This window comes from Ursus americanus, chromosome 15, assembly GCF_024610735.1.
Source record: "Ursus americanus isolate L20-20 chromosome 15, mUrsAme1.1.p, whole genome shotgun sequence".
In the NCBI taxonomy this organism is placed as follows: domain Eukaryota; kingdom Metazoa; phylum Chordata; class Mammalia; order Carnivora; family Ursidae; genus Ursus; species Ursus americanus.
The window spans coordinates 8445022-9385790 of record NC_142141.1 but is presented as its reverse complement, the minus strand read 5'-3'; the positions used below and the strand labels follow the sequence as shown (position 1 = coordinate 9385790).

The window sequence follows — 940769 nt, the reverse complement described above, 5'->3', positions numbered from 1 at the left end:
CTGGACCGGGGCTGGGGGGGGCGGCAAGGAGCCTCACCCCACCCGTGCATGGATGGGTCCGTCCAGCCCTCAGGGCACAGCCAGGCTTCTCCCTGAGGCCACATTCTACTTCTGGGAGGTGCTGGCAGGAAATGAGGGCAAGCACTCTCGCCACGCTGGGAGGCGTGCATGTATCTGTGTATGTCTGTATTTTCCTCCAGATTAATCTACCCCCAAACTTGCACACTTGGGGCAACCCAAGTAAGGAGAACACTTATGATTTGGACGAGTTTTTTCCCTATCAAGCCCACTGAGTATTATTACCATCGATAGCTAGCATTTATTGATGCTAACTAATGCCAAGAACAGTGCTAAGTGCTCTGCACACATTTTCATTTAACCCTCATCTTTCATTCATTCAGCAGCAGCATTATCCAGAGAGCTTGTCACATCCCAGGCCCTGTGCTAAGTTCTGGGGTTAAAGGAGGTGGGTAGACATCAACGTGGGTCCTCACCTCTTGAAACCTAGGTCAGGAATGTAGATAAGCAAAGCGTTACACTAAGTAGTGAAAATGGCAGGGGTGTTAAGTGCCAAGAGGGTGTTGAAAATAAAGAATCTAAAAAAAAACTGACAATTTTACATTTTTTTTAAAAAAGATGTATAAAGCCATGGAAACACAACTGGAGAGGTGACCTAGACTGAGAATGGCCCAGACGTTGCTGGGGTCTGAAAGTAAGCATTGACCAGGTGAAGAGAAAGGAATGCATGCCGGACCCAGGGCGCCGGCATATGCAAAGGGCCGGTAGTAAGCCAGGCTGGAACACAGGAGAGGTTGGCAGGAATCAGAAGATGCACAGATTAAAGACTGGGGGATTCTTTCCCTTCTTTTTTTGTTTTTGTTTTTGTTTTAATTAAAGACAAGAGGGAGCCTGTTTTAATTCATAAACCAGTGCTCTGGATGCAGCGTGGAGAATAGGCAGGGGAGCTGACATGGTCGTCTGCATGAGACAACAGAGAAGGCTGGTGGCCTGAGGTCGAGGCGGTGGGGGACTACAGCAGGAAGTGGAAGTGAATTGAGGGGCTAGATTGCAAGGACGAGCTCCTCGGAGCGTTCACTCCGCAGGCGAGGAGACTGAGGCTAAGGACCCCCGAGCTGGTAAGCGGTAGAATCAGCTTCAAGCCCAGCGGTGGCTGATTTCAGACGCTCCCCAGGAAGTCTAGTTAGCACACCACGGAGACCCCCTCCGGCACTCCGAGCCACTGGCACCTTCCCAGTCATGCAGCCAGGCCAGGGGTTGCTTCCCCAGGTAAGAGGATAGAGAGAGAGAGGCCAGCCTAGCCTGCTTTACACCGGGTGTCAAGTCTCATGGGCCCTGTTAGCGTCACAGAGCCAGCTATGATTTAGTAAAGCAAACAGGAGAACAAAAATGTTTCAGACAAGGTCCCTCTCAGAAGCACATACGAACACCTCGCCAAGTACAGTGAGTTTGGTCCACTTCCCTTCAGGAGGCAGGAGACTGTTCCCCCCGTGCTCTGGTCCAGCTGCCACCTGCCTTGTTTAACGCACTTGGTGTCAGGACCACTTGGATACGCACTCATGGAATAGCCTCCAGCTGGTAACGGGCCAGCCTGAATCCTGGTTCGGCGGGAGCTACAAGGGGGTTAACCACTGTGTTGTGTCTCCCTGGGTAGAAGCAGCCAGTGGGACCAAACACAACAGAGTTCATCACAAGCAAGAAGCCAGTGGGGAGCTCGCTTAATCCAGAGCTCCTCTGCCCCAACCAGACTCTTAGGTGGCAGGTAGACCCAGAGGGGTGCGCCCACAGTGTGGCACACAGGGAGTCCCATGTCGCCAGAAATGCACTAGAACCTGAAACTCTCCTCTTCTGTAACAACCATCTCTGAATTATTCATGAGTTTCCTACTACACCCAGCCCAGTCAAACCCCTCACAATACACACACACACACACACACACACACACACACACGAACCCATAACGTGGGAGGGGGAGAGCGCCTTGGGTAAAAATCCTTTCCTGCCTTTCCCCAAGCTAGTCCTAGAATGACAGGACGGAACGCCTGACCTCTCCCAGGGTTTTTGCACCTTGTTACAGAGTTCTGGAAAGGCAGTGTATTCTGAAGTCAGCCTGCCTGGAAACAAACCCGAACTGGACCACTCACTAAACACGGGAGCTGGAGATGGTTATGTGTATCAAGCAGGGTACATAGCAAGAGCTGCCGCGGGAGATAAACCCAACACAAGTTAACACAGAAAACTTGAATTCTTACTCATATAGCCGTCCTCTGTGGGTCAGGGATGGGAATGGCTCTGCTTCATGCCGTCACTCAGAGCCCCAGCCTCCTTTCATCCTGTGGCTCAGTCTCCTGGGTCTTCAGAATTTTTGACATCCTCTCCACTGAGCTGGTTGAAGGAGAAAGATCCAAGACCATGTGTGTGACTATTTTATTTATAATGGACCACAACCTGACGAAGAGGCCTAGCCCCCCCACCCCGTCGTCCACTCTCCTATATCCATGGGCCCACCTACTGCAAAAGAGACCAGAAAATGTTGTCTATGACCCTCAGAGGAGGAGGAGGCTGGGAACTGGTGAGCCCAAGCAGTCTCCGGTATGTAACTCAATGTCCAAAAGCCTCCGTTTCCTCCACCATACGTGAGGACAGGTAAACACGAGGCTGCCATGATGATTAAATGGGAAATTGCATGTATCGCAGACATATGCTAAGTCCTCGGGAAATGTTGGTTTTTATTATTTTTAAATCTTTGCTCCAAGCACATGGAAATTGAGGACTGAGCCATCCGTCATATGGGAGAGATTTTTATGCAGGGGTGGGAGGATGGAGGAGGCCCTCGCCTCAAATCCCCCTCCGTGCAGCCACCTCCCCTCTCCCAGGCCTAGGGAACATGAACAGGTCCTCCCAGTGTGAGACTCTGGCTCACAGCCTCAAGGACTCTTCAGAAAGGTCGACATTTGGAAGGCTGAAGGTCTCAGCCACATGAAGACTGGCTCTCTGAGCAGGACACCCACTGGGACATCCGTCAACGTTCCATCCCCAAGTACGGTTTTGTCCCTGGCACTGTCAGAAGCTGGGCATACAAAGATAAGCCATAATGGTCAAGCTCTCACAGTCTAAGGCGTGAGGAGAAACAAGCCGATCAATGGGACACAGAGGGCTCCAGGGTACGGAGAAGTGATGCAGGAAATGTGAAGCCCAGAGGAGAGGACTGCAAGTTCTCTCCACGAGCGTCTGTGCTGAGCCTTCCCAGGTGAGAGAATACCAGTGAGAAAAGCGGAAGAAGGCACTCTGGCCTGAGACGAAAGCGTGCGCTACATGCAGGAGGGAGGGGGACGTTCGGCAAGGCCCGAACAGTGGCTACACGTGAGCCCCCGGCTACGTATTAGACCCACCCGGGGGCTTTCTAAATACACCCGCGATCTCCAGGTCCCGGGTTCTGGGAACCGGTAGGCTTGGCAGCTCCCCAGGGAATGAGAATGTGCAGCCGGGGCCGGAAGCCCAGCAGGAGAAGCACACCTGGGACGGGCACGTCGGAGAGAACGAGCAGGAATGCAAATCAGGCCAGGAAACTGGACATTCTCCCGGAGGGCATGAGGGGCCTACGTGGGGTCCTCCACAACTAGGAAATCCTGCGATTAGCACGGTGGGGAGAAGAAGGGGGGCCAACAGAGCAGAGGCTGGGAGATCGCCACCGCCGGAATGTACCAGCCCAGATGAGGGCCCGAACTGGGGTGAGAGGGTGAGGACAGAGGGAGAGCTCCTCAGGACACCATTCCAGAAACAAGGACGAGGTTGTAGAACTCTCTCAGAGGTGGGGGCAGCGTATGTACAAGGCAGAACACCAAGGGCGGGATGCAGGGGCCGCTGTGCAGGGAAAGCCTCAGCTACACCAATGTCCCTGCTCCCCACCTCGCTCTAGTAAAAGGACACGACACCGCCTGAGAAGGGGTTAAGGAGAAGTCTAGCGGAGTCTTACCTTCCGGAATCCTCTGCGGGGCTCAAGTTGGGACTTTCCTGGATAGTTCTGGTCTACCACACCCAAGTCCCCCCCTTCCATCCTGAGGCAGCTGGGCAGCCTGAACCCCCTCTGACGCCCAGAGCGGGCTCTCTGGCTGTGCAGCAGCCCCTCAGAAGCAAGGCTGCGCCAGGTGGTGTCTCTTCCCCCCTGACTTCACCTTTTTCCCAAAGCCCCACCTTCCCCGGTTACTTCTTCCTAGTAAATGCTGGGCTTGCAGTTTGGCCACTAGATGGCGACCTTTCCCATTAAATCTTCGGAGAGAGGCGCCTGGCTGGTCCAGGCTGTTTTATATGCGAAGCATTCAGCAGTGCCTTGCACTTAACAAGTGCGTATTGAACGGTAAGCTACTATTCAAGGAAAATACCGGAACATTTTTGAATCATGGTCTTTAGAGTCAAAAAAAAAAAAAAAAAACACTCTACTTTAAATCCCACTGCTCTCCTTTCTAGCTAAGCCTGGGCTCTTAACTTCCCAAGACTGTTTCCTCCCCTGTAATACCATCTTGCAGGATTGTTGTAACAACACTCAACCTAGTGCCTAGCACGTGGGATAGCTACTGACCGGTCCCCGGTGACTATTATTCTCAGCCTGTGAGGTGGGCCCCCTGCCCTGAGACTGGCTGCACACACATCCCAGTCCTGAAGCCTGACCTGTGAAGGAGCCAAGCTTCCACGGCCCGCCCCCCATCCTCCTACCACATAAGCTGCATAAAGGAAAAGGGCCTTGCTCTGCTAGCAGGCCCGGAGGGTAGGAGCCCTGCAACCTTGCAGGGACAACTTTCCCAGTGGTCATCCTGCCAGAAAGGAGAGGGGAATGCCTGGCTTGGGTCCTTTATCTGGGTTCTCAGTTATGAGGGTAATAGAGATAGGATATGACCACCTAACACCTAAGCCAGCTCCACAGCCCTCGCCAAGGCTGCAGGGTCCCCAGGCCCGGGGAGAACAGAACGAAATCTCCTCTTGCTCCCCACCGTCCTTAGTGTTCCATGGAGGTGGCCACCTGCATGAAGCTTCCCCTTCACCTTCACCCTCTTCCCCTCCCCCTTGCTTCTCTGTGTCCTTTCAATGGCTCCCCACCCTGGTCTCCTTCATCTGAACCAATTCCAGTGGCAGTGAAAGCAATCTCCTTGTGCTGATGCATTCATAAACGCTTTTGCCCAAATTGATTGCATTTGAACTTCGCCACCCCCAGAGAGACCATGAGGAGCTTGAAAGCTGAAGTGGCCAGAGGCTACACAATACAACAGGCCCCTCCCAGGTGCCTGGAAGTCCTCCTGTTCCCAGTCTACCGCCCGCTAGTTGCAGTCCCAGGCCACTCCTCCCATAGCCCCTTATCTTCCTGCTATCGTAGCGAAATACCAGCGAAATTTATTCAAAGGCAGGGCCCCTGGCCAGTAGTTGTCTGCCGGGTGTCTGTAAGTCAACCACACGAGCTACAGGCGGTGGAGACCATGACCACTGCCTGGCTCTGCCCCAGGTGGCATCACTAGATTAATCAGGAAACGAGAGCCGAAGTGACAGAACCCCAACTCAAAGCAAAAACTGGGAAGTTCAGAAACAGGCTGGCTTCAGATATGGTTGGATCCAGGACTCAAAAGATGTCTTTTCTCCACCTCTAGTTCTGCTTCCCTTGCGGTGTGGCTTTATTCCCAGGGGGGCTTTCTCCACATGTGGGAAAGACGATTGTTGGCAACCCCTCACCACCATCCCTGTGGCACCCATGGAAATGGCGGAGAGACTCTCTAACTCATGGAGAACTTGAATGGGCCCCAGTCCCAACAGGGCCATGAAGAGAGGGAAAGGGTGGTTCCCCAAAGAAGACAACGGTCTAGACAAAAACATGGGAGCTGCTGCTACGATATCTACTGAAATCACACTGAAATCACAGACCCACCCATTCTACCGACACATTTTGGGTGTTTGGCTGACAATGCAGGTGCTGGGGATAGAAGGATAAATAGAACACAGCCATTCAGTAACTAGTGAGGAACACAAGCAAACAAACAATAGCAATACAACATGGAAGAGCTAGGGAAAGAACTGCACAGTGCGTGATGGGGATTTGGGAGGAAGGACATGGACGTGTGTGTAAGTAGTGCACTGGGAACATAGAGATTACATCTAAATAGCCAAAAAGGCAACCAGCCCCTCACGGATTCCCACCCAGGTTCTTTCCCACCTACCACGGTCCTTCCCCTTCCCCTAAGAAGACAGGAAGCCTCTTTCCAACACCAGCCTGGAGAACCTTTCCCTGGGCCGAACTGTTTATAGGGGACTAGATGTCCCCCACTTCTTCACTTTCTCCCTTCCTCCTTCAACACATGGGGAGCAAGACTTCCCCTCAGTGTCAACCATGTTCTGTAAGGAGAGGTCGTTCTGCTCATCAGACCAGCTTCTGTTCACGTGCAGGCTTCCTCAGTCCGGGCATCAGTAACATTTGGAGCCAGGTGGCTCTGGGGTGCAGGCTGGCATGTGGCTTGGGCAATGTGGGGTGTTTAGCAGCAGCCCTGGCTTCCACCCACTAGATGCCAGTAGAGGCTCCCTGCCTAGCTCTGACAACCCAGAACGTCTCCAGACATGGCCAAAAGTCCTATGAGGGGGAAAATCGCCCTCAGTTGAGAGCTGCTGTGCTAGCTCATTGTCCCTCCTCCCTCCTCCCTCCCTGACCCCAGACCCCCAGGCTTTGGAAAGGAGAAGCCTCTGCCCTCCCATTAGGCAGGCTAATTCTCCCTAAGGAGACATTTACCAGTACTCGCTTATGTTCATCCAAGGGACACCCCCCAAGCCGGGGGTTCTGGAACTCGATTAAAGCTCTGTCCTGATTCTCCTCTTCTTCTGGGCTCACCACCCAGGAGTTACTCAGGAGCTGAGTTCATGAGCCCCATCTGGAGGAAAGCATTGATTGTGTTGCCCCACCCCTCCCAGATCCTCCCCCCACCCCACCCCCCACCAGACGTCCCCAAGGAGGTGCCCCTGCTCAGAAGGAGGCAGAGACACTGAGCATTCCTGAGATAGAGGCGCTGCAGGCTCTCTGCAGCAAGGAGCAGCCACCTGAGGGTGACCAGGACGAGGGTCCGAGCTTTGCACATGAGAGCACCGTCCCCCTGCACTTGGGGGAGGATACTAGGACCTGGGACGACAGGGTCAGGTTTTACTTCCTCCTTCCCGTCCTGCCCCTACGCTGCTGGCCACACGGCTCCTGAAATGGAGCATGGAGGATCGCCTAAGAACAGAGAGAAGGCAGGCCAGCCCTTCCTTACCTCACCCCACTGCCTCGGGGCCTCAAACCCTGCCTCTCCCTGAGGCTCCGCACAGCCTGAACTTGGGAAGCACAAGAAGTGCTGTGTGGGTCTCTTCCCAGCCCTGTGTTTAGTGACATCACCCTGGCGGCTTGAAATGAGCCATAGTGGGGATATCTACATCGTGGAAAGCAGTACACTTCCAGGAGACTGGGGTGGGATTGTGGTGGGGGGGTAACAAAAGAGAAAAAAAATGTCAAAGGGGCGTTGGGAGAAGAGGAGGAGAAAGAGGAGAGCCACCGGTTAAAAGCTTTCTCATTGTACATCAGAAACTAACATAACATTGTGTCAACCACAATTTTGAAAAAAAGCTTTCTGTGTCAACTTCAAGGATGTGGGCACTTTGAAATTCAAGGGTCGGGAACTCAGGCCTGGCACCATTATAAAATTAATAAGAACTGGTAGAAGCAGCAAGAGAACATTTTCTACGTTCTTCCAAATTTTAAGGGTGTGTTTAACCAGCTCACAATGGTATTGTTTGGGCACAGTGGGGACCACCCCCTGCAGTGGGCACAGACCCCTCTGTTGGGGACCCAAGCATTCATTCCCCCACCCCCACCCCTGGAATGCTGCCTGCGGACACTTCAAAACACCCGCACCCCTGCCCTCTCTGAAGGGAGGGTCTGGTAGGTTACATGCCCTGGGGGTGGGGGGAGGGTCATCCAGCACTGGGTCCGGTGGATACAGGGGTACAAAGCTGGCTGCGTGCCCCGTGCCCCGATGAGGAGTTATCCCAGCTCCAGAGCTGGAAAGGGGATTGGCCGAGGCCATCCTCGCTGGGCCATCAGGGCTCGACTTGGGCCTCTGCCCAATCCTGGGACCTCATTCCCTCCCAGGTGTTCCTGGTTCACTCTCTAAAACACAGCCTGCGTGCAGATCTCCAGCCCAGACTCGTTCCCAGGGGAACTCAATCTAAGACACCCCCACCTGCTCTCACCTCTCAGGAGAGGTGCGACATGGCGTGATTTGCAGGGGGTGGTTTCAGGCGCTATATGATGGGAGGGCGGGGGAAGTAGAGGCGGCAGCATGATGAAGTGTGTGCACGTGTGTTCAGGCCAGCGTCTCTGTTGAAGGGCACAGCGAGGGGTCAAACGAACGTCACCTGCTTGTTGGATTTGGCAACACGGTGGACCGGCTCTGTTGGCTACACAGAGGTCTGAGCGTGCAGACGCACACACGCTCCGTCCCTCCAGGCACCAAACACACGCTCTCCCGAACGCACAGCCCACATTCCAGGCCCCGGTTCTTGAGATGGGAAGAAGTCGGCCCAGCTCACCTTTAGTGCAAGAGGTGAAGCTGAAGACTGAGGCTGGGGATCAGCTCCTGGTCACGGCCAAATGCTAGCCTCTGGCGCGCGTCACTCGTGCGTGACCCTTCCAAGTTCACAAAACACATTCATTCATTCCTAGAAGGCTCTCTGGCCTGTTTGCCAGCTTTCCGGCTCAGAAGCCCCATTTGTGATGCGAGCCCCAGGACGCACAGATGGAGAGCTTCCCCACCACCTGGCGAAGGGGAGTGCCCGGCCTCCCTGCTGACAGGAGGGCTCTGCTCCACACTCGCGGGCCGTGTCCACGCGGTGGTTCCAAGCCGAGACAGGATTTGCCTCCCAGCTCCCTCAGTAATCCCCCTGCCCAACCGAGGCACTCACTGATAGCACCCTGGTGACCCTTGGCCCTCCTAGGGGCAACCATGTTACTTATTAACCTGCTGACTGGAAATGAGTTTCTCTTCTGAGGTGCTGGAGCTAAGCCCGCGCACCTGAGGAAGGGAGGAGTTTCTTAGTCACGTGCCCTCACAGTAGCCACACCATTCACCATTCACACTCATCTAGAACCGAGATGCCACGTGCCACTGGACCCTTCTGCATTCCTGAGGAGGGCGCGACTTACGTCCACCAGCTAGGCCCCGACAGGCATTTTCGTGTCAGGCAGGCCCGCCTCTGCATCCTGGCTTCCTTACATTTTGAGGCTAGAATGAGTACTGAATATGGGAAGTGCCAGCTCACTACCTGGAACAGGGTAAGTGCTCTGCCAGCCGTCATGGTCGTCATTATTATTGCCTCATTGTTGTCCCCCAGGGAAGCCGCTGGTTACAGAGCGGAGCCGCCTTGGAGGCGAACCATCATCTGCCTGCGCTCATCCCACCCTCTGGCCCATGGCCATGCCACAGGGCAGGCCAGTCTCTGAAGGCCTGTCCCATGGCCTCAAGGGCTGCCAAATGTCTGGGTTTCCTTTTCTGGGCTGGACCTTATGTTGGATCACCATGAAATGGAACATAAGACACCAAGAGACTGAGGCCAGGGAAGGGGTTCCACTTGCCCACCGATCCCGCCAGTCCCATGCAGGTGCAAGTCTTCAGCCTCCCAGGCGATGTTGGTCCCTGAGCTGGATCAGGGGGTAGACATCAGAGGGCCTGCATGCCACCTGCAGCTGAGCTCTTAAAGGGACATCCAGGGAGCTGGCCGAGAAGATGAGCCGGAGAGTGTCTCCAGCCTTATTCTGGGTCAGAAATTGTGACCCACAGTCACATCCAAACCCAAATTTCTTTTCCCTAATTTAGAATACAATGGGCAAGTTTCTTCCCTATCTTTGTTTGTTGTCCTTTATAAAGACTTACTATAAAAATGTTAAGCTATATGAAATACATTTGGAGCTCAGACCAGTTGGCTCAGCAGAAGAGAGAGGACTGTTGGCTGGTTTTTGGTTACAAAGCTGCTCAAAGTCCAATATCAGACGTTCATAGATAGGAAGGCAATAGATCACCTTAAGCAACCCAGGGCACACTTTTAGGCAACTAGTAGTTGTTCTTGCGGTTCAGCCAACATTTATTGAGGTGTATTCCATGCCGAATGCTGTGCTAAGTGAGAGGAGAGTTGAAGAAAATCTAAAACTCCAACCTTCGATATTTATCGATGAACATTTTTTGCCATGTTTGTGTTCTCTCTCCTTCCCTCCCTCCCTCTGAAATGCTCAAATGGTGTCAAATCATTTGAAAGTAAGTTGTAGACCTCATGACACTCCACCCTAAATGCTCCCATCTCGGCCTCCCGAGAACAAGGGTTATCCTCCTACATAACTATAGTACCGCGACCTCTCGTGAGATCCTCAACACTGACATAGTATTGTGTAAAATACAGTCCAGGTTCACAGTTACCCAACTGTCCCAAGGATGTCCTTTGTAGCTTTAAGTCCTCCAGGATACACTCGTGGATCATTGCATTTGGCTTCTTCCTCCTGATTTGATGGATATAGAACTCTGTAAAGAAAGTTAGAGAGCTCTCAAATAAAGACTTTTGAGAAAGAACCTGCAGACTCAAACTAAAAAGAAAAACCTTCCATAAGATCCCTTGGATGCTGCGTTCTCATTCCTCACCACAGATGGGCAAATTATTTCTTAGAGGGGCATATGGGTTCCTAATTCTTCCAACAGATTAATGCCATCTGCTCCCTACTAGGAGGAAGAATGGGTAAAAGGTGGTGGCAGGGAGCCTTAGGTGTTCAGGTGTGTCCTCCAGCACATGCCCGTCTCAATCCGCGCTGGGCCTGTTTTAGGCATGGGGATGTGGGGAAGAAAAGAAAAAAAAAACAAAAAAACCTGTCCTCACAGGGTTTATGGTCCAGTTGGGAGAAACAGTGTGTGGGGAGGGACAGAAAGAAACAAAATAATGAAGCTAGATCGCTAACGGATAAAGTAGATGGAGGGACACATATCCCAACCTTGGCCAGTGAGGAAAGAAGGCACATGTAAGCTACCAGCTGAAGACAAAGGAAGAGCATTTTGAACAGAGAAATAGCCTGGTGAGCGTGTGTGCAAGCCACGTCCGCAAGCTCCGTCATGCGGTGTGGGGACGGGAGGCACAGTATCGAGACTGGAAGAGCGCACCAGGGCAGCCAGACCGGACCTTACAACATGCACTAAGGTGCTGGGACTTCATCCTCAGACCGGTGAAGAGCCATTGAGGGGTAAACATAAGGTGTTCTGGCACGTTCTACAGCGTGATCGCGTAAGCGGGCAGAGGAGGCCGGCTGGGAGGCTGTATGTGCTGCCAGCAATGGTGGCCTGTGTCTAAAGTAGCACAGGTGGAGGGGTGCCTGGCTGGCTCACCAGGTTAAGCATCCACCTCTTGATCTCAGCTCACATCTTGATCTCAGGGTCATGAGTTTAAGCCCCACATTGGGCCCCATGCCCAGCATGGAGCCTACTTAAAAAAAAAGAAAAAAGTAACACAAGTGTAGATGGAGACAGCAACAGACACATACTTTGGAGATAGGATCCAAGGCTCTTGAAGATAGAATGTACATAGGGAGGGGCACCTGGGTGGCACAGCGGTTAAGTGTCTGCCTTCGGCTCAGGGCGTGATCCCGGCGTTATGGGATCGAGCCCCACATCAGGCTCTTCTGCTATGAGCCTGCTTCTTCCTCTCCCACTCCCCCTGCTTGTGTTCCCTCTCTCGCTGGCTGTCTCTATCTCTGTCGAATAAATAAATAAAATCTTAAAAAAAATAAAATAAAATAGAATGTACATAGGGAATAGAGAAAAGGGAGAAGTCTAGGATGACACCCAGGTCTTTGCAATTAAAATAATGTTTTAGAACAGGGGTGGATAAACTAAAGTCTGTGGGCCAGAGGTCTGTTTAGCAAATAAAGTTTATTGGCACACAGCCACTGATCTACACATTGTCTATGGCTGCTTTCCGCTATAACAGAAGAGGTGAGTAGTTTCAAACAGAGACCATATGGCTTGCAAACCCGAAAATATTTATTATCTGTTCTTTATAGAAAACATTTGCCAACCTGTTTTAGATCATTGTATTCCAGAGATGCCTCAGGAAGAAAAAGTATATTTTAGTCAAATAAGGTTAGGCAGTATTCTATACTGTTTTCTTGGCTACTCACTGTGGATGTAGGTACACTGAAAGCTCTGAGAAGTCCTACAGTGAAGAAATCTCTTTGCTTAATTAAAGCCAACATTTTCCAAATGTATTTGCCTATACTTCAGTTTAACTCTGAAGAATGCACCTGTGGACTGTCACTTTGGAAACATTAGGGGGTATTCTGGAAGGGCAGAGATTGGTGAGAATCCAAGTCATGAGATCAGTTAAGACACCATTCAAATAACAAGAATCAGACAAAAGGGCCTGAGCTAGGGCTTAGGTCAAAAAGAAGGAAGAGAGTATGGAAGGCTATGAACGCAGAGCAGAATCCTCGGTTTCCTACTTAGATAACTGTAGGGAACATGAATGGAGATAGGAATGTGGGAGAGGGAGGAGGAAGAGGGAGGAGGAGAGGGGAGGAGGAACAGGGAAGGAGACTAACTTGAGAAAAAGGGGTGAATTCCAGCTTAGACACACTGAGTTTTCTTGGCTCAGAGTAAGCCATGAACTTCTGCTTCCAGAAAAATGGAATAGGCGTACTTTTCCCTATTCCTTCCGCTCAGTAAAACCAAGATCTTTGGATATTATACAGAAAACAAATGTAAGAAGACCCAAAGTGCAGAAAAGGAGACAGATGGTTAGGGACCTCAGGACCTGAGGAATGACATGAGTTTGCTGGATTGTCTTTTTGCTTCACATATCCCAAGACTGAGTGCTAGAGAAACTGAAAACTCAGAAACATCAATGGGTCCAGACAAAAAATGTTCAACAGAAGTCAGCCAGAGGACCAGAAAAGGGGCAGACTAGCACACAGAACTTTTTTAGACAATAACCATCTTACTCTAGCTAAATACCACACAAAAAAACAAAAAACAAAAACAAAACTGTGGCCCCACGTTCATGCTAACAAAGGCCAAGGAGGGACCCTAAATTTCTACCTTTAAGAGGCTTTCATGAAGAGCCCCAGCACCCTCCTAGGATTGTGTCAGAGAAGGCCAAAGGGTACCCCCCAGGTGTCAACAAGACCAAGTGGGAATTTGAACTTGCACCTCCACCTGGCAGTAACAGGGTGCCATATCTCCCCACCCCTGCAACCATCCCCCACCCCTGCTGGAATGGTATCAGAGAAAGCCAGCTAAAACCAGTTTACATAAGCTCCAGAGACTCAGAACATAATAGAAAAATGCACTGGTTTCAGTCGAAAGAAAGAAAGAAAGAAAGAAAGAAAGAAAGAAAGAAAGAAAGAAAGAAAGAAAGGTTACTCATTAGGGTGCTTGGCTGGCTCAGTCAGTGGAGCGTGTGCCTCGCAATCTCAGGGTCTTGAGTTCAAGCCCCATGCTGGGCACGGAGCCTACTTTAAATAAATAAATAAATAAATAAATATCACTCATCATAGCAAGAACCAGGGAGATTTCAAACTGAATGGAAAAAAAAAGACAATCAATAGATGCCAACACTAAAATGATGCAGACATTAGAATTTCTGGCAAAAATTTTAAAGCTGGCACAATAAAAATGCTTCAATGAGTAATGATAAATACAGTTGACACAAAATGAAAAAACAGAAAGCCTCAGCAAAGAAAGGATATAATGGAGAACCAAATGGAAAGATTAGAACTGAAAATTTTAACAACTAAAATGGGGGCGCCTGGGTGGCTCAGTCAGTAAGTGACTGCCTTCAGTTTGGGTCAGGATCCCAGGGTCCTGGGATCAAGCCCTGCATCAAGCCCCTCCCTGCTGATCAGGGAGCCCACTTCTCCCTTTCCCTCTGCTGTTCCCCCTGCTTAGGCTCTCTCTCTCTCTCTCAAACAAATAAACAAAATCTTTAAAAAGGTAATTAAAATGAAAAGCTCAAAGGCTGGGTTCAAGAGCAGAAGGAAGGGGACAGAGGCAAGACTCAGTGATGTGGAAAAGAGAACAACAGACATGGTCTAATCTGAACAACAGAGAGAAAATAGACTGATGAGGTGGGGGAGAGAACAGAGTCCCAGGGACCTGAGGAACTATAGTAAAAGATGGGAGTCCCAGAAAGAGACGAGAAAAGGTGGGACTGCAAAAGGAATCCGAAATAATGGCTAAAAAGTTCCTGACTTCGACAGGAATCATCAAACTGCAAATTCAAGCAGCTTAGTGAACCCCAAAGAAGACGAACCCGAAGAAATCCATGCCAAGATACACAATTAAGCTGCTGCTGCTTCTCCTGCTTCTCCTGCTTCTCCTCCTTCTCCTTCTTCTCCTTCTTCTTCTTTTAAGACTTTATTTATTTGAGACACAGAGAGAGAGCTCAACCGGGCAGGAGGGTCAGAGGGAGAAGGAGAAGCAGACTCCCCGCTGAGCAGGGATCCTGATGCAGGGCTTAATCCCAGGACCCTGAGATCATGACATGAGCCGAAGGCAACCGCTTAACTGCCTGAGCCACCCAGGCACCCCCACAATTAAGCTTCTGAAAACTAAAGACCCAGTAAACAAAGTATCCGACTTTACTAGGCTGTCTCAGACCTTTAATGGCTACTTACCGCGGCTGAGTAACCAGGGCTGGTGAGAAAGGTCTCTGTTCAGCCTGGATCAGGTGTCAAGGGCAGTGCAGGAAGCCATGGGGTCAGAGAACCTTGCAGGATTTCAGGGCGACCACCTCCTAGCTTGGATTCACCTCGTGGAAACAATCTGTGGTTTTCAGTGGAATGGAAACAGGGCTCTCTCGGTGTGTTGAACACACCAACTCTTCAGGGTCTTTCTCCCTGCTGCTCCCATAGCCTGGATTGCACATTCCTAGCCTCTTCCCATTGCTGGCTACCTCAGCTTTTCTGCATAAATGTCACTTCCTCAGAAGGGCTTTCTCCTCCATCCCCGCCTGAAGCAGATTTTCTACCAATCCCCGTTCTATGAAATTTTATCATAGCACCATTTGTTCCCATCTTGTTATTGACCACAATGTGCAATTATTTCATTTGTTGACTTGTATAGTGTATATCTTCACTGCTAAACTTAAGCTCCATGAGACCAAAAACCACCGTGCATCCTGAGTGCTTCACCCATGGTCTGGTACACAGAGACCCACCTTTAAGAGAACCCCACGTCTCAAGGGCTAAGCCTACACTTCCCCTACAGCATCTCATTTAGTTGTCACATGTTGACAGTGAGCTGGGTATTGTTGCTCTCCTTTTACAAATGGGGAAACTGAGGCTTCAGGAGGCAGAGTCTCAGGCTGAAAGTCACACACTGGCCAAGATGCAGAGTCAAGTTTCGTGCATGGGCTTCTCTTCACCCCCACCCCATGTATTTTCCACTGCTCCACCCAGCCCCCTGCTAAGGCAACTTATCTGGGTATAAGCCCCAACCCTACCCTCTTCTTGCTGCTCTCTTACACAATTCAGGGGGACTGCTCATCTAAAATTCAGAGAATGAGGCATCAAACCGCGAGCAATGGACAGGTAAAGAGCCTTTCAATCCACCCGTCTCTAAGCAGTTGGGCTGGAGTTTTATTTCTGAGCCTGGGTACCATGGCGATGCAAGCTCTATAAATACCAGAAAGAGGCTTCTTTCAGCCAGCCTGCTGGGTACCGCACCCGCACCCCCACCCCTATTTCCCACCAGGGCTCCTCTTCTGCTGCTGGGATGGGGGTAGAGGAGAGCACTGCTCCGCAGAACTCCCCCCTCCGCTCACACTTTCTTTCTCCTCTCCTCACCCCCACCCTTGAAACTGAGATTTCTTCTCCACCTCCTTCTTCGGTGCATAATTCATTTCCTCATCCCCGGGTGAAAGACTCAACAGTTCCCAGCCCCCAGTACCCAAGAAGAGTCTTGGATGGGAGAATCAAAACCTCTCTTGCCAGCCCTGGGGTAGCCGCCTGTCCAGAAGAAATCCAGCTCAGTTAATACATGAACGAGCAAGGGAGGAAAATGGTGGGGGGAGGAGGGAGGCGAGCAGCATAAAGAGAAAAGTGCTCCTCTTTCTATGGAGAAAGCTGAGCCTATTAAACCCCTGATACCAACCCCTCCAGGTGGGTCTTGTTGACAGCATTGGTGGAGGTCAAGAATCAGGTTCGTCTCTCTTCTGCTTAGAAGTCAGAACCCCTACCTCTGCCCTGCCCTCTCATTGTAAACTCAGCTATGACCTCAGCATGCCCCTCTCCCATCTCTAACCACTCCAAGTAGATAAGCAATCCGAATGAAAGCCGGAGTTCAAGATAATCTCCTGGACATTCCTCTGAGTCTTGAAGTTCCTCCTTCACTGGCACTCTAGAGCCCATATAGCTGTGAATTCAGAAGCCAAAACCTACTTCCTGGAAAGAGCGGAGTTGGAATCTTGGCTCTCTTATTTACTGTGTCACTGTAAGAAAGTCACTTCACTTCTTTACACATCTGTAAAATGGGACTAGTAAGAACCAGGGCAATGAATCATTAGTCATAGACACTCCATCTACTTGTAAAGTGAGTAGGCTGTGCCAGACTTCGATTTATTTTCAAGCACCGTATTAAGCACTGAGACCCAGAAATAAATGAAAAAGCCCTCTCTTCTGCCTTGGCTCTCAAAATGCCAAGGTTTCTCCCATCCTCATTTTCTCTGGCTTGGGACATGTTTTCCCATCATTGAAAACAACAGTCCACGGGTCCAATTATGAACCTCAAATAATGCATGGCTATAGAAAAGGACATTCTGGGCTCCATCACAGAAATGGAACCGTGTGCCTTCTCTGAGATGTGTGGGAGGGACAGCACAGGGTGGGGAGGTACAGGCATGGAGTCGGAAGAAAAATCTCAGCAGAGGTCTTCACAGCCTCCATTGCCTTGAAGACTGTAGAAGCGAACAAGAAACTACTGCTGACATGTCTATTCCTTTTTTTTTTTAAGCTTAATTTCTCCTCCTTACCATCTACATGAAATATGTTACCCTGCCACTCTAAAATTCTCTGAAACACATGTGTGCAAACTGGCCTTTCTTCTTTGCTCATGCAATGGGGGAAAGGATTTAAGTGGGCGTCTCTTTTATTTTATTTTATTTTTTTTTAAAGATTTTATTTATTTATTCGACAGAGATAGAGACAGCCAGCGAGAGAGGGAACACAAGCAGGGGGAGTGGGAGAGGAAGAAGCAGGCTCATAGCGGAAGAGCCTGATGTGAGGCTCGATCCCATAACGCCAGGATCACACCCTGAGCCGAAGGCAGACGCTTAACCTCTGTGCCACCCAGGCGCCCCTTGTGGGCGTCTCTTTTAAAAGCACGACAACCTGTCCCAGGCTCAGGTGTCTCCTATGGGCCCCCTGGATGTGAAAGCAAATGAGAAAAGGCTTGTCCTATGGTCACTTCTGCTCAGCTCCAGGACCAGCCATGCCTCCAACTCAGCTCACGGGCAGCCAGACACAGCCCCAGGAGGAAGGCCGGGAGAGGCTGGCCTTCTTGTCTTCAGGTCACATTCCTGCAGTTCAGTCACCTGTAGAATAATGTCCAGCTCGCCCTATCGCGTGGCTGAGCTGGTTTTACCTTTAATCCCTTTCACGTTTGTCCTCAGCCTCGGAGAATGCCTGGGGATGATTCACCCGCCATCACATGGGGCAGGCAGTCATCTGTTTTATTACCTCACCCTGCTTGCAGCTTCTGGGAGATAACCTAGGATTCTTTTGTTGGGTGGGTGGGGGGGGGGGGCGGAGGGGGTTGATGGAGGTAGAAAGGATTCAGAAGCAGACAAAGGCTTTAAGGAGTTAATTCCTTTGTAGTCTCTCTTTCCTGCTCCCTGTTCACGTTTAAAAGTCCAAAGGAACAAGACATTTGGAAAATGCCAGGGCTTGGGCACCTGGGCTAAAAAGCAAGCTGGATTTGGCGGTCTACAACGTGTTTCCCTTCACAACCAACACCAACCAGTGAGAAGGCTGGGTTGCAAGAGAAGACAAAAAGGAAATCACCAGTTGGAAAGATTGGCACAAGCAACCATGCACGATTTTCAGGAAGGGAAAGGACACCACGGGTTTGTGTTTGGAACAGAAAATACTTCATTCATTCACATTTTATAGAGGCATGCTTTCTGCCAGGCACAGCACTCCATATCTACCACAGTGGGGCCCCTGAGACGATGGCTTACCCCTGAGAGCCAAGCCCTCTACATTTCTCATCTCCTATAGCCATTAAAACAAGCCCTATGGAATCTATGTGATGTTTTTCAGCCCTAAGACTTGAGACTTTGGTTAAGCAAATTACTCATGGTCACACGAGTCATACACAAACCTGCCCCCAAGCGGACTGATTCCAGAGCTCTTGCTTCTTAGCGGAATACTTGCGAAGCAAGCATCAACAGACAAGCATTCATCAGCATCCATAATATTCCAGATTTAGACCATGGGTAGGTCCAGGAATTGAAGCATGATTAAAGAAAATAAAGTGTTGGTTAATGGTTAAGTGCTGGAGTCAAACAGACCTGAGTCTACTTTTGATTCTGTATCCCTGGCCAATAACATAACACCTTAGAGCCTCAGTTTTCTCATCAGTAAAATGGGTATAAGCGTCCCCTACTCCAGACGGTTGCCATAAGGATTGTATGAGATCATGTGTGTGAAGCACCTAGCACCATGTTGGCTTTGCTTTTGAGCTATTGCTCTAATCAATAATAGGTTTTTATATTGTGAAAGCTTGGTCCAAGCAGAGGAAGTGAAGAGGGCTATGGGAATCCCCCCTAGAAGGATGGGGAACTCCTACTTTTGGGTGTTGCAGGCCAGTCTGAGGCCCATGAATCTGGACTTCTGTTGATGGCATTTATGGAATGAAGGAGGGTAGGGAGGGCTAAACACTGAGCCTCAGGGAAGTAACTGACTTCGCAGAAGGCTTTTGGAGGTAAGGAACTGCCATGGTGGGTCTTATCTATTAAGAGAAAATGAGCCCACAAACATGGGATTCCTTCCCTTGCTCAGCACACTGTGGCCCATACAGCACAGGATGCTGGCTCCTCTGGGAGACTGGGGGGCTCAGAGGATACGCTGCACTGGGCTCCATTCCTCCAGGCCAGCTTCCTGCCACATATCCAGGGCAAAAATGGTTAAACACACATTCAGAAAACACAGACAAGGCAGCTGCTCCTTAACTCAGTCGTGCCACTTTTTTATATTTAATTTACATATTTTTAATTTCTCAAGAAATTTTAAAATTTCTAATTTTTTTCCAAAATGGAATTTTGCTTTGCTTTCTTCTTTCCCCAAATCCATAACATACCTACCTCAAAGTACCACAGGAAAGGACCGCATGTGAAGCTGCTATCCCACAGCCTGGGACAGGCTAAGTACTCAATTTAGCTAACAAGACCATCGTTACTATTACTTTATAAAATGCTTCCCCTGACACCCCTTGGAAGTCGTCCTGGGGGGAGGGGATTCATAGTATGTACTCCTAATTTTAGGGACCCAGAGGAGAGCCAGCTACATTAGCAAATACGGGGGTGGGGGGGATGGTGAAACAACATGGGGAGAAGAATGGAATGAGAGGGAGACAGATGGTGCCTGTGTTGGGGGAAGGGATCAGAGATCCAGGAAAACTTATGTTCCCTGAATCGCAAGAATGTTTCCATTTAACCACTTCTTGTCTGACTCCTGATTCTACATAAAAGAAAAGTGGGGAGTTGTAAGATTTGGGGCCACCTGTACCAAGAACCTTAGACGCGAGGTGCAGAGCCAGGAGCGTTGGAAAGCAGGGGCGTAGCGGCTTTTGCTCCAGCCACCTGGGACTCCAGTCCGCGTCCCGGACCCAGGTAAGGGGCGGTCTCCCTTTCCCAGGGCAGGGGCGGTGTAGGGGCGGCCGGCGGTTGGGACTGTCCCACGAGGGGGCGCGTCTTGGGTCTTAGGACCCGCCCTCGCAGCGCTGGGCGCGGGGAGGGGACCCGGGAACCCAGGCGCCCAGCGCTCCGCCTCCCGTTTCCGGGGCAGCGCGGTTACCTGCACCGCCCGAGCCGCACCTGGCGGAGGCAGAAGTCGCAAAGCAAGCGAGTGCAGAACGCCGCAGCGGAGAGGGGCGACGGCGCCCGGCCAGGGGGAGGAAGAGGAGGAGGCAGCGGTTGCAGGCGGCGGCGTGGAGGGCGCAGCGCGCCGCGCGGCGGAGGAGGGCAGGCGGCAGCTGCGCTCGGCTCGCTCTGCCCCGCCGGCCGGGCGCGTACCCGGGCCCGCACCGAGCCGCTGCGGGCGCACATGGCAGCGTGAGAGGCGGGCGGCGGGAGCAGCGGGCGGCGCCGGGCCGGAGCCGCAGGGCCGCATGGACCGCGGCGCCACCCCGGCCGGCCCCCACTAGGGCCCCCAGTCCGCGGGCGCCACCCCCCCCATCATGGTGCCTCGGCGGCCGCCTGGGCTGGGTACGGCCGGCCGGAGCCGCTGAGCCGGGGGCCCCCGCGGCGGCCGGGAGCTGCATGGGGGAGCGCGGGCCGCGCTCGGGAAGATGCCCCGGCCGGAGCTGCCCCTGCCGGAGGGCTGGGAGGAGGCGCGCGACTTCGACGGCAAGGTCTACTACATAGATCATACGAGCCGCACCACCAGCTGGATCGACCCGCGGGACAGGTAGGACCCCGGGGAGCCCCCACACCTCCCGTTCCGGCCTGGGCCCCCCTCGTGCCCCAGGGGCCACTAGCCGGGACTGGGCCGGGGGTGCAAAGGAACTCTGAGAGCCTCTTGCGCTTTCTTCAGTTTGCCGCTCCCCCCCGCCAACCCCTTGTCGTCTGGAGCGCTGCTCCTTCCCGGGTGGGCTGCTGGGAGGAAAGGACGGCCAGTGGGTTGGCCCAGGCAGTCCCATCGCCATCCCCGATGGAGGACTTAGGCCCCAGCCGGCACCTGCCCGGAGTTTTGACCTTAAGCTCTAGCCCCGCCCCCCGCCCCCTTTAGGAAGAGGTCGGACGGGGACTGGGGGAGCAACCTAGCAGTGTGATTCTGGGGCTTCCCGGGGAGGCTTTCCCCAGCATGTGGGGGGGGCGGGAGATGGGGAAGCATCTGGTTTGGAGGGGGTAGTAGGGACCCAGGATTCAGTGGGAAACTGCTGGAGGAAGGACACTAGGCGGAGGGCAAGGCAGCCTGGAGTGTGGTTTTTGACAGGTGCCTGGGAGGCTCTGAGAAGAGCATAGAACAGCCAGGGGGCCTGGAGGCCGGGAGTGGGAAGGAAAGGAAGGAGCGGGGGAGGGCTGATGGGGAAGACTGGTTCTCCAGGAATCTTACAGCAACTTGGAAGCTGTTAGGATATAGATGGAGGTGAGAGGCCTCCCGCAAAGCCCAGCGCATCACCTGGTTCTCCTCCCTTTCTTCCTCTGGGGGCCGGGGCTCCTCAGCCCTGCACCAAGCGCGACCTGACCTTGGTGGGCACCAAGCCAACTGTAGCACGGGATTTTTTTTTTTTTTTTTTTTTCCTTTTCTGAGGCAGGTGGAGTCTGAGATAACTGGTGTGGCTCTTAGCTTCCAGACTTTCTCCTGGCTTTGATTGCTTGGCATTTCTTTACACACACCATCTCCATGTATATCCTGGGGGGGGGGTGGGGAGGGAAGATGACCACCTTCTGAGATTGCTTTGTTGTCCTTGTTGTCTTGGTCTGTGGTCAGAGTGTCTTAGGAATGTGGAATTTTCACCTGGTCAGTGCGACCTTGGGTGTCAGGTGCCTGTAAAGCAGTAGAGGTGAAGTTTTGGACCCTTCATCTTGGAGGGTTGGGATGGAGGTCCCAGAAGTTCAAGATGGGGTGTGTAGCAAGGTGAGGGTTCAAAAAAAGAGGGAGAAAGGAAATTTGAGTTGAGATTCCCAGTAGTTTCTGTGAGCACTCTAAGTTCATTCATTTAACATTTATTGGGCGGTTACTTTATTCTTAGTACCATGCTGGGTGTCTGTCTCATTAATGTAATCCGAAAGAGAAATTTTAAAAAAAAGCTCTACACCCAGTGTGGGGCTTGAATTCACCACCCCGAGATCAAGATTCTCGCGCTCTACCGACTGAGCCAGCCAGGTGGCCTTGGAATAGACATTTTTAATGCTAGAGAAAGCATCCCCTGAGCAAGCCGCTTTAACCTCTGAGCCCCGGGCTCCCTGTTTGTCAGATTAATGGTTTGCTTGGAAGGGAGGAGGAACAGAAGAACTCCAAAAGTCGATGACCAGATGCCCAGCTCTTATTTTCAAACCTAAGAGAACATTTGAGGCTCAGAGGTGTGATCTGCTTGAATATCTTGATCTTTCCACCACTCACCATATGCCAGATTCTTCACCAGCTCTGAAGTTCTAACCTCCGACCCTGTCCTGACTCACGTTCTTTTCCCACCCACTCAGGATCATCTGTCCCAGGGACACTGTTGTCATGTTGGCAAACGGGGCAGCCCCTTGTTCTCTTCTAGAACAGACACGAGTTCCGTCTTCTCTGTCCCGCCTGGCTTTGGTCCCTGAGCTTACTGAGGCCAGGGTGCCGTCAGCAATTGGATTTTGCAGGACTAGGACGGCCCCACGCCCGGCGCTGCTAATTCACCCTAGGTCATGCATCTAGGGACTTCTCTGGGGCTCTGAGAGGGTAGTACAGCTATAGAAAGCTTCTCCAACAACGGTAATTTTTTTTTTACCCCTTGTTGAGGGCAAGTGGAAAACTGACTTGGCTAGAGCATTATTTTTCAAATTTTAGTATCCTGTGAACCACCACCATGATTTTGTGCTAAATGGACTTGTATTGCGGCTTACTTAATACTTGACTTTAAATCAACTCAATTGGAAAAATTTTGAACCACTTTCACAAATGGGAAACTAGTAATACCTGTTGTCATAAATAGAAAGGATCCTGAAAGAAACGGTAGAGAGGAAACAGAAAGCCAACCCAGCACCATTATATTTTAGCTCGGTACTGTAGTTTGCCCATATCCCAGCAACAGGTATGCCCAGCCTTTGTTTTTAGGTGGATTGGCAAGCATTGGAGAGGAATTAAAAACACAGTGACATTTAACCGAGCCACTCACTTTCTTCACCTTGCAAGTCATTGGTTTTAATGCATCTTCGTACCTCCTGGTCATTCCACCCACACTGGGCTGGTGGGGGCCCCAGAGTTTGGAGCGCTGAGGTGTTCCTAGCGCAACCCGGGGTCACTGTTATGGTGGGCTAACTGAAAATTTGGAGAAAGAGCTCAGCAGAGGGCGTCCACTTGTGGCTCTCTGGAATTTCTCTTCACACCTCGTTTGGGATTTCTGTCTTATAGTCTTACCTGGGTGGCCTCGGGTTAATCGCTTGACCTCTCTGATGTACAAGGAAGGGCTCCATTGGTGAGAGAAGACAGTTGATGAGCTGTTCGCAGGACCCTGCCAGGTCTCAGATATGAGTTCAGACTCCTCGGCCTCACCTTACCCCTCCTGACCCCATGGCAGAAGGGGAGGGGAGATTGTAACAAGGAAGAGGAAAAAAAATAAAGCGAAAAAGTACCAGACATCTTTGGGGTGGCGGGGTGGGGGAGATAAATTCTGCCAAGGTAGTTACATCTCTGCAACTAATTAATGCTCTTCAACAAAAGATCACATAAAACTAAAATTCTACTCCTTAAGCGTGTGTGTGTGTGTGTGTGTGTGTGTGTGGGTGGGTGTGTTTGCATTTGTCTTGGCTTTTTCCTTACCTGAATCAAGGAGATGCCCACCCATTCCCTTGAATTTAAAAGTAAGTCAAACGGTCCTTCAGTCAGAAAAGTTATTTCTTAGCCACGAAGAACAAAATAGCGTCTCGGGTTACCAACCCTGAAGAATGTCTTGGCACATTCCTCCCTCTGGGGCTGAGCTGTTTTGTGTGCTGTCCGGCATGGAGGCTGCTGGGGGTAGGGAATCCAGTTTTCCGCTTCCCCTTTCACCAGCGGGTTGGAAGAGCAGCCAGGCAGCCAGTCTTGCCAACTCTCTTCCCTTCTCACCCAGGGCAAGACTGGGAGGCCGAAATTCCTGAAGATGGTTGTCCCAACAACCAGAGAGGGTCCAGTGGGCAGCTTGGGCCCTGCCTACTGGGCCAAAGGCTCCAACAGCACCACAGGCTCCTCCTGAGGCAAGGCTGGCCTGCAGAATCAGGTGCCGTGGCCTCCACAGCCCCTTGGAGCAGTGTTCCTTTAGCAGAATAACTCTGGGTGCTTCTGGGAGCTCCCAGCAAAGGGCCAGCGTTCCTTGTGTATTTAACTTAGTGGTATGCAAAAACAAATATGCTGATTGTTCTCCGAGGAAGAATGGGTTGTTTGAACTGGCCCTGCCAGAGAAGGTTCCTGAAGCCTAATTCCTGCTCATTTGGTGGTGTATGTTCAGACCTTCTTCCAGGAACCACCTGGGAGCTCTGTGGGCAGTTTCTGGGGCTATGTGATTAGTCCTGAAGGCCCACGTGGCTAAGAGGCCATGTTGAGAGGACTCAGCAACTTCTCTCATGATTTGAAGAACATTTGCTAATCCTGTTATTTCAGAAATAATTTATATTGTAGGAAGTTGGGTCTACAGTCAAAAGATCTTAACTTCCTTCTGGCCAGAGATCCTTATGAGAATCTGACAAAGGTTAAAGATGCTTCCTGAAGAAAAGTGCAAATACAGTTTTTGGCACATAATTTCAGGGGGCTCTTGGACCCCAGGTTCATACTCCTGCCATAGATTAATTTAGAAACTGCTCATCACTGCCTATATGCCCTCCTGTTCAGTGAGGAAGGAGGTAATGACTGAGCATTTACTGTGTTTAGGCAGTCTGCTGAGAGCTCTATATGGGTGATTTCCTTTAATCCCTCTGACAACCCTGGGGATAGGTGCTATGATCTATGAGGAACCTGAGGCTCAGGGGGGCTGAGTTCGGTGAAAGCCAACTTTTATGGAGGCAAGATGTGAACGCTAGGTTCACTGACGCCAGAACCCACATATCTGGCCACTGTCCTGGACTAGTCAACTGCCTGGGCTCCATTGCCGAAGGAATTTGGCCTCGGGGTATGGAGTGGGGACAGGCATGATTTCACTTACCTGTAACCATTCTGGTGTGGCCAGAGAGCAAGTGTGGACAGTGGAAAGAGGGTGAGCCTTTGAATTCTGGCATCTTGAATGTGCTACTTGCTACCCGAGTGACCTCGGCAAGTTGGAAGGCTTGGCTTTTGTCTTTTCTACAATAGGGAGTTACACATAGTTGTCAAGGGCGGTTATGGACATTAAAGAAGCTACGTCACGTAGAGCGGTTAGCACAGAGCCTGATACCCAGGAGGCACTTGGGAATGCCAGTTCTTTTAGCTTTTACTGGAAACTGCCTATGGAACACTGAAATCAAACGGAAACTGAGTCTCTGCCTGACTGAGTATCCCTTTGCAGCTGGGATGGGCCCTTCTGGTCGTGTAACTCATCCCTCTCATTTCACGGATGAAACAGACTCAGAGACAAGTGACTTGCCCAAGGACACCTTGAATCACTAGGAAAGGTCTCCTTCCCTCTTTTTTTTATGTAAACTTTTCCTTAAAAATCAGATCCAGTTTCTCCTAATAATTTGGGAATATTTTGTGCTTGTGGCTGAGTCATTTTCCATAATCCTTTCTGACTGTGTAGACTGGCAGTTTTCTTTCATACTGTCCCAACCATTTGTGAGTCGTGTCCCAGGAATACTATGATAGTGAATTTACTCTGTGCTACTCATTGGGCTGAGCCTTTTCTATTATGATTCATATCCTTTCACCAATGCCGTGAGGTAAGTACTGTTATTACTTGTTCAGATGAGGAAACCGAGACTTAGAAAGGTAAAGTAGGGGCACCTGGGTGGCTCAGTCGCTAAGCGTCTGCCTTCGGCTCAGGGCGTGATCCCGGCGTTCTGGGATCGAGCCCCACATCAGGCTCCTCCAGTGGGAGCCTGCTTCTTCCTCTCCCACTCCCCCTGCTTGTGCTCCCCCTCTCTTTGGCTCTCTCTCTGTCAAATAAATACATAAAATCTTTTTTAAAAAAAAAGGTAAAGTAAGTTGTTCAAGGCCACCAGTAGGTGAGGCACCCTGAATTGGAGCCCAGGTAGTGGGACTCTTGAGTCCACACTCATATCAGCTATAGCTGTCCCAGGGCGCCCTGTCGATAAGGTGGGCTTGAGAGTTGCCGTTTATTCCCGAGCTGAAGCAACCCTGTGCATCTCAGGGAGATGATGTGGCAAAGGAGGCTTGATCCGAGGAGCCTGTGAGAGCCTCAGGGTGGATTAGGAGGCTGTTGGGCAAAAGCCCCACCTTCTGGGAGCAGCCAGCTAACCAGAGCTCTGGGAAAGGGAGAACAGAAACAGAGGCAAAGAAATTCTAAAGGATGCAGTGTGTGTGGAGAGCTCAAAGTCGTTTCCAAGTCGCTTGGGTAAATGTTCTCAGTGGCCAGGGAATTAGTAGCCAAGGCAGCTACTCTCTGTCGTCACCCCCCACCCCCCAGCTTTTTGCTTAGCCAAACTGACCTGATTCTCCAATCCCCCGGGATCCCAGGTAGCTATGAAACACTGCTCTTTTGAGGAGAAGAGCATCGGGTTGCCTTAGTTACCGGGCGGGTTGGAACACCAAGCTCAGGTGCACATAAGGAGAGACAAGGCTCAAACAAGCGGGAGTTGGAAGGTGGCCGGCGTGTTGCTGCAGAGCTTCCTGCATTGGAAGATGTCTTGTCTTGGTCAGGTTTTGGTGGCATTGGCAGGGGCTGCCGAGTGAGGGGCAGTCCGCTGTCCACGCTGTCAGGAGCTCTCTCGCAGGCAATGAGAACCTGCGGCGCCCAGCTCAACGCGGGGCCCTGGACAAGAGAAATCCGCTTCTGCCGGAGGAACGGCTGGGGTGACATCTCCTGGGGCTTCCACTTGGACAGGGCCGCCGGCCGGATCTGGGCTGAGTGTGTGTGGAAAATTCACACGCCCTGCATCTCCCAGCACAGACAGAGCCGGCCATCCGTGAAGCCTCAGGCCGAACAGCGAGAGACTCTGCTTGCTGCTGACCAGCTTCTCGGCCGCCTCGAATCCCTGTTTCAGAGTGAGATAAAAGAAGAGAGAACTCAGAAACTGGATACTCTGGTGTTTTGTTATTCAACCTTCACCAGCAGGCCATTAAGCCTCCAGCTCCTGAGCCGAAAACCTCTTGCCAAAATAACAGGGGCGAGATTGAGGCAGGGACAGGCGTTCACTGTTGCTGTGTTGGGAGAACACAGAACAGTTTCTAAAGATGCTTGGGCGGGGGGGGGGGGGGCGGCGGTGGAGTAGAGTGAGTGGGGAGGAGGGGAAAGATGGACAAGTGCGGTGGGTCACATTCTCCACCCCCCCACCCCCCCGCAATTGTCTCCTCAATGCTTCTACCCGTGACATCTCACCGTTGGGAAGAAATGGGATCTTTCAGTTTCAAATGTCTGCCAAAGAAAAAGGACCCAGGCTTAAGTTCTCGCTCAATGGTCAGCCAGAAAAAAAAAAAAAAAAATGAAGCTGCATCAAGATTAGGGACACCTTTGTTGCTTTTTTTCTTCCCCTTCTCCATTCATCACTCTCTGGCAGCCAGGACACCAGGCCAACGGCAGCTGCTGACTTTCCCCAGCCGGCTGCCTGCTGTTGCTGGGCCTGGTTCCGTGGCAGCCCAGCTGTCCCCACGCTGGCTTTCTCCCCGCCCAGTGGCGGTTGCTTGTTTGGTCACTGGAGCAGCCCTTCGGATCCACTGACTGGTACCTCACTCGGAAGGATAAAATATCAAGATACAGGCATCAGGTGGCTGCTAGGATGAGGTGACCTTGGGACAGCCTTCTGATCTTGCATCTGTTGTGGCTTTTCTTAGATAGTTAGGGCTCTGCGAGCATTTCACTTTGTATTCCAGGAATTTCTTCCAAGTGCATGGCTTGTCTTTGTACTGCTAACAAGGCAAACACTAACAGGTTTTAGCGTTGGTGATAATGAAGATAATCCTAGTTACATTTAATCATCTCTATCCAGTACCTGCCATGTGTCAAGCGCTGTTGCCCATTGTAATTTTTTGGCATTTTGCAAATGGGGAAACTGAGGCTAGTAAGAATGGTCAAGTGACAAGCTCAAGGTCAGGCAGAAAGAGGCACAGTTGGAATCTGAATCAGGGTCCATCTGATTTCAAAGCCTTACTCTTTGCACCACTGTAATCTCAGTAGATTCGGAGAGAGGAAGGGCAGAGAGAGAGAGGGAGGCAGAGGGAAAAGGAACTTTTTAACTACAGAGGAATCAACAGAAACGCACCTATCAGCGTGTTGTTCACTGTGGAGAAAAATGATTGTGTGCTGCCAGCCAAACACTGGTCCGACAATACCGCACCATTCCCTGCAGCAGATAAGGTCTTTGTAAAGATCTTCATGGGGCGCCAAATCGAGGTCTGGGTCTGTCATTACCCGTAGTAAGTGACCTTGAATAAGTTTCTTCTGCTCATAGTAGGACCTACTACCCACGGACATGGCAAGTCTTAGCCCAGCGCCTAGGGCACACCCGGCCGTCTAATGGCAGCTGGTCCTAGTGAGGCACGTTTGGCCTCCTGTGCTTTGGTAGAGCAACTGGAATGATCGTTCCTTCCTTGCCAGCTCCAGTGTCTTCTGGTAAGCCAGGGCTCACCTGGGCCACGTTGACATCAGAGCTTGCAAACCTCCTTGGCAGCACTCATTAGATAAATAAGTCAATAAATTCTTTTCCCCCTGGTCTTATCAGAGACAAGCCCTTCTCTGGAATTTCTGGAGTGAAGTGACTCTTGCCAGTGAGCTGGCACCAGGGCTGTGTGTGGAGCAGGGGTAATGAATCGCGGTTGTCGTGGCAGGGCTGAAAAGGCTGCTTGCAGGAACGGGAGGTATCCGGAATTCGTTTGTAACTGCTTGATACCATGTCTCTCCACTCCGGAAGTGCCTTCATCCCCCCGCCCCCCCCCAGCTCCGGGACCCTTCGAGAGCTGTTTGAGAACGTGCTGATTTTAGCATGGCGGTGGTGCAGAAGGGCATCGGGATTTATCGCGTCGCACCCAGCCAGGGGTTGGCTGTTCATTCAGCAGGTATTTATTGAGTGCCTGCCGGGCTTCAGGCCCCGTTGCCAGTGCTGAGGATCAGAGCAAAGTCCCTGCGGCAGCAGGGTGTACCCTTGGGCGAGGGAGAAGGGCAAACAGTTAAACAGATAAGTTGCATTACAACTGGGGGCTTGGTGTTCTCCAGAATTCTTTTACCCATCTTAGGAAGATGGAGGGACAGACCCGTCTGCTGCACCTGTTGGCAGTTGTGGTGTGAACTTAGGAACTTTGGAACTGGGTGACATTTGTGCCTTCAACAGGGTGTTGCCAAGAGCCTGTCGTGAAGAGCTGGGCGCTGCGCTAGGAGCTGGGAATGCAAGGGGAGACGCAGCAGTCAGTCTGCAACGCGTAATATTTACTACAAATCAGTGAGGGAGTCATCAAGCTGTGCAGATACAGTTAGAAATGCCAGGCTCTCTGGACCTTGGTTTCCTTCCTCCCCTGTTTCATCTGGACTTATCTAATCACTCAAAAATATTTATTGAGTGCCTGTAAATGGCTAGGGTGTCTGTAATATGCCAGCCCTGGAGGCTCAGGAGTGATTGGACCAACAAAAATCCTGTCCTCGTGGAGCTTACATTTTAGGGCAGAGGTTGTCAAACTTGGGGAAGCATCAGAACCACCTGGAGGGCTTGTTAAATCCCACTCCCACCCCCCAACTCCCACCTCCACCCCCAATTTGCGCCAGTAGGGCTGCTGTGGGGCCTGTCCAGCAGGTCCCCAGGTGTTGCTTGCTGCTGGTCTCTGTAGAACTAGCAGTCCATTCACTGAATCCTCACACTAGCCTGGGAGAGTACCATATTATGCCTGTTTTACAGACAGCGAGACCGAAGGAAGCAGGTGAGGTAAGCTGACCCTCATTCTTAGGCTAGGAGAGCGGAAGGAAGTGGTTTCAGGAGCACTGTTTACCTGCATGGCTATGATTGCTAGGAGCACACCGTTGCCCTAGTTCTTTGGCTAACCTGAAGCCCAGTGGAGGCAAAATCTGGTAGGATTTCCTCCTCCGTTGTGAAATAAAGCGCAGGGAAACAGGAAGTCTGAGGGGATTCCGGAAGCCAGGGGGACTGCTCTTTACTTCAGAATATATAGGATCTGTAGATCCGTACTCAGGAGAGGATCAGAGGAAACCGTTGTCTCTGTTTCTCAATGGTGCTGAGCCAGGACATCCACGCTGAGCTGCTGTGCGGAGAAAGAGTCGCTGGACTCTTCACCCCTGGGAGCTTTCAGGCCCCCCTGCCCCCAGTTCAACTTCAGCCCTAGGGAGTGCAGGGGAGGTGTGTGGAAGAGGCAAGTTCCTCTTCTCACTGAATCCTCACAAACCACTGAGGGAGGCATTGTCCGTTGCTGGTCCCCTTGACCACAATTTGGATTTTACACCTCAGCCTTGTCACTGGCTAGTTCTGTGACCTTGGTTAAGTTCTACTTAAACCCTCCTGAGTCTCAGGGTCTTCACTGGCAAAATGAGAATAAGTTAGAACATACTTCGTAGGGTTGGCCAAAACCAAATTAGAGGTGTCTCAGTATATTCAAGTTCCGCTCTCCAGATAGTTCTAGATGCAGAATTAAGACCTCCTCAGTACATTTTACAACTTTATCAATCATTATATAATTACTGCTCGATTCCTATATCTTGAGTACCAGATTTTTTGGAAAACTGATCATACTTCCGAGGTGAACATCTTTCCAGTAAACAATGACTTTTGCTAGGCAGGACTACTGCAAGGTATATTAACAGCTCAAGGAGTTTCAAAACCAGCTTGAGTGCTTTATTTCCATCATTGACATAAAACAGACATTTGCCAGCTGCCAGTGGAGACCCTGGCTATTTGTTCAGCTGCTTACTCGTCTCCCAGCCCAAGTTCTCAAAATGTGGTCCCAGACTAGCCCACCAGCTTCTCCTGGGAACTCGTTAGAAACACAGATTCTTGGGGTTCCTGGGTGGCTCAGTTGGTTAAGCGTCTGCCTTCGGCTCAGGTCATGATCCCAGGACCCTGGGATAGAGTCCCGCATCAGGCTCCCTGCTCGGCGGGGAGCCTGCTTCTCCCTCTCGCTCTGCACCTCCCCTTGCCTGTGCTCTACTGCTTACTCGCTCTCTCTCGAATAAATAAAATCTTTAAAAAAAAAAAAAAAAGGAACATAGACTCTCATATGCAACCTACTGAATCCAAAATTGACTCTTCTGCCCCCTCAAGTCTCAGAGCCACTGGTCACATATTTGCAGCCAGAATGACCTGAGATGTTTTGTTAGTGATCGCAGGCAGAAACTGACCTGATTTAAAGAGCCTCCTGAGCACAAGCACGGGCAGCCAGTTGAAATGGTCTTCATTGGCTTATGACCATTTTAGTATCAGCCCCAGACTTTTGTGCAAGCTGGACCTTCACACTTCCTTCACCAGACCCCACCATTGCTTGACAACTTCTTTACATCGAGGTTCAGGTCACAAACGAAGGTTAGAAAGGCCTTCCCCATGTGCCTTGCCTGGGTCTCCTGGCACCTTACACAGTAGTTGAACAGCATGACCACCTGCGTGTTCTCCGTCCGTGGTTATTAGGTGGCCCAGTGGCTGGCAGGCAGTGGGAGTGCACTGAGTCAGGAAATGAATGCTCCCCAGCTGGGAGTTTTAGATTCTGTTTCTGGCCCTTCTTCAGAGCAACGAGTCACTGGCCTTCCCTGAGCCCTAGTCTCCATTGCTCTACCATGGGGAAATAACCTTTGATCTCCTTCCCACAACAGAGGATAGGAGGCTGTGTTTGGAGCTGGGGGACAAAAGGATCAGTCAGTGATTCTCAAGTTCAATTGCACATTGGTCTCACAGGAGGGGAGTGCTAATAATACCCATGTCTGGCCCACCCCCAGACATTCTGGTTTAACTGGACTGGAGTATGGCCTGGGCACGGGTAGAGCCAGGGTAGAGCCAGATTGGAGAACTGTGACTGTAGGTAAATATGGTCTTATAAACACTTGCAGGGTTTCAGTGAGATTATATAAAAGTACCCCCTAGAAGGATTTAAAACTAAAGATTTTACAGTTCTATACAGAAAAATCGAAGTGATTTAGGAAATATTTAAAAAGTTGTTGTGGGAGGGGAGAAGTAGATCTCTGGGGGATGTCCGTCACCTTGCTGTACCTGTCTTGTGATTTCTTTCCTGGCGTGTTAAGGATCAGAGAGATTTAAGTTCGTCTTTACTTTAATGTGAAAAATCTTTAAATTCCCATTGCAGCAGGAACGCTTTTGAACAAATTGGTCTAGGCTACTATGGAGTTGCAGGCCTGGGGGTTGGGCCTCTAGTGCATCTTCTGTCTGACCTCAGCAGAACCCCGTCTGGATTTCATGCACACATCTGTGTCCTTGAGACTCCAAGAGAGTAGGGCATGCAGACATTGTCACCATATAGATCATAGCCTGTGGCTAAGAACTAATAATAGCTAACATTTCTTAAGACTTTAGACTGTGCCAAGATCTGGGCTGTGGGCTTTGAATGCAGTATCCAATTTAATTCTCATAGCAGCCCAATGAGGTCAGAAGGATACCATCTCCATTCTGCTGATGGGGAAAGTGATGCGTCGGGGGTTGAAAACTTGCCCGTGATTGTAAGCTAATAAGTGGCAGAACTGGGATTCAGATTCAGTCTGCCCGCCCCCAAAATGCTTGTTCTTCACCATCCTGTAGGTCAGGCAAGGCTGTCAGGGAGAGCAACACTGACTTAATCCTGGTAATTCAGACCAGAGTCCCTTTCACTATGGTCATTCCTGCAGTGGTAACTTCTTCCAGTTGCTCGGGGTCTGTTGGGAGAGGCCAGATTTTTGTGTTTGCTCTACTCCTGGTTTAGCAGATGTCCCTCTTCAGGAAGCAGGGTGAGTGAGCTGTTTTTCTGACCACAGTAGGTTTCTCAACCCCCGGCGCCCCCCACCCCCACCCCAGGGATCCATGTCCTTGACCAAATTCCTTGGTCCATGGTGGTGATCAGCATCTTGGCTTCACCGTCCTTACTGACTCCGTTGAAGAGAGCGCCGCCTTTTGCTACTTTGGCCCAGAAGACTTCGCGAGAATCAAGTTCCTTTTGGACTCTTGGTGTCTGCCCAGCATGCGGGCTTGGTCTGCAGCATTCTTGCTTGTCCAGCAGAACATCCTTCGGCTATTTGTTTGGGTTCACTAGAAGTCATTTGGGTCATCTCAGGCCCGAAATGGCTCTAACTAGGCATTGATTTCCTTCCACTTCTACTGCACATTGGGTAGACTTGAAACAAAAGAATGCCATTACCTTTGTGTATTTGGTTCTTGGTGGGAGCTGTGCTAGGAAGGGGGTCCGCAGTAAACAAAGGCTGTCGCCACCCCTCATGGAGCTTACAGACAAATAGTAAAAACATACAATGATTACAGATCAGGAAAATGGAGAGGTTGGTGTATTAGAAAATAAGTCCTTGTGAATGACACCAGAGGTCAAGCCATAAAGTTGTAAAGTTCTGTAATTAGAAAAACTGGGTTTGCTTTTAACTTTAAATAAGATACATCTATAATGATTACCTGTCTCCCTCTTCATACTGGTTTTCTTCATTCCAGCGAGTAGATCGTGGCCCTCACTGTAGTGACAACCAACAGGGTTTCTTCTTAACTCTGGCCAAGGAGCCAGGTTTCCCCTGAGGCTGGCATCATCTGTTGACTGCATACATCTGAACCTCCTGAGTGGCTCAAATGCAGATTTCCAGGCCCAGCCTCAGTCAACATAATCAGAACCCATGGATTATGTGGAACCCAGACTCCACATGTGTGACAAGAGCCCTCCAATGATTTTGATGCCATCTTAAGTTTGAGAACCCCTGAATCCAACCAGGACTAGAATCCCTTTGGCCTCTGCCACAGCCTGGCCTTCTTCTTGGGCCTCATATCAGAGAAATCTCTTTCTTTTATCAGGCATCTGTGGATTTTTCTCCAGTGCGCTCAGGTGTTCCCTCTCCAAGAACAAGTGTCCAGTCTGTGAGCTCCCAGCCCACACCCCCTCCCTCTGAAGAACGCAGAGGAGTTCTGTAGCCACAGCTCCGCAAGCCCCCACTCATGCTCCGGCACTCGCCATCCTCCTCCTGCCACCTCACCCTCTGATCACAGTTCCAGACCCCACGATGAGGTCTTCCCTGACCTCCCTGTGGCATCCAACAATGGGGCTTACCCTCCTCTTTTCCTGGTGTCTTTAATTTTTATTTATTTTGTGGAGATAGGATTGACATGTAAATTTAGTGTTAGGTGTACCCCGTCATGATTCAGTATTTGTATATGTTGCAAAATGATCATCGCAGTAAGTCCAGTTAACATCCCTCAATACATAGTTACAGTTTTTTTTTTTTCCTTGTGGTGAGAACTTTGAATAGCTATTGTTAGCAGTTTTCAAGTATGCAGTGCAGTGTTGTTAACTGTGGTCATGATGCTGTGTATTACATCTCCAGGACTTATTTATTTTATAACTGGAAGTTTGTACCTTTTGACCTCCATCACTCATTTTGCCCAGCACACTTCCAGCCTCTGGCAACCACCAGTCTATTCTCTGTATCTATGAGCTTGTTTTGTTTTGTTTTATTTTTGGATTCCACATATGAGATCATACATACAGTATTTATCTTTCTCTGTCTTATTTCACTTAGCATCATGCCCTCAAGGTCCATCCATGTTAACACAAGACTTCATTCTTCTTAATCGTGGTACTATTCCGTTGTATATATACCACATTTCCTTTACCCATTCATTCATCAGCGGCCACGTAGGCTGTTTCCATATCTTGGCTGGGGTAAATGATGCTGCAGTGAGCATGGGGTGCAGATATTTTTGAATTAGTGTTTTCATTTCCTTCAAATACATACCCAGAAGTGGAATTGCTAGGTCATATGGTAGTTCTAGTTTTAATTTTTTGAGGAACCCGCATACTGTTGTTTTGTTTTGTTTTTTAAGATTTTATTTATTTATTTGACAGAGAGAGAGAGAGAGAGGTTGCACCAGCAGCAGCGGGGGCAGAGGGAGAAGCAGAGTCCCTGCTGAGCAGGGAGCCCATTGCCACTGGATCCTAGGACCCCAGGATCATGACCTGAGCCAAAGGCAGATGCTTGACTGGGCCCCCTAGGTGCCCCCCCCCCATACTGTTGTTCATAGTGCATTCCCAACTTACATTCCCGCCAACAGTGCACAGGCGTCTAGTGGGTGTTGACCTTCCTCCTCTATTGGTGGTCAGTCTTCTCCCGGAAAGGGAGGGCATTTTGTGGTCTTGTCTCCCGTTGCTCTTCCCTAGTAGTGTCCTATGACCTTGCGCTTCCTGCTACCTCCAGCGAAACCTCAAGTGCCCATTTCCAGTTTCCTGCTGGACATCATTTCTGGGTCCAGACAAACACTGCACTCTTATACAAATTTAAACCTGAATCCAGTCCTGGGCTCAAACAGCTTTGCCTTTTCTGCTGCTCCCATGAGAAGGCGCCCCTGTAATGTCTAAAACATGCATGGTTCAAATTCTAAAGGTCCAAAAGGTATGCAGCAAAATGTGGGTATTCCTCCCTGCTGGTACCCATGTGCCCAGTTCCCACACTACACACAGGCCACCGCTGTTTCCATCCTCTGGATTCCTCCCTCCCCCCCATCTGGCTCTCAAGTTCTGCCACCCTTTCTTTTATAGGCTGACACCTGCTTCCTGTTCTGTTTATTTCTACTGAGGCTTAGTTGAAAATAGAGACCAAACTAGAGGCCTGTCCTTTCGAGCCAACCTGTGGCCTGCTTTCAGATCAGTCTTGCATAATCCAGGGCTGACCACCCCTCTTCTCACACCCTTTATCCACCCCCCCACCCGCTACGTTTGCTGAGGGACAACCTTCTGAGCCTGACCATCAAAGCTTCTCACAGCGGGTCCTGCCCCATTTTCTGTCTCTCATGCTTTGCCCCACTTCCCTCATTAATAAGATGGGGGTAATAGTAATGACCTCATACTGTTTTTAATTAAAAAAAAATCTTTCCCGTGCATCTTTTAGTATCTTTTAAATTTTGATGTAATTTCAAACTTACAGGAAAATTGCCAAAATATAAGAAATTTCCATATACCCTTTACCCAGATTTACCGATTTTTACATGTTACCCATCTACCTTATATTCTCTCATTTTCCCTATGTGTATGTGAGTCTGTATATGTGTGCATATGATACAAACATATGTAATTATATGAAACCATTACATATATAAACCATTTAAGAGTAAGTTGGTTATAGGGGCCCTGGGTAGCTCAGTCGGTTGATCTCAGCTCAGGTCTTGACCTCAGGGTCATGAGTTCAAGCCCCATGTTGGGCCCCACTCTGGGCAAGGAACTTACTTAAAAAAAAAAGTAAGTTGGTTATTACTCTTAAGTTGGATATCATGTGTCTTTGCCACTAAATACTTCAGTGTTTAGCATCTTTAGTGTTTGTCTATATATGTGTGTATAAGAAACAAAATATCCACTTACATAACCACACTTCATCCAATTTTAATAAGTTTAAATTAAACTATCTAAAATACTTTGCAGCATGCCCAGCAGCACGTAGGTGCCGGACATTGTTAGCTGCGGTTCCTGAGCTCTCTTGATCGGTCCTCTGCTTATAGTCTACCTGGGGTAACAGCGGCAGCGCTTGAACAGGCCCTGCACTTTGCCATTCTCCCAGTGTGGGCCCAGCTCCCAGCCCCGCCTGTATCCGTGGGAGCCCCACCTCCCGCACAGGCCAGAGGTGATGCTATGGGCTCCACGAGGCCTTCCCCCATCCATCATCTCCCTCCCTGCTCCTGCCTGGAAGGGATCTACTTTAAGTCGAGTCTCTTCTAGTCAAAAGCAGGAGAAGCCCATACCAGATTGCTCTGGGAAGAAGAAGCTGCCGTGAGCTTAGATTTCATAGGAATCTAAGGAAGGGGATAGGACCCCCCACTGCTGGGCAGGTGGGACTCAGCTGGAGGCCACCAGAGGTTTCTGCTACCTCCCCAAACCTACAAACAACAGATCTAAAATTTGTTCATAAATTCGCAAACTTTGTTTCCAATCAGTTGTGCCTCTAACTTGCTGTGTAAACTTGGGCAAGCTCCTTAATCTCTTTGAGCCTCAGTTTCCTTGCTTCAGACAAATAAGGCTAAAAGAATAGCCAAGATTTTATTGAGTGCTAAGTGCCACACTAAATGTTTTGTATTTATTCAACCAGCTGTCTAAGGGAGGTGCTGTAACTCTCCCCATCTACAGGGAGGAAGTGGAGGCATGGAGGGGCTACGTAATTTGCCTAAGGTCACACAGCCAGAAAGTGGCAAAGCTGGGCTTCAGTCTCAGGCTGTCTGGCTCCAGAGCTCCCGCTCTTACGTGGCAACCCACTTGGAAGCGTTATTGTGAGAATTGCAGCATGGATTCTTCCATGTAAGGCACTTAGCAGACAGCAAGGCTCAGACTCAGTACTCAGAAATGTTAACAGCCTAGACATTATCACAGCGTTAGGTGACCCTTATCCCCTTCATGACCCCAGCCTGTCTCTTAACCCTTCAGCCAAGCAACCACAGTTAACTCGGTATCCAAAAATTCAATGCTGATTGGGAAAAATCGCAGAGCTGACCTTGAACTGGACTCCCCTGGTACAGGAAACCATGACAAGAGTCAAGAACCATGTGGTGCCAAGCACAGCAGCCACCCGCTCGGGAGAGTCCATGGGCAGCGGGCCATCCCCAGGTCATTCTTTCTCAGAACTTCTAAGTAAATTGTTCTGATTCTGTGGCAATGAGTGGGACTTGGTGGTTCCTGGATCTAAGCACATGCTCGATTCTGAGCCCCGCTCCTGGCCTCACCCCCTGTGGCAGACTCCCACTCATTAGTGGGATCCCTTCCCCTTTTGCTGCTGGAAGTGTGGGCTGTAGCCCAGCCCATCAGCATTGCCGGGGAGCTTGTTAGAAATGCACAATCTCAGACTCCACCCCAGGCCCACTGAATCAGAAACCGTTTTTGTTTTTTTGTTTTTAATATGGAATGCTTCACGAATGTGTGTGCCCTCCTTGCACAGGGGCCATGCTAATCTCTGTATTGTTCCAATTTTAGTATACGTGCCACCGTCGCGAGCTGCAGAAACTGCATTTTAACAAGATCCCGGTGGTCCTTAAGCATGTTGATGTTTGAGGAGCACTGGCCAGACCATTCAATAGGACTTATTATTGCATAGCCCTGGTTGTTCTGTTTGTTTTAATTTTTTGTTTTTGTTCGGTGGCGGACCGCCTCTTACTGAGCTATGATGTTGGGCACACCACATCGTTGTAGTATCAATAAACAGTGGATTATTACAGCCGGTCATAAACACTGTCAGGGGAAAAGAGTTTCTCCGCCTGTTCCCAGAGCTCCACGTGGAATAAGGGAGTGAAGCTGGATGGGGTGTGAAGGTCAGTTCAAAGGGGATCACACCTGCTGAGAAAAGGCAGGTCGTGAGACTGTAGCATATTCAGCCGCAGGGTCAGAGCAGATGCGTGCTGTGTGGGAAGTCCCCGGGGTGGCAGAACATGGCCCTTGGGGACATGGGGCAGTTAGAAGGTGGGAAGCCTTGGGAGGCTAGTGCCTGTGGCCCTAACTCATAAAGAGGAGGTGGCCCAGCAGGCACTTAGCAGAGATCCCAAAGGCAGGGTTCCAGCCCTCAGAGAACAGTGGCAGGAGCAAGACAAGGAGGTGTGGGCTTCCCCCCATAAGCTCCCCAGGCAGGGGCTTGAGCCAGCAAAATAAATGGTGGACTCCCTGGAAGTAGATCTGAGTAGGGCAAAAATATAGCCATGAGGGTACCAGCAGAAACAATGCCTACGGCCAAGGCTTAGGCTGGTTGAGCCTGAGTCCCCACATGCAACCTGGTCCAAGCCAGGAGGAGCCTGAGTGGGGTGGCACTGGGGTAGCAGAGACCAGGCTCCTGGTGGAGGACCCAGGACAGGAGGGCCAGGGAGCCAGCCATGGGCTGTAGAGAAAGTCTGGAAGACATCCGTAGACTGCCTTGCCTTTCCTGGCATGAGGTTGGCCAGATTCCAGAAGGTTTTCCCATCACTGCTTGCTGGGCCCTGGTTCACCTGTGGACAGCTTTTGGCGTAAGTGTGGACCTTGGCCCGACACGTTCCAGAGATAATGCCCACTGTCATCCCATGAAACACAGCAACAGCCATCCATGTGAGTGGGGCTCCTCACACCCTCTCAGGGTTTGCTTCCAGTTTGTTTGATGTTGGTATGCCTGTCTGTGTAAAATGACTGAAGAACGAATCATTAGTGAGCTGTCCAAAGTCCCTTTGGGAACATTCCAGGAAAATAAACCAATATTCCATCAAAGCCACAAATGGCTTTTTTTTTTTCCGTGCCTTCAAAGCAGGGTTTCTCAGAGTGTGGTCCATAGACCTCCTGCCTTAGGCTCCCCCAAGGAGCTCATAAAACAGATTCCTGGGCCCCCATCTGAAATACACTGAATCAGAATCTCAGTGGGGCTTCCAGGATTCTGCATTTTTATTTTATTTATTGGAATCTGCATTTTAAATATGCTACCCAGACAATTCTAATACGCCTTAAACTTGAAACCCTCTCCTCCCCGCCCAGGAGATGCTCTCCTTGCTTTGCATGAACTGAGTGTGAGTCCTGCCTGCTCATACTCCCTCTGTGCACTGCTACACCCAGCTTAAAGGCCTCCTCTTGCGGGAGCCTGCCTTGTCCCAGCTCGGGTAAAGGCCCCGCTGTGCACCTTTCTCATACGCGTCACCACGGAGCCATCATCTTTTCATGTCTGTGCTGCCCACTGAGCGGTGTAGTGTCCTGTCAGTCTCCCAGTCTCCCAGCACTGCGTCTTGCACGTAACCGGTGCTAGCAAAAGAGTGGATACCCCCGAAGGTAGCCGAGAGGCAATGGGAAAGTCACAGAATAAAGGGTGATGAATAGATGCCTCCTGGTGAGAAGCTGCCACCTTCTGACTCTTCTCTTGGTCAGTTCGAAGTCCTGTGTCGGGTTTTGGAGCCAGAGAGAGCCCAGGACTCTGAGAGGCCGGGGGTCACCGCCCACCTGTGGGGGGCTGAGGTGTCTCCCTGGAAGCCCAGCTCTCTGTCTGCGGCTCAGGAAGACTCCTGAGTGGAAGAAAAGACTCAAGGACAGTTTGCCAGCCCCGGCCCGACCCCACACCCAGGGCCTCTAGAACGCGCAAGCCTCCCCCTTGTCAGGAGGCATTAAAGAATAGAGCTGTTGGACTGTGGAACTCCCACGAGTCCTTTCCCCCAGAGTCGCTCCGCGTTTGCTACCGTGATTTTCTGCGTAAGTCTCCATATTGCTGTTTGCCAAAGCGGCAACTGTTGACCCAACGGAAATCCCACAGGCTGTCTTCATCGTGTCGGTGAGCAGAGAGCCAGCCAGCTGCCTGTGGTCGAACAATGCTGCCCGTCCCCTCTCTGAAGAACAAGCTGCAGTTCTTTATTCTTCCCCGGAGCACCACGAAACCTGCTTCGCGAGTCCAGGGTCCCTCCTCTGAGCTTGCTGGCTTATCTTGTGCGTGTGGTGGGCGGGGAGGCAGGGGCACCTGGGGGACTCTAGGGTCAGCCCAGACGGCTGTGACCGCAGGGGACCTCGGCACAGGAGACAGCCTGACCTCTTGATGCATGAGGTCAGGGTAAGGGCAGTCTGCTCTCAGTCCAGGGTAGGGTCAGGATCCTTGGTTCTCTGAAGAGAAAGGAGTGGCCGAGTTGTAAGGGCAGGGCAGAGCCGCGGAGGGCTCAGTGTGCAGCAGGCCCTCAGCAAATGCTTCTGGAGTTGAGGTGATAAAAGGGGGACCGTCCAGTTCTAGTTAACGTGGGCTGTGTCAGAATCCTTCCGGCGTTTGCTGTAATGTCATGGGGGAGTCAGGTATTACAAGATTGTAGGTAATCACTGAGTTTCTTTTGTGCTTTTTCCATAAGGATATTATTTCTGAATCTACTCCCTTTCTCTTCTCATCTCCCCAAATTACACTTGATTTGTTCCTAGGAGGAAGACAGTGCTGTGCTGTCATTCGGTCAGGATTTTATATTCAAAAATAATAAAGTTCAAAAATCTCGCTAGATGCTGGGGAAACTTCCTGGAGGCTGTGACAGCTGCCACGTCCCGAAGAATTTTACATGCATTTACTGTTTCACTCGTCCTCCCCTTCCAGATGAGGCAGCTGAGGCCCAGAGAGATCAGGGAATTTATCAGGGTCACACAGCAAGTTGGCACGAGGATTGGGTTTCCATCCGGGGCTCAGTGCTGGTCACTGCCTCATTGTCTCCTGGAGGTCATTGGCCCGCATTGATGTAACATTGCTAACACTCAACTGAGTTCTCCAGCGCTTCTCAGAGGGTTTTGTGTATGTGTCCTGATTTGAGAATTAGTTAAGCTCTCGCACTCTCCAGGGTGCAGCGACTGGAATCCAGGCGCTGGAGGAAGTTCCTGCCGCCTCCCTAGAGTCCACAGGCAGCCAGATCCCACAGACCCTGCTCTGCAGGGCGGAGAGGACCGGAGGGGTTGCCCAGCGGTTGGTGGGCAGCATGGCCAGGGGATGCGGGGGAGCTGGGGTCGTGATGACCCATGGGGCACATGTTCCCTTGTCAGCTCCCGGGCACCTCACCCGGGGCCCTCCCCCTGCCACAACCTCCTCTCCTAGTTCCTTCTTTGGCCCCTGCCCCCTTAGAGTCTGTAGCCGTTTGGAAAAGTGAACACAGAGATCTTTTCAGAAAGAGTCCTGTTCTCCAGTATTCCCAGTATCCTTAATCACTGGAGAGAGAGAGAGAGGGAAACAGGATTGTGTGGGAAGGAGAGGCAAGTGTATGGGAACAGTTGAGATGCAATGGCTAATGACTCCTGGAATTTGTCTCCTAAATGTCCCGCTTGCGTGCAGGGGCGCTGCCGCCTTTGTGAGGGGCCAGGCCACACTGAATGATGTGTTATCAATACAGTACAATAGCCCTCTGACGTCACGAAGATCCTGGTGTTAGGAGGACACAGTGGTGAGGAGATGGAGGGGCCTTTTTACACAGCATGATCCAGCTTTTATTGTATAACCCCTGGGCCTACTGGCCCTTTGTTCCTGTTCTCTTTGACAAAGGTTTTTTGTTTTTTTTTTTTAACTTTCTGATTAGAAACCAGTAGTTTAAGCCTGCTAATCACCTCTTTTGCCTTGGCATGCAAACCAGGGAAAGGCCATAGCACTTAATCTGTTTGCAAGGGCCCTCTCAGTTCCAGAAGTTCAGAAATGTCCTCGGTCCCCCACCCTACCCCCCACTTAAAAATTATTCAGGGTAATTCCTACTGTAATTATAATAACAAACATTCTGAGGTGTATTTCTTTTTAGTTTATTCTTTAAAACATTAGTTTGCTTTTTAAAACATGTATTTTTGGGGCGCCTGGGTGGCTCAGTTGGTAAAGCGTCTGCCTTCGGCTCAGGTCGTGATCCTGGAGTCCTGGGATCGAGCCCCACATTGGGCTCCCTGCTCAGCGGGGAGTCTGCTTCTCCCTCTGCCCCTCCCCCCCAATAAATAAAACCTTACAAAAGCCATCTATTTTTGATTGGGTAAAATATACATAAAATTTTCCACGTGAACCATATTGAGCGTCCAGTTCACGGTGTTAAGCACGTTCACGTTGCTGTGCAACCATCACCACCATCCATCTCTAGAACTCTTTCCATCTTGTAAAACTGAAACTCTGTCCTCATCAAACTCTCAGCTCCTCGTTCGCCTCTCCCCCAGCCCGTGGCGGCCACCGTTCTACTTGCTGTTTCTACCAGTTTGACCGCGCACATGCATGGACCCCCACGATATTTGTCTTCTTGTGACTGGTTTGTTTCACTCAGTGTAACGCCCTCCAGGTTCATCCATGTCGTTGCATGTGGCAGAATTTCCTTCCGTTTTTAAGGCTGAATAGTACTGCGTCGTATGTACATGCCATGTTTCATTTATCCACTTACCATTCACAGACATGGGGGTCGCTGTCCCCATTAGATCGTCCTGAATAACGCTGCTGCAAACAGGGGATGTACAAATACCTGTTCCCATCCTCGCCTTTAAATCTGTTGGCTTTATTCCCAGACGTGGAATTTCTGGATCATACGGCAATTCCACTTCTAAGTTTTTGAGGAGTCACTGCACTCTTTTCCACAGTGGCTGCACCATTTTACCCCCACGGCAGCAGTGCACAGGCCTTCCATTTCCCCACCCCTTCACCAACACACTTGTTACTCTCGGGGTTTGTGTACGGGAGCCCTCCGAATGCGTGTGAAATGGTAGCTCGTGGTTTGGATTTTCATTCCCTGATGATACGCAGTGTTAAGCATCTACACAGATACTTTTTAAAAATCTAACTCCTTGGGCCACCTGGGTGGCTCAGTCAGCTAAGCGTCTGCCTTTGGCTTAGGTCATGATCCCAGGGTCCTGGGATGGAGCCCGGCATTGCTCTCCCTGCTCAGCAGGGAGCCTGCTTCTCCCTCTCCTTCTGCCCCTCCTCCTGCTTGTGGTCTCTCTCTCTTTTTCTCAAATAAATAAAATCTTAAAAAATAAATAAATAAATAAACTAACTCCTCATGTCCTTTCCAATACAGAGAGGCAGTAAAATGTATGTTCAAGGAGCTGAACCCTAGAAGCCAAACCGCCTGGGTTTAATGCTGACTCCACTCCTTACCGACTTTGTTACCTGGGCCTGCTGCAAGACCTCTCTGTGCTTCAGTTTCTCATCTGTAAAATGGGATAATACATAAACGGATCTCACAGGGCTACTGGGAGGACTTAGGAAACGAGTACAGTTAAGTCCCGTAGAATACTTGCTGCGTGTGGGCTAGCTGCTGGGCGTCTTTACCCTCAGTGAACAGAGTCGAATCCGCTGCCTTCCATCTAGTTTCCTTCTCTGCCTACTCTTTTTCAAGTGGGGACGTTTGAGGTGAGATGGTAGCTAGAATCCGGTGGGTTTTCACACTCCACGGGTGGGCGTGTCAGGGGGAGGGAGAACCATGGCAGCCTCCAGTATCCGTCCTGAACCCTGGCAGAATCTGGTTTCGAGAGTGAGTGTTTATAGAGCTGGTAACTGGAAGGGAAATGGGACTGGGCCATGCAGTGGAAAGGGACTGCTGAGGTCCCTCACCCAGTAACTTTTACAGCAAGTAACCCTGCGGATGAGGAATGGCTCCTAATGCCTTAAAGGAAGACAGTTAGCTAAGAGATTGTGTTGCTACCTGTATGACCATAGGACTGCGTCCTAAGGGCCTGGTAACTGTCCTCAGGCCCACGTTGCCTGTGTCCCCTGTGTCCCGGCACCTGGGCCTCCATACAGTGCCCCATCTGTAGAGCATGAGCCTCGTCCCCGGGAGATCAGGGTTTGCTTGCTGCCGAGGTACATTGCCGTCATGTCAGGAGGACCCTGGGGCTACAACTTTCCCTTTGCTTCCCAGAGCGCATCTCTGACTTGGTCCCCTCAGGGGAAGATGTCATGGCAAAGTCATCCTCATTCGTGATCCTTCCCCAAAGCCTAACCCAATTTCCTCGGCCAGACAAGAGGAGCAAACGTGCTGAAGAAAGGGAGAGCTTCCCCTCTCCTGTCTTCACCCAGTTAACTGTCTTTTCCAAGCACAGCTTGAAACATCGTTTCCTTGAGAAATCATTCCCAAATGGGGCCAGGTTCAGTGTTTACGTTCCCTCGTAGAACAGTATGCTTTTCCTTTAAGTCAGTTGTTCGATGATAGTTAGCTAATTAGACCTCGTGTGTTTTCTGTTTAATGTCAGCCTAGGACTTTTCTAGACGGCCATTCTCAAAGTGTGGTCCCTGGAGGTCCTAGAGATTCTTTCAGGGGTCTGCAAAGTCAAAACTTCGTAATAATAGTAAGAAGTTATTTGCCTTTTTTATGTTGTGTCTATCACGAGAGGACAGGGGAGTTTCTAGAGGCTGCATGACGTGGTCTTGCAACAGGTTGATGCAAATACATCTCTTAGGACTCAGCTGTCTTCTTTCTGTTAAGCCGTACATTAAAGAGTTCTGCAAAAATATAAAGTACTGCGACTCTTCTCACTAATTTTTTTGGAGGGGACTTAGAAAACATTTAAGTATAAAAACATTAAAGTCATAAATTTATAAATTAAAATGTTTTAAAATTTATATTAAATTGATGAATTTAAATTTATAAATATAAAATCATATTTAATTATAAAAATGTTTAACATGCGATGGGATTACTATTGTTATTTTCAAAGAAATTAAGAAGTGTTTTCAAATTTCCTCTGTTTTGATTTCTAATATGGTAAATATTGATAAATAAAATATACATGAACAAAACCTGTTTAGTGTTCTCAAGTTTTAAGATACTGAAGGGATCTTAAGACCAGAAAGTTTGAGAACTTCTACCCTAAACAAGAGTCAATAACCTCTTTCTATAGAGAACTAGATAGTAAATATTTGAGGCTTTTGTGGACTATACCACCTGTCTTAACCACTCAAATTTATAGCACAAAGCAGTCATAGATAATATGTCAACAAATAGGCATGGCGGTATCCCACTGAAAACTTTATTTACAGAAACAGGCAATGCGTGAGTTTGGCCTGCAGGCCATTATGTGCCATCCCCTGCTCTAGCCCATAAGCTGCGAGGTCAGGAACTGCATCTGACTTGTTAATTACTTTGTCCTCAACACTTTGCACTTGCTCTACTTAGTAGATATTTAGTCCTTAGACAGAGTGTTTAGCTGCTGGCAGCACAAGTAAGAATATATAAATAACAATAGCTTAACTTCAAGATATAACTTTACTTCTTTATCACATTAAAAAAAATCATGGGGCGCCTGGGTGGCACAGCGGTTGGGCATCTGCCTTCGGCTCAGGGCGTGATCCCGGTGGTATGGGATCGAGCCCCACATCGGGCTCCTCCGCTATGAGCCTGCTTCTTCCTCTCCCACTCCCCCTGCTTGTGTTCCCTCTCTTGCTGGCTGTCTCTATCTCTGTCGAATAAATAAATAAAATCTTTAAAAAAAAAAATCACTAGACAGGCCATTCAGGATGGGAGTGGCAGCTCCACCTGGTCGCTGGGGCCCCAGGTTCCTTCCGCATCTCTGCTCCAGCACTCTTAGCATGTTACTGCCATCATTACGCTCACCTCGTGGCTCAGCGCAGTTTAAAAAGCCTCAAGGGAATAAAGCTGGTCTGCCAATTATCTGCCCATCACCACAAAACTTTTTTTTTTTTTTAAGATTTTATTTATTTGAGAGAGAGTGAGAGAGAGCACAAACGGGGAGGAGAGGGAGAAGCAGGCTCCCTGGTGAACAGGGAGCCCCATGTGGGGCTCGATCCCAGGACCCCGAGATCACAACCTGAGCCGAAGGGAGTTGCTTCACCGACTGAACCATCAAGGAGCCCCACAACAGAATGTTTTTAAAGAGAGAACACAAAATCCAGATTTTCAGCAACTCCGGATTCACCATGCCCAGCATAGACTAGAAAAGGTAGTTTTAGACATAGGAGGAAAGACTCAGAGATGGCAGGGATGATGGAATTAGCAGAAAAATGACCTTAAAGTAAGTATTATATGTATGTTTAAGGATTCAAGGGAAAATAAACCAGTAGAGAAATGGAACCAAATAAAAATTCTGGATGAAAACTATAATATCGGAAATGAAAAGTCCGCTAGATGGATTTAATGGTAGACTGGATGTTGTAGGCAAACAGGAGACTAAATGGGAAGTCAGGGCTAGAAACTGTCCAAACTAGGCCCAGAGAGAGGCACAGCTGAGGGAGAAAAGGCCAGAACCTCAGCGATCTGTGGGACATTGAGCAGTCTAACACGTGTGTATTTGGATTCTTGGAAGGAGAGTGAGACAGAGATCGAGGAAGAAAATATATTGGAAGACGTAATGACTGAAAAGTTCCATAGTTGATGAAAAATATCAACCCACAGATGCAAGAAGTTCAACAAACCCCGCACGGGAGAATCAGGTGAAAAATCCCACCTAGACACATCATAATCAAATTCCTGAAAACTAAAGACAAAAGAGAAAACCCTTAAAATCAGGCAGTGAATAAATACACACAATGTATAGGAGAACAATGAGCCCTTACTATTGTTGTCTTATCAGAAACAAACCCCCCAAATAATTGAATTGTACCTCTAAGATGCCAAGCCAGGGGGCTGGGGGATTGTCAGTCTACAATGCTGTCTCCAACAAGAAAATCCTTTAAGGATGAGGGTCAAATCAAGCTATTTCCAGATAAAAGCTGAGAGAAATTCTCACCAGCAGACTTACACAAAAAGAAATGTCAAAAGAAATTCTTCAGGCTGAAAGAAAATGGTATCAGATGGGCACTTGGATCTCCATGAGAAATTAAGAGCCCTGGAAACATAAAATACTTTAACATTTTTCTTCATTTCTTTAAAAGATAACTGTTTAAAGCAAACATAATAGTGTATTGTGGATGATTTCTTTAGACTAGGAAAAAAGAAACAGACGAGACAAATAGAAAACAGCTGGCAAGTTCTAGACTTGAATCCAGGTATATTAATAATTTATTAAAAGTAAATGGATTAAGCCCTCTAGTTAAAAGGTAGATACTGTCAGGTTGAGGGGAAAAAAAAGCAAGGCTCAAGTGTATAAGCTGCCTCCGAGAGATTCTCTTTAAATATAAACATACAGCTAGGCTTAAAGTAAAAGGATGAGAAAGGATGGGAAAACACTAATCAAAAGAACACTGGAACGGCTGTAATGAAAAATCAGCAAGTATACCAAAAACAGGAGTATTACTCGATACAGAGACAGAGCTCTTGGCATCACGGACCAGTTCCTCAAAAAGACGTAGTAATTCGTACACCTAATAGCTGCGTTCAAAATACGTAAGGAACTGGATCCAGTGGAGCTGGCTTTCCGGCTTTCTGCAAGGGGAGGGATTGATGGGGCATTTCCTCATTCTGGGTCCGATCTCTGGGTCAGTGATGAGGACAGAAGGGGGCAGAAACAAGCGGGACTCGGCGGCCTCGTTCTGTGCTCAGCGTCATGAGCGTTGGTGTCCTTCCTGTGCCTCTCAGAAGGCAGGCCCTGGGGCTCGGTGACAGGAGCCCTTACACGTGGTTCCCACAAGGTACGTCACCCCTTCTTGCCGCAGAGCATTTTCTGCAATCTGCCACTCTCATGTGAAATGCCAGCCAGGACACGGGGCTACGGTTCCTGAGGTTGGAGAGGGCTGGGGTCTTGGAGTGATGGGCATGGTCAGTGTTGGTCACCGGGAACTCCAGCTGTCCCAAGACACAGCATAAGATGGCCGTGTCCACCCTAAGGCTGATGCCTGCCATTCAGATACTAAAAGGGGCTGAGTCGGCATCCAGTGGGACAGGGGGAAGGGGTTAGGGGAATTTTGAAGCAATAATGAAAAGTTGCCTGGAAGAGGCAGAAGGAGGTTCTCAGATGGGGTGTGCCTGGTTGGCAAAGACCTGCATTGCTTTCATGCTGTCCCATTTTCTGACAATCCAGCAACGATTGCTTGCTTGCTTGCTTGCTTCCTTTCCAGACTTTTAAAAAAATTCTGGTAAAATCCACATAACACAATGTGCAGTCTTAAGCATTTTTAAGTGTCCAGTTCTGTGGCATTAAGCACATTCACACTGCTGTGTGCCCATCGCCGCCATCCATCTCCAGAACTCTTTCCATCTTGCAAAACGAAAACTCTGTCCCCATTCAACTCTAACTCCTCGTTGACCTCCCCCTCAGCCCCTGGCAGCCAGCATTCAACTTTCTATGAATTTGACTACTTCAGGTATTTCACGTAAGTGGGGTCACACAGCATTTGTCTTTCTGCGCCTGGCTTATTTCAGTTAGCATCATGTCCTCCAGGTTCATTCATGCTGTGGCTCAAGTTGGAATGTCCTTATTGAAGGCAGAATAATATTCCATTGTAAGGACACACCCCCTGCTGTTTCTCTGTTTATCTGTGGATGGACACCGGGGTTGCTTCCACCTTCCGGCTCTTGCGAGTAATGCTCCAGTGACCATGAGGGTATAGCAGTGATTCCTTTCTGTTTTGTTTTGTTTAAAGGTAATGAGGTGAATGTGAGGATAGAAGTTAGTGGTTCGGGACACTGACATGACGGCCTTATTTCACACTTGAGATCTAGAACAAAAACACACATCTGGGATTGTTTTTCCTTGTAAATCTGCATTTTTGAGGGGACAGCTGTCAAGATTTTTCTGCAGTTGAGGTCTTTGAAAGTCTGTCCCACTCCTCTGCCAATCCTTTGTCCTTTGTGGTCCCCACGGCGACCATCTGAGTTAAGGTGTCATTTTTGGCCTTGGCTATTTTAACAGTCCCCGGGTAACAGGGTAGCCAGACTCGCAAGATAATTTTCCAGCAATTCACGTTGCAGGTGCTGTTGGAACTTTCTTCCATAGGGCTTTCCAGAGTAAATTGCTCTTCTTCTTGGAAACTTCTCATGGTTCACCAATGCCCATAGAAAACCCCAAAATTTCTGAGCTTGACTCAGGGCCCCACTGGCCTTCCTAGGCCCTCCCTCCTCTCCTTCCCTCCGTTCCTTCATTTATTGATTGGTTCATTTGTTCACCCTGTGTCCTATATTTTTGTATTTGTTTCTCACATGCATGTCTAATATTGACTCATTCAAATGGTGTATTAAAGGGCCTAGCACATAGAAAATGCTAGAATGTTTATGATTAAAAGAGTTTTACCTTCTGGGGTCTCATTAGCTCTCCACCGACAACCTTATGAGGTAAATCCTTTCTTACCCAATTGACAAGTTGGGAGATGGAGCTTTCAAAGTGCAGAGAAATAGGTTTGTAATGGCCCTTGGATCAAATTCAGAATCAGAACCAGGGTGTTCCTCTGGGTGAGATTGTGGCCTTGTGAGACCCTAGGAAGCTGGAGACAGCAAGAATAAATGCTGAGGGTCTCTGGATGTCTCTCTCTGTCCAAGTAAGCATGAGGCGTTGCTGGGGCTGAATTGATGGAAGAACGATGAAGGGCCAGTGCTTGTAGATGTTCCCTAACAAAAGCCCGGGTGTAAAATGATGTGGTAGAGCAGCAAGATGGCTGCTCTCCCAACTCTGGAAGGACATATAATGGTAATATAAGCTCATATTGGAAGGAGCATGCTTCTTTCTTTATAGGGAACCCAGGAGCAAGGAGAAAGCCTTATCAAAATAGGTTGCATTCATGCTGACGAAACTTCTGAACGCTTGGCTGGATCAGCCAGGAAATTGAACCAAAGTGGGTGGATGTGGACTCCTTCCTCCAATGTGCAACCCACTGAAATGCTGAGGCCAAGGACAAAAGTGGGATCAGAAACACCTGCAGAGGGCTGAATGAGTGGCTCAGGTCACTCAGCTAAGAAGAGCTGAGCTGGGCTTCCCACAGTTGAGGAGTCCAGGTTCCCCGCTTCTTCTAGCGGGTCATGCAGCCATGTTCCACTTGAAGGCTGTGTAGTACAATGGAAAGACGGTGGGCTTAGCCACCATGTGCCACCTTGACGAGTTAACTCAGCCTCAGCGATCTCATCTGCACGGAGGGGATAAGAACACTTGCTTCCCTGGCTGCACTGAAGACTAGTGAGCTAATAGGGTGAAGCGCCAACAGGGGCCCAGGACAAAGTCAGTTGTTAATGGTACTATTTCCTGCTGAGTCCTTGCTGTCCCCACTCTTCCTTCACTTGTGCACACAACCACTGCCTGGGACTTGCCCCAGGTGCTGAGGATTCTTGGTTGATTGCACCTTGGGTGCTATCACCAACGAAGGAAATAGAAGGTTCTGATTGGATGCAAACATCATCCAAGAGCAGTCACCCTTCCTTTTCTGATTCTAGCATTTCCATCGGCCCACGCCTGCAGTCTTGGGGTAAGAATGGGGAATTGTTTCATTTCCTTTTCCCCAAAGGTGTCTGCATGACCTCAGTGTCTGGTGACTCTTTGCTGGGGCATCTGATATTTACTCGGTCCACTTCACCAACATCTATCCTGGGCTGGCCGTGCCAACTTCTCCCACCTCCAGGAAAACAGACATGCCTCATTGAGAAAATCCGCTGTCTGGAGGAACAGGTGGGCCTCAGGAACTTTCCCACCTATAAAGTTGGCCTTGTCCTTTGGCTCCCCCTCTGCAGGGTACCCTTTTCTACCCCCTTGGTAATATCTCAGTCAGGAAGAAAGTTCTACCCTAGAGTTTCCAGGAAGCCACTTGATTGCATTATTGACTGATAACCTCGTTTACCCTGGAGCAGAGACCTGTAGTTTGGAGTTATACTTCGGATAACGTATGCGGGCGTCAAGGCCCAAGTGAAAAATTGAGAAGGCCCAGTTACCGCCAAGCCCAAATCCGACATCACTTAGAAGGCTTTGAGGTTTCTTATTTTCTGTATTTAAAAAGGGCTCCTTCTTCTTTTGAGACCGAACTTCAAAGGACTCATTCCAGGCCACACTTCCTTTTGGTAAATCTTAACCAGTGTAAATGTTTACTTTTGTGTTGTAAATTCTAGGAGGTAGAGGGAGGAGGAATTTTAGAAGCAGGTGTTCTGCCAGCAAAAGTTAAAACTTAATCTGCTGTTTTGGGTGTTTTGGGGAGAGGGGTGGCTGGGGAATGGAGCATTGATAATTAACGAGCCATGCTAATGAACCTGGAATTAGTAGACTGCCTTTTTGCCACATTGTATGAATTCCTGGACCTTGTGCCCATGGCCCACTGGAAGGGGCGAGATCTTTGGAAGACCTGCCTTGCTTCCACCCCTGCTGGGCGTGGGGGGGGGTGTCAGTGAATGAAAGTGGGAGGAACAGGGCAAAACAATAATTAAAAGGGTAGAAAGATAAACAAAGGGGAAAGTAAAATGATCTAAAGCAGTGTTCATTAAACACCGTGGCTTTAGTTTAAACTGTAAGTTCTTCACATGATTACTGAAAAGAAGTCTCTACTCCCCTGCCACCGCTCCACCCCCCCAAGCTGGGTCCCCTTCACCACATCCACGGACATAATACATTGAAGAGGAGGGTCTTGAGGAATGACCTGGGACCTGCACTCACCACTAAAAAGACTTCTGAGTTTCAATTCACTGCCAAAGAAATACCCCCTTGGAAGGAACCCTTGAAAACTGGGGAATTCTGTGCAAGGAGGCCACTGATGTGTAACTTGAGCAAAGGCATTCACCTTCTCCAAGACTCAGTTTTCCTATCAATAAAATGGAGCCAATAACCAGGACCTTCAGAATTGTGAGGATGACCTGGGATTGTGTGTGCTCAGCATAGCATTCAGTAACCATTACTGTTACCCCTCCAGAGCCCACCACATGTATATGGAATGTGCTGGAGGGGGATGATTTGGTGGGAGGGGATCCTGGGATAATGAAGCTAGGACATCCCTCCACCTCTGCAGGCACTCATTCCTTGAGGCCCCCTTTGCCTTGCTCTTTCCTCTGTTCATCTAGAAGGGGTGGGCTGGCAGGGCAGGAGAAAGGGGCCTATAGCCTAGAGCAGCATGCAGTGAGGGAGTCTGGGACTGTAGGCAGACAGTGGCCAGGTTCAGGAGATACAGGAAGCGGAAGATGGGGAAAGAGCCGGGCCCTCTTCACCGTCCTCACCCCTAAAGCTACTGAATCTTCTGGTGCCTCCAGAATCCTCTACAACCAATCCCTTGCTGCCTCCCTAGAGCCCCGAACTGACCTCAAGACAGTCACTTGGGTGACTTACACAGCCCTTCCCAGGTTTGGGATCACCAGACTACCCCCTCCCACACTGGGGGTCATGCTTCAGACTGCAGCTTTGCCACTTCCTCATGTAACCTTGAGTAGGAGAGCAACAAAGCCAGAAAACAGCCTGACTGTGTCGCGCTGGGAGCTGTGTAGGTAAGTTAAGGGACATCCATGCGGTAGGGTGCCATGTAGATAATTAACAAGCATGAGCTAGAGCGACAGGTGCTGGTAGGGAAAGAATCCCAAGAGACACAATTAAGCAAATAGCAATCAGAATAGTCTATTTTCTGTGAAAAGAAATGGGGTTAAAATTACTTATACATCCATATGGATTAGTCTTATGGAGGGGATTGAGGGAATTCTCTATTCCATGGAAACATTAAAATAGCTGCTGGGCCAGGACCACCCTTGGAGAATCGCTCACTACTTTAGAACTACTTTGTGTTAATACAGCCCCACCTTTCCCACGTCACTCAGTGTCCTGCCTGGCTTGTGTTGTGATTTGAGTTTGCAACCCCAAGTCAACTGAGAGTCAGATGAGGGAGATTATGCATGCATTGTAGTATAATTCATCCGTTTTAAGATTAACTTGCGGGTTTTGTTTTGTGTGTTAACATCTTCAAACTGGGGGTGCATCTCAGAAATGCTTTTGGCCACGGTCCTTGCCCACCCCTGCACAAACTCTGGGGTTCCCACTAACATAGCCGGTGCTGGGGTCCTGCTGAGTTTCAGCCACAAACCACTTAAGAACGACTGTGGGCAGACCTTTGTTCTTTTATCAAAAAACCTTTTTTTGGCATCTTCTGGTAGAATCAGGAAGATACCAGAATCCGAACTCAAAGATTTTCAGGAGCTTGGAAGAAAATCACAGAGACGTTATCAGAGCTAAGGCTGCCCCAGTGCTCAGTGGGACAAAGAGTGGCAGTGTGAGGAACGCACAGGTGTCGATGACTCAACGCTGAGAAAGGGTTCCGTCTTATCAATACCTTAGCTAATTCATTTGGCTTATATTTTTCTTTCCATATATGGAAAAGAGAGCTGTATAATTAAGTGCGTGTCTGAATAAGTCCAAGTGAGCTTTTTCAGTATATATAAAGTAAATATCCTAAGGTGAAGAAAGCACTGAGCCATAGTTTATTGGCCGTGTTTTTTCTTTCTTCATTTTATAAATAAGGAAACGGCTATGTAATTGAGGATGAGTGTGTGTGATCAGCCTACGTGTACATACGCGTGTGTGTGCATGCTGGGTACATACACATGCTGGTATGTCTATGAAAATATTTCTGGAAGGACACAGGAGATCTTTCATGTTCCTTTAGGGGCTCGCGTCTGTGGGTGAGGAGAGAAAAGGTTTTTGTTGCTTGTTTTTGTGGGTTTTTTTGTTTTTATTTTTCACTGTATTTTCTCTAATTTTTTTTTCCTTTAAAAAAGCGCGGAAACCTTTAGAGTCTCAACCTTATCTTGGGCCTCCTGACTTCCAGATCGCAGAGAGTGGGGCCGCAGATGTGGGGTAGCCGGGTTTGATTATCTGTCTCACCTGGCTGAAAGCCAGCCAGCTTCTCCATGTTTGCAAGACCAAGAGCTCCATGAGGCTCATGGGTATTCAAAGAAACTACTCACTAGCCAATTAGCTACGGTCTTGCCCTCTTCTCTCCCTGTCTCCCTTCTTTCTTCATGTGTTTTGAGCATGTCTTTTATGTATAATGTCAAACACCTACAGACCCCCCCCTTCTAGAACTGTAGGGGGTGTCCATTTTGCAGCAGAGGTGCCTAAAAAAATGCATATGTCATTACAGTCCTTGACGATCTCTTCAGAGCCTTTAAATCTGATAATGTGGCCTCACGGCAGGGCAGATCGCTTCTCCTCCCCGCACTGATCTTCATGCAAGGCCGGATGTCATTTTATCGGGTTCCTAATGATGAGTAGCACCTCTGTGACTTTTGCAACACGGAGAGGCTCTTCTGAAGCAGTGTCAGTCCAGAAACACCAAGCTCAGTGCCGGTGTGGCTGCCAGGGCCTTCCAGAAGGAGGCGGACATTTGGAAAGAAGACAGCCAAATCAAGCTCCACTTGCATCATACTACCCCCCCCCCATCAGCCCAGGTGCCCGGGTTTGGGGACTGGGACATGCTACTAAAATTCCCTAACTTGCATCCTTTCTTTTCATCTTACCCTCCCCTCTCACTCCATTCTCCAAAATGATCTTATTACAGAGTTCGTAGGCAGTCTGATCAATGCCATCCCCTTGCATGAAACATTTTGATGCTGTAACAGGGCTCATAGAACACTCACATAAGTCTAACCCTGATTTTGCTTCTCCAACTCCGCCCTGTCCTCCACGCCCCACCTTCCTCCGGCTATAGTCTGCAAAGTGCCTTTGCAAATGCTAGTCCCTCTACCTGGAATGTTCTCACTTACTCACCCTTCAGCCCTGAGCTCAATCGTCACTTACTCTAGGAAGCCTCCTCTAACATTGCCGAGTAGGTCAGACCCCTATACAGTCTCATGCCTCTGTGTGCGGCCGCTTCATAGCACTGCTCACATTATTTCTGGCTGTCTTCGCTGTCCTACAAGCTCCCCGGGAGCAGGGACTCGGGCTGTTTTTCCATAAAACTGTATCCCCAGTGACTGGCTCCAGTGAGCTCTGAACTTGTATGTTGCACAGATGAATGAATGGGTGACCCTCCCAGCTAAGGCAGTGATGCTTCTCCCAAGAACCAGTGGCGCGCCCTGCCCCCAGCAGGATGTGCCTGAGGAGGCTGATTGGTGGGATGGAATGCGACAGGTCCCTCTGGTATCCTGGATACCAGAGAGGGTGGGAATGTAAACTGGGCCCAGAGGCTGCATTCTTGAAATTTCACTTCAGCCCAGGAGGAGCCTGCAGGGAAGTGAACCTGACCTTGAAGTTCTTGCCTTTATTTTTTACCCCCTCAAAAAAATCAAGATAAAGGGTGCAGTCAAGCAAAACATTCTTTCTGAGGGAGCTGTGAGGTGGGGGCTTCTAAGTCACGCTCCACTCATCACCCAGACCTGCTTCCTGCTGGTGCAGGTGCGCCTCCCAAGATTCCTGGGCATTGCACGCCCGGGAGGAGGTGAGGTTCCTGGTGCATGCTCCCTGGGCGCTCACGGGAACATCTCCGCAGCAGTTCCCCAAACAAGGTCCACAGAAGTCAGAAAGAAGCAGGTGCTCACTGAGCGTCCGTTACGTCCCAGACACCGTGGTGAGCACGTTGCATGTGTCACATGATCTGGGCCTCCTCACACCTGTAGGCAAGGAAGTAAGCCACTTAAGCCGATGAGGAATCAGGGCTTGGCAATTGAAATGATCTGCCCCTAGTCACGTAGCTGGGGGAGGAAGTGCCGGGATTTGAACATAGATCCATCTCGTGCCTTCCTAGCCCCTGTTCTGTCCACTGTGCCGGCTCCAGTTGCCCTGACAACCAGAACCTGAACACGCAGAGTCTTCCTGCCACTTCATTAGCTCTTTTGTTTACAAAACTTGATAAAGGAGATACGATGACTCTCGTTTCTCAAATAACTAAACTGAGGCTTAGGCTTTGAGAACTTAGTTAAATGGCAGAACCAGGATTCAAACGCAGTTTCATCCACCTGCCAAGTCCTTGCTTTCCTTTGCCTTTAGCAGACAGGGGAGTCTGTGTGGCTTACAGAGAGACACTTTTCCTCTCTGGTCCCCGGCTTCCTCATCTATAAAAATGAGGACAGTGGACAATATCAGGGGTTTTCAAACTTTTTTTTTTTTTTTTTTTTTTAAGCAAAGGAGCTGTGTCAAGTGAAATCTTACATTGAACCCTGGCGTGTGAAGCCCTCCCTTTGCTTCCCAGTGCCACCAGCCTGCCTGGGTATGGGGGTCTTCTATATTCCACATATTCTCAAACAGAACCCAGTTTGAGAACCTGAGCAGTAGGTGACTTCCAAAGGCCTTTCCACTGTGGTTTGCCATCTCTGCTTCTGTAATTTGGGACTTAGTAGAAGAGCTAGGGCCCATTCTCATTTTTAAAAGCAACACCTGGTTTAGCACCTCTTTCGGTCTCCAAGCCAAAGGAATTGAGCCTATGTCCCAGAATACCCCTCCTGTGTGTTTACAAACTGGCTTAACGATAGGGAATAGAGAGAAAGTTCATTGTGCGGTTGGTGTTCTGACTTGTTAGGAAATCCATATAAATTAGTAGGTATTGCAAGGAGTTAAACTGAGTGAGTTGAAATCCCTGCACCTTCACCTCGCAGCTTGTACCCATGGGTGAGCTACCTAACCTGTCCTGTCTACCTCACCTGCTTTGGCTTCTTGGGTGTGTCGAGGGGGCGACGATGTCCAGGCTCGAGTTTTAAAGTAGATGGTGTATGCACTCTACAAGTATCAGTCATTGTTAATAATTTCGATTGCAAAGCATGCGTTATTTCTAATGTACTATGACCATAGTTAGAAATGGGCACTGAGCTGGGAGATCTTGGGTTCTGTAAAGATGAGGGTGACATTTCAAGAAAAAGGAGCATCACCCTGTACTCCCTTACCAACTGCTGAGCCGTCTACACCAACTGATGGACAAAATTGTTGGGGTCCTGCAGACACCTATACTTGTAGCTGTCCTCTCCCCCTCCATTCTTATACGTGGTGGCGAACAGCCCTGCGTGGCTTGCAGACACCCCACTCTCAAATTATATGTGGCACTTATGGATGAATTCTCTTTTCCTTACTTTTGACTTACTCAATCTTTCAACAGATATATCAGTGGTTCTTAATTGGGGAAGATTTTGACACCTCCTCCCCATCCACCCCCAGCGCAGGGAACATTTGGCAATGTCCGGAGACATTTGGAGACATAACTGCGAAAGGGGGGTGCATCTAATGGTTAGAGACAAGGGATGTGACTAAACATCCCACGGTGCATAGGACAGTTCCCCTGCAACAAAGAATCATCTGGCCCAAAATGCAAGCCTGGTAATGAACAAGACAGATGTGGTCCCCTGCTTGTGTGAATCTTGTAGACCAGTTTGCATTGCAGGGTGTCTAGGGAACAGAGATTACATGACTAAACAAGGAAACAAACATAAAATTACCATTTGTCTTCAGTTCCATGAAGGAAATAAAATGGTGCCATGATGGAGATTAAGCAAGGGGGGCCTAATTAAGATGGCTCGATCAGATGAGACCTTTTTGGGAAGGTGACAGTTAAACTGGGATCTGAAAGCCCAGGAGCTAGCAGTGCAGAGAGAGGAGGAGCGCATTCCTGGCATGGGTCTGAGTGTGCTAGCTGGCTGGAGTAGAGTGAGCCTTGGAAAAAATTATCAGAGCTGGAGGAGGCTGGAGAGCCAGACTTGAAGGGCCTTCAGGCTTGGGCAAGAGCGTGGGCTTTGTTCTAAACACAGTGAGAAGCCACTGGAAAGCCTTTAACAGGGATATGATAGGATCTCCTTTGTTTTTAAAAGAGATTTTAAAACTGTGAATTGGAAGGGATTTTTCCTGTGTTAAAAATGTTGAGAGGTACTGAAGAAACCAGTCCTGGCCATCATAGGGACCAAGGGCTCCAGGGGAGCCATGACCCTTGCATCTGTGAGAACACACAGAGTTATGTGAAGGAAGGAGCTTTGAGAGGGGAGAAGCAGAATTGTACCAGCCGGGGGCCTGGGACTTGGGGAGGTGGGGAAGAGCTGCCCCTCAGTGAGTTGCCTAGGAGGTCGTAGGGCCTGTCAGGGGCACTCTCATTTGATGTGAAGGAGAATGTTGTTTGTCTGTTCCTGCCAAGTGGTTTCCACTTCAAGACCAGGGGCCCCTGGGTTTGGGGAATATTGTTCTCTCTGTATGTGGTGGTTTGGTGTGTGGGTTTTGCCTATGTCTGCCACTTGCCAGTTATGTTACTGTAGGCTAGTTACTTGTTTCCTGTGTGCCTCAACTTCCCCATCTATAAAGTGGGTAAATACTTACCTCATGGGCTATGCCGTTGAAACGAGGCTCTCTTTGTAAAGGGCTTATCAGCAGAGCTCCCAGTGCATAATCAAGGTTTAGTGAATATTAATTATTATGTAGTTAGTTTAGATAAACACTTTTCACAAGTGACACATTTAATCTTTATAGCGATACTATGAGATAGGTACTATAATTTTTTTCAACAGCTTTGTTGAGATATAATTCACATGCCATATAAGTAAACCATTTAAAACATACAGTTACATGGCTTTTGGTATATTCAAAGTTTTGTGACCTCCCCACAATCAATTTTAGAACATTTTAGCACCCGGAAGATACCCTGCACCACTTAGCCACCCTCCAGGGTGGGGCCAGTGGAATGTGCATCCTCAGAGGCCAGGCATTTACTTAGCATTTAGTAGGCACAGGGCTCTGTAGATCGTGGGTCCTAGGCGCAGTGCTGACTGAGGAAAACCTCTCCAGCCCAAGCAGCAGGCATGAACTAATCTTGCTGTCGGATGATAGTGATGTCTCAGTTGTTGGCGGGAGTGGGGGGCGGGCGGTGTGCAGACTTCAACCCCCACCTCTCATCTTAAACATCAAAAAGTTGGTATGCTTCAGATCTAAACCTGGGCGATGGTTTTTATCTTCCCTCTAGGCAGCAGGTCTTTCAAATGGGGGAGAATATCCATTCCTCTTCAAAAGGGTACAGGTGTCATTTGCTGATGAAAAATGGATCGAGGAACAGGAAGGCGTCCATCCACCGATACACCTCGGCCAGGGGTTTGGCCAGCCAGGTCTACCCCGATCCCTTCTCAAGTAAGCCCTGCAGAGGGCCTGGCGGTTCAGGCCAGCAGAAGAAAGCCCTTGTCCTCTCTCGCTAGCGGCATTTGGGCCTGCCGCCCCCCTGGGTGGGCTGGGAGCGGCTGTTGTTAGCTAACTGGGGTCATCCCACACGTGTAGAGCGCCGCTGTTCCCTGCTGGGGGCCAGCGGGCAGCGGGGTCCAGAGTCCAGTGTGCGCCTGTCTCAGACACTGTCCTGTCCCTGCAGGCAAGGGTTCCAAGTGCTTCCTCAGACCCTGGAGCTGGCCCTCCGCAGGGGGTCATTTCATTGGGGGGGCCATGGTGAGAGATGGTGGAACCCACTGAGAGACATTCGGAGGTAGGGAAGGTTAGTCACAGCTCGAGTCCAGCGGGCCTGGTTTTATCAGAGTCATGTGGAGCAGAGGAAGGGCGAGGGAAAACATACAGCTCGGGGTCGTAGGTTCTGGGGGCCGATGGAGCTGAAGCAGGGGAGGAACCACGGACGGGACAGTCACTGAGCACGATGAGGTCGTCAGCCCCTGGGCAGACATTTGACGGGTGTGGGTCACAGTGTTAGGTCCTGTGGGTACATCACAGACGTAAGTGGCGCAGCCCCCACCTCCCAGGAGCTCACAGTTCAGCCGGTGATGTGTGCACACAAGTTGTAAGCAGTGAAAATAAATGGGAGGTTGGATTCAAGCTGATGGGGTTCAAAGCAGAGGGAGATTCCTAGAGACCTCATGGAAGCCCTGAGGTTTTATAGGACTTAGAAGGGCTGAAACTTGTGTTTGGGGGTGACCCAAGGGGTCACGGAAGACCTCACATGCTGAGACATTGAAGTGAGAAAGGACCCAGGGGCGAGACCATACTGCATGGACGAGGGGGCTTGTGGAAAGGCAGAGAACTCCCAAAAGGCAGATGAGGAAGAGCTTTGACCCGGAGAAGGAAGCCTGTAAGTGACGGGGAGCCACTGGAGACTCCTGAGCTGACAGCGAGGAGAGGAAAGCACAGAGAAGAGATCACGTCGTGCCTGCACGGAGAGCACTGTTGTGGGGGGCTCCTGAGCATTCCCACCCTGATCCAGTGGGCTTAGCCTCGTGCCCACTGGCAAGTACCTGTGTCCAGGCGCCAGGCAGGGAGCAAAGGGCGTTTTCAGTTCCAAAGTGAAGCAACTCCTTCCTCTTTATGCCCTCCAAGGAACAACTGGGTTCCCAGAAGGTTGGAGTTTTTGTTCCCTAACCACCGCCCCACCCCTGAGAGCCCCCCTAGGGCCTCTGCACGCACCTCCCATTGCACATGGGGGACTCCCCCCCCCAAACTTGCCCGACTTTAGTTCCCTCTCCCATTTGCACAAAGCTGTAGTCACAGTTCTGAAGGTCATGAAGGCCCCTCGCTAGGGGACACAAATACCGGGGTGGAAGGACCTAACACGGATCGCGTGCAGTCGTGTGCCGTGCGCTACGACTTCTTCACCGTAGCCTGTGTTTTGAGTGGTTACTGTGAAGCAGTACCGTGCTAACGGGGTGTCCACATTCTCTCGCGGACTTTTCACGACGGGTCTAAGTGATGAATCCCTACTGTATCGTTGAGGAAAACCAAGCCTCACAGAGAGGAAGTAGCTTGCCCAAGGTCACAGAGTTCAGGTCAGCCTGATTCTAGAACATCCCTGCTTCGCCGCAGCATATGCTGTTTGTCAGCAGCAGCACAAAGGGCCGCTTGCAAAGATGTTGCTGACTCACACCTCAGAAGTTGAACTCTTGCTTCCAGGGCTCTTTCTTCCTAGTCCTTAGGGGTTCAGATGCCTGAGAGGTTTTTCCCAGCACCCCGACCCAGTCTTCCACTGCTGGCATTTCTTGGTAATCCGTGTGCTTCTCCCTTGGCTCAGCCGGGAGTAGAGGGCACTGCCGCACGCAAGACAGCTGACAAGAAGCTGTGGAGCCCGACTCCGCCAGAGGCTCGCAGGGGCTCCACGGGCTGAGCGGTTGAGCTAGAGCGCCTCTCGTTCTTACCTTCCACCTAGGACAGTCCGGCTGGGGCGGTGGAAATGTGTTCATTATCATTACTGTGCTTAAAGACCTCGGACCCTCTCTGTGAAAGGAAAGAAGATGTGTTTGGGTGTTTTAAGGGCCTTGCAGATAGTTTCTGAAAAGACTTGATGGGCCTGAAAAAATGTTCACAAGCTTGCAGAATTTTCATCTCCTTCTAACCTTGAGAGAGTCAGGTATCCCATGGGAAAGAATAAGCAGTTAAAACCCGGGGGCCAGGCCCAAAGCTTCCGCCAGTAAGTTATGGCACCTCGGGCATTTCTTCGGGTCTGAGCCTGTTTCCTCGGCTGTAAACGTGTGAGTCTTACTTTTGCCTTGTAGACTTGTCCTGTGGGTCCGGATGAGATAGCAGAAGTGGTAAGACCAAGTGGAGATACGTATGTGGGATAACAGGACACAGTTTCCTCAGCTCCTGGAGTTCTCGAAGTCACCTGATGAGACGCTAGATGGGAAAGTTCTATGAGGAGGGAAAACGTCTCCGTGTCTCTGCGGCAGTGGTATTATTTCTCAAGCCTTAGCAGCGTGTCTCCCACAGCAGGAAGCAGGGAGGGCTTGACAAAGCGGTGCAAGGAGTTCCTGTTCCAAGGAAAGGTTCCATTTAGAAGAGCAATCACTTTAAATAGAGGCCAAACATTTGCAGTAAATATTGGGGGGGAGGGGTTTATTAGGACTTGACTTTGAGAAACAGAACTGAAGGTTATGACAATAAGTGTATTTTATGTTATATTTAACAAAACTTAAGTTGTAGTCACAGCTATGCTGTAATGCTTAATATGAACAAAGTGTTGATTTCCCTTTTGCATAATTATTTGGGCACAATTAACAAGAGCAATAAGAGCTTTCTCTTCGCATTTGACTTTCCCAGCAGACTCATAAGGTCATTTTTGCAAAATACTGGAGAGAGCTTCAGCAGTTCCCAAGGGCCTCATTTAATTCCTATTGTCACTGAAGTTCTTCTCTTTTGAAGGGCCTCTTGTCTCTTCATCCCAGTGGATCTTCCCCTCACCTGTTAACTGAGCAACTCGGCCACCCTTTGGGCCTGGTTTGAGGAGTTCTTCAGCATTGCTTTCCCCCTGCATCGCTTAGGATATAAGCTCTTTCCCGTTCAGTTGATGTGGGTTGTGCGTACACCGCTTTGTCGGTTGCCAAGACAGCCAGCCAACGCGGGAGGATGTTGACTTGAAATGTTAATGGCCTGGGCTGGACACTGATATGAAGTGGAGAATAATATTTGAGTAGTGCTGATTTTTTAAGTGCTTGGTTCATGGATTAAATTTTCAGATTGCGATGACTCTGGTTCCCCCAAATGATCTTCTAAGTACAGAGATCAACGTAATAAATATCCAGTTATCCAGTTTCCCATGACTAAGAGTGTGGGCTCTCGAGTCCGGACCCTTGGGTTTCCATCCCAGCATCTACTTGTATGATCTGTGTGACCCTTGACAAGAGAGTTAAGTTATCAGAGTCTCAAGTTTTCCCACCTGTATGAAGGGGGAAAATGGTCATTACTAACTCATCAGGTTTTTATGAGGATTAAATGAGATGGTTGCAGTGAAGCGCTTACTTTAGTTCCGGAACTTATATCCTCAGCAAGTATTAATTATTATTATGACCAAGTGTAGTTGTTCCTAGTTTTCACCAGAATCTTCTTTACTCATCTGTGGCTGTTTTTCTGTGGAGCTGCCATTCACAATGGCAGTGACCCTCTACATCCAAATCCAAGGTCTAAAATAAATGAGGCTGCAGTAGGATGGAACAAGAGTATTGCCGGCATTCAAGGACTTTATGTGGTGTGCGAGGCTGTATCCTACACCACCCTGTCAGGGAGAAATGACAGATCCCATCTCATAACAGAACCAGATGGCCAAGGGAGGCAGGCACCTTCAAGCACCGTGGCCTGGGATGCCCTGGCCCCTGCTGTCCAGTGGCATGGAGCTTGGGGCTTCCTGAAATTAATTAGGTGCCTTGTGTCTGATAGAAGCAGCAAAGAGGAAAAGGATGTGGGAAGGGCAGGTTCTTAACAGATTCATGTCAGCAGATCTGGAGTTAGGCCAGGAATCTGTATTTTGGAGATGCAAAGTCACTTGAAAGAGATAGCACACACCTTGCACTTAGCGGGCATGCCTGAATGCTTGTTGAGAGAATACATGCATGCAGAATACACTAGAATACCTCCTGTTTTGCTGTAAGCAAAGGAATTCAGCTGAGCCATTGTTGAGAAACCAGTGTGACTAGTTAGAAGTAGTTAAAAAGTAAAAGCCAAGGACCTCCCAGGGCCCAGGTTTGGAATGCTCTTTGAGTGAGATTGTTCCATAAGTTGGTGGTGGTTTAGAAATGATTGCCAGACATGCCTTTAAAAAAAAAAAAAAGTTTATTTATTTATTTATTTGTCAGAGAGAGAGAGCACAGGCCGGGGGAGCTGCAAGCAGAGGGAGAAGCAGGCTCCCCGCTGAGCAGGGAGCCTGTTGCAGGTCTCAATCCCAGGACCCTGAGATCATGACCTGAGCCAAAGGCAGATGCTTAACCGACTGAGCCACCCAGGTGTCCCAGACATGCCTTATTTTCTAATGAGACAGTGGACGTTTTGGTCCCTGTAAAATGATTTGAGTGGGAGCCTTGTGGTGAAGTCAGGCGCTGTGTCTCGTCAGTCCCCCACATGCTTTCTGACATTGGGGCACTGGACAAGTGTTCTTAGGGTCTCTTGGGTGTCTCAGAGGCCATGAAGGGCAGGGGTTGCTGAGCAGAGCCAGTCATATACCTATAGCCCCTGTCTTAGGCAGCCCTGGTTTCCTAATCTGAAGAAAATCATTCTGAATCTGTGACACTGGGCTTGTTACTCAAGGTTCCTTCTTCCTTTCCTGATGGGGTCCCAGAAATCACCCCCAGGCATTGGCAAGAATCCCTAACCCACTGAGCCAGCCCCTGAGTGACAAAAGTCCTCCTCAGAGGCCAAGGCTGGGGTCTCCCCAGGTCAGCTGCAGTGACTGTGGAGCCCTGGGGTGAGTGCTGTTTCCTGGGGCCTGGGATGCTGGAATTCTTGATGGAACTGGTCTGGGCCACCCCCACTCTAGGGCAGCCCCCTGGAGTGAAGCTGTTCCCTGGGGACTGGAAGGAGGGGCTCCTTCCCAGATTCCAGTCTTCCCTCCACAGTGCTCACCCTTGCCTTGCCTGGAGAGGGGGTTTGGAATTCTGTGCTGCAGATCCCAGTGGCTGCTCCAGGATCTCCTTGCCCCTTTTGTTGAGATGCTGATGTTGAGGAAGAGGTCTTATGAAGATCCTGCTCATTCTTTGGGGACCTGTTTGTGTGTCCCCCGCCAGGGCAGAACGAAAACCCTGTTTTTGGCATTCTGTCAGCTCATGGCCCCGTCTGGACACAGGCCTCATTTTCCCACGTACACCCTAAAATCGAGTGCCAGAGAGGGGTCTGAACAAGGTGAAGAGGAAGCCATATGTGGATCTGTTTCATTTATTAGCCTGGAAGAAATCTGGTGGAGATGTTTTTATAGAGTCATTGTCAGGCAAAGTCGGGCCAAAAAACCCAAATCCCTATATATTCATTATCATCGTAAGCATTGTTCTGTGCACTGATCACTGGGGAAGCCGCAGTGACCTAAACAGTGCTGATGCTTGCCCTTGGTCAAGGTCATTGTCCACAGGGAAAGACTGTAAGTCATTTGAAGTGAAGCTGGGATCTAACCTGATCTGGAGGGTAGGAGGAGTGTTGTTCCTGTGATGGTGATTTAATCACTTGACCTACCATGATAAAGAGTACTGAGTATAGAGTACTGAGCACCTACTATGTCTTAAGCACCATGCAAGCACCTGGCATGCCTGGGCCTCTTTACCCCACGAGGTGGGTGTTACTGTCAGCCCCGTGTGGCAGGTGTGGGGTGCTGCACCGAGGCATGAAGTGATGTGAGCAGGGCACACAGCTGCCAAGTGGCAGAGCTGGCCCTGAGCTCCGGGGGTGTGACTGCAGTGTGTGTGTGTGTGTGTGTGTGTGTGTGTGTGTGTGTGTACTCACATACACGTGGGCCTGCGCACAAGTTGCAGTAGGGTGCAGCTCAAGGAGACCCAAGCTGTTACCCTCACCCTCTCTTCTGTCTTACCGCCAAGGAGGGGCACGTCCCCAGGATGTTTGCAGGCTTTATTCTGCCTGGGCACTTACCCAGTCTCCTTTAATCCACGGCCGGATGGGAAGAGCTGCTGGCGCTGCTGGCAGAGGGAAGGGCTACACATCATTGTCCCTTTCGTGAAACACACCTCTCAACAAGTTCCGGGGTGGGGTGGGAGCTTGGCCGTGAGCACAGGCCTGCCTTTATCCCACCTCGATGTTGGATGGGCCAGAGGAGAGCTCCTCTGACTTGCCAGCTGGGAGTGATGGCCATCACAAACAAGGGCTTCTCCAAGGAGGAAATACAAAGGCTCCCTCCGGAAAGCTGGGGACGCGGAGGATCGAGTTGTAGGCTGGTTAGGGTCCACTTGAGAAACACAAAGAAAGATAGACATGATCAGCCCAGGAAAGAGCCTTAAGAAGGCCTTTCCTGAATGTGGCCTAGCAGAAATTTGGTTGGGGTGGGGTGACCAGCCCCCGAACTATAGTCTGGGTTCTTGGCGAGGTGGGAAGAAAGGGGTTTCTCTCCTGGTGGAAAAGTTCCTGAGTAGTCTGGAAATTACAATAGCTAACAGACCTCGACTGCTTTTTATATGCTAGACATGATGTCTGGTGTCATACATATGTGTTCTGTAAACCTCCCAGGAGCCTTGTGAGGTGTGGACTACTGTCACCCCATTTTACAGAGGAGAAAACTGAGGCACAGTGAGATCAACTGACAAGCCCAAGGTTCTAGAGCGCTTAAATGGAGGAGCAAGCTGTGTTCTCCTTCCACCTCTGCCACTGAGTGACCATGGCCAAGTCACTTCCCTTCCCAGGGCCGCAGTTTCCCCATCTCCACAATGAAATAGATGGACATAATTATTTCAAAGTCCTCAGTACTGAGGCACCATGGCTGCGTCATAGGAACTTGTAGGGTCACTCAGCCACAGAGGGGCAGGTCCTCTTGGACACTGCAGTTCTTAACACCCCTGTCCACTTCTCATGCACACACATTTCTGAGCAAGCCTCCTGAAATCTCCTTTCCCATATAGCAATCCCCAGCTTATGACTGTAGGGAGGTTTTTGTTTGTTTTGAATGTCTTCCATGTCTAGGCTCAAGAGACCCCTTTTTCTCTTCCCTCTTAAAGCCTTCTGCCTCCTGTCCCTCTCTGCAGGGCCTAGTCATGGCCAGGCAGCCTTGCCTTCAGGACAGCCCTGCAGGCAGGCATTACCATCCCTCTAATATTTACGCACACCCATCACAGGACTGGCCCAAGGTCGCACAGTCAGTGAGTGACTACTCCCAGCTGGGACTTACAGCCTGGTCTCCTTTAGGGCATGTAGTAGATCCTTAAAGAATGCCATTTTTGTCCTTCCCTCATTAAACTGGCTCTTCGCTTTGCTTCTGCTGCTAGACAGAGAGCAGCACGGGGCTGGGAGTGGGCTTGACTGCTGCTAGCCCAAATAATTATGTCCAGGCCAGGGTCTTCCAAAGCCTCCTGCTTTGAGAAGAGGTGGTCTGGACCAGCAGCTTCAGCAGCCCCAACCTTATAACCAACAGGATGCAGAAGGCACAGGTGCAAGGTTTCCTAGTGACCTTGATTTCGTCAAAGCAGTACTCAACAGAGCAGAAAGGGTGGTGATCCACATGGGCCCTCTCTCCACCTCTGCTGCTTAAAACACCTGCTTCACCTTCTACCTGCAGGTTATTCCTCCAGGGTCCCATGGAATATTGGACATTAAATACTAGAGGCCACTTAGTGGAAAAGTCCAGGAAAAGTTGCTGTTTGCTCAGTGATATCATTGGGCCATAGCTTCTCTCATCTCCTGACTCCTGCTGCTGCCATGTTGGTTTCATTCTCAGTTTTCACATAATGGGCTTCTAGGATTCAGGACAGGTGCAGAAAGAGGTCTCTTTTCTTCATGGCTCAGGCAGAAGCCCTGGGGTCAACTGTCGCTGGTCCATACTGGATCATTTGCCTGCCCCTGACCTGGAGCTGCGGGTTCAGGGGCATGGAGTGGGGGTCGGTCAGACCCGTATCAAGTGCCCATCTTCAGAGCTGGGGTGAAATCACCTCCCAACCAAAGCACATGGGCTGAGAATCCTAGAGAGTTGATTGCCCTGGAAAATTGGCAGTGTGCTCACCCAAAGAGGTAGAAATGGGTGTTTGGTGTCAAAGTCCCAACAGCTGTCCTTCATACCTTCCCCTGCTGGTCCCCAGGGCCAGTCCAACAGGCTGCCCACATGGGCCCAGTGGGCCCCTGGACAGAAGTCGTGGACTTCCCCACATACCCTGGGCCCTCCACTGTTAAGCAGTTCTTTTTCTCTGCTCAGAGATGAATGGCATCTGGTGAGGGCAGGATGGGGAGGGGTGGGAGATGGAGGAGAGCTGGTCATTATCACGATCATTCATTCATCCATTCACTCCTTCTGTTCATTGGATTACTCAGTGATTTGTTCAACAAATGCTCATTAACACCTAAGACCTTGTAGACAGGGGGTTTAAGGGTTTTCCAAACTTGGGTCCTTGGGGCACCCTCTTCCCAATTTCCCTCTTCCCAATTGTTGGCAAAAGCCATGAAGCAAAATGTTCCCAATTCCTAGCTGCTAGCTGACAGGGAGGCTGTGAGCCTGGGGGCTGATCTTGCTTTATGAAAAAGGGAGCCTGGCAGATGTTAGGGGTTAAAGACACAGTGTCACCCGACTGAGCCTCTGTTCTCAAAGGAATCTGAAAAGCTGAAGGAGAATTGAAAAGGGTATCCATTTTCTCACTGAGAGATCCAGCGCCTGCTCCTGCTTTGTATGTGAAAATTGTGAAATTGCCCTGTGTGCCGCTGAAAAATGTAGTTAGTACACACACACGTTATGTAAAATACCGACGCCATTCAGAAGTGAATCCAACACAACGTTGCCTCGAAGCGACCTCCATCCTAGTAGGAGAGAGAAAAGCAGCAGAACGCAAATGGAAGTGCTGTCAAGTAGCACGTGTGGGAAGGAGCGTCCAGGGGAAGCCCTGGAAGCCCGGTGAAGGGTGCAGGGGCCTTGATGTGCAGGGAGCAGTTTTGGAGGCCTGCCCACAGCTGTGCCGTTTCCGCCCACTCAGGTGTCCCGTTTATTCTTGGATCCTAATGGTGTGGATCCGTGGACTGTCCATTCAGAACTAAGACCAGGACGTCTGCCCAGTGACCTCCTCATTCCCTGCGTGCTCTCCACCCTGGTTGGCTCCGCATTCTCTGCCCAGTCGTCCTGGAGTGGCAGCTTGTGTAGAAGAAGCCGATGGGGTTGCAGAGCCCAGAGCCGCTCCTTCCCAGCGGTAGGACCCTCGTGCCAGTGACCTGGCAGTAATGAGTACCCACCTCAAGGATGGTTGGGAATGTAAAATGAGACAGGGCACAGAGAGCGCTGAGCACGCAACCTGGCATGGGGCGAGCTCAGTAAACATGAATGAACACACTTTGAAAAATGTGTTCCATGCACGCTTACGGAGTGGAACCAGTCATGGCGACATCGTTGGCCTCCTGTCCTCATTGTCTCCCAGCTCTGGGACTTTAAGCAAGTTAACCTCCCTGAGCCTTAGTTTCATCATCTGAAAAATGGGCTGTCCATGCCCGGGGAGCAAAGCAAGCACCGCACAGTAGGCCCTCCACAGCTGTTGCCTGTGCCTGAGTGGCCTCGGCGGTGCTTTGGGTTTGTCCGTTGATTGTCCTGGTATCGTTCATCGAGTTCCAGCTTGGTGCCAAGGCCTCCCCCTCTTCTTCTTTCTGATTGTCAAAATAACCCGGCACGGTGTTAATATCTATATTCCCTGTTTTACTAATCGCGTGGTGCCCGGTGGTTAAAAAAGCACAGAAACTGCTTGCCTGGGTTCGAATCCCAGCTCTGCCACTTTCCATTTGTAGGGCCTTGAGCAACTGGCTTAGCCTCTCCAGGCCTCAGTTTCCATCGAAAATGCAGAGAACAATCCTTAATTATATGAAGTGGAATCTTCTCACGGGATGGCTGTGAGGATTGCATTGAGTTAGTACGTGTAACAGGTCCGTGCCGGCTGAAGAGTAGTCGTCTGTAAATGAGAGCTCTCACGGCCATGATTACTGATGAGTGGAGGTTACTCAGCCTTCAACCCAGACCTGGGTGCTCCAGAGCCCACCTATTCCTTCCACTTCACTAGCAGCCTTCCCTCGCACTTGGAAACCCCTCTCTATATTCTGGGCCCTTCTAGGGGGCCGGGGACAGTCCCTGCCATGCCACCTCTCTGGGCCTCCCAGACTCACCTCAGCAGGTTTGTTCACCTCCTTCTCCTGCCTTCCCTAAGATGAGGCACTGACACCCCCCCCCCCCAGCTTCCTTAGAGCTACACCGTGACCAGCGTGGCTCTTCCTTCCAGAATTTTCTTCCTGTCCCTTGCTGTTCTTCCAGACCCTGAGGCAGTTCTTGCCCTTTGCATGTAAAGTTCTTAAGTAAAGAGACAAGAAGCTACTAACGTACAAACAGAGGAGAGCCCTGCTTCTGGCATCAGCCAGCTTTGACCTTGCCCAGGAAGGTTGCCCTTCCCTGCCTAAGCCCCCAAGGGAGCTGGACGGCCTTTGCCTTTGCCCCGAGGTCTGGCTGGCTGTTCCTCCATAGCTGTGTGCCATTGGGCCAATCACAGACCCTCTTAAGGTCTAGTTTCCTCTCCTGTACAGTGTATGAGTGTGAACGATGGAGACATATAATGTTATTTGGTTGAACAATCACTGCCCTTAGGGACCCAGGCTACTTCCTGCTTCCTTCTGGGAGCCTCCTGGAACAGTCCAGCATGCAGGGATCTCTCCCTTTTGGGAATCCTGTGACACTTTCCATGAAAGGTTCGTTTTGAACAATGTCTTCATTGTTTTCATTCCTCCATATATATACTACCACGTGTGGATGAATATGTTTATGTGTTTATTTCCAGGGATTTTAAGCTCATGTAGGAGTTGGCACCAGGCACGTAGTAGCTGTGTAAAAGATAGTTGGTCATTAGCTTAGAATCTTTCAAAAATGAATGTTTTTCAAGATTGATGCAGATCCGTCTTGGCAGATGGGGGTCCAATTGTTTAGTCCTTTGTCATTGGTTTGTATGTTCTCTGGGAAAAAGCAAAATTTCAAATATTTGGATAAATTTCTGAAATATATTTTAGCTTACTTTTTAAAAAAATTATCTTTTCTCTCCCCCATTTTACATTTTTTGGGAACCTGGGGCGTGCCTGGCACTAGCAGTGTCCTTTGTACAAAAATAAATATCCCTAAAGTTCACAGGATGGGTGTTCACTGTGAACCCAGTTACAGGCTCTGGCTTTTACCTGACTGCAGCGAGAGGTTGCTGGATGCCCATGGAGTCTATTCTGTTGCTGAGTTTCTCCTCTGTGGACCTGTTGTGGTTCCCTCAGTTCAAAGTCTTCACAAGGAGGGTTCCCAGGGCCCGTTCTTTGGGGAGTTTCCAGTTTGCCTTGGGGTTTATGGAAGGCACTGGGTTCAAGGGCGAGCCTATAACAGGCCCTGGAGTGGGCTGTGTGCTTTCTGCATCTGAGACTCTTTGCAGGAGGCTGGTGCTGACTTTGTAAGTGTTGGTGGGCTCAGTGACTTTACCTAAGGAGGGAGGGAAGGGGGGAAAAAAGATCCCAAAAAGCCCCTACCCACTCAAAACCTTTCTCCTTGGAAAGGAAGGGCCGCCAATAAGTCCTGTGTTTCGTTCATTCAGCAGATAGGAACTACCTCTGTGCTCTGTCCTAGTAAGACAGCAGCAGTGAGCTAGGCAGGTTGGCTCGGTTTCCCTGGGAAAGACAAGACAGACAGTCAACATGTCAGTAAGCAAATACAGAGTTGGAAACTAGAAGGAAGCACAGGAGCCCATACTGTTGAGCCCCGTTCCGTGCGGGGGTGCCTGCTGCAGGGGCCCACAGAGGGGAAGAGTCTGACACAAGCTCTCACAGCTGGGAACCCAGCACTCTGTGGTCCCAAAGGCCTGGCCCACTCCCCTGACCTAGGTGGGCTCCAGGCTCCTCTGTGTTGCTGTCCGCGAAAAAGGAGTGGTCAGGCAAGGGCCCTCCATGTCAGCTGGGCTGGGAGAGGCCCCGGCCGACACCCTGCTCTGCTCTGGGGGTCATCAGTGGTCATGCAGCCGTGGCTCCCCAGTAACTGAAACCCACAAGGATCCTTCCCACTGACGTAGTTTTGGAATATAGGTGAGATTCAGTGGGGTGGAGTCCGGAACCGATGACCAAGAAAGAATTCTTGAGCCGACTTTAATGCAGAATGATGGTTTATTAAAGCAGGGGGACAGGACCCGTGGGCAGAAAGAGCTGCTGCCCCGGGGTTGTGAGGGGTGGCTGATTATATACTATGGGGTTCGGGGAGGTAAGGGAAAGGGAGGTTTCAAAAGGATTTTCATATGCTAAAGAGGACCTACAAGGTACCTGAGGCCTTGGCATTGTCAAGTTAAGGTTGTGTTTCTTCCTAGCATTAACAGGAAGATAGCTGGGGCTTCCTGGAGGAACATGACACTCCGTCCGCCTCAAGTATCTGTCAATGGGCTGCTGGTTGTAAGGACATTTAATTGTACCTACATTTCCTTCTGGAAGCAGTTATTGGTAGAAATGTTTTGTCCTTGTAGATTGCTAAGACATTTGTAAAGTGGGGGAGACTCAGGTCTTGCAGGTTTGTGATCTCTGTTAAGTTAACTACTTGTCTTTCCGTTCCTTAGCTTTAGGGCAGCCAGGAGTGCCTGAGGAATGTCACATAGATCCCATCTGGGCAGGGAGGGTTGTGGGGTGTCAGCTTCTGCTTTGTCCTCAGCTTGCCTTCTGTTCCCTCATCACCACCGTCAGGTGTCAACGCCTTCCCACAGGACCGTCGAAGGGTCACAGAATGCCTGTGCCAGGGAGAGATTCACGTCTGCATGCTGGTGATACTCAGGAGAATGAAATGGGAGGAGGGGCCGGAGGCTTCCGTGGCTACCCAGTGGGATGTGCACTCCCCCGGGGAAGGAGAACTGGCTGTTGCCACACTTCTCCAGTTACCAGCTGGGAATGAGGAAGAGACCTATTGAGAGAGTTTGTGGTGGAGGGGAACAAGCAGTGGGCCAGGGCTCAGGTGGCCTGTGTCCAGTCCTGGCACAAACCAGGGCCCCGGCAGCCCTGTCAGTTGAGGGAAGTCTCAGGGTGTCCGGTTTGCTCATCTGTAAAATGGTAAGGATGGCGTTGTCCTGATGGTTATTTGCGAATCAAATCAGATCAAGCATGCGGAAGTACTTTGAGGACCCTGAAGTATTTCTTCATTTGCAATTTCCCTTTGTTAGGTCAAAGCAAAACTTGGAAGGTAGAAGGCCTCGCTGTGAACCCTGCTGGGGATTCCAATGAAATATGTCCTTCTTCATTTGTTCTTTTGTGAGTTCAGGTATTCACTCAGTGAGCACTCATTTGGTGCTCACTCATGGAGGATGCTGAGGTTACAGTGATGCTAAGACATGGCTCAGGTCCTGTTAAAACTCGTGGAGGTGGCAGGCACGCGAGCAATAAAAGGACATATATGGCAAAGAGAGAACTCTTCAAGCCCTGCTTTAGGTCAACAGGTGCCCGGGAAAAGATGTTCTGGGCAGCAGGCACAGCAAGGACTAAGGCATGGAGTGTGTGAAGTGTGGAGTATGCGTGGAGTTGTTTTGAAGCCATGTCCCCACCAGAAGCAGCAGGAAGCTGCCATTTTTCTGAGCCAGAACCTTGTCAGGGCAGAGGGACTCGGGGGCGGGGGCGAGAGTTGATTTAACAGCTCCTACGGCCAAGTATTCTGTCAGGTATTCTTACCACAGTTTGTCTTGTCACAGGCTGGTCTGAGTCCCATCAACTTTGTCTTTGACACAAAATATTCCAAGCTGCACACTATTTATTACCCCCCACTAGCTCTCCTCCAGCGAAACCTAACTGGTTGTCGTTTGGAGTAATTTGATAATGGTTTGGGATTTTTCTGTGTTTGTCTACCCAGATGCCTTTGCGGGGAGGATCTAGAAATAATTGTCAGGTCTCCCCGGGGCCTTTCACATCAGCCCCTAGACAGCCTCCCGAGCTGGTCCCTTCGGGGTCCGCAGGCTCTGGGGTGGGGACCGAGGAGGGCTGAGTGCATTCCTGTCCTGGCAGCCGGCCCAGGGCCATGTGGGAGTCTCACCGGCCTCCATCCAGCATCACGGCTCCACTTCTCAGCAAGGATCGTGTAACGAGTGTTGATGCTTGTTTTCTATCAATGTTCTAATATTTTTCTATACATTGAATTTTTCTCTAAGAAGAAAATTAGGGTTCATTTTGGAATGACTTTTTTTTTTTTTTAATGAAAGGGTAGTAAGAGGTTCTAAATAGAAGAACTGAAGTTGTGTACAAAAATCTACTTGGTAGTTTTAGTATTTTTTCTCTTTTTTCTGGTTATAAAAGCAGCAGGAGAAAAAAAAATCCCTGAACATTACCCCCACCACCGAAAGGCGAATACTGTCAACATTTTGGCATTTTTCTTTGTAGTCATTTTCCCTTTTTCTTGCAGGCGGGTAAGACTGTGCTGCACGCACAGTTTATATCCTGCTGTTTTATTTCTTTTTAAATTCTGTCATATAAGCACTCTTCCCTCTATCATCGAAAGGCTTCGTGAGTGTACATTTCAAACAGTTGCATCAAATGGTTATTACCAACCATTCAGTCCCTGTATAGTTTACCTGTTCCCTATTGATTTTGAGGCTGTGTCCATTTTTGTGTGTGTGATAAGTAATGCTTCATTGAACGTCTTTGTGTATGAACCTTTCTACCCAGGTAGGTTGGAAACAGCGGTGAGACAAGTGATAACGTTTTTGGGGTCCCTTCTCTTTGAGGAATCGGGTGCTTCCCTGACTCCTGTTTCGTCGGTCATCAGCCTTGACTTCTGATCCTGGGGCTCCAAGATGAGCATCTCTTTCAGTTTATCTAACACGGTTCTTTTCCTCCTCGTCTTCTACAGCCTCACCCACCGTATTCCCAATAAAATTCCTAATGTCCAGTTTGTGGCTGGGGGTAAAAGTAGTCCCCCAGTTTTCCCTTCTTCCCAGATTTTATTGTTTAAAACTCTAGGGAGTAGTTTTAAATTCCATGACATTTAAAAAAAAAATCCCCTCTTCTGGCCACCCAATGGTGTAGACAGCGATTTCTACTCAGTTTTTCAATAGCCGTTAAGATCTAAATTCAAATCCTCAATCTGCCTCTTAGCAGCTGAGCAACTTTGGGCAACTCAGTATGATTCTCTAAGGCCCCACTCATTTATGCCAGGGGTTTAGCATAGAAGCTACTTACACGGCTTACTGTGAGAAGTTAATGCCATGTCATAGACGAAAGGGACCAAGCATGTGCTGGTATTATTACTCTCTGAGGGTTTTGACACTGGGTCCTTACACAGGAGCGTGCAAGTTACCCTTTGGATACTAGATGTTCATGACAAAATGGCACCATGAAAGGCCAGACCTGGAAGAGTTGGTTGAGATGTAGTCCATCCTCCTTGTTTCATTGATGGGGAAACAGAGGCCGGAGGAGGGAAGGGAATTGACCAAGGTCACCTGGATGGATATAAGATCTATAGCTGAGCTTCTCCTACAGTCAGGTAGCGAGGAGGACTGATGACTTTAGAATCCAGATGGAGCCCTTCCAGCAAGTCTGCTGGATGCACCCTTTGACGTCCAGAGCTCGGGCAGGCTCAGTGTGGGGATCAGCTGATGGCCCAGATGCCTCCCCTTGCCTTTGAAGCCCCCAGATCAATCCCAGAGCAGTTAGGAAGCTTGTGGAATATTAGAGACACTGTACATAGCCTCTCTTGCACTGTGCAGGTGATCCTTTGTGACACCTCTCTCCCTCTCCCTTCCTCTCCTCACAATCCTCTTGGGCCAGTTGGATATTCATACGCTCTCCCCTGGCACGGGAGCTGAAGGCGCCTGCCAACCTGCGGGTTTCTTTTCCGTGTGGCTCACCATCTGGAGTGGCCACCTGGCCTCCTTGTGGGGTGTGTGCGCGCGCGTGTGCGTGCACACAGGCACCCGTGTCCCAGGGCCAGGGTATTGTGTCCCCTCTTTGTGCTTGAATGGCTGCATGAACAAGAGCAAGAGAACAGAGCACAGAAGACAATGCCCAGAAGTCACCCTGGCAGTATGAATGAATAATTCATTTTGTATCTGCTGCTTCCCAGGGCTTCCTGAAATAGCCGTTTAAACTGCTTGTTTCACTGCTGACTTTAATCCGGCTGTCTTCAGCTCAGCACACTTTGGTGCTTAATGTTGACTTGCAGGTGGGGCGTCCCTTCAGGGAACAACACATTCCATGTATTTTTTTTTTTTTAAGATTTTATTTATTTATTCGACAGGATAGAGACAGCCAGCGAGAGAGGGAACACAAGCAGGGGGAGTGGGAGAGGAAGAAGCAGGCTCCTAGCGGAGGAGCCTGATGTGGGGCTCGAACCCATAACGCTGGGATCACGCCCTGAGCCAAAGGCAGACGCTTAACCGCTGTGCCACCCAGGCGCCCCGATTCCATGTATTTTCTTCTTTAAAAAGAAATGGGAGGAAAATAAACCCTTGAAGTCCTGTTTCTCAGAGGTGAAACCATTCCCTTTTTTCAACTCCTGTGCAGAGCTCCTTTGTCGTCAGTTGCTCTCGTCCTCTGCGATCTTGGGAAATAAGGAAGTAGCGGTGAGACGGACAGACAAGGTGAGCTTCTGGACTCGATCAGTCTGTGCCCTGTGATGCAGTCCGCAAACACTTGGGCGTCTGCAGCTTTTCAGATTCTCAGACACAGCCAGTCTGCGCTGACTTGTGCTTTCCTAGACCAGCCAGCTGCAGTGGCTAGGAAAGATGTCAGGAAGGCCCAACCTGCCAAGGTAGGCAACCCAGGAAACCACCCTGACCCTGCCGCCCATAGAACAGTGGTGGTGGTGGTGGTGGGGAACCGTGTCCTGTCCTCCCTGGGCTTTGGCAGGTCACCTCTAGTGTGAAATGCATGGCTCAGCTTTGAAAAGGTTTCTTCCAGTGGTCCTGGTGGAAAGGGCTGGAGAAGAGGGGAGGTTGGAAGCCAGGTGTTTGGAACCCCTGATAAACGCACACAGGGGCAGCAGGAGGTAGCAAGATGTAGAGTTCAGAGGGCCTGGGCTGATAGAAGTCGTGTGGTTCACAGCATGAGATGACAGGTGTCAACTGAAGACACAAAGGGCACCCAGAAGACCCTTGATGGTTGGAGAGATGGGGCTAGTGGGCTTTGTGGACTAGTCCTGCACCTGCAGAACCAAGGGCCTGTAGGGAATGTAGGCCAGGTACTGCCAACCGCCCCTGCCCCTGCCCCAGCTCTGCTTGACCTTCAGTCTGCAAATGGATGCAAAGGGAAGAGGGCTGTTTAATGTGAAATACATCAGAAAGAAAATGATGCTCACTGAGGGCCTTCCACCTACGGAGCAGCTGAGTGGTTGATTGAGAACCTGAGTTCCTGGATTGGATCGAGATGCTGGCTCTATGCTCACTGGCTAGGGGACCTCAGGCAACACGCTGTTTTGGATAGGAGCTCAGCAAACACTAGCAAAGGGCTGATACAGCCTGCCTAGAGGGCTGTGCTCAGGGAGAGGCTGAGTCGCCATGACCTGCAGAGTGGGACGGGGAGGCAGAAAGCATTGATAGAGAAGGGGAGGCATTTCTTTCTTTCTTTTTTTTTTTTTTTTTAAGATTTTATTTATTTATTCGACAGAGATAGAGACAGCCAGCGAGAGAGGGAACACAAGCAGGGGGAGTGGGAGAGGAAGAAGCAGGCTCATAGCGGAGGAGCCTGATGTGGGACTCGATCCCGTAACACCGGGATCATGCCCTGAGCCGAAGGCAGACGCTTAACCACTGTGCCACCCAGGCGCCCCTTGAGAAGGGGAGGCATTTCTTGAACACAAGATTGGATACCATTTTTTAGAGCCCCTGCAGTTATGAGGTGGGGGACGCTATTATACATCAGTGGGTCCTCGGTATGGCTCCAGGACCAGCAATATCAGCATTCCCTCGGAGCTTGTTGCAAATGCAAAGTCTCCGCCCAGAATCAGAAACCTATTGAGTCAGAAAGTATGGGAGTATTGCAGCCATCTGTGGGTTCTCAAGCCCTCCAGAGGATTCTAATGCAGCTCAAAGTTGAGAACCACTGGTGTATACAAGGAGATGTCAGGAGGGGTGCTCATAGAATGAATGAATGTGGACATGGGAAACGGGGAAGGTCAGGAAATCCGAGTGCCTGGGAGGGTCCCCTCCTTTGTGACCATGTGACCTTGGACAAGTACTGAGGACAGTCTTGGAAACTCAGTACTGAAAAGTCTCTTAGCAATCACTGTGCCATTTTTCATGGTGGGGATGGGGAAATAGTAGCCCAGGATGGGAAAGGGACTTGGCCGCCGGCAGTCACTCAGTGGCAGAGCTGGGAATTGAGGCCAGCTGGATTTGCCTTTCTACTGGCCAAGTGTTCCTGGGTGTGTCAGCTCACCTCTTCTATGCCTCAGTTTCCACATCTGGAAAATGGAGCTGATAATAGTACTTACAGGATTATTTTAAACAAATTAAGATTTCATTGCATCAAATATGGGGTTTTTCTTTGTTTTTTTCTTGACAACTTTATCGAGATATTGATAATTAGAACACACTAAATTGTATGTATTTAACAAGTGTAATTGGATGAGTTTTGACATACATCTGTACATCTGTGAACCTGTCTTCATAATCAATATAACAAACATTCCCATCTTTGTGCCCCTTTGTAACCCTTCTCTCTCTCTACCCACATCCCCATGCAACCACTGATCTGCTCTCTGTCCCTATAGGTTATTTTTTATTTTCTAGAATTTTATATAAACGGAATTATATAGTATAGTCTATTTTCCCCTGACCCTTATCCCCAGCACAGTGTTTCTGAATGTCACCTATGTTGTTGCACGTGTCGACGGTTTATTCTTTTTTACTACTGAGTAATATTCCATTATATAATACACTACATTTGTCTACCCATTCAACTGGGGTTTTTTTTGTTTTTTTTTAAGATTTTATTTATTCATTTGACAGAGAGAGAGCAAACACAGGCGAGGGAGAGGGAGAAGCAGGCTCCCCACTGAGCAGGGAGCCCAACATGGGGTTGATCTCAGGACCCTGGGATCATGACCTGACCCGAAGGCAGACGCTTAACCGACTGAGCCACCCAGGCGCCCCTGTTTGTTGTTGTTGTTGTTGTTGTATAAGATTTTATTTATTTGCTTCAGAGAGAGAGAGCGCACGCATAAGCAGGGTGAGGGGCAGAGGGAGAAGGAGACTTTTTGCTGAGCAGGGAGCCCAAAGTGGGGCTCCATCCCAAGACCCCAGGATCGTGAACTGAGCCAAAGGCTGACACTTAACTGACTGAGCCAGCCAGGCGCCTTATATCCATTCAACTGTTAATGGACATTTGGGTTGTTTCCAGCTTGGGGTTATTACAAATCAACACAACATTGATTTCTTAAGAAGCACCATTATTTTATGTGTCACTAAGAAAGGGAAAAAGCTACCAATTAAATTACAACCCAGTGTTTCGAAATTAAATAAAATGTTTCTCTCCTACTTATTGAAATAAATCTTTCAAACTTAGATTTCTTTTGACTCACATACTGCTCTTATACATACAAAAAACGAAAACCCAACTAAATAAACGAAATACAGCTCCAGTGGTCCTAAAACATCTTCCTATTCAGAATCCAAGTCTTTTTTTTTTTAATTTATTTTATTTAAATACCAGTATGCTTAGCATACAGTGTTATATTAGTTTCATGAATCCAATTCTTTGCAGTTACTTTTTAACTCAGGATTATTGGTGTCTGTGCTTTCAATAGCATCCTTGTTGCCCTCAAAGTGTTGGTGATACAGCCTTGTATAAGGACCCACAGGGGAATTCAAAGGCTTTGGTGCTGGGCTCTGAAGCCAGCGTGGCAATCACGTAGAGTTAGCCTACTTACTTTGCACTCCTGCTTGGGGAATGTTGCTAAACAGGTCGGTTCACTGCCTCCTCAACCCTTTCCCACAACCATTTGGCTCCTAGGGGTTAAAAGTGCTCCACTGTTGTCTCTGGGATTTTGTCCCAAGCCAGGACACCTTTGATGTCTGTACACAGGGAGAGATACCTCCATCAGGACTGCAGGCTGGCTGACAGTGTTGTAAGATGTCAGTAAGCAGTGGCGACACACAGCCCGATTTCAGGGATGTTAAAAGGTAATTTTAAATGTGCAGCTTAGAATCATCGAAAGATAGTCTGTGTAAGGGAGCCTGAATAGTGCCTGGTACTTTGTACACCCTCAACGAAGTTTAGCATTGTGTATTATTATTACTATTACTGTTCAGCATTGATTTCTCTGTTGGTTAAATGAAGGTGGCAGTCCTTGCCTCACAGAAAAGTTTTGAGGATAAAGGAAAGGACTTCCCTTATATAGAGCATATGGTCCAGCACCTCATACTTAATTGGCCTTCAGCAAAAGATGTTTTCATTATTGTTTGATTGCAACCTCACAATGCTCTTGACCTCTGGGACAGGCGGCCAAACGGTAAATTAATGAAGTTTTAGTAAAGGGGCCCTTAAAAATACCATGTTCCAGCTCCCTTGTTTTGGAGATGGGAAGCCCAGAGAGGGTAGGAAGCCCAGGGGCATGGCTAATCTGGTGACAGCGTCCAGATTCAAAACCCAGATCTCCTCACTCCCCTTCCAGTGCTCTAAGCTGTGCTGTCATGGAAGGGGCCACAGATCAGACAGGATCCCAGAGATGCCTTCAAGGCCAATTCCTTCTAGAAGGAAGGACCAGCTCCTCAGGCCTGCATGGGTGGGGTGAGGGTCAGAGCTCAAGGACTAGAGAAATGGTCAGGTTCCAGGGAGGGGTGGCCTGTGGCCTCTGCTCTTCGAGCTGGAGGTTTCTAGACAGCCCAGCACCTGGGGAGACCCCTTGGAAACCTAGCTCCTGGGACTGGAGAAGTAAAAACCAGGGGTTGAATGCCCCAGGATCCTGACTACAGAAAGGAGGAGCTCTGCATTCCTACCCAGCATTACATGCCAAGTGCCATGTTGAGTCATTCCCATGTACTAATTCATTTAGTCTCTGCAAGAACCCTGCAAGGCAGATTTTCTTGACTGCTTTATACCTATGAGGAAACTGAGGCTCAGAGCTGGGGAAAGAATGGACTCAGATTACACAGCTATGAAGGATGGAACTGGCCCTTTGATAGGGCACAGAAGTGCCTAAGCCTAGCTCTCAGTTCAGGAATGAGGATGAAGCTGGGGTGGAGCTGGGTGAGGGACAAGCGTGCATACCAGGTGCCCTGTCCTCTTGTAGTGTTGGACTTTCAGGAAATTACCCTCTGATGAAGAAATGAGCCAAAGGAAGGGCCCATCTCCCAGCCTTGTCTCTCCACAAATGGGAGCTTCATAGTTTCATTCAGGTTCTTGCCCTGCAGTCATTCTCCTTTCAGTTTCATAGGGTCACTGAGCCCCGAAAATACTCTCAGTAACTGTATCTTGCAGGATGTTCAGATACAGCATTTCATACGGAACTGAACTCAGCAACAGGTGGGCTTGATCTCTTGGTGTCATAAGTGTGATACAGGCCTAGGGTCGATTCCAGATTTTAGTCTCAACCCTGCCACTGGGTTCTTGGGTGGCTCTGGACAAGTCTTTTCTCTCTGTGTCTAAGTTTTCTTAGGAGTAGAACAAGGGTGTTGATTTGTCAGATTCCAGAGGCCCTGTTCAGTTTTATCATTCTTTCGTACCTCAGCATCAGAGGCCTCATTTGGACGGCAATGAAAATAACAATGAATTGCTCATGTTGATTTCATGTATTCCGAAGTTCTGTCTTGTGCATTATCTCATTTAATTCTCAAAGAACACTATGAAGAAGGTCTGAAAAGTAACTACCGAAAAGGGTTGTTATGAGGGCTAAGTAAGTTAATATCCACAAAGTGCTTGAAAAGTTCTTGGCACGTAGTATTTAATAAATGTATTATATTTTTTCCCCGTTTTTCAGATTTAAAAACTGAGCTACCGAGAGTTTAAATGTCTTGCCCAAGGTCACACAGCTTGAAAATGGCAGACTCAGGAGTCTACCTCCAGAGCCCTGTGTTCTTAACGACTACTCTCTGCTGCCTTTCAGTAAGAAAAGTTGGAGTATCGTGTTATAGAGCAGGGGTACTGTGTGCAACAAGAGTGCGGCCCCCAACAGTCATGCAAAGTCCACTTTTAAACAAAGCGCTGTAATAGGCAAACAGGCTACTGCAGAAAGTTGGCTGAATTTGGCCTTCCAGTGGTCAGTTGGCCATGCCTACTCCAATGCACAATTTGGTTTTCAGAACCATAATTTTAAATCCCAGCAAGTGGTTCACAGAGGCATGGCAGCATGGATTCATCACTGTGTCTGTGAGCTGGAGGGAATCGGGGAATGGATGGATGGACCTAGGGATGGAGGCAGAGGAAGGGGACTGGCCCAAGAACTCAGTGAGGGCAGGGTAAAGACGAGATTTAGCAGGGGGAGTGAGCCACCAGTGTGTATGAAAAGGGGTCAGCCTAAAGAGGAGAGGGGAGCATGGAGAAAATTCTGGAACCTTCCCTCTGGTTTGCTCCCTCCTATTCTTTTCCCCATAAAAGAATTCCAGGAGTGGGAGTGACCAGGCCAAGAAAGCTTCCGGATAAACCAGCTCAACCAAAGTAGGGAAGCAAAGAGTCTGGGGGTAAAAACACCAGAATGTTGAGATAGGTGTTTTGAGAGTGGAGGGAGGAGGGAAGTGTTCTCTTAAGAATGAGAGCTTAGAAGTTCCCTGATGTAAACACCTCCTCCAGAGAGCAGATCGTGAGAGCCAAACCCACTCCAGCTGCCATCTCCTAACTCCTGGTTTAATTTCCAAAAAGGGAACATGTATGCAGTCCCAGACCCTGGAAGGAAAGGAAACCATGGAGTACAGTGCAGGGTGTATTGGCTCTTAACCTGGACAGTTATTTTGCCTCCGTTTCCCCATCTTGGAAATAAGGATAGAAAACCCAACTCATAATACCAGCTAATATTGGTCGAGCCCTGTGTGCCAGGGGCTCAGCACAGCTCATTTTAACTAGGTGGTCACTCTGAACATCCCCACTTTTCAGATGAAGAAGCAAATTCCGGCAGGTTAGGGCTCATGCCCAAGGACAAAGAGTTAGTGACTGCCTGCGTGTGGCTGGCTCTAGAGCTGGGAGTTTTAAGCACCATGGGGTATCTCTTGGGGTCAGAGTCGTGCTGATAAGGATCGCAAACGTATCTGACCACCTGAGATGGAAGGGGACACGATTCTCACGATGAACAGAGCACAAAGCCTCTCAGTAGATCCCGTTAACAGCCCACATCTACTCAGGGCTTATTACATGCCAGACCCTGTGCAGAGCATTTTACGCGGGTTATCTCATTTAATCCCCACCACACCCTTACGAGATTGGGACTTGGAAGTTTCACAGAGAAGGACACTCCTCCCAAAGAGGTTATGTAACATGCCCCTGGTTGTGGAAGACATGGGGCGTGGGTTTCAGGCCAGCGTGGGATCCTGAGCCTTTGTGGGTAGCAGCTAATCTGTCTCCCCAGTAGCTATGAAGCCCACCACCATCTTCTTCCTTCCTGCCTGGACTCCCTCCTCCGGCCTTTCCTGACTACACCCGGTTGCCTCAGTCTCTCCGGTCTCCCAGTCCCTTGGCCTTTCGCGTCTGAACGGCAGACCTAGCAGCTTATTCATCACCCCCACACCCTCTAATTAATTGCCTGTGGTCCACAGCCCCAGGTCGCATAGCCACCTCGTATACCATCACCACATGCCATGGTGATGGGTCACTGCCTGTTCTAAGGGGGAGCCTTGGCTCCCTGGCCGGACCCGCTGCCCTTGAAGGCAGAAATAAGGCTTATTCAAATGGCAGAGCCCTCACGGCGTGGGGCTAGGCTGTTGTGTCCACGCAGTAAATGTTTGTTGCTTGGAGGACTGCGGGAAATGGGGGAGAGAGGAGGAAAGCAGAGGGTGGGGCAGGGAGCTTCCCTAGGGCTCCTGCAGCGTAGCATCGGGGAGGCACTTACAAGGGAAGCCCAACTTCTACGTCCCTGTGCGTCCACCCCATCGCTTATAACAGAAAGATATGTTAGGTGGCTTTTTTCCCCCTCAAACTCACCAACATCTTCCTGCCCCAACTGGCCCTTCCCATTGCTTCCCACCATGGGGTCTCCGCTCAACAATGACCTTCTGCAAGAGGCTTCCTCCGACACTCCCTCCTTTGCTCTCCCCACCCCCATTCCCCTCGGTCCCACCGCCCTGTGGCACTTTTCTGCATAAGATTGGCACTTTTCTGCATAGCATGAATCCTGCCGCGAGTGACTTGGTGGCTTGCTTCCTGGTTGGGGTGTGCCTGTGGACTAGAATGTAAGGGCAGGTCCCCGTCTGACTCGTCCACTTCTGCAGTTGGTGTGTGTGAAGGTTCAGCCGCGCTGTGTGCACAGTCCTCACAAACTCTGAGGGATTGTTTTTATCACCCCCCCATTGTGAGATGCATGCATAAAGGTGTTTGAATGGCACTGAATTAAAGGAAGGGAGGAGAACTTCCAATATGGCACTTTCTCCCTGCCCACCCCAGCCTTCCAGGTGCCAAAGGTGAAGGGGCAGTTTGGAAACGCGGCCCTGCTCTGCAGCAGCCTGGAGGTGAGGCCGCGGGGTCAGAGTTGTGCAACCTAAGCTCTGGGAACTATGCATGTGAAACACCCCCAGGTGGAGGAGCCTGCCGGCTGGCTAGTTCTGCCCAAGCAGGAGGAGGGGTTCAGCTGAAAGTTTGGACAGTGCTTGGCTTGCATTCTGGAGGGCCCTTTAGAAAGTGATCCCGCCCAGCTGTCCTTCGGAGAGAGCCCAGTCGGGGGCCAGCATCCTGCTGGATGGCCATAAAGAGGTTACTGTGGGAAGCATTCGGATCACTGGGGAAGCAGTAGGAACATGAAAGATAGGTTACGCGTTCCTCAGTCCCCAGAGAATCACCACCCAGGGTTAGACTTGGCAGAAGGTCTTCCGTTCCTTCTCTGAGCTGCCTGCTTAGAAAGGATGCACCGTCTGAATACCGAATGCCGGCCATGGCGATCTGGAAGCCTCTCCCACAGACCATAGGAAAGTGACATGACGCCGGAGGAGGGCAGGGAGCCGGTGTTCCCGGACAGGTGCGCTCCCTGTAGTGTGCTCCCCATAGGGTGATCCTGGCAGAACCACCTGTCTCAAAGGTGACACATCCGGGCTGCTTCTCCAGGAGAGCCTGTTGTGAAACATTCAGGAATGTTTGTGTTCCTTCGGAGATTTGTAATTAAGAAGAGGCAGAACTAGTTTTTGCTTGGCCCTCTTCCCTCCCTCCCTCTCGCCCCTCCAGCATTGGGGGCATTTTGATTTCATGATTGGGGTTTTCAGTAGTCTAGGACGTGGAGGCTGGAGGCTGCCCCGAAGCTTGAAATGGGGTGAATCGCTTCACTGGAGGGTGGGGGCTGGGAGTTCCAGGCAAGCCCCCAAGTCCAGGCCACATCTGAAAGCGGACATCTCTTCCCAGCCCACATTCTTGGCAGTTGCCCAAGGGGAAACATTGTAGGCCAGAGAAGCACCCACCATTTCCCAGAGGGGACTGGTTTAAACAGACCATTCTCTCTGGCAGGAAGAGTAATGTGTGCACGTGCATGTGTGTGTGTGTGTGTGTGTGTGTGTGTGTGTGTGTTTAAATCTTTGTGCAGCTAAAACCACTTCTCTTCATCCTGATTCTCTGAATGACACATTGCTGCACACTGAATAATTCATCTCCCTCTTGGCATTTGTTCCAGAGAGAATCTTGCTGTCCAGATTTCTTGTAAGTTGCATAGTCTTCCAATAGAAGCTTTTCTCTTTCCCATGGAAGAGCTCTGGGAGCTAGGCTATCAGCCCTCTGGCTTTTCCCCTAAGCTTGCATCAAAGGGGAACCGTGAATATCAAACCAGAGCCTGCCTTTCTCCTTAGGCCCTCTCCTTCTGACTTTGGGTCCTCTTGACTCAGTCTTCTTTACCCCTGATGAGCACTGTGTCTGTGTTCACTGCATGTGGAAGTCAGCATCTCAGTGGGGTGTTCTCATGGCAGTCACATCACTGAACCTTGTAGCTAACATTTATCTCACTTCTGACTTCCCCATGTCTAAGGCCAGAACCAGAACAATCAGCGGAGTTCATGGTTTTCTGGAAAAGCGATGCATTTTGGTATTTCAGACCTGCCCCATCTCTAGTCCCCCTCCTCACTGAGAGTTCAGTGAGTTACTGGTATTGATGACTTGGATGACTTTGAGACATTTGATTATCTTTCCATCAAGCAGCTGTGGATGATTCAAGTGTATTGAACGTCTTTGTACCAAGACACAGATGACAGAAGGTGCAAATATGCTAAAGCTCCAGAGCCCTTTGCCTACAGACTTGCCTCTGGTCCAGAGGCGTTGCCTGTATCTCTGGCATAGCCTTCTCTGTGTTCCAGATTGTTCTGAAACTTGCTTGGTCTTGTTAATTCTCATTAACAAAGCTCCCGTTTGGGAATCAGGTAGTGGGGCTTTAGGTTATCCCTCTGGGGTTTACTAACTGTGTGATATGGAGCATGCTTTCTCATTTGTAAAATGGAGTAAGAGTGCCTGCTGCCCGGAGAGAGAACATGACATAAATAACTTGCTTTCTAGGCCTAGATTTAGCCACTATTAAATATTTTAATTACACTGATATATGAACATTACAGAGAAATTAGTTTAAAAAAATACATTAAAACCCCTGTACTGAGATGACATTTTAATGTACATCTTTCCAGTTTCCCTTCTTTATGTGCTGCTCAAGCAAGCACACCCAGTTCCTTTCTCTGCACACACACACACACACACACACACAGATTTTTAGGCAAAATATACAATAACAGTATCCTGTAGATTTTCTCTTGCAACAGTGTTGTTTTTCTCATAATATATCGAGAGCATCCTTCCATATTATATTCATTATTGCAGTCACCCATTCCACAAATATTTAACGAGCACCAGTTGTGGGGGGCTCAGGAATCTCTTACTTAGATGCACCATTGGATGAAACCATTGAATTGATCCCCAGGGAAGAATTTTGAAAGGTGATGATCCAGGGGGACTGTCAGGAAGAGACATATCTTCTTGGTTTTCTGGGTTGCAAACAGTATATATAATAAGATTCATATCTGTGGGAGGTCCCTGGTCGCTCAATTAAGCATCTGCCTTTGGCTCCTGTTGTGATCCCGGGGTCCTGGGATCGAGCCCCGCATCGGGCTCCCTGCTTAGCAGGGAGCCTGCTTCTCCCTCTCCCTTGGCTGCTGCCCCTGCCTGTGCTCTCTCTCTGTGTCAAATAAATAAATAAAATCTTAAAAAAAAAGAAAAAAAGATTCATATCTGTGCAGCCAGGCTGGCGGTCAGAGCTTTCATGGCAGTGAGCAGGGAGAGGAATGCGCCAGAAAGGGAGGTGTGACTTGAGCATTCCTGTTCCCTCACAGATCTTTCTGTCCTCAGTAATGGAGTGACTCCCTGTGGAGGGGTATGCCTGTGTGTGGAGTTTTCAGAGGCTCTTTCAAAGATTTGCTGTAAAAAATGATGTCGGATGAGATTTGACTCCTGGTGGCCACTGGTCTTCATTCTCCATAGGGAAGAGGGAACAAACCACTTGGTGAAGTTTGGGAACGGGGAGGCACTGTGGGACTTGGCCTTTTAGTTTCTGAAGTCTGTGCAGGGCATGGGGGGTGGAAGCGTGGGCTGAAGACAGCTTTGCAGGAACTTTATCCAGACGGACACAGGTGTGCCTGAATGAAGAGCCTTCTTCGCTGAGGAAAGTCCCCATCACCTGTGTGTCTTCTCCATTTTTTCCGCCTTGGACTCTAAGACAGTGGCTTGGGATTTTCCGTGGGGCTCAGGACATACACTGAAAATGTCAACTTTTAAGAGAACCCTTTAGCTCACCGCAGGAGCTCTGGAGACACATTTGAAATCCCAGTTTGTCATTGACTTGGAGAATGTTATTTAGTCTTTTTTAGCCTCAGTTTCCCCTTCTGGGAAATGGAGATGATAATAATGTTTTCGGAGCACTCATTCATACCAGGATCTATGCTAAATGCTCCTAAAACATGATGTTATTTAACCTAACCAACAACCTAGACGATTGTTACTATTATCCCCACTTTTCAGATAAAAATACAGAGACTCAGGGGCACCTGGGTGGCTCAGTTGGTTAAGTGTCTGATCCTTGATTTCAGCTCAGATCATGATCTCAGGGTCGTGAGATCAAGCCCTGTGTGGGGCTCTGCACTCAGCAGGGAGTCTGCTTCTCTCTCTCTCCCTCTGCCCCTCTCTTCCCACCTCAGTCACACTCTCTCTGTCTCTCTCTGTCTCTCCCAAATAAATAAATCTTTTAAAATAAGTGGAGGGTAGTGCACCTGGATGGCTCAGTCGGTCAGGCATCCAACTCTAGATGTTGGCTCACGCATGATCTCAGGATCATGAGATCGGGCCCTGCATCAGGCTCTGCACTCAGCATAGAGTCTGCTTAAGACTCTTTCTCCCTCCCTCTGCTCCCGTCCCTCCCTCTCTCTCCCTCTCAAATAAATCTTTAAAAAAACAAAAAAGATGGTTTAGGTGAGGTGCCCTGGGTGGCTCAGTCGGTTAGGTGTCTGACTCTTGATTTCAGCTCAGGTCACGATCTCAGGGTCATGAGATCGAGCCCCGTGTCAGGCTCTGTACTGGGAGTGGAGCCTGCTTGAGGTTCTCCCTCTCCCTCTCCCTCTCCCTCTCCCTCTCCCTCTGTGCCTATATCCCCTCCCCCCGCCCACGTCTCTAAAAAAAAAAAAAAAAAAAATACTGAAGCTCAGAGAGATTAACTAAGTTGCCAAACCCACACAGCCAATATAGTGATGCTTACTGTATCCTTATTTGACAGAGCTGAGTCTGTTGAATATCCTGGATACCTCTGGCCTCATCCTCATCGCCTCCCACAATATAGCAGTAAATTACTGACTAACAGAAGCTTTTGGATTCTCCATTGATTCAGTCAGGAGGTATTGTTCACAACCTACCTGACTTGGGTATATGGTGGCATGTGAACTCGCCGCATCCTGTCCAGCAGGAGCTCTTTCAGTGTTTCTCCCCACCCTCACCCCCCGGATATTTTGCTTTCAGCCTGACTTGGAGTGGGTATAGGAGAGGAGACCGCACAGTATAAGAGAGAGGGTAGTTAGTTTCCAGAGGCCTGGAGGGAAGGTTTTCATCAGAACTCCTAGACCCCATCCAGCCCTCTTCCTGTCCCGTTGTACCTCAGCTTGCCACTCTATCCAAAGAGTGATGAAACAGAGCCTTCTGGTGTTCCAGGATTGGGAGGGGGTGGGAGCACCCAGGAGAGGGAGAACATCCGCATATGTATTTTAAGCAGAGTCAGCAATGGGAGATACCGGAGGGGCTTTCCGGAGGGGCCCCTCCGGCTGACTGGCTGTATATCTAGGTTGGTGGCTCCCTGCACTCTGGCTACAATGCTTGACCGATGGCTTGTGCTATTTTCCGGGCTTGACAGCCCTTAGTTCATTTAGCTGGATGATTTATCTGTCTGACTTAGCCTCCCAGTGGGTGATTACCACCATTGCACACAGAAATGGGAACTTAGAGGGTGGTTATTACTAAAAAGATCAGTTTGGCCTGGATTGTCTAGGGAAGGACAGTGGTGGGTGTAGGCATTTGGGGAACCTGTTCAGGAGGCAAATAAATACTTCTTTTGGCCAAATTCATAGCGTAGAACATCTGCTATTCTAGATACTGCTGTAAGCCAGCTTTCCAGAGGGCAAGTGGGCATGTCAAACAAGGGATAGAGCCAGAATGAAGACTTGCGGGGGGGGGGGCAAGTGAGTTGCAGATGAAGAAGCCAGCGAGTGGTGGAGTCTGAGTCCAGAAGCAAGAGTTGACCTTTGAACCCTTTTCCGCAAACCCGTCAGAGATGCAGAAACAGGCCCAAAGAAGAAAGATGACTTGCTCAAATCATTCCCAAATTAGTGGCAAAGTTGGGACTGGAATGCAGATTCCCTGCCTCCCTCCTGGGTGATCGAATCCTGCGGCTGCAGCCAGGCACTCACCTTCCCAGGACAACGGGGGCCGTGGGGACAGCAGAGCCGGGGTCAGTGCAATGTCTGTGGCTCTGCTGGGCCAGCCCAGAGGAGCAGGGAGGCTGAGAGAAGCAATGAGTCGCAGGGCCTTGGGGACTGTGGGCTGATGGAGTCTGTTTCTCCTCTCCCTTGCCAGGTACACCAAACCGCTCACCTTTGCTGACTGCATTAGTGATGAGTTGCCGCTAGGATGGGAAGAGGCGTATGACCCACAGGTTGGAGATTACTTCATAGACCACAACACCAGTAAGTTCCTGGCCAGCCTCCCTTCCCCATCCTGCACCCCATCCCTCTACCTCCACACCCACCCCCCGAGTCTGAAAGAGCTGCCGGCAGAGGCTCTTGAAGCCAGATTGTGTTTTGTTTTATACAGAGTTAGATAGAGATGTCGATGTGGTTATAGATAGATAATGTATGCTCGTACAAAATAACCATTTAGAAGGGTTTTAAATAGAATCTAAAACTCCCCCCTCACAACCCAGCTCCCCAATTTCACAGAAGCAGCCACTGCTAATAATTTCTTATGTATCATTCCAGAAATGTTCCAATTGTATGTTTGTATGTGCATATATTCTTTTGTTTTTTAAATATATCTCAATGTTTTGTGCATACAGACCTTTTCCCCGTCAGGCAGATGTGTCATTGTCCTTGCCAGGCCATTTTGGAGCAGCCAGAGCCCAGCGTGTCGCTAGCAGCATGCGCACATGTGTGTCCGTACTGGGTTGGCATCAGTGTGTGTCCCCAGCCCATCCTACTGGTCAGCCCACCCTCACTTTGTGTCCGTGATCCAAGTATCCCGACCCAGAGTACAGATTCCTAGTGTCTTTGTCTCTGGGTCTATGATGGAGGGTTAGATTGAGAAAGGGACAAGCATATTGTCTGGCAGGTGGAGGAACCCACGTCACGGTCCCCCCGCCAGGGGGAGTTGATGTATATTTGGGCTTCATCCTTTGTATGCCTTCCTGGCCAGGACTATTTCCTGTCCTCTGAAATTTGCTGCCTAATTTGTCCAATGCCTGTCTCACTCTCTTCAACCTTTTTTTTTTTTTTTAAATAATTTTTATTTTGTTATATTAGTCACCATACAGTGCATCCCCAGTTTTTGATGCAATGTTCCATGATTCATTATTTGCGTATAACACCCAGTGCACTATGCAATATGTGCCCTCCTTAATACCCATTACCGCCTGTCCCAATCCCCCACCCCTCTCCCCTCTGAAGCCCTCAGTTTGTTTCCCAGCGTCTCTTCAACCTTCTGAAGTGTAGGATTCCCTTTGTCCTTTCAGGCCAGAGGAGAATGGATTGAAATGGGATGTGCTTGGCCAAGCCTGAAGGCTGAGACTAGGGTAGGAAATCCTAATAGCCCCTGAGTACTGAACATACGTTCTATGCCATGTGCTCAGCGAGGCACCTGATAGGTATCATCTCATTTAATCCTCCTAGCTCCCCTGTAGGGTGTTGGGATGATTATCCCCATCTTATAAATGGAACTTAGAAGTCGTAACTGGCTGCTTGACACTCAGAGCTAAAACTCGCTAAAGCTGGGATTTGAACTGGTGCTAGGGAGCTGAGTTGTGCTCCCCCATTCATTTCTTCCCCAGGTTTTCACTAGCACCCGGCCTTGCTCTGTTGTGCTCCTCATCACTCAGTGGTATAACCATTTGCCTGTTGTAAAGCAGGACAGTATCTAATTCATTGCTCCAGTCCCAGGCCTGTGCTTGATAAGCACATAGTAGGTGTGCACTTGACCTTTGTTAAATAGGAAAGGGCATACGTGCATGAATTCACGACTAAATGGATGAATGAGCGGACTTTGTCGAGTAGTTTCTGAGAGACAGCTAATGGCATTAATTGCTTTGCTGGGGGTAGCAGAGGTTTTTATTAGCACTCATGATTGCATGCTGGATAATGAGAAGTAAATATGCCTAATTGAGTGTGCACGGGGAATGAGCTTAATGCTTGGAGGGCTGCACAGTATGCTGGGTTAAACACTGATGTACAGGGACCCTAACCAGTCCTCTCCTTGTGTCTAATTGCTGAGTTCATCCCCCTCATTAAAGTCTGATGGCGAGAGCAGGATTTTAAGGTGCTTCTGGGAGTTGCTGGAGAAATAGAAGGGAGGAAGGAGTAGCAGGCAGTGGCAGAGTTTATTCTTGAGGGAACGAGGGCAGAAATGGGGTGTATGGGCAGGTGAGTAAATGGGGGCCACCATAGGAAGAATTCTGATAGTTTTACCAGCTCTCAGGCTACTGGGCGCCTTTTGCTTTGAAGTTGTTCTCCTTGGATGGAGGACATCACCTCTGCAGATGGAACCAGTGATCCAGGTGGTGTGAGCGTGACCCTCGAGGTCCAGGCATTCAGAGCCATGGACTCGGACCAGTCCTCCATGTGTGTATTGTTCATGGACTGAAATTACCTTCTTCAGTTATAGACCCAGTAGAACTGAACAAGTTAAATCTACCATCCAGCATTCATTCATTCAACAAATATTCACTGACCACCTGTAATGTTCCAGGCAGTGTTCTCACAACTCGGGATATGTGAGAGTTGCAAAATGGCAACGAGTCTTGCCCTTACAGAGCTTTCACATTAGCAGAAAAGCCAAAAAATAAGTAACGCAAGCAGATTATATGGCATATTGATCAATTGCAGTATTACGGGAGAAAGAGAAAGCAGAGTGGGGGCTGAGGCATGCATTTGAGGATGGCGGGGAAGGCCAGTGGTCATGGTCTTCGGAAAGAAGACCTGGTTGAGAAAATGAGATTTCGAGCTAAGACTTGAGGGAAATTTCAGGTAGAGGATTGATAGAGCTAGAACTCTGAGGTATGGTTATGTTTGCTCAGGGATGGCAAGGAGGCAGGTGTGCGCATGGCAGAGTGAGTGAGAAAGCCAGGAGAAGGACATCAGGCCAGAGCGTGGCAGGGCATAGATAGAGTGGTGGTCTGCCTTCAGGGCGCTAGCTTTTGTTCCATGTGCGATGAGAGCCATTGGAGAATTTTAAGCAGAGGAGTGGCATGATCTGCTTTATGTCTTAAAAGGGCCACTCTGGCTGCTTTGCTGAGAATAGACCTTAGTGAGGCAAGGACAGAAGCAGAGAATCTTGTGAGAGAGAGAGATGATTGCAGTAGTCCAGGTAACAGAGGACAGTGCCCCAGACCAAGGCCATAGTGGTGGAGGTGGTAGAAAGTGGCCAATGTGGATGTATTTTCACGGTGGAGCCAGCAGGATTTCCTGGTAGACTGCATATGGAGCATGAAAGAAAGAGGAATGAATGATGCTTATGGGGCCTGAGCAACTGGCAGGATGGAATGTCATCAACTGAATGGAAAACACTAGAAGAGGACTGAGTTTGGGAAGGAAAACAAGTGGGTTTAGGCATATCGAGTCTTCCATGCCTGTTACACATCTAAGATGTTGCTGGTCAGTTTGATAAAGGAATCTGGAGTTTGGAAAGAGATCTGGGCCAAAGATAGTTATTTGGGAGTTGCTGGTAGTATTTAACGACATGAAACTAGCTGAGATCATCAAAGGAGTAAGTCAAAGACAAAGACGAGGACCAAGGAATGAGCTTTGAGGTCCTCAGACAGTAAGGGGATGCAGAGAAGAGAAAAACCAGTAGTAACTCTGAGGAGTGAGCAGGAAGGAGGGAGGAAAACCAGGCTGTCTTGGCAGCCACGTGAAGGAAGCACTTCAAGGAGAGAGTCCTGAGTCCTGTTGGATGCTTCTGATGGGTCAGGTACCAAGAAGACTGAGATAGACCCAACTTGGGAGGGCAGCTTTAGACAAGGACTCGGGGCAGGAGCCTCCCACCACAGTGAGTCTGAAAGAAGTTGGAGGAATGGGGAGCAGCAAATATAGACAACTCTTTTCCAAGATACAACGCATTTCATTATATCAGTACTCCCATTGACTGTTCATATCCATCGTGAATAGATGGTTTTAATCAGTGATCAAGTTGTACATTCTACTCTTTTCTACTGTTTTCTCTTCGTGCTATGAGTATTTGAGAGATGCCACATAGTGTTCATATTTGTCATTTTAAAAAAATATTTATTTGAGAGAGAGAGGGTGCACACAAGTGGGGGGAGGGGCACGGAGAGGGGGAGAGAGAATCCTGAAGCACAGTCGTTGCTGAGCACAGAGCTGGACACGGGGCTCAATCCCACAACCCTGAAATCACAACCCTGAGATCATGACCTTAGCTGAAACCAAGAGTGGGATGCTTAATGGACTGCGCCACCCAGGTGCCCCCATATTTGTCATTTTAAAGGCATCAAACAGATGTAGTGATATATGTTAACACATGAAACAAATGCACAGTAATTGCCCCCATTGCTGACCTTTTGTGTTCTTTCCATTTATTTGTTATAAATCAATAACACCAGAGGGAGAATCTTTATTCATATTGCTTCTCTCTTTTGTGATAATTTCCTTTATATTTTCAAATATAGGATCACTAAGTGAAAGGTTATTAACACTTTTGAGACTTCTGGTCCATATTCCTAGATTGACAAGTATTTCTAGAAAATTGTAGCAATCTGTATTGCCACAGGCAGCAAGGGTACTGTTTTCCTCATACCTTGATTAGTATGGGGCTATATTCATCTTGATTTTTTGATAAATTAATCATAGGTTGAAACTGTTACCTCACTGCTTTTCATTTGCACAGTAGCAAGGTTGGGCATTCTCCAGATGTTCGGCTGTTTTTAAGACGATTGTTGTTAAAGCCCTTGGAGAATACAATAGTGTTAGCCACGTGGGTGGGTGGGTGGTGTGTGTAGAAAGTGGGTGTGTGGTGTGTAGAGGCGGTGGGGCATGGAATGTGTGCAGAGCTCGTGAGTGTGGAGAACGTGTGTGGAATGTGTTTGTAGGTTGAGGTTTGGAGCATGAGGGAGGATAGAGAAGGGGTTCTCAATCATGGTTTCACTCAGTCAGCTAAATGTTTGTTGGCAGTAGCTGCCTCCTGGGGAGGGGGACATGAGAGGGAAGAAGATGGGGAATGATGTTTTGTGTATCTAAGGTTGTAACCTGCTGAATGATTAAACTGTGTCCATGTATAGCTTTAATAAAAACGAGAACTAAAAATTAGCTAACCTAGGTGATTTCAAAGATCATGCCTGAGTGTAAAGTTATCTGTTTGGGTGTGATGGACTTCAGGAGGGGGAGTAGCAGCAGAAGAGGTTGGGCCTGGGAGGACCCCCTCAGAGTATAATTTATTCAGGACTAACAGCTATTAACACAGTTCCATAGAACCCCCTGGGAGCTTTTGAAAAGCCCAGTCTCCTAAAGGACAGTCTTTTCAACAGTTGCTGGTACAACTCGTCCACATGGAAAAAAGTACACCTCCGCTTCTGTCCCTGCCTCACACCATACATAAAAATAAATTCGAATTGGCCATAAAGGGGAAAACTAGAAAAGAACTAGAAGAAAACAGGAGGAAAATCTTCAAGATTTTAAGGTAGGCAAAGATTTTTTTTGGACAAGACCCAAAAAACACTAACTATAAGAGAAAAAAGTGATAAATGGAGCTTCATCAAATTTACACCTGTTGTGTTCAAAAGACACCATTAAGAAGCTGAAAAGGCAAGCCACAGATATGGAAAAAAGTATTTACAATACTTAGATCTGACAAAGGACCCATAACAAGAATATATAAAGAATTCTTATATCTTACAACTTAATAGTAAGAAGCCCAGCAACCCAATAAAAAATATAAGCAAGAGATTTAAAAAGGCACTTCACTAAAGACATTTAGATGGCCAATAAACGCATAAAAGTATGCTTTCATCATCAGTCCTTAGAGAAACGCAAAGTAAAACTACAGGGCGGTACCACCACATACCCACTGTAATGACTAAAATGAAACAGATTAACAATGCCAGTGGTTGGCAAGGAGGTGGAAGAACTGGAACTCTAATACTAGTGGTGAGAATGTAGATCAGAACAAACATTTTGGAAAATGATTTGCCAGGTTCTTATAAAATTCAATATATGCTTACCATGCCACCCAGCAATTCCACTGCTGGATAGTTTTACCTCGGAGAAATGCAAACAGATGCCCATACAAAGACTTGGGCATGCATGTTCAGTAAAGCTTTTCATAATAATCCCAAACTAGAGGGGCACCTGGGTGGCTCAGTCAGTTAAGCACCCACCTCTTGATTTTGGCTCAGGTCATGAACTCAAGCCCTGCATCAGGCTCCATGCTCAGCAGGGAGTCTGCTTGAGAATTTTCTCTCTCTCCCTCTCCTTCTGCCCCCTCCTCCCGCTTGGGTGTGCGTGCTTTCTCTCTCTCTCTCAAATAAATAAATCTTTTTTAAAAAAATCCCAAACTAGAAACACCCTAGAATTTTATCAAAAAGTGAATTACGATAAGTTCACACAATAGAATATTACTCAGCAGGGCACCTGGGTGTCTTAGTTGGTTAAGCATCTGCCTTTGGCTCAGGTCATGATCCCACGGTCCTGGGCTCAAGCCCCACGTCCGGCTCCCTGCTCAGTGGAGAGCCTGCTTCTCCCTGTCCTCCCCTCTTGCTGCTGTCTGTGCTCTCTTTCGCTATCTCTGTCTCTCAAATAAATAAAACCTTTTTTTTTTTTTTAAGATTTTATTTATTTGACAAAGACACAGCGAGAGAGGGAACACAAGCAGGGGGAGTGGGAGAGGGAGAAGCAGGCTTCCCTCTGAGCAGGGAGCCCGATGAGGGGCTCGATCCCAGGACCCTGGGATCATGACCTGAGCCGAAGACAGACGCTTAACAACTGAGCCACCCAGGTGCCCCATCGAATAAATAAAATCTTAAAAAAACAAAAAACAAAACCCCCAGAATATTTATTTAGCAATAACAAGAAACAGGTCACTGATAAGAACAACATAAATGAGTCTCAAAGCCTTCTGCTGAGCATGGGAAGCAAGGCCCAGAGAGCACACACTGTATGGTCCATTGATAGCAAGTTCTAAACAAGCAGAAGTGGAGGGAGGAGGTGGGTATGGGGGACTGGGAAAAAAGAGTACAGGGATTGTTAGGGTAAAGGGAATGTTTTACACGTTGATTCAAACAGTGGTTTATGGTGTCCGCATTTGGCAAAGCGTATTGAACTCTACACACTTCAAATGCACTTCATTGTATTTAAATTATGCCTTAGTAAAGTCGATGGAAGCAATATACCGATGCCCACTTCATACTGCAGACCAATTAAATAGACTCTCTGGGGTAATTCCAACGTGCAGCCAGGCTGAAACCAGTATTCTGATGTGGGGTCGTGTGTTGTTTATGTGTGCGTTCATCTATCTGTAAAAGAGAGCCAGCCTTCAGTTAAGGCTCTCCCGATCGTTTATAGTCCAAGGCGTAGGGGCTCGGCCGCAGGGCGGGCGCCGGAGGGAGGGTTCCTCCGGGTGTGCTGGAGCTGCTTGTCCAGGGCCCCGCGTTTCCGGGAGCCTTCTGGTGGGTGCTCAGCGCCACGCCCTCCAGTCTGGCCGGCCGGCTTCAGTGACCGCTCAGCCCGTCTGTGTTGGCACCTCTGAGAGGGTGGCTTTCACCTTTGGTGACACATTGGAATTATTTGGGGAGCTTTGCAAATCACCATTGACTCAATCCCACCCCAGGAAGCCTGATCTAAAACCTGGGCGTCAGGAGTGTTAAAATATCCCCAAGTGATTCTAATGTCGCAGTCAGGGCTTCTCAGGCACGTATCAGAGTCACCTGGGGAAGCTTTCACAGCTCTCAGTGCCTGGGTCCCACTCCTAGAAATTCTGATGTTAATGAGTGTTCTGGGGCAGAGTTCAGGCTTTTTTTGTGTTTTGTAGCCCCTCAGCTGATTCTAATACACTGCCAGGACCCAAGATTACTGGGTGAACACTTTTTTTAAAGCAGTGTTTCTGAGAATCTGGGGGAAAAGGCACTTTTCATGTCTCACAAACTTCGTGCTGTTTGTGAGAATAAAAATTGGTACAACCTTTCAGATGGTAATTTGGTTGAATGTGTCTCCTAAAATTAAAAAAAGAAAAAAATATATATATATCCCCTCCAACCCAGTAGTCCCTCTATTAAGAAATATATCCAGAGTTAATCACACAAGTTATAAAATATTTTTTTTTAAAGATTTTTGTTTTATTTATTTGACAGAGAGACAGCCAGAGAGAGAGGGAACACAAGCAGGGGGAGTGGGAGAGGAAGGAGCAGGCTGCCAGCACAGGAGCCCGATATGGGGCTCGATCCCAGAACGCCGGGATCACGCCCCGAGCCAAAGGCAGACGCTTAATGACTGCGCCACCCAGGCGCCCCATAAAATATGTTTTTAACCATTGTCACTGCAGTATTGATCGTGGTAGCAAAAGAACTGAAAACAATCCAAATGTTTCCCAGTAGTGGTCTGGGAAACCACTAACACGCTACCGTAAATAAAGCTTAACCGTACCGTAGAATACCGTGCAACCATTTAAATGGTCGAGGTAAATAAAAAAATAAAAAATAAAAACAGTAATAAAACTAAAACAATGAATAAACAAAAAAGTTGAGTCGAATCTGCACCCACAAGGAAGGATGACATGATCTCTCATTTGCAAATGAAAGCGGATTACAGACTAGTAGACGTGACATGTGGCCATATTGCATTAAAAATAAATTAGTGCATATAGACACACACGTATAAACAGATTTATGAATAATCAGAGGCAGTATCTCTTAGTATGTGAGATTCCCAGCAGCAGTTACCTCTGAGGAGTAGGATTAAAGACGTAGAAACTCTCACTTCTTATTTTATAAATTTGCAATGGTGGAATTGTGAGATTTTCCTTTTTTGTATTTTTCAGTATTTTTCCCAAAAAATGTAAATTTTAAAAAGTGAACAAACTTTAGAAAACATCTCCAGCCTGGCCAGGACCAGCTGTTTCTTTTCTGTGGCTTCTGTCAGCTGGAGGTCTGAGGCTAGCGCTCGAGGGGCACTCGGGAGTCCCTGACTCTGAGGGAGTCCACATCTATGGATGGGACATGGCGGCCAGCTTTATAAATACTCCCCTTCTTAATCTTTTCTTGCAGATGTTCCTCCTCCTTTCTTGGTGGAAAGGTTGCAAAGCTTTTCTTATAAGAAGCAATCTTGTGGCTGCTGCCAGCAATCTTCAGACCTTGTTTTCTTTCCCAGAAAAAGGGAGGAGGAAGAGCTAAAGGAATGGCTTATTCATGGACAGTTCAAAAACTGGTCCCAGAAAATAGTTTGGGCTTACTCTCAACCATTGTGGGTTTACTTTACCTGGGCAGAAGTGCTTTACAGCTTCCTAGGAAGCAGGGAGGAGATTCAGAGAGGTTAAGCAGCCTCCCCATCGTAACACAACAATTACTGGCAGGGATGAAAAGTTGGCCCTGCTGCTTTTTTTTTTTTTTTTTAAGATTTTATTTATGTATTTATTTGAGAGAGAAAAGGAGAGAAAGCACGCAAGCAATGGGGAGGGGCAGACGGAGAGGGAGAGAGAGATTCTCAAGCAAACTCACGCTGAGCGCTGAACACAGAGCCCAGTGCAGGGCTCCATCTTACAACCAGAGATCAGACCTAAGCGGAAATCAAGAGTCAGTCGCTTAACTGAACCCCAGGCGTCCGGCCCTGCTGCTTCTGTGATCATTCTCCCTATCCCTTCTTGCTTTCATTGGAAATGCTCATTTGGTCCTACGCAGGAGGAATGAGAGCTATAGGGCCTACAGAAGGCAGCACAAGCTCAAATTCCCCAGGAGTCAGATCTGTGACACAAATGAATGAAGCAGACCAGCAGACCAATGGAGGCCTTGGGTCTGTGGCCGACTGTGGACTCAGCGTGGCCAGATCTTCTGAGAAACCAGAGATCAGGATTCTAATGTTTAAATCTCCCTATTTTCACATACTAGTAACCAACTCACAATTACTAAAACACTTTGGGTTAAGCAAAGCCTGTCTACTGGCTGGATTCACCACATGGCCACGATGGTACAGTTTCTGGTGTGTCACCCCCCCACAAACACACACACACCGAGCCCCACCCACCACCTGGGAGATGGCTGGAGGGTCGGCAGTTGATGGGCATTGATTCTTTGACATTGCTTTGACCTCTTGCATGTCTGCTCAGCTGCCAGCTGTCCCTTTTTTAAAATGTCTTTCTTTTGGGGTTTTGACTTTTTTTCCAAATGATCGCTGTACATATTTCCTTTATACGTAATTTTTTCGAAAAAGAATGAAGAAAAAATACCCTGCTACCCAGACATATCTATTGTCGATAACCTGCTAAGTTGTCTCCTAATCTTTTTGAGAATGTATGTATTATTTCAATTATCACAAAAATTATTTTTGCAGTTTTGCCCCCTGTACTTTCACTCATATGTCTAGGCCCCTTTCCACTTCATCCATATTTCTTTGAAGACACTATTTTTAGTGGCTGTAGCAGTGTGTTATGTAAAATACAGCAGACCTGTTTGGCCAGTTCTTTTCCATGTGACCTTGAGCAAGTTACTTGACCTGTGTCTAGATTTTCTCTTTTGAGTAGTAGGGGTCATCACGGAATCTGCTCTTTAGGGTTAGTATAAGGGTCGAAGGGGTAAAGAGATGTAAAGTAGTTAGAACAGTGCTTAACATACAGTAAACGTGAAGTAAGTGCTAGTTATTATTTTTCGTCATTATTATTATACCGGTTTGGTACAAATGTATCTTTGCCTGACTATTTTATTACATTTAATAATAAATTGCTATGGAGGAATTACTGGTCAAAGGGGGTTTGCATTTTAAGGCTCTTAATTTGCATAGTCAGACCTTTTCTAAGTCTGTTCTAATTTACATTTCCAGCAGGGAATGGGGTCCCTATTTTTTCATAGCCTCTAAAATATTATTTTTCTTTACTCGACCAAAATAGATGACCTTAAGCATCTCTAATGTCCTTGAGCCTCTGTCTAGATTAGAGCTCAAACCTGGTCCTTCTCCTGGCTGTTCTGAGATGGCTAGACTTTGGGTATGGAAATTGATTCTGGTTTATTTTGTGTCACTGTTGTTTAATAGGTAAGTTTAACCCATCCGCTTCTATCGTGACTTTCTATTTCCTACGCTTTTTGATTTCCGGTGGTGGATTCCACAGGCCCCCGACCCAACCAGATATTTGTGAGGTGCTGACCCGGGGTGTCTGGGGTCTGTTGCAGAAACCACTCAGATCGAGGACCCCCGGGTACAATGGCGGCGGGAGCAGGAGCACATGCTGAAGGATTACCTGGTGGTGGCCCAGGAGGCGTTGAGCGCGCAGAAGGAAATCTACCAGGTGAAGCAGCAGCGCCTGGAGCTCGCGCAGCAGGAGTACCGGCAGCTGCATGCCGTCTGGGAGCACAAGCTGGGCTCCCAGGTCAGCTGTGAGTACCTCCCCCGCCCGCGCCCCTCCGGCACCTCTGCAGGCAGAGGGGAGTGGCTGCGCTCAGTCCCGCCTGGCTCGCCTCAGTGCTTCTCACCTCTGCCCCTTTTCTTCCGTCTCCGCTTGCTTCTCCTGCAAACCACCGTCCCCTCCGATGCCTTTCCTGCTCCTGCTTGGGCCTGGCGGTGACTCATGGGCCATTTTCATTCCATTCCTTCCATTCACTTGCAGTCATCTCTGACTACGGATCTCCTCACTGAAAGCCCTTCAAAGGCTAGGGGTGTGGGGAGTAGGGAGTTCATCCTTACCGGATGGAGTTTCAAGTTGGGCAGATGAAAAAGTTCTGGAGATGGGTGGTGGTGATGGTTGCACCACAGTATAAATGTACGTAATGCCCCTGAACTGGGCATTTAAAAATGATTAAAGTGGTGAATTTTATGTTATGTATATTTGACCACAATTTTTTTAAAAAAAATCCTTCAGTGGCTTCCTGCCGTTCCCTTCCACGGCCTCCCTGACCTTTGTGATCAGGCCCCTGCCGGCCATCCCCACTCGTCTTTTGCGGCCACTCCCTGCACCCCAGGCTCACTCACTAGGCTCCAGAGCCCCCCACTCTGCTCCCCGAGCCTGCCCTGCACCTTTCCGCCTTGGGGCTTCTGCTCGTGCTGCATCCCTGCTTAGAATGCTCCTCTGTCTGTGCATTTGCATAGCTGGCGCCCTCCTACCCTTCCAGTCTCACCCTTCTGGTCTCATTCTTCCTGTCATCTCTGAGAGGCTCGCTTCTGACAACTCCATCAACAGACTTCCTTCCCCAGCGTTAGCCTCTGTAATGGCTCTCTGTTTATTTTCTTCATAGCATGTGTCACAAGACATCTGCTTCCATGTCTGTCTCTGTTACCTCCACTGGCATATTAACTCCGCAAGGGCAGGGCTCCTATCTCCCCGGTTCACGCTGGTATCTCCAGGAGAACAGGCAGGTGGGGTCCCCTGTCCTTCATTTCCAGGGCAGTGCCAGGACAGGATCTCTTCAGGAGCCCACTCACCTTTTCCTGTGTGTTGGGGTTTTTTGTCTTTTACCACTACTTCTAATAACCAGTCCTTTCCCATGTTTATTGAGTGCTTGGTACATGTCAGTCCGAACATGCTGTTTCATTGAATCCCCATAACAATCCTGTGGGCAAGTGCAGTTAATATCCCCTGTCACAGATAAGGAAATAGGGCAGAGGGTCAATGACATGCCCAAGGTCTTAGAGCTGGCGAGGGGCAGCAGTACGTTGTAGACCCATTCCATCTGTCCCTCCAGCATTCTCACTGTGGGTCCAGGGGCCAGCATTAGGCCATGCTGTTACGGTGGCCATGGCTTGGCTGGGTCACTGGACACTTCTCCTGTGTAAAGCCCTCACTCTGAGAAGTTCAGTGCACTGGGGGGTGCCCAGTTACTCTCTTCCCCAGCCCTGCCCTTTTCCTTGGTGACTCAACCAAACGCCCAGCATCTCAGATTATAGAAAAGAACTGTATTATACTCATTAGCTTTTTCTGGGTCAAGTAATGTCCGAGAAACTGTCATGAGCATTTTAGCACTTAATCTGTTTTAGGCAGCTCAGGCTGCCAAAATCTCATAGACTAGGGGGCTTAAACAACAGAAATGTATTTTCCCATAGTTCTGGAGGCTTGAGGCCCAAGATCAGGGTGTCAGCATGGTCTGGTTGTCGTGAGAGCCCTCATCCCGGCTGGCAGATGGCTGTCTTCTCATTGTGTCCTCACATAGCAGAGAGACAGAGACAGCATGCTGTCTGGTGTCTCTTCTTGTACAGTCACTAACGCATCATGAAAGCCCCACCCTTGTGACCTCATCTAAACCTAATCACTTCCCAAAGGCCCATCTTCAACCACCATCCCTTTGGGGAGTTGAAGCTTCAACATATGGATTAGGGGGGAGAGGGCAGGGGACAGAATTCAGTCTATAGCATTATCCTTACCAAAGCCCTGGCAGGGAGATATTATTGTCCCTAGTGAAACTCAGGTTTGAAGAGGTAGGGTGATTTGTTTTTTCTCTCTGAAGTCCTGCAGTCTAAAAAGTTGGCAAGTGTGTATAAAAACAAAACTTCCTATTTTGGGGGACAGGATGCTTTTTACATGGACCCAAAGTATCACCCCATTTAACTAATTGGAGAGGATAAAGTGTATTTTCGCATGGAGAGAGCTGCAGCCAGCACCCTACCCAGGTGTAAAAGTAGCATCACCGTAAGGAGACGAACTGATATCACACGCCCTCTGATGTGGTACAGTAAGAACTTCACGGAGGATCCTTGACAAAAATGTGTACCATCCATCAAATCATTAAGACACAGCCAGACAGATCCATATTGTGGGCTATCCTACAGGATAATCAGCCCGGATCTTTGCAGGGAGAAAGAAACTGAAAAACCGGAAAGAAGGGAAACTATTCTAGACTTAGGAAAAAAAATAAAAGCTATGGAGGCATAAACCAATTTAAATGTCCGCACCCTGATTAGACCCTGGGTTGGGAGGGGGAGCAGCTCTAGAAGACGTCCTCAGGCATCGGGAAAATTGTCGTAAGTGTGGTCCTGCCGTGGCTGTGTAGGAGAGTGACCTTGTTTGGAACAATGCACGTGGCCTCCGGTCCGCAGCTTCATTTCAAAACAGCAGGAACAAAGAGAAACAACTATGCCATCAGTGTAAGTGAGCTGATCAGTAGCTGCTGATGACATGCTGGTGGCTTTGAGTACAGGATAGGCTTTCATTTTTGGTCACCGTTTTCTTTTTTTTCTTTCTTTCTTTTTTTTTTTTTTTTTTAAGATTTTATTTATTTATTTGAGAGAGAGAGAGAGCACAAGCAAGGGGAGAAGCAGAGGGAGAGGGAGAAGCAGTCTCCCCACTGAGCAGGGAGCCCAACTCAGGACTCGATCCCAAGACCCCAGGATCATGACCTGAGCTGAAGGCGGACACTTAGCCGACTGAGCCACCCAGGTGCCCCTGGTCACTGTTTTTAATAATCATTCGTTGAGGGCTTGCTACAAACCGGGTGTCCTACTGAAAGAACTGGAGTGGACGGAGGCATAGATAGAACAAATGTGGGAAAATGTTAAAAACTGGTGGATCTAGGTAAAGAAGGACATTAATATTATTCTTTCAAATTCTCTGTACATATAGTTTCCAAAATAAAAGGTCAGGGTGGGGAAAAGAGCCAAATGGGCAGGAATAATACATTCGCACAGAGAAGCCTGGTGGTGGGAGATGGTAGTTGTTGGGCTGTGAAGTCAGAAGGCCTGGGTTCGAATCTCCATTCCACTGTTACTCTGTCCTCTTAGGGAACATACTTCACATCTCTTTACATCTGAGATTCCTTTTGTTTAAATATGAAATGTTAATAGTCCCCTTCTCTCCTGGGTCCATGTCAGAGTTTCTCAACCTCGGTACTGCTGACATTTGGGGCCAGATAAATCTTCATTGTAGGGGCTGTCCTGTATATTGTGGGATATTTAGCAGCACTTCAAGTCTCTAACCAGTAGATGCTAGTGGTACCCCTCTGCCCCAGGTTGTAGCAACCAGAAATATCTCCAGACATTGCCAAATGTACTCTAGGGGGGTGCAGAATTTCCCCAGTCGAAACCAATGGTATAGGTAAAACAATACCCTTAGAACATGTTAATGGCTCAATATTCTTCTTGGCAGGAAATACTTTACATAATATTTTGAGAGTGTGGACTCGAGCTGGACTGCCTGGGCTCAAATCCAGGATATGCAGCTTACTAGCCATGTAACCTTGCCCAAGTTATGCCACTCCTCTCTGCCTCAAATTTTTCATCTATAAAATTGACGTAATAATGGTATCACCTTCATTGAGGTTTATAGGACTTAAATTCATTAACAGATATAAAGTACTTGGAATAGTACTTGTCATATTTAAGCTCTCAATAAATAATAACAATTATTTGATATCATTAATTCATTGGCATTGAAATGACAAAAAAATTTTAATAGACCTATTTATTCTAGACAATAAGAATAAATACATGATCAGTGGTAGGAAGTAGTGATGCAGTTCTATCATATGACTCTTGGATACTCCCAAGAGCTCCATCAAGTCCAAAGGCACCACTGATTTGAATGTTAAAGAACTATCATCTGAAGTGACTAGGGTCATCCCAGGTAAGTAGATCTGAGATCCAAAGCAGCCAGGAATTGGGGTGTCCCCAGCCTAAGCATCCCAGTTAAAGTCCCATGACTTTCTTTGGGTTTTACAAGCCAGATCTGCCTTCCAAGTCAAGCTCTGCAACATGTTGATAGACTGGTGAGATCACATGCCTTGCTTCTCACTCAGGTGGCCTGCCCGGGCTTGTGAGAGTTTTGCCACCTGGCCTTGGCTGCAGTAGGGCCTGGCCACAGGTGGGGCCCTGCCCATGGGATGGAGACTTTGTTGTCACCTCTAGTGCAGTCTCTAGCTCCATGGAGAAGGAGAAGAGAACTAGCATTTCATGTGTGCCTGTTATATTCCTGCAGGGCAATATGATGGGCACTCCACATATGTTATTTCAAGTAACCTTCCCCCTCTGAACAATCCTACAAGATACTATCATTCCCATTTTACAGATCAGAAAACTGAGGCCCGGGGAGGGGAAGGAGCTTCTCCAAGGTCACACTGGTAAAAAGTGGCAGAGCTAGCCTTTATACCCAGGAGTATCTGACCTCAAAAACACTCTCTTAATACAAATCAGCCAGTTGAATTCTTAGGTTCTTGTATTATATTTGGGTCCCCTGTCCTCTGAAAGATGAGAACTCAGGATAACCGGTTTTTTGGGACCTCATCATGTTCCTTCCTCTCTCAAGGCCTTGGTCTCCCATGTGAAAAAGAAATCATTGGGAACCTAGCAGTTTAAAATGCCAGTTGAACCACCCACCTGATCTCACTAACTCCTGAAACAAAGGAAATACCAGATCAGAGATTTTTTTTAAGGAGTACATGCACAAAGACAGGGAGACCTGGAGAAAAAAAGAGGAACAATAAGATGTGGAAGCTGGAAATTAGATGGGCAGGTGACAACCTATCTGATAGACCCGAGAAAAGAGAATACGAGCCAATCGTGAGGAAAACCGGCATTCTGGTCTACACAGATCACTGGCAAAAGCCGTGGGAATTGGAGGCCACGGCTGTCTGGGAGTGCAATTGAAGTGAGGAGGGCCTCAAATAAAGAGGATTGGATGAAATCTGTTTTAAGAGAAGGACTACCAGATCTCCTCCCCAAAGTGCTTCAGCCCATCCCCAACCTGGCGAAAGACTGGAGAGTTTTTTGGTTTTTTCCCAAAAGAATAAAGAATCTCTGTACTACGGGATACAAGGCAAGTTCAAAGCTGGGGTGAACCACACTGAAAACAGAGTGAGAAGTGAACATGGACACCCAGAATTTGAGACCCCAGTTCACATGTACCACTTGGCTCCCCAGAATGGTGCCAGGCTCTTACCGCCAGGCTGGACAGTAGCAGAAGCTGGGGAATCTGACCAGATAAGAGATGTGAAGACGTTGAAGGTTTCTGGATGAAACAATCCAGCCAAATCATGTACCACATAACCCACGCTTAACAAACTCCACTCCAGTCTACTTTTGGGGCCCCACTCTTAAATGTGAGCAGACAGCTGAGATTCCAGACATCCAAGGAAAGCCTCTGGCATGAAAAGTAGAGATGAAAACAAACACATGGTATTGGGGGGGGGTGTGCTTGGAGGGACCAGGGAGTCTGCATGAAGAAGAAAACCTCAAGGGAATCTACACACCCATGAAACAAGAACAGAATGCTACATTTTATAGAAAGGAACGTTCAGAGAACACAAAAGAGCCTTTAGAAATTAAAATACAATAGCAGAAATTTAAAATCCGTAGGAAGACTGGAAGGTAAGACGGAAGAAATCTTCTAAAAAGCCGAGCAAAAATAGAACGAGATGGAAAATGAGAGAAAAAAAAAAAAATAGAGCACCAGGCCAGAAAAATGTATCAGAGTAATAAAAGTTTCAGAGACAGCAGAGGAAACAGGAGAAGGAGCATCGGGTAAAATAATTTCAGAAAAATTTCCCAGAACGGATGGAGGAGGGTTTTCAGGTTGAAAGGGCTCTCCGTGAGCACAATGCGTGAAAGTCAGCTCACACCAAGACATACCGTGGTGCGACTTCAAACATGGAGCCATCCGAGATCCTGGAAGCTTTCGGAGAGAAAAACCAGGTCACACAAAAATTACCGGGACTCAGAATAGCTCAACAGTAACACTGGAAGCCTAGAAGACAATGCAGCCATGCCTAAAAAATTTTTAAGGAAAATCACTTCCGACCCAGAATTCTATATCCAGCAAAACTACCTTTAATCAACTATAGGGTAGAACAAAGATATTTTTAGACAGGCACGATTTCAGAACTTTCTTTCCTTTGTGGCCTCCTTCTTGGGCTGCTGCTGGTGTTCTACTGAAACAGCTGGTAGGAGGGGAAGACGTGGCATTAGGAAAGAGAAGCAGGGTGAGGAGGGCGTCTCAGGGTGCCAGCAGGGCAGGGAGGGCGACCAGCTCACGTGCCCAGGCCAGGCAGTGCCAAAAAGTGGAACCAGGCAGCAAGCTGACCGGCCACCTGGACCCTGGGAGGGGAGGCGCAGATAACCGGCAGAGCGTGGGGTGGAATCTGTGAGAAGTTTGTAGAAAGTGAGCGAGCATCAAAATGACAATTATTAACTCTAGGAAAAACAAACCCCCAAAAATGTGCTGGAAAGGAAAAGTAAGCAAAGTCAGGGGCATGCCTCTGGCCCAAGGAGTGTTTACAAAGTAAAAGCAATGCGAACCCTGAAGTTGCTTTCACCTAGACTGTGCTGTCTGGGAGGATGGGGAGCCAGGAGTGGGGCGCGGCATCGGGGCTGCAGAAGGGAGGGAAGCTAAACCCCTGCCCTCCAGAGAGAGAAGTAAGTAAATAATGCCTAGAACAAAAATACCTTGTTGCTTTTTGATAACCAAGAAATTAGCTGAACACATTGAAATGACTCCCTTTTGGGGAAGGAGATATGGGATAGGGACCTGTGGAATGTTCTTTTAAAGCAAACCTTGTACTGTGTTGGCCTGTTAAACTGGTGTTCGTATGTAACTTGAATAAAAGCGTAACAGTTAAAAACTAAAAAGGTGGGCACTTAAAGTCAGACTTTAAGGTCCCGTTCAAATATAAAATTCCTTTGGTGGAGGAGTAGTGAGAGGATAGGGGTGCAAGGGGAGAGAGGTTGATGACCTGTTTCTTGATTGCAGTGCTGATTAGTAGAGTGTTGCCTTCCCCCCCCCCTTTCTTTTGCCCCTAGTGCAAGAAGGTGATTTTATTAAACCACAGGGACCTGTGGGAACTCAGGTGTGTTTCTTTGGTGAAAATTCATCAAGCCGTACACATGATTTGTGCACCTTTCAACATGTATTTTTTTAGATAAAATGTTTACTTAAAAAATAATAACAGGCCACATCCCAGCCGCTTTGGGGTACAAATAGTGCAATTTGCAGTGGTACTCCAGAGCATAAGAATTAAAGCTCCCAGTGGCCCAGTTGGTGGCAGTCTTTTTTTTTCCGAGTTACCTTCCCTCCAAGATTTTTGAGCACGCGCAAGGACCACCTCCACATTCTGCAGGTCAGTGCAGGGTGGCGTTGTCTGTCCCCACAGCCATGCTGTCCCTGGTAGGCTGAGGTCTTGCAGTTTTTTATGTGCTTTCCCCATGCTGCTGCTTCCACGATCACCTTTACAGTTCCCCGCAGTGTCGACTCAAGTCCAGCCGCACAGCCTGATAGAGTACTCAGCAGGATGGGGTGCTCACAGAATGGACACACCCCCCCTTGAGCTGTCCCCATCTTCCTCCCCATTGACTCTCTTCACCATGTTTTTACAAGTGATCAGTGGGTAACAAATATTAACGACCTTAAAATTTTGTTGAAAACTGCCTGTCTGGGGAATGTGGCTTTAATCACTGCCTCCAGCTATGTATCCAGCCAAGTCCCACCCTGAAATCCCTAAGTCCAGCACACACCGGGGAAGTAGAATGCAGGATATGAAAGGTTCCAACTGGAGACAACACCCTGTATCTGAAGTCCCTGGCCCATGCTCACGAGGGGGACCACAAGGTTCCCGCCCCAACCCAGGTGCTCCTGTCACCCGTCTCTTGTGGTAAAAGCCAGCCTCCTCCTCCTCATCGTCATCATCACTGTAAACTGGGCAGAAATGCAACACTGCCTTTGGTGCAAAACATCTCTTCTGTTAGTATGCAGGACAGTTTTACTTCCCGTCTCCGAACTTTTCAGTGTTAATGTTTTAACCTTCCTCGTGCATGATCAGAAGGTCTGTTCCAGTATTTTAACCAAATCCAAAAAGCAGCATCCCCTTCGCAACTGTCACTTCTACCTTTGGACCCTGGAAATTGCCACGAGTCTCTAGCCTCAGAAAACTCTAGGTCCCAGCAGGTGATCTCACTGCACACACGGTGTTCAGGAGACCGTAGGTGGAAAGCAGAAGGAGGATGGAATTGCGCGTATTGTGGGATTAAGGTCCCACAGGAGAAGCTCTTCTCTGGTCTCTGTACCAAGAATGCCTGTCCTTGTCCTGAACAGTGAGGTTGTGTTTACATTAAGGGCACCATGAATCTGACATCGGGCCCCTTTCCCTCTTCATAGGAAGCTCAGAGCCAGGCTGTGGCTCCCGGTAAGGAAGTGGGACCTCCCATGTTTGCCTGAGCCCTAACTAACCTCACACCTGGGAGTGTGCTTCCTCATTCTTGTTTTCCCTTTGTCTCATTTTCTTCTTTAAATATATTTTACTCTGTTGTGCTCATTTTTGTAAGTCTTAAGATATCTCTCCAAGACCTAAATACTATTTAAAAATTTTAAATATGCAGTGAGGTTACAACTACATAATAGAACTGTGGATAAGGCACCTGGGTGGCTCAGTCGGTTAAGTGTCGGCTTTCGGCTCAGGTCATCCCAGGGTCCTGGGATCGAGTCCCACATTGGGCTCCCTGCTCAGTGGGGAGCCTGCTTCTCACTCTTCCTCTCCCTCTGCCCATCTCCCCCCGCTCATGTTCTTTCTCTCTGTCTCAAATAAATTAAAAATCTTAAGAAAGAAAGAAAAGAAAGAAAGAAAGAAGGAAGGAAAGAAGGAAAGAAAGAAAGAAAGAAAGAAAGAAAGAAAGAAAGAAAGAAAGAAAGAAAAAAAGAAAGAAAAAAAGAAAGAAAAAAGAAAGAAAGAAAAAAGAAAAAGAAAGAAAGAGAAAGAAAAAGAAAGAAAATGAACTGTGGAAAAGCAGTGGAAAGTTGCTTGTGAGAAAACATCATTGTATTGCAGTGATGGGATTATGGGTAATTTATTTTCCCTTAAAAATGTACCTCAATATTATAAAGTACAATAAATAGTATTTTTAGTAATTTTTTCTGATTATAAAATATGTTCATCTTAGAACAATTAGGAAAGAAACATGCAAAGATGAAAATATTATTCATCATCTACTTCTCTAGATATCAGTGTTATTTTCCTGGTATATTTCTTTCTGTGCTTTTTTTTAGATGCGTGTGCGTGTATGTGTTAACTGTATATTTTCCAAATTTAAGTAACTCTTTCTTTATAGTTTTTTTGTACACTATTGTTTTCAGGGAGTCGCATGGTTTTGGACATTTTTGTTCAGGATTCCTCTGCACCATCATTCTATTTTTTTTTTTTTTTAAGATTTTACTTATTTATTTGAGAGAGAAAGTGAAGGGAGGGGGGAAAGGACAGAGGGAGAAGCAGGGAGCCCGATGCGAGGCTCGATCCCAGGACCCTGGGATCATGACCTGAGCTGAAGGCAGACGCTTAACTGACGGAGCCACCCAGGCGCCCCTGCACCATCATTTTAAATCACATTGAGTCATGTTGTCCTCATTTATGCATGCACCCTATTTATCTGGCAAACCCCCCTTGTTGGACATTTAGGTGGTTCACTATTAGTCATTGCTTTCCGGGTTTATGTAGATGGCCACACAAGCCATCTTTATCTAAATGTGTTTCTTCTACAGAACTTTTTCTTTTTTTTTTTTTCTTTCTCGTTGCAGTGGTGTCGGGTTCGTCGTCCAGCTCCAAGTATGACCCTGAGATCCTGAAAGCCGAAATCGCCACCGCCAAGTCCCGGGTAGGGCCCGTTTGCCTGTCCTGTGGAAGGGGGTCGCTGAGGCAGCCACAGTCCCCTCCCCGCCCCCGAGATCAGAGCAGGTGCTTCCACCAGGCAGCGGCGGCCCGCGCCGGCTGCCAGAATCCCGAATAACAGCGGTGGTGGCAGTTGTCACAGTAATTGTGACGGTAACCGCAGCGGCCGTTTCACCGCATCCCCGGCATAGCGCTCAGGGCTTCGTGAGTGCTGGCTCGTGTTCTCGAAGCAAGCGCGTGAAGCAGCTGTTGTTAGTGTCTGCACTTTACCCGTGAGCACACACAGGCCGAGGGGAGCTGAGGAACTGGCCCCGAGGACTCAGGGCTGCCTCCACAGGGCTTCATGTAGTGTGCCCGCTTCCCAGCTGTTGCTTGTTCTCCATCGTCTTATTTAACTGCTTCATGATGATTGCTTCCTGACTCCTTGGGCATAAATACGAGCCCCATTGTGCTGACGTGGAAGGCACAGCGGTTCAGTGGCTTGCTCAAGGCAAAGCCAGTATTTTGAACACTGGGTCAGTTACACTTGAAGTAGGTTCTCAAATTCAGATGCCTGCAAGAAAACGTAAGAGGGGCAGTGGGCTCAGGGTGAGGCAGGAGGGAGTGCTGGGAAGTGAGCCACCTAGGGAGCTGTGCCCTGCCTAAAGGGGTGGTTGAAGTTTAGCCCTCCCCTCTTGGGGCCACGCTGGAAGGAGGGCTCAGTGTCGGCAGATCTTCTAATTTTAGAAAACAACTATACTTAGGCTTATTATAGGAAATCTCTCAATATTTCATTATTAGCGATTAACCGTTTTGATTTAATAACTGCAAAGCCGACAAAGCATTCCTGCAGGTCAAATCTGGCTCCGTGTGCCGTGTCTTGCCTCTCGCCTCCATGCATAGCACTCCCATACCCACTACCTGCTTTAAGTAATACACAGCCCTGCAAATGACCAGGTTTCTCTTCTGTCCGAACAGGAAAGGGAGGCTCCGAGAGGCGAGGTGGCTTGAGAGAGCTCACCCAGCTAGGCAGTGGGAAGGCTAAGCTCTGTCTCGGGTCAGCTAGCACCCGTCCACTTCCTGTTTCCCTCAAGTGAGGGCTAATCAAGGATGACCTGTAGGACAGTCGGGCTGGGATGCTGACTGCACAAGCAGCTGCAGAGACCAACGCCACATCAGTGAGGGGAAGGCATCAGGACCATGTGGCCCAAGGGATATTCGACCTGAGTCATTATGCAGGGGCTCTGGGGAGCTCTGGGTTCCCCTTAGAGGAGAAGGTAGTCCACAGTTCCATATCACCCTCTGATCTAGCCCCGTCTGTGGTCTTCTGCCATCCAGGTCAACAAGCTCAAGAGAGAGATGGTTCACCTCCAGCAAGAGCTGCAGTTCAAAGAGCGTGGCTTTCAGACCCTGAAGAAGTAAGTCCACCCTGTCCTGCAGAGCGTGGGGATGTCCCATATCCCCCCCACTCCTGCCCCTCTGTCGTCTCTCCTGTAAGGCCACTCTAATCATTCGGTTCTAGTTCTAGTCCACTGGTATTTACTGAAGATACTGTCACCCAGGGTTGAGGTGTAGAAAGAGAAAAAGGGAATCATTTCATTTTTTTTTGAAGATTTTATTTATTTCAGAGTGTGCAAGCATGAGCAGGGGGAGGGGCAGAGAGAGAAGCAGACTCCCCGCTGAGCAGGGAGCCCGAGGTGGGGCTCCATCCCAGGACCCCGGGATCATAACCTGAGCTGAAGGCAGACACTTAACCAACTGAGCCACCCAGGTGCCCCTAGGGAAATCCTTTCAAACCAGAGTTCTCATTGTTCTCTGAATTCCTGAAGCCATTAAAGTCTGTCCCTTTCCGTTGAGTTTTACCAGCCGGTCACAGAAACAAGTGTTGCTGGGCATTGCTGGGCACCTGTCTCATCTCCTCCTGGAGATCCAGCAGTGCACATGCAAACAGAACAAACTCTTCTTTCCCCTGGCCCCTAAAGACGAGCAGCTAGTGTGCCCCACTGAAGGAACAAGGATCTCTTCCACGACACACAGACCCCTAACCGAGCATGCACAGCGTCGTGCACACTGTACCGTACGGGCAACTTACAGAGTTTTCGGGATAACTTTGACCAAATGTAAGAACATTACATTACGTTTAGAAGCTGACTTGCCTCCAAGATACAGCTCTATTGTTTCTTTAGAGCAGGTGCGTCGACTGCTGTTCTCGTTCTTACACTAGCTAAGATTTACTGAGCAGTTACTCTCCCGGGAAGCACTTTCAGTGTTTCTGCCTGCGTGACCTCATTTGACCCTCAGTGCAACTCTATAAGGAATGTTCTTTCAGCTAACCCCACTTTATAGGTGAGGAAACCAAGTCACATACTAAGTGCTCAGTAAGCATCAGCTCACTGTTATGAATAGTCACATATGTAACGAACACTTATGCATTGAGGCATGTGTACTGACGGACACAGCGTTCAGTCACTGCAGAGGTGTCTGGGAGCCCTCTTGGAGGCCCCAGGGAGAACATCCGGTTGATTTCTCTGTTTTCAGGGACGTCTCACTTAGATCCCCAGAGAGGCCACACCTTTACAGACAGCTGCTTCTCTACTCACTTGCCTTCTCTCTCTCTCTCTCTCTCTCTGGCTATACCTTTTCCTCATCCTCTGAACCTCAAATCCAGCCCCACCACTCTGTGGCCACAGCTCCAAGCCTTGGGATGTCTGTGTCCAGGCTGTGTTAATTGAGGGAGCTGTGACCCTCTCAGGGAGGGGTTGGTTCTTATTCACATCCTACCATCCCCCAAGCCCCCACTACCTGGGAAGGAACTACCATGAACCCCCCACTGCCAAGGTTTAAGAAAGTATAGATTGTGTATAATACTGTTTTGTATTATAAATTGTTATAAAACATGGTTTTATCTATATGTGCTTATATAGATACGTACGTTATTAATATACGTATGTATACATATGCCAGTGACAGTCAAGAGCAGGAATACGAGCTAGAAAACTCCTGTTTGTGATCTAGAAAGCAAATAACCTCATGAGCCCTCCAGATTCTGCACACATAGCTGAAAGGTTACTCACTCCCACGTCATCTTACTGCAGGGGCCCTCCCCTCCTCCCCCTTCCTGCAGTCCTCAGGAGCTTCTGGCTAGAACATTTCCCATTATTCTCTGAGCCACCACAAACCTGTTTTACCACTTTGTCACCCTGTAGCAGCATTGAAAATTCTTGTTCTTTGGTAAGCTGACGCTGAAACCCCAAAGACAAGCCTCCTTTTTTTCCGCCTCCTCCGCCCAGCTGATGTTTGATATCAGGCCTGGATAAGACTCCTGGCAGCCCTGACCATCCACACTCCTCACCTGAAGCCGGCTCGATGTTCAAGGTGGAGGAAGGCATCTACTTTCACACACACCTTGGCATAGAGGGTTAGGAATGTAGCCTCAAGGGGCAGAGGGCCTGGGTTCAAATCCCGGTTCCCTGGGACCTTGCTAAAATGACTTCACTCCCGTGAGCTGTGGTTTCTTTATCTGAAAAATAAGTTATTGTGAACATGAAGCTGAAGCATGTGACAGTGCCTGGCAGTGAGTGTAAGGGTTGGCGGGGGATGTGGGGGGGTGACCCCCAGCTAGTTGCTGGCTTAGATTTGGGGGAGGAACTCAGATGAGCTGTCTTTGCCCCAGGCTAAAAGCTATGCTGGGTAAGCACTATGCTTCAGTCACCTTAATTCACTGTCTCTCCGCCTTTAAGAGAGGTTTTTGTTCTGCCCCACTTTACAGATGAGGGCACTGATGAGGTTGAAAGTAGACCAGAGGAAAAAAAAAAAAAGAAAGTAGACCAGAGGCCCCCAGACCGTAAGCATCAGGGCAGGATTAGAACCCAAGACTGTTGGGTTTTGCTGCTCATGTGTTGCTTAACCTTCCTTCCTGGATTCATCCTTAATAACCCCCTCCTCATATCCAGAAAACATGAGGCCTCTTTCCATGTCCCTGGGGATCTTTTTCAGAGGCTCGTAGTGGGAGGTGATCTCGTCGCTTCTACCTCTCAGCCTCCTCCCTTCGCAGAGCACGGGAGAAGGTGAAACTCAACCATCCGTCATGACCATGTTCATGGTCAGCAACCCCAGTTTTATAAAAAGGAAAGGTTGAGGAGAATTGAAGGATACCTCTTTGAAGACAGAAAAGAACAGTCGAGATGAAAGCTCAGTACTTGGGTCCGTCAGCTACCTCAAGCCCTTGTAAATAGGAGAGGGTTGAGACTTGGCATGTCATCCCTGTGGGAGGAGGGCCGTGCGGCATCTTTCCGCATGTCCCCGAAGCCGCCCTGCCCAGGTGAGAGCTGTCTGGACAAGACGGAGAGGAGTTGGCTGCTGTCAGGGCCTTTGCCCTGCTTCTCTGTGGCTATGCTGTGGCTAGCGGGTGTGGGAATCTCTGGACAGCTGCGTGATTTGGAAATTCTAAAACACACGCAGCCCACTACACCCTCCTCTCCCCTGCAACCACACAACTTTTCTTTCCCTTAAAAAAAAAAAAAGATTCATTCACTGAGCACATAATGGTGACCCTTTGTTCCCCTCCCCCCACCCCCCAATCCCAAGAGTGTTCCCTCTTGGAGCTCCTCTCTGGAGCCAAATTCCAGAGCCTGGGTTGCTAAGGCCCCTGAGGGAAATCAGGTAGAGGCTGTCTGAGGAGCCCAGGACACAGCAGACAAACCGCTTCTGTCTCATCCTGCTGAGGATTCAAAGCCATCCGCACCCTGTTGGCAGAGGACAGCAGGGCACAGCCCCCTCCCCGGAGCCCCCAGCTCTGCTCAAGCACATGGCATCTCCCCTGCACCCCGCCCCCCATTTGGGGCAGGGCCACCTCTGGTCCCGGAGGACCCCCCTCTCGGCAGAGCATCTCGTGCAGGCCTCTGCTATAGAAAGCTCCCGTTAGACTAATTTTTCAAACAAAATCTGAGACCAGTCTTAGCCAACCTGGCAGGCTTGCTCAGGCCCAAGTCCTCGAAAGGAATAGACAGGCTATTTTTAGTGGGGAGACATAAATGGGGCTTTGTTTTCTCTCCACGGAGGCTGAAATAACGGAGGGCAGGGGGAGGGCCATGCTGAGACCCGGGTTCTCTCCCTCTCTCCTGCTCAGAGGCACAGACAGACCGGGATGAAAACCTGCCCCCACCGTCAGTGATTCCCCACTCAGGTTATTTTTAGCCCAGGACAGTTTGGCCTCTAGCAGGAAACCAGAGAAGAATGCCTGTGAGCGGTTTCTCATCCTGAAATAATGAGTTTGTGGTGTTCCCTCAGACTGTAAGACTTCCTTTTCTCCACTGAGGACTGAGACCTCAGGCCTAGCCTTTGGGGAAAGTGTGAAGCAGTTAAAATTTATCTTTTTCCTCCAAAGCTTCTCCACACCACAGCCTCCTTCCCCAGAGGTCCTGGACCTCCACCATCTCTGGTTTGGTCTGACCTTCGGAAAGCAACATCGAGATCCTTAACTTTTTTTTTTTTTTTTAAACTCTTTTCTGCCACCAAAATGAACCTGGATGTGTGGGGCCTAGATAAGCTGATTTGGTCCCATACATCTAGTCCACCCCCAGACTATCCATCCTTTATCCCATTTGACATTCCTAACAGCTTTGTGAACATGGGCTGGGCAGGTGACGTTATCCAGGTGTTTTTAGAGGAGCAAGCTAAGCTCTGTGCGTTGAGGGCCATGCCCCATCTCGTGCTACTGAGTAGCAGGCCTGGGAGTTCTTCATGGTTCATGACTTCCCTTCATTGTACCTGTTGACATGGCAAATGCTTATTAAAGTCCGTGGGTTTCAGCTGGGGGTGACCTTGCGCCTCTCCCCCAAGGGGCATTAGGCAAAGTATGGAGGCATTTTTGGTTGTCACTGCTCGGGTCAGGATGCTACTAGCATCTGGGCAGAGACCAGGGGTGCTTCTAAACATCCGACAATGCACAGGACAGCCCCCTACCGCAAAGAATCATCCTCCTCAGACGTCAAGATGTTGAGGTTGAGAGACCCCGAGTTAAAGGAATGTTCTATGCCAGATACTAAGTTTATTCAGTCCCACCCCTGTCCCAAGCCTGCCAGAGACCAGTCAAGGACACCCCCATATACAGTACTAAGTAGAACGCAACATAATGTTTGCAGTGGCACAGCTACACACAGTGCTATGGGAACACCTAGCCCAGCCTGGAGGATACAGGGAGGTAATCAGGGAAAGCTTCCTGTAAGAGCTGGTGCTTAGAGGACCCTTGACGTCAAGGGTGGTGTCGCTTCTGCAGCCCCACACTGGGAGACATTTCACAGGCACCTGCTGTGCCTTCTCCCACAGGCAGGACCTGGGTAGGGAGGGTGTACAGGACAGAGAGGAACCTTCTTATGGGACTGAAGTCTGTTGTCTGCTTTTCCCCCGGGGAGACTCCATCCCTCGCCCTGTCTTTGTCTGACCTTCCCCATTGACTGTTTCCTAGAATCGATAAGAAAATGTCTGATGCTCAGGGCAGCTACAAACTGGATGAAGCTCAGGCTGTCTTGAGAGAAACAAAAGCTATCAAAAAGGCCATCACTTGTGGAGAAAAAGAAAAGCAAGATCTCATTAAGGTACGAGAGTTCCGGTGATGGGGGTCACACATCGATTTCTCCCGAGCACCTTTCTGTGCCAGGACGCATGCTCTTTCCGCACACTACACAGTCACTGAGTTCTCGTTGCTAGTTTTCTTGGGCTTTCAGTCTCACTTTGTAGGGGAGGGAAAGGAGGTTCAGAAGCATCAGGTGACTTGCCTAAGGTCACGTCACCAGCAGAGTTGTAATAGGAGCCATCTGCTCCATTGCAAAGGTCATGTCCTTGCCACTAGCTCTAGCCACCTGGCTTCCTGTTCAAAGAAGCAGAGAGGGAGGTGGTTTCGACATTGACAGCCCCGACATCAAAATGTAACATCTTCATAAGTGTATCATCGCGTGTTTTCCGTCTGTGCCAAGGACTGAACAAATGAGAGTCGCTGTGATTTCCTGGGCCAGGCACTTGCATGCTTCGTGCCTCATTCATCTCTTACACCAGCCCTAGTTCACCCCCTTCTTACAGATAAGGACGGTACAGCTCACAGTCAGTGGTAGAGCCAGGATTCAAACCCATGAACACAGACTCAGAAGCCCATTCTTTTAATCCCTGGACACTCCACCTCCCGTCACAGAACTCCCCTGAAGTCTGAGATTCTGTGTTTGTTTGTGTTTCCATTGGCGGATTAGGAGTCAGGCTCAGAGGTGCTGATTTCGTGAACGGAGCTTTACGCTCTATGACAAAGAGAATGATTTTGAAGCTCTTGCCCAGGGCAGTAACCCAATGAAAACATCAGGCCCTTGTGAACAGGGAGCCGTGTTCCTATTGTGATTAGCAACTGAGAGCACTGAGTCTTAAGTCAGACCGACCAGGACAAATCCCGCTCTGTCATGTGCCAGCCCTTCCATGCAGCAACTCCCTTAGCAATAAAATGGGGATCGTCCTAGGTCATTTTTCACAGGACCAATGTCAGGATTCAGGAAGCTGATGGTAAAGCTGGCAGGTATTAAGTATTGGCTATACTAGCACCTTACCCTGGTCATCTCTTCAAATCAGTACGATAGTCCTATGAGATAGGACCTATGGTTATTCCTATTTTTCGGGAGAGGAAACTGAGGCACAGAGAGCTTAATCACCTAGCTCAGGTCACACAGCTAGGATGTAGCAGTGCAAGGATTCCAAGTCAGGTAGTGTGGCCCAGAGCTGGGGTCCATACCAGTCTCTCCCAAGGAAAAGACCCAGCCCGGTGCCAGGCACCAAGCAATTACCCACTTGCTGCTCGCTCCGTACAAGGTGAGTGGGCTCCGCGGAGTGAGCGTGGCTTCCAGCTGAATGACGCAAGGTGGAGAGGAAAGCTCGTGGAGGGCGACAGACCAGGGCTCCCCCCTGGGCACTTGTGTTGCTAACCCTGCCCTCCCGTCCCTAGAGCCTCGCCATGCTGAAGGATGGCTTCCGCACGGACAGAGGGTCCCACTCTGACCTGTGGTCCAGCAGCAGCTCTCTGGAGAGTTCGGGTTTCTCGCTGCCAAAACAGTACCTGGACGTGAGCTCGCAGACGGACATCTCGGGAAGTGTGAGTAGGCCGGGCTTCCGGGAGGCGGCTGGAGGGGGCAGCCACCTTCTTGTTCCTCACCTGAGGGGTGAACCGGTGTCTCTCTGTGGGCCCGGCTGCGAGCTCAGCCTCCTGGAGCTCCATTCTCTTGCAGACCTCTCGGCCCCAGGATGACATGAGGTGATGGTATGGAGGAAAAGCCAGCGCTGACTCCGTGGTCCTGAGTGTTGCCATGTGTTTGCGTCTCTAGATGCCGCACAGAAAGCCTGTCTGAAGGACCAGGGTCTCTCTTGGGGTCCTTTCTTATGGATGTGTAACACCATTCTGTTTCTCTTTCACCAGCTGTAAAGCAGGTGATATTTTCCCTCCGTTCATCCCAAAACGTGACATGCTGCTTTCAGACAGCTCTCTCCAAAAGCTCAGGCTGGTCACAGTAGTGAATGGTGTGAGTGCCATCTGGATTTACTTCCTGGAAGTTTTAGAGCAGGACTGACCCACGGCCACCTGGCACGTTTGGAGAACTGTTGTTTTCCTAGAGCAGGTGACAGTGAGCAGACCCACCTCCCAGCCTCCATGGCTAAGTGCTATCCCTCTCTGGTTCCTATAGCTGTGTCCCCACTTGTGAAGAGAAGCTCTGTCCGTGTCTGCTTGGGTGAGCCCTGGTGCCTCTTGCCACTCTTGACAGAATGATGCAGCCAATGGGCTGTCCCCTCCTTCTCCATGCCACCCAATTGTCCAGCTACCAGCCACCGTAGGCCTCCCAGCCAGTTCTAGGGCTTTCTCCTCAATCACTCAGTGTTTCAGTCCTGGCTGCGGCCTCCCTGAGTTTTCAGCTGAGCCCCTCCCCAGCTCTCCCAGGATGTCTTTCTTGTATATCGGCTGCCCCTGTTTCCTCCTGACCAGCTGTCCTCCATGCTGCTGGGGCTCGAATGGGCTCCAAGCCATTCAGGGCTGCAAGATGATATTCTGGGCACTCAGCTTCTCTTCTGCAAGGGATGGATGTCTGAGTTTGGGGGTCTTCCCACAGCCTGCAGGAAGGAAAGCATCTTTGCCTGACTAGCTTCCCTGCTATCACACAGCCAACTCAGTAATTGGGGGCTATTCTTAGCCACTTCCCACGCAAGCTGTCAAGTCTCTCATGAGCTCTTGAAATCCAACTCCACACCGGCCACAATGGCCCTATAATTCCCGACTTTGTTCTTTCCCCCAGTTTGGCACGAGCAGCAGCAATCAGTTGGCAGAGAAGGTCAGACTGCGCCTTCGATATGAAGAGGCTAAGAGAAGGTAATTAGGGGCTGGGGCGGGATGGCTCCAGTGATGACAGCTACCATTGTACAGTGTCTGCTCCTTGCCTGACTTTTCACCCACCTCCTCCTCTTTAATCCTCCAAGATTATGAAGATAAGGATTATGGTATTTATATTTTAACTCTCTCTGAAGTTCAGTGAGGAAATGACTGAGCCAGGGACACTTCACTAGGTAAAAAGTGGCACTGTGGTTTGAACCCAAATCTGTGAAACCTCAGAGACTCGTTCTCTTTCCACTTGCTGGGCTCGGTTTCTATAATCAGGGTTTTCCAATGCTCCTGTAAGTAGCCTGGTTTGAAGGAGTACAGCTGAGGTTTTAGCAGTAGAGCGAAACAGACCCTGGATACTGAACACTTCAGTGTCTCCTGCCCAGCGGGGAGCCAGCTGTGCTTACAAACTGTGTGGACCCCAGTGACTTGAGACGTTCTGTGGCTTCACAGGCTCCTAAGCACTTGGGTTCCACCGCCACAAATCAAATTAAAACAGTAAGGAAAGCTGTTATTTTAAGGGCATCTGTTATGTATCAGGTATTGTATTAAAGCATTTGTATATGTTAAAATGTAAATATCAGCTCATTGAATTTTAAAAACAACCTTCTAGCATAGTTTGATTTATCCATATTAGAGAAGAGAAAGGTAAGATCTAAGATGTTTAATGACTTTTCAAGGTGATGGAGTCAGGTTTTGAACTCTGAACAGTCTGGCTCCAAGTCCATGATCTTATGTATGAAGCCAACCTTCCTGGGAGTGTGACGGTGAATGCAGTCAGGCATATCGCATCCACACGCTGCCTAGCCCATGGACATTCTAAGCCAGGCCACATAGAGAGTGGCGGGGCCCGGCCCTGCCTCTCTGCCAACTCTGTGTGAGCAGCAGAACCCTTTGCAGCAGTGACAGAAATCCTGCAGAAACTAGAAGAAGCAGAAAAGGAAATTTGTGGGCTTATTGAATTCCAAAGTCCTAGGATAAACCAACTTTAGGCACAGCTGGATCTGGGGATTTAAATCATGTTACATAGAACTCAGTTTCTCTCCTTTTCTCTACCCTGCTTGCCTGTGTTGACACTTTCCTATCAAAATGTAAAGGTGACCCCCCCCAGCAATTCTAGAATTATATACCATCAGGTTAGCAACCCCAGCAGAAGGAGAACCTCCTTTCCCAACAGATTTATCGGGTTTTGAGTTTGAGGCTCCCTGGTGAACCAATCATTGTTGCAGAGTTGGAGGAATTAGAATTCTCTGAAGGTCCAGGCATGGGTCATGTGCCTAACTCTGGGAAGGGGATTGAGATCAGCTTTGTGGGAACCAAGTGACTTAAGTATGGGAGGAGTGATTTCCCAAAGAAAATGTGGAGTATTGTTAACAGAAGGAGGAGAAACTGGATACCGGTCAGGTAGAGAAAACACTCTGTGCATTATTTCAGCTCCCCCTAGAGGCCCAGCAAAACAGCAGGACTTCTGCATTTGGACAGCCACTTGTCCGCTCTGAAGGGGACCACTCTGAACCCTGGATCCATTCCAGCCTGCAGTAATGCTGATCTTAAAGGATCAGTTCTGGAGAGACCCAAGGATTGAAATCTTCCCTCTGGGTTCAGCCGTTAAACTTCTCATTGCAGAGCTTCCTGGCTCATCTACCATTACCCAGTTTTGCACTTCCCCTTTCACCCAAAGGTAGTTTAAGTGTCAAGGAGAGAGCGGCCCACTAAATGGAAAGTGGAGGCTGCAGGGCTTGAAGAAAGGAGGGCAGGTGGCTGTAATGAAAAGTCTGCATGCTGAGTTTTGTCACGTGTGCATTTCTGCAGAGCAAGTCTAGTGCTTTTCATCAGATCCTCCAAAAGATGGGTGGCCTGAAGGTTAAGGAGCAAGGGGAAAAGCTCCACTAGAAAATACATGTAAGCATTAAGAATCGATCACCCTTCAGCGTACTGCGCCTCATGGAGCCCCTGCCAGACCTGCCCAGACCACTCCATCCTCAAAGTGGAGGAAGCTACAAAGTTGTCCCAGATTACTCTCTTTGTGAATGTGGCACATAAATTAATCCATTCCAAGAAGCCCTCTGATGCACTTGGCTGGGGAATGAGCAAACCTAGAAGTGTTTGTCTGCATGGAATTTTCACGACACACTGTGGAGCTTTTGTCCCCAGCAGTGTTTCTATAAATTAAGAGTTGGGCCACATGTCTGCAGATAAGATCGAACTGGGAGTCCAGAGGCCTGGGCGCTCGACAAGTGCTGGCCATGTTTCTTTTTTTTTTTTTAATGATTTGTTATTATATTATGTTAGTCACCATACAGTACCTCCCCCGTTTCCAATGTAAGGCTCGATGATTCATTAGTTGTGTATAACACCCAGTGCACCATGCAATACGTGCCCTCCTTACTACCCATCACCGGTCTATCCCATTCCCCCACCCCCCTCCCCTCTGAGGCCCTCAGTTTGTTTCTCATAGTCCATAGTCTCTCATGCTTCATTCCCCCTTCTGTTTACCCCCCCTTTCTTTATCCCTTTCTTCCCCTACCGATCATCCTAGTTCTTATGTTCCATAGATGAGAGAAATCATATGATAGTTGTCTTTCTCTGCTTGACTTATTTCACTTAGCATAATCTCCTCCAGTCCCGTCCATGTTGTAGCAAATGTTGAGAACTCATTCTTTCTGATAGCTGAGTAATATTCCATTGTATATATGGACCACAACTTCTTAATCCAGTCATCTGTTGAAGGGCATCTCGGCTCCTTCCACGCTTTGGCTATTGTGGACATTGCTGCTATGAACATTGGGGTGCATATGGCCCTTCTCTTCACTACGTCTGTATCTTTGGGGTAAACACCCAGTAGTGCAATGGCTGGATCATAGGGTAGCTCAATTTTTAACTTTTTAAGGGACCTCCACACTGTTTTCCAGAGTGGCTGTACCAACTGCATTCCCACCAACAATGTAGGAGGGATCCCCTTTCTCCACATCCTCTCCAACAATTGTTGTTTCTTGCCTTGTCTATTTTTGCCATTCTAACTGGCGTAAGGTGGTATCTCAGTGTGGTTTTGATTTGAATTTCCTTGATGGCTAATGATTTTGAACATTTTTTCATGTGTCTATTAGCCATTTGTATGTCTTCATTGGAAAAGTGTCTGTTCATATCTTCTGCCCATTTTTTGATTTGTTTATTTGTTTCTCGTGTATTGAGTTTGAGAAGTTCTTTGTAGATCTTGGATACCAGTCCTTTATCTGTAGTGTCATTTGCAAATATATTCTCCCATTCCATGGGCTGCCTCTTAGTGTTTCTGACTGTTTCCTTGGCTGTGCAGAAACTTTTAATCTTGATGAAGTCCCATAAATTCATTTTATCTTTTGTTTCTCTTGCCTTTGGGGATGTGTCATGAAAAAGGTTGCTTTGGCCGATGTTGTAGAGGTTGCTGCCTATGTTCTCCTCTAGAATTTTGATGGATTCCTGTCTCACATCGAGGTCTTTCATCCATTTGGAGTTTACCTTTGTGTATGGTGTGAGAGAGTGGTCAAGTTTCATTCTTTTGCATGTAGCTGTCCAATTTTCCCAGCACCATTTATTGAAGAGACTGTCTTTTTCCCACCGGATGTTTTTTCCTGCTTTATCAAAGATTAGTTGCCCAAAGAGCCGAGGGTCCATTTCTGGGCTCTCTATTCTGTTCCATTGGTCTATGTGTCTGTTTTTGTGCCAGTACCATGCTGTCTTTGTGATCACAGCTTTGTAGTACAGCTCGAAATCCGGCATTGTGATGCCCCCAGCTTTGTTTTTCCTTTTCAACAGTTCCTTGGAGATTCGGGGCCTTTTCTGGTTCCATACAAATTCAAGGACTATTTGTTCCAGTTCTTTGAAAAATGTCCTCGGTATTTTGATCAGGATAGCATTGAAAGTGTAGATTGCTCTGGGACATTTGAACTATGTTAATTCTTCCGATCCATGAGCATGGAATATCTTTCCATCTTTTTATGTCTTCCTCAATGTCTTTCAAGAGTGATTTATAGTTTCTAGAATATAGGTCCTTTACATCTCCGGTTAAGTTAATTCCAAGGTAACGTATGGTTTTTGGTGCTATTGTAAATGGGATGGATTCCCTAATTTCTCTTTCTTCAGTCTTGTTATTCGTGTATAGAAATGCAACTGATTTCTGAGCATTGATTTTGTATCCCGCCACGTTACTGAATTGCTCTATAACTTCTAATAGTTTGGGAGTGGCTTCTTTTGGGTTTTCCATATAGAGTATCATGTCATCTGCGAAGAGAGACATTTTGACTTCTTTGCCGATTTGAATACCTTTGATCCCTTTTTGTCGTCTGATTGCTGTTGCAAGGACTTCTAGTACTATGTTGAATAATAGTGGTGAGAGTGGGCATCCTTGTCGAGTTCCTGATCTTAAGGGAAAGGCTTCCAGCTTTTCCCCATTGAGAATAATATTTGCAGTAGGCTTTTCATAGATGGCTTTTATGAGATTGAGAAATGTACCTTCTATTCCTACACTCTGAAGGGTTTTAATCAGGAAAGGATGCTGTATTTTGTCAAATACTTTTTCGGCATCTATTGAGAGGATCATATGATTCCTGAGTCTTTTCTTGTTGATATGATGTATCACGCTGATTGATTTGTGAATATTGAACCACGCTTGCATCCCAGGTATGAATCCCACTTGATCGTGATGGATAATCCTTTTAATGTACTGTTGGATTCTATTAGCAAGTATCTTGTTGAGGATTTTGGCGTCCATATTCATTAGGGAGATCGGTCTGTAATTCTCCTTTTTGAGGGGGTCTTTGCCTGGTTTGGGGATCAAGGTAATATTGGCCTCATAGAATGAGTTTGGTAGCTTTCCTTCTGTTTCTATTTTTTGAAATAGCTTTAGGAGAATAGGTATTATTTCTTCTTTGAATGTTTGGTAGAATTCCCCAGGAAAACCGTCCGGGCCTGGAGTTTTGTTATTTGGAAGGTTGTTTATCACTGACTCAATTTCTTCATAATTAATTGGCCTGTTTAAGAAATCAGTTTCTTCCGGTTTCAATCTTGGTAGTTTATAGGTTTCCAGGAAGGATTCCATCTCTTCCAGATTGCTTAGTTTATTGGCATATAGCTGTTGATAAAAATTTCTAATAATCCTTCCAATTTCAATGGTGTTTGTCGTGACCTCTCCTTTTTCATTCATAATTTTAATAATCTGGGTCCTTTCTCTTTTCTTTTGGATAAGTCTTGCCAGTGGTCTGTCAATTTTATTGATTCTCTCAAAGAACCAGCTTCTAGTCCTGTTGATCTGCTCTACTGTACTTCTGGTTTCTGATTGATTGATTTCTGCTCTAATTTTGGTCAACTGCTTCCTCCTGCGTGGATTAGGCCTGTCCCTCTGTTGCTGTTCCAGCTTCTTGAGGTGAGAATATAAAAACTGCATTTTAGATTTTTCTCTTCTTTTGAGTGAGGCTTGGATGGCTATGTATTTCCCCCTTAGGACTGCCTTTGCAGTATCCCATAGGTTTTGGACTGTTGTATTTTCATTCTCATTGGTCTCCATAAATTGTTTAATTTGATTTTTGATTTCCTGGTTTATCGAGTCATTCCTGAGCAGGATGGTTCTTAGTCTCCAAGTGTTTGAGTTTCTTCCAAATTTTTCCTTGTGGTTGAATTCCAATTTCAGAGCGTTGTGGTCTGAGAATATGCAGGGGATAATTTCAATCTTTTGGTATCGGTTGAGACCTGTTTTGTGTCCCAGAACATGGTCTATTCTTGAGAATGTTCCATGGGCATTAGAATAGAATGAGTATTCTTTGGTTCTGGGGTGTAGTGTTCTATATATATCTATGAGGTCCAACTCGTCGAGTATGGCATTCAAAGCCTTTGATTCTTTGCTTAGTTTTTGCCAGGGTGTTCTGTCTATTTCTGATAGTGGAGTGTTGAGGTCCCCTACTATTAATGTATTTTTATTTATATGTCTCTTTATTCTGGTTAAGAGTTGGCTTGTGTATCTTGCTGCTCCCCTGTTGGGGGCATATATATTTATAATTGTCATATCCACTTGTTGAATACTTCCTTTAAGAATAATATAGTGCCCTTCTGCGTCTCTAACTATAGTCTGTAGTTTAAAATCCAATTTATCTGATATGAGAATTGCTACCCCAGCTTTCTTTTGAGGTCCATTTGCGTGAAAGATAGTACTCCATCCCCTTACTCTCAGTCTGAATGCATCTTTGGGTTCAAAACGAGTCTCTTGTAGACAGCAAATGGATGGGTCATTTCTTTTTATCCAATCTGCAACCCTGTGACGTTTTATGGGATGGTTCAAACCATTTACATTAAGACTGATTACTGAGAGATATGATTTTAATGATGCCATGTTGCCAGTAAAGTCTTTGTTTGTATTGGCTGTGACTTTCTGTTCTGTATCACTCTTGGGGCCTTTTTAGTTTTATAGAACCCCCCGTAATATCTCCTGTAGGGCTGGTTTCGTGGTTACGAAATTGGTTAGTGACTGGCGATTCTGAAATGTCTTTATTTCTCCATCAATTCTGAATGACAGCCTTGCTGGACAAAGGATCCTTGGCTGCATGTTTTTCTCTGAAAGAGCTTTAAAAATGCTCCCCCAACCCTTTCTCTCATTCCAGGTCTGTGTAGACAGGTCTGACGTAATTCTGATGCCTTTGCCTTGGTATGTGAGAAATTTCTTTGCCCTGGCCGCTTTCAATACTGTATCCTTGGATCTAACATTTGCGAATTGCACTATGACGTGACGTGGCGTAGGTTTGTCGTGGTTGAGCTTGGGAGGGGTCCTCTCTGCCTCTTGGACACGAATGTTTGTTTCCCTCGCTAGATTAGGGAAGTTTTCAGCTACAATTTGTTCAAATATCTCTTCTAGACCTCTGTTTTTCTCCACCCCCTCGGGGATGCCGATGATTCTAACATTGGATCGTTTCATTGAGTCAGTAATCTCCCGTAACCTACATTCATGGGCTTGGATTTTTTTAAGAGCAGCTTCTATTTTGGTTTTTCCTCTATTAACCCATCCTCCAATTCACTAACCCGTTCCTCTGCTTCTGCGACCCTGGCCGTCAGAGCCTCTAGTTTTGCCTGCATTTGGCTCATAGAATTTTTAATTTCTGTCAGATTCGCTCTCATTTCTGTCCTTAGGGATTCTATATTCTCAGTAACCTTTTTGTTAATAGTTTTTTCAATTCTACTCATCATTTTGACCATCGTTACTCTGAATTCCATTTCTGATAATTTGGTTACATCCATATCCATTATTTCTGTGGCAGAGGCCACAGACTCACTGTCTTTTCTTTGCTAGGGGGGGCTTCTCCTTCTTGTCATTCTGATGAAGAGAGGTTGCGGGGTTTCCAGAGCCCAAATTATTGACTGGGTCCCAGGCCGTGCCCCTTGTTTTATAGGGATCTTAGGGATGTGGGCTTCTTCTTTAAAGATTTTATTTATTTATTTATGTGGCAGCCAACCAGCGAGAGAGGGAACAGAAGCAGGGGAGTGGGAGAGGAAGAAGCAGGCTCCCCAGCGGAGGAGCCCGATGAGGGACTCCTTTCCGGAACGCTGGGATCGCGCCTTAAGCCGAAGACAGGTGCTCCATGACTGCGCCACCCCGGCGCCCGGGTTGTGGGCTTCTCGATTTTTCAGGCTGCCTTCTGTGTTCTGGGGGAGGGGCCTGCCGCGCCGATACTCAGGCAGCCCTGTTTGGGTAGAGTCTCTGTGTCTCCTGCGAGGGGGGATGGGGATGGGCACTCCCTGAGCCGGTTTTTCCAGGCTTTTGTTCTCTGGCGGCTTTCCCTGGCGGTTTGCTGTGCCTCTTCTGAGAGTCAGAGCAGCAGCGGCCGAATCTCAGCCTCTGTCACAGAACAGAGGGATTGCGGCCCGTTCTCCACTGATGTTCTGGCCACTTTAACTCTGTTACTGTTGGTGCTGCTCAACCCTGCAGCGTCCCGGGATGTGCGCCCCACACCCGGCGTCCCAGCCCTCACTTCCAGGGCCGGCGAGTCTCTGTCCTTTGTGTTTCTAATGCCGCCAGCCGCCAGCCGCCCCGCGCGCGCTCCCGGAGCTCCCGGTCTCAGTCTGGATCCAGTGAGCGCACCGGGATTCCGGGGTTCCGCGAGATGCCTGGTGGCGCGCGCACCCGGCTCACGGTCTCAGTCTGCTGTTTTGCGGGTGCTGTCCGTGAGTCCGCCCGCTCCCCCGTGCAGGTGGCTACCGCTTCCCGGCGCCCGAACGCGGCGGCTCCCTCCCCCTTCCGTTTATCTTCCGATATCTGTGCACAGTTTCATGGCTCCCCGCTTCGTACCTCAATACTCAGCGCTGGAGATGTTCATTTGTAGAGATCCAGATGCGTCTTCCTGCGTCTCAGGCTGGTTCCGTGGTTGTTTAGGCTGGTCTGGTACCTATCCAGCTCGACTCGGAGGACCGGCTGAAAACGGTGTCTCCTACTCCTCCGCCATCTTAACTCCGCTGGCCATGTTTCTGACGTGCAATCTTAGGTGAGCCGTATCCGCTGTGGCCCTCTGTCCAGCACATTCCCCGCCAGGTCTTATCCACACTGTAGGGGTTGGGTGGGGCGAGGATGTGTTAGCTGAAAGGCTTTGCGAAGGCTGACTCCTAAAGGATCACATCATGATTCCTTTGGGGTACTTGTAGCAGTCATCTTAGTTATATTGTGAATCTTATTTTGGTCCAAAGATAATTATACTTAATACCTGTGCAGCGCTTGGCAGCGTGTAAAGAGCTCTTGATGGTAAGTTTTCATTGGGTTCTCGTAACCCACCCTGCAGGTTCCATTACTGAGCCCATCTTACAGGTGAGGAGACTGCGTCTCAAAGAAGTTAAGGGATAGAGCTCCCAACTCCTTCCTGTTCACATTTAGTAAGTGCCTGCCATGTACCAGGCACCGTGACACCAAAACGATCTAAGAATGGTGCCTCCTGTCGAGAAGGCCAGAACCAAGACTCTCCAGCTCAAGGCCTCAGACCCCAGTCTCTGGACTGGGACTACGCAGTTAGCAATGGCAGTATTTGCTGCCGTTGTAGTGGGCCCCTCTCGGCCGCTGGTTGAGCACCTGTTACGTGCCAGCTCCTCTGAATACATTATTGCTCATTTTCAGAACAAGGCTCAGAGGGTTCACCCGACATCATATGCCTAGTAAGTGGTCAAGCCAGGTAATAAAACGCTAGCAGCAGAAGCATTCACTTGAGTGCTTTCTGTGTACCAAACACCGTGTTTGAGGGTTCATGGAATTATGTCTAAAGCCTTCTACCACAACCCTGTGACAGAGGAGCCTTCATTACTCCCTTCAGAGACATGCAGCGACTTGCCCAAGGTCACACAGCTGGTGGTAGGAGGCTTTGCCTGGTGTTGAATCCAGCTCTCTGTTCTACCAGCTTCGTGTCCCTCAGGGCAAGGACACCACCTTGTTTACGTCTCTTCCCCACCCCCGCAGGGCGCACTCATTGTTGGCACAGGGTAGGCCAACAATTGTGTTTGTTAGATAAAAATAGTTTCCTTGAGACCACACGCTGGTCCGGCGAAGACAGTCGCCGCCAGAGATGGCTCTGAGGCTGTCGTGGCTCCTTGTGCATCACCCTGGAAACGCAGTCTGGGACCCCGCTCCCGCAGGGCCCCTCGGCACACCCGTCACGCTCGCCTCTCCGCCCACAGGATCGCCAACCTGAAGATCCAGCTGGCCAAGCTCGACAGCGAGGCCTGGCCTGGAGTGCTGGACTCGGAAAGGGACCGGCTCATCCTCATCAACGAGAAGGAGGAGCTGCTGAAGGAGATGCGCTTCATCAGCCCCCGCAAGTGGACCCAGGGGGAGGTGGAGCAGCTGGAGATGGCCCGGAAGCGGCTGGAGAAGGATCTGCAGGCAGCTCGGGACACGCAGAGCAAGGCCCTGACGGAGAGGTGGGGCGGGGCTGGGGCCGGGAGGGGGCATGGAACCCTTCCCTCGCTGCCGGTCTATCCTGTAGCCCAGGCAGGGGAAGGGGCAGGAGGGACCCCCTGGGGCACCAGGGCTCCGCCCTAAGAACACTCAGTGTAGAGATCTCGCAACTCTGCGAAGTAGCAAACTGGGGGGAATGATTCACCATCCAGAATGCCAGTTCCCTGGGAGTTTACACAGGGGATGCCAATACCAAAACGTCTGCTCGGGTGCAGGTTTTCAGAAATTGTCTTCTGACTAAGGTAAGCTGCATAACCCTAGATAATGGAGACCAGTCATTGCCAACTTTGTGACGGTGACTCCCATGATACATAAGTTTCACAAAACAGTGCATACTCTTTCTGTGTGCGGTAGCCCTCTGATGTTGTCTCTCTTACATTGCATTTCTTCTCATGATGGTCGTGACCCACTAAACTGATGTCAGCTCAGCCTGAGGGGGTGCAAAGTGAGATTGCTTAGAGGGGCCAGGCAGGCAGTACAAATGCTGGACGCCCTCCTGGGCAGACTGGTCAGACTGGCATGCGCAGACCCCCGGTGCTTGCCCCAAATGGGTGCCAACTCCTACCTCCAGCAGGTGGGAATTCAGGCCTTGGGGTGCCGGAGGTCCCCATATTTCAAGAAAAGAGTTGTTTTTATTTTTAATTTTTTTTTTAAAGATTTTATTTATTTATGTGACAGAGAGACAGCCAGCGAGAGAGGGAACACAAGCAGGGGGAGTGGGAGAGGAAGAAGCAGGCTCCCAGCCGAGGAGCCCGATGTGGGACTCGATCCCGGAATGCCGGGATTACGCCCTGAGCCGAAGGCAGATGCTTAACGACTGTGCTACCCAGGCGCCCCTATTTTTAATTTTTAATCATCGGCAATTAATTCAATAACTTTTAAAAATATTGTGAAGGCTAAATCACCTTCATCTGTGGGTGTGGTTTAACCCAAAGCCATGAGTTGTTGTTCTCTGGATAACAGACTTTATTTCCTGCAGGGTCCCGTCAAGCTCCACACCCACATTGCACAGAGCACAACCCTGTGTTCAAAGTAGGCCCTGCAGTCCTTAGCTCTCATCATTCATTCATTGTCCATCAGCCCATCGTTTGTTCATTTATTTGAGACATATTTTGTTACACATACTCTCTGTGCAAGGCGATTTGGAGGATTCAGAAGTTAGTAAGTCACAATCCCTGCCCCAATACCTTTAAAATCTATCCTAGTTAGTTTCACTGTTTTTGGCAGCAGACTTTGAGCAAGGTCCCTGCCCTTAAGGAGCTTAGAAATGAAGGTGTGTGTGTGTGTGTGTGTGTGTGCGCGTGCGCGCGTGTGCAGGGATGAGCAAGGGAATTCAGAGGCAGAAGCCCAGTTTATATAGCAGGCAAACTTGCCTAGAAGCAGACCAGGCATCCTAGGTGCCCAGGTGCATGCTGTCTGCGTCCCCTCGTGATGGGTCCTGAGATACCTTCAGGGAGCCTTCTGAGCTCTATGGCACCCAGCTCGCAGTCCGACCCTAATCCTTGAATAAGCCCCACTTGCACATGGCGAGTGCCAGGTGGGTCGAGTTGAGCAGCCTCCGCCTGGCCTCTTGTAAGCAAGCACGTCAGACTCCAGTGCTGGTGGCTGCGAGCATCCTGGAGAGGAGAGAGGAGAAAGCCAACCCGGTGAAGTTTCACCTTTGTCTCTCGCCGTTTGCTTCTGGTCCTGCGTCTGTCTGTGTTCATCCCCCGGACTCCGTTGGTCTCCCTAGGTCTCTTTCTCTCCCGTTGTTTCTTCTGCTCCTCTCTCCTGTCTCTCAGACTGGGAGTGCCATGCTCTTCACCCTCACACATCAGGCTCTCCACTCAAGGGGCCTTTGAGAAGGACAGGAATAGACACATCCAGGAAGGGGACCGCGGGCCTGCCAGACCTCAGTCCCAGATCAGTCACAATCAGACATCACATCACCCCATGTCCTACCCGCTGCTTCCACCCTCCCTTTCCGTGGGCCCCCGCCACCACTTCTGAGCACTGCTGTGCAGTCAGGGGGCTGGTTAGAGTGTGGGCTCCCTGGCCTCTCCCCAGGGACCAGTTCCCCAGGCCTGAGATGCAGCCCAAGCTCTTGCCTTTTGAGCCAGCACCCCAGGTCGTGAGCCACAGCTTGTGAGGATTCCAGCTCCACCTTCTGAATCCTCTCCCTACTTTTATGGCTTCCCAGCATGTGCCAGGCATCACAGACAAATGCCATATGGCCTGCCGAGCCCAGTACCCCTGTGAGGCGGCCTCGGCACCTGCGAGTTGCTGCAGGTGGCTACACCCCCATGCTCAGGAAGGTGAGGCCACCCTATTCCCGGTCCCTGTGGCATCGCAGTGGGGCTCCAGTGGCACCTGCGTATTTTCCCAGAACACGTCTCTGTGACTTTTCTTCCAGAGAACAGGGAAATGAAAGGAGAAATGGTGAGCCGCAGCTGCTTCTTGGCCCCGCAACCCCACAGCCTTCCAAGGCCTTTGCTCTTCAGAAGAGTCCGGAGAGGATGGGGTAACCGGGTGATGGCCATTAAGGAGGACACGTGTGGTGATGAGCACTGGGTGTTATATGCAACTCATGAATCGGTGAACACGACATCAAAAACTAATGATGTTGGCTAATTGAACATCATAAAAAAAAATAAAGGGACAAAGGTGGAAATATGCATTAAAAAAACAAAAAAAGTCGAGATTCCACAGTCCTGTCCATTCCAGTGAGAGTCAGGATTTTGTGTACTTTGGCCTCCATCTGCAGGCCTGCTGCCTGCCCCACCAGCCCCAGGCGGGGCTCTGAAAAAACAGCACCAGGGATTGAACTGGCCAAGACCCATGCTGAGTCCCTCACCACCTGGCTCAGTGTCTAGAGCAAGTTCTGGTCTTCATCGCAGAGCCTGTGTTAGAGGTCTGCGCGTGTTGGTGGAGGTTTGGCATGGTTAGGTTTTTCTGTGAGAATGAACTCTTTCTCCCTGGCCCTAGGCTGGATTGGCTGTACTCTTACTCTAGGAATGGGTCAGTCAGTTCCTCTCTAGCAAGATGCCATACGGGGATATGAGCCCCACAGTGGAACATTTGCAGGAGACAGAACAGGCAGGTCTTTCCGCAGAGAGAACGCATTTTGCCTCCCTCACCTGGGAAGAAGTGGTCCGAGCAGCAGATGTTTCCTGAGCGCAGCCATGTGGTGGGCCCCCTGCAGAATGCAGGAAGAGCAGGACACGCCGTGCGACAGCTCGTGAACCTTCCTGTGCCTGGAAATCACCTGTGAGCCCTCAGAGAAATGCAGATGCGTGGGCCCTGCCCTGGACTTTCTGATTCGGTTGATCAAAGTAGGACCCAGGAAGGAGCTTTTAATCAGCACGCCTCCCTTTCCTCTGCAGACGGGCTGCGGACCACACCCTGAGAACCATGAACAGTGGCTCCCTGACGGCAGCCCACGTCCTGAGTTCATGAGGGCACAGTCTTGCTTGATGGAGCCCCTGCCCTGTCAGATCCTGGGACCTTCGAGGGGGCTCACTCCAGCGGTTAGAGGGAGCCATTCCAGGGGCAGCACACTCCCTAGAGCCCACCCAAGCTGCCCTCCATGCAGGATTTCAGGAAAGGCTGGGGGCTGAGAGGTGGGCCTGGATCCAGCAGTTTCCTCTAAACGCAAGGATTTTGCTTCCAGGGAGGTCGTTACTGAAATGGGCTTTAGTATCAGCTATCAGCCATGCCTCCATGCTCGCACGTTCCAGGACAGGGCCCCACACTACCTGCCTCTTCTCTGGGCTCTCTGGTGCCATTCACCCGCGGAGTGCTGTGTATCCTCGGAGCGTAGTGCCGGCCTCTCCCTTTCCTTTCCCCATTATATTTTACCCTGTGGTGGTACATTCGTTTGTTAGGGCTGCCAAACCAAAATGGGTGACTTCAGTAGCAGAAATGTATTATCTCACCGTTCTGGAGTCCAAGACCAAGTCTACGACCAAAGTGTTGCCAGAATTGTTTCTTGGGAAGTTTCTCTCCTTAGCTTGAAGATGGCCATCCACCTCTGAACGTCTGCTCTGTGTGCAGGGTCTGTGTCCTAATCTCAGGGTCACGTTGGATTAGGGCTCATCCATAGGACCTCATTTTACCTTAATTCCTTAAAGGCCTTTTCTCCAAATACAGTCCCATTATGAGGTACTGGGTTATTAAGACTTCAGCATATGAATTCTGGGGTAGGGGGCCGCAGCCTAATCCGTAGCAGATGGTCCTCTCTTTCATGTGGTGGTCCACGTGTTGAGGAATCCCCACCTGTTCAGCGTTCACGCCCACACATCCATAAGAGAACTCTTCTCCTCCCCTGGGCTGCTCGGCCCCTCGCCTTCCCGTCTCTGCAGAAGCCATCTCAGATCTGTTTAGTTGCCACCGTCAGGTACCTCACAGTCTTCCTCTTAACTCCCTCAGCCTTGCCCCTCATCCAGCCCATGATCTTTCTCTGTCTGCTCCAGTGTCACTCTGGCCCATGACATCTCAATCGCACTACCTATAGCCACCCCAAACTCTTGTCCCTGCCTCCCGTCCACAGCCTCCTACCCCTTTTCCTTGCGACAGCCCTGGTGACCTTAAAATGAAAGAGATCCCTGCTGTGAGTCTCTGCTTGGAATGTTCTTTCCCCTGCACTTCTCCCGGCCAACTCCTGTCCATCTTTCATATCAGCTTAAATGTTGGTACTAGTCAGGGCAGGCCACCTGCTGCAAGAAACAAACCCCCAAATCGCCATGGTTTCACACAGCAGAAGCTTATTTCTTGCCTCCATAGCATCCAGTTGAGTATGCCTGGCTGACAGGCAGCCTTCCCCGTGTTTGGTCATTCAGGGACCCAGGCTCTTCCCGTCTGTGGTGCCTCCCCTCTTGGACCCCTCCAGGCAGCAGTGGGGATGGTCCACCGACTCAACCACTTTGGCCTGATGTGCCTTCTTTGCTCACATCCTATTGGCCGGAACGCTGTCCCATGCCCCACCCGCCCAGCTGCACCAGAAGCCGTGAAGGGGCCCGGCTGTGGGCCCAGGGAGTTGAGAAGAGTGTAGACCTACCAGCAGGCCCAGCCACATAGTCACTTGCTCAAAGAGGGCTACCTGTCTAAATTGGGTCTCTCCTGCATTCTTTTCTACCATTCTGTACTGTTTCCTCATAGACCCTGACACACGGTGTGTTAATTAGATATTAGAGATTCGAGTATTTTCATAATATTTGTCCTCTCCCCCGCCCCCAGCAGAATGTAAACTCCACAGGAGCAGAAACTAATTCTGTCACTCACATCTTTATCCCTAGTGCCAACAACAGGTTCGGGGATGAGGTGGGCACTCAGCAGATGTTGGCAGGTGTATAGGGGCCAGTGGACAGGAAGGAAGGTGGGAGGGGGAGAGAGGGGTGATTGGGTAGAATTCTAATTCTGCCACTCATTCTCTAGCTTGAAGTAAATTATTTCACTCTAAGAGCCTCAATTTCCTCGTATATAAAGTGGTAAAAACCATTTTAGCTGTGCGGGGTTATTGTGCAGATGAATTAAGGCTGTGTTCTTGGTTTCCTAGCACCACACCTGGTGTGTAGTGGGTGATGAATATAGCCATTACTATAGGATCATACGTGGAGGCCCTAGCTCCCCAAACATCGTAGTAGAACACTCTGGAAAATTCTTGTGTATGTGACTGGGGGGGTCCTATGTGTACATCTACACAAGTACCTGCCTGTGATTCCTCGTTCAGGTGGACGGAGGCTGGATCTCCCGGGGTTCCCCACTCATGCCCTCTGTCCCTTCAGGTTAAAGTTGAACAGCAAGAGGAACCAGCTGGTGAGAGAACTGGAGGAAGCTACCCGACAAGTAGCAGCTCTGCACTCCCAGCTGAAAAGGTGAGTGGGGGGCCGTGAGTGTGGCCCCGGGGATGGCCAGATGCCAGCCTCCCACGGTAGCCCGGGCTCTGCCCTTCCTGTGTCCTCCGCGGCTTGAGTGTGGACGTTTAGCAGCGCAGCAGGCAGCTGGTTAGACTGGTGGACTTGGGCAGGGCCTGGCGTGGCCAGGGACAGGGTCCTTCAGCTCTCTGGACTTGGCACCCTCGGTCCTTCTGCCAGCACCGAGGAGCAGGCCCCCGTCATGGCCTGGTGGGTCTCATTGACGTCTCGAATACCTGCCCACCTGCTTTCCCGACACAGAGAGTGCAGGCCTCAGGCCTGGGCCTCGGTGGGCAACAGTGCATCGCTGGGATTTAATAACATTTTGTTCCGTCAGAGATTTCTAATGCTCAGCTTCTATTTGCAGTAAGTGATGTTGCTTTTCCAGTCGCATTTAGGCCATAGTTTCCTTTTAAGATAAATGTATTAAAGAGTAAAGACTGAGTTTATTTGAGGAAAAATATTAAAAAATTGGGCTGGATTCATAAGGGGCAAAGAGTGAAAATGGACTAGGGCCAGTGGAGGTTTGGGAAGCAGGAAAAAATGGACTTCTAAGGTAGCTGACTTGGGTTTGAATCCCAGCTCTACCACTTTCTGATTCGTGGGCTTCTCAAGGTATCCTCTTTAGTGAAATGGGGGTGCATGGTCTCCCCTGGAGATTGTCAAGAGGGTCCAACAGAATTCAGTGTTGTAAGTGGCCGTAGTGCTGTTCAGAGCCTGGAAGGAGGTTCCAGGTGGCCAGTGCACTCCGCCTGCTCTCACGCTCTGTCCCCTCCCTGCCCCCAGCCTCTCAAGCAGCATGCAGTCCCTGTCCTCAGGCAGCAGCCCTGGATCCCTCACATCCAGCCGGGGCTCCCTGGCCGCCTCCAGCCTGGACTCCTCCACCTCAGCCAGCTTCACTGACCTCTACTATGACCCCTTCGAGCAGCTGGAGTCGGAGCTGCAGAGCAAGGTGGAGTTCCTGCTCCTGGAGGGGGCCACTGGCTTCCGGCCCTCGGGCTGCATCACCACCATCCATGAGGACGAGGTGGCCAAGACCCAGAAGGCGGAGGGGGGCAGCCGCCTGCAGGCCCTGCGCTCCCTGTCTGGCACCCCGAAATCCATGACCTCCCTGTCCCCCCGCTCCTCCCTCTCCTCTCCGTCCCCACCCTGCTCCCCTCTCATTGCTGACCCGCTGCTGGCTGGAGATGCTTTCCTGAGCCCTCTGGAGTTTGAAGACCCGGAGCTGAGCGCCACTCTTTGCGAACTGAGCCTCGGCGGCAGCACCCGGGAGAGATACCGGCTGGATGAACCAGGAACGGAAGGCAAACAGTTGGGCCAAGGTAGAGAGCATCACACAGGGGGGACCGTGAGGAGGGAGGAGGGAGGAGGGTAGGAAGTGCACTCAGGCCTGAGTACAGACCCCAGGGATAATTAGGGTCATTTACTGACTGCTTTCTGTGTGCCCGGCTTTCACGTGTTTATCAATTCATGTATTCATTCAGGAGGCATTTTTTATGTGCTACAGTATTCTAGGTCCTGGGCTAAGGGGTTTTCTGTGGTGGATTCCTTCACTCAACAGATATTAAGTCACTCTTAAAACTAAATGCCAGGTCTTGTGCTAATGGATGTCCACGGATTCCTTCATTTGTGCATTCAACAGATGGGCCATGTGCCAGGCATAGGATTAGTTCCAAAGATAGAGTGTTGACGACTGGCAAGCTCAAGGTCCCCGTCCCCATGAAGCTCACGTGCCAGTGAAGGCACAGACAGTCACTGCACAGTCAGACCAATAAAAGCCCTAGAAGGAAAATAAAACGGGATGTGATGGGGCCATTCCGGTTGGGGTGGGGCTGCCCATTCAGATTGGGTGTGAAGGAAGGCGACCTTTGAGTGGGTGCTTGAATAGCGAGGAGGAGCCAGCCTTGGCAGAAGCAAGAGCAGAATCTCTGAGGCCAGCAGTGAGAGGTCACCAGCAAACCAGAGAATCGGGCAGAGTCCAGGTCGTTTAAGGCCTGGCAGGCCATGGGAGGGAGTTTGGATTTTATCCTAGCAGCAGCAGGGACCCCCTATGACTGTTTGAAGCCAGGGAATGGTATGATCTGGCTCCCATTCTGCGTGGGGTCAGAAAGAGCATTTGGTATGGACCGAGACTCAAGTTGGAATCTTCAAAGCAGAAGATGCTGATAGTCCAGGGGCGCCTGGGTGGCACAGCGGTTAAGAGTCTGCCTTCGGCTCAGGGCGTGATCCTGGCATTATGGGATCGAGCCCCGCATCAGGCTCCTCCACTATGAGCCTGCTTCTTCCTCTCCCACTCCCCCTGCTTGTGTTCCCTCTCTTCGCTGGCTGTCTCTATCTCTGTCAAATAAATAAATAAAATCTTTAAAAAAAAAAAAAAAAAAAGATGCTGATAGTCCAGCTGAGATTTGTCAGGAGAGAAATTCATTTTGACCAGCAACCCCATATTAAATTATAATAGTTAATATTTATTGGGGTGTATTGTGTGATGGGCAGTGTGCTTTATACAGCGAAATAGGTTACTTCTATGCCCATTTCACAGATGAGGAAACACGTTCAGAAAGGTGGTATTACTTGCTTTAGATCCCCCAGCCAACAAGTGAGAAAGAAGGGATTGGAACCTGGGTTTTTCGACCCAAGCCCGCAGCCTCTTGAATCACCACACTCCTCTCAGGACGAGAGGCAGCTCTGTGTGTTTGCTCCTGAGACACTCCGGTGCTCACTGGCCCCACCATGCCCATCTGGTGTGAAGGTCAAAACTGAGCAGGGTGTCCAGGCACCTCGCCTGGGACTCCCAGGCTTTCCTGGCCGTGATTTATTGAATGCAGGTGTGCAAGGTACGGTCACTGTTACGTATTTACTCATTTAAGCTTCATAACAATTCTGCGAGATGGGTGCTACTTTTATCCTCATTTACAGACAAAAGAAGTGAGGCCCAGTAAGGTCAGTGTCACAGCTAGGAAGTGGTAGAATCTGGACTGGCACCAGGACCGCCTGCCCAGCTCCCACACTAAGACGTGTGCTGGCTTTGTATACACAGGGCTCCCACTCCTGGCTCCTTGTGAGGCCAAGTGGGAAAAGCTGCACCCATCTCAGGCTTAAGGCTCCAGGAATAGGCGGGATGGCTGCTGCTATACGCAGAATTATCTGTTCTTGTGCAAGGGCCAGTGGGAGCAAGGTGAGGGGAAAGACGCGGTTTCTTGGTTAATTGAAGGCTCTGCTGGGTGAATGCCAGCCATTTCCTTAGAAGAGGAGCCGAGAGATCCCTGGGGCTCCCTCATCAGGAAGGGAGTCTTGCTGAGTGCTCTCAAACAAAAATAAAAACAGGCTTCCTACTCTACAGCAGGTGGCCAACTTCAGAAAATTGTGCCCTGGAGAGGAGCCGGGTGCAGGTGGAACCTCTAACGAGGCTTGAGAACAACTCCTGACACTCTGTCACAGGGTGGCGACAAGCTAAGGGACCCAGCAAGGTGCTGGGAGGGACCCCCTGTCCTCCCCAAGTGTCCGTGGGGCTTGTGGGCCAAGGACCACACGTCTCAGGATGGCGTTTTCCTTCGCGCCATCTCCAGAAGCCGTCCCTGCGGTGAGCGATGCCAGGCTGAGCTCCGACACTAAGCAGGTTATGCGATTAGTGCCGCTGTTCAGTCAGCAGACAAATTAATCTCCTTAAGTGGTTTAGTGGAGGGTGGAGATGCGTGGGTCTGAAGGCGGGAGGTCTCCGCGGGCCGCAGCAGGCGTGGGACACGGGCTGGGAAAGCTGCACCCAGATCCCCCCAGGCTCGCTGTCCCCGTCCCTTCCCTCAGCCTGGCCCGCCCCCGGACTCTTCTCCAGGCTGCCCCGGTGCCTGGCACCCAGTGGGCACTCAGAAGTGCTGGCTGTGAGGTTGAAGGCCCTGAACCTGGTCTTCCCCGTTGCACAGAGCTCAAGAACTGTCCTATCCATCTTGATAGCTCAGAGCCTGGCAGCGGGCCTGGCTCACCATCGGCACCTGCGACTTACGGGAGGAAGGAATGTACAAGTGCCTGGTTGGAGCCCTGGGTCGGAGACTTTCGAGGGCCTCTGTCAAGGGCAGGGGAGCTGAGGAGCAGAGTTAGGAGTGGAATGGATGGAATAGTCCGAGTGGCGAGAGCCAGTGGTGAAATCCTCCCTTTTCTTCCTCTTGCTCCTCCTGAGGGTCCAGGGGCTCTTATTTTGCCCCAGGAATGTAGGGATCGATCTAGAAGGTATCACCACAGTGGTGGGAGTGACCATTGCAGTAAGGATAATGATACTGAATTTTGTAGAATGTTTTCCTGTATCAGCCTCTGTACTAAGGACTTCACTAGAATATCTCGTTGGGTCCTCCCGGCAGCCGCATAGGGAGGTGTTACTTTCCCCATTTTACAGAGAAGAAATCCAGGGGCTCTCTGGCCCTGTCCCAGTGGCTCGAAGCAGTAAGTGATGGAGCTTCCAAGTCTGGGATGTTAAACCTGAAATCCTACACCCCAAAGCAAGGCAGGACCTGGCTGTCGAGTTCAGACGTGGTATTCGGCGGGACACCTTAGGACAGAGTGTAGTTCAAAAGTGTGTGTTGCAAAGACAGTGTCCTGGTTTCGGAACCCTGCCTTGCCATTCTTCCTTTTCCCCCCTTCTTCCTCCAGCTATGAATACAGCCCAGGGGTGCAGCCTGAAAGTGCCCTGTGTCTCTGCTGCTGTGTCGGATGAATCTGTGGCCGGGGACAGTGGTGTGTATGAGGCTTCCGTGCAGAGGTGGGTCCCTGAGTCTTGGCTCTCTCTGGGAAGTCTGAGGATGCAGAGCCCGGGCCCCCTCAGGTGTATGGGACGGGCCCACTGGAGGGGGTGGCCATGTGACCCCATCTTCCCCCTGGGAGCCCTGGTTGGGGTGTGTTGAAGATGCACACAGCACAGCTCCTCCAGGGGCTGGGGGCACTCCACATTTGCAGGAGTGCAGGTCCTGTGATTGCCACGAAGGAGCATATGGCTAGGGGGGCAAGTACTGGAGAAAGGGCAGCCCCTTCCAGAGAGAAATCCCGAGCAGTTGTGGGAAGGCAGGCAGGGTCTGCAGGGAGTCTGAGCAGACCCAAACTTTCCTCCCTGAGGACCCAGCTGCACCCTGCCAGAGAGAAACCCATGTCTGGAAAACGGCTTTGGCCCCAGGTTACTGCAGGGAAGCCTGACCCTCTTCTTCCCCGTGTTGCCTTCCAGACTGGGTGCTTCAGAAGCCACTGCTTTTGACAGTGACGAATCAGAAGCAGTGGGTACAACCCGGGTTCAGATTGCCCTGAAGTAAGTGACCGCGAGGGCGAGCTCAGAGGGGGTGGTCGGCAGCATCCTCCCAGCCTTGACCTTCATGGCTGCCCAGGGGAGGAAGGCAGAACCAGCAGGAAGGGCCGACAGTTGTGGGCTCCCAGCTAAAGGAGGACAACACTCTCTCTCCCTCTCAGCTCCACATTTTACAAAAGAGAAAAATGAGGTCTGCAAGACTTTGTAACTTTGCCCCAACTCACAGAGCCGGCCAGTGGCGGAGCCAGACCACGACTCAGACCTCCTGTGTCTTGGTCTGTTTGGTCATTGTTGCTGTGGCTGTTTGTCTTACCGTCCCGTTGAGGTTTCCGCCCTCTGGGGGGGGTTGCAGCCCAGATTTGTTATTCTTCTTGTTTTCTCTTGGTGTAGGACAGCCTCGATATTATTTTCAGTAGAAATTAATTGCCAACATTTAAACATCAAGAAATGTCACACAACACAGTCTTCTGGCTTCTCTTTAAAAAATTGAGACTGACCCCCCCCCCCCAAAAAAAGGCAAAAAAAAAAAAAAAAAATCGAGACTGACGGCTCTGCACCTACCCCCCTGCATGGCAGCAAAGCCCTGATCCTGTGCTCGCGAGCTCACCACAGTCCCCTGAGCAGCCAGCAGACACATTTGTGATCATTAAGAGAGAGAAACGTGTCACTCATAGGTGCTCCATATGCCCCTTTCCGTTTCAGGTATGATGAGAAGAATAAGCAGTTTGCAATATTAATCATCCAGCTCAGTAACCTTTCTGCTCTGTTGCTGCAACAGGACCAGAAAGTGTGAGTATATAGCTGACAGGGTGTCTGTCACCCTCTCGGCCTCTGTGGCCATGCCTGGGGGCTCTCCTGCTCTGTCCTGCTCCGACAATGGGCCCTGCATTTCATACACCTGACCGTGAGGCCGCGGGTCAGGACTGTGAATGTGGATACAGGCATGATGGTAAACTCACTGTAGAGAGAAGCACTCCAGACAGCCTCAGTTCCTTCACAAGTTCATCGTGAGCCCCTACCATGTGCCAGCACTAAGAATGGGGTGGTGAGCAAATCCTTGCCCTTGTGAACTTGAAGCCTCATGAAGAAGGTGGTCATGGCCCCTTTTATCTGCTCTAAGTTCAAGTATTCCGCACAGAAGGAGATAGGTCTGCCGTTCTCAAGAGTCCGTGCCCGTCCCCGTGCTTCTGTCAGAAGGGTGTCACGGGTATCACCCTACATGATGATACAGCAAACGCCTGCACTGTTTGCCTGTTGGTTCTTCCCATTGCACACCGGCTTTATGTTTCAATGCATTTCATTGCCTACATGTTTCTCCTTTAACTAGATGGTACGCACTGGGGCAGCGACAGTACGCACTGGGGAGCTTCTATTCCCGTGGTCTGTGCCCAGCCAGCATCTGGGGCTGTGACGTGTGGGAAGGGGAAAGGCAGGAGGAAAGCAGGCCAAACAGAAGGAAGACAAGATGGGACAGTAGAGTCGTTGTCAGTCTTTTGCTCTTACAAACAGTGCCAGAGTGAATAACCTTCTCCATATGTCATTGGTACTTGTGCAGGGGTATCTGCGGGAGAGTAACGAAAAGCGAGCTGAATGGGTCACAGGGTCAGTGCATCTGTGATTACGTCACGGCTCTAGCATTTTGCCTTCCTAACAGCAGTTGTGTGAGGGTTCCCGAGTGTGAACAAGCAGCCTTGCTGATTCTTCTGTGCACAGAAGTTTGCACGCTGTTGGCCTCGGGCTCTACAAGCTTTGAGGTTCTAAGGATTGGGGGACTCAGAAGAAGGAAGAGCCGTGTGTTAGCCTTGGGGCCCTTTCTGCTTCCCTTACAAAGACCTGCATAGGCCCTTGAGAACTTACAAACTCCTCCACTATTATTTTCTTAGGGACCTGCAGCAACTGTTTATCCCAACACATCAGCCCAGACCCAGGCTGAGCTGGGCTCTCCTCTGTCTCCCTCTAGGAACATTCGTGTAGCTATCCTACCCTGCTCCGAAAGCACCACCTGCCTGTTCCGGACCCGGCCCCTGGACGCCTCGGACACTCTCATGTTCAATGAAATGTTCTGGGTGTCCATGTCCTATCCAGCCCTTCACCAGAAGACCTTAAGAGTCGATGTCTGTACCACCGACAGGAGCCATCTGGAGGAGTGCCTGGTGAGGGCTATGCCTGTCTGTCTGTCCCCTCTTCTGTCCTTCTGGGGATTGGCTCACCTTGCAGATTAGGGAGAAGGCTTGGAGAAAACGCAGGCTGTAGTCAGCGAAGCTCCACCTGGGTTCCAGACAGGTGAACAGCGTCCTCGCACCTACTGGGAGCAGGGGTGAGGAAGCCGGAAGCTCCTCTCTGAGTCCGGGACTGCAGGGCCATATCCCTTGCGCCTGAGGACACGTTGCCTCCGACTCTTTTAATTCTCTGTCTGAGTCTCCTTATCTGTAAAATCCAGCTAACACTGCCTACCTCACAGATGGCTGTCTGAGGATTCAATGAGGATTAAAGCAGAGTTTCTGGAACTTGAACATGCACACAAGTTACCCTGGGCTCTAGTTAAAATGCAGATCCTGATTCAGCAAGTCTGGTGGGGGGTGGGGACACCGGGAGACTCTGCATTTTTAGGGAAGTTCCCAAGTGCTGCTGATTGCTGCTGGTCCCATAGCAAGGATGGGAGACAGTGATGTGTCTGCACGTACTAGGTGCTCAATGGCTCTCCCTCCCCACCCACCCTCCTCAGCGGGGGTACAGAACCACGTCATTGCCATTTACGTTGTTGGTAGTATTATTGGCAATAGTGCACTAGCATCCACAGGTTGAAAGCACTTCATGTAGTGGGCACAAGCTAAGCTCCCTACATGTCATTTCTCCACCCTCACTACAATCTTATAAAACAGGTACTGTTACGCCAGTGAGGAAACCGAGGAACAGAGAGGTAAAAGAACCTTCCCGGGGTCACACAGTCAAGAAGTGGCAGGAGCAGTTAGAACCTAGGGCAGGTGTACTTGCACAGCCCACCCACGTCAGCCCGTGGGTGTTTTCACCAGCATGGTGCTCCCCGGAGCCCACGGGTAGGACAGTGACTGAAGACTGGTGAGCATGGGAGACACTGGATGTTGGAGCAGAAAGCTTTTCCAAACCCAGTCTCTTCTGGTGAAGCATTTCCTCAGCCCTGGGAATTCCTCAATGAGAAGAGAATCCTATTTTCTTCTCCTAATTGGATGTCTTTTATTCCTCCTTCCTAATTGAAGTCTGGCCATTGCTGGTTGCCATGGCAGCAGCCAAAGCGCTCATCCCACGGCGGCTCGTCTCCATCTGTGGCCAATGGGAGATCTACTTTCCCGTATCCTGGGGGGATGTGGAGCGTCGGGCTGCCGTGTTCTGGTGGCTAGAGGAGCAGGCGAGGAAGTGGGACACGAGGAGAACGGCTGTGTGCTCCCACGCCGTCTCCCCACGCTGCCAGGTTTGGGGACTCCCTGGTCGGTTTGGAGCTGCTTCATCAGCCAGGCCGCAACAGTGGTCCCCATCCCAAGCAGCGTCTGTGGCTAGTACCTTAAGAAGAACTCTGCACTCAGTATCGCACTTAACCCTCCCAGCAGGCTGAGGAAGAAGCGTCAGGATTGCCTCCATCTGGCAGATAGAGGATCGAGGCCCCAGAAGGCTAAGTAACCTGCCCAGGCCACCCATCAAGTAGGGGGAGAAGCCTGTTTCCTGTGCGGCTTCCTTCCACACAGCCACTGTACTGTCCTACTTCTCGGGGGGTTACTGTGTCCCCCCTGCCCCCAGACCTGGATTCTGGGTTCGGATGGATATGGGGCCTGCCCTCCCCAATATCTCAGGCAACAGTCTACCGACAGCTTGAGCATAGCATAACAGGGGTCACAGGCTTTCCAGCTGGGCCCCGGTTGTCCATTCCCCAGCTGCTAAGCTCAATGCCACTCGGCACACATCCTGTTAAGCAAGCCCACTTCCCAGGCCGCACTCCTGTGCCATAAGTAACCATTGCAACAAAACAGCTCCCTTGCCCCTTTTCACCTTGCCATCCCCACTGGGGGATACCCCAGCCCTGTCAAAGTGAACTCTGACCAGAATTCTCTTCTCTCAGATACTGATGGGCGAGGCTCACTCCCCCACCTCATCCTGGGCTTGACCCAAAAGTCGCCTTCTCAGTGAGGTCTTCCTTCTACCCTATTTAAAATCACCTTCCCCCTCCCCTCTCTTATCCACCCCCACTCCCTTCTTTCTGCATATTTTTCTCTATGGCCCATTCCCCCACCTAGCATTTGTCTAGATCACAGATTTTAAGGGATACGTGATTTTCACATTTTATCAAATCTCTAAAATCAAGATGTGGTTTATACTGGATGACAGGTCATAGTTTAATTGGCAGCTATTTTTCTTAGAGTGCATGAAATAGTATATTGTATAATTGATGACATCTTAGATTCCGTGAAACACAACGTAGTGTTTACTTACTGATTTGTTTCTCTGATTCCCCCAGACTGGAATAGGAGCTCACGAGGGCAGAGGCTTTCATCTGCCCTACGTCCTCCTGTACCCCCAACACCCAAAACAGTGCCTGGCACGTAGAGGCCACTTAGCATGTGTGCGTGTATCGAATAAATAAACGAATGCCCTCAAAGTGAATCGTTTACCAAAGTAGACCGTATTCTCACCTATGAGCCAGCCCAAAATAGATACTGTATCTTGTTGGAATTAGTAATAATCTGATGGCAGTGTTATACCTTAAAGCTGTCATCATATTCCTTCCCCTTCCCCCTCAAACATGGCCTGGCACGTTCTGAGCTATAATATCTGATGCATTTGTCTGCCTTTGAGCCCCTTGGGGGCAGAATCTTGTCTTACATGTTTCTATGTAAATCTGCCGCGAAGTGCTCAGAGGATAGTTATTAAATGAATAAATGAGTAATATACGCACACTTGTGTATATTTAAATGTATTACCGGTGCCTAAAATGCACCAGGCATTTAATACGTGAATTGACTCTAGTCCTGCAGGTAGGAGTTATTTACCTCGTTGTCCCCACGTACTCACCACTGTTGTAGAAATTAACCTTTACCCACACGATGGATTTGCACCGTCCATACCATGCCCTGGTCCATCCTAACAAAAGGATGGGGAAAGGGATCCCAGGTGGGTTGGAGAGGCCCCTCTTCATCCCAGCTGAGACTTGAGCCACCACTTGGCTACTGGCCCACTTCACAAACTGGCCTGTGGTATTGCTAGTCCCGCTGGCACAGCCACTGTTGTTGGGGGATGGTGAGTCAGCCAAGCCCTGAGCCTGGTCAGGGCTCTTCAAAAGAAGGCATGTTGAAACAATAAGGCCTCTGAGGAATGGTGAGAATTAATTTATCATTCTTGCCACGGAGGATGTATGTCACCGGAAATAAATCCTCTCCCTGGCAGGTTATATTCAATTAGGTTAATTTGGTTTGCCTTCATCTTAAGGCATCCATTTACATGATTCAAAGAAAAACTGTATAGTATAGCATTACTGCATTTCCATTCTGCTTTGTTCTGTTTTGTTTTCCCTTAACAAGACAGCCTGGAAATCTCTCCACATCAGCACCTAGAGATCTTCCTCATTTTCTGTACATAGCTGTGTAATATCCCACTGTGTCGATATATTAGAGTTCATTCCTCCAGTCCCCTGTTGCTGGAGCTTTGAACTGTTCAAAATCTTCTTCCTTGACATTGGTCTTGGTGACGATTTTTTGGATCTGACTCCAAAAGCAGAGGCAACAAAAGCAAAAATAAACAAGTGGGACTACATCAAACTAAAAAGCTTCTGCACAGCGGAAATCAACAGCAAAATGAAAAGGCAACCTACCAAATAGGAGAACATATTGCAAGTCAAGTATCTGATAAAGGGTTAATGTATAAAGCAAAATGTATAAAGCACTCATGTGACTCCCTAGTAAGAAGGCAGACAATCCAACTTAAAAATGTGCAGAGGGTCTAAATCGTCATTTTTCCAAAGAAGACCTGCAGAAGGCCAACAGGGACATGAAAAGATGCTCAGCGTCACTAATCATCAGGGACATGCAAGTCACAATCACAGTGAGATAGCACCTCCCACTTCTTAGAATGGCTAATGTCGAAGAGACAAGAGATAGCAGATGTTTGGAAGGATGTGGAAAAAAGAAAAGCCTTGCGCACTATTGGTGGGGACATAAATCATTATGCAGGGCCGCTATGGAAAACCATAGGGCGGTTCCTCGAAAAATCAAGAATGGAATTATGATGTGATCTAGCAGTCTCACAACTGGGTATATAAACAAGGTCTTGAAGAGATGCTTGCACCCTGTGTTCATAGCAACATTATTCACAAGAGTCAAGAGACAGTGGCAACTCAAATGTGTATCCGTAGATAAATGGATTAAAAAATGTGGTCTCTGGGGCGCCTGGATGGCTCAGTCGGTTAACAGTCCCGACTCCTGATTTTGGCTCAATTCATGATCTCAGAGTCGTGAGATTGAACCCCAAGTCAGGCTCCGTGCTGGGCCTGGAGCCTGGTTAAGATTCTTTCCCTCTCCCTCTGCCCCCACCCCTCCACCCTGGCTCGCACGCACACGGCTCTCTCTGTCTCAAAAAAAAAAAAAGGGATTTCTGTATATAATGGAATATTATTCAGCCTCAAAAAGGAAAGAAATCCTGTCACATGCTACAACACGAATGAAACTTGAGAAGTTTATGTTAAATGAAATAAGCCAGTCACAAAAAGACAAATACTGGGTGATTCCACTTATATGAGGTATCTGAAATAGTCAAATTCGTAGAAACAGGAAGTAAAGGGGTGGTTACTGGGGACCAGGAGAAGGGAAAAGGGAAGTTGCTGAATGGGTATACAGTTTCAGATTTGCAGGATGAAAAGTACTGGAGATCTGTTTCATAACAATGTAAATATAAACACTATTGAACTCTACACGTAAAAGTAAGTAAGGTGGCAAATTTTATGTGACAATGTAGATGGACCTTGAGAATGTTACATTAAGTGAAATAAGCCAGAGAGAGAAAAACAAATACTGTGTGATCTCACTTACATGTGAAATCTTAAAAGCCAAACTCATAGAAACAAACAAACAAACAAAAAACAGATTGGTCCTTGTCAGAAGTGGGGGGGGGGTAGGGGAAATGGATAAAGGTGGTCAAAAGGTACAAACTTCTAGTTACAAGATAAATAAGTTTTACCCGTGTAATATACAGCATGGGGACTATAGTTAACAACACTATATTGCATATTTGAAGGTTGTTAGGACAGTAGATCTTAAAGCTGTCATAAGAAAAAAAAATTATAACTGTGAGGTGATGGGTGTTAACTGAACTTGCTGTGGTAATCATTTCACAATACATATTATACCAAATCTTTATTTTTTTAAGTAAACTCAATGCCCGACCTGAGACTCGAACTCACGACCCCGAGATCAAGAGTCACATGCTTCTACCTACTGAGCCAGCCAAATCTTTATGTTGTACGACTTAAACTAGTACAATGTTACATGTCAATTATATTTCCGTAAAACGGGGAAATGGTAAATTTTATGTTTTTTATCGTAATTTTTTAAAAAAGAAAAATACATACAGTAGGCATTCCATAAAGATTTGGTGAATGAGTAAACCAATGAGTAAGTTGTGAATGAGTGCGTTCTTGGAAATGATTCACAGCTAGCTCCTTCCTCTTCCCAGAAGCTCCCATCCCCTCTGGGGATGTTTTTCCTACTTTCCCCAGGAGCTGAATTCCCCAGAATACCTTGTCAAGCCCTGGCTTATCCTCTTGCCTTTCCCCATCCTCAACAGGGAGGCGCCCAGATCAGCCTGGCTGAGGTTTGTCGGTCTGGGGAGAGGTCGACTCGCTGGTACAACCTTCTGAGCTACAAATACTTGAAGAAGCAGAGCAGGGAGCCCAAACCAGTGGGAGCCACCCCAGGGCCGGAAAGCATGGTGAGCTGGGCTCCGGGTTGACCCCACCCTCCTATGCGTGCAGGACCTGGATGGATGGAAGGAGAAGCCTCTCCCAAAATTGGAGAGGGCCGGGCATCAGAGGTGGGGAAGCAGCAGAGGGTATCGAAACAGAGGGAGGGGATAGGAGGGACCTCTGCTAAGGAGCAGGTAGTCCCCCATCTGCACATCTTCCATACCTGTGCTCTCCCCTTCTGCACTTTGCTTGACATAATAGAACTTGGCTGACAAAAACCTTACTTTATGTGTTTTTTTTTTAGTGAAGCAGAGAAGGAGAAACCTGTGCAAGATAGAAAATTAACCTTTATTGCGATGCTGCTATCTGTATAGTGATCTGTAGCAGAGGCTTGCTCTAAGAGGCAACAGAAAGTCACAGGAAGGACAGTCAGAAGACTGGGTGTTTGTTAGTTGGGTGACAGGTCAATCACTTCACTTCTCTGAGTCACTTTTTCATGTCTAATCTGAGTCTGAAAAGGTTATTAGGAAGGTTTGAAGAAGTAAATGTGAAGAACAGTCAGTACTTGGTTACTTTGGGTAGTCATTGCCCAGAATTTCAGTGGAGGGGATGGGCTAGGTCATACAGGTAAGGATAAGGGTAAGGATTAAATCTGTTTCGTCCTCACCTCCCCCACCTCCTTTCTCGTCCTCCTCATTTCCTAGCACTTCCTTTTGTGTCGGGCACTGTCCTGTTTATTATGTGCCATTTACCAAGGCTCAGAAAGGTTACTGAAGGACATACATCCAATACACAACAAAGCTAGGTCTCCCTCGCTCCAGAAAGGAGTCCGTGAGCTGGCAAACGTTTGAGAACATCCTCTACTTTCTAGAGCATGTCCTTGGGTGAGTGACGTCAACCCTAGACGTATTAGTTTCCTTGTTCCCATTTCTCAAGGGAATAATGGTAAGCTCTACCTATCAGAATAGTTGTAAAGATTAAATAAGATACACATAAGCTATCTATCAGTGCCTGATGTATACAGGCTTTTGATTGATTTTTGTTCCCTCTTCCCCGAAAGAAAATTTCAGGGAGTTTCCAGGCTCTGGCCCACACTACCAAGGGTATTTGCAAATTAACCACGTGCTAGGAAAACTGTAAGATCAGTTTGTGCTTTACTATTAGCAGCCATTTACTGAGTGCTAATTATGTGCTTGGTACTCTTCCATACCTTACAGATATAGTCTCAATTAATCTTCATAACAACCCTTTGTAATAGTTATTAGAATCTACTATAGGTTAGAGAGGTTAATTTCCTCAAGTCACGCATGCTTCCTCACTGTAGACACCATTCAGTATAGATGTTCTTCCTCCAGGAAGTCTTCCCTGAATGCAACCACCAGGCTGACTTTGCCATTACTCCTTTGTTCCTAAACATCACACTGTTTTGCTATTGACAGTTCATATGTTGGTCTCCCCGACTACACTATAATCTCTTTACAGCCAGGGACCTATGATTCTGCCTCACTCGACTACTAAACTTGACTGTCTTCCAAAAGTCTGTCCATGAATACAGGGGTAATTCTCAGGAGAACTGCCAGCTAAAGGAACTGAGTGCTGTTTTGCAGTTTATAAGTGACCGTGGAGCAAGATGCTTACCCACTCAATCCACGGGGAGGGTCACACTCTGAGCTGATTCTTGCCAGGTGAGGTGGCTCCAGTGGTAGCAGATGAAGCTATGGGCCTTTGTCCCCACAGGATGCCGTGTCTGCTCTGTTGGAACAGACAGCAGTGGAGCTGGAGAAGCGGCAGGAGGGAAGGAGCAACACACAGACCCTGGAAGACAGCTGGTAAGTGAGGGCTCCCCTGGGCCTCTGGAACTGATCTGGTATGGACCTGGACACCAGAATGAGATGCCCAAACTCCAGGGCAACCAAGAGAAGTGTTCCCCTGGGAAAACTGAAAACCTCTCTCCTCACGGGTTCTCTGCAGGCAACAAGGCAGTGCAACTGACCCTCGAACAACACGGGCTACGGGCACCGAACCACTGCACGTCGAAAATCCACATAGAAATTTTGACTCCCCCAAAACTTCACTACCAACAGTCTACTGTTGACCAGAAGTCTTACCAATAACATAAACAGTCCATTAATACATACTTAGTATGTTATATGTATGATATACTGTTTTCTTACAATAGAGTAAGGTAGGAAAAAAATGGTTTTTTAAAATTTCTTTTTAAAGATTCTATTTCTTTGAGAGAGAGACAGTGAATGAGCACAAGTAGGGGAGCGGCAGTGGGAGAGGGAGAAGCAAGTCCCTCTCGCTGAGTGGGGAGCCCGATGAGGGGCTCCATCCCAGAACACTGGGATCATGACCTGAGCCAAAGGCAGATGTTTAACCAACTGAGCCACCCAGGCGCCCCTAGAAAAAAAAATGTTAAGGAAATCATAAGGAAGAGAAGATATGTATACAGCACTGTAGTATATTTACCCCCCCAAAAAAAAATCCATCTGTAAGTGGACCCGTGCAGCCCAAACCCGTGTTGTTCCAAGATCAACTGTATACAGTCTGGTATGATGGCTCCCAGAATTTTTTCCCAACTGGTCATTTTGATCTATAAATCAATTGTGCTAGTCCACATATTAGTGTCTGCATTTATTCACATTTATTTTGGTAAAAAAAAAATTTTCTATTACTATATATTGAAAGTAAGTATCATGTGCCATAAACCGAAGACGTTACAATAAGGAATTGCATTTGACTGCTAGGAACGGAGGGTAGAAATAACAGGCTTAAATAAGAGAGTTTCTTTCGTTGTTACTTAAAAAGAAGAATGGGAAGAAGCAGTCTCAGGCTCATCTGTCAGCTCATGGTGTTGCTGGAAACCCAGGCTCCTCCTCTCCTTCCGCTTTGCTCTTCTTACTGGGTGACTGCCATCACCGAGGCTGCTTTATAGCTCAAAATGGCTGCTGAGTCACCAGCCATCAGGCAGGCATCAGAAAAAAGGAAAGATGAAAGATGTGCCTGTCTGACTTTTAACCACGGAGCATTCCTCAGAGTCCCACCCAGCAATTTCTGCTTGATTCTCATTGGCTGAGCTTAGCCATGTGGCCTACCCAACTGCAAGGGAGGCTGGGAAATGGGGTCTGTGAAGTCGGGTATAAAAATCAGCGTTCTGGGACGCCTGGGTGGCGCAGTTGTTAAGCGTCTGCCTTCAGCTCAGAGCGTGATTCCGGCATTCTGGGATCGAGCCCCACATCAGGCTCCTCCGCTAGGAGCCTGCTTCTTCCTCTCACATTCCCCCTGCTGTGTTCCCTCTCTGCTGACTCTCTGTCCAATAAATAAATAAAAATAAAATCTTTAAAAAAAAAAAAATCAGGGTTCTGTTACCAAGGAAGAAAGCGGAAGTGGGTCCTGGATAGGCTTTCAGCCAAGTCTGCCTCAGAAGGTAACTGGAAAATTAAATGTAATGAAAAGCAAGCAAGACTATAAAACCCACCTCGACATATTGCTCGCCCAGGCTCTGGGCCTGAGGTCTGCTCTCACTGTTAAACAGGGAGATTAGTCAGTGTTCAGCAATATTAAAGACATGCGTTGCAAGAGGGACTTCTCGGTGTCCAGAGGAGAACTGGAGACAGCTTTCTCTGCGCTTCGAGGCTGCTGAGTCTCCTGTGTCCCAAAAGATAGGTCTCCTCACACATTTAGGAAACAATAGTATAGACCAGAATTCAAACCTTAGCTTCGTCATGTTTTGGTCACCTTTGGCAAAGCATTTTTAATTTTTTTCTTGCAGTATGACACACTCACATAAAAGTTCCCCAGAGCGTACAGCTCAGTGAATTCTCAGAAACCCAAGTACCCATGTAACCAGCATCCAAATCCAGAAGCAGAGCATATCCGGCTCTCCAGAGCCCATAGTGGGCTTCCTCCTGGCCACTGCCCTCCACCGCAAGCCGCTGCTGTCAGGCGAGTCATTCTAACCCTGTCTGAGCCCCATCTGGAAAAGCAGGGTGCCACAGCGACTTACTGCAGAGGGCTGAAGGGAAAGTCACCGTGAGGAGGAGAAAGCGGGAAGCTCGTGGTGGGCGCCCGGTAGATGGTAGGAATGAGCACTCGGCAAATGAGAAGGAAGCCTGCTAACTACCAGCTGGGAAGAGAGAAGACAAATCCCAGCTCAGAAATGACCAGAGCCTGTGAATTTGCCCTTCGGGAGGAAGTACAGCTGGGCTTTCGTGCACCTGCTCTGAATTCAGCCAGCCAGGGATTGGGAGTCTTGCTCAGTCAGCTTCCTGTGGGATCCTAGGTCTGGGTGAGGCCTGAGCGTCAATGAGTTTTTAAAGCTCCCTGGGTCACCCTTATGTGCAGCTAGGGCTGACCACCATGGCTCTAAACCTCTGTTTCCGCCTCCATGAGGTACGGATTTCAGGAGTGGCCACGACACATGGGACGTTTTGTAGGCTCAGTAGAATTATGCATGATAAGCACAGCACAGACTGTGTCCCACAGGAAGCACTCAGTAGCTCTTCTGTGTAATTCTGTTACAGTCCTGGTTATACATTTGGTCTCAGAAAGGGCCTTTCCATAGTGTCTTTTCCTCCAGGGGTCAGCAAATATTTTCTGGAAAGGGCCAGATAGTAAATGTCTGCTTTATGGGCTCTGCGGGTCCTGGTACATCTATTCATCTCTGCGGTTGTGCTGTGAAAGGAGCCCTCGATGGTACGTGCACCGACATGCCATTGAAGCTTCACTTATGGAGGCTGGAATTTGAATTTCATATAATTTGCACATGTCATGAAATACCATTCTCCTTTTGATATTTTTTTCAGCCATTTAAAAATATAAAACCCACTCATAGCTTGGGCTGTCCAAAACAGGCAGTGGGCTAGATATGGCCTGCAGCCCCACCCCTCTTTTACTCTTCTCCTTCACCATTTTATTTCTCCATGCGTTAAAGTGTAGGGCAAGGTTCCTGAATTTTTGTATGTTCATTTGTTTGTTTTAAGGCTTTCCCTAAACCATCACAATTTCTCTTTCCCTCTTTCTCTCTCCCTGTGTCCCTTTCTTCCTCTGTCTCTCCTCTCCCTTTCCATCCCTTCCTACCTGCCCTTGTCCTTCCTCTCTCCTCTCTCCCTCTCTCTCCGTCTCTGTGGCACACTGCTGGGCTGAGCTGGGCTGGGCTGTGCAAAGGTCTGATGCCGGAAATAGGCCCAGGACCTGTCTTCCAAAAACCCTGGCACAAGATCAGTAGTTTCTGCCAAATTCCAAGCTTGTGGTGAGACTTTTCAAGCCATCCCCTAGCAACTGCCTTCTGTTCTCTCTCCCTTTGCGGCCCCCTCTCTCCCCACCCCTGCCATTCAAACTTCCCTAGACACTGACTTACAAAGAAGACTGGGAATCCCAGAGCTGCTCTACTGAAGTAAATCCATCTGCAGCCGCCCTCCCCCCACACTGGAGGCTTCTTTTGGTCCTAGAATGTTAACTAGCTTTGCTGTGCCTGCTGCACTCCAGAGGCCTGTGTGGAGGTCCCCCAAAGACTGGCCCTCTGTTCCAATTTCCACTCCGTCTCTCTCAGCACCCAAGGGCCCGGGTGCCGTACTTACTCCCTCCTTTTCTTTGTTTAGGTTTCTTGAGTGCATATAATCACAAGCCTGGATTTTTTTACGATCCACAAGCAAAACAAAATTCAAAGAGTGTTCAAAAATATAAGAGACTGTAATCGCAGACAATGCTAGGGTGAAAATCCTGTGTTTGCCTTCTTGGGAACTTGTGTGTATGTGTGTGTGTCTAGGGCAGAGGTTGAGAAATGGCATTGCTGGGTCCCAGGGCATTATGTGCTTTATAGTTTAACAGGCATTGCAGCATAGTTCCCAGATCAGATTGCACTAGTAAATGCTCCCACCAGCAGTGATTCGGAGGACCCTTAAGCCTACACCGTCTCTGATGCTCAGTGTAATCGCACTTCAGTACTTAATCGAGAATAGGTGCGTGCTGTTTTGACAGCTACTGCTAACCTGACTTCAGAGTATAAATTGGCTGCCCCGCGGTACGCTCCCTGCAGGGTTATGCCTATTTCCCATGCCTTTGCCAGCACTTGATATTCTCTCATATCGATGTATTTTGCCACTCCAAAGGGTGAAGAGATGTTGTCTACTTTAATCATTTTTCTCCTGACCATTGAGATGATTTTTTCCTTTCTGGAAATATTTAGATCAGATTCATGGTCAAAAAGAAAAGACTTCCATAGTGGTGCAGCACTCAGTGGGGTAGGACTGATTGGATGGGAGACCTGGCTGCACCCCTTAGTGGTCCATGACACCAGACAGGGCCTAGAAACTCTCTGATTCCCAGCTTTTGAATCTGTAAAATGGAGACATTGATTGCTTTCACTGTTGGTGTAAGGCCTTAGCATGGCACCTGCTGCTTATTAAGCCTTCAGTAAATCCCGGTTAAGGTGACATCTGCGAAATTATTAGGGAGGTGCTCGTTGTGTGTTCCCATGTTTAATGGCCCTTTTATAAGTAGATCAAGGAGCTGTGGAGGCAAAGGAGGGAGAGCAAGGGGTGTCCATTAGCACTGGTCCCCATCTAAGGGCAGGGAGGTTTTAATCGTGGGGCTGTGGGGCTGGAGATCCAAGATCTTTTCTCCTCATCGGGAAAATCCCAAGGGAGACTTTATGCCTGTCCACAGTCTCACTGAGCCGGCTAACTGTCAGATTTCTCTGCTTTTGGCTGGAATTCCTTGAGCTCAGTATGGCAGCACTGTCTCCTGCTGATCGGAAGCCTGGTGATTATGTATGCCTTCGAGAAGATGGGACTAAAGATAAATTAGTAATCAACAAATGCAGCCCATTTGTCACAACAACTCCTCCCAACCCTAGAGTTCAAAGGGAAAGGATAATCATGAAAAGTATCATCAAAAATAAGCTCTCTTCAACAAATGGTGGCCAGAACACCACTGGATATCCATATAGGAAAAAATAGGGGTACCTGGGTGGCTCAGTTACGCGTCTGCCTTCGGCTCAGGTCATGATCCGGGTGTCCTGGGATCAAGCTTCACATTGGGCTCCTTGCTCAGTGGGGAGCCTGCCTTCTCCCTCTCCCTCTGTGTTCTAGCTCTCTCCCAAGTAAATGAAAAAAAAATCTTAAAGAAAAAAAAAAAAGGAGCGGGGTGCCAGGGTGGCTCAGTCAGTTAAGCATCTGCCTTCGGCTCAGATCATAGTCCCAGAGTCCTGGGATTGAGCCCCACATCGGACTCCCTGCTCAGCAGGGAGTCTGCTTCTCCCTCTGCCCCCGCTCCGTCTCGTGCTTATGTTCTCTCTCTCTGAAATAAATAAAATCTTTAAAAAAAAAAAAAAGAAGAAGAAGCTTTATTCATAGTCGCCAAGAAATGGAAGCCTTTCAAATGTTCCCCACCAGATAGATGAATAGCTATATGAATTGTGATGTATCCGTTCCATTGAGAATGCCACTCGGCAATGGAAGGGGGTGAACTGTTGATACAGTCACCAACATAGTTGAATGTTAGAAACTTTAGATGGAGGGGTGAAGCCAGAGACAAAAGAACACATACTGTCTGATTCCATGTCTACGAAATGCTAGAAAACTCCATCTGTAGTGACAGAAAGCTGATCAGTGGTGGGCTGGAGGAAGGGAAAGGTTAAACAGGAAAGGGTACAAGAAACCTCTTGGGGTAAAGGAATGTTCTGTACATCGAGTGTGGTAGTAGTTACACTGGGGATACATGGGTGGGGGATACGTTGGTCAAATGAAACTGTACAATGAAAATGCCTTGTGTTGTTCGTCAATTAGACCTCACTGATTTTTTTGTTTAAGTGTGTCCTTAACTGTGAAAAGGCTTGGGAGCCCTGCACTAGGTGCATTTAGAGGCAAGTGAGCAGATCGGAGTGGTCTCTGGGCAGGTAACCAAAGCTGTCTTTCATCACAGGAGGTACGACGAGACCAGCGAGAACGAAGCGGCCGAGGAGGAGGAGGAGGAGGAGGAGGAGGAGGAGGAGGAGGAGGAGGGAGAGGAGGAGGGAGAGGAGGGAGAGGAGGATGTTTTCGCTGAGAAAGCCTCATCTGATCGGGACGAGTGCCCAGCATTAAAGGTAGGCAGGGCCAGAGAGACCGGAAGGGATGTCTTGGGGAAATAGCCCTCGGTGCCTGAGTCCAGGCATTCCAGAAAGGCTCCTCCAGCCTCAGGGGACAGGCCCTCGGAATGGGGTGACCTGCAGAAGGTTGTATGGGAGCGTCCCTGCCTGTACTTCAGGGCATCTCAGTGACAGTAAAAGGGGAGAGGCTGGCTCTCCCCTCCTCTCTCCTGCCCTCTGCAGCTCCCGTTTCTCTGCACTGACCTCCAACTCTGTAGCCAGAGGGGTCTGGGTTCAGGTGCTGGCTCTGCTGCTCTCTCGCTGTGTAGTCCTAGGCGGGTGACTTCATCCCTTCCAGCCTTCATTTCCTCATCTCTAAAATGGATACAATAATACCAACCTTGCAGACAGGTTCTCAGGTTTCAAAGGAATGTATTTCTTTCTTTGGATCTGCCCAAAGTACAATAGGAAAAAGGAGTCCAGTCAAGTTCCCCTCGCCACCTCCTTTCCTGCTGCGCTAGGGTTACACACGATAACTAGATTCACTCTCCATAGAGATCTCTCTGTCTTTTCCACTGGCAGGAAAGAGAGCACCCCATTGTGTGCGAGCAGGGCCCCTGGGGCTGGAGCTGTGGGTTGCACACTGCACAAAGGTGCCTGGCCAAGAGGGGCTGGTGAAGAACCTAGGGTCATCTTCCAACTGCTCCACACCCAGAGGAGTCTTTTTGCAGTCTCTCCAGCCAAAAGGGGTGCCTTTTTCAAAATTACACAAAGGCACTGTAGGCTACCAGGGCCCTGCATTCAGGTGTTCTTGTTTGTTCGTCTTTTGCTGGTGACCGCTGTAAAAGGGCAGTAGAAAACCTGCTCCCTGAGTTGAAAGACTGGGATTTGCACATTGCCTCCATAATTCCGGCGAAGCATCTGCAGTTCTGGGCTGAAGCACTGGAGGCCTTGGGTGTGGCTTTGTCAAAATGTGGTTGGCATTGATGTCTTGAGGATATGAAGTCAAGGACATCCGTCCATATACTGCTCACGTGAGCTTGTTTGGAGACTGAATATGCTCCAACCCACATGGAGGAATAGGGGCCCAGCATTTGGGGCCTTGGGTGCTGCCCTGGCTGGCAGGGCTAGAGCCTACGAAGCCCCCAGCTCTGTCTGTGGATCAAAGGCCAGGTGACAGGAGTGGGGAGCAGCTGGGAGTCTGCCCCTTGAGTCTCGGCTGGGTGGCCGAGACAGTATGGATACGAGTGGCCTCAAAGCTCTGACTTCTTCTTCAGGTGGACAAGGAGACCAACACAGAGACCCCGGCCCCATCTCCCACAGTGGTGCGGCCCAAGGACCGCCGGGTGGGCGCACCATCCCCGGGGCCCTTTCTTCGAGGGAGCACCATCATCCGCTCTAAGACCTTCTCCCCAGGACCCCAAAGCCAGTATGTGTGCCGGGTAAGCAAATGCATGGTACTGCTTCCCTCCCAGAACACCTGCTTCCCGAGGAGTAGTGAGAGCCTTGGGCCTCCCAGGGTTCTGGGTGCAAATTTTGTGACTCTGACTTTGTCAGCTATCCTCAGGCAGGTTAACGCCTCGCTGCATGTGGAGCTAATACACTGACTTCGAAGGGTTGTTTTAGGGATCGAATTAGATAAAGTACAGGAGAAGCTTGGTAACCCGTACAAGGCCAACATTCTCTTTATCATTCCAACCAGCTCTCCCCTCCTTCTTCTTCACAGCTGGCCCTTCCCTTCTACATGATCACCTGCTGAGATCAGACTGACCCCTCACTGTCCCTGAGCGGGCATTTCTTCCCCACTTCCAGGGTGATCCTAGTGTGCAGCCGAGGGTTGCAAAAGGGCAACATGCCTGTACCATTTAGCCACAGGTTGGTTGGGTGGTTTTCATTGAACCTGTTGCTAACATTGAAAACTCAGGGAAGGCAATTAAAAATAAAATAAAAATGAAGAGATTTCATATAAAAGTCTAGTTTCTCTTGAAAAAAAGAAACTGCCCGCCCCCATGGCTGCACATTCTCCCCCGGCAGCAGTTGGCTGGAGCTAAGCAGTGGGCACAGCTGCCCTTAGATGATGGGAGAGGACGGGCTGTCAGGTTCACTCTGACCACCTGGCCCTCTTTTCCTGTTTTGGTTGCTAGCCTTCTCTTACAGGCTGCGCTAGAGTTGAGAAATCCTGCAGTAGACTTTTGCTCCCTCGTGCCTTTCCCTGTGTTTCCATCTCATTAGTCTACCCTTCCCTGGGCCGGCCTCCTTTTGTTCTAGTGTAAGTGGAGGGTTTGAGCACTTACCACGTCTGAAGGGGTCCTAGCCTTCCTCAGGGATGACACAGATATGACACATGCATACCTGACCTGAGTCTTGGGCTCCAGTGATGTGTCAACGTCCTTCCTTACCCTCTGCCATAGAGAACCAGCGAACATTAACTAGAAGCACACACAGAACCTTCCCTGTCTAGTGTTCCAATAAGTCATCATAGAAGGAGAAGCCCATGGAACCCAGCCTACATCATCAGCCTGCCACTTACCCATCTATTGTAATTCGGGAGGGAGAGGGGATATTGAGGGGCATTTTCAGTATCTGATATTCAGTAGCCACGGCCAAAATTATGGGATTGAGTTGAGAAGCTAATTTTTTCATAATATGGCAGTGTCACCAATGTATTGGCTACTTAGCAGTTATTCCCCCACAGAAACATCCCCCTAGTCCCTCCCAGAAATAACGTAAACCCCTCCCTTCTGTGTCACGCCTCTAGCTAATTGTTCGAGCTTGTAAGCGTCTGCACATCGGCTGCATATCTTGGGAAGGGTACAGCATTTCCTGAAGTCACTGAATGTAATATTGATGTTAGGGAATTCCCGAATCACAGGTGAAGAATCCTGCAGTTAAGCCAGCTCACAGCTGCAGAAGAGAAAAATCCAACTCATATTGCAAATGTGAATAATTTGAAGGATTCAGAAGAGCCCTTAAGATAATGGATGAAACCCTCTGGTTTGGGCAAAATTACCAGTTTTATGACTGTGCAGTGGAATTCAAACACAAAGTAAAGAATATTACTCATCATTCATCACCAGAAGAAATTAGTGTTTGATTCATTCTTTTTCATCAGAATTAGAATGCAGTTGTAATTTTGTCAGATGGAAGATAAAACTTTTGTAAAGTGTTTCCCTTTTCCAACTAAAGTTCAAAGTTTTTTTCCCCCAATGTTTACTATAAGATTCTGGTCCCATGTTTAGATGGACTCACCTTAAGTGGCCCTTTCCCAGGATTGGCATCTTCGAATAACCAGGAGCTCCGATGGTATTTATTAAGCATCTGTAACACACCTAGCACCATGGGGGGCCCTTCCCATGTTCATTATCTGGACCAGTTTCCAACCCTGCAAGCCTGCAAATTAAGAAATCCCCAGGCAGCGTGCATCCGATGCAACAGGCAGAAAGGGCCTTTCTTACAGCAAAGCCAAAGCGACATAAAGTAGAGAAGCAGTTACCATTAATTTTCATGGAAATTTCTTTTTTAGCATTCCCAGACCTAAAAAAAAAAACCTCTCTCAGGCTTTTCGGATACCTTAGGACACATCTCGCTAAAAGATGTGCAGCATAAATCAGTATGAAGCACAGGTGGTCACAGACTCGGTTCAGGCTGTGGGAGCTGGATGCTGAGAAGCTCAGCGTGTTTGGGAAAGGAGCGTGGTGGCGCCCCTCCCACTCGGGGTGCCGCTGCCTGCATAAGGGCTCGCTGCAAAACAGACCCTGAGCATTGTTTTATCTTTCGTCTTCTTCATTAAAGTGAAAATCCTCCCCGCATTTCTTTCAGCTAGCAAAAACAGTTACTAATGTGGGTCTTTTGTAAAAGCAAAGTAATGTCACGTGAACTTTCAGAAAGCAGGGATGCCTGTATTTTTCCTTTTTGCTTTCTGACTGTCCCACTTCAGCCCCAGGTTATCTCTTTCATGTAAAATCTTACTGAAGGCTGCAGGACGAAGCCAGTGGTACAATATCCTGAATTTTTTCCTATCATTTCCCCTAAAACTCTGTCAGCATATGGTCTAGTAACAACTTAACCCTCCATTTTGAACCCACAAAATGAGTATGACCAAATTCCCAACAGGAAGTATTGGGGTCTGGGCCCCAACCTACCCTCCAGTACACGGCCAGCTCCATGTTTCCTAGTCTGGGACTTATGGCACCCCACCTCCTCGTATCAAGGCCTATCCCAGTCAGGCTCTGAATGGAAGCAACAGAAACAGACTGCGAGCAATATAAACAGGAAAGAATCTTTTGGAAAGGAAGCCGAGTAATTCACATATGCACTGGAAGGGTTGGAAGGCTGCAGAACCAGCCTCAGAAATCAGAGGGGAAGAAGGCAGGCCAGACCCCAGCCAAAATCATCCCACAAAGCCAGGCAGGTGAGGATACTGCCAGCGCTGCCGCCGGGTTCAACACTGATACCTCCCCCAGCGGCTCCTGCCCTGCAGGGGGCCAGAGCAGCCCTGCCTGCTGCTGCCACCCCTCCCTCCCTTCCTGAGACCCTGACAGATATGGCATGCTCATGGAACCGTGCAAGTGGGCTCATCGAAAGTGAAAGGCAGGAACAGAGCACTGGATCAGCTAACCAGGTTGTGATTCAAAGCCTGGGGCAGTGGCCCCCAGGGGCAGAGGCTCGTCCTGTGCCTGCCTGTAGCTGCAAGCGAGGCCGGGAAAGGTAGACTCTGGCACTTCCAGCGTCCTTAATGGAAGGTGGGCTTTGTCTCCCACTGTGAATCCTAAGCTGGGGATTTCCCCACCCACGGGATGGACTTTGGGGTGCTAATCAGCAACTTTTCTCCACAAAATAGTGCATGTTTTCCGTGTCATCAAATCTCAGAAACAGCCCTGCAAGACAAATTGTGTTTACCCCATTTCACAGATGCGGAAACTGAGACTCAGAAAGTCAGAGCACTTTGCTCTAGGTCACGCAGCTTATTAGGTGCAAAGCCAGGAGTCTGACTGCAGAGCCCACAGCCTTTGTATGACTCGGGGCCACGGCCTGGAGGACTTCCTTTGCCCTCCCCTAGGCTGCCGGCCTGACGCCACACTTGTGCGTACCAGGTGTCCTCTGCTGGCTGTCTCCTTTTTTTGACCTTCAGAACTGCCTGTGTCATTTGGTTGGTTTCCCTGGATTGGGCCCCCCGCTGCACTCGAAGTCCACGAGCATAGGGACAATGTATGCAATTACACTCCCTCCAGCTCGCCACAGCCCCTGTGTATTCGACACCGACATGGTTCCCAGCGGTGCTGTCACATGCGTTGGTTGGCTCACCCTGACCTGATGAATACAGTCCTTCCAAAATTCTCATTCCTTAACTAGCTGCCTGTGACTGTCAACTATTTCACCTGTTCGTTCCTGGTTTCCCTGGTTCTTACATGGAAATATAACAGAGCAACAATACTCTCTACCGTGGCTGAGATTAAATGCAGCAAAACATCTTGACATTAGGAAGAGATAAGTTTAAGGATCTAATGTGGTTTTCATCACTCTTCTCTAACATCATCATTGACCCCTGAACAACTACAACCTAAGGATCAATTGTCCTGATGAGTGTGTCTAGTTGGGATGACACAGTCTGCAGGTGTCACCTTTGGAGCGGAGTAGTGTGGGACAAAGCCCCGTCCTGGTATGATACCCAGCCAGTGCGTTTGTACAGACCCACCCCAGTCAAGATGGTCCACCCCTCCATCTGTGCGTAGTTCCATTTCTGAGCCCTCCGTGCCTCCTGGGGGCCAGGAGAGGACTTGGCCTTACAGTCAAACTAACCAGACCTTGAACTCTTGTTCTGATGCCCACCAGCCTTGTGGTTTGTAAAGCTTCTTAATCTCCCTGGGCGTCCGTTCCCTTCATTAGGGCTGTCGGAGGGTTAAATGCAACTGCCCATAAAGCACACGGTACGCATCGTTAGGATCATGGCTGTCATTGTCTCTGGTTCTGACCCAGACTCTGCCTCCTGCAGTAGCTTTCGTCAGTTGCATCCCTGGGGTTGCCGTGTCCATCGACATCGCAGGACTATTAATAGCATTGTTACTGATAATCACCAATAACCACAAAAGTAACGGTGCAAACAGCTTCGCCGGAGAGAGCGGAGAAGTGAGCAGGCAGCTGCCAGAGCAAACGGGCTCCGCTGCCTCAGCCCATAGCGTTTGCACGGGCTCGCAGTTGTGACTCGAGGAAGAAGCCCCAGTCCTGCTGCCTGGGTTGTGCTGTCACCGCAGCCTCCCTCCCCGGTCCTCCTCGGTCGGGGGCGCGTTTGGTACAGAAGCATGGTATTGGCCCTCTGGGGAGAGTACAGATAACTGAGTGATGGAAGGGATTCCGAGGAGGGGAGCGCTCACCCAGCCTGTCTGCCCATCTTAGCTTGGACATTTCGTACACGTGTACCTTGCCCGTGGCTCTGTCTGAGCCGTAACGGCGGGCTGTACGGGTGACAGGGAAGAGTCCGGGAAAACAGGCCTCGGTGTGCTAGGTCCGGGGCCATTAGATCCTGGAGTCACACTGTGTGGCGTCAACCCCACGGTGCTGCCAACCGCATGGGAACCATGCCACCCTTCTGGCCGCCGCATACCTTCCAGATGTGCTCTAGTTCTCATTAACCTCCCGGGACTTTCCTCCTGCAGCTGAACCGAAGTGACAGCGACAGCTCCACGCTGTCCAAGAAGCCACCTTTTGTTCGAAACTCCCTGGAGCGGCGCAGCGTCCGGATGAAGCGGGTAAGACAGTCACCTCAGAGCTGTTCGTACGCCTGCGTCCCCATCGTCCCCCCAGGCACAGGCCCCGGTGTCTGACCGTCTCTTCTCTGCCACCGCTGTGAAGGAAGTTGCTTTGCAAGCATGATGGTGCTTAGAACTGTAGGGGCTGTGTCGGCACGGGGGAAGGTGCCAAGGTTAGTAAATGTAACATTATTATGACGACGACTAGGTTAGATCCGGAGTGTACGTATTGGCCTTGTCTTCCAGGGTAGAAATCAAAGTCACTAAGAACTAACCAGCTCAGGGTGTCCCCGTCGCTGCTGGAAGCCTGCCTCTCGCGCGACTCTGCTCAGCGTGTCATCCAGCTGAGGGAGCAAAGGTTCTGACAGCCCTCCCTGCTGGCGGAGAAGCCAGATACCTCCAAGCCGCCACGAGTAGCGGGGAGGTGCAGAGGGACTTCTCTCAGTCTGGCTGCAAAAGCACCGGGAAGAGGCCACAAGCTGCCTTTGAGAGAAACCTCCCCTTGCCTTCTGGAGACTTGGCTCAGAGATCGGGGCGGCGCGGTGGCAGGCAGAGGGTGGACTCCTGTGAGGGGACAGAGCTGCCGGAGATGCAGGCGGGCCCTTCCCACTCCGGGCCGTCGGCACAGACAGACTTTACCGCAGTTCTGAGCAGTTGGCAGAACCAGAAGAAGCAGGAGATGGAACGTCAGAAAGATAAGTAAAGAGAGCAAAACAAAAAGAACGCGCAGGGCGAGAGTGCCCACAGCCCCAAGCAGGGGAGGGCTCCTCCGCACCTCCGGCAGACCTGCTGCTGACAGCAGAAGCAGGAGTAGGTCCTTTGTCTGTCACCACCATCCCCAAGTCTCCAGAACTAGAGAGTGCAAGAGAAAGGAAGCCACACAGAAGAGGGTGTACGTGGTTGGCTGCAGGGGACTGTGGACATGGCCTCCAGTGAGAGATGGCCAACTGCCGGCCTGGGGTCCCCCTCCTCCACCCCTGTCGGCTGGGGAGGTTATTGACAACGCACATTTCCCAGGCCGTGCTCCCAGACAGTCTCATTCAGGCCGCAGGGGTGGGATCCTGGAAACTGCATGTTAATAAGCTCCCTGCAGGATTCTGGAGCAGGTGTTCCGTGATCTACTTCCGGAGAAAAGCCTCTGGAAGCACCTGCTTACCCCCCTTGCACTGCTGCATTGCTGTCAAGACGGGCTCCCACAATTGGCCCTTCCTCCCCTCTTCTTCTCAGCCACGGGGAGGACTTCCTGAGAGAGCCCTTGATAGATGGATCTGAGCATACATTTCCGTCAGGCCCTGACTGTGACTTGAGACACAGGGGAGTCCGGAGGCTGGGCCGGGGTGCTTGAGCACTCCGTCCTTCTTCCACTCCGTGCCTGAGCTTTGTCTCTGCTTCAGCCTGTCCAGGCAAGTTTCCAGGACTGGGCATCAGTCTGAACAAAGCACCTCCATTTGTTAGTCTGAGAACTGGAGTCACAGAGATCCCTCAGCTGGATGTCCTGGCCCTGCTCATTTACGAGCACAGACTAGACGGGGCTCTCCCTGGAAGGGCATTACAGAACTGGTGCACTGAGCTGCTCCACAGCCCACAAGGGTGCTTGCCAGCCTTAACCGAGGGCAGCTCTCCCAGTAATCTTTTATGTACCGTTTCTCAAATCCGTCTATCAGCCCTTGTGTGTTTTCTGTCGCTGCATAACAAATCACAGCCCACTTAGCTTAAAATAGTACCAATTCGGTATCTCGTAGTGTCCACAGGTCAGGCGTTCAGGCACAGGTTAGCTGGATCCTCTCGGGCTCTCACCAGGCTCACATCTAGGTGCTGGCTGACTGCATCCTCCTGTGGAAGCTTGCGTAGGGAGAGAGTCCCTTCCAGGCTCCCTCGGGACATTGGCAGAATCCCTTGTCTTGTGTTTTCTTGCTAGCTGCAGGCCAGGGGCTGCTCACAGCACCCAGAGGTCATTCTTAGGCCCTTCCCATGTGGCTCTCTCCACAATACACGTTGTGTCTTCAAGGCCAGCAGGAGATCTGTTTCCAAGAAGGGCCTAGTTCACCTTTTTGGGGCTCACTGGATTGGGTCAGGCCCCCCCAGGAACATCTCCCCTTTGATTAACTCAAAGTCAACGATGAGTTACTTAATCATGGGAGTGCTATCCCATGATATTCATAGGCCACCCTTCCAACACTGAAGAGGAGGGCATTCTACGGGCATGTATGTTGGAGGTGGGAATCTCGGGGCCAACTTAGAATTCTGTCTTGCTTAGTCATTTAGTTATAATCATTACTGTTTTTTGATCGAGAAGCAGAGTAAATGGTCGCATTACTCAGGCTCTTTTACATACAGATAACTGAAGAACTCAAATATAGCTTGAAAATGCAAGAGGGAATTTACTGGCTCATTTAATGGAAAACCCCAGAATGTTGGACTACCTTCAGGCATGAATTGAGCCTTTGTTGAGACAATGTCATCAAGCCTCAGTCCCCCTCTCCTGGTACTGCTCCCCCAGATAGCTTAATTCTTAAAAAGGGTCACCCCAGATGGTGGGAAAGATGGCCATGATCAGTTCCAGGTTTATCTCTTGCTGGCTTCGTAACCTCTGTGTAAAGACTTTCTTCCAAGGAGCTCAGCAAAAGTGCCAGAACTGAAGGTTATTGGCTGGGCTTAGCCAACATACTCACCCCTGAAGCGGTCACTGAGGTTCTGACTGTCCGGGTTCGGGTCACATTCCTGTCCCTGAAGTCCCCCGTGAGCCACCATGTGGCTGAGCGTGGGGGAGGAGTGGATCGTCCCCAAGGGAAGATGATCACTGGCTTCGCTGTTACTGTCAGACCAGGGGAGCGGGTGCGGGAGAAGCAGAAACAACGGATGTCCCTTATGGGAACATAAAGTCAGGAAGACATGATACCTGCTCTGAAGGGGGCGCAGACCTGCGCTGAGGAAACAACTTCAGAGCACGATCATGACAGGAACCCATTAACCAAGGATGACTGTTGAGGGCACTGAGAGCAGGGGAACCAGGCAGTGGGGGAGTGAGCGAGTAGTCTGGAGCCAACTGCCTGGGCTGGAATCTCAGCTGGGACGTAAAAATGCTCAATAAACATAGGCCACGGACCTGGGAGAAATCAAGGCAGGCTCTGGGGAGGGCGAGCCCCATGTTTGAAGGAGTGGAAGCCTGCAGAGGAACAAAGGGAGGGTTTGGGGGGCAGGTTGTTGGGGCTCACAGGACCCAGCCCTCTAATAACCAGACAAAGCTCTCCCTCCCCCCGCAGCCTTCATCAGTGAAATCCCTGCGCGCCGAGCGCCTGATCCGCACGTCACTGGACCTCGAGCTGGACCTGCAGGCGACCAGGACCTGGCACAGCCAGCTGACTCAGGAGATCTCGGTGCTGAAGGAGCTCAAGGAGCAGCTGGAACAAGCCAAGAGCCACGGGGAGAAGGAGCTGCCGCAGTGGGTGCGTGACGATGAGCGCTTCCGCCTGCTGCTGAGGATGCTGGAGAAGCGGGTGAGAGCCACGCAAGAGGCAAGGGAGGCGGCTCAGTCTGCCCTGGGGGACTGCCCAGTGCTGCAGGGGAGGGAGGCCAGAGCCCCGAACAGGGCCGACCCGCCTGTGACCCACTAAAGAGTGTTCCCAGGGCCCCTCATTCCCAACAGCAGAACGATCCAGGAATCCCTTTGCCCAGGAAACATTAACAACTCTTGACCTGGCTGCCAGGCGCTTTTGCTGCATTGCCATGTTTATGTGTGCAAGGCCTTATTATTCACACTTTTATTCGTCAAACATTGGGCGCCTAATCTGCGCTGGGGCGCACACGTGAATAGAGTACGTCCCGAACACTGACCTGCCCCAGTGTCTGCTCATGCCGTCCCACAGAGGACGTATGTCCAAAGATACACGTTTGCACATGGAGGAAGTCCCTTCCTGCACGAGAACCCCCGAAGGCACCTCTCCGGGCCACCACCTAGGGCAGGGGGTCTAGAAGCAGCTAGCATCTAGACACTGTCCCTCAGCAGCACAGGACTGTCTGGGTCAGAAAGCCACAAAGCAGCAGCAGCTTCGGGTCCTTTATGGCCCTGGGGTTTATCTTATCTATGGCTAGCAGATGGTGCGGACACCTTCATGGGGTCTGCAAAGCTGGCAGTTTCTAAATGACTAAAAACAATCTGCTTGTTTGAGCTGTATTTAAAGCAATTGGATGCCTTAAAAATTTGACTTTGGCACCAGTGGGGTTGTGAGCTGACAGGTCCCGGTGTCATGAAAAAGGAACAAAAAGGGTCAATACACAGAGGCCGTCTTCAACTCGTTTATATATCTGCCCCTGCTGGACTGTCACCCATGGCCGGAATGGCCTCTGCTAGTTTTCTCTGCACACAGCCCAACAGTGCCCCTTGCAGAGGGCACCTGCCTGCATTGTTGGGAGAGCTGTTAGCTGAAGCTGCAGCTCTTGGGGCCGGTGATGATGCCTTAGTGGGGGAGGTGGTGGTGCGCTTCTGAGGCCTGGACTAGCTGGGGGCTTCAAATGGACTCCGGTAATGCAAGAGTTCCAGAAATGTTGATTTCTTACTAATTTATTACTTTTACCCTGTATACTTATAATAGATAAATTCTTAGAAAGAAAGAGAAAGGAAAGGAAAGGAAAGGAAAGGAAAGGAAAGGAAAGGAAAGGAAAGGAAAGGAAAGGAAAGGAAAGAGGGAGAGAGAAAGCCTGACCTCTCAAATAGCAAAAGAAGAGTACATGCCTGACTATCTGATAATGACCTTCTACTGCAGAACCATTTAAATGATGGCTTCACTGGGGCGGCTGACTCTTGATTTCAGCTCAGGTCATGATCTTGGGGTCCTGGGATTGAGTCCTGCATCTGGCTCCGTGCTTAGTGGGGAGTCTAAGTGGGGATTCTCTCTCTCTCTAATAAATAAATAAACCTTTTTAAAAAATCATGGTTTCATTGACCAAAATTCCATCTTCATGCAATGTTTTCAAGTATATGGTACAGGGATATTTTAGGGCTTTTTGTGGTTTCTTCTCAAAAGTGCTTACATCGGTTTGCATTAGGAGGAAGGGGTGCAGTGTTCCAAAAGCCCTTGAACATAACTGAATGATTGCAATTGGGTTTCCAGCGCTTCTTAGTGGTTTGACATTAAAGAAATTTCTTAACCTGCCTGAGCCTCCGTTTCCTCATCTATAATATAGAAGTAATTATAAAATAAGCCTTTCTGGTGACCCTGAGGATTAGAAAGGTGGCACACATGTCACTAGGCAGCCCTCATCTCCAGATATTCAGTTCCGTGGCTCCAAAAACCCGTCCATCCTACCATGGAACAGGAAGGAGTGAGCGTGCCCATTCCGTGACCCTCAGACCTTTTGACTACAGTAGACTCCTCATTTGTGCCCGAAAGTTGTCATTGGCTGACCCCTTTCTGGAGGCCCTGAGGACTCCGTGCCACCTCACAGCCCTGTTTGCTTTGCCCTACAGATGGACCGAGCAGAGCACAAGGGTGAGCTCCAGACAGACAAGATGATGCGGGCAGCCGCCAAGGATGTGCACAGGCTTCGAGGCCAGAGCTGTAAGGAGCCCCCGGAAGTGCAGTCCTTCAGGTAAGCAGGTGGGCACCTGGCCAGCCCTCCTTTCGCTTTCACACGCAGCCCACCCAACCCGGGTCTCACCCCAGCCAGCACTCCCTCCACCAGCAGAGCAGTGGCTCTCCCCGTAGCAGCTGTGCGTCCTCTGCCGCCCCGTCCCAGGCGGTCTGTGAGCACCGCCGTGCTTTCTCTCAGCTGTCTTTATCAGTCCCCGCACAACGCGAGCTAATTTGTTAGATCCGCTTCTTGAATGAATGAGCCACCTGCTCTGGCCTTTCCGCTGAGCATCTCCATCACCGGTAATCATGGAGGATTGGCTGAATGATAAACAAGCCTGGGGGTGACGAGTGCTTGCCGGGCCTCCCTGACTCTGCCTGCTGCCTGCTGCCTGCTGGGGTCTTAGGGAGGTGCTTTCTTGCCTGGATCCAGGCACATCTCAAGAGGGCCCCAAATGCCATTTGGCCGGGGCCTCCCATTCACAGAGGCCCTTGCATTTAGACTCATGATATCCTCCTAGATGAGGCACTTCTGGTTGTATATGTGCTCAAAAAAAAAAGAAACATGCCTTTCTGGAATAGAAACATTTAAAATATACTGTCATCTGTATAACTGTGTTTGGACACCTATTAATTTTTAACCAATTGGGAATCTAAAACAAACAAATGAACGCTGCAAGTGACCCAAGGGCCCTTTGAAACTCAGGCTGGTCCTGCTGATGTCCCTAAACTAGTGGTTCTCAACCACGGATGACTGGGGCACCCTGGGCACGTTTGGCAATAGCTGGGGACCTTTTTTGGTTGTCCCAACTGGAAGGAAGGGTGGGGGTGGGGGGACTGCCACTGGCACCGAGCGGCCGGAGGCCAGGGATGCTGCTAAACATCCCACAATGCACTGGGCAGCCCCCACCACAAAGGGTGATCCGCCCGTAATATCTCAAAAGGGAGGTTGGAAACCCTGCTCTGAAGGGCTGGCCTCTTTCGCAGGGAGAAGATGGCATTTTTCACCCAGCCTCGGATGAATATCCCAACCCTCTCTGCAGACGATGTCTAATCGCCAGAAAAGTATTTCCTTTGTTCCACTGACCACGCCGTGAGCATAGACTGTGGCTGAAGTTATTTATGTGGTGTTATATGAAGGTACTGGTCACAAGTCCTCTAGCGTTCTTGTCGGTTTGAAGGCGAACAGCTGTTGTTTTGTTTTTTTGTTTTTTAGTTTGGGTTCTATTATTATTAAAAAAACAAAAACAAACAAAAAAACACAAAAACCAGCATTAAAATGACAAGATTGTATAGTTTGTATATTTAGGAATGTATTTTTGAGAAAGAAAATTTAAATGAACTGAAGCAGTGGTAAGTTGCTGCTCTTCTTAAAATTGTTTAGATTTTTTTTCCTTTTTGTACAGCTCTACCTTCTAGAGGTTTCACTGCAATAAGAAGTAATGTTTCAGGGACGGTAATCCTAAAAGGACGTCCCGCCGGTGTCAACAGCACAGCTGACCTTTCCTACTTAACACATTTTGTACAATATTAAAAAAAAAAATGTCCGGAATCATTTGGGGAATGCTGAGGTGCATTTGCAAGTCTTCATGAGCTGTGACGTGTTTGTATGTGGCCGCCTGACGTGGCGCAGGCAACACGGAGCTGGCCGAGCAGCCCAGCCCGTGCTGGCGGCAGGCCTGCCCACGCCAGTCTCGGATGCCCAGTGAAGCCACTGAGTGCGTGAGGGAGGGCTGTGGAGAGCTCCTTTCAGTTTTATCTCCATCAATAAAGTGGCCTTTCTGAACGAATTTTTGCTCTCTCTTTTTTCCCCCACCCCTCACTTCATCTGTGTCTCCCTAATTTTTGACCTTCCCCTTTCTCACCATTTCCTCCACACTGGTCTCCAGGCCAGGGGGCAGTTTTTCTCTCGCGGGCACCAACCCTCATTTGCTCAATGGATTTAAAACCCCTGCCCAGCTGGGGCTGTTGCAGACAATAGGAAATCAGCCTTTAACTGGATTTTTTTCTTCCCAAAGCTATCTGGAGCCACGGTTCATGTTTCTGGGATCAATCCCACAGACAGAAGCAGATATAAGACATGGGGAAACTAGGGGTAGACCTGGGGTTTGAATCGTCCATCCTCTCTCTAGGTGTAGTCTGTCTGGTGAACCAGGACAAGAGAGCTTATGATAAAGGGCGCCTGGGTGGCCCAGTGGATCAAGCATCTGCCTTTGGCTCAGGTCATGATCTCAGGGTCCTGGGATCGAGCCCCATATCAGGCTCCCTGCTCAGTAGGGAGCCTGCTTCTCCCTCCCCCTTTGCCTCTCTCCCTCCTTGTGCCTTCCTCTCTCTCTCTCTCTCTGTCTCAAATGAATAATTTTTTTTTAAGAGAGCTAATAAAAACATGAAGGTCATGCAGTAGGATTTTTTTCAGTCAGTCACCCCTCCATCCACGATCAGCTCTCCCAGCAAGGCTCAGCCCCTCACACACCCACATCATCAGCTGCTATGAAGCAGAGTGCCTAACACCCTCCTTGTATGTGGGAAAGGCTGTGTGGAGCAAATCCTCCCACCTGAGCAGTATGTCTCAGTGTTACTTCAGCTGACAGAGCATTTGCAGGCGGCCTTCTGTCCGCCATGGCATTGAATTCTCTAAACAGTTCACTGGCACACCAGCAATACATCCGGTCGTTTGCCCGGCGAGAAACTGAAGAATAGATCAAGAAATTTCACTCAGAATCATGCACGTGTGTTCTCCAGAATCTTCAGGAAACACAGTTTCAGAAATGTGGAAAGATCTGCTCTGGGTCTCTCAGATAACAAATGACCAGTGTTAGGACACAAACGCTGTCTATCGCCTCCAAAATGTCTTTTGTGTTTCAGCTCTGGTTTCTGTTTCATGGCACTGTGGTCACATGTGGGCCCTACTCAAAGAGAATTTGAGGGGCGCCTAGGTGGCTCCGTCGGGCGGGCGTCTGCCGTCAGCTCGGGTCATAATCCCAGAGTGCCGGGATCGAGCCCTGAGTCAGGCTCCCTGCTCAGCGGGGAGTCTGCTTCTCCCTCTCTCTCTGCCGTTCCCCTTGCTCCTTCTCTCTCTCTTGCTCACTCTATCTCTCTCAAGTAAATAAATAAAATCTACAAAAAAAAAAAAAGGAATTTGAACATTTGTGTTTGAAGAGTGAGGCCATGATATCCTGTGGTTTGTCTGCAGGAGGGCATGAGAAAGGTGACGTGACTAGGACACTAGCCTGAGAAAAGACTGACCGGCTCTGACCCATTCACAAAACCAATGATTGCCTTTGACCGCAAAGCCTTTTGCCATGTGCACATTGGCGATCTTTGTGCTTCCTGCATCCAAGAAGGCTAATAAGATTTGTCCAGTTAATTCTCCCCGTGCTAATCAGAGTCCAGCCACCTTAACCTTTCTTGTCTGTATTCTGTGTTTACAATTCTGGTTCCTTCCGCCCAGTCCACTCTTCATGTCTTCACACTGTCTTCCTACAGCTCTCCAATTATCAATATTCTGATCCCAGTTCAAGCCTATCCCTCGGAGAGACCTCTCCCCCTGACCCTGGGCCATCCTATCTAACTTATCCTCCCCCATGTCCCTCTCTGACACAATGACCCAGTTTGTTCAGCACACTGTTCCTCTGCAGTCATCTTGTTACATGCCCTCCTCTGTCTCTTCCCTCTAAAACGGAAGATCGTAAAGCCCGAATCTTGTTTGCGTGCTTTCTGTTGAGTCTGAGGCAGAGTGGGTCCTCGATAAATATTTGTGGAACGAATAAATGAGATCAAATGTCTTCCCAGGAAATGTGTCTACTCCCTTCTTTGTCCTTCCTGACCAGGGCAGAGGAAGATTCTGGGCGGAACAAGAGTACTGAAGGCTGTTCTTTGGGGTGTGGGTTGTGGACACCTCTCTGATCCAGCTCAGTGCGTGCCCCACCACATATGCCCAGGCCACCCTCAGAGTAGAGAAGTGATAGGGATGGCTAACACCCACACACACAGTTTACATTCTTTGAGGGAAAAGTCAGGTTACTTACCCTGAAATCATTCCTCTCCTGTAGCAATTAGTTGTGTTATGTTAATAGCTAATATTTAGATACCACACAAAATCTAAAGGGTCCACCAGAGCCGCAGTAGCATATCCTTCCACTCGCTGTAGGCCTAGGCACTGTTCTAAACGTTTAATTATTTCTACTTCATCCTCATTACAACCCCACGAGGTTGGTACTATTATGATCATTCCTATGATACCAGTGAGGACTCAGCTCAGAGGAGTTACCTGCCCGACATCCTACAGATGGCAAGTGGTAGAACTAGGATTAAACCCAGTGTGTGCTCTCAATACACCTCACTACAGTGACCAGGGACCCTGATATGTGTATCCTTTTTTCCATCTCAAAATGCATATTAAATGTACTGTCCTGTACCTTGCCGTTTCTCAGCAAGGTATTTGTAAACAACTTCATTCTTTTTTTTTTTTTATTGGAAGATTTTATTTATTTGAGAGAGAGCGAACACGAGCAGCAGAAAGGGCAGAGGGAGAAGCAGACGCCCCGCTGAGCAGGGTGTGGGGCTCGATTCTGGGACTCCAGGATCATGACCTGAGCCAAAGGCAGACACTTAACTGACTGAGCCCCCCAGGCGCCCCAAACAACTTCATTCTTTTTAACCACGGTGTACTATTCCACTGAGTGGTGTACCATAAATTAATTGGTGGACTTTGATGTTGTAGCCAATCTCTTGCTTTTACAGGGTCTAACTGGTCTTTGGACATCCATCCTTTCACACGTGTATGAGTGTATCTGTAGGTTCAGTACTGCCTACAGCTTCGAAATGCACGATCAGAGCTCCACACGAAACTGTACATTGCCTCTCAGACATTTCTTCTTAGCATGTTCGCTACCTTCACCAAGTGGCATGAAGATTCGGGGAGATAATACACCTTAGTTACTGAACAAATAGTTTTAAGTTGTTAATGAATGGTAGGGAAGTTGTTATGTTCTATCAGGGGAGTATATTCTAGTTATATTCTAGATGCTTCTGGGAATAAGTAAATTTTTTTTTTCTTAAAGATTTTATTTATTCATTTGAGAGGGAGAAGCAGACTTCCCGCTGAGCAGGGAGCCCAACATGGGACTCGATCCCAGGACCTTGGGATCATGACCTGAGCTGAAGGCAGACATTTAACTGACTGAGCCACCTAGGCGTCCCTTTTTTTCTTTTTCTTTTTTTTTTTTTAAGACTTTGTTTGGGAATAAGTAAATTTAAAAGCTTGTCCTACACCATTAGTAAGACTCCTCCCAGGGCACTTGGGACTAAATAAATTTATTTAGAAGACAATGGTAAGTCCTAAGTTTACAAGCAAAATATCTGTGAAGCCAGTCAGAAGCAACAAGGAGACATAAGCTTCACAGTACTTTTTACCACTTGCATTTACCTATTTGGGTTTTTTGGCTTTGGCTGTCCGCTCATGAGGTATTGGAGATGGAAGGGCAGGCATCATTCATATCTTGTTCACTATTTTAATCCCCAGGGCCAAAGCAGTCCTCGGGTAATTGTTTGGTGAATAAATGAGGCTAAGACCAAAGTTCTAATTCTAGTCCTACTAAGTAACATAAACCTGGGTGAATATTTTCCAGTGGTTTTTTTTTTTTTTTTAATATTTTATTTATTTATTTGACAGAGATAGAGACAGCCAGCGAGAGAGGGAACACAAGCAGGGGGAATGGGAGAGGAAGAAGCAGGCTCATAGCGGAGGAGCCTGATGTGGGGCTCGATCCCGGAACGCCGGGATCACGCCCTGAGCCGAAGGCAGACGCTTAACCGCTGTGCCACCCAGGCGCCCCTTTCCAGTGGTTTTTGACCCTCTCAACAGGCTGGTCAACTTGGCGGGGTGGGGGGGGCTTCTGTGCAGGTTCTCAGCTCTGATCCAACTCGGACCGGCTCACAGAAGGAGCTGTCAGGTGACACAGGGCAGCTCCCTGGCTGGAACTGTTGGTTCTGCAAAACAGAGCACATTCCCTTCCTGCTTTGTCCCTTTCCTCCCTTCTGCTGATCGTTTTCAGCCCTCTTACTTGAGTAGTTTCCCATTGCATCCTAGTTAACAGTGACAGTTGAACAAGTAGGTGGGTGAAGGAAGGAAGCAACGAGGTGTTGGGGTTGGGGGGATGTCTGGGGCTGAGCTATGCCCATCTCTGCCCTTTAACCCTCAGAGTCCCAAGGGAGCTTTTCCAAGCTGGGGAAGGTTATGGGGAAACTGCCCAGTCCAAACCTCCCAAACTTTCTCTGTCTTCCTGCTACGTGGGTGTGAAAGTTGGTGTTGAGTGAGGAAAGGGTTAGGGTACAGGCAGGGAGAGATAGGAGGCCCTTGACTCCCCTGACTGGGCTCACTCGTGGCCAGGCTCACAGAAATCCCAAACGTGGAGAAATGCTGAGGCATACAAAACCAGAGATAAGGGAACAAACCAGACCATCTGGCCCTGGATGTCAGGGAGTATATTTTTTTGGCAGCTACATTGTAATCACAGAAAATGACCGGACCTCAAAGAAGTAATCCATTAAGGGTGTTGTCAACAGTCCACGCTCAAACCAAGACGGCCCAAGAATCTCAAGGCCACAAGCTCCCTGGTCAGTTCTCAATACAAGACTGCCAGTAAAAGCCCTCAGTGGCAACCCATTCGGGCCCCCTCTCACTCTAGAGAGCTTTTGTCTTTCCTTTCTGTACTCACCTTCACCGAATAAACTTTCACGTCTCATCACCCTTTTGTGTCCTCGAGATTCATTCTTCGACTCTGTGACCCAAGAACGCTGAGATGCTGTAACTGACACCGAACCCAGACCCGTGACGGCTCAGCGGGAGGGAGAGGCAAGGACCATCTCCAACCACAGGGAGGGGACGTGGAGGCTTTCACAGGGGCTGGAGAGGACGTGCCTCCTCCAGGTCAGGGCCTTGCCTCAGGCCCATCCCCTCTCTGCAGAAGTCACTCTGTGTGAGGGAGTTTTCATGACCACCAGGGTAAGAAAGCTACAGCCTCAGTGTGGGAGCTTGGCGTCCACTTTTTTTAGTTTAGAATTTGTTTTCTATTATTATGTAAGTAAAGAACACACATGGTAAAAAAAAAAAAAAAAAAAAACTCAGCTACCACAGGACATAAGATATAGAAGTCACCCTCATCCTCTGGAATCTACAATTAATACTAGCTAGTCTAGTAGTTTCCACTTTAAATAATTGACCTCATCAAGCAAAACGCAACTGCAGGATCTAATTGGCTTATTTGAGGATCTAATTGGCTTACGAAGTGATTCATGAATCCGCGGCACGCCATCGAGCAAGCCCCAGGGTGCTCTGAGGAGTTGTACAAAATGGAAGGTTTTTGTGGGAAGGAGGGTGGGGCAAGAAATTACTAACAAAAGAAAAGGATTGTTTCAGGCAGGATCACCTTCCCTTTGGGGAAGGCAGGGAGTCTTACGGTGCAGATTATCTCCTCCTTTGGGAGATAGAGAGGCTCGTGTGGCCGATTACCTCACTGATGCTGGCCAAACAATTCCTGACCTACCCGGGAAGACTACATTTCTGGGGGAGATAGAAACTGCAGTTAGGTTAGGTATTAAGTCTAAACTTGGTGACGTGGCATAAGTGATACCATTTAGGGTCTGCGGTTTTCTTTTTAACAATTTCCCCCTTTTGGTTAGACTCTCAGCCTGAGAGATGTGCTCAAAATTTAAGGCATTAGTGCCACTGTCGGCTGCCACTCGGAAGCTCTTGCCGTTTCTCTTCTTGCTTTGTGTGGTATCCATCGGTCATGACATTTTCTGCTTAACCCTGTGATACGCTCAGATCACAACTCCAGGCTTAAAATCTAAATCGGTCATTCTCGTTGCTTCTCCAATGTTCCAGTCTCAGGGAGATTGAGTGCCCCCCCCCCTGCCGCCGCGGCTCTGCCCTGGCTGGGCCTGGAGCCTGCTTAAGATCCTCTCTACCCCTCCCGTCCCACAGTCTCTCTCTTTAAAAAAACAAAAAACAAAAAACAAACTTTTGAGAGAATATAATGCACCAGGCAGATTATAAGAAGGATAGTTCCTAATATTTGGAGGGTACTTTGGAGCCATGGTCCCCAAGACCCAAACCAATCAAAGACCCCATTGCGGGAGTCAGCCTTTTAAGCCAAGTGGCTTGCTCAGTGATGTTCAGTAACTGAGTTTCGGCTTCCCCAGAAGTGTTAACCCAGATACAGCAGGTGGTGTTAGGCACAGCACAGACACCTCCTTGCTCCACTAAAAGATAATCAAGAGCTACCCTATCAAAAACAACTCTGGCCAGAGAGGCTAAGAATCTTTGTCGGGCAACTACTGCTTTAGTAGCAGATTATGCAGTGGTTTCAAGAGTTAGGTTTTGAATGAGAGCCTCAGTTTCTTTTTCCCTAACCAGGGAAATAGAGACCTGCCAAAAGGAGTGAATCCTGAATCCCGAAAGCCTCCTGCTAGGTCCTTTCTAACTCCGCAGTGTAAATTCAAGGGGGTCGACCAATGATATCTCTTATTTTGCTTGTGAAAACTTAGGGGCAGTTAGATTTTCTTTAAGCCTGAAACGAAAGATTGTTCTAAATTCCAGGTGACCCGTCTCCTGTCCTTAGCGATGTTGTGGGAAATACAGATGCGAGTGTTATTTTCCTAAGAGAATGTCAGAGTAAAGGAAAGGAAAAGGAGAAAGATTCATGTTCACTTAGTATGAACAGGAAGCAGTCTATCTCGATGTCAGCTACTTCTCTTTCTCGTCAATTGATGCGGAGGTCTCTAGCAATGTCAGTCGTCCAGAGCACTTGGTAAGGTACCTTCCAACGGCTCCAGAGCCATCTTCCTCTTATACATTTCCAGAATATCTAGTCACTAGGTTTAAGACTGGCACTGCTGCTGGGGCACAGGGGTGCAAGAGCACCTGACTCCGGGGGTCCCAAACAGAACATGTCTGACCCTTGCCGCTGACAAAATCCAAAGGCAGAGAGACAAGTGGTGGTGAAACAAGAAAGGAATTTATTTCAGTGAGCCAACACCAGAAGACAGCAGGCTAGAGTTCAAAGACTGTCTTTAAAGTGCTGAAAATACTTCCAGGTTTATATAAAGAAATTATAGAACAAAGGTTGGTGGGTGTGTGCAGGTGGGCAGTGAAGGTCAAGTCCCTCACAGGCAGAGTCATGCTGGCTCAGGGCAGTCCTTACTGATTGATGGGTAGTTTTGGTTCCCATCCCAGGATGCTTTGCCTATAGGGTCTTTTGCCTGAGTTAACAAAAAAGCTGGAAAGAACTTGATCAATTAGAAAGCTTGAGGTCAACTCTCTCACACCATACACAAAGATAAACTCCAAATGGATGAAAGACCTTGATGTGAGACAGGAATCCATCAGAATCATAGAGGAGAACATAGGCTGTAACCCCTTCAACATCGGCCACAGCAACTTCTTTCATGACACGTCTCCAAAGGCAAGAGAAACAAAAAAAATGAACTTGTGGGACTTCATCAAGATAAAAAGCTTCTGCACAGCCAAGGAAACAGTCAAAAAAACTAAGAGGCAGCCCACAGAATGGGAGAAGATATTTGCAAACTATAGATAAAAGACAGGTATCCAAGATCTACAAAGAACTTCTCAAACTCAATACACGAGAAACAATCAAATCAAAAAATGGGCAGAAGATATGAACAGACACTCTTCCAATGAAGACATACAAATGACTAACAGACACATGAAAAAATGTTCAAAATCATTAGCCATCAGGGAAATTCAAATCAAAACCACATTGAGATACCACCTTACGCCAGTTAGAATGGCAAAAATTGACAAGGCAAGACAACAAATGTTGGAGAGGATGTGGAGAAGGGGGATCCCTCTTACACTGTTGGGAATGCAAGTTGGTAAAGCCGCTTTGGAAAACAGTGTGGAGGTCCCTTAAAAAGTTAAAAATTGAGCTACCCTATGATCCAGCCATTGCACTACTGGGTATTTACCCCAAAGATATAGATGTAGTGAAGAGAAGGGCCATATGCACCCCAATGTTAATAGCAGCATTGTCCACAATAGCTAAATTGTGGAAGGAGCCAAGATGCCGTTCAACAGATGACTGGATTAACAAGATGTGGTCCATATATACAATGGAATATTACTCAGCCATCAGGAAGAACGATTACCCAACATTTGCAGCAACATGGACAGGACTGGAGGAGATTATGCTAAGTGAAATAAGTCAAGCAGAGAAAGACAAGTATCATATGGTTTCACTCATTTATGGAACATAAGAAATAGGAAGATTGGTAGGAGAAGGAAGGGAAGAATGAAGGGGGGTAAAGAGAAGGGGGAATGAATCATGAGAGACTATGGACTCTAGGAAACAAACTGAGGGCATTGGAGGGGAGGGGGGTGGGGGACTGGGATAGGCCGCTGATGGGTATTAAGGAGGCCATGTATTGCATGGTGTACTGGGTGTTATATGCAAATAATGAATCATGGAACTTTACATCAAAAACTAAGGATGTACTGTATGGTGACTAACATAACATAATAAAAAATTATTATTAAAAAAAAAGAAAAGAAAGTTTGAGGTCAACAGCAATTGCACTACTGGGTATTTACCCCAAAGATACAAATTTAGTGATCTGAAGGGGCACCTTCACCCCAATATTTATAGCAGCAATGTCCACAACAGGCAAACTATGGAAAGAGCCCAGATGTCCATTGACAGATGAATGGATAAAGAAGGTGTGGTATATGTAGACAATGGAATATTACTCAGCCATCAAAAAAATGAAACCTTGCCATTTGCAATGACGTGGATGGAACTAAAGGGTATTATGCCAAGCGAAATAAGTCAATCAGAGAAAGACAATGATCATATCTCACTGACGTGTGGAATTTAAGAAACAGCATAGAGGATCATAAGGGAAGAGACGAAAAAATGAAACAAGACAAAACCAGAGAGAGAGAGACAACCCATAAGAGACTCTTAATCATAGGAAAACATTGAGGGTTGCTGGAGGGGAGGGGGTTGGAAGGATGGGGAACTGGGTGATGGGCATTGAGGAGGGCATGTGATATAATGAGCACTGGGTATTATATAAGACTGATGAATCACAGACCTATACTTCTGAAACCAATAATACATTATATGTTAATTAATTGAATTTAAATTAAAAAAATAAATTAGTTTTTGATAAGTGAAAAAAAAGTTTGATGTCAAAATGGAGGTAAAGCCCTCATGACCAACAGGATCCTTTGAATTGGGATCCAAGAAGGCTTCTTTTTTTTTTTTTTTTAACATTTTATTTATTTGACAGAGAGAGAGCACAAGCAGGGGGAGCAGCAGGCAGAGGGAGAAGGAGAAGCAGGCTCCCCCGAGCTGAAAGGAGACGCTTACCCAACTGAGCGGGTCATACCAGCATGAGATAACAAGGGATCCCCAGAAGGTTGTATGCCAACAGACACTGGTCTGCCAGGGACCTTCATGCAGGGTGAGTTTGTTTCCAGAATGGGGAACTTCAAATAGTCAGCAAGACCAAAGGCAATACCTTGAGTCGGAAAAGTCCAGTAGGTTTGGCAAGTTTAGAATTTTTTAAGTTTGAGGGTCCCATTGTCAGTGAGTCCTTTTGCTCAACACTGGACCACAATAGTTATTCCTTATCGCACTTTCTTAAGGCTTTGACAATGGCTGCAACATTCCAATCACCAGAGCAGAAAAGCCCTGATAGCAATGGAATGTCTAGAAGACCACATCCTGCCGGTGGTCACAGGCTGAACACCGACAGACCTCAACCTGTGATCACGTGCTCCCTACCTGCTCTCTTGCATTTAGCCCCTGAACCTGTTCCTATGAAACTGTAGGTGTCCATCTTGTCAAGAGAGAGGTCGGTGGTTCAGGATTGAACTCGCTACCTCCCCTGGATGCCACCCCCGAAATTAGTTACTCCCTTTCTCTTTTACAGCCCTCGTCTCTCGAGTTAACAGGCTTCTCTTGCAATGAGTTTATCTGAGTTTGTTCAGCAACAGTGTTGGTAAACCCAGCCAGGAGCTGGGCTTTGATTTGTCCGGCCCCCTCGGGGTTCCCTGGGATAAGGCAGGTGGTAGCAGTGCCGGGGTTTTCCTGTTCATTTCCTGAGTTAGTGGCTGTGATGGTTTGGTAACACCACTAGTTCTCTCATCCTTGCCCGATGACTGAGGATGATAAAACAGTGTTAATTCCAAGAAGTGCGCAAGATTTTCATTAAGGCTCATATGATTTGTCCAGTGACATGGGTGCCTCGATGGGTGCCAAGTGGGTGCCACTTGGGTACCCCAAGTGGGAAACACATTCTCTCAGTTTCTTTGCCACTGTACAGGCTCCAACCCATCCAGAAAACATCCATACAGGAACATATTGATAACCCCTACTACGTGACAGCTGAATGAAGTCCAGCTGCAGATGTTCAAAGGGTCCAGACAGAGGAGGATGAGGCCTCTGGGAATAAAAATAGGTTTTCCAGGATTATGGGCCTAACAGATCAGACATTTCGGGTTCTCTGTTTTCGCAGTTTTATAGAAGTCTCCCTGCCAAGGTCTGTTTATAATTCAAGTTATCTTAAATGTACTGTGGTGGGTGAAGGAATGCAAACACTGAAAAATGGAGTTTGTCAGGTAGCAGGGAAGAAGCATCTTGGATTCCCAATAGCCCCAGCTGTTAATACACAGCCACTGTTTATCCATCTTAATTTCTCTGATTCAGGAGCAGACTGTTGCCACGGTACGAGGACATCAGGATGGCAAAAGTCTGTTTTTTGTTTTGTTTTTAAAGATTTTGTTTTTATTTATTTGTCAGAGAGGGAGAGACAGAGAGAGAGAGAGAGCACAAGCAGGGGGAGCGGCAGGCAGAGCGAGAGGAAGAAACAGGTTCCCTGCTGAGCAAGGAGCCTGATGTGGGGCTCAATGCGGGTCTCAATACCAGGACCCGGGGGTCATGACCAGGCCCGAAGGCAGCCACTTAACCAACGGAGCCACCCAGACGCACTGCAAAAGTCTGTGTTTAAATTACTGTCATAAAATAGATAGGCTAATACAAACTTACCAGTTACAAACTGGATTTAAGCTTGTTTACTGGCAGATGGAATAGATTAAGTTTACCTGTCTAGATAGCTAAAATTTTGTAAAGTACTTGTGGAAAAGACACTTAAAGGTTTGTATTTGCCCTTGACAGGTCAAGTTCCAAATGACTTCCTCCTCCCCCTCCCCCCTTTTTTTCTTTTGATAGGAATTACTGCCCCCTAGTTTGCATATCCAAGAGATGATTTAGATAAGAGTTCTAGGGGCGCCTGGGTGGCACAGCGGTTAAGCGTCTGCCTTCGGCTCAGGGCGTGATTCCAGCGTGATCCTGGCATTCCGGGATCGAGCCCCACATCAGGCTCTTCCGCTATGAGCCTGCTTCTTCCTCTCCCACTCCCCCTGCTTGTGTTCCCTCTCTCGCTGGCTGTCTCTATCACTGTCGAATAAATAAATAAAAAATCTTAAAAAAAAAAAGAGTTCTAGGTACACTATTTATATGTCAAAGATATAATGGGTACATGGGGGTTGGGGGGAAAAGCAAGCTTCTCCTAGGACTTTTGTTCACCTAAGGACAGAGTTTTTATAATACTTACAAGTCTTTTGAGATAAATAAGGGAAATTTGGGGATTAGAAAAAAGGACTGGTGAACTTGGAATTGTTTCTGGAACCACACCTCTGGTCCTGTAAAGACTAGACTTGTAAAATAAGGACAGCTGTTTGTAATTCCTCAAAGAACTGGGTTGCCACTACATGATATCAAGGACTGACAGACCCATTCACCTCAGTGAGGGTGCTTTCCTTTCCCTCTGGGGACATTTAACTTAGAGCCGAATGCCTAAAGAAATTCCTAGCAGGCTCCGAATCACCTTCCAATCTGGCCAGATTTCTGATCATAGAGTCATTAAATTCTTTCGAATATCTTGTCAGGATTCAGCCAGGACAAACAGTAAATATTTCTGGCAGTATTAAATGACTTCATGGACCCAAGAGGTGTCCTCAAAGAGGGTGCAAACGATACTATCTTCTTAAGATCTAGAGTCACTCCCAAATACAGCCAGAGAAAGGACCTGCAACCTACGTGTCCCAGGCAGGCAGAAAGCCAAGTCCTTAGGATGTGAAATGAGATAAGCAAGGAGGCAATAGCTATTCCTGAGAGAGAAAGGATCAATAACCAATTAGATTGGATTTGAAAAGGAAGCAACAACATGAAATTTTAGTTTCCTCTCTCTCTCTAGACTGGGCTCAGGAGGTAATCTGTTTACAAAAAATTTGAGGATTCTCCCTGGATTTAAGAAATTCTTTTGGCGTGACCAAGGAGTGAAAGAAAGATACCTGAAAAGGATTGCATGTAGCCTCAGGTGGTCTTCTGTTAAAAAGTAACCATTTTAGTAACCCTCTTCCAAGGAGAAAGGCAATTCAGACAGAGGATTACCAGAAGGCGCACTCGAGTGAAGGAGGATAGACAGGAGCAGGAGGAGTTAATGTCAGTCTCATACATCAGTCTCCTAGTCTCCTGTTGTAGGTAACTTTCCTCTCCTTAATTCTTCATTCTTTTGGCGAGGAATCTCTCAAAACTATTTTGGAGATTTGGAACCTTCTGGAGATGATCTTCTCTAATTGGACCATTCCCCATAATGGCCATTATAATTCTAGGTTGATTTTAGTAAGATTTTGCCGTTTCACTAGATATTTACAACTTCTGGGACTATCATTCTTAGAAGGTTTGGGGGCGCCTGGGTGGCTCAGTTGGTTAAGTGTCTGCCTTTGGCACAGGTCATGATCTCAGGGTCCTAGGATAGAACCCCATGTTGGGCTTCCTGCTCAACGGGGAGTTTCCTTCTCCATCTTTCTCTGTTCCTCCCCATGCTTGTGCGTGAACTCTCTCAAATAAAATATTAAAAAAGAAAGAAAGAAAAGGTGTGCCAGAACGCGGCAGGCTCACCTCCCTGGATTTAAAGAACCCCATTTCTTTTAGCTAGGCCTCTTGTTTGCCCAGAGCCACACTAATCATCATCAGAGTGTGGAAAGAACTAAATGTGCAGGCCCAAAGAATGGGACTACGGACTGATTTCAAACAAATGGAGAACTTCCACCAGCAATTTCCAACTTGGAATCTGGGAATCTGGAGACGAAACCAAAGGCCTGGGTTGGTTGGTTGGTTGGTTTGTTTTGGCTACCAAGACCCCACTTAGCTATAGCCTTTGTTACACAAAGCAAGGCACACAAACTCCACACCTTAACTTCTCAGCCGCCGAGAGACGTTAACTGCATCCTGGCCACAAGAAGATCTGTAGGCGCCCTCACCAGTTCCCGTAGAACCTTGCATTGAGGAAAGCATCGGACCTCCAAAGCCTCGGGTATCGGTTGCTAGGGCTGCCATGACAAAGTAGCATAGATTGGGAGTGACACACCAGAAATTTATTTTCTTATAGTTCTGGAGACGGGAAGACCGAGGTGAATGTGTTGGCAGGCAAGTTGGTTATTTCTGAGCCCTTTCTCCTTGGCTTGTAAATGCCATTCTTCTTCCTGTGTTTTCACATGGTGTGTGTGTGTGGGGGGTGTCCTCATCTTCTTTGATAAGGACATGGGTGAGATTGGATTAGGCCCCAACTTCAGACCTCATTTAAATTAATTACCTTTTTTTAAAAAGATTTTTATTGATTTATTTGACAGAGGGATAGAGCCAGAGAGCACAAATGGGGGATGGAGGGGAGCAGCAGAGGGAGAGGGAGAAGCAGGGTCCCCGCTGAGCAGGGAGCCTGACGTGGGGCTCCATCTCCGGACCCTGAGATCATGACCTGAGCTGAAGCAGACACTTAACCGACTGAGGCACCCAGGCGCCCCTAACTTAATTACCTCTTTTAGACCCCTTTCTCCAAACACAGTTGTCAGCTAGCCCTTTTGTGCAACTATAGACCCCCAACAGTTAAAACCAGAAACAGACAAGACTGCTTAACACATGCTCTAACCGAAACCCAACGTGCTTATTCCTTATCGCACTTTCTTGAGGCATTGACAAAGATGTTTTACAATGACTGGAACATTCCAATGGCTGGGCCAGAAAAGCCCTGATAGCAACGGAATGCCTAAAAGACCACATTCCATCCCTTTCCCTGCCCAGGATCAGGCACCGAACACATACCAACCCCCACCCATGATCATGTGCTCCCTATCTGCTCTCTTGCATACACCCCCCTGAACCTCTCCCTACCAAACTCTGGGTGTCCATCTTGCAGGTGGAGAAGTTGGTTGTTAAAGCTTGAGCCTGCCAACTCCCCCCATTGCCAGCACCCAAAATAAATTTCTCCCTTTGTCTTTTCCAAACCCGCATCTCTTGAGTTACTGGCTTCTCTTGCAATGAATTCCTCTGAGTTTTGTTTGGCCTGAAGTTGGGCAAACCCCGCCGGGAGATGAACTGTGCTTTTGATTTGTTCAGCCCCCTTGAGAGTCTCTGGGACAGAGGAGTTGGCCAAAGCAGCACTCCAGGGCCTCCCCTTTTGTTTCCTGAGTTAGTGGCTAGGATAGATCGATGGGTAACTGTAGAGGCCACTTCTAGACAACAGGCTTGAGCAATGGAAACTTGATCAAGGCAAAAGGCCCCACCATAACCACCTGAATACAGACAGGCCCATCAGGCAGATCCACCTCAAAATATCCACAGGCCTCAACAGACCAATGAGCTACTTACAACCAGCACAGTTACCAAAACAGAGAAAATTCCATACATCCCTTTACCTCCTCATCTTCCCCCTTTAAAAACAACCCCTACCCACTGCCTCTGCCTTGTTGCAGACAGTCTCTCCTTTGCTGTCCTGCGGGCAGCTCCCTTGTGGCACATTCAGTAAACTTCTATCTCCTTTGTTCTGCCTTTGGTGAATCCTTTCTCCACCTGTGCCACCAGTCCCCACCCAATCGTTGCCCCACATTTTGAGACCCCCACCCAATCGGGAGAGACACCACAGTAACGCAGTCACATTCTGAGGTACTAGGGGTTAGGACTTTGACATGAATACAATTAATCCCAAAGCACCCCTCTTGGAAAACAAAAAATTATACTCCTCCACTACCCTATCCAAACCCTCCGATGGCTCCCGTCGTGCTTAGAATCAAATTTAAAACCTCTGCTCTGGGGGTGCCTGGGTGGCACAGAGGTTAAGCGTCCGCCTTCGGCTCAGGGCGTGATCCTGGCGTTATGGGATCGAGCCCACACGTCAGGATCCTCCGCTATGAGCCTGCTTCTTCCTCTCCCACTCCCCCTGCTTATGTTCCCTCTCTCGCTGACTGTCTCTATCTCTGTCGAATAAATAAATAAAATCTTTAAAAAAAATAAATAAAACCTCTGCTCTGATTTATAAAGTCCTATATGCTTCACTTTTGCCAATTTCTCCACTTGGGTCATATCCAATCCCCCTCTTTTGTGTTTTCAAATAAATTTAGCTCCTGCCTCAGGTCATTTGCTCTGGATACCTCTCTGCTTAGAATCCTCCTATTCATTCAGTTAGGAAACAGTTTTTGAGCAATGCCCTGTGACAAGCACCACTCCAGGTAAAGGGTCTTGGAAACTGGGCTGGATGCACTTTGAGGTATAGGAAGACATTCCTAGGGGTATGCGGATATGGATACATTAGGGAAATCCATCCACAGATCTTGAATTTTTGTATCCTCTTTCCTAAAATTGATTTGCCTGCAAATGCAGTTACCCAACTCTCCTTTTATACTCCTCCGCCCACAAGAAAAGGCGTAACACCTCTCCCGTTGCCCTCAACGTAAAATAACAGGAACTGAACAAGGTACACTCCAAGAATGTATTTCTCCTCAAGGTAAATCCTTGAGAATCAAGCAAAAGGTCCTTGTAAAAAGATGCCCCATACTTCCTGCTTTATGTTGAAGGTGGAGACCTACCTATCAAATCCATTGATTTGTCTACCCACCTACTCATCCCTCATTCTTTCCATCTACCCTTTTCTCTTAGAATTTAGTAATAAGGTGTCACAGGAACACATATTCACTTCTACTTGGCTTAAAATATAAAAATAAAGGTAAACTTTTAAGTTAAAAAAATAAGTAAATATGATTTGGATTATTTGATTTGACAAAGAGAGCTGGCTTTGCCAATTCATGAATATGGTAACATTCCAGATGGGCTAAATGTGCAGCACTACAGGTTTTTCTTTGCTTGTTTGTTGCAGCTCAACAGTTTTGATGAAAACACATTGGGGGGCGCCTGGGTGGCTCAGTCAGTTGAGCGTCTACCTTCAGCTCAGGTCATGATCTCAGGGTTCTGGGATCGAGTCCCACATTGGGCTCCCTGCTCAGTGGGGAGTCTGCTTCTCTCTCTGTGCTCACCCGCCCTCCCTCCCTCCCTCTCTCTTTCCCTCAAATAAATAAATAAAAGCTTAAAAAAAAAAGAAAATACATTGAGAGCACTTATACAGGAAACATCAAGCCAGAAAATAGGCCATTGCCACTATTTAAAATTGTGATAGGAGTGCCTGGCTGGCTTAGTTGGTAGAGTGTGCAACTCTTGATCTCAGGGTTGTTGAGTTTGAGCCCCATGTTGGGTGTAGAAATTACTTGAAAAATAAAATCTTAGGGGTGCCTGGGTGGCTCAGTCGGTTGAGCAGCTGCCTTTGGCTCAGGTCACGATCCCAGGGTCCTGGGATTGAGCCTCACGTCGTCGGGTTCCCTGCTCAGCAGGAAGCCTGCTTCTCCCTCCCCCTCTGCCTGCCACTCTGCCTACTTGTGCTCTCTCTCTTTCTCAAATAAATTAAAAAAATCTTTTTAAAAAATAAAAATAATAAAATCTTTAAAAAAAGTTGCGACAAGAGTTTTGGGGTATCAACTTTAAAAAAATCTTTGTTGGAGTATAAATTTTTCAAATTCTTTTATAAGACACAGAAGCAAAATTTTAGAGACTGCTGCTGTAAGTACTGGGGCCATAGGGAAGAGTGAAAAAAGACCATTCATGTCCCTGTCCTCTCAGAACTTAAATCCCAGGTTAGCTGTTTAAAATTTTAACTCAGATGAGAGGTCTTCCCTGACCCAAGTCACTCTACCACATATTTTTTGTTAAAAAGAGAACCGTTGGGCCCAGATGGCATCACTTAGGACAAATCACCAAACCTGGCTTAACACCTAACCTAATGGCACTTTCAACATCTCCCAGAAATGTAGTCTTAATTGGGCAGTGAGAAATTTTCTGGTCAGGGATGCCTAGTTGGCTCGGCCAGTGGAACTGTTGACTCTTGATCTCGGTGTTGTGAGTTCAGGCCCCAGGTTGTATGTAGGGATTACTTAAAAATAAAATCTTAAAAAAAATGTTTTGTCTGGTCAGAACCAATAAGGTAATCAAACTGTCACATGTACCCTCTCCATTGCCCTGAAAGGCAGATGACTAGTAATCCACCTACTAAGATCCTTTTGTTTCCAAAAAAAGGCGTCCACAGCCTAAATAATCCTTTTTTGTTTATGACTTGTCTTTAAAACCTTTCTTTTTTGAGCCCTTTGGATCTTCCCTCCAACTGCAAGATGGGATGCTGCCTCATTCATGAATTACTTAATAAAGCCAATTAGATCTTCAGATTTACTTGAATTTTGTCTTTTAACATTTTCCTGGCAATTAAAACTACCTGAGAGTACTTACTTTTTTTGTCTAGCATATCTCTTGGGGACCTTGTCTGTCTTATTTTCGGCTTGTGTTCTAGTGCCTAGAATAGCATCCTCCATATTAATGTGCATAATAAACGCCTGTTGAATAAATGAATGGATTTTGTTAATTATGTGACCAATTCACAGAGGGGCAAACTGAAGACCTTGAGAGACAGAGGCCCTAGGTAGGTGTCTTTGTCCAAGTCAGTCCAAGCACAGAGCAGCTCTTGTCCGATTCCCCTCAATTTCTCTGCTCCGGCCCCACCATCAGTGTCCAAAGGCAGCAGCCAACATCTCCCGGGGTGCGGTTCTTCCCGCAGTGTCGCCAGAATCCCGCCAGGTGGCAGCAGAGGTGGCGGCACACAGTCGACAGGAGCAGGCGGCGCGGGAAGGAGGGTTTCCGCTTCCGGGAGGGGCTGGTCGTTTCCGCTTCCGGACACTTGAAGTGTTAAGTCGCTGACGGGAGGATGGAAGGTTTGGTGGCTCAGTGCTCGGCGAGGCTGTTGCAGCAGGTAGGACCACATGGGACCAGTGAAAAGGCTGGGAGGGGAAGGACTAGGGTGTGCCTCCTGCCCGAGCAGCATCGGGACAGCGGCAGGGAGGCGGGGACCGCCTGGTCCCCCCAGGCGCGGGCAGCTGTTGTCCCGAGAACCGGGCCTGTGCTACCTCGGAAGCGAACACCCTACCAGAAATGCCCCTCCGGGGTGGGAGAGGAAGAACCTATCCTGACACGGCCCATATGACAATGATCGTCAGCCTTCCAAACCAGCATCCCCCGTGTAGAGGTCCTTGCCCTCTCTTAGAGCCCCCCCCCAGACCAGCGTCTTTGGTGCGCCGGAGCTTTGCGTGTTCCGTACAGACTTTCTCCACTGTGCCTCTCCTTCCCCGCACGCACACGTGCTCTCTCGGGATGCGGGGGGTCAGGCAGAGAGGGAAGTGGGATAAGAGCAGGAGCCTGGGTCCTGGTTCGCAGCTCAGCCGTTCTCTCCGTTGATACTGAGCAAGAGGAATCTAAAAAGCCCATACAGTAGTTCATTTGCCCTCCACTGTCAGTATTCCTGGGGGAACAGTCACATCTTACAAAAGTGAAAGTGGGACATTTCTATTACCTTTTGTGCTCAGGTAGGGAGGGGTAATAAGAAAGTGGTTTAAGTACTTATATTAGGGGAACTGCTTTATACTAAATCAGCAATCACAAAATACGAGTTCATCAAGTAAAATGGCAGGTTCTTTCTGTTGTTGAGCCATATGTTCTTTATCAGTGTGGGGGTATAAGTACCTTATCATTGGGTTGTGATAAAGAATTATAGAGATAATTTCTGGAAAATGTTTAGCTGTGTGTGGAACATAATAGAAGCTCGTTGCTTACTTATGGCAACCTGTTTTTGCTGTAGCTGTCTTCTGGTAAACATTCTCAAATTTCAGGTGAGGAATCTCCCCCGTAGTAATTGTTAGGTTGGAAGCTTTATTTTCTTCTGAGTTGGCATGTTTTTAGTTTTAGATATTAAAGTAAACCTGGTCTAGGATCTGAGACAATGGAAACTAGGGAAAAATTGGGAAGTCATTTTGTCTAAGAAAGGGCAAAAGGCACTTGAGATATATTAAATGTGACAGGAGGCATTTCCTTTTTAAAAGAGCCCCAAGTCCTAAGATTTGGGAGTTAAGTCAGGTTGTTAACTCTTGAACTTAACTGATACTCTCACTAAATCAGAGTGGTTTACTGAGACCAAAGAAACAGAATATAAGGCTTATCCTATTATGTGCTTAACACGCTTGTTCCTCTCCTCCAACATAAACACTTAATTCTTTCATACAAAAGGATAATATGCTGATGTAATCAAAAGCCTCAAGGAGGGAAAATCACAGCTTATCAAAGGGAAGGCCCTTCATTCCCATCACCTCTGCCATGCCCTGTTGGAGACAGGAAAAGAATAAGTTTATGGTACAATTCATCACGTTACGGAAGTTGTCAATCATAAGTGGACTGAACAAAGTGTCTTTTCCTTCTTAGGAAAAAGAGATTAAGTCTCTGACTGCTGAAATTGATCGGTTAAAAAACTGCGGCTGTTTAGAAGCTTCTCCAAATTTGGAGCAGTTGCGAGAAGAAAATTTAAAATTAAAGTATCGACTGAATATCCTTCGAAAGGTAAGTATTCTGGGTTTTTCATTCTGTAATTTGAGTTATTGTATCTTTTAGGAAACTTTTGTTATCAAAGATTCAGAAAGTATACCCTGAGGAATACAGAGACATGAGGAAAGAAACCCTATCTTTTCCCCTGCCTTAGACTAGTTAGGACTAATTTGTTGGTGCGAGTAATGGAGAAGTTGGGGTAGCCTTGTTCTTTCAGGACCCCTTGAAATGTTTGATCATGCTGAATATTTGACCAGCTTGAAGTAGGCTTCAAATAAGGTTGAGACATTTCTTTTGAGACCATTTATGCTGGTCCCTTTTTTAAAAAAAAACATTTTTTGAATTTTAAAAAATTGCCTCTATCAAAAGAAAATCTTACAGAATATACCACAGTCCTTCGCTGCTCTGAGTTTGTTATTTTACAATTTTATATTTCATAGTGTCATATTTGGTTTTTTTCCACTTAATATTTTAGAACTTTTTTCCCCCATGAAGCTTGTATTTATTATTTAATAACCTTATAATCTAACAGTGTTTATCAGTTTTGTCAAAAAACTGAGCTTGTTTTAGTGAAGGTTTTAATTTCTTGGCCTGCCTTTCAAGTCTGCTGATGACACATCCTGGAGGATGACCTCACCCCCATAATTGTTCTCCAACATGTGTATACTGCTTCCAGCCAGGCTGCACTGGCGTTATATTCTTTTTTCCAAAGCTGACTCCATTTATTTATCCTAGACTCTGCCCACCCCACTCCCATGAAGTCTTTTTGTCACGTACTTGGGATCTATTCTGCTTGAAATAACTTTGTCTTTGAGTCTTCTAAAATAGCATTTCTTTTCTTGGAGTCTTCCCCCAAAATACCTCACCTTTCTGATTACCTCATTTATTCTGCCCTTATTTGTATTCATTTCTGTATTTATTTTAATGCAGAAGTTTTATTAGATGTCTTATGTGTGGTAGAGGGTATGAGGAAAAACACAAAAGAAGTACAGTTTATTATTATTTTAAGATTTTAAGTAATCTCTGCACCCAGCGTGGGGCTCGAACTTACAACCCCAAGATCAAGAGTCCTATGCTCTACCGACTGAGCCAGCCAGGCGCCCCAAATACAGTGCATTTTAATACACGTTTCCATAAAGCATATTAGCTGTAATGCGTAAATGACAGAATGTTGTCAGTGTAATGGGGGAGCACGTTGGTTCTTTCACAAATACTTTGCCCTACTGAGAAACAGTAGCTTACACGAGGTACACAAGCAACAGAAAACAACAAGTCATAGATGAATAAAATACTCTGTGGGACACTCATTCCTTCACCCTACCTTCTTTCCCTGGGTCACTTTGGTCACATGCTCTGACTTAGAAACACTTACTGGATGGTTGTCCTATTAGGTTTCTCAGCATGTCCCAGACAGAAGAGCATTGCACAATGTAGGTTACCTTTTGGTGTGTTACCTTCTCAAGACATTTGACGGTTTCTCAAAATATTTGGGAATAGTTTGTATGATAATTTAATATTTTGTTGACATTTTCATTCTTTTCTCAGAGTCTTCAAGCAGAAAGAACCAGACCAACTAAAAATATGATTAACATCAATAGTCGACTGCAAGAAGTCTTTGGTTGTGCCATTAAGGCTGCATATCCAGATTTGGAAAATCCTCCTCTGATAGTGACACCAAGTCAACAGCCCAAGTTTGGGGACTATCAGTGTAATAGTGCTATGGGTATCTCTCAGGTGATTGTATTATTATAAAGCATTCTTGGCGATTTGATTTTCTTTTTTCTTTTTTTTTTTTTTTTAATGATTTTTTATTATATTATGTTAGTCACCATACAGTACATCCCCGGTTTCCGATGTAAGGCTCGATGATTCATTAGTTGCGTATAACACCCAGTGCACCATGCAATACGTGCCCTCCTTACTACCCATCACCGGTCTATCCCATTCCCCCACCCCCCTCCCCTCTGAAGTCCTCAGTTGGCGATTTGATTTTCTTAAGCATTAATCATCATCATTACTTTTTATGTAAATAGTAGCAAATTGTATTCTCAATGAAAAGAACATTTTCCAGAGTTCTGAAAAACTTAAGAAAAGGGGAAGTATGTTTTTAATTTTAAAACACAAGTTTGAATATTCAAATTTTATATGTATTTTCAGTATTTAAGGGTGGTAGTTGAACTCTTGGTACTTCCCTCTTACTGTGTCCTTGATTGCTGTGTGTTATTGATGAGTGTTGAAAGGTGAGAGATTACAAGTTAGCCATTTACCAGCCAGTGTCCCTATTACATATGTGATGCAGCTGTGGTATCTCTGAGGTGGGCTTATGTATTTCATTTTCAGTTACAGGGATTCCCCCCCCTTTTTTAAAAAGAACCATTTCGAGTTACATTTTTTAATTTATTTTTAAAATTTATTTAAGAAAGAGAGAGTGGATGAGCGAGCATGAGCAGAGGGCGAGGGGCAGAGGGAGAAGCAGACTCCCCGCTGAGCAGAGAGCCCAATGCAGGACTTGATCCCAAGACCCAGGGATCGTGACCTGAGCTGAAGGCAGACGCTTAAATGGCTGAGCCACCCAGGCGCCCACATTTTTTAATTTTTATTTAATTATTCAAGCGTGAGAGAAGCTGGGGGAGGGAAGAGCCGAGAGAGAGGGACAAGCAGACTCCATGCTCACTGAGCATGGAGCCCGAGCTCACTGAGCATGGAGCCCCCTCACCAGTTGAGCCACCCAGGTGTCCCAGAATTCCCCAGTTTTAATAGCTGCTTGTATAATATGTTTGTGGATAAGGTTATAAGGGTACTATTTTTATTACCCAAGCCTGAATATTGCACACTTCATGATTTGAAAACCAAATATAAATATCCTGGAAACCAGCATCATAACTAAAGATTTTAAATCATCATAAAAATGTTCTAGATAATGTGTGGCAGCTCATTTTGAAATGGAGATCATGTGGTTTGGGCACTTCTGTTTTCCTCTTGGCACTGTTGATGCTTGATGTTTTAGTCTGTCCGTCTACAAGGTCATTGAACTTCTTCACTTCTGCCTCTTGATGCGTCTTAATGTCAGATGCGTCTCATGCTTTATCAGTTGTGTATTTCTGAGTAACTTGCTGGACGCCGTTTTGTAATGAATCATTTTACGTTGTGTTATAGATCCTCAAAACCAAGGAACAGAAAGTTAATCCAAGAGAAATTGCTGAAAACATTACCAGACACCTCCCAGACAATGAATGTGTTGAAAAAGTTGAAATTGCCGGCCCTGGTATGACAGTGTTACCCTTCTTAAGCAGTTGTATTGATGTTGGGTCCTTTTTGAAATAAAAAAGAACCATATAATATATAAATGTAGGTTTAAACTAGTATACTGAATAAGGTGGTGAAAACACCTTGGGTTGAGCGTTACGAAACTGAGGTTTTAGTCTAGACTGAGCTGCCTGATCTTGGACATGTTATTTCACCTCCCTGTGACTCAGTTTTTCATTAGCAAAAAGAAGGTGGATAATGGCAGATAAATCTGTGATGAAAGGGCCACCAACAAATCGTATACTGAGAGTGAAGGGGCCCAGGATTAAGTAGAAAGCTTCAAGAGAGAGGTAATGTTTGAAATAGATACTGGAAGAAGGCGTTAACAAGAGGACCTCAGGTGGTGGTGGAGTCGTTGAGTTTTGCCAGGGCCAGATCAGCACTCTGGAGCCGGCAAAACTGAAATTGAGAAAGTCTTTGGAAGTGAGCAATCTTCTAAGATAGGAAACTATCTGATTTTTTTTCTCTTCTCTTACTGTTGATTAGGTTTTATTAATGTCCACTTAAGAAAGGACTTTGTATCACAGCAGTTGACCAATCTCCTGGTGAATGGTGTTAAACTACCCGCCCTTGGAGAGAATAAAAAGGTATATGCACAGTTTGCAATGACGTATTAACACCTTAGAACTGTATGACAAGGGATGTGAGGGGACTGAAGGTCACTTTTTATATTGAGATTTAATCATTAGTATTTGAGATGACGAACATAACTGAAATAGCATTTCGCCTGGGTCTTGCTTATTATATGGTTTTTCTTTTCACTTTATTCCAGAAGGCATTTGAGGTAGCCAGCTGATACTTATAAGCTTCGGCTGAAATAGAGGATAGATTATTTGTATAAACAAATTTGATTCTTTCTCACTTAATGAACAAGTAGATTCACCAGAAATCTAACACACTTGAATTACAGCCTAAGATGTCATTTAAGTCTGAGTTTATTTTTAAATGTTATTAATGAATGTTAGCAGAAATGTCTATACCCCTTTAAAAATTTTTTAATTGAAGGTATTGACGTAAGATGCAAATTTAAGATGTACACAGTGTTACTTTGACACAAATTTATATTGTAACATAATTGCCTTTGTACCTATATTTGTCACTTTACATAATGAAAGTACAATATTGTCAAACTTTTTCTGTCTCTCTGTCTCAGGTTGTAGTTGACTTCTCCTCTCCCAACATAGCGAAGGAGATGCATGTAGGCCATCTCAGGTCAACTATCATAGGAGAGAGTATGTGCCGCCTCTTTGAATTTGCAGGATATGACGTGCTAAGGTATGTGCTCTTGCCTTTAGAAATTTCTATAGAAAATGGAAAATGTTGCTTGAGAAAGAATCTTTGACTAAATCAGTGATTCTTAAGTATGGTTCTGCTTCTAATCGTCCAGTGGGCTTTTTAAATAAATTATGTCCTGGGCTTCTCTGAACTGATACCTTTTAGACTGTCTGGGGGTGGAACAAAGGAAAAACTCCCCCATTCGTTCCGCAAACATTTCTTGAGTCTTTCTGTATCCATGGGGTTATATTCTACTGGGGGGTGGGGGGAAAGGAAAGAGATTATGCTGGGCCTGTAGGCCATGGTAGGAAATTGGAATTTTATTCTTAAGTGTGATGGGAAGCTATTGGAAAGTCTTAATTAGCAGGAGCAGTGTAATGTAATCTAATTAAGGATTAGTCTGGCTTCTGTGAAGAAACTAGGTAAAGAAGGCAGAACCGTAGGTTAGAAGGCTATTCTTATAATCCAGTTAAGAGATGATCTGGTGGTTTGTGATTAAACAGTAAGGGGTGTAGGGGCGCCTGGGTGGCACAGCGGTTAAGCGTCTGCCTTAGGCTCAGGATGTGATCCCGGAGTTCTGGGATCGAGCCCTGCATCAGGCTCCTCTGCTGGGAGCCTGCTTCTTCCTCTCCCACTCCCCCTGCTTGTGTTCCCTCTCTCGCCGGCTGTGTCTCTCTCTGTCAAATAAATAAATAAAATCTTAAAAAAAAAAAACAACAACCAGTAAGGGGTGTAAAGTGGTTGGATTGATGCATTTTGAAGAATTTTGTCCACTGACATTGGTTCTCAGATCACACTTAGATAATTGGTTGAAAAAAATTTTCATAAAGTTGTAATGATCAACATTGGTTCACCTGTGTCTCCGTTAACTACACAATAAACAGATCATAGTCCACTGTTAGTAACTTCATTGACCACAAATCCTGGAGGCCTGTTATGTGCAGACTCTCAGTGGTATACATTTTAAGTTTGGGTTTTTTTTAAGATTTTATTTATTTGAGAGAGAGAGAGAGAACACAAGTTGGGGGGAGGCCCAGAGGGAGAAGCAGACGGCTCTGCGATCCCAGAACTCCGGGATCGTGACCTGAGCCAAAGGCAGACGCTTAACCTACTGAGCCACCCAGGTGCCCCAGTGGGTAAACATTCCTAAACGTCCAGACGTTGTCCTTGCCTCTCTCGGAGCTTGCAGACCAGTTGAGGAGACAGCTGAGTGAACAAGATGTCGCTAAATGTGATGTACTGGCACTTAAATGTTAGTGCTTCATAGTGGAATGTAGTTCGTCTGATTTCAGCATGTTTGTCCTTTTTAAATGACTTTGTCTTCTGATTGGCATTAGATTAAACCATGTAGGAGACTGGGGGACCCAGTTTGGCATGCTCATCGCGCACCTGCAAGATAAATTTCCAGATTACCTAACAGTTTCACCTCCTATTGGGGATCTTCAGGCCTTTTATAAGGTTAGATACCATTTATTATTATCATATTTGTGTATTTACCATTCATGATAATTAGTTTTCTTTAGGGAGTTCAGAATGGTATTTGAAGCTACTGTGGGGTTAAAACTAAACTCTCTGCCCCTTAACACAGCATCTTTGCATTTTTAATTGGTGTATATTAAATTGAACTCTACCGTATTACCCATTATTAAGTGAATTTAGGAGTTTGTTGATCAAGAGACATTTTAGTACTTAAAATTTTTTTTGATGTTCTTTTCAATTTTTTATACCTTGAAAATGTTACAGTATATGTAAGAATAGTTTTTAAAAGACCAATGTACTATAAACTGTAATTTAAAGTTAATCACTGTGGTCAACTTTCACTTTGTGACATCCATATACAAATCTTTATTACAGTGCTTGTGATTAAAATATAATTTTTGTATTGTATTTAACATTTCATTATCAACTTTCATGTTACTGTATGGTTTGGCTGCACATTGTTTTGTTGGATTGATGTATTGAAGTTTATGTTAATCCCATTGTTGGTTTTTTTTCCCCCACATTTTTGGAATGGTTTTATCCATTCGTTAAACAACTTTGTACATATAAGTTTTTTCTATTTTAAAAATTATCTCCTTTTGATAGACAACTTCCCAAGAATAGGATTACAGCATTAAAAAGTAAACATTTGTGTGTCTTTTTCTTATTGTTACTGTTTTTTGGGGGTTTGTCTTGGTAAGTATTTTCTAGTGAAAAAATTGAAAACTATGTTTACTGTTGTGAGACTGGTCAATTATATAACTAATGTTACAGTCTATTGGAATTCTGTGCTTTGAATATAATAAAGCAGATCTGTTAATGCTAGAAAGGGTTTATAATACTTTACTAGATTTAAAAAATAGTAAAAGAAAAACCATATATTCCAGTTTTTGTTAAAACACATAGGTGTGTATTTGCAGGGAAATGTCGAGAATTAATGCAGGAAAACGTTATCCCTGGTTAGGTTGGGGTAGGATTAACAATATATATTTTTTCTTTTTTTGCAGTAAGCATGTGCTACTTTCAAAATAGATAAACAATGAAAACAATTTTATTTTTAATTACAAAAAATTAATTATTCATCCAGGACCATATCCAGAATGGAAGATGAAGCACAGAAAATTCAGTCCTTACCTGTTAGTTGTTCTTTATTACTCTTAAACCATTGGGGTGAAGAAGATTTTTGTGAATTGGAAAAGTGTAGGTAGCACTGTGGTGAGAATTTGGTATTTGCAAGAAAAATGATTTCAAAAGAAGTAATAGGGTTCTTTGGCACATTCATTTATAACTAGTTATTAACTATTGAGACGAGAGCACCTGTTCTGTTTTTTGTACTGGTGTTGTAAATTTTCACTTTCCTCACTTTTGGGTTTTTTTTTTCTGTGTGTTTACTTTCTGCTTTAGAAATGAATAAATTCTGGGGCGCCTGGGTGGCTCAGTCATTAAGCGTCTGCCTTTGGCTCAGGTCACGATCCCAGCGTTCTGGGATCGAGCCACGCATCAGGCTCCCTGCTCAACAGGAAGCCTGCTTCTCCCTCTCCCACTCCCCCTGCTTGTGTTCCCTCTGTCACTGTCTCTCACTGTCAAATAAATAAATAAAATCTTTAAAAAAATAAAAAGAAATGAATAAATTCTTTATCTAGAAATAAAAGGTTGGCTTTTTTTCCAAACATTACATTTTTCTTTTTTCTCTTAAACACAGGAATCCAAGAAGAGATTTGATACCGAGGAGGAATTTAAGAAGCGGGCATACCAGTGTGTAGTTCTGCTCCAAAGTAAAAATCCAGATATTATAAAAGCTTGGAAGCTTATCTGTGATGTTTCCCGCCAAGGTGAGTGTCTGGGCTTCACTCATTCATCCAAGAAATATTATTGCATGTGGTTTCCTTGGGTCTTTACTCAGTTGATCTTTAATGACATGTTAAACTTTGAATGACTGGCAAGTAGAGTTTTTAAAAAAATATTTTCTGACACTGAAACAACTATTAAGAAAGTTTATTAAGATAGTCAAGTGCAAATTTTACCAGGAAAAATTACGTGGGAAAAAAATTCAACTCCCAAACACATTGTTTTAGTTTGGAAAAGAAAGACGGAAAATCCTATTCATAGTAGCAACCAAAGCTATAAAACACATTAGAATAAATTTATTTAGAAATGTGTCAGACCAGAGTAAAGAGAAATAGACAACAGGATATGACAATTTCAGGTTTTCAAACGTAATTTTAAAGGTTACTTTGAAGAATAAGTGGATAAGAATAGCTAATAAATCTTTGAAAAAAGAGGGCTAACAATGGCTGTTTTGCACTACTAGTTTGTTAAAATGTTTTATAATGCTACCATAGGTAATATTGCATCACCAATGCACGGCTAGACAGATAAATAATACAATTTAGAAAAAATTATAAGAAGTTTTTAAAAGTATTTGATCTCCAAATAGGAAAGGCCTGGTCATTTTTCTTTTCATTTACATTTTTTAAGGATAACATTTCTAAGTTAGACAAGAAGCACCTGTTGCTTGTAGGGGAAAAAAAAAGCAGATATGACCAGGGAAAAAGAAAAAAAATAGTTTCACTGACTATTAATATTTTAATGAATGTCTTACTGTATTTGCACATTTTCAAAATGGCAGTATGTATAAAATGTTCTGTATTGTATTTTTAAGCATGGAGCCTACTTAAATAAATTCTAATGTTGCAGTTTTGGGGGCTTTGTTTTGTTTTGTTTTTTAAGATTTTACTTATTTGACAGAGCACAAGCAAGGGGAAGCTGGAGAGGAAGGGGGAGAAGCAGGCTCCCCTCTGAGTAGGGAGCCTGATGCGGGGCTTGATCCCAGGATCCTGGCATCATGACCTGAGCCGAAGGCAGACACTTAACCAACTGAGCCACCCAGGCGCCCCTAAAATGTTGCAGTTAAATAATAAATTTCTTTTAATGTAAGATGCATGTCTCCTATTTGTTTAAATTCTTACATATTCTCTTTAATTTGGTGACTCTTTTCCCTAGAGTTTAATAGAATCTATGGCGCATTGGACATCTCTTTAATAGAGAGGGGGGAATCCTTCTATCAAGACAGGATGGATGACATAGTAAAGGAATTCGAAGATAAAGGTAGGCATTCTACTTTTTTTTTAAGCTTTTCATTATGGAAATTTTCAAACATAGGCAGAAGTGAAGAGAATATTATAATCTTTTTTAATAGTTTTTTTCAGTCTGTACATTACATATAGTATATCTTAAGAATTATGTAAATCCATAGGGTCTTTCCCCACCCCCTTCTTTTCTCTTTTGTTATTGAAGAATAACAATTTCCCACATGGTATTATTTCACTTTTCCTCCATCTGTATTTTCTGAAGTGGCTTGATTTAAATTATGGTTTGTGGTTTCTTTTTTGTCTTGTGTTTATTTGCGAGCGGTCCAGCGATGTCTGGTTGGCTTTCTTTATGTTAAGATGGTTTAGTAGGTGCAGGTGTCAGCCTGATCTATCCACAGATTTTCCTGTTAGGCCTTCCCCTATTGTTTTTAGCAGCTACTGATGATCATGACTTTAATCCATTACTTCATTAGAGGTTGGGAAATGAGAGTGTTCTGTTGTTCCTTCTTTGTTACCTGGAGTTCTCCTGTGCCAAACATCGCCACATAATTATTTCAGGTTATCCTGAAGTACAGTTCACAAAAGACAGCCAGTATAAATGTGTGATTCATCAATTTCAGGATAATAAATTAGTTTCTTAGCATCTTCCAGATTCAACTGAGAGGTCTTTAGCGTTACTATAAACAAGATTTAATATATTTTATATTTTTAATCATTTTCCTTTTATTACACTTTTTAATTCTCACTGTCCCATTTTTGGCTAAAGGTAGGTTCCTCAAATTGGCTTTCTTGTTTTTTGTCTTTTTCTTGACTGCTATAGTCTGTAGTCTTTGATAGTTTACTTGCTTTCAGGTGCACAACATTCTAAGATGATTTTGCATATTTCCTACCTCAGATCTAGAATTAGCTAACCTTATATCTCCAAGAAAGCCTGGTTCCTTGAATGGGAATTGGTATTTATCAATCATAATCTGTGGCCTGGGAATTATATGTTTAAGATAATAAATTTTTAGGGACTTTTTTTAATGATGAGAAGGAAACACAGAGAAATTAGTAACTTGCCAAGGTCATGTAGCTAATAACAAGTCTGAGAATCAAACTTAAGCAGTCTAGCCTCAGCTTTTTTTTTTTTTTTTTTTTTTTTTTAATTTTTGGTAGTTAACACAGTGCAGTATCGGTTTCTGGAGTACAATTCAGTGATTCATTACTTAAATACTTAAATACAACACCCAGTGCTCGTCGTAAGTGCCCTCCTTAATACCTATCACCCATCTAGCCCATTCACCACCCCCTCCCTCCATCAACCCTCAGTTTGTTTTCTATTGTTAAGAGTCTCTTATAGTTTACTTCCCTCTCCTTTTTTTCTTGCCCCCCTTCCTATATGTTCATTTGTTTTTTTAAATTCCACATATGAGTGATATCATATGGTATTTGTCTTTCTCTGACTTATTTCATTTAGCATAATATCCTCTAGTTCCATCTGCATCATTGCAAATGGCAAGATTTCTTTCTTCTTGGTGACTGAGTAATATTCCATTCTATTTTTATGCCACATCGTTATCGATTCATCACTCGGACATTTGGGCTCTCCATAGTTTGGCTATTGTTGATACTGCTGCTATAAGCATCTGGGTGCATGTTTCCCTTGGAATCTGTATTTTTGTATTCTTTGGGTAAATACCTAATAATGCAATTGCTGGATCACAGGATCGTTCTATTTTTAACATTTTAACCTCCATACTGTTCTCCAGCGGGGTTGCACTAGTTTACATTCCCCGCCTACAGTGGAAGAGGGTTCCGCTTTCTCCACATTCAGAACTTGTTTTTAACTATGATTTTATACTGCCTTTGCTTTACCAAGCCTCAGATTGCTGAGCTGTAAGAAAGCAATACTAATAGTATATTTGCTGCATAGAGTTATTGTGAAGGTTGGATCTCAGACTTAATGAAATGTCGTACATAGTAGCGATCAAATATAGCTTTGTTATTGTCATCATGTTCTTGTCCCTTATTGCATCAAAGAATTTTGCCTTTTTCATTGTGAATATATGAACATGATTTTATTTTTTCTTTCCACTTATCATTTCCACTAACCTACCAGGTTTGTTTCCTGGACCCTGCTACAGTTTTTACTTCCTTTCAGTACATTTCAGGAGGCAGAGATAGAAAGTGCATCTTTTCCCAAGAGGAAATATATGGCTCTAACTTGAAAACAGCATGGATTTCCGTTTTCTGTGCCTTTGAGTAGGTGGGCTCCAGTAAGGTGTTTTTTAAGATTTTATTTTTATTTATGAGAGAGAGGGAGAGTTGGGGGGGGTAGGGAGCAGAGGGAGAGGGACGAGCAGACTGCACTGAGCGCAGAGCCCAATGTAGTGCTCAGTCCCAGGACCCTGAGATCATAATCAGAGCTGAAACCAAGAGACAGGTGCTCAACCGACTGAGCCACCCAGGGGCCCTGTAAGGTGTTTTATAAAGAATTTGGGAGCCAAGTATAGTGTGAATCCAGAAAACTGCCAGGATATTTCACCTGTGCCCTGAGAACATCATGGGTGCCCAGACAACCTTGACAGTAGCTATTTTCCAAGACTCATAGTAGGTCATAGCGCAGGGGAAATAGTGTGCTTTCTTGAGCTCTCTACTAAATATCTTCTAATGGCTCATCTTTTATATTCCTTCAGGGTTCTTTTAACATTATTAATAAAGATTTCTTTCCTAGGATTTGTGCAAGTGGATGACGGCAGAAAGATTGTGTTTGTCCCGGGATGTTCTATACCATTAACCGTAGTAAAATCAGACGGAGGTTATACCTATGATACATCTGACCTGGCTGCTCTTAAACAAAGACTATTTGAGGAAAAAGCAGATATGATTATCTATGTGGTGGATAGTGGACAAGTGAGTTTGTAGATTTGTTTATGTTACATTATCTGTTTGGAGCTGAGACAGTATGGTGGGGTTTGTGGCATTTAGCACTGGAAGACTATAAATCTTCCCAAAGACTAAAATTCACAACTGTAGTGGAACATAAGAGGAAAAACAGCATTTGGATTTGGTCACATTCCAATACTTCCCAGCTTTTCAGCTTATTTCCATAAACATCAGTGACCCTTCCTATCTGAAAAGGTGGTTGTGGACCTAAAATGTAATTGGTATTATTGCACATGAACCTACTCTTAATTCAGCCACTTTAAAAACCTTTGGACATAGAAGGTACAACAGTTCTCTTACTCTCTCGTTTTTGGTATAAAGAAGAGTTTTTATAATTATGCTTGCCTTCTAAGATTTGTGAGTAGACTTTACAAATCTTTATCCCTAAGCACAGTTTTAAGTCACTTTTTTTGTTATTAGAAAGCTTAGCGAGTAATTTTCTATTTGTTTCTTTGCAGTCTGTGCACTTCCAGACAATATTTGGTGCTGCTCAAATGGCTGGTTGGTATGACCCTAAAGTAACACGAGTGTCTCATGCTGGATTTGGTGTGGTGCTGGGGGAAGACAAGTAAGTCTGGAAAGTCTGAGTGTTAATAACATATCCGACCCCCAGATTTCTTTGGAAGAGGCTACATTTCACTTGATACCATAGTAGAATTAAAATGGGCAATTTTCTCTGGTCTGTATATGTGGTAATGGCGAAGCCAGCTGAGGCTTTTTATACCCATATCTTATCACTGCTAGAGAATGTAGCCTTTTAGTGAGATTTGGACAAAGTTGAATGAGGTAGACTTAATAGATTTTTAAGAGAGTTTCCATTCGTAAAGTTTTAAATTGTAAAGTCTATCATAGTTACCTTCTCAGATTTCAAATAAAATACTCAACAGTATATTTCAAGCATTTTGTAAATGTCTGGTTTTTTTCCTTCACAGTTGAACACATGGTCAACAGGTATACATTTATTGAGATTCCAATTAAGTTTTAAAATTCACAGCTTTTATTTTTATGTTTACCTCAAAAATACGAAGTTTGAGACCTACATGTTTGTTATTTTTATTTATTTGAGAGAGTGAGAGAGTGAGTGGTGGGGAGGGGCAGAGAGAGAAGCAGACTCCCTCCTGAGTGGGAGGCCCAGTGCAGGGCTCTGTCCCAGGACCCTGAGATCATGACCTGAGCCAAAGGTAGATGCTTAACTGGCAGAGCCACCCAGGTGCCCTGAGACCTACGTGTTAATATATTTCCAGCTTTTCTATTTTCCAGTCATTTCCCTACATTCTGTTCAATGTTTATGAAATAAAAGGTAAATATAAACAAATATATAGAGAGAGTATTCATCAGTTCAAAGGCACAAAATTTTTAGCATCTTGCATTTAATGGTGTCTTAGGATCACTTAGCTTTTTAATCATCGTGTGTCTTAAAACCTTGGCATTTGGGGCGCCTGGGTGGCTCAGTGGTTAAGCATCTGCCTTCGGCTCAGGGCATGATCCCGGCGTTATGGGATCGAGCCCCACATCAGGCTCCTCTGCTGGGAGCCTGCTTCTTCCTCTCCCACTCCCCCTGCTTGTGTTCCCTCTCTCGCTGGCTGTCTCTATCTCTGTTGAATAAATAAATAAAATCTTTAAAAAAAAAAACAAAAACCTTGGCATTTTAGACTTAGTGATACAGCCCAAATATCTCTCAAAGGTGGTAATGGTTTTAAAAACTATATGAAGTTGCTCAAGATGCTTGGTTAGCCAATGTTACAAACGCCTTAATTAAGCATTGTAAAAGTCCGGGTAGGTGGGTCAAGGTATTATTTTAGATACAGATTATATGGAAATCACAGGCCTTGTTGGAATCAATATCAAACACTTCTATATTATAGGACTCTTCTATAGAGCTGCACTTTTTTTGGAATCAAAAAACACTAGGTCCTTATTTTGGTGTCCATGGTTGTCCTAAGAAAGTGCTTGAAAACTAACCAATGAGTTGAGTATTGCCTATATTTTCTTAAGTTTCTTAACTGTTCGTTTTTTGGACTCATGTTCAGATGATGATTCTGACAATTGGGTGAAATTATCAGATTTACTTTTATATCTACATTTATCACCAGTATTCATATGTTGGCATTTAATTTGTTGATCATGTAATGCTAAGGGATTTTTTTCCTTGATTTGTTGTTGTTTCGTATTTCTTTATTCAGCATCATGTAATTATGGCATCCTAGGCCACTTGAAGAAAGATAATTTTTTAATTATGATATGTTAGTGACCATACATCATTAAAGAAAAATAATTTTAATGATAGTTAATCAGTGGCAGCTTACCATATTTTAAATATGTACATTAAAATGCTCAGGTTCTGCTGTCTCTTAATGAAATTTTCTGTTTATTTATTTTTCAAGATTTATCTATTTAGAGAGAGAGAACACATGAGCGGGGGGGAGGGCCAGAGAGAGAGGGAAAGAACCTCAAGCAGACTGCCTGCCCAGTGTGGAACCTGACACAGAGCTCAGGCCCATAACCCTGAGATCATGACCTGATGAGCCGAAATCAAGAGTCAGACACTTAACTGACTGAGCCACCCAGGTGCCCTGAAATTTTCTGTTTTAAAGTTTTTTATAATAACTAGTTTACCCTTTAATCATCTTCCTCTTATTCCTTGGGCCCCTGATTATTGAGCACCTGTGCATGGCATTGGCTGGGTGCTCCAGTGTATACAGAAAAGTAATGGAACATGACCTTTTCCTTGAAGGGGCCTGTCTTCTGAAGGGGAGCAGTTTCCTGGGGAGCCTGTTAAAACTATACATGCCAGGCCCCACCAGGGGAGTTACTGACATATTAGGTTCTAAAGTAGGTATTAGGTATTTTTTTTTTTAAACTTCTGATATTCAGATATGGGTCCCTCATAATAGAACCACTGGTCCGAGGAATCAACTAACACCAAAAAAAATGCACAAAAATTCAGGGCAGGTGCGGATAACAGAAAAGACCAATTTTTATAGAGACAACATTAGGGAAGGCCTCCTTTAGCATTTTTTTTCCCCCTTAGCATTTTGGCTAGCTTTATGATGGGTAACATTTTATCAGGCAGATTTGAAGGTTGCTGAACACTACTACTTAGGGGATGTCATAAGAAAGCCACAGAAGTATTTAATGTATTCAGGGGGTGGGTAATAAAGGAGTTTTAAGTCAGTGATAAACGGCAAGAAGATCCTTTCTAAGGTAACTCTGAAAATACAACTTTAATAGGAAGTATCTTGATTATTTTGGTAGGCTTTGTGTTGGTTAGAAAAGCATGCTTCTCTTGTACCGTTATTGCATTGAAAATGTTTTAAGGTTTTATTTTTAAGTAATTTTTTGTAGCCAATGTGGGGCTTGAACTCACAACCCTGAGATCAAGAGTCACACATTGTACTGACTGAGCCAGCCAGCACCCCAAATAATTTTTAACTAAGAAAAGAAAATTATAAACTCAGTGTTGTGCTAACTTCTGTTTAATAGGTAAAATCTAGTTTTAAAAAAAAGTAATCTGCCCAACATGGGGCTTGAACTCATGACCCTGAGATCAAGAATCACATGCTTGGTGCGCCTGCGTGGCTCATTCAGTTAAGCATCTACCTTCATCTCAAGTCATGATCCCAGGGTCCTGGGATCTAGCCCTACGTCAAGCTCCCTGCTCTGTGGGGCGCCTGCTTCTCCTTCTCCCTCTGCCTGCTGCTCCGCCTGCCTGTGCGCTCACTCTCTCTCTCTCTCTCTCTCACCCTCCCCCTCACCTGTCAAATAAATAAATAAAATCTTAAAAAATAATGAACAGATAAAGAACTCTTTAAAGAAGAAAAAAAATCACATGCTCTACCTATTGAGCCAACCAGGGTCCCAGGAAAATCTAATTTTTGTGAAATGCTGCTTTTTTTTCTTTTAAGACTATTTCTTTGAGAGAGAGATAGCAAGAGAGAGCAGAAGCAGGGAAGGAGGGAGAAGCAGGCTCCCCGCAGAGCAGGGAGCCTGATGCGGGGCTCGATCCCAGGATCCTGGGATCATGGTATGAGCTGAAGGCAGATGCTGAACCCATTGAGCCACGCAGGCGCCCCTGTGAAGTGCTTTTAATAGTAATGTTGCCCAGAGCAGTGCTTATCAGTGCTTTTGCCTCATCCTCAGAGACTGATTTCAGTGGGTATGAATGGAGACCTGGCATCCTGCTTTTCTTAAGCTCTTCAGCTGATTTCTGTTGTGTGTCCAGAGTTGGTTACCACTCAGCAGGTGGGATTATTATCTAGAGTTGTGCCAGTGAGATTCCGATTAGGAATTTGCTTAGTCCCCAAACAGTTTTAAGAGCAAAACATGTATTTTATTAATTTTTCAAAGAAGGCAAAGTAAGCCAAACTTTGTATTCATGAAAACAAACAAATTAACAAATGTCTCTGTTTTCCTTTTAGGGAATGTATTATAGGTCAGCATGAAGAGAATGCTATTAGGAGCCTACAGCATAGAAAGCTTGGCGTTGAGAGCTATAGATGAAAGATAATTAAAAGTACCTCTCTTTCTTTCCTTTGGCATCTTCCCTCGTTGCCAGCTGGAATAAGGCAGTGTCAGACCTTCATTTTCAAAGATCTCTAAGTGAGAAGTTCTGTTTAAAAAGCTACTTAATTGAGACTCTTAAATTTTTTTAGGAAGAAGTTTAAAACCCGTTCAGGTGAAACGGTGCGCCTCATAGACCTTCTGGAAGAAGGACTAAAACGATCCATGGACAAATTGAAGGAAAAAGAAAGAGACAAGGTAATCCGAAGCCTCGTTTGCATATTGTGTACTGTATGTCGCGTTGTGATTTTTTTCATTTTTGTTTTTATGAAGAGAACTGGGGAGCGTTAGGAGGAGCAACTCCACTTAGGACAAGCTTATATTACTCAGAAATTATTGCACAGTAAGTTTGTTTCCTTACTAAGCATTTAGTTTGAAAATACAGTTCTTGACTGTTAAAAAGGCTGTTGTTTCCTCCTGTGTTAATGTGGCATAGTAACTGCTTCTTGTTGGCGCTGTCTCGTCACTACTTTGACCAAGGATTCAAAACTCTTTCAGATTAAGAGGTTAGATCTCCGGCCTACAGTAGGGTCTACATCTGCTGAGTTCTTGTATCTGGGAGCACTCGGAGAGTAGTAGTCCTAGCAGTCAACACCTACTCTGTTGTCAGAGCAGGCTACAGCATAACGGGCTTTCTTGGCACCCTGAAAAAGGACTGGTTAGATTTGTGTGGAATTTGAGTAATGAAAGCAAAATGAAGAAAACTTGACAAGAAGAACTTTTTTAAGATAGGATGGTCAAGGATTGAGATTTAAGGGGTCTCATGTCTTTTACTCTTCAGTAAGTCAGGTGATATTTTGGAATGAACGTAACTACTATAAACAGTACAATTACAGAAAGAGAAATAGAGTAGGATGGAATATTGACATGAAAGAGCCAAACACAAAAGAAGGTCCTTTGAGGGAAAGCCCTTTTGTTTGGTTCGGGTACATCACTGACAGTCCAGAGAGCATGAGGGCAGGCCATGAGACTACGTTGTCCCCGCCTGCTCCCTTGCCACTGCCAACAGAATGAAATGTAAAATAGCTTTTCTCTCTACTTCTACTAGGTGGTTGCCAAGTCTCCACAGCTGGTATCTCCGGAGTAGTTCTTCCTTTTAGTCCTGGCTTAGGCACATCTAGCACAATCAGATGAAAGGTGGAAAATTGGTCATCTAACCAATCTGTTTACTCTGCATGATGGTAAAAACTGCTTTGGCTCTTTTATTTGGCCAATTTGCATGAAGTAAAATGTGAAACATGATGATTTCTTACACATATGTATGCCTGGTAACTCCAGCCACCCAGAAAATTCCTGTCACCATGGGTCACTTTAATTTATTCTAGGACTTCATAAAATAGGGTGCTGTTTTCTAGGTATACCAGTAGTTCCTTTCTTTTTATTGCTAAAAATAGTGTTCTGTTGTATGAATATACCGGATTTTGTTCATCCATTCTGTTGATGGACGTTAGGGTTGTTTCTGTTTGTTGGTTGTTATGAACAAAATGTTAATTTCAACATTGTTAAAGCCTTTTTATGGATACATGCACTTTTACTTTGGGATATATATCTAGGAATATCATTGCTGGGTTTAGGGTTAGAGTTGGCTTATGCTTAACTTCATTAAAAATTGCCAAGGACAGTATTGTAACCATTGTGCACGCCTGTCACTAATACATGATCACTCCAGGTGCCCCTGTCTATCCAGCACTGGATTTGTCAGTCTTCTGGTGAAGGCAGTGATGTCTTACTGTGGTTAAAATTTGTATTTCTCAGCGCGCCTAGGTGGCTCAGATAAGGTTAAGCCTCTGACTCTTGATCTCGGCTCAAGTCGCGGTCTCAGGATAGTGAGATTGGGCTCTGAGCAGAGCACGGAGCCTGCTTAGGATTCTCTCTCTCCCTCTGCCCCTCCCCCCCACATACACACGTGCTTGCTCTTTTGCTCCCTCTCAAAAAAAAAAAATTGCGTTTGCCTGATGAGTCATGATGTTGATTGCCTTCTTTAATGCTTATTGGCCACTTATATATCTTTTATGAAGGATCTTTTCAAGTCCTTTAACCATTATTTGTTGCAGACCATCAATACTCATTTATATTTACATGTTTACCCTTTCCTCTGCACTTCATTCGTTCCTGAAGCGTTTTTGCTTCCATTGGAAGATCTCCTTTTAGTATTTTTTTTTTTTGTAGTGCAGGTCTGCTGGTGATAAATTCTGTTGGCATTTGTTTGTCTGAAAACATCTTTATTGCCTTTCGTTTTGAACAGTATTTTTATCGGGCATAAGATTCTAGCGGAGCAGTGTTCTTTCAGCATTTTAAAGGTGGCGTTCCATTGTCTTCTAGCTTCTGTAGTTTCTTTGAATATATGTAACTTGTCTCATTGTTGCTCCTTTGAAGGTAAGGTGACTTCTTCTTAGACTACTTTTACTATTTTTGTAGACTTTGTTTTAGTACTTTGACTAAGAAAGGCCGAAGTGTGGTTTGAGGGTTTTTGCGGGTGAGGGGTGGAGGTGTACTCATCCTGCTTGGGAAGTAGCCGAGCTTCCTCTATCTGTAAGTTGTGTCCTTTCATTAGTTTAGGAAAATTCTCAGCCATAGCTCTTAAATTATTGCATCTTTGCCCTATTCTGTTCGTTCCAAAATTCCGAGTACAGTGTTAGAATTTTTGACTTTGTGTCCTACATGTCTCTCACATTCTGCTTTTTTTTTTTAAGATTTTATTTATTTGAGAGAGAGTAGGAGCAGAGAGGAGGGAGAAGCAGACTTTCTCCACTGATCAGGGAGCCTGATGCGGGCTTGATCCCAGGACCCTGGGATCATGACCTGAGCCGAAGGCAGAGGCTTAACCAACTGAGCCACCCAGGCACCCCTCTGCTTTTTTTCTCCCCCATTTTTCCCCCTCCTTCTGCTTCTTTTTGAATATTTTCTACAGTTTTGCCCCTTTCCTCTAATTTTAAGATTTTATTTATTCATTTGAGAGAGAGAGTGAGAGAGAGAAAACACAGGCAGGGTGGGGGGAGAGCAGAGGGAGAGGGAGAAGCAAGACTCCCCACTGAGTAGTAGGGAGCCTGATGCAGTGCTCAATCCTGGGGCTCAATCCCAGCACTCCAGGATCATGACCTAAGCCGAAGGCAGACACTTAACCAACAGGCCCCCCTCTAATTTTTTGAACACCTTAATTATAGTTTTCTTTTAGTTTTTCATTTTGAAATAATTTTAGACATATAAAAAAATTACAAAATAGTACAAAGAATTACTGTGTTAGCTTCCCCAAATATCAGTATCTTGTGTAGCCATAGCATAATTACAGAATCAGGACACTAACATTGATGTAGGATGAGTAACTAGTCTACAGACCTTACTCAGGTTTTACCATTTGTCTCATGAATGTTCCTTTTCTAGTCCAGGACCCAATCCAGGGTTACCTGTTGCAGTTAGTTGTCATGTCTCCTTAATGTTTTTAAATCTGGGTCGTTCCCTGCTCTTTGTTTGACTTTCATGATCTTGACACTTTTGAAGGGTACTGGTCAGCTTTTTGTAGACTCTCAGCTGGACTTGGTGTTTCCTCACAAGTAATTCAAGTTACGCAAGCTTGTCAAGATGAGTTCTAGAGCCCTCACTTCATTCCAGGAGGCACGTGATGTTGATAAGAGTAATGCTTGTTGATTAATTTTGATCACTTTGTTAAAGCAAAACAGTTTTCTCCACTGTAAAGAAATTAATATTTTTTCCTTTTGTAATTAGTATTTTTCAGTATCTTTATTTTAAGCAATTACAGATTTAAAGTTGCTTTTGTTGTTTTTGTTTCTCTTTTCTTGTCCATCTTCCCCCTACCTAACCTCTCCCTTGATTTTCAGTCACATATATTGGCTTTATTAAGCTGGTTTTTTTTAAAAATGGATATTAGGTGTTGTGAATGCAAAATTATAAAAGTTCTGTATAATTTCATCTTCTGCAGAACAACCATTTAAGTCATCCTCTGGCGGATAGCATACCAGCTGATTATCTTAATTCTGTGAGTCTTGGTCTTGGGCTTTGTTAGGGGTGAATGAGGCATTTCAATTTTACTCTTAGGTGAGGGTCTTACTGGTGAAATACGGCCCTTCTGGTTTCACCAGGGTATTCAGTAGTGCCCTTCCCCCTTGCTTCTGCTGGGATGCCCTAGCCTCACACAGCTTTTGAAATCTGCTCAGTTCTTCAGCCACCCACTTGCTTTTTCCTGCTGGATTTTTGGGAAGTCCTGCTTTGTTAATGCCAGCCATGGAGTGGTTTTAAAGAAATGTGTTCACAGAGGTTTTCACTCCTCTGGTTCCCTCTTGGTGATTTTGTCCTCACTACTTTGGCAGCCCCAAACTCAACTCTGTCTTCTTACCCCAGTAAGACCACTTCTTTCTGCTTGGCTTTTGTTCCCTATTTGGTCCACCACATAGTGATTTGGACAGTGTCCTAGGGGGAAAGGTCAGGTAAATGTGGAACTCAGTCAACTTCTGTGTTTCCATTCTCCCAAAGATTATATATAGGCCCTCAAACTTCGCTTGTGTTGGTGTTGTCTGGTGACTCTGTATAGTTGTTTCCAACTTTATATAGCTGTTTATCCAACTTTTAAGTAGCTGCTTTTGGTAGAAGGTTTGGTATACTGCAGGCTACTTCATCCTGCCCAGAACAGAACCTTAATCACTTGTGGCCTGATAGTGCTTCAGAATACATGGCAAAATATTAACAAAACAATGCATGAGTTTTGTCTCCTACTCTTGACACCGTGTTTTGTTTTTTAAATTGCAATGTAATTTACAGTGTTATTAGTTTCAGGTGTATAGTATAGTGATTCAGCAGGTCTGTACATACTCAGTGCTCATCAAGATAAGTGTACTCTTAATCCCTTTCACCTGTTTCACACATTCCCCGCATCCACCTCCCTTCTGGTAACCGCCAGTTAGTTTGTTCTCTATATTTGTGAGTCTGATTTTTTTGTTTGTTTTTTTAATCTGTTCATTTGTTTTTCAAGTCCCACATGAGCAAAATCATACGGTAATTGTCTTTCTATAATAATTAGTGCTTTCTATTTCATATCTACTGAATACGTTGTGGGGAAAGTATTCAAACCAACACTTCATATTTTATAGATCAAGTTTCTCATAGAAATACTCTTTGTTATACAGAGCTGATCAGTTCTGTTTTCATTATTCTTTTCTTTGTACATTGGCCCATGTTCCCTCAGTGTTGATATTTATTAAAGTTTACTGATAAAGGAAAACCATTAGATGCTCCTGATCCCTGTCTTGAGCCTGAGACACCAGGACAAAGGGAGTGGTCAATAAGCTGTGAAGTTTCTTCCCCCCCCCAAGGTCTTAACAGCAGAGGAATTAAAGGCTGCTCAGACATCTGTTGCTTATGGCTGCATCAAATATGCTGATCTTTCTCATAACCGGCTGAATGACTACATCTTCTCCTTTGACAAAATGCTGGATGACAGAGGAAACACGGCTGCTTACTTGTTGTATGCCTTCACTAGAATCAGGTAATCGTAGTGTTGTTTTATTTTGAATCAGTTGATAGGATTTCCAGTTTACATCAGTCATTTCTTACTACGTTATCTCTTAAGTGGAGAAGAATGTGCATAACCATAGAAAATGATGGCTGTTGCCCTATTTCTTAGGTCTATTGCACGTATGGCTAATATCGGTGAAGGGATGCTCCAGAAAGCTGCTCAAGAGACCAAGATCATCTTGGACCATGAGAAGGAATGGAAACTAGGCCGGTGTATTTTACGGTTCCCTGAGATTCTCCAGAAGATTTTAGATGACTTATTTCTCCACACTCTCTGTGATTATATCTATGAGCTGGCAACTACTTTCACAGAATTCTATGATAGCTGCTACTGTGTGGAGAAAGATCGACAAACTGGTCAGTATCTCATTCAATGGTGATATGGGGAGGGGGGCACCAGCAAGGCATTTATTCGAATTGGATGTAGATGGTTTTCAACTTGTTTTCTTACTGGAACACCTCCCTCCCTTTTTTTCCCCAAGCAGTTATATACTGGTCCATAGCATATATAACAGATAAAATTCAACTAGATCTCATAAGAGCATAAATGGAATTCTCATTTCCAAAGGAGTTTCCCCCACCCTCAGGCTCATGGCATGGAACCATAGGACTCCAAAGAAAACAATTGGAAGAGGATTAGGAGGAATAGGACATTGCCAACAAAAGCAGAGTTACTGAGGGTCCCAGAATGAGTCTTTGGTAGTTCCTGGTAATGGAAACTGCCTTTGGGAGAAAATTGGTATCTTCTCTTTCCTAGGCATAAGGTTACATAGTTATTGAAGTAGACTGATGTAATTTGTTGTAGGGCAAATAGGTGTTTTTGAGGGTCATGCCCAAGAACTGAAACTTTATTAGAAAAAATAATCTCACCATTATCCTGGAATTAAAGTTTACAGTTATATCAAACCATGATGTCTAAGATAAAACTCTTTTTTTTTTTTTAAGATTTTATTTATTTGAGAGAGAGAGAGAGAGAGAGACAGCCAGCAAGAGAGGGAACACAACAAGCAGGGGGAGTGGGAGAGGAAGAAGCAGGCTCATAGCGGAGGAGCCTGATGTGGGGCTCGATCCCATAACGCTGGGATCACGCCCTGAGCCGAAGGCAGACGCTTAACGACTGAGCCACCCAGTTGCCCCCTTAGATAAAACTCTTGAAGAGTTTAAAAAGAAAGATAAATCATTGCAGAACTTGTTTCCCCTTATAATTAGAAATAGATTTCTTCAACAGAAACACCTTTCTTTCTTGGATTGTCTGTCTTTAGTTTTTAGTCTGGAGGTAATTCTAGTTAAAGCTGTAAAACATGATGGGGTAGGCTGTTCATCTTCAGTGAAATACAGAAGTAACAAAGATTCTTCAGTAACGATTTTTTTAAAAGACAAATTAATCTCTTTCTTTTTTTATTTTCTCAGGACAAGTGTTGAAGGTAAACATGTGGCGTATGCTGCTTTGTGAAGCAGTAGCTGCTGTTATGGCCAAGGCGTTTGATATCCTGGGAATAAAACCTGTCCAAAGAATGTAATCCTTCGTAGGTTTGAACACTGTGTGTTTTTACCAAAAATAGCCATTTAACACTATCTGCTTTTTTACAATCATGTGGATACAAAAATAAGTAAAGGAAATTTGTCAGCTATCTACGTAATGTGTTTTTTTTCCCTAACAACTGGGCCTCTGGAAAGAAAAACATACTTTTCATTAATATGCTAATTTCTGCTGACCATTTAAGCCACAACTACTTAGTGGGGTCATGGAGTATGAAGGTTTGTTGTGTACTTTAGTGAGAGTGTTTATTGGGTTGGCTGGGATATGTTTTCATCCATTTTACTCTGATAAGGAGTCCCATTTATTGAGCTCGGCTGTAGACCCCAGGCACTTCACACGCCTTCACTGTCCCATATAGTCTTCATTCCATTGTTCTTTTGTAACACTTATCCCTGTTCAGCAAGCGACAAAACTGAGGCTTCGGTGAAGTAAGTATCTTGCCCTGAATTGCTCACAAAGATTCATATTTATGTGTGTCTGACTCCTCAATTTACCCTCTTTCTTTTTTAGCAAAAGGGGACATTGGGAATATAACAAACCTGAATTCAGGGGAAGGTCAAGAAAATTAACAGACTGGAACTTTTTCAGAAGCTACAGATTAACTCTTCACATCTCATTGGTCATTGCCAATTTAGTTGCAAGGGAAGCTGGAAAAACTTGAATAAGCAAAGAACAGAATTGCCACGATTGGCTTAGATCAGGCAAGAGTCATCTCCTAGGCATGTTGAATCGTTTCACTCCAAGAAATTGGAGTTATAGAAAGACAAGGTGGAGATTTCTAGTGACAGTGAAAGGTAGTCAGGGAAAGGGGTGATTGTTGGGCCACTAGTTAATGTCATTTGCCAACACAAAGATTAGAATTCATGTAAAGAACATAACACTTGGGAAAACAAGTGCTTATTGAGCATGAGCTGTGTTGTACCATGCTGTTTCCAAAGGTCTCCAAGCCCAAATGAATGAATGAATTATAACAGTAACTCCAATTTACAAACAAATGGGTATGTAGAAGGTTCAAGCGTTCGCTCTAGATCAGTACTCTCTAGCAAACGTGGAAGCTAAACAATTTCCTTTTAGCCTGGTAACCGCAGAGAATCTACTGTACTATTGAGTCCATTAGTCAGTAGATCCAGGTGTTTTGTGGGTGAGAAACAGGATTCAGTGAGGTATAGGAGGAACTAATGAAAGACTAGGGTGTATGTTAAATTAACCAAAGGTCATGATTAGTTCATGTACTGCCAAGTCAGTCTTCCACTTCCTGAGAAAGTAAGTTTATGGTTATTTCATCTTTAAAACATTGTCTTATCAGAAATTATAAATATCATTAGGTAATAGATAATACCAGAAACTTTTCCCTAGAAAATAATAGAGCTCTGGTTAGTCTATTTTTAAGGAGAAAATGGGAAGACTGTCAGGAAACAAAGCTAGAGTTCCCAGTGTGGGTATGAGATTGTGGAGGGGAAAAGTGAATACTGGCAGCCTAGACCTCTGGATGAAGGAAGGTTTGAGGAGCAGCCCTGTATCAGAGCATTGGGTTGGGAGTCCTAGGATATAGAACTATTTCAGCCAACAGTTCTCTGTGTGACCTTTTTTTGGTTTTCTGTTTCTCCTATAAAAGTGAAGGGGGGGGGGGAGTCAAACCAGAACCTTTCTAACGTTCCTGCATTTCAACTCTGACATCTGATGACCTGACATGCATATGACCAGAGCCCCAGAAAACTATGTTGTCATGTTCTCTATAACCATCCTTTGAGTAACTGCCTGGCTGCTAGATTCTAATTGTCTTTTTGTCATTGAGTTCTATTTTAATTCCATTATTGTTGGAAAACACATTTCTGTTCTAAAATGCATTGTTTCAATTATTTGAAATTTGTTGAGACTTGCTTTATAACCCAGGAGTTGTTCAGTTTTTACAAATGCTCCACATATACTTGAATATGATGTCTGCAGTTTATTGGATACACTATCCTATATAGTTCTTTAAATCTTTTATATCCAGACTTCTGCCAAAATGTATTAAGGAACTTCAGAAGTCTTCATCCCGTAAAAGGAATGAAAAGCTGGCAAAAATTGTTATAGTCAACTTTTTCAGAATTGGAAACTAACTAAAGGCTTACAGACCAGGGCAACATAATCAAGAAGAAACAGCTGAATCTTGGTAAGAACAGACAGCTTTGTGGCATTTTAACTTACCCTGGTCTCATCCCCCTCTCCATAGCTTAGCAGTGGCCTTGAAGATAACAGCCACATTCCCTGCGAGTATGCCAGTACCACAGTGAGTATAATGGGACTAATTTGCAAAAAAAAATTGTGCTTGTTTCTTTTGAACTGTCTGATGGCTTCTTGGAGTACACTTTCAAAGGGTTTCCCTTTGTCTTACGTAACACAGAACTCTCTGGTACTGAGATAGTTACCTAGAAGGCATTTGTCACAAACACAGGCAAATGTATTAGTTGTTGCTGACTGTGGGGGAATGGATAACGGGAAAAAAAATAGAATAACCAAAGATCTTGGGAAGAGGCTGGGGAATGAGATGCTTTGGTGAGTAAGGACTTAGAAAAGCTCTGACATATTACTGGGTATCTAGAAAGCCATGCTCATATCCAGGGCTGTGCACCCGCTCAGCAAAAACTGTAAAAGGTCCACCTCCAGCTGATTTTAAGGCTCTGCAAGCAAGGAGTAAATACTAAGGCAGAGTTGTGAACTTCCTGGTTGAGTGTCAAAGGTTTGTACCAGCACGCACAGAGCAATTAGTTGAGAAAAGTTAACAGCGACAACATCACTAACAAACCCTGGGTGGGGGGGAAGGATAGTTCCTGATTTACAGAATTGCTGCATTAAAATATTCAAAATGTCCAGTATTCAACAACAAAGTATTACAGGGGCATGTAAAGAAACAAAATATGGCCCATACCTAAGGAAATAACAGAAAATTGCCCCCCAGGAAACACTGACATTGGACATGCAGGACGATGACTTAATCAGCTATTTGAAATACATTTAAGGAGCTAAAGGAAACCATAAGAATGATATCTCACCAAATAGAAAATAGGAATGAAGAGAGAAATAAAAAGTCGAATTGTGGAGCTGAAAAGCATAACTGGAATGAAAGATTCACTAGAAGGGCCCAACAGCAGAGTTGAACAGATGGAAGGAAGAATCCGTGAACTTGAAATAAACCAACTGAAATTATCCAGTCTAAGTAACAAAAACTTAAAAAGAATGAGCAGGGGCGCCTGGGTGGCACAGCGGTTGGGCGTCTGCCTTCGGCTCGGGGCGTGATCCCGGCGATCCGGGATCGAGCCCCACGTCAGGCTCTTCCGCTGTGGGCCTGCTTCTTCCTCTCCCACTCCCCCTGCTTGTATTCCCTCTCTCGCTGGCTGTCTCTATCTCTGTTGAATAAATAAATAAATAAAATCTTTAAAAAAATAAAAATAAAAAATAAAAATAAAAAAAATAAAAAGAATGAGCAGAGCCTAAGAGATGTGTAGGACACCATCAAAAAAACCAGCAAGGGTATAATGGGAGTCATAGGTGAGAGAAAGGCAGAAAGGATTTGAAGAAATAATAGCTGAAAGCTTCCTTAAAAATTTTTTTAAAGATTTTATTTATTTGTGTGAGAGCGCACAAGCAGGGGGAGTGGCGAGCAGAGGGAGAAGCAGGCTCCCCGCTGAGCAGGGAGTGAACTTGGGGCTCAACTCCAGGACCTTGGGATCATGACCTGAGCCAAAGGCAGACGCTTAACCAACTGAGCCACCCAGGCGTCCCTAAAAACGTTCTAAATTTGATGAAAAACACAAATCTACACATACAAGCAGCTCAGTGAACTCTAAATAGAGTCAACTCAGATCCATTCTTAGACACACGATCAAACTGTTGAAAGAGAATCAAAAACAAAAGAAGCTACACATCACGTCCAAGTGATTCTTAGGATAACAGCTTATTTCTCCTCAGAAACCATGGGGACTAGAAGACAATGGAATGACACATTCAAAGAGGTGAGAGGAAAAAACCTGTTAACTGTGACTTCAATGTCTAGAAAAACTACTTCAAAAATGAAGATATACAGTGGAATATTATTTAGCCATAAAAATGAAATCTTGCCATTTGCAACAAATGGCTGGAACTAGAGAGTCTAATGTTAAGCGAAGTAAGTCACAGACGTACCATATGATTTCACTCATGTGGAATTTAAGAAACAAAACATACAAAGGAGAAGGGGGGAAAGAGACAAACCAAGAAATAGACTCTTAACTCTAGAACACAAACAGGGTTACCAGAGGGGAGGTCGGTGGGGAGATGGGGGAAATAGGTGATAGGCTTGAGAAGTGCACTTGTCATCATGAGCCCTGGGTGGTGTATGGAATTTTTGAATCACTATATTGTACACCAAACCAATACTATCTTAACTATACTGGAATTAAAAACTTCTACAGATAAGTAGCCCCCCGCCCCATGAAGACAAAACAGACACTCTCAATGAACAGAAATTGAAAGAGTTTGTCACAAGTAGACCCTCCCTACAAGGAATGCTAAACACTAAAATGTAAGGACACTAGATAGTATTGCAAATCCACATAAAGAAATAAAGAATGCCAGTAAAGGTAACTATATAGATAAGCATAAAAGGCAGTATTGATGTATTTTTTTTTTTGTAACTTCTTTCCTTGTTTAAAAGACAGCTGCATAACACAGTCACTGTAAATCTGTGTTTATGGGCACACAATATGTAAAGGTGTAATTTGTGACAACAAGTGAGGAGCAGACATAGCAAAGGTTTTGTACGCTATTGATACTAAATTGTTACATTAATTCAATCATAAAGAACAAAACCTTGCCATTTGCAATAACCAGGCCATACCTCAGGGTCCGTAAGCTGAAGTGAAGTTAAGTCAGAGAAAGACAAATACCATATGATCTCCCTTACATGTGGAATCCAAAAAAAATGAAAAAATTCTTAGAGAACAGATTGGTGGTTGCCAGAGACAGGTTGGAGGGTGGGAGAAATGGCTGAAGGGAGTCAAAAGGTAAACAGAAAATAAATATGGTGCATTACTTAACAACACCAGCAAATAGCTTACAATTATCTGGTAATTCGTGACCAAAAACAAATAAAACTCAAGAAAAACCACCTCCGATTAGATGTAAACTGTATACATACTGAAACTAAGTAGTGGCAACAAAGCCATCCTTCAAATTCTGAAAGTTATATACAATTTATGCCTAGATGAAGTACTCCATAATTCAGCAAGTAGTACCTATAACCCTAAATATAACAGTTTAGAAGGTGGGGAAGAAACCTATTCCCATTAAAAAGATTTTCCTGTGTCCCCACTCTGAAATGTTTCTATCTCAATTGCTGGCATTATTACATGGGTCATGGCCATTCCTAGCCGAAAAGAAATCTGAGGAGAAAGCAGTTTTTAGCAGGGCGTATTGCCCTTCCCTCCCTGGGGGGAGGGGAGGAATGAGGTTCTCATAGTAATAAAGAAGGGGAGATATTGGGCAGATGGTCACCAGTGTTTTCAACATAAAAATTTCTTTCTCGAAACAAACGGGTGTAAGTGATAAGGAAACAAAGTCCAGTTGTAGAGATTGCAGACTGAGTTAACTCATTAACTCTGGTATCTTCTGGGGTCCTGGTTGTTTCCATATCTCTTCTCTGCCGTCTCTTAGCACTGACTTCAGTCTCAAGCTGACCAAGATGGCTGCTACAATTTCAGGTGTAATTTAAAATTTAAGATTTATTTAAATTAAAAATTTAATTTAAAATTTAAAAAATATTACTTGCATTTCTACATACTTGCAATGAACAATACAAAAGGAATAAAATACTCAGGAATACATTTAGCCAAGGAAGTGTAAGACTTGTGCACCAAAAACTACAAAACCATGTTGAAAGAAATTAAAGAAGACCTAAATAATGGAATGACATTCCGTGTTCATGAATTGGAAGACTTAACGTTGTTAAATGGCTATACTTTCCACATTAATCCACAGATTCTACCTGTACTTTTCAGTAGAATCCCGGATGACTTTGGAGAACTTGACAAACTGATTCTAAAATTTATATGGAATTGCAAGAGACCCCAATTAGAGAAAATCTTGAAACAGAAGAACAAAGTGGGAAGATTCAAAATTCCCAGTTCCAAAACTGAATACAAACTGATAGTAATCAAAACAGTATGGAACTGGCATTAAAGATAGACCTAGATTAATGGAATAGAAGTGAGAGTCCAGGAAAAAACCCATAATCTATTGTTAGTTGATTTTCTTTTCAAGATTTTATTTTTATTTGACAGTAAGCACAAGCAGGGGGAGCTCTAGGGGGAGAGGGAGAAGCAGGCTCCCCGCTGAGCAGGAAGCCCTGATGTGGGACTGAATCCCAGGACCCTGAGATCATGACCTGAGCCATGGCAGACGCTTCACCAACTGAGCCACCCAGGCATCCCTGTTGTCAGTTGATTTTCAATAAGTTTACCAAGATTATTCAGTGGAGTGAAAAGTAGTCTTTTCAACAATTGGTGTTAGAATAACTAGATATCCACATGCAAAGGAGTGAATTTGGACCCCTACCTCATACCGTATTCTAAAATAACCAAATGGATCAAAGACTCAAATGCAAGGGCTAAAATATAAAACTTAGAAGGAAATATAGGTGTAAATCTTCATGACCTAGAATCAGTCAACTGTTTATTAAATCTGACAACAAACACAAAACAGCAAAAGAAAAAATAGATTGGACATCATCAAAATTAAAAACTATTTGCATCAAAGGAACACTATCAAGAAAGTCAAAAGACAAGCAACATAATAGGAGAAAATATTTGCAAATCATAAATCTGATTACTGTCCAGAATATATAAATATCTCTTATGCTATATGTTTTCTTACAGGATATATAAAGAACTCAACAACAAAAATACAAACAACCCATTTTTAAGATGGCCAAAAAGCCTCAACAGAAATTTTTCCAGTGGTGCCTGGGTGGCTCAGTTGTTAAGTGTCTGCCTTCAGCTCAGGTCATGATCCCAGCGCCCTGGGATGGAGCCCTGTATAAGGCCCCCTGCTCAGTGGGGAGCCTGTTTTTCCCTCTCCAGCTCCCTCCTGCTTGTGTTCCCTCTCTCGCTGTCTCTCTCTGCCAAATAAATAAATAAAATCTTTTTTAAAAATCTCTAAAAAGAAATTTTTCCAAAGAAGATATATAGTGGCCAATAAAAACATGAAAAGATTTTCAACATCATTAGCCATTAGGCAAATACAAAACAACACTGTGTTACCTCTTTACAACCACTAGCATGGCAATAAAAAAATAGAAGTATTAGTGAGGATATGGAGAAATTAGGACCATTACACACAGCTGGTGGGAATGTGCAGCTGCTGTGGAAAACAGTCTGGTTAAACGGTCTGAGAAACATTTCCTTGAACAGTCAAGCATAGAGCTACCATTTGACCCAGCAACAATAGTCCTAGGTATAGCCAAGAGAGTCAAAAACATATGTTCAGGGGCGTCTGGGTGGCTCAGTCGTTAAGCGTCTGTCTTCAGCTCAGGGTGTGATCCCGGCGTTCTGGGATCGAGACCCACATCAGGCTCCTCTGCTGGGAGCCTGCTTCTTTCTCTCCCACTCCCCCTGCTTGTGTTCCCTCTCTAGCTGGCTGTCTCTATCTCTGTCAAATAAATAAAATCTTTAAAAAAAACAAAACAAAACATATGTTCACTCAAGAATTTGTACACAATGTTAATAGCATTATTCATAAAAGACAAAAGTGGAAACAACCCAAATCCCCATCCACTGATGAAGGGATAAGCAAAATTTGGTAATCCATACAATGAAATATTATTTAACCACAAAAAGCAATGAAGTACTGATGCATACTCCAACATGGATAAACCTTGAAAACATAAACTAAGTGAAGGAAGCCAGAATAAACTGTATGATTCCATTTATATGAAATGTCCAGAATAGGTAAGTCCATAGAGACAGACAATGAATTAGTGGCTGCAGAGGCTAGAAATAAGGGAAGAATTGGAAGTGGCTGTTTAATGGACACAGAGTTTGTTTTTAAGATGATAAAAATGTTCTGGAATGAGGTAGTGGTGATGGCTGTATAACATTATGAATATATTAAAAACCAATAAATTGCACACTTTTAAATGGTTAAATTGATGAGTTTTGTGTTATGTGATTTTGTCTCAATTTAAAAACCTTTTATGTTCTGATTGTTTTTCATCTGATATTCTATCAGTTGCTGAAAGAAGTTTGTTAAATTTTCCCGCTATGCTTTTAGATTTGTCTATTTCTTTTAATTTGGTCATACGTTGCCTTGTGTATCTTAATGTTGTATTATTTGATGTATAACAACTTAGATTTTTTATAAAGCTGTTTCTTGTTATTTGTGGTAGTTATGTTCTAGAAAGTTGTTGTGAACACTGAATTAATGATTACTTAACCATTACTCCTTGGGAAAATAACAGGATTAGATTTCCTAGAGCTTCTGGTCACATTTTCGTTAACCGATCAATTCACATAACTTGTTTTAGGTGTGTTTCTGTTTGAAGACATTATTTAATATAGTTGATTCATTAACATTGAACTCACGGCCAACAGCACTATATAACTCATGCTTGAACAAAGCTTATGTAACACACGTTTTCTCTGTGAGGCACAGCACAGCTTTCTTGCATCGAGGAACATAGTCCTCAGCACTATGCTTGGGGATGATTTTAAACAGTAAAATTACCAACAAAAGAAAAAATGTGAAAATGTGACACTAAATAGGCTATAGAAAGGACAATTGTTCATGAGCTGAAACAAGATGGCAGAACATTGCCTTGTAATTCAGCTGGGAATGTGTTCATTGGATCAGGTAATTCTTTTTTTTTTTTTTTTTTTAAGATTTTATTTATTTGACAGAGAGAGACAGCCAGCGAGAGAGGGAACACAAGCAGGGGGAGTGGGAGAGGAAGAAGCAGGCTCCTAGAGGAGGAGCCTGATGTGGGGCTCCATCCCAGAGCACAGGGATCACGCCCTGAGCTGAAGGCAGACGCTTAACGACTGCGCCACCCAGGCGGCCCTGGATCAGGTAATTCTTCTTTTTTTATTTTTTTAAAGATTTTATTTATTTATTCGACAGAGATAAGAGACAGCCAGTGAGAGAGGGAACACAAGCAGGGGGAGTGGGAGAGGAAGAAGCAGGCTCACAGCAGAGGAGCCTGATGTGGGGCTCGATCCCAGAACGCCAGGATCATGCCCTGAGCCGAAGGCAGACGCTTAACCGCTGTGCCACCCAGGCGCCCCTGGATCAGGTAATTCTTAACCAAACATAGAGCTTAGTTAGATGCACAGTAGGGACCTCAGTGGACTGAGAGCCTACCATGCCACAAAGAATGCCAGGCTGAGTCTCCTGTGTTGGTGCCTGAAACAGGAGGAGTCCAGAAGTCCCATGTAAGCATCTTTTGGAGACTGGGTGTAGAGGGAGTAGAGCCTGTGCTAGACCACCCTCTGGGAGACCCCTGCTTTGTAGGATCACCACCATTTTTTTTTTAAAAGATTGTATTTATTTATTTGACAGAGACAGCAAGAGAGGGAACACAAGCAAGGGGAGTGTAAAATGGAGAAGCAGGCTCCCCCCCCCCCAGCAGGGAGCCCGATGCAGGGCTCGATCTCAGGACCCTGGTATCATGACCTGAGCCGAAGGCAAATGCTTAATGACTGAGCCACCCAGGCGCCCCATGATCACCACCCTTTGCCCCCTTCCTTAGGTAAGAAGGAATGGTGACAATGATGCAGTCTTCCCTCAATCCCACTTGGCTCTTTCAACATTGTTTCACCTTCCCCAGTAAGTACTAGATGTAATTATGAAACTGATTTTAATAAGGAAAAGAAATTGTGTCTGACAACACCCATAGAATGTATAACACCAAGAGTAAGCCCCAATATAAGCTGTAGACTTCGGCTGATAATGATGGGTCACTGTGGGTCACTGGTAGGAGCAATGTACCGCGCTGGCGCAGAAGATTGGGAGTGTGGGAGCCTGTGCACGGGTAAGGTTGGCGTTACGTGGGAATTCTGTATTTTGTACTCAAATTTGTACTAAAACTGCTCTAAAATATAGTTTATATAAATAAAAGTGTGGGGGGGGGGTTGTGTAAGGGCTCTCTGTAACTTTGACCTCGACATTCTAGACCAGCATACTTTCCTTGCATTGTTTTGTATAAAGAATTTGCAAAATATCAAGGGCAAATTCAATAGAGAGTTTGAGTCAACTATTCAAGAAACTCCTAATTTTAAAAAGTGGTGGTTTATTTTTTCAAAATAAATCTTGGCTTATGGTTAGAAAAGCGGGGTCTGAGCATCGTATTCTAGTCCAGTCTTATGTATTTCCTGTCTAGACCACTCTCTTAGACAGCGTATTACAGAAAAATACAACCTATTTTTGTGAAGCTGGAAGGTAAAGTTTTTATTATTTTCCTCCTTACATTTTCTTTCTTTCTATAGATACTCAAATTGTTTTGATTGAAATTCAATTCAGATGTGACTTTATAGTTATTTTTTTAAACAATAATGTTTGTGGGGCGCCTGGGTGGCTCAGTTGATTAAGCGTAAAACTCTTGATCTCAGCTCAAGTCTTGAGCTGGGGGTCATGAGTTCAAGCCCCCCATTGGGCTCCACAAAAATGTTTTTTCCCTTGTCACAAACCTAATTTTAGAAACTATGGATGAACAAGAAAAGAAGAACATAGGTTACCAATAATCCTATTACATTTATAAACACTGTAGTGTTTCGTTCTTTTTTGTGTGCAAACATATGCACGTGTTTACATTTATAATGGAAAAGAGTCATATTTTAACCAGTCTTATTTTTAGTTAATATGTCATGGGTATTGTTCCATGGCTTTGCATATTCTTCCAAAACATCAATATTAGCTGAATTTTATTCTGTTTTATGCATATACTATAATTTATGTTAGTCATTTATTGTTGAGCACACAGCTTATTTCTTAACTTACGTGTTTTCAGATAATACTGCAGTGAAGAATCTTGGAGCTAAATTTTTTCACATATCCATGATCATCTTCTAATAAATAGCGAAGAAGTGGAATTGTTGAATCAAAGGGTACGCTCATATTACAGGATTCAGCACACATTACCAAATGACTCCCCGAGAGAGGGTAACATGTCAAAGTCTCAGCAACAATGCATGAGAACTCTGTGTCCTTGTACCCTCATCAATGCTGGACATTGAATTTGACAGGTTTGGTAAGGTAAGGTTAGTACTGGACAAATTAATCAGCCTAAAATTGTACCCTAACTCTGTGTAAAATACAAGAGGAGTACATGTCCTTGCTCTGAAGAAATTCACAGAATACGGGCTGGATTTTTACACAGTTCAGACACTTATTTCCTGTTGTTTGGCTCTGGAAGAGTTACTTTATATCTCTCCTCACCTTAACCTTGCCTACCAACTCTGCGGATGGTGAGTTTATGGACTGAATTGTGTTCCCTCCCCCCACCGCCCCCCCCCCCCGCCGCCCATTCATATGTTGAAGCTTAAGCGCAATGTGATAGTATTTGGAGATGGGGCCTTTCAAGAGGTAATTAAGGTTAAATGAGGTCGTAAGAATGGGGCCCTACTTTGACAGGACTGGTGTCCTTACAAGAAGAGAAAGACACCAGAGATATCTCTCTTTCTCCCCTCTTGCACATGCATGAAAGGCCTTATGAAGACCCAGTAAGAAGGCAGCCACCTATAAGCCAAGGACAGAGTTCTCACCAGAAACCAACCCTTCTGGCATCTCGATCTCAGTCTCTAGAACGGTGAGAGAAGAAACTTCCGGTTTTTAAGCCCCCCAGTCTGTGGCATTTTGTTATGGCAGTTCAAGTAGACTAATACAATGGGGATGTGGCTGGGTAGCATCGCAGTTAAGGGTAGATGTGAGGTTGGATGTGGTTTTAAATCCTGATTCTACCAGTTAGTAGCTGTGTGACTCTGGATATGTGAATTAATTTCTTTGTGTGTCTAGTTGAAAAAGATAAATGAGGATGTGTGTGTGTGTGTGTGTGTGTGTGTGTGTGTGTGTGTGTGTGTATTCTTATTTACTCTTTCCAACCAGACAGAATTACAGAATTATATATTATATATAATATCTAACAATTGTATTATATATATAAATATTATATATATAGTTAATCTATGCACAGTGTTCAAAAATGATAATCACTCCCATGCCGCCGCTACTACTACTGCCAGTAATAATAATCGAGAGAGCTCTGGGCAGACACTCATCAAATGTTTGTTACCACTTACAAGTTATATACCTTGGCTTGGGAAAGTTACTTCCTCTCTTCAACCATTAGCTTCCCCATCTGTTCAATGGAAGTAATAATACTTTCTCCCCGAGGTTCCTGTGAAGATTATAGGACTTGAAACAGTTAGCTCAGCACCAGGAACACAGGCGGAACTTTTCTTCCCTTAGGAATGTTTTAGAAATTGATATCAAAAAAATAATGTATAGGGGCACCTGGCTGGCTCAGTCAGAAGAGTGTGCGACTCTTGATCTCAGGGTGTGGGTTTGAGCCCCATGTTGGGTATAGAGCTTACTAATTATAAATAAATAAATAAATAAATAAATAAATAAATAAATAAATAAATAAATAAAAGCATTTAGAGAAATAATGTACAATGCCTGATAAATTAGCAACCCAAAGAGTTTCTTCTCTGAGGACCTCTTAAGATCAGGACTGAATCAGTGAGACTTGGTCAGATTAAGTCTTTATCCTTGTCAAGAGTCTTTCCTCTTTCTCTTGGAAAAATGATCCTTTCAGTTCCTTTAGGCTGATGTTCAGTTGCCAACATTGGGTTTGTCTGACTGAATGCAAAAATCATAAGAAGCCTGAGGCACCAATTGAGACTGAAATAAGAGTAGGGATTGGATAGGAAAGGAAGACATTTTTTCTTCTTATGATTTTGCTTGGTAAATACCTATTCGCTTAAGAGATTTCAAGCATAGTTAAACAAAGATGTGCCAATATCTAGCAGCAAAGGAACTGCCAACATCATGAGCCCCTCTGTACCTGCCCTGGCTTAATAACTTTGGTAAGAACTACTCATTTGAGCACTTATCGTAAGACTCTATAATCCTTATAACAACCTGATTATTCCATTGAAGACACAGCTAACAATTCAATGAGCCAGGACTGGGACCCATGTCTGTTTGCCTTGAAATGTATGTTTTTCCTTCTCCACTTTCTCTTTCTCTCCTCTTTTTCCTCTACTACATTTCAGATTCCTTCCTTTTCCTTCTAGTCTATCCAGATTTCAGGCCTACCTTTGCACCCATACCAGGGGTATCACCTATCCCTGTGGCTTCCAGGTCATCTGTTCCCATGCACCTTTATCTGGTGGACTAAGAGGGATGCCAGCTGCCCTTCCTTTGCAGAGCACAGAGCCCTCGGTAGCATACTAAGATGCACAGGGGCCTGGGAGCAAAGGACTCCAGAGGACTCTGAGTCTTGGAGTCACCGAAGACAATGAAGGTATTTGAGTGAAAAGGTCTCAGCCTTTCCAGGGTAAATAATATATTGAAGGTGCTGATTTTAAAAATAGCATGTTCAGAGAACTTGAATATTTTTGGTCAAAACAATTTCATATTGTGACCAAGGGAACTGAATAAAAGAGTTCAGTTACAGTACTATGTGGAGGCAGAATCACTGCATTTCAACAGACCTGTGTTTTTTTGTTTTTGTTTTGTCTTTTTAAAGATTTTATTTATTTATTTGAGAGAGAGAAAGAGAAAACACAGAGGGAGAGGGAGAAGCAGACTCCCCACTGAGCAGACAGCCACTTGTAGGACTCAGTCCCAGGACCCCGAGATCATGACCTGAGCCAAAGGCAGATGCTTAACCGACTGAGCCACCCAGGTGCCCCTAAATGTGTTGTTTTAATTTTTATGGCTATATTTGTGGTTTCCCTACCAGCTATCAAATTCTCAGAAAGCAGAAGAAGCTAATGGTACAAATGGGGTCATAGAGAAATTATTCTTAATATATTGGGGTAAATGATGAGTCATCTGGCAGCTTTGATTTTTTTTTCCTTGAACAATTAATTCTTTTTTTTTTTTAAAGATTTATTTATTTATTCGACAGAGAGAGAGAGACAGCCAGCGAGAGGGAACACAAGCAGGGGGAGTGGGAGAGGAAGAAGCAGGCTCCCAGCGGAAGAGCCTAATGCGGGGCTAGGGGCTAGATCCCAGAAAGGCAGGATCACGCCCTGAGCCGAAGGCAGATGCTTAACGACTGAGCCACCCAGGCGCCCCTGAACAATTAACTCTTACAGAGAATTTAAACTAGGGTATGATGTAATTTTATGTAATTTTTTGGTTATTTTTTTCTTGTCAGTCTTTGACTTTCCTTCTTAGCCAATATCAGCTCAAGTGGCCAGTATTAACTGTCTTAGGAAATTTAGTTAAATAATATTCAGTTGGGTTATAGAAGTTTTATTGAAGTTAGAGGTAAAAAATTTTTCCTTTTTTTTTGTTGTTTGGTGCTTTGCATTTTCAATTGGCCAAAGGTTTCATGATGTAAGCATAGACAATGCTTGTAAAAGGTAAAACGTAATGAATTGACGAAAGCCCAATTAGACCCACTGTATTTTTGTGGGGATTTTAGGTAATTTGTTCGTAGGGATTTGTAGATTATAGGATTTGTATTATGGACAAGCCAGCTAACTTCTGAATCTAAATTTCCTGTTCTGTAAAAAAGAGGAATTATTGGTGATTTCTAAGGTTTCTTCTAGAAAGAAGAGCTTGGAGAAGTAGCTTGTTATTTATAGACTCAATTGCATCTCCCCAAAATTCGTATGTTGAAGCCCTCTCAATGTCTGTATTTGGAATAAAAAGGTTAATTGAGGTCAATTGAAAAAGAGACAGCAGAGAGCTCACACTCTCTCTTTCTCTCCATCAGGTGAGGGCACAGTGAGAAGGCAACCTTCCACAGGCCAGAAAGAGAGAGCTTTCACGAGAAACCGACCATGCTGGCTTTCTAAGCTTGGACTTCCAGCTTCCAGAGCTGTGAGAAAATAAATTTTTGTTTCTCTGGATAGCCCTGACTAATACATCCATCAAAGCTTTCTAAGCATTAACTGAGTCCCAGTCACTAATTTTGCAGAGGGCAATAGAGGGAGGGTCTGAGCCACCCTAAACATAAAGTGCCACACCCAGCAAGGGACTAGCCAGATATTAATGGAATCCCAATTAAGGAACCTGAGCTATTCTCTAAGGCACAGAGACTAGGAAGGGAGAAACATTTCTCTTTTTTCTACTTCATTTAACAGGCTAGATACGTGGTTGGGATTTGATTATGACTCTGGGTTTTAGTCATGTGTTAGTTAAAAGGTATTATATTTCGCCTTGACTAGTACATTTAAATATATGCACATTGAACAGTAAATTTCATTCGAAATGTTTGTGTTGGGTACACTGATCAAGGTGTGCCAGCCTGGCATTATGCAATAAATACTTATGGTAAAAACATTTACTGTTCACTGATTATCTCACTCATGTTTCCCAGCTGCCTTCCAGTTAGACAGGACATATAACTAGTCCCAGCCAATGGGTTGTGAATAGAAATGACTACATCAAACCCTAGGCCAAACCATAGAAAAGGGAATGTGAGTTCTCCATGCACTCTTTCCCTATTGTTGACAATGTAAGCCCTCTTGTTTCTCATGTTATAGCCACGAGACGTTGTTACCCGAGCCCTTCAGTGATTATGTGGAACAAACCTCCAGCGGAGCTTCAGTGCACATGAAAAGTAAGCAAGAGGGGCGCCTGGGTGGCTCAGTCAGTTAAGTGTCTGTCTTTGTCTCAGGTCATGATTCCAGGGTCCTGATATCGAGTCCCACATCAGGCTCCCTGCTCAGCAGGTGACTGCTTCTCCCTCTCCTCCCCACTAGTGCTCTCTCTGTCTCTCTCTCTCTCACTATCTCTGTCTCTTTCTCAAATAAATAAATACAATCTTCTTTAAAAAAATAAGCAAGAAATAAACATAGTTACATTCATCCATTGAGATTTGGGGGTCATGTAACTGCATCATAGCCCAGCCCATCTTGATCAAATACATCTATGGCTGTCACTGGGTATGGAGATGCAAATCCCTGGAGTCACCTTTGGAAGTGGACCATGGTTTTTAGAAACCAGGTTGGGGAAGTCACTTCATGCATGACTGTTTAAATACTAATGAGACTGGGAATGAGATCACACAGCCTTCCAGCTTGTTTTATCTAAATCATGGCTAGTAATTTGCCAGGCAATTTTCTAGAATGGTGTATGAGAGAAATAGAGCAAAGTTGCTCAGCTCATATATCTTTTTAAGTCTATAAGCAGGACTGATGTACTCCATGTTAACTATTAAGGCCCAGTGACAGATGTAATTATGAATATTACTTATAGGGTATATCTTATGGAATAATAAGTCAACTGTAAACAAAAGTTTAAGTGGCTATAGTTGTTCTTACTGGCTGTCAGAGAGAAAGGTCTGGATCACAATGACAAAGTATCACTTTAGGAAGCACCTTGAGTAGGTAGGACCCACTACTCATGAACCTTTGGAATGAGACAGATTTCAATGTTATCAGTGGCTCCAGATGAAAAATTTAAGTGGAAGAGTTTTTTGACACCTTAAGAGGTCAAAACTTGGCATGAGTCCTTGCCTTGGTAGCATTCTGGGTCATGAACAGGTGGAACATGTTCAACTGGACTGAAAGTCTTGCTGGCTGATGGGTGCTCCCAGGCTATAGCATCTCAATAGACAGGCTGTAAAAAAATGGCTTTGCCAGGTAGGAATCATAGCCAGGACACAGAAAAGTTCTCTGGGAGTCATCAAACCCTGTTCTGGGTAAGGTTGCCTCTGGTGAAAAGCAAAATTTGAAAACTTAGTTTTTAGCAGTTCTAAGGCTGTCACCAGCAGTGGGACAGAGGCCTAAGAAAGCTGCCAAGGCTTGCATACAAAAGGGAGGGTGGTTCTGGAACCCATAGCAGATTGTAGAAAATGACAGCGATAACGTAATGAAACTGATGGGGGATGGGGGTGGGGAAGAAGATATCTGGAGGAATTGTCACTGCTGGAGTGTAATAAAGACTGGGCGCTGGAGTATAATAAAGACTGCCTCAAGCCCTGGTATGAAATCTAGTGAGCAGGGTGGGCCACCAAAACCTGGGTTATGGGCACCACCAGTGAGGTAGCCCACTGCTATTGCCAGTTGACAGGAATTACTCCCAAAGAACGACTCTAAATTCATGAAGATGTTGCTCATTAGATTTAGAGTTTGAAATCACTAGCCATCCCTCCCAGCAGATTCCATGTAAATGCATGACATTCTTGAGTATGTCAGTTCTGGAACGAACAGCAAGTGCACTGGAAAGGCCACCTCAGTCCATTTAAAACAGGCTAGGAACAGGGGCCTGAGAGATACTTGCTTGTATTGTGGTAAAGGAATGTTAATAGCATAACAGAAGGTGATAAGACAAAAGTTGAAATGTGTCAGTAGCTGTGCCCTCAAAGGCTTATACCTGGAATGTTGTACAGAATTATCCAAACTCTCTTCGGTAAAAGTTGAGTGGATCCCTTGGTGCTGGATATGGATCCTCTTCAGTGGTCTGGAGGCATAATGGAGAGGGTTCATTGTGGAGGCCTGGGCTTTAATACCCTGAATAAAAACAAAGAAGGAATGAACTATCCAAATACAACTGCAGACCTCTATGATACTGTCTACTAGAGTAAAAAATACTGAGGAGAGGACGCCTGGGTGGCTCAGTCGGTTAAACGTCTGCCTTCAGCTTGGGTCATGATCCCTGGGTCCTGGGATCAAGCCCCACATCAGGCTCCCTGCTCAGTGGGGCACCTGCTTCTCCCTCTCCCTCTGACCCTCCCCCCAACTTACGCTCTCACTCTCTCTCAAATAAATAAATAAATAAATCTTAAAAAAAAAAGAAAAGAAAAATACTGAGGAGAGTTTTGTACTGCTAGGTTGAATACCCAAATTACAGGTGGTATTATTGTATTTATAGTATGACTTTCTTTCCAAAATGCAATAAGCTCCCCCCCCCCCAATGTAATAAGCTTTATGAGCTCATGCACATTTTCTAAGTTACAGAGTTCTGGTTGTGTATGAGATGGAGTAGCTGAGTGAAGCATGCACTGTTGGTGCCTTACCCAATATCCCCTAGGCCGAGCTCTGAGTTCACCTGCAGCAGTGATAAACAGTTTCCACCATGACCGCATCTCCCTACCCCGAGTGCCTGCCTCTCTGCCTGATGGCTTTCTGTAGAATCAGAGGAGTTTGCTGAGCCACACACAAGAGCAGCTCAAAGAGCAGGAGAGTTAATGCCCCAGAAACAACTCCCAACAACAGAGAAAAGGAAAGTGGTGAATTAACGCCCTAGCCTCCCAGCCTGTGGTAGAACAATTCTGAGATGCCCTCCACACAGTTTCACCCAGAGGGTACTCAGGACATTTGAGCCCTCATCTCCCACTGTAGTAATCTTCTAATTAATGTACCCTATCTTAGCTTTTCTAGCTTCCTGTCTCATTTCCCCATCCCCTATGTTTGCTTCCTGGGATCACCTCTCAAAAAAACCACCTGGACCCGTGTTCTTGTCTCAGGGCCTGTCCTCTAGATAAATGGAAGCAACAGGATAAATAGATTGATCTGTATCTGTACCTAGATCTGAGATTACAAGGAGATCGTTCACACAATTATAGAGACTGGCAAATTCAAAATTTGCAGAGCCAATGTTGCCGTTTAAGTCTGAAGGCAGGCAGGCTGCTATAGAACCAGGAAGTCAATGTGCCAGTTCAAAGGCTGTCAGGCAGGAGAATTCTCTCTTACTCTGGGAAAGGTCAGTCTTTTGTTCTATTTAGGCCTCCAACGGATTGAATAAGGCCCACCCACATTACGGAGGGCACACTGTTTTATGTAGTCTACTTGGTTAAATGTTAATTTCATCCCAAAACACCATCAGAGACTCACCAGGATAAGTTTGGCCAAATATCCAGGCACTCCATGGTTCAGTCAAGTTGATGCATAAAATTACCATTACAGGGTCTGATTTGGGGGAAATCCAAACCAAGACATGAGGCATAGTTCATCATTTTGGAGAACACTCCTCAATTTGTAATGGGAGCAGAAACCTCTAAGGAAAATGTTTTATAAGTCATCCACCTGAGGAACTGTACATTGCACTCTTCAGCTGCTTGTCCACATTCCAGCACATAAGCTTATGGACCCTATTAAGGAGGCATTTTGGCCCCCTGAGAAAATCAGACCTGGTGTTGCTGTCCATGAATTTGAAACAGGAAGAGTTCTGGTCCAGGATGAAATAAAAGCTTTGGTGTGTGCGCATTCAGTACACCCTGCCTGATATTTGCTCTGATCTTGAGGTATGTTTTGTCTTTCCCTGGAGCAGGCACTTTGTTCCACTAATAGAGAGGTCCAAAGGTTGCTTATACCATCTACATTCACCAACTTCCCGCGCTCTTGGGCGCGTCCCAAGCCAAAGTAGGTAAAAGGTCCCTGTTGGTGTCGCTGTCCGAGGTGCTGACCGAATGCTCAAGCCTCCTCGTTATACCTGTTTTCCTGTCCTTTCGTGCTGCCCAGTGTTTTTTGTTTTTTGTTTTTTTTTAATGCTCAAAAAAATGTCGCAGACTGAAAGAGCGGGGTTTTTGAAACATAGACTAGAATTCAGGAGTAAGCATAAGATTTTGGCTCCTGCTGAGGTGTGTTACAGGATTTAGGGCTCGAGCCCTTGCGTCCCCATTCACACCGAAGAATCAACAATTTCTTGCTGTTGCATCCCAGAACAAATTCTGGGAGTTAGCACAGTCGATGGAAGAGAGCAGAGCTAAGTAGAGAACAACCAGGGCTGCAGCTTGCAGAATATTAACCAGAAAGGGGAGGCATGGGGGTGCCTGGGTGGCTCAGTTGGTTAAATGTATACCTTTGGGTTGGGTCACGATCCTGGGGTCCTGGAATCGAGCCCTGTGTCAGGCTCCCTGCTCAGCAGGGAGTCTGCTTCTCCCTTTCCCTCTGCCTCTCCCCCACCCCCACTTGAGTGCTTGCTTGCACTCTCTCTCTCTCTCTCTATCTCAAACAATTTTTTTTAAGGGGTGGCATTATGGCTTGGCAATCTCTGGCTTGGAATTTTCCTCTTTCTGACTTCCTACATCCACTCTATTAGAGAGCCCTGTGACTTCTATCTTCTAAATATTTCCCTTGGATTGGTTGGTCTGCTTCATCTCACCTCTGCCCCTTCTCTGACAACAGTGATCATTATCACTACTGCCGTCACCACCCCTGCTCTAGCAGTTCTAATTACCATCATTGGTGGGACGTTGGGTGGCTGAGTCAGTTAAATGTCTGTCTTCTGCTCATGTCTTGATCCCAGGGTCCTGGGATCGAGTCCCACATCAAGTCCCACATTGGGCACCTTGCTCAGTGGGGGAGCCTGCTTCTCCCTCTGCCTGCTGTTCCTCCTGCTTGTACTCTCTCTGACAAATAAGTAAATAAAATCTAAAAAACAAAACTATACTAATTACCATCATTGGTAATTGCTGGCATCAAACCTTTAGGATAACATTTTCAAAGCAGAGTAAGTCAAAGTATAGGTATATTGTTTAAGTGTTTTTGTCAGACTATGTGTACCAATTGCAATTTGCATTTTCATCAACATTGTATAAGGGTGCAAGAGCCACTCTTGCACAAGTGGCAACAATTCTAAGAGGTAATACATTTACTTAAAAGAAACAAAAATTGGTGCATTTTACTGGATGTAAACTATACCTCAATAAAAAGACCAAAAGAAATGCTTAAAAAAAAAAAAACTAACACAGTAATTATCATGCGCCATGGCTGCAGTAAGTGTATGTAGCACTTTAAAACAAACTTTTGAGGTAGGTTCTGTTTTACAGATGGGATGTTGAAACTCAGCTCAAAAACCCTGCCCAAGTTGAAACAGGAATTTCAGCGAGGGTCAGGTAAGCTTCCTAAGACCACGCAGCGAGTCAGTGGCACAGCAAGGACTAAAGCAGTTGCTCTCATCCTCATCTGCAGCGGACACGCTTCCTTCTCTGCGCCCCAGGAGAAGTGCAAAGGGTCCCTAAGAAAGCAGGAGGTGAGGAAGGGGAAGAGTTAAAACGAAGCAGGTTGCGTCTGCTCGCGGGTTAGAAGGGGGGCTTCCGGGGCTGCAGGGTCGCAGAAGCGGGTGTGATGCAATCACGCCAGTCGCTGCGTCGAAGGGCGGCTCCAGGGATGCCGGCACTGCGGTAAAGATCTTCCCGGCCGCCGCGCACCTTGCCCCGGTCTCCTGCTGTGGGTAACCGGGCCAGCAGCATCCGCTGTCGCCGATGCCCCACGTTAGGACCGCCATCCAGAACCACCTGTGACTCCCGACAGCGGCTCCAAGCCACTGGTAATCCCTGACAACCGCCGCCAGTTATCTGCGACACTTTATATATAATCACTGCTAGCCGCCCACCCGGGTGCCCGGGGCGCGCCATGAAGTCTGCCTCAAGCTCGCGCGGGGGTGGGTCGGGTGGCCGTGGGGGTGGCAGCTGGGGCGGCGGCTGGGGCGGAGGGCGTGGGGGAGGAGGCAAGGGAGGAGGCGGCGATGGCGGCCCGGGGGGCAAGGGCGGCTTTGGGGCGCGGGCGCGTGTCTTTGGAGGCGGTCGGGGCCGGGGGCGTGGAGGGGGGGACAGTAGGGACCGTGGTGGCAGCGGGCAGCGGCGCGGCGGTGTGGGCAAAAATAAAAACCGCCGCAGGAAGTGTGTCAATATTGTGTCCGTGGAGCCACACAGGCATGAGGGTGTCTTCATCTACCGTGGGGCGGAGGACGCGCTGGTAACGCTGAATATGGTGCCGGGCCACTCGGTGTATGGCGAGCGGCGGGTCACTGTGACCGAGGGCGGTGTGAAACAAGAGTACCGCACATGGAACCCCTTCCGCTCCAAGCTGGCAGCGGCCATCCTGGGCGGGGTCGACCAGATCCACATCAAGCCCAAGTCCAAAGTGCTGTACCTGGGCGCTGCCTCAGGCACCACCGTCTCTCACGTCTCCGACATCATCGGCCCGGACGGCCTGGTCTATGCAGTTGAGTTCTCCCACCGGGCCGGCCGTGATCTGGTTAACGTGGCCAAGAAGCGAACCAACATCATCCCGGTTCTCGAAGATGCCCGGCACCCGCTCAAGTACCGCATGCTTATAGGGATGGTGGATGTGATCTTTGCGGATGTGGCCCAGCCTGACCAGTCCCGTATAGTGGCTCTGAATGCTCACACCTTCCTGCGCAACGGGGGCCACTTTCTCATTTCCATCAAGGCCAACTGCATCGACTCCACGGCATCCGCTGAGGCGGTGTTTGCTTCTGAGGTGAGGAAGTTGCAGCAGGAGAACTTGAAGCCTCAGGAGCAGCTGACGCTGGAGCCCTACGAGAGGGACCATGCTGTGGTCGTCGGGGTCTACCGGCCCATTCCCAAGAGCGGCAGCAAGTAGCACCCAGCAAGGGCTGTCCCTGGGATCTCCCCAAAACTGTGCTGTGTTCAGTATAACTATGTATGTGTTTTCTTTGTCCATTAAATGGCTTAAAAAAACAGTACCCAGGTGTATCGGTGAGGCCAGTTTTACTGCGATAACAATCAATCCCGAAATCTCCAAATCTTCAAATCCCTGAAAGAGCTAAAACAGCTGGTGATAGGAACCCATCAAGGAACAGTATGGGAGTTGCGCTTGCTGTGATCACTTAGGGCCCTGATGTCCCCGGGCTCCTCCTCACACATGCTTTCTTGTCACAGAGGCAAGGGGAAGAGAGCTGGGGAATTGCTAATGAGCCTGTCAAGCCCCCTTGGAATTGAGGGAGCCCTTGGGTTCACATTGGTGAAGTCCCATGGCTGAGCCTGATTCCAGGGAGTGGCACTGGATATTGAGGGACGGTAGTATAGTGTAACAGGCCTAATCTGTCTGACCCAAGCCGGAGTTCTGGTACGATATGTATTTAGTACTTCTTCTTCAACTAAGCCCTTTGGCACCTGCTAGTACTTACTCATCACACCCGCCGGGGTGGCTTTGGTAACGATTTCCCTTTCACATGCAAAACAACAGGGCTTCTGAAGGTAAACTGGTTGCCCAAGTTGGCATAACCAGTTAGGAGATAGAATTTAAATCCCAATCTTTAGGGCTCTAAATTCACGGCTATTTCCTGTATACCAGTGGGATCATACCTCTCCCCTACATGGCCCACACTGGACAGACTGCAAGTCCCCACATATGGACACACACAGAACAGAGTTCTGTGGTTTCATTGTGTTCTTTCTTCCACCTCCCTGTGCGGTCCTTAGATTTCAAAATAACAAAATAAGGTGGGGGGGGTAGGAAGTAAGTCTACTTTGCAAAGTGTTCCCACTGCAAGGCAAAACATACCCAAGATGGTATCACCAAGTATCTGAGAAACAACCAGAAAAGTGACTTCAGAAAGTATCTGTTTCTGAAGGGCATTTCCTGCAGACCCTGAGTTGCTGGGTCTCATTACATTCAATTCTGGCTCTCTAAACCAGCCCAAAGGGAGTGGGAGAGTAAGCAATCCCAGGGCAGCTGGGAATGCTCCAAAACCGGGCCTTTAAGAAGACATTTTATTTATTCATTCACTCATACATTAAAAAAAAAAAAATTCCCATTGCCAAGGTCATTGATACTGAGTCGGGATGATTGCTCAATAATGCATTACTTGCAGAATGGTTCCGCCTTCCTACAGTTGTGCTGGGGCAGAGATTGTAGTTAGTCTGCATTTTCTGAGAGGATATTTCCTGAACAAAATAAGATAAATCAGATTTTTTTAAAAAGCATCCATCCCTCCACTCCTCCCCTTATTCGCCACCACATGCACAAAAACGCTATAATGCAGGGTGAGAACTACCGTTCAGGTTTGTTGGCCAGACAGACTCAGGAAGAATAGGGTGAATGGAAAACCCAAACCAGTCATTTCGAAAAAGAATGTGAAATCTTGGGACACTCGGGTGGCTCAATAGGTTAAGCGTCTACCTTCGGTTCAGGTCACGATCCCAGGGTTCTGGGATCGAGTCCTGCATCTGGCTCCTCCTGCTTCTCCTTGCCTGCTGCTCCGCCCCCCCCCCCCACTTGTACTCTCGAGTGCTCTCCCTCTCTCTTTCGCTCTCTCTCTGGTAAATAAACAAATAAAATCTTTTAAAAAAAAAGTGAAATCTTCATTACAACCCTGCAAAGCAAGGATCATTATTTCCATTTAACAGGTGAGAAAACCGCAGTTCAGAAAGATGATATAACTTGCTTAAGATCCTCCAATAGGGCTACAGCCAGAAATCAAACCCATAGGAATCTGGCTTCAAGATCTGTGGCCCTTCCATGGAGATCTATATTGGCTCTTTTGCTTTGAAAAGCCCTCTCTTCAATCCTAGGCTTATTAACTTGATGCTGGGATGAATCCCTGAGGGTGGGGATGGGCTCCCAGGAAACTTCCAGAATGTGACAGGATCCAGCCCTTCTCAGAGTCAGCTCAGCCTCAAAAAGGAGCACTTGGTTCCTCCTTACGGGGAAAACTCACCCTCTTTCCTTGGCATGAGCACTCCCACATATACACACAGGGACAATTTATAGTCCATTTCTGAAGCTGCTTGAAGTGGGAACATGAAAAAAGAAATGACACAAAACAACCTCCTAAAGAGTATCTCTGAGTTGTAGCTGGGCTCCTGGGCCAATGGAACAACACGGTAAGTACCAAGATCAATATGGGAATACGACTGAGGGAATGAAGGAAGGAGGCTGGAGCCTGATGTGGAGAAAAAGGCAGGCCAAAGTATGGGACCATAACTCCAGTGGGTAGTGAGGCCCAGGAAGGCAGCAGCAGTGACACTGGGCAGCTCACGTGCTCAGAGCCAAGAATGCTTGGGTTTCTAGAAGGTATTAAATTGTGATCTCTCGGTGGCTTAGACCACTTGGGCCAAAATATCACAGTCTGGGCTGCTTAAGCAATAGATATTTTCCCACAGTGCTGGTGGCTGGAAGTCCAAAGTCAAGGTGCCAGCAGGATTGGTTTCTGGTGAAGCCTTTCTCCTCTGCTTCTTGATGGCTGCCTTCTCCCTGTGTCTTTACATGGTCTTTTCTCTGCGTGTTTGGTGGGGGGTAGAGGGGAGAGGGAGAGCTACCTTTGGTATCTGTTCCTCTTCTTTTTTTTTTTTTTAAAGATTTTATTTATTTATTTATTCAACAGAGATAGAGACAGCCAGCGAGAGAGGGAACACAAGCAGGGGGAGTGGGAGAGGAAGAAGCAGGCTCATAGCAGAGGAGCCCGATGTGGGGCTCGATCCCAGAACGCCAGGATCACGCCCTGAGCCGAAGGCAGACGCTTAACCGCTGTGCCACCCAGGCGCCCCTGTTCCTCTTCTTATGAGGACACCAGTCCTGTCAAATTAGGGCCTCACCTTTATGACCTCATTTAGCCTTAATTATCTCTTAAAGGCCCATCTGCAAATACAGTCACACTGAGGGTTAGGCTTCAACACTTGATTTTGGGGGAACATGGTTCAGCCCATAACACTAGGGTGGGACGGGAACCTTCAGCTAAAATGCCTGTCTTACTGGCCTGAGAGAACTGACTGAGGAAACCAGTGTGCAAGGTGAAATCCCCGTACCGAGCTCTGCCTACAGGTTCTCCCTCCCGTCTTTCTGCTTAATGTCAATATATGATGACAAGGGGCACCTGGGTGGCACAGCGGTTAAGCCTCTGCCTTCAGCTCAGGGCATGATCCCGGCGTTATGAGATCGAGCCCCACATCAGGCTCCTCCGCTATGAGCCTGCTTCTTCCTCTCCCACTCCCCCTGCTTGTGTTCCCTCTCTCGCTGGCTGTCTCTATCTCTGTCAAATAAATAAATAAAAATCTTTAAAAAAATATATATGATGACAAGGTAGCCGATTAGCATAAGGCCGGGGGATGCCCTGGAGTTGGCGGGAACTTGGCAGGGCTCTCAGAGGGGCCTGACCTTCAAGCTGAAAGGTGGGTGGACGTTGCTGCTGAGTTTCAGAGAATCCGCAGCTGGCCCGAGCCCCAGGGGAGCCTGGCCCGAGCGTTGGGGCGTGGCCAGCAGCAGGTGCAGGGGGGTCAGAGGCTGATCCTCAGAGGTCAGGAGTGACTAACAGTGCCCAAGCAAGTCAGCGGAAGCTGAGAGGGGGGCGGCGGGCATGGGGAACACACGGATCCGATCTCTCACCCTCACCATAACGTCTGTCAGCCTCCTCCTGCCCAGACGCCTCCGGGGATGCAGGGAGAAGACCGGAGAGAACCGACCTTTATCCAAAAGGGAGTGGTTTAAACTGGAAACAACCAACTTGCTTTAAACGGGCAGTCCCCTTCCTGGCTGTAAGCCTGCTCTGAAGCAAGATTGACATCTGAGCTGCGGTGAGTGTGTTTGGATTCTGTGTCATTCATGTTTTTCAAGCACTATGAGGTCTCAGGCTGGGAGCTAAGCACTATTTTTTCAAATATTATTTTAAATTTAGTAGTGAGGACAAACCTACCAGAAAAATACGAGACACAAGTGTTCAGTTTACTGAAGCGCTAAAACTGAAGACTGGTACCGGGGCTGCTTCAGCATTTGTGGGGTCTGGAGCAAGAGAACGCGTGCAAGCCCCCGGCTTGTGGCCTGCCCCTCCTCCTCCCACCCCTGGGCTGCCCAACACTCGCCTGCCCCTCCCCCTCCCACCCCTGGGCTGCCTGACACTCTGAAAGGCCTCATGCACATGTCCGTAGAATCCCAGCCTTCAAGTCCAAGATCTGTCCCCATGCCCTTCAATCAATAGCTCCTTTAAGGCACCCCTTGGGGCCAGAGTGGAAACCTAAAGTGTGGCCCCCTCTCAGGAGGACTGGACTGGGGAATACAATAGAAACAGCCCCAGGCTGCTCAGACTGTGTTCTGGTGCCTGACCCAGGAACTGGAAAATGGGAACATGGGCTCCTGGGGGGCATGGCACTTGTTCCCTATGGACTCCTTGCCCGGGGCGGGAGGGGGGGCAAGGTGCAGACAGAGGAAAGGCAGAGCAAAGTCCTGCAAAGTCCAGGGCACAAGGCAGGGGTCCCGGTTGCTTATGTCTTAGAGGGGCCGCTTGGCCCCTCCACCCACCCAAGCGTCAACGTTCCTCTTGAGGAGGCAAATCCAACTCTTCCAAGAAGTCTTCCAGGCCTTTGCGCTCACAGGAAACCCCTCTTCCCAAAGTTCTTGAGTCACACTGTGATGGAGCTAGCGTTTACTTTGCTTCCAGACACCTCTCAACTTAACCACCCCTCGGGAGGCAAATGTTATCACCCCCACAGCACAGATAAGGAAATTGAGGCTCTGGAAAGTGCTATGAATCACCCAGTGTGCTTTAGTTAGAAAGTGGGAGAACAGGGGCTCCTGGGTGGCTCTGTCATTTGAGTGTCCTACTCTTGGTTTCGGCTCTGGTCATGATCTCGTGGGTCTTGAGATGGAGCCCCCCTATGGGGCTCCGAGCTCAGCAGGGAGTCTGCTTGAGGAGTCTCTCTCTCTTCCCCTCTCCCCCACTCTCTCTCTCTCTCTTAAATAAGGAAAGAAAGAAAGAAAGAAAGAAAGAAAGAAAGAAAGAAAGAAAGAAAGAAAGAAAGAAAGAAAGAAAGAAATGGGAGAGCAGGATTATGTTGTTTAAGTTAATGAAATGAAAATCAGGTGTCCTAGGGAAAGACGTGGCTTCACTGCTTGTCATCGTCCCGCAGGTGATTGTAATGTGCACGCAGGGCTGACGCCCACTATTTACCATCCCATCCCATTCTCGTCACTGATTGGGAAAGGCAGATTTAGTACAGTGTTTTGAATAACTGGAAGACAATAGCTGAGCTTTTCTTTAGTGCCTGCTGGTACTTGGGGCCTCTGGGACAGCCCAGGGTACTCCCCAAGATTCCAAAGAGGAGGAGGGGTGAAGTCTGTGCCTGAAAACAAAGTTAGGAATGTTTCTGTGCATTTGGCCCCTGAGAGCTGCATGCTGATGGTGCTTGTCAGGAGTTCAGCTGAGCTGGGAGAGAGCCGAGCTGCCGGGTGTCAGAGTTAAGTCTTTAATTACTGCCACGGAATAAGCAAGAGGCTCAAACTAGAGAAAGTGCCGACTCCCCTTGTTTCATTCCCTCTGGTGCAGTGGCCCTGATCGAGGGTCAGGGGAATGAGAGCTGGGGTGAGGCGGGAAGGTCGTCTTTCCAGCACCTGCAACAAAAGTCTTCAGCAGCTTTATGGACCCTGAAGTGGGCGATGCGGGGGATGAGGCAAAAGGCGAGGAGTGGAGGAGTTTTGAGTTCTGAGTCAGAGGGGAAAGCTCTGCATTTTCCTCTGCCGTCTCCAACAGGTGGCAGAGATGCTTGCAGGAGACCCCTAGGGCCTCGGATAAGGAGACCTGGACGTGGAGGAGGAGACAGAGTAGAAATGTAGACTTACCAGCGGTGGGGGGCGGGGGGCGGGGCTGTGTCCTTCCAAGACCGCGGGGTGCGGGCTGTTCTCCAAGTCTGGCCCGGGGAGGAACCCTCTCCCTCACCCCACACCAGGTCGGCTGAGTGGAGCCTTTGTGGTCACCTCTGACTGCACACCAACGTTCAATCAGGAGCCAGATTCTGCCGCCTTTCTCTCCTCCTCCAGACTCTAAGAGTTCTCGATACAGAGTTGTTTTGAATGGGCTTTTCTGTTTCTTGAGCAAAAACGTTTATAGATTTCTTCCCAAAATGTTGCCTTTGCATTTTTCTTTTATTCTTCCCATGCTTGCCATTTCCATTCCCTGGTGGCCATCCAGCCTCCCATCTGATACAGCCCCATGTCCACTGTGCATTAGACACTTCTCCACCTACTGCTTCCAGCTAAGCCTCTGCCTGCAGGACTTGTGCCTGAAAACACCACCCAGGAATTCGGGGGCTCCTCTGATTTATAGCCAGTCAGAAGCACAGGTAAGAACCCGGCCTTATTGTTGGCATGTGAAGCTGGGAGCACGGGTACCTTTTGGGACTGAGCCCTCAGCCTGTGGGATCTGAGGTTCTCTCTAGATCGAGCAGTCAGAATTGAGCTGCATTGTAGGACAGCCAGCTGGCGCTGGGGAATCAGTGGTGTGATGGAAAACAGGCCCCGTTTTCGCACGGTGGAGTTGGGGCACAGAGCCCACTCAGGAAGTGGTTAGGTCACGAGGGCAGAATGGGATTAGTGCCTTATAAGAGAGATGCCCAGATCTCCTCCCCTTCCGCCATGTGAGGGCATAGTGAGAGGCTGCCGTTCTGTGCTGGAAGAGGACCTTCAGCAGTGCCCAGCCGTGCTGGCACCCTGGTCTCAGCCTCCAGCCCTGGGAGAAATAGGATTCTGTTGTCTGTAAACTACCCTGTCTCCGTCACTTTGTTACAGTTGCCCGAGGGACTAAAACAGCATGGCATTCAAAGCCCTCCAAAGGTCAACTTCTGACTACTTCAATCTTGTTTCATACCACTCCGGATGTTACATTTCAGTAATTCTGAATTGCTTGGATCCTCGTGTGTCAGACGCGTGAGCCTTGCTCGTGACTGTTTCTTCCTACTTTCTTCTCCACATCACCTGTTTGACGACTTCCTCCTTCCTCGTGCTTTCAGACTTAGCTCAGACATGTCCCGTAGACAGTTTTCCCTGCCTCCTGTTACGTCCATCCCTCCCTCCTGTGGCTCAGGCGAGAATAAATGCCTCTCCTCCCTATTCCTCTTGTTCTGCATCTCATGTGGTTAGGGAATTTACATCTTATTAAAGTTGTTGTTTATGGTTAAAAAAAAAATCTGGCTACATGCAGCAGCCATTGCGTGTGGCAGAGTGTTCTGTCTCTGCCACACAGGATGGTTCCCAGAAATGCTGGACAGGAAGAGCTGAGGAAGAAACTGGAAGTTGTTTTTATGGAGAACCATGTCTTTCTCATCTCCTCCTGTGATTCTAATTTTCTCTCATCCAAACTTCCTTCCTTCCCACTTATCTGTCCACCTCATTGCCTTTAGGAATGGTAGGTCCAGGAATCATTCAACCCCACGAGGGCCCCCAACACTCTGATCCACCATGTTTCTACCGGTTCTTCAACTCCCTGCTTCCTGTCCCCAACCTCTTAGCTCCTTCCCTACCTGGCGAAGATCTCATGGCCCATTATAGTTCTTTCCTGGCTGAATTCCTTGTCCAATTCTTTTCCGAACCCACCTGTTTCTTGGAGCACATGATCAAATGGAAATAAAGCTCCCAATATATGCTACTAACACTCTTTTTCAACTTCTCCTAGGGTCCCACCTGTATCTTGGAGCACATGATCAAATGGAAATAAAGCTCCCAATATATGCTACTAACACTCTTTTTCAACTTCTCCTAGGGTCCCAAGTTCATGGCACATTACCTAGCTTCCGCACTATCAGGTGACTAAAGCTTCACTTCTTCATAACGCGAATCACCATCCTCCCACCCTCTCATAGCTGCTGGCCTCTAATTCAATGCCACATATTTTAGGTTTTTGGTATCCAGTGGCATTCCATTTCTCATCCAACTTCTGTATCAGTTGGGGTAGATATATCAGACGGATTGTGCTGTGAACCAAACCTCAACGTCTGTGCCTAAATGAATAGTTTATTTTCTCCCTGACACTGCAGCCCCTTCATTATCTGGCGGGTGAGTGAGGAGAGAAGGCCACCGTTCATTCTAGTCACCTAGTGTCCACTCTGTTAGCTTGGTCTCTGTCTTGAATACTGCTGGTTGTGATACTAGAGGAAGAGATGGCTCTAGAAGGTCTCAAACAGGTGATTAAGTGATCTAGCTGAGAAGTGGTCACATCATTTCCAATCCCAGTGCACTCACTAGTTGGCCAGAACTAGTCCTATGACCCTACCCAACCACAAGGGAGCCAGGAAGTGCAATCCTACTATGTGCCTGAAAGGCGGAATACTGAAAATTTCTGCTGAACCACATTAATGATGACCACACGAAGGTACAATCGTTAACCTCATCCTGCAGGTGGTGAAGCACATTGAAGTTAAGAAAGTTGCCTGATCCCATGTGCCTTGAAAGTCAGGGCAGGACTTAAATCCATGCGCCAGAATGCTTGCTTTTTCTTTTTTCTTTTTTTTTTAAAGATTTTATTTATTTATTTGACAGAGAGAGAGACAGCCAGCGAGAGAGGGAACACAAGCAGGGGGAGTGGGAGAGGAAGAAGCAGGCTCATAGCGGAGGAGCCTGATGTGGGGCTCGATCCCATAACGCCGGGATCACGCCCTGAGCCGAAGGCAGACGCTTAACCACTGTGCCACCCAGGCGCCCCTCAGAATGCTCGCTTTTAACCACTGATCTGCACTTCCTCTCAAACCATCCGCCAATATGTAGCATTTGTCTTCTTGTTATTACCGTGTGATTTAATTGTGATGTGCTCAGAGAATGTGGTTTTATTTTTCGAAATTTACTGAAACTCTGTGGTCTTGCACACGATCAGTTTTTGTAAATGTTCCACGCGCTCGAGAAAAACGTGCGCTCGCCTTCCGTCGGCTGAGCGTTCAGTGGTACAACCTTTAGGTCAAGCTTGACTGCAGCGTTCAGACCTATATTTTGCTGATTTTTTTGTTTAGCTGAACTGTCAATAATTGAAAAAGGTGTTGAAATATCTCCCAGGGATGGCAGTTTCGTGACTTCACGTTTCATCAATTTTAGCTCTATTTTTGTAGATATTTTATTACTTGCATATATATTTTAAATATTATGTCTTCTGATTAACTTTCTATGATCATGTAATGGCCCTATTCCTAATGATGGCCTTCGTCTTCACGGTTATTTTCTTGCCTTAATATACTTACATAAGCTTTCTGTTAATGTTTGCCTCATCATTTTTAAAATTTTATCTCAAAATTGAAGTATGGTTCACATACAATATTATATTAATTTCAGGCGTACGGCATAGTGTCTCTCTCTCTCTATGACAAAATGCTCACCATGATAAGTGTAATTACTATTTGTCACCAAACAAATTTATTACAATATTAGTGGCTGTATTCCCTCTGCCATACTTTACATTACTATGACTTATTTATTTTATAACAGGAATTTTATACTTGTTTTTTTTTAAGATTTTATTTATTTGAGAGAGAGTGAGAGGGAGAGAAAGCAAGAGCACAAGCACACACACAGGGAGAGGGAGAGAGAGAAGCAGACTCCCCGACAAGCAGGGAGTCCAATGCAGGACTCCATCCCAGGACCCTGGGATCATGACCTGAGCCAAAGGCAGACGCTTAACCAACTGAGCCATTCAGGCGCCCTGAAATTTTATACTTCTAAATCCTCTTTTATTTTCCCCACTTTCCCATTCACCTCCCCTCTGACAACTACCAGTTTGTTCTCTGTATTTATGAGTCTATTTCTGTTTGGTTCAGTCATTTGCTTTGGTTTTTAGATTCCACACATAAGTGAAATCATACATCATTTGTCTTTGAGTTATTTCACTTAGCATAAACTGTCTAGGTCCTTCCATGTCATTACAAATGGCAAGAGTTCGTTCTTGTTATGGCTGAATAATATTCCATTGTGTGTGTGTGTATAGACACACACATGCACACGCCACATCTTCATCCATCCTTTGATGGACACTTGGGCTGCTTGCATATCTTGGCTATCATAAATACTGCTGCTATTAACATAGGGGCGCATGTATCCCTTTGAATTAGTGTTCTTGTATTCTTTGGGTAAATACTCAGTAGTCTGATTGCTGGATCATAAGGTAATTCTATTTTTAACTTTCTGAAGAACCTCCGTACTGTTTTCCACAGTGGCTGCACCAGTTTGCATTCCCGCCAACAGGGCAAGAGGGTTCCCCTTTCTCCACATCCTCACCAATACCTGTTGTTTCTTCTGTTGTTGATTTTAGCCATTCTGACAGGTGTGAGGTGGCATCTCATTATAGTTTTGATTCGCGTTTCCCTGATGATGAGTGATGTTTGACATCTTTTCATGTGTGTGTTGGCCATCTCTGTCTTTGGAGAAATGTCTATTCATGTCTTCTGCCCATTTTTAAATTGGATTATTTGTTTTTTTGGTATTGAGTTGTATAAGATATTTATATATTTTGAGTACTAACCTTTTATCAGATATGTCATTTGCAAATATCTTCTCCAATTCAATAGGTTGCCTTTTTTAAAAGATTCATTTATTTTTGAGAGAGAGAGAGAGAGGGAGAGAGAGCTGGAGGAGGGGCAGATAGAGAGGGAGTGGGAGAGAAGCAGATTCCCTGCTAGGAGGATGTGGGGCTGATCCCACAACCCCAGGATCATGACTGAGCCAGCAATCAACTGAGCGAGCCAGGCGCCCCTCAGTAGGCTGCCTTTTAGTTTTGTTGATTGTTTCCTTCGTTGTGCAGAAGCTTTTTATTTTGATGAAGTCCCAATAGTTCATTTTTGCTTTTGTTTCCCTGTCTCAGGAGACCGAGCTAGAAAGATTTTGCTATGGGTATTGTCAAAGAGGTTACTGCCTATGTTCTCTTCTAAGATTTTTATGGTTTCAGGTCTCACATTTAGGTCTTTAATCCATTTTGAATTTATTTTTGTGTCTGGTGTAAGAAAGGGGTTCAGTTTCATTCATTTGCAAGTTGCTGTCCAGATTTCCCAACACCATTTGTTGAAAATACATTCTTGTTTCCATTGAATATTTTTCCTGCTTTGTGAAAGATTCATTGACCATATAATTGTGCGTTGGTTTCTGGATTTTCTATTCTGTTCCATTGATCTATGTGTCTGTTTTTGTGCCAGTACCATATTGCTCTAATTACTACAGCTTTGTCATATAGCTTGAAGTCAGGAATTGTGAGGCCTCCAGCTTTGCTTTTCTTTTTCAAGATGGCTTTTGTTATTAGGGATCTTTTGTGGCTCCATGCAAATTTGAGTATTGTTCTAATTCTGTGAAAAATGCTGGTGGTATTTGATAGGGATCGCATTAAATGTGTAGATTGCTTTGGGTAGTATAGACATTTTTAACAAAATTTGTTCTTCCGATCCATGAGCGTGGAATGTCTTTCCATTTCTTTGTGTTGTCTTCAATTTCTTTCATCAGTGTTTTACATTTTCCAGATACAGATCTTTCACCTCTTTGTTTAGGTTTATTCTTAGGTATCTTATTATTTTGGGTGCAATTTTAGATGGGATTGTTTTCTTAATTTCTCTTTCTGCTCTCTCTTTTTTTTAAAGATTATTTATTTATTTATTTATTTATTATTTATTTATTTATTTATTTATTTATTTATTTATTTATTTGACAGAGACAGCCAGCAAGAGAGGGAACACAAGCAGGGGGAGCAGGAGAGGAAGAAGCAGGCTCATAGCAGAGAAGCCTGATGTGGGGCTCGATCCCATAACGCCGGGATCACGCCCTGAGCCGAAGGCAGATGCTTAACGACGGAGCCACCCAGGCGCCCCTTAAGATTTTATTTATTTATTTGAGAGAGAGAAAGAGTGCACAAGCACAAGCACGGGGAGCAGCAGGCAGAGGGAGAGGGAGAAGCAGGCTCACTGCTGAGCAGGGAGCCTGATGCGGGGCTCAGTCCCAGGATCCTGGGATCATGACCTGAGCAGAAGGCAGACATTTAACTGGTGGAGCCACCCAGGCTCCCTGTCACTTAACTCTGAAACCATTCTAAAAGCACTACATTTTTCTCTGCCCTGCCCCACAAGATTGATATATTTTGCATCATCTCATTATTTTGAGTATCCCTTAATTAATTATTATACACATAGTTGATTTTACTCCTTTTATCTTTTAACCCTCATACTGGCTTCATAATGATTAATCTGCTACCTTTACTATGTATTTGCTTTTACCAAGGAATTTTTTCTTTCATAATTTCCTAACCTATGGCCTTTTATTTTCCGCTTAAGTCCTTTTAACATTTCTTATAAGTCTGGTTTAGTGGTGATGAACTCCTTTAACTTTTGTCTCTGAAATTTTTTCTCTTTCAATTCTGAATGCTACCCTTATTAGGTAGAGTATTTTTCATTGTAGGTTTTTTCATTTCAGCACTTTAAATATATTATGCCACTCTGTTCTGGCCTGAAAAATTCCTGAAAACTCAGCTGATAGTCTTACGGGTATTCCCTTGTATGTTACTAGTTTCTCTTCTCTCACGGTTTAGAGATTCTCTCCTTGGGGTGCCTGGGGTGCCTGGATGGTTTTGCACCCGACTCTTGATTTTGGCTCATGTCATGATCTTGGGGTCGTGAGATGGAGCCCTGTGTCAGGCTCCTTGCTCAGTGTGGAGTCTGCTTGTCCCCTTCCCTCTGCTCCTTCCCTTCCCCTTTCTCTCTCAAATAAATAAATACAACTTGAAAAAATTTTCTCTTTATGTTTAAGTTTTGACATTTTAATCACTGTGTCTTAGTAACCCGCTTTGGGTCCATCTTGTTGGGGCTCTCTGTGCTTCCTGGATCTGGATGTCTGTTTTCTTCCCCAGTTAGGAAGGTTTTCAGCTAATATTTCTTCAAATAAGTTTCCTGACCCTTTCTCTCTTTCCCTTCCGGGATATCTATACTGTATATGTCGGTAAACTTGATGTTTTGCGGGAGAACCCTTAACCTATCATCATCATTATTTTTTTTGAAATCTTTCCTCCTTTTGCATTCAGCTTGGATGATTTCCACTACCCCGTCTTCCAGACCACTGACCCACCCCTCTGCACCCTCTAATCAGCTGATGACCCCGCTAGCGTGTTTTCATTTCAGTTAGTGTACTCTTCAACCTGATTGGTTTTTATAGTTTCTATCTCTTTGTTGAAGTTCTCACTGAGTTTTACTCTTCTCCCAAATTCACTGACCACTTTTATGACCATCACTTTGAATTCCTTATCGGGTACATTGTTTATCTTCATTGTTTAATTCTTTTTATGAGGTTTTGTCTTGTTAATTCACTTGGAACATGTTCCTCTGTCTCCTCACTTTGTCTGATTCTCTATTTTTCTATGTGTGAGTAGATCAACTCCCTCTCCTGGTCTTGAAGGTAGTGGTATTACGTGTGGGCCTGTGGGGCCCAGAAGCACAATTCCCTCTGGTCACCAGAACCAGATGCTCCTGGGGTGTCCTGTTTGTGGGCCTTGTGCACACTCCTGTTATGACTGGGAGGTGGACTGCAGTGGGGATGTTGGTAGGCGGGCCTGGCGCCCAGCACTGCTGGCTGAGGGACCTGACAGCAACCATTGTGTGCTTGCTGGTGGACGGGGTGCCTCCCTTCCTCCCCAGGGCAGGCTTTGCTTTGGAGGGGTGCTGGTCCCAATGGAGTCTGCCTATTGGGTAGAGCAGGGCGGGAACTGCTTTGGAGGGACACCTGTCTAGATTGGTGGACCAAGTGTGGTAGATCCACGGGGGTACCAGGGTGGGATGGATGGTGCTAGCAGTGTAGTTGGACGGCGTCAGAGCTGTTGCCTGTCAACATTGGGCCAGCAAGGGTGAAAAAGGTCAAGGAAAACGGTGCCCAGCAGTACTTCTGTTCCCAAAGTTCGTACAAATCCCTGCCCCTCTGGAGAATATATTTGCAAATGACACTACAGATAAAGGACTGGTATCCAAGATCTACAAAGAACTTCTCAAACTCAATACACGAGAAACAAATAAACAAATCAAAAAATGGGCAGAAGATATGAACAGACACTTTTCCAATGAAGACATACAAATGGCTAACAGACACATGAAAAAATGTTCAAAATCATTAGCCATCAAGGAAATTCAAATCAAAACCACACTGAGATACCACCTTACGCCAGTTAGAATGGCAAAAATAGACAAGGCAAGAAACAACAATTGTTGGAGAGGATGTGGAGAAAGGGGATCCCTCCTACATTGTTGGTGGGAATGCAAGTTGGTACAGCCACTCTGGAAAACCGTGTGGAGGTCCCTTAAAAAGTTAAAAATTGAGCTACCCTATGATCCAGCCATTGCGCTACTGGGTGTTTACCCCAAAGATACAGACGTAGTGAAGAGAAGGGCCATATGCACCCCAATGTTCATAGCAGCAATGTCCACAATAGCTAAATCGTGGAAGGAGCCGAGATGCCCTGCAACAGATGACTGGATTAAGAAGTTGTGGTCCATATATACAATGGAATATTACTCAGCAATCAGAAAGAATGAGTTCTCAACATTTGCTACAACATGGACGGCACTGGAGGAGATAATGCTTAGTGAAATAAGTCAAGCAGAGAAAGACAACTATCATATGATTTCTCTCATCTATGGAACATAAGAACTAGAATGATCAGTAGGGGAAGAAAGGGATAAAGGAAGGGGGGGTAATCAGAAGGGGGAATGAAACATGAAAGACTATGGACTATGAGAAACAAACTGAGGGCTACAGAGGGGAGGGGGGTGGGGGAATGGGATAGACCGGTGATGGGTAGTAAGGAGGGCACATATTGCATGGTGCACTGGGTGTTATACACAACTAATGAATCATCGAGCCTTACATCGAAAACCGGGGATGTACTGTATGGTGACTAACATAATATAATAAAAAATCATTATTAATTTAAAAAAAAAAAAAAAAAAAAAAAAAAAAAAAAAAATCCCTGCCCCTCTGGCATACACCCTAAAATTAGCCAATAGATCTCCTATGTTTATGGCCCAAGTGCTTTTCAAACTGCTGCCTCTGTTCTGGGCCTCAGAATGAGTAGGATTGTGCATGGTCCCTTTAAGAGCAGACCTTTAGTAACCTATAGCCCTTGGGCTCTGATATTCAAAGCCCCTGGAGTTAAGCACTGCCAATTTTCAAAGCCAGGTCTTCCCAGGGCAGATCTCCAGGGCAGGAGGCACCCAATTTGGGGCTTGAACCCCTCACTCCTGAAGAAGGTCTGTGGTAGTCCTTATGTTTGTGGGGTGCTGCTAGCCATTTTTCCAACTTTTTTTTTTTTTTTTTTTTTTTTTTACTGCTGAGTCTTGGGGTTAGTGAGACTGTGTGTGAACTCTCCAGGAGAGGAACCTGTTTCCTATAGCACTTTGGGATCCCTGGATATCAGCTCAGATCTGTTGGTTTTCTTTTTTTTCATGATTTTATTTTTAAGTGATCTCTACACCCAGTGTGGGGCTCGAATTTAACAATCCCAAGATCAAGAGTCACATGTTCTACCAACTGAGCCAGACAGGTGCCCCCCCTTTAATTATTATTACCTGATGTGGGGCCCCGAATTGGGTACCTCCTGCCTTGGAGATCTGCCCTGGGAAGAATGCTCATCTATATGCTTTTTCACTTCTGGGTAAGTGTCTATTTGGTGAGAGCCTTCCCTATTGTATTGTTGCACTGGATGTTGGTTTTTTTTTTTATTTTTTGTAAAATGGTTACTCTGCCTCTCCCACCTTTTACTTTAGTTAACTATATTATAAAAGCATATAGATATTTTCCTCCTTTTAAACCCAGACTACTCCTTTAATTGGCAAATTTAATACACTTATATTCATTGTGTTTATGAAGATATTTTCCTATGGTTTTTCTTTTGTACTTGTAGTTCTAATTTTTCTGTATGATTGTTCTATCTTTCTTGGATGTTCTAACCTAATTCTTTTTAACTTGAATAACATTCTGTTCCTATATGCTACTTGTCCAACAGGGAGAGCGTTAAAGAAAAAAAAAGGAAAAATAACATTGAATGGGTTGAGAAAAGCTAGAGTTGAGTTTCAGTTCTCTTAATAACCTGCTGTGTGACCTGGGACAGTACAATTGACTTCTCTGAGCTTTATAATTCCCTGTAAAATCCTGGGTTTGAATCAGCAGTCTGTGAAATTCTTTCTAACTCATGGATTTTCTATGCCCAAACTTGGCTGGTCACTAGCTACTGGTGTGAGAGATACTAGGGCATTTGTAATTTGAAGTTTACTCTTAGATGAAGAGTCTTTAATTTTTTGCCCAGTTTCATTGAGATAAGACTCTTGGATTCAAGACAGCCTTCTTTTCTTTACAGCATTGGGAAGACTTCTTCCTCTCCCACTCCCCCTGCTTGTGTTTCCTCTCTCACTGGCTGTCAAATACATAAAATCTTAAAACAACAACAACAAAAACAAAACAAGCCAAATTCTACATAATATATACTCATTTATCTTTTTCAAGTTGAGAGCCTTGAGTTTTCTGAATGATGTGGTTAACATTTCTTTTTCCCTCCCAAGAATTCAGGGGTAGCTGACTCCAAACTCTTGCTAGAGAAAAATGAGCAAATTAGGCTCTTCACTCCAAAAGAACATGCCATCGTGGTTTCTGTTATCTTTATTACTATTTCCAGAAACTGCAAAGGTTACTTTTTAAAGCCCTGATTGGAGATACACGTTTATTTACACAAACATCCAGTCAAATGCACTTCTGGGGGGTATTATGAATATCTGGGAAAAGCAGCACTAAAAAGAACAATTTTTTATGTAAAAGAGGTACAGTCCCAGAGAAAAGTTTATTTTAGAAAAGAACCCAAAGCAAAACTTTAAAAAGCCCTAAAATCCCAGAAGCATAGAACATCTTAAAATAGAAATATATAAACCTTTTATAATAGGAAGCATTTGGCTGGCTGGGTCGGTAGAATGTATGACTCCTGGTCTTGGGGTTGTGAGCTTGAGCCCCATGTTGGCTGTAGGGGTTACTTAAAAAAGAAAGTGATCAACAGACTTTAGATGCAGAAACATTAACAGTGTTTGCTCAATATACAATACCCTTAATTGAGGAACGTGTCAACAGAAGAGGCATCTTTTCAAAATTTATAAGTTCTGTATATAGAATTCAGTATGAACTCTCTTTCCCTCCTGGAGTAAGTGGATTTTGAAGGAAGCACTCACATGTCTAACCTTGAACTACTTTTGCTCTTCAGTGGCTTCTTTCCAATTGCTTGCGGTACTTCTATCCTTGGAGCTAAACCACACCTCAAATCTGTATTTCCATACCAAACTCATCTTCCCCCTTTGTCACCATCTCACACTCTTTTCATCCTAGTTGCCGTTTACTGGATTTTTCTTTTTCTAAAGGTTTATTTATTTCAGAGAGTGGGAGAGAAGGGTGGGGAGGGACAGAGGGAGAAAGAGAATCTCAGGCAGACTCAGCACTGAGAGGAGCCTGACACAGGGCTTGATCTCAAGACCCTAAGGTCACGACCTGAACTGAAACCAAGAGTCTGACACTTAACCATTTAAATGACTGCAACACCCAGGTGTCCCCAGGGATTTTTTTTTTTTTAAACAGGCTACATACTTCCTGAGTCATATTGGTAGTCTTCATGTTTTCAACCATTCCTATATGCCTGGAGTCAACAATCATTCAGTTTGAAAATAGAGATGACCTTTCCAAATTAATTCCTCACATATTAAGACCATCTTTTATCCCTTTCTTAGCTAACAGTCATTGTCTAAGTAAATGAAGTTTTGGTTTAGAGGAAGCATGTATGAAATAACACTTCCAAAGAAGTACCACAAAGTTCTAGTATCTCCTGTGGAGCACATATGAGAGTTTGTAAGAGCCACTCTGGTGTTGACATTCATTCCTGGTGTAGGGTGACACGGCCTCATTTGGAGAAAAACTGAAGTTTTCCACGTTTTAATAAATGTAAGTCCTACATTTCATGAAAGTTTGTATGTGTGAAGAACTTAATATGCTTTCTAATGATGGGAAGAGGCAGGTGGGGAAAAACTAATTCTATCTTATATAGGCAGACTAGATAAGGCCACTCTCGCTTCAGTGAATTCACTCAGCAAGTATTTATTTACTGAATGCCTTCTCTGTGCTAACTCCTGGGGACAGAGGTAGGACTGTGCCATGTCCTTGCTCTCAGAGTTTACTTTCTGCTACACGTAATTTCAATTAAAACTTTAATCAAAGTGAAAATGTGAGAGTACAATATATAAAATGAAATAAAAAGATACACATATTAAACAACTTAGAATTTATTTGGAAAGTAGGAAATAAGAATGATTTTAACATTTATTTAGAATATGAACAAAACTAGAAAAAGTTAAACTACAGGAAAGAAGGCAGAGAGTACCAAAGTTGGCTTAATGGCCATCCAATATAAACAAGCAAAACCTAAGTTTCTTTCATGCAAATAAGCATTAAGGAGAAGAGCACAGGAATGTTTATAGAACAGGCCACAACAAATATTTTAAAATTTACATAAGAAAATTTACATAAACGAGAAAATAAACTGGACAATTTACAAGAAATGTTTTATAGGTTACAATAGGCTATAAGTTAGTTTATTATGAATAAAATTTGTAGCACATCATACATTTTTACATCACAGATTCAGTGTTAAAATAATTCCAACATGACAAAGCTTAGACTTGACAAAACCAATGTGATAGATAGAATAAGGCAACTTAAACTGAAATGGCTTGTATAAGTAAAATTAAAACATACATCTACGTGTGATTTGGTCAATAACTGGGCAGAATTAAGACAAATGCCATTCAACTTCAGTTAAAAAGTCAAAGTCTCAATGTAGTTCAAATAAAAAGGGAAAGCATACAATGTATAAAAATTAGTAAAACTGTCTTAACAGGACTTACATCCTAATTCCATTAATTATATTTGGGACAAAGAGACTAAGATGTTGATGTTAGGTGTATAAGGTTACCTTTTGTTTCTAAACATTGCCAAAAAAAAAAAGAATATTGGAAAAAAATTGTAAATTTAAAAATGGCTTAGATATGCAATAACGACTGATTGTGCCAAGTATGATGTCCATGATTCAGAGACACAACGTAAAGCTAAAATAATCTCCAACAATTTGCATTACTTACGTATACTTCACAAATTATGTAAAAGCTCAAATGTTTTCTCTGAAAGCTACTGAAACTGTAAGCAATGCGATGAATGCAAGATGTTAATAGCAAAAAAAAGTCAGCAATATCCCAGAACAGAAATTCAGTTGTGTATTTTATACAATTCAAAACCTTGTATTTTAACTTCATTTACTCCTTTGAAAAATATATTCCTCATTAGTTCTTTTAAACACAAAATTAGTGGGAGCTGCAGCAAAATGACTGAAAAATTAAAAGAAAAATCATCCCTTACAACACAAAGAGCCAGAATATAAAGATTTCTAGAATTTTTTTAAGGAAAAAATATTATTTCCCCTCAAACACATCATTCAGCCCAACTATTTAGTACTTGAAGTCCCAGTATCAACTCATTGCTACGTTTATTTTAAATAAGCTGGGAATGTCAGAACCATGTATAATCTGATTATTCTCAGACAATTCTAAGGATAAGTATTTTAGGTCTTCATATTTGGTGGAAATGACTAGAACACATGATATTTCAACTCACCTGGAGGTAATTAAAATTGTTTCATAAATTTCGCTACAAAATGTGACGAAAGAACTAATTCCTGGAGGGGTTTATCCCGCATCTCTTCCTACTCACAATGACCAGAAAGAAACAACAGCTTAAAGAAAAGGGCCACTAAAAAATCCCAAATATATCTAATATTCAAACATTCATGAATCTAGCAGGATGTTTCTTTTTGTACAATGGAAAAGCTGTAATAATGTCCACATAATTTTAAAGTTAACACAATAAAAATTCCAGATACTTCCACAGATTAAAGTGTGCAACCATGTGTGCATGCACACACACACACACACACACACACAGACACTTTAATAATATAAATAAACCCCTCATATTAATTTAAGTATATCTACTTGGCTATTACAGACAAGAACATAACATTATGAGAGAATAACTAATACCATTCTACTGGCTTGGTGAGAATCCAGAATCTAGTGCCTCTATCAACATATACAAATCAAGTTAACTCCAAAACAGGACACGACAAATTATTTTAGTCTTACCAAATGCCACCATGAATGGAGCAACTAATTTTTTTCAGGATCCTGATGATAACTGAGTTGTTTCCCATTGTAACAAATCAATTCCCTCATTTTACAATGAAAGAAAATAACATTCAAAGAACCTAGAGCAGCGGCGGGCACTATTTCTAATGTAACACCAAGTTATGCTCCCACATCCACCAAATACACAAGCGCTAGCACAAGCGACAGAGACTGGAGATGGTTTGGAGTGGAAATCACTCAGAATTTTGGATATGGTCAAGAAAGCTGGGGTTATGATTAACCTTTTACACCACCATCATTTTTGTTAGACTATTAAAAATACCTTAAAGGAAGAAAAAAATTACTTCTTTTGGTCTTTGATTATTACTAGGTTCAGTAGAAAATATAAGACCACTACTGTCTCAAATATTGAAAACAGGCAGTAATACAGATAAAGCACATTATTTTCTGAGGTTATCTGATGACAGAAATGAAGTTGGCTGAATTCTTTCAGTATCAGAATAAAACCCACATTTAATAAACCTATTAGGAAAATAGGACATAAATCACATTTCCTGGCAAATCATCTTAAATAAGGTCAAAGAGTATTACAAAAAGGCAATATATCTCTAATATCTTGCTTATACATACCACAAAACAGTGAGTTAAATGCAAAATAATACACACTCATTTTTTTTTCTGGTGATTATCCTTTAAACAGTTTTTACATGGCTTTAAATAAGAAAGGATTTCTAAACTATATTTTCTCAAATGCAATAGACTAAAAAGCATAAAGTGCTCAACAGAAAAAAAGATACACTATACAAAATACGAACATTTTTGCATATAACAAGCAGAGTGGTTATAAAGGATATCTGGGAACTATTGCCTTGCTAAGCTTTCCACCCAAGAATGAAACCTTAGAAATCAAGGCAAGATGTGATGGACTGCTCTTACAAGGCAAGAGTCCCACTGGACACAGAGGAAAACCTTTCCCTTTAGCTGCATCATTTTTCTTACAGAAATGGGACTTTCAGGAATTGGTACCTACAATACAGTAATCACATTTGCATGCAAAGGTAAAAATCTCAGGAATCTTTACAGAGCCTAATATTTGGCAAAGAATCTGAACCTCTTGAAAGACTGTCAATGGCCATGTATATTACTGGCAATGGCACTGACTTAACCCAAACGAAGAGCCCACCTATTTAGAGTAGCTGAACAAGGAATGCCCCTGTTGACAGGCAAGCAAGTCTAGTACTATGTCTTTGGAGAAACTGGGTATAGAACTGAAGGCCATTAGTTCTAAATGTCTCTAGTTAAAAGGCAATCTTTTTTTTTTGCGGGGGGGGGGGGGGGAGGTTGGTGGTGGAAAGTTCTAGACCTTGTGTTCATCAAGCCTCAAAACAACCTGATAGTGCTCTTTATATCTGAAAATATTACCAGTTTTTACGAATGGAAATTAAATCCAAAGTTATAAAGAAGATTCTCTTGTGTGTATAGAACTCAAGATTTTTAAAAGGGTCTCTTTTTAGTCCTTTTAAAATTGTCTTCTCAAAGTTCAACTAGATAAGGTTCGGGGGATTTAAGTCACTGGAATCATCAAATTTGCTTCAGTGAAGGAAACTGACATTCTGGAGATTGTTGAGGCCAGTTAGGATGGGTCTTGGGCAACTTTATCAGTATCACTGGAAAAATGATATATAGCATGATGAAATGGCAGGATCCAATGTAAGACATTTTTGGATTGGTCAGAAACACAGCTAGTCTGTATAAAATAAACTACCCCAAATGAGCTACTTCTTAACCTCCTTCTGTATTAAAAAAAAAAAAAAAAATCCCATATTTTCCCCATAAAAAATAACATTTCCCACACCCCCCTCAAACATTCTTTAAAAAGCCCTTATTCATAAAGTTTTAATGGATACATGATAGTGTTCATTTTTAAGAGCTAGTTCTGGAACTGCACTGTCCAGTACAGTAGCCACTATCCAAATGTGGCTCTTGAGGACTTGGAATGTGGTTCACCTAAACTGAGGTGTGCCCTAAGTACAAATATATACTGGTTTTAAAGACAAAGGTAAAAAAAAAAAAATACGCTACCTCCTAAATAACTTTTTATAGTGATTATATGTTGAAATGGTGACACACCAGATATACTGGGTTAAATAGAAATATATAATCAAAATGATTTTCACCTGTTTCTTTTTACTTTTTAAATATGCCTACTAGAAAATGTAAAATTACATATGGCTTACACTTCATGTTCTTAAACTGTACAATCTAATAGAAATAGAGCTTTGAGGCATTATGCTGATTGGGCTAAAAACTAAACCTATTTACCACTGTATGCTTATAAAGAATTTTGTGAGATTGTAATAGAAAACTAGAATCTTGGCAGTCTTTATCACAACTCTGTGTTCACGCTTATTACTCCAGTAATTCTTGATTATACATGAGAATAGCCAAGAGCAACAGTGGTGAAATGGTTGTTCACTGCATATGCATTTTAACAGGTAACTTCAGTTTCAAAGGACAAAAAGTATGAATCACAATCCCAAATCAACCAAAGCACTGATCGAATTAACTTACGTGGACTCTGACCATTCCATTTCTTTCTTAAAGACAGCCGCAGATCTATAACTGCTAATACAGTTTACCACAAACTTGAAATTGTTATCATATAAAAATAAGAACTTTTTGTACAAATGTCCAAATGATAAAAATTTTAAAATAAATTGAACACATGACTTTTTGTGACAGAAATATCTAGCCATAACAATGGAAACATTTAGAAACATTTAGTCATTGTAGGTTTACAAAGTGACTTGCTGACCCTACATGAATTCAAAGTTCCAAATATTCTAAATTCTAAAAAAATCACCTTACATGCTTTTCCCTCTGAATATTCACTTCTATTCATGTGTTCATGTCTTTATATAAATAAAACTGAATTTTAAATATATGAGCACAAACCTTGAAAACTGTTAAGGAGAAATATCTTTATCAAGCACCTCTACTGCAAACTGTTCTTTATGGAGCAAAATTATGTTCCGTAAAAACATATTAATACTTTTCTTCCTATAACGTGAACAATTTTTAAGCTCTTCAAAGTACATCTGCATTTACTGGTAGTTTAAGGAGGTGAATATTTTCCGCAAGTCTACTTCTTAAACCAATTAAGTAAGTAACAGGCTTGAACAACTTTGCTCAACTACTGGACCTCCAAAAATGTTACTGCCAAAGTAAATATCTGAAAAAATTAATAACATTATAAAAAATGACTTCAAAATAGAGAACAAATTCCAAGGCAAAAGGATTTACAAATTTTGGAACTCTAAGGCCTTTATTACCAGAATGTATAAAACACTGATCCTTTTCTAATTCTGCAATACTGCCTCAGACCCCTGCAGTTTCAAAACAACTCATCTTTTAGATTTCCACGACATCTCTTTAGAATAAATGTGATTTTGTTGCTGTTCATAATAAAGTCTTTAGTTTTGAAGTTTCAGACCTAATTAAACAAATAACTAAGTTCAGGACCGAGATAAATGTGGTATAGAAAGAGCACAGGTCTCTATCAATGCACACAAACCATATTCTATTAGTATAGTCCTGGCACCTCATTAAATGGATTTTCAAGTAAGTAATTAAGCCTCTAATTAAAAAATACAAAACATTTTTTAAGTATAATGATTAACATAAAATACAGAAAGTGCAATTATCACCAATCATGTGATTTTCTAGGATTCATCTTAAAATTCAGGCTAATATTTAACAATAGTGTTTCAATTAAATTATGGCATTTGAAAAAGCTTATACTTCTGGGAAAAGATCACAAACATGCTTTTTTGGTGGGGGAAATGTTGAGAAAACTACAATAATGAATAATTCATATTGCCTTAACATTTCTAAAATCACATCAAAACGATCATCTTTGATAGCCATTTCAGTAAGTGTGATACAGGGTACGTTACTACCCACTTACTAGTAACCAAGACACACAGACGCACTTGTAACAAATATTCAGATCCAATTATCTTCAGGAGCTAAACATTTCAGAGACTTTAAGATTTGTGTCTGAGCATACAGTACTGCAATAGTTGGCTACATAAAATAAATAGAAAATCTTCTAAGAGGAAGCTCAATAATCAGAGGCTGTATTGCATTTAGGGATTTAACACTGGATATATACAGAAGGGAAAGCATTTCAATTAGAAATACTTCACATTACCGAGCTCCCTCTTTTAATATGGCAACTTTTAGCAGCTTACCATTGTGACATTTAAAAATCAACAGGAATAGTGCTACTCTGTTATCCTTTGGTTCCCAGTGACAAATAATGCAGTAATAATGCCTCTGGTTTTCAGTTCCTCATGGATGACATTTATTAGCAGAGAAAAACCTGATGCTTTTCAGCTGAAATTTGGCAGCCCAAGAAGTGCACCAACTGCTCCAAAGTATCCCTGTATAATTTTAAAACAATTATTAATGCAGTTCAGCTTTTTAAATTAGCATACAATATTAACAACTATTAGGAACTGATATTTATGTATAATCCACTTTAAGAACTTTTATTCAGAAACCTACCAATTTTTGTGTTGTCAGCTAATATTTGAAAAAGATGAAATACGAATTTTTAAGTGTGGCTTATAGACACTGAAAAGCTTCTAGGGCTATTACTACAATTCTAAGCCCCTCACCTCTCTCCTCAACACAATTCCTTTTGTTCCACCTGCCACTCTGCCACATACAGCATGCCCTGGGGAGCCCAAGAGCAGTGTACCATAGCAAGAGCAGTGACAGCGGAACATAAACACAAGAGAACACTCTGAATTTGTGTTATTACAATAATTAATATGTCCATCTGACCAGAAACAAAACAATGCAGGGTAAATTTACTTAATCCAAAACATTATATGAACTGATAATTTCAGATCAGAACAAGTGGATGTAGTGAATGAACAGGAAAAAAATCTTGAAGAATAATCTCCAAAATGTTAACAGTAGTCCCTCTGGAGGTGGGGGGTGAGGTTGTGGTGGGAGGACTAAGGAGAATCTTCATTGTTGAATTATTTATTTTTGTGGTAGGTATTCACATTTAATATTTGTTCGGGGAGGAAAAAAAAGAAAAACAAAATACAATTTAACTAAGTACACAAGCAGCCCCAATATTTAAGGAGCTCAAGACCTAATATCACTCTCTCTTGGTCAGAGGAAGTGGGAAACTCCATCTTAATGGGGTGCCTACCAGGTTCTAGTAACCCCTATCCCCCCAACTCAAACTGAAATGAGGGACTCAAAAATACTATTCAGGTAAATCATAGTTTTATACTTATGAGTACACAATAAGAAGCAGTAAATGAAACCTATATATAAAAGCATGCTATTAAAATTTGCAAAACATTATTTTCCTATCATACCTCATGCTCTAGAAACAATGCTTTCAGTTGACCTTTTGACCAGTAATCCAGTGCATATGCCAAAAGTTTCATTGAGAGAGTATTGACACGTAAAAAGTTTCCAACAAAGACAACTCGGTTTATCTTCTAAAAGAAAATGAGTTGAAATAAGAATTATCAAATAGAATTTATAATACAGTAGGGTTTAGAAAATCTCTATGTAAAAATGCAAACAACTACTACCTTTTTTTAGTGTCTATGACATTCCTGGTACATATATCTCCATAATCCTAAATATTTAAAATTTAGTCCAGGACACATCACTACACACTTGTCAAAACCCAAAGAATGTACACCAAGAGTGAGCCCAAATGTAAACTATGGGTTTTGGGTGATAGTGATGTGTCACTGCAAGTTCAGTGACTGTAAACAAACGTACCAATCTGGTGCTGGATGTTGACAGTGGGGGAGGCTGTGTAGCTGTGGGGTTCAAGGGTGTATATGGGAACTCTCTGTATTTTCTATTCAATTTTGCTCTGAACCTAAAACTCCTCTAAAAAATATAGTCTATTAAAAAAAAAAAGTTCTCGAAAGATCTTAATGATTTTAGATGAGACTTGTTTTTGAAAATGGCCAATAAACAATCTATTAAGAAAGTTAACTTGAGAAATAGTATTGAGATTAAAGGAGACAAATCCAAGGAAGAGTATTTTAAATGGGTTTAGGATTAAAAAACACTGTAAACTTGAGTCTTCCAGCATCTCTGGCCCCAGCCTAACCCATCAAGTCACTCTCTGCTAAGATTCCACTCACTAATTTGGTTCCATAGATACCTTGAAGGAAATCTTATATGGAGGAACTGGTGTTTCAATCTCAAGAAAACTTTTCTACTCTCACGATAGACTGGATTTTTCAATATACATTTTTGCACACTGAGTTTGGGTAGTGTAAACGCCAGTGAAAAGCTGGATCTACAGGGCTACGAAAAAAGGTCTCTGATTATTGTCACTCCCCCAAAGTGAAATATTACCTAAACCTGGGTTAAAACATCTGTTAGTGGCTCCCTCAACCAACTTACTACACTGTTATTGAGAAACTTAGAATTCTGGATTTAAACAGAATACTTGGAAGAATTAATTTGCATCTTTTCACAGTTGTTCTCTGCTGGAGCTTCTCTTTCCCCAAGTATCTGCATGCTGATTATCTCACCTCCTTTCAATATTTATCCAAGGATTACGTTTTCAATAAAGCCTTCCTTCAACAATCCAATTACTCAGCAATTTGTCTTCTGCTATTCTACTCCCAATTCTCTTTATCTTGTTTGATTTTCTTTTTTAAAAAATGGCATTTATCACCAAATATATGCTAAAAATTCATTAAATCACTAGAATGGATGGAAGTTGCACAAAGTCAGGGATCTTTGATTTTTTCACCAATGTATCCCAAGTGCCTAGAACAATGCCTGGCACATGGTACTCTGTAAATACTTCATGAATAAATGAATGAACAAATGAAGGATTCCCTCAAAAAGTAAAATTCCCAACTCATTTAAAGTATTTGATATCTACAAAAATTAAATAGGCAAATACGTCTATTACATGAAGGCAGAACTGTATATATAATCTCCTTCAAATAAAAATAACCTGACAATGAGGGTAAATATAGAAGTACATGCTTTTCGTAAGTTATACATCATTCAACTTTTACATGAAGAACAAGTCTCAATGCCTTCATAGCCCTGTACAATGCTGCTTGATCCATATGCAACAAGGCAGCACTGTAAAGAAGCCAAAGGCAGTAAGAAAACTTCTAAGCACTCGCTAATCAAATGCAACATTAACAGCAAAAAACACCCCTTTCAATAATTAGTTCAAGAAAATCCTATGTTTGGAAAGAATTTTCTTTTCTATCTTCAAGAAATTTAGGTTGTGTATTTCTGAAAAAGTTTCTAGATAAATTTGAAAATGTAAATATCTCTTTGTTCTACTTCCAACTTGAATCATCTACTTTCTTTAAAGGTAACATAACAATTAGGTACACAGGGCATATACAGCTAATGAGCCTTGGGATTTAACGGAGATCTCAATTCCTATAGGTCTCCTTAAGGAACACAAAGAAGCTGTGCTATATGTACATAAAGCTCCAAACCACATTTTTCAAATAGTTAATTTTTTTTACCTCATTAACAGCACACATTCGTGCCACAGAACCAATGTTATTGGTGATAGTAACTAAAGTAGCTCTTGCTAGATCTTCTTTACTAACAGATTCTCGCTTCTCCTTATAAATCATATTCCCAAAACTGCAGAGAAATGAAAAACAAAATTCTGTTGATAAAAAGCAGCATTTCATACATTTTTGGAATTTATCCTACAGATAAATTTACACAAGTACAAAATAAGGTATGTAACAAGGTTACTGACTGACCCATTGAACTATACACAGCAGAATATTGGAAGCCACCATCAAACTCTGATAAATCCACACAATAAAATACCAAGAGGCTGTTAATAAGGGAGGGAAGGTAGGAGGGGGAGAGGTAAAGGAAGAGAAAGGGGAGAGAGTAAGGGGAGAAAGGGAGAGAGGGAGGCCAGCAGATACACTAGGATATATTGCCTATTGAAGAGAAAGTATAGTAGCATGCTGTGTAATGGTATATAAATGTTACCTTCTGTATAAGGGGAGGATAAGGATATGTATTTATATTTGCATAAAGAAATACTGAAAGGATATTCAAGAATTAATAAAAATGGTTTCTTATGGAGAACACCAAGGGAGACTTCTTAATGCATATCTTTTTTTTTTAAGATTTTATTTATTTATTTGAGAGAGAGCAAAAGCGAGAGAGGTCACAGAGGGAAAGGGAGCAGCAGACGCTCAATGAAGCTCGATCCCAAGACCCTGATCTAAGTTGAAGGCAGACGCTTAACCAACTGAGCCACCCAGGTGACCCCTTAATGTTTATCTTATTTTTTTTTTAAAGATTTTATTTATTTATTTGACAGAGACAGCCAGCGAGAGAGGGAACACAAGCAGGGGGAGTGGGAGAGGAAGAAGCAGGCTCTCAGCGGAGGAGCCTGATGTGGGGCTCGATCCCAGAGCACCAGGATCATGCCCTGAGCCGAAGGCAGACGCTTAACGACTGCACCACCCAGGCGCCCCTATCTTATTTTTAAACTACATGAATGTAAAACTTTGGAACTTTAGGTTCCAAGTTGGGTAAGAGTAAGCCCCCTAACAACTTCCTGATACGTTGCTTTCTAAAAACTAAATAAGCAACTTTCATTATAACATAAATATTAAACTTACCTAGATGCTACAGCCCAACCTGGCAGACCAAATCTCTCATAATCTCCTCCGTAAATATCACGGACCAGCTTGTCAGCTTGGGTGCTGTCACCTTTGGATGCCATTTCAAGAGCCTCTTCAAAACTTTCACAGCCAGTCAATAAACAGCATAAACCCAGAAAGGTGCCCCCTCCAAGGCTAAAGAAAATAAAGAAAACTGGGTAAGTTATATTTACATACTGTATTCTTTCTCCAGAGTAAAAAGGTGGAATTTTCATGTAATTAATAAACACGAAGAAAGAACACATTGCTAATGCCAAGTGCTGATATATCAACATATTGAAGGTAAGAAAAATGCCAAACCAAACTTGTCAGATTAAAGAATAAACCAAAGGGGAAAAAATCAGTTGGTGATAGCAATATGAAAGCAGGAAGAGATGTTTTGTATCTTCTAATATCTTTACCCAATTCCTTATATTTTGTAATTGCTAAAAATAAATGCTTTTACATGTGGGGGAAAAAAAGCATTAAGTGTTAAAAATTAGTACCATATAAATTAAAAGGAGAAAACTTGTAACTCTAAATGGTTTCCAGGAAATGATTTAGTGAAAGGCCTATTTACTTGGTCTGACAAGGTTGAAATCAACTCAATGTGACACATTAGCATTTAAAATGACCCAGAAATGAATACGGTGAGAAAATTTATGTTAGGCTGGTCAACGTTAATGATAAAAATTTACTTGGTTCTATTATTCTTTTGGATATGCTGATGAAATGAAGTCATGCTTCTCTAGTTCCTAAAATCAAAACCTCTGCTCCCCAGTCTCACCTAAATTTCCAACAGACTCCATCTATCCCTGGCCACCACTGGAATTTAGTTAACGGACTGAATTTCTTTTAGAATTGATTGAAATAGGTAATATTTCCCTGTAATTCTTTGGCATTGAGTTACAAGGGAGGTAGATTTTTAGCCACCACAGAGATAAAATACCAATTAAATTTAAGTAACACTTAGGGGTGCCTGGCCAGCTGAGTCAGTAGAGCATGTGACTCTTGATCTCAGGGTCATGAGTCTGAGCCCCACATGGGGGTAGAGTTTACTTAAAACAAAAAAATTTAAGTATCACTTTAATAAGAGTACTACTTTAAAATGGAATTGAGTTTTTTTTTCATAAACCCCCAAATCTTCCTTCCTCAAATAAGCAGGAGTCTCTATCCTTCTTAAAAGCTGATAAAGTATGTACAAGAATCATAAGGACAATTTTAAAATTTCATTTTGCAATAGTATTTCAGGCATTATAGAAAATCTTATGGGATATTTAGTCATCATGTTATCCCATAATAAGCTCATGTTAAATTCATCTTATAAGAATTATTTATTACAGGGGCACCCGGGTGGCTCAGTTGGTTGAGCATCTGATTCTTTTTTTTTTTTTTTTAAAGATTTTATTTATTTATTTGACACAGAGAGAGACAGCCAGTGAGAGAGGAAACACAAGCAGGGGAGTGGGAGAGGAAGAAGCAGGCTCCTAGCGGAGGAGCCCGATGTGGGGCTCGATCCCAGAACGCTGGGATCACGCCCTGAGCTGAAGGCAGACGCTTAATAACTGGGCCACCCAGGCGCCCCTGAGCATCTAATTCTTGATTTCTGCTCAGGTAATAATCTCAGGGTCATGAGATTGAGCCCTGCATGGGGCTCCATGCTCAGTGGGAGTCTGCTTGAGATTCTCTCTCTCCCTCTGCCCCTCCCGCCCTCAAATAAATAAATCTTAAAGAAAAAAAGAATTATTACAATGTCGCCCAATACTACACTTAAATGTGAACCTAATCCAACCAGCATGCAAGCTGACCAGTGGCAAACTTCAGGCTTAAATAGATCTACAAAAGTGAAAAACAAAAGGAGGAATGCTTTGGAAAACAAAGTCATTGGAATCATTCCAGATAAAAATTCCCTCTTACAATTATGGAAATGTTGATGCCAACTGATGTTAAGCAAATATAAATATTATTATAGTTTGCGTCTTTATACACATACCTTATAAAACAATATTATCTGCAACACTTTAACTTATACTTACACATCTACACTTCTTGCTACTGGACAAAATGCATGTTAGAAGCTAGCATTAAGATGATTTCACAACTTTTGTGTATAAAAACAACATGAATGCTGCAATAAGAACAGAAAGGTCACTACCTTGTCCCGGTTACTCGTTTATAGTTGTCTTTGGAATGGACTGCTAAAATACTGACTCCTGAACCAATGTTCACTATCAGCAGTGGATAGGGATCATCCAGGTTAAAAGGCATCTTTTGGCATCGCTCAGGTTCTGAGGCATTAGCAAAATAATAGCACTCTGCTTGTCCATTGAAACTGACAGAATCTATATACAGCAAGCCCTTTACAAGGCAGTCAAGTTCATCCAGTTTGTGTAGGTGGAGGTTTCCAATCTATAAAAAAACACCATAGAAGTTTTATAAAGTGAACAAGGGACAGTATTCAAAATATTTGACTCAAATGCACTGTATAATTTTCATGTACTTTATAAAACTTCAAAATCATCTATGACCCATACATTTTCACTTGTTTTGTGTCAGAATCTTTTAGCTCAGTGGTTCTCAATGGTGGTGGTATTACCTCTGGATGCATTCTAGAAATTTTTAGGGATATTTCAGTTTTCACAAAGATGAAGAGGAGAAGACCAAACTAACATTTAGCGGGCAGGGACTTGGGATGCCAGAAATCTGCAATGGGTAGGGCAGTTGTGCAAAAACAAAGAATTATCCCATTCCCGCCTTATCTTTGAGCCTTCTGACAGTTTTTAGGCAGCAGTAGAAAAATGTGTCTATAATTATCTGAGCCTATGGAAGCACAAAGTATTCTTTATATGGCTTTAATATGTATATGCTAAATTTGCTAGCAATGCAACCACCATACAAACTAAGGAAATCGATCGGACTCTTTTATTGTTTGAACTGTCCTAAGTGTTATTTAGCATCTTAGAGTGTTATGTCACAAACAGCAACACCATTTATGGTACAAGATTCTCCAATAAAACATACCATTATCAGCTTTAGATTTTATGGTGAGTTTATGTTTAAGTGCCAGCATCTAACTATCTCACTATGCCCTCTCATGTGATCACACCAGAGAATCTACCGATATATAAATACCTTCATTTCCTGTCTTTATATTATAGTCTGAGTACTAGTTTGAAATTATTAATTCATTTCAGGTTAATAAGGAATGTATTATAAACTATTTGTAAAAAATATTTCAGCTTAGGGGCGCCTGGGTGGCTCAGTCGTTAAGCATCTGCCTTCAGCTCAGGTCATGATCCTAGCGTTCTGGGATCGAGCCCCGCATCGGGCTCCCTGCTCCGCTGGGAGCATGCTTCTCCCTCTCCCACTCCCCCTGCTTGTGTTCCCTCTCTCGCTGCCTGTCAGATAAATAAACAAAATCTTAAAAAAAAAAAAAAAAAAAAAAAAGATTTCAGCTTAGAGATCACTTCCTCTGGGAAGCTTTTGTTCCCTCCAGAACTTGTTTGGTAATAGTACTCTAGTGTTCCCATGGCACTGCTTTTCATATCACTACTATTAATTATAAGGCATTGTACTTTAACTCACTTATCTGTGTGGACTAGAATACCATACTCTTTCAAGGCTAAGACTGTGTCTTATTCCCAGCTGAGTTCTGTGTCTAGCATAATAACTGACACATACTAGGTGCTCACGTATTAGCTTAATTAATGATTGAGCATCAACAGAAACAGTTATTACAGAACTTCATCACTAGAAAATATTGATACTTCTGGGGCACCTGAGTGGCTTAGTCAGTTAAGATTTGGCCTTCAGCTTGAGTCATGATCCCAGGATCCTGGGATTGAGCCCCAGGTTGGGCTCCTGCTCAGCAAGGAGTCAGCTTCTCCCTCTGGCCTCCCCCTGTTCAAGCTCTCTAATAAAAAATCTTAAAGAGAAAGAAGAGAAAAGATACTTCAATGTCCAGGTGAAAGCTGGCATCAAGGACACTGCTTCTGGTAAGAATTCTGACAAACACTAAATATCACATGTCCAAGAAAGCTAGTCTCAAATTTATGAAATTTATGTTCAAATTACTCAATAAATTGAATACAAATCAGTATTATCCACCAAAAGAAAAGAATTAGTATCAATTTAGACTTTTAAACTATCCCGAAGTTTAAGGGGCCCACTTATGTGAGTCATGTAAGTGATCACTTACGTTCTATAAACAGACTTTTCTTATATGAATTTAAGAAATAAATGGTTCACATGCATATTTTCAAAGAAATCAAATTTCAGTAGCCCCAAATGCCAACTTTATAATCTTTATTCTAATGGAAAGGACTAGAAGCTTGGCAAATCCCCACTAGCACTTAAATCAGTGTTTATATAGTCCTCTTGCCATATCCAAATGACCCCCTTTGAGACAGGAACATGGTAAGGTTGGTGGATAAAACCAAAAAAAGAGGTAACAGGGACTCTCAATCAGATGTCTACTTAATCAAAAGACACTAGCTTCAGCTGACTTTTTTTTTTTTGGTGGGGGGAGGCAGGACAAGGGAAAGAGATGGCCTTGGGAGAGTGGACTGTATCGGTAATACATAAAAGCAATGCAAACACAGGACAGTAATAGTGAAAATAATTCAAATGCCACTTATATTTGGCTTTGTATACTGCCAAATTCACTGAAATCCCCCTTTATTGTCGCCTTATAGCAGTCCTTAAACTTAAGCAGGTTTTACCAAATATGTACAATAAGCCCAAATCTAGGCAATTTTTTACTCAGCCTATGAAGGTACTTAAATGTCCCAAATGAAAAGCTGGTCATGAATACATACTTCCTCCACATCCAGCACAGGGAACTAATCTAGGAAACATGCTAGATGGAAACTTAGCCTCATATTTTAAAAATTAAAGAGGGGGTGCCTGGTGGCTCAGTGGGTTGAGTCCAACTCTTGGTTTCAGTTCAGGCCATGATCTCAAGGTTGAGATTAAGCCCCACGATGGGCTCTGTGCTCACTGTGGAGTCTGCTAGTTCCTCTCCCTCTGCTCCTCACCACCCCCACCCCCACCTCCTCGCATACACTCTCTCAAATAAATCTTTAAAAAAAAAAAAGAGAGAATGGATATCAATTTTTGGCTTTGAATAAGATACCTACTGTGCGAAAATCTTCTTCAAACTTGTAAGCACCACCTCCTGTAGCACATAGCACCGTGTGTAATGTTGAGAAGTTTTTATCTCTTCCCATTTGAATAAAAGTTGGCAGGTCATGGGTTGGAAATCTGATAAAGTGCAAGTTCCCTCTTCGCCCAAAAAGTGTTAAATCCTTCAGTTCAAGGTGTACATCCCGAATACCAGTGGATCCATATGCTACATTAGAAGTCAAATATTTCCGGATACTTTTTAAGCTCTCAACTTCTTCTTGTTCTTCCTCTGCTGTGATATCAATAGGTTCAAAATATGAGAGCTTTACTAGAGTCCCCCCAATGTCCATGCCAAACCATGGGAAAGCTGTGGATAAAAAAATATACATATATATCAACTTAAGAAATGCAAATTAGGAGCTAGTTAATTAGCACAAACTTCATATACCCTGAATCATGCAGTTATTATTTTGGGGTAAGATGCTTCTTCTATGTGCAACTCAACTTTTTCCCTTTGAAGTATTACTTTATATATTTTCTGAAAACCTGTAACTTGGGATGCTTAGAGTTGGCCCAGAGCCTTTTAATTCCTGGTCAGGTAGGTATTCCTTTTCATTTATTAAATACTTATCATATGCCTCAGGGGATCAGGAAAAATTTGGACCAATTCTATTTTAATAAATAGGTCATCGCCTATGGCTTGATAATGTTTCTAATAAGATTTTAATGTAATAAATACTGGCCTATAATTACTTCAAGTAACCAAGGGAAAAAGTTCCTCCTTAAAAAGAAATCTTATTCTTTGCTCATTAAACATTCTATTTCTTTGGTACAGCTGGTTAATAAAATTTGCAGTTAATAATGTTGAAGGTAAGTCTACTTGGCACATTTGGGCAGGCAGTTTGGGTTTGGGACTTGGTACTCTTTCACTAACTGGACTTATATGACTTTGGAAAAACCATTAATTTCTCTGAATCCTAGTTTATTTAAGGTCTGTTTCTATTATCTGGGATCTTAAAATGATAAGAGACTCAAGAATAATTTAATACTTAAAGAAAAAATAGTTCCCTCCAAAATCTGTTTCTTAAATATTAATATTTTATTTGATATATGTGACTATGAGAAACCAGGTACATACAATTCAATAAGTAAGGATTCTATGCATTTCTCCATTTCAGAATTTATGTTTATTGAAATTAGTAAGTAATATTAATTAATTGAGGAAGGAGTAATTCTCATTATCTTCTTCTGGAGAAATAGTTCACTTGTCTTTTTTTTTTTTTTTTTTAGCTCACTTGTTTTTGTATTTGAAACTCAAGTTCCAGATACAGATCTACACTAAAGACAGTGTTAAAAAAGAAACTTCTTAGGGGCGCCTGAGTGGCTCAGTTGTTAAGCGTCTGCCTTCGGCTCAGGGCATGATCCCAGGGTCCTGGGATCGAGCCCCACTGGGAGCCTGCTTCTTCCTCTCCCACTCCCCCTGCTTGTGTTCCCTCTCTCTCTGGCTATCTCTCTCTCTCTGTCAAATAAATAAATAAAATCTTAAAAAAACAAACAAAAGAAAACAAACAAAAACTTCTTAAAAAAAAAAAAAAAGTAAAATGACTTAAGACCATAACCTGGGGGGCACTAAGATCCCAAACAGGCACAACACTTTTGTGCCACCTACAGATTTTTATAAGCAACTAAAATGTAAAAGAAACAGACTCAATTTTCTCAATTTTTAAATCCCTAGTAGCAAGCAGCAATACTAACAGTTACAGAGGGGAAATTTACAGCAACTGTTTGCCTGGACAACACACTGAAAGAAAAAACAATATGGAGTAGCTCTACTGATCGAATAAGCCAAGAGACATCTTCAGAATTTTCCTCATCTGTTAAACAAGTATGTAATGAGGATACTTTTCAATGGACTTTAGATAAAACAGGAAATAACTAAAATGATTTTCTAAAGATTTTATTTATTTGAGAGAAGAGAAGGGGGGGGGAAGAGCGGGGAAGGGCAGAAGGAGAGGGAAGAACAGACACCGTGCTGAGCAGGGAACCTGATGTGGGGCTTGATCCCAGGATCCTGATATCATGTCCTGAGCCAAAGGCAGACTGAGCCACCCCGACGCCCGATTTCTCTTACTTGATTGACGTTTGATTCTAGGTTTCATGGGGGTAGGTGTGCAAATCACTGTTGCCACATATAGTGCATATTGGGATAGAAAAATTTCTACAAGGTAAAATTTATTAAGCTAAAAACCTTTATTTTCCAAAATTAAAAATACTTCAAAAATTGTTTAAGTTTATAGTTTCCCTTTCTTTGTCTTTGTCAGGTGTCAAAATACACATACAAATAAAAATGTCACGTCAGAGCAAACTACAATGCTGAAAACATTACGAGGTTCAAAGATCATGATATTTTTATTTTTAGTCAGAAGTCCCTGTCTCCTCCCAGGTTTATAAAAATGTGAAAACTGCTGTTCTTGAAAGAAAAAAAAACCCAATTAACATTTATGTGAAGAACTTTTAATTCTTACATGAAACCATAAATTAAGTTTTGAAAGAACCTTACTGCCTAGGAAGATATTTGAAGTTTATAAGATGAAATACTGGAGAGTAAGAAATTTTCTACTTTTCTAAAGCTATTCAGGAGCACCAAGATTTTTGACCCCAAGGGTCAAGGGCCAATTCCAAAATACATACCTGGAATAGGCAGTAGAAAAAGTCTCACTGAATGAAATCCTGTTTGTGAAATCTAGGGTGCTGGAGAGAAAGTATTAACTAGTTCTTTCCCACAGGAAGAAAACTACTGTTTAGGTATAATTACCATTAAAATGATAAAGAAAAACAAACAAAAACCTTCCACTGCTTCTCCTTTTAAAAGGCTTTTGTCTGGGTGGCTCAGTCAGTTAAGCAGCTGCCTTCAACTCAGGTCATGATACCAGGGTCCTGGAATCAAGTCCTGCACCAGGCTCCTTGGTCAGCAGGAAGCCTGCTTCTTCTCCCTTGTCTGCTCTGCCTGCCACTCCCCCTGCTTGTGCGTTCTCTCTCTGACAAATAAATAAATAAGATCTTAAAAAAAAAGGCTTTTGTTGATATATTTGCATGAACAACCAAACTTGTCTTATCTGAAAAAAAAACTTCAGAAAGTAAAATAAAAAATTGTAAACAAAGCTATGTTTTATTATTACAGTATATCGAATCCCTCATTTCTTTTAAATTACATTAATTACTGAAGAATATTGTAAGATATGTATGACATGTAACACATAAAGAATAACAACTACCGGGGTGCCCGGGTGGCTCAGTCGGTTAACTGTCTGACTCTTGGTTTCAGCTCAGGTTATGATCTCAGGGTCATGAGATCGAGCCCCACACTGGGCTCTGTGCTCAGTGGGGAGTCTGCTTGAAGATTCTTTCTCTCTAAAATAAGTAAATCAATCTTAAAAAAAAAGAAAAAGAGTAGCAACCACAAACTCATGAAACAATATTACCATTCAATTTTAAATCTTTGTGTGACCCACTTTTGTACAGTGGACCAGAGAAACAGAAGATTCTATGAAATAACTGCAAATTAAACTGGAAAAACTGTATGATTTCTTTAACGGTTACTGCCCTACAGAGGTAGGTTTTTAAAATTAAGAATGCAAAAAGCCCAAGACTCATCTCACATCTAGTCTATGAGATACGTCTGTTCTTGTAGTGCTGCTACCTGTTCTTAAGGGAAGGGTAATTAGAGATGCTATATTGTAGACGATGAATTTCTCAGTAATCATGTGCAAACTAGAACATTATATGTCCTTTCTATTTCTTAGTAAATCTCAGTTATGACAATTTTCTTCCTAAAATCAGGAAGGTAGGGACTGAAAGAACTCAGCCTTGCCAGTGACTCCAAAGAAAAAATTTGTAACAGCCACCTTTGGCATAGTGAACCTTTGGCATAGTGAACCTTTTAACTCAGTAGAGTTCTGGAATTCATTTCCTTATGCCAGAGGGGGAGAAAAAAATTACATTAAAAAAGTATGGGGCCCTCTGCCGCGGAAGCCATGGAGGAGCAGCAGCCATGGCTCTGTGCCACCCTATGGCTGTGGGCCTCAACAAGGGCCACAAGGTGACTTAGAATGTGAGCAAGCTGAGGCACAGCCGCCACCACCACCACCTCACCAAGCACACCAAGTTTGTGCAGAATATGATCCCAGAGGTGTGCCACTTCACCCCATTCGAGCAGTGTGCGCAAGGTCTCCAAGAACAAGTGTGCCCTCAACTTCATCAAGACAAGGTGGGGACACACATCTGTGCCAAGAGGAAAAGAGAGGAAATGAGCAAAGTCCTGGCAGCCATGGGCAAAGCAGCAGCCAAGAAGGACTGAACCCCCTTCCCCTCTGTATGTAATAAAGCCTCTTTGGAACTTGAAAAAAGAAAAAAAAAGTTTAATTTTTAAAAAATTTTATTTTTAGGTAATCTCTACACCCAATGTGGACTTGGAACTCACAACCCTGAGATCAAGAGTCCCACGCTCTACCGACTGAGCCAGTCAGGTGCATCCACAGAAAACACAAATTCTTAATTATGATCCACTCCTATCATCTAGTAAGTGGTCTGATTACCAATCTTTACATTTTCCAGTACATTAAAAAAAAAAAAAAACCAAAACTTATTTTGTCACTGACCAAAACAGGAGGGGGAAAGGGACATGGAACTCAAACTTTATTTGCAATTCTTTTTTTTTTTTTAAAGATTTTATTTATTTATTCGACAGAGATAGAGACAGCCAGCGAGAGAGGGAACACAAGCAGAGGGAGTGGGAGAGGAAGAAGCAGGCTCATAGCGGAGAAGCCTGATGTGGGGCTCGATCCCATAACGCCGGGATCACGCCCTGAGCCGAAGGCAGACGCTCAACCGCTGTGCCACCCAGGCTCCCCTTTATTTACAATTCTAAGTATGAGGCAAATATAAGGTTATTAAGTACAACCACAGGTCCACTAATAGCTTATGAGGTAAGAAAAATATCAGTTTCCTACAAAATCAGGTAAGTATCTACACCTATAGCTTTGTTGCTTCTAGCCAAGAGACAGGTTAAAAGCTGGGTCACCAGTGCATGAGCAGGCTACTTACTGCATATAACCTCAACATTTTTTTTTCTTTGATAATAAAACTCTCCACTGCCAAGATGAAAATGAACCAAAAAACACATTTAAAAAGGAAAACACATTCCATACATACAAATGAGTACTCTGATGACGGGAAATATGCACTGCCTTCTCCAGACTTTCCTAAAATCTATATGGCCTTCAAAAAAATAACTCCTACTCTGTTTCTCAGCTGAGCCTAACAGAACTGTCATTAGTTCCCCATCAGTAACAAAAATAACCAGAATTATCATAAGCATAAAGTGTTACCAAGAATTATCTTTCTAACCAGGAAGACTGTGTATGAAGAAACCTGCCAAATCCAATCCCCTTGATATCTAGCAGAAGATATCTTGCCACAGGGCAAATTGTTGATTTCTAACAAAATGTGTTATAAGAGTCTGGTGTCTTGCTAGGTGTTGTAAAGGGGTGGGGGAGAAACATTAAAGAACTGTTTAATTGCTATTGGCTCCATGCAGATTTCAGCCCAAAGGGGTCCTATGCCAAATTAGGATTTGATTGTTCTGTAGCAGAAAAACGGACCAAATGATGAAAATGTTTAAAACATTAGTGGATTATTTTAAGAAGCAAAATTCTAAAATGGGCATGCGCACTGGTAAATTCCAGGTATGCTTCAAGTTCTTGCATAAAAGACATTCATTTTGCTCTTCCCAATAATCACTCCAAATAAGAGTGTTGGTGTTTTGAAATAGACTAAGAAAATAACCACGTTCACACATTTGGTATCATAATTCCTTAAAAGAGTGTTAGGTAAGTATTTTTTCCTTCGGTAAATTAGGTACATCTAAGGGAATATCAGAAACCATCATATTCAATTGCACCTTATTATCTATTGGAAGGGATAATTCTCTCTCTCTCTCTCTTTTTTTTTTTTTTAAAGATTTTATTTTATTTATTAGACAGAGATAGAGACAGCCAGTGAGAGAGGGAACACAAGCAGAGGGAGTGGGAGAGGAAGAAGCAGGCTCATAGCGGAGGAGCCTGACGTGGGGCTCGATCCCATAACGCCGGGATCACGCCCTGAGCTGAAGGCAGGCACTTAACCGCCGTGCCACCCAGGCGCCCCTCTCTCTCTCTCTCTTAAAAGTAGGCTCCACAACCAGCATGGAGCCCAACATGGGGCTTGAACTCACAACCCTGAGATCAAGACCTGAGCTGAGATCAAGGGTCAGATGTTTAACCAAGTGAGCCACCCAGGGGCCCACAGAAGTGGTAATTCTTAAGTAATGATTCAATTTACAAACAGGCCAATCAAATTATATAGAAGCAAACTACACACATATACCACATACTTCTCTCTGCTCTTGACAAAAGCTTCAGGTAACAGCTTGGGTTAGCAAAGCAGAGATTCAAAAACCTTTATCTTATCAAATTAAAAAAAATGTATCTTTTACTATCATCTTGTTAATTAGGCTACATGCCATTAAGGTAAGCAAAACAAAGATTGAACATACCTTAAGACATCTGTCAGCCGAGGTACAGAGGAACCCATGATTGTTTGGCTTTTTAGTATCTAATATTTAAGCAGTGTGAAATATTTAAGGTAAAGCAAACACACACTGCCATTTTTCAGGTTTCCATATTTTCACTAGCAAAAATTTTTCATAAGGTTAATGTTTGACTTCATTCTTCCCCTGGAGTTGAATTAACACATATTTCAAATGCTAACCTTTTACTTATACAATCCAGCAGATGAAACTAATTCCTTATTTTCTGGTTAAATATATGCATTTGATTTACAACCTCCTAATATACTAGTGATGTATCTAAAAGCAATGCTTTCTAACACTTAGGTGACTGTAAGAAAGAGTGGGCAGACAAAGCCACTTGTTTAATGCAGCAATGCATGTAAAGATAGTGCCTTACACATAATGAAGTGCTCACTAAATTTATAATTACAAAAAAAAAACCCTACACAAGTACTCAAAAACAACAGAAATATACCTTTGGTAACCTGAGTGTTAATACTGCTAAAAACATTAGAAATAACACTTTCTGGTTACATATATTTATAATTCATAATCGAAATACTTCCCCTCACACACAAAAACAAGATGTTCTTTACTTTTCCTGTGAAGAACGAAGCAGATAACGTCATCTTTTATACGAAAGAAACAGGAAATGTTACTTTAGACTTCTAAATCATATTAACTGACTAGTGTTTCAGCATCGCTCTTTTATCATTAATGGTTTCGTAATGTAGTAGTAACTAACTTTAAAAAATAGGTGTTCTTGGGGCACCTGAGCAGCTCAGTTGGTTAAGTGTCTGCCTTCAGCTGAGGTCATGATCTCAAATTCCTGGGATGGAGCCCCACATCAGGATCCTTATTCTGCAGCGGGGAGTCTGCTTCTCCCTCTCCCCCCATTTGTGCTCTCTCTGTCTCGAATAAATAAAGCCTTAAAAAAGAAAAAAAGGTGTTCTATATCTTTGCAGAAACACCTCTGACAGAGGTGGCATTCACACCTGATTACAAGTGTGCCTAAATCTAACAAATCAAATCACTATTATGACAAAAAGAAAATACCATTAAGAGTCTGCATATGAGCTTGTCATAGTTAAACTTACTTTACTAAATGGAAGTTCCAACACAAGCAGGGAAAATACATGTGTTAAGGGAAGATGTCCAAGTGTTTTACATTACTGCATCTGTTCAAGATTAGTTTAATTAGGCAAATATAAAAAAAATTAGAAGTGATTCTATAGTACTGTCACTTAAGCCTTCACATCACTATTTTATAGACTCCTTGAACAAGAACTCTTTAGTTATCACAAGAAATTATCATTATGTTTTTTTTTTCAGCAGGCAGATAAAACCACCAGATCAGAAAGGTTTGTGTTTCTCTAAGTATTTCGACTAAACTATACCCCTATGTGTGCAGAAAAAAAGAACACTGGACTATGAGTCAGTCGAAACCTCATTAGCACAGACAGAGTTGGTTGGTACAGCCTTGGAAAAGTTACTCTGGGGCTAAATAAACTCAATTTCCTCATCTGTAAAATTAACATCAAATTACCTCACATTTAAATAATTAGTCGTTTTCAGAGTGCTTTGGTATGTTGCCTTTCCTGTGCGGTTACAAGAATCCTGAAGGGCCAGAAAGGAAGGTGTCAATGCTCCCTTCTACAGATTTCTTAGAACTGTAAGATCACATGAGACACTAAAAACTGTGAAATGCCAATACAATTCTAAGATAAGCATGCTTTTCCCACATTCCTACTTCCTCTGGGAGAATGTACTTACAAAGTAGGAAAATAATGAGTGATAAACTATTTACAGGAGTAAAAGGGTTTTAAAAAGCTAAAAATAAAAAGGAAATGAAAGTTGATCTCTCTTAAAACATGTAAAGAATGTTTCATTAAAAAGTACGTACATATATAGTCGTAAAATCTCTAATAAGAGCATTCACCAAAATATTAATAGTGGCTAGCTCTCAGTGGCGGGAATACCAGTGATTTTTACCTCTTATTTGTTTCTTTTTTAAAGCAAACACGACCCAGTTGCTATTCTAAACAAAAACAAGCCAAGGCAATTACCCACCGGTAGGTTACAGGAGTGTTTTAAAAAGACTCTAATTGTAGCAGTGACAACTCCCTGGAGCAGACCGGTATTTCAAGGACACAAACGGGAAGCACAGAAATTAGTGGGGGGAAAAAAAAAAAGAAATAGAAAAAAAGGGGTGGCAAATGCCCCCACGCAACTGACATCCATTTTCAACCCGACTTCAGGGGAAGCTAGGTGAGTGGACTGGTAGCTCTAGTCTCGCCTGGCAAAAACCGAATCAAAAATTCCCCCAAGCGCGTCCTAGATCTCGAGGAGGAAGTGGGAGGAAAGGGCCAGGGGACGGCAGGCGTTGTCACGCGCGCACAGGATGGAGAGGGAGCCTCCATCCCGATGCTGAAATGGTCCTTGCGCCCCCATCCCGTGCTGGGCGCCGGCGAGGAGCGACAGGCCGGGAACGAGGCCGCTCCGCTGAGGCGCTTCCACACGGGGCCCAAAGTGCTCTCCCAACCCGGCAGGCCCAAGCCCCCATCTTACAGGGTTTCTTGGCATCCTTGATCTTCATGGCGTCTGCGGAAGGAACCAGGGGTAGCTTAGGTCCGGAGCACGCACGGTAGTGGCGGCGACTCCGGAGGCGCCTGGGCCGCGCGGGAAGGCCCAGCCGGTTCCTCCCCTCAGGCCGGGTGGGGCGGGCCTAGGGCGGGGCGGCGGCGCCTGAGGCGAGGCCCGGCCCTGGGGGCGGCCTCCCCACCCCCGCGAGGGTGTGCCGGGACCGAGCGAGCTGGGGAAGGCCGCCGGCCTCGCCGCTCCGGGGCCCCCCCGCAGCCGCTCCAAACAAAAGGCCCCGGTCCCCCGAGCCGCCGCCGCCGCCGCCGCACTGAGAAATAGCCCGCCCAGGCCGAGAGCCCACGTGACGCGAGCTCCCCCCCCCCCCCTCCGCTGGCCGAGGGCTGCTGGGGATTGTAGTACTGCGGGTCCTGACGCCCCGGTCTTTGGCTGCAGCTGTAGGGTCGGACTACAAAGCCCAGGATGCGTCGCGGTCCCTCCTTTGCGGCCCCTCTGCTTCCGGAGATCGCCTCAGCGTGGTCCCAGAGAGAAGGGGGAAGGGCCTTAATCACGCCAGCGACGAGGCGACCAATGGTGGCTGCGATGGGCGGGCTGTGGAAGTCGCGGGCTCAGGCCTCACCCAGCCGCTGAAAGATGAGGGGAAGGCTACTCCGTGTAGGCTCTGTTGTGGCTGCTCTGTAAGTCGCGGACTTCCCCCGGTGGTAGAAAACCTGGTCATTGTACCATGGAAAGCGCTAAATGCAGGGCTGTAGAGCCGCCGTGTAGGGCGACCATTGAATGCGTTTGTAAGTTTAAGTCATTCACAACGGTACCCCCTGGCTTAGTAGAGACACCTCGAATGCTGTTGGGGTTGGAATAATAAAAATAATGGCAATAAAAATAATAACTAACACTTACTGAATGCTTACCATGTCCTAGGCACTGTGCTAAGCACATTTTGTGGAATTACTTAAGTTAAGCATCCTTGTAAACTGCCTTACAATCCTTATCACTCACTCATTTGGAAGATGGGTGGAATCTGAGAAGTTAAATAACTTGCAGGACATGTGCTCTTTGCCACAGTTCCGTGGTCCCCTCAGGGGCCGTGCAGCCACCCCTTTCCCTATGCCTCCTAGATTCTGAGTTTTCTAGATGGAACAGGAAGGGATGGCATTGGGGATCTTCTCCTAGTCTCCCCTCCACCCCTCCACATCTGTCCCCCAGTAAGTTGACAAGGAGTTCAGTGACTTTGGCCACCATTCAGATGGTCTGAGAGTTGGCCAGGGACCATTGATCCTTACTGTCCCTCCCTTGTGGAGGATGAGACAAGGATTGTGAATAGGGGCACAGGAAAGGGAACAAACTACCAGGGAGCATGGACTGAGAGCTGACACTTTGCAAGGTGCTTTCCTTTTAAAATTTTAGTTTAGATTTAATCCTCACAATCACCCCTTGAAATATAGTGATTAAGAACTCCAAATTTGAATTTACATCTTGGTCCTATAACTTGGCAATAAATTTGGGCAAATTACTTCATCTCTCTGATTCTCATTGAAAATAATGATGTCTACATTCCATGGGATTGGGATGGGGATTAGATGAAAGAAGGGCTATAAAGTGGTTAACTCATTGCCTGTCATATGGGTAGTGATCAGTAAGTGATGACTATGTCTATTATTGCTATTGTTATCCTTATTGTAAATATGAAGAATGGTTATCTATGCTGTTTGGCTAAGGTAATTATTTAGGATTGGACCTCAGGTCTAATTGGTACTTTGTGGTACCTTATTTTTTGTTATTTTGACCCCAGGTTCCACGTTTGTGGTTTAGATATAGATTTTTATTTATGTTTTTTATAGAAACATTCTTTTGAGTTCCCAGATATGTGAGCATGTAATTCTGAACCATGACTGGTAGACTTACCCGTCTTTTCCTCTTTTTTTTCCTTCTTGCCATTCTATCCCATACAGAACTGTAGATGTTCTCAAATGGTCCTGTTTGCCCACAGTTTTATTGGGTGAGAGTCATGATTTCCGGTTGGACATGGCTTCAAAGAGTGTTCAGTATCTAATATGGGTTCACCTGCTGTTTTTGTAAATATCGTGTACACACCCTGCTCTCTACCAGCATATATCTTTTGGTTATTTCCTGCCTCTTTCTGATAGCATCAGCTTGGAAATCAAAGGGGAAGTGATATGTGTGTCTTGTGATAGACTGGCCATGGACCGATAGGAAGGAGAGTTAGAAATGAGAAGCCATAAAATTTGGGTGAGTTTTAGACATAGGTACTTGCTAGTTTCTGTGACACGGAGATGAGTGTACACATGAATGACTTAGCTTTATTTAGTTTAAAAGTTAGGTTTACACTGGTGATGTTATGTGCCAGAAAAACACTGACTTTGAAAAATGAGAATTCTAGTCTTAGATCAGCCACAGAATTTCTGTGTAATCCTGGGAAAGTCCTGTCTCCTCTCTGGGTTTCAGATTACCCATCTTTAAAATGAAACAATTGAGGTTTCTTCCCTTTCTGATTTTTGAGGTTCACAAAAATGTCTCTTTTTCAGGAACATTATGAGATGTATTCAACTGTGCTTTTCTTTAGGTTTTTCCCACTGTTATTGAAACTAATAGGTTATCCTGCTTCACTTTTTGACCAGAAACTTTCTTCTGCAGTCCCTGTTGGCTGTCACCCAATTCCCCCCTCCAGTACTTTCTGGGTAACTGCATTTTCTCTCTTCTCTAGCATGGCCTAAAAACCCCTCCCAGCAGAGCCAGTGTGGGAGCGGGGGAGAATATCTGAAGGGGCCAAGAGACTGTCTTCCTGTCTCAATATTTATAGTTTACAAGACACAATACATTCACCTTATCTTGCAAAGGAATAGAGAAGAACTGCCACATCCTCATTTTGCTTTTACTGAGTGGGTATCCGTGGAGGCAGGTGGTAGATTGTACCTAATGATGATTATGAGGTCTCCTGGCATGAAGTAAACACACACACACCCACCCTAGCTTCAAAGCCCAGACCAAGCTTGTGACAATGGATTCTGTCTCTAATTAGATGGTCAAGAATATCTTCCAGTCAGTCCTTGGCTCCACAAACGCAAACCAGCGTCTCACTGTGGGAGGGCGTCACTTGTATGAGCACCAACAGCGTCACCATCATAATAGTGGAGACGCAATTTTACCCAAAAATGTTAACTGAGCTTTAACTATGTTCTGGGCACTGGAATATATGCTAGGAGGAGAGAGAGAGGTGAAAAAGAGAGCAATAATAATCAAGTCAACAAATCAGCAAACAAGAATAGGCTGTGATAAGCGATGTGAAAGAAGTAATCAGGTTGATGTGCTAGGGCAGAGAAGGAAGGCTCTACTTTAGTTTGGATAGTCAGAGAAGGCCTCTCTGAGAGGGTAGTGTATGAGCTAGAATCCTTGCAAATTGTTGGGAAAGACAGAGGTGTGCCTGTCACTGGAGGTATATTTGGCTTGAGGAACAGAGTATGGGCAGTTGAGAATAAAGTGTGTTGGAGTAAGGTGACTGGAGGTGAAGTTGGAGAAGTAGGCGCGCTGGGCCTTGAGGACCCCTGGGAAATTTTAAGCAGGCCATTGACATCCTCTATGATTTTAGAAAGCCACTTAGGCTGCTCTGTGGAGAATGGGTGGACCAGAGAGGTGCCATGACTTAGAAATGGAAAGGCTAGTCACCCCAGCCTCCTCCCTCACCGCCCTGGCCCCCGCGCAAGCAGTCACCAAGTCTGAGGGGATCCAAGAGCACTCTGGGAGCTGCATGGGAACTTGAATCAGTGTGGTGGCAGCAGAGATGGAGAGAAGTGCTGGGATGAGAACTGCATTTAACTGCTTACTGAGCTCCTACAGGGTGCCAGGCACTGTTCTAGGTATTCGGGGTATGGTGAAGAACAGGATAAAGTCCCACCCTCCTGAAGTTTACATTTCAAGAGGGACATAGAGAGTAAACAAGTAGACAGCAACTACCCACTTGCCCAACACAGAAAGCTGAGAGTCATCCTGGACTCCTCTTGCCCCCTCTTAGCCCACATCTGACCAGTCACTAAGTCCTCTCGCTGCTGTCCTTGTGTCTCTTCCTTCCTGTCCAACCTCACTGCTTTCATCCAAGCACCAGCCTCCACATCTCCCATGTATACTCTTAAAGGGCTTTCCTGCCTCTTGACTGGCTTTTTTCCAGGTACCCTCCTTACTGATACTAGAGTGAGCTTTCTCAAAAGCAAACTGGACTGTATCATTTCCAGGGCTTAGAACCATGTCTCTCCCCCAATGTTGTCTTCAGGATAAAATCCCAGGCCTTAGTCTAGGATATAAGACTCATTAAGACTGGCTGCTCTGAACTTCTTTAGCTGCATCCCTTGCATCCATGCACCTTCATTATATGCTGTGATAAGACGAAAACTGCTTATAGCAAATGGAGTACGTGCTCCTGCCTGATGCTTTTACCCCTTTTGCATTTGTAAGGCTCTCTTCTTGACTTCCCATTGAAAACCTATTCATACTCTAAAGCCCAACCCAGAAATCCCCTCCTCTGGAGAGACTTCCTTTCCTCTGTGCTACTTCTGGTCCCTGCACAAGCTTCTCTTTGCCTCTCTTTGCATAGTAATATAATGATCCCTTTACTTGCCTGTCTCCTTCAATATCAGATGAATTCTTTGAAGGCTAGGATTGTGACTTATTCTGCTTGGTATCCCCAAGCTTAGCATGGGGTCTGACACAGAATGGTGGCTCACAAATAAATAAATTGGATGACTTTGGGTCCAAGTCTTTCAAATACAACCTGAAGACTCTCAGCCTTCTAGAAACTTCCAACAACCAGTAATTATTGACAGCAAAGGAAGCTTAGTAGGCGTGAATCATTGTACTTAATGGGGTTAATATTGGAGAGAGTAGGGAGCCATCATGGACTTCCTCACACTGTGTGTAATCAGGGGCACCTTTAATTACAGCCGGGCCTCTTGCTGGGCCTGGGATACCTACAAGACTGTGTTTTGTCAAGGCCTTGACCAGGTTAGGGTAGAGTTTAATGGTAAAAGCTAGGCATCAAATTAGGCAGGATTAGGTTTTGATCTTTTATTGGTTGTGCAACTTTGGAGTGGTCATTTCCCTATCTGTGTCTTGGCCTCCTCATCTGTAAAAGGAGGATAAAAAAGGCTCCCATGCGATTCAGCCTTTGTGAAGATGAAATGACTCCCAGCATCTAAAGTGCTTAACAAAGTAGCTGACATACCAGAGCAAAAGCGTGGCCTTGTTAGTGATTTTAGACAAAGCATTCTTGCTGATATTTGAGCCTTAGTGTAAAGGTCCCTTTTTCCCTTGCTAGTGCACACAGGCTGACTCGGTTAGGGTGTCTGTTTGACTTTCTTGTAAAACTTGAGTTCTTTGTTCATAGCTTTCATCATGAGACTATTTGTGTCACATTTAGTCTGACTTCCTCACTCAGCTCAGAAAGCTCCCAGAGGGCAAGAACTCCATTCTTTTTTTTTTTTTTTAAAGATTTTATTTATTTATTTGAGAGAGAGAGAGCACGAGCAGGAGGAGAGGGAAAGCAGACTCCCCGCCGAGTGCAGAGCCCAATATGGGGCTCGATTCCAGGACCCTGAGATCATGACGTAAGCCGAAACCAAGAGTCTGACACTTAACTGCCTAACACCACCCAGGTGCTCCTATTCCTCCACTCAACACAGTTCCTGGCCCATAGAAAGCTCTCACTGACCATTGAATGAATGAAGAAGGCTTTCCTACTGGCATGCTATGTTGCCGTGGGGTATTTGTGTGTGTGCGTGTGTGGGTGGGTGTGTGTGGGTGGGTGGGTGTGTAGGGGGGCTATTTGGTGGGATTAAAAGTAAAAGCACTGGTAGAAAGTCCATGGTAATGGAGATTGGTTAGGGACCTCTGCACCAATGAGACAAGAGACTAAGAGCAGGTAAGGACAGGCCCCTGCATTGTAGGATTTTTGAGGCTATCACTGCCTTAGGCTGTGAGGCCGGTGTATAGGATAAGAATAGTTCGCACAGTTCTACTTTGGAAATCAGGGCTTTGACAGAGCTTAGCCAATTACCCAGCAAGAATAGCTAGTTTTCTGGAGCTTAGGGCCTTATGAAAATTCCAAAACTGGGGAATAATCCAAAAACATTTTTTTTACTCACTTTGAAAAGCAGGATTAAAAAAAACCCACCCACCTTTTCGATATTCTCTTTATCTACTATATAAATTATCAGACACTTCCTGTGCACAAACCCACAGATGAGAGGAAGGAAGGAGCCAGGAATAAACCAAGTGCTTCACATGAAGTCATCAAATGAAGGATGAGGAAGAGTAAAGAGTATAGGGTGGTGGCCAGACCAGAGCAATGCTAGGCAAAGTGTGGCACACAGGTGGGTGCTTGCCCCTGACTGTCATTAGCTCCCAGTGGGACATGGAGCTTGCAGCAGAATGTATATCAACTGCCTCACTGAGCACACTGTTTTTAGTTTAGCTGGTATTCTTTTCATAGCGAGATATGCTCCATGAAGGTAGCCCTTCATTATTTTACATTTTGGACCAATCTGTCACTGTTTTAGGCTTGGACCAGTAACAAATAGTGTACTGATCAGCTACTTTGAGCAATACAGGTCTAGAGCATGGACTTTGAAATCAGTCAGACTTGACTGTACTACTTAAGCAAGTCCTCTAAATTATCTGAGCTTTGGATTCCAAATCTGGAAAATGACAATTCATTCTTACCCACCAATGTTTTGAGCACATACTGTATTCTAGGTACTGTTCTACGAGTTGAGGATATTGCAGTGACCTTGGCTGATAGGATTCCTGCTTTCAAGGGTCTACTGATAAAGAAGTGAGATAATTGCAGTTAACGATACATGCTGTTAAGAAAGTCAACAAATGGAGTGCCTGGGTGGCTCGTCTTTTAAGTGTCTGCCTTCAGCTCAGGTCATGGTCCCTGGGTCCTGGGATTGAGCCCTGAGTCTGGTTCCTTTCTCAGTGAGGAGTCTGCTTCTCTCTCTCCCTCTCCCCCTTCTCCCAGCTTGTGCTCTCTTGCTTTCTCTTTCTTAAATAAATGAATAAAATCTTTGAAAAAAAAAGAATAATAAAAAAAGAAAGTCGACTAACTCTTTGATGCATGAGTACCAGGTTGATTGATTAGGGAATGGTTGACTTGAGAAGTTTAAGAAGCAGCCAGTTATGCAAAAAACTCGAGGACGAGTGTTCCAAGCAGAGGCAAGAGCATGTACCAAGGCTCTGAGGCGTGTTGGGGAAAAAGTTACCAGTCTGGAGTGGGGTGAAGGAGGGAGGTGGAGGGTGGGGAGGTGAGGTCAGAGAGGATCTAGTTCATGCAGGCCTAGTAGAACACAGAGAAAGGGTTTGGATTCCAATCTTAAAGCCATGCAAAACCATTGGAGGATTTTAAACCAGGTCATAAAATTTGTTGGAAACCATGTTAAAGAATTTGGACTTACTCCAGAGAACAGCAGAGACCCATCAAAGATTTAAAAGCAGGGGAGTGTCAGGATTAGAACTAAGTTTTAGGAAATTTACTCTGGCTGTGGTAAAGGTAACAGCTTAAATGGGGCTCAGGCAACAGCTAGGGGAAGACATTCTGGCTGTGGAATGAGCGAATAAGTGTTAAGAGTGATTGAGTTAACATCATTAACTAGACCACAAACTTCCTTATTGTCATGAGCCTCACCAACTCTTGCTTTGGATGTTTCACAACACAAACATTAGGTCTTTGTGAAAGTCAATGTTTAATTCATATCCAACTAGTTAGATCGAGTAGCTAACAGAAAGTCAACCTAGCTTCTCCATCTACTCTACAGAAGCTGAGTCATTGTGCACAGCACTGATCTTATCCATGATGTAGATGTCTGTCTCCTTTACCTTGTTCACTTCTTACCTGTTTACATTGACACCCACTGATGCTCAAGGCTACAGGTGAGTCAGTTTCCAGCAGCAACTGAACTGGAACAATTAACATCTGGAACCAAATAAATGCCTAAGCCCTGTTTGGAATGTCTGCTTCTAGAGTCATCCGGCCACAGAGTCTGTTGCACAAGGCAAACTGGCACTTGGCCTGCTTAATAGAATTGTCAGTGCTCCTACATGAGAGAAGACCTATTCATTACCGGAGGATTTGCTAGCCAACATTGGCTCAATCAATATCAAGTAACAATGATGAGTAATGTTTATTGAGCAGCTACTGTGTACCAGGCACTGTGCAAGGATTTACATTTTTTCTCTCATTTTAAACCTCACAACAATCTTGTATAATAGGCATTCTTAACTAACTCCATTCTATTTATTTATTTATTTACTTACTTACTTTTACATGTGTGAGGTTTTTTTTTTTTTTCTTAAGATTTTATTTTTAAGTAATCTCTACACCTAACGTGGGCCTCAAACTTACAGCCTTGAGATCAAGAGTCACATGCTCCACCGACTGAGGCAGCCGGGCGCCCCTTAACACTGTTTTAAAGAGAAGGAAATTGAGAATCAGAGAGACTAAGTAACTTATCTAATGTCATATAACTAATAGGATGCTGACCTGGATTTATACCTAGTTCTCATTGATTCCAAAGCCTTGTGTCATTTTAATAGTAATTTTTAATTTATTTTGTATGTGACTCTTTGTAATTATTAACGTTATATATGCGTACTGTCATAACTCAGGCAATTTAAGATTATATGAAGTAACTATGGGAACTATCTTTTCTGGTTATCTATTGTTGGTAAGAAAATCACTCCAATGCTTAGTGACTTTAAAAAAAACAGCAATGATTTAGGGGATGCTGTGGGCCATGGCTGCTGAGAGCACATGGCCCCAGGGCCAGGTCTGAGATGGCTGTGGGGATATAGGGCTGACCTGGAGGCCATGGGGAGAAGGCAGGCTGGGGCTGGAGTCTGGGGCTGGCAGCGCCTGAGCTTGGAGCTGGGGCCTAGGGCCACACACTACCAGCTTGTCTACACTTGCAAAGTCTGTGGCACACAGTCCTCCAAGCACATCTCCACGCTAGCCTGTCACTAGGGCGTGGTCATTGTGACCTGCCCCAGCTACTAGAAGCACTAGATCATTGTGGACAACCTGGGCTGGTTCTCGGACCTGGATAGGAAGAATAATATTGAAGAAATCCTGGTGGTCAGAGGGGAAGAGGTGTGCCAAGTGGCTGGTGACAGGGCCCTAGAGCTGGTTTTAGAGGCTGCAGGGAACCCCAAATCCACCGCTGCTCCAGAAGTGGGTGGAGACTAGGATCCCACTCATCTTGGCAAGATGGAGCCTAGCTGACCCTACCTTTTGCCTTTCAGAAGATGCTTCGGGCCCAGACCCTTCTAGACTTGCCTGTTTTCTATCAATAAACAGACATCACTTGAAAAAAGAAAGCAGTAATTTAATTCTCTCTCATGGTTCTGGGGCCTGCCTGGGTTCATCTAGTCCTATCTCACTCATTTTCTCCTATGTGGTTATAGTTGGATATTGGCTGGGGCTGGAATCTTCTTAAAGTTTTCTTACTCCCATGCCAGCTATAGACTGGGACCTTAGTGGGGCTGTCTACTGGAACACAATCCCTTGGCCTCTCCCTGTGGCCTGGGCTTTTCTCACAGCATGATGGGTGGGATCCAAAAGTGAGAATCCCAAGAAAGAGGAAATAGAAGCTGTGCATTCCTTAAGGCCTGGGCCAGAAACTGACATGGTACCACTTTTGCTGTTTTCTATTGATCAAGCAGTTACAGACCCAAGAATGAAGGGAAGGAGACAGATCCCACTCTTACATGGTAGGAATGTCAAAAAATTGGGAGGTCGGATTTTAAAACGGCCATAGTCTGTGTCTGACCACAAATTATGTTCCTCCTTCATTCAAAATGCCGTTGTCACATCCAAAGACTCTCCCAAACCTCTTGTGCCATCAGGGACAGGCATGAAATCCGGGACCTTGTCTTCTGTATTACTTCTGGGTGTGGATGAGGTGCCTTGAGTGTGGATCTTTAGCTATAGCTCTTCAAGAATGCTTCTTTGTGATCTGAGTATCTGTGAACAGAAAGACAGATTATTGGGACACCTGGGTGGCTCAGTTTGTAAGTATCTGACTCTTGATTTCAGCTCAGGTCATGATATCTGGATTGTGAGATTGAGTCTGACGTCCGGCCCCGTGCTGAGTGTGGAGCCTGCTTAAGATTCTCTTTCTCCCTCTCCCTGGTCCCTCCCCGGACCTTAAAAAAATAAAAATAAAAAAAATAAATTATATATATATAAACAAAATAAAAAGACAGGTTATTTGTCTTCCATATACAACATGCAATGGTGGGATAGGAATTGGAAAATTGCAATATAGTTTTCTTGCTTAGGACCCAATTCTAATCAGTGATTTTCTGCAGCTCTGCCTTCTGGGCTCTGCTTCTACCTTCTGGATTTAGCCTTCCTTTTCCATGAAACGTAAACTGTGTTTGCCCTGAATGGTTTCTGAGGTTTCTGATCCTGCTTCCTGCTCATAGAAGTTCTGGAATCCAAAGCCCTTTTTTTTCACCTTGCACTATTTCCTTCTCTTTTAGTTCCAGCTGATTCTAAAAAAACATTGAGTTTTTAAATGATTCTTCCTGGAGTTCCTTCCGTTGGGGAAAAAACCATGACCACAGATCTCTTTGGCTCACTTAAGTCCTTTCTACCTTGGGTGCTTTTTCAGGCTGCTAGGACATCCTGTTGTTTAATTAAGACAGACAAGCCCCGTCTGAAGTTCTTTAGAAGGATTTTGTCTGTTTGAAAGGGTTAATGAAGCAGTGAGCAGGACCCTTTTGCTGAAGGTCATTTCAATTTGAGAATAGTTTGCCCTCTGGAAGAGGCTGGGCATGAGAAGTCATCTTATTTTCAAATCCAGAAAACCCTGACACTTTTACATACCCTGTAAATTTTGCTCTAAAACCAAAAAAGTTTCTTTTTTAGCTGCTCTCTCTCCTTTGCATTTTACTGTAGGCAGGTTGGCCAGGTCATCATATTATGGAACATTTCCTTTCCACATTACAGTAGACAACAGTGTCACCAAACCTTCCACCACCCACAGGGTTCCCCTTTCCTCCAGCTTCCAGTAGCATTTTCCTCACTTTCCTTTACGTCATCATCAAGAAACTTTAGACTTTCACTAACATGCTCTTCAAGGCCCTTCTAGCTTCTGCCTGCTGGTCAAGCACAAGGATAATTATAGTATTGTGATTTATAGTAAGACATATATATTTGGTCCTCAGATTTTGGAATTGGGAGCAGAATTATAATTTGACACACGTGTAAATTTTTGTTATAGCAGCAACCCATTTCCCATACCAAAATCTGTTTCTGGTTCCTGCTATGTAATAAATCAACCAAAACATAATTGCTAAAAACAACAATCATTTTTATGGCTCATGGTCCTCAGGCTTGATGGGGCTCATTTAGCCAGTTCTCACACAGAATGTCTCATGAAGTTGCAATTGTCTGGCTGGGGCCAGAGTCATCTTGAGGGTTAGCCCAGGCTGTCCCGATCTCATCCCTTCTTGGAGAATGTATAATAACTGGGATATAGACAGACTAAGCTAGTGAACTAAGGAGAGCCAAGCTGAGAGGGCACGGGGACTTTCAGAGTCAAAATGTTGCTGAGGCTGGTATATTGGGTCATATGCAAGATGGTTAAACAAGCAAGTCATCTTTTGGAAAAGAAGACCAAGATATAAAGATGACAGAGAGCATAGGGCACTCTGATTCCTGGTGGCTTTCCAAGCCCGTAAGTCCTGGCTGTGCTTTGTTCCCATTATACCTCTGCATTCTTACCATAAACTTCCATTTTTGCTGTGTTGGCCTAGGGAGATTTCTGTTTCTGACATGCAACATATTGACCTGACAGGACGCTTGGAGGGATGTTGTGAGGATCTTTATTATTCTCAAGGAATGGTGGGAATTCTGAGCATGTACTTCAGGGCCATTGACTGAGATATTCATATTGTTACCTATTATTAATGCGAGGAAGTCTTTATTTTACTTCCATTAGGTACCAAATTCTGCTAGGCACTGGGTATGTGGAGGTGAACAAGGTTGGCATGGTCCCTGTCCTCGTGGAGCTCACAGTCTAGTGAGAATCACCCAGAGCCAAGTTCAAATTCCTCCTGTGTCAGGTACTAGCTGGGTGAAGTCCCCACTTTTCTTCTGGGAAATGGGCAGCACTTTGTGGACTTGGTGTGAAGATTAAATGACATCTGTGTATGCACATGAAAGGCCCTTAAATATTTGGGTTTGTTTTTCCCTGTGTTGTTTTCTTAAATTTGGGACTGGGTAATACTTTGTTGTGGAAGGTTGCCCTGTGCTCTGCAAGAAGTTTAGTGGTATCCCTGGCCTCTACCCACAAGATGGTGGTAGCACTCCCTCTGACCTCAAGTTGTGATAATGAAAAATGTTTCCATGTATAGCCAGATGGGCCAAGGCGTAGAGATTGGGTGGACAAAATGGTTGCCTGTTGCAAACCATTACATCAGATAAAAGGCAGACATTTATGCCTAAAGCTACAGACTTTAACATCCATCTCTGAGTTTGACTTCCCAATCTTCCTGACTCCCTTTCATGTTTTTTTCTTTTGCTTCCAAAACTAAATGGCATCAGGGGGAAAGTAGATACTAATGCCAATATTGTAGTGCTGACACTGAAGAAAGGAAAATCTACATAGCCCCCTCCCTCCTTCCTTCTCTGAGGTCAAGCCCAGTTTTGCCTGTTTAATTACCTGCAGTGATTTCAGCATTAACCAGGTCTGTTGATCTACTCTGGCATGAGAAATAACAGAGTTGGCCAGATCTGATAGTGCAGAGAAATCAGAGCCTTTCCCTAGCACTGTTTACACAGGCCTCATGTGTGGGTTGAGGGTCATAGCTTTGGTGGCTTATAGCTGGAACACACTTGTCATTACCTGAGGGAGAGGAAAAGGGTTCTGTTTCCAGGGGTAAGCACAGAATTTCACAGGAGAGGGGGCATGGGCCTAGCAGTCTGATTTGTGTAGAAACTAAATTTGCATGGCAAGAATATGATTTATCCATAGATTCTGTTAAAAGAACTATACAAGTATCTTAGTTTTCTAAAAGGCCTTTATTTACACTCTACATAAGTTTGGAAAAAAAGCCAGTTCATTTTAAATATTATAGTTGTATGATAACAATTTTGTTTGGGATGGGGCTTTCTTCTGGCATGGTACTATTAGAGCCTGTGGGGTAAGACTGGTGTGGCTCTCTGACTCCCTGTCTTGCCACTTTCTCTCTTGTTCGTTTACTGGCCTTCTGCTGTTCCTGAACACCAAGTTCCTTTAAGGCCTTTGTACTTGATGTTCCCTTTTCTTAGAACTTGCCCTGTCTTAGCTGGTGTGGGCTTCCATAACACAATGCCTTAACAGACTAGGTGGCTTAAACAACAGAAACTTATTTCTCACAGTTCTGGAGGCCTGGAAGTCCAAGGTCAAGGTGCTAACAAGTTGGTTCATTCTGAGGCCTCCTTTCTTGGCTCATTGGTGGCCTCCATCTCTCTGTGTGCTTACATGGCCTTTCCTATGTGCATGTGCACAGACAGGTAGGAAGAGTAAGCTCTCTGATGTCTCCTCTTCTAAGGACACTAGTCCTGTTGGATCAGAGCCCCACCCTTATGACTTTATGCAACCTTAATTTCCACCTTAGTGGCCCCATCTCCAAATACAGCCACACTGAGGGTTAGGACTTTACTGTATGAATTTGAGGGGAGGGAAGACACTCAGTCCATAACACTACCTATTAGGTCTAAATTGATATAGTTCTTGGCTATCTACAACACATCTTCCCTCCCCTTTTTTTCTGTCACTCACTGTCCTCCTCTGCTTTATCTTCCTGTACTTAATACCACCTAAAATTATTTTACATTAAACGAGTGGTGCTTACTTTCTGTCCATACTTCTTAGATTAGTTAATGATTAAATGAGATTGCTTAAATAAATTATTCATTCAACAAATTTTTATTTTGTACCTACAATGTGCAAGGCCCTGGACTCAGTTCTAGGGTTGCGGTGATGAAGAAAAGCATGCATACTTCCTGCCCCCATATTGCTTACGGTGTTGTAGGAGTATTTATTGAATACTTACTAGGTACCAAGTTCGGTGCTGAGAATTTAACTTAGATTATCTCACTTGATCTTTGTAAAAATCCTATGATGTAGATCCTATTGTTTCATTAATTTTATGAAAGGGACCATTAGGCCCCACATGGATAAGCCACTTTTTCAAAGTCATTCAACTAGTTGGAGCTGGGTCCTACAGTCTGGGGCCATAGGTGATGCCCTTGACCACTATGCTAAACTGCGTATGGAATGCATAGTAGAGTACAGAGCACATTTGAGGGGATGAACAAAGTCACGTATGGCTGTAACCTCAATATCAAAAAGTATTCAATACTGTTTATTCCCATTAACCATCAGAATAACTATAGGTGCACTATACTATAAACAAGTTTGGATATAAAAACCTACATGCACAAGATTGATATTCTGAGGCATTATTAAGAAGGTTATAAAAATCACCGCCATGGGATTCTTTTCCTTTAGAGTGTGTGATAGAAAACCCAATGGGGGCTTTGGAGGCGGGCAGGGGGATTTGGGAGCAGACTTGGATTCATATCTTTGCTCTGTCACTTACTGTCCTTGGAACCTTGAGCAGGTTCTGAGACTCAGTTTTCTTAGCTGTGAAATGGGGATTATAATACCCACTTCATAAAGTGTTAAAATATCCCTGCAAATTGAGGATCCTTAATGAATGGTAGTTAGCTTTTACTATATTATTTTCACAGTGCATTTAAACTATAATTTGAGGGGCGCCTGGGTCGCTCAGTCAGTTAAGCGTCTGCCTTTGGCTCAGGTCATGATCCCAGGTTCCTGGGATCGAGCCACCAATTGGGCTCCCTGCTCAGTAGGGAGTCTGCTTCTCCCTCTCCCCCTCCCCCTGCTCATGCTCTCTCTCTTTTTCTCTCAAGTAAATAAATAAAATCTTTAAAAAAATGAACTGTAATTTGATTTTTTTTTTTAAAGATTTTATTTATTCATTTGACAGAGATAGAGACAGCCAGCGAGAGAGGGAACACAAGCAGGGGGAGTGGGAGAGGAAGAAGCAGGCTCATAGCGGAGGAGCCTGATGTGGGGCTCGATCCCGTAACACCGGGATCACGCCCTGAGCCGAAGGCAGACGCTTAACCGCTGTGCCACCCAGGCGCCCCTGTAATTTGATTTTTAAACAGTTAACCTGTACAGAATCATGTGTGTTACATAAAGTGAGGCCAACCAGGAAGACCGAGTCGCGTAACCCGATCAATTGCAAGCAGCTATTTCTCCATCAGTTCCCCTGAATGCCTCAAGATAATCTCATCAGTCCTAGATTCCCTTTCCCCTGGAAGGAGTGTCTTTAGGACTGGCAGTCTTCCAAGGTTCCGGGAGGTCAAAGGAATACAGGTCCCTTGGCATGTGCCTTTCTCTCTGCCTCTAGATTCAACAGGAAGAAGTCTGGGTCTGCATTAGTGGGTTGGATAAGGAAGAACTGAGAAGAGGGAAAAAGAAAAAAATCGAACATGGGTCCAAGTTATACCCAGTTCCCACTGGAGCCCCAGAAACTATCTCCTTTCCTTGGGCAAGACAGAAAGAATTAGAATCTTGCCGTCACGGGCTTGTCAGACCATGTGGTATCATGCTTTTGGTGGTGGGTGTTTAGAAGGCTGTGGGTTGTGTCTGCTGAATATTCATTCTCACTTCTTATAAAAATAACTTGACCTTTTTTTCTTTGGGAAACTAACCTTCTCCTACTCTTAGTCCCTGTTCCAGGTCTAGGTAAGACTGTAGCCAGGCCTAGCAATTATCGTGTTCCGTTCCTCTTTCCACAGTGTTTGGTTCCAGGATGGCAGTATAATCCAAAGCTGGGCCAATGAGGCTCAATTTCTTTGCTTTTATTGGCCTTCTTTCCCCTCAGGCATGCTAAACTCTGGGCATGTAATCAATCCTGCTTCTTCTGCCTCAACCTCTAGAGAGAGCTTATCTCAGAGTGGAGACAATGAGGCAAGAGACCTCACAATATCATTCCAGTTCCTCCATCTTCTCAGGCTTCCATTTTCAGTTACTTGAACCAATAAACCCAGTTCCTCCATTTTTCTTTTCTTAAATCAGGTTGATTTTGGTTTTTGACACTTGGAGTCAAGAGAGTCCTGAGTAATACATCTGACTTTGTGGAACTGGAATGAGCGGACAAGGCAGCCGAGATGTGAGGGGGCATGGGAAACCATGTCCTATAGGAACCATAGGGAGACCAGCAGTGGTCTGAGGGTCTCTTGCTGGTTGGGGCTGTTGTTTGTCTTATCTAGTTTATGCTGTCAGGAGTAGAACTAGACCAAAGACAGGTGGTTAAGAAGGAACAGATGATAAGTATGTTATTTCCAATAGTGATTACTGGAGAAAATAGGTGGAAATTTCTAGTGTGGGAGTGAGTGCCCCATCACTGGAGCTGTCTGATTCTATGAAGCTGGACTGACCCTGCTGGGAATGTTAAGCTTGGCTGGTGGAGGGGAGACGTATTTAGACTGACTTTGAGCCTCCTTTCTATTTTGGGAGTTTCTGGTTAGCTGCAAATTGTTTGAATATATCATTTAGCCTGGAATATGTATAAATAAGCCAATATTTCACTAATAAGATGTACTCTTGTAAGGACTGTGTCTTGCTTACCTCTCTAGCTTAGGTCAGACAGAGGACAAGTAACCTAGTGATGAAAATCATATGCCCTGTAGTCTAATTCTGAGGCTGTCACTTGTTTGATGAGTGACCTTGGGCAAGTGACTCCATACCAGTCTCTGTAACGTGGGCAAGTGACTCCATACCAGTCTTTGTAACGTGGAGAGCCTATTACCTACTGCTTAGGGTTGGCCTGTGGGTTGGCCATAAAACATGGTAAGCTCTTGTCTGACAGCTGTTATTATTAAGTGCTCAGCCCCTGCCTGTGGAGTGAATGGACAAAGGTGCTAGGAGAACTCCAGAGAAAACCCTGCCAACTGGTTTTAGAGAGGAACTCGGGGTGAGTTTGGGAGGAAGAGAAGGTGTGACAGTTGGGGAGAGCTCAGTTCTGCTCACGCTGACAGGACACAATGCCTGAATTCTAGTTTCTTCTTTCCTAGATACATTGGCATGTATCTTATGTCAGGTTCTCTAAAAGCTGAGTGGAGAGGGATAGGGGCACTGTTCAAGTGATTTATGGGGGACAGTGCTCTCAGGAGATGGGAAGTGAGCAGGACTGGCTACACAATTTTTTGGGTCTGGAGCAAAATGAAAATGGGGGCCCCATTTTCAAAAGAACAGGGAAAAGTGTTGTTAAAGATACTAACATATAAAACCGTTTCTTACTTCCACCATTTTTCTTTCAACTTGCCCTGGTATTTTTTATTTGCTATTTAATGTAGTTCTAAGTAAAGGAAAATTAAAAATTTAAATTATTAGCATGAATTTTACCATTTATCTTCATTTTGCACAATGCCAATTTTAAATGCAAATATCATCAGAATTATATTAGTTTGTATTTTTGTGGTTCATCCCCAGAAGGTGCCTCAGGCTAGTCAGAAGACACAAACACAAGCCAGACCCAGGAAGGTTGGAATGGTGGGTGTGCAAGCCAGAAAGATACACCAGCACCCGACATGCTGCTGAGGAAGTTGAGCCAGGAATGTCCCCTTCTCATAGGTCACCCATTCTGACCCACAGTGGAAAGAGACCCTAAACTTATTGCAGCCTCTGTGCTGGGATGTCTAGCTACCTTCACTGGGGGTAGGTGAGAGGCTCGTTCTTGCCACAATGCTTGCAAATGTGCTGTGGCATTGCCAGCCAGAGGCAGAGACAGCCACCGGCTTGCCCAGCCCCACCTTCTCTTGTGTCTGAAGGAAGGGTGTTAGGAGGTAGAGGAGGTGGGAAGGTGCTGGGAGGTGGCACTGCCTGTGAGCCAAGGCTCCAAGTCCCTGTTCATCCTTATTAATTTAATAGGACTTCCCCTAGAAAACAGATTCAAAGATAAACTTTTAAGAATTTCAAGATGGCAGGTGCGGAGCAGGAAACTCTAAGCAAGAGGCCCTTGTGAGCATTAGACCCTATGTGATTGCCTTGGTCTTAGGCTTGTGAATATCTCTGACCTCATTCTTTGGCTCATCAATTCTTGATCTCTTTCCATCGTGTATATTAAGCAGTACCCTAGTTGGATGTACTAATTTGCTCCCGAGATTACTATGTTCGATGAGCCATCTATCTAGATCCCTGCAGGTCAGGGCCCCTGGCCACCATTCCACCCTTGTTGCCCTTTATGGTAATTGCGCCTATCTTGTTTCTTACGGTTGAGTGCTTTCATTGGTCTCTGCTGTTCTGGAATTTTATTATCGAGTTTTTTTCTAGGGAGCCCAGTTTTATTACAGCAACTCCTATAGGAGATAGCCACTACGGGGCTTCTTGAGGTGCTGTTGCCAGCCTCGCCAATACTTTCTTTTCTTTTTTTAAAGATTTTATTTATTTATTTATTTATTTATTTATTTATTTATTTATTTATTTATTTATTTTTAAAGATTTGTATTTATTTATTTCTGAGAGAGAGGAAAGCACAAGCAGGGGGAGCAGCAGGCAGGAAGAGAAGCAGGCTCCCCACTAAGCAGGGAGCAGGACACAGAACTCGATCCCAGGACCCCGGGATCACGACCTGAGCCGAAGGCAGACGCTTAACTGACTGAGCCACCCGGGGGTCCCAAGATTTTATTTATTTATTTGAGAGAGCGAGCAAGCATGAGCAGGGGGAAAGGGGCAAAGGGAGAGGGAGATGCAGACTCACTGCTGAGCTGAGAGCCCGATGTGGAGCTTGATCCCAGGACCCTGAGATCATGACCTGAGCCGAAGGCTCAGTGACTGAGCCACTCGGGTGCCCCTCACCAGTACTTTCTTATCTCCCTGGTAAAGGGAGAGTCCTCCAGGCCTTCTCAAGGAACATGGCCGGCTGGTAGGTTTTCCTGTCTTGTAAGGTAGCCCCATTCTAGCATGCCTGCTACTCTGAGCTGGTCAGACCTTCCCTCCAGTTTGCAATGGAAGTGCCAGCATCTCTGCATTATTGTTTGGCTCATTGCTTTTTCCAGTCTTTCAAGAGCCTCCCTTCAGCATGTTGGAACCATCCCCTGGGGCCATCCTGTGACACTGGAGAGAGGGCCCCTCTTTATCAACAAACTCTACATTATCCAGCTTATATCTTACCCTCCTTGATGCATCACCCTTCCACAGACATTCTCCCCTCCCTCAGTTTGGGCTTGTGCACGTTGGCCAGGTCTGATATATAATCCCTTTCTTTCCTCAGTAGGACTAGCACTTTCTGAGTTGGTCCATGCTAAGGTTTTACCCCCATGATCAGTCTGGTGGCCAGGAGTGGAGGTGGGGCAAATCTCTAGGAGGGCAAACATTGTTTTATAAAGCACCTGACTCATTTTTTAGCTAGGTAGTGTGGAGGTGAGGGCTTATCTTCCAGCAAGGGAACAGGGACACTTCGGTAGGCCCAGAGAGTTCAGGCGTATCTGGGTTTATCTTTTCAGATAGCCCCTCCCAAGAATCTGCATCCCCTCTTTCCCTGTCAGGACCTGGTCTTTGGTGTAAAAGGATGTTCCTAGCAGAGAACTGGACTGCTTGCTCTTTAGCTCTGTCAGCCCTCCAGCTGTGGGATATAAGGGTCTCTTTAAATGCTGCCAGTCAGGCCCTCTGAAATTGTTTATCAGTCTGTCATCTTCTCTCTCCAACACATCTTAGCACACCCAGTTCCAGGGTCTATTTGGTCAGCATTTGTCCCAGACCTCTCAGATGCCAGAGGGACTGTAGCAGCTGGTGCTCCCCTCCAACTTCACCATTGCCTATTCTCTGAAGGTGAAAGTCTTACCAATGGCACTGCTGCAACAGGCATTTTGTTTCCTAGGACACTTTCTGGTACCAACTGCTTTGGGTTCGTTTCCCTGGAAGCAGAACCTGAGATGGTGTTCATTGTTTAAATGATTTTTTGAGGGAGCAAAAAGAAGGGGAATGAGGAAGCAAGACAAGGTGGCAAAAAGCTAAGCAAGAATGTGGTCTCAACAGGAGTCTATTGTGGCCTTATTTCCCTGGGGCACTCTGGAGCCCTCATGGGATCACGGGGTTGGCCCCAGCCTGGCAACCTGCCTTTCACATCCTCCCCTATCCATCAATCGTTGGCCTCCTCTCCAATCAAGGAGCGCACTGTTATTTTCTCCTCCTTCTCAGAAACCTGTCTTAGTGGAAAGCAGATCCTCAGACTCAGGGGAGAGAAGATCGAAGAAGTTGTTGGCCTTTGGCCCAATTTCTCTGGAAAATGATTTCAGGATTGAAAACATTTTAATTCGTTGCAATGCGTGTCACTAATACTGTCTCTACTGGGATGGCTTTTGGCACGGGGACAATAAAGAGACCTGGCAAAGTGTGGCGTGCTCCTGGGATCCCATATTGGATAATTATGGGCACCACAGGGATGTCTTTGTTTCCCTTTGGTTCCTGGGATGTTCACTACATGTTTACTAATTACCGACCAAGTTGGAGAATCAATATGAAACCTGAAGAACTTAGAGTATAAGAATCAATTTTCTGGGGCACCTGGGTGGCTCAGTTGGTTAAGTGTCTGCCTTCGGCTCAGGTCAGGATCCCGGGGTCCTGGGATGGAGCCCTGTGTTGGGCTCCCTGCTCAGTGGGGAGCCTGCTTCTTCCTCTGCCTACAGCTCCCCCTGCTTGTGCTCTCTCTTTCTCTCTAATAAGTAAATAAAATCTTTAAAAAAAAATCAATTTTTGTTTTTCAACCAAATATTTTAAGTGGGCATGAGAGGCAGGGGTGACAGGGAAGGAAGAGGGTGTGATGGTTCAGAGCCTGCTTCCTGGATTCACATGGACCTGGGTTAGAATCCTAGCAGTGACTCTTCATAGCAGCATGACCTCGAGCATGTGGCTTCAATTCTCTGAGCCTCACTTTTTCTCTTGGGGTGATACCTGTTTTTCCTTCACAGAGCTGATAAAAGGCTTAAACAGAATCCTGCATGAAATAGATTGAGCACTGGGCATCTAGTGGCTGCCTAGTGAATACCAACTATTATTGACAGCGGGGTGTTATCTGAACTCTTTTGGGCAGTGCATATTCCGGAGGTGGCATGATAGTGTGGAAGAAGTCAAGTCTTTGAAATCTGAGAGAATTCCCTTCCATTTATGACTCTGCCGCTCGCTCTGTGACGGTGGGCAGTTTACTTTCCCTCTCTGATCTGCCGAGAAGGAGTAGAATAATTGCATTGCAGAGTTTTGGTGGAAAAAGCATCCAGGCCAGATTATGGCTCACTCAGAACTTACTCAGTTCTCTTTCTTCTCATTTTACAACAACAGAATGTTTATCCATGCCTTTATTTCCTCACATGTGACTTGGTGCCAAAGTTGGCAATTAGATTTTCTAAAGTTTCTCAAGGTAGGGCACAGAATGGGTGAGAGCATTAATTAAACGCTGGCTTTGGAAGATTGCATTCCAAAAGGAAACGCAGTATTAATTGGAGCAGAAATATTCAGGCTCAAATAAGCAAAGACAACAAACTCTGAGATGCCATTTTAACAGCAGGAGATGTAACCGATCTTTAGGAGTGTCTGCTTGTCTTAGCCCTTAATTAGGATGGCGGTGGAAGGGAGCAGGATGATGGCAGTGGTGTTCATCGGGTCCTTAATCTTTTCTCAGTGTAGTGCTAAGCACTTGACATGCCATATTTCTTTTAATCTTTTTAATAACCTTATGAGGGAGATATTATTATCCCCATTTTACAGATAAGGAAAGTTGAATCTCAGAGGAGGAAATTTCCAAGGTCATTGGCTGGTAAGAGGCATGCCGATATTAGAATCAAAGTCTGAGGGGTGCCTGGGTGGCGGATTGGGTAAGTGTCCAACTTTAGGTTTCAGCTCAGGTCATGATCTCAGGGTCATGAGATTGAGCCCCATGACAGGCTCCATACTCAGCGGGGAGTCTGCTTGGGATTCTCTCTCTCCCTCTCCCTCTGCCCCTCCTGCTTCTGCTCTCTCCCTCTCTCTCTCCCCTAACCCCTCTCTCTCCAAATAAATAATCTTAAAAAAAAAAAAATCAAAGTCTGAGCATCAAGTCCCAGGTGGTAGAGCCGTACCCCAGTATATCACATGGACTTTCCACAGGCCAGCGCTCTGAGGAAATGCCCTGTGAGTGCTTCTCTGAGAAACACGGAATCCCTTCCCACTTTTATTAAAAGGGGTTTTCTTAGCAGCTAAAATTCTCCTCTAAGGGGAATAAGCTTGAAACAATCTTTCATATTGCTCATAAGTCTTATTTTTAATGATTGGAGAAATGCTTATTTCCTATAGTTAATAAACTAGATGTGAAATTATATTTACAATAGTAAAATCTCAGTGGTGAGAAGAAAAAAGTCACTTAGAAAAAAAATGCTAATAGTGTTATCTCTGGTTATTTGGAAAGGTTACTTCTTTAAGTTATTTTAACTCCTCTTCCTTCTTCCAAAATTTCCGTAATCTTTATTTATTATGTTGGTGATCAGAAGCAACAAGGTTAAGGATAATTGGGAAAAATGATCTTGTGTGTTGCTAATGATCAGAGATCTACAACTGTGTGGAAAATAAACACTTGTAGAACCAAACTATGCAGATTGGGGGGATGGGGGTGAGAATCTATCAGAAACTTGTCTGTTAACACAGGCTAAGTTCATGAGCAAGTGTGCCTTTGGAACGACGAATTTGCCCACCAAGGGTGACTGACGTAGCTTCAGATCCAGTGAATTAGTCTACTAGGTGCATCTCGAGTGCAACGTGACCACCAGCTGTGAATATCCAGGGTCGGGACACCAAGATGGAGACTCATGTGCAGGACAGTCTGTGAGAATATGTTTTAAGTAGATGAGATGCCTGGGAGAATGGCAGGCCACTTCTCACTAGCTTTTTTTTGCTGCTTAACCACTCAAGTTTCCTCCTCTGTAAATTCCAGTGTATATCATGTGCTCATTTTTCTTTTGCATTTCCTGTTCTTTCCTTGTTGAGTTTGAAGGAATTTTTGAGTGTTATTGATATTAACATCTTACCATCTTTAAATATTGCAACTATCTTTTCCCAGTTTGTCGTCTGTATTTTGTTTATGAAATCTCCAATTTTGGTGTAGTCAAATGTAATATTTTCCTCTGTGTGATGTTTGTGTCCTTCCTCACAGGTCACAGAGATAGGAATTTCTATTAACTTTATATTTATATTTTTACCTTTATATTTATACCTTTAATTTTTCTGTAATTCACCCTTGCATATGGTCTGAAGTAGAGATCTAACTTTATCTTTCATCATATGGTAAACTAGCTTTCCCAACATAATCTCCAAGAAAATCCACCCATGTCTATTTCTTATTACGTAACAAATTACCATGTATACCTGGGTCTATTTCTGAGCTCTCAATTCTGTTCCGTTGGTTAATTGCTCCTTAATATCAATGCACTGGATTTGTTATTGTGGTTTAAAATATGACTTAATGTCTAATAACGTGAGTACTCTTTCTTGGCTCTTTTTTTTTCTTTTTCCTAAAGTTACTTGGCTGTTTGTAGACATAAATTCTACCAGTCACTTATAAGAAATACATTTGATAGGGGCGCCTGGGTAGCGCAGTCGTTAAAGCGTCTGCCTTTGGCTCAGGGCGTGATCCCGGCGTTCGGGGATCGAGTCCCACATCGGGCTCCTCTGCTGGGAGCCTGCTTCTTCCTCTCTCACTCGCCTGCTGTGTTCCGTCTCTCACTGGCTGTCTCTCTGTCACCTAAATAAATAAAATCTTTAAAAAAAAAAAAAAAGAAATACATTTGATAAATCTTTCAAAAATGGTATCTAGTAATCTGTCTTTTGAGTAGTGAGTTTACTTTTGTTGAAACTAAGGTTCATATATTTATTTTTATTGTATTTTATGTTTACTAAACTTTTTACTTTATTCCTTTTTTCCTTTCCTGCCTTCCTTTAAATTGAATTTTGTTCTGTTGGCTTGAAATATATGCATTCTATTTTTAATGAATTAAGACAAATATTTGTAGTTATCTTCCCTAATAATTTCTTAAATGTATTACTGTCACTGTTTTCTTTCTGAACAAGACAAACATATTAGCATGCTTTCACTTCCATTAATTTTTCTCTTTTGTCCCTGCTGATCCCCTCCTTGACCCTCTTATGGTGATGTTGTCTAGAATTTTTGTTTTGAATTGTTAGGGATTGTTATGATTAATTTTATGTGTCAACTTAGCCAGACCACAGTACCCAGATATTTGGTCAAAAGCCAGTCTAAATGTTTCTGTGAAGGCATTTTTTAGATGAGATTAGCATTTACATCAATAGGCTTGGGGTGCCAGGGTGGCTCAGTTGGTTGAGTATCTGACTCTTGGTCCCAGCTTATGTCTTGGTCTTAGGGTTGTGAGTTCAAGCCCCACATTGGGCATGGAGCCTATTTTAAACAAACAAACAAACAAACAAACAAACAAACAAACAAACGGGCTTTGAGTAAAGCAGATTACACTACATAATGTGGGTGGGCCTCATCCAATCAACTGAAGGCCTTAGGAGAAAAAAAAGTCAGAAGTCCTCTGGGGGAGGGAATTCTGCCTCCAGACTGCCTTCTAAAACATCAGTTCCTCTCAGTCTCCAGCATGCGTGTCTTTCCTGCGGAGTTTGGACTTGGCAACCGCAACTTCAATTGCATAAGCCAATTTCTTTTAAAAAAATTGCTCTCTCCCTCTTTCTCCCTCTCTATACACATCCTAGTGTTCTATTTTTCACAGAACCCTGATTAACCTACGGATGTATTTAGACCTTTTTCCTCAACTGTTCTAGAGAATGGTATAACCCTGATTCTAGAATTAAGATTTAGGATTCATTCTCTTAAGTATGATTGGCTGAGTTTGAATCCTGCCTCAGCCACTTACTGCATGGTGTTTTAAAAATTTTAATTAAAATGTTATATGCATATAGAAATGCAAATATATAATAAGGTACAGCTCAATGAATTTTCAGAAAATGAATACACCAATGTAACTAGCAAAATAAAAAACTAAAACATTACTAACACTCAAGAAATTTCCCTTATGCCTATTACTAATCACTACTCGCACTATCACTAAGGTAAATCACAATTCTGACTTCTAAAAGAGTAAATTCTTTTTATTGCTGTGTATTGTCAGTTTTTGCATTTTATATACAAGGAATCATCAACATGTATTTTTTGTATCTATCTTGTGCTCAACCTTTTTTTGGTATGATTAATTTAGATGGCTGTATGTCATTGTAGTTTTCTCCCCCCCAATAAAAATTTATTTATTTATTTATTTATTTAATTTATATTTCCCCAATAAAAATTTATTTATTTATTCAATCAATTAACATGTCATGTATTATTAGTTTCAAAGGTAGGGGTCAGTGATTCATCAGTCTTTTTTTTTTTTTTTTAAAGATTTTATTTTATTTATTTGACAGAGATAGAGACAGCCAGTGAGAGAGGGAACACAAGCAGGGGGAGTGGGAGAGGAAGAAGCAGGCTCATAGCTGAAGAGCCTGATGTGGGGCTCGATCCCATAACGCCGGGATCACGCCCTGAGCTGAAGGCAGGCGCTTAACTGCTGTGCCACCCAGGCGCCCCTCATCAGTCTTATATAATACTCAGTGCTCATTATATCACATGCCCTCCTTAATGTCCATCACCCAGTTACCCCATTCCCCCAGCAACCCTCAGTTTGTTTCCTATGATTAAGACTCTCTTATGGTTTGTGTCCCTCTCTGATTTCGTCTTGTTTTATTTTTTTCTTCTCTTCCCCTATGATCTTCTGTTTTGTTTCTTAAACTCCACACATCAGTGAGATCATATGATAATTGTCTTTCTCTGATTGACTTATTTCGCTTAGCATAAGACCCTCTAGTTCCATCCATGTCATTGTAAGTGGTAAGATTGCATTCTTTTGATGGCTAAGTAGTATTCCATCGTCTACATATACCACATCTTCTTTATCCATTCATCTGTTGATGGACATCTGGGCTCTTTCTGTAGTTTGGCTATTATGGACATTGCTGCTATACACATTGGGGTGCAGGTGCCCTTTCGCATCACTACGTTTGCATCTTTGGGGTAAATACCCAGTAGTTCAATTGCTGGGTCATAGGGTAGCTCTATTTTCAACTTTTTGAGGAACCTCCGTACTGTTTTCCAGAGTGGCTGCACCAGCTTGCATTCCCACCAGCAGTGTAAAAGGGTTCACCTTTCTCCAAATCCTCGCCAACATCTGTTGTTTCCTGACTTGTTAATTTTAGCCATTCTGACTGGTGTGAGGTGGTATCTCATTGTGGTTTTGATTTGTATTTCCCTAATGCCAAGTGATGTTGAGCATTTTTTCATGTGTCTGTTGGCCATTTGGATGTCTTTTTTGAATAAATGTCTGTTCATGTCTTCTGCCTATTTCTTGATTGGATTTTTGTTTTTTGGGTGTTGAGTTTGATAAATTCTTTATAGATTTTGATTACTAGCCCTTTATCTGATATGTCATTTGCAAATCTCTCTCTCATTCTGTTGGTTGTCTTTTGGTTTTGTCGACTGTTTCCTTTGCTGTGCAAAAGCTTTTTATCTTGGTGAAGTCCCAATAGTTCATTTTTGCTTTTGTTTCTTTTGCCTTGGCAGACGTGTCTAGCAAGAAGTTGCTGCGGCCAAAGTGAAAGAGGTTGCTGCCTGTGTTCTTCCCTAGGATTTTGATGGATTCCTGTCTCATGTTTAGGTCATTCATCCATTTTGAATCTAGTTTTGTGTAAGAAAGCAGTCCATTTTCATTCTTCTGCACATGGCTGTCCAATTATCCCAACACCATTTTTGAAGAGACTGTCTTTTTTCCATTGGATATTCTTTCCTGCGTTGTCAAAGATTAGTTGACCATAGTGCTGAGGGCCCATTTCTGGGTTCTTTATTCTGTTCCATTGATCTGTGTGTCTGTTTTTGTGCCAGTACCATACCGTCTTGATGATTACCGCTTTGTAATACAGCTTGAAGTCCAGAATTGTGATGCCTCCAGCTTTGGTTTTCTTTTTCAAGATTGCTTTGGCTATTTGGGGTCTTTTCTGGTTCCTTACAAATTTTAGGATGGTTTTTCAAGCTCTGTGAAAAAAGTTGATGGTATTTTGATAAGGATTGCACTGAATGTGTAGATTGCTCTGGATAGAATAGACATTTTAACAATATTTGTTCTTCCAATCCATAAGCATGGAACTTTTTTCCATTTCTTTGTGTCTTTCTCAATTCCTTTCATGAGTGTTCTATAGTTTTCAGAGTACAGATCCTTTGCCTCTTTGGTTAGGTTTATTCCTAGGTATCTTATGGTTTTTGGTGCCATTGTAAATGAAATTGATTCCTTGATTTCTCTTTCTTCTGCCTCATTGTTATTGTGTAGAAAAGCAATTGATTTCTTTTTCTTTTCATTTTCTTTTAAGGTTTTATTTATTCATTTGAGAGAAAGAGAGCAAGCGAGCATGAGTAGGGGGCAGAGGCAGAGGGAGAAGGAGAAGCAGAGTCCCCGCTGAGCAGGGGCTCAATCCCAGGACCCTGGGATCATGACGTGAGCCAAAGGCAGACGCTTAACCAACTGAGCCACCCAGGCGTCCCTGAAATGCAACTGATTTCTGTGCATTGGTTTTATATCCTGACACTTTGCTGAATTCCTGTATGAGTTCTAGCAATTTTGGGGTGGAGGCTTTTGGGTTTCCCACATAGGGTATTATGTGAGTGTGGACTTTAAAAGCAGCCTCTTGATAACTGTGTGACCTTGGGCTAGTTATTTAAGTTTGCAGATCTGTGAAATATGGCTGATAAGGGCACCTGCTTCAGAGGGTTGTTGTGGGTTAGCACAGCACTGGCACATAGTACCAGTTAACCATTATTATTGTTTTTATGGTATTATGACATGGTGTGGGCAGGCATCAGTGGGGAGCCAAGGCTGGTGGTTGGAGTTGTGGATTTGAATGTTGCATCCCTATGGGAGTGAATAGAGTAAGGAATGAAGGTGGTGTAGGGAGTGGTCCTGGCATTTAAGGGTTAGTGGACAAAGAAAGAAAAGGAGATGGAAAGGGAGTGTGTATCCTAGGAAAAGATAAGGCCACAGAGGCCAGGGGAAAGTTGAGTCTCAAGAGAAGGAAGGGGGTCATCCTCAGAACCAGAGGTTATGGAGAAACCATCCTTTTTTTTTTAGTCAATTGGATTTTGCAGTTAGATGCTCCCTGGTGAGCTTAGATCAGTTTCAGTGGAGAGGAGGGGGACAGAAGCCAGATTATAGCCAGTTGAGAAATAAATAGGAAGAAAGAAGTAGAGACAAGTATAGACCTTTCTCCCTAAATGTTTGGCTGTGAAAAGAAGGAGAGATTAAGGCAATGGCCGGATGAAGTGTTCAGTCAGAAGAAACACAAGTGCGTTTCTTTCTTGTGGGGAAAGAGCCAGTTCCATCTTTCCCATCTCTTTCTCCTTCCTTCTTCCCTTCCCCTTCACCCCTTCCTTCCTACCTCCTTCTAGTTCTCTTCTCTAAGCCTAACTTTGTATCATTCTGGAAATGAGCAGGTGACTAGGAAGCTCTAGGAGAGATAGAGAGAGAGAGAGAGAGAGAGAGAGAAGAGAGATTGAAGCTACTTGAGGAGGGCGGGGTAAACCATGAAGGGCACTTGCACTGAGGAGGTAGAGTGATGGGGTCCCAAGTCCAAGTGGGTCTTGCATCCTTGCCCAGTGTTGCAGGAGGGGAGGAGTGGTATCAGTGGGTATCAGTGTAAGTAGGTTTGCAACGGGGGGAAATGGGGCAGGGGACGAAAGTAATCAGGGTTTCTTCCACTGTATTTGGTTGGCTTATTAAGAGCATCAGTAAGCTTGAAATGGGCACCTTCATCTTTCCCAGAGATGGGTAATCTTTTCTCACAGAGCTCTGCACAGGACTGGGATAAAGTGAGATGGTGCATGAAGGGCGCTGTGAACTAAGAGCCATGCATTGCTGGCAGGGGAAAGACATTCACTGAAAATACCTAATTTTTCCTGATTCTTGACTCAGGTGATGCCAGGACTCAGTGACACAAGATCAGATCTAGTGATGACCCCTGGGGCACCCAGGCAAGGTGTCGTGGCCTGACACTTCCTTTTTTGGAATGATTTTATTGTAAGTATTAGGGGACTATTATGAGGCTCCCCTGAATGCTTAGAAATGAGGGAATCAGACAGCCTCCCATAGTCCGATACTGAAATGATCACATCGAAGTGCAGCTGGAGGGGGTGAGTATATCCTAGCATCAAAACTTCACCTTACATGCAGGCCAAATGTCTCCACAGGTTGACATATGACAGGTATTTTGGGCCCAGATGATATTTGTGGAGATATGGCCTCAACCACTTGGGTCTCTTAGACTCAGTTTTCAGCTACTTGTTGTATTTGTATGTGTACGGGAAATGCATGTGTGTTTGGATGCATGTGTGCAGATATGCACATGTTTTGGGGGGTATGGAATTCATCCACTACATGCAGAAGTGCAAAAAAGAAAGAAAGGTAGGTGGGGGGTTGATTTTTTAAAAAAGATTTATTTATTAGAGAGAGAGAGAGGGTGTGTACAAATTGGAGGAGGGACAGAGGGAGAGAGGCTGAGCATGGAGCCATGAAATCACGACCTGAGCCACTTAACCAACTGAGCCCCCCAGGTGCCCCACCATTCTTGATTTTCTAATATTATGCTTATCTTGCTCGTAAATACCCATAAAGCTGAGAACAAAGTGTTAATAGCCTCTCATTTCTAAAGGGAGGAGCTAGACCAGCTATGTAGAACATGCTAAATGGGGATCAAAAAATCTGGTCCCATTGCTGCTTTGGGACTATAAAGATGCATGTAGATGATGGAGAGAGATTGACCAGGAGCAGGAATCCCTGCCCACACATGCCTGAAGTGAAGGGCGGGGCTCCCTGAGAACTACTGAAAGACTGTGACAATTACCACCTGGAGTTCAGATGGCACTCTGACACAGACAGCTATTCCTTCCTAAAACTGAGGGCAAGAAGTTCGCGAAAGCCTGCCTAAGGAGTCAAGTCTACCACGGGAGTGGCATGGGCTTCCACCAAGGCAGCTGGCAAAGAAACCCAAAGGATACTGTGGACAGAGACAGTGGTGATTGGGTTGGCTGGTGTGCATGCGTGTGCCTGTATGTGTATGTGCATATGCGTGCTTGCCCATGTGTGAACTGGAAGTTTATTCTCTGTAGGCACAGCAATGAGGGCTGTTGGCAGATACTCATTATACTGCGTTTCTCCTTCAGAGAGCTCCAGCTTAGTGGCCTCAACACTTCCAACTAGAATCCTCTTCTGCTTCCAGAATTCTCTGGAGGTGACCGGAAGGAAACATGTGCCTCAGAGCCAAGGCATTTCAGCAGCTTCTCCACATCTTGTGATACTCATGTAGAAATCGAGGCATGTTGTTGGGCCAGTCTGGGCCTGGTAGCCAGGACCATGGCCCTTCCTGACCTCCACTCTCCTGGAACCTCCAGACATCCTGCTGTCCATCACCAGTTCTCTCTGGCCTGTTATCTCCGGCCAGAGAGATGAGGTAACAGAGCCATTGCCAATGCTGCCCAGTGCTGGGTTACAGGCGCTGTGAGATCTGCTACTGGCCGAAGTGCCGGCCCAGCTGAAGCAAGGATTAAAGATTGGGAAAAGTCATAGTTGACCACACTTCAAACGGAGAGTGTGAAATCCCAGTTCCATGCAGAGAGCAGACTGCTTTGTGAAGGTTTCTTCACGCTCGCTGTGGACTTTCACAGAGCCCAAGCCCAGGGGCACGGGTTAGGACCCAGGCTCCCCTTCAGTAGCCAGCATCTCAAATCAAGGTGGGACCCACTCACATTATTAGGCCTTCTGTTCAGAAAGGGTTACACCTTCTGTCAGCCTACACGGATTCTAAGCCTGGCTGTATCACTTAACAGCTGCATGACCGTGTGTGTGTTTGTGTGTGTGTGTGAGACTTCCATTCTGAGCCTCACTTTCTTTATCCTTGGAGATGATCAGACCTATTCTAAAGGGTGTTGTAGGAATGAACTGAGATAACACACATAAAGTGACTTTCACAATGTCCAGGGAAAAAACAGGACACACAAATTGCTTTCTTTCCTTGTCAGCTTTACCTAGAACCTGGCCCCAGTGTGGGGCGAGCACTGCTTGCTGGGAAGAGGGAGGGCGGCCTCTGTCCCATGCCCTTGTATGCTTGTTGTGATGGTGGGGAGAATGGGCTGCTCCTCTCAGCCAGCAGCTCCCAGGGGGATGCCACTGGCACATTCATTCTGCGGGCGCTGGGGGCCAGGTGTGAGGCAGGGTGAGAGGTCTGTGCAGAGTGCAGACCTGAAAGAAAGACCCAGCTCAAGACCGTCTCCTCTGGCACCCATCCTCAGACCTAACGGGCCCTCACCTGGCCTCCCAGTTCCAGTCTCACACCTTGAGCCCATCTTCCATGCTGCCCCGGAGGGTACTTTCTGAAATGCTATCCCTCCTCTTCTCGAAACCCTCAGTGGCTCCCTAGTGTTTAAAGCTGTGCTTTTCAAATAATGGAATATGACCTTTAGTGGGTTATGAAATCAGTTTAGCAAATTGCAGCCAGCATTAAGAAAACTGAATAGATTAAATGTCAGCCTCAGTCACATGTAAGTATTGTTTTGCAACACATTTATTTCAGATTATTTTAAATGTAAGTATGTAATTTTGTATTGAGGTTTTGTGGGTTCACAACTCTCTTGGGAGCTTCCTGAGTGTAATCTGAACTGCCCCCCCCCCCCACTTGAAGGGCAGCGTGCTCCAGGTTGGTAGGTGGCAGTTTTAATAAGCAAAGAGAACTTACATACGAGGCTTGTCTTGAGCAGCTGCAAGATGAATGGACCCCCGAATCCATCCCTCAAATCTTAAAAGCTTATAAAGAGGACCTAACTAGGCTCATTCGCATGTACCGTGCAGGTGTTCTCCGCACCACATCACCATCTCAGGGTTATGTCCTTGGAGCAGCCTCTGGGAGTGGGAAAGGCAAGTGGAACCCACATTCCCAGGACAGGGGAGGGAGTGAGGAGCCCTCCAAGTGCCCAGGTCATGCTCACAGGCCAATTGGAGGTTACATCTTTTTGATGACATTCCCCAGCAGGTATAGCATATTCAATAAAGTGCACAGGTATTAAGTGTGCAGCTTGATGGGTTTTTTTCATATGTGCACCACCTAGACCAAGACATGAAACATAGCTGGTACCCCAGAAGGCTCCCTCATGCCCCTTCCCCGTCAAAAACCACCCCACCCTGCCTGCAAGATAATTACTATTCTGACTGCTCTAATCATCAATTAGGTTTGTGGGGTTGTTTTGTTTTGTTTTTTTTTTTTTGCCTGTTCTTGAACTAAATGGGGTTTTGGGTATTGACTTCTTTAACTCAACATGTCGGAGACACGTTTGTGGTGTTGCATGTAGCTGTACTTAGTCCGTTTTCATTACTGTATTCTATTGTGCGAATGCACCACAATTTCCTTACCCATTTCTCCTGTTGATGGACATTTGAGTTGTTTCCACTTTTTGGCTATTACGAGCAAAGCTCCTGTGCATATTCTTATACATGTCTTTTCATTTCTACTCATTTCTTTTGGCCATACTAATAGGAATAAGATCTCTGGGTCATGGGATAGATGATAACTCTTAAAACTACCAGTTTTCCAGAGTAGTTACATTTGAGATTTATACCTGCATATGTTTACATTCATGTATGATGTGTGTATGTATATACCTATGGTCCAGGTTGTCATCTGAAATGATTTTATTATCATGGGTCTTGGTAAAAAAATAAATAAATAAAACCCACATATACCGAAAGCTACTCATTGGAAGAGAAAGTCAGATTCTTTAGCATGGCTCACAAAGCAGGGTATGACCTGCTTCTCTCTCTACTGCCTCAACTCCCAACCCCCTCCCGGTGTCCTCTCTTAGCTTGCCTGAAAGATCTTTTTCCTCTTTTTTGTTTGTGGACTCCTACTTTTCCCTGAATATTCATTTCAAATGAATAGTTTTTCTAAGAAGTCTTCCCTGATCGCCCTTTGTCCTCTCCCTTTTTGCCCCTTTGTAACCCATGGATCCCTCTATCATCATGCTTAGTGTCTTGCATTCCGTCTCCTGTACCACATTGTTTCCTTATGTACGATGTCCTTGAGGGAAAACTGTGACCCACCTTTAGCATCTAGGGTGAATATTTGTTCTTTACGTTCCCACTTCCATCATCCCCTCTTTTAGTAACAGCCCCTAGTATTAATCCAGGGAGCTACCTTTCCTGTAGTCTCGGTCCAGGTAGCTCAGGTGTGGTCCCATTCACTTGCTATCACAGAGGTGCTCGTGACCACTGTCTGAGTCCCTCAGCATATCCAGTGTCCTTGGCCATAGAGCTTGGTTGCATAGCTAGTTGGAAAGGGCTTTGGGAGGCATGGACCCCACTGTCTGTATCTTTTCCATCCCCTGTCCACCGTGTGGTCTATAGCCGGTTATCTGCTAGGCATGTGGGAAGTGCTTTACATTTACAGTTTCATTTAGTTTTCACAACAGCTCTAGGAGCTGAAGGTACTATTAGCATCTCCATTTACATATGAGAACTCTGGTTCAGAGAGGTGAAAGAGCACATAGTGAGTGTACTTCCAGAGTTGGGCCTTAGACTAAAAGTTCCAGGCTGCCTTTGTATCAATGATAAAACATTAAACTTAAACCCTCTGAAGAGCAGATGCTCAAAGAAAATAATTTTCATGTATGAGTAGGTTTTTCACAGGTGTTGCAGAGGTGGCCCCCCCTTTCTCTAAGCATTTTAAGATGTCATCCCATTGTTTTCTGGCCTCCATTGTTTCTGATAAGTAGTAAGCTGTAATTATATTTGTTCTTCTGTTTATGTCATGTGTCTTTTGTTTTTTTTTCTTCTAGATATATGAAAGATTTTCTTCTTATCTTTAGTCCCTAGTAACTTGATTATGATGTGCCCAGGCATGGTTATGTGTGGGGCTGTGTTTGTCACATTTGGGGTTTTCTGAATTTCTTAAATCTGTAGATTGCAATTTCTCCTATTGAATTTGCAAAATTTTCAGCCATTATTTCTTCATATATTTGCTTTCTGCCTAGTTTTCTCTTTCCTTTTCTTCTGGGATTCCGGTGACACAAATGTCAGATTACTTAATGTTTCCCATTGAGGCTCTGTTCATGTTTGAAAAATACTTCTTCCCTCTGTGATTCCGTTTGCATAATTTCTGCTGACATATCTTTACTTTCACTTTTACTTTTAGAGTATGCAGTATGCTGTTATCTTAGCTAGGGAATTTTTTAAATTTCAAATATTGGTACTTTTGGTTTTTGAGTTTACATTTGGCTTACTTTTTAGAATTTTCTTATCTATCTTGAAATTCACCAGCTCTCCAGCTATTACATTCATCTTTTCCTATAATATTTTAAACATGTCTGTTGTATTTAATGTCAAATTCCTCATCTGCTAATTCTAATATCTGATTCACCTTCTGGGTTCTTTGTATGCCAGGTAATTTTTATTGTGTGCTTATTATATGTAATTCACTCCAGAGTCTCTTGATTCTGTTGTCTTTCTCTGAAAAGTATCGGGTTTTGTCCTAGTGGCTGGTTCACTTGCTGACAGATCACCTTAATCCTGTGGAAGTGTAGTTTCAGCGTTTATTTGAGTTGTCTCTTCCAGTTCTGTCCTAGTCCTGGGGTGTAGACCTTTAGTCCTAGGTTATGGCCCTTATTCCTAACGCATGGTCCTGAAAGAGTGCCAGTGGAAGGGTCACCATGTTTGCCAAGCTTCTCTAACGTGGCAGGACTTGACTGCTCAGTTTTTTAATCTCCCTGCAGTTGCTTTCCTCTGGGTAATTTAGAGTCTTACCCTGCATATGAACTCTGAGCAGTCAGCCAAGTATTAGAGGAGAACTGGCACACAGATTTTTAAAAGGAAGCCTCTTTTGTGCTTCTGTCATTTGGATTCACTCCTCAATTTCCAGTCACTCTAGCCCCACACACAGTGTAAATGAAAGGGAGGTGCCTTTAGGGGAAGATCTTACCCAGTGTGCTTCATTTCTCTCAAGGGTTGGATCCTGTAGTTTCTGCTTGCTTTGGTTGCTGTCCAGTGCCTTAAGGTAGTTGTTTTTTAAAAAATATTTTATACAGAGTATATGATTGTTAAGTGGGGGGGTTAGTTTGATACAGGCTATTCCACTATTACTAGAACCAGAATCTCTTCCTCACTTTTCTTCCTACAATCTCAACACCAGTGAATATGGGAGAACTAGGAAGTCAGAGAAGCAATGACCCAAAGTCCTGAGGGGACACTCAACAGGACTAACTGGAAAGAGGAGGCGTGATACAATGGTTAAGCGCATCGGCTGTGGAGGCAAATAACCCTGCCACCTATGGTTGTATGAGCTCACACAAGAGGCTCCACCGATTGGGTCTGTCTGTTCTTATCTGCAGAATGGGAATGATAATATCGTTTTCATAGTTTTTTGGGGGAGTGAGGATTACATGAAGTGCTCAGCACCAGATCTGGCATATTATCATAACTAAAGGTGGTCACTACTGTTAAGAGAACGATGTGTTCTTTCACAGAGGGTTTAAAGGAGAGGGACAAGGCTAGAAGAATCTCTTTTCCAGACAGTAGGTGGGTGACTTCTGTTGGGGCTTTTTGGACTAGACGTCTCTAACCACAGACATTCATGGTGGTTTGGATTAAGCAAAGTCCCACACTTTAGAATTTTTTTTGTGTTCCAGATAGGGCTTATCAAGAGCTGGAGGGTCTAAACCAGATCTATCCAGATCTTTAAAGGGACAGAAGGGGAGTTAAACCAGAAGCTGGTTGGAAGTGCATATCAAGGGCAAAGGCTAGGAGATGACACCCCGCCCCCCAACCCTGTTCCAGTCCAGGTCCCTTCCTGAGCACTCCAACCAGACATAAAGTAGTCTTAATTCTCAAACCCAAGCATGTCTGGAAAGATTCTTTTTATTGAGGTAAAATTCATAAAATAGAAAATTCCCATTTCAACCATTTTGAAGTGTATAATTCAGTGACTTCTAGTATATTTATGATTTTATGCAATCTTCATCACTAATTCCAGAACATTTTTATCACCCCAGAAAGAAACCCCACACCTGTTTAAACAGTCAGTCCACATTCCCCCTTCCTCTCAGCCCCTGCCAACAACTAAACTATTTTCTGTTCCTATGATTCATCTATTCTGGACATTTCATGTAGATGGAATCACACAATATGTGACTATTTGTGTTTGGCTCCTTTTGCTTGGCATGATGTCTTCAAGGTTCATCCATTGCCTGGAATTTTTTAGATACTCCTTTTTGTATAAACTCCTGTGTCTTTTTGACTGAAGGCAGGCAGGCAGGAACAACCCCCATCCCTCAAGAGGAAACCACCCTTAAAGATTTTACCCCACCCTGCAAAGAGCCCTCCACCCTTTCCCATGTGGTAGGTGACAAAAACCTGATTGGATGACAGGCTCATGGAGGGTTAATCAGATTAAAAAAACCCACTAACAAGCCCATAAACACCCCTAAACTTAGAAACCCCCGTGGCAACCCTCTCGGGTCCCCTCCCTCCTCAGGAGCTTTGTACTATCACTTTGCTATGGCTCAATAAACCTTGCTTTGCTGCCCACCACTCTGTCTGGTCTACCTCTTCATTCTTTGAAGCGGCATGACCAAGAACCGCAGGCCCCGAGGGAGAAAAAAGTCCTCTAACACACTGACACACTTCTGTTTGACAGGTTTCTGTTTCTGCACCCCATTTACAGGGCTCTTGAGGCTCTTCTGGTGGAATATCTCAGTTTTTCCCCCTGAAAGTGCCCTCACCTCAACTGTAGTAAAAAAGACTGATGTCTTTCTAAGGCACCCAATTAAATGTAACAAGGTCTCATATAGGAGGAAGTACCTGTGTTTTAAAGTTAGATTGGATTTGAATCCCACCTCAGAGACTGCATATAGGTTTGGGGAATTCCAGACTAGAGGGGACCTGTGTCCACTTTTGCAGGCAGAACCTGGGAAAAGAGCATATCCCTAAGGATATTACATATAGCATGGCATGAAAGGAGTAGAAATAGCTACTAGATACAATGACTGAGTCATCTTTGAAGAGTTCCCAAAGCCCTGTGCAGTGGGGGAGCAATCAAATGACTTTTCTGTGTGTCTCAGAGTAGCAAGCAAGTGGGTGAACAGCCTTAGCTCCGCCTCATTTCTTATCATGGCATGGCCCCAGCATGGCATAGGGGCCACCCAGTGTTCCCAGACATTCGTGGAGAACAGCGAAGTGGCATAGAGAACATGTGAACTTAGAGAAGACCTGCCGGATAGACAGGGCAGAAGTAGTCGGGACAGATGTCCAGAGGTCCAGAGTGTGGGGGCATTTTGGCAGCTCGCAGGAATGCATGGAAACAGCAAGGGGCAGATACCTTCAGAGGATACCTAGACATACCTAGAACTCAGGTGTGATCCTGGAGAAAGGGAGTGGCAGATGCTGAACTGACATTAAGATTTTGCCTAGTGCTACAGGATGGGGGCTTAAAACAGGAATTCAGTTTAGAGAAGGCAGTAGGCATTTTAAGCACATTTGAATAGGTAAGCAGAGAATCCTAATTTAAGAAAAAGTTTTTTTTCCCACTGTACATCATTCCACTTTATTTCATTTTAAGCTCCTGAAATAGGTAGGGACTCTCCTCTCTCTCTCTAAAAACATTATCTTTTAGAGAAAAGAGTCCATGATTGAGCAGATGCATTGAAGAGGCAGAAATTTATAGCTTTAGGGGTTGGACCTAGGGAAACTGCCGCAGGCACTCAGCCAGCTGCTCTGTGCTGGAAGGGGAGGGGTTAGCTTACACTTCTGGGCTGTTCTGGAGGCTGGCTGTTCTCAGCTGCAGGGCTTCCTTCCTCATCCTCCTCCCACCCTTCTTTTCCGTTTTGAAATTAATTAATTAATTAATTTGACAGAGAGAAAAAGAGAACACGAGCCGGGCGGGGGGCGGGGGCGGAGGCAGTGGGGCCAAGCAGGGGGAGAGGGACAAGCAAACTGCGCTGAGCCAAGCACAGACTTCAGTGCAGGGCCGGATCTCATGACCCTGAGATCATGACCTGAACCAAGGTGTAACCAACTGAACCAGCTAGGCACCCCTGAGTGTTTTTTAAATTGAGCTGAAATTCGCAGAACAGAGAAGTAACCACTTGCAAGTAAACAACTCACTGTCCTTTAGTACATTCACACTGTTGTGCAACCATCACCTGTCTCCAGTTCCAAAACATTTTCATCATTCTCAAAAGGGACTTCCCACCTTAAGTAGTCACTCCCAAAAGACTGTGGCAACCACCAATCTGCTTCCTGTCTCTGTGGATTTACTTGTTCCGTACATTTCTTACAAATGAAATTGTACAATATGTGACCTTTTGGGTCTGTCTTCTTTCTTCATCGCTCTAGTACCTTTCAGTCCTATCTCTTCTCCCTGAAGCTTTGGTGCCTACCCAAGAAGTCCCCCGGGCATTTCCAAACTCCATTTTCCAGAATTTAGGCCAGAGGAAGGAAAGGTCAGAGGGTCGGGGTTGGAGGTGGGGGAGAATTAAGTTGGGCTAGAAAAAAAAAATGCCAACAATTTCTGATCAGGTCCCAGCTGCTGAATTTGGTTTAGAGGCCAATTATCTTGGGGCACTGGGCTTTAAGTACCTTGGTTGCGGCTTCTGAGCCACGCCACGTGTGAGACAGGCTTGCCCTGGCTCCTGACTTGAAACAGATGCTCTGTGCCCTTGAAGGAAAGTTGGGTTTTGAAAAAAATGCAGCCCTTATTGAGACAGTGGTGGGGCTAGAGTTTCACAAAGCTGTGTTTATCATCAGACAGAAAACCGGGGGGAAACAGCCACAGGATCAAGTTGCCCCTTACATCCCCAGTGGCCACACCTGGCCCTAAGAACTGGGGACACTGCAGAGAAGCACATCATAAACTTGTGACCCTGGGCCGCCACTTCTCTAATTAATATTATGGCAGAGTTTTGAAACCTTAAGTGGAGGAAATTGTAGGGGGAGGAAATTAGAGGTGGTGGCTTCTCTGTGTCTGGTAAAGGAGCTGGCCCGTGACGCACTGTTGGCTCTGCGGTTTCTCTCTCTGGCTTCAGTGGTTTTTCTGTGGAAGGAGATGCCTCCCTGTTTTTCCTGGGAGGGAGAAATAGGGGTTGAAATTATAGGACGTGTTTTGAGCAGACTCCCTCTGGTTGTCTTCATGCAGGATGGGCTTATTTATCTTGACCTACGAAGGCCCGTCCACTGATGAAAATACTAGTGTCCATGTTTCTCCTCCCTCCAGCTTTGGTTACACATGTGAAGCTGGATGGCCTTGGGTTAGTCATTTCCCTTTATAAAAACTTTAGCTTTCTCAGCTGAAAGTGAAGATATTAGATTGTGTAGTGGGTTGAATAGTGTATGCCCCAAAATTCATGTCCACCAGAACCTCAGAATGTGACTTTATTTGCAGTCGGAGTCTTTGGAGATGCAACTAAGGCAAGGATTGAGATTCGATCCTACTGGATTAGGATGGGCACTAAATCCAAAGGAGAGTGTCCTTATAATGTAGTTAGGGCACAGGCGTGCAAGAGCACCTGGCTCCAGGGGTCCCAAACAGACCAGGATTCGGCCACTTGCCACTAACAAAATCCAAAGAAGAGAGATGAGTGGTAGGCAGACAAGAATTTATTTCAGTGAGGCCAGAACTGGGAAGACAGTGAGCTAATGTCTCAAAGACTGTCTCCAAAGTGCTAAAAATGCTTCTAGGTTTATATAAAGAAAATTGGTACAAAGGTCGATGGGTACATGCAGGTGGGCAGAAAAGGGCAGGTTGATCATTATCTTGGGGTCAATCACTGGCAGGGTCTTGATGGCTCAGGGCAGTCCTTTTTGCTTAATGGGGTAGTTTTGGTTCCTGGTTCCAGTCACCAGATGCTTTGCCTGCAGGGTCTTTTGCTTGACTTAAGACATGATCTGGAAAGAACTTAATCAATTAGAAAGTTTGAGGTCAAAATGGAGGTGCCTTTCAATAAGAGACAAAAAAGGGCACACAGACACAGGGAAGAAGAGGTAGGTAGAGATTGGAGGGATATGTCTACAAGCCAAGGGATGCCAAAGGTTGCGGGCAGACAGCAGAAGTTAGGTGAGAGGCAGGGAGTTTTCTCTCAGCCTCCAGTAGAAATCAGTTTTGCTGACACCTTTACTTTGCACTTCTGGCCTCTTGACCTGTGGAGAGAATAGATTTCTCTTGTTTGAAGCCAGTTGGCGGTACTTGTTATGGCAGCCCTAGGAAATCGACACAGATTAGATACCGCTTCGAGGATTAATCCCTATCTTCGTGGTGCATGTAGTTTTTACAAAGGGTATTCACATAATTTATTTCTCATGGTAAATTCTTGCCAGGTGTGATACTGGGATTTATATTAAGAATGATATATTTGGTCTTCCTTCTTGTTCCTGGTTCATAGCTCCTAAAACCTTTGAAATTCCCTGCGATGAGAACCACAAAGGTGTCTTGTGTTACGTTAATGAGGTGACTTTTGGAAAGCAGAAGGATGGGGGCTAGTTGCCAGTGGAGCCAACCAAGTGATTAGAAGGTTGGAACTTTCAGACCTATCACCCGACCCTCCAGGGAGGGGAGAGGGGCTGGAGATTGAGTTCAATCACCAGCAGCCAATGACTTAATCAGTCACACCTGTGTAATGAGGCCACTATAAACACCCCAAAAGGCCTGGGTTTGGAGAGCTTGTGGGTTGATGAACACAGGGAGATTTGGAGAGAGCGGTGCACTCGGAGGGAGCATGGGAGCTCGGTGTCCTTTCTCCACGTCTTGCCTTCAACGTCTCTTCCTCTGGTTGTTCCTGAGTTACATTCTTTCATAGTGAACCGGTAATCTAGTAAGTAAAAGGTATTTCTGAGTTCTGTGGGCCACTCTAGCCGAGCAGGCGGTCGTTAGAACCTGCAGTCTGTAGCCTGTTGCTAACAACCTGGACTTAAGAGTAGCTTCTGAAATTAGTTGGGGTGTGCAGTCTTGCAGGACTGAACCCTTAACTCGTGGAATCTGACGTTGTCTCAGGGTAGTGGCAAAACTGAGTTAAATTGTAAGACACCCAGCTGGTGTCCGAGAAGTTGTGGTGTGTGTGTGGGATAACATTGCCTCCACCCCCCACCCCCAGCTGCTCCATTGCAAATTGGGTTAATGCAGAATCTTTTCACCAGGCAACTTTTCTGGGCTTCAGGTAGATTTTACCAACCCATCCTCTTTGTTGAAGATGCTCAGAGACATGGCTTGTTTACTGAAGTGACCTAGCAAGTCAGGGGCAGTCCTCGGTCTCCAGTTTGTGTGCTTTTCTCTAGTGCAGTGGGCCCCGTCTGCTGAAAAGTTCTGATCCACGAGCACGTACACGGAAGATGACGCCCAGGCGTCAGCTGAAGGCTGTTTGGGGCGAGGGCCGGCCTCATCAGCTGCATCTGGATTACCATGGCTGAGGCCTGCTAGTGAGACTCAGGTCTGGGCTTCCGTGGACTCGTGGCCTCCTCCTGTCTGTAGAAACACTTCCTGCCCCCCTGCCCCCGCCCCCTGGTAAATAGAGATCATTGTTCTTGAGGCCAGAGGTGGGATATAACATGGTGGAGTGAAAAAGCGTAGCAGGCCTAGGTTTGAATCCCAGCTCTGCAGTTTATGAGCTGTGGAACCCCTGGGTAATGACCTCACTTCTCCAAGATTCAGCTTCTTCGGCTATCATATGGAGATAACAATCCCAACCATGCAGAATTTTTGTGAGGACTGGGGATAAATGTGTAAAACCTGTGGCCCACAGCCGCCACTTTATAAAAGCCGTTCCCATTATTTCCCCCTAATAGTTGCATTGGCTTGACTCCAACGCTTACACAAGGTCTGGTTTCAGTTTTCAACTAATTAGCTCGGCAGCTTTCCTTAATCCCATGGACTCTGGTATCTTGCACAAGACCCCCTGTTTGTGGGAAGGCATCCAACAAGAGACATTTACCAAGGGCTTGTGCAAAGTATGGTGTAATAGTGGAAAGGACACGGGCATTGTTCTCAGTCAAACCTGGTTCAAATCATCCCTCTCCCATTTCCGAGCTATGGGATTCAAGTCTTTCTCGCTCAGTGGTGAAATGGGGAGAACAGAACCTAAAGGCAGCTTGCTTTGGTCTTACATAAGAGGATGTGCGAGAAAGAGAGTGTGCGTCATGAGTGTCGGTTTTGTCCCCTCATTCTCTGAATCCACCCTCTCTCTGGTCACTAGGCAGTCTTCTACTTCCCCAAACACTGCTCTGACGTCCTGTTAGCCTCCAGTAAGAGGAGATGGAAGATGAAGTCATTTTCAAAACAAGGTCACTGGAGAAGTGGTCAGCCTGAGAGTCCCTCCTCAGCTTATTACATTTTATTCTAGGACTCAGAGCAGGGGTTAGCAACTATTCTGTCACCCCCACCTCCACTTCCGTTAGGGACAGATCCATTTTTATTTTATTTTTTTCAAAGTAGGTTCCACATCCGCTATGGAGCCCATTGTGTGGCTTGAACCCACAACCCTGCGGCCAAGATCTGAGCTGAAATCAAGAGTTGGACACCCAACAGACTAAGCCACCCAGGTGCCCCTAGGCTGCATTTTTAAATTTAGTTTTTAATACCACATGAAAATAGCATCTTGAGTCCAATGATGAAACTTACAGATATTAAAAAATGTTAATAAGAAACTTGATGTTAGGGGCGCCTGGGTGGCTCGGTTAAGCGTCTGCCTTCAGGTCATGATCCCAGGACCCTTGGGTTGGAGCCCCGAGTTAGGCTTCTTGCTCAGCAGGGAGCCTGCTTCTCTCTGTCTCTCTCTCTGCCTGTGTCTCTCTCTCTCTGCCTGTGTCTCTCTCTCTCTGCCTGTGTCTCTCTCTCTGCCTCTGTGTCTGCCTGTGTCTCTCTCTGCTGGTCCCCCCTGCTTGTGCTCTCGAGCACGTTCTCTCTCTGTCAAATAAAATTTAAAACAAAAGAAACATTTTAAAATATAAATTATATCTGTTAATGATCCATGTTCTTTTTTAGCTGCTAAATGTTGTCCTCTGCCATATATTTACAGATACTTGGTGAGCTGGAATCTACCTTGTGAATTCCTAGTCTTAGCTTATCTTATCCATATTGTATCAGATATGTATTTATTGAGATAATTGATATAAAACATTACATAAGTTTCAGATGTATAATATAGTGAATTGGTATTTGTATATATATTGTGAAATGATCACCATAAGTCTAGTTAACACCCATAACCATACATGGTTAACACAGTTTTTCTTGTAATGAGAATTTTTAAGATTAAGCAACTTTCACATATCCCGTATAGTATTATTTTCAAATTCAGATCTACAATGCAGTCCTGTAGTTACCATGTTGCGCATTACATTCCCAGGACTTATTTTATAATGAAATCTGTAACTTTTGACCACCTTCTCCCTTTTCACCCACCCCCCACCTCTGCAGCCTAAAAATGTATCTCTCCCTACATTGGGGGAGGGATGTTGGTGACAGAGTAGCTGCGAATCCTTGCTCTGAACCACCAGTCTGTTCTCGAGTTCAGTTTTTTTCTTTAGATTCTACATGTATGATCCTGCTATTTGTCTTTTCTGTCTTATTTTTAGTTAGCATAATGGCCACAAGGTGTATCTATATTGTTGCAAATGGTGAGGTTGCCTTCTTTTTTATGGCTAAATAATATTCCATTATGTGTGTGTACACATATATATATACACTATATATACATAAATATACACAGTGGACTGTTATATGTAATTAGTTATTAAAATTATAAATACAGTAATGATCACCTCTCTTTCACATATTTATCCATCCATCCATCCATGGATACTTAGATTATTTCCATGTCTCAGCTATTATATGTAAAGCTGCAGTGAACATGGGGTAGTGCATATATCTCTTTGATATAGTGTTCTCATTTCCTTTTGATACATACCCAGAAGCAGAATTGCTGGGTCATGGGATAGTTACATTTTAACTTTTTAGGAACCTCCATTGTGTTTTCCATAGTGGTTGCACCAATTTACATTCCCACCAGTGGTGCACAAGGGTCCCCGCCATCTTTACCAACACTTGTTATTTCTCGCCTTTTTGTTTTATAGCCATCCTGACTGGTGTGAGGTGATACCTTGTGGTTTTAATTTGCACTTCCTTGATGATTAGTGATGTTGAGCATCTTTTTATGAGCCTGTTGGCCACCTGTATGTTGTCTTTGGAAAAATGTTTATTCAGATTCTCTGCCCATTTTTTTAATCTATCGTTTTATTACTACTAAGTCATATGAGCTCTTTATGTATTTTGGATAATAACCCCTTATATATACGATTTGCAAATATTTTCTCTCATTAGGTTGCCTTTTCACTTTGATCACGATTTCCTTTGCTGTGCAGAAGTATTTTAATTTGATGTAGTCTCACTGTTTTTTTGTTATTTTTGTTTTTTCTTTGGTTGCCATTGATTTTGGTGTCAAATCCAAAATACGATGGTCAAGACCAACATCAAGGCACTTATCACCTGTTTCCTTTTAGTTTTATGGTTTCAGCTCTTATATTTAAGTCTTTAATCCATTTTAGATACTTTTTGTGTATGGTACAGGATAGCAAACTAGTTTCATTCTTTTGCATGTGGCTGTCCAGTTTTCTCAACACCATTTTTTAAAAGAGATTATAGTTTTCCCATTGTATACTTTTAGCTCCTTTCCCTAAAATTGACTGTGTATGCATGCATTTATTTCTGGGTTCTCAATTCTTTTCCATTGGTTTGTTTTTATGCCAATGCCATAGTTCTGATTACTATAACTTTATATAATATAGTTTGAAATCAGTAAGTATGATGCACCCAACTTTATTCTTTTTAAGATTGCTTTGGTTACTTGGCGTCTTTTGTGGCTTATGCAAATTTCAGGATTGTTCTATTTCTGTGAAAAATGCCATTGGAATTTGGATAGAGAGTGCATTGAATGTGTAGATTGCTTTGGGCAGCTTGGACATTTTAAGAATATTCTTTTATGAATATCCTTCCAGGTCGCCTGGGTGGCTCATTCGGTTAAGTGTCAGATTCTTGATTTCCTGTCAGGTTGTGATCTCAGGGTCATGAGATCGAGCCCCAGGTCAGGTTCCGAGCTTGGCATGAAGTCTGCTTGGAATTCTTTCTCCCTTTCCCTCTGCCCCTCCTCCAGCTTGTTTGCTTGTGCACATGCTCTCCCTCAAAATAAATAAAAAAACAAATAAATACATAAATAAATGTCTTTAAATAATAGTCCAATTCATAAGTGGGAATATCTTTCCAGTCATTTGGGTCTTCAGTTTCTTTAATAAGGGTCTTACAGTTTGCAGGGTACAGGTCTTTCACTTCCTTAGTTAAATTTATTCCTAGGTATTCTTTCTGATGGAATTGTAAACAAGATTATCTTCTTAATTTCTTTTTCTGATAGTTCATTTTCAGTGTATACAAACAAAATTTTTATATGTTCATTTTGTATCCTGCAACTTTACTGAATTCATTGATCTAATTTTGTGTGTGTGTGTGTGTGTGTGTGTGTGTGTGTGTAGTCTTTAGGGCTTTTTACATATAATATGTCATCTGCAAATAGTGACAGTTTTACTTCTTTCAATTTGGAGGCCTTTTTTTGTTGTTGTTGCCTAATCGATCTAGCTAAGATTTCCGATACTAAGCTGAAATAAAAGTGACAGTGAGCATCTTTGTTTTGTTCCTGATCTTGGAGGAAAAACTTTCAGCTTTTCAGCATTGAGTAGGATGTTAGTTGTAGATATAACTGTGACCGTTATTACGTTGAAGTATGTTACCTTTGTACCCACTTTATTGGGAATTTTTATCATAAATGGATGTTAAATGTTGTCAAATGCTTTTTCTGCCTCTATTGAGATGATACGATTTTTATCCTTCACTTAGTTAATGTGGGAGGTCACATCAGTTGATAAAGTTGAACCATTCATGCATCTTTGGAATAAGTCCCACTTGATTATGATGATCTTGTTTTTTTCCTTTTTTTTAAGATTTTTTTAAAGATTTTGTTTATTTATTTGACAGAGAGAGAGATAGCCAGCGAGAGAGGGAACACAAGCAGGGGGAGTGGGAGAGGAATGCGGTCTCCCAGCAGAGGAGTCTGATGTGGGGCTCAATCCCATAACGCCGGGATCACGCCCTGAGCCAAAGGCAGACGCTTAACGACTTAGCCACCCAGGCGCCCCTTTTAAGATTTTTGTTTGTCAGAGAGAGCACAAGCAAGGGGAGCCGCAGGCAGAGGGAGAAGCGCGCTCTTTGCTGAGCAGGGAGCCCAACCTGGGGCTTGATCCCAGGACCCTGGGATGATGACTGAGCCACCCAGGTGGCCCTCCTTTTTTTTTTTTTTTTTTTAAATTGAGATATGATTGGTATATAGCATCATGTAACTTTATGGTGTATAGTACAATGATTTGACTTAATATGTAATACTTCATAATACATATGAAATGATCATCACAGAAAGCTTAGTTCACATCCATTATCTGATAAAAATGAAAAAAAATGAAATTTTTTTCCTTGTTATGAGAACCCTTAGGGTTTTTCTCTCTTGTAAATACCAAACAGCAGTGTTAACTATAATTATCATGTTGTACATTACATCCCTAATACTGATTTATCTTAGAATGGAGTTTGCACCTTTTAATAGTCTGTGTCCAATCCCCCTCCCCCCACCTCCTGCCCCTGGTAAACAGAAATATAATCTTTTTCTGTGAGTTTGGCTTTTGTTTTCAGTATTAAACAGTGTTTATTCACTTAAAGTGATAATTAAAGATATCAAAGACAAATACATCAGGTCAAATAGCTGTAAGCAAATTTAGCTTTGTAGACTATTGACATTTTTTTTTTAAAGGTAAATCAAAGATCTGATAAACATAGGTAATTATTCTGGCAAAACACAGAATCCTTGTTTTGTAGGCAGTTAATTTCAAAGATAGCAATATTTACAATGTCTTATTAAGAGCAGATCAATAGTTTAAGAAAACTTAAAAATTTTAAATTATAGTTAATATACAATGTTAGTTTCAAGTGTACAATATAGTGACTCAGCAATTTCATATATTCAGTGTTCATTGTGATAAGTGTACTCTTAATTCCCCTCCCCTCCCCCAACCCCTCCCCCAATCAGAACAGTAATCATCTGTTCTCTATAGTTTAAAGTCTGGATTTATTTTTATTATTGTTGTTGTTTTTTGTCTTTCCCCTTTGGTTCTTAAATTCCACATGTGAGTGAAATCATGGTATTTGTCTTTCTCTGACCGGCATAATTTGTTTAGCATTATACTCTCTAGATCCATCCATGTTGCAAATGGCAGGATTTCATTCTTTTTTATGGGTGAATAATACTCCATTGCATATGTATACCACATCTTTATTCATTCATCTGTCTGTGGACATGTGGGCTGCTTCCATATTTTGGCTATTGTAAGTAATGCTGCAGTAAATATAGGGGTGCATATATCCCTTCAAATTAGTGTTTTCAAATTCTTTGGGTAAATATCCAGTAGTGCAATGACTGGCTCATAGGAATTCTATTTCTGATTTTTTGAGGAGCATCTGTACCCCTTTCCACAATGGCCACGCCAGTTTGCATTCCCACCAACAGTGTACAAAGATCCTTTTTCTATACCTCCTCGTCAACACTTGTTTTTTCTGTTTTTGATTTTTAGCCATTCTGACAGGTGTAAGGTGGTATCTCATTGTGGTTTTGATTAGCATTTTCCTGACGATGAGTGGTGTTGAGCATCTTTTCATGTGTCTGTTGGCCATCTGTATGTCTTTGGAGAAATGTCTGTTCATGTCTTCTGCCCATTTTTTGTTTTTTTGGGTGTTGAGTTTTATAAGTTCTTTATATATTTTGGATACTAACCCTTTATCGGGCATGTCATTACCAATTATCTCCCCTCATTCAATAGGTCGTCTTTTGGTTTTGTTGATTGTTTCCTTTTCTGTGCAAAAGTCTTTTATTTTGATATAGTCTTAATATTTTATTTTTGCATTTGTTTCCTTGCCTCAGGAGACCTAGCTAGAGAGATGTTGCTATGGCTCATGTTGGGGAAATCACTGCCTTTGCTCTCTTCTACGATTTTTATGGTTTCAGGTCTCATATTGGGTCTCTAATCCGTTTTGAGTTTTTGTCTATGGTGTAAGGAAGTGGTTCACTTTCATTTTCTTGCATATAGCTGTTCAGTTTTCCCGACATCATTTGTTGTAGAGACTTTCCCATTGGATATTCTTTCCTGCTTTGTCAAAGATTCATTGACCATACAATCGTGGGGTTATTTCTGGTCTTTCTCTTCTGTTCCATTGATTTATGTCTATTTTGGTGCCAGTACCATACTGTTTTGAAACTACATCTATGTAATGTAACTTGAAATCTGGAATTGCGATGCCTCCAGCTTTGTTTTTCTTTTTCAAGATTGCTTTGGCTATTTAGGGTCTGTTGTGGTTCCATACAAATTTTAGGATTTGTTCTAGTTCTGTGAAAAGTACTGGTGGTATTTATAGGGATTATATTAAATGTGTAGATTGTTTGGGGGTAGTATAGACATTTTAGCAGTATTCTTCCAATCCATGAGCATGGAATGTCATCTTCAATTTCTTTCACTGGTGTTTTATAGTTTTCACAGTACAGGTTTTTCACTTCTTTAGTTAAGTTTATTCCTAGGTATTGTATTGTTTTTGATACAATTGTAAATGGGATTTTTATTTATTTATTTATTTATTTATTTATTTATTTATTTAAAAGATTTTATTTATTTATTCAACAGAGATAGAGACAGCCAGCGAGAGAGGGAACACAAGCAGAGGGAGTGGGAGAGGAAGAAGCAGGCTCATAGCGGAGGAGCCTGATGTGGGGTTCGATCCCAGAACGCCGGGATCACGCCCTGAGCTGAAGGCAGACGCTTAACCGCTGTGCCACCCAGGCACCCCTGTAAATGGGATTTTTAAAAAAAATTTTTCATTTTTGTGTATAGAAGAAATGCAACAGATTTCTGTACATTGATTTTTTTTTTTTTTAAATCCTGTGACTTTACTGAATTCACTAATCCTTTCTAGCAGTTTTTTTGGTGGAGTCTTTCAGGTTTTCTATATATAGTCTCATGTCATCTGCAGAGTGAACATTTTACTTCTTACTGATTTGGATGGCTTTTTATTTCTTTTTGTTGTACTATGTCTGTGGCTTGGACTTTGAGTACTGTGTTGAGTAAAAGTGATGAGAGTGAACATCCTTGTCTTATTTCTGACCTGAGGGGAAAAGCCCTCAGTTTTCCCCATTGAGTATGCTGTTATCTGTGGGTTTTTCATGTATGGCCTTTATTATGTTGAGGTATGTTCCCTCTAAACCCACTTCGAGGATTTTTCTCATGAATGGATTTTGTACTTCATCAAATGCTTTATCTGCATCTATTGAAATGGTCATATGGCTTTTATCCTTTTATTGGTACGATGTATCCTGTTGATTGAATATTGAACCACCTTTGCATCCTGGGAATAAATCCCACTTGATTGTGGTGAATGATTTTTTTTTTTAATGTAGGAGTCCGTTTGCTAATATTTTGTTGAGGATTTTTGCATCGCTGTTTATCAGATATATTAGCCTGTAGTTCCCTCCCCTCTCTTTCTCCCCTTCCCCACCATTTGTTTGTTTGTTTGTTTGTTTATTTATTTTGTGGTATCTTTATCTGGTTTTGGTATCAGGGTAATGCTAGCCTCACAGAATGAATTTGGAAGTTTTCCTTTTCTATTTTCTTAGAAAGTTTGAGAATAGGTATTAACTCTTGCTTTAAATGTTTGGTAGAAGTCACATGTGAAACCATCTGGTCCTAGACTTTTTTTTTTTTGGTGGGGGGGGAGTTTTGGTTTTGTTTTGTTTTTTCTTATTACTGACTCAATTTCTTTGCTGGCTATTAGTCTGTTAAAATTTTCTATTTCTCGGTTTTGGTACGTTATGTGTTTCTAGGAATTTATCCATTTCTTCTAGGTTGTCCAGTTCATTGGCATATAATTTTTTATAGCATTCTCTTGTAATCCTTTGTATTTCTGTGATGTCAGCTGTTCTTTCTCCTGCATTAGTGATTTTATTTGGGTCTTATTTTGATGAATCTGGGTAGAGGTCTATCAGTTTTGTTGACCTTTGCACAGAGCCAGGTCCTGGTTTCATTGATCTGTGTTTTGTTTTCATTTAGTTTCTGTATCCTCTATTTCTGCTCTAATGTTTTTTAAGATTTTATTTACTTATTTGACAGATAGACAGGGAGAGAGGGAACACAAGCAAGGGGAGTATGAGAGGGAGAAGCAGGCTTCCTGTCAAGCAGGGAGCCCGATGCAGGGCTTGATCCCAGGACCCTGGGATCATGACCTGAGCTGAAGGCAGACGCTTAACGGCTGAGCCACCCGGGCACCGCTGCTCTAATGTTTATTATTATCCTTCTGCTGGTTTTGGAATTTATTCATTTATTTAAGCTCTTATTTGTCAGAGAGCGTGCACACAAGCAGGGGGAGCAGCAGGCAGAGCAGGCAGAGGGAGAAGCAGGCTCCCCACTGAGCAAGGAGACAGATGTGGGACTCGATCCCTGGGATCATAACCTAAGCTGAAGGCAGACACTTAACTGACTGAGCCACCCAGGAGTCCCTGGTTTCGGGACTTATTTGCTCTTTTTCTAGCTCCTTTAGGTATAATGTTAGGTTGTTTATTTGAAATTTTTCTTCTTGAGGTAGGCCTGTATTGCTTAAACTTCCCTCTTAGAACCACTTTTGCTACATTCAAAAGGTTTTGGACCATTGGGTTTTTATTTTCATTTGTCTCTCTCTATTTTTTTGATTTCCTTTATTTCCTGGTTAACTCATTCATTGTTTAGTAGCATGTTGTTTAACCTCCATGTATTTGTGCTCTTTCCAGATTTTTTTCCCTGTGATTTATCTCTAGTTTTACTGTATTGTGTGTTCAGAAAAGATGCATTGTATGATTTTTATTTTTTTAAAATTTGTCGAGACCTGTTTGTGGCCTAATATGTGATCTGTTCTGGAGAGGGTTTATGTGAACTTAAAGAATGTGTATTCTGTTGTTTTAGTGTGAAATGTTATGACTATTATCTATTAAACCCACTGGGTCCAATGGGTCATTGAAAGCTATGGCTTCCTTGTTGATTTCTGTTTAGTTGATTTGTCCATTGATGTCAGCTGGGTGTGAAAGTCCCCTACAATTACTATCAAATACTTTTGTGTTATTATGTTTTATGTATCTGGATGCTCCCACATTCGGTCCGTAAATATTTACAATTATTGTTTCTTGCTGGCTTGTCCCCTTTATAGTGTCCTTTGTCTCATGTTACGTTTTTTTGTTTTAAAGTCTATTTTGTGTGATAAATTGTTGCTACCCTGGCTTTCTTTTCACATCCATTTGCATTGTAAATGTTTCTCCATCCCCTTACTTTCAGTCTACACAGGTCTTTTATGTCTGAAATGAGTCTCTTGTAGGCAGCATTTGGACGGGTCTTTTTTTTTTTTATCCCTTCTGTCACCCTTTGTCTTCTGATTGGAGTATTTAGTCCATTTACACTCAAAGTAATTATTGATTGGTATGTACTTATTGCCATTTTGTTACTTGTTTTGTGGTTGTTTTTGTAGTTTTTCTTTTTTCTTCCTTTGCTTCCTTTTCTCACCATAAATTGGTTTTCTCACTATAAATTGGTTTTCTTTAATGTTATGCTTTGATTCCTTTCTCTTGCTCTCTCTCTTTTTTTTTTTTTTTTTGCTTATCCATTACTGGTTTTTCATTTGTGGTTAACAAGAGGTTTGGGGGCACCTGGGTAGTGCAGTCGTTAGGCGTCTGCCTTCAGCTCAGGGCGTGATCCCGGCGTTCTGGGATCGAGTCCCACATCGGGCTCCTCCTCTGGGAGCCTGCTTCTTCCTCTCCCACTCCCCCTGCTTGTGTTCCCTCTCTCTCTGGCTGGCTATCTCTGTCAAATAAATAAATAAATAAATAATCTTGAAAAAAAACAATAGGTTTGTATGTAACATCTTCTCCATATAGCAGTGTATATTAAGTTGATAGTTGCTGAAGTTTGAACCCATTCTTTACTCTCCCCCACATTTTAGGTATGTGGTGTCATATTTTGCACCCTTTTATTTTGTGAATCCCTTGACTGATTTTTGCAGATATACTTATTTTACTGCTTTTGTGCTTTCTACCTTTCTTACTTATGGTCTTTCCATTCTACTCAGAGTTCCCTTTAATATTTCTTATAGGGTAGGGCTGGTGTAGTGGTAATGAACTCCTTAACTTCTGTTAATCTGAAAAAGTCTTTATCTTCCCTTCTATTTTAATGATAACCTTGCTGGATAGAGTATTCTTGGCTACAGATTCCCCACCCCCCACCCCAACGCTTTGAATATATGCCGCTCCCTTGTGGCCTGCAGTTTCTGCTGAAAGATCTGATAGGCTTATGGGGTTTCCCTTGTATGTAACTGTCCTCTTTTCTCTTGCTGCTTTTAAAATTCTGTCACTACTTTTTGCCATCTTAATTACGATATGTCTTGGTGTAGACCTTGGGTTGATTTTTGTTGGGGTAGCTTTTTGCCTCTTGGATCTGAATTTGTTTACTTTCCCAGTTTGGGAGGTTTTCAGCTATTATTTCTTCAGATAATTTTTCTGCCCCCCCTTTTCTCCCTCTTTCTGGGATCCCTATAATATGAATGTTGTTATGCTTGTTGGAGTCACTGAGTTCCCTAAATCTTTCTCATTTTGCATAATCTTTTTTCTTCTCACCTCAGCTTGATTACTTTCCATTACTGTCTTCTAGGTAACTGATTTTTTGTTGTTCTTCCTCTGTCTGATGCTATTTATTTTATCATGTATTTTTAATTTCAATTATTGCATTCATCTCTGATTATCTGTTAAGTGTCTCACTGATGTCCTCTACTCTCTCGCAAAATTAAGGAGTATCTTTATGACCATTACTGTAAATTCTCTGAAATATTATTTATCTCCATTTCACCTAGGTCTCTTTCTTTTTGTCTTGTTCTTTCATTTATGACCTACTCCTCTGTCTCATTTTGTCTAACTCGGTGTCTTTCTCTGTGTGTTAAGAAAGTCAGCTGTGTCTCTTGCTCTTGATGGTGGCAAGCTCAGTTTAAGAAGGCGTGTGCGTCCTCCACAGAAGGTAACCAGCCGCTGCCAGGACTGAGGGCCTGCAAAATGTACAATAGGGAGACACTCTTTGCAGGGTTTGCTCCAGTCTTCTGAGGTAGGGGATTTGAAGTGCCGGGACTAAGGCAGGCCCAGCTGGAGGTGTGGGGTGCAGTGCAAGCAAGTTAGGTAGTGAATGCTGGCACCTGGTTACTGCAGGTGGCTGTGCGTTTATGCTTGGGGGTTGGGGAGGAAAATGGCACCTGCCAGGTTTTTTTTTTGTTGTTGTTGTTGTTCCTGGAGAAGTCCCTCAGTGATCCCTGCCCTGCCTTTCTGAACAAATGCACTCTGAGATGAGTAAATAAGTCTCCTTCCTGTATGCCCCAGGCATTTTTCAAACTGCTGCTTCGATGCTGACTCTCTAGGCTGTTTTTAACGCTTTCTCTTTAAGGGTGGAGACTCACCCTTAAAGTAAAGAGGATGCCCTCTTTGCTCTCCCAGATCGGAGCCTGCTGATTTTTTAAGTTCCAGGCTTTAAGTCCTGCATGTTGTAAGAACTCAAACAATTCTCTGGTTTTCAAAGCCAAATGCTATGCAGATTTGACTTCCCCATGCAGGCTTCCTTGTATGAGGGTCTGTTTCTTTTATTTTTTAAAGACGTGTTTAAATTTAAATTCAAATTTAAATATTTTATTTAAATTCAATGTAATGAACATAGTTTATTATTATTTTCAGAGGTAGAATTCAGGGATTCATCAGTTACATATAACACCCAGTGCTTATTATTTCCAGTGGCTTCCTTAATGCCCATCACCCAGTTACCCCATCTCTCCACCCACCTCCCCTCTAGCAACCCTCAGCTTGCTTGTTCCCTATAGTTAAGAGTCTCTTACGGTTTGCCTCGTTCTCTGATTTTCTTACTTTTCCTTATGTTCCTCTGTTTTGTTTCTTAAACTCTACATCTGAGTGAAATCTTAAGGTATTTTTCTTTCTCTGATTGACTTATTTTGCTTAGCATAATAACCTCTGGTTCCATCCACATCATTGCAAATGGCAAGATTTCATTCTTTTTAATGACTGAGTATAATATTCCTCTGTGTGTGTGTGTGCATGTATATATACACACTATGTGTGTGTGTGTACACATACATAATACATATATACACACATCACATCTTTATCCACCCATCTGTTGATGGACATCTTGGCTCTTTCCATAGTTTGGCTATTGTCGATATTGCTGCTATAAACATTGGGGTGCAGGTGCCCTTTTGCATCACTGTGTTTGTATCCTTTGGGTAAATACCCAGTAGTGCAATTGCTGGGTCATAGGGTAGCTTTATTTTCAACTTTTTGAGGAACTTCCATACTGTTTTCCAGAGTGGTTGCACCAGCTTGCATTCCTACCAACAGTGTAGGAGGGTTCCACTTTCTCTGCATGCTCGCCAACATCTGTGGTTACCATTCTGACTGGTGTGAGGTGGCATCTCATTGTGATTTTTGGTTTGTGTTTCCCTAATGTCAAGTGATGTTGAGCATTTTTTCATATGTCGGCCATTCTTTGGTTGTCTTTGGAGAATTGTCTGTTTGTGTCTTCTGCCTATTTCTTGACTGGATTATTTTTTTTTTGGGGGGGTGTTGAGTTTGATAAGTGCTTTATAGATTCTGGATACTAGCCCTTTATTTGATAAGACATTTGCAAATATCTTCTCCCATTCTGTAGGTTGCCTTTTAGCTTTGTTGACTGTTTCCTTTGCTGTGCAAAAGCTTTTTATCTTGATGAGTCGCAATAGTTCATTTTTGCTTTTGTTTCTCTTGCCTTTGCAGATGTGTCTAGCAAGAAGTTGCTGCGGCCAAAGCAAATGGATTCCTGTCTCATGTTTAGATCGTTCATCCATTTTGAATCTAGTTTTGTGTAAGAAAGCAGTCCATTTTCATTCTTCTTTTTTTTTTTTTTTTAAAGATTTTATTTATTTATTTAACAGAGAGAGACAGCCAGCGAGAGTGGGAACACAAGCAGGGGGAGTGGGAGAGAAAGAAGCAGGCTCCCAGCGGAAGAGCCTGACGTGGGGCTCGATCCCAGAACTCTGGGATCACACCCTGAGCCGAAGGCAGACGCTTAACAACTGAGCCACCCAGGCGCCCCAGTCCATTTTCATTCTTCTGCACATGGCTGTCCAATTATCCCAACACCATTTTTGAAGAGACTGTCTTTTTTTCCATTGGATATTCTTTCCTGCATTGTCAAAGATTACTTGACCATAGTGTTGAGGGCCCATTTCTGGGTTCTTTATTCTGTTCCATTGATCTGTGTGTCTGTTTTTGTGCCAGTACCATACCTTCTTGATGATTACAGCTTTGTAATACAGCTTGAAGTCCAGAATTGTGATGCCTCCAGCTTTGGTTTTCTTTTTCAAGATTGCTTTGGCTATTTGGGGTCTTTTCTGGTTCCATAAAAATTTTAGGATTTTTTTTTTTTTTTCCCAGCTCTGTGGAAAAAAAGTTGACGGTATTTTGATAAAGATTGCACTGAATGTGTAGATTGCTCTGGGTAGGATAGTCATTTTTAACAATATTTGTTCTTCCAATCCATGAGCATGGAACTTTTTTCCATTTCTTTGTGTCTTTCTCAATTCCTTTCATGAGTGTTCTATAGTTTTCAGAGTACAGATCCTTTGCCTCTTTGGTTAGGTTTATTCCTAGGTATCTTATGGTTTTTGGTGCCATTGTAAATGGGATTGATTCCTAGATTTCTCTTTCTTCTGCCTCATTGTTATTGCGTAGAAAAGCAACTAATTTCTGTGCACTGAGGGTTTCTTTCCTTTCTCTGTGCCCATTGCTCCCTCCCTCCAGTGGACAGACTTGAGAGAGTCCATTTAGCACTCTAATGTGTCCCCACCTTTCCTACCCTCTTCAGTGTGGCCTCTTCTCTGCATTTAGCTGTGGAGTTTGTTCTCCCATTCTTCCGGTCATTTACACTGATCAGTGTTATCCATTTGTATCTGTGGAACATGAGGTGAGCTTAGGAAATTTTAACAATTTTCTTCCAAATTCATGAGCACAAAGAATTCTTTCCATTTACTTATATCATCTTTGATTTGTCATCAATGTCTTGTAGTTCTCAGAGTAGAGATCTTTCACGTCTTTGGTTAAGTTTATACGAAAGTATTTTATTGTTGATGTTCTTGTAAATGGGATAATTTTCTTTTTCCTTTTCATGTAATTCATTGTTAGTGTATAGAAATGCTATCGCAACACTGGTTGAGTGTCAGCTCTTGGTTTTGGCTCAGGTCATGATCTCTTGGGTCGTGAAATCGAGCCCAGCCTTTGGCTCCACACTCAATGGGGAGTCTGCTTGAGATCCTCTCCCTCTGTCCCTTCCTCCACTCATGTGTGTGCTCTCTCTCTTTCTCTCTCTCTATAAATCTTTAAAAAATGCTGTTGTTTTCCATGTTAGTTTTGTAATCCTGTAACTTTACTGAATTTTCTATTAGATGAAGCTGGGTTTTTTTGGAGTCATAGTGATTTTCTATGTATAAAATCATGTCATCTGCAAATAGAGACAATTTTAGTTTTTTATTTCCAATTCTGATGCACTTTATTTATTTGTATTGCCTAATTGCTGTGGCTGGGACTTCAGGACTATGTTGAGTAAAAGTGGTAAGATGGGTACTCTTGTTCCTGATTTTAGAAGAAGAGCTTTCAGCTTTTGTCATTGAGTATGATGGTAGGTATGGGCTTGTCATTTGTGGCCTTTATCATGTTGAGGTAAAATCCTCTTATTCCCAATTTGTTGAATTTTTATCATAAATGGGTCTTGTTGAATTTTGCCAAATGATTTTTCTCTGTGTGTTGAAATGATCATATGATTTTTACCTCTCTATTTATGTGATGTGTCACACTGATTTGCATATGTTAAACTATCCTTGCATCCCAGGGATAAATGTCACTTGATCATGGTGAATAATTCTTTTAATGTGCTGCTGAATTCAGTTTGCTAATCCTGAGAATTTTTGTTTTTATATCAATGAAGAATATCAGCCTATAGTTTTCTTTTTTGGCAGTGTCTTTTTTTGGCTTTGGTATCACTGTAATGGTCTGGTAAAATAAGTTTAGGACTGTTCCCTCTTTGTTTTTGTTTTGTTTTTTTGTTTTGTATTTGTTTTTTGAAGGCTTTGAGAAGAATTGGCATTAATTCTTCAAACATTTGTAAAACCCACCAGTGATTATTCTGGGCTTTTATTTTTTGGGGATATTTTAAATTACTTAATCAGCCTCCTAATCAATAATTGGTCTGTTCAGTTTTTTTTTTAATTTCGTGATTCAATTTTGGTTATGTTTTTAAGAATTTTTCTATTCTAGGTTATCCAGTTTGTTGGCATATATTATTCACAGTAGCCTCATAGATCAGTTGTAATGTCTTTTTCATTTTGAATTTTGTTGGTTTGGGTCCTCTCTCCCTTTTCCTTGATTAGTCTAGCTAACATTTTCCCAATTTTGTTTCAAAGAACCAATTCTTAGTTTGATTATTCTTTTTCTATTGTCTTCCTCTTTATTTCATTTATTTCTGCTATCTTTATTCCTTCCTTCTAACTTTTGGGTTCATTTTAGTCCTGTTCTAGTTCCTTAGGGCAGAGTTAGGTTGCCCATTTGAAGTCTTTGTTTTTTTCTTAATGTATATGTTTATTCCTGTGGACTTCCCTCTTAGATTTGCTTTTGCTGCATCCCATAAGTTTTGGTATAGTGTTTTTCCATTTTTGTTAATCTCAAGATACTTTTTATTTCTCCCATTTTTCTTCATTCATTGGTTATTCAAGAGATTGTTTAGTTTCCATGTATTTATTTTTCTAGTTTCCTTCTTGTTACTGATTTGTAATTTTCATACGAAGGTAATCAGAAGACTCTTGGCATGATTTCAGTCTTCTTGAATTTGTTTTGTGGTCTAATTTATAGTCCTAGAAAATGTTGCATGTATGCTTGAGAGTAATGGGTATTCTCTTGTTTTTGCATCGAATATTCTGTACGTGGCTGTTAGCTTCATTTAGTCTATAATGTTGTTTAAATCCACTGCTTCTATTGGTTCTCTGGATGATCTGTTCATAATTGTGAGATGGGTATTAAAGTCTCTATTATTGTATTCCTGTTTATTTCTCCTTTTAGCTGTGTTAGCTTTTGCTTTATATGTTTGGGTGGTCCGATGTTGAGTACATAAATATTTACAATTGTTCTATCATCATGGTGGATTGACCGCTTTATCATTATATAATGACCTTCATTTTATCTTTTTTACCCTTTTTTGGTTTAATGTCTATATTGTCTGATACCAGTATAGCTGTCCTTGCCTTTTCTCTCTTTTTTTTTGAGGGGGGGGTTTACTATGTGTTTGAAATATCTTTTTAAGTGCCTTCACTCTCAGTCTATGTGTGTCTAAATAAGGCTAAAATAAGTCTTTTGTAGGTAGCATATCATTGTATCTTTTTTTTTTTTTAATCAGCCATTCTGTAACTTCTGGAGAATTTAAACCATTTATATTTAAAGTAATCTATTGAGAGGTATGAAATTACTATTACCATTTTATTTTCTGGCTGGCTTGTAGTTCCATTGTGACCCCCCCCCCCCCCCCGCTGCATTGTTTTTGTGTCTTGATGTCTTGTGGTATCAGTATACTTGGTCTTCATCATGTTCTTTTGTGTTACCACAAGTTTTTCCTCTGTGGTTACCACTAGGCTTACATAAAATATCTTAAAATGGTAAAACCTTATTTTAAACTGCTAACAATTTACTGTCAATAGAATTCCAAAACTTTACACTTTTACTTCTCTCACATTTTAGGTTTGATGTTCAAATTACCTATTTCTTATATTGTGTAACTAATAAAGGTTAATGTAGATGTGGATATTTAACTTTTAAACTAGGCTTGTAAATGTGCACCAACAATATTAGATTACAGAGTCTAACTCTGAATATATATTTACCATTACGAATGAGTTTTATACTCCTTTCTTAGGGACTTACCCTCTACTTCTAGTCAGAGAACTCCTCTTAGAATTTCTTGTAAGGCAGGTCTCATTGTCCTAATGCCATTAGCTTTTGTTTGTTTGGGAAAGCCTTTATCTCTCATTCATCTCTGAAAGACAGCTTTGCTAGGTATTGAATTCTTGGTTCAGAATTTTTTTTCTTTCAATATTTTCAATATATCATCCAGTTCTCTCCTGGCCTGCAAAATTTTTGTTGAAAAATCTGCTGATAGTGTTATGGGGTTCCCTTTTATCTAATTTATCTTTTCTCTTGCTTCTTTCAAATTTTTTTGTCTTTAACTTTTGACTGATTTTGATTAATTATAATAAATCTTGGTTTAGCCCTATTTGGATTCAACCTATTTGGGATGTTTTGGGGCCTCATGGAGCTGGATACTTATCTTGCCCCTCAGGTTTTGGCAATTTTCAGTCATCATTGATTTAAATATACCTTTTGTCCCTTTCTTTCTCTTCTGGAATTCCCATAATATGGGTATTATTATTTTTTTAAGATTTTATTTATTTATGTGACAGAGAGACAGCCAGCGAGAGAGGGAACACAGCAGGGGAGTGGGAGAGGAAGAAGCAGGCTCCCAGTGGAGAAGCCCGATGTGGAACTCGATCCCAGAATGCGGGGATCACGCCCTGAGCCAAAGGCAGACGCTTAACGACTGTGCTACCCAGGCGCCCCGGGTATTATTTATTTTGACTGTGTCCCATAAGTCTCATAGGTTTTCATCACTTTTTTTTATTCTCTTTTTTTTTCTTTAAAGATTTTATTTATTTATTTGACAGAGAAAGAGTGAGCACAAGTAGGGGGAATGGCAGGCAGAAGGAGAGGGAGAAGCAGGCTTCCTGAGGAGCAGGGAGCCTAATGCAGGGCTCGATCCCAGGACCCTGGGATCATGACCTGAGCTGAAAGCAGATGCTTAACCAATTGAGGCACCCAGGTTCCCTCATTTTCTTTTTTATATTCTACTAACTGGATAATTTCAAATGTCCTGTCTTCTAGATCAAGTATTGTTCTGTGTGGTCAAGTCTGCTTTTGAAGCTTTCTGTTGAATTCTTCATTTGTCATAATTTTTTTCTAGCTTTAGGATTTGTCTTTGGTTCTTTTGTTTTCTAGTTCTTGAACTACTCATTTTACTCACATGCAGTTTTCCTAATTTCATTTTGTTGGTGTGTTTTTGTAGTTCAGTAGACTTTTCTTTCAGTAGACTTCTTTAAAAGACTATTTTGAATTTTTAAAAAAAGATTTATTTTGGGGGGAGAGAGAGAGAGGGAGAGAGGGAGAGAATGAATATGAGAATGCATGAGTATGAGTGGGAGGGGCAGAGGGAAAGGGAGAGAGAATCTCAAGCAGACTCTGCACTGAGTGTGGAGCCTGAAGTGGGGCTCGATCCCATGACCCTGAGATCCTGACCTGAGCTGAAATCAAGAGTCAGATGCTTACTTGACTGCACCACCCAGGTGCCCCAAACTATTTTGAATTATCATCTGATGGTTCATACATCTCTATTTCTTTAGGGTCTGTTATTGGAGCTTTACTGGTTTCCTTCAGTGGCTTCATGTTTACCAGAGTTTTCTGTGATCTTTGATATGTTGGTATGTGCACATTTGAGTAAATAGTCTCCTCTTCCAGATTTTAGAGACTTGCTTTGGCAGAGACATTTCTTCACCATTCTGATCTGTTTAGGTTTCTGGCCATGTCTGACTGTAATGTCTCTGGATAGATGAGGCTTTCAGTCCTGGTCTGTTTTTGGACAAGGCCACTGCCCAAGCTCAAAGGTCGGGGTGTGTGTGTTGTTGGCTGAGAACTGTTGGCTAGTACTGCTGGCTTGTTTCCCTGCCTAAGTGAGGCTGTAGGATGTTATCTGGGTTCTCCAGTCAGGCTTACTAGGTGGTTGGGATTGGGTAATACACTCAGGAGTGGCTGGGGCTATGAATTAGTTTCTCTGCATTGCTGGGGCAGCAGGATGGGTCTGAGGGCCTGCATGGCTTGTTTTCTGGGGACCCAAATCAGACAAGACTGTGCACTGGCTTTGCTGACCAGACAGAGCCCCTGGTTTTGCTCAGCAGACAGCAAAGTCCGTGTTCTGTGTTTAAGGCCTCTGTGAAGAGCGCTGTTGGATGGGCTATGTCGCTTCCTGTGTACTCCGGTTAGGTTCTCTGTTCAGGTGGGTTGAAGGCTGTATTCAGCAAATGACTGAGCTGTAGATTAGTTTCCCTGGCCAGGGACAGCAAGAAAACTAGTTTCAAGGCTAGAAAGACTCTTTGTGGTCTTGACTGTAGGCATGCTGCACCCTAATTTCCCTGGCCTAATGGGGTCCCTGGCTTTGCTCTGGAAATCACGAACCTTGCCTGCTGGACTCTTTGCTTCAGTGCTGCTGGGCTACGTAGCTTTGCCAGTGTTCTGACCAGGCTTTCTGTTTGGGTGAGTCTAGAAACTTCATTCAGCTGTGGACAGGGCTATGATTTTAGCTCTTGGCAGGATGGGAGGGCCAGATCCAAGCAGTTTTCAAGAATTTCCAAGTATGAGGCTTTGTGGTCAGGAGGGATCAGGAGCTATACTCAAGCAGCGAGGAGGGTTATGAATTAGCTCACCTATCTGGTCTGAGCAAGTTAGATGGCTTCAAGGCCAGCAGGGCTCTTTCTGCTTGAGCAGGGCCAGGAGCTACACTTAGTAGTGGGTGAGGATATGACTTCACTCTGCCTGCAGGGGCCTGTGGGGGTGGGGAATGGTGGGGTCAGCATACAGGCTACATGGCTCTTCACTTAAGGTACCAAATCAGGCAGACCTGTGCCCTGCCAAGGTCGCTGGTCAGACTTTCCTACTGTTTTGGCTCTGCAGATCAGCAGACCTGCTGGTTGGGACATCTGTTTGGGCAATGTAGGAAACTGGTCGGCCAAGATTTGAATGCTGGTTGTTGTAAGCCCCTTCCCCTTTCTTCTTCACAATCATATTACCAGTGGTTAGTACTTGCAAATTTTCTTGAAATCCCTGTGGTATGAGACAAGAGTGGGGTTTCCCAAGGAGGAGCCCACAATGTTGGGGAGGCTAGGTCTTCATGCTGGGTTCTCTCTTCCTACTGGAGGAACTGTAGGCTCTGGGGAGACCTTGATGTGTGTTGCAGTGGTCTGGGGAAGAGGCAATGCAGTCAGCATGTAACCACTTTTCTTATCCTTCTAACGTTGTCTATCTTGGTCTCAGGTGCAGGAGGATGTACCCCCACAATCTAGGAGAGGTGTTCCATCCATGAATAGTTGTTAGTTGTTTTCCTTGTGATGAGGAGCAAAGTCAGGAAAGACCTATGTCTCCATGTTGGTGATGTCACTCCTGTATGATCCTTCTAATGTATTTTTGAATTTGGTTTGCTAATATCTTGTTGAGGATTTTTATATTTTCATCTGAGATATTGATGCATAATTTTCTTGTAGCCTTCATGTCTGGTTTCAGTATCAGGGTAATGCTGGCCTTGTACAATGAGTTTGGAAATGTTCCATCCTCTTCTATTTTTTGGAAGAGTTTGAGGAAGATTGCTGTATTTTTAAGTGTTTGGTAGAATTTACCAGTGAAATAATTTTGGCTCAGACTTTTGTCTGTTGGGAGGTTTTGGATTCCAGATTCAGTCTCCTTACTCGTAATTCTTGGTTTGTTCAGATTTTCGGGTTCTTGATACAGTCCTCGTGGGTTGTATATTTCTAGGAATTGAACCGTTTGTTATAGTTTGTTTAATTTGTTGGCTTGTAATTGTTCGTAGTAGCCTCTTAGGATCCTTTGTGTTTCTGTGGTATCAGTTTTAATGTCCGCTCTTTCATTTCTCATTTTGAGTCCACTCTCTTTCTCTTTGTGTGTCTAGCTAAAGGTAGCTTATTATTTTTTTTAATCTTTGCAAGAAAACCAGCTCTTAGTTTAATTGATACATTCTATTGTTTTGTGTTGGTTTCTATATCACTTATTTCTGCTCAGTCTTTATTTTTTTTTTTCTACTTATATCAGGCTTGACTTATTCTTTTTTGTTTTTTTCCTAAGTTCCTTGTGGTGTGAAGTTTATTTGACATCCTTTTTATTTCTTAATGTAGGCATTTATTGCCATGAACTTCCCTCTTAGAACTGCTTTCACTGTATCTATAAGTCTTGGCATGTTATCTTGCTAATTTCATTTGTTTGAAGGTATTTTTTGATTTCTCTGAATTCTTATGTGGCCTATTGGTTGTTCAGCAGCTGTTCTTTAATTTCCGCATTTGGAAATTTTGTAATTTTCTTCTTGTAATTGACTTCTAGTTTCATATCATTGAGGTTGGAAAAGATGCTTGATACGATTTCAGTCTTTTTGAATTTATTAAGACTTATCTTGTAGCCTAACCTGTCACCTGTTCTGAAGAATGTTTCATGTGTTCTTTAGTACAATGTATATTCTGCTGCTTTAGGATGGAATGTTCTGTATATGTCTGTTAAGTCCATTTGGTCTAATGTGTCATTTAAGGGCAATGTTTTCTGATTTATTTTTCTCTGTAGATAATCTATCCATTGATGAAAGTGAGATATTCAAATCCCCAGTCATTAATGTATTGCTGACTTTTTCTCCCTCTAGGTCTGTTAATATTTGCTTTATATATTTAGATGCTCTGGTGTTTTGTGTGGAAGTATTTATAAATGTTGTATCTTCTTGTTCGATATACCCCTTTTTCATTATGTAATGACCTTCTTTTGTCTCTTATTAGTCTTTGTCTTAAAGTCTAACTTGTCTGATACAAGTGAAACCACTCTAACTTTCTTTTGGTTTTCATTAGCTTGGAATATCTTCTTCTATTCCTGAACTCTCTGTGTGGATCCTTACATCTGAAGTGAGTTTGTGGATACTGTATAGATGGGATTTTTTTATATTATTATTCAGCCATTCTGTCTTTTTATCAGAGAATTTAGTCCATTTATATGCAAATTAACTCTTGATACCTGGTGGTATTTTGTTGATTGTTTTTTGGATGTTTTGTGATGCTCCCTTCCTTCCTAATCTGAAGATTTTCTGTAGTGTTATGCTTAGATTCCTCTATCTTTTTTCTGTCTACTATAGGTTTTTGCTGTGTGGTTACCCTGAGGTTTACATAAAAGGATTTATAGTTCATGTTAAAAATAACTTAAGTTTGGGGGCCCCTGGGTGGCTCGGTCAGTTAAGCGTCTGCCTTCGGCTCAGGTCATGATTCCAGAGTCCCTTCTCTGTGGGGAGTCTGCTTCTCGCTCTGACCCTCCCCCCTCTCATGTTCTCTCTCTCAAATAAAGAAATAAAATCTTTTAAAAAAATAACAAGTTTGAATACATTCTAAAGCTATACATGTTTACTCCCTGCTACCCCCATCTTTTATGGCTTTGATGTCCCAATTTACATTTTTATCTTGTGTATCTAATATAGGGTTTTTTTATTCCTTTTGTCTTTTAACCTTCCTACTAATTTGTAAGTGATTAACCCGCCATCTTTACAACACCAGATTATTCTGAGTTCCACCCTTATCAGTGAAATTTATACTTACTTTTTTTTTTTTTTCAAAATTTTATCTATTTATCTGACAGAGATAGAGACAGCCAGCGAGAGAGGGAACACAAGCAGGGGGAGTGGGAGAGGAAGAAGCAGGCTCCCACCGGAGGAGCCTGACGTGGGGCTCGATCCCAGAACGCCGGGATCACGCCCTGAGCCGAAGGCAGATGCCCAACCGCTGTGCCACCCAGGCGCCCCTGAAATTTATACTTTCATATGTTTTCCTGTTACTAGTTAGTACCCTTTAACTCCCATTTAAAGAGTCTCTTCAACATTTTTTTTTTTGTCAAGTTAGTCTAGTGGTAGTGAATCCCTTTTAGCTTTTGCTTCTGGAAGACTTTATTTCTCCAGTTCTGAAGAACAACTTTGCTATGTAGAGTATTCTTGGTTGGCAGTTTAAAGAAAAAAAAATTTACCTGCGTAATCTCTACCCTCAACATGGGGGTTGAACTCATGACCCTGAGATCAAGAGTCACTTGCTCTTCTGACTGAGCCAGCCAGGCACCCTTGTTGGCAGTTCTTTACTTTCAGCACTTTGATAGTGAGAACCTGTGAACGTCACCCTGCTGGCCACCTGAGCCAGGCGGTCAAGGGTCATCCCCTGGGTGGCAGCCACAGGAAAACGGGGCACCTGACGTGTGCACAGGCTCCTGCCTGGGAGACACTGGTGGTCTGAAGCACGGTGGGGAGAGTGTGAAGATAGCACCTGCCCTCCAAGGTCACTGTAGAGGACTGTAGTCAGCCCTCAGATGTGTGTTTAATTAGGCGCTTGTCCCTGAGGCTGAAGCTATAAAGTAATTGGCCTCTTTCATAGAAACCCTGGGTGCCTCAGTCTGTTGCCTCCCCACTGTGCCCTGCGGTGTAGCCAGTGAAGAACTCTTTTACCCAGGAGCGTAAGCCCCACTGGCTGCCAGAGTCAGGTGGTCAAGAGTTGTTCCCTGGGTGGCAGCCACAAAACTGGGGTGCCAGATAGGTGCACAAGCTCCCTTCCAGTAGATACTGGTGACCCGGATGCAGGCAGAGGGAGAGTACAAAGATGGCACCTACTGGCCTCCATCTTTGGAGAGTAGATCAGTAGGCCCTTATCTGTGTTAAATCAATGCCTGACCTTTAGGTGGATGCTTTAAGATAAGCCTCATATGCAGAAAAACTGATCGCTTTCCTGCCTCTCTGCTGTGCCCCGGGGTGGGTGAGTCTGCAGGCGTGAGCCCTTTAAGAACGGTTTCTCAGTTTGCTATAGCTTTGTGGGCCTCAGGGATGCAAGCCCTGTTAGTCAGTGCGGAGTCTGCTTCTCCCTCTCCCTCTGCCCCTCCCCCACCCCGCTCTCTGTAATAAAATCTTTATTTTATTTTTTTAAAGATTTTATTTATTTATTTGACAGAGAGTCAGCGAGAGAGGGAACACAAGCAGGGGGAGTGGGAGCGGGAGAAGCAGGCTCCCACTGAGCAGGGAGCCTGATGCGGGGCTCATCCCAGAACGCCAGGATCATGACCTGAGCCAAAGGCAGATGCCGAGCAACCGAGCCACCCAGGCGCCCCTGTAATAATTCTTTTTTTTTCCTATTAAAAAAAAATATTTTATTTAGAAAATAGAAAATTATAAATTAGAAAATTTAGAAAACTATTTAGAAAATTAAGATTTCATTTATTTATTTGACAGAGAGAACACAAGCAGGGGGAGTGGCAGGCAGAGGGAGAAACAGGCTTCCCACTGCGCAGAGAGCCCCACACAGGGCTTGATCCCAGGACCCCAAGATCATGACCCGAGCTAAAGGCAGATGCTTAACCGACTGAGCCACCCAGACTCCCCTCTAAATAACTAATTTTCTAAATAATTTTCTAAATAATTTTCTAATTTCTTGTGGTGAGTAGTTACTATCTGCCATTTTTACCCACCCAGCATCTATTTATTACTTATTTTCTTTGGGGAAACACTTGTTTTCACCTTGGACTACCTGTTTCTGGCTCCAGGGATGGTCATGTGATACAGACTTGGCCAACCAATGAATCTTATTCTTTTGCCCATAATGTCTGGTTCAGTAATGGATATTTGCCTGAATCCAGGCCAGTCAGAGGCAGTGACTCTGCTGGGATGTCTCTTGGAATTATTGGAAAAGAGAAGCCCTTATCTCCTGGATTTGAAATTAGTAGTATGTATTGCTCTCATTGTTCAGTGGCTGAGAGTCCCTCTGCCAACTCCTCGGGAGGGTCTTGAGAACGAAGCCCATGCAGAAGCAAGCCGAGCACGCACGAGAGACCCAGAGCCCGTAGGACACTGTGTGAGCTCTCGGATACGTGCATCTGTGTCTGACGCAGTGAGGACTATCTTCGATTTTCCAGTGACTTGAACCAATATATTCCTTTTGTGGCTTAAGTTAATTTGAATTGCTTTTCGCTACTTGTAATCTTCAGAGCTTTATGTCAAGTATTGCCATCCTTGATTTTTAGAAGGGGAAACTGAATCTCAGTGATATTGCCGGAGTCAAACAGCTGGATAGGGGAGAGGATGTGGAGCTCTTTAGGGCCAGTGGGGCTGGAGCCAGATGGAGGCCTGCTCACTTATCGCTTAGACCTTCCCCCAGTGCTACTCTCAAGGCTTGCCTCACCTCTGCTACCCCTGCAAACGCGGACGTTTACAAGGTCTGTATACAGACCTCTGGTCAGGTGCTGAGAGCCTCTCCGATCCCTGCAGCAGTTTCTAAGAGGACTTTGAGTGAGCAAGGTTCCTCTGACAGTGAGTGAATCCTGCCGTCATTACTGGGAGTTGCCCCATCTCTGAGTTGGGCTGCTTAAGCCTTCTGACCGACACTTTCTTCGCTTGCCTTTGACATTCCACAGACACATCCACAGTCCTCACGTGTTGATTTGGTAACTTTTTCACTGTTCTTCCTGCTGGGGCCTACCCGAGGGGTAGAGTTCCAGGAAATAGAAACATTTTTATTAACGCTGTTATTGATATTTCTGCCAGTAGCAGGTCCAAAGATGAATGCCCTGTTCCACCGTATTTTATATGTGTCACCTAAGCATAATAAGTCCATAATCCATTGTTCCGCACCTGTTTGCTGTGACTGGGTGGTAAGGGAAGAGTGGCAGAGGAAGGATGATGGTGGCACCGCATTGCCAGAAATGTCTCGGTCCATTTCCCATCAATAATTGTGTTCTAAATACAAGTATAGACTGCCAGCCTGCTATGTATTCTCTCCAAAGGACCAGGCTCCCCTGGGGGGGCCACTATTTGTTACCTATTGAGCACTTTCACCCCCTTCTTCCTTTGTAAATGGTTCCATTCAGGTCTTACAGGAAGGATCTGATTAGTCCCAGATAGGGTTTCTCAATCTTAAGACTACCGACCCCTTGGCAGGATACTTCTTGGTTGTGGAGGCTGTCCTGCGCGTCATTGGGGGGTTAGCAGCTCCCCCTGCCCTAGTCAGACCATCAAAAATGTCTTTAGACATTGCCAAATGTCTCCTTTGGTGGCAAAATCTCTCCCAGTTGAGAAGTTCTGCAGTTGACACAAAAGGGAATTTGACAGGGATGGACAGAGCTGTAGGTCCCACACCCAGGAGGAGGGGCTACTTGGTCTATGCTTGGAAAGTGGAGGCTGTTGGTTCCTGGCCAGCAGCTTCTCCTGGCAGGGATGCCCAGGCAGCCTGATAGAGGATGTGTCAGCGCACTACTCCCCCCACTTTCGTTTCAGATTTTTTTCACGCTGAAAGCTTTGAAGCTAATATTAAGGGCATCTTGATGGAGACTCAGTGCCCCCGGCCTGTGTGGCCATGTCTTGCTTAGGAAATATCAGGGGAAGAAGGAACGACAAACCTGGGCCCTTTTGCAACACTTGGTGCATCTGCTGCCCCCCGTTGTCTTGCTTCCAGTGGTGGTGTTCATGGAGATCCAGGGCTATCTGCTAGGGAAGCAAAGTGACCTTCAGTCAGCTGGTGGTGGCTTCCAGACCCATGGCATTCTTCCTTTAGAAAGGCCGTGAGCTCCCAAGGATGCCTCAGAGCTGGGAAGCTGAAGGGTGAGTTCTGCCCTTGCCCTCGCCTGCAAGCCCGCTCCCAGTGCTTGCTCGCCCACGTCATCCCCTTCGGCCTCCTAAGATGCTTGGGCTCTCCACCTCGCTCAGGTGCCACCTGCGTGGGGCAGTTAGCTCTTGAGTGCTGTGCGGTCAGGTTTCCTCCTTCCGTTTCTTGGTGCTTCACCCGCACCCATGTCCCAGTTCTTCAGAGAGGCTTTCCTTGACCTCACCGTGTAAAGTACCCGCCAGCTATTCTGTCACGTCACTTCTATTTCTTAAAAATACTATCTGATAGCTTTGCTTGCTTGTTTGTTGATTGACACTCAAAAAGTTAAGTTTCAGGAGAACAAGGACTTTGTCTTAATCATCTTTGCGTAGCCCTCAATGCCTAGAGCAGGACCTGGCACATTGATGTTTAATAAATGCTTAGGAAGGAACGAATAAAAGGGGGGGTTTAATTAGCCATTGGAGTACCCAGGACAGATCTTCCTCCACATCTTACTAAGTGTTCTCGACACTGGTGTGGCTTCTCCCCCCATGACCCTTGGCACCCAGTCTGTGACTGTACAAATCACACACCCAGCAGACCTCAAGCCATGTGCTGGGCCTTCTCTCTCATGTCTCCTGGGAACTCTGGGTCCTTTTCTCCTCACTTCATGTTTCACGAAACCAATTGTTTCCACTAACTCTACACCAGACTTGTCCGAACCCCGTGAATGTAGTCATCTTTGCCCCAGGGAGTGAAGGTCAGGAATAAAAATAAGACACACCAGGGAGTAGGGCTGAGTTTACGGTATTCACAAGAACATCTGATAGGTCTCCTGTGACTCATCCGTTTATTTTAATGAAATCAGATAATAACAGTCTGTTGAATCAAAAAATGCACATTATTTATCCCCTCATGGTGAAGTGGCACTGTAACATTGTTTTAAAAACCATCTTACAAGTTTTTTTCTTAGAACCTATTGTTGAGTTAGAGAAAGCAGCTTTGCCAAGTGCCCGATTCTGTCTTTGCCTGTTCTGGCAGCTGGCATCCCTCCCACTTTCCCCAGGCATTTCCATCAGCACGGTCTAACCCCCACTGGAACATGTGGGTCAGTGCTGCCGAACCAGGCACTGCCCCAGCTTCCCAGCCCTCCGAGTGCACTGTGGGGGAAGGTGGGGGACACTTCTCTGGCCACCTAGAAGGTACCACAGGGTCTGTCTCAGCCTTCACTCTTCCTGGATGCTCACAGTAGCAGGAAGAATGATGGCCTGGGTAGACACCTGGGTCTGTTCCTGCCTCTGGGGTTAATGTGTTGGATGACCTTGGTCTCTGGTTTAGACACTGCATTTCTCTGATTCCCAGGTTTATCCCTCACCAGGGATTCCCTCAGGTTCCTTCAGCTCTGATATCGGAGACACGGTGAGTTTCGAGGGGCAGGTCCGCTTATGCTAGCGGCTTCTCCTCCCAGCAAAGCCCGTGGGTGGCTGCTTGGCTACAGGGTTCAGTCTGATGGGAGCTTTGTATCTGGTGGAAGGCAAGGTGAGCTCCATCCCCCTCCTGGCTGCTCCAGGGTTCCTAAGGGTCATTCTGGGGGATTTCCCCCTCTTTCTCTGGCCCGAAGAAATCTCCCTCCCTTTCCTTTCCCCTCTTTTCCTTGTCCTGTCCTCTTTCTGAGGCGTCAGACTCAGGTTCCCTTCTGAATTTGAAAAGGCAAAGCCATCTTCTACATGGGGCCTGTTGGCATGTCAACAATAGCAACAACGGTAGTAGCAACAGCTTACATTAAAGGTTTTTAGTTTACACTTTACAAAGAGCTTTTAAATACATCATCTCAGCAGCCATTTTAGGGTCCCTTGGTTGAGTCAAAGGGATTCTCCCTTCCCCTGAATCCTGCTCAGGGGGAAACTGAGCCCAAGCCCCCTTTCACATATGCTTGTCTCCACACGCAAACACTGAACCATACTTCTAAGCATGCAAGTCACCTGACTGAACTCTTCTGCCCTGGGGGACTTTGTTTCTAGAATTTGGCTGTTGAAATGAAAGTGGTTTAATCTGCATTTATTAGAGAAACTTCCTTTTGGGGAGAATTTTCTTAATCTTGCATTAGGCATTTCATAAAGTCAGGGCTTCCAGAATTGAGCAGAAGGCTCAAACTCGCCCTCAAGCCACACTAAGAACACGCTCCTTTTGGCTGTGCCGGCTGACCGCAGCTGGAGTCGGGAGTGGGCGCAGGCCGTGGCTGGCAGAGGCAGGCCTTGGATTCCTTGGGGAGGCAGAGGGAAAGCTGGCAGCCTGGCAAGTCTTCTCAGAAAGTCAGTGACCCTGGTGCCTGGCTGTCAAGATGGCAGGCCGAGTGGGCTTCCCGTCATGTGGAGACGCTAGCTGGGAGTGTTGGTAGAACAAGCCTAGGGATTTACCCATGTGGATGAAGTGGGCTGATGGCGTGAGGGATGGGGAAGGGTGTTGGGCACACCTCAGGACATGTCTCAGGACAGAACTTTGGCGCTACCACAGAGACTTTTGGGACCTATCTGGAAATCAGCATTGTTTAGCTACAAGCTCCAGTGAATAACTGGGAAGCCCCCAAGCCATTTTGGGTGGCAGAGTCCTTTCTCCTCTTCCGAGCCTGCCTTGTCTTTGCCACTAATTCTCTTCCTAAAACAGCTTGTCTTGCTATTCCCCTACTTAAAAACCCTGCTGGGTCCCTGTGTCCTAGCCTGCCACACATGGCTCTTACTGGTTGAACCCTTGCCTTCACGCCTACCCCATTGATTCCTACTCCCCAGTGTGCCTCCCACATTCCTGTCGCCCTGGACCTCTGACTCTTCCCCAAACATACTGGGTCTTTTCCCTGTTTCACTTCTTTTTAACAGGTCATTCCCTGGAAAGTTCAAGTCCCTTTTTCAACCCCCGCCCCGGGCAAACTCCTATTCATCCTTGAAGACCCAGGACTGGAGATTTCCTAGTCTGGACAGTGGTGGCCCTTGTTTATACTGCCATGAGGGAATTCCTGTAATAAAGCAGTTGTCCCATGATTGTTTTTGCCCTGGACTGTAGGATCCTTAAAGGCAGATGTTTCTTTCCCATGAGGAGTAATTTCTGGAGTTAGGCAAACTGGGCCCAAATCCTGGCTCTGTAATTGATTGGGCATCTGTTCTTATGCAAGTTCTTTAACTCCTCTGTGCCTCAACTTTATCAACTGTAAAATGGGTTGTAATGCCTTTACTATAGGGTTGCGTTGAGAATTAATTAAATATTTATATATATATAAATTAGAATGGTATCTGATGTATAATGTAGTAAGTGCTAAGTGAATCTATCTGTTAATACTAGAAACACATCCACCATAAGGTACACTAAGTACCTGGAACATAATGTGTATTAGTACACACATTTTTAAATAATTCCTCCATCTTATTTCTCCCTCCTTTTCCCTTTTTTCTTCATCCCTCTCTTCCTTCTGTTCTTCCCTCCCTATCCCTTCTTTCCCTTCCTTCTTTCCTTCTCATTTGCCACTTGCCTTGTGCTCTTCCAGCCTCCTTTTTTGCTTCCCTCTTGATTCTTAGACTCTTTGGCCCACTGTTGGTCTTCGCAGAACCAGTAGGCTCCACTGGGAAACCTCCATGCTGGAAGGTCCTCTGAGCCCCATGTTTTCCTCCAGCACTTCTGCAGGGGAGGCTCCCAGGGGAAAGGAGGGATGAATGAGAGACAAGGAGTTGGTGTGAGCACCTGAGCCCCTGAGCCGTCTGTACTACCCTGAGGGGAGCTGAGAGACCGCGGCAAGTCTCCATCAGGCGGCCTGCCTTTGCTCACATTACCTGATGTATAACTGTCTAGAAGCTTTCTGGATACTGGGGGAACAGAACAAGACTTGAACACAAGCAGGAGAAATAGTAGTAAAGAACAACTACTTTCTTTTCCTGGTAGGGCTTATCCGGTGAACTAACTGAATGTCCTGTGTTTACACTATTTAGAGAAGGAATCTAGAGCTTTGAGTTTGGCTCTTCTACTTATCAGACACATGGCTTAAGGCAAGACACAGAGTTTGAGAAAGGCTTGTTTCCTTGTCTGTGAAATGGGGCCATATGGCTTTACCCTTCTTATGGGAGCAGGGATTGCACGATGAAATCACGTGCAGTACAGATAAACGTTGGAAGGTGCTGCAGACGGGCAAGGAGTTGTGATGACTTATGAGGGTGGCCTGGAGGATCAGGCGGCAGAGGCTTGTTTGTCCCAGAACACAATCCTCCCAGAACTTTCCAGAGTTGGACTTCTACCAGCGCTATGGGCAGGCTGGGTTCCTGGCCTTCCTCATCCCTGCAGCCCCGGCTGCCCGCTCTCCTACCACTGCATTCCAAGGTGAAATGGGCTGGTGGGACGAGGGTGGCTCAGAGCTTTCAGAGGAAGGGCCAGTGGTTGGGGCCTGAGGAGATGGCATTCACTGCTTCTTCTGTTGACTCATCTGGAGAGGGGCAGGGAAAGAGGAGGTGTTTTAAAATCTGGCAAAGTTGACTCAGATGAAGCCTGTGGCAGTTTCACATTGCCCCGTAGTGGAAGGCAGGGCCAGCCAGGAGGGAGGAGAGGGGTCTACGGTAGGTTCGGACCCTGCTGGCGGCCTGGGGCAGGTGCAGGCGGTGGCCGTGAGTCTGAGGCTTCCAGGGTGTGGCGGCTTTTCCTGGAAGGACGGCTTCGGCAACCAGGACTTAAAAGCTGGGTGCTTTTAGGGAAGAAAAAAAAGTCATTAAAAAGAAGAAACAAAGAAAAATCTTTTCCTTCTCTTCCTCTTACGGTTCCTTTTCCTGAGCTCAGTAAGCAGGTCTTGGTTTCTGCTGACATGATACTGTTTCATCAACATAAAAACTTCCTTCTTCCTCCTCGGACAGGCTATCACTTCTTTATTCTTATCCTTTTGTTTTAAAACATTTTTATTCTTTTTTCTTAAAATTTTTAACAGCTGTTTATAAAAACACGACAAATACACAAGACTTGGTAAAAATAACTCACTATATATGGTACATATACTCAGACGGTGTGATATATTTATATAATAAAAATGAAAATAGTCACTTTCCATAATAAAAATAAGTTCTATTTTTTGTTTATTTTACAATATACTTAATATTCTCTTCTTCTGCTTCCTCTCCAGCTTTTGCTTCTTCACCTCGAATCTCGAGGGGGTCCCACATGGCTGTCCCAGCCCCCACGAAGCTGGAGTCAGAGAGGTGGGGGGCAGGTGGGCAGACGGCCTTAGGAACACTGGCGGCAGCCGCACTCTAAGTGTCTTTCCACCTCTTCCACGAATGAGGAGCCGTCGGTGCACTGGAAGACATATTTCCGCCGCTTGCTGCGGGTGGGCTGGCAGCACTGGGGCCCACAGCCCCCACGACATTCCATGATGGGCACTCTGGAGGCTGTGGCACACGAGGCATAACCTTTCTGGCGGCGGATCACCTCTCGGACTACCTCCCCCAGGCACGGGCTCTCTGCAGAGGGCGGAAGAGGAAAGGTCAGGGCATGGCTGGTACAGATGATGGGCCAGGGTCCGTTCCCGGGCAGGCTTTTGGGAAACACTGGTGGTGTGAAGACGCTTTGTACTTCTTCGCTCGTCCCTCCATCTGCCTGTCCACTAACCCGTCCAGCTGTTGCACAGATTTCTGGGCCAGCCTCTCTGCTAGATTGATAGGTCCTGAGCATTTCATGGTGACAAAAGCAGGCCCGTCCTTTCCTTCAAGGAGCACAAACACTGCACTAGATGTGGCCCAGTAGTAGGCTGTGGGCTAAATCCTGTCCCCAAATTTTGATTGTGCCACCTATGCTTAAAAACCAAATTAAATGTCACCATTAAAAACCCCAGGAGATCAACTAAATACTGGGATTTCTGGCTTTGCTGAAAACCAGGGAGTCTCCAGTTTGGCCCAGTCCCCACCGTATAGAGTTTAGATATGAATTCTGGAATCCCTGAAGTGAAAGTGTTTGTAAGGGTAAACTGAGGTGGGGGCTACACAGGAACAGAACAGGGCAAGGTGCCTGATGCAGCCCAAGGGTGTGTCTCCGGGACGGGCTGCCGGAGGGGAGAGCTGAATGAGGAAAGGAGTTAATGAACCCCGAGAGCTGCTTGAATCTTCACTGCCTGCCGTACTGTCCGTGCGACACTGGGAAGAGGGCTAGAGCAAGGCCCTGAGGAGGAGAATGACAAGCTTAGATCCCCAGCCCTGCAGCCTGAAGCAAGACACTGGCCATCCCTGAGCCACTTTCCTCGTCTGGAAAATGGTGACCCGTTTCCCTGTTCTTCCTACGCTTCACAGGTTACCAGCCTCAGAGAAGACTGAATGAGAAAAGGCTTTATGCATTTTAATGAATTTTGGTAAGCATGATATCATTTTAAAAAATTACGAGATTGTTACAAGATAGTGCCTGTGTGGCTCTCGCCACGCCACATTGTCCAATGATTATGTTGCCACATTGTCCAATCTGGCGAAGGGAATGTGAGAGCTCTTTATCTTCTGACAGGTTTTCTGTTATTTCAAAATATATATTAATAAAAAATTTAAAAACATGGTCAGTTTTGGTTGAGAATAGTATTTTAACTAGGTATAAATGTGAAAGAGTCCTTTAGAGACAGGGTGGTCTGCCTAGGAATCTGGGCACAGGGAGGAAGACTTCTCCATTTCCCTGCAGGAAATAAAACCCTCCAAGGAGAGGCAGATATGAATTTTAATACAGTTCAGTTTTAATTTTCCTGTTCTTGAGCTTATTTCAAAATGAACACGCTACATGGGTCAAGGTCATGGAGGGAAGGAGGGCTTCGATCTGCTATGTTGTGGGGCTAGTTAGTTACACAGCAGTGGCCGACTGCTGCAGAGATGTAGGGTGTTGCCCCCATGTTCAGGGTGAAGGAACTGAAGCTTAGAAAGCAACGTCGCAAGATCACGCAGCCTCCAGGCCGGAACTCGGGACTGTCGGCAGTCTGGATCTGAAGTCCAGCTCTGCCCCCTGTGGCTTTCTCTGGCCCCCCTCCCCTGCGCACAGTTGACCCACCTTGCTCGCAGTGCTCCCCACTAAAGCCAGGCTGGCACAGGCAGTAGGGCTCCCCTCGATCTGAGAAATGGCACTGCCCCTGGTGACACTTGAAGGTGGAGCAGGCGTTGGAGTCATTCTTGTGGTCACACGTGGCCCCGCTGTAGCCTTCTACACACTTGCACACATATGAGGTCCCGGTTGCTACACATTTCCCATGGTTGCAGCTGTTGGCAGAGGACAGAATGAGAACGGGGAGGGCAGAGAGCATGCTGCCGGAGGCTTGCTCTGTCCACCGCAGCCAGGGCCCAGGCTCAGAGTGGGGCGCCCAGAGCTGTGGAACCTCAGGTTTTCTCCATCCCATGGTCTGCCCCCCACTAGCCCAGGGGCTGAGCATCAGTCCAACCTGCTGGCGGCTGGGATCACCTAAAGTCACCTACCAGCTGTGGCCACGAGGCTGGCTGGCTTGCCATTTTACCGGCAGTAGAACTCCCCGATCCAAGGGGCAGGTGCCGGCTCCGGAGCAGCTAAGCAACCTCTAAACACTGTCGTTGCCCTAGCATCTTAGTAATGTCACTGCCGCTGCCACCACCAGCAGTGCCAGGCTTTGGGATAAGTGCATTACACCAGACCTCATTCTTACTTTCTACAGTCCCCTCTGCTCTGCTGCTTCGGTGCCGCAGTCTTATCCACATCTAGACGGAGAAACTGATGCTGAAATTCACCATCCTTCCGCTTGACGGAGACAGGGGTTCTCAGCAAGGTGCTCCCGCACTGCTCTAAGGGGGACCTGCTTTTGGCTGTGTAAGCTGTTGACCTAAGCAGTCACACTGACACAGGTTCTGGGTCCAATCTGACCACACTCCCTCCAGCTTTCCTCAGTCCCACTTCTCGGGGTTGCAGGGGAGAGAGGAGGGATGGAGGCAGGGACTGAGTCCATGTGGGGAACCTGGGCTCGCAGGACACTGACCTGTGGCCCAGACAGGGGTCCTGGGCCTCCTGGTCGCACAGCGGGCCGGTCCAGCCTGGGTGGCACTCACACACCACGCTGTCCTTCTCCACAGAGCGGCACACGCCATGCTTGCACACGGTGCAGGACTTGCAGCCCGGTGACACTCCCAGGGACTGTGGCGGGAGGGCCTTGAAGTCTTGCAGCTCGTTGTTGATACGCACCTCGTGGATGCAGCCGTGGAAGCCCCCCAGTGGCCGGTCCGTGCCCTGGCGCAGGGCCGAGAGGCCCGTGGAGGTGGGGATGCCTGGGGGAGGGGTGCCAGGACAGCCGCCTGAAGACCCTCCCCTGCCCACCAGCTCAGACCTCTCCTCAGAGTGTGAGGGAGGTCTCCACGTGCTCGCAGTTACGTGCTCACAGCTCTGGGCCTCTGCTGTTCAGATCGAGGGAATGGACCAAAACCTGGGGCCTTGTCCACACAAGGGTTCCTGTCCTTTGTCCTGTACTTTGACTCTTTAAAAAATGTGAATTTGTTGCCAACATTTTAAATATACAAAATTTCCCATAAAAACTCTTATTTCAGGCTTTCTAGAAAAAGATCTGATGGCTGGCCACAGGGCCACACTGGTGGGACAGAGGAGGACCACCCCCTCTAGGGAGGGAACAGAGAGCGTACCCCATTCCCCTGCTGTCCCCACCAAGCCTCTCCTGCCCCTTGTCACAGCCCTGCAGAGCACAGGGTGGGAGAGCTAGAGTTTGGGAGAGAAGGGGTGTGGGGAGCAGCTTCGATCTGTGGAACTTTGGGTAGCCAGTGGGTGAGAAACTGTGTGCCTTCTGGGACTGCTCTTGACTGAAGGATTTCCCTGGGCCCCTGGCACCTGGACCAGCTGTTAATAGTGTAGATTCCTGGGCCTTCCAGAGGGGGACTCCTTGGCCAGGAGGTCTTGGGAATCTCTTTGTTGAACCAGCTACTCTGGTGACTTCTTTTCTCCCTTCCCTTCCCTTCCCTTCCCTTCCCTTCCCTTCCCTTCCCTTCCCTTCCCTTCCCTTCCCTTCCCTCCCCTCCCCTCCCCTCCCCTCCCCCTCCCCCTCCCCCTCCCCCTCCCCCTCCCCCTCCCCCTCCCCCTTCCCCTTCCTTCCTTCCTTCCTTCCTTCCTCCCTCCCTCCCTCCCTCCCTCCCTTTCTTTCCTTCCTTTTCTTTCTTTCCTTTTTTTTTTTTTTTTGCACATAACCCTTGGAGAACTACAGGCCCTGGGCTGCATTTCAGGCCCCAGCTCTGCCAGCCAGGTGGCTACTTCTACTTCCTTTTAGGTCTTTATATGATAACCTTCATCTCAAACATGTTCTACATACGTCACCTGAGCGTCACATTGGGTGACATGGTGGCAGAGCAGAGGGAATGCGACTTGAAGTCTGCAGGTGGTGGGGCCTGGACTTGACCTCTATCTCCTCCCTCCCCATTCCATCTTTACCTCTTTCCACCATTCCCACCATCTTTATCTCCTGAAGAACTTGTACTTCCCCAGAAGGAGCCTGTCTTCTCTCCTTTCTTCTCCTCCTCCCCATGATCTGGCTGTTTACCCTTTAGGGATCAGCTTGGTTGTCACTTCCTCCAGGAAGCCTTCCCTGATATGCTTTGGTAGTGGATACTGAGATCAGGTGAACCCCAGCCAGTGGGCTGGGGTGGGTGGCCAAGCACGGGAGGGTGGGGGTGGTGGGAGGTGGAGGTGGTGGGGATGGGAGGGGAGAAGAGCCTTACCTCCGAGGTAGAGGGGGCTGTTGATGCCTACTGCCGGCTGCTTCTGGAGCTTTCCCAAGCTCTTCGGGGCTCCTTTATCCACCACCAGGTTCAGGGTCTGGTTTAGCATCACCAGCTCCACGCTGTGAAACTGCCCATCATTCACTGTCTCCACACTGGGCAGGAGAGAAGGGGTGAGAAGCAGAAGGTTTGCTGGGTGCCTCCCACAGCCAGGCACTGGGCCATGAACTTGGCCAGCATCACTTGCATTTTGTTTTATTTTTCATTTGGAAATAACTTCAAACTTAAATAAGTTGCAAAAGTAGAAAGAATACAGAGAATACTTCCTAAACCCACAGACTCTCCTGTTAGCCCCATTTGCTTTATCATTTATTTTCTTTCTCCGTATCCGTCTGTCTCCATAGACATGCATACATCTATATGTATATACATATATACACGTATAGTTTTTCTGAATCCTTTAAAAGTCATATACCTTACCCTTATCCCCAGATGCCTCAGTGTGCATTTCCTAAGGACATGGATAATCTCCTACGTAAGTACACTGCATTTTCAACTTCGGTAAATTTAACATTGGTACCACGCTTGTGTCTAATCAGGCTGAATTTTAATTTTTCAGTGGATCTAATAATATCTTTATAGCATTTTCCCCTTGCAGTACAAGATCCAGTCTAGGGCCAGGTAGTGCATTTGGTTATATTATTTGCATTTCTTTCTAGAATTTTACAGAGTTAAGCAAATTCCATCCTCAGACCACCTTCTTAATTTTTGCTCTACGTCATGCCACTAGGACCATTATTAACATGTTTTTCTTCAATTGCTCCACTCCCCCCCTTAAACGCGAGTAAGGATATAAAGCTAGCATTGTTCTAAGGAATACTGTCCCTGAGAAGAATATTCCAGGGTTATATTTTTCCTAGTACATATGAAAAAAAAAGGATCTCAAAGTGTCAATAGTTTGTCCATCTAAACTCATCTCCCGCACCTCCAGCAGCATGCTTACCGTCTGTGGATTGGTAGTACCGTAAAACGCTGCTTCACGCGTTTACAGCATTACAGAAACAAGGAAACGGGCACCTGGGTGGCTCGGTCGGTTAAGCGTCTGCCTTTGGCTCAGGTCCTGATCTCAGGGTCCTGGGATCGAGTCCTGCATCGGGCTCCTTGCTCAGCACAGAGTTTGCTTCTCCCTCTAACGCCCCTCGCCCCCACTGGTACTCTCTCTCTCCCTCTCTCAAATAAATAAATAAATAAATAAATAAATAAATAAATAAATAAATAAATAAATAAATAAAATCTTAAAAAAAAGACAAGGAAACAGAAGTTCAGGGAGGTCAAATAATGCTAAGTCCCCACAACTAGTGAGTACTAGAGCAGGACTGCCCACTGAGGGACAGACGTCTAGCTTCGAAGCCCACACGTCTGCTCCTTTCCCGTGCTGCCTCCCTCAGTCCCAGCAGGCCCTCAGCGAGGGCTGATGACACACAAGAGCCAGGCACCGTGCTGAATGGCTCTCCTCTATTATTTGACCCTCACCATAATTCTATAAAGCGGTGTCAGATATCCCATTTCACAGATAAGACAACTGAGGCCCAGAGAGGTGAAGGGATTTGTCTGAGGTCACCCAGCTAGTATGTTCCAGAGAGAATGCATAGGCAAAACTTTTCCAAAGTTCTGCTCTTTCCCCCGATTGGATTCTCGGCTGGGGGCTGGGAGGGAGCAGTGCGTGCAGGTGATGGGCATTTGGAAATACAATACTCCTTCTCTGAAAAGGGCTCTCTGAGGGGCGGCTGAACTCTGCCTTATCCATTCAGCTGTGGGTGCTGAATACGGAGCCTCCCTCTCCACTTGAGGTTTTCCCGGTGAATCCCCCAATCGGCTCCAACAAGAGGATCCCGTGCCAGACGTGGCAGGAGCGGCTTCGGTGACTGAAGTGAATTTCAGCAAAGAGGTGAGGAAAATACTTGGGAGAAGAGAGGCTAAGTTGGGGTGGAGTGGGGAAAGCATAGTCTGTCCTAGCCCCTTACTTGGCAGGACCGTGACCACTCAGAAACAGAACCCCTCTGGTCTCAGTCTCCTCATCTGTAAAAAGGGGAGAACAACCTGACAGAATTATCGTGATGATGGAATCAGAGGAGGTACTTGAAAGTGCTTTGTCCACTGTAAATTACTGGGAAAATGTGAGTCATTGTCATTACTGTTAGCTGGACTATTAACAACAGTAAGAACCTACCATTGCCTGTAAACCTAGCGACTCCTGCTGCTGCTGATCTCTGGGAGAAAGTGGTGGTCGAGGGGGACATGCAGGAGCTCAGGACCCTCCCAAACCCATCATGAACTTCTCTTCCCTCGTATCCATCCATCATCCATCATCTACCCTTCCAACCATCCATCTCTTATTCATCCATCCACCCACCCACTGAATGTCTACTATGAACCACATTGTTGGGGCTCAGTCGTTAAGCGTCTGCCTTCGGCTCAGGGCGTGATCCCGGGGTCCTGGGATCGAGCCTCGCATCGGGCTCCCTGCTCCGCTGGAGCCTGCTTCTTCCTCTCCCGCTCCCCCTGCTTGTGTTCCCTCTCTCGCTGGCTGTCTCTCTGTCAAATAAATAAAATCTTAAAAAAAAAAAAAATGAACCACATTGTCCCCGGTGCTAGGGATCAGTGGGGAACAGTCCACTCACGAAGCTCACATTTCCTTAGCTTTTCCTCTAAATCAAACAACCAACATATCAGTGTAAGATGGGGTCAAGAAATAGGGCAATGGGCGGGGGGAGTGGTAGCTAAGAGTCCATTGAGGATCTCATTTGTGATGGGAGCCAAGAAGTCATATGAGGGTAGAGCTGCTCTCTTTCAGTAACTTCCAACTACCCTAAGTGGTGAGCAGACCCGTGCTCCCGCAGACGAGCTGATGGTGGGTGGGGGAGTGAGGGCGGGTGTGCAGAGACTACAAGCTTCTGACTTGGAGTCCCCACCCAGCTTTTAAACATCCATGCAAGAACATGCAGCTGTGTCCCCAAACCATTGGGTAGACTGACGCTGTCCTGAATGGGCTCCCCATCCCCGAGCCGTGTAACTAATGCGGGGCAGGCACCTGTCAGAGGGAGTTGTAGAGAGGCTGCGGCTCTGGGTGGGTGGTCTTGGCATTCCCTTCCAACATAAAAATTCATGCAGTCTGAGGCAGCCGCTTTCCCATTATAAACACAGACACAGCAAACACACACACACACACACACACACACCCCACTAACCTCTTCCTGGCCACTGGCTCAAGCCCACTGCTGCTTTCCTTCCTGTGTTCCTGTGCTGGCCAGGCCCTAGTGCACCGCCACGGAGGGCCGCGGCCTGGAGACGGTGGTTTAGTAGGAGCCGCAGGAGCAGAGAGGATGGTGAGGCCACCCCTTCTGCCCCTGATTAAGTGCTAGGCTCCCAGGTGCCCCAGCCGCTTAGGTCTGTGGAGGGCCTCCTCTGATACCCACAAGGGCGTGTTCTGTGCAGGTCCCTTCCTCCAGCTACATTCTTCTGCTAGTTCATGCTCGGGAGTTGGAGAGATCTGGTCTCACACGGGTCCTCCAACTGAGGGGCCCTGAGCAAGTCCCATCACTCTGTAAATCCGAGTTTCCACTTACACATGACAGCGAGAGTACGGGTGTCGACCTCGGATGGACAACACATGGTCCCTGATACCTAGCAAGCGCTCAGAGGTGGAATGATGACCTCCTCCACCCTGACCCTGGGCTAGGAGGAGCTGGGTGTGGCAGGAGGGACGGAGTCGGGGAGCAGGTTTGTGGACCCTGGAAGAGCTCTTCTGATTCATAACCTTCCAGCTGCCCAGGGCTTTGGGTTTCTGGCTGCTTCCACTGGCTCATAACCATCTCTGAGGAAGGCACTCCCGAGCCCCATTTTATAGGGAGGAAATCAGCTGGGCTCTGAGAGTCTTCCTCAACATCCACCGGGCCAGACGACCCGGCATCAGGTGGGAGGCAGATAGCACTGGACGTGGAGAGCTAGCTGGGTGGCTCCTCTCTGGGAACGGCATGAGGGTGTGTCAAGTGCTCTTCTTTTCTTCTTTTTCTTTTCTTTAAAGTAGGCTCCTTGCCCAGTTGGGGCCCAACATGGGGCTTGAGCTCACAACCCTGAGATCAAGACCCGAGCTGTGATCAAGAGTCAGGCGCTTAATGGACCGAGAGCCAGGTGCCTCTCTCTTCTGCTTCTAATACGAATAGTGGGCATGTATTGAGTGCTTTACAGGGCTAGGCACTGTGCTACTCTGTGGTAAGCACTTGACCTGCATTCTCTTATTTAACCCTAATAACCCCCACAGGGGACATAGTTTTTTTCTCCATTTTAGAAATAAAAGGCCTAAGGCTCAGAGACGTAAGGTGTCCAGCTCACAGTCTTAAAGTGGAAGTGGTGGAGGCAAGATGGAAACCCAAGCTCCTAAGCCACAGAACCCTACTCCACGGTCATTCTTTCAGGTACTGGGCATGTTCACCTGAATGCTGAGTTCTGGCCACTAGGTGGCGATAGAGCCTCACAGGACCAAATAGTCCCTGGGATTTCAGCTAAGCAGTAGCCTGAGACCTCTGGAGCGGACTGCAGCAACACCTGCCCCCTGCCCCGCCCCCTACCCATGCCCATGGCTGCATGGTCTCACTCTCTCTAGCCCTGGCCTTCCGGCCCCAGCATGGTGGGAGAGTGGGTTCTCTGGGAGCCTGACCTGGGTTTGAATCTCAGCTCTGCCGCTTTACTGGCTTCTGTGCTTTGGGGCCAAAGACTTCATCTGAGATCATGTTTCTCATCTCTAAAATAGGAGTGATGACGCTTGCCTGGGGCTTGTGATGAGGGGTAACTGAGACAGAGACCTTGGCAGTGGATGGGATTGTGGTCATTGAGACTCAGGGAGCATGCCCGGTGGGCTAAATAGAGCTGTCTTGTGGCCCACATTTAAACACTGAGCTATTTCACATAGAAATGCCGAGTTTCTAGCGTCTCTTGATGATCTGTGTTCCCACATGGCATCATCTGCTGGAGCTGGGGTCAGCAGTCCCCTTCAGACAAAGCCTATACTCTCCAGGCTACCACAGTCCACTTTCCCCAAGTCTGTTCCCTTACTTGGCCCCTTGGCCTTGCAGGTAGGAAATAATGCCCGAAGTCTCTCTGACAAGTCTCGGAACTCAGGAATAGTCAGCCTGTTCCCATTCTGGGGCAGGTAGGGGCTCAGACAGGCTTTTCTGTGTGTTTGCCCTAGGGCCTGGAGTAGGACCTTGAAGTACCAGCACCCCCACCTGCGACTACAGCTGGGCAGATGAAAAAAACCAGGCACCCCCATAAAGCAGCCTCAGAATCCAGCTGCTCCAGGCCTGTAAATCCCCGCTGGGGGTGCTGACTGCTCATTCGCACACTGGGGGCTGCGCGGCGGGCCTCAGCGGGCAGAATTTTGCAAACTGCCAGCTCCCCTGACAGCTTTGGTTTGACACCCTGGCCCTGAGGCTGAGGAGGTCTTCCTAGGTGGCCAAAGGTCACCACAGTGACTCTGTGCGCTCCATTAACCCCAGCCCCCCACAGCATGGCTTCTGTGCATACTGAGGGGGTCTCCCCCCTCCCCCGCCAAGGGCCTGCTCACTTCTCCACCTGTGGAAATGCTTGTCAGCCAGTTTCAGCTCAAATGTTTACCTCTTCCTCCAGGGAGCCTTCCCTGGTCCTCTGAGCAGAAATGTCTGCTCCTTCAATGTCCCATAGCATGTATCAGTGTCTTCTGGGACACCTATTTTATTCTGCCTCTATGACTGTTGCTTGTTTATACACCTGCCTTCTTCCCTGGATTGTGTTTTGTTTAACTGTGTGTCCTCCATACCTAGCCCAGGACCCGGCCCACACAGGCATCTGGGAGATGTTTACTGAGTGAGTGAAAGAGCGCACTGCTGGGGCACAGCGGGTGCTGCCACAGAGAAGACTGGAAACAAACCCATTTTAAATACAGGATTTCGGGAGACTTGGGCTCTTTAGGACACTAAGGGTCTGTCACCAGGCTTGGCATGCAGACCTAGGCATGGGCATCCTTCACTGGGTTGTTCCCATGGGTGAGAGAAAGAGCCTGGGGTCTCCCCAGGGCTCTGTGCTAACCCTCAGCCCACTGGCTCCCTGACAAGGGCTGTAGGAGAGAGCAGTTTCCTAGGTTCTAGATTACTTAAGATGAAGCCGAACGTAAGGAGTATGCAGATTTGAAAGCTGATGTAAGGTAGCCTGCTAAGGAACAGTACAGCTGACAGACCATATTTTTATAGCTTAACGTAAAAATCAGGGTGACTGTTGGAAAAACTGAAGTTTAGGGGAAAACCATCCTTCAAAACAGTTTGAAAGTCACTTAAGGAATAGTCCTGCTCCCTCGTGCTCTGAGATTTCTTCCCCTTGAGTTGCATGCTAATCCCCCCTGTTTTCTTTCTTAAACTAATAAAAGATTAGGATGACATTTCGAAAAGGGCACCTCATTAAGCAGCCTCATCCCCATTGGCGCACGCGCTCCTGCACAGTAGCCAGCTGGCCATTTATCTTATGGTAATGAGGTGTCATCTCCCCGCAGGGTGGGCCTTCATCTCCTGCCTCTTCCTCCAACACTGCCTCTAGCCGTCCCACCCGCAGCTCTGAGCCAGGCAAAGCGTGTGAGTGTGGAGGGGGCGGGGAGAAGGGGCTTCAGAGGGGCCCCTCGCATCTTGTCTCTGAGCGGAAAGCACTCAGGAAGGTGTGGCGCTTGTGCCTTGGCGGGAGGGGCTGTGGTTCTTACCTGTAAACCGTGGTTGGTGGGGAGCTCAGACTGTCATAGACGAGCCTCACGTGACCCTGGTACAGCTCCAGCGCCAGGGGGTCGTTGTCTCCCTTGTAGAGAAGGATGCCGTTGTCCTTGTCTGTGGCCACCTGGGGAGAGGCATGAGGGTCAGGACTCCCCTGAAGCCTAGTCTCCCCAACCCCACCTCACAGAGACCTCTTCCAGGCGGCATCTTCTGGATGAACCCCAGGTCTGAATTCACGTCCCTATTTCGTTCCTCTGTCTAGCCTGGGAATTTCCAGGAGGGCATACTTACACTCCAGCAAATGCTGATCGAGCAATTCAATTCAGTAAGTATTTACTGAGGACCCACGTGTGCCTTTATGTATATAAATATTATTAGATTATTACATATAAGATATATTATTGTGTGGGGGGTGGGGTCAGGAGCCTTGAGTTCTAATCGCCTCTCCCACCAGAATACAATGTGATCCCACCCAAACCCTTGTCCCTCTCAGGGCCTCAGTCTCTCTGTATAAAATATAATATTTATAAATAAAAAGCTAACAATTACCATTTCATTCTGTGTTTACTATGAACTAGGCACTGTGTTAAGAGTCAATCTGGGGAATTTTTAAAAACACCGGTGTCTAGGCTTTACCCCAAACCAACGCCATATGAATCTCTGGGGGGTGGGGCCCAGGCAAAGCTCATTTTAGGAGTTCTCCAGGTGATTCTAATGTGGTGTCAAGGCGGAAAGCCCCTGGTTCAGAAGTTGCCACCCAGAGGCTGCAGGTGACTAGCCTGTCAGCTCCCTCCACCCAGCACAAGTGCAGCCTGAAGGACTGGAAATGGATCAGATGGTCTGATGGGACCTCTGCATGTCTGCACGTGCTGCTCTGGCTCACTGGGACCCAACATTCAGGTCCCTGGGTCGGAGGAGAACGCAGGAGAGGCTGAGGGCAGCCAGAGCCGCCTCCTCATGTGTGCCCAGGGTCAGCCCCCATCTCAGAGGCCTGCCTGCCCTTCCGGCCTGCCGCTCTGCAAGCTGGGGCAGCTTGACCGTCCTGTGCGTCTCTGCAGCCCCCCTACCTGTAGTGGGGCCTGGCATGCAGAGGCGCTCAGTGGATCTGTGTTGGATAAAAATTGTCACCGTAAGCGTAAAGCTGGGCCAGTGCGGCCATAACTGAGAGGGGAGCAGGGCCCTAGTTAGTGCCATGTGGCAGGGGCCGCTAACTGGCCTGCGTCCTCTTGCTGTGTCTCTGGGGTTCTTCCTCCCTAGCAAGCCGATAGGCAGGGGTCTACTGCTTCTCAACCATATACCGTCCCTGCTTCACCCCGCCCAGAAGCATTTAGGTCACCCAGAGATGCATCTTAGAATAAATGTGCTCAGGTCCACAGGTAGGGAACCTGAAAGAAGTTAGTTGGAAAAGAATTTGGTTCCTACTAAATGGTTTTTCATTCCCTGAAAAATGCCCTGCCTGTGTGTGCCTCTGGGCCTTTGTACATGCTGACCTCTCAGGCTAGACGGCATCCCCTCACCCTTCTATCCTTCTCTAGGCAGACTCCTCCTCATCCTTCAGATCTCAGTTTAGTTATCACTGCCTCTGGGGAGCCGTCCTCATTCTTCCCAGCAGGTGAGGCTCTCTGTCCCATGTGCTCCCACAACACCCAGGATTGGCACTGGCCCTCTGCTTGTACCTTGCCCTGGACAAGGGGCTTTGTCTGTCTTGTCCACCATCGAGTCCCCATTGCCAGCACAGTGTCTGACATACAATATTTGAGTGAATATTTTCTAGGTAAATGAACAGATGCGGCTGGGAGCAGGGGCTGCCATTTGCAGTGAGAGCCAGTCAGGACTTGTCCAAAGAACAGCGGCTGTTCTCAGAACAGTTGGGGCTTGGGTCATGTTGGAGTGAAGCGCACCTGCAGGGAGATGTTGGCCTGGGGCCGGACCTTGGCGGAGGCTAGTTCCACGTAGGAGTCTTTGCCTATGAAGTTGACGGTGATGAGCTTCTCGCACCTCGGGCCGGCAAAGCCTGGGGGGCAGCGGCAGGTCGGCTCCTGCTGCACCACGATGCACTGGGCCCCATTCTGGCACTCGTACTGGTCACAGGGACTGGTCTGAAGCAGGACCATGGGTGGGGGCTGCTCACAGAGGAGCCCACTGGGAGGAGGGGAGAGAAGATGGGGGAGAGATGAGGGGAGGACAGTGAAGAGGAGACAATCAGAGTTCTTTGGGCTGAAGAGCCATTAGCAGGGAGAGGGAAGAAAGATGGGGACTGGGACTTGTTCCAGCCTTCCCAACAACTGGGGCAAGCCCTTTCCTTCTCTAACCCCCATTTCCCTGTTTTTACAATAATAGGGTTGGATGAGGGTGCCGGTCCCCACATCTCGTGCCATCAGAATCATCTGGGATAAATTTGCAAATGGACAAAACGTGGCACAGACATATAATGGAATATTATTCAGCCTTAAAAAAGGTCATTCTGATGCCTGTTACAAGGTGGGTGAACCTTGAGGACATCATGCCTAGTGAAATAAAGCAGTCACGAACATGCAAATACTGTATGGTTCCACTTACATGAGGTACTCAGAGTGGTCACCTTTAAATTGGGTCAGGAAGTAGAATGGAGGTGGCCGGGGGAGGGGGCTTGGGAAGGGAGTGTGTAATGGATGCAGAGTTTCAGTTTTGCGAGACTCAAAAGCTCTGGAGACGGATGACGGCGTTGGCTGAGGGACAGAGCAAGTGCCCTTACTGCTGCGGAGCTGCACGCTTCCACATGCTGCAGGTGTAAACCCCGCGTTACAGGTGTCCTACCACAACTTAAGACCCTAAAACAAAGCACAGATTCCTAGCCCCTTGTCCCCGCTCCCCTGTCCTCCATTCTAATTTAGTAGCTCTGGGGTGGGGCTCAGGAATTTATATTTTCACAAGCCTCATGTAGATGGTCTCAACCAGGGTTGGGAAAACTGGACTTCTTCATGATTCCTTCTCAGAGACCGTGATCAAGGGCCATTTGCATAGCTGGGTTTATGCCATGCAGTGAGTACTAAGGTACATCGAACAGCCCCAACCTGTCACCCCTCCCCCCACCTTAAGGCTGGTCCCTGCCTCCCCTCCAGCACCCCCTGCGCCTTTCCCTTCCAGTCAGTGTGGGCGCCAGGGCTGGAACCCAGCCTCTCCTTCCACATACCCCTCGGACCTCTCCTGACCACCTGCCAGTGCCTCCCATTCCCTCTGTCTCTTCTGGTTTCACTGATTCCAGGGGTTAACCCTAAGCTCTCCCATTTACTTCCATTTTTCTACCATTAGGGCACAATAGTGTTTTTGTTGTCCAGCCTAAAGAGAAGATCCCTGCCAGTGTGGCCATGTGACTACCCCCACCCTGTAAGCTGAGCTCCGAGACGGTAGCATCTCCCGTTGGAAGGAATCGTGGCCAAGCTTGACATCACGTGAGCTGGATCCTAAGTCCAACTCCCACCCAGTTGCCCTGGATGGCTCTTCTCTCTGACTATAACATGGGCTTAACAGCATCTGCTCTCGGACATGGAAGGGCTGACCTCCCAAGGAGACCCAGGAGGCCCAGGGCTAGCGCTGCCTAGGAGTGGGTCTCCACCCTGCCTGCCTTAGCCTGCCAGTCCCCCAGCCTGTAGGCCCCTTCCTGAGGCACCCCTCCACCATACCTGAAGCCCTGGGGGCAGATGCACGTGTAGCTGTTGACTGCATCCACGCACTGGGCCCCGTGGCGGCACCGGTGGGCCACACAGTCGTCGTCGTCCACCTCACAGAGCTTCCCGCTGTAGCCGGGGAGACATTCACACCTGGAACACAGCAGAGCAAGGCTGTTCTGGGGGCCAGGCCGGCTTCTGGGGGGCCTCCTGTCTTGTCTGTGTACCCACATTCCCAAGTCCCTCACTTCTCGATGGGTCCCCGAAGCCTGGCCCATGGTCAGCTTCACCAGCCATCCGTGGACTCTGGGTCCTTGCAAGCTGATGTCTGCTTGCGTCATGTGGGGGCTCCTGTGTTTAGGAGCTGGCAGCGGCGCTGCTGACACGCGGCTCCTTTGTGAGAGCGGTGGGCACTGCAGCCCCACCACCTGCTGGCCCAGGTGCACCCCGGTCCACACTGGCCTCCCTGAGCGTGAGCCTGGAACATGCAGCCCTGGGCTCCTCTGTCTGGGTGACACTGTGCCAGGGTCCCAGCAAGAAACAGACCTGAAGGCACTGCATTACTCACAGGTGCGCGGATGTACACCCAGACACACGTGAGCACAGACACTTCCTGGCGCTTCTGCCTCCCGCAGGCCTGGAGCCTGGGTACCTCTTTGGGCCACCAGCTGAATTCTACTGGGTGGAGCATAATAATAAGCACAGCCTACCCAGGTCAGAGGAGGAAGGTGGGACGGAGAGAGGGGGAAGCAAGAGCTCTGAGTACATGGACATTGGAGCCTGACCCGAGAAGCATCAGGACAAAGGGGCTGTGCTCCCTCCTCCCTCTCCTCGCTCCTCCCCCTGTAGGAGTAGGTAGAGTGGAATGACAAGTGGATCCGAGCATCGTTGGGGTTGGTTGGCGGAGCATGGTGTGTGTAGTGGGTTCGTGGCTGGGTAAGGCGCTTGGGGGTGGGGTGTCGCTGGAGGACGAGTTCTAGAATCTGAGGATCCACTGAGCCTGCATTCAGAAACCAAAATCGGCTGTTCACCTTTACTTATTTGAAGGGTAAATTTGAAATATGTGACCTCCTGCTGCCCCAGAAAGTGCAGACTTTCATGTCCTAGCCCACACTCCACCCCAGTTTTTAAGCAGATCGGGCAAGCCTCTTGTGGGGGTATGTGCTCAGTACCCTACTGGTGTTAAGTCTGGCCCTGGAGGCGTCTGTCTTCGTGTCCCCTGCCTTCTAGGGAGTACCCACAGCAGTTCAAGCCGCATGAGCCTCTCGGAGGCAACAGTCGCCACTCAGTGCCTGCAGCTAAGCTACAGCCTGTCAGGCACGGGGTCCAGGGGGCCCAGGAGGCTCCATGAGGAGTCGGGAGCCATGCTCCCTCGCAGACAGCATGCAGGTCTGGAGGCGAATGTGCTCGGTCCTTCCTGACAGCGCCACAGCCCGCTCCACGCCTGTGCTTCTCCAACAAAGCTCCCGGGGATCCCGGTAAAGTGCTGATCAGGGAGTCTGGGCAGGGCCTGGGAATCAGCACTCCCACCAAGCTCCCCTGGGACGCGGCTGCTGCCGGATCCCGCACCTCGCTTCCCATAGCGACGATCTGCACACCGTTTCGTCTTCTGCTGAAGAGAAGCACCTGGGGGTATAGCGTACATTCCCCCATGTTCTCAAATGTTTCCCCTCGCCTTTCTTCTAAAATGTAAGGCTGAGATGATTTTGTTTGGTATATGATTTTTTGATTCTGGCTAAGGGGGCGTAACCAAGTGACGTCCTTGGTCCCAGGACATCAGGAGTCTCCCGAGTTAGCTAATAAGTCAGCAGGGCCCGGATCGGCTCGCAGCGCCGGCTGTTTCTGCGTGCGAGAGCCTGGGTGGCTTGCTTCACCGCGCGGCACCTCAGCCCCAGCCAGGGAGCGGGCAGTTGTTTTTACAGCCCGAGACCGCGGAGCCTTATGGGAGATCGGCCGCGGTGCCCGACGCACAGTACGTCCTCGGCGCGCGGTAATCATCACGATCTGGGTTTCTGTCACTGTGACTCCCGCGGTCATGGGTTTCTGTCCTTATTTTCCGGGTTTTGGTACGTTGAGATTTCAGTGTTCATATCACAGACAGTTATATAGTGTTATCTGTTCTGTTGAGTCCTCGTTAGAGCATTATACCAGGAGCATTATACCTCGTTAGAGCATTAAACACCTTCGACCTTGGGCAAAGGCTGCTTTGGCTGCACGCCTCTTGTTCCTGTCCCTGCAGCCTTGGGATATGGCTGAGCAGAAGGAAGGAGAGCAGCGGGGTGGGGAGGCGAGGGGGATTGAGATTAGGAGATGTTGCATTGTGAGAAGGGGTTTTTGACTTAAATGCATTTTAATAAAATGCACATTATTGAGCTGGCCTGTAGACCTCTTCAATTCGTGAGAAGACACTGTGCGTGACTATGTTATCTCAAGATTTTGAAAGCTAGACTGGTTTCCTTTTATATTCTAGATTCTTCCTACTCCGTATTCTCTATGCCCCTAGAACTCAAGGGGCCTTGGCTACGGAAGAGTGAGGTTTCTAGGGACAAGTACCAGAGGATCACGATCTCTGGCCTCGCTTACGTGTCTGGTCCCAAGTCCCTAGCACCCCAACCTCAGACCTAAACCCTGGATGGACCGCTTCTGACCAGGTCTCATGCTCACCGTGCTCTGTCAAGCCAGCGTCCTCTGAGCTCAAGGAATGCCACTGATCCTTCCAGCTCTGATCTTCCACTCTCCCCAGCTCAGATGCCTGGGCGCCCCTGTTGCCCCTCGCAGGCACACCCAGGGCACTCTGCGTGTTAGTCCGGCCTGCTCTGCTTTGGTGCAGTTTGTTCCACGCATCTCTTCCTCCCCTTCGCCTCTTCCTTCAGCTAAAGAGCAGCCCTGAGTTGAAGCCAAATCCGGGAGTAGGACAAGTGGGGCAGGGGGGTTTGGAGGCATCCTCACCCTTACTCACACTCCAGCAGCCCCTAGCTAAGAGCGCACGCAGCACCTCGCAGAGGGGACTGGAGCAGATAAGGCGAATTTGAACAGGGCGTGTGCATGGAAGGACTGAAGCTTCCTTTGCTGTCAGCAAAACCAGAGGCTCTAAGCAGAGGCTCTCGCATTTACCCTGGTGATGAGCTCTAGGCTTGAGATGTCAAAATAGGAAAGGAAAACACTAGACAAGACATGCTCATGTCACTCTCTCACCTTCACCTATTCTAGACCCTTCTCCGGCTGGTGGGACCCTCCCCCCGCCAGCTCATTCAAATCCCGTCCATCCCAGCTCACCTCCTGAAGTGTGTGGGGGCTTCCCTTGCTTTACTACATTCTTCTCTCCCTTCCTCAGCTTCCCAGCAGCGCCCAGAGCCCAAACTGAGGGCCCCAGATGTGCCTTCTTTCTACACATTTGTTTTCTGTCAAATTTTCCTCCCCCAGGGCAATGGCAAGGGCCTCGAGAGGGATGGAATCAAAAACCTCTTGTAACACCCACAGCACTTACCACAGTGAGAATCTGAGGACTGAAGGGTCGGCCCACTGGGGGACAACAACTAGAACCCACAATTCTTAGATTCTAGGGTCATAAGAGTTCTCAAGTTCTTACATCTTGGAGACCTATGAATCTAAGAGTCCACAGTTCCTAAGTCCCTAAGATTCTGTGACTCTCTGATGTCACTGGCCTCCGGATCTTCCGTGAAGCGCTAAGCTCTGTGGCACAGCATCACAGTCTCAGAAACGCCCGAGTCTGGGGACTCTCTGCCTTACGACTGAAAGCTGGACAGACTCAGACTGATGACGGATCCTGGAGCCATCCAGACCCACAGCATGAGCTTCGTCCTCCAGAGGCTGGAGATGCTCTGGATGAAAGGCTGGTCAGGATTCTTTCTAAAGACCCATCAGCATAGGCGTGGAGCTCCAGACCCACATCCCTCATCTTTAGGGGTGACTCTGTGGAGTCACTTCAGATATCTTTGCTGAAGGCTCTTCTGGGGTGCCCCAGCTGCTCTGGTCTTTGCACGCTCCCCCAGAGTCTCTGGTGCTAGAGGCCCGCCCCTCCAGGGTTGGACAGAGTCTGTTGGGGATGAGGGGAGCCAACTGTGAGTGCAAGGCAGCTTTGGGAGAGTGTTTAGGGGAGACTGTTCTTGGCCCTGGGGTTCTGGGATGTCCCTACTGATGTCAGATGACCCCAGGACTCAAGGATCTCAGGGTGGTCTCTAGAACAGGCAATTGTACATGTTTTCACGAAGGTGGAGTGGAGGAGGAAGTAGGGACAGAGCCCGGGAGTGATTTCCCAGGGGTGTCATTTGATTCTCAGGCTCTAGAACAGGTGTCTTCTCCTGAGGCAGACTCTCCCTCCACCCTTAGAATTGCTCTTGTGCTCCCCGAGCTCCTGTGGGCTCTGCTGCTCACCAGAGAGACAGCTCCCCCAATGGCCATGGCTGCTGAACCGAGTCAGTGTTCCCTTTCCCCTCCCTGGCCCCCCAACATACACAGGTGCATGAGCTAGCAAACTGGCTGGAGCCACGGAGGGCAGAACGTGGTGAGGGATGCACAGACGCCCTTCAGACTCAGCTCCCTCAGTGGGCTTGCTCTACTGCACTCGCTCTGGGGAGGAAAGCCATGCTGGGGTTGAGGGGGGCGGGTCGGGAGACAAGGAAGGAGGGGGAGCGAGACGGGAAGGAGAGTGGTACAGGAAAGAGGGGATATCTTTATCTCCATTTGTCCGCCTGTCTATTTACAGACACACAGAGAAAGAGACAGACTTACAAAGAGAGAGAACCACAAAGAGACAGAGACAGAAGCACATGCCCAGGGAAACCGAGAGACTGGAAGAATTAGGCCATGACCAGTCAGAGACACAGAGAAGGACACGGTCAAGAACAAGTAACAGGCAGAGAGAGAGATCGGGAGAGGGAGAGAATGGAGAGGGCCCCACTGGAGGCAGAGACCTCAGGACCTTGTGCTGCTGGGGACACAAAGCCAAGCCTCACCTGAATCCTTTGTCCAGGGAGATGCACTTGGCCTCGTGCTGACAGAGGTTCATCCCGGGCACGCAGTGGTCAATCACCTCGTCACACAGCTCACCTGTGGGGGTGGGTAGAAGGGTCAGGCGCCCGGGAGACCCTGGCTAGAAGGTCAGATCCATTCAGCCCCCCGCCAGGAGGTCCTGGATCTCAGGCATCCTGGGCTCACTCTCTCGGGGTATCCTTTCCCTGTACCTCGGCCTCCCTAGCAGTGACACTGGGAAGATGCTAGGATTTCCCCCGGGCGCTGTCCTAGCACCATCGCTCGGCCGTTTCATGTGATCATTCAGGGGCTGCTATAGCTGAACCCACAGGATGCCGGCCCCTGAGTCTGGGCCATGCTTAATTGTTGTTCTCACTCCATATCCATTTTCTGAGCACCTCTTGTGTGGCAGACACCATGACGGGTTCTAGGAACAGTGACCTGGTCTCATCCTCCCCATGGCCTAGTGGGGCAGATCTACAAATCAGTGGGTGTAGCATTGATGTGTCACCGCAGGGGTAAACTCCATGGAAGGTCAGAGGTCTCCTGGAGGAGCGGACGTGGCTTCTCCACCTGCTGCAGACAAGTAAGCCCCCTGGATTTTCTCAGAGAAGAAAATATGAAAGGAATTTTGAAGTTTAGGTCTCTGGATACACTCCCTTTGAAATTCGTCATGCCAAGAAATGCCTAATGGGTCATAAATACCCAAGGATGGCACTTGCATGTAAGCTCCCCAGAGCTCACGCCCCCTGAGATGTGTTCTGGGAATGGGGAGCGGCATGAGACAGGACAGCGGGGACGAGGGCAGCGGCACATGCACCCCCGAGCTTTGGGTTCCCTTAAATGCCACCTGGTTAAGCCAGGTGGAGACTGACCTAAGAGAGGAAAACTTCACCCATGGAATTTCTCTCAGAGGTGGGGGTGGGAACACGGGCAGGGAAGCTGCTGGGACGGGACAGAGGAAGGTCCTGAGGGTGGCTGGGGAGGAAATGGATGACATACAGAGCCCCCAGTCTGTTCTCTGCTATGATGGGGACAAGCTGACCCCTACCCTGTCCTCATTTTGCCAGCCTCTCCAGACCACAGAGGGCACTGTGTGTTTCCTCAGCTGTTTCCTCTTCCTCACTTCCTGGAGAGACCCAGAGAGGCAGACAGGCGTCTGTGTGGGAGTGGCATTTTCGGGGACAGAGAAAACCAAGGCATCCCATTCGCGATAGAATTACACTTTAGTTAACCGCAGACACAGGCCACGCTATTCCACTGGGGCAGGAAGCCACCTTAGTAAGTGTCTCCTCAGCCCCCCTTCCTCTGCCCATTTGCCCACCATAAACTCAGTTCACACCCTCCCTTTGCCCCAAAGCCTATTTTGAGTCCCTTTGCCTTCTCTTTTTTAACTGCTGGGATGTGTTCTGTCTTCTGGTACTGAGCCGATTCTTCTGGACCAATGATTTAACCCTATATGACTCCTCCTCTCATCTTAGGTAGACCAGATGCCCCTTGAGGGCATGCTTTTGGATTTCTTGGTATACCTAGTAGCTAATTCAGTGGTCTGTATACAGTAGATTCATAATAAGTGTTGCCTTTTGCTAACTTAACTCTTGGCTATAACTCCTCTCTGGGAAGGTGGAAGATGGAGAGGAGTAGACCATCAGCAGATTGCCCTGCACTTTTCTCCAGTATAAAGCCTTCCCTGGGACTCCAGGAGGCTGAGGAGTAGCAGGTGGTTTTCTCAGTCGGCCTTGGCGTACTCCACCACAGTCCCAAGAGTGTGCTTAGAGAATACATGCCTAACGGGCAGGGGGTCTGCTTAAGGCACAGGGTCCTGAGCGGCAATGGGGGCTACTTGACTTCCTTCTCCGCAGGCCTCAGGACTGCCTCTAATCATCGTCTGTGTATTCCCATCTCCTACCTCATTCCTGACGCCAAGCCACATGCCAGTAGGGCAGCGTGTAGCAGTCCCTGGGGTGCCTGGTCCTAGTTTCCATCCTTGCCTTAGGTTGCTATTTCCTAAAATATGTTTCTTGCAGCACAGGATGTCTGGGTTGGGAAGGAGTTCTGGGCTGGGTAGGAGGAAGTTCTGACTTCAAATAAATTTGGAACTTGCTGGGTTAAACAAAGTGAACAGCGTTTAAAGCAAGAATTGTCAGAACCTCTAATACGAAGCTTTGTATCATGTGAAAGAGAACTATTATTACGTATAGTGCTGCTCCAACTTTCTGTTCCTGGAGGCTTTTCCTCAAAGAGCTCATGGAGTTTATGGAATTCCATTCGGCGAGATGCCGCTTTGGGTTGACCCTATAACAGAGGAGGCTGTGTCTGTACCCCGGGTGGCATTTTGCTTCATCACCTAGTCTGTTAGTTTGACTGTTCTCATCAGGGGCTGTTAATATAGGAAATAAAGGTGCTGTGTTTTGGGGATGCATGGGCAGGATGATTATCCCGAGGAATAACCTGGGCGGGGGGGCTTCCTTGATTCTCCGGCTGGGTGAGGTTCTTCCTCTGCCATCCCATGACCCCCCGGGGCTTACAGGTGTTACGTTCTCTTTCTAGTGAATACATCTCTCTCTACTTGACGATGAACTTCTGAGGAGAGGGAACTTTGTCTTGGTCATTTTTGTATCCTCAACTCCTAGCAGAGCATCTAGAAAGTGTAAATTCCCAGCGAAAGCAGACTAGACCTGAACAAACAGGAAATGTAATGCAAGCACTTGTCGCTGGCCTCAACCACCACTGGGTCGCCGGGGTTCCCAGAGGAGGCGGTGGCCATCAGCTACCGCAGCAAAGGGCTGCAAGTGCCCTGGGACCCTGTTTCAAAGCAGGGAGGAGCTAGTGATGTGCCGGGGGGCATGAAGCGGGGTGACACGCAGAGCGGGCCTCTGGGAAGCCCCTCCTGGCATGCCACCAGGTTTTGGGGACTCACGTCTCTGTCCACAGGGGGAGAGGGTGGGGGCCCTGAGAGAAGCTAAGAAAATAGTATTCTTTAGCACACGACACCTAGCCGGCCTCGGTGCACAGGTGTCGGGGACCTTACCCGTGTAGTTAGGAGGGCAGATGCACACATAGTTGTTGATCCCGTCCACGCAGGTGGCATTGTTCTCACAGTCGTTGTCCTCGCAATCGTCCGGATTGATCTCACATCGCTGGCCCTCGAAGCCCAGAGGGCAGGAGCAGCTTTGGGGATGTGCGGGGTGGGGAGGAGGGGAGCCAGGGGTCAGGGAGTGGGGAGGGGGGGTGGAGTGGCAGAAAAGAACGTTGGGGGGGGGGATATAATTAGGTTTCTCTCTGGGTGGAGGTCCGAGGCAGCGGTTGGTATACCTGAAGCAGTGGGGTCCTGGGCAGGAAGACTGTTAAGGGCCTGAGAGGTCATTTCATCCAGCCCTCTGTCTCCGGGCAATATTCCATCTCCTCTGGCCATGGATGGCTGCCTGCCCCCACAACACTCCCCCAGCAGGAAGCGGTTTCCTGGAGAGAGCTGAGATTCCTCCAGCTGTCTTCCCTTGGCTCTTTTGTGGGCAGTGGTTGGCAGACAAAGAGACAAAGGGCATAACAAACATCCCCTTTGAGCGACTGTCTACCCAAGGGCGGGGGTTCTCCCTGGAGCCGGAGTAGGACGAGGTGGCCAGGATCAGGATCTGCAGCTGAGTACGGGGAGTGAGTTCTGGGTCTGCTACTTCCTGGCTTAGACCTTAGGCGAATTAATTAAATTCTGTGTCTCAGTTTCCACGTCTAGTGACTGGGGGAGTGTTATTTCCCCCCATGGTGGTTTTGTGGGGAGTAATGAGATGATACAAGCAAAAGGCTTAGGAGGGGACCTGGCACATAGAAAATGCTCAGAACATGTTAGCTAGCTTCAGTTCTAGATACTTCCCCACCTGGCCTCCTTACCCCTTCTCAGGGATGCCACTGTTCCCTGTATGTAGTGCTACTTCTGAGACCCCTCGAGCTTCTGGGGGATCAGCGGATGGGGTGGGAGGATGCTCTCCTGCCAGCACCGAGGCGCTCCGCGGAGCCTGGCCGGACACGAGCAGCAGGACGCCTTCGTTTAACCTGTCTCGGGGGCGCTACATCTCTCGGATAAAACCCTCCAGCCTCTGGCCGTCCTCTGCCCAACCTTGGTGCATCCCAGGACTAGGGATGCAGACTAAGCCGGGACAGAGAAGCTGAGCGGAGGAGAAGGGGCACAGGTGGGAGACGAGTTTCTGATTAGATGAGCGGCAGGGACTTACTCCCCCTGCAGCCCAGCCCCCGTCAGGGATTTGCACCCTATTCACGAACGTATGCTCCAGCTTCAGACCCAGGATTCCAGGCATTTCTCTGTTTTAGAGACTGCTCTGCTCCGGGATTTAGCTGCAAAACGAAACTGTTTGGAAGTGGATTTCTAGAATCCAACTTAGCCTTTCCTCTACTGAAAACCGTGTCACATTTTCTGTACAAGGCCGGGCATTCTCAGCCTGAGCCCTTGAGGTGCAGCAAGATGGCGCATTCCTTTTCTCTGTGAGGGACTCTGGGCGTTCATGAAAAGTGTCCTCAGAGCCAGACGGAGGGTAGGTTTTCAAAGGTCTGAAAGCATAGTGTTGCCTATTTTCCCGAAATGAGTTACCCCGGCTGTCCCCAGAGCCGTAGGATTGCACGGAAGTGGGATACGGATGGCGGGTCAGGGGACGGGTTGCTCATGCAATGCACAGAATGGGGTAAGGAGACGAAAGTCTCCTCTGCCCTCACTGGAAACCTCGGCAGGGGGTTGTCAAGGAGACTCCAAGAGCACCCAGTTAGCTGTGGGACGTCGGACAGGTCAGATCTCCTGTCATGGTCTCCTGCCCCCAGCCTTTGCTCTTTCTGTGAGCAGATAATGCATCAAGATGGGAGAAGCATCTGATGAAGAGGCGGGTGATACTTCTAGAATTCTGACACGCAAGAGGTGTTATGGGTTGAACTGCATCCCCTCAAAAAGATAGCTTAACCCCCAGCACCTCAGAACGTGACCTTATTTGGAAATAGGGTCATTGCAGATATAACTTAAAATGCAGTTACCTGGGGGAGGGTGGGCCCCTGGTCCAACATGACTGTCGTCCTTGTAAGAACATGGCCACGTGGAGACAGAGACACAGGGTGAATGCCATGTGATGATGAAGACAGAGACCACAGTGAAGCAGCTGCAAGCCAAGGCCCAAAATGGCCGCCACCACTAGAAGCTAGGACGGGCCAAGGAAGGATCCTTGCCCTTCCCCTATAGGCTTCAGGGCAAGCATGGCCCTGCTGACACCTCGAGTTTGAACTTCTGGCTTCTAGAAATGTGAGAGAATACCTTCCTGTTGTTCCAGGCTACCCCTGTGTGGCACTTCGTTACGGCAGCCCTAGCAAACGGACACAGGACAGAAAAAGGGAGCAGACCTTCCCTGACAGGTGTCCCTCACTGTGCCAACCTATCAGGTGCTCGCCTAGTGAGGGAGAGTGTCGCTGCTCCTTGGGAGGTCCACACAGACTGTGCTATCCCCAGTATGTGGGCCTTGTTGCCGTAATCCTCCACCCCATTTCCCTAATCCCGTAGGTCTGGGCCCTTTTCCTTGAAAATGAAATTCTAAGAATATTTCCAGTTTATTTGAATCCCCTCAGCAACTGAGGGTGGAAACAGGATCCTTCTGCTCACCTGAAGCTCCAGAGTCGGAGACAGACCCTCAGAACGCTGGGGGGTGGGGGTGTGGGGGGGTGGGCAATGCAGAGGCAACAAGAGAGGGGACAGACAGTTGCCTGCAGGGGGCACTCTTCCCTCTTGCAGACCTCCATTCCTTGGCTGGGTGGGCAGAGCCGGGCTCTTACCCTGGAGGTATGTTTCCTGGCTGGGGCCACATGGCCACCTCCGTGAGATTTCTGTGTGGTTTCTCCTCGCCCCTGCTCCCAGCGAGAAGGTCGGAGTGGGTGGTTTGGCTGACTTCAGGCAGGAAAACAAACCTTGCCTTGAATTTCACTTTTTAAGAGCCAGAGTTTGATGGGGCTGGCTTGGCAGGTGGACACAGGGGCAGGCTGGGTTCCCTGGGGAGGAGAACTGGGAGCCCAGAGCCTGATTTCTTTCGCAGACCGCACAGCAGCCCCTGGCCAGAGTGCCTTCCATACTGGTTTGCAATCTGAGCTCTAACACATCCACGCACAGCTTGGCACTGGGCGCCGCTTCCTCTCCTGCCTGACCCGCTCACTCACCAGGGGTGCTAAAGGAACCACTTCCCACCAGTCTGCTTTTGCCAGGAAAGAGGTCGGGTGGGAAGACCCAGGAATGAGTGTCAGGATATGTGGCCTAGAGCAAATCCAGCTCTGCGCCTCAGTTTCCTCATCTGTTAAATGGGGCTAGCGCCCACCTGTAAAAGGTAGCGTCACTGTGAGGGTTGAAGTGAGATACTACACGACTAGCGCGTGCCTGGCAGACAGTGAACACATAGCCTATGTCACCTGCTATTACTGGGTTTTATCACACAGAGGACGGTGGGATTGCCCCGCTTTTGGCTGAGTCATCATGCCATCCTGCTCTGACTTCTGCCAGCAGCTGTCGCCTCCCTTGGTGTCCTCCTGGCTCTGGAGACAGACTCCCTGGATTCCCTGTGCCAACGCTTACTAACCATGTTACCGCGGGCCAAGGGCCACTCCGGTCTGTGCCCTGACCTTCTTATTTGCATCACAGTAGCCCCCTTGCGACCATCTGCATCATGGGCTCAGCACAGTGTGCGCACACAGTAGGGCCGCAGGGAGCAGCTATGCTGCTTCAGCCTGCCCCAGGGGTCTGCCCAGAAAGCCCTCTGAGGGAGGGAGGAAAGGCCCGCGGTGAGTGGTTACCTGAACCCATCCTTGTGGTTCTCGCTCAGGTGGCAGGTGCCTCCGTGCTGACAGGGGTTCTGGATGCAGGTGTTGATGGGCACGGTGCAGTCTTTGCCCTGAGGAGCAGAAGGGCGAGAAGCGCCGGGTTAGGGAGGCCTCAATGGCTGCCTGGACCAGGACTCCCCTTGGAGCTCCCAGCATCCTCCGGGATGAGGCCGGGCAGATGGCCACAAGCAGGCCCTGGGACCAGTCTGCTGTGTGGCTCCGAGGAAGCCAAAGGGGTCCCTCGGAGGGAGTGAGAACTCAGGAATTGGACCCCGGCTTCACTGCTTCCCAGAATTCACATCCTTTTCTCCAAACTTCGAACTGCAGGGCAAGAGCATGGGCTTGGAATACAGGAAAACCTGGTTTCACAGTCCAGCTTCATCTCTTTCTGGTTGCCTGACCATGACCTTGTGTAAGCCTTTAACCACTCCCAGCAGACCTCAGGGAGCTGTTGTGAGAATTCAACGCGGCCTTTCATATAAGGAAGTACCTGAGGTCGGTAACACACCTAGCACACAGTAGGCACTCTATACGTGCTAGCTGATGACCGTATTTGTAGCCGTACGGAGGCTTCCGTGTAATCCACAACTTGAGTAGGACAGACTAGGGCTGAAGTGTGGCCAGCAGACCTTGCCCCCATAAAGTGACAGCCCCCCAGAGATCCATCTTTGATCGGTCTGGAAGTGGGCCCGGGCGTTGCTATTTAAAGTTCTGACTCTAATGCCAGGCCAGACGGAGCACCTCTGCGACAGACAGCTGTGGGTGGGGTGGCGTCCCTCTGGAGCAGGCCCCTTGGAAGGGGGCCTTTGAGCTGCAGCGGAGCCAGCTGTGCGGCGGGTGGGGAGGGGCACATCAGGCAGAAGGCCAGTGAGGGTGAGGGCATTGCGGAGGGAGGCCAAGGCAGAGACCGTGGCCGTTAAGACCCCGCGTCCTAGGGAGCGGCCCGGTACTTGGCCGTCGGGCTGTGGCTTCTCCTCTGGGACTGGCGCCCGGGCGCTGCATCTCAGTCCTGACCAGCAGGCCCTCGGAGGACCTGCGGGGTCGGGGAGGCACCCGCTGCATTCGTTTCTGGGCTGTGGGCTGGGTGTGGGCACAGGGCCAGGCGGGGGTGATCGCGGGAGCCCTCCCACCGCCACACCACCTGCTCGCCATCTGCCTGAGCAAATCCTCTCCCGCCTCTGCTGCTGCCAGCGCCCGGGACGGAGCGGGGCCGGGCTCCCTGGCTCCGAGGTCACTGCCGAATGGGCCTACGACCCTCCTTCTGCCTCAAACCCTGAAGCCACGGCGCCGTCTCCGGCAGCCGGGAGGCACGGCCACGTGTGTCTGGCCCTCACGGCTCTCACCCCTAAGGGCTGGTCGGGGGTTTCTCGAGGGGGAGAAGGAGAATGCAGTTTGGGGTGGGATCTGGGCTTATCCTAAACCAGAGCAACACAGGATCGCTTTCAGAGAGCCATTGTGTGCAATGGAAACTGCAATCCTCATTCTCAATTTACTAAGCACATTTTCCATTCCAGGCCTCACACTAAGGGTTTTATATTCACGATCACATATAATGTTCACAACAACCCTGTGAGATTGGTATGATTGTTATTACTGCCATTTTCAGATGGCGAAGGCAGACTTGGAAAGCGGGCTAATATGTCCAAGACTGCACAGCAGTAAGCGGAAGAGGCAGCAGCTGACGCCAGACACATGCAGGCCAAAGCCGGCGCCGGGGACCGCTCTGCTGGGCCGCGCACCCTGCCCTCGCAGAGCCCGGCTCCAGACTTAGCCCGTCCGGGCGCACACTCCGCTCTGCCTGCCGTGTGCCTCGAGGGGATTGCTGGTTCTCCCTGAGCCTTGTTTTCGTTATCTGTAAAATGGGGACAATAACACCTCCCCTACGGAATGAATGATTAAAATCACATGTGTAAAAGCACCTGGCATGTAACGGTAGCACCGTAAGGAGCTCTTCAGATGGGGATGACGTCAGGGGTCTGAGGCAGGGCTGGAGGGGGTGAGCCAAAGACTCTTTCAGGCTTTGGTCGGTACTGAGTTGTTCAGGAGTGAGAGTGTGTGTATGTGTGTGAGTGTGCGTTAGACGGATGAGCCGTGAAGAGCCGGACAAGAGAACCTTGATCAGGTCAAGGCGGGGGCCTTCCCAGCCCCTGCCTGGGCTACGCTCTCTGCTCTGGGGAACTCTCAAGTATCAGGGACTCCAGGTGGGATCTCCCCTTGGGGGTGGGGTGGGGGCGACGTGGGGTTGGTGATGTCTCCTCTAGTTCCTTACGCTGAGCTCAGAAATCCAGGAGGCAGACCCCAGCTCTTGACGATGTGCTAATTGGGCCTGGAGGTGGGGATTTCTGTCACTTCCGTGTCCTTGAGAAGTAATCACCGTTGTCAATGCCTGGCTAATTAGCTCAATTCAACTCTCTTCAGCCTCACTTTGCTCGAATCTACTAGATTTATGATGCTCCTTGGTCTCTCACCTCTGTGTGTGTGTGTGAGAGAGGGAGAGAGAGAGAGAGAGGACAGACACCATGGCTGGGGCTTCTGGCTTCTTTTGAAGGAGTCTGGGAGCAGCTGTCCCCATTGGGAACCTCTTTCTGAGATGGGCCAGGAGGGCTGCTCCAGGACCCTGCTACTCAAAGTATGGTCCTTGGGCTAGTAGCACCGGCATTCCCTGAGATCTTGTTAAAAACACAGAAACTTGGGCCAGATCTAATGGGTCAGAACCTGCATTTAATAAGCTCTCCAGCGGCTTCCCGTGCACATGACAGTGTGAGGAGCGCTGTGTTGGGGACACTGAACGAGGCACATGGCTAAACGGCTGAAACAAAATGAACCCAAACACACATCCTATTTCCCCCAGGGTTGGAATAGCTGTAAAATAGTTCTGTGAAGTGTCTACTGAATCCTGGCTCTGAGGCAGGCAAGTGCGTGCAGGACCCTGTGAGTCCTCGCAGGAGCTCTCCGGTGAGTGTGTGTCTCCCAAGAGCAGGTCGGGGGGACGTGAGGCTCGGTGGGGACCAGTTACTCATGGAGTGCTGAGCGGATAGACTCTCCTGCGAGGGAGAGGTGGGCTCTGGGTTTAGCTCACGTGCTTCCCAGGCGAGCAAGCTTGCGTAAGTTATCTGATCCTTCTGGAGCTCAGTTTCTACAACTACCAAAAGAGGGTAACAGAACCTATTTCAGAGGACAAGAGGGCATGAAGTCAGGTGATGTGCTTAAGTTGCTTCACGAAGGCCTGGCATTCTAGAAGATCAGTAGCTGTTGTTAAACAACACGCAGTGGGGGCCATGCTTTTTTGGGTAATAGTGCGGCTTCCCAAGGTCACTCACATAGTCAGTGGAAAAATTGAGATAACGGGAAATAACTAGATAAATGTGAGAACACTGAGCATGGTTTTGTGGGTGTCTGCTGATTGTTGTCAACTTAGCCACTCACCCAGAACCATGACCTCAGTCACTCTGCTTGGGTGGGCTCCGACCCCAGAAGAAGGGAAAGCAGGGGGAACAAGCACAGGGCCGGGGGTGGGATGCAACCCATGGTTAAGGGGCACCTTTGGTTCAACCTGCTGCATTTTGAGGTTGAGGAACCTGAGGTGAGGAGGAGAGTAGAAGCTGTTTTAGGTCACACCGTCAGGTAGGGACAAGCTCTGGGGGTCCTGTTCCTTCCACCAGCACACCCTGCTCTTTCCTGTTCTGGAGACTCCGACAGGTCCCAAATGGCCAGGGACTCATGGTGCTTGCCAGTGGGCCATGAATGCAATGGTCAAAAGCATGGGTTCTGAACGAGTTGGTTCTGAGCTCTGAATCCCAACTGTCTCACCGACTATCCCAGTTTCCTACACTGGAAAATGAGGGTCATTTTAGGACCTGCTTAAAGGGGTATGCAAGATAATGGATGCACCTTGTTTAGTATGCTGTCGGTATGCAGTAGGCACTCGATAAATGCTGGCTGCTCATATTCTTGTTGTCATAGTCATCACCATCATCACCATCACGTACCGTCCCACCCCATCCTCCTCCTCCATGTACCCCAGCCTGTGTGAGCCCAGCAGCTTCCTAAAGGTCAAAATCTCTGCTCAAATTCTTCCACAAGACATTCAGAATCTTATGAGCAGAGTCCAAACAAGTGGAATTCTCCCATAAGAGCACGGTGGTGCACTCTTTGCTCGGACACTGATGGCCAGGCCAGCTTCACAAGTGTAGCAGGAAATGTGGCAGGAAGCAGCCGGGGGCCTCAAACCCAGCTCCGGTACTTTCAGACTCAGGCTGATCTGACAGAGAAGGGAGCGAGACTCAGCATGTGAAGTGGTTTCCTCATCTTTCAGAGGGGGATGATACCGCCCGTCAAAGGCGATTATAAAACTTAGAGGAGGGAGTAAAGGCAAACGTCCAGCCGAGTGCCGGGCACACGGTCAGTGCATAAAAAGGTAACTACACGGGTATGGAACCGGGGATGGCATACATGTACATGTCGCCTTTCTAGGAGAGCAACGGATGGTCTCTGACAATTCGGTGTCACGGGCTGAGAACCCCGGTGAGACCAGCAAGTAAGGGTGAAGTAATGGGCAGCAACGAGCCGGCTTCCCGGGTGCCTACTGAACGACTCTCCTAGGGGCACTGCCCCTGTTGTCGTACCTGTGATTCTCATAGCACACCTGGGGGATGGAGCCTGGCTTGTGGGTGGAAGGCTGAGGTGAGACCACTGGCCATCACCACACAGCAAAGCTCGAGTCCACACTTGCCCTCGGCGTAATTCCACAGCCTGTTGTCTCCACTGAATTAACACGAGAGGGTGTGAGGACCTAGGCCCGACTATGTCGTCTTCATTTCTCTACTTTGCCTGCAATGTCTGTGCGCGTGCACCCAGAGGACCTGTGGGTCTGGGGCAGTTGCTTGCGTCAGGGCTGGCTGGCTGGCTGGCTGCAAAGGGAGTCCTCTGGCTCTCCTGTGCCAGGCCTACAGGTGGCGCTCTGACACTGTCTGCCGGAGGCACAGCGGGCTCGGAAAAGCCACCAGGGAGCCCTGCTCCCCAGGGTCAGTCTGCCCCTCAAGCTGGTCCCTACACATACAAACGCCCCTGGGGACAGGAGACCTGGCGATGCCAGCTCCCTCCCACTCTGCCGCATGCTAGGCATGGGCTGGGGTGGTCTTGGAACTCCTGGTTTGCCTGCCCCTTTGGATGGGTGCCCTGGGGAGGTGGGAAGTTGGTCCCACCTGGGGAGGGAGGTTCTGGGGAGGAGGGTTCAGCCACAGCTTTACTGACCCCAGTGAGGCAGAGCTCAGTTATCCAGGGGAAAAAGCGGGGATTTTGGAATCTTACAGCGCTAGGTCCTATCCCAACCCTACTGCTTACGAGCTTTGGGACACTGAGTCAAGCGCTTTCACCAGTCCGAGGCAGTTTCCACATCTATAGATGGCAAGTGATGAGCCTTCCTCACAGGGCGTGTTTAGAAAGCAAAGGAGGATAAAATGCCAAGCCCACTGCTGGCCATGTAGTCCATACTCTACAGATGTTAGTAGGGAGGCAGAATCACATGTTCTAGATGCTGGTGGATGAGAAGAAAGGAGGAAAAATTGTTCTGGAATTAGCCTGGATTTCTGGGAAGAGCACTCAGGAGAACTGGGATCTCCATCCCCTTATGGGCTGACCCGAGCCTGTCAACAGTGTGTTGGCTTGGGAGCCCCCAGGCCTTTCAATCTGCCATCCCTGTATCCTTCTGGAACTGGAGCCGGAGCCAGCGCTTCCAGCACTGGCCATCCCGAGGGGGAGTTGGGGAGGTGGAGGGGCGGGTCTGGAAATCCCCTTGGAGGGAAGCCAGGATAGTGAGTTCCACAGACGCCTCTGCTTGCAAGCATCTGAACTCTGAGACTTAACTTCCCCAGGTTTAGCAAGGAACATGCAAATACTACATTTCCTCCTTATCTCTGAGTGTCACGGTCAAGACTGTAGGGGTTCTCTGTGTTTTGCCAGAGCATAACACGACTGGGCAGCAGAATAGGAGGTTTACTGGCAAATACCACTCTGGAGTGACCTGCAAAATGGAGTTCTCCAGGCCGCCCTGGGAGAAGGGAGGGTCAGCAGGGCACAGGGCCCCTCCTTGGGCCATGGAGGGTGGGGGCGAGGCTCCCTGTCTTACCTTGTAGCCATAGGGGCAGGTGCAGCGGTACAGCTCCACGGGATCCTGGCTGCACGTCCCGTTGTTCTTGCACGGGCTGGAGACGCAGCCATTGCACTTGGCCACAATGTTGATGTCCACTGGCCCTGGACAGCAAAACCAGGATGTTGGTAGCAGGTCACGGTCACCCCTCCCTCCCGTCCCCTCCTCTCTGGCCCTATCCTCAGCCAGCTGCCAGCTCCTCCCCATCTCTACACACAGAGGGCAATTGGCCCTCCCCAGCCAGTACCATCCAGTCTAGCTAGAGACCCATTAATGCAGCCGTTGTCCAGTGAGGAAAAAATCACAGTGGGACATCATTCAGAAGCACTTCTGCAGTCAAATCAATTACTATAATTAGCCTGATCCGATTTTGGAGCTAATCTACAAACAATGTACCATAATTAGAAACCCCTTGTGTATCTTTTTATGTTCTGGGAGCTCTGGGCCCAGGCTCCATTTGGACCTCCCATTCCTCTGCCCCCAAACACTCCTCCCCATGGAATAGTTCATGCTAGGCGAAGGAGGGCATGGTGCCTGGGCCAAAGGAAGTCCTCCTTGTGGAACCCTTGAATTGGCAAGAGGAAGGAAGAAGTGATGCCAAAACACACAGCAACGAGGTCAATGATGGATGGCAAACTGTGCTCGGGCACACGCTGCCTCTATGACAGTTCTGTGTCCTGTTCTCTTCAGCTGTAAGGGCTGGAGGGGTGGCCGTCATGGTCCCTGCACCGAGCTTTGGAGATTGGGTTAAGATTGACCCCAGGGAGAGTCTGACCATTTGACGTTAGGGGAAACAGAAAGAATGGCCCCATGGAGAGTCTTGGCTAGCTGGGTCAACCCCCAGCTTCACATTGGACAAGGGACACTATCTGTCCTGGTTTGCTACAGACTGCGGGGATTCCCAGGATGCAGAACTTGCAGTGCAAAAACCAGGACAGTCCCAGCCAAACTGGGACGAACTGGTCACCTTACAGGAGAACCAGCCAAGATGCTTTTAAATATCCCCAGCACTCCCAGGCTGGACCCCACACTGATTTAATTTAAAACCTGGAGTGTGGGGCCCAGGCACCAGTAGAAAGCTGCTCAAGTGATTCCAGAATGTGCGGCTAAGATTGAGAACCGCTGGTTTAGAGTGAGCTGGGCCTCTTTAGCATCAATCAAGTCAGATGTTTTGGAAGCAGGAGGAGGAAAATGAAAAATTAGCTTAAAACCAAGGGAATGTTTTCCTGCTTTGAGCAAAACTGTGAGACACATGCAGTTTATAGGGTAATCAAAATATATGTAAATCAAATTCAAGGCTCTAAGACATGAGCAAAGGACATCAACAGACAACTATATAATACAAATGGAAAGTAAATTTTTGAAAAAAAATTTAGTTTTCCCAATAATCAAAGAAAGACAAAATAGGAGATAAAATTTTTTCAAACCTCTCTAATTAGCAATGAGATGAAATGAGATAAAATAATGCAAGAGTCTGGTGAAAAATGCACTCAAGTGATGCTATCTGGGGCCTAAAATGGCTTATAACCCTTTTTAGAAACCAGTTGGCAAGATGTGTGAAGACCTCAAAGATGATCATATACTTTGGCTCCGTAGTTTCTGTTCTCTGAATCTTCTCTAAGGATATAATTTTATTTATTTATGTTTTTAGAGGGAGGGGGGAAGAGAGAGAGAACTGGAGAGAGCGAGCGAGTGGGGGGAGGGGCAAAGGGAGAGAGAAAGAATCCCAATCAGACTCTGTGCTGAGTGCGGAGCCCCATTTCGGGGCTCGATCTCACAACCCTGAGCCGAGCCCAGGTGCCTGAACCCACTGAGCCACCCAGGCGCCCCTAAGGATATAATTTCAAATAGAGAAAGACCTATATGCACCAGTGGTAAGAAAACAATTGGAAACACCCAGTAAATACTAACAGTTCAGAACCAGGAACTGGTTAAAGAAGTTATGGCAGAATATTAAGACCTGGAAGCCTCCTAAGAGAAGTCTTGAGAAGTCACTTAATCTTGGTAAACCTCAGCTTTCTCATTTTTAAAAATAAGGGCAATACTTAAGTCTACAGAGAGTGTAGGGGAATTAAATAAATTAATACTTGGAAAGTGAGAATTAAATGAAATAACACAAAAAAAAGTGCTTAACATCATGCCCAGCACATAAGAACTCGGTAGCAGTTTGTTATCATAATGATGGAGTCGATTAAAATCTCATGTACCAAAAGCTTGCTGTAGTAAAAATGGGAAGATGCTTATGCCTTAAGAATGTTGGGTAAAGAAACGCAGGCTAAAGATTTTTCTCTATGCAAAACTACGTAGAGAAAGAAGTCGGGGAGGAACACGTAGAGAACGAGCATAGGGACTGGGAGGAGCGATGACAAAGCATCTGAGTCTCTCTGTGTGGCCCATGGAAGAGACGGCGCCATGGCTGCAGAAGTCACTCTGTTGAGATGCCCAGCTCTGACGGGCCGCTGGAGACAGAGAGCAGACCCCTGGAGGGGCAGGGGACAGTCGGCAGGTACCTTTGCACTGGAATCGGTGGGTGGGGGTGGTGAGCAGGAGTCTGTCGGCCATGGACTCGGGACTACTGCAACGGGCGATGCCAGGCTCCTTGTACCCCGCCTTCACCCACTCTGACAGCCAGCGCAGACCGCAGTCACAGTGGAGCGGATTGGTCCCCAGCGCCCTAGGGGGCAGAGTAGGAAGTCAGGGCCCGCTGCTCAGCTTGGCCCATAGGCTCCATGGAAAGACAGAATCTTCAGACGCTGGCTAGATTAGGGGGGTCTGACATGAGGACCAGTGGAGAAGCAGTTTTCACTGGGGCAAGGTCAGTGACTCCAGATAGCACTTCCAATCCCTCCAGATGTTTCCACCCCGCCTGAGGCCCTCCTACCTCTGAGGTTTTGCTCTCAGCTACCATGCTAAGATTCAATCCTCTCAACTCAACCCCAATCCTAGCCCTTCCAGGATGCTTCTGAAACTTTGCCATTGGAGGGTCCACTGAAGGACCCTTGCCCTACTGGAGGGTCCACTGAAGGATGTGCTCTGCAGAGAAGGTTCTGATACACAGCAACCTAGGGAGAAGCTTCAGACCACGGAAAGGACTCAGAACGTGCCGCCCCTCGATATGCTGCTTTGGCATATTGACGATTTTGAGCTAAAGGTACTTGAGAAATGGCAGATGCAGGAGGGGCTCTCTGAGCTCCCTCTTTCTACCTCAAAGCAAGTCATAAAGTTTCCCTTGAGAAAGATGCCATCTCTGCACCAAAAAGAGAATATTCTTATCACTAGAGACTGGGAGTCAATGCCAAGATGGACCCGTACAAACAAACCTGCTCAAATAACCCTGATCTTCCAACAGTCCCTCCACGTATTTCCTAGCCACTCCCCACAACGGACTGCCCCAGCCCAAGGCCCTTTGTCTTGTCCCATCCCCACAATTTATCATTCTTTGTATAAAAACAAACGTAGGTAAGCTTTTGGGCCCGATGGCTTCTTTGGGTCTTCATTTTCCATTTGAAGACTCCCATGTACACATAAAAATACCAAATACATTTGTATGCTTTTCTGCTGTTGCTCTGTCTTATGTCCGTCTCATTCTTAGACCAACCACAGGACCTAAGGGGGTAGAAGCTGACTACACCAGTCAGCTTAAAAATGCACAGGAGCGGGCGACGGCATGGGCTAGGTGCAGACTTCTGCACTGGGCTGTCCACACAGAAGTATAAGAACTGTTGCTTATTTAAGAAATCATATCCTTTAGCATTTTTATTTCTTGACTGTTTTATAAGGTGCATACATAATGTATCAGTATCGCAGCATACACATGCGATATGAAAATAATTAAATATGCAGAGTTGGTATACAGACTCAACAATGGGCACTGGTGGAGGTATGTAACAGCTCATATGTACAGACCTCGGTCTCCCCTGCGTAAAATGGGGAGGGAGCACCTCACGCGGAGTGGTAGCAAGTATGTGCGAGTCCAGGTGAACCTGGATTTGAACCAGGGCTCTGCTGCTTACTCGCTGTGCAGCCCTTGGACAACGTCTTTAGTTCTTCTCAATTTAAGCTTCACTGTGTATAATAAGGGGAAAAAAATGCTTTATTGCTGTAAGAAGTAAATGAGGTAATTCATCGAAAGTGCTTATCACACAGTAAGAGTTTTATGTTAGTTCTTATTAAACATTTACATTGTTTACATGACTGATGACACCTCTGAGGACACACGAGGTGCGTCGTGTGGGTACGTTTTCCTAGGACATGCTCTGTGCGTACGGAAAGAACATGTACTGGAATGGGAACAGGGACGGCGTGCTCCCTGGTACGATCGTGGTGCTCCGCCTGGACTGGATCCACACCAAGGAGAAGTGTGGCTACTTACAGATGGGAAAGAGACGTCAGGTCACTGAAGGAGCCTTCGGGAACGCTGGAAACATCGTTGCCGTGGAGGGTCCTGAAGCGGAAGCACAGGTCAGACGTTAAGCCCCCGTTACGGTTCTGAGCTCAGCATGCCCTTGGGGTCCCAGGCTGGCCCCGACGCCCCTCGGTTGTGCTCAGCGGGAGGTGCCTCCCCCTCTGCGGCAGGTGTGTGCCTGTTTCCATGCCCAGCTCTGCAGTGTGGACGTTGGGGGTAGAGTGTTTGGGAAAGAAGAGGATGGAGGTTTGAATCTGACAGGCCCAGGATGGAATGAGAAACCAGTCGCTTTTAGCTGTGGAGCACTGGGTACGTTAACTTTACTCTTCTGAGCCTCGGTTTTTGCACCTGAAACATGGGGAGAGAGATGTCTACCTAAGGAGGCACTGGAGACATACTGTGAAGAACTGTGGCCAAGACTGAGTTTTAGAGCCAGACTGCTTGCCTTCAAATCCTGACTCTGCCACTTACCAGCTGTGTGACTCTGGCCAAAGTTATTTACCTCTCTGTGCCTCCGTTTCCTATTGGAAAACGGGAATGAAAGTAAACAGATTTGTCACAGAAGGTGGTTGTGGGTGTATTAATCCATATAAAGTCTAGCATTTTCTATGTGCTAAATGACCAAACATGATTCATATTTGTGAAAGGGTCTTGAAGAATGGCTGGTACAGATCAATAAATTAGTTCTCTTCATAGTCACCTAGACAGATTTTGGGGAGATTGAGAAATGTTATGAATCCCAGCTCAGGTGATAGAGGGAGGGGGGTGCTCAGGTCCTGGAGAGATTCCGTGGAGCCGGACACTCATGCATGGGGAAGGGTTTGGTGTCAGCCCTGACGTATATGTATCTGGTGCCTGTGTGCCTCCAAGGGCATTTTCTGACAGCATGTCCAATGGGCCAGGCGACCTGCTTGGTATTAATCATACCTCTCTGCACCCTGTGCTACAGGAGCTGGGAGCTAGTCTCACTTGCCGAGTGCTGGCATACACCGCACTTTTAATAAATGCCTGCAGAATAGGTCCACGAGAAAAACCAAATGAACATTGCTCCAGTGCTCCAGTAACAACACTAGTAATCTCACAATTCATGGATTATACCCTCCTTTGAAGGACTAATCATCAATCGCATACAAAAAGTCCCCACACCAATGACTCAGTTTGGGACTGGCCGGTGAAAGGCACAGTGGGTGAAATTCACAGACACTCACAGGCTCCTCTTGTGACTACTGCACACCGTCCCCTGGGCTGTGAAGGAGCCTTAGTAAAACCAAGGGGCGAGGAGAGTTGACTGGGAAGTGTAAACAGGATAATAACTAATGAATCTGCCCTTTTGTTTTCCTTTTAGCTGGTGTTAGCCTGCCTGAGTTTTGAGCTGAAATACAGACAGGAGCTTAATTACATTTAATGCAGAGCAGAGGCTCTCCAACAGACTGAGTGCTGGAGGTAACGCACTGGCAGATTTCTGAGACCCATTCTCGGGCTCCGATTCTGTGGGTCTTGGGCAGGGGATTGGGGGGGCCGAGAGGCTGCATTTCTAACCAGCTCCCAGGCGATGCTCATGCTTTCGGTCCCCCGAACCACATTTAGCTGCCCTAGATTGTTACCCTCATCAGCTTGAGCTCCTTCCCCTTCCTTCTCCCCAGGATAGCAGGAAGAAGGGAACCAGTCCTCCAAAGAGTGTTGGCGGTAGCTTCTCACCTCCCCAGATAAGAAGGGACTAGAAGCACTTCCTAACATTTATCAGTATCATTTAGTCTCGAATGCATGTGGTTATTTCTGAATCACACCGGCTCCTGCCTGCTATTAGCCTGGATGACTTCATGGCTGCTTGCTGTTTGGCAAATGCACCCAGCCCCGTTGTTAATCATTTCCGAATGAGGCCTGGGCCCCTGGAGAGGCACGAAGCCCTAATTTAAAAACACCAAATGACCCAAAGGCAGCTTTGGCGCTGTGACTCCTGCAAGTCATGCTCCCATTTATTATGAGTTGAGCCGCTGCGATCTCCATAAACTGCAGAGTAACGGGGCTGTAATTTACTGGGACAGCGCTGAAGAAATCTGCCTACACTGCAGGTTCTCGCTCCCGGTTTGGCCCCCAAAGACAGACTCTTGCCTGTCCAGCCACCATCCTCAGGGTTGCCAGGGAAGTGGGACAAATTTCCCTTCCAGGAAGCACGATCCACCTGCCCGCCCCCCTCCAACCCCTGCTTTCCTCCCCTTTCCCTGACACCTCCTGGGGGCTGCAACTCTGAACTTGGAATGACTCATCTTCAAGTGCCCGGGACTCCTTTTCCCCTGCTGACTCCTAGGTGTTAAAGTAAACTTGGGCATTTTGGGGCGTGGATGAGGGCACCACTAGGAGTAACACGAAAGCAGAACAACCTCACGTCAGCTCTGGGTTGCCTGAGCCTCGGGGCTCCGGACCCCCAGGTGCTCCACGGTGTGTGCACACGGTACAGGTGCTCACGGTTTGTGCGACAGATGGCAGGCACGACTGTCATCCCCGATGTGGATTGCGGTGGGTGCGCGGATTCTCTTCTGAGCAGGCTAGGTCACTCGCAGGTGACCTGGGGGTTCAGGTCTGGATCAGGCTGCCTGGGTGTGAGTCTCTGTTCTGATCGTCGCTGGCTGTGTGATTATCTGATTCAACAGACTTAGTCTTTCTGTGCTTTAGTTTTCTTATCTCTAAAATGGAGGCGTTCTTAGGATCCACTTGCAGTAGCTATCTTTTTAGGGGTGGGGGGTGATTGGCATCAACTCTTTTCAGAAACAGTTCCTCCATTTTCCATGGGGGAGTCACACTTCCCCACCTCTCAGTCCAACTGGTTTGGCCTCAAGGGCAGAACTATGGCCCAGGTCAGCGTCAGCCCAGAGTCACTGAGAGTGGTTTGAGGCTGAGTATGTGACCTAAGTGGACCAATGCCAGATGCTTCTGGGGCTTTTTCTGGAGCTATTAGGACAGAAACAGTTTCAGGCTGAGGAGCAGAAAGCAGCACATTTCTGATAGTGCCCTCGGAGCACCTGCATCGGCCCTAAACGTAGCATCTACTACGGACTCTCTCAGTTACCTGCATTGATAAATTCTCTTCCTGCTTAGGGTGGTTTGAACGGATTTTCTCCTCCTTTAGTCAGGAAGGGATCTAACACACTGTTTCCTAAGCTAGTTGCAAAGATTAAAAGATACAATGCAAGTGGTTCAGACGGCGCAGGACTGAGTGCAGGGCCTGCCCGGGATGCGGACTTGCTCATGTGAGCTGCGATTACGGCCAGCATCGTCATGACTCCTTGCCCCTCCAGGCTCCAGCATGTGTTTGGGGGCCAGTCCTACGTTCCCCCACACAGTGGAAGCCTGAAGCTCTGCAGCCTTACATTGCAAAGACAGTAGTGAGTCCTCTGACAGATTCCCAGACGGGAGAAGAGACACACTGGGTCTCAGCAGAGTGACCCTGGGCCCGTCACCTTCCGGCCCGTGTGTCTTCCCACCACAGTCTTTAGTTCTCATTAGAGGACTCTCTGGGCCATGTCCCTCCAATTCTCAAGGAAAGTCTGAAATGGGCGGCAAGGAAAAGAGAGAACTTCTGGCTGGAAAGGATTGAATGTGGTGGAAAGAGCACTGCGCTGGGAGCCAGGAGCCAGCTTCCCACCCCACTTCTGCTGCTGCTCTCTGATTAGTCTACAGCACTGCTCCTGTCGCTCCTTGGGGGTCCCCATGCACATGCCCTTCCTTCAGGGGCTCTGTCTAGGGAATTTATATTCTCCCTGCCTAGAATATTCTCTACTCTCCTCACACATAGGTAACTCCCACTGGCTTCTCAGACTCAGCCTTGGGAGTAGTGATTCAGAGAGCAAATGGTCTTGGGTTCAAATCCCAACTGTATTCTCTACTGGTTTTGTCACTTTGGCAAAGTGACTCAACGTGGCTGAGCCTCTGTTCCCTGGTCTGGGGGATGGGGATAGTAGTGGTACATTCTACAGAGGGTTGATATGAAAAGTGGAGGTGATAATTAACTAAAGCCTGTAGCCCAGTGTGTAGTACCCAGACAAGGTTTGATAACTGTCAGCAGTGATTATTTTCCTCCCAGAAAGCCTTTTCAATGTATTGCCAAAACTGGGTGCCGTGTATTCCTGTGGCTCTCTCCCAGGTGCCACTGTGTGGAGCAGAAGCTTGTCTACTTGTCTGTTTCCCCTCTAGACCCTCAGCTGAGGACAGGAACTGTGTTTCATTATTCTCCTCTCTGGTGCTTAGCAGAGCATTTAACTCATAGTAGGCATTTAGGAAAAGAGGAAGAAGAGAATGTGGGCAAGTCACTAAGCCTTACTGAATCTGTCTCCTTATAAACGAGAGGTTTGGTTAGGATCATTTATTTTTTAAAAAAGATTTTATTTATTTGAGGGAGAGAGAGAGAATGAGCAGGAAGAGGGGCAGAGGGACAAGAGGGACTAGCAGACTCCCTGTTACACTCCCTGCTGAGTGGGAGCCTGATGTGAGGCTTAATCCTAGGACGCTGAGATCATGACCTGAGCTGAAGTTGGACACTTAACTCACTGAGCCTCAGGTTAGACTAATTTCTGAGACTCAATTCCCATTTCTAAAATTCAAAATTAATTTTATTTTTTGGTAGCACCAAAGGGCCAAACCAGGACCAGGGTGTGGAGGTCATAAGAAATCACCCTTTGACTCACCAGAATTGTCTAATGTTCAACAGCCGGTCAAAAACGGAGTGGGGCTGGGGCGCCTGGGTGACTCAGTCAGTTAAGCATCTGCCTTAGGCTCTGGTCATGATCCCAGGGTCCTGGGATCGAGCCCTGAGTTGGGCTCCATGCTCTTTGGGGAGCATGCTTCTCCCTCTCCCTCTGCCTCTCCCCTGGCTTGTGCTCTCTCACTCTCTCTCTCAAATAAATAAAGAAAATCTTAAAAAAAAAAAAAAAAGGAGTGGGGGTGGGGTGCCTGAGTGGTACAATTGGTTAAGCATCTGACTCCTGATTTTGGCTCAGGTCATGATCTCAGGGTCTCAAGATCAAGCCCGGTGTCAGGCTCTGTGCTGGGTATGGAGTCTGCTTAAGATTCTATCTCTCCCTCTGCCCCTACCCCCGGTATAAATAAATAAATATTTATAATAAATATTATAAGCAAATATTTATTATAAATAAATATTATATAAATATTACATATATTATGTAAATATATTATTTTATATAAATTATTATATATTATATAAATATTACATATATATATAATGGAGTGGGGCTATCTGAGAAGGGAGCAAGCTCCTGGTCTCTAAAGGTAATCAAGCAAAGGGCAATGGAGCCCTTTGCAGAGACGCTGTAGGGAGGACCCATGCAATGGGTAGAGCAGAGATGAACAGTCCCATGTACGTAAATAGCAAGCACTGCCTTCCTTCAGGGACGAGGGGCTAAAAATACTGAGGATGATGAACGATAATCCCACTCCCTCCCTGATGAGCACACACGAAACAGCCATCCCAGAGCTAACTGATTCCAGGTGGCCCTCTTGCGGCTGGGGAGTGACAGTTGGGACCACACACACACATGCACACAAGGCATGTAGCTCAGTGTGGGGCAAAGATCAGGGAACGTACAGATCCCTGAAGAAGAACTAGAACGTCCAGGAGCGTGTTCTCTTCTAGCTATTTTTAGATCAGGAGCGAACTAGGAAAAGCACGTTTTCAACTCTCCTGTCTCAGAAATGTATTCATATCCACCCACCAGTGTGCGTGCACGCACGCGCACACACACACACACACACACACACTTACTCTTAAATTGCCAGGTCTTTCTAGAATACTTTTTGGCCTTTGTCTTTGGCTAAACCTGCTGTTCCTTCTCTCCCCCACCCCAAACAGCCAGCAGCCCTGGATCTCTGGTCATTTCTGAAATTTTCATCAACGTAATGAAACCGTTGAGAAATGAGAAGACACAAATGCTCGAATGCAGTTGTAGATATTACAGCTGCTGCTTTCACAAACGCCTGCCTCTTCCCCTCACCCTCTAAAGTGTGAATATGCTATTATATTCGTTCATCTTTAACCCTGCTTTCATTACAGGAACAACTTCACATCAGCAGTTAGCGATCAATGATTTTTTTCATTTGTTTAGGTTCCCCTATAGCCCTTCTTCATAGTTGTAAATGTATGCAGGTTATAATTGTAACATACACACCAATTAGGTTTACTTTTCCACACAAGGCTATGTGGTGAACACTTCCCCGCACTGCTACCTTGTTTTCGTCTTAACCTCTTTTAATAACTGCCCTTCATTGACCGCCTGCATTATGCTTTTCCTTAAACATTTCCCCACCGTGGTGCTTGTAGGTACTATTTAAAATGTAGGTTAAAAATAACAGAGCAACCAAGATCTTAATGCAGAGAACCTTTCCCTCATATTGGATTATTCTTTAGCATAAATTCCTAGCTGTGCAATTACTGGCGAAAAGGATACAAATATCATAAAAGAAACATCGTCCATAAACATTTTTATTTTTCCTGAATTGGCCTTTATGCAGAAAATGGTTGCTCCCCACTGAGGTAGACAGTTGCAACGAGGGCCTCTAAGACCACTTATTATCTATGAGATCCCATGACTCTAAAATGATGATGCCATAAGCCTACTAATCCTTAATTCAAGAAGCAAGCAGAAGCATGTGCTATGTTGCTATGTGCGCCCAATGAACGAATGAGAGCAGTCTGGAGTGGGACAGACGAGGTGCTTAGGGAGCAGGAAACCCCAGTGATGTTCCCACTGCCACTGTGGGAGACCAGACAAATGGACAGGCAAGCATTCTCGTCTCCCTCCCTTTCCCGTGCTGGGTTGCCCCACCAGAACCACTCGAATTATAAATGTAGGCACACAGGTCCCATGAGAATTGGCAGGCCCCAGCCCCTGGCAGCAAACCCATGCGGAGAACTGGAAGACCAGGATGGGAGACAATATGCTGGGATCGAGGGGGGACAGTGGGAAGTGGGAGGGAGCAGCAGGTCCAGCCCTAGCCCTGGCCCTGGCCAATGACATGAGCGCATCTCCCGGTGTGTTCAACTGGAAACAGGGAAATGGTTCTGCTGATGTTTCCATTCTCGAACTCCCCAGAGAAGGTGGATAATAAATAAGTGACAGTAACAGATTGCACACTGTCAGCGCGGGCACTTCTTTGCCCCGAGAGAATTGATTTTTAATAACAGCGCAGATGACACGTGGCGGGAGTTGTCGCTGACACCAGTGTTTTGTGGGCTTCAATAAATCACATCAGCCTGGGGGCTCTGGAATGGATGGGCTCATCGGGCGTTGTTTGCTGATTGCTACTGGGTCCTGAGAAGGGTCCCAGGGCTCTGAGTCAGGAGGCTGGATGGTGCAGCCTCCTGACTGCTGGCTTTGGGGCCAGTTACAACCTGGACCTCAGTTTTCCCATCTTTAAAACGGGCATAATCCCCTCAATCTCAAAGCACTATCGCAAAGGGTTATATAAGGCAATGGCCATGGAAAGTGGCATTTCTGTCCTCATGGGACTATTATTCAAAGGATTCTCCTTTGCCAACAAATATGTACAATGACAAGGCCCAAAGATCAGGTGACAACAGGGCCCAGGGGTGGGGGTGGTACAGTGAGGTACCATTCCTGCTTTTGTAAGATAATAACAGATACCCGTAGTAACAAGTGAGCATTTATGAAGCGTTTACCCTGGGCCCGAGCTGTGCTAAATGCTGTAGATACAGAATCGCATTAATCGTCATAAAACCCTGTGAGGTAATTACCACCTGGATTTCACAGAAGACACACAGCTAGGGAGGGGCAGAGCCACGCTTGCAAAGCAGGTAGGCTCCGTGGCCATCTGGTCTTTGCTGGGAGCTCCCTGCCTCAGTGGGCTGCCCTCTACCCTGTGTAGGACAGGGCGAGGCGGGTGTCATATGGTGAGAAGGGCAGCGTCGGGGGGGAGTGCGGGCAGGTGTGGAGGCTGCAGACGCCAGAACCCTGTCTAAAGGGGCAGGGCTGCTCAGCCTTGTAAGAATGTAGATGGGAGCCCTGGAATGGCCACATCTGTCCATTTTCCAAGAGAGATTAGAAATTAGGATTTGTAGGAGAAGGCTCCTGATGTCGAACTGTTAGCAACTTATTAAAACTTTGTTATTTTGAAAAGATACTCTGTGAGCTGACTCTACCATGGCTAAGGCATAGCTGTCTGTGAGCCGAACCAGGTCTCCGGGCTTCTAGCCTGTGACCTCTGATACACACATTTGGTTTCCTCGCAGAGGTTCACAGTGTTCACACTGTCCCTCTAAAGCCAGAGGGACCAACAGCGCTGTACCCTCGACACAGCGGCCACAAGCCGCGCACGGGGCTCTCCTCGGGTGCAGAACACAACTGCACGGGCTAAGCCTCACCAGGGAGGCGCGAGTGATCTCACTGGGCACAAAGAGCGGAAACGCAGGGCGCTTTGCGATCTGCTCCAGGTCCACCAGGGCCAGCGGGCTGGCTCGGCCCCCACCCCGCCCCCGCGCCACTGGGCCTGGAGCAGTGCCGGCCGGGGAGGCGGTGGGGCGAGCGGGCGCGCTCGGTACTGCCCACTGTGCCCGATGGAGCACGAGCGGCAGTCGGGGCTCCGGGGTACTCACAGCACTCGGAGAGACCGCAGGCCGTCGAAGGCGTGGACGGGGATGCACCGGAGCCGGTTGTAACTCAGGATCCTGCGGAAGAGGACGCATGCGCGCTCTTGGCCATTGCTATTCCCAGCTACTTACGGCTGCACTGGCCACTCTGCGGACCAGGCAAAGCAAATGGCTTCTTCATCTTCTTAATTTTAAGATATTGACCAAAAACATCCCGATAATAAAGGGAAGAGAAACACCTTCCACCACTCCAGAAAGTTCACTGGCTTTGTCTCCCCAGCTTCCTCTTGTGTTCCACAGCAGGCTGGCCGCCTAACCAGCTTTGCCGTCACCTCCCTTCATCGTCAAATGGTCAGTGCTGGCAAGGTGCTGAGCTAATGGGAAATAAATGGATCTGAGCAAAATATAATTGTGTAGGGAAACCTTCCACGGGGAAAGAAAATTCACAAATCACAGGAGGTATTCCAAAAAGGGGCTTCTTCAGAAGTAATTAGGTGTTAGTTCCTCTCTAACTGCTCAGACAGTAGAGTTCTGACCCACTTTCTTTTCCTTCTGATGATTAAGGTCTGCTCTACGTGGGGGCAGCCATAGCCCTGAGGATCACGAGAGCAGAGAACACAGGCCTGAGGGGGCAGAGAGAGGATGGCCATAGGCCACTTACTGCCAGGCCCGTGTCAGACACAGCACCCCACTATACTCACAGGGTGGAGAGGTGGGACATGTTACTGAAGGTGTAGTTGGTCAGCACGCCAATGCTGTTGTTGCTCAGGTCGCTAGGAAGAGAAAAATAGAAGGGTCGTACTTCACTGTTAGTTGCACCTGTGGGGCGTCGTTCCCAACGTTCACACATTCATGCCTGCCGCTGTCCATCCGTCCATCCAACCATCCATCCATCCATCCATCCATCCATCCATCCATCCATCCAGTCAACCATTCAATTACAAGTCTATCCTTCCATTTCATCCTCCCGGCAACACAGAACACATGAGATCTCTCCTTATCCTAGCGCCATTTTGCCCAGGTCAATCCTTCCTTTCACTGTTCCTCTTTCACTTCCGGCATTCATCTGTCCCACCTTATCAGAGTCTGTCTTAGAGGGAGTGAGGTTGGTGGTGGTGTAGTTCTCTGCCAACTACAAGCTCCAGCTTCTCTTCAGGGACCACTAGCCCAAGCAGTGATTTTCAAGAGTAGCTGCACACGAGAGTCCCCTGGAGAGTGTCTATGCCCTCCGAGGCCCGGGTCCCATGTCCAGATATTCTGGTTTAGAAACCAGATATTCCGATTTAATTGCTTGAGGGTGGTTTGGAGCATCAGTATTAAACAAATTAATCAGCTGAGGTTGAAAACCGTCGCTCTAGAGCAGTGGTTCTCCACTCAGGGCACGTTTGCTTCCCCAGTGACATGTGGCAATGTCTGGAGACATTGTGGTCGTCACTACATGGGGAGGGACGCTACTGGCATCTCACAGGTAGAGGCCCCGAGGTGCTGCTGAACATCCCACAGTGTCCCCAGCCCCATAACCAAGAGTGACCTGGCCCCAAATGCCCACAGGGCTGAGGTGGGAAAATCTCCGCTGGAGGCTGGGTTGGGGGATATTTAGGAAGCCATGCTAAATTAGGTGGCAGGTGGCTTTCTTCCACCTTTCTTCAGTAGCCCCACTTTCCTAAGGGCAACAGTGATTCAATCTGAAAGAACTTTCCTTTCCCCCTGTGGACTGGCTCCCTGCCCCCTGAGCAGCCAGGGTGATCTTCCAGTGACCACTTGCCCAAGGAATTATTGTGTACTCTTATGGGTCCCATCTTGGCAAGGCAGTGAGGCTGTCAAGGGACAAAGCTCACAGACCACTGGCTTCCTGGGCCCCTCCATGTCCCATGGCCCTGCTTCTCATTTGGGAGTTTTCCCTGGATCTTGGCAGACTCGGGGCCAGTAGGAGCTACTGCTTGTAGGAACCTCAGTGTGAACCATCTACTTGGAATATTTTCTAGACAACTAGAGGAGGAAGAAGAAATGCCCATTTAAGCTTCTGGCAAAGCTCAGTGCAGCCAACAGCTTGCAAGAAACTGGTGACTGAGGAGTCTCAGGATTTAACTGGGGCCCCAGAAAGTCAGAGGCTCCCCCACCTCTCCCTAAGCCAAGGAGGAGGGTGACGTGGATGGTCAGTGATGCCAGGCTCTGGTTATTTCTGCGGGCAAGGCCTGGCACGTCAGACTGGCTCATGCCTCCCAGCTGTCTCTCTCGGCTCCACCGCTGGAGAAAGCGCAGGAATGCCGTGAGGCCTGCAGACCATCCTCTCATAGCCTCCACATCAGCTTCCTGAGCTCCCCAGGGGAGAACACGACATGCCCCCTCCCCCGCCAGGCCGAGCGCCTTACATAAGCGTCAGGTGTCGGAGGGCGGACAGCTCCCTGGGCACAGCTGTTAAGTGGTTTCCTTCCAGGTACCTGAAAGACAGGTGCAGAGTGACGCCTGCTCGAGAGACACTGTGCAGAGTGATTTCTCAGAGACCCCTCCTCTGACCTTCTGGGCTAGGTTGGGCCTCTGTTGTACTCTCTCGTATCTCCTTTTCTCTCCCACCCCCCCCCCCACCTCAAAGCACATACTACATTTGTCACTTAATATTGCTTTGTGTCATTATTCAACGAATGGCACTTTCCCCACTGGCCGGCTGTTCTCCATGAGGCAGGGGTATTGCCTAAAACTGCCCAGTGTTGTACCCCCCAAGAGCGTGTACAGAGCTGGCACACAGTAGGTGTCTAATACACATTTCTTAAATACATAAAGCACTCACTCTGTGCCCAGTCCTTGCAGTACTCTCACATGGCAACGATTCCCAGTTGAGGAAACAATTGCAGAGATGTTGAAACACTTGCCCAAGGTCACACAGTGAGTGAGTGGCTGAGCTGGGATTCGAACCCAGGTCTCTCTGACTACAGTCTTACCACAGTTCCCTATGGCCTGTACTTAGCTACTGGGGGGCACGGGAGAGCTGAGCCACGATTCCTGCTAAGAACCTTAATTCGAGGTTGTGTATCTCTGATGTGCACTGGGAAACTGAGGGAAAAAGGCGTGTTTTGGAGGACTGGGCTTTAGTTCCCAGCAGGATGACTGCCTGCGGGCGGGGACAGTGGTTCAGACTGGAGACGTACCGACAGACGGAGACTCTTCCTGGACAGGCAGAGGCTGAGCCTAGACCTGTCTGGACTTCAGGGTCCTGCACTGACCTGCTCACCTAGCATGAGGCCACCTCCTCGGACACTCGAGTGCACTTGAGGACAAGAGAAGGAAGTCTTGTTTGGATCACGAATTACAAAAGTTATGACTACCCTCTAGGGTGTCATGGGCCAATTCATTCACTCCCATCCTTGCTGTAAACTCCTTCCCCCTGGGCTTCCTGTTGCTCTTGGGACAAAATGACAAAACCTTTAAGATGGCTTATGATGCCTGTTCTGGTCTCCTGGGCGAATCTCCCTTGACATAAGGCTCCAGAGCTTCCTCCCGGAACGGTGCTGATGCCCACTGGTGCAGGGTGTGCCTTAAGCTCCGAGAGGGCAGACCTTCCATCTTTATGGGTAGCCCAGCGCTTCTCAAACTTTAACACAGGTGCACATCACCCAGGATCTTGCAAAAAGGCAGACTCTAATCTAGTAGGTCTGCGTCGGGTCGGAGACCCTGCATTGCTAACAGGCTCCCGGGTGAGGGTGCGAAGTACGGGTCTGCAGGCTGCATTTTGAGTCATGACGTGCTGGCATGCCGCCTGGCATCCAGCAGACCCGCCACCAAATGGGTGAATGGGATGACATGGGTTAAAACACGATAGGAGTCAGTTTGTCAATGGCCAAACCAGGCTTAGCTTTAAAGGACAAGTTGGAATGGGTGTTTCCTTAAATTAGGGCCAAGTGACTTTATCTCCAGGGTTAGCCCCTGGGAATCCTCATGGCTCAGAGCGCCGGGCAGGACCCCATAGGGTCTGAGGTTGCCATGGCATGTTGGACGACTGTCCTTTCGGTCCTTAATCCTCTGTTGCGTAACTATTATGTGCCAAGAGCTAAGCCAGACGAGGTGGGTAGATACAAAGATGAACCAGAGCCCATCCTTCAGGGAGCTTGATCCTCCGGCCTAAAATTCAGCAACAGACACTTAGATCCTGTCCTGAGGCAGAGGAGCTAAGAGAAACGTATTCACTGAAGCGCTCATTCATTCAGGCAGACATATCTACTGGGCAAGTGCAGTGTGCCGGGTAGTACATATGCTGGTGAGGAAGACGGGCATGATGCCTACTTTCTGACATTTAAAAATCTAATGTGGAGAGGGAGGGGGAGGGAGGGGGAGAGAAGACACCCACAGAAGGTGACATAAATTACAAACTGATGCATGCTTTGAAGGAAAGGAGCAAAGTTCTGGGATGGAGGCAGGGATGCTTCGGGTGGCAGGACCAGGGGAGGAGGGACAGTCGGGCAAGAGTGAGGCCTGTGGAGGGCCCTGGCTTGGGTGTTGCTGGGGCAGGGAAAGAAGGTGGGGAGGCCGGTCTGGTGGGCTAAGGGAGACGGACAGATCACACTGAAGCCTTCGGACGTGGGTTTATTCCAAGTGCAGTGAGCGACCAGAGACAGGTGCAGGGGGCTGGTGTCACACAGAGCTGACCCCGCATTCACCCTTCTGCTCCGCCCTGAAGGACAGGTGGCAGGACATTCACATTCTGTGCAGACACTGGCCCTGTGGCTCGACAGCAGTGGCAAGGAGCAGGCGTGGGAAGAGCCTCCAGCCTTCTCCGCTGGGCAGGGAGGTTCTGTGGGGGTGGCGGGATTCTGGGGGTCATGCTGGGCTACCTGCCCTCAGGGAGTGTTTTGTGGACAGTGTGGCATGGAGGGAAGGAGGATGGGAGGGAGGGAGGAGCTGGATGAATGAGCGGGCTGGTGCGGAGGCACTGGAGGGAGGCTGGAGGGAGGCTAATTAACCACGAGGGAGCCACTTGAAGGGGTCGAGCCTCGGGCTGGCAGTGACGGCTCCCCCTCTCCCATGCTGCTTATTCTCTCACTCTTGTTTGCTACGACTACTTAGCAAACTTGAGGCATCTAAGATGAAACCCAGAATAACATATCACAACCCTAAGTCTCCCTGCTGGGAAGCTTACAGAAGGTCCCATGACAAGCACATCTGAAGCAAGTTACTTAATGTCACGGACAAGGAAACGTGGTGACAAGGAAAATAACAACACAGAAACAACAGGTGCATAGTCCAGTGCTATGGGATCCAGAGACTCTGGTCTGTTATCTAATCCTGTAAAGAGGGAGCATATTTTGCTGGGTGTTTTGTCCATTTTGTTAATAAGAACACTGAGGCTCAGAGAGGGGTGGAGTGAGTCCAGGAGCCAGGATCTAAACTCAGGTCTGCTGGGCTGCATAGCCCAGGAAGGGAAACCCATGCTGTTTCAGCTCTCCACCTGGAGCTCCTTGTTTTTGCCTTTGGCCATCTCTGTCCTGGGAGGATTCACTCTACCACAGAACTTATTCTCTCACCTCCAGTAGAACGCAAGCTGCGTGCAGCGGGGACCGGGGCCGCTTCTGTTTCCTGCTGCGTCCCCAGAGCACAGTGCAGGGCTTAGCGCACGGTAGGACCTCAAATATTTGCTGAGTGAGTGAATGAATGAAGAGAAGGACTGTTCCTAGGACCCTGGATTAAACGAACAAAAACCTACAATGGTTTCAAAGAATGCCCTGTGCCTGGCCCACGTCCAGCCGTAAGGCAGGTCACGCTCTACAGATGCGGGCATTTGCCGAAGAGCTGAACGAACACGTGAAATGACCACTGGAATTCAGGGAGGCCGACAGCACGCTCATCTGACACAGGGAGGCTCGGGGGGCCTGGAGGAGGGGCAACGTGACACAGATGGTTCTGGAGCCTCTGGGCCTGCCATGCCAGTTCCCCGGGTTCCAACCTGTCTTTGATCGGCGCTCTGCCGATGCTGACTCGAGCGGCCTTGCTCCCTGCTAAAATCCTTCCCTGGCTTCCACTGCTTGCTACAGGAGGACTACCCGAATCCTGCCCAAATCCTTCCAAGCTGTCTGTGGCCTGTTCTGGATTAGTCAGGGTTCTCTAGAGAAACAGACCAATTGGAGAGAGAGAGAGAGAGAGAGAGAGAGACATACACAAATATATACAGAGGAAGAAAGAATTTGTTTTTTAAAATTTTTAAAAAAGATTTGGGAGAGAGAGCGATCACGCACGTGCACGCAGAGAGGGGCAGAGGGAGAGAATTCGCAAGCAGACTCCTCCTGAATACGGAGCCTGACTTGGGGCTCAATCCCAGAACCCTGAGATCATGACCTGAGCCAAAACCAAGAGTCGGCCACCCAACCGAATGAGCCACCCAGGTGCCTCAAGAGAGAATTTACTCTAAGGAAGGGACAGCAGGGTGGAAACTCAAGTAGGACTTCTGTGTTACGATCTTAAGGCAGAATTCCCCCTTCTACAGAAAACTCCTGTTTTGTTTTTAAGGCCTTCTACTGATTATACGAGGCCTACATCCACATTATTCTGGGTAACCTCGCTTACTTAACTACACCTACAAAATATTTCCCGGGCAACACGTGGGTACCACAGCCCAGTCAAGTTGACCCATGAGATTCACCGTCCCAGGCCCTGCCTCCCTTTCCTGTTCACTCCACAGCAAACTATCCCTTGGCTTCAGCCCTGCCCCCCAAAAGCCCCATGCTCCTTTTGGGGGACAGGTCTGGGCACACGCCTGTCCCTGCTCTCCCTCCTTGCTAGTTCTCTCCAACGGCTGCTCAGAACTCAGCTCGAGCACTGCCTCCCCGACATCGTCTCCCACACCCACCGGGGACGTGACAGGCTACTCAGTCCAAGCTTCTGGTGCAGTTTCTGCACAGCATCTCACCCCCCGTGGCCTCCACGCTTGAGTCTGTGGTTAGTGGGGCAGAACCGTGGCTGCTCGCTCACTGCAGCATCCCAGGACACTGGCTGGTAGCAGTAGGTACTCAGGAAACACCGTCAGTGTGATGCAAACCAGAGAAGTCCCCAGGGAGGGCTGCGTGTGGCCTGGCAGGGCTGAGGGGGCCCGTGTGGGAGCCACTCTAAGGGTACCATGTCCCCGGCAACCTGGTGTTGCAGTCAGAAGACGTGGAATCAAAAGGCTTCACTTCACAAATACAGAGGTGGCTGTGTGGGGAAGCTCTCTTTGTGCAAAGCCCTTCACGAAGACTCTGAACTCCAAAGTTGCCCGTAGCCTGCAGCGCAGGCCCCAGAGGGATGCTTTCAGAAGACGGCACTCTTGCCCTGCCAGCCTCAGAGCCATCAGAGCCTCTCTGGTGGGCCAGCCTTTGTGTCAATCCGCATTTAAATGCTCTGTTTTAGCCCCAGCACGAGCGCGTGAGGCCGCGTCTGCCTCACATGAAAATCCGCATACAGCTCTGTGGACTGGATGCTCCCCATTTCCGTTCGGAGCTTTGGGGCTCTGACGGGTGCCACATGAACTCTCAGACCCGCCGAATGGTGAAGGAGAAGGGCAGCCACCCTCCTGGAGCCCCCATTCATGGCCAGGGTTCCCACCAGGGGCCTGGGCTGATGTGGTTCCCGCTCAGGAGCCAGGCAGCCTGAGCTCACATCCTGGCTCCACGAGCTGAGAGCTGTGTGACCTTGGGCAGCTCACGTCACCGCTCTGAGCTTGCATTTCACCTGTAAAAGGGGGGCTTATCATGATCCCACCTTGAAGTGATGATGAGGATCAAGTGAGTCTCTGTGGAAAGCTCTTGGAACAGTGCTCGGCACAGCGGGTTTCAGTGTGTTCTGAATACACACACATACACACAGTCTCTGTCCAATAATACATATGAATATTACAAAACAGATAATGATCCCCTTGCTGTCTAGTCTCTATTCTTCTTCCGGAGTAATAGTTCTAAAACCAGAATCGCATCACGTCACTTTCCTGCTTAAAATTCTTCCTCGGCTCTTGCGTTTCTCCTGGGATAAGGAGTCAGCCCTCAGCACGGCCTACGGGAACTGCAGGTCCTTCTCGAGTTTTCAGGACACACCAGTCTCTTTCCCATTCTATTTGCTCCATCACTGGTCTTCTTGGTCTCTTTAAGATCTTTCCACATTTGGGTCTTCACAAAACATTTTCTTTCTTTCTACTGCTTTCCACGTCCCGCCCCCACTCCCTTTTTCTGGGAAACACTATTCTCTGTCCTATCTGAAATGCCTAATTTCCTAATTAGCCTTCTTACTGTCTTCCTCCCCCATTCTAAGTCTCTGACATCAGGGGTCTTATCTGTCACATTAGCTGCTGTGCTCCCAGCTCCTGCGACATTATCTGGCACAATAAATTTAGCGAACACCTGACTGCATGGAGAGGGCTTCTCTCAGCTGTGGCCTGTGCCCGGGCCTCCGTCAGCCCCTCCCACAGATGGCTGTGACTGCGCGATAGCCTCCAAGTGTCCTCCACCGCAGCCATCTGCTGAGGGCTTCTCTGGGCCCAGGCCTGTGCCAGGACTCCTAAGCGCCGCTGTGCCCAGAGCCAGCTGCCCTCCAGCTGGCTGCAGGCAATTTCTGTCCCTCTCCCTGGGCCAGAGAAAGGCAAGGATATAGTCCGTGCTGGGCAGTTGCTCTCTGAAGTGCTCTGGGGAACCTACCCCAGTGGGGGTGGGGGGGTAGGTGGCAAGTATGCAAAGAAAGCAGCAGCTGGTGTTGCTAGAGAAGGGGCAGCTGTCAGGACGGCCGCAGCCGGAAACGCTGACAGGTGCTTCTAGCCTCATGGCAGGGGCGCCGGGTTTGCCTTCTCCCCGCTTAAATGCAGGTGGCAGGTTCCAAGGAGACGCATGACTGTCTCCTGCAAATCAACGAGCCAGGCCACTGGGCAGAGCACACGGGGACCCAGGCCACTGCCAAAGGGAGCAGTTGAGTGGCTAAAGGATGGGCCTTGGGGTCAGACAGCCCTGGGCTCGAGTTGATGCTCTGCTGCTTCTTGGCAGTGTGATCTTAAGAAATTCTTCCACCTTCCTGAGCTTCAGTTACCTTCTCTGCAAAATGGGGGTGACAATACCTGCCTTGTAGGATTCCTGGGAGGATTAAATGAGACCCCAGATGGAGACAATCGACAATGGAGACAGTGGCACACAGCGCATGCTCGGACTGCTGGCTGTGGTAGGTCACAGCCGGACAGACGACACCTTCCCTTACCTTCCTGAAGGCCGGGGTGGGCAGAACCGCCTGCACGCTCCCTCTCCAAGAGCACATACTGCCCATGCCACTCCTCTGTGCTTGTCACTTCCTACATTGCTCGGCACGCACCTCCATCTCCCTAGATTTGAGCTGCTTGCTGTACCCCACACTCCCATCTTCTGAGCCCCTGGAGCTAACCAGTGCCAGGCCAGGTCCTACCCTCCTTCACGCCGTGCATTCTTCTCATCACCTCCCGCCGTACTCAGTGCCACGGAGCTGTGTCTCAGCCCGTGCCCCGGGGGCTAAGCCCCCAACCCTTTCAGCCTCCTTTCAGTGCTGCGGATGCCTGCGTACCACAAGCCTGCTTCCCGTGATGTCCTCAGCCTTCACACCCCAGTAGAAATGCCCTCTTCCACCAGTGGTGCCTGGGGGAGATAGTCATCCTTCCCTTCTCCTCTCCTTGGGATGTTTGTGGTGGGACCACAAATCCATGCTCACAGTCCGCACATGAAAATCAGGGTCAGAATGTCCTGGCTATTAAGCAGCAGACTGCAGGGGACGGGGCGGCACTGTTTGCTGGTGCTAGATTCTCATTCTCCTCCCCAGCCCTCAGGAAGACGTGGACTTACAGGGTTTGTTTCCAGAATCAGGAAGGTTTGATGTGAATAAACATTCCCTTAAATGCACGCAAAGAGATGTTCACGTTTTAGTTCTTCCAGAATGGCAAGCCTGAGTCTATGAGGCTCATGGCCCAGCAAGAACAGAACTTTCCTGAAGCAGACGAGTGCCTACCTTTGCAGACTGAATTTGTGTCACCTACCTCGGGGGCTGACGTGTCTGCTTCTGCTCGGCTCTCAGTCAGCTTTTGTAGGCTTGCTTCTAAATCAGGACCTTAGTGTTCACTTCCAGCGGGGGCCTGGACTGTTCGCCTGCCAGTGTGTAATTACCTGAGAGGTCCTTAAAGTGTGGTCCACGGGCCTCTGGGGCTCCTCTAGACTTTTTCAGGGCTCTGTGAGACTAGAACTACTTTTTTGATTACAGTAAAACACTGTTTTCCATTTGTACTGTGTGAGGAAAATGGCTGGCACCTTAGTATGAATCAAGGCCGTGGTACCACATGATAACAGTGGCCACTATATTCTTCCCCTCAAGTACATGCAGGGGGAAAAAAAAAGCCAGTTTCATTGAGAATGCCCTCCACGAAGCAGTGAAAAATTATTAATTGCATTGAATATCAACCCCCGAATACACATCTTTTCAATATTCTGTGTGGCAAAATGGGAAACGTGCATAACGTATTTGGCTTTGGTTTTCTGGAGAAAAAGCTCCAGTGTCACTGAGGGACAAGCTGAATTAGCCATTTTTTAAAAAATTTTCTTCCATAAAACACCATTTTGGCTTAGAAGAATGACTAGCAAACAGGGTATTCTGGGATGGGCATTTAGAAGACGTCTCAAAAGTAAATGCAGTTAAGCCTGTCACTTCCAGGAAAACAACTATGGTACTTATTGGCCCTGATAAAATTCAAGCTTGCTTCCAAGCAAAAATTAAAAGTTTAGAAAACTTGTAACTGCTACACTGAGCAGTATCCCTTTATTGGGAGACTTTTCTGAGGGGATCCGCGGCGATGTTACTGGCTATGACATTTTTGATACTGTGGAATGCAGTGTGCCAACGCTGGGAAGGTCTGCATAACTCCGTGAACCAAATGCCCAGTGCACACTTCTTCCAGGTCATTCATGGGGGAAACTTCCATTCAAGTAACAGAGTTACAGAAAGTCCGTGGATGTGGTTTTGGGTTCCACACAACGACTAGCCTTTAAGAAACCACCATCACGTGATTTTTGGTATATTATCGAGGAAGAATATCCACAATTATCTGGAAGGGCTATTACAATTCTCCTCCCTTTTCCAACTACACGTCTACGTGAAGCCAGATTTTCTTGTACTTGACCCAAAATGTCATATCACGACAGAGGGAATGCTGAGGTGGTTATGAAAATCCAGGTGCTTTCTACCACGTTTGTAAAAACGTCACTCTTCTCAGTTGAATTTCTTTTGGTTTGTTTTTCATAGAAGTTTGCTGTTTATATAAACATGTAATGAGTAAATTATTATTTCTAAATGGACTAATAAACATATTTAAAAAAAATTTCTCAGTAGTTTCCAATATGGTAAATATCAACAGCTATAACCACATAAACAAAAATAGAGTCCTCATTGCTTTTAAAAAACCTAAAGGCGTCCTGAGACCCCAAATTTAAGAACTTTCGGGGTAGGGGCCAAGAGCATGTGACCTGGGGTCAGCGCAAGCTGCCTTCTGATCCTGACTGGCTGCTAACTGGAGATGAGGCTTGGGGAGTGGCTCTTCGTTCTCAGCATTGAGAGAGCCAGGGGGATGGCCGCCTACCCCAGGGACCGCTTGAACCAGCAAGGGTGAGAGCCGAAGGCCTCAGGTGGCCCCTCACCCACGAGGAGAGCAGACTGGGGTTTGCAGAAGGCTGACGGAGGAAAACTCATGTCCCGCCTGTACAGTACCGCCTTGCTCACTCGTGCCTGCGGTAGGCTCCCTCACCCTCCCTTTGGAGAAATGCTATGGAACTTTGGTTGTGTTTTTTTTTTTTTTCCTTTTCAGTGAATTAAACTTAATTTTGTTTCGTACGCTGGCAGCTCTGCCTGAGACCACTAATGATGCCTGAGGGAGCTGGGAAGCCAGCACTGGATCCAAACACTGAATCTGGTCCTTGAACCGAAGGCCTCCAAGCCACTGCTTTCTGGGCCTGTCAGCTTTCACTTTCTCTGGCATCAATTTCCCTGCTTTCCCCTCCCCGGAGCCCTCCCCAGATACTCCTCCTCCCCTCCCTCCGGGAGATGGTCTGGCCTCGGAGGTGAGGGCTGCCATCCTGGGTGTGCTTTGGAAACCAGTCTGGCTGAGGGGAGCGCCATCACTTCCGAAGCAAGAAATCGGGTCTCCCCAAGCTCTGGAGTTTACTTTATCATTACCGCCAATTATCTTTGCTATTTCAATCTCAATTTCGTGAGCTTTGGGGAAAAGCATCCACAGGCCTGTTTTCATGGCACTTTCTTCTCTTTGGCATGTGTCACTTGGCACTGAGTTGGCCCAGGAAGGAGGCGAGCACCTGGGTCATTTCTGCAGCCGCCCCCCCCCCAATGGCACTGGCGGCAGAGGGAAGGGCCCGGGGCTGGTGGCGCCACGCGGCAGTGCTCGTGCCAACCTCCGGCAGCACAGCCAGAGCCCAAACGCAAGGCCATCGTGGATGTTTTAGTGACTATCAAGACCTTCCTTCCTTCCTTTCCTGGCACGGGCGGCCCGGGTTCCAGCCTCCCTGAGTGTCGGGAGATGCCAGGAGCCACAACAGACAGCCAGGAATTAACCTGCTATTCTAAGTCAGTGCCCCACTCAGGGTCCCCCCTGGGAAGCCCTGGCAGAGCCAGTCACAGGCACAGTCCCTGCTGGTGTCTCGGTCAATTCTGCCCCTTGTGTCTGAGGGCAGGGTGCATGCAAAGCTGTCCGAGAGGAAGGCGCATGCCTGGGGTCCCGAGAGACCGCGCCAGCTTGCGATGCGGGTGGGGGTGGCACTGAGTCCCAGTCACACCCCACCTGGCTCCGCCTGCCACAACCTGCACCAACTGCCCTGGGGCGTGTGGGGCGCCCGCCCTCCTCCCCTGCTCCTGATCTGCTCTTCACCCTTCAGGCTTCACCTCTGCAGAGACATTTTCTCTGATCTCCACGTCTAACGGAAGCCCCACTACTCTAGGGTGTCACAGTGATCTCGTCCTCTCTTGTGGCACTGTCATAGCTGTCATCTCGCACATGCTGCTGAGACAGTGGAACTTACGTCTCCCTTCCCCAGTAAACTGGGGGCCCCACGTGGGTGGGGGTCTCCCCAGCGTAAGCAGAGGAACCTGACACACCAGGCACTCAACAGACAGGTGCTGAGTGAATGATCCACCGAACGTAAGCAGGAAGGGGCTGTGCTGGTGCGGCTGCCCACCCGGCCCCGGCCCCGGCCCCGGCCGCACCGCTCCCGGCCATTCCAGGCCATTCCAGAGACGCCTCCCTGCCTGTGGACTGGCTGAGCTTTCCAGCGGGGCCGAAAGACAGCTTCGTCCAGAACATTAAGAGCGCTTTGGGAAGGGAATGAGATCTCCTCTGCGGAGGCGGGAGCTTTCTGGGGCGGGAGCAGCCCTGAGGAATTGTGTGGGGGGCCCGGGCTGCGGGGTCTGACGGTTCCCGGGTGGAGCGCGAGCAGGACTCAGGGCTGAGATTTCATCTGCAGCATGGGCAGCTGTATGGGGGACAGGATCATGTTGGGGCATGTTTGTTTCTGGTGTCAGACTGAGAGACTGCTGGGGAATCTGGAAGGCGGAGTACAGAGCAGGGGGCTCCTGGGGATCTAGAAAACAAGACGGTGACCCTCCCCCTTGTACTCGGAGGGCCAGGGAGTCGCCACCTGCCGGGCAGAGGCCCTGGGGAGTGTGCTTCCTGTGCCCACGTCTAAGCTGCTGCCCGACCCTTAGGCCGAGGCTCTGCTGCCATGGTGTTGGGGTCCACTCAAGGAAGGGCACCCCAGGCAGTTGTGCAGGGGACACTAGAGATAAAGCGTGGTGGATGCTGGCGGTGGTGGGATTAGAGGGTGGGAGTACTTACAGTTCGGTCACATCCTTGGGAATGCCTTTGGGGAGGGCGTGCAGCCCCCTGTTGCTACACCGGACCACCGTCTCCACGCAGGTGCACTGCTCCGGGCAGCGTGGGCCCAGCTGGCAGCTACTCTCGTCGTTGCCTGTGGACAGTCCCCGAGTGAGCTTGGGGGGACACGAACTTCTCTGGGGGATGGGGAGGGGACGGGGAAGGGGAACGAGGCTGGGTGCTAGGGACCAAGCCATCTTCAGGAAAGGGAAGCCCTCCACTCTGAGCCAGAACAAGAAATAAGGAGCCTGCTGGTCTCCTTCATGGGTAAAGGGGAAAGAATGTATGCCTGGATCGGGGAAAAGGGCCACCCTCTTCTAACACGTTCAACATAAAACGAACACTTCAAAAACTTGATTAACCAGAGTATTAGAAACGGAAGCGGTTACCGTGAACCGAATCAGAAATAAGCCAAACTGACTGAAGGAGGATCCAGGGTAGGGGGAGAGCCCTGTTTACTCCCTCTTTCTCCTCGTTTCTCCATTCCTTTCACTGTCACAATCCCTCTGGGGGTGGTAAACGTGTCCCCAGGCCCCATTTTACCTTAACCTCAGTTAATCTACAAACTAGTTAATTTGTCTCTAGATAAGCTGTAGCTGACCAAGCAAAAATTGTGCTGGCTTGAATTTATGTAAATATGCCCTTTGGAATCCTGACACTCAAAGCCTCGGACCTCCAGGTATTCATAACCACCCAGCCAGGGATAGAAATTTTCCAGGAGCTCATCCTGAAGCCTGTTTCTTAGGATACACTGAGTCTCATGACACAGATAGGAACACTGAAGGCCAGGACTCTCATGCACAGTTGTGTAGGTTGCGTACTGCACAAGGGTGCCTCACCATCTAATGGGCACCGATCCCACTGTGACTATGATAGGTTAGGACATTTAGTAAAACAGTATTCTCATAGATAGCCATAAGGTGTCTTGTTTTAAAAATCAGTATATTATGACACATTTCTGATAGAAGTAAAATGTCTTTAGAAAGGGGCCCCCTTTCTCACTTTGCATGAGGGAGCCATAGGGCTAGCAGCAGAGCTGCAGAGCCCGTCAGAGCCACACCTGCATGCCAGAGGGCAGAGCAGTGTCAGATCTCAGGGCGTCCTGACCGCTAGTTACCTGCTGCACCTCTCCTCTCTCGTTATGTTTCTTGCCTTCCCAGGTCCCGCCCCTCCGCCCTGCCCCCAGCCTCCTCACCTTCACAGGTGAAGTCCTGGATGGCCACATCCTGGATGGGGATCTCCTTGAGGAAGAACGGCTTTTGGCACCGGGGGTTCCCGCTCACGACCCTTCTCTTCCTCAGCCATTTGCCCAGCCAGGCCAGGTGGCAGTTGCAGTTGAAGGGGTTGGACAGGAGGTTTCTGGGAGGAAAGAAGGGCCCTCTCTGAGTGGTTAGCACTTACGCCTCTACTGTGGAAGCTGGCCTCAGGATCCAGGGCTGCAACCCTAAGGCCCAGCTCTCCAGGGGGGTCTGCTCTGGGTTCCAGGAAGGAGAGAGGAGGTCCAGGAAAGGAAAGGCAGACTCTCTTCTAGAATCCAGAGGCGGTCTTTGCAAGGGTCTCATTCTGGACCTCTGTGGATGGACATGACCACGGTTTCCTGCCACGCCCTCCCTTCTCCCCTGAGCTCCAGCTGTGGACTGTCTTCAATCCCTCAGCACGATTCTCTTATACTTAGTGTCTAGTCCCCCACCTGGCATGACTCTCTCTACTGTCTGCCTGGCTGCGTCCTCCTCCTCCCCCTTCAGTCCTGGCTCAGATGGCCCCTCTCCTAAAGGGAAGTGAGGAGCTGCACCTGTCCCAGTCTTCTCCCTCATTCACCCGCGTGGCCTGCACAGCACCCACAGAGCTTGTACTGGCCGCGCAATGTCTGCCTCTCTCCTTAGACTCTCGGCTCCCCCAGGGTGGGCATCAGACCCGTCTGTGTGTTCCGCATCTCCGGGGTCCTGTGTGGCATCAGCATTGCCACTGTATCTATATCTGGGGAATGCAGTGACTGGACTGGTGGAAGGAGGAGGGAAGAGCAGCTGTGGGTCTGAGTGTTGCCTAGAGGACTGGAACCAGGCTCAGCACTTCATAAGCCCGAGGACGGAGGGGACATTATTCTCATGTCACACAGGAGGCAAGTAAAGCTTAGGGAGTTTACATAAGAGGCCAGACAGCCCTGAGTGGCTGTGGTATGACAGGACAATTAAGAGCTCGGGAGTCAGGCATCCCGGGTTTGAATCCCGACGCTGACGTTCAGCAGCTGTGCCAAGTCAGGCAAGTTTCCTTTTGTGTCAAAGCTGGTTCCCCGAATGCTTTGTGACTCCACCCCTCTGGGCATCTTTTGTGTCTTTGGATTCTCAGTGTGGAGGCACACAGGAGGGGTAAAGAGTGAGCTAAAGCAAATCAACCTGCGGGTGCTAGTTCCTAACCCCCTGCCCCCCGTCTTGCTGTCATTCATGCATTCCATTCACGCACTGATTCACCGGCTACATAACGGGCACTCACTTAGGGCCAGGCACAGATACAGGCATTGCGGGTTAGCAATGCACAAAAGAGCTGCACATCCCTGTCCTTCTGGAGTTTCCATTCCAGCTGATGGGAGGCAGACAGCATGGAATCAACCACACAAAGATCGGTTGTACAGTCTATTAGGAAATGGTCCATGCTAGGGAAATGGTCAGGAGGGCTGGGCTGAGGACTGGGGGGGCATGGCACGGGGGCAGAGCGGGGTGAGGCAACCCACACTTGAGCAAAGAAGGGAAGGAGGGAAGGGGGGCTGGGGGAAGGATGTTCCAGATAGTAGGAGTGGGTCTGGGGCACTGGGGCGGGAGGTGTCCTGGAGGGAGGTTAGGAGGGACCAGATGGTATGGGCCCTTTAGGACATCTATAATTTGGCTTGTATTCCCAGCGAGGTGGGTATATGGGTACAATAGGCAGCAACAGGAGATGCAACCAAAAGTCTTTCTCTTCCTTCTTCCAAAGAGTCACTCTCTCACACCATACACAAAGATAAACTCCAAATGGATGAAAGCCTTGATGTGAGACAGGAATCCATCAAAATCATAGAGGAGAACATAGGTTGTAACCTCTCTGACATCGGCCACAGCAACTTTTTTCATGACACATCTCCAAAGGCAAGAGAAACAAAAGAAAAAATGAACTTGTGGGACTTCATCAAGATAAAAAGCTTCTGCACGGCCAAGGAAACAGTAAAAAAAAACCAAGAGGCAGCCCACGGAATGGGAGAAGATATTTGCAAATGACACTACAGATAAAAGACTAGTATCCAAGATCTACAAAGAATTTCTCAAACTCAATACACAAGAAACAAATAATCAAATAAAAAAATGGGCAGAAGATATGAATAGACAGTTTTCCAATGAAGACATACAAATGGCTGACACATGAAAAAAATGTTCAAAATCATTACCCATCAGGGAAATTCAAATCAAAACCACACTAAGATACCACCTTACGCCAGTTAGAATGGCAAAAATGGGCAGGGCAGGAAACAACAATTGTTGGAGAGGATGTGGAGAAAGGGGATCCCTCCTACATTGTTGGTGGGAATGCAAGTTGGTACAGCCACTCTGGGACACAGTGTGGAGGTCCCTTAAAAAGTTAAAAATTGAGCTACCCTATGACCCAGCCATTGCACTACTGGCTATTTACCCCAAAGATACAGATGTAGTGAGGAAAAGGGCCATATGCCCCCCAATATTCATAGCAGCATTGTCCACAATAGCTAAATCGTGGAAGGAGCCGAGATGCCCTTCAACAGATGACTGGATTAAAAATTTGTGGTCCATATATACAATGGAATATTACTCAGCCATCAGAAAGAACAATTTCTCAACATTTGCAGCAACATGGACGGGACTGGAGGAGATAATGCTAAGTGAAATAAGTCAAGCAGAGGAAGACAATTATCATATGGTTTCACTCATTTATGGAACATAAGACATAGCAGGGAGATCGATAGGAGAAGGAAGGAAAGAATGAAGGGGGGTAAACAGAAGGGGGAATGAACCATGAGAGACTATGGACTCTGGGAAACAAACTGAGGGCTTCAGAGGGGAGGGGGTAGGGGATTGGGATAGGCCGGTGATGCGTAGTAAGGAGGACACACATTGCATGTAGCACTGGGTGTTATACGCAAATAATGAATAATGGAACTTTACGTCAAAAACTGGGGATGTACTGTATGGTGACTAACATAATATAATAAAAAATTATTATTCAAAACAAAACAAAACAAAAAAACACAAAGAGTCATTGGGGAAGGAAGAGAGAAGAATGGACCAGCAACTAAGGTTAACGGAGCCACGTGGAAGTATTATGTGCAATCATAAAGGCTAACGTGTGTTGAGTACTTTCTATATCTCAGGCCCCTCCTGTGCGTTTTATAAATATTAATGGATTCAATCCTCATAACAATCCTATGAGATGGATTATAAAGAAGGAACAATTGAAACATGGAGAGATGAAGTAACTTCCAAGGTCACACAGCTAATAAGAGGTAAAGCCAGGGTTTGAACCCAGGAAATTTGCTCTAGAGCCCATCACTTTACTACTCTAAAGCCTCCCTTACCAATACACTGAATTATCTGCGCAGGAGCGCTCATTTAGGTGTCCAGAAGGCCAGGTTCTAATTCTGGTTCTGACACACGTATTTAAGCGGCCAGTGACATCATTTAAAACCCTCTGTGGGATCATGTCACTGGTCTGCTTAAAACCTTCAGTGGCTTCCTGACATGTTTTGGATGAAGACTAAAATAGTCCATGGCAGGCCTATAGGCTGGCCCTGGCCTCCCTCCTGCCTTGCCTTAGACCTCATCCTTGCTTACTATGTGTTATGACCACGTTGGACTTTGCTCAGTTTCGCCCATCTGCTCTGCAAAAACTCACCACAGGGCGTTTGCACATGTTCTTCCGATAGACAGAAATGCACTTCCTACTTTCTTGAACAAGCTAACTCCCACTCACCTTCCAGAACACAGCTCCAGTGTTCTCTGACCAAGCCTATGTTGGGCTTTCATATCACTGTGGACCTCCCTTCTGCGGTAATTCACTATGCTGTGAGCTGCAGGAAGGAGGGACTGTTCTGTGAATCCTTAGCACCTAGATGGTGCCTGACACATGGAGGGAGCCCAGCAAATGGTTATTAAGTTGACAGATGGGTAGGTGACCTTGGCCAAACATAGTAGGGAGCTGCCAGGGGAGAGGTGTGCAGGGGAGGAGCCCAGAGTCAGTGTGCAGTGGCCCAGGAGGACTTACATGGTAGACAGGGAGACAAGGGTGGTGAAGGCTCCAGGGGTGATGGTGGTGATCCGATTGTCATAGAGGGACAGCAGCCTCACTGAACTCAGGCCAGCAAACGTGTCATTGCTCACACAGTTGATCAGGTTACTCCTCAGCATCCTGCAAGGAGAGGGGTGGGGATGAGAGAGCACAGGTGTGATTGTCTCCCCACCACATAGCCACAGGGCGTGTGCACGTGTGTGTGTGTGTGTGTGTGTGTGTGTGTGTGTGTGTAGGTGGGATGCTTTTGCCAACTCCAGGCCCGGACCAGTCGTGCTGCTGAGGTTTGTTCTCGGACAGCAGGGTGTGGGGCCCACCGCGGCTACCTCTGAACGTGTGTGTACACTCTTGTCTGCGCAGCCTTTACGTCCAGGAAACACGGGCGTCAGGGGTGCCTGTGGGTACGCGTGAATACTGTGTGGCGGTCAGTGTCTGCATGGATATTTCCGGGAGGACAGAGGAGAGTGGAGACGTGGCTGTGGGCCGTCAGCTCGTGTGTGTGCTTGTGTGTGTATGTGCTTATCTGCATGCTGCCTGTGTGTCATTTTTATGTACATGTGTCTACGTCTAAGTGGGTACGTGTGTGTGCCTCTCTCAGCACATTTCCAGCATCAATATAGCTACGTGTACACATTGGGGCAAGTACCTTTCAGTGTGTGTGCCGGGGGTGCTGAGCATGCTAAGTTCTTTCCCATCGAGCGCTGGGAAATGCCTAGCGCCTCTCTGGCTCCAGGAAGGAAGGCACTCAGCTTGTCAGGACAGGACCCAGGCTCAGGAGCTGCCTGCCAGCCTTTGTAATCCCCGTCTGATGGCCCTGCCGTCCCACCTCCTCGCAGGCCTTGGCCCAGGCTCCAGGCACTCACAGGGTCTTGAGGCTGCTGAGGCCCCGGAACATGCGTCCATGCAGCGTTTCCAGCTGGTTCCCGGTCAGCATCAGCTCTTGCACGCTGGCCGCTCCATCGAAGGCACCCTCTCTCACCTCCTTGATCTTATTGTTACTCAGGTTTCTAGAAGGAGGGGACAGAGTGGGTCAGGATACAGACAGGGAATCATGAGCCCTGCAGCCAGGGGGGACTCTCCGGTGCCCCTAGACCAAGGACAGGATGGAGGGGCTCCCTGATGTTTGGTCTTCAGCACCTGTGGCTGTGGAGCAGGGACCTCAGTCCCTCACGGTTGGGGCCACATGCAGCCTGACGTCTTTTCAGGGTGATCCTTATTTCTGAGCCCCAGGTACGGGCACATGTAAAATGGCGATTCTCAAACTGCTTTTCTCCCTTCAACAGAGATTCTCCCCAAGCAGTGCTTCTCAGGGAAGGCCGGAGAAAAATATAAAACATGCCCTCTGCGGGAGTGGGCCGTTTGTAGAGCCTCCGGCTCGACCGTTGAGACCCTTGGTATGAACGGACACGTTCTAGTGACTACTTTCTGAGCACTTATTATGCGTTAAATTCCACATGAGGGGTCTGGCCCACAGAATCACATCGAAGCCTTAAAACAATGCCGATCAGAAGAGCATGACGTGTAGTATCGTTGTCTCATTTTATGGATGAGGTGACTGAGGCTCAAAGACTTTAACTTGCCCAGAGTCACACAGCTGCTAGAACTGGGATTGAGGTCAGGCTTTCTGGGCATCAGAAGTCCTCCGGTGAGCTGCCGCTTTCCTAAGTCAATGTTCCTTTGGTGGTGTGGACACTCACACCCTTCTGTTACTACTTCGCAGAATTCAGGGCTTGGGATATTGCATTTTCTAACAGCTAGGTCCTACCAGGCCTTGCGGGTCACCCTTTCTGATTCTGCCCGAGTTCCAAGAAGGCCTTTCCCTCGTGGTGCCTGATCACAACACGCCAGGCCTCCCGAGAGCTCCTGCAGGGCCACCGGTGCTGTGAGTTCCCCAGGGCGCTCCTTGGCGGGAAGCCTCCGTGGACCACCCAAACGGTCAGTCCTGAAATGCACCCCAGGCAGGATGGATGGAGTGGAAAGTGGTGGTGTTTATACAAACTGGGGGAAGTATCCAGTCTCCCGAGCAAAGAGCCTGTCCGTGCCTTGCACAGGGAATGGTGTTCTGCGAACGGCGAAACCTGCAGGTGTAGACGGAGCCTGCTAACCCTCTAAGCACACTGAGGATGTTAGGACCCAGGGCTCACCAGAGATGGACAGGCTGGCCCATTGTACTGCTGGGAAGAAGAGAGGTGAGGGTGCGGTGCCAGGTCCTGGATCACCACACTGAACCCCTGGTGCTTTTGCTTCTCTCATGCACCCGCCTGGCGCAGCTTTGGGCTGACCCATGGCAACCCAGGCGGTGAAGCTTCCCTCAGCAACTGGCTCAGAGCAACAACGGAACCGGGCACCCATGGGCTCGACGCCAGCTTGTTGCCTCCTTCCCAGGTAGGGCCTGGGCCTGCAAGGCATGGCAGTGCCCACACCTGTGTGCCTCGTCTGCACCCTCAGCACTCCTGTCATGTCCCTGCTCTCCTCCCCATTCTGTCCTGCCAAGGAAACAGGAGCAATACTGATCAGCATCCTTCCCCCAAGGTCTGAGAGAGTTGGGAGACTCTCTCACTGGATTTCTGCCCCCCACCCTTGCTGGCTCTCCTTAAACTCACCCGTTTTTTTTTTGTTTTTTGTTTTTGTTTTTTTTTAATAAATCCTGGTAGTCCTGGTCTGGGATAACCCAGGAATGAAGGTAATGCACAGGGGAGACTGCAAATTACCCCCAAATTAGACGCGGGAGGAGAGATAAAGGCTCTCCCAGTAGCTATAACTCATATGAATGTCGGAGGAGCAGGATTTTGCTCGAGAGAGTTAGGCTCCTTGGGGAATTAAAGTACACTGCGTGGGCAATGAAGATGAGTTAAAGCAGCCATGAAGGGGGAGGGCTCCCATTTCCTGACATCTGTTTCTTCAAATGAGCAAAATTAACATCACATTACTGTAAGGTTTGTGAATTGGATTTCCTCAGGCTGGGAGAATGGAAAACATAAGGAGAGCAAAAAAGGAGGGGATAGAATTTTCCAGAAGACCAGGCTGAGGCTGTCTCTCCATTCATCAAAGTGCTGCTCAAAACTCCGGGCAGCTTGGTGCAAGCACTCCACGCAAAACGAGGGCATCGGGCTTTTGTAGAAGCTCTGTCTTACTCTCAGAGCGCTATCTTCCTGAAGACGCCCCAGATCCCAGGAACCCCAAAATATGAAACCAGGACCATTCAGGAGGCCTCTCTCTATTTTTGTCTCTACAGACGCACCTGAAGGAATATGGCTTCATCCTGGCTTTGACTCTGATGAGGATAGGGTCTTACACTCGAAAGGGCCCAGCCGTGGAAGCTCCCACGCAGGCTCAGGGGGCAGTTCAGAGGGGCAGCGCCACGACAAACCCCGTGTGTGTCCCCCACTGCCTCTGCTGGCTGCTGGCTGTCCCAAGAAACAACGAGGCTGGGGATTTGTCTGGCTTCCCCTGGAAAGCCTGAGTCTGAGGAGGCAAGCCTGGGCTTCTTCTCGCTCATGGCTTGTAAGACAGCCCAGGCACTCTGGCAACAGGGAGGCATCTGCGATCCTGTTTAAAGCCCCGTCCCAGATGAAAATGTAATGGGGAGAGAGCTAAGTGGATTTTGTTCTAGAAACGGAGGATACTGGGTCATCATGGAGCAAGCACTCTGGCATGCTGTCAGGTGAGGAAGGTCCTGTCTACCCTTTTTATGACCCTCTCCCTCCCCGAGGTGGAAATTCTATTTCAAGCTGGGGTTGCAAGCTCAAACGTCCACAGGGTCCAGGCTGGTGACTTAATTCAGGAAGCAGGTCTGGGGGGATAGCACAGTCCACAAGCCCAGTGACCAAAAAAGCACATGGCCTATTTAAGGGGGGCAGCTCCTCCTTGCTTCAGCTTAACTGGAGCCATTTGGCCCCATTTTGCCAGACCTTCTGATTTTCCAAAAGATGCCAGAAATTTGGATTTTTTTTTTTTCCGTGAGCACTCCTGATTTTTCAAAGTGGGCAACTAATTCTTACTAAAAACACAACTACCGCGAACAAATTCGCCCGTGTATACTGATTTTGGTTAGAGGGCTGCCAGGTTTCAGCCTGTGCCTGAGATCCTCCTTCAGTGTAGGAACTAACCTAGACGTCTGCCTGGGAGAGGTCATAGCCACAGTCTGAATGTGACGTCATTTGAAAAGTTGCCCCAAGTTACCATAGTACTAATGATCCTTTCGGGGAATGGCTCATACATTTTGTGGGGGAGGGCGTCCCTCAGTACATGTGATACTTCTGGAGATCTCATTATTCCAACAGGACAGGTAAAGGCACAGTAAAGTTTCAACACCTGGCTTCACGCTCACCCTCCTCGGCCCCTGCGCCCGGTCAGGGTAAAGTCAAGAGCATAACCTCAGGGCCCTGACTTCACAGTCCTTGAGGAAGCTTAGCAGATTTGGACACTTTAACCTTACCCTGATCCAGTTGGCCCACCACTTCTATGGGGGTGTAGGGACAGTGATGGGTCCCAGGTAAGACCCTTTACTTAACAATAAGAGCAGCCATCAAGTTCTTTTAAATAAGTGGTTGTAGCTGGTGGCCTTTGGGACCAGATCTGCTCCCTCGGGTCATTTGCTCGGTTGGCTAGTACTACGAATGTGAATTTCTGCACACATACATGTGCACACACGTGCAATTACTGCCTTCAGATCGTGCGTGCGTTCCCCAGCGGATCTGCACGGCTACCACTCCTGGCTCTGCGGCTTGATCTTTAATCTCGGATAACTTACTTAACTCTCTGTGTTTTAGCTTCCTTATTTGTAAAATGAAACAATCTCAAAGCTTTTTGTTTTTCTTGGTGAGAATTACATGAATTAATATCAGTACGGTCTGGCACGGACTGACGTGTCTAGCAACCGTTAGTGACTAGCTATTATTATTATTATTATTATTATTATTAATTATTAATTATCACCATGCACCAAGCTCCTTTCCACATCTGTGCTACTCTCTGGATCTTGAAAGTATCTGAACCTGCAAATCCTGTTTTAAATATATAACTAGCTACCCTGGGTCACTCAGCCCAGATGTGCTCCTCTGTCTTCCAGCACGTTTTCATCCCAGGCCCACAATCAGCGGCATGTGTTTCATCGACGTCGTCAGCCTTATTTCTCTCTACCAATCCAAACCACGTAACGAAGGCTCAACAATGCTAAGGACATTCCTAGGGTCCCACAGCAGGAGGGGGATAGAGCTGAACTCAGAACAAATGTGGGTCTGTTCTTTGCCTGCACCCTGGATTTCCAGCTGCTGCAGGGAACGTTCGGCAGCCCAGACCTTCACTCTAGCACAGCAAACGCTGGGACAAACCCGGCGACCTTCACCTCTTTCGCAAGAACTGGGTGTGTTTTGCCACAGTCCCCACCACTCTCTTGTGGCTTGGATGCTGAGGCTGGGAGTTGGTGGTCACTTATCACTGGGTTTGTGTTGTTTTTCTTGGTGCACAGAAACGGCTCTCTATTCTCCTGTCCCTGTCACGAGGGGGAGGATGAGAGAGAGACTCGAAGTATGTGAGTTTCACCTTTCACGGGGGGTAGCGTCTCTCTACGGAAGCAAGGACTACTTCATCCTGCTTACTATGCAGGTATGTGCTTGGCCAGCCTGACTCATTTTAATACCTGCCTTCTCTCCATACACATGGAACTTTCTGTTTTGAGGTTTAAAACAATATGCATTTCTCAGGATTGAATTAGGACATTTCCTTGCAGGTGATGGGTGATGTCTATGACCGGTTTCTGAAGCTTGACCACACAGATGGCCACAATCCTCACCAGGACCCATGTGTGTCCCTCTCTCCTCTGTCCCTTCAGAGTGCTCTCTCCTGCTCCCGGTTACAGAGCAGTCACTGAGGCCATGGGCAAGGTGGTGGCTATGGGCAGGGAGAGAGGGAGGTGCAGCACAGGGCAGGGGAAGGTCTTTCTCCTTCTTGTCTGCAGGGGACTGATGGGTGGAAGAGTGGAGAACATGACCAAAAATAAAGGTTTACAGTCAGTTCTCATTATTCACGGTAGTTATGGTCTACAAAGTCATGGGGAAAACTGAATTAGGAAATGCCGAACCACGGCTCCTAGGAGAAACACAGGGTTAGGTTCCTGCGAGCCTCTGGTCACATTTTTATCAGCTGATCAATACATAACCTTGTCCGATGTGTGTTTCTGTTTAAAGACATCTTATTTAATATATGTGGTTGATTTATTCCCATGGCACTCACAGCCTGTAGCACCATTACTCGTGTCTAAACAAAGCTATGTAACGCACGTGTTTTCTCCATGAGGCACATCGCAGCCTTCTTGTGCTTCGGAAGGCTAGACGGCCCAGCAGCACTATGCATCGGGGCCATTTAAACAGCAAAATCACCGAAATGCATAAACATGCAAAATAGATGTGGTCCCAAACATACTGTGAAAAGGACACTTGTTTACAGTCTGAGAGCTAAAACAAGAAATCAGAGCACGGCCTTGTTCGGTATCAGCTGAGAACAGGCCTGCGGGACGACTCAAATTTTCTGCTGTTTTGTCCGTGTCTACAAATGAGCATGAAAGCACTGTGAATACTGATTTTGAGATTACAAAGAAGTTTCAGCGAATAAGTCAATTAGCAAATATGGGATTTGTGAAGAATGAGGCTTGACTGTATTTCCTTTGTTCCAGAGGCGAACCCCACTCTGAGGCCAGGAGGCGTGGAGTCTGGGGTGGGAGCAGGGAGAGGGGCCGAGGAGAAGGGAGTCGGAGGGTGGAGAGCCCCTGTCCGTGCTGGTACCTCTGTGAGGGCTCTCGGGAAGGGAAGATGAGTGGAAGCAGGATGAACTGCACACTGGTGTGATTACGGATGAACCCAAGTCATCGGCTGTGTGGTCTTAGAGAAGCCCTGCCGTCTTCCTCACCACATGAAGGGGAGTGTGAGGCCAGCACCAGGCAGTGTCCAAGGATTACACGAGATAATGTGCACGAGGCAGGGAATGAGGCCTCTGGACCAGGACAAATGCTCCCTTAGCTCAGCCACAGTATTCTTGTTTGGCCCAAACTTGGAGTCAGGGAGAGGGTTATGAGGACAGGCAGCGTTGGCACTGGAGAAGCCAATGGAAGCACGTGGGCCCTTTGCCTAAGGTCAGGCTCTGGTCAGGCCCGGGGACACCTAGACTGAAACCCAGTGTGCAAGACATCTACCATTTCCACTCTAATGTGCCTCACCGACACAGGAGCCTGTAGAGGCCGTCTAAAAACAGAACTTTTATTGTCACCTTGTAAAAGTCTAAGTGACACGTACCCTAGATTCCTGTGTCCCATTGCTGGTCCTCACCTGAGTTCCTCTTGCCACCCCTTGCGGTAGACGCTGGGTGTGGAGGGTCAGGACAAGCAGAGGGCACCTGCGTGAGGGTTGGGCTGGTGCCGAGTGCACGCTCTGCACGGTACTTGGCAGTTTAAAAGCAGTGAAGTTTGGGGCACCTGCGTGGCTCAGTCGGTTAAGCACCTGCCTTCATGACTCAGGTCAGGATCTCAGGGTCCTGGGGTCGAGCCCCACATCAGGCTCCCTGCTCAGCGGGGAGTCTGCTTCTCCTTCACCCTCTGCCTCTCCCCCCCTCCCCTGCTTGTGCTCGCTCTTGCTCTCTCTCAAATAAATAACATCTTCATTAAAAAAAAAAAAAACAACCTAAACAGTGAAGTTTCATTTTGGTCTATCTTTGTATGGCTGTGCCTTACTGTTCTGCTTCCAGATACACGCCGGTAGTAGGGGCAGAGGCTAGGAGGGGTTGGGGCAGAGGGTGAGGGAGCCGCCGATGCCCTGGCATTCCCCTGGCATTCGCTCTAGTCTCTAGCACAGACCCTGGCCAGGGCCTGGAGGCTGCTGCCAAGTGCCCGAGGCTGACTTACATTTTCCGCAGGTTGGGCAACTTCTTGAAGATACCAGTGGCCTCGAGAACAGATATCTCATTGTCGTTCAGTCGCCTACATGGGAAACAAGCCGATGAGGTGGTGGGTTAGCCGGGGATGGGGGCGCCTCCTCCGCCGCCCTCCATGGGACCCTCCCCAGCTCCCCCATGGCCTGAGCTGAGTTGCCACCTGGCCCTCACATTCAGCCAAGGTCAGTGGAGCCAGGGAAAACTCAGGGAGGGCACGAGGGCCCAGAAGGCTGTGCCTGGCCACGTGCTACCACAATATGTAAAGTCAACGAGAACGCTAACATGAACACCACTAATAATGAAGACCACCGTCATTTACGCAGGGCTCAGTCCATGCATGAGTCAGGACGGATTCCGTGCTTGCATTCTCTTGCTTGATCTCAAAGCCCTAGGAGGTAGGTACCATCCCCTCCACTTTACAGCTAAGAATCGGACACTGCGGTCTGAGAAGCAATTGGCCCGATGAGAGGAAAATCAAGACCGGAGTCACACGTAGGTCTGTCCGTGCTGCACAGGTCACGCCCTCACCCCTACCAGGCGGGAGCTCTTTAGCTCTTCTTCTCCTGGACAAGCCAGCACACCCTTTTGTTAGCATGCATCATTGGAGACTCAGATATATCTCATCATTCTAGTGTTTTCTCGACTTTGGCCATTATTTACTAACCATCTTTCTGTTGTAGAGCAAGCTTCATAAGGACCTGGAAGGACTGTCTGCGTTGTGCACCGTGGAAGCTGGTGGGCCTAGCGGGCAGCGCCTGGCTCACGGGGGGTGTTCAGAAAATATATGTAGAATGGATTAATGGTTTTTATTTTTGAGGAAGCTGCTCCCGGCAGTGGGAGGCGGGGAGGAATGCCTAGGTGTCTATATTCTCCGCTGAGGACGTGGAGGCCAGCCAAGGAGCATCCGTATGACTGAGCCGGGAGGGGCTGCCTCCCAGAGACCCTGCTCCGGCTGGCTCGGGGTGACTGGGTGCGTGCGGCTGCGTAGGTAGTACTTACAGGTCAGTGACGTATTCGGGGAGGTGGCTTGGGATGCGGGCCAGCTTCTGGTTGGAGCAGTCCACGATGGTACCCTCACAGCGGCAGCTCTCAGGGCACACGAGGTCCATGAAGCAGGCACTGCTGAACCTGCTGCGGTAATCCTCTGAGCCTGGGCAGGGCCAAAGACGGCAGTCAGCATCACCGGGGCTCCCGGCCTGGGCCAAGGTCGCGGGGCTTGGGGCGGGGAGACCCGTGGGGGGCCCAGGGACAGACACAGCCCGATTTCATTTGCGGCCACCTTGCTGGTGCCCTCCCCGCCCCCGCCTCCCACTTTCCACCTGGTCTTTGTCATTCATCATTTGAGTCCTCGGGAAACCAGGCTCAAGCTCTGTAGGCTCTTAAGCTTTGGTGGGCCATGGGCCTTTTCGAGAAGCTGACGCAGTTACATTCTCCTCAGAGAAATGCTCTAGGTGCATGTGTACAGAATTCGGGCTACGGTTTGGGGTGGAGAGTACTTAGTCCGTGATGCCCATCATCTGTGGACCCTCTAAATGTTCATGAAAATCCATGAGATTTCAGTGGTGTTTTGATGGGAGCTGTGTCAGGGCGGGGATGAGGTCAGGGAAGAGGGTCACAAACTCAGTTCTCCTCAAGCAGGTAACGAAACAACAAAGGAGACCCAGCATATGGTGGTCAGCGACCACTGACACCAGGCTTCAGCACGGGGAAGACAATAACGAGGGCTGGGGACCTGGAGAATTGGAATCCACGGACCTAAATGCTTGGGAATTTGGCCCAGGGTTGCCTGATAATCCTCTTTAAAACCAATAATAGCAATAAATTAACATTTAAAAACTGTCAAGACAAGCACAACTCTCGTGAGGGTCCAAATGTTCTGCCCGCTCTTTGAGAATAAGCTCGGTTTAGCTATGGTGAAAGGCCAGTTCTGATGAGCTAAAAGTGGCTGGCACTAAGATTTATTTTGTTGACATCAAGTCTCTCCTGAGGTTGCAGAGTAACAGCAAGATGAGCAACATGTGACGTCTCGGGAGATGCCCTGGGTGCTGCTTTACCGCTTAGAAACGATCCCTGGGCACCCGGGCCAACCTCGTGAGCCCAGCAATCACAGCGGCGGTCGCTGGGGAAGCCCTGGTTCTCCCCAGCTAGTTGACGGGGGTCAGCATGTCATTAGCGCCGTGCTAGGTACAAAACACAGGCGTGGTCCATGTTTGTCCAGTGCGTGAGCCGGGTGCTGCTAGCACATCAGCTGTCCCATATGGGAGTGGTCCTGAAATGTTTCGGAGAACGGGAGCATCACGGGGTTGCAAACGGTGAGGCAGACCTTGGCGATCTTACCCACATTAGGGACAGTGTGAGGCACCAGCGGGACAGCAGCGTTAGCTGTACTGCATTTGTCAAGGTCCCTCCACATGGAAAATGGGGTCTAGGACTTGCCCGTCTCACGGGGATGGTTGTGCAAATGCAAGGAAGAGCGAGGCAGTGGAGAGGCTCTGGGGAAGGGAAAAGAGCTGCACGAATATTTGCGATCCTACTACTATTATTTTCCAGAACCTAGCAGAACATTTGGCATATCAGAGGCCTCTAAAATATTCATGTAGCTAGCGATAATAGCGGACTTTTACAGAGCACGGACCATGAGCCAGGCACTATTCTTCACGCTTCAGATGGGGGAGCCCATTTAATCCTTGCAACACTCGGAGATTATTGTGACTCCATTTTATAGATGAGAAGACTGAGGCCCTTGGGTCAGTTGGTACACCACACAGGGACGAACCCAGGTAGGCGGATGCCAGGGCTGTGTGACTGATACTAAGCTTTTCCTGCAGATGCGTTTTGACAAAACCTTTATCCCAGTCTTTCCAGAACTGGTCATAGAGTCCAACTTGGCCGAGGTAGACTGAACAGCACTTTCCTGCGGGGGGCTAAGGGAGGCAGGGAGTAGCCATTTTCCATGCTCGTGGTTTCCTACCCCTCACCTTATCAACCTACACTAATCCCTGATTGCAGATGAACTTGGTGGTCTCTGATTCTGAAGTGAGACCTTCTCTGGAAGGCAGGGGATCAGAGGCCTGGACCTGTCTCTTTTCCCTCTCTGGTCCCTCCCCGCCCCCCTCCTTCATCCCACCGTCCACCGCCAGGCTTGTGCAAGCAAAATCAGTGCACGTATCCCCGCAGTTACTTGGGCTGCTTCCTAATCCAATGCATTATGCAAATCTCTTGCCCTTGGCTTGCCAGCCTCCGTCCCACTGAATAACTCTGACCCGGGCCATCTTCCTCCAGACACATCGGCATGCTGAGTCCTGGGTGAATTTCATTTTGCAAACCCTGCTAAATGACAATCCTCTCTTGTTCCCCACCAATGGTTCTACACGGTGATGGCGTGGAGGGACGCTCTGTACACATGAATATACTTTTCCTTCAGAAGTTGTCTACAATGGAATCCTTGCAAAGTGGACGAACCCTGAGCACTGATCAAATGCCTTTGAAAGACAGGAGGGAGCACGCTTTGCTCTTGAACACCATGAGCCTGAAGATGATTACACCAGCCGGGCTGTGGCCGGGGACTGCCACCGATTAAATGCGTTTTCGTTTTAATCAAGGTGAGAGCGTCTGTAGTTAGCAGGAATCGCTCTCTGTAGTATAGTTAGATTATAGCTGGTGGACCTCTGCGATGGAACTGCTGACCCATTTTAATGAAATGATTTTGCAATTAGATTCGATGGACTAATCTGTTCTTTCCCGCATTCCCCCCCTGCTGTTTTTGTTATTGCCCTGGTTTGTAATAACGAGGGGGTCGGAGTGTGATATTTTATAGGAGTGGGAGCCAGAAATGTTAATAACAGCGTTCGCACAGAACCCAAAGAGTTCCTTCCCCGGTCAGAGCCAGCCTGAAATGCCACCCCCAGCACTTCATATTTCATTACTGAAACTACCCAGGGTTTCTCGGAGCCATTTGTTATGCCTAATGCTCATAACTACCCAAAAGTATTTTTAACTTTTCCAGAGCTTTAAAAGTCAATTTCAATCTCAGTGCATATTTGTCACTGCCAGAAATACTTAGTAGGAGGGGAGTAACTGTATAGGCCACTGCTTCTTCTCTTTGGGGCGAGTTCAGACAGTGGAGATCTCGGAGGACTTGAAGAAGGGCTATAAAACAAAACGAGGGCTGAAGCGGGTCATGGGAGAGCTGATGTCATCTGGCACCTCGCCGCTCCTGCCCCTGTAACCCTCCTCCCTTTTTGTGGGCAGCTCAGAACGACGACACTTGGTACACGATCACAGAGAAGCTTTAATAGACCAGGGGGTGGAAATCCACAGCAACGCGATTTTATTACGAATCCCTGCCCTATGGCCACTTTCCAGAAGAGAACATCTTTAACATTTGGATGGTCATGGGATTGGGGCAGGTAGGGAGTCACAGCTCCCATTCTTTGGATGGGCTGGCTGCAGGCGCCAGGGCTGGGCCCAGGATGGCTCCTGTCATTAGCAGTCTGGATTTGCGTCATTCTTTGGCCAACCCGTTTGCTGAATCAAAGTCACAGATTCATTGTTATTTGATGCCCATGGCCCTGCCAGTGCACGTGTCCAGAACTCTCCTCTTCTGCCTCCACTATTCCTAACATGGGTGGGATGAAAGGAGGAAAGGAGCAGAAAGAGGAACTGGGGTGGGGGTGGGGGAGTTCATCAGCTTGAAGAGAGAGTCACATGGACCAGCAAAGGGTCGTAAGTAATGAATGGAATCCAGAGAACATTGCTAGGCACGCAGTTATCCACTCATGGGCAAAGGCTGGGGGATTAGACACCAGTGGCTGGAAAATGTCAACTGTTTTACTAGGAGTTTGGTGATCAGTTGGGCAGACAGCTGTCCTCGGAAACTAAAGCTATCCCCATCAGAGTCTATTAAGAATGAAGCCACCTGCCTGAAAGCAGAGGGAAAGGCCCCTGGCCTGTGGCTGGGCACTGCCTGGTCACAAGCCTGCCACTGCAGAACTAGGGAGGTGCCCAGGAAGGTGCCATCGTGGACCCACTCCAGAGGCCCAGCCCCTGGCCTGGTGGGGGCAGCGCTGAGCACTCAGATGCCCTCCCTGTTCAGGATAGGGGATTGCTCCAGGCTCGAGGATTTGTTCTGTACCAGACTCATCTTGGTATATCCATGCTGGAGGGAGGAGCCATTTAAAAGGTGCTGCATGCTCGCTTGCTTACTCAAGTTTTTTTCTATTAACAGAAGCAGGCTTGAAAGGGAGTGGTAAATTTTTTTTTCCTACTCCCTGTCAATTCAAGTCAACCCTATCATTCTTTTCCATCTTATAATTCAAGGCAACGGGTCTGTTGATAGCTGGGAAGGCTGAGTATTAGAGGTGGAGAGAGCAGCCATCTGACCCTGGACAAGTTAGTTAACCTCTCTGACTTGATATCCTCATCTGTGAAATGGGCCTTATAAGGTCGTTCTAAAAATTAAAGAAGGTAATGATGGAAATAGTTCAATGCCTGACCTATAGTAAGCAGTATATGGTGAAAGCATCCAGAGAGGCAAACAGGACTCTTTGTTACTCAGCAACGGCTGGGCCCTGGCTCTGAGGGGTGACCTGAGGGAGAGGAGACAGTGAGTGTCATACATCATCATGGGAGAGGCCAGGGTTTGGTTCCCACCATGGGTCTCTCTCATCTGGGACGAGAGACACAGACTCCATGGCATGAACCAAAAACAATCTTCTAGTGACACTGGGCCTAGGATTTACCAAGAAACAAACAGAATGGGAGATGCCTAGATCCCTTTTTTATTATCAGAGACAGCTGGTTTCTGCACAGCCCTCACGGGGCACTGAGCGAGCACCGCGTGAGGAGCCCAGCACCTAAGCCACCATGTTAACTCTTCTTGGAAGGTAAAGGACACGGACTGGACTTTAGGCTACACAGGAGGTTGGGGGGGGGGGGACTAGGGCCAACGTACTTATGAGGAGTGGGGGTTGGGTTCAGAAAGAGCCGCAGGTTAAATCCAAAGTCTCAGGCTCAAGGCACTTTCCCCCATTCTCATGCTCACATTCATCCCCAAGGCTTCCGGTAAAGATGGTGGGTAGGGAGTGGGTCACAAACACTATGACCTTTGTGTTAACTACCACTTGGGAAAATGACCTTGCACTGGGACCCTGCCATGAAACGATGGGGCATATGCCATCAGTGTACCCGTTCTCTCTGAACAGAAGAGCTTTGACCTAGCTACCTTACCCCTCGGCTGGCATCCAGTGTAGATCTGGGGGATGACGACTCCATCTGGGGTAGGAAATGTGGATATAGATCTTAGCGTGTCCCCAGTGTGCTTCTCCATACCCACTGCAGCCCATATCTGCTACCGGAAGGTGGAGGTGCTCTGGGAACCCCTCGAGACTCCCCCCCCCACGCCCCCACAGCCTTTGTGAGGCTAGACCGGGGAGGTGGGTCTGGCAGGTGGTGGGCTGCGGTGCTCCAGAGCAGAGAAGAGGTGTCCAGCGGTGGTGGCGGTGGTGGCGGGCCATGCTGCAGGAGAGCGCGGTGCTTTCCGCGGTGCTTGACAGAACCATGTTCCGTTTCCATCGTTCCACCACATGGTTAGATCAAGCACAAAGGAAAGCCCCGCGGCGACTGGTCAGAGTCAAGGTCAGGAAGCAGCGTCAGAGAGAGGACAGGAGCGCTCAGAGGAAGCAGCGTGGAGAAGCGGAAGCCGGAGCAGGCCCCCACTGAGCGTGATTAGTACCAGGAGCAGGGTTCCACAGGAACACTTCCGAAGACAGGAGCCCCACCGCCCTGTACCCCATCCCAGGGGAGATAGGAGAGGGGGAGAAGACCGGGTGGGAGACTGTTAGATACCCCGACGCAGGAGTATTAGGGCGCAATGGAGCCTTCCCAAGGGAATTACGACTGCAGCGATCTCTGGTCACATCACAGGCCTGCACGAACCTCTAAATCCCACTCAGTCATACCATCGAGCTGCCAAGACACCAAACTTCGCAGAAGCCTCTTCCGCATGCTCTGCAACCCGCCTGTGCCCACAGCAGGGCCAATCTATAGCAGTCTGATCTCCCAGCCTCTTAAATGAAGACACAAGCCACAGCTTCCGGTGTGCTAACAGAGCTGCAGTGCTCTTCTCTAGGAAAAGCGCCTTTGATATCCCACAACTCAGGAGTCTCCTCAGTGGCCTTCCCGGTGCCCAGAAACCCTCGGCTGACACACATTCATCCAAGATGACTCGAAGTATCGTGGAGGGGGTTATGGCATCAAAAGAAAATACATGACCTTAGCCAGGGAGAAAGATGGGAAAGCCGATGGGGCCCTGGGTTTGGGACTGGGGAACCTACAATCACAACTGTCTGCGAACACGGACTTTCACAGAGGAGGCGACCAGTTCCCACCATGATGAGTGGCCTCTTTCAGACTAAGAGAAGGAAGGAAAGGGGGAAGACACCAGAGTCTAGGGTCCTTCCTGATTTCTAGATCTCCTCCATGGCCGTGAATCATGGCAGTGGGTGGAGGGACCAACAACCAACTCTTTCTGGGTACCGCGGGCCTAGGTGAGGGCGCCCAGTCTCTAGATCCCCATCTGCGATAGATCAGGAGCTGTTTTCATGAACTTCCTCCCGAGCTACTGGGAGGAGATGTGTACATCTTCGAGAGGCCAGAGTCAGGGCCAGGTGACTGGGATCCTCCCTACTCTTGCCCTCTGATAGGAGGGACGGATTCGCTGTTCCTCTACAGTGTGTTTTGGGACAAGATGGTCACAGCATCTCGCCAGTGCATACATAGGTTGTCTGCAATGGTTGGCCAGTTAGTCAAGGTCACGTCACAGCTGCAGATCTGACCTCTCTCAAAGCCCTCCCATCTGAGCGGCTAGAGGTGGTCACTGTAACCTGGGCTCGACCCTGGGCCCAGGCACGCAGGGCTCTGTAACGCTCTGGTTTGGGGACTGCACGTTCTGGTCTGATCGGAGCAGGGAAAACCCATCCCTTTCATGACCCTGCCTCTAAGCCTTGAAACCTTCTCTTTGATTTCCCTCAACAAAAAGAAGTGGAGGGACAAGGGAGAAAATCTTCACAGTACATCGGAAGTCCCGGGTTTCAGATCTCGTCCTGAAAATACTATTCTCTAACCTCAGACAATACTTTTCTGCTGTGCGGGCCTCGATTTCTTCATCTCTAGCAGGGACTGGGCGATCTCTGAGGTCTCTGACTCTGACGCCCTGAGCAGGGTCTTGCCATCTTTGTACGTACTGTGTCACCACCTTCTGTACTTTTCCCTATGAATTTCTTCTTGCTGACAGATCTCCATGCATAAAGGGAGGGGGTGTGATGGAAGACAGGCAGCATCTTCCAACTGCCAAGTGCTCCCTTGGGGATGGGCTTGGGGTCTCAGGCAGCCAGACGGTGCCTTTTCAGGGGGACTTAATCCAATGGTCAGATGACCCCAGAGGGTAGCATTCACCTCTAAGCCGATCTTGCTGCCCAGGGCGGCGGATGCAGCTGATAGAGGCAGACACAGGGCAGCTGGGAGCCAGACGCCCTGCCTAAGGAGGGGCTTTACGCATTGCAGGAGCAGCCCTCAAATTGGCTTCTAATTACATCAGCTGTCTTTGCAATGGGGGTGCTTTTAGGGGAAAGCAAAACGCAGAGTTATTATCTGTCAACTCCAGTATGTGTCACCTGCCCCTCCTTCTTCTGGAGCTTCCTGGAAACACAGAGCTTTAGACCTATGGCTTCGTATCCCCTAAAGCCAAGGCAGGTCTGGGCCCCAGTGTCTGTCACAGTCAAAGCCTTTGATGCTCTCCAGTAGCTCTCTCTACCCCTCCTCCTACATGAAATAATAGCATATAGAATGTTCTATGTCAGGCATCAGCTCTGACGTTCTCTACCTTTATAGGAATAATCTGTTTAGTATAGATTAAGAAAAATTATCTATTAGACAGGGTCAATCCAAGAACCCTGCACTTCTGTTTGTTTTTACAATTTTCAACCACTCCTGCCCTCCATGGGAAAAGCAGCCAGGATCCCTCCCATGCAAAGGTAGGCAGGTAGGGGCAGAGCAAGAGAATGATGCGTTACTGTATCCTAGGTCGGCTTGCTATTTTTTCTCTACTTAGTTCTGTCTGCACCTCCACCTTGCCACCCCTAGTCCCAGCCTGCAGTCATTCGTAGGCACTTGCCAAGATTCAGTCCCTGAGAGATGCCGGTCCTGGGACCCTGGGCTGATTCCACTCCTGCTCTGTCCCCCAAAGTCTTGGCATCAACCTGGAGCCTTGAGATCATGACAGAGGACCAAGGGGCTGGGGTCAGTATGTGGCACCCCATCCTCCTCTGCGTCTTAATGCCACTCTTCTAGGGTACAAGTGCTTGTCAGAGCTAATGAACTCAGCCCTGGACAGACTTGGAGAGGAACAGAGGGGGCAGAGGGGATAAGAGGTGTGCGTTCTGAGAAAGGCGCTAGGGGAGGTCAGTCATGCTTCAGGCGAAACCTCTGGGCTGGGAGCGGGTTTTCCTTCCAGAGATGCAGCCAACCCCAAGAAGGAACTTAAGGAAGGAATTGCAGGGAGTAGGGGTTGGCCTTGAGACTGCAAGAGAGTCACCCAAGCAGTTGGACTGCTTTCCCAAATGTTCCTTCTCTCCTACATGCTGTGCGGTGTCAAGGAGTGAACCAGACCTGGGGTCTGGTCCTGCCCCCACCACCTGCTTGCTGTGACCGTGGGCTGCCCTTTTACCTCCAAGCCCCTGGCTCCCTCAGCTGCAGAATGGGGACCCCTCCCGCTGATCTCAGAGGACTAGCGGAGGAACCAAATCAAGCTAGAGGCACTCAGCACAGAGTTCAGAGTGGCCAGAAACTGCTCTTGTAATTGACATTGTTATTCTGCAGAAGATAAATTGAGACCAATGCCTCATTTTGCCACAAAGTCCCTGTGGTACCTCCAAGCCCTCTCAAGGTATTAGTTTCCACTGAAAAAGCAAATAGCTAAAGTCTACCCTTCTGGAGACATGGACTCAAGGATCTGACTCAGAAGCCAAGAACAACATGAAAGAGGCAGAAGTCTGTCTGCTGGTCTTCTCCTGGCGATCAGGGCCCATGCTGTCACTCTCCCCGGGAGAACTCGCTTATATAAGACGCTCTTGGGCAGGAGAGAAGAAGGGTTCTCGCTGACACACAGATTGTGAGGGTTGGTGCCAACCCATCTCAGCACATCATACTATCAATCTCTCACCATTGGGAGCACAACGCAGCGTGGTAATTTTTCCAGCAGGAAATGACACAAATGATCGCCATTTTTAACTGCCTGTTCCTCTAGCTGTTGGGTCAAGGACGGCTACTTCTCTGTACCAGATGAACCGAGAACTCCCCTGCCGTTCAGCCCTGGTGCAGTAGGGAGGACGGGTTCCGGAGAGAGCTTGGAACCTGGAGGGCAAGGCTTTGCTTTCCTACTGAGCACAGTCTTTGCTGTCCTCTCCATAAGCAGAATGCACCAGGCAGGGGGCGGAGTCAGCTAGTAAGAACGTCTGCGAAATCTGTAACAAACTCTGGTCTAAGGGCTGTACCAAAGGCGGTCTTAGAGGGGATGGGAGGCCCCCAAGATGACGTGCTGCCTGCAGCCTGGCCTGGGACATATTTATTTCCCTATCTGCCACTTGGGGAGCACACTTCGGGAACTAAAAGAAAATAAATCGTGGCCTCTAAAAGGCACATGGGCAAAGGCTGCCCCTCCCCCAGCTTCCAGCTCGCCCTGGAGATAGGCTGCCACCTGGGTTCTGTCTTCCTGAAATTGTGCACCCCCCATGCTTTTATTGTGTGTGTGTGTTTTATTTTAAATCCATAAGGTAATTGGTTTTCTGCAGGACTAACTGGATTTCCCCAATTTAATTTGCAAAGATGCTCCCTAGGAGCCATTAGAGTGCTTGCTGTCCTCCAGATTGGATTACTGGCCTCTCTGGGGCTGCTGTACTCTGAGTTGGGAGGTGGGGCCCAGCCCCATAACCTGATTACCTGAGCAGCGGAACTTCTTGCTCTTGACCTGGCCGATGCGCTTGTTGGCCAGCCGGCGTGGGCTGCTGCAGCGGGCCCCGCTCGTCTCGATGGGATTGTCCTGCAGGTAGTCGGCCAGCCACTTCAAGTGGCAGTCACACACAAATGGGTTTTGGGCTAAGTGGCTGTGAGAGGGATGACAATTGATCAGGAGTGACCCGTGGTGCCGCTCTCCACCACCACCTTGCCTGGCGCTGGGCCCCCCTCCTCATCAGGCAGGATGCGGGGGTGGTGGGGGCTGAGGCCTGCTGTCGGCCAGAGAGGGTCACAGGTGTAGCTGGCAGCTGGCCAGGGCGGCGACGGGGAGCCATCTTCCTGCTCTTCTGACTTGGGGCAGGACCCACCAGGGATCTCGACTCTGACCCACACCAGTTCCGATGGGCCGAGTAAGTGGCAGGCCCAGGGTTTGTGCTGACAGCAGCCTGGATCGGATCTCTCCGAGCTTGGTAATGCCAGGCACATAAAGCAGCCGGTATGGTGACTGGCACATGGCGAGTGCTCCACACAGGGTAGCGGGTACTGCTGCTCTCATCGTCACCAGGGCAGCACCATGGGTCTGGCTTCCCCTGGCTCATGAGAAGACTCTTCACAGTGCCAAGACGGTGCTCAGCACATGGTCGCTGTTCAACATAGAGTGGCTGTTCTTAACTCTGTATTGGCACCTGCCTCTGGCTACAGGGGCAGTGAGTGCCAGGTGACATAGAAGGTGTCCAGAAGCCCCAGGTTCATGGTCAGGCCCGGGCTGGGCTGAGATCTGTTCTCAGATGTCTTGTATCTAATGGAGTTACTTACGAACATCTGCAGTGCTTGGGAGTGAGGAAGTGCTCCCTGAAGACGGAGCTGAAAAACTCTCAGGGCCTGTACCAGAGGTTTGGTTTTGCAGGGTGATGGGGGGTGTGGGTGGGCAGGACTGGGTTATCAGCAGAGACAGAGCCGGCTCAGAAGTCTGCCCGCCGTGGTTAAGAGAGCAGGTGAGCTGCAACACTGCCTGTTCTAATCCTGCTTCTTACTAGCTGTGCAACTCTGAATAAGTTACTTAACCTCTCTGTGCGCTGGTTTCCTCACATAGAAATGAGGGATCATAACAGCGCTGAGCTCATAGGGTTGCTGTGAGGCCTAAAGGTCTGAATACAGGGATAGGCCTCAATGAGGCGTGGAGCACCGCGGGAGTGCTCGGTGGAGGTGAGCTGGAACCACTCTTCTTCGACCGTCCTCCCTGCGGGCTCTAGACCTCGTGGACATGCTCACTCTGCCTGCCTTCGGGGAGGTCTCTGGGTCTGGACACGCGCTGGCACTGAGGGGTGTACTCACAGGGTCTGGATGGCCTGCAGGGGCGCAAAGAGTCCCTTGCTGATGGTCTGCAGCTTGTTGTCATACAGGGAAAGCAGATTGAGGTTCTGCAGGTCCTGAAACGTGTTCACGCGCAGGCAGTTGATCTTGTTGGCATTGAGGAGGCTGCAAGCAGGAGAGAGGCCAGTGACTCACCCATCGGCTAATTCCCCGCCGAGCAAGGGCTGCGCCTGCCGGGTCGGGCAGCAGAGCGCCACGCTCTCCTTATAGCCACGGCTCCTGCTGCTGAGCGTGTGTGTCTCTTGCAGCCCTGTGGCCCCTGAAACTCCACACACGTCTGGGCACTTGTACGCGGTGAGCGCAGCCGCTGCGCCCCGCGCTGAGATTGCCGAGCCTTCCCGGTGCCCGCGCCCTCCAGGGGAAGGCTGGAAACGCCCCCCGCGTTTCACTTTCTGCTTTAGAATGCAGAGCTTCCGGGAAATGCAAAAAACCACCAGGCACAATTGTGCTAAAGCTTTTGTTGATGGACTAAGGGCAATTTTGACTCCAAAAACTCCTTAGAGCTCTTTTGAACCACAGGTCCCGCGGAAATCTGAGGAAGGTCACAGGTCATGCAATCTCCCAGAGAAATACGCTCACGGGTAAGCAGGTGTGCACGACAGGCACATTCTCTCTCTGATGTGCACACTTGCACGTGTGCATGCACATGGATGGAACCTCATGTGACCTGACCTCTGCTCCTTTCCCTCTCACCCACGTATCCCCACTCACGATACCTTTGTTCCTTAATCACTCCCATAAGTGTTTTGGCCCAGGTCCTTTAAACACGTTCTTTACCCCCCTTTCATCAGGTGGTTCCTTGCCCTCCTCTGCATCTCAGTGCAAATGTCACCTCCTCAGAGAGGCCTGCCCTGATCCCTTCATCTACGGTAGGCCCCCCAGACCCCCAACACTGTCTCCCATGGCCTCAGTTTATCGTCTTTGCAGCACTTTTCTCCGTTTGTGGTTCTAGGATGTTCGTTGCTGTTTATCCTTTGCCTCACACCTATGATGACTGCAGGCTCTGATGGGACAAATGACATCTATTTCCTTCCTTCTTAGTGCTCAGCATGAGCCTTTATTAAGAAATACACCCAACCCCATACCCACTCCAGGAGACCACACTCCTCTAGGGTGGCACCCATCTGCCCCGGCTTTAGATCTTCAGACCCCTCCCTCCACCAAAACAAACAAACCTACAAACAAACAAAAGAAAACAAGCACCAAAGGAGGTTGCCTTTCCGGGAAAACTGGTCCAGCACAGGTGATGCCACGAGGGTTATAGGAGAGTTCTCCAGAATGAGGCTAGCCAGCCAAGCAAACCCGAGTCCTAAGAATTTCCTTTATGATACTAGACCGACTAATTGTATCCTCTTAACTAGTGTAAAATCAGTTCTCATTTCCTTTTTAATTAAAGAGGGAACGGGGAGAACTAAACTAACTAGTAAAATTCTTAAATTTTTAAAATTTCTACTTTCGAGGCTGGCTCAGAGCTTCTCCCATGGGGGAATGGCCCAGGAGACTCGTCATGGGCTGGCTTGCCTCTGGAGGCTCGACGCCAGAGCCTGGGGGGCTTGAGCTGGTGACGGTGGAGGCCGCCCACGGGAGTCCCGTCATCTGTGCCACCTCTCCCTTGCTGCAGGCCCGTCCTCCCAGCGGGCCCCCTGCAGCCTGTGTGTAGGCAGGCAGCTGCGGCAGTGACAAGAGGAAGAACTGCCTGTTTAATCTGGCTAATGATGGGCAGAGTCCCAAGGGTTCACACAGATGTCCTCCTGGAGGGAAGCTCCCGTTGCTAGAATACTTTTCTTGTTTCCAAAGTGCTTTTCTGGCATCCCATCGTTCCCACGGTAACCTGGGCAGATGGGCAGGGCCAGCCTCCCACGTTTAGGTGAGAAAACGAAGGCTGAGAGTGTGGTGGCTTGGTCAAGGTCACACGTGTTTCCAGGGGGCATGCTGAAGGTAGTTAAAAGAACTGGGGTCTCTGGAGGGTGTACTTTCTTCTTTATGAATGCCGTATAAACCCTGCCCATCTGTCTGTCCCCTTGGTGGCATTTCCCCAAGAGTTTCCTGTGCTTTGTATATTACATTTTAGTCAAGGTCACTTTCCAAGGAGGACACCATGGAGAAAAGCTGGAGGGACCCAGCAGGGCCAAGCACCCATGGGGCGGGAATGGACATGTTACACATACGTGTTTGGTTTGCTTATTTACAAAGAAAAATAAAGCACGTGGTGAATGATTTTTCCAAAATCTGATCTTCGGGGCCTTCTGAGGGCATCACTTTGCTAGGAAATACTGAACAATTCAGGAAAGAGAACAAGTCAGAGGTCTGATGGCCTGAGGATAGAATCCTCCCTATAAGATATTGCAACACCCCACATGCAAATCTGTTTATTTACCCTCCCAGTGTTTTAAAACCAGGAAACCTCTCTCTCTCTCTCCCTCTCTCTCTCTCTCTCTCACACACACACACACCAGATTTCTATTTTCCCTTGGAAAAAAAACTTAGAAACTCTAGCAATGCTGCAGCCACCAGAGGCAGCTATGGAGTGGCTGTCCCCTTCAGTAGGACCTACGCGCCCTTTTGTCACAGTCCTCACTATTACCTATTGTGTCTTTCACCAGTTTATTCACCCATTTCTCCTGAGTGGGCACTCAATTTTGAGACCGTAGCGCAGATTAACGAGCCCAGCTGCTGCCCTGGAGAATGCTGGACCCTGGACAAAGAGGAGGCCCCCAGGGAGACAGCTGTGGTGACTCCGACCTGCCTTGAAAGGGTATCCGAACTGCCCGCTACTCTGGCAGCCCTCCTCACTCACGGGAACTACTGAGCCTTCTTTTTCTGATCCAAATGCTTTCTTGTTCCCTACTGCTTCTAGGTGTCTTAGCATGGGATGTTATCGCAAAGACGGAAGGCATCAAAACGAGCCAGGCTGGTGGAATTACTAGGCAAAGACAGCATGAGACGCGGCGCGTGGGGCAGGGAGTGACGGAAACGCAGAAGGGCACGGTCTCCTGGTCACTCGTTCTCTCCCAGGATGCTTGGCCCCCTAAGGCAAGACACGTAGGTGCAGGGAGAGATAAAATTAAGCTGCTTATCCAGATTCAGATGCCGAGGACAGCCTCCCTGATCCCTAGCACCAGCAAGATCTAACAGCCTGTCCTTCTGTCCTCTCTCCTTCGGGAGGAAGGTTGGCAGCTACTCGCCTCCATCTGCCTTCCACGGGAGGACCCCCGAGCTACCTGGTACGTGGACAAGAGTGGCAGGGGAATTAAAACAACACGCTGTGACAGAGCAAAGAGAGAGGAAGCAGCTATTTGGAATGGGGTTCGGCACTTCCCTAAGAAGTCCTAAGACAGGCCTTCCGGGTATTTCACTGGAGGGATGGATTCTCCCTCTTTCTCCTTCAAAGGGGCTCCATCTGTCCCATCCCGTGTCATCCCCCTCTGAGAAGCAGCCGTGTAGCTGCTGCGTGAGGTGATACTAATCACGCAGCGTCATCTCGAGACCACAGCTCTGGGCGGCCCTGTGCCCAGCATTTTCTGAAGCACTTCCCACACAGCATTTCCTTTCGCCCTCTGAGCGGCACTAAGATTGTCCTCATTTTGCCGGTGAGGAGACCGAGGGTCAGCGTGGTGACGGATCTGACCAAGGTCATCCATTGGTAGGTGAAGCACGAGCCTGACTTCAGACTTCAACTCTTTCCACCACATAAAATCCATACTCTCTTTTCCGTGCCCGGTGGAGGGCGTTCCTTGTCCCCGGGAGTGGCTCTTTTTGCTGGCTTTGAAATGCACCTGGCGGACAGAGGTCTGGTTAGGTCTGGAAGACCGCTTGCCTCTTGGTTGTGTAGAGGTATCAGGAATCCTGCCAACTCTTAGGAAGGATGTGGCGCCAGATGTCAGAGACGGGATGCTCTCGGGGACGCTCACGACACTGCCTGTGGTACGAAGTGGCACGTTCTTCCTGAGGGGCTCGCACATGTACAAAGCAGGTTTCCACCCTCGGTGATCCCTGACCACATGCTGATTTGGGACCTGGTATGCATGGCTGCCCTGAACTCTCAGTCTGCCCTGGGCAGATCAGGGGATAGCGATGAAGCAAGGACTGCAGCATCCCTCATGCAAGGCGGGGTGCTCCAGCTTGCCTCATTCAAGAGGCTGCCTGCTATTCAAACTCCAAACTTTGGCATCCTAACTACAACCCAGCTTGGTCTGCTGGATCCAGTGAGTCAGGGGCTGGGGGCATATTGTGCTCATAAATATCTCCCCCGAAGCATATCCATCCATCTTTTGGGGCCACCTCCTCCCAGACCCACCTGCTTCCAGACCCACCTCCCAAAAAGCCTCAGAGGTCTTATGAGCAAAAGAAGAGGGGGGCCGAGATGGTCAGGCCAGACGAACAGCAGGGCCACATGATCTCACAGGTAACAAGCACGATGTATGGCCAGGTACCCACCAAACCCCTTACAAACACTAACTCATTAATTTCCCCACAGCCTGCAGGATAAGTGCCATCGCCGTATGACAGATGACACCCCTGGGACAGAGAAGGCTTAAGTACCAGTGCCCAAACTTGCACAGCTAGGAAGTGTAGGTGGAGAAGTGGATCCATGCTACCTAAGCCCCAAGACTTTGCTCCCACCCCCGATGCCACCCTGATGCCCACACTGAGGGACCTGGGGAATCGCCTAATGCTTGCAGGAGGAATTAGGCAGTAAGTTCTCTGAAGCCACTCCCACGAGCTTACAATAAAACAAAACAAAAAGAGCCATACTGCCTGCAGAGGAGATTAAGGAGAATGGCGCGTGTGGGAGTGGGAGCGCACCTTCCACATTTATTTCCAAGTGTGAGCCCTACGAGGCACTCTGCCACCCCTCTTCTCGGAGCACGTTCGGCTTCCACATATGTTCCGTGTCAAGTGGTATTAGCACTCAGCCCACTGACTAACCAACATAACGATGCTGCTAAAAGAGCATCCTTTCCAGAGCTGTGGCCTTCAGAAAAGGCAAGGCAGGAAACAAGCCACTGAGAACCCCCGAGCTGGACCTTGGGTCGGGGTGCAGGGGGAAGAGATGGGTTAAATTCCCTGAGTCTGCGCTCAGGAGGGCCCATGTGAACCCAAGTCCTTCTGCTAGGGGACCCGGCCTGGCCACGGAAGCCCCAGCTGCTCTCAACACAGGGAGAAGAACCATAGGAGGGAGATGAGGTCCACCCCGATCGGTGAAGAGGACCCACCACACCCAGTTTCCCTAAAGAGGCCAATGGGGCAGAAGGCCACTGAGACCCCATTTTTAGCTGCTGTCCTTGCCCACATCGCCTCAGCGAAGAGTACCATGGAGCTCACAGGCCTTTGCTGCAAAGTTTGGAAAAACACAAACATCTGGAGTCGGGCTTAATGATAAATTACATTAAAATCACCGTGGCAACTCCGGCAGCTCACGTGCTGGTTGAGTGGCCCGGAGCTAACATTCTGGGTGGGATTTATCTTCTCCACACCTGCCATGGGTCTGTGGAAGACCATGGTTACGGTACTCCTGCTACTTTGCTGGTGGTTGTCGGGAAAGGCCACAAACATGTTCCAAACTCCAGTACAAGGTTTTCTCAGAAAACTGGTGCCAAGGAAGAGTACAGTGACCCCCTTTCTGGAAGTCAGCGAAGCGTTTGCAGGAAAGACCATGGAACAGGAAGATGGCCCAGGCTCCTGCCACAGGGGGTGCTTCGTGGAGCCTCCTTTCCCTGACTCAAGGCTGCGGGGTCAGTTTCCGTTTCGCCAACACGCAGACGCAGATCCGAGTAGGGGAGGGTGGTACCGACAAGTGCCTGGCATAACCCTTTCTACGGCTCCTCCTCAGAGGAGTTCTCTCCCTGGAAGTATTTACCCCCACTACACGTTAGCATAAACTATCAGTGAGGACACCAATTTGGGGCGAAACTTCGGACCCCTGATTAAGCAGCAGGGTATAGAGTCAAACCTCCCTCATGAATCTCTCCCTCTTTTTTTTTTTTAATTTCTCTAGAAGTAACCTTCTATCACCCTGAGTTTCTTTATCCACTAAGTGTAATCAGGACTACTCTCTCACTTAGAACAAACATTATGCTCTCACCCTTACCATATGATGTGGGGATTTACTTTGACCTTCGGGAAGCTGCTGCAGCCAGATGTGGTGAGGAGCCTGGTGACGCCTGGTGCCTTGAGGTCAAGAAACTCTAACCCTGCCCGGTCTTGCTCTGGGCCAGGTCAGGCTAAGAGCTCACGAGAGGAGATGGGAGGAGCCCTTCCAGGCCCCACTAAGGACAAAGGGGACTCTTCCCTTCTCTCCTGATAATGGCCGCACCGCTGGTCAGAGCTGTGGGTTGTCATGGTGATTCCCGGTGCAAGGGAAACTGCAAATGCAGCGATGCCATCAGGTGGCCTGTCTGAGCAACAGGACCTCCTTGGAGTCCACAAACACAGGAGGACTCTAGGAACTGGGTGCAAGCAGAGGGAAGTGGAGACTCTGAGAGACCAGACAGGGAAGCCATCACCTACTCTCGGGAGGTCAAAGGCCTCACCTAGTGGGACCAGGCTTGCTCCTTCTCTCCCTCAACAGCTACTAGGGTGGTCATTCACCTTTCTCTTGCCTCCTGCTTGCTAATCGGTCCTTTAAGAGGGGTGAACCATTCACTCGATGACCAAGCATGGCATGACGCCAGACTTTAAGTCTCGCTGAAGGCCTTCCTTGGGGAGCCCAGGTACACAAGAAAGGGAAGACGTCCTCTCTCAAGAGTGCATCACAAAACAAGTTTGCTTCGACTGCGGGGGACAGTTCTCAGCATCTCGCCTCGACCCAGTCCTTAAAGATGAGCCCCTCCTTCACACCCTCCCACAGGGGTTAGTGGGATGCCAAGGAACCAGGGGAAGTCCCAGGGAGACGGCAGCCCATGGCTGATACTGAGGCATAGCCAGAGGAGCTGGACAGTTAGTTCAGCAGCACCTGTTCTTTGGCAGGAGCCAGTGAGGACTCTTGCTCCGTGGAGCCCCAAAACTAGATCTGCACATCTGCCTGGGACTGGGGCTGAAACAGAAGTCTCTGGTGTGGACTCCAGAATTAGACCGCCTGCGTGCCCATCCCCTGCCACATACGTGCCGAGTGACAACGGCTGTGTTACCGAACTTTTCAATCCTCAGTTCCCTTGTCTGTAAAATGGGCCGTTCAACAATACCTTCCTCTTAGCATCATTGTAAAGATTAGAGAAGCACATAAGCATGTCAGATTGCTTTCTCACAGGCCCTGGAGTAAGTAAGTTTGAAACATACTAGTTATTTTGAAACAGTAAGTAAGTAGTCAGTACATGTGAGCGGCTACTATGAGCAGCAGTAGTATTACTTGTGAAACAGCTGATGAGGGAAAGTGAGCTACGGGAGTGAGGTTTTGCTTACTGCCCTGTAACTGGCATGTTGCTTGGCAGACTCCAAGATTCTCAAATGGTCTTGTCTGCCTTCCAAGAAAAGCAAACAACAGGTGCCTGGGTTGTCTTAACTTATTCCAGCCCAAAGACAGTCTGCTTGGCTTAAGATCTCCTGGGGCTGGCTTCACGTCGACCACGGCCAGCATTTACACGAAAGCTTCTGCCTCAAATGACCGCCCACCCCACTCGGGTGACTTTCCTATTCCAGTGCATGCAACCGATGAGCACGAAACAAATGCTTTTTCTTTCCGGGGGAGCTGAAACGGCACAACTTGCAGCCACCCATCAGCTGAGAAGCTGATGGTTCTAGAGACGTGCTGATGTCTTTTCTTGCTTTGGGAGAGGTTGACCTCTGAGCTACAACGTGAGACATCTGAGGGCACTTGACTGGCTGTTGTCTCAGGAATAAAGGAGCCGGTGTGGGCAGGGGAATGGACAGGAACAAGAGCATCCTAAGCACTGACCCTAAGTTTCTGGTGAGGAAGGGGACAGGTGCAGCCCGGGAGAAGAGGGCAGGTCACCTCTCTGGTCAGCCAGCTGCACCCATCCCTGGGGTTGGGAGCAGGTGTGCAGTGTCACGTCCTGTCCGAACTGTGGATTCTGAGATGTCTTTAAAATGTGGGATAGTTCGGTTCTCAGCGGTTTAGGTGGGAGTCTCTAAACACATTTCTGTCCACATGGCGCTGGACTTGCTCCCCAGTTGTCTGTTTTAAGGAGGGAAGCTGACAGACCACCACGCACTCCCCCAAAGATAAATAAGGGCTGTTACTAATAACCAATGAATATGCGTTTACACCATGAGTGTCTGCAGGAACTGAGCCTGTTTGGGATTAATTACAGGGAGACATACTAGTTATTTTGAAACATTTGAAGACTTTGAGAACAGCCTTTTCTGAGTTTCCCAGAAGTCATTACTGAGATTTAATATAAGAAAGAACTTCCTAACCTTCTAAATAGCCAGTGATGACTTATCGCAAACACCATCAGTAAGAATAGATCGAATTTGTCAGAGGGAATGGGAGGGGTTTCTGCACCAACTGGGTAGGAGACTGTGGTTGGAGCCCTGAAGTTCCTTTGACCTCTAAGATTCTGGGACTTAAATTAAAGGAGGTGACTCTTTTGAGGCTGACACTCAGAGGACAGGGCGTCGGGGTTAGGGGATCACTCCCAGGACTGTTGAAGCTTTTCCACGTAGACCCATTTGTGGCAGCCTCTGAGAAACTCTGAAGCCTAAGATATTCTACTCCTAGTGCTGGCCATCCGCTGGAACAAACCTATCAAGAAAACGACCCAGGAGGACCACCCAGGGATTGGGCAAATGTGGTGGAATGGCTGAAAAATGTGGAGAAATGGGACAAAGGGGTGCAGGCAGGACAACTCAACGTACCCACTTCATTACTGGCAGCCTCATGACAAGCACTAGAAAGGAAACGGCCAAGATCACTTCACGTGGCGGAGACAGCTTGGCTTTGTGATGCACCAATAATTTGAGAAACGGAGAGAGAAAAATAAACACAAACCTCTTGCAAAAAGCCTTCGAGTCAAAGGAGAGGAAATTACCCAGACTACCAGGGTATTCTAATCAGAGCCTTCTTATCAGAGTGTCTCCAGTCTAACAAGGAGAAATCCAATCTACAGCGGGCTGGACGCTAAATTAGATCTAATCAGGACATGCTTTCCAACTGCTCAGCAGCAGGTCAAAGCCCAACGACGGGCTGCGGTTGCTGCTTCTTTCTGGAAAGCAAGTCTGCCTAAGTTGTGTCAACTCTTGGTCTCGTGTGAGGGGGGTGCTCTGTCTTTACTCCCAGCTACTCCATTCCATCTGCTTACAATTTTGGTGAGATTGAACCAGAGCTGCCTTCCCTGCCCGCTCAAAGTCCTGTGAGTTCTATTAATATCATCACTGCTGTCAGCTCGAGCTGGGAGACATTTCCTTTTTTAAAAAACGTACACACACACCACCCCCCACCCTACGCATGTATTGATCTTTGCAACCAGCCATGCCCTGTGCTAGGCACCTTGATGCATGCTCGGGTTCTCCTTAATGTATACAAGGGCATTTTCCTGTCCACATCAGACACGCAGATTGTAAAGGGCTATTCACCCCAGCCCACTGCAACACAACACCCCCAAATCTACCTCAAGGCCCATGATATTGTTAGGCTTCTTTCCAGGGATTAACAGCTACAGTTAGCTAGCCTTGTGGCGGTGGTTATAGTTTACAGTTTCTTCGCTACAAGCAAAGAACACCATCTGTGAAACACCCAGCTCCCCGCAGAGCCCTACTGTGTCATTGTAACAAACAGCCTTAAAGGCTCACCTGAGGGGTGGGACCCTTGAAACCAATACGCCCACACAGAGATTCACAGAGTGAGACGGAGGTGAGGGGGATACAGAGAAAAAGACACGGAATCTTCTTTCTCTTGCTTTCAGCGTCACTGAAACAAACGTGACTACTGCTTGTAGATGGACGAGCTGCCTGGAAAGCCGGTGGGCTTGATGTGCGTGACCGCACTGTCCTAGGAGGACCTGTCCCGTCCTGAGTCTTACAGGACATGCAAAGGGTAGGGAGTAAAGACGTCAGAAGGGAAAGGCTGAGGAAGAGTCTCACTTCCTCTTCCTTGAAGAGTCTTCGGGCATCACCCTGAGAAAGTGTTGCCTACCTTCCTCTCTCAGTTCTTGCGCCAGGCCTCCCACCCACCCCGAGACCCAGCTTGGCTCCTTGGTCTGCAAACTCCTGCTGCAGCTTTGCTTAACTGCACACGGGGAGGAGGAAAGCCCCTTCCTCACCGCCTGTGACTCGGAGATGGTTTTACAAAGACACACAGACACACTCGCTCACTCATCTGCACTCAGACGCCCACCTCTACTCAAAGGGCTGAGCGCCTTCTCCAGTCAGCTCTTCTCCAGTCTCCACACCGGTTTTGCTGTGTGACTGAGGGCAAGTCATTTACCTCTCTGAGACCTTGATCTTCTCCACTGCTCCCAGGATACTCAAGATCAATTCTCACAGGGATTGTGACGGTCACGGAGCGGGCAAGGATGTGGACGCGCACACATAAACTCCCATTCCCACAGCACATGCACGTAGATGCCGCGGCTACCTAATCCCAAACCAGAGGTAACTACCCCCATCAGAAAATCTCAAAATACAGGACCAGCTAAGTTTCTCTCCTTGCCTCTCCACACCGGAGTTCAATTATCTTCTTCAAACATTTAAGCTCAAATGACCAGAATGAAATAAATGCAAATAAATAATCCCAGAGCTTAAAATTCGAGGCAACAAAACTTCCTTTAAATTAAATAAACACTTCCCCCCTCAGCCACATCTTACCCAGATAGAGTCACTCTGGTGACTGATTATGTTCCTCTGTGTAATTATTTCACCACCCCACCCCCACCCTTCTTCAAGGTCGCATGCCTGTCAGCAGCTCTGTTTCAGCTTTCTTGCAATACGGTGTGTCAATGTTTTAGTTCCCTACATTCCTAGCCCACTCCTGCAAGATGCTGCCCCTTGTAGGATTCAACTCAGGCTGAACTCCTAGCCCCCAGACCTCCGGTCAGTGACTCATGCCCACAGGCTCCTGAGCTGTAGCCCTTACATTTGTTCACATTGACCTTGGCCTCCCTCTGCCAACGCCCTGGCTTTCTTTACACCGAAAAGAGGTGATGGAGGTGTGGGATGGACAGCTCAGAATTGTTTTTTTCCTTTTGGTGTGTGTAAAGTCAAAGAACCATACAGAACATGACTCAAAGTCTGCAGGGAAGAGCCTGCCACGAGTCCCCGAGACATACACAGTGACAAGGGGCCTACTCACAGCAGCTGTAGGGACACCAGCCCATCAAACAGTCCCTTGGCAAGCTCGGTGATCTTGTTCCCATAGAGCACCCTGCAAAAGAGCGGAGAAGACAGCGGTCGCTGTGGAGGCAAGGCCACTGGAACCCACTCCAGTAGAGGCCGTCGCCTCGGCCAACTCCAGTGGGTGGGTGTGTGGGGTTTCTCAGAGCATCTCCTTCCCTGGCTGGCCTCACCCCTCCTCCTCACCAGTGGGACAGCAGGCGAGTGCCACTAGGGGCTGGAGAGACAGGCTGTGTGGGAGGCAAGGAGAAATGGGCTCCATCCTGTTTCACTCCTGGGCAGCCCAGTTCAATAAATAATCCACAGGGAGCAGCAGTCCCTTTGTAGTGTCTCCCCGAGTGGCTAATATGACTCACAGCTCGGCAATAAATAAGATGTGTAGGAAGCTGGCCGGCCCTGTGTCTTCTAGTCTTCAATGGGTATTGATCAGGTTGAGCCCAGCCTATAGAACGTTTCCTTTTACTCTCCCATCGTATCCTCGGAATTCCTGAGCTGAGTCCTTTAATCATCCATCCAGAAAGGGCTTTGGGCATCTGGGGTCCTACCCAGATGGCACAGGGACTGCTGAGTTAAGGACTGGCACTCAGGAAACACTGGAGGGAAGAAACTGTGACCTTGAAGTGATAGCCCCTGCACTCCAGCCCCTCTTTGAGCTCCAGGAACCAAGAAACTCTGAATTGTTTTACCCCTTTCTCTTTCAGACCTATAGGCTCCCTCACACTGTGTCTCCTATTCATGGGCTGGCCTTCAGGAACTTGGAGGTGGTGGTGGGGGGGGGCTTGGGGAAGAATTCTACGCTCCGCCTCTACAGCCCAGTGCCCTGGGGGTCCAGTTGGCCCTCCACATAGCTGCCGAGGACACCGGGGGCCTCTCTCTGCTCTCATCCATGGCACAGACCGCTTCTTTTGGGTCCAGCCTCCTCTGACATGAAGGAAACTGAGCTAAGGAGGGCTTCTTTCTTCTTTTTGTTTTTTCCTTTCAATTCCCTCTCGGGCCCTGAAGTACACTGAATGAATGCATTATTCAATCCCCACTCAGACTGCAAATCCAGGCTGCTACACGTCTTTGAAGAGACAAAGTATTAGGGTGAGGAAACAGTAAATGGGAGCAATAAACCAAACCCCGTATTTTCCAGACGCCACCAGGAAAAAGAGTGTCTCACTCAGCCGGCGGGTGTGTTTCATTAATGTTTCAACAAATTAATGAGTAAATAAAAGTCAGCATGATGGCTCAGGCTCACATTTGTAATTCATATTCATGTCCCACTGCTCACTGTGCCGAACGCTGTAGTGTCACTGTCTGCTCGTCTCGGCTGATGTCAAAGCTCTTAGTGCAGCAGTAGCTGGTGGGACCAGAGCCTTGCGGCAGGAGATCCTCATATGACCCATCATACCTCTAACTGAGGGGAGACTGAAGAGGGCTGTGGGTCTACCCTGGAGCAATCTGGGCGTAGAGCCACCCGGCTTTGCCCTCAGATCTCTCCTTGACTTCCTCCCACCTTTCAGGTCTGAGTGCACAGTGGGACTCTTCCTCGGGAAGCTTCTACTGAATATTTTAATATTTTTCACCACCTGTCACCCTGTTTTTATGTCTTCATCACTTTTCATTATGTCATGTTCTATTACTTACGTATTCATTTATTTAAACAGTTTTTTGTCCTCTACCTCTTAGCTCCCTTGAATGTCGGCTCTTGTGTGTGGTGACAGTATGTGGCTTGCTCATGGCTGGGTCCTTAGAGCTGAGAGCTGACAGGCTCTACATAGTATTTGTTGAAAGAATGAATGAATGCATATGGGCAAGGCTTTCCTGCCCTTTAGGTCGGCCACTCCTGACTTTGGGCTGGGCATGTTTGTGTTCCAAGCTCCGTGAGACCAAGGGGCTTGTCTATCCAGTTCACTGCCACATTCTAGGTGCCCAGGAGGCGTCTACTTGAATGGGTAAATGCATACATTAGAGGTGAGGGGGCACTTCCCTTACAGCCCCGGTGTATTTCAGAACCGGCTAGTGGGATGGCAATTTCATGTTTGGCCACCAGATTTTGAATTTTTTTTTTTTTTTCCCTTGCAGTCCTCAGATTGTGCCCAAGTCCCAGGAGAGGGAAACCATATAAGGGAATGGGAGGGTGGGGGCAGGGATAGGATCCTGGCAGCACACAGCCACTCTCTCTGCTCCTCGGTGATCTTCAGCACAATAAGCAGACACTAATCTCACATACAATCCTGTCTTTGATATCCCGGCCAGATGTTCTAGTCGATAAATGAAACTAATTTACTCTGCAAGCAGCAGGCAACAGCTGAATCAAGAGACTTCCCTGTCCTCAGCCCCTTCCCAGTGGGATGGGGCCAGGTGGGGAAAATGCCTATCTTGTTACCTGCCCACTCATAAATTAAGCAAACAGGTGACAGAGAGCAGAAAAGCATTGACAGCCTGCTTCTGAGTGTCCTCGCCCCTACTCAGTGGGCGGGCCATCAAATGATACAAATAATATCAACTGATGATACCTTTCTTGTGTCTTAGTGTGTATTTTTCACATTATCTGGAGAGGCAGCATTGCATGGGGATTGAGAGCATGGGTTCTGGAGTCTCATTGCTTGGGTTCAAATCCTGCCTCTCCCAGTTGTGGACTTCGGATAATTATACTTATTCCACAAGCTTTATTTTTGTGCAATTTCTATGCGCTAGGTACTGTTTGAGGTGCCAGAGATTCAGCCAGGATCAAAGCGGATAAAAGCTCCTGTCTGTGTGGCGCTTAGATCACCTGACTCCTTCTACGGTAAAAGACAGATGAGGACGGAGTCTGTGTTTTAGGGTGTTCTGAGGATTAAACCAGCAAGACCCCCGAATGCCCTAAGTGCTTCATAGGCACTGCCAATTATTTTCATCACGGGCACCACAGAATGCGTGGTAGGCAGGAAAGACAGCACGATCCCCGTTTTGTCTGGGGGGGAATATAGAGTAGACTCAAGTGGCCTCCCCTATGCCACGTGGCGAGTCACTGACAGAATGAGGACAAAGCTCCACGCCCTCTTGCCCCTGTGGGTCTCTGAGTCCCTGGTGGGCGAGGCTGTGGTTCCACCCAGTAGGCTGCCCTAGCCTTGCAAAATCCAAGGGAAGAAGACCTTACAGGAGGGGGTGGATGCTTACTCCGAGCAAAGGCCATGAGGCTGGTTTGGAGAAAAAGCCTGAAAATCAGGGAAGAAAATTAGCTTCTGCCTTGACCAGGTCACATAGATGGGCGAAATGGGCACATTGGTAATAGACATACATTATTACCATTCCGTCCCTCCAGCTCCCTAGAGAGCGCTGCTGAGGCACGCGGGCGGGAGGGGAAAGTGTGGGTAGAGCAGAAGATGCATTTGAATTAGAAGCCAATAACTGGGAAGGCTGCTGGGCACTTAATCAATAAAAATAATGCATTTGGGTTGTAGAAATATTCCCCAAGATCAATTTCCCCTGAAGAAATATTTGTTTCTTTTACCAGGTTGCCACAAGTGTGTAAGGGAACATAAAGCCTTGATAAACACCTCCTGAAAAATATGGACCCATCCCTCTCCCATTGCCAAACCCCCACCCCCATGCGACTCTGCTCCCCACTTACAGTGACGTGAGTGATTTCAGACCCTGGAAGGCATCTGGGGCAATGTCCGATATCTGATTCTTGCTGATGTCTCTAAAAAACATTAATGGGAGAGTCTGAGAGCACAGCTCCAAGGTGCGATACGGTCATTCCTCGGTGTGAATCAAGCACTTCAGATATTTCAAATGGTGAGAATTAATCAGTTTATTTATTCATAGTACAAGAGAAAGGGCTTAAAGACCATTCAGTTCAACTGTCTCTTGATGAAATGTACATTTGTTTCACTCTCCCTGCCTTTCAAAGAATGCTCACCCACAGCACCTTGACTTTGACATAGGACTTTGCCCGTGTGAGCCCTTCCCTTTGCAGGGACGACTGCGCCCAGGCACCTCAGGGCCTTGTCGCATCACCAAGCAATTACAGTATAAACGAAGCAGAAGCTGGCCTCACCCAAACACAGGCCAGGGTTCGGGCATGCATCATCTTCTTGTCGCATGCCTCAGCCAATGCTGATTTTCTCCCGCAAGTTGTCCTGAGTCATTTCACCTCCCCAGTGACCTTTCCTTCCTGACCTGGAAAAAGGTTTTGAGCAGAGACTTTAGTCTCTGTCTGGTTCGGTGCGTCCTCCAGGTCATGTGATGCAAGCACATCATGAGATTCTCATGGGACGGCTCTGAGATGCGGATTTGTCACTGGCAGCGCTCCTCAGACGGGCGCGAGCCCAGGGAGGGGGGGTGATGCCCAGGCCTGTGGGGTACCGTGGATGGGAGGCTGCGTGACAGAAGGCAGCCACCCTGGCCGTGCTGGTGCAGAGGAATGGCCCTGGCCTGGCTCCTCCTTAGAGCCGAGAGGCTGCCCCTTTCCTGCATCGCAGTGACTTCTGACCATCCAGCCTCTAGTTGTGCTAATGGCCCTTCACTGAGGCGGAAGCCTTTCTCCGAGTCCTTAGCTCGAGGGCAGCCTCTGGGCTCCTATCTTTGGAGGGTGAGCTGCTCCAATTTCCAGAGACAACGTACCTCTCCAGGTCTTTTCCTTTAACAAAATAAATCAATGGGTCTTTGCTTTTGTGCAGGAAAGAGAGAGCTGGGGTCTTGGAGGGTCAACAAGGAGGAGACAAGGGACTATGGCGAAGAAAGCACATCTAAGCAGATTCTTAAGCAACTGCCTCCGGCGAGGCCAGACACCCAGCCCCCAGCCTCGGAAGCACCCTCCCCGGATCTGTTTCTCCCTTCCTTCTAATCGCCTTCGAAGGCCTGCGCCGCCACCGCTCCTAGGCCTCTGCTCCCTTCCCTCCCTGGATCCAAAGCCAGTAAGTTGAAAGATATTTCACAGGTTAAGGCTTCTTAGGCACAGCTGTCGAGCTTATCCCTTTAGCTGGCAAGATCGCCTCTCACAAATCCACAGATCGTGCTCACAAACTCGTCGGTTTACACCAGGCTTTTCTCCGGCGCTCCACTTTTGTATAAGGGTCTTAACAAGCAAATGCACTGGATTATCCTACTCTTGCTCGCCCTCCACCCGCCTGCCTCGCAAGGCACGTCAGGCCAGCGCGCGGGGTCTGTGCTCGGATCAGACTGCTGAGCAAGCCCGGGGTTTTGTTCTGTTTTGTTTTTGGGTTCTGTTTTGTTTTCCTGATCATGGGATGTCCCTTCAAGCTACTTAGACCTCTAGCGTGAAGGCGGAAGTTCTGGAACGGGGGTGGGAGAGGGGAGCCCTCTGCCTTAGCCTCATCAGGGAGAAGTGGTGTTCAGGCCACAGCTAGCCTTTCGGACACACTTGTCTCTGTAGCACGGGAGGGAGGTCTTGTGGTCTTGGAGATGATGGGGAGCAGAAGTGGACAACTGATAGTTTAGCTAGGAATTGCCCTTGGTGGTCACTTCAACTTAGTTCTTAATTCTGCAGGAAGCTAATGGCAGCCCAAAGAGGTGAAGGGCCTAGAGCCACAAGTGACGTGACACAGCTAGGTATTTGGCATCTCAAGTCTCCCCTCACTTCATGATGACGGATGCACAAGGCGGTGGTGCTGGACAGAAGGCAGGCTGGGGAAGGCTGCTGCCACTCACTGACCTCCATGCTTGACCCTTCCCGATCCACAGCGGGTGGCCCTGAGCTGACTCCAGGAGTCTGGGTCACTCTTGCTTAGTGGTTCTCAAACATCACTGGGGTGTTTATTAAAGTGCATCTCTAGGGAGTCTGCTTTGGCAAGCAGGGGGGAGGGGGCTAGAAACCTGTACGTGTAGCCCATCTCCAGTGATTCCTGTGCACACGGTCCTGGGGTCATCCTTTAGGCCACAGTGTTTTCCCATCTGGTCGGTCTCAGATGTACTCCAGTGCCCCGGGGCTTACAAACTGGGTGGCCAAGAGGCAGGACTTTCCAGATGGTTCAGAACCAAGGTGGCAAATTCCCTGCGCGCAAGGCTCAGAGTGGGGAATACAACTGTGGGACTCTGGCAAGTGCTGGAGCCTGTGGAATCCTACTCTACCTAAGAGCGTGGCAATGGGAACCAGAACAGAAAGAACACGCCTTTCTGGCCAAACCACACAGGTGCGGCCCCCATTTGCCGGCACCACCAGTTAACCGGCCCCGTAAGACCAGGGGCTTCTCTCTACTGCCCACTAGTCTCCTCAGAAATGGCTTCTCTACTGTGACACTAGTTTTTACCTGGAAGTATTTTTTTATACTAAGCTGGCCATGAGAAATAGGGACAAAGTCATTCATTCCAGGAGAATTTTTTTTTTTTTTTTTTTTTTTTTTTTTTGTTATTAGAGATAAGAGGAGGGTGTAGTCATGCATAGTTGAGGGGAAACTTCTTTCTGTTAGAGAGACTGGTCATGTCCTCCTAGGAGGAATTCACACTTAGGGTTTTAAAATCCATTCTCACCAGGGGCCCTACTTCTCCCAAGCCATCATACTGCAGTCTTGGTTGGTGAAGTTCTGTTAATTGGAAACATTTTTAAGTGGTCTCTCTTCCCTACCACCATCTCCTTGGGGGAAAAAAAGGGCATCATAATAAACATCAGTAGCATCAGAAGTGATCAAAAATTAAATGCCCTTCCCAGGTCGTGACTGAGAAGGGCTTATGAATTTTGAATGCACGGATCACGGCAACTCCAACGGGATGAAGAAACGACAGTAAAACATAGGCAAGCTCTAAATTACCTGGACTTCACAAAAAATTAGAGCAGTAACTTAAATCATGCAAGAGATATAGGTTGGGGCAGTGACTGAACTTGTCATTTTTCACTGAAATTACTATCTGGCTGCATAATCAAGCCAGGCTTTAAAAATGAATTGGGGGGGGGGGATGGAGTGAGCTGGGGAAGCAGGGAGACCAGGAGATTAATGGCCCAAGGTTTTAAATATTAAGGCCTATATTTATACAGCTCCTCCAGCAAGAATGCTGCCAAGGGGAGGGGAAAAAAGCACGTGCTCAGGGCTGGCTCATTATGTTGGTTTCTACTTCTGGAATCGTACCAGGAGAAAATCTTGTTTGGTTTGGATTTCCAGGGAGATGGGAAGTTGCCTTCCCAAGATCCGAGGGTAAAGCCTACCAATGCCACTGTTTCTTGGGGATGTTTATTTTTAACATAAAAGGAGTCAGTAGACACTTAACCTCTTTAATGGAGGCCCTCCTACTCAAGGGAAACCGATGAATCAGCCTTCAGTGGAAGGGCGCAAGATCGAGTCTATGCATATTTCTACCTGCTCTTTCTCTGTGGGGGCCAGAGAGGGTAAGTAACTGGGATGAAAACAGCGTTTTGATTATGGGACTATGATAAACGATTTCTTAGCCCAGAAAAGGGAAAGGTGTCTCCTTCCCAGATTCTTAATATCTATGCTGGCAATGGCTGGGCCATTTCTGAATCCTACTAGCCTCCCTTCCAAGTGCCCTGGTCTGAGTGACTCACAGAGCAGGGTTCAGGGCAGTCATGGGTTGAGGAAGGGCAGTGATGATGATGTTGCCACAATGGCAGGGATGAGGGCCATGATGCATGATGCTGTCAGTGGTGCTGTGGTAGGGAAGGGACAGCAGTGTTGGTGTCCCCCAGGTATGGATAGGATACAGTGGTGGCAGTGATCCTGGATGCAGTGGTAATGGGGATGGTGGGGACAATCACAGGCAAGACATATGTGGTTGGAGGATAAGGAAGGGCCCAAGGCTTCTTATCTCACTTAGAAAGAACAGAAAGTCCTTACCATGGTCTAAAGGGCCCACAGGATCTGGCCCCTATGCGCCTACCTCTCCGACACAACCCCCACCGTCTCCCTCACCCTCCCGTCCTCCTTGCTGCTCTGCAAACCATCCATGTACGCTCCCCAGGGCTCTTCACTTGCTCTCTCCTGAGAGCTCCTCATTCTCACCCTTCATTTGGGTCACCCGCACAGAGAGGTTGCTGTGGGCCCTTCCTTTGTCTTACTTTCTAGTACTTACCAATTTCTGGTATTTGTTTCTTTTCTGTGTTCTCCCACTCAAGTATGTAAGCTCCGGAGAGCAGACTTTGTTTTAGTGCCCACTCTGTCCACCGAGCCCGCATTCCTGCACGTGGTAGATGCTCGCTCTTTGTAGGGTGAGTGTGTGCGTGGCTGTAGGCACGTTGGTTAGGGTGCCGTAGTCTGACACAAGGCCACTGTCCCAGCTTTACTGACACTCCTATTTCAGGTCCATGTGAGGAAAGTGAGGACCATCGAAATGGTGGTGTGGGTTTGTTAGCCAACTCAGCTCAGCTCTCACTCAGATCATTTTACTTTGCCCTAGTTGGAGAGCCCCTTAGCTCTGAGGTGTCTAAATCCGTATACCTCACCATCTGAAAGCAGCACTCCTGAACCGTACCTCCCAATCTTAGAGAGTGTTCCAGGTCCGACGCTGAACTCTCCAGGAAGAAGGCGATGCAGGCTGTCAGCGGGGCAGGTTGCCCACGACCTAAGACACGTTACCCCCCAAATGAGAACAGCGGCCTCATCTCTCCCCAGGGGAAACTCACATTCGCTTCAGTTTCTTGTACTGGGTGAAGGCTCCAGCAGGGATGGATTTGATGGAGTTCTGTTCCAGGCGTCTGAGAAACAGAGCAGAGAACAGTCAGTTAGCCATCCGCCTGTCAAGAGGTGGTGGCTGAGGGCCTTGAGGGCAGGACGGTCCCTCTCAGCACATGGCGCCCATTACTGGTTACGGGACACCAGGCAAACACTATGCGAAAGCCAGAGACTCGAGTTCTGCTGGACAGAGCACCCACCTCAGGATCTAACTGCCCTTGGAAAAATTAGAAAAGAGGACTTCTCCTCGAGGATTCTGGCTCTTGCTTATTATAAGCCGTCTTTGAAGGCAGAGGTCTTCTTCAGAAAAGCTGTAGCCCCAGAGTGCTGAAAAAGTCAAAGGGATGAAGGAAAGAAGAAGAAATGGCCTGTGGGCCGGCAATGCCCACCTGCCAGAGAAGCCTGTCACCTTTCAGTTATTAAAGACTCAGGCCCACGGCCACAGGGGCACCAAACAGGCAAAAATGACAATGGCTGACTTCATTTCTGGTTTGGTGTTTTTTATTAAGGTGTAACTGACTTATTAGTTTCAGGAGTACCACAGACAATAAACAACAACATTTGATAACTGTTTCTGGGTTTTTCAATGGGCTGCTCTAAAGTGCTGGACAAACGACCTTCAAGTCTTTAGGCTCCCAGCCTGACACTCTTCAAACCAGCCCCCGGTACCTGAGGGCCCTAGAATCCCTGGCTTTACCACGTTACAGACTTTCCTGAAGAGCCTCCTCTCCTAGGATGCTGGAATGACAAGAAATGCTGCAGGCCCAGGGCCCAGAACTTCCTTGAAGAGAAGGAGCCTCGGGCAGTGAGCAAGCATCTCAATTCTTTGTTCTCTTGCCTCTCTGATGACTTCCTGTCATCAAGAACAGGTGTGGTGGGCCCCAGGCCTGAGTGGGGGGCAGGGCCCTCTATTAGAGGTGATAAGTGATGCCCTGGCCTCGGCTGAGGCCTCAGCCTCTCTTCGTCCATCTCCCGTTTCTCCAGGGCATGGATCTTTTCATCACCTCCTCATTTGGCATGGATGTTCCCGAACCCTCAGCTGGGAAGACACACAAAAAGGTGTGTGCAGGGAGGGACCGGGGGCGGGGGGAGCAGAAGGAACAGACGGGCGGAAGTGGCTCCCTTGGAGGCTACATCTAGTGGATGCATTTCTGGCTGGGATGAACCCATTCATCTTGAAGAGTAATCCCCGCTGCAGAGTCGGGGAGACAGTCGTATTAATTTGTGCCTCTGCGATCTCATCTTCATTGGGGGAAGAGAGTATTTGTTACTGGAACCGCTAATGGAGCAGTTTGCCAGCAATTTTCCCATTTCAAACAACATCTCAGCTGCTAATGTGGAATGGTTTGTCAGGCCTACCCATAACACAGACAAATCACTCTCCAGGCCAAAGGAAGGGTGGGGGGGGGTGGTGGAGAAAAAGAGGAAGGGTGGGTGGGAGGAGAAAGGGAGCATCAGGACAGATCATTCTTGGCTGCTGGATGAATAGAGTCTACAAATGAGACTGCCACGGTCTATTAAGGAAGCCTTTGTGGCCTGCTGGAGGGGGTGGGGAGCATGCTCGGCTGGGCATATGGGCACAGGCTGGCTGGACGGGGGCCTGGCTAGCTCACGGTAAGGCACAAGAGCAAGCCACCAGGTCTCCGAGTCTGTGAGCTACCGGATCCAGCCACCCACGGAGGCAGCAGACTCGGGGCAAGCTGCCTTGACTGAGAAGTTCCAAGGACATTCTTGTTTTCCAGCTGAGCAGAGTTCAGCAGGGATTTCTCAGCCAAGGCAGTGGCTCTATGGGTCTCGGGGGCTGCCAGTCAGGTGGAAAACACTCTCCAGGAATCCTGTGATTCACCTGCCACTTTGGCAAGGGACTGTGGCTGGATGATGCCTCTGGGGAGAGCCAGAGGGCAACCCCCTCAGTTCTTGCAAGAGGATCCACCGCTCCCAGCTGCAGGCCAAGAGCCCATGCAAGTCAGGTCAGCACTGAGTGTGAGGTCAGCTGGCTGCCTGTGCAATTCGTAATCAATTAACCTCCACTTTAGTGATGGGCGTAAGAGCCAAGGGAGGGATGGACCAGTGAACAATACGTGGTACCTTTCCCCAAGGAGTTTAATAATCGGGATGGTGACAGCCCAAGACGGTCCATCACAGAACCAAATTCTATGGCTAACATAACAAACAGGAAGAGCTATCATTTATGAGGCCAAGTTGATTTATGTCTGTTATCTCTTTTAATCCTTACATTTATGAGACAAGCTGTGCTGGCCTCATGTTGTGGATGCAGAAAAGAAAACCTAGAGGGATCAGGTAGCCTGTCCAGAGTGACAGAGCTAGTAAGTGGCAGAACTGACATGTATCTCTGCCCATTGGACATACTGCCTTTCTTTCTGAAAACAGAGAAACTGAGGCCTAGAGACTAAAGTGACTTCCCCAAAGTCACAGAAGAGTTTGGGAGGTTAAGACTCCCGTGCTGATGCTGAGACATCAGGCAGCATCTGCAGAAGTCTGTATTTTGTAAAAAGGTTGTAGGAGTTGAGGGAGATGCAGTATAGTTGCGAATATATATAAATATGCAAATCGAGTGCAAAGGTGTGATTTTGAACAAAAACCTCCAATCTCCACAGGGAGGCTCTGTGCATCCTGTACTCGTCAGATGCGCACACTCTGGGGATGGCATATGTCTCTGCAGCCTATCCACTTCTTATGCTGCTGTGGGTCCCGGCCCGACACCGGACCCCCTATGGAGTGCCAAGCCCATGGCAAGTGCCACAATGTGGGTAAACCTTGCCCCAGGGGGCGTCAGAGTCTGTTTGAGGGGTGTCGTTGTGATGTCAGTGTTCTTCCAATGCGAAGTAAAGGCGAGGGCAGGGATAATGACAATAGTAAGAACTAATAGCTACCAGGTGCTCGTAAGTCAGGCATTAGGCTAAGAGTTCTCCATGGTTTATCTTAATATTTACACCTCTGTGAGGCCAATCCTGTTCATTATTACCATCCCCACTTTAAACATGAGAAAATGGAGGCTCAGAGACATTAAGTCACCTGTCCAAATTCGCGTAGCCGGGAAGAGCTACAGCTGGGAGGAAACTCAAGTTCGTCCCATTCAAACACCTGAACTCTCCGCCACTGAGCTTTGCTGAATCCCGTTTGGAGCGGAGGCATCTCCACTTTTAGTCATTGCCAAGTCATCCTCAGGGAAACGGCCCCTTTGTGAAGGAAGTAAGCCCACGGTGTGTGCGCACACACGAAGCTTCTATGCAGCAGACAGCCCCCGGTGGCTTTTATACAGCCTGGAACAGGCATGCAAAGATCCATATTCCCAGTGACAAAAATTCGGCGTGAAGGATGAAAGAAGCATTAGCATCAGCAAAAACTGTCACATTTAGAGAGGTGTCTGAAGCCAACAGCTGTTTTAGGTCTCTCTTAAATGGCACATGTGTCTTTCTTTGGCAAACATTCTTCAGGCTGCAAACTGATTTAATAGAACTAGCATAAAAACAAACATACAAATCAAACATCTGAACATCTTCCGGCCCCAGTAAACACAATGGGAACATCTGATGGGGATTTCAGCCATTTGCGCTCTGTATTGATTTGCCCTAGTTTCTCCGTGCTTCCTTAATGATCTGTCATTTGCAAACATGCGACAGAACACAATATATTTCCAGCAGTGCATAAGTCAACATGATGCCGGAGAGACTGGCAGGGGCACGGCAGCGTGAGGGCATGGCTACGAGTCACCGATAGAGAGATTCTGGAGCTGGGTTTGAGTATCGGTGGCAAGAAGGACAAACATCGACCATTTACTGTGAGGGCTGTTTCTATGTTAGACACTGTGCTCTTTGCACGCCGGCTCAGTTTATTCCAACAATCCTACAAAGCAAGTATTATTATTAATAGAACAACAAAGATGAGGGCTGCAGGCATATGTGACATGAGTCATTTGTCACCTGCTCCGTAGAACCCCTGGCACTTGCCGACAAAAAGCAGAGGAGCGCGCACAGAGCCGGACTGGCTCTCTGGATTATGTGCATATGCCCAGATGCCTCTCCCAGAGAAGTTTTTTTTTAACCATCTTAGGAAAACAAAAATGGAAGAAAAATAGTATGGGAACTTGAGACTCAACCATTCTCTCATGTCGTTCATGTGACCCCGCGCATAGGCTTTTCTTTTTAGGCTCCATTCAGTGTCTTCCAAACATTGTGCTAATTTTCTGCACAATTGTGCTATTTAATCTTCATAGAAAATCTCTAGTAGGTCTGATGAGCCCCATTTTGCAAAGAGGGGAGCTGACTGGAGCAGGAGATGTTAAGAAAGGTGCCCTAGGTAAGAGGCAAAGCTGGGAATTAAACCCCGGACTATTTATCTCAAGTCTCTGTTCTTAATTATTCTGCTCTTCATCCGCCTCCCCTTTATTCCGCAGCCCTATCCAGCCCTATCTCCCCTCCTTCCACGTAACAGTCCCTCAGAAACCTGGTGCTCTCAGAATATTTAAGAATCTCTGATGTTGATGGCTTCCAGAACCCTCCAGTCCTTTTGTTCTATTGGCTGCTTTTTTTTTTTTTTTCCATTCTCTTTTTAAAATCCCCTGGTGGCCAGTATAATGGGAGAATATTTGTTTTTGTTAAGCAGATAAACCACTATTTTTCTCCTCACCCCAGATAAGCAATGGAGTTGAGGTGAGAGGATGGCTACCTTTCCCCCAGATGCTTTCACTCATGACTTGACCGCAAGCCCATCCGCGGCCTTTCCCTAGCAACTGAATTGAGCTGCTAGAGCAGAGGACAAGAGACACGCTGGATGGCACTGTGTGGGGGGACAGAGCAAACTGGAAGAAGATGGGACAGAGATTAAGAGGAAGCTCTAGGTACGGATGGTCCCCTTGAGCCTTGAGGACCCGGAGGGAAGACAGACCACAGAGGAGAGGAAGGTGTGAGCCCCTGGCTCTTCCCAGAATCTGTCCCTCCTAGGGGCTGGAGCTGGTTCAGAGAAATGACAGAAAGCAGCAAGAACTGTGCCATTGGTGGGAGCTCAGTTTCGAGGAAAATGTGCAGGGAGCTGTCTCACCGTGGGTTCTCTGGAAGAAAGCTATTTTTAGAGGAATTGGCTCTGCTATGCGGGGAGACCAGTACACAGTCCCCTGAGCTGCTTTGGCTTTAAAAAAAATTCTGAAAGAGTTTGCCAGATTGCTTTGCATGAGAGATAGCCCCTCCTCCCCCAAATGTTGGAGGCGGGTGCAGAACCCCTCCGAGGTGTTAGAGCATCACTACTGGCTAAGGATTGCGCACAGGGCCTGGAGTGCCTGCTGGGGTGCCAAGCATCCCTAAGGAGAGAGGGGAAATCTGCAATGTATGGGTGCCATGGACACGAGGCAGAGTTCCTGAGAGTAAGAAGAAAAAGTCACATTCATATGTCTTTGGGATGATAAATCAGACACTTCCTATTCATCCTGGGGGGCGTACAGCAGTTGCAACTTTCTACTCACTGTCTCATCTTTCAACCTCCCCCATCTGCTGGTCTTCTCTCCCTGCTAAGAAGAAGCATTTCAGCAGCTTTCAAGACTTTGGGCCAACACACAGGTCCCCAGGCACGGGCTTTGTCGCTCTGAAGAATGAGCAGGTTTCTTCCTCAAAGGTCTCTCTTACATGTCACCTCTCCCTGCACCCTCGTAACCATAGAATCTTGCCTCTTCTGCTGTAATGTCTCAGCTTCATTTCATCACAGAAGGAGAAATCCTGGGCAATCTGTCTGGTGGGGCGTGGGTGCTCGGCAAGCAGGGGCAGCCTTATTTCCATGTCTGCATACATTTGCATACAGATGAGCTACAGCCAGGCTCCAAACTGATGCAAGGGGCTAGCCTGGTTCTTGAACCTCTTCTCTCACCCATAACCCTCAAGAGCCTGACCCAGTGTTATGGAAGGTTCGCGTCTGCAGGTAGCTCCAGCTCCTATGATATGGTCCAACCCTTCTCACCCAGCCTAATAAAAGTGGAAGTGGTAGTAGTTTAAAAAAATGTGGTAGTAGTAGTACTAGTACTAGCAGTAGTAAAACAACAACAGTCCTGGCTAACAGTCCATCCTATGTGTCAGACGCAGTGCTAAGCATTTGATGGCACCCATTTATTTCACTTTCACAAGAACTGTTAAGAAGGTACCATTGGCCTCTGTGTGTTTTGGTTGAGTAGAACAAGACTCGGAGAAGTTATTTACGAAGAGCTAAAAGGCAGGGCCAGAGCTAGTATGTGGATCTAGCTCCCTGAGTTCATGGTCTACACTCTTAAGAATCCAGTTGCGGTTTGTGGCTGTTTGTTTTTAGAAGCACTCTAGCTAGGTTGGTCATTCCCAGACTTCTAGAGTTCACAGGCTAGGTGGTTACAGACCTTTTATTTTGCCAGGTAAGGTGCTCTCTGTGTGTGTTATATATACTACATGTTTATATAGAGACATACATTTATAATTACATAATAATTACACAGGTAATGAAACACATATTTATCATGTACATGTGCACACACACACACGTGTGCTCTGCCTTCCGTGGCCGTCATTTCATATGATAACGGGCATTTTTTAAAAACAACAATAACAGAATAAGGGAGTCCAGGAATTTAAGATAAAGGACAGTCCTTTAAATTGAATAGTTTTGCTCACTAGAAAAACATCACATTGCTCTTTTTTTCTCACTTTTCGCATCAGGAAAAAAGATATCAGTAATCAGACAGCCTTTCAGAAATCGCTACCCTAGTTTGTTAATATCCCTTTAAAAACTTGGTGTCCTGGTATGATCCCAATAGTCCAGGTATGGCTTGGTCTGCATGGACCCCACCTCTGATGTGGACATCTGCAATTTCTCTCTCCCGGACACCTGAGCTGTATGCCTGTGAGGCCCAAGTTGGAGGTAGAAAGATGTGGAGCAGAGGAGGGTGAGTCAGGGGTTGGTGGGGGTCAAGTTACAGCTTGACTACTAGACTGGCTTCTTTAATCAGGCTGTGATTTGAGGCAAGATCTATGGCTGCCAAAGAGGGAAGATAAACCTGACAGATGGAGGGAGAAAGGAACAAAGTGGGGCAGAGAAAGAAAGCAAAGATCTATGGGAATCCGAAATGAGATGAACGTGGGCAAGAATTCTGTCTTGAACAGAGGGCCAGAGTCCTACCCTGGCATGGATGGAGAGAGAAGGTGGAGGGCTCTTACAACAGGCAGCAAAGCGTTAACTGGGTGAAGAGAGAGATGGGGCTGGGAAGTGAAGCGGGAAGATCATCAGTGGGGAGAGGGAGACAAGGGGGAAAATGAATTAGGGGAGGAAGATAAAGACAAGGGGAAACAGTACGGAAAGGGGAGAGGGTAAGGCCAGGAGCAAAAGGCAATGGGGGAAGAGGAGAAGCAAGGGGGTGAGCAAGAGTGGCGTGGGTCTACGTGAGCTCCATGCAAGGGCGGGTCTCCAAGGCCAGAGCCGTAGACCGTGAGGAGCGAAGGGCAACAGCAAAATGTGAAGTGAGTTAATTGTTGGTTCTTGCCGAAAGGAAGACTGAAGGTTGAGCGAAGGCCACAGAAGGTGTGGGTGTCAGGCCAAAAGGACGCTTTACTGACTAGCTCCTGCCTTCAGGAAGAGCTGCAGGCATGAGTCGTGTCTCCCAGGGCTAGGGAAAGACAGTTTTAAAGGGAATTGGGGAAAAGCTGGTAAAACCAATGAAGAAAGAAGAAACTGACTCTCCGTTGTGGTAAATCATATGTTTCTTCTCATCTCAGTCAGGATGAAAGCAGAGTCCTTAATATGCCCCCTTGATCTGGCTCCTCATTGCCCCTCTACTCTCATCCTCTCACGCTCTCCCTTACGTTTCCTTCTCTCCAGCAACAGTGGCCTCCTGGCACAGCAGGCACACTCCTACCTCTGGGCCTCTGCACGTGCTGTGCCCTCTACCTGCAACACTCTTCCTCCACATAGCCGCTTGTTTTTTCCCCCTACTTACTTCGAATATTTCCTCATTTTATTTTTCTCCACAAAAGCTACCCTCTTCTATCATATATAATTTGCTTGGCTTTGTTTATTGTTTGTTTCCTCCCCTCCCCCCACTAGAATGCAAGCACCGTAAAGGCAGAAAGTTTACCTCTTTTATTCACAGGTGCTCAAGCACAGAACTATGATTGGAACATAGTGGGCTAACAACAGACGTTTGTTGAATGAATGTGTGAATGGCTGAAAGAGTTAATGGGCCATCTATCAGAACAGAAGGGCATGCAGAGGAGGAGGAAGGAGGGGAGGAGAGCAGCAGAGGCTAGGGAAATGTGCGTCTTATTTGGAGGATTTTATCTGATGGTATTTGGAGTAGGAGGGTTCTATCTCACCATGTTTTTAAACAAGCCACCTAAAAGCAAAGGTAGAAAATGAAAACACTTGTGGTCATTTAAAGAGTGAACTTGAGGTCAGTGTTGATTGATCCTTACTCAATCCAGAATGAAAACTGGCCATTATCTAACGCACGGGGGACGAGTAGACCAGATTGAGCTATACAGTCAACAAATTTTTAGTGGAATTTTGAACGCCCGTGCACACACATAGACACGCACAACCTGGCCTGTGTACTTACAGACTGAATCTAGAGGACAAGAATCTGTGATTTGAAATAATTAACAGTTCAGTCTCTTGCTCAGATAACAGTAGCTATGAAATGAGTTCATCACTCATGTACTTTCTGCCAATATTACCACCACTGCCCAGAGCACTGGCCCACGTGCCAAGGACCATATCAAGGGCTTACGTGCAGTATTTCATTCTGTTTTCACAATGACCCATGGACAATACTTTAATTATGACATCGTTTTAGATGAGAGAACTAGAAATGAAACAGAGCAATTATTTTGCCCAAAGTCACGGCTTGTAGATGGTAGAGTGAGAACATCATCTCTGGGCAACTCCAGGGAAGGGACTGGCAAAGCCCCACTGGAAAGGGCCAGAGAGCACATGTATCAGGCTTGGTGGGCTGTTAAGTCACAACTACTCAAGCCTGCCTTGCGAGGACAGCCATAGACAATACATACACAGGAGGTGTGGATGTGTTCCAATAAAACTTTATTTACAGAAATAAGTGGTGGGCATATTTAGACCACCGGGCATAGTTTGCTGACTGTGCTCTGGAAGCTACCACACCTGGGAGAGCCTGGAAGGACAGACAGCAAAGAGATTCCTGAGTGTTTTTCATAGTTAGCTCTAACAGGCCAGTGCGCTGCCAGACCACCGGGGGATTCGCTGAGACAGAGAGGTGAACTCGCCAGGGACAGAGGGTGGCAGATGGGGCACTTACATTTCGACGATGCCCTCTGGCAAGTTGGCGGGGATCTCAGTCAAGCCCTTCCCTCGACAGTCCACGATGTTATTACTGCAAGTGCAGGCCGAGGGGCAGGAGATGGAGTTGGCGTTGCAGGATGGAGGTTCTGAGTGCGGGCCTGTGGGTCCAGAACACAGCGGTCAGTCATGGCAGAGTCAGGAGCCGCCTGGCCTTCTTGTGCCCCTTCACCACTTCCCAGCATTGCCTGAAAAGCTACCTGAAACATTTTCACCAGCTGACATCTCCCCTCATCTGGGAGACACAACGGCCAGTGGCTAAATATTTAGCCAAGAGGAGAGAGTCTGACCTTGACCTGTTTCTGGATTGTTCCACCTGCTCTGTCATCCCATCATCCTCGTCTTTCAGAGAAAGGGTTGCTCGCAGAGTCAATCCCATGTGAAAACGTGTTGCTGGAATGCAAACAGTGTAAACTGGGACTACATTCTCAGCCCAATGTTTGAATGAACACCCACGTTTTTTGGCTTTTATTTGGGGATTCGATGCTGAATATAGACACATTTTCACCCTTTTCTCTAGAGGCTAGAACTCACTACTAAAACCAAGTGGGAGGGAAAAAGGCATCAGAATTTCATTATTTGGGGCATTGATGTTGTCCAAGTGTCCAATCACCAGCAGTGACATCATCCAAGGCATTTTCAAACAGCTTGTATGTCCAGAGAACATGCAAGTAAAACCTATCTCGTTAGAAAAAAAGGCAAATAAGTTACTACGTATTTTGGAGTCAGTTTTTAATTTTGAGATGAGAACTGGTATGAATTTAAAGCAAAGTGGTAAAAACCCAGGTAAAGGGCATCTAAGGAGCTTATTTAGAAAGTCAAACAGAGAAATACATATAATAGCAAACTAACTCAGGATGCAAAGGGTCACAAGAAGCAAATTCAGACGTTTTCCAAAACATACAAGTTTTCATGCTATCACTTCTTCTTCAAACTGAGGTAAGAATCTCAAACCTGTGGTTAGTTTTCCAAATGGGAACATTGTGGCCCAAAAGGTAAACTCAACCCCAGTACCTCCACAGGACCCTATCCCACGCCTGCTAGATCTAGTCAGCGGGGGTTATGTCAGCGTCTTTCCAGACCCCCACACCCAGAGCAGAGGGCCACGGGCTGAGACCGAGCTCAGACCAACTCTGCAGATCTCCTCGCTGCTCAGACGTGGGACTTCCGGCTGGGAGCCCACGGATAGAGATTAAACATGAAATGCAAAAACTTCTGCAGGGAAAACGAATTTTGGTTTGGCTTCTGTTCACTGGAGAAGTGGAGTCTGGGAAGCCAGAGAGGATCCAGCTACAGTGGTTGCCTCAGAGGACCAACGGGGCCTGTAGCAAACGCCTGGGTGGACACTGAGACTCAAGTGAAAGGTCCCTTCTCTGCACTCGACAGTCCCCGTGCCTGGGGCAGGTCCTTCTGCAAGGGCTCGAAGAGATGCCAATGGCTCGATGTGGAACATTTACCTTGCTGGAAAGTGCTAATCCAGTAACCATAGATTCTTATTTCCCTTGGCCTCACCTCCTCTCTCTCTCTTTCTCTCTCTCACACACATCAAATATTTAAAAATATCCTCCGAGCTGGGGCGTTTGGGAAAATATTCTTGTCTAGGGCACAAGGACTTCAAACTCTCCAGGGTCACACTAGCAGAGCTCATGGAGACCATGAAAAATGCCAGAGAGAGGATGACTTACACCAAAGTCCCCACCTGGAACATTCTCTGAGAGAAGGGATACCAACTTTGTTCCACACTGGGAAAGTTTTCCGTTTCTGAGGGATTGGCAATCCCACAGAATCAGCTGTGAGAGCCTCAGATCAGGAATGAGAGTGCTGTGGCTCTGGTGTCCCACTGCCTCAGTTCGAATCCTGGTACTGTTATTTCATCCTTATAGCCCTGTGCCTCAGACTTCCCCATCTGTGAAATGGGGGAAGATGACAATACTTATTTCATAGCATGGTTTTGTTGGGAAGGCAAAGGAAGTGAATGCATATAAAGTATTTAGAAGAATGCACCACACAGTCAGAGCCTAGTAAAGTTAGTTGTTGTTATCATTAGTATTAATGAGTCGGGCTCTGCCACTAATGGTCTGCAAGTCGTAGTACTCCTCCGAGCTTTTTGCTACTATCTCAGTGAATAAAGAGTTTGGATTGCATGACTTCTGAAGTCCTTTCTGGATGGAAAGATTCATTACTCCTGGTCTCCGGAGGCAGGGAAGCAGAAGGAGTAAGACACCCAAGAGCCCCTGTCTGTCCTCTGCTCCACCTCTTTGCAGGTGGTTGAGAGGATCTATTGTGGGAAGAGCTCCCTCCCTCTCCCCACACACAAGAGAGGCTGGGAGTGGCACGGCCTCGGATGTCAGGGCTTTCGAAGTCCAAGGGATGCTCCCCAAAGAAAAATGCCATGCCTGGCCCTCCACATCCAGGGGCGAAGGGCACCTAACAAACTCAGGGAGAATCCTCACACCCTGGGCTCCTTCCTGTTGGGGTAACGTTAGGGGCTATGCGGAAGGCCAAAGTCTGTGCTCCTGTATTTCTATCCACTGAGGCAGAGGGTATAAGATGGTTGTCCTTCTTTTGATCTGTCAAAATATTCCTCAGCTGGGCGTATCAGAAAGGGAAGTGGGGGAGAAAGACTTTATAGTCATGGGCCCATGTGGGCAATAGGAAGTTCTGAAATGGAGTTTTTTCAAAATGCCCCTTTGACATCTATGCTGACATTAAATCTGTTTCAACCAGACTCAGGGTGTAGTCTTGAATCCCTCTGGGAAGGGGCTGGGTCTTTCAGAGGGTGGCTCACGTTCTGTAGGCAGCATGTGCTATGTTTCAAGGGATATTGTCAAGGAAAAAAAAGAAAGACTTTGAAAAAGATTCTGTAACCAGGTCACTAACAACACCTTTAATTACGCAGAGAGAAACAAAGGTAATTATAGCCTCTGTCAGCATTCTGGGCTGGTGGCTCCCCAGCCAGGCATTCACACATGGTGAGGGTGTTATCCTCTTGTTGAAACAAAACATTTCAGGTTTAAGGTGGGGTTGAAAGATGGGTTCATCTTCCCTGGAAATGTTCCCCTCTGATCAATGCCTGATGGACCAAGCCCATTTCCCTTTGAGCCTGCGAGTGCTGTGATGGCAGAAGTCCCTCCTCCTGGCTTTCTGTCTTTGGATAGACTGAGACTAGCATGTAAACCCTATAAGGGCCATGACCTGCTCTGTCTTATGCCCTGTTACATCCCCAGTGCCCAAAATAGGGCTGAAACACAAAACATGAACTCAGTAAACATATCTTGGGTGAGTGAAAGGATGAATACATGAATGAAATTGGTCTAGAAGCCTGGCAGAGTGGGGGCTAAAGGTCACCAAGCTATGGGGGGGACAAACAATCCTTTTGGAAGGGCCCTGGGCGGGGGGGGCTTGAGTTCTGAGGGCCCTGGGCTCTGGTTGATAGGATCGGCTATAGTGTGGAGGGATGGAGTGGCTGTTGGGTGGATGGGACTTTCATGCCTGAAGCTCAGGTCTTTCTGCCACAGGTTAGTGCCGGCAAAGACCATCCGCCCAGTCCCCTGGGACTCCCTCTGCGCCTTGCTCACCTGCACAGGTAAGGGTGTCCTAGGCACTCCGCCTAGCTCTGTGAGCAAATCCCTCCTTCCCAGCTTTTCCTGTCCATGTATATTGAGAGTCATGGGGGTGGTGCAGGTGACTGTGGATTTCCAGGGGGGGACAAAGGAAACACCCACCTTTCTACCCAGGAAATTCTAGGAGTATTGTAGAAGCTGAGAAGCAGAGAGGAATGGGAACGGAGTGTTTTGATTGGGGTAGAGAGAGTCTCCACCCATCTTTGAAGGGAGGGGACGATCTGGGCCTGTGTCTGCCCACATGCACGTGCGTGCTCCTGTTGTAGGGGCCCACGAACGCTCACCGTCCCCAGCAAGCCTGCCGCTACTACCTCCTCCTCTTCCCGGCAAAGAAAGCAGCTTAAATCAGAGTGTAGCGATTCACTAGCGCACAGAAGCCCTGTAACCTATGTTCGGAGATGTTTCGCGATGAACACGGAGTGCATGTGGACTCGCTCTTTGTTTTTAAATGGGTGCCCAAACTAACTGCCCTGGGATCTCTTTTAATGGGACAAAAGTGTTGCTGCCCCGAAGTGGATGGACGTTCTCATCCAGAACAGGGAGACAGGGCTATGGGCCAAGTACCTGTCTCCCCTTTCTGAATCACCACTTTAGCTCAGGAATTTCAAACTGGAACCAGAGCCACCTCCATGCCACACAAGGAGGAAACAGAGATGTCCCGTCTTCTGGTGTCTCCTAACTCCCCGGACTGTGGCCTGATGTCTTGAGAGAGGGCAGGGCAGAACGTGGGGCAGCTGAGGGGTTGGCCTTTCCCTGCTCTTCCCTGATCGTCAGGCTGCTCTTTCCCAGCCAGGGCAGGGGCCCGCAATGAGCACCAGGGCAGGAATGCATCCCCAGCTAGACCTGTCACAGGAAGTGCCTGTGACGGCCGGCGTGGACAGCGATTGCGTCATCCTGTCTCTGCTGACTGCACCACACACCCTCCAGTCTGAGAGAGAAGGAGGAGGAGCCATGACTGGGGAGACTGGCTCCTGCCCAACTGTCTCCTCAAACTTGTTCTTCTACTCGGCATCACGCCAACAATGGACAGGCCTCAGTCGTGTGCCCAAGTGAATAGGGTAAAGGTCACCGAACTTCAGACCTAGAAAGGAGACCTCACAGAGATGGTGAGGAAACCATCCCTTGGAGGGAGAGTACTTGTCCAGGGACACAATGGTGGCCAAATTAAGAATGACATCATTCTCATAATAGCAGCTAACGCTGTGGAATGTTTCCCATGTGCCCGGTACTGCATCAAGTGCTTTGCATGCACCATCTCGCTTGGTTCTCGCAACACCCGTGACGTAGGTCCTATTATTAATATTATTTCCATTATACCGATGAGGAAAGGGAAAAATAGGGAGGTCACGCAAACAGTCCAAGATCACGGAGCTAGTGAACAACAAAGTCCTAAAATTTGGCCCAGTGCTCTTTGTACCACCTCCTCCACCATAGAGACACCCCAATGCCTCTCTTTATTGCCATGACATGGAAAACCACCAGAGCCCGGGAACCTCAGGAGGTAGGGCGAGGCGGCTCAGGGGCCGAGACACACACTGTGTAAGCTACTCCGGAGATGGCGGGACACTCTTGTTAGAGCTGTGTTTATTTCCTTCTGTCTTTAAAGGGACTTCCACCCAGCAGAGTGCACAGAACTGAAAAATCCAATGGCCTTGTGAGCATGTGGAAATAAATTAATTCCAGCATTCAAATTAAGCATCCCTGTTGGCCTCTGGCCTTTCAAAAGCCACCAACAGACTGCAATGACAATGGGGCTTGAGCAATTATGATGAGAATATAAATGAACGTGATTTAAATACCAGAGGCATGATAATTTTAGGAATGGCTAAATAAACCTAATCATCTCATTCTTGCAATGTCCAATTATGGCGTTTTAATTAAAACCTCCTAAGGAGCTGGGCGGCTAGTCATGGCTTACCTTAATTATCTTTATACTTAGTAACTAGTCCCAAATTAAAAAAAAAAAAAGTAGTGGAAAGTTTCTTGTTTCCAGGGAGATATGCCTATTTCATTTTAACAACAAATGAGGAAGGGTTTCTTGAGACACTTTAAGGAGCAAGTATTGTTCTAGGCCTTGGGGCACCTGAAAAATATCTGATGTGAGCCCTTTGTCCTAGAAGATAAGATTGATTTTCAGGAAAGGGTATCTCATACTCAAAGGCTGTGGGCAGCTAAGTGTGAAATAGGCGGACAAACCAATGAATACAAAGATGTTTAAAGGAAAGAGATAATTGACTCAAGAGGTCAAATATTTAACTAATACCCTTGAACTACAAATTCTGACTAGTAGAAACTTTTTCAGATTAAGGCACCAGAAAATTGAGGTATGGAAGATAAAATCCTAGAGCTTAACCCCCAACACAAACCCTTTAGGTAAGGATGGGAAGACAAAGCTTGCAACTCACATGACTCAAGTAATGGCCAAATAGAACTTTTCTCTGGTCTGTTATCATGAGCTCGGTATTAAGTCCCAGTCCGGTTCAGGCAACAAGCAGCAGGGACCACAGACTCTTCTAGTCCTAGGGCCCTAACCTTCCTCTTTAAAACTAGAAAAGTTCACAGAGAAATCCTTGCAGCAGTGACTGAAGGAAACCAAGCAGTCCAGTTGTATACTGAAGAAAAACATTAATGAAAAATAAAATACGGTCTCCCACCCTTTGAAAAATTCCCAGGTGTCTCCTTAGAGGAAGAAAATAAATACCTTCGACTGGAAGGGTAAGTTGACAGAGGAGATGAATTTTTGTGTGCCGCTAGCAAATTCTGGGTTAGCTGGAGTAATAGGGAGCCGGTAGCCAGGGCTTCTGGGGAGAAGAGGCCTGGCTCCAGCCGGCTGGATTTAATTCACCGGGAGATAGCAGGGACTTGAACAGGCAGGGCCCTCCCAGGCTGAGTGAGATAAAGCTCTTCCCTGTCTCTGGAGTCGTATGTTTGGTGAATCTTTTGCTACAGTTTAAGGGCCCTGGGAGGTTTTCTGACGCTTCTCTGACAGGGGCCACTGGTGATGAAGCTACATGCAGGGATGGCTTAATTGGTGCCCATGCCTTTTCTGAGCAGCTGACCTCTATCTTTACAGAGATGTTCTTACTCCTGCCTCTCTCGACGGAAGTCCTTCTCCGGTGAGTTACCGGGGGAAGAGCTTGAACAAGGAACACTGACGCTTTCGCAGTTTACAAGCAGTGGGATCAGATTCACGATGCCTCACACGGAAGCCTTGTGGGCTCTGCCATGGCTGGAGCCTGCACGCTCCATGGTAGGGTGTGTGGGGGGGGGGCGGTCAGGGCGTGAAAGCAGCCCTCCTCGTTGACCCCCTGAGGGTGCACACACAGCGTCATGTTCCACCCGGCTTTCACTGGCAACCCTTTAACACAGCCTCACAAACTACCCTTAACAGTTATTAAAGAGGTCGCACCTTCTGGAGGGGGGCTCCTCCTGCACCCCACAAAGACAGCAGTGCTTCATTCGTCAGGGACATTCAATTCAGCCAACATGATATCTCACTGAGGCCCTTGCAGAATGCGACTCCCTGCACAGCATTCTGTTTTTAACCCAGGAGAGCCTGGACAGGATCAAAGAATCCCTTCCGCAGAGGGGTTCCCACATGTCACTCGCTAAAATTTCTACTACTGCTGTGGGGGTGCAGATTAATAGCACATTCATGTCCGGAGTCCGTGAGCCAGAGTCTTATGTCCTCAGAAACACCTGGCTTCCTACTAGGGAGTGTTGGGGATCACCCCAAGCCTGGGCTTGATTGACATAAACAGGGGAGGTGATAGCGAAGCTCTTATTTAACTGTTAACGTGCCTGCTAGATGGAGCCTTCTCGAAGCAGGGAGACTTGGGGCACTGGCACTTCCAGGGCCTAGGAGGGCCATGCTCATGCCCTGGGGCTTAGATCCTGACTGCAAGGACGGGGAAAGCAAGTTGCCACTCCTTTGATGGGAGGGTGCTCTCCTGACGAAGTGGTATCATGTTCGCGCGGAGCTGGAAGCCTGGCACCCACCTATAATGATGTGTTTTAACATTCTCTCTAATTAGTTTTTCTCACTAGCTCTTGGATGACTCCTGCACTCTATAATTATTTCTTTCACTGGCACTTATGCCGATATTGTACTCTTTGCCTAATAATTACTGTAATTATAGTCAGTATATGTGAGTTGGGTGCCTGTGTGATAAACGGTTTTATTATATGTGTTTGACGGGAAGTGATTTCTAAGTGGGCGTCTATAGGAAATTATTAAGGTACTGCTCTGAGACATGTTAAAATGTTTTTGGATAATAAATAACTTGACGAAGTAGTAACATGACAAGAGAGAGCGGCAGGGAGCGAGATGAAGTTGAATTAAAAAAAAAAAAAAATCTTCCATATTGCCAATGCAGCCTACCAGCGGAAGGGGGCCCGTTTGCAGCACACGTGGGCCTCCCAGCTGCCTTCAATTCTGAAAACACCAATGGTCAAGAAATGTGAGGTATGCAGTCCCTCCCCTCCCATCCCAGTGCTTCCTCCTTCCTGCAGGCCAAGCCCCTAAGATCAGCCTTCAGAGGCACTGGCCCCCGTTCCAGCACTGGGTTTATGGAAATCGGAACACCCCGTGAGAAACTCCTCAACTGAAGACTTGGTTTTTGAGGCAATTCAGGGATTAGCTCTACTGCTTTGCCACCAGAAGGAGGGCGTTGGTAGGAGTGGAGAGTGTCAATGAAAAGTAAAAACAAATAAGCAAGCTTGGAACTGAGGACTCGGTTTAAAAGCCACTACATCCTCTGGGGAGATCTTGGGTCACTAAGCTGCCTCCCGTCCCTGGAGGTCTGCGCGGCCTTCTGTTCTGTCTGCACAGTTCTGTTTTCTGTACTACGCAGCCTGTGCTCCTATTACACTTCAATTACCCACAGATCAAACTCTTATGTTTGCTCAGCACATTTTGTGGGCCCGCTAAACTATAATAATTAAGCTCCACTTATTAGCTCTTACCAAGTGCTGTGTATTATGCTAAGTGCTTTCTATGCATTATTTCATTTAATCCTCCCACCCATCCCTAGAGTTATGTACTATGATTTTTCCATTCTGCAGACATGTGGTAACTTGCCAAAGTCACACACTACTAAGGGGCAGAGCTAGGGTTTCCAGCCAAGGAGGCTGACCCCACCACCTCCATTAACTTGTCTCTCAATTTCTATGAGCAATTAGACAATAGGCATGTGTTTAGGAAATGCTAAACAATGTACTTAACACATGTTAATTTTCTTAGCATCGATGGACTACGAAGCTTAACAGAAAGTGATTCATGACTTCCTTGAACAGTTTCCTTTACTAAATGACAGGAACTTCTTCCTCAGAATCCTTCGGGGTACTCCAGAGTCCAAGTGACTATGGAGTGCTGGGGAACCTATGAGATTCCACACCCAGCTCTGGGCTGGGTGTGGGTTCATGCCCAGGGGGATGTCAGGGAGGGCTCGGCGGTGGGTGAGTGACAGTCCAGAGGAAAGAGGGGTGGGGCAGGCTCACCTGGGCATGCGTACTCCTTCTTCTGCACATCCGCCACATTGAAGCCCCTCAGGTGCACAGGAGCCATGCAGAGTGTGAACTGGCCAATTGTCCGCCGCTGTCGCAGCCAATCCGAGAGCCAGGCCAGGTGGCAGTCACAGTACAGGTGGTTGGAGTGGAGGCGGCTGGGAGAGGGAGGGACAGAGGTAAGATCCTGTCATAGCATGAAGTGAACAGAGCAGGCCAAACCCCTGGGCCCCTTTGCTGGGCGTGATAATCCTCAGGAGCCCAGGGAAGCACTTCCCTCTGCACTCGTGAGTTACCACGGGAACCTCAGCCCTTTCATTGCCAAACTACAAATGACTGTTATCTTCACATGCAGGCCACATCCGATGGATGCCTCCGGGGCATCTGAGCAAGTCCCCATTTCTTAATAGTAATTCTACCCTTTTTTTCCCCCACTCAAGAAAGCCTCAGCATGTAGGAGGAGAATGACATTATTAAAGCAACGGTTCGGATGCAAGTCAAACCTCCAAAGAGGTGACTTGGTTGCAAATTTCAGTGCTGTAGTTAGCCTGGGTTCCAGATGGCTTGGAACAGCTCCTCAATCTCAGTGCCTCAGTCTATAGTGGCACTGTGGCCAAGACCTGCCATTGCCTTCACTCTTTCTCCTTCATTTCTTCCCTCCAGTGAACGAACCCTCACAGGGAATGCTGGGGAGCTTGTATGCAGTAGCCCAGGGAGCAGGGCATGCAGGGAAGGGTCCTTTTTGAAAGGTGCATCTTCTCTCCACCCACCTCCATTTAAAGATTTTATTTATTTGAGAGAGAGAGAGAGAGAGAGAGAGAGAGAGAGAGAGAGAAGCAGGCTCCCCGCTGAGCAGGGAGCCTGATGCGGGACTCGATCCCAGGAGCCTGGGATCCTGACCCGAGCGGAAGGTAGGTGCTTAACGACTGAGCCACCCAGGTGCCCCTACCCACCCCCATTTAAATAAGGAGCTGCCCATTCCAGACTCCCAGAGCCCACAGCAATGTCTCCACAGTGCCCTCCTCTTCTTCCCAAGTTAAATTCCGCCAGGTGTATTTGCTATTCTGGTTCAGGTGCCCCTGGAGAGACTCCCTAACCAGTTCCCAGACTTCGGCCTCCCCCTGCAGTAGGTGTGACTCCAGATCAACTTCTTGCCTCTGAGTGAGTGAGAGTTGCTGGTGGGAACTGCATGTTCTCCTTCTGAAAGGAATCCCGTCTAGTTAAATGACTGGAATTGACTTTCCATTAACTGGGGGGAAACTAAGGATATCTAGGGGCTTCTACAGCTTCTTCCCTGAGGTTTTTCTATCAGGGGCTTCCAATTTCCACATTCCCCACAACCCTAGGTCATTAGAAGTGGTGGTAGGTAAGTTTTAGTCACATCAGCTTATCACACACTTGGGTTTCTGATGCAGATTTCAAATGCCCAATCCTGGCATGCTAATCAGCCAGCAGTATCTTGCAACTTTCAAGTACTCTGTGTCAAGCTGATTAATACTGAGTGGAGGCCTGAGGCAGTGGCTCGGGCTACCTCCATGCCTGAAATGCAGAGTGCTGAAGGGCTCTTGACCTCACTCCACTGAGCGTAAAGTCAGCATGGCTCAGCATTGGCCACGTGCAGCTAACTTGAAGGGTGTGTGCCGGCGGAGCCTTCCTGCCATGGCGTGGGTGCAAACCTTGGTCAGGGCCACTGGGGGGCCTTGACAGCCTCAGGGGGTCCCACATCCCATCATATCCGACCAACTAAATGAGCCCATACCCATGTAGAATGCAAGGTTTTTTTCTGATAAAAAAAATTTGAAAAGATTTTTATGATTTTGTTTCCAAGTGATTAATTTTGATGTTGTAATGTTCTTCTAGATTTCAGAGTCGATACTTTAAAGGTGAACACACTTTCATAGGCTCCTAGGCCCAAGACACCGTGCCTCTAATAGGCCCCAAGCACTTCTCCCCTTCGAGTTTCAAAGAGCAGACTCCTATGCTGCTTCCTCTTCATCTGGCACTTCAGGAAGAGGGGCCGCAGGTGGGCAGGGGTCGGGGAGGCACAGTCCTAAACTAGGGGAGGAACATGAAGGAGATGAGGGAATTCCTCTTGTACACTGGGCCTTCTTGGGAAATTTCAGCATGGGTGAAAATGCTCTGTTTCCTGACCTATCAGTGAGTTGTAGAGAAAGAGAGAGAGAGACAGACAGACAGGAGGGAGAGAAGGTGGAGGGAGAGAAAGCGAGGAAAGGGAGGGGGAGAGAGGGGGAGAGATGGGGTGTTGGATCTGTGGCCAGGAATAGACCACTGGGTGTAAAGGCTGCCTAGAGAAATGGCGACAGTGACAAGTGACAGTCGTAGTGACAAGGGAGAGCAGAGGCAGGCTGCAATGTGGCCGCACAGGCTGAGGTGCTGGGTACTTCTGTGTGCCAGGAGGGTCAGAGTCCTCTCGTGAGAGTCTGGCTTCTAGGAGGGAAGGCAGTTGCCTTCTTTGGCAGCGACGTGTGGAAGCTGAGCAAACGGGTTCCCATGAAGCACGGAGCAGGCACCCACAAGGTAGATTGATGTCGATAAATTCCCATCAGTTCCAATCAGGGGTAAGAGATCAATGGAATGACAAAAGTGGGGTTTATGTAAGTCAGATCCTTATTAAGTGGATTAATTTCTGGGATAAGAAAATGTTGGACGTTTTCCTTTTGGAAGATGACATTAGGTTGGTTCTTTCTCAACCCCTGCCAGCCAGCCCCAAGCTACCTTTCTTCCTTACCTTCCTACAGATGGTTCCTAACCCTCTGTCTGCCTTTGTGGGGATTCCTCCCCTTCCAAGTGGGACCACGGAAAAGAGGCGACCACAACTGACTTGGAAGCCACCTGAAGGCTCTTGTCAAAAGCCCAGGGCAGTGGACAGGCTCAGATCCCCCAGCCCCGCGGGAATTTCGCCCGCCGGAAGTGCTGGCAGAGTTGAACGGGCAGATTCTTCCCAGCTCCAGCCTTTCATGTCATGTCTGGGAGATCAAATTGAGCAGTATCATCCCAAAAACTAATATTGAAAGATAAGCAATCACACTGATCATGAAACGTGAGCCTGGATACTGCTAGGAGTATTCCTAATCTCCTCCAGCGAGAAGAAAAATTATTTTATTTACTTTTCATAATTTTGGTGAATTGGGATAGCAATGACCTGGGGGGAGCTGGCTTCCAGTGGCCTTTCAGCCATGTGGCAGCTCTGGTGTCCCCTTCCTCGGCTCACCTGGTACACACTCTTCTGCTTTTGTTTCTGCTGAATGGAATGAGCTCAGCCTCCCATGTCAAATTGCCCAAACCTGACATTGGCTCTGTGCTTTCCGACCTGACTTTGGGCAGTGATTTAACTCGGGGCCTCGGTGTTATGATCTATAAAATGGGGATTATTAACGGTGCCCCCTTCCCAGGGCTGTTGTGAGGATTGAAACGATTCATGAGGAGTGCTTGGCACAAGGCCCTGCACACTATTAGCCATCAAAGTAATGTCTGCGGTTATTACTGTCACAAGGAGACTGGCTCCACACTTCTGTCTGCTCCCGACCCGCAGCCCTTCCTGTACCAGTTCTTACTGAGACACCCAGGCATCAAGGTGCCTAGGTGGTTCCTGCGTGTATTTCTGCAATCTTTTGCTGATGGAAACACCATATTCCATGTTGGCAAAACCACCTTCACAGAAGATAAGGTGAATGAATACAAATGCCAATTTGTAAAAGGTGCCTTTTAGCCACAGGCGCTAAATTAAATTTCCAGCAAATCCTTTTAGAGAGGGGCAGTGTTCATTTTCTATAAAATGTGGCTTTCTGAATTAAATATAAAAGCTTTCCTTTAGAAATCCCATTTATGACTTCCTTCCTCTCTCCTCTTCCCCCCTTCCCCAGCACCCGTCTCCCCCCACCCCCACTTTAATTACAGCGAAGGGGGATTAGTCAGTGCAAGTCTCTGGGGAGTTCTGTACAGAGCTGTCTCTGAAATTAAACTAAAGAGAAAGTGGCAGCAGGCGCAGAGCAAGGAGAACAGATGAGATTGATTGATTGATCTGAACTCATCAGATGAGTGTTCAGGACCACAGGGAAGGATGACAACAGAAACAAGGAGAAGAAACTCTTCCATCCTTCTTTCTGCCCACCCGGGGCAGCCAAACAAGGCACCTGAGATCCAGACCCAGCTCCCCGCCGGGCCCCATCCTGTGGACCCAGCCCAGCTTCTGTTATTGCTGCTCCAAGATGGAGAACAAGAGGGGAAGCCGAAATCACAGAGGAGCAGCCACGGGAGCTGGACTGCGGGTTTGGGCAGGTGAGGGCCGTTTTTATTCTATTCAACCAGCCTGTCTGGGGAGATGCGGGCCCTGCACCAGGAGGCTTGCTTTCGGCTTCCTGGCCGGAAGCCCTGGGCACGCTCTCTGCAGCTCATTCGTGGCTTACTGTGGACTTCAAAGAGATCTTTGAAGACCCCATGTTTTCTCCTTAAAACTCCATTACGGCACCATCCCATCTCAAAGGGGAAGGAAAAGGATGGATTTTCTTGGTGGAATTATGCTATGAGCTGCGGGATCGAAGGGAGAAATGGGGAGCAACGATGGACACTGGACCCAGATTCTTCTTCACAGTAACTGGTATCTGTTGAGTGTGCGCCATGGCACAGCCCTCCACCTGCTACCTCCCTCTCACAACTGTGAGACAAGCATTATGAATTCACTGTCCTTGCAGGGCCGAGAGATGAAGAGACTTGCGCAGAGTGAGTGGCAGTCAGAGCTCGCCTTTAAACTCAGGTCAGCTCAGGGAGATCCACGCTGTTTCTTTATACAGTGCTTCGCTGGTCTTGCTTCCTTCCCTGCCCCCAAGACAAGGTCACTCTCTCACTCATGCAGGCCTTCTCAGACGTTATGAGCATCAGAATCTCCTGGGGGACTTGCTACAACCCACCCCCACGGATTCTGATTTCATGGATCTAATCTCATTCCATGATGCTAATGCTGCTTGTCCAGGGACCCACATTTAGGAACCACTGCTCTAAGGATTTTAAAATCTCTGTGGATTCCCTGTTGCTCAGGGGCCACGGATTAGCTGGTTGCTTGGAACTTTCAGTCCAGATTTCTGGACAGAGTGACGATAACAGTACCAGTCAGTATCATTTATCCTCTACTCTGTGCCAGGCACTGCACATGTCTCATCTCATCTGATCCTCCCCACCACCTCCATTTATAGAGGAGAGGACAGAGGTCCCAGAGCTGACAAAGGGCACAGCAGGAATTCCAGCCCTTTGCCTTGGCCCTATATGTATTTTAGCTGAAAGCTCTTGGGGGCTGGCTCTCCACTTCCGCTGCAGTGCAAACACCAATGAAGTTCCACCAACACAAGAAAACCATCCAACCGAACCCCTTTGCCGACAGAGTCCATTGGCAGAGGAACTTACAGAAGGCTTTCTGGTTGAGAGGAGAGGGAACTCCCCAGGTAATAAAGGCGCTCGGACTGCTCTCTGTATGGGGTGTTGTGGGGAAATTTGCTTTCTGAGTACACAGAAAAGGCTGGAGCCTACCCCAAAATTAAAGGTCAAGAACAAGTTCCTGCATTCTATCCGAATATCATCAAGGGAGCAGGGGAGTGTGTTGGGTGTGGGTGGGACTAAGGCTCCCACTCCTCCATGGGACACAGAGGGGAAAACATGACCACGGCACTATGATAGAATTGCCAATGGCAGGTGACATCAGCTCAGGAAATAGTAAATCAGTACGTCCCAGTTGTGTATGTTCTGTGACAATGTAACACTAATAAACTTTCCATCAAGGTGGAATGCACAAATTCCCCCATCCCAGGGTAAAGAGAAATGAGTCTGTCCACCGTGGAATGGGGGTTCAGAACCGTGGATGGCACTGTGACGCCTCTCTCCCATCTGTGGCTCACCGATACTGCTTAGTCAGTGGTGGAAGGAGGCAGGGTTTGCTCTAGGATGCAGGTGCAGAGCCAGCACAACAGGCTTCACTAGCCCGTCAGAGCGCTGCACACGGGGCTGCACACAGGGAGAGGGTGGGGCAGAAGCAGGGACCTTTACTCACAGAGTTCGAATCTTCGGCATGTGGTTGAAGCTCGTGACCAGGATGCGGCTAATGTTGTTGTTGTTGAGGGTGCTGTGAAGGTAGAGGAAGAAGGGAAATGGTTAACAAGGAAGTAGCATGGGGGGGTAGCATTAAGATGTTTCTGGAAGGTGGGGGGAGGAACAGGTGCGACTGCCAAAAGGATCATAAGTCAATAGCTAAGGGGCAGCTGGAGACAAGGGGGCGATCTCCAGATGGTAAGAGAATCCCTGATTCTTTTTTTTTTTTTTTTTTCAGGCAGCTCTTTCCTCCCCTCTGCTGCCCTCTCAGTACTCGAGGACCCACCTGGAGCAATAATATCACTTCCTGAAATCCTACTATGTGCTGAGCGCCTCATTATGACGTCTCCAACTCTCACGACCAGTGTCAGTTACACATTACTGTCCTCATTTTTGAGAGAAGAAAACAGATACGTGTCATTTTGGTTAAGAACACACGTCCCTGCTAGGTAGGATTATCCTCGTGCTACAGATGGGGAAGCAGAGCTCCAGAGACGGGACAGAATTCTCCGGGGACCCCTGGCTGCTGAGCTTGGGAGACAGGATGCGAACCTAGCACTATCTTGCTCCAATTTCCCTGCTCTGCACCTTGCCCATACTGCCTAACACAGGGGGCTACACGGACAGTTTATTCTGAAAGTATGTTCTCACTAGCTCACCCCTCTCACCCTCCCATGGGCCCCCACTGGCCCAGGAAGAAGCCTTTCTTTGGAAGCCTTCCCTGGTTAAGCAGACTTCTTTTGTCCTTGGCTCTTGGTAAATACATTGCCTTTCTCTTAAAATGCCAACATTTTCTATCCCGTGCATTACTGCAGCCCCACGACCTGGTCCACACATGATTCACACTGAGTCTTATATGCCCTAGTTGTGCGATCTTGGGCAAATCATCAGCATCTCTCAACCACAGATTCTTCATCGGCAGAAAGAGGCAGGTAATGGGACCTACCTCACAGGCTGGTAAAAGGCTTTGTGTGCAGTACATACTCAGTAAACGGAGGCTACCATTTTACTGACATTGGTGGAGAGAACCTAGTTCCGTCCTGGTCATTCCTGTTTCCCCCCACCCCAACCTACATGGTAGTGGAAATACAGCTTCATCTAGGACTGTGGCCCCTATACCCACTGCACCCAAGGGGTCTGCACAGATCCTACTCCCCCCCCCCCCACTGCACTAGGATTCCAGTGATTACACCCCCTTGCCCCAGGCTATCCCTGCAATTCCCCAGGGCCCACTTAGCATTTGTTTGGCTAAAAAGGCCAGAAGGAAATCCGTTTACTTAAAGACACAGAACCTAATACTTCTCCCCCACTTCCTCCCAGATTTTCCACGCGTCCAGTGCCATTTTAGGCTCCTGGTATGGTAAAGACGAATGCACAGACCACATCTGTGTTGCCTGCCTCTTCTTCCTCCACACTTGACCAACGTTCCCGTGCAGACACTTAGCATTTTATGAAGTTGAAGTCACGTAGCCGTTCTGTTTCGTGTGGCTTATCTTTCCTATGAAGTTTGGGTTAACCCATCCTATCTCCCCACACCCAGGAAGCCTTCAGAATATCTCCTCTGACAAGGCCGAAGAGTCTATCACTCCACTTCCTTGGCAGGAAGCTTCCTGGGTGTGGGGACTGGGCTCCCCCAGTCCTCCATTGGATAAGGAATGCCCCTGGGGCTGAAATGATGCCTTTGTTTCCCTTTCTATCTGCCCCAGACTTCTAGGCTCCACACTTTGCGGATACCTTGTTAGGGTCATTGACTCACTACCAGATGAAAATCTGACCACCTTTCTCTCTCAGAGGCAAAGAGCAAGAAGCCTTTGCAGAAGAGGCTTCCTTCCAAGCTTGCCCGGCCACTCACATCAGGTTGAGCTCACAGGCAGCCCTAACTGAGCTGAATACACAGTGCAGTTATATGCAGGGCTCGAGCGTAACTGCATCCGGCAGTAGTCCGGCAGCAATGACTTATTAATGTATTACTACACTGATATTTAAATGTGAGCTGTAATGAGGGCTATAAAACATTTACGATAATAGCAATTATTCCAGAACCAAAATGACTAAACACAGTATTCAGACTTTCCTGATTTGCTGCGTGGGGCTGGCCAGCCCGGGGATGACAGAGGGCTGCTGACCTCTTGGATGCCAATCTCCATGGCAGCTACAGGTTTGTTTCCCTGATAAACCCAGATTTATTCGCTCTCCAGTCTTGGTGGTTTGTGCCCACGCATGGAGCATGGGGCTCTACCTGGTTCTTGCACCTCTCAGTAGCCGGCTTGCAATGGAGGTGGTGGTGTCATAAACCGCACACAGTGGAGCAACGTTGGGGAGCATGTGCCTGGAAGGTAGAGACCTGGTTCAGATTCTGGCTCTGCCACTTACAGCCCGTGCAGCCATGAGTAAGTTCTCTTAATCTCATTAGGTTTCCTCCCTTTAACACGGAGGTAATAATAGCACCAATCTCATAGAGCTTTAGTGGTGATTTAATACGATGATACTAATAACTGCCAACATTAGCTGGGAGCTTATTGTGTGCCAGGCAGGCACTGGGCTGAGGGTCCTACTTGCACCATCTCATTTAATTGCTGCCAACGCCCTATGAGATAGGTGCGTTTGTGATCACCTCCATTTCATGGAGGAAGCAAGTCAGACTCCAGGAATGACCCCTGGATTGGTTGTCTCCTGCTAGGAAAACAGATTACTAAAAATTTTGTGGCTTCAAGCAACACAGTCTGGAGGTCAGAAGTCTAATGTGGGTTCACGGGACCTCGTTTCTTCTGGAGGCATCAGGAGGAGAGTGTTTCATTGTCCTTTGCTGCTTGTCTTCAGCCTGTGGTCCCTTCCTGCAGTACTCCGACCTCCTGATTCTGTTGTCACATCTCCCACTGTCCACCATGACCCGCCTCCCCGTTCTGAGGAGGCTTGTGAGGACATTTATGAGCCTAACTAGATAATCCAGGATAACCTGCCCCTCTCAGATCCTTATCTTAGTCACATCTACAAAGTCCCTTTTGCCAGATAAGGTAACATTCCTGAGCTCCTGGGATGAGGACGTGGCCTTTTTTTTTTTGGAAAGAGGGGCCTTATCCAGTCACCACCATGCCCTGAAACAAAGCACACTTGTGAGCACACGGTCTGGCTCACGCGCAACACTCAGGAACTGTGTTCCTTTAATCTTTTATGGTTTACAATATGCTTTCACATTCACCTCATTTGATATCTGTAGAACTCTGGGGTTGGAATTCTTATCCCCATCTTATAGGTGAGCGACTTGAGGCTATGAAGGGATGCCCAGGGTAGCACACGAGCTCCTGGGGGGTTCGGGAACCACTGTTCTTTCTTTACACCACAATTTCTCCCAACATACCCACTGCCTCCTGTTTTCCGGGCCAGTTCGTTGCCCCAGCAGGGACGCTCTCTGTTACGTCCATCCTGGAGCCCAGAGCTAGACAGAACTGCACAAGTGTCGCCTGTTCTGTACACTTCTTGAAAATGGACCAACAGGAAAGTAAACGGTTGGGTGTGACAATGACCCACCGCTGGATGGCTGGCCCAGCCGAAGCTGCGGGGACCTCATCACCTTGTTTTATTTACCTCCAGCTCCTGGAGGAGCTCTGCCAGTTCCACAGTCTAGCTCCAACCTCCCTGCTCTGCTCCTTCGGAGCTACTTTCAGAAAACACAGTTTACTCCAAGTCACCCAGGTTGGAGGTTTTTCTCCAAATAAATGCTCCCAATTCAAGATTTCCCATCAGGTGTCAAGATCAATCTCAGGGTCAAATTAATTCTATAAGACTTCGGAACTACTCTGCACGCTGCCCCCCCCCCCAACTTCTGCACCATCACAAGCAACTAAATGGGCATTTCAGTATACACTAGAAATAAGGCCATTCCCCCGCCCCCCATGAGATTTAAAGACAGTCTGCCTACTTGCCATGTAAAACCCTTACCTGTTAGACTGTATATTGAGACTAAGGATGACCTATATACTGTGCAATCACTCTTCTGTTTTGTCATTATCAGAACACAAATGTTTAATGAAGAAGGATCATTTTCCATATTAAAATGACCCATGTGGACGATACTGCTTCTACCAATGGATCCCATTCTCTCTCAATGGTGAGCACCAGAAGAAGGGTATTAAACTTTTTCCCCGGGGCACTAAGGAATTTATTGCTCCTGGGGAACACAAATAGAACCTCGGTACCCTGAACAAATGTGCTTGTGTTCTCAGCTAAATACCGTGGTACTGTGACAAGACAAGGGCTCTCCAGTACTGAAGAGTGCACGAGGAAGTTGTGCCCATACGGGTCTGTTCCAGGGGATGACAAACTACTGCCCACAAGTCAAATCCCATCCAATACAGCTTGTTTTTGTAAATAAAGTCTTACCCACCCATTCATGCGTTGTCTATGGCTACTGATTCTGCGTTACAACAGCCGAGTAGACACGACAGAGACCGAAGGGCTAGCATAGCCTAAAATAGTGACATCTGCCTTTTTATAGAAAATGTTTGCCGATCCTGGTTACCGTAGAACTGGGAAGCTCCAGTCTTGCCTTTGTCAGTAATTATCTGTGATGTGCTGGGCAAGCGGCATAACTGTTCGGTAAGATGAGGGGATTAGGGCAGAAGCTCTCAAAACACTGGTAGGAAAGCCCAAGTAGTAACTGGTAGGGCTGGGAATCAAAAGCAGGTGGTCTAACTCTGGAATCCACACTCCTGGCCCGCATCCCAGTCCCAACTGGAAGATGGGTCCCCCTGCTTCCCGAACCTACAATGCTGTGAAAAAATCAGAGCCAAAGAGAAGGCCCCGTTTGAGGGACAGGGCAGGTGAATCCACCTTGGGTTGGGTGTGGAATGAACTTGGGTAGCGGTTCTCCAAGTGTGGTCCCCAGACCTGCAGCATCATGTGGGAACTTGCTGGACGTGTGAATCTTCAGGCCCCACTCAGACCTACTGAAGCAGCAGCTCTGTCCCAGTCTTGTGTGTTTTAACAGACCCGTCGCAGTATTCTCATGCAAGCTCAAGTTTGAAAACCACTGAGCAGAGAAAAAGCTAAGAATAGAGAGGACAGTTTATCGGCTACCTTCTCGCTGACTCTGGCACCGAAAGTCTCTTCTGTGGAGGGCATGGTGTTTCCCTGCTTAGAAAGAGGCCCAAGTTCTGCGATAGTGCACTGCCCTCAATGGAGGCTGCTGCAATCGCCCCTGGAAAGCTCCAACTTGGCATCTGCCCCCAGCTCCCCGCTGTTCTCTGCTGAGTGGTGAAGTGTGGCTCGCCCTCACAGCCCTCAAGATAGCCATCTTTGGTCTGGAGAAGCTAAGTCCAGCTGCAGCCACACCACCCTGGCAACCTTAATAAGGCTGACATTTCCCTCTGTCTCCTCCGATTAGGCCATCGCTTTATCACTCTGTGCTTTCTTGGCTCTGGGTGTAATCTGCGTGTTGTGTGTCCATAACACTATGTAATTGGCTCTAATGCAGCAATATTATCTGTGAGCATGTATCACATAATTGCATCCACAGTAAGTGCCACTGCAGACTCCCAGCGTGCCAGCCTTCCTGGGACACTCCTCGAGCCCCTCCGCTTCCCCTCCGCACAGGTGGGCATCCAGACTCCTCAGGTCGGATAAGCCCTCTTGGAAGATCGGCCCGTTCATCCCTTGTCTCGAGGCAGGTTGATCGTTCCTTACGTGTAGGTAGTGTAGGTAAATAAGGTGGTTCCCTCCTTAACACGCCCCAGGAAGGAGACTCTTGGTGAGTCGTCAGCAGCCACGGCAGCAGAATGTCTTTCTCGAGCAAGCTTGGAGGTGCCCTGACCGGTACTGACAAATGCCAGCATCCAGTGGCCAGCCCTCTAAGCCCCGAAGATGGAACTTCTCCAACAGGGCCTGTATGGAATTCACAGGGGCAGACACAGACCAAAGTAGGCGCCAGCATTCTCTGAGGAGCAGCTGAGAGCAAGTACTGTGGCCGGACCCTGCAGGAAGGATCTAAACAGCTGGTCTGGGGAATGAGAAGCACAGGGGGATTCTGGAAGCTGTGGCCTCAAAGGGAGGGGCTGGGGGCTCACTGCTGCCTCTCCATCTTGCTGGCTCGGACAGGGAGAGGGGAAGGAGACTGAGGGTGCTCTGGGTGTCTGCTCTCTTCTCTGGCCTGTATGTCAAAGCAGGGCTGGCTTGTCTTGGTCTTGCTTGGTGGCCGCTGACTGACAGCCACCGGGGCCCCAGGAATCAAGGCCTATTACTGATGACCAGGCCCTTCCACATGCTCCCAGATCCTGGGAATATGAATGCGTTGGCTGGCTCAGTCCATTATAATGTGTGTAGGTGATGTCGCTTTGTGGACGTGGCTGCACACACCGAATGCCCACTGAGGTTAAGGGAGGCATCCCCAAGTCTTTCCCCCAACCCCAAATCTCTCCCCAACTCAACGACTCTGTCATTTCTGGAGGAAGCTCCCCTCCTATCACCCAGCGGCACAATGTTCCGCTTTGGCTGGGGGCTCTAGGAAATTCCAGGAATCAGGAAGAATGTACAATGATGCATCCTTTGAGAAAATCTTAACTGAATGTTATAGGTTCTGCCATGAACTCTCTGCCTTCTCATCAGCGAGACTAGTAAAGTATATTGCTTTGAGGTGAGCTTGCCAAGATCTTCCAGTAAAGATGTCAGTAAGAGCAGTAACAACACTGATACTAACTACTAAGGATTCACTATGTGCTGGCACCGGGCTGAGCACTTTTCACACATGATCTCATTTAATGCTCCCAACAATCCTGAGGTAGACCTTTCCATTTTGGAGCCTGGAGAGATCTGCTCTGATCACACCTGTAAAGTTGTGGAGCCCATGTTCAAATATAGGGAGGTGGGATACCAGGGCCTGTATTTTTTACCATTCCCCAAAACTGTCTCTGACAGGATTGTCTGACAGATGCTGGCTGTCCAATTTCCATGTCTTCCCCAAGGCCGAGCTGAGTCCTAGAGGCCAGTGTTACTCTCAGCCCTCCCAGACTTCCACGTGGCGGGGGACGATGGTGTTTGCCTCACCGCCAAGGCTGCTCAAAGGCAGCGGTAGCATTACCTGACCCTCCTCTTGTCCGCACAACAGAGAGCTCAGCACGGAGAGCGAGGGCGGTGGGTGAGGCTACATGGGACAGCGGGTGATTCGGTTTTAGAGCCTTCTGAGGTCAAGCTTTGCCTAAACGAGTCTAAGCGTTGCCAGAAGCTGCCCTTACTGTTGGGTCGGTTGGTTGGAATTTTTAAGCATACCCCGCAGAACCAAGAACACAGATCTGCTTCCTAATAAGCAAAGCTCATCTTTGGGCTGCCTGGAGCAGGTAGTCAGGCCCTGAGGGCAGATGGGGCAGGAGAATGGGAAGGACGGAGGGAGAGAGGAGAAAGGAGGGTGGGAAGCCACCTCGGGCACATTACCTGCTCCCCGAGACTATCCTGGGTGCCGCTTCTTACTGATTTCCTTGATCTCCCTGCGGACCGTTTAAATTAAAGCTCATAACCATTGTGTGGGCATATAATGAAACCAACTGATGCTGCACTGATTAGTCCATTACTCTCAACTGTTAGAAAACATAATGATCTCACAAGGGGCCTTATTCACTGACGTATAGCAGGCGAGCTCTCATTTGACACCTCAAATTAGCAGCCAAAGCAATAACAGCTGGGGTTTTTGTCTCAATATTTGTACCCGACTCTAAAGTGATTTGGCACTGGGTGAGCGTTATTTTTAAACACAGACCTCGCACCGCCAAGTAACATTTTAAATGGTCTCCAGGTGTCATGTAAAACCTACAGAAATAAATAAAAACAATCAGCTGCCAATTTGAGTCTTTGATGATACGGATTCCTAAACAAAAGGGCTTGTCTTTGGCTCTCCCTTCATTATATATTCATATTGTGACAGGCAGAATCCCATCTCCTTCTACCCAGCAGAGCCTCGGTGTTAAAAGGAAAAAAAAAAAAGATGTCTCCAAAATAAATGTAGAAAGTGGGAGATCAAAAGAGAAAGATGAATCTTCAAGCCCTGCCGTCGCTCAGCCAGCTGCCCAGTAGGGTAGGCATTCCTGAAGCTCCAGTGTTTTCGGTCCCTTGATTCTGAAGAACTCCTTACTCATTTTTTGAGATCATCACAGACACTGCCTGGTGGTGATTCAGAATGATTCAACTGCCTCCCAATGACCAATTTAATTGTAAAATGTACCTTCAACGACAACATGAATGAGTGGCCTCTCCCGATTTTGTTTCGTCATCCATGGGCTGGGAACCTGGACGATCAATCTTGTCTACTACATTATTTAGAAATCAGGAAGCTGCCAGCTTGCCAAGATGTCTGCAGTGGGCTGAGGATGGAAGAATGACCTCCACCTTACATAACTGAACAGGCGAGTGTGCAGTCAAGGGGGGGGGGGCAAAGGACAATTTCCCCCTCAGCTGCGTTTCAGCTCGTAAGAGAGGAAGAAGGGGGAAGTTTTTCAAAGTCCACTAACGAGTACACTAAGAGAACAGAGGACACGCCAGTTTTGCGCCCTGTTGTATAGGCAGGGCCTTGCCCAGTGTTTGGCACATAGGACAACTCAATAAATATTTACTGCATGGGTGGATGAGTTTCAGGATATGAAGGGTCATGCTTTTGGCATCTTTTCATAAAAATAAATTTCTACTCTGAACAGCCGCCTGGGCCGATCCAGGAGTACAAACTCAATTGCCTGCAGGAGCCAGGTTTTACACCTGAGTAAGCGGGTTGCATGGGGTCCGCAGTAAACCCAGCTCTGCCTCCTGGGATCGTCACTTCTCGTTTCAAAGGCCTGTTGCTATGCTGGAATGTGGGTTCACCTGCTGCCTGCTGTTCCTTTTTGCTTTTTTTAAGAGAAAGCCAGACATCTAGAATTTTTATGCGAAGTCTGCTGGTTTTTTAATATTGGTGATTAAATCATTTTAAGGAATGAAAGTTACAAACGAAAAATAACTTGGATTTGGCTTGCAGATGCCAGTTTTTAATCTCTGAACCAAAAAGATCAGTTTAACAATTTGAATCATATCTATCACATATGTATCACATATACATCAAATATGTATATTCAACATATCACATATATAACACACTTTGAGATATGTCTGTATATGAAAATTGAGCTCTCTATATGTATGTGTGTATATACATATGTATGTATGTATATATGAAATCAAAGTATGTTAATGGTGAAATGTGGTTGGCATCTTCCTTCCATAATGCATCTCTGGGAGGGCAGCCACCAGGAAACTACTATTCAAATGAACTATCTTAAATGATAGAAAATTATTCAAGTCCCCCCGCCTCCGCCCTCCCCAACTATCATTACCTGGAGACAAAGAATCTTGAGAAAGATTCTAAGGGTCAGGCTGGGTCCCACCAGGCAGGCGTGCTCTTGCCAGCTTTCCACACACGGTGCATCAGCCCTGTGGCTAAACTTGCAAGTTATTCCTTATGTACAGTTCCGAACTGAGCCACAGGGTGCATGAGGCTCTGTTCCTGGGCTGAGATGCTGGCAAGGTCCAGGTCTACCCTCTGATATTTGCAAGAGAGGGGCTCTCTCAGGGAACTAGACACAGTTTACTTGGGCTACTGAACCTACGCTGTTCTTTCCGGAAAAATGCTAGAGATTAAGAGATGATGGGCTGGATGGGGCATAGAGGCTGGCTTCACTATTATTTGTTTCCCTTCTGCTAATACAGGGGAAAGGTATACGGCAATACAGAGCACCAGACAGTCAATGGACCTGTCTTCTGGCTTGGTTCTTCTGTGAAATTTTTCTATGGCTACGTGTAAGTCACTCACCCTTCTGGGGGAGTTCCTTTCTCTTAAAATGAAGCGGTGGGACTGGTTGACCTCTAGGGTCTTTCCAGGCTACTTATACGCTTTCATTCCCACTGGGCTGGTGCTGGCTCTAAAATGGCAATTCTGGAATGGGAACAGTTTTCTAGACAGCGGTGGGAAGGGTGGTGGATGCCTAGATTTGTATAAAGATAGGACATCTGGCCAAACTCTGAAAATCACGACTAACCCCCACTGCATTTGAAAAGTTTTGCAGGGTCACCTCATTTTTTTTCTCTTTATGAAAATAAAGCTTCAGCTTCTGTGGGGTTAATGGGCTTGCTTCCCTAACTAGCTGTCGCATCTCTAGCTTATGTACGGAGAGGGGACGGGTCCAGACATGGGAGTGATTTTCCTACCCAGTTGACTTTGTGGAAGTGATTTGCAAGGCTGAAAGAAGTGAATAATTGGGATCAGGAAACTAATTCTCACAGAGAGAGGGTTTCACTTGAGGGGAGACAGTTTTAATAATCATACTCCTGGGTTTTAATAAAAATAGGTCTTTTGCAGGTACAAGATTCAAATAGTTAAATTCAGAAAGAGAAAGGGCAGAGTGGAGGGTGAGGGGAGTGGCAGATACCTCAAAGTATTTAACTTCAGAAAATACACTGTTTAAATGCGCGTCTTAATGAATGTGAACCGGCCCCAGTGGTCTGGAACAAAGCAAGCAGGAAAGCAGGCCTGGTGTGAGCTGTGGGGATTTGCAGAGGGCCATTCCCGTCCCAATGCCGTACTCGCCCCTCAGCTCTAAACCTGCGATGTCCAATAAGGTAGCCGTGAGCTAAAGGCAGTGATTTCAATTTAGATCAATTACAATTAAATAAAAGTTTGGTTCCTCGGCTGTATGAACCACACTTCAAGTGCTCAAGAGTCGCACTGTGGTTAGTGGCTGTCATACTGGATTGCACAGATAAGAAGCATTTCCTGCATCACACAAAGTCCTATGAGACAGCACTGCTCTAAATAATTGGAGGCACATGCGTGCCCAGATTGCCACAGCTTCCAGATACTCCGGGGACGTTGAAATTATATACTTCAAAATAAAATTACCTGCGTTTTAAACATTGGCAACTAATTCTAACTTTTTTAAAAACACTGTGAAAACTAAAACAATTAAAAAACATTCAACTCCATATCTGAAGTTTTCAATTAACTATGGGCCAATAGTTGGGGTGCTCTGATTTAGTTTTAAGTCAAATGGGAATGGGCACTCTGGAGCTTCTGTAAGTCCAAATACGCTGTTGGAGAAACAGAGTCAGATTCCCTCTGTCCTTCCGCCTCACCAGTGATCCCTTGCTTCTAAGCCCCTTCGCAGATAGGAAATGGAAGCTGAGAAAGGGAGCGATGATGTTCTGATTCTCCCAAGCACCGCGTCTCCATGTCTTCCCCGTGCCATCCCCCCCTCCACAGAGCCAGCTAGCAGGAAGGGGTCAATTTCCTGCTTGAGTTCCTAGGACCTTGACTTTCAGGACACAGCTCTGCAGAGTTATGGACTCTTGGCCACAGGTGAGCTGAGCCAAACGATATTCTGCATCCTGGATGGAAGTGGAGGTTGAGCAAGGGGTAGGTTCGGCTCTTCGAGGAGTCACGGCTCCCTGGCCTGGAGACCTTTGAGAGCCATGAGATGAGAGCTGAACACGGGCAAGATACTCCTTGGACATGCTCAAATACTGGTCACTGAAGCCATTGCTTGCTGCCAGGGGACAGAGAAAGGATAGAGGCTGGCCATCGGCACAGGAGTGCACTTGCAAACTGGTGTAGGAGCTCCCTTTTGGGAGTGAACTGACCCCTGTGTGCATTTGGTAGCTTTGTGGTATTTCCCTACTGGCCTCATCTTGCCCCCAAGAAGAAACGCTCTGGAACCTTTTTTTCAAAGATTAGATTATTTTTCTGGTTTGTCGTAGGTGGGACAAAGCAAACCTAGTTTGTCAAGCCAGAATTTCAGCCTAGGGACTTGGTGGCTGGAGTCTGTGGCCCCTGTGAACAGTAAGACTTCCATGACCTGATTTCACCTAAGTGCTACTCACAGGAGCAGTTGATAATGGGAGTCCTACTGATTCACAGATCCTCTGCTCAAGAACAGGTCAACGACCTTCACCGTACCTCTTAACCCAGGACTGCACACCAACGCATTTTCAATTCAGAGACTAAACAGGACTTCAATTAACAAGAAAGTGCAATCAAATGGGAACCACTGGAATACCTTCCCCCACACCAATTCTAGCTACTTGAACTGTTAAAGTGCTGCTTATTTAAATGGAAAAAATTATCCTATATTTCAAAGGAAGTTTCACTTTTTCCTTAAGGTGATGTTCTCAAAACCAAGCTAGCCATTTTAAGAACATGGCTATGACTGAGCCTTGAGCCTGGGTGACTATGATGGAGGGGTGTGTGTTGTATGACCCATGAGAACATTTATAGAAAACCTAGTTCCTTTCCTAGGGTCCTGGGGGCTGAATGGAAGTTACTGGTACCTTCCACAAAGTGCAATTTTAATTCTGATTGCCTGAAAAAAATCACAATTTGTAGCACAGTACCAAAAAAAAAATCATATTCTGGAAATATTTTAAGACTTTCATTAGGCAGTGACAGTTCTATATTCAAAACTATGTTGTGACTAAATACCCTGATTCCAAATTCTGTTGAAACAAATGTTTTCAGCTCCCAGAGAAACCCAGGTGAAATACCTTGTAAATAAATGAAAATGAGTCTTGTCTGTTAGAAAACACCACTTTTCACTATGGCTCTAATTTTGTTCATAGGTAATAAAACAATATCATCATTTAGCTGGAGGAATAAAAAAAACAAAGGTAATGTGAGAAATGTGCTGTTTCAGTAAAATACTACATCATTATTTAAAATAATTTTGGGGCAATCACAATCTTAGTTCTATTCAGGACTGAAACGTAACAAAGAGTCTGGAGACTGGGGTGGAGTAGGTTTCCATTTGGATAGTTAATTTCAACTGAATTTGGTTCCATGTACTTTATTTATTTATTTTTTAAAAAGAGTTTATTTATTTGAGAGAGAGGGAGAGAGAGAGCCCGAGCCTGGAGGGCGGGGCTGGGGGAGGAAGGGGGGAGAAAGGAGGGGTCGGGAGGGGCAGAGGGAGAAGCAGACTGCCTGCTGAGTGGGGAGCCCGACCTGGGGCTTGATCTCAAGACCATGAGATCATGACCTGAGCTGAAGGCAGACGCTTAACTGGCTGAGCCACCCGGGTGCCCCGGTTCCATGTACTTTAAATGACTACCTGCTTTGTTTCAGGTTGGTGTGAGGTTCTGGGAATAAGGCAGTGAGACAGTAGAGGCGTGTCCTTCAACTTCGGTTGTAGCGAGCCTTCCGCTTGGGTATCTGCTAGTTGCTAGACCTACACCCATGGTACCTCCTTTAATCCACACACTAGCCTAAGGGGTTGGTATTATTGTTTCTATTTTTCAGTGAGGAAATGAAGCCCAAACCACCCAGTTTGGTGAAGCTGGACTGGCAGCCAGTCCTATGGGAGGACTCTAACACCCCCAAGGGCAACTGTGGCCTTATACCTCCAGGTCTGGGGTGGTTCTGTGGAATCAGATGTAATGCTGATTAAGCTGAGGTCACAGGTTTAGATCTGAGCACCCTGTGGGTCAACTTTTCAAAAAGAAGAACGATCATTCCTGAATCATGGTGGGCATTTATAACAGCCGGTAATCTTACTAATGCATATAATTGTTTCTCTGGTATGTATGCTCCAGAATGCATTTTTTAATTTTAATTTTTTGTAGCAGAGCAGTGAAGTGCAGGGGCTCAAATACCAGGCAGAGCTGGATTTGCGACTTGAAGAGCAGGCCCAGGTACTTGCCAGGGGCACTTTGGGCGAGTCATTTAGCTTCTCTGAGCCTCGGTTTCCTCGTTAGAAAAATGAGATTAAGAGGCTCTACTTTGTAAGGTTGTGGTGAGGATTTACATAAAAGGCCGCATTCTAGTCTGTCATAGTCCCTGGAAGAGAGCAGACACTAAGAATTGGAGGCTGTAACAGTAATTATAGTATCTATAGTGACTATACTAATCATTGTTATAAAACCATTGTATTATATGCTATTATTAATTATTTGTTGGGGCGCCTGGGTGGCTCAGTTGTTAAGTGTCTGCCTTCGGCTCAGGGCGTGATCCCGGCGTTCTGGGATCAAGCCCCACATCAGGCTCCTCTGCTGGGAGCCTGCTTCTTCCTCTCCCACTCCCCCTGCTTGTGTTCCCTCTCTCGCTGGCTGTCTCTCTCTCTGTCGAATAAATAAATAAAATCTTAAAAAAAACAATAATTATTATTTGTTAATCAGAGCATCCAGTTCCATGTTCAGAGGAAGCTCAGTTGAAGTGGAGGATAGATCTCCGTTTGTATAAAGCTCTGGGTTTTCTGTACTGGGCCGACAAGGTCTATGAGTGTCCTTACACCCAACGTTCAGCACCCTTCAGCCAGGACAACAACCCCATGCTACAGGAGTGAGCACACCCTGATCTGGGTATTAGGACTATTGTTAATTTCTTGTCCCCGCCTCCTTCTTACACCAGCAAAGGACTTTCTTCTCCATTTTTCTGTGTCTACGAGTGGGGTTTGGGGTCAGGCCATGTTATACCTGCCTGGATGTGGTTGAATATCTACCTGAGAAGTCTGGTCAATTCCCACCCACCACTGCTTTAACTCTTGAATTGCTCTTCTCTAAATGTGGGCTAAGAAGGAGCTCAGTACATGGGGTGATGAAGGGGTCCAGGGAACATGAAACTGGGTAGGGGCTGTTTATCTCAATTCTCATCAATTGCACAGACCCAATGACAAGTGCTTTAAAATCAAAGGGAATTTGGAGGCTAGTTCAACTCATGAGAAGAGCTTTCTGGAAGATGCGGCACAAGATTCCTGCTTGCTTCTGTGGTGTCCTTGCTCAGTTTGGGAGTCCCGGACTCTACGTCACTTGGTTCTGCTTATACATGTCCATTCAACAACTCTGGTAAGCTCTGGCCTCTGGAGTTTGATCTGTCAGAGAATCTGCTCTTCTAAAGCTTTACTGTCTCTGGCCCCTGGCACCATGCTGGCACACGCAGTGTGTCCTTGCTTCTTGGGTGGATTACAGCAGGGGCCACCTGGGCTGGCAGGTAGCTGAGATGAATGGAGGTCGGTGGGAAAGTAGAGTCTACGCATCCCATCTAAGGAGGGAATGTGCTCTTTAGCCACAACTGACGTCACAATGCAGAAATGCAGCCCAGGGCTGCCAGTGCTTCTGGCTTACCGGAAACCCAAAGCTGGGCATCTGTACTTTTAGGAAAAATTTTATAATTTTAAAATATGAGATGCTAATTTCAATTAAAAAAATAATAGGATTGAAAAAACTCATCTGTGGGTGCAACATAGTCTGGGGTCTATCTAGTTTGCAACGTCTGGTTTCAAGAGAGCAGAAAGCAGGATCATTCTTTGATTCTGTCACGTACTCAAGTTTGCCCTCCTCCCCAAATCTCCTAAATAAAACACGTAATAATGACTTTGAAAGGAAAACTGTGCTTGGGATCCCAGGTCTTACCAAGGGTTCCTTTTCTAGACAGCCTAGTTGCATAAAGGTGTCCAATGTGGGCAAAGAACATGGGATTAGGGGTCAGCAGACCCAGGTTCTAGTCCCCTTGATGCTGCCAACTTGCTGTTTCCCTTGGCAAATCTCTAAGCCAGAGCCTGGACAAGGGTGAGGGACGTGGGGTACCCGGGTACAAAGTGTTACTTGGCCTGGGCCTCACTCTTGCCTCTTCTCAGTCTCTCTGTGCCTTATCTCAAAATAAGAGGTCATTCTGGAAACCAAGGTCCTTACAGGCCCAGCCTATAATAATGTCAGTGAATTTCCAAAATGGGCAAGTGACCTAAATGAAGGGGGACCTTCAAAACAACACATGCTGGTTATCTGCAGATGTGTTGGACCTGCATGCAATTTAGCTGCACCAGTTCTTTATCAAGGGCAGGCTACTCGCTGGAATATGTGAGCATTTTCAGGCTATGCTCCCGACATCTTTCGCTTGGCATTTTTGGCAGCGTATCTACTGAACTTCTGATTTGCTACATGTTGTCAGGAGACAATGTCTGAAAATCTTTTCTCCTCCCCTGCAGTACTACTGAAAAAATTATTTTATTAGCTAGGTTTTCTTATTTTTGTTTCATTTGTCCACGCTCTTAATTTTTTTTTTTCATTAAAAACATTTCTGACCCAGGACAGCATTTGGGCAGGGAGGTGACTGGTATACCTGGCAAAGTGCCTGGCAGTCCTCAACCTAGCTGGCCAGGAGACCAGCGCAGAGCACCACGACGAACGATTCCTGACCACACAGGGTCAGAAATGCAGTCTCGGCATATTCGACTGCAGTATAAGCCCAACTTGGAGGAAACCGAGTATGTGAATCACCAAATGTATAGAACAGGTGGAAATGAAAGGCCAGCGATTTGGGCAACAGACGGCCATGTGAGTCATAGAAACTCTCAGTTAAGAACCTTAAGGCTATACAGAAAGCTGGGGCTGGATTGTGGGACAGTCTGAAGAACGGAGCCCCCAAACCACTGAATGACAGAGTCAACTGGTGATGTCCAGAAGCGAGAATAAATCGTCTCTGGACTACAATGTAACTCAGTGAAAAAGCAGGACTATTTTCTTTCCCCAACAGTTCTGATTTACCTTCAACTTTGTGGGGACCCACTAACTGGGTAAAGGAAATGACAATTTCAGAAGCATGTGGGAGGCTCCAACATTCTCCTGGGCAGGACTGTGATTCACCGCTAGCTCGCCTAGCCCAGCTCTCGGGGGCCAGTTCCCACCACTCTGTGGCACCCGTTGGCCATGCTCCTGGGGAGCCAACGCCACGAGAGCCTTGGCAACACGGATCGGGAAGGCAGCTTGGTCGAATGGTTAATCACACAGGCTCTGCTGCGTACTAGTTAAGCGGCTACCTGGCTTCTTTGAGATGGGTCTTTTGCAGGAGGAGGGCTGTGAGGATGCAGTGGAGAAGGTATTAAGAGCACCATATCCACTGGAGGGCACGGGTAACTGCACAACAGATGCGACAAAGGCAATATCCTCTGCGCCATGATTCTCCCCCTGCGGTGGCCCCGGGGCCTTGAGGAGTTTCACCCACAGTACGCTTTTTCTCTGAGTCCGTTTTCTGGCTCTCTGGGAAGGGGAGGAGGGTGGTGGCCCTTTTCCTTTGTTCACCATATTCTATGCTAGACATCCCCCACTGGGCAGGAGCCAAAAATGAGGATGAAGTGAGCAGATGTCATAGCCTTTTCCAGCCCGGTACCCATTCCTCTCTCTCTACCAACAGTGGCTCTCAAAGGCTCCCCTCCTCAATTCCCATTGTGTGTCCTGCGGGACCAGCCTGGATGGGAAGAAGTTTTACAGCAGTTCCATCCACAGAAAAAAATGGAACAACAGGGGGATTCCATGTGCAATATTTCCACCAGTAGTTGATGTGCACAAACTTTCCTTAAGTTGATTGTGAGAGAGCTTTCCATGGGGGTGATCGTGAGTCCTTCCCTGTTTTTTATTTCATCCACCTAATGTCAGAGAGAAAACACACCTGTAATACTCTAGCTTGCCTTCTTAATTTGCAGACTTTTAAAGCTTTAGATACTTAAAGATGACCTTTCTGGGGATAGTGTGTTTTGAACCTCTCTCTCTCAGGAACTTATTAAGTTAATATATGATACCCTCACTTAGTTCCTATTTATTCTTTCATTGTCAAGATTCTTTACGGTTCCTAAGTTGTGATTACAGAGAATTGCTATAAAATGTCAATGTGCAGATGAGATTTGGAAGGTCTGGGGTTGGGGAGGGGAGATTCTTTAAATGGAGATGTCAGCTCCAGCCAATTTCAGAATGGCTCACCATTAAGATAGATGGTTCCAAAGCTGTGTGCCTCGGCTGGAAATTAAAAACCCATGGAATAAATGATTATGATTAATTTTAAGTACTTAGCCATGTGAAGCCAAATGAGAGTGTCTTTAAAACAAAGCTATTGATCTGGCTTTGTTTGGAATTGAGAAGGTAAACTAATCAGATCCTGTGGTCTCTTTGTAATAATAGGGAATGAGAACTACTCCCCCCCCCCCACGATAGGCTTTTAAGCTTCAAGTTTGAGAAACCTGGTGTACCAACATGCTATAATATACCAACATTTTAAAAACAGCAAACACTGGGGTAGAGAAGAGCAGCCAGTTCCGGGGTTTGATGGGGATGAGGGCATGAGAGGGAGAAAGTTGAATGGAAGGGACAGAAGCCACCTCTTCTTAGAGTTGAGGGAACACACTCAGAGAGGTTGTGTAGCTTGGCCAAAGTCCCACTGCGCCCAGGTGTGTCTGACTGTACAGCCCCATCCTCTCCCCCACACAGCCTTCCTGGTGAGACAAGGCACCACCACTCCTAGTACAGAGAGCTAACATGCGGGCTGTCAGGTTGTCACAGCTGTTTTGTGGCAGCTGGTGATTTCCATTTCCTGGTCTCTTCCCAAGGAATTTTCTCATCCTCCTGAAGAAAAGGGTGACATGCTCCTAGCAGCCCTCTCTAGAAATGCTTTTTTTGCAGGCTGGGAAAACTGCGCCTACCCTTCTCAGCCCCAGTCTCCTGATCAGGGAAGTCCTAAGTCACCGAACGGGCTGGCATCCTCTCCCTAGCAGACGTGCATTTGTTGCCGGTTCCGGGGTCAGAGTTTGCGTGAGGAGCCACCATCCATCTTAGGACTGACAGCCTGACCTCCCTCGCTATGGGTCCTGCCGCTTCTGTCCTGGGAATTCGCGGCTTTCATCAGATTCCCGGCACCTTGCAGCATCAGCATCCCCTTTTCTTTCCCGTGATTCCTCTTGGAATCACCTTCCTCTTGCACAACGTGGAGAGGCTTTCTCCAACCCGTGCCCACTGTCTGCGGGTCCAGGTGAAAAGGAAGGAAGAAAGGGACATTTTTATATATTCATTCATTCATTCATTCATTCGTCTGACATTTATTCATTCCTTTAGAAGTCAGAGATATGTAACCTAGTGACTAGGGTTTTTTTTTTTTTTTTTTTTTTCAGGGTGATGCTCAACAAATCCTACCCTATCATTCACTGGATAGAACTGTACCATCAGAATTATTTTTAGAACCAAGCAATTACAGGATTTGGAAAGGAGAAGTCATCCCCGAGGTATAGGAGCAAACCCTTCATTTTCCAAATGGGAAAAGTGAGACTCTGAGTGTGGAAGGGACTTGCCCAAGGTCACACAGCCAATTAGGGGCTGAGTCGGGACTGAACCACAGATCTCCTGATACAAGTTCTACTAGGCTCTATTGCCTTCCTTTCTAGGTTTCTCCAAATCAGGCACAGCTGGAAGTGTCACTTTGGGTGACAACAATCAAAATGTTTTCTTACACAATTCAACTTTAGTTTGACCGCAAGATGATTCCTAGCTGAATTCCGCCCCCAACACACCCCTGGAAGTCAGGGTAGACTCATTGGAAAATCCAGGACACAGAAAGGCAGCTACACAAGGTATATAGGGTGGGATCCTACCTCCTCTTATCTTTCTCCCACCCTGCCACTTTAAGGCTACTGCTTAAAGTTTGCATTTAAACCCGAGGCGAGATCCCAGGAGCAATGGCAATGACTAGACTTTACCAGGCTGTTTGGCATCCCCCCCAGCCCCGTGCCAAGGTCCCTTTGTGATTCTGGGTGATTTCAACGGACCCCTTGGTGCTAGCCCCTCTCGCATCTCCCAGACCTGTAACCTGTCTTTTCCCATGCCCACACTCAAACACACTCTCCCTGAACGCTCTGGCAGGCGCTGGGGGGCTATTCCAGTCCATCTGTTCCACCCGGCAACAAATACCGCTGGAGCACCGGGGGAGAAAGGACTCAATTGAGACTTAATTAGCAGGAACCTCAGTTTGTGGGAGGTGAGAAATCACACTTTGCTGCCTGCAAACACTTTGGCCAAGGTGAGCCAGAGGGATCTCCCGGTTCCCAATTTTAATAGCACTGCAGCAGAAGACACAGAAATGCAATCCACACGGACCCCCCTGCACACACACTCCCCCTCTCTCCTCCTCACACGGACACACACACGCACACGCACACAAGGCAGCGGTCGCAGAATCAACTCACAGGATCTCCAAATCGCGCAGCGCTCGGAAGGCTCCATCTTCAATGCAGCTGATGTGGTTGTTGTCCAGTTGCCTGTGGAAAAGCAAGGGGAGGGCATGAAGGCTGAGTGGGGGCAGCGCCGAGGAGCCGGGCGGCCCGGGCCGGGTATCCCCGGCCACCCAAGCGCCTGTCCCTCCACCCCTGGCAGGCTCTGCTCGTCCCCGCCAGGAGCTCGCGCAGAGCCAGCCTGTCTGCCACGCTGCTCCGTCTCTGCTCTCTGACTGTCTGAGAGAACTACACAGACGAGCGCACCAAAGGCTGTCAGGTCTCAGTAAATATTAATTGCGCATTTTTTTTTTTTTTTTTTTTTTTTAGGCAGAAGGGAGTAATTTCATTACATTAGGGCATCCAATCCATTACGAGCTCTTACCGTCATGTCACTGAAACAATTTCATTAAGCTAAAGGCCTGTAAATCATTGGAGGTCACTGCTCTGCCCTCCGCGACCTCCCAGAATGCTTTTTTCCCTCTCTCCCTCTCCCTCGTCTCCCTTTACTGGAAGTTGCAGTCTTCTGCTCTGACACAGTGCTAAATCTCGAGGCTTTATCTGCCCAAGAGCAGCGAGGGTGCATGGGGAATATACCAATTCCAAATTAGACTCAACTAATCTAATTTTATAGTCTTTTTATTATTCTAAGCACCAAATGTCTGTGGTGGTTTGATGCCTCCGTGCTTTGTTATGGGGCCCATCTGGTAGGTCATTCTATTGAAGCATTTTCTGACTAACTACAGAGCCCCTCAAACTGCACCAACCACCATCAACATTAAAGAAATCCATTGATGGAAGCGTTCCTGATGGGGGAAGAAAAGGAATATTGTTATTGCCTTAAAGATGTACCACTTAAATTTAAATTGGGGAGAATTAAATGCACCTATTTCGGGACTCGTTTTTTATTTCCCTTTCCATCTTATGAGCATGAAAATAATGTCTTTTAAAAGGATGCCTCGACTAACATACATTCTCGTTGGGGACTGAGGTATTTTAGTGGAAGGATAACAAATTAATACCATTATCCCTAAATCAAAATAGGTGTGATGTGTAAGTCACGACCACGCTCCAACTCAAATCTCACATTATGTATCAGTCATCTGATTTCGAAAATAAAAGATGGTATACAGAAAATGTTTATTAGAGCCAGATTGTCTGTTGTATTTTGTGTGCAGGACACGCCACGGTCTTTGGGGGGAATGGCCGAAAGAAGTATGACTGTACTGAAAAACTCCCTTATCGACTTTTTTTTTCTTTTGTCTCAGAAAAAGAAAAAAAATTAGCCCCTCTCAGGTGAAGGGATTTCCTGATGCTGGAATTTTTCATTTGTGACTTGTACTAACGTATCTCAACAACTCTGTGCAACGGATGTGTCGATGATACGTTCGGTAACCCTCACGGAGGGTTTTATGTTCTGCTGCAGGAAGGCGGAATTACAATTAAAACACTATTGTCACCGAGAAACCAGAGAGATACAGGATTTCTGTAAACGCACGTGAATGAAACATGTACAATTAGACTGATGTCGTGTGTCACAACAGATGGGCTCTGCCACGATATTATGGGGAACCGAATCATCTCAATAAATGCTCCCGATAAAAGGGTTAGGCATTGAGGGTTTAAAAATCAGTGGCAAAGGGTATCTCAAGAAGCAGAAACACTCTTTAGGTCGACAACGTCTACGTCTAGCGTTCAAAGTTCTTGCTGATGCCCACTCAGGTGAAATCTCAGCGTCCTCGCTACCTGGAATTTTTCCGGAGTCTTCTTTAACATGAGTTTGCTGAACATCCTTTCCCAGGATTTCTTGTAAGTACTGGGGCCGCTGATTCCCTGCAAAGGTTCTATTAAGGCAGCCTAGTCCTGCTGCCCGGTGTCTCGATTTATCATCAGTTTAAGGGCCAATGAATCAACAACCCCTGCCCCACATCAAGGCCACCAAACCTTACCAAGCAGAAATGCAGTGGGGTTGGCTTTTGGCTCCAAGAAATTGTTCAGTAAATATGCTGAATTCGGCAAAAATGGCCCTATCCACCTAAGTAGAAAGTATCTACATCATCAAACTGAGAAGCCTGGGGTAGCGCGTAGCGATGGCAGTTCGTGGTGTATCTGCTTCTGCGCAGACATTTCAGAGAGGTCCTTGCTATTAGAATATTATTGATTTGCTGGGTTTGTGAGATGCTTTCTGTTCCTTTTCTTTTCAAGCACGAGAAACCAAACAGGATACTCTAAATGGACAGAATGTTACATGGAAAGAATGCCATTTGTAGGGAGGAAGGGAAATTCATAGAAAGAAGGGAAAGAATGAAGTGTGGAAAGAGATTAAAAGGGTGGGGGAAAGGAGATGTGCAAAAGATGAAAAACCAAGTCCACTGTTCAATGTTCCGTCAGCGCTCTGCCCAGCGATACTGGCGCCGCGGGAACAGAGCCTTAGGGAGGGACTTGGTCGCTGTAAGGCTAAAAGCGGGGAGGTCTCCTACGTGATCGGTTCTGTGATGTTCAAACAGGCTCACTGGGCAGCACAAGCCGACACCTACTAATAGGGAAAACTGAGCTGTAATAGAAGCGGCATTTCTGTGGGTGTATTTTTATAGACTATTTTAGAATGTATGAAATGTACCAAAATTTCAAATATTTGTGCAGAAGTGTGCTATACCTTTATTATAACCAAGATTGTGTCTTTTCATTCTACCCACAGATAAACAGTATCCCAGCCTTGGTCGTCAGTCATTTCCCATTCGTGTTGGTCATCAGGGAGGTCTTCGGGGGTACAAGGCCTAGGAGGAGCTTGTCAAGCAAATGAAAACCTGAGAATTACTTCGCTGCCCAGCTATTAATATCTTTATGGCACTGAGTATCAGAGTGTTCGTAAAAGGTCATTAATTGTCTGCAATCAATCCTGATATTTCATGCAAATAAGCTAGGCCCCTAAAGCAAAGTAAATACATACTTGCTTCAGACAAGGTTTCTTATTCTTTCAAAATTACATCTCAGATACACAAAAGTTAGTCCCCAAGCATGGGGTGGGCGATGCGAAATAAATGCAAGCCCACCATTCCTTTGCAGGTGTTAGGAGTGCAGTACTACTAAACACACAGAGAACCTTCTAGAGCTAAGGCCAAAGATTTTGACTTAGAAGTTTGCTTCTGGGGGTTGATGGAGGCCGCTGAACTGTGTTCTAAGCTCTCGGGTCAAAGGTCCATTTTGCAGCTTTGAAAGGACTCTTTCAAAGACCCTCTCAAAAACAAATCAAAAAGCCCATTGCTCACTCCATACTCCGTTACTCAGGAGGCATGGATGTGCAGGAGGAACTTTGGGCGATGGGAGCACGAAGAACTCAGCAGTCTTAGGGTGCCTGATCTTTCTATCTTTCCATGGCAGTAAGAGGTATGTTTCCTACTGCTACTGAATCCATTTTTACCAGTGGTGCCTCGCACAGTGCCAGGGACTTCCCAGCTGGCCATGCGCGGTTGCAGAGGGGGTCCGTCTACTGAAGGTACGGCAGGGCTGGGTTCAAACTCCTCGGCAGAAGGCTCTAAGCCATGAGCTACGCCGCCCAGCTGTGCCCTATATGATGGAGCATTCCCTCTCTGACTACATGGGGAGCTTTCTGCCTCACAGACCTCCACTGGGAGAGTATTTGGAGAGGATGCTTGGGGTAACATGAGATTTCTGTGGCGAAGATGAGGAGCGGGAAGGCAGCATGTGGAGGGAAGTCTGGCTGTTTTTCGGAGGCGACTTTCATTGTCGTCTACTTCATACAGAAAACTCCATTTGATTTACACTCTCCTGCCTGTGACTAAGCCTGGAAGCCCCAACACATTCATGATATTAAATTAACTGCTCTAATTTCCCTGGGCAGCTCAGATTTCACCAAACAATGTGTGCTAAAATGATACCAGAGTCCATTTAGAAAGGACTCCTCCGACAAGAACGAAATGCAGACTCCCCGAGAGGAGCTTCCTGACTACCGTATTTTTATACTCTGAGAATATAAACAAGTCAGAAAGGAAAGCCAGCGTGAGTGAGGACTTAAAATACTCTTCACCAAAGGCAGACAGCGAGAGGGTGCTTTTGTAAGAATTCCCATTCGTAAGCATAATATTATCGCAATTCATCTCCTTCAATCACAATTTTGAATTTCATAATTGAAGCAGGAAAGAAATATTTTTGCAGTTCTAAAGAAGCATATCTAAATCTTTTTCAAAGGGCTTACAAAACCTGATTACAATATTAAGAGCAATCTACCTGTCTCCTAACCACTGCCCCGTACGCCCCAACAACAACAACAAAGCAAGAAAGAAAATTTCATGATTTCCACGATGCTCTTGAGTCCCCACGAGGAGAAAATACCTGAAAGATAGAAATGTCCAGAAATAGGTTTCTGGAAGAAAAGTAGAATTCCCAACTACTCATCCAGATGCAAGGTCTACATACCGAGGCACATCCATCCAGATGTTTACTTCTCATCCAGATGTTCTGGGGGACCCCAGCATCTCTGCCCTTGGATGGTTAAACTTAGCCTAAGGGCACTGTTGCTCCGGGCCCCAAATCCAGCCGCAGCCTATGCTCCGAGGCTGCAGCTAGAGGTACTGCAGTCCTCATGCTCAATAGGCGAAGCAGCTAAGTTCCAGCGCTCTTTGGAATCAAAGAGTTTGCTAATTTCCGAGCAAAACCACCTACACAAAATGCGCACGATAAGTAGAAGGACTTCTGCGTGAAATTCACAAGGGAATCCTTAGTACAAATTCAAAGCAAGCCTATGGTCTCGGAATCCAACCATTAATTAACCTGTAAGAGCAACTGAGTGTTAGTAGATGTTCACACTGTATTAGGCGCCTAGGACACAGAGTGGAGTGTAAGACATCCTTTGAAAATTTTTGGAAGAAGCTGGTGCCTGTGGTTTTTACATTTCAATTATCGTCAGAGGTATACGAGAATTCTAAAAACTAAACTAATTTAAATTTGTTTTTGATGAAATAGATATGTTCCTACATATCCACACTCCAAGTGTACTCTTTTTTCCATACTGAGGAGAAACAGAATGTTGCAACTATTCAAAACAAAACAAAACAAAAAACAAAACAAAACAAAAAAACCAACCTTGGGGAATCCCTGCTTTCTTAAAACAAGCCAGAAGACAAAACATGAAGTAACCCAGACAGACTGTTTCTTTTCTTCCCATTATCCATTGTCCTTTAAGCAGAAAACAAGAAATCTAGTATCGCTTCTGAAGGTTGTTTTTTTATGACAGTTTAACATTCTAAACAATCATTATCGAAGAACAAATTATAGAAGTATTTGTCTGCTGCTGGCTGGGGTCTTCAAAAGAAAAAGAAAAGCTCAAGGTTATTTTAACTGGCAAAGGGGAAAACTATGTTCAAAAGAAAGGCATACACCCCATATAATTGAGTACCGGCCACATTTTGTAGGCAAATCAAACACATGATCCAAGCCACAGTCCGCTAAGGAATTGTCACTACTTCTCATCATTAAGGATCTACTGTAATTCCACATTAAAACGACATCTCACATGAACAAAAAGAGGTGAATCTATTACTTTGCACATTTGGTACACTTGTCCACCAGACCCAAGAATACATGCATATTGATATGTTTACCGATCCATGAATTATTTATGTATCCACAAAGAGTCCTGTCTATAGAACTGACAACTTTATACCTATTTTTCCTACATAATAATTACATGTAATATCTCCCTATCGTATGCATGTAAATGCAAATGCATATTATAAAATAGTTAAAGTGACTGCTGACCTCTGAAATTTAATGTGCCCATATCTAGTCATATTTACAGATATATTTAGATAATTAAATGATTTTTAGTATTCCAAAGACTTCAACCAACAAAACCTACTTTGTAAAGGATAGAATCCTAGGTTAATTAAGCTCTCTGATCAGAACAACCCGCTTAGAACGTAGTTAAAAATTGAAGCATGAATCTATTTCAACAAGCATCCTTACGCATACCTTGCCACGTGGCTAGCATAATACCTTTTATTAAGTATGTAATAAAACCTATTGCGGTTCAACATATGCACCTTCTCAGCAGGAACATGACTGCATCCACTCCAGTAGATGCCCTGAAACCCAGCTCTACACTAATGCAAACACAGATGATGGATTAGCACCAACGAGGCACACCAGACCTTGGAGAATAAAGGGGTGTTTTACACATCACTGGGAAATATCAATAACTCCACTTCTGTGTTTACATAGTTTCCGGTTTGTTGGGGATTTGGCAAATGAATTTGTGCTGAAAAATGCAGGGGGAACATCCCTGCAAACCAATTTAGCATGAAGGATAGTTGCTCAGAAGAAGCTGAGCTCTCGTTTAATTTGGACGAGTATCAATTTGAAACCAATTTCTAGCATTTCTAGATAAATAAAACAACAACGAAAACACCAACCAACCAACCAAAAAGCAAATCAAACGAACACATCCTGTATTCACGACGAGAGTTTTGTTCGTTTCGCAGCAACTTTTAGACCAGGGGACCAAGGACACTTGGTTCTTGTTGCAGAATGTGCTCTCGTGTTTTGAGGCTTAGCTCAAATCCATCCTTTCTTGTGTCAACCTAATATTAGGGACCAGAGGGCTTCATACCTAGGATGTCCAACTTGCCAAGGATTGTCTGGAAATTTCACATTTTAGCACTGAAACTTCTGTGACCCATCCCGAGGAACTCACCAGTCCTGGCAAACTGCAGTGGCTGGTCCCCAGTTATGCCCCTGGGGTTGACTCCACTGGAGACAGATTTATTCTCTGCACAGCATTTCTTCACCAGTGTTCCTAAACCGTAAAATGTGTGTTGATTCACAAACTCAGCCTTCAGTTATGTCAGCTCACTGCACCTCCCGTAAAATGGGCTGTCCTTCTACAAACGCAACTACAGCTGAGCTGGGGGGAGCCCTGAAAGTTGCTGAGATGTCCTAATGTGCATTCTCAACTTTCCTCATTGGGAATTAAAATGTCTTTGTAAGAAGCACAGCATTTTACTGGCCTCCTTGCTGAGGTCATGAATACTCAGAGGCCAAACAAATAAAAGGCTGTCTCCATAGCAATTGGGGCAGGTTTGTGGTTTCCCTAGTTACACTCTTGAGCGATAACCATCTGGGGTTCCTCCCCGGTAAAGGGAAAAGGGAGTGAGAAACCAGAAGATGAAATATGCTTTTGTTAATGGGCCTGAAAGTTATCTTCCACATCTCTGTTTTTGTTTGTTTGTTTTAAGTCAATCAGCATATACTGTTCAGAGTTTTTAAATTTTTCATCCCACCACCCACCCAGAGGGTTTCAGAAATTTTCCCGTTGGACTCAACAGCTAGTATTCCAGCCACATGGATATAAGCAACAAGCAGCAGGCAGAGCAGAGTATCCCTTTCCGGCCAGAGACGGCGGCAGGTGTCCGAGCCCAGGCGCGATGCTGGGTTTCCTTCAAATACAGGTCGTAAGCAGCTCTACTCCGGGCTGGTCAGGGGTCTCTCCCTGACCGTCCATCGAGGTCACATCAAAGGAGGACAGGGATGGCCTCCTAAGACTTCGAAAGATCTTTGTCTCCCTTTAAGAGAATCACATGAATCTCTCATGTAGAAATTTTTTTTTAAAAGATTTTATTTATTTATTTGGCAGAGATAGAAACAGCCAGCGAGAGAGGGAACACAAGCAGGGGGAGTGGGAGAGGAAGAAGCAGGCTCCCAGCGGAGGAGCCTGATGTGGGGCTCGATCCTATAATGCCAGGATCACGCCCTGAGCCGAAGGCAGACGCTTAATGACTGAGCCACCCAGACACCCCTCTCATGTAGAAATTTAAGGACTTGTGAATTTACGCAAATTTCCAAACCATACTAAGTAAGCTTTTGGAGGCTCTCAACTTTTGCTACCCATTTTTTTTTTTTATAAAATAGAAGACTAGGTCTCCTGTAAATTTCTAGCTGATGAATGAAGTGACTCATACCTGCCTCAGTGTGCCCGGAAGGCAGGACCTCTGCCCCAGTGGGCCCCGCAGGCAGAACACACAGCCTAAGATCATTCTCTAGTCTTAAGGTTTTGGGCTTGCTCAGGACCTGCCCGTCGCTCCTTTCCTCTTTGCTATTTTTCCCCTTTGGAATGGGAATGTCAGTCCTATGCCTGTCCCACCACTGCATTTTGGAAGGACATGTTTGATTTCACAGGTTCATAACTAGAAAGCAATTTGGCTCAGAATGAGTCATACCTGCAGCCTCACTTTATTTTTTTTAAGGATTTATTTATTTCTCAGAGTCCATCGTCTCTCATGCTTCACTCCCCCCTCTGATTACCCCCCCTTTCTTTATCCCTTTCTTCTCCTACTGATCTTCCTAGTTCTCATGTTCCATAGATGAGAGACTATGGACTCTGAGAAACAAACTGAGGGCTTCGGAGGGGAGAGGGGTGGGGGAATGGGATAGGCTGGTGATGGGTAGTAAGGAGGGCACGTATTGCATGGTGCACTGGGTGTTATACGCAACTAATGAATCATCGAACTTTACATCAAAAACCAGGGATGTACTGTATGGTGACTAACATAATAAAAAATGTTTTTAAAAAAGGATTTATTTATTGAGACAGAGAGAGACTGAGACTTTGCATGTGGGGGGAGGGGCAGAGAGAGAATCTTCAAGCAGGCTCCCTGCTCAGCAGGGAGCCTGACATGGCAGCTCAACCTTAGGACCCATGAGATCAGAGCCTGAGCTGAAACCAAGACTGAGCCACCCAGGCGTCCGGCCCCCTTCAGCTTCAGTTTAGATGAGACTTTGGACTTCAGATTTTTAGGTTGATGCTAGAATGAGTTTGAGTCTATTGAGATGGAATGAAACATACTTTGCATGTGAGAAGGATATGAAATCTGGGGAGCCAGGGGTAGAATGCTATAGACTGAATGTGTAAATGTGTCTTCCACACCAATTCATATGTTGAAACCTCTCCTCTAGGTGATTATATTCGGAAGTGGGGTCTTTGGGAGGTGATGAGGTCATGAGAGCAGAGCCCTCCTGAATGAGACCAGCATCCTTATAAAAGGGAGTCCAAAAAGGGATTCCTGTCCCCTCCACCATGTGATGTTACAGCATAAAGACAGTGGGCCCTCTAGGAAGCAGGCCCTCAGCGGACACAGGATCTGATCTTGGACATCCGAGGCTCCCGTGCTGTGAGAAACAGCTTCCCGCTGTTTATAAGACACCCAGTTTATAGACAGCATCCATGCCCCTGAGTCTGTTTCTTCATTTGTAAAATGGAATAACATTGAGCCCAAATGGAAGTTCTGAGTATGAAAGTAACGAAATGTATGCACTCTGAAAATGTATTTGTGGCATTTTCTTTCCTTTGAAATAAATAATAGTAAATACAGGAATTCATCTTCTATAATCTCTAAAGTCTCCTTCAGATCTGAAGTGACGCGGCCTGAGGTCAATTTCTTATGAGATTCTTAAGAAAAAGTTCCTGTTCATCTTACTCAGATCCTTCTGTGCTTTGAGCCTATCCCTTTATCCCCCCCTTCTTCCGTCCCAGGCCAAAGAATCTATTATTTGAGATAGTCAATATATTTTTCTGGACTGAGGGCAGTAGTGCACACTCACATGCTTTTTGTATTTCTCTAGCTGATAGGAGATTGAAATATGAGAAGCCATCAAAAACCTCCACGAGGGAAAATACAAATTTTTCTCTTACTGGCAGAATGAGGTCAACATGGGCCCGTATTTGTAATTCCCATAGGTGAGAACCTTTAGGGAGAGTGACTATAAAATTGAACCCCATTCCTCGGTGACCTTTTTCAATTAATAACCAACCAAGTTATGTGTTGAGCACCTAAAATAGTCAGTTGCCACACTGCTGTCTGTGGTGTGTAATTTCCTTCCATTTTTTTAAGATTTTATTTTTAAGCAATCTCTACACCCAACGTGGGGTTTGAACTCACAACCCCGAGATCAAGAGTCAGCCGGGTGCCCCAGTGGTGTATAATTTCTTAATCTTAACATCCCTTAATCGGGACACAAGGCTTTAGTGACTCCCTGTGGCCTACACTACAAATGATCACAAGAAAACAGCCACAATCATAACTGCACATAGTCGTACCCCGTCACCATTTATCAGGCAACAAGCATTGAGCTGGGCATCTCCGATTAGGACCGTGTACTTGGTACACATCTTCCCAACTGAATATAATTAAGTCTACACGGGCCTAATATAGGCTCCCTCTCTTTGCACTTTGGAAGTCAGAGAGAAGGGGGATAGCAATGGAGGTTAAGCCCTGAAGCTCCTGGGTCAGGAAGGCAGATTTGACCCTGACTCTCAGATGTATTAGCTGAGTTCCCGTGAAGATGCTACGTAACCTCTCTGAACCTTGGTTTCCTCCTGTGTTTACACTTGGCCCTATTACTGTGAAATAAGTGCTCTAATGGAAGGATGACCAAAGGGTCAGGAGGGTTTGGAGAGAGCAGTTCATTTTGCTGAGTTTGCACAGGAAGGTTTGCTGGAGGATGTGGCCTCTGAGGTCGGCCCTGATGGATGAGAAGGGGTTCCCCAAACAGAAGAGGCAGGAAGGACCAGCGTGATGAGGCACAGAGGAAGTTGGGAAGGGCCTAGTGAGAAAAGTCAAGGTTTGGTCTTGGCAGTGGTCACTGGAACCCAGTTGCTTTCAGTGGCCTGCAAGCCTTCTGACCCGGAAGTTGGTAGGTGAGGGCAGTACATTCCACGGTGTCCCCTTGCTGACTCTGTGTGTCTCTCAATGGGATTCCCTGGAAGTCTCAGGCCATTTAACTCTTAGGATCACTGGGGGAAGCAGGCACCTACTCCTTAAGGAGATGCTACAATTTCCGGCTGACTTCTGGGACCTGGCAGGTAGCTTCTGACCAGCCTGGGACAGCTTAGTGCTTTCTTGAGCAAGGTTGGGGCACTTTCAAGGAAATGTCTCTCTGCGATCTGGGCAATTGGCAAATGGCACAGATTTTCATCCATCTTTCCCAGGCACGGCCTCCACCAGTGGTGACACAGGCATGTCTTCTAAAGTTGCACAACCTGAGACAACTGGGCAGTACTAACCAGGTCCTGTACTGGCATGTGCAGGGGCAGTGGCCATTAGTGAGGTGTCACTCAAAGGTGTCTTTGTGGCAGCAGAAGCGAATTAAAATATGTCTCATAAGCTCAAACTGTAAGGGGATATCAAGGTCCCTGTAATTAACTGCTAAAAAAGGGGGCATCAAAACTCAGCAACATGGGCAGTGCTGATAACTACATTCAATCCAGCTAATACACAGAACTGAAATGCTGCAAGAAAAGGCTAGCTTCTCTTTCATTACCATTATTCTTAATGAAGAGTGAAGAAGGCCTGGACTCACCGGCAATGGGAAAGCAGGGGCAGGATCTGTCTGGCTCACAACTGTACCTGCCCTGTAGTGCCTAGCACACAGGAAGTGCTTGGCACACACCCTTAGGGGGTCACGATGAGCTACCACTTCACACCCCCTAGGACGGCTAGAGGCAAAAAGATGGAAAGTGATATGGAGAAACAGGGACCCTCCCACAGTGCTGGTGAGAGTGTAAAATGGTGCAGTTGCTCTGGAAAAGAGTTTGGTGGTCACTCAAAACTTAATCATAGAGTTATCTGATGGCCCAGCAATTCCACTCCTTGGGATATACCCCAACGAATCGAAAACAGGTGTTCAAACAAAAACTTGTACACAAATGTTCATAGTAGTATTATTTGCAATAGCCAAAAGGCAGAAACAGCCCAAATGTTCATCAGCAGATGAATGGGTAGACAACTGCGAGATATTCACACAATGGAATATTATGCAGTCATAAAAAAGGAATGAAATTCTGACACGTGCTACAACATGACAAACCGTGAAAACATTGTACTAAGTGAAAGGGCCAGATATAAATGGACACATACTGTATGATTCCATCTACATGAAATATTCAGAACAGGTAATCAACAGAAACAGAAAACAGATTGGCACGTGCCAGGTTCTGGTGATATGGGGGGTATGGGAGTAACTGCTTAATGGGTATGGGGTTTCCTTTTGGGGGGACAAAATGGTTTATAAAACTGATGGTCGCACATTATGAGTGCACGAAATGCCACTGAATTGTGTATACTTTAAAATGATGAATTCTGTTGTATGAATTCCAGCTCCCCCCCACACACACAAAATAAAGAGGGGCTTGCTCTTTCTGTGGCAGGGAGGAGTCTTATGAGAGCATCACACCATGAGGGTAATTTTCCTGTGGCATCATCACAAAGGCAAGGAAGCCCAGGGCCAGATCAGGTAGTAAAGCCAATTCCATCTGACGTGAAAAGAAATATCTTGGCATCCGAAGAGCAAAGAGAATGAAGGAGAAAAACATGCGGGGAGTTAACTGACCGACTTTTGGGGATTATTTATAGCAAATTTAAAAACTCTCCTAGTGGGGATACTAGCAGTCACTCGGCACTCAGCAAAAACTAAAGCCAGTTTAAGCAAAGAGAACGAGGCTGGTAAACCTGGTGGAAGGGGGCGGGTAGCAGTCATCGGCTCGCTTCCCAAGTCAAATGTGCAATGTTGTGGGATAAGCCGCTCTGTTGTATTTTCCACGACACTGTTCCTTCTTCCCCATCGGCAGCCAGCACAGATAACTCAGTAGATTGTACTGAGTTTCCTTCTTGCCTTTCCTCAGACTGGTTCTTTGGCTCCCCCGCTGAGAAGGCTGGGTAGAGTTCTGAGTTGCTTTCCCTACTCTTCCCTCTCCAGATACTCAAGACTCTGGGGCGGCCACATGGTCTCATTGAGCTGAACGAATCCAAAGAATTTGGAGTGGGAAGAAGAGGCCAGAAAAACAAAGGACAGAAAGTGCTGGAACCCACTGAGACAGTTCCCGCCTGGGTGCAAGGTGAGGGCCAGTTCTACTGACGAGTTCCACGTCCCAAGGGAAGGTTTCCAGCTTTCCATTGAGGCTACTGCTACTTAGTTGGTCATGTCAAGGCTGAAACCAGCTTCTAATTCCTCCCCTGATTTCAGGAAAGGGAAATGAAAACATGGCTTACGCTTCGGAACTAGGGATAAGCAGCACTATGCTGGGGGAGAAAGGAAAAAGAATGATTTTTCTCATTTGCCAGCAGTAGAGTTTTATCTAAGATGGTGTGGTTTAGTGGAAAAATATAAAGTTTGCTCGGGAATCAAATGACAAAGATCTTTGACCTTGCTGGGTCATGGCCTAACTTCTCTGGGCTAAAATTTCCCTATCGGTAAAACAAAGCCGTGAAAAAGATGATTTCTGTGCACCCCTCCAGAGCTGAATATTCAGGGCTGCGGAATTTTAATCCAGCCCCTAAAGTCCTCACATGAGAATTTTCTCATTTTGTTATTACAGGTATTATCAGAGGAGTCAGACTTTATTTTTAACGCAGTATGTTGAGAATGCAAATATGAGTTTCCTCCTGCCTGGAACAGTTAGGATGGGGACCCTGGAGGTCTGAACAGGTTAGAAAAAAAAAATACAAGAATGAATGAAATGTGGTATTAACTTCTGCGAAAATGCTGCACAGAAACCCACTGAGCTCAGCAGCCTGCAACAGTGTCTAATGGGTAGAGATCACGTAGCGTTTCTTAGGTAGGATAAGACCAGCTCTCTCAAACTTTTGGATGTTTATGGGGTTAGAAATAAGGGGTCAGGCTGCTGTGGCTCCTTCTACCTCCTTGAAACGTCTCCTTTTCCTGGTCAGAAACGGCATCTTTCTCCATCCCGTTAGTCACAGAGACGACTTTTGAAAAGCATTTAATAATTTTACGGTGACCACAGAAAGCTAAGGCTAGACTCCCCCATCAAACAGGGGATGAGCAAAATGAGAGTGTAGATGTGGGAACACAGCCTCTAAGGGCGGAAGAGGAGAAGGCCATTCCGGTGATACCCTCGAGTTGAGTGTTTCACCACGAAGTCTCTAGGAGGGGCCGTGGCAGGCAGAGAAAGCCTTCTAGGACTTTGCCAAATTTGCCCCTACAGGACATGAGAAATGGGACCCCCTCTCTTCCAGGAATGATCTTTGGACTCGCACTGCTCTCTCTGGCAAGCTCACCCTATTTTTACAATCCAGCTAAAGGCTAGTTGTCTCATAACCCTTGGTTTAGGAAAAGCAAGGCCCTTTGAAGCTGGAGCTGAAAGGGAAAATGCTCATTTCCAGGTCAAAAGTGCTGTTTTCTTAACCATCCCAACTCTACCTAGTTAAGGTCCTGGCTTTTGTCCAAAAAATGCCTGGAAGCAGCCTCCCTTATTTATGGGGCATCCGGCACCCTTGGTTCCCTCAGCCGTTGCTGCCCTTCTGCGGCTTGTACCTGACGGATACAAATACAGAAGTGTTCGTCTTCATATATTTCCCCGAGTTCTCGAATTCTATTTTTTTGCCCTTTAAAAAATTCCTTTTCAAATTCACCATGCAAGTTTCCAATGTTCCATCCTAGGTCCTCACTCACTCTTTGGGCGCTCACACTCTGGGGTTAGCCTTAGCAGAGGCTGCAACACATTTGCATCCCAATACACTTCGGTCTCCCTGCCCCTGGCCGGCCTGGGTGCAGGGCGCTTCGCACGTGAAATGTGGAAAGGGGTGACCACTGCCGCAGATCTTCTCTGAACAGAGGGTACGCTAGGCTTGGGGTGGGGTGAACCCCACAGTCCTGCCTCAGCGAGCGATGCCATCTCACAGGACTTCAAAACGGAAAAGTCAGAACCCATCTGATCAGAGGAAAGGGTTGGATAGTCAGAGCTAACATTTCCTTTGTCTGTGATGGATAGCCACTTTGGAACTATTTCCCGTCCTGATTTTTCCTTTGGTCAGCACTGCGGTGGAAGCAGGGGGCGGAGGGATGGGGTCTGCTTCGGTCACGATGTTCTATACGAACCCCTCCAAGAAGACCGCAGCACCAGAATTGTGTCTGTACAAAAGGTTTGCATTAACTGCAATGAAGCAAATGACAAAATCAATAAAGTGGGAATCGCGCGGCTGTCATAAAGATGATGTAAATCCAGGGTTCACGATGGTTATGAAGCTATTTAGAATTGTAATTAAAACCAGCACCATTTTTTTCAAGATAAAAGCCCCTCTGACAACCATAAATGCAAGCTACAGGAAATTTTCAACAAATATATTCAAAATTAATGTATGGCACAAAGATGGCATAAATTAACTGAGGATAATCCATAAGCCCAGGCTTCAGAATCTAAGAGCACTGAGTAAAGAGATTTCGATTTTGCGTTTGGTTTTCAAGCAATGTGGTTTTCAATTTTAATCAAGTTAAAGCTTGACAGAGCACTTAGAGACTCTGAATGAATGGCATATTTCTGACAACTACTTTTCAATGAGACTGAAAATGCTGTCTCTCTATTTGCCCAACTTGAGATCTGACGGCATTTGCTATTTTATGCATCCCACATATTTCAGAAAAGAATGTGTGTGTGTGTGTGTGTGTGTGTGTGTAGGAGAAGATGACCTTTTTGTTTTATTCGGGAGTGGGAGCAGGAGGAAGTAGGGGAGGAAGGGGGTGGGATAGCCAAGTCTTTCCGTCCTAATGAGCTCTCTGCCTGGGACTTACTTTCTGAGCCCTGATTGCAAACCGTAACACTGTGATTTCTTGGGAAACATCCGCCTGCCTACTGTTCCAGCCACCTAACTTCGGAGCGTCACTGTTTGTTTCTAGGTCATTAACGGTATCACCAACTATGGCCCTCTGCCCTGCTGAAGGAGGTTCCAGCCGTCTGGGTGATGATAACTGTAGAGTCGTAGAATTTCAGTGTTGGAATCAGTCTTAGAGACTATCTGGTCCAAGTCCATCATTTTTAAAAGAAGAGGAAAGAGGGGATCAGAGAGGGGAATAATTACTTGAAATCCTAAGATAACATTTGGTAGAATAGTCAGGGCTCGACCACAAGCCCCTTAGGTCACACTACTTGGGAAGGGAAGAGTGACGTACGATACATCAATGAAAAAAAAAAAGTAAGACAGTGAATGATGATTAAATTGTATTGTCAAGTCTGAATGCCACTAGAATCCAGGGATGCTTGATCCTTTCAATCCAAGGCCCTTCCAATCCCGGGCTTGGAGTGTGGTGAGGAGGTGGGGGGTTAAAAAGGAATCGAGGCCAGGGATTTAGGGGTATATCCATCATATTTTTCATTTTCTGTATTTTATGATTGCTTGACATCTTGGGGGGGGGGGTGTTGCTGACTGAGGAGAGACCGCCTCTCCCAGAGCTAGTTAATTCCTGAAGATAGTAAATAACTTGTCAGGAAGCCTGTCTTTCCTACGCAACCACCGATCCTAAGTCCATACCTGCAACCACACCTCTCTCTCTCACACACACACCAGGCCAATAACCTCCTCTCTAAATCACCCAGGGCCAGGCAGCGGAACACTAGGGCCACTGGAATGGTTCAAACTAGCCAATCCCAAGCTGTTTACCTGGCCTGCCTTGCCTTTTCCAGGCAAACCTCAGGAAAGGCCGTGGTCTAGGCTTTCCTTTTGCTTCTACCTTTGGACCCTGGTGCTTCCCTGTGTGGCCCTCCCTGCATGTCATGGTGTGCCTCTCGTTTCTAGGATGGCTCTGGGTAGCAGTGAACTATTTTTCCAAAAGCACGGACCTCCCCGTGTTATCACTCGGTCACCTTTATATACCAAGTCCCAGACACAGGTCAAAGGGACCCAGGTTTTGGTCACAATTCCTGCCCACTGTCTGAAGGATTCTGGACAAATTGCCACCTTTTAAGAAAGGAGAGGTATGGACTGCATTTTCTAGTCCTTTCTGGCTTGGTTAAGTCTAGGACTCTAAGTAGAGCACCCCGAATTCCAGTCCTCAAGTCAGCAGGCAGAGGCTGGCTGCAGTAGAGGAACCGCGTGCTCGCCAAACCACTTATTATAAAAGCACGGCTCATGCTTGTCTCAGTAGTAAAATGGGCAAAGAAAGGCATTCATTTTAGGAAATCTAATTGCATTAAGGAGCTGATTCCAGAAAAGGCATTTGGATTAATAGTCTACTGAGAAGGCTCGTCTTCCGTGATGAACAATCCAGCAGAGAAAATTTGCACATTCACAACTCAATTACACTGGTTGACGGCAGGTTCCCCGAACTGCACGTGGGCCATCTTAATTGCTAGGGAGGTGCAAATGTTATGAAGCAATTTCACAACAGACGCAAAAGGAAGTTGTGTGCCGGCCCTCGCTTTAAAATGGCCTGGGACATGTGAAGAGGACCCGAAAGGCTTGACTGAAACCACTCAGCCTCCGAGGTACACAATAAGGCAGCCCCTCAAAATTCAAGGCAGAAATCCCTAGCTTGGGGCCCTTGGGATTTTTGTGCCTAGGGCAGAGAAGAGCCTTTTTATTTTTATTTTTATTTTTTAGTAGTCAAAGAATAGTGCTTTACTGATAGAAGGTTAGTTTCAACGGATACAAAATTGCTGTGTAAAATAAGTTTTCAAAATACATTTCCTTGGGTAAAGATTATCTCTTAGTAAAAGCAGTTATCTCTAAGGGAAAGTATTTCTTTAGATTTGGGCAGCAAAACAAAGGGGGATGTAGAAGTGAACCCTTTTAAACATCAGCAGCTGGTCACCGGCACTGAGAGTGTCACTTAGTGGTCTATGCGAGATGTGACTGCTAGAGACTGGCCTTCTCTTTGGAGAACACAAGGGGACCCTTTCTAAGGTAGAGTTCATGTTTAGAACCTTGGCTTTGTGGTCTGTATGTTTTCCCTGTAGCTGGGAAACATACCTAAGGCTGATTCTAGACTAAAGGAATCCCTTGGGCTATTTAAAATAAGGCATGGGCAGTAAAAAGCAGAGAAAAGGGAATGGGGGCAGGGATAATCTGCTTTAGGAAATGATGGGAAGACCCCTTCTGTTTCAACCCCAGTGAAATGTTTTAAAGTCTGACTGCAGAAGACTCCAGAAACTTGTGAACAGTTAACTGAGGTTTCACTGCCTGGCGGTGTCCTCTTACTCTAGGGCTCAGGGTTGAATCGCCATCACTCAGCCACCTCGTCTTCCCCATCCGCTTCTCTCGTCTGTTAACTCCTAAGGATCACCTAAGTTGGGTTTTATCTTCCTCATTGTGCGGTTTAGGCTGGGGGTGAAGAAGGAGGAAATGCTGTGCACGAAACCTCGATGCCACGAGACCAGAAGCGTCCACAAACCCAAATTAAATACAGTCTGTTCGCAGCATCACACAGTTTGATTTGCCCGACAGCTGAATAATGACTCAATATTTGTATCATCCCAATGAATCGATGCACTGGTTTCCTTCTGTGACTACACAGAGCCAGGAGCACGCTTTGAACTTGGGCGTAGAGTCTGTTTTTAGAAAGAATCAAGCAAACATTTGCGGGTTTGTGAGCTGAATATGCTTAAGTAGACAAAAGCGATATTCAGCCAGTGATCTAATTGACATTTTACTTGGGCAAGAGAACTGGGGCCGGCCCAACGGCAGGCAAATTCATTTTCCAAAGGTCACGGGGTTGGCTGCTGGTGATTCGTTGTTGAAAGATATCTCAGGGCTGGTCAAGGCCACAATCAGAGATGCCTATGGAATACAAATAATTCCCCTCATTCAAAACTGGCAGGCAGAGCTGTGGGTCAATGTGGTTGTACTTATGCAAATGGCAATGATCATAGTTTCCAGTTACGGAGGGTCAACTGTGACTGAGACAGGTGGGCATGGGGCACGGCTGGCTCGGAGTCTTGTGAGTTCTTGCTCCGAAAAGCACTCTCTGTTATCTGTGTTATACTAGGGAATCAAATAAAACAGGAGAGCTCCCGTTCTTCGGGCTCAGATCAGATGGATTTAACCTGCGATTTTTAAAATATGTAAATATATGCACATTATGAAGAAAAGTTCAAGGAGCATCAAAAAGTCGAGAGTGAAATGCAATACTCCTCCTGCCCTTACCTCCAGTTCTGCAACTTAGCTTCCCCAGCAGTAACTATTAGAGTTTCCCATAAATGTGTCCCCAAATATCTCACATACATGAAAGCATATGAGAACAAATACAGGCATACTATTTTAAAAGCACAAACGGTAAACGAAACAAAAAACCAAAACCAAAAAAACAAAAAACCAAAAAACCAAAAACCGTACCAACCTTCCTGCACCTTGTTTTCTCATTCATCAGCTCTGGCTGCTGTTCTGTATCACATACAAAGATCAGTCTCATTGCTTGTAACTACTCTGTAATAGTCCAGTGAATGACATACCATAGTTCATGTAACTAGTGGCCTACTGATGGGATTTTAGGTGGCTCCCAAGACATCTCTGCTACAAGTGATGCTTACCTATACGCCTTTTGGGAACTTGTATACATTTATCTGTAAAACAGATTCATCAAAGTTAAATGGCTGGATTGAGGAGTATGTGTATTTTCATGTTTGATAGTGGTTACTAGACTGCTTGTTAAGAGGGTTACACTGGTGACACTCCCTCTGTCAGTGTAAAATACTGCTCCACGTCCTTGCCAGTTCAGTGCCCCATGGATTCTTAGCAAGCACTTAAGAAAAGAATCTCTCTAATCACCTCCAAATCTCATGGGGAGAAGTTGGACGCACTACCCTAGAATTAAGACAGCCATGGCCAAAATATAGTAAGATCTTTCCCAACTTACGTCAGCTTTCTATAACAGTGGGATATGGGATATATCCTACTCTGGTATTTGTTCTAATTGCTCTTAAGTAATGTATGTTCACTGTAGAAATACTGGAAAGGAGACAAAATAAAAAAAAAATAAACTCATTCTTAAGTATTTACCCAAGAGAAATGAAAACGTAAGTGAAAGTTCATAGCAGCTTTATTCATAATACCCACAACCTGGAAACAACCCAAATGCCCACCAACAGGAGAGTGGGTAAACATATTGCAGTCGATCCGTAAGAGGAGTACTACTCAGCAATCAAAAAGAACAGATTACCGATAGACGATACAGTGTAAGATGAATTTCCAAATATTATACTAAGTGCGAGAAGCTGGTTACACAACACACTGTATGAGTCTGTTTATATGAACTAGTTCCTCAGGCAAAATGGTAGTGCCTGAGAGCCGGCTGGTGGCTGCCAGGGTCAAGGCATAGGTAAAGGGGAGTGGGGACTGACTGTACACAGACACAAAGCACACTTTAGGTGGTGGTTACAGGACAATACCCTTGTCAAAATGCAAGGAGCTGTATAGTTAAAATGCATGCATTTTATTGTAAGTAAATTATACCTCAATAAAACTGATTTAAAAATTAAAATCACCTAAATTCCTACCCTTTACAGTTAACCACTGTCAGCATTTGGGTTTATATCCTTCAGACTTATTTCCTGTGCAAACATACACGACCATATTCACACTCTTAAATGTACCTTTCTTTGTATTTTTTTAAAATAAACGAGAACACATGGTTTGGTAATCTGATTTTTTAAAGACATCTTAATGACATATTGGGTAGATTCTTTAATAGCTTAATTCCGTATCTCAAACCGTTTTCTCATTCCTAACAGAAACAGTAGTGGGCTTCACCTGCCCACCCACCCCACCATAGGTTAAAAAAAAAAAAAAAAATCCTCGTAGAGTAACCAAGTTTGAGGAAGCAAGATGAGTTTTGACATCTCTTTTTTTAGATGCCTTTCTCCTTCTCCCTATAAGATGTGTGGATTACACTGGCCTCAGGCAGATGGCAACCCTCTCTCCGCCCAGTTGGGGTCAAGGTTCACCGGTGTAGCAGAGCTGGCATAAACTTAAAGTGGGGCCAGGCTCATTCCCAGCTTGTAAGGCACTCACAGGGAGAAGCCCGGAATGGCTCCAAAGAAAACCAGAGGTCCTCCACTCTCCACTGTTTGGGGGAGACAAAGGCCTCAAAGTAACTGAAAGGGAGGCTTTGTTCTCTGGCTTCGCTCCAGATGAAGCCCTCCCACATTCTCCAATCCATTGTCAGGACATGGGACCTCCTCCACTGACAACATTCCAAGGGGTTGACAAATTAAGAGCAACAAAGGCCAGAATATTAGACACAAAGGAGTCAATGGGAGCCACGACCACAGCCTCACATTCCCAAAGGCACACAGGGAAAGCCCAACACAGACCACAGACACTTGCCTCACAGACAAGGCCGGGTCTGCCCACCCCTTTCCTCCAGGCCCCCTTGCTCTCATTTCAAATCTGGACTGATTTCCCACTATTGTTTTAAGGACAGTTAACAGTTTGAGTCAGATTGATGTAGGTTCAAATTTCAGCTCTGCTGTGTGATCGCTGCAAACTACTGAACCTTGCTGAGTTTAAACTTCATCTTGAAAAGAGGGACGATGCCACCTACCTCACTGGGTTGTTATAACAACTCAATGAGATAACTCATGTTTGAAGTGCTCACTATGTGTCAGTTCTAACTACTTCACAAATATTATCTGATGTAAGTACTATCTTTAGTCTCCGTGAAAAAAAAAAAAAACAAGCTCAGAGAAGTTAGCGACTTGCTTACGATCAGTGGGGAGGTCTGGGACCCAGATTCCTCTCACTTCGATGCCAAGTCCTAATCCAGCACACAAGTCATTCTCAAACCTTATAGAATCAAGCCTGAGTGGGCTAAAATGCAGATTCCGGGGCCCCAACCAGAAATCAAGATTCACTTAGTCAATAACAGGGTGCAGGCATCTGGATTCTTGATAAGGTCCAGATCAGGAAGCAGGGCATCATCAACCCACATTTTGGAAATATTACACATTGCTATAATGAAGAAATGCGATCATTACTTCATGATTATTACTGTACAAACCCAATGGAGAAAAATTATGGGGTGGGAGAGGGCGAGAAGAAGAAAGGGGACTACAGGACTCCACTCGTGAGCTCTGAAAGGACAGGCAATCACTGATGGTGTCGAGATGACGCTCGTGCCCGTGGAGGCACACAGATGGATCTGCGTGTATTGAGTCAACAGTCTATCCAAATAAATAACCTGAAGTCAAGCTAAAGACTGTGTCAGTCCCTCGGGGGTTGGCGGTGTTGGGATTCTTCAGTGAAGATGACCACTGGGGTGTGACTTTGAAGAAAGCATAGCAAAGTCACCCACTTCAGGGATGGGCCAAGGCCATACTCTGAGGCCGCAAACCCAATTCCTGGCAGGGTATTTGGCCTCAAAACACTATGGGATGTGGTCAGAAGGGAAGTTTAAGTCCAGGGACAGTGCTCTGCGTAGCACAATTAGCAGTGATCTGCGTGATGTGGTTACGGGAGTATTGTTCTCAAATTCATCCCTCTCCAGCATTCCGACTGCCACTCTTTCAGGGCCTCTGGAAATGGGTGGATTTTAAGTGGTTTAAGGAATGATGGCACTACAGCCTGCCAACACATTAGCAAAGATCAGATTACTGACACATTGGGCTTTGGGACAAACCACCAGAACCTTTCCTTCACTTCCATTCCTGCGGTAGTCCGCTCCTCAGGGAGTGGGAGGCACCACCTAAGTTGGACCCCATGGCTGAATTTGACCCACAGGTGGTGTTATTTAGCCTGCACAAAGAGGCTACTGAGTGTTTACAAAGATTTTGCATTAGGTGCCGGCATCTTGAAATCAGATGATTTTACAGAGAAATCTCAATTTCTTGCTTCTTTCAGGAAAATGAAAAAAAAATTGGTAAAGGTGAGCCTATAAACATCGGTGGGAGCCACGTCACGGTAATATTCAGATGGAGCCATCGTTCTCCAGCTAGCCATAGCGTCTACAACTTCCTGTGACTCCCTCAATACCACCAGGCCCCCTCCAATCGTCATTTTCCACTCATGGTATGTAAGCCAACTACCCCTATTGAAGGGCTTGTCTTCAAGATACTGGAACAGAGAGAATGCCCAAGACAACCAAACCAAGTCTCCAAACCCTCCCCTCTCCTCCAACCCTTTATGCCAATAGGCCGACTGTGGGGTTCTCTCTCCCGGCATCAGTGAAGGTGAAGGAGGAAAAATGTGAGGGGAGGGGGTGGAGAAAATTAATATTTACTGAGCAACTACTTTGTGCCAAGCTCTATCTTCAGGCCTTTCCACTTGTCTTCTTATTTAACTTTAACATGAAAATTTGTGGCTTGGTTCGGGGCTAACAATCATCTTCATTTTATTGAAAAGTTAGTGAAGGCTCGGGGAAGAGAAGTACTGTGCCTAAGTAGCAAAGCACCGTTGCAGACTGGGGACGCTTCTACGGAAGAGGTGGGGTGGTAACTCTTCCTTGGAGATGGCTTCCCACAACGATGGGATTCTTGAGAAGCCTGTAGGACCAGGGAAGCAGGCCTGCTGGGGACAGGACAGCACACTGTTGAGGGAAGCTGCAACTATGCTTCCGGCTACTGTTTGACAGGCAGGCTTGAGTGTCCAGCGTTAACACATCTGATGTTTCCAGAGAAGCTGGAAAACCAGATTTCTCAAGCAAAATTTACTGATCTTTGGAACCCCACAAAGAAGAAGAAATAAAACCTGTCTGGAGGTGGGATTTTGTCCATTGGTTTATTTTCATTAAACGCTTTTCTAAGTATAGGCAGCACTGCATAGTGGTCACAGGTGCTAGATTTAAACTCTTTGGGTTCAAGTCCCGGCTCTGCCACTTATCAGCATACGACCCTGGGATTTATCACTTTACTCCTCTGTGCCTCAGTTTTATCATCTGTAAATTGGCAATAATCATAAGGTTGTCAATGGAGATTAAGTGAGATGACAGGTAGAAATTAATAAGATAAATTAAGGGCTCTATAAGAACTTACTAAGAAGAACGACTGTCTGTTTTGAAGCTACTACTCCTTTCTTCAAGCAGCCTCTGTTTATTCTATGAGGGAGTGGGGAGGAGATAGGAGCATTTCAGGCTAAATTATGGGCTTTAGAGGGATCTCAGCACACATACCCCATATCCTTGAGCCCAAGAAATGGTGCTGCTTCTAAGAGCAGAAAAAGAAGTGCAACTTCCCAAATGAAATGCTAATTAGCTATAAAATCTCAGAACTGCTGCTGGGCCATGTGCTGGGCAAACCAAATCTTATCTGCTAGGTACTTATTTGTCCAGCTAGGCAGTTTTCCTGGCAGACACGGTACCTGAGAACGGATCATTGGCGTTTAGAAGTAATTTAGCTTTGGGCACTTGTGCCTGGGGCCTGGTTATAAAGAGAGCTTTAAAGGAGAGTGTTAACAATGGCAAATAACGGCTGTCGTTCTAAATGGACACATTGTAACACATTGTCCATTTACAGAGCTGAGCACTGGTGGCAGACACAGAATTGCTCCACTCTGGCAAAGCCGTGCGTATGGATTTGTCAGTTCTGATACAACAAGGCGCTCTGAAACACCAGCTCCAATAACACACCCGTGCCCATCATGAGCAGTGTTGGGGCTGACATCTCAGGCTCTGAAAACCACTGTCTCAGGCCCTGCTCGAGAACTTCTTCATTCATCTGGCAAATATTTCTTGAGTGCGTGGCTGACCAAGTCTTCCCTCCCTGAAGTCCTTAAAGAACCCTCTTTCCCGAAGCAGTCATTTCCCTGAGATGTAAACCAGTCAATCTGGCAAGGCAAGCAGGAACGGAGATTGTGCAGAAAAGCTGGTTGAACTCAGACATGCTGCAGAAATCTGTAACCAGTCCCAAGGATGTCCCAAAGATTTCAGATGCCGTCAGCCCCATTCCAGAAAATGTCTCCCAGTCAGCATCCAATTTTTTTCTTCTCTCTTAAGGTAAGCCCAGCCCAGACCCTCCACCTGGGTAACCAACTTCTAGGCACTGAGATAAAGTGTTACTCTGATCTCCTTCTCTGCTGGTCCCCACCAGATCCTGGCTTTTTGATTCTGCTGCTGACTTTTCTCTCAATGACACAACCTAGCTCCTCCCTGATGATGGTCTCAAGGAATCATCACCCTTTACAGTCTGAACCTACCTGAAAGATTGTCTGGTCCGGTGATTTTTCAGGGTTTTTTTTTTTTTAAAAATGGGAATCTCAGTTATTCAAAATCTCATGTTGAACATCAATGTCTAAGAGAATTCAAAACTTTGTCATTATTAAAAGTAACTTTTTATTTGTAGGCATTTGAAGCACTAGAGCTTCTCAGAATACACCTGAAATCCACTGATCGCAACAGACAAGAAAGCCAACACCAAGAGGTTAGTTCAGTGGCAGCTGGAGGGCAGTATTTGTATTGGTTTCCTACTGCCGCCGTAACAATTATCACAGACGTAGAGGTTTAAAATATGTATGTATTATCTCAGCATTCAGAGGTCAGAAGCTCCCGATCAGTTTCACTTGGGCTCACGTCAAAGTGCAAGCAGGCTGTGCTCCTTCTGGAGGCTCTAGGGGAGAATCTGTTTCCTCGCCTTCTCCAGGTAAGTTCTGTCCTCATCACATGGTCTTTCTCCCCCTGCTTCCAGCGCTTGTCCTCTTTCTTATAAAGACCCTCTGATTACATCAGGTGCGCTTAAATAATTCACGATAGTCTATCCATCTCAGGATCCTTCATTTAATCACATCTGCAAAGTCCCTTTTGCCATGTAGGGTACATAGTAATGTATTCCGGGGCTCAGATTGTGGCCATCTCTGGAGGGGCCATTATTCAGCCCATCACAGATAGGCAGCAGTTAAGAGCAGAGCTGTGACTGAGCCCACAACTCCCGGGCTCTTTTGGTGCCTTCTGTGTCTTGCTGGGGACAGGGAGATGCATCAGGGTGGAGAAAGTACACCGCTTTTTCTCTGACCTGTTTTCTACCTTGCCTATTACAAGCCATAAACCAGAACACGACAGCCCCACTGGAAGAAAGAAGAGAAGGTGTGAGGAAGTTAAATATTTTTAAGGGTCTGAAGCGGAACACCATAAATATAACCTTTTTCTTGGGGTGTGTATTTTGTCTCAGAAGGGAAGATGGTCCATGAGATGTGATAGTCTGATTCAAATTGATTCGCAGAGATGAGATAAAGGAGCGATTATTATTAATCTTCATGACAACACCATTACAAGGGTCATATTTCCACATAACATGTAGGGAAACTGAGGCCAGGAAAGTGACCTATTTGGCTGAAGATCACATAGGTGGTAGGAGCCAGGGTTCATGTGACTCCATGCAGGCTGACTTGGGAACCTGAGACTGCAACCATTATTTAAACACCCTCAGAGTTTATGCGGAGTCTTTACGGGAACACCAGCCCCAGGCAGGGGCTTTGAAGTACAGGTCTCCTCTGAAGGAGCGGAATCAGGAAGAAATTCTAATGCTCACACCTCAGGCTACAGGTGAGAAAGCCGGGACTGCTCCTGGCTTTCTTGCTGATGTGTTCTGTGGCACTTAAACTTGCCGGGTGTCACTCACCCTCTCTCAAAGAAGCAAAAAGACGACGTGGGTTGCTCGAGTCTGAGCAATGGAACAGATATAAGCTATTGTGAAGGGCTGTGGAACACGAAGGGATTTCCCTGTACATTTAAAAGCTCACACTCCAGGGCTTAGGAGAATGGAGGGAGGGATGAACGGGAAGCGCGGGGGATTTTTAAGGCAGTGAAACTATTCTGCATGTTTCTACAAAGGTGGATACGTGTCATTGTGCATTTGCCATAACCCAGAGGACGTACAACAGCAGGAGCAAACCCTACTAGCTACTACAAATCTTAGTTAAATGTGTTAATATTGGCTTAGCAATTGTAACAAGTGCACCACGGTAGTGCAAGATTTAATCGGAGAAACTATATTTGTGGGCAGAGGGTACATGGGACTAAGTACCTTCTGCTTAATTATTCTGTAAACCTAAAACTGCTCTTAAAAAAAACATGAAGTCTATTAATTAAAAAAAGAACTCACACTTTCAGACACTCCTGCTGGTCTTCTCAGAAATTTGTTCCCAAATGGTGACCATGACAGCTTATTCCTGCCTCCCAGGGGCTTGGCTGGTGCTGGGTGTCAGAAATGCTTTCCCAACATTCCCCACTGATCTATACCTGCTTCTTCCTACAAGACATCATCCGTGCTCACCAAATCTCAGAGCTCTTCCTAGCCAGCCACTCAGAAAAGCACTGACGCATCCTGGGGTCCCACGTCCGCCTTGTCACTGAGCAGCTCTGTTGCCTTCGGAGAGGTCCTGCATTTCTTTGAGCCTCAACTTCTTCATCTATACCTAGAGGCTAATAAACTTCTCCCTAATGATCTGGCAGGGCTGCTTAAACAAGATAATACCTATGGGGTGCGTGGGTGGCTCAGTTGGTTAAGCACCTGCCTTCAGCTCAGGTCATGGTCCCAGGGTCTTGGGATCAAGCCCTGCATTGGACTCCCTTATGATCCCAGGGTCCTGGGATTGAGCCCCTCATCGGGCTCCCTGCTCCGTGGGGAGTCTGCTTTTCCCTCTTCCTCTACCCCTATTCATGATCTCCCTCTCAAATAAATAAAATCCTTAAAGAAAAAAAGATAATACCTATGAAGGCTTTGGGAAAACCATAAAGCATTATTATTCACACACATAAAGCACATACTTTCCTGTTTAACTCCTCACTTGCTTTTTTCCCATTTTATAGATTAGGGAACTGAGACTCAGAAAGGTTAACTAACTTGCCCAAAGACACGCAGGTCATAAGCGCAAAGCTGGAATTAAACAAACAAAAAAATCAAGTCTGACTCTAAAACTCACACTTTACATTTACACTCTTCAAAACTATACTACGCTGTCTCCAATGAGACACAGAATCAAAGCATCAATAGCGACTAGAGTCTCAAAGAGTAACCCCCACTGTCATACTAATCTTTCCTCTTCTGAAGACCCTCTCATTTTTTTTTTTAAAGATTTTATTTATTTGACAGAGAGATGGAGAAAGAGAGGGAGAGAGAGAGAGCGCATACAAGCAGGCAGGGGGAGCAGCAGAGGCAGAGGGAGAAGCAGGCTCCCCGCTGAGCAGGGAGCCCGATGAGGGGCTCAATCCCAGGACCCTGGGATCATAAGCTGAGCCGAAGGCAGCCGCTTAACCAACTGAGTCACCCAGGCGCCCCTCATTTCTTTTGAGAGCTAAAAATCTCCAGGCAAAAAGCTCAGCCCAATGGTAAATTTCTCATAAGACCACGCAGCTCAGCTCCGAGGCGCCCAAAACCACTGTGCCTTCTTGCCAGGGTGCAGGAAAGAAGGGATTCTATTCTACATGCTTGGTTAAACCCCTCATTTTCTGTGGATTTAATGCTCACAGGGGTTAAATATCTGTGATGAGTTAAAAAAGCATTTTGTCCACAAATAAAAATATCCCGGACAGTAAATTTTGGTGCTAGATACAGAACAGTGGTCTCCATTATCCTGAAAAAACCATGAGGGATTCTATGGGCTGGTTCTCGAGGCTTAGCTTTAATTTTTCTTTGTTCCCAGATGTAATCGTGCTCTTTCATTCAGGGTTTTAGTGATTCGCTAAGCGTTGGAGCCTTTCTGTTCTGAAAGTCATCCACTTATTAATTTTCATTGTTTGAGCACCTATCATATATGCCAGGCATAGACCGACTCTTGCAAACAAGCAGACGGCGAGCAAGACAGACTCGACCTCTCTGTCTACATAGCTTCAGGCCACGGGAGGAGAAAGACAACTGAGCAGACAGTTATAACTTAGAGTGAGCATAAGAAATATCCAAAGCGCAAGAGAGGACCCCTAACGCAGACTACAAACTGTGTGATCTGGCTGGGAAGGGGTTCTGTTTGCCACTTACACGGCTGCAATTCTAGGCACAACGTCTGGAATGGGGCACTTACCACTACCACCTCCTCGCCTCTGGGTAACATAGTAACGTATCTTTCCCAGACTAACGGGATCTAATTCACCGGTGTCTTCTACTATTTTTCTCATTTCCGTGGCTTTACTGTAATAAATCAACTGCTGCTTATTGAGCACTTGCACTGCTGGCCATGGGGCAGGTAGAGAAGATGCTCTAGGGGTGTATTTATCATATTATATATGCTCTGTGTTAATCTGCATGCCTCCTTCTGCAGATGAAATTTCTCCAGAACAGGGACTATGTCTTATTCTTCTGTTTCCAGGACTGGCTTCGGGTCTCGTATGGGTACAGGCTCAATCATGATGTGTGGAAGGAAGAATGGAAAGACAGAAGAGCAGAAAGAAGGGAGGGAGGGAGGGAGAGAAGGAGGGAAAGGAAGAAAGGGAGGAGGGCGGACAGGATCCCTTTTTAAGGGTAGCTTATTTGGGTAGCACTTAGCAGATGGGGGTCCAGTCCAGCTTCCTCCAGCAGCATTTCTGAACCTGACATACAGCCATGAATGCGGAGGGAGGAAAGGCTGGAAACCCTGCTGCCCCTTGGGCAGGTGATCGCACAGCATCTGCTTGCCCCCTGAGAGCAGATTTCCCGAACCCCCTGTCCAAGAGGCAGCACGGCTTTCCTCATGAGAGGCAGGCACCACTCCTGCGTCCGAGCCGGCAGAGATGCCTGGCATTGAAAGCTGTCTCTGCCTCTGGCCTGCCAGGCCCTGGTGACGGGCACTCGGTTCGGCTGCCCAGTCTGCCCCTGCAGGTTTCTGCAGTTTGCCGCTCCCTCTTTAGGTCCACCGAGCCTGCCTTTGGGGCCCTGTCATCTGTCAACAGCTGCACAAGTACTCCCACTGGCCACCAGGACTTGAGTCTCCCCTCGGCCGTCTGTCCTTCCCACTGTCACTGGCATGGCCTTTCTTAAATGAACATCTGGTCACACCACGCCCCCATGAAAAGCCCTTCAGTGGATCACGTGGTGCCATGAATCACGACATTCGAAGTCCCCTCCCCACTGGCCCCAACTCCCTGCCTCGCTAAGCTCATCTGTCTTCAGTGCCTCTCCTGCTTGCTGCGTTCCAGCCATCAACTCTTCCGAGCATCGACTCTTTCGTATACCTCTGTGCCTTTGCACCAGTGGGTGATTTTTCACATGCTGTTCCTTCTGCCTGGAAAGCCCTTCCCCCGGACGTACTCCTACTCATCCTTCAAGACCCAACTCATGTCACTTCCTGAGTGAAGCCAGAATCAGGCCTGTCTGGGGGACACCACGTGTGTCCCGCCCCTTCGTCCTTACCTCCAACTGAGTCCTGGTACACGGCCTGTACCTTCTCACTTACTAGTCTGTCCCCTCACTAGACTGAGTTCTCTGAGTACAAGGATGGTATCTTGTTCTTTCTATAATATTTTCATATTCAACGTTTTCATGATTGTGCATGATTTCCTATACATAATAGGTCAACTGCAAATACTCAAGGAATGGATGAACAAACATTCAGTTGACGCATTTTTAGTCGACCATACTCTCTGCAGCAAACTGCTTGGGCACTAGGAATTCCACAGTGACAGAGGCAGGAGAGGCCCTGCGTACACATGTTCCTTCTGGGTGACAGACGGAGACAGGTTGACAAATAAATGAACAAGATAATTTCAGAGGGCACTAAGTGCTCTGAAGAAATATAACTGGGTAGTGGGATAGAGAGGAGGGACAGTGAAGCCTGGGGGAGCTGCTCTGGATGGGTCAGGGAAGGCCACCCTGAGGAGGTGATGTTGGAGGTGAGAATGGATCTGAAGCTGACCATGCCGAGTTGCAGTTGCGAGGGCTTAGCATCCCATGCAAAGGGAGGAAGGAGCGGGGAGTGTTTCAAGGGATGAGGTGGAGCACGGGGCGTGATGTGGGTGAGGGAGCGCCCCGCCATATAGGGTGGCCTGCAGGGCATGACCAGGAGCGTGAACTCTGTTCCAGGCACAATGGCAGAATGAACAGCTGCCGAGATTAGCAGACACGGATGCTCCCAGCGAGTGGGTGCTTCGTGTCCCTCCACACACCTCCCTCACCCTCACATAAGATTACTGGCTGCTCACCGGGCGGGCGGAGACAGCCCTCATTAATCTCAGGAAGCGGGAGGGCAGACTCGGGCAGTGCGGCAACCCAGACTAACTAGAGAACACAAAGGCCGCCTGCCTCGCTTTGTTTTGAAACCGTCAAGTCCAAATTCCGCTAGCTGGCGGAGACAGGGGTTATTGATTTTCCCTTCTGGAATGCATGTCCTACAGAGTCCTCGCAAATAGAAACTGAAAAACAGAGGAAAACACAAGTGCTGAGAAAGATAGGGCAAGGGGACATTTTTTTAAAAAGCAATCTATACTGGCTTTTGTCTTTTTCTTCCTATGCTTTGTTGGATGGTGGCTTGTCACCTCTGTTTTTCCCAATTCACTTCTTTGTCCTTATCTCTGTGCCTTCCCGACGATCTCCCTCTCTCCCCCTCCCGATGCCTCCGGTCCAGTACCCGGCGCACCGTTTGCACACAGGAGGCAGCTTCTGCTGCTTTACCTACAGGACAGTCTCTCCAAGTGTTCTTTCTCCAGATCTGGTTGTCCAGCTCACTGCTGCTCTTTAAACACAGCACCTCTCCCCTTCGCAGACAGGCAGCAGAGTGGGACCAGCCCATAAATCCAGCTTTCAGTAACTGCATAGAGTGGTATCCCCAGCTAATTACCTTTTCTCTCTTGAGAACCAGGAAGCAATTAGGGACTTCCTTCCACTGCCTTTAGCACCCATTCCCACTGGGTTACACACCACGTGTGTCCCGCCCTCGGCTCTGACGAACGTTGCACGCTTGCCCCTTTGCCTCTGTGAATCAGGCCTTCCCTTGCTACAGGCTTCTTGGCTACTTGTCCTTTCTTCCTGTTGCTAGCATGGCTGAGTAGAGAGGACCTGGGTACACAGAAGTGTCTATGGATAGAGTCTAAAACATGGTTGGGTATGTTACTAAGGATAGATACGTGGGGAGGGCTAGGCCCAACTGCGTCTGTTGACTTTAACCAAATTAAACACACTGATCGAAACTTAACTTTATCATCTGGAAAACGGGTGTATCACAGTCTCTTCCTTCTCGAAGGGTAATGTCAGGACAAGCAAAGAAAATCCATGTCAAGAGTACAAAATTTAAAAAAAAAATAGACAATCCTTGACCTTCTCTTCCTAATGAAATATATGGTATCGTGGATAGGCCCAACTGTAGTCATTTCATAGCCTGATACTCCAATAATTTATCCTCTACTCCTATTTTACCTAAGAAATAGAGCAGTGTTATGTTCCCCGAGCTCACACAAGGTGGTAGAGAAGGCTGGGGAGGGGGTGAATGGGAGGTGGTTCTCGAAACAAACTGATGAGAGGGATGTACCTTCCTGAGATTTAAAATTTGTAACGAGAGAGACAACCTACATGCAGGTAATTGAGGTCTGGTAGGAGGAGGAGTGTTTCCTTAATAGGTTTTATACAAACTTAATTTCTGCAAAGCGTCTTCTATTTTACATGTACTGATGCATATTTAAACGTATAACTTCAATTATCACCTCGACGCAGATGCTTCCCCTCCTTGAACTTGCTCCTCAGCTCAGCTCCTACATCTCCAATTACCCACATGATAGTTTCGCTGAAGGCTTATTTCCTCTACCTTCCTCTTCTTAGAGCCATCGAAGCTGAGGCTCATAGACAAAGCCGTGGCCCAGAGACCAAAGTCATTTACCCCGCAGGAGCAAGAGGATGGGATGTCAGGCTCACCAACTTCCAACACACAGAAGATGCTCCATCCACCTGTCCGTGGAAGACTTGACATCACTTCACACCCAACTTAACAATCTTCAAGTTTGTCTTTTCTCCTCCTGACCTTTCGGTCTTTGTGGAGTGGAAGCTTCAAGAAGGCAAAGCTCGCAGATCTACAGATCTACAGCTCTTACTTTCTGTGGCTTGACCCAGAGCTGGCATTTAGCAGGTTCATTTTGACGGCTGCATAGATGAAAGTCTATGAAAATTTGCCATCATTCCTTGTATCGTCTGAGCTCGGAAACTCATCATTTTCTACTTTTCTTCCCCCCCGGCTACTAATATCTCACTGATTGCCAATTTCTGTTGCCTTGGCCCTGTTGGTATCTTTGGATCCTTCTTCACTTCTGATGGCTCTCTTTCCCAAGTGAGAGCCCTGACCCCTTACGTTGGGTTCAGCCTCATCTCCTGTCCCCCTCTTTCCTCTTCCTCCTCCTCCTGTCCTAGGCTCCTCTTCCACAATACATGACTTCATCATGATTTTTCCCATGTTGGAAAAATCTACATTCTCAGTGCCTACATCTAAAGTGCTTGCAGGCAAGTGTTGCCCCCACCTGGCCTCCACCTGGCCTCCACCTGGCCCCCACCTGGCCTCCACCTGGCCCCCACCTGGCCCCCCACCTGGCCCCCACCTGGCCTCCACCTGGCCTCCACCTGGCCCCCACCTGGCCTCCACCTGGCCTCCACCTGGCCTCCACCTGGCCCCCACCTGGCCTCCACCTGGCCTCCACCTGGCCCCCACCTGGCCTCCACCTGGCCTCCACCTGGCCTCCACCTCTCTTCCTAACCTTATCACCTGTTGTTCTGTCTCATAAACCCCCACCCTCACAAGATGGCTCTGCCTGTGTCCCTTAACACACACCTTATACAGGTTTGCCTCTATATTTGCACACACTATTGCCTCATTTACTTTGTGAGTTCCAGTCATCATTCAGGCCTGGGTAAAGTCTTTACGATTATAACTACAACAAAGGAATACAGCAGTCACAGTAGCTAGAACTTTCTAAATATCTTCCATGTACTAAGCATAGTACTAAGTTATCCATACTCATTATTTTATTAACCTTCACAAAAAGCCTAGGAGGTTAAGTACAATTCTTATCCTCATCTTACAGTGGAGGAAATCTAGGTTCGGAAGTGTCTAGTAATGTGCCTAAGGTCACAGACTCTGTGTGCACAATAGCTGAAAATCAGACCTAGATCTATCAGGTGGCCAAAGCCATGTTTCTAACTTTTAGGCTATGCTCCCTAAAGCCATGTGTCTTGTCTCCAGTTTTACCGTAAGCCACCCAAGAATACAGATAATACTTCTGGGCCTCATAGGTTCTGCCCAACCAAGGTATGTTGACGGAACTGATTCAAAGTGTAAAGCGATCAGCCCCCCCCCCCCTTTAGTTCTGTTGGCTAATTCATCCTTTAAGCAGTGTGTTTACTTCCCTCTCCTCTCGTCCCCAGGACCACATGCTGACACTGGGTATAAAAAACAAAAGGAAGATCCTCCCTGAGTTCAGGCCTTTGAGTAACACCTATTTGCAAGGCCTGGAGAAGGAAGGCCTGACAGTTATTCCTGAGTGACTCAGGAGTCTGTGTTTGCAGAACCTTGAATCTTTGAGCTCCTGAGGCCTTTGTGGAGTTAGAGATATTACAGGAAAACAACAACCGCCCCCCCCCCCCCTTCAGCAACTACTGTGGACCACTGTGAGATTTAATCACTTTCTTGAGAACCAAAACTGCAGTTGGTAATTACACAGCTTGCGTATACATCACTGCAGTGTTTTGTTGTTGTTAACTGGCCCATTTAAAATTAGAGCCATGAGACAGAACAGATAAACCACATTACATATGTAAAATGTAAATCTGGGCATCAGCCAGATTAAGAAGCTGGCTGACCTTGAGTTAGTTACTGCCCTGCTCTGGTCCCCAATTTTCTCACTGTTGACCGGTGGGGTTTTAGAGGATCTCTAAGTTCTCTTGCCTTGCCTTTCTGGGATGCTAATTAGCATCTTAATTTGGGTTTATATGCACAATCTTGAGTCACATTCTCCATGGCTTTGTCTGCTCCAGCCTGCCCTCTCCTGCTTCTGAGCAAACACGCCCAGATGAAGCGGTGGGCAGCTTGCTGTGTGGAATCCCCTTGCAAAGTCCTCGCTGCCCTAGGCTCCCTTCACCTCGAGATGCCTCTGCCCTCTTGTGTGCTTTGCATGTGAAACAGCAAAACTTCCCGCTAGGTTCTCAGCCACAGGGGAAGCAGACAGCCTGTATCTGGGAGCCATCATCAGCTTCCCAGGACACTAATATCCCTGTAGTTCTTATAAGGAAAACCAGCTAAAGTAGTTTTAAAGAAACCTCCTTCAAGACTTCTCAAGTTGAGTGGGAGCCTGCAGAGGCCAGTGGACAGAGATGCTTGCCCAGACCAACCAGACCCTCTCCTGGGCCCATCTCCCAACACACGCTCCGAACACATGGACATGGAGATAGGGCAGAGAATTCAGAAGGCACAGTCCTCGTGAAAGTAAGGGCCCAGGAGTCCCTGCTAAATAGCATGGAGGCCAGGTTAACAACAACAAAGGTTATTTGGCAAGTTAAGACACATAGTGATGGACTAGTTCTTCATGGATCCTATCAGTGGGCACAGGAGTCTGCATGGGGTAGAATGATACAGAACCCCACAGGCAGGCGCGCGCGCACACACACACACACACACACACACACACACACACGGGGAGGAATTATCCAAAATCTGCAGAATAACATCCGTGGAGTGCACCCATGGCAGTTTCCTGGTTTTCACACCGTACTAGTTATGTAACATGTTACCACTGGGACGAAACTGGGGTAAAAGGACACATGGACCTATCTAGTATTTTTGAAACTTCCTGGGAATCAATAATTATTTCAAAATAAAACTAAAAACACCTCCCAAACCAAGCAGCTAGTGCAGTGAGTGGATGTGGCTGCGCCCCCCTGCGATCCTGGGATACCAGCGGCCAGGCCCTCTCGCCAGACCCTATTACTAACGGTGATGCCGTTGCCGTCATGATCATTACCCCCATCATCCGGGCTCCCATTTATTGAACACTTACTACGTACGAAGCACGCTTCCTCATTTGTGTCAATGCCCCCACCAGTCCATCATCCCCATTTTATAGAAAATAACGACCTGGGGAGTAGCTGAGTCAAGCCCCAGGCCACAGAGCTATGGTGGGGCCAGGCGCTGACCCAGGTCTGGGACTCTAATGCTCACACTTGGGGCCGGAAAACCAGAGAGCAACGGGACTGCGTGGAGCTGTCATGGCATCCAACGTGTGTTCCCTGGAAACCACTCAAGCACATCCCTCACTCTGTCTCAAAGGCGCCTGCACCGAACCAGCACACGGCAGGGGATGCCACCTTCCCATCACGTCCCTCACCCCTGTTCTCGCCAGAAAGTCACATCTGCAGAGAAGAAAAACAAAACAAAACAAACTACTTACAAGTTCTTCACGTTGGCGATGCCACGGAACGCCTTCCTCGGGATCCCCAGGATCTGGTTTTCGCTCAGATCTCTAAACAGGAAGAGAAGAGGCACACCGCATTAAGGACCAAGGCCCGGCTTTATCTGCATCTCATTATGACAACAAAACCCCTCGCAGGCTGCCTCTGAGATCAGGAGTGTTGGAGGGACTGTTCAGTCTCAGGCCCCAGGCTGCTACGAGCCTTCACATTGTTCCTCTAGTGATGGCCTTTGCTGGAATGGTTACCAGGCGGGAGCCGCTCGCCTCCAGGGCGGGCTCTGTGGGTGGTCTCGCACCTCCAGGCCACGAGCCAACACGCTGGGTTATTTGTTGCTCATACCGCACCCAATTCTCTGTTTTGCCACCTCCCAGAGAGACCTCTTGCTGCCCCTCACCCCCCGCCGTCCCTCCCCCACTGCAGGGTCAACAGCACTCAGTCTCCCACTCTTAGGCACTCTCTGCCTTTGTTATCTGGGATTGGAAAGGAGCCTAGCCATCCTGATTTTCTGATGGGGGTGACCATCTCCGTTTGTTCCAGAGCCCCAGACACCCCCCGGGGGCCTCCTGGATCGGCTTAGTGACAGGCCTGATGACTTCAAATTACATTTCTACAAACCTGTCCAAAATGGGGGTCCCACTGGCCCTTCATCTAGCATTAAGCAGTGCTAATGTGTTGTTTTGAAGAAGAAAGGTAAGGGACAAAGTGTCAGGTGTTGAAGTCGGCTCAAACCCAGGTCTTGTGACAGGGTCCTCTTCAAAAATCCCCAAAGCCTCAGTTTCCTTTCCTAAGACCCATGTGGCTTTTTCTGTTTCCTTCCCCCCATCCCCCCCCCACTCAAACCAAACACATGCACTTGTTTTCATTCACACCTCAAGCTTGCCTGGAATCTCAGTGAGTAATCAGTCATACCTGTGTGTACACACACACACACCCCAATCGTATGTATATACATCTATAGATACAGATATATATCTCAATTATTTTGAAAATAACACAAAAATCATTAGATATTAAGGTAAACAATTACCTACCCAGACCTTAACCACTGTTACAAATGAGGAGCAATATGTATAAATCTCACCAATATGATCTCATAGTATATAGTCAGTCATAAACTCTTTTTCCAGTTATTATATTGAGAGCATCTGTTCCCGTCATTACAGTACGTGTGCGCCAACAGTTTTAATCACTGTACACCATCCAATTGTATACAGGGCTATAGGATCCCGCACTGTGGGCTACTGTCATTTAAGGAAACGCTAGGATGAGTTTTCCTCCCCACACGTTTTTGGGGGCAATCGTTGAGCTCCTTCCTTGGTATAAAGTCCTATAAGGAGAACGTGCTGGGTCACAGCGTAAACGTCTTTAACTGCCAAGTTGTCCCAGAGGCAGATTGTACTAATGGATACTGTCCCACACTGATTTTCCACAGGAACCTAATCAAAGCTGAAGAGGACTCCAAATATTTATTTGAAAAGAGAGGTCAGACAACCATCCCCCACTAAAACTAATGCTAAGTGAAATAAGTCAAGCAGAGAAAGACAATTATCATATGATTTCTCTCATCTATGGAACATAAGAACTAGGATGATCGGTAGGGGAAGAAAGGGATAAAGGGGGGGTAATTAGAGGGGGGAATGAAACATGAGAGACTATGGACTATGAGAAACAAACTGGGGTGGGGGAATGGGATAGACTGGTGATGGGTAGTAAGGAGGGCACGTATTGCATGGTGCACTTGGTGTTATACGCAAGTAATGAATCATGGAACTTTACATCAAAAACCAGGGATGTACTGTATGGTGACTAACATAATATAATTAAAAAATCATTAAAAAAATAAAATTAAAAAAATAATAAAATAGAAATAAAACTTAGGCTGTCTAAATTCACCTTGTGTGAAGGAGCAGGAGGAAAAACAGAAAACAGAAGAGAGGCGTCCCTTTCCTGCTCTCACCTGTGGAGAGGAGTTATCACACTCCAAGCAGCCGGCTGGAACTTTAGACACTTGGGGATTGTCTGGGGCCATGGTTAAGCCCCAAGGCAAGGCTCAGAATTGGGGTGGGTGTAGATACAACTACGGGTCGCTTCTGGGACTGAATAACACGGTGTTCCCCAACTCAAATCCAGTTTCTCTGTCTGCAACTGGTGTAAATAAATTTAGATGCACAAGGAGCCCCGTTGCAGGCTCCCCCGGCTGGCCTGATTCAATGAGCAGGGCTCCAGCCTGGAGTCGGGGCACTGAACAAAGCCCACGGTGACAGGAGAGGTCAGGCGGGGTCACCAAGGTCACTTCTCTGCTCTCCATCAGACTCCAGGAGAAGAGGGCGCAAGTCCTGTCATCTGACTAATGCAATTTCCACCAGGCATCTGGGCTCTACCCAAGGCTCCAGCCACCACAATGGGCCTAGTCTTTTCTGCCAAGTAAAGGCTGGTCTCCAGGACAGCACGCCCCTGCTCACTACCCTCCCAGCCTTGGCTGCTATCTTTGGCCACTCTGGGAAACAGGTCGGGCCATACTTCTGGCCAACGGCTGATGATCAGAATCAGGGGCAGGGGAGCACACAGGGAGAGGTTTAGATGAGTCAGCTATAACCATGCCTAGGAGCTAGGAGAAAGGGCACGTACTTCAATACTGCGTTAACCCTTGGAGTTTAAGGTGCTCCAAACATACTGAAGAAATAACTGAATGATGGTTCTGGCTTGTAATATGGTGGGATGATAAGAGGAGAGTAACATTTTAGCAGAAAAATTGGGCCCAGCTGCTGGGAAACATCCCACAGAAGCAATCACACAGGCAAAACCCTGTAATCGCACGGGGCAGCCCCTTGGGTTTCTGGTCACTGTTTTGTTGCTGGAAGTAGACCCAATCTTGCTCCTAGTTGAAGGGACCCAGTTTAAAGTACAGTTTTTTTTTCACTTCTCTGCCATGGCTTTCCTCCTGCCGCAACTGAGCAAAACAGTGGATTGTAGGGAATTTATCTGTTCCCCATGACGATCCGCTTGTAAATTTTATTAATTTTATTTTCCATTGAGCCTCTGTTCTCCAGCTAACAATACCACTGCCATCCATCTGCAGGACTGTATATTGATTTCATAAATACCTCCAGTGGGCTGACAAACTGACAGCTTTAGTGGTGTTACTGATGGGGCGTGGAGGAGGGTTCAGGGCTGGGTGCTTCATTTTCGGTAACTGCCCCTTCACAATTATCTCGAGGCCTTTGTGAAGGCTCCTAATAGCGTGTTTATCTCAGCGTGATGCCAGAGCATGGAGCTAGGGCTAAGCACTACCCTTGAGAGAGACAAGAGCCACCATTTTCAGCTGACATTTACATAAAAATAACAAAATCTATCCGCAGTGTCCAAGAGCCTAGTTCCGGCCAATTGCTTGCTGGGGGTTTAGTACCTTGCCCCTCCTGAGGGAAAACGTTCAGAAGGAACCAGGGAAAGAGAACTTTTTTTTTTTTTTTTTTTTTTTTTAACATTAGATGAAAGGTATGAGGCTGGAGCACGATAAGAGGATAAGAGGTGTGCTGAAATTTTCTGGGGGAAGTAAAGGAAGATGGCTGGTGGGAAACGCTTTCTTGGTTGGGAAATAGGGCTACGGATTGGGATGCCTTTAAATAATTAGGACTCTGAAAGAAAGGAGAACTGCATTAGCTAAAGTGCATTTTCCTGCTTCCGGAAAATGATTAACCGACGGATTATTCCATCCAAAAACACAAGACCAAAGAGGACTTATTAAGGAGACAGTAAGTCAAATAGGAGTTGGCAAGAACCAATATATCCCCCTTCCAGCCAACCCCCCCCTTTTTAATTTACTAAAATGCTTTGGACACAGATTAACTTTCTTCACAAATTTATTATTGCTTCATCTACCTTGAAACGGGAACTGCAGACACTTTGATAAATGGATTGAAAGGTTGTCTACTTCCAGTGGAGCTTTGCAATGCTTCCCGGTCTCTCCCTGCAATGTCAGGCATGCTTTGTTCTCAGAGCAACAGTGAATGACAGTCCCCACTTTCACCCCCACCCCTGCCCACCCCATGTTTACCAGGGAAGATGGTAAGGCAAGAAGCAGGAAAATAGTCTCCTCTTCGCTCTGGTGGGGACAATGCACTTGTCTCAGGTCACATTCATGCTCCCAGGAAGTCCTGTCTGTGTTAAATGGCAGTTTGTGGGGGGTGGAATTTGCTCCTAGATGTTAAACTTCAACTATTCCAAAGGTACAAGATGGGGCTTGGAAACTCCCCCAACCTTTGGGGATTCTTGTTTCTGAGGTGGGGCAAGCGAGTTAGCTGTATGACCATGCAAACTACTGAAATGCTCTGTGCCTCAGTTTCCCCATCTTTACAGTGGGGGCTTTACTGACCTCCTCGGTTAATCACGGGGATGAAAGGACTTGACATAGGTGCGCCTTGCAGGGCACCAGGAACCCTGTAGGCATTCACCAAACGCCTGCATTTCTTTCTATGATGTTCCGCCCATTCAGTCCTGCATTTTATATTGCTGAGAACATTCTTTATGACCCTCTTCAGGACATATGTCTAAACTGTGCAAAGAATAGAACACATAAACATTGCTAATATTCTTTCCATAAAATCTGGGGGAGGGATCAAAGTTTCCCTCCTCTATCATCTAGATAGGAGTATCCATATTTGATTCTAGAGTCTTTTGAATGGGAGAGGAGAGCTTGATTCAGGAGAAAAGGTCTCAGATTGGGCTCTCAAAGAAGCTGACACTTAGCCAAGTGATGGATTCACAAAGTGCTCCTGGGAGAGACCAGTAAGGGATGCAGGAAGCAGGATCAAGAAGGGAAATACAGGTCAGTTAGGAAAAGTCCTAGCCTTAGCCCCATATCCTGGGAGCTCCTGTCTCTAACCAAGGGATCTGGGCCTTTAGAGCTCAGCATCAGATGGTCCTTGGTTAGAGACCACCCAAGAAAAACACAAATTGCCTGGCTCTGCCTGTTCTCCATTAGGCTGAACAGGGTGACTCCAGCAACTCTAAGATTGCTGAAGACATTCCTGGTCATGATCTTTATCCTCAAAATCTAAAGAAGCAGGAGATGGGAGCCAGTGTCAGTAAAGAGACCCAAAGGATCCAACCCAAAGCATTCATAAAAAGGCTTCAAGGGCAATTCTCCTGATTCAGGAAGTTCTCAGATTAAAAAAAAATTACTCATGAAAGATGACATATTCAGGACCGAGGATCAAGAGGTCACAGGGGAGGATTAGTGACCAAAGGAAATTGCGACAACCCGGTCGATACCCTCTTTGTCTACCTCCCCAGACGCCGTACACGGAGAACAATTAGGTACCTTTCTAGAAACTTAAAACAAAAAACAAAAAAACCCACCACTACTTGATTAGCCAAACTAAAAGAGGGGATGATCTAGAAGCATTTCTAGGGGTGCCTGGGTGGCTCAGTCAGTTAAGTGTCTGCCTTCGGTTCAGGTCATGATCTCAGGGTCCTGAGATCGAGCCCTGCATCGTGCTCCTTTCTCGTCGGGGAGCCTGCTTCTCCCTCTCCATCTGTGCGCTCGCTCTCGCACGCGTGCTCTCTCTCTCTCTCAAATAAATAAAATGTTAAAAACAAAACAAAACAAAACCTTTTTTATTTGGAACCATTATTGGATTTGAGATCAGGGCAGTGGATTACCACTCTGATTCTCTTTGGCCTGAGTATGTATTAAAATTACTTTCCTAGTCACTGCCTATTAGGGGGAAACCTGCCCATTGGTACAGTAGGTATCAATCAAAATTCATTTAGGGATTTAAAAAATTTCTGATAGATAATCCATGAATCTAAAAATTCTTGTACTCTCACTGCTGCCATGTTATACAAAGCTGAACCCTGCTCCCCTTAGCCCCAACTCCTAATATATAGTAACTGTGACATTATCGCTCCTCTCTAGGAGTCCAAGAGAAAGATGGTCTTGCTTACTTTATTTTATACAATGGGAGGGACAGACATGCAGGAAAAATTATTCCCTGGGGATTTTACGATGTGAACTTCGGGGAGGATTTATCTTAAAAGGAAAATCTCTTCTGCAGGCAATTTACCTTAATAAGCAAGATTATATGTGTTTGCAGTTGGGTCAAACCAAGTGAGCCCCAAGCATATGTCCCAGCTAAGAAGCCCTGGTACCTCCAGCTGGGTGTCTAGTCAATGGCATCCTTTGTCCGAGGGAGATTATAATGGAATAGCTGAATCATTTCCTGAAAGAACTGCCATGTATGCCAGAGACCCAGAGAATCGACGTATCACTGGGGGACAAAAAACCAAAACATGACCAAAAAAACCAAAACCAAACCAAACCAAAACAAAACAAAAAACCCCAAATGATTAGTTTCCACTGTTCCAGCTGGCTTCTGAATATTTCATTGCACCAGTTTACACGCTTGCTCTCTTGATGCTAAAAACTTACTGAATGAAAGAGATCAGGAAAAGCTCCTTTCATTCTGCCTTCTCTGACAAGCTCATTAGAAAACTCCTAGCCACACCATTCAGCTGTTTAATATTGGCAGATTAAGTGTCAGCTCAGATTCTTCATGCAACAAAAAATAAATTTAGCACCTACTATGTGCTGTTCTTCTGTGTCACATGTTCAGACACAGAAGGGAACAGAACTGAGTTCCTGTCCTGGAGCTTGCATTCTCTTTGACCCCCGATCAAATGAACAGAACTCTTCCCATATTTGATTGGAAAACAAACATCTAGATGTCCCCCAATGTAAGAGCTGCAGTTTCACGGTTTTTTCCCTTTCCAACAAGAAGAAATCCTGTATCTAAAGTCACACTTCAGACTGTTCCTAACCAGCAAGGAAAATAATTCACAGCTTTGTTTTACTCGATGCTCGACATCTTTTAAGTTTTTTTTTTGGGGGGGGGGAAGATGCTGATCTGAATCACTGGGACTTGCAGTCTTATTTCATCGAGTACTTTGGTTTTGTCTTTCACAGTGGACATCTGATAAAATCAGGACGGTTTGCAGATGCTATTCAGAGTTGGCATGGCACGCGGCAGCTGTTCTCGCAGTGGGGCTCATGGTCTACCTCTCCAGAATTTTCGGATGATGCTTCAAAAAATACAGATCCTTTGTTTCTAAAATAATTTAGATAGGATAATGGTATTGTGGGCTATGTTTCCCTTCATTGAGGTCTTTATCTTTGAGAGATGCATACTGAAGTAATTAAGGATTAAATGACGATGTCTGGGTTTTGCTTCAAAATAATGTGGAAGAGGGGGGAGTGGGTGGAAATGGAGAAGGAGTAAGATTGGCCATGAACGGATACTTACTGGAGCTGAGTGCTAGGTGCAAAGGAGTTCCCCTATAACTTGTGCTTGACTTTTACATATGTGTGAAATTTTCCAGAATAAAAAAACATAATGCAGATTTCTGGGACCCATCCCAGACCTACCGAGTCAGAAACCCTGGGGATGGGCTCTGGAGTGTAAACTTTGAACAAGTTTGAGAGGATGCATAGGATGATTTGTGCATGGGATTAGGTGCTGAGTTCACACCCCAGTTGTGCTACTTAATGGGTTGTGTGTCTGTAAGAACATCAATTCAATTCTGAGCCTCAACTTGTGCTTCTGTGAAATCAGGATAAGCATTGAGAGTAATGAAAAATCAAGTGCTTTCTATACTCTAATGCAGGATATAAATGCAAATCCCTATCTTTGTCTTATTAGCATGAAGCTAACAAATACTGCATCCTATTACCTTAAGTATCTAGGGAAAATTTTGGGGCCAAGGTGCAAAGGCCTCCCGTGTCTCAGGTGTGAGCCTGCAGGTGTTGGACAAAGTACTTATGGGATAGCGTCACAGAAGGCTGAAGGGGGACAGAGTGACAATATCTAATCCATACCTGACAAAGCCACGCAGGGGCCCACTTTGGAGGCTGACCTAGAAGGGATAAGAGTCCATTGATGGTTACACCCTTCCCTGGGACCCCAGCGATTCAGCAGGAGGAAACCAAGCACTTTGCCCCTGGACTCCCCTAAACCTGTAAGGGAGACTCAGGTGACTGGGATTAGAGCATTCCAGGTGCGGCCTCACAGACAAGTGTTCCCCAGGTTTCTAGGAGGGTTGCATTGAGGGGGAAAAACACTGGAGGACAGGTAATGAGCAGCCGGGCCTTGAGGCAGATCTTGCGCTGTGACCATTCTAGAGCAGGACTGCAAGTAAGGTTAGGGTTATTTGTTTGCTCTATGATTAGTCACTAACATACACACCTTCTGTCTCCTTATGGGCAGATGTTCTAGAAATCACAAATTCAAATGCTTTAGGATCACACAGGTTAAAGAAAATGAGCAAAGCAGGCTGACTGTGGACACAAAAGTAAGGAGGGGTGAGCTGGGGGACATAGGGCCCATCCCAATGAATTCCCCCCAATTAAAAACAAATAACCGGGGCGCCTGGGTGGCACAGCGGTCAAGCGTCTGCCTTCGGCTCAGGGCGTGATCCCGGCGTTGTGGGATCGAGCCCTACATCAGGCTCCTCTGCTATGAGCCTGCTTCTTCCTCTCCCACTCCCCCTGCTGTGTTCCCTCTCTCGCTGGCTGTCTCTATCTCTGTCAAATAAATAAATAAAATCTTAAAAAAAAAAAAAAAACCCTCCGTGCTGGTCAATAGGACACTTCAGCCCAAGGCTGAAGGGTATGGAGGCCAACACCCCTCCAGAGGGGATCTGCTAATTCTAGGACAGCATTGTCCCATAGAAATATAACATGAGACACCCATGAAATTTAATTTGTTCCATTAGCTGCATTAAAAACAATAAAAACAGCTGAAATGAATCTTAATAAAGTATTTTACTTAACTCAATACATCAAAAATATTTTAACATATAATCAATATAAAAATAAATTAATGAGATACTTTATATTCTTTTTTATACCAAGTCTTCAGAATCTGGTGTGTATTTTATATACATCTCAAGTCAGACCAGCCCCATTTCAAGTGCTCGGTAACCACACATGGCTAGCACCTGTCATATTGGACAGTGCACTTCTAGAATAAGGCTAGGAGCTTGATGCCACAGTTCTATGCCCACTCATTGTCAAGAGAGGAAAAAAGTATTAGATACTGGATCCAATCTAAAGGAGCCCAGTGTGGGACTCCTCGGAGGCTGGGCGGGTGGGTAAACAAGAGGAAATGTGAAAGGGAGCCATTCAAGATAGAAGCCTTTGGATTTAAGGAAGCAAGCCAGGGCTTGAAATATCCTAGTCATTCAGCCATTCCTCCTACGAGCAGAGAACCGCCTTCCAGGCATAGGATTTAATTTGCATCTTTCCGAACAAACTTTCCAGGGCTGGCAGGGTTAACCAATGCTTCCAGTCCAAACAGAAGCTTTCTTCATTGAATTATCATATGCAACGCCAACTAAGGCTCTTTGTGTTCATGAAACAGCATTATAACTGACTGATCATCTCCAGCAAAGGATGCAGAGGCTGAGCTTCTCGACAGCTAACTCCTAGAATTACCACAATTTAGCGACAAGGTAGTTACATTAGACAGGATTGGGGAGCTCTTGTTATCAGTCCAATTGTGCCCTCTGTTCTCGTCCAGACTTCCCTGCTTCACTAAGTGGCCTAAGAAACATCAGCAGGATTCTAACTACCAGCATCTGACTCAAGTTCGTGTGTCCGCTGACATGAACCATTCAGGGGGTGTAACTGAGATTTTTGTGTTCTTACATCGTGGGCAGAAATCTGATGCTGAAAACCATCTGATCCGAAGGATCTAATCACATGCCCGAGATAGTCCTTTGCCAATTTTAGGCCCAATGAAACGTTTTGGTTTAATTTCCCAATCTTGGTGTGTGTGTGTGTGGGGGGGGTATCAAAAGAATGGGGACCAGGGTTTTCTTTTTTTCCTTTGTTTGAAGCCATGTGTCTGCCCAATAGAGTTGGGGAAAGGGAACCCATTTCTGTGCAATCCATCCTCCTTCCAGGCTGACATACTGTTCGATCCCCTCCTTTCCCTCCGTCCCTCTCCCTTGGCAGCCCTCTGAGGCTTTCATCCCTAATTTGATTGTCGTAGCTGACACTGCCAATCTGAAATCCAGGAGCACGTCTAACGCTGGCTGGACAAGGGGAGTGCGTGGGGAGTAGAGGGGGAGACAAATTCATCTTGAGAATAGCTTTATGTAAATCGATCCTCTGGCCGAAAGCTGTAGCGAAGCATTTGCTGATTAATTGGAGAAGCGTCCTTGTTCCCGTGTCTTCTTTAGAGAGATGGCCCAAATTGAGTCCTCTCTTCTTCACAAAGACATTCCCATGCCAAAAAGCTTTTGCAATTAGGAGATGAAACCTTACGAGCAGGGGGGTGGAGGCAGCAGGGGTTGGGGGAGCGTTTATGGAATTTGTTCTGAAATGAAGTATGTGCATCTGGGCTGCTTCATGATTAATTGCTGACCGGGTACCTTCATTTGCCTCCCAGACGGTGGCCGGATAGCCTAGGTTCTGAGGCAGAAGATCCCATCGGTGAAGACCCACTTGTACAATTAGCAAAAATTAAGGGGGTGGAAAGTATACCTTCTAACATGTTTTTCTGGTAGATTCCAAATTTATATTTTCAGTGACTACTTGGGCCCATTTCTGTTGCCATCAGAAAGGAGAGAATGTCTGTGATTGACTCAATCTCTTTTCCCTGTACCTCTTACTGCCTATGAAAAAGCGCCAACAAAATGCCAGATCATCCACCAAAGTGGTCCTTTAACCGAGGGCACTGTTCAGTCTGACCTTACCCCAAATCTCAAAGCAAATTAAGGACTTAGGCACAGGCAGATGTGAGTGGATCCAGAGAGATCTCTTGTTTGCTAATCCTGAGCTGACTGAAGGTCAAGCTTGTATGGAAACATGGCCGTTTGCACGGGCTCCTTCATTTAATTATTAGTTTCACATGGTCAGAAACTTCTGCTGAGCACAAACCCTGACACACCACTTAAAAAATATTTGTTGAATGGATTAAAAATAAGCAAAAAGGATTTCATGTCATTGCCTGGTTCATGAATGATCGAGAATAAATCTCAAGCTATGGGGATTTTCTCTCCCCAAGTCCAGTTTGGCCCTTTCGAAGGTAAAGTGCTCTGCCCCTGTTCCCCCACCCTTCTCTCTCTGCCTCGCTGGTACAGTACGGTGACTGAGAACTGATGTCACTAGAACAGGCTTGCGTTCGAAGGAGCCACCGGTAAAGTCTTTGAGAAGGTTTAGTGAGCTACACTGAAGTGTGGGAATGAGCGGGTACCTGGAAAGGAAGGCTAAGCAAATAATTTGGTTTCTCAGAATAGAGTTTAAACCTGGTCTGAGAGGATACAAAAGATTTGGAAAATGAATTCAGTCCAGAAAAGGGCTGTGTGCCTCACAAAGAAACATCTCCAAGGACATGCCCTCCTCCTCTCCCCACTTCCGAATTCTGACCCTTGTTGAGACTAGGATACTAGAGACAAACTCTGGGGACAGAAGGAGACACTATTAGCATTAAGCTATAGACGATGTCAGAAGGGGATGACTGGCAGTGAGAAAGTTTTGATTATCTTTGTGATAACTTGCTCTGTGATAACTCTCCTTTCTGCCAAAGGGTCGAAGAGATGTGGAAACCCGCACGAAGCCCGAGGATTAGAAGTCCAACTGGGGAAGGTGGGAAGCAGAGAGGCAGGCCAACGGACTAAGGCATTGTCATCTGGGAGCAGGGGAAGCCATTTCCTGATTTCCAGCCCCATAACGTTCAATGTTCAACGTGGTCACGAAGAAAGGATCTTTCCATACTTCCCTGGGTACCCTGTGTGGGCCTGACCCTAGAGTAACATTTATGGACGGAGCAACTCCTCCTTCCTCCACTGGAGGATGTGCCACTGGGGCTCCTCCTCTGCCATGGGTTCATTCTCACTGAAGAAACCTGAGCACCTGGGAGCGGGGGTGGGGGGTGGGGGGGATGACACCTTGGGCTGTGGCTGCCCAGTGGCTCGAGTCCGGGATGCAGAGCTGCGGCTCAAGGAAATGGGGCTTGTATATGCCTGTTCCTTCTTGTAACTTTTCGGAACCCCATTAGATAAGTGAAACCTCAGGGATGAAGGTGAGATGCTATCCTGGGGCCATCTGCTGATAAAATCAATGCGGCCCCAGAAAGGCTCAAAATTATCTTCTACCCAGGCAGGAAAGCAATTCAGCAAGAGCTCAGCACCCTGAGCTGCAAGGCCAGCTCCTCGAAGCCCAGTGTTGGACGAAGTATATAGCAGCTAAAGCCATTAAGCTATGTTAATACTACAGCGTGACATTTCTCCTCGTGACCCCCTGCACTATTTATTGTTCAAAACAATTACAGCTATTGCTAATAACTCACACCTGTGGATGTCCTGGTATCGACTCAAGCAAAATAGATGCTGTTCTCTTGCTCATTTATGTAAAAATGGATGCAGTTCAATAGGCTGACACCAAGTTTGAAGTTAACGCTAATGTTTAATCCCAGACCTGCTTCTGGCCATTTAGCATGAGAGGCAGGAGATGAGGGGTGCGTGCTGGGAGAACCTGGTGAACCGCAGAGATGTAAGTAAGCAGTGATGAATGTGGGGCTGCTGCCACTGGTCTGACACCCAATACTACAAACCCCCCTGTCTCGGGCAAAGGGGATAGGACCTCCATGGCAGGAGGTGGGGGCAGAGAGGAGGGATAGAGGGGGGACTCCTTCTGAAACACCTCCCTTGCCTCTCTGTCCATTACTATAGCCTGAGCCATACCCTGCCTGGTAACTTGACTCCCTTCCTTTCATAACTGACCCCAGAGGTCCTGCCTATGGTCAGGAGACAGTGAGGCACAGTATTGGAAGGATGGCTCAGGAGCCCAGAAAAACTTGGTGTGAATTCAGACTTGGCCTCTTGCTAGCTGTGGGACTTTGCATGAGTAGATCACCCTGTCTGAGCCTCGGTTTTCTCATCTGTAAAACAGGAACAATGAAAACACTCATGTCAGGGAATTATTATAAAATGGCTAATGAATTTAGAGCTATACGTTACCTGGTTAATAAGCACTTAATAAATACCAATTATCATGAGTGCCGTATCTATTCGAGTCTGCAAACCTACGCGTAGATGACAAGAAAATCCCCTCATTCCTTGTCCCGGAGAATATTACGTCACAGCTCAAACTGTAAAGCAGCAATCCCCAGTCAAATTTAATACCAAAGACAGCAATTCTTGGATTCTGCTCAGCCCGCGCTGCCCCAAAGCTTCCCTGGGTCCTACAGGGAGACCTGACCTCACGGATTCTACTAGGCTCTCCCTGGATGGATGGTCACGGAGCGAAAGCCCACAGCTCTCTGTACACTCCCCGGGAAGCCGGCTGGGACCTGCGGATTCAACAGCGACTGCTGTGCAGAGAAGTCAGCAGGAGGTGCCGCAAAGCGTATGGATGAGGAGAGGACTGGAGGCAGCTCATGGGACCACGGGTGGGAGAGCTGGAGGGTCCAGTCAGACAGCGTTTAGACAGGGGAGTGGCCTAACCCTAACTTGGGCTCTGGGCTGAGGGCAGGATGGTGCCCAGCTGCCTGTGCAGGAACTCGGAACACGTCAAAGTAGCCCTCTACCTTCCAGAACATGAGCTTGTGGGGGTGCAGAGCCATGCGGGAAACAGCCACAAGAGGAGAGGCTGAGATCACTCCAGATGGGAAGGTGAGTTGAATTTGCTACTGAAGCAAATTCCCTGGGTGTCCTTCCTACCCCGTTACAACTGTCCTGTGGCTTACATTTCAAAGCAGAGCAAGGTCATCATTAATAAGGTGACTATAGTGCACCCATGGAGTTAGGTGCTATGGGTCAAAGCTAAGAAAATGAGAAGACACCGTCTGTGGGAGAGGACAAAAGGGGACAGCAAGTATGACATCACCTCTTAGGAAATGAAAGTCACCTCTGCAGACAGACCCAGCTGTTCAAGCCAAGATACACTGGGCCTCTGTCCTCTCCTATCCCCAAACCCACCCTGGAGGCTGCTCCAGGAGTGAGGGGAAGGAACCAGAAAGTCAGCCTCTGAGTGCTGGTGTGGAGGGGCTGAGTCTGTGATCTTCTTTCAAGGCAGCTGTGGAGGGGTGGGAGAACCCAAGCAGAGAGAAACAGAGAGAGAGAGAGAAATAGATGAGACTGAGAGAGATAGAACAAAGAGAAAAAGATAGGGGAAAAAAGGCAGGGACACAAAAACAAAGAGGAAGGGAGACTGACAGTGAGACAGAATAGAGAAAACAAAAGAAAAACAAAAGTCAGAGAGAAACACACATGCACAGAAACAGTGATTTCCCGAGGAGATCGTGAAAGGCAGAGATGCACAGAGAAAGAGAGAGAAGTGCAGATGTGAGACAAGGGACACGGGACAGAGACAGGTGCAAACACACAGAAAGGGCTGGGTTGGGAGAACAAGGGGCAGAGGATAGCGAGAGGCAGAGGGTCAGGCAGAAGCTGTGCAGAGATTCCTCTCCACAGATCCTTAGTGTCTGGGCTTTCTCAGGGGACCAAGAAAGGGAGGGAATCCAAGGCCTCACTCACATCCCACGTGGAGGCTGCTCTGGAAACAAGGATGTGTCATCCTCCCTGCCTGGACCCTGCACTGAACTCAGTCCTCCGCCCCTGCTGACCCTTGTCCACAGACCGCAGCCCCCTCAAGGAGGGCAAGGTGCTAGCACCTAGGGGAAGGTCCCCCAGGACTTCACCCAAGCTCCCATCTCTAAGGAATGGCTCCAGTCCTGCTGCCCTCAGCTCCGGAAGGCAGGCACAAGAGGTTTTGGCAGAGAAAACTTGTGGAGGTTTCAAACTTCTTACATTACGAAGCGAGTTTTTAAAAGCTCCATAAAATTTCAAGGCACATACTTAATGTTCAAATGGCAGAATATATCGATCCCTGCCCATCCTCTAGTATCTTAAGTTTACCCAGAGGACCATTTTATTTAATTAACTTGGTGCTTTATTAATATAAATATTCTCCTATTGATCATAAGAGGCCCTGACAGGCACTCAAGCTGGGTATACATCACCGTCCCTCTGAGCAGCGCCACTTAGAGGAGTAGCTGGCTCAGAATCAAGAGAGTGGCAGGAAGTGGTCCCCTGGGATGTCAGGCGCTGATGAATCTATAGCAGTTTTTATGGAGGGAGACTCTTTTTTTTTTTTTTTTTTTTTAAGTTCCAGCTCCTTGATTCTCTTAAAGCAGAAAACATATGGAAATGAGATATGAAAATGGTCTTGGCTTACATGTATCAATTAAGCATGTCAATACTTTAATTAAATCACTCGACCTAATGAGATTTATACCAATGAATATGTTTTATAGTTATAATAGCTTTTCTGGCCACTGTTCAAAATGTCAAATAAATTGTAAAAAGAGGATTAAAAAAAGACATAATTGACGTTCTGAACGGAGGCCAGGTTTTTTTCTTCGTTCCTTTCTTTCCCCTTTATTCATGAGATTTTGGAGAGTATGTATAAAGTAAGAGACCCTATAATGGATTGGTTTTTTTAAGAGCCTTTTTCATTTTTCAATTCTAATCCTCCTTATCAACTTTTCTAAGCCTCAGATCATTGAACATGTGAACGCCCTCACTTTCTTCTGGCCCTTTGCAACTTGCTTTTTCAGTCATCTGCAACTGGAGCTCCCCGATACACCCCCAGAGAGGAGGGCACAGCCTCTCTGCCCTGACAAAGAAAACCCTGAAGAGGGTAAAGGTGAAGAGGCATCATGACTGAGAAGGCTTATTACCAGAACATCAAAATATCTGGGTAAACCTATTCTAAATCTCTTATGTAAAAGACAGGCTAAAAGCCTATCGTCTCTAACTAAATAATGTGGCAAAGGAGGCCACGATTCTTGCTTCTCTCTACTTATGCTCTTTTGGTCTCCGCTTTTCTAATCAATTTATTTCTGTATATAACTGTAGTCCCGTAGTCTCTGTCCCCAAAGATAGAAAACAAAGAGCAGGCCTTCTAGACAAATACAAACGTACACAGAACGTGAAGGCGAGCCAGTGAAGGGATAGGGACCCTTTGCAATACTGCAGTGCAGTCCTCCTGGTACATCCCAGGCAGAACGAGCAAAGCCGGGAGTATTACGATGTAGGTACGGAGTTACTACAAGAAACTGGGATTGCAAAAAAGAAAAAAAATTATTTTGGGGGCACTGATCTGAAATACACAAGTCCTGAAACCTGAGCCAGGCCTAAATAAAGCTGCCCTAAATAAAGCAGACTGACAAGAAGGAGGAAGTGGGTTTCCCTCAAATATTTGGGCTCTCTGGTTCCCCTGAGGCTCTGGCGTATGGGGGCTGTATCTGCGGCCTCCCCACCCTTTCACAGCCAACCCCCCCTACCAGTTCCTGGGGAAGGGTGGCACCGAACAGAGGCTCTAGAGAGAAGCAAGAACCTGCCAGTCCTCCCAATTTGATTTCCTTTGCTGACATGATCTAGCCAACACTAGGGAAAAGGACCAAACAGACCAACCATCGTTGGATATTATTCGGAATGAACCATCATTGCACAGAATCTATGATTTGCAACAAATTTTAGAGCTAGAAGATTGAAACTTCTGGGTTTACAGATGGCAAACTGAAGCCCCAAGAGAGAAAGGACCTGCCCAACTTCATACAGCTTGGGGCCAGAATGCAGGACCCTGATTCCGTGGAGAAGGCCTCTGCCCTCCACGTGTCTTGTTTCTGTTTTATGTAAAAAGAGCGGGATGTCAGGGAGGTCTGGGTGCAGTAGTTATTTCCCTGGTGGCCAGGGAACACCTGGCTGATCTGGCTAACTGGGCAGGTGCCCTCTTTCCTCTGTTATTTCTCTGCAACATATGAACAGCCCTCCTAATGCTCTACCTGCATTTGAAATGGGTAGTCTTTCTAGGTTCATCCACCCATCAAACATTTATTGAGCACCTATTACATGCTAGTCACAGGCGATAGGTGATGGACAGGATCTATGTTCATGGAGTTTATAGAATTAGAGGGAAGATAAGCATAAGCAAACGACTGTACAGATGAGCATTTATAATCCAGTTAGATGCTAGGAAGAAGTACAAGATGCTTGCATGGTAGGAACGGGTATAACAGGAGAGCTCGGTCCACGCTAGGCAGCCGCTGGAAGACTGAAGCGCGGATGGATGAGTAGGAATCATGCACGGGAAACGGTGGGGTTGGTACGGGGTTCTCAAAGTGCAGTCTTGGACTGGCAGCACCAGTACCAGCTGGAAACCTGTTAGAAATGCAGATTCTCAGATGCAACCTTAGACAGTCTAAACTGAAAACTCTGGGGGTGTGAAAAAGCCACTTGTGTGTTTTTTATCCCTGAGGAAATAAATCTTATTTTTTTGGTAGAAATTTAAAACAGACACAAAAGTAGAGAGAATAGTATAGTGAACACCAACTTAAACAAGTATCAATATTGTGCTAATTTCATTTCATCCATCCTCACCCCTTCCTTCCACGGACATACTTTTTTTTCTTTCTGGAGTAGTGTAAAAGCAAATCTCAGACACCATCTCATTTTACATATACATACACACACACGTGTGTGTGTGTGTGTGTGTGTGTGTGTGTGTGTGTGGTGTGTGTGTGTGTATAATTCCAGGATGCCGTTCTAATCACTAAGGACTTTAAATTTAACCACTGGGCATTATCGCACCTACAAAATGAACAGCAAATCTGTAGTCAAGATTTAAACAAAGTTCCAGGGGCGCCTGGGTGGCACAGCGGTTAAGCGTCTGCCTTCGGCTCAGGGCGTGATCCCGGCGTTATGGGATCGAGCCCCACATCAGGCTCCTCCGCTGTGAGCCTGCTTCTTCCTCTCCCACTCCCCCTGCTTGTGTTCTCTCTCTCGCTGGCTGTCTCTATCTCTGTCGAATAAATAAATAAAATCTTAAAAAAAAAAAAAAGATTTAAACAAAGTTCCGGCTCTGCCTCTGGGCCATCTGAGTTTTAAAAGAAGGCTTCAGGCAGACATCACCAGGACCACTGGCGAAGAGTCTGCCTGGGTGGGGGGTGGGGGGGCGGTGTGGTTTGAGGAGCAGACCAAGGTTGAGAGTGGCCAGAACGGGGCGAGGGGACAGTGTGGCCGAGTGGAGGCTGGTGGGGAAGAGGGGAGGTGATGGCGGATGGTATCGGGTCTGGACATGATCTGAGGACAAGAGCAGCCACTGGAACTCCTACGCAGGGGAGAGGACAGTTCTTTACTGAATGTTGATAAAACCCTCGAAACGAAACCAGCAGACTAACAGGAATAGGTTTTCCTTATGCTCTTTCATTAAAAAATAACTGACATTTTAACGCATTCACATTTACACATGGATTTTCACATAAAAAGCCACAGACGGTCACTGTGTCACCCTAAGTCTCCTCCTCATTTAGCTCCACGGCACGGAACAAGCCCTCGTCTGCACACACGGGAGGGAGGGGCGGCAGATGGACAGAGAAAGATCTCAAAAGCAGCTGGGTTCCCTGGGGATGTGAAACCGGTGCCCCCTGGAAACCCAGAGTTCTTGCTTCAGCAGGATTACCCTGTGAGGGCTTTACCTGTTTTTGCATTTCTGATGGGTTATAAACCCACTGCACCTCAGCACTTCATGGGGATGCGGAGCGGGGGGCTGGATCCTGTTCTCCAGACCAGAGGGCTGAGGCTTCGCCCCATGATCCCAATGTCACAGAGAGCTAGGGCGGGACCCTCAGATCCCTTGCTCTGTTCTAGCCGCCCAGGCAAAAATGCAGCCTTTGTGGGGGGCATGGAATGAAGGACAAGGGGGTCACAGGGCACTTGGGTCATCCCTGCTGTGGGGGCTGGAGCACGGTGCCCTCTTGCTGGTCCTCCTCAAGCTCCCCAGCCACCTCCCTCCCCTCTCCACCTCCTGTCATTGCCCCCCACCCCCACCACTTCTGTCTATCCCTCCCTACTCCCCGTAAACATCAGGAAGTCACAGTGGTGCCTTCTGGCACGTTTTAAACTAGTTCAGTGGGTTTTAGACCACTATTTACATGCAGAACTGTTTTGTCCAGGGCATGTTTCCAATGAGATTCCTGCTGTACAAAACAGATCACATTGGAGCTTCTGTCACCGAGGTGGAGAGGTGATAGGGGAACCAGGCTTTGTCACACCCCCAGTACCCAGGTGCTGGTCAATGCCTTGTCGGAGTACTCGCAGAGAGGGCTAAAACCCTCTTGTCCGCTGCACCTGTTCTAGCACTCCGTCCCTCTTGTGCTATTTCCAGAAGCTTATGAACGTTCAGAGGTGGGGAGAGCACACTCCATGAAGACTCACAGTTTGACCTCATCTGAACTCGTTTACAGTTAACGGGCTTGGGGACCACACGTTCTAGATTAGAAAAAAACACATTTCACTTCCCCCCAGGCCTGTCCTGCTAGGCTTGCCTGGGGTACGAGACTAGCTGAGAAGCTGAATAGTGAGGGAAAAACCCCAAATAGCCTGATTCTCCATTCCTGCTAGTCAGTCTCTGTGTATTCACAGCGGTGAATCAGAGCTCCCCTCCGAGAGGAAGCTATGAAACTTTAAGCGTTCTGACTCTTACTTCCCCTGCGGGGCTAATCCAGAAAACTTTACTTTAGAAATAATAACAGTGATAAAAATACCTTGCACATGCTTACTAGCCCTTATCATATTGCTGGTATTCTTCTAAGCATTTTGGCATAGGTTTCAATTTCTCTTTCCTATTAGGAGAACACAGGAAAAACTCCCAGACATCACTGCAAAATGCTAATTCCAGCTTTGGGGGCAGGCGTAATGGCAGGAGGGTGAATTGCTATGGAGATAATACATGCTGATGGACACGTGCATAATTAGAGGCTCCCATAACGAAAGGGGTCATATCACTGGTCTCCGGGGGAGGACGGCTCCTCTGTGCCATAGTGTTGGCAGCATAAAGCTACCCTGGGCTGGCACAGAAGTTCTAGATAATCCTGGGGTTCCTCAGCGTTATAATCTCACAACCTTCTTTAAAGGGAGAAATTCCCAGACTCTGTCCTCCAACAGGGATGTAGCCATACGCACCACGGGATGCTAGGAGTCCTAGCTTGAGTCTGCACTTAGATGCAGAGAGACAATACCTCATGCGGATCTACTGTATGTCCACTTCCACTTTAAAAACAGCACTGAGGCAATTACCACTGCCGTAATTTTATACGTAAGGATAAAATTTTATACGTAAGTATACGTAGTATTTGTACCACGGTCTCAAGTGCAACTTGCCCAGGGGCACAAAGCAAAAAGAAGCTGGGATTGAACGTTTCTGTCTGACTCCAGAGCCTTGTCCTGCCTTTGCAAAACCCCAATGGCTACTTGGAGGCGCTCAGTTCATCATTCATCCTGTACCCCCACTTCTCCTTCATATCGCCCAGTTAGAGAGGACAGACTTCAGTACCCACGAACACGGAGATGAGGTCTAGACTTCTGACTTGGAAAGAAGACGGTATTTTCCTGGTTTAATAGTGTCAAATATTCTGGAGTTAAATACTCTTTTATTTCAACATCTTTCGTTTACTAGGGTCACGTTAAAGCTTTAGCATGAATGAGCTGAGGTGATGGGGCTATGACAGAACAGAGGTCGTCTCTTTTGAGAAGAGTTTAATGGACAGTCCACACCATGTAGCATAAACTCGGGCATGGAAGTTAGTTTCTGAGTAAGTTCTGGGTTGAGGTTTTGAGTATTAGGCAGCAAAGCATTAAGCAGGGATGAGAGCTAAAGAAATACGAGGTCCTGTGAGGACTCAGTGGGCGTGCTGGAAACAGCAAGCCCGGGACCCTAATTAGCAGCAAGTCCTAATTTCTGCCCCACATCGCTCAGAGTCTGCAGAAATGGGGTTAGCAATGTTTTTTCTCATAAGGAAAATACCACATTCCCCTCCCCACCTTCCCTCTATATTTTAATGTTCAAGAAAGAAAAGAATGAAAAAAGAAATCTTAACACACCATACCATGCTATTACACTTAAAAACACAGAAAGGATTAAAACTGCCAGACCACATTAAAACTAATGACTGGTTTGGTGCGACCCCTCATTGCCTTGGCGTTGTCCATTATCTGCAGCAATAAAGAAACACCACAGGCAATTTATTGGGAGTTATTCTCAAATGAATTGCATTTGCTGAGAAGAGCATATCTAGCATTTGGTGATTCATATGTGGGAAACATTATTGCTCTGGAAAAGAGCTTTAGAATAAGTGAGATTTAGAGCCCATGGGGATTAAAAAAAAAAAAAAAAGAAAAACAACCCGGGGAGTTTAAGTTTAATTAAAAAAAAAAAAAAGCACGCATTATGTATCTGTGCATGATTATGGGTTCGGATGCAGGTGCATCAGAAAAGTTCTGCCTAGACCCCAAAAGGTGCTCTCTCCACCGAGGAGTGGGATTGAGAGATGAGGGTTAAGGGGAGCAATCTATATTTTTCAATAAAAAAAATAGAGGAAAAGAAAAATATATGACCCAAACCATATACTTTATAACTTTTGATATTTCTATACTGTAATTTTTATAAGTATTCATAGGTTATTTGTGTGTACTTGGAAGTTAAAAGTAAAGTGAGTGATTATACTTTCAGAGCCTCCTTTTACTGTCCCTGGGAGCAAGGGAGGGAGTTTTTTTTTTATACTTTCTCACCAAGTATTTTTTTTTTTTTTTAAAGATTTTATTTATTTGACAGAGAGAGAGAGGCAGTGGGAGAGGGAGAAGCAGGCTTCCCGCTGAGCAGGGAGCCTGATGCAGGGCTCAATCCCAGAACCCTGGGATCAGGCCCTGAGCCGAAGGCAGATGCTTAACGACTGAGCCACCCAGGTGCCCCTCTCACCAAGTATTTTAAACCTTTGTGCTCCAAGTGGCTGATGCCAGGCCCTCTGCTCCGCTGAGCCCCGTATCCTTGAAGAACTACAGTGCGAGGACACAGCCTGGTGCTAGGATCTCACACTGAAGGGGGGAATCGTTGGGACACAAATGCCTGCTGTCCTTTTCCTTGTCTCTGTTGCTGGTTTATCAAGGTGCAAATTTACCTACAGCTTCCCAGTTAGAAGACCTGTTCTTCTTTCCTTGAAACCTGTATCCCTGCGTGCACAGTATTCTTCCTTTGAATTACTCGTCTCTTGGCTAGGTTACAGAAAAGGGATCCTGAATATTTCGTTAATCAGAAGGCCAGTTATGCAGCCGTGTTCAAGTATGATCACGGATATGGCAAAGGCCGGGAAGGCAGTGTGCAAAAATATTAAATACCATTGATTGTGAGTTCTGGGTTGCAACAAAATGAGTGACTTTTCTTTCCTTCCGTCCTTTTTTTTTTTTTTTTAAATGATTGGTCATGTCCAATTTTTCTCTACTGACTTCAATGATGGTATTATCTACAAAATAAAGAAACTTACTATTTCCTTAGAGGAACACACAAAGACATTTTTGAAAACCTAGGAAGGTAGAAGCAATGACCTATAATCCTTATACCCGATCACAGAAAACTCTTTCAGTCTCCTATAGATACATCTGTGTGTGTACATATGTTTGTAAATAAATATATAAATAAATATACATATTTTTAGAGAGAGAGAGGGAGGGAGAAAGATTTGGTTTTACGCTCTTTTTTCTTCACTTAGTATCACAACCCGGGTGGCTGTACACAGGCCGTACGCCTTTGGAATCTTCTGAACTTCGAACCATTTGAATTGCCTATTTTGAAGTAGACGAAACTATAATTTCTTACTGTAGTACGCATTGCCTGTGCTATTGCATTTGTGGGCTCACCTTTTTGATGATGGCTGCGTTATATTCCTTGCAAACACGCTAGAAGACATAGATGGGTGACCAGGCCAGTCACATCGGTGACGGTCGATCACCTCTTCCTCCCGACCTTCTCACCCTTGCCCAACCTCTGCTCCTAACCTGCCCGAGCAGCACGCAGCCCATGGCTTGGTCTGCAGAGGACTAAGGGCAGGCTTCCAGCAGAGCTGATGTCACTCTATGGGAATGAATCCTGATGTCAAGCAGCATGAGTGGTGGAGAGGGCAGGAGACTGTGAAGAGTCTGAATTAATAGCCTCTCCAATTCCCAGCCCTTTCACGGACCACACTGCTAAGCCAAGAAGGGACTCAGTGCTGTGGACGGATTGTTCCTAAGGTGGCTCCAGAGACTTCTGCTTAGGGCAAGGGATTTTAGAACACGTATAATCAGGGTAACAAACTGCACAAGGAAACAAAAGATCTGAAAAGTAATTGTGAAGACCAGCAAACACGGCTTATTACAGATTTTCCTTGACCTGAAATAACATAAAAAAGCAGACCGGATGATAACGTTCACTGCAATTCTTCCAACCCTGATTACCCTATTTCATAAAGAATGATAAGGGTATTCAAGCTCTATTTCTCCTGACAGTGCTTCCCACGTAAGGCCCGGGAGGAGCTGCAGTCATTCCTTACTCCCACAGAGGCACACACTCCACAAACCCTGTGTCAGAGGCTCCCAGGCAACGCTCATCACACCCCCTAACCCTGACCTTGACCTGCTCCCTTACAGCTCGGGCGGCGCTGTGGAAACCACATCGGGGACCGCTCAGTGCTTGCATTTTCTCCCAACGTGCTCAGGGCTTTTCTACGCAAACCTGTGTCAGACACACAGACGTCTGTCCTGCAGTCTCACATCCATCCTGCCCGTGCGTACAGGTGAATAAGCAGCACCAAGAGAGCAAGCGATAATCTGTGAGTTGCTCTCCCGTGGAGGACCAATACTTAGGGCACAGTTTTACTTCTTGTGGAGTCCTCCTTTGTCTACGGATGGCGCAAACTGGTGTTTGATTTGGCCTGCATGCTCTTAAAAAAAAAAATCTGAGCCAACATTTTAAAATTGGGAAATCTGTATAAACATCTGAATTGGTGGCGACTCTTGAAAACTGCAAGTATCCATCAACTTAGGCTCTCTTTTCTGTGGCATAAAGCTCAGAGGCAGCTGCCCTCTGCGGAAGATGCAGGCAATTTTTATCGAGTTCAGTTTTGTCCACAGAAGTCCCTGTTGCCTCCTAACATTAGGTCCCTGTGTCCACTGCCATTTGTCATTGGGCTTGCATTGTTGTTTTTCTCGTCATAGAAAAATCATTTTATTATGCCTGCCTGCTTCACTCAATTACTTTACTTGAAGGCATTTGAGTTGTAATCCCTGGCCTAGAGTTCTGAGAATATGGCCTGAAGATTTATTTGGGCATTACAGAAAGTAAGACACACAAAAAGCAAAACAACGCCTTTAGCTTTCCTCTGCTCTGTGGCAGTTCCCCTAACTCAGCTCCTCCTTGCATCAAAAACGGGTTTCTGGTCTGGGTTCGAGCACATTCTGAGGCATTGTAGCTCACGGTCCACTGAGCCAAGACTCTGGACCTGTCTCCCTAGACTTGGCCATACTCTCCAGTTGTCTCCCAAAATAAGTCCTGCCTCCCCCTTGGTGCTATTTGCTTTAAACCCATTAACTTGTTACAAATGTACGGCATTCCACACGGACAGATAGGTTCATGATTTCAAAGCCGAGAGAAGCACATAATCGAATGATTTTCTGCAGAACCAAACCATCTGGGATGAAGACAAGCTTCTTAAAATAACTGTTTTCTCCCCTTGATGGTGGATCACAGAATATTTAGCTCTTTGGCTGATTCGGTCCAGCTACAGAGATGAAGTCTGTTTACTTACATGGTAATGAAACTACAGGTTCAATGTAACTTCCTCTCTCCTGTCATAGAAAAATCAACTTCAAGACTAAAACATCTAAATGAGCAGAACTTTCATTACATTAGCTTGCTCCAGTTGTTAAAGAATTTTTTATTCACAAAGACACACACACTTATATAATCACCTACACACATCTGTATGTTTACACACATATACACATATTTGGCCATGCATCAGTGATGGATTAAACCATCCACCCATGACACTTTCAAAGTAAGGTGGTATTAACGAGAGGGTCCGTACACTTGGACAAAACGACCTCTGCAAATAAAAACAGTTTATTTAAAAAATAAACTTAAAAAACAGTTTATGCTTCATCTTCCTAAGAAGGGCATCTGGAGCCTTTCCTAGGAGACTATGAGGAAAGTCACAGCCCCCATCCCGCTATTGTAAAGAAAACACCAATGAAAATCCTAGACTCTGGGAAACAGAGAGCATAGCCTAATGTTTTGCACCAGGTACAAAAGCAAAAAAAGCTGGGTTTAAACTCAAACAGCTTCTCCCTTGGTTTGATGAAAGCCAGCCTCCTCTCTCTGCCCTAACTCCAATCTCAGGCTGCCTTCCCAAGACATATAGTGCACGGTAATTAAATACCAAATGATTAAAAACACTTGTGAGGGAGTAATTATTATGTATGTAGCAGATATATGTATTAGACCGCAGCGTGTACGTTTTGAATAATTTATGGGGTATCTGAGCTGTAGTAGCTGTCCTGTTAGGTTCCCCCTTTTCTGTACAGTCTCCAAATGCTGGTGTAACTAGGGCACATGGGAGAACAGCTGCATTGTGGATTTAAACTTATTTTCTCTCACTTACCATTAGCTCCCAATGAGTATGCTTTTAATGAAGAGTATGATTAAAAATGGGGTTTTGCAAAATGTAAATTAAATGCATGGCTTAGGAAATTCTTGGAACATTCTCGCCACACGGAAGTCCTGTTAGCATAATGAAAACACACAGATGCACTCTGGCAGTAAGAAGTGGCCATCATTTAACCATTCTGAGTACCTTTCTAAATAACCTCAGCCTGATTTCAGAATAAGGGAGATTGATGTTAGGCGGCACATTTGTCGCCAGGATTACCATGGGCAAAGCCGCAGTTTAGAGCTCGAGCAAATTCAGATTCACGTCTGGGCTCTGTCACTTTTTGAAGAAACCTTTCTCCATTGCATCTTAGCTCTCTTGCCTCACTTATCTCAGCCCGACTTAGAGAGGAGTCGCTATAATAATATCTGGAAACTGCCAGAAACCTAGCCTGTGTAAATGAACGCTTGGCTGTGCCGGATCCCCCTCAACGTTCTGAACTGACCTTCCCTTGCATGTCACTCCCCTTTATCAAGTGCTTCGGATACGCCGATTTTTTTTTTCACTTTCTCCCCATTCAACAGGAAAACCAGGGGTCTGAGAGGTCAGGGAAGCCGCCCACCACACAGCCAGGAAGTAGAGTGGGAATTAGAGCCAGACCCTCTGGCTTTGAGCCATCTGTACCATGTGTGCTGCTATACTCCCCCTCTTTTGAGCCCCTCTCTTTTCCTCCATGTCTGCATGCCCAGGCAGCAACTGGGGTGTGTGGCCCACACGGACTGACCACTGAACGTGCATCAGACACTTCCATCCCTCTAATGACTCTAGGATAGAGTTTCCACACTTGACAGGCAAAGGAACTGGGATGTATCTACTTGCCGACGGCTCCTCGACAAGTGGCCAAGTTGGGATGCAAACCCACTTCCCACCGAACCAAAGCCCTTGAACTTTCTGCACGGCTCCCCTCCCATGCAGTCATCCTCAGCTCTGTTGCTCTTGTCCCATCGACTCGGACCCCAGACTTCCCTCTGCCCTCTCTGTGCCTATCCAGCCTGGACGCGTCTATTACTACGCATTTGGCTTTAGGCTTTTACCCCAGCCTGCCTGTCTCCTGATAAGAGATTCTCTTCTGTATCCTGAAACTCCCAAAGCCTAGAAGCCAGGATGAGCATTTAATTTCACACTGGCTGTTCGTGTTTGAATCATTTTAGGTCTATCGGTCTTTTCTCCCTAATGTGACAGCACGCTCCTTACCACTTGCCAGTACCTCCCCTGCTGCCCCTCGCTCTGTAGATATGCATGGCTGCTGCTGATTTGAGAAGCATGGTTGCCCTTCTGACCGGAAGACCAGATTTAAAACACTGCACCCATTAATTTTCCCCCAACTTAGCTGCTTTATTTGAATGCTCAAACTTGTTTATGAATTTAATATTTAAAAAATTAATACATGTCCATAAAAAATCCATAAGGGTATAAAATAGAAAGTAAAACCAATTATTTTTTCTCCTCACTCTGACCTCTAGTCTCCATGTCTAAAGATTTTAATATTTTGTGCATCTTTCTTGAAAATGTTTATATATATGCTGGCATTTATACAAATTATTTAAAATAAGCACAAATAAGAAAATAATATACACACTATTCTACATTTTTCTTTAACTTAATGGTACCTTTTAAACCTCACCGTACCTCATCCATATCTGCACATGCAGCTCTCACTGACTCTTTTGAATGACCACGTGCTACTCCTTTATGTATGGATGTGCCATAAACTATTAACTGGTCCCCTGGTGAAGGCTGCTTCCAGCTTTCTGTGAGGACAGTGGACTTCAAGGCACATCTGTCTTGGAATATTTTGTGAATGTATCTGTTAGAGAAATTCCTAGCAGTGCAATTGCTGGGTCTTAAAGGGTCTATGCACTTAAAATTTTGATAAATATTGCCCAAGGGGTCTCCAAAGAGGTTGTACTAATCCTATTTTGAGTAGTTCACATAGGCTCTGTAGGTCATGGTCCCCAAGGAGGGCCCCGATGTCGGGCTAATGCTGTGGGCAGCGTCGAATCTGCCCAGGGTTTGGGAAAGATTTAATCACAGTCAGAGAGGACCACAGTGGCAGCAGCGCTGAGCTGTCGTCTGCATGCAGAATCGCCTTCCACTAGCCGCTGTATTGTTACTCACACTTTCTGGGAATAGCCTCCTGGTTCAGACGATGAGCACAGTGGTCCTCCTGGGAGGGAAAAATCCTAGCTTCTAGTCCCAACTCTGCCCCTCACGGTGCTGTTTCACCCTCAGCCAGACCCCTGTCTCTGTTCTTTCTTTATTCCTGACATAATGTGGACTCGGGTCACGCGCTGAAACACAGGGAGGAGGCAGAGAACCTAACTCAGTGGCTGGATGCAGACGGCTACCAACAGGGGAGCAGACATCCTGTGTAAGGACTGAGCCAAACTCCCCTCCAGAGGATTCCGGGGTGGGGGTGGGGGGGTGGGTGAACGTGTCAGCCTACTGTTGCTTGAGCCCCCAGTTTCCCATGGGAATCCAGAAATACAGATTTTTATGCAAAATTTGATTTCTTTTTCTAGATTTTTAAATACTGGAAACAAAATTCAAAATCCTACTTGATATTTAATATGCAAAAATCCACAAGTTCACAGTAATAGTCAAAGGGAAAGTAAGAAAAAAAATCCTTTGTCACCACTCTACAACTCTTTATTCTGCAAACTGGTTAGTTACAGAGAAGGAAGCAAGCATTTATCTGGTCTTTCCTATGGGAGCTGTGTTTCAGGGTAACCAACTGGTCTAGGTTTCTGAGCTTTTCTTTACATAGAAATTCTAATTAATAGATGCACATAGAATGGTAGAAAAATCATTTTGCAACTTAACCTCCAATTAAAATAATTAATTTGGGCAACAGTCATCAATGAATGTTAAATCATTGAGTTAAAGACAGATTCAGGTTGCCAAATACTTGGTCACAGATTATTGCTGGTAATGAGGGTGGAAAAACCTTTTTTTTTTTTTTTTTTTTTTTAAGATTTAGTTATTTGAGACAGAGAGAGGGAGAGTGAGCAGGGAGAGTGGGAGAGAGAGTGGGAGAGAGGAGAGAGAGTGGGAGAGAGGAGAGAGAGTGGGAGAGAGAGTAAAGCCCAAGCTGGGCTTGATCCCAGAAACCTGAGATCATGACCTGAGCCAAAATCAAAGGTCAGACGCTTAATCAACTGAGCCACCCAGGTGCCCCCCCAAAAAAACACTTTAAAGAGAGGGATCAGATAGTAACCACCTGAACTCACTGATTAATCTTAGCATGGGAGCAAGAAGACAAAAGCTAGGTGCGTCCTGATGTGGTACTCTGAAATACAGGGTCACTCTTGGAGCTTCTTGTGAAAAAACTTAAATCTGAATCTGAGCCAGCCTGATGAACCAGCTGTTAGAAATACAGGGATAGAGGAACCATCAGAAAAATCCAAAGAGTGGGGGGACCTCTTCCAGATTAAAGACAGAGGGTCATGTTTTCACCAGCGCGAGCCAAGAGACATGGAATACGAGCCACAAATGCCGGCTCCTACAGAATCGTAAATTTTCGAGTAGCCACATTAAAAAAGTAAAAAGAAACACAATATATTTAATAGGCCCACGATATACAAAATATTATAATCTCAACATACAATTGGTATAAGATTGTTAATGAGCTATTTAAAGTTGTTTTGGGTGCTGTCCTCAAAATCTGGGGTGCGTTTTACACTCACAGCACATCTTACTTTAGCCACATTTCAAGTGCGTGTAGCCACGCGTCCGGAGGCTACTGCTGAAAGAGCAGGAACAACTACACGCAACCTGTACACGGTGTTTGGGTTGTAACGTGAACAAACCAGTTGTTAAAAAAATATTTTTAGATGAATGGGGAACTTGTAATATGGACTGGATATCGGATGATACTAAGGAATTATTACTCATTTTTTAAAAGTGTGATAGTGATGTTGTCGTTTTGGAAGAACATATTTTTACTTTTTAATGAGGCATACTGAAATATTTAGGGATAAAGTGTCACAATGTCTATAATTTATTTTAAAATACTTTGGCAAAACAAAACCAGCAACCCCACCAATAGCAGAATATTCACAACTGCTGTCTTTGTTTCAGATGGAAAATTTCAGTCGACCAGCTGCGTATCTGCATTTGAATTCCCCTGCTCTGGGAAAGGAGAAGCATATACAGCAAAGGATAAACTCACTCTAACAGGACTTTTCTCGTCTCCTCTGGAAGGAAGGCCCAAAAGAACCTGCAGCGGGGGGGGGGGGGGGGGGGGGGGGGGGGGGAGGCTGTCCCCAGAGCCCTGCACGGCAGAGTGGAGCGTGGCTGAGGCAGCTGGACCCAGACAAGTCAGATCCCAGCCTACTGCGGAGCCAGGAGAGGGGGGCCCCTTCAGGCGCCAAGCCCGTCACTTACCGGACTCCAGGCAGGACGCATCCAGCACTATCCTTCATTAGCGCTAATGGAATTTCAAGGTCAATGACCAGTCATAAACATCAGCCCTAAATTAAGTGTATCTGAGGCTCCTTGCCCAGAGGATTTTTTCTTTTTTCTTAAAAGCCAAGTTGCTTAGGAGATAGGGGAGTGTCAAAAATACAGTTAACCTTTCAAGATGAAAACATTATCAATTCTATTGATTTAGATCATAACTCGCTTCCACTTAACTCATCAAAAAGGATTGCCAATTTTAGAAATAATGTATTTCTCAGGCTTTGGGAGTTTTTTCTTACCTCCCTATCCCCCCCCCCCCCCTTTCTCCAGGCAACTTTTCTCTCAAGTCCGCTGGGGACACCTCATACAGGAGATTGACTGGGGCCTGGCTAGATTGCTGACAACACCAAAACGCTGTACCCCTCACCCGTGGCGCTTTGCATTATTGATAGCGGCTTCTCTGCCTGTCATTTCTCCCCCTCTCCTTCCAAACAGCTGGGAATATCCCTGCGATCCTTGTCATACAACATGACTAATATGTTCGGCTTCAGAGGTACAAAGGAGACAGAAACAAATGAAGGGATCGCTAAATAGGAGTTTTTCTCTCCCTCCAGTGGGATGATGAGTAACTAGGAACAGACGGCCCCAAGCATCACTGCATAATCATCATCAGGTTGAGGGCCTGAAAGACTAAAAAAATCTGAAATCAACACCCTATCTAAGGTCAACTGGATAGTGAGCTTAGGTTCCGGGGCCAGAGTCAACAGCAACTTTTAGCTAAATCCTAGGGTCATCACACCTTGAGATTTACAAGCTAGACTGTAGCGGCTCCCAGCCCCTCCTGCTCAGCCCTGTCTGGGGCGCCGGGCCTTGGCTGTCTACAGCAGCTCGCTTCCTCCCCTGCCTCCCAGTCTGTGTGTGGCGCTGCGGGAAGGGAAAGAACTGGTCCCCTGACAAAAATCACAAACTCCCTGTTTTTTATTGATACTCCATGCGGAAGAATTCCAGCCAGAACTCCAAACAAGGCACCTCTTGCTGCAGACACCAACGACAGGTTTGTTGTTTTTTTTTTTTTGGAGAAAGATGGACACAGCCCTTCCGCTGTGCCCCTGTGGCTCCCCGCCAGCCTTCTCTCTAAATCCCGGGGTCTGTTGTAATGTCTCCTGCTTCCCATCAAAAAAAGAAAAATCTGGTATGCTTTTATGTCCGTATTATCTCTAGAAGCATACCCTCCACCGTGGAAGGTTTTGGTGTGTGAAGATCTAATTCCTCTTTACAGAAGCCAAGAAAACCTGGGTGGCGTTATTGTGTAATTCTTTTCTCCCCAGGCTGAAAGGGTTAGCTTTATCAAGCTAATACAATCTTCTCTCCCAAGACAGACTAACTCTGACTTTAAACAATCTGTGAATAAATAGCTCAGCCTTCCCCCAAGTCTCCTTCCATTCATCTCAGCTGAGGAATGAGGGAATATGGATTATCATTTGGTTACAAATATATTTCTATCTCGAGGAAGATCTACAAAGGGCTAAAGTCACCTCTATAAATTTAACAGTCTCCAGTTAGCCCTGGAGAGTTAAACCCCTTTTTCTCTTTTAAACATCCTGGTGCTTCAAAGATGTTAGATTAGATAGATGTCCCGTTGATATAATAAACAGCAATGCCAAATCTACTGAATTAAAGGAAAAGAGAACCACATGCTGAGACTTTCAGATGAAATCAGGTAATGACAGGGAAGAAAAACGAAGCTGCATTTAAAAACGGCTTGAAAGTCCAAAATTCAAGGTGTGGAGAGACTCCTAGCAGGAGAAATCTCAACTGTGCACTGCATTCATCTTACATATATATGCATTTCTGCCTGGTGTTCCGACTTGGGTAAAAGAAAAAGAAAATGAGATTTAGAGGGTCCCTGGGGCTAGTAATACTTGGGTAAAGGAAGTTCGTATATCAGTTGTCACGGAGGCCCCAGCCACGTTGTCAACAGCTGCACTAAGGTGAGGGTTTTTAGAAGATATTTTATAAGAGGTTTGTGAACCCGATTTGTGTTTCCAACAACTTCCTCGCACTTGCCATTAATTATAGTCAGGTGGAAGAATCCAGCTCTCGGCGGTTTGGATCCACGGACAGACACGTGTGGCACGGTTACGGCCAGCCCAAGCATCCATGCGGCAGTGCAGCCTTGGGGCCTGGATGGGGGGGTGGTTCTTCCGAAAGCTCTTTAGAAAAGATGATGTCACAGCCTCAGTGATGCGTTCAAGGTTATATGGGAATGGCAAAGCTCTACTTTTTGTCTAGCTCAAAGCACCCTGGCTTTAATTTGTGCCCATTTCATTTCTTCTTAAAAACGTTCCGCCCCAGTCATTCCACTTGTAGAGATTTATCCTATAAATATCCTCAGAGTCACGTACAGAGATAGACACAGAAGGATGTTTGCTACAACACTGTCTCAGCGATAATAGAAATGAAACAACTTAAATCTCTATCGATGGTTGCCTGGCTAATGTTAAACTAAATTCTGGTGCATCTAGACAAGAGAATACCAAGAAGTTTATTCAAAGAGAATTATGTTCAGACACGGAAACATTGCCACGATATGTTGTTAAGTGAAATAGTAACCTTCAAAACAATATGTAGTCTGATTCCATTTGATTAGGCATAGAAACTCCTGGAAAGATAGCCAAGCTTTTAATAATGACTATGTCTATTGTGAAGAATTTTAGATCGTAAGATTAGGTAGCACTTGATTTTTATAAAAATAATGTTTTGTTTTCTGAACACTTTAAAAGTCCCTTATTTAATAAAGATAAATTGAATCACATGTTAGGCTTTTCTTTTCCAGATTAAATACCACAGAGTGCTTTAATTTTTCAACAATGAATTATATTTTGGATTCTATACATTATTGTTTAAAGTCACTTCCTCATTGACAAAAAGTAGGAACATAAAAGCCAAGAAATTTTTCCATGCCGTGTTTTGGGGATTACAGTTTGATGTTACTTACTGTCCTTTCTTCTATTCAAGGACTTTGCTTTGAGAAGAGTCAATGTCCATAGTCAGTAGTACACCGTCAGCAATTTAGGACAGATAGAATCAAACAGGGGCTTTGGCTTTTCCTACATGGAAATGACAGTCATTTCTTTCTAGCAGGAATCTATGGAACCCAGTTCCTGGAACAGCAAACTCTCCATAACAAGGGCCTTGATTCTGGAAGATAAATGACTTTGGGATGTCTGGTTCCATTTGGACAGAATTCTAGAAGAGGACACTAAAAGGCTACAAAGTAAGGAAGTCAGCCCTGCCTTCGGGGAAGATCAGCACACTGATTGGATTCCTTTGGCTTGTATTTTGGGAGTTGAAGATTTCAGCTGGCTGGAGCCTAGGGCCCTTCACACAGCCCCCACGTGTGGAGACCCTGCTTGTCCCAACCTCCCCTCCAGGATGCCTCGTCCTGAGCCAGCATGACAGCTCATACACCCAGCCGATTGTGTGGAGAGCAAGCACAACAACTTAACTAGAGGCTAGGACTATCATCTCAGAATCTCGGAATGAATTATTCACCAGTGAGACAATGGCAGCTGCAGGTGAATACAGATGCCCCATGCCCCCCCGTGGGGCTACATCTCACCCACGTCCTCATTCAGGCTTACTGTACTCTCCAGCCCTGGTGAATGGAGTGTGTGGGCAGTCAGGGGCTTTCCACGTTGCTTCCCAACCCCCCGCCTTCTTTCTCCATCTTCCAGGGCAAGCTTACTTCTCTGCGGGGGTGGGGGTGGGGTCTCTTCTCTTAAAATCCCTTTTGTAAAAGTCAGTTTCTCAGTCTCTCTCGTCTGCCGTATTTAAACTGAGTTTCTCTCCCAATTTTTTTTTTTTTAAATAGGAATCACAGACACCATCCACTCAGTCTTCCATGCCGCACTCACTGATAAACTAGGCACATGGCATCGCATCAGTACCCACGAGGCATGGCTCACTCATTCATTCATAGCTTATGGAATCACTGCAGTCTCCTCACATGACCCCTTGCTGTGCCCCGTCAGTGGGGGGGGAGCGGGTAGCCTAGCATGACGACTGAAGGCAGAGACTCTGGAGCTGGATGGCTGGAGTTTAATCCCAGTCTCGGATTTAAGATCCTCATCGTTTCCCTCCAAATCTGTGTATTTAGACATCATCTGTCACAAGACATGTAGAAGGGAAAGTGATAGAGAACTGCAAAGGGGATATTTCCCTGCACATGATCGTGCACAGAAAACAGCTTTCCTTTTTCTTCTTCTCAGTCTTCTTGCGAGCACTCACAATTGCACACTCCCCATGTTCCCAAACACCCTATTTCCTCCACTGCTTCCGCCCAGAGGCGCACACTGGGGCTCATCTATTCACCTCACGTGCAAGATGAAGAGGGCAATTTTATGTAGTAAAGATATATGGGACAAGCCAACCTCAAGTTCACATCCGTTAAAGCATTTCTCTGTTGGCAACATTTTTACAAGCCTCTCACAGCTATATGCTTAATTAAAATAAAAGGGTGAGATACATCATTGCACCAAGTCCTTGCGGATGTAGAGGAAGGGAGGGGAAAAATGAGTGCATTGGTGTTTCTTTATTAAAAGAGTTATTTCAGCATGACATCTCAAATAAAGACTAGCCATTAGCAAAATTAAAAATTAGGTGAAGTTGATTTTGGGAAATGTACACCATTAGTGCCCTCCTCCTGCCTCTGGCTGCATGTTCTCCGGTTCCAGCTCCAAACCGCTGCCCTGGGCTGCGTTCTTGATCTGCAAGTTCCCCAAACTGATTATCCTAATGATGGAATGACAAGCAGAGGGTTTATAAACTCTGCTTGATACTTACAATAAGAAAAAAAGGTCAACCTTTACTGAGCACATACTATGTGCCAGACACTGTTCTAAGTACTTAACCCATAAACGCTTGATTATTTAAGGTGCTCTTGGGCGGGGGCGGGGGGGGGGGGGCGCGCACCTGGGTGGCTCAGTTGGTTGAGCGTCTGACTTGATTTCGGCTCAGGTCATGATCTCAGGGTTGTGAGATCAAGCCCTGCTTTTGGGCTCCATGCTGGGCATACAGCCTGATTAAGATTCTCTCTCTCCCTCTCCTCCCTCCCCCCCCCCAACTCTCTGCCTCTCAAAAAAAATTAAAAGTTAAAAAATAAATAAATAACAACAGTATAATAAAGCACTCTTAGGGAGTGTGGGAGAAGGAAAGCAATATTAACTGAACCCCTGCCACATTCTAAATGCATTCTGTGAGTTAATACTCATACCACTAGGTTACTACTCGTATTAATAAAATGAACTCCATTTTACAGATGAGCAAACTGAGGTTTTGAGAAATTAAGTAATGGCCCCAACCTGTAGTATAACTATGTCAAGGAGCAAGTTTCAAAGGGAGGTCTTTGTCTTTGCAAACAAGATCAATCCTATAAACACAATAAGTAGAGAGTGGAAACCAACGTGAAGAAAAGTGTGCAGAGGTGGGAATATGCATAGTGTTTTTGAGAAGGGATTGACCAAGACCAAGAGGTTCTGAAAGGTGAGAGAAAGACACCAACGTCATGGAGAGGGGGTGGCTGTAACTGCAGGTGGTGGAGCTGAGCAGAGAGATCTCGTACTTAATTAGGAAAGAGGGGACTCATAGGAAAAAAAAAAGGAGTCAAGGATGATTCCAGTCTGGAGTCTTGATGATTGGGACAATGATAGAGGGCCCATGAGCAGAAAAGAAAGGCCTGGATTGAAAATGTTTTGGGGGAAAGGGTTTAACAAATCATAAGATGGAAGAAAAAAGGAAGGATAAACAAGCTGATGCCAGAGCATTCTACAGGCCAGAGGCCTGGGCATGGGTCTTAATCTTTCCCTCTCCTTAATTCTTAGAACCTGCTGACGGGATGTGTACATCTTTTATATCTCTAAGTATCTGTGCAAGCCACTTCTCTATGTCCGCGGGCGACGTCCTCCCCTGAGCCACCACCACCTCTTCCTGGGCCGCTCCAAACCCTCTGCTCCCCAAAATCAACTCTCCATCCTGGGGTCAGAGGGCTCTTTTACAAACATAAACATGATCGGGTAACTTCCTCATATCTTTTAAAGGCTTCTCCGTGTCCTTAGACTGGGCCAGGCATCAGCAAACTGTGGCCTGTGAGCCAAATCCAGCCTGCTGCCGGAGATCGAGTTGACTGGAACTCACTCAGCCTCTTGTTCAGTGATGTATTTATTGTCGGGGGCTGCTTCTGTTCCACAGTAGCAGAGATGAATAGTGAGGACAGATTGCCTGGCCCTTTGCAGAAAATGTTGGGCAACTGCTGGACAGGGGTCCTTAAAATAGTTCACAAGACCCCGCCTGACTGGACCCCCACCTACGTCTCCAGTCTTTCTTCATGCCTCCGATCCCCTTGCTCTTGGCACCTCAGTCCTCGCCAACTTCTTGCGGCTCACAGGGGCCACAGAAATAGGATTCCGTGGCCATGTCTTGGCATGGCCTGTACAGCATCCTAGCTCCACGTGTTTCTGGGAGATTGGACTTCTGGATGGAGGACACTTCCAGCTCTAGTCTTTGTTTGGCTTCCCTTCCTGGGTCCTGCTTCTTTCCTTCCTGTAAACAGGGGTCTAGTACCCTCCATACTTCTCTCTCCTTCCTCCTCAAATCCCCCTTTTAGCACAAGAGCCCAAATCAACCACTGTACCTCATTTCAACTCAAGCCTGTGCAATGAATATAGAACATTTGAGTTTTGAGTCTTTCTGCTAAATGGAAAGTCTTTTCCTTTTTAAAAAAAAAGCCTTCCAGAGATCTGTAAGCAGGTAGGAGGACTTGATAGGGCAGGAGGGAAAAGGTAGAGAAATCCCTTCCTCATTTCCCTGAGATTCCATCACAGAGGAAAGCAGTGGTTTCTTCCACCGAGCGCAGTCCCAATTTCAGTCACAGTCAACCAGAATTGATTGAACATCTTCCAGGAGTCAAGAGTGCGAGGAATGTTTGTTATTTTGTGCTGTCCTCCTAAACCATGAAAATGAGCCTGGGATCCATTACAGGTTAACAGGAACTCCTCTAGAGAGTTTAAGCAAGAAGACCAACAATTCTGTAAGCATCTATCCGTTTGTAGCAAATGGGATGAAATGCTTACTAACTTGTTGAATGGGCTCCAGGGTGTGCCTCTGGGAGTAGCTCCCAGGAACAATACCGCAGAACTGGCCAGCCAAGGGAGCTGCTACAATGCACGAGCTGGGGAAGCAGGAAGCAACTGTCCCAACTGCTGGTTCCAGAATCAGACCATCGAGCTGCCACATGGGGATTTTAAAAGCTATATCCAGAACAGTTAGCTCCATAGCCACACCATGCCTGCAGGAGCCACACCAGCTAAGAGGGATCCTGGCAGGCCTCCTCTCTTCCCAACGAACTCAGTTCTGGATTCCAGTCTTGTCGAAGCACATCGAATGGGAGACAATCTGGCGACTGCCGTGTTTAGCGTTCCCATCTCTGCATTATAGGCAAGTACACAAGGAGGATTTTGGAGTGAACATGGAATGAGGCAATATGTAGTCTGTATCTTGTTAAAAAAAAAAAAAAAAGGCGGGGGGGGGTGCATTTCCCTGATTTTATAGAAGCAGAAACCAAGTTTCTAAGGATGATGTGGTCAGTCTCAAAGCCAAGTCCAGGTTTGTCAACTCTAAGCCTCATTGCTTGTTCTAACACGAAGAAAGAGAACGTCATTTGTTATATTTAAAGGCAGCAACCAAGTGAGCCTTGGTCTTCTTACTGTCCTAAATGACACATTTCAGAGCTCAGCTAGCTGCTGGAAAACAGATTAGAAGTCAGCTTGACAAAGGTCAGCTGTGAACCCAGATGGGTAAAATCTGAGATTTCTATCAGCTTTTCCAGCAACTCACCATTTAGAAAATGATTTGCACGGGCTGAGTTCCATCCACCAGGTTGCCCAGTGACAATAGTGCTTTTCTCCGGGGGCAGTAACTCAGAAACCAGGAGCACCATAAAACGACAACATGTGGCTTCCCAAACACAGGCAGGCTAAGTCTATCCACCCACCCAAATCAGCATATGAGGTCTTGAGGGGAAGCTCATCTCTCTAGGAGAGAACACAGATCTCTGATTTGGGGATGCAGTTTTCAGGAGTAGATGCGAGTCGTTACTCAGTTGGTCGTTACCACCTTGTCATGTCACCATTGGGTCATCACAGTGCCCAAACCTGGGAGCCCTGCTTTGTGCTTCTGCCCTCCAATTCATCTTTCCCACTGCCACACGTGTATTTACAATCTGCTCTATGTTAATGCCCTGCTCAAGAACTCTTTAGCTTGTCATAGATAAAGTCCACTTAACAAAAAATACCCAATTAAAAAACAAAGGACTTGAATAGACTTTTCTCCAAAAAAAGACATCCTAATGGCTGACAGGCACATGAAAAGGTGCTCAGCATCACTAATCATTAGGGAAATGAAAAGCAAAACCACAATGAGATACCACACAGTAGGCTTTAGGATGACTACTATTTTTAAAAGGATTAAGTCCTAATAATACATTTTAGAGAGGATGTAGAGAAACTGGAACCCTTGTGCACAGTTAGTGGGAATGTAAAATGATGCAGCTGCTGTGGGAAATGGTATGACAGTTCCTCAAAAAGTTAAAAATGGAATTACCATATGATCTAGCAATTCTTCTGGGTATATGCCAGAAAGAACGGACATCAGGGTCATGACGAAATGTTCATACACCCATGTTCACAGCAGCATTATTCACAAAAGGCAAGGGGTGGAAGGAACCTGAGTGTCCATCAACAGATGAAGGGATACACCCAATGTGGTGTATACATAAAATGGACTGTTATTTGGCCCTAAAAAGGAGCGAACTTCCAACACATGCTACAACATCAATGAAACTTGATTATGCTAAGTAAGCCAGTCACACACAAAAAACCCCAAATACTATATAATTCCACTTACATGAAGTACCTAGAGTAGTGGAATTCATGGAGGCAGAAGTCAGAGTCGTGGTTGCCAGCGTCTAAGGGTGGTGGCGGCATGTTATCGAATGGGTATGGAGTTTCAGTTTTGCAAGTTGAAAAGAGTTCTAGAGATAGCTTGCACAGCAGTGTAAACATCCTTAACACTACTGAACTACATACTTAAAAATGGTTACGATGGCAGATTTTGTTATGTGTATTATACCACAATTTAAAGCCTTTAAAGAGACATACAAAGTCCAAGGTGCCCCTTGTGGTATTCCATGCCTTGGACCACTGGGCTCCCACCTGTTCTAGCTTTACCCCCTTGCTTCTTCCTACAACTAACTATACCAGCCATTCCTAAAGCTCATCATGCCCTTTCACATCTCTGGCCTTCGCTCCAACTGTCCCCTTGGCCCGGTGTCCATTACCCCAAATTTGCACACGATAACTCCCCCAACCCCAATCATTCTTCTTGACTTTTTTTTTTTTTAAAGATTTTATTTATTTATTCAACAGAGATAGAGACAGCCAGCAAGAGAGGGAACACAAGCAGGGGGAGTGGGAGAGGAAGAAGCAGGCTCATAGCAGAGGAGCCTGATGTGGGGCTCGATCCCATAACGCCGGGATCACGCCCTGAGCCAAAGGCAGACGCTTAACCGCTGTGCCACCCAGGCGCCCCTCTTCTTGACTTCTCACTGCGTTTAGAATCGAATCCAAACTCTACTCTGGCCCATGAGGCCCTTTGAGACTCTGGCAATAGACCGCTTGCTTTCTTGCTCTCTGATCTGCAGGCACACCGGCCTTCTCTCTGTTCCTAGAATATCCCAAAGTTCTTTGGCTTCAAAGCCTGAGCTTGCATCTACTTCTCTGCTTAGAACACTCTGGTGCCCCCCTTCCAATGGCTAGTGGCTTCTCATCATTTGCTTTTCAGCTTTACCTTGGAGAGAGGCCTTCCCTGACTGCTCCCGCATAGAAGGGCCCCATCCTTATTCTGTAGCTCATTTCCTTTGTGGCACTTATCAAAACTTGCATTTGCCTCACGTATTTCCTTGACTCCTAGGATTCAGACTATCTCGCCTGCAAGAGTGTAAGCTCTGGGGCCACGGGGACACTGTTCAGCGCAGTGTTGTTCACCTACTATTAACTGGAGGACTGAGCACGTTCGGCACCCGGTGAGATGTCCTTGTCTGAAGCCCTTCTCATTTACCTAGTGGAACCTCCTTTAGCTGGCTTGCTTTGCACTTTCTTCCACTGCTAGCACATCACCTGTCACATCATGTTCTAGTTAGCGTGGATGTGGCTATTTCTCACACTAGATGGAGAGCTTCAAGCCAGGGATGATACATCATTAATTGTGACATTCCCCGCAGCCGGTAGAGCGCTTGGCAAGTAACAGGTACTCAGTAAAGATGTGTTCAATGTAGCATTGCCCAAACTTTTGTCATTTTGTTCCACCTTCCAGATTTTTGTCATGTTTACTTACACTTCCTTTTAAATTGGCTCACACTTACAAAATTAAAGAGGAAAAACAGTAATACCAGTAAAATCAAGAATTTAATGGTTGAGTTATAGTTCTCTATTACACAATAAATTTTTAAAAGGTTTCCCATGTACCCCTAAATTGTGTTGATTATCGTTCTTTGAGAAACACTGGTGTAAAGACCGGGCCCCTAGCTTCCCTGCCACTCTCGTGTCCCTCCAGGTTTCTGGAGTTTGGGCCATGCCCAGGAAAGACAGGACGACAAAGGCTGCTGTTTATACCACATCCGCCACCCACTGGCCCTCCCTGGGTTTAGAAACCTGGCTCGGGGCTGCTTCTTGCCCCTCTGTGGGTCCTTTTACAGGGAGGAAATGCCAAACAGAATTTTAAAATCTCTAGCGTTTGGCATTACATTCTCCTTTAGAGGATTGATTGACTGATTAATCGATTGAACATTTAAACAGCCAGGAGTGAATCTAATCAATATCTTAGGTACTACTTTACTTAAAATACAACTTTTAGAGCCAAAATACTTTCACACTTGTTCACCCACTTCTCTTCATACTATCTTTCGAAGGGAAATGGACGATATTTTACACGTGGAGAGAGTAACCCTGGCTAAGTTCATCAAAATACCTCTGCCCAAAGTCCCTGGGCTGGTGACACATGCTTTCAACACCTAACTTGACTCTTTCTATGAGGTTATAGGTTACTGGCCTGGACCCAATAATAAATAATAAATTATTCATTAAAACTAATGAGTAATAATAATGATAATACACTAGTTACTATTTGGTGAGTGCTTATTATTGCCAAGAATTGTTCTAAGAACTTCTTCAATCCTCACAACAACCCAGTGAGTTCGGGACTCTTATCGTGCCCATTTTGTAGATACAGAAACCAGAGCTAACAGAGGTGAGGTTATCTGCTCAAGATTATACCCGCAAGTGATTCCCAACCCCACCCAACGTCCCATAATCATAGTAAGCATTGTTATTGTTGCTGTTGTAACGGTAACAGCTAACATTTATTGAGGGCTTACTATGTGCCCAACACCGTGCTAAACATTTTATGAGATTTAAATCATTTAATCATCACAGCAATCCTATAAGTAGGTGTGCTATCAAGGCCTTCACTTTACAAATGGGGAAACTGAGGCACAGAGTGGTTAACCCACCTACCTGAAGCTGTGTGGGCACATAGAGAGTGGCAGAGGCCGACCAGAGGCCGACCTGTTCTGGAGCCAGGGTGGGTGTAGCTCAGAGAGGAGCAGAGAGAGGCGTCTGACCAATGGGAAGTAAGACTTCCTGGGGTTTCATCTCCGTCAGCTACCTGGAGGGATAGCTGTCTCTCCTGACTGGCAGGTTTTTATCTGAAGCCTCCCTGAGGAGTTTTGTGCACGGCAGGCAATCAAAGCCTGGCTCCATGGGGAGGAAAACGCCCGGGAAGACGGCCTGCTGGCTCACACAGGCGCCCGGGTGGGAGAATACGGACCACTGGCAAGTGGCTGAGGCTGGCAGGGGAGGTGGAGGCCTCCTCAGAGCCAGGCTCTGGCCTGTTTTATTCCATGGGGTTCCCTCCTTGAGGACTGCAGCCACCTTTGGGCCTGGTACCTACACGTAAGGCAGGCAGGCAAGGAGGAGACACGGGGAGTCCAGGTACCTGCAGCACGAGTCACCCTCAGGAGACAGAAACGACGTCCCAGTCAGCTTGAGGCAGGGGGAAGCCGCCCACCCACATCTCTGAGCAGAAGTGAAAGCACAGATTCCTGGGCACACCCCGATGAAACGGCACCCGCGGGGGTGAGCTGGCGATTTCAGTGTCCACTCTCAGCTTTGAGAACCCAGGGCTGCATCTTTGCCTGAAGACAGCTCCCCAGTGGGGAGCACCAGCCATGGTGCGCAGGGCCCCCAGTGTGGAGGAGCTGACACTCTTTTCAGGCTTCCCCACACAGACCTCCCAGGCAGAGAGCGAGGCCTGTATTTAAGCGAACAATAAAACAGGCAGGTACGCTTGGAAGCCACATGGTTTATCCTTTGGGGCTCTGAGGTCAGGCAGTGTGGTCTCCAATATGTGCCCCGCTGCTCCTCGGCAGGTGACTTTGGGCCAGTTACTCACACCTCCCACAGCCTCTGCTTCCGGGCTCCTGTCTAGAAACAGAACCCTGGGGAGGGATCCGCAGGTGACACCTGCAGCTTAGGTCATATAAGTGGCAGAGCTCCGGTTCTGGAAATTCTCACACCAGGAGTTCCCCTCGAGGCCTGATCCACCCAGCGCAGAGCCTCTTGGCCTGTTGACACTGCCACGGGCCATGGTCAGTAACTCGTGCTTTTGTGCCTGTGGATAACAGCCTATTTCTGAGGATACATGCGCAGAGCGGCTGCCTCCCTCTGCAAATGCGGTGTCTGGCCCCAACCGCTGACAGCCAGCCCAGGCCCACTGCCCTCCATGCCCTTGTCCCAGAAAGCCCGGGAGTCCCTCACAGACAGTCTTCTTAGTATCATCCACGATTTGGCAGGAAGGAACCCTGGGCACAGGACAAACTTCCCAGGCAAGTTAGAGCAGCAGCCACCAAAAAGGCGCCCCCGAAAGAGAAAGACCACATTTCATTCCACCTCAAACGTTATGTATGGAGTTTAGATTGCCTGTTACCTGGCAATAGCCTTCCAGGGAAAAAAATCAGATGCCATCGAAATAACAAATGATTGACTGATGGACTCATTCATCCACCCCACAAATATTATTGTACATCTGTTATGAGCTGAACATCGGGTTAGGAGCAGAGGATACAGGGATGAACAAAATAAAGACACAGTCCCTGGCATCACCGAGCCTAAGGCTGAAGTGACAGAGAGAGACCTTGACCCCATCTGCCCTCTGCAAGAACCCAAGTCCTGCACTGAAGAGTTCTGATAACAGTTCTCTGGGAAGGAAAGGCGTCTTGTCTGAGCGCGTGTAATGAGGGATGCGAGCTGGGCTGGGTGGGATGGGGGTGGGAGTGGGGTAATCAGGGCTTCAGTGGCCCTGCCTCTACATGGCACTGAGTGTCGGTGAACAAAGCAATGATCTGTGGCCAGAAGGTCTGTGGCACGGGTATCTGTCCACACAAGCTTCCGTATGGGGAGAACTGCCAGGATGTGCTGGCCTGAGAGGATTCCTGGAGGTTCCCCGCTCAAAGCCTGCCTTAACAGCTTCCCAGGGATGTTTTCACCACGTACCCAAGCCCTGGAGCCAGACTTTAAAAAAATGTTCCTTGACCCTTCTACTCTGAGTCACAGACCTGCAGAGGAAGTGGGCAGAATCCTACCTTTTTAGGGAAACTGCCTGTTGGCTGGCCTGTAGCCATCACAGTGTTCCCAGTGGGATGGTGGGGATTTCAAATATGGTGGAATTGGGACTCCACTTTATCACAGAGAACCACAGCTGATGAAGAGAGGGGTGCTGTCCGCTGCAGGGAAGCGTGGCTGCGACATGCCTATAGCTCTCAGGTAGGCGGCAGGACCTGTTGGGACCATTTCTCCCAATTCAGCCCCACATCCCAACTCCCTACTCTACTCCTGACACTTTTCTTTTTTGTAGAAGGCACCATAGGTTTTCAAGTTATTCTTCTGGACTAGATATGAAGCGCAGGAAGGGTATGAGGAAAAAAAAGTTGCATCTGGGTTTTTTCTCTTTAAGTCCTCTCTCTTCCTGGGCCCCTACCTTACAAGGAGGCAGAAAGAAGAGTAGTTCCTGCCTTTTTCTTTCTTTTTTTTTTTCCCTTTCTTTTTCTTTTGGCTAAATTTTTCCTCCTGTTTGCAGACAAAGCCCTGGTGTATTCATCTCAATCAATCGACATGTGGCCCAGGGACATCCTGTGGGACATCACAGTCAGTCACCAATGAACCTGGAGGGAAACAGAGCTGGGGTCAGATCCCACCCCCTCTACATCCCAGCTGTGTGACTAGCCAGTTCATACCCTCTCAGTCTGTTTCCATATTTATAAAATGGGGAAGCCTGCCTCCTGTTCATAAGTGAGCTCATGCACTTCTAAAACAGCCCCACATACGTGAAAACTTTGGCAGCACAGACCTCGATTTGGGTAGCGCCCCCTAGAGTTGAACTAACTGTGCAACATGCATAACCTCCTGAGGCAGCCTCCCTTAGCAAGAGCTCAGCCACCAGCAGCTAGCCTCATAAGATCCCAGCCTTTGGAAGCTGACACTATAACCGAGCCCTCCGCATCAGTACTACCACCAAGCGTACCAGCAAGATGGGAAGACTGCCAGCTTATAGAGGCGACAACACTGTCAATGGATACCGAGAATCTCGCAGGACAGGAGAGAAAAGAGCAGAAGCAGGGACTCCAAGATAGGCAAGGGTGTTAAATACAACAGCTGGGTTGAAGTGGAGGATAGTTAATGATCACTAGCACTTTAGAAAGGACTTTGCCATCTGCCAAGTGTTTCTTTTCTTTTTTTTTTTAAGATTTTATTTATTCGACAGAGGTAGAGACAGCCAGCGAGAGAGGGAACACAAGCAGGGGGAGTGGGAGAGGAAGAAGCAGGCTCATAGCGGAGGAGCCTGATGTGGGGCTCGATCCCAGAACGCCGGGATCACGCCCTGAGCCGAAGGCAGACGCTTAACCGCTGTGCCACCCAGGCGCCCCTGCCAAGTGTTTCTGACCAGCATCTCTGCTAAGTCTTATAATTGGCAGAGGAGGCAAAAATTGGGGTTCCCTTTTTAGGGATGAGGACACTGAAGCTCTAAGGAGTGGTGTCCTTTTCCCTAGTGAGCCCCATTAGTAAGTGATGGAGTCCGGCCTTAGGTTCAGGACCTCGAGCTCCAAAGCACGGATGTGGGTAAAGAGTCAGAGAAAAAGGACTAGGATCATGTGGAGCCAGACCCAGGTCGACAAAGGCCCAAGGGGAGAGTGTGGATTTTATGGAATAAGCAATGGGGAGGGAAGGAAGCTCTTTCAGCAGAAGAGGGACATGAGAACAGAGATGTTTTCAGAAGATGACCCTGGCTGGGATAAGCTGAGTGGCAACATGAAATAGTGAGAGAGAAGGAGGAATTCATTGTTTGTTCAACCCATATTTACCAGCGGTGCTGGGAGGGTACCGCTTGCTCCGTCTTCTCCCTTTCTGACCAGGAGCTTGCATTCTGCTCCACCAGGCAGTAGTGGCGCTGGACCTGACACACATGTGACCTGCAGTACTCTGGGGGCACAACGGGCTCGACTTGCCTCCCAGAAGCCCACCAGGACTTCAGCTCAGTCATCCTCTAAGGAGATCCATTTGCCAAGGTAGGCAAGCCTCTCCCCCCCCCCCCCCCCCGCCAGATGGCACAGCGATCATTACTCACCAAGAGCTCCCAAAGGAGCAATTAACTGATGGGGGGGGCACCTGCTTAAGGAAGGTGCCTGGAGAGCTGACAGACTATTGATTTCGAGCCACCCCAGCTTGCTTTCCCTTCCAGCTTGTTGGGATTCGACCTAAATAGCCAGTCTCTAGATGATTCACTTCCAGATTCACATTTTCTTTGCACAGAGCAAAATTACAGCAGAGAAGCAGTTCATTCACTCATTCATTCATTCATCCAACTAGTAATTATCGAACCTATCGTGGGAAGAAACAGAACCTATCGTGTGCCCCCAGAGTACTGCACTGTCAGTGTGACAATGTCTGCCTTCAGCAGAGGTCAGGCTGACGGGAAGAGTCAGGCTGATGCTACACTGTGATAACAAGCAAGGGATAAGGCTTTGGAAGCCACACAGGATGAGAGGGAGGCTTCCTGCTGGAACTGACGTTCAAGTTCAGTCCTGAAAGAAGAGTGAGGGCAGCCTTTGAGACAGGGCCAGAGTGGTTTAGGGGGGTAGAGAGTCTGTGCAAAGGTAGAGGCAAGAAAGCCTGTTCTGGGAACTAAAACAACAATAACAATAAATGACTAATTATTTCTAGGCACTTATTGTGGGCCAGACACTATGCTAAATGCTTTATGTATATTTTCTCATAGATCTTTAAATACAAAACAACAAGAATAACCCTATCAAGTAGGTCTTGCCCTCATTTTGCAGATGAAAAGTTAACTTAGAGAGGGTAGATAATTTGTCCAAAGTCACCTGTTAAAATATAATAAAGTCAGGATTCGGTCACAGTTCATCTTCATCCTGAACTCAGAGCCACCTCACTGTGCATCCAGGGCCTTCCTGCCCACACCTCCTCCAGGAAGCCTTTCCTGACTTCATCAGTCTACAAAAACAATTATTCTTTCTCCGGTTATCACTGGATCCCCTCTTATCTCCACAAGCAGAGAGTGCCTTCCCCAAGGCCAGGGGTGCAGTCTCCAGTCTTGTTTTGGTGTGTCTGTTTATTCCTTTGTTCTAATTCTCCCACAGGGCCTTCAGAATTATTTGCTGACTGACCATTCTTTTACCCCAGTGCCATATTGATAAAATGATCTTCTTAAATGGAAAAGCCTGTTAGGTCTACACAGGTCTCTAACTCCTGGCCAGAAGGGAAGTTTTAGTGCATTTCAGCTTTCACGGTGTTTTCATATAGAGATGCATAGGATCACAACGAATACCCAGGGAAGAGCTTCAGCACAATTCACGATGTTCTGTTCCGAGCTCCCAGGGCCCTGGAGAAAGTCCGAGAAATCCCATCACAACACTCACAGACCCTGTGGTGTGGTTTCTTTGAGAAGCATCCTTTGTGTTTGTGTCTGATTTTTGTTTAAAGAATATTCTTTCCAAGATGGCAAACATTAAAGCAAATCTGTTTATATTTGGCAACTTAAAAAACGTATCAGACTGAAAGCAAATTTCAAACAATGAAATGAACCTGGCCTAGCAAATAAAGGCTCTGGAATCCCATAGTTATAATTAGTTTTCCCTACACAATTAGGGATGCTTAGCCTAGGGAGGGCCACATGGATGTGAAGTTAGTGAAACGGAACAAAGAGATTCTAACAAAAGCTGCCCCTTGGCACTAAGGTATTTGGATCCTATTACTTGTGGACGGGAAATTAACAAGCATTAGGCCCAAACCAAAGATGGGGCCAGCTCATTCACGTGCCCCTCCTGGACCACAGCTTCTCCACTCAAAGCAAGTGGTCAGAGACTTCCCAAGCCATAGCTCCACCCTGAAAGAATAAATGTCACCAGAAGGGAGGAAATTAACTCAATAAGCAGCCCAGATCATGCTGGAATAACCAGCACACAGCTTTCCATGTCACTTGACTTACTTTAATGCCTCATTCCCAGGCTGGGTGATATGCGGACACTGACCCTCATGGATGCAAGGTGGTGATCAGGAAAAGGGGGGGCTTTGGAATCATTAGGTCATTTAGTCAGTTAATATATATTTATTGAGCACCTACTAGGTGCTTGTCCTGTGCTAGCAACTGGGGCTACAAGTGGTGAAGATTTAAATATAATCCTTATTCTCTTAGAGCTTCCCATTTGGAGGTGGTACCTAGAGATTAAACAACTAACAAATAACTCTTTAATTATAACTGTGCTTACTGCTATGGAAGTGAGTTTATCAAACACAGAGGTATTATATATATTTTATATATATATAAAATATATATATAATATATATATTATATATATAAATGGGTTGCAGTCAGAGAAGTCTCCCTGGAGGAAGGGACACCTGAGCTGTGGTTTGAAGAATGAGTAGGACTAAACTAGGGGTTGTTGAGGGGGGTGGGGAGGAAAGGAGAAGCTCAAATGAGGCCCTGGGAAGGAAGGAGTCCAACACACTGGAGGGACAGGGAGGAGGCCAGTGTGTCTGGAACACAGGGGCTGAGGGAGTGAGTGTGGTGATGATGCTGGGTGAAATCATGCAGGGTCCCTATAGGTCATATGGGAGGATTTTCCTTTCTACGCTAAGAGAATGGGAAAAACCATTAAAGTGTTTTAAGCAGGTCAGTGAGGGGATCTGAGGTGCATTTTGGAAGGGACACCCATTCCATGGAGAATGAGTTGGACGGGGAGAAATGTGCATAAGGAGAGACTATTTAGGAGACGGGAGCCCAGACAGTGGCCGTCTGGCCTTGGGTGGTAGCAGTGGGAAAAGATGAAGTGGATCGATCACGTGTTTCAGAGGTCAGATCAACTTAGCCTGGCAAGGTGAAGCCTGTAAGCTGGCTGGGAGGTTCTGCTGTTCTGAGCCTGGGACACTGGAAGCCACGGAGTTGGGGAAGAAGATCACAACATGGGTGAGGAACCCAGATTGGCCACTCCCTAACTGTAGGACCCTGGTGGGTCATGGGGCCTCCACGCACCTTAGTTCTCTTTTCTGAATAATAGAGGTCAACAGCTACCTTGTCTTTTTTTCAAGAAGTCGAATTAAGTGTGGTGTCTAACACAGTCCCTAGTATATAAAAAACTAACAAATGGTAGCTGTTATAATCATTGTTAGTATTTTTTCCCAGTGCAAACCATCAGATCTACACTGAAGCTCCTGGAATACCTCGGCTAGAACTTCGGACTTGCAGAAGACAAGAATACAATATGGTCCTAGTCCTAGGGTGTCCATCCACATGGTAGACACCATACATCTGTATAGTCATTACATTTTCCTCCCTAGAATACGGCTCTAAAATCCTGTTCTAACAAACCAAAACAGCATAACAATTTTCTGACATGTAGGAGTAAACTACTTGGAGGAAGGGTGAACTTCTGATTCTTACAGTTTGCTGCAGTCCTGTCCGCGTGAGAGAACGTGAAGTGGCTTTTTTTCTGGCTAAACACTAGACAAAAAAGCATCCAAAAAATCCTGTTGGCATTGAACTATTAGTATGGATGGATTTTAGCACCTAACTTCTATAGAGAATGTTTAGTTCCAGTGCAAGACATTAGCGTGTGGGAGAAAGGGACATTTAAACAGGAAGTAGGTGAGAAATGCATGTAAGTGCTTAGCGCGTTGCCTAGTACCTAGTGACAGATACGTGGTGGCACGGCTGTGCTGAAGACACTGCTGTTCTAGAACAAACCTCGACACCCGAGCATTATACTTCATAAGATCACTTTCAGGTCACTCATTAAATATCTTAAATGCCAGGGCTTTAAATCTGATAAGTTAAGAAATTTAACTTTTAGTCCCCTCTATCCTGGTTTATCCTCTTTTCCACGTAATAACTGTGGCAGAGACCAATCTACCCACATTTGGAAGGCAGAATACTTGTTAAAATGGAAGACGTGATACACTTCCGGATCTATTGCAGGATAAATGACATGAAAAAAGGTCCTCGCTGGGTATATGAAACCCTGCAGACAACACAGGAAAGAACAGTCAGTGGGAGGCATGCAAAGACCCAGAAATACGGAATAAAGGAGAAGCCAAGACAGACAAAGCAGCAGCAAGCCAGACTGAGGCACCTATGAAAGACTTGCGAGAGGTGGCCGGTGAAGGCTGGGACTGATGAGTGGGGGCCGTCAGGTGCTGCTGCTGTGCTTGGGCACATTTTGCCATGGGAGCGCAGTGTCACCTGGCCCCTGACATACTAGGTTACAACAGGTAACAGGCAAGAGCACAGATGTGTACCTGGCTCAGAATTCCAGCTAGGACTGCTGTCTGATGAGTATAGTATATCCTAGGAATACAGTAAAACTTATGGATTCTCATACTTCCAAAATTTGGAATTTTTGCTAATTCAGAAAGGCTTGAAATGATCCGTGTATATTCTATGGAGGAAGGCTTGGCTAAACAATTTACAAATGCAGACAAGACAGAGGGAGACTTCTGTCACCAGAAAAACCCAACATTCAGAGCACACTGGATAGTTTTTAATGTTCTCTTATAAAGTAAGCTGCCTCAAGCAGCTCTACTCTATTTCGTGTTAGGATTTATATATCCCATTTTTTAAAATGTAGTGAAATAGATCTTTTCTCGTAAGTGTTCTATAATTAAGAGTTTTTATGGAGGCACATTATCTACTGTTAGGTAAGCACTCTGGTATACAAAACAAAGTAACACTTAAGACCATGTTTTAATGCTATTAGTAAGTATTAATGCTCCTATATTCATCATCATAACAACGGCTACCATTCATTAAGCACTTTCCATGTGCTTGGCACTCCATTAGAGAGGTTTCATACATTACTTAATTTAATCCTATTATCCTATTTTTGCAAACGAGCAAACTGAGATGAGGGGCTAAGTTAAACAGCCACGGTTATGCAGGTAGTAAGTGGAGGAGATGGGAAATACACTGGATTGGACTAACTCTGGGGCCCATGTCCTCACAGCAGATGGCAATACAGTGGGGGAGGATAAAAGCTAAATAAAACTGTCAGGCAATAAATGATAAGTGTCAAATGAGATGTGGGTGATAAATGCTAACAGAGGGTAATAGCCCTCGGTAAGTGCCATTGGCTGGTTTGGTAATAACAGGTTTGTTCTGTTCAAGTCCTCATCTTGAAAAAGTATGCTGTTGCCCACGGCTTAAGAGCAGGAAGACTTAAATGATGGACTGTTTCTGGATGGTGTTTCTACGGGTTTGTCATCTTGAATGCCAGATGTCACCAGTCCTTCATGCAGAGTGGTGATTCCAGAGGAAGCAGGTGATTTCCCACTGCTATAAATCAACAGTTAAGAAGGACCACATCCTTGAATATATTTACCACTCTTCATATTCAAACAACATCACTGATAGCAAAGAAGGAAAAAAAAAAAAACCCAGAATCTCCCAGACACATAAGGTTATAAGGTATTTTTATCATCTCTGTTAAAAAAAAAAAAAAAAAAAAGGAAGCAACTGGAGTCTTCAGATTCTTTTACAGCCTGGTTCTATTTTGCAAACACCAACCACCATATTAAGGGTATCAGCAAGACGGGGGCGATTTAGTTCCAACCTGGAGATGTGAAATAAACTAGAAGGCAGGTTGCATTAAATCAATCCTGAAATGAATCTTCCAGATATCAAATCTGGGCTTTTCAGGACAGTTTTATTTGCTAATAAGCCTAATAAATTGAAAGCTGCCAACGTTGTCATGAGACGTACCTTGAAAAATATAAACGATGTGAAAATGCAGGTTTTGCAGCACACAGACGAGGCAGAGGACGGGGTTGTGAAGAGGAGCGTATATGCTGTTTCGGTGGAGCTCTGGCTGGTCTGCCCTTATCTCCACATGGAACCACTCAGGATCCCCTAGGGACTGTCATTCCTGAGTGAGTTATAGGAGCGAGTGAAACACAAGACTCCCCTCTAGAAAGCAAGCAAGCCCACCGGGCTTGGACAATTAAAACCTAATCAATTTTAACTTTTGGAAATCTTTGAAAGAGGATATTCTTGTTTTAGCCCGTAGCTGGCCTGCTTATTTCTAATTACTTTGGTTTAAGGCTTTTTGAATCACCAGGAATTCATCTACAATCTAATTTTCTTCCATTTTTTTCCTGCCCCCCTCCAAGTTTAGGATTGATGCCTTTCTCATCTCACATCTCAACCCAGTTTTCTAATGATTTCTAATCAGTCAGTGACTGAAATCAAAGACATTGAGCTCATTCATTTCTTGGTAGGAGAACAGAGTCGGAGTGGAGTTCTAACTCTGGCTGCACACAGTACCTAGGTTAGGTCATTTCAGCCTTCCCAGACTTGCTTTTCTCAGCTGTCTAACAGGAATGAGAAGTGTCAGTCCATGGGGTTGTCCTTATCATTACATTGACTAATCTTTGTAAAGCGCTTACACAGTGCCTGGCACATAGTAAGTGCTCAATAAACCATAGCTGATAACAATTTCTACAATGTACCTAAGTGCCGATGAACAGTGGAGGATGCAGTTCTCATTATATATTTGGGGTTCGAGGCTTTTTTTTTTTTTTTTAAGATTTGAGAGAGAGAACATGCACGAGATCATGAGCAAGGGGGAGAGGTGGGGAAGGGGTTGGGGAGAAGACTTCCTGCTGAGCGGGGAACCTGATGCGGAACTCAATCCCAGGACCGTGACCTGAGCCCAAGGCCGATGCTTAACCGACTGAGCCATCCAGGTGCCCTGAGGCTTGTTCCTAAGCGGAGAAACTGAAATCCAGTCCCTGATTTGCCTCCTTCAGGTAAAGGAGTGAGGATTTTCTATTTTTCATGTTAATCTTCTCACCTGTCCAGAAACAGGGATTATGGAAATGCAATAGAATTTGGCATCAGATAAACCAAAGTTCAAGTGCCAGGTCTACTGGAGTGGGTTACAGAACCCTTCTGAACATAACTTTTTTCACCTGGACAAAGGTAATAAAAATATCTACCTTGTGTTTGTCAGGGTCAAATAAGATTATTTGTATGGAAAGAGCCTGCAAACTGCTAAGCTTTGGACTTACTGGTCAAGGCATCTTTTACCATTTAGCACTGGGCCTGGTACACAGCAAGCAGTCATCGGAGCTGTCCCTCCAGTCACCATATTGCTATCATTTTCAGTATAAGTAGGTGTGTGTGTGTGTGTGTGTGTGTGTGTGTGTGTGTGTGTGTGTCTGTGTGTTCGGGGTGGAGAAGGGAGCAGGGCTAGTCTCCAGAGGCTCCACATAACTCAGGCCTGGCCCAATGTGAATAGATGTCCCCTGGCAGCAGTGATTGGCTCAGGGATGGGCACGTAACCAAGCCAGATCCAATCAGAGGAAGTTCCAGAACTTTTACAGGAACTATTGGGGAAAGAAAAAAAAAATGCTACTTTTTCTGCCAAACTCCATGCTGAAAAGTGTGGAAATGCTGAGAGCCACCACATAGAAAAAGTCCCAAAGACATTAGTGAACCACTAGGGTCAGCCTTGTCCGAAGCCCTTAAATTTTAAGTTTTATGAGCCAGTAAGATTCCCCCTCCTTTTTCTAAGAGTCATTTTGAATTTGGGTTCTATTATTTGCAAATGAGAATCCTAGCCATACTTCAAAGGTCTATATTGATTTTGCTTGTTTTTTAACCTTGGTCTCTAAGGCTAGATGTGCTTAGGGAGTAAATGAAATTTGTACAAAATATCATATCTATGTGTATTTCCTTTTGGGAAGGAGGGGATATAAAGAACTACTGGTCTGTAGCAATCTAGATTTCTGCTTATGCACAAGCTTTCTTTTCTGGCACACTCACGTCTGCCCTAGTTTTTACTGTAGTTGTATTCTGAGTATATTTACTACCTAAATCTAAAGGCTTTTGATCAATTTCACATTCTCCTTGACCTTCCCTGGGTGTCTCCAATTGCGGATCATGAAATGAGGCCCGAAAGATGGTATCAGACATAAAGGAACTGACTGGCCAGTCTGCTGGTGCCTCTCAAGGCCTCTGGAGTTTCGTGGGGTCACTAACGTCCTGGATTGAGATGGTACATAGATGCCATCTTGCTAGCCAACGCCTGACTTTTGAGATGTGTTGGAAGCGTAAGCCCCGGCCAAGTAGAGAAGTGTGTGATAATCCACTGGTGGTGTCCACAGTGGGCTCAGGAGGAGGGAGGGGAGCAACTGCCAATCCTGAACAAATGCTAGGGTCTCTTATTTATCTACTGAGAGTTTTTAATCTCACTAGTTCACCCAGAGGGTTATGGGGCCCTCAAAAGTGAGTGAATTATAAGAGATTGGCTGGTAATTTACATCTTTCCACTGACCCTAATATTCATGTGTCCAGTCTCAGGGTCTTCAGAAGGGGCTTGGGCATTTACTCTAGGAAGATGAAATGTGACCAACTTCCCTAAAGGAGGTCAGACTCTAGGGAATATAGCAGAAGAAGGGTTTGGGGTGACCCCCAAAGAACAGTTCCATGATGTTTTCTGCATACACAAATTTTCTTGAGCCCAGAAGAAAGAGAAGAAAATTTTTAGCAGCTAAACTTAGCTGTTCAGACCTTGTATCTGATATACTTCTCATGGGAAATACAGAAAACTGATCTCAACCAACTTGGCTAATCCAAATATTCAACTGCCATGAGCTGAACACGTACCCTGTGTTTAAAAAACATATATAAACTGAGTTCACATGTGTTTGTAGAATGCTAGGTTAGGAATAGCAGATCGGAGTAGTAACCTCAGTTCTGGGACTATCTAGCTGGGTGGCCACAGGTTAACCTCTCAGAGTCTCAGTGTCATTATCTGTAAAATCATTATAATAATGCCTATTTATCCCAAAGCATTGCTGTGTGGGTCAAATGAGAAATGTGCAAGTGCTCTGTACTGCTTTGAAGCATTATGCAAATGCAAGGTATCGTCCAGGCACGCACTCTCCATGTGCATATATACACATAGCTTATGAATAATATATAAGCTGTGTGTGGCTCAGACCCATTTTGATCAATAATCTCACCTCCACGCTCACATAGAACATTAGGGACAAACATCTTGGATTAGCGCTTTGACAGTAACTATAATGGCATTGAAGAATGGTATTGAAAAAAGGAAAACAAACAGGAAACTGCTGACCGTCACTTTAAGCCACAAACTATCTGAACAAAACTCCTTGGCAAATCCCTGAACACTAATTCAATAAACAAAGCCATTCACTCGGTTTTACCCCCAAAGTCCTTGGTGGCCCAGCAGCACACATTCTGAAGGTTCACTTTGTTATGCGCAATCCCCATCCTAGGACTAATCTTTTTATAATGAACATAATCCAGTTAGAACTCCCTAGAATGGCCACATGTCAAAGTAATTGGATAACGGCCTGAGATTTTGTAATTATTCCTACTCTGCAAGCAGAGCTGGTTTGAGTCTGCCCACCCCTCCTATCACCGACAGCTCTTCCCAGTGGTAAAGCAGATGCCAAGCGGGGAAAGGGTTGCATGAGCTCTGCCTTGGGGGGCAAGGGTGTTAGCAGGAGAGAAGTGGGAGAGAGAGGGAGAGCCAAGAGGGGCAGAGAGTCAGCTTCTGCTGGGAGACTATCTGTCTCTCTTTAATAGGCTGCTCCTTGCAGTAAAGAAACGCAGACCTGGAAAGGCGTAGGTGTCTCTGCACCATGGGGAAGAACCATTAACCCAGTTGAGAAAATGGTTTTGAACAATTTTGCAGCTGCTCGGGCACGGCTTCCCTCCTCAGTTTCCAATTTACCTTTCCCCCCACTGAAGCATGCCACACTTGTCTCTGTTCTCCCTATTACCCTTCAGACACAAAGACACAACATTCCTTTTGGGGCACGGGGCCTAAAATGCTCTGTAAGAGGAAGTACGGGTTGAGTCAGTGATCGTGAAATGAGGATGTGGAAAGTGTTCCCTAAAAACAGAAAATTCAAACGCACAATAAAACAACAGGGTGCCCTCCATCTCCCAGTTTGTTGTCTGTGGGTAGAAGTTGTTAGCAAGTCTGGACACACCATCTTCCAAGCTCTTTTGTATGGGGAAAGGATGGTCCTTTAATATCAAACGGGTCTCTCACTCGTATCTCTAATTTACCATGAGGGGAGAGTGGTGGTCTCACTTAATCAGCCCATTTCAATACTTAGAGGGGTCTGTACCTCCAGTTATCAAAACGATGCTGAGGAAACAGGAGGGTCAGAACCCCAACTGGGAAGACCTGTGCTACTAGAGGAAAGGAGGGGGAAGGAACAAAGAAATGGCCCTTTCCAGCTCAGGCCCTCAACACTGATGCGTAACTTGTGCAAAGGGAATGGGACCCTGGTGAAACTGGCAACTTACATAAGCGGAGACCACAGCAGTAAAGCTAGCCCGCGCCACCCACAGCCACACCACGTGGATTCGTATTACGGAATTGTTTCAGTACTTTACAGTGTGAAAACTCATTCCAGGGAAGAAAATCAGCAGGAGATCACAGGTTTCTCGATTGGATCGCACTATTAGGACTGGGGAGAGGCAGACACATTCTGGCCCGGCCTCATCTCAGAGGGTCTATGGCTCTTCCTGTCGTCACTATGGGAGACCCTGCCTGCAGCTCTCTGCACACCCTTCACTGTCAATACGTCCTAAGTCTGCTTCCAGTTACTCCAAATACATCAACGCTGAGATAGAAAAAAAAGTCCTCTGATTGCTTTAGGGGTAAACTTGGGTGCTTTCTCTCAACACATTGATCAAAACACATGCATATGTGGCTCGGTGAAGAGGCCGCCAGGGTTTTAGGGGAACTCAAAACCAAGTAAAGAAAAAAGAGGGCACTTGCTCTGTGAGGCCTGGGCCAATTCTCTCGATTTGTTCTACTCTCTGAGCTAGCGCTAATGTCCATGACTGGATCAGGCACAAGACTGTCCTCCCAGGCAGGCTACGGCCTTGGAAGGTTCTCTGCGACTCCTTCGTCCTCCCCGGCCGAGCAGCTGTATTGTCTGTAGAGGTGCTGTGTACAATATTCCCGCTACTTCTTACAACGATGCTACGACAGAGTCCAGGCCCATTTAATGCACGTGATGAAACAGTGGCTCTGAGATAGGAGACAACTTCCCCCCATTCACTGGCCTGTTGATGGTGAGGATGGGATCTGGACCCACGTCATTGCCCTCAAGCACCTCCCACGCTGACCTGGAACCTGCTTTCACAGCTTCTCACTTGGCGATCGCGGGCCTGAGAGGCTTGGCCAGGCTGGGGCACAGCTGACCCCACTTCTCTCAGCCATTGTGGCCTCTCTGTACTGCAGAATCTGTCCTGCCCCAGGATCCGTGGAGTCAGAGAGCCTTGGCATTGCCCACAGTTGCTATCACGGGGCAGGACCATTCAGCTGGGGTTGGGGGTGGGCATTGAACCCCAATCTCCCAAAAGCCTGCAAATCGGCCTGGCCCCGCCTTTTCTGACTGGCCTTCTCCAGCCCCAAGGGGTAGCCACTGCCAGGGAGGGTTTTCCATGGTCCCAGAAGTGCTCCCCAGCGTTGCTTACACAGCACAACAGTGACATCCAGGGGAGAGGCTGGGTGATGGCAGGGACTGCCCAGCTCCAGCATCTCCTGCAGGTTTCAGGCTGACTTACAGGCACACAGACCCTGAATTGTCAGGAGCTGGGCATCTGGGGCTCCTCAGTCAGCAAACCCCTTGCAGCTTGCTGGGGTCTTCTACACCAACTACATGGCCTCCCCTTAGCCTGGTCCTCACCCCCACACTCCCCAGCCTTTGGCTCGGTGACCCCAGCGTTTAGGAAAGGTGGCTCTCACTTGACCTAACTGAATACACAGCAGCTTTCCTCACCCCTAAACACATCTCCATTCATGAAGTCTTGTTAGCACCACCTGATGATAGAGCAGCTGTTTCTGGAACTAAAAATGAGCTTGGTCCTTCCCTCAAAGAGAAAGGTTTCACAAGCAAACGGCAAATACGCTAGGTGTCATATTACTATTATGTCTCTCACTACCACCTTATTCATCAGGCTGTTCCCCTTGTTTTGATCCGCACCATAAAGAGAAAAGGTTGTCTGTGGACACAAAGAACGTATACTGCACACAGAATTAGACCCTAACACACACACACACACACACACACACACACACACACACACACACACAGAGAGACACAGAAATACGCAAGCATCTCAACATATAGACAGATACCAGGGGCAAGAGAAACTAAAAGGCTGAAAGAAATACAAGAGAAAACAGATCCTTGCCTCTGCCGGGGCCATTTTCTGGGGGAGCATTTGGGCTGGTGTCTGCCCATCACCTGTCCATGGCCTGGGGGTGCTGTCTCGGCAGCCTGCACTCCGGGATGCTCCCTGGATCCCTCAGGAGCTGCGGGAGAGCTGCTGCCTGCAGCCTGGGCAGCAGGACTTCGCTCCCACAGGCCCCTGCTCGCTACTTATTTTGGCCAGGAGGTGGCAGGGCAGAGATGCTGTGCAAGACTGAAGCCCAAAGGGATGGCAAAAAAGGAAAACCAGATTAGGATGCCTTGATCATCCGGGCCCTGCATCCCTGCCCAGGGAAGGAGCAGGACCACTGCCTGTCCAGGCTGAGCAAAACTCCAGGGCTGCCAGCATAGCCACGGGCGGCCAGTTCCTCTGCACAGTTTCGGGGTTTGGTGAAATCCTTCCTGAAGCATCTGTCCCACACCCATGGCCTGAGGGAGGATGAGGACCCAAGGCCTGAGCAGTAGATAAGGAGCCTGAAAGGTAGGTTGCATGGTGTTGGAAGAAAAGTAGAAGAGGAAGTGCCCTGGAAACTGCCGCCCATGGAAGGGTGGGGAGGGACACATTCCTCCTTTTGTCTTCTCCTAGCCTACGCTGGGCCTCCATGAGGATCAGGCCTGCCTCGTCCAGAGCCTCACACAGTACCTGACACATAGAAGGTACTCAACCACTATTGCTCTCGTAGTCCCGGATACAAGAGACACCAGAGCCGCTCGGGTGAGAGGTTTTCTGGGTCTAGAGGCGCGCACTCACGAGAGAGAGAGAGAGAGAGAGAGAGAGAGAGAGAGAGAGATAAGTGGCTCGGCTGGGAGTAGGCAGGATTTAGGAACAAATCCCCTTCAGACCTGGTATCTGTGGGAACTACAGATGGACACACAGTCCATCCTTCTCTCCGCTTCTGAGAGAAATGATCGTGAGGGCTGGGGAGACTCTGCAGCTTTAGGTAGTAAAGTCTGCCCTGACATTTTTCAGAAAAGGAGATTCTAGTAGAAAAGGTAGATGGATTTGCTGCAAGATGTAGGGCTGAGACTTTCCTTTTTAACCCCCATTAGCAGATGCTTTCTTCCTGCCTGTTCTTGCTCTAGAAACAAAATCTAAGGAGAGCCTAATACATAAAACATGCATGTGAAGGGATTCCGGTTGGACACAGACAAGGCCAGAGCCCTGCTCTTTGGACCACCCCCTGGTTGTCATTCTTTTTCCAGGGCAGCCTCGAAGGCGTCTTTGTGAAAACCCCAGGGCTCTGCTAAAGTGGTTTGGGAAACCGCTGGTAGGGACAGATTATCAAGGCCCCCAGAATTTGGTCCTGGCTGGTCATCTGCTGGGCCATGTTTGGGTTCATGCTCCTGAGCTCTCAAAGGAGGTGTGTGGGCTAGCTTAGCAGCTCTCACTCCTGGCTGTTCTTGACTCCTTGGCGGGGTTTGTTAACACAGACGCCTGCCCCCCACGCCACATCCCTGAGATCAGCACTTCTTGGGGCAAGACCTGAGCATCTGTATTTTTCATAAGCATTTTTGGAGCGTCTGATGATTGGGACTGGAAGTCCCTGGAGAGCAAGCTGACCTGTGAGATTCTCTTCACCTGCAGGAGTTCCAAGGCTCTGCAGCCTTGCTTTTAACCCTCAACAAACCTGACCGGGCTTGGGAAACCTCAGCTTCCCTCCCAATAACGTGTCCCCAGAGTACAGGCCACAGCAAATCCAGGCAGTGATGGGGATCATTCAGCATCTGCAAACATTTAAGAGAGATGCCACCGTGTGCAAGCATCGGGTCATCACTGGAGGCTCCTATTGTAGTGTGTCCCCCACATGTGGCTCTGGGACACCCCAGTCCTTGAAACACATCACAGGGATGTTCTTGCTCCTATTACAGACAGCCCACCCTCCAGGGAAGAATTCCTTTGAGAACCCTCTGAAAGTAAATGCCATGACTATACACATGAGGCCAAAATTAGCTGACTGGATTGGGTTTAAAAATAAAACCCAAAACCAACAGCAAAGCTCCCACAGTACAGGGGAATCTTTGCTGGAGTGACAAACAGGAGTCAGTTTGTAAGGCAAAGTCATAGCTAGTTAAAATGGCCCTTGAAAGCCCTTAAATCACCCATAAAACACCACATGGGACGGCTCTGAGTACACAGCTCTGTACAGTAAGATGTAATTGTTGAAAACTTCTTAAAGGGCCAGATGGTCAATATCTTAGGCTTTGTTGGTCATACAGTCTCCATCACCACTATACAACAGTTCTGCTCTTGTAGCAAAAAAGCAGCCAAAGAAATCAGTGAGCATGGCTGTGTGCTCCAATAAGACTTTACAAAAGCAGGCCGTGGACCGGACTTGGCCCTCTAGCCAATTTAGCCATACTTTGTCACCTTTAGTTATAGAATACAATAGAGGGAAGGACCTATTTTACAAACACTAGGTCTTAAAATTACACATAGAAACCCTGATCTCTACAAAGGAATGAAGAACACTGAAAAAGGTCCTTCCTGTATCATGAAGAGCCTCCCATTCACACATGCATATGCTCTAGGCTGTTCATCCAGGTCGACAGTGTAGTCTCTACAACCGACAGCAATTCCCCTTTAAACAACCCTCTGGAATTAGAGGCAGGCCTACATGGGTGGTCTGACCTATGGAAGACTGACTGGCTGCTGCGATTTTAACTAAACTATTGTATAATATTGCTGCCTCAGCATCCAGTTTGTAAGCTAAGTGGCTTGCAAGGCCCTTGAACTGACACTAGCTCTCTCGAGGGCATGCCATTTATAACAGCCTACATAGTAACAAGTGTAAGTTTCTGTGATGACTTCCCCAATGCTGCGATAACAGACAGTCTCTCCTGCCTCCCAACTCCTTCCCTTGCGTACCCCTGAGATAAGACCACCATAGAGCTTATCAAAACCTATTTTTGGTTTGAACTGACCAATCCAGCCTTAGCTTGGGAACCCCAAAAGCACTCTTCCCACAGTTCCTAACAAAGGCATGTGCCCCAAGTCCTGCTGCTTGCTTTCTGCCCACACCCTGCCTTGACCTCCCCATGTGGCCACTCAAGGCATGCTGTGTACTTCCTCCAGGACGAAGAGTAATAACCTCTATTTCACTTTCAAAAAACAAACAAAAAACAACAGGTCTCTAAACACTACCACACGAGGATGTGGGATGGGCGGTAACATTCATGTTTTCTATCCCAGGGTCTCCCTGAGCATACGTTGACCGGGAGGGCAGGTGAAATTGCCGAATATTTAAATGATTTATAGGCCTCTTACTGCTCTGCACAGAGTTGAATTCCGTAAGGTGACTGCTACCCTTTACCACCCAATCTGTAAATTTAAAAAACACCAAGCCTGTTTATTTTTTTCCTAATTTCATTGATTTATGCTGTATCCTATAGGCTGAGACTGTGGCATATCTAAACCATGGGTGGTAGGAAGGCAAAATATTAGAAAAGTCTGGTTTTATCCCTTCATCTCAGGAGATGGCCATCCCCAAGAGAAAAATCAGCTCTAGAATAGAGGATTAGGTAGGGACAGCTGTTGGTATGGAAGGGGAGAGCTCTGGGTTTTCGAAAAGCCACGATTCAGCAGGAGAACGCACCACCTTTTTTTTTTTTTTTTTTTTTAAATAATGGTCAAAGTATCAAAGTTCTCATGAAAGCCTTCCAGACACCTGGCCTAGTGTTCAAGGTAGAGTGACTTAACGTCCACACAGGTCAAAGGAATGGATTACTAGCTATAAGCAATGCTCACTGTTAAGAAAAAGATCACTCCAGGCAACTGGAAGGGGCTGCACCATTTGAGAGCAGAGTCCAAGAAATGAAGTCCTGGTTTACTCCTCGGAGAAAGGAGCCCTCTAGAATAAGGGTTCCTGCTGACCCACAGGCTGACCCCTGGCCTGACAGGTCACTCATTCTGTCTACCCCTGCAGAACCATCTCCAGGAGAGACACCGCTGCTAAGGAAAGACGCAGAGGCAGGGGTAAGCAGACCTATGACGAAGCGCTTAGGTGCACGCAGCTTTTGTGGGTATGGGAAATCTACCCCAGCGCCCTGAGAAACCCAGCTGGAAGATCAGTGTATCTCCCTCATCCCAGCCTCCCCTGTTCAAACTGATCCACCTTGCCCCACTGCTCAAACTGGTCTTGAATTTCCTGGTGTTTCTTGGAGGTGGAAGCGGTTCCAAAGAGTTGGGAAATAGATTTAATGAGAAATATTCCCCCAAATTTCCCAAGTGCTATGGGTTATAAATGAGGCCATGAATCACGGGGTTGCCTGTAATATTTTATAAGTGGTGTTGGAAAACCGCCTCTAATAAACTTGGGGGAAGATGGATCACCTTTCTACAAAAGCAAAAAGGGATGGTGGAGGCATAAATATATGCAGAGACCAGATATGGATCCATCTCTGGTTAAGGAGCAAGGCCTCTTTTCCCCTCCTTCTGGCATTGCCAGGCCTCCAGCTGTCCGGGCTTTATTCCTGGAGCTCGGCACACGTTTACATTTCAGGCTGATTGTTAGCACCGACGTACAGCTGGTATTACTTCCCCCCAAGTGGCTGCATGCTCCCCCAGCTCCCCCAGCCCCAGAAGTTCTTGCAGACATTTCCCCTGCAGTCTCTGGGGTCTGAGGGCTAACTTTGTGGGGAGCAGGAGGAAGGGGAGGAGGACAAAGGAAGGAAGGGAAGGGGGGAGAGGAAGGGGAGGAGAAAGAAGAGAGGGGAGAAAGAAGGGGAGGAAGAAGAGGAAGAGAAGAAAGGGGAGATGGGGAGGGGGAGGAAATGCCCAAAACAGGAAAGAATGGAAGAGAACAAAAAGGAGACCAAAAAGAAAACAGAAAGATTCTGAAGAAGGAAGAAAAGACAAGGGAAAGGATGGTAAGAAAGGAAAAAGGAGAGGAGGTCAAGAGAATGGGGAGGCAAATTCACCGGGGAACGCTGTTCCTTCCCATGACAAGCTGATCCAGTTGGAGGACTCGGCTCTGAGATCTCCTCCACAGAGATTCAGGAATCATCCACACGGGGGTTCTCCTCCCACTCCCGTGGCTGTGAGCAGATCGGTACAACTCCACTCATTCATCTAGCACGCAGCTCGGAGGATTCACAGCCATTACACGTGCTTAGAGGGGCTGCCCCCTGGGAAGGGCCCAAGAGCAACTTAGCAACTGTTACCATTCCAGCTACTCTCCAATGAGTCTTCAGCTCAGGGTGAAAAGGGAGGAAAAAAGGAGAGGATCTTTTCTTCCCGGGCCCATGTCGACACACAACAGCCAGAAACAACCTCAGCTGGTTCTCATCTATAAAACGAAGGGTTCGGCAATTAAATGAGAATTAGTGCGAAGCACCAGGCAGGTCTCCGGGCGCATGCAAGCACTTCATGGCCTGTTTCCACGGACGCAGGGCGCAGTGCCTGCACGGGGAGGTTCGCTCTCACCTCGTGGAAGGGATATAGGTGCTGAATGCATATTTACTTCCACGCTCTCTTCTGGGCTCCATAATTGACTCTCAGCCCAGGGAATTGGGGCAACAGAATCAAACATTTACTGTGCACAAAGAGCCCTCATACATAAATATTTATTTGCCCTTCAAAACGTTTTTCCTGCCGCCAGCACCTGAGAACTTCAGAACTGCTGTATTTAAGCACCCGAGCTGACGGCTTCTAGAATGCAGCCATAATGGTCCCCCAAATAGGTTTTTCCTGTGGAGCTGGGAGCTGAGAAAATTTGACTTCAAAAGGCGTCATTTCTGCTCTGGGGAAACAGGTGTCACTCCTGAGCCTAGCAATTCACTGGAAATTGTCTTATTCTAGGTGATCGGGGGGGCAGGAAGGCAGGAGGCAGTGGCGGTGGTAGGGGCGTTGGTGGCGGCCTCTCTGAAGGCGGTGGCTTTGGGCAGGTGATTCAGCCTCTGGGGCCCTACCTGCTCATCAGATCAACCGGGAATCCTTGTCCCAGCTCTGCTAGGCGTGGAGGAGCACGGATAATGGACATAAAGTGAGAGAAGCGTGTCTGGTGCAGACAAGGTTCCCTGTCAATGCTGTGATTGTTTAGTAGAAATGCTGGCTGTTTGGGTTGGGGGCTGGGGAGGTAAAATGCCCCTTAAAAGGGGCTCTGTGAGAGTAAAGGCATTAGCTTCAAAGACCCCGGTCTTACAGTTGTGAGCTGGTTGACACTTAGAGAAGTAGGTTCCCAGAGATAATTATTCTATTGGTTAACTGACGGAGTAATACCAGGTGGGCTTCTCAACCTCCATTTGACAGATGAGAAAACCAAGGTTTGCAGGTAGGATGGGGCCTTTCCAAGGTCATTTGAAGCCAAGGCCCTCTATCTCCAAAGCTTAGGAACTCAGAGTTCAAACACACAGAAGTGGGGGCGAGGCAGGTAAGGCCGAAGAGCGAAGAGGCCAGAAGGGAAGCAGTTTGGTAAGATGGAGGGTAAAGAGCTTATCTAAAGGGCACGGATGTTCTGACCATTGCCGTGAAAGAATGTGGCCTGGGGTGGCCAGGTCTTCAGATTTTTAAGCCAAACAAAAACTATGGATTTTTAATGGTGACAAAAAGAAGACCAAAAGTACCTGTGATGAGGGAGCAGAAGGCTGAGACACAGCACTAGCCACTAGCGGACACCCTGCAACCTACCCCCCCCCCCATTCCTGGGTGGGACACATGTGACAATCCTCCAGGAAACTTCCAACTGTCTTAATGTTAATGCTTTGCTAGAGGAAAAAACAACCTTAGCTTGACAATAGCAAGGCCTCCAGGATCCTGATGGTCTTCGTTAGCATATGAAAGTCCTTTTGGACACCTCCCTTTTTCCTTACCTCCCCAACTCCCAAGTATAGAATCAGCCACTCCTTACAATCCCAGTGCAGTAAGCAGCTCTTTCTGCTCAAGGGTTGTCTTCGCACTTTAATAAAACCACCATTTTGCACCAAAGACATCTGACAAATTCCTTCTTGGTTGTTGGCTCCAGATCTCACCCCACTAAACCTCACATATATTCCAAAACCGTATCACCTGAACCTCTGTCAGGTCTGACCCCAAGTTTAAAATCCTCCAGATTACGGCCCCCATCCCCCACCTCTGCCTCCAAAGATGTCAGATTGTCTCTGGGCGTGCTAGAGGGGGGGCCTGTTCCTTGGCCACGCTCCTCTGGCCACCTAGTGGCACTCCTGTCCTTCCCTGGCGGGGGGGAGACAGCTCGCCAGGTGTTTCCCATTTAATTTTGATGTGCAGGTTTTAACAAGAGCAATTTATAAGTTTGACATTGTCAGTGGTGGTCTGAATGGCTTCTCAGACTAATACAAAGGCTGCCAGAACCCATTAGCAAATCACTTGGGTAGTGTGGCGTTTTGAAAAGAAAATTATTTTTCTATTTTTGCACGTTAGACAGCAGTGATCCCTGGAGGCTCCCCCAAGAGGGACTCTGTGGATGCTTTCTCGAAGTTGCGAATACTAATGGTCAGGACTAAACTGCTTCCTGCTCTCCCTCCCACACCTCCCCCTTCAAGCCAACTGATTCCAGCCTGTTCACCAGTTCAGGTTGCAGGTTTAGTGCATGCTCTGGGTCAGGCTGTTCTGAAGACCAAGAGATGGGAAAGCAGGAGCTGAAACTCCGTGGTTCCGACTACACCCTGGGAGACACACTCCAGTATCGGCCACGTGGCCAGGTGAACTGGTACATGCAAAGGGCGGGCTTGGGAGACATGTCACCTTTGGACCCACTTCCAAACCTTTGGGCCGCTGCTGAAAGGTTCAGGGTAAGAGCGGGGATTTTAAGGACTGCGTGGGGCAGTGAGTGAGGGAGAAGAGACCCAAACCAGTACCAGCAGGGAAGAGAGCTCTAATGAGGAGTCAGTTTTGTTTTGAGACCTGTGATGGAACCTTCCCTTCTACCCCCTCTATCCTCTCACCCCACCCCAATAAATTCAGCAGGACCATCTCCATTAGTGGCTAAGATGTCAGGTTTGGGGGGCGTGACTCCCACTGAGTTTGGCCGTATCTTGCTCAAGAAACAAGAGGAAAGGCCAGCCAACAAAACATTTGGGTTTATTCATATCCCTGTCCACAAAATAGCGGGGGAGGCGATTTGCTGGTCTAGTTCAACATACACTCTGGTGCAGCCACACCAGGCACAAGGAAAACTCATTTTGGGATTTAAAGGTGGGGGGGACCCACACAAATGGTGTCTGTAACTCTAGAAATCAAACAATAAGCTTTCCTAGAAATTCCTCCTCACCTCATTTCAGATGTAAAGTTGTTTATCAGGCACTCCACCGTACCCACTATTCAAAGTAACATCACAACAAAACTCTTCTTCAGAAACAAACCACCATACTCCAAAGGACGTAAAAAGACCCTACGGGCTTTATGAGGAATCAGAGTATAAGAAAGGGAAGATGTTCTCTGTGAGATAAGGACAACTTGGAGAAACTGCTCTATGTTTATGTAGGCAATAACAAGATGGATGCCAAGACATCTGAAAGAAATAATAAGTTTCACTAAAAAAAGTCAAATTACCTTTCGCCTGCAGGGAGAAGTTTCAGTCAGCTGAACCGCCAAGCAGCACAGAGGAGGCAGGTCTTTGAGGGAGCTGGGTTTTGAAAATATCGCTGATACCTCCAAGGTCAAAGGCTTAACTTGACTTCATCCCAGGTCTGCTTATTCTCTTCAGTGTAAGGCAGATATCTGTGTTAATTCTGCCATCTTTTAAAGCCTGTTGGAACCGGCGAGGGCCTTGCGGTTGAGCGTCTTTACCGACCTGGCGCCTCTGACGTTAGCACACGCACGCCACCCAGGGGAATCTTGTTAGCGTGCAGATGCTGATTGAAGAAGTCTGGATGGGGGCCGGGCTCCTCCGTGGTTCTACAAAGCTCCCAGGTGATGCCAGTGCTGCTGGTCCCCTGACGCACTTTGAGCAGCCAGGGCCTAGCAACGGCTACCCGCCCTGACCGAGCCTCAGCATCCTCGGTGTAGCTGCTGTGGTCCCCCCATTTCTGGGCCCCACCCCACGGGCTCCGAGGACCTGGTACTGAGCTGTGTTGTTTTTATGTGGTAAGCGGTAATTTCTTTTTTTTTTTTTAGGATTTTATGTATTTATTCGAGAGAAAGAGACCACCAGCAGGAGGAGCGAGAGAGGGAGAAGCAGACTCCCTGCTGGATGCAGGGCTCCGATCCCAGGACCCTGGGATCATGACCCAAGCGGAAGGCAGGTGCTTCACCCTTCACTGACTGAGCCACCCAGGCGCCCCCAGAGGTGTGTATTTTTACCACCTTCTCAGGGGATTCCGTTGCACCCTCTACTGTGTGCAAGTGGAAGTGGGGAGGGAGCCTGGTGCCATGGATTCTAGTCCTGGTTCTGCTACGTATTCACTGTGTGACCTTATACGAGTCCCCAACCACTCTGAATCTCGAGTTCTTCAATGCAAACACTGGGCTGGGGGTTTGATAGAAATAGCCCAGTTTGGTTACCTAAACATTGTTAATTCCTTTCTGTTTTTAGAAAAATAGTCTAAACACTGGAATGATTACCAAACCGTCTTTTTCTCTCCCTCGCCCTGCTCCGCCAACTGCCTTTCTAAAACTTTGTTGAGGGGCTGTTGAGAATTGGTGCCTTCAGGCCTGTCATTCAGACAACTCTGGTACATCGTGTGGATGGAGTACTCTGATCACTGATGCACCCTAATTAACCACATACAATCACTCTGTAAGTCACTGGTTCATATTTCAAGATAGGAAGATAAAATTTACCGAGCACAATGCACTTCCTAAAACTCCCACTGTCGATTCAGAAAATCTAGTAGTGACAGGCTCTGAGGGGCCTTGCCATGCTTGGGTATCTATTATCCAACAGGAAGAATGAGTAGTTCACAGCTCAAGGGAACTCTGCACTTTATATATATATATTTTTTTTTTAAATAAGTTTTTATCTTAATTCCAGCATAGCTAACAGTGTTATATTAGTTTCAGGTGTACGATACAGTGATTTGACACTTCCATACATCAACCTGTGCTCATCACAAGTGCCCTCCTTAATCCCCATCACCTATTTCACCCATCCCCCCACCCACCTCCCTTCTGGTGACCATCAGTTTGTTCTCCGTGGTTCAGAGTCTCCTTCTTTTCTTCCTTTCTTCCTTTCTTCCTTCCTTCCTTCCTTCCTTCCTTCCTTCCTTCCTTCCTTCCTTCCTTCCTTCCTTTCTTCCTTCCTTCCTTCCTTCCTTCAGATTTATTTATTTATTTGAGAAAGAGAGAGATTGTGTGCATGAGTGAGGGAGGGACAGAGGGAGGGGAGAGAATCCCAAGCAGACCCCGCACTGAATGCAGAGTACGACTCCAACTCCGGGCTTGATCTCAGGGTCATGACCTGAGCTGAATCAAGAGTCGGATGGATGCTTAACTGACTAAGCCACCCAGGCACCCTGAGAGTTGTTTCTTGATTTGTCTCTCTCTCTTTTTCCCCTTTGCTTGTTTGTTTTGTTTCTTAAATTCCACATATGAGTAAAATCATATGATATCTGTCTTTCTCTGACTTATTTCACTTAGCATTACACTCTCTAGATCTATCTATGTCATTGCAAATGGCAAGATTTCATTCTTTTTTATGGCTGAGTAATATTCCTCTGTGTGTGTGTGTGTGTGTGTGTGTGTGTGTGTGTGTGTTTGTGTGTGTGTATCACTTCTTTATCCTTTCATCGGTCAATGGACACTTGGGCTGCTTCCATATCTTGGCTTTTATAAATAATGCTACCATAAACATAGGGGTGCGTGTATCCCTTCGAATTAGTGTTCTTGTATTCTTTGGGTAAATATCCAGTAGTGCAATTGCCGGATCCATAGGGTAGTTCTGTTTTTAACTTTTTGAGGAAACTCCATACTGTTTTCCACAGTGGCTGCACCAGTTTGCATTCCCACCAACAGTGCAGGAGGGTTCCCTTTTCTCTGTATCCTCGCAAACATCTGTTGTTTCTTGTGTTGTTGATTTTCGCCATTTTGACAGGTGTGAGGTGATATCTCATTGTGGTTTAGATTTCCATCTCCCTGATGATAATTGATGATGAGCATCTTTTCATGTGTCTGTTGGCCATCTGCATGTCTTCTTTGGAGAAATATCTGTTCATGTCTTCTGCCCATTTTTAAATTGGATTATTTGTGTTTTGGGTATTGAGCTGTATAAGTTCTTCACATATTTTGGATATTAACTCTTTATTGGACATGTCATTTGCAAATACCTTCTTGCATTCCATAGGTTGTCTTTTAGTTTTGTTGATGGTTTCTTTTGCTGTGCAGAAGCTTTTTATTTTGATGGAGTCCCAATAGTTTTTGTTTTTGTTTCCCTTGCCTCAGGAGAAATATCTGGAAAGAAGTTGCTAAGGCCATGGCATTTTATATTTTCAAGATACATTCATGTTCAGCTACCATTTTATTATATGAGAGTTTACTATATGCTAGGAACTGTCCTTAGGATTTTACACACTTTCTCTCTTTTAATCCTCACAAACCCCTTGTGGGACCGGCAGGCATTATCATCCCTACTTTACCAAGAAGGAAACTGAGGCCCCAAGGTGCTCAGTGTAAACCAACTATCAAGTGGAAAGCTGGGATTTAATGCCAGGATTCTCTGCCTGCACAGTCCGTGCCTATAAACCACCGTGTGCACTCCCACCTGTCTCTTCTAATCATGTCAATTCTCTGACATAGACGGGGAGGATTTTTACCTGGAGAAAGACAGGAGGAGGGGCTGGAGTGGAGGGAGATTAAATGGTTGCCTGCAGGGGGCATCTGGATTACGTGTGTTGACATTCTCTCTTCCACATTCTCCTGCCCACCCCAAGTTAACTTATCACCTCAGATTCTCCTTCCTACCTGTGGCCTGTGATTGAAATTCCACCACCAGTGGTGCCTCTTTTGGCTTACCTCAAGCCACAAATGATGAATGCGTGCAATACATGGCCCCACGTGCCTGTCCATGGCAGACATTGCTAATCGACCACAACTCTTTTCTTCAGGAGACTGATGTGGTTTCCTACCTTCCCTTTGCAGAGCACTCCAGGGAGGCACAGCCAATTGATTCAGGTTGAGATTTTGAAAAGAAAGTGGTGGTCTCTCAGCATTAAGCCTTACTGGTGCTTGGCAAAGCAGAAATAACGCTTGTCAGGGAATTTGGAAGCCTGAGTTCTAACCCTGGCTCTTGCACTGACCTACTTGTGACCTCATGCATGTTATGTTTCACCCTGGGCCTTGGTTTACCCATCCGTAATATAAGGAGTTGGCCTATGCCCTAGAGAATCTAAAGTCTCTCCCAAAAATAACACCCTAGGTTCTGATAGGTACTGAAAGCCAGGAGGAGCTCATCAGGGGAAAGAAAGCCTTTGTGTTAATATGACTGCGTGATCAAGCATGGACAAGAACTTCCCCCCTGCACATGTGAAAACCACCCTGAAGAGGCCACTATGCCATGTTGTCTGTGACTTTGTGGGGTAAAGTGTCGGTAAGTAGAAGAAAAAGCAAACACAATATTGTTCGTTCAAATTAGGAGTGACAACCTGGCAGAGGCCCCACCTCCCAGGCTATCTGGAGCAGGTGATCTCTCTGGAACGGAACCCAAGATGGGGGCCAAGAATCTGTCCTAGTGATGTGGGCAGAGGGATTTGGAGCCTTGAGGACATGGCTGCTTGATTCTGTACCCCCTGGCCCCCAATCTGTCTTCCCTGTGCCTGGGAGTCAGCTTTGAGATGCTTCTTCTCTGTTTAGCTCAGATATGCAGGACCACAGTTGTGGCTTCCCAGTGAAAATCAATATATGTGGCATTAGTGAGAATCATGCCACCCCAGATAATGACAAGGAATGTTACTGAGTGTTCTCTTTGTGCCAGGCACTTATATATGCTTGCACCCTTGCACCAGTCCTATGAGGCCAGAACTATTATTATCCTCATGTTAGAAAGAGGGCAAGTAAGGCACAGGGAGGTTCAGCAACTTGCCCACGGTGACACACTAGTAGGAAGCCAACCTGGGACTCAATTCTGAGTGACGGGACGCAGAGCCCTTCATTTTAGCCGCATAGTGTATCAGTTCCCTAACATGGCTTCTGGCTCGAGAGGGTATCAGGGACTCTGTTGCATATTTTCTACACACTTGTTTAAGTGACTGTCTTCCTGGCTGGATAACAAATGCTAGGAGGGCAGGAGCCATGTCTTACTTATTTGCTATTGTACCTATGGCGTCTAGCAAATACGTGCCCATTGTAGGTGCTCCTTGATCTCTGATCTGTGCTTGCATAAATAGCTGAGTGCAATCCAGCAGAGAAGAGTTAAGCAGCAACGTCTCCTCCCTGGAATTATAAGCTTTCTAAAAATAAAGAGATTAAATATATTTGTTAAATTCCTATTATATGTCAGATATTGTGCTATATGTTTTACATGAATGATTTCTTTAATTATAAAAACCAAATGAGGTAACAATTTCATACTTTCTTTTCATATGGGGGAAACTGAGGCTCTGGTGCTCAAGTTAATTGTCTATTTAATTGTAGAGCTGGGATTCAAGCTCAGGGCCAACTGGCCCCAAAGTACCATGATAATTCCATGACAGTGTGTCCTGGTCAAAGATAGCTTCTTGGGGGCGCCTGGCTGGCACAGCGGTTAAGCATCTGCCTTCGGCTCAGGGCATGATCCTGGCGTTATGGGATCGAGCCCCACATCAGGCTCTTCCGCTATGAGCCTGCTTCTTCCTCTCCCACTCCTCCTGCTTGTGTTCCCTCTCTCGCTGGCTGTCTCTGTCGAATAAATAAATAAAATCTTAAAAAAAAAAAAAGATAGCTTCTTGGCCTAGATGATTTGGCTTGGTATAAAAGAAAGAGGCACAACATGGTAAAATGTAGATAACATAAAATTAAGTGTCAGAAATTGTGGATTTTAGGTTTGGCACCTTTATTAATTTAGTTATGTAGTTATAGGCAAGGGTCTCCCATATCTGGGACTCTTTCCACCATCTGCAAAATGAGGAAGCTCAAGCAAATGGTTGGTACCCAATTCTGATGGTCTGTGACTCAATGGAAGAGACAGAGCCCAGGAGGGGGCCAGGAGATACAGCAGTGGTCTTGCCGGAGCTGGGAGAAGGTGCTCTCCCTTGGCCAGCTGGAGGTGGTGGTGAGGATGACAGCAATGAGAACGTAGATGTGATACCCATAGATGTTTTTTCTAATTTTTCCCATCCTGCCTGGACCTTGTGAAACTTCAGAGCTTAAGACATCCAGACATTCATTAGCTCAGTGACAGGAACTCAAGGCTACTTCTTCAGTGTTCGAGAGATTCGGTGTTCGTTAAGATTCAAAGACAGAGCTGGCGACACAAAGCCTGGTTAAGACTATTGGAAAGAAAATATAGGAGGTCTAGGGGCGCCTGGGTGGCACAGCGGTTAAGCGTCTGCCTTCGGCTCAGGGCGTGATCCCGGCATTATGGGATCGAGCCCCACATCAGGCTCCTCTGCTATGAGCCTGCTGCTTCCTCTCCCACTCCCCCTGCTTGTGTTCCCTCTCTCGCTGGCTGTCTCTATCTCTGTCAAATAAATAAATAAAATCTTAAAAAAAAAAAAGAAAATATAGGAGGTCTAGCAAGGATTTGTAGTCACAGAATCAAAAAATATTTAAGTTAGACCGTTATAGGGGCACCTGGGTGGCTCAGTCAGTTAAGCGTCTGCCTTCAGCTCAGGTTATGACCCCAGGGTCCTGGAATTGAGCCCTGCATTGGGCTCCCTGCTCAGTGGGGAATTTGCTTCTCCCTCTCCTTCTGCCCCTGCTCCTGCTCTCATGCTCTCTCTCTAATAATAAACAATTAAAATCTCAAAAAAAATAAAGTTAGACCCCTAGAGAAGTGGGAAGTGTGGACTGGGAGTTCATAGAAATGTTTATTTGGCCTACGTGGTATTTTAATAACGTAATTTAAGCTAAAAATCCAAATTTCCACATTATCTTGGGGGAAAAAAGAAGATTTAAAAAACTGTGGTTCTGTATTCTCACATGGTAAATACTGGATGGAGCTAAATTGAGTAAGAATGTTCTTACAAAACAAAAAACCCAGACCAAATGCCTGAAAAGCCTGGAAACAAATTAGAAATGGAGCACAATAAGGTCATCGAGGACCCAATTTCTTTCTGCTTCCTCCATTCTTCCCTGACTGACTTCATCATAAGGCTGGCTTCTCTCATGGGGGCAAAATGGTGGCTGTGGTCCTAGACATTACAACTTCATTCTATACCACTGAGAGGCAACCAGCCTTTATGTGTTTCAGAATGTCCAGCAAAGACCTGAGCTTTGGGCTAATCGAATCACCTTGAACTAATACTTATGGCTTTTGGAATACCATGCTGTGGGTTGGGGTGGGTCCCAGCCTAAGCACATGGCTGCTACCCAGTGAGGGAGGGGCAGGATTGAGATTGGAGAGACAGTCTCATTATCTACCAGATCCTGCCATCCTGTCCCCCTTGATGGGCACATGCCCAATGCACCATGCTCTCAACCACTCCCCATTGCCTGACACTGGCTTATTTTGGCCATGCCTCCCAGGTATGAGATAATGCTCCCAAGTCATACCTCCCTCTCCCCAATTAAGTGAAAGAACATACATGTATCTAGAAACATACAGAAGGCAGTTGTTGAGTCGGAATCATTTTACAGATGGGGAAGCTAAGGCCTGGGACACATTCCACACTTGCAAGTCAGGCAGGGAGACTTAGCTCCAGCAAACATGGCTGAGCCAGTGATAGAGTCAGGGTATTTTACACTGTCCACATGGGCCTGAATGATTTATAGTCCACTTAGATGGGACACATCCCACTCAAGATTTCACTTTCAGTCCATGGAGAGATGGAAAGTGATAGAAAAATCAAGTCAATTCAGTTTCGATAAACAGTGGCGGTCTTTAACATACACCTGGCTGGGGTAATCCCTGGGAGAAACCCTGTAGAGGGTAGAGCAGTAGAGGTGAAATCTGCTTTTTCTGCCGAGATAGGGCTGACCGAACCCAAATGAGGTATAAACTCCCATATTGGTTTATAACAGTGTCCCAAACTCCTGCTGCTTAACAGCTCCGGGAGGTCCTGGTTTGAAAGTGGGTGTTATTAACCGAGCTGTGCTGCATATAATCCCATGAACACAACTAGATGGTTTGTTTGGCAGTTGAGTTAACAAAGTTACAAATCAATGTATCCAGCATATAGGACAGGTAAGTTATAAGGATGATACTAGATCAGGAAAGGTGGGCGTAGGAGGTACCCCCAAGAAGATGCTGGGCACCCTTGCAGTGGAAAGGGTCATTGGGCCTCGTTGGGGGTGGATGCTGAGATTGGAGAGAGAGAATCCAGGAGGGAAGGAGAACAGATGCTGGAGCTTTATTAGTTTGGTTAATCTTGCTTTAAGAAAAAAAAAAAAAAGGGCAACGAGCTCAGGAGAGATCACGCAGTGTGACTGAGGGCAGGCAGCAAGGTTTTATGTAAGAATTCGTGTCTCAAGTATGACAATTTAGGCGTAAATATGGCTGGTAATGTAATGAGCCCTTGAACTTGAAAAACTATCTCCTCACCTGTATAATGAAGAGTCAGTGGATAATCTCTACAATCACCTTTTGCTCAGAAAATCTTCATTTCCAGAAAGGACTGTCATTCTTCACCAGTCCCGCACCCTTCCCCTTTCACTGCCGAAGTATCCAGTCAGGGACCAGCACATCTTTGATTAGATAAAAGCCCCAGCAGAGGGGAACCCTCAAGATGTAAGTTCTAGAGATTATTCAGGTGCCCACTGTAGGAAGAAATAACCAGGAAATTCACTCACTCACTAAAAAAAAATGTCTTTAGTTTCAGCCAGGTACCAGATACTGTTTTATGTACCAGACAATGTGCAATAATGAATACAAACAGAACAAAACAAAAAATAGAATCAACACAACCAAAACCTATATACAGACCCTGTCCTGTTTCTTGTCCCAGGACTGACAAGGAGGGTGAGGGTGGGAGATGAGAACCAAGATTAATCAAGGATTAATCAACACTAGTCAAATAATACAAATAAATGTAAATCTATAGCAGTAAGGAGGGCTTTGAAAGAGAAATACAGAGTGTTTTAGGAGTTTAGAGCAGGGGAGATGGACCTGAGTAGGAGGCCAGGTGTTGGAGTTGAGAACAAAATGAAGAGGTAACAGGGAACAGAGTTTTCCATGCATGTGCAGAGGCTCTATGGCAGGAGGGAGTAGGATGGATTGATAGAATTGATAAAAAGTTTAACGTGGTTGGAGAACAGCACAAGATGAATTCAGAGAAGAAAAAAACCCAAGGACCTAACTATAGGGATATTTTGTGTCTAAATGTTAGAAACTTTTTTCTTTATCTAACGGGCAATAGGACACTGTTTAAGGTATGTATAGCTAGGTGTATGTGTGCGTGTACGTAGATAGGTGTGTGAGAGACAAAGAGCGACAGAGGCACCCAGATGGAGACAGACGGAGGGAAATAGCTGGTCAGAGCTGTGCTTTGAAAAGCTCACTCTGCGAGTCTGTCGTGCGGAGCGTGGATGGGGAAGGCCAGGGACGTGACAAGGGCACGGAGCCCCGTGATTCTGCGGACGCCTCCACTGCACAGGATTGTACTGTTTCCACGTCCTCTGCTGGGCAGAACTGTGGATTCCGATGCTCTAGAACCCCTGGCTGCCCACCTGCTTGACTCCCGCCCCCAGCAGGGATCTCTGGCCAGTTGCAGCACCCAGGAGTTTCACTTTTCCCCAGGGTTCAGGACATCTCTCGAGCGGCTGGCCACACTGAGACCCAGCTTCCAGATGTAGAAAGCACAGCCATGCTGCTCTCCAGACAGGACCAGACAATGAAACTCTGCCTTGGAAATCAAACAACAACAGCCCCTCCCAACACCCCCCCTTACACACACACACACACACACACACACACACACACACACACACACACTGGTACCCTGCATATTTGTCAGAAACCTTCTCCCTGGACAAATGATGATTTATGTGAGGCTGCTCTGTTTCCCGCCTCTCTCTTGCTCTATTTTAGGAGAATATATCCAGACCATGTGTTTTTGCTTAGCCTGACACATTCCAAGCAAGCTTTCTGTATTCCGTGTGCTGGTGAAAGGTCCTCCCTTAAGAAGTAGAAGGGCAAAAAGGAAAAGCAAAATTGAGCCCAACCCCCATCTTCCCTGGGTGGCTAGAGGAGAGGTCATTATCCACACACTGAAAGTGCTGGCGAGTCTCCCAGGGCAACTTGGGCTGTCCCTTCCACGGCCAGATTCTGGGGCATGCCAACAGACTCCCCATGTTTCACAGGAGCGCCCCACTTCAAGCACGGAGGAAGTGGGGGGGGTGGGAGGTGGCCTCCCCGCTTTTCAGCTCCTCAGATTTGCCATGCACTTTCCCTCCTAGCAGCCTTTGGACATGCAGTTCTCCCTGCCTGGAACTTCACAATGCAGGGCATTCACCTCCTTCAGGACACCGCTTACAGGACACCTTGGCCAAGCCACCTCTCCCTCCCAGATGACCCCATCCGAGGCGAGTGCCCCCGTCACTGTGCATCTCCGTGCCTGGCTTCTATCCTTTATGGAAGTGCTGCGCATGGCAGTTTTACTCAGTTCCTTTGCTAATTTTCACTTCTTTCTTTCATTTGGCTAAGGGTCGGCCAGCGATGGCCATGAGCCAAACCCGATCCACTGTCTGTTTTTGTAAATGAAGCTGTGTTGGGACACAGTCCCTGCTGCTCATTTCTTCCCCGACTGCCTGAGGCTGCTTTGCCATACTTGGCAGAGTGGAGTTGTGACAGAGACCATGTGGGCCCCTAAGCCTAAGACGGCTACTCTCTGGCCCATTACAGAAACAGGTTATTGGACAGTAAACTCCATGAAGGCAGAGACTAGGCCTGTCTTGTTTACCAGGTTATTACTGGTTTCTTGCCCGGAGTCTCATAAGTGCTTGATAAGCATTTGCTAAAAGACAGACCCTTGATTTTAAAATGCTAGGTTGGGATTGCTGAGTCAATGGCCAAGAAGATAACCTTCATTTTTAAGCTTCAGACTTTGCTGTTGTTGTTTGCTCTGTTTAAGGCTTGCCTTATACTTAGTTTGGGGTTAAAAACCAGGAGAAGATACTTTAGTTCCATAACACAGTACTTTTAGAAAAGAACAAAAGGTAAAGTTTAAAGAGAGAGGGGAAAAAAACCCCAAATCCTCAAACTGGATTTTAAAAGACCAACAAAGCTATAAATATTAACAATTCTGATTTATGAGGCCACAGAGGATTGTCCCTAGTTACAATAGTAAGCTCAAAGAAGGCGGCCTGAATGGAGAGAAAGGCAAGAGGCAGGGAAAAAGGAAAAAAAAAACAAAAAAAAAAAAAGAAGAAGAAGAAGAAGAAAAAAAAATTTATTAGCTTGATTTTTCCCCAAGTGGGCAAAGGCTTCCTGCTGGTAAAAGGTGAGCATTTGTGCAAATCTTAATTTAATAAAGCATTTGGGAAAACACTTTTGTAGCACAATCAAGATGTTTAAAGTCACCCAGTCTTGGGAAAACACTAGGAACGATTTAACTGGACTCTGATGGACTACTTTGAAAATTATAATTTGATCAGAGACATCAGTGTGGGTTTATGTAAGGGAGACTTTAGTACCTAACCTGTTATAAGTAAGTTTCTTGGATAAATTGCTACCCTGGGAGATAAGAAAGAGGCAGATATTAACATGCACTTACAGAAAGCCCGGGGCACAGTTTCACCTATTATTGGCCCACAAGATGTACGAAGGGATATTAGGAAACTGCAGAATACACACTGCCAAAAAAATCTCATTTCAATTTTTAAGCTGAACCAAAAGGAAGAAGCCAGATGAACTGAGTGAACCTTACTGTTTATAAACAAAGCAAAAGCTAAAAATAATAATAATCTAGTTGAACACACTTAACCTGTGACACTTCTGGTCACCTAGTGGTATTTATTTCAAAACTTTTGGCCCAAATGCGGGAATGGAGGCAAAGACACAGCCCAAACTGGGCCGGGCACTGAAGAAATTGCAGTCAGTCTGTGTGAGCAGCTGAGCCACCTGCAGATCAGCAAAGGGGACCCCCTTTACCACAAGGTGTGTCTGCTCTTTACTATTTGCACTCACCACAAAGTACATTTTCCGATATCGAGTAGAACCGTTAATGCATTTCTAGTGAGGAAGGCTCTAAAAGCTAGATACCACCGTTGTGTCCGGAAAATGTCTGGAGATCGTAACCAGGCCCAGAGCCAGGTCCCGGCGAGGCTAGTGGAGGCACCTAGGACACGGTTTGAGGAGGCGCCCAGACGCGGGGGTGACCTTGCAGGCACACATTTCTGGGGGTGCGTGCCTCCTTACGTGGTGCCCTCTAAGAATCCTGCTTGTCTCTTGCTAGTCTAGGCTCTCACAAGGACTTTTTGTTCTTCTCAGAACAATCCAGCCCGCACGGATCACTCTCAAAGAGGAGAAATGATGGTTTCCCCCATTTGGAGTTTTGTGAAAGAGAAAACATTTTAAGATGATAAAATATCTATAGAAGCCAAAATGGGAAGAACAAAATTAGGGCATGAGTGGGTTCGCAAACATTTAGGAGGGAAGTAACACCTTAATTAGGTGTGAGAATTTGCTTACTTCAGTGAGGACAGAAACTAAAACTTCAAGTAAAGCTGGACCAGGAAGATGAAGTTGTGACCATCATAGCCCAGAATCAAACTTTATTAGGGCCTTTTCTCTTGTTGCTTTCTAAAGTGATTCTGAGATAGGTATAAGGTACTAGGTTGTTTTGTCCATTCTCATCAGTCCCAAAACATATAATTGTGACTTTCAGGGCGTTTTGACCCATATTAAGTTAGTTCAGGGAAATATGAGTTCAGGGAAATGAGTTCTGCCTATTCAAGCGAGGGTCCCTTACGGCCTGTCTCTTGTTGGTCGTCCCAAATGACCTCCATGCCAAGAGCACTTTGACACACGAGTGTTACAAATTGATATTACACAGCTACTCTAAGTACAGACAGAATTCTTCTCTTATCACTGATCAGCAATTATACCTACAAGTTCACTGTCTTTCTGAAGGTGAACCTTTCACTTGATTCTAAGGTGGTGCTAACAGTTTCAGGCAAATCGCGTAATAACCCCAAATGAAATGTGTGCTGATGCGTCTACCTTCCCAACTGTGAACTCGTCCCTTCGCTCACTGTACCTCACCGTACCCTGTTTAGTTGAGGAACGAGATCTGCCTTCGAAGTCCCCCAGCGACAGCATCTTTGAACGGAGCATCTCCATGAAGAAAAACCAGCAATAGCGTATGGTCCTCCTATCCGAGGCAGGCCAGGGCTGAGGTGCTCGTAATGTGCAGAAGTGCCTGAAGGATGCTATATTGATTGTGAGATACAATTGTGAATTTTATTACCTTCTGGGAAAAAATAGGAAACATAAAAGCAAGAGTTTTGCGCCAGATGTGAGAACTAAATGCTACGGTTACCCGATTACCATTAGAGACATGTGCTTTGAATGTGAAACACTTGTAAGTCTCCCCAGGTGAGCTCTCGATCTTATCTGCCCCATTTATGTCAGACTTTTATATGCCTGCTCTTCTCAAATGGGACCCAGATGAAGTCCAATCTCTTGCCTAGAAGAGTCTGAGGAGTGCACTGGATTTCTTTATTTTAAAGCCAGTGATTTTTGTAACAGAGAGTCAAAACGTCGGGCCGTTGCTTGGAATCACCAGGAAGAGGGTAAGAGAAGGCAGCGTGTGCGACCATGTTTTCCCTGCTACCGGTGTCAACTCCTCTTTAAAGTGTCAGTTCGGATGGCAGAAGCTGTCTCTTGAGTCTACATATTAAAACTGACAGAGAGAGCACCTCCCAGTCACTGCCATTGCCCATACGTTAAGTGCATTCTCCTATATGTGGTTTGCTTCCCCCAACTCCGTCTCTGAGGGCTCTAATACCCCCACTGTCTGAACCTTTTCTGCCTGAGCAGTGCTGTGGGGGGTTCAAGGTGGAGTTAGGTCATGGTGCTCCCTCCAAACTCACAAACTTTAACAGCATTAACCAAGTTTTTCCAAGCGATACCTTGTGGAGATGAGGATGGGGAGAGACAGATGCTCTCGCTTCTGGAAGGAATGTAAGCTGGTAATGCCTTTCGGTTGGGCAACTTGGCAATACATCGAGTAACTCTTACTGTGTGTATACCCTGTTGTTTAGCAACTCTCCTTGCAAGGAAATAGGCTGACAGAGGCACAGAAAATGATTGGACAAGACTGGAGCACGTCTGATGATGGAAAAAACTGGAAACCACCTAAACTTCCCAATTGTAGGAGCCGAATATTGTAGCCTATCATTACAGTGGAAGAGCAATAGCCATTTAAAAGGAAAAGGGTGTTGATAAACTTAGACAAATGCTCTACATATTTTAAGTGAAAAGGGAGGTTTCCAAAGAGCATGCATGGTGTAATCCAATGCTATAAATAGAAATCTGTGCGTGTGTGCACGTGCGTGTGTGTGCATGTGTAAGGGGGAAGAAGATCTGGGGAGAAATTGTACCAAAATATGAACAGTGATTTTTTTTCTAGGTGAGGGATTCTGAGTAAATAATTTTTGTTTTTTGGCTTCTCTGCATCATGTAATTTGTCCACAGCAACGATAAAGCACTCGTGTAACAATTTCTTCTTAACACTGTTGCATTCCTCCGGCACCCCTGTCTCCAGTCTTTGAGGGGTTTTCATTACCTTCATTGGATCTGTCCCTCTCACAGCTCTCCACCCACGATACCGGAGGTGGTCAGCCTGCCTCTGCAGCAAGGACAGCACGTGGTTTTCCACTTCCCTCCCCGCCGTGCCAAAGCTGGCAGAAAAGATGAGGTCTGCGCACTCAGACACTCTCGCCCCTCCTGCTGGCATCGCCTGCTTGCAGCCGGATTCTCTTCCCGAGTCCTGCTCACCTGCTCTGGCAGGCGCTCAAATTCCTTCCTCGCTGCACTCCCTGGGCCTTGGAAAAGAGAGTGGGTTTTTAAGATTCCTCACCGCACTCCTCCCTGAACATAAAGATAAAGAATTATTTATTTCTGCCCTCCTGTTACACACGGCATTCTTGTCTCGGAGCTGATCTCCTCCTCTGCTTGCTCAGGTCAGCGGAGCCGGGGATACTGCTCACCACGTTATCTGCAAGCCTACCCACTCTCGACTCCCCCCTCCCTGTGCCCCGCTCAACTCTTACTCTTCCTGTGTCTCCAAGCACAACGTGTAAATCTTCTCATTTACCTCTCCCTGCTTTCCTGGAATTTCAAATTCTTCTCTTCCCAAATATGGCTGGGATGGGAGCTCCGGTCTCCAGAGGTCTCCACGGTGGAACCCCATCCCTGTCATCGCCCTGGCAGATGCCATCCTCCACTGCCATCATTGTCGACAGCATCACTGTAACCTTTGGAAGGTATCTCTGTAGTCCTCCACTGTGTTGGGTGCATTACAAAAGGAATCCTTCTGCAGACCTAGTTGTATGCCCTTTTGAAGTGTCTGTCTTCAAGGGGCAAAAACTCTCATTGGGAAGATATGACATAAACCTTAACTTGCTCATCCACAGAAATCTAGCTGCTATCTCACCTGTCAACCAAAACTACTCTTCCAAAGTTAGAGGCAGTTCTCTTGTTTACCACATCTATCTCCTACTTTGTAACATCTTGGCTATATACCTCTGTTAGTCTTTGCCCTACTGACCGTGATCTCCTACACAAAGCTCAGGGAAATTTCGAGACTGTGATCAGAGTCTGTCATAGCTCTCTTTCTAGCTCTGTGACCTTGGGCAAGTCACTTTACATCTCTGATCTTCATCTATAAAATGATGACAACAATGTCTACTGTGCACTGATGTTTTCAGAAGTAGGAGAAAACCCAGCTGGAGTCAGATTGAAGCACTGTGTTGTTCCCGGTCTACAAAAACTTTTGCTCAAGAAAATGCCCAGTGCATTTTTTTTAATGAGACACCAAACTTATAATAATCATAATAATTAATCATTTCGAGGCAGAGTCATTTTCATCTTAACCGGCAGAGAGGAACAAAGCTATTTGAGAAGTAAAATAAAAGAACTGTTGTTGCAGTTTTGTGTTTTGGTTTATCTTACCCCCTGAGCTGATTCTTTTGTTTTCTCTCTGAACAGACACGGTGGAAGCAGTTAAATGGGCTCAACCCGAATGCAGACAAACAGGGAGTCAGTCTGAGATTGTGAAGAATAAATGACACAGAGGGTTTTGGCTTTGATTTTCCTCCGCTGCTGACATGTCGTACCTGGAGCTGCCGACTGCCCCGGCACCGGCGTGCAACTGGACAAACACTGACACCGCGGCCGGTGTGGCCTGGCCACAGGCGCTTCTGAGGCTGGCGTCTCTATTACCCCAAATTGTGGGGCTCTGATGGTTTGTTTTTTATTTTCTCCTGTTCAGGGAAACGGCAGCAGGAAGAGGCTCCCTCCCTCTCTCAGGTCGTTCTGAACACAGCCATCAAGCTATCAGCAAGAAAAGCAGCCGGATGGGGCTCAATCTGGCTGATAAACTCGAACGCATCTAGATGGTTTTCTGACAGGTGAGGGGTTGACAGCTTGATAAATGGGAACGAGACGCCCTAAATTTGTCTGTGACAGGTGCAGTTCCGTGCACTTGCTTCCCTTCCCTGCGGCTGCCCTGGCTCCCAGGGATGGATGGGCAAGGGATGCTCGTCTCAGGTTCTCCTCGGGGTCCTTGGAACAACATTTCTCATAGTGATATGAGGTTAGTTAACATTGTAATTCCTCCTCGGCACCCTTTCCTTTAAAATTAAGACCAAACAAAAACAAGAACACACTCTTCTAAAATGAATGGTGTGAGAAGACCCAGAAACAGAATCTCTGCAGGAGTTCAGTGCTTGAGCAGCTGTCTGTCCAAAAACCACATCACATAAACCTGTCTTGGCATGTCACAGCATTTGCGTGTTTGCGGGGGCGGGTGTCTCAACTCACTCCCATACCCTCACCTGTTCTTGTCTATGCAGTTGCCTACTCCCACCCCTAAGTCGGAAGTACCCCTCTCTCCCTAATATTTAAGAGCCTGGATTGTCACCACTTCACCACTTCCTTGCTAGGTGCCCGTGGGCTGGTTACATAATCTCTCTACGCCTCAGTCTCCTTATCTGTGGAATCGGGGGTTGCTTATTTAGCAACTATTTATTAAGTGTTTATTTTGCGCCAGGCATTTTCCAGGCATCACATCTGTGGAGAAGAACCAGAGCCAAACAAGCCCTTTGCATTAAAAGCCCCTTGTCTGCTGGTGAATAATTATAGGACCCGCATGCTTTATTCGTTCACCCAACAAATAATTACTCAACGTTTTCTACAGGCCAGACGCTACTCTAGAAGCTGGTGATCAATGGTTAAAAAGGCAACGTTCCTGCTCCGATGGAACTTAAGTTTGTATCGAAATCGCGTGGAGAGTACATGAGATCAAGCAAGGAAGGTGTGCTCTGTGTGGCGGCCTCTGCCATCATCATCATCATCATCATCATCATCATCAACTCCATTATTGTCACGTGTGAATCACCCGAGGCAACAGCTCAGTTGTCCCAGCTGTGGTCTAGACACAGGGCTCTCCTGCTCCGTGCCTGCATTAGCTACGTGTGAGGCTGGGAGCGTCTAGTGTGAGACGAGTCGGAGCTGGCCAGGTTGGTGGAGGTTCTGGTTCGGTGTTGCAGAGACCAGAGAGTCATTTCCTCCGTTCTCATTTTCTCAACGCAGTTGTCCCTCGTGTGCTAAAACAGATGGGAGCTTTTCTTTTTCTTGACAGTCCTGCCCCTTCCCACACGCAACCCCGGAACATGGACTTCATAACTGCAACTCATGGTCAAATTCAAACTCTAGCAACCACATTTCCTGCCTCCTGGGATATCTGCTTTCAATCACTGAGAAGTGGATTTTATTTTTTATTACAAGTGTTCAATAAATGTCCACAGAATCAAAGGCATGGGAAAGGTGTTCAGATGTTCGTGGCAATGAAGCAGAAAACCAGGGTATCCCAGAGCACTCTGCTGCATAAAAAAGTCCGCTCTGAGGCTCTTTTCTCTGTGCGGTACCTCCGGAGGGCAGCCTTTCATTTCCCATTCACGTTCTAGATCACTCGAGCACCTTCCAAGCACAAGGCACTGTTCTAGGTGCCAGGACTATACTGGGGAAAGAGACTTTCCTCCCTCCCCTCCTGGACTTACATGGTAGCTAGGGACATAGGGAACAAATAAGACTACCTGTAAATCAAGCTGCAGAAACAGCTGCAGATTTAGGTAAGTGTTACCTGGGAAATAATTGTAGCGATGGGACAGAAAGTATTTAGAGGAGGCGCATTAGATGGGCTGCCTTTTTGAAGAGGTGGCAACTTCTGAGCTGAGATCTGGAGAATGAGAAGGAACCAGTAGTGAAGAAGACCTGGATGGGCATTCCAGGTAGAGGGAGGCACGGCTGCCTTGCCGCAGATTGGGGGAAGAGTGAGCAAAAGGCAGAGAATGGTGCAGGATGAGGTTGGACAGGGAAGGAGGAGCCAGGCTGTGCATGACCTGGAGGGACCAGGAGAGGAGGTTGACCCAACCTGGCTTGCTGATGGACTGGATGGGAAGCAAAGTGGGAAAAGAAATCGGAGAGTAAAGAATGACTCCTAGGTTTCTGGCTGGAGTAACGGGTGGAATATGGCGGCCCCATTTCCCAGGCCTGCTTTAGGTAAAGACACCCAAGATCTGATGCTTGAGTCTCAGTTTCCCTTCCTGTTCTTCGAGTACCTTCTGACAAGGTAGTCTCTGAGCCCCTCCCTAAGCCTTTCCCTAGCTGTAACAGTGGTGCACTGCCCCCTGCTTTTAGCAATGGTGTAGGGGGTAAGTGAGGAGACCTTTGTGTGGCACTGGATCTGGCGACTCATCACGACAGGTCCATGACTGTCGGCTCCCTCTCTTTCTCTTCCCTTTGCTGCCTTCTGTACGCTCCTACCTGTCTCCGCCTGTTTTAACTCAGCATTTGCTTCTGCCTCTCACTGGGTGTGAGCAGCGTGAAACATCTCACCCACACTTCGGGGCAGCTGCTGTCACTCTGCTCTCTCCTTCCATTCATGGGATCAAATGCATTCTTTCCCAAGTCCTTTCTTCCTCCCCAAGCTGTGCCACAAATATCCCCCACATGGATTTTTTAGGTTCCCTTCTCCTCTCTAGGTGTAATTTCCTGGTACAAGCAGAGATAAGAAGTGTTCGGCTGAGCCAAAATGCTGGCAGTGACTGGGGCAGGCTTTCCTCAGATGACCTTTGAAATTCTTTCCAGCTGAAGGATGCTAAGCTTCAGCTTAACACTGATTCTGGCTATTGCCTTTGCAGATCCCAAAGGGATAAGGGGACACAGACAGGTTCCTTCTGTCGTATTTCCATGTCTGTCATAGATATAATGACAGTATTCTAACTGTTGGCTTCTGACTCATAGTCGGAAGAGAAATCATCTGGAAGTAACTTTTTCTTTTTTTTCCCCCCTGTTCTTCATTAAAAATGCCTAAACAGCTTTATCGAGACATAATTCAGATACTTTGTAATTTATCCATTTAAAGAAAGCAATTTAATGGTTTTTAATATATTCACAGATATGGGCAACCATCACGGTAGTCAGTGTATGCTGTTTTCATCAGCTCGAAACGAAATTCCATATCCTTTAGCTCTCACCCCATCCCCCATCCCTATCCCCCATCTCTGCCCCACCCCCAGCCCTAAGCACCCACTGATCTACTTTTTGTCCCTACCCATTCTGGGTTTCCATATGAATTCAATCATATACTATCTGGTATCTTCTGTACATTTTAAGATGCATCGTGTGGGAGCACACATCCGTACTTCATTACATCTTATGGCTAAGAGTCCATTGCATGGATTTACCCTATTTTGTTTATCCATTTGTCCCTGGTGGACACTTGGATTGTTTCTACTTTTCGGCTATTATGAATGCCACTCTGAACATTTGTGTGTAACATGTATGGACCTGTCTTCATTTCTCTTTGGAAATAACTTTTTAAAATTTTCTTTGAATAAATTTTCCCTCTAATGGTATGGTTAATAACCGTGATCACAGCAAATAACATATACTGTGTTGTTAGTCGGTGTCAGGAACTATGCTGAGTTTATCTCATTGAATCCTCGCACAACTGGTCTGAGATAGGTACTGCTATTACCCCTAGTTTACAGAGGAGGAATTGGAGGCTTACAGAATCTGAATAACATAAAAGGAAAGAGAAACTCCTAGATACTATTCATGTTTGGTCCTCTCTTCTTAAGAAAACCAAACATGAAAGATTCAGTTAGACTGAGCCTGAAAATTTTTCTTCCAAAGGGTCATATTTCTGGTGATACTAGGCACCTCCCCTCCAATTTATATTTATTCTTCCAGAAAAGAAGTGAAATTCACCTTCATAGTTTTGCATCCCAAACCACCTCCCTGTCCTCTAATGACTTCAATATAGAAAAATAATGCTGCAAGGACTACATAAACATACCCATTATTAGACAGATTTTAGGTTTGTCCCAGAATCTTGATAAAACGAAGGTCCTGTGGTCCAGTTTCTACACAGAGTTATATGTAAAGAAGCAGTTAGGCCATCACAGATGGTTAAAAAGGAATTTCAATATTTATTTGAATCTCTTAAATGATACTCATCTGGAGGCAGACTTTTCAGACACCCCTTCTTCCTGATCTTCCTATGACACGTGCATACCTCACGGATTCTCTGCGCACTCCTACTTGCTAACACGCCCCCGTCCCTCAATCAATCCTGCCATTTTAACCACCTCTCAGGTCTTGTCTCATTGTCTGTTTTCCAGATTTTACATCACAAGACAGCCAGGAACTAGACTGGTAAAGACAAGGCTCTCTTTTGGAGGGGTGGGAGTCAGGGGAGGCAGCAGGGAAGGGTGGGGCAGAGAAAAACAGGGGTGGGGATGAGAAGGAGGGAACTGTGACATATAATCACATTTTCTTTTTATAATGCATGCATTCTTTACTTTGTCTTTTTCATCAGGAGGAGGAGATTTTGACTTGTTCAAGGACTCCCACCTAGATCATTTGACCAACAGTTTACCAAAGTAAACAGATACATAAAATGTAGTGGGCACATGAACAGTAGAATGAATAACTTCTCTAGCTTTGACTAGAATGCGAATGGCTGGCATCACAGAAATAGCAGATCCTCATTATTTGCAGATTCCATCTTTGCAAATTTGCTTACTTGCTAGAATTTATTTATAACCCCAGAATCAATACTCACAGTGCTTTCGCAGTCATTTGTGGGCATGCGCAGAGAGGTAAAAAATTTGAGTTGCCTGATGCACAGGTTCCCAGCTGAGGTCAGACAAGGTGATGCTCTGACTTCCTGTGTCAGGTGTCACACAGAGATGGCCCGGGGGGGACAGCATGGGAGCTAAGCAGTGTGGTGCCAGAAGATGCCGCTCTCAGGCCGGTTGGATGCGGTTTAATTCCAACTCTGCCACTGGTGAGTGGGGTAGCCTCAGGCAAGCCTTTCCACAGTTCCAAACCTTGTTTTTTATTTCATAGAGAAAGCAGAATCTATCAGAATGAGTTGTTTTTATAATTTAAAGGGATAATCACGTGAGGGGTGTGTGTGTACATATTTCCCGTAGGAGCAATGATTCAGTATTCGCTAATTCAGCGTTCGAGGTGACTTTGTAGACTAAAACTACTATGAATGTTGAGGATCCACCGCATATTGGTGTTATGGCCCTTGAGTGACTTAGATGATGGCAAGGAATCTATACCTGTTCTTGGAAACTAGCAGAGGGCTGGGTATTCTGCTCAGGACTCCTCTCCCCAGGACTCATCGACTCAGATTTTTGTTATCAAAACCTCACAAAAATGTAGACCCAAGAGACTTAAGACTTTAAAGATCATCTATGTCTTTTCTTCCCCCACTCATGATGAACTCTTTCTTTGAATGAAATCTGACATGAAAACCTTAATATGTAAATCAGATCAAAGTAAAGCCATATCCTTGAAAGAAGGGGCCCAGGGAAACTTGGAGTCTTGACAGCAAGAATGTTCCTCATGCCCTTTCTCTCTGCCTCACTCCTAAAAGGGTCGGTGGGGAATGTCTAGAGAATCAAGGAATGTGAAGGCCATTGAGTTTGCCCAACATCCCTGCAGTTTGTGTGAGTAAATTCAGACTCTGAGAGATAAATTTCCTAATAGCACAGATCAACAAAGTCCTAAATAGAAGGTCCTCCAAATTCTGTAAAATATTACAATTCCTCCAACGGTGTCTACCTGAAATACTGAACAGCCAAGACTTTCCTCTAATTTATCTTCTTTATCCCCAACACACACGGCATCTAGAACACAGTGAGGAAGGATTTTTCTTAATTAACAGGGAGGACATCAAAAATATTAGCTGATTTCAATTCTAAAATGGGATATATTCAATACCTATATAAATTCTGGCTACTTGTAATCCAATTAGACAATATCAAGGGGAAAGTTTAGATTATAACTCATAGGGCTTTATGAAAAATACAGATAACTACAAAACCATGATTATAAACACATCCCATTCTCCTCTTGTTTAGAACACTTTAAATTACGTACATATTTTTAAAGCTGGGATCTATCTACCTATCTACCAACCTACCTAATTTTTTTTTCACTGAGTTTGTTTTAAAGTTCGGAAGATCAATACCCAGATGGGTCAAGCGTCTTGTTCGAGTCACACAACTAGTTTGCAGTGGAGCTAGACCTCAAACTGAAGTCTTTCGTCTCTTGGTTCACTGCCTTCTCCACTCTTAACACTATTTGCTTAAGTCATACGGGGAAGGGCACCTGATTTCTGACTTATGAAACAGCTGTATTGCTCAGCAAAAAGAGAAAAATCCTTTGTTGACGCCATTATCTTTCCAGTTTGAACTAAATCTCAACCTCTACTACTCTGTGGGAGGTCAGATCCCCAAAAGAAAACAGAATTTTAAAAAGTAACTTCCTTTTTGGCCTTTGAGTTTTGAAGGGACCAGTTTCTGGAGACTGAAGGGTAATTTAAGGGGTTTTCAAGGGTACCTTGGATTGCACAGGTTTTCATATCACTGCTCACTTTAGAACAAAATGCTTATATTAATTGTACTATATTGTACTTCCCTCCAAAAATAGTTCCACCTAGAAGAGGCTCTGAAATCATCTTGAGAGAAGAGGGGAGGTGACTCTTTAAAAAAATAACAACAGCAACAATAACCACCACCAGTTCGGAATGTACTTGCCTCTGTCTTTGGGGGGGGCTCTCACCTACCTGCTCTCTGCCTGGGCCCTGAGCCTGACAGACTAAGACTCCGAGTAGTCTTCTACCTGCAAACACAGTTCTGGCCTCTCCTCTGAAGATGGGGAAAGGGCTGAGAGTATCCCTCCTAGAAATACTGCTCTTTTGTGGGATCTTCCTCCTTGGCCTCGGGGGGCTGGCCTTCCACCATTCTCTTTCTCGGGGTCGGCCACACACCCCCATGGGCTTCTCAGTGCTCTAGTTCGGTAGAAAAGTCACCACAAGGGACAAGCAGACCCTACTTTCAGCAGAAATGCAGGCAAACACAGGAAGGGACCTCCTGGGAAAAGGACTTCTGCATACCCGGCAGGGGACGTCCAGCCAGCCCCCCAAACACACAAACACACACAGCAGTGGTCGAGGATGCACACCAATGTGAAGATTGAGGGATGCAGGGGGTTTAAAACTGAATTTGAAGCATCTCTGTTCTTAAAAATTTTAGCCACCTTTCTCTGCAAGGCTCCTCCTCCGGCACTCTTCCCCGAATTCTTTCCTTTGCTTCCCTCTCTTGAAAGAGTCTTCTGAAAACTTGATCTTCACCCTACTTGCTTCGATTTTATCAGGCAGGACAACTGAACTCTGCCAAATCCCCCACTCCAGGTAGAAGTCCTACTTTTGCAACGCATCCAGACCCATCAGCGGGTCCCTGCTCGAGGTCTCACTCATTTTCACTCTCACAGGCAGAAGGCAACAGGGCATAGATTAACTTCTACCATGGTGCTGCTTGTTTTTAAGAGCCAAAGTGGCTAGGGTTGATTTTTATTTCAAGAAACAATAAACATCTCTCCATAAACCACAAATTTCTCCTTACCCTGGCCTAGTGACCCAGTGACCAACCACCAAGAGTGATGTCAAACACTGTGGATACCAGGTGCGCCATGATTCTAAGTACCTTTCATTCAAACTCATTCACTCCTCGTGTGCCTTCTGAGGTAGGTGCTAGCTGCTTTAACAGGGAGGGAAACTGAGGCTCAGAGGGATTATGTGACTTGCCCAAATAGGCCTGAGGCTTTCTCTCAGAGGTTGTCTTCCTGACTCTTCTGTTATGCTCTTCTGCTAATGGATTCCACTGTCCTCAGTATGGCTGCAGAACTGAACTTCCTGGGACAATGAGGACCCAGAATTCCCAGGTAAGCGAAGAGGAGGTGATGGGGCCACATATGCTGTGCACAGGACTGCCTAGCTATTGTTAGAGAGCTTTTTCAACGTCGGAGAATGTGGCACTCCATGCTAACCAATCCTTTTAAATTCCTGCAATAAATGAAAAAATAAACACACAGCTGAGGATATAATTCAGCTAACCTCGCTCCCAAATGAGGCTGATTCCAGATAGAAAGCAGATTTTCATAGTTACTGTATGTGACAGCTGTAGGAATTAAATGAATCATCTGTCTGTCTCTATCACCTTGTTCCTCCTGTGCTGTATGTATCTATCCCTAGGGTTGTCTGTCTTCCCATTCCAGGAAGACAGATCAGTGTAGTTTCAATTATTAATTCCATGTTTGGGTCACAGTAACACAGTTCCAGTCCAGTGACCTGCAGTTCCTATTGATTTAAGTGATGAATTATCTACGCTGCAATGTATTATTAACTTTATTTTGTCTCTTATTCCTTCCGCATTCATGCATCAAAATAATAAAGCACCATTCACAGGCTAAAAGGACCCGTTTCCCTTCTCACATTTCCCACAAGGCAAAGCCAAGGCACACCAGGGAGGTAATTACACAGAGCTGGGGGAGGGGGCTGGATATTTATTTTGCCTACGAATTATTTATCTCAGCTGTGAATTTGGGGGAGGGGGTGGGGATCTTGAGGGATCTGAATGGGGAACAAAGGGGCCCAGGAGGAAAGTTAATGAAGACAAGTGAAGATTGGAACCTTGGAGATGCAAAAGAAAATAACCTCGACTCAAAATATCAAGTTCTAGGAGTCTCTCTACCCTTTGTGATGCTGGCAGGAGGACGGTGTGGGTGTGGGTGTGTGATGTTGGTCCAATGAAGGGAAGGGGGCAAGAGAAGACAGCAGCACCAGTGTTTCTTGTAAGGCCTTTCATACTGCTCTGCTCTGTGTGCTTCCATGGCAAGACCCACTGAGCAAGGTCATACCTTAGTGAGACATGGAATTGGTTGGTTTTGGCTGCCTATCATCGCCTTCATCTTCTTTGGATAAAGAAGAGGCACACAGTCTAATTACCTGTTGAGGCATTGCCTTTTCCTGCATACAATGTGGTAGGGCTGTTAATCAAGACGTCCTACCTTTCCGGGGCCAGAGGCATGACCCAAGCTGGGCCAATGAGATTCTCTTCCCATCAAATCATATTTGAATTACAGGCAAAGGGACCAAAAAAACCCTGAATATAGTGCCTGGGTATGACTGTCAAGCAATGACTTCTTTCATGACCCTCTGAAGATGATTAGTGCCTGTCTTTGCAAGCTCTGTTTTTCAACTTCTCTTTGATTTGAGATGCCCCACCCCATATGGTTTCAGAAATCCCTTTTTATTTGGATTTGGTTGTGTTTTGTTACTTTCAACCAGAGAACTCGGGCTGAGCTGTCCAGGGACTTGGCCATATCTGGAATGTCACTGAGCCCTGAGCGATGGGAAAGGTGGAGAGACAAGTGACAGGTATCTTGTCCACGTCTCTAGCCCCAACCAAGCAGCAGTCACACAAATGGGGAGAGCAGGGCAGGAGGGAAAGTGAAAGCATTCCTCTGTTCCCTTTCTCCCATTTCTTGTTCCAACTGAACCCAATCTCCCAGCCTCCAGGACTCCTGTTGGAGCGACTCCCAACATCAGAGAGCCTGAAGAGACACCCCCTCAGGCTACCCCACCCGAAGCAAGACCTCAGCAGGAGGTGCCTGGGGTGCCTGGGGTCAAGCCCCCACCTATGTGCCAAACCCAGAGAGAAAGGAGAGGCACCCAAAGACCTCCCAGCTTGAAAGGGAAGAGGCGTATGCTAAGTGTGTAAGAGCTGCCATGTGTAGACAATCAGAGGATTACCTGGGTCTCATTTGTATTTCTATTCAACTCAAAGGCTTTGTGGGAGGATGCCTGCCTCACCTAAGGCTGCTCCCGGTTTGTGACTCACAGCGCGAGAGGAGTCTTGGTCTGAAGGAGACGTCAGGACTGTTGTCCTGTAGTTTCCACTTGCCACCATCACTCATGGGACTCAGACACAAGAGCCTTGGCCTTCCTTTCCTTTCTTTTCTTCACTTGTCCCCACCTTCCCCCGTTTGAAGAGTGCGGAGCTGAGCCTCTCACAGGTAGAGTCTGATTCTACCCGTCAGTCCAGTCCCGGACAAGAAGTAGAGAATGGCCAGTGATACCAGAGAAGCGAGTGCTTTCCCTTTCCAGTACTTGACCAAATAAGGCGAAGAGGAGCCGAAAACCGCTGTGATTAGATTATATGGAAGAGGGTCAAAGATTAAAAATCCGCTGCCTCTCATTATTAGAGGAGGGATGACAGATTCAGACCAGAGCACAAAAGAAAATACATTATTTCAAAACAGGATATGAAACCCAGTCCCAGGCGATTAGTCTCTGTTAAGTAAATTTACTATCTAATCTTTTAACTGTCTCCCGGAATTGCCGGTCCACAGTCCCCTCCCGCCTCAGTTGGAAGCTCGAGCTGGGGCGGCGCTGTCCTCTGCTCGGAGTCCATCAGTTCGCTAATGGAACCGGGACTCATCTGTTGGGGGGGGGGGGCGCGGGGACGTGGCAGGAGTGGAGGGGGCTGGAAGCACAGTGCACCTCATAATAAAAACAGGATGTGAGCCCCACAGACCAGCCCAAATGGAGGAAGGACCGGGATGTCGGGCGGGGAACTGGTCCTGGCTTTGGCTGCAGAGCCAGGCGCATCGTCCTGGAGAATGTTCTTAAACATCACTTTGAGCTCATCCCGGGGAAACTAGACTTTGCTTTTTCCACTTAGCCCCAAGAGGCCCACATGCCAAGGAATCCCATGCTCCCAGATTGTTCTCAAACCAGACCAACCTTCAAAGCTTTGATTTTAAATGAATGCTGCATTGCAGGCCAAATACCACAGGCCTGTTTTGGGGCCCGGAGAGGACAAGATGTGCACTTGGAGGCCAGACAGGCTCACAGCACCATCCAAGCAATGAGAAAACAAAGAGAAAACAGGACACAGCGCAAGAGAGGGCCTGTTTCTCAATATCATTCTTGGCTTGGGTACCACTGTCAACGTGGAGCAGATGAATCAGAGAGGTAGAAACATTAAACCAAAAGCAACTCCTTCCCGTTTCTATTTACCAAAAGGAACTCTCTCTCTCTCTTTTTCTAAGCTTCACTATTTCTCATCATCTGTTTAGTCTAAAAGGCTGAACTACTACACAAAGAGAGGTCTCTCCAAGAATGAGTTTTCCAGAAAAGAGCTCTTCAGACAAGGGTGGTGTGTGCAGCGCTCTGCACAGCCTGGAGAATGGGGCATGTGTTTAACAGGAGGGGGCTGGAGCAGAGTTGGGCTCCCTGAAGGATTCTCAAGGTGCTCTGTTTGTGTGATTTATCCCTTCTGGAAAATCCAAACATACAAATCTGCCTGCTGTAAAAGCAAGGGCAGACGTGGGACTCAAGTCCCAAACAAAGCAAACTGCATACCGCTCACCTTCCCTGGTGGCTTTCTCAATTCTAACCTTTGTGGGTTTCAACCAAAACACATCAAAGGGATGGATTTCTGCTGGGGATCAGTGGGCGTCATTTCTCTCTCTCTCCTTCGCCCTCAGCAAGCTTCACGAAGAACCCTGGGAGAGCAGGACCTGGGCAAAAATGGCCTGCTCTCAGCCCCTGGGATTTCAGAACCTGACATCACCGTCTTGCTCCTCAAGTGAGCAAAACCACACACCTCTGAGGCCCCCGCTTCTAGAGGATGGGATGCAACCCTCGGAAGATGCAAACCCCAGCCTCTTTTTATCTAGTAATCATTTGTGCACAGGAGGTTTATTCACGTTCTAGAAGAGCTAGACCAGTTCTGCATGGCTTTCAAATTCCAGCCCGCACACCCCTTCTCTCTGCCTAAAATGTACTATGGAGCGATGCCCAAGTTTGAGCCTTGTGTAAAAACTGATGGAGATGGCAGACAGAGTCAAAAACATGTCCTCCCTTTAATGTCATCTGTCCAAGGGGAAGGCCACTTCCTAGACTGGGAACTGTGCTCAGGGTTTGAAACGCATGAGTTTGTCTAAGCTTCAAAACAGTCCTGTGAAGCCAATGCTTTTACTTCCATCCTTGTGTTATGGCAACTGAAGCTCAGAGAACGTCATTCCCTAACAAAGGTCACCCAGCATGGTAAGTGGTAGAGTGAGAATTAGGACCAAAGCCTTTCTCCGCAGTTGAAGATCTTATCTTTCCATATTGACTTGAGCATTATGGCAAGGCTTCAGGAAGGTCCCACACCCTTTGACCCAGTGCTTACGACGGTATGGATTTCATCTATGGAAATAATTGTGAAGGCAGACAAAGATATAGGTTCAGTGACACTATTGATAGCAGAAATTTGGGAGAAAAAAATATGGCATTGGCTAAATAAAATATTATATCCATATAAGAAAATACTACGTAGTCATTAAATGACTAGGATAGGATAGTCTTCTAATGACATGGGAATGTTTACAATGTAATGTTAAGTGAAAAAAATGAATGTGTAACCAAATGTCCATGGATAAACGAATGGATACATCCATTCTGGCATAGCCTTGCCATGGGATACTGTCACTTCATGGAAAAGAATGAGTTCTGTACAAGTACTGACTGAGAAGGATTTCCTCTTTTTGCTCTAATTAGTATTTTCCCCTCAGAACAGATTATTTTTTTTACATAAGAAAAGAAGTATTAAAAACACTTTTCAACACTCAGGTGTGGTCACTGGTTACAGAAACTGTCTCAATAATATGGTTTTGTCATTATATGTGTGATGATACTACGCACGACCGAGCTGCTTTTGTTTATCAGCATACATGCAGTTTGAACCACACGTTGGTTTATTCATCAGTGTGTGCTTGGCCACCTGTGGGGATCTGACAGCACGAGAGGTCAGATTTTGGTAATGGGGAGATTGGAGGAAGGTTGGAGTCAGATCTGAATAGAGACAGTGGAGAAGACAAAAAACTGATGAGGCTTGGAAGCATTTAGGAGAGATGGGAGGATTATTCCCTCCTCATAAACAATTGTGCCAATACCTATGGTGGGTGTTCTAGACATAGCCTCTCCCCCAAGCCCATCCAAATAAAATAAAGCCTCAGGTGATAGGGCCGGCAGAGCCAAGAGCAGGCCGGATCAGCTGGCATTGTGCCCAGCCACCACTGCCTGATTTTAATTATTGCAGATGCAGTTGAAAGGTTACCTAATGCCCCAGGGCACTGGTGCCCCTGCCCTACCCAGCCATTACTATAATAACCATACGTCTTCATTTCTTCCCTGATCAATAACTCTGTGCCTGAATTCTAAAGATACATCAGCTGCTCTCATAGTCCTCTGATAAACGGTTTGAATCAATGTCAGAAGCAGTATTCCTAGAGCCCTGGATTACTGTATCAAAGGCATTGGGTTTCCCAAGAAGCTTCTAGGACCCTGGATACTTAGGGGTATGGAAGACTGGAGCTGAGATTGAAGTGTCTTTAACTCTCAAGTGATCACTGCCAGGCCATGAACTGTTGACTGTGGGTCCCTGAAGACATAAATACAGAAGTTGAAAGTAATCTACAAACTTTTGTAACATTTTGACATTGCCACACCCTACTATGTGATATCAATCACCTACAGACAGCCTTTCCGTGACCACTGCGCAGTCTTGTAATTATTTCCCAGTTTTCTGATTATATGTTTTCTGATTATAGTTTTTGAAGTATCATTCTATGCCTGTTTCATCTAAAAATTAAATATCTGGACCCCTATTTTCTATGTCTTTTTATGTCATTTTTCTACTAGGTCTGTTTTTATTATGTTTTACAAATATATTCGTCTAGAGCTTGGAGATTTTGTTTTAAAGGGAAAAAACCCACCTCCACAGATAGTTTCGGAAGTAACTAAGTTGGTTTGAGCTCAGTCTCCTCAGCTTTTTTTTTTTTTAATGTTAATTTTTTTTGTATTAATGGAGATAATCAATAATTGAATAGAGAGTGCCTGGGTGGCTCAGCCGGTTAAGCGTCTGCCTTCGGCTCAGGTCATGATCCCAGGATCCTGGGATCTAGCCCTGAGTCGGGCTCCCTGCTCAGTGGGGAGCCTGCTTCTCTCTCTCCCTCTCTCTCTGTCAAATAAATAATAAAAGAATTGAATGGAGTTGGCATTTGGGGTATAACTTTGTCTTTGATTAGAACCCCAGCTGGGTGGCACTTGGAAGGATCATCAAGGCCTTCTAAGACTCTTTTTGGTCTAAGCCGATAAGCAGGTCAATAGAATGAGACAATTCTGGAGCCTAATATCCTTATTTTGTTCTGAGGGACTCCCATTGTTAATCTCCTTATGTCATACACGGTCATTATCCCCACTGCACCCTGCTTTCTTGACATTTCACCCAGACTTTTTGGTCTGTACAGCTGTGCCCAACAATATTGAATTTTTATTTAAAACAGCCTTGGCTACAAGAAAATGTATATAAAAACGTGGGAGGGGATAAGATATTGCCCACAGCTTTAACTTGCTTGCTTGGTTTCCTTTGAGAAAGAATAATCATGCATTTTAAGTCATGCTGGGTAAGCCATCGAACAATCCAGACTGGAAGGTGAGAAGTAAGTGGTCATGCTGCTGTCCTGAAGGCCTGGGAATGGATGCCCCAGTCTCAAGTGACATTTGCATTCGCACTCAAGACGGATTTGAACGTCAAAAGGCTAAGTCAGACTTCCTGATAGCTACCGGCCCCAGAAAACTCAGCGATCAAAACATCACTCTCTGTATAATAAAATGCTCCTCTCTTTGTAGAGATCTCTCCAGCCTCATCCCCCAGGTAAACTCCCTAAGATTACCTAAAGCCAGGGATTTCCCTGTCTGGTGCCAATTTATCTTTTCACATAAATCAATAGTAGGTTAGTGCTAAGATTTTCTCCACCTAAGCCCTGCAATCCCTTTCCCAGGGTGGGAGCAAGTATCTTCTTCATCAGAAATATTATAAATCCTAAGTGGGGTTTTGATGTTGCCTCATTTCTCTGAGGCCAGAATTCTTTTTGGGAGGCGGCACAGGGTGGTGGAGAAGGGCTAGGGCCTGAGGTCTGTTCCTTGCTCCACCACCTTTCAGCTGTGGGCCTTGAGGGAAATCACGTCATTCCCCTTGAGGGAAATTCTGTGCCTCGGTTTCTTCATCTGCAAACTGCAGGGGGGGGGGGCGGGGAACACGGATTCCTAGACTTATTATAAAAATTAAGTTATAAAATACTTAGAACAGTGCTTGGCACATAGTAAATATTAGCTGGTATAATTATTTACTTATTTAAGAGCGTATAAGCTATTTCCAAAAGAATTTTTGAGCTGCATGATATAGACAGAGAAATCACAGAACATTTTTCCTCTCTCAAAAGAACCAGACCCTGCAGATTTGAGTCTTGGATGGAAGCTATGTTAGGATATCATTACCATATTAACAAGAGGCCAAGACAGAAAGGAAAAGGAAAACAAGGAAAGAGACACGGAGAGTCCGATATGAAAAAAATGGATAAAAGGAGGGCAAACATTGTCAAATACGCTGGTGACAAACCAGAGTATCATTCGACTTCGAAACTCACTACCATAAAATTAAAAAGCCTAACAATAGAACTTAGAAAATTCCCAGGGGAGGAGGGAAACAGACAAATACTAAGTGAATTTAAAATGCCAGCGAACATGAGCCGGAGCAAGGATTCAGCGTGGGGACTGGCTGGGTTGTCCGCGCCTGATGCAGAACTCCTCAAATTGCGTCTCCCCCTTTAACAAGGGAACTGGTTATTCAATCTGAATTTCCTAAATGAGAACCAGCTACCCCATCTGAATTGTCCAAATTCAATTAAGTCACCTGGCATGCTTCCTGTCAATACTCTCTCTCTCTCAGCTGGCTTCGTTGTTTAACTGTTCTGGCTTCTGATCACCACGAAGGTAGGCCAGCCACGCTGTCTGTGTAAGGCCGACAACAGGAGAATGCTCTTTCCGGTCCCCGTGGAATACCAAGGTGAGACTGCATGGGGCCTACTGACCTCTTGTTGGGAAAATGTCAGGGTAACTCAAAATCTCTTGCTTGCTCTACTTTTTCTAAAAAGAGGGGCCCCATTTACAATGTTTTCTACTCCTAAATGGACTACTTCTGGAATTCAGAGGAAAATACCTGGAATATGAGGCTGATTTTCAGTGAAGAACAGATAAAATGTGAGTTACAGGGGAAATTTACACATAATAGAACAACTACTCAAACCTCAGTGGACTTAGCAACCCAGGATGCTTATTAAACCAGCAGATTCCTGTTCTCCCCATCCCACCCCACCCCCATTCTGAATCATGAGGTCTCTAATAGGATGAGTTCTGTCCTTTCAAGCACCCAGATGATTCTAATGATAAACTTTAAGAAATGATCTAGAAACATCACACAGGAGAGAAACAATAGGAGGAATGCTACAGGAAGCTGTAAAGGAGTCAGCTAAAATTTTCAGGTCATTTCATAGAATTACAGCGACTTGACCCTCAAGTGGCTTCCCTAGCAGATGAGACTTCTTACGGCCAGGGAATTTTGGGGCTGTACATGCAGCCACCTGGGCTCTGCACCCTGCAGGACTCCAATTCCTGGATGCAGAACCAAACTGCAGCCTAAGTACACCTGTGTTCTTTCAATATCGGTCAGGACCCAATTCCCTCTATGGCTGCCATAGGAGCTGAGCCAGGAATATGCCATCCTGGCTCCATGGTCACTGACCATTTTTCTGGATTTTGCAAAGTCTTAGGAAGTAGAGATTAAGCTTCAGCAATCTCTGCTTTGCTGTTCATTAGCAAGTCATCAGAACAAAGTAGCAGTTTTGGTGCTGCAGAGGGAGTCTGTATCCCAAACTGAAGGGCAAGGCAACCATGGGGGACATGTGCTGATCGATGCCCTATCTCCCCAGAATTTCTCTCCCTGCTTTTTATTTGAACAGCCCCCATCTTTGTTTGCAGAGCCAGCCACCCCCCACTACATTTCAGTTCCTGTGCTTGGGTGGGCAGAGCATGTGGCCCTGGGCTGAGCCAGAGTGTCTCATGCCTCTGTCCCCAGCTGAAACCAACGGGAGGGGTATGTTTGCAGAAATGCTGGAACAGAGACAAAGGCAAGCATTATTTTCCACTCAACTTGAGCCTGGAAGATGTGAGGTCTGGAGCTGTGGTGGCCCCCTTGCCACAGTGAGGGGAGCATCTGTCTGCAAATGGGGGCAATGTAGAGAAAACTAGGGCAGAGAGAAAGAGAGAGAGAGGAATTGGGTGTGATGGTTGTATTCAGATTCCTGATTAAATCATCCTAGGGGGGCTTTTGGGACCCATGCAGCAATCACCTTTTCTTTTTTTTAGGTAACCTTGGGTAGGCTTTTCCTAAAACTTTGTAACTGAAAGACACCTAAGCAACATAGTAAGGCTTTTTAAATGAACTGCCCAGCTTCACAAAGAAAATCCTACTTTCATATTCTTTGTAGAGCATGCCAACACCGAGTCTTCCATAGGCACATTCAGTTCCCGTAATCAGAATACTTCCTGCGGCTCACACACATCCCCATTGCCCTCCTGCAATCCTTCTTACAGTTAATGCTCACAATATCCCCTCCCATGGTGCTAGATGCTAGCTAGGGAAATAACATGGAGGGCAAAAACAGTGAGCCCCATATCATAGGTGAGAAAACTGAGGCTCCGAGAGGTGAATTAACTTGCTCAATGTTTGACGGAGGAGTGCAGGTGTCATCTCATAAGGCAAAGTCAACCCTGGGACTGTGGGGTCCTCCTCTCCCCGAGGCAGTGCAGAGGCAGCTCTCCACCCACACTGGCAGCTGGAGGGAGAGGGCTCTCAATACATTCGTCAGCCGGAACATGGACAGCCGGGCCCCTGCTCTAGTTCCTAGACCATCGCCAGTTTGCCCTGCACAAACCCTTCTTTACTGCTGCCTGACTTCGACTCTCCCACACATGCCAGGAGTGTTGCCCTCCACCAGGCATGGCGGTTTTAGCACAGGCTTCAAGTCAGAAGGACCTGGGTTCAAACTGTGACTCTCATGCACCATCCATATGACTACGGGTAAGTGACAACCTCTCTGAGGCTCAGTTTTCTCACCTATGAGATGGGGGTCCTAATGCTACAGATCTCACGGAATTGTTGCAAATGGACGAAATATGTTTAAAACCCTTAGCGTGGGGCTAACTCATGCTGGTAAATATTGGTCATAGAAGCTAACATTTATTGTGTCCAGACTCTGTCAGCACATCATTTAAAGGTCGCTAAGGGGAGGCTCGCCGTGTTTATCTCATTCCCACCTGTCTTCCACGGCTGCTCCATCCTGTCTTCTGTGTAACCCATAATCCCCACAACTCTAGTGCTCTCCCTCTACTCTGGATTCTACTGCGTTTGACGGCAGAGCCAACTATAGAATTCAAGGATTTTGGCAAATTGCGTGCCTTGAATCCATCCTTCACGTCCACCAGGTGAGTGTGTCCCATATATTCAGGATAGCCCATCTCTCCCACCCAGACTCTGCGCTCTTCTGTTTCTGTTGAAACTAGTCTCATCTCCAGTCCAGCCAAGTGGTGGAAGCCACGAGCTTTACGGCCAAACTCTCCTGCTTTCAAGCTCTAGCTCTTTGTTTTGTCACCTTAAGGAAGTGACAACCTCCTAAGCTCAGTTCCCTCATCCATAAACTGGTGACGGTAATACCTACAACTCCGGTGGTTGGGAGCACCCTTGGAGATACTGCCTGGAATGTGCTAAGTTTATCGTAGGCACTGAGAGCTCTACCCTTGTTAATCTCATTACAACCTTCGCCGCGCAGCATTTAGCTTACTGCCCCATAGGAGGTGGGAGCTGAATTGATTTTGACCCAGGGGCATTTCTTTCTCTGTGGCTACCTGCACGCTCCCACATTTCCCTACCGCCACAAGGTGGCAGCCTATCCATTGCAGAAGAAGCTTCCATTCCCAGAATACGGAGACGAAATGATTTCTTACGGAATATAGAAATGACTTTTCTTTTTCCTTTTTGGTGGTGGTGGAGGTGGGGCAGGGGTGAACTGAGAATCCTCATAGGCTCCCACTTCCACTGTCTGTGAGTTTGTATCGGTACACGGTGGCCCAAAGCCGCACAGCTAAGGCAGATGAAACAAGTCGCCTGTACTTGAAGGAGGTCTCTTTTGGCGTCCTTTTGGATTAGCACCCACCCCCCTCATTCCATCAGCGAGGTTTCATCAGAAAGCCTGTTGGGTTTAGAAATCCTCTCTAGGCTCAGCTTCCCCATCTACCTTAAGGTGTCAGGGAGGCTGATGCGGGGCACCTACAAGCACCTGGGGTGACCATTTTGTCCAGAACTTTCCTGGTTTTAAAACTGAAAGTCCTGTGTCCTTGGAAGTCCCTTGGTCCCAGGCAAACCGGGATGGCTGGCTACTCTAGGGCAACTCTCTGCCACATTGCTGCTCTCACTCAACCACGTGATTTTCCTTTCTCAATGACATGGGCACGCAATTTGCCAAAACCCTAGAATTCCATAATTGCATATTTGGAAGGGATCACAGACAACATCCAATTCCCCCAGGATGGGAAACGCCACTCTTTCCATGGGCTTCCCCACCACTTGGAGCCACAGGACACAGAAGGAGGGGCGTCTGGCTTCCTGGCCACTCTCTCAGAAGAGCTTCTGGGAATAGCAATCCAGCGCAGGATGTGCCCAGAGAGACTCAAAGATCTGACTTAAGCAAACTTCATACCAGATGCTTAGCGATGTAATTCATGGGCTCCTCAACTGGCACACATGATGGGAGGGTAAGGGCTGGGATTTAAATTTAACCTGGACGGCATGGCTTCCCAGACCTCACTTTGGTGCGGTGGGGTAGGTTGGAGGAGTATTAACTAGAAGATTCCCCCAGGGACCAGCAGAGCACGAACGGAGCAAAGCAAGCCTGCCTGGATTTCGCCTCCGGAGAAAAGAATGCACCAGCTTTCTCCTGGAATCTCTTTGGCACTCCCCATCTCCGCGGTGCCAGCCGCCTGCCCTCCTTGTTCACTTCAGAAAGCAACACTTTCTGGATTTATTTTCATTAACAAATCCTGCTGAAGCAAACTCCTGCCCTCAATGTTATCAGACATTTACATCTCCACAGTCTCAGCCCTGGCACTAAATTGATTTGCTCAGAGACACACCACTGAATGCAAGTTTTTTTATTAGAAAGCTAAACTGAATGCAGGGAAGCTTTGCAAAAACAGGATAGAAAGAATGCTTATTTTACAAAGCCATGCAAACCAGGCAAACCCATTAATGATTGGTAAGTATACATCTTTAAGAAGGGAAAATTCTCACAAAGCAGAATTCTTACTAGTAATGAAAACTTTCAGAAATTGGTTTTCCAAAACAAACTTTGCAGGGAATGGAAGTATCTACGTGCAGAAGGAACAAACCCAAGTGATTCTTCCACAAAAGAGGACTCAAACTTGGGTTCGGCTACTTGAAAAGAATCTGCTAAGAACACAGTAGATGCTTCTGGCAAATCTCCTGTGGGATTTGCCACATTTGTCTCCCTCCTCAGGGTTTGCAAGAAGCAGAGCCCAACTAGGGGAAGGCTGGGCGACAAGTCCCAGCTAACTACTCTGTACCTAATGTAATTCCAAAAATTCTCTGTGCGAGCTAGCTGAATCGTAAAAGAGCTAAGCAAATCAGAGTTGTAACCAACACCCACAAGAATGGAAAAGGCAGACACACACTAATGCGAAACAGTGTGGGCAAAAGCCCTGGAAAAGGAAGCGGTAGTCACTGCCCCCACAGCTCAGCTGAAATGCGAGGACAGGAGAGGGTGAGCTGAGAAATAGATCATCATCTGAGAGCTCTGGGGTTTGCTCCCAGGGCGGCCAGAAACCAGTGGTGGGACCCGGAACAAGTTATTCACCTGTCTGAAGTTCAATTTCCTTCTCCTGTAAAGCGATGGGGTCAGGTCGAATGTCTTCTGAGGTCCCTTTATTTCTAACAGTTCTGTGGATAGATATGTAGCTGGCACATAACAGTTAGGAGGTTAAGCTGAGGAGACAAGTGAGCAGACTCACTCCATAAAAATTTCACGGCAGCCTCTCCCACTATTTATTTGGGTTCAGAACAGGGTCTTGAGCTCCTGTTCTCAGACCAAGCTGGCAGATCCCTAGGAAGTTTCCCTAAAAGATGTGAAGGGGATGAGCTGTGAGGACAGCCCAACTGAGACAAGATATCTCCCATGCGGGGCCCTCGGGATGTCAGTGGGATGCCCATCTTCTGTTCTTGGTAACTGCACCCCATAGGTGGGTGGCGCGGGGGCGGGGGGGGGGACAGGTAGAGAAAGTCCTACCTCAGCTTCCGAACGCTCAGGGAAAACCTTTGCTTTCATGCTACATGTCTTCTGTTTTGTGTTCTTTTGTTTGAAGTGATTCAGATCCCATGAAGTCCTGTTAATTCTACTTTACTTTCATAGCTAGGACTTTATCTTTCACCATCACCTCACAGCCGTTATTAAATTTGATAAGAATCAAAACATTGAAAACAATTATGTCCCTGTGCCACTCAAGAGCCAGAAACAGCCTGGCTCCCAGAAGAGACTCAAGGGGACCAGGGTGCAGGGCCCATGGGGAGTCTGACGTTCTTGGGTGGATCAGTACTTACGTCCCTCTCCTGACCGCTGGTTCAGCTGGGGGAATACACTCTGAGGAGGTTTTAGGGGAAAAACCCCAGCAAACACTTCAGTTCTCCTTGGAGAGAATACCATACCTGAGAGCTAGCAGTGGTAGTGAGGTCTATCATTATTCCCTGTTCGGTAAGTGCCAGGCCCCGTGCTAAGCACTTAGTTGCATTACCTCCTTTCATTCGTGCCTGCTGCCTTGTGAGATGGCCATTATCATCTTCATCTTGCAAAGGGGGAAGGCGAAGCTCAGAGAGGTCAAGGAATTTATCCTAAATCACGCAGGAAGCAACTGACACAGCTGAGACTGGCACCGAGATCTTTCTTATTGCAAAACCTACACTTATTAGATCCTCTATTAGAGTGCTTGCTTTCTAACGAGCGGGACTAAATTAATAAGAGCTAACACGTGAGTAGTTACTATGTGCCAAGGACTGAGCTGGGGGTTCCATAAAGACGGTCTTCTTTCATCCTTCCACAAAGCCTTATAAAGCAGGTCTATTCTTGCGCCCATATTAGAGGTGAAGAAACTGAGGATAGGTGGACTCATAAGGAGGAAGGGGCCAGCTGGGATGTGCATTACTCCGTGGGTCCTGCTCCCACCAGCAAGTGCACAGCCTTGCCCTGCCAACGGCCTGGCAGTGGAGAGAGAAGGGGGCCCGCAGCCCCAGTCTCAGGAAGGACACTGCTGCCCCAGGTGCAGAGCTGGTTTATGGGCATCCTAAACCGCGCTGTCCGCCTTGGCTTTTCTTCTCCAGCAGCAGCCCTGAAGCCAGGACTGCGGGAATGCTGGCCTGGGAAAACAGAGTGCTTCGGTGGTGTGTCAGGGGAGCCTGGAAGAGGCTTGCCCTTCTCTCCCCCTTTTGCCTGGGACCTTGTGAAGATCCTTTTTAGTCTTTCTAGCAGGCAAATTGTTTTTGAGGGCCCGCCCCTGAAACTGAGAGGAGAAAGCCCCTTTCTCAGAGTGACCACCCCTGCTTTTCCTTTACAGTAGGCACAAAGCCAGCCCAGACTCCCCAGCCTGCCTCTTCCCCCACATCTCTCTCTAGACGCGGGTTTGCAATCCCATCTGCCTCTGACCCAGGAGCCTGGGGGTGGGGGTGGGGGCAATGCTTAGCAGAACCTTTCAGGGCCTGAGGGGCCCCCTGGCTGGCAGGCACTCATTTTTTATTTAAAAGCAAAGCAAACAGCAATATAAAAGGGCCCATATAAGAACTCAGTGTGCAAGTAGGACCTGCCTCAGGCAAATTTTTCTAATTTTCCTGAAAACGTGCGTTTTACCTTTTGGCCCAAAGCCATTGCGTTCGCCTCGGGACTCGCCCCTCCCCCACCCCCTCTCTCGGGCCACCATTCAGTGGTTGAAAAGTTGCCCCTTACAGAAAAGAGAGTGACCCCCTGCATTTTCTTCAGACACTTTAGGGGGGCTGGCGAAGATTTTTCGAGTTTGCTCACTCTCCCGCTAGAGTCCATGGAAGTTTCTCACAGACAGTGCAAGGCAACCTCATGAGTGAGGAGCCCGGGGGCTTGATGACACATGGAAGGACCCTCAACTACTTCCCGAAGATTATGATGGCTCAGAATCCTGTAGAACTCTGCTGACGTTTACTTTCACTTTATGCAAGAGCTAATTAAGCTGGATTTGTCAATGGTTTTTATTTCTTTTTTTCCTATGTATATAATTATAGCTTGAATCCTGTGAACAGACCTCTAAATCAGCGAGTGGTCTTCAGACTCTCTTTAAAAGCAGAGGATCCTTCTGTCCGTGGAGTAGTACCCAGAACCATGACTTAAGGGCAGATGAAAGCTGAAGTTCTGGAGGAGGAAGACCTGGAGTCTTGCCCACTGGGCTTCCCAGTTCCCTCCCCTTTCCTCCTGACCCTTGACCTCTGCCTCACTCTGAGACATATGCCATGGAACCACAGGGTTCTGAAGGATGCAGTTTGAGAAACACTGCTCTCTATGGCTGACTACTCCCTAGAACATATTTTCTAGTTGTTGCCTCCCAGGATTACTGAACACAGAAGGGAACTACAGTCTCATATGCCAGTGTCAGCAGCATTTCCGTTTTGTGGGGGTTGATACAGTGCCCCCCTTGTACTGGAAATTGCCAGTGGGTATTAGCAAGGGATCTTTACATACAGAGTAATGACCACCAGAGCTCGGCATGAGCTTCAAAGAGTTCTCTTTGTTGGAAAGGGAGACAAGGGTGCAGGATTTACCCTCGAGCCTCTCAAGGTGGGTCAGCCTCTGGGACTTCAGTAGGTGGGTGTTTGGAGGCCGGGAAACCCACGCATCTCTGTCAGGCCCCAAGTGAAAACGGCCCTTATGTACTCGCTCTAAGCCTCAGGTCTGACATTTGGAGATTTATCTTCCTTCTCAAACTGAAAAATACACATTTCCTCCCCATCTCCAAAGGGATTAAGGAAACCCGAGATGTCAGCCAAGTGCAGAATGGTGGAGTCCTCAGGAAGCCGCTGATAAGCTGCTCTGACCCAGCAGGACTCGGGACTCTGTGCTCTGGCCCAGGCTCCTGGGGTTGGGGAAAGAGCCCCGATACGTTAGTCTTCCCTTACACAGGCCCTGTGCGTGGTGTGCTGCCTGCATGATCCTGCCCTTGCTTTCGCAGAGATCCCTCCTGTACGCTGTCTGAGGCAGGCAGGGAAGACAGGAGCCCATCGCACAGATATGGAGAGTGGGGCAGTGTCAGGTGAAGGTCAAAGAATCCCCCAGGTGGGTGCTCTCTCCATGAGCTCAACGCATCCTCAAACCCTGCTCTGAAGGTGCTTTAGTCCTGCAAGTGTTTTCCGTTTTAAGTGACTACATGCTTTCTCTCATTTCACCAAGATTCATAGAAAGGGTTTTTATTTTCTCTTATACTTTTTCAGTAATGAGGAAAAAATCCTGACTACGTGATGAAAGGCAGAAAATAAAAACAAGAAAAAATGGTGACTGGCATGGGAAGCCACCACCTGGCTCCTGGGCCACGCCCACCTCCTCTGTTGCATCCTGCCTTTTCCCCATTCTAGCAAGCCCTTGGATTCCTCTTGATGTTCTATGATAATATAAATAAAACAAAAGCAAAACATGACATTTACAAAATGTAGGCTTCTAGCAGCGGCTGACTGAGGGCTTCTAGAACATCTGGGATTATAGGGCATCTGGGGATGTTGATGAGAAATCAGAGGCTGGGGTTCTTGTTCTGACTTTGCCCCTAACAGGCTAGCTGTGTAGCTTTGAGAAAAGATGAAAGAAGAAAATGACTTTAGCAGGCTGTCTGAAGACACCCTTGTCTCAGAGGCACTGGAGTGGGCAGGCTGTGTAGGCTCCTTGGAAGGCTCCAGAACCCCATGGAATGATGAACAAATGGGAAATGGGACCCTTGGTGCTGGGAAGGGTGTGATGCTGGGCTGCTGTGGCTGGTGAAGACCCTCTCCCAGTGCTTTCTGGGGCACAAACACAATCAAAAGACATCTTCTGGATTTGTATTGAAAAATAGCCCTAACTTTTACATGGTCCTTGACCTTTATTTTCCACACTTTCTTGCCTGGGACTTGCTCATCCTCCAAGAATGGTGACAGGCATATTCCAGGATTCAGTTATCTGTTCCTCTTGGTCTCCTTCCATGCCCAACCAAATTATTTATCTATATGCCCACATAAATCCCACCTCTCCTCCCAGATTCGCAGCCCTTCCATCCTCCGGTCAAAATGGAGATGCACAGAATAATAATATTTGGGCTATAAAGATCCACCATGCATCAGGCTTTCTACGTTGCATGAATCGTCTTATGTAATGCTTGAAACAAGCCTACAAAGTTAGGAGCTACCGCTACCCGCATTTTTACATGAAGGAACTCAGGTACAGAAGAATCTGGTGTCCTGCTTAAAATTACGTGGTTGGCAGGGCATAGAGGCAAGATTCAAACCGATCTCACCGAAGAGCCCATCTTTTAAGTATGCCCCTCAACTGCAGCATGGACGCTGCCCCTCGGGATATTCACCTGAGCTGGGAATATGCGACCAAGCAGACTGACAGCGCGAGAGCACACTGGGCTTTCCCGCACGCACAGCAGAAAAACGCTCACAAAGGAACTGTTTAGGGCTGGGCTACAAATGGGGGCATGTGGACAGAGCAAGGGCGAATTAGCTACTTGGATCATGCAACAGGGTGGACGCTCAGAGTCTCCTATTCTGCCACCAGATTAATTATGCAATTTTCAAATATGCTTCCCCCGTTTTTAATTGTGATACCTTAGTCATGGTTTGCACAAGCTAATACTACACTTAAGTTTGTCTTCCTTGGGTCCTCAATGACAAAGTGATGAAAGAAAGTTATTGGAATTGTGTTAGGGGATAAAGAAGAAAAAAAGTTAGCTAATCTTCTGTCAGAAAATTGAGAATCATCAGTGTCAAGAAGTCTCCTCCCCTGAGAGGACCCACCTGACACATTTGCAAAATAGATTATTCTCATTAGTCAGATGGAAATGGCTCCAATGGACTGGGAACTTGTGGTCTCCAATGGTGGCTTCCCTTGCTACCTCCACTTCCTGGCCCTTTTGTGGCATAATTGTTTGCATGGCAGACCAGCGTCAAGCTGGCACCTGCCAACTCTGCACACAGCCCAGCTCCCAGATAGCAAAGTCAAAGCACACTGGACATCTGAGCCTGTGTTCTTGTACACAGCTTGAGAACTATGGTTGATTTCCCAGAGCGGATCGCCATTGAATCCAATTCCCCCAGCACTGTCCTTCTGGCTCCTCTTGACCAACCGCGAGCGTGCCTCCAACCCTCACACCACCAAACGTTCAACCGGTGACTGCCAAGATCATTAGTGTACAAGAAAGCACTTAGCACAGCACCAGGCACAGAGCACGAATGCCGCAAAGCTCACGGAAGCTCAGAATGGCTGGGGGCAGCTGGGAAAAGGCGGGGTGGTGACTAGACCTCTGTTGTGGGAAGCTCTTCCCTTCAGGAGAGGCCTTTGCCCTTCCAGCTGGAGGAACAGATACGAGGCGCTGGGTCTGCAAACAGAGCCCTTTTGGGGCTGGGCCTGCTGTCCTCTTCCCTGGGCTGAAGTCAACATGGGGACATTTGAACTACAAATATCTTTTCCCATTTCACATCAGAGTGACATAAAATGGTTCCATTTTAAGTGGAGGGGAGGTGGGAAGAGGGAGGACTGGGGCAAAGCTTCATTTTTAATGAACACCAATAAAATATTCTCTTCGGTACTTATCCCCCCAGAATTATGCAAGAGAAATCATCTGTGACTTCTAACGACCCCAGGCTTGCTTAGCGACACTTGGAGGCTTCAGCTACAACGCCAAACCACTTCGCGATGCCACTGTGTGGTTTCTTAAGAACAGTGAATTCAGAAACTCGTGAGGATCTCGGTGGACTCAGACCCTCCACGACTCTTGGCTTGTGGGAATTTACCTGATGCAAGTTAATGGCAGCAAGTTAATGGCAGCAGATTTCTTGGCTTGTGGGAATTTACCTGATGCAAGTTAATGGCAGCAGATTTTTAAACGGCCTTTCCTCTATGGGCTGGTCAGTGATTTGGCATCAGGCCAGTCCATCCAGTCCCCAGGCAGGGTGACAGGAAACAGTGCTCCTGACAGTGAGGGGCCCCAGCCACCTATGTTTTTATGGCCTCCGCTGCATGTGGAATGAGACTTAGGCTGGCCTCGGGAGGGGGCGGCCTGAGCTGGGACAGAGCTGCTGAAGGGTGGAATCTGGCTCCCGGTCCCAGCAGTTTAAGAGCCTTTCACTGTTGCGGGACAATCAGGTGACTGCGGCAGCTCTGCTGTGTCTGCCCCATAGGTGAGGGGATTTGACCACGCCAGTCCCTTCCCCAAGAGTGACATGGGCAAGGATTAGGACACAGGGTCTGGGAGCTGCTCCCCTGAGAGTTCACGCCACTGTTTAGCAAAACCTGAGCTCAGTGCCTCTAGCGTGCTTCTCCTCAACACTGTGAAGGGCTGGGGAGCGGACACCCTGCCACGGAGAACCCCGGCTTGAATCTAAGGGGGGGTCACATAGTTTTAGGATCAAATCCCAGCTCCGGTGGTTTTGTGACTCCTTCTCCCATTCTGGAAGGACAGAATGAAACAACTTTTCTGCACCTCCTGGAAAGAGTATTATGGGCTCTAGGTCTAGGGGTGTCAAGTTCTACTGGGGAAGAATGTGATTGAAGGAGAGTGACCTCAAAAAGAGGTAGGAAGCGGCTTCTTTCCCAAAAACTAGGAAGGGACTAGAGAGCGAAACATATGCAGGGTGCCCAAAATTTTGGGAGAGGCTTACTCCTTGCTGTGAGTAAAGAAGGAAAGACCCCAGGAATCACACCTATTGGCCTATCTGGAAGCCAAAATTGCCCCAAATTTCCTTTCCTAGCAAAACCTTTTCTAAGTAGGGCTGCTGTGTTCTAAGGGTCCTCAGTGGGCCTGAGCCACAGTGGGGGAGCGGTGCTAGCCATCTTTGTTTTCCAAGCACTTGTTAACTCCTAACTGTGCTGGGGTCGGGGGGGAGGCGGAAGGGGAGGCAGGGGACTCAGACAGTGACTGACATGGCATTTCCAATCAGCCTGGAAGATGGGGACTTAAAGGTCAAAATCAGGTTCATGGGAATGGGATTTCTGGTATATCCGAGTTTCTCCTGGGCACTTTAAAACCCACTTAGAACCCTTGTTTGGCCTTCTCTTTGGTATCTTTTAAAGGGCCAGGGGCTCTGTTCTTCATGTAATAACTTTTCCCTGAATTTGGGACCAATTTCTAACTTCTCTGTCTCTCCCCCTTGACTGTTCGTTTTCAAAACCAGGTGGAATCTCCCAGTAATAAATTCTAGGAATCTCCTGGGACATAGGGATGGTTCCTGGTTTCACAGTTACAAGAAGGAAAGTCATCCAGATTGTCTCTAGAATAAAATGTCACCAGAAAATGTATTTTAAGAATAAAATACTCTGTTGCAGCTTAAAGTGACACATCCCTTCCTCCGTTCCTTGATTCATTTTAGCTTGAGAAAGTACAACAAATTCTAAAATGTCTTCGGACAGATCCGTCTTCTACGCAAGATCGTAGATATCGCAGTTAATAATTCAAATAAGCTTACTTTCCTGGTTCTAATGTTTTGCACCAAAATTTTATGCCACCCCATGTACCAGCAGACTCTGAAGCTTGGAACTAGGAAACAGCCACTGGACTGTACGCGGCTGGGTATAAGCAGTGTTCCCACAGTGACGTCCCGGGACCAGTGCCAGCTGGGAACTTGCTAGAAATGCAGATTCTTGGGCTCCACCCCAGACCCATGGAATCAGAAACTCTGCGAGGGGGCTAGCGACCTGTGTTTTAATGAGTTCTCTGGGGGATCCGGGGTAGACTTCCAAGTGTGGGAGCCTCTGGTGGGGGGCTCAAGACCCTGAGCTCTGATCAGACAGATATGGGTTTGAATCCAGATCTGCAGGTACCAGACTGTACCTTGTGCTGCTGGTTTCACCTCTGTCAGCCTGGTTCTCTGATCTGATCAACATACTAATAATCCCCATCTCCAAGGATTGTCAGATCAAGGGAAACACTACACAGAGCCTGGTGTGTGTATTTGGGGGTACTTGTGAAAACTACTCATAACTCCGTCCCTTCCAGGTTCAAGACCAATGTGAATCAAGTAGATAGAGAATGCTGGCTTTACTGCTCTTAAATGTCATCTGATAAAACGTACACGTGACTCAGGTGTGTGGCCACCCCTGACCACTAGACCTCCTAGTGTTGCCTCCCAGGGGCTGGGGGGTAGAGCTTGCAAGGAGGCCTGTGTAATCTGAATCACTGGCTCACACTGACAAACCCCAGGAGTCTGGACAGAGGGTGTGTCCAGAGGCCTCACAAAGGCAGTGCTGGATAGGCCCCAAGGGCAGGCTCCGGGGCGGCAGGCACAGAGCTGGTACCACCTGTGAGCGGGCACATCTATATAAAAAGGAGCCTGCTGGGCTCTAATGGTGCTCTTAACCTCAAAGATTTTGTACTTAGGGCTTGGAGTAGGGAGAGGCAAGCAAAGGAGAGGAGAAGACAGCCTGAAGACCTTTCATAATTTTTCCTCTTGGGGCCTGCATGTTCCTGCCCCTCTAGGGAAATAGAAGAAGTGGTGGCCAAGCATTTCCCACCATTTGCAAAAATCAGTGCTCATAAGTGCTGTGAGCGTTACTAAGAAGTTCTATGGGATTTCCAGACTGCTAGGTGGGAAAAAAACAGAGGTAACCCTGAAATCCTTCTGTCAGGTAGGTATAGCAACAGTCGATGCAGAGAGAAATGAGTATGGGCCAGGCATGTGTTGATCAATGTATTAACCCCTTAGTTCTTACACCTCTGTGGGGTAGGTGGAATATTATTCACTTCTGTTCTACATGAGGGCACTGAGGCACAAGACGCTCTGCCAGTGGTCAAGGGTGACGCAGCAGGTGAGAAGGGACTCAAGTTCAAGTCCAGATGGTCCGCCTTCAGGGCCTGAGCTCCTAGTCACCGTGCCGGGCCAGCTGGGACAAGGCCGGGAATTCTGAAACACGTGTGTGCCTTGCCTTGAAAAAATTAATCAAGAGCACACAGAATTGTAAACGTTACTAACCCGACCCTTCCCAGAACCGGAAAGTTCTTTCAACTACATTAATGCTGAACTCTACAATTCAGAATTATACAAAGGGAACCCCAATGCAGAAAACACAGAAAATGCTCAACAACCTAAAAACAACAAGGACAACAAAAAACCCTTAGGTAAGAATGAATAACAGAAACTTTATGGTGTTAGAAGTCAGAGTATGAGATGAATCATATAATACACAGTCGAACACTACAGGCCTGATTCGACCTCAGTAAAGAATCACCAGAAATTACCTTTATACAAACATAGCCACAAAAAGAAAGACACACACCTGCCAGTTAAAAAAACCGTGAGCATTCAGTAAACACCTATCTGATAGATACGAATCCACTGTTCGCGAGGAACAGTCCTGAGCAACGATTTTTTAAGTCAGTCTTTATTTTATCCTAGATGCTCATGATTGGAGGTTTTAGTTCTAAACCTCTCTTGAACTTTTCCTGCTAATCTGTCATTTCAGGCATTTCAGAAACCGTTTTTTAGTGAATTCTGCACCGAGCAGGGTTCCTGTAAGAAGTCTATTACTTTGTTAACTTATTTATTAGTGAAGTTGTGATGTGTCAGAGGGCCATGAAGAATCCCATTCAATTGAAAAAATGCTTTTCTGCAAATACATATACTCGTCACATCTCGAACCACTTTCACATTTATCCACGTGCTTTGTTCTTTTAATGAATGTCTGATGGGGATGCAATGAAAATATGTCAGCCAACACTTCTAAAAGTTTCTCACACCCAGTGCCTCTCCATTCCTTGTTTTGTGAACCTGTATCTTCTCTAACCCTGAGAAAACAACAAGGTCTCAAACTACCCCACAGAGCAATTTGCCGTCATTCTCCTTGACTAGATCCCTTCAAATTCACCTTCTGCTTGGAATGAAGGGGGAGGCCCTCCAGCTTTTGACTTTGGCCTTCACAATTAAAAAAATGTAGATTAAAAAAATGCAAAATAACTCTACGAAGTACAGGCACATTTGCTGCTCATGCCTCTTTTTTTCCTCCTCAAGTGTTTACAATGGAGCATTTCAACGTGTTATAAGAGCGGGAATGAGAGAGTGAAATAGACTGGAAACAGACCAATTTCATCTTTCTGTCAGCATCTCCTGACAGGCCAAAGATAAACCTCATAAACTGTGAAAAATGAACAATTCTTGGTTTTGATAACCTACACTGGGATGAGGACCAAGGAGTTAATATCTCTGGAACCCAGAAGTTTATCTCACTTGTTTTTCAAAGATTAATCCCAAACTTATCCCATTTCGTCAACAAGTTCAACAAGCCAAAAGGGAAGTGTTAGACTCCTGGCTGGGCTCCTCTCTGCGTCTAGGCTTACTGGTGCCAAATGAAGTGGTAATTAACCAAAAGTCTCCCTTTTTTCTGACGTGCAGAATGGCAAGGCCGTGATATTCCAGAGAAGGGAAACACTGGTGGGGACCGCAGATTTTTGGGGGGAGAGGTGGCTCAAGAGAAAAACCTCAGGATATGGAGGTGATTACATGGCAAAGGCAACAGGGCAGAAATAAATATGGAATTTGAGGAGTTGGGGAGGACAGTGAAAAGAATGGTCTGCAAGGAGAAGAGTTTCCAAACAGGAAATAGTGGGGCTAACATCAGGTAGGAGGCTAAACTTGAAAACCCGGTGAGAGGATTTGGGACATAATAAGATGGCCACAAGGAGCTATTGTGTGTTCTGGAGCAGGAGAGCCTTATGATCTGAGTGCATGTTAGAATGCACAGTGGTGTGCAGGCAGCTGGTGGGAGAGACTAAAATTGGGGGTCTAATTGAGAAATGTCTCCATAATTGGGAAAAGAGATTGTGCGGGCTGGAATCGTCCATGTTTTTCTTCCTTGATCAAAGTATTTCCCAATTCACCATAAGCAAATTTTACTACAGATACATAGAACTTGTACTTCTATTAACTCATTTTATCCTTATCCACTAATAACTTGACTGTTATGTTTACTTAACATAATCTATTATATCTGCAAAACCATAAATGTGATATATTAGTGTGTGTGTATATGTATATATATATACATATATATATTTATATGTGTATTTACATATATATTTATATGTATATATATTTATATACATATATATGTGTGTATATATATATATTTACCCACCTGAAAACAAGTACACAGATAGTAAAATAAGTTAGTTTGACTCGTACTTAAAATCTTCTCAGACCATCAGTGAAAGTTGCCCTACTTCATAGGCTCTTGAGCTTGCTGGGGTCACAGACCCTCTGTCTACCCACTAAAATCTATAGAGTCTTTCCCCAGAAGACCGAGTGTATGTCTATGTGCACACACAACTTCATACGTCCTTTCAAGTCACTGTCTCTTGGGTTAAAACCCTTTGACTTATATGAAGCTTGCAAAATGTGAACCTTAGCTTCTCAGCAGGCCAGGTCACTTGACAAATCTTGAAACTCACTGTAGCTTTGGAGAAGTCTTTTCAAGAGCTTGCAACTCCTCTAGGGAAGTCTGACCCCCCTCAGTTTCTAGAATGTTCTGTGGTGAATGCCATTCCTAACGGCTCCCCAGATACCCTTGCTCTTTTCAGAAGCTCTCATTGAACAAATGCCATGAGGACATTCTTTCTATGGTACCAGTCTGCATGGTCCAGCGTAGGTGAGGGCATGCACACATCCCCTCAGGGCAAACGTGGATATGGCTGGACTAGCCCCAGGGAGATGAGTTGCGCAGTCTCCTCCGTTCTTCCAGCCCGTTGCTGAGAGAGGCGTTTGGTCTCACCCATGGCCTATGATTGCTCTGTCAAATCAATTCAAGAGACTATAAAGATATAAGAGCTGAACAGCACCAGCAGGGGACTCTTTTTTTTCCTTTTAAGGCTCCCTGCCAGATAAAACAAGAATAAATATGAAATGGCTTCATATTCCAAGCATGAACTAATGTTGGGGTTGCGGCTGATACGTAAAGAACAGCTAAACAGGCTTTGACACCGTGACTCTGGAGAGGGCAACATTCTCACTGGAAGTGGGGGTGTGGGGATTTATCGGGGCTGTTGGGGAGTGAGCTGTCTGGAAGAGGTTCCTCCCTCATAAAAAACTCAGGCCCCTGCTGACCGATTCTCACATTAGGAAAACATTGGTAAATCATCAGCATAATCCCAGAATTATTCCCTTCCTCTGCTCTGAGTACGGAGGCCCTTCTCTTCTTATCTGTTTCTAATTTTCTTCATGGGTGCTGTTCCTAGTCCATTAATTGAAAGGATTTTTGGCTAGAAGCCCATGACCCGCCTGGGGAAAAAAAAAGTCCGTGAAATCGGAGGGGCTGATACTCTGTGCCTCTAAGGGAAATACAAGTGGATGGGAATGGTTCTTTTGGAGTCCCTGTTGGGTTAGGTTCAGATCCCTGAGGCACAGGTAGGGAGAGCTGGCGGCCTGGACACCTTCCCTTAGCCAGGGAGCATGGTAAATCACTGGCTTTCACAATGTCCTCCAGAGAAAATAAGATCATTACAAGACTTTTAAGATCAAGCATAATAGACTCCCTACAATTTGTTTTTCTTCTGCTGCTTTTACTAACCCCTCTGGGCCTTCCTCCAATGCTGAGTCTGATATTGCCCAGCAAGACAGGGAGGTAAGAGAAGGGGCTCTGGAGTTGGTCAAGAGCTCTGAGATAAAACACTGCCTCCACATCTTCTTAACTCTGTGCCTTTGGACATGTGGGTTAACCTACTCTGAACTACGGTTACTGGGAAATAGAACTCAAGTAACTGCACTACAGAATAGCTAGGAAAAGGCAACGAGATGACACATATAAAGTGTATAAAAGAGTTCCTGGCACACAGCAGACTCTCAGTTAATGGTAGGCATCATCAACACCACCACCACCATCATCACAGTCTTCACTCATGACCTGCTGAACGAGAACAGAGGCATTAAGTTCAACTCAACTCAATGCCATTTAGAATGGATTTGCAAATGGCAGTGGTGACAGTACCAGTATGTATATCTCCAGTCACATTTTTCAGCTGGACAACCAGGATATAGGACAAAATGTAGCTGTAACACTCATTCATTCATTTATTCATTCAACAAACATTTATTGTACCCATGATGTTCCAGACATTTTTCTAGAGTGGCAGATAGAGCTTTAGCAGGGAAGACACAGTCCCTGTCTTTCTGGAAGGCATAGTTACCTCTGCTGTGGGGGTGGGCCTGAAACACAACCTCAGCAAACACAGTGCAAGATGCCTCAAAGACCATCTGCATTATTACGTAGGGCTGGCGCTGCAACCAAATGGCAGGATACAGAACTCACCAGGGTCACAGGAACTTAGGGGCTACACTTCCCCAAATTCCTGCAGAAAATCCAACAGGCACTTGCTGATATCTCCTCAGTACCAAGCACCGTGCTGGGCTGAGGGATGCCATGGGATTAGGGTTCCTAATCTGAATGAAGGGGAAGATAATAGGCAAACATTATTGTAGCTGACGGCAATGCCTGAGCCCCAAGGCATTCACGACATCACAGTATTTCAGGGCTTTGCAGCTTAGCCATCCACCAGCCAGGGCATCTTCTGAAGCAGGGTGGGCTAAACCTTAAACCAACCTCACATGCCCTAATCATCTATTTCACTTACGGGATAATCTTAAAAATAAGGAAAGCAAAGATTCCCTTCCCCACCTAAGAGATGGTACAACAGCTAGAGAATGAGTAGATCGGGATTGTAGTCCACTGTCCATATGGTTGGTTCCCTTATCCCTTAACAGCACAACTCCCCACGGGATCCATTAGGAATCTGCCCCTCCCCTCCTCCTTTCTTCACCAGCCCCTAACCTCCCACATTAGCACATAAGTTGTGGTCTGGGACTAAGAGGGTTTTGTTTTTTAAACAGTTAAATCTTTCATTGCAGACCAATTAAAATTTAAAGACTCTCTCCCTCACCCTTCTCCCCCTGCCCTCTCTCTCACTCTCTCTCTCTCACATACACACACACACACACACACACACACACACACACACACTCCCACTTCTCTGAGCACAAAGAACCGATGACAGCCTGGTGTTTACTATGAGAAACAGGGTCTGAAAACCCAATGAGAGAAAGCCAGCCCCAATCTCCACTTGTTTTTTCCTGCCCAAAGTTTCCTAAATAAGAGATGGCTCTACCAGAAACCATGAGTGCCTCCCACCCAAGCTAAGCAGAGAGTAAGACCAGTCCCCTTGGCCTTCTCAGCTGTTATTCCCTGGCAAAGGATGAGGAGACACACGTGGTGCCAGGAAGCAGCCTGGTACTGGGTGAGCCACGGCCCTCCTGTCACACAGCCCTGCCCACCTCCTTCTGCAGCTGCCACCTGCAGGCCTGCACGTCCCTCAAGTTCTATGGTCACGGCTCCTTGAAAACTCAGGGGACCTGCCCTGACCGTCAAGGATAAGAGGCCAGGACATGACGTTACTCTTCTAGCTGCAACCTTATTCTATATTCTTTCATTCAGAAATAACAGACTTTAAAAGAGATTAGGTAAAGAGGGCCCGGGAGTCTCAGATAGGTGTGTAAACGTGTTTCCATCATACCTGTGCATGTGTGTGCAGTTGAAAGTACGTATTTGGGGTGCACAGCCTGTGTACGTTTGCCTACACACGCTGCAGTCCGCCTGCCTGACTCAACCTACTTGCTTTGCTACCACTCTGACTAGCCTGGGGTCCTTAGAGGCAAATCTCCTCTCAACAGCTTTCCCTCCTCCGATTTATCAGAGCCGAAGACGGCCTCTTCCCAGTGCAGTTAGGTCGTACATACAGAGGACATGCCCCCACTTTGCCTTTAGAGACCTTGGGTTTTCTGGGACTTCTCCAGCTGGAACACTCAGAGACAATGCAATCATCTCTGGGTGTTAATTTGGATGTTACTCTCCCCTCCCTTTTCCCTGTTGCCTTAATGGGGTACCAAACAGTGACCTTTGCAAAGCAGCCAACTAGCCATGAGGTTCTGGTACTGGGTTTCGTGGAGCCCAGTCCGAGGAGAACTGCCACTTTCCTGCGGTATTACCGGCGGAAAGAGGTCATCCTGCTGCCGTGTTAGGCATACGCCTCCCACTCTATATGGTTCTTGGTGAAGTGATGATAACTTTATCCTCCTGGGTGAAGTCCATACAGGGAAAGATAGAGATTAAGAAGCAAAAAAGATTGGGGTCCCTGGGTGGCTCAGTTGGTTAAGTGTCTGCCTTTGGCCCAGGTCGTGATCCCAAGGGTCCTGGATTGAGCCCCGAGTTGGGCTCTCTGCTCAGCGGGCAGCCTGCTTCTCCCTCTCCCTCTGCTGCCACTTCCTCTGCTTGTGCTCTCTCTCTCTTTGTCAAATAAATGAACAAAATCTTTAAAAAAAAAAAAAGCAGCAAAAAAAAAAATCAATTTACTGTGATGGAAAGAAACCATCTCTGGCAGGATGTGAGGTAGGAAAAACTCTGGGTCCCATGGAGAAGAAAGTCTCTAACCTCCTACAAAACAAGGCAAATGATTTCTATGATGACTCATCTTCGGGTCAGCACATAATACGTAGCAATCGAGCTGTGAGGTTGGGGGAGCAGCACAGAGAGAATGCGGCCTGCTTTCCCCAGCCATGCAGAGTACAGAGCCTCGGAGAAAAGGCCACAGTCAGAGTTAGAGCTGGCATCTGGAAGGAGCCAGAGAAACGCAGAAGGTTTGTGGTCCTAGCCAGGTCCATCTCTTTACTGAGGAAAAGGGGCTCCCAGCCCTTGCAGTCTGGACAAGCCCCTTGAACTCACCATCCCCTTTTTAAAGGGAAATCTTCCAGCTCTCCCTTTGCCTCAAAGATAAATTATTCCAAAAGCAATAATAGCGAACATTCACCATGCCCTTATTATCTGTCAAGTTCTGCAGCAAGCACTTTCACACATTTTTGCACGTGACCCTCGCACCACCTCAAGGTGAACGTCTATATGTGATATTATTCGCATTTCACCAACAAGGAAACTGAAGTTCAGAGAAGAGCTAACTTGTTTGAGGTCACACAGCTAGTAAGTTGGTGAGCTGGGATTGGAGCGACGGCAGCTTGATCTTTCTGCACCCAAGGTCACATTTCAGTACGAACAAAAATTATTGCTCTTTTTAGAAGAAACCAAGAACTGTCAATCAGGAGAGAGGGATCGCCTTGGAACGCAAAGCCAAAGGACCTCAAAAGGTATCAAACCAGAAAATCATCTTCCTCCTCTTAAAACTTCCATTCTGCCTCATGTATTCCCCTGCAACTTTGGAAACCCGCCGCCTGCTAATTCACTTTCCAGATCCAATGTAGCTGTGTCTCTGGATGATCATAACTTGATTGACTTGGCTGAGGTCTGCAAGACTCTCAGAAAGATATCATTAATTTGAAATGATGCCAAGTGTCACACGGGTAGTCCATTTGCAAACATTCTCCTCCTTCCTTTGGCAAAGAGCAAGCATTCTATGCAGCTACCAGCTCCTTTCCACATCACCTCTCTGTGCTAGGCTCCTCCAGCCCACTCAGCTATCTATGCTGATGAAGAGCAAACCAACAGTAATCCACGGAGGTCATATTTGGTCCGCTTCTGTCACCCAGAGGAGCCAGCTTTCCCAGAAGGTGCTTAGCATCCTGATGGCACATCCCAACATCATAGGAAGTAGCTATAAGCCACCAAACCAGTTCCACACACATTCACTGAGCTCTCACTTCAGATGGCGTAGCAGACATGCTGAAGTAGAGTGCCTGTCCCTCCCCCAAATTATAAATGTAGTGCAGGGAAAGACCAGTGAGCAATGCTACAACACAGGGTGTAATTAAGTACATGCTAAATGAGCCCCATTTTAATTATGGTTGGAACATATTTTGAACTATTAATTTGTATCTATTTTTCATCTACTTTCTCCTCTTCTGTCTTCTCTCCTCAAGCACGTAGCCAATCAGCCTTGCCTTCATTGCCTCAGAGATGGTACAAAGCAGAAAGAAAGAAGTCCCTCACAAGACTCCCTGGCTTTGACAGTCTGAAAGCTGATGCCCAGAGTTGAACCAACAGGGTGTGTGGAGAGCGAAGGGGGCAAAAGAGGAACTGGACGGAGGAAGAGGCAAAGTGAACTGGAGAAAACCAAGATAGAGAGAGGCTTTTTCCCAGAACAGAAAGAAACATCCCTGGGCTGGGGGCAGAGGCAGGAGGAGAATGAGATCATGAGACACAGAGAGGCAGAGACAGAGAGACTGAGGCTGGGACAGCTGGGAGCTCAGGCAAAGAGGACTCAACCTCATGATTCTTGCCTCACCAAGACCCCCCACCCCCAAAGGCAGCAGCTGTGTCATATGTCCAGGCAAACATAGGACCAGAGGTAATTCTGCAAAAACAATTCTCAGTTCCCCAGTGTGACCACAGAGAGCAGCTGGCCCTAGTGCTGCCAGATGGAGGCGGTCAGGGGCATCACAGAGGTGACTTGCTTGGTTTCTGCCTTAGACACTGCACGAGGCCCTAGAATAGCGGCCCAGACTGGGAGTGGACCCCAAGCCATGCCCACCATGGTTTCCTGGTGGCTTGGAGGGATAGGCCCACGGCTGCCAGAGACAATCTAGGGCATTCTGTACCGGGTGGGTTTCCTGTACTTTCGTTTGTTAAATCTGGCAACCCTGGATTGGGCTTGAAGGAGAAATTAAGTTGACAAAAATTCGTATCTGAGATTCATACAAAAATTCATTTGTAGAACTGAAATGGTACACTGTGATTCACGCACATATAACACCTCTTATTTTTAGAGAGCTTTACAGTTTATAAAGTTGCTTCACATATACTGTACCATTTGACCCTCCCAATAACCTGGTGAGATGAGAAATGTGGGTCTAATTTTTTCCAGAAGAAGATTCAGGGCTCAGGGAAGCTAAGCCGCTGAAATCGCTAAGTCCCTGTGGGCCAAAGCTGTAACGCAAACTGGCCTCAGCTCCTAGGCTGCTCTGCTCTGGGACCCTGCACTGCCTCCGGGTCCCAGCCCGGCCCAGGCTCTAGAACTCCAGACACGACACCATTGAATTCAGTTCCACATGCCTCTCACGAGCTTCTGTGAAGCATGACGTTTTAGAGGTGTCTGGTTCCAGATGACCTCTCTCTAGTTCGTAGAAGAGCCAGAGCTAGAAAATGCTTTTGCTTGGGTAGGGTCTCCATCACCTGTGGGTTCCGGGATGACAAGACTGTGGATGATAATCCTTTGGGCTCGTCATAGTCCGGGTCAGATGACAACCACCTAACAAATCAGATGGCTTGATTCCTCTGCTACGCAGTGAGGGCGGTGTGGATGGTGATTTCTGGGGAAGGAGGCCAGATGTTGGGATGCTTTGCAGACCCCTGAGGAGAGTAGCTGGAGGAGCGCTCTGTCCAGCACACTCAGGACAGCCTCTGCCTCGGGGGAGGGGCCCGCTCTGTCAGAGCTCAGGGTTTTACACATCCTAAAACCTTTACTTATGATGTCAGGTCAAAGGGAAGGGAAAAAAAAACTCAATGAGACTTGAAAAGTTACCTGGTTCTGCTGTCAGCAAATGGGCTGCAGCTGTTTTGCCATTACGAAAGCTGGTGCTTTTTTTTTTTTTCCCAAGTATGTTGTAGGAAATAAAGAATAGGATCCTGAGGAAGCCCTATGTATACCACTGCCCACTTTGATAAAAATTTCATTTTTCACTCTATACAGAGGATTTCAACGACAGGAAAATGTTCTTTTTCTTTTCTTGTTTTAAAGTGCTAGAAGACAACAACCAGTTTTATTGTCATGTTTCATTCTTTATACTTTGATACATTATAAATTTTATTTATTGCCCACTAAATAGTTAACACTAACAACGATGACTCCTCATTGTTGGCTGAAGTCATTTTTGGGGTGTGAGAAAGGGCATCTTATAGACTGGAAATGAGACAAGGATTTTGATGATCACCAAAACATTCATTACCAACATCTATTTTGTAATGTGTCCAAAGCACAATGACATAAAGCTCGGCAGACCTGTGGTAAGTGTCTCTGAGAATTTCTTTCCAACATCTCATCGACTTGCCCCCACTGACTTGGGGCAAGTCCTGCAAGGAGCTGGGGCCATTCTTGTGCCAGTGTCAGGACTCTTGGTGGACGTACCTGGGCAGGAGTGATGCACTCAGGGCACGGGGCTCCTTCTGACCAGTCTGGCTCACCTGAATGGACCACAGGTCAGCAGGACTAAGCTCTGAGCCAGCATTCCAATTTCCCTTCCTCCACCCCGGGCCAGTGACTTATAAACGTAGAGGTTCTGCTAAGCACTGGGATTTCATTAAGGGCCTTGTTAAAATTTACTAGAGTCAAATAAAGAAAAGATCCAGCCTTGGAAATCATTCTCCACTTGTGTCTCTCCTTCTCCCTGCTTCCCGCCCCCACCTCCAATCCCACTTATTCATATATTAAACAACTAACTACTGAGCGGATTCTGGAAAGTTGCCCGTATCACATCTCTTTAGAAATCATTTCAGAAAACGCCTTTAAGAAGGTGGGTCACCGCTTTCCATTTGTCTTACTCTGGCAGGTCTGGTGCCTAAGCAAATAGGCAGTGAACACAACCGTGCAGAATACAGAGAACACAGATTCTTAAGTCAGGCCCGAGGTAAGTCCTGGCCGTTGCACGCGACCTGGATGATGGTGGGCAAGTTCCTTCACTTCTGTGATTCTCACTTTCTGCATCTATAAAATGGGACTAGTACTGGGACCCACTGTGTTGCATATTGTGAGGGTTAAGGAAAATAAAGCATGTCTACTGTCTACCCCTGTGTCTAGAACATAGCAGATGCCAAAAATGTGAGCTATCAACAGGCGGTCTTTTGCAGACACTGCCTATCTTTCTGTAGCATCACTCCGTCTTCTGTTTAACAGAATTTTTGCTGGCTACTGAGGAGAGGAAAAGCCATGTTCGTGCTCCTGGACTCACAAGTTGTCCCATCCTTCTGTGATGTCATAATTTGAGCTACAGCCCACAAATCTGAATGCTAACAACCCTGCAACCAGTCCCCACCTCCCACACGCTCTTCATCACCCACTTGCACCCAACATCTGGGGCCTCTGCTTCCACCCTGCCGTCTTGTGAGCCCGCCACCGCAGTTCCATGTCCAACATTACTCAGAGAGCCGGTATCTGCAGGAGGTAAGCATACCAGGGCCTCCAGGATCCAAGCAGGAAATCTCCCTTCCAGGGGAAGCTGAAATGTGGCAAAATGGGATATAGGCAGGGGCATCTCTTTGGTTTCAGGATTAAAATTGAAACCTGATTCCTCTGTTCTGGAGGACCCGACCACAGGTTTCATTTTTCAAAGGACCCGGATGCTTATTAAGGCCAGCTCATCCCCAAGATTGGGTTACTTTGCTTTCAGCCGCTGCTTGACCTCTCCTCAAGCCCATTCTGAGGTGAAGCCCTACATGGAATTGAATCCGCACTACACAGGCAGTCCGGGGCAGCCAGGGCCTTAGGCAGCTCCTTGGGCAACAAATATTTTTTGAGCAAGCCTGGCTCCTTCTACTTGTCCGGGTCTCTGACCAGGTGTCCACCCCTCAGAGAGTCCTTCCCAGACCTCTGCATATAAAGTCTCACGCCTGCTGTCTCCTCTGCACATCTGCCTTTTCTATGATCTTCTGTCGATTAGCCCAAAGCCTCTCATGTCTACATTTGCTTACTTGTGCTTACCTGCCGCCCCTAGAGTGTCAGATCCCTGAGAAGAGAAGTTTTACCTGTCTTGTTCATGCTATGGGCCTGGCACGTGCTAGTTTTTGCACTGAGGAGATGAGGGAAAAGAGTAAAAGACTTACAAAATGCCACACAAAAATCTAGAGTCCTGCCTGCCTTTGGGGCTTGGAATATAGAGAATGCTCTGTTCAGGGAGGTAGGGAGGGAGGGAGGGAGGGAGGGAGCGAGGGAGGGAGGGAGGGAGGGAGGGAGGAAGGGTGGGAAGGAGGATAATTATGCTGTTTTACTTTTGATGTCCTAAAGCTTTTTGGACTGACCATACTCTCTGACATCGTACACGAGGCCTGAGCAACTCAAGGTAATTGTATCTGGAAGTGTCACCAGCCATTATACATTATGCATATTCTCTTTCCTGTATACTCTCTCTCACTGTATCTAGTGAATGTACTGAACCCCAATTGCTGAGGGCCCAGATATCTAAGTACCTGGAGTGGTAAGTCAGTATAAATTTGATGACAGCCAAGAAACCTCAAGCATTGGTAGGCGAGACAGCCTGATGAGGGAGAAGAGAGAACAGAAGTCAGGGTTTTCCTCTGACTTAAATCTAAAACTGATTATCAAAAAAGAACAGGTCAAGACTCATGTCAAGCTTGTTTCCCTCACCTGGCCATGATGCTTTCCTTTGCTTCTCTGAGGTAGGCAAAGTGGTCTCTGTACACAGGGCTGCAGGGAAGGAAGGGAAGCAGCGCAGAGAAGGGGTAGCTGTGTTTGCAGGAGGAGTAAGAAACAAACCTCGGAAGGCCGTAAGGACTTTGTAGGCTATAGAACAAAACTTCCAAAAGGGCAAAACGCAAAACCTGGTTATTGAGGAGGGCTATACGTCCATGCAAAAACAAACTGCAACCCAACCAACCAAATGAAAACAAAGGATCACCCTTGACAAGTAGATATATTTGGCCCAGTGTGGAGTTTCTATTACAAAAGAACAAAACAGGAGTAGCTCTGGCCACCCCCTGCCCCATCACGGCAACTACCGCTACCTTCCCCTCCCTGGGCAGCTGTTCTTATGTTTAGGGTGGAATGCTCCCGCTAGGGCAGGTTTAGGGCATGTTTCCTGGTGACCCTGAAGCCAGCGGTGGGGGAGCACCTGCAGGTGTGCATTTAGTGGCTGTGGGCACATCTGCACAGGGACGCTGGAATTCTGAGTGTCAGGAGCCAGTAAGCAGTGGGGTTCCAGAAGCCAGAGTTTGGCAATATGCATGCATGCACACACATGTGGACAGGCAAGAACATTTTCTGTGAGGATTGTCCAAAAGTGATACATAATCAGTAGCTGTGGAACTTTGTATAAGCACCTGTCTAAACTGTTCTAACCTCATTGATAAAATTAAGACATGGGAATAGGTATTCCCTAAGGGTCTTCCAGTTTAAAAATTCTATACTTTTATGTAGACATTACTTTCTCTCTATGCTCTTCTGATTTTCTCTCCCTTGCTCTTCCTGTCTCATCTTCTGCTTTTCTTTTTTTCTTCCTCTTGGCTAAGTCCTCTTCATCTGCCTCAAAGGCGCCTGTCACCCCCAGTAGCTGACCCGGAAAGCCAGCAAATCAGCAGTTGTTTTCACAAGGTTTGGAGTAGCTGATGTCCCACAATTATGATTCAACCATCTAGTTCCTAGGCTCTAAGATGAATCCCCAAGTCTCTTGTCGAGCATTAAAAAAGACATACCAGCCAGTCAGCAAAAGAGAGTCTCCTGATTGAGTCCTGGCAGTGCAGAGCAATACATAGAGCCACTGCACCAAGAAGTTTAGTCAGGTGCACCCAAAATCGCAACATTTCTGCTGCAGAAATCAAGACAGAGCTCAAGGGGGAAATCTAGCAACTAAGGCATAACGCTGATTACGGGAGGAGTGAATTTTAGGCATCTGAAAAGCCTTCCTAGGATAGGGTATGATAATGTGCAAGTTAAGCAAAACATAGTATCATCATTCTTCATTAAGTGCATCTATTCCAATAAATTGAGAAATCCCATCATTTGGGACGGACCCATCCATTAAGCATATATAATACATGTAGTGATCATTAGCAGAGCACTGTATGCTATGACCTGAACTAAGCTCCTCATGCATACCTCATTCAGTCCTTACAATAAAATAGGACACTGATGTCACACAGTGTTAAGAGCGTGTCACTAGTCACACAGATTCCACCCTTCTCTACACCTCAATTTTTTCCTTGGTGACATGGGACAAATAATAGTATTTGTCCTTATAGGAGTGGTGTCCTTTTTCAATTAAAAATTATATAAGCACTTAACACAATGTTAAGAATGTAGTAAATGCCCCGTAAACATTATTTATTATTGGTGGCATCATTTTTGCACATATGGCCACTAATGTCTGGAGAGCATAAGTAGTCTCTCCGAGGTCGCATGGCTAGAATGTGGTTTGAACGCAACTTGGTCTGTGACCACACCCTCTTGTCCCTTGTGATGTAAGCTATCACTGCTTGATGGTGACGTCTTTACATTTTCTGGTACACTTGGCACCGACTATGGACTTGTCCTGCAATCTGCCTTTAGAAGTCATTGCGAATCTGCAGTTCTAGTAATCGTACTTTGGAAAAGTCATGCCAATGTGTGTCGTCTACGGTAGGCCTTCCTTCGAGTTAGAGATGCCTGTGGTCTTTCCTTTGAAGGAGGTAGATCAGACTGCTTCATCAGCATCTGTGATTCCTCTTTGCCCATTCCTATTTCTGGATTCTTCTGGGACATTCCCTTCTGTTCTTTCCTAATGATCCAGCTCACACCAGGCCCTGGGAGTCCCCAACACAGAAAAGTCAAGGAGTGAGCCAAGAAGAGCCATGGCACGAAATGCGGCTGGAAAGGCAAAGACGCGGCAACGCGCTGGGGGCTCTCACCAAAAGAAGCTTCTAAGGAAAGGAAACCAGCCACCTTGGGGGACATTCATAACACTTACGCCAACCCTTGCTTGCATCAGGGCTGGAAAGGGCAGGCCAAATTGCACACCATCTGCAGCCAGCTCCTCAACGTCAGCTGAATGCCTCCCGTGAGCCTCCGTGGAGCGACGGGGCCACATTTCCGGTAGAAATGGCTGACCTCAACGGTGCGTGCTACCGAGGTAACTAGGAAGGGTAGCAAAATGGCCATGGATAACCGGTCCTAAGAGGGAGCTCTAGAGGAATTTTGTCCATAAAGAAAGGAAGAAAGAGACTAAGAGAAAGAAAAGCCTAAGGAATGCCTTAGTGTCTTGAAGAAGCTCTGAAGTGTTCTTTGGTTTATTTGCTTATATGGGGAGAAGTCAGAGAAGTAATCTGGAGCCAATGAGGATCAAAGAAAGGAAAAGGGGCTTAAGCCAGAGAAACATTCCAGCTGGACAAAACAAAGCCCTTTTTGAATGCAAAGCTGATAAGATTGCCAGGTTTTACTGCCCAGTGAGGTTATGGTTCTACCTGTAAAGCTTCAAAAAACAATTCTAAGAAACCCCTCTTTCTCCACCCCCCAGTCCTGTATGTTTCGCCTTATACCACTTGTCTCAGAATTACCAGCATCATTTATACCATCTGTATTAGAATTATCTAGAAAGCTTATATAAATGCAAGTTCTCAGGCCCCACCTTGGACTCCACAGAGTCAGAATCCCAGGGCAGGGGGGAGGTGCTCCATAGCCCACAATTTTACCAGCTCCCAAGGTGATTCCTATCTACGCGGAAATCGTCGAGCAGTCCCCTGTCTGCAAGAGCGGCATGAACCAAGGCAAGGGCCTTCCACCTGGAGTTTTCTGAATGGCTGCATTTTATCAAACTCATCAGAGGGCTGCGGCAGAGGGCCCTGAATAAAATTCAGTGAAAACTGCCTCTTTTGGGAGGCAGGCCGCTCAGTGCTAGAGCACCACCCTGACCCCAGGGCACAGCCACGCTGCTGAAAGGAAGAAGAAAAGGGTTCGCTCTGGGAACCCTTGCTTACAGAGAGACAGCTGAGAGGGGCTGCCAGGCCTCACGCTGGAGGGCCAGGGCCGGGGAGAAACTTCAGTTCAGGGCAAACTCCAATGCTCAGAAATCAGATCTGAGTGCAGCACTGCCATCCTCTACTAAAGAAAGGAATCTTTTTTTTTTTTTCTTAAGATTTTATTTATTTATTTGACAGAGCACAAGCGGAGGGAGGAGCGGGGGCAGAGGGAGAGGGAGAAGCAGGCTTCCTGCTGAGCAGGGAGCCCGACACAGGACCCAGTCCAGGACCCTGAGATTATGACCTGAGCCGAGGCAGACCCTCAACCGACGGAGCCACCCAGGCGCCCCAAGAGAAAGAAATCTTAAAAGAGTAATTTGTTTTTCTCCCTCCTCCTATCTGAGTCGGGTGCTCAACTGTGGACACACGCTTATTGATTCGCGCTTCACTCTTCAGTGCCTTGCAGTCTCCTTACCACGGGACTGTAAACGTCTGCACCCATTCGGAGGTGGGCGACTGCTGGTCCTAGGGGAAAGGAGAGGGCTCTAAGGCAGTTTTCTTTATGGTTTTTTGGGCCTGCATAGTTTTTTGGTTTATTTGTTTTTAACTTTTTTTTTTTAAGTATAATTAACATGCAGTGTTATAGAGGCAGTTTTCTTTTTCCTTCTACTGCCACTACATCTTTGGAACACGAACACATGGGCTGGCATAAGGGACTCCCTTCCTCGGGTACTCCTGCCCTGACTTTCTCAAGGTTACTCAGAGCGCATTTTTGCCTCTCTCCGCGGGGGTGCCCGTTAGCACCCAGCATCGACACCTGGCCACTGTGGATTCTCCCAGGCTGATTTGCCTCCTCCCACTCTGGGTTGCTGGGTGACAGGAGGGGAAGGGGTGGCCAGGGTTGTTTCACAGAACTTTGAGCTGCACGGTGGAGAGGGGAAGGGAAGTGACACAGGGTTAGGAATAGGAATCATCCAACTGTGTCAACTCGTTCCCTGCGACTGTGCCTCTCTCGCCAGTGCAAATGCTTCTCAGATCTGGGAGTTGCCATTTTTCAGAGGAGGGAAGCAAGTGGTGGAATGCCTGGAAGAAACAAAACTGCCTGTCAGTCACAGCCTCATTGGAAGTCTCGATTCTATTCCTTGCTTCACAACCAATTGTGGGTTGTGCCATATGCAATTTGTTACTAATTAGAGTCCCAAGCTAATTCAGTTAAAAAAATAAATTAGAAAAACCTGTAGGATCACTCCTACGTCCATACATTCTGATAGCTTCCTTGAAGGAAAAAGAAAATTAGGTTTAACTAGGTGAGTGAATCTGTCTGTACCTTACATCTTATTTCCTATGAACTCAGAAGGCCCATATCATAAATGTTACATCCATGGGCATCTCAAAAACTAACGGCTTTGCAGTATTTAGCAAATTGTGATCACCCTGCCTCTATCATTTGCTTAAACCAGCTAGGGAGCATGCCAAAATGCAGATTCCTGGGCCCGGTCCAAAATACTGAGGGTGGCATTCTGAAATCTACATTTTTTAAAAAAGATTTTATGTATTTATTTGACAGAGATAGAGACAGCCAGCGAGAGAGGGAACACAAGCAGGGGGAGTGGGAGAGGAAGAAGCAGGCTCCTAGCGGAGGAGCCTGACGTGGGGCTCGATCCCATAACGCTGGGATCACGCCCTGAGCCGAAGGCAGACGCTTAACCGCTGTGCCACCCAGGCGCCCCTGAAACCTACATTTTTAATAAATGTTCTCTTCATAGCTATCATGGCTTTCCTTCGAAGCATAGCTGAAAACATTTCTCTTTTATAAAGGATTAAATAAGTCCTTCAACTCCTTCTATAGTCTCTGAATCCATTTTCTTTTGCTGCCTCCAGCACCCAGAGAAAATGCACATACTTTTTTTCAGTTCTTTGCAAATAGTCTAAAATGTTCCTGGTCTGTGTGTTCTCAGGTCTAGAAAAGAGATTGGCAAGCTACAGTCCTCAGGCTAAATCTGGCCTGCTGCCTGTTTGTGTAATAAAGTTTTATTGGAATGCAGTCATGTCATTTTGTTCACATATTGTCTACGGCTACTTTTATATTGCAAGGCACAAGTGAGTATTTGCAACAGAGACCATATGGCCTGTGAAGCTGAAAATATTTCCTATTTGGCTTTTTGTATAAAAAGTTTGCCGAGGGGCTCCTGGGTGGCTCAGTTGGTTAAGTCTCTGCCTTTGGCTCAGGTCATGATCCCAGGGTTTGGGATCCAGCCCCATGTCGGGCTCTCTGCTCTGCTCCTGTTTCTCCCTCTCCCTCTGCCTGCTGCCCCCCCCCCCCACTTGTGCTCTCGCTCTGTCAAATAAATAAATAATATCTTTAAAGAAAAAAAAAGTTTGCTGAGGGGCTCCTGGGTGGCTCAGTAGGTTAAGTGTCACCCTTTGGGTCAGGTCATGATCCCAGGGTCCTGGGATGGAGCCCCGTGTTGAGCTCCCTGCTCAGTGGGGAGTCTGCTACTCCCTCTCCCTCTGCCCCTCCCCCTGCTTGTGCTCTCTCTCTCTCTTTCTCTCTCAAATAAATAAAATCTTAAAAAAAAATCTTTAAAAGTTAGAGTTAAGGAGTGAGGTCCTTAGCATCTTCAAAAGCAGGATGGGAGATGAGGGGTTGCTGCTTGTTTACAGGGGCAAGAAAAAGGGCAAGTAGAATCAGGGCAGCGGGTGCAGGAATCGGTTTTCTGCGGGCTCTCCTCACATCCTGCAATGCCAGCATGCTGAGTTTATTCCCCCCATCGATGACTGGTACACGCCCTGCCACACACAGTGCTAGAGGAGGTGACTTGCCCCTTTCTCCAGGAAATCATGAGTTCCAGGGGAGATGGAGCAGTCCGGCCTCAAGGTTAGAATCTTGTAGGACACCACGAAGCAGAGGGGAAAGAGTTCTGATAAGGTGTGGCAGACTTGGCTCTCAGGTCTTCCCTACAAAAATTGGCTATGTACCTTAAGGCAAGTCACCACCCCTTTGAAGGCATGACTTCCTCATCAAAACAAGTCTACATCTTTAAAATGTCAGAACCAGACTGGATTTTAGATGTAACTAGCTCAGTGGTTTCCAAATCCAGTTCCAAGAACCCCTGTGATCCTTCAGAGGTGCCTCAGGATCTTCTGTAATGTTTAAGGGATGGGCAACGGGCAGATTCGGGGCTTCCCACTGATTGAACCAGCACAGACGTTTTATTTATTTATGGTGGGAGAGTGTTTTGAAGTGATAACTAATATGTTCCACATCGCACCCACCAATACACATACACTTTCTCGTATCCAAACACACAGGATATAGTCTACCTTTGCCTTAGGGATGCATTGTCCGATACAATAAAGAGAACAAAGACGTCAACTCTTGGCTTTTAAGTTTGAAAAATCTAGATCTGTGCTGTCCAATATCTGGCTATCTGAATTTGTGTCAATTAAAATTAAACAATCAGTTCATTGGTCATACCAGTCACATGTAGCTGTGGCTACCATAATGAACGTGTCCATTATAGAAAATTCTGTCAGACAGTGCTGATCTAAGCCCTAAGCGTACTTGGGGTATACTGGATTAGCCTGAATTAGTCACCTTCCTCCTCCGAAGACTTCCCTGCTGGGGAAAATATTTAAAAGGATCATGAAGGGAGTTGAGACACAGATGGGCACAGGATAGAGACCCCTTTCTTCCCCTCTCTCTGCCAAGTACCAGGACTGGACATGGATGGAATAAGGGGAATGATCGAAGCGCAGGTCTGAAGAGACATACTCTGCCAGGTGGAGCCCAGTGAGGTGGCCAGGTCTCTCAGAATTCCCTTTGCTCTATCCTGGTACAGGAGCATGAGAGAAGAACGGATTCATGATGGCAAATAGCAGCCTTGCAGGAAAGATAGTCTTTGAGAGTTTCCCAGAGCCTCTGAGGAGCAAGGAAGTAGAAGGATCATTTCCTGTGCTGGGCAGAATTGCAGGGAAGAAGGAGGCTGGATGGAAAGAGGTGGTTGTCTCACTGGGTGCCAAGGTAGACAGACTTAAGTGCCATGAACTAGGTGCCCATCACTTCCTTCTGTATGTGGGCATCACTTAAATATTCTGGAGCTTGGATGCGGCCCTGGAAAGGGGGTAGGGAGACGCAGAAGGGCCCAAGATTTCGTTTTTGTGGAAAGTGGGCACGTGAGAGGAATTGCTATATATACTGATGTTTGCAGACCGAGTTTATATCCACTATGTATTTCTTATGTTTGTCTTGTACAAAAACAATCCTGCTGCTAAAAATAATGAAAGGCTGTCTGTGAGCCAGCGACCAATGTTTCTTGCCTCTAAGGGTATCCTGTTGGACACGATGTGTCTGGGGTAACAGGTAGGTGTAGGAAGCAGTTTTAGACCCCTCGCTGTTTTAGAGGAAACATAGGGTGTGTAAGGTGACAGGGTTCTCTGGAACTTGCCCTAACTCCCCTCCTGCGGAGAACAAGAGGCATGATGAGTAAACAGCAGAGAAAGTGCTCCGTGCTTAAATGCAGAAGCACACCAAGAGGGAACACCCCCCAAGCTTAAAGCCCTGCTTTGCTCCACAAGGAAAGGAGCAAACGGTGAACTGGTACTAAGCAAAAATGCCTCACCTTCTAGTGAAAGCGCCATAGCCCTTGTACTTCTAGTGATGACATTCTCTGACTATAGGAGATGCCTAAGGAAACGGAAGCTCCAGCTTCCATTATCTGAGCACACCCTCTCTCTCTGTGTTCCTGAAAATTTCGTAACTTATTTATGGTCACACCAGCCACATTTGGATCACACTGGACACCCATCTTTTGGTGCGGAGCTGCACAAATGTCCAGGTGCACACAGGCATGGCTCATGTCAGCACGCCTTACAAGAAGGTCCTGAGAACCAGGGCTGTGGGGTGAGTTCTTCCATGAGGCCCACATGCTGGTATCCAGGGCAGGCAGTACCTCAGCAAAGTTGGCCTTGGGGTTTCATTTACTCCATGAGGATAAAAAATGGTTTGTTCTTTGTTAAAAAAAAAAAAAGGTTGTGTTATGTTAGGGCTCTATTAAAAATGGGGGGAGTGCAATTTTTGTTTAGAGAAGAATGATTATAAGACTAAAGATTTTCCCAGGCCCTTATGTTCTTTAGCAACAGCTCTAGACCTCTGGGTTGGAGGCTGGTAGCATTGAGAGGAAGCTATGGTAAGCTTTCCCCCAAAGGCTTCTAGGAACCTAGGGGACTTCTAAGCTCATTCGGAAGTCTCTCTCTCTCTCTCCTCATTGCTCCCCTCTGCTTTCTTTCCTCCCCACTCCTAGCTACCTTCTCTCATGGTTGTCTTCTGTAATCTTCACCCTGCCTCCTGTGCAGCAAGCTCTCAGACCCCCCACCATACTAAAGGCCATGTCTGCAAGGTTCTAGCGGAGATAGCAAAGCTTGGGTGGGTGTGTCGGTGTGAGTAAGGGAGCCAGAGGCTGGATTTTCTCCCACACTTCACCCATCTCTTCGGACAGAGGGGAGCAGGTGTCCTAAGGGCAGGTGCATTTTCAGAAAGAGATGAAGGACTGAATTCAGGGAAAGGGAAAGAACTGTTTTCTCTCCCCAGTGGAAACATTTCTATCCTGAAGGTGGAGAATTGGATTCTCCCAGAGGGTCGCATTGGGTGCATCCTGAGCTAAGGGCCTCATGCATGCTCCTTTATTTATCCTCAAAACCAGCTCTGAGGTAGCCATATTTATTCTCCTTTTATGAGTAACCCATGGGAGGATTAGAAAGGATGATCAATCACGCAACTGATAAGCCTCTGAGCCAGGAGCTTCATCCCAAGAGCTGAGTACTGAATGTGAATGCAGCACTGAGGTCTAGCAACTGGGAGACTCCAGGACGGCCCGTCCACCCTGGGAGGAACAGAGGTGTTCGAAGGGGTTGTGATAACAGCTTGTGCTTATTGTGCCTTATCTCGTGAGCCTCAGGGCTGGGATTCCATTGAGCTTTTTGAGTTTGAGTCCTCTTCTAATAAACTATACTCCCCCAATGTGAGCTGTGGGCAGACACACTTTCTCTAACTTCAGGAGGCAAACTTTCCCAGTGGGGAGAGAACACTGTCGGTCACAAACCTCTCGCTGGGCAGTGGGAGCAGATATACTTTTCTTGCCAGAAGTTGCCAGAAGGGCTGTGAGACTTTAAGGTTGACTAAGCCGTAATCCTACTCTAGATCGTGCTGCTGCTTCCGTTTCCAGAGCAACAGCGCGGAATTGGGAGAACATACGTGTTATCAGATTTGGACAGGGAGGCGAGCAGCAGTGTTTGTCACTGGGAACGGAGTGTGACACAAACAGCCTGGGCTCCATGCCTTGCCCAAGCTGTCACACGCACCCCATCCTCCAGAAGCAAACTGATAGCAACCCAGAATAAACCACCCCCTGCTTGTCTTTAAAGAACAGTAGCAGAGGAATGGGGTCTGGGTGGGGGGAAGGGGGAGGAGACAAAATGAAGAGAAGACACAAACCCAAGACACAGTGCAGTTTCAAGCAGTTCCTACCTAGGCGTCTAGAATTCTCACAGGGCCAAGGGACTAGAGGCTGACTGTGGCTCCTGAAATCTCCAGACACACCCAGATCTCACCGAAGTAGAAGACAGTCAGTACAACGAAATGACTTCTCACTAGGACATGGCTCTTCATTAATGGCGCTGGTGCTTTTTCAGAGAAGAGGTCTGAGTGGAAGTGTGAGACAGGGCAAAAAGTGTTGGAAGTTTCAGAATGCAACCCGTCCTCCTTTGCTGGCCCCAAATTCTGAGAAGGATGTTAAGAAGGGACTTCTTTGGATACAGTTCTGAAATCAGTCAGAAAGTTAAGAGGATTTAAAAAATTATCTTGGATCCATCTGGAATCTTAAAGAAACGATCACTCAAAGAAGAACAGGAGTGAATTCAGATAATTCCAGCCCAGTAATGGAAGAAGCAACTTGGGTTCCTAAGTGCCTAGATCATTCTGGAAGGTCATACTTCCTGCATGTCTCCTCCAGCACCTCTGCCCTGTGGTAGATTCTGTAGACATGATGTGCAAGAGACCAAATCAAGTGGGTCCAGAGAAAAGTGGAGACACTCAAATTTCCCTGGAACAGATGGTAAATTCTTCACTCTTTTCTTGTCTTTGATTTTGTTTTCTCGTGAGTTCCTTCTGTAAGATGCACTGTGGGTAATCCAGGAATCTCATTCCTACCTGGCAGAGCCACAGGACCTCTCTGTGGCAAAAACCCCAGGGGATGGCTGAGACCAACTTTCCTCTTGATGGAGAGGGAAGCACACAGCTCTGGGGGCCTCCTAGAGTCACGCTATGCAAATAATTCAACAAATGGTCTAACAGCAATGTTGTCAGAAAAAGAATTTCCAATTCTATCACCATGGTGACAGCTCATCAAAAAAAAAAATCTAAATCTAAAAATTGCCTTCTTTTGGCTGATGAAAAATAATAAATAGGGCTTCTGGGGCTTGTATTTGCATTAGCCCTCACTGCCACCCCCAACGCTCCCCAAATCCACCCTCATATCTGGCTGGATCCTCACACAGCTTCGGCCACCTGTGCTTCCCCAGGATGCACTTGAGCCTAGGAACTTAAAACAGGAGTGGTTTATTCCCCAAACTCCCAGATCCCCAGTCTGTCCCCTCTCCCCATGCTCTTGCTGGCATTCATTAACCCTTGACCCCGGGTTTATCAGCCGTCCATAGCAATTTCACAGACAGGGCATTTCTGGAAATAGCTACGAGCTCCAGGTTGTGGCGACTCCAGGGATGGAGTACTCACAGGAGAAGAAGAGAGGAGAACGTCCTGAGGGTCTGAGGCAGAAATGGGCACTTGTAACTTCCTTCTGTCTTAAGGGCAATGCCACAGCCCAATTGTCATATTAAAAACTGGACTGTTTAAGTCTCCAAAGCATCTTGCAACAGACAACATGGATACTTTGCCACTTCTAGAACTGTGATCCAAGCAACTGCTGAAAGAGTGCAGTTTTCAGGAAGCGGGGCCAGGAGCAGCAAGATGTCGGTGCAGCGGCACTGTGGCCTCTTGTAGGGACAGGCACACACCAAGGAGCACCTGCCCATCCAGTGCAGATGAGTGGATGCTGACATGGCCACACAGGGGAACACTGCAAGATTAGGACGAACAAACAACTGCAGATCTATGGCTACTGATGGGGAGAGATGCCCATGATTTGTCCCTAGCAAAAAATCAGGCTACAGAACGACATACATAGTGTAATCCTATGTAAGCTATATATTTATGAGCATACAAACATAAGAGTAGAAGGCTATATACCAAAGTGTTAATGACTGTTACCTCTGGAAGTTTCTTCTTTTTATCTCTATGAAATTTTGTTGCCTAAAGCAATATTTTTATGTGGTGAATTTGTATTAATATCATAATCAGGAAAAAAAAAACCCACAAAACCCTAAAGTGACTTTAAGAGGGACTTTTCAAGAATGAGAGATAGGGATCAGGTGTCTACTCTACCAGGCACTGTGGTGGGAGGCAAAATGAAAGGACCACACGGTCTGTGCCCTCAAGGGACTAGAAGTCTAAATGAGGGGATGCAAGAAATCATCACTAGGTCCTAGATCTTTAGGAGTAAATGAGCTAAACATTCGATGATGGTGGATCATGTTCACACAGGTAGACAGACATAGTTTGGTGGTGAAGAGGGAGAGGTCACCTAGATTCCCATCCCAGATGGATGTGATCCCAGATCAAGCTGCTTATCTGCCTGGAGGCCGAGTTTCCCCATCTGAAAGTGGGGTTAATAACGGGAGAGGTGGATCCACGCCAGAGGATTGCTGTGAGGTTTCAAGGGAGTAAAGACAGAGCACAGTGCCTGCAGGGGGACAGTCAGGAAACGCCAGCTATTACTAATGACTTCGCCAAGGGCTCTGGGAAAGCAGGAGTGGGCTCAGCATAGACATAGGAAAGCACTTTGGCATCACACCTCCTGATGCCAGTGGTCATCTACCTTCTGAAAAAGACCCTGCCTTTAGGTTAAGCGCTGAAAGAAGTTTTACATTAAATGGAATTCATTTTCCCGGGGAACATGGGAAGCCTGGCTCATGCCTCCCTGGCATGGTGCGGTATTTATCATCGTGCTTAATCTGTGGGTGACCTAATCTGTTGATGAAGCCAATCAATGGCTCCCCCCACCTCAAGCAAATGACTTGCTCCCCTCCAATCAAGAGGCACCTTTAATCTGATTCCTTTCCACTCAACTCTCCACCATGACCCACATGTCATTTCATTCCTCCTTCCCCTCCTGCAAGTAATCAGCCTGGTCCAATTTGCTTGTATAAACAGGAGGCCTAGGTGGGGGGACGTCACTTGGCCATGGCAGCTCTGCTTTTTATACATCCCCCCGCCTTGTTTCCTGAGACCTTTCAATAGAGCCAGACTTGGAGGAGAGTTATATTAAACAGTTTGACTCCAAACCTAAACAGCCCCCGAAGCATTAGTGGTTCAAAGATCTCCTGGTGCATTTATGAAAAGCCATTGATCTGGGAAGAGGTGTTAGCGGACTTGAAATGCACTAAGAAAACCCCTTTGCTGGCAGGAGGCAGAGTGGTTTCCATTAAGGATCTGCCCTTTATCTTGTCACATCACTGACCTGCGCAAGCCGAGATGGGTATTTCCCCTTGCCTTGAGAGGAGGCTGCCTTTGGTTAGAAGCTGTGATAAGAAAGCCTTCATTTTTGAGACAGACACAAAGGACAGAAGTGACTTGCTTTTCTGAGTCTGAACCCCAAATCTCCTTTAAATTCTAACTTTTGTGATCACCTCTGATGTATCTGAGCCTTGAGAACACCATGGGTCATTTCCCCAGTGTTGGTTCTGAGGACTTGGGAAAAAAAAAAATGCAAACCCTGGGACATCAGAGCTTTAGGAACTTGAAATACCACCTAGAACAGGGTCCCTTCCTCAACCCAGAGGACCGCTTACCAGCTTCAGAACAGTGTAGACTGCCTTAAACCCCCCTTCTGCTGCTTACTACTGGGTGAGCTGAGATGCATTCCTTCTGGTCTCTGCCATGATCTTCTCGAGTAGAAACTGGGTCTGATGACCTCAGGGGGTTGTTGTAAGGATTAAATATGGTAACACACGTAAAGTGCTTTGCATAGAGCTTGGCATAAAGTTGACACTTGATAAATGCCAGCTATTATTATTGCTTGCTATTACTATACTATTATTTACACAGTCTAAAAATTGTAAGCAACATTTTGCATGTCACGCACATGTGCATTTTCCTGGGAAGAGGTCTATATACTTAATTTTCATTTTCCCCTTTAGGGGTAGAACCGCTAATCTAGCTAGGCTTTCTCCTTTAATTGATGAGTAAAATCATGCCCAGAGGTTTAGAGTGTTCTTTCCATAGTCACATGGTAAGACAGATGCGAGGCCAGAACTAAAACCCAAAATCTGTTGATTCACTATCCGGTGCTTTGCAACATTCTGGAAGCATTAGCAAAAGTAGCTCAAGCCTTACCCAGTGTTGCACAGAAGAAGGGATCTATAAATATATGTGGAACAGGACTGGACACATACTGATGGGGTTAAGGCAGAGGGAATGTTCAGGGGTCTGGAGGTGTGATGCCTATGGAATTGCCAAAACTGCTTGACAACAATACTCGACAGAGAGGAGGTGCACGAACCAGAGTGAAGGGGGAAAGGGTGGGGGCCACCAGCAAGAACCTGCCCCACTTCCAGACTCCTTTGCATTTCCCACGGATAGCAAAGCACATTTATCCCGTAAGCTTTATAAAATCTAAGAGAACATGAACATTTGACCTAGGAAATAAATAATTCTGAAGTTCTGAGTGATTGTAACTCCATTTCCCAGAAGGTGCAGCCCCAGGATTTTGAGGTTTGCATTCTTTTTTCTTTGACCAGTTTCTTTAAAATACTTTAACTTTCCCAGGTTCAGTGGTTCTTGAAGTGCGTCTTGGGACCGCCACCATCAGTATTACCGGGAAACTTGCTGGAAATACAAGTTTGGGGGAACCCCTTAGACCCACTGAATCAGAGAGTCCGGGGCAGGGCCTAGGAATGTGCTTTCGGGGGGGTCTCCAGGTGACTGTGAAGCACGCTCAACTCTGAGGACCATTTATTTTTAGGCCACTGGTGTGGCAGAGAGACCTAGCAAGGAAAGAGAGCTTGGAAACATCTTCCAGAAATTTGAATCCCTGGAATACTTTTTTTTTTTTTTTTTTGGTATGAAATAAACTGAAACTAAACTAGTAACCTAGTTCCTCTTGTATTTTGCAAACAAGAGATCTTGGAGGGAAGTGGAAAATAAATTTCAAGGCCTTTCATCTCAGTTACAATGCCATGTTCATTTAGCATTGTGTGGGGAGGAAGGGAGGGAGGGAAGGAGGGGCAGCGGTTAGGCTTGTAGAGGAGAATACACAATTCCAATGGAATCCACTGTAATTTAGGGGCAATTAGCGTCTGCACATTCTCCATCCATGAGGCTCCATTAATCCAGTTAATCCTTATCTTCCAATCGAAAACAAACACCCTTGATTGTACTTGGGATCCTTTTAACACGTTCTGCCCACCTGGATGCTATCCTCTGCCTTGTAATCCAGAGCTTTTAGGAGCCACTTCAGCTCCTGGGAAGGGGGGATGACCCACCATCTTGGCTGGGTCCTCCCAGCCCTTTGGAAAGAAGCCCTGTCCCAGGCTGTGCCCTCGCCTGAAGCACGCGTTCTGTGGCGAGACCTGCCCTCTCCCTGTCATTACTCAAGTCATTCTTGGTACTCCCTTGCTATTCTGGGCAGCCGTCCCTGACGGCTTCTTGACTTCCCCTCGCCTAAGTAATGCAAGCGCTTGGATAATACTAACGCATTGCTAAGACAAAATTTGCTGTTTCCCGTGGCCTTTCTTATTTGTGTCACGTGATCCTGCAAAGTACTGCAGTATCATTGCCTTTTTCCACTCCCCACCCACTCTCACACCCTCTGCAATTTATAGGTGGGGGCCGCCGAGGCTTCCTGGGGTGCCACGACCTACCAGATTCCCACAGTTAGTAACTGGATGACAAGATAGGTTCAAACTCAGGTCTCCAGATTCGCAGGTGAAGATCTTCCTGCTACGGAACATTGTCTCTTTCTGACGACGCACCTAAACCCATAACACTAATGAATAATGCATTTGTTCTTTCACTGTGTTTATGTCTTTGGGATGCCTTTGTATCTATGAAAATCACTGCATCTTCCTTCATTTCAAAGCCCTTAAGGAGAAGAAATCACATCAGGCTCAAATAATAATGTAAAGTGCTTCCACCTATTCAAAATATTTTCATTTTATCTTATTTTGTCTACAAAACAATTCAATGAGTTAAGTAGGATAAGCAGTATTATACTTATTTTAATGGTAAGGAAACTAAACTTGGGCCAATAAAAGCAACTTACTGGCTCAGAAAGTAGAAAGTGGTGTCATCGGGAATAAAATACAGATTTCTAACTTCTGGAGCTGCATTTCTCTACTAGACGTGTGGTTTTAACACTGTGTTCTGAGAGCTGCAGAGTTCTTATATGCTGCCTCGGAACTTCTGGGGGAGCCAGGGAAAGATGGGGCTGGCAGGGGATCCTAGACTGGGTTTAACTAGAACGTTCCCTCCCTTCAAAAGCAGCTGGGAAGCTGCTGGTAGGTGGTCATTTCCTGCATGGAGTACCCAGCATGGTAGTAGTACTAGTCAGGTATAGACGGTAGCTTCGGGATGGTACAGCTGCAGGGGGTCCTGATCCGCCTCGACGTTCTTGCAAACACTTCTGACGTCCTGACTTGCTCTCAGGGCAGGAGGTGAAAACTGCACCCTGTCCTCACACAGGGTAAGCTGCCCCTCAGCCTTTTCATATTCTGTTCATGAGTTCAACAAATATTTGTTAAGCAGGGGCTATGTACTAAGTTCTGTGCTAGGGTCTGGAACTAGAATGGTAGGAAAACCAACATGGCGGTGACCCCGCCTCTGCGCGCACGTGGCTGTGCACCAATAAATAATTCCAAAACATAGGAAGAGCTATTACGGACACATCGGTCAGCGGCACGGGAGTACCAGGAGGGGCGGGGGAGGGGGAAAGGTAGGGAACTCCACCCCATGGAGAAAGCACTATAGTGAGGTTTTCTTGGCAGGGTAGAGAGCGAGAGGGAGAGCATCCCCGTCGCGTGGAACAGCAATGCCTAGATATGGAGCAACAGGAGTGTGTTTGAGGGGTGTCCAGGAGGTGAGCTGGACCACAGCGCCAGGCAGAGCAGGGCTCAGGATTTACGCAAAGCAAAGTGGACAGCTATTGCAGAGATTTATGTAAGGAGTGTCATGATGGACTGACTCGTTTTTCAAGGTGATTCTGGCTACGGTCCAGACCAAAAAAAAAGGGGGGGCGGTTGGTCAGGAGTATAAAGTGAAGAGACGTTTGAGGAGTCTCATCAAGGTGGTTTTGTATCTAGGTAACCTAAGTGGCCCAATTAATTTTTTTATTTTAATTTTTTTTATTATATTATGTTAGTCACCATACAGTACATCCCTGCCCTCCTCACTACCCATCACCAGTCCATTAATTTCTAATACTGGAAGTAACCCTGAATGCTCTTGAGTGTGGAGCAAGTTATCAGAAAGGAAATCCACAGTCACACAGTGAGAGGAGCCCTTGAGAGATTTTATAACTTCACGTAGAAGACTTTAGAACAAGAGTGGTAAAACATACAAAGTTCTACTTTAGGTTTAGATGACAAGTTTCCAGTCTTGCTCTACCACATGTTATCTGTGTAATGTGAGGCAGGCCATCTAACGAACCCCTTAGACCTCATTTTCCCCAGTTGGACAAGGGGCTCCTAACCTAACCACAGCTAGTTATCAGGCAACCTGATTACACAACGTAAGTGCAAATGCTTTGTAAATGGTTAGGCATTCTTAAAATGCAGGATGCCATTATCATTAACCATGTTGGCATACACAAAGTAATTATAATTAGAGTTCTGAGTAAATATGGAGTAGCATTTTTATCTCCAATTACATCCCAAAAGTAAGTTACTAGACACCAAGGAGTTTGTGTTCTCAGATGGGTTAGAAGTTTCACCATATTCTACCATAAATCCACCTTTATTTTTTCAATGATACAGGTTATAGAATTACTCAATAATTTTATTCTTTAGAATCATCACATTTACTCAGAATTATGATTACAATCATATTTGCTTCATACTGTATTTCCCAAACCTTAGTTGTTTATGTTCCAAAGTCATACTTTTAAACATAAATATGTAATTATTAACTTGATATTTTATTTAAATTGAATTGATATACATTCCCTTCCACTTTTAGTTTTAATGAATTTAAACCTAAAGAATATCACTTTGAAATGTTTTTTTCCTAATTCACATTACAATAGTTGGAAGACTGTTAACATACAAATAATCTAAACTATCTAACAGGATCTCACATAACACCAGCAGTAACCACTATACTTAAGTAATAGCTTATCCCATTCATATTTCAGGAACTTTTTTCAATATCAAAATTAATAGGGCCTTTCCCCAGCCCACAGGTTCTTAACATTAGAATCATCTGGAGAGCTGTTAAAGCTCTTGATGCCCAGATGGACTGCAGATTAATTAAATAAAACATTTCCAGGCATGGGACCCTCAGTATTGTTCCAAGTTTCCTGGGATGATTCTCATGTGAACCCAGGTGAGAACCACTGACTTACATTCTTGGGTGCCTTCCAGGACTGCCTGGGCCCCCTTGGATTGGCCAGATATTGAGGACAGACTATATGGGGAGAACCTGACAGTAGGGGAGTCAGTCGCTGTTTTTGTCTCATTCAGAAGGGAACGGCTATCTGGATAAAGACAATAGCGGTGCTACTACTAATAGGTGATATGAAGTGAGGGCTAACTTTATGGCAGGTATTCCTCCAAGTAGCTTATAAGAATTCTTTCATTAGTATTCATAGCAACACTGCAAAGGGAGCACTGGAACAATCTGTTTCTGAGACGAAGCATCTGAAGCCCAGAGAGGTGTAGTGCCTTGGCCAAGGTTACACAGGAAGTAGTAAGTGACAGAGCTGGAATGGAGGGTCCTTTAAAGCAATCCCAAGTTTCCCTCCTTTCATATGGCTTTCTACTTAAACTGGATACCTTAGGGCCTAGAATCCCATTACACAGACCAGAATCGCCTTTCTCTGTGCCTTTTTATTAGACTTCTTTCCCAATCCCTAATTTTGCAGATGAGTACATGGTATCGATGTGAAAATGAAGACCTGTAGAGGTTGCATTATTTCCCAGGCCATACAACCAACTCCATGCGTGGTCTTGTGAGAGTCCCCTAACTTCTCCTGGACATGCTTTTTCTCATTTCAGTTGCAATAATAAACGCTTCTGCCTCATAACCATGAAGGTTAGAAGAAGAAGAGGCATCGAAGTGTTGGGTCCCCACAGCTCCTTGTCCTGGAGAAGGCCCCATGGGGAGGGAAGGCTGGTTTCCAGCAGCCCAGAAGTCACTTTTCTCCTTTGTAGGATCCAGTTACACCCAACAGACTTCAGTCTGAGTAAACGAAACTAGATGAACACACCTAGGGGATCTTCGAGCCCAGGCTCAGGTTTTAGCGCCCAGCTACAGGGAGGTGAGAAGAGCCTGTTGTTTTCTAAAAGAGAGAGGAAGAAACCACCCTCCAATTATGCAGCAGATTTTGCTTCACAGTTGAATAAAGGGCATGAAATCGGATGTTTTTCAAGCTCAGAATAAAGCAGTGGAAAATCCACCTCCCTTCTCCCTCCATAAAGAACATCTAACGCATTGCATTTAATTTCCGAATAGGGCAATGTTCTTTTTAAGGGAAATGTTAAGCAGGGATTAAAGACACGATGGGCTGTGTAACTCTATCCTCAGCCCTTTCATTGTTAATAGTATTTTTTTTGGCGGCGTCTGTGCAGAGATGTGGGAAAAACCAAAGTCTTATGTAAATGAGAATTGACACACTGATAAACCAAGCGCCAGACCTGAGGTCTTAATTACACAGGAGTCTAGATGTCAAAGTGAATGCAGCTTATTGACGTTCAGAGATTTCACTCAGTATTAAGTTGGACGACCTTCTTCCGGGAGCAGAGAGCAAAGCGCAGGTTTCTCATTACTCAGGGCCACGTTCCCAAACGGCAAAGGGCTATGTTCATGCCTGGGCACTTTTCTGGATGGAATATGTCCCTGAGCTCTGACACCCTTGCCTGCTTGCAGTGGCATAAGGAAAGCAAGGTGTTTGCAGGTGTTTCCGGCTGTGGAGTAAACGGCTGCTAATTGACAACAGTTCTTAAAAGCAAAGGTCTCTAATGGCATCTGCCCCTCTCCCCTCCCCTCTGCACTGCCTTCCCTGCCCATTTGGTGTCATTTGTGGCCTCTGAAGCACTGTCAAGGCATTATCTCATTTCAACACCTAATACTCTGATGAGATACACGAAAGCATTAGTAGCTACTTTTTAAGGCTGGGAAGCCTGCAAGGTCAATAATTAACAAGCATTTATGTTGCTGAAGATGACACTTGGGGGGCGTCTCTAGCTCACACAAGGCGCTGCCGGCAGACTGGAGTCTAGTGGGGTTTGTACCTCCTGGCCCGTGGCTCTTTGCATTAGCTTGACACTATGGCCATTATCCTAGGGGGTACAGGCTGTGTTTTTAAAAGGGGCTTGGGCAGAACCTAACAGTTCTCAGTGGGTGTCAGGGTCTTTGCCTTGAAACAGAAAAATAATACATCGTTTCCTTCCACCTGTACTAATTAAAGTGTCAGGATGGAGCCCCAACACTGATTTGACACATGACACGACGTCCCGTGTAATCTGACGTGTCTTGCGCTGACATCAAAGCCCCGTCAAGGAAAATGGAGCGGGATATTTAGTGCGTGCCCGTTGCAGTCTGACATATAACTCCATCCAGCTTTATTCACAGGCCCTCGCTCACCAGGAGATTAACCCGTCAGGCCGCTGAGTGAGAAGGGACGGAGCAGACCCCGACAGGAGGCCCGAGATGCAGGGGAAATCCAAACAAATCCACCTGCTCAGGGAAGACTCTCCTGACACCTCGTCCTCCTGCGGACATCTGTGGCGAGTGTTCTCACAGCCACTGATGTGGCACTGGGGCATTTATGACTGCCTTATGACATTATTTCTCACTGTTGTCTTTGCACTGTTGTTCAACAACTTTGTGTAATTGTCTCTTCTCACCCCAAATAAACCTCAGCACCCCAAATAAACCAAAGGGAAGGACTAGCTTTGGTACGTGTCTGTCCTAGCAAACATCTCTAGTGATTCAATGAAGCTAGCTAGCTCTTTCTGTTTTTGTTTTTGTGTTAATTTTCGATCTATCATGCACCAGTACTTTTGTAGAATACAATAAAAATGAAAGATTACAAGAATGAACACGGGTATGGATGTCTTAGCAGTGTCAGACTATGATGTGTCTAAACGTTTACTCTCAATTTCTGCATCGATCTGCCCCAGACCAGGAACATAGAGTTTGCCAACTGGCACGAATCTGCGGACCACACTTCGAGTGGCACTAAACCAGAACACTGGGATGCCCGCAACAGTGTGGAACAGAAGGGAGCTCCTTGCTATGTAACTGTTGATTGAGTAGATATGTAATGTATAGATAACATATGTACACACACATTATCTCTCTATCTGATATATTCATGTCAAATATAGCTATATGCACATACATCCAATTAAATTATACTTTACACTGTACGTATAATTAGAAGATAGGATTACAAAATGGACACCACCTATACCTAGGAGGAAGAGGGGCATATGAGCTAGCAAGTTGGCACTAAGACCCACTCAATGAAAACGCACACGTGGAAAGCGAGTTATGACTGAGCTATGCCTATCCAGTACCCTGTGTGCTATCTTGGTGGGTCGTACTCCTATTTTACCCAAGGGGCAGTGAAGCTCATTGAGGGTAAGTGTTTCACAGCTATTTAGTGATGAGAATAGGATTCAAGTGCAGCTCTCACTCCACACAGCCCATATTCCTTCTGCTGCACCACGTGAATTTGGTAGCTATGTCTTACTCATGGGTGTGTTCCTACCACCACTTCCAAGCAAAGACAGCTGTAAAATAATCATCAGTGGGCTGGCTGAGGCAGGTTTCAAGTGAGAGCAATTCTACAAATGAGCTTCTAGGAAGTTTACTCCTTAAAAGAGAAGCCTAGAGAAGAGATGACCCCTTCTTTTGCTGGACATTGAAGCATCAGGAGGGGATGGCTGGGATGTCCTATGGCCATCTAAGACCCAATTAGAGGATGGTGTCCACGCACTGGGGGAGGCAGAGCACCAAGAGAGCCACGGAGAAGCAGGGCAGCAGCCCTAAGAGCCTGCATCTAGGGGGTTCCCCGACCTAAAGACTTCCATTGTGTGAAATTAAGACTTTCCCTGCTATCCAAAAGTAGAGCATTCCTATGAAGCCTTTTGTAAGCTGAAGTGGCATAAAGCAAAGAAGCAGTCACTATTTTGTAAAAGCAAAAATCCTCTTTGGATCTCCTTCAGTTAGCTACGGTAGGTCGTTCATAAAAGTGATGTGGCATCAAGTGAACTTTCAGAGAGCTGGGAAACCTGTACACATTCCCTCATTAAGGGAATGTTCTGTTACTTGCAGCCGATGACACCCTGCCTAATACAGCCTCCTCACCTAATAGGACGCTGAACTCCACAGTCCCTTTTCATTAAAGCCAATGTTTGATTCATAATGTTGGGCCAAAATGTGAAGGAGACGGTCATCGAATATATGGCAGCAACACACATTTTCCAAATCACCCTTTGAAATGAGATTTAGATGCCTTGAAGGGACCATAAGAGTTGAACTTGGAAATAAAAAAAGAAAAAACGAATGAAAGAAAACCCACAGTACGCAATATAATTCCTACTGACTACATGCGGGGTTTAGTTCAACTCTCGGGACACGGTACCTCAAGGCATGTGCAATCACAGCCCGTCAGCTCGGTTTAGGAATTCCCCCGCTCCTTCTTGCGTGTTTACACAACTTCAATACTTTTCTATATTGGCTCAGTAAAGCATTTTTCTATTGAGATGGCATTGTTCATCTGCATTTATCCCACAGTGAGGAGCCTCAGCTATCTTAACAGTCCATTTTGGTAACTGTAAAGCTGATACATTGTGTATAAACAGCTCAAATCTTTCTCAGAAAATAAAACTGGAAAGAAGAGGATTTTGCTTCAGCCATCGAAGACAGTCTTGCATATTTAGAGATTAAGGCTGAGGTGTGGGTTTCTTCTTTCAGCTAAAACCTCATCCCCCCTGCCCTTGACAACTTAATTTCCTGTCCTCTTTGGGAGACAGACGGATGAATATTTAGAGTAGAACATGATTGTGATTAAGCTTCCAAATGTATCTTCATCTGGATTCCAGCTGGTGTGGCATCTCAATTACTCCTCTATCCCCCTACGGAACCGTCGTATTGATGTAGGAAGCTTTGCATGATGGCACTGGATTAAAAATCTCCCGGGATTCTCCAAAACTTCTGACCTCAATCAATTACCCCTTAATGGGCGCGGGGGGGGGGGGGAGAGGTCTTGTGCATACATTATGACCTGAAGGATCCCACCAATAGGCATCCTACCATTGCCGCCTAGCTACCTTCAGAGAACAGAAATCTTCCTAACAGCCGGCTCCTTTCTCCTCCTCCCCACCTCTGCAGATGGTGATGCATCAGGTGAGGCTCATAAACTGATGAAGGTGGTGATTAATAGAGGTTCTGTCGATATGACATGAAGAAGGCTGCGAAATGTTCAGCTGCCCACAATTTCGTTACTGGCCCCAACATTCCATATCTGTCACTCTTCCTGTGACTCCTGGTACCTTTATGCCCAAACTAAATTACAGAAGTACAGTATCGTTCTCTGAGTCAATTCTAAATATCTTGGATACACACATATCATTTTCGGTATCATTTCTTTGGAGAAGAAGCCCCAACTAATTTACATGGCTCTTTCATTCATGAACTCCTTTTTTTCATTCATTCAACATGTACTGAGCTGTGTGTAGGCTGTGTGCTAAGCACTGGGCACGGATCTGCCAGCAAGACTGACACAGAACAAGTTCCTTGTTCTCAGGGAACATAGTACAGTGGGGGTGACAGACATGCACATGGCTAATAACTGAGCGTGAACAATGCTGGAAGGAGCCAAGTCCCAGATACTGCGGGGATGCCAGGACAGGCCTCTACCTCAGGTTCAGGAGGATGAACAAGGAAGGATTTTGAGAGCTTTTTTCCCCTAATCCATTACATTTGCAGTGGCCTCAGCGCTTAGATTAAGTTTTCTAAACTAGAGAACAACCATGGGCCTGCCCTCCCTCCCTTTCTTCCTTTGTACCTTCCTTCCGTCCTACAAAAGTAAACGTCAGGCATGCTTCAATTCTTGTGCTTACGAGCTAGTGAAATATGACATATTTATAAAATGTTGGGGAAGGCAGGTGAAAAGAGAGTTTCTATTTTTTTCCTGCTATGAATATATATTACTTGATAAATGGCTATGGATGATGAAATGCTACACCCAATGTTGCAGACAGTATGGTTCCTAAAGGACTTCAGAGAGTGGGGGCAATCTGTGTGGAGTTGAGTATTTAGAAAATACTTCCGAAAATGAGAAGGCTGAGTTTGTTCTCTAAGATCAGCTAACAGTAAAGTAAGTACTTTCTATTTCCATTAAACAAGACCCTTATTTCCAGCAACCAGACTTATGAGGATAGAATCTCTCAGGAACCCAAGTGGGCTGGTAGAGACCCTTAAGAATCCTTCTTGGGATAAAAAGAAAAAAATAAGGAATAAATAAAAAAAATGAATCTCATCCCTCATTCAAATCTTACAGTTCTAAAGAAGGCACTCCTCTCCAAGAAGGAAGCTTGCCTCCCCCACTTGCCTTCTTGATTCAATGGCTGTGTGTACACTGCTGGTACACGACATATGCAAGGAAGATGGAAGAGGCAGGAAGAATTTTTGGTGGCAAAGTGAGATAAGCCAGTTTATAGGGCCTATTGGAGAATTTTCACACTCTCTAGAATCACTCTTTCGGTGACCAAAGAGAAAAGAGAGCTCCTCAAATACCTTCATATGGGGATGCTTAAAACAAATCATCCTAAAAAATCATCCTACACATTAAAAAAAAAAAAATCCCCACAAACTAGGAGAAGCTGGAATGGTAGGTAGCCTGAAGCACTATGAACTCATGAAAAATTAATTCAATCCTCAAAGTCAGCACCGGTAAGGGCTGTTCTACATAACAAAAAGTTCTCAGTCGCATTATTAAAAACACTGCTTTGGAGTGACCAATTAATTTCAAAGGCGCCAGTCTCTGCGTTGGAAGTTATCAAAGACAGATGTGCTAAAAGGGTCCTCTCTATCAGCTCCAGTGCCCATCTGCTATCCCAGGGTTCTAACTGACATCCTTATTATGGTTTGAGCACTTTGCTTTCATTTTAACCAAAACATCTTTGTGAGATTTCCCTTAAAAGCCCAATAGAGAACAAGATTAGTGAAACTGGTCTTTTTCTCCCAAGGGCTGGTACCTCCTTCAATCCATAGACCCTGGGCTCTCACACACAGTCCACTCATATCAGGGTTGGGGTGTGTGTGTGTTTGCCTCACCAGCATTTGACAACATGAGAATCAGACCATATTTTTCAGAGACAGGAAATGGAGCGTTAAGATTCTGGATAGGTGTGTCCCATTATAAGAAATCCTGGTATTAAAAAATGAAATGTATATAAACCTGATAAAACTCGAAGTGATTCATCCATTTACAAAGAGGACTCACCATAGGGTTCCTTTAAAATCAGTTTCCTAATCTAGTTAATACGTTTCATTATCCACAACACAAAAACAAAAAGTTGTTTACTTGTACCATTTCTGGAACACACCTATTATTTAAATGTACTACTACTGATGGTTTCCCTTTATTGAATGCCTGCTATTTATGCGACTATCCTGGTGCTGACACTTGACATAAGTAATCTCATTTACTTCTCAAAACAGCTCTGAAACCTACATATCAGAACTCATCTTATACTAGAGGAAAGTGACTCGCCCAAGGTCATACAGCCAGAGCAGAGCTGGAATTCAAACCAAAGTCTGCTTTGCTTTGCATTTCACTATTCTGGTCTTGTTAGAAATCAGACTGAATTAAAACCTCATTAATATGGGTTGCTTGGTACACATGACCACTTAAATTTACTAGAAAAGTTTGAGTTACAAAATATGCACAGATTACCCACAAGTATATACAATGAGTTGATTTCAATCTTTTCTGGAGATCCTTCAGGACTTATTTTAATGATAAGAACAATTTTTAAGTCATAACCCCAACACATAGAAGTAATAGAAACACGCAACTAAAATACATGAAAATACTCCATTCCCTGAAGTTGGTTTAATATAACTTAATAAGGTGCATATTGAATTCTCTTTTGAAGACACTTTACACTAGCTATGTTCAAGCACAAATTCTTGAATAGTAAGTCTTTTTTTTTCTTTTTTTTTTTTTAAGATTTTATTTATTTATTTGACAGAGATAGAGACAGCCAGCGAGAGAGGGAACACAAGCAGGGGGAGTGGGAGAGGAAGAAGCAGGCTCATAGCGGAGGAGCCTGATGCGGGGCTCGATCCCGTAACGCCGGGATCACGCCCTGAGCCGAAGGCAGACGCTTAACCGCTGTGCCACCCAGGCGCCCCTGAATAGTAAGTCTTGATGTGATTATGCTTTGCTTTTAATTTCTTCCAAACAAAGTTGTATATTTCATTAACCCCTTCATTTGGAAATAAAGAGAAGCATGTGAAAACCATGAGCTCCTTCTCCCCTCTCTCCAGCTGCCCAGGACAGGAAGGGTGGCAGGTTTAAGGGGGACTAGCTGTCTCTGATTCCTCAAACTCAGATCTTAACATTAGCAAAGAACAGGAATAAGAGGGGCTTGGTCTTTGGAAGGCATGTGAATTGGGAGCTCAGTATTGGAATTATGCAGATTCTGGCTGGATTAACATTAAGAAAGATGGAACTATGAGAGATACAAAATGTTAAAGACTGTGCATTATTTTTCTTTTTGTTCTAGCAAAAATTCTGGATCCTTGATAGGATAGCTGTGAGAGAAGTATAAAAAGCCTGTAACAGCCAAATTAATATGCATAACAAAGGGCACCACTTCACATCCAGTAGGCCTAGGATGGCTACTCTTAAAAAAAAAAAAAGACAATAACAAGTATTGGCAAGGATGTGGAGACATTGGAACTCTCATATATTGCTGGAACTCTCATACATTGTATGAACACGAATGGTAAAGCCACTAATGGAAAACACCTGAAGTTCCTCAAAAAGTTAAATTCAGAACTAACATATGACCTAGTAATCCCATTCCTAAGTATATACCCATGACAACTGAAAACACACATCCACACATAAAATTAGACATGAATTTCCATTAGCAGCATTATCATAATAGCCAAAAGGTAGAAACAAGGCGAATGCCCATCAGCTGATGGCTAGATAAACAAAATGTGCTCTATCCATACAATGGAATATTACTCAGCCGAAAAAGGGAATGCAGTACTCTAACATACTTACAGCATGAACGAATTTTGGAGACATTACACTTAGGTGAAAAAGTTAGACACAAAAGGGTACACATGAGTGATTCCATTTATATGAAATGCCCAGAAAGGCAAATCTATAGAGATAAAAAGTAGAGTAGTGGTTTCTAGGGCTGTAGGGAGGGAGGGAGGGAGAGAGAGAGAGACTGCTAACGGGTAGCAGGTTGCTTTTTGGGGTGATGGAAATGCTATGGGATCAGACAGTGGTCATGGTTGTACAATATAGTGAATATACTAAAAATTGAACTACATATACTTTAAGATGGTGAATATTGTGTTATTTGAATTATATCTCAAGAAAAAAAAAAAAGGACAAGGGTTTGCTGGAAAGGGAATGATCCCAAACAATGGTACTTTATCATCTTTCAATTCAATGGGGCTCAAGAACCCAGCTCTGTGTTCTGGATGAAAAGGAGATTAGTTACTGCTGCGTTTTCCAAGCATCACCATAGCAATAAGCATGGGCTTCGTTAGCTCTGTGCTGTGCAAGTTTATCTTCTCTGGAGAAGCAGCCCCTGTCCATCACAGCAGGGGGAGGACTCTCCACGGTTCAGAGCTGCTCTAGCGCAATGCAGCCCCCTGGAGACGCTGGGCATGCTAAGGTCTCAGTGGCAGCACTGGTTTCCAGTCTCCTCCTCCTCTGTGTGAGGGGCCTGAAGCAGCTGCAGCCGAACGCGCCAATAAGATGGCCAGCTTCTCCCTGAGGAAGAGCCCCTGGGAGCAGTGCATTTTATTTCCAAGAATTTCAAGTATTCAGACGCAGTGGGTGTTGATAAAACTTTAAGGCACCCAACAGACCTACATTTGTGATAGATGGGGGTAGGGAGCAAAGTGGTCTCAAGAGAGGGTGACTGCTGTCGGCTGGAGTCAGTGGGAGCCAGCTGGAGCTGTAGAAGAGCTGGAAGCCTGAAATGTGCAAGCTGGACATAGCTACACCTGCTACTTTCCCCCCACCCGGGCTTTCCCTCACCCCTAGGCAAGGCCTTCCGATTGCAGCTTCGACAGGCAGCAAAAGCAACTTCTATTAATATCACTTCTAAGACTTTCTCCAAATACAGTCCGTACAGAAAAAAATGGGCTGAGAGGAAGTAATTTACTTTCTAGAAGAACTGATTTTCTAAGACCTGGGCACACCTCTTCACTCTTTCAAGAACACTACCTAGCACACGGTCCATACTCAGTAGGCACTGACTAAAGGAAGGAGTCAATGAATGAATGAATGAATGAAGTGTACTTATTAAGAATTTACTATGTGCTAGGTACTTTACTAAGTTTTAAATTTATTATCACATTGTAAAGGCACAGAAGTGTTAAGTGATTTGCCCAAAGTAATACAACTTGTAAATAGTAGACCCAGGATCCAGGATCCAGACCATAGCAAGCCAGCTCTTACTTCCTATAGGAGGCCTTCTCTGCCTCGCCCTGCTGAGGGGCCCATATTCTATGTTCCCATCGCACCCTGCAATTACCCCCACCTTAGCATCTACATACCAGGCTGGACATTTATGCTGACTTTTCTGTCATCTCCCCCACTATACTATGAGCTCCTGGATGCAGGGATTGACTCTGTTCAAGGCTGTATCCCTAGGCACGCGACAGGCACAATACTTAGCATGCCACTCAATAGGGACATAGCGAATTAACAAAAGAACACGACTTGTTGAGAAGGAACTGTACAGCCTGAACAGAGAAGGCAGAATATGGGAAGAGTTTGATGAGCAAAGGCAAAGAAGCAGAAGGCAGTGCGTGGAGGAGGCCCCTTCCTCCCAAGGTGTCCTGTTTGTGGTCCTAGCTGCAGGTAAACGTATTGCCTAGAGGGACTGTAACTAGCGGGGGATCACAGAGCAAATTAGGGGGCACCAGGGTCTGGCAGTGGAACATCTGTGCGGCACATTGTGAGCGCAGGATGAAAGGCACGCATAGAAAAGCAAAGATCACAGCACCATTTTTGCAGAAATGAAACATTCCTAAATTAATACAAGAAGGGAGGTGAGGCTCCTAGAATCCGATACACTGCAGAAGATACCGGCTTCCTTTGACGTTGCTTTAAAGTAAGTAGATAAATAAGTAAAAGTAAGGCACGAAAGTGTAATAATCTCTTGTGTATTTCTGAGACTTCTCCAGACCCACAATCTCCTGGGTACACTCTGGGCAGAGCAGGGCTGAGAGGCGGACTGCACATTTAGGAAAGCATGAAGAAAGCCAGAAAGCTAGGAGAGGGTTGGGAATCACCTTCTTGATTGTCACCAAAAATCCATTCTTGTGAGCACCCAAATCTGTCCAGCAGAAAGCAACAGTGCCCCCCAGCCTCTCAGTAAGGGAGGCTCACTCTTATCTCTCCATCTCTCACCATGGCTAAGCCCTGTTCTTGCAAGTCTTATGAGCCCCATGTGTGTAAAATTAAAAACAAAAGTGATTTCTTCTTAGAGATAATTCTCCTGCACCCCCATCCTTCCTCAACCCTCTGGCCCCCTCTCCAGACCTAAACCCCTACTTAGCAGCTGGGTGCCTGTCCCCGACTGCTAAAAAATACCATTTGCTTTCTATATTCTGGGCTTTGCCACAGGGGGCCTACTCCAGCCACAGTCAAGACACACTAATGCTGACATTATTTTTACTGGCAACTTCACTTCTTGAAGGAGGATTCAAGTTCTATTTGTAGATTGTGAAAAAACAAAAACAAAACAGAAAACACAATGCATAACTGAAAAAATATACTTCTCCACCTGGATGTCCTGCAGGCATCTCAAAGGCAACATGTCTCAGACTGCACTTGGGATGACTCGCCGGCCATCCCCTCAAGCCACGTCTTCATCCTCAGCCTGGCTGACAATGCCCCCATCCATCTTATTGCTTTAGCTGAAACCCTCAGATTCATTTGCCCCCATTTCCCCCTCCTCCCCCCTTTTGCAATCTGTCTCTAAGCCCTGTGGATTTGACAATTGAAATATCTTTTGAATCCAACGCTTTACCTCATCTCTGATACCTTCTGTCCTCTCACAGGCGCTGGCACCCATCTTTATTGGGGTCTCTGCCTCTAGCGTCCTCCAAAGGTCTCCATAGCATGGCTCGAAATGACCTTTCCATTTAGTTTTATGACCATCATCTTCCGTGATAACTCCTTCAGTCCATTTGGTCTTACCAAACTTTCCCGGATGTGTTGTCTCTCCCTCACTATGTTGTGTGCCTTCCTGCCTCCAGGCCTTTCATACAACATTGTCTCTTTCTTTGCTGGGACACCTCCCACCCCTCCTTCCCTGGCTGCTCTCTCCCCCAGGCTGCAGGACATGGGGAATGGTTCTATGAAGCCCCTCAGCCTGCTGTGCCACAAGGACGCACTGTGTTGTCACCCATTTTTCTAGGTGACCAGTGACTTGAGAGCAGGACCAGGCTCCTGTCAGCTTAGCACAACATCCAGTAAGTGACTGTGTAAGGACGAGAGAGAAGAAGGAAACAAAATGGAGCAAAATGTCAAATTTACTGCTCTCAAGATCTACAGATTGCCCCCCAAACTCATTGTTTCTTTCAGTGCCCCTCGAATGAAATTCAGGCCAGAAAGGAGAAGCTGAGGGGACTCAGAGCAGACTTTGCAGCAGACAAGGTTCGAATATTCACACTCTGCCCATGGTGGTCTCTCAGCTCGCTTAACCTCTCAAAGCCTCAGTTTCCCTATTCTTTTTTTTTTTTTTTAAGATTTATTTATTTATTGAGAGAGAAGGGGAGAGAGCACAAGCTGGGGGAAGGGCAGAGTAAGAGGGACAATCTCAAGCAGATTCCATGCTGAGCACAGAGCCCGATGTGGGACTCGATCTCACAACCCTGAGATCATGATCTGAGCCTAAAGCAAGAGTCAGACACTTAACCAACTGAGCCATCCAGGCGCCCCCTCAGTTTCCTTATTCTTAAATACAGCATCATCAGCTCGTTTACAGAATTGCCTTAACTTCTGATTGATGTGATAAGGTATAAAACATTTTGATAACAGAACCAGGCCTTTGGTAAGCATTCAGTGCATAATAATTTTTATTATTATTCCTTATTACTGTCCTTAGTGATCTTTTCCTGAATACAGCTCCTCAAACTGTAAGACACGCTCTGCCCTGGTGAAGCCGGTAGTTGGGCTGTGGTGACAGATGGGGTGGGACAATAATAAGGAGAGATTTTCTTTTCTTTTTTCTTTTTTTATCATTAAGGAGGGCACGCATTGCACTGAGCACTGGGTGTTATATGCAAGTAATGAATCATGGAACTTTACATCAAAAACTAGGGATGTACTGTATGGTGGCTAACATAATAAAAAAATATTATTTAAAAAATAAATTAATTAAAAAAAAGTGATTTTCTTTTCTTTTCTTTTTTTTTTTTTTGAAGAGTTATTTTCTTAACCAGACTTATCAGAATTCAAGCATCACCACCGATATGGTTGTTTGAAGCAAGAGTTATTTAGTTTGCCTACAGATTTCCTCCAGTGTTGCTGCCAAGGACTCAGAATTATTTGTATTTTTGAGCTTTGAGTATGAAAAGCAAAGTCAGATCCAAGTTCTGAGTTCCAGACCTGAGTAACAGTAATGCACGTTAAATGCCATAGTATTTTTGCTTCAGATAAGGATAGTCACATTAAGTTATTATAGTGACTGCTTCTGTCTCATCTCTGCACGTGGCATGGGATTCCTCTGGAAGGAATCTCAATTTGTAAAAGAGAACCCAGCTCCCTTGCCCCATTGGTTCAGCTGCTCAGAAAAATCCCCCACTTAGTTAAGATTCTGTTCTTGAAACGTAGAGTTTCAGATTAGACTGGGCAAAGAACAGGCCAGAGCTTGGGGCTCTTGGGAGTTAAGCAACGCCGTGACCAGCATTGTGCTGGGCCTTCTTCAGTGGACGACTGAAACCCAGCTTGAACAGAGAGGACAATCAGGCAGGTGTCTTATGAAGCCAATAGCCTGCCTGGGGCCATTGGGACTGCATTAAGCGGCTGAGGCCATGTCATGTGTTTGTCAACACCCAAAGCACGGAAGCTTTCTCAGGGCACAGGCAAATATCTGGAGTTGGAAAAAAAAATACTGGCCCCAGTATACAAAAAAAAGTATGAAATCAAAATTATAAGAAGCAAAATGGTAAGAACTGCTTTAAAGGGAAGCATCAGAAGTACTTGCTTCCCTTCAGGAAGTCCGGACGAGGGCTCTGGACTCCTTGCAGGAAGCTAGGAAGTTTCCAATTGTCTGAAGATTTATTATAGTGGTAAAAGGAAGTGACATTAAGACACAGAAACTGGCATTTGGGGTTGACAAATGATAGCCAATGCACTTTAATCTGTTAGACACAAACCTACATTCGGAAATGGGTGAAAGAGAAATAAAATAAAAGTGTTCTCTAGCTCCCACGGTGGGTTTGTGGTATTGTTTTTATTTGTTGTTGTTGGTTCCATTTTGGTGGAGAAATGCTGCCACAATTGTTTGATCTGTCCCAGGGAGGGAGCAGCCTTGCAAAGCTAGACTGGGACACTGGTTTCCCAGCATAGTTGAGCCATTTATTTTTTCTTGGCTGTCTCCCGTCCTCCCCATTTCTCCTTTGAGTAAATGGCACGGCTCCAGAATAAGAGAGAAAAGAAGAGGTGTGTCAGGACAGCACTTTCACCGATCAGTAGAGTGAAATTAACATACCAGCTGACCCTGGATTTGCTGGACCATACTGCTTGCTGTCAAGGGCCCTTCCACCATTCTTCTCACTTACTGCCCAACCCAACTAAAGGAAGGTCACTCAACAGTTAGGGATGCAGTGCTAGATCTCCTTATGTACTGAGTCTATAAACTCTTGAGTATAAACACTGAGTTTTATCAGTTATCCTATGTTGTTTGTTCAAAATCAAAACCTCATCTCATTTCTTCTAATCTCACCTTATCCAGTCCACCCATCCATCTGTCTGTCCCTTCATCCAATAATCATTCTCTCTGCCCAGCTTTCTGAGCACAAAGATGGCCCACATTTCTTTGAAATTATTGGGTCTGTGCCCAGAAAATTCATTCATTCAACAAGTCTCCATTCAGTATTTGTGACATGCCAAGCACTGTGCTAGGTTATTAGAATGTGGTGATCAGCCAGACCAACACTGTGTCCGCTCTAGTGAAATTTATAGTCAAATAAAATGCCAATCAACGTGAGAATTTGCCTAACCACTGCCCCCTTTGAACTGGATACTCTGAAGCCTATAATAGTACCTCTTTTTTTTTTTTTTGCAACCACATAACACTGTTCAAATTGAGCTTGCTGTCAACTGTAACACTTAGATTTCCTTTGTGACAAGAAGGAAACACATGGAGGAAAGGGGATGCCATAGGTATCATGGCCAGATCACATCTACCCTTCTAGAAGTTTCCATGTACCTGGCACGTAATAGGCAGAAGTATGTGTTGAATGAATTTGTTGGCTCTGTTTGTTTTATGTTTCATATTTAGGTTCAGCATCATTTCAGCCCTCTGCTTTCCTTAGCGAACCTGATTTGTTATCTTACATAACCTTCCTCTTATTTGCTTTTTGTTTTTAATCTGAAAATGTCAAGAAAACCATCAAAATCTGTATCTGAAAGATGAAAAACTGAAATTTGGCTGTACCAGAAAGTTCATTTCAACTTCTGAACTTGTCAGTAATAATCAAGAGTAGATTTTGTGGGTCCTTCAGAACCGGAAAGGAAAAGGAAATCAAATATCCAAGTGATCAAGGGATCACTTTAGATCATAAAAAATAGAAAAGAAAGAAAAGGAAAGCCAACAGAATTAACACCAGTTTGATTCAAAAATAAATTGCCATTTAAAAAAAAAAATTCTAATCTTTTTTTTTTTTTTTTTTCCTGCACAAGACACTGTGGGACTGTATATAAAAGAGTAAATCAGAGCTGTGGGTGCCGAATCTCAATTCTCTATTTAAGTTTCCTCCTGCCCAGGAGTGACTCCAAGAAGGAAATGAATTCTCAGTGGGGGACCCTGTAGTTGATTAGCTTTTACCTTCCAGAGGAGATGTCAATCATGTTAATTGGAATCAATAGACAGCTGTTCAGGGGCCCAGGATAATTAAGCAAGTCATAAAGGGTAGAATTAGAGTTCCCTTTAAAAATTAAAAGGGATCCCACTGTTTGCTAACATTTTAAGCCACTTTGGCTACCTAAGACCTATTCTGATTTAAACTCACTGATCAAAGAGAGGCCAACTTTTGTATGGGGGAAGGAGAGCATATGCTTATCCTGTGGGAAAGGGGCAAATCCCGGCTTCAGAAGTGAACTTCCACTGCATTCCAAGGGGAATCTAAATTTGTTGGTTTTGAGCTGATGAGCCAAAATCTACAGAAATGGGGAGAGAGAGAGAGAGGGAGAGAAAGAGAGAGTGAGAAAGAGGGAATGAGTAAGCGTGCACACTAGCCCTCTGGGCTCTTGACCATGTCATGCTTGCACACTCTGGTGTCCCCTGAGCAACCTATAGAATCCATCATCTGTGACCCAGGTCTTCCCAGAGGGCAGCACAGAGAAAACTTCACAGGAGCAGAAGGAAAGAAGACATACTGACAGCAAGTTACAATAACCGGACATCCCCACCCCCCTTCAGAAAGATGCCCCCCCTGCCAGAGAACTTCTTCACAGAAATGCATGTGCATTTTTATGCCCCCTTTAAAACTTGAAAGGGAGCTCACATACCACCACCAACCTCCCCCCTCTCTCCCCACACACACATTTGCTTAAAGACAGAGAGGGCTCCTTCACCCACATGGCAACATGAAAAGAAAATGAAATTCTGTCCCAGGGCTTGTGATTTTTTTTTTTCCCTTTTCCTGAGTCAATGAATGCCAGATGTTCTCACAAAACGTCTTCATATCTTCAGGACAGCCTGCAAGAATACTATTTATTATTGCTCAGAGGTCAAGAGGCCATAATAGATTTATAAGAAGGCTGTGGTCACTCTTTGTGTCTCTTATACTTAGGTGATATATGTGGCAAGAGTCACAGACAGCTCCTCTTCCTACATAATTTACTTCTTCAGGGCCAATTAGCTGGGTCAGATTAAGAGCAGAGGTGGTTTCCCGGCCTTAGGCAACAGAAAGCTTGTCAAGGCCAGCTAAGCCATACAAGACTTTCCAACTGTCAGAAAAACAAGAGGGAGGGAAAATGTCCAGAAGAATACAGAGTGTGAAGGCCAGTAAGCCCGTCCGTCAACAATCTGTAAAATGTGGTAGGTCATAGCCTCTTTGGCCTTGACCCGGCACCGTCTCAGTCCCAATAAGCCATCACGCCGTTGAGGTCTTGCGAGGTGGAACTGGGCTCTAAGTAGAAGGAAGGTAGATTTCATTCCACGCCAGCCAAGCTTCCGCTCGGACCACTGCTGAAACACTGCATCATCGCCTCTGCCTGGTGCCTACAGATTCAATCAGCCTTTTCACGGGGCTCGCCCACCTACCTCCGCCCCGCTCGGTTTCAAAGCACGGGCGGATGTTGCCGAGAAGCAGCGCCTCCAGGTACGCGGGCGAAAAGGCGCCGATGCCCATGGGAAAGCGGGTCGTGTTTGGTCTGGACATCAAAGAGGCGCTGCAGGAGGCACCGGATGAACGGTGTCAGAGCCAGACCCCGGGCGGCTGGGGCCACGGCAGAGGGTGCTTCACCTGTCCAGTCTGCTGTTCCCTGTGTTGTGAATGCTCTTCTCAAGTAAGTTCTGGCCTGCGCGGTGGCCTCCCTTTCCTAAGGTTTTCCAACCAAACAAGACACTATTGATTTCAGCTTGGCTCCCAAATGAAATGAAGGGTCAACAGATTAGGCTGGGAAAACAGGCTTCTTCCTCTTCCTCCACGAGGAAAACTCAGGTTGTGTCTGTGGCTCTAGTTTGTAGGAAATCAGTTGAATTCAGTAATTTGATTTCTATTTTGGCTTCTGGTCTGAATTTTGAGGAAGGTAACATTCCCTCTTTACTCATGTGGTTACTTTTTTTTCTTTTCTTTTCTTTTCTTTTCTTTTCTTTTCTTTTCTTTTCTTTTCTTTTCTTTTCTTTTCTTTTCTTTTTTCCCATTTCTTCCTCTCCAAGGAAGTTCTTTAGGCTACTAAGATTTCTTTGGATGATGCTCTAAGCATTTGGAGAAGAGAAACAGGGATCTCGTGTTCTACATCCTGTATGATATATTCTATATTTTAGTGAATGAATCCACCTTCCACCCGATCACATAAACAAAAACGTGGGAATCTTTTTAGGTCACCACCTCTCCTTCAGACTTGCACATCTGCTTAGCTTCTAAGACTTACTGAATCCATTTCTATTCAACTCTGGAATTTCCCCCTTCTTTCCCTTTACTCCCTGTTACGGGTTAAATTATGTCCCCCCAAAAGCTGTATTGAAATCTAAACTCCTGTGCTATGGATCAAATATTTGTGCTCCCCCGCAAAAATCCTATGTTGAAACCTAATGCCCAATGTGATGGTATCAGGAAGCATGGGGCCTTTGGGAGGTGCTTAGGCCATGAGGGTGGAGCCCATATGAATGGGATTAGTGCTCTCATAAAAGAGGCCCCATGGACCTCCCTAGCCCTCTTTCCACCATGTGAGGATACAACGAAAAGTCAGCAGTCTGAAATCTGGAGGAGGGCTCCCAGACACCGAATCTGCCAGAGCTTTGATCTTGGATTTTCCAGCCTTTAGAACTGTTAGAAATAAAGTTGCTCATAAGCCACCCAGGTTGTGGCATTTTGTTATAGCGGCCTGAAAGGACGAAGACAGCCCAGTGCCTATGAATGTGCCCTTGTTTCAAAATGGGGTCTTTGTAGATATCATCAAGATGAGGTCATTAGTGTGGACCTTAGTCCGACATGAGCAGCGTTGGTGTAAGAGGAGGGAAACACGACATGGAGACAAGGACACACAAGGAGAAGACAGCCATGTGAGGACAGAGGCACAGACTGGAGTGATGCAGCCACCAGCCAAAGCACACCTGGGCCCACCAGAACTTGGGAGCGGCAAGGAAGGATCCTCTCCTAGAGACTTCAGAGGGAACATGACTATCCATACCCTGACTTTGGACCTTTGTGCTCCAGAACTGTGAGATGATAAATTTCTGTTTTAAGCCCCCCAGTTTGTGTAGTCTGTTACAGCAGCCTTAGGAAACTCTTACACTCCCCTAATCCAGGCCCACAGGGTCTCTCAAGACTAATGTTTTCCTCCTCTGACAGACACATCCTCTCCACTGGGACCAAAGTGATTCTCTTAAACGTTTATAGTTGTTTCATGATGAAGTTCAAACTCCTTAATGTTATAAAGGTCCTTCTTAATCTGGCCCTATCTGCCTCTCTAGCCCCTGCTTCTCCTTCACGAGAATCAGTTACTCCAGCCATGTGGAAGGGCGTCTGATATTTGCTTATGCTGTTTAGAATACTTCAACCCTTTGCTTGCCTAACTCCCATACATCCTCAAGGTTTTGAGCCTTTCAAAACCCCTTCTTTGAAAGTCCTGACCGAGGGGTCCGTTTTCTGAGTACATGATGCACACCTTTGTTATATATGTTACCATGTAGAACAAGTATCATGGAGTTTTCTAGATTTTGATTTCTTCGAGGTCATGGACTACTCTGTGGCCCCAGTGCGTAGTGCACAGGCTGGCAGATAGTAGAGAGTTGGTAAATGTTTTTTGAGCAAAGAAATTTGAAAAAATGAGTGACTGATTCTCTGGTAAATTTCAATATGGTCGTTTCTTTAGGTAGGGGGAAAAAGGAATCAGTCCAGTCAATCCAGATTCCCACAGAGGTCAACCATAAGCCAAATAGCACTCTAGGTACTGGTCAGAAAAACTCCTTGCTTTCTGGAATCTTCCATTGTAGGAGGATGAATAATTGACTCAAATAAGTGAATTTCAGATAAAAAATATGTGCTAAAAGAAATAAAACAGTGTAACTTGTTTCCGCCTTAAAGAGGAAGTAACATTTTAAATTAGACTTGACTAATGTGCTAAGTTGAAAGCCGGTCATTCGGGCAGAGGTTGAGCAAAGGCCCAAAGGACATCCGGACTTGTTCGAGTAAGATCAAGAAGGCCAGGAGAGGCTGAAGCTTAGGGAGAGTGCTGGGCATAAGTACCAGAAGAAGTCAGAGAAGTAGGTAGTGGTCAAAACATGTAGGGCTTTATCAGCCACGGTAAAAAAATGGGATTTTATGCTAGATACAACCGGCCATCAGTGGAAGTGGGCTTTGGCAAGACATGATCTGACTGACCTTAGTTCTCAAAAGACTGTTCTGGCTTCTCCATAGATACGGGATGTAGAGGGCCGAGTAGAGTCAAGGAGGCTGGTTAGGCAGCTTCCGTACAATTCCAGGTAGGAGCTGAAGGGGGCTTGGAGAAGGCAATGGAGTGGGGATGTCCAATCTTCTCCTCTTGTGTAAGAGTATTATGCAGAATGGGGCCTGAGTAGGCTCTGGAACCTTTGCTGTGGGCAATGTGGGAACCTCCCTTCCTTTTAAGCACAGTGGATAAGGAGACGGCTCCTACTTGATTCAGGGGCCTTGTGGATTTTTAGCTGGGCAGTTTTCCCAGCCAGGAGAAGGGGAGTCCGAAAGATTCCTCAATTATTATGCCAGTTTTTATTCCTTCTGCACTCCATTAAATATATATGTTTATACATACTTACATATCCATGTGCTGCCTTCCCAAGCCACCTTTGGAGAGACCCAGGGATAATTGATTTGTCTTTTCTGTGTGCGTTGTTAAGTTGAGTGATTTCGACATCACATTGCCATCAATAGAGGGGTTTGACTTACAAATTATTAAGTGCTTACAACAGATCGTTGGCCACCTCCCAGACATTCATAGCTGGCAATCTCTTAAAAAAAAAAGAGATTAAATGAAGCTCACAGTGACTTTAGCATTAACTGCCGGCTTCCAGGATTCGTGCCTATTTGAGGCAGATTTCCTGCCGTTCTTACAGCTGCTGATTTCATGGTTTCCACTTTATAATCACTTTAAGGGACAGGGGAGCAGATTGGTGGAGCTGATGGTGCCCTGTGGCTGACTTCACAGCCTTGTGGAGGGGAAGGGCACCCTAGTAGGGGAAGCGGCACAGTTCCACGGAAGGAGCACTCAACCCAGAGTCAAAACAGTCACATGCTTTCCCCAGCTGTGCCACCAACAAGCTGTGTGACCCCGGCAGGTCTCTTAACCTCTCTGAGCCTCAGTTTTCTCAACTGGAAAATAGGAAAATGTTATCTACCATACCTGTCTTCATTATGACAAAAGCAAGCACGTTATAAGTGAAATGGTGTTACTATTTAAAAAAATTTCCTGATCTTTCCCCTTTTCTGGTAAACAGGGTCCTTTCTCTTTATCCTATCTGCCATTAAGGCCACATGAAACAAAATGTTCCAGGAAAGAAAAGAGCAGCTACGACCTATAACCTAGGGAAGGTGAGAGGAGGATATGGCATAGAGGTGAGTTTGCTTCCAACAGGAAAAGAAAAGAATGCTCTTTGGACAATATGGGAGAAATTTAGAGGGGCCAAGCCTTGGGGCTACTCGGCAAAGATAACCCTGAGCTGAGGTCTGGAGGACAGGTCAAGGAGAGTTACTCGAGCTAGACTGGGGAGAGGCTGAGTACAGTGGGGCCCTACCTGTCTTCCCTATGTTACCAAGTGCTCTGGCACCAGCATAGGCAGCTAGGGAAGCCTGGAAATGGTGATATGGTGGGCTTAGCCAGAGAAACCCAAAGTAGAGTTTTGAGAGTGGAAAAATGAAGAGTGTCCATGAGCTCTCCAGGGTTGGAGGATGAGGAAGGTGGCTAAGGGAGCCAGGGGCCCATCATGAGGTTAACATGTGGGGGATAAAAGGATTGTTTAGTGGAAGCAGAGGGAGGAATACACCAGGGGGCTGGAAGGAAAACATGTCTGAGCCACAGAGAAACTGCAGAAGGTAGGTGGGGCCCAGGCTCAGAGGGTGGGTGGGGTGGGTCATCAGGACTCCCCACTGGGTAGAGAGAAGAGACCGCAAGTTTCATGAGCCATGAACTCCAGCCATGGCTGCCAGATGACCAGGATGGAGCAGCACACGGCTCTAATGACCCTATGTCCAGCCCTGCCACTAGAAGTATGCAAGTTTCCCCTCTATGCCCACAAGAAACTGTATTTTTTTAAGGTTTATTTATTTATTTTAGAAAGAGAGAGAGTCCAAGCAGGGGAGGCGGGGGGGTGGGACGGGCCAGAGGGAGAGGGAGAGAGAGAAGTAGACTCCCCGCTGAGTGGGAGCGGGGCTCCATCTCATGACCCTGAGATCATGACCTGAGCTGAAACTATGAGGCGGAAGCTCAACCGACTGAGCCACCCAGATGCTCCCCACAAGAAACTATTTAAGGAAAAAGAGATGGCTTTTCTTTTCATTGGAAAGGTTGGGGATCTCCCCCTCCCCTTGAGATCAAGACGAGAGTGGCTCCAGAACATAAGTTACCTGGTTGCTTGCCCCGCTGTGTAGTGAGTCCAAAGATCAGCCCCATTCCATGAGGTATAAAGAATGGAATTTCCTTCGATGTCAAATGAGATGAGTATTACTGCAGATGTAGGGACTGCCCTGTTCATACAGGAAAAGTCTCCTCCTCACACTGCTTCTCAAACATTCTGCCTGTCAAGAGAGCAGTCTCTTAAATGGCTTTTCCCTGAGCCTGTGACATCCAGTCTACGAATGTGACGGGGCAGAATGTGAGCGCATATGGACTCGTAGCCCTCCTCCCCAGCAGCTTTCCCGCGCAGACTGTTCGTTGCCTGTGTGCTTTTACTGCACTGCCTGGATGAGTTCTGGAGAGGGGTGCAGACCAGGCAAAGGTGAGCCTGAGTCACATGGGAAGGCAGAGTTAGGAAGAAACTAGATCTGGAAGGTAAGAGAGCAGGTCAAGGAGGCCAGAACAGCTCAGGCTACATTTGGGGGAAACTGGGGAGCAGTCCGCAGCTGCCTGATACGTGAGCTATGGAGAGAATTCACAGAAATTTTGTTGTGTGATATGAATGTAATTCTGTGGTGTACCATTTGAAAAACTTTTTTAAGATTGAGATCCTGGGGCATTGTTTTTGGATGCTGGTCTCTGGTTTCATCTGAATGCTTCACTGTGCTGGGACAGGCTGTGGAGCAACTTGGCTTTCTATGGATTCCAACAATTTATGATTCTGTTTCCTACTCTGGCGACACCCTACCTCTGACCTGGATGAGCGAGATCTCCCCTGTCTCTCGCTCCTTTATGAGATTCAGACAGGAGGCTGAGCCCAGAGGAATGAGAAGGATGGCCTCTGACTTAGAAAGTGCATCCTCCCCTCCCCCACCCCAGGGAAAGGGCTCTCTGCTGATCCAGAGGGTGACAAAGAAGAGCATCCAGAATATTCCATGCCAGGAAGCCGCCATCTCAGGTCCCTTTGCACTGACCAAACATAGTGAGGGTGCTGCAATGTGCAGTGAGCAGCACAGGGGCCGGAGAGTTTGCCACAAGAACTGGTGAGAAATCCTGAATAAGAGGGTTTACTTTAAAGCACAAGCTCCAAGAGCACTTGCTTTTGTCCTGACTGATCACAAGCTCATGGCATCCTTTACTTCTCGGTAGAGAAGAACTCGTGTCAGAATCTTCCTGGCAAACAGCTGCCATTTCTTCAGCTCTGGAGGACCACAGAAATTCTCTAAAGGACATGATATAAGAGAGGCACCTCTCCTGCTTCCTAGAAGCAAAGTCCGGCAGCTCCCCCTTCACACCTACTTGACAACTGGGATAACTAACAACATTCCTTAAGCACTTACTACCTGACAGGCACTGGACCTGGCAATCCAAAAGCCAGGCATTTAATTATCCATTTAATCTTATAGCAAGCCTGCAAAGGGACATTAGGATCCCCATTGAGATGTCAGATTATTTATCTAAGTCGCCCTGCTAGGAAGTGGAAGGGTAGGGATCTGAACCCAGGGCAGTCTGTCCCAAAGCCCTATACTCTTATCCCCTACTATACTGCAGAAATCTCAAACGGGCAGTCCCTGGGCTTCCTTCAGCCCACAGACATACTTAGTATGCACAGCACAACATTAAAAACAATTTTTTAAAAATTGGCTGCTAATATTTTAAAGATGGGAGATTGCATCTTTAAAAGTCCAAATTCTAGCTTGACTTAAATAAAACACAAATAAGAGACCTGAGTATAAGAGCCCTACATTACTCCAGGGCCCAACAGGTGGCTGGCATTATTTGGAGGGCTTCTGTCCCTTAGGTGACCGGCCCACCCCACAGGTATGTGAGTTCTCTAGTTTTGTGTATGGCTTCATGTCACCACCACCTTGGGTATATTTGCCGCATGAGCATCTTGGATCAGGACTCTGTGTGTCTCCTGTTTTTTACTACACCAAATGATGCAGTTCTGTCCCCTGCTCCTTGGTGAGATTCCAGTCTGAGGTTGAGCAGAAGCCCAGCTGCAGGCAGAGAAGAACCTACAAAGACAGGATGAAAGCAGTGCTCACCTCACTGATCCCAGTCAGGTCTGATTCACGGGGCCTGGGCTAGAAATCTGGATAGCTCTTGAGTGCCTCTGGGGCCCTCCACCTGCCTACTTATGATGTCTTAAATGGGAACTGCCATGGTGCCCACATGGACTGTGGGGTCCTAGACACCTGGGCTGAAGTCCTGGACAGTCACTTCCTAAGCTATGTCCTTGAACAACTTTGTAACCTCTCTACACCCCAGTTTCTTCATTTGCAAATGGGGTAGTACCAGCATCTACCTCACTGGGATGCTGTGAGTATTCAGTGAGGTAATTCACTAGCACAGTGTCTAAAATAAATATTCAATAAACAGAAGCAACTCTTATTTTCCCATTACTGTTTCCTTCCTGGATGATTTAGAGGGATTTTCAATTCAGTCCAGGGAGGAGAATGCTCCTTTACAATCGGTGGATGCTGTGTATGGCATCAGTGGTGCCTTTGTAGGGCTCTTTCAGCAGTTTGGTCCATGGGGCCAAGGAGAGAAAGGCTCTGAATTGATGCTTCCCATATGCTGTACATGTGATTGGATGTTGACTGGTGACACATGTTAGACTGGAACGCTGGTGTGCTTGGCTTAGGTCTCTATCCGTTCTGTGTGCTTCTCCCCTCACCCATAACTTAGAGGCCCACTTACCTACCACTCGGTTCCCTACCATCCACCCTGTGGTCCTGACTGCACAGAACAGCCTGTTAACCACACATATGGTTAGATGGAGAGACACTCCTACACAGCATTTGGTCCCCTGTCCTGTGGTCTCCACCTGACCCTACTACAGAGCTCTAACGGAGTCCCAGACTGGAAAGGCCAAGGCTGGCTTCATTTCTGTCATATCAGTCATTGACAACGTAGCACAAAGGAGATTGAATGCTTGGATTAGGAACTCTTGAAAGTAAGCATTAATGAGATGCTGCCAGACCTTCCTGGGCAAATGCTGGAACATCATTCATCTAAGGTCATGACTCATGCCCCAAGAAACATCCTTCCTTCCCTCCAGCTGCAGACCAGTGTCATGATGATAGAATCATTCCCCACCTCCACCTTCCACCTCTGGGGTCAGGAAGGTGTCCAGGGAGGCTGAGTCTGTCTCTCTACTTTGGGTATACTTACAGTCTAGATCACCCCAGAAAAAACTCCAGAGTTTATCTGACAGACATTTGCCAGTCATCCTTCTTGGCAGAATCCTTATTGCTGGAAGATAAGCCCACCCAATTTGTTCGGGGCTCACAAAAGCTTTAAGAACCACAGTATGGCTCACTGAGCCTGTACAGATGTTTAGGAAAGACCTGGTAACTGCCTCGTTCTTTTCCTTACCATCAGGGTGTAAACAAGGACTCACATCTTTGACCCTATACATCTAGCCTCTTCTGTCTCTCTGATTTTACCTTCTTCCACTCCCTCTCCCCTACTTGCTGTGCTCTCACCACACTCACCCCATTTTTGCCCTTGAACTTGTGAAGTCCAGCCCCTTCTTCTTGCCCTTGTCACCAGTCCCAATTACATCATCTTATTGTGCTGTCTTATGATTTTATACCTTTAGAAATTATTTCAGTTATTCATGTGTTTGGTTCTTACAGTCTGTCTCTCCCCAAAATAATGTAAATTCCATTAGAGCAGACACCCTGTCTGTGAGTTTTTGTCACCTGTGAGTCCCCCTGACAGAGCGTTAGGCCCGGTAAGGTGCTACTGTTGCAATCATTTTCCCATTAATGTGCCCCCCCACCCCCGCCTTACCCACCTGGAGAAGTTCTCAACATAGCCAGGGATGGGGGGAGAAAGACCTATAGCTATGAATGAGAGGAAGGACCAGGAGGTGTAATAAGACCTTGTGTGTGCACGCGTGCAAATAAACCTCTTCAAAATCAAGGCTTCGCTAAGATGTTCCCTTACATTTCAGGATGGAAACACCACTTGTATGAACAGCTTTTAAAAAATGCATGTGTTGGATTATCTGTCAAGCTTAAATATGATGCTTGGAACTAGTTAGCACCCTGGCTGCTGTAGATGCCCAGAGGAGGGAGGTTTGGAATCGTAAGTGTTAATGGAGCCCCAGATCCAGCTGTGCACGGAGGGCCACAACTGGCCATGGTGCCAGATGTGGCAGCTTGACGGTCAGTTTTGTATTCTCAGGTCATTTAGTTAACTCTCCTTTGGCTGGATTGCTCCCCAGTGTCCCATGAGATCCATGTCTGGAAGGAGGGGCTGTGGATTTCTTTCCTACCAGGGGCAGGTGATCCCCCTCAGAATTTCTTCTCCTCTATGTCTCTGTTCCTTCATTCCACCCACGTTCTCTTAATTCTTTTGTGGGTGATGGAAGGAGTAGAGACAAACTTTTCAGAACCAGGCTCCCAAACACTGCCACATTCCAGCTGGCTTCTGGATGCTCTCGCCTGGTCTTTACACCCTGCTGGTGACAACTAGCTCCACAATCCATTCCACCTGCAGCCACAATTGATTTCCTCCCATATGTGAGAAAGAGGGAGATCCGAGTGAAAGTTTTATGTGTGTGATGCGGACACCATAAATCAGGACCCTGGCAGTATTTAAATCTGTGAAATGCAAAGGGAATTTAAATAACAAGCCAGCTACACAGGCAGGTGGCCCCTGAGGCTCCGGAATGTTCATCTCACACTAACGGCTTGCACATTTATATTGCGGTACCAGAAGCAGGGAGCAGGAGTGGAAGGTGTTAACAACTACTGCAAAATATTTCTTTAAGGATACATTTCCTCCATTTCCTCTCAACATAAATTCTGACAACACAAATGCAGCATTTATCCATGAAATCATGTATCTGGGAGGACTGCTTTTAATTTATGGAATGATTTGAAAAAGCAGTCCTTTAATCTATACCGGGAGTAGTTGGTTAATGTGATGTAATTAGCAGGGTAAATTATTTTCATAAGGAAAGGGTTCAAAGCATGAAACCAGCCCATTACAAAGGAACACCTTTCCATTCTGCTTGGTGTCAAAAAAAAAAATGGATTCTGTTACTCCCCTTTAAAAAGATAAGCAGATGCACTTTCTTGGATTATTAAAGGTCAAACTTAACTCTTACTACTCACCTGTGACTTTCTGGAAGGACCCTAATTGAAGTGGGAAGGGAAGGCAAGGGGACAGAACACACAATCTTTGCCTGCTGGAACATTTCTTGGCTCTGGGCCACTGCCTCTGGATTCTTTGGGTGGTTGAAATAGAAATTTGTCTTCTCTGTTTTAGTCCAATAATAGCAATGGTGGTCACATTAGTGAATGCCCACTATGTGTGAGGCCCTATAATATGCAAGTATTTTTAGAGACATGACCTTATTTGCCACTCATAAAAACCCAGCAGATGTATTATTTTTTTTTTTACAGAAATGGAAACTGAGGCCAGAGAATATCTCTAGTTACGTAGCTAGAAAGTGACAGAGTCGATATTTGAACCCAGGTGTTCTGCTACCAAATTAATATACCTTTTCTGCAATGCTGCCTGTATGCTGAGCGGTAATGCTGCTCATGCCTGAGCGCGGCTGTAAGGACGGGCAGTCTCTTCCGTCTGTGAACATCTGTCCTGTGAAGCTGGGTTTCCTCCCATCTTGACTTAGTTCTGGGAGCACCGTCTATGTTTTAGGGATTGGCTTCTGATGAATCCTTTTGGACATTTCATATAGACTCCCAGGATGGTATAGCTATTAGGGACCAAGTTCAAACTCCTCATTTTACAGATGGTGACATAAAAGCCTCAGAGTACTTTTCCTGGTAGTTTTGAAACTAGAGTCCAGACTAATTGCTCATCTTGACACTATGAGTTTTGACCTTTCACTCCTACTATTTAATTTTAGCCTCAAAATTCTTCTTTGAAGAAGGTGTGGAAATTATTACTACTGTCCTTGAAGAAACGGAAGCCCAGAGGGGCAAAGTTCATATGGTTGCAAGTTGTATATGATACTGGTAGAGAGGTTCAAAGCTCGAATTATTGATACTACCTAAAATTCTCAAAGAGGATCCCTTAGAGAGCCTTAGATGTTCATAAGAAGTGAGATTAATGCCTCTCTCAAACCAGTTTCAAATGCAGGCAAATCTCCCTTCCGACTACCAGATAAATATTTAGCACCCACCTTTACAACTGCTACTGTTTATAGTGTATCATAAAGGGTGCTAGAATCAAAAACAACAGAACAAATTCTCCCTACTCCACCCCAATGAGTAATGTGGAAGCCATCACACAGAACAGGGCCGAAGGTTCATGTCACAGTCCTCATAAATCCATTCCCCTCCACTTGGGTGGCTCCTCTGAAGTGTTTGTAAAGTTAAGCCAATGTCCTGGTATCCCCAGAAGTTCTAAGCCTGTGTCCTTTGGGAATGAATTGGAGGAGCCTGACTTCCAAAGCAATCCTCTTTTTGACTTGACCTTTGACTTGACCACATCAGGCATCCCACTTGTTGCTAGGGCATTCGAAGGCCAAGTCACCCTCCAACCCCCAAGATGTCCTTGGGTCCTGGGAGTGCTTCTATTCTCATGGTATTGTGGGTCAGGGTGAAGGTAGGATATCTGCAAATCCCCCAAGAGGGCCCATTCCATGGGAGCTGCAAGACTTCTTTCTAACACAGCATGCACCTCTCCCTGCTAGTCCTATCAGCAAAGAGGGAGGGAGAGAGAGTGAGAGCAGCCTCAACAGTTTCATCAAAAAAAAAAAAAAAAAAAACTCTTCAAAAGATACATGTTTCAACAGAAAATTGGGCATCATTCTGCACAGTCACTTAAATGATAAAAATAGTGTCTTTCATGATTGCCATCTTTGTGCCAGGCACTGTGTTTTATAAGCTTTAGCACATTTGCTACTAAAGAAAACTGTGAGATAAATGTCACCAACCCATTTGACAGATGAGAAAACTGAGGCTCAGAAGAGTGAAGTGACGTGGCCCAAGTTCACAAAGCAAGTAAATGGCAGAGCCAGGACTAAGATATGGTCTAACTATAATAACACAAATATCACCTGCTAATGACATTTAAAAATAGCTTTGGGTAGCCTGTAATTTGTTGTGTATACTTTGTTGGACTTAACTGCAGTGGTATCATATTTTCCCAACCCCAAACCCAGAGTTGATCCTATCCTCCCCTTAAGCATGAAGTTATATAGCCAGTAAGTTACGTTGTTTTGGCAAATTAGGATACCCTGAGCCCTACAACGGGTAATTACACCAAAATTAACATCATAACACAGAATGGGCAAAGGACAAGAAGAGGGAATCCACAAGATCAGAAATTCAAATAGCCAACACATGCATGAAAAAAATTCAATCTGATTTGTATGGAAAGAAAAAAAGCTTAAATTAAATCAACTACCATTCTCTGTGCCTTGAAACTTTAGAAAAGAATAGTAATCATAAAAAATGATAATTCTCAGTGTTGGAGAACATAGCAAAAACATTAAAATTCTCCACTCGCTTTGACCAGTATCTAAAATTTTTACCCAAGGAACTAATGATGGTAGTGTTCAACTATATTTCTAAAAGAATATTAATTGCAATGTTGCTTATATGTCTTAAAAATAGTTCCAATGTCTAACAATAGGCATAGATTAATAAATTATGATACATCTATGTAATGACACACTTTACAGATTTTAAACAATGATTTTGTAGAAGATGATTTAATGACATGGGAAAATGGTCATGATATATTGCTAAGGCAACAACATGATGCCATTTCTGAAAAAAAAATGTGGAGATAAATATAAGCCTAGAAAAAGACAAGAACAAACATGCAATATTAATAGTAAAACAACAGTGATTATTTTTCTGTTCCTTCTAGGAATTTTCAAAAATTTCTACAGTGACCACATCTTTGCTTATTATATATATAGAGAGAGAGAAAGAGAGAGAGAGAGAGAATGAAGACTACCCCACATAGGCCACGGGGCTCCCTACGTCACACACAGGGGCAATTCAGTCACGTCTACACCTCTCAGGTGAAAGAGCGGGCAGGCAGGCAGTGGGAGGAGGCTGTGAGTTTTAATTCTCAGCCCGATGGCCAATATGGTGGCTGAGCCTTCGCAGCAGTCATTTGCAAGCTCACACGCCTTTAGCTGGTTGGGCCTCCCAACTTGCATCCTAACCAGAGACCTAGCTACACCTGCGGACATATTCCAGTTGGGTTCAGCTTGGGAGGGGCCTCTGGTGTCAGAGGCATGCGGCTGAGGGTGTTTTGTATAGGACTTCATAAAACACAAAGACGTGGCTCTGAGACTCTATGTCCCCTGCACGTTCCTGTTTGTAGGCTTCCTGCCTCTAACACAGAACGGTGGCTCTGATGTGCACTGCAAAGAAAGATAGGCTGAGGCCAGCTATACTGTGAACACACAGGGCAGTAAACCGGGCTGGAACACTTGAGGAAAATTATTTAGTTATGATCATTATTAGCCACTTTTAATCACAATAATGAACTAATACAGCAGTACTTATGCTTGGGAAAGTCGAAGAGGATCCATTAAAAATCTAATTAAAAGCCAGTCCTTAAGAAGAATCATGGGTTATTTATCTCTCTATTAGGTAATATAAACTAGTGAACTGTGCAGCTTGGAAATTTTCCACCAGCCAAGCTGGTAAGGACTATTCCCTGTTCGGCTGTAAAAGAACAATAAATCCTACTTTAAGGGAACTCTCGCTATGTTTCAAGAAGAGAGACAATGAGGGAGGAAAAAAGCGAGGGAGAAAAGAAAAAAAAATGTCAATAACAAGCTTGCTTCATTTATATCTTGCCGTTTTCCAAAAAAGTCCCATATTTATATTTCCATAGGAAAAAGTATGAAGAGTAGTCTGTTGGTAACAGACTTTAGGATCTAGACTGTGGTTCATATTCTTTACTATGGGCGAACCCCTGAGGTAGCCGCCGAGATAAAGAACTTAACGTAAAAGGAAACTAAGGTAGGGCACTAAGAAGAAACCTGGGTAAAGTCAGAAGACAATATTGATCGCCAGAGGAACCGGTTTAAGGAACCGGCTGTAAACTATACTCTGAGCTTCCCAGTGGCCAAAGTAAGAGAGTTCAAAATGTAGCAATCCCTTTATAGAAATAAAGTTCTTTCTGGCAACCAAAAGCTGGAAGGAATTTCTTCCGTGAGTTTACCAACCAACCAACCAACCAACCAACCAACCAACCAACCAACCAACCAACCAATCAAATGTCCCCATTAATACCCTTTAAGAGGCCATGTCCTGGCAAGTTTCAATACTGTTTCTTGGGAAGCTCCTTGTCTAGCAAGTCTCCAAAGGCCTAAAGCAATGAGGTCCAAGTAGCTAAGTGTCTGATGAGACAGGCAAGCGAGGAGACTGCCCGTGGCCGAGCACACCTGGGCGTGTGCACGCATACACAACACACTCACAGCCCACCCAGCTGGAGAAGCTTTGCCATAGTGCCTCTATTCTTATTATGGGGAAACTCCTATTAAACATGTAAATTTTAAAAGCCTCAAAAAGAGTGCAGAATCTTTTTCTTATGATCCCATAGGGAAAGGTTACCTTCTAACATCCAGCAGCTCAGGGGCAATTCAATTTCAATTAATAAGTTTGTTGGGTTTGTTTTTAGCCTCTATGACATACAGGAGAAATAAGGGGACAGCACAAACTCTGCTACAATGGAGAAGGCACAGATAGGAAATAATACGGACAGCTGTGACCCCTTTACTGACTAGCCCGACATGGACAACAGGCTTGATGGAATCCTCACAACGACCCCGAGAGAGAGTTACAACCACCACCCTGGACTGACAGAGAGGCTCGTATCAAGAGGCACAGAAATCCTCAGTGTCAGACAGCGGAGTTGAATGCAGGACCACCTATCACGGCGAGGACTGATTTCTAGATGCTCTCATATGATGAGGAGCAGAAGAGTCACACGTGGCTGGCAGGTGAGGCATGCGAAGAAGTGCCATAGAGGGCCCCAGAAAGCTTGAGGCAGGGGATTTGCAATCAGAGTCACTTTAGGACCAGAGTCAGCAGACGGAGCAGTGGCACTGAAGGCGAGTTCGGTCCTTATCTGTTTGCCTGGTGGCTTTCCGCGTTGACCACGTTCTGGGTCCTATGCAATTCACAGCAGAGCGAGGGTGCCTTCCCTGGGTCCCTGAGGAACTCAGACTTGCACCAGTGGTCCCAGAGGGTTTGGGAGCCTGGGAGAAATATGTCTAACTTTCACTGGGGGCTTCGCATACTCTGCGGGTAGTAAGATGATTACAGGTAGAGGCAAAGTAACATGCAAATGTGGAAGAGAGCATGCGCTATTCGGGGTTTGTCGAGAGTCGAGGGAGGCCGACAGAATGAAAGGAAAACTGTGAAGACTGTGGGACACAGGAGGACAGGCAAGCAAGCAGGGGCCTGTCCAGTCCACAGAAGAGTTTAGGCTTTATTCTGAGAGCAGTGGGGAACTCTGAAGGATTTTAAGCGGGATTAGGTCAAGATCAGAGGGGGGTGTTAGAAAGGTCACTCCACCTGCGTAAGGAGGAGGCACAGGAAGGCGGGAGGAAGACAGGGCGGCCGAGACCGGCTGAGCAGAAGGTTATGGGATGTGGAAGAGGGCAGCGGCAGTGGGAATGGAAACGGAAGAGGAAAGAGACCGGGTAGGATGAAAGTTGAAGCAGATTCCACGCTGAAGGTGCTAGGTGCAGGAGGGCACCGGATGTTTCTGGGGTTCAGGGAGCATCCCAGGGATGAGATTCCCCTTGGACAGACTGCTGCTTGTGACCATGCCGCAGTCTGAATATCTAACTGCTTCTGGCCCAGATGAAGAGAAACTTTTTGATCACCTCACATCCTCTATGAGGTATAATCTCAGGCTGTCTCCTGTCACTGACCATATGCTGCAAAGAGGACTAAAATTTGAGGTTTCGGCTAAAACTCTCGCCAGGACAAGCAAAAGGCAAACTTGAACTAATTGCTCCACTGGTTGAGATGACCTTTAGAAACAAGTCTGAACTTTTGTCAGGGTGTTATCGGTACTTCCATCAGGAAGTATTTCAACCAGCTAATGTTTGCCAACTGGGAGGACCAAGTGTTCGGTTCAGCATCAGGGTTTCTGTGCTAATCTGACCTTCTGAGGTATTTAAAGATGCGAAGGCCAGATTCATCACTTGGGTTCCCAATCCCATCGCCTGAATGCCATTGTGCTGTGTTCACCGACACGTGCCCAGACTTTCTCCATACCTTTTCCTCCAAAAAAAAAAAAAAAAAAAAGCCTGACGCCCCAACTTTCAAACTGATCTTACAAATGTTTTGGATTCCCACGCTGCAGAGCCACCTTAATCACCATCAACCCTCTTCCTTCAATTGTGGCATAATTAGGCACTTGGGCTTTGGAGCCAGCATACTGGGTTGGAGCACTGGCTTCCTCACTCGCTTGTTGTGTGTCCTTGGGTAAGCCATTTAATGTCCGTAAGTCTCAGTTTCCATCTGTGAAGTGCTACTTCTAAGAGAACTCACCTCCCAGGTAAGATAGTTCCAAGGCTGGTATGAGATGGGTCTTGAGATGGTGCGCATTACCGGGGGTGGCTCCTGGGTTGTTCTCAATATATGTGGCCATGATGTTTGGTCAAAAAGTCTTGGTGCACTTAATCTCGCAGCGGGTGCTAGCTTCGGCACTTGACGGGAGCCCAGGTAGCCGACACAAAACCAGGGATTGTGCTCATTTTTCTTCTTCTTCATAAGCAAGAGCAACAGATAAAATCAGTCCTGCACAGTCTAACACCTCCAGCTATATTTCACTGCTCTGCGAAGTAGCAGCAAGAGGAGCCCAGAGCTTAATTCAACTCTTGCTTTGTGTAACGTAAGGGAGGAGAAGGAGCTTTGTGGGAAAGGTAGTTCCTAAGACACTGATTCCTGGGTGGAGGGCATGCAGAGTGACAAATGGCTATCCTAGAAAAGGCATCAGAGGAGGGCTTCTTTTCACTCCAGACGTTTTCTGTAGGTTGCTGTCCCTCTGTTGAGGCTGCATCCCTTTAGAACACTCTGTGCTCTCCATTTCCCCCTAACAACATGAGCCTCCGCATTAGGGGGGTTTCTGCAGTACCCCTTTGACGGAGGATCATTTCTGGGGGGTCAGCCTAGAATCCAGGGGTGCGACCAGAATGGAAACTCTGCCTGCCTGTCTCTTTCCACCACACAGGCCTTGTGTTCTTATTTACCGCTACAACTGACTTGGCCTCTTGTTCAGGAAATAGCCATTCTTGCCTTCTCCATTCCTTTGAGCTGTTGGGACAGTGTGCGGGGCAGGCAGAGCAGGGGTATTGGGTCATTATGGTTAGAGGAGAAAGGGGGAAATGACAGGTGCAGGGCTCTCAGAATGTCACAGGGAAATGCTAGAAGGTAACAAAAGCTCCCTTTGATGTTTCTTGGATCTCAGTTGGCTTGAGTTGGGACTAGAACAATAGCTCACTTTTGATCCCCAAAGAGCCAAAGAGTTGTTTATTAACAGTTATGAGAATTATTAGCTCCAGATTCCAGAAACCAGTGATAGGGAGAGGAAGATGGCCCCCACAGAGAAGTACTGGATCAAGGGAGGGGGGACTTTTCACGGTATGGAGTTGTTGGGGGGGGTGCAGACAATTGGGAGTATCCCAGAGAACAGCTGAGAATAACGATGAACATGAAGAATAAGAACATTATAATGTTATTGAGTGCTGCCATTTGGCTGTTCCATGCTAAATCTTCTATGTGTAGTATCTTCTTTAACCCTTATAGCAACCTGGGAGGTCTGAGTCTAGTCCCAGGGCTGTCAAGGACTGTGTTCTCCTACCTCCTGCACTGATGTGTCTCCACACAAGGAGAGCAACAGGTGCACTGGACTGGGAGACCGAAGACCTGAGATGAGCACTCTACTTATTGCTGTGTGACCATGGAGAAGTCACATAAGCTTCCTGAACTCCAGGCGTGTCCCTCCTCTATCACATGAGGTTGGTAAATATCTGCTGGCCCTTCCTCAAGGTGTTGAGAGGAGCAAATGACTTAAGGCATGTATGTCTCTATAAAATCAACTCTTTCATTATTCACATCAGGTCTCTTCAGCTCCAAGGGGACTATGGCAAAAGGTGAGTACAAATGAAGAGGTGACTTATTATTCAAAGCCGAAGACTCTCAGGTGGATCAATTGGGCCACCATGCTAGGTCTAGCCTGTCTGTAGAGGTTTTATCATCCTGACATAGCCCCCCAGGGAGAGGGTTAAGGATGTTTCTAGACTCCAGCTGGGCAGGGGTCAGCACAGAGCAGTGGGAGCCTCGCCAAGAAAGATAAAACGTACACGAGATCACCTACAAGGCTGGGTCACCGGCCAGTGTAATCTCTTGAGCAACATTACCCCCAATCCTGGTCTCAGTGTCTGGATGCTCTTCCTGTTGCCTCCAGCCATTCTCAGCCTCCAACAGTCTTCCTCTTGCTCATCAGCACTGCACCCTGCAGCAGCTCAGACTGCTCCAGTGAAGGGCACCTACCTCTAGCTGAAACACTGCCAGACTCCACAGCAGACCCAGCCTGCCTCCAACACAGCGGGAGCTTCAGGTGGCCAAAGGGCTCACCCAGTAATTACAGCACATTCATGTAATATTTATTGGGAAATTTATCCTTCACAGCCAATCCTTCCCATCCTATCAGGCTTTTATTTTAAAGCTTCTTTTCTTACACCACAGTCTCCCCTCCCCCATCCCTCAGGTTCCTTGCTTTCTCCTTGCAGGTGAGAGGAACTGAATCTCTTAGTTCCCTATACTTCAAGAAGCACGGGCACATTAGAAGGGGGGGATGAGGTTATATACATGATGGTCACCACCATGCCCAAGCCCATCCTTCTTCCAACACTTGAGGAATCCCCATATTTTGGTCTTGCTGGGAGGCAAAGCCGCCTTCTACAATAGAACCAGACAATACCAGGTATTTGTTTCCTGGACTCCCTTGCAGTATGCGAGGGGCCTGCTCTGAGGCTCTGCCAGTCAGACAGGGCAGACCCACAGGTGAATGCGGAGTGTGCTCCTTGAAGAAGTGGGGATTTGGAACAATCCTTTTCAGAGGCTGGGCAAGATAAGAGTTCTGGGGCAGTAGTGGCTGGAGTGGGCTGTGCTGTGTACCACACAATCTCTGTAGCTGGGTGGGGGGAGCAGTGTTCCCTTCCAGGGCAAGTCTCCAGGGTGATTTTGGGTGTTGGTCCTGGCGGGGTGGTTTCCAGGTCTCATTTCCCATTCCTCTGAGACATTCTGTAGGCCACCCAATATCATTTTTAGTGCATTCCTCTTCTGCTCAAATCAGCGAAGTCTGATTTTGTACCTTGAAATTAGGAATTCCGAGCAATACACCAAATGACACAAACAATAATAGTAAATAGTAATAGTAATAGTAATAGCTAGCATCTATTGAGAATTTCCATAGTCCAGGCATTGTCTCAAAGTTTTTTATATAATAACTAATTTACTCCTAAAACAGATACTCAGAAGTAAATACGATCAGTAACCCGATTTTACAGCTGAGAAAGCAGAATGTCGGAGACGTAAGTAACTTTGCTGAGGTCTTAAGGGTCACCCTTTCCTTCTACCACCTCCTAAGGGGTTAGGCTGAAGTATGGGATTCCGAATTAAAGTCATCATGCTTGGGGCTGCTCACTCTGGCTCCTCTGGGTTCGAAACTGAGGTGAACCTTCCATTTAAGGGGGAGGATTTACACCTTCAAGTATTCTCTGTGGTGAGGCTGAAACTTCTTCCAGAGGGACCAAACTGTGGCCTTTTCCCTTGTTCAGCCTTGCTACAAACACCAGGAGGGAGGGCCCAAAGTGGGACAGGTCTCCAGAGCTCTCGGGGTCCAGAGACACAGTGGGGACAAGCTCGCTGCTGCGATGACAAAGGGTGTTCTCTGGAAATGTCACTTCTGGTCTCTTAATCACCATTCCATGATTGGATTCATGAGGCTGAGAGCTCTGCAGACTGAGCTGTTCCCACACATGGAGCAGTTTCACAATGCAGGAAACCCATCCCCGAAGGCCAACCATCAAGAAGGAGAGTTGCGTATACATGTAACACATCACCGAGAGGCCCCGCTTACGGCCGGGTCATAATTCGTCACCTGAGAGTGATTGATTGTCTTGTTTTTGTTCTAATTTTGGACTAGACACTTTGGGATGACGGTTGGGTTTAACATTTTAGTTGTCTTTTCTCAGTCATGAGGAAGTCTAAAGTAACTGTGACTCCAGGATTTTTATGTTATTTTTCTTGAACCAACTACCATAATTGCATATTTGGGGAATAAAGTCTTTCTCCATCAGGGGTGAGTGAGGACCCGGAATTTTCTCTCTTGGTGTGTTTTTGGTGCTGCTTTTGTACATATGTCTAAATCCTGGGAAATAATAAAAGCTGTGTCCTAAAATTTTGTGAGGTTGAAATCATTTTCTCAAGAAATTCTCCCTCCCCAAACTCCAAAGTGAGGAAAGTTGTTCGCTTAAATTTTATTTGTGTGAAGTGGGCTATATGAATGCTTTCTTTGAAGTCCCCCCACCCCCCCAAATCTGTGAGGGGTTGCTTGAGCCTCGTTCCTGCCCAGAATTGTCTAGGCAGAAGCACAGGACAGACTTGGCTTCTTATATACAGACGGAACAATTGAGGGAAAAGTCTTTAATGACAGCACTCGATTCAGAGTTCCCATTGGCCTTCACGCAAAGCCCTACAGGATCTGGCTCTTTCTTGCCTCTTAGGTCTCATCTAGCATTTTCCCCAGCCAGGCTAGTCTGCTTTTGCTGCTTCTAACGAGCCAGGCCGGTCCTCATCTGTCTTTCCAACGGCTCTTTCCCTGCCTCGAGCTCTCATTCCACAGGCAGGTCTAAAGCAACCCCTCAGGTGAGGCAGGCTCTTCCCTCACTGGCATTTAGAACCTTGCTAGGCCAAGTGTGGTCCAGGGACCAGCAGCGTCTGTATCCTTGGGAGGCTGTCAGAAACGCCACCTCTCAGGCCCTGCGCACGCCTTCTGAATCAGAATCTGCATGGTTAACAAGAGCCCCACAGGATTCTAGCCACGTGAAGGTATGAGAAGCCCTGAGTTAGAACTCAGCTTGAATGTCACCACCTCCCTGTCCCCTGGGAGGCCTTCCCTGAGCACTGCAGCTTCCTGACCCGAACCTGCCCCCCACCCCCAGGACTAAGCACCACTGCTCTCTTGCCTTGTCCCAGCTGGCGCCTTGTCGCAGCTGGCTGTCTGCATAGTGCTGATTACAATGGGACGTTTCCATTTTACTTTCAGTTTGGACGTTTGTATGGAACTTGTCTTGTTGGTTTACCTGACTGCCCTCAGGGCCTAGACCAATGTCTGAGGCATAACTGGAGTAGATACTCCACAAATATTTCCTTTTTCTGCCCAATTATTTTATTTTTCTTAGCTTTGTTGAGGTATAATGGACAAATAAAACTGTCAGATATTTACCTTATACAATGTGATTTGATAAGCATACACATTAAGAAAGGGTTCCCCCATTCAATTAATCAACACACCCAACCCCTCACATATTTACCTTTCTTTTTTTTTCTCAATAAACATTTCTCGAGTGAGTGAAAGAATCAACTGGTCAATTACTGAAAGATGCAACCTTCCTTCCCTCCCTCCCTCTCTATTGATGAATCCATTGCTCTATCTATCTAGTCTGTCTCTGTGGGCTTTCCTACAACACATCCCCATTGAGAGGCAGAGGGAAAGGCACTGGCATCTTGGGGTGGGGTGATGACTCTACCCTGCTCTTTGAGAATCTGCAGCGTGGTGAGAGGCATCCCGGGAAGGCTCTTGTCTAAAGCGGAGTCCCCTTGTGCTCTGGGTGAGAGCTTCCTGCACAAGGCCCACCAACAAGGGCGGGACCCTTAGGGGAGGTTTCTTTCAGGAGAGAATGGGCCTGGTGCTGGGTTGGTTTGACTTTGGCCATGGGGAGTTGCAAGGGGATTACAGGAGAGAAGATAAACTGAGTTTCTCCAATGGTTTATGAAGAGTGTTATTCAAAGGTCAAGGGGATGGGGGGTCTTTTCCAGACTTCGGAGAGATCAAAGAGAGCATATATTAGGGCCAGGGTTTGTTCAGGAGGCTGTGATTATGACACAGGGCTGGCACATGAGGGACATGTGATAAGTATCAGCTGGACGAAGGACCATGGCAGGTGCCACAGCAGAGGACTCCCTCTCACCCCTCTGCCTGTCTTATTCCACTGTGTTTGCCTTCTCTCTCCTCTTCCTTCCCTCCGTTTGCCTTTTGTTCCTACCACTCTCTCCAGCTTGCTAAAACTTTGTTGTTGTTGTTGTTGTTGTTTGTGGAACACATCCTGAAAAACAATAGCCAAAGCTGGGTTTTTTTCCTGCTCCTGTACTTACTCTAAGAGAAGAGAGAGGGCAGAAGAAATGTGTCTGGAGAGCCTAAGAGAAATAGGGGACATATTATAACTCAATCTCTGGAAATTCTAGTCTCTGGAAATTCTAGAATAAATTGTAGAATATTGCAATTAACAACATTTCCCAAGAATATTCTTTTTAATTTCAGACTTGAGAAAAGCTAATCAGAATCTAGTTAGGACTTCATATAGAATCAAAGAAATATTATTTAACTGATGGGTCTTGGGAAAACTAAGTACTTAGAAGATAATAAAAATATAGCCCAATTTTACATACCCTCACCCAAAAGAAAGGTGCGCATGTACACACACAGGAAGGAACATATAGCAAAAAGTCAGTGGTGGACTATCTTTCAGTGAGCTTAGGTATTCTTTTCTATATTTTCCAAAATTTTCAGAATGAGTGTCTACAACTTCCTTAATTATTAAAAACAAAAATGCTGCTCTCAAAATATTAAAAGTTATTTAAAAAATAACAGTACTTTGCAGGTGCCCTTTCCTCAGGCCGTGTCTCTTTGTACACACAGTTTGTTACCTGGCTTGCTAGGCCAACCGACAGTCATGGCATCCAGCGCACACAGGATCAGGACGGCTGTCTGTTGCAGAATCCCAGGAAACCTCAATTAACTTTCTAGGAGCATCGCATGCCTGGGGTCCTCCCTTCATCTCTCTTCCCCCATAGGGACTCTATCTCGTGCATATACTACCCACTCCTGACCCCAGCCACCCACTGCTTTGATTGAATGACTTTGGGTTATAAAGCACAGGGTTCAGCAATAAGGTGGTATCCAAGTGCAAGGATGTCTCAGGCCCAAGTCCAGCCCATCCTGGCCAGAAGCAGCAGGAAATGGCTGTGTTTTGAAGCAAAAGCTCCAAACCCCTCCTTTTGCTTCCCTTGCTTCATATTTTCCTTCTTTCTATTTTCTTTGCTTCTCTTTTCCTCTCCATCTTCAGATTTCATACCGTTTCATACCTAATGTACACCAGGAACTCTGGGGGTTGTCCCCACAAATATATTTCTCCTTAGATACACACCACCAGGAAAATGAATGTTTTGACTCCCATCTTACAGATGAGAAGACTGAGACTCAGATCAGTCAGATGGCCAAGCGGAAGTCACAGACCTAGCGTGTGATAAAAGGCCACCCCCTCCCCAGCCGGAGCCCTTCCTGCTTCAGCCTGCTAGCCTACTTTTCCTTGCTTCCTTACTCTCCGGCCTCCCCTTCCTATCACTTTCCTTTCCTTACCCTTCATCTTTCTCCTAAGAGCATGTCTAAGACGAGAAGAGGAAAAGTAAACATACAGTGAAAACAAGTGGGCCGAGGGCTTTCACACACAGTATCTCAGCAGATAATCCAAGGGCTCGGTAAGAGGGCGGCACGCGCTCCCTCGGACACGTGCTGTAGGCCAATGGTGCAGCAGCCGCCGCACTAGACGCTCCGAGCGAAAGAAGGTAAAGCAACAGCAACAAACCCATTTCTTGCCCTCAAGTTGCTTATGGTCTGGTGAAAAGCTTTTATTTTCAAAAGCTAAAGATACTGAGGGTTGGAAGAATTATTTAGCCTCCTCAATGTCATGGTCCAAACCCAGAATCCTCCTTCTTAAGACGCTCCAGATTTCAAGCTTCTTTACAGCACAGAATTCTGGGGATGTCAGAAAAAGCACAGCCTCCCTGAACCTTTCTAAACAGGAAAGAAAAGAGAAGGAGAGAGGGATGGGGGGAAGGGTGGGGAAGAAAAGCAGATCGTTGTCCCCCATGCTGCTGATACAGGCAATGACTCATGGATGCATTCTCTCCTTTTCCATGTGGGTGAGCATATGCTCCCAGGGACCCGAGGCTGTCAGGCAGGGTTTGCCCAAGTCGATGTGTAAACCAGAGAACTGAAGGGCGCGCGTGCACCTGACTCCTTTCAGCTTCTTTGTGCTCGGTGCTCACAGCCTCTAGCTAAACAAGGGAGATTTGCTTCTCATTCTTGGTCTCTGACAGAGAGAATTTCAATTCTTCCAACTGAAAAAAAGACGCCCACTGACCAGAGAGAGGAGAGTCAGAGCCAGGATCCCAAGCTTTGAGGGTCCTAGGTGGTGGCGGTGATTATGGTGTTGATGATGATGGGGACAGCACAGAGCATTTATTGAAAGTTTATGTGCAAGCACCATACTAAGTGCTTTTACATAGTGTCTCACTTAACCCACAATAAAATAATTCTGTGGCATAGGCACTATCACCATGATCATTGTAAAGACAAAGAGTCTCAGGCCGGGAGACATGACATAACGCCCCCAAGATCCCCTTAGTAGGTGACAGAGCTAGGAGTTGATTCCAGGCAGTCCAGCTCTAAAACCGCGCATGCGCGGCTGTGTTTTACTCCCTCCCTGGCGGAACCTCTAAAGCGCGTACATGGTTTGTCCTCAGTAAATATTAATTTCCTCTTCTATTTTTAAAACTCTCCTGGGGAAGTTCTTTTTAACAAACTTCCCAGTTCTCTGACCCATCGGCGACTCTCCTTTCTGCCATACAGCCAACTCTGTGGTCAGGTGGGGAGACCTTGTTAGTGTCTAACTCCCACCCCTCATGCTGCCCATGAGCCCTCAGACTCCTCGGCTGGCTGCCACCAAATGTCACCTTCCTGCTGGAGGCTTTCCCTGCACCGCCCAGATTCCCTGGTGATTTGCAAGCACATTAACATTTAAGAACCACTGCCCTAGAGAGCATTTGCGCTTGGCTTCTCTGTGCAACCATTTATCATATTTCACGGTTTTAAAGAAAAAAAGCAAAAACATAAAAAGCCAGGCACCCTGGAGGAGCTGACAGGATAACCTCTGACCTGTGGCTTAGGATGGGAATGAATGCTCAGCCAGCTCCTCTGTGGCTGTGGCTGCTCCCCCCAACCCCCATGGCTCCCCTCCCTCCTGGCTGTGTGGACTTGTAAATGGCCTGGGGGATGGGGGCAGAGAGGAAAGACAGGAGAGGGCTCAGCACATGTCACATAGGGCCCCAGGCCAGGCCTGGTCGGCCAGGTGCCGGCCACTTACAAGAGGAAGTTTTCTCAGGTTGAACTCTACCTCTTGCTCTGGGGACCTCCAGGAGGGGCTGGTGCCTTTCTTTTTCATTAAACAAGGGTAGGGGTGCACAGCAGGGTGGGAAGGAGTCTGGAAGGGGAGCAGAGGAAGAGGGTTTAAGGCGGTGCCGGCAGGGGGCCAGCGGGGCCTCCGCCTTCTAGCCTGGGCCAAATAGAGCCAGAGAGACCCACAGGTTCATAATTCATCTTAATGAAGGGCCTCTGTAAACCCGCCATGCCCTCGGGTTTAGGCAGGAAGCTCCCGGCCATTCTGCTGACGGGTCTCCAATTGCGCAGGTGCTAACGGGCTCTTTCCTCCTGGGGCTTTTGTGGCATGTTTTGGAGTGACTGGATGCTTCAGAGCCTTCTTCCATCAGGGCCTCCAAGGAGAGGGGATGCTGAACTGAGGGATCTGCTCTGGGAAGGTCCCAGAAAGTCACTGGGAGCTCCTCTGCTCAGCAGCACACATCCGTCTTCAGCAGATAACTAGTGGGAGGTGTGAGTAGTGGGCAGCGGTGGTAGTAAGAGGCTGACTAGAATGAATTATATTTAAAGCAGCTAATAACATCGCAGACTTATAAAAAATTCATTCTCAGCCAGACCCTGAACTGTGCTCTTTTACACACACTATCTCACTCCTCACAATGACACGTATTATCAGCACAGGCTTTCAGCTGAGAGAAGGGACAGCTGGAGAGTTGCAGAGCCAGCATCTGAACCCAGGTCGGTCTGTCTCCAGACCCCACACTGGAAAGTTCAGTGAGAACCGTACAAAGTAAGGCATATCTGTCTTCCTTTTAACATGAACAACTCTCTGTAAGGTCCTGATTCTGTACAGTTTTTGCAGATGACAAAGACAGAACTCAGAGAGGCATAGGGATTTGCACAGAGTAACACAGTAAATATCATTAGCTAGAAACTCTCCAGCCTGTGGCCATTCCAGAAAATGGGTCCATGAGTGGGAAACCATGCTAAACAAACCACTGCTTTCTCTGGGTAGTGGAAAACCCTCCACCTTATTTCTAGCTTTTTTCCTATTTCCCCCTCACACTCCCAAGAAAGCTCACAGATACCAAAGACATAAGGCTCATATCTTATTCTCTGAATTTTTTAATCTACAGAACTTCCGGTTTGAGTTTTTGGCAAAGATTTAGTTAAGATAATGTTGGAGTAATTATTTTTTTCATACTGTCTGCCTTGCCCACTTCCAAAACAGTAATGAGATTTTTCTTTATTAAAAAAAGTAACACAGAAGCCTCCTCCACCACACGGAAGATTCCTGGAGGTTGGACGTTTGTCTATTGGTTGTCTACACTCTGCTCTTCCCACCCCAGTACCCAGGGTTTTGGAAAGTACCTGTGTGCTTGTGTGTGTGTGTGTGTGTGTAAAATCATGTGGCAGAATGGGAGAACTGACTGAACCAGGACTAAGGGTTATCACAATTGGCCATTTTCAGTCCAGAGGTTCCTGGAAAAAAGTGGAAAATGACAGATCTAGATGGGGTGTTATTTAACCCTTTCTTTCCTGTGAGACCCAGTGTTTATCCTTTGCCTCTGGGACCTTTGTCAGCAACCGTATGCAACTTCACGATCCATTCAGCCGCGTTTATCCCTGCCTCCCCCTTGCCTCAGCAACGCCACTTACACGACTTTCCCCAGCAGTCTGGTACAGAGTAAATCCACAATTTGAACTTATTCATTTTTCTTACAGCTCTAAAGCAAATGAAGTGATCTCAGAATCAGATAATCTGATCTTCATTGAATGATTACCACATGTAACATAACTTATCCAAGATAAGAATTTGGTTCTCTTGGTTGCCTGTGAGATGTACTGTCTGTCAGTGCTATTTGGGAACCAACTGGTCACCCCAGAGGGGTAACAGGACAGATAAAGGCTCCAAACCAAACTAACCTCATTATTGACTCTATTTCTGTATATATTATGCGTATCTGCATTTACCTATCAAATACATATGGTAATCTGGATACATGTGTGAAGGGACATGTATGGACAGAAGGACATATATCTGTTCCTTTAATAGAACAGTCCTCTGAAAAGACTCGGGGTTAACTCTGCCATTAAAGCTTGACTGACCTACCTTCCAACCCCCTCCAAAGCACACATACCTGAAAATGAAATGGGAGAAGAAAGGAGATCATCACCCATCCATGATGAGAACTTTCAGCAAATGGGACATGGTGTTGAGGGCGTTCACATGCCTTAGTGAAATTTAACACGATCCCAAACTGATGAGATCTGGACTTGCAAACTGGCAAACAGGAAATTGTCTTTGTGATTTCCTGCTCTTCAAAGGCGGGACCTCTCCAGCGTATTTGGCAGTTCAGAGTTTAACTAGCCATGTCTATGCGCTCAATCTGGGCTCAGCAGGGAAGACCAAATACTGTCAGGGCTGGAGTTGGCCATCACGGGCCTCTGGGAAGCACATAGTATTGCCCAGAGCTCTGTCCACCAGCGAGCCAGCCACCCTCCAGAAATTCCTCTTTCCCCTTCCCAATTTTTAATGCTGGGGAAGGGGGAGGGTGGGTGCTGGAACTCTTCTAGTCTGCCCTGCAATTAAAGATGTAAAGCTCATTATGGGCGACTGAAAATACCCACCTGGAGCAGATCTGCCCCTCCTGGTTCACTCTGCTTGCCTCACTTCACACACCCTCGCTCTTAAGAGCCCTGCAGCTCAATCCCTTGGGATTTTACTCTCTTTAAGAGCTGTCTCCACCTTAGCAGTTTGAACATGCTCAAGCTTGGCGTTTGTTTTTTCCAAACATGTACTCATTTGGGTATAAGAATCAAAGAAAAGAATCCTAGGATCTTCAACTCTTTTGTTTCACGTGTGTGTGTGTGTGTGTGTGTGTGTGTGTAGGAGTAGAGAGTGTGTGTTAGTAACTCCTTTACAGTACAGTACCAGAGCCTACAAGCTGCAGCCCAATCCAGCCCTCACACATGCCTTGTTGGTACACCCTAACACTCCTCAGAGAAAACAAAAAATTGAAGTGGTGGCTTACATTTTAAACTTGGGATATTTCACAAACACATATTTCCAGTTTATTCTGAAATGAGCAAGCGAAAAAACAAATCAGACACAGTTGGCAAGCTGGGTTCCATATCCCTGCCTGATACACATTGTCTTGAGCTGAGCAGGGCACCCCTTTCAGGTGGGAAAGCCAGTGCATTTGGTTGTGTCTGCTGAGGGGGCCCAGACAGGCTGAAATCAAAGCTGGCCTAGCTGGCTTCCATGGGGATGAAGGGGCCCCTTTCCCTACTTAACACAAAGTCTCGCTATGGGCCAGAGGAGCGCAGTTCCCTCCACTGGCCATCTGACCAACTTCACCCATTCATGTTACCTGCTTTTCCCAGTAGGAGTGTCTAAACCCTTCTACAGACAACAAGAACAAGAACTTACAGCTATAAAGTTTTGACAAGTTCAACAGCACTAACACACAGATTAGATTTCTACTCAGCTTTCAGAGAAAATTCTTACTGGGTTGCTATTCAAGTCCAGTCTTTCCTAGACCCCAGCTTTCTTGCTTTCTTAAACTCAGCCCTCCCCATCCCCCTCTACTTGCTTGCTTACTTGCTTCCCGGGGCCCTGGAAAAACAGAAAACCTGACTCTCTGAGCCAGAGCAGGTCGGCTGGAAACACAGGTGGCTTATTACACCACCAAGTCATAAAGAATGAGAACGGCTGGTCCATTTTCCTCGTGGAGCGGTCTGCTGTCTCGGGGGTTGTCAGCAGGCTTGGGCTTCTGCTTTTAAGACATCTTCTGACCCAATGAGCAGACCTGGGCAGTAAAATGCAAATCATTCCAGCAGTCAATTAATCCCACTGAAATTGCTTCAACTAACACAGCAGTAAAAGGGGGAAAAAAGAGAATTTTCCTCTCTACTTCTTTCTCTACTCAGAGATAACCTGCAAAACTTAAAGAACTATTAATTGTCCAGATCCACCCCAATTCCCCAAATCCAGGCCACATGCATGGCTGTTTAAGCCTTAATGAAAATTAATGAAACGGAAACAAGAAGGAGGTTACTGCTGTGAATCAGAACAGCTTGGTGTCAATACTCAAACCAAACACAGCCTGCCCCAGAGCAGCAAGACGGACCAGTCTTAAAGGGACCAGCAAGTGATAGGCAATGCTCACCCCAGTCCTAATACCGATCCATCCTCTCCCCAGTTTCTGGAATAATGACAGGTCTGGTGAAAATTCCTTCTGTGACTGTCACGGCCAGACAGAGTGAGGCCAAGCCCTGGGCAGAAATGACATGGGTGTTGCCAGGCGGCACTATCTGGCCCTCTGTCAAAGCTGGTCCAATGTTGGCATCTGGGTCTGCAGCTCACTCGGCCACAGCGCACGAGCCTGAAGTCCAGGGAGTCAGTACCAGCCTCTATTCCACACGGAGGCTCCTGAAATCATTTTTCCAGAGGCCTTGATTTGAGGTAGTCAGCTCCCTGAGCAAAAATGTCAACCCTCATCTAAAGCCAGCGGCGTTTCCACTCACAGCCACGGGGTGTCCTTCGGAAGCTCTAGCAGCCTGTATAATCGATTTTTATTTTTCTGTGAGAATGGTCAAGGCCAAGGAGCACAAACACTTTTTTTTTTTTTTTTTAAGAGCTTAGAGGTTGCAGGTCAACCACCCCATTTTACACATGAACAAAACATAAACGACTTGCAGGAGAGCGAAGAGCTAGGATTGGGACCTGGGAATCCAGAGCCACTATTTTGAGCTCTAAAAGTGTGTTGGCATTGTCCCAGTCCCTGCCCTGTCCTCTTTACTCTCCTGCCACCTTGTTTTTCCCACACCACCCACAAGAGGGGACTTCCCTGGCTTCTAAGAAGGTGGGGCAATTGAGGCAGGAGGGCAGGGGGCATCCCCAGATGCCAACGTCGATGCCCCTCTACATTTGCAGATGGTTCCTACTGATTTTTTTCCAGCCTGATCGCTCCCCAGGTTCTCTAAAGTAAGATATAAAGGACAAGGGCTTTAGGTAAGGTATGAACGAAGCAACTCCACCTCCCGCAGAGGGGGGCGGCCCGGGCGGCGGGCTGTCTGGCATTGGCGAGTGAGAAAAACCTGTCTTCCTTCCCAAGGTGCTCTCAACTTAGCTAGGTGGTTATAGGGTGTTTCAGAAGACACAACATGTGTTACAGAAGGTCTAGTAGGGTGTTTGCAAAATGCTGAGGTCCACAGGCCCCCCTCTCCCCTACCGAAGTTTTTCTTATAAGAAGCGGTTGCACCATCACGACAGCAACATTAACAACCACAGAAGCAATGGGCATTGGTACAGCCATCTCAGAAAGAATGCCAGCATAAAACCAGCATTTCTGAACCAGGGATTTGCAACCAGCCCAGAAGTGAGCAAGACCAGACAGAGGGATGTAGTGTGGAGGAAGCAAGAACTGCATCACCAACAAGACATGGGCAGGGGTCCATTGAAGAATCAGACTGAGCACTGGTTGATGAACCTCGCTGTGCATAAAAATCTTGGGGGGCGGGGCACCTGGGCGGCTAAGTTGGTTAAGTAGCAGCCGACTTTTGATTTCGGTTCAGGTCATGATCTCAGGGTCATGAGATCGAACCCGGTGTCAGGCTCTGCACCAGGCGTGAAGCCTACTTGAGATTCTCTCTCCCTCTGCCCCTCCCCACTGCCTGCTTGCGTGCATTAAGCACGCATTCTCTCTCTCTCTCTCAAAGCAAAACAAAACAAAACAAAACACAAATCTCTAGGGGGCTTTGACAAATACAGATTCAGGCCCTTCCTCAGAAATACAGCATTGTGAGTCTCCAGAGGTGGGGCCAGGGAACCTGTGTTTTGAGCAAATGTGCCTAGGATCCTGATACGACCAGCTCTGGACTCCTGGCCAGCATATAAGAGCTAAGGAGCTGAAAGGACCCCTTTCCAGTCTTCTCCACCCTTCATTCTGGCTATCCATCATTGAGTTCAAGGGCTTCTTTAAGGATGTCAGGCCCCTCTGTGGTTGTAAACTTCTAGAAACATCTTCTTGGTGTCTGGATCCTGCAGTTCTCTCACACGGCCTCTGTGCATTATGTGCTAGCTCATTTCTTTCTTTCTTTTTTTTTTAAAGCATTCTTTTTTTTTTTTTTAAGATTTTATTTATTTATTTGACAGAGATAGAGACAGCCAGCGAGAGAGGGAACACAAGCAGGGGGAGTGGGAGAGGAAGAAGCAGGCTCATAGCGGAAGAGCCTGATGTGGGGCTCGATCCCGGAACACCGGGATCACGCCCTGAGCTGAAGGCAGATGCTTAACCGCTGTGCCACCCAGGTGCCCCATGCTAGCTCATTTCTTGAGAAGCAAACTTGTAGCTCAAATCCCACGCCAGGGTTGGGAGTGGGGAAGCATCTGTCCCTGATCTCCTGTGGCCCAGCTGAGGCCTTCCTTAGGTGGCTGCTAGCCCTAGACTATATTCTCTTCTGATCCACGAAAAACATACCACTTGACTGCCCTTCCCAGACCCAAACCCCACAAGGCCCAGCACAGGCTGCCTCCTGCTGATCTCTTCTGCCCCTTCTGGTGAACCCCTTTACTGCTGGTGCTCTAGTCACATGGACCTTCTTTCAGACCCTTGAAAGCTCCCTCCTCCATCAGGACTTCCGCCTATGACTCATCCCATCTTTGAGCTGCCTCGGCTGGTTTATCTCCTAGCGCAGGTCACGATGCTCAGTGCAAATATCACTCCTCAGGGAGCCCTAATGACCCTTTATGCCAGATTGGATGTCCCATTTCTGTGTTTTTCTAAAGCTATCCTTCTTCCCTTTCATACACTGACCATTGTATGTAAGCATATAGTTATTTGGGTGGTGAATTGATTGATGTCTGTCTTTCCCATCTGACTGAGGGTTCCAAAGAGGCAGGGTCTGCCTGCCTGACTCACCATTAGTCCTTGGCACAACAGTCCTCCTCCACCCTCTTCTAAACTGTCCTTCAGATCTGAGCTTGGACCTGGCATTGGTCAAGGGCCTACTGGGAGAACTGAAACCACTGTATGTCCTACAGAGGGAATTTAATGCAGGGGAACTGGTTATGCAGGTGAGAGCGGAGGTGAGAACCCAACAGAGGACACTGAGTTCGCCACAGAGAGGCAACAATAAGAAGCTATTCCCATCCCTGTGCTGGAGGAATGAAGTTGAGCAGCTGGTGTTACCAGAGCTCAGGGACCCGAATGGCAGGGGAGGCAACCACCGAGGACACACAGCCACTCCCAGAGGAGCTGCTAGGGAAAGAAGAAGGAAAAGAATCCCTGGGCTTCTCCGTCTCAGCCCCCTCTCCTTATGTCTTCTGTGGACGAGTCTGCTTGGTAGGACTCAGACGGGAGCCAGCTGACCCAGGAGCTCGGGAACCACAGCCTGCAGGCGTTGGCCCCCCTGCCACACAGAGCACAGCAGGGGAAAGGCGGGGCCCAAGACCTCTAGGAACCGTTTCTCATCCCTATCCCAAGCTGAAAAATGGTCCCCTGAAGATACATTCACCTCGTAATCCTCAGAACCTTGAATATTATCTTATATGACAGTCTTACTTTATGTTCCAGAAGACATGATTAAGTTAAGGATCTTGACAGAAGGCTGGAAGCTTGGATTTTCTGGACAGGCCCAGAGAGCCACCACAAATATCGTTATAAAGGAGAGGCAGAGGGAGCCGGACACACGGAGGGAAGGCAATGTGAAGACAAGGTGGTGGCAGAGACCAGAGTGGTGCGGCCGTAAGCCGAGGGCTGCTGGCAGCCAGCAGGAGCCGGAAGAGGCAGGGAGTCAATTCTCTCCTGGAGCCTCCAGAGGCAGGGCAGCCCCGCTGATACCCTGATTTCCGACTTCTGGCCTCCAGGCCTGTGAGAGAATACATTGCTGTTGTTTTAAGCTAAAAATTCAGGGTAGTGTGTTACAGCAGCTCCAGGAAACAACAGCAGGCCCCTCTATTATGTTCCCATCAGCATCCATGTTCACCTCCGTGGTCCACTGCTCCTCTGCACCCATGTAGCCTCGTCCATTGTCTGGTCTGTCCAGACAGACTGGCCTCCTTGAGGGCAGGACTGCGTGTCATGGATGAGAAATAAGTGTTGGTCAACTGAATTTAGGTGTTAAGCCACACCTGATCTTTGACCTCTTCCTTAGGACAATATCGCCCAAATGAAGAGGTTAACATCCTGATATTTCTAGCCATCTAGCCAGACTCTACCTTGCCGGTCTTTTTTTTCTGGTATCCGGCTCCCCAGCCCAAGGCCCTGCAAGGGTCACTCTGCTTTACATGGCAGAAAACCAAGTCTCTCAATGGCAGTTGTGGTCCCAGCCATCCTACTGATCTCCACCCCACGGTGCCGGGAAGTGACGGTGAGCCACGGGGGAAACAAGCACCTCCTCCATCCAGCTTTTCTCTTGAGTCATCCAACTCCCAGCCATGGGCCAGGTCAAAGTTTCTCTGGAGTCCCCTGTGTTAACAAGCTGGAAGCCAAATAGCCCAGTGTCGTACAGCATTTTTCTGAGTAGTTAATTAACGAGGGGATAAGCTACCTTGACAATCACTGAAGCAAGCAGCCTCACTGTGCAGTCGTCAAGAGGGATGGGATTAGTTTCCAGGGAGACAATAGGGAAATGACAAGGAGGGCAGGCTTGCTGGGACCTGCGTCTTCCTCAGTCCTGCTCCTTGCCCGACTCCCCTTCTGCCCACAATGCAGAGCAGACGTGTGCAGAGCCTCATGGTGGGGCTGGACTGGCCTGATAATTAGTTATCACTCAGTGCTGTGGGCGGATTTAGAGTCGGCTCACAGATGGCGTGAGCTGGGCTGCGGGCCTTCTGGAAATGACACTGTCCAAGGCTGACAGCCTGGGGAGGTAACGTGTCCCAGTGAGATCACTGAGTGGCCCAGAAAAATGCCTCAGAGGTAGGCAGCGTTGATCAGGGATGGGTTCTGGTTGGCCACAGGGGGTAGGAGATGAGCTGTGGCAATTGCTAGAGGCTGAGGATGGTGAGCAGATCCCCATGCAGAGTGGCAGCATTTCTAGGAAAGGGAAGATGAACTCTAGTGGACATATGCCATTTTATTTTATTTACTCCTATTCACTCCACTCTATTCCATGTTTATTCTTTTGCTACCCAAAGTCTCAGGGAGAGGTGTAGTCTGCCTTCCACTCCAGAAGTCAGAATAGCCAGATGACTTTGCCAGCTTCCTTTGCTAACCAGTTAGGGTGCAGGCGTGGGACCTAGGTTTGGACCATCCGATGCACCTGCCTGGGATTTTTGAATCCTGAGCTTTTGGTGTCAGTCAGCAGGTAGAATTCTTTCAGGGGGACAGCACAGTCCATTTCTGGGGTGGAAGCACCAGAGAGGACTGTCTCTACCCAAGATCAGTGTCCAGTCTTGGCAGTCGCAGTGGCCTCTCCATCCGGCCCTTTGTGGTACTGGTGCCTCCTTGTTCACACCCCCATCTGAGCACAGTTCTTCAGATCTCTAGCAATTTTGAGACCTACCTGATTTGTTTTTCTACAAATTAAGTTGCTGTTTATCTCAACCAGTGTGGACTTCTATTCCTTTGGACTATTAAACTGGCCCAATCCAGAGTGTTGACTGGCTTATTTCTAAGTAGTTGGAGGAAGTAAGGGAAGTTTGCCCTGTTTTATCTGGCGGAGAGTTCTGAAAAATGATTTTCAATTTTTTTGTTCTGTCATAGCATAATAGGTTGGATATATTTGTCAGGCCTCTATGAGGTACAAGTGACAGAAACTGATTTAAGAACAATGGGAATTTATTTATAACTGTAAAGTATGGGGGTTAACGGGATCCAGGTACGGCTGGATCTGGTGAGTTAAGTAATGTCAAGAATTTAACTCTCTTGCTTTCTTCTTTTCCGGCTTCATTCTTAGGCAGCTTCTGTTCATGTAATGGTCTCTGGCTCCTCTAGGCCGGTATCCCATCAGCTTAGCAATTCCAGTAGGAAAAAGAAAAAGGTTTATTTTCCCCCAAAGCCCAGCAAAATCCTGGTTCTGAGTATAATTGGGCCAATTTGGGTCACCTGTCCCCTCTAGCCTGTGGTCAAGGCTGAGTGGGGTGGGGGCCAGAAGCTGACTAGCCCAGGTCTGGATTATGCGGTGGGGGTCACTCCTGCAGTCACTCCTTTAGTTAAATGTTCCGAGATTCTGCTGTAGACCCTGACCCTTCCACCCTTCCAACTTCCCCAATTTATGGGAAGTAAAGTTTTACAACAGACGAACTCATGTTTTTACATTTTTTAAAAATTCTTTTACAACAGTTAACATATGATTAGTAGAATTTAATGGCTTTCTCTACTAGTTGTGCTGGATATAAGACAGACTGTTGATTATAAGCTGATGGTCTATTTGTTTCTTGCCCTCTTAAAAAATGATTATTTTGCAATGCAAGTAAGAGTGACCTTATTAAAAGGTTAGCCTTAAATCACGTTTAATTTATTAATTTTTAGGGCAGGTAAAGATCTATTATTATGTAAAAACAAAATGCTTATCATAGAAATAATTACAACCACTTACTACCATATCTGATATTTACTAAAAGTGCACTATGTTTCCAGCACCGTTCTAAGCTCTTCCTATCTGTGAACTCAAATCATAGTCCTAATATACTATGAATTAGGTATCATTACTAATCCCATTTTTCATATGACGAAACTGAGGAATGGAAATGAAAAGAGCTGACCCCAAATCATGGAGCTAATAAATGCTGGGGCCATGGTTTGGGTCCAGTAATCTGCATTCCATATTCTTAACTACTATGCTATCCTGCCCCCATTGAGTAATCTAACTTATTATTCAAAAGAGCCCGGTGATGTAGGCATTATTTCCGTTTTACAGATGAGGATACCAAGGCTCATGAGGTTACATCATTTGTCCAAGTTCACAGAGGTAAGAAGGGCTTTGGGCCAGAACTCAAAGCCCTGCTCTTAACACCCCACCCCCACCCCCAACATACTGCAAATCCCCTGGGGAGAGAATATAGTGTTGATGCCCCAAGGTATGAAATCACTGCTTTAGAACAGAGGCTGGCAAACTACCAGCTCATGGGCCAAATCCAGCCTGATGCTATCTTTATAAATAAAGTTTTATTTGGACACAGTCATCTCTAGTTATCTATATACTGTCTATAGCTACTTTTGTGTCATGACCGCAGAATTGAGTCATTGTGACAGATTTGTCCTGCAAATCCTAAAATATTTACTCTTTGACTCTTTACAGAAACAGCTTGCTAACCAACCCCTGCCTGGAGAGGACCCAGGATGATTCATGTCTCACTCATTCCACCTTATGTCACAGGGACCACTGAGGAGTGAGGCGGGACAGCAGGGAAAGACTGCTTCCCTAATACCTAATCGCAGAGTTGAAGTTTGACAATCATCTCTGTAGCTCTGAAACTTTCTTTCTCTGCCCTACCTCCTGTTTCTGCCAAGTGCTCATAGCCAGGGCCCACCTTTGTTTCAAACAAGAGCCCTGAATCTGGCCACTACTCAGTCTCTTCCTGTTTATTATGTAACTGCTGCCCGTCCCAGGAAGCACATTTAAGTTCTCCTCCAACTGGGTGGATTTCCTAATGTTAAAAATATCAATGCAGAGTCATCTTGCCCCAAGCCACAACTGACTGAGACTTTTATATGTTATAGCAACTGTTTTAGAAACAGGCATTTTTTCCTCCTAACGCTGAAAACCAAATCTAATTGTCTAGTTGCTTTATGAAGTCCTGAGAAGCAGAGTGAATTCTCTGTTTTCCTTCCCCCAGAACATAATCTGAGGAAATTTAAAAAAATTAAAAGGAAGAATTGAGAAGAGTAAGCCCCTACCCCGTTGTCTGGCAGGCCGATGGACCCCAGGGCTTTGTCCAGCCTCACTGTAAGCACCCACGAGGTGCCCACTTGCTGGCTCTAGGGAGTGGCCCACTGTGGCATTCGATGTAATGCCTAATTCCCCTTTCTGACCTTTACTATGATAAAGGACTTCCCTAATGCTGTCTGCTTCCCCTCCCCAGTCCTTACCTTCTCCTGCCATTCAGCGACCTGCCACACTGGTCACTGTCCTCACTGCGCAGTGACATCAGCGTCTCCCCGCCCCACATCATTTTGCTTTTGTGGTTGTTCTGCTTGGCATTATGTTCTTCCCCCATCGTTCCACTTATCAGAATCACACCCACATCTCAGTGTTCTGCCCAAGTGTCTTTCATTTTATATACAATGCTTTTTTAATCCATTTTAATTAAACAAGAAATACATGAACGTGTTCTCCTGGTCATAACATAAAGCATTACGGAGAGAGTTAAATTCTCTATGGATAAAAACCCCCAAGCTCCATTCCTTCTCAAAGGCAACAAGCATTATTATCTGTTTGTTGCATATTTTTCCAGAGTCCTTTCTAAGCATTTGCATATTTACATATGAACTAGTATAAAATATATAATATGTTTGGCATGTTTTACACAAATGGTAACATCTTTGCTTTTTTTACTCAACAATCCGTACTGGAGACTTTTCCACATTACTCAATACAGATAGAATGCATTCTTTTTATCTGCCACAGTATGAGTACAGAATTCCTCTTCTGATTGACATTTAGATTGTTTTCAGCTATTTGAGAGTAAAATAATGATGTTATAAAGACATCCTTGTCTATGCCTCCTTGTGCACTTGTGAGTTTCTCTAGATTATTGCTTTCTAACTGTTCAGAGCAGGGGTTGGCAAATGTTTTTCTGTCAAGGGCCAGGTAGTAAATATTTTAGGCTCTGCAGGCCATACAGTTCCTATCATAACCGCCCACGTCTGTGCTTGTGGTCTGAAAGCAGCCATAGACTATACGTAAATAAGCAGGTATGGCTGTGTGCTAGTAAAACTTTATTTACAAAAATAGCCAGTGAGCAGGATTTAGCCCATAGGCCATAGTTTGCTATCCGCTGGTTTAGAGCACACCTTCAAACTAGAACACTGGTGTTTTACGAGTATTTCTGGGCTACCATACCATAGCACCAATGATTACTGATTTATTGAGCCTCTGAGATGCCCACGCCTCTTACGACATGCTTTCCCAGAGTTACCTCATTTAATCACTCCTATGAAGTAGTAGACTCAGCTGAAGCTCAGTGATATTAAATAATTCTTCAAGGTCACATAGCTGGTAAGTGGTAGAGCTGGCATTATCCAGGTAGCAGGTCTCCGGAGTGCTTATTTTTTTATCTTTTATTTTTTTATTACTCTGTTCAGTTAGCTCATCATTAGTTTTTGATGTAGTGTTCAACGATTCATTAGTTGTGTGTAACACCACTACGCCACAATGTTTCCCACAATTAAGGGGAGAAGAGGTAGAGTGTAGATGGGTCATCACATAGCTAGTCAGTGATTTACGTCCCAGATGGCTCTCGCGACTGAGAATCTGGTGGTTTGGTGGACTGTCCCCTCAGGAATATCAATATGTATTTTGCCTATAATTTCAGGTCATTCAGAGTCCCTGCGTGCCACCCAGAACCCCAGGTTAAGAGTCATTGTATTAGGACTCAATGCGGCTGGGCATCTACCCAGTGCTAAAACACTACCACCCTCCTGCTCTACCAGCAGTGGGCACCATTCCCTGCCTACCGGGCTGAGACACTGCAGCTCTTAGTTACCCTCTTTGGGTTGGGATCCTCACTTTTCTTACCCCGGTTCAGGAAGTTTGAGAAGTGATGTTAAAACTGGCTTCCCACTAGAGGATGAAAGGAGGATGGATGGATGAACAAGTGAATGGAAGGGAGGAAGGGAAGGACGGGAGGGACAAAAAGAGGAAAGGGAGGGAGAATAGGAGGGAGGGAGGAAGGAAGGGAGGTCAAGAGAAGGGAAAAAAAGAATACTGCCGTTAAATGTATATGCCCTTTTGAAATCATATTTACTATGTGCTTCCACTTCTTAGGAGCCGTCTGGTGACTATCAAGGGCAGACTACCAGGGAGATGTGTATTCTGCAGGAAGAGCAGTTATGGATAATGTGAGCTTAGCAACTATGGGCAGTTCCGGCCATAGGCAGTTCTGGGGAAGTAGTCAGGTGAACTGGCAGTACCAGGAATGTTGTCAACTTGACATTGGTGTTTCACAGCTTGCTCTGGAGCCCCCAAAGCTCCCCAAATGCTGCCTCTTATCTGCCCTTTGTTAGGTTCAAACCCAGCCCCAGAGGTACAACTTGGAGGATCGAGTGCATTTTCCACTCTGTCTCATGCCAAGTGGAAAGCCAAGACCTGCCAAGGCCCGAGTTTTAAAAATATAAGTGGGGAACCCCCAAGGGGCCCGATCCAGGGACCATTCCAAACATTCTCCTCCTTTTTAAAGTTTTAATATACTTGACAAGTGCTTATTCCCCATTTGGGGGAAAACCTGTCAGAAGGGATGCCCTGAGCAAAGGAAAACTCTGACTCCAGGCAAGCTGCCCGTGCCTTCCTGATGGTTATCACTGGGCCCAGCTTGGTTTTATTTCTTTTGGAGAGCGGGCTTCTTCTCGCACATGGGGTTTCACGGCTTGGGGACGATTACTCAGTCACAAACTATGCCAAGAAGAAGTCCCCTTTCCAAGGAGCCAAGTGACCAAGTGTCTTTCCTTCTACAAAAAGAAGCTCATCCTTTTGGATGTGGCCAGCCCCTGCCCACACCATGCCCATGCAAACACTCACCCTACGCATGCAACCAATAACTAAGCACAGACTTGGGCACGTTTTCGGCCTGAGTGTGAATCCATTCCTAGCAGATGCAGCAGGCTTTCTTTACTGAGCCCACAGATTCATGGGAGACTACTTTGATGACATTAAGCCAGAATCCGAACAAATGCTGGTAGGCATGGAGGATCCCCTCTATCAGTAGATTCACCACCTGTGATTCCAAACATCACATGAGTCCAGTTCTAGGTATTTATAGCCCCGATCATTCCAGAAAGAGAGATGTTGCATATAACCTGGTAGACATGAAATAGCTCAGCAAACAAACACAAAAGCAAGGGTGGAAGTGGCTGATGTGCCCGCCTACAAATGCATCAAACAATGTAAGTTACATGTGGATGGCTTCTGACAAAGATGTCATCTGAAATCGAAGACTTTTACCTCGAGGCACATGGTCATTACAATGGAGCTATTGTTCAGCCACAGAAACAGGATTCGCATTTTCCCAGCCTGTTTGTACTTTTCCCTCCCAAAGGGGCATTTCTTGAGAAGTCAGAGGAATTCTGCTGATTACATCTCCAGCACAGCCACATTCCAGGGGGTAGGAGGGTCACACACCTGGGCAGGCAGGAGGAGGCCAGAGCACTGAGCTCTGAGGTCAGATCTCGGGTGTCTGCCCACCCCGCCCCCCAGCAGCACAACAGCTCAGGAGCCCAGGCCTGCTCCCTGTGGCCTGGGGAAGGTTTCATGAATCCACTGCCTCTGCTTGACCTTCTCCAGAGATGGCTTGAAGGCTAAGCAAGCATCCTCCCTGGCCCACCCCTTCTCCCTAGATTTTTGCCATCTTTTTGGACTGCCTTCCTAATTTTTTGGATTCTCTGATCGGTGTGGAATATGCCTCTCAGATCACAGTTTGTGTTTGCACAAAATAGGTGACTCATGGGCCCCGCAGCCCCCAAAGGCAGTGGTCTTGCCGTATCAGGCTGGTAGGAAGGACCCAGGGTACTACTGGAGGTCTTGTTTTTATCTTCGTGCGTGTATGTGACAGTTAATTTTGTGTCAGCTTGACTGGCTGTGGGTGCCCAGATTAAACATTATTTCTAGGGGTGTCTGTGAGGGTGTTTCCAGGTGAGATTAGCATTTGGATCTACGGACTCAGCGAAGTAAGACGACTCTCCTCAGGGTGGGTGGGCTTCATCCAACCTACTAAGGGCCTGAATAGAACAGAAGGCGGAGGAGGAAGAAATATGCCCCTTTCTTCCTGCCTCACAGACTGAGCTGGAACATCTCAGCCCATCTTCCCCCACTCTTGAACTGGGATTTACACCACTGGTTCCCTAGTTCTTTGACCTTCAGCATCAGACTGAATTACCTTGGCATTCTTGGGTCTCCAGTTTACAAAGGGCTGATCATAGGGCTTCTCAGCCTCCACAACTGCAAAAGATAATTCCTTATAATAAGTCTCTATCCATCCATCCATCATGTCCTTTTGGTTGTTTCTCTAATACACACGTACGACTTGTTCATCAGCCATTCAATCATTCCTCATTTCCTAATTCAATCAATTCTTTCTCCCTTCCATCTCCCACCCCCTACCCGTTCACGGGTACTTACTAGACGCTGGTGATGCAACATAATAATAATAATAGCTGACATGCTAAGCACCTACTGTGTGCCCTTCATAGTGCTCAATGCTTTCTATACGTCATGTGCTCTCATTCTCATAATAACGTTTTGATCAGGTATGATTATTGGCTCTATTTCACAGATGTGAAAATGTATCCTCTAAGTAGGTCACACAGCTTTGAGTGCTAGAGCTGGAGATTAAATCCAAGCAGTCTGACTTCATAGACCATCCTAGTCCTAACTGTAACAGTGGCCGGCCACAGAACCCTGGTCTTGGCCTCGGCGGCTCACGGTGCAGTGGGCAAGGTGGCGAGGTAATGCACAGCTCACCACACCGTGTGCCTGGTGCTGCTGGAGGGCTAAGTGCCCTGGAGGGGCATCCAGTCCTGCCCAAGGGGAAGGAGGACAGGGACTGTTACACGGAGGTGACATCTGAGTCCTAAAGGCAAGTGGGACTTTTGCCAGCTGAGAAGGGAAGGTCCAGGCCCATTTGCTGGGTTTATTTAAACGAAGGCCAACTGACCATGAGCCAGAGAGCAGCTTCTTCCCTGGGGAGCAGATGTCAGAGACACAACTGGCCATGAGCTTGGAGCGCCTTGCTGGGCCTCACCTCCACTTAGCTAATCACCCTGACAAGCCCTCCTCTGGTACCACGGGTGCTTGGGATTCAGTGATAACAGCAAAGAAGCAGGGAGGTGCAAGCCTGGAGTGGAGCCAGGCAGAGTGCAGAATCCAGTTCAAAGCAAGGAAAGCCAAGGAAGAGTGGCACCGCGGGGCTCCCCCTGGGCCTGGGGGACAATGTTAAACACCACCAGCTGGATGGGGAAGACAGCACAGCCAAATGCTCTGGATTTAACAGCTGGGTTCAGTCCTGGTGCAATCACACGCAAGCGTGCCAGACTTGGGCCGAGTCCTCCTAAGTAGACGAGCTTCAGTTTACCTATTAGTCCAAAAGGGATGAGGATATGCACTTTCACGGAGTTGTTTCAGGCATGAAAGAAAGAGTGCCAAGAAAGTGCGCTGTACATGAAAGCAGGTAATATGCTATAAAATGCAAGGGAGTCAGGAAGATGGGTCCACGCTCTCACCTGGGCAGAAGACAGTAGTCGGCCTGCCACTCAATACGTGATGTGTGAGGTCCCTTTCAATGCTGGGTCATTGCTGAAGACAGTGAGGGCAGGGAATACAGGGATACAAAAACACCAAGAACATGACCCATAACCTTCATATGGCCACCTGCGCCAGAGCCTCCGTCATAAGCCAGTGCGGCGGGGGAGCATGGCTGGAGTAGACACTGACTCATTCCATCTTCCAGTGTGCCTGGGCTAATTCCAGGTGCTGCCATCTTTACCAAAGGGCTGGGGGTGCTTCAAGGTCTAGGATCAGGCTGACTCATCTGGGTTCTCTCTATGGTCATGATGGCAAGCTGACACAGGGAAACCCCATTTATCAATGAGACCTGCTGGCAAGAAAATGCTAGCTGCTGCCTCTCCAACATCCTCCCGATTTTTAAACAAACATCCCAGTGTGAAAGCCCGAGTGAAAGTTGACAATGAGTCAACTCCTCCTCCCAGGGACTCATCTTGGCTAACTGGTTTTAAGTTCTGTTTGCTTTTACTTTGTCAAAACAAAGGAAAAGTTAGTGTCGAGCATTCAGTCTCATCCTGAGTCCCATGGTCATCTGAAATTAGTGTTTTCAATTTGAGGGTCTTAGGGAATAAAGGAAAACTGGCTGTCATTCTCCCAGAAGAAAGCCGTAAACATGAGCATCAGGGGGCAAAGAGACCTCTGGTTTACTGCACAAATGTTTAGTTCCAAAGAGCAGCCCATAAACATCCCACTGAAGGTCATCACTAGCTCCTGAATGGTCCCTCTTCACAGGATAGGACCTGGGCCAAATCATGATGAGGTGAGTTTTGTTTTTAATGCCCTAGTACCCTCTACACTTCCTACCATGGAAACTTGCTTTTGGACAACTCATTCACAATGAAGTGTGATAGAAATTAAGTTCTTATCCCACGTAGAATATGACAGGGATCCAAGTTTTAATGACTAGAATGGAAATCTTAGACTTCCAGACATCTTCTATGGAGACTCCATAGCCTCAATACCTGAGTGCCGCCATATGCTCCGGCTATGGCAAACTGCTCTTTAAATCCATTTTGCTTCCCTTACCACAGGGTCTTTGCACAGGCTAGTCCCTCTTCCTAGAGGTATCTTTCATCTTCTTCCCCACTTATCTAAACTTCTTTGCCAACTTTAAGACTCAGCCCCAGGATTCCTCACTTTCCAGTGGCCCTCTTCAGCATCTCCTATATCCCAGACTGCATAACTCCAGAGAACCTAGCCTTCCGTCTGATCTAGCACTTAGCACTCAGCACTGCAGTTTTCTGCTTAAATGTCTGTCTTCTCCTTTAGACTATGAGCTCCTTAAGTGATGTCTTATTCACCCTGCCACCCACCAGTGAAGATTGACTGTATGAATGAATCCTGTATTCTAGAGGGCAACCAATTTCCCCAGTATTCCTCAAAATTTTTCTCTATTTCTTATGTGGAAGTAGCTATAAAAAGGAATGTATGTGTGTATGTATGATGTATGTCTGGGTCAAGGTGAGAACTGGGGATCAAATGCCCTGTCTGATGGGGACAGCTGAACTCACTTCCAGCCAATTTATGACTACTGCTGCCACACCTTATAATTTTTCAAATTACCTGGATATTCGGATTATTTTTAATATGAAAACATGTAGACAATCATGCAAACATATGTGCACACACACACACACACACACACACACACACATGCAGTACTGAGGGCCAAATGTAGCCCTTACATCATGTATCAGGGTTCTCCAGAGAAGCAGAACCAATAAGATTTATATATATATTTACATAAATATGTGTGTGTGTATATATATGCACAAACACACATCTCCCATTATATATACATGTTACATATACAATATAGTATACATTTTACATATAATAAGTGTGTGCATATATACATACAGACACACATATAAAGAAAGATTTATTGTATGGAGAGTGACAAGTCCAGATCTGTAGAGCTGATGTTCCAGTTTGAGTTCAAAGGTCAGTAGGCTGCTATAGGACAAGGAAGAGCTGATATCCTGGTTCAGCTGTCAGGCAGGAGAATGCTTTCTTATTCAGGAGAGGGTCAGCATTTTTGTTCTATTCAGGCCTTCAACTGATTGGATGAGGCCCACCCACATCATAGAAAGCAATCTGCTTTATTCAGTCTAGTGACTCAAATGTTAATCTCATCCAGAAACACCCTTACTGAAACACCCAGGGTAACGTTTGACCAGTTATCTGGGCATCCCACGACCCTGTCAAGTTGACACATAAAATTTATTAACACAGGTCACTTAAGTTCCAAATCAATGGGTTTCAAACTTGTTTTATCCTTTAGGAAACCTCCCTTTTCCTTCAGATTGAGTCTTCCCTACAACTCTAACATGATAATGACCATGGTGATACAAATAAACAGTAGTAGTTGTAGCATTTTTGAGTGATTATTATATCCAGGCCCTATTCAGAGTATTTTATATACATGGATTCATTGAATCTCCATAGCAATCCTATTAAATAGCTTCTATTATTCTACTCTCATTTCTCAGAGGTGGAAACTGGGACCACGAGGAGGTAAGATAACATAGTCGGTCACACAGCTTGCAAATAGTGAGGACAGTGTTTGACCCCAAGGGGTAGGGTTCCTCCCCAGCATGTTAGGTAAAACAGACAAATGAAGCCTGTTTTGTTGGAAGTGGACATTTGGCCCCTTCCTCCTAGCAAAGTCCCTGGAATTGTAACCTCTAAGGAAGGGCTTGAGACGCCCTGGCTCAGGTGATCCTCAGAGTTTAAGAGGGAAACCAAGAGGGATATGTGATCCTGTGGTCCCTAGCACAAGAGAGGTCAATTCTGCCTGGTGAGTTTTGAAAGCAAGTGGCTGCCAGTATCTTGAGCTGTCCCTTGGGCCAAAGCCAGTAGTGTATGTGGGGAGTGAGACCCCTTTCCCACTCTGGGCCATTCGTTTTCCATTTGTGAAATGCAGGGATTAAATTACATACCGCAGAACCCCTTCCCCAAGGCCCCCATGCTGTGCCTGGGAGACAGGAGGGTCTGCCCCTTTTCTAGGCCCAGATGGAATACTCGCAGCCTTCAGTCCAGGAGCTTTCTGAAAGCATGCCCTAGCCTCCCACTCCCACGCAGGCCCGCACCTCCGGCCAGCGCAGGCCTGCACAGCCTGGGGCCAGCCACGCTGCCCAGCAGCACTGGCTCCCAGCCCCTGTCTCTCATCAGCAGGAAGGGCAGGCAGACCAAGGGGAGGGTGGGCTGTGGCTGGCCCTGTGCCCCACCCCTGCCACCAGAGTGGACTTGCCACTTTCTGCTCTGTGTTGGGGTTTCCTCAAGACCGGTCTGTGAACTCCAGAGTCACTCGTTAGCAGGGCTGGCTACAACTTGTCAGGGATCCTGTTACTCCTGAACCCAGTTCCAAAAACAATATAGGGCCTGATATATTAGCCCTAATTAAATTGGCCCACAACATGCTTTTCACTTAATTCACCTATTTTTCTTCTTGCCTCTCCTTCTCGGGGCTCCTCCTCTCAAAGCTCAATTTGGAAATACCCCATTTGGTCCAAAGATGGGTCCCCTGCCAAGAAGTGAGCCCGTGAAGCCATGCCAGCAAGAAGCCAAAAGTCGTGGAATCACCTGCCTGTTGTGCATTTTTACATCTAAGCCTCAATTAGGGGACACGCCAAAGAGCAAGTGCATGAGACATACATAAGCCCCCGCAGAAACACCAGGACAGAGGAAGCGCACGCTCGACTCAATCACATTTTCCAATTTCCCTTTGTATATTTTTCCTGACATCTTTGCATAGGGTAATTCTAATGAAGTTTTCACCTGTCAAAATGAAAAGGCTTTAAAAACTAATAGCCGATGTCACACAGGGGCCCTATTTAATCTTAAATCAAAGACCCATTGAACACGACGAGGAGCTCTGCATCCACAAATGGATCCGGGGTCAGCTTTCTCTGCCGTGACGGAGCGCGTGCACTCATGCCACCTCGGGCCACGCTTGGAGCCTCATCACTTCTCCTGGGCATGAGCCTTGGTGAGTTTTCTCAAATTCTGGAGGCGGGGGTGGGGAGTTTTAGGGAGCCATCCGTCTCTTCATCGGGTCTCCTGGCAACAAGGGAGCCATCTGGGAGCCAGGCAAGGATATCACACCCTGGGGGTCAAAAATTAGTAACTCCGAGGAAACCTCCCAGGGGAGAAAAGGAAGAAAACCACAGTTTTTCCCAGTTTTCAGGAGCTGGGCTAAGCTGCCCTGCATGCCGCGTCTGCCCTTCTGATGTGTGCCCTTCTTGACTGGGTGCGACATTTTGAAAGCAGCATGTACAACATTTTAATGTCAAGAGAAGAATTAGTGTCTCAGAAAAGCCTCAAGTATGATCACATGTAATCGTTTTATAGATGCTGGCACAGGTTCAGGGAAGAATGGGTTTTTAATACCAAATCTTTCCATTGCTCTTTGTTTCCCTGTGATTTGTGGGCTCTATGAATGGCAGGTTTCTGGCAGATCCACACTTTCGACTTCCCCTTTGTTTTCTCACGCTCAGAGAGTTCAAGGTTTCTTTTCTTTTTTTTCCCCATGCATCACAAATAGTGTTTAATGGGGTCAGGGGCGGTTTTCTCCCCCACTGGAGACACATCGTTTGGTTAAACCACACATAAATTTTACCCCTCTTCAAAGAAACATTAACAATTCTAATGCACATATATGTACATGCTCACAGACGGAGAGGGCTTTTCTTTTTCCTTTTAAACCAGGGAAATACCCAAGGTACGACTTCCTGCTCCATCTTCAACCTCATGGAGAAGCAGTTTGCAGGCAGAGGGATGCATGAGGGCCATACTCCACTGTGTTGAGAACACTCACTCCTGTGTTACCTTGTTACCAAGGTTTGAGGACACCTTCTGGGTAGAGGGCAGCCTCAGGAGGCATCGAGCCTGTGAAGACAAGACTCGTCTACCAGTTAATGCCCTTCAAGGTCATCCTTGGATAAACCAACATGTTTCGGAGCAGAAGGAAGTAGAAGGAACAGGATTTGGAGAAAAGGGTCAGCAGCCTTGGGTTTGTATTAGGATGCAGAGGTCAAGGATCCTTTTTTTAAAAAAAAATCAGATGTGTTTTAGAAAAAAATCTCTGGTTGCTGCATGGAGGGTAGACCACAGAGTGACTAGTGCTGGGACTACTGCAATAGCATGAGTGAGTGATGATGAAAGTCTAGGACAAGGGCGTGAAAGAAAAGGAGAGACGGAAGAACCCCTGGGGGTTCTGTCAAATAGACACTTCCTCTGCACTGCCGAAGCAAAATGGGTTGTTTTGATATGATCATTTTGGCACAATCTTTCCAACGTTACAACTGTTGCTTCAACATGCAAAATAGTTTTAAAAATTACCAGTATTGAGTGCAAACATTGTATCCCCGACCCTTTACTATTTCTGAACTTCTCTTCATTCTGTGTCTCGGTCCTGAGCGTCCCCCGTTCCTGATGCTACTATACATATCCCGTCACCCCTCCCTGTCTCCCTGCTAAGTCATCACAGTCCACACTGACATTTTACTGGCTTGATTTCTAGGTCATGTCAAAATGACCCTGTGTCAACACAGCCAGGTCAAACTACCACCCATCCCTACGCTGAACTTCAAATGAAAAGTCCTTCAGTTTTTGCAGATAGACCCTCAAAAGAGAGAACTGGAGAGACAGTAATTCCCTGCAGAAAGCAGTCTCCAGAACCCTTAGCCAAACCCCGCTTCCCTGGGCATTCCAAGGTCACGCGCATCTTGGGATGAGCTGCAGGAGGAGGAGAGATGCTGCCAACAGTGTCAGAGGAGGCAGCACCTGTCGGCCCGCTCATCCAGGGCTGCCCGCCCTGAGCAGGAAATGGTCCCCGCTGGGTGTCCTTGTAGCCACTTCAGCCAGGCCTTAGTTTGCTTCTAATTAGTGCTGAGCAGGGCACACAGTCCCTGCCTCCTCATGACTGCCCATATGGCTGGACCCTGCTCCTTGCTGCTCACGGACAAGATGAGTGAGTTTGTCTGTCTCCCTTTCTCTTTTTCACAGATCAGCGTTTGAAGCTCATGCTCCCCCCAGCTCAAGACTGCGCTCCCCCCCAGCTCAAGCTTGCGCTCCCAAACGCAAACATGTAGAAAATCGAGCTTCGCTCTCCCATTTTATAGACCTGAATGCGCTTACTGGCTGTATTCAGTTTACTAAGAGCTGTGGCCTGCCTACTCCCCCGGTGCTAAGAGTTGTAACGTTGGTCTTTCATTCCAAGTAGATGTGGGCTTGACATTTCTGAAGTCTTGAAAAAACTGGTTATTATTCTAAGCTGTGTGCCTTGAACATGGTAAGAGGATTGGTTGGATTTCTGCGTGGTGATAACCTCTCCCAAGGGGTGAGAGCCCCAGGGAGGAGGCATGGCAGGGCTCTTCAGGATGATAAATGGGAGGCCCTGGCATGTCGGGATCACAGGGAGCCTGGGAATGAGACGGGCTTAGGGCCTTTGCACTCTCTCTGTTTGGGTCTGGCTGTCTGACTTCAGATTGAGCAAGAACAACCACCTGGCCCTCTTCTCTCCAGCCCAACTAAATTCGGCTAATTTCTCCAAACTTCCTCCCACTTCAGGGCCTTCGCCCACACTATATCCTCTGCCTGGATTACTGTTCTAACTGCCTCTCCTTGTGCCCTTGGCTTAGTCGACTTTTCTTCTTCCTCCTAATTTCTAGTCAAGAACCCCAGAGGCAGGGTCAGCCTTTCCTGCTCTTGCTGACCAGCTCAAATGCTGCCCCATGGGCTCTCTCATCAGCACCTCTGGTCACTCTTTTGCTACAGATGGAATCACATGCCATTTTGACTTCTGTGTGTGATACTGCAATCCATACCTGTCTCCCCCACTAGGGTGTAAGCTTGCTAAGGGCGGGCACTCGGCCCGTTTCCAGCCTAGGGCACTGAGTAGGCGCTCAGTGAATACCTGTGGAATAAGTGAGAGATCAAAAATTCTCCAGATGGAGGGCAAGGATCAGGTACTCTCAGTCTTAGACAGCAAGGTGCAGTAGAAGAGAAGGGTCTTTAAGGTGACCTGGGTTTAAGTCCCGGCCCTGACACTTGGACGATGGTATTTCTACACTGAAGAACAAACAGATTTTTGGCAGACTCAGAGACAGCTGGCACAGCATGCTCTAAGGACCAACAGCACAACAGACCAAGGAGAGGCATCCTACCCCTGGTCTGAAGTCCAGAGGGATTTTTCAGAGAGACGTTTTTTAAGGCTAGGGAAGAAGTCAGGCTGGAGAAGTGGTAGAGGCAGAAGGGTACAGGGCCATGGAGGGTTTGGCTCAATCATTGTAAGAGTGAGCAACAGCAGCTTCCACTGCTAGGAATGACTGGGGGCATCATAACCCCTGAGGTATGAGGGATGGCTAAACCGACGGCGGGGCCAAAGACCCTGCCTAATGCTTTTGGGGGATGGAGCAGCTTTTGACAAGGAAAGCCCCCTACATGTTAGGCTGTTGGAGGGAAGATGTGCAAAGACCACTCCAGTGAACTCTCCCACTTCCCTGCACACTTTAGCTTTTCTGAATGGAGAAGCTCCAGGAGGATAGATGGTTGGTCTGTCTTGTTCTCCAAGACACTCCAAGTTCACCAAGAATGGTGCCTGATAAGAGTGGGTCCTCCATCAAGCCTATGGGAGTAAAAGAGGGAATAGTTGATATCCTCACACAATTCTCTCTCAAGGCTCTGTGGAGGACAGGCCCTGAAGTGACCCCTGAGGATTCTCTACCAACTGGTATCCATGTCTTTGTGTGATCTCTCCCCTTGAGTGAGGGTGGGACTTGTGACTTGCTTCTAACCCACAGAATATGGGGAAGGTAATGGAATGTCATGCCTTGATTTAGTTACGTTACATAGCAAAGGAAGAATGTCTCTCCCATGATTACTTTATGTTACATAGCAAAAGTGATGGCTTGTCACTCCTGTGATTCTATTCAGTTACACCAGACTCTGTCTTTAGCGGGCCGAGGAGAGATTTTCCTTGCTGGTGTGAGGAAGCAATGTATGTTGGGGAGGTCGCCATGGCCAAGAACTGTGGGAGGCCTCCAGAACATGAGGGTAGCCTCTAGCCAACAGCCAGCAAAAGCAGGACCCCAGTCACACAGCCACAAAGAAATGAATTCTGCCAATAACCTGAAGGATCTTGGAAATGATTCTTCTCCATTCAGGCTTCTAGATGAAAATGCAGTTCAGCCAACAGCTTGATTGCAGTGCTGTAAGACCCTGCGTGGCGGCCCTAGCCAAACTGTGTCCAGACTCCTGACCACATAAACTGTGAGATAGTAAATGTATGTCGTTTCTGAACCTCTAAGTTTACAGTAATTTGTTATAGAACAATGGAAAAGCCTCCAGGCCTTTAATCATGCCGTCCCTCCATCTGGAAAGGTGGGACTAAGGGACACTCATGAGACTAAGTTTGAGCATCACCTCCTCCAGGACACCTTCCGTATTCTTACTCTGTTCCCACTCCAGAAGTCCCTCATCTGTGCTCCCTCAGTGCTCTCTCTGTTTGCTCTATCAAAACTTTTGACACTATATTGTCACTTTCTGTTTGCACATTGATCTCACTCACTAAGCCCTAAGATCCTCAGGGCAAGGGCCCTGACTGTCTTCCCATTTTCTTTCCTCCGTTCTCCTTACCTTTGACAGATGGTTTTGGAGAGCTCACAGTGGGCCGGGCAGTGTGCTAGCTGCCAGGATATAAAGGCAAACAACAGCAGTAGCGTAAAGATCCTGGTCTTATCTCTTAGATCTAATGACAAAGAGACTCATCAGTTCCAAAATCACACACTACTCCCGGGACATTATGGCTGTGGATAAATGTCGGAGAAGTGTGATGAGCCACCAATGGATGATGTGACCTGGTGGGTGAGACAGGGATGTTAAGGATAATCTATGAAGTATGAGTGAGAGTTGAGCCAACAGAGGTGAGGTGAACAATGGCGCAGGTAGAGGGACGGTGTAGACCCTGCCGAGGAAGGGTGCGTGGCAAGTTTGAACACCAGAAAGAAAGCCAGTGAGGTAGCAACAGAGAGAGAGTGCAGGTGTGTGGGGTATGAGGAAGTGCAAGGTTCCCCAGGGCAGATGACGCAGCGAACCACAGATGATGGTAAAGTTCAGCCTTCACCCATGGGGTGTGCATTGGAGGGCGACATATTCCAATGTCACTGTGAAATGACTAAGGTGAGACATGGATAGTGGCTTGCAGAATAAGGGTTTGAGAATGGGGTGGGGTGCAGTGCACAATTGCTGTGGGAGCCCTGTTAGGAAGCTCTTGCCATAGTCCAGGTAGAAATACTGTAGCTGAATCCTAACCCCCAGTGCCTGCGAAGGTGACCTTATTTGGAAACAGCCTTATTTGGAAATGACCTTATTAGATCACCCACAGAGGATCAAGTTAGGACGAAGTCATTAGGATGGGCCCAAATCCAACATCTGTCCAAAAGAGAAAATTTGGACATGGAGATAGACATGAATAGAGGGAAGACGATGTGAAGACACAGGAAGAATGCCATCTGCAAGCCAAGATGCCCAAGGCTACCAGAAGCTAGGAGAGACATGAACAGATTCTTCTTCCCAGCCCTCAGAAGAAACCAACCCTGCTGACACAGTGATCTTGGACATCTAACCTCCAGCTGTGAAACAATAAATGTGTGTTATTCTCAGCCACCCAATTTGTGGAACTTTGTTGGGACAGCCTTAGCAAACTAGTATACTTGGTTTAGGTCAGGAGTCAGCAAACTCCTTTAAAGGGCTATATATATATATGGCTTTGGGGACCATCATGTCCCTGTCACAGTTACTCAACTAAGCTGTCATAATGTGAAAGCAGCCATAGACAACAGATAAACAAAGGGTGTTTGTTTATCTACTGTGGCACACACAGTGTGCCAATGACCCTTATTACCCTAAAACGGCCAGCAGGTGGATTTGGTCCATGGGCCATAGTTTTTGGACTCTGGGTCTGACTGACGGTGTTGCAGATGAAGAGAAGCAGACGGTATGTTGAGAGACCAGGTCTGTGTATTGGGTCCCCTCCACATCTAGCTCATGCTGGGCACTAGCCAGGTGCTCAGTAAATGTTGAACTTGTGACCTGAACTTACACTGGACAAACAGGTCATTTTGGCCCAGGCAAAATGAGAGGGTTTGATAGATGGTTTCAAGCGTATCTTTTAGCTCAACATTCTTGTCTGCTGACAGGGGAGGGACTGTGTTTTGAGTTCCTGTTTAGTGTGGCTGATTACAAAGTAGATGGCCTGGCCTGAAGGCTTAGTGGGGGTGGGAGAGGCGTAGGGTCTGTGCATAGTAGCTTCCTTTGTCCAGACACAAGGCACAATGCAGCCCTTGCTCAGTGACCGCGTCCTGATGCTGGTGATAATGGTGGTGACAGTGAGTGACTGACTGCCTGGAGGTTCTTGTAGTTGTGGGAAGAGCACGGCTTTGGATCCGAAATTCTGGATCTGCAGCTTATTAGCAGCCTGACCTGGGGAAAGTACTGAATTAAGCTCTCTGAGTCTCTCTTTTCTCACTCACTTGAGGAGGAGAAAGCATAGCACTGGGCACTCCGCAGACCTTCACGACATTTCAGGCCTGCCCTTTCCTTCAGGAGGCTCTGGGGCCAGCAGGGCTGGAAGCCTCCTCTGCATTCACTAACTGTGTGACCGGGGATGACGTACTTAACTTCCGTATCCTCATCTATGGAACGGGAGTACGGTGGCTGCACCGAATCCTTTCTGGCTGCCCCTGAGGTCCATCCTCCACCCTCCACCCACCTCTGAGCCCTGGGGAGGCTGAGTCACAGGATGCCGTCACCAGCTTCCCTTGCTCTCTGTTCTGGCTTTGTGCAGCCAGAGGAGTCATGGGCAGGAGGACAGAGGTCTGGGTATTTATCCATTGGTTTTTCTCTGCTCGGCTCTGGTTTGTTAGTGCTGAGTTCTTATACCTAAAGCCTCACCTGTTTGGTTGCCCTTCTCCCACAGCTACTGTTCCCACCTCGTCCTGGTCACTGCTCCCTCCTCTGTTTAACCCTCAGGTCCGTGGGTGGATGTAGATTCCCATGGTGCTACTCCCTCTGTGCTTAACCATCCCTCACTGGCACCTATAACTCATTTAAATCTTTGTAAATATCCCCTTCCTTAAGCCCACTTTTAAAATTATTCTTTTTTTTTTTTTTTACTATAACCGAATTCCTTTATTTAATAATATATTATAAACACATTCCAATATTATTACAGTTCTAAAACAATTGTAACGTTGCACTTAATTCTCTTCTACTTAATTGTGGTAAAACACACCTAACATAAAATTTACCGTTTAAACAATTTTTAAGCATACAGATTTGTAGCATGAACTATCTTTCCATTGTTCTGCTCCCGTTACTACTACCCTTCTCCAGAACTCTTTTCCCTTGCAAAACTGAAACCCTGTGCCCCTCAAACAATAATAAGTCCCCTTCCCCCCCTCCAGCTCCCTGCAACAACCATTCTACGTTCTGTCTCTATGAATTTTTTACTCAAGATCCCTCATCTAAGTGGAATCATACAGGGTTTGTCTTTTGTGACAGGCTTATTTTACTTAGCATAATTATTCTCAAGGTTCATCCATGTATTATAGTATGTACCAGAATTTCCTTCCTCAAAAAAGGCTGCACAAGATTCTGTTTATGTACATACCGCATTCTGCTCATCCACGCACCTGTTGGCGAACACTTGGGTTGCTTCTACCTTTTGGCTCATGAGAATGATGCTGACAGTACAGGTGTTCTTAAACCCTCTCTAACCGGTCCTCTGAGGGTTCCGCTGGGCTTCTGTCAAAACCCTGGCTGGGGTACAGTATCTGCATACAGTCTCATCATGTCGTGCTGAGTGACTGAGTTAATAGAGGCAACGCGCTTACACACGTGCTCACTTCACGCCCGCGGTTCCTTGGAAGGCATCTCCGTGTGGCAGAGATGTGGTGGCGGTGCCTCTTTACCCTGAGCGCCAGCTAACGATCTTCTCCAGCTGAGTTAGGCTGCGACCACTTGACTACGTTCTTTCTAGAGGGTGGAATGTGACCTGGGTGAGGCACTCCCTTCTAAGCCTGGCCCCTCAAAACCCCTGACGTCCAGTCCTTTATGCCTTCTCTCTGGGCAGGCTAGACATCCACCTTGCAGGAAGATCCTGGATGCCACGTGTTGAGGGAGGCAGTGCCGCCATCGGCCCGGGGCCCCTGATGTGTGGTGCGGAGATAGGTGTAGGGTTTATCACTCACATGTCACGGATGATAAAATCCGGAGATCTGGTAACCTGCCCAGCAAGTAGCAGAGCCCAGATCTGAACTGAGGCAAGCAGTCAGGCCCCAGGCTCCACAGGCTGAAACACTGCTGGACACTTTCTCTCGCAAACTCAGGAACAAGTTTTCACAACTAGATCTTCCTCTTCTGGGACAGCCCTCGGGCTGCATGTGAACTCAGGGTTGCTGTAGTGGGAGCCCATGGAGCTGACCACGGCACCAAGGTGCGGTGACGAGACGCACCGGCCGTCCAGCTGATGGCATCTGTCTCCTGCTGGTGCAGGCTACGGAGGGCCGTGAGCAGCGGCAGGAACGCAGATCAGCGCTTGCAGCAGCTTCCTGGGCTACCTCTGTGCTCTTCCATGTCCCTTCTCTCTCACAGAAACTGTGGCATGCTTTAACCACCAGAAAAGGAGACTGAAGAAAGAGGGGTGCTCCTGGCTCCCTGGCGGCCAAGCCGGGATTACCCACTGACATTACAGCTGGCAGCCCCCGGCTGCTGGCACCCTTTTAAAGAGAGCATAATGGCAATTTTCCAGCTAACTTCTCCCAGTTAGGCAGTTATAGAAAGATTATCCACCTCAGGATAAAGCTGATGAAATGGAGGGGCAGGGACGAGGAGGAGGGGCACTAATCTGCCTGTGTTGGCCCCAGAGCCCAGAGCACAACGTCCCAGGGGCGCTCAGTGTTCCCGAAGAAGCATCTACAGGGTCTGATGAGCTGCCTGGGGCACACAGTGACCCATCTGCCTCGGCCACTTCAAGAGCCCCATCTTTCTAAAATCTCCAAACTCTACCAGCTCTGGCCAGACAGGGTGGGCAAAGGGTGGCAGAAGAGCAGAAGGACAGAAAGTTAGAGCTTGAGGAGGCTTCCCTTACCCACCCTAACTAGATTCAGCACAGGCACTAGGGAAACTAAGGCCCCCACAAACAAAGGCCAAGAGGTGACACAGGTCACAGTTCCTGGCTGCTTTACCCCAGCAATTCTTGGAATTCCATAGCTTTCTCATTAACCAGGTCTTTCCTAAGTACTGGCATTTTATACTCATCATCATATTCAGTTCTTACAACAACCTGGGATGTGGGGACCCCTGGTTTTCCCTACTGACACATAAGGAAACTGAGATTTAGTCAAACTTACAGAAGCAGACCAGGGTCCCCCAAGCAGACCAAGCCAAGAGTCCCAACTCCCCAGAAAGGCCCTGGGTCCTATGACCAGCACACGTCTGTTTAATGAGAATGAGAATGATAATAATGGTGCATGGAGCCCCCTGCTAAGTGTCTAACCCAGAATACCTAATTGAATCCTTACAACTATTTCTGTCAAATGAGTCATCACTCCTCACTTTGCCAACGCGGAGACTCTGGACCAGAGAGATGAAGGGGCTTGCCCAGAGTCGTGCACTACATTGGGGTCCAAGGCTCCATGCTGCTGACTCAGGGCAGTGCTCTGGAGCTCCACGTCAGTCCACCTCTGCTTTGGACAAGGCCCACCTAGCAGAGCATGCTCAGTGGGCTCCGCGGAGAAGCAGAGGACGGTCCCTGCACTTGGGGCAGGGATTCTATAAAGTGGTGAAAAATAAGTTCCCAGTTTACAAGTGTTAAAGGAGCTCCGGGGGAGGGAAAGGGGGAGGGAGAGTGAGGGGAGAGAGAGAATCTGGGGTTGGGGCTGTCACGGATGTTTTGTGAGGAATGAGGACTTGAATGGAGCATTATTGCAGGAAGTCCAGACAAGGGAGGCCATTCTGAGCAGAGGTGTGGAAGGCAGGTGTGTGAGGGTCCATGAGCTCTCTGGTCTGGTATTCGCAGAAGCAGCACAGGGCCTGGTGCCATAAACATGGCTTGAGACCACACTGTGCAGGGGTTTGGATGTCATATACAAAGTTAGGATTTCACTCTTAGGAAATAGGGAGCTATTGAATGTTTGGGGGCAAGGTGCCAAGATATCTCTCCAGGCTCAACGGCCTGGTTATGGTATTTGGGATGGATTTGAGGAGGGAAAGACTAGAAGCCCAAAGACATCAATAATGGAGTGAAGGGGGAATTATGAACGCCATGCTGGCAGAACATGGTGGCTAACTGGAAAAACATAGGCAAGCAGGCCTGTCACCATAACTGATAATATGACAGTTTGTGTACATTATCTTTCTGTTAATTACATTTCCTCTGGTCACAAATACTTCTTCCCCTCAACAAAACATTGAAGTCAGAGGGAGAACTAGGCTAATCAAGCCTGCAGTATGAGAACAGGCTCCAACTGCTTGGCACCAGCCCTGGACGAAAGTCCTTGAGCATCAAACAGCCTACCATCCTCTGATTCCCACACAATTGTGGCTTAGTTGTTTATAGGGAATCTAATAAAAAGCAAGGGATCGCTGATTTGTTGAGGTTTCCCTTGGCTGGGCTCAAAGTCCACAGAACCTTTCGGATTTACATAACCCTTCAGGAAGGGCCGCATCCTCACGCCTCCTTCATTCCCACAACATTAGGATAGGCTGGGGGACCCTTGACCAAGGACAACAAATCAGAAGCTGCCCTGGGCCAGGAAGAAACACAGCTTCCTATGAACACCCTGGGGGGACAGTCCTTCTCGTTTATTCAAGGATAGCATGGAAGGGGAAGGCACCAACAAATGTGTGTATGTGCACCTATACTGTCCCACCATTAAAAATAAAGAAAACACGGCTTTACAAACTGCTAGGACACACAACCTCACAATGGACTTACAGTCTATTAAAAGCACTGCTCTGTGCCCGGCCTGAGGGAGCTGGGAGAGCCAAACCAGAAGTGAGTGAGCAGAGATCTCATGAAATTACTTCCTGGATGGAGATCCTCATCACTGGGCCATTCACAGCAATTACCCTGGATGTTCTCCCCTCCCCCTCCCTCCTCTGCCCCCATACCTCTTGCCAGCCCAGTTTTCCCAGTAATTTTGAAAGCCATGGATATGTTTCATTGGGACTTGGCTCAAATCTGCCAGAAAAAGCAAATTCAGGCCAGAAATAGTGGAATTTGTACATGATGGCCGAGCCAAGCTGCTGCCAACCCGAGCTTCACCTCAAGTTTGATGCAGGGAAGAGGAAGACAGGATTTCTAGGCACTCATGGGCAGTGTTAGCCAAAATTCTATTTGTTTAAAACATCTTACCCACCCCACAGCCAAGGGTTCATATTCCCTGGAAATATCTGACAAATACTATTCCATGCCACCCAAAGGTCTCTGTTCTCAAGAGAAGAACTCTCTTGTCTGCCTAGGCAAGGTGAGCTCTGAATATAGCCAGTGAAGTCAGGAATAGATTTAATAGATTTGAAAACTGAGTTTTCTCTCTTGGCCATTTAAATAGCACTTGAGAACCCTCCAGAGTGTTTCTTAAGCATGAGTTGGCATCATAAGGAAAAGGTGCTCTGACACGGGCCCAGAGCAATGTTGTAGTTCCGTGACTCTACGATACAGGCTTTTCACTTTAATATTTTGGAAACGTGTGCTTTTCTGATGTGTACGTATAACAGCATCTTTATTTTACCAGGAATTTGTGTTAGGTAGGTCATGTGTCACGTTCAGTGAGGTCTTAAATGAAGACATTCATGTGTTGGTGGGGAAGTCTTTGGCAGATGGTGCTAATACCATGCTCTAGTCTGAGTTTGCCTCCCTAGTGACGGTGCCTGGAGCTGTTCCTGGCCTGAAGGCTCCCTCCAGTCTTTGCATGCCCCACAACCTTTGGAAGGGCAGACATGGCCAAGAAGTGGGAATAAGATTTGGAGTTAGTGGTTTCATCCTGCTCTTCTTGAAAACTTAGATAGAGCCAGGCCAAGGCCAGGCTGTTAATCTAGGAGAATGGGGTCAAGGAGCAGACCTCAGTCCATACTTTAAGCTAAAGGTGCAAGATTCATCTCCCAAGTGGTCAGCTCTGGGTCTTTAGAGAAGAGATGACCTAGGAATTCGGATGGTATAGAGTTCTGAGGGATTTAGGACCTTGGCCATCACCAGGAGATGAAACTTAACAGTTGTTAAAAGGGCTAAGTGTGTCATTTGGCACCTGCAGGAACCTGTTTATATGCAAGCTTGCCATTCTGATGGTGATTCACTTTGAGAGTAGGGAACACTCCAGCCATCTCTTCACCTGAATGGCATTTATGACATTCTTTGGTTTGTTTCTGCCCCTCGGGATATACTCTATGGTTTGAAAGTTCCAGAAAACGGACTGGAGTCTCACAAAATTTTTAAAATAATTTTAGGGGTCTCAGCTTTTAAACTACCATTCATGAGCACTTACTATGTATCAGGTACCATGTGAAAGGAATCCACATGGATGATGGTATTTATTCTTGTGTTAAAGTTTCCCCAAGGTCCCATGACCAGTTAGTGCTGAAGTCATATTTAAACCTAAGTCACTCTAGATCTAAAACCCGTCTACTGACCCATGATATTTGGACTGTCTCTGCAGCTATTAAAAGCACCAGAGTCAATACATATGGAAGTCAAAGACCCTATCTGACCCAGAGCAAAGGTTCTGGAGTTCCACCAGAACAAACTTAGTCAGCCTTGCCTTGGAGATGACTCCTGAAAACTATCCAAAACTAAATTTCCCACAGGCACATTGCCCTGACACAGGCACATGTGGCTTTCCCGGAAAGAGTACCCATTGTGGAATGAGTTTCTGATCTTCATGCTGGTTTGATAAAGGGACCTCCGATAGGCACAAAACCTGGTTCTGCTGTTAATGACTAAAAATTGTTCTCATTCTGATTAATGCTACCATTGTTTAGAACAATGATTAACTCAGAAAGAAGGACCCAAGGGAATGAAATAATGACTAATCAATCTCAAAGGAATTGCCAGGTGATGTTTATTTCATGAAAACTGGAGGGAACCAAAGACGCAATAATTTTTCTTTGACATTGACAGGTGGGCAGTAGCAAAGTCAGAACTCGTCTATATCCCATTTCAGGTGCACGGTCAGCAAGTCCTCATGCAGGGGCAGCAGGAAAGGGATGGGGGAGTTTGTCTCTGGCTGACCACCCAACCATGGTAGCTGCCTCCGTGGGTCTCCTGTCTTCCCTCCAATCTTAACATCCACTTTTTCGAGAGTCAGCGCTCACCTGAGTTGCTAATTAAGTAATTTCCTTGTTCATCTGCCTTGGATGGCTTTCTTGCAGTACTGCTGAGTGGAAATGGCTCTTGATTATGTCAACTCATGAAACCATAACAAAGACAACCTTATCAGAATGCTCGTTTGTCATATTATTTAAAGAAGGAAAAATATCTAATTGATGGGAGGCCAATAAAAGCCCTTTTATCAAAAAGCTCTTCATCTCTGTAACCACTCATCAGCTTCCAAATCCTGCCTTGGCTCTGGCTATTAAAACTCTATTCCATGGGCAGAACATAACCAAGAAGGATATCTACTTAAGTAGGAATGTAAAGAGAGCCCTACCGTTCTTTCCATTTAAAATTAGACTTAACTTGATCTTTCAAGAATACAATTGATCATAGATATAATGTCAGAATGCCTGGTTTGGGGGTCATGTTATAAGACATAAGATGGAGAAGCAACAGGGACCTAATTTTCTAGCCTTCCCCATGTTCCTCATAGACTTGCTCTGGGAACAGATGCTCTGGAGAAATCCTTTGAATGGGAAGTGATTTCCGGGGCACCTGGGTGGCTCAGTTGGTTAAGTGTCCGACTCTTGATTTTGGCTCAGGTCATGATGTCAGCGTCCTGGGGTCTAGCTCTACGTCGGGCTCCATGCTCAGCAGGTCGTCTGCTTGAGGATCCTCTCTCTCCCTCTCCCTCTACCCTCTCCCTGCTTGCATTCTTTCTCTCTCTCTTTCTCTCTCACTGTCTCTTTCAAATAAATAAATCAGTAAATCTTAGAAAAAATGGGAGGGGGAGTGATTTCTGTCTAATGCCATCCATCAGAGTTCCACCCCAGGCCCAGGAGGAGAGAGAAGGTGACGTGATGATAGAAACAGAGAGTAAGATTTAAATGCTGTGCTGCTGCTTTGAAAATGGCAGAGGGGACCGTGAGCCAAGGATTGCAGGTGGCTTCCAGAACCTGTAAAATGTAAGGAAATGGATTCTCCCCTAGAGCCTCCAGAGGAAGTATGGCTCTGCCACAATCTTGATTTCAGCCCAGTGACATCCACTTCTGATTTCTGATCTCCAGAACTGTAGAACAATAAATTTGTGTTGCTTTATGCCACTAAATGTGTAGTACTTGTTACAGCAGCAGTAAGAAACTAATACAGCACATGATCCAAGACTTCGGCTCTCTTGCACGCTTACCTGCTCTGTGTCCACCCTCATGTTGCATCTAGCTGTACTTAGCTTCTCACTGTTTTTTTTTTACTTACCACAGTCTTGGTTTACCTGCCTCTGACCCAACACCCACATCCCAGCAGCCAGATAGCCCCCTTCTCCCCGTTTTAGTGCTGCTGGGTTTGCTCACAGTGTGTGGGTTTTTTTTAAATTGAAGTAAAACTGGCATACAATATCATATTAATTTCAGGTGGACATCATAGTAATTTGATATTTTTATACATTACAAATGATCTCCACAATGAGTATAATTACCATACAAAGTTATTACAATATTATTGACTATATTCCTTATGCTGTATATTACATCCTCAGGACCTGTTTTAGAAATAGGTGAGAGGTGCACTGGGTGTTATACGCAACTAATGAATCATCGAACTTTACATCAAAAACCAGGGATGTACTGTATGGTGACTAACATAATATAATAAAAAATATTAAAAAAAAACAGAAATAGGTGAGAGGAATGAAGGGGTACAAACTTACAGTTTTAAAATAAGTTAGCCATGATTCTAGTGTTTTTGTCTCAGGATTGATATAGGATCCTCTCTTGTAATCCTAGCTTCCATTCCTTGGGACTTTACCATGAGATCTCGTACTTCTCATAAGTACTTACTATATAGAAATACTACAGTTCCCCCCCATTTAGCAACAAGGAGGCTAAAGTTAGACAACTATTAACACAGCTACTAATTGATAAGGTCAGGATTGCAATCCAGATGCCAAACTCCAAATCTGTATTCTCAAGGACTCGTCAGCATGGCCATTCTTAAACTACCCCTATGGGAAACCCCAGGAGCTGTGGCCCAGTGCCTTATCTCTGAACCCAATGACTCAGCATTAACTTTGGGAATTTCAATACCTATACCTTTCTGGTGAGTGCTGAAACTGACTTAGTCTCTACCTAATTTCACTCAAGAGAGAGCACGATCTCTAAGTTCTAAAGTGGCATACTCTGTATAGCTTTAGATTCATCAACAACAGTAATGCAAAAAATACCACCCCACTGACTTGTGTCTATTGTGCCTGGGCCTCAAACACCCGATTCTTCTACAGAGAGTCTCTTCCATGGCCTCTAATGGCCTGTCTACCCCAACCACTGACTGACACCAAAGCTGTCCTATCCTGTCGATGTTCAGTGTTCAGAACTGAAAGGGCTTGGTTTTCACAGTCAACCACTGATCAAGGGATCACTCCTCTTGATATTCCTTGTGACCCTGTATTTACTATTGGAGGCCATTCTATGAGGTGAACACAATTTCTGTATTAACATTTTTGAAGACCCTACTGTCTGTAAAAATTGGAGGCATTTGTTCTGCAAAGAAAGGGAAAAACAATCAACTGGTTCTTTCTGGTTTGGAAACTTTTTCTCCTGTAACGAACTGGAGATAGTAACATCAAGGACAATGATATACCTGAGGTTACCCAGGAGCTGCTGTAATTCCAGTTCTGTGCATTTTCCTCTACCCCATGTTACCCAACACCCCAATTCTAGTGATTTCTAGAGAATTCTAGAACTGCTCATAAGCCACCCTGAGCACTCCCTCTGCTACCAAATGGTAGCTCCTTTTATCATTCCCAAAATGTCAGGGGTGACTTTTTATTTCTTTTCACTGAGCTGAGAGTGGGGAGTTGACTAGCTTGGCCCCAGGATGCCCTGAGATAATGCTGCTTCTAAATTCCACCCCACTAGGTCCTATGTTTAGGTGCTCACAGCTAGGAGGGGGTTCCAAAATAGAAATCAAAGTGAAGGCTGTCACAGGATCATTGAGAGCACAATCAGACATTATTACACACTTAGACTACACAAGCCAAGGTCTCAGACCACACTCTCAAGAGAAGAACCCAGAATAACTATTTGGTTGTTCATAAAACTGTCATTATTCCAACCCTGAAATTAAAACACGGCCTCCCCAGTCTCTGGGGTCAGAGATACTATTTCTGGAGTGAGCCTGCCTTTCGCATGTGCATCAGAGCCCTGGGCTCCGGTACCCAGAGTCCTCGTGGCTCATCACACTTTTCTCTGACTAGAGGAAAGAACTCTGGAACTCATGTGGTTCCATTATTTCATACTTGCTGGATATCTCATGCTAACTGTATGCTCTCTCTGTTAAGCTAGCTCGGTTTCCTCAACATAACAAAGTTAAGACTACACAAAGAGATATAGATTGGAAAGATGATGAAAGAATTTGATCATCTTCCACGCCCCCAGCATAGACACATGGTCATGGTGTCCCTTGATTTTACACTGCTGGTGACATCATCACTATCTCCTGGAACAACGAAGGCTGCCTGCATCCTCTTGGCACCAGGGGGTTACTTGGGCCTTTTATTGGTCTGTGTCTGTTACTGACATTTCAAAGTCACAAATTCTTTCTCCTCCCCCAACCTATTCTGATTCCTAGGAAATATGGATTTAAACACATAAAAGAGTAGTAGTAAGGCCCAAAGAAAATTGGTCCTTTTGAAAAAATCTTGAAATTTACTTACCCCCCCAGAAAGCCATTTCTAAACGCTCAACCTGAGTATTAAGTTTCCTGCCACATTTAGAGTGGGGAATAATTACCGTTTATAATACAATATGGTGGTTAAATGGAATGGTCAAAATGATGAACGTGAACACACACACACACACACACATGCAGGGCTGCTGCAAGAAATCCAGTGTTACTACATGAATTAGAAAAAGGCATCCCTTCTGCAGAGATAAACTAGAAAAATGTTCCTTTTCTCTGGGAAGACATAGTCCAGGGACAGTTTGGCAACTAAATCAAGAGATGGATTTCAGACTCTACTCACCCCTTCTAAACTAGTACTGGTACAGTGCCTGCCTACCCCACTGTATAGCAACCCTGGAGAAAAGTATAAATGGATATGGGCTATGGATATAAGTAGAGGTTGCTAGAATTAGAGTGATCATAAATCATTAAGGGAAAGAAAAAAGTCTGGAAAACAGAAAAACCTCAAAGGAAAAATAACCACCAGAAAAAAATATCACCTTGAGAAATAATGACTATTTAAATCTTTGGTATACTACTTTCCATTCTTTTTTTTTTTTTTCCCCCAAAGACCTACTGAAAAAAATAGAGAATACCAAAACGGTAATGTACTATACCTACTGTTTTATGGTCTGTGCCTATTATATCCTGCATATCCTTGCACAGGAGCCAAGATAGATCTCTAGCATCTCTTGCAACAGCAATGCAGCATCCTCTTGAACTGTAATGCATTTGGCCAAGCCTGTGGTTGGTACTTCAGGTTAACTAGGTCTCTAAATTCCTGTCTTAGCCACCTGCTTGCCATGAAAAGCCATCTGTCTGGAAATAGAAGCAAAGGGAATACCAAGCCTCAGAGTTGGGATGGAGCCATGACTGATTAACAGCACAGGGTGGGGAAAAGCCCTTCTTTGGGAGAATATATCCAGGGCACACTAACTCCTCGCAGCTTGCTTCTGACTTGCAGTGAAGGTTTACCTTGTCTCCCACTGGCCACTCTGCCTCCGTCATTAGGTACATTCCTGGCTTCCATGTTCACTGAGCCAGATGCCATTGTTGGAATCCGTTGACAAGTGACAGCTGGCTGAAACTGAGACAGCTTGTTCTGCACCCTTCTCCCTGCATAGCATCCCCCTCCACCACGGTTTTTCCCCAAAGCTGAGAGAGGACGGATAAGAACATGACTTCCATTTGTGCCTGGGCACCAACTAATTCCTGCAGACAAATGCATTCCTTCCATACCTGTCTATCAACTTGAAGGGAATGAGGCCTGAGAACAAGGGCTTACATTTCCTGAGCACAGTCCTTTATCTTGCCTCAGGTAGAGAAGAAACCAGCTTGCTAAGAGATGAAATATGCTTCTAGCTTGGCTGTTGGAAGAGCATCAACTGGTGTCCCAGAATTCACACTCCTCGGGGACTTCATTTTAGTTAACTTCCTTTTTAGCTCATCTCATGATAACAAGTTTGCATGTGAACCCACAGAAAAAAGGGGCCCCCTGGCCCCATAGACCTAGGAAGACTGATCTAGCTGGATTCCAGCTCTCTGAAGACATACTGTTTGACCTCAAAAAACCCTGTAGGAATACCTTCTCATGTAAGATCCTGTGATAAATTTTCAGTTACAATTTTTTATTTTAAAAATCATCAACTTTGGACATCCTATTTATGTTCTGAAGTGAAAAGTGCTCTGACCAATTAAAAAGCAAATGTATGTAGAAAAGGAAGAGAGAGATAAGAGAATGGGAGAGAGAGAGAGAGAGATGTGAGACCTTATCCAGGGAACACCAGGATGTTGCTAAAGGTAAAATATTTAGAAATATTTGAGGTAAAGGTAAAATATCCTCAGAGCCTCTTCCTCTTTTACTAACAATTAATGAAAAAAACTAGCACAAGAGAAACTGATTCAAAGCCAAGGGACTTCAGTGGTGACATCATGAAGAGCACAGACTGGGCTGGGCTGACTCTCAAATGATGTCATGGTTGACGTTGGGCACTGCCTTTCAGAAGCACTCCATGGCAGCTTTGCTCATAGACACAGGCTCTGCTCTCTTGACACAGTGATATCAACCACTTGCAGCATCAGGGGGCATGGGGCAAGGCTGGAGAGGCATAAACCTGCCTACGTGTCTGGAGCTTTCTTATAATGAGGCTGGGGAGGCAGGCCCTGATGAGTCAGAGTTCCTAAGTGGCAGAAGGAGACAGCATTTGCCAGAGGTTGGCCACAGATGGGGACTGCCTCAAGCACTGTCCTTGGTTGCCCAGATTTTCTCCCCAACTTAACCAAATGACCCCATGATCCATTAGTCACTCTTTACTGACATCCACTGGGAGTCATCAGGACTTCATGATCCACATAATTACAATGAAAAGTCTGCACTGACTTCAGTGATTCAAGTGATTTAGACAAAATGTTCCCTAGACAACTGACCATGGCTTCATCATCAGAGAGCCTGTCAGTTACTCCTATAGACTTCGGTCACAGGCTGCCAAGAGGCAGACATTTGTTCCTCCAATCCCTGTGGGTAGTCATTTCAAGATGGCACCTCTCACACCCGGGCAAATTACAAAAAGGAAAACGTCAAATGAAAACCCTTTGTCGGAGGTTAAGATGACCAATGAGGAAGATCTGAAGAGTACAGCCATAAAACCAGGGACTTTACTCACCAGTACAGAGAACAGTAAAATACGTACTGCCCACAAAACCATTGGAGAAACCCCCCAAACTGTGCTCTCCATTGTATGAGAAATCCGAGTATATTTCAATTGTTAAAAGGAGGCAATAGCAGCAAGGCCCCAGCATCAGCCTTTCAACCAAAATGGTTTGCCCACTATAGATAAAATACTATAGTTTTATCTCCTAGGCTCAAATCAAATGCCCCTCGAATTGAAAATGGAACCACCATCTTTCTCTGAAGTCGGAACACCTCAACTAGGAAAACAGAACTGGAGGTAGATAGTGGCCATCAAGCCTCTGATGAAAAGAGATGCTTACAAAAGGGTTTATCTAACTCTCTTCTCAACCAAATCAGGGTCTTCCTGAGCCAGATGCTTTTTTGGACATAAGAGCAGGAGCTCTGGTTTTGCTTAGCATCTAATCCTCAGCATCTGATAGGCAGCCTGACACCAAACCTGACTGATGACTGAATGACTGACTGAATGAATCAGAATCTTAGTTGCTGTGGTCAATTCAAAGTTTGTTTAAGTCCAGAGAGCAAGCAATGATACCGTACAAAGTTAAAAAATGTAACACCATTACCTGGCTTCAATAGAGCTCTAATAAGATGGGATGGCCCTCTATTCCCAAATGTATCAAAAGCATTAAAAGTGTTTATAATCTTTGACCCACTAGTCCCACTTCTGGGACTCTATTTTATGGAAATAACCAAAGATATAAGGACAAGAGAGTTCTACTTCCAAAAAAAATTCCTCTCAGCATCAAAAATTAACCAACTGTACCATAGAATGATTAAGTTAATTAAAGGTTATTTAAATAAGAATATGTTATGTAATTATTTGATAGTTACTTAAAAGAAACAAGAAAATTGCTTACAATGGTATCATAAGAAAAAAAATTTTCAAGTATGTTACATAATATGTTCTGAGAACAAAAGCATAAACGTATGATGGAAACAAGCAAAATATCTACAGTAATTATCTTTTGGGAAGTGGATCACAATCATTTTTAGATTCTATTTTCTGAAAATTTTCTAAAAATTTTGCAGAGAATATTCATTTTATAATGGAGTGAAAGTAAACAAGTTATATATATATGTACACACACAGACTCACACACACACACATATAAATGTAAAATAAATTTAAGATAAAATAAACTTAAAATAAATATACATATATACATATATAAATTTAAAACGGAAAGTGTCCCAAACATTGCCCTTCTAAGAAAGCAGCTGGCAATTTGGTAGGCTGTAATAATTGACCCTTTCTGGGCTCTTCCATCTTAAGCCTAATGATACTTTTAACCAACAATTTGGATATTGTTTCTAAGAGTTCTCAGATCCCTCCATGTTGCTGCCAACATGGACAGTGGGTTTGTAAAATTTAATTATTAGATTCCCTCTGGTGAGAGCATCACAGAACCCAGGCAGTAGGTTCATCCCTTTGTGACTGAAGGAGGCCTTTTATCTGGAGTAAGGACTGACTTTTGAGAGGTAGAGATATTAAAAAAAAAAGAAAAGGCAGAGCTGGGGGAGATGGAGTAGTGTCACATTGTGGTTACACGATATTTGGAAATGGAATAGGGCATTGAGGCAGGAGGTTAAAATCCCTTGGTAAGCTACTGAAACTTACCATTTGCCACTGTCAGCAAGCATCTGGCCCCTGTAGCCTCCAGACACCATTTCATTCCACTGTGTCCTGCATCCTTGCACCAAGAGAGCATCAGGGAACAGTGTCGAAAAGATGTGATGAGCAACTTCCTGATGTGCTGAAATGGCAACTTCCCTTTCCTGCCAGGACTCACCTAACTCACTCTCAGGTGAGGTGGTTACAGCTCTCTCAACTCTTGATACTGCCTTATTTGGACATTGCAATAAACCCAACTAAATCAATGCCTCAGTACCCTGGTTGTCAAGGTCACAAAAAACAAGGAAAGACTGAGACGCTGTAAGAGATCAGAGGCTACTGGGAAGACAATGAGGATTAAATGCAGTGTGGTGCCCTGGACAGGATTCTGGAACAGAGAGGACATTAGTGGAAAAACTGGTGACATCCAAACAAAATCTGGAGTTTAATAAATAGTAATATGCAAATGTCAGCTCCATAGATTCGGCAGATGTACTACAGTAATATAAGATGTTAACGATGAGGGAAACCAGGGGCACCTGGGTGGCTCAGTTTGTTAAGTGTCTGACTCTTGATCTCAGCTCAGGTCTTGATCTCAGGGTCATGAGTTCAAGCCCTGTGTAAAAAAAAATAATAATAATGAGGAAAAATGGGCATTCTCTGTACTGTCTTTAAGTCTTTTTGGTAAATCTAATAATATTTCCAAATTAACAGTTTATTAAAAAGGGAATCAAGGCTTCCAAAGAGAATTAAGATGAGGAATGGTACTTGTTTTTAGGTTCACCAGAAATCTTGGTGAAATGTTAGAGTGTTGGAATTAGAGAGAAAAGATTTAATTCAAAACTCCCTGCTCTTTTCAAGGAGAACTTGAGTGAATTACTTAAAATCAGAAAACTTTAGTTTTCTCACCTGTACAATGTGAATAGGAGCACGTGTGGGACAGACTTGCTCCAAGTACCCTATGAGGTATGCATCATGAGGGAGGGAGGGAGTTCATTCCCTGTGATAGTCCCTGTGCCTAGAACACTGCCTTGCACAAATTAGCAACCTGACAAATGTTGATTATGTGAGTGAATACGTAAAAAAAAATTCAAAATGGCATCCTACTTCAATTTACTGTTGCTATTAATAGCAATATTAAAACTTTATCAACCCTATTGAAAATAATTTGAAACATGGTATATGAAAATGGAACACTACCAAGCAGTTAAAATAAATAAATCAGATTGAGATGTACCACCATGACCAGAGCTCAACATAACATTGAATAAAATATGTAAGTTACAGAATAGTACATGGGATACCATTCATGCAAAATGTCTGAAAATACATAAAAGGTTGTCCATCTATGGTTTATAGATACTTATTTACATGGTGAATTATTATTACATGGTGAAAATTATCAAGAAACATGGACCAGAAAGGTTCATTAGGTGTGTGGGAGTGGTTATCTTGGGGCAAGAGTGGAGTGACTGAGGATGGGCCACTCTTCATCCCTTTCAAGGCATTGCCAACTCACACAAGCAGAAAGATTCTGGCTTCCAAACAATGCAACCACTGACAATTCCAAGATGGAGGTTAGCTGGCCTGTTAACCACATTGATTATCTGCTACTATATAATTTAGTTGCTAAAGAGCACGTACAAGAGCACAGATTAAAATAGCACAATTTAGGAAAACCTGCTATGGGAGCACTGGTTGTAATTGCATGCTTGCATTTGGTTGGCACAGTGGTTCTCAAAGTGGGGTTCCTGGAGCAGCAGTATCAATACTACCTGGGAAATTTATAAAAACGCAAGTTCTCAGGTTCCGTCGTAGACCTCCTGAATTCTGAACTCTGGGGTAGCGGCCCAACAATAGGTATTTGAACATGCCCTGTTGGTGATTCTGAGGCTCGCTCCAGATGAGAACCACTGGATTAACAGGGTCTGCCAAGAAGGGTTCTTGACCTGCTTAGCCAAAACTAAGCCCCTTGATCTCTGACTTCATCTCTTAAAATATGGATCAGGTCCAAATGACCTCTAAATTCCTTTCCAATTCTACAAGTTTCTGACCACACACCAACTTAAAAGATTATAAGGCTAACTTTTCATCGGACTTTTTCAACTTAGAGAATATAAGACCAGAGACCAGTCCTATTCTCTCTATTGGATGACTTGGCTCAGCTCCCCCTAAAGCCCCTACAACCTTGTTCTTCATTGCCTTCTTCCACCACTGAGACCGCAAAGCTAAAACACACTCTCTGCCCACTTCCCCTGCAGTAGGGACACCCATGGGAAACAGTGCCTCCTATGAGATGTGAGCGAAAGGGCTGAACTTTCTAAATATAAAACCTAGTCCAGAAGGAAGGAGGCCCTACCTAGGCGTGACTGCCTTCTTGCACACATAAAGGTCACATGGGAAGGCTGGAGGCCCAGGAAGGTTTTGATGGCATTCTGGAACAACTGTAGCAGCTCTGCTCTGACTTCTGCAGGACGCAAACCACTATTTCTTCAAGCCATGGCGGGCCTTCTCTGTTTCTGCAGCTGAACACATACCTGTTTGATTTGCCCCCTACATGCCCAGCACATGTTAGGCTCTCAGGAATGCCTGCAGAGGAATACAGAGGGGAGGAGGAGAAAGCCAAGCAGGGGTAAAAGTGGAGGGAGAACTGAGGGCTAACGTGAGCCAGGTGGATTTACTGAGGACAGGATGCCTAAAAAGGAGTAAATTTTGAGCAAGTTTGTAAAGTGAGAAAAGGCCTGGCAGAGAGGAAAAACAAGGCATGCCAAACCTGTATTTATACAAGAAACTTTATTATATCCATTAAAACATGGGTTTGATGTGCTGGTTACACATATTTTAATGCACATTAAAATGAATACATAACTATTAAAATATATATATATTGGTCCATGTGCCACCAAAAATCATCTTGTGAACCAACAGAGGTTTGCCTGGCACTTACAAGGAGTGCTGAATTATGCAAATTCCTGGCCAGAGGGTTTGCAGCTTTAGGTCTGAAATAGCAAAATGCAAGCTGGAAAGATCCAAATCTAAGATTGCTCGAACTTAGCAGGAACCAGTACTTCTTGAAGAGCACATTCTGTACCAGGCTGAAGGTCTTTATGTCTATTCTCTTTATTTCCCTAAGGTACACCACATTTCTTAGCTAACCCCAAGTGTACAAGGAAATATAACAAACACAAAGAGGAAAGAATGGCTCCTGCTCTAGCCTTGGGAAGGCTCTGTGATCTCTCAACCCTTAGGACACTTATTTTTACCCATCACAAGATTGTGCATATATTTTAATGTGCATTTGCTACATGTTGAGATTTGGAATCCTGTAGCAAGGCTCATTTTTTATAAAATGCCTTATGGTGTTCTGGTAGCTTTCATTTCCAAGCCATTTCTTCTTTCTTGTTCTGTTCTCACAACTCCCCCCCGCTCCCCCGCCCTTTTTCAACTAGCTCCCACCAGCACAGAGGCACAGACAGCATTTCCTCTTGGTGGAGAGGCCATTACAGACACAACAGCCAAGAGGGCAGACCAGCAGGAGGTGCTGATTTGCCTATCTTCCCCCTTCTCCTGCCCTGATCCCAGAAGAGACTTGCATTTCTGCTCAGAGGCAGGAGCTTCCTGTCCTTCCTCACCCCATTCCCCAGCCCCCCAGCCTTCAGGCCCCTCTCTGCAGGCAGGGCCAGCACCAAGCTTGACATGGCTTTATGGCGTTTGTCAATGGCACCCTCTGATGGGCACGCTGCAGCCTTGGTCCAGCTTCTTGAGTGATGAGCCCACCTCTGTCACCTCCCTGTGAATGCAAAGACTGGAGCCTGTCTGTCTGCCACCCACAGCTGCTGAGTTGCGTCATCTATGCACAGGGCCATGGGAGTCAGCTTGCCAGCGGTCTCCATGGAGAAGGGCAGAGGTTACAAGAGAAGCCACTGAGAGACATGCCAATGTATCAAAGGATGCTCAAGGTTGACAGAGATCACTTTCTTTTCTCAAAGTGGAAGAAAAAGATTAAGATCTTTCTAGTAGGAGCTGGATCAAGGCGGGAGGGAGAGGCAGGATGGGAGGATGAGAATGACATCTGTGTCAACTGTTTATTTTGGTGATTGCAAGTTGCAGGCAACATGGCTGAGCAAAGCTGTCATGGAAACACAATTTCGTCGCAGATGACAAGTTGGCATAAAGACAATGTAGGTGGAAAAGAGGTACGGGAAACAAAACTACCTGTCAGGCAGGTGGAGGGAGGAAGAAAATCTACTCTCACATACTTGCCCGTAATTAAATGTCAGATGTACACAATTCAGTAAAATAATTAGCATGGCATAATTACTGTTCAGATGGAGCCCGTGTATATGCCAAACAAATTGGTGTACTAGAGCACGAGCTGTTAAAACAAATTGAGTTACTTAATTTTTACACGTAGCAGCCTGTTTTATCATTTCCTAAGATGCCAATGTTTCATTAATAGCGCAGTCTTTCTAAGTGTGCATAGTTCTGGGCCGCTCCAAAGGCAGATCGTTGGCCTCTCTCGAGACGATGCAGACAAAAGTAACTGCTCTCCTTCTTTCCACACTTGCCCCATCCGATCTTTCTTCCACAGAGCAGCCAAGGGAATATTTTAAAGCCGTAAGTCAGATCATGTCACAAGATTAAGATCTTTCAATGCTCCCGCTGATCTTAGAATAAAGTCCAAAGGCCAAAAGGGTTTGTACGCCTCCTCCTGACCTTCTAGGGTCTCTGTTCCGTCACCATGCTCCAGCCATGCTGGCTTTCCTTGAGTTCAGGTTCAATTCTTCTTGGACCCAAGGCCTTCATACTTGCCACTCCCCTTGCTCAAAAGCCCCCTCTGCCACTCCTCCAGCTCCCACTGTCTCCTACCCCTCTGTAACTGCCCGGCTCTCTCCCACAGGACTTGACTTAAATTTTGTAGTCCCAGAGAGAGCTTTCTGACCACCCTATAAAAAGTGGGCCCTACCCCTCCCTGACCCCCGCTGGTCTCTACTAAAACTCCCGGCTTGCTTTCCCTGTAGCAATGATCACATTCTGTATTATAATTTTATATGTCAGCTTGTTGTTTTATTTGTTCAATGTCTGCCACCCCCATGAGACTGTAAGCATCTGGAGGGTTGAGATCACCCCTGTTTTGCTCACCACTATATACCCACCTGCGGCCGTTCCTGTCATACAGTAGCTGCTCAGTAAACCTATGTAGATTCTATGCAACCCTGGGTGTTCTTTCCCTTACTGTGCACCTGTTTTCTTCTCCACAAAGTGAGAGAGTAGACTGGATTTTGGCTCTCTCCACCTGTGGGTGGTTATCTACTTCTGGATTCATGAGACCAATTCAGTGGCTGAATTGGTCTCAAAACATGAGATAGCACAGAGACTACCAGAGACATGGAAACAATGCTTTCACCACCAGTGAAATCAGAAGGGTAAGTACTATTTCAGGAAACCCTTCTTTCAGCATCTATTTGCATGCATTTGTTCCCTGGGTTGTGATGTAAAGGATACATGTCTTCCTGTGGGCCACAGACAAAAAACGTCAACAAGTTTTACAACCGTGGGACGCTGGGAAAGGCCTAGACTACACAGGCTCCAAACCTCTAAGCCGGTTCCCAGTCTTGGCCTTCACAGATCTTTTTCCCACTCCCCCTTTGCTACTAGGGTGGGTTGGGAAGGTCTGTCTGAATGGGACGAAAGTACTCTTTGTCCCCTCTCCTCCAGCCCCCTGAAATGGAGAAGAGACTTCAGACTTGGTCCGCAGGAAAGCATGTCCCAGTCAGTTCCGCCTTCGCCACCTTTACTTAAAGCAGTCTCCTGTGCCCCACGCAAGGAAAGAAAAATGCCACTTTCCCCATCCTGCTCCCTCCCTGGACAGTCTTCTAAACACAGGGCGATGGGTCAGAATGCCAGAGAGAACTAGAAATAAAGTCACTCTCAATGTTGCTATTGTGTAGGGAGGAGTCAGGCTGGACACCACAGTCAGAGGCCAGAGCCGGGAGGAGGGGGCCACTTGCCCAGAGCCTTCCTCCAGAGTAGCAGACTTCTCAGGAGGTAATGACACTGCTTAGGGACCATTAGAAAAAGCAGCAGGAAACATGAGACGGAAACATCCGTGGTGAACCTAAAGACTCCAGATAAAAGGGAGCCCGTGGGCATCGCCTCTTGTACTGGCTTGCTATTTTTCCAGCATCCCTCCAAACCCATGCCGCCATGTCCCAGCCACTGCCTTCCACAAGCTTCTACCATCTGCCCCCGGGGCAGGGCTGCTGCTCACTCCTAGGCTCCTGGAAAATCAAGTGAGCACCTGCATTCCAAAGGCGGCAGGAAACAGCAGTCCAGTCACGGGGTCAGCCTGGACCACGTGTCAACAGTGCAACTGCCCCGCCTTGGAGGGTAAACTTGGTGACCCCTGAACCTTCCTTTCAACTTCTAAAAACCAGCCTAACACTCAGGTATGGGCCTGGGCTCAGCTTTCCCATCTGGAGAATGGGCCAGCATGTTTTTCTGGCTGCAAGGAGATTGTGTATGTGTTTGTGTGTGTGTAGGTGTCTGTACGTGTGTTTGTGTGTGTGTATGTATATACACAAATGAATATTTATATGTGTGTGTATATCTGTGTGTGCGTGTGTGTGTGTGTGTCGAGCCATTATATAGGCCAGGGTTCAATCCTAGGGACCCAGGACCCGCTTTTGCTTTTAGGCTTCTGGACCTTAGGTCCTAACCACCCTCTTTGACTCTTCCCCAGGAAACTTCACCAAAGGACATGATTATTCATGAGTTTCATGGCTCCTGCCTTTCTGATAGCTTTTCTTGTCAGGTTTGCAGATTACTTGGATGCAAATGATGGGGCCTTTCAAAAGCACGGGAGCCTATCTCACGTTGCCCAGCCCTTTGGATGAGGAGCTTAATGGGACATTTACCCATTAGATTAATTTAAATGTATATCACCTCCTCTCTCTCTCAATCTCTCTGCCTCTCTCTCTCTCTCTCTCTCTCTCTCTCTCACACACACACACACACACACACACAGCAAACAGCCTGCTTCAAAGCAGGAGGCAGGAGAAGGGTATCTATTTCTGGCAAGCTCCCCGAGGAGGCCTCAGGGGGCTGGTAACTCACTCCCCTCCCCTTCTCTGATCCATCCAAGTCTCTCCTCTCATTAGCCCACCCTGAATCTCAGACCACCCTCTCTGCTCAGCTCCTGGCCGGGATACCCTCCTGCCAGGGGCGTTTCCTGGCTTGTTCCCCTTCACCCATGTCCCCCAATCAGCCTCTAGCTGAGGTGGCTGTGACTTTAGGAGCCCTGGGGAATGATAGCTCTAATTACCTTTAACCTGCCTCCCCTGACACCACCCAGCGCCATAAACACAGACCCTCACATCCTTACCACGCTCCCATCCAGAAGGTTAGGCTGACTACCGGGCATGATTTGCCCGGGACTGAGGCAGATTCCCATGATGCAGGGTTTTCAGTGTCAGAACTAGGGAAGTCCTGGGAAAAGGAGGATGAGTTGGTCACACTACAGAAGCCTAAAGTCTGGTCTTGCCCCTTGGCTTCCCCTCATTACCTTAACAGTATCTCCAGGCCTCCTGAGCACACGCCTTATCTCTCTCTGGTTTACTAATTCCTACCTGGCCCTCAGCTGGGACACTGGAGTTAACAGGAGGGGGGAGTGCAAGTCAGCAAGACGAAAGGCTTGGAGATAGATGCCTGGGTTTGACTCTTGGCTCCACACAGCTCTGGACCGATTACAATGAACACTCTAGATCTCAGTTTACTGATATGGAGAAGGGGCCAATTAACTGCACCTACAGTAGTAGATGCTGTTGGTACCCCACCCGGTTCCCTTTTTCCAGGTTGGTACACTCATCCCTCAGCTGAGGTTTGCTACTAATAGCTCAAAGCGGCCCTTGGAATATGGGAGTCATTTCAGAAATGCATAGACGTTATGTCACACATTCTCCTGGGAGGTGTGACCTGTAGCCAATGACTGATTGACACAAGAGAACAGAAGCCCAGCTGCCTTGCCTCCCGTGAGAACAGATCTGTGGTGCCACGCACACGCCAGCACTCTCTGCGGGGTCAGGCAGAGACTGGATTTTTCCTGCCTCCACATCTTTGCTTGGCTTCCTCCCTCACCCTATCCTGCTTCCCTCATTTTCTCAACAAATCACTTGTCCAAGAATCCCTGGCTCACTCTCTGCTCCTAGAGAGCATGAGCTGAGACACCTGCCTTAGAGAACTGCTGAAAAGACAAAATGAGATCGTGCGCATAAAATGCTTATCATGTCGGAGCCTGGCATATATGAAGTTCCCCGACTGGAGCTGCTCTGTCCTGTGGGATTTAGCGAGCCCTGTCCCACGGCACTGCAGGTCTTGCCTGCCCCTGCCTCCCCGTGGCACCACGGTTGCTACTGCCCTCATGCACGACGCAGGTGCACGGGCATAGCCAGGGGGGTGCCAAATGCTGGGTACCCCAGCTGTGATGCAGTCCCTGACTTGCAACTTCTATTTCAGAATGGAAATGGCCCTCTAACATTATTATAGGGGAAACTGTTCTGATTTTTGAAGCAACCATCTGCAAGCACCAGCAGGATGATAAGAAGCAGGTTTCTTACGCTGATCACTGTTGAGAACGGCTGCCTACATCAAGACCTGCTGTCCCAGCTCTTCCAGGAGGCCTGGGTCCTCTTTTAACCTGCTCCCTAAAGAGATCACAGGCAGAAGGTTCTTCTTCTCATCTTTCACTGGCAAGCCCTGACCCAAGCCCAGGGACAAGTTTCTCCTTGGTGCTCCTGGTTTCTCCGTGGGTGCCACTTCCCAGGGCGATGAGGGCACCAGCCTTTGATAGAGGACATTCAGATTAAAGCCCCAAAGTTGTAGGGAGCCTTTCCTGAAAGGAGAGGCAGAAGAACTAGAGAAGAAATCAAGGTTTTAGTCCTTGTCCTCCAGAAACTTAGGGCAGGTGAAAGGATCCAAGAATCACCAGACATTTATTGAAAGAGAAAAACAATGATTAATGAGATCCAGCCTTTATTGAGCACTTCCTATGCACGGGGTGTTTTGCTAACTGCTTTGCATATGTGACATTATTTAATCCTTACAGCGCTTCTGTCATCCTCCCTGTCACTTCCCAGAGGGAGGTCTGAGACCATGGGAGAACAGGGAGCTTGCCCAGGGTGTATGTCTAGACAGCGAGAGCAGGATTCATCCCGGCCAGAGTGAGTCTGGCCCACGCTCACCTCTACTAAGCTCCACCCCTCCTAGCATTAGGCTGACCCCCGGGGGGGCTGTCAGTCAGTAGTTGAAACAACTGTGAGTCTGAGGAACAGAATTCTAGCAGAGGTGGAGTGAGTACAATACACGGGGAAACAGTGAATGATGGGGACAACTTAAAGCACTGACAACATCATGCAGTACCAAGTTGTGAGATCCAAGTGTTCATGAGAAAAGTAGGGGCTCCTTTTCCATGCCTCTTGTCAGCAGCTAGGAACCCCTCCATCCCTGCCAAAAAAACAAAGAATGCGACAAGAGAAGTCAATCTATCTGCTGGAGTCCCAGGGACCTGCTCTGTGCCAAATACCCTCCCGAGCAAATATTGATATATTAACCGCAGCTCGAACACTGTGAGTGAAACGAGCATGCCTCAGCAGGGAGGGGGATGCTGGCCCCCTGCCACCTCCCCCATGGCCCTTGTCAGAGCCAGAAGTGGGCTCTCCTTCCTAGAGGAGGAATCTGCAAGGCTTTTTTTTTTTTTTAAAGATGTTTTATTTATTTATGTGACAGAGAGACAGCCAGTGAGAGAGGGAACACAGCAGGGGGAGTGGGAGAGGAAGAAGCAGGCTCCCAGTGGAGGAGCCCGATGTGGGACTCAATCCCGGAACGCCGGGATCACGCCCTGAGCCGAAGGCAGACGCTTAACGATTGTGCTACCCAGGTGCCCCTCTGCGAGGCTCTTGAACCACGGCTGGCTCGGGGGCAAGAGCCCAGGGGATGCTAAGACCTCCTGTCCCTATGATGGGATGGAGCCATGTCTGTTCATAAAGAGCTCCAGAAACTCCCATCACTTCCTTCTGTGTAAATGAGGCCAGGAAGAGGGACCTGGGGAACAAGGAGCTCAAGAGATGTGATAATGATGCCAGCAGTCTAAGTGGAGACCCAACACTGAGTTCTGCTCAGTCATGGATGACAGAGATCCTATTTATATTTATATATGTGGCTTATACACAGTAATAAAAACCAGAAACCTGTTGCACTTTTTTCCCTTGTTATTTTCTCTATCACTAAAGAAAAGACTGTAACTTAGTTTCTTAGATTTAAATGGGAAATATTTTCATTAATTAGATCAGAAAATGCCAGAGCTGGATGGGACAAAACTTCACCCAAGCTCTCCTTTTAATGGTGAGGAAACCAAGATCCAGGGAGGTGACCTAATTTGCTCAAGGTCCCAAGCAGAAGGCGGCAAGCCCAGAACAGGGCCCGGGCTTATGTCTTCTGCAGCATTAACCCCTGCACGCAACACTTGCCTCCCTACCTGCACATATCAACAGCCAGTTTCTAGGGGAGGCCATTGTTTCTACAGAAAGGGTTGGGCGGGTGGAAAGATGGGGAGAAGGTGGGGACAAGTGAAATGGGGTATACACAGACCCCTAGGCATACCAGGCAGTCTTGTGTGAAGGAAGTCAGGCATGCCCCAGGGGTGTTCAGTGAGGATGTCAGACATGCAGGAGCAATCCTAGAAGTCCACTCCTACTAACTACAAATTGCGTCTGGAGCACTGTGTCAAGAATGGTTCTGAGGCATCTTCCAGGCTCTATGAGATGGTGTTTTGGACACTGGAGCAGAGTCTCAACAAATATGCCCATTATTTGCTATGCCTTCCTAAATGTATGAGGATAATGATGATGCTTGAGGCTGTTTTCTTTCTTTGTCAAGACACCCTTCTAGGTCCCTCCAAGGAGAAAATAAGCATTCTATACAGAGTGGTAAGTATATAATGGGCACTTAATAAACATATTTTTTGGAAGAAAAAAAAAAGAGGGAGGGAGAAAGGATGTAGGCAGGATATCCCTTGCATCCCCTGGAGCTTTCCTGCCTTTAAAAACTACATCTTCACATTTGGGCTTCTTTTCCCTCTGGCAAGGCTGCCACAGGAAGACCTTCAAGAACCATTCTATCCACCAGGGGCCAAAGTTCACTCAGAAACTTCTGAAGCACTAGTCAGTCTTGGGTAAGAAATTCAGGGACATTTACTTCACAGACACCCTCAAGTCCCCCTTCCTTCCTTCCAAGAGCAAACCCTTATGCAGAGGCCCACCTCCATCTGGAGTTGTAGCAACCACAAAGAACAGGAGGAAGGGAAGGAAGGCGAGGGTGAAGGGCACTCAGGAGAGTAAGCAGGGCTGTTCTTTCCAGATGCAGGGAAGATACTGGTTAAAAGAGGGAAGAACCATTTCTGAGGGATGGTACCGGTTGGAAGAATCACACAAACCGAAGGTTAAGTCCAACCACACCCCTCCCCCACTCAGAAAATCAGCGCTTCCCACTGCCTTCTAGGTCAAGTATAAAACCCTTAGGATCTGGGTGCTACCCTCCATCAGGAGATGCTGTCCTAGAATCTGGTCTCCCTTACGTCACCTTCATGCCCCTGACAAATCGATCCTCATGCAATATCATAAACAACCTCAACTTTCCCCTTTACCATGAATTTGACTTTCTTTCTGCTTTTTTGTCAGAATCTGATCCATTCTTCAAGATTCAGCTCAGTGCCATCTGCTCCAAGAAGTCTTCACTACTCCTGAGTTGTGCTCCCCCCAACTCTCTCTCTCTCTCTTTCTCTCTCTCTCTCTCTCTCACACACACACACACACGCACACACTCAAATAGAAATAGATCTCAGTCTACCCCAATCCCAACCCCCAAATCACAGACTGGATGTGAAGACGTACTGTCTGCTCTACTGTCAAATACACAAACAAAAAACAAAAAGATACTTAAAAAATAAATCCAATGTCACAATCTGTTTTAAGTTCTTCAACTCCTCCACCCTAACCCTTCCCCCTTTGGAAAAGGTTGTGTCCAGGCCACAGAGGCCTTTAAAAAATTAATAAAGTTAGGTCCCGAGCGTGCATAATTTTGTGGTGAATGCCCACTCACTGCATATTCACTGTGGATATAAACTAAAACTTCACCAGTTAACTTTATTTATACTCTGGATGGAGCCTTCGCTTTTAATAAAACAGAATCCGTTAAGGATTATAAACAAACAGTGTTTTATGAACTAAAACTGCAGTGCACTAGTCACTCAAGGGCGAAAACCGGGCTCTGGGAGGCTCAGCCAGCTATAAATAAAGATAAGGCCCTGCCAGGCATGGGCTTGGGCAGAGTAATTGCTGACTCCATAATCAGCTTCTCCCCTCCTCCTGCAGGCCCACAAATCACTTGGGCGTTGGGTCACTGCCCACTCGATTCGGCCCAGAGACAGAGAGCAATGGCAAAGCAGTTCATGAGCTGTGAGACTGAGTATAGACTGGGACGCCTGGACCGTCTAGGTTCCAAGTCGAACTGCAGCACCCTCATTCTCTCAGCCCGCAGGACCGCAAAGGTCGGGGCAGGAGTAGCGGTAGGTTGAGCCTATGCTAGACTCTGGACGTGGGCCCTCATCACGCTCGGTCTCTGCTAAACTGCCCCACCTTCTCTGGGACACCTTGCTCCCATCCCCCAGTACGCACCCCCCAAATCCAACCATGTGGCTGGGGGCTGCCAATCACCCTGCCAATCCCCGGGGGCCGCGGAAATTGGTCAAAGTGTGAGCACATATGTTCAGCAGAGCCATTGAGTGCCCACGTGGGGGGCTGTTCACATTGGAACTGGAAGAGGATATCCCTTTCCAGGTGGGTTGCCTGATGGAAGAACATGTCTTTGGAGCTACCAGAGACCACCTTTCTTGGTACATGAAGAAAGCCAATCCACAGTGAAAATACTCTATGATACTACGGAGGCCCTGAAGTCCCCCCTTCCTTCCAAGAGCAAACTTTCACACAGAGGTCCACCTCCATCTGGGGCCGTGGCAACCACAAAAACCAGGAGGGAGGGAAGGGATGGTTATCACCGTACATTTGTCCACACCCATAGAATGTACGCCACTAGGAGTGAACATAAACCGGGGGCTTTGGGTGATTACGATGTATCAGTACAGGTGCATTGGGTGGAACCAACGTCCCACTCTGGGGAGGGATGTTAATCATGGGGGAGGTTGTGCAGGGGCAGGGGCTTAGGGGACATTTCTGTACTTGCCTCTCAATCTTGCTATCAAACTGAAACTGCTCTAAAAAAATAGTCTTAAAAAAAAGAAAGCCTACTTGCCCCAGGGAGAGTGAAACTGAGATGTAAGAAGAAGCAGAGAGGAAAAGAGGATGAGTCCTAATAACAAGTCGGTCCTCGTTTTTGTGTAAGTCCTGTCCCTGCTCTTTATCCTAAGAATCCTTATTAACCCTACTTCTGGTAACGGTATCATTCACTGAGTACCCACCAGTTGTTGGGCACTGTAATAAGCCATTCAGCACTAATGCCCTTATCGCTGCTGTTACTATTTATTGAGGGCTTACAGTTTGCTAAGAGCTCTCCGTGATTGCTGCATCTAAGTCAAATGCCATCAGTGAAATAGGTGTCCTCACCTTCAGTTTGTGGGTGTGGAAACTGAGGCTTCAAGTTAAGTACCTTTCCAAGGTTATAAGACTAGTGATTAGTAGAGCCAGGGTACAAACTCAATGACGCCAGAGCCCACGCCCCCATACTAACCCCATACTCCCTTGCTGCAGTGTGATTTCAATTTTGTTTGCATAAACAATATATATGTGTGTGTGCGTGTGTGTGTGTATGTGTGAGAGAGAGAGACAGAGACAGAGAGAGACAGAAAGAGATGGGTAGAGGGGGGGAAGGCTCCCAACAGGCAGGATCACATGGGTCCATGGTAAAAAATGGGGTAATGATACAGAAATACCAAAGCAGAAGGCCCTATTATCTCACATGGCTCACATTAAATAGTGTCATTAAGCCTCGGCCTGTGATTCCAGTCTTGACCCTCTGTCTGCTTCAAAGGAATAGACTAGTGCCTGGTAGGAGTTTGCTAAACACTGTTGTGTAGATACCACCTCCCATAGCTATTCTTTCCCTTTATCCTCACAAGTGCTCTATGGTGTAGGCAGAGAAGGCGATGCCATTTTTATTTCATGGATGGGAAAACAGGTCCACTCAGCTACCTAGTTTCTTCCCTTTATCTTGTGACCCTCCTTTCCCCAGCTCTGTGCTGCAGTCCACTGACCTGTATTTTCTCTTCTTTGAAAGTGTCACACTCACCGTGTCTCAGGGCCTTTGTACCTAAAATAATCTCTTCCTCCCACACGACCTGGCTAACTGAGCTCCACTCCTCATCTCGGCTCGGAAGTCCCTTTTTTGAGGTCATCTTCTGTGACCACTTTGATGCGTCTAGTTTCTGCTTCCATAGCCCCCTTTTCTTTCATGGCATGTCTCATTGCTTCTAATGATATATCTGGGTTATTATCTCATTAACATCCAGCTGGCCCGTCTGACTATAACCTCCTGAAGGCATGGAACATGCTTGTTGTGCTCACCATTTCATCTCAAGAGTCCAGCACGACATCTAGAAGGCTCTCAACAAACGTCTGACAAATGATGAATGAAGAAATGGATGTGTGTCCAGGATGACACTGGGATACAAAGTACTCCTAACATGTAAAAGTCCTAGAAAGGGATCTGGTCTCTTTGGGAAGCCAAGCCCACCACTCAAGTCCTCAGGCCACTGACCTGGGCCCAGGCCTTCTCGTCAACTCTTACGGCAGGAGAAGGTCCACTGGCCAAGACCCCCAGATCAAAGACCTAGAAGAGAATAAGTCTCATACCCTCAAAAAGATGGGCTTGCTGTGAACTGAGGAAAGAAAAGCCAAAAAGAAAAGTGTCACCTGCGTAGGACATAAGCTCCTTCTCTCCCTCCTTCTTTAATCTGCCCGGGAACACCTTTTACAACCAGTTGATTATGTTTAACCATGGGCTTTTTGTCCTCGCCTTATAATTACCGCCTTTTAAAACCCAGCCGCAAAATTAATTGCCCCTTAATGAAGCAGGGTAGCAATTAAGGGCAGCGAACCTTGTGAGGAAGGAGAAACACACATTTGTTTGAGGTATATCGTCAGGAGCCTGACTTTGGAGGCATCGTCATTATGGTTGTAAATATTTTCCAAGGCTGCGTGACACCTCTTTAGACCCAATCGGAACTGCCAGGCTTTGGAGAAATCCATGTTCCTTCCGAGTTAATTGAAGTCCCCTCTGGAGCTTCCTGTCTCCTGGACTAGAAAGGAAATACAATTTGTGATTGCTCAATGCCCACTAGGTCCACTGAGGACAAGAGGCCTTCCTAGGAAAGCCGCTGCTCTGCATGTCGGCTTCTCCCCCAACAGCACTGCTCATAAGGTACACATGCGCAGAGGCCAGAGAAGCCCAGAGCTGCAGGCAGAGCCCATGCACCTCCAGTTGGGGAGGCTCTCTGTGTAAAAAACACGCCTAGCTTCCTAGCCTTGCAGTAAGACAGCTGCAAAGAAGTGAGTCATAGCCAAGTGGCCAGGCCACACTGGTTGGGCTCCCTGTCACCCTTTGGCAGAGCTAATGATCCCACAGGGCTGAGAACCAGGGTGATGGGTAAACCTACATACTCTTAGTCTGTCCCTGCCGTTCTTTGGGTTCTGGAAGGATGCTCATGTCTCAAAGCCGAAGATGACAATGACAACACCAGCACCACCACCAACGGGAACAGTAATAGCTGACACATATAGAGGACCTACTAGGTGTCAGGCACGTAAATTCAATGACAACAGTCCCGCCAGGAATGCATCACTCCATTTCATAGCGCAGAGAAAACGGGAGTATGGAGAAACTGAGTCACTCTCTTACGGACACACAGCTAAGTGGCAGAACCAGAACACAAGCCTGCTCCTAACCACAGACTGTATTCCCTCACAAGCATAGGCTGGTGCTGCTGTCAAACAGCAACGATGCAGGGCTGGCCCATGATCCCGCTGACAGCTGTTTCTTTCGGGCAAGGGGACTCACTGCCCCAATGGAGCCCAGACCTCCCCCCTTCCCCACCAGGACTCTGCCAGCTGCGGGGCTTTAATTACCTCATTTTCCCTGGTTCTGGTTTGATGACAATGGCTTCAAGTTCAAGGCCCTCTATGAGCCAGCTGTCCCCAGCCATCCTCCTGCCCTTCACATATCCTCCTTTGCCACCTGCTCGGACCACCCCAGTGCCTACTGCCTCCACGGCCTCCTGCAAAACTTTCTCCAACTGGGATGTTCTCCCTGCTTCTCTCCACATTTGTAAGTTCTTCCAAACCCAACTGGTGCACCGCCCCCCCCCCCCATGTCTTATGAAACCTTTGCCAAACCCAGCTCCTAGAGACCCCTTCCTCCTTGAAACCTCTATGACCGTGAGCTTTTTCAGGCCTCACTTGGTACATAAATTGGCCAAGCCGGTACACACATATATTTTAACTCATGATCCCCTTATATTATCTTTGCATGCAAGGGAATGCTTGAGCTGCCAGTTACAAGCTGTGTGACCCTGGGCAAGTTGCTTAGCTTCTTTGTGCCTTAGTTTCCTAGACTGTTAAATAAACATAATGATTATACCTACCACAGAGAGGTGTTGGAAATTAATGCAGGGGATGACTTGACTTCACCTAGTGCCTGGCTCATAAATGTCAGTTTTTACTATCTATCCCACAGGACTATAGCTCCTTGAGCATGGAACCATGTCAGATGCTCATGGGCAAGTATGACTGGCAGGTATGTATCTACCTGTGGACTAATTTGTGAGTGTCTAGCCCTCTACACCTTCCTTTGGAACTGCTTTGGAGGTGCCAGACTGGGAGTGTGGACAGACCTAGAGCCTCCTGCTTCTTAGTGGTGGGTGTCTGGTCTAGTCTGCCCCAAGTCCAGGGTCCCTGGGCCTTGGATGTCTAAGACCGGGAGTCCCCTTGCTGCTGACTCACCCTATACACCAGCCCAGACAAGCAGAGCTGTTTGCCTTTCCCTCTGCCTCTATGTCCCCCCTTCCCCGCACAGGGCTGGCACCCTGCACTCCCAAAGCCGAAGGAAGCCCCCCTACTTCTTAGAGAAAAATCCTAAGCTGATACATCCTGTTTTTGCAAGTCAGAGAGAAACAGAGACATGGGTTAGCAGTTTTGGAAGCCAACCGCCATGCCTTCTCGCACCCAGATTCCTGTCTAAGCCCCTGTTTCCACACAGCTTCAAGCTCTGGGGACTTCCAGAGACTTGCAAGCCGTAGTCACCATTGCTGCTTATGTTCAGGGTCAGAATCGTTCAGGTTATGTTTTGATGTTGCTGCAAAAGCCCCGTGAGTTCTGAACACTGAAGACGGCTAGCGCTGGGCCTGTATGTAAGAAATTTCACTTTGCAAAATGCTCCAGCTACACACATGCTTGGGCTGCCGCTGCTGCTCGGCTTCTCTTTTTAAAAGGCCAGAGAGGAAATAAAAATGAATGATGACGGAATGTCCACATGGGTAGAAAAACAGAATAGCCTGAAAGCTCCAGGGCAGGAACTGACACAATTTAATTAACTATTTGGAATAAACATGTTTGGTGCCGCTAGCAGAGCTGTTTGTTTGCCTTCACAAAATAATGCTCTTAATAAGTCTGAGATTAAACCTTCTGGAGATTAATTAAATGCAACACCTTGACTTGAAATGCTAGGAATGGCCAGGAAGGCACAATATTTTCTTTGCACATTGTTCAGTGGCTGTTGTCATCTTGTATAAATAGTTTCTGCCTCTGTTAGGTGTTGTATAAAAAATTGTCACTAATTGTGATTTGGCATTGGTGTGCTATATAAAATGCTTATTTCTTAAATAGTCTAATAAATGCATAACAATGAAACAGGATGGATCAAATTTAAACTGTGATGGCAGGAGAACTGACATTGTTCATTATATCCTAAAAGTCATTAAGTTGCTCTCCAAGGCAGATCAGAGATGTTTGTGACTAACAGTGTCATTGAAAAAAATCAAAATAACCATAATACCCACCATTTATTAAAGAGCTACTATATTCCAGACATTATACTCACTATGCATCTACTCTCCACAGAAATCCTTTAAAGGTGTATCCTCAGTCCCATTTTATTTTATTTTTCTTAAAGTAATTTCTATACCCAGTGCAGGGCTTGAACTCCTGACCCCAACATCAAGAGTCATATGCTCTATCAACTGAGCCAGCCAGGCACCTCTCATCAGTCCCATTTCATAGGGGAGAAAACTGAGGTTCAGAAAGGTTATGTGACCTTAAAATCTACATAGCTGGTAATGGAGGAAGCTGGGATTTGAAGCCAGATCTCTCTAACGCTGAAATCTATGGCCATCAGGCACCTCGCCTCCTAAAACAGAAGAAAGAAACACAACCTGGGAAATTCTAATCACACACTAATTATATGACTAATTAAGAGGAAATGATACCAACAGATTTTATTTGATTGCTTATAGAAAGGCATTTTGTACTCAATGATTGTTTGGGGGTAAAATCACCATAAATGGTCTTGTTAGAAGAAAGATATAGCCTAACCTCACAAAGGAATACAACATGGGTGTTTTTTGGTCATGTGGTACGAATCTTTTATTAATTCCAGCTCCAAAATTTTGTTCCCGTCATCTGCACTGCAGTCTGGCTCTTCCCTATGAGGCTTCTGTAATTACTGACTTGACTCTTCAGCCTATCAGTAGGAGACCCAGACCCCAGAGACCCCTGGGGCACCCCCTAGTGGCTATCAGCACAAATCCGCAGAATCAAGATACTGGGAGCTTCTGCAAACCAAGCCCCCCCCCCCCCCCCCCCCGATCTACATCTTTCTCTTGTGCCTGTGAAGGCAAAGAGGGGCAAATTACCAGGTACTGCACAACCTGAAGGATCAAGCATGTGAATAATGCAGAATGATTTTTTAAATCTGGTTTCGTGATGATGTCACCAACTAGGAAGGTCTAGGGGTACTCCCTTGATGATTAAATTCCAACAGATTCTTTATTCCCCAGTCAGGAAAGATCACTGTTAGGTGGCCCTACATCAAGAGGAATCTGAGCTGCAGGCATGACGCATACAGCTGGGCACGGAGTGGCTGCAGCAGGCTGGACAGGAGTTTCTACCTTTGGTCGACCCCCCTGCATGCCAGGGATAGGGCCAAGCGCTTTCACAGTCCTCCTCTTATCATGCCTGCTTCACACATGAAGAAACTGAGGCTCTGGAGGATAAAGTAGCTCACTCAGGACCATGCAGCCAGTGGGGAGGACCCCAGCCCTGGCAGCTGCAGGCCCAAACTGGGTTCCTCCCCATCATATTTTGATGTGCAACTGGATACTGTAAATATTCCTTATACAAGCAACAAACAAATAATTGGTTTCTGGTTTATAAAACCTTCTGCAAATTAGCAAGGGCTTTTCTGATTTTTCCTTCCATATCCTGTTGTATTCAAGACCTCAAAGTTAATTACTATACCAGACACTCCACAGCAGAGATAAACATCGGGGCCCCTTGTCCTGTGTGTCTGCCATTATGATCTGGCCCAGGCAAGGCCCACAAATGGCTAATGAGGTTAAATATAAAGTAAGATAAAGATAAAGTCGTGAGGCTGTGCAGGTTCTCAGGGATAAGCAGATGACACTTGGGTCTAAACAAAGGTCTAAATAAGGAAGGGAAAATGGTCTCCGTCCCAGGCTGGGAACAAGGGACAATTTCCTATCCTACTTCTCTCTCAATCTCCCTCTCTCTCTCTTTCTCTCAATCTTTCTTTCTCTCTCTCTCTCACACACACACACTTCTCTCACTTACATGTGTGAGGATATGCACATACCACATGCATGTACAACTTCTCTCAATCACACACACACACACACACCCTTTCTCACATAGAGATATAAGAGTTTTGGATGGAGTAGCCATTCTGGTACCTCTTTGCCTTATGGAGGCACGAGGATGTAGAGGGTGAGAGGGCTGGCCTGGGAATCAGGTGAACGTGGCTTTGGGAACAGACAATTTGAACTCATGACAAAGGTACTGGAAACGTGTACTGAAATTAAGTCCCAGCAATTTGGGCAAAGGGAAACTCAAACTTCCCTTCCCCTAGGAGAGAGGGCCGCTAAGCATCTTGCAGCTGGACGTAGGACAGGACAGGACGGGTCCGAGTAGTGGAAGAAATGTCAGGAACACAGCTTGGGACTTGGAAGCTGGGTGGCAGGCCAGGAACTGGGGCTGGGAGTAAGGGAGAGAGGCTCAGTGTAAAGGACACTGAGATCAACCTTTGGCACGAAAGCAGCAATCACCGCTGCCTCCTCTTGAGCCCAGGCTCTTGGCCCGGCTGGGGCCCTCTCGCTCAGCACAGCGGGTGGCCATTTATTAAGCGCACCATCCGCGGACTGAGCACGCACTTCCCTCTGCCCTGCATGACACGCCTTCCCTCTTCACGGGGATCAAGCCTCCTGCCCTTACTTCGGAGATTTCCCTGTGCTCCAGCCAGTGCCATTGGGTGGACAGGGTTCTAATGCAAGGTGTGGCACTCTGAAGAGCTCACTAACTTTAAAAGTTAGTCTGGAATAACAGCTTTGGTAGGAGGAAAACCAATGCTGGGATAACCTTCCTGTCAGGGACCCAAATGAGCTCCCTCTAGAGAGTACGGTGCGCAGCGTCTGAGGAACTTTGTCAGCAGGGGCAGAAGAGGGGCAGGCTGCGATTCCACTGGCCATCAGTGTCATCCTTCCCAGGGACTTTATTTAGTCAGATGACAGGGTCACTTGCTAGTGACTTCCAGGTCCATGATCAAGAGCAAGCCAGAGAGCCCAGGGTAAGGTGCTCAGGCCCGCTCCCTCCGGCCTCTAGAGGGTTTGCCTTCCTAACAGGGTATGTGGGCACAGGGCTCAGCGGTTAGGAAAAGGGTGAGACAGCGGCAGAAGAGCAAAGTGACTAAGAGCAGGGACTTGGGAGATGCCCAAGTCTGGGTTCCAATCCTTCCCCTTACAAGCTGAGTGGCTTGGTTCAATCTCTCTGTGCCTTAGTTTCCCTATATATAAAATGGGGCTAACTGGAGCACCTATCTCAGGGTGTTGTCTGAAGAGCAAAGAAGATAAAGCTTGGACAACACTTATTGCAATGTGAGATCTCAATACTTGTTGCCATTATTATTATTATTATTATTATTACTGAAAGGTTAGCGGACACAGCTCCCATAGCCAGGCAACACTGGACTAAGGGAGGCCGGGTGACAGTAGTGCTAAGAGCTCCAGGTTTGAGGTCAGGGGCCTTTGGCTGGAATGCATGCTTCGTAACTTACAGAACAATCCCAGGACACGCACATTTAAATCGGGCAAATTCAACTACATGCATTTGTGACAGAGACGAAGAGAGAGAAAGTCAGTGACTGGCATTGCCAGCCACCACAGTGCTCGGAAGGCAAATGTCCCCAGCGAGTGAGGACCAGGGACTCACACCTGCCCTCGCGCACTGTCTCAGCTTCTACAGGCTTCTCCTATGTGGGTATCCCAGCAGGCTGAGCATGAAAAACTCCCCCTTTTTCATGAAACACGACTTCTAAATGCAGGACAACGACAGCAGCTGGCAGCCTACTGAAGAAACTGATCTCTGCCAACTGGAGGGCAAACTGGCCAGGCACCACCCTCGGAGGGTGATTTGCGTTATTTTTTCCGGGTAATTTTGACTCTACATCATTTTTTTGCTTTAGGTGCCGAGTGTAGGGACTGAGAGTCTCAAGGCAGAGTCTCCTGCAGAGCTGTGTGGACATGTGTGATCTTCAAGCTCCTCATCAGAAGAGTGGGGGCAATAGGCCTGTGTATCGAGTGCCGTCACGGGTAGAAAATCCGCCCATGTGTTCTGCAAACCACATTCACAAATACAGGGAATAATGATTTCCTTCCCTGACACTGTTGGTGTCCCGGTCTCATGCTAAAGAGAGGGGGTGGGGCGGCTACGATGACAGCCAGCCCTTGCATGTCACATTCCCAGAGCAAAACAACAGGCGCCTCCACCCCAACCCAGGGGAGCAGCCCGGGGCTGCCCCCATATTAAGTATTAGCCTGGTTTAGCTACGAGCCATTCTCAGCTTCGTGGTCTCCAGAAGGGTAGCACTTTCCCTTTTTCAGGTTAAAAGCATTCTAAAAATACCTTCAGAAGGCGCTGAGGTCCCCACAGCCTTCCCTGCTCTGATTTCAATCCAGTTCACATCTCCTATGGCGTGTGTCTGGATAAGACATCACTTGTGCTGATGTGGGCCAGGTTTCAGAATTCACAGCTGAGTACTGACAAGCTGCCTCAAACCAAGTTCCATGGCCCAGCGCTCACTCCGTTTGGGCCCGGGAGCAGGGCAGGAGGACCTGCAAGCCCTCTTTGACTCAGCAGGTTTCCAGTATTTGGCACATGGACAACGATTTCTCTCTCCCTGAACAACCCCTCAAGTCCAAAAACCTCATTTCCAACTTCCAGACTTTACAAAGCAATGGAAATTATATCGGGCAGTTTACAGGTCCCTTTGTAGAATTCCCATTCTCTCAACAAATATTATATCCTGTAAACTGTGGCAGCAGACTGGGTTTTATTTGCGTGAGCGGCTAGGTGGTATTGCAACACCCAAGTCTGCTGTTTTCCTATCTCCCACTAACAGGCTGTCAGACAATATTCAGATACTTGGCATTTTTTTTGGAAACGCCCAGGCCTGGGTTTTCTCTTTGGCTCCAGGACAGGCTGTGTGTCAGGCAGAGCTTGCCTGCCTTCTGCCTGGGGGGTTTGTCTGGAGTCAATACTAGGAGTTAATTATCACTTGGGCAGAGAGGATTTGGGGATCTCTGCCTCCCGCGTTGGGACTCTCCATCATCAACGTGGCTTTAGCTTTTGTTCTAACCCTGACCTTTCAAATCAAATTTTGCCTTCAGTCTCCACTTTGGACTCTGGTTCTGGTTATTGGTTCCAGACATTTTCCTCTGGCCTGACCCCATCAAAAGGAACTATATGGCACCCGAGTCCTTTCACTTGTGGGTCCTGCCTCTGAACCCTACCTACCCAGTGGAGACCTTGAAAAACTAGTCACTGCCAGCCCTTCCAGATCTCTGGGTAACACAGACTCCTGACGTCATCCCTTGTTCTGCTCCCATTACTCCTAATTATACCTCCCCATGCTGACAGCTCCTTGGCATTACCTGAGGCCACACTCTCCACTTCCTGGGTTCTTCCTGTTGTCATCACCTACACTCTGGCCCTTCTGCTTATTCCTTGAGTTCTAGGTCCAGCCTCTGCCTGTCTGTCTCATCTCAATGCCAGCAATGGGGACGTGCGTAGGCCTGTCCTAAAAGAGGATGCCTAGTCTCTGGGGTTAGACTATTGGCTTCAAATCCTAGCCCCAGAGCTTCGTTGGCTGTGCAATCATGAACAGGTTCCTCAATCACTCTTTGCCTCAGTTTCCTCACTGAAAGGTCAAAGTAGCCTCACGGAGTTGTTGAGGGAATTAAATCTGATAATGAATAGAAAAGAGAGCACAGTACTTGGTACCTTTTAAGTGCACAATAAATATTAGCTATTATACTAATTACATGGTGTTGACATTTGGGAATTCTAAAATTTATTATGAAATCTGTAGCAAACTGAGAATGAGAATCAGAGAAAATGAACATGTCTAGTTAGAACTTTTCTTTTGAATGTATAAGCTCACCAAGGCTTTTCCAAATTAAACTTCAAAACCATCTCAGACCAAGCCATTGTGGGGGCCTATCCCATGGCAAAAAGAATGCTTCACTTAGGAACATTAAAAGAGGAAGCCATCTAAAAGTAAGCTCTAAGGATCAAGTAAGATGTGAAAGTTAAAGACATTTTAACCTAGTAGCTTCAACTAAGACCTGGTTAAAGTAACTACAATATACACACGCGGTTGCAATTTTTGGTAACCTAGTGTTGGTGGCTGGTGTTTGAGCCTTTGAATCCTGTGTCTGTGAGTCAGATAAGAACTAATTTACAAAGCACATCCACGTATTTGCCTTGACAAAAGGACAATTCACTCAAGTCTTCCCTATCAGTGCGGTCAGCTTTTGGAGGTTGCATTCCTACTCAGACAAAGCAAGACTGTTCCAACCGCTGTCAACACCTCGGTGTCTGCAACTGATAGTGATCAGAGCCTTTCTCCTGGCCCAAGTCACGTTTACATAATGCAACATCATGAACAATTTGGATCTTAAATTAACTTATTGAAAACCCCAATGCCCCACAAGCTGCTAAGGTAGGAACCTTTTGTCTTAGGTTGAAATCAAATCATTGAAGCAAATAGTCCCTAAATGAGCAGAATTTTCAATTCTAACGTGGATACAGGGCTGCACTGAGAAGGAAGGAGGGAGATATGAATCTTAGTCTTCCAATCAGTGGGATGAACCAGTACCCTGTGTAACTCGGGAGACTTGATTCTTTGTGGGAAACCCAAGGCAGAGTCTTGGGACTTTTCCTTTCTTCTAAAATAAGGGTTTGCAGAAGACAGGGATCTGACTAAGACATCAGTAGCTAATTCCTCAAGTGACGGATGCAAATCAGTGTTGCTCCTTCTGGAGCAACAGAGGTGGGCATGGGTGGGAAGAGAGTTTGGCTGTGCACCTTGGTTATTAGAAGGGCCATCAAAACTCCTTCTTTTCAAAATTGTGAAACTCTCAATCTTGTCTATGGCAGCATGTTTCCTATAAGATTTCTCCCTAGGACACCAGCATCCATCAACACCCTCTAACAAAATGGATCTATGACTGAGTAAATTTGGGAAACATTGCAGATTTTAAAATGCACATCAGCACATTTAAGGTTCTCAGAAGTCCCACAATAAAGAAATGTATTTAACTTATTTTAACCTTGGATTTTCCCAATGTTTTTGACCACAGACCCTTTATGATTTACTAGCCCATAGAAGATTCAGGAAACAGTCTAGGAAATGTCAAGCTTATTATAAGCCACCTAGTTCATTCTTCTGACTGCTAAAGGGAACACCAACAATTCTCATCCCAGCTCATTCCGTCCTGATAAAGTAAGAAATCACTATAATGGTAAAGGGAACACTCTGAAAACATGGTTTCCTTTAAGACAGATACCTTGCAGAAAGCCACAACACATGTGCATGCGCACATGCACACGTGAGCGTGCGCACGCACACACACACACACACACACACACAAAGGCCAAGCAACATCCTGTTTAATGGCCCTTGTGACCCAAACTGAGGATACCTTATTGATTCCCACCCTCAGTGCCTACTATAACAAATGTCCTGCTCAGCCTGTCAAGTCTTCCTGCTCCAGCACCCTGGTCCTCGTATCAGCAGGAGGAGAAGAAGTTCTAGGCTGTGTAGGTGGGAAGGCCCATCTCTATCCCTTCTTTGTCCTTCTTTGCCCGGTCTTGGCCTGTTTTCTCCATTGGGAGCAACTTTTCATCAAGAGTTAAGTAGAAAGCATCTTCCATCTCATTTCTGATGGGCACCAAGCAGAATCTTCACAAAAAAATCACAGGGGATTTAAAGGTAGATCTATATATGAACAAACTATGGTCCAAATCATCAAGGCCTGCTCTGTCAGAACCACTGAGATACCCGATAAAATGCTTAAAAAGCCCATTTTACAGGACTTCCCCTTCTGGGAAACTGGAGTAGATGGAGACATTTTTCCTTATTCTTCCCACTGAGTTTAATTTAAAGCCCTGGATGTGATATAAAACAAATATCAGAAGACTCTAAAAGATGGATAAAAGAAGGCAGTCTGGCTAGGGACTTGGAACCCAAGAAATGGGATGGTGGTGTGTCCTCTAAATTTTTGTTTTCTGCCTCATGTATCCCAGACCTGGTGCTAGTGAAGCCAGCAACCCCAATATGCCAATGGGCACAGACAAATAAAGCCTTCTCCCCTAGTCTAAGGAGCAGAAAAGAGGCAGCCTAGCAAACAGAAAACTTCCAGCCACTCACCACTTTACTCTAGCCAAACACTAGAGAAAAATCTGTAGCCCTACCTCCTCCAGCAATGGCTGAGTGGGGAAGTTAGACTTCTACTCTCATGAGCCTCGCTATAACCCCAAGCCCTTGTTGGGTGGTATCAGATAAAGGCATGTTATCCTTGCTAAGCGGCAATGAAATTCTTCCCCACAGTATCAGTGGAGACCATGTGGGAAGTCTGGTCTTCTAGATTTACCTGGTGGTAGGTAACAAGGTGGCTCTTCCCAGTGACCTAACCACTGGAGTGGCATCAGAGGAGTCCCAAGGAAGGTCAGTACTTCTAGCACCACCCAGTGGTAATGAGGCCACCTCCACACCCCCTACCCTCGTGGTGTTGGTGAGGTCATGTGGGAAGTAGTAATAAGGTATTCTTGCCCTCCGGGCTGGATAGTTAAGTGGGAAGCTGAAATTCCCATTCTCACCCAGCTGTAATAAGGAGTCCTCTTTTCCACATATTGGTGGAATCCAAGTGGGGAATCAGGATTCCTACCCCCACGTGGCAGTAATAAGGCAGTGCTGACCCCTCTCCCTACCAGATTAATGTCAGGAGCCAGGTGAAGCAAAAGATCCAGAGTCTCATTACATAATACCCAAAGTATTCAGTTTTAATTGAAAATCACCTGTCATACCATGAACAAGGAAAATCACAACTTAAATGAAAAAAGACAATCAAAAAATGCCAACATTGGGATGGATTTTAAAGTAGCTATCATAAAAATGTTTCCATGAGCAACAAAGAACCTACTTGGTAGAAATGGAAAGCTAGAAATTCTCAGCAAAGAAACTAAAGATAAAAAGAAGACCCAAATGGAAATTTCAGAATGGAAAAATAAATTGATCAAAATGAAAAATTCCGTGGATGGGTTCCACAGCATAATGGAGGAGCCAGAGGAAAGAACTGATAAGCTTGAGGATAAAACAATAGAAATGACTCAATCTCAACAACAGAGAGAAAATAGACTGAAAAAAAATGGACAGAACCTTAAAGATTTAACATGTCACTGGAGACCCAGAAGAAAAAGAAGGTGGAATGGCTAAAAAAGTACTTGAAGAAATAATGGCTGAGACTTCCTAAATTTGGAAAAAAGACATAAATCAACAGATTCAAAAAGGTGAGCAGACTCAAACATGGTATACAAAAAGAAATCCATGCCAAGACACATATCTAAACCTCAGAAAACTAAAGACAATAGGAAAAATCTTGAAAGCAGTGAAAGAGAAAAACCACCTTACCTATAGGGGAAAAACAATTCAAATAAGAGTGAATTTCTCTCAGAAACCGGAAAGAAGTGGTGAAGTCCAGAAAGAAGTGGCACAAGTTTGTTCAAGAGCTGAAACAAAAACAAAAACAAAAAAACCAACTGTCGACCAGAATTCTATACAGCAAAAATATCCTTCAGAATGAATTCTCCGATGAAATAAAGCTAAGAGAATATGTCACTAGCAGATATAGCTTACAAAGAAAAGAAAGGTTAAAGGAAATTCTCATTCTCTAAACAAAAAGGAAGAACATCAGAAAAAAGAGAAAAAAAACAATGTGAAGAGTAAAAATATAGGTAACTTTATTTCCTTTCCTTCAGGTTTTCTAAGTTATGTTTGGTGGTTGAAGCAAAAATTATAATGCTGGTGTGCTTCTCAGTGTATTTAGAGGAAATATTTAATATGATTATTATAAACTGGGGATGGTAAAGTGACATAAATGGAAATTACAAAGATTTCTACACTTGACTCAAACTGGTAAATTGTCAACACCAGTAGAATGTGATTAGTTAAGTATGTAGAATGTAATACACAGAGGAACCCCTATGCTATACAAAAAAAGAGACGTTCAAGACCACTATAGATGAATCGAAATGGAATTCTAAAAAAATGTTCATGTAACCCACTATGAGACAGGAAAAAGAAGACAGAGGGAAAAGAAAACAGAACAAACAGAAAACAGAAAATAAAATGGTAGACTTAACAGGCCAATAATTGCAATAAATTCCATTACATGTAAATGGCCTAAATACACCAATTTAAAGACAGAGATTGATGGGTTGAAAAAAAAAAGCATGATCCAAGTATATGCTAAAATGATGTAAGCAAAATTATTATTTGGCTAGTTTCCTTAAAAGGCAACTGGCACATGTCCTTTCTTCTTGAGTCTTCCTCCATTCTCTCTCTCAGAAGATGTAGGTGATGGCTGCCACCCAACTTAGATTATTAGGGTATGACCACAACACAGAGATGATGGAACTAAAAGCTAGAGCAACCTGGCTCTTGGAGTACTAGTTAGAGCAGAGCTGCTACACCAACTCTGGACTTCTCCATGGATTCTTAGTTCAGAGATAAATAAATCTCTATGTTGTTTAAACCCTGTTATTGTGGGATTTTTCTATTCCTTGCAGTTAAACCCAATCCTCACTAATACCAAAGAGTTATACTTACTGAAAGCTACTATGGGTCTATCACTGCACCAAGCCCTTCAGAGAGATTATTTTAATGAGCTGAAAAGGAAACAAATACTATTTTCCTCATTTTATAATGGTGAGGAAACTACTGCTCAGAGAAGTTAAGTGACTTGCCCAGGATCACACATCTCATCTGCCCAGTAAAAGCATGAGAAGTCCAACAGTAGGGCCTGACCTATTAACCTAAACAGTGTACTGTGAAAGCCAGTGAAATACCTTTAAAAAAGAGTCTTGTCTCATTTCCTCCAGTCTGACTGAAAGGTTTCCTTCCACAGCCACACAGGACTTTGATGAGCCCAGAGAAAGCTTTTATTTATCAGACCTTTCTATTGGATATAATCAATCAATTAATCAATCAGCCCCCTCATTCATTCAACATGAATTTATAAAGGGTTCATGGTTACTGGGCCTTAAGATAAGCTGGACGAATGAATCAGGTGACCCGATCCTGTTCCCACAGGGGTCCCCATTTATAGGCTGGGCACTGAGCTTGTTTACTCTGAAAGTGGATTTTTCCACATCTCGTTGCTCAGCTCCAAGCCCATCATATCAACTGAGCAGACTATGGGGGTTCACTGGTGTCGTCCATTCTCCCAGAAGCCCTGCGGTCCCAACCCCTCTACACTTTTGAGGCATCTAGGTCAAGTATCCCCTTTCATCCCCCTAACATGGCAATGGGAGTCTCTCATGACTCACCTTGCTGAGAGAAGAAGAAAGGACAGAAATGCTTCAGAGAGGGTGGCCAAAAAGCTTTGAGATCATGCCAAGCCCCAGCAGCATGGCTTGGTCTTTCCTCTATGTTCCCTGGAATGAAAAGTGGATTTTTCTAGCTTCCCTCTCACTCCCACGTCCCCACCCAGCTCTCGGCTCCTGGCAGTGCCAGCACTCACATCCAGGGATAACAGTCAAATCGCCTCCTTCTCTGACAATAAAATCCAGCAACCATTTGGCATCTCAGTGTGCCCCAGTCTCTTGACCCCTGGCTGGGTCCCAGAGGATTTGTGGTCGGCTGCTAATCAGAGCCCTGGCCATAGCCATTTCCCATGACATAGCTGGAATTCTCCCACTGCCTGCCCTCTCGGCGTCAGCTACCCGGCCAGGCTGAAACTATTTGCTCCCCTCCCACCCTGTCCATCACTGCCCCTTCCTTAGGCTTTGCCTCTGTACCCGCCTGCTGGCCAGAATCCTGAGGCCCTCAGTGGGGGAGCTGCAAATCTCTCTCTGCTTTTATTACTGACCCGCAACCCACCTCCTACACTCCTTCAGCCCACAAGGCTTCTTTTAAGCACCCTCCTCCTGAGCAATGATAAACCTTGGTGCCAGAGAAGTTTAAAGAGAAAACAGCCACTCCTTACCAACCATATTGGTATCAGAAGGGAGGTCAAGCGTATGATTTTCAAGCTGTGGTCATAAAACAGTTGTCTTTTCTTTGTCATTTCTGGTTAATATGCCTATGAACTAGAAAACCAGTCTCTCTGCCCTTTTGGCGGGCCTGTTCTTAGCCTACGTGGGGACAGGAGAGAATGTGTGCCAACAGTACTGTGCACTGTGCAGCAATGAGCATGTGGACTCTGAAGCCAGGCTGCCTGGCTTGTGACCCAGCTCCACAGACTTAGCTAGGTGACCTCGGGCAAGGCACAGAACCTCTCTGGGCCTCAGTCATCTCTCTGAACAATAAAGAAAATAAGCTCATTATAGGTGTTACCTGCATTCATATTTATAAAGGATAGCAAGAGCTGTGAATACATTTAGAAAAGAAATACTACATATATATATATATATATATATATATATATATATATGATATTCAGTTCATTTTCACAACAGCTTGATAAGGTTATTAGAGAAACCCTTTAGAGAAAACTCTACTGGGTCTCTCGGAGTTGTAGAAACTCACCTGTGGTCAGACAGTAAGTGGCAGAGCTGGGATTGGAACTTGAGTTATACTTCCCATTATGACAGTGATTCTCAAAGCGAGGTCCCAGACCACCTAGGGACTTGGCAGAAATGTAAATTACCCAGCCCCATCCAGACTTACTGACGCAGGAACTCTGGGGGTGGGTCCAGCGATATTTTAATCAGCTCTTCAGGAGGATATGATGTCCAAAGGTTGAGATGCACTATCACCACCTTCCCCTCACAGCAAGAGGAGAAGCTCCCTTTCTTCCTATCTCCTGGTAGTTGATACAAAGTGGGCACAATACACAACTTTCAAACAACCCACAGAAACACAGGTCTTCTGGGTGCAACGTGCTGTGTTGGATGCCATGGGGACACAAAGAAATGTGAGCTTCCTGCCTACAGAGAGTATTCGCTGATTATCAAGCCTAGACAAGCATGTGCACAAAGTCATCCAACAGCACAGACCACACTAGGAGTCAAAAGCATCAGCGTTCAGAGGTTGGGGGTCCCATTCTCACCAGCTGGGACTTTAATGCAGTCACGTGACCTCAATGTGGTCTGGCTTCTCTCCCCAACTCCTGGGGCTGCTCTAAGGATGAAATGAAATCAGGGTAACCACCTTATATGGTGGCTGGCCCATGGTACAGGTCTTAGTTACTAAATGGCTGGGCCATCATTAAGATTTGTCACCAGATGCTACTACAAGTTTCATGCCAAATCATGATAGAAAGGTAAGGTGAGGGTGGGGGGATGGCACTGAGGGAGGAAGGCTTACAGAGAATGGGGATTTGGACTTGATTTCAATGCAGGGTGCAAATCTCAGCAGATGGACACAAGGGAAAAGAAGAAACTGGTACCATTGATTAGGAAACAGTGAGTTAAAAGGCATGCCGGGCTAACAGTTAGTAGGCCCAAGGCGGTCTGACCTGTGTGACTTTCACCTTGAGAATGCTGACTCAAGATCTCAGAGTGCCTTAGCCCCGGACACAGGCTCTCCAAGCTGCCCCCTTTTTATTCACCAGGTGTTTAGGAAGAGGGCTGTGGATATTCCTATAGCTATTCGTTTTTCTCTGGTTACTCGTTGGAGGAACATTCAAAATATAACTCGTGGGCTGGGAAAAATAATTGAAAATAATTTAAGTTAAGATTGTCTCACATTTATTTCTTCGTTATTCTGGAGGCCTAAAACCTCATCAAAGTAATTAGACAGATAGCATGAGCTATTAGCTCAGAGCAAGGGCAAAAGATCTGGAAACTTTGGTTTACCTTTGCCCGGGGCAAATCAGGAAATACTAAAGATGTCCAGAAACAGTCTCCAGGACAATGGAAGGAAGTGACACGATCACTCCTGTCCTCTTCCAATCTTATGACTTTCAGGCTAGTTTTCCTGTAAAACTTAGCAATACAAATTTCTCAGACTTTTGCCCTGTTAGTTCCTTCTGGGCCTGGCAGAAGTGCTGCTTGTTGGCCCAGCAGAGAGCCGTTCTGGGGCAGAGGATTGTGTGCAACTGGAAGATCATGGGAGACGGCCAATGGGCCCATCTCACAATGAGCTCTGACAGCACCCAGTGATTTATGTTCTGGAAGGATTTTAGCAAGTCAAGATGTTTTGGCTGCTGCTTTTCCAAGCCAGGGTAAAGTAACCCAAGACATCTCAACATGACCACATATTTGAAAGTCTAGCCTATTGTTTTAGAATTTCCCTTGAAGGCCCTCTAAATACCACCCTCAGACTCCCCACCAAGACCAGTAAATATAAGTCAACGGGAGGGAAAATGTGATCTGAAATATTTCTGGCTAATTCAATTCCCTTGGAGGAAGGTCCCTTCCAAAGGTCCCACTCTAGAAAGCAGTGCGGGGGGCGGGGGGCTCAGGACCACAGCATCTTTTCCTGAAGAAGAAGCGAGTCTGTGGTTCTTTTTTGCTTTATTGTTTTAGTAAAAATTATCTCTGCGGCTTCAGGGTGTGCTTCCATTCTGGGTGGGATGGTAAAGGGAGTGATTTGTCTGCCACATTACTCAGCCCCAAAGTATATGCCACTGGGGGCAAACTTGGCTTCTGCATTTTCCCATTCTCTCTGGGCTGTTCTCTCCTCCCCTGTGAGTCAGCCTTTTCCTGGGGTGGACCCAGCCAAACCCTCCAGTCCCTGGCTCTGCTGGATAAAGAGCAGTTGTTTGGGTTGGGGGGCAGTGACCGTGCCCCTTCCCGCTGGTATGTGGAGCTATTGTTCTCTGGGCCCACGGTTGCTTTTAACTCCGACATTCTTACAATCAGGATTAGCAGATCTGTGCCTGTCTCGCTGGGTTGCTTTCCACTTCACTTCAACTGCAAGCCTCCCACAGGTCCTGTCCCCTGGATTCCCATGCATGGCTGGCCATCCCGAGGTGGCACTCCAAGGCTACACACAGCGACAAAGATAGGGGCAGGCTCACTATGCGAGCCGTACAAGACGCTGGGCCACAATTTGCCGGGGTGTCCCCAGCCAGCCACTACTGCTGTGCCTCTCTGAGCCAGCCACAGCCCTAGCCCCACTTGGTTTTCTCACCTCTCAAACAGCAGTGATAGATAACTCATGTCCTACTGGACTCAGGGGAGGAGTAAGAGAGGGGACACAAAAGTGTGAAGCAATTGCAGAGCACCTGGCTCTGAGAGTAGCTGCTCAGGGAGTGCTAGATCCCTTTGCCCTTTCTAAGGTAGGTGGGCAGCTGGGGGGCACCTGCCTTACCTACTCCATGGCGCTGTTGGAAGGAATGAGTGATGCAGGCTATGCCACAGTATGACCAAGCTCCAAAGGGCTACATGCATAAGGAAACATTATCACGATCCTTGAATGTGTGATGAGTCTTAACTTGTGCCCAGGCCAACCTGAAAGAGAGGTGCCACTGAACACTACCAACCGAATCAGAAGAGGTTTCTGCAGCCTTCCTTTCTGCCTAGCTTGAAAATGACCTTTCAGAAAGCTGGAAGCAGAGGGTACAGCAGCAACTTCAATGATTAATCTGATAAATATAAAAGTAGCTAACATTTATTGAGCACGTAATATACATCATACACTGTTTTAAGCGCTTTACATTTCTGACGATCATATTTCATCCACATGACGCCATGCATTCATGCATTAACAGTGCTCTTTCCCCAGACACCCACATAGCTCTTTGTCTCACCTTCTGCAAGTCACTGCTCAAATATCACCTTTGTACCATGGGCTTCTCTGGCTACCTTACCTAAAATTCTCCTAACCACCTGCTATCATCTCCGTGTAACTGTTCTTAGCATGTACCACACTCTAACGTACAAGTTGTTTTATGTATTGACCTTGTTTACGATGTGCATTTCCTCCTGGAACACGAGCCCCTGGGGACAGGCATTTTGCTGTATTTTGTTCCCAGCTGTGTCCCTAGCACCTGGCACAGAAGGGTATCTGAGTGTCTAGCTCAGCGTGGGTGCTCAACAGACATTGGTCGACTGAATGAAACTGATGAGGTCAGTAATAATACCATCATTATAACTGTCTTGCAGATGAAGAAACTGAGGCACAGGAAGGTTAAGTAACTCGCCCAAGGTCCCATAGTAAAAAGCAAAGCCAGGATTCAATTCAGAAACCACACACTATAGGCGCGCCTGGGTAGCGCAATCGTTAGGCGTCTGCCTTCAGCTCAGGGCGTGATCCCGGCGTTCCGGGATCGAGTCCCACATCGGGCTCCTCTGCTGGGAGCCTGCTTCTTCCTCTCCCACTCCCCCTCCTTGTGTTCCCTCTCTTGCTGGCTGTCTCTCTGTCACATAAATAAAATCTTAAAAAAAAAAAAAAAAAGAAAGAAAGAAACCACACACTATATTCTTTCCCCTTTCTGTCTAAGGTCAGCGTCTGCACTAACACTACCAGTTTTTCTTCTTCCTTCTTCTCCTCTTCTTCTGGGATCACTGCTTTTGTTTCTGGCCTTCTTTTCCACGGAGACCAGTGACCCCCCAAAGGACTCATTCATGCCGAGATACAGACTCATTTGCTAACACGTGTTCTTAATGAGAAAACTGCTGCCTGGTAAATGATTCACTCAGTGTGTTCACGCTCAGATGCTTCATTTAGCAGCGGACACATCAAGGTACACGATCACGGTAGTACTGTTGGCAGGGCTACGGGGATCTTCTTGAGCAATAGGGAAGCAGCAGAGGTGGCCGAAACAGTCTGGGTCCCAGAGCCACCCACGTCAATCTGATTCCTGGTGAGACCTTATTATAACAGAACTGAGAGATCTTAGTCAAGTCAGTTCACATTTCCTGGCACCCATCTCCTTATTGATAGAGAAACGCCCTCCTGGGTTTTGGTTAGGCTAATCCAGTAAGCACTTAACAGAGGGCTGGGAATTGGTAGGTGCCCCCCTCCCCTCACCTCCTGCCAATACCACCTTCCCTAATGCTACAGGTCTCATCTTTTCCAGTTTACTTCAGCAATAGAACTGAAAGTGCAGGTAAGAGAAACTCAAGAAAGGTAGAAATGAGGAGAATGATCCTTCCTATCTAGCAAAGTCCAGGTATGTTTCCATTATCATTTGGAGAGTCTGGGATATTCTCCAAAGTGACTTTCCAGCTTTCTTTCCCCACCCTTGTGTGAGTAACAATAATGTTGGCCAACATGAACGGACTGTTTACTGGGTTCCAAGTCCTGTTCTATGTACGTACATGCATTAACTCGTTTTGGGCGCACAGCAATTCTGTGAGTTAGGTACTGTTATTATACCCATTTCACAGCTGACAAAATTGAGACCCTGAGAGATTAAATAATCTGCCTGAGGTAAGGAGCAGGGGATTCAAGCCCAGGTAGGCTGACTTCAGGCCCTGGGCCTTCGGATCACCCCACCTGCCTCCTCACACCCCCCTTTGCTGATCCTCTGGCAGCACCAACTGCAGATGGGTGATGATGAGGAGGGACAGAGGGTGAGTGAACTCTAGAAAGTGCTTTGACCTGGGGGAAGGGCAGCACATAGCTCTTTTGGAGCACTACTGGAGAACTTCCTAACCCCCCCACAGTGACGGTCTGGATTTTAATGTTCTGTTGAGGTTTCTGGCAATGAAGACGGGCATTAATGAGGGAATTTCCTGTGGGAGCACCTCTTCATCTCTTCAAGCATTTCTCCTGTACCATAGGTCAACAGAACCCAAATCCCTCACATCCTCCTGGGTCATTCATTCTGAGCATGGGTCAGCCCCTTTCTACAACCTCATGGTAATGAAAACAGTTTCTAGAGAGTAGGCTATATGTCTTGCAAAACTGTAATTTAGTGCTTCTTTCCAAAATTGTTCACTCAAATCATTTTTAATTAGGTGAAAAATAACTTTAGAAAATAATAAATATTCTGCCATCTTGTTTTCCATTGTTCCAAGACTGCGGAGTCCCAGAGCCTTGGGACTGCTCAGTAATCTGGTAAATTCTTCACCTTGGAGCCTTTTGACAGGGAAAATGTGCTCCGCGGAGTCAGCTGGTAAAAATAGCATACATTTACTGAGACAGTGTTAATTAAACGCTGTACGCTGTGCTAGAAGCTTTACATGCATCATCTCATTTAATTTTTACAACTGCTCAATGAGGAAGGTGTTAGTATCACTACTTCAAAACAAAATAAAACAAAATTGAATCTCTGGGAAATGAAGTAACTTGGCAAGGACCCCACAGTGGCGAAGTCAGGATTCAAACCCAGGTCTGTCTGGATTTCATAGTCTTAAACCACTCAGTTACACAGAATCCCTTCAAGCTCTCAGCTGTTAGCCATGTTCCTCATGGCTGATGCCTGATCTGCCTGCATCCTTCGGGAGGGACAGCAGGAAATGGTGACAGGAGGCAAACTGCATGGAAGCTCCTTGACCCCTGGGATGTGGCCACTGGTCAGAGACCCTGTAGGGATAGCTCTATGCCTCTCCTCCCTCCACCATGGTATTAGGAATTTTTCTTGTAAGTCATTCATTTAAGACACACCCCAAATCCGTGACCCTGGAGCACTGTCTGCCCAGGAAGGGTCTGCCCAGGAAGGCAACCCCAGTTGCCTCCAGTTTGTGGGCACTAGCTCCTCACTTGTAAAATGGGGAGCCTGAACCTTCTCAGGGGGAACCGTACCTGGGGAATGTGCTGCCACTCTGGGTACGGGCTCTGAGGCAACCAGGTGTAATGGATCCCAGGGTGCCTTCCTGAGTTTGGATGGGCCTCAGAATCCTTTTCAACATATTACCCCAGGCGCCATTTATCTAATCACAGTTGGCATTTAAGATGTAATCTATCTGCCATGCCTAAACGAGAAGATCTCAAAGGACCCTTCCAGATTAATATATCATTTTATGGTATGTCTCCACACAAAGTGTATGAAAACACACATTTTTCTATAATAAATAATGGAACCAGCTTTTGATGACATAACTTGGGAAAATAAATTAGCTGGCTTCTCCCAAACCTTTCCATGTAAAAAGGTCCTGAGCCCAGGAACTTCGAGATGTCAAATGAGAGAGAATGGAAGTTTTCACAGTGCAGAAAATTAGAGAGGGGATCCCTGGCAAGGGAAGTCTCTCTTACCACAGAGAATTGCTGCTGGGTTCAGGCAGTAATTAGTGCACCCCAAATCACTTGCCGGCAACAACATAAGTAAGAACTGGAGACAGAGGGGCCTGAACTTTAGAGAGAAGCTGCGTTACCACAAAATCGAGGCCCTGACCCACGGACTCTGAGATGAAGTGAAGTAACTGTCTCAATTAAAAACAGACCTACCCATTCCTCTAAACTCCCTATTTGCAAAGCCTAACCAGGAAGAGGAGCTACAAGGCCTGATCTCGACCATGTGAGGCCGCTGGGACTGAGTCCAGTAAGCCACAGAGACCGAGTCCAGCCCTCCTCCTGGGCGGAAGGCCTGTACTGTGGGGCAGGCAGCTCAGGCGTGACTTTCCTAGGACAGAGAATGGTGTATCTAGGTGAAGGACTCCCTGGGGGGATGCCATGGTGGGCTTCTCTCTTCGTGCTTCCCTGACGGCACCCAGAGGAGGGGATTTGGTCTTGCTGGACTGGAGGTGACAGAATATTCAGATACCCACACTTGAAAGGCTTATGCTGCATGCTCCCCCCCACCCCAACTGGCCTTCAGAGTCCCAAGAAGAGCACTGAGGACCTCAACTTCGCTGGGCACCCTACTGTACGAGATAGAGATCATGAGGTTTGCCCTGCCTCCTTCTCAGGAGTGAAAGGACTGTGGAAACCATCAAAGAAAGGTCCAGCAGGGTCTTTAACAATTTCCAAATCCAGCAAAGGAAAAGGGAACCCTGCTAGGGACCTGCTCTTCATTTAGGAGGATGAAGAAGCAGCCTGATGGTCATCCCCCCACCCCCCTCAATGATCTCCACCATCAATGCACGGTCAGTGGCCCTGGCTTTGTGGGCCTGTTGTCTCTTCTGTGCCATGCTAGGGAATGAAGAAGGTCTTATCCCCAAACGTGAAAGACTACAAGGGTTATGAAAATAAATGGACTAGGCCCACGTGGGCAGCGTGCTCCTCAAAAGGGGCTCCCAAGACTTGGCTCTGAGGACTGCTGCCAAATGGGAATCAGGGCCCCTCCAGCTTCCAGAGCTGCTGATTTGGGGGGAGGATTTTTATATGAACTCTCTCAATTTTTAAATATAGTCAACTCTTTTTTTTTTTTAAATTATGCAGGCCAAACACAATATATCTGTGGGCAGGATTCCATCTGTGGGATCACCATTTTGCAAGCTCTTTAAATGAAAGGGTGGCTACAAGAAGAACAAAGGTAATTTTACCAAATCTTTGATTTTAGCCAATCAGGCGGCTGAATGAAAAAGACAAGTAAATCAACGAGCCTGTGTGTGTGTAATGGACCCCGGCAGACAACAAGACTGTAGACCATGCAGGCAGGAGAAAAAGAACCAGAGGGAGTACCCTGTTTAATAACACTGAAGATGAACAGTAGCCCGTTAAAGCAATGAACACAGTATCATCAGAAGTGCGATCAAGGTGGTTCTGGAGATCACAGTGAGCAATTTGGGGAACCCATGTGGGATGAGATTGCCACAAGGTCTTCATTGAATGGGAAGGGTCTGAGGCTTGAGGATGAGATAAAAGCAACTGACATTTACTGAACACCAGGCAGTGTGCTACATGCTTTATAAGGAACACCTCATTTAATGTTCGCAATAATCTTCTTAGAACCCCTACTCTGTTTTTTAAAGATTTTATTTATTTGTCAGAGAGAGAGAGAGAGCGAGAGAGAGAGAGAGGCAGGCAGAGGACCCTGAGATCATGACCTGAGCTGAAGGCAGATGCTTAGCTGACTGAGCCACCCAGGCGTCCCGGACCCTCACTCTTAAGAACCACACGGCACCTTCTCTAGACTTGACGAGGCCTTGGAAGAGAAGGCAGTAGAAATGAGCATAAGCAAAAGCATGGGGGTAGTAATGGGTCAAAAAAAGGAGTGGGCAGATGGGGAGGGGGAGGTAAGAGTACGTGTTGCAGGTTTCCTTTGTGCTTATGTGCTTTGTGCAAGTGTCTCACACCAAGATTCCAGAGGTGACAGTAGCCCTGAGATGGTGTGGCACTCCCTTGATCTAAAGCCTCAAGGGAGAGAAAAAGTATCTGAGAGCAATTCAGTACTTCCTCTGGGAGCTCCATGGTGATCAATCCAGGTTGGTGATTTTGAGGCCCCATTTAATTGCTGTTCTCCCCACAGGACGTACATGGATCAGACTGCAGTCCCAAGAGACAGGGTGGCAGAGCATGAAAGGTCCTCAGGCTGGAATGCAGCCCACCCTGTGAATGCATAAATATTCTCTGCTTTGGGGGGAGCTGCTGAGTGTTTGCAAGCATCCATCTCCTAGGATTCAGCTGGGAAGAATTCACTCCACCTCTGGAGGGGAAACTGGGTAGGGCTGGGGTGAGAATACTGGATTTAAGCAGGGGTCTGGGTTCCCACAACCCTCTCTGGAATGCCTGAGTAGTTGATAGCTACTCTCTGCCCTTAAAGCCAGAGAAATTCCGCAAAGATAGAGTCAAAGAGGAAATGTTGAGGGGGGGTGGGCCTGAAGAGGGAGAGGACCAGCAACTTGAGACAAATGGCATGGAGGGAAAATGACACCTTTCTTCCAGCAAATCAGGGGAAGCTTTGAGAAAGAGGTGGGGTGTTATGAAAGCCTCTGAAATGCTTCTGGACCTCAGTGGAGGGAAGTGCCTGGAGGGGGACCTTGGCCCTGTATCAGAACCAACAGTGAGAAGGCTCTTGAAGGCCAAACTGAGATGGCAATTAAATGGCACCTCAGAATCACCAACCAGGATTGATCACTGTGGTGCTCCAGAGGAAATACTGAATTGCCCTCAGTATTTTTTTCAGGTTCTCTTTATGGCTCTTTCACCTAGGGATTAACCTAATTTTCAAAAGTTCTAACCTCATATTTTCTTAATACCAGTACTATAAATCTTAAGTCCCACCCAATGCACCATGAACACAGATTCCACAGTCAGAAAATGTTTGGGAACTAGTCACATGCTGGAAATTCACAATGCATCCTAACAAAGTAAAGGCGTGAAGAAGTCTTGCAATCAGCAAGGTTTCCATATTTTCTTTAGAACATTTCCCAAACTTATCTGACCAGGAGACTTTTTTTTTTTTCTTTTTTCTGAACATCTATGAAGACAGAACACATTTGGGAAATGAGTATCTAGACATTTAAGGCTGATGTTCATATCCTTTACCTTGAATACCTCTGAGGTCATGAGTTCTACAAAATCAACGTTGGCTCTGTGGCACTATTTCCCCTTTGTTATGAACTGAATGTGTCCCACCAAAGTCAGATGGTAAAGTCTTAATCTCCAATGTGATAGTATTTGGAGGTGAGGCCTTTGGGAGGTAACGAGGTTTAGATGAGGTCATGAAGGTTGGGTCTTCATGTTGGGATTAGTGCCTTTACAAGAAGAAACCAGAGAGTTCTCCCTCCCTCCCCCAACCCCTTCAATATAGGGACACCACAAGAAGACGGCCATCTGTAAGCCAGGAAGAGAATTCTCACACAAACCCAACTATGCTGGCACGTTGATCTCGGACTTCCAGTCTCCCGAACTTGTGAGAAATAAATGCCTGTTGTTGGAGCCACCCAGTGTAAGGTATTTTGTTATAGCGGCCTGAGCTAAGACACCGCTTACTCAGTCTTTCCATTAAAAATATTTTAGCACTGTTCTAAACTCTGCTAATAAAAAATACAAACACAATTTCCCACTCACAAGTAGTTCTTAGTCTGTTAGAAAGGCAGGCAAAGCATCAGTCTCAAGAGTGGGTATGCCCCGGCAGGCTGGCACCATACCCTTGATGCTCAGATAAATAGTTCACCCAGAAGGCTAGGGCCAGAGGAAGTCTTTCTAACACATAAAACCAGTGTCATCAGGGAGGACTTCTTTTTTTTTTTTTTTAATAATGATTTTTTATTATATTATGTTAGTCACCATACAGTACATCCCCGGTTTTCGATGTAAGGCTCGATGATTCATTAGTTGTGTATAACACCCAGTGCACCATGCAATATGTGCCCTCCTTACTACCCATCACCGGTCTATCCCATTCCCCCACCCCCCTCCCCTCTGTAGCCCTCAGTTTGTTTCTCATAGTCCATAGTCTCTCATGTTTCATTATCAGGGAGGACTTCTTGGAGGAGAGATGAGGGCTGAGTTTTAAAGAGTGACATTTAATTAAACAATAGGATGTGAGAAGATCCTTGTAGGTATGAATAAGAAGGCATAAAGATCCAGAAAAAAATAAAAACTGGTGAATTTCTGAACTGCAAAAGACAGTTTTGAAATGACAGGATTAAAAGAAGTGAGCAAGAACATGACATGAATGAAGGCTGGAGAGGGAGGCAAAGGAGCGATCTAGACTTCCATCAAGTCTCCTCTATTCTCGTAAAGTCCTGTCAAGCTTCAAGGATGCTGCCTCTTAGCTCTGGAAACAAGAGGCATCGGCGTCCCAAGTTTGCATCCCTCCTTCCCGTGATTTCCCCAGCCTTATAGATGCAATGTTTACTGCTCCTCCAGCAGCCTTGATGTCTCCTCAATCCTATTAAGTGTGCTTTTTTTTTTTTTTTTAAACTCCCATGGGTGAGTCCTGGGAAGAGCTGCAGATGTGTTTTCCCTATTTTATGGAGGACCCGGAAGAAAAATGGCAAGGCACTCTAGACATGGCTGTTGGCTTGAAGAGGTGTAGTGTTCTGGACGTAAGGTGACTGTGACCTCTGGCATCATAGTCAGAGCTCCACTTGGTTGAGGCATGTTTGCTGTCAGCTCTGTATGCCTAGAACCCATCCGGTTTCCTTCCAGCAATAGCAGATGGGCATGTGTTCCAGACTGGGTTGATAATAGGCCCAGGCTCTGGCCACAGGGACTGGTCCCGACACCAAAGCTGTAAGGGTATGGTGCCAGCCTGCCGGGGTTTCATCTCAGGGTGACACCTGAGGGAATGCTCCTCCCAGGTAGAGTGATGCAGAGATGAGATTTGGAGAGTCACAAAGACCCAGTGGCTCGAAGCCCAGGACTTTGTGAGCCATAACATCAATCCTATCTTGTGGCTTTGTGTTGTCATTGTTGACGCTTGTTTGTTTTTCCTTATTCTATTTTGCTTCAGGTTTCTGTCAGTGGTAATCTTGAGAGTCCTAAAAAGCCCAGTCCTTCTAAGCTGGAAATGGTCAGACCTCAAGAAACTATACACAGACCCTGGAGTAATTCCTAGAAATTCTTTGGAGACCGCTGGGATATAATGAGAAAGGTGGAGGGCACGAAGAGAGTACCCCTCCTTCTCAGAGTGAAGACATCACCTGATGTGTCGTGTATAATGAGGTCCGGAGTTGGGAAGGCATGGGTTCTGGTCTTGTTTCCATCTCTCCCTAACTCTGAGACCACACATTCTTTAAACTTCTTCCCTCGATGTCAAATGGATGTAAGACTAATACCCACCTCACAGGGTTGGAAGGAAAAATGCCAGAGAACCTGGAGCAGCACATAGCACAACAGAGAACAATGTTAATTCTCCTGTGGATTAGGGTGTTTTGTTGTAGGCCAACTCATCAGTATATCACAAACCTTGCCGGTTCCAGGGGAGGAGATGACTGAACCAAGAGCCTCTGCGGCTTGATCAAAAGACAATTGACAGCCAGTCCTCACCTGTCCCATCTGTATACTTGCAAAATTCTCTTTGCTTTCTATCTCCCAGAGCAGAAGCTCAGCAAAGATGAATGAATTATAAAAATGTCTTCCTCTAAAATGCAACTTCCCTTGACATGCATGTGGTACAAACACCTTTTGCTCCATTCATATCTGGTGAGATGTTCTATCCCTCTGCCATGGTCCATAAACGCATATCCATTTATACATGAATAAATATACGTCCATCTCAGGTGGAAAATGCCTTAAAGGGAGAGGCTGGGTCTGTGTATCTCACTCCCTGCAGAGCTCAGCAGAGTGTTATGGAAAAGCTTGGATTGCTGTTTTATCAGGCACAGGAAGAGGGAAAAAATGGAGAGGGGGCCTGTTGAGCTCTTACTATGAGTCAGACAATAGGTTTAGGCTGAAAATATACCATCATCTTTGATTGTCTCCACAACCCTGGCTGTTGTATGTATTCAAACATTGGATACTGAGGCTCAAAAAAGCAAAATTATGTACCCACACGGCAAAGCTACTTCGTGGCAGCCTGGCTCTATGTCTGTGGTTTTCCCACCTCCCAGTGGAATGATTGGGGTGTCCGGCAGATTCGGTTCTCAGCTCCACCATTTACACATTAGCTTGAGCAATTTTTTTTTTTACCATCTCTGAGCTTCATTTCCTCTTCAATAAAATGGAGTAGTTATACTCACTTCACAGGATGGTCATGAAGATTAAATGAGGTCATGAAGATTATGGGGTTTAGAACAATGGCTGGTGCTTTGTAAGCACTGAACAAATCGTAGCTGCTTTCACATGGTTGTGTTATTTACCATTATTTCTACTGTGCCCTCTTGTCTTCCTAGGTTCAGAACCCAAAGGCTATTTGGCAAGAGGTGCTTCTGGTCCTGTTTTCAACCAGAGATGTCTACAGCTGCGGCAGGCACGGTGCTGATGCCTGCAGGCCTGTGCACATACCACCTTTCTCACACCCACTGCACAAGTTCAGGGCATCTGAGCCTGGCTCCAGGCTGCCCGAAAGCCTAGAGAACTGCTTCCCGTGGGTACAAGAGCCAAGGCTAGCTTTCAGCCCTGGCTGCAGCACAGCTGGTGGCATCCATCTCCCCCATAAGGAGGCCATATGGACCAGGCTCTTTCTCCAGCAGTGGGCACTGCACAGGCAACACAGGCCATGAAATGAGCTTTTATCACCCAGGCCTTCTTCTTGTTCATTTTCTACTGCTGCCTGACAAACAACTGTCGCACTTCGCAGCATGACAAAGTATCTAGGGTTTGCTCTACCATCTACCCCACAGCAAGGGTGGACTGAAGAAAGCAAGACCCCCTCACTTCTCCTCTGGCTTTTGTGTTTCTTGTGACTTGGCTGCTCACGTGACCCCTTCCAGTAGCCCTGCTGCAGAAAGAGGGAAAGCCTAGATACATACTCTTCCACTGCTGACGCCTCTCTCCTTTATCTTGGGAAGCAGTGAGGTTGAGCTAAAAGGAGACAAAACTGGGAGTCAGACAGGGAAGGTATGAATCCTGGTTCTGCAATTTCCTCAACTGAAGGACAGTGGGCAAAACACTTGTCCTTTTGGACTCTCAGTTTTCTCTTCTGTCAAATGGGCTCATGATCCCTATAAAACCACACAATTGTTGAGAGAAGGCAATGAATGGTTTCAGAAGCCCTACAGAGCAAGATAACCATTCTAGTTCCCTTCAAATTTCCTTGCCATGGGATTGAATTTGTCTGAAGGAAAGTTAACGGGAGTCATCCAGATTAATCTCTCTATCTCCGTATAAAATATTTGAAGGTTCTTCTGGTAGAACAAGGATCAGCAAACTTGCTCTGTAAAGAGCCATATTATAAATATTTTGGCTTTGGGGGCCATATGATCTCTGCCACAACTATGCAACTCTGCCACTGTGGCACAGACAGGGTCACAGATAAATGAGTGGGTGTGGCTATGTTCCAATAAAACTTTATTTACTACAGCAGGTAGTGGTGGGCTGCACAGGCTGGAAGCCTGTAGACTGCCCACTCCAGCCTTAGATGTTCAGAGCGTTTGGAGCTGAGGAAGAGCATCCCCTTGCCAGCGAATCAGAGGGCCAATATCTTCTTTCTGCCAACATCCCTTCGGAAACCCACCCATCAGAAAGGCAGAACCCATGCCAGCTGCCGAAATTCTCTCTCTGCCTTTGAGAAACTGGAAGTTTAGATTTATGCACATGGCAATTTGTTTCACATAATTCTGTCAGTAATTACACCGACTTCCACTAGCAGCCATTAGGTAAATGATTTGGCCCTTTCCCCTGAGTAATATTTTCCCCCACTGAAATAAATGGAGGGTGCACTTCTCTCCTATAAGTGAAGCATATTATTTGCCTCATCACACAAGGCAAATGCGGTAGCTCCAAGCTATTAGTCTATCACTGCAGCGATCAGACGGCCAGGAGCCAGAAGTAATTTACAACAGGGAAGTAAACAGGGCCCCAGATAAATAAATAAGAGGCCTGGGCTGGTCTGGGGCCTGAAAAGATTAAGTAATGAGACTATCTAGCGAGAGATTTAGTGCTAAGTGAGCTAGGACCAGAGCAGCCTCCCATGGAGGAATCAAATTATATCATTGGAAAGAGATATTATTGAAGTCCCTCATGCTGAGCTGGGAAATCAGCACTTCTTGGGAGGGGAGGGCTGCCATCATTAGCATAGCAATTTGGGACTCCACACTGAAGACTGGCTAATTAGCTACAGGTAAATGGGTTATTTATGACAGGTAAGCAGGGTACAGGGCCCCTGCCCACTAGGAAAACCTGGTGAGTTCCTCAGTGTCTGCTGGGTTATAAGTAACAGGCGAGGGTCTTTTTTCTTAAATGCACAGGCTCCTTATAAAGAATGTGTCCTTAGAGAGGTAACTCACTAGGATGGGAAAGAAAATCCTGTTCAGGCTGATACCAAGCTGACCTTAGCTTTTTAATTTCCGAAATTCCTAGGGGGTGGAAATTCAAATATCCCAGGGCTTGTCGTCCCTGGGAGTAGTTTCCACCACCCTACTTCAAGAAGACTTGCTCCTCTCTTCCTTTTGTTAGTACTGCCCTTCTTCTAACACCACGCTGAAAGCCCCAGGGAGTCAGCCTGCACTCATTCCTTTTGATTACCTATTTTGTTGATTCTTTCCTTGGAATGGCTCTCATGAGGGGTTTGACCTTTCAATTCCCTTCCTCACATATGTCATGATGTAACTACCAGGGGGCAGTCATAATGCTTCCATAGAACTTCCAACAACACTATCACAGATAAGAATCAGTCATCCTTACTTCTCCAGCAAATCCATTACTAGTATTAGATCTTTCAAAGGAATATCCTTTAAGATAACTGCTACCCCAGCCAGCCTGACCCCTCAAGCATCAATACTTGATCCCTCATAAGCCAATGATCCTTCTTCCATGGTTTCTCGTCCCTGTCACTTAATGAAAAATGATGGCCAAGGTACGAATGAATCTTTGGGCTGTTCCCTCAGCACCAGACCAAGCATCTGAGGGCTGGGATTTGTGAGTTCTCTACTGCTCTGTGCCTCAGGTTCTCCAGCTGTAAAATGAGTGCACTGGTCTAGAAGTCCCAGAAGGTGCTATTTGGTGTTGGTAATCCATGAAGATGATGCTTCTTTCTTTCTGAGGGGTTACTGTACAGACAAGAGCTCACACAGAGCTTGGCACAGAAGGAAGAGGCACATGTGTGATCAAAAATTGTTCCATTTGCCATGGAAGGAATGAGAAAAAGATAAAAACAAACCTGAAATACATTCCCCCCCAAATATTCAAATATTTCTATTCTCTTGCTTTCCTTTCCTTTGTCCTCCACTGAGTCTTTATCTTTACCACCTCTGCCCCACATTTACTTTTTGCTGGTGGTGGTCTTCCTTTATCCCTCTCTTTCTTATTCCAGGTTTTCTTCCTTTCATTACATCCTATCTTCCCTTTTTTCCCCATTCATCAAATAAGGATGCCCTCCTCTTTTCACCATGATGTGGAATTGAAAGTGGTGACTAGGTCAAGCTGTTCAGAACAGCAGCATCCCTCACGATCACGGAGTCTGGAAGGCCTGCATTCCACAGTGTGGCACGGATGGTGGGCCCATTACTGAAGGCTGGTATGTGTACAGAAGGGAGAAGTGGTGGATAGGGGCAGGAGGCAGGACAGGGGTGAAGAAGAATAAACAGTAGGTTGGTGTTGCAGCTTTATACAACACCAGCCAGAGACTTGGACAGAGTTATTTTGGAAAACGTTAATAATTTGATGTTCCAGTATGGCTCTGGTTCAACTGACTTAGAAGATAGGGTTCACTTCAGGTTTGGACTAATTTACCAGATGTCTTTTCAACAATCTCTGGTTTAGATCTCAGATCAAGAGAAGAATAATTTCGAGGTTTAGGTCAGTGTTCAGTAAATTAGTGTAATCTATTCTTTTTTTTTTTTTTTCCCCAGACTGAGGTTTGGTTTTTGTTTGATTCCCCACTAGTCTTCTTTTTCCTTCTTTGTAAAGCCTTCACTGAGCTGAGGCTCCCAATAGCTACACAATCACTTTCAATGCCCATTAGAAGTAAAAAAAATCACTGAGGCTGGGAGATGAAACAAACATAGTTTATCTTTTCATTTCATTGTATCACAGAATATTATTCTCAGGTCTTTGAAATAAGCTTAAGAAAATAACACTCCTTCTCCAGCTTTCGGTCTCAGGCACTGGCTCACATCTGCCGGCAGAGGATCTTGGATGGGCTGTTTCTTTCTTTGGTGGGAGAATGGAATCCTACCCTACTGGCTCTTGAAGTCAGTTCACCTCCATGCTGCATGGCCCACCTGTGTGTGGATGGGCTAATCCCACGCAGGCCCTCCCAAAACTCCAGGGCAGGATCCTTCTACTTTTTCAACCCAAGTAATTTTTCTTGCAAAAAGTGAAACAGAGACCAGAAATGGAGGAAGGAAATGTGGTGTGTTAGTTTCATCCTCACTTTTGTGTGTATCCTCGATGAGTGTGTGTATGAATGTGTCTGTATGCATATACGTGCACATATGCTATTAAATAGTGACTTGGGGATTTTTCAGGGCAATGATTTGGAACAGAAGGTGCCTTTGACTACATATATTGAGAAAAAAAGCAGATTTTAGAGAGACCAAATTCCTTCTTTCAGTCACTCATTTACAGAATATTTATTGAATGCCCACGGCATGCTAGATAAAATATTAGGCAATTGCGGAGTCAACAGGACAGACAAAATCCCTGTTCTCAAGACGCTTACATTCTAATGGGGGAATGGGAGAGCAGAATACAAACAACTAAATAAATGAGCAAAAGAATTTCAGGGAGTAGTAAGTGCCATGAAGAAAAGAAAATATGGTAATATTACAGACAATGGCCAGCAAGGAAAAAACAGCATTATAGGAAGGATTATTTAAAAAAGGCCCTCTGAGGAAGTCATGTTTGCACCAGGATCCATGTTTCAAGAAGGGCCTACCCAGGCCAACATCTGGAGTCAGAATGTCCCAGGCAGAAGTAATAGCAAGGCCTGGTTGAGCTGAGAAAGTTGTGGGAGCGTTGGAGCAATAGAAGGAAGGCCTGTAAGGCTGCTGTGGCAGAATTAGAGAGCATGGCCTCAGGTGGCACAAGGAAGAGTGACAGAGGCTAGACTGTGTAAGGTAGGAGCTGGGTTTTTTTCTTAGAACAACAGGAAGTTACTGGAAGATTTAATGGTGAATGAGGATATCTGATTTATCTCAAAATGATCCTGGCATCTGTTGGCTATGGATCTTGGATGACGAAGGAACATGAGTAGGAACAGGAAGACTTAGTGAGGAGGTCCTTGAGGTCATCTAATCAAGAAAGGATGGTGGTTTGTATAACGGTGACAGCAGCAGAGATGGAAGGTGGTAGACAAACTGGTAAAGACAGAGCTGGCAAATTCTACTCAATCTCCTCACCCTCCTGTCAATGATTCTACACTTGGGGAGAAGCTTGTGTATAGAGTCCTTTCTGGGCAACCCATCTTCCCCTGCTTTTCTGGCCTCATTCAGCCTAATGATCTCCCATCTTTCACTCTCATTTAAATAAAGGAAGTGCCATGCACAGGGGAACAGGATCTGCAGAGAACGCCATTAGTGATGGAAGCCATAACAATTATTCCCTAAGATAATTTTGTTCCAACGGCTGAGCCCTTGGGAACTGGTGGTTGACAATGCTCTGCTCTGTGTTGTAAAATGTAATCAAAGTCCTGGAAGGTCTCGGGTAGAAGCCTGACCATGCACATCACTTCCAGGGAAGACAGAAGCTCTCTCTGGAGACTAGAAAATATTTATACTAATAATTTAGTGTCTCTGACACAGATCTGCCACTAACCATCTTTATGAACCCAAAACACCAATTATGAGCCAAGGAGACAAAGTGTCTTCTCCCTCCACCACTGCCACTGCCTTTCTGACCCCTGATATCTTCTTGCAGTGTTGCTCAATAATTTGAGCTAATTTAAAAGTCAGTATCTTGTGCTAAAGTGAAATTATATCTGTGCTTAGATTCAGCAGCCTGGAAGGGATCTTCATTTATCTGTCTGGGATTCTTCTATAGAGAGAAGGTTTTATGTGTACGTGTGGGTGGAATGTTATGTGTATGTGGCATGTGCTTTTGGAAAGAGGAAGGGCAGATTAAGAAATATGGAGACACAGGAAGGAGATGATAAAGGCCATGATATTAATAAAATTAATGATCCAGCATTTCTTTCTATACCACTATCAGCAATTTCCATTAAAAATATATTTTTTAAACTTATTGAAGTCAGGTCTCTCTGAGCATCTTGATACGCAGCTTAGGGTCTCATAAATCTCAAATTAAATGAAATTGAGATGGAGGGGATTATTCCTCAGTTACCCTTTAACCCTCTTAGAAATGCAGTTTTTTCCCTTAGAGCGTTTGACCTCCAAAAGTCAGGATGCTTTCTTCACTAGGAGAAATGTTGGCATGATTCTACGTATATTTTGATCAAAAGCTGACTCATTGATGAGAAATTCTAGTCCCTCAAGGTCCATCCATGTTGTCACAAATGGCAAGATTCCATTCTTTTTTAGTGATTGAGTAGTATTCCAGTGTATATAAACACATTTTCTTTATCCATTCATCCATCAATGGACAATTTGATTGTTTCCATAGCTCAGCTACTGTGACTAATGCTGCAAAGAACATAGGGGTGCATATGTTTTCAAACTACTGTTGTGTTGTTTTCAATAAATACCCAGAAGTGGAATTGCTAGATCATATGGTAGTTCTATTTTTATTTTTTTGAGGAACCTCCATACTGTTTTCCATAGTGGCTGCATCAATTTACATCCCCACCAACAGTGCATGAGGCTTCCTTTTTCTCCACATCCTCGCCAGCACTTGCTATTTCTTATCTTTATGATAATGGCCATTCTCACATTATGAGATGATATCTCATTATGTTTTCTTAATTTTTATTTTTTATTTAAATTCAATTTAGTTAACATATAGTGTACTATTAGTTTTAGGGGTAAAATTTAGTGATTCATCAGTTGCATATAACACCCAGTGCTCATTACATCAAGTACCCTCCTTAATGCTTATCACCCAATTATCCCTTCCCCCCACTCACCTCCCCTCCAGAAACCCTCAGTTTGTTCTTTATAGTTAAGAGTCTCTTATGGTTTGCCTTCCTCTCTGTTTTTATCTTATTTTATTTTTCCTTTCCTTTCCCTATGTTCATTTGCTTTGTTTCTTAAATTCACATGTTAGATGATAATGTTAGAGTGAAATTATATGGTATTTGTCTTTCTCTGATTGATTAATTCACTTAGTTTAATACTCTCTAGCTCATCCACATCATTGCAAATGGCAAGATTTCATTCTTTTTGATGGCTGAGTAACATTCCATTGTATATTTATACCGCATCTTCTTTATCCATTCATCTATTGATGGACATCTGGGCTCTTTCTATATTTTAATTATTATGGACATTGCTGCTATAAACATTGGGGTACATTGTTGCTTTTCTCTGCATTTCCCTGGTGATTAGTGATATTGAACATCTTTCTATGTGCCTGTTGGTTATCTGTATGTCTTCTTTGAAAAAAAGTCTATTCAGATCCTCTGCCCATTTTTTAACAGACTGTTTTTTGTTATTGAAATAGTTGTATGACTTTTTAAAAATATATTTTAGATATTAACCCATTATCAGATATAAGATATGCAATATTTTCTCCCATTAGATTTTTTTTTAATTTGTTGATGGTTTTCTTTACTGTGAAGAAGGTTTTTAGTTTGATGTAGTCCCATTTGCTTATTTTTGCTTTCATTGTCATTACCTTTGGAGTCAAATTCAAAAACATATCTCTAAGAGTGGTGTCAAGAAGCTTACCACCTATGTTTTCTTCTAGGAATATTATGGTATCTGGTCTTATATTTAAGTCTTTAATCCATTGTGAATTAATTTTTGTATATGGTATAAGATAGTGGTCCCGTTTCATTCTTTTGCATATGGCTCTTCATTTCCCCAGTACCATTATTGAAGACACTGTCCTTTCTCCATTGTATATATCCTTGCCTCCTTTGTCATGAACTAATTGACCATATATGAAAGGGTTTCTGGGCTCTCTATTCTGTTTCATTGGTCTATGTGTCTGTTTTTGTGCCAATACCATACAGTTCTCATTACTATAACTTTGTAATACAGTTTGAGATCAGGGCACACAGGAATGCCTCCAGCTTTGTTCTTCTTCTTCAAGATTGCTTTGGCTATTCAGAATATTTTGTGGTTCCATACAAATTTTAGGATTGTTTGTTCTATTTCTGTGAAAAATGCCAATGGGATTTTGATAAGGATAGCACTGAAACTGTAAATTGCTTGGGTGATATGGACATTTTAACAATATTAATTTTTTCCACTCCATAAGCATGGAATATCTTTCCATTTATTTGTGTTCTCAATTTCTTTCATCAATGTCTTATAGTTTTCAGTGTACAAGTCTTTTACCTCCTTGGTTAAATTTATTCCTTTTTATTCTTTTTACTTTTTTTTTTTTTAAGATTTTATTTATTTGTTTGTTAGAGAGAGAGCACAAGTAGGGGGAGTGGCAGGCAGAGCAGGCAGAGGGAGAAGCAGGCTCCCCACTGAGCAAGGAGCCCAAAGCGGAACTCAATCCCAGGATCATAACCTGAACCAAAGGCAGACAGTTAACTGACTGAACCACCCAGGTGTCCCTATTTTATTCTTTTTAATGCAATTGTAAACAGGACTGCTTTCTTAATTTCTCTTTCTGATGGTTTGTTGTTAGTGTATAAAAAAGCAACAAATTTTTGTATATTGACTTTGTATCCTGCAACTTTACCGATTTTATTAGTTCTAACAATTTTTGGTGAGTCTTTAGGGTTTTCTATATATAATATCATGTGATCCACAAATAATAATATTTTTACTTCTTCCTTTCTGTTTCAATGACTCTTATTTCTTTTCCTTCCTAATTGCTCTGGCTAGGACTTTCAAAACTACATTGAACAAAAGTGGCAAGAGCAGGTTTCCTTGTTTTATTCTTGATTGTTCAGCTTTTCACCACTGAGTATGGTGTTAGCTGTGGGCTTGTCATAAACGCCCTTTATTATGTTGAGGTACATTTCCTATATACCTGCTTTGTTGAGAGTTCTTATTATAAATGGATGTTGCATTTTGTCAAATGTTTTTTCCACATCTATTGAGATGATATATGATTTTATCCTTCATTTTGTTGATGTGGTATATCACGTTAATTGATCTGTGGATGTTAACCATCCTTGCATCCTTGGAACAAATCTCACTTGATCATGGTATATGATCCTGTCACTATATTGCTGAATTTCGTTTGCTAATATTTTTTTTAATTTTTTTTTTAGATTTTATTTATTTATTTGACAGAGACAGAGACAGCCAGCGAGAAAGGGAACACAAGCAGGGGGAGTGGAAGAGGAAGAAGCAGGCTCATAGCGGAAGAACCTGATGTGGGGCTCGATCCCATAACGCCGGGATCACGCCCTGAGCCGAAGGCAGAAGCTCAACCGCTGTGCCACCCAGGCGCCCCTCGTTTGCTAATATTTTGCTGAGGATTTTTGCATCTATGTCTATCAGGGATATTGTCCTATAATTTTCCTTTTTTTGTGGTTTCCTTGTCTGGTCTTGGTATCAGGGTAATGCTGTCTTTATCTAATGAGTCTGAAAGCATTCCCTCCACCTCAGTTTTTTGGAGGAATTTGAGAAGGAGAGGTATAAAATATTTGTATGGTAGAATTTACCAGTAAAGCCTCCTGGTCCTAGACTTTCATTTGTTGGGAGGTTTTTGATTACTGATTCAATCTTCTTACTAGCCATCAGTCTACTCAGATCTTTCTTCATGATTTGATCTTGAAGTATTGTATGTGTCTAGGAATTTATCCATTTCCTTTAGGTTGTTTAATTTGTTGGCATATAATTATTCATAGTTAGATTGCTTATTTGAAATTTTTCTTTTTTCTTAAGGTAGGCCTGTTTACCCTGAACCTCCCTCATAGAACTGCTCGTGGCCGTGTCTCACAGATTTTGGTATGTTGCATTCTCATTTTCATTTGGGACCCACTACATGTGAACGTTGATCCACTTGATGTTGTGCCATAGGTGTCTTAATCTATCTTCACTTTTTAAAATTCCTTTTTCTTTTTGCTCCTCTGGTTAAGTTCCACTATCCTGTCTTCCAGGGAAACTGATTTGTTCTTTTGCTTCATTTGGTCTGCTGTTGAACCTCTCAGTTTATTTTTTAGTTCAGTTATTATATTCTTCAACTCTATGACTTTGGTTTGGTACTTTCTTCTATTTTCTATCTCTTCCTTAAAATTATCCCGGTGTTCATCTATTCTTGTCCCGAGATTGGTGAGTATCTTTTTCTTCTCTTTTTTTCTCCTCTCTCTCTCATCTGTATGACCATACTTTGAACTCTTTATCAGGTAAATTACTTATCTCCATTTCATTAAGAATTTTTCCTAGGGTTTTATCTTGTTCTTTCACATGGAACATATTCCTCTGTTTCCTTGTTTTGCTTGACTCTCTGTGTTTGTTCCTGTGTATTAGGCAAAGCAGCTACCTTTCCTAGTGTTGAAGGAGTGTTCACAGGAAGCCTGGTGGGGGAGGAGTGTGTGTTTCAGTCTGATGTCTGTGTAGTGCCCTGGGTGTGACAGCCTTATAAGAACTGACTCTTTGATTATCTCAGTTTTGTGGGGCCTAGAAATGCAAGTACACCTGCCATCAGATCCAGGCATTCAAGGGGCATTCCCTGGGTGGAATGTGCATATCTGCCAGCTTTGAGGCCATAGGAGAGTGCCAGGCTGGAATGAGCCTGCCAAGTGAGTTTTGCAGGATGGAGGCATGGGGGAGCATTGGGCCAGGGCAAGTGGGCCCACTAGGTTTTGCAGGGCCAGGCTGTGGGGGCATGTGGGGCTGAGATGAGCCCACTTACCAGGTTTGGCAGGGCTGCAGGAGAGCACAGGGATGGGACAAGCAGCACAAGCAAGGTAGAGGGAAAGTGCAAAAATGGTGCCTGCCTGTACCTCTGTCCCTAGGGACGGTTCTAACAGACACCTGCTCCTCTGACAGGCCCTTTAAGCTTAGCCAATGAATCTCCTTCATATAAAGTCTGGGCTCCTTTCAGCTTGCTGTTTTTGAGTTGAGTCCTGGGGTGAGTGAATCTGAGTGTGAGCCCTTTATGAGTGGAGTCTACTCTCCTAGAGCCATTTAGGTCTCCTGGTTATAAGTCCCATTTGTTTTTTTTTGTTTTTGTTTTTGGTTTTTTTTTTTTGGTTCTTATTTTTATTTATTTATTTTTATAATGATTTTTTATTATATTATGTTAGTCACCATACAGTACATCCCCGGTTTTCGATGTAAGGCTCGATGATTCATTAGTTGTGTATAACACCCAGTGCACCATGCAATATGTGCCCTCCTTACTACCCATCACCGGCCTATCCCATTCCCCCACCCCCCTCCCCTCTGTAGCCCTCAGTTTGTTTCTCATAGTCCATAGTCTCTCATGTTTCATTCCCCTTTCTGATTACCCCCCCTTTCTTTATCCCTTTCTTCCCCTACTGATCATTCTAGTTCTTATGTTCCATAGATGAGAGAAATCATATGATAGTTGTCTTTCTCTGCTTGACTTATTTCACTTAGCATTATCTCCTCCAGTGCCGTCCATGTTGTAGCAAATGTTGAGAACTCGTTCTTTCTGATAGCTGAGTAATATTCCATTGTATATATGGACCACAACTTCTTAATCCAGTCATCTGTTGAAGGGCATCTCGGCTCCTTCCACATAAGTACCATTTGTTTTTAAGGCCAGATATTCTGTAGGCTCATTTCTTAGGTGCAGGTCCCAATGACTGGGATACCTAATATGGGGTTTGAACCCCTTGCTCCTTAGAGATACACTCCATGTTTGTGGGATCCCTCTCATTATTGGGTTGTCCCTCACTAGAGGTGGGGGTTCTGACAAGACCACATCTCTGCCTCTCCTAATCATTCTGGTGTGGCCTTTTTATCCTTTGTTGTGGAGGAGCTGTGCAGCTAGTTTCCAGGTCTTTTTCATAGAGAATTGTTCTGTATGTAGCTATAGTTTTGGCATGCCCGTGGGAAGAGGAGAGTGTAGGGCCTTCCTATGCTGCCATCTTGAGCTGCCCCCTCAAACTTCTCCATTTCTATTTGGTTTGTGTTAGTATAGTTCTGCTGTTGTTAATACTGTGTGGACACTTTCATTCAATCTTCAATCTCCAGGACTTTGAAAATGCACTACAAACCTAACAAATGAAAATTAATGTTCAACATATAGGATATTGAGCCCACAGGAAAGAAAGAAGAAAGTCAAAGTTACAGACTTTTTTTTTTTTGATAATTTGAAATTATGCTAGAATTTGGGACATCAAATTAAAACACTATTTGTCCCCTGGAAAGATTCCCAAATGTTGGTTGAAAATGAGAGATGATTAGGCTCTTTAGAAATGTTTCTGTTGATGCTGAATATGGTTCAAGAACAAATAATTCAAGATTATTAGATGTGGGTACATTTGCATCATTCAGGCAATTGAAGAATGTGTGTTTGGGGTCTGCCCACTTCAAAAGGCTTATATTTTTCTATATATAATGTGATAATTCCCTGACATTCTCAATTCCCTTGAGAGTTTCTAACTCCAGATAAGGGAACAAGGATCTCAGGGTGTGCACATAGGCTGGCCTCTGGTTCTCATTCTCAATAATGGCCTACGTTGCCACTGAGAACACAGTCTTTATGTGAGCACCCTGGTGACAGCCACGCAGCCGTGCTGAGGCTAGCTGACTTTACCACATGCCACAAGGTGCTGAGAGCAGCACATGGTATTGTATAGAGAGGTTCCAACTCCGCAGGTGGGTCCCAGCCAAGGAAGTCTGAGACGGAGCCAGGTGGCAAGAAGCCCATGCTCACACCCTCTGGGCTTAGATTAGACATGTCTGCATTCTATATACTCAGCATCCCAACAACCAGCACATGTCTCTCTCCCTCTCTCTCTCTCTCTCTCTCTCTCTCACACACACACACACACACACACACACAGTAGGTGTTCAATGAATATTTTAGTTGTCCCTGGTCACACAGTTCTCTTCCTAGGAATTGGGCAGGAATGTCCCCAACAGGGAATTGACTACGTGCCAGGTATCAGCTGGGTGTTTGTTTTATTTTTCCACTTTCCCAACTCACTGTTTTCACATACAGCACAGAGAACACACCGACATATGAAGGCTTCCGGCTGTGTGTGCAAGGAGTTGAGCTCTTCTTGTTGTGAGCTGTTTAATGCACCACCAGAACTAAAATTCAGGAGCTTTTCTGAAGCCCTTACACATATAACCTTTTCTCTTTATATTTTTCCTTTTTCTGTAGCAATTCAGTTGGCCCCAGGGTTTCACCATTATCACCAGTGTCCAATTTGGTTTAACTTCCTTCAAGGGTAGCTTTTCTCACCCTGATCCATGGCATGACTCTAGAATGGTTAACTCTTTGCACACATCTTTAGAGAGCCATCTTGGATCCCTCACCAAGTAGACCAGCAAAAACCCTTACCTTCAAACCAAAGAAAATACTAAATCCATGAAATCACTTAAGCATCCTTCCAAAGAGAGGGAGAATCAAATGTTTTATGCAGCAACCTATAAGAAACTCATTTTGTGGGATGTTTCACATTCCAGCCTATGGTTTATTCCCCCATATATCCCTGCCAGTAATATCAACCAGATGTGGCAAAGAAGTCTGTGCAGAATTGTAAAAATTACAAGCATATTCTGTAATTCCAAAGCATTGTAAAGTCACAGCTTGGTTTTCTTTCTGAAAAAAAAACACAAAAAACAAAAAACAAACAAACAAAAAAAACTTTTCAAGCTGGCAGAATGTTCTCAGTACAAGTATTACTTGATCACTTTAGAAAGTTCTTCTGTTGGCCCAAAGGGCCAAAGAGTTTTAAAATATAAAACCCAATTCTACCCTTGATACATTGTAGGAAATTTAGGAAGGTCTACTTGCACACATACATTTAAGTCTATAAATTTTCTGTTTTAATGTTTCAAGCCTTAATACTTTAGATCTCAGGTATGAGCACGTCCTCATATACACTCATATAAGCATTAAAGTACAAAATACTAAACCTTGAGAACTTCAGAGATCCATGATTGTTTTCTCTCTCTCTTTTGTAAGGTGTATTTTAGCACAGGAGGCACGTGATAAGGTAGAAAACAATCTGTAGAATTGGGGGTCTGAAAGCCCTGGGTGTATTCCTAGTGAGTCAGTCTAACTCTTAGGCTTCAGTTTCATCATCCATGCAGTAGGCACAAAAATATCAACCCCGCAGGAGAACTAAAGAAGATTGCATATACAAAGGGTGGCTAGTACAAGCTCAAGAGATGTCTGGTTTTTTGCCGGCTCCCAAATCTATAAAGTAATAGGATTTGTACTAGATCAGTGTTTCTCAAAGATCCTCATAGGTAACATACACCAAAATCATGTAGGGTGCCTATTTACAAGGTCAGAACCCTAGGTCCATTCCAGATCTAATGAGCTAGATGTCTTGGTTACATGGTCTGGGAATCAACATTTTAATCAGTACCACAAGGGTTTTTTTTCCCCCCCAAATGCTAAGTTTGAGAAGCAGTGGAACCTAGATCCTTGCTCACCAAATGTGGTCCCGGGACAGGGGCATCACCTGGAAGTTTGTTACAAATATAGACTCTTAAGTCCCACCCCAGACCTAGAGAACCCGAATCCATATTTTAACAAGATTCCTAGTGTTCAGATGCACGGTGAAGTCTGAAAAATTCTGGCCTATATAACTTATTCCTAACTCTGAAATTCTACCATTTAAGGGTCTACAAGACAATTCAAAGCATTAGTCCATAATCAACTCTGTGGATAGACAACAGGCTCTGTGCTTAGCTGGATGGATAAAGCCTCAGTGGAGGAGAAAAGAAACCTTCCATGCCTTCTTTCCTGGCTCTACCTTAAGGCACTAGAGACAGAGTACAACTCACGCAAAATAGAAATCCCAAGAGTGACATGGCACCCACTGTAATCCATTATCTGTCCACACGCAGATTAAAACTAAACCTGTCCTCAAGCACATGATGAAACTTGCAGTTGATGAAGCATGCTGTAAAGCAAACAGAAGGCCAGGGCCTCACTGCAGTGTTCAGGGAGTGGGGGAATGGAGAAGGAGGAGGGACTGGGGCTCCAGTTTGCAGGGATATTTTCCATGAGCTTTTGGTGGCTGTGCCCCTGGAAAAAGTGACCCCACGTCTGCGATGGTGAGGCTGGTCTGTCCCTGGACTCTGAAGGCTGGGCTAGCACAGGGGGAGCAGGTCTCTGGGATCCAGCTCCAGGCAGGAGGGCCGTTTCTGAAACCTCCACCATCCTGATGGATTGGTTTCCCCATCGTCCTATTATCATTTAACCACATCAGATAACAACTCTGCTGGAAAATTGAGTAGTATGGTTTTTGTTTTCTCCACTGGTTTTTCACTTTTATAGCACTGTTTCACATCGATATAGAGTTTTATGGAGACACATATTGCATGTAGTTATGTTTCCAAGTTTCGTGCAAAACTGAAAGACTAAGGTGGCTGCAAAGGGATCTACGAACAGCAAAAGGTACTACCTAGAGGTATGGGGCCCCAGTCATTCAACAAGCCTCGGCCCATTTAAGGATTCAAAGGCATAAAGGGATAAACATTAATTGAGCTTATACTAGGGGCCTGGCACTTTAACTAGTTACTAACTTCTCATAAATAAAGTAAGGAGGCTGTGGTTAGGAATGTGGGCTCTGGAGTCAGGCAAGCTTGGGTTTAAATTTTGGCTTTGCCAGTTGCTGGCTCTGACTTGGGGCAAGCTGTCCAAATCTCTAGGACTCTGTTTCTTTATCTCTAAAATGGAAATGTTATAGTATCTGAACCCCTAAACCTGAGATTGAGTAAGAGGATATACATAGAAGCAGGTCATAGGGCACCTGATCCATGCAAATAAGTACTACACACTTGGGAACTAATACGGGCTGGCATGTCATCCCCCACCCCCACCCCCACCCCCAATTCATACTTCAGGCCCTTGGCCTCATTACTTCAGAATGTGACTGTATTTGGAGATCAGGTCTTTCCAGAGATGATTAAGTTAAAACATACCCATTAGGGTGTGGCCTAAGCCAGGGTCACTGATGACCTTAGGAGAAGAGGCTGAGTGTGAACAGAGGGACAATCATGTGAAGAGGCACAAGAAGACTGCCGTCTCTAAGACAAGGAGAGAGGCCTCAGGAAACCCACCCTGCCAGCATCTTGATCTCCAACTTCCAGGATCCAAACTATGAGAAAATACATCTCTGTTGTTTAAGCCATCCAGTCTGAGATCCTCTGCTATGGCAGCCTGAGCAAACGAAGACAGGAGCTATGGCTTTTACCCCTACAGCACATCTAACCAACCCGAGACCGAGAAAGTTGAAGCTACTTGCCCAGGGTCCCCAGAGAGTAGGATCCAAACCCAGGTCTATACAGTTCCGAAGGCCAGATTCTTTACTCTCCCATCGGGCTGCCTCAAAGGGACACTGAAACACCTTGCTGAATGCAGCTTCCTGTTTGGGAGTATGGGGCACGTACACGTAAGGTGGTGACGAGAACAGACAATGAGGTGAAGAGGAAGGAGAGGTACAAGCAAGCAGAAATGAGAGCTGAGAGGAGGGTTCCCTCATTGGAAGTAAATTCCCGGGAAACTGAGGTTTCCCAGCCTTTAACTCTGGACAGACGCTGATCTACAGTGACAACAGCCCGGTGACTTGGGGCTAGTCCATTGGCCACACTTCACAGTGTTTTCAGCCGCCTCAGGGATTAACCTTCTAAGTCTCTTGCAACTCTGCAGACCCAATTGAAGGCCAGGGCATTTAACCTCAGTGGCTTTTTTTTTTTTTTTAAAGCTGTCACATACCTTGTAGAACTGAGTGGGGAATGGGGGGCCCCTGTCCTGCTGCTATTACACAACTAGTTCATCTACGGGCTTTAAACCACTACCAAATATTGAACGGGCTTTTTGGATGTGAATCCAGGACAGACGGGCCAAAAGGACCCCAGTGGTCTGCTCATCCTTATATGGGGAAGTCAAACTCTTAAAAACCGCGGCTGTGAACCACTGTGTTCTTTGTCTCCTTAAAGCTCTCTAATCGATAAAACGCAGAAGGCTTTATTTTTTTCAGGATTTATTTATTTATTTGGGGGGGGGCAGAGGGAAAGAGTGAGAATCTGAAGCAGACTCTGCACTGAGCACAGAGCCTGATGCAGGGCTCAATCTCATAACCATGAGATCGTGACCTGAGCCAAGACCAAGAGTCGGACACTTAACCAACTGTGCCACTCAGGTGCCCCAGTGAAATGCAGAGGATTTTAATCACTGTCTTCACCTCAGATTCTGCTCCTTCTAATGATTTCTGGCAACATTAATACTTTAACCTCCAAATGACCAGAAATCCTTTGCTCCCTCTCCCATGTGTAGAGAAAGCTGGAAGGGGATATAAAAAAAGGGAGGAATTAACAACCTATAGACCATGTAGTGGACTGTGTTCCATCCCATCCCATCTAGACGAGACAATGGAGGCCCAGAGAGGGGAAGTAACATGTCTAAGGCCACAGAGCTCGTGTGTGGTGGAGCCAGTCTGAGGACCAGGATCTTCCCATCCCAAGTGCAGTGTTCCCTCACCCTCATCTCTTTTGGAGCCCAAACCCTTCGCCAGGTGCTGAAGCATTAACCACAGATGCCAAAGCCCTGGCACATGCACTGCTCACATCAGTCAGCTAGCAAAGTCGACCAGAGCCATCCTTCACTGAGAACTTGCTATGTGCTAGAGTCAAAGCTGAAGGCTGTGCATGGGTTACTTTCATTTCTCTTCACAACAATGCAGAGAAGTAGGTTCTCTTGTTTATTTTACTGGCGAAGAACCTGAAACCCTGGGAGGTTAAGTGACTTGTCCACAGTCTCACAGCCCCTTAACCCCTTCACTCTACTGCCACCTCCTATGTTCAGATCTGGATCAGGAGTTGTAGGGAACTTAAGAAGAGCAGAAACATGGTCCCAACACTTGAGAACCTTATGATCTATGTCAAGATGGGGGTGGGGGGGGAGATAATATTTATTGAGTGCCCAGGACATGACAGAGACCTTGCTGGCCCTTTATCGACCACAGTGATGTTACCTAGACCTCAGGGCACTTCCAAGCTCTAGGATGCTCTGGCTTGTACTAAGACGGCAGATACACCACTAATATACGTATGGATCAATGAATCGATGGTGCTGGATCTGAGGGTAGATGGGGGTGGAGTGACAAAGGCCTGACAGAAGCACTTGGATATATGACAGGTCCATTATCAGTCCTTTTTATCATCACTTCAGGTCTCCACAATCGCTAGCTCGGCATGGTAGAAAACTGAAGGACTCTGCAGAGACACAGACAGGTATTCGAGTCCCAGTTCCATTGTATCTTGGTTATACAGCTGTGGGGTAAGATGATAACCCCTCTAAGCTTCAGAAGTAGATTTGATAATGATTCTCTCTGTAGGATTGGTGTAAATGTTAAATCGGGGCATTGAGGCAAAGTCTCAGGATAGTGCTACTTCTTAGAAATGTGGGCCATATGGGCAAGTAATTAAAACTCTGAGTTGTAGTTTCCTCTACTATAAAATGGGAGTATTGAGGCAGGGAGCTGACTGTAGTAGAGAAAAGCACAGAGTCCAGAGTCAGATTACCCAAATTTGAATCCTGGTTCTGTAACTAAGTAGTTGTATGATGTTGGGTGAGTTCTTAATCTCTTTGAGCCGAACTTTCACATTGATCGAACAGTAATAGTCATAGCACCTATCCCACAGGGTTGGTAGGAGTATCAAATGAGTTCTCCATAAAGTGCTCAGAACAGCACCTGCCAGTCAATGGGTTTGCTATTGTTATTACCTTGCAGTATTACTGAGGATCCAAAGCACAGCAGTCTGCACGAAGTAGGTGCTCAAGAAACTCGCAGCATCTGTTGTTTTCAAGTGTGGCATCACTTCCCCCATCTTCTGATAACAGGATTTTTGTTTCTTTTGGGAAACCCATACTCTCATCCCCAAACAGGTGGGATGTACCCATGACCTGAACTTGATCAGTCAAAGGACACCACCTCATTGGCAATAGCGATGTGCTCTGATATAGACGTGTGACCAAGCTAAGCAATCCACCATTGGTTCTTTCCTGCAGGACTGTTGACGCTACCCGGACTGCCAGATTAGTGCCCTGGAGTCTTCTCTTTTTCCCACCATCATGTGCGCTGTTACACATGATGGAGGGAGTGAGATGAAGTCCCAATGACACCACCGAGCCGCTGGATCCACTTGTTCCTAAAGCCATCCATAACTATTTCTGGGCTTCCCAGGCATATAAACTAATATATTTCCTCTTTGGATTAAACTAACTTCAGTCACATTTCTGTCACTCACTGGTTAGTAGCGTTATTATAATAGCAGGTTTTCAATAAATATTATTTCCCTTTCCCATCACTCCTGAAAACATCTTATTACATGTCCATAGCCTTTCCAAAAGGTATTCTTTGGATAAACACTGAGTATTAGGCAGTTTTTGTGTACAGATCTAGTAAGAAAGGAAAAGGCGTGTCCAGAATTGCTACTTATCCCACATGGCATACTACGGAGTAGACAGCCACACAGTACCCACATTTAGCATTCCCTGGAAAATGGCTCACTGTGTCTATTGAGATGCAATGCTCTTTTAAAACAGAGCTAGTGGCATATGTATACACACTCATGATTGCACATTTATTGATTTCTAATTTGTACCCTGCTTACTTCCAAAAAGGCCCTGCAGTGGCTGACAAAATAAGACAAAGACACAATAGGGCCATTAAGAAAAATCAAAGATCAAGCCCAGAGGAAAAAAAAGGGGATTGCTGATTATAGCTGAAACCTGGGTTAATATAGTTGCTTCAATAAAAAAAAAATTATATTTAGCTCTCAGCTTTTTGGCAGCCATTCAGAATGTGTCATGATGAGGCACACAGAGAAGCTGGGCATCCTTCATGTCTGCAGCTGAAAACCCAGCAGAGGCCAGGCTGGAACAAGCACAGAGGAAGAGCTTATTAAATGAATGAATGAGTGAATGAGTGAATGGAGGATAAAAGAAACAGAGCCTAAGGGCACTGTTTATATGTCTAGGACTATATCCTTCACTTCTTCATCTGCCCATTCACTGAGAGCTGATGTGTGCCAGCCTCTGTGCTAGGACCTGGAGAGGGACGGCCACCAAATGGAGTCGAGTGTCGTCCCTGCCTTCCCAGCTACAGCTCTTCTGGCTTGAAGTAAAAGCTCAGTGTCACCCACCTCAGTGCTCACAGCAACTCCCAGCTCCTTCCTGCACCCCAGAGAAAGAGATCAGACAGTGAGGCTGACAAGATGGGAAGTGTAGGAGTAGCCATAGTTATCTTGGTGATGACACTCACACCGCACTGTAAACCCTAGAAAACACACGCACTCTGTGATCTTGTCTGATGCTCACAACTCCTCAGCGAAGAAGATGAAAGGGAGGAGGGGTGTCTGCCTTTTACTGATGAGGATATTCAGGCACAGAAGGGAAAGTGACTCCCCCAACCTCTCTCAGTTAGAAAGTGACAGGATACCACCCTGGGGTTTCTCACGGCCTGGGCTGTCTGCCTGCGGTTGGCCCCCAGCATCTTGCTGCCTGAAAGTCCTCCTCTGCTTGGATCAAGAGCAGACTTGCACAAGACGGGCATCATTTTGATGGCTGTGGGGAGCAGCTGGAAGGCCACGTTCCATGAGAACCAGCCCGCCCGATGTCCTGCAACAAGTGGAACACTCAGACCCCACCTGCTCGAAGCCTTCCAGCAGCCCCAGCCCCCCACACACCTTCTGTGTGCCTAGAAAGTGATGCTGAGATTTCTGATGAAGAGCAGATAGCCAGCATTATTTAGGAGCAGGTTGAAAAGGCACAGTGTAGTGCTGGGTGGAGAGACGGCTAGTAAGTGAACATGAGGGAAGGAACTACACAGGAAGAGGAAATTAAAAACCAGGTTGTTTGCCCGCATGCCTGTTTCGTGTTGCTTGTCCAACTCAGCCATACACCCAGGCTGCTGAACGTCACTGTATTCACCCTCACGCCCATCAAGGTGGATTCAGAGAGGAAGGGTGCAAAGGGGGACATATTTTTGCCCATGTTTAGCAAAGTCAGCCAGCGGACTGAGCCAGAGAAATACAGCACACAGCACGAGGAGACCTTGACAAGGTACAGGTGTGTCCGAGAGAAGGCGAGCCGGGCTGTGGTAGCACTTAAACACCAGCCAACACTTGCTGTTCTTGTTTCAACAAAGTACCCTTTAAAATACACGTATGTATATGGTCTCTTTCTTTGTGTGTACCCACAGATACAGATATAGATGCAGATTCCTAATTCAGAACTCACTCTTAAGTGCACACACTGACATGTGTTTCATATTTCTCAATGTATCTTGGAGCCTACATGCATTGTTCGATTGCATAAATAGGTATTAAACACAGCCAGTGGGAATGTGGCCACAAGTTTGGGGCCTCCCCAGTAATGTTAGAGTCTTTCCAGCCAGGCTGTAAATCTCACTGCTTGACTACTAAGCAGCCAGACACTGTCACTCCATTCAGAAAACCACGGCTTGGGCCAACCAGTTCATCCCATGTGTTACAAGAGTCATTGCCAGTATGACTTGTAGGTTCGGAACCATGGAGCCATTCACTATCAGTTAATTAGCACTTGCCTAACACCCACAATATGTGAATCACAATCTCCATTCTGACATGCATCTCAAGCTCCTAAACCTCCACACTCTCATACTGAACAAATGCACAGAAGCATCTCCAATCTTCCCCCTGCATTATATCCCGGGCCACTCCGGAAGATAAAGCAAAATTCAAGGTGTTGCTTCCTTTTCCCACAAAACCATAGATCTCCAGACCCAGGGTTCCCAGACTGGTGGTGGTAGGAAGCAGGCAAAGGGCAGGAGGGGTTCTAGTCTGCAGGGGGCTGAGGTTGAAATGTTCAGTCCAATCCAGTGCCTTCAGATACCACTGGTGTCAGATCTCAAATCTCATCCTCAGGGCATTTCCCTGGGTAAGGCCAGACCCATTTAAATGGCAGCATGTCCTTCCTTGCAAAGAGGAGATCTACTACAAGTCACTAACTCTCATTGGCCACTTAAGTCACTGATCTCTGAAGGAAGGGAGCAAACAGTTGGGTGTGGAGGGGAGTGTGGGGGCATGCCACGTTGAAGCCCAGCTCCAAGTCCCCGTGCATATGGCCTAACTGCCACTCTCTACATGGCATCAGGCTCCACTCACGAAGGCAATCACAATATCCGTATCACCAAAGCCAGGCAGGACGCCAGGTAGAGAACATGATTCAAGTCTACTCACAGTCTGGTGAGCTTCGGTGTGCTCTGGAAAAGCAATTCTGGGAGGACCTGGAGCTTATTCTTGTTCAGGCGCCTACAGATGAAGAGAAGAATGAAAAGATGTCAGGGGACAGTAAATTGGATCAAGTGTATTCACAGATACCACTTCAATCAATCACTCAACCAACCGATAGGTATAAAGAGACCTTCTAGATCTTTCAATGAGGGATACACATCATGTTAAGGCATATTCTGTCTTGCAAAGCTTGAAGTCAAGTTGAGGATATAAGGCAAAGGTCACTCATAGGCACGAGCACAGCATGTGTGCTTCATTCCCCCATCATGAGCCTAGGACAGACATCACTAATTGATCATACATTCTTTCCCACATATTCCATACAAGCCTTTTGAAATTTTCTGGCCATGTGCTCCAGGTAGCTATTGCCAAGTGATGAAACTGATATGCCAAATGGGTCCCTAAAAAGAAATAAAATACCAGAGAGAATATTCTATCCTAGATAGCGGTGGTGGTGTGGTGGGGAGATAGAAGTTACTATGGAAGTAGAGGAGGCCACGGGTTGAGGGGCCAGATGGAATCCCTGCCAGCCTGGCTCTTTGGCCCAGAGCAGGGCTACATTGTAACTTTCATGGGCCCTTGACACTTGACTTTGTTTGTCCCTATCTCTATAAAAATTAATATATTTCATAACTATGTTGGTATAAAATATATTAATATTATCTATAATAACATTTACTTTGACCTGAAAGGGCTTTTTTTTCCCTTATAATTTTAGAAGAAATGAAAGCATTTTCATGGGCCTCTAAAAGTATTGTTGGCCCTGGACACTGTCCCCACCACGCCCAATGGAGTAGTCGGCTTTGGGTCAAAGATCACAGTCTGGGCATGCTGTGTGGCTGGAGGTAAACTCGGCCAGAAAGAATGCCCCATGTTAGATGGCAGCAACAGAGCCGGTCAGACACTCTCCTGAGAATGGTCAATACTAATGCCAATAGTAAAGAAGGCTATGTGTGTTTCCAAAGGACACGGAACCCTTGTTGTGGCCTCTGAGAAGGCTGCTTTCCTGAGAGTGGGAGGCCAAGAGGGAGACCCTGCTCCCTGCCTGCTCCCATGCCTCCTCTCCTAGTATCTTCATGTAGCCTCATCAGTGAGCGTCCAAACCAGTGTCTCCACATCTGTCCCCAGAATGTCTTGGAGCAAAAGAACAGTTTATAACCTCGTTGAATTTCTTCCTTAGAGTGAACTGCCTGTTTGGTTACCTGGGACAACCATTATTATCTTATCTTAGAGTTAAGCAAACTGAAGGAAAGGTGAGCTTCTTCCCTGGTTCTGTCCCAAAGCCCACACTCCACCCACCATGCCAAGCAGACATGATTCCCTGGGTGGGATTTTGGTATTTTCCCTCTTTCATCCCAAGTTGATGGCCAAACACTTGAGAGGGACAGGGAACTAGAAGGGGGTTAAAAAGGGAAAAGCATGTAAGAGAGGCACATTTAAGACCCCAGAATAATGCTCCCGTCAGAAATTATGCTGCTCAGCCCTGAAGGGGCTCACGGTGTGTGTGGGCAGGTATGGACCAGTGACGCTGTTAGCGAGCCCCTTGATGAGGAGGGCCAGACAAGAGGCTGGGAAGGTGGATGGGATAAGCTCAAATTCACTGCCTCACCCTATGGGCAGCCTGACTCCCACACCAGTGCTCTTTTTTAATTTTTTGTTAATTGTAGCAAAATTTTTTTTTCCATCTTAACCATTTTCAACTGTACAGCTCAGTAGTGTTAAGTAGATTCACATCGTTGTGCAGATCTCTGGATCTTTTTCATCTCACAAAACTGAAACACTATTTCAGGTTGTTACCCCCGCCCCGCCCCCCACCCCGTCCCTGATAAGGGACTATACTTGCTGTTTCCATGAGTTTGACCAGTATTCTTTTGATTACGCCCAGTATCTATTCTTTGTGTTCCTGTCACTTAAATGGAGAGACAGGGAGAGCCCAGGGGAGGGTGATCTAGCTGATTGTTTAGATGAGTTCCCATACAATCAGTGTTAGGTCCCTTTATGTCATGCGGGAGTACTGATCCCAGGGGAGTCATGGTGGTATGACTTTGGGGCTGGCCAGGGCTGGTTTCAGGTCTAACTATATCTTGATCTCTCTGTGAGACCTCGGGGCTGTTACCCAGCCTGCTGAGCCTCAGTGTTCTATGTGCAAAATAACCCTATTCTTTGGGTTACAGTAATTCTTAATGACACAGTATACGCCTAAGTGTCTAGCATTGCAGCAAGAAGACGGTGATAATAATAAGAATGATGTTGAGTCCTAACTGCATGGCAGATGCTAGGCTGCATGCAGGCGTCATTATGATTCACACCTCACGGCTGAGGACACTGGTGACCCGAGCGGTTGGGCACATTCCACAAGGCCACGGTGTGAGGAAGTGGTAGGGACAGCATCTGGACCCAGGCAGTCTGCCTCCAGAGCCCTGGTTCCCAACCACGAACCACTCGAAGTCTTGCAATAACTGACAGCTCCCTTCCTCTTTCCTTTTCTTCTTATTTTTTTCCCTCTGCTTCCTCTCATCCACGGTTGCCGCCCCTTCTGCCCCAGCAAAGACAACCATCCACTCTGAATACGTTTCCCTCCCTGAAAAGGACTCTCTGGAGGTCCCTAAGGCCAGAACTGGTCTCTCTGTGGGTCTGTCTGGAACCACCCTCTACTGTCACAGCCGCACAAAGCTGAGTGACAGTTACATTCAGACGACCAACACTCCAGTCGAGGCAAAAACCCGAAAATCTGGCTCGCCTCTGCCTGCGTCGGGTAGGGTGTTTAGTGCACTAAAAGCCCCAAACCAGAGTTGAAGCTAAAAATAAAACCAGCTTGGCTCCAAGGCTCCAGGAAGGGAAGGAATCATTTTTCAGTATTTGTGGCTGGACAAAAATAAAAACACAACCAAATTGAGCCAATTGTGCTCTGCCTGCTGCTTTGTAAACCCTGATGAGCCTTCCAGGGCAGCTGGGCTGGGCTCTTCTCCCAAAGCCTCTGGGTTTTTCCGCTTCAGCTTGGGCGGGCCTCATGCTGGTTCTCCCTATCACAAGGAGTTTGATGCCGTAGTTCATTTCCAGTTCATTACAGGATTTATTCACTTTGACTTAACTAACCAAGCCGGCCGAAAGGTCTTCCTTGAAGAGCCGATGAAGGCTCCAAGCTGCATAAGGTGCATTTCCCACGGGACTGCTGGAGAGAAGCTCCTGGACAGGAAAATGAACAGTATGAAATACGTCATTCTCCTGGTAGAGGGACAGGGAAGCCCTGGGTTGCAGATGGGAGTACTAGCCATGAGGCCTTGATCACTCATGCCGTCCACTGCTCTATCACCCTGGGCCCAGAGGTGGAAATCTTCTGCCGTGGTTCAAGCTGAAAATAGATCCATGACGCCTGGATGGAACAAAGGACCGAATGGGACCCACATTAGGGCAGACCTGAGGAGGTTGACAAACAGGCCATACACCAGGTCAGTGATAAGATAAAGTCCACCCCGCTGTCCCTCTCCCTCTGAGATCAGCGCTCTTTTTTAGTTTCCCTGCTGGTACAATGGGCAGCATCAAGGTCCAAAACCCACTGGGTGTGAATTGCAAGGTCATACTGCTCTTCGGCATGAAAACTATGAAGCTTTGCAGTACTGCCAATGACCTTTCTGGAGGCATCTGGGTGGAAGATCTGATTAGAGGCTTTGCCACTTTTTTTGTTGAATTCGTCCATTTATCTATCCTTTCAATCATCCATCCATCCATCCATCCATCCACCCATCCATACAGCTTTCTACCCAACTACCATCCACCCGTCTCTCCAGTCCTTTTTCAATATGAACATACAAAGATGAATAAGAATATTCCCTTCCAAATATCAGACGGTAGTGGAGAAGATAGACATGAAGACAAAGGTATCGTAGGAGCACAGAGTGGGGCCAGCAAACCCAGACCTGGTAAAGGAAGGCTTCCCAAAGGAAGTGGTTGGAATTTAGTTTTGAAGCATGACTACAACTCTTCAGGAGACAGGGACAAAGGGTTCTAGACTAGTGCATGGCCACGGAGGACCATGAGACCAAGGAGCACTTGGGGAGCAGCCTGCATTGCTGGATCCGGGGATGGTATGAGAAACAGAAGCGATGAAGCCATAGAGCTAGGCAGGGTCCTACAGCAAGGACCCTTGTGGGTCATGATAAAGAATCTGGGCTCGGGTGACTTCCGAGAGTAATGGGAAGCCACAGGAGGGGTGTGAGTAAGGGAATGATCATCTGGTTTGGATTTTAGAAAGTCCTCTTGAGTAGCAGTAAACCTGGTTTGGCAGAGAGTGAAAAAGGAAGCAAGGAGATGAGTGAAGAGGGCTCTTGTGTAATCCACTTGGTTGTGTGAGGACCCAGCTTAAGGATGAGGATGGTACTGGGGTGTAGGAGATATATGGGAGGCATCATCAACAGAGTCAGAGGAAGTTACAGGGGTGGAGGTGTTAAAACTGTTCCCCAGGGCTCCTGCTAACTGAGTAAGTGATCAGCTGAGATTACCAATCACTGCTAAAAGGAACAGAGAAGGGAGATCAGCACACTAAACATGGCGTGTTTAGATTCAAGATTTCTATACTACTGGGGTCTCTCAAATATGTCCTGACAACTAGTATCAGTAGTTAATAGTAACAGAGAGGCCACGACTCAGGTGCTGTACTACGCTCTTTACCTGCACCATCCCACCTAATTCCCACAGAAATGCGTTGAGGCTAGTACTCTCAGTAGCCCTGTAATAAGGGAACAGAAGACTAAATAAGTTAAAGCACTTGCCCAAAGTTGAACCCGACCAAAATGATTGTGATGGGATCTGAAACCAGACACTAAACCTGTGCTCTTAACTACCGTGGATAATGATAATATTTAATTTAGCTCTTCATTACACACTGTCTCAACTTATCACCTAATGTGTGAGTCTCATCTTCCCATTAAGTTCTGAAGGTCCTCAAGAGTAGAAAATCCATCTAATATCTTCCTGCTGTCCCAACTGCAGCCCACACAGCCCTGGGCAGGCAGTGGGAGGTGCTTCAGAAAGGGCCTGCTGAATTTCGTGAATAAATCATAAGGGAAGAATGGCAAATTTGGGACACCCGAAAATCAATGGCCCTCCTGGGCTAGGTGACAGAAGCTGTCCTGTTTGGAGGCGAACACAACTCAGAGGGCCCACTTGGCTATCCGCATTCTCCAGATACTTCTTGCAGATTCACCTGCCTCACTGACAGGCAAGGCAAGAACTGCAGGGCTCATTCAGTACTTCCCCCGCTGGGTAAAGCACGGGGTGAGAAGCCTCCAGGCCAAGGCAAGGCCACAGCACAGCCAAGCCTTCCTTTCCTCAGGGAGCGGTGGCATGTCCAGCTGCCCAGCTATGGCCTGAAGGAGGGGAAAAGTCAAAGTGTGCTAACTCCCAAAGGTCACTGGGATTGTTTACTTTACTAATGAAATTAATTGGTTCCCCAGACCCCAGGCACTTTCCTAGACAGCCTAGATGCTCTCCGGGTCAACTGGTACTTTCAGAAATGTCACATGTTTAAGCAACAAGAGCCAAAGAGTCTCTGTCGTTCAGAGTAGAAGAAGCTCTAAGCCTCCTCCAATGGCTGGATGGAGAGACAATGGAGCTGAGGCTCCAGGTAAGCCCAGAGGAAGGGCAGCCCCAAACTGCAGAGTCTCGAATCCCAGCTCAGAGGTAGCACCGTCATCCATGAGGATATACAGGTGTCACTATACATCAGGCGAACTCTGTGAGCATAAGGGAAAAAACTTGACCTTTGCAAGTGAAAAAACCAGACAGCCCTGATGTGGGGCTATTCCTATACTTGCTTCCTGTAAACACTGATGTCCTCTTATTTTCTTGGTTTCCTCACTGGTCAAATCACATTCAGGCTTTTTTCCTGCTATGCAAATTTCATAATGCAAACTGGATGTAACCTGATCAGTTCAGTAAGAAAACTGATTTGTGCTGTTGCTGGTTTACCTCACTGTCATGATCAGAAATGATTCCCGTGTGTGGAAAGAAAGCCAATTTGCTTCAGCATCCATGGCCACTTCTGCTGGGTGACTGATTCTTCTTTGCCATTGGGATTTCCATTTTTAAAATCTGTTTTTATTTTTTTGCTAGCAGCTTTCTTGAGATCTAGTGGGGGCTTCCTTTTAATAGCACTTCTGGTCCAAACCACAATTTATTTTGATGGTTCAGAAGCAAGTTGACCTCAGTCTTATCTTCAACAGAATTCAGCATTTGCTCCCTGACATTTAGGCTGGCTCATGCCAATTTTGAAAATCCGTTATTTTTAGTTTGTAACTTCAGAATGTCCTTAATAGCAATTAAAACCTTTATTTTTGACATTTCTGTGAGAGAAATAACTTTGTTTCCATCGTCTAAAATGCTTGCCCCTAAGCAGTTTTCTCCTCATTAAAGTTGTTTGAGAGAACCTGTTTTATTTCTTTTTTATTTTTTAAAAAGATTTATTTATTTATTTATTTGAGAGAGAGAGAGAGGAGAGAGAGAATGGGGAAAGGGGCAGAGGGAGAGAGAGACTCTCAAGCAGACTCCCCCCTGAGCACAGAGCCCAATGCAGGGCTCAATCCCAAGAACCCTGAGATCATGACCTGAGCTGAAATCAAGAGTCAGATGCTTAACCGACTGAGCCACCCAGGTACACCAGAGAGCCCACTTTAAAAATAACTTAAAGTTTATTTTAGGATCACAATTACTATGTAATAGCAAAATGTGTACCTCATGAGGTCCCTGAGAGGGATGAATGGTTTAACAACTGCCAAGGTCTCTGCAGCGCTCCTCAAAGGCTCAATAAATAGTGACTGTTGCAGCTACTGTTCTTGTCACCATCGTCATCCCTAGATGCCTCGGAGGCCAGAAACAGATTTAGTTCTCCTGCATAGACTACTGTGCCGGTCAGCAAGGCTATTAGCGTAACAAATGAGGTCAAAGATCTCATCAAGTTAACAGTAAACACAGATTCTACGCTCGCATAAAGAACTCACTCCATCTTGTGAGATGGCATAGGGAAGGCATGGTCTCCCAGTCTGCTGGGCTGGAGAAGAGAGGAAACAAGGAGCCACAGCAGCTCTCAGCTTTCCTGACCAAGTAATGACTCGTAACACCCCTGCTCTCAGTTTACTGGCCAGAACTAATGGCACAGCACAAACCTTACTGTCAAGGAAGCTGAGAGGTCTACAGGGATCTTGGGTATTTGGTGAGAACTAGCCTATCAGCCACCTTGTCTTAGCATCAGAGCAACAGTAATGACCTCTTTGTTCCTGTTGTTTCTTCCTTCCTTCCTTTTTTCTGTCAAGATAGGGCACTTACGCTGTGCTAAATACTGTGTGAGATGTTTATATGCATTCTCTCATTTCACCCTTAAAGTGACTTTCAAAATAAACACTGTTACTGTCATTATTTTACAGAAGGAAACTGAGGCATAGAGAGGTTATGTAACTTGTCCATAGTCACACAACTGATAAACAAGGTTTGGAAAGAGGTCTCTCTGACACCAAAGCCTATGCTTTGAACCACTTCACCATTCTGCTTCCTTAACACTTTGGTGCTTGGTTGACCAGCAGGCCTCATAACAATCCTGGTAGAGAGGTCAGTAACAGAGAGCATTTGTCTGTTTTATAGCTAGAGAAACTGAGTCAAAGCGGACTAGGAAACTGGCCCTGTGCTCTCTTGGCTTTACTGTCCAAGGCCTATTTCATGATCCAGCCTTTCTGGAAGGCTCTGAGGGGCCCGGAATCACTGTTCCCAGGGGAGGAGGGAAATCCAGAGCCATCTCTACAAGCATTTATTCTTTTTTTTTTTTTTTAGATTTTATTTATTAATTTGACAGAGAGAGACAGCCAGCGAGACAGGGAACACAAGCAGGGGGAGTGGGAGAGGAAGAAGCAGGCTCCTAGCGGAGGAGCCTGATGTGGGGCTCGATCCCAGAACGCTGGGATCACACCCTGAGCCGAAGGCAGACGCTTAACAACTGCGCCACCCAGGCGCCCCTACAAGCATTTATTCTTGTTCACCTTTCAGACCTAAAGGATCTATCCATTGGGAACGTCCCTGCTTGCCCTTGTAGGTGACTTTGTACTGAGATTTATGTACGGTTCTAGAGAGCTCCGGGGCTTGCCCAGGATCTCACCTTGCTGAGATCCAACTCAGAACTCGAGCGTGAAAAGAAAATAAGCACAAAGACTCCCAAACAACCCCTTTTGAACTTTCCTGGACCTCACATTGGACCAATTTTCCTCCAATTACGCGGTCGTTAGAAACAAAGCAGAGCACATCAGTGGCCTGAGCCTGCTTTGCCTCTGACCTGTAAGCCCAAATATCCCTCCCTCCAAAAAACCTTGATTTCAGGAGGCGAGAAGGAGGTGGGGAGAAAGAAGGGCAAAGAGTCCTCTGTTTGCAGCCACAGCAGAATACTACTGACGCTGCAAAGAATGAGCCACAGGGCACTGAAAGCCCTCTTGTTCCAGGGTGGCTGACCCATAAGACCTAAGTCACTTTTGCCTAGAACAATTCAGGGAATCCCAGGGGCTGACCATAGGCTGCTTTCTCTAGGACTAAATTCAAGAGCAAGGGGTCTGTGGGAATTTACCAGTAGATTGTACATGAAGCCACATTAGTACACTGAGGGCTCAGACTCCAGGAAAACATGTCTAGGATGGGAGAAAACGCATTCATGCATGCATGTGAATGCACAGACACAGACACATGCACCCAACATACACTGCAGGCATACTGAGCGTGCAACTTAACAAAGTCATGTATATTCGCCAGAGCTGACCAGGTCCATTTCAGACAGCCAGACCACTTGACACTGGCCAAAATTTGGATCCCCATAGTGATGACCTCACCCTGACATGGCAGGCAGCTCCCCAGACTCAAGAATCATGCCTTGATCCCTTCTGGGACATTCCGGTCTTGCATCCTCCCTTTCCTCAGGGTCTTTACACGTGCTCCTCCCTTCTCTGGGAATTCTCTTTACCTGGTGCCCAGGGTGGCAGCTGTGGAGGTGTTAAGACAGAAATATTTTGAAGGTAGAGTAGACAGGATTTGCCGATGGATTGGAGGTGAGGCTTGAGAGACAGGGGAATGAACGTGGATGCTGAGATTGGGCCTGTGCATCTGAAACTGTGGAATTATTGCTACTGGAGATGGGGGAGGAGTGTGGGTAGAGCAGGTCTGGGGACGAGGTTTGGATGTATTAAATCTGATATGCTTATAAATATCCTAGTGGAGACACCTGATAGACAACTGGATATGCAAATCTGGGCTTTAGGAATAAGACCAAGATAGAGAGTAGATGATATTTAAAGGCAAGAACCATTGTCCCACTATGGGAATTGAAGAAAGGGGAAGAGGAGTGAGGATGAGCGGTGGGCTGCACCATTCACTGGAGAGCAGAGAGAGCAAGAAACAGCCACCAGTGTGGTAGGAGGAGAAGCAAGAGAGGGTGGAATCGTGGAAGCCAAGTGAGGGGAGAGAGTTCCCAGGCGGGGCGGGATTGTTGCAGAGAGGTCGAGAAAAATAAGGATGACATTGGATCTAGCAATGCGGAGCTCACTGGTGACCTCAACAGAGCAGCTTGGTACAGAGGTTGGCATGAACTAGTCACTGGAGTGGCTCAAGAGTGGGAGGAGGAAATCAAGGAGAAACAAGGATTTTGAAGGGGTTTACAATAAAGGAGGACAGAAAACAGGCTGGTAGCTAGCAGGGGATATGGAGTCAAGAAAGGCTTTGTTGTTTTTAGTTTTTAAGATGGGGGGATTGCAACAAGCTTCTATGCTGATGAGAGTGATCTGGTAAATAGGGTAAATTGAGGATGAAGGGGATGAGGGGAAAATTGTTAGAGCGAGGCTCCTGAACAGGTGACAGGGAAAATTCCAATGCACAAGTGATGGCAATGGCCTTTGACAGGGCCAAAGTTCATCTGTGGCAACAGCAGGGCAGGCAGAAGTTAGGTGACGGGTTATGGCAGACGTGGTGATGGGAGTCTATGGAAGTTCTCTGAGTACTTCTATTTTCTCACTGAAAAAGGAAGCTAGATTGTCAGCAGGGACTGAAGAGGGGAAAAGGGTGGTGGGTGACTGAGGAGAGAAGGTAAGAAATAGTTTTCCAGGAAAGAGCAGGAGAATGAACTGCAGGAAAGGCTAGAAGTTGGTAGGGCAGCAACCAGTGAGGTTAGTGATCCTGAGTTGTGAGATCAGCCTACGTGAGCATGTGTTTGGTGTCCAGACACATCCAAGCTGCCTAGGTGACGGGGTGCAAACAACTGAAATTAAATTCAGCCTAGGTTAGGGTTTTGCAGGAACTACAAAAGAGGGGGAGATGGACAAGGGAGTTGAGGGAGTTATTGTTCTTATGAAAATGGGCCATGATATCTATGTTGATTAAGGAGGTAAGGGGCGTTGTTATGGTCTGAATGTTTGTAGTTCCCCCCCCTCAACACACCACATTCATATGCTGAGATCCTAACCCCCAAGGTGATAATTTAGGAAATAGGCCTTGGGGAGCTGATTAGGATATGAGAGCGGAGCCCTCATGAATGGGATTGTTACCTTTCTAAAACAGGTTCCAGAGAGATCTGTTGCCCTCTCCACCAGGAGAGGAATAGCAAGAAGTCAGCAGTGTGCAGCCCAGAAGAGTGCCCTCCACAGAACACAACCATGTTGGTACCTGATCTTGGACTTCCAGCCTCCAGATTGTGAGAAATAAATCTCTGTTGCTTTATGCTACCCAGTCTCTGGTATTTGTGATAGCAGCCCAAATGGAATAAGACGAGGTAATTAGGTGGGTATGGAACAGTGACAAGATGACAGAGCCAGTGAATTATAGGCCCCTACAGGGTCCAAGAACTCAAGGATAGCATAGAGGGCTGGGGCTTCAGGAAGGTGGGCAGTGGTCCTATCTCTGTCCCCAAGAGCTGCATGGCTATGTAAACCATAGCATCCTGGATTTCTACATCAACAGAATCAGTGGGTTATTGAGACGATTCCTAAGATCCCTCTATTATTCTCCTTTTTCTGAGAGATGGATAGGATACCTGGATTCTACATTCAGCTTTAAATGAGCTCTAAGTCCTTAGGGTTTAATTTCTCTTTCTCTTGGCTTCTTCATATGAAAAATGGGAATAATGACACCTATTAGAGTACCCATCCAAATATGAGGTGCCATGAGAAGAGGGTTTTTATTTATTAATATTTATTTATTTATTTATTTATTTATTTATTTATTTATTTATGTATGTATGTATGTCGATTTTGTTCACTTCAACTCAGAACTTAGAATAGTTCCTAGCAACTAGTAGGTGCTGAATATACATTTGTTGTTTGGTTATTCAGTTGGTTGGTAGGTTGGTTGGTTGGTTGGTTGGCGGAAGGAAGGAAGGAAGGATGGAAGAAAGGAGTCAGTGAATACCTAATTTACCTATCCCACGAAATTAGTGAGGAACAAATGAGATGAAGATGGTAAACTCTGCGAAAAGCTTGCAGTGCTGGAAGTTGCTATGCAAGGCTGCCCGAGCATCCCTGTGGTGGCCATTTCACTCTGGCTATGAAAAACAGAAGATCTCGTTAGGGACCTGCTGGAATACTGCAACCAGGTTACTGGAGAGCTGCAATCACAACAGCACAGATTAACACCCTTGATCACAGCGCTGGAAAGAAGGTCCTGAGAGTATGGGGCATGAGGCACACACCATCTGATTTGTACAGTGGAGTGAGGGGGAAGCAAGGACAGCTCCAGAACCGAGTGAAGCCAGTGGGAGGCCGAGCATTAGAGTGGAGCATCAGAGTGAGGTCTCTGTTTCAGCAGAATGAGGGGTACTAACAAGAAAAGGCAGAAGGCCCCCAAAGGCAAACTCTCTCTTGTCTGTGCTGCCCGGGAATGAATATGGGAGAGCTCTGTTGGGGAGGGCAGAGGAGGAGGACTGAGAATTCCTCAGACATTAGCATTGCTCTGTAAAAGCACGCTCCATCAAGACATTAAGCATGCCTCGAGCAGCCTATGGTTAATGTTGAGTCATTGAGACTAGGATTTAAGAGAAAAATACTTCAGGCAGCTATGAGGATTTTCCCCCCTTAAAATCTCCAAAACAATGCAGCAAAGCTGGTTCTAAATAGGATGGCATGAGCAGAGCCTATCACAGACTTCCTATGTTCTCTCTGGCTTGTTCTCAGCCTGTCATCTGGGTCTCCGACCCCTTTGACCCACAGGTAGGAAAATGACAGATGCAAATTGAAGGAGAAATACTCTAGCTGGTGGATGTCACAGGGGGCATTTTCAACTCAGCACAAATTTTCTGGAAGTATACTGTTAAAAATGGTCCTATTTGAACCCATTGGCCTTTGCTTTTGTTTTAAGAAAGTTCAAAGTAAAAAAAAGACGGAGAGAGAGAGGGAGAGAGAGAGAGAGAGAAAAGGAAAAGAGTCCTGACAGCAAAGGATTCAAACATTCCTAGTTTGTGAATGACAAATTTCCCTTTCGTTTCTGTTCTAAACACTTGCACTCTGCAAGATCTGTTAATGATGGTATGCCTCTCTGTGTGTTTATCTAGGTATCTAGATATATGTCTACATATCAAGCAAAAAACAGATCTCTGAAGCCTTCTCAGGCATGAGCCAAGGAATGTAGAGTAATTATCTGTGACCAATTCTCATCTATAACTAATTAGAATTTTACTTTCTCATAGCATTTCCTTCCTGGTCTAGGTCCAAGGTTTTTCCTTCTTCTTTTTCTTTTTTTCCTAGAAAAGGAAGATACCTGGATACATTTAGAACTGTGGGGTGGGAAGGGAACAGGGGGAAAGAGAAAAGGGGAAAGGGGGCACTTTTCAGATTGCATTATTGCGTTAATCTGATTGAACCTTCTTTGGTTATTCGTGGTTGTGAATGCTTTCCCAGCCTGGGAAGGGTTTCTCCACCCTCTGGCTGTTGCATTTGAACCGAAGTCTGCAGAATAGTTTAAGAGCCCCTGCTCACCTCTCTCACTCCCACCTCAGGCGAGCAGTTCCCCATCCCAACCACGGCTTTGAGATCCCTTCCAAACTTGTTGGCGTCTCAAACTGAATCCCAGATGTTCACTTAGCAAGAAATAAATGAATGGCCCAAGCTGTGGACTGAACCAGTGATCCTCACAAATAGATTCCAGGTGTGTTGGCATCTGGATTGCTCTCTCTCTTTTTCTCCATTTTACATGCATGCACACACAAACACACACACACACACACACACACACACACACACACACACACTCACACAACACACGATACCAGTTCCATCCTGAAAAAGGATTAAACACCATCTCCAGATGTAGAGCTGATGCAGAATGGACAGGACTAGTTACCTAACATGAATTACATCTTTTCAATCATGGACAAAGGTAAAAGGGCTCCAAACACATCCCCCTTTGCCTTCGATAATCAAAAGCATGATACATTTGATGTTTAAAATCAGGTTAGGCCTGAAAGCACTTAGAATTGCTGAACTACCTTAATTGGCATCAATTTTCATTGTCAGTCTTAGCTACCTCCTGCATTTCCTATGGAACTCACCTTATTGCAAATTTAACAAGCACCTACTATTTGCCTACCTGGGACAAGCAATTTAGGGAAGGAAAAAGAGAGAAGTCAAGATGTAAAGGACAGAGTCCTGCAGAAACAGCAAAGTTCAAGGCACTTAATTCATAAATTGATTGAGAAATTTAATATTTACTCAGTGTTTATTTCTTTTTTTTCATTTCTACTCATTTTTGATGCTTCCCTCTTTTAATTCAAGTATAATTAACATATAGTATTTTATTAGTTATAGGTGCACAATATAGCAATTCAACAATTCCATGTATTTCTCAGTGCTCCCAAAATAAGTGTACTCAATCCCCTTTATCTATTTCACCCATTCCCCTCCCCCACCACCTCCCCTCTGGCAACAGTCAGTTTATTCTCTATACTTAAGAGTCCGATTTTTTTTTGTCTTTTTCTTTCTTTCTTTGTTTCTTAAATCTCACGTGAGTGGAATTATATGGTATTTGTCATTGTCCAACTTACTTCACGTAGCATTATAGCCTCTAGATCCATCCATGTTGTTGCAACGGGCAAGATTTCATTCCTTTTTGTGGCTAGGTAATAGTCCATTGTGTATGTATACCGTATATTCTCATGCCTGTTCTGTACCATGCTCTGGGACACCAAATCCAGCAAGATCCTCTCCTTAAAGAGCTTACAGTCAGTCTACTATGGAAGGAAGAGAAGTACATTGACGACCACATGCAAATGTGATCTGTGCTGATGGAGAAGGGAATAGAGGAAGCTGTGGGAGAAGTCTTTATGGCTCCATGGAGGAGGCAATATTGGATTAGCATCTGGCGACAGAAAGAGGAAAGAGCTAGGGAACGAAAAACAGAGAAAGGGCAGAGACAACACATGGTTGAAAGAACTTTGATGGGACACCTCAGGCACAGCATCTATTTTAATGGGCTGAGTGAAGGATGAGGATGCCCTATGGGTAGATGGACTAAGACTTGGCAGGCACAAGCCATGTGAGGTTGGGCGCACTTGTGTGTCAAGTTGGTAAGATCAGCACATGTGAAGCAATGAGAGAAGCATGAGCTGGAACACTGGATGATGGATATCGGCTGTAAGTGAAGCAGGAAGGGAGAGCCAATCAGGGGCTATGGGACTTGTGGAGGAGGCAAGTCTTCAAGGACAGGTAGAGAGAAAGGGGTAGGTCTTCCAGGCTCAGAGGGCAGCATGAGCACAGCTAGAGGCAAATGCTTTTCCATGACAGGTGTACAGACAGTGAAGCAACCATCATGGTCCCAGCAGTGGAAATATGTAAAGACAAAAATGAAGGCTAGATGGATGAGATGAAGCTATAGGGCTTGTGGGAGGCCACTGGGTCCCCAAATGCAGTCATCAAACCTCTAAAGTGATTTCAGAGGGTAAATGCACAAACATGCTTATGTTAATCAGCATATATTCTTATGTTTTTAGAAAAATGTGTAACTCTCTGGTGGCAATTATTACTTAAGATAAAGCTAAGGGGAAAAAGTAAGTTGACTTAAAGTCAAGTTAAAGAAAATATTAAATAATAACAGTACAGGTTTGACACAAGTTGACCAGAACCATGAAGGGGGTATAGAAATTGCTCGCATTTGGGGGAAATCTGTGTTGCTAAATGGCTGGTCACTGAAGTCTCTTGACCAGGCTTGACATGAAGAAAGGAACACTGTAGGAAGAAGACTCAGGCAGGGCATGCAGGAATTTGTAACAGGGGGAAGCAAGAGCTGATGGGAGAGAACACGGAGGTGCCCATTACGTGAGGAAGTACGAGTCAAAGGGGACCAGAGTTATAATCAGCAGACAAATACGAAGATGACGAGGATAGTTGGAATAGAGAGAAAACATGGTAGATGGGTTTATTGCGCTAATTCTTCCCTTCTTCTCTGTGATAGAATTGTATACCTAAGATTTTGGCCATGTGTCCTTGTGGTATTTCCCATGAAAGAGGGCAGTGTCCATCTCCTCACCCTGCTGGTGTCGGCTTGGACATGTACCTTGATTTGGCCAATAGAAGGTTATTGGGTGTGATGTGAGCAGAGGCTTTAAATGTGCTTCTGTGGTTTGGCTTGATCTCATCTCTTCTTCCACCTGTCTTGAGAAATTTTTGCCTCTGGTAGTCACAAGCCCAAGGAGAATAAGAAATCACATGACAGATCCTAAACCCAGTCTACAGCCTGAATCGAAGGCCTGCTGAGCCTAGCTGAGGTCAGCTGATATCAGCCAAACACAGCCAATTTATGACCCATAAGCAAGGAAAATAAACACTTATTTTCCATAAGACACTGAGATTCTGAGGTTGTTTAGATAAAAGGGAAATTGACTAATACAGGGGAGGAGGAGTTGCCTTCAGATTTGCAGTGGTCTCCTGTCTGGTTCCCCTGCTTCCACCACTGCCCACCTACATCCTCTTCTCCTCTGGCAGCTAGAATGATCTTTTCAAGATCCACATTAAGTCATTCCTTTGCTGAGAATCCTCCAATGGCTCCCATCTCACTCAGTGAAATTGATGTTCTTGCAATGGGCCACATGTCTCTACGTGATCTGTCTACCTCCCTCCCCCTTTGCCTCTCAAACGTCAGCTCCTTCCACTCTCCTGCATTCTCACACTGCACCAGCCACATAGCCTCCTTGCTTCTCCTGGGACACATCAGAGTGCTCCCTTCCTCAGGCCTTCTCCTTGCTTTCCTCTTCCTAGAAAACACTTCCTTCAGATATTCAAAGAGCTAACATCTTCACCTCCCGTCTTAAAGCAGTGGAATGAATGACATGGCCTGCTCTGAATCCAACTGGACATCTCCTCGTGGGCATCCCATTGGCATGTCTGATGTGGATACTGTCATCTCCCTCCACCCCAAACTTGCTCCTACCCACACGGTCCTCATTCCAGGGAGTGATCCTCTCTCATGCTTCACTCCTTTTCACTTGACTCTCCCCATGTGCCACAAGTCACTGTGTGCTGTGAGCTTTGACCATTAAATATGTCTCCAAACCTTTCTCTTTTCCTACCTCCACTGCCTCTTTCCTACTTCAGGCTACCATGGTCTCCCCTTCATTACTGAAATGGGCTCCCCCTGCCAGCCTTTTGCCTCCAGTCTCGCTCCTCACCTTCCCGCTCAACTCTTAAAGCAATTCTACATATTCCAGGTGAACTGATTCCCCTATTATATTGTTTCCCCTGCTGAAAATCCCTCAATACCTCCCCACTGTCCTCAGAAAATATTAAAACATCTTCATCCTGCTTGGGAAGCTCGGTGTCTGTCACCTGTCCTTTGTCCCTCTAGCTGTGATGACTTTCATTTAGCTCCCGTACATACCCTGCTCTCTCTCACCCTTGGGCCTTTGCAAATGTTGTTCCCTCTATCTGGAATTCTTTTCTTTTCTCCTCTACTTCATTAACTCCTATTCAGCCTCCAGGTCTCAACTGAGAGGGCATCTCTTCTAGGGAGCCTGTCTAATCCTTCTCTCTACACCTATGGTCTTCTGAAATTATTTCGCTATACTGAAATTTCCTATTGACTGGCTTCTTTCATTACAGAGTGAGTGCTGTACTGAAAGGTGTCTCCACACCAGGGTCGGTAAATGTTCTCTGTAAGAGCCAGGTGGTAATTACTTTAGGCTTTGCAGGCCTTAGGCTATCTGTCACAACCACTCAATTCTGCCAATGTAGCATGAAAGCAGCCATAAACAATATATACATGATTGGGCACGACTGTGTTCCCATAAAACTTTATTTACAAAAACAGGCAGTGCACTGGATGTGGCCCACAGGCTGCACTTTGCCAAATCCTGCTCCAGATTGTAACTGTATCCTAGGGCCTAGAGGAATGCCTTCTATATCAAAGGGGCTCAATAAGGATTTCTTGAATAAAGAAGGAAAGATCAAATGAGTATATGAGTAAATGAGTGGTATGTTTTAAAGGCCAACCTAGTTTGAAAAACATCTTTCTTAGAGCTAAACTTGTATTTTAGGAACTGTGTCTTTTCTTGTTCCCTCCTGTTTAAAACCCTGTCATGAAATAATAATATTTATTGAGTGCCACCGTTTTAAACACTTGCCAGTGATTAGTCCATTTTATCCTCAAAATAACCCTATGAGCTATGAACTTTTTTTATCTTCAGTTTGTGCAGGAGGAAACCTCAGAGAGGTTCCTTAAAGCTAGGGTTCTGCCTTGACTTCAGCAGAGCCCTCCTTCCCTAGAGACCCTGGCCCAGTGCCAGTGATCCAGCCCCTCGGTTGGGCTTCTTCCCCCAGTGTCTCTGAGGTCAGCCCGAACCCTTATGTGCCCCTGGCCTGCTTTGCCTATGTGCCATGCACCAGGTCTGGGGGTCAGCCATTCCTAATTTGGATCACCTGCCTGCCAAGCCCTCTAACTCCCTCACCCACAATCTCCAGGTTTGATACTGGCTTGCCTTTTCCCCAGGGGTTTATCGCTGCTCTGGACCCGACTGGCCCTCTGAGCTCCATTCGATTATTTTCCCCCTTTCTCACCTTTATTCTGCCCTCCGAGGAAGTTCTAATACCAGCATGACATGTTTCAAAGGCCAGGGTACAAATGATTGTATCTAGAACTTGAAAAGTGTGAGAAAAATCCAAGAGATGAGAAATGCTCTGATAGAAGCAGTAGCAAGCTCAGCGGTCTTCCTAGGGAGATTCGGCCAATTACCGAAAACACTTCCTTTGGCTGAAAAGCTCACCATTGAATTAGACTTGGGGAAGAACACGCTGTAATGTTAAACCCCAAAGGGCCTCTCTTTGCTCCGAGGCCCTGATTTCATCTGTACTTTCTCGATGTTTATCAGAAGTATGTTCCCCGTGAGGATTTAAGGGCTCCCAACAAAAGCAGATCCCTCATTGAGAAGCTGGAGGCGGCCCTTTCAGCCTGGATTTGTCCTCTCCCTCTTTTCCAGATAGGGGTCTCTGCCTCTCACCCTGAACTCAGCAGCCCCCGGCGGCTCACGGCACTGGTTTGAATCTGAGTTGTGAGCCGATGGGTATCGCCGTGGCGGGATGGGAGGCTGCAATGTTAATTGCTCATTAGCCATCTGCACATGCTGCGCTTCAGCTAAAAGACAAGAGAAAGCATGTGAGCTGCCGATACCTGGGAGTCCAGCTACCGACACACGTGGAAACTATCCAGGGGGACCTCAGGTTCAATCCACAGCTTGGCCACATATTTATTTCTCACTAAAATAACATCTGGCTTTCATTTTTTGGTGACAACTCGTTTGGACAAGACCTTGAGTAGGTTAAAAAATATTAGACTTTCCACCCTTCCCCCAGCGTTGGGGGACGAAACTTTGTTTAAGCTCTTTTGTGAGCCAAGGGTGTGAATAAGAAATTGGTGTGGGGACTGCAAGCTGGGGTGTAAACAAGGAGTTATTTGTTTCTTCTTATTAAAAGATGATGACTTTGTGGAGTTCACACACTCCCCACTTGTGTGCAAGGCAGAGTTCCTGGGGAGAATATAAAGCACATTATGTACAGCTCCCAGGAGTCTACAGCTCAATTACTAGGCAGTTCGAAGGCTCGACTCTGTGTCCAAAGCCTTTGGGACCAAGCATAGGATGGCTGGGTTTGGAGAGCAGGTTTGAGTTGTGCATTGACCCAGGAGAACATGACAGAATGCCACAAACACTCTGCAGGTTCCACGAAGAGCTAGTAGCCCTGGCTGCTATAGCCTGGGATCCCTGGGGGTCCCTGCCATAATACAAGCTCTGTGAGATCAAGGACACTATCACTTTTGCTCTTGACCACATCCTCAACACCTAGCAGAGCATCTGCTTCTAGTAAGTACTCACATGTGTTTGCTCAATAATGGACAAATGGTACAATACGCAGGTTCTCTTGTGATTCCAGCCGCTGCCTATGGCCACATCTTCTCCAAACAACACCCAGAATATTTCCCACAGTCCTGAGAGGTGGGAGGATGCCAGCCATATATATGATAAAGAAGCTTCTCTGAGACAAAAAACAAGATTCCTTGTTTTGATTGGAGCCTCCACAGCAGAGATGGAGTGGGAGCTCCTGTTTCCTGGCTCTCCAGCTGAGGCACTTCTGAGGAGGAAATAGGTATGGCTGCATAGTTAGTGAGACCTTGGCTTCCCACATCCAAATGTGAAATTTAAGTCCATGCCTACTATGTGCAAAGCATGGTGCTAAGAGCTTTGGAGATTTCAAATAAGAGGCATGGAGGGATATGACGCTTGCTCTTGGACTCTCAGAGATTTTCACACAGGCCGTGCTCTTTTCTACCACAGGACATTTGCACATGCTGCCTGCTTATTTGCATGCACGCCCTTCATGCTCCCCAACCTTCTTTTGAATAGCTTCAGATTTTTGCTCAATCATTACTACCTCAGGAAATCATTATTACTTTCCCTTATTACCACCCCTGCCAGAGTAGGTCAGATCCCCCAGTATGCCTTTATGCAACACGTACTCCTTCTGCTAGTATTTAGTACAACTGTAACTTTCCATCGTTTCTGTGATTATTTGATTAACAGCGTCTTCTTACTACCTGCACTTCCCAATACAGTGCCCACTAGTCATGTGGTTATTTAAACTAAAATTAATTAAAATTAAACAAAATTAAAAATTCATCCCTCAGCTACTTTAGTCACATTTTAAGTGGTTAATAGCCACATGTGGCTAATGGCTATCATATTGGACAGTGCAGAGGAGATATCATACCTCTATGACTGCAGAACATCCTATTGGACAATGCTGTGCTAGACTGTACAGTCTGTGAAGACAGGTACCACGACAGTTATTACCTCCGTTCTATACCGCCATAGGTAGCACAGTGCCTACCACAGTGAATGTTCATGAAATATCCGCTGAATGAATGAGGAGCCAAGGAGTCAGACCTGTACTCTAGAACACAAGACAGCAGGATTCAGTACTACATGGAAGCCAGAGGACAAGACAATCACGGAACAAAGTGCTGTTCTTGTAGGTGGGTTTGAAGGCTTAGTGGAGGAGAGAACATTTGTATTGGGCTTTGAAGAGTAGGTAGGAGTCTGATGGTGGAGAAGAGGTAGGGTTTCATAAACGGCAAAAGAAAATAGCACTTGAGTCAGGTCATGGAATCAAGAAAAAGTGTGTCCTGCTGGGGAAGAACAGTGATTCATCTTAGGTGGCACATAGGGGTTTGGGATGAAAGTCCTAGAATGGCACGCTGAGGAAGCTAAATTTCATTCACATGTGATTTCAGGTAGATATGGCCCAACTACTACGTGCCAGTGCTAAGTGCTACAAACATGACCTCACTTGATATTTGCAGCATCCCAGTGGGGTAGGTACTATAATGATCCCCATTTATGGGTGAGAAAACCAAAGTTTATATGGGCATATAGATTCATATGGGTTAAAAAACCCGATAAAAGTCACATAGCTAACAAGTAGCAATGATGTGATTACTGAAATGAAGCTCCATACAGGTAGGGAGTATACCTGTCTCACTCTCCACTGTAATTACCAGGACCTCACAGAGTGCTGGAACATACTAGAGGCCTAATCGGTAGCTGGTGAATGAACAAGTGACCAAACTGGGAACCCCACTAGCTGGAGTGGAGATGGATAGGAAGGAGAAAGGCGGTATTGCAGAGGTTTAGGAGTTAGAGTTGGGTTGGACTCTCTGGGTTCTGTCTTGGAGCCAAAACTTAACTTCTGGGTGGCCTGGAGTGAGCGAGTCTCTTGACTCTCGTGTCCATCAGACCCATGGCAATAATTGATAGTGCCTTTGCTGGACAGTGGTAAGAGCTCAATGAAGTAGATAATGCACATACTGGTTATCAAATAAATAATGGCTTTTTTTTAATTATGTTAGTCACCATACAGTACATCATTAGTTTTTGATGTAGTGTTCCATGACTGTTTGCATATAATGGCTTCTTTTATCAGGAGGTGATCAGGACCCTGTCCCTTTCTCTAGGTTTTGGAGGGCAGAGGTGTCACAGATATTGTGCAGGTTGAATCAGTCCGGGACTTGACAACTAAAGGAAAACTGGGGTTAAGGAAGGAATCAGATTCCTGAAAGGATTTGAGCCTGGGGGAATGAAAGACTAAATGAGACCATGATCAGAGGTGGGGAGCACAAGAGAAAGAGGTCTGGGTGAAAAATCAAGGTCATAGTGGTTTCCTCTGGGTCCCAGATCCAGGAACCCAGCGGAGACCAGAAAAACAGACATATCCAGGGGCACAGAAAGGCCCTCGCTCAGTCAAGTAGGATGGATTCCTAGGCCCTTTAAGAGCAGAGCAACTGCCTCATCAAGTACATTCCCCAAAGACTCTAAAGGTTTATTGTGTGGCTTGCTGAGAGCTCCATGTGACATCATCTTCACCATGAGTGCTGTCAGGGAGCTGTGTGAGAAGTCAATCGTTAGGCCCAAACAAAATAGATAACATGCGAAGCCAAGGCTATGTGGCTTCCTGGTTTGGCACTCAAAGTATCTAGGAACCAGCAAGTGAGCATCACCTGGGAGCCAGTGAGAAATGCAGCCTCTTAGGCCATGCCTGGGATCTGCTAAACCAGCCTCGGCCTGTTAGCCATGTCTCCAGGTGGCTCTTGTGAACATTAACGTCTGAGGGTTCAGAGCTCTGTAGACAGGCTGCCTAAGTTCTGGTTCTGTACTTACTACATCTGTGACCTAGGCAAGTGATTTAACATCTCTAAGCTTCTATTTCTTCATCTAGGCAAAGGGGAAAACAATCAAGCTGACTCATCCGGTAGTTCTCAGGCTTGCCCAAGATTAAGCATATGGAAGTGGTTAACACAAGTTTGTAACTGGTAAATGCCCAATTAATGCCAGCACCAGTTCTTAGAAACTCAGTGTCCAAGACAAGAGGCAGAATGATGGTACAACTGACCACTCCAGGTAACACGACGTTCCCAAAGGAATTAATCAGTAAAACCAACATGAAACTACCACCCACCCAGCCACCCTCCCCAGATACATTTATTTATCTCTCCAAATGTTTGGAAGGCTCCACCTTGCAGAGTACTTGAACCAGATCTGGCCCATCTTCTTGATCTTACAGTTCAAGATTCAAGACGGACAAGATTAGGCAGAGAGCCAACATAAACACTGGAATGGGCCCTGAATCACTCTCCTGATTAGATCAGCAAACACACCAGGGCCGCCTGAAGGACACATTCCCGGAGGGCAGAGGCAGATAGGAATCAGGTCAACCTCAGACCCTGCCCCGCAGGGGTTTATGGCCAGAAGGAAGAGAAAGGCGGTAGGATTGGACTGACCCACCTCCTTTTTAGACAGTGACATCAGCTGAAAACAGAGGCACAGTAAGGTTCCGGAGTAATACCAGCAGCACCTAACCTTTTCCGAGTGCTCACAGTGTTCTAAGGGTTTTGTAGGTTTTAACTAATTGCATACTCTCAACAACCCTATAAGGTCCAGACCATTATTTATTTTACCTCGTTTTACAGATGATAAAACCAAGAACTTAAGTTACTTACTATATGACTCATCATACCACTAGTACGTGGCAGAACTAGGATTTTGGTCAGGGGCACAATGCCCCTCTCACCTCATCTGTGCCTTAACTGACCGTTGCTCTCCTGCTGTCTGTCTATCCTGTGTGGCCGGGACATCCTGTGTTGCCCAGGAAAGGCGAGGGTGGGCTGGCTGAGGCAGGCAGCAAGGGGCTTGCCCCACCTTTGGAGGGATGGATTCCAGATCCTGCCTGAGGGAGGGCTTCTCATCTTACTCAGTCTCAGCTACAAGCAAGTGGTGACACTTTCTGGGATGCCTGTTCCTATCCTGAGGAACGGCAACATGGAAACTCAAAAGATGAAATCACAGAAGCAGTTTATCACCCTAAGTACAAAGACAGGCATCTGTCAACAAAGGCACACGATTATAGGTGAGCGTTCACTGAGTGCCTCTTCCTCTGTTGCTCTTGGAAATCTTTTGAGACCCCGAGTTGTCAAGAAGTCTCTAGTTGCAGAGACTCAATGTCTCTGCATGTGTGGAGACAGATGCGGAGGCAAGCATGGAGGCTGTGGTCTCTCCTCTGTGCCGTCTCTTCACTACAGCCCACTTGCCCACGCACCAGGCAGCCAATGCGAGTCAGTCTGGGGCTCTTGTCCCGGCCCCCAATTCTCCAGTAGTGTGTCTCCTGGCTCCCCTCCTCAAACATGGCCTCACTCTTCCCCTCCGGTCCCACTGTACTCATGGCTTTCCCATTCAGCCCCTGCCGGTCCTTGGGACCCCATACTGCTCTGCACACTACAGCGCCCAGTGTGGCCAGTGCCTCCATCAGGCCCCCACAGGCAGAGATAAGATACTAAAACCCACTTGCAAACAGGCCTTCTTCATTCACAAACTGACAGATGGATCCTAGTCAAATGCAAGAGAAGTCTTAATTTGGAGGTTTAAAAAAAAATCTAAATCCTAAGCCCACAGAATGTACAATACAAACAATTAAGGGTAATGGAAACTTGGACTCTGGGTTATTTCGATGTGTGAAGGTAGGTTCATCAATTGTCACAAATGTCCCACTCTGGTGGGAGATGTTGACAACAGGAGAGGCTGTGGGTGTACGGGGGAAGGAGGCGTAAGGCACATCTCCGTACCTTCACCTCAATTTTACTGCACACCTAAAACTGCTCTAAATAGTCTTAATAATTTTTTAAAATCTAAAGAATAATTTTCAAATAGTTAAAAAAAATCTTGGATCCACGGTAGGTCATGGGCATGTGTTTTTTGGCTATTGGACTTTCTGGTTCCTTCAACCACACCAAATAAATGATTATCTTCTCCATCTATGGATAGAGCTCTGATTGGTATATGAAATCACACATATATACATGCATACATATGAAATCACACACACATACAGACACACACACACACTTTCATAAGTTTGTATAAGAATAATTTCTGGAGGGGCGCTTGGGTGGCACAGTGGTTAAGCGTCTGCCTTCGGCTCAGGGCGTGATCCCAGCATTCTGGGATCGAGCCCCACATCAGGCTCCTCTGCTAAGAGCCTGCTTCTTCCTCTCCCACTCCCCCTGCTTGTGTTCCCTCTCTCGCTGGCTGTCTTTCTCTGTCAAATAAAGTAATAAAATCTTAAAAAAAAAAAAAAAAAAGAATAATTTCTGGAAGCATACAAAAGAAACAGGACAACGGCTACATTTGGGAAGGGGAACCAGGAAGCAGGTAAAGCAGGGACACTTCCTTGTTCACTTCTAATCCTTAATAGATTTGTACCATGAATACGTAATACCAGCTAATTTCAATTTCAACAACAGTCAATAACAACAATAAAAAACATGCGGAATTGTTGAGAGAAATATGGTCCTGTCACTTGTCCATTCTAAACTGGTTCTTCAGACCAATTCCTCCCCGACAGCACACAGTACACACATGTCAACAATAAGAAACAGTGCCCTTCGAGACAGACATACTGCGTCCACCTCAATCCCGCCACCCACGACGGCTCCTCTTCTGTACCAGACCCTTGCAGTGTGTGACCCTGCACATGGCCTCTATTTCCAGCTCCCGCTCTTGGTATTAATCAACTGATCTGCCTTCTTAGGACAAAGGACTTTGCCCATGATGTGCTCTCAGGTTTTTCCTTAGCATGGGGTATCTTGTGTTGATTCCTGAGATTCCAAAGCTAAAGGGATTGCCCCCATCACTGCAAGGAGTCGACTCCAGAATTCACTTTTCCATTCAGCCAAAGAGGTCTTTATGCTAATTCCTGATTGGCCCCTGTAATCAAACTTGGGCTCCTTTGGAACTCCGAGTGTACAGGTACACTTATGTACACATCAAGTTTCAAAATCCTGGCTTATACAGATAGAAGAAAAATCTCATACCTAACTCAGAACAAATAAGGCTCAGAAAATGAGTGCTTCCCCTCCAGCTTGGGCTGTTTTGTTTACGCACTACTTCTTCCCATTCAACAGGCTGTCATTATGTGAGCGCCAATAATTCGGGCGGAATCGTGGACACAATATATCACTGTTCAGCACTGCCAGAATTGGAACATAAGGACCACTTAACTCAGAACAAAATCAGAGAGCCCACAAATTAGTCACTGCGGAGATGCCAAGATGATGTTATCTATTCACTGCACTCAACAGTATTACACATCTGAATGGGTTTACGGCTCCTCAGAGGGGTGTGTGGTGGGGTTTATTCACTGCTTCTGTTGCAGGGGCTGGGCCGTCAGTAGTTGTGGCACATCAGACCAGTAGTCCCCACGCCTCAAGACATCCTGTTCCCTCTGTCCCTCCTCTGACCTTGGACCGTCTAGCTTGTGGTGCTGCATCCACCTTTCGCCATGTCCCCGGCATCCCCCTTCCGATGCTAACGTGTGGAGTGGGATGTGCAAAGTTTAATGGGAAGCTCATTTCTCTCCACCGTGTCTCCTCTGCATCTAGATAGTCAAGGTTGCAGGGAGTGGTCTACGTCTGAATGTTACTGTAGTGTGGATGATGGGAAGTACACAAGGACGTGTGTGAGAGCAATTTCATTAAAAGTCCATCATGGCTTGGCTGTGCAGTGAGCCATGCAAGCTAATGACCAGGTATTGTCAAATACTCAAAGGCCCTTGGCTTACCTCCCTGAATGATAAACTGACTTGCTTCCTTGGGGGCATATTTAAGTACATGTCGGATAGTGGCTTTTGATATTCTAATCATTTACAAACTATCTTGTTATCACTTTTAGGTATCATCTATATTATTATTTAATATAGTTCTGTAAATTAACTCACCTTCTTTATTTTCCTTAAATGCTTGCTTTACTCTCATGCATAGCAAAATTACCCACAGGCCATGCCATTGAACAGCTATTTATCTAATACACATCACAAAAACTTCATGAAAATGAAAATGAGAATGTTATGTCTCTCACACCTTGGCACACTTGGAAGGCAAATCATCACTCAGAAGTCAACAGACTCCATTGTATCTTAAACTCTTTCTATCTCCCATCATTGCTAGCAAGGGATTTTGCACACAGTAAGTGCCCAATATCAATTTGCTCATTTCAATTGATCTCAGGTGCCATTTAACCAAACTCTACTCCTCGGGATTATGATGAAGGAAAAAAAAAAAAAAAAAGGTATTCCAGGATCTAAGCAAATTATTTCCCTGCTTTGTAGGCCTTGAGATTCGGAAGCTACTCAAAGAACATCTTCGCCCTGAACTTTTTGGTTCAATTAGAAAGGTCTAAGGAAACTGACAAAGTGATGCCATAACTTATTCTTAGCAAAGCAAGAAAGCATGCAGGAAAGCAGAGCTTGCAAACAATGACGCAAAACCCTGCTTTAAGTGTCTTCAGGAGGAAGAATGTCTGCAGATCTGGACCTTTCATGTAGAGTTGGTATACGCATAGTAATCCACATGGGTGGCTGTAGTGCTTCAGCCACTGTTGTCAGATATAAGCATGGAGGGCCATGGTGAAATGCTCCCAGCCCATCCCTGATCAAAGCTTGTTCTTAACCAAAATGGTAAAGGTATGGACATGCACTCAACAAGGATACAAAACTGGACGGGAAGGTCTGCTTCTCACTGGAGAAACCGGACTATGCATGGAAAATTCCACACCACAGTTCAAAGGGGCATTGTGACCTAATAAATTTAGCTGCATGGGTTATTACAGGCAACTATAAATTCAGCCTGAGTTTCCTCACCAACCCCCCCCCAGCTTTTCCCTCAGCTGAAACATGTTAAAGTGGAGAAAGTTCCCAGGGCAGCTTGGTGCCTGTTCTGATTGCATCTGACATGCCATGTGCCAGGATGAGGAATTCCTCTGTAAGTGACTGTTGCCGAAGCTGGGACCCCAGGAACACTGGCCTAGAATCTCTGCTGAAGGCCCCAGAGTGGGGTTGCATGGACCTCCAGGTAAAGAAGACCGACAGTAACTATATCTGCAGCCAGCCAGAGCTGGGAACATTGCCTTTTGCTGGCTGGTTGTAACCAGCTTCTCACCAGAGAAGCTCTGTTGGAAAGTGAATAATTCATGTGCTCTTCCTCTGTGGGGTTTAGCAACGTAGGTGTCCTGACAAGTCAAACAACAGTGATAGAGGTGTGTCTTTAGGGATTAGTGAAAATCGGACTCCTACCTGCTGGGATTTAGCTCTGCTCAGCTCCTATTCTGCAACCTGTGTGATCTCAGGGTCAGAAAATAAAAAGGCAGAGCCCTGGTTTAGAAAGCATCACACAGGGAGTAGCATACATGGCCTCTCTTTTATTTTCTTCAGCTTTTTAAGACAGACCTTTGGAGATTAAAAAAAAAAAAGATTTTAAATTCCAAAATGGATGTACAAAATGGGTTCTTGTCAAATAAATCAACCAAGAAAAATAAAACCAGCAAAGAGATTTCTTTTTTCCAAGGGCTGACTCAGAGCTCCGTTTCTGTAGCAAGGCATGTGCATGTCTCCCAGACCATCTGCAGGGATCTGGGAGGGAAGGGAGGAGGCTGTGGAGAATGGCAAGGGTTGAGAGAGGAGCCCTCCACCTTTGGGGCTACCTTCAGAGCCTGTTTACAAGGCACGCAAAACAAGCAGGCTTTTGATTTGTAACCACATCTTGTCCTTACCACGTAGGTTTTAAGAAGATACACAGGATCAGGCAATGACAACGTCATCTGCTATGGAGGTAAGGAGAGCTACTTTCAAATCTTGCCTCCACTTCTCGTAGCATCAAGACTTTGGTATCAAATCATTTAACCTCTCTGGACCCATTTCCTTACTGGTAAATAGGAGGCTAACAACAAATACTCCCTAGGGTTACAGTATGGACTAAATAATGAACGAATTCAGACCCATAATAGGACATCACTACAGAGATCAGATGGTATATAGAAAACTACTAGGAGAGGAGATTGCTCAGGTTACTGACCTGCTATAATTACTCGAGCTGGCTCCAAATTGATTACCCAGTTCTTAAATAAAATGCATATTCCAACAAGTAATTACATAACACTCAAAATGTATATATTTTCTTTTATATAAATTGTATCTCAATAAAAAATATTTACTATGAAGAAGGATGTTCAAAGTAACATGCTACTGAGCATTCAACAATGTCCCCAGAACACCCCCTACTATGTGCCAGGTCTTCTGTCACTGCCAGGGGAGAGGTGAAGGCAGTTCCTGAAGGGGTGTCCCACAAATGTGTTCCTCAATGGGATAAATGTAGGGCCTCAGGAGGTAATGAGTGCAACGGGCAGGTACCCTGAAGGAAGCTCTGCTTGTCGTTCCCATTGTGGGTGGGGTGGAGGAGAGCCCAGCAGAGCCTATCTACATGGACATGGAAGGGAAGCGACGTGGGGTAACCACAGGACTCTCAGTGGGGCTGCATCTCTGTGAGTGTTCTACCTGGGTTTCCAAAGCACAAGAATCACCAGTGGCGCTGCTCATTCACATGACGAATGTTAACAAGCGCAGGTCTGGGCAGGTACAACGTTAGGTGACAGCGCTGCTGTGCGGAACACCGACATATGGTTTTTGTCTCAGGGGGCTTATCGTTTCATGAGGGAGACCAACATCCGTTGGGCATCACTAAGGAATGTATAAATACAGACTGAGATGATCGAAGGGTCAGAGGCTTGTAAGAATGTGTGACAGAGGAACTGAACAGGCTGGAGGGGCATAGAAGGCTCCCCTGAGCAGGTGACCCTGTGGCTGATGGATGAAGGATGAATGGTGGTTATTAGCTGAGGAGGGGACGAGGGAGGCTGGCCGTGATGAGGGATTGAAGTAGATTTCAAGAGCTGAAGGAAGCCTCGGAAGGATTTTAAGCACTATCTGTATTTGAGAGGCCCACTCCAGCTTGCTCTAGAGTGAAGAACTCTTTCCCTGGGGCCAGAGTGGAATCAGGTGGGTAAGAGAGATCTGTGGTCCTTCAAGCAAGAGATGATGATGCCATGGGTGAGTTCAGCAGCAATGGGGATGAAGACAAGAGGAGAAACGAGAGGCCATAGTTGGGGGTGGCTCCCCACCGTCTCCCTTATTGCTCTGCATTCACCCTCCAGGCCCCGCTAGCCCCTAGAAAGAGGGATGGGGATGTGGAATCCCCACCATCATGTCCACTCACCACTCACCGCTGAGCAATGGGCTCTCCAGAGGTACAGAGCTGGATAACTCTGAGGATTCTCAGGGGGTAGGAGAGGAGTAGCGAGTGAAGCTGAGTGGTTGGGCCTGTGTGGCAGACAATCTCCCACCCAGACATGCCTTTGGGAGGCAAAAGGGACTCTTCCTCAGCCCTTGTCTTCTCCCTGCCCCTTCCCCACTCTTGGGGTGGAAAGGAAGTGGCCTTATAACTACTTCCCACCAACTTGGCCCCCAACACAAAAACAAAGACCCTAGAGACCTGGAGCACTTGGCTTTGGTCTAAGTTTAGGTCGCAGGCTCCAGTCTCTACTTTGTGGGACTGAAAACAAGTGATTCACCTTTCCTGAGACTCAGTGACCTCATTTGTAAAATGCTGACAATAACCTCTGCCTTGTGAGGTAACTCTGAGATTGCGGTCACACAGTATCTGTACAGTACCAAGCACTGTGTCTGAGTAGGTGTTCAATAAATGTTAGTACATCCACTATTCTAAGGGCAAGGCTAAGACCAAAATCACTAATGCCAGTCTGTTATCCTCAGCCCCTTTTCTCACTCTGTCACAATCTAGAGAGGTAGTAATGTTGGGTCTCAGGATGCTCAAAGACTCAAGATGCATCTTCAAATAAGATCCAGGCCTGCAATCTCTCTGACATCTTACAATGTGGATGTGGGAAGAGGCATTCTAACATTCCGAGCCCAGGGGATGCTTCCATGAGATACATACTAAGGCTGGAGGAGTGGCAGGGAATTAACCTCAACTTCCCACATCTGTGGGCTCTCCACCCTTCAGTCCTGTCACTATAGCACTCATCCTATGGGAAGTGGGGAAAGGATGGCTGGGAAAGGAAAAGGATGGCTCCTGAGTGACAGCAGGTCTACAAGATCACGGGTGAATGGGAGCATGAAGGCCGCTGCAGAGACGAGGGTTGCTGTGCACGTGATCAGGGTGGCCAACCCTGGATGGACTCTAGCATACACGTGAGCATTCGGGACTGAGGGAATAGCTAAACAGTCAATCCTTGCATCTACATTTGCTTCCAGTTTTGGAAGAGATTTTTTTTATATACTAAAATTGTCACTTATATCTGATGATGATGGTGATGATATAATTAACAGTTAATATGTAGTAACCACTTACTTTGTTTTGTGTCAGGTGCTTTGCTAGACACAAAACATGCATTATTTCATTCGATCCTCTCACAACTCTGAGTCAGGTAATTCTACTACCCCTTTGTACAGATGAGAGATTAAGGCACTTGCCTAAGGCTACACTGCTCACAGGTGGAGAACCTGCGATTCCCAGGGAGGTAGCCTGAGGACACAGCCTGTGCTCTTAATCACTGAGCTAATCTCCAGGGAAAATCGGTGTTTTAGTAGTACAATTTGGGTAGCATTTCACAATATTCTACAAAGAGCTGCAGTCCTACTTTTTTTCATGTGATCCCATAGAAACAACATCAGAGTACATGCCCAGGTTCCCAACAGAGGTTGGATGGCATACTTTTCTAGAAATGACCACAACTGCCCTACTTAATCAATTATAAATGGTATATTTGTACAATGTATGGTAGAAAGTTCTCTAGTGTATGCCTGTATCAAATAAATAAAGCAGTACATGAACCAATCACATACATTTAATCACATTTTATTTACTTAGGCACTCCTGGGAGAAGCCTAGGAGCACTGAGGGTAGGCTGCGGACTTTGAAGAAACAGAAGAATCTTGGGGAGAAGGTCTGCGTCTACAAAGAGCCACCAAGAGAGGGAAGCTGCCATTTAAGAGAGATTTCCTAAATGACAGAAATAAGAGGACACGCTCTGAAAACACAAAAGCTGTCAGGGCATGACATTACTGGGTGACGGAGTGAGGACTGCCAGACAGAAATTCTCTGAGTAATGACATGGGTGCAGTTGACAGGGGCCTCTAATGTGGGACACACTCTAGGCAAAGGTATCCTGGACACTCTTTTAAGTCTCTCTAAAGTACTCACATCTCAGAACAAAACTGTTTCACAACATATATTTAATACATGCTTGTTTTGTGCTGTTTGGTCTCTGGGTCCCTAAAAACAAAGTTAGCACACTCAAAACATCAATTTAAAGAGCAAAGAAATGAAAATGAAGGCATCCTGGAATATTGTTCTCCATTTCACCACTCCAAAGCTCCTAGGGATCTTCCTGGTTTGAACCTTAATTATGGAAATTCTCATCTGTATTACATGATTTATTTAAAACCCTGTCTTTCCAAGAGAATAAAATCCAGGTTTTGAAGCACCTCTCAAAACAATTTATTCTTCTCCACTGACTAACCGCTTTGGCCAGCAATCGTAAATTTATAGTACTTTATGCCAAAGCAAAACACTCTAATAACTTAATCAAACATTTAAAATCCAGCTCACAGCCATGTAATATACAGAAGCAGTTCTCTCAGCTCTCTCGTTAAAGGGCAATTACCATTTTCATTCCAAACCTCTCTCACATCTTGGAGAAGACCAACACACACAGACACACACACACAGACACACAGACACACACACACACACACACACACACACACACACACACCAGAGACAGAGTGAGAGAGGACACAAGCATTTTGAGATTCAAAACTTGGCTGACATATTCCCAGACTTAGAGCAGTTCTACTTGTTATACTTTGAAATGAGAAAATGGATCTTTCAGCTATTTCTCTGCTTCTAACAAAACAGTATAAAATAAAGAAAGAGAATAAAACAAACAAACCTAAAGTATTAATTCTTTTGATCTTCAACGCATTCAGGGGAAAAACTGGGCAGGATCTAAACAGCTGTATTGCTGTGTCCCCCACAAGGGTAGGAGTATAGGAATAATCATGGTAATTTGCTTTATTTTGTCTGTTTGTCTTTTTAGAGTATGTTCGTGGATACATATTTTCTGACAATGCCCTTACTCTTACCAGACAGAAAATACTAGTAAGCTTGTTTTCCAAATGATAAAACATGCTTGGGCAACTTTTGATGGGAAAACAAGAACAGGAGTTGGTATGTATTTGGTGTAGGGTCTTTGGCCTAAGAGATGGAAACAAGCCAGTGAGTAAAAATGTAGTCCTTTGGCTCACTTGGTCAAATAAATTGCTCTTTTTCTTTATCCATCACTCTTAGCCCAGGATGATGATGAAGAGAAGGAAGAGGAGAGTCTGGGAGGATGCCTCAGTTTACTGAGTGATAATCGTGCCAGCCACTGTGTGTAGCCCTTGCCACGGGTAATCTCATGAGAGCCTCATGAAGCAGGTTAGTGGAATCCACATGTGCATTTAACTCACAGGTGAACCCATGTATAGCTATTCAGCAAATATTAAAAGAAAAGAAGAAAGTAAGAAATACAAGGTACAGAAAGTCCTACCAATCATTCTTCTCAATGAACCTGAGCCCCCCAAATGACGTGGATGAGAGATGAGCACCTGCCCCTCCCCCAGTCTCAGTCCTCATGTGCTGCTCACCATGAGCACTTTGTTGATGGGGATTCCAGTGGTTGGTGGTGTTTTTCAGTATAAAATGGTCCCCACATGTCTGTCAATAATTTGAATACTTTCCATTTTTATCTTTCACACCAACTTTAGAAAAGAAGCCTCTGTTTAAAAGGCAACTCTATGGGGTGCCTGGCTGGCTCAGTCAGTGGAGCACACAGCTCTTAATCTCAGGGTCATGACTTTAAGCCCCACACTGGGCATGGAGCCTACTTTAAAAATAATAATAATAGACAATAATAATTTTAAGAATAAAAATAAAAGGCAACTCTACTCAATAATGATTATCCCCATTTAACAGATGGCACTTGGAAGCTACTGAGAAACTTGACTGAGGTCTCATGGCTGGTAAGAGAAACGGGAAGATTTACTCCAGTTCAAATCCATGTGTTTCCTAACTTTGAGTCCATGTTCTTTTTTTCTTTTAACTGTGTTCTTTTTTTAATTTAAAATCAATTTAATTAACATATAGTGTATTATTATTTTCAGAGGTAGATTTTGGGGTTCATCAGTTGCATATAACACCCAGTGCTCATTCCATCACGTGCCCTCCTTAATGTACATCACCCAGTTACCCCATCCTCCCACCCACCTCCCCTTTAGCAACCCTAAGTTTGTTTCCTATAGTTAAGCATCTTGTATGGTTTGTCTCCTTTTCTGATTTCATCTTATTTTATTTTTCCTAGCCTTCCCCTATGTTCACCTGTTTTGTTGCTTAAATTCCACATATCAGTGAGATCATATGATAATTGTCTTTCTCTGATTGACTTATTTCGCTTAGCGTAATACCCTCTAGTTCCATCCACATTGTTGCAAATGGCAAGATTTCCTTCTTTTTGATGGCTAAGTAGTATTCCATTGTGTGTGCGTTTGTGTGTGTGTACACCACATCTGCTTTAATCATTCATCTATTGATGGACATCTGGCTCTTTCCATAGTTTGGCTATTGTGGACATTGCTGCTATAAACATTGGGGTGCAGGTGCCCATTCGGATCACTACATTTGTATGTTTGGGGTAAATACCCAGTAGTGCAATTGCCGGGTCATAGGGTAGCTCTATTTTTAACTTTTTGAGGAACTTCCATACTGTTTTCCAGAGTGGCTGTACCAGCTTGCATTCCCACCAACAGTGTAAGAGGGTTCCCCTTTCTCTGTATCCTCGCCAACATCTGTTGTTTCCTGACTTGTTAATTTTAGCCATTCTGACTGGTTGAGGTGGTATCTCATTGTGGTTTTGATTTGTATTTCCCTGACGCCTTGTGATGTTGAACATTTTTTCATGTGTCTGTTGGCCATTTGTATGTCTTCTTTTTGAGTCCACATTCTTAATCTTTAAATGATTAGGCTAAATATCCACCACACACTCCAATTAAACTGGCAGATCTAAGGGCCTGTGGAAATTTTTAGAGAGTGGCCCATGCTGTTCTTGCTTCCATCCTGAAGGACCCCAGATGTATTATTCTTGGCCACATGATTTGTATTCCTATTTGATCTTCAAGACTTGGTTCAACTGATGCCTCTTGGGTAAAGCTTTCCCTGACCTTATCAGTAGAGGTGGTCATTCCTCTGTACTCTGGAGGGTTCACCATCTGCCGTGTTGAAAGTTTTGTGTTTACATGCTTGCCTTCCTAAGTAGACTGTAAGCAGCTTGAAGGCAAGGGTTCCACTGCATTCTTCTCAAAAACTCTAGCACTGACACAATACCTGGTAGCATAGCAGATACTTAATAGATGTTCATTCCTGAAGTTGTCTGGAGATGGGTGAGCTGCTGTGGGGTGGGAGAGGAAGTTGCTGGAAAAAGTTTGAAAATACCTGTTTTAGAGGTTCTCCAGGAACATGTAATCAATCTTTTTTTTTTTTCCCCAGAGCCTGCAGTGAAATGTTTTTGAGCATTTCCTACAAACCAGACACTGTCCTAAATTCTCGTGGGAGCTATTTAGTTCTCACAATAACCTCTATGAGGTCAATACATAGATATTTTACAGATGAGGCAACTGAGGCTAAGAGAGGCTCATTAACTTGTCCAAGGTCACACAGCAAGTAAGTGTGGGCCAGGATACCAGAACCCACATTCCTTACTACTTCACTACACTTTCTTCCTAAATATTCACTTAAATTTCTGCCATCACAAGGCTTATAATCCTGAGTCTTGTTCTCCAGGGAGATGGCCTCATCCCCCACTCTATGAAGTTATAGTTACAGTTACAGTTGAAGAGTTTAGGCTTAAGTCTCCCAACAACCTCCTCCTCATCTGCCTTGGTCCTTCAATGCAGCCAGAGAGGAAAGAGCTTAGGGGGAGAGAATCAGGCAGGACCAGCTCACACAGGCCTCCAGGCCCGCCTGGCTCTTCACATGGCAGTGAACATTTTCTCCAGCTGTTATTTTTTCCCCTAACGTTTCCCTAGTTTAAGGTTTCCCTTCACACTGTCTTGCAATTCGTAAGGAACCAATGGAGAATATATTCCAAGACAGAAGTTGTGTTTTTTTTTTTTAATAAGGAATAATAACATAAACCAATCAAAAATCTGTCAACAGTGGTGTTTCTGGTGTTGGCAGCTATACACCCACAGACACTGAGGTTTTTCTCATGGACGTAGAGTAATTTAAGTGTAGACACCGCAGGCGATAAATTGCACAAAGAAAACCCTGTCCATAATTCTGAGTTAATAACAATGGTCAGTGTTTGATGTTGATACAAATGGGGCCAAAGGAAGAAAAAGCCACATTCATGGGCTGTTGTAGTGTCTGGCCTCTAAATGATTGGCTCAAGGAACATAACACATCTTAGTTCTGGTGGGACAAGCAGGGTTCTATCTTACCAAGAACAAAATAGGTCTTGCAATAATTTAGAAAAAAAAAAAATATATATATACATATATATATATATTTGCGACACACATACATTTAAATATATAATCTAATCTACTTCACATCTAATTAAAGAATAAGTAAGGGAACTCTGGCTTAGAGCTAAGAACACTATTGTGTTCTGCTCTTTGGAAAAACTGAGCTACCACCAAGGCAACGTAACCCCTCAAACATTGCATGCTGCATTAACATTTCATAGAAGTCAAATTCCTCTCTAGCCTGTTTCCTTGTCTGTAAAATGAGGAAATTGGATAATACAATATCACAATCTCATTCCAGTTCCTGACGGTTATGTTTTCTTTTCCTAGCACCTGAATTCGGGATAGTCCTTGACTTAAATCTCAGCGTGGCAAGTTACTTTAATTTCAGAGCTTCAGGGTTTTTTTGCTCTGTGAAAAGTACATAATAATTTAAAAAATAACTTTTAAAAATGTTTAATAAAAAATGTTGAAACATACAGAAAAGAAAAAAATGTATTTTGAACTTTTGTATGTGCACCACTTAGATTCAAGAATTATTTTCATTTTGCTGTATTTGTTTTAGTCTGTGCTCTTTATTGAACCATTTAAGGTAAAGTATGGAAATCAGGACACTTGATCCCTAAACACTTCTGCATGCATCTCAAAAAATTAAATGGTTTTTCTACATAACTAGGGTACCATTATCACACTTAGCAAAGTTAATGAACAATTCCCTGACATCATGCTCATGACACCCAACCCATGTTCAGATTTCCCCATTTGTCTCAAAATTTTATTTTATACATTAGTTTCTGCAAACCAGGCTTCAGTTAAGAGCCAGGTACTGAATTTGGCTGTTATATCTGTCTCTAAAGTCTCCTTATAAAATAAGTTTTTTTGAAGCATAACATACACATAGAAAAAATCACAAATCTAAATTTTATGGCTAGAAGCATTTTCACCTGGTTGAACAGATCCACAAAACCTCTACCCAGATCCAGAAACAGACGATGAAACACCCCAGAAACCCTTCAGTGCCCTCTTCCATTTACAGCTCTCCAATGATAAACACTCCCCTGATTTGTAACACCATAGATTAGTTGTGCCTGTTTGGAAGATTATATAAATGAAATCAGGTCATATATATTCTTTTCTGTCTGGCTTTTGTCACTCATTCTGTTTCTGAGACTTATCATGTTGTTACATACAGCATTGTGTGTGTGTGTGTTGGGGTAATTTTTCATTTTCCATCAGGCTATTCCATTATATGAACAGGCCACAGACTATTTTTGCTCATGCTGAGGAGCATTTGGCCTGTTTCCACTTGAGGGCTATTACAAATAGTGCTCCTATGAACATTCTTGTGCAGGTCTTTTATGGGATGGATATCCAGGGGTGGAACTGCTGGGTCATGGGGTACGCATGTGTTCAGCTGTAGATGATACTGCTGAAGTTTTCCGGCGTAATTGTTTTTGTTTTCTTCCTTGGAGATTTGTATTATAAATGTGACAGAATGTCTTTGACTTCTGTATCTATCACTTCCTCTTAAATCCTCTTAACCTTTATATTAACTTCTTCCTGATTGAAAAAATACTCATTTTCCATTTCCCTTAAAGCATTTATCTGCTCTCAAATTGCATCTAGATGAGTATGTATGCATGTATTTTTGGTGTAAAACAATAACACATTTATTTTGCTTATGAATCTGTAATTCAAGTAGGGTTTGGCATAGTGAACTTTTTAAAAAATAGACTTTGTATAGAATAGATTTAGACATACATAGAAGTTGGGAAGACAGTACAGAGTTATCTTACACACCCCATACCCAGTTTCCCCTATCATTAACATTTTATATTAGTATAGTGTATTTGTCACAATTAATGAGCCAATATTGATATATTATTATTAACTAAAGTCAATACTTTATTCGGATTCCCTTAGTTTTTACCTGTATCTTTTTTTTCTGTTTGAGGACACCATCCAGGATGCCACATTACATTTAGTCTTCCCATCTCCTTATGTTCCTTTTGGCTCTGACAGCTTCACTGACTTCTCCTGTTTTTGATGACTCTGACAGTTTTGAGGAGAACTGTTCAGATCTTTTTAAGAAAGTCCCTCCATTGGAATTTGTCTGATGTTTTTCTCATTAGAATGTAGTTATGTGTCTTTGAGATAGAGATCACAGATGTAAACTGTTATTTTCATTACATTACACCAAAGGTACATACTATCAACATGACTGAGCACTTTGGGTACTGGCCTTGATCATCTGGCTGAGGTAGTAGTGTGTGTCATTTTTTCTCCACTGTGAAATCCCTATGCTCTGCCCTCCCCTCTTCATACAGTACTCTTTTGAAGGAAGTCACCATGCAAAGTCTACGTTTAAGGCGTGGAGAGTTATGCTCCCCCTCCGTAAGGGCAGAAAATCCACATAAATCACTTAGAATTCTTCTGCATGGGAGATTTCTCCTCTCCCCATTCATTTATTTGCCCAATCATTTATTTATGTCAGTATGGACTCATGGATATTTTATACTTTGGTTATGATCCAATACTGATTTGTTTATTTATTGCTGAAATTATTTCAGCTTTGGCCATTAGGAGCTCTTTCAGTTTGCTCCTATTTCCTCTTAACATATCACTTAATTGTGGGTTTTGTTTTGTTTTGAGCACTTCCTTTCTGGCACAATCTGTCTCATGCCCAGTCCTAGAATCATCCCATTTCCAAGAGCCTTAGCTCCCTTTTATTGGGGAACGGTATTAGAAACCAAGATCTGGGTAGTAGGTGTACTCATTGCTATTGTGGTGTCATCATTTCTAGGTGTTTCTACTAACAGAGCAAGGAAATATGTGCTTATATACAAACATGTATATTTACATTTCGATATATTTCTATGTGTATATCCATCTATATTAAGTGAACGTATCTATATTAGGCTAAACATTTGTTCATACTGATGACTCCAACTCTAATCCATTGACACAAGGATCATTATAGTTTTCTTCATTGTCTGTCTCTATCACCCACCATTTTAGCAACAAGAAACCTGTCTCTATCACCCACCATCCATTGTTTAATCCCAATACATATGTACAGTGACTTCAGAATTGTTAACTCATACTCCTATGGGAAACAACTTTGTTAACCACAGTACAGTTCTTATGTGTGGTTCCTTTTGTGTTTTGTCTCATAGACTCATTTCCAAATCTACTTAGGTCAGCACCTTTCCCCCATCACCTTCAAGAGGTTGATTCATACATTCATCACAGTGGGTATTCCATCTTGGGATCCTCTAATTTTTAGAAATGTTCATGCAGGGTGCCTGGGTGGCTCAGTTGGTTGGGCATCAGCCTTTGGCTTGGGTCATGATCCCAGAGTCCCAGGACTGAGTCCCGTGTCAGGCTCCCTGCTCGGCAGGGAGTCTGCTTCTCCCTCTGACCCTCCCCCCTCTCGTGCTTTCTCTCTCTCAAATAAATAAACTCTCAAATAAATAAATAAACTCTTTTTGTTAAAGAAATAATGCATTAAGGTTCACCGTGTATGCTATAAAATTCTATGGGCTTTTATCAATGCAAATGTCATATATTCATTATTTCAGTATCATACAGCATAATTTCACCATCCTAAGCCCCTCTAACCCCATGGCTTTACCTATTCAACCCTCTACCCCTCCTTCTTCCCTGAACCTAACCACTGAAGTGGACTGCAAGATATGACCGTATTTAGCTTTGTAAGAAACTGCTGAACTGTCTTCTAAAGTGGCTATAGCATTTTGCATTCCCACCAGCAATAAATGAGAATTCCTGTTACTCTCCCTTCTCACCAGCAATTAGTATTATCAGTCTTAAGTATTTCAGCCATTGTAATTAAAGGGGACAGTGCTATTACATTGTTGTTTAACTTGCATTACCCTAATAAGAAGTGACATTGAGAATTTTTCATATGCTTATTTTCCATATATAGATATAGGTAAAGATATCTATCTTGTTTGGCATAGTACTTGTTTAAATCTTTTGCCCATTTCTTTCTCTTTGTAGGGTAGGGGTGTTTTCTTGCCGTTGAATTTTTAAAGTTCTTCGTGTATTTTGTATGCAAATCAGATAAGCATTTTGCAAAAATTTTCTTCCAGTCTGTGACTTTTCATTCTTCTAACAGTGCCCTTTGTGGAACAGAAGTTTTTAATTTCAATAAAGTTCAATTGATCAATTTTTTTTTTTCTTTTGTGGATCACGTTTTTGTTGTTAGGTTGAGAAACACATCCCCCAAACCAAGGTTATGTACATTTTTTCTCTTGTCTCTCTTAGAAGTTTAATAGTTTTACATTTCACATTCAGGTCTATGATCCACTTTGTATTAAATTCTGTGTAAGATGTAAGGTTTGTGCCTAGGTTCAATCTTCCACATATGAACATCCAATTGTCCCAGTACCATTTGTTGAAAAGACTATTCTTTCTCCATCGAATTGTCTTTGCACTTTTGTCAAAAGTCAGTTAACTATATTTGAATGGGTCTATTTCTGATTTTTTTTGTATTCTGTTCTGTAAATTGATATGTCTATTATTTCACCAATGCCGTGCTGTCTTGATTACTGTAGCTTTATAGCAGGACTTGAGATTGGATAGTGTAATTCTTCCAAGTTCATTTTTCTTCAGAATTGACCGTATTTATTTTGAAATTAGTTCTTTTATTTCAAAACTGTTCCCTGAGCTCTTCGTCCCTCCTTTTACATTCCATTTTTCTCTAATCATCTAATTTCTGAGTTTTTAAAATTCAAATTTATGTTGTACTTTTATAGTTTATAAGATCTTAAATTTATGTGGCTAGTTTTGAACTATTCTATTATAGTTTTCATGTGTTTTGTGGGTACCTCTTTCTTGCATGATTTCGTTGTTTCTAGAAGGGTTATTATACTTCTTACTCTTTTTTATTTTTCTTATGAAAAAAACACTTTGTATGTGCTTCAACCATAATCTTTTTGGTTGCTTATTTCTTAAATGAAAGGAATTCCTGTAGTTTTATGAGGGAGGGGTAGGAAGTGATAGCTTTTTTAGTTTCAAGAGTCTAGAGTTCATTCTTGGGTTTTTTTTGCACAAACTAATGAAAAACATAGCCTTGGATTTTCTAAGATCTAACTCGTCTGGTGATTTCTAACACTTTCATCAAGAAGTTCTCTTTTCATTTCTACTATTGTTCCTGTTCTGATCAACTACACTCAGGAGTTTCTTATCAATGCTAGGCCTTCTTTGAAAAAGAGCCCTGTTTTTGTCAGTTTAAAGAATTTATAGGGCCTAGAATACTCCAAGTACTATCAGTCATTATTACATCATGGGTCCCCCGTACTTACGATGAATTGGATCTAATCCAACTCTCTTCCATTTTTGGCAGCTTTTCTCGTGTTGACCACTGCATTTTCCAATGAGTACATATTGGTTATTTAAGCAATCTCCTGTTCTCAGAGTCCTAAGAATTTTAGTTGGCTTCCCTCTGCTTTGTCCCTCACAGACATGATAACACAACAGTCTTATAACCATCAGATGTTTTTCCCTGCCTCCTTTTATTGGGGGTGCAGGGGTTTACTAAGATACTGTGTCAACTAGTTTTATTATAGATGTTGTGTATGTCTGTGGTTTTGCTATCCTAGTTGTTCAGCAGTTTTTAATTTAGGAGAGGATTTTCAAATATTAAACCAACCTGGTTTTCCTTGAATAATCCAAACTTGGTTGTAATATATCCTTTTCATGTACTACTAAATTCACTTTGCTAATATTTTGTTAGGAAATTCATATAAATATTCATGAAATACGTTGGTTTATATTTTGTCTTGAAATGCTCTTGATGGATTTTGTTATAAAAATTATATTGTCCAAATGACAAATGTCTATTCTTCTTAAAGAATGAATTTATGTTAAATTGATATTATTTATTCCTTAAAACTTTGGTGGAATTCACTAGTGAAGCCATCTGAGTCTAGATTGTTTAGTGGAATGTTTTAATTAAAGATTTAATTTCTTTAATAGATATAGGACTATAAAGACTTTCTACCCCTCCTTGCTTCAGTTTTCAATTCTATTTAATCTTTAAAGTCATTGAACTATGTTCTTCAAAATCTACTCTTATTATCACTTTAATCTGTAAAATCCATAGATATGTCCTCCTTTTTATCCTTCATATAGGCAATTTGGTCTTTCTTTTTTGTTTTCTGATCAGTCTTGCTAGTTTTTGTAATTTTATTGTGTCAAGAATGGAAGTTTGGCTTTTCAGAGTTCTTAAACATTGTATGTATGTTTCTATTTCATATACTTCTGCTCTTACTGATTTCCTTCTACTTTTTTGTTCTTTTTCTAGCTTCTTAAGATGGGTACTTTTATCAAGATTTTATCCAGGTGATCAGTATTAAGAAGAGCATGTGTGGTGATGAGCACTGGGTGTTATATGCAACTAATGAATCGAACACTACATCAAAAACTAATGATGTATTATATGTTGGCTAAATGAACATAATAAAAAAAACAAGAAAAAGGATTTTAGTGTTTCTTTTTTTAAATTTCTTACCCCATTTTCTTTTTTTTAATAAAAAATTTTTATTATGTTAGTCACCATACAGTACATCCCTAGATTTAGATGTAAAGTTCCATGATGCATTACTTGCATATAACACCCAGTGCACCATGCAATACGTGCCCTCCTTAATACCCATCACCAGCCTATCCCAATCCCCCAACCCCCTCCCCTCTGGAGCCCTCAGTTTGTTTCCCAGAGTCCATAGTCTCTCATGGTTCATTCCCCCTTCCGTTTACCCCCACTTCCTTCTTCCCTTTCTTCTCCTACCAATCTTCCTACTTTTTATTATTTCTTTTTAAATACATGATAGCATACATATATCATAAACTGAATAATATAACTTAAAGTCTATCAGTTTTCTTCTGAGCATGGCTTTGTTTGCAATCCATACATTGTGATATATTGTGTGTTTATTAATATTCAGAAAATCTATCTTCCAATTTCACCTATGATATGTTCTTTGATTCAGACATTTTTTGAAGTATATTACTCAATTTTCAAATATTTTGAAATTTTCTAGTTACTGTTTTCTTACTGACTTCTTGAATATTTCTGCTGTGGCCAGAGAAAATAATCTATATGATTTCAACCTTTTGATATTTTTGAGAACTGCTTTGTAGACCAGTGCTTGATAAAGATTTCATACTCACGTGAAAAAAATGTTTATTCTACATTTTTCTAGTTATAGTGTTTTTTATGTATCAATTAGGTCAGGTTTGCAAACTCTGTCATATTGTTTCATATTGTTACTAACAGTATTTCATATAATTACTAACATTATAACAGTCTAGATTGTTACTAATGATTATATCTCCTTATCCCATTAATTATAAGAACAGTATCTTAACTCTGAATGTAAACTTGTCTATCCTTTTAATTCTGTCAATATTTGCTTTATGTGTTGTCAGGCTATGTTTTTAGACACATACAAATACAGATTCTCTAAATCTTTCTGGTGTATTTATTCCTTTGTCATTTTGAAATAGCCCTCTTTATCTCCAATAATGTTATTTTTTTTAAAGTCTATATTATGAGGGTGCCTGGGTGACTCAGGCTGTTAAGCATCTGCCTTTAGCTCAGGTCATGATCCCAGGGTCCTGGAACTGAGTCCCATATAGGGATGTGCTCAGCAGGGAGCCTGCTTCTCATCCCCAACCCCCCCCACCCCCGCCAACTCAGGTTCTTCCTCACTAGCTCCGTGGGCTCGCGCTCTCTCTCTCCCCCATCTCTCAAATAAATAAATAAATAAATAATCTTAAAAAAATTAAATAAAAGTCTGTTTTATGTAGTCTTAATAAAGCCACACCATCCTTGCTTAGTATTTTCACGGTACCTTTTCTATCCTTTTACTTTCAATTTTTCTCTATCTTCTTGTTTAATGTTTGTCTTTGTAAAAAGCATATAATTATTGTTTGTTTTTTATCCACTCTGTCTTTTAAGTGGAGGATTAATCCATTTACATACACAATAATTATGATATTTTTGTGTTTAAGATCATCATCTTACTATTTATTTTCTCTTTGTCTCATTTGTTCTATGTTCCTTTTTCTTTCTCTTTATCCCTTATTTGAATTAACCATATTTTTCTTTGTATCATTCTATGTCTTTTCTCCCTCTAGTAGGTTATTATATTTTTTAAACTGTTCCTTTTAGAGGCTATCCTACAGGTTGCAACATGTATCCTTGATTTAATAAGGCAATAAACATTAGTGCTATTATCATTGCCTGGATAATTCAAAGATCTTAGAACACTTAAACTCCATTGACCCTCCCAACTTTTTGCTACTGTTTCATTTTCTTTTTTTTTTTTTTTAAGATTTTATTTATTTACTTGACAGAGAGAGAAACAGGCAGCGAGAGAGGGAACATAAGCAGGGAGAGTGGGAGAGGAAGAAGCAGGCTCCCAGTGGAGGAGCCTGATGCGGGGCTTGATCCCAGAACACCAGGATCACGCCCTGAGCCAAAGGCAGACGCTTAACGACTGAGCCACCCAGGTGCCCCGACTACTGTTGCTATCTTAAGCTTCTTTTAATCTATAACAGTCAACTCCCATCTCTTTCATGACATTGATTTTTTGAAGAGACCAAGGCAGTTGTCTTGTAGAATTTTCCATCTATAGGGTTTTACTTGTTCCTCTTGGTTTCATTTAACTTGGTCCTCTATCCTGTCTACTCTTAGGAAACCAAAAGGGAGATGTAGCTAAATTAGATGTAGGGGAGACACACTTAGCAACAACACTTTATAGCCAATGCTTTGAATTTTATATTGTCACATCAGGGACACAGTAATTCTAACCTTGAAAAATTGTTGTATGGATTAAATGAGATGGCATATGTCAAGAGTCTGTGATGCTATCTGATACACAGTAGGTAAAGAACAGCCTTTCTCAACCTCAGCACTGTGAACACTCTGGACCAGATAAATTTCTGTTATGGGAGCCGTCCTGTGCATTGTAGGATGTCCTGTGCATTAGCAGCATTCCTGACCTCTACCCCTTATATACCAGTACCACACTCCAGTTGTCATAACCAAAAATATCCCAGACATTGCCAAGTGTCCTCTGGGTGGCTGGGGGGTGGGTATTGGTTCCAGTTCAGAACCACTAGTATAGAACAAAAACCCAACTATTTGATAAGTATTCCACAAGTACTTACTATCATGCCTTGTGCAAAGCTTTGAGATTAAGACCTAATGAAACATGATTTCTGACTTCAATATACTCATGGTTTTGGAGAGAGACAATAGGCAAATAGGGAATTAACAGATGGTATGATAACTGCTGTGATAAGGACAATCATTGTCGTATGTGAGGAGGGGCACATGACTCAGTCTGCAGCAGAGTCCCTTTCATGGAAGAATGGAGAACTCTGATTTGAGACCTGAGTGACAGAATCCTCTTTGCTTTCCCATTAACGGCTCAAGAGATCAAACCAATAAAGACCATTCATAATGAAAATCAATACTCCAGAAATGAATTATCAAAACCCATATAATTTTCAGGCTATATTTCAGAGTATGATCAATAAAGATGAATCTACTACTGAATATAGAGACACAAGTAAGGTAAGTCAGGAGTGAGAGCTTCAGATGGCACAATCAGCCATCTACTTCTTCAGTTGTTAGCAGCAAATATGTTATATTTTCCCATTCTATAGCTCTCAGTGTGTCTGAGGACAGACCAGATAACCAACACCAGATTAACATGTCAAGATAATGTCACACACACCCTCTCTCCCTGACACTGGAAAGCCTTAACTAAGGGGGCCCATCCAACTGTGCATACTGGTCCAGCTACCTATACTTTCATTCTTCTTCCTGCCCAAGTACTTCGTTAGGTCACTTACAGTATAACTCAGAGACTGGTTAGCTGTTCACTAATTCTGTTTCCTCTACTTCCTGGGCATACATAACCTGATTACCTTTCCCAGCATCTTCTGCAGCTTACTGTGGCCATGTGAACAACTTCTAATCCAAGGTATGTAATACTGGAAGTCCTATGTACTCATTCCAGGTCTGGCCCATAAAAACCTCCCATGTGCAATCCTTCATGCTGTTTTCCCTTCCAATGGCTTGATTCAGACAAACACTGGTACCTTGGTAGCCAAGGTTTAAAGATGGCAGAGCTGAGGAGTGAAAGGAGCCTGTGTTCCTGAGTCCCCCCTTGGAGGAGAGAGGCCCAGCAACCAAGAATGCCCTTACTAGGCTGGATATGAATAAGAAGTAAACGTCTGTGTTAAGCCGTGAGATTTGAGGATTTATCTAGTATAGCAGCAAGCATTAGCCTCCTAATATACCGAAGGAGAGAAATAGCCAGGTCTCCCCCGCAACTATAAGCCCCTCAGTCCCGCAGACATGCTCGGTATTTCTGCTGTGTTCACCAAGCCAAAGAAAAGTGCCTTTTGCCAGCATATTTCACTGATATTCCCTGGAGTTAAGTGGGTATGTGAGAGGCCATTTGCAGGGCCGCTGCTAAAGATCACACTTCATCTAACGTCCGAAACACAGAAGTAAGAAAGGGCGTGGGCTTTGATGTCAGACAGATGTGGCTTTGAATCTTGGCTCCTCCCTCCTCCCCACCCCTGACAATTCTTTGGCTTCATCTCCCTGGGCCTCTGTTTCTTCATCTGCAAAATGAGGGTAATAACACCTCATAGGAATTTAGTGGGGATAAAAAAAGAGATAGCATATAAAATATCAGCACAGTTCCAAGCATGTCCAAGGTACTCAATTATCAATGAGCTCCCTCCCAACAATCGTGAAACGAACAAATTACGAGTTTTTTTTACCCTTCTAATCAGAAGACTAAGCAAGAAGTGGCCTTTTCACAAAGAACTATATATTTAGTCTTCCATAGACATGTTGAATACCTCATACAAAGGAACCAGGTTCAACAAATACTTTCATTTTTTCCTTGGTCTAAATAAGGCGAATTTAAGTTTCAAGAAACTTAAAAATAAAAGTGTAAACAGAGACAGCATTCATTATTTTTAGAACTTTTTTCCTTTATAGGAAATAAATGTCATGTTTTTAAACCAACAACAGAACATACACTGACCTTTGACCCAGATGGAGAGCAATAAATGAGATGGTTCACCCAAAGCAGGGGAGTACAAGGTTTTGCTGGGTAATACCCGTGTGGCCCCAGATGCGATGAGTCCAAGGGAAAAGATGGCAGATCACAAAGCTAACATGTTTGTGGCAGGCCCTCCATATGACCCAAGCCCATATCTATAGATGAGATTTGGCAACAGGACAGGTAAAACAAGCAAGATCCTTCTAGGGAGGCTGGGGGAGCAGTGAGCTGTTGCAGCCCTGTGCCCCGACTTCAGGAGAAAGAGGCTGAAATGTCAGGCCAACCAGGATGCAGAGGGAAACAAGGAAGAGAGCCGCCCACTGGCATGACTAAGTGTTCTTGGGGACAAGCCTCACTTGGAGGGCAGGAAGCAAATATCCAGATGTTATGAGCTGCCAGATGTGATTAACTGAGGAAAGGTGAAGCTGCCCACTTAACCATCTGAGCAGCAGCCCCATCCGAGTGACCCAAGAGTTTTCTGCAAAAGCATTAATCATCAAAACAAATGGAGGCTCCATCAATCTCCATCCCCACCCCTCTTCGTCTCTCCCTCTGATAGTCAGAACAGCAACCTATTTTTAAACGCTGGCACCACATTCTTTCGTGGAAACATGCGGGCTTCCTGACACAGGCTGATGCTCAGAGGAGATACAGGAACACTGAAGGGACTGCCCACTCTCCCATCCTTCCTCTCCCGTGAGGGGCAGAGGCGGCACCGGGAGGAGGGGCAGGGGAATAGCGAACATCTAACACTGGCCTCCGTGACAGCAAAACCCACTGCTGGCTTCCATCCTCTGCAAAGGGAAGAGGCTTGGGCAAGAACCAGCCCCATGTACAGATATCAATAGCAACAGCTCAAGCCTGGGAAGAAGAAAAATAAACCCCAGATGCCAATTCTAGCATCTTTTAAAGAAAAAGAGTTTAAAAAAAATAAAATAAAGAGTTTAAAAGGATCTCAGTGTCTCTTTAACATGTATCTACTGTGCTTTAAATAAAATAGCAAACATTTCATTAAGCATTAGAGACTTTTTTTTGGCAAGGTCGCAATGAAGTCAATTTACCAAAAAAAAAAAAAAAAAAAAAGACTTTTCAAGAAAGGAGGTTATATTGTACTTACAATCGCTCCAGCTGCTTCAGATCCTGGAAGGCGCCTCTCTCGATGACGCTGACCTGGTTGTCTTCCAGATGCCTAGAACCACAGGAACAGCAGCGGTCAAGGACAAGGGGCCTCAGGGGTCTTCATGCTAGGCTTCAGGCCCAGCAGGCATGGTCACTCGGCCCCTCCCACAACACTCTGCCCTACCCCTCACTCCCCAGCCGGGATCAGTCTGGTGGGACAAGATAATTCACATGCCAGCTTGGTGTCGCGGTAACCAGGGTTTCGCCGCCTGCACACTTCTACCTGACAGATTGGTTTCCATGCCTCTATTTTAAGAATGTTCCCAGCAAATGTCCCCCCAAGCACTGCAGGATGTTGCACAGAAAAGGAAGAGGTAAAAGCTGCTTCTTATAAAAACCACACATATATTCAGCATCTCTTCCCTTGGAGCTCCCTCCTCTAAGGATGTAAAAATACTTCATTAAAAAAGGCCTTCTCTGTGTACTCTGTCTCTGGGTCACCTAGCAGAAAGGGTGACCCTACTGTTGGACAATTGCCTGTGCCAGGAACTCTCCTCGCCCAGGGCCTGGCTGTTCCCAATGTGAGGGTGATGGTCACGAAAGCTAGTCCAGCCACAGACTCTCCTGACCTCCATGTCAGATGATTAAAAACCTAAACACTTTGCTTAAGTGAGGCATGTGGCATATCGTAAGAAGTGAGTATACAATGAAACATTTGTTTCCCTAACTTAAAACACACACACACACACACACACACACACACACACACACACAATGGCAGCTTAAATTGGATTAGCTAGGCTAAGGGAAGCAGTGAGGGAAGGGAAGCAGTGAGGTTGCCCAGTTTCCATCCAGGACAAATCCTGCTGGCTGAATGAGACTTAGGGAGATGAAGTTGTGTTTGAAGGATGTGTCTTTGGAAGGTGGAGTTTAGGAAGAGCTGTGGGTACCCCTGGATTAGGCAGGAGGAGAGGTGCTCTGAGCAGCTTTAAGGAAGCTTGGCCTTCATTCAAAATGATTCCATCCATGCTAGCCCACCACCTCCGAGGAATTTTGTAACCCCTGTATTTCTTGGGCTTGTGTTTTGTTTCTTGTGCTTAGTTTCAAGTCCATCTTCCCCACGCCTAAGGACTCATTATCATCCTCTTTGCCCTAACACAGTTGCCTAGCACAGCAGCCACTTAATAAAGGCTTTTGAATAATGAAAAACTAAAGATGCCTTGGGGCATATAACATATTGATTTTCTATCAAGGAAAAGGCTAGTCTAGGACATATGAAGTGTCTGAGTCAGACTACCAGAGTGATAAGGGTATTCTGTTTGGGTTCAGTGACATTTTACATTTTTTGTGAGTTTTTCGCAAACAATTAAAAATCAATATCATACACACAGACACACACACACACACACATCACAAAAGAAACTCCTTTTGAAAACTTAGCTCCTGTGTTGTGGTGGGAACTGAGTATGTGGTCAGACAGGGCACAAGAGCCCCTCAGTCTGCTTCAGTCCTCATCCACTCCGGTTCATACATTCCTGTCCCTCTGGCCCCTTATAGGCTTCTCGCTTAACAGATATGGACACCATGGAGTAGGGAGGCTAAGAGACTTGCCCAAGAAGAAACTCTTCATATAAAGTCACAGAGCCAACCAGGACAGACTCTCTAACCCCCAGCCTGATGTGCTTGTCAATTCTGGTGTAAAACCCCTGTCCTGCTTTCTTACGAGCTGATGGTGTGACACTGGGCTATCTAGTCAACATCTCAGGGACTCTGTTTCCTCATTTGTAAAATAAAAAACAAACAAACAAACATCTCATAAGTCCTTGTGAGGATAAAAATGGAATAAAGTGTGTAAATGATCTAGTCCAGGATCTGGAGTACAATTAGAGGCTTAATAAATGTTTTTTTCCTTCCCTTGTTTTTCTCTGTATTCTGCCATATGGCAAGAAGGGCCTTGGAATGCCAACGGACTCACACTAGCATATCTCGCTAAATAGGGAACCAGTTCAATATTAGTGACTGGGGATTTGTTTGGGGGGGGGTTACTATCAATCAATCCATCACAGTGCTTGTTGTCATAAGTTCCCAATTTTAATAAGGAGCAACACTAGAGTGACTGAGTGTGATATTCTTCTGGGTTTTTGAAAGAGTTTAACTTCAACCTCCTATGACGAATTTTTTAATTCTGTACTAATTAATATAACACTACTAGCTTCTTTCAGAAAGGGGAGTCGAAAAATGCAAATATATCTGTATTAGATATCTACCCCTTCTTTACTTTGCTCAGGCTCAGGGAGGCTAATTTTTATCACTTCAAGAAGTTTCTTTGACTCTGGTTTCCAGTTGAGTCAGCCAATGGAAGATACCAGCAGAAAATAAGAGGGTGGGATGGAGTGATATTCGGGGATGTATTCCTACCTCCTTCCCTGCCAAGTAACTTCAGATTGACTGTGTCCCTCTACCTAAGACCACAGATCCTGTCAGGTAGTTCCTACCTGTGTGGGCTCAGATAACCACTTCCTCCCACTGCTCCTTGAGGCCCAGAGGACTGCTGTGGCTCCTTGCTGCTAGCCCCAGGAAACTGCACCACGTCTTCTTGGTTTCTCTTAACTTTGCCCACATCTTTGTAAATAATTCTTTATTTAGCGCTCCTTATTTGTCCTAAGTGAGTGTCATCTCTTTCCTGCTGGAATCCTGACTGGTAAGGTAGCTAAGGTCCCTTTCTAGATCTACTTCCTGGACCTATCAGTGTCCAGCCTACTACCTGACTTTTAAAGGTACAATAAATAATCAAAACCTGATGAATGAATGAATGAATGAATGAATGAATGAATGAATGAATGAAGCTGTGAAACTTTCATCCAGACTTCTAGGCTGAGATGCAATTCAGGAGCTTGGGCTAATGTCACTGATATCACTCTCATTTTACTGACCAGATGCAGGAGGTCAGGGATCCAGGAAAGGTTGGATGCCCAGAAGGGCTCTCCATGGTTTGAGTCTGTTCTGAGTTAGAGACACACAGACTGTGTTCATTTTCAGCTCTTTTGGCCTTGTTATTTTTTTAGTTTTAACACTGGATCAGAATCGGAAATCACCCCATGTGATGATGGCTGGGGAGGAGTTTAACTCTTTTATTAACCCCATTTGGAATAAAGCTGGCTCCCACATTGTGGGCATAGCAGAGTTCTTGCAACATATTACTATGAAAGGGAATATAATTGATAACAGCAGAAGAGATCTTTTTCCTAATCCCACCCTGTGGCAGAAAGAATTGTTATGGGCAATTCTTATATATTCCCCTTGAAGGTACTTTATTTGGGGAAAATTGCCTTTGGATGAGACCAAAGTTCCCCAATCTCCATTTTATCTGCTTTTGTCCATTCACCTGCACTGTATTAACAGTTCTGCATGGAAATAGGTGGCAAGCTCAAATTATTCAAGACTATTGAGTCTTTTCTGGCTTCACTATAAATTGTAAATAAGAAACATATAGGGAATGTGCCAAGGTGTGATGAAAGCTTTTCAAAAAAGATAGTTGTCTAGGTTACTCAGCTAAAAAGAATAGATTGAGGGAAAATATGGTTTAAATGTCTGGGTATTTTACTGGCGTGAGAAAGCATTTCAGCTATCCCACCTAGCAGATTCTTTCACAGTAATAAAGGGCCACTTGAATGGGATTGTCTTTGAGTTGAAACACAGTATATTAACAGAGTCTATAAAGTGGGGGAAAGGCGAGTGTTTGGTGTTGCTTATCAAAATAAGAAGAATGTGCCAATTAAATGAAAGATAAACTGGAGTCGAAGGAATGTTTTGTAGACCCTCCAGAGGATATTAATACAATCTTTTTTGATTATTTTAAACTTTCTATTTGCAGAGAGCAGATATGGAAATTGGAATTTTTATTAGCTTTTCTGATGTAATGTAAGAAAATCAAAAGGTTTTCTTTTCTGACTTGGTTAGAAAATGAAGCATTAGGTGAAATTTCTGACTTGCATGAAAGGAAATCTCTCACAGATGCAAGGGGGGAAATGGAAACAAAGAGAAAAGTTAAATGTTTGTTCTTTAAGTTGTCAAATGACCTGTAATCAGGAGTTTACCACCTCTATCTCTTTAATAAAAGTGACTCTAAAACTGAGCCATGGAATTCCCTCAACCTATCCCAGTCTCAATTCTGACCCACACACTTCTCGTGAGAGCTGCCAGTCATTTGACAGACACGTGACTGCTTACGGCAAAAGACTTGGCAGAGGGTAGAGGGTCCCTCTGCTGCCCCCACTACCTTCCTCCTGAGGATGGTGAGAGGAGTGTGAACACGTCACATCTGGAGAATAGATCAAGGAGAAAACATCTGCTATCTGGAGGCCCAACATTCAGATCCTAGTGTTCCCACACACGGGTGTTCAGGGAAACTCAGGTAAGCCACTTACTTGCACATCAGGGCTGCATTTATAAGATGGGTAGACTATTCCTTCTTGGTTGTCTAAAATTTCTGTAATGTAAATGGACAGCAGCTCTGCACAGAGGTTAGAAAGCACACGTTCTGGGTTCTGATTTCTCCTTAGTATTACCTGCCATGTGAAGCTGGGACAACTTAACCAACCGTGTCTGTTTCCTTTGCGCATATAGGGATTAATAACCATATAACAGAGAGCTTCGTCTGCGAAAGGTTACCATACATATGTTGGTTATCATCACCATTGTTACCACTATCTACTTCTCAATCACAAAAGCAATGCTATGAAAGTAATACTCCACAAGTTGCAGCGAGAACAAACAGACGTCATGAAAATGATAAAACCATAAAGCATTAAATGCGCAACTGTGAGATATAGGAGGATTTCTGACTATTTGTTATGAGTGGAATTATATTCCCCCTCCAAATTTATGTGTTGATGTCCTAATCCCCAGGCTATCATAGTGTGACCTTATTTGGAGATATGGTCCTCACTGAGATAACTCAGTTAAAATGGGGTCATTAGGGTGTACACTAATCTAATATGACTGGTGTCCTTATAACAAGGGAAAATGTGAACAGAGGCATGCATAGAAGGAAGACAATGTGAGAGACTCAGGGAGAAGACAACCATCTAGAAACCAGGGATTCCTGAGGCCACAAGAAGCTAGAAGGGGGGCTGGATCAGATCCTCCCTCTCAGCCCTCAAAAGGAACCAACCCCGTTGACACCCTGATTTTGGATTTCTGGCCTCAGAAACTGTGAGCCAATCATTTCTGTTGTTTAAGCCACCCACTGTGTGGTCCTTTGTTACAGTAGCCCTACCGAACTAGGACTATCATTCCTTAACTTACAGATGAAAAAACTGAGGCCCAAAGAGGTATAGTGATCACGCGGGCAGTTAATTTTGATGCAGCACCAGAACCTGGTACTTTCTGTCCCTACAATAAAATTCTTTGTATTACAATGAGCTGTTAGTAAAAAGAAGGCAGTGGCTTCAGATACCAAGACTTTAGCTGCTGCTTCTAGTAGGGATTTGCCACCCAGGTTTCCATGACACAACAAACACCAAGGCAGCGGCCAGATAGTCTAGATGGTGCTCCAGGTCTGGAGCCACACTTATGGGGCAAAATCAACCTCTGAGTCAAGTAGGAGAGAGGCTCCGATTGCTCCTTGCTCATACCTCTAAATGTCTCATACTTGCCAATGGACAAGCATTTAGGCATATTCTTATCACTCACAGACTTAGGGATGGGTGAAGGTGTTCAATATTTAGCAAGGAAACCTGATATTCCTTGCTCTCTGGTTGCATCAATAGCCATCTCAAATTTTGCTCCTGTCTGTACGGCTGTGGGTGTACATGCAGCAGGGGCTCTAACCCTGTCTGACTCTCTCCCTTCCTTCTCCCTTCTCCAGTAAGCAACAAGATAAATAACATTCATTCTGATTGCTCTTTTAATGCACAGGCTGGAGAAGAAATTATAATCTCTATGGAAGAGTAATATGGTTAGTCAAGCTGACATTGCTGTCATCCTAGAAGCTGGGCATGTTGATTTATTCGTGTAGAGACTTCTGTTTTCCCTGTCACTGGAACTGACTTCTTCCACCGGTCTAGCCCAGCCGGCAGCATGGAGACACAGAATGAGATACTTGTGAAAACCTAGGTACACTAATGAAGGGTTTTCTGTTGCAGAATGGTAAATTCCTGTCACCCAGTGCATAGGGGTGCGATGTCAGGGCAGCAGAACATTTTCACAAGGCTGAAGAGCTGAAAATGAAAATGCGTCAAAGAGCCATGTGTTACTTACAAGACTCGGAGGTTCTTGAGTCCAGTGAAGTCCATCTTGGTGATCCTGGTAATATTATTTCTGTCCAGGTCACTGGAATAGAGAGCACATTTGGGTCAGATTTTTTTGCAGGTTACACTTATGATCTATTCAACTCAAATTGGCTTGAAGGAATGTTACTTGTCAAGCAGAAGGTAATTCCAGTGATTAATGTCATCCCCTGAGCATGCCCAACCAACCTTAAGGATACTGCATGGAATAAGCTACCCATTATGTATACACTAGAGCCCTGCTATATTTAGCTGCCTGGCTTCTGTTGCCCCTTCTTTGGGTAACAACTTTTTCTTTGGAAGTCCCCTCCCTCAACTCTCAGATCATGTCACATAAGTGGGCTGACCCCTCTTCCCAGGTCCAGACCTAATCCAGGCTAGGCTTATAAGCATCTTGCCTCCCTCTGACCACAGTATTTGTTTCAGGAAAGTACACATGACTCAAATTCCCAATAGTTCTCTCCCCACTGGGTTTCCAACCTGTTCAGCACTGCCAGAAAGCATCTTGCCACCATGAAGAGAGAGTTTTCCAGAGTCGAAGAAAGACTGACTCCTGGTGCTATCCTACGGGTATGTGGGTCTACCCACGCCTGAAGCCAGGTACTTCTGCATTTTGAAATTCCATGAGCCAATCTATCCCATCTCCCTTATATTCTGTCTTAAAACAGTTTGAGTTGAATTTTCTATCACTCAAAACCAAAAGAATCTTGACTGACTTTAGTACCTACCTAGGTATTTGTTTATTTTCCAGCTAGTCTGCAAACTCCCTGAGGGCAAAGGTAATATCTCATTTAATTTCCATAGCCCAATATAGAGAGTATGTGCCTAGCACATAGCAGAGGGACCTTTGCTCATCTCAGACATTAGGTAAAGACAGTTACGTGGATTGCTCCTGCCTCAGCTAGTAGGTTTACATCACTATAAATGGTCCCAAAGAGAAGAATTTGCTATGGAAGAATTGAAAGCATTATGGTGGTATTTGTGTTGGGGAGAAGGGGCACCATGGGTGTCAGAAAACCAGGGTTAGAAAAAACCAAAGTCAGGAATGAACCTATGAATAACGGTATATATATTTTGTGTCCACTAACATTATCTAAGACTAGATGCAAAAAAAAAAAAAAAAAAAGACCATGAATAATATGTTAGAATTCCCAATAATGGATGCTGACTAATTCCTATCTACCATACCTTCTTGAGAAATTTTCAGAGTTTTGGCCACCTTGGAGTTTCAACAAGTTACTTGTAAACTGGCTTTGCTCTTTTCCTGAACATTCAGGAACTAATGAGGCCATTTTCCCCATGACAGATCCCCATGACAGATCCTCATCCCCAACCTACTTCTTAGGTTTTCCTAGCCAGGGCCTACAGTTGCCATCCTGCAGTCATGCCTCAGAGGGGTTTGTGAGCTCTACAGCATATCAAAGGGACAGGGAAACAGTCTTCAGATTCCAGCACTTTTTATAAGGAAGGGTTATTCTCCTGATATTGAAAATAATACCAAAATAAAAATCAAGTGAGTCCTTGGGTAACCTTACCTGGGAACCACCTCCCTTCCTCACCCAGTTTTCTACAACCCAAAATAGCAGTCAAGTTGTTTCTTAACTAGCCTGTGAGGGAGAGAGGCAGGATATAGACTTCTCAGACTAAGTTGAGTGCTGGTAAAGGAAGAGCACAAATTACACAGAGAAATAAAGAAAGGTTGCCTGAGTGAGGATCAGACAGCGGCACACAGATAGGAATGTGTGCACACTCATACTCATCCCGAGTATTCTTCTCAACTCCTGTCTCAATTGGAACTGATGTTTGGGGACACTGAAAACTGCAGATATGACAATGCAACTAAGGGTTTAATTACCAGGACACAGCATGATATCTCAGCAGTTTGTGCTGGTGGCTGTGGCACCAATATTTTCAATTAATATTTATTATGTGAAGCGGCATAAAGTGTGCTGCTGAAACACTGGGGACTAGGGGCTGGGGACAGGTTGTGGGGTTGCCCTGGTACACAGTCTCTGTTTGGGAGGCAGAGCTTCAGAGGCAAGCAGCCCTGAGTTTGAATCCCTGCCCTGCCACCTCCTGAGTGACCTATGGGCTGTTCACTTCATCTCTGAGGTTCAGCTTCTCCATCCACAAACTGGGGGTGATTACCTCAACCTCACGCGTTTTTATGAAGGTCAAAGGAAATGACACATACACAGCGCTTGCCCGGCCCTTGTTAGAGACTCAATCATGGCAGCTATTGTTACTATCATTAGTTGAACTATACCCTTCTAACCTGCACCCCCCGCTTCCACCCTGAAATTTCAATGCATCAAGAGCAGCTGCCTGCACCATCCCAAACTCTGTGCCTACAGATGAATCCTGGGATCTCCAGGAGACGATCTTCCTATAGATGTAAGAGGGGTACATTTTGTGACTAAGAAGTAGTAAGATGGCACCACAAGCAGCCCCCTCATGCTGCCCCTCCCTCTCACATTTCTAAGACACCTATTTCCAAATCTTCTGCTGCCCTGTCAGCACACACACTGCCCGACTGCCAGGAAGGAGGTCAGGGAGCACGCTCCTGGGCTTTGAGGTGAGACAGGTCATGGTTCAAATCTCCTCCCCACTCCCTACTCCCAGCTGTGTGAGTTTCAGTATTTTACTTAACTTCTCTGAGCCTCCATGCTTTATGTAAGCCTCTCCTACTTGCAACCTTGGATAGGGAGAGGCGCAGAACCTTGACTGCAAGCAGGCTTGGCTGAAAATGGGAATTAATTAAATAGACAGTAAGAAGAGGCTGCACTACCTCATGCTCCCGTTGCTCTCCCAGCCCCCACTGTTGCAGTCCAGGCTACTCTGGAACTTCAGACCGATTTCTTAGCCTTTAGCTTTGGTCTTTGATGGAATCAGAATCAGTATATCTGAGCCTCATGTGAGTTCTAACCATCTGCAAGCATGATCACTAGATGGGAAGCCAGTGCAATTCTAGTGGTGGGATAGGGAAGCAGGGTGGCATTAAAACACGTCTGCAAGTTGTTTCTTTGACAAGCCTGCCCTCGAGAGGTGGAGACTATGTCCCTTTCCCTTGAAAGTGAGCAGGCCTCATGACTGCTTAGACAAGCCTGGGGCAGGAATGATGTTGTGGAATTTCTGAGGCTGGATTAGAAAAGGCAGCAAGCAACTGCCAGAAGGCCTAGAGTTACCACTGGTAAGACCATGTGAGAGGACCAGAGAGAGACAGAGACAGGGAGAGACAGAGAGGGGCTGGAGGAGCCCGTGTGGTTTCACACTGGCTGTTTGATTTTTTCCAGCCTAGAGGTCAGGTATGTAAGTACAAACACCTTTGAGATTCCAGCTCCAGCTACCATCTGGCTATGACTTATGAGAAACGCTGAGCCAGATCACCCAGCTGAACTACTCTTGAATTCCTGCCCACAGAAGCTGTAAGGGAGAATACTAAAAGGAGCACTGTGTCTTAAGCCGTTAAGTTTTGGAGTGATTCGCCTGGCAACAAAAGAGAGATGGAAGAGAAAGGAAGAGAAAGACACCTTTTGAATGTTAAATTTACCATTAACAATGGAACTCCCTTCACATGACTCTCAATGGCGTGTCCCTTCTGTGCTTGCCTGTCACCCTTGAAATCCTCAGTCCTGTCATTATGGTCAAAGATGGCTCACAGGGGCCAAAAACACCCTGTCATTCTAGGAATAAAAAAGAACTGCCCTTCTCTCAGGTTCTTAGGGGTAAAGACTGCATAATTAGGGTTGCCTATCTCTCCAAATGAGCCTTAGGACACCATGAGAATCACCCTGGTGTTATATGAGTAATCACAGTAGTGGGTACCATTCATTGAACATTGTGGCAGAGACTGGCAAGTTGTCCCCCAAATCATTTTTCCTCTGGTGTACACAGATAGCATACATTTCTCAGTCTCCCTGGCAGGGAGGTGAAACCATGTGACTGAGTTCTCAATATTACATGGGCAGAGGTTATATATGCTGCCTTCAGGCTTGACCAATAACACTTCCTGCCCAATCCTCCATGCTCTTTTTCTTCACCCTGCTTGGGCTGAATTCAGTAAATCCAGTGGAGGACTCTAAGAATGGCAGACAGAAAGACCCTGGGTCCTTGATTAACTGCATGGAATACAGACCTCCCCTCCCCTGTCTCTCCATTTACCTATATAAAACTCGGACACATTAAAGAAATAATTCTTAAAGCTACTGAAATTTTGGGCATATTTGTTATAGCAGTCTACACTGACAAATGCAATGTCTTTGAGTCAGGATCTTTTCATCTTTTTTTTTTTTTTTCTTTCTCTTTGCAACAGTTCTGAAGAGTAGGTGTAATTATCTTCCTTAAACAGATAAAAATACTGAAGATAAGCTTTAATAAGAGCTGATGTTTGCTGGGCCCAAACTATACACCAGCCATTGTACTAAAAACTGTATGTTCATTTTCTCTTATCCAGATAGCAATCATACGTGGTAGGTACTATTATTATCCCATTCTTCACATGAGGAAGCTGACGCATAATTTCCCCCACCCCAATCCAGTTTAGATTTTACCAATAAAGCAACTTGCCATGAAGTCATATAACCAGTAAGTGGCAATGGCTGGGATGTGAACTTGGGATCTCTGAATGCAGAGGACATGTTTTTTTATCACATCATGCTCCCCATCTTTAGCTAGACTCTAAGCATTTTCTACTATATCAGGTTAACTGCTGACTGAAAGAAAAATGAATGGATAAATGAATAAATAAATAGAACAGAACAGTACAGAATAGAATCTCCCATCCCATCTTGAAGAAAGCAAAGGGCACTCCTGGTGACTTCATTGCTTCCCATTCCAGCCAAGATGGCCCATTTCCTTTTTTGTCTCCCAGTGAGGTCTGGGCCAGTGGGGGTACTGAGACCCTCTGCAAGCTAGATGGGGTGAGGGTGCTTTCCTGCTGTTTTTATCCATGTCTGGTTTCTGCCATGTTGCTCATCATCTACCATATTGCCTATATAAACAGGCATCGCCAGGGTAATCTCCTGCATTATTTTTCCCCATCCCAATCAGTGAATCATCAACCAGTGCTGTGAGTCGCAGCTTTGTGGTATTTTCACATCTGTTTGACACCTTGGATGGGGTGGGGAGGATGAGGAATTCAGAACAACATTGGAAAAATGAAACAAAAATGTTCTGGGGCAGGCCACTGTCCCTAACTTGGCACACGTATATTCACATTCTTCTTTTGATTCATTCTGTGGCATTCCAGCAAAATGTTCTTTTTGCTGTGGCACATCTGGGAAGAGAGAGCAGTAAAAACAGTGTAGTGTGGAGAAAAGGGCTTCAATACCAAACCCAGAAGATATAGATTTGAGTCCCCTCTTCCTTCTTAGCTGGGTGACTCTGGGAACGTCACTTAAACTTGTTTAACCCCAGTTGTTCGTATTATTGTTGAGACTTTTATAAAATATGACCAAGAACACCAGCGCTACAGGATTACCATGAGGCTCGATAGATAAACTATGTGAGGAAGTACATTCTAAACAGCAGTCAGAGTCGTTAATTTTTCACTCACAGACAACAACTTGCAGGGAGAGGATGCAGAGGTGGAAGTTAGGACTGGTGTCAAAAAAAAAAGATGTTTCTTGGGGTGCCTGGGTGGCTCAGTCATTAGGCGTCTGCCTTCGGCTCGGGGCGTGATCCCGGAGTCCTGGGATCGAGCCCCACATCAGGCTCTTCCACTGGGAGCCTGCTTCTTCCTCTCCCACTCCCCTGCTTGTGTTCCCTCTCTCTCTGGCTGTCTCTCTCTCTGTCAAATGAATAAAGAAAATCTTTAAAAAAAAAAAAAGATGTTTCTCTATGATGGTGCAACCTACAAAGTTAGAGAATACACCATCAGTTCGGATCAGACTTTAAGACCACCTGCCCCCATACAGCACGTGTATACAGAGTGATGCCTTCTGGGTTTCAGGAAAGAAGATATCTCAGTATAAGGTAAACTTGGAAGGGCTGCCTTACAATGAAGTAATTCCCTATTACAGGGGTATATAAGCCCAGATTAGTAGTTAACTCATGCCAGACAGGATGTACTAGTGATGGGTAGGAAGCTGGATGACATGACCGATAAAGTCCTGATAATTTTAAGATCTATAATTCTTGTATTTTGGGGGCCCAGAACCAAGTGGGCTTAAAAATATGGCCCAGTCTTTGCCCTCAGTTTGCAGTCTATTTGAGGAGATGGACTGTTTTACGAGCTACTTAGAGAACAATGTAAGAATATACAGAATTAGATGTTAAGAATGTGATCTTGAGTCCATGGAGCATTAGCAATCAGACAGCAGGGGCCATGATGGGGATCACAGAGAAGTGAAGAGTCTGAGGACAAGGACAGCAAGCTTCTGAGCAAGGATGGTGTGATGCATTCACGTTCAAAATCTCAAAGCCTAATCTGGGGGACTCTGCTTAGGAAAGTGGTAAGAGGGGCCAGAATTAAGATGTCTTGTGGTCCAGCCTGACCCCTTGTTTACCACTAGCAAAGAAGAAGTTCCAATCAAATCAGAGTAATTTAGTGAAGGAGCTTTGGTCTCCATTTCAGTTATTCACTCTCTACCCAGGGCAGGCTAACCTGAACGGACCACATCACAAGGCTGGCTGCTGTGCCCTTCTGTTTTACTTTGAGTTAAGCAGGAGATGGGGGAAGAAAACAAAGTGAGGAGAGTGTATTTATTCTCCCGGTTCCCTCCCTGAGAGGTCACTCAGGTTAGCTAGTATCTCTGCCAAAGGTCACGACTCCTCTTCATGGTGGACCACTTCCTGGTTCCAGAACAGTTGTCTTCTCTAATCTCTTCTGGCTCAGAGGTAGTAACAGCTCTAGCTTCTAGTCCTGGTTCCCTGAACCACACCTAACTACTGAAATAGCCCCTTTGTAAATCAATCTTCTTTATATAATCCTAATTTAAGTTTTCCCACCTATTTCATTTTCTGACTGATATATCATTCATTCAATAAATTGTCTTAACCACTAAGTTTCAGGTACTTTATTAAATGCTAGGACACAGGTGTAAACAAGACTGGCATGGTCTCTGACACTGAGCAAGTATAGTGGGGAAGAAATAAATAAAGGGTCAACTCCCATAGACTGTGCTAAACAGTCTACACTAAGTGTTATTGAACTTTTTCTGTAAAGAACCGAATAGTAAATAATTTAGGTTTTGCTAGCCATATTTTTCATCACAGCTATTCAACTCAGCTCTGTAGCACAGACAGTACACAAACTAACAGGTATGGCTGTGCTCCAATAAAACTTTATTTGCAAAACAGGCTGAAGGCCAGATTGGGTCAGGGAGCTACAGTTTACAGACTCCTGTTCTATACTGTGCTAGAGCTATAAACAAAAGCTTACAGGAGGGTATACCAAGTTTTAAGGATCAGGAGAAGCTTCCAGAAAAAGGTAATGTTTTAATTGAGGCTTCAAGAATGAGTTGGCCATAGCTAGGCTGGTTGGCATGGAAATATGCGAGAGAGAGGAAAAGGATTCTAGGTCAAAGAAGCAGCATGTATAAAATCCCAGAGTCATTGCTTTAGGATAACTGCAAGATTTGTTTGGCTGTTAAAGCATGTTACAGGGGAAAGCAGGACATTCCTTCTTTCTATCTTTCCTCTTTTCCTCCCTCTTTCTCTTGCTCTCTTCATCCTTCCTTTATTCCTACAATAGGCCTTTATTATACACCTACTCTGGACCTGGTACTGTGTTTATGGCTAGGGATAGCATTTTGAACAACAACAGCAAAAATTGTTCCTTTCAAGGAACTTTTATTCCTTGGTGAGTGTGGCAGACAAACTCTAGGGTGGCTTACATGATCCCCATCTCCTGGTATTAGCACCCTTGAGTAATCTCTTCTCCTTGAGCAAAGTAGGACCTACTGACTTCCTTCTCATTGTTATAATATGGCAAGGTGACAGGATGGCACTTCTGTGATTATATTATATACAACTATAATGCCCATCCTGCTAGGACACTCTTTCCGTTGTTACTTATGATGAGGAAGTAATCATATTAGGGAGGCACACATGGCAAGGAACTGAGGACAGCCCCCACAAACAACCAATGAGGAACTGAAGATAACCACCAGGAGTCTGAAGTCTTCAATCTATTAGACTGCAATTCTGCCAATAACCTCAAGAGCTTGGAAGTGGATCCATCCCAGTTGAGCCTTCAGATGAGACCACATTCTCCCCCTAACAGCTGTGTGAAACCTTGAAGCAGAGGCCACTATCTAACTGTAAGGTAATAAATGGGAGTTGTTTTAAGCCAAGTTTATGGTAAGACTGTTACACAGCAATGGAAAACTAACACAGGGGGACAGAGGCAACCACAAATTAACGAAAGAACTACAGATTACAAAGAAATAACTAGAAAATCATTTCAGGGTGAGGTGAAGGGAATGAAAGTGGGCACGGGAGGAAGTGGGAGCATTAGGAAGGGTGGTCAGGAGAGACCTTGGGTCTGAGACTTGAAGGGAAAGAAAGAACAAGACGAGAGGTTGAAGGGAGACATTTCCAAGTACAGGAACAGAATCACAAAGGCTCTGAAGAGAGAAAGCATTTGGAGGGTCTAAGCAACAGAAAGTTCAGGTGATTGGAGCAGAGTAAAACCAAATAGGATCACAGGCAGGTGGCACCCAGACTCTGGGGCATCCAGGGGGCAGCTTTCATGCCTTCAGCACTAGGAACCACAGAAGAGGTCAAGCAGGGAAGTAACTGACTTAACAGCCCTCAACCTCTTTCCCCTGACATCAAACCTGTCCCCTACAACCAGATTCATTCCCCTGACATCAAACCTGTCCCCTACAACCAGATTCATTTCCCCCAAATGCCAGTGTCTTTCACAGTGCAATAGCACTGCATCCAGGTGGGTCTCATGACTGTTCTTAGCCTGCCTCATTTAATTCTTTCTTCTTTCAGTCCAAAGACCTTTACTGAGCACCTTCCAGATTTGTGACTCTGTGAGACACTCCATTGACACTTATGTTCCTGTTACTTGCTGGCCTCTGAAGCCTTCAACATCCTTTCTCCATCTAAGTCCTACCACTACATTGTGGGGTGAATTGTGTCTCCCCAAAAGATATGCTGAAGTCCTAACTGCTGGTACCTGTAAAAGTGACCTTCTCTGGAAATAGGGTCTTTGCAGATGGAATTAGTTTCAAATGAGGCCATTAGTGTGGCCTTAATCCAATATGACTAGAATCCTCATAAGACAATGAGACAGAGACACAGGGAGAATGCCAGGGGACACCAGAAGCAGACACTGGAGTGAGGGAACTACAAATCAATGAATGCCACGGATCACCAGCCACTACCAGAAGATAGGAAGAGGCAAGGAAAGATTCCCCCCCACCACCCACTACAGATTTCAGAGTGAGCATGGCCATACTGACTTCTTGATTTCAGACTTCTAGCCCCAAGAAGTGTAACAGAATGCATCTCTGTTGATTTAAGCCACCCAGTTTGTGGTACTTCGTTTCGGCTACCTCGTGAAACATAAGACCTCTCTTCAGGCTTTGTGAAGCACCCCCCCCCCCCGCCCGCCCAGTCTCCTCTCTGCAGCTTTCCCAGCCTCTCCATCCTGCACTGATCTCTCCCTTCTCTGAACTTCTGAACTTCTGCATCATTTAGCCTCTGCACAATCCATTTTGGCCTTTCATCACATTTCCTTCCACCTCGTGTGTGCTGCCTGTTTCCTGTGTGTTTGCCTCGTCTCCCAGAGGAGTGTGAAGCTCCGTGGGAGCCAAAACCACAGATCATACTCCCCTCACTTCCTCCCAGACACCTTGGATGAAGTGAGGTCCCTTGGAGACACTCAGAGAAATGTACACTAGTATTCTCTGGATTCTGGGGCAACGAGTTTTGTTGTTTTTTCTTAAATGTTTTACATTTTGCTTCTTAGGACTATCAATGTTTTCCACAATAAATATATATTACTCACGTACTCTTCCCTCTCCCTGCCAAAATGTTCAAAGAAGTGGCCCAGTTGAAATAGGACTCTTCTCATGGCTAAAGTGACCAGCAGAGCCAAAGCCATTTAAGACCTGGAAATCTGGCCAAAAGAAGATGTTCTTTGATGGGCCCAAGGGCAGTTCTTAGAAGCTGCTCAGATGGCCCTACCCATACGGTTGCCTTCCTTTCTTTGCTTTCTCTCCCCAGCCATCCATTCATCTTCCCTGATGGAAGAGAGAAAGCAGTATGTGTTCAAGAATCATCAAATCACCATCCCACTAGGTCACACGCAGCCACATTTCACTATGGATCCCCTCAAAGAGCTTCCATCTCATGTCTTACTGCACAACAGAGACATTACTGAATTATTCTCTGACTTTTTCACTTCATCCTCATCAGTTACATAACCACATACAAGTTTAAAAACACATACACGCATTCGGGAGAGAAATGACTGAATTTGATTTAAAAAACTGGCTTCACACTACCTCAGTTGTTTGGGAACTAAGCCTCCCTGGGCTAAATTTCTGGCTTGGCAACACTCTCGCATATATAATTTTACACCTGCAAAAGTTTGCAGCCAGTGCTTTGCAGACAGCTACCTGCAGGGAGGAGAACAGCCAGACAGAGGGGCAACCTGAATGGTTGGATGTGGGGGTGGTGAGGGCTCTGCAAGGAGGAGGGGTGAGCATGGGTCTCCACTCTTCCTCTCCCTGCAGCAGGAGGGCTCCCCACTGGCCCCTGTCTTGCTCTGTTCAGTTTCATGCTCCAGCATGAAGGGCATACAGGGGACATATCTAGCTCTTTGCTGGAGGCAGTAGAGTAGAACTTGCAAACTCATAGCCCACGGGCCAATTCTGGCCTGCAGACATGGTTTGTCTGGTCCTCAGTATGATTTTAGCATTATAAACTAATTGCCAATTTGGGAGCATTTCACATACAAATCTAGAATTCTAGATTGTCTCTAAAAAATCAGATGATCTGACCCTCTGGGCTTTCATGGCCACTGGAAACTGAAGCTAAGAGGTAACTGCCCATTTTGGACAAGATACGGACTTTGCTATTCATTAGTCCCATTCATCTGCTTCCCTGACTTATGCCGCCTGCTTGGCCCTTACAGGCACTGTTTGAGATCTCTGCTCCAGAGCATAATGCTTAAGAAAGCAGGTGCTATAATCAGACAGGCTGGGCTCAAATTTTATGACAGTAGTAATGGTTTTAGGCAAATTCCTTAACTCATCCCTAAGAGTCTGTTTTCTCACCTGTAAAATGGGTATAATAACAGCACCTACTTCCTAGGATGTTATGAGGGGTAAATGAGATGATAAAGTAATTTAGCACAGGGCTGGTCATGTAGTAAATACTCAATAGGTAATCATTACCATCAATTTGTTGATTATTATTCATAAAAATGTGAGCACAGAAAGATGCAGAATAGGTTAGGGACCTCAGTGCTTAACAAATGTGAAGGGGCATGGAGTCTAATCCACAGCTCTTTCTCCCAGATCCTCCTAGTCCCACTCAAGCACGTCCTTCAATCTCTTCCTTCATGACACCCCCCACCCCAGACTATTCTAGCCCTGAGTTTCAGGAAAAAAAATAAATAAATAAATGAAAAATAAATCATTCCCAAATTCTTCCTATGATGATTTAAGGCAACTTATTTCTTTCTGAACAATAACCTCCAGGTAACAACTATTAACCCAAAAGGGTTCAGTCTATATGTCCACTTTATCATGCCCAGAAATCTCAAACCCTTCCAAATTCTTCCTAGAAGGTCCATTCTTAAAACCCTTCTCCACTCTATATACAAGAGCACTTAAAAAAAAAAATGGCTCCACAAATCCCTGGGAATTAGGAGACCAAAATCTCAAAAGATCGGGGTCAGCCTTTGAAAATGGGTCAAGAAATATTGGGCACATGAAATGGCAGGAACAATGCTATGAGTTCACAAAACCATTTCATTTTCCTCTTAGGTAAGCAGCAAGATTAAATTTCCTGGCACCATGGGACTGATTTCTGGTTAAAGAAATGTAGATGGAAGTGGTATAAGCCATTTCCAGGCAAGCCCATAAAACATCCTTCACATTACACTCTCTTCCCTTGTCTTCCTTGACACGTGTAGACCATGTGTCAAAAATGGTGTTCTATGATAGAAGGAACCTAGGTTCCTGAGAGACCATATGGAGCATAGCCCACTACCCAGACCAACTGCACTGGACTCTGGTATAAGGAAGTAATACAATGTTGTTGTTTTGCCACGGCTACATCTGGATTTATTTGTTTCTGCTGCATAGCCTTATCTGTGCTGACTGATACACGTGACAGTTTGGCAGAGTGGGAAAGAAAGGCCTAGAAGCTAAACATCCAGGATTTTTCTCTATGATCTGTTTCTAACCCATAGCATGATCTTGGATAAGCTATCCACCCCCAATCTTTAAAAGGAAAATAAACTGATTGATTCCCCCAGGGTCAGAATCTCACTGATCCTGAACTCTTACCCATGAAAATTCTCACAGGCTTTGAACTCCATTAGTACACTACCTTAAATTATGTTTTTAAGAAGGCCACCTAAGTTCTCGTCAACAGAGGTAGAAAAGCTGCAGCCAGCCCACATTATAGTCTAAATAAATATCTGTGGAGTGAGTAATTATTATGCAAAAGTCAACGTGTGTTGGGTGTTTACCATGTGCCAAGCACTATTCTAAGTACTTCACATTCAGCGCCTCTTGTAATCCTTACAACCAGCCTGCAAGGTTGATGCTATTATTAGTCCCATGTTATGAATGAACAAATGGAGGCACAGGGAGATTAGGACCCTTATCTATGATCACAAGTTGATAAGTACACCAAGGGCATTTGTATCTAGACAGTCAGATGTCAGAGCCTGAGAACTTAGCAATCAACTTGCAAGAAATAAATAGAGTCCTGAAGGGTGAAAGGCAAGCTAAAATGATCTGATTAGAGAATTTCCTTAACATACCCCAAATTTTAGCTAAACCAATAAACTCCAACTTCTTGGGAGTTGAGGCCATATCTTACTTACGTTTGAATCCCCAGGGTCCAACACAATGTCTGGCACATAAAAAGCACAAATAAACATTTGTTGAATGACTGAATGTTCTGAACCTAGTTCTTTATCAACACTTCTGAGTTACATTTGCCTTTCATTGACAATGCCTTGAGATCCAAAGTCAATGTTAGTGTTTCATTTGTACCAATAAATCTGAGCACCAGTTGGAACTAGAGTGATCATATAATTTCTCATCCAAACTAGAGTGTTTCTGTGAGTCAAAGGCGATGCCATTAATGATTACATCAGGAAAAGAGGCAGAAGTTGGGACTGTTCTGAGCAAATCAGCACAAATGGTCATCCTAGCTAGAGCCACAATAACCTACAACAGAGGTGAGTGACAAAGGGAGTACTCACAAGGGGCCCTGACTGTCCACAATGCCTTTGTTCTTAAGGAATGCCCCTTGTTGTCCACTTAAAAGTCTATACTATTTGCAGGACATGTGGTTAAATGTCATTCTCTGAATGGTGCACATCTCCAAACCTGACAGCCATAGACCACACTCACTATTAACTTTTAATATAGGTGCAGCAATCACTTTAAGAAAACAGGAAGGAGCAGCCCAAGGAATGCAATGATTGCTGCAGGAATATAAACATGGATCGCACTGGAACAGACGACGACATACTTTGTATAAACACTAATAAAGTGAGTTCAGGCTGAGCTGTGACTTTAAAGGAAATTCTTCCCCATAAACATGTCCTGCCATGCCCTAATAACTCTTTAATTTGATGCACATTTGGGAAGGATGATGCGAAGTAATCACAGAATAATGTTAAGGTCTGTTGCGAAGGAGGAGGGGGTGGAATGTGATGCAACTTGGAGCTAACACCATCCACCAGAGAGTTGGCTCCATTGCTCATTTCACACATGGAGGGAATTTGCTGAGTGACATGCAGGAAATCAGAGACAGGTCTTTGCAGGTTCAGTACAAGAAAATTCTGGGTGTCATCTGATGGTACCATAGAAGACTCCCGGCCAGTCCACTTCTGGCCTGCTTTCTCTTGCTGGAGACAGCAAAAGTGGCTTTCATTTGTATGTAGGCTCTCTACTTCCTAGAGCGAGGCTCTTCAAATCTCAACCAGACTATACGCTCCTTGAGAGCAGAGAACACTTCGTACATATCTGGACATCACCTGAGGGGCTGATGTGGCCCTGTACTCCTGCAAGGAGGCAGAATGGCACAGAGTTGATGACAATCAGACCAGGGGCTGCAGCCTTAGGGCTCATAACACAGTTCCATAAATAATTGTACAGTTGGGGCAAGCCACTCTGCTCATCTGCAGAGGGGGTTAATAGTACCTACTGAACCTCAGTGGGCTTTGGAGATGATAAAATATTCAAGAGAAGGGCTTTGTAAATTAAAAGAGAGCTGTACAAATGTAGGAAATTGTAACTTCTGGAAAGCATAATACTAATTAATAATAATAATAGTTTGACATGTACTGAGTTCTCACTATGTGCCAGACACTGTTCAACTCCTTTATGTGCTCACAGCAATTCTAAGAGGTAGGTACTATTATTATCCCCATTTTACAGAAAACTGAGCTCCCTAGAGGTTAAATAACTTTCCCCAGTTCACACATCTAAGTATTATCCACAAGGTAGTGATTCTGGAGGGCAGGCTGGATTGTCAGGGCTCCTTGCTCTCTGCTCCTCTATGTCTCAGGGAATTGAAGGACTTAAAAGAATTGAATCTGTCTACTTAATCATGAACAACCAGAGGGCAAGTGTTGTGTGAGACTTCCATCCACATGTCCAAGATCCAGCAAAGAAGGGGAAAATTCAAGTTTTTGGATCAAATGATTATAGCTCCTCCCTTACCCAGACACTCTTACTTCTATACCAACTCTTGGAGTCCATGCCCAACAACATCATAATGCTTCTCTCCCTTCAGCAAGGCAATAGGCCTCAGCCTTGTGCCCTGGCTGCCTCTAAGTGTGGCACAAAGAGCTCATCTATCCGGGCAGGTCCCCCACATCCACCAGGCTCATTTCAAGCACCACGCCTTTGCTCAGGCAAGTCTCCCATTAGTAATGCCCTCTCCCATGGACCAAAATGAATATAGCTAGCAGGAAACTTGGCTGAGGAATAGGTACCTTTTTCAATAGTGTGCTGAAGAAGAAGAGCTGGAAAGAAAGAGGATGTCTTTATAGTAAGCCATTGAGACAGTGATGGACCCACCAACCCCATTCAGGCAGGAGCCACTCTCCCCCATCTGGCACTGACAGAATGCCTAGGGACAAGAACTAGGTTGGGAGAGAGAAGGGCTCATCTGATTCTCCAACCAGTCCTGCATGTCCAGACCCAAAGAGGCAAATATCCCTTTCATCATTCATGAAACCATATCTTGCTTATTATGACAATTTAAAAAACTTCTCTGATTATTCCTTTGAGAATCCAATTTGTTTCCTTTGTAAAGAGGAAACAATTCTCTTCTCAGTTTGGGAGGTGGGGACATTCCATTTATCTTCAGGGGGAAATCTGTTTCCTATTACGAATCACGTTCTGTAGGTCTATTTGCAAAGAATAAATCTCTACACTTCATGTAAAAAAAAAAATTCTCTTTTCACTCTTCTACAAAAATCCCTGAAGGGAGGCTCCTGCCCTCTTCTAGCAATTGTGACAAGAACTGAATTTCCAACTCCTCCTTTGAGAAAAGGAAACTTTGTACTCATTCTCTGAAAATCAGCAATATCCCAGAATCATCTAGTATACCTGAGAGAGAGCCAACCATGCAGTAATTCATTCAATCAGCATTTACGGACGCAGACTGAGGGTCAAAATCAAGAGATCCTGGGAAGGCATGGATTTAAAATAAATACCTAACCCTCCAAATCCCTGTGCTCTAAAACAGAGGTCAGTAAGCTATGGCCTACAGGCCAAATCGAGCCCACTGCCTGTTTCTGTATGGCCCATGAGCTAGGAATGGTTTTTATATTTTTAAATGGTTGAAAAATCAAAAGAAGAATAATATTTATGACACATAAAAATATATGAAATTCAAATTTCAGTATCCATAAATACAGTTTTTCTGGAACACAGCCACACTCATCCATTTATAGATTGTCTATGGCTGCTTTCGTGCTACACGGGCAAAGTTGAGTAGTTGCTATTGAGACTGTATGGTCCCCAGGGCCTAAATATGTACTATGTGGTCCTTTACAGAGAATGTTTGCTGACCCCTGATCTAGGAGCTTACATAACCCAGTAAGGTTCGAAAATAAGGAAATGTCAGTGTTATAACTGAATGTGTCTCCCCAAAATTCTTATGTTGAAGCCCTAATCCCCAGTGTGATGATATTTGGAGGTGATGCCTTGGAAGGTAATTATGTTTAGATGTGATCATGTGGGTAGCACCCCATGATGAGATGAGTGCCCTGTAAGAAGAGGAAGAGACATCAGAGCACTCTCTTCCTCATGTGAGGACACAGAGAGAAGGCACCCACTGCAAGCTGGGAAGACAGCTTCCATTAGAACTCAACCATGTTGGCACCTTGACCTCAGATTTCCAGCTTCCACGACTATAAGAAATAAATGTCTATTGTTTAAGCCACCCAGCCTATGGTATTTTGTTATAGCGTCCCAAGCTGACTAAGACAGGCAGCACTATAATAACAAGAAGAATAAAAACCACAATATTAACATGGAGGGTGATACATACTGGTTAAGTGTGGGCACGAGGGTTGGACTGAAGGTTAATCTACATGTGGCTTACTTAGCATCACGATACAGTAAGTTATTTAAATTCTCTGTGTCTCCACTTCCTTATCTGTAAAGTGGAGATTATCACAGTGTCTTCCTCCGTGGGTTGGGTTGAGAATTAATCTAGTTTATGAATATCAAGAGGACAGGGTAATGTCTAGCCCATAAATACTTCACATCTCCTTGCTCTTATTATCACCAGTACTGGTGCTTCCAGAACTCCAGGGGACGTGTTCAAGAGTATACAGTGAGAATGGCACCCCTGAAGCATATAATATGCATAGTGACCCAGGAGTTCAGCAGCATGGTGGCTCTGATCATAGCTAATATTACAGTGATGCCTGTACAGAGTTGTGAGGAAAGAGGGGGAGAAGATACATCACTCCAGACAGAGTAAGTAGTTGCCATGTATTTTTATTGCCATGTCATTCACTCTTCCATTATGAAAAGAGATTCAAAAAGACAATACTAAATGAGCTGTGGGGGACTCCAGCCGAGACCCCCAACCTCTATGTCTGTCTTTCTATCAGCCCATAGCCCCCGCTCAGTCATCCCAGGGTGGGTCTCCTATGCCCATTCCTGCGATTACACCTTGCTCCTGGTACCCCTCCCCCCCAACTCTCAGGCTGTGGGCTATTTTAAGCCCAAATTAAAGACTCCTCTTTCCTGAATGGTTACAATTTCAGTCTGTGGTTTGTTCACGCTGACGTGGCTTGGGGCCATGATGTTGGATGTGTGGGGCACTGCAAAGGGGAAATTGTTTTAGGGAGGCAAGGGGCTTTGCAGAAACCGTTTCCCTGCAACACACTCACTGTGGAAAATACAAGCACATGGATGAACAAATAAAAAGAAAACAGCAGTGGGAGTGTCCCATATATCTGTAGAATAATGCTAAAAATAGCATCACGTCAGAAGCAAGTAAGCCCTGGAAGCTATGTAGTGCTTCAAACCCCAGAGAAAGGGACTTGCCACTCCAAGTCCGTAAGCCCAAGTCTGTGTTTCTTCATAAACCTCTTGAAGGAAGGACTTTGTGGCTCTGATATAGGCTTCTGATCTATAGAAACCTTGCCATTGACCCTAACATTGCAGGGTAGAGGTCAGGAAACTGAGGCCACAAGCAAAGTCTCCAGGACTTCCCCCTGGGAGATCTGAATCCACAGTCCAGTGATGGGCAAGTGAGCACAGTGCTGATGAAAGCAGGAAGGTAAGAAGAGGAAGCCCAGAAGGAAACTGGGTGGGAATAGGGCAAAAGTCCACCAAGCTCTCCTAAGTCTAAGCTGGAGGCAACATGGACACGAGTGCTCAGGATCCCATTCTGTTCCTTCCTCTGTCCCTTGCTTCTCATGTTCCTAAAGGGACAGAAAAGGAGAGATAAGCCTTTAAATCATGCTTGGAGGACAGAGTCACTACAATTTCTTCCCTATCACATTTGCAGCCTGCTCGGATACCTCCACACTGACCCACCACACCAGGTAAATTCCCAATTTGGCCAGTTGCATTCCGGAAGCTTTCTCAGATGCTCAGTCAAGGTGGGCTCCTAAGTAGCAACTGCAGATGGACCTTGGCTCCAGAAGAGAATACCTCCAGGATCATGAGTTCATTCTGGAATTTGGGTTTCTGGACCCTCATATAGACACGAGAGAGCCTGCAGTCCTTTAGCTGAGTGCTTGTCCACCCTATGTGGTTAGACGTGGGAGTCACACGGGCTCCCAACCCATGAATCCCACTATACAGACCCTATTTTGTTTGCTTGACAAAGAGGGTTTTTAAATAGTGATTTTTTGCTGGGCATGTGGTCCCCAGTTCACTGATGGCCCCCATCAGCCCCCATCACTCCCTATATCTTTAGGGACAGCCCAATTCACCCATTTATATTACCTCTCAGGCTCAGGTAGGTGACTGAATGTGATCCTAGACTTTATCATTACTATATGCTTTCCCACTAGGATAACCAAGTCTTCTGAACCAGTCCTTGCTCCAGTGGCTAGCACAGTGCCTTGCCCAATGCAACTTCTCAAACAACAGCGGGAGATCTGAATGTACTAATGTGATCGTGTCTCTCACATACAGTTCCTGAGACCACATAAGGAGAAAGAAGAGAAGGGACAGGAATAAAGAATTACTCACCCAACCACCTCTCCGGGATACTTGATGCTACAGGTCCACTGAACCACACCCCAAATGCCCAGGACAAACTGGTGGAGATGGCTGTAGGGGAGCCAAATCTTGGCTCCAATAAAATTGAGAACAGCTGGCACTTCTGAATACTCTGGTCCCTGGGGGCCTGGGCTGAGTGCACACTGGTAACCACCAGCCCTTTCCCCTTTTTCTTCTTGTCATGCTTAATTACACCAGGATTGTGCTGAGTCAAGCAACCTGCTAGGGTGGGGGCCCAGGCATGACCTTTCCCATTGCTCTCAGCCAGTTCGTGGGCCTCAAGTAGCCGTGTGCATTTCCAGCGAGAAACCCAAGAATAAACGCAGCCCTGATGTGCACGATGCCAAATACTAAGCCCCACACCTCAGCCCCTGGGAGGACGGCCCCTTCTGAACCGAGGGTGAACAAAAGGGCCTTGCAAAAGCCACACCACCTGCACTCAGCCTTGAAACAGAGCCTCCTCAGCCGTGGAATGTTGCAACCAGCGGTCAGCTGAAGGCAGCCATAGGAGACAGAGGCAGGCCTGCTCAAAGCTCTCAAGTACCCACTGGCTTTGCCAAGTTTTTACTAAGACTTGACTTCTAATTCTGCACCCTTATGCTCACTCTGTGCCACTCGAGGAGTGCAGAGCTCTGCACTTCTCTACACATGTGTGCACCCATATTCACATACATGCATAGCCCTCTACAAATGCTCAAGAGAAATTTATGCAGCCAAATGCTCTAGCTCAGGGTTCCTAGTCTTGGCTACACATTAGAATCATCCAGGGAGCTATAAAAAACTTGCTTCCCAGACCAACTGAGAACAATGAAATTAGAATTTCTAGGGGTAGATATCAGGCATCAATATTATTTTAAAGCCCCCAACGTGATTCCAATGTGTAGCTAGGATTAAGGATCATTGCTACAGGTGAATTGAAAACCCTAGAAAATTCCATCCATCAAACTATGCCTTGAGGGTGAGCTCCCAAACTGGAACTGGGCTCAAGATATCAGGGAAACCTGAGTTTTTTGGCCACAAAGCCACAGAGATTGAGATATTCATTCAACGAATACTACTGAGCACCAACTATATACTGGGTCCTCTTCTAGGTATCTAGAGATTGTCTCAAGAGCTATACTCCCAGAGTTCAAGTGGCTTGCAAATTGGGTCTCAGTGAGGTTGGTCTCTGAATCAACCAACCAACCAGCTGACATTTACTTAACACCCGGTGTGTGCAAGGCTGCCTCTGCAAAAGGTCCTAAGAAGTGTAAGGTGAAATTCCTGACCCCCAGGAGTTTAAATCCTAAATGGCAAAGCCTAAGAATTTGCACATTGAAAAATAAAAACACAAGGTGATATACAAAGGAGAAATGAATATGCAATCAAACAATTCAAAGTGACAGGGGCACCTGCGTAACCAGTAGGTTACACATCTGTCTTCAGCTCAGGTCATGATCCCAGAGTCCTGGGATCGAGCCCTACGTCAGGCTCCTTGTTCAGTGGGGAGTCTGCTTCTCCCTTTCCTTTTGTCCCTCCCCCCCATGCTTGCTCACTTTCTCTCGCTCTCTCAAAAAAATAATTCTCCGAAGAAGACATACGAATGGCTAAAAGGCACAAGAAAAAATGTTCAATATCATTAGTCATCAGGGAAATTCAAATCAAAACCACAGTGAGATGCCACCCTACACCAGTTAGGATGGCAAAAATTAACAAGGCAGGAAACAACAAATGTTGGAGAGGATGTGGAGAAAGGTAACGCTCTTACACTGTTGGTGGGAATGCAAGCTGGTACAGCCACTTGGGTATTTACCCCAAAGATACAGATGTAGTGAAAAGAAAGGGTACCTGCACCCCAGTGTTCATAGCAGCAATGTCCACAATAGCCAAACTGTGGAAAGAGCCAAGATGCCCTTCAACAGACGAATGGATAAAGAAGTTGTGGTCCATATATGTACAATGGAATATTAGCCATCAGAAAGGATGAATACCCACCATTTGCATCGACATGGATGGAACTGGAAGGGATTATGTTAAGTGAAATAAGTCAAGCAGAGAAAGACAATTATCATATGGTTTCACTTATATGTGGAACATAAGGAATAGCAGGAAGGACATTAGGAGAAGGAAGGGAAAAATGAAGGTGGGGAAATCAGAGAGGGAGATGAACCACGAGAGACTCTGGACTCCATGAAACAAACTGAGGGTTTCAGAGAGGAGGGGGGTGGATGGGTGGGTTAGCCCTGTGATGGGTATTAAGGAGGGCATGTGTTGCAAGGAGCACTGGGTATTAAATGCAAACAATGAATCATGGAACACTACATCAAAAACTAATGAAGTACTGTATGGTGACTAACATAACATAATAAAATAAATAAATAAAAATAAAGTAAAATAATAAAATAAAATAAAATAAAATGGGGTAAAAAAAATAATTCAAAATGACAAATACATATCAAGCAACTACTTTGTGCCAGGCACTGTGTAATGCTAGAAGAACAACAAAAATAGTATCCCTGTCCTTGAAGAGCTTAGACTAGAAGTGGTTCCCAAAGTGGAGTCCCCCAGCCGGGAGCATCAGCATCATCTGGGAACTTATTAGAAATGCCCATTCTTCAGGCTCATCCCAACCTACTGAATCAGAACCTCGGGAGGTGAGACCCATCAATCTGTGCTTAAACAAGCCCTCCAGGTGATTCTGATGCCTCTTCAAGTTTAGGAACCACTAGCTTAGAAGACTAGTGAATGCTACAGACATTGAGAAAGGGAAGACAGTTCTTGGGTCAAGGGTTGATGAAAGGATTTGACTCCTAGCTCTGACATACTTCTTGGAAGCTTAAGCAACTACTTTAACCTCCTCATGGCCTCTGTTTTGTCAACTGTAAAGTAGTAATAGTGATAAGTGGTAATGAAGTCTGCCATGTAGAGATGTATTATGAGTACCTAGGATAATGTGTAAAAATCACCAGGACACTGCCTGGGACCTAGTAAGTACTCAATAAATGATCTCCAGCACTAATAGTCATGGTCCAAGGGAGCTGTTGAGCAAATGAATGTTGACAGAACAAATGAAAGAATGAAAAAAAATAATGCATGATCGACGGGGACAGGATTTGGCAAGCCTGGAAAACCAACAAAGAATGGGTACTTCATTCAGTGGGCAAATAGGGAGATTTTCAAGGTAAGACATGGGTTTCTAAGACTGAGCAGTCAAAACACATGACAGATCTTCAGACTGGCATCTTCTTGGCTCAGCTTGCAAAGCAATCCCAAGGAAGGTTTTCTTGTCCACAACAGCCAGTGTGTTGCTTATGTACCTGGGCTCTGAAGTCAAACTGTCTGGGCTCAGGTACTTACTAGTTGAGTGGTCTTGGATGAGTCATTTAACTTCATTACACCTCAGTTTTATCTTCTGAAAAATGGGTATAATAACAGTACCAAAATTATAGAGTTGTGAGAATTGAACATGATAACTTGCATGAAGCAATTAGCTTGGTGCTTTAAATATAGTGAGTGATCGCTACATGTCAGCTCTTTGTATCATGGCACTCATCTGGGTGCTACAGTGACCTCTGCTAAATCATGGCTGCTTTGGATTTTTCAAGCAGACCAGCATCAGTACACTCTAGTGCCAGATCCAAACCACACAAAATGGCTGCTTGGTATCTTCATAATAGCTCCCAAGTACTGGGCGGCTGCTTACTTGCAGGTCGTGTGCAGGGGCTGCTCCTATACAGGTGCTATACCTGTGAACCCGGAGACATAGGTATCCTTGTGCCCATTTTACAAATGAGGAAACTGAAGTTTAGTGACTCATCCAAGTTATACAACTATCAAATGTCAAAGCCTGGATTCATATTTAGCCCTACTTCCAAATCCCATGGTCTTGCTACTATCATGAAATCAGCTCCAGACTTCCTCCACAGGCTACCTAAGGACTTATCCAAATACGGTTTACCCAGCAGCAGAGTCAGAGGGCCAGGCTCTTTCATGGTGTTGCTGTGTCACACAACAGATGAGAAGGGGATTTAGCTCACAACTCTGAGTCTGAAAGAAGGAAGTCACAGGTGGGCTGGGTACAGGAGGGTGGACACTGCAGGAGATCAGGCTCTTGGATTCCAAGACTGTTCCCTGCTCGCTAATAATGATTCAATGTGTATATTGCATGTCTGTGTGTGCACATCAATCAAGAGGGAAAGGGTGTTGGAGGGGAGGAGAGGCAATGACTTTCCTTCCCAATCCAAGAATGGTTATCTCAGCCTCCGTTCACAGAAGAAGCACAATGAAATGTAACACAAAACTGACATCAGCTTTTAGAAACCATTTTCTTCTAAAAGAAGCATTTGGCCCATGAAATAACACAGTAAGATGAATCCTTCTTCTCTCCTCCCAGTCTGTCTCCTTAAATGCCAAATTGTGGTCTTTCTTCTCCCCTCTAGATAGAGGCTGTGACTCTGCTAACAGTCAAGGAGATGTGGAGATCTATGCCTCTTCCTGAGGATTTGAACTATGTCATGAGTAAATGGAGAGAAATACGGCTAGCCTCCTGTCTGCCCTTGAGAACTTCAAACAAAGATTCCTGGAGTCCAATACCAATGTGGACTCCATCCTTTCACCCACTTTGGTTCCACTGGTCCAGAGAGCTGTCTGAATGCTCTCAACCAGAACAAAGAGGACACAGCCTGGTTGGAATTCTGAGTTTTTATAACAATTACTAACAATTCACCTCCCTCAAATCTTGTATTTACCTGCAATGGGCTGTGTTACCTCCGGCTGACCCGACCTGCCAAAAATATTACTGCGTTTTCATATTTATTGTCTTTGTGTTCCACAGTTGCCATGGTAGTAAAATTTACACTCAACAGCCTCACTGCCATTTTCAACTACAAATGGAATTAGTCTGTTCCCAGTTTGGTTCAGCAAAAAAAGGAATATGTATCCACTATATACCAGGTCCTGTGCTAGGTGTAAGGCCTGGGTGCTGAGATGAATAAGAAAGAATTTCTGTAAGATTTTGCTCCTTTACAAAAAAGACTTTTTGCTTCTCTTGTGATGAGATTGTTTTCTATTATATTGTGGTAAAATATACATAGCATAAAATTTATAATTTTAACTATTTTTATTTAAATTCAACTAGCCAAGGTATAGTACGTCATTAGTTTTTGATACAATGTTCAATGATTCATTAGTTGAATATAACACCTATTGCTCATCTTACCATGTACCCTCATTAATTCCCATCACCCAGTAACCCCATCCCCCCCCCACCTCTCTTTCTCAACCCTCTGTTTCCTGGAGTCAAAGTCTCTCATGGTTTGTCTCCCTCTCTGATTTCTTCCCATTCAGTTTTCCCTCCCTTCCCCTGTGATCCTCTGTGCTATTTCTTATGTTCCACATATGAGTGAAACCATATGTGATAATTGTGTTTCTCTGACTGACTTATTTCACTTAGCATAGTACCCTCTAGTTCCATCCATGTCGATGTAAATGGTAGACATTCATCCTTTCTAACTGTAACTATTTTTAAGTACATAGTTCAGTGGTATTAAGTACATTCACAATATTGTACAACCATAACCACTATTTCTGAATTTTTTTCATCACCCAAACAGAAACTCTATACCCATTAAGCATTAACTTCCTATACCCCACCCCACCCCACTCTCAGATCATGATAACCTCTAATCTATTTTCTGTGTCTATGAATTTGCCTATTCTGGATATTTCATGTAAGTGACATGCAATATTGGTCCTTTTGTGTCTAGCTTATTTTGCTTCACATAATATTTTCAAGGTTCATCCTTGTTGTAACATGTGTCAGAACTCTCCATGTCTTTTGAAGGCTGATTAACATTCCATTGTATGCATATATTACGTTTGCTTATTCATTCATCTGTTGATGGACACCTGGGTTGTTTCTACTTCTTGGCTATTGTGAATAATGGTGCAATGAATAGTGGCATAAATTTTTGTTTGAGTCCCCCCCCCCTTCAGTTCTTTTGAGTGTAAACTTAGTGGACTTGCAGGATCATATAGTAATTCTATGTTTAACTTTTTGAGGAACAGCCACACTGCTTTTCACAGAAACCATTCTACATTGTATTTTAATTTTTCTACATTCTCTCCAACACTTGTCACTTGCTGCATTTTTGGTCTTTGTTTTGTTGTTTTGATTACAACCAACATAGGAGGTGTGGTGTGGGTGTTTTCTGTAAGAGCAAACTGAGGAGATAAGAAATGGCTCGGTCACCAAAGTATCACAGGTGCACTTCAGTTCACGGAGTACAGCTTTGCCGAATGAATGAACGGGCTCTCCTGTTTACAGTACTGTGTCACTCCCATAGACTTGACATCCCATACATCTCCTTCCTGAGTCTCCTGCTGACAGGATGTCAAACTTGCACAAGGAAGCACAGCTCCACAAAAAGAGATCCAGGCAGCAACTGGGATCACAAGTATCTCAGGGCTTTAATTCAAGGACCATCTGTACCATCTTTCCGCATTTGTTTCCACACCTAGGGATCAGTAAAACTTACTGCTTTAGAATCAAGGAAGCCCACTTGGTAGAAGCTCAAAAATAAAGAAGACTAAAAGCTATAGAGTGTGGTGGTTAAGAAACCAAAGCTATGGGTCAAGCCTGAATTTCAGCTCTACTGTTTGTCACACGTGTGACCATGGGCAAACTATAAATCCTTTCTGTGCCTCAATTTGGCCCTAATCCTAGTCTTGTGAGGATTTAATGAAACAGTAAGAAGCACTTAGCACAGTGCCCGACACAATGTGATGTTACTCTAGTGTTAGTGCACAGACCGAACTACCTCCCACCCCAGCTACTTCCTCCAGTCTCCAAGACCCCTGCGAAGCAGAAGGGCTCTGGGATGAGGGCAGACTCATCAGTCTCCTAATGATCCTCCAGGCTGAATGGAAAGACTCAGAACACCCGTCCAGGTGCACAGCCAGGATTTGAGATGAGGACTCAGTCTTTTTTCTTCATTTTGGCAAAGGGATTGGGGAGGGAGTGGGGCCATCACCACGTGGCTCTCCTGCAAAGACACAAAGCCCACACACCCCAAGAGATCAGAAAGAACTTTCGTAAAACCTGCAGATGGGACTCAAGCGGAGTAGAGTTTCCAAAGAGAAGACTGACTGACAGAAATTCGGTAAGAACAGCGGGGGGCTTCACCATGTGAACCCAAGGGAAAACACAGAAGGAATGAGCCATGAGGCTAGGCAGGGTGGTATTTCATGCTGGCAGCATCATAATTCTTAAGTGAGTGGAAGGCAACACATTCAGCTTGGCCTGACAGGAAGCTTTATATTAGACTGAAGCATATTGAAAATATCAAAGTCCATGGAATGAAAAATAGCCCCCGAGCCTAATACTTTGCCTATAACTTAAAAGTTTTATTGGACATGGACACCCTCAAGCCAAAGCCAAACTACTGGGAGTGAAAGAAGGACTATTACATAGCAGGGCCCTGCAGGTGTGTGAGGAGCCATGGGTGTGACTGGGAAAAAACGACGGATCTTATTTCTTGAGCATGGTACTAGATGCTCTCCACACATGGTTTGACTGATACTATATAGCAGCCCCATGTGTTTGGAATATTAGCTCCATTTTATGGAGGGGGAAACTGAGGTTCAAAGTTAGGAATTTGCTGAAGGTGAGAGAAGGAAAATTTTCTGTGACTTATATATCATTTGTTAGGATAAACTCTACAAAATTACTATTATTTAACCTTTTCGAGTAACAGGAATGGCAATTCCATAGGGTTCCACCTAATATAGCACATTATATATTAATTACTTATATATTAATTATTTTATGTGCAATAAGTTATATCACACATAACTGCCCTATTATATTGATTATACAATGTCACCTATACATTATATAATATGTATATGTGGCAGAATGCTTAGTGGTTAAGGTGGATTCTTGACTCAGACTGCATGGGAAACTTGGCTCTGCCACTTACTAGCTATGGGACATTGAGTAAATAATGTATCCTCTTAGTGCCTTTGTTCTTCATCTATAAAATGAGCTAATAATAGTACCAACCTCATAGAACTGTTGTAAAAACGTAAGAAAATATAGCAATGTGCTAGAAGAGTGCCTGGCACATATTACTTTAAGCAGTCATTGTACATGCTTTTGTTCACTAATTCTTTGCAACAAACCTTGGCAATGGTTAATGCTACCTTGGTTTCACAGTGTGAAGCCGGAGGCTCAGAGATCTGCCCAGGATTATACATTGGGTCTTTCTGAGTCTCAAGCCTTTGCTGTTCCTTAGAAGCTGCCAGCTTCCTCTGGTGGTCTCTCTCAGCTCTCACTGCCATTTGGTGAAAAGAGGTTGAGACAGCTGATTCTGTGGTTCCTTCCAGCACCCTTGTGCAAGGGGGGCATATCAAAGCAGAAGCAGCAGCAGCAGCAGAAATAACAGGATCAAATGCCTTCAGTTCCACTGAACACAGTATCCTTAGCCATGTGGCCAGAAGCATTCTGTATTTAGAGTTCCAATTTTTTTTTTCTTTTTCAGCTATTTCTTTCCAGAGTTCTCAGTACATTTCCTAATTAATCACTCCCACTTAATTTCCTAAAGCAATCACAGCCTCCCCGCAGGCAAGCAGCCTCATCTTAGGCAGAAGCACACACACCAGCTGGCCCCTCAGCTATGTGGGAGTGTGTGCAGCAGCCCTTGGACACAGACCAAAGAGTGGCACAGACACAGGGGAAACGTAGCTTGGACACTCTTCGTATGCTGGTGATATGTGGTTTCCTGGTGAGCAAAAGGACAGTAAGACTCGGTTCTCCAAGGAAACCCCAAGATGCAGAAGATCTGGCTGCAGAATCCCAGGAAGCAGGGAGACTCTACCAACAGCTACTCTGTGATGGCAGAAAAGGCTATGCTGGTGAGGTGGGAGGCTCAGATTTCTCTCCTAGCTTATTTGTTGTGTGAATTTGGACAAGAACTTTCCTTTGGTTGAGCTTCAGTATTCCCATCTTTAAAATGGGAATAGTAATATATACAACACAGTGTAGAGGTAAGGAAGGAAGCCACAAATACAACAACCCAGAGAAACCAGGCAGAGGATATCAATGAGGGAAGTTGGGGTTAAGCAAAAGGAAAATAACATGAGGCCAAATGGCATCTAACATACAGTTGGAGTTACAACAAGGAATGGTGGGGACTGTGGTGCAATGGAGACATGCTTCATCTAAAAGCCAGCCAATTACTGCCATTGAGCCAAGTTGACCCCCCCTATTGCCATGTTTACCAATTTTTTTTACAATTTTTTTTAAAGATTTTATTTATTTGTCAGAGAGAAAGAGAGAGCATGAGCACAAGCAGGGGGAGCGGCAGGCAGAGGGAGAAGCAGGCTCCCCTCTGAGCAAGGAGTCTGATGTGGGACTCGATCCCAGGACTCTGGGATCATGACCTGAGCCTAAGGCAGACGCTTAACTAACTGACTGAGCCACCCAGGCATCCCCATGTTTACAATTTTTTTTAAAAAAGAAGCTAGAGGTAGATTTTTATATGAATTCACCCAACCTTAAAATGTTGGCAAGAAACTCCCACTAAAAAGACCAAATTATATGAGCCAATACCATGTGAGCCAAGTACAACACACTGGAAGGCTTGATTTGGCCTACTGGTCACTGTTTGTGAACTCTGTCAATGTAACTATTAATTGAGACAATGTAATATATAAAGCACTTAGCCATGCACATAACACATAATAAACACTCAATAAATGGTAGCCAGTGGTTATTATTATTGCTATTAACTTTTCTGTAACTCAGAACCCCCATCTGTAACAACAGATGTAAGGATTACTGATAGCTGTCTGGCTCACTGGCATTTGAGAAAATCTGGGAGGGCACTATGGAGATGAACCACTGTGCATTCACAACATTTATGCTGCTTTGTTAATTTATACCCACTTCACTGTGACTGGGCCAGAGGAGTGGTTCTCAATCAGAAATGGTCTTGTCCCTCAAGGGATAGTTGGCTATGTCTGGAGACATCTTTTGGCTGTCAGACTAGAGAAGGGCTGAGACTGGTGTCTAGTGGGTAGAGGTCAGGGATGCTGCTAAATATCTAAAGATGAACAGGGCAGCTCCCCACAACCAAAAATACCCAGCCACAAATATCAATAGTACTTAGGTAGAGAAACCCTGGGCTAAAATGGAAGTTCCCCTTTGCACCCTCTCTATAGAAAGCACTTTATAAAGATAGAGGTTTGGATAGGTTCCTACATGGTAAGATATGGGAGAGGCTGTGGGGTAGAGGGAGAGGGGAGATGGCAGACGGGAGAAGTAAGATCTATAATTATCTTCTCTAAGAGGCTCTAGGCCTTTCAGTCTGCTTCCTATAGAATCTTTTCATCAGTGTCTTAACAACTGTCACATCAACATATTTCCTAAAAGAATTCTGTTGAAGCTGCACCCATTGGAAAACGGGCTCTGGGGAAACTGAGGACTTGAAAAATGAACTGCCGGAGCCAAGGTCACTCAGCAAGTTGCAGGACAGATCTGGCAGATCTCTTGGGCCCTGGTCCAGATCCCTCAGGAAGACATCACTCTATTTTGCTGTTGCCATGGTAATTATAAATCAATTTCATCTCTCATTAAAGCAGTTACTCCATAGAACGCTCTCATAAAGCATTGTTGAACTCGTCCTAGCTATTCCATGGATGTGATGGTAATCACATTTTTGTATATTCTATAATTCTGGCTACATCTATGATTGGCTTTCACCTCAAATGGTATAAAATAAGCAGGGTTATATTGCACCTTGCTTGTCATGCATGGCTCTGACTACTTCAAACAAAGAAAACTGTGCTAGAAGTAAAGGCAAGTGATTCTGGTTCACCTTAAGAAAAGAAAGGAAAGAAGAATGACTTTTATCAATCTCTCCATTATGCTAAGGGTTTTACATAACTTATGTCATTTAATCTTCTCTAAAATTTGAAGACTCTCTTTAGGTCAATTTTCTCAAATGCTACTGCACATTAGAAATACCTGGGAGCTTTATAAAATCACAACACCCAGGAAAGCACCCCAAAATCATTCAATAGAATCTCTGGGGATGCGACCCAGGCATTGGGTCTCCCCAGGTGATTTTAAGGCACAGCCAAGTTTGAGAATCAAGGTTTCAGGACTCATTATTCTGATTTTGCAATGATGCTGACATCCTAAGAAAAAAATGAACTTGCCTAAGGGTACCCAGCTGTTGAATGGTAAAACTGTGATTCAAACCTGGGTCTGCCTTTCTCCAAATGCCAGTCACAGTCTTTTTCATTATGCCATTTTCTCCCCAGAAGTTTGTTGTCTGTGGCTTTCTCACAGTTATCTGGTGGCAAGTTTATGAACTTGAGCAAAAGGGAATTCACTAAAAGGCTATCAGGAACTTCTGGACTCAAAGGGATTCTTAAGAACAGGTCTAAGGCAGAAGGAAAGCTGGCATTTCTGGTTGTTGCACAAGTGCTTAGCTGAAATGGCAAGCCATCATGTCCAATCTCTTTGTCCCTTTGGTCAAGATTCCATTTCCAGGGTAGAAGCACCCAGTGGATCTGATTTTGGGGCATGAGCTCCTCTCCTGACCAGGGTAGAGTAAGGCCCCTGATGACAAACCTGCCCAACTGTATCCTGTGGGTACAGAAGATGATACTTGGCTAGGAAGGAAGACTGAATCCTCAGTAGCCAAACACAGCACATGTCTATCATGATGGAGGAAGTGTAGGACTTGGAAAAGCAGGAAGACCTAAGTCTCACAGGTGCACTATGATCCGCAAGTAGAACTGAGCAGAAGACCAGGAGCCCATGAAACAGTCATTCAGAAGAAATACACCACCTGGGGAGGTGGCCATGAATGGCCTCAGAATCATTTGCAAAATATTGTGAATTTATGTATTTTTCTAAAGGACAAGGACAATTTATTTTATCAGATTATCTGGACTTGTTTAAAAAAAAAAAAAAGCCTAAGATTGGGGCTTTTGGGAGATCTTCAGGAAGAAAGGGAGGAGCTCCTAGTCAATGGCTCCTAACAGAGCCTAACGTCCCAGGAACTACCTGGAAAAATTAAACTGGGTGTCCTGGTTGGCACCACACAGACAAGACTGGTACAGTCTGACACATCTGAACTAGGAAAACAATTTTATTTTAAAAGACCGTAACAAAAACAGACACGAAGAGCTTGCATGTTGCTGCAGTTACATGGCAGTAAAGGAGAAGACAGACCTGAAGAGGAGAGGCCACACGTGGTTGTCTGAGCAAAATGGTTGCAACTGAAGGAAGCCAGGGGGCATTCTGGGGTCAAGAGTCAACAGAGGCAATTAAAACTCAACTGCACCTGTGTTCAAAAAGAACCCTGTCCCAAGCAGCTGGCCTGCAATCGTGAGCTCCTTGCTGAAGGGCCAGTTCCCCATCCATGAACAGATCTTCCCAGATCTAGCATGCACGGACTTGAGAAATGAATCTATTATGAGTTATAAGCATTAAATAAATAATTGTTCAATGCATCAATTCATGGATGAATCAATATATGAAAAAAGAAGAGCAATTTTAAGTGTAGCTGTTCAGTGTACAGGTACTAGGGTATTAAGTCCCTACTATGTGTCAGGGACTGAGCTAGAAGCTTTACATAATGTATTAATCATCCTTACAATAAACCTAAAATGTATATACTATTACATCCATTTTACCCATCAAAGAGATGGAAGGACTTCTCTGTGGTCACACAGTAAGCGATGAGATTTGAAACCTGTCTGTCACCTTGAGCATCTGTGGGCTTGTCACAGTGCCACAAAGCTTCACGATGTTCAGCAGCATCAACTAACTACGCGTTGGCCATTTTGCCTATGTTATCCCTAATTCTTCCAACAATCCTTGAGGTAGGTATTAGTGTCTCCATGGTGGGGCGGGGTGGGGCGAGGGGGAAGAAAGTTGAGTCTAAAAAGATGAGTAATTTGCCAAAGTACTCATTTTTAAACACAGATGTTTGAACCCAACTCTCTTTGGCTCAGGGTCTTTCCACTAAATCTCCTGCCTACTCAAGTCATTTGATTTTTTAAAATGTGTTGACTTAGTTTTATGTTCACAAACATTGTACTAAGCCCCTTTGGGAAATGTATAGCTTTTGCCCTCAAGAAGCTTTTTATCTAGTTAAGAGATTAGTTACACAGTATAGAAAACAACAGTGAGAATTATATGGCTACAGAGGCTTTAAAACACGGCAGCAATGGCCACAAATTCTTTGGGACTTCTTTTGAGACGTGATCCTCACCCTTGAATCCTGGCTAACTTGTGCTGCTTAGAACCATAAAATACAACAGAAGGAAGACTTTTTTGCTTCTAAGCCTCATTCCTAAAAAGTCATGCACCTCTCTATTGCTTACTGGTACACTGTTTTTGGAGCTCTGAGCCTCCACGTGAGAAGTTAGAACACTTGAAGGTCACCATGATGCAAACAAGCTCAGGCCACATAGAGAGGTCACATGTAGGGGATCTGGTCAACAATCCCAGCCAAGACCAGCCTTTAAGTCAACCCAGCCTATTTGCCAGATGTGTGAGTGAACAGCCTGCAGATGATTCTAGGACCCAGACATTCAAGCCTTCCCTCAATCATTCCCACACTGTGAAGCTGATCCCTCGGACATTAAGAAGCAGAGACAAGCCATCCCATTTGAGCTATGTCCCAATCCTGACTCAAAGAAGCACAGGGCAACAACCAATGAAATGGGTGTTGCTTCACAACCCTAAGTTTTCGGGTAAGTAACCTGAATAATGGCTTTTTGAGTGGCTATTTAAGGTTAGGCACTGTCCTCTGTTTCCCATGAAACAGCTAACTATTAAAGAACATGCCCAAGATTACCTAGCTAGCTATGGCATTTGAGCCCAGGTCACACCAACTCCATTATCGATAACTTTACACCCCTTTGCTATAGAGGAAGGGAAATTATGTCTGTGCATCAAGTCTACAAAGCCCAAAGCCAATCAGTTTTAAGAAACACCAACTGCTATTTTTGAAACTAAACATCTTTTTCTTTCTTAATTTCAGAAGGCTAACTGTGGAGCTGAGCTAATTATTTGAGCCTTAATCAAGGACCAGCCACTCCCTGAAGCAGCTGTCCTGGCCATTCTATTGCCTGTAGAAAGTCCCTTGGGTTGGTTGGATGTTGGCTCAGGTCTAAAACTCAAATCCCAGCCCCCAGAAGTGAGGATGTATAGGGCTGAAAGGATCCTTGGAGATCATCCAGCCTATTCCCTTCATCCCCTTTAAAGATGAGGAAACTGAGGCCCAGAGAGGTCAAGTGACTTGTCCGAGGTCACACGGTGTGTCAGAGGTACAGCCAGGTCTCCAAATTCCCATGCAAGCATTCTTTCCACTACACCATGCTGCAGTTGCTAAAAATTCCCCAGAGCTGCCTCCCTCGGCTCTCCTCTTGACAAAGCTGTTTTCCCCCACACACAACTACACACAGTCACATTTGGCAAGAGGTGCTATCAGCCCCGCTCTGCTCGTGAAATGCTGTTTTGCAATGGGGCCTCTTTGTTCGTTAGCAACACAGACAAAGAAAACTGTAGTGCAGTCTTCTCAGAAGGAGATGTTTCTTGTTTTAAAGACGGGAAGAGAGCTTCCTGGCTGAATATGGCTTGAATCAGCATGCAGCTCCAGTCAGGAAAGAACGCAGAGGAGATTTAGGTCTTTGCAAAATTTCTAGAACATACAAGGAGGGCACATGGCAGGAGGAAGCTTATGGGAAATGTTTCAGAAAGTATTAAAATGTACGCCTAAACAGAGTAAACAGAGCAGATTGGTTACCATCTTGTGGTATGAAGTAATTAGGAGGGGGGGCACTAGACTCATTAAAAACTCCCATGAAGTAATTGGCCTTCCCATTTTGGATTCCTGCTCCAGGCCTGGTTCCCAGCGCTCCTTCCCTTGCAGTTTTCCTATCCAAGCTCTTCCGTTTCTAGACTCTAACAAGCTACCTTGGTGCTTAGGGTCTTAAGGATATAACCTGCTATCCCAAGTCACCCATTTTGTGCCCCTCCCCTCTGGCTCCACATTATTCCTTTTTGTTTTGTTTTGTTTTTGTTTTTGTTTTTTGGGGGGGGGGGTTTGTTTGTTTTGTTTCGTTTTTTCTTACTAGATTTGGTCCCTCTTCTGTCTCCCTAGCTTCCCAAATTGGCAGAGGCTTCCTAAGGTGGAGAGATCTTTATTCAGGACCAATGCTGTGAGCAAGGCTGAAATGAGAGAAGGCAAACTTCTCAGGAGGGCAGCTCCCACCACAAAGCTGAAGTCACCTCCTATGACTTCTCTAAGACATTTATCTGTGCAGGTGGGTTGGATCAGCGGGGAAGGGGTAGACCAGATGATCTCCAGAGATACCTCAAAAGCTTAAAAATCTCTTGGTTAGGGAAGGAAATGAGAGGAGGGAGGGACAGAACCGAGTTCCATGGCAGAAATTCAGGACTTTTCAGCTGGCAGCAGATGGAAAGAAAACTGCCAGCTTCTAGTAGGAGGAGATGTGGTGCACACATTTCTTAGGGCTACTGCAAGCCACAGGTCTTCATTCCAAAGGTCCAGGTGAAAATGCTGCCTGAGAACCACCCTCCTATACACATACACATCACCAGGTCCCAGGCACAAGATGGGATCTCCAACAAGAAACTGGGCCAAATCAAAGTTCTCGGACACTTCCCCTCAAAACTTAGTCTTGCACATAGCCCACCCCACTCCCAGGTAAACCTGCACAAAAAGCACATTTCAGTACAAAGCCCTCTGTTTCATTTTCCCCTGGGAAAATCCCTACCTGCTTCTTAAACCTAAGAGAGAAGAAAAGGAATTAACACCATGGGGATACAGTGTCCAGTGGTCTAGTTACAGCCGCAAGTGCCCAGGAGGGGAAGCTGGCTGGCCAGAGGAGGCCCTGTATCTCTTCATGGCCTCAAATGCTGCTGAGCTGTGTGTCAGTGTTTATGAAATGCTTCTCAAATAAGGTCAGTGTTCTACACAGAGTTAGGGCTCTAATAAAATGCAGAACTTGTGCTGTTTGCCAGCTAGCTGCAGAGGCATACTTGAATGCTTTCTCGGATACAATTGTTCTCAGATTAATATTTTCCCCATGAGTTTTTTTAATTCTACTTGTACTACTTTTTTTATGACGTGTGAGTTTTTCTGCATATTTGTATCCACTAAAAGGGATGAGTGGGACTCGCTTTCATCAGCGGTTCCTGAGGGCTTGGTGTCGCCTCCCTTATTGTTCTATCATCTCCCCCTGCCATCCCATGCTCTCTGAACCTAGCATGGTGGCCTTTGCCTTCTCAGTCATTTGGTGGGAAACAACAGCCCAGACTGCATTCCATATTATTTTGAGCTATTCTAGTTATGAGGACATTTTGCTTGCTTTATTCATCCTTGTCCTGGCACACAGTAGGCACTCAATAAATAGCTCCTTTAAATATCTCCATTCTTCAAACAGCTCCTTATGTGGTTCTACTTTCTTGGAAACTGCCATTTCTTAATTACTCAGGCAAAAAGTCCTCTAAACTCCCCCTGGTTGGGTTGCTGACTTGGCTGGTGAGACGCTTTATTTGCATTTGTAAAAGATGCACCTAAGAAGTGAAAAGGAAAGCCTAGCAAGAGTCTGAACTCATGGGTGACTTTGAACTCATTGAGTTTCTTCTGAAAATGCACGCTGATCATCTTTCAGATACAGGATTTAGTGGTTAAAATCAGATACCGTGGGTGGACTCATTAAGGTATTCACAGAGCACTAAATTTAGGAGGCATCTACAGACATCTGATCTCATATAAACCTTGCATCAGCTGCACGGGAGAAGGGTTAGTCCTACCATTCTAAAGGTTACAGATGAGAAAACTGAGACTCAGAAAGATACTTGTACAAGGTCCCACAGTTAAAAGAAAAAGGGGGTGGTGGTGATGGAAACCAGGATTTGGACTTGGTCTTTTTACTCATTTAAGGTTACATCAAATTGTACTCTCCATTGGTTTCTCATTAATATCAGTTAGAAACCCCATATATATTGCATATCCTCCTTAATGCCCATCACCCAGGAGCACTGGGTGTTATACACAACTGATGAATTATGAAACACTACATATAAAACCTAATGATGTGCTATATGTTGGCTAATTTAATTTAAATTTTAAAAAAGAAAAATAAAAGAAACCCCATATATAAAACACTTATCTACCTACATTCTAGAGCTGGGCAGAGATGGGGAGGAGAAGAAAGAATATCAGCAAAGTGCCTAGATAGGCCAGAAACTTCTGCACCACATTTCTGAAAAGGACATCTCTTCAGTGAAATCATCATTGCTGAGCTTTTCAATCGCAGAAAAATCTGCTCTGTTCTCTGTTTGGGTTGCAGGGAACTCGGCAGCACGGTGTAAGTAATTTATCATTCACAGAGTCCAGCCCTGAGCATCTCTACACTTCACCCGGGGCATCATAAAAGGCTTCAGGTGGCCATGAAAAGGAAGTCTGAGGTTGTTTCCAGGACACAACCTCAAGCTGGGAATCTCCAGTCTCCACTGAAGGTCCAGGCCACAAAGAACCTCCTGAAATCCAATTCCACGACCCAAGGCTTAGGTGGTGAATGTCTGAATTCAGTGGTGAGGCTATGGAGAGCTACATGGAGGGTAGGGAAGGGTGAGAAGGCAAGAAGCCAAGCTGGAAGGGTCAAGACAGGGGCCAGGAGCAGCTCAAGTTCAAGGAGAGATGCACACAATACACAGGTTCATGGTTAAGCCCACATACCTCAGATTAGAAGAGGACTGTGGACTCCACACCCTGTAGACCAGCCTGAGACAGGGCATACACTAATTTTAGAGTGCAGGGGAGCAAGGAATGGGTATACCAGGTAGCAGACAGGAACTACAGGAACTAGAGAGGCCGAAAAACTCAAGAGGGAGTCAAGGTGGGTGGTTAAATGTGCTGGCTGAATTTCAGGAACCACAATCCACACTACTGCCAAAGTGCAGAATGAATCAGGGGTCGAGAACCCAGACTGGTGTTTTGGACAAGAGGAGTCTAAGCCCACACAAGCAGTGATAAGTCTGTGAAAAGTGAAGTCATATTTACTCCAGCCGGGATGCATCTTATACGTGTCCTGTTGTACCAGGACCCGATCTCAGGGTGGGGGAGCCCAGAGATCATGGCTGAGAGAAGTCAAGTGGTACATCTAACTGGAAAGGAAGACAATCCCTGCAAAAATTTAAGCAAACGCTTATAGGGGAAAATACTGGTCAAGGAGTCTTGTCAGAATTCTTCTTAGAGGGTCTGTCTCCTCAAATCCAAAATAAAAGCATCAGCCACATAACCATGGTGAAACTTTTCCTTAGACTTGACCTAATGGATTCTTCTCTAAACACCCTTGTTAGATGAAACTTCTTTAAGTACAGTTTCTATTCATTTTAAATTGGGCTCAGGCTCTCTTTTGTTCAATGTAACCACGAACTTCTGCGAATCTCTACCACATTTCCGTTATTCCCTATGGGAACCTATTCATCCTTCAAGCTCCAATCTGAATGCCGCCTACTTCCCCAAACTGGACATGATGACTCTACCACCAACGATCCAGAATGCAGCACTGGCATCCTCTTGGCATGCCTTGCATCAAACGGGTGCTCACTGGTTCAACTGGGACTCATTTCTTTCCTTCTTCCCTCCTCCTCATTTGAGAATTGGGTTTGGAAGACAAGAAAGGGGGCTGACTTTGAAGGCTTGTTGAGGAATGACATGATCGGTGGGAGGGCACAGACCTGAGACCAGTCTGCCTGAATGAGCCCTGACTCTACTGCTCCAATCTGGGAAAGTTACTTCACCTCTCTTAGTTTCCTTACCTGCAAAATGAGGACAGGATGAGTTCCTGCCTTGCATGATTATTAAATTAAATGAGAGAAAGTGTGTAAAGAAAGTGTGAGAGCAGTGCCAGGCACAATGAGGGACTTAATAAACAGCAGCTGTTGTGGTGGCAGTGATTGTTGTTGTCATTATCATTATCATTATTTAGAAATTTGGGGAGAGCCAGTGCACCTCTATGCCTCATTCTCCATCACATTCATTCCCAGCACTACTCAAGCAAATGCGCTCTGTGCCAATGGGCACCCAAGACGTTAAAGGAAACCGCTTTGCAAGAGTGAGGCTTCTCGGCGGAGCTCTGCTGCTGACAGAAGAGCCCGATTTCTCCGGCTGCAATACTTCACAGGAGAAAACGTGCACATACACATGCACACACATCACACCTGTCCCATCCCATACTGGTGGGGCGCCGGCACCAGCCTAATAGGACAGGGAGGGAGCTCAAGTCACAAAGGAAAATGCAATGAGAAACCAAGACTTTAGAAAATATTCAACAAACAGAGGAATTAAGCATTAATAGGAAATCATTCCAGAGAAAATATGAACGACAGAACCCCAGGGAAAGAAGATGCTACAGGCCAACAAGACCTCAACATTTCTATCCATCCCAGCCAGAAAGAACAGGACAATATACTCATGTAATCCACACCCCAGCCATAGAAAGGCTTTAAACAAGCAGAAAGGACTCTGCTGATTATATTGACAACCTGGATAAAGATCCATAGGGCAAGCTCAGGAACCCCGCAGAGGAAGTGGGGGGAGGAGTGGTAACACGCTACGTGAGAGAATCAAAATAGAAAATGTTGCTGAAAAGCTGATGAAATTAAACTATTTGCCAAAATTTAATTAGGATAATGCAAAGTGTTGCACTTAGAGTCCAAAAAGTCAACTGCACAAATCTGGGATGGAGAAAATAGGATCAACAGCAGGGAGGGCTGGGAGACACTGGGGATGCAATGAACAGCCTGGTGGAAATGAGCCAATCCAGGGGTGTGGCTGTCTGAAGTGAAAATGCCTTGGGATGTTGATAGAAGTCAAGATAGCAAGGGAGTGGAAGGATTCATTCTAACTAAGACAAGCAAAGAAGACTGGAACCTATTTGGAGGAAGATAACTAGGAATGGGAAGAGGGTCTGTCTCAGAGTCTAACACACAGAGAATAGCTGAGGCAATTATAAAAATTTATGGAAGAAAGAAGAAGACTAAGATAAGTGGGTAGTGAGAAACACGACAGCAGTAACATTTTTGAAATCCTACCATTTGGAAGAAGGATTATATTTGCTCTGTGTAACAACAGTCAGGGGGAGATAAGTTCAACCCCCAGGCAAAGAAAATTTTCTTGTTAAAACTGTTTTCTAAAATGGAATAAATTGCTTTAGGAAGAACTGAGTTCCTCCCCACTAGACATAATCCAGCAAAGGAGAATGGCCACTCTCTCCAAAATTATGTTGGTGGAAGACCAATCTGCACATGGTTGGAAACCTAACTAGAGGAACCCTTTCAGCCCTAAAGATCTATATTGTTTCAGTCAGGCCTTGTCTTGAGCTTGCTCTGGAAGGAGGGCTATAGTCAGTAAGAATTATGATGATAACAGTACTAGAATACTTATGGAGGATGTACTGTGATCCGGGCAGTCCATGTGAGTAAATTCTATACTCACAGCATCCTATGAAGGGCGTAATTTTATTATTCCCACTTTACAAATGAGAAAACTGAGGTCACCCAGCTGGTAAGACCAGGAGTGACCCCATCTGGTTCTGAAGTCTATGCCTTTACCCAAAGGTTGTTACTTTTCTCACCTCCCTATCCACTCACTATTGAGGACTTTTAATTACATACTCCTGATGAATGTTTCCCAGGGAATGGTATATCAAATATAGTGCTGGCCACAGAACTACAAAGACCCCAGTGAGTGGGAAGGAGAGGACAGCGTTTGGCAGACCAGCAACAGCAGTACTCACAAAACAGAATCCGGGTCTTCAGAACAGAGAAGCAGAAGATTCCCATTACGAGCGCTTCCCACCTGGGCAAGGTTGATTTAAATTTAAGGCTGGAGAATGACAAATAATGGAGAGCCTTGAAACTCAACACCATGCACCCTAGCAGGGTACCCTTTGCATCTATCTTATCAGGAATTAGTAATGGTCCAGAAAAGCTCTCTGGAAAAGACTCCATGCCTCGTTTTTTCCTTTTCAGCAATTCTAAAAAGGGTTAAGACCACCTTACATAATGAGGGTGGAGCACACTAGTAAATACAGCTGTTTCAAGTAAAAGCAGTAACAGAGGCAGACACGGGAAGTCAGTAAAAGGTATTTAGGGAAAGACAGAAGGAATGAGCATTGAAAAAAAAAAAAAAAAGTCAGGGCCAAAAATTCCCCCGTGAAAATTCAACCCCCAAAAATAAATAAATAAAATGCATTCCTTATTTAAATATACCACAAAGCAGCACGCCCATGGAAAAGATATAAACCACTTCAACCGTAATCCCCTTTTTATGGAACGGAGGCCAACCTGGGCTTAGCTGGAGAGGAGAGGGAGGGGATCAGGCATGAATGTGCTGGGCACAGCGTACGTGCAGGCGAGGAGCTTGCCTTGATAGGGCACATTTAGAGTGGGCACCTCAAACTCTGCAGCTGGATGGGGCCTGATGAAGAAATAGAAGTTAACAGCCATGGTCACCTCTATTAATAGTTGGTGGAGGCCTAAGTGCCAGGTACTGTATTAAGCACTTCCTGTTCATTATTTTATTTGCTTCTCCCCAAGAGGAACACTTATGACACACACTTTACAGGTAAGAAATGGTAGCTGAAGAATCAAAGTGCTGGGCACTGTGCTGAGTGCATTACATGGTTTGTCCGGTGCCACATTCACAGCATGCCCACAGGGCCAGTGTGATTATCATCCCTCTATTACAGCTGTGGAAATACGGTACAAAAGAATTAAATAGACTACAGCCCAGAGGAGTGGAGTAATTCGCCCAGGGTGCAACAGCAAAGTTGTAACAGAGCCAGAATTCAACCCAGAGCCCTCTGTCTGCAGAGCCTGCAGCCTGAACCAGTAGGCACGTGGTTCTGAAACCTTGCCACAGCCCACTTAGTCCATGCAAAAGATCCCATGGCTCTCAGATCTACCATTCTCACTTTCCAGGGGAGGAAGAACTCAGTGACAACAAACAGAACTGGAGAGAAACAAAATAACAATCAAAATGCAAAAATGCAGAAATATACAAGACCCAGATGATGCACAAAAGCAAAACTTAATAATGATCCTACAAATACATCAATTAATACAAGAAGAGCAGCAATCAAAAACCACAGAGAGCGCAGGATGATGCTGATGAGTTCCTGATTAGAAAGGCCGACAGTTGAAGTGTTGGGGATTTCTAGCTCTTTTCATGGGCATGTGCACAGTAGGAGTTTTTGCAAGGTTGCTAAGCAACGCCTGGCAACCAGACTCCAGAGTGGATCACTCATTAGGAGTCCTTGGTAACTCTAGTAAGGCAATAATTTTAGTTCATGAAAGCCAAATTTTAGAAACCCTTAACAACTCACGTAATAGGTTAATAGTAAGACTCCCTTGGCCATACGTAAAAGATGCAAAACCATAATCACCCAACTTTCACTTGTAAAAGCTAAAGAAAAACTTGTATTTTTGAGACTTACTCAGTCAACACATACCAGTTGAAAACCTACTATGTGTCACGCACTGGGGGGAGGACCATATGGTGAAAACCATTAGGAGTACACTAGAATTCTACTGTCAGGAAAAGGAGGCCCAGAAAGGCAAAGCCATCTGGCCACTTGCACAGCATACTGGAGGCAGGTGCGCTTTACTGCTCATGTCCAACCCATAGGTTCACCAGGAGAGCACTGTGCTTCTCTAAAAGGTCACATAACTGTGGGTGGCTCAGAGAGGCCCCGTGATTCACCAAACTGCCCCTAGTCCGCTGGGCTGGCTCTGAGGCTAGGAGTACCAGGATGCAGGGCTTGGCTGTGGAGCATCTTGGAAAGTCTCCCACTTGACCTGGAGACCTCTGTGGTCAAGTGAGGGAAAGCCTGTGACACGGTGTCGGTTTTTATTGGACCCAACCACCGGCAAAGCTTGCCATCATCTGGAGTGATGGAGAAAATTAAGTTACCACATTCTCACGTTTCAGCCTTTAGCCCGTTTTCCTTCACAAACAGGAAATGTTTATTTAAATACAGCAGTCTCCAGCATGTTCCAGAGCCAAGCGAAAAACCAAAGATGTCCACTCTTGCCCCACTCCGCTGTTCAGGCCACCACCTCGCCGCGGGTGAGAAGTAGGCCTCTGCCTGCCTTTAGGCAGCATGGGGAGAAGGGGCCCCTTGTGAGAGTTCGTTTTCATCTGTCTCCTCTTTTTCCAGGCTGAGATTGTGGTTGGAGAAGAATTACATCTGTGGGCTCCTTTTGTACTCAGAAGGGTAAATGCGACATCTGTTTACTCTGTGCTCCATGGTAAATGTTTTGTTTCAGGCACCACCATTCACTTCCTCTCCTCTTGTCCTCTATCTTTGCTGCACGGATAATAAATTACACTGAATTCTCCCCTGCGTTTATTTAGCTTTCTTGTGGGTGTCACCTCCTCATTGAGGGAAAAAAATTGTCAGTAGTTTATAAACAACAGAGAGTTTCTCTTTCTGTGTAATGTGCTGACATTATGGAGAAGAAGCTGGAACACAGACCCCCAACTCTGATACCAGCTTAATTATGAACAATATAACAAGCCCCATTCCAGGCCTGAATCAAAGTCCAAATGGTGACCACATTATTCCCATGCAGACTTTCCTTAAGGGGTAGCATGAGCAGATGAGGCTTCAGAAGTAAAAAACCCCCAGAGGAATAATCACAGACACACACACACACACACACACGCGTGCACACACACTCCCACAGAAAAGCCTCTCTGGGAGGTCAAGTAGCAGGAATGGAAAAGGGAGAAAATGCTTCTCCTTTGTTATAAAACACAACATAAACATTAGAGATCAGAGAACTACATTTTAGGAAGGTCCCGAGCGTGTGATGCCAATGCTGACAGACCATCCGTCCCGTGAAGAAACGAGTCCTGGGTAGTTTCAAAGGCTCACTAAAGGAAGTTTCCTTCTTCTGTCCTCTGCTTACATTCTGTAAGTTGAACTGCTGGTTGTCTTCTGTATATGCAATGATTTTATATACAGTTACTGGAATGCAGTAGAGGTTCAAGAAATGTTTGTTGAATGAATGAAGAAAGGAATGAATGAGAAATTCCTCCCTAAAAAATCCTTCCCATAGCTTAGAAATGCCAAATATCCCCCCAAGAGTTTGCAGAACTCAAATGTTCCATCTGAGTTAACTGACAGAGGATGAAAGGTGGTGAAGGACTGTTGGTGGACTGCTCCCCACCCCTGAAACACTCCTGACCAAGCTTGCTTCTAAAGGCTGTCCCCTCTCCCAGGGGAGGAAGAAGACCAGAATGAGGAGCCAGTCTTGGTAGATGCATCACCCCACACACCCCAGCCAAAGAGGCACCAGTGACCGGAACCAAGGTACATGAGATTCAGATTTTCCAAAGTACTTCCCACTCTGCCAATGCCTGCGAATGACCATGACAGCAGCAGAGTGCCATGGGAATGCCCAGCACTCAGTCTCCACCAAGTTTCTCCAGTTGTAGAGCACATGAATAGCTCCAAGCTGCCTGCCTGGGTCTCCTGGGGAAGGTGGGTGGGTGGCATATTGTCTGCAGTGCTGTGCCTGCAGCTTTTGAAGACTTCCTACACGCCCACAGGAGAAGGGCCCACTCCCCTTGGTTTCCCAAACATGTACCATGATTTTGAGGATGGAGGAGAGGTAGTCTCAAGACTCCAAGCAGGAGTGCTAATGTCATAGCAAGCTGAATGTTGGCAGAGTACACCTGAAGCAGCAGCAAGAGGAGCCTATTCTAAGACCCAAGCCCAGCCAGAACCCTCCCCGGACCATCTATTTACAGATCTTGGCCCAAACTGACCCTTGTTCCAAAGATGGCTAGCAGAGTGGTAGATATCCAAAAATACCACTACAACACATTTTGAACTAGTATTGTAAAACGCAAGGTCTGAAATAAGCTGTGGACACCTGGATTGTGGCCCCTTTATTGCCATTAACTTGCTGCATTACCTTGGGCAAGTCTTTTCAAACGTCTGAGCCTCCTTTTCTACATATGTTAATGAAGGTTCAGCTCCAAGGCTCTAGAATTGCACGGCCACACAGAATAATGAATGCACTTGAAAAAAAAAATTTGTTTTGAGCCACAGGAAAGCTCCAGGAAAAAGGAAGGCAGTTCTACTGAGTCTCTGCCCAGGGACACATAGAGTTGGAGGAAAAGAAGTGGGGTGACAGAAGGTGATCAACAGGAATAACACACTGTAGGACAATTCAGTCTCATGCCACTCTCTTCCAGCCTCAAGTCAAGAGGGCAGAATGGAAGACCCAATGCACCCACCCCTAAGATGCGAGGGCAAGGGAGACAGAGGGAAAGCAAGACAAGGAGGAGGAGAAGTCTATTACACTCGAGCAAGCCCTCACCCACTTCTGGGCTGCGTTCCCAGGCCAGTTCCAACCCCCTCCACCATTTTCCCCTCTTTCCTTACTCCCCAACTGCGGGCTGGGAAGAGCCCACCCTCGGAGTCCAAGTTTTGAATTTGGTCCGAGGATCAAAATGATAAATGTTTCCAAAACGTTGACATATGAAAAGTAAATATTTGGTTGCACAATTGGGGTTAAAACGAGGGTCAATCCACCCCACTCTCCAAACGCCTCTCCTCTCGCTGCCAAACCCAGGATCCGAGGCTGAGTGCGGTTTGTAAGATTATAGCGCTCGGTCTCATTTAAAAGGCTGTCAGCATTTCCATTCTCCGGCCCGTTTGGGGAGGCATTTATAACCGAGCCATAAAAAATTCACCCCGGCTGCAACTTGGCATCTGCGAGGCTGCGCTCCAGGCAGGGCGGGTTTTGCAAGCACCCACTCTGAATTCGTTTGGTTCCTCAGAAGTTAGACCTTCACGCACACTCTCAACTTCGCTCGCAAGGGCAGCCAGAAAGTGGCCCTTTCTGATCTCCAAGCTGGTCACAGTCTCGGCCCTCTCCAGTCTCCGTGCCCTTACGCCCCATCACCTTTCAGCTTTCTCCTTCGCCCCCCTCTTAAATGTGCGCGGACCCTTTGCCCTCACCCTAAGACCTCACTGGCTGCAGTGTTCTTTCCTCCCCTAGCTTCCTGCCAGCGTTCTGCTGGAAGCTGTCACCGGGCCCTGGGTCTGGAGCCTTCACCCCTGGAGAAGCACCGCTCTTTGACCATCGCAGTGGGCTTCAAGAACTCTCTCCCTAGACCTGCCCAACGCCAGAGACCCCAACTCAGGGAATGAAGGATCTGACCCGGGAGAGGGTGACAGCAGAGACTGCATCCAGTGCGGCCAAGGGGAAAGGAAAGATCTGGTGCCTGGGGGCCCCACTATGGACCCAGGTGGGTGGCCCGGGTTGGGCGGGGCGGGGGTACTCACAGGCGCTCGGCGTTGCGGGGTATGCCCCGGGGAACCGCCCGGAGGCCCAGCCCGTGGCAGTCCACGCTGGCGGCGGAGCAGGTACACTTGGTGGGGCAGGCGGCGGCTGGGGGCCCGCTCAGGACGCTCGCCAGCGCCAAGGCCAGCGCCAGGCGGGCGCGCACGGCGGCGCCGGCCCCTGTCCGCCCGGGGGCCATGGTGTTCAGGGGCGCGCGCCCAGAGTAGGCTGCCTCGGCGGGGCAAGACGCGTGGAGCCCAGGGAAGCGCGCGCGGAGCCCAAGCGGCCTGGGGAGCGGGCGGCGGAGTTGGCGCGGAGGAGGAGCGAGCTCGGCGCTCAGGCGCACGGGGCGCGGGCGGAGCGGGGCGCGCCGGGCGGCGGCGGCGGTAGCAGCAGCAGCTCCATCCGCGGGGCTGGAGCTGCCCCGCTGCGCATCGCTCGGAGTGCCCAGGTACCGAGAGCCTCCTGGGCCCACTGGCCCGCGGCCCGGGGCGTGGGCCGGGTCGAAGACCTGGAGGCGAGCGCAGTGGGGCAGGGCGCCTGAGGAGGTCCGACTTGGGGTTGAGCTCGCGGCGGCGGCTGGGGCACGGGGCGGCCGGGTGAGCTGGCCGGCGCTCGCTCTCTCCATTCACTGAGCAGGGCAGACACCAGAGACGCGGGGCCCACCCCTACCGCCCCCCCAAAAACGCCAGCTCCGCCTCCCATTGGCTGCGCTGCACGTCATGTCGACTAAGTTGGGAACTTTGCTGGAGCGACCGAGAGCCCGGAGGGGAGGAGGCAGGAGATGAGGGAGAGGAAAGGAAAGGGGCTCGGCCAGCAGGGCCCCAGAATTGAGACCCATTCACTCTTAAGGAGCCAAGGATTAATCAGGCTGGTGGCATTTTTTTCTTTATTCTGGCACTGAGCTAGGCACTCTGCTCCTATTCCTTCCTTGGGTTCCAACACCGTCCCGAAAGGGGGCATCTGAGTACCCCATTTTATAGATGAAACAAAGCTCAGAGAAGTAAAGTAACTTGCCCGAGGCCGCACAGCTTCTAGGTACCCCAAACCACAGCATTCACATTCACTCACTTTACACCACAGCCCATCGAAGCTGTGTCCTTCACTCATCTACAAAGATCCTCAAAGATCCTAGCTCATATTGGCAAAGATCCACAACTTCTTCCTAAAGGACCTATTGCATTGCATTGATACTAACGCATTTCACAGTCACACGTGTCACATAAAATGTTTGTCCGTGTTGTTCAAGTCGCTGCTGGCAAACCCTACACGGAGGCCTGTCCTGCTTTGCCTAGACCCAATGCCGGCTGTCCCGCTAAAAGTAGTGATGGCAGGGACTGGGACCCCTGGATTGACAATGCCTGTTCATAGTCAGCTTCTGCTTCCTGACTAGGTGACTCTGGGCCAATCGTGTCAGATCTGAACCTCGGTTTCCTCAAAGGAAGGGGACAGAGCTCTGTCTAGGACCACCTCACTGGGTTGTTTGGAGCATCAAAGAAGAGAAAGTGTTTTTGCAAAACAGTCATTCCCATGTGAGACATCCCTTCTGCCCCCAGAGCCTTCATTCTTCCATAGCGCTCTAAATTGGCCAGTTCTGAGCTTTTCCAGATGCTGGTGGGGAGGAGCGCGTGTGTTAGAGGCTCCATAAATACTTGTAGGAATGATTTTGTTTGTTTGTTTGGAGGGAGAGGGCAGGAACTGGAGGAAGTAGTGCCCAGAATTCCTTGAGGTCTGCTCACACTGGAAAAATCTAAATGGGCCCTGAACATGGGCGTGCACGCACGCGTGCACGCGCACGCACACACTTGTGCACACATGCTTATACTCAGGCTCACACACACACCCATATACACACTCAATTGTATACACACATGTGTACATGCATACTCTCACACCACGCAAAATCACACATACCACAATAATAATTATGCCACTGAGAGCTCTTTTCTTTCATATAAACGCTATTCTAATTCCTTCTACCTCATTTTCCTTGAAGGACATTTTCAACGACTTGACGATATCCTGTGAATTTATAGTAAAGGTGCAGATTTTATTTTATTCTACTTAACATATTTTAGAAATCATAGCTCCAGGCACCCAATTGCACGTACGTGTACACATACATACACAGTCACACACGCTTCAGTCCCTCCATCATTCATAAACACATTAGGTGTAATTTACTGCTGTTATTCTTGGGAGCAGCTTTCTCAACCGATGCTGTTGTCAGCGCCCTCTGGTGGCCATAGAGAGTCTATGCTCTGGTCCATAGGGTGACTTCAGCTTTTAAGAACTCTAAACATCCTTTCCTCTGAAACTTTCCTCCAAACCTTGAACCAATTTAGTACCAGTACTGAGGCAGATGAGAGAACTGGGCAAAGACCCAAGGGCACAAAAGCGTCTCAGACTGTCTGGAGCAGAAAAGAGTAGAGTTTTCTTTGTTTTCCCAAATGCACGCTACAGCATGTCTTGCAATCCCTTTAGGCTGGGCCTGGGTCTGCGCTCTGAGCACAGTGTGAGGGTGGGGGTGGGGGCAGGGACTATGTTTTCCATTTAAGCTGATGGGAAATTTCCTGAGCCTGACTAGATCTTTAAGTAACTTCACAGGCATTCAAGTGTGCTTGCTTTTCCTTGGGAGAACACTTTAGAACAGAGCCTGGGAGTCAATCATTCCGAAGAAAGAGGAGGTACACATGACACGGGCCATACGGAATCAGGGAGTGAGGCTGGAACAACCTTGAAAATCACCGGATCCAGCTGTTCTGCAAATGCGTTCTGACGACTACTAATTCTACATATTTCTTCAAGAAAGTGGGGGAGGGGGGGGTTTGTGCAAAAATAGGGTGAGAAATGCTCACTTTCGCCACTGTTAAGAGATTTGCATCACCAATGAGCATATCTAAGATTTTGAGAAGCCCTGCAGTAAGGAAACTGGTTTAAGGTTTGTTGAACCCAGTTTCCTAGTATGGCTGACCCTTTTACATGTAAAGTTAAAATTCTTTTGAAATTTTTTGAGAACGCTCAATATAATTCAGGCCCTGTATTCAATAATATGGAAACGGAGTCTCAGAGAGGGAAGGGCACTGGTACAGGGTTATTGAGCTAATTTGTGAAAAAGCCAGAGCTGGGACCCAGGGCTCCCAGTGCCTAGAATTAGGCCCTATCCACTCTCCCCCACTGATTTTGAAGCATTAATCTTCTCAGAGAAGTATGAGTAAGTTCTTAGGAGGTCAGTTTGTTGGGTAGGACTTTTTATGTCTAAGTACCAGAGATGGCTTTTATACCCTGTGGTGTGATTTTCAGAGTTCCATATAAGCCTCCAGGGCCAACTTTTGGATTTTTTCCTTTAATTTTCTGTAGGCTTCTCAAAAGCAAACTGTCCACCCATTCACCGAAGAAACCCACTTCAAACTTTCTCCTCCACCTGTTTTCTGTCTCAGAGGAAGGCACCACTATTTACATGGCTACTGTAATCAGTTGAGGTTTTCTGGTTGCAACAATAGAAAATAACTAATTGAAGTAAAAAAAAAAAAAAAAGAAGAAGAAGTTTTTAAGAAGGCCTTTGGGTAGTATACAAAATTAAGGTGGAAGAAACTAAAAAAGGAAGCTTTTAAAAAGCAGGATCAAGGATCAAGCCCAAGCCCAAATTTCCAAATTCCCAAGACATAAGGACTGGCCTGGGTTAGGTCATGTAATCACTGTATTAACCACAGAAGACAAGAATCTATGGATAACAGTTCCATGGAAACTATACTCAGTGAGGCAGGTAGGAGCAGTGCTCTCAAAGGAAAACTGGGGAGCTGTTAGCTGAAAAAGTAGGGGTTTGACAAGAAGGCAAAACAGCACCAAAGCATCTTCCCTCTGTTTCACACCACAGCCATTCTGTTCCTGAGTCCCGTCAGTTCTTCCTCATGAGTCTCACTTGCATCTGTCTCTCTTCATCTTTGGGCATCTGCTATTGTTCAGATCCCGGTTTCATGCATGGCCATTGCTCACACCAGCCCCCACATCAATTCTCTTTCTTTGTCTTTTTGTTCCACCAATTCATCCTTGGCCCTGATGATCAAGGGATTTTTCTAAGATGCACACATGACAACGCAATCCTGAACTTTGAAGTAGATTTTTACCCCTATACCTCATCTCCTCCCACTCTCCCACACCCACTCAGCATCCCTCCTAAACATTCTTCCTGGTTCTTTCCTATCGGGCTAGCCCAGAGTCAGTTGAGTCTTCCATTCCTCCAGGAAACCTTGCTGATCTAGTCTATTAGATTTTCAAAGTCAGGGAATCTATAGAATCTATTAATTCCAACATTTATTATAAAAATTTTTCAAACATACAGAAGTATCTAATTCATTTTTGCATGCTTGAGGCCTAGAGGTACAAATGCATCGTTGATGATTGATGAATGACTTATTAACGAGTATGTGAATGGATGATCTCTCCAATCACCTAGCTTATTTGACATTCTCTTGCTGCAGTTTTACTTATTTTGATCAGTGTTACTTGATCTTTTGGGGGAGGAGGGTGAGACCACATTCTTCTAGAAACTCTGTTTTTTTTTTGTTGTTGTTGTTGTTGTTTTTGGA

The 940769-nt window shown here is 46.3% G+C and overlaps 5 protein-coding genes, 1 long non-coding RNA gene and 2 pseudogenes across 14 annotated transcripts; 5 read left to right on the top strand and 3 right to left on the bottom strand.

Moving 5' to 3' along the window:
* The first annotated feature begins 20072 nt into the window (after positions 1 to 20072).
* On the top strand, positions 20073 to 172047 carry WWC1 (WW and C2 domain containing 1). Of its 8 annotated transcripts, none has more exons than XM_045792064.2 (23): positions 20074 to 20731; positions 90044 to 90153; positions 101055 to 101258; positions 111359 to 111435; positions 112767 to 112846; positions 117895 to 118024; positions 119407 to 119553; positions 120743 to 120816; positions 130498 to 130740; positions 136540 to 136629; positions 137455 to 137990; positions 141307 to 141415; positions 141872 to 141952; positions 142652 to 142738; positions 143910 to 144102; positions 149753 to 149896; positions 151608 to 151699; positions 157797 to 157959; positions 159219 to 159383; positions 164595 to 164687; positions 167951 to 168202; positions 170155 to 170276; positions 171245 to 172047. In XM_045792064.2, exons 1-23 carry the CDS (start codon positions 20613 to 20615, stop codon positions 171309 to 171311), a joined length of 3378 nt encoding a protein of 1125 aa, XP_045648020.2. In that variant the 5' UTR covers positions 20074 to 20612; the 3' UTR covers positions 171312 to 172047. The 8 variants fall into 8 exon arrangements, with proteins under 8 accessions (XP_087723943.1, XP_045648020.2, XP_045648022.2 ...); XM_045792066.2 differs by having other exon boundaries at positions 167933 to 168133; XM_045792062.2 differs by having other exon boundaries at positions 167933 to 168202.
* LOC123788647 (U6 spliceosomal RNA) lies at positions 38136 to 38233 on the bottom strand (annotated as a pseudogene).
* An 18296-nt stretch (positions 172048 to 190343) lies between the features above and the next one.
* Positions 190344 to 215885, top strand: RARS1 (arginyl-tRNA synthetase 1). Its single transcript, XM_045792071.2, has 15 exons — positions 190344 to 190465; positions 191965 to 192099; positions 193630 to 193818; positions 195241 to 195349; positions 195877 to 195977; positions 196544 to 196665; positions 198003 to 198123; positions 199847 to 199976; positions 201148 to 201252; positions 203953 to 204131; positions 204623 to 204732; positions 208817 to 208922; positions 214049 to 214221; positions 214360 to 214607; positions 215661 to 215885. Exons 1-15 carry the CDS (start codon positions 190421 to 190423, stop codon positions 215768 to 215770), a joined length of 1983 nt encoding a protein of 660 aa, XP_045648027.2. The 5' UTR covers positions 190344 to 190420; the 3' UTR covers positions 215771 to 215885.
* Positions 215886 to 224948: 9063 nt separating this feature from the next.
* FBLL1 (fibrillarin like rRNA 2'-O-methyltransferase 1) lies at positions 224949 to 238434 on the top strand. Of its 2 annotated transcripts, none has more exons than XM_087867815.1 (2): positions 224949 to 230856; positions 231522 to 238434. In XM_087867815.1, the coding sequence occupies exon 2, from the start codon at positions 237339 to 237341 to the stop codon at positions 238329 to 238331; it is 993 nt and encodes a 330-aa protein (XP_087723941.1). In that variant the 5' UTR covers positions 224949 to 230856; positions 231522 to 237338; the 3' UTR covers positions 238332 to 238434. The 2 variants fall into 2 exon arrangements, with proteins under 2 accessions (XP_087723941.1, XP_045648028.1); XM_045792072.2 differs by having other exon boundaries at positions 224949 to 231598; positions 236753 to 238434.
* Positions 238435 to 256743: 18309 nt separating this feature from the next.
* Positions 256744 to 282034, bottom strand: PANK3 (pantothenate kinase 3). The gene is made up of 7 exons (XM_045792075.2): positions 281684 to 282034; positions 272523 to 272875; positions 269540 to 269793; positions 267364 to 267540; positions 266233 to 266356; positions 264076 to 264201; positions 256744 to 263118 (listed from the first exon to the last, which is right to left on the bottom strand). The coding sequence occupies exons 1-7, from the start codon at positions 281709 to 281711 to the stop codon at positions 263068 to 263070; spliced, it is 1113 nt and encodes a 370-aa protein (XP_045648031.1). The 5' UTR covers positions 281712 to 282034; the 3' UTR covers positions 256744 to 263067.
* LOC123788579 (large ribosomal subunit protein eL36 pseudogene) lies at positions 276289 to 276912 on the top strand (annotated as a pseudogene).
* Positions 282035 to 282059: 25 nt separating the features above from the next.
* LOC148108843 (uncharacterized) lies at positions 282060 to 357196 on the top strand. The gene is made up of 2 exons (XR_015726846.1): positions 282060 to 282390; positions 355787 to 357196. It is a non-coding gene; the product is annotated as an uncharacterized LOC148108843 (long non-coding RNA).
* On the bottom strand, positions 351438 to 936823 carry SLIT3 (slit guidance ligand 3). The gene is made up of 36 exons (XM_045792074.2): positions 936183 to 936823; positions 890840 to 890911; positions 884577 to 884648; positions 836287 to 836358; positions 541817 to 541888; positions 505742 to 505813; positions 485713 to 485784; positions 479649 to 479812; positions 470486 to 470627; positions 461142 to 461213; positions 456180 to 456251; positions 452541 to 452612; positions 441254 to 441397; positions 439904 to 440067; positions 429908 to 430058; positions 428880 to 428954; positions 421849 to 421992; positions 420962 to 421105; positions 416895 to 417058; positions 415661 to 415793; positions 404184 to 404252; positions 402513 to 402584; positions 401818 to 401889; positions 393162 to 393233; positions 391300 to 391463; positions 388769 to 388893; positions 382615 to 382712; positions 378824 to 378963; positions 375777 to 375870; positions 370816 to 370953; positions 369055 to 369295; positions 367147 to 367277; positions 360366 to 360520; positions 358628 to 358913; positions 357679 to 357884; positions 351438 to 356123 (listed from the first exon to the last, which is right to left on the bottom strand). The coding sequence occupies exons 1-36, from the start codon at positions 936806 to 936808 to the stop codon at positions 355888 to 355890; spliced, it is 4998 nt and encodes a 1665-aa protein (XP_045648030.1). The 5' UTR covers positions 936809 to 936823; the 3' UTR covers positions 351438 to 355887.
* Between the last annotated feature and the right edge of the window lie 3946 nt (positions 936824 to 940769).

Bases quoted from the DNA above. Each gene is read 5' to 3' on its own strand.
- WWC1 (XM_045792062.2), top strand. From the start codon at position 20,613: ATGCCCCGGCCGGAGCTGCCCCTGCCGGAGGGCTGGGAGGAGGCGCGC. The intron at 90,154-101,054 runs GTAAGTTCCTGG...GGTCTGTTGCAG, and splicing joins CTTCATAGACCACAACACCA to AAACCACTCAGATCGAGGAC. The intron at 141,953-142,651 runs GTAAGTGACCGC...TTTCCGTTTCAG, and splicing joins CGGGTTCAGATTGCCCTGAA to GTATGATGAGAAGAATAAGC.
- RARS1 (XM_045792071.2), top strand. From the start codon at position 190,421: ATGGAAGGTTTGGTGGCTCAGTGCTCGGCGAGGCTGTTGCAGCAG. The intron at 192,100-193,629 runs GTAAGTATTCTG...TTCTTTTCTCAG, and splicing joins GACTGAATATCCTTCGAAAG to AGTCTTCAAGCAGAAAGAAC. The intron at 199,977-201,147 runs GTGAGTGTCTGG...TCTTTTCCCTAG, and splicing joins CTGTGATGTTTCCCGCCAAG to AGTTTAATAGAATCTATGGC.
- FBLL1 (XM_087867815.1), top strand. From the start codon at position 237,339: ATGAAGTCTGCCTCAAGCTCGCGCGGGGGTGGGTCGGGTGGCCGTGGG.
- PANK3 (XM_045792075.2), bottom strand. From the start codon at position 281,711: ATGAAGATCAAGGATGCCAAGAAACCCT. The intron at 267,541-269,539 runs GTAGTGACCTTT...TATTTTCTTTAG, and splicing joins AAACGAGTAACCGGGACAAG to CCTTGGAGGGGGCACCTTTC. The intron at 264,202-266,232 runs GTAAAAAAAATT...ATTTTCTTTTAG, and splicing joins GAATGTGTGCTGTTAATGAG to AAGATAAACCGAGTTGTCTT.
- SLIT3 (XM_045792074.2), bottom strand. From the start codon at position 936,808: ATGGAGAGAGCGAGCGCCGGCCAGCTCACCCGGCCGCCCCGTGCCCCA. The intron at 421,106-421,848 runs GTGAGTGCCTGG...CTCTCCTTGCAG, and splicing joins CTCAGCAGCCTCAAGACCCT to GATGCTGAGGAGTAACCTGA. The intron at 367,278-369,054 runs GTGCGCTTCACT...GCCTCTCCCCAG, and splicing joins AGGCCAACATCTCCCTGCAG to GTGGCCACAGACAAGGACAA.